Source organism: Pseudorca crassidens, chromosome 12, assembly GCF_039906515.1.
Source record: "Pseudorca crassidens isolate mPseCra1 chromosome 12, mPseCra1.hap1, whole genome shotgun sequence".
NCBI lineage: Eukaryota > Metazoa > Chordata > Mammalia > Artiodactyla > Delphinidae > Pseudorca > Pseudorca crassidens.
In genome coordinates, this window is record NC_090307.1 from 74,157,477 (window position 1) to 75,210,204 (window position 1,052,728).

Below are 1,052,728 nucleotides of genomic sequence, written 5' to 3' on the forward strand. Positions count from 1 at the left end.
CTCTGGACGCGCAGGCTCAGCGGCCATGGCTCACAGGCCCAGCTGCTCCGCGGCACGTGGGATCTTCCCGAACCGGGGCATGAACCCGTGTCCCCTGCATCGGCAGGCGGACTCTCAACCACTGCGCCACCAGGGCAGCCCTAGCACTTATTTTAAAATGTCGAGTGTAAGACAAAATTATGGGCAATGTTCAGTTGACTAGTGACTATCTTACTTCTCAACTCTGAACACATTCATTAAAAACAGACACACTTCAACACAATATTGTAAAGTGACGCTACTTCAATAAGAAAAAAAAAGAAAAAACCAGACACACTACTGAGACTTCCCTGTGTCCTCCAGGGGAGTTGTGCCCAAGATTTTACATAATGAAGTGGATGTTGTTTCATCATGATGAATTTTCCTTTTATGTTAGGGCATTATAGATTTTGTTTTTTCACATTACATGTGGAGGTGGGCTTTATCATCTATGAATTTGTTGCCAATGAGAAAAGGAATCATCACACACTAGTTGTAAACGGGGTGTGGGATTTTAGGGTCGAGAACCTTAGGCTGGTGGTTCTCAAAGGGGAAGGTTTGAGAATTCCCTGGAGTCAATACAGATTTGGAGGCCCCACCCTCCGGAGTTGGCGATTCACTCAGTTTTTAATAATGCCCTAGTGATGCTGAAGGTCCTGGTATGGGGACCTCGGTTTGAGAACCACTCCCTGTACAAATGCCAAGGCCTCCTTACTGGTCTTCCCTCCATACCCTTCCTCTCCTACCCATGGAGAAATCCATACCAAGATCTGATCATCAAAACCGCAATGAGGTACCGCCTCGCACCGGTCAGAATGGCCATTATTAAAAAGTCTACAAGGACTTCCCTGGTGGTCCAGTGAGTAAGACTCCACGTTCCAAATGCAGGGAGCTGGGGTTCGATCCCTGGTCAGGGAACTAGATCCCGCATTGCATGCCGCAACTAAAAAGATCCCACATGCCGCAAAGAAGATCCCATGTGCCGCAACTAAGACCTGGCACTGCCAAAATAAATGAATGAATAAAATAAATATTAAAAAATCTACAAATAACAAATGCTGGAGAGGGTGTGGAGAAAAGGGAACCCTCCTACACTGTTGGTAGGAATGTAAGTTGGTGCAGCCACTGTGCAAAACAGTATGGAGGTTCCTCAGAAAACTAAAAATAGAATTACCATATGATCTAGCAATTCCACTTCTGGGCATATATCCAGACAAAACTCTAATTCAAAAAGATACATGCACCCTTATGTTCATAGCAGCACAATTCATAATAGCCAAGACATGGAAACAACCTAAATGTCCATCGACAGATGAGTGGATAAAGAAGATGTGGTACACCTAGAGTCTGTCGTACAGAGTGAAGTAAGTCAGAAAGAGAAAGACAAATACCGTATGCTAACACATATATATGGAATTTAAGAAAAAAATGTCATGAAGAACCTAGGGGTAAGACAGGAATAAAGACACAGACCTACTAGAGAACGGACTTGAGGATGTGGGGAGGGGGAAGGGTGAGCTGTGACAAAGCGAGAGAGAGGCATGGACATATATACACTACCAAATGTAAGGTAGATAGTTAGTGGGAAGCAGCCGCATAACACAGGGAGATCAGCTCTGTGCTTTGTGACCACCTAGAAGGGTGGGATAGGGAGGGTGGGAGGGAGGGAGAGGCAAGAGGGAAGAGATATGGGAACATATGTATATGTATAACTGATTCACTTTGTTATAAAGCAGAAACTAACACACCATTGTAAAGCAATTATACCCCATAAAGATGTTTTTAAAAAATGTAATTATGTAATACATGTAAATAAAAATAATATAGAATAAATTTTAAAAAAGATGTGGTACATACATACACTGGAATACTACTCAGCCATGAAAAAGAATGAAATAATGCCGTTTGCAGCAACATGGATGCAACTAGAGATTATCATACTAAGCGAAGTAAGTCAGAAAGAGGAAGACAAATACCATATGATATCACTTATGTGTGGAATCTAAAATATGACACAACTGAACCTATCTGCAAACCAGAAACAGAATCACGGACATAGAGAACAGACTGGTGGTTGCCAAGGGGGAGGGAGTTGGGGGAGGGCTGGAGTGGGAGGTGGGGGTTAGCAGATGTAAGCTTTTATATATGGAATGGATAAACAACAAGGTCTTACTGTATAGCACAGGGAACTTCATTCAATATCCTATGATAGGGACTTCCCTGGTGGTCCAGTGGTTAAAACTCTGCTTCCACTGCAGGGGGCATGGGTTCAATCTCTGGCTGGGGAGCTAAGATCCCGCGTGCCGCATGGCGTGGCCAAAAATCCCAATATCCTATGATAAACCATAATGGAAAAGAATATTTGTTTAAAAAAAGAATATATATATATATATGTGTGTGTGTGTGTGTGTGTATAACTGAATCGCTTTGCTGTACAGCAGAAATTAATACAACATTGTAAATCAACTATACTTCAATTTCAAAAAAAAACGATCTGATCCTGCCACCAAGAAGGCACTAAACCCTAATCCTTCTACCCTGGCCCAGCTTAGCTTTCTACCCACCCCCACTGGTCCAGAGACCATCCCACCCCTTCTCACTTCCTCTTACAGCTAAGGGCCCCTCTTCCTTCCCACACTATCTCTTGCCAGACACCACCTCCAAAAATCTCTCCCTGCCCCCCAGACTGGACTCAGCGTCCTTCCGAGGATTTCATAGCTCTCCCCCCACCTACCCCCAGACACACAGCATGTGTCACTCAACATTGTCACAACTATCTCTCTGACTTGTCACATGGTTTCTAAGAAAAACCTCAGGAGCTGGGCTGGGACCAAGATGAGGGCACAAAATATAAGGGGGCAACGAAAACAACAAGAAGAAGAAACCTCAGTAACCAAGAGAAAGACTATTTTTTAAAGAATCAAAATTTATGCAAAAAAAAATCTTCGATGAAGGAAATGTCAACATTTTAAATGGGGTTGGGTGAATTTCCTGGTGGTCCAGTGGCTGGGACTCCGTGCTTCCACTGCAGGGGGCACAGGTTCAATCCCTGATTGGGAAACTAAGATCCTGCGAGCCATGCAGCAGCGTGGCCAAAAAAAGAAAAGGGATCAGTACTATATTACTGATCTTCCTAGCGCCACAGGCTCCAGCAGGGCACAGCAAGACATTTTTACTGATCCTGTCTTTATTTGACCCTGTCTTCATTTAAAATTTTGGTCATTCTAAACCCTTTTGTGAAAACCCTTCTGTGAAAAGGCCTGTGGGCCTGACTTGTGGCCTGTAAGGGGGTGGGGCAGGGAAAAGAGAAGTGAGAGACCCCTGGTCTAGGCTTCAGGAGTGGAGGAGGGGAACCCACTGAAAGAGGCAGCTCCAAAGTTTTCTTGCATCCAGTAGAGCTCTTTCCATTCGGTATCATAATTATTTTTTCATCATGATTTATTTAATTATCTTTGACCTTGTAGTCTCAGCTCAGTTTTGCAAGGACTAAAAACAGCAAGTTATGGAGTTATTTGCTGTCTGCTAGGCTGTAGGCAAAGTGATTTGCCAGTGTGTTGGGGACAGGGGTTTATTAACATGTGAATGTCCCCCAGTCTACCTCCAGGGCTACCTCCTCCAGGAAGCCTTCCCTGACCTGAGGCTGGAAGGTAGATACCCCTTATCTATGCTCCTGCTGCCCCTCTGCTTGTTCCTGGCTTGAGCTTTTTTATTTATTTCTTGTCACATTGTTGTGGTTCTCATTTCATGGCTGAGGAAGTGGATGCACAGAGTGGTTTAGTCACACACCCAAGGTCACATAGCTAGGGAGTGGTGAAGCTGGTATTGGGACAGATGTTCTTCTACTTTAGAACTCAAAGGCAGAGGTTCTTCCAGGATAGCCTAGGAGGGGAGAAGGGAAGAGAACTCTCCTGATAGTTCCCTTTTTAGAGCAACCAATTTGCAGTTCAGAGGTAGCAAAGTTCTGGTAGACTGAATAATGGTTCCCCAAAGATGTCCATATTCCAATGCCTGGCATGTGTGACTTTGCAGATGTGATTAAATTAAGGGTGTTGAGGTGGGGAGATTATCCTGGGTTATCCACATGGGTCTGATGTAAACCCAAGGGTCTTTATAAGAAGGAGGCAGAAGGAGCAGAGTGAGAAGTAGGGGACGTGATGACACAAGAAAGAGGTTGGAGTGATGGGAGGAAGGCTGTGAGCCAAGGGATGCAGGAGGTCTCTAGAAGCAGAAAAAGGCAAAGGAGTGAATTCCTACCTCATCATCTCCAGAAAGAATGCAGACCTGCCATCACCTTGATTTTAGACTTCTGACCTCTAGAACTATAAGAAAATTAATTCCTGTGGTTTTATGCCACTGAGTTTCTGGTAATTGGTTGCAGCAGCCATAGAAAATGAATATAAAACCAACCTACACGTATACTGTGTTAAAAAAGAAACAACAGGCTCAAAATGGAGTCACTTGTGCTAAACCCCACATCAGCAAACCAAGACTTAATACCTAACCTAATTACAGTTACAACCACCCCGAGGAATGTAGTCTTAACTGGTCAGTCTGGAATTTTCTGGTCAGCACTAATGAGGTAATCTGCCATGTAGCCCCCTTCTGTCCTCCATAAGTAGGTTACCTAAGCCTGAAACAATCCATTCTTTTCCCCCTTCTGCTATAAAAGCCTTCCATTTTGTACAGCTCCTTGGAGCTCCTTTCTACTTGCTAGATGGGATGCTACCAATTCTTGAATCATTCAACAAAGCCAATTAGATCTTTAAAATTTACTCAGTTAAATTTTTATTATTTAACAGCTATAAAAAAATTATTATGATGTCATAATCCAATATGTTCCAGGCAATTCTTGGACATTGCACCATTTTCACATTCACTCAGTACATTCAACGAGAATTTGTGGAGTGCCTGCGCTCTGTTGAGCACCAGTCTAGGATTTGGGGTCCATCAGGGAACACCACAGAGTCACTGTCCTTGGGCGGTGTCCAATCAAGTGGGAGATATAGCCAAACAACTAATAAGTAAATAGATTTACTACAACGTATGCTAATATATGCATATAAACATGAATATTTAAGTATAACATTCATATACTATATGAATATTTAAATAAATATATGAATATAATTGGGTGGTGTCCAATCAGGTGGGAGATGTAGCCAAACAAAAAAGTAAATATATTTACTATAACGTATGCTAATATATTCATATAATATATGAATATTTAAATATGTCATTTTAAAATGAATCCCTGTCAGTAAAGTTCTTAGAACATGACACGCACAGATCAGTGTCAAATAAATGAAATATGATGTCAAGTAGTAAAAATCAGTCTGGGGGAGAGGGTGGTGGACGGGGGTCTTTAGGCAAGTGGTCAGGGAAGCCTCTGGACAAGGTGACATTTGAGCAGAGGAATCACCATGACAACCCCACCAGGGAGGTGTGGTGGTCCTGGGATCTGCCTGGTTCAAACTGGCCTCCTGACTTTGGAGCTGTCAGGTGCTTCCTTTTTCTGAGGCTCACTTTCTTGCTCTGTAAAATGGGGATAAGAATGGGACCACTTACCTCATGGGTTGGTTTTGAGGCTTGAATACAATAATGTACATGAAAAGCACATTGTGCTGTCCTGCTCATCGACGTTACCTAATGTCATGGGTTGAATTGTGTCCGCCCCAAAGACGCTGACGTCCTAACCCCCAGGACCTGTGAATATGACCTTATTTCAAAATAGAGTCTGTGCAGATGATCAAGTTAGGGTGAAATCATTAGGGTGGGCCCTAATCCAAGATGACTGTGTCCTTATGTAAAGGAGAAATTTAACACAGAGATAGAGACACAGGGAAATCTGTGGCCACAAGCCAAGGAAAACCCAAGATGGTCAGTAGATCACAAGAAGCCAGGAGAGAAGCACTGAACAGATTCCCACAGCCCAGAGCGAACCAGCCCTGCCAATAGCTTGGTTTCTGACGTCTGACCTCCAGAACTGTGAGGCAACAAGTTTCTGTTGTTTAAGCCACTGGGTTTGTGGTGCTCTGTTACAGCAGCCCTACGAAATGAATACACCTAATATTATCATTTCCTTGGTTCTAGAAACTGAGGCCCAGAGCACAGCTAGGATTTGAACCCCAGCTGACCAGCCCCCCCGGGGCCCATGTGTAGGTAGTTGGCCTTTCTAGCCTGAGAGGTGAAACTTTGGATATGCCCCCATGTGCAGGGAATGGTGTTTGGGACTCAAAGCTTTGGCCACTTGGCCCACAGTGTCCAGGGCGGGTCTGGGCAGTTGCTGGGGTCCAGGGCTCCTGATAAGGCATCTCTCTGGGTGGGTTGATAGGTACCAACAGCCAGGCAGCTGCGAGTTCCTTGCTCCTGTGTGGAGTTGGTGAAAGCCTCCTTTCCTCTACTCACCCCTTGATTTAACTTGGGTTCTCCCTGGGAGCTGGGGAGTCTCTGCCTCCCTCCAGGCCTCCCCTCCCCTCTCCAGTGGGTGTACTCACAGGACTTGGGCTAGCCTGACTCTGCCTCTAACTTGCTGTGTGACCACAGGCAACACACTGACCCTTGCTGGGCCTTGGAATCTCAGCCTGTAATTTGGAGTGATTAAATGTCCCATGAGAGGTCACTGGTTAAATAAATTTGGGTATGTGCATATGATGGCCCTCCTAGTTGGCCCTCAGTGATCCCCATCTCCTGGTATTCATGCCATTTTGGAGACCTTTTCACAGTGAATAGACCTGTGTAAGCACTAGGATGTTGCAGATGTGGCAGCTTCTGGCTTCCGAGGCTAGGTCATACAAGACACCGTGGCTTCTCTCTTGCTCTCTCTTGGATCACTCACTCTGGATGATCAAGCCAGCCACTATGTCCTGAGGATGCTCAAGCAGCCCTATGGAGAGAGGTCCTCATGGTGAGGAACTGAGGCCTCCTGTCAACAGCCAGCACCAATCTACCAGCTACGTGAGTGAACCACCTTGCAAGTAAATCTTATAGCCCCGATCAAGCTTTCAGATGACATCGCAGACACAGCCGACATCCTGATTGCAACCTTACAAGAGACCCTGAGCCAGAAGCACCCAGCTAAGCTACCCCCAGATTCCAGACCCACAGAAGACACGTGAGATAATAAATGACTACTGTTTTAAGCTGGTGGATTTTGAGATAATGTGTTATGCAGCCATAGATAACTAATACAGCCACAGATAACTAATATAGCAGCCATATAAAAATATGTTACAATGTAATGCACTACTGGAGAAACAGTTTCATGAAATATTAAGTTTGGGGAAATAAAGTAGGTTACCAATCACTATATGACAGTAGCATCCCAGTTTTGGAAGAAAACTATGAAGAGTTATAAAACTCTACCAAAGAATGAAAAGAAGACATATATGGAGAGGTGGAGAGGATTTTTCTTTCTTTCTTTCTTTCTTTTTTTTTTTTTTTTGCAGGGGAAGACTTTATAGTAGAATTATCAATCACTCTAAGTTAAATGCAATGCAATTCCCATGAAAATCCCAAACTGATGTTTTTGGGTGTAAGGGATCTTGATAAGAGATAACTGAACGAAATGACAATTGTTAAAGACGAGACAACAAGTCCCAAATGGAGTCGTTTACGCTAAGCCCCACATCACCCAACTGCGTCTTAATTTCAGTTTTGTTTTTCCCAGAAATGGAATCTTAAATCAGCCAGCCAGGAATCACCTGATCAGCACTAGTTAGGTTATCTGCCTGGTAGATCCCTGCCATCCCCTAAAGGAAAGTAACCTTGCAATATCCAATCTGCTTTTCTGCGCAGTATAACTTCCTTGTTCCTGCTCCCTTCTATTTATACAAGTCTTTCATTTTGTATAGCTCCTGGGAACCCCTTTCTATCTGTTAGATTGGATACTGCCCAATTCATAAATCGTTGACTAAAGCCAACTAGAGCTTTAACATTTTACTCAGTTGAATTTTGTTTTATAACACATTTATTGAACATATACTGTGCATCGTGTCATCTTCAATCACTATTTCATCTTAATTCCACAATAGGGCAAAGTCCCTCGTTATTTAATTTTTCCAATAGCAAGAAACTGTTATTAGCTTCCCTCCCCCCCCACCCCCTACCACAAATTCTACATATAAAGCTTCAAGAAGAGACTTGTCTGAGATTCTGGGGACCATGAGGAATGGAGCTCAGGTTGACCTCATGTGTGTTTGACACTAACATGTGCTCTTGGACCTCCTGCCATGTGCCTTCCTGATTGTTCTCTGGTTTCCTTTAGTACCAGCCCAAGACCACACAGGTAGAGAGGGCAAGGTTGGGGTACCAGCTGAGTCTGCCTGCCTGACTCCAGAGTCCCTGGTCTTAATCACTAGTCACCAAAAAGGAAGAATAGAAAGAAGGGATCTGTCCTACCAGATATTAAAACATGTGACAAAGCTGCAGAAATTAAAACAGCATGAGCACTGGTTTAGAAAGCCACAGACAGATCAATGGAGAGTCCAGGAATAGACCCAAACACACAGGAAAGTTTAGTGAATAATAAAAGCAGGGAAGTATCAGTAGAGAAAATATGAGTGAGTCAACTAACAGTTTTGGTGCCATTATCTAGTAAGTCAAGCTGGATCCTTAACCCCCTTCTTTCTCCAAAATTAATTCCATATGAATCAAATATTTCAGTGTTAAAAAAAACCCTCAAAAGTTCTACAACGTCTGCATGAGTAATTTATAAAATGGGACAGAGAGGGGAGGGGATGCAAGGTTTCTAACTATAACATTAATGGCAGAAACCATAAAAGGGAAAAACAAAAAGATGAATAGATTTGACTCCAAAAAGGTTTTTATTTAATTGAAGTATAGTTGATTTACAAGGTTGTGTAAATTTCTGCTGTACAGCAAAGTGATTCAGTTATACATATATATACATTCTTTTTTTTAATATTCTTTTCCATTATGGTTTATCACAGAATATTGAATATTGTTTCCTGTGCTAAACAGTAGGACCTTGTTATTTATCCATTCTCTATATAATACTTTGCATCTGCTAACCCCAAATTCCCAATCCTTCCCTCCCCCACCCCTCTCCCCCTTGGCAACCACAAATCTGTTCTCTATGTCTGTGAGTCTGTTTCTGTTTCGTAGATATGTTCATTTGTGTCGTATTTTAGATTCCACATATAAGTGATAGCATATGGTATTTGTCTCTCTCTTTCTGACTTACTTCGATTAGTAAGATAATCTCTAAGCCCATCCATGTTGCTGCCCCAAAAGTTCTAAAACCTTTGAATGTCAGACAAATTGGGGGAAATCTTTGCAACAAAAGGATAATACCCATAAATATAAAGGGAGTTCTTACAAATTAATAAGAGAAATAGCCAACATACTTCAAGAGGAAAATGGGCCCAAAAGTGGCCTTTATAAAGAAATAAATCTAAAGTTCCATCAATGTATGAAAAGACTTGCAGTCTTATTAGCAGGGCTGGAACTAGGCTGAGGCAAGTGGGGATGCATGTAAAATTTAAGGAGGCTCTCACTCTCAGGATGGTGCAAGTACAGGGTGGGCACCTGAGGGTGCGTGCCTCCTTAAACTTGTCAGTTAATAGAGTCCTCTTGGAGGGCTGTCTGGCAAAATGGATCAATATTTTAAACGTGCAAACTCTTTGGCAAAATGATTCCATTTTTAGGACTCGACCCCAGGGAAATAGACAGGTGTGCCAAGAAACGCATCTAGGATATTTGTAATATCAAAAAATGACAAGGACAGTCCCCATAGGGACCGACTTTAAAAATTGTTACATCCAAGAATTTTTTAAAAAATTGTTACATCCGCATACAATGGTAACCTGTGTGAAATGGATACCGTTGTTCTACAGTTGTATGGAAAGGTGTTCAGGACACGCCATATCAGTAACAGAACAGAAGGGAAGTCAAAACAGCATGTATAACATGAGCCCATTTTTGTCACCCAGGTGTGTTTATGTTAACGTTTGGAGACATTCACCCAAAATGTTAATGGCCCCTGTTTCTTGGTGCGGGGGTTGGTAGCAGGTGATTAGTACTTTCTTCTCTCTACCTTCTGTATTTTATACATTTACAAAGGTTATGATGGTTGGTTGGCGGATGTCTTTACTTCTCTTGGGTATGTACAGCAAAGTAGGGTTGCTGGGTTATAGGATGGACATATTTTTAGCTATAGTGGATACTGGGAGCAAGTTTTAATATTTCAACTATGAAGAGAGAGTTAATAATAACGGCACCTACTATTAGGGCTGCTGCCTGATTGAATGAGATAATCCAGGTAAGGTCCTTAGAACTGGCACGCTGAAATTCACAGAACACAAATCATTGCTAGAATGGGAACGGGAATAAAGTTATCTGGCTAACTTTTGTTAACTTTTAAATGTTCCCATAATGAATTAGAGGCACAAGGAGTTTCCCTAAGGTTGTGGGATATAAAAGTGACACATGACTATTGTAAAAAAAAAATTCAAATGAAATGGAAGCATATAAGTAAAAGGTGGAGTTCACCCCATCTTTGTTATTATTAGAGAAAAGAGTATGCGCTAGTATTTTGCATGAATTTTCTTATGTCATCTGCACGTTTTTATTTGATAATGCCGAAGGTAAGGGGTTACAGGCTGGACCTTCAAAGCTGCCCCGAAGGATGCTTCACACGGGGCTGGTTGGTCCCTCTCTCTGGCCTCAGTCTCCCCACCCATACGGTGAGAAGCCTGATGCTCTCTGAGCTCTAATAATCACTGCTCCAGGTCTAGCTCTGGCAGAGGAGGGACCTGGAGTCCAGCCATCCGTGTCTCTGGGATACAGGAGCAAAGAGCGACACATCTTTACAGCCCAAACAGGCATCGCCTTGACTCTCTCCTTGGCCTCATCCACCCAGGATCCCAGAATGGCATTAGGCTGGCTGGCTGGCCCTAGGAGCCCCTGTCCTATACCTCTGGCCTTACCTCAGGGGCTGCCAGGCTGACCACCCCCACTGTGCAGACTCCCCTCCCCCAGGGTGGCAGCAGGAAGAGGGAAGAAAGGATCGTCTCCAGCTGGCCCGGGAGACAAACCTCCTTGTGCCCATCAGCCCTCCAAGAACGCCCATCCATCCTCCCTCCCCCCCCCGCCCCAAAGTCCTGTCCACGGGGACTTAGGATCAGCCAGAAAAGTCAGGCAACTTTTCAGGGACCGGAGCGAGGGGAGGTGAGGTCTCCCAGCCTGGCCCAGGTCCAGCCCCTGAGAGCAGCGTGGTGCCCAGCCCCACCCCTTGCTGTGCCCTGTCCGTAACTTCAGACTTTGACCCTGAGCTCCAGTCCCAGCTGAGGACAGGACGCCCCAGCCTCAGGAGCCTCCCTTTAGGAGATAGGACCCTGCACCCGTAGCAGCTGCCTCTTTTCTCCAGAAATTTGGCACGCCAGGTGAGTGGGGGCAGGGGTGGTGGCGCAGCAGATCTGAGTGTCCTCCCAGTGTCGACAGAGAAGGTCCACGTTAGAGCCTGACGCAAGTGACAACCTTGCAGGGACCACAGGTAAGTGCCTTCACTTCTCCAAGCCTCAGTTTCCTCGTCTGGAAGATAAGGGTCATAACTCACCTCCTCCAGGGTTAATCTGAGTATGAAAAGAGGTGAGGACTATAGGGGCTTAGCACAGGACTGGCACATAGCAAGTACTCAATAAATGGTCATTGTTACTGTTTGGGGGGCTGGGAGCTGGTAGCCTTGTTTTCCAGCGTTTACAGAATCTGTCCCATTTTAAAGATAGACTCTGAAGCTTCACAGGGGTTAGCCACACGGAGCTGATTACATTCATTCAAATACCTCACCCGTGACTTGTTCATTTTTTTAAAAAAAGCAAGTCTTTCCTATTTTTTGCACATGTAGCCATCAAAGGCATGAGCTGCTTCAAGGTTCGCTCTAGGGACAAGGGAAGTTATAAGCAAACAAATACAAGACTGAAAAGTAAGCGGAAGGTGTGAGCTGCCAATTTCTTGCCGGCCGCCAATTTCTTGCCGGCCGCCTAAAGAGCTCTATGGCGCAGCACGGAAAAGCTCAGATAGAACTGGGTCCAGATCCGAACGCTGTCCCACACTGGCTGTGTGACTTCAGGGGAGCGACTTCCTCTCCCTGAACCTCAGTCCTGCGTCTCTAGAACTTCTTAGAGCAGTTGAGAGGATAAAGTAAGAGGATGTCTGTACTGCATCTATATGTGTCGGGCAAGTGGCAGGCGGCCAAAATTCCCTTCCTACCCCACAAACACATAGACGTTACAATTACACACACACAGGCACACGTAATAACCCCAGCTGTTTGCATCTTCCTGAATGCACACTCCAAGCACGCTTGTTTGAAGTAATGGCATAAAGCAGAAGACTGCAACACTAATAAAAACGTCAGCAACAGCAAGAAAATGGTTGAACGATAACAGAGCTGTGTGCAGACGAGTCCAGGAGTTCATTACCCACATGCATGAATGATTTTACCCGAGGCTGGGTCTGTCAGATGCTACAGTCTGACTGCCAATTCTGATAAGAACCTTATGCATTTATATTCCACTTAAATGCATGCACACACACATGGTTGCTACAATCAGTATCAAATCTGATTCATTTATTTAACTAAGATAATTGACTTAGGACACACATTTTCCCTTTTCAGTTCTATGCCTACCACCAACACAATAAAATTCCTGCACTCGTTGTATTTTGTGTTTTTTTTCAACGCAGGACTCGGAAGCCTTGACTGTTTTTCTTCACCTGCTTGACTTGATGGTTTTTCAAATTGTGGGATTAGCACGGGGTGTAAGCACACAGCCTTGAGAGTCAGCCGGCCTGGGCTCTGCTTCTCACCAGCTGGTGCCTAAGCCTCAGTTGCCTCATCTGTAAAATGGGCATAAGGACAACCCTGAGGGTTGTTAGAAGATTAAAGTAGATAATGCATGTCAATTTCTTTTTATTTATTTATTCTTGGCTGCGTTGGGTCTTCATTGCTGCGTGCGGGCTTTCTCTAGTTGCGGCGAGCGGGGGTTACTCTTTGTTGTGGTGCACGGGCTTCCCATTGTGGTGGCTTCTCTTGTTGCGGAGCACGGGCTGGCTCTAGGCGCGAGGGCTTCAGTATTTGTGGCACACGGGCTCAGTACTTGTGGCTCACGGGCTTAGTTGCTCCGCGGCATGTGGGACCTTCCCGAACCAGGGCTCAAACCCATGTCCCCTGCATTGGCAGACAGATTCCTAACCACTGTGCCGCCAGGGAAGTCCCACATGTCAAGTTCTTAGCACAATGAGTAACACATCATTGTGTTACTCACATCATACTAGAAGTCGAAAAGCTAGCAGCTGCTATTGTAATCTCCCCATTGCCAGGTCTTTTCTTTCACAGAGACTTTTAAACCCCAAGACTCTATAGATTTTTTGATCACAAACATGTGACTTTGACTGAGTGGCTCCCCTTCTGTGAACCTCAGTTTCCCCTTCTGCACGATGCCATCTTGCTTATCTTTAGAATTTTAGACATTGGAGAAACTGAGCCCTATGCTGTTACCTGTCCCTCTTTGTCTTGGCCAGTTGGTTCTAGAAGTTGCTCTGGGTCCCCCCGTCATGATCTTCTCTTGGGCATGTGCCACCATTTCTAACCAGAGGCTTTGCCACAGCCTTGTTATTGGAGACGTGCCATGTGATGGCTTCGGTCTGAAGTCTCTTTCTCCCTGCTCAGAAACCTCTTGCTCAGTCAAGTGAAGTGACTTACCCAGGGTCACACAGCTGGTGTGTGCCAGAGCCAGGCTGTCTAACCCCCAGCCTGGGCTGTTACTGTCACCTCTCCAAGCCACACCGCCTCCTGGGTTCATTATGGGGAATTTTGAAAATACAGGAAAACCCTCTATTCCTGCCTTCTTACTGTCAATGTCAAAAGTGGTCAAGGGTTTCCCTGGTGGCACAGTGGTTGAGAGTCCGCCTGCCGATGCAGGAGACACGGGTTCGTGCCCCGGTCCGGGAAGATCCCACATGCCGCGGAGTGGCTGGGCCCGTGAGCCATGGCCGCTGAGCCTGCGCTTCCGGAGCCTGTGCTCCGCAACAGGAGAGGCCACAACAGTGAGAGGCCCGCGTACCACAAAAAAAAGAAAAAAAGTGGTCAAATTTCCAGAGGATATGCAGAGACAGAAAGCCCAGAGAAGGGAAGTAACTTGGCCAAGGTCACACAGCAAGCCGGCAGTGAAGCCAGGTCTGACTCTCCCTCCTTCCTCTCCCCTCCTCCACAGCCAGTGTTTTTCCCATTGTTATTTTCAAGGTGCTAGGGGACAGAAGGAGGCCACCACAGACTGAGGCCAGGCCCTGTACCAGGAACTTTGACCAGGCTAGTCATTTAACCTTCAGGCTGACCCCATGAGATGGGGTTAACCCTATTTCACAGCTGAGGAGATTGCATCTCCTGAGGCAAAGGATGGGGGAGGAGGCGAGGGGTCTCTGAGAGGGTCCCCCTGTAACTAAGCCCAGGCTCAAGTCTGGAAGCAGAATCACCCAGAGGAACGAGGCTTTTCCGCTTTTTGGTTTTATCTCCAACTTGGCTGCTGAAACCCCAACAGAGTCCAGTTCTTGTGGGCTGGAGCCATTTTCCCCTTTACAAAACTAGGACATATTGAGAATGTCCTGCCGTTCAGGGCCATGGGCCGCAGTTGCCAGGAGGCGAGGTCTGTGGGAGGAGAGCTGTGAGCAGAGAGGAGGGAAAGTTGAATTTGGCCCTTCCGGGCACAAAAAGTCCCCTTGTTCTGCCTTAGCAGGAGCCTGCACAATATTTCCCTGCTGTGCAGTCCCAAGCAGCTTCAAGGTCAAAAGCTGGTAGGTCTTCTAAACTTCTGAGGACCCAGCCAGCCAAGCACCCCAAGGCAGGCCTGGAGGGGATGTGCCGAAGATCTGAGCTCTGAGGCCAGACATTGCATCTGACTGGCTCACAGCTGCATCCACTAGCGGCCAGCTTAGCACACACTAGGTGTGCAGTGTGTATCAAGTTTACCTGAATTAAAGTAAATCCTGGCAGCACCATTTACTGGCTGTGTGACTTCAGGTTAGTTACTCCACCTCTCTGAGCCTTCGTTTCCTCATCTGTAGAATGGGGCCAATAACACCAGCCCCTACTTTCTAAGAATGTGAGAGACTTAGACGAAATGATGCTTGGGAATCGCTTAGTGCAGGGGCTGACACACAGTAGGGTGCTCCGCAATGTCAGGAAGTCACTTCTTCTGCACTAGACACTGTGTTAAGCTTTTTACGTTTGCCATCTTGTGGAAAACTCCCATCTACTCTCCGGGGCATGAGTTATTTTTCTCATTTTCCAGAAGAAGAATCTGAGGCTTGAGAAGCATCTTGGCCAAAGTCATGGCCAGCAGGGAGCAGAGCTGAGATCTGAGATTTGAAGCCCATTGTCCTAACCATTAGACTAACCAGACTACAGCTGGCCAGGCACGCTGCTGGGCCCTTTTTTTTTTTCCCCAGCCTGGGGACAGGGTATTCGAGGAGAGTCCCCAGAGAAAGCTGCATCACTTACTGGCTGTGTGACCTTAGGCAAGTTGCTTTGCCTCTCTGTGCCTCAATTTTCCCATGTGTAAGGGCCACTGAGGGAATCAAGTATAAAAAGGGCTGGGCGGTGTCTGGCATCTTCTAAGCCGTCAGTGGATGGTAGCGATGGTGGTGGTGGCATGCCTCAACCCTGACTTCCCCCCGCAGGCTGGCACGATGCGCGTGGTAGTGATCGGAGCGGGCGTCATCGGGCTGTCCACCGCCCTCTGCATCCATGAGCGCTACCACTCGGTCCTGCAGTCGCTGGACGTGAAGGTCTATGCAGAACGCTTCACCCCGCTCACCAACACTGATGTGGCTGCTGGCCTCTGGCAGCCCTACCTCTCCGAGCCCAGCAACCCACAGGAGGCGTGAGTGAGGGTCCCAGAGGGTGGCCTGGGGCCAGAGGGGCTGAGTCTGCAGAGAGGATGTTCCCTCTCAGGGTCTCCGTCACCAATTACAACCTTTTGTGGAGGCTCTGGCCTGACATGCTATAAAGACAATACGCATAAATATTGTCCCTGCTGTGGGCCAGCAGATGCTATACTTGATCGTGACCGAAAGGCTGAGAAGCCATGTGTGCCAGACAGATGGAGACTTTGTCTCCATCCCTCACCTAAACTGGGTGGCTGGGATGCTCAATGCATCTGTCCATCAGGAATGCCTCTAAGTGGGTGGATGGATGTTCAAGTTTAGCAAAGTGGCAGAGGTCATTGTCAGTTTAGAAACCACCAGCTGCTTCAACAAAGGAACCCTCAAATGAGTAACGGCTCAAACAGAAGTTTCATTCTCATGCCCATAAATTCCAAAACCAGTATTCCTGATCAGTAGGTGGCAATTCAGGGGCCCGGGCTCCTTCCATCTCATGGCTCTGCCATCCTCCTTGTGGCTTCCGATGTTGCCACGGGCCAGTGCCTGTAGAAGGAGCACAGCATGAGGACCACCTGGGAGGAGACGTTAGGGTCAGTTGGCAAGAACGCAGCCACATGGTCACACCTATCTGCAAGGGAGTCTAGGAAATGTTGCTGAGCTGTATGCCCAGGGAGGCGAGAGAAAGTATTCAGAAGAGTAAGTGATGCCTGCCACTGGCATTTACAGTGGGGGGTGCCCAGGGTGAGCCTGAACCACGGGGTTCACAGTCCCCAAAGCAGTCAAAGCTTTCATTTAAACTCGCAGCTACGTGATCCCAAGCCAGAGGTAGGCTCCAGATAGTTACGATGGAGCATCCTTTTTTTTTTATTTGAAGTATAGTTGATTTACAATGTTAATTTCTGCTGTACAGCGAAGTGATTCAGTTATACATATATATACATTCTTTTTTTATATTCTTTTCCATTATGGTTTACCATAGGATATTGAATATACTTCTCTGTGCTATACAGTAGGACCTTGCTGTTTATCCATTCTGTATACAATAGCTTACATCTGCTATCCCCCAACCTTCCACTCCATCCCTCCCCCAACCAACCCCCTCCCCCTTGGCAACAACAAGACTGTTCTCTATGTTGATGGAGCATTCTTTGTTACTCCTCTCCTCTATCCTATTAATGGGAAAATATTAGAAAGTTTGGGGAGGGGGAAGACCCGTAGCATTTGGGGCACTGCAGAGTGAACGTGGTGGATTTCTAGATCTGGACACATCCCACTAACCTGATCACAGCCCCATGCAAGCCAACCCTTGGAGCTTTCATTAGGTGACTGAGATCTGGGGGATCCTTCTAGGCGCTGGAACCAGCAGACCTTCAACTATCTCCTGAGCCACATCGGTTCTCCCAACGCTGCAGACATGGGCCTGGCCCCAGTCTCAGGCTATAACCTCTTCCGTGAAGCCGTTCCGGTGAGTGAGGAGTCCCTGACCATAAACCATAGGGCAGAGCCTTGATCAGAGACCAGGGGGTGGGGGGTGGGGGTACTTTGAGCCTCTTAGGCAAAGTCTCCTGTGTTCAAAACAGGTTTACTTTAATTTCTATTTTTGCTTTCAAAATCATTTTCATTTTCAACTTTGTTATTAAATTGGCAGAGACCAAAGAATCTTCTGATGAACCAGGGAAACTAGCCCTTCTTGAGTGGTATGGGTGAAATACACACACATCCTGGAGTGGGAGGCACTTGACGCTGAAGCCAAAAGGTTTCCTGCTCCCCTGGAGGTTCCAGGACTTTCCATCAAGATGGACTAAAAGACTCACCCTGGCACAGACTTCTAAAGTACTTACTATGTGCCAGGCCCTGTCCTAACCACTTTATAACTAATGACTCATTAAATTTTCATCATAACCAGGAAGTTAAGTGCTATCATGGTCCTCATTTTGCAGATGAGAAACTAGAGGCTCCAAGAATTGGGGTAACTGACTTGAGCTCACAAAGCTTTAAGTGGCAAAGCTCGAACTTGAACCCAGCTCGAATGAAAGGCAAAGCCATGGGGGATGTTCTCAGGTTGTTTGGAGAGGGTGGTCCGGCTGGGTGCCCAGAATCCCACGCCAGTTCTCCCAGGCTTATTCAATGTCTAGCACTGTGCTAAGGGCGTTACTTTCATTATCTGTTACCTTCCAAGAGTGATTATTAACTCCATCATACAGATAAGAAAACTGAGTCTCAGAGAATTCAAAGTGGTCAGTGGTGAGGCCAAAATCTCCCCGCAGGTTGTCTGACCCTCCACTCTGCTACCTCCCACTCTCATCCTTTGGTGACCTTCACTGTCGCCCCTTTTTTTCTCCCCTATTTATGACCCTTACTCTATCACTCATCCTTAGCCTTATTCTTACCCTTCATATAGCAACATGGTTAAGAACATGGACTCTGAAGCCAAACTGTGTGGGTTTGAATCTCAGCTCCACCATTTATTAGCTGTGTGACCTTAGACAAGTTACTTAACCTCTCTGAGCCTCAATGGGCCCATCTGCAAAATGGAACTAAAAATAGTATCTACCTCAATGGGTTGTTGTAAAGATTGGATTGGTATGAGTAAAATGCTTGGAACAGCGTCTTACACACAGAAAACATTATATAAGTTTTTGTTATTATCATTCTTATTGATGTTCATCCACCCCTGTGCCGCCTTCTCTTCTTCTAAAGGACCCTTACTGGAAGGATGTAGTTCTGGGATTTCGGAAGCTGACTCCGAGAGAGCTGGACATGTTTCCCGATTACAGGTAAGGTTACTGCCATGGGTGAAGGAGCGGAGGCCCCACAGTTCAGATAGACTTGTCCAAAAGAAGGAGGCTTCAAATTTCCTGTTCCATCCCTGGTCTAGAGCCCCATACTCTGGTCTCCCAGTGCTCCGTCCAGCTCTTTCAGAGAGCCCACCCACCCAAACTGCACCTTAGACTAGGGAGGTAGGGGATACGGAATCATAAATCTCAAGCCCCGAAGTTCCATAACACTATCCTATTTTGTAGATGAGCAAACTGAGCTTCAGAGAGGCCAAGTCACTTCCCCAGGTCACACAGCTAAGTGACCAGAATGGGATTGCAACCCAGTCCAAACCCCTCTATTCTTTTCACTATAGCCTGATGCCTCTCTGGTCCTCTCTTCACCTCACCCCATGTCTAAACCCTCTCTACAGATGCACAGTAATCTCCACTTGCACACCCCAATGTCAGGAATGGCTTCGTCTGATAGAAAATATTCCCTTGCTTCGAGCTGAAAACCACTTCCTCCTTGAATGTCACCCAGTGGTCCTTGCTCCACCCTTTGGGGGCCCAAAGAATGTGACAGCTCCCACTTCCATATGATAGCCTTCAAATAGAGCTGTGATTCTGATCCTTTATTCCCACCTTTTGCCTCCTGTGACTCTAGCTATGGCTGGTTCAACACAAGCCTGATTCTGGAGGGAAGGAAGTATCTGCAGTGGCTGACCGAAAGGTGAGATTTTCAGCTTCACTTTGAGGAAAGCACCTCCCAGGGACCAGGGCTGTAGTGGATGATTGTTCGTGGGATTTGTCTTTATATTGACCAACCCCAAATGTTGATGAAAACCTTTAGGTTTGGTGGGAGCTATCCTTGTTCCTGACCGCCTCTGTGCACTAAGACAGTGGCTTCCACACCTTGTTGGAACCACCTGGGAAGCTTTTTACATGTGATACAGTATTTATTATCAGCCTTACTAAAATCTGTGATGGCTGTGTAATAGCTTTAAATAGATTCTCTTAAGTTTTCCAGATATATTTACATCATCTACAAACATAAGTTGGGTTTTTTTTTTTAATTTTTAAAATTTTAATTAATTAATTAATTTATTGGCTGCATTGGGTCTTCATTGCTGCGCGCAGGCTTTCTCTAGCTGCGGTGAGCAGGGACTACTCTTCATTGCGTTGCACAGGCTTCTCATTGTGGCAGCTTCTCTTGTTGCAGAGCACGGGCTCTAGGCACGTGGGCTTCAGTACCTGCGGCACGCAGGCTCAGTAGTTGTGGCTCACGGGCTCTAGAGTGCAGGCTCAGTAGTTGTGGCACACGGGCTTAGTTGTTCTGCAGCATGTGGGATCTTCCCGGACCAGGGCTCGAACCCGTGTCCCCTGCATTGGCAGGAGGATACTTAACCACTGCGCCACCAGGGGAGTCCAGTTTTTATTTTTATACCTCATTTTTTTTCTTGTCCAATTGCTGTACCTCTAGAATAACACTAACTAATACAGATGATAGAGGATGTCCCTGTCTTGTTCCTTATGTTGATAGGAATCTTGTAGTGTTCTAAATTAGCAAACATTAGCTTGAAAGATACAATTTGTACTCATATTCACATATATGCATATTAAGGAAGATTCCATATATTTCCTATATATTATTATTTTATTAAGATTTAAAAAAAAACTGGAATGGATGGTGGCTTTTATCAAATGACTTGGGGAGGTTTTTAAAAATATAGATTTCAGGACCTCCCTTTATATCTACTGAATCAGATTCTCTGGAGTGGGGCTCAGAAATTTGTATTGTAAGAAGTTCCCTGAGTGATTGTAACTCTCAGCCAGGTTTGGAAACCACTGTATTAAAACATGGTTATGTCTCTTAACCTTGGGACACTTATGACTCTTATCCAGCCCCTTCCAGGAAAGAATGCTCCCAGTTTTTCCATCTTGAGGAAACCATGTGGATAAAATAATCCTGATGTTATGCTTTAGCTCGCATGTGGTTTACTTCCGATTCTTTTAATGTTTCTACTATATTTCTAATAGTGACATACGTTTTTTCTCTGTGAAATTTAGGGAGGGGGTGGGTGTCCCCAGCCCACCTCCTTCCTCATGCTCTGCTTCAGATAAAGAAGCAATTGGGCTTTGTCCCAACCCTGCCCCTCCTCCACCCTGCATCTCACTCCCTTTGATAATACAAAGCAGGGTGGTGGTAGTAAGAGGCCTGGGTTTGAGTCCTAATCCCATCATAGACTCACTGTATGACTTTCAGCAAGGCCCTTCTCCCATCTCCATCTGCCCAACGTGGGGCTTGGACCATCTCAGGTTTCCCAAGGGACATTTCGTGGACCACTAGTCCATCAAGGTGCTCATGAACTGGACTACACAGCCATCTTCTCAAGGAGCATCCTGTGGGACTAACACCCACAAAAGCTTCTTTGGGAAATGTCCCCCACGCCATCCTCTTGCAGGGATGGGACAGAGAACTGAATACTGGATTTTTTTTTATGTGTTTGATCATCCCAGGTTAACTGAGAGAGGAGTGAAATTCCTCCTAAGGAAGGTGGAGTCTTTTGAGGAGGTGAGCTGCCGGGCTGGAAGGGGCTGGATGTGGGAGAGAGGAGAAGAGGGGAGGCCTTTGCTTCCTGCTGCAGGGTTGGGGGGCCCCTTCTCAGGCTCCTAGCATCCCTTTGAGGCCTGTCCCAGATTCTAGGTCTATTTTTAACCCCAGAAGGACTCAGGCATTCTGCCTTGATGTTGGTGTCAGAAGCAAAGGGGCAGTGGGATCGTGGTGGCCATTGGGGGCTATATCTATATCTGAGCCTCAGTGAGTTTTAGGGCCAGAGAGCTGGCTGCCTCTTCTCAATATCAGCTGTACCACACCCCCAAGTTCCAGATGCTTGGTGGCTTCTTACCAACATCTGAGATGATGTTCCTACAAAGTCAAGGCCCTCCACTGACTTACCTCCAGACTGACACCACTATCAATAATAATGACAGTAGTGGCTACCATCAGCAGGTACTGGCTAGGTACCAGGAGCTTTGCTCTATGACCTCACTCAATCTCAGTACCCAGAATAGCGTTTGGCACATGGAAGACTCTTGTACTTGCAGCCACTAACGTGTACGAGCATCTGCTCTAGGTCAAGCCCTGAGGGGCACTTGGAATACATACTTGACTTAGACACAGTTCTCAATCCCAAGGGGCTCACAGCCCAGTGTGGCAAACACTGGTTCATGAAAAATAGCAGTGCGACCCAGGACTGACCTGTGAGGCGAGTCACTGGGGCTGGGCTGGGAGTTTGGGTGCCCATGTGCTACATCCTTGAGCTGTGGAGCTCCCCATACAATGCACGGAGCTGGGGCTTCCAATGTGCCTTCCTCAGATGTCTTGGCAGAGCAGAAGACAAGAGAATGAAATAAAAAGGAGTCAGAAGGAGGGAGAAGACTATCTCTGTGTCCTTTCTGACTTCTTCTAGAAGGTTCCAAGAAGGTTTCCCCCTTCCGTAGTATTCTTTTCCAAACACTTTTCTAGGCAGAGTCATACTGGAGCCTCACAGCACACTATGAACAGATGTTACCGGCCCCATTTTATAGCTAAGGAATCTGATCTGAAACTTGAGGTGATGGGACATTTCTGAGGTCACACAGTAGGTAAATGGCAGAGGGGAATTTGGAGGCAGGTCCATGGGTTCCTCACTGAGTCCCCTCCTGGCTGTTCCACAGGGAGCAGAGAGTTGCAGGCTGGGAGGATGCAAGGGATACTAAGGTCCTCATCCCCTTCCATCCCACCTGCCCTGTTGGTTGCTACCAGGTGGCAAGAGGAGACGCTGATGTGATTATCAACTGCACTGGGGTGTGGGCTGGGGCTTTGCAACCAGATCCCCTGCTGCAGCCAGGCCGGGGGCAGACCATTAAGGTGAGTCTGAAGGTGAGGGATGAGCTTCCAAAGATAGAGGCTGAATCGGGGGACATCTGTCAGAGGAACCCCCCAGTGTTCAGGGAATTTGCATGTTAAAGAAACAAGAAGAACCAACACGACCCTCCCAAACATACTCTTTCTTGGGCGGGGTTCTTCTTAATAGTAAAGCGTGCGTGTGTGTGTGTGTGTGTGTGTGTGTGTGTCTATATGTGGAAGCTGCCTATGCCCGCCATAATAAAAAGAGCAAACATTTATGGAATGCCTACTAAGTGCCAGACACAGACCCAAGTACTTCATTGTGTTAATTAATTTGATCCTCGCTGCAACCGTTTGAGATGGGTTCTATCACATCACCATCACCATCTTACAGATGGGGAAACCGAGGCACGGAGTTAAGTAACATGCATAAGTTCACATCACAGTAAGTGATGGAACTGGGATTAGAACAGGTAACCTGGTTTAAGAGCCCAGGTGTGTAAGCATTGTTCCACACCACCTCTCACTGTGTGTGTGTGCATGTGTCTGAGGCATGCCTATTTGTGGGTATGTGTGCGTGTGTGTGCCCCTGTGAGTACTGGAGTGCATTCACAGGTATGTGTGTTCCCGAGGTGGGCTAATGTATACGTGCATTTACACGTGTTGGGCTTTTCTGTGGATGAGAATGTGTGATGCTCCGGGGACTGGGGTGGCTCTCAATCAGGGCAGCTCTTCCCACAAAAGCAAGCAGTCTGGTGCAGACTTGGGACAGAGGGGTCACTGAGGGCTAAGGAATGACTTTGCCACTGTTGTCAGACATCTGGTCATAGAGGGGAGCAGGCGATGGGAGCCCACTGATTTAACTCTTCTGATGAGACTTCTCTGTCTTCAATCAACAGGTGGATGCCCCATGGATGAAGCACTTCATTATCACCCATGACCCAGAGAGAGGCATCTATAAGTCCCCGTACATCATCCCAGGGTAAAAATCTGATATTGTAGGGCAGAAGAGGGAGCACCTTCCTGCTCTTTTTATGCCCCCGCTGCCTGCTCCAGGGCTCTTTCTTAAGTCTTTTCAGATTTTTTCCTCCAATGCTTTTAAGTGAGGTTGAGCCATTAAACCTCTGGGAAGGCAGGACTCAGCCTCAACTGCCACATCGCGCGGCTTATGGGATCCCCGACCAGGGATCGAACCCAGCCCCTCGGTAGTAAAAGTGCAGAGTCCTAACCACTGGACCACCAGGGAATTCCCCTGGGCTCCTGGCTTCTATCTTGAACATAATCTGGGATGACAGTAGTGGTGATGCTGGAGACAAAGGTAGTGGATGTGATGGCAGTGACACCAGCAGTGTTGTGAATGGCAATAATGGTGGTGGTGATGGGGTTGATGATGATAATAATGTGGATAGAGGAATAGTGGTAGTGGAGATAGTATTGTTACAGCAGTGGAGATCAGTGTTGATGGTGGTGGTGAGTGGGAGTTCGGGGTGGCAGTTGGTGCTGATGAAGATGACACTTATCAATGATGACTTTTAATAATATGGCAGAGATGACAGTCTCAAAGGCCATGTTAATGTTGTGACTGTGCGGACTGCCTCAATGGCGATGTTAGTGGTGTGGCGGAGATGATGGTATCAATGGCAATGCTAATGGTGGTGGTGGAAATGGTGAATGGGATTGATCATGATATATTAATGGTAGCAAAGAAGGCAGTAGTGAAGATGATGTTGTTGATGGAGATGACAATGTTTTTCCCAGATTTATTGAGATATAATTGACATATAACATTGTGTACATTTAAAATGTACAACATGATGATTTGATATATGTATATATTGTGAAATGATTATCACAATAAGGTTAGTTAATGCATCCATCAACTCACATAACTATAGTTTTTTTGTGGGTGTGGTGAGAACATTAAAGATCTACTCTCTTAGCAACTTTCAAGTATATAATACAGTATTGTTAACTATCATTACTATGCTGTACATTAGAAGGGATAACAATGATGACAGTGATGTTAATGGTGATGGTGGAGATGGTGGTGTTTGATGGTAATGACAATGGCAATTGCAGTGATTTTTCTTTGAATTTTATTTTTTTTATACAGCAGGTTCTTCTTAGTTATCTATTTTATACATATTAGTGTATATATGTCAATCCCAATCTCCCAGTTCATCCCCCCACCACCACCTCCGATTTCCCCCCTTGGTGTCCGTACGTTTGTTCTCTATATCTGTGTCTCTATTTCTGCCTTGCAAACCGGTTCATCTGTAGCATTTTTCTACATTTCACATGTATGCGTTAATATATGATATTTGTTTTTCTCTTTCTGACTTACTTCGCTCTGTATGACAGTCTCTAGGTCCATCCACGTCTCTACAAATGACCCAACTTTATTCCTTTTTATGGCTGAGTAATATTCCATTGTATATATGTGACACATCTTCTTTATCCATTCGTCTGTCGATGGGCATTTTGGTTGCTTCCATGACCTGGCTATTGTAAATAGTGCCGCAGTGAACGTTGGGGTGCATGTGTCTTTCTGAATTATGGTTTTCTCTGGGTATATGCCCAGTAGTGGGATTGCTGGGTCACATGGTAATTCTATGTTTAGTTTTTTAAGGAACCTCCATACTGTTCTCCATAGTGGCTGTATCAATTTACATTCCCACCAACAGTCAAGAGGGTTCCCTTTTCTCCACACTCTCTCCAGCGTTTGTTGTTTGTAACTTTTCTGATGATGCCCATTCTAACCAGCTGATACCTCATTGTAGTTTGGATTTGCATTTCTCTAATAATTCGTGATGTTGAGCAGCTTTTCATGTGCCTCTTGGCTATCTGTATGTCTTCTTTGGAGAAATGTCTATTTAGGTCTTCTGCCCATTTTCTGATTGGGTTGTTTGTTTTTTTAATATTGAGCTGCATGAGCTGTTTATATATTTTGGAGATTAATCCTTTGTCCGTTGATTTGTTTGCAAATATTTTCTCCTGTTCTGAGGGTTGTCTTTTCGTCTTGTTTATAGTTTCCTTTGCGGTTTATAGTTTGCTTTTGCTTAAAAGCAAAAGCTTTTAAGTTTCATGAGGTCCCATTTGTTTATTTTTGTTTTTATTTCCATTATTCTAGGAGGTGGGTCAAAAAAGATCTTGCTGTGATTTATGTCAAAGAGTGCTCTTCCTATGTTTTCCTCTAAGAGTTTTACAGTGTCCAGTCTTACATTTAGGTGTTTAATCCATTTTGAGTTTATTTTTGTGTATGGTGTTAGGGAATGTTCTAATTTCATTCTTTTACATGTAGCTGTCCAGTTTTCCCAGCACCACTTACTGAAGAGACTGTCTTTTCTCCATTGTATATCCTTGCCTCCTTTGTCAGAGATTAGTTGACCATAGGTGCATGGCTTTATGTCTGCTTTCTATCCTGCTCCATTGAGCTATACTTCTGTTTTTGTGCCGGTACCATACTGTCTTGATGACTGTAGCTTTGTAGTATAGTCTGAAGTCAGGGAGTCTGATTCCTCCAGCTCCGTTATTTTCCGTCAAGATTGCTTTGGCAATTTGGGGTCTTTTGTGTCTCCATACAAATTTTAAGATTTTTTGTCCTAGTTCTGTAAAAAATGCCATTGTTAATTTGATAGGGATTGCATTGAATCTGTAGATTGCTTTGGGTAGTATAGTCATTTTCACAATATTGATTCTTGCAATCCAAGAACATGGTATATCTCTCCATCTGTTTGTGTCATCTTTGATTTCTTTCATCAGTGTCTTATAGTTTTCTGAATACAGGTCTTTTACCTCCTTACCTAGGTTTATTCCTAGGTATTTTATTCTTTTTGACGGTATTATAAGCAGAGATTATAATGTTTTTTAAGTTTATTTAATATTTTAATTTTTTGGAGTATAGTTGATTTACAATATTGTGTTAGTTTCAGGTATACAGCAAAGTGATTCATTTATACATATACATGTTCATTCTTTTTTAGATCCTTTTCTTATATAGGTTATTGCAGACTATTGAGTAGTCTGCAATAACCTATTGCTACACAATAGGTTACACATCCCTGTGCTACACAGTAGTCCTTGTTAGTTATCTATCTTATATATAGTAGCGTGTGTGTGTTCATCCCAAGCTCCTGACTTATCACTCCCCGCTATGTTTCCCCTTTGGTAACCATAAGTTTGTTTTTGACACCTGTGGGATGATAATGTTGAAGTTGATTTAGGCAAACATGGTGGTAAGGGTGAGCATGGCAATGACCCTCCCCCCGTTATCTCAAAGGCTTTGTTTTCCTTCATCCTTGACCCTGCCCACTTTTACCAAGGATCCAGGCAGTGACTCTTGGAGGCATCTTCCAGCTGGGGAACTGGAGTGAGACAAACAATATCCAGGACCACAACACCATTTGGGAAGGCTGCTGCAGACTGGAGCCCACACTGAAGGTAAGGTGGGGAGAGATATCAGTGCCCTAGACCAGGATCCTAGCAGCTTGATGACCAAAAGGACACTTGAAGATGGGAAGATATCATGACTGGGATAACTGGGCAAAATAATTCCAACACGGGACTCTGGATTATACCAGAATTGGACAATGTACAGGGAAGTCCTGCTGTGGGTTGATGAAACCTATCTGGTCATGGCTAAGAGTTGCTCTCTCTTGAGGTGACATCCCTTAAACACCTTAGTCTGTCTTCACAAGGAGCAGATGTATTTGTTGCAGAAATCTCAGTCTTCACAACTGCCTGCTAGTGGTGATAACAATAGTGATGGTCATGAAGACAGGATGGAAGTAGTGGTTGGTGTTGATGGTGATGAAAACGCTGAGAGTGGTGATAATGATGGTGATGAGGCGATATTATGGTGGTGGCTGGTGGGGACGGTGACCGATAAAGATGGGATAGTTGATAGAACTGGTGGTGAGATGGTGGTAGTATAGTAATGATGTTGGTGGCCGATAAAGGTGGTGATGATCTTAGTGGTAATTAACAGAAGTGACTATGATAGTGCTGGTGGTGGTGACGGTAATGAAGTTCCAAAAGTTAACTCTCTATCACCTAAAAATGGCATCAGAAAAAAGTAAAATCCAGAGATGAATTACCAACAATTTTCTTTCCAGGATGCAAAAATTGTTAGTGAATGCACTGGCTTCCGGCCAGTACGCCCCCAGGTTCGACTAGAAAGAGAACAGCTTCATGTTGGATCTTCAAACACAGAGGTATGCTCTCCCGGCGAGGAAAGCAATGCCATCCCCCACCTCCTAAGAAGTCTCTGGCATTTTCGGGGGAACAGTCATGCTGACCTGAGGTGGGGGCAGTGGTGGCTAATATCCCCTCCTCTATAAATGGGGAAACTGAGGCTCAGTGATGGTAAAGGGCCTGCTCAAGTTTACATAGAGGGCAGTGCCTCGATTTGCTAGAGCCTGTGGTCGAGTAGAAGGAAAAGGGGACTTTATTGAGCATCTGCTTTGTGTCCATGACACGAATGACCTAACTGAATCTCCCCTACAACTCTTTGGGATAGGGACTGTTCACCCCATGCTTCAGATGAGCAAACTGGGGTTCCCAGAAGTGGAAGTCAACTTGCCTACATCAGACCAGTGGTGAGGGGCAAGGCTGGGATGTGGTTTGAATCTGAGTCCAGAGCCATTTCCCAGATGTCCACGTTGTGGCTGCTCCATCATCTCTCTGGGTTCCCCTCTCGTGTCCTGTCTCATGGGGTAGGAATTGGCCTTATTGAAAAGGCAGGGGTTGTCCTGGGCTGAAGGAATGTAGGTCACCCTTCCTCCTTTATTCCGATCCTTTGGAGGTGGGGTGTATAGAAGAGTTTTGTGTATGTGTCACGAGAGGGTTGTGTGTCTGTAGAGAGGTCATGTGTGTGTGTGTGTTTGTGCATGTATGTGTGTGCATGTGCGTGTATGTGTGTGTGTGTGTGTATGGCAGTGGGGTTGGGGGGAGAGTCACAGATAGAGTTGAACTCCCTGCTGATGGTTTTAGCTTTGAAAAACCCCCCTGGCGTCTTGCCTCTCTCCAGGGTCCATCCATACAGCGCCCCTTCTTTTCTTTGGTGGGTAGAAGAGTCTACCTATTAACATCCCGTCTGGAGCAGGATGGGAACAAGGAAAGTGATGTAGGGAACTTCAAATGATTTGACGTGGTGGGGGAATCCCAGACCTCAAGTTCCAGGTGATTCTACGTTTTCTGTGTTGAGTGCTTAAAGCAGGTCTGCCTCCTAAACAGAAGAGGAGTCTAGGGTGTTGACCTCCAACTCCCCAAACACTCCCCTTGACTACCCTTCCAGGGGTTCCCACATCCCACCAGGGATGGTACCAAGAGGAGCTCTGGTACCACCAGGCTTACCTAGGATACTTCAGGAAGTTCCTGAATCTTCTAGGGACCTTCTCTCTTGCCTCTCCCAGGTCATCCACAACTATGGCCACGGAGGCTATGGGCTCACCATCCACTGGGGCTGTGCCCTGGAGGTGGCCAAGATCTTTGGGAAAATCCTGGAAGAAAGGAATTTGCTCAGGATGCCACCATCCCACCTCTGAAGATGCCAGTGACCTCCGCCTCCCCCACAAAAACTCCCTGCTCCCCTCAGCCAACTAATCATCGCACCCATCGTTAACCCCCCACTCCACCTGACTCCTTTTTGCAAGAAGCACAAGGTGAGAGGAAACCACGGGGTCAATTCCTGAAGGAGAGTCCTGTTATCCCATGAGTCCTCAGAGGAAGGAAAACTCAGAATATCCAAGTGGCGAAGGAGCTCTGAGCGAGGGAGAGTGTGAGGGAGCCCCGAGAGAGGGAGATCTGGGTGATGGAGGCTGTTGCAACCTTGGTTCCCTAAGGCCACAGAATGCACTTGACGTAACTGGTATCAGATTTCACTGCAGGAATTTATACATAGAACTGGGGTATAGAGAAGACAGAAGAGGAGAGCCATTGAACTAGCAACATGGGATGCCTGTTCCACATCCAGCACTCCTAATGACTTCAGCTGCCCACTAGCGGCCCCACGGGCACTATGTAACCCTTGAGGAGGACCCCTTGGGGGTCGTCCCCAAAGGAACCCCTTTATAGATAACTAAATTCACCAAGCAGTTGGAACGTGTCCCTTACCTTCCGGCTAGCACACTCTGGGGTAGCAAACAGGCTTCCAGATGTTTCTGAGAGCTTTGAAGGAGCCCAGACGGCACCTTAGCATCTTCATCCCTAATTACCTGCCTCAGCCTCTGAGGTGAATTTTTATCTCTCCGGGGCTTTGGTAAAAACCAGAGCCTAGTATTCCTCATGCATCTGGGACCAGTGACACCCTACGTGCTGTGAGGGGGTCTTGATGGGCCCGTGCCATCTATATCCATGTCATCTCACCTGATGGGCTCTTCATGGAGCATATGCCATGAAGATTTTGGCTGGCCCTAAGCTAAGCAGGGTATGAGAGCCAAGATCTTAGAATTCCTGCCCTAATAATAATAACAATTATTATTTTTATTACAGTTATAATTTTTTGCATTCTAACGGGCTACTGGTGCTCAACTCTTACAAACATTATGCATTTATTCCTTACAACCTACCCCCCCCCGGAAGTATCTATTATTCCCATTTCGTAGGTGAGAAGACCAAGGCACAGAGAGGCAATACAAGGCCAGCAGCTGGGAAGGGGTAGAATGGAGATTCAGGGCCAGAAATTATGTGGTTCCAGTGCCTCACTTTCAACCACCATGAAACACTGAATCCCAGGTTGGGAGGAAATACATAGTTATGAAGGAATCGGTTGGCCTCCTCCCCAACTACTGCAAACACACTGTAAAGGAACCAGGTCTCTCCTCCTCACAGCCACATTTGGGCCAAGATCAGGGGACTCTCACCAGACTGGAGTCAGGGACACTTCCTGGTGCTTGGAGTGGAACACCATTTTTGACTAAAGTGATTGCCTATCCTAAAATTCCCCAGGGAAAGTGACCCTTACCGCTCGAGGTTCATTGTCAGCAGGAACACTACAGGGCCCAGAACACAGTGAACTCACAAAAATACATGGCCAGGGCTTCCCTGGTGGCGCAGTGGTTGAGAGTCCGCCTGCCGATGCAGGGGACGTGGTTTCGTGGCCCGGTCCAGCAAGATCCCACATGCTGCGGAGCAGCTAGGCCCGTGAGCCATGGCCGCTGAGCCTGCGCATCCGGAGCCTGTGCTCCGCAACAGGAGAGGCCACAACAGTGAGAGGCCCGTCTATCGCAAAAAAAAAAAAAAACATGGCCAGGAAAGTCTCTATTCAGACCCAAAGTGACCCTCCTTTTTGTAAATAGTAAAGACCTCTTTGCAATGTGGTTTCCTCTTGATTCCATCCCAAAATTCAGAATAGAAGGAACATGGGGAAAGTCTGCAATCCACATGGCGCTGTAAGACATTTGCCTTGATGTCTTCATTCTTCTTCACTTAACATTCCTGCTCCTTCCCCAGTGGTGATCTACAACCATATTTACAATGAATGCTCGGCCGCTTGCTGAGTTTATAAAAGTTTATCTTTTCTCATTGAATTGTTTTGGAACTTTGGTGAAAAATCAATTGACCATAAATGTATGGGTTTATTTTTAGACTTTCCTTTCTAGTCTATTCATCTGTATATCTACCCTTATGCCAGGACCACACTGTCTTTTTTAATTTTTAATACATCTTTATTAGAGTATAATTACTTTACAATGTTGTGTTAGTTTCTGCTGTACAAGGACCACACTGTCTTGGTTACTTGTAGCTTTGTAGTTAAGTTTTAAAATCAGGAAGTGTGAGTCCTCCAACTTTACTCTTCTTTTTCAAGATATTTTTGGGCTACTCTGGGTCCTTTTAGTTCCATATGCATTTTACGATCAGCTTGCTGATTTCTGCCCCAAAAAGCCAGCTGGGAATTCGACAGGGATTGTGTTGAATTTATAAGGTTAATTTTGGGAGTACTGATTGACACCTTAACAATTTTAAGTCTTCTGATCCATGGTCATGGAATGTCTCTCCATGTCTCTCTCTGATTTCTTTCAGTAATGTTTTGTAGTTTGCAAAAGTCTTGCACTCCTTTTGTTAAATTCATTCCTAAGCGTTTTATCCTTTTTGATGCTATTGCGGGTGGAACTGTGTTCTTACTGATGAATCTGGGAAGCGCTCTGTTCTCTGGCATGGTGGGGGTAGGGGTACTTGAAGTGGTTCATCATCAAAATACTCTTGATTAATTTAGAATGATTACACGTGATGTATCCAGATGTTCCAATGTCAAGGAATCAGAATATAGTAAAGTACCAACAGTGACTAAATCTGGCTGTAACCACCGAATCTTTGAAGAGCTGGAAGGTGCTTCAGAATGTTCTAGAGCTTTGGAATTGGCATCCTGTGTGCCTCCCACAATACTCTGCATCCCTCCATTAGCGCCCGTATCAATCTCTGTCCCACCCATCTACGTTCCCCCCACTACGCTGTGAGTGCATGAAGATAAGGACCATGTCTCAATTCTTTTTCGCAACCTCTGTGTTAAGTATCATGCCGATACGTGGTGGATACTCCATGTATACTGACCACATGCCATGCCATGACCCAAAATACAGTTATAATGAACAGACTCCAAAGTCTACCTATGTGCTGCTGTGGGTTCTAGGCATACCATTAATTGTCTGTGCCACCAGTAGTCGTCATGGCCAAAGCTGCCATGTTCGTGCCTCCTGATCCCACCTCTCCCTGACCCAACTGATTGGACCAGGATTGGAACCAACACTGAACTGGGCCAATCAGCTTTCTCTCCTGAGACTTTAGAAGCGGGACACTGAACAGCTGAGTCAGATGTGTTTGCAGAGCCGAGCCCTGGTGAGCCCGAGCTATATGCAGTCAGTCAGGCATATGCAGCAGCCATGAGGGGTCAGGAGCAAGCCAGCCTGCAGAGAGGGACAGAAACCAGGGCCACGGACCCAGAGAGAGGGCTGCCTCAGGCCCTGGTGGCTCTCCAGGTCCCCGTTCCCTTTATTTCAGCGATCTTTCTAACCTTTCAGAGGCTGCAAACTGGTCGCCCGTCGACCCAATCTGGCCTACAGATGAACTTTATTGGGGCCACACATTCAAACATTCAAACAATCCAACATAATAAAATTAAAAAAAAATTGATCTAACATACTAAAATTTGGAGATTTCACATAAGAATCCAGATTCTTGTCTTGAAAATCAGGCGATTCTATGGTACAACAAAATCAACTGGAGCTGAGTAGTAGCCACCCCCCCGTCCCATACTCTGCCACAACCTTCCCCTCTTCCTGGTGTTCCTTACACTTCCGCTTCCCGCATTTATAGTCCCCAGGAAACTAACTACTGTTCCCGGCCTTATATTAAAGCTGTACCGCTTGATTTGAATTAATCTGAGTACAATTTCTATTCCTTGCAACTAAAACAGCCTTGATGAGAACTCTGTCAAGGTTTCTCTCCACTATCTCCCATCCCACCACTATTGTCTTCCTTCTACCAGAAACTCAATTTTGTGTTCAAGAGGCTGTGGGTATCTCTTGATCCTGTGGGAGATCGTAGGCCGTTCCTTCCCCAGCCCTAGGGGAGGGCTCATGCTGGGATGGGCATGCGACCCAGGTTTGACCAGTGCAAAGCAATGGTAAATCTGCTGCGGGATTTCCCTTTCCAACCCAAAACAACAGACCCTTTAAAAAGAAAACCTTCTGTGACTGCTCCTTCCCCATTCTAACATCTTTGAAAAAAACCTGATGCCTGGCACTTTGACAGCTATTTTGTGACCATGAGGTTTCACACATAGGGTCAACAGGCAACATGCAGAGGACGGTAGAGAGGAAAGGCAAAAAGAAGCTGGGTCCTTGATGACATTGTTGAGCTGCTGAACCTTCCCTGGAACTCTCTGACTCTGGGCTTGTCGTCAAGTGAACACTTAATATTCTAATGGGTTAAACTACTATTGGTAGGTTTTACTGTTGCTTGCAGCTCAAGGTTATCCCAGTCCTTTGATGCTTACTATAGTAACCAAGGGATGATCTTATCCTTCAAGCCTCTCTGTTGCTTAACATTATTTAAAAATAATGCACATCCATATTCATTTCAAAGCCCATCTCTAAGATCCTCTTTTGTCTCACTGCCAGCACATCCCATTTATGTATTCCTGAGCATACTTGAAGGGAAAGAAAGAAACCATATAACCCTAGCTACACTGAACATCTTTTGCCATTTTCTAAAATCCTTCCTAACACTGAGAGAAACAGATGACATTTCCAGTACTGAAAAGGGGAGCTTCTGGACAGTTCAAAATCAGATACAAAGGTCTTCAGCTAAAGGTCTCACGCATCTCAGAGGTTTGGGCAACTTTCGTGGCAGCTCTTGTATCATTCAATAATATCGATTTTATACAAGGGCAGGCAATTTAGAAGGCCAAGAGTTTTCACCTTTCATTTTCTCAACAAGAGAAAACCCACAACTACAAGCCTCTTTACTCCAGCCCCTGGAAAACATCTCTGCGCACCAAGCCCTCCTTCCCCACGGCAGCCCCCAGATCCTCCAGGTTATTTGAGGGTGAAGCAAGTGGACTTGCTCATCCGGCAGTGTCTGGCCAGCTGGAAGGCAAAAAAGACAAGCATAGGCTCTTAGTTGCCCAGAAGAGCTCAGCAGACCAGAAATAATTAAAGCTTTAGCCACTCATGGTCCAGGGAGATGTGGGTGTCAGAGAAAGGAAGCTCTGCGAAGCTGCCCCCTCTGACTGCCTGGGCTTAGAGGGCTGCAGTACATATATTCAGGGACGTGGGATGATTTGCAGTCGATCTAGGACCTGGGCCTGAAGAAGTCACCCACTGCGACCTCCACACCATTAGAAGCAAGTGTTGCTTCCAACAGACTCAAAGTTGGCCGCCAACTGTGCACCTTTTCCCCCTTGCTGGAAAGACTGTCATATTAAAGCAAATGAAAGCACTGAGCTTACCCTACATGGATAAAGTGGGCAACACCGTTAAGCTGAACCATCACTAGGACGTTGTGACAAACGAACAAACTTCAACCCTTGCAACGTCCATCACCAACATGTTTTAATAAAGGTGAACGTACACATCTGGCTTCCTCGGAATGTTCACTTCAAGCAGATATCTCCAAGCAGACGGTCAGTCTTCTCTGGCCTTTGATGGGATCTGGCATCTTCGTCTCTCCTTCCCTAAGTTCCCGCCTTCCTGGCGGGGAAAAGGCTCGTGGAAACCAAATCCTGGAGGTGGATGTTGTCTGCTGAGACACAGCATCAGCCCTTCCTCTGGAGGCCAACCCCCAAATCCAGTTGACCTCCCTTCTCTTTCTTTGAAAATGTACATGTTTCACACATCTGGGGCCGCCCGTTCCTCCCTACCCATGGTATCCATGCCGTGGGGTCCATTGCTGGAACCCCAGGAGCTGCCTCTATGGAAAGACCAAGCCACCCCTTGACAGCAGGGATGGCAGAGAATCCAGGGAGGAAGGATTCCTGGTCCCCTGGCCCGCACGGGAGCAGGTGGCTGGGGGGAGCATCTTTCTGCTTCTCGGTCCGTTTGGCCACCCACCGCGCTCAAACTCCAAAGCACTGAAACCTGACTTAACTGTTTTCTTGCCCCAAGAGTCACCAATCAGCCTGACCAACGAGGGGGCCAGAAAAGAAGCCCCCTGGCGCGACTTTTGCTGCTTCTGAAGGGGAGGGCCCTGCTTTGGTCGTGGGCTTGGTTCTCACCTCCCTTTTGCCTCCATCCCCAATTCCTGGGGGTAAAAGCTTTCTGAGGCTGTCATCTAGTGCAAGCCCAGCTGTCCTCGTGGCCACATTTGGATCCCCCGGAGCCAGAGACAGCAACTCCAAGAGGGGGCCGGGTGGAGGCACACGGCTCAAGTTCAAATGCATGTCCATCGGCCAGAGTCTCCACTACTCAGCCCTGGGAAGGCAAAGCGAGGGGCCCCTTCCCTGGGAGCATTTCTCAGACCCGAGAAAAAGCTGCTCAGGCCACACCCAGGTCACCTGCAATTTCAAAGAAGAAAGCCTGGGGCCGGGGATGCAGGAGAAACCTAAGAACAGGTCCAGCGGGTGAGTGGCAGGTCTCACAGGGGTCCCGGCCTGGAGTGTATCTACAAAGATCTTTCGGTTGTTGTTCACCGAGGCTGTGACCGGCTGACTCTGGATGGTGTCCAGCTGGCTACCGGCGTCACCAGGCACTGCTGAGGTGGCAGTTTTCCCATGCAGATCCACAGGTTATTAACAACCCCCCACACACATATACGGAGAACCCCCCAGAGCAGATGCCTCCCCAGCCCCGGGTGGATCTTGATAAATATGAGAAAACAGTCAAGACACAAAACCTCGTTGGTCCAGGTGGCACCCTTGGGTGAGTTCTTGACGTGGGCAGTGACGATAGGTGCCCCAGCCGGGCTCCAGCAGCTCCCCGCTCTCTACAGCCTCAAAAACCAGCTCAGCCCCCCATCAGTCACTACTCCTGAGAGCCCGAGTTCGACCTAGCGACACCTGTGCCGTGCGTCCCTCGGCCGACCATCTCCTGGCCCCACTCCCGATGGCTGGACTCCTGCAGTCCACGGCCTTTGGTCTCAATGGGCAAAAAGCAGGAGGCCAGGGCAGCCAGGAGGCAGCAGCCGCTGTAAACCGCCAGCGTCAGGTACACGGACGATTCCAGCATCACCTGGGGGGAGGGAGATGCACGCCGGTGAGAGCATCCCTTCTGACGCACAGGCACCACCAACCACACAGATAATATCGAGAACGCCAGGCCCTCTGGTAAGCCCTCTTTATCACTGGACTCCCATGGAGTCCTCACGACAGTTTTATCAGGTATGTCCTCCACCCCCATTTTACAGAGGGAAAAACTGAGGCTCAAAGAGGATTAAGCGGCATACCCAAGTTCATACAAAGACTAAGGATGGGGCTGAGATTTGAACCCAGACCCCATCAGGCTCAAGAGTCTATTTAAATCTCTCCCAAAGCAGCATGTCTGCTGACTTCCTAGCTTTACGTCCCAGGGCACGTCACGCAGCAGAGCTAAACCTCATTTCCTCATCTGCCGAACGGGCAGAAGAGCAGTAGCCATCTCCCAATGAGAAGATGCCTCACTTGACACCGTGCAGGCACATGGCAAGCTGTCAACCAGTGCTAGTTAATAGTGATGTACAATGGCCAAACACAACGGTACCGGGACGGAATGACTTGGCTAAAACACGTGTTGGAATTCTATTTACACAAAATACCCAGAAGAGGTAAAATTCATCCAGACAGAACGCAGACCAGTGGTTCCCAGGGGCTGGAGGAGGGGGAGCTGGGGAGTGACTGCTGAATGGATACAGAGGTTTATTTTGGGGAGAGGAAAATGTTTTGGAACTAGATAAGAGATGGTAGTTGCCCATCATTGTGAATGTGCTACATGCCACTGAATTGTTCACTTTATTTTTAAAATTGTATTTATTTATTTGGCCGCGCTGCGCAGCTTGCGGGATCTTAGTTCCCCGAGCAGCGTTTGAACCTGGGCCCCAGCATTGGAAGCGCGGAGTCCTAACCCCTGGACAGCCAAGGAATTCCCCAAATCATTCACCACCAGGGAATTCCCTGAATTAAAATGGCTAATTTTATGGGAGGTGACTTTTACCTCAATTTTTAAAAAGTGATAAAAACAGGAAAAAATGAACTGGATATTAAAAAAGCAAAACGATTCCCAAACAAGCTCCCCCCAAAAGGAAAGAAATGCTTCAAGACACAAAGAGCTGCAAAATTCTGCAACGACACCAAATCAACCAACTCAGAAACCAGGGCCTGGGACATTTGTTTCCCACTAAGGCATGGTGGCCTGTTTATTCTCATCCAAATTGTTTTCGGCCAAATCATCGGAAAGACCTGAGTTTGATTCCCAGCTCCTCTACTTCACAGCTGTGCGACCTTGGACAACTCTCTTGACCCTTCTGAGCCTCAGTTTTCTCATCTGCAAGCAATACTTCTTCGTAGGATGGGCTGCTAGGATGAGATCAGGTAATGCACACCAAGGGCAGGGCAGAGGCTCAGGGTACAGTAACAGCCTGCCACGCAATGGCTTTTGTCATGCCCACCCCCTCTGTATTTGGGGTGACACCTACCTGAGCAATGAACGGGGTGATGAGCGCACCCACCCTTGCCATGCCGCTGCAGGTGCCCAGGCCCAGAGCTCGGGTCGCCGTGGGGTAGACCTGAAACACAGCCGCCAAAGTGGCCGCACTGAGAAAATGCAGGCCCCTCCCTCCTCTCTGGCTCGGGAATGATGGGAATCCCAACCGCCGCCCCACTCCCTGCCCCCGGGGGCAGGTGGGCCTGAATTAGGGTCAATCCCTCAGGGGTTGGTGATACCAAGAAGGGGTGGGAGGGCAGGGTGGGGAGTCTCACCCCGAAGGGGACAGGAAACTCAACCAGATGAGGAGGGCAAGACGCCAAGCTGGGGGTGGGAACCTAGGAAGGGGGTCCTCCCTGCCCTGGGTGGTTATATCCACATGAATAAATGAATAAATACTAAATTCCTATTTTTTCTTTCTTTCTATCATGGAAATTTCAAGCACAGGCTAAAGTAGAATGGTGTAATCAGTCGTCTAGGACCAAGACTAGAGGACCTGTGTTAGTTTCAATCATACTCTCTCACCTCCTTCCCCTCCTAAATTACACTAAACCAAATCCTAGCGGTGGTATAATGTCATCCACTAGATATTTCTGTATATGCTGCTTTGAAGAATTTTTCCTCTTAGAAAAAGACTGCAGACATTTCCCATGTCCATATTTGGTCTTCGCCAGTAGCATAATTTTTATTGGCTGCACAGGATTCTCTCATTAGGATCAATCCTCATTTATTGAACCAATTCTTCATTGTTAGGAATAGCCAGCTGGATTACTTTAAGCCAGGAGTCAGCAAACTTTGTCTTAAAGGGCCACAGAGTAAATAATTTGGGCTCTGTGGACCATCTGGTCTCCGGCAACTACTCAGCTCTGCCCCTGTAACACAAAAGCAGTTGTAGACAACGACAGCAGCACGTGAAGGGCTGGGGCGTGTTCCAGTAAAGCTTTATTAATGAACACTGACATTTAAATTTCATATAATTTTCATATGTCAAGAAATATCCGTTTGATTTTGCTTTCAACCGTTTAAAAACATAAAAACCATTCTTAGCTTTTGGGCTATCCAAACACAGGCAGCAGGTTGGATATGGCCCGCGGGTCGTAGTTTGCTGAGCCCTGGTATTTGCCCTTGTAGACCTTGGGCCTCCCAGTCGCTGCAGGGCAGGCAGCCTTCTCCTGGTACTCTTCTGGGAGGCTCCGGCAACCAATCCACAAGCCTTTGTTGAGGGTACACTAGGCCAGATGAGAGTCACAGAGTAGGAGACCCAGGCCCTGCCCATAGGGAGCCTTAGTCGGAGTCTCCCTGGGGGACAAGCAAGGTGACATGACTAAAAATACCAAAGAGGCACAGACACTGAGGGCAAAATGAAGTTGGGGGGGTGGATCCTGGAGGGCTTCCCGGGGGAGGCAGCATTGGAGCTGGGCCTGGAAGGTGGGGTGAAGGGAGCAGGGCTCAGGATGATGACTCAAAGTGAGGGCTCTGGAGTGCTGTGCAGACCTGAGGGACAATCTAGATGGCTTCTTCCCCTGGCACAGCACCTGGTACATACTATCCTCTCCCTCCCTTTGACCCCATCTAAAATAAGATGAGATAAAATAAATACAAAACAAGTAACCCATAATCCCCGAGTGTGGGAAAATGGACACTCTGAGACGCTGTTGCATGGAGCGTAAGTTCAGGCAACATTTTAGAGGTTGATTTTTTTTTTTCAATCTTTCTCAATGTTTGTAATGTTTATTATAGGCTTTAATTCAGAAATTCCACATCTTATTTATTCTAAAGAAACCACACATGTGCACAAGGATAGGTAAAGCTATTACCTCCACACTATAATAGTGAAAAGTTGGAAAATGATTCAAATATCCATTGGTAGGAGAATTGTTACAAAATTATGATTTGCCCAAACTGTACTATATAATATAGTATAGTATGTAATATATATGATATAGTATAATAAAGTATATTATATAATATAAAGTATATATATTCTATAACAAAGTACAGTATATAATATTGATATATAGTATATATATTATATAGTATAGTAAAGGAATGTACCTAATAATATAGAATATAGATTACCATATAGTACAGTACAGAACAGTATAGTACAGCAGCTATTAAAACGAACAAAGAAGGTCCATATGTCCTGTGTTCCTTGTCTTCCACCTTCCCCTCCAGAACCTCTCTGTACCCCTCCCCACCTCATTCTCTGCCCTGGGGGCTGGCCACTGTGGACCACCAAGGGCTCCTAGGCTCTCTGCCTTACGGTTGGGTTCTGCCAATGGGAAGCCACAGTGGGAGATGGGCGGGAGGTGGGAGAGAGAGCCCAGGGTATTTATTCTCCTGCTCCTTCCGGTCTAGGTTGCCTAAGGGCACATGTGTCCCTCAACTAAAGGTCACAGCTTTTCTCTGCACAGCTCCCTCCTGGGACCCTGTAACACCCCATCTCCTCACCCCACAGGCCTTGGGTGGTAGCTGTGTCCCCAGCCACCTCCACCTCATTGTGAGCTCTGGGCGCTGCTCCATCACTTTTTGGTTTCCCTAAGCCCTATCCTACATCACTGTAATCCGTCCTTTATTAAACTCATCTCAGTTGCTCAGTTACCCAATTTGATACATGCACTAACATAAATTAGGAAAAAATCTGGAAGAATATACACTGAACCATTCAAGAAGGTGGTCTCTAGGAAGGCAGAATGTGAGGCCCTTTAGTTTGGGGGTTTTATACAGTTCTGTAACATTTGGAACTCGTACACTGACCATAAGTTTTTATAAGCAGAAAACAATGACTGAACGAAAGCCTGAAATAATGAAGGCCTTCACAGCCGCCACTCAGACTCAAGGACAAATTTCACTCAGAGGAGCCCAGGCTGGGTGTTTCCGGAGAAAACACCCGCCCCCTTCCCACCCTGGCTGCTCCCAGGCATCCCTCCTACCTCAGGTGTGTAAACATAGGCTGCTTGGAAGCCTCCAGAAATAAACGCTCTTGCAATGAAGAGTAACAGAGTGAGCATATTTCTAGGAAGAGAAAAAAAAAGCAGATGAGCAAGTATTTTTTCTGACAGTTTCTTTCAGCAAAGTTTTATCTGCCCAGGTAGAATTGACACCCTAGAAACTGGCAAGGCCCACCTCACCCAACACACCATCAGGCAGGCACGCAGACACACGCATCCCAGTGGTCTCTCGGAAGACCTGCTTTTATAAGTTCATCATTCTCCAAAGTTCCAGGCTGAGATGGTGGTGCCCAGGGTGGGGCACGGCTGGGGTGAAGTGATGTAAATAATGAAAAGTCTAGATAGGACCTAGTGGGGGCAGGAATTGAGCCAGGAACCAGCTGAACCAGGGAAAGGAAACTTCTCTTCAGTATTATGAGGATAATCGTGATCTCCAGCCCTCTGTTCCATCGTTCCCATAATGTCTTTGAATGTCAACATTTCCAGATCTAAGCAACATCTCCAGACCTTTCACAGATCTCTCATCTGTGGTTCGGTCTGGGGCCTCTTGGAGATCAACACAGGCCAGTTCCATATTTTGAGGCTCTTGATAGATGGAAAAAATGGAGAAACGCCAGAAGGGGATTATAAAACAAGACCTTGAAATATTGCCGTGGAACAAATGAACGCTTTTAACCCATATATGAATTAAACAGCTATATGCATGATCTTACTGGGAGATGATGTCAAAAGTCTACAGGTAACGGTGTCGGAGCAAAATTTGGACCAAAGTGCCCTCCTACCCTCGCTCCCATCAGAGGCCCCAACTTTGAGCCCAATCTGTTGTCCAGTTATGAAGCAGCCAAGAGCCTCAGGCTTCGTGAGGGGCTGGGGGGATCCTTCAGGTACCCCAGGGGGTGTAATCCACAGTCTGCAGGCACAAAGACCTGACCGCGAGCTGAGAAGTAAGCCTGCTGGCCAGAGAGCTGAGTTCGCGACCCACCTTCCAACACAAATAAACAGCAGGAGGCTGCAGAGGGAGAAGACGACGAAGCACAGGGCCATGGTCTTCTTGCGGCCCAGGCGGTCGATGATCCAGAGGGTCACAAGGACACCTGCAAGGGAGCAGGGGAGCCATGGGAGGCAGCATCTGACATGAGCCCCAATAACCCCACCTCCTGATGCCACACGCTGTGTAATCCCCCCGTCTTGCGAGTGGGCTGGACCTCATGACTCACTTCTAATGACTAGAATATGGCAGAAGTGATGGGATGCCACTTCTTTTTTTGAATCAAAAAATTTTATGTCGGGAATTCCCTGGCAGTCCAGTGGTTAGAATTCTGTGCTTTCACTGCTGAGGGCCCGGGTTCGATCCCTGGTTGGCGAACAAAGATCCCATAAGCCATGTGGCATGGCCAAAAAAAAAAAAAGTTTTTATATCAATATTTATGACAAAAAGACTTACAATAGCGTAAAAGCAATCACTTAAAATTATACTTTCCATAAATGTCATTAATGTAACTAGATGCTGACAAACTGCTTAAAATGCCTTGAGGGACTTCCCTGGTGGTGCAGTGGTTAAGAATCCGCCCACCAGTGCAGGCGACACGGGTTCGAGCCCTGCTCCGGGAAGATCCCACATGCCGCGGAGCAACTAAGCCAGCACGCTGCAACTACTGAGCCTGTGCTCTAGAGCCTGCTGGCCACAACTACTGAGCCTGTGTGCTGCAACTACTGAAGCCCGCGCACCTAGAGCCCATGCTCCACAACAAGAGAAGCCACCACAACGAGAAGCACGCACACCGCAACAAAGAGTAGCCCCTGCTCGCCACAACTAGAGAAAGCCCGTGTGCAGCAACAAAGACCCAACACAGCCAAAAATTAAATAAATAAATTTATTAAAAAAAGAAAAAATGTATTGAGTTATATGTCTACTGCAAAGTATATCTGTGAATCTTAGTCAGTGATTAGGATTACAGCTTTTTAAAATCAATTTATGCCAGTCTTAAAGACATATATCCATATGTCACTAGGGAGGTCACTTCTGAGATAAGCTTATACAAGACTGACGTCTGTCTTGCTGGCATTTGCCCTCTCCCTGTCTCTTCTCATGAACTTGCCTTGATGGAGAAGGCCACCTGGCAAGAAACTGAAGGTGGTCTCTGGCCAACAGGCAGTGGGAAACAACCGGGGAAGTGAGCATGAAGCAGACCCTGCCTCAGCTGAGCTTTCAGATGAGACCACAGACCCTGGGCCAACACCTCCATTGCAGCCTTGTGAAATACACTGAAGCAGAGGACCCAGGGAAGCCCAGGTTCCTGACTCACAGAAACTGTAATAAATATGTGTTGTGTTAAGCCACTAAATTTTGGAATAATTTGTTACACGGCAATGGATAACTAATACAGGCACCAAGGGGAGCCTGAATAGTGGCATCCACTGAAACCGGGCAGCAGACACCTGGGCTGGGCGTCAGAAACACGTAGGTTCTAAGGCCTTATCTTGCCTCTAGCTTGTCATGTGGTCTTAGGTTAGTCCCTTGCCTTCTCTGAACCTCAATCTTCCTTTTTTTTTTTTTGGCCATGCCCAGCAGCATGTGGGATCTTAGTTCCCCAACCAGGAATCAAACCCATGACCCCTGCAGTGGAAGCATGCAGTCCTAACCACTGGACTACCAGGGAATTCCCTGAACATCAATTTCTTCATTGGAGAAGTAGGACTAAATAAAAATAACATTCTCTACCTCAGTAGAGGTGGTATAGCATATTGCTTGATAATAATAATAATATAATAATAAAATCCGGGCCAAGCATTTTTACATCTATTATCTTGTTCAATCATCAAAACAAACCTCTAAACTATAATGGAAGAGAATAAAGAAAAGAATATAGACATACACACATATATATATGAATAACCAAATCACTTTGCTGTATACTTGAAACTAACACAATATTGTAAATCAATTAGACTTCAGTTAAAAAAAAAAACCTCTACAAAGCATGCTAATAGCCCATTTCCCACTTTTATTCAATCAATACATTAAGTACCTACTGTGTGTCAGGAGCTGTTCTAGGAGCTTGGGATGTGTCAGTGAACAAAACAACAAAACAATACATGTAATAATAGGGAGGAAGAATCTGAGTTTCAGAAAGGTAAAATCATAGAAATGGTGAACGCCTGAAGTCCCGAAAATGGCAGCTGGCAATGCTGGGTTTAACTCCAGAGGCTTTAATGTTACCTGCTAAGCTATGTGGGAAAGATAGACAATGTAGTATAGGAGTGGACTCTGGGCTCTGGGGGTGGGAACACAGGTCTTAGCTCTGCCAGCTGTAGGACACAGTGTCTTAGTTGGGTTTTCCCAGAAGCAGACCCCAGGACAAGGGTCCGAGTGCGAGGTGTTTACTTGGGAGGTCATCCAAGGAAGCACCAGTAGGAGAGTGGAGAAGTGAAACGGGGAAGGGACGCAACTAATAAGGGTGCATATCAAGCAAGTTACCACCATGGGAAATTGCTACTGGATTCCACTGGAGGGCTCTGGGAGTCAGTGTGGAACGTGCACCTTAGAATTCTACCTGATAGGTGAGGAAATTGGGGTATTTATACACTGGTTGAAGGCTGTTCCCAGGTGTTAACTCCCTGGCACCTGCAGCCACCTTTCTTGCTTCTAGACACTGAGGCTTTCAATTCCTCCTGAGATAGCCCTCAGGCACAGAGATGCAGAAATTGGCAGCTACAATCGGCAGGAACCATTTTTGCTACACCTCTCCAATCCTCAGTTTCTTCAGATGTGAAATGGGAATGATACTACTTCACAAGATGAAATGAGATCATATCTGTAAACTATTTAGCACAGTGCCTGATATATATACAGTAAGCAATCAGTAAATACCAGATATTATTATTGTTGTAATAATACTATTTCTTAAAGGAAAAAGATAGATCACCTTTGCTTCATGTACAGGTTTGGCTTTTTAATACCCCACCAATCCTTTCCAGTGTGACTGGTGTTGGGGAACAATTCTCCACGGGTCTCTTGTATTTCTGCACAGCTTGTGAGCGGAGGCCCTAGCTGCCCTTTGGTTCCAGGCTAGCATTTCAAGGTTGTTTGTAGAGCCAACAGCCTTGGAAGACAGAGATACTGCCTCCTTCTAGAGCAAGGGGAAGGTCTGTTTACTGCCCAATGTAGTAAAGATGATGTCTCTCTCCAAGGCAAAGGCTGAGCAGGTTTCCGGCAGCCCATTATAAAAGATTTGGGTTCCTGAAGTGTGAGATACCCGAGCTGTGTTGCAAATCCATTGCACGTGTAAGATTCACCTGGACCCGTCCTCACCATCCCCATGGGACTTGAGGGCAAGAGGAGCCAGCGCTAACATACTACTCAGGCTGCCTGCTGTGCCGTGAGTAATGGTCTTTTGTCTCTGACCCAGGGGTCTTGTGTCTTCTGCCGGTGTGTGTGTGTGTGTGTGTGTGTGTGTGTGTGAGAGAGAAGCTGGGCAGCTTAACTTGTTAGCCTTCAAATAGAGTAAAATGTCAGCCTCTTCACAGTTCTTGCCAACTTGTAGCTAAGGGTTGAAAACAAATCCCCAGCTTCCCTTAGAGGTGGGATTCGCGGGCTTCCCTGGTGGCGCAGTGGTTGGGAGTCCGCCTGCCGATGCAGGGGACGCGGGTTCGTGCCCCGGTCCGGGAGGATCCCACGTGCCGCGGAGCGGCTGGGCCCGTGAGCCATGGCCGCTGAGCCTGCGCTCCGCAACGGGAGAGGCCGCGACAGTGAGAGGCCCGCGTGCCGCAAAAGGAAAGGGATTTGCTTCCAGGCGGCAGCAGGCAAAGCCGCACCCCCAGGAGGCCCTGCCCCAGCCGCGTGGCACAGGCCCCTCACCTGGGAACTCAGACAGGGTGGTCCACAGCAGGCCCATGTAGTCCTCCTCGCTCAGGTACTCACAGCCCAGGCTGCACTTTGCCTCTACCGCCTTCTTCCGGCTGGAGACTGGAAGGTGGAGAGAGAGAGAGAGCAAGAGGCATGCGCAGTCTTGGGGTGCAGCCTCCTGCCCTCCACACCTTCCCTGGGTATGATTTGGTCGGGACGCCAGGGAAGGAGCATGGGCTCAGGACTCAGACAGACTCGGGTGTGAATCCCAACCAGCAGTGTTAGAGCTTCATCTCTTTAAGCCCCAGGTTCCTCATAATCCTGGGGCTAATAAACCCTGGGGCAAGGCGGTTGAGACACTGAAAGCAGGTTGTGCATATGAATGTGCTTAGCCCAGAACTGGCACATACGAGGTGCTTTTGTGGCAGACAGACTCTAGGGTGGCCCCAACGACCCCCACCTATATTATCTGGCCCCCATTACTTCCTCAATCGCACCTTCTCTCTCCCTCGCTCTGCTCATACTACTCCAGCCACACTGGTCTCCTTGCTGTCCCTTCAATACACAAGGCATGTTCCTGCCTCAGGACCTTTGCACTGGCTGCTCTCGTCCTCCATTGCACTTTATATATCCCCATGACTAACTTCCTCACCCCTTTCGAGTCTTTCTTTAAATCTCACCTTCTCACTGAAGCCATCCTGACCACCCCACTTAAAACTCTGACTCGCCCACGGCCACTTACTCTGCTCCACACTTCTGACATCCCTTACCTTGCTTTATCTTTTTTCCCCCAAATCATTTGTTAGGAAACAGAGTCAAAGACTTTGAAATGGGCAAAATGTCCTGTCTTGTGAACCCTTATAGGTTATCTCAGCTTTCATGATCTTTAAGCTCTTTCACAACTTCGCATTATAGAATACCAGTGCAAATGATTCTTGTGCATAAAAATGCAAGTGGTGTCTGGTGGTGATGCGATTATTGCCTTCCGCACACTGCCAATTTTTGCCTCTAAGTGTAAGTCCATTTCAGCTTTTCTGATTGCCTATATACATGTGTGTTTTGAATTCTCCTTTGAACCAACTGTAACCTCTTACTGGTGTTAGCAGACAATTCCCCATGGGTCTCTCATGTTCTCTGCCTGTTTTATAAGCAGAGGCACTGACTGCCTTTGTTCTGGACTATCTTTTCAAGGATTTTAGTTTAGCAAACAGCCTTGAAAGATAGAGAGGATCTCCCTTTGGAGCAAAGGGCAGGTTTCCTTATGGCCTTTGAAGATAGAGCATCTTTCTGCAGAACAAAGAGCTGGCAGGCTTATTATCTGGTATAAAAGATCTGGGGGCCCTAAGTTCAGAGTTCCTCTCATAACACAATCCACTGCTCCTTCCCTATCACTTTCCCACCCAGGTGTAACAGTGAGGCTTTTTTTTTTTTTTTTTTTTTTTTGTGGTACGCGGGCCTCTCACTGTTGCGGCCTCTCCCGTTGCGGGGCACAGGCTCCGGACGCGCAGGCTCAGCGGCCATCACTCACGGGTCTAGCCGCTCCGCGGCACGTGGGATCTTCCCGGACCGGGGCACGAAACCGTATCCCCTGCATCGGCAGGCGGACTCTCAACCACTGCGCCACCAGGGAAGCCCAAGAGTGAGCTTTTAACACGGGGTGGCAAACGACCGCCTGCAGGCCAAATCTGGTCCCCTGCCTGTTTCTGCCTGGCCAGCAGGCTAAGAATGGTTTTTACATTTTTTAATGATTTTTAAAATCAAAAGAAGAATAACATTTCATGACATAAAAATGACATGAAATTCAAATTTGTGGTCGTAAAAAAGATTTCCTCGGTGGGAAGTCCCTGGAGGTCCAGTGGTTAGGACTTCGCGCTCTCACTGCCGAGGGCCCGGGTTCGATCCCTGGCTGGGGAACTAAGATCCCACAAGCTGTGCTGCGTGGCCAAAATAAAAAAAAAGGTTTCCTTGCAACACAAGCAAGCCTTGCTTGTTTACATATTATCCATAGCTGCTTTTCTGCTACAATGGCAGAGCCGTTTGGCCCACAGAGCCTAAAATATTTACTATCTGGCTGTTTATAGAAAAACTCTGCCAACCCTTCCTCTATAACATCCCAATGGATCCTCTGCTTTGGTTAAGCAGGTCCACTGTTACGGTGAAACCAAGCAGGAGGCTGTGGGGCAAATCCTGGGTACGAATCCTTTCCATGCTCCCCGTTTCTTGCTTGTAGGAAATAGGCTTCATTCAAGCCTCCTAGACCTTCCCTGAGTTCCAAAGGGCAGGTTCAAACAGTTGCTAATCAGGGAAGGGAGGGGATGCAGAGAAAGGGGAAGAGCTGTCAAGAAACAACAGTGCAGACTTGGGGCAGAGTCCTGGTTCCTCCTCAAGGAATATACATAACAATATCTTTGAATTCTTCTGCAGGAACTAAGGCCCTCACCCAGGTTGAGGATGGTAACTTCAGGCTGAGCACAAGATTCCTGGAACATCACCCTGTTCCCTCACCACCAACGAATCAGAAGAAAGTCACATACCCTGCGGCCGTCCCCCCCCCACCAAATTCTGCCTCTAAAAACTTCTCCCCCCACCAAGCCATCGGAGAGTTCAGGGTTTTTGAGCACAGGTCACCCGTCCTCCTTGCTCAGCCCTGCCATAAACCTTTCTCTGCTCCAAACTACGATGGTTTCAGTTTGTTTGGCCTCACTGTGTGTCAGGCACACGAACTTGTATTCGGCCACAGAGGCAAAGGATTTAGGCTCCATCAATGCCAAACCCAGAATTTATAACTGAACTGCTTCTCAGGGCGGTTAAGGCTCTCCCACACCTCCCAGCGAGATATGATTCCGCTGTATTATTAAATCCTTATACCAATAAACAAAACTATTAACTCAGATTATAGAGGCTTCATATGAAAAAGATAATTGGACAAATCCCACAAACAGGCAAGAACTTGATCCCTTTATCCCCCATCCCGGGTTCAATGCTAGGAATCTAATATTCCCTTAAAGACAGATTGGTTTGAAGTCCAGATATCTGTGTAGAGACTTTGCTCTTTATTCATTCCTTTTGTCCAGTGCTTTCCACCTCCAGCTCTACAACAGAATCACCTAGGGAGCTTTTCAAACCCACTCATGCCTGGGCCCTCCCCCCAAAGCCGCTGATTAAATTGGCCTGGGCATTGTTTAAATGGCACTGCCTTTGTGGAAAAGCTCCCCCAGGTGATTCTGTCGTGTGGCCAGGATCGAGCTCCAACCTGATTCTCAGACTTGATGCACACGCAGAGGATGGCTACACAGGGTCACAGCCATAAAACTCAGGGCTGTACTTCATGGACCTCTTTAGGGGACATAAGATGTGATTCTGCTCTAATGTCAGGTCTACCGTGACAAGAAGGTCCAGGTTTCTACAGAGCGCCTTGGAAACCACAACCCAGCTCTTTCATGCTCAGATTTTGCAGAAACTTTCTCCCTGGAGTTTGTGCAAGGCCAGGCCCTGTGAGGGCAGAACCTGGGCTGGGGTGTGTGTGTGTATGACCTCGTGTGTTGGAAGTGGGGAGGGGCGGGAGAGGACGGTGTTAACTGCGAAAGAGCTGTTGATACTCACTGCTGCAGACATCTCCTGCCTGGAAGAGCTCAGTGGTGAGCAGAACTAATCCATAGTAAGAGAATGCATTGGAAAACCTGCCAGGAAGGAAGCAAGAAAGGTAAGGAAATGATGGGAGAAATGCAGGTCCCCATTCCCTAACCCCTCTGGAAGGACTTGCAGCTCTAGCAGCAGAGTCTAGGCTTTGGGCTCAGGCCACACTGGGCCTTTGCGGGGCTTTCCTGCTGCTTGAGCAGGAAGATGGTGGGTACAAAGCATAATGATGCGATAAAGGGAAGTGATCCTGTGTCCTTTGAAAGATCAAGAACTGAATTCTGTCACAGATAAAGCTACCTCCAAGGCTGTTCAGTCAACTGGCAAAAGGAGGGGGAAAAAATGGGGGAACCAAAATTTGGTAGAAAACAGTCATTTTGACAGATGCCAACAGATGTCAGGGCTTCTGGGTTGAGTTGAATAGGGAGGAGGAGGGAGATATATTTAATAATACAGGTAGCCCCTACTTTTTCAAAAGTTTGCTTTACTGCACTTCGCTTTTACGAAAGACCTACAATAGTACCTGGTTTTGCTCGCCAGAAGAAATCCGAAGAGGATTTTCACTTTTACGAAAAAAGGGAAAAGCGAAAACAGCATCCAGTGCTTATATTATAGAGGCAGCCCCTGCCCCAAGCAGCGAGAGTAGCGCCACCAAGCCCCTTTCCCGGGAACTACACTCAGCACCTCAGCATCAAGCTGCCATTAGCTTTTTTTTTTTTCAATTTATTTTATTGAAGTATAACTGATTTACAATGTTGTGTTCATTTCCGCTGTACAGAAAAGTGATTCAGTTATACCTATATATACATTCTTTTTCAGATTCAAGCTGCCATTAGCTTTGAACTGTGTCTATGAGCATCTGTGCTTTACCTCCATTTATTTTATTTCTTTTATTAGCAAGACACGTCCTCAGGTAATTACTTCTCTTTATGCCACTTCAGCTCAGGAAAGCTTTCATTGGAACGCTCTACTTTTGAATAGCAGGGGGAAAACTGTATGCAGAACTGGGCTCCAGCTTTGCCCCCCGCCCCGCATTCCTGAGAGCTACATCAACTCACCAAGCAGTTATTAAACACCTACTGTGTGCCCAGTCAAATGCGGAGTCTGCAGACTTCTTGAGCATTTCAGATGAGAATGACGCAGTTAACTAATTCCCGACTGTCCTTGGAACCAGAATACTCAAGTCTGTAGGGCCGGAATATTCTAATCCTGTGGTACAGTTATGTGGGAGCTCAGTCACAATCAGAAGCCGATGATTACTTTCCTTGAGTTACCACATGTGCTCTCAAATGTGATTTCTATAGTCTTCTAAAATTAGTCTCTCATTAATTGCTTAGTATTTAAGTAGTGTCAGCCCCACAGAATCACATGCACTCAAAGATAGATACTCTCAGTTCTGTTTCCCCACCTTTTAAAATATCCCGCCAGCTCCATGCTTGTACCGGGCACACAGCAGGTGTTTAATAGAGGCGTGGTGAGTTGATTCAGCGCTCAGGAATGCGGGGGGCAGAGCTGGAGCCCCGGTGCTTTGTATTATCAAAGCTTTCCCCTCCTCTTCCCTGCAGTTGACCTCTTTGAGGTCACTCCCCTGCTAATTAGCACCTCTGCTCAAAGGTGAATAGGAAAAGTGAGAACTGTTGAAAACAGGACACAGAGCCTCAACCGGGGTAATTTTGTGCACTGTTAATGCTGTTGAAATTACAGCATTAATGGTAGAAAGAATTGAAAGAAGGGCTGAAATTTGACTAGCTGCGGACTATAAGTTAATTACTCACTACAAATGCCCTCCAGCCAATGCCAAGGTTATTATTTAAGAAAAAGTGGATCAAGAACTGAAAGTTCTCAGAATGTCCATGTTGACCAAATCAGTGGTTCCCCAAATATTGGCCCTGTGCTGCTGGTGGTACCCAAGGCAATATGAATGGAGAGGGATGGATACAGCAAAAGTATTCAATATTTTTGTGAAAAGAAGAGATTCCTTTAAGTTTCCTTTCAATTCTTTAATTGTATCTCAGTCTTATTTACGGGCTAACGAGTCCCTAACACCTCCCCTCTCTGTCTTTTTTTGTTTTGTTTTGTAATTTAAGGCAAATCTTAACAGATTTATGAAAGTCGTATATACAAAATACATTTAAACTAACCCCCGTAGCTATACAATACACTTTTTACACTGCATCATGTATCTCTTAACCTGGAACACAGCATCCGTAAACCGAGGCCTGTTCCCCACTGTCGGTGCCATTATGGGGGCGGGTGTGGAGCTGCAGCGACACCCCAGGGACGGTGCCAGTGACCCAGCACTCAGCTGTTGCCCTTGAATTTCCTTTGAGTGTAGAGACCCCGGAAGAGCTCAGAGCTCCGTTTCTGCAGCCGCCGCCTCCTCCGATCGCCCCTGCAGCCCTGCCCCCTCTGCGGGGTCCCCCACGTGCTACAGGGGACACAGCACAGCACAGCGGAGGACGTGGCAGAGAGGAGGGGGCCGAGCACACCGCACTGAACTTCCTGGCTGCAGTGGTGTCAACAGAGAATAACGTGCCTGCCAATTTTAGCAGGTTTGATTGGTGTGAAGGAAAAGACACTTGGAATGTTTTGCCATTTGCATAACAGGTCAAAAGGTAATGCTTTAAGATCCTAGAGATGGGCAGACTCAATAGAGATCTATTTTAAATTTCTCGATAAACAGGCTTGTTGGAGAATCTAACAGTTAAGATGATGGGGAGAAAGTTTCACAGGCTGCCCGTGAGCCCTCCTGGGACGGGCCTCGTCCCCGGCTTCCACAGACTCCGCAGCGAGAGCTCTGGCCACCTGTTTGCAGGTGAACCTGGAAAAGGTGCCCGGGCTCATCCAGAAAGCTTGGGTGAGGAGGGAAGCCACGGAGAACTGGCTTTGTTAGCCCGACTGTCAGATCAAGGCTGGTTCCACGTTTGTGACCTGAGTTCCAGAGTCTCCTAGGTGACAGTGCTCTCTGCCCACCGTGGGCACCGATCTTTTTTGAGGGCAGCTTGACAGGCGGTGGTGGGGAGACCTCCAGCGTTACCCCGAGGCTTCGGGAGGCTTCCCCGGGGGCCCGGCCACTGAACGGAGGGGGTGGGGCCCAGGGACACGTGGCGGCTCCGTGAGATGCCTTAAAGCACCCAGGCTGCCACGGCGGCTCACCGGGCCTGTCACCACTCCGGGTGGGCGCTGCGCATCACCAAATGGGGCCTCCCGGAACCCCATTCTCAGTTCCTTCCCGACTGGAGAAATTCTGAAGTCGGCTGAAAAGCTGAGCCCCTGGACCAGCTCCAGGAAGCACCAGAACCCAGAGCTGAGGGCCTGTTTCCCACGACTCACAAGGGTCATGCTCTCAGCTGCCTCTACGTTGGACTTCCCTCGGCCGGACTCTGGGTCAGCCTCACCAGGTGGGATGCGCGATCCACGCCTCCCCGGTCACCAGAGCGGTCTGGCTCTGCGACCTGCCGGGAAATTCGGTCCCGTGGGAAACCTCCACCTTGGCTGTGAATAGCTGGGGTTACGTTCATTTGGGGGAATCAATCAGCTTCGGAAAGCACAAAATAAAGTGAATTCAGTGTTAATAAAAAGGCGCCTGAGTGACAAGCCTGGAACAGACTGACCAGGACGACTGTGACCCCGTGCGGCTCAGCCCTGTCTACACTCTGCGGGCTGTGCAATCAGAGTGCCGGCCACTCGCCCGCCCAGGAGGAAACTCGGGCTGGTCCAGGAACACCCAGTAGCCGCTCTAGTGTTTCACTGTGGTTTGTGTTACACACACACACACACACAAGAAAACCACCAGAATAAAAACACTACCTTCATAACCAGATCAGAAGCGGAGAACCCAATTTCCAGGGGGAGCCAGGTGTGCGCTTCTCTGTGAAGCGAGCCACAGGGCCGCGTTTACGGCAACAGATGCAAAGTCTTCGGGTCCCTGTAATAAGAACCTCACAGTGACGTGCCAAGGTCATTGCTGGATTTGAGGAGGACGAGGGAGTCACCACAGGTCAGGATGGGATACAACAGCAGTTCCCTCCTGTTCTCATCTACTCCACACCCTAATTGCTCGCTTCCGGGGAGGGCTCTGCTGCCTACGAGTACTGTGTTTTGGGGCAGGAATCTCATGGTCTATTTCTGAGTTCCACCCCATTTCCTACCCCTTGCTATACTCAGACGCCGATTCCCAGGAACATCCATCCTGCCAGGATGTCTGAGAACTCACTCGGGCCCGGCAACATCGCGCTCCTTCCTGCTGTGACCTGGGGTGGGAGCCTCGCGTAGGAAGTTCCCACGTTGAGCAGCGCTCCACCCTCCTAGGGGCTCACGACCACCGTCAGGGTCAGCAGAACCCCTGCAGGTGTGCGGTCCCCACCGAGGAGCTGCTCTGGGTATGAAGCATCCCATGTTATCCAGCAAGAGGCAGGCACTGGGGGTGCTTCGGGCAGGTAGCAACCTGTTGTGCTTTAAAGTAGTTTTCACCTGAAGAGATGCCAACATGGTGTGGAAACCAAAACCACCTATTTCGATACGCCATCTTGAGCACGAGTGGACACCCAGCCTCTAAGTTCTAGCGGGTTCTGGAGGGCAAGACCTGGCAGGAGAGCAAGGGCCCACACGAGCAGGCGGGCCTTGCGTGACCTGAAGTCCTCCTCCAGCAGAAGGTAGGAACCAGACACCGAGAGCAGGACCGAGGAGGCGGAATGGCCCTTCCACGCCCCGCGGGCTCCACTCCACCCACAGCAAGTCTCGCACTTCCCTGAACTCAGCGCGTACCACGTGCCACCTGCCGTTAAGGGCCGTTAACACAGCAAGTGCCGGCCTCTGAGCCGCCTTAACCAAGCAGCTCCTTCCTCTTCAAGGCCCAGAAGGTGCTTCACAAATGCAGTCAGTAAAAGCAGCCCATGCTCGGGGGGGGCTGAGCTCTCAGCCCTCCCAGCTGCAGGCCCAGCACCAACCTTGGCACCAGGGCCTGCGCCCGGAACGCCGAGTCCATGAAATGCAGAATCCCACACACAAGGTCCACCTCTGCCTAGGGCTGCCAGACAGACTTTAAAAGGGCTTGTCTTCTCCTTCAAACACAGCTCCCTAAATCTCCAGGCATCACTGAAGAATGAGGTTGCTGAGCGCATCTGATGTACCTTATGGAGAAGGTGGCGTCAAAAGGCCCAGAAGGACAACCCGACACACAGTCGAAAGCTTAGTGGGAACTTGCTGCTCTTCACTTAAACCACAACAGAAAACCCAGCATCACTTTCTTCCTGAGGCAGGTTGCAGGTCACAGTGAGGGGAGGATTCGGGGGCCATTACCTTGTGGACCACAACTCCAGCAGCCTGGTGGGAGTCCTCCATGGTCCTCTGCTTCACGGCTCCTAAGCCCGGCGGCACAGCAACCACCCAGGAAACCAAGAGTGCATCCGTGTGATGCCTGTACTGCACGGCCTCGGAGTGGCTCAGCCCAGGGCTTTGCAAAGCCCCTCAGGTGATCAGACCGCAGCGCGCATCATGATCTAGTCCAACTTTTACAAATGGGGAAACTGGAACCCAAAGAGCTTGGCCCTCAGCCACGTGGATAATGACGAGTGCACGTTTCTCTGGGGTGAAGGTGCGCTTCTGCCTTCCCCACTGTGGGCAGTTTAGGGGCCCACACGTGGACGCACACAACGCCTACCCGGGCAGTGGCCACTGGACAATACATATGTGCCTTTTCTACATGAGAATCCTGAGCTCCATGAGCTCTGTCGACTGGGAATCGTTCACACTTTGCGTCAGTGGTTTCTTCGTTTTGTGATGGGGAAAGTCACCCCACGGGGTTGCAGAGAAAGAGTTCCCACCCCTCCCTTCCCTTGGGCTTCCTCCAGCCTCCGGTCTCTGGACATGTCCACGTCCATCACCAGGTCCTCTCCTCGGGCTCCCAGGTCTCAGGGCAGCAGGATCCCTCCCTCACACACACACACGTGTCTTTACATGTATTTGCCGCTGTTCCTTGTCCTGAAGTCGTGTTCCAGAGGCATCCACACAGCAGTGTTGGTGACAGCGCTCCTGTGTCCCATGTGGAAATAAAAACTGTGACCGACAAGTAATGAACCTTCAAGGAACATTAGGGTTTGAGTTATCCAACTGCTCTGAATTTTGGGGACTGAAAAATTAATGTTGGCTTCAAATGCTGAGTTGATATTTTCTATTAAGCAAAGGAAAACTAAGGATTTATCTTAATAAACATCCAGAAACTGAAGGTGGTCAGATCATCAAAGCAGCCCCTCCTGCCAATGCTAAAATGCTGTGCAATGTGTAAGCGGTGAGCAATTCACCCCGACTGCTCTCATCCTAATGGTGCCTTTACTCACAATACCAAGTTAGTGTCTGTTCCCAGGATGCCCGAGTTAGTCAGTCATAACTAGTAATCTTGTTTCAAGATTATTTCCTGATCTTGGAGTTAAAATAAACTGACTCATTTTTATCAAAGAAGTAAAAATATTGCAAGAATAAGGAGTCTAGAGATCTCTATAAATTACAAAGCTGCAATGCAATATCTCTGAAACAATTTCTCTACAAACTGAAGGGTTAAAAAAATATTTCAGTAAAAAACGTACACGTGTCCTTACGTGTCCTTATGTGAGGAAAATATCTTAGTTTGAGGAAGTTTATTGTTACACTTTTGTAATAATTTAGATAAGGCACAACTATCTCCTGCTTCTCTAACATCTCAATTTAAAAAAAGACAAGAATCGAGGGTAACAGTGAAATTAAAATAAAATAGAAAAGCCTAAGGTTTTGGAGAGAAAAGTGACTATAATCTATGTGTAGAAAGGCTGTAAATGGTTTCAGGTGACCTTGCAAAGAGGCATCTTCTTCTCAGATGCCAACGAATCACGGAATTGAGGGCTGGGAGCCGTGGAGAGAGGGGAGCCCGGCCACAGGGGGGAGAGCGGGTCCGTTCTTGGCGGGGCAGGGCCCACCCCCCTCGGGCTGTCCCCCCTGCTTCCCAGTCCGCTCGGCTTCCCTGTCTATACCAACTCGCTTCCGCCTCTGAAAGCAAACCAGCAACCGCGTCAGAAGGTTTAAAGGACAAACGGCGCTTGCCGACCGTGCCGACCCCAACTCTCCAGCAAGCCTCAGGCACCTCCACCGGCTACGCCGACCGCGAGGGCCGCCGCCGCCTCCTCCGCCAGGGCCACGGGGAGTGTTTCCAGGCTGGTGAGGAAGCGCGTGGGTCCCAACACACGTGTGAGACCTGGAGCCCGGCGGGCGAGGAGCGCTCGCGCCCCAGGACAGGGTCCTCTGAGCAGTGACAGCGGGGTCTCGGGCCGCCCTGACGCAGCCCATTGAGAATGTTCTTTTTCCTTTAAACCGCGGTCATCGGCCCCGATCCCGGGGCACATCCTTTCAGTTCATGAAGAGCCAGAGGAAGCAGTACAAAACCAGCAGCTTTTCTCCAGCCAAAAAAAAGAGCCGAACCCCCAGCAAACACCCCCCGGAAGCTCTGAGCGCCCAGAGAGACGGGATTTCATGTTGTCTCCTCATTAAAACCCTGTGATGACAAGGCTGACTCAGAAGCAGTTTTTTTCCTCCCTTTCCTTCTGGGTCAGCATCCGCCACAAGATCCCTGTTTATCTGCTGGGTGAAGGCGAGCAAGTCACTCACCAGGGACACAGGACTGGGAACAGTGTGGCCTGGGGATGGGGCCCAGGGACGGTTACTAAACCACAGGAACATTCTGGTGCCACTGACAGGAAGCTTTTTTCTCTTTTAAATGCTAGGCAGAGTCCTCAACAGGCACTCTTGAGTAGAGTAATACACAGCAGGGACCAGTTTGGAATGCAATGTATTTTTAAACACAGTGAAAGACACCTGGACAGAGTAACCGGTCAAGTTAACTGAGTGCAAGATTGACCAGCTCGCGTCAACATTCACAGCCTCTGCAGTTTCACTCAGAGGAGATCACGTCCGACAGTTTTCCTGCGACGTGTGTATGTTAGTAGAAGCGAGAGACCTTGATGAGAACCTCGATTCTCGGCCGGCCACCGGAAGGCAGCGCGGAGCCGGGCGGTGTTAACGAAGGCTCTGCTGGCAATGCCGCCAGCTCTTGAAAGCCCCTGAGCGGAAAGGAGCTCTCTGCTTCCTCCAAAAAAGGAAAGGCTCCCTGCAGCGGACTGCAGGTGTCTCTCGGAGACACCTCATCTGCAAGGCCAGTTGGTTTAAGTCTTTGCCGAGGGGCGGGCGAGGGGCGGGGAGGGTGGTCACAGAGGCAGCAGGCACTGCCCTGTGCAGAGGGGAGGGGGCCATTCACGGCAGCGTTCGTGTGCACACCTTCCACCCCGTGTCCTGTCGTGTCGTGGGGTGATCTGACAGGGCGGGAAGAAAGCGCAGGTTGTGGGCACATTAAGTCAAGTCCACACCGCCAGCTCTCACTCCCACCCTCTCATCTAACAGCCGGGACCAACTGGCACAAGAGACTTAAAAGGCAACGCGCTCCCCTGGGGAGGTGGCGGGGACAGCCCGCGATTCACCTCCTTTCACCTCCTACAAACCTCCACCAGGTAATGCTCCTCACGAAGCACTCACGAGTTAGAGACAAAAGCCATCTGCAAAGACGTCGGGTTTTGTGTTTCTGTCATTAAAGACAGAGCATGCGTGCACACACACACGCAGTCCTCAATTACATTGTGTCAGAGAAGGAATAGTTTCTGTAAAAAGAAAGAAAGCTGTGTTATTAGGCATTACACATTAATACTAAAGTGACCGCTGGGGTTTTCAGTAGTTTCACTAGTCCCCAGGATTCAGTAGCTAACATCAAAGTGTCACATCCTTTGGCCTAGAGCGCAGCGGCGTGGCGGGCCTCACAGCATCCCTGAGCCAGGTGTTGAGGGCACAGATGCGGGAAACCCGCTCCGGGACACCGGGGAGATCTGGCCTGTGGCCAGCCAGGCTGCTCAAGGACCACAAGAGTGAGGGACATCCTCTTTCATTGAAACATAATATTCTTTCAGGTTCTCTTGCAGGATGGTGTCCTTCACAGCATGAAACACAAAGCAGATGTTCTCCGTGTCTATGGCAGTGGTGAGGTGGATGGCTGCAATTCCGTCTCTTCTGGTTGAAATACTGGACCAGGTAGCACTGGACATCCTCCAGCCTGTGGGGGTCGCCCTTGAAGTCTGAGAAGTGCTTCTTCTTCTTTCTTTTTTTTAATATAAATTTATTTATTTTATTTATTTATTTTTGGCTGCATTGCGTCTTCGGTTGCTGTGCGCGGGCTTTCGCTAGTTGCGGTGAGCGGGGGCTACTCTTTGTTGCGGTGCGCGGGCTTCATCATCCAGGTGGCGTCTCTTGTTGCAGAGCACAGGCTTTAGGCGCGGGGGCTTCAGTAGTTGTGGCATGCGGGCTCAGCAGTTGTGGATCCCGGGCTCTAGAGTGCAGGCTCACGTTGCGGCACTCAGGCTTAGGTGCTCTGCCGCATGTGGGATCTTCCTGGACCAGGGCTCAAACCCGTGTCCCCTGCATTGGCAGACGGATTCTTAACCACTGCACCACCAGGGGAGCCCTGGGAAGTGCTTCTTGATGCCGATGGTCTTCACTTTCTCCACCAGTAGGTCCATCTTGTTGAGAGGCAGGACGATGGAGACGTTGAAGAAGAGCTTGTTGTTAACGATGGTCTCAAAGATGTTCATGGGCTCCACCAGGCGGTTGGTGCGCCTGTCCTCCGTGAGGACCTGGTCGTACTCACTGGATGAGACCATGAACAGGATCAAGGTGATCCCATCAAAGCACTGGAACCACTTCTGGCGCTGAGACCTCTGGCCACCCACATCCACCATCTTGAAAGGGACTTTTTCTATGACAAAGTCATGCTCCACTTTGCCCTTGGTGGCCTTCCTCACCAGCAGGATGTCCTGCTTGCTAGGGAAAGTAATTCAGCTGGCCAATCCGATCCAAGTTATCCAGGAAGTACTTCACTGATTCACCCAGCTGAAACTCCCTCCTCCGGCTGAAAGCTTCCCTGATGCCAGAATCCCTGCAGAGCGCGGTCAGAGCAGGTACATAACAGCTGAAAGGTGGCAGACTCCACGGGCAGCCCTGCTTTGTTCTCAAAGGCCATAAGGTACATCCCCTGCTTCTCATTTTCAGAATACTGCCAAGGAACACCAAGCCTGTCTCGTGCGTCAACCAGAAGCCTTGAGCCCTTGAGGATGTTGTTGAAGATGGCGTCGCGGAACTCCAGAAGCGCACTCTGGTCGAACTCGCGGCCGTGGACGATGCGCATCTGCTTGAGGAAGGTGGACTTGCCGCTCTCGCGGGCCCCAGCAGCAGGATCCTGACGAGGTGCCGCACGGCGCGCGGCTCGCGGTCCAGCCCCGCGTAGATGTCCCGGCTGCGCCTGCGCTGCCGCGCCTCGCGCTCCGCATCGCCGGCGGCGTCGGCCTCGGGCGGCAGCAGGCAACGACTGAGGGTCCGCACCGCACCGGACATGGCTGCTGAGGCCATAGACCCCGCGGCGGGCTAGGCGGCAGCCGGCCGCTCCCTCAGGCCGCGTCCGCTGCCGCTGTCCCGAGGTCCCTCTGTCTGGCTCTTAAATACAGTGGTTCTGTCCCCTGGCGAACCATCAGTCTAGCTACTTTTTTTTTTTTTGGCTGCGTTGGGTCTTCGTTGCTGTGCGCGGGCTTTCTCTAGTTGCGGCGAGCAGGAGCTACTCTTCCTTGCGTTGCTCGGGCTTCTCATTGCAGTGGCTTCTCTTGTTGCGGAGCACGGGCTCTAGGCGCGTGGGCTTCAGTAGTTGTGGCTCGCGGGCTCAGTAGTTGTGGCTCACGGGCTTAGTTGCTCTGCAGCATGTGGGATCTTCCTGGACCAGGGATTGAACCCGTGTCCCCTGCACTGGCAGGCGATTCTTAACCACTGCGCCCCCAGGGAAGTCGCAATCTAGCTTTTTACTGTATGGTCACTTCTCGGTATCCGTGGGGGATGGGTTCCAGCACCCCCTGTGGATACCAAAATCCATGGACGCTCAAGTCCCTCATATAAAATGGCATAGTATTTGCATATAACCTACACAATCCTCCCATATAGTTTAAATCATCCCTAGATTACTTATAATACCTATACAGTGGAAGTGCTATGTGAATAGTTGCTGGTGCACAGCAAATTCAAGTTTTGCTTTTTAGAACTTCCTGGAATTTTTTTTTTTTTTTTCCATCTGTGGTTTGGTTGAATCCATGAACACAGAACCCGAGGCTAGGGAGGGCCACTTTTTTATCTTTAAAAGTGAGTTCTGGGGGAGGGATGGACTGCGAGTTTGGGGTTAGTAGATGCAAATTATGACATATAGAATCAATGGACAACCAGGTCCTACTGTGTAATACAGGGAACTATATTCAATGTCCTGGGATAAACCATAATGGAAAAGAATATGAAAAAGAATGTATATATATGTATAACTGAGTCACTTTGCTGTACAGCAGAAATTAACACAACATTGTAAATCAACTATACTTCAATAAGAATTAATTAATTAATTAAAGCGACTTCTGTCTATGGCCTGCAATTAAAATTTTTCCTTAAAGCAGGTATACAGAGTTTCCCTTTAAAAGACATTTATCTGAGAAAAAGTGAGTCAAATTTTTAAAAAGGCTAAGAAAATAATAGTATAGAAAATAATTTAAAAAAGGCTAAGAAAATAATAATAACAGGATAACACAGAAGTGAGGAAAGTGATGCTCAGTTTTGCAAATGCTGCTCAAGATGGAAGAGTTCTCTGTCCTCCAAGTGAAAACCCAAAACAGGGCGCAGAGGAGGGGGACCCAAGAATCAACAAACAGCTCTTACCATATAAACCACAGCAGCAAGGTTGTCCATCTAAAATGGGGTGTGAAGAGGTCCCTCATTTTGCCTCGGTCTTCCTGTTTCAAGACAAAGAATACCATTTGCTCTCCTCCCCTGTGGATGTGCGGGCACAGGTTGGTAGCCTGAGACCAGCGGACACCCGAGGCTGGGAGGGAGGTTTCTGGTGGGCAGGACACTCAGGTTCTGAGAACCCGGGACTCAGATCCACGGCACTCAGCGCCCCCCAGCCCAGGGAGGCCTTCAGCCAGGACTCATTGATGTCCAGAGGTGGAGACAGTCCACACCCCACCCCAACCTGGAATCCTGGAGCTGGGAAGCAGGCCCCTCAGGCTCGGCCCCTCTGAGGCCTCTTGGGCAATCCCATGGACCAGGGAGCAAACACCCAGTCCAAGATGCCTCCCGCCATTTCACACCCTCCCCACCCAAAGCCCGCTCTAGGTCAAGGTAACAGAAATTAATGTGCTGAAAATCAATTCACCAAGAGCCAACTTGCCAAAAGACCAATTAGCTAAATGACTCGCTTGCCAATTTTATATAATTTACTAATTTATCAAATCTTTGCTTTACGATGTTCTATTTTAAAACATATATTCTGGGAGGGGGGAGGGATAAATCGGGAGATTGGGATTGACATATACACACTACTATATATAAAACAGATAACTAATAAGGACCTACTATATAGCACAGGGAACTCTACTCAATACTCTGTAATGGCCTATATGGGAAAAGAATCTAAAAACTAGTGGATATATGTATATGTATAACTGAGTCAGTTTGCTGTACACCTGAAACTAACACAACGTTGTAAATCCATTATACTCCAATAAAAAAATTTTTAAAAGCATCAACAAGAAAAATAATTTAAAAAATATATTCATAGAATCTATATTCTATAGATTATCTTCTTAGATTTATTTAATGAACATATTATTCTTAGCAGTTTGAGAAGTGCTCGCTTATTTAAACATGCTAAAAGCTTTTTTAAAAAAGATTATGGGTTATAGGTGGTTTAATCTACCCATGAATATTGTCTTTGTGAATAAAAATATTTTGTAATATATTCTTGAATAAAAAGACGATACTCATTAATATGCTTATTGAATATATTTGAGCATGTTTGTATTTATTGACTATATTTTAGAATAGATTCATTCATTAATATACGTAAGAATGAATTCATTAATATAGTTATTGAGGAATATATTATATGTATTAATATAAACACAGGAAAAATACATTCCTATGTGTTAATATATGTATTAGTATATTCATAGGAAAAATCTCTCCCTATTTACTAAATATATTCAAAAAGAATAACCCTTAAAACACGTTTTTGGTAAACTGATACATTGGCAAGAAAAATTGGCTTTTGGAGAATTGGTCTGCTTTCTGGAAAATCCTTCTCTTCTCTTTTTGGTGATGGGGGATTCACCACCTTCTTGGAGCCTTCCTGGACCTGAGAGAACTCTCTCTCTGGGCCTGGCTGCTCCTGGCTGCATCAGCTACGCACCTGCCCCAGTGACCTCCATAAAAAAAAAAAAAAAAAAACAAAAACAGGCCCCACTGCCGGGCACCCTGGAACACAGAGAGGCCCCTGTGGCAGCAGCTCCTTTCCAAAGAGAAGCCCACAACTGGAGCATCCAGCCTTGCCGCTGTCACTTTGCAAAACACATTTGAAATCATTGTATGCTTTCTCCACCCAGAGCATCTTCCCACAGGAGGGACGGGGGAGAATGCAGTCCCTCCCCAAACGCAACTAAATGAGCCTCCTGCACCCCAGACTCTCTGGGATGCCCCCTACCCCAACCCTGTGCTTCCCAAAGCAAATTTGGGGTATGTCTCCTGGTTTCTATGTTGTCAGACCCTGCCTAGCACTTCCTCTCAATCTGGTGAAATTCCATTCAGTTCTTTTTGCCTAATATAGAAACAGTCAGAAAAATGATATTATTTAAAAAAATAGGGCTTCCCCAGTGGCGCAGTGGTTAAGAATCCTCCTGCCAATGCAGGAGACATGGGTTCAAGCCCTGGTCTGGGAAGATCCCACATGCCGCGGAGCAACTAAGCCTGTGCGCCACAGCTACTGAGCCCGTGTGCCACAACTACGGAAGCCTGCAGGCCTAGAGCCTGTGCTCCGCAGCAAGAGAAGCCACCGCAATGAGAAGCCCGCGCATCACAACGAAGAGTAGCCTCCGCTCACCACAACTAGAGAAAGCCCGCTGCAGCAACAAAGACCCAATGCAGCCAAAAATAAATAAATAAATGTATAAATAATAATAATAATTTCCTTGTAGGGTCTGTTGTTTGCTTAAGGGTATTTGATGTTTCTCTAAGCCACATGCTTGATTCTTGAGGGCAGGGACTGCAGCCCTTAATCTGGCTCCCTTCTCCCCACTTGCACCTGCAGTAAGTGCTCATCAATTTGTAGTGTGGTGGATTCCCTGATGGTGTTGCCTGTGGAGTGATGCACCATCCATTAAGGATGTCTACACAGGGGCGGTTTGGTGTCTTGGATCTAAGTCTATCGTGGCACTTTCTAATGTGATTTTACTGTCAAGCCTTTGCCAATCAATCACATTTGCTAATCAGACTTCATGGGTGCTGAAAGATGAAACTGAAGCAGTAGTTACGGGACCCATTATGGGACATTCTATTACATTTATCTAATCACTTCCCAGGTGGTACTTTTAGGACTTGGCAGTGAAAGTACACAGACTGAAGTTGCCAAATTTCCTTTGCAGATCCTGCCCACTGCACCCCTCACCCACTCACACATACATGCTCCCAGCACGTGCAGCAACATGCACAGTCAGTCCGCCAGGCACTGACCTGTCTGGAGATGATGAGTTTCCCCAGAGGCATGGGGGCTCCGTTTTCTGTGGCTATCCTCTTTAAGGTGGCGATGGCCTTTTCCTGGTTTCCGGACAGCACATCATACCTTGCGCTCTCTGGCAGCCACTATGAGGACAGGAGACCGAGACGTGGCCAGTTAGGGCAGAACAGAATGCTCGGTCACAGCCATACACTCTCATGTGTGTGTGGAGTCCTTAAGGCCGGAGGCTCTGGGGCCAGAAGCCTGGCTTCAAATCCTGGCACTGCCATTGATTATAATGGCTCTGTGACCTTGAGCAATAACTTGACCTCTCTGTGCCTCCATTTCCTCATCCATAAAATGGGGATAATAATAGATCCTCCCTCTTAGGGTTGTTGAGAGGCTTAAATGGGATAATCCAAACAAAGTGCTTAGCACAGTGCCTGGAATGGGTTAATATATCTGTTCCTGTTGCCGTTGCTATTACTGTAATTTGGTGCTGCTGAGTTGCAGGTGACAGCTGAACTAAATTAAGACTGCCACCAAAAAAGAAAAACAGTCCACCACTCTCACCATCATCATCATTATCCCTATCTCTCAAGAAACTACACCTCACCTGTGTTTAGCATCGTCTTGCAAACTCAGTCTAAGAGACAGAAAGAAATCACAAAGACCTTTAGGCCTACTAGAGTCCCAACCCCAAGTGACTAGACAGAGATCTCTCCATAAAACAAAGCAACAGCAATCTGTGAAATGAGAGAGTGTGAGACTTGGAGTCAGAAGATTTGGTTCATATGAGTTCTGTTGTTTATTTGCTGTGTGTCTTTTGACAAGTCAATCAACCTTTCTGGGCCTCAGTTTCCTCATCAGTAAAATGAGAATATAGCAGAGATTGCTAGCATCCAGTAAAATTCATGCTTCCCTTTCCATAGCATAGAGTTGTCCTTGGATATGGTTGCCCAGCCAGTAACTACATTTCCCAGCACCTCTTGCATCTAGGCATGGCCATGTGACATGCTTTCACCAATGGCACGAGAGCAGAATATTCCCGGCCAAGTTATTTAAGTATACATCTCTACCTGCCCTTCTTCAGTCTACATGTAAAAGATTCCAAAGCCCTAGACAGTGGCAGAGCTACAAGCTGGAAGGAACCCTGGGCCCAGAATCACACCTGTCAAATGGAAGCACCCATTCTGGACTGTTCTATGAATGAGAAATAAACTCCTATTGTGTTAAGTTACTGAATGTGTCGGCTTTATTTGTTACAGCAGCTGGTATCATCCTAACTAATATAGGGGTTCATCATAGTCCTACCTCCTGTGGTTATTGGGAGGACTAAATACGATAACGCATATAAAGAGCCTGGCACAGGGCCTGCTACACTGTTACGCTAATAATTATTAATACCTATTGTCATTACCTGTAATTATTATGTTATTTATCATAGATGAGACCTACCTCCCTACAGGCTTATTTTGGGGCCCACTGGCTGTAAAGCATTTCATGGATGTGGTCTTCACATGAAATGATAAACGTGTGGTCTGATCTCGCTGTGTGTGGGGGGTAGTTTATGCAGAGATGAGACGGCGGGATCATGTGAGCCCTTGGACCCAGCCATGCCTGAAGCCAGATATTCTCTCATATGTCTCTTTCACTCAAGCCAGTTTGAACTGGGTTTTGTCACTTGCAACTTAAGAATCGCAACTATTCCAAATACACTCACCTTAAGTGTAGCTCTTGTAGTGCAGGGAGAGGGAGCAAGGTATCCCCCATCCCCTTGATATCTCCCTCAAGAATATCCCAGCAGTGTCTGCCTGGAGGAAACCCAACACCCCATACTGGGCCCACCCCAGGCCCTGTACCTTTGTCTCATTTCCTGATTCAAAGAAATAATCTTAAAAGTGGCTTTGGTACCCTCCTCCACACCCTCCCCACCAAAATATAATGAACGGCAGGAGACCAAGTAACAAAGGCTGAGATGTCTTAAAGGATACCTACAAAACACAGAACAGCAAAGAGGAGGAGTGGGACAGCCGAGAGGATGAGCAGCCAACGCCAGCCCAGGCTGGGCATCACAAACACAGCCAGGACAACCTCGAACACTGTCCCGATGGCCCAGAACACCTGGCATGGGAGAATGGGGGTCAGTAATGGGGCAGCATTGGTCAACACAGTGAGCAATTTCAGGATCATTGTAGACAACGTTATCCATGTTGGTAAGGGGGTCCTTGGGGGTCAGGAAAGTCAGAATGGCCATCACTTCTCCTGTGGTTCATGTGGTTGGGCCAGGGCCTCCACGTTGTCTATCTCCTGAGGGTACCATCCACAATGTATGATATTTGCATGGTGCCCACTGGAGTGTGCGATGTGGCAGCTCTGGTTAAGGAGATCAATATGATCAATATTGTGTGAGGCCAGTAGAGTAGTGGACACATTGGTTTTTGTCTACTCACATCCATCTCCCTTGCCCAACAGTGCCCCGGTATCCTTTATCAGAATTGTCTCTCCCCTGTGGGGCTGAATATCTTCTGTCTGTTTCTCTGAATCACATTCCATCCTTTTCCACCTTGCTCTTTGTATGGACTGCATCCACAGTCCCCCTGTCCTCTGGCTTCACATTGGGTGCAGCCACACAGAAGATGGGGAGGAAAGAGGGATTCGGGTGCTTATTCCTCTGGCTCCTTCTCTGCAGGGTGGTCATGCGCTGGCTGCATCCCTTAGTTGAAGGTCACAGCTCCTTTCCAAGAGCCTTTGCCATACAACTCTCTCTCTCTCTCTCTCTCTCTGTCTCTCTCTGGGCTGCTAATTACTCTCTCCCTTTGCCCCTTCAGGGACCTTATAAATAGTCCCTTTATGAAACCCTCTTCAGCCAAAGCAATCTTGAGGGAAAAAAATGGAGCTGGAGGAATCAGACTCCCTGACTTCAGACTATACTACAAAGCTACAGTCATCAAGACAATATGGTACTGGCACAAAAACAGAAATACAGATCAACGGAACAGTATAGAAAAACCTGAGATAAAGCCACGCACCTATGGTTAACTGATCTCTGACAAAGGAGGCAAGGATATACAATGGAGAAAAGACAGTCTCTTCAGTAAGTGGTGCTGGGAAAACTGGACAGCTACATGTAAAAGAATGAAATTAGAACACCCCCTAACACCATACACACAAATAAACTCAAAATGGATTAAACACCTAAATGTAAGATTGGACACTATAAAACTCTTAGAGGAAAACATAGGAAGAACACTCTTTGACATAAATCACAGAAATATCTTTTTTGACCCACCTCCTAGAATAACGGAAATAAAAACAAAAATAAACAAATGGGACCTCATGAAACTTAAAAGCTTTTGCTTTTAAGCAAAAGCAAACTATAAACCGCAAAGGAAACTATAAACAAGACGAAAAGACAACCCTCAGAACGGGAGAAAATATTTGCAAACAAATCAACAGACAAAGGATTAATCTCCAAAATATATAAACAGCTCATGCAGCTCAATATTAAAAAAACAGACAACCCAATCAGAAAATGGGCAGAAGACCTAAATAGACATTTCTCCAAAGAAGATATACAGATGGCCAAGAGGCACATGAAAAGCTGCTCAACATCACTAATTATTAGAGAAATGCAAATCCAAACTACAATGAGGTATCACCTCACACTGGTTAGAATGGGCATCATCAGAAAATGTACAAACAACAGATGCTGGAGAGGGTGTGGAGAAAAGGCAACCCTCTTGACTGTTGGTGGGAATGTAAATTGATACAGCCACTATGGAGAACAGTATGGAGGTTCCTTAAAAAACTAAACATAGAATTACCATGTGACCCAGCAATCCCACTACTGGGCATATACCCAGAGAAAACCATAATTCAAAAAGACACATGCACCCCAATGTTCATTGCAGCACTATTTACAATAGCCAGGTCATGGAAGCAACCAAAATGCCCATCGACAGACGAATGGATAAAGAAGATGTGTCACATATATACAATGGAATATTACTCAGCCATAAAAAGGAATAAAGTTGGGTCATTTGTAGAGACGTGGATGGACCTAGAGACTGTCATACAGAGCGAAGTAAGTCAGAAAGAGAAAAACAAATATCATATATTAACGCATACATGTGAAATGTAGAAAAATGCTACAGATGAACCGGTTTGCAGGGCAGAAATAGAGACACAGATATAGAGAACAAACGTACGGACACCAAGGGGGGAAATCGGAGGTGGTGGTGGGGGGATGAATTGGGAGATTGGGATTGACATATATACACTAATATGTATAAAATAGATAACTAATGAGAACCTGCTGTATAAAAAATTAAATTAAATTAAAAAAAAAAAGAAAAGAAACCCTCTTCAAATTATCCTAATGTGAGTATGTTGTTTCCTGCTGCAACTTTGAGTCTACAACCATTGTCCATTCCAAAACATCGTCCTTCATCTTCTCCATCTGGGAGCCCCCAAGAGCCTTCCTAAATCCCCTTTCGCTTAAAGTAACCACAGTCCATTTCAACTGCTGACAACCAGAGGGACAGTCAAAATGGCTAACAATTTATAAACTGACCAATCAGAGTGTACACCATACAGTATTGGCCAATCAGAATGAACCCTGGTCACACACCTCCCCCAACCCTCACCAGACTTTAGTTGCTGCATCATGGGGAGCTCTAGGGAGTCCTTAGAAAGGACAGCGTGTCAGGCAATGAGGGCCAGTCAGGGTTCAGGATCATCTGGCAGATGCACTTCAATATTAAACTGGTTCATCCATACCAGTGTGGACCAGCTGACTACCACCCTGATTGGTCAGGGGTAGACACAGTCAGGATGGTTAAGTTGGGCTGTGGGTCAGTGTGATCAATACTGTCATGTAATCATGGTGATTAGGGATAGTCGTGCCTGTGGACCTAAGTGTCCACCAGGGACAAATAATACTGCCGCTGCATGGAGGAGGGCTGTTGGGCAGCTATGTATTTGCCCTGAGATCTTCCAGATCATGGTTGGAAAATGGGTCACAGGACCCTGGCAGAGGGAGGGCTTGAGAGGGACTGGATGGTCCAAGAGAGTTTTAAGGCAGCCTACTGGCCACAGACGTGGCCATGAATAGCGATCTCACACAAGACACGAGTCAATCTGGTGAGGCGGGCAGGAGTTTGGTCCACTCAAGCTACAATGTTCAGCACCAACTTTCAGATAAAAGTCATTTCCAGTTCAGGAAGGACATACTACCTGCCTGCTACCATTTTTTTTCAGGGGTGGTAGATTGAATTTCTTGTCAATGGAAGAATTTATCCATATTGCAAAACAACCATGTTGAAATCAACATACATGATCCATTTAAATTCTTGCATAATGGATCTGTTATATTTTTCTTAAACTCCCTTTCCTTGTCCTATGGCTCAAGAAACCTGGGAATCTCCTGCTCAGAGACTGAGGAATATCCAGAATCCCAGACCATCCTCCTTACCTCAATCAGCAAAATACACTTAGCTCTGGCTTTCATGGGAAGGAACTCAGCATACAGCGTCACCCTGGGAATGCAAAAGACACAAAGGGCGTTAAGGTCGGGACTGAGTGGGAAGATTGCTATGGTCTTCTGAATTTCTCGGCCAACTTTCCTCCAAGGGTGGTCTGTGGACCACTTACATCAGGATTTCTGGGGATGATGGCTAAATATTCAGGGTCCATACCAGACCTTCATAAACAGACTCTCAGGGGTGGGGTCCTGGCATCAGCATTTTTAACCAACTTCCCCCCGCCACCCCATATGATTCTCAAATTTAATACCTACTATCACTGAGCATTCCCCAAAACCCAGTAAATGTAGGTGAAAAAAGAGTGGTGGGATGATGGGCAACTTCAATCTAGAACCGTTCCTTAGATTTTCCCTATCACTCAAGTCCTGAATAGTCTTGGAGTAGGGGCCTTTCATACGGCAGGATGCCCCTCATCCCGGGTCCATCTGATGTCTCCCTGTGACTAGACTCAGCCCATGTCTTCTTGGCAAGAACCTCACAGAAATGATGCTCAACTCTTCCCAGTGCCTCACACTGGGGACATGACATCAAGCAGTCCCATCATTGGTGATATTAACTTTCATCACCAGGTCAAGTTTTCTGATAGATATTTCCATCCTAAAGTTATCAATTTTCCATTTGTGATTAAGAAGTACTTTATGGGGGAACATTCAGAGATTATGTCAATATCCTGCTCCCCACAGAACCTCTACTCACCAGCTTTAGCATTCCATCTTTTGACTATTTCTGCCTGAATCAACCACCACTATGATGACAAACTGTATTTATTATTTCCATAACTCCTTCAACATTTACTGGTTGACATTCTACTGTAAGGAATGTAAGCTTTCTTTTCTCCTGTCTCATTTATCTATCCATCCATGTATCTATCTACCTACCCACCTATCCATTCATTTCATCAGTATGGACTTGCAGATTCCTGTTTTATTCAATGGGTTGTAATCCATTACTGTCTTTATTATTTTGATGCTCAGACTGTCCCAGATCTGGTCAGCGGAAGCCCTTTCAAGATGATTCCTATGTCTTTTTGACATGTCTCCATCATTCCTTGAGCTCTTTCTTACTTTCTTGTACAAAAAGATGTCCAGGCTCATCTAGTACTTTCTTTGCCCCAACCATGGGGTCAGACATTTTTCTAAGAAGTCCTGGTTCCTTTTGGCAGAAGATGGTATTTAGAAACCAAGATCTGAGTGTTCAGTGTGCTCATTGCTATGGGGGTTCCCATTGCTTCTAGGCCCTCCCAGTGGACACAGCTAAGAGATCTATCATCCATCCATCTATCTATCTATCATCTATTCATCCATCCTTTCTCTGGGCGTCTCTATTTCTCGCTCTCTCTCTCTTCCCACATGCACACCATACATCTATATCTATTTCAATACCTGTGTATATGTATTTTTAAAAACAATGAGTTCATACTGATATTTTCAGTACCAGTCCAACACTTTAGGATTCTTTCTAACCTTTAAATTTCCAATTTCTTCTTCTTCTTCCATGCAATTTTCTTTTCCAACATTGAGAATTCCGTGTCTCATTATCCTCAAAATATTTCCCATCTACTCCATCAATTCACTTGTTTACTCAATGTAACCAATGTCGCAACCATATTGGCTGCCTCCTCCATCTACCTCCACATCCTCCTCCCCTCCCTTTCACTTGCTCAGCTAATGGGCATGCTGGGAAGAAAAGGAAACTTCTAAACTACTCCCCATGCTCCCTTCCATTGTGCTAGGAAGATAAGCCCTTCTCTTTCCCCTCATCTCCCACCTAAGCCAGACAACCGAGCTACTAGATGACCTCGTCTTACTTACTCTCCTGGCTCCTCATAAGGGAGGAGGGGTAGAGGGAGGCTTATTTCCATTAACCCTTTTGAGGCAGGTGGTGTATCTCGATCTCCTGGGATCCCTTTACTAGATCATGGGGCCCATCTATCTGATGCTGCTTCTAACAGCTCATACCTGCAACCCTCTCTTAGGATTGCTTTTGAGTAATTGGAGTGGCCTCACCACAGAGATATCTGGGAGTTATGCCCTTTCTCTCCAGGGCAGGCTGAAGACTAGTGTTGGGTACAAAAGGCTCATTCCCTGCCTCAAGATGGGACAGACCCTATGAGACAATGAATACTCCAGCTCCCTATGGGATCAAGCTGAGTCTAGATGTCACCTGAAACCACATCCTTGCTTAATTTCTTCCCTTCACCTTTCTTGCCTCTTTCACTCTTTTACAGGATCCTCCTGAGAGCATTCCCTGAATAAATTACCTGTACAAAAATCTCTGCCTCAGTCTGTCTACTTCTATGAAACCCAACCCATGACACCTTTCCCTGCAAAGCATCTATCTTTTTAAATGTTGGCCTCAGCAATACCATTAAGATCTAGAAATAGTTCTATCACTGGTAAAAGTCTTTCTTAGGGTTATGATAAAAGATGCCTCTGTCCAGAGAAGGAAGAATTCTCAGGAGCCTCAGAGGGATAGCTAGGGCTTTAGTAGTTCAGCTATACTCTATGTAGAGAAAAGCAGGGAGAAAAAGTCAATGTCATTTAGTCTTACTTCCCAGTGCGTTTTAGTAAATCCTCTCTCTCTGTTTTGGTGTTCTGTCTCTCTCTTTCTCTCTCTCTTTTCTTCATCTCTCTCTTTCTCTCTGTTTGAACCCCTATCTGAGATCATATTCAAGAATTTTGAACCCTATTTTTATTGACTTTATAAATAGTATTTCCATGACATTTTAAATCCTCTTACACACATATATTCTATCATATTCATGAACCATATTTTCCTTAATAATAGCTACCTTTTATTGAGGATCTACTATGTGCCCAAACATTCTTCTAGATATTTTACATGAATTATCTCACTCAATAAATGCTGCAAGTCAATGGGGTAGGTAATTATAATTCCCATTGTGTGTGTCTATCTTTAATCCCTATTTTCATCTTTATATCTGTGTCAGATAAGTTATTTGACCAGGATCACGTAGCTAGTAAGTTGGTCAGTAGAAGAGCCAAAATTTTAACCTAGGTCTGTCTATATTACGCAGCCCATCACTCGCTTCCCTATTTAGGTGGTTTCACAATTATAAACAATACTTCAATAAGCATCCTTCGTCTTAAATCTTTGTTTGCATGTGGTTTCCTTAGGGTATATTCCTGTAAAAGAATGTGAGTCAAAGGGTACACATTTTAAGGCTTTTGATATATATCATCAAAGTGCTTCCTAAAAAGTTGTTCCAATGTATAGTCCTGCAAGTGCCTCTCCAACAAAAACCATGAGGAATTTCATTCACTCAGCTCTGAGAATGGAGACCAATTGCAGTGGTTGTAAAAGATTACAGTGATTACCATGAATGACTCGGAAATTTTATTCTGTTCTCCAAATGGTGTGCTTATATTATTTTAAAAACATCAATACTGATAATAAAATAGGAAGCATGTTTACATTTTCCCCACCAAATTAAAATCAAATTACTAACCATGAAAAAAATGTGCAGTAGCATATTCTAAGGGCAAAGCTAATCCTGTCCTTGGATGTCAAGGATTTGTTTTTATAATGAACTTACAACATGCAGCCTTTTTTTCTTTTTTAGGCACAGAATTAGTACATGAAAGCATTCTCATCGTAAATAACTTAGCAATATGCAAGAAGACAGAGTGTATGATGAATTTTCCTCTTCCTCCTTACCCCTGCTTCCATTCCCCTTCCCCAAAGCCATGACTAATAGCAGTTTGCTTTGCAACCTTCCAGCCCCTTTTCTATGTAAATGAATATATAAATTTAAAACTGAATAGACAGTTTTCCAAAGAAGACATAACAGATGGCAACAGGTACATGAAAAGATGTTCAGCATCACAAATCATCAGGGAAATGCAAATCAAAACCACAGTGAGCTATCACCTCACACCTGTCGGAATGGCCATCATCAAAAAGACAAGGAATAAGCGTTGGCAAGGGTGAAGGAAAAGAGAACCCTCGTGCACCGTTGGTAGGAATGTAAATTGGTACAGCCACTACGGAAAACAGTATGGAGGTGCCTCAAAAAATTAAAAATAGAACTACCATATGCCAGCAATTCCACTCCTGGGTATTCATCTGAAGAAAATGAAAACACTAATTCGAAAAGACATGTACACCCCTATGTTCATTGCAGCATTATTTACAGTAGCCAAGATGTGGAAGCAACCTAAGCGTCCATCAACAGATAAATGGATAAAGAAGATGTGGCATTTATATCAATATATATATATACACAATAGAATATCAACCACAAAAAAGAATGAAATCTTGCCATTTGTGACAACATGGATGAACCTAGAGGGTGTTATGCTAAGAGAAATAAGTCAGACAGAGAAAGACAAATGCTGTATGATTCCACTCACATGTGGAATCTAAACACCAAAACAAATGAACAAACATAACAAGACAGAAACAGAGTCACAGATACAGTACAGAGAACAGACAGGTGGTTCCTGGGGCCGTGGGGAAGGGAGGCGAGCAGAGAATTAGGTGAAGGACGTGAAGAGGCACAAACTCGAGCTGCAAAATAAATGGGTCACAGGTATGAAATGTACAGTATGGGGAATATATGCTGGAATTAATTATATAATAATAACAGTAATAATAAATTTAAACAACAGAGTATCTTTTTTTCCCTTCCCTTCCCCTCTCTCCCTCCCTCCCCCTCCTTCCCTCCCCCTCCCTCCCCCCTCCCCCTCCCTCCCCCTCTCCCTCCTTCCCCTCCCTCCCTCCCTCCTTCCCCTCCCTCCCCTCCCCCTCCCCCCTCCCTCCTTCTCTCCCTCCCCTCCCTCCCTCCCTCCTCCCCCTCCCCCTCCCTCCCTCCCTCCCTCCTTCCCCTCCCCCTCCCTCCTTCCCTCCCTCCCCTGCCTCCCTCCCTTTCTCCCTCCCCTCCCCCTCCCTCCCTCCCCTCCCCTCCCCCTCTCTCCCTCCTCCCTCCCTCCTCCCTCCCTCCCCTCACCCTCCTCCCTCCCTCCCTCCCTCCCTTCCTTCTCTTCTGCTCACACATGCAGCATACTGCCAGTGCTCCACCCATACAAATGCCCCGATTCTCACCACCTCTGGCTATGCCAGTCCACCTTCCAACTGCCAGCACTCGCACCTCTTCCCTGAGTGCTTTCTCTGGTCATTAAAGCTTGCTTTGCCAACCCATGTGGCAGACCAGAAGTGCCAAGGAAGTCAAACTTCCCAGGAGCAGCTCTTAACAAATGACAGTTGCCTCGTCCCTCGAACGGGACAATTTGGAGGATGTGTTGCAGTGTCTCCCAGAGGAAACTCCTTGCTTTTGAATTTCTGTGTCAGGATCTGCTCCTGATAAGACAGTCTGGAAATCTTTCCATAGTAATCTATGTAGCGCTACCAGATTATTTTTTAATAGCCGTGACCTATTAATTAATACTTAGATCGTTTTCAACTTCTTGTTTTTGCAACCTATGCCACAAGGAACATCTTCTCCTGTAACTGTTGTGCCCCACGTTTGGCCATTATTTATAGCAGTTCATGATGAGAAAGAGTCGCTTCACCCAAAGTGAGCTTCACCCAAAGTATGGGGATTATTACAATCACATTGAAGAGCTGAAGAATAAGCGATGAAATTAGCAATGCCAAGCAGCAGCTGATACGGGCACAAACAACTCCCCACTGCGAATAACCGCATTTACAGCACCTGGCAGTTAGAGGTTTGCCATTTGGATCACATGCCTGGGAAGGAAATGACCTGTGATCTCCGTCTGGCATTTCTGCTTGGTCTTTGGGGGAAACAGCAGCGCCAAGGACAGATTTGTGAACCAGCTTATTCTAGACACCAATCTGAAGCAACTTCTGAGACAGGTCTCAAGGCAGAACAGGTGGGCAGCTACCTGGGGTATTCATCTTTAAGAGCGGCTAAAACACTCACTCGTAGGATGCCAGGTAGGGCAGGCTTCCATCTCAAAGGTAAGTGGCGTTTCTGCTGAAATACACAGCACCCTCTACTGGAAATAATAAACCATCTGCCCTGGTGCCAACCTGTGTCTTGTATATTTTTTGTGAGGCAGTATGTGCAATTAGAGGTGATTATTATTTTTCGGTGCCTATTTGCATTTTCTAAAACAAAAATGTACTGTTTGTAATGATAAAGTTACATTTAACTCTTTTGCTTGGATTAAAGTCTCTTCCTTCTTGTGGGAATGTAAATTGGTACAGCCACTATGGAGAACAGCATGGAGATTCCTTAACAAACTAAAAATAGAGGTACCCTATGATCCTTCAATCACATTCCTGGGCATATACCCAGAGAAAACCATAATCCAAAAAGATACATGCACCCCAGTGTTCATTGCAGCACTATTTACAATAGCCAAGACATGGAAGCAACCTAAATGTCCACCGACAGAGGAATGGATAAAGAAGATGTGATATATTTATACAATAGAATATTATTCAGTCATAAAAAAGAATGAAACAATGCCATCTACAGCAGCATGGATGGACCTAGAGATTACCATACTAAGTGAAATGAGTCAGACAGAGAAAGACAAATATCATATGATGTCACTTATATGTGGCATTTAAAAAAAGGTGCAGGGCTTCCCTGGTGGCGCAGTGGTTGAGAGTCCGCCTGCCGACGCAGGGGACACGGGTTCGTGCCCCGATCCTGGAGGATCCCACATGCCGCGGAGCGGCTGGGCCCGTAAGCCATGGCCACTGAGCCTGCGCGTCCGGAGCCTGTGCTCCGCAACGGGAGAGGCCACAACAGTGAGAGGCCCACATACCGCAAAAAAAAAAACCAACAAAGAAAAAGGTGCAAATGAACTTATATACGAAACAAAAACAGACTCAGAGACATAGAAAAAAAACTTATGGTTACCAAAGGGGAAGGCAGGTGAGAGGCTTGTGGAGCAGAGGTGAGTCAGCTGGGGCGATAGTAGCCTAGCCAGTCCCCATCCAACTCACCAGCAGACAAAAGACACAAGAGTAAAAGCCCTGCAGAGACCAGAACAAGCAAATGGCCAAACTGCAGTATCATGAATTAAATAAATTGTTACCATTTTAAGCCATAAGTGTTGCGGTGGTTTGTTACAAAGCAAAAGGTAACTCTACATTCCACTTAAAAACCATCTGACCTTAAGCAAATCCCTCAGGATCTCTGAGCCTTAGTTTTCTCAGCTGTAAAATGCGGATAGTAGGGTTGTCCAATGGACAAGAAGAGGTAGTGTGAAGAGAGAGCTTAGCATGGGCCCTGCACCTGGCAAGCACTCCACTGACATTATTATCACCATCACTACTAATGTTACTGTTATCACCAAGGACCAATGTGAACACCTACTCTGAGGGAAGAGAGAAAAGAAAGAAGAAATAAAGGGAGAGGAGGAGTTAGAAAGGCAAAAATTAGGGCAGAGGGATGGGTTCCTTATTAACAATATAATTTCTATATGAATTGGTGGATGTTAGCTAAACTCACTGTGTTAATCTTTTGCAAGATATATGTCATTACACTGTACACCTTAAACTTATACAGTGCTGAATGTCAATTCCATCTCCATAAAACTGAAAGAAAAACAATTTTTCAATTAAAAAATTTTAATAATATAATTTGTATTTATACTAAAAATTTGAGTACATTATAAGGACTTGTGATTGTTGAGCTTTTAACAATTATATAGCAAAATCTTATTCACTTGGTTTTGTGAGATAGCACAACTGGGTAAAGTCCTTCTGAATGAATGGAAACTCTGAGTTACATTTAATTACACAAAAAATATCTTCGACTAAATGTTTCCAAATAATGAACTTAGGGGAGCCATTTTTATAACTAGATAAGAGCTTTGCATAATTAAGACATGATTATTTTTATGTAAATAGCTGGCGTGAAAGTGCTGGGGAACCAGTGAGTCTCTTGGGTGGCTAAATATTTCTTCTGTAATTTTTTTTGGGGGGGCCTCGCCACCCGGCATGCGGGATCTTAGTTCCCCAACCAGGGATCAAACCCGTGCCCCCTGCAGTGGAAGTGCTGGGTCTTAACCACTGGACCACCAGGGAAGTCCCTCTTCTGTAATTTTGTTCGTGGTTTTTATTTGCCCTCCTTTTACTAACCGTGTGATCTTACACATGTTACTGCTTTAAAGCCTCAGTTTTCTTACCTGTAAAATGAAGGTAATCATATCTACGTCTTAAGGTTTTGTGGGTTTAAAATGGTCATGTGCCTGGAATGCAGTAATAGCTCAATAAACAGACAGAAGGGCTACAGCAGCATTAAGTAAATGAACAGCTAAATGGGGAGGCAAGACATTTGGGGTGTGGGGGAAGGGAGCAGGTAGGCAAGCTCAGAACCCTCACGACATCAGGTAAGGGGGTAAAGGCCCTTCCAGCTGCTCTGTGTCCTTAATTTTCTTTCCCTGGTGTCCTGTACTCTCTGCCTGAAGATCTCTTCCCTTCACAGTTTTAGGGGATTTTTTTTTTCTCTCCTCTAGTTATTCTGCCGTTGGAATCCCATCTGCTTACAGTCTTCCAGAGGTTCCTCAAAATTTCTGTTCTGCTGATAGCACCTTTTTCTTGCTTTCCAGCACTCTTCAAGATTTATTTCTTATACCTTTTATGTCACTTCCAGAAAATGCGGAAGAAGAGGACGTAGAAAAGAGCGTTTCTCATGGCACCATCTTGAAAAAGAATCACTGTGGACATTCTGAATCCCTGGTTCCTTTCCCTTTCGTCATATGGAAAGAAAATCCAGGGGGCTGTTTGGAGGCTGTTCTGTTGCCATCTCCCCGAGCATCCCTGGGAGAGGAATTTAATGTGTACCTCTGTGATCTCATTCCTTCCAGCATGAGGGGAAAATGGTCCCCTTGTCAATGAATGGCTCATGAATGAATGGGACAGTGGCTATAACTAGAGGAATTCGTGGAGTCAGGCCAGAAGTGGAGCACATTGGCCACAAGCCCCTGCTAGCCCAGATTAATGGACTTGGCTTCATGGCCTCTGCTTTAAGCTCCAGTGGTTTTTAAGCTCATCCCAGATCCAGGAGTCCATGTCAAATGCCTACTGAGCACAGCCCTGGAAGATCAATAATGAAAAAGGGAGGGAAGGACGGAGTTGAACTGAGAGCCTCTAAGTGGCAGACAGTCTGGATTTGTCCCTGTGTTAAGTCCATGTTCTCACATCTCCTTTCCTCTACATTTGTTGTTTCCATAATTATACACCGAGTCCGTCGTCCATCTCACTGATGCCTCAGCCTCTTACCAAAGCCTTCAGCAGACGAGCTGCGTGCTGACATTTTTTGAGTGTCTGCTAGCCACTCTCCTGGGCACTTCACATGTGTTGCCATTTAACATTCTAAGTGACCCATGGGGTAGGTATGCTATTATCCCCATTTTAGAGATGAGAAAACTGAGGTGTAGAAAGGCTTAATGACTTGCCTAAGGATGCACAGCTATTATGTGACAGGGCCAGGGGAGCCTGGTTTTGGAGCCCATGATCCAAGCACCCTGCTTCAGTATTAGCGTTCTCCTTTGAGATCACCTCTCCCAGCCTCCCCAAACCGTGACCCTCCAGAGGCTCAAGAAGTCAATCACTGAGCTGTTGACCCTCGGAGGGCAGGGGCTGCAGTGGTGCATCACCCCAGTCTTCACCCACCAGAGCCAATCTTGCCATTTCTGCTGCCAAAAAGCCAGTCTGCCAGCAACAGAGACCAACACGGAGCCCTCAGGATGGAACCATCCCATGTCACTTGGTGGCGAGTTTTTTACATTGGACATCTTCCATTTGGGAAGAAGCAGTGATTCATCTTGACCGGAAATGGCACATATTCTGGGTATTGGTTTGCCTTTCCTGCCCACAGCGTCTCAGGCAGCATTACTATCTGAGGGCTTTCCAAGTATTTGACCCATTGACACAGGATCCCCTAGTGCATGGGACCAAGGGAGCCGATGTATAACAAAGGAGATGCAGCAGTGGGTGTATGACCATGGAATCCACTGGTCCTTTCACATAACATGCCACCCTGGAGCTGCTGGCCTGAGTGACGGAGCAGCCTTTTGTAGGTGCCGTGGAGGTGTCAGCTTGGAGATGATACCCTGTGAGGATGAGGCACTATCTTCTAGGACACAATATACCCTTAAATCAATGATTATTACATGGTGCTGTGTAGAAAGAAGACATGGTTCTGGAAATCTAAGAGTCGAAGTAGAAGTGGCCTTCATTGCCATCATTCCCAGTGACCCACTTGGGGGGGGGGGGTCTGTGCTTCCTCCATTCTGCATCTTCTAGGCATCTTCTAGGCTCTGTGGGTCTGGAGGTCCTGGTTCCCAGAGAGAATATGCTTCCACCAGTGTACGCAGCAAGAATCCAATAACTTTAAGCAACAGCTATCACCTAGTGACTTTGGGTTCCTTGTGTCAAGAAATGAGTAGCCATGAAAGAGAGTCATCATTCTGTCCCAGGAATTGATTCTAAGCATCAGGAGGTGGTAGGATTACTGTTACCTACTTGGGTACCTAGGTGATACACAGGACATCGCTTGGTAATCCCCCTGCCCAGTCTTGGTGTTAAATGGACGGGCAGCAGCAATGACCTGAGAAGGGCGTGGTAACAAGGGGCCTCATCTAGATCAGCAGAGGTACTAGCCAAAGGTGAGGAGAATCTAGAATAGGTGGCAGAGGGCAGAGAATAATACACATCGGTTGTAGTCATGAGGCCAGCAGCCACAGCAGGGACTGCAGGTTGTCTCACTAGCCATCCTTTTATAAGTCTTTTCAGGGAAAACACCAACCAGAATCCTGGAGGAGCTGTTCCCAGACGGGGTGAACTTATCATACGATGCGAGCACATCCAAAGGGTCCAGGGAATGGACTGTAGTGGATGCTGTGATGCAGCGCCTGGATTCCCCCTTCAGGGCTGAGGCATACGGTCCCTCTGGAATGACCAGGAGTACTGCCTGCTAAGAGCTCAGAATTGAGGCCCTTGCAGGAATTGCCTTGGCCAAAAATAGCTGACTTCCCCAAGGTCATGTTCCCTCCTTGCGGACAGCCCACATCCAAGGTGGCTGATGTGTGGGTACAAAGGCCCAGCCCCCAGGCCTCAATTTGGAACAACCCTAAAAAGCCATCCCAGCTTCCGAACCCCTACAGGATTGGCTGAGGCCCCCATCAGCTGTTACAATCGCATTGCCACTCAGCTTCTCCCTCTGCCTGTGCCCGTTTTTCTCACTCCCTTACAGGTGTTGATCCTGGCCCCCTCTTGCACACAAATCTCTATCTCAGTCTGTTTCCCAGGACGCCAGCCTGTAACAGTAACCGTGCCTGTTTGGCTCACTGCTGTACCCCCAGGACGTAGCACTGGCCCACGTCATAGCAGAAGCTCAAGAAATATTGGTTGAATGAATGAATAAACTAGAAAGAAACCACCTGGTCCTTGTGCAAAATTTTCCTCAATTATTGCAGTAGGGTTCCTTATCTCCAACCTGTCCAACCCACCACTGCCAGATTAATACTTTTAAAGTACCTCTCCTGCTCAAGAACTTTCAGTGGCTCCCCACTGTCTATAGACGATCCCTTTGGCCTGGGATTCAAGACCTTTAAGAAGCTTGCCCCGGTCTATCTGTCCCATCTCAGTTTTCAATTCTCATGTATCTCAGCCTAAGCTACCTGAACTGGACCATTAGCCTTCCTCAGACTCAGCTATGGCTTCCTCTTTTCATGAAATTCCCTTCCTATGAGATATCCTACATCTTCCCCAGTCTCCTCTGGGTCTTTCCAAATCCTTTTAATCCTTCATAGCAAGGCAGTAAAATGCAATGGTTAGAGCCCAGGCTCTGCAGTTAGAGGGAGTGGGTTCAGATTCCAACTCTGCCTCTTGTAGCTGTGTCACCTGGGGCAAGTTACTTTACCTCTCTGTGCCTCAGTTTCTTTATCTGTAAAATGGGGTTAATAATGGAATCTACCTCATAGGGAAATTTGGGGGATTAAATGAGACAATCTGGGCAAACTGTTTAGAACAGCACCTGCTCCTTAATAAACACTAAATATTGGCTATTAATCATCATCCTTGAGAGTGGGGTCAACACACTTTTTTTTTTTTTTTTTTTTGGCCACACTGCCGCTTTCAGGATCTTAGTTCCCCAACTAGGGATGGAACCCAGGCCCTCGGCAGTGAAAGCGCAGAGTCCTAACCACTGGACCGCCAGAGAATTCCTAAACACACTTTTTCTATGAAGGGCTGAATAGTAAATATGTCAGGTTTGCAGGCCATACAGTCTCTACTGAGACAACTCAACTCTGTTGCTGTAGCATGAAAACAGGCATAGATAATACATAAATGTATGGTGCGGCTGTTCCAATAAAACTTTATTTAGAGACCCAGTAATCAGGTCAGATTCGGTCCACCTGCCACCACCTGCCAACCTCTGCTTCAGGATTCCCCAGTCTCCCAGGAGACAGTGACCTCTTCCTACAAGTCTGACTACTCTCAGCATCTTAACAACAGCAACAACAAAATAACACATAACTTACAGATAATTAGCCCCATCCCCTGCCTCCTGGTTAGGTTAGAAGAGGGTAAGAGGCAGCACGCAGTATAGTTAAGGGCACAGATGTTACAGGCGGACAGACTCAGGTTCTTAGTTCCACCTGCAGCCTGTGTGACTTGGGCAAATGATTTCACCCGCTGAGACTCAGTTTTCTCAGCTGTAAAGTGGAGACTGCACTAATTCAATACGCCCCCGCAACATCTTCTGGGGCTGCTGTGCTGTGTCAAAGAGAAACGTCCAATCAATGCTAGCTCTATTATCTTTATTATCATTTCACATCTACGACCTTCCAGCTACCGTGTTGCTTTTGCTGTTGGTAATCATTATAATACTGACAATGACACCATTCTCTGGCTCCATCCAGAGCCCCTGGATACCAGAAGCCCTAGTGTATGTACCATCTTTGCATCCCTCTGAGGCCATGAACATAGTTGGCTGGCTGCCTGGCTGGGTGGCCAGAGCTGGGTCTTTACTTACGACTGGGGGACCCCTCCGATCCCGAAGCCCACCAGGCCCCGGAGCACCAGGATCCAGCTGTACACGGGCGCGAAAGCACTGAGGATGCCATAGTACAGGGTCCAGAGCACACTGATCTTCAGCCCCTGCGGAGAAGGAAGACACAGGGCTTCTCAGCATCTCCAGGTCACATGTCCCCTGCACATGTTCAAAGTCACCAACAGGGTCATGGTAAAGGGTGAGCCACACAGCCAAGGGGATGCCCGGGGTTCTCTGCATGGGTGGCACCCACCCTGAGGGGTGTGGGGGAAAACTGTGGGTCATTCTTGGTTGTCCCAATGATTGGCATTTAACAGATACATCCCAGAGATGTTAGACGTCTCACAGCGCGTGAGACCTAATAAAGACTTATCCTGTGTCCTGCACCAGCTCGAATCAAACTTCCCACCCGACCATCGTGCAGTCGAGAACTGTTTATGGTTATCAGCGCCTAGATCTTCACTCTAGTTTACATATAAACAGGATTTTGGAAGGTGGGTCATGTAATTTTTCAGGAATGCAACTTCTAGGTAAATCAAAGGAGGATACACTTTGTTTTATCCAGAATTTTACAAAATGGTTCATCATTTCAGAAAACCGTGTTGCCAATGGCAACGCTGCGTGTGATAGTTGAGTGACTGAGGGAACACTTCGGCATCTGTCTGCATTTACAGGGCTTCTATATGTATCTATGAATAGATTGATCTGAATCTTATTTCAAAACGTCAGATATAAAGAAAAAGCACTGACAAGATTCCATTAAATCCAAACTTATTTATAATTGGGGCAAATAGTAACTACTTCCTTTTAGGATTTAGGCAGAGTTGTGTGTGAATATTTGCATATTGAAAGTAAATTTATTAATTACCTCCTTTAAAAATTTTCTCCCTTGTATCATAGTTAGAGCATTATAACTGACTTCTTTTTTATTATTTTTATTTTTTTATTTAATTTTTTTGGCCACGCCGCGAGGCTTGCGGGATCTTAGTTCTCTGGCCAAGGATTGAACCCCGGCCTCTGGCAGTGAAAGCATGAAGTCCCAACCACTGGACCACCAGGGAAGTCCCTGACTTCTTTTTTAAAACTGTGTAAGCAGCTAGGTTATTTTATCTTTGAAATTATTTCTGGATTATTAGGGGCACTATTAAAAATTTTATAATTTTTTTAAATAAAGGGGACACTGTAGGGAATTCCCTGGCAGTCCAGTGGTTAGGACCCAGTGCTTTCACTGCCATGCCCCACGTTCGATCCCTGGTCAGGGAACTAAGATCCCGCAAGTCGCGTGGTGCAGCCCAAAACAAAAAGACATTGTATTTGATGGGGTTGAAAACCACCTAGGAACACAGTACTGCAGGACAAACCTGGTACATATTCCTGGAGCGTCAATTACCCTTAGAGACTGAGAAAAAATGAAGGGTGAATGTAATTGAAAATAGAGTTTTTATAACACAACCAACACCAAATGTACTATGGAGTAGAATGCAAATTTAACATGAATTTTAGACCCGCCACATGAGGTCTGGGCAGACCTCCCTCGGCAGCACTCTTCCTAAATCTGTGGGGTTGAGCTCACCCTTCTGCCAGCTGCCCATACCCCCATGCTTCAGGGAGAAAGCGTGAGACATACTAATTTTAGCTTTAAAATGAAAATGAATTAAAAGGGACTAGAGCGGGAATGTGGAGGTCTACCAGACGATTTCAGGTCTTTTAGAAAACAATTTTAGGTGGAAGAGAGGATGTTTTAAATAACTTTGCATCACCTTGCAAGCAGGCGATCTCCTTTTCATTTGAACCTTCACTTGTCTGATTACGCCCAAGAGGAAGTATCCATGTGGTGCTGGTCTGCCTTTCTTTTCTAAATTTATTTATTTATTTTTGGCTACATTGGGTCTCCGTTGCTGCCCGCCGGCTTTCTCCAGTTGCGGCGAGCGGGGGCTACTCTTCGCTGTGGTGCGCGGGCTTCTCACTGCGGTGGCTTCTCTTGTGCGGAGCAAGGGCTCTATTCGCGCAGGCTTCAGTAGTTGTGGCTCATGGGCTTAGCTGTTCTACGGCATGTGGGATCTTCCCGGACCAGAGCTTGAACCCATGTTCCCTGCGTTGGCAGGTGGATTCTTAACCCAGCTGGTCTGTCTTTAACACCTTTTTAAACATCTGCTAATCTCTCACTTTAACAGAGAGGGCAGTGGGGCAACCATACCAGCTAGAATTTTTTTTCAATTAATTAATTTATTTATTTATTTGGGGCTGTGTTGGGTCTTCGTTGCTGCGCATGGGCTTTCTCTAGTTGACGCGAGCAGGGGCTACTCTTCGTTGTGGCGTGTGGGCTTCTTATTGCGGTGGCTTCTCTTATTGCGGAGCACGGGCTCTAGGCGCGTGGGTTTCAATAGTTGTGGTACAAGGGCTCAGTAGTTGTGGCTCGCGGGCTCTAGAGCGCAGGCTCAGTAGTTGTGGCTCAGGGGCTTAGTTGCTCCACACCATGTGGGATCTTCCCGGACCAGAGCTTGAACCCGTGTCCCCTGCATTGGCAGGCAGATTCTTAACCACTGCGCCACCAGGGAAGTCCCCCAGCTAGAATTTTATAACATTGTTTTCTTTGTATTTATTTTTGCAGATACTTCCTATTTAGTGCAGTTGCTATTGATTTCCCATTTAAGACTCTCTATCAAGTTTCCTTTTCAAAAAACATGCATTTGAGGATTTTAAAAAAGGTTGATATAAAGAGAGACATTAAGTATATAAGAGAACAGGTGGAGCAGGAATTATTCAAGCCCAGGAAAACCTGGATCTATTGTAATCATGAATAACAATAATAATTAATAAATAATAAAGCAACCTTTCTGTTCCCCTAAACCCAGGGCTATGATATTGGTACCTGCCACACATATACTTGGTTCCTTTCTTTTGGCTTAAGCTAACTTAATAGGGATTTTCTTTCTTGGAACCCAACGAGTCTTGAATCAGTAACAAGACATCATTAGCAGCAGAGAAAATAAAAGAACAGAAGGAAAACAGCAGGAGAAGAGGAGAGGGGAGAGAGGAGGGCACCCAGACTGGCACATGGCAGCCAAGCCTCTCTCACGGGGCTGCCCGGCAACTGTGCTATCCCAGTGAGGTCACCGGGTGCCCCGATACCAGGCAGCAAAGACAAGCAGGCTGATCTGTCCTGTCAGGTCATAGCAGGGTATAGCTGGCTCTGCATTTGCCCGCCTATGCCAGGGCTTTCCAGCTGCCCAGAAAATGAGGACTCAGCAACCGTTTGGAAGTACTGTTATAGCTATTGCAAAGGCACCGGCAGTGCCAACAAGCCCCATCTAAGCACTGCTTGGGGACTCTGCAGAAATGTCCTTTGGGCTTCTCATGACCTACAGTTGTCATTCTACCTAACATCTGTTCTGCCTTTTAGATTGTTACCCCTCCCTCCCTTCCTCCCTCCCTCCCTTCCTTTCTTCCTTCCATATTTATTAAGCATCCTCTGTATACCAGGCTCTAGAGATAGATGGATAGATATTATACATTCATTAATTTGCTGATTCAGTTATTCATTCAACAATCAGCATGTATTGAGTGACTGCAGTATACCAGACACTTAGAGATACTGATATATATTATTCAATACACAGGCATCGAACACCTGCTGTGTGCCCAGCACTAGAGGTACTGAAATGTATCATTCATTCATTCACTCATTTGTTCACTATACATGTATTGAGCACCTGTTGTGTGCCTGGCAGTTGAGGTCCTAATATACATTATTCATTCATTCATCCATTCACTCTGCACACATTGACAGCCTACTGCTTGCTAAGCACTTGGCTTTGTCCTGGGCTAGGGCAGGCCACATGACAGCCAGAGTCTCTGACTTCATGGAACTTCCATTTGCATTTCTTAAATCGCAGCCCCATCATTACACTGGATCCTCACAGTGGCCTGTGGAAAGACGTTATTTTCATGACCACTTTATGATCAGCACGTTGAGGGCCGACGGAGCTGAGTGATTCGTTCAGGATCAGCAGAGTCAAAACTGGAGCCGGGATGTCCAATGCCCGAAGCTGTACTTGAATGAGCCACTCCCCTCCTCCAGGACCTTTGACGGCTCCCCATTACCCCTGGCAGAGAACATACACACATGATGCAGGTGTAAATGCAGCGAGGACAGGTGGGCCTGGGTGAATGAAAGGGAACTTGCCCTGCCTTGCCAGCCTCAGCTCCAGACGAAAGCTAACATCACAGAGTGTGGATCCCAAGCTGCCGGATAACGCAGCTTTCCAAACACCCACGCCTCTTTTTACTTTTATGCAAAAATATGTGATTTTTGAAACGGAGGCAACTGATTCAAAATCCCATAAAGCATTGCATGGGATAAATCATACACATCTGGGGGCCACATTTGGCTCATGGCCCACCTGTTTGCCACCTGGAGACTGGAAAGGCTTTCATCTTGCTGCCACTTGGATGCCAGGCCTGCAACCCCAAAGGAGCATGCTGATATCATCGCCATGAGCATTGCTCAGTCTCCTGCAGGACTGTCTGGCTCAAGTCCCCTGGTACTCTCCAATCTTTCTCAAGCACAAGGAAAATAGTCACAGGCAAGGAAACCCGAGGATCTTCAAAATATTGAAAAGAGAGGCCCAGTGCCTGCCAGCCACCTCCTTTTCCTCCTTAGAGATAACGTGGTCCTGTAGCCTTTGAACTAGAGGATGACCTGATCACATTCTAAATCTTTTTTTTTCGAGTCCCAACCAAAAGTAGTTACCATTAATCACGGGCTAACCATGCATCTGTAAATACTGTTGTAAGTGTATTATATACATTTTCTTTTTTTTTTTTCGGTACGCGGGCCTCTCACCATTGTGGCCTCTCCCGCTGCGGAGCACAGGCTCTGGAAGCACAGGCTCAGCGGCCGTGGCCCACGGGCCCAGCCGCTCCGTGGCATGTGGGATCTTCCCGGACCGGGGCATGAACCCGCGTCCCCTGCATCGGCAGGCGGACTCTCAACCACTGCGCCACCAGGGAAGCCCTACATTTTCTTATTTAATCCTCCCAGCAATCCTTTGAGCTCCTACTGTTGTCAACCCTATTTTGCCGATGGGAAAACAGGCTCAGAGAGGTAAAGCAGCTGTCTCAAGGTTACCTCGCTCGACAGGGGGCGCTACGTTATGAACCTGGATGCGTTTATCTCCATCTGCGCAAGGTCACACACCCACAGTCGCCCTTCCTTTCTGCGGCTGCCACAAGCCCCCAGGCTGTATAAACTTCTGTAGGAATCAAAGCATTCTCGGGGCTTCCCTGGTGGCGCAGTGGTTGAGAGTCCGCCTGCCGATGCAGGGAACACGGGTTCGTGCCCCGGTCCGGGAAGATCCTACATGCCGCGGAGCAGCTGGGCCCGTGAGCCATGGCCGCTGAGCCTGTGCGTCTGGAGCCTGTGCTCTGCAACGGAAGAGGCCACAACGGTGAGAGGCCCGCGTACCGCAAAAAAAAAAAAAAAAAAAAAGCGTTCCACCGAGTCCTAACCCCACATGTGATCCTCCTGCAAAGTCACGCAGCAGACGCCCTTACAGAAACCTCCCAGCTGAGCCAAGGAAGATCAGGGAGCTAAGAGGAGGTTCTCCGAGCTTGCCAAGACTCGCCAGCTGTCTGGCTCGCCTGCTGGTCCTGGAGGAGTTCTGGGGAAGCTTTATAATTAGAGCCGGATCCATCCTCCACGAGGTTGGGCCAGAATTCCATGCTGGGGAGAAGGAGGCTCTTCAATCTGGCGGCGCTTTCTCGCTCTCTCTCCGGTCACGCCAGCTTTATGTTGGGTGTGGTATTTAGCAAGCTGCTCAGGAGATCTGGAGGAACCCTCTGCAGGCAGCCCCCTCCAGGCTTCATCTATTTGGGGTGGATGAATGTTCAACTAATCAACTGAATTCCAGGGAATCGTTCAGTGATGTCTCCCAGCAGCCAAGGTCAAGGTGATGGATGTGAACTCTGGAGCCAGATGCACCTGCATTTTAACACTGGCCTTGCCATGTATTGGCACCGTGAGCTTGGCAAATAGGAAGGATAATGGAAATTGAAGAAACATTTCCTCTGTGTCAAAAGCTTTCTGTCACAAGGGTCATTTACTCCCCGTAACGGCCCTATGGGGAAGACTATTATTATACCATTGACAGACGAGGAAACTGTGGCACAGACAGATTGAGCGCCAAGGGGATGGGGGTGGGCACCACCAGCATCTTCTACGTTCTGAAATGCACATCCTTGGGTCCCACTAGGGATATGTGATTTCAAGAGTCCACAGCCTCAGAGCAACATCTTCTCTTTGCCCTTCAGTGTATCCCTGAATTAATTAGACCCCCACCAAATGCTCAGTCAGCATAAGTTTTGCTACTTTGTCAATGCCATCACAAAGAAAACCCAGAGGACACGAGCTTAGGAGAAGGTGCCTTACTGTTTTCCTGCCATACTGGTCTGAGATGTTTCCCCAGAGGGTAGAACTGGACATCATGCCGACAAAGACCACCTGTGTGGGCAAAGACAGTTTCTGTTAGATAATGACACAGAGCACCGTGGAGAAAGGAAACACCAAATTGAAAGTGTGACGTCACACTCCTGTAATAAGAATGAAGCAAGCTTTACTGAGAACGTGTTGAGATGCAAATACTAGTCTACATGCTTCATGTTACTGTTTAAGCCTCACAACAATCCTATGGGGCGGGTGCTATTATTATCCGCATTTCACAGATGAGGAAACAGAGACTCAGAGAGGGGAGGTCACATGGCCTGGGTCACACAAGTGGTGATGCAGCCTGGGCTGGAATCAGGCTGCATGGCTGCAGAGCTAGTATTTTACCAATTTCTCACCAAACCCAAGAAATGTCTTATGGCTAAAAAAATGTTAAAGGTTGCAAGGTAGAGTTTGGAGGATATGAAAACAGGAGACAGGAGGTGAGGATGGGAGTTGTAAGCCATTAGCAAGAGACAGCAACCATGGAGTGCTCACTGTGTGCTGGGCAAAGTCCTTGTTCTGTTGTTAACCCTTGGTCAGAGCAGATGGGTTATAAATGCTCATACCCATTTTATAGATGGGTAGCTTGAGGTTTAGAAGTTTTAAGAAACCTGCTCTTATCCCAGATAGGAGAGGGTAGAGACAGGTCTTAAACCCAAACAGGACGACTAGAGCTCTCTTCACTGTTCTATCCTTTCCAGAGCACTCACCAAGTGTCAGACACCACACTGAATGCTTTTTACATATGTCTTACCTAATTCTCACAGCAGCCCTAAGGAGTGGGTACTATTATTATCCCCAGTTTACATATAAGGCCACCGAGGCCCAGAGACGGGAATGGCACTGCTTAGTGTGGTCTGAACCCAAAAGCATTCCTCCAGGCATGGCCTAGAGCAGAGGGCTCCAAACAGGCTACACAGAGGTGTTCCAAGGGAGAAGCAGATTTGGATAGTTTTAAAAGAATTCATTTCCAGGTCCTCAACTTCCATACAGATTCTTTCCTGAGAACAGGTTAGGGGTCTCACCAGTTCCCTCCTCCCTTTCTCAACCACCCCTCCCCCACTTCTCCCTACCGCATCCTCCCAATGCACCTCACCGTACATTGCTTTGAGGTTAAACCCTCCAGGATGCCTCCAAAAGGACACCAATGACAGTTACAAATCCTTTCGCAAGTCATCTTGATTCCAATTCAATTTTATTATTATTATTTTTTATTTTATTTATTTTTTTTTTTTTTGCGGTACGCGGGCCTCTCACTGCTGTGGCCTCTCCCGCTGCGGAGCACAGGCTCCGGACGCGCAGGCTCAGCGGCCATGGCTCACGGGCCCAGCCGCTCCGCAGCATGTGGGATCCTCCCGGACCGGGGCACGAACCTGCGTCCCCTGCATCGGCAGGCGGACTCTCAACCACTGCGCCACCAGGGAAGCCCCATTTTATTATTTTTAACCAAATTGCAGGAGAGCCTAATCAAGCTGTCAGCAAATTAGATCACTAAAAATAATTTTTCATAAACGACTCCTGTGTGCTCTTCAGCACGAAACTTGGAAGTTGTTGAAAAACATCAAGTGGCATTAGTTTATTGAGTTATTACAAAACTCCTTCAGTTTCCTCCCCCCAAAGTTTTTATATGTGAACAAAGCCTTTCATATTCGTATCCATTCAATAAATATGAAAAGTAGGAGTAGCCTAGTGGCTGAACCCTGTCTCATTTTAGCAATAAGTAATGATTCAAGAATGCATGACATAATTGGGAAACACTCCGTAGCCCTCATGAAGAGGTGTGTTCCTGATAAGGTGACTTATGTTTAGCAATTATTTATCAAAATTAATTCTATCTTGTTTTGATCTGTTGTTTATTACTAAAAATTATCATGGTAACTTACTGCAGGAGAAAAATGTTAATACTCAGAACCTTATGATCTCAGAAAATTAAAAACAATAACTTAAAATGTCACAAAAACTATGATAGGGTGACAAATGAAGTACTTTCAAGCATAATAAAACATTACATTAAGATAAAATTATATGGAGAAATGGAATGAAAATACCAGTTCAAGAAGAAAACAAAACAATGCAAAATTTCCAAATTCTTCTGAAGAGCTTATTCATGTTATTTTTACACAGGTGATGGTGGGTAGCAGATAAATATTTCAATTCCATTGGACACATTAAAAAGAGTGATATGGGACTCCCCTGGTGGCACAGTGGTTAAGAATCTGCCTGCCAGTGCAGGGGACATGGGTTTGAGCCCTGGTCTGGGAAGATCCCACATGACGCCAAACAGCTAAGCTCGTGCGCTACCGAGCCTGCGCTCTAGAGCCCGTGAGCCACAACTACTGAAACCTGCGCGCCTAGAGCCATGCTCCGCAACACGAGAAGCCACCGCAATGAGAAGCCCACACACCACAACAATGAGCAGCCTGCGCTCGCCGCAACTAGAAGAAGCCCACGCGCAGCAACGGAGACCTGACGCAGCCAAAAATAAATAAATAGATAAATAAGTAAATAAATTTTTAAAAAATAAAAAATGAAAAGAGTGATATGAAAATTTAATTTGAACTTTTAATATTTAAATACTCCAGAAATTATATAAGCTGCAACTATAATTTTAAAGTTTTAACGTCAATTTAAAAACTTGTGAGACTCCTGGGGGCTGCATAGTTTTTACACAATTCTTTTCTAGATTAGCAAGAGCAAAAGTGTTTGATGATTACTGTCTTGGGGTAAAGTGTGGCCTTAGTCATGTGCTAAATGATATCCTTACATCCCGAAAGAGTCAAGCATCCCTGTAAACACCCGTTTTCCCCCATTCTCACTCTCCCAGGGGAGACCTAGGCACCGCAGAGTACTGGTTATATATCACAGTAATTACGGTAATCTCACACAGTATTGCCTGTGACAGCAACGATGGTCAGTCTCATCCTTCTTATGTACTTTATGCAGCTGAAGCAGCTCTTGCAGTGCCCTAACTTTTCTGAAGAAAACTTGGCCATGGAACTTCACTGCTTTACTAGCCCATGAGTCCAAACCTGATACCATAGGAAAGTGATCCAGGGCAGTAAGCTGGGGGCAGGGGCTCTGAGTCTGCCTGGCCTTGATTTCAATCCTGCCTCTGCCTCTGATAGGCTGTGTGAGTTTGGGCAAGTCATCGCACCTGTCTGAGACTTAGTGTCCTTATCTGTAGAAATGGGAGGAGTAATAACAGCACCTCTTTCATAGGTTGAGAGGGTTAAAGAGGTAAAGCATGGAAAACCCCTAGCACAGATGCTGGCATATAAGTGCTCGTTGATAAATGGTGGCTGTTAGGAACCAATGACAAGGGATCAAAAAGGCCTCGCATCACAAAAACACAGACCTGTGATTATTCCTTAGGAGGTATTAGTGAGAATGAGGAATATAAGAAAGAAGTATCGTCTACCCGACCTCTACCATGGGCTAGGCACTCTAGGGGTTTTGTTGACCATCCGAAGTCAAACAGGCGTTATCACCCCTATTTTGCAGATGATGAAATAGAGCCGAAAGTGTCTCATTCAAGGTCACACATCTCAAGGTAACTAAACCACAAAAATCCAGATGCATGCGCTTATGAAGTTCCTTATTGCCTTGTTGCCAAAGGCCAAAGGCACTCAGGCCATTCTAGAACAGTTGTCCGTAGAAAAATAGCATTCTGGGAGGCATTCCTAGTCAGCAATGACTCTGCCACTAGCTAGGCTGTGTGACCTTTTGTGAGTGACTTAACCTCTCTGCACTCATCTTCCTCAGCTCATAATAGTACCTACCTCATAGCATTGTGAGGATTAAAAAGCACAATGTATATTGCACATATATTGTATACAGTGTATATAAAGCCATTTGCACTGTAAATGCTCGATAAACATTAGCTTTTGTGGGTATCATTATTTTTATCCTCTTATCCAGCCTGGCCATTCCCCTCCCTTTTAGAAGATTGCCGTTGAACTATCTCTGACAAAAATTAAGCGTCTGACTCATGCTCCTCCAAGCCTTAGTTCCAGGGAGCAGCAGCTCCTACAATTTATTGAACATGTACTATGTTGTTTCCAATCCTCAAGTCACCCTCATGTGGGAGGAACTGGCATCTCCTTTTTGGAAGAGTGAGGCTTATAAGGTTTAAGTGATACGATCAGGCGCGTTCCAGCTTCCTGGCAATTGAGCAGGATATCTGGGGCCCTCAGGTAGCTGGAACCCCCAGGAGAGGTTAGAGTTGGCTGCAAAGCTGCCAGGATACGTGAGATGGACAAGGCAGGAGGAATCTGAGGTAATGGTGTTTCCATTCAGGGTTTAAGTCTTTTCTGTTGAGTCCTTGGCAGCCGAAGGAGGAGGGGGACATCCTACAGAAACCACCCCCCCCCCCCGGGGGGACCAGAAATGTGCACAACAGGAAAGAGCTGCTGGGCTGCCTACCGAGGTCAGCAACGCCACCTGCCAGCTGGGCAGCCGCCACTCGCAGTGCAGCTGCGGCGCAAGGATGCTCAGGATCATCATCTCCATGGCGTCGGCCATCTGCAGGGAACAAGCAAACATCATGAGGCCAGGATGCTGCCCGGGCCGGGGACGGCTGGCCCCTCACCAAGTCCACGACCCCAAGCGAGTGTGTACAAAAATCCCTCTTCTACCTTCTGCTGGGTGCCCTATCACACATCAAAACACACTGAAAGTTGGGACTTCCCTGGAGGTCCAGTGGTTAAGACTCCACCCTCCCAATGCAGGGGGCACGGGTTTGACCAGGGCGGGGAAGTAAGATCCTGCAGGCCGATCCCGCATGCCACTGCAGAGCGGTCAAAAATACAATAGATAAATTAACTTTTAAAAACACACTGAAACAAAGCACCGCCTGGAAGGGTGGGATAGGGAGGGTGGGAGGGAGGGAGATGCAAGAGGGAAGAGATATGGGAACATATGTATATGTATAACTGATTCACTTTGTTATACAGAAGAAACTAACACACCATTGTAAAGCAATTATACCCCAATAAAGATGTTAAAAAAAACAAAACAAAACACTGAAAGCTCCAGTAGTTAAAACAGTGTGGTGCCATGCAGGAATTGACAACTAGACATTCAACATTCTTTGTGTGTGTGTGTTCTCCCGTGTTTGGAAAAACTTAGGGGCACTCCCCGAATGAAGGGGTAAGATATCATATTTTGAAAATCACAAAAACATTTTTATAGAGGTAGAGAGACAATGACCTTTTTCTCTTATAGCTCAATTAAAAACTAGTTTCTCTTTGGTCATCGTTCACGTAGAATTGTCAGTATAGTTACTGAGTGACCTTTTAACATTATTAAAACATGCTGGGAAGCCCTGGTAATTAAATATAGTGGTACCTTTACTGGATTAAACAGACAGAGCAATGGCACAGAAATGAGAGTCAAGAAGCAAACCCATGTAGCTGTGGGAATGTGGTGGATGGTAAAGGCGGCTCTGCAAATCAGTGGGAAAAATGATGTGGGGAAATTGATGACTGTTTGGAAAACTATGTAGTTAAATCTCAGTCTTGCACGAGCCACAAAAATCAATTTCAATTGTATTAACGGTCCAGATGCATTATTTGCTTTAGGTAGATTAAGGGAGTTTGACGAGGGCTCATGAGCCCCTTAAAACAAAGGCACATTTTGATCTGTGCATGTTTTTCTAGGGTGAGCCTCACAGATGACATCAGAATCTTATAGAAGCCCTGAGCCTCAAAGGGTTGAGAACCACTTAATTAACCAGAAGCTTCAACTTCTCCTTGAGGGCAACTGTCAACCACACCTAACCTCCGCAGCCCCCAACCCCCAGACCTTCATTATCACCCAGGGTCACTCAACCCAAACTCTGCTGATTCAAGCAAAGGCTCTATGTGGAAGGAGCTGTGTCCTTCCATGTAGACCATGGAAAGCCAGTTGAGCAGCACAGGTGTTCCTTGGAAACTGAAGGTGAGGTCACTGTCCCCAGAGATACTTGCCCAAGCCAAGCCGGTGAGAACAGAGAGCTTCCATTGAAATTTTCCAAAACCAATGGCTTCCACCGCATCTTCCACCATGAAAGTATCTGGGAAGGAGAAGGGGGAGGTGGAGGAAGGAGTCAGTGCATCTCGCAGTTGTCCTAGTGTGTGGGGCCTGGGTGGGGGGCGGGGGGGTTCCCTGGCCAAGCTCTTTAAAGGCAGTGTATGCTGCTTCTAGAACTTATCCTAGAAAAATCTTCCAGCAAGCATGAAGGTATATCTTGCTGCAAAGTCCAATGCAACACTGTTTCTACAAAAGGAAAAACTGGACAACCCAGAATGTCTATCAACAGGGAATTGGTTAAATTATTTTATATATTATATTTAAATGTTTATATATCTACATTATGAAATACAACCCATCTGTTTAAAAATGGGCAGATATAGAAAGATGCATACAGTATATATTGCTAATTTTAAGAAAACAAAGCAAGATGGACCACGGGAAGCAAGATTAAGTGTCCACAGACTGTCGACAGGGTTATCTGTCAGCATTCACTCTTTTGTACATTTCGATCATGTCTGAATGCTTCCTAAATAAACACATATTATTTGTATACTCAGAAAAAAATAAGGATATAATTTAGAAGCTCATAAGTGTTTTGAGAAAGACGAAAAGACTAAATGCAATGTGGTGTGCTGGACTGGTTCCTGTAACAGCACTGCTGGGAAAACTGGTGAAATCTGAGTGAAGTCTGGAGTTTCCTGGATAGTATTGCACCGGTGTTAATTTCTTAGTTTTGACAAGTGTGCCATGGTTAAGTAAGATGTTAACTTTAGGGGAAGCTGCATGAAGAGTATATGAAAAAATAACAAACAGACAAAAAAGATTTTGAGACAGACAAAAAGAGTATACGAGAACTCTCTGTGCTATCTTTGCAAATTTTCTGTAAATTTAAAATAATCCAGGGACTTCCCTGACAGTCCAGTGGTTAAGACTCTGCGCTCCCAATGCAGGGGGCACAGGTTCAATCCCTGGTCGGGGAACTAAGGTCCCGCATGCTGCACAGCAAGGCCAAAAAAAAAAAAAAAGTCCAAAATAAAAAGTTAACTAAAAAATAAAAATACTAAAGGAGCATACTGGGTGGCCTTCCTGTGGGGCCTCTGAGGATCTCATCAGCCTCTGCTGGGAGTTGTCATCTTATTAGAATTTCAATCATGGGCCCCTTATAGCAATCATAATTTTCTCTAGAAGTAGGAGCTGGTGTTTATCACCCCAGCAGGGTCTGGTTTCCTTCAGTAAAAATACTGAGGAGAAAGCAGAGTGAGTTCTATAACATCATCAATAATAAGAGCAGTAATAGTAATAATATAATGGTGTCTTTATGGAGTGCTCCCTGTGGGCCAGGCACTGCCCTAAGACCTTGATGTACATTATCTCATTTACTCCCTGTCACAACTACTAGTTAAGGCTCAGTCTTAGCCCCATTTTACAGAGGAGGACACGATCTTGCCCACTGTTAACGTAGCTGGCACACTGAGCTCTGGGAACTGAGCCCAGATCAGCCCGAGCCTGAAGCCACTGCTTCTAACCTCTGCCTCCCCTTCCTCCCCAGTCATTGCCTCCTTAGATCTGCCAACAACAGGCCTTGGGCTCAAGCCATTAATCCTCTCTCTTGTTGGGAATCGCTCTCAGGAATGCATAGAATGTTTTCATCCATCAGCATCGTCAGGTGGTGAGGGGAGACCAGGTCCCCTAGCACGGCTTCAAGTCTCTTGTTTGACCATCTGTATTCAGAGGGAGCACAGGGTCATGGGTAGGAATGTGGGCTCTGAGGCCAGATTTCCTGGGTGTAAATCCAGCTTGGCTAAGTTCTAGCTGTGTGACCCTGGGCAAGACACTTAACCTTCTGTACTTCCGTGTCCTCTCCTGGAAAATGGGAAAGATAATCGTAATACTTCCAATGGGAACTGTTGTGAAGATTAAATGGGTAATATGTGTAAAGTGCTTAGAACAGTGCCTGGCACAGAGTAAATGCTCAGCCTGTGTCTGCTGCTCTAATCACTACTGTCATCTTCACAATCACCATTGCCACCATCATCATTACATTATCATCAGCACAATCATCATCTCTAGCATCATCATCATCATCATCATCATCATCACATCATCATCATCATCATCATTATCATCTCTATCACCATCATCATCACCATCACCATCTCCATCTCATCCTCATCATCATTATCATCTCTATCACCATCATCATCATCATCATTGTGGCTGCCATCCTCAGCGAAGTGTTAGTCAATGTTGTTGACTGTCAGGGATTATGATATAACCTTGCCTGCTGAAGAAAGCCATGTAGGTCCAGCCCCACACTTCCAGTGTCACCCCTGGCCTCCAGGCTCTCCTACCTGCCCCTTCACAAGATCCCTCTGAGCATACCACCTGGAGAGGCAACCCTGGTACCTCAGAGCCCCTGACTGTGGCCTGGGCCGACGCCCCAAATTCAGGGTCCCCTCACCGTCAGTGGGATTGGCAAACTCCTTAGGCACAGCTGCCCCATCATCCAGCTCGATGGCCTCTAGGCCTGCACGGACCCCTTCAATCTGGACCTCATGCTCTCCCGAAGCCGTGTCGTCCTCTGACCTTGCACTCTCGCCTGTGCGACGGAATTTCACCACCCTAGAGGACAGAGCAAATCTGGTCATGATGGCTAGAACTCCTCCTCAACGGCCTTGCAGTATAGCTGTTGTGTCCAAGACAGGTGACAAGCTTTCTCTCATGGTCCAGAGAGTTGAATGGGTGGAGGAGAGGTGGGGGTGGGCATTTCTGTTGAGCTGGACTGTGGGGAGGGTGACAACTTTAAGGGCTGCCTAGTACAGTTGGATGGGTTGGGCACTGCACAACTCCAGGGGGAGCCCTGTTCACATGGTAAGTTATGTGAATGAGGATATCCTTGCGCTAGACCTAAAAACTGGTTGGAAGTACATGTGTTTCAGAATTTACGTTCCTCTATCTATATCTAATGGAAGTAACAATTTGGTCACCTAAGGGTAACATTACGCCCACCAAAAGTTGCCCACACAGTACTTTTTTTTTAATTTAAAGTGGATGCCAATGTTTTAAAATTAGGAGAATTCACATAAAAATCCAGATTCCCGACATCTCTTTCAAAGTAGAATATCTGGCCATCTGGGGCACACATTCTAATAAGGGACCAACGTGGCTAGACCAGGGCTAGATGGGACACACGATGCACAGGTGACCACAGTCTTGTCCTCTCCAAATAACCTCCAGCCCTGACAGTCTCCTGCCACTTATCTTTATACTTGCTCTGTGTTCCACTCACTTGGCACTTTGTCCCCTTTGTCTGGCTCTGTAGGCATTTGAGTTTGAGACCCCGTGGACTCCACTCTCAACACAATACATTCCTTCACACTGTGCTGCTTCTTGTTACTCTGGAAAACGCCTTGACTTTTCTGAGCAGCAACTTCTTAATCTGGGACTCAGAGGCAAAAATACAAGTCTCCTCCAACTTCCTCACCCCCAAACACAAAACTCCTGCTCTCTGCCAGCCCTGTGGTGAGTTTCAGGGTGACGGCAGCAACAGGAGAGATGAGTCCCTACCCTCCCAGGAGAGAGTCATATGGAATGAGTAATGCCCATTTCTCCCAGAGCTTTGAAAAACGGAGTCTGCGATGACATGGGCATGAAGGGCAGAGGGCTGATGAGGGACTGGAGGGCAAATACGGGCAACGTTTTTAAAAGGTAAAAATGGAGACATTTCTAAGTAAAAAGTATTGCTATCAACATCATCATCAATTAATTATTGCATTATTCCATACATTTCACCAAGAATAACCGGTACTCTGGCATAGAAAGGGTAAATCTTCAGATTCCAGAAGGCTGGGGAACATTCCCTGCTTGTGAATTTGGAGAAAAGACAGATGAAATCACGGCAGTTTTGTAAATCCCTGAAACTCCGTTTGATGGCAAGGCTGGGCTTGGACAGCTCCAGCTGTTAATCTCATCTTGTGTTGGAAATACGCGGCAGAGCGCAGAGCGCAGGGTTTGCAGGCGGATCGGCTGGGATTGAAGCTTGGAGCAAACACTCCATCCCATCCACTACCACCACTGCACTCTCCACCACGCCCACCACCGTCTAGCAGCACCTGTGCCTCGTTCTAGGTGTTGCTTTCCATGCACTCGCTCTGCACGACAGCTCTATTAGGTTGGTATTATTATCACCATTTTACAGATAAGAAAACTGAGGCCCCAGAAGTCACAGGACTTACCCCTGGTCACAGAGCTAAAAAGGCATGGAGCCAGGGTTCACCCCCAGGTCTGTCTGATCAAAACCTTGCGTTTCTGGCCAAAGACAGGATACCATTCAAACCCTTCCATTACTCCCCATTTACTCCATTCCCCCCATCCAAAATCTTTTATTTTGAAATATTTAAAGAATATAAGATTGAATAGATAACGATGACAGAAATGTCTTTGATTCTGCTGTCCAGCTTAAAGACTAGACACTACTAGTAGGTTGAACCATATGAAATTGCCAACATTTGACCATAATTCAGTTGAAGCCACCATGTCTCTTTTCCAGTCTCTCTCTCTCACATTTTCATCGTTAATACTCTTCCTTGATCAGTGCTCTTTACAGGCATCGTTATTGGACTTCACCCTCACAATAACCCTGAGACGTGGTGACCATTACCATCCCCACAGCATAAGATATACCTGTAGTCACTCTGAGCCTCAGTTTACCCTGCTATAAATTAGGTGTAACAGTTTTGTCATAGGTCGAATTCCTTAGAAGCAGATCCTAAAATGGGATTCTCTTTTTTTCACCTGTGGTAAAATACACGTAACATTAAATTCAACATTGTAACCCTGTTTAAGTGTAGAGTTCTGTGGCATTAAATACATTTACAATATTGGGCAACCATCACCACTGTCCATTTCCAGAACTTTTTCATCTTCCCAAACTGAAACTCCGTACCCACTAAACACTAACTTCCAATCCCCTTTTCCCACCAGCCCCTGGCAAGAACGATTCTACTTTTTGCCTCTATGAATTTGACTACTCTAGGGACCCCACATAAGTGGAATCACACAGTAGTTGTCTTTTCGTGATTGGCTTATTTCACTTAACATCTTCAAGGTTCATTCACGTTGTTACATGTGTCAGAATTTCCGTCCTTTTAAAGGCTGGATAATGTTCCATTGTATGAAATGTGATCCACAGGGAGCTCTGGAGTGTGAATTGTACCATGGAGATTGTCCCACCCAGAGGTCTGGGGGCTTGGCTCGAATCAGTCAATCACTGGTCATGCCACCCCAGGGATGGAAGGCATAACTTCCCAGGTATCCCCAGGTGAAGTGGCTCCCCTCAGTCAAGGGACACCCTCCAGAGGTGACTGCAGCTGTGAGCTGTGAGCACCCATGATTGGCAGCAGCTGGGGGATGATCAATCTGGTAAAGGGAATCTGGACAGGCACCAAGGGTATCTGCTACAAATAATAGCCCTCCAACCATACAGCTATTTATTGAGCACTTACTAAATGCTAAGAGCTATGCCTTTTACATTATCTCCTGTTAGTTACCCTGATGATCAACCTACGAATGAGTTAATGTTATTATCCCCATTGTACAGATGAGAAAACAAATGCTCAGAGAGGTTAAGACACTTGCCTGAGGTCACACAGCTTGAAAGAACTGAGGCTTCAGCCTGGATGTCTTTGGTATTAGAGCCCTGGGTCCTAATCACTAAGCATCAGCGCCTCTCGCGAGCATTCACCTGTGTCTGGGGAATGACTGTGAAGCCCGAACCCAGCTGCCCTGTGTGGGTGGGCTTGCCAGAGAGTGGATAACGACATGACCTGGCGCAGGAACAGAAAGGCACAGCTCGATTCCAGCCTGGCTGACAGCTCTTCAGGTTGTCACATTTGTGCAGGGGCTCTTGAGCTGGATAGAACTTCGAAACCCCTGCGGGGCTGGTCACAACACAGAGGTCGGGGCCCCACCCCAAGAGGGTGTGACTCAGAAAGTCGCGGTTGGAGACTGAGATTTTGCATTTCCAGCACGTTCCCAGGTGGTGCTGCTCTGGCTGATCCAGCGACCGAATTAGCGCCTTAGAGGCAGGCAAACAATTCTGCCCACCCCACCTTCACCACCCCGAGTGCTGAGGGGCGGAGGCTCCTACTCTGTTGGCTGAGCTGGGTGCCTGCAGCTTACGCTCCTCACCCGAGAGGCCCAGAACCCCCGTGGCACGGGACTCAGACAAACGTCCTTGCAGTCCAGAGCTGGGGCTTCCTTTGCAGCTGGAAGGCAGGTGTCACCTGGGAGCAAAGGCCAGGAGACAGACTGCCTTAGGCTTAGCTATCCGGCATGAAGTTGGAATCTGGGGCTTCATTTAAGCAACACTTTTACAGCAAGAGCACCATTTTATTCACAGTATGTATTGTGTTGGCCAAAAAGTTCGTTCGGGTTCTTTGCAGAACATGGGGAAATCCGAACGAAGTTTTTGGCCACCCCAAAATTTATTTGGGGGTAGCTCTGGAGGGATGGGGATTATGGGGATGCTCTGAAGCCAGTGCCTACAAACTGAGTCTCAAAGCCCCCAAACCATACTGATGTGTAGCATTTGCCAATATCTGTGGGGTAAATACTCCCACTGTGACCAATTTTAAGCTCTCAGTGGTTAAATAACAGGCTCTGAGATGTTCTGAATATTTCACAATCTGCTCACTAGAGCTTCTGTGAGCAGCCTCCAGCATAACTACTGTAAAAAGTCCTCAAATCGCTGTCACAAGCTACAACACAGAGGAACCTTGAAACACGATGCTGAGTGAAAGAAGCCAGACACAGAGAGTCACACATGTATGATTCCATTTATGTGAAGCAACTTCATAGAGACAGAAAACAGATCCGTGGTTGCCAGGGGCTGGGGAAAGAGGGATGGGGAGTGACTGCCTAATGGGTACAGAATTTCCTTTTGCGGTGATGAAAATGTTCCGGAATTAGATAGAGGTGAAGGTTGTACAACACTGTGAATGTACGTCCATGTTCCCAGCAGCACTATTCACGACAGCCCAAAGGTGAAAACAACCCAGGTGTCCATCAGTGGATGAGTGGACAAGCGAAATACAGTCTATACATAAAATGGAATATTATTCAGTTTCAAAAAGGAAGGGAAAGGGGAATTCCCTGGTGGTCCAGTGGTTAGGTCTCCGTGCTTTCACGGTCAAGGGCCCAGGTTCAATCCCTGGTGAGGGAACTGAGATCCCACAAGCTGCACAGCCAAAAAACAAACAAAAAACAGGAACAAAAAAGGAGGGAAATTCTGACACATGCTATAATATGGATGAAGGCATGCTAATAAGTGAAATATGCCAGTCCCCAAAAGACAAATACTGCATGATTCCACTTATATAAGATACTTAGAGGAGTCAAATTCAGAGACAGAAAGTAGAATGGTGGTTTCAGGGGTTGGGAGAGGAAGGAATGGGGACTTAGTGTTTAATAGGTACAGTTTCAGTTTGGGAAGACGAAAACTTTCCGGAGATGGATGGTAGTGATGTTTGCACAACAATGTGAAGCACTTAATGCCACAGAACTGTCCTCTTAAAAATGGTTAAAATGGTAAATTTTATCTTATGTGTATTTTGCCATTCCCCCTCCCCCCAAAAGCCCCAAACCCTCAACCCTTAGCACTGCCATGGATATTATTACTTCTTAGTGAAATAAATCTGACAGAGAAAGACAAATACTGTATGTTATCACTTATATGTGGCATCTAAAAGATGAAACAAACTAGTGAATGTAACAAAAAAGAAACAGACCTGTGGATATAGAGGACAAACAAGTGGTTACCAGTGGGGAGAGGGAAGGGGGTAGGGACAAGACAGGGGTATGGGATTGAGATATAAACTACTATGTGTAAAATAGATAAGCAACACAGATATATTATACAGCACAGGGAATACAGCCAATATTTTATAATAATATAAATGGAGTCTAACCTTTAAAAGTTGTCAATCACTATGTTGTACACCTGAAACCAACATAATATTGTAAATCAACGATACCTCAATAAAAAATTTTATGTATATATCCACATGTATTTTGTAATTTTTATATGTAAATAATTACATACGTATATAAATATTTATTTGTATATAGTTATAAATTTATATATAATATTTATACATTATACATTTATAGATCAATATATAAATTAATGTTTCTAAATATATTTGTAAATATAAATAAACATGTATTTAAATATAATACACATGGATGTATATATTACTACATAGATATTCCTGCACATTGTGAGAAAAGCTGCAAATAAAACGAACCTGATGCAGTGAGAGGCTAGCGGGGGCGGGGGTGACATTTCAACTCTGCAAGCCACCAAGGGGTGGAGCGAAGTGGGTTCCAGGGAGGGAACGACAAAGGAGTAGGACACCCTGTCCCCAGGAAGCAACCTCCCAACCCAAAAACATAAACAGTCCCCCAAGGTATTTGTAGAAGATAGAAATGTAGAGAATTATTAAGCGCAGTAAGGAAATGAACATTTATGTGCATTATCAATGGCTTTTCACGGGTGAGGGGAAGGCGCATGGCTCGCCCTTGACTCTGCAGGTAACGTCACAGAAGGAGATAGCTATGTGGCCTGACACTCTCCCTCTCATCACATCCTCTCCTCCAGGACCGTCCAAGGCTCTGTGCTTCCTTCTGTGACTAATAGAGACCACTGCAACCTTTTGGGAAGGTAATCCGCGTTATCTTTCAAATTTTTCAGTGCTTTGAGCTCCCACCCAGAATGCGTTCTGCAGGCAGTTCATTGTGGGGACAGGCACAGTAGGCAACGATTTACCCTACAAATAATGGCAGATATGATTGCTGGCTTGCGCGTGTCAAGTCTAGTGTTTGCACTGTGCCTCGATTATCTTATTTATTCCCACTTTCATTGTCCCCTTTTTACAGATGAGGACACTCAAGCACAGAGGGGCTGGGAGCTCGCCCAAGGTCACACAGTAAGTGTCTAGGCTTTGGCAAAGCCATTGGATTTCAGTGTCCCTGCTCCCAGCCACTCTGCTGTAGTCTCTTCTGGTGCTAGCACACTCCTTGCAGCTTTGCTGCGGTGATACCAAACCAGAAACAATCTTCAGGAAAGGAGTAATTAGATAGACGATGGCACATCCACTAAAGAAAATGTTAAAAAAAATTTTTTTTATATTGATCTGTACCACATTAGCCGAAGGTGGAAACAACTTAAGTGGTCATCAGTGGATGAATGGAGAAACAAAGTGTGGTCTATCCATACAATGGAATATTATTCAGTCTTAAAAAGGATGGAAATTCTGACCCGTGCTACAACATGGATGTACTTTGAAGACATAGTGCTAAGTGAAATAAGCCCAGCACGAAAGGACAATTATTGTACGAGTCCACCTATCTGAGAGAGCCTAGAATAGTCAAATTCACAGAGAGAGAAAGTACAACAGTGGTCACCAGGTGATGGGGGGTGGTGAGGTGGGGAATGGGGAGTTAGCGGTTAATGGGTACAGAGTTTCAGTTGCAAAAGATAAGAAAATTCTGGAGATGGATGGTGGGAAAGGTAACACAACATTGTGAACGTAATTCATACCGCTAACTGTACAAGTTAAATTGTTGAAATGGTAAATTTTATTATGTATATTTTAACACAATAAACACACACACACTAAACACACACACACGTTGGTTGCAAGAACCAACAGGAAAAGATTGCTGGGGCTCATTTTTTTTTTTTTTTTTTTTTTTGTTTGCATCTTGCGGGACCTTAGTTCCTCAGCCGGGTATCAAACCTGGGCTTCCGGCAGTGAGAGTGCTGAGTCCTCATCACTGGACCACCAGGGAATTCCCGCTGGGGCTCCTTATTAAATGTGCTAGACTATGGTCCCGTGATCTAGGTCCTCGGTACTAAGACTTAAGTGTGGTCTCGAACCAGAGGCCCCAGCCTCCCCTAGGGACGTGGTAGAAATGCTGAGTCTCGGGCCCTGACCCAGATCTACTGAATCAGCATCTGCATTTTAACCAGGTCCCTAGTGAATCTGTGTGCATGTTCAAGTGGGCTCAAGAATATTTTTGCTTCTACGGTCGAACATTCTGGAAGGATACTTAAGAAGCCTAAGACTGGTTGCTTCTGGGAAGGAGGATTGGATGGGAATGGGGAGTTTTAAGGAAAAGAAATTTTTTTTTTTTAACTTTTCATTTTGGATCCCGCTGCAACATGTAAATTTTTTAACCTGCACATCTATTAGTTAAATAATCAATATAAATCACAATAGCGACTATTCACAGAGCTCTTGTTGGTCTTGTAACATCAGCTAAGCATGTTACAGACTCGTTCGGCTGTGAAATGGGATGAGGACAGGCTTGCAGGACGGCCGTGAAGATTAACTGAGATTGATGAACGGGAAACTGAGGGGCACGGTGTCAATATTGGCTTTCCTCCAACCCAGCTTGGTTCAAGTCACCTTTCTGCCTTGAGCGTGGAGTACACTGACCTTTGTGAAATTCGACTTTGAGAAAATGGCTTAGCTCCCTGGAGTTTTAAACCAGGATGTGTTCACCTTCCTTCTCTGGCAATTCACTAGAAGCCAGGGCCCTTTATTTATTACAACTTGTTTTAAGACGAATGTAAAGAGAGACCTCTGACATGAAATTATAGTCCGAAAGCCAGACTACATTTTGAATCGGCTGGGTTCCTGAAAGCAGTTCTCAGCTACAGGAGCCAAGATTTCCCAAGGGAAAAAAAAAAGTAATAAGACAGAAAAAGAAAATAGCAGTGGCATATGTTAAATATAGGAGGGCTTCCAAACAAGCTGGCTAATTTCTTGGCATTTGTTGTGTATATATAGCATATCATTTACCAAAATAGCAGGGAACATTGTTTTACATAGTTTTGCTATTGAAAGAAGATAAGAGCTTGAGGAAATGGCTGTCAACCCAAAGACCTCGCTTGTACCATGATGTAATTCACCTCCGTACCTTCAGTTAGGGTCTGAGACTTGATTAGGGTAAAGGCTTGATTTCTTTTCATCTCAGCTTCTGGATACTTATTCCCTGAGTTCATGAATCTATCAGACTGAAAAGGAAGCTTGTACCTAAGTGTGACTATTACAGGGTAGCATTTACTGTCTGAAGAGAGGGGGATTGTCATAGAAAGAAGAGCCCCACTCTGCAGACAGACTGATTTGGGTGTGAATCTCCTGCCCACCCCATTCAGTAGCTATGAGGTTAGGTTACTTTACTTCTCTGGGTCTCAGTTTCCTGCTGGGAGAAGGGAAATGGTAATTCCTATCTCACGGGGTTGCCATGGAGACTAAAGGAGTTAACAGAACATCTCAAAGAGCCTGGCCCCATCATTCTTCAGTATTTTAATAAGTTTATTGAGTGCTGACTATGGGCTGAAGGCTGGGATACAATAGGAGATAAAATACACCTGCCCTCCGGAAGTGCCAGCTGGGAATGCCCTAGCTGGGATGCCCTAGCTGGGAAGATGGTTAATGTACTAGTAACAAGAAATCATTATACATCTGCAAATCAATGAATCTTGAGAGGGAAACAGACAGGGAATGGAGAATGATTGGAGGGAAGAGTAGTCAGGATAGAGAATGATTGGAGGGAAGAGTAGTCAGGTTAGACTTCCCTGAGGTCTGAGAACCAGGAGAGTCCCACACAGACAGGGGAGGAGGAGAGAGAACAGCCAGTGCAAAGGCCCAGAGGTAGGACCGAGGAGTAGAGGTCAGAGAAACAGGCTGAATTATAGAGAGCTCTGGAGACCACAGGGAGGATTTTTCATGCTATCCTAAGACCAATGGGATGCCACTGAAAGCTTTCAAGTAGGGGTGACACAGTGGAAGATGATCAGAGTTGATTTAGGGAAGATCGTTCAGGCACATTTTTCTACAAGAAGAGGAATAGATTGGGGAGACTGTTTTAAAATATAGGTTTTAAAAAATGTTTTTGTGTGTCACACTTCTATTTATTTATTGGCCCCGCAGTATGTGGGATCTTAGTTCCCTGACCAGTGATCGAACCCGTGCCCCCTGAATTGGAAGGGCACAGTCTTAACCACTGCACTGCCAGGGAAGTCCCTAAAATACAGGTTTTATTATTATTTAGGTGTGGCAAGGCAAACAGATCGGGAGACAACTGCCTTTGAAAAGATTAGACTCTGTTATACTCACAGATTCCAAGAAGAGGGGGTACACCACACCTGGGAAGCCAAATGGGAAAGCACCAGGGTCAATAACGGGGCAAGAGTGAGGGGAAAATGTGGGCAAGAGTCTTTATTGTGGTTTCCATAGGAAGGAAAAGGTGACGCAGGGTCACCAGGCTGAGGACTGGCTCGTCTGAGTAATTTCTCCAGGCTCTGAGCGTAGGGATTGTCTCCAGTTGTCTGGGATTTGGCTGTGGAGTGATTAGGGCAGGTGGATTAATGGGTCTGGATTGCTTGGTTTGCATATGAAAAGTACACTGGCGGGTGAGTTATTTATTAATTAACCCTGGGAGGGGAGTGCCCTCCAGGACCTTTGAGGCCCTAAGATGTCAAAACATCAGAACAGAGAAAATAAAAAGCCTGATTAACACACAAAGATGGGGAGAGAAAGCAGGGAGACTGTGTGGTCAGCTGAGTGAGAAGTGATGCTGGCTCGGACCAGGGAGGCCCATCTGCAAAGCTAAACAGCAAAGGGCCGAGTTATAACAAGTGTCCTCAGATTTGGGGAACTCAGTCAACAAAACTGATGACCAGGGCTTCCCTGGTGGCGCAGTGGTTGAGAGTCCGCCTGCCGATGCAGGGGACGCGGGTTCGTGCCCAGGTCCAGGAAGATCCCACATGCCGCGGAGCTGCTGGGCCCGTGAGCCATGGCCGCTGAGCCTGTGCGTCCAGAGCCTGTGCTCCGCAGCGGGAGAGGCCACAGCAGTGAGAGGCCCGCGTATCGCAACAAAACAAAACAAAACAAAACAAAACTGATGACCAGCGCCCCTTAGCTCCGTCCCAGGTACTCAGCTACATCACACGGGGACTTCTTTAGAATCTGAAACCTACTGACAAATGGGGTTAGATGCTGTGGGCCTGGAGCAGAGAAACTGCCAGGGTCACTGACAAATGGACTTGCTCTGTCTCCTTCAGGATAAGACCTGGGGACTCGCTGATCAGTCTGATTTGGTTAGAGTCTTCTCAGGGGCTGAACCTCTGTCTTCCAATATGTGAACTTCTGGCATGTGAAAGAAGGTGCTTGTGCAAGTTGGACCCTGAGGATAGAGCTTGAACTGCTGGATATAAAGAGGGAAACAGATTTCAACAAAATATAAGGAGGCTTCTCAGGTAGAGAAGTCCAGAGATGAAAAAGGCTGCTTTAGATGGTAGTGGGCTCCCCTTCATGAAAGGTCTAGGAAAGGCAGGTGTCCACGTGTATGGACTCAGGAGTAATGATGTTTAATACGTAGCACTCAGCATGCCAAGGGCAAGCCTAAATGCTATATATAATTATATACAGTAAATATATAGATAGCATATATATCTTTTTTTGAGTTTTTGTGGCATTATATTTAGTCATCTTGGCTGGTTTAGTCACATTGTTGTTGTTTATTTTTTGGCTGCCGCTGCATGGCATATGGGACCTCAGTTCCCCGACCAGGGATCGAACCCACACCACCTCCATTGGAAGCATGGAGTCATAACCACTGGACCGCCAGGGAAGTCCCTAGCATATGTATATCTTATATAATCTCTTCAGCAACCCTAGGAGGGAGGGTTATTAATATCCCCAGTTTATAGACAAGTAAACTGAGGCTCTGGTCCAAGTCCCCTAGAGTGTATATAGTATCCTAGGTTCCTGGCCTGAGTAGCTCCAGAACCCATGATCTTAACCAGTAGCAGATGCTCCTCTGAGGCCAAGAGTACCCGCTAGGGAACCAATTACAATGCCGATTCCTGGCCATTCTCCAGACCTAAAGCTTTTGCATCTCTGCAGAGCAGGGCCCATGAATCTGAATTTTAATAAGATGTTGATGGTGGCCACAGATGTTTAGAAGCCACCACTTGGATCCCCTCTTGCGTGGAATTGAGAATATGAGGTATAAGGGGTTGGAGTGATGACTTTTAAGGTCCTTTCCGTTCCTGAATGTCTATAAGTCTATAATTAATGGAAAATATAGTTCTCTGTGGATTTTATTTTTTTGTATTTTCCTGCCACCCCCCATTGACCTGAATAGCTTTGAGCTTGTTCCCTGGATAATGGACCAACAGCTTATATTCTAGACAAAAGGCAATGAACACAAATAAATAATAGTTAAAATTTGTTAAGCCCTCACCACGTGCTGGGAGCTCCACTAAGTATTTTATAAGCCTTATGCCCTGTGAGGTGGACGCTATCACTATCCCCACTTTACAGATGATGAAACTGAGGCCCGGAGAAGAAAAGTAACTTGCCCAAGGTTACCTTCCAAGTCTGCAGGAAAGTCAGAATTCAAATCTGACTTTCTACTTGAGCAGAGAGGCCACACACTTAATCATTCTGTGATGTGGCCTCAGTGGGGGGATGGGTAACTTCTAACAGGGGGAACTGAAAGCCTGGGGGACAACTTTCCAGGCAGTTTGTCTTTGCAACTTATTTATCCACTCCTTCATTCAACAAGCAGTGGTTCTCAATGGGGCAGCCATTCAGTCTCCCAGGAGACACCGGCAATGTCTGGAGACAGTTTTGATTGTCACAACTTGGAGGGGCAGTTGGTGGTTGTGACATCCTGTGGGTAGAGGCCAGGGATGCTGCTAAACATCCTATAATGTCTAGGACAGCCCCTCATGACAAAGTGTCATCTGGTCTAAAATGTGAACAGCGTTGAGGTTACAAACCCCATGTTTAAGAAAGAGATGCTCTTAATAATGACACCAGAATAATCACCATAAGCCAGATGGTACCAGGCACATCCATCTAGAGAGCTTAGGATCACAGTCTTTTAAAGCCAAAAATGGGGACTTCCCTGGTGGTCCAGTGGGTAAGACTCCACACTCCCAATGCAGGGGGCCTGGGTTTGATCCCTGGTCGGGGAACTAGATCCTGCATGCATGCCACAACTAAGAAGTCCGCATGCCTCAACGAAGATCCCGTGTGCTGCAACTAAGACCAGGCGCAGCCAAAATAAAATCAAATAAATAAATATTTTCTTAAAAAGCCAAAAATGCCCTTGAAGGTGGCCCAGGCACCCTCTTATGTCTCAGGGAAGTTAAATGAATTGCCCAAGATCACATAATGATTCACATTCAGATCTGTTATTCTTTTAGACAGCCCAGAGAAGAGCTTGGCTGGGCTGTAAAGCCACTGTCAGGGTCAGTAGGCCCTTGAACAACTCTCTCTAAGGCCTAAGACCACCTAAGCAATGGCCTCTTTGCAAGGAGACTTTCTTTCTTTGGCCTCCAGACTGTTCCACTTAAGTCACTGAAACACATATTCCCTAGAGGTGAAGCTGGCTGGCATGTGTTTGAAATGATGGGGTGTGAGCAGCTTTGAGCCTGAGAGTTGTTTTTTTTTTTTTTAATTGAAGTATAGTTGATTTACAATGTTGTGTTAGTTTCTGGTGTACAGCAAAGTGATTCACTTATACATATATATACATATTCTTTTTCATATTTTTTCCATTGCGGTTCATTACAGGACATTGAATATAGTTCCCTGTGCTATACAGTAGGACCTTGTTTATCTATTTCATATACAGTAGTGTGTATCTGCTAATGCCAAACTCCTAATTTATTTCTCCCCCACTCCCTTTCCCCTTTGGTAACCATAAGTTTGTTTTCTATGTCTCTGAGTCTGTTTTTGTTTTGCAAATAAGTTCATTTCTATCATATTTTAGATTCCACATCTAAGTGATATCATATGGTATTTGTCTTTCTCCTTCTGACTTACTTTGCTTAGTATGATAATCTCTAGGTCCATCCACGTTGCTGCAAATGGCATTATTTCATTCCTTTTTAATGCCCGAGTAATATTCAAATTTGTATATATACACCACATCTTCTTTATCCATTCATCTATCGATGGACACTTAAGTTATTTCCATGTCTTGGCTATTGTAAATAGTGCTGCTATGAACATTGGGGTGCATGTATCTTTTCGAATTATGGTTTTCTCTGTGTATACGCCCAGGAGTGGGATTGCAGGATCATATGGTAACTCTATTTTTAGTTTTTTAAGGAACCTCCATACTGTTCTCCAGAGTGGCTGCACCAATGTATAGTCCTACCAACAATGTAGGAGGGTTCCCTTTTCTCCACACCCTCTCCAGCATTTGTTATTTGTAGACTTTTTGATGATGGCCATTCTGACCGTGTGAATACCTCACTGTAGTTTTTTTGTTTTGTTTTGTTTTGCTTTAAGAAACTTAGTATTATCTTTATTTTCATTTATTTATTTATTTTGCTGTTTAGCATGTGGGATCTTAGTTCCCCGACCAGGGATCGAACCCACGCCCCCTGTATTGGAAGCTCGGAGTCTTAACCACTGGACTGCCAGGGAAGTCCCCTCATCGTAGTTTTGATTTGCATTTCTCTACTAATTAGCAATGCTGAGCATCTTTTCATGTGCCTATTGGCCATCTGTATGTCTTCTTTGGAGGAATGTCTGTTTAGGTCTTCTGCCCATTTTTGGATTCGGTTGTTTGGTTTTTTGTTACTGAGCTGTAGGGAGCTTGAGTTTTTAAAAGCCTGTGGTGGGTTAACCTTGAGGATTCCTAGGCTATTACAATAACTCCCTACTTTTTGCCTGAGGTGGGTGACAATGAAACTCCCATCTCTCCTCCTTGGCCAGGAATCCCTTCCTTTTGCCCCGATGAGCCTCAGGGGGATGGGAGCCAACATGAAGCCCCACGTGTGCCTTAGCCGCCTACTCTGGTCCTGTCTCTGTGCAGCAGTCTCCTCATTTAGAGGAAACAAAACCTGCTTCCAGTTCCTTCCCTAGAACCAAGAATGAATCCTTATGGGCATAAAGAACTTGCCTGGGACAGTTTCAAGAACGTAGTCATGTAATCAGTAAGTCAAACTGCATTCTCTCAACCTCCCTGATTTAATGGAAGGGGATGGGGAAGCAGAACGGCAAATAGGATGAAACAAGGTTATGTGTGATCTTTCCATGGGGACTCAGTGCTTTAGCTGCTAAAACTTAATAATGGTGGCCCCCACTGTTAAGGAGAATGATTAAGCTGATGGACAGATTTTTCTGATTTTTTCATTCATACAGTTTTTGTTGTTGTTGTTGTTGTTGTTTTTGCGGTACGCGGGCCTCTCACTGTTGTGGCCTCTCCCATTGCGGAGCACAGGCTCCGGACGCACAGGCTCAGCGGCCATGGCTCACGGGCCCAGCCGCTCCGCGGCATGTGGGATCCTCCCGGACCGGGGCACGAACCCGCGTCGCCTGCATCGGCAGGCGGACTCTCAACCACTGCGCCACCAGGGAAGCCCTCATACAGTTTTTATTTAATCCTTTGGCCTGGTCTATACTGAACTCCAGTATCAGATGGAATCTAGGCAATGCCCCACCTTCTTGGGATACATTAGACCCCCGCCGTGTGTGAAGCTTTCACACTAGTAAGTAAAGACAGACACTAAACAATAAGTAAGCAAATTACATGGTACGTTAGTAGGTGATAAGTGCTATAAAAAAAGAAAAAGCTGAACACGGTCTGGAAGATGGGGGAAACGGGCTGCAATTTTTTTCGATTATGGTAAAATACACATAAGATAAAATTTATCATTTTAACCATGTTTTTAAAGAGTACAGTTCAGTGGTATTAACTATATTCACAATGTTGCACAACAATTACTACTGTCCATCCACAGAACTCTTTTCCTCTTGTAAAACTGAAACTCTGTACCCACTACGCAGATCCCCCTACTCCACTTCGCCAGCCTCTGGCCATTCGACTTTATGTCTCCATGAATTTGATTACTTTAGGAACCGCATATAGTGGAATCATACACCAGCTGTCCTTTGGTGTCTGGCTTATTTCACTTAGCATAATGTCCTCAAGGTTTATCCATGTTGTAGCACGTGTCAGCATTTCCCTCCTTTTTCAGACTAAACAATATTCCACTGTATGGATAGACCACATTTGTTTATCCACTCATCCATGAAGGGACACTTGGGCTGCTTCCACCTTTTGGCTATTGCAAATAATGCTGCTATGACATTGGCTGTACAGATATCTCCTCAGTACTCTGCTTTCAATTCTTTTGTGGGTATATACCCAGAAGTGGAATTGCTGGGTCATATGGTAATTCTATTTTTAATTTTTTGAGGAACCACCCTACCGTTTTCCATGGAGGCTGCACCATTTGTGACTCTCGCCAACAGTCAGTGTGTAAGAATTCCAATTTCCCCACATCCTCACCAACACCTGTTATTTTTATTTATTTTTGGTAGTTGCCATCCTAATGGCTGTGAGAGAGGGCTGCAAATTTTAAGGAGGTGGTCAGGGTAGGCTTTGGTGAGATGGTGGCATTTGAGACTTGACAAAGGTGAAGCAGATACTCTGCAGAAGAGCTTTCTAGGTAGAGAGAACAGTGGGTCCTGGGGCAGAAGCCTACATGGTGTGTTTGAGGCAAAACAAGGAGACAGAATGGCTGCATGAGGGGGTGGGAGAGGAGAAGAGCCCTGGAGGGTTTTGAACAGAGGAGGGATGTGACCTGACTTTTAAAGAATCCCTCTGGTGCTGTGTTGAGAATGGGCTGTAGGGAGACAAGGGCAGGAACAGGAGGACCAGAAAGATGACCACTGGAATTAACCCAGGTGAGAGGTGATGGAGGCTTGAACCAAGGACTAGCAGTAGAGGTGGAGAGAAGTGGTAGGAGTTTAGATGTAGCTCAAAGGCAGGACCAGTAGAATCTCCCGATGGATTGAAGTGAAATATGAGAGGGAAAGAGGGGTCAAAATTGACTCCAAATGGGATGGACAGAGTTACATCAACTGGTATGGGTGAGGCTGAAAGAGGAGCAGAGTGCAGGAGAGATCAGGAGTTCAAGTTTGGACATGTGCTTCCATGAGCTAGCATTAGGACATTCCTTAGTATTCTGAAAAGGAGACCATGGCTTCTAGGTACTCTGCTACCTGAATAAGCTGGAGGATAAGGGAAACAAGTCCAGAGTCAGGAAGACAAAAAACACCAGCACCACTGGTTGAGCCCTTACGTAGAGCCAGCCACTGTACTGGGAGCTTCCCAGTGGTGACGTCCCTCATTCTCACAACAGCCCTGCCATGCAGATACCGCCATTATCCCAACTTTACCGATGAGCACCCAACCTTGGGGAGATGAAGTCGTTAGTCCAAGGCCACCCAGATGCTAAGTGGCAGAGCCAGGGTTTGAACCCAGATCTGCCTGACTCAAGAGTCCACACTTTTACCCCTGCTGCTGCTGAAGCCCAGGAGATTCATGGAGGTGATGGACTTAAGCTCAGTCTTGAAAGACGGGGTTGGTAAGAAAGGAGGGAGAGTGGATTGAGCAAACACAGGATGAAGTTCCAATTTCTTGTCCTCACTCCAGGGCCCTGTGTGGCCGGGTCCCTGCCATCCTCTGCATCCTTCCCTCACGCCACTTGCTCGTGAAGCTCCACTGGCCTGATTGCGAGCTTTTCCCACACACAATTCCCTCTATTTGAAATGCTCCATCCTATCTCTTTCTCTGGCTGACTCCTACACATGTCTGGGGGTTCAGCTCCAAGGTCACTTCCTCCAGGAAGCCTTCTCTGATTCTCCCCTCCGCTATCTAGAACTACTCTTGTTGCATCATGCACTTGTCCTTTGTAGCCCTTAAAACAATTCTCATAATTATTGTGCAATTGTGTGCTCTACATCCGCTTCTCCCATCGAACCAGTGCTGTCCAACAGAACCTTCTGCAGTTCCGGAAATGTTTTGGACCCATGCTGTCACAACGCAACTACAGCAGCCACATGTAGCTACTGAGCACTTGAAATGTGGCTAAGGCAACCGAGGAACGGATTTTTCAAACACCACCTACTTTACTTATAAGTCAAATTTTATATTGTGTATTATATATGAAAGTTATTTCACATACTAATTACATAATTTAAATTTAAATAGCCACATGTGGCTAGTGGCTACTGTATTGGACATTGAAGCTCTAGACTGTGAGCTCCTTGAGGGCAAAGACCATGTATCTTATTTGGTTGTAGAATCCCTTGACCTAGGATGGTACCCAGGAAAATCACTGAATGAATGAATGAGTCAATCAATCAATCAATCAATGTAGTCTGCATAACTTGCTTTCAAGAAATCATCCTAGAAAGGAGAGACCCAGGAAAATCTGACTTGCATAAGATCTCACAGTAAGGCAGAACTAGATATAAAATCTCAGCTTTCTGAATCTCCTGTGCCTGAGTGGACAGCAGGTGAAAGGCAGAGGTTGTTTGTGGTCTCAAATGACCCATCCTAGAGCTGTGTGAAGGTGCCTCTAACAGCAGGAAAGGACTATTTCTTAGACACCCTCATCCCTCTTCCCCCTCCCCTGACCCTGTTAACTACTTAGCAGCTTGTAATCTATTAACACTTGGCCTCCTGCGGGACTGAGCCTGTTCCAAGGTCCACTCTTGCCCACCCTCTACAAGGCACTCTGATTTTTTAAAAATCCATATTGCTCTCAGGCAGTCTGTTGCCAGCAATCTGTGAATAATATATATAGGGTGTGGTTTAAAAAACACCTATGTCGTGATGTGTAACCCACTCAGATTCACACGGCTGCTCCTTTTCTTCTATTCTTTTTTATAAATGGAGGTTAACATATTTCAGGGCTAATTTTAACATCATTCAAATGTACTTTGGGGTTTGCAGATTACATTTTGGGGGAGTCCAGCATAAAGAGTCTACAGATTTTGTTTTTATAAATTCTTTTTCAGATGTCATAATAATAATAGTTAATACGTGTGACTTCTTTGTATCTGCCAGGCATTAGCACTCATTATCTCATTTGATCTTCCCCATAACCCTCTGAATCAAGTACTATTATGATTCCCATTTTATGGCTAAGGAAACTGAGTCTCAGAAAGGTTAAGTCACTTGCTCGAAGTCACACAGCCAGGAAGTGGCACAGTCAGGATTTGAAGCCAAGTCTGTCTTCTCAAGAGTCAGTGCTCTTAACCAGCATACAATGTGGCCTCTCTAATAGATATTATATGTATTTATGTGTATAAAAATCAGAAAAATAATCAAGAAACTTAACACTGGGGTTTGGGAAGAGAGAGACTTACTTTTATTTTTGTGCTTCTTTTTGAACTTTATTTTCCCTATCTATATATTATATTAGTACATTATATTATATATTAGTATAAAAACTAAATTAATTTAAAGCTGAAGTAAAAAATTCTTATTAATTTTACTTTTTTAAATTAAGGAAGGAATTGTCATTCTAGTGTCATGTCTATATATTAGATTAAATATACATGAATCTTTGAGTAATTTGCAAAGTTCACATGCTCTGACAGCATTTGAAAATTTATCCCAGTAAAACTGCAGTTCCAATATGTATTCTTATTCTGAGTACCAAATTTCATATTTTAGTTTCTGAATTATTTTTTATTTAGAGATAATATGATAATATTATCATAGATAATATGATAATATTAAACATGATATTTATTTTCAATGAACGTGGTATGTTTTCCTTGAGATATCTGCACTCAGATATGTACATTTTTATGTATTCACACATCAGCTTTGGATATTATAACTGAGTGTCCTTTAGCATTTGTGAAATAATGCTGTGTTACATAAGATATGCTATTTGAGGATCAATTAATAAAAGCTTAAAAGTAAAAATTTAATTAATTAAAAATATTAATGAAAATTAATTTTATACTGATTGAGAAGCAGACACTACAATACCCTTCAGTACTTATAGCTTCAGAGAGCTGTATCAGTCACGCTAAAAGTCACTTGGGAGAATTCCTCAGTGGCTTAGACAGAAAAAAACATTTAAGTCAAGAAAATACACACATACTAACAACAATGTACCCTTTCCAACAATTCCAAATGGTGTCTAGTTTTACCATCCAAATGGCTAGTACTTCTAAAAATTAAAACAAAACCCCCATTAATGTTCTTTTTAATGCCCCATCTCATACTCTTGGAATTTGCTTAACAAATCACCATCAGCTCGTGGTAGGAGACATTTGGAAGCCCCTTTACAAGCTCCCTATACTTGCCACGCTTGATTGTATTCCCCCAACATTTTCAGAGCAAATTTGGCATCCCTGAAAAATTCCAATCCTCTAAGCAGGGTATTCCTGAGTTCCCAAGGAGAGCCGACAGTGAGTCTCACTCTAGCTAGCTGTTACAAAAGCCGTTCATTCAGAAGGCAAGAGGTTTCAGCAACGATGCACAGCCCTCTCATTCACACACTTCATAAACAACAAGACTTTGCAGAAGCCTCCTCTCTAGGAAGGAATCCCTGCTTTTTAGAAACCAGTTTGCAACATCAGTATCATTCCCTTCTAAAAGACCTTGCAGGAAAATTAGGAATTTCACAGCATAGGAGAAGGACTGGAAAGGACCGATGTCATTGCATGGACTCATCAATTCAGTCCGCATCTCAAAACAGCAGCTAACGCTTTCTTAAAACACAGACCTCAAAATGCCTTTAGGATTGAGAGCCATTATAAGGGAAAACATAACATGGGTAGGTCCCCATAAGATTCCGACGGATCTGAAAAATCGAACTGAGTCAGAGATACAGATGCTGAGCTGATGGGGTAGGAAAATGGCTTGTCTCCTCCAGGCCTAATTCTCTCCTCTGAAACAGTTCCCTTTAAATTCAGGAAGCCACGCTGAGACGCCCCTCTGCAGGTTTTCCTTTAAAAAAGGAAAACCTGTCTGCGTCTCACTCGCCCCCAGGATACTCACGGCAGCTGCCTTAGCTGGAATAAGTCCTCCTCCATGTCCGCGCTGCGCCAGGACGAGCCCTTTTCATGGCCCTTACATGGTGGTGGTGGATGACGAGGGCTCGGGGGCTTCAGCACTAGGGCTCTGGACCGCGCGGCTTCCTCCCTCGGTGGCAGCTGTTCCGGGGAGGGAGCCGCCAGGGGCCAGCCCAAGAGACAAAGCCGCCGCCGCCAGGAGACCGCGGCGAGAGTGGGCGGAGAAGAGGAGGTGAAGGGCAGGGCTAGCTGCGCGGGGAGAGGGGGCGGGGAGAGCCCTTCTGGTTAGCGGAATTTACAGGCTGTCTGTGGCTGGTGGTGTTTTACTGAGATGCCTGTGGGGCACACCAGCCTGTGAAATGGCTGTCTAGGTACCAATGAGCACTCTTTGCTTGACGAAGCCTCTCTAAATGTTTATTTGTAGGGATTCATTAAGGTTGTTACTGGTGTAATATTCTTGAAACCCAGGCTGCTATAACAAAATGCAGAGAATGAAAAAATTGTATATGTACTCTTGCATTGAAGCATTGTTTATTGAGCACCTACTGTGTGCCAGGCACTGTAAGACTCACCGGGCATATGACAGAGAACAAGTTAGAAGTGACATTGACATCACAGAGCTGAGGTCTTTTATTTTATTTTACATATTTATTTATTTTGGCTGTGCCGGGTCTTAGTTGCAGCATACAGGCTTCTTAGTTGTGGCATGCAGACTCAGTTGCGGCATGCATGCGGGATCTACTTCCCTGACCAGGGATGGAATCCAGGCCCCCAGCATCGGAAGCACAGAGTTTTACCCACTGGACCACCAGGGAAGTCCCACAGAGCTGAGGTCTTGTGAAATGAATCACACACAAAAAAATGTACGTTGAGTAGGAGAAAGCTACTCATTCATTCATTCAACAAGCATTAGTGAGTGATTTCTACAGTTCTGGGGAATCAAAGATTAATAAAACCAAATCCCTGCCTTCAAAATCCTCTTCATCTTGTTTAATGGCTCTCCCATCCCCCTTCCACTAGAATGTCTCCCCCCCCTTTAGCATTTAAGCTCCATAAAGGTTTGTTGATGTACCCCAAGGGCCTGGAACAATAAAATTTATTTATGGACACTGAAATTGGAATTTTATATTCCTAGCTACACTCAACCCCAGGGCTTTGCATTTTGAGCACTCAATAAATGATTGGTAAACTGAAAACAAACATCTTTCATTCAAGTGAGGAGATTCAGTATCTATTTTAAGCCCTAGAGAGTAGGGATAATAATTTATATCAGGGTTGGCAAGTTGGAGGTCTATTGGTAATGGATCCAACTCACCCTGGTTTGTTCAGGACTTGAGTTATAGCACTGAAAGTTCCATGTCCTGGAAAGTGCTGGGCTCCAAGCAAACCTTGACAGTTGGTTACTCAACTCCATACAAACAGAAAGCCAGATCCAACATAGAGATGCTTAAAAGGTTTTGAATACTTTTAAGTGCAAGATTTCAAACTACACAACTCTTAGATAAAACTCTAAGACTCATAGGAATAAGTCTTTATGACTTGGAATTAGGCAGTGGTCTCATAGACATGACATCAAAAAGCATAAGGGACACAAGAAAAAACAAAAAACAGATATATTGGACCATATCCAAGTTAAATGTCTTTATGCTGCAAATGATACCATGGAGAAAGTGAAAAGACAACCCACCGAATGAGAGAAATATTTGAAAATCGTATAACTAATAAGAGATTTACATTCAAAATACGTAAAGAACCCTTACAACTCAGTAAAAGACAAATAACCCAATTTAAACGTGGGCAAAGGATATGAATAGACATTTCTTCAAAGAAGATGTATAAATAGCCCATATGCCCTTGCAAAGAAAAAGTGTAACAACAACGCAATCAAGATACAGAATGTTTCCATCACCCCAAAAGTTCATCTCTGGCTCCAGACAGCCACTAAGCTGCTTTTATTACTATAGATTAATTTGCATTTTCTAGAATTTATATAAACAGAAGCATAAAGTACATATTCTTTTGTGTCTCAACTTCTTTCACTCAGCATGGCTTTGAGATTCCTAAGTGTTACTGTGTTGTTTTAGTAGTGCATTCTTATCACTGAGTAATATTCTATTGTATGGATATGCCACATTTTATTTACCTATTCATCAATGAATGACCATTTTGGATTTTCTAAATTTGGAGTTATGATGAATGAAGTAGCTGTGAACATTCATGTACAAGTCTTTGTGTAGATTTTCATTTTCATTTCTCTTGGATAAATAAATATGGAAGAGTGAAATGGCTGGGTCATTGAGGTAAGATTATGTTTATCTTTATAGGAAACTGCCGGCTTTCCAAAGTGTATGTATCATTTTACATTCCCATCAGTGATGTATGAGAATTCCAGTTGCTCCAAATCCTCACTAACACACAGCATTGATAGTTTCTTTAACTGTCACCATTCTAATAGGTGTATAGTGGTATGGCATTGTGGTGTTCATTTTTCTTTCTCTCATGACAAATTATGTTGACCATATTTTCATGTGCCTATTGGCCATTTATATCTCTTTTTTGTGCAGTGTCTTGTCTGTCCAAATATCTTGACAGTTTGAGGGGAATTGTGTGTCTTCTTACTAAATTGTAAGAGTTCTTTACACGTTATGGATACAGGTCTTTTTTAGATATATGTATTATAAATTTTTCTGAAATTTGTGGCATACTTTTTCATTTTCTTAACAGTATCTTTCAAAGAGGAAAAATTTAAATTTTGATAAGATTGAGGTTATCAGATTGTTTTTCTTTTATGATTTGTGCTTTTTGTGACATAAGAAATCTTTGTTTACCCCAAGGTTGCAAAGATTTTTCTCCTATGAAAAAACTCCTCAGAGAGTTTTATCGTTTTCGCTTTTACACTTAGGTCTATGATCCAGTTCCAGTAAATTTGTGTGTTTTGTAACATTCGTTCACAATAGTATTCCCTCTATATTTTTAGGTGTCCTTCCCTTTCTCTAGATCTCTATGGGTTATTTGGCCACGGAGGAATAGTGTATCTTGCAAAAAAGTTTGAGCAGGAAGACAGGAGACAGGGGTTGCATTCAAGCATTGTGACCTTAGACCGGCCTCTCCACCTGTATGTGGCTGTGTTCTCATCTGTAAAAGTGGCACTAATCATACATTACCCTGCCTGCTGTCCAAGAGTGTGGTGAGAATGGAAGGAGATGCTACAGATGCCAGCGCTTAGAACTGGTCCAGTTCCAGAGAACATGTGGGGTGCTGTAACTCTCATCATTTCCAAATGATCTCTGTTCCGCTGTCTCAGTGTTCTACCAAGTATAGAGTGTTTACTTTTGAGTGTAATGGAGATGACTTTAGGTGATACATGGGATAAACATTTACCTACTTAAATGATCAAATACAGATACTTATTTTTATGTATATTAGAAAAATATGGTTTTTTCCAAATGTGAAAACAATCTAAAAACAAAAGAAATTTTAAAATATTTATGTGATATAGATAAAAAAACTAAACTAAACTAATTAAACAAATTGGGAGATTAGGATGGACATATATACACTACCATGTGTAAAATAGGTAGCTAGTGGGAACCTGCTATAAAGCACAGGAAGCTCAGCTCGGTGCTCCGTGATGACCTGGATGGGTGGGATGGGGGCAATGTGAGGGAGGTTCAAGAGGGAGGGGATATATGTATACATACAGCTGATTTACTTCATTGTACAGCAGAAACTATCACAACATTGTAAAGCAATTATACGCCAATAAAAAAATAAAATGAAAAGAAAATAAAGTGACTTCTACAGACAAAAAGAAAATTAAATTAAAAGTAAAGGTGACATCTGGATATGGCCAAAAAACTTTAGGATGCTATCCAAATAGCTGAAGCTTGTCAAAATGCAGATGTATGGGCATCACACTGATACATTCTGATCCATTTGGCTGGGATGGAGCCAGGAGCCTACACTTTTAACCAGGAAGTCAGGGGATTTTTGAGCTAAGCCGTGTAAGGCCCACATTTTGAGGAACATTGCTCCTAGTGTCTTAGTTATCTATAGCTGCATAACAAATTACCCCAAAACTTAGCATCTTTGAAAAATATTAACAATTATTATCTTGCACAGTTTCTGTAGGTCGGGAATCCAAAAGCAGGTTATCTGGGTGGTTGTAGCTCAGGGTCTCTCATGAGGTTGCAGACAGATATCAGCCAGGGCTGCAGTCTCATATGAAGACTCAAATGAGACAGGAAGGTCCACTTTCAAGATGGCGGACTCACATGGTTGGTAAGTTGGTGATGACTGTTGGCAGGAGGCCTCAGTTCTTTCTTCTCCATAAGAAGATCCTCTCCTGAGCATCTTCACAGCTAACATGGTCAGTGGCTTCTCCCAAAGTAAGTGGTCCAAGAGAAAGCAAAGTTGATGTGAGAATGTCTTTTATGACCTGGCCTTGAAATTTACATACTGTCCTTATCACAATAATCTTTTGGTTACACATGTCAGCCTTATTTGATGTGGGATATGAATCCAGGATATAAGGGGGTCTTTGGGGCATACCTTGGAGGCTGGCTACTACACTCAGCTTCCCTTCTGTATTGTTCCCCATGTTTGAAACTCTCAGAAAAGACAGTAGAGAAAAAACACAAGAGTCTCTGCCAGGAAATGGGGTGACTAGTTTAATTGATGGCAGAAGTTAATTCTGTTATCAATTAACTCTTCTGGGCCTCAGTTTCCTCACGAGTCAGATGAGCTGGCCTCTCATGGCCTCTTCGGTTAAGGTCCTTCCTGATTAGAAAAATAAATAATTGTGACTTTTAAGATGTTATGATCAGATGTTCTGGGAAGCAATGGGCTAAAGTCTTACAGGGCTTCTGTCTGAACAGGAGGAAGTGACTTTTAAGCTAATCTCATTCTTACTGGAAAGTAAAAAGGAATCCAGGCACTGTTTGACAACATAAAAAGTAACATCAAATAGGAGGAGACAAGCAAAACACCATATCCAAGTTCTTGGAAACTTGCATGGGCTTGCTGATTTAAGAACACGAATGTATGTGAAATATGAACTGATCAACCATATAAATTAGGTAATAATTCCCACAATTACTTATTGCAAATCAATTATTTTTATAAAGGATTTATATTGAAGAGCTCCCAAGAAGGCTTAAAGGCGGGTTTATTGTGAGGATCTGAGAGGTAAAGCAAGTTTAAAAGCTGATTTTAAGATCTCTCTGGAGATTGGAGATCAATCCGAAAAGGAGGGTTTGAGTTACAAAGGCTGCAACAATTCAGAACTACCTCATAAAGAAAGATAGACTTATATAGTCATGTCTTAAAAATGTTTCTAATTATGAAAGAAATAAATGATCATGGTAGAAACTCAGATAACATAGAAAAGCATTCAGAAGAAACTAAAACTTACTACTAATCTACCACAAAGAGATAACCAGAGTTACCATTTGGGGGGTATAGCTTTCCAGCCATTTTTTTGATGCAGAGACACATACATAGACGTCTTCTTACAAATTTGGAATCATATTTATCCTATTAGGTGGCCTGTTTTTTCACTTTTCATGAGCTTCTAATGAGCATTTTTTACCAGAAGGAGTAACAATTTTGATGCTATATTTCCCCTGTGTTTTGATGATGCTTTTCAAGTTTAAAATTTTAAATTATTTTTTGAATAATAATGCATGCACATAGCACAAAATTCTCAAAGGACAAAAGGTGGCCTCAGTCACACAGTTCCCTTACCAGAGGCCAGCAGTGTCCCCAGTTTCTTAATTATCTCTATATTTATAAACACTGAATCTTATTCTCACACAAATAATAGCATTCTCTTCCATTGCCCTGCCCCTTACTGTTTTCCCTTAACAACACATCTTAGAATCTCCCTTATTAGTACACAAGAGCTGGTGCCTTATTTTCATAGCACATAGTGCTCCACTACATGGGATTACTATAATTTTTCTAGGTATTTAGATGCTTCTAGTCTTTTATTACTAGCAACAATGCTGCAATACATATCTTCATTCTTATGTGTGTGTGATAAATATGTAGGTCACAGAGTATGCAGACTTGTCATTTTTGTAAATAGTCCAAATTGCCCAGGGTGAAGATGGCACCCATTTACTCTCCCCCAGGGATGCCCAAGAGTGTCTGTTTCCCCATATACTTACCATCACTGTGTATTGTATTTTTCATGCTTTGTCAATCTGATGGGTGGAAAAAAATGTTTTCTGATTGGAGTTTTAATTTGCATTTCTTTCATTACCAAGTAAGGTGGAGCATCTTTTCAAAGGTGTAAGAACCAGTTATGCTTCCTTCCTAACTACCCCAGCTGGAATCAAGACTATGTGCCCAAGTGGGTACTTGAAACCTACACAATGTGGAGTACTGATCACAAGTGGGGTAGTAATGGTCCCATCTTGATGGACTCAAGTCTGAGGCAGAAGTGTCCAGCTTAAGACACAGACCTTAGATCCACACAGATCTGCCTGACATCCTGTCTGGTCACAAACCAGTTGTGTGACCTTGGCCAAGTCATTTTACTTCTCTGGGCTTTCCTCTTCTGTGAAGTGGAGATTTTTTTTAATACATTATACTTTATGCACATGTAACACAACTTTCTAGCAAGTCATCTTTTTAAAAAATTATTTGTTTTTATTTTTGGCCGTGTTGGGTCTTCGTTGCTGTGCGTGGGCTTTCTCTAGTTGTTGCGAGCGGGGGCTACTCTTTGTTGCAGTGCACAGGCCTCTCATTGCAGTGGTTTCTCTTGTTGTGGCGCATAGGGTCTAGGCACGCGGGCTTCAGTAGTTGTGGCACACGGGCTTAGTTGTTCCACAGCATGTGGGATCTTCCCGGACCAGGGCTTGAACCCGTGTTCCCTGCATTGGCAGGCAGATTCTCAACCACTGCACCACCAGGGAAGCCCCTGAAGTGGAGATTTTAATAGAACCTACTTGGTGGGGTTGTTGAGAGGATGAAATAGGACAGTGCACATAGGTACTTAGCACAGGGATCTAGCCGCTAGCAAGTGTTTAGCAAGCGGTTTCAATTATTATGTTTACAGCAAGGAAAGTGTGAAACCCAGTGTATGAGTCAGGATTCTCCATATTCCTCAATTTTAATTTTTAATTGTATAAGTATAGTTAGGTATAATCCACTTAAACAAAACTCTCTATAATTTATAAGCGTATAAAGGGGTCCTGAGACCAAAAACTCTGAGAACCACTGAGCTAGAACTTTGATTTCCTTACTAAAGCAGTGGCAACTACTTGCTCTGGAGTTGGGGGAAGTGATTAAACGGGCAAATCCTCTCTGGCTCCAGTGCTGTCCAGCGCAGTAGCTGCTGGCCACTTGTGACTATAGAGTACATGAAAAACGGCTGGTTCAAATTGAGAGGTACTTAGTACAAAAGAAGAATGTAAATGATCTCATTAATAATTTTTCCATATAAATGACAATATTTTGGACACATTGGGTCAAGTAAAAGATATTGATAAAATTAATTTTATCTGTTGTTTTTCACTTTAATGTGGCTACTAGAAAATTTAAACTGTTTACTTCCATATATTTCTATTGGACACTGCTATTCTGGAGACACACAGACTTGCCTGCCAATCTTGTTTCCACCACTTACAAGCTGTGTCAAAAGACTTTTTCTCTAAATTTCTTGTATTTCCTGGGATGTAAAAACTGTGAAGACTGAACATGAATAATGCATGTGACGTACTTAGCAATGCATTTAAGTAAACAATAAGTTTGGTGGCTGTTATTATTAAAGGTCTCGGTTTCTCTATAGGTGTCGTCAGAGATGTGCCCCATGCTCATTAAAGGCCCTTCCTCTGCGATCCATTTCCACTCCGACGACAATTATAACTAAAGGTGGACAAGTTGTGATCCCGTTTTCAGGCGGGGGTCGCCCTCTTTACACCGAAAAATAAAAATGACCCAGAGTCCCTTCTGCAAATGGGATATGTATAACTATGAACAGGGCCCGAGCAAAACTTGAAAACCAAGCGACCCCGGGCCGCACGGTCTCCCTTAGTAACCGACGAAGACGCCCGTGACTAAGGGGGAAAAGGAAAAACAAGGCGGTGGTCCGTCGACTCCAGTCCTCCGGTGAGACCCACTTCCGTTTCTTCCGGGAGCCCGTCCTTGTGTGTACCCTCCCCGGAGGAGCTGGGACTTTGGCCGCGGGTTCCGCCGTCTCGGGAGCCCCCGGAGCCCTGGGTCCGGCCGCGGAGATCGCGGCGGGGGTGGCGGCAGGCCTCCCGCGCAGCCGCGATGCTGAGCTGCCGGGCTGAGGCGGCGATGACCGCGGCCGACAGGGCCATCCAGCGCTTCCTACGGACTGGTGCGGCCGTCAGGTGAGCTTTGGGGGGCGGGACGGCCGGGGAGTCCGGGACCAGAGGGACCAGGGTACCGAGGCTGGCCTGTGGCGGCCCTTTCACGCTCTAGTAAGGGTCCCCAGGGGCCGGAGTGCGCATTCCAGAGGTTTCTGCGTCCCGAAGTGTTGGAGGCCCAGGCCTTGGGGCGGGAAGGGCGACGGGCCTCCAGGGCCTCCAGGCAACGGCGATTCTGTCGGCACTCCCCAATTGTGCTGGCGCTCCCAGTTTTATCAGTGCCGCCTCCACCCCCACCCCCCTCCTCCGCCTGCCAGTGCCTCCTGTAATCCTGTCATTGTCCCCAGAATTTGCAGGGATCCTCAGCCTTGTCAATGGCCCCCTCGGAGCTCTCAGCGCCTCGCAGGCCTTACCGGACCCCTTCATCCTTTCAAGACACCCCCAATCCTTCTGGGCTCCCTAGTCATGTCAGTACTTGGCCTGCTAGGGTTCCCCAACCTGTCAAGCTCCCCAGTCCTGCCATGGTTCTCACAACCCTGTAAAGTGCCCCGGGCTTGCTAGCGCCCCCCACCCGCACTTTGTCAGTACCCGTCTTCCTGTCACACACCCCCCCACACACTTTTGCCAGGGATCCCTTAGTCTGTATGGGTCCCTAATCTAATTAGTGGCTCCTTATCTTGCAAGGGCACCTAAACCAATCAGGACCCCTTAACCTGTTAAGGCTCCCAGTCCTGTTAAGATCCCACATTCCTGCTAGGACCCCCAATAGTACGGGTTCTCAACCCTGTCAGTGTCCCTATGTCCCTTCTCTTATCCACCGTCCCGCGGGCTCCAGGCTTCAGAGCTGAGCAGTGTGGCTCCGTCCCTCCCCGCAAGCCCCCTTCCTGACCCTAAATGACTGAGACCCATTGCTCAGGTCAGCTTCCTCCCTCTGGAACTGGAGCAGTCTAAAGAGCTTATCATCCCAGGGTTGGAAGTCCTCAGTGGCGATCCTGTCCAGTGCCCCCATTCTGTAGTTGGGACACGGGCCTTGCAGTGGCCATGCCTGTGGTCCTACAGCTGAGCTGACAGCAGAACTGTGGGGAGAAGCCAGATCTTTTCACTCCCAGGCTCCACTACTCTCCTCGTGTTGTGGAGTTTCCAGAGTTGGCCCTGGGATTTTTATCCATGCCCTACTTAAGACCTAGGCAGGCCCTCTCTCCCATCCTTTTGACATTCTGTCCTTCAATTTCCCCATGAGCTTCCTGGTTTGAAGCACAGACTTGGCAGCCCAACAGACATGAGTTCAGAGCCACGTGGCCTCACGTGAATATACCTATTGTGTAAAAATCAGCACAATGTTGCATTAAGAAACTTCAAGAATAACTTTCATGAATGAAGCTGAGATTATAATACTTGATAATTGCAGCAGCTAATATTTGTTAGGCTCTTACTATGCACCCCATGCATTAGCACTTATTCCGTCTTTACAATAATTCTGTAAGGTAGGTCTCACAATTGTCCCCATTGTACAGATGAGGAAGCTGAGGCTTAGAAGGTGCAGTGACACCATAGGGAATAGCAGAACCAGAACTGAACCAGATTATGGAATTCCACTTTCTTAACCAAGTTCTGTGCACATTCTACCGACACTGTCTTGGAAGAACAAAGATTTATTTGAAATTCAGTCATCAGTTGTGTATCACATCAGCCATGACATTGGAAAAATGTTGGTTGTTGTAGACAGAGTTACTAGTATTACCAGTGGCTCTTCCCTGAGTTAACGTTGACTGAGTTGAGGTCAAAACAATATTCACATGATCCATACATGGGGATAAGAATATTTTAAACATACACACACACATATATGTAGCTAACACATATATATAGGTATATATTGCACAGATATATGTAGGTGCATATATTGGTTGCCTTATTTAGTGGAAATACATAACTGTGTATGAAGACAGTGTTGTAAGTTACTGGTGAAATTTCTTTATTTGTAGTAAAAGAATAACTTCAGTATTCGAGTCAAGCCTCAAATGAAGAAAACTGTAATATAATAAATATTTAGAAGATCTTTTATACTATTGTATGCCTCTCCCTTACCCCGTTTAATAACCTACAAGATAAATCCATTTCTATATGTCTCCAGGTCCCAATCATTCAATAAGTATTATCAAGAACCTACTATGTGATCTAAATACTTGGAAACACTTGGGATATGTTAGTGTGTAAAACAAAGATCCCTGCCTGTGGGGGCTTTGCATTTCAGTTGCGGGAGACTGAAAATAAACGTGGTGAATAAGTGAAAGTTAGGTTGGAAGGTGGTGAGCTCTGTGGTAAAAAGAAAACGTAGAACTGGGTAAAAGGGCCACGAGTGCAGGTTCTAGTAGTTTGTTAGAAGTGAAGGGATGGGGAGGGAGTGAGCCAAGCAGTGGGACCTGGGGAAACAGCATCTGAGGCAGAGGGAGCGCAGTGCAGAGGCCCTGGGGTGGGAGCTTGGCTGTGGCCCGGGTGGCGGGGCCGGTATGGCAGCAGAATGAGAGGCAGAGCAGGAGGAAAGCCCTGGCCGGTGGGGCTCTGGGGAGGTTGTGCTCTGACTTAGGTTTCAAATCCTAATGTCTAAATGTGCTGATTTTTAAGACATAATCCTATACTGTATATTACTTTAATCTGAAAGCAAGGTATTTGGCAGGCCAGTGGTTATTTTGATGAAATGTTATTTCTGTGTACCTGTACCTGTATATACACATATTGCATTTGTGATGAGGAAAGACAGTAAACTTATTTTCTTTTTTAGATATAAACTCATGAAGAACTGGGGTGTTATAGGTGGAATTGCCGCTGCACTAGCAGCAGGAATATATGTTATTTGGGGTCCCATTACAGAAAGAAAGAAGCGTAGAAAAGGTAAGAATGAAGCCTTTGGATCATGGTCTATAGACTGGACCCAAACTCTTATTGTTTAAAAACAGTACAGAAAGGGGAAGACATTTTTGGTTCTCTTGTATCTTCAATTTTGTCAGTAGTACTTTCTTTTAAACAGAAGTTAATTTTAATGACTCATTATGTTATACCCCCTAGTAAAAAGATTTATATTTCACCCGCACTAAGGTCATGAGTTTGAGACATGCTTCGTAATGAAAAATTTCAAGTGGCTTAATTGTCTAAGTGTTCTCATTGCTATGGCCATTGTGTTTTTCAGTTGTACAGTTGCCTAATTGTGTGACGCCTTTGTGCTTTCACTGAATAGCTGCTAGTCACTAGTAAATGTTTCAAGTTTGTTTCTTCACTAACACAAAAATCTATTTCCTTATTTTTAAAAATTCCCCCCTTTGTCCATGTTGCTCTACTTATATTGATTAAAATTCAGCCAAAATAAATAAATATATAAAAGGGACAGGTGTAGCAAAATGTTGATCACTGTTAATTCTGGGGAGGGTTGTAACTGGGGTTCCTTAGATATCTACTCTTCTTTTGTGCATGTTTGAGAACTCTCATAATAAAAAGTTGTTTTTGTTTGTTTTTGTTTTTGAATTTCAGCGGAAGAGGGAAGTGTGTCAGATTTTGTTGATCTCTTTGCAGAAGGACTGATCAGAATGGCAGTAGTGGTGTCTTTCCCACTGATTATAAGAACAAAATCATTGTCCTGGGGAACAGGAACAGAACAATTGTTTTCTTCTGTTGTGAGAAACATTGCTTTCTTAACAAAGAAGAGAGAGAGTGAGGGAGAGAAAGAGAGAGAGAGGTTACTAAGTGTCTCTGAACATTCAATGGAAGCCAGGCTGTGCCAGACACCCTGGTGCATTTCAGTAGTCACACGCGGCCCGGACTTGTCCTTCTGCGGCTTATGGTCTCCTGAAGGAGCAGTGGTAGGACTGGGCCTCGGCTAGGACAGGATGCCTGGCCCCCTGCTCTCTGTGGATGAGGACTTTCTGAGGTAGGGGTTTTCAATCCACGGCCCCGGTGCAGGAATTCTGGGTCCCAAATGGGAGAAGATAAAGGAGATGGTCCAATGCGATGCGCTGTTCTCTTGTTCCCCCCACTTTTTTAGGGCTTGTGCCTGGCCTTGTCAACCTGGGGAACACCTGCTTCATGAACTCCCTGCTGCAAGGCCTGTCTGCCTGCCCCACCTTCATCAAGTGGCTGGAAGAGTTCACCACCCAGTACACCAGGGGTCAGGAGGAGTCCCCCCAACAGCAGCGCTTGTCCTTGACACTGTTGCGTCTCTTGAAAGGTACCTACCTGGAAATGTAAAGGGCGCGCTGTGCACTTTCAAAGCAGCAGCCCAGATGGCAGGCAAACGGTTAATAGCCTTTACGTAGAAAAAGATCATACCTATCATGATAAAAGCACTAAGGGCCCAATAGGTAGAGACAGGTGTTTTTTTTTTTAATCAAAGCTGTAATGGTTTATTTTAAAACTTGTCAGTTTAGTAACAGGTTTTTAGGGAAGGAGAAAAATCCACTTCCATTTAAGCATTTTGACTGTAAGAAGTACCCTGGTTTCACAAACATCAAAGTTTAAAAACAAAAAGTGTCTTAGCCTAGGAAATAAGGTAATTCACAAAAGAAGTAATACAGATTGTATTGAGATAGATACAGAATGCATCTAACAAACAAAATAAGCAATTTGGCCATCATCAAAGAAATATAAATAACATAATAGTGAGGTACCATTTTTTTGGCCTGTCAGCAAAGATTGGAAAATCCACAATCCTGACCGGCTAGCTGCTGGGTGACACGTTCATAAATGCTGGTGGTGGTGTAACTTGGGGCAGCCTTTCTGGAAAACAGTGGAACCACACAGTAATAGCTTGCAAAATGTTCAATACCGTTTGACCAAGTAATTGGTGGACTATGATTTACACTAGCCTGCAGTGGAGTTCTCAGGGCAAACAGGTGTGGGACTGGCCCAATACTGGCCCCGAGCTTGGAGAGTCACAGTGTACACGGTCTTGGTAAAGGTTTTAGGAAGCCACCAATCTAACTTCATTTTGAAACCACTTTTTTTGACTGTAGAGCTGGGTTTCCTCCTGTAGCATCTGGACAGCCCCACACGCAGATACCAAAATCTGCAGATGCTCAAGTCCCTTATATGAAATGGTGTAGTGTTTGTGTATAACCTATGTACATCCTCCCATAAGCTTTAAACCATCTCTATGCTACTTATAATACCCGATCCAATGTAAATGCTATGTCAATAGTTGCCGGTGCCTGGCAAATTCAAATTTTGCTTTGGGGAACTTTCTGGAATTTGTTTTCCTGAGTATTTTCTTTTTTGGGGGCTGCACTGTGCAGCGGGATCTTAGTTCCCCGACTAGGGATTGAACCTGGGCCCCTGGCAGTGGAAGCGCGGAGTCTTAACCACTGGACCGCCAGGGAATTCCCTTCCTTAGTATTTTCAATCCTTGGTTGAATCTGAGGATGCTGAACCAGTGGGTATGGATGGCCGACTATATGTGCAAAGATCTCCAACGCCTAGTGGTAATGGGGGGAAAAAGGAAAGAATATGGTTATCCAGCAGTAGAATGATTAAGCAATCAATGGAATGTTGCATAGCCATTAAGCATCATCTTTATGAAATGTTTCTGTTTTCTTTTTAATTTGGAAGAGGGCATAGGCTATCCTATTAAGTTTGAAAGAGTGGGGTACGAAATATGGTATAATTTTACTTCAGCCAAAGCAAAAATTTCCACAGATAAAGGCTGGACAGAAAAAGCCAAAATGTTAGCCATGGCTCTTTTGGCATGGTGCAGGTGACAGTTTAAAAACATGAAAAAAAAAAAACCTTTCAATAATAAGCGTGTATTACATAGTCAGAAAAAAATTGGATTTTAAAAACACTCAGCTAAATATTGCTTCACCGAGGTATGATCTCAGCTTGACACAGAAACCAGTATGAAAAGTAAGTTCTGCTCTTCTGTATAAGAGGCAACTTGAAAAAAAAAAAGAGGCAACTTGAAAATAATTTTTTTTACTGCCCTGTTTAAAAAAAAACATACCATCCCAAAGACTGTTAAGAACTGACACGTCCGCATAGGTGTCATAATGTAGGGTTAGGTGTTGTCCTCCCATTATATCCTTCCTTCTCTGCTTCTGCTTCTCAGTGTCTTTTATTTTGGTTTTTAGAAATAGTTTTTCATTATATAAGTAATTCATGAGTAAATTCTTCTTGTTGAAAAATTAAAGCATTACAAATAAGGCTAAAATTCTCTTTATCACTACCCGCTCCTTTCCTTCCTTCCCAAAAGTAAAAGATAAGTGTAACCTTCCAAACCACTTTCTGTGCATTTAACTATGTTTCTAAATACCCACAGAAATGATACATTGTTTTGTTTGTTTTTTCATGACCAAATAACATGATATGTATTAGAAAAATGGCCATTTCATTACTTGTAGCTCTGCCTCATTCACCATTTTTTTTTTCTTTTTGTGAGTTTACTGGTCTCATGTATTTTGTCTTCTGTGAACTGCCAACTCATATCCTTTGCCCATTTTTAAAAATTGAGGCGAAGGGGCTTCCCTGGTGGCGCAATGGTTAAGAATCTGCCTGCCAATGCAGGGGACACGGGTTTGAGCCCTGGTCCGGGAAGATCCCACATGCCACAGAGCAACTAAGCCTGTGCACCACAACTACTGAAGCCTGCATGCCTAGAGCCCGTGCTCCACAACAAGAGAAGCCACTGCGATGAGAAACCCGCGCACCGCAACGAAGAGTAGCCCCCGCTCTCCACAACTAGGGAAAGCCCATGCGCAGAAACGAAGGCCACATGCAGCCAAAGATAAAATAAATAAATAAATAAATAAATAAAAAATAAATAAATATTTGAGGTAAAATATTCATAATGTAAAATTTACCGGGCTTCCCTGGTGGCGCAGTGGTTGGGAGTCTGCCTGCCAATGCAGGGGACAGGGGCTCGTGCCCCAGTCCGGGAGGATCCCACATGCCGCGGAGTGGCTAGGCCCGTGAGCCATGGCCGCTGAGCCTGCGCATCCGGAGCCTGTGCTCTGCAACCGGAGAGGCCACAACAGTGAGAGGCCCGCGTACCGCAAAAAAAAAAAAAAATTTACCACCATAACCATTTTCAAGTAAACAGTTCTGTAGTATTAAGTATATTCACATTGTTGTGCAACCATGACCACTATTCATCTCCAGAAAGTTTGCATCTTCCCATATTGCAACTCTGTATCCATTAAACAATAACTTTCCATTTTCTACTACCCCCAGACCCTGGTAACTACTATTCTATTTTCTGTCGCTATGAGTTTGACTATGTACCATATTTAAGTGGAATCATACAATATTTGTTCTTTTATGTCTGGTTTGTTTCACTTAGCATAATGTCCTTGAGGTTCATCCACATTGTAGCATGTGTCAGAATTTCACTCCTTTTTAAGGCTGGATATGAGTCATATTCCGCTGTGTGTGTATATGTATGTATATACACACTACATTTTGTTTATCCATTTATAGGTCAGTGGATGCTTGGGTTGTTTCCACCTTTTGGCCATTGTGAATAATGCTGCTGTGGAGACTGGTGTACAGATATCTGTTCAAGCCCGTGCCTTTAACTTTGGGGGGTATAGACCCAGAAGTGGAATTGCTGGATCAAATGGTAATTCTGTTTACCATTTTGAGGAATCACCATACTGCATTCCACAGCAGCCTTGGCATGTTACGTTCCCACCAGCAGTGCACAGATGTTCCAGCTCTCCACATCCTCACCAGCACTTGTTATTGTCTTTTTTTTTTTTTTTTTTTTTTGCGGTACTTGGGCCTCTCACTGTTGTGGCCTCTCCCGTTGCGGAGCACAGGCTCCGGATGCGCAGGCTCAGCGGCCATGGCTCACGGGCCCAGCCGCTCCACGGCATGTGGGATCTTCCTGGACCAGGGCACGAACCCGTGTCCCCTGCATCGGCAGGCGGACTCTGAACCACTGCGCCACCAGGGAAGCCCCTTGTCTTTTTGATGAGTGTGAAAGTGATATCTCATTGTGGTCTTGATTTGCATTTCCCTAATCATAGGTTATGTTGAGCATCTTTTCATGTGTTTATTGGCCATTTCTAGGGGTTTTTGTGTTTTTTTTATGAAACGTCTATTCAGATCTTTTGTCCATTTTTTAATTTGGTTTTCTGTATTTTTGTTGTTGTTGAGTTTTAGGAGTTCCTTATATATTTTGGGACTCAAGCCCTTATCAAACATGTGATTTACAGACGTCACACACCTTTACAGCAGCATAGCATCCATAATCGCAAGATATCCCGGTTTAATTAGCCATTTGCTCCCGGTGCCTTGTCTACGTAAACAGGCTGCAGTGAGCATCCTTGTACGTGCCCATCGTGCACATAGGCACCTCTTTCCCTGAGGTAGATCCTGAGAAAGTCATATGCTGGATTGTAGGACATGAAAATTAGTAGACATTGCCACATTGCCACACAGCATTTTAGGCAAAATTGGGCTGAAGGGGACATTCAGATCTTCCTTGGGAGGGTAAAAGCTAACAGAAGGGCTGCCTCGGAATGCAGGAGGAGGAAGGAAGGAACAGGACCTCTCCTGACGGGTCTCCTTCATACTGGAGGGTAAAGGTCTGACCTCAGGGTTTATTTGCACTGATAACTGGCTACTGACTGCCAATGCTGCTGCTTCTCCACCGCAGGTCACCACCCACGGCACCAGCCATGTTCTGAGAGGGGTGGCGTTGGCAATGTTCAGACCCTCCAGAGTCTGAAGTATTCAGAGCTCTCTCTCAAGTTCACTGACTGCAAATCAAGGAGGAGAAACAGGCTGGCTTAGTTTATCTGGAGAATCACTGAGCTCCCAGAAACTGCATTGAGAGGGCAGGCTCCTGTATTTTTATCTCCTCTGCACTAGCAGTACTGGCCCAGTGTGATATACTGGTCCATAATAATATGCTGTGGGACGGGGGGTGGTCAAGATCAGGAATTAACAAACTATGGCCCTTGGGCCAAATTTGGCCTACCGCCTGTTTTTTTTAAATAACTTTATTTATTTATTTTTGGCTGCATTGGGTCTTTGTTGCTGCGCATGGGCTTTCTATAGTTGCGGCGAGCGGGGGCTACTCTTAGTTGCGGTGCGCGGGCTTCTCATTGCAGTGGCTTCTCTTGTTGTGGAGCGCAGGCTCTAGGTGTGCGGACTTCAGTAGTTGTGGCTCACGGGCTTAGTTGTTCCGTGGCATGTGCGATCTTCCCGGACCAGGGCTCAAACCCGTGTCCCCTGCATTGGCAGGCAGATTCTTAACCACTGCACCACCAGGGAAGTCCCACCGCCTGTTTTTGTGAATAAAGTTTTATTGAAACAGCCATGGTCATTTGTTTACATATTATCTATGTAATATGTAATATTACATTTTATTTATGTAATATGTAATATTACTTATCTGTCGTCTATGGCTGCTTTTTGTGCTACATGGGCAGAGATGAGTAGTTGCTACAGACACCTGCAAAGCCTAAAATGTTTACTAGCTGACCCCTTACAGGAAAAGTTTGCCAACCCCCATCTAGATGTAATTGTAATATAAATTCATAAGCCCATCAGACTTTTATTTTTGTCTGTTAGGCTTGATTCTACCTTGATTGAAAAGTAAACAACTCAGAAGACCGTTTCAGGCTGCCTCACAGAGCTTGATGCTTTGCGGTGATAATCAGAAACTCAAATGCAAACAAGTCCCAGAGAAGGCCTTATGGCCACAGGAGGGAGTCCTGTAGAGAGGGGTTAGGGCAGTGAGTGTAGGGTTGGACCAGATGGTTGTTTAAAGGCTGGTTGTTTAAAGGCCCTCCTGTCCCTCAGAGTTGTGAGTTAAAATCATTTTATTCACTACAAATCTTGCAACAGTAAATTTATATTGATGATAGTAATTCAGATATCTGAAAGTCAATTACTTCATTTAAATGGTGCAGCCTCATGAAAAATTACATTCATTCAACAAACACGAAGTGTCTACTAGTGTACTAAGCATTGGGTAAGGCTACAAGGAAGAATAATGAAAGAGATATAATTCCAAGGTGAATTTTACAGTCCTTACATTATTAATTAGCTTTGACACGTGTGCTATGCAGCTTTTCTGGTTGGTTGTCATGCTGGTTCACTTAATAACTGTGCTCCTTTTTTGTTCCCAGCTTTGTCCTGCCAAGAAGTCACTGATGAAGAGGTCTTGGATGCAAGCTGCTTGTTGGACGTCTTAAGAATGTACAGATGGCAGATCTCTTCGTTTGAAGAGCAGGTGAACACAACATTCAAAGCAGGTTTCCTTGGAGAACGTTTCCCACTAATGAGGTGGGGCCTGAGCTCCAGAAACAGCTGCATTGCTGCAGCGGGAAGAATAAACGCCAGCATTGACCTTGCAGTTGTCTGACCTGCGTGGACATTTCTGTGACATTTTAGACAGCCTTAGTGTCCCGAGACCAGATTGTGAACTTTATTCCTGCTCTCGCAATCAGGGGAGAGGGAAGGTTCACAGGATAGGGCGTGAGCACACAGCTGCCAAAGAGGGCAAATCTTTTTAGTTCCTGAGTGACTTTGCATTTCAGTGGATGGTGGGGACATCTGGGGCCTATTAGAGAGAAGCAGGTGGCTTTACCTTAGAGGCTCAGAGGTTTGGGTGAGACTCTTTTTTAGACTATACCTTCATTAAAAAAAAAATCAGTCTTCGGAGGCTGGGTTAAAGTGGCCGCAAACCTTGAGCAGCTGTCATATGCAGTCCCAGGGCCTTCCTCCAGCCACTCCCGCCCCCCTTTTCCACGACTACAGCTTCCTTGTCTTCTTTGGTACTGGCCACCCTCCTCCTCTTCCCCAGAGGACGAGACTGAGGCTGAGAGAGTGAAGCTCTAGGGACCAAAACTTTCGCTTCTGTTTGTGTACACTTCGGCGGTCCATCCCCGCCGCCACATTTCCAGGCTGGCCCTGGCCAGCGTTGGGTTGGCTGCTTCTGCCTCCCCCAGGGAGCCCCTGGACCAGAGCCCCTGGGCTCCCAAAACTGTGGGGCTGAAGCAGGAGGCATGTAAAAACGGAGAAATGAGGCGGGAAGGCTTCCTCTCTCCCCTCTTCTTTAGAGATGACCTCTGTTTCCACTTTCATCTGAAGCCGTGTATGCGTTACTTCTTAAACACGGCGTTGAGAGTATCCTGTACTTTCTTAACAGTGCTTCTCGATTGATCCATTATATGTTGAAATATTTTTCCATTTAGAGAATACTTTTTAAATCCTCCTCTGGTAACTGGAATTATTTAGCTACATTTTACATTTCTCTAAACTGAGACAGTGACTGAGATTTAGTCCTTAACATCAGATACCTGTCGGCTGAAAAAAAAATGCACAACCTCAAAGTTGAGAATTAGGTTTTATTTGACAGACGTCCTGAGGACTTAAGCCCGGGAGGCAGCCTCTCAGATAGCTCTGAGGGACTGCTCCCAAGAGGTAAGGGAGGAGCAGGATATATCAAGTGTTTGCAAAATCAACAAAAACAAAAACAGATAGTCAGAACATCAGAAGATTACTGTTAATTAAAGAAAAAACAGACATGTCAAGTTAATGAATTTAGCATTTTTCTGTGTAAGGGAAGATGCAAGTGTCTGAGTTCATTGAAATCATTCCTTGGAGATGCCCCTTAGCTGTCTAGGGCCGGTATCCTGCTTTTCTCCATCTTGAATCCTCTCAGAGGACACAGTAGGGGGCGGCTGCAAGAGCTGATGGCTTGGTGGCCAGCAACGTCCTTTGTTTACTGATATGACAGGTGACATTCTTTGCCCACATTCCTTTTCTAAGTCCTGCTCTTCTGTCAAGGACCCACTTAAGTCCCAGTTGCTCCTGGGGAGTATTTCCAGTGTCTGACACTGAGCCACAGAGTGCTGTAGTATGTGTGGGAAGGAGAAAGCATGTCTGTCTCTGGTTCTGTTCCTTTTTGAAGGTACCCAGAGCATCTAGCATGGGGCCTTGTCCACACCTTCACTATTAATGATCTGGTCATCCAACCACTTTTCAGTGTCTAAAGCTAGAGCTGTGGGGTGCTTTGGGCCAGGTATGTGAATTATCTGATTGAATCCTCACCACAGCCCTGTAAGGAGTTACTGTTACTATCCCCATTTTGCAGATGAGAACACTGAGGTTCAGAGCAGTCAAGTGACTTGCCCAAAGTCACACAGCTATTTGAGTGACAGAGCCAGGATTCAAGCCAGTCTGGCGCTAAAGTGGCTGCTCTTCAGCTCTTCTGCGATACTGTTCCTTTTCTCAAGGCCAAGTAATCACATGGCTGATGGTGACAGAATAGGTTTTGGATCCGACTCCATCCTGTCTTGGGATTTTTCTCTGTGGTGAACCCTTGCTCATGCTTCATGGGCTAGCCCAGATGCCTGGTTTGTCAAGGCTCCCCGAGCCTTGCAGGAAGAGATGATCCTCCCTCAGCTCCATGTCCAGGGCTCACTGGTCATAACAGGGCCATAGCATTGCACTGCTAGATAGTAGCAAGGCTGCCATGTCTGCCCCTGGGTTGTGAGTCCCTGAGGGCAAGAACCTTGCCTTACTTACCTTGGACTCTCCATCACTCTCTCGCCAACTGCTGGTCACAGCCTCAGAGGGGATTCATTTATATGTGCAACAAATGCTTATTGAATGCCGGCCTCGGGAAGGGCCTGCTGAGGGCGCTGGGTGGTGGTATCAGGCGTGACTTGCAGGGACCCTGTGCTCAAGGAGCTCGCGGTGTAGTGAGGGTGGGGCTGCAGACCGTCCACAGGTAACTTGAACATGTGCTAAGAAGGTGACGTGAGAAAGTGTGGGGAGGACGGGCGGTGAGAGGAAAGCGGCAGGGGGACTCCTTAGAGGGGGCGGCTTCTCTAGAGGCCTGAGGTTTCAGCTGAGACCTGGAGTCTAACGAGGAGCGAGGCCCGGGGTGCTGTGGGCGCAGCGTGCCAGCCGGAGGAGCAGAGCCGGGGCAAAAGCCTCGAGCAGCTGCAAGGACACAGAGTTGAGAAGGGCAGGAAGGGCAGGGCAAGCAGCGGAGGAGAGGGGGCTGTGGGGACTGCAGGGCCTGGGAGGCCAAGGGCTGGAGCTGGGCTTCTGCTATGCGTGCAGGGGGAGCCCCTCGGAGCTTTGGCAGGGGACCGCTTTGGCCCGACCTGACATGTGAACAGGACCATGCCGGCCTCTGTGTACAGGAGGGGTGCAGGGGGGCAGGACGGGAGCAGAGAGGAAAGCTGGCGGTGTGCAGACACCCAGGCCGGGGAGGGTCCAGCTCAGGCCGGGGCTGAGGCAGGGCAGTGGAGAGACCTCAGGGATTCAGCGGGTGGTTTGGAGGGAGAGCCTGCGGGGCCGCTGCTGAATGGCCGGGGGTGAGGTTAGGTCAGGGAGGGCTGGTGACGGAGGGTTCCCTGAGAAGCCCTGAAGGATGAGAGAGGCGGCCGCGTGAAGGCGTGAAGACCCGGGCGCGGGAAAGACCCAGGTCTGAGGTGGGAGCCGGCTTGGCACATTCAGGGAGCAAGAGAAGGCCAGGGGCTGGGGCGCGGCGGGGCGGGGAGAAGGTTCTAGGGCCGGGGCGTGTCAGGGCTGGCCAGCCAGCTAAGAAGGGAGCCGTTCACTGCAGCAGTGGAGGCCATCGGGAGGTTGAAAGCAGAAGAGAAAAGTCATTTGCCTTTAGAAACAGATCGCTCTGGTGACTGTGGACGGAGCCAAGAGTGGCAGCCCAACGAGTATCAGCCGCATCAGAGTTCAGGGGGGACGGGCTGCCCATCCCAGGAGAGTCTGGGTGGCTTTGGCTTTTGGGGAGAGGGGCATTTGAGTTGATCCTTAAAAAATAGTCCCCTGCCACATGAGGCAGCAATTCTGCTCTGGGTGTACGCCCGAAAGAGTTGAAAGCAGGGACTCAGATATTCTGTGTAGCCCGGTTCACAGCAGCATCATTCACGACAGCTGAAAGGCGGAAGCAGCTCACCTGCCCATCGATGGCTGAAGGATAAACAAGATGTGATGGGTGTGCATAGTGGAGTATTACTCAGCCTTTAAAAGGAAGGAAATTCTGTGCTACGTCATAGATGAACCGGCATATTGTGCTAAGTGAAACAAGTCAGTCACAAAAGGACAGATACTGTATGATTCCACTTATCTGAGGATAAGCGGAATTCATAGACAACAGAGCAGAACAGTGGGTGCCCAGGGGTGCGGGGGATTGGGGAGTTAGTGTTTAGTGGGCGTGGAGTTTCCATTTGGGAAGATGAAAAAAGTTCTGAAGATGGGCAGTGGTGATGGTAGCACAACAGCGTGAATGTGCTTAATGCCAATGAGCTGTACACTTAAAAAGCTTAAACTGGATGAGTGTTTTACCACAATGAAAACAAAACAGTAGTCAGGTAGAGCAGAGGTCAGAGCCGTCTCAGTAAAGCTAAACCAGGCTCAGAGATGGCTCAGATCAGCGAGAAGCCTGCCCACCCAGCATTCGTTCCTTCTCTCTCTCCTTGGGCCTCTCCCTTGAGGGCCTTTTCTCGTGAAGATGTCTAGGATGTAACCATTTCCATTTAACGCACTGGGCCTTGAGAAGGTGGAAAGCAAATTCTGCCCACCTTAGCCATAGGGGGTCTCCCTGGTGGTCCACACAGGGGTGGTTCTGATGTTGCCGCGGCCTCTTCGGGCCACTCTGAAGAATGCTTTGCCCTTTGACAGGACGCTCATGAGTTATTCCATGTCATTACCTCGTCTTTGGAGGATGAGCGGGACCACCAGCCCCGGGTCACACATCTGTTTGACGTGCATTCCCTAGAGGTAAACCATTAACACTCTCGATACAATGAATGCGGTCTGTGCATATCGAACAGGTACAGGGAATACAAATGTAATTTTCGTGTAACTTTAAACTCAAAAGTACGATTCGATAAAAACCCAGTAGTGGGAGTGAGGTTGGGGGAGGGTCTTAAACGTCACGCTTGGCAGCCGGTGACTTTGGTTAGAGATGTCGAGCTCTTAAAAACGATTCCCTGCTTCAGTCTGTGTTGGGCTTGAGACGAAAGAATGTATTTCCCCCCCCCTATTTAATACAGGAGAACAAGGAGCCACAGGAATGCTAAATGAATCTTATTTCTCTGGCACATTATAAATGTTAGGGAGTCGATAAAAGTTAATTAGTAAAAGGGGGGGAGTATTCCGGAGAGGCAGTATGTTCAATTGCATTTGGTGAAGGAACAGGTACAGTAACCAACCAGAGAGCATAATTAAGGCCCCTTTCAGGAAGCTTGGTTTAAAGTTGACTTTGAGGGACTTCCCTGGTGGTCCAGTGGTTAAGCCTCCATGCTCCTAAGGCAGAGGGCTCGGGTTTGATCCCTGGTCAGGGAGCTAAGATCCCACGTGCCGAGCGGCATGGCCCAAAAGTAAAGAAATATATAAATAAATAAAGTTGATTTTGAACTGTGCAGTCAGCACAGAAACTTGTGAGATTTAGGAGTGGGGTGAGGGTGGGTGATCAGAGAGATTGCAGTAGGGTTTTCAGCCTCTCTCTTTTTCGTCCCCTACAGCAGCAGTCAGAAATGACTCCCAGACAGATCACCTGCCACACCAGAGGTAGTCATTTTCCATTGAACTGTAACACGTGAGATATGTCCTTTTTAGAAATGACAATAATTTGCTTTATGTTTTCTAAAAATAATGTTTTTTCTGGTGACACCCATTCTGACTTGGAGTGTGTGTACTTGAAAGGAACCTGTGTTTTGGGAACAGTTTTAAACTGTCCCCCTGGTGAACATTTTGAATTGTTCCATCACACCCGAGCCCTGCTCAGTTTCCTCTGAACGGACTTACTTCTCCCTCAAACTAGGGTTTTTCTTGACCTTCTTGAATTGGTCCTCTGGTGAACTCAATAAGCTGAAACTGCCGTGTCCTCAGCATTTACACTTTGGCCAACTATTCCTGCAAATGACCCCTTCCTCCTTGGAAGGAAATTACTGTTTTCTTAACACTTAAAAAAAAATGACGTATCCATTCCTTTGCACACTGGTAGTAATGAGAACAATTCTCTTTTGGGTCCATACCGTGTGCCAGGCACCGTAATATCTCACTTAAGCCTCCCAACAGCTCTATGAAGTTGGCGGTATGGAGGATAGTGGGGTCATAATTATCCCCATTTCCAGCAAACTGAGGCTTACAGGGATGAAGTCTCTGGCTCTGGTCACATGGCTAATAAGCAAAGCCAGGACCCAGCCCAGGCTGGCCTGACCTGGCGCCCGTGGTTCCAACTAGCACACCACGCTGCTGTGTTTATTCCGCTAGCCCCCATCCTATCCCCCCCAAAGCTCGTGTTTTTCAGAACTTGCTTATTCTGATGATTTCAGAGGTTTATCTCACTTTATGGAATGTTCACCAGTGGTATCATTCTTGTGACATCTCAAACATTTGAAGCAAATGTTTGTAAAAAGACATTATAAAACACAAATTTCTTTTTTAAATGTGGCTGTGCCTATTATATAGAAACCACATTTAAGGACCTGTGTAAATTCTCCTGTGAAGGGAACTGGTTGTGTTTTTGATGGATTTCAGTAAGGGAAGCTCTTTCAGTGTCCTTTTCAGGAACTTTTTTTTTTTTTTCTAAAGAAGGTGTGTCTACCACATACTAAGAAGGGGGGTGAATTTTGAGGTTGGTGCCAGAGGGCTAGAGGTGGCCTATCCAAAGGTGTTCTGTATTCCAGGGTCACCTCATCCCACATCCAGCCACTGGAAGTCCCAGCATCCTTTTCATGGAAGACTTACTAGTAACATGGTCTGCAAACACTGTGAGCACCAGGTAAATACTATACCAATACTTGATATTTTCTGGCAAGGTTTTATTTAAGTTAAGATTCATGGGGCTTCCCTGGTGGCGCAGTGGTTGAGAGTCCGCCTGCCGATGCAGGGGACAGGGGTTCATGCCCCGGTCCGGGAAGATCCCACATGCCGTGGAGCGGCTGGGCCCGTGAGCCATGGCTGCTGGGCCTGCGCCTCCAGAGCCTGTGCTCCGCAACGGGAGGGGCCACAACAGTGAGAGGCCCGCGTACCGCAAAAAAAAAAAAAAAAGATTCATGAAGTGTCCAGAACATGAGGACTGACATTGGTGTCTGGCTTCTGTGATTTTTCTGGGGTCTGTAGGCTTGGTGGACCCACTGCCCCCCCTTGGTCAGTGCTGACATATCAGTTGATTCTCAGATGGCATCTTCTGTACCAAGAGCAGCAGACCCATTGTGATTGGCAGCGTTTTGAGTCCTAAGGTTGGGTCTATACCCATGGTGAACACAACAGATTCTAGGGCTGTTTTTTGGGGTGTGTGTGTGTGTGTGTGTGTGTGTATGTGTGTGTGTTTTGCTTTTGAGATTTTAAATTTTTATTATGCAAAATTTTGAGCATGATGCAAAAATAGAGAATTGTACAACTGTCACCTCAGTCAGTTTTAGAATATTTTTCATCACCCACCCCTTGCTCCCGCACACACAAAAAAACCACCCCTGTACCCGTTAGCAGTCATTTCTCATTTCTCCCCACACTCTGTCAGCCCTAGGAAACCACTAATCTACTTTCTGTCTCTATATAGTTTGTCTATTCTGGACGTTTCATATAAATGGAATCATATGGTGCTTTGAGACTAGCTTCTTTCACTCAGCATAATGTTTTCAGGGTTCTTCCACATGTTGTATCATGTATCAGTACTTCATTCCTGTTTATTACCAAATAATATTCCATCGTATGGATAGATCACATTTTGTTTATCCATTCATCAGCGGATGGACATTGGGTTGTTTCCACTTTTGCCTTGTTTCAAATCTTAAGAAACAAATATTTGGTGTTTCGTAATTAAGTATGATGTTATCTTTGAGTTTTTCTATTCTCCTTTTATCACACTGAGAAAGTTCTTTTCTATTCCTAGTTTGCTGAGAGTTTTTATCATGACTAATAATTGGGTTTTGTCTTGCTTTTTCTACATATATTGAGATGATCTTTTTTTTTTTCTTTTATTCTGTTAATATGGTGAATTACAGTGATTGATTTTTCTAATGTTAAACTACCTTTGTGTTTCTGGGATAAATTTCATTTTATTGTGATGTCATTCTTTTTATATATTACTAGATTTGGTTTGCTAACATTTTCTGAAGGCTATTCGTGTTTTATGTTTATGATTTTCTTGTAATGTCTTTCTCAGCTTTTATTATAAGGGTTATGCTAGCCTCATAAAATAAGCTGGGAAGTATTCCTGCCTCTATTTCCTCAAGGTCTTTGGGTAATATTGGTATTGCTTTTTCCTTAAGTGTTTGCTAGAATTTGTTTCTTTTTATTTCTTTAGTTCTATTTTTGCTGAATTTCTTTTGAGACTATGCTGTTAGGCACATACACATGAATTAATTATGATGAGTTGACTCTTACTGTCGTGATAAAATGTCCCTCCTTATCTCTAGTAAGACTCCTTGTCTGGAAGTCTATTTTGTCTGTTTAGTTTCCATCTAACTAGTGTTTCTATGGTATGTCTCTTTCTGTGCTCTTATTTTTGACCTATCTTTTGTCTTTGTATTTAAAGTGTGGCTTTTGTAGAGAGCATATAATCGGGTCTCGCCTTTTTATCCAGCTTCCTATCTGCCTTTTATTCGGTGTGTTTAGTCCATTTACATTTAACGTAGGTATTTATAGGGTGGATTTAGGTCTGCTGTTTCACCGTTGGTTTTCTACTTGTCTCATATAGTTTTTGTTTCTCTGTTCCTCCATTCCTCCCTTCTTTTGGGTTAATTGAATACTTTTTAGTATTCCATTGTAATTCCTCTGTTAGCTTTTTAGCTACATTTTTTTTACATTTGTGTGTCTGTGATTACATCATGCAGTGTTAACTTATCACAGTTTATTTAGAGTTAATATCATATTCCTTTGTGTAAAATGTAGGAACATTATGAAAGTATAGTTCTGTTACCCCATCTTTTGTGCTTTGTCGTATATATTATTTACATGTACATACATTATAAACCCCACAACACTGTCATAAAAATTTTTACTCTAAACAGTTATATGTGTTTAAAAGAAATTAAAAGAAAAAAATTTCACGTTTACCATTTTCAGTATTCCTCAGTGCCTTCTGTAGATCCAGGTCCATTTGATGTTTTTTTCCCTTCAGTCTAAAAATATTCCTTTAACATTTCTTGCAGGTCTGTTGACAAATTCACGTAGATTTCATTTATATAAAAATGGTTTTGTTTTGCCCTTCTTCTTTTTGAAGACTGGTTCGGCTGTGTATAGAATTTTGGGTTGACAGTGTTGCTGTTGTTTTGGTTTAGTTACATTTATGGACATTATTTTCACCAACTTTGAACATTTTTTTGGCCACTGTTTTTTTCAAAAAAATCTATGCCCCATTCTCGACTTGTTAGTCCATTTCATATTGTCCCACAGGTCACTGAGGCCTGGTTCTTTTTTCTTCAGTCTTTCTCCTGCGTGTCCTTCAATTTAGATAACTTCTATTGACCTATCTTCAAATTTCCTGACTGTCTTTCCCATCTTCAATCTCTGTTTGCTTGCCCAGTGACTTTTTCATTTTAGTTATTGTTCCTTTTACTTATCTCTCTCTTTCGGCTCTCTATAATTTCCATTCCTCTGCTGGGATCCTCTCTCTGTCCTCCGCCAGATCTGAATAACTCTCTCTTCCTATATGTCCCTGGGCATGTTTATAATACACTCCTTTAGGGTCCTTGTGCTAATTGCACCACCCAGGTCCTCACCTCCTCTCCCCTACACACCACGGGTCACACTTTCTTCTTTCTTTGTACTGTATGTCTAGTAATTTTTTAATATTGACACTGTAGTAGAGACTCCGGATTCTGGTGTGTCTCTCTGAGAAATAATGAACTCTGTCCTAGCAGGCAGTTGCCTTGGCTGAGCTTAAACTCCAAGCCCCGCCTCTCCAACACTGGGCGGCAGACTCTCCGCTCAGTTTTCTCAGCCTCCAGCCGCAGCTTCTTGCTGAGTCCCTGGAGGCTCTTCCGTGTCTGTGCGCTTTAGGGATCCGCCATGGAATCAGGCAGGGCTTATACACAGATTGTAGGGCCTATCCTCTCCTGGCTCCTCTCTTTCTGGGATTTCCTCCAGCCTCTGTACCAGCCCTGAACTCTGTCTCCTGATACCTTAATTCTGTAAGACTGCTGCTTTTTCCCACCCAACACTGAACTGCATGGATTAGGGGGGACCCTCAGGCAAAGAAGCCACACATAGCAAATCTCACCCACCGAGGTCCCGTTTCTCCACGAATTGACTTCTCCATTTCCGCCTGCTTTTGGTAGCCCTCCAGTTGTTCAATTTGTTTTGTTTTGGTCCAGATTTTACAATTGTTATGTCAAGGAGAGTTAGTCTAGCCAAACTACTGTGCCATAATTGAAAGCAGGAACTCTTTTTTTTTTAAAATAAATTTATTTATTTATGTATTTATTTTTGGCTATGTTGGGTCTTCGTTGCTGCGCGTGGGCTTCCTCTAGTTGTGGTGAGCGGGGGCTACTCTTCGTTGCGGTGCGCGCGCTTCTCATTGCAGTGGCTTCTCTTGTTGTGGAGCACGGGCTGTAGAGCGCAGGCTTAGTAGATGTGGCACATGGGCTTAGTTACTCCACGGCCTGTGTGATCTTCCCGGACCAGGGCTCGAACCTGTGTCCCCTGCATTGGCAGGCAGATTCTTAACCACTGCACCACCTGGGAAGTCCGAAAGCAGGACCTCTTAACCCTGTTTTATCATTTGTTGTTTTGGGGCTTTTTTTGCAGTTAATAATATAACATGCACATCTTTCCATATAATCATGTGTAGTTCTACTACACTATTTTTTTTTTTTTTTTTTTGCGGTACCCGGGCCTCTCACTGCTGTGGCCTCTCCCATTGCAGAGCACAGGCTCCGGACGCGCAGGCTCAGCGGCCATGGCTCACGGGCCCAGCCGCTCCGCGGCATGTGGGATCTTCCCGGACCGGGGCATGAACCCGTGTCCCCTGCATCGGCAGGTGGACTCTCAACCACTGCGCCCCCGGGAAGCCCCTCTAATGCACTATTTTTAATATAGTATTCCATTCTATAATATATGGATATGATATAATTTATTTAATCACCCCCTGGAATTTTCACCCATTCACATTTTGCCGTCATAAATGATGCTGTGATAACCACATCCTTGTAGTTATATTATCCATGGTTATTTCCTTAGGATAAAAATCCCAAAATTGCTGGGACAGGTATGCTATCGTATAGTTTTTCCAAGATATCCTTTAGCATTATTGTAGTTCTTATGTTTACAAGGTTGTTCTTAATAGAATTTGCTTCTAGGTAAGTACATTATGTTTGACTGTGTTACTGTTGGGCATGTAAATATTAAACTGTTTTATAGGCATATATCTTCCCATCTATAAAGCTTTGAATTGAACCTAAGTCCTTTCTGGTTTTTGCTGCAATATGTGTTTCAGAGTCCCGTTCGATTTGATACCTTCGATAGCCTTTCACTAAGTATTCCAGCTGCCACATGGGTATGTACTGATCTGTGGTTTACTTGGGGTCTGTTTTGGAGACATTTGAATCTGAAAGGGCTTTGAGACATTTCGTGTAGCTCAGCTACTACACATGACTCAGACACATGGTTGGTTGAACCCATCTTAGTTTTAATCTGTGGTACCATGGCCTGTCTTGGGGGGAGAAGGTGGGCATTTTCTCTCTTGCTGCAGAAATTTTGGCTTTTTTGAACACACACACACACACACACACACATTAATCTCAATTTCAAAGCTATCTACAAGAACATGGAAGCCCATAATTTTCTGCAGTGTTATGTCCTCATACCCTTGAATCCATCCATAAGAGCAAATCCAAGATGCTCTGGGCTCCCCATCTGTTCAGGAAACACCCAGTTGTGTCTGTGAAGCCTCACTGCCTGCCTAAGCAGAATAAAGCTCTGGGCTTCACACTGTTAACAGTTTCAGTCTAGCTCTCCTTGAATTGTAATCATGAATGTCCTTCTTGTGCTGTAGGGTCATCCACTGACCCTGGACCACTGCCTTCACCACTTCATCTCGTCGGAATCCGTGCGGGATGTCGTATGTGACAACTGTACGAAGGTATGGCTTTAACCCCAAGTGCCATTTCCTGAGCCGGCCCACGTGTCCTGATACAGCGCTTCCCACACCGTCGGCCCTGAGCTCTGCCGACTACCCCCAGAGGCTCTCTGCAGCCACAGCCACGTCCATCTAAGTTGCTGAGGAAATTGGCAGCCCACGGACCAAATCTTTTTCCTAGATGAGTTTGGTTTCATCCACAAAATGTTTAAAGAAAAAAATTTGAATGCCATGCTTTGAGGTGGGACAGGCCCGCTCCAATTCACTGCAGTTCTCTCCACACCCACCTGTTTCACATCTGCCTCAGCTGAGCAACCTGCCCGACTCCCCCGAGCAATTAAACATCACCCTCTGAATTAAGAGGAACTGTGGGGGCCAGAAATTTTGAAGACACAGAACAAAACAGATGACATGCTAGTGTCAGTTTCAGTGCGGCCTCTTTACTTCTTTTGCCTCCACGGTCACCATTAGTTAATGACTAAAAGAGTGAAGACAACTCACAGATAACTGGGCAGCTGAGTTCCTTCAGCAGGTGGACGTCAAGTGCCCAGTGAATGCACTTGTAACGCCAGCCTGACCCGCAGCTCTCCCTAGGGGTCCTGTTTCAAGAATTTCTGCAGAGGGACTTCCCTAGCGGTCCAGTGGTTAGGACTCCGTGGTTTCATTGCCGAGGGCGTGGGTTCGATCCCTGGTCGGGGAACTAAGATCCTGCAAGCTGCGCAACGCTGCCCAAAAAAAAAAAAAAAAAAAAGAATTGCTGCAGAGAGATGTTTCCTTTATTTCAGATTGAAGCGAAAGGGACGCTGAATGGGGAGAAGGTGGAACACCAGAGGACCACGTTTGTCAAACAGTTAAAACTAGGGAAGGTGAGCCCATGCCGCATGCCTGGCCGGCTCTGCTCCCGAGGGCCCCCCGGGTCCCGCTCCCGACCCGCGGCTCTTTCCGTCTCTCCCACCCGCAGCTCCCCCAGTGTCTGTGCATCCACCTCCAGCGGCTGAGCTGGTCCAGCCACGGCACACCCCTGAAGCGGCACGAGCACGTGCAGTTCAACGAGTTCCTGATGATGGACATCTACAAGTATCACCTCCTCGGACACAAACCCGTTCACCGCAGCCCCGAGCTGCACGAGAAGGCAGGACCTGCACTGGAGCTGCAGGATGGGCCGGCAGCCCCCAAGCCAGGTGCCTGCCCGAGGGGCCAACGCAGCTGGAATTGGCGGGTTCCTTGTGCCACAAGGGCCAGGCTCACCCGACGGCTGCTTAAATTCTTGAGAACAGCAGGATTGGGGGTGGGAGAGGAAAGGTTTTGTAAAAGAGGTTTAACTGGCACAGTCACGAGATGTCTAGTTTTTAAAAACTCTCTGACAAATGAAAAACTGTAGGCAGGAAAGCAAAATGTTGCTTTCTGGTCTTCTGACTAAACAATAATTGGCTCAACTCATTCCAGTGAATTTCTTCTCTTTTCTTCTCCCCAGTACAGTCACCTCGTTTAGACAGGAACTGTGGGGAGGAATGTCCTGGCTGAAGATCCCTGAACATCTTATTTGGGTTGATACTTCTTTGCTGAATTGCTTTTTGTCTGATCCCATTACCATCCTCCCTTGAAGCTAATTATTGATCGGGTCCCAGTGAAGCCAGGTAGCTATTATCACTCTGTCTCACTGAAGAGAAAACCGAGGCTCCCAGAGGCTGATTGGTCCAGGGGCAAACAGCAGATGGGGGATCTGGTACTGGAATGAAGTGTCGGGACAGTGTTTTTTGTTTTTTTTTAAAATTTGTTTTTGGCTGTGTTGGGTCTTCGTTTCTGTGCGAGGGCTTTCTCTAGTTGTGGCGAGCGGGGGCCACTCTTCATTGCGGTGCGCGGGCCTCTCACTGTTGCGGCCTCTGTTGTTGTGGAGCACAGGCTCCAGACGCGCAGGCTCGGTAGTTGTGGCTCATGGGCCTAGTTGCTCTGCGGCATGTGGGATCTTCCCAGACCAGGGCTCGAACCCGTGCCTGCTGCATTGGCAGGCAGATTCTTAACCACTGCGCCACCAGGGAAGCCCCGTTGGGACAGTTTTGTAAAGGTGTTGTATGTAATTTGTTCAGTTCTTTGTAAATGAGGAAAACTCACCGACTTTCGAGGCTCCAAGCCTGAACTCGCCACCCGTGTGCCAGGACTGTCTTCCCTGCACCCCAGACTTTCCCCACCTAACACCCCTTACTACCATTATTCTTTCCTACATCCATTTGTGTGGCCTGACAGGACATCATTCACAGGGAGACCGAGCTTTGTCCTTTCTCAGAAGGTCAATAGTTTAACATTGGGAGCAGCTGGGGTGGGAAGAGGGCCCAGTTTTAAATCCAGGACCTCCTTGCCCTGGCTTCCTCTTCTCCCTGGCAGGGGTGCAGGTCTTTAGCAAACAGGGCTGAGAATCTCAAAGACTCACAGAGTCGTCAAAGTGAGCAGGAGGCTAGGAGCTGGGTACATTTTTCCTATTTGGGGATTAAAACAGGCAGAGGCAAAAAGGAAGTTTTATGAATCAGCATAGGACAAAATCAAGTATCTGTTTTTCCTCTGTAGCCTTACTGGGGAGTTAAATTTCAAGCTAATCCAAACCATGTCTTGTTTACCCAAAGCTGCTGCTCACTTTCATTGCCTTCGGCCTTTTTCTCTTGCAGTTCGGAGTCACCCGGGGGGCCCCAAAACACAGATTTGCATGAACGGCGCCTGCTCCCCATCTTTCTTGCCCACGCTGCCAACCCCGATGCCCTTCCCCCTCCCAGCTGTTCCTGACTACAGGTGAGCCACTTTTTAGACGCATATGCCTCATTCACTGATGGCTTTAAAAATAAGAGTTACAAAGTCCATAAAATGTAAATGTTATGTGTATGTGTGTATACATGTACATATGTATGAAAGTATGTACATAGAATATAAAGAAAGAAATTTTAAAAATTTTGGGGACACCACCTAAAGATAGATCACCAATTAAATCTTTGTCTTCCACTCTGTAAAGCTGTGTGTGTGTGTGTGTGTGTGTGTGTGCGCACGCATATACTACACAACATACATACACTCACAGAATGGACAGTTTACCAGGCCAGTAAATACAGGTCTCTATTTCAGTGGTTGCATAGTATTCAGTTGTATAGCTGTACCATTGTGTCAGTCCCCTATTGTTGAACATCTAGTATTTTTTACTCTTTGCTTTTTTTTTTTTGCGGTACGCGGGCCTCTCACTGTTGTGGCCTCTCCCGTTGCGGGGCACAGGCTCCGGACGCACAGGCTCAGCGGCCATGGCTCACGGGCCCAGCCGCTCCGCGGCATGTGGGATCTTCCCGGACCGGGGCACGAACCCGTGTCCCCTGCATCGGCAGGCGGACGCTCATCCACTGCGCCACCAGGGAAGCCCTCCTCTTTGCTTTGCCTCTAAACCTTCCTTGTTGTATTTGTAAACCACTGACATTTGTTCCTACCGTTCAGCTCCTCCACGTACCTCTTCCAGCTGGTGGCAGTTGTTGTCCATCACGGAGACATGCACTCGGGACACTTCGTGACCTACCGACGGTCCCCGCCTTCGGCCAAGAACCCTCTCTCCACGAGCAACCAGTGGCTGTGGATTTCTGACGACACTGTCCGTAAGGCCAGCCTGCAGGAGGTGCTGTCCTCCAGCGCCTACCTGCTGTTTTACGAGCGTGTTCTTTCCAAGATGCAGCACCAGAGTCAGGAGTGCAAGTCTGAAGAATGACTCTGCCCTGGCCCCGAAGCTAGAGCTGATGGCTCCGTCCAAGCTGTGTGTGTGTGCGTGTGCGTGTGTGCTGTGGTGTGTACGTGCAAGCAGCCCCACTAGAGTCCTGCAGCCTTCTGGCGTGTTCTAAGAGCAGGCTCCACACAGGAGCTGGTGGCCCCGATTCAAACGAGGTCAGGCTCCCCGCACAGCTCTGCCCGTGCGTACCAGGGCAGCGGTGCCGGGCTAGGAAAACAGTCATTGTGTCTAGAGCATGTCTTGTCACTCACCTGATCCAGGTAATTAAAAGAAACCAGACTCCAGAAGCCACCTTTTTTAGATTGATACATTAGGTGTTCTCAGAGGGGAGTTAACTTTGTCTGATCCTCCAGCGTTTCAGCATAGATCTTTTATTTTTAATAAGCAGTCCCATAAAAATGGTTGAACTAGTGAAATTACTAAAGGCAACAACTTCGAAGAAAAAGTGCCTTTCGCTCTCAATTGCTTTCGTAGCACGTCCCTTCTGGAAAACACACCTCATCTGGGAATCATATAAACAATTTTTGAAAAGCTCTGTACCTTCCAAAGTTACCGAATAGAGAGCAACAGAACAGTTAACAGACGCCTGATGCGCACCCGCCTTCCCTTTTTATATGTCTTTTTCTAACCTTTCGATTCTTTATATGTAGTAAAAGCTCATGTGCCAAATCCGCCCTCGGGGAAATTCTTTCTCTACTTTGTCAGTTACCAGTGACCAGCTTTCTCTTTGCTGTTATCTTTTGTATCCTGGACTCCCAAGTGTGATGATCGCATATTATATAACTGTGTCAACGGCCAGAACTCGGTGGCCTGTGTGCCACACCTAGGACTCCTCCGCTCTGTAGAAAACCCTTTCTCACACAAGGACCCCACGGTGGACAGCTATTCTCATCTATTTATTTATTGCCCATGAAGAGCTCCTGAGGTTTACAGGTGGAGCCGGGGGCTGTGTCAGAAAGACAATCCTGGCCTCCATTTGAGAGCTGGATTCTGAAAGAAGGGCACTGACCTTGGGGCTGCTGCCTCTCTGGACCTCAGTTTCCTCATCTGTAAAGTGATGAGTTAGATTCCATGACCATCCAAGTCCAGCCCTTCCCACAAAAAAGAAGTTTAAAAAAACTTTTTGAACATAAAATTATGGCTGATATCTAGTACTGTCATTCTGTTCTAGGTCCATATTCTAAATGTATTCGTTTCCAGTAGCCTCATACAAAAGGCCTCTCTTGGGCATCCTCCCCTCTCTTCAGGTAAGTCTAATGAAGGCAGCCCAGGGCCGAAGGAATTTTGATGACACAGGGATATCTATGTTTTAGCTAGGCTCTTTTATTTAAAACAAAAAACAAATGCAGACTGACTCTTCAGAGATAAGATTTGGAATCAGACGCATCCAAAAGGTCACCTGAGGTCAGGCTGAGGGCTGTGCTTCCCCTGGTGGGGACCGGCTGGCAGACACTTCCAGACAAGGCCTTGGTGTCAGCTGAAAGCGCTAGAGGCCCAGATGATCCCCATTCCCCCAGGCCCAGCGTGCATCCTGAGGACTCGGAACTCTCGCTATTGACAGAACGGACTGTGAAGTTCTCCAGGCCACACACCTCAGGGAGAAAGGAGCCGCACAAAGCTTCTGGTCTGTTCACGGCAGACGTCCCTTCCCGACTTCTTACAGACCCTGGCTTTGACGGCGAAAGGCACGTCCCCGTGGTACCCGCGGTCTGGGGGAAACAAATGCTCAATCACGTGACCTTAACCTGCCTGGCAAAGTTGTAGCTTGGAGCAACTGCTGCTCTGCCGCTGCTTACGCTTTGCAATCTGCCATTAAAGAGAGATGAACGGGGCTCATCCTTTTAGCGTTCAGTTGTAAGCAGATCTTTGGTCGGAGGGACTGAGCCACAGCTGTAAATGTGAATGATCTCTGTGCAAAGTCTCTTCCCCCGACTTAAAGGTGACTTTCTCATTTTTTGTAAACCATTAGGCGTTAAGTAGCAGCCAAACACTCTTACTTCTAGCTTTAAGTTATTTACAAAGTCGCTTCTTTTTGCAAAAACTGAAGTTAAACTCGTAGTTTATGCCATAATAACTGCTGATTTATGTTTTTGCTAAAGGTACCTTTTGTATCTGCTGTGTATTATAGCAATAAAAGAATCATTTTGTTAGGAAAAAAGTCAACTGGTCTTCTTTCATAATTCACCGACTCGATACAAACATCCTCTTTCTGAGTTCAGCATTGTATGTAAGAAGCCCTGCGCTTGGGTTCAACCTTTTCCATGTTCCCTGTTGGTAAAGGAAATGCCAGCTCCCTCTTGGAGTAGAGAAGGAAGGAACTAACAGAAGTACTAGCTGTTAAAAACGTTTTTACTTTGTAATAGGCAGGATTTTCCGAAATGTCAGGTTGACCCGGGGAGCCAGAACATTCTTTCGGACGGGGAGACTGTGGTACCAGTGAGTGTTGGTTGGGTGGTTCATCATAAGTAAGCTTCCGTGGGCCAGCTGGAGCCTGACCACCCCCAGCCTCCGGGAGGGGTGCTTCCCCCGGGAATCCTTATGCCGGAAGAAGAAGTCTCTGCAAGCCCCAAAGGAGACAGAGGCGATGGGGCTCCCAGGAGCCAGCTCTCTCTCATCATCTCTGTGCTCACCAATGTGGTCACGGCCGTCTTTGTACCTGCAGTGAGAAAACAAGCAGAGTTCACAGAACAGCCCTCTGTGGAAACAGGCCCACACCTCGTTTGCCTGCAGGGAAACAGTGCCACGAGCACAGGTTTCTGCAGGGGCTGGAGGGCTGCATCTGGTCCACAGATGAGGCAAGCCTTTCACCTTGTTATCAGCCCTCTTTGATCACACGCTTTAAAACCAATAAGGAATTCCCTGGCGGTCCAATGGTTAGGACTCTGCGCTTCCACTGCAGGGGGCCCAGGTTTGATCCCTGGTCAGGAAACTAAGATCCCACAAGCCATCAAACAAACAAAGCACACCAACAGAGGCCAAACACGAGTCTTAGAGTTCTCCTGCAGGGTTCGTATGTGTAAACCTTCATCGCGTAAGACGGTTTCTCCCTACACTTAAAACCCGTATTCCTCGCAAAGTCTGGCCCCCGCCGGCCTCTGAGCTCATCACTGCTTTCCAGCACCACCAGCGGGATTTCCACTCGAGACACTCCAAGCTCCCTCTGCTCTCCCTCCAGGTGCCTGTGTGGCTCCCACTCTCTCTTGGTTAAGCTATCAGCTCGGACGTCACCCCTCCGTGAACCCTCCTCTAACCATCTTCCCTTAAGCCCAGAGTTCTCAACCAGGGTGACTCTGCCCCCCCAGGGGGCACTAGGCGATGTCTGGAGACATTCTGGTTGCTTTGACCAAAGGGACCCCCGAAAAAAATGCACAGTCTAAAAGGAGGCAGCCTGTCAGCCAGCTCTGGGGGACTGCTCCGAAGAGGTAAGGGGGGAGCAGACAAAACACGGTCGTTAGAACATCAAAAGGTTACTGATCATTAAAAGAAAACCAGACATCTCGAGCTAATGAGTTTAGCGCCTTTCTGTGTAGGGAACAGTCTGGGCTCACTGAAGTCATTCCTTTGAGATGCACCTCAGCTCTCTGGGGCCAGTATCCTGTCCTCTCCCATCCTGAGTCCCCTCGGGGCACCCTGGCGGTGGCTGCGGGGCTGAGGGCTTGGCAAGGGTATGTCTCCATCCTGAGTTCCCTCAGGGCTACAGTGGCTTGATGGCCCCACATCCTCTGTTGGATGATAAGGCAGGCAACGTTCTTCATTCACAGGGTGGTCCTGGCATCTGGTGGGTGGAGGCTAGGGATGCTGCCCAACATCCTGCAGTGCACAGGTCAGCCCCAGAAAGAGGATTATCTGGCCCAAAGCATCAGGAGTGTTGCTGTTGAGAAACCCGGACTCCTTCCTCCCAGCCGTTCTTAGATCAGCCTGTTTAATTTTCTACGAGACACTTATCAACGTCTGAAGTTATCTTGTTCGCCTGTTCATCACTTTGCGGCCTCTCACTCCCGCCATGGTGAGAGCTCCATGAAGACTAATTGCTTATGTTCCACTACTACTCCCCTAACTACACTGAAGGGTTATTTGTTGTACAAATGAGTAAAGTACGGTGGAATCCTAAACTCTTCTTTTTGGAAGAGACAGGTTTATAAAATTCAGTCCACTGTCCTAAAAAGTAAAAGGTACAAACAGTTAGGGGGTCACCTGTTGACAAGCACGAAGTTGAAGTTCTGTCCAGTCACTACAGAAACGCGATCCCGGATGCGCTCTAGGACAGGGAGCCAGGGCCTTGGAGACAGAGTGAGGCCCGAAAAGGTGTAGGTCAGCCCAGTGTCACCGTATGTCGCCTGCTTCCTTGGGACATTGTGCCACTTCCCAAACACCTGGATCCTGGCCAGCGCACCTGTGCAGGGGAAACATGGCAGCGCCTCAGACAATCCACTCACTCCCTGAGTATTCAGAAAAGGAAGTAAAACAGGAATAACATCTAATACCCCGACCAGGGACCCCCTCCTCAAAAATCATTGTGGCTCGTCCAAAACGTTCATGTAAGGACAGTGATTCTTGTCCGACACTTGGAGAAACACAGCCCTAGTCCAAGTTTTTCATAAAAACACCCTAACTTAATTGCTCACTAGAACCGTAATACAGAGGCTGAAATTGGAGCAAAATGAAGTCAGGTTACACGCTAGCACGGTGATTTTGCCAACTGTGGGGACAAAGGGCATCGATGGAAGATGGTGCTAATTCAGCTCAGGATGGAGGCTGGGTCTCCCGTGGGCATTTCTACGTCTCCCCGTCCCTGTGCCCTGCCACATTGCAGCGGTTCTCAGTGTGTGGTCCCCGGATCAGTAGCACCCGGAAACTCCGGACACTAGACTGCAGGGGCAGGGCAAGCCATGGTGTTCTCACAAGCAACAAAGTCCTCCAGGTGATGCTGAGAACCTCGTGCATAGGAATTACCTGGTAATTTACCATCTCTCCGCTCTCAGCGGACAGGAGATCCCTGTTATTAAGTCTGTATCCCAAGCACCCAGCAAGTTGCTTGGCCCAGAGGTGCCCGGAATGTGTGTTCAGTCAATTAACAAACTCATCTGTAATTAATGGCTCCTGGGTTCAGATTTCCCTAAACACGGACCACTAGTTTTATCCAACAAGGCTTCCACACACACCCCACCGTCCCCTGCTTACCTGTAAAATATTCCACTTCTTTCTCCAACTCTTGGAAAATCTCATCTGCTTCGGCTTTGCCAAACAGGACTGTGTAATCGCAGTCCAGGCCCTCGGCTGCAATGTGCCTCCAGCTGAGGCCTGCCGAGTGGACTCCATTCCCCGGGGCTGCTCTCCTGGGCTTTTTCCTGCTGGTCCCCTCCTCTTCTGCCAACCCTGCTGGGCCTCCTCCGGTCTGCTCTTGCCCCCTCTTTCCCATAAGGCCCCTGACAGCCCCCTTCACCAGGAATCTGTCCATCTAGTCTCCACAAAGCAAACACCTGGTAGCCAGTGGCCAGGCCAAGAGAGAGAGAGAGATTGCCCAGGCTCTGTCCCAAATGCCAAAATCCACTCTGCAAAGTGGTCTCACAGTGGCATTCCTCCAGTTTTTAAGTTTCCATTTTAAAGTTTAACACCATGTCCTATAAAGGAAGGAAGAGGAGGTTAAAGCTGGAAGGATCCCTCCCACACCTAGGTAGGTATTAGAATCAGCCGCCTAGCTTGCAACACCCACGTGTGCCTGCCCTCCACCCGCAAATATCCGAATTTTTAAAGAAACACCCACCCCCCGGAATTCGCACGCCAATGGCAAACTTGGAAACTGCAACCCAAACGCTCACTTTACATATGGGGAAACTGACACACTGAGAGGGGGAGAGGTTTGCTCAAAGTCACCCAGAAATGCACGTCTCTCTCTCCCTTCCACCCTGCAAAGGACAGGCTGGGGGGTGGGGGGTAGATAACTGGCCGGCCTCCCACGCAAGTATTAAAACAGGTAAGTACTGCGATCCTTACACGGACAAGATTCTGAATCTAAATGTAACAACGGTTAAACGTGGTCATACACCAGGCACGCCGAATTCTGATAGAAAATAAGAATTGTAACACGTGCGGGGGGTGGGTGGTGCCTAGGGGTCTCTTTAAAATCTCAGCTCCCGCGAAGCTCCGCTTCTCCCAGACACTGTACAAACGTCCTGCGGGAAAGAGGAAACACTTACCCCCTCTACAGAACTGCTTCCGGGCAGATTTCAGCCGCGAACTGGAGAAAATCCAGGCAAATCTGCAAAACAAAGCGGTGGGCGGCCTCCGGGCGCCACCTGTTGGCCCTCCGGGCGCGTTGCAAGCACCGCCGTATTTCTGGGTAACGTTATTTGTTCCGCAGCAGCGCAGGGTCCCCGGTGGTTTGGCAGCTGTTGTTCGGTGTCATCTCTCCCTGGGGATTAATTTCGTTTCCTGACAGGGAGTTGGGCCAACCAGCATATTGTCGCAGATAGGAGCACGAATTCTGCAATCAGACCCCGTAACTTCCATTTCTGTCTCCTCAACTGTAGCTGTGCGGCTCCTACAGGTCACTTAACCCTTCTGGGCTTGAACTGCCTTCTCTAAACAGTGGGGACTACAAAACCGATGCCATGAGAACACCATGAGGAGTAAATGAGAGGATGTGTGAGAAGGGCTTCTGTGCTTCAAACAAATGTCAGCTTTTATTATCACCAATTTTTATTTACTCTCTCTCTTGGCCAATGGAATGAAAAGAGGTTGGGGGCTTTGTTTTGAATCTTCTTAGCGTCCAGCTCTGCAGATTTTGACAAAGGTAAACAGTTGTGTGACCACACCACAATCAAGATCTAGAATTCTATCATCCCATAAAATTCCCCCAAGTCTCCTAGTTATCAACTCGCCCCCTTACCCAGCCCCCGGCAACCACTGATGTGTTTTCTGTCCCTAGAGTTTTACCTTTTCCAGAATTTCTTGTAAAGGAAATGATACAATATATAGGCTTTGTGTCTGGCTTCTTTCACTTAGCCTAACGCTTTTAAGACGTATCCATGTTGTTCGTATCAGTTTATTCCTTTTCATTGCTGAGTAAGCTGCCCTTGTACTCATGCCCTACAATTTGTCCATCCACTTGCCACTTGAGGGGCATTTGGGTTGTTTCCAGTTTGGGGAAAATACAAATAAGGTCACTATATCTATTCATGTACAAGCTCTCGTGTCCAGGCTATTGTAAATAGTGCTGCTATGAACATTGGGGTGCATATACCTTTTTGAAGTAGAGTTTTTTCCCTATATATGCCCAGGCGTGGGATTGTTGGATCATATGATAACTTTATTTTTAGTTTCTTTAGGGAACCTCCATACTGGTCTCCATAGTGGCTGCACCAATTTACATTCCCGCCAACAGTGTAGGAGGGGTCCTTTTTCTCCACACCATCTCCGGCATTTACTACTTGTAGACACTTTAATGATGGCCATTCTGACTGGTGTGAGGTGATACCTCATTGTAGTTTTAATTTGCATTTCTCTAATAATTAGAGATGTTGAGCATCTTTTCCTGTGCCTGTTGACCATCTGTATGTATGTAGAAGCAAGGATTTTATTCCAAACATATTTGGAAACTATAGGATTTTAACCTGGGGATTATTATGGTGTAATTTACATTTCAAAAAGATGATTAGGTAGGAAAAGAGAAGCCCCGCTGGGATTGTAGTTAGTAGACCAGAGATTGAGAACAGCATTTGAATTTGTTTGGGCTTTATTATGGAGATGGACCCAAGAGGACCGGTCCACAGTTTGGATGTGGGGAGGAAGGGAGAGGGGAAGAATCCCAGGTGTATGGGCATGTCTTTCAGAGGATGACTAGTTTGGAGTTTAACCTTAATGACCTCTGTTAAAGTCTCCCCCAAACCTTACAGGTTAGGCTTCTAGGCCTTAGTTTGTCGTCAGTAAAACAGGTTGTGAAAATTGGACAACTAAAAGCAAAACAATTACTTTTTTTCTTTTTTAACAATTACTATTTTAAAGCTAATTTCACTCCCACAAAAAACCCTACGGGGCGGGTACTTTTAAGTTCTTTCACCGGCTGAGAGGTGGAGGGACTTGCCCAAGGCAGAGGTATGATGGGTGAGAAGAATGAATGAAAGAGTAAACATCTGAGTGAACCGACCTAAGGAACCCCGCCCGCTCTAAAGACCTTTCTGAGCCCCACTTCGCCTCAGGGACCTTGCCCAGCGGCCCCTCCCACACATGCGCACTAGGACCTCCGCTGCCCCCTCGCCCACCCCCCCACCCCCGGTCGGAGCATGCGCGGGTTGCTTGGCGCCAATTGCTGACTGCCGCGGCTAGGCGCCAAGCTCGCGGGTCCCCGGGCAGCGCGCGTTCGCTCCCTCCTCGGCTCCAGGATGATTGGCCAGAAGACCCTCTACTCCTTCTTCTCCCCGAGCCCCGCCAGGAAGCGACGTGCCTGCAGCTCCGAGCCGGCCGAGCAGTGGAACGGAGTGGCGGCGGTAGCTGAGAGCGGGGATGCGGCGGTAAGGCGCGGCGGGGACCGCTCGTGGGGCCGGGGGTCAGGGGGAAGGGAGGGTGAGGAGGGCGAAGAGGGCGAGGAGGGCGGCGGACCCCGCGCGACCGAGGGGTTGCAGGAACATGGGGCTGACTGGGTAAACTGGGGCCTCCACGTGTTCAAAACAGCCGCCGTGGCGCCTCATCGGCGGCCATGCTGAGGGGTCAGCCAATGGAGGCGAACCTTGGGGCCGACGGCGCCAATCAGAGGCGAGGGGCCCGGCCCACCCTCCAATCAGAGGAGGGAGGGGGTGGGTCCTGGAGGGGAGGGTTTTTGCCGCGAAAAGACCACGTGGGGACGCTAGTGGCGGGACCCGCGGGGCGGGGCCCTGGCTGCTGGGCCCCTTCTCCGCGAACCCCTAGCGAGGCGCTGCGGGCCTTGCTCACAGACCTTTTTCCTGCCCTGTTTTGGTACCAAACTCGAAATTTGGGGCAGCGGCCTGTTAGTGCCGGACTGGGATCAGCCCTGGGTTTCCAGAGTCCGGTTTTGTACGTACCTGCCGAGCGGGGCTGAAACCCCAAGAATGGGTGTCCTCTACCCTGGGCTGTTGGGTTGGGGACGGAAGCTGCGGGCTCCCGGGAGAGGTCCGCTGCAGCTCGTGACCCGTTTCTGCGGGGACCACTTTCAGGCCAGCTCCGCCAAGAAGATCCGGGCCGGGCAGGAGGAGCCCGGCACGCCGCCCTCGTCGCCACTGAGCCCCGAGCAGTTGGTCCGCATTCAGAAGAACAAAGCCGCCGCACTGCTCAGACTCGCAGCGCGCAATGTGCCTGTAGGTTTTGGTGAGAGTTGGAAGAAGCACCTCAGCGGGGAGTTCGGGAAACCATATTTTATTAAGGTAAAGTTGGAGACTGCGGGCACTTGTAAATATAGCAGGCCAAGCCCACGTTTATAGGATATTGCTTTCGTGAGCTCCTACTTTCTGTCCTTCAACATACAGCCATGATGTTTTGAATATGCCCAGTTTAAGATTTTTAAAAGACTATGAGGTGATATCATAGCTTCTTTTTTTTTTTTTTGCGGTACGCGGGCCTCTCACTGCTGTGGCCTCTCCCGTTGCGGAGCACAGGCTCCGGACGCGCAGGCTCAGCGGCCATGGCTCACGGGCCCTGCCGCTCCGCGGCATGTGGAATCTTCCAGGATCGGGGCACGAACCCGTGTCCCCTGCATCGGCAGGCGGCCTCTCAACCACTGCGCCCCCAGGGAAGCCCTCATAGCTTCTTTCAACCCATTTGTTTAGTCTGCTCCCAAGGAAAGAGTGGCCTGGTAAAACCACAAACCCGACTGAATGAAACCTGCCCTTTAAACAAAAGAGGGAGGGGTTGGCACCCGCAGGAAATCAAGGCTGTCAGGCCAATCAACTTTGACGCAGCCCAAAGAAAGGAATTAAAATGTCGGGAGGGGAACTGTTTTGATTTTTACGCAGAATTTGGATATAAAACTTGGCAAAGAGCTAGCTAAAAGCTCTTCCAGTAGCTTTCATTGGAAGCTTTCTTATTGAATTCTTATGCTTTCCAGTGAGAATCTGATTGTAAATCTAGTTTATCTTTCCATCAGCTTATGGGATTTGTTGCAGAAGAAAGGAAACATTACACTGTTTACCCACCCCCGCAGCAAGTCTTCACATGGACCCAAATGTGTGACATAAGAGATGTAAGTACAAGTTGTGGATGAATTTTACTAAAAGGGGAGTAGGACTCAAATGGTAGTTTTTAATTAGGGACACTGGAGTTAAGCCACTGTCCATAATTCAGTAATAAATAAAATACTGAAATTGTGAGGTTTGGCGGGCCGTATTTTAGCCTGTACGTACCCTGTTTAACTTTTACTGTGTGCCGTTCATATGGCAAAAAAAGAAAAGTATGTATGTAAACCATGGGTCTGTATGCTCTCACTTGTATTTTATTTTATCCTTAAACCGACCCCATGCCCATGAGAGGTAAAGTGTGGTGGTGAGGAAACTGAGGCACGAAGCAGTTAAGTCTTTTTCAAGTGGTTGTCGGGGGTCCCACCTTGACTTGCGGCTCAGTGTTCTTTCTGTCTGACCACACCATCCTTTACCGTTGATGCTTTCAAACTCTTGACTTGTGGCCTGAACACATCTCCTGTTAACAGATTCCTTTGCTTTGGTTCAGCGTATATACAATGGCTGCTCGCTGTCAGAAGCTTGTTTGTGGCTTCCCACGGTGCAAACTATGAAAGCTGAGGGTGAATACGGCCACTTCCTGCTTCCCAGCCTCACCTCCACCTTCCATTCTCCTTTGGAGCTGGACAGGGCGGTGACCCTCTCCTCACTTCTGTCTTTTGAAAACCAACTAGAGGCATCTCTGGCACCTCCCGGAAGGAGGCCTGTCCCCCACTATATTTGTGATGTGGGTTTCCTTTGTGATGTGGGGGTTTTAGTATCTGCTTGCATTGGAGGTGTTCCATTTTTTTGTTCTCCTTTTGCCTTACTGATTTTGTAAGCTGAGGGTAGGAATCCCGTGATTTAATAAGCACCTGTTAAATCAAAGAGAAGTGAAATTGTTGAAGAAGCCATCGTGATAAGGCTGACACTCGTAATACTTAGCAGACTTCACAATTTTCATTTCAGAGCAAGCACTTCGAACGTACCTGCTTGTTTATAAAGTTAAAAAAAAAACAAGTCCTATTAAATTCAGTACTAGTTTGCCCCTTGTTTGAAGTATGTCCTGTTTTGAGTACCAATGAGCAATATTGTAAAGAAAGACTAAGAAAAGTGCATGAGACTTCTGAGGATCAGATGGCCCGGTGGGGCTTCTTTGCCAATGAGCATGTGGAGGGTCGGGGATGTTACCTGGCTCCTCTGAGGTCCTTATCCAGGACCAGACTGGAAAGCTTCCCCGCTCGGACAGGTTGCTTCATGTTGGGGAATATGCCAGGGGCAGTGTGAGTACCAACCAGAGGAATGGAGAGGCCCATGAAAGCTGCCTGATTGTGGGAACATCTGAAGCTGGATTTTGAAGAATAAAGTGTATGTTGGCTACGGAAGGAGAGTTTTAAGAAGGAACACGGCAAAAGTGTGGGAATGAAGAGAGATGGGTGGGCGGGCACCCGATCAAGAGGCCTAGTAGTATTTTCACACTGACGGTGACAGTGTCCTCATTCTCCTCTGGTTCCATCCCTTAAGAGGACACAGGCAGACCTTGTTTTATTGCGCTTCGCAGATCCAGCGATTTTTACAAATCGAAGGTTTGTGGCAACCTTTCATTGTCAGATGATGGTTAGCATTTTTTAAGCAATAAAGTACTTTCTAATTAAGATACGTACTTTTTTTTGACATGCAATTGCACACTTAATAGACTACCATATCGTGTATGCGCTAGGAGACCAAAAAATTTACGTCACTTGTTTTATCGCGATGTTTGCTTAATGAGACAGTCTGGAGCTGAACCCACGGTGTCTCCGCGGCGTACCCGTCCAGGGGAGCAGGCTCCTTCATATGCTGCTGCTGGGCAACTGGAGTTTCTTCAGCTCGTGGAAAAGCAATTTGGCATATGTCGATGAAAATTTTAAATACACTTAATACTGTGACCAGCAACTCTACTCTTCTGAATCTATTCCATAGAAATGAAAGCAGCAGTATGTAAAGATACATGTAGTCGGATGTTTACTGCGTTACTTTTTTAAGGGAAAAAACTGGGAAACCAGCTGACTGCCCATCAACAACTGAGCTCTGTTGACTTAAAGGAGGCCTACAGTGTATGATGTGAGAAACACAAAAATGTAGGGTGATGAGTACAATGACCCTCATTATATATCAATAGGTGATTATAAATGGTTGGATCAGGACGGGGTAGGGATGACCGGGAGATCTTGATATATTTCTGGATGGACGTACTTGTGACAAGGGCGTATTTCCTTTTGTAATTCGAAAAACGAAGGGGATGAAAGCAAAGTTGACCCCAGCTTGTTTCAAACACGTGGGTCAGAGAAGGGAGGGGGCACTGCAGCAGGTGACTGAGGGAAGGATAACTGGGCAATGCAGTGATGGTGCCAAGTCACCTGCTCCCTTCTGGGGGCTCTTAGTTGGGCCGGGAGGGGGGCCTGCCCTTGTCCTCATAGTATAAGGAGTCCTTTGTATAAGTTATCAGCCAGCCAAGGTGTTCGTTCAGACTGCCTGTACTGTAGTGTTTGATCCTCGCCATCTGGTGTTCACAGGTGAAGGTTGTCGTCCTGGGACAGGATCCATATCACGGACCCAATCAAGCTCATGGGCTCTGCTTTAGTGTTCAAAGGCCCGTGCCACCCCCGCCCAGGTACGCAGGCTCTACAGGTGGCTCAGCTCCAACTGTGATCACGTTCAAATTACAGGTGCACCTGTTTGTGGGACCGTCACTAGCCTTTGGAGCAGGATTTCTCAGTTTCTGCACTACTGACATGTGGGGCTGGGTCTTTGTGGTCGGGGGGCTGCCGTGTGCGTGGTAAGATGTTTAGCAGCACCCTTGGCCTCGAGATGCCAGCAGCACGCCCCACCCCCACCCCATTTGTGACAATGAAAAATGTCTTCAGACGTTTTCAGCCGTCCCTTGTGGGGCCACATCACGCCTGGTTAAGAACCCCTGCCTTGGAGGATTTTACATATCATTTACAAATATAATGAACATTAAAGGTATAAACTAAATCCATCACTTGGGAGTGGGGTGGTAACTCCTGGGCTAACTTGCTTAGGTTTTCCAAAGTTCTCTTCCTTAAACCCAAGCACTGACCGAAGTAAAGGCGTTTGGCAGGTGTGCCTGTCTAAAGGAAGGGCAGCGTTTCCCATGAATCAGTGCAGTTCGCCTGTTGTCCGCCCCGAGGGCTGGCTTTGCAGACTAACTCGCCTGTGTGCTGGAGGGTCCTGGACTTTCCGAATTGTGCTTAAGATTCTGTTTTTCTGTTTGTTTTTCTTCTGGCTTGCTTTCAGTTTGGAAAACATTTATAAAGAACTGTCTACAGACATAGATGGTTTTGTTCATCCTGGTCATGGAGATTTATCCGGATGGGCCAGGCAAGGTAAACCAGCCACTGCTAGATGTGTTTTGGATGGATTTCAACTGTCTTTTCTGTCTAGCTTGCTTATATTTTTAAAAGATACCCGTGAGGAACCAGAGAGCTCTAATAAAATGGCTAAGTTTATGTAAGTCAAAGAATGTATCTCACCACCCCCTGATATCCAGGGAGAGGAGATGGGCTGGAGGTTGAATCCAATGCCAGTGGCCAGTGATTTAATCAATCATGCTTATGTAATGAAGCCTCCATAAAACCCCCAAAGGATGACATTTGGAGAGCTTCTGGGTTGATGCACGCATGGAGATCGGAGAGAGAGGCAAGCTGAGAGAGGGCATGGAAGCCACGTGCTCTTTCCCTCTGTCTTGCCCTTTGCACCTCTTCATCCGACTTGACTGCATCCTTTAATATCCTTTGTAATAAACCAGTAATCTAATCTAGTGGAAAAAAATGTATTTCGCTTTTATCCTGCAGCCATTGGTTTTTCATGTTTTAATCATAGCATGAAAGGGGAAAGTTGGTTCCTCGTCATTCATATTTTACGTTGAACCACTCAACTTCGACCATTCAGAAGGTGGCCTCAAGTTTTCTCATTTTGACACACGGGTTATGTTGTGTGTGTTTAATACCTATCTGTGGGACGTCTTTCTCCTTTTTTAACAAACTATAATCAGGATAAGGAAAGAATATCTGCTCTTTCCTTGCAGTGAGATTTTTGTTTCAGTGAAACGTCTTGGCCTCCTTGTGTTACTTTCCAGGGTTATTTCATATCAGTTAGGGTATTTTTTGTTGTTGGTGGTGGTGGTACACGGGCTTCTCACTGTTGTGGCCCCTCCCGTTGCGGAGCACAGGCTCCGGACGCGCAGGCTCAGCGGCCATGGCTCACGGGCCCAGCCGCTCCACGGCATGTGGGATCCTCCCGGACCGGGGCACGAACCCGTATCCCCTGCATCGGCAGGCGGACTCTCAACCACTGCGCCACCAGGGAAGCCCAGGGTATATTTTTTTAAACAATTCTTTCTGATGATGGATATAATGCACGGTCACTGTTGCAAACTCAGAAGTTCGGTCTTGAAAGTGCAGAGGTGAAAATGAATCTCGCACAGAGGCACCAGCTGGTCACGTCCTAATGCTTTCTCCACCACCGGATTTCAGGTGGCTGCACCAGCTTACATCTCGGGGTGGTTTCGTCATGCGTTGAGCCCATTATTGGGTGTTTAGGCCAACTCGTTTCAGCCTCCCCCTTTTTTTTCTTTTAATTTTATTGAAGTATAGTTGATTTACAATGTTAATTTCTGCTGTACAGCAAAGTGATTCCATTATACATATACATATTCTTTTCCGTATTCTTTATAATTATGGTTTATCAAAGGATATTGAAGAGTTTTCTGTGCTATACATCCTATATATAATAGTTTGCATCTGTTAACCCCAAACTTCCAGTCCATCCCTCCCTCATCCCCCCCCATGACAAGCACAAGTCCGTTCTCTCTTATCTGTGAGTCAGTTTGTTTCGTAGATATGTTCATTTGTGTCGAATTTTAGATTGCACGTTTCAGCCCCCCTTGAACCTCCTTCTTCGCTGTGTGCTCGCAGGTGTTCTCCTGCTCAACGCCGTCCTCACCGTCCGGGCGCATCAGGCCAATTCTCATAAAGAGAGAGGTTGGGAGCAGTTCACCGATGCTGTTGTGTCCTGGCTCAATCAGAACTCGAACGGCCTTGTCTTCCTGCTCTGGGGCTCTTATGCTCAGAAGAAAGGCAGTGCCATTGATAGGGTATGTTTTGGGTTTTTTTTTTTTTAAACAGGTTAGAGAATTCTAGCAGTCCCTTTATGTGGTCCTAGAAAGATCATGTCCTAAAATGAAGCTTATTTTCCCTTAAAACTGTGATAATTAGGATTAGGTTTCCCATCGAAAACTGAACAGAATTCAGGGACTTCCCTGGCGGTCCAGGGGTTAAGAGTCCGTGCTCCCAACGCAGGGGCACAGGTTCTATCCCTGGTCAGGGAACTAAGATCCTGCATGCCACACAGCGCAGCCAAAAAAAAAAAAAGGAAAGAAAGAAAATTGAACAGAACTCAGACGAAATGATTAGTTGTGTATGAGGAGAGCAGCTGGCCAGCTTCTGCTTATATGCAGTTGGTAACACTGGCATAAACTTGCTGCATACACAGAAAGATAACACAGGTCCCCAGGTTCCATTCATGTAACAAACGATGCAGTAGATGATGAGCGAGGTAAGTCTCTTGCTTTCAACAAGTTTGAGGGTATATGGGAAACATGAAGAGTTCCACCTAATCGCAAATGTAACCTCCCCCCATGAAAACACCATCAGCGATAATTATTAAAGCTGGGCCCTGGTTGCTGGTCCCCGACACCAACCCAGCTCTTCAGTCTCTGGCCACCCCACCGCATCCTCCCCTGACCCACCTGCGTATACTTGGTTGCTGAGATTAAAAACCGGAAGTCATCCTTGAATGCCCTCCCTCATCCCCTTAAACCCCGTCCTAAAACCATCCTAATCCTGCCTCCCCTCTGTGCTGAGCACTGGCATTTCTCTCTGGGATGCCTGTGACCGGACTGGAGGTGATGCTGGTATGAAGGAGACTGGCAAGGGGAGGAGGGGGCATGGGGCTGGGAGGGAGGGAGACGGGAAGGAGGAGTGTTTAGCTTGGGCTACTGGGAGGCACTGAATTGGGCAGTGAGGGTGGGGGGAGAAATCATAGTATAAACACGTCATAAGTGAGGTAAAGGGATGAACCGAGGCGACATGGCAGTAGCTTATGGTGTATCAGATACGTGCAAACAGGTGTCAGGAGCAAGTCCAGCACTTTTCACACAGCATCTCTCCTGACCTCGACGCAGGCTGTTGGGGGTGGGAGGGATACGCTGACCCCGCTTTGTACTGGGGCTCAGGGAGGCGAGGTCACTTGCCCACTTGGGGTGAATGGAGCTTCGGACTCTGATCAGAGCAGCCAGCTCACCTGGGCGGGCCCGTGGGGAGCCCTGCCCAGCCCACGGGCGAGGGTGGCAGGGTTCCAAGCCAGCCATCAGCTTTAGAGACTTGACTCACGTGTCAGTTATCTCCTCCATTTTCTCTTAAGTGGAGTTCTACCTTTATTTCATAATTTAGGCCTTTTTTCCTTTTTTAAGGTAGTAGATTCAATTCACATGGTTAGAAACTAAAGGATTTCAAGGCCTTCCCTCCCAGTCCCCATCCGTTCCAACTCTTCTTGGCCTCGGGTAGGCACTGGGCTTTACTGTCTGACATCTCCGGCCAGTGTCTTTTTTTTTTTTTTTTTTGCGGTACGCGGGCCTCTCACTGCCGTGGCCTCTCCCGTTGCGGAGCACAGGCTCCGGATGCGCAGGCTCGGTGGCCATGGCTCACGGGCCCAGCCACTCCATGGCATGTGGGATCTTCCCGGACGGGGGCATGAACCTGTGTCCCCTGCATTGGCAGGCGGACTCTCAACCACTGCGCCACCAGGGAAGCCCCGTCCAGTGTCTATACACATGGATGCAAGCAGCAAGGGGGCGTGTAGGTCAGATGGAAGAGCTGCTTTCTCTATAAAGTTTCTCTGTGAATGAACAGGATGTTTTCAGGTGTTTTTCTTTTCGGGAAGAGAATAGTAGGAATAAAACCTGGCATGAATGAACTAACTGCTAAGATCTGATTACCTCGGTAATGAAGTGTGTGTGGGAGTGATTTCCAGTCTGTGTCTTAGGGAGGTTTGTGGTCAGAAGCGCCCTTACTCAGTGTATCTGTAATCTTAATAATGGTTCAGTTTGAAAGTAAACAGTTGTTAAAGTAGCTTGACCATTAAAAACCAGACTTCCCTGGCGGTCCAGCGGTTGGGACTCCGCGCTTCCATTGCAGAGGGCCTGGGTTCGATCCCTGGTTGGGGAACTAGGATCCTGCATGCTGCATGGCAAAACCAAAAAAAAAAAAAAAAACTGGTAGATTGACCATTAAAACCCAAGTTGCACATCTGTAGCCCGGGGTGTCTCCTGAGCACTGACCTGTATATTCAGCTGCTGCCTTACTAGGGACCTGGAAGCACATCAAATGCAACATTTTCCCATTCTCCTTTCCTCGTCCATCCCTCACTAAACTTGGGCCCCTGGATGCCCAAGGATAAAAAGGGCCGCTGTCTACCCAGTTGCCCAACCAGAAATCGCATCTCATTCTTGACCCCTCCCTTTCTTTCCCCCTCTCCTTCCCCCTCTCCACCCTTTGTATCTATCCCCACCTCCTGCAACCAGTCATACACAGACTTTCTTCTCTCAGCCCCCCCACCACCTGCCCAACTTAGCCTCAGGTCAGCCCCATCTCATCTTGCCCAGAGCAGAGCGTTCAGATGCCTTCTCCTTGGAAGGCCTCGACCTGGGCTCATGAGCTGGGGTCTGGGCACGGCCCCGGCCTGCCTGTCACCCTCTGTGAACTCCAGGCCCCCTGAACCACCTGGACTTCTCCCCACCCCCTACTCCCCTGACTGCCTTTGAACGTCCTGCTTCCTCTGTCCAGCATGTAGAGGTCTTTTCCTTCCCTGGAGGCTGGCTGACTGGTCCTTTATAATGCACACAGCTCTCGTGTTCAGGGGCCTGCCCCATATGCTGTACCCTGTGCTGAGCACCCGGCCTGCGTCCCTTCCCGGGATGCTCTGCGCGCACGACCCATCTTTTGTTCTTCACGGGATCTTCCTGAGCTGGCACTGCTGTTAACTTCCAGTCCACAGGTGAAAAGTGACCTGTGGCCTAGGGAGGGTCAGTGACTTCCCTGGGGCTGCGCCACTGCTGAGTGGCAGGGCCAGGACCTGAAGGAACCCAGGTTCCATGCCCTGACCCACACTGGGCTGCCCGGCTTCACTGATGGCCCCTCCTCAACCCAGCCTTGAAGGCAGGGGTATCTTGAAAGACGATTATTTGTTGGGTGATTTTTTTTTTTAATTTTTATTTATTTTTGGCTGCGTTGGGTCTTCATTGCTGCGTGCGGGTTTTCTCTAGTTGTGGCTTGTGGGCTCTAGAGCACAGGCTCAGTAGTTGTGGTGCTCAGGCTTAGCTGCTCCACGGCATGTGGGATCTTCCTGGACCAGGGCTCGAACCTGTGTCCCCTGCATTGGCAGGCAGGTTCTTAACCACCGTGCCACCAGGGAAGCCCTGTTGGGTGATTTTTATTTAAATACAGGAAAGAATAAAGAAGAAAGCAAAAATGGTCCAGAATCTTCCTACTAAGTTAACTACAGTTGACATTTTAAAAAATTTTAAGTATTCTATTTTGGTGGTGAGATAATGCAAACAGCATAGAAAGGTACAATCTTTCACCTAAAGGAACTACTATAAATAGTGTCTTGGGTCTTATCCCCCCTACCAAAGAATTTTTTTTAATTTAATGCATTTATCACTTTTTCTTGCTTTTTTTTCTCACTTGACATATTTTAGAGGTCTCCCTGTGTCAGCATATGCAGCTTGATCTTGTTCTTCTAGTAGCTGTGTGGTGTTGCGTTAACAGAACTTTAGAAAAATATTTGTAATCTGTTGCATAACACTGGATTTATAGTAGGTTTTACCTGATAGGAGCCGTGCACCTCCTCAAGCCTGCATCTTTATGGAGATGTGTGCATCATGGCGTCCTTTACCAAATAACAGTCTCAGCAGTGGGACTGCTGGGTCATAGGACAAGGGCACCTACGAGTCCTATCGAGAGTGCCCAGTGGAGAGCAGAGACGGGTGCTCTGCATCCTTAGGGCCTAGCCCAGGTAGTGGCTCTACCAACCAGTGGAGGATGAACGCACGGACCTGTGTGGATGCTGCAAGTAAACCAACACCGTGAGGAAAGTGGGCGAATTTAGAGCGGTCACAGGGGAGCGGCAGAGCTGACAGAAAGCGCCACAGCCAGAGTGGTTTTTTTTTTAAAGTCCTGAGAGTGTCCCCACAATCTCACTCCCCGTCTCCTCCTCTTTCAGAAGCGGCACCACGTGCTGCAGACCGCGCATCCCTCGCCGTTTTCGGTGTACAGGGGGTTCTTCGGATGCAGGCATTTCTCTAAAACCAATGAGCTGCTGCAGAAGTCCGGCAAAGAGCCCATCAACTGGAAGGATCTGTGACCTTGACCCTTGGGGGTCAGGGGTCTTTGAGTGGTTTTCTAGAAGCTGTGATTGAAGTATCTGTCATTTATGAAGTCAAAGTCAAAAAACAATTTCCCTCCTAATTCTTCAGCACACTGCACAAGGGCACACATTTTCCGAGGAGCAGCAGTGAACCAGGCAGCCTGGGAGCAGCTTTACCTGGCCAGAAGCACAAAAATCTCCCTGGGACCTCTGGCCTGGAATATGCTGCCTGTGGGTCAAGGTTCTTGGAAGGGAGATGAGGTCAAATACTCTGGACTCTGTTCCCCTTTGTTATTACTTTCAAGCAGGGAGGAGATAAGCACCTTTTTGGTACAGCCAGCTTCTACTTGTTTTTACCTGGCAGGTTAGACTTTAGGTTTTGTGGTGTTGGGTGTTTTTATTTGGAAAGGCCCCCTTTCTTTACCCAGCCTGGCGTTCCAGTCTTGGTCAGGTACACTGGCCCGTGATCTTTCACGGAGCTCTCAGGAAGCCTGAGGTTTTTGCAAGTTCCCAGAAATTAGGGATCGAGTTCCTGACCGTCGTACTGGCGAAAATTGCTAAGGAACCATCCTTGGTGTGAACTTTCACTTCTGGAGGCTGGGGAAAGTGAACTGGGTCTAGTCTATGCAATTAGTTATGTAATTCTTTGGGTGTTTCTAGGAATAAGGTATGGAGGTTGAACAGAAAGGAGGAGAAACGTTTTTGTTTTTTTTTAAGAGGAAAGATGCTTTTTTTCCTAGCTGCATCTCGTCTGGGGTTTGTGCCAGCATACACTGCCAGTGTTTTTTCGTGTGTGGGGGGTAGGGGTGCGGTTAGACTGAAATCACTTTGGGATTTTTTTTCGGCAACACTGGTGAATTTTGCTTTTTTAAAAAAGATACTTAACGCAGATGTGTACATATATATATATATTTTTTAATCCTTTTTTTAAGAGGCAGTCTTTATTAGGTGTGCACCTCCATCCCAGATGCCGTTAGAGCGCTGTTTTGCTGTTAGCTGGGTTAAAGGGTTAACCCCGCGAGAGTTTGGTAATAAAAGATTGTTGAAGTTTCGCTTGGTGCCTGGTCCTTCTGGGCCCTGGGCGGACGCCCTTCAGGCTGCTCTTGGCTTGGGGCGGCCCGCGGTCGCCATGACAACCAATGTGGGCCGGAAGGGCCGCCTCCGTGCCGCCCTTCCTCCTTCCCCCCTCCCCCCGCCCCTCCGCGCCAGGCCTCGGTAAGCCCTGGGCCGGGTTCCCGGGAGGGGCGCGCGCAGGAGTCGGCGAGGGCGCTGAACGGGGTCGGGGTCTGCTGGGACCCTAAAGGAGCCACTTCGGACTGGAAAAAGCATTTCTCCACGGATCTTGGCATACTCACCATGGCTGCGTGTCCTGCCAAGCCCTGCGACAGTGCGAGGGCAGCTTCCCCCCACCCTCCCTCAGCTAGTTTTCCAGACTCTTCTCTGGGCTTGAGGTGTGAGGCCAAGGCACTGGGAAGACCCCCTGATGGTGGCCCACTGACCTGGCAGCACTTGGCTCCAGTAGCTGGGGTGGAACATCCAGAGAAAAGGTCGGTGTCCCCTGCTGTCTGATGAAGGGAGCAAAAAGAATAAAGAAGTCTTGGGAGCGCGGGTGCTCGTGTTTAAGTGGGCGAGAAGGGCCGCACCCAGTGAGAGCGTCCAGTCTAACACTTCTTAGCGGGGCAGGGATTTGGAAACTTGCTTGAGGAGATTACTTCCCCTCTGGGCCTCAGTTTTCTCATGTCTGAAAAGAAGGGTTTATGATCCCACATTGTGCAAAATCAGCACGAAGATGCACTTGCAGTTTTCCCTCTGGTAACTTTGGGGTCCTCCACTAAGCGTTCCAACGGATTCCCTTTATCCAAAGAAGAAGTGAGAGAGGAATGTTTATCAGTGAGGTTTTAACACCGATCTCCTAATGCAGTGCTGTGAGTTGGGAGGAAGCAGAAAGCTCTGAGGTACCACAGATAATTGAAAAGCAAACTAATTTTTTTTTTTTTTGAGTTACGCGGGCCCCTCACTGCTGTGGCCCCTCCCATTGCGGGGCACAGGCTCCGGACGCGCAGGCTCAGCGGCCATGGCTCACGGGCCCAGCCGCTCCGCGGCATGTGGGATCTTCCTGGACCGGGGCACAAACCCGTGTCCCCTGCATCGGCAGGCAGACTCTCAACCACTGCGCCACCAGGGAAGCCCCTGCAAACTAATTTTTAAAGAAATTATATTGAACCTTGGAAGTGTAGTGACACTTTAAACAGAACACAGAGCAGCATCTTAAATGGTCTGTGACCACCCCCGCCCCCGAAAAAGAAATACAAATTCGATCACTGATTTTTTTAGAAACAAGGTTGATTTTGATGAACTTTTAGCTGTGTAGTTGTAACTTTTTTTCACGTGTTTTCAGATTTGCTGTGATTATAGCACTGGGTCACTGGGTATGCAGAGATGTGTAAAAGGTGTTAAAAAGTTCAGCTGAGTAAATGAAGATCTAATCGGCGTCATTAAAAGATTCATGAGTCAAGCACCATCTCATCTAGCAGAGACATACTCTGAGGGGTGGAAGGCATTTGCAGAAAGGAGGGTGGAACAAGGAAATCATCGAAAAAAGTGAAAGTTCATTGGAGGAAAGTCAGTTCAAGTGACAGTGGCTTCTCATTGGGGTTTGTGATTGACACTTTGGGGTAACTGACCAGAGTCAGTTACCAGAGGGCATAAGAGCTTCCTCTCCAGGCCTTCCCAACTCCAGTTTTAGTTGAGGTTTCCTTTTATTAATTTTCAGTTACCGCCTTTTGATCAAGATCTTCCTCGAAAAGCATCGCTGATCCAGAGACAGGCTTTCCAAATTCAGCCTTCACTCCTCGGTGCCAGGAAAGACCTTTTCTGGGTGTCACGTCCCACACTGGAGGGAAAGTGCACCGACCAGAAACTGCCTGCGGCCACATTTGAGTAACAAGAGACAGTAGTAGGGAGAACTCGCAGGCATTTCTTATCCCAAGTCTGTATTTTGTCAAGGTTGTAAGCGTTGGAAATCATCTCAAAGCGCTGAGCTAGCATCACCTCATTAAGCACATCATTTTCACTAAGGTCCAACAAACAGGAGGTAGAAAACTTAACAAGTATGCAGAGCAGAATTTAAAACAACATAACAAAACCATCTTTACACAGAACCATAAAGATGGTTCTAAACCAAAACCTTCACATACAAAGATGTAGCCAGGAGGTGTGCATAAGGCTCCTGCATAAGTGACAGTATCTGTGGACCTGTTCATTGTTACCGAGGCATTAGCATCATTCAACCAAGGCTCATATACTGTATTATTACATATCGAAAGGCTGTCTAAATACATGGGTATGTCAGTAAGCTTACAAATGGCCTGATTACATTGGCTGCCCCAGAGTTTCTTATATAGATACTCGAGAGACCTCATTTTCCCATCCCAGGGTCGGGTTAGATTGAAGCAAAGAACAAGGTTAGGTGGGCTTAGTACCCTCACTTTATAAAACGGGCCCTTGGAACAATTTAAACACAGTGGCATTTGGGATTCCGTTGAAATTACTTCTAGGGTGGAGCCAGGCCAAGTGGCAGTTGAATGAAGTCCAGCTGCAGGTGTTCAAGGGTCTCAGGGCTCCAGGAGCAAGAATATTTTTTCCGGGATTATGCACCTGGCAGATCAGAATCGTTGGTAGTCTGTTTTTTGCAGTTTTGTAGACGTCTCCCCACCAATGGTGATTCATAATTTGAGTCATCTTAAATGTACAGTGGTGGATGAAGGAATGTAAACACAAACGAAAAACAAAAAAAGGGATTTGCCAGGGTTCCAGGAAGAACCAGGCAGCCGTCTTGGGTTTTTCCAAGAGCCCTGACCATTCATTTAGTTTACAGCCATTGTTTACCCACCTTAATTTCTCTGATTCAGGAGCAGACCGTTGCCATTTTACAAGGACATCAGGATGGCAGAAGTCTGGCAGTGAGGGATGATTTTTTGCAGAAGCAGAACGGATTGCATCCACATGTGTTAACAATCTTTATAGATTCTGTTGCTGTTGCCTTTGAATGAGAGTCATCCAGGACATTTCCCTGATACTCAGGTTCAGTCCTTTTAGTGTGAGTCTTAATTTTGATGACAGCAATTTCAGAAAGTAAGAGAATAGCAGTAAGAAGATCGTTAACTTGTTGCCCATTTTCTGTTGGGGTCCCAGAGGATGTCATACAACATTTTAAGATAATAACTAGAATTACAAGTGATAATCATTGTACCAGGTCCTATCAGATTTCTAGGAATTTCACACAATTTCTGGAACACTTACATACCTGTACAAACACAACATAGAAAAAGCTTAGTGGGGACTTCCCTGGTGGTCCAGCAGTTAAGACTCTGCACTCCCAATGCATGGGGCCCAGGTTTGATCTCTGGTCAGGGAACTAGATCCCGCGTGCCGCACCTAAGAGCCTGCATGCCGCAACTAAAGATCCCACACGCCACGATGAAGATCCCACACACGGCAATGAAGATCCCTAATGCCGCCATTAAGACCTGGTGCAGCCAAATAAATATTTTTTTTAAAAAAGGTTTAGTACTATTTCTTGTTTGACAGTGCTTCTCGTGTAATTTAACATATCAAATAAGCCTAATTAGTTTAACAAATATTTTGGTAAGTTCCAGGGGCCCTGTGGGAAAATCCCAAAGTTTCTTCCAGGTCAAAAAGACTTCATTTAGAATTTGATTTGGGGAAGCTTCTTAAAAATATGAAAAAAAAAAAGGTTTAAAAACACTGCATAGATAGGATCACAGGTTACTGTAAAACATTACTTAGTTATCTATTTAACCAAAGTGACAAAAATAAAATTAACAAGAAAATATAGAAGGTTATACAGGTGTTAGCAAAACTTTAGCTCTTTTAATATTAAGAAGACTCAGTTTTCCTGAGTAACCAAGGACCTGATGACAAAGAGCACAGGAGATCACTGTGATAAAACACAAAATCTTTGCTTTCTAGGCAAATTACTTTTAAAGAAAAAGATTTTACAATCTTTTATCAGGAGCAGATCAACAATCCCAGAAAACTTGTTCTTTCAGCAGATGAAAGAAAATTAAGCTTTAATTTTGCATAATATTGAAGCCTATTTCCAGAACCCTTCTGGTAGCAATCCAAATTTTAAACCACTTGGCTACAGAAGGTAAATTTGTCCTTCATAAGCAGAAGTTCTAGTTTAGACAAAATTACTCTCACTTCCCTTAACAGAAATGCATCTTTATTCTTCATGCCTTTTCTTACCCAAAACACATCCTTTCCTTGCATACAGGGTTGTTTCCCTTATTATTTCTAGTAGTTTCAATAACATATGTTAGAATTTTTAGCCCTGAGAAATCTTTAATTTCTAGTGAAAACTAAGAAGCAAGTAATTATGAACTGTCTTTGATATTAGCATTCTGTGGCTTGGCAAATTTATAAATACTTTTAATAGTTTATAGAAACATGCTTTTTGGTGTGGCTTAAAACATGTTTACTAATAGATCCACTTCGTTTCTCTGCAGTGGGAATTCAAAAGCAGATAAACCTATGATCAGTAATTAATATTCAATATTTTATCTTACATGGGAATGATCCATATATTCAATAAGTTTCTATCATTTAATTTAACTTAGCAAAATTCTAAAGTTTCAGGTTGCCGGAAAGATTTGTGAAACTTATCTGAAAAGTTCACCTAAAAAACCTTTTATCTTACATTTATTTAATTTACTTGCCCTTAGCAGTTATGTTTAGATTACTTATGAAAATTTCATCATACCGAGTTATTTTTCTTGACAAATTTGTAAGCCTAGGTAGAATAAAAGTATTATATTTAATGCTAAAAACTCTAAAGACATGCCTGTTTTATTTAAGCCAACAAACTTAAACTAGCTTTTATTTACTGAAGATTATCCCAGATCACATGAGGCATTTGGGTTAGTTTCTATTTTTCTGAGAATTTAGAATGCCCAATCTTTAAAAGTGCTTGACCTTCAAACCAACTAAATAGAGCTCTTTTACAAAATAATTTTAGCAGTACCATCCGGAAGTAGAAAAATATCTCACATTTAATATCTATATCTATCTACCTATTTATCTCTATATATCTATCTAGATAACCTTTATATACATGTACACAAATATATAAACAGATGCAAACAGATTATAAGTTTTCCTTCTTTTGTGCAGGACAGCTCTATAATGTCCTGATCTATTACAATAGGGGAGGTTCGGGGATTGGCAAAAAGGATGGACAGACCCCTCCACTTATTGTTGGACTGTTTCTTTCTCTCTGGGTACACAGTTCATTTTAACTTAGGGGAGGAGCCTAAAAAAATTACATCAGGCTCTGAATATCAGCTTCCACTTTTCTGATCGTAAAGTTATTGAATCCTTTCAAACATCTTGTCAAGATTTAGCCAGGGCAAACAATAAATACTACTGGCAGTGCGAACATGAGTTGTATTTGTAGTTTCCCCTTGGCTGTTAAAGGGAATAACACAGCAGTTTACCAGAAAATCCCTCAGCGTCCCGTCAACTTTGGTAGGGGCCCATATGGGGGCATTTAAGTTGATGTTGAAGAATTTGCATAAAGTTTTAAGGACAACCACTTTCCCACTGTCCCAGGTGATTACAATTGAGACATCAAGTTCTCTGCCAGTGTTTTTTCTTTTTAATATTTATATATTTATTTATTTGGGGTACTCGGGATCTTTGTTGCGGCATGCGGGATCTAGTTCCCTGACCAGGGAAGTGAACCTGGGCCCCCTGCATTGGGAGCTCGGAGTCTTAACCACGGGACCGCCAGGGAAGTCCCTGGGCCAATGTTTTGATAATGAACTGCCACGAGGGTGAAAAGGGGGAGGCCTAGGTGTTGTTTTAGATACTTTCGCATTTTTAATTGTTTTAATTATCCTTTTGCAATGAATCTTCCAGTGAAACTATTTTGGAATCCTGAAGCATTTTGGTAGCTTCCACATACCATTTGAAACAGGTGTCCCATCTGTTTGTTCAACTTGGGATCCCTTTCTCTCTATTTCTTTTTTTTTTTTTTATCTAGCGTATTTCTTAAATGAACAATCTTGTCTGACTGGAACATTCCCCAGGATGGCCATTGTAATTCTATGTAGTCTTTATTAAGACTTTGCCATTTTTGTAGATATCTACAGCTTCTGGGACCACAGTTCTTAGACAGAATAAGCAGGTGTGTTGGAAGGTGGTGAGCTCACCTCTTTGGATATAAAGCATCTGTTTCTTTTAGCTAAGTCTTTGGGTTTCTTGGAGCCTCACTAATAATCTGGGGAGTGGGGAAAGGGTTTAACCTCCAGGCCCCAAAGAATGAGGACTGTGGGTTGATTCCAAACAAATGAGCTGCAGCTGCTACCAGGAGTTCCCAAAGTGGAATCTGGGGGAGGATTCCAAATAAATGGGGAATTGTAGAGTAAACTGTTAGCAGTTCCCAAAGTGGAATCCAGAAGGGAGTTTAAGGGCTGGGATTTTTCCATCTGGGAAATTGTGGTCTTAAAGGCTAGGGACTTAACTTCAGGTAGAACCATCTGCCAGCTCAAGATGACCTGCCCTGTAAAGGAAAGCCAATGGGGTTGCGAGCTTGAACGCAAAGAGGGTGGAGCCCAAACAGAGGGGAACTTACCAATGGCCCTCGCAAACGGCAAGAAAGACAGTGAACGCAAACCATTGCTCATTGTCCCCGATTGTCATCAGGAGTTTGCTTTGGATCCCCTCACTGCCACCAATCTGTTAAAAAACAAATTTAAACTGAGTAAATTTGAAGATCTAATTGGCTTTATTAAATGATTCACAAATCGGGCAGCATCTCATCTAGCAAGCAGAGAGATACTTAAGTTGTACAAAACGGCAGGTTTTTATAGAAAGGAGGGTGGGACAAGGAAATCAACACGAGAAAAATGAAAGTTCATTGGAGGAAAGTGAAAGTTCAGGTGATAACAGCTTCTCATTGGCTGAGCTGTGGCCATTTCCATTGGCTGGGCTTGTTACCGGGCAGGAAGAAAATCTTCCTCCTTCTGGAGTAGTAAAGTAGTTGTATTTGGGAGTGCTAGGTATGTCTCTTCTGGTTGGGATCTGTAATTGATGTCTTCCTGTTTGGGGTAATTGATGAGGAATGGGAGGGTTGAGAGCGCCCTCTACAGGCCTTCCAATTTCAGTTGCGGTTTCCTCTTACTAATTTTCACAAAGGCAGTCTTGGCTTTGTAGAGCAGGGATCAGCATACTTTTTCTATAAAGGGTCAGATAGTAAATATTTTAGGCTTTGCAGTCATCCCGTCTCTGGGAAATACTCAACTCTTCATTTACATGTACAAAATGTAAATGAATGGTGTGGCTGTGTTCCAATAAAATTTTGTGGACACTGCAGTTGGCATTTAATATGATTTGTGAGTGTCACAATCTTTCGATTTTTTAAATAAAGCATTTAACAAATGTAAAAACCACTCTTAGCCCGGGAGCCATAGGAAAACAGGCAACACGGGCCATAGATTTTGGCTCCCTGCTCTAGTACTTCCACTCAGATGGCAGCAGTGATGGGGCCCATCTGTTGCGTCCTCCCACTGCCTGGCCAGTTCCGCGTGGCTTGCTGTGGGAGCCTGTGAGAGCCCAGCCAACAAATGATTCCCTTCTCAGGCAAGGAGAGTAGTATCTATCTGCTGAGGGCTTTTGGAAACACGAGACATTCAGTTATGCAAAACGTTGTTCTGGGAACCCCAAGTTATAAATTAATCGTGTGAAAGCTACTATCTTGTTTGTGACTTAAGTCCAGTGGGGCAAGGACAGGGAGTGGGAATTTTTTTTTTTAAACTGTAGCATGTTGTGGGTATGCTTTCATTATTAGACAATACATTCTCTCCCTCTTAAAATTCCTCTGCGGCTTCAGTTTGCTCGTGGTATAAAAAGCCTTAAGAGTTTTGGATTGGAGAAACAAACTCTTTGGTGTCTGTGTGTGTGACAGTGGCTTTTCATCCTTGTCAAAGCTTCAAGGCGTACAAGAAAGAACTGGTGGGGGCTCTGGGCTACTTGAAGGAGGGTCCTGGTCAATGACCTTGTCTGATCTCAGTGGGAACCAGTTTTAAAATTTCTGAAGTATGTTTGGAAATGCAGATATTCGTGAGAGGGGCATCCCCAGAGATCAATACATTGCTCCTCAATTGTGTACTTCCTGCGTCCTTGTGTCCCTCTCAGTTAGTGGTATTTGGGGTGATGAAGGGGGGATCTGGCTTCTAGAAAATGCTATGCCGTAAACAGAGTGTCCAGGGAAAACTGAGTGACAGAAAGAGTTCTTTGTGTGTGTGGAACAGGAGGGGGAAGTGTTTCTAGTCTTTTGAGAATAAGGAATTTCATAAAAAAAAATTTTAAGTGCCTGTTCTGAGCAAGCCACCATGCTAGAAGTTCAGTGCACACCATTTCATTTAATTTTCTCAACCACATGGTGAAGTAATTAGATGAAGAAACAGGCTTGGCTATTTGCCCAAAGCCACAGGTGACAGAGCAAGGATTCAAACTCAAGTCAACCTGATTTCAAAGCCCAATAGCCTTACCACTCCTGACACTCTGCCCAGATCACAATTATTTGGAGTCATCGAGGAGGGATTTTCAATGGAGTGTTAACGCAATTTCCCTGAGTCACAGATGGCTCTCCCCGGAGACATAGGAGACCATGTCTATATTTTGAGAGATGCTTCTTCCGAAGGATTGTATGAGCTACTCTAGAGTGAAGCAGGCTTGATAACTAATCTAAGCACCGTCATCGGCTGAGTCCTCGAGCTGCATTATTTCATCCCCAGCTCCTATGAAACACATGTGCTGCTCTCCCAGGCTCCCGCTGTGATACCCAGGTTCCAAGAGGACACGGCAGCAGGTGAGAAATATGCTTCCCGCTTACAAGTCCAATGAAGAAGATTCCAAGAAGTCCACTATTTGATAACTCTTCCTTCTTGGAAAACAAGCCCAGAAATGAAGTTGCTCTGGCATGGTGAAGGCTGCACCTGCAGTCACTGTTGAAATCATTTTTGCATCAGTTCAGGGCCCTTCCAGATGTTTCCACTTGCCAAGCCACTGAACTGCGGTCCCCTTAGCTCTTCTTGGAGCACAATGCAATGCCACCCCCACTTACTGGAGTATGGTTGCTTTACAATGTTGTGTTAGCCTCCACTGCACAACAAAATTCATCAGCTATACACGTACAGATATCCCCTCCCTTTTGGACTTCCCTCCCATTTAGGTTACCACGGTGCATTAGGTAGAGTTCCCTGTGATATACAGTATGTTCCCATCGGTTGCTGCAATGCCCTTTTGTGTGGCCTCTGCTTTCCCTGCTCTGGCTTGGACCTGGACGTGACCTTTATCCTACATGCCTCGGGCTCTCCTCGAGCTGTAGAACACTCTGTCACTGTGGCATAGGCTGGATTTCTGTCTTCCCCGCCAGCCCGAGCGAGAGCCAGCTGACCCCGGCTGGGAACGGAGCTGTTTTGTTTCTTTTTCCCCCACAAGTCCCGAAAAATAGGAAACATTTCATCAAGTGGCATCTTCCTGGAGAGGGTTTTACAAAATCTCTTCCGGGGAGAGGAGCCAGAAGAGTTTTTGATAACGATCATTTATTAACCCATTCGAGCCTTCACTGTGGGCTTGTTCCAGAAGCCATTTCTCAAACACCCAACAACCTGCATGGGGTTAATTTTCAGCATGTCACAGGAGGGCCAGAATGACTTTGGACTTTAGCTGCGCCGTGGCTTAGATATCTAGGGATTTTGAAATAAAGCGAGTGATGGGATTAAAAGGAGGGAGGCAGAACTGCTCCCACTTCACCTGGGTTATGCCTCCTCTTCAGAGTCTTGAAAGTTAAGCGCTCTGGGGATATTTTTAAATGGCAGGGGCCAGTTAATCTAAAAGTGACATTTACAGTCACGGCAGTGAGCAACTAGCTGGCTGAGATGCAGGTCCTCGGCTAACAGGGAACCCGGAAAACCTCAGCCTGAACGCACAATTGAGAGGACACGGGGAAAGAAAAGGTGGAGAGATAGTGGTAAGTGAGTTCCCCCCCTCCCTGGGGTCACTGACCATTCAGCCAGCATCCATGTGAATAGGAATTTAACACATAGTGAGGGCAGCCCCTGGACAGAGACTTGCATGCAGGCACAGAGGCACGGCTGTTTGCGGGAAGCTGATGTAAAGGGCTCGAAATGTAATGTAGATGAAGGACCTTTTCTTTGCTTCTGTAAATGGTTATGTTGCTGGGGATCCCTGTGCAAACTTTCATCAGCTCCACACACCAAAATAGTTTAGGCTTTAGTGTTACCTACAATGCAATTCTGGGAGATTTTGGCCCCCAAAGCTTCTGTCTTCAAGAAGAGAATTCTGGGGCTTCCCTGGGGGCGCAGTGGTTGAGAGTCCGCCTGCCGATGCAGGGGACGCGGGTTCGTGCCCCGGTCCGGGAGGATCCCACATGCCGCAGAGCGGCTGGGCCCGTGAGCCATGGCCGCTGAGCCTGCGCGTCCGGAGCTTGTGCTCCGCAACGGGAGGGGCCACAGCAGTGAGAGGCCCGCGTACCGCAAAAAAAAAAAAAAAAAAAAAGAAGAGAATTCTGTTTCTTATAGATGTCCAATCTCTCAGACTGTTGTTCATTTTTTTTTAAAAAAGCAGACTCTGAGAGTAAAGCATTTCTGGTGGTCCTCTGTTGCTAGAAAGATACAATTTTCTTTCATTTTTAAAAAGCGTAGTACAGAGTAAAAGCCTTGAAGCAGCACAAAGTAAGATGAGGCGTCTTCGTGAACCGTCCTCTGTCTGTCCCTCCTCCTCCCGGGAGGCACTATCCCCTCACCTTTTACAAGGCACAGTTTGGTATAAAGCTTCCCAGGACTTGTTTCCTTCAGACGTTTTGTTCTGGGCATTCACTGTGTGCGTAATCATATCTCTCACGTCAATCATTACTGTTATTTTAACATAAACAGGCAGGCCTGAGGGGGAGTTCCCGGGAAGCAGGTCTTTCCATTTAAAAGCTGAAAGGTATAGACATTGTTTTCTAAATAATTTTTCCTTCTAACAGTGTCTTGGGGGATCTTTACAAGATGTGATTTCTTTACTGACTTCTCCAGATTTTAAATGGAAAGACCCAGCCAATCCTAAGTCAGGTGGTCAGAGGTGCAAACATCCCCAGATCGTGACGTTATTTGAAGAGCTCTCGGAAGGCGTTTTATATTCATGCAAAAGAGTTTTATTTGCTCCTGCTCTGGTGTCACGTGAACTCCCTCAGACTCTAATCACCTTCAGATGTGAGACAGAATTTAGACTATGAGGTTGTATGAGATACTTGCTCTTTTTTAAAAAAATAAATTTATTTATTTATTTTTGGCTGCGTTGGGTCTTCGTTGCTGCGCACGGGCTTTCTCTAGTTGCAGCGAGCGGGGGCTACTCTTCGTTGCGGTGCGCGGGTTTCTCATTGTGGTGGCTTATCTTATTGTGGAACACGGGCTCTAGGCACACAGGCTTCAGTAGTTGTGGTACACGGTCTCAGTAGTTGTGGCTCGTGGGCTCTAGAGCACAGGCTCAGTAGTTGTGGCACACGAGCGTAGTTGCTCTGCGGCATGTGGGATCTTCCCGAACCAGGGCTGGAACCTGTGGCTCCTGCATTGGCAGGTGGATTCTTAACCACTGCGCCACCAAGGAATTCCGAGATACTTGATCTTTACTGGGAAATAAACATTTTAATCTTTTGAAATGGAGTTTCCTCAAAGTCTCATCCCCATAGAAACGTTGGGATACCTTATTCTAAAGCTTCCTCCACATTTTGACTCAGGGATCTTACTTCGGAGGAGAGTGTTATCTGTTCCTTGGGGAAGCCTGGAAGCATGGTCAGAAATCTTGCATTTTATCTGAAAACATCATGTACAGTTCACATTCTGTTTTAATAGATCTCTTTGTTATTATAACAGTAAGCTTATTACCATAGAGTAAGATGGTTCTCCAGGAAGATAGTCTATGTTCCATTATTCTAGGGATCCAGGGCTGCTGGGTACAGCAAGGAAACCGAGGTATGGATTACTGAGTGGCTGGCAGGTGCCAGGTGTTTACCCACAAGGACACTCCTGGTAAGGAGATATTATTTACTCCTTTTCACAGCAGGAAACCAAGGTTTGGAGAATTTTGGTGACAGGCTCAGGTCAGTCAGATGACAAACGTCAGAGCCTCCACCCAGGTCACGCCCACATCAGAAGCCCCGCTCTCTGCCCCCCTGGGGCACCCAGCACACATTTAGCCACCCTGACCCGTGCTGGGGCCCCAGGAAAACAAGCACACTCTTCCGGGGTTTTGTGCCAGTCCTGTTGGACTCACTAAAGCGCCACCTCTTCAAATCAAATTAAATCCTGAGTGGCAGTGATATTAGAGGGAAACCTTGAATGCACCCTCCTTTCTATTTAGAAATAAATCGGTCGCAGGCTCCAGTACTAACTGGAATAATCGGTTGCTGGAAACGCCTCTCTTAGCAGGCTTCCTCCACTCTGTTATAAGGAAAGCTGTGCGCTCTCATTTCCACACTCCCAATAAAGTGGGGCTTTCGGAGCCCTCCTGCTGTGGAATAACCGGTGCAACGTGGAAAAACTCCTCTGGTTCCAAGCAGTTCAGGCAACATTGGGCTGCCTGTGGGGAATCCAGACCCTTTCCAGCGGGACTTGTCAGAGCCTTTCCTGGGCTCACCTGCAGTGGGACCCTCCAGGATGTGACTTTGGGATTTGGCAAGGATGGGGACTGTGTTTTGTACCGCACAGCCACCTCTTGAGAAGCATGGAACAATTTAATGCCTTCCTCCCTTCCTTCCAAGAATCCTGGGAGGCAGGATCGTGGAAGGATAAGATTCCAGGCTTGAACTCCTGAGCAGGGTTCAAAGGCTGTGTGTGTTTGTGTGTGTGTGTGTGTGTGTGTGTGTGTGTGTGTTTGAGTATATGGAGCTCAGGCTCCCAGGGCTCTGGATGGATTGGAACAGGGAGATCTGCTAACAGATGATTGCACTAACTCAGCTTTGGGTGGAGCTGGGTATAGGAGAAGGGATGGAGAAAACACATGTGCACGTGCACACACACACAGACACGCACACACAGCAGCTGGACAGCCCAACTCAGGTCCCCGACCTGCCACTTGATGATGTGACCTTGGGCAACAGACTCCCCCTCTGCACCTCGTCTCCATTCGCAAGGCAGAAGTACATCCTTCATAGAGTTTCTGCAGACCTTTAAAGGGATGATAAATGTAAACTACGCAGCATAATGCCTGGTAGGTAGTAAGTGTGCAACAAATTTAGCCTTTATTATTATTCAACAATTTCATTGCTTTCTCGAAGAACTGCTTACGTTCCTCCCGCTGTGTCTACACCGGATCTACCGAAGAGCCCTATTTCCAGAGTCATTTTTTCAGATGCCTGCTTGCTAGGAAAGGGGTGGGTGGGGAAAGATTAAACCTGGGTAGACTTGGGTTTCAAGCCCCGGCTACCCTCCCAGAATTGACTTTCAAGGTGGGGAGACAGGTATGCCCGTAACAGTGACCTCACACACAACTGCACGCTCTGATGAGTGCCAGGAGGGCGAGGGCAGGGAGTCATGAGGGCGCAGAGCAGATGCTGGGCATTCTAGGTGTTCTATCTCCTGCAGTCCCTTATATCACAGGGAGGGGGAGCAGGGTGCCTGTCCAGGTGGTTGCCCCAAGCCTCAACTTGGCACTCACACCCTTGGGGCAGGAGGACTGCGCTGGGAGGCAGGAGGGCTGGGCGATCAGACACACCTGAGCCAGGTGCGGGCATCCATGCATCCAAGAGGTACTCACCGATCCTTCCGTGTGTGAGGCACTGCACTGGGGAGCGGAGAGCAAGACAAAGCTGGTCCTTGTCCTCAGGAAGCTTACAGGCCACTGGGGCAGATGGATGAGAGTATGAGTGAAAATATGGTATCATTTCAGCAGGTGATAATTGACAAGGGAAGGGATGTGTCATAGAGAATAAGACAGACCCATAGCGGGTCAGGGCAAGTCTAGCGGGGGAACACTGGAGCCAAAGACAAAAATAAAGGAGTAAGAGATAACCATGCCAGGAGGCAGAAGGAGGCAGGGAAGGGAAGAGCATTCCAGAACATGGGCCAACGCCTCTGGGACTGAAGGGGACCACTGTGACCAGATCACCAGGGCCACGTGGACCATGGGAAGCAGTGCAAGTTCAGTTCAGCTGCTCACTGCCAGCATGACCTTGGGTGAGTTTTTTTTGTTTTTTGGCTTGGGTCTTCGTTGCTGTGCACAGGCCTTCTCTAGTTGCGGCGAGCAGGGGCTACTCTTCGTTGCGGTGCGCAGGCTTCTCGTTGTGGTGACTTCTCTTGTTGCGGAGCATGGGCTTCAGTAGTTGTGGCATGTGTGCTCAGTAGTTGTGGCATGCAGGCTTAGTAGTTGTGGCACACAGGCTTAGTTGCTCTGCGGCATGTGGGATCTTCCCGGACCAGGACTCAAACCCGTGGCTCCTGCATTGGCAGGTGGATTCTTAACCACTGTGCCACTGGGGAAGTCCCCTTGGGCGAGTTTAACTTCTCTAACGCTGAGTTTCTTCCTCAATAAAATATGGCTTCTGGTGACACTGATCTCACAGGGCAGAGTGAGGTCATGGTTAGAAAATGCCCAGTACAAGGCATATATCCAGAAAAGATGAAAACTCTAATTCGAAAAGATCCATGCACCCCAATGTTTGAAGCAGCACTATTTACAATAGCTAAGACATGGAAGCAACCTAAATGTTCACTGACAAAGGATGAATAAAGAAGATGTGGTACATTTAGGTTGGTTCCATGTCCTGGCTATTGTAAATAGTTAGCTAGTGGGAAGCAGCCGCGTAGCACAGGGATATCAGCTCGGTGCTTTGTGACCGCCTGGAGGGGTGGGATAGGGAGGGTGGGAGGGAGGGAGACACAAGAGGGAGGGGATATGGGGACATGTGTATGCTTATGGCTGATTCACTTTGGTATACGACAGAAACTAACACAGTATTGTGAAGCAGTTATACTCCAATAAAGATCTATTAAAAAATAAAAGATGTGGTACCTATAAAAAGAGTGAAATAATGCCATCTGCAGCAACACGGATGGACCTAGAGATTTTAAAACTAAGTGAAGTAAGTCAAACGAAGACAAATATCATATGATATCACTTATATGTGGAATCTAAAAGAATGATACAAATGAACTTATTTACAAAACAAATAGGCTCACAGACATAGAAAACATGGTTACCAAAGGGGAAAGGTGGGGGAGGGATAAATTAAGAGTTTGGGATATGTACTATATAGAGAATAAATAAAGAACAAGGGCCTACTGTATAGCACAGGGAAGTATATTCAATATCTTGTAATAACCTTAATAAAAGAGAATCTGAAAAAGAATATATATATAACTGATTATATAATTGACATCCTTATATAATTATATAATGTATAATTGACATCCCTTCCCTTATGTCTGTATATATATAAACTGATTATATATAATCAGTTTATATATATATATAACCAATTCACTTTGCTGTACACCGGAAACTAACACAACATTGTAAATCAACTACACTTCAATTAAAAAAAATGAAAAGAAAAAAAAATGAAAGAAAATGCTCAGTACAGAACCTGACACATAGTATTAGTAAGTATTAACTACTGGTATTGACGTTCTAACCAGCAGGCTGGGTGCCCCGATCAGGGAATTACACATTTCTTATAAATTGCAAACATCAGTACCTTTCCCCCTGAATACTTCAGTGTACATATCAGTAGCTCGAGTTCTGTTTTTCTGGAGTATTTTCAAGCAAATCTCAGAGCCAGATAAATACTTTAGTACATATCTCTAAAAGAGATGAGGACTTTTTAAATTTATTTATTTATTTATTTGTGGCTGCGTTGGGTCTTCGTTGCTGTGTGCAGGCTTTCTCTAGTTTCGGCGAGCGGGGGCTACTCCTCGTTGCGGTACACGGTCTTCTCATTGCGGTGGCTTCTCTTGTCATGGAGCAACGGGCTCTAGGCGTGCGGGCTTCAGTAGTTGTGGCACGTGGGCTCCGTAGTCGTGGCTCGTGGGCTCTAGAGCGCAGGCTCAGTAGTTGTGATGCACAGGCTTAGTTGCTCCATGGCATGTGGGATCTTCCTGGACCAGGGCTCGAACCAGTGTCCCCTGCATTGGCAGGCGGATTCTTAACCACCGTGCCACCAGGGTAGCCCTATAAGGACTTTTTAAAAAAGCCATTGCCATGATTATCTACCTCCAGCACCATTATGTATTTATTTATTTATTTAGGCTGCGCTGGGTCTTAGCCGCGGCACACAGGATCTTTTTAGTTGTGGCATGCGGCATCTTTTAGTTGCAGCATGCGGGCTTCTTAGTTGGGGCATACGGACTCTTAGTTGCAGCATGCAAGTGGGATCTAGTTCCCCGACCAGGGATCAAACCCAGGCCCCCTGCATTGGGAGCGCGGAGTCTTACCCACTGGACCACCAGGGAAGTCCCGTACCTCCAGCACAATGAATGCTATTTCCTTAATCTAGTATCCAGCTCATGCTCAGTGTCTTCCAGTTGTCTCAAAGGTGTCTTCGAGGTTGTTTTGTTCAAATCGGGACCCACAAAACGTCCTATTGTCTCTTTTAATCTATAATAATCACCACCATTATTTTTTTTTTCACCACCATTGTTAAATGCCAGTTACTTATTGAAGAAGTGGAGTAATTTGTCCTGTAGAATTCTCCCCACCCTGGATTTGGCTGATTAAGCATCCTCCAAGTGTCTTTTAGCACGTTCCTCTGTCCCTCTTTTTGTTTTTGGCCGCACTATGCAGCTTGTGGGATTTCAGTTCCCCGACCAGGGATTGAGCCCAGGCCATGGTAGTGAAAGCCCAGAATCCAACCACTAGGCCACCAGGGAGCTCATCCTCTGTTCCTCTTAATAAGTATTAAGTCTAGAGGTTTGACTCAACTCAGGTCCAAATCCAGTGCATTGTGTCATGTCACATGACTAGAACAGAATGTCTAGTCATCTCACTTTTTAAAAAATTTTTATTTAATTTATTTTTATTTTATTTTATTTTTTTTTGCAGTACGCAGGCCTCTCACTGTCGTGGCCTCTCCCATTGCGGAGCACAGGCTCCGGACGCGCAGGCTCAGCGGCCATGGCTCACGGGCCCAGCCACTCCGCGGCATGTGGGATCCTCCTAGACCGGGGCACGAACCCGCGTTCCCTGCATCGTTAAGCGGACGCTTAACCACTGAGCCACCAGGGAAGCCCTAATTTATTTTTTTTATAGAGCATGTTCTTATTAGTTATCTATTTTATACATATTAGTGTATATATGTCAGTCTCAATCTCACAATTCATCCCCCCCGCCCCAGCTTTCCCCCCTTGGTGTCCATATATTTGTTCTCTACATCTGCGTCTCTATTTCTGCCTTGTAAACCAGTTCGTCTGTACCATTTTTCTAGATTCCACATATATGTGTTAATATACGTTATTTGTTTTTCTCTTTCTGACTGACTTTACTCTGTATGATAGTCTCTAGGTCCATCCGTGTCTCTACAAATGACCCAATTTCGTTCCTTTTTATGACTGAGTAATATTCCACTGTATATATGTACCACATCTTCTTTATCTGTTCGTCTGTCGATGAGCATTGAGGTTGCTTCCGTGACCTGGCTATTGTAAATAGTGCTGCAGTGAACATTGGGGTGCATGTGTCTTTTTGAATTATGGTTTTCTCTGGGTGTATGCCCAGTAGTGGGATTGCTGGGTCATATGGTAATTCTATTTTTAGTTTTTTAAGGAACCTCCATACTGTTCTCCATAGTAGCTGTATCAGTTTACATTCCCACCAACAGTGCAAGAGGGTTCCCTTTTCTCCACACCCTTTCCATAGTCATCCCACTTTTAGTGATGTTGACTCATCAGAGAGTTTGGGGATGGCAGCCTGATCTCCATTGTGAAAATCCCCATCAACCTTTCACCAGATGGTTTTACAAGCCACTGATGGTCGGAGCCTAAAACATTTTATTTCATTGCTGATTGTGGATGGTGGTTTTCTACCTCTACCAATCCTTCTGCGTTTATTAGCTATAACTTACAACGTTCACCCACCGTTTGGTAACCTTGAAATATACAGGGTCTTTTCCTATAGGAAAGGCAGGATAAATGCTTGATTACACCCCGTATTTTGTAAGTCAATTTCCAAAGTACTAAGTGGTGCCATGGCAACCTTCCAGAGTGTCAATGAGGTCATTTTTGTGTTTGTTTTCAGTAACATTATGACCTCATGATTTCGAAAATATATTTGATGTATTTCAATCCACTGCAGTTGTCATCTTTTTTTGGCCCCAAATATCTTTTCTTTGGCAGGGAAGCCCATTCACGTGGTGCCTTCTGTGTTTCCATTTCTGCCCCAGCCCTGGAGTCAGCCATTTCTCCAAGGGGTCCTGGTTCCTTTTAGTAGGAATCATAATCCGGACACTAGGGAAGCCTGTGAACACTTTACATGCTCCCTGTGGTTTCTCTGTGCACAGTGGACTGGAGGGACATGACAGGGGCAGCCAGATGGGTTAGGAGGCTGGTGCAATGGTCCATGTGAGAGATAACAGTGGCTTGAACTTGATCTTAGGGAAAGCCCTTAGCACAAGGCTTGATACATCATGGAAAGTGCAACCAATGTTAAATGAATAAATGAAACGTTCTTTCATGATTTGCATTGTTTACGTATTAGTGAATTGAAACCTCACCAAAACTATGAGGAAGGTATTCTTACCATCCCCACTGAATCCTCAAGAAAACCAAGGCTCAGAGAGGCGAGGAAAGTTGCTCAAGGTCACACAGGAAATGTAGAATCTAGCACCTCCAGATCCTGTGCTCCAGCCAATACACTGTGCTGCCCATAGGGGTCTTAGTTTCAAACTCAAAAATGAGCTAGATTGGGCTTCCCTGGTGGCACAGTGGTTGAGAGTCCGCCTGCCGATGCAGGGGACATGGGTTCGTGCCCTGGTCCGGGAAGATCCCACATGCCGCGGAGTTGTTGGGCCCGTAAGCCATGGCCGCTGAGCCTGCGCGTCCGGAGCCTGTTGCTCCGCAACGGGAGAGGCCACAACAGTGAGAGGCCCGCGTACCGCAAAAAAAAAAAAAAAAAAAAAAAAAAAGACCTAGATTAATTGTTGGCACAAAACCTGATCCATCAGTGAGGCCGACCTGCTTACACTTACATGAGACTGTAAACTGAGATTCCGGTGTGGGGGTGCGTCCCAAGGGCTGGGCCATCCCTCAGACCCTCTCCCTGCCCCTTGACCTTCTGTGTCGCTGTACCTTAGCAGGAAGTGGCCCTCGAGACTGCTACTGCTACTGCTCTCCACACAACCTACGAGCTCTCCCAAGCGTTCTCATTATTCAGTCTTTGCAGGAGCCCCGTGAGGCTGGCATGTTTCAAAACTGGGGAGTTGAGGTCCCAAGAGTCAAATACAAACCATTAAAGATTTTCCTCGTGATGGCACCAGGGCTTGAACCCCCAGATTCTCTGATTCTGTATCTACAGCCGTTTTTGCTTTTCGGTCTGGACAGAGGAGAGGTTGCTTCTTTTTAGGGAGCAAATCATCCTTGGGGCTCAGTCGATTCTGCTCCGACATTTGCAACCAGATTTCCAAAGCTGGCAGGAAGCTGTGGAGCAGCTTTGGAGGGGAGCCGCTATCCCCAGGGTGGTGTATGGCTCCAGTGGGGAGGAGGACGCCTCCTCCTGAGTTACACCACTGCCTTTCAGTCTGGATGCTGCAATGGCCCTGCCCTGGGCTAGCCTGGGTGGAGGCCCTCAGCCGGCAGAGCCAGGGCAACAGGTGGAAGAGGTGCCCATCACATAACAGCTCGACATCAGGGGAAAGTGTTGCATAGGATCCCTGGTCCCCAAGGCAGGGACCGTCAGCACTGCTGCTCTAGCAATCACGGCAGCTCCTCCCGGTTGCCTGCTTCATGTATGCCAGCCTAAGCAATCTACCTGTGTGAGTGCATTTCATCGCCCCGATGGGCTGCTTGGGCTGGGGAAACTAAGGCTCGGGTTAACCGCTCTGCTTGTAGGTGGCACAGCCAAGATCCCACCCCAGGCAGCCGGACTGTAGCATGTGCTCTCGGCTCCCACGCTGTAGCTGTCCCTCCTTAGCTCCAAGAAGGAGCTTGGACTCCCTTAAGCATCTCATGGTCCTGCCTCAGTCTCCATCCCTGTCTGCTGCCCCACACCCACCTCACTGTTTTCTCAGGGCCAGGCCGACTGTGGGGTTCTTGGAGAGGTTCTGTCTCCTCCCAATTCCGGGCTTCTGTATCTCCTGCTCCGTCTGTCTCCAACACTATTCCTCCTCCTTCCTGCCCTGGCACCTTCACCTGGTGAAATCACACTCCCTCCGTCTCAGCAGAGATACTCCTGAGAAAGCTTTCCCTTGCAGACCCAGACCGGGGCCTCTGTTACTGGCTCTTCAAGCGCTTCTCCTTTGTGGTGATTCTCCTGGTCGTGCCCTTACAGTCCTCCGTGATCTTACTTGCTTCCCCGTGAGACTGTAAACCCTGCGTGGGCAGGACCATTCCTGCCCTGTTTGGCCCGTATCTATGGCAGTCAGCAACTTGCCTGGCAGGTGCCCAGGAATTACCCGCCGGTGAACGAGTGATGGTTGAAGAACGCAGATTCCCGGCACAGAAAGAATAGAGGGGAAGGAGGGTAGAATTCCATCTGCGAAGGTGGCAGGGGACCAGGACCTCAGGCGTGTGGGACACTTGACTTCGGCAGTTTCTACAGGGATGACTCAAGTGAGACAGGCTCGGAACATATGAGCCCTATAGGCCTTTGAGACAGCAGAGTAAGTTTTCCATTGGAGGCGGGGGACCCGCTCCTCTTATATTTCTTCGAGGCAGGGGCCAATCTGGAACCGTTCGGGCTGGGTTTGCCTGGGCCCCCGCACAGGTCAACCCTATCAAAAGCTTGGCTTGGCTCCCCAGGTGTTAATCAAGCACCTGCAATGCGACAGGCACTGAGGAAGTGCCCCTTTCTAGGTCAGCAGTCCTGGAGGACCCTGGGACTTGTGATATCTGAACCTTTTCTGAACTGGGGGAGAACTGAAATTCACAGACTTTTCTCAAATGTGTTTTCCTACTGGAAGCTGTTCTCAGATCGGTGGCCCCTGAGGCTGCATACCTGCTCGATTCTAGGATCAAGTGGTTGTAGATATTTTAGGCTTACTCTAAAGGCTTTTGTTTTAGGCTTACTTTAGGCTTTTCAGTATTCGCTGAAAATTTTCCAGAGACCTAGATGTTCTGACAGGTGATAAGTCTCAGAACTGCTGACCCTCCCTGGGTCTCTTTCAGGCTTCTGATTCCCCCCATCCAAGACGGTAGCCGGTTAATCAATTGAATCAATAGTCTGCTCACCTCCACCTCTTATCAATCTAGGCTTTGGAGCCAGGCAGAGCAGGGCTGGATTCTATCTACCTCCAAAGCTGTGTGACTTTGGGAAATTCACTTCCCCTCTCTGGGCATTGGATTCTCAACGCCTGGTTGGATTCTCATGCCTGGTCTGTGAAACAGGATAAGAATAGTACTTCCCTTGTAGGGATGCTGTGAGGAGTAAATGAGATCCTGAATGCAAGGTGCTCATTATAATGGGAGGTGTAGTTGTTGTTATTTATTAGTTAATGTTTGTAGTTAAAGAATAACGGAGAACAGAATCTGTTCTTAGAGGTGAGGGTTGCAGTTCTCTTCCCGTCTCTGAGCATTGATTGGTTCCTCTGGGGTAAGGAAGCATGACCTTGTACCAATGCCTTCAGCCATAATTGCAGGGGAAGGTGACGTTTTTAGATTACACGGGGTGTGTGACTTCTCAAGTCTCTCAGTTTTTAGGGAGCTACACCTCCCTCTCCTGTCACCCGAAATGTTTTCATGTTTCTTCTTCATATGCCAAAATACTAAAGAAAACAAATGACTATCCTTCACAATAGAACCAATTTGCTAATCGCTGCTCCTGGTTTAGTAACTTTGGCCGAATCCCTATCTTTATTTTATTTATTTATTTATGTCTGTGTTGGGTCTTTGTTGCTGCGCGTGGGATTTCTCTAGTTACGGCGAGCGTGGGCCCCTCTTCGTTGCGGTGTGCGGGCTTCTCACTGCGGTGGCTTCTCTTGTTGTGGAGCACGGACTCTAGGCATGCGGGCTTCAGTAGTTGCAGCACGTGGGCTCAGTAATTGTGGCTCACGGGCTTAGTTGCTCTGTAGCATGTGGGATTTTCCCGGTCCACAGCTCGAACCTGTGTCCCCTGAATTGGCAGGTGGATTCTTAACCACTGCATGGTGGCTAAATCTTAATTTGAAAAATTTTTTTTTTCTTCCTTTGGGTTGAACTCTCCTGTTTCCCCCAAAGCCTTTCCCAGGAGAAAAACCCCAAGGCTAGAGAAGTAGTTTTGTCACTTATTTCTTGTTTGCATTTTCGTTTCTTCGGGGAGTGGACTCAGAGATTTAAAAACAAACCCGTGGCTCTAAGAAACCAAGCAGTACCCCCTGACACTCACTTCTCAGGTCTGCTGATTTAGGACCTTTCTCAGGGTTTATAGAAGGAAATTCTGCACAGAGAGCGGAGGCCGTGAAGATTAGGAGTGTGGGCTACAAAGGGAGGCCACCTGGGTCCTAAAAGAGTGAACCTGGGGAGTGATGGAGCCTATAACAGGGGAGGAAGAAGCAGGACCTCTTGCAGGGGCTGCAGGGAGTTGATGAGATCATGTGTGTGAAGCTCTTAGCACCAGAAAATGCTGGTGGCAGGAAAACACTCCCTCTGACTTATTAGAGGGATAACCTCCTTCCCCTACCACCCTCCTCTCCTTAACTTATCCTTTCTTCCCCTTTTTTTTTTCTAAACTCATTTATTAGTTTTATTTTTTTGTATAGATTTTATCTTTCTTCCTTTTTAAAAATTTTTTAAAATTTATTTATTTACTTATTTGGCTGCATTGAGTCTTCGTTGCTGCATGCGGGTTTTCTCTAGTTGTGGCGCACGGGGGCTACTCTTCGATGCGGTGCATGGGCTTCTCATTGCGGTGGCTTCTCTTGTTGCAGAGCATGGGCTCTAGGCACGCAGGCTTCAGTAGTTGTGGTTTGCAGGTTCTAGAGCGCAGGCTCAGTAGTTGTGGTGCACGGGCTTAGTTGCTCCATGGCATGTGGGATCTTCCCGGACCAGGGCTCGAACCATATCCCTTGCATTGGCAGGCGGATTCTTAACCACTGCACCACCAGGGAAGTCCCCTTTCTTCCATTTTTTAATCCCTGTATTGGCATTTAAGAATATCCTCTCTCTGAATAACATACACACCCACACACACACACACTCAAACACACACACACACACACACACACACAATTCTCAGGACCATCTCCACTGATCAGGGAACAGACAGAATTTAATTTACAGAATTTAATTCAGCCTGACGCAGGCTGCTGAAGCCCCAGAGATGCCTCCCCTTTGGGAAAGCACCTGCCCTGCGGGGCTGAAAAGCTGAAGTGAGTCCAAGGACTGTTTCTGATGTGAGTATCTGCCTGTCCCATCCAGGCACCTGACCAGTGTCGGACGGGTGCCCCCACCCACGTGAATCCATTTCTGTCCCTTGGTGGAAGAGGACCCTTACTCACCATCACCAGCTGCATTCTTTCCATCCTGGCTCACCAGGAAGGGGAAGGTGGTGTTTAGCGACCAAGCAGACCTTGGTTGATCCTGCCAGTAATCCTATGAGGTGGGTGAGGCTGGGGATTCTCCCTCCTCTTCTAACATCTTACGGAAAAACCTGAACGAACTTTTTGGCCAACCCAGTAGATGGGGAAACTGAGGTTCAGAGAGGGGACATGATTTAGCCGAGACAACACTCTGTGGGTAGCAGAGTGTCACCACGCGGTGACTTATCCTGCCTGAGGCTCTCAGCTCAGATCGCTAATGACGATCGCTAAGATGACCTGCGCCTGGCCCTGTGCTCAGCGCCCTGCATGGGTGACCACTTTGGACTGTCGAGAACTCCATCTTGGAGCTGCGTCCTTATGCTGCTTTGCATAGCATAGAACTCCATCCCGGCTCTGCAGCAGACTGACGTGAGAACCCAGATCAGGGCACCCAACAAGGTACCCAAGGACAGTGGCTCTTTTTTTTTTTGTGGTACGCGGGCCTCTCATTGCTGTGGCCTCTCCCGTTGCGGAGCACAGGCTCGGGACGCACAGGCTCAGCGGCCATGGCTCACGGGCCCAGCCGCTCCGCGGCATGTGGGATCTTCCCGGACCAGGGCACAAACCCATGTCCCCTGCATCGGCAGGCGGACTCTCAACCACTGCGCCACCAGGGAAGCCCGACAGTGGCTCTTTACTGTGAATATCACCCCACACAGGCCTGGAGCAGGGGACCTTGGTGCTAGTCACGGCTGTGTCGTTAACTTCACATGTGACCTCTGGCCTCTGCTCACCTACAAAGCAAGGACACTGGACACGCCAAGTGTCCCCCTCTTAGGCTGCAGGTTGGAGGCTAAGTGGCTTTTTGGGAAACGCAGGGTGACCTGTGATGCCCCCTGCCCTGTGGACTGGAGTGCAGGTTGAAGTATCCACCTGGCAGCTTTGACCACACTGGCGGCCCGGCATAGCTTCCTCTGTCACTTTAATGATCTCTGAATTTGCAAAACGTCGTTGCACCGTCGCCTGCCAGCCAGAGGGTCCTCGAACTTCGTCCTGATGCTTTTGCTTCTCTTTCCATCAATATCACCTTGGCCAAACCCAGGTTCTGCTGGGACTCATGCTCCCCTTCTAGCAGGTGTCTTATAGATGAACACATGGGAACAGGAGGCTGGCGTGATTATGGGAGTGTTTAAAACTCATAGAGTGTTTAAAACTCTATGCATAGCACAGGGAGATCAGCACAGTGCCTTGTGACCACCTAGAGGGGTGGGATAGGGAGGGTGGGAGGGAGACGCAAGAGGGAGGGGATATGGGGACATATGTATGCATATGGCTGATTCGCTGTTATACAGCAGAGACTAACACACCATTGTAAAGCAGTTACACTCCAATAAAGATGTTTAAAAACAAACAAACTCTAGAGGCTCAGCGTTGGGCTAAGGGGTGGCTGATCACATGAGCAGCTAAGTAGGCTGTAAGTCCAGGAGTGTGGCAAGCCAGAGGGAGGTGGCCCTGTGGGCCAGAGAGTATACACAGCCTCTTAAGTACTTGAGCTTGAAGCTGGGGGAGGGGGAAGGGCGAGGACCTTGGCAAATGGCTTATATTTGTGGATGACAGATAAGGGCACCTGACTTGGGGGAAAACTCACTCGTGTCCAGCGTGAGCTGGTCCAAACTCCTCCCCATGGACTGATGCATGACACCAGCCTCCTGCTGAAAGGTGACACTCCACGGCCCCAGTTCCGTCAGGCACCCTGTGGGAGCCTGTCAGACCCACATAAGAATGGAGCCGGTGGCCGTGGCCACAGCCGCGGTAAGTGGCAGCGAGCAATCGGGAGTTCATCTTGGCGGGAGGAAACATCCGAGTGGGGAACAGGATGGCTGGTTTAATGCTGACATTCTGCCCTCCTCTGTCCCTCAAAGGCCAGGCCAGGTATGGGTGGCTGTGTTGGAGGCGGGCGGCTGGAGAACAAACTCCCGACCCCCATCCCTCTCCAGCCCTTGCTTGGCGGCTAGCCAGCACCTGCTGGAAGCGAGCAGTTTCCTGCGTTCGTTACGGTCAGGGCCACGATTGCTCTGCACCAGGCAGCTGTTGCTTGAGTTCGGTTTGCAACAAACAAAAATAGCTTCGGCCCTCGCTGGGTTTTCAGGTCAGCTGGGTTGTTTCAGCAAAGGGCAGCAGCTCGGCATGGCATGTCCACAGGGTTCACTGGAAGGACTTCTCTGGCCTTGACTGTCCGTGGATTTGAACCACATGCACGGTGCTCCTTCTAGACCACTGTGCACATCTGGCTCCACCCTCCAGGTACACAGCCAGGTATCTGATTTTAGAGTCGTATCCAGGTGCTTGTGGGAACACCCTCCGCTTTATGGAATTTATTTTTATCCAGTTTCAGTGGTGGAGCAGTGGGAAAGGTATGAGCACTGGGCCTGGATGTGAGCAAAGTCAAGGAGCCGAACTTCTCTGAGCCACAGTTTACCGAACTGTAAAATGGGACTGTAATAAAGACCATAGCAATCGTAAGATCCACCAAGTTGTTCTGAGGATTGGAAGCCTGAAGGCACTGTACATGCTTGGTGGCTTTTTGATGCTTCTGATAGCATTGACACAATGCTATATAGGTGATTCGAAGAGCAACTGTGAGACAGGTAAAGGGGGCAAGACTCAGCATCCCCATTTTACAGACGAGGAAACTGAGGATCAGAGGGTTTCTTTGGGAGCTTTCTCAGAGAGTTCCCCATTTGTCTCTATGTACTTACTTGGGAAAAGTTCTCATGTGGTGGCCTGTGGGTCCACCATCATCACACTGCCAAGAAAAGGGAAAGACCCTGAGGTTTTTTGTGCGGGTAACCTCTGCAAGGTAGGTTTGGGATGTTTGACCCACCGGCTCCTATCAGAATAACAGCAGCTCATAAAGGATTTGTCGAGTGAGGGAGGGGGCTGAACTGGGGAGAATTGCCGGTCCCTCCATTCATTAGAACTTCCAATTTAGAGCTTGGTAACTTCACCCACCAACCCTCAATTGCTTACCATGCATGTGTCTCGCCATCTTGCCAACCTGGCCATCCACTCAACCCCTCTCCAAGCACCACCTATCTATCCTTCCACCCACGGTCCCCATCCGCCATCCATTCATCCAGCCAGCAAGTTCCCAAAGTGCTTGTGTTATGCAAAACCGCATAGTTCAATTGGTTTTCCAATGGAAATCAATGTAAAGTATTCATTCTCAGGGTTCCCAAACTCTGAACCATTGTAGCATATTTTTTCTCTTTTATTTCCTCAGCAATAACTCAAGTATTTTTCTATTTGGGGTAGGGGGAAGCTCAGCATTTCAATGTAATGCACTTAGTATTTCTTATTTCTCAGAATTTCCAATGCGTACATTTAAAGTGTACCTAAAATTGGCCACATGTGTATGAGGTCTTCTGCTTGGCACTCTACTTCAGAACTGCCATGGAGACACCCAGCTCGTTCCCCTGGTGTTCCTGAATGCAGCTTCAGAAATGAGATCCTGAAACCAAAATTCCTGCCTGCCTCAGGCCATCTGCTGGTGCTCAGTGGGTGTGCATGGGTTTATCATTCATTCGGTACATACTTTTTGAGCACCTATGCACCAAGCGCTACTAGCCTGGGCACAAGGATCCAGAAATGGGTGACAATTGGTCTGTGTTTCCAAAGGTCTCTGAGTTGGCCAGGGAAGACCAGTGAACAGGCTGTTTCCATGGTGGAGGTCTGTACCCACTGGCTGACTTGCAGGGGGTGGGCAGTGGAGCTGTGAAAGCACTTGGCCCATGTGGCCAGCAGAGGGTGTGAGGGGGGGAAGTGGCCAGTTGGCACAGTCTTGAATAACTTCATGCACTACCATAACCTCCTGCTTGGGGAGGATGTAGGGCTTTAAGCTGTCGAGCCTCCAGTAAAGCCAGGATAGCCTTTGCACCATTTTTGGCAATGCCATCTGCCAATTACCAGAGAACACGTGTGAGTCAGTAATTTCAGGACTCTGACCTTTCTTGCTGGTGCTTTTTAAACTTGTCTTGAGAACTTACTGTATGCAAGAGATGAGTAAGAAATACACCTTTTCCCCAGAAGCTCCCGTCTCACAGTCTAGAAGCAGGGGGGAAGGAGTGCAGAGGTATAGGAGTTAAGACCAGGGGTTCTCACGTGAGGGCAGTTTTACCCCCCAGGGACATTTGTCAATGTCTGGAGATAGTTTTGGTTGTCACAGCTGAGAGGGAGGCGGTGCTACTGGCATCAAGTGGGTAGAGGCCAGGGATGCTCCTCGATATCCAACGATGCACAGGACAGTCCTCACACAAAGAGCTATCCAGCCCCAAATGGCAGTAGTGCACTGACTGAGAAGCCCAGAAGTAGGAACAAGGCTTGAGCATCGGGAAGGTGGGGTGCCGTCGTGAACACGTGCGTTTATGTATTTGTTTGTCCTTGTTTTCAATTCTTTTGGGATATGCCTAGGAGTAAAATCCCCGGGTTGTATAGTGATTCTATGTTCAACTTTTTGAGGAACCTCCAAACCATTTTCCATAGCAGTTGAATTATTTTATATTCCCCCTAGTAACTTACAACTTCTCCACATTCTCACCAACACTTGATATTGTCTTTCCTCCTTTCTTTCTCCCTTCTTCCTTCCCTCCCCCCTCCCTCCCTCTTTCTTTTCCTTCCTTCCTTCCTTCCTTCCTCCCTTCCTTCCTCCCTCCCTCCCTCCCTCCCTCCCTCTCTCCCTTCCTTCTTTCATCCTAGTGGGTGTGAAGTGGTACATTGTAGTTTTGATTTGCATTTCCATAATCACTAAGGATTCATGTTTTCATGAGCTCTTTGTATATCTCCTTGGGAGAAATTTCGATTCAAGTTCTTTGCTCGTTTTAAAATCAGGTTGTCTGTCTTTTGGTTGCTGAATTGTAAGAGTGTTCTGGATACTAGGCCCTTACCAGATATATGGTTTGTAAAAATCTTCTCCCATTCTGTACATTGTTTTTTCACTTTCTTGATAATGCCCTTTGGTGCACAGAAGTTTTTAATTTTGATGAGTCTGATTTATCTATTTTTAAGTTTGTTGCTCATGCTTTTGGTGTCATATCTAAGAATCCATTGCCAACTCCAAGGTCATGAAGATTTACCCCTATGTTTTCTTCTAAGCGTTTTATGGTTTTAGCTCTTGTATTTAGGTCGTTGATCCTTTTTTTTTTTTTTTGCGGTATGCAGGCCTCTCACTGTTGTGGCCTCTCCCGTTGTGGAGCACAGGCACCGGACGCGCAGGCTCAGCGGCCATGGCTCACGGGCCCAGCCGCTCCGCTGCATGTGGGATCTTCCCCGACCGGGACACGAACCCGTGTCCCCTGCATCGGCAGGCGGACTCTCAACCACTGCACCACCAGGGAAGCCCCTATTTAGGTCTTCTTTAATTTCTTTCAGCAATGTTTCATAGTTTTCAGTCTATAGGTCTTTCACCTTCTTGATTAAATTTATTCCTAGATATTTTATTCTTCTGGATGTGATTATAAATGGAGTTATTTTCTTAATTTCCTTTTCAGATTGTTCATTGTTGGTGTATAGAAACAACTGATTTTTGCATATTGATCTTGTAGCCACCAACTACTTAATTTATTACCTCTATTAGTGGTTTTTGGTGGTCCTTTAGGATTTTCTATATAAAGAATCATGTCACCTGTGAATAGAAATGATTTTATGTCTTTTCAATTTGGATGCGTTTTATTTCTTTTTCTTGTTTAATTGCTCTGGCTAGGACTTTCAGTATGATGTTGAATAGCAGTGGTGAAAGTGGGCGTCCTTGTCTTGTTCCAGATCTTAGGGGAAAGCTTCCCATCTTTCAACATTGAGTATATATTTTCTGTGGTTTTTCTTCATTAATGTGCCTTATTCTTTTGAAGTTCTTTCCTATTCCTACTTTTCTGAATGTTGTTATTAATGGATGTTGGATTTTGGTTTTTTTTGGCTGTGCTGCGCAGCTTGTGGGATCTTAGTTCCCCAGCCAGGGATTGAACCTGGGGCCTTGGCTGTGAAACCGCAGATTCCTAGCCACTGGTCCATCAGGGAATTCCCAAGCGTGTTGGATTTTTGTCAAATGCTTTTTCTGTGTTCTTTGAGAGGATCATGTGTTTTTTCCCTTTGTTCTATTAATATGGTTTGTTCATTGATATTGAACAACCCCTCGACTAACTTTTTTTTAAAAGGAAACTTGATCTCAAAAGAAAAAAGTCTCCTGACCCTTTGTTCTATTAATGTGGTTTGTTCATTGATATTGAACAAACCCTTGACTGACTTTTTTTTAAAAGGAAACTTGATGATCTTAAAAGAAAAAATCTCCTGACCCTGTGTATTACCTAGAAAATACCCCTGACAACATTTCAGTAAATTCTGTTGCCCAAACTGTGCAAGAAGTACTTGGACCATGTAGTTCTGGGAAATCTTGAGAACTTTTCCACTTCCCTTAAGAGTGTTGTATTGAAATTTAAAAAGAAAATGCAGGACTTCCCTGGTGGCACAGTGGTTAAGACTCTATGTTCCCAATACATGGGGCCTGGGTTCGATCCCTGGTCAGGGAACTAGATCCCACATGCATGCCTCAACTAAGAGTTCGCATGCTGGAACTAAGAGTTTGCATGCCACAACTAAGGAGCCCGCCTGCCGTAACTAAGACCGGTGCAACTAAATAAATAGATAAATAAATAAATAAAAAGAAAATGCCTTTTGGATACTAAAGTGATAAGCTTGAGTTTTGTGGTCCTCCTTTTTTTAAAAAATTTATTTATTTTTGGCTGCGTTGGGTCTTTGTTGCTGCGCGCGGGCTTTCTCTAGTTGTGGTGAGTGGGGGCTACTCTTCGTTGCGGTGTGCAGCCTTCTCATTGCGGTGGCTTCTCTTGTTGCGGAGTACAGGCTCTAGAGCGCGTGGGCTTCAGTAGTTGTGGCTCGCAGGCTCTAGAGCGCAGGCTCAGTAGTTGTGGCGCACGAGCTTAGTTGCGGCATGTGGGATCTTCCCAGACCAGAGCTCAAACCCATGTCCCCTGCATTGGCAGGCAGATTCTTAACCACTGCGCCACCAGGGAAGCCCTGGTCCCGCTTTTTTAATGCTTCTACTGGATAATTATGGCAAAATTGGGTCAGAAATCTCAATACGTTCAGGTTGCGTTTTCATTTATTTGCTTTTTAAACTATTTCCTGCAAATAATAATTATCTGTTCATTAATAGGGTAGAGTTAGTGTGGTGGTCAGAGGCATGGGTTAGAAATCGGAATATCTGAATTCATGTATTCAACAAAATGAATTTCTGTCCATTGTTAAGCTCTTACTCTGTACCAGGTGCTGTTCTAGACCCTGGAACAGAACAGGCCCTCCTTGGTCTTGCTGAACTTTCTTTCTAGCTATGAGCATACCTGCATCAGGTGTACTAGCACTACAAAGAAAATGCGACAAGGTGCCCATTCCTCTTTCCAAGACCGTGATGATGACTGTGATAATAATACAGTGACACTGATGGTCCTGGTAGTGATGAAGATGATGATCATAGAAGCCAGCAATCCTTTGCATCTACAAATTGGAATATAATGAAGTCTTTTTTTAAGATAAGCTTTGTTGAGATATAACTCATATACTGTTTGACTCATGTAACGCGCAAAATTCAATGGTTTTTAGTCTATTCAAAGAGTTGTACAACCGCCACCACAATCAGTTTCGGAACATTTTCATCACTCCAAACAGAAACCTCGTACCTTTTAGCTTTCACCCCCATCCCATTAGCCCCAGGCAACCACCGATCTTTCCATCTCTATGAATTTGCCTAATCTGGGCATATTATCTAAATACATGGAATCGTACAATATGTGGTCTTTTGGGACTGGCTTCTTTCACTTAGCATGGTGTTTTCAAATTCAGCCATGTGGTAGCACGTACCAGTGGTTCATTCCTTTTTGTGGCTGAACAATATTCCACTGTATGGATAGACCCCATCTTGTCTATCCATTCATCAGTTATTGGGCACTTAGATTGTTTCCGCTCTGGGGATATTATGATTCATGATGCTCTAACAGAGTCTTTTAATGTACCTGATCTCATTCAGTTCTCTCTCACATGCATGTTTATGATTTATGGTGAGTGTGTGTTAGTTTATTTAGAGGTGGGAAACTGAGATCCAGAGAGGTTAAGAAACGTGTCCCAGGGACTTCCCTGGCAGTCCAGTGGTTAAGACTTTGCCTTCCAATGAAGGGGGTGCAGGTTTGATCCCTGGTTGGGGAGCTGAGGTCCCACATGCCTCGTGGCCATAAAACCAAAACATGAAACAGAAGCAATATAGTAACAAATTCAATAAAGACTTTGAAAATGGTCCACATCAAAAAAAAAAAAAATCTTAAAAAAAAGAAACATGCCGCAGACCACAGAGCATGTAAGCCGGGAGGAGCACCCCTTCTCTGCTCCCTGTCTAGTGCTTTTCCTCTCCAGCTCTCTCAGCCGAATACACAGAACCTTAACTGGCTCTCACCACCACCTCCTTTAAGAGCTGGATAACACGATTACATAAATCCTAAAACGTCTCTCTTATTCCCTTACAGATTTTGTGAATGATCCTGCTTCTTTTTCTATCTTATCTGATTTTCTCCTGCCTGATCTTTTCCTGGTTAAAAAGCTGGGGGAAAATGACGGACTCCAAGGAAGTCACCAAGAGTAAATTGAAGGTGAGCTTCATCACAAGTCAGGAGCCTCTTCCAGCCTCAGACAGCTCCAGGGAGCCACTGCAGGAAAATTGCAGCAGCAGCTCTCTGCCAGAGACCCCTGACCAGGCTGAGCCAGCCTCCCACAAAGGTCCCAAAGACACCTGCCAGCAAAGAAACTCCCAGCCACCCCTGCTGCAGAATCCCCAAGGAAACCCCCTTTCCTCCGATGACCCCTTCCCAACACGCCAAGCTAACAGGACAGAGAACGAAGGCCTGGAGACCCCAAATACCAGTGGCCCGTCCGTGCTAGCCAGACCCCAGGGCCAGCGAGCCAGAACCCTCTCCAAAGAAGACAGGAAGCGGGCGCACATCAAGAAGCAACTGATGACCAACTTCATCCTGGGCTCTTTTGACGACAACTCTTCCGATGAGGACTCTGGCACTGGCTTGTTCAGAGAATCTTCCCGGAAGGGCAGCCGAGCCAGCCTGGGGACCCTGTCCCTGGAGGCTGCTCAGACCGCAGGCGAGACTGAGACCCCTGTCCCCACTATAAGGTAACGTACCCTCTGTCCTCGTAACCAGGAGGCGCAGAGTTAGGGTGGGGTCCACACCCTTCCCTGCTCAGCCCAGCTCCCCGCTCATGCCAATGCTTTGAGGGTAGCTATGTGCCGAGCAGAAGACATGAGCCTCCCTGCTTCCTTCCCTCCCTCCTATCAAAGTCATTTATTGAGCATCTGCTGCGTGTACAGGGCCCCAGGCCAGGAAACTGGCTTTCTAGAAGATCACAGTCTGGTTGGGGAGGATGACCTTGTATGCAACAACTAGTTATAATTTAAGCAGAATGAGCTCAGGTTGGCAAGAGCCAAAGCAATGATGGGAACCCAAAGGGAGGGACAGTTTCCCTGACTCCTGATGAGACGTTCATTTACTGTTCGTTCATTTGTTCATTCATCCAATAGGTAATTAGCAACTGTAAAACATGCCTTCCCCCAGTGATGCCTTAAAAGCAGAAATTCAAGGGAATTCCCTGGCTGTCCAGTGGTTAAGACTCTGCACTCTCACTGCCGAGGGCCTGGGTTCAATCCCTGGTCAAGGAACTAAGATCCCACAAGCCATGTGGCACGGCCAAAAAAAAAAAAACAAAAGGGGCAGAAATTCAAATACTATTACACATCCATCAGACTGATTGTTGGAAACAAATACCTACGGGGCCATCACAGGTGGGACTGTCCCGGGAGTGTAGTCAGTGGCTTCATTTCTGTTCTTGTTATCAGACTTTGCCACCCCCCACTCCCAAATTACAAATGGAATACGGTAATTCCAGGTAGAAAACATGGAAAATACGGGAGAGCAGAGAGTACAAAAGAGCCACCCACCATGACTTTGCCAGCCGGAAAGAACCTCTGCTGTGTTCTAGTGTTTGTTCCTGCTTCCAGTCTGTTCTTCTGCCCTGGGAGTGGAATCTTGTTGGCCCTTTTAAGCAGCTCTTACACGCTCTCTGCTAAAACGAGGAAAACCTGGACTAGGACGTGGGCTCTTACAAAGGCACCATGTTCCCGGTGAGCATGGTTGCTGGAACATTTTTAACCCTGGTTACTGGAAATTGGAGACAGAGAAAAGAGAAAAATGCAAATATTCCCTATGCTGATGATCCTTAGGGGAAGACTGTTTTGAGTTTCTGGAAGGGTTAAAGGAACAGTCAGACGTCAGAGTTGAGTTCCACCCTGGCTCTGCCACCCCGCACTGTGTGACCTTGGGCGTGGCACATCGCCTCTCCTGGCCCAGGTCCCTCATCTGTAAAATTCTGAAGGATTAAATCGGATAATGTTTATAAAGTATGCACAGAGTTTGGTATACAGTAGGTGCTCAGTAAGCAGTAAATTCCTCCCCAGCTCCTTTCCCACCAGCACCCACTTCACCCAGCACTCGAATTCACCCAGAGCTTCCCCTCTTCTACCTACAGTTTATATAAATTACCTAGTTATCCTTTATAACAATGGTACAAGGCTGGTGGTAGATCCCTATTTTGCAGATGAGAAAACTGAGGCTCCGAGAGGTGAAATAAATACTACTCAGCTTTAAAAAATAATGAAATAATGCCATTTGCAGCAACATGGATGGACCTAGAGATTATCATATTCAGTGAAGTAAGTCAGACAGAAAAAGACAAATATCATATGATATCACTTACATGTGGAATCTGAAAAAATGATACAAATGAACTTATTTACAAAAGAGAAACAGACTCACAGACATAGAAAACAAACTTATGGCTACCAAAGGGGATAGCGGGGGGGAAATAAATTAGGAGTTTGAGATTAACATACACACACTACTATATACAAAACAGATAAACAGCAAGGACCTACTGTATAGCACAGGGAATGATACTCAGTATATTGTAATAACCTATAATGGAAAAGGATCTGAAAAAGAATATATATATATATATATATATATGTGTGTGTGTATGTGTGTGTGTGTGTAATCACTTTGCTGCACACCTGAAACTAACATAACACAGTAAATCTACTGTACTTCAATTTTAAAAAATTGTTAAAAAAAAAGAGGCAGAGTACCTTTTCCAAGATCGTGCAGCTAGGAAGTGGCAGAGCGAAGTTTCGAGGCCAGATCTGTTGGACAGCAGGATTCATTCCACTGTGTCACAGTGTGTTCTCCAGTAATCTCCAACATTCTCTTCCTTCCAGACCCTTCTTTCCCTCATTATGACGGTTTCAGCAGGGATTAGGGAAAAACAGTTTATTAAACCAATTCACCCAAATGAAAAAGCATCAGAGATTATGTTAGATGTGGATGTCCAGTGAGGGGTTGCTAAGTGGCATCTAAGGAGGAGGACTGGTGAGATACATTTCCCACACTGGCTCCAGCAGGAAACAAGATGCAGAGTCCTAGCAGGGAGATAGGAAATGTACAAATAAACAGGTAAACTGATAAGATAGTTTCCAAGTATGTTCAACGCTAGGAAGGAAACAGGCTACAGAAGAAATACCTGTGGGGATGTTTTAGAAAGATGTGGTCAGGTCAGGGAAGAGCTCTTGGAAGAGGCAACTTTCAAGCCAGAACAGAGCAGTCCAACAGAACTCTCTGCCACATTGGGATGTTCCAGAATGGAATGTTCTAGAACTCTGCTGTTCAATATGGCAGCCACTCATCATATGTGACTATTGAGCACTTGAAATGTGGCTAGTGTGGCTAAAGAGCTGAATTTTATTTATTTATGTATTTGTTTGTTTGTCTTTGGCTGCACTGCATAGCTTGTGGGATCTTAGTTCCCTGACCAGGGATCGAACCCACGTCCTCAGCAATGAAAGTGCAGAGTCCTAACCACTGGACTGCCAGGGAATTCCCAGAACTGAATTTTAAATTTAAGTTTTAATTAATTTAAATTTAAATAGCCTCGTGGCTGGTGGCTGTTGTCTTGTATGGCACAGACCCAGCCCTAATTGATAAAAAGGAAACAACTGTGTGAATTCTTCCTACTGGTGCTAATTAAGAACTTATCAAGCAAATAGGCTTGCCAAAATAATAAATGTTACATTATTATTTTCTCCTGAGTCTTGGATTCCAAGAAAGTTCTGAAGATTAAAATCAACTCATATTTCTAAGGTGCTTAGCAAGAGAATAAAGCACTTAATAAATGGTAGATTAAAATGGTAGGGCGGGGGGAAGACTCCCAAGTTTCTTCTCCCTGTCTTCCACTACTATTTTGAGGGGTCTTTGCTGGTTTGTTCTTAAAAAAACAGCTTTTCTGGACTGGCAAATTTATAAAGGTAAACGATACTTAACTGAGGGCCTATCTTTGCATATGGCTGTGGGCCAAAACAGGAAGTGAATTTTCTGCCCTGGTATCTTCATTGCATAAAACTTAGCATTGTAGGTGAATCATTTTTCCTGCCTTGTCCCAGCAAAGGACTGGGGGAGGGGTAGAAGGATCTTGGATTTTATAAACCAGAGGCACCGAAACATAGAGATGAAGGTGCATTGTGGGGTGATGGGGCACAGGGAGGGCCAATGTGCTGTGTGACTTGGGTAGGCCTCTTCCCCTCTCTGAGCCTCCAATGCCTCATCTGCAGCATGAGGAGGCTGGACCAGACTCCTGAAAGCTCACAGGGCACTGTGAGCTCACTTTTGCCCCCAGTACATGTGCTTTTCAAAGTTGAGAATTTTGAATTTTAGTACCAGGGGCAACTCAGGTGGTTCTGCTGGTGCTTCCCCAAATCCTGGTATTTCCATTAGAACATTTCCAGCCCTAGCTGAGTCCCCGAGTCCGGGGCCTCTGATGGAGGGGACTCGCACGTGTTCGCTGTTTCTAATGACCTGGCACGAGAATCCCATGTGGAAGTATCTCCAGGGAGTCAAGGCCCACCTTTACAGTATTGCCCACGTGCCCCTAGTTTCTTGATCGATCACCCTGATGTGTCGTGAAAACTTAATCACTCCTTGAGATCATGTCTTTAGTTTCTCTATTTGTTTACTTGGTTGTTACCTGTCTCCTGCATTGGACCACAAGCTCCATGAAAACAGGGCCATATTTTTGGGGTCTCCGCTTTTCTCCACTGCCTAGCCTAGTGTGGGTTCATGGTAGACTTTGAAGAAATACTCACCAAATGCGTGAATGAAACAAGCAACCCAAACCTGCCAAAGACAGAATTCTGAATTTCTGGGGCAAGCGAGACACTTTGTGAATGAGTCTGGGGATGAATGAATGAATGAATGAATAAATGGATGGATGGGTGGATGGACGGATGGGTTGGTGGATGGATGGATGGATGAACAGATGACTAGGCGTTTTGTTGTCCCTCTTTAGAAGCAGTAGAATTTCTGTTTTCATAAAATCCTTTTTGTATAAATCTTGTGATTTGTAGACTAGTTCTGAGGTTAAACTCCAATTTCAAATGTTTCTTCTCCCTTTAATACAGTTAGGCAACCTCACACTTCGCTTCCATTTTCCGACTGGACAAGGGCTGGCTACGATTATAGATTGATTACAGATTCAGTGACTGTGCTATCTGCTCAGGGCTTCCCTCCTGTCTCTTTCCTTTTGGGTTCATCTCAAACCAGGAGTTGGAACTTGGTCTTTCTTTGGACTTGGAAACAGTCCCCCATGCAACCTTTCAAAACAGAGCTGATGAGAACATTACATGATGTTAATAGCAAAATAGTTGCTCACATATTGTGAAATGAAGGTTACAGGGCAATCCCACATGTTTAACAAGCAGCAAAGTGGTTAGTACACGATGGACCTGGGCCAAGACACCAGGTTCAAAGCCGCCTCTTACTATCGTGTAACCCTAATAATCCTACCCTATGGGGTGCATATGTGGATCGAGTGGGATGGGACGCATTCAGGATCACGCAATTGCAGTCCTGAAATTTAAAGTTCTGAAACCTAAGTTTATAAGTTGGCAGTGAACTCACTAGCAAAACCTGCCTCGATGCAACGTTATTTATAGTCTTGTCCCATTTTGTGTGAATATTTATGCCTTCTGCTGGTGAAATATTAACACCATAACGTGCCACATAAGGCTTTACCTTCCTAGAAAAATTTCCAAATTCTAAAATACATTGGGCCCTGGGAATTTCTGGTAAGGGATTGTGGGCACATGTATGTCATGTACTGAGAATATTCCCTGGTGCATAATAAGCACAAAAATACTCATCCTTAATAAATGTGTGTGTGTGTGTGTGTGTGTGTGTGTGTGTGTGTGTGTGTGTGGCTGGAGAGACTGTAAGGAATGTCTCCAAATAGTTAGTAATCATTGTCTAACTATAGTAATAATTGTCTAATTATGTGGTACACTTATGAGTCATCTAAATTTTCTTCTGCATTTTCTAACTTTCTGCTGTAAATATCATTGTTATAAGAAGTTTTAACAATGTTTAATAATAAACCAGTATAAAAATTACGGGGAGGAAAAAGCAAATCAGTCATCTCACTTCCTAGATAAGAAGCTGAAACCCAGAGAGGTGCAGGGGTCTGTCTGAGGCCTCCCAACAAGATATCACAGGCCCTTCAGCCATTCGAACCCAGACCCTCAGCAGAGGCAGATCAGAAAGTGGTCTTCAAACTCCCAGTGTTGATGCTGCCGCCTAACCTGGGCCCCACAAGAAGTACCTCCACCCTCCTCCTAACTTGTTCTTTCTATAAATGGGAAGCGTGAGGAGATGAGGCAGTTTATCAGGCAGCCTTCAGCTGTGCATTCGTGGCATTGTCACCTACCCTCTCCACGGCTGGACTGGATGCTCTAAGTCCTCTGTGGCTCTCATAGTCTTTGCTTTTGTGTGGAGGGTTAGACAGGTCTGGGTTCAGATCTCAGACCAGTCCCATGCCCTCTCCGCTGCAATTTCCTCCTCTCTTGAAGGGGGATAACATCAGTGTCTACCTCAGAAGGGTGCAGAGATCAGGAAAGCGGAAGTGCTGGGAGTGGACAGCCCAGAGGCTGCCTCGGTTGCCATCATTTGCTTTTTTTTAAAATTGAAGTATACTTGATTTACAATGTTGTGTTAATTTCTGCTCTACAGCAGAGTGACTCATACATATATTTATACATTCTTTTTCGTTGTTGTTTATCTCAGGACGTTGAATATAGTTTCCTGCGCTATACAGTAGGACCTAGTTGTTTATCCATTCAATGTATAATAGTTTGCATCTACTAATCCCAAACTCCCAGTCCATCCTTCAGTTGCCATCATTTGAATGGGCATCTCCCAAAGTTCTTATATGTGGCCACGGCTATTTCCAAGCCCCGCCGGGCATACACCTTTAAGGTAGAGCAACCTGTGTCCACAGAGGAAGATGGACTGAAGAGGCAGGTCAAGCTCTCTGATCGAAGGATACAATGCAAAGCAGAGAAGTTGAAATATCCAGTGTCAATGAGTATTGGGGTTTGTCAATAGAGAGTAAATATCTAGAAAAACGTGAGTAAACTGGAGAGCCTAACTGACTTGGGGTAGGGTAGGGTGTTTTGAAATACCTTCATTTCCTGATTTTAATTGTTTTTCCTGTTTTGAGGTGGTTACATGGAAGTGTGGGCCATTTGGGTCATGAGTACTTTGGGGTTTTTATTTGAAACTTAAAAAAAAAAAAAAAATCAGCCTACGGCAGGTTTTTTTTTTTTTTTGGAGGGACTAAAGATAAAGCCATGAAGAGCTTCCCTGGTGGCGCCGTGGTTGAGAGTCCACCTGCCGATGCAGGGGACACGGGTTCGTGCCCCGGTCCGGGAAGATCCCACATGCCGCGGAGCAGCTGGGCCCGTGAGCCATGGCCGCTGAGCCTGCGCATCCGGAGCCTGTGCCCCGCAATGGGAGAGGCCACAACAGTGAGAGGCCTGCATACTGCAAAAAAAAAAAGATAAAGCCATGAAGAAGCTTCTGGAAACTCTGAAGAACTAAGAATTTTGTTCATCTGTTTTATTTATGAAAAAAAATTTTTGTTGTTGTTGAAGTATAGTTGATTTACAATATTATGTTAGTTTCAGGTGTACAGCAAAGTGATTCAGTTATACATATACATATACTCTTTTCCATATTTTTCCGTTATAGATTATTACAAGATATTGAATATATATATTTTAAAATTATTGTTGAAATGTTGTTGAATGTATAGTTAGAGGACTAACCAGCTAACCAGTGCCCTCAGGCAAGGCTGCTTACACGACTCCAGGGAAAGGTTACTGTTCACTTTGTGGCCGCCTGGATGGCACCCCCTGGACGTGTGGCCCTAGCTGTGCCTTTAGAAGAGAATTCCTTTGCATTTATTTTATTTCTAATTTTTCGTGTTTGCTATCCACATAAGCTACATTTACTACTATTGCAATGCTTGCTAGGCAGTGTGTCGGGTCTTTTTTATTTATTATAACTACTTGGAGAAGCATTCATTCATTCACTCATTCTAACTGGAATCAGATTGCCTGGGTTCAAGTCCCAGCTGTGGCGCCTTGGGCGATAGACATCTCTGCGTCTTCTTTCCTTATCTGTATTACGGAAATAAAACAGTAGGATTGCTGCGACGATTAAATGAGACAGAGGCAAATACCTTATCAGAAGAGGTAAATACCTTATCAGAAGGAAACTTACTTAGGGTCACAGGGCATCTGCGTCTTTCCAGTCTTGGAGGCCCTTATTTTAGCTGGGGACCCAGGTGGTTCCAAGTGTGTTGTAGCAGCTCAATGAGGGGAGGGGAGGCATGGAGCAGACACGTCCCTGGAAGTATAGGTGAAAGAATAAGCAAAAACCGGAAACTGGAAGCCAAAAGTTGACTGCGGGGGCTTTTACCAGGCACCGTGGTGACATCTGACTCACATTTTAAATAACCCATATTTTCCACCACTTCCCTCTTGTGTGCGTATTCCAGCACATGAATTGCTTGCAAGTTTTTCCCAGCTGCCAGTCTGTAGGGGGGGATGCCATCCTGGAATTGTTCTACTCCAGTCCGGGGAGCTGGGGAGCCAAGAGCTTTCTTAAAGTCTCGGGCCACACTCTCCCGGCGCCCAAGGTCAGCGGTGGCTGCGCTACTGGCGGGTCCGGGAAGGGGTGGGGGGGAGGCGGGACCCGGTGTGGGAGATGGCGGGGTCCGTGTCCTGTCCCGGGACAGGAGGCGGGGCCCGGTCAGGGGGCGGGACCTCTAGGGAGGCGGGGTCCGCTTGGTCGGGGCGGGGCCTGGGCGGGCGCGTCTGCCCCGGACACAGGAGATCAGGACGCCTTTCGGGATGGAGGAAGATCCGCGCCGAGTTGGGCTTCTGCAGGGTGGTGCGCCGCCCGGCCCGAGGCGCTCTACGACCGCGCTTCCGCCTCCCTGTCGCTACCTGGCTGGGCCCCGGGACAGGGGTCTGCCTCACAGGGGTAGGGGGTGCATGCTGTGTATCCGAGCAGGAGCCTGGTGGGCGGCGGGAGGGTCAACATGAGTCCCGCCAAGGGCAAGGTCTGTTTGCCCGATCGCAAAGTAAAGTAAGTAAGACTTCAACTTTAATGACCGTTGTTATCTTTTTTTAAAAAAAATTTTATTGGGGGATAATTGACTTACAATGTTGTGTTAGTTTCAGGTGTACAGCAAGTTATCTTTTTATAAACTCCTGCAGGATCCCTCCCACCCCCCACTCCCGCCCCCAGCCGAAGAAAGGCCGGCTTCAGTTTGGCAGCTGGGGAGACGGAGCCTGCCTCACAAACTCTAGCTGGTCTTGACGGTGCAGGTGGTTGCCAGATTTGGCAGTGATGTTGATTGGAGAAGGGCTCTCGGGAGCGCACAGGTGCCTCAAGGTTGGCTGGCCGGCTGGGCCCGCGCTTTCCGCCTCCTCCTCCCCTTAGCCTCGATAAAGGTGATGGTTGCCTGATGGCAGGTCGTTTTGAAGCCTGGTGATCGTGAAGCCCGGGGCGAATCCACGTACCCTTGGGCAGGCATCCCACTTACGGTTATTTTCTGAGCAGTTTAAGTGTAGGCATTTCTGTGCCTGAGCCCTTCTTAGCACCACCTGCTTCATTTCATTTCTTTTTTTTTTTTTTTGTCTTCATTTTATTGCATTTTTTAAGGTTACCAAAGTGATGCTAAATGTGTTTGTTGTTGAAAATTCAGAAAATTATAGATAAGCAAAAAGGAAGAACAAACTCACCCATACACCTCCCCTCCATCTGATCTTTATTAACAGCTGCTCTATAGTCTTTCAGCCTTTTTTTATTTTTGGTGCAGGTATGCTTTAATTTATGAACTCGAATCATACAGAACATACTATATTGTAACTTGCTCTTTCACTGGGCATTAAGTAGTCTACCAGTGGACTCAGCTCACTGTGGCCCACAGCCTGTTTTTGTGTGGCCTGCGAGCAAAGAATAGTTTGTAACTTACTTACTTATTTATATGTTTTTTGGCTGTGCTGGGTCTTTGTTGCTTCGCGCAGGTTTTTCTCTCTAGTTGCTGCGAGTGGAGCTACTCTTCATTGTGGTGCACGGGCTTCGCATTGCGGCGGCTTATCTTTGCTGCGGAGCACGGACTCTAGGCGCGCAGGCTCAGTAGTTGTGGCTCGCGGACTCTAGAACGCAGGCTCGGTACTTGGGCGCAGGGGCTTAGCTGCTCCACGGCATGGGGGATCTTCCCGGACTAGGAATTGAACCCGTGTCCGCTGCATTGGCGGGTGGATTCTTAACCACTGCGCCACCAGGGAAGTCCCAGTTTTTAACTTTTAAATGGTTGAAAAAAAATCAGGGAATTCCCTGGCGGTCCAGCAGTTAGGATGCTTTCACTGTGGCGGCCTGGGTTCAATTCCTGGTCAGGGAACTAAGATCCTGCAAGCAGAGAGGCACGGTGAAAAGAAAAAAAAAAAAAGAAAAAAGACAGTTGAAAAAATTCAAAAGAAGGCTACTATTTAGTGAGATGTGAAAATTACATGAAGTTCAGATTTCAATGTCTACAAATAAGGTTTTACTGAAACATAGCCACGTTATGTATCATCTATGGCAGCTTTTGTGCTTCAAGGGCAGTATTTAGTAGTGGAATAGAGACTGAATGGACTCCAAAACCTGAAGTATTTACTGTCTGGTCCTTTACAGAAAGCATTTGCCAACGCTTGTTCCGTATGTTGCATTCTAGGGGTCCATAGTGTTCCTTTAAATGGATACACTTTAAAATTTATAAACAGTCTCCTACAGAGAGTGGATATTTGCGCTCTTTCTCCCTTTTTGTTATTATAACTAACACAGTGAAGAACAGCCTTGTAGCTAAGCCTCTCCCTATCCTTTGTTCTTTTCCCAGGATGTATCCATCTGGTCCATAAACATTACCTGACTATCTCCTGAGTGTAAGGCCTGCATCTGGAACCAGGAAGGGACACAAAACTGTTTGGGAAACATGACTTCTGCCTTTTAGGAACTCTTTTTTCTTTTTCTTTTTTTTAAAATTTATTTATTTTGGCTGCGCTGGGTCTTTGTTGCAGCTTGTGGGCTCTTTTTTGTGGCTTTTGGGCTCGTTTTTGCAGCGCGCGGGCCTCTCTAGTTGTGGCATGTGGGATCTTAGTTCCCCGACCAGGGATCGAACCTGGGCCCCCTGCATTGGGAGCATGGAGTCTTAACCACTGGACCACCAGTGAAGTCCCTAGGAACTCTTGATCTAATGGGGGAAGCAGGTGTTTTCTTAGTAATTCAAATTCAAGGCCCATGGGAGCAACAGTAATTAACTGCTACCCTTCATGGGGTGCTTTCAGGATGCCAGGCTGAACACTTTGCACGTGTGATCTCATGCCAAATTTACAACAGCACCATGGGACACTCAGTGGGTGCTGTCATCTCCATTTTACAGATGAGGAAACTGAGGATGTCAGTGCTGGTGATAGCGTAACGGGGATTCCGCTCAGGCTCTTGCCCAAAGGGCTCTTCATGGGCAGCCAGGTTTTAATGCATAATGTGCTTGAATAGACTCTTTCCAAATATAAGCCCTTCCTAATGTTGGACTAGTCAGAAGACTAAAGGACTCGACTGGTAACTAGTTACTGTGGCTGGTGAGCGTGCCAGGGAAGTGAAGCCTCTTAGAGCCAGAAGGGCCTCAGTGGTTGTTTAGTTTCTCGGATGCAGGGTTCAGAGAGGGCAAGAGATCCAGATGTGTGGCCAGCCCACCAGGAGGGAGGCTGACCCTCCAGTTTTTTTGGTTTTTCCGCAGAGGAGACTAACAGAGCCTTCAGGGGCACCCTCCTTGGAGTGCTCAGAGCATGTCTGAGCAAAGGGCCCACAGAAGGATAGGGGTCCCAGATTTGAATCAGAGTCATTCTTGTGCGCTGAGTTTTTTGTGGAGCATGGTAGTCACATTCCTTCCACATTTGGAGCCTTGATCTAACCCATCTGGCCAAAACCCTCAAGTCTTACAGGAACGAAAGCAGGCCACGTGGTCTACAAAGATACCTTTTTTCTGATCTATAAAACTATTAGCACAAAAAGTTTAACCTATAACTCTTGAATCACATTTAATTGTACACTTTAATCCAAAAGAATAGCTTTCACAAACCACTTTATTTTTTATTTTTATTTTTTAAAATTTATTTTTATTTATTTATTTTTGGCTGCATTGGGTCTTTGTTGTCGCATGCGGGCTTTCTCTAGTTGTGGTGAGGGGAGGCTGCTCTTCGTTGTGGTGCGTGGGCTTCTCATTGCGGTGGCTTCTCTTCTGTTGCAGAGAACAGTCTCTAGATGCATGGGCTTCAGTAGTTGTGGTGCGTGGACTCAGTAGTTGTGGCTTGCGGGCTTAGTTGCTCTGCGGCATGTGGGGTCTTCCTGGGCCGGGCTTGAACCCATGTCCCCTGCATGGGTAGGCGGATTCTTAACTGCTGCGCCACCAGGGAAGCCCCGACACAAACCACTGTAATCCAAAAGAATGAACTTGCACGAAATTGGAATTGTCCCGGCAAGTTCAGACCATGTGACCGCTGTATATATAATAATATGAGGATGCTTTATTGGGTCACTGTATGGCTCCTCTCTTAGCTTAAAGTCGCTAAAAAGATGGAGATAGACAGCTGCACTCTGCCGCTGAGCTCTGTAGCCTTGAAAAGTGCCGTCAACCCTTTGAACCCCGGTTTCCTCCTCTATCAATGGGGCTGATTCTAATTGGCCTTTCCAGGGGTTCTTATGCCTAGCACTCAGGGCCGTGGGTGCGGTCCTAAGTCAGCACAAACATTTGCACAACTGATAACAGTGATGACAGAATTCTGTTGCAAAAGAGGCCTATGCAGTTAAGACGCATTTGGGATCCTGTCCTGGAGGCCTGGACCATCTACTAAGGAACCAGAAATAATAGGCAGGCAAGGTCCCAAGTGCTGGCCAGCATTCCTTGGTGTGCAAACAGGGCCAGAGTTCAGAGAACAGAGAAGTGAATGTGGGTCGGAGTGGTTGGAGGACATCTCAAGAAGAGACTTGAGTCTCTGTTGGGATGAAATAAAGTTGAGGACCGGAAGGCAGAAGAGTCTGGTCTTCAGTGAGCCCCACAATATCCCGTTATGATGTCACTGCTGAGGGAATCCTGCTCAGGACCGAGGCCCGCTGCCCATGTTGAAATGTTGGTTGTTGATCTGTGGGTAGTCTCACTCCTATGTCATGCACATTAGAATTTCCTGAGGGGCTTTTGAAAAACCAAAGTCTGCAAAGTTTTTTTTTTTTTTTTTTTGCGGTACGTGGGCCTCTCACTGTTGTAGCCTCTCCCGCTGCGGAGCACAGGCTCCAGACGCGCAGGCCCAGCGCCCATGGCTCACAGGCCCAGCCGCTCAGCGGCATGTGGGATCTTCCCGGACCAGGGCACGAACCCGCGTCCCCTGCATCGGCAGGTGGACTCTCAACCACTGCGCAACCAGGGGGGCCCTGCAAACTTTTCATAAAGGGCCAAATAATCAATCTTTTCGGCATTGTGACAGTATGGTCTCTGTCACAGCTACCCAGCCCTGCCTTTTACTGCCCCAGCTCCCACAGGCAATGTGTAATTGAATGGGCCTGAGTGTATTCCAGTCATGATTTACAGACACTGAAAGTTGAATTTCATATAATTTGCACGTGTCACAAGGTACGCTTCTTTTTCAACCATTCAAAAATGTGAAAACCTTTATTAGTTTGTGGGAGGTACAGAAGCAGGTGACAGACTGGATTATTTGGCCCTTGGGCCCTAGTTTGCTGACCCCTGGCCCAGCCAAAGTGGCCATCTCTGGAGGCACCGAGGGGGCAGTTGGCCTGAGAAATTTCCAAGCGTCCACTTATCTGGGGGTCCAAAGATGAGTTCAAAGCTATCGACCTTTCCTGGGCTATGCAATGTCCTTTCTTGCTTACTTGCTGGGTGATGATAGTAAGGCCTTTACTTCCATCAGGGCATCAGCTCAGAGCAGTGACCATCCCTGTTTTATGAAAGAAATGGTAGGGTAAGGGATTTAAGAGCTGGTTAATGCCAGAGCCTTAGCCTGGTGACCTCACACTGGGGCTTTTATACTGGCTCCCATGCAGAGAGGCACCTCAGCTAAAGCTCTTTCCTGCAGGCTGGGCCCAGTGGTGAACCCTGGACACACGCTCTAGGCGGCAGATCCTATTCATATTATAAATATTTATATCCTATCAGGGAGGCAAGGCACAGAATATTGAAGCAACTTTCCCAAGATTACACAGGTCATAAGTAGTAGATTTTGGATTCAAAGCCTGGGAGGACGGTTCTAGTCTACTGGGCTTTCTCACTTGTGGCACTGTTCACATTTGGGGCCCTGTAATTCTTTGTTGAGGGCTGTCCTGGGCTCTGCAGGGTGTTGAGTGGCATCCAGGCTTTTTATCCACTAGATGCCAGGAGTACACTCCACTCTGTGATGACCAAAAATGGCTGCAGACAGTGCTGTGCGTCCCCAAGGGAGCAAAGTTGCACCCAGTTGAGAACCCTGGATTACCATATTGTCTCTCAAATGTTAAGTGCTTGTTTTTGAAAGTCCAGACCATAGAGTTACTTCCATTTATCTCAGATAGCTTTGTGCCTTGAAATTATATCCCAGGGGTCAGATAGAATTGGATTGGAAGCCCAGCTCTGCCACTTGCCAGCTGTGTGACTTGAGGTCAGTGGGCCTCTCTGAGCCTCCGTTTCTTCATCGTGAGCAGGAGATGATGGTCTCCCCTGCATAAGGCTGTGGGGATTCAGGGAGGAGCCCCCCTGTGCCCAATATATGGTGACATTTGAGGATGTTTATTCCTTCCTTCCCAGTGCAGTCCTGCCTGGTCTCATGCCTGGGCAGCTCATGGTGTTGGGTGTTTGGCTGACAGCTCTGTTGTGTAGTTGACCGCACCTGAAGCCACTTCCAAAGTCACCGTGGAATATTTCAGCCTCCACACTTGCCTTGGAACGAATACCAGCCAAAGGTCAGTCCCCCAGAGCCAATGTTGATTGGCCTCCAACTTCATCAAAAACAGATAAAAATAGCCACTAGCCTCAGGCTGGCCCCACCGAAGCAAAGCCACACCAGCATTGTGCGTTCACCCGTGTGCTTTGCTGGGATGGGTTTGGGACCCTTCTGGTGGAGGGGCTGTGTCACCAGTTTTGAAGTCAAAATGGCGCCATGAATGGTTTTTCCCAGGCCACAGAATGGTGTTTGTCTAATGGTTGAGTTTTTCTTTGTTGCTCTTTAGGTCAAATTGCTGAGTTTTAATGTTCTGTGTATAAAAGTGGGATGTCTCAGACTTTCTGAAGCCACAGGATCAAGCCAGCCAGTTGGGGAAGACCATGGACAGAGTGGGGAGGGTGGATGGTTGGGGAGGAGGCCATGGGCAGAGGAGTGGCCTGATGCCGTTCTTGGTTAGATTGGGAGATCAGTAGCCCCTGATCCTCCTGGAATCACTGCATTGAAATAATATAGAGTTTACCGTGTGCCAGATGCCATCTTTTACTTTCTATGTATTGATATGAGCTTATTTAATCCTCGCAATCCAATGAGGTACATGTTATTATCCTCATTTTACAGTGGAAGATACTGAGTGCCTTACCGAATGGATACCAAAATGACCATGGCTTTCAGCGTCCCTATTACAAAGTTAATAGCTTTTTCTTCTGACTGAAAATAATATATCGTGGCAGAAGATTTAACAAAGATAGGCAAAGAGGAGAAAACAGAAACCACCCATAATTCAACCACTTTGAGAAAGCTGCTGTTAACATTTTGGTATCTGTTTCCCTAGATCAGGGGTCTGCAAACGATGGCCCTCAGGCCGAATGCCTGTTTTCTAAAGAAATAAAGAAAGTAAAGTTTTTGGGCTTCCCTGGTGGCGCAGTGGTTGAGAGTCCGCCTGCCGTTGCAGGGGACACGGGTTCGTGCCCCGGTCCGGGAAGATCCCACATGCCGCTGAGCCTGTGCGTCTGGAGCCTGTGCTCCGCAGCGGGAGAGACCACAACAGTGAGAGGCCCGCGTACCGCAAAAAAAAAAAAAAAGAAAGAAAGAAAGTTCTTAAAAACAAACTGAACTGCTTGTTGGTTAATGGAATGTAATTATGATGAAAGCACTGTTCATATTTGTAAGATCATATTGACCTTCAGAGTCCTTTGCTAAGTCCTGTTTCGTTTCAGCAGTTCAGTCCTAGGAGGTTTTAGAAGAAAAGCTGCTTGCAGTTTGTGGGAGGCAGGAAGGCCAGTTCAGGGGCCGGAAATCATTTGTTCATTTGTTTGTTCTTTTGGACAACATGCATAAGCCTTGTTGAACGGAGACAGTCTTAATTGAAAATACAAATCCTGTGGTGGCATAGCATCATTATCGGTTTCTGTCATTCATTTCTGGTTTTGTTTCCTGGCCAACAAGTCCGTTTTTTCGTTTCTGATAGGCAGGGCTTGGGTTGGGGCAGGGGTGAGGGGGACAGACTGCAGGTTTGTAGAAGGCTTTTCCCACGGGGAACTGTCCTGCATGGATAGACTTTATACAACAGAAAATGCCCACACCCAACATTTCCTGGTGTGATGGAAAGAGCCCCAGTCCCGCTGACTTGCTGGGTGATTCCCTTTGCCTGACGGGACCTCAGTTTGCCCATCTGTAAACTGGGCTTTCTCTCCCCAAAGTGGCTTATTGGCTTCCAGCTTTGCTTTTCCCAGTGACGTGCTGGCAGTGTTCCTTAGGGTCTATCAGTTCTTTTTTTTTTTTTCAAATATTTATTTATTTATTTGGCTGCACCAGGTCTCAGTTGCGGCACGTGGGATCTTCGTTGCTGCGTGTGGGATCTTTTGTTGCAGGATGCGAACTCCTAGTTGCAGCATGTGGGATCTAGTTCCCTGACTAGGGATCGAACCCAGGCCCCCTGCATTGGGAGCACAGAGTCTTAGCCACTGGACCACCAGGGAAGTCCCGGGTCTATCAGTTCTTCACCAAAACTTTTGGCCCCCAAACCCACTCAGCCCCAGCCTCCCAAAATGCCTGGTGACACAGTTGCTGGATGCACCCCTGGGTGGCGAACCTCTAACTTAATGCCTGGCAGGTGACTTGGCAGGTGGCTATCTCCCTGCTTGAATAGCCCATTTCCGGGTTGAGAGAGTGGGCTGAATGCCTGATTCTGCACCTGTGAAAACCCCACCAAATGACAGCAGAGATTTTCTTTTTTTTTTTTTTCCCATACGCGGGCCTCTCACTGTCGCGGCCTCTTCCGTGGCGGAGCACAGGCTCAGCGACCATGGCTCATGGGCCCAGCCGCTCTGCGGCATGTGGGATCTTCCCGAACTGGGGCATGAACCCGTGTCCCCTGCATCGGCAGGTGGACTCCCAACCACTGCGCCACCAGGGAAGCCCAACAGAGATTTTCTTAAAGAGCTGGAAACCCATCAGGTCCTGGAAGAACAGGAGGGGAAGTTAGCAGCAACATTTTGGAAGCCAGAAAAGCAGAAGAACAAGCAGCCACTGGCTGAGCAGAACCAAGATGGCTGAGCCGTAAGGCAGCAGTGAGGGAAGCTGAGAACCTGTACCCCAGAAGGCGCAGGGATTGGCAACATTGGGTGCCTCCGCGTCTGGGAGCATCTACATGAGAAGGATTGGGTGAAAGAATCCCAGACCCCTCATCTGCTCCAGGTGGCTGGGAGCTTCCCACTTCCACCCCAGTAGCAGGCAGGCGGTTTGATCTCTGGAGAGGGAAAGGCAGAGGGTCTTTGGGCTGGAGACCGATGGGCACTATGGAGCCCAAACCGGAGGATGGGTGCTGTGTGCGTGCTGAATCCTGAAAGCTGCCCTGCCCCCCAGACCTGTCCCAACACTTCTCCCACTTCCCCCTGGTCCCTAGGCTCCTGGCCAACCTTTATCCTCCAGGCAGAAGACCCCAAAACTTTTCCTTACTGGGGGAATTGGACCAACCAGGGAGGATGACTCTAAAAATACTTGGGGTTCCCCAACACACAGTCCTCCCAGATCACCCTGCATTGAGGTCAGGGTCTAGTGACCCCAGCACATGCTCAGTACTTCTCATCAGCCCTCTAGTTCCTGCTCTTGGTCATGAGGAAGCAACCACAGCTTATGAAACATTTGGGTGCAGTTTCTGAGATGGAAGGCAGGCCCCAAACATACCAACAAAGGGGACACAGGAAACGTGGGAGACACAGAAACCACATCAGGAGAAGAGAACTTGGAGAAGCTATCATAAATACCCTCATCGGGGGCAGGGAGGATATTATACACATAGGAACAGGATGTATAGAAAAGGGGATATTGACAGACCAAAACCAAGCTCTTAGATGTTAAAGACTCCACTGAACAGTTAGGAGATAAGGCTGAGGGAATCGCCCAGAAGGTAGAAGAAAAGAGAGAGAAAATAGGAGAGGGGAAAAATACATAAACTAGTGGGCAGTCCAGGAATTTCAACATCCAGGTAATAGGAGAGAATGGAGAAAAAAGAGGCAGGGAAGTCACCAAGGACATTTTTTTTTTTTTTTTCCGGTATGCGGGCTTCTCACTGTTGTGGCCTCTCCCATTGCAGAGCACAGGCTCCGGATGCGCAGCCTCAGCAGCCATGGCTCATGGGCTTAGCCGCTCTGCGGCATGTGGGATCTTCCCGGACCGGGGCACGAACCCGTGTCGTCTGCATTGGCAGGCAGAGTCTCAACCACTGCGCCACCAGGGAAGCCCACCAAGGACATATTTGAAGATAAATTCCCAGACCTCAGTTTCTAGATTGAAGGAGCCTGACAGCTTCCCAGCCTTACTGATGGAAGTAGGCACACACCTCAGCGCATCACTAAAATCATCCCCTAAAATTGTAGAATACTGGGGCAAAGAGAAGATCCTATAAGCTTCTGGTTATGAAAAAACAGGTCACCTACAAAAGGATCAAGGATCATCATGGCTCTGGTTCTAGCATTCTTGGAAGCCACAACAACAGTGACATAAGGCTTCCAAAATTCTAAAGGAGAAGGTTTTCCCTCTTAGAATTCCATGCACAGCCAAATGATCGGGTCCAATGTGATGGCAGAGGAAGACAGTTTTAGAACATACAAGGCCACAAAACGTTTACTCCCCTGAACACCTTTTCTTAGAAAGCTACTGAAGGATGTCTTCCATTGAAACAAGAGAGTAAACCAAAGAGGAGCAAGACACGGAGGACAGAAAAAAGGGATCCGAGAGAGCCAAAAGGAGTCTCCGAGGTGATAGTGGCAAGGGAACCCTATGTAGCCAGGCTAAGACAGGCATGTTGGGGGCATTATTGTCATGTGTCCTGCTATTGTACCATCTTTTTAACTGGATGAAACTACTGGCAGATATACCCCAGGAAAACATGGGAGTCCATCAAGAAAGAGGGAGCCATGTGGTCCCTCATTCAGGATCAAACCCCAAGGAAATGCAAAGGGAATCCTAAGGATGCCAGTGAAGGGAAGTCCCAGTTGATGGTTGCCTAGGGGTTTAGAGAACAGCGTCTGGATGAAAGGAGAGTCGAGGCCTTCAGGAATGATGTGGTCCATGGAAAACAATGGAACTGATCAATTATCTTATGTGTACTAAGAGGCTGAGGAGTGAGATGAATTAGCAACAGATGCAAGGAAAACCAAACCAAGGAAGAAAAATCACTACAGGAAAAAAAAAAAAGGAACATCTGGTATACCACAGCCCCTCACCTGTGAATAATGATCCCAGACTCATAAAACACCAAATACTGAATTTACCAAATTGCAGTATACCTGTATTGAGAGGTTGGGGAAAGGGGAGCAGATGGGATGGCTGCTTAAGAGCACTAATTCCACATCTGTCAAGATAAGAAGTTCATAGATGGATGGTGTCTTAAATGGATGACTCACGAGATAATGTACACACATTGTTCAGAACCGTGGAGATGTGTAAACGCCAGAAAGAGTCAAACGTGATTTCCTCTGGGGTGGGGTTCTAGAGGGGGATGGGGCAAGGACCCTCTATTTGTTATACATTTTTTTGTTTTCAGTGTTTTCAAAAAATTTGATATACACGTACAGAAAAGCACATGAAAGATACAAACTGTTGAACAAGTGTAAAGTATTAGAATGTGGGAACTTCCCCGATCATAAACTTGCACCCCTGTTCTAAGCTTTTTTGTATTATTTGAGCTCCTAAATTATGGGCATATAAAGTAAGAATGACTCTAAGATGAAAAATGTGATCGTGCAGCTTGGAGCAGGTCGGGGGGTCGTTCCTACTTCATTTGTGATCTGACCTCTCGAGTCTCCTAGTAAAGTGTTTCAGGCTCCCCGGAGAGGGACTGCAACGCAGCTGGGGTCTGGTGGGCTTTGGCTTCTCTGTGGATGTGCATTTCATAGCTGCCGGGTGCCCGACCCCCTCCCCGGGCATCCCAGACCTGCTTGCTCACGGGTCAGTCCTGTTCCCTGGCAGGCCCAGCATGTCCGGACTCCACCTGGCGAGAAGAGGCCGAGAACAGAAGAAGTCGGACCTGCACAGAGACTTTACCGTGGCTTCCCCTGCCGAGTTCGTCGTGCGCTTTGGGGGGGATCGGGTCATCGAGAAGGTACAGATGGGATCCCGGCACTCGGTGTGGGGTGAGGTGGGCCAACCAGCCTCAGGCTGCAGAGAAAAAGTCCTGCCCCTTTGTGAGCACTTGCAAAGGGCTGGGCGCTGGGGTTCATCAGCTTTTCACCCTCACGACAGCTTAAGTGACAGGTGCGTGACCCCATGTCACAGAGGAGGAGACTGGGGCCTCTGAGAAGGGTGGGGAGGCAAAGACCCTTCGTGCAGGGGGCTGCTTTCTGGGTTTCTAGGAGGGGAGCCTAAAACCCAGCCCTGCCCTCTCGAGGGGTATAGCTCCTTACAGGAGAGCAGACCCAGATACTAGAATGACAGGGATGGAAGGAAACAGCTAAAATTGGTGGTTTGTGAAGGCTTTTCACACTGTTTCCTGTTCTAGCTGGTAAAGGCCCTGACCTCGTGCTGTTTGATCATTCCCGTCGTATTCACGGAGAAGCTAGAGCTCAGGGATCTGACATTGGTTGTCCACAGTCACGTAGGTAGTAAGTGCTGAAGTCAGGACTTGAACCCAGCTCAGTTTGACTGAAAGGCCTTTTGCTTTTCCATTTTATTTGAGGGTGGTAATAATAATGATAACAACAACAGCAATGGCGCCAGCTACCATTGATTGAGGGTCTCCTCTGGGCCAGGCATCCTGTTAACTGCTTCCATTGTTGTGTCTCATTGAACCATCCCCACAGCGTTGTCAGTGGGGATTACTTTACAGATGAGGAAACTGAGGCCCAGACAGGGGAAGCGGCTTGCCTGGGTCTCACAGCTAATCAGTGGCGAAGCTGGAATTTGAAACCAGAGCCCATGCCCTCACCCCAGCATCCTAAGTACAGCATTGAGCCACAGAGACTCATATAGGTTCCCCAACCTGGCTGCCACCAGTCTCCCTGGCTGAAAATGCACACACCCACACGACCCCCACCCGACCCGCCCCAAAGCCTTGATCTGATAATTAGGTTGAGGAAGCATAGCCCAGCCGTTCTGTCATCACTCATGGGAGGCATTTTTGAAAGGCGATAAGGAACGCAAAAACTACGGTGGCTACTTGCGGGATGTGATGTCTGGGCTCGCATTCCCTTCTGTAAAATAGAGGCGATCACATCCCAAATCTCCAGTGGGACTTGTCCTTCAGGGCCATCATGAAGATTAGTCAGAGATGGAAGGACCTTAAAATTATGGACTTGGTACAGAAGTTGGAGCTTTGAACCTATACACCTAATTTTTTTTTTTTTAACAAGAAAACTAGAGCTTGGTTTTATAGAGACCAAACCAGGAGGTTTACCAGTCTGAGCTCCTCATATGAAGATGAAGCACAGAGTGGGAAGGGATCTGCCTAAGGCCACACAGCAAGTTCACAACACAGTGAGAACTGAAACTAGGACCCCTCTGTTGCTGGGGACAGCCAGCCTCACTTTTTTTCTTCCTTCCCAAATCTGGGACCTTTAACCTTCTGGACACAGAAGCAGTCACCAGGACAGTTCAGAGCATAGGTCATACTGTGGAGGGCCCACGAGTGCCAGCTCTGCCACTTACTAGCTGTTTGATCTTGGGCAAGTGCCTTAACTCCTCTGGGTTTTAATGTCTTTAACCCCAAATAGTGATACAAATACAACCTCTTTCAAAGGGCTGTTGTGAGGTTGAAATGAAATGGTGCCGGTGAAATACACTGTACTGTAGCTTGGTACATACTAAACGCTCAAAAAATGTTACATGAACGTGATGGTGCCAAACAGAGGAATCAACACTCATTAATCCATCCGTCCATCCACCTGGTCATCCATCCTCCCATCATGCATTCAACCACCCATCCATTGGGTCATCCGTTCATGCATCCAGCAGACTTTAAGTACCTGCTCTGTGCTGGGCTGAGGGCCATAGAACTACGAAGAGGGGCCGTGGGAGGCTCACAGAGGTGAGGTGAACCCTGGGGCAGCACTCGGCCTCCAGCACAGGTGGATGTGCAGCTCTGGCCCCTCCCTCGTTTTCCCCTGTCCAGGTGCTCATCGCCAACAATGGTATCGCCGCCGTGAAATGCATGCGCTCCATCCGCAGGTGGGCCTATGAGATGTTCCGAAACGAGCGGGCCATCCGGTTTGTAGTCTTGGTAACCCCCGAGGACCTCAAAGCCAACGCAGGTATTGATACTTGGGCCCTGACTTTCTTCCCCTCTGCCACGTCCCCGCGTCCTTACCTGCGCTCACCTCCTTCACCCCACCGGGGCCAAGTCCATCCTGGACCCCAAACAGCATCGCAGGGGACCTCTCCTGAGCTCGTATTTATTTCCCCTTTCTTTATTTAATTAAAATTTCTGCTGACAACAAGAGTGACCCATATGTCTTATAAAAATGCAAGTGGTTAACATGCAAAGCGGAAATCTCGCCTTTGAGAAACGTTTACAGTAGGTTGGTGTTTCTTCCTCCATATGTTTTCTTCTTGCACTTGTATGTACTGTTTTTCAGTCATTCCTTCATTTTTCTATTTCTTTACCTCTCCATGTCTATTACCATTGATCATTCTGTTAATAACTATTGGACAATTTGCTTTTTTCCCTGAACAATTGTATCCCTTTACAGACCCTGCACACAGCAGCCAAACAGATCTTTTAAAAACATAGCTCAGGTCCCATCAGCCTCCTCCTGTGTGCAGCACCAGCTACCTCAGCCCCCTGAGCCTCCCCAGAGTTCAGGCCCTTGGCTCTGCTCTGCACAGACGTGGCCTCCTTTTTGCTCACTACAGTGAGGACAGGTTTCCTTGTTAGCCCCATTTTACAGATGAGATAATCGAGGCATGAGCGTATAACTCACTTGCCCGGGGTCATGCAACCAGTATGTGATGCAGGGGGGCTTGAAACACTGGGCTGAGTCCACAGCCTTAGGCTGTCGGGTCTCCCATCGTGCTCAGGCTAAAATTCCAGAACCTCACTCAGGCCAATTAAGGCCCACATGACTTGGCCACTGCTGGCCTCCTGGACCCCCATCTCCCACCTCTAGACATCCATCCCTGGGCCCCAGTCACACTGGCCTCGTCAGTTTTGGCCTCGCTCTTTCCTGTTGCAGAGGCTTGGAATGTTCTGGACCTTCTGCTGGCAGTGCTTCCCTGAAGCTCTTTGTACAGCAGGTCTCCACCCCTCCACGCACGACTTGGGTCTCATAGTCCTCCTGGGCAGCGCTGTCAGAGAGCCCTGGTGCTGTTCACACCCTGTAGTTATCATGTCTGTCTCTTGTTTATCTTCTCCAACATGATAGTAAAATTCAGCGAGGAGAGGGTCATGGTCTGACTTCTCGCTTTATAATCTCTGGGACCTCTCCAGTCGCCAGCACAACGTGTTGGGTAAACATCAGAGGCTGGCAGGCCCGGAAGGAAGCATGGCTCTCGAGTTTCTTTCCAAGTCTGCACATAAAGTTCGACATCACCTCTTTTCAGGTCTTCAAGAATTTCATAGTACAGATGTACCAACTCCCGACTTTTGATTGAGTCTAGCTTTTCACAGTTCAAAACACTGCCCCGTGAACACCCTCTTACATCAGTCTTTGGCTCATCGATGAGTGTTTTCTTAGAACATATTTCTAGAAGTGGGATTCTGGTTTTAAAGAACATGAATATTTTTAAATCAAAACATTGTATTGTATTCAGCTTTGAAAAGGAAGGAAATCCTGTCTCATGTTACAGCAGGGATGAACCTTGAGGATATTATGCTCAGTGAAATAAGCCAGTCAAATACTCTATGATTCCACTTATATGGGGCACCTAGAGTAGTCAGATTCATAGAGACAGAAAGTAGAATGGTGGTTGCCAGGGGCTTCGGGGAGGGGGAGGGGGAATTGTCATTTTATGGGTATCGAGTTTGAGATGCGCGAGATGAAAAAGTTCTGGAGATTTGTCTCACGACAATGTGAATACTCGACAGTACTGAGCTGTACACTTCAAAAGTGATTAAGATGGTAAATTTTGTTATGTGTTTTTTTGGGTTTTTTGCGGTACGCGGGTCTCTCACTGTTGTGGCCTCTCCCGTTGCGGAGCACAGGCTCCGGACGCGCAGGCTCAGCAGCCATGACTCACGGGCCCAGCTGCTCTGTAGCATGTGGGATCTTCCCGGAGGACACGAACCTGTGTCCCCTGCATCGGCAGGCGGACTCTCAACCACTGCGCCACCAGGGAAGCCCTGTTTTCTTTTTTTTTTTTACCATGATTAAAAACAAACATTGTATTGTTTAATGGCTAAACAATATTAAGATAAACCTTAAATAAGAATTTTTAGGGAGTTCCCTGGTGGCCTAGTGGTTAGAATTCCAGGCTTTCACTGCCGTGGCCTGGGTTCAGTCCCTGGTCGGGGAACTGAGATCCCACAAGCCACGTGGCAAGGCCAAAAATTTAAAAAAAAAAAAAAAGAATTTTTTAAACCCACCTCTAATCCGACTATCTTGATAGCTTGTTTCCTTCTTTTTTGTTGCCTTCCAGGCCTTGTCCAGACACCCATGTGTTTTCTTTTTTTTTTTTTAAAGTATCTATTGTTTATGTTTTGGGTTTTTTTGGCCATGAGGCATGTGGGATCTTAGCTCCCCGACCAGGGATCGAACCCACACCCCCTGCATTGGAAGCACAGAGTCTTAACCACTGGACCGCCAGGGAAGTCCCCAGATACACATATATTTTCACGTGATTAAAGTCATACTCAGTTTTCTTTGAGCTGTCATATACATTTGTCCATTGTTGCCCTAGAATCTTCATGGTTATCCTTTCAGTAGTGGTGTGTGGTTGCATCCTGCAGATGTTCTGTCCTCGACTTCAGTCTCTCAGCCCTTCTTTTTTTTTTTTTTTTGCGGTTACGCGGGCCTCTCACTGTTGTGGCCTCCCCCGTTGCGGTGCTCCGGACGCGCAGGCTCAGCGGCCATGGCTCACGGGCCCAGCCGCTCCACGGCATGTGGGATCTTCCCGGACCAGGGCACGAACCCATGTCCCCTGCATCAGCAAGTGGACTCTTAACCACTGCGCCACCAGGGAAGCCCAGCCCTTCTTTTCTTTTCTCTCCTGTTTAATCCCAGAGTATATCAAGATGGCAGATCAGTACGTCCCCGTCCCAGGAGGGCCCAACAACAACAATTATGCCAACGTGGAGCTGATTGTGGACATTGCCAAGAGGATCCCCGTGCAGGTAAGTCAGATGGGACACCCCAGTCTACCCACGGCGGGGGTGATGCCCTGAGCTCTGGAGCAACCTGATTCCACAGTTTGGAAGGGATGGAGGAGCTGGGTCCTAGGAGACCCTGAAATCCTGGGCTGATGTGACCCAGCAAAGAGCTTCTGGGGTGTGATGGTAGGGGGGTTCTTGAAGAAAGACCTTTGTTCATGCCTCTTTGTGTTTGCAGGCGGTGTGGGCTGGCTGGGGCCATGCTTCTGAAAACCCCAAACTTCCAGAGCTCCTGCACAAGCACGAGATTGCTTTCTTAGGTAGAGTGCGCCTCCATCAGATGCGTGGGAATTGGGGTGTTGATGGGATGCTCGGTGGGTCAGATTCTCTTTAATACAGCCCTGTAAGGAGGGTACCAGGTTGATATCCCCACATCACACTTCCATGGTCAGGAGCAAATGAATCCAGGGGTGGGAGGTCACGTGGATAGGTCGGCCAGCCCAGGGAAATAGGAGCCATTACCATGGTTACCACAGCAGAATAATGCCGGGCAAGCAGAACCCTCTGCTGGTGTTCCTGTTGGCACTGAGATACCAGTCACGTTCAGATTTCTAACTAGGTTTGGAAACCTTTCTGATAAGGCCACACCTTTTCTTGGGCTGTTCTCAGACCTTTGGAATGCCCTCACCCCTTGGGACCAGAGCCTATCATCTCTACTACTTATTAGGTAAAATGATACTTATTGTCTATGGCATCTGTTTGTTTCAGGATTTGGATTTGAACTTTGTAAACTTTGCTCAGTTACACTATCTGTTACGTGTGATGGGAATCATTTACCATCCCCAATAAATCCCTATTGCTGCTCCTTATCTCTGGGCCCACAGCCCAGACTCGCATATAAAGCAGCTTGGTGCTAAGTCAATACCTGATATTCACCTAAGGGTCTGCCTGGTGACCTGTGCTCGCTGATGTATTCTTTGTCCATGACCTCTGATTGGCTGTCCCATGGGACTCTCATTATCTCTCATGTTTAATTCTGGAGATTGATGGTCCAGCCCCAGAGCCGGCCAACTACAGCCCAGGCCAAATCTGGCCTACTGCCTGCTTTTGTAAATAAAGTTTTATTGAAACACGGCCCTGCCCATTCATTTATGTATTGCTTATGGCTCGTTATAGAAAAAATTTGCGTGGTCTAGTGTTTTGAGGTGCTGGCTTGCCCCCTTGGTCTAGCTTTTTGCTAGTGAACTTTGTATAGGCCACAGAGCTTAGGTTGTAAATCATGTTTACAATCCACACGTATTGAAAGCTGACTGGTAAAGTAGCAGACTAATAGATTTTTTCTTCCCCAACTTGATGTTAAATCCTTGGAAGCTGGGACTTGGGGACTTTTCTTTGTGCACCTGGTTGGCACCTGGCTTCCAGGGCCTTGTGGCTGACTTGAGTCTGCCTTCCCCTTTGCCCCAATCCCTCAGGCCCTCCCAGCGAGGCCATGTGGGCAGTGGGAGACAAGATCGCCTCCACCATCGTGGCCCAGACGCTGCAGATCCCAACGCTGCCCTGGAGCGGAAGCGGTAAGGGACCCTGAACCTCATGTCGGGGGAACTCCTGGGCCCCATCTTGCTAATGTGAGCAGAGGGGGTGACAGGAGTATAGTTTTTTAATTCTTTCATTAAAAAATTTTTAAATGATCATGAAAGTGGTCCTATGTCCTTATAGACAACTTAGAAACTAGGAGAAGTACAGAAAAAGAAATAGAAATCCTTTATAATCGACTGACCCGGTTTTGATCATTTGTTATATTGTTCCAGCCTTTTTTCTAGGCACATCCTTTAAAAAACCAGAGCTCTTACATTTAATAGTTTGTGACTTGTTTTTTCTCACTAATCTTTCTATGTCAGTAAATACACTTTACAACATTTAAAATGCCTGCATAGGACTATATTATACAGATGTACCATAATTGACTTAACAATCCTCTATAGCTATACATTTAGGTTGTTTCCGACGAATTTTTTTCTAATTTTGAAAATATTACAAGCTTTGATAGTCCTGTACCTAACTCTCTATGTTCATTTTAATCACGTCCTTAGGATAAATTCCTAAAAGTGGAATTTCTAGGATAAATTAAAAAAATAAACAGGAAAAACGTCTCAAGAGTTTCTTATTCAGTTTGATTTTTTTCCTCCAAAGATTGAATTTTAAATTTAGGATGAAAAGTTTGTTTCTGTTTTTGTTTTTTAATCTTCACAGGGTTTTGGAAAGTAATGATTCACATACGAATGACTCCATAGGGTAGAGCTGGAGTTGGGATTTTTTTGGATTCAGGTTAATATGGCTGTTCTTGGTAGACTCAGTCTGAATTTTCTTAAGCTTGGTTTCCCATTCAGGGTTGAGTCAGTCCTTAAGGAAATTAAAATCCACTGCAGGAAGCTGAAGGGCTGTGTCTGAATTCTGCTGGTCCAGAGGCCAGGTCTAGAGTGGCTTTGGTGGGAAGAGGCCCTGTGTTTCTGTGTCGTGTCTATGCTCTTTTGGGGAAGATTCAGTTTTCTTTGTGACCCTCCAGGTCTGACGGTGGAGTGGACAGAAGATAGTCTGCAGCAGGGGCAAAGGATCAGCGTCCCAGAGTACATTTACAACGATGGTTGCGTGAAAGATGTCGACGAGGGCTTGGAGGTAAACGCTCCTGGGGGGTCAGGTGCCAGAACCTTCTCGTCATCCTGGTAGCAGCGGAAACCTCTAAAGTGGTCTGTTTGTCCTTTGCCCCCAGGCAGCAGAAAAAATTGGTTTTCCCTTGATGATCAAAGCTTCTGAAGGCGGTGGAGGGAAAGGCATCCGGAAGGTGGAGACTGCTGAGGACTTCCCAATACTTTTCAGACAAGTGAGCTGTTCGCGCTGCGTATTTTTCCATGTGTCTTTGGGAATTGTGTTTATTCAGTTGGTGGCCACCAGATTCTTTCCACTAACATTATTGTGTCACAATCAAGAGGACACTTGGGGGAGCTGCCATATTGCTGTGTTGTGTTGCAAAACAAATGTATACATTTTGACTCGCAGAAGTCCAAGGTTTTTGTTGATCTGTACACTGTTTCCTTAAGATGGTTTGATTCTATGAATCAGTGTGTCTCTAAAGGATTTCAGAGGTATCTGTTTGTGAGAATATCTGTTTGTGTCAATATTTGTCTATCGAGAGATGGGATAGTTTGTACATTTTAGCAGTTTCAGTATTTCTAACATTTCTAGACAATTGATTTTTATTGTCTGAACGAATCGTATATTTACTTATTTGTAGCTGGTTTTCCACTTTTAAAACATTATACGCAGGGGGTGGGGGAAGGGATAAATTAGGAGCCTGCGATTAACATATACACACTACTACGTATAAAATAGATAACCAACAAGGGCCTACTGTATAGCATGGGAACTATACTTAATATTATGTAATAACCTATAAGGGAAAAGAATCTGAAAAAGAAAAAAATGTATATATAAAGCTGAGTTGGGCTTCTCTGGTGGCACAGTGGTTAAGAATCCACCTGCCAATGCAGGGGACACGGGTTCAAGCCCTGGTCCGGGAAGATCCCAAATGCCGCGGAGCAACTAAGCCTGTGCGCCACAACTACTGAAGCCCGTGCACCTAGAGCCCGTTCTCCAGAACAATAGAGGTCACCGCAATGAGAAGCCCGCGCACCACAACGAGTAGCCCCCGCTCGCCACAGCTAGAGAGAGTCTGTGCACATCAACGAAGACCCAATGCAGCCAGAAATAAAATTAAAAACATAAAAAACACTGAATTGCTGTGCTGTACACTTGAAACATACATGATATAGTAAATCAACTATACTTCAATTAAAAATTTTTTTAAAAGGTCACCTAACTATAGATTAAAGAAAAACCCGTTATGCCCATTGTTGGCAATGTTTATAAAAATTTATACGGGTAATCTTCCCGTTCTGAACCCAACTATTTTAATATTTCTAGGCTTTCTTGTAGACCTTGCTCACGTGTATATTTAATTTATTTTATTTTTTAAATTTTTAGTTTTTTATTGAAGTATAGTGATGTACGATGTTTCAGGTGTACAGCGAAGTGATCCAGTTATACATACGTATCTCTTCTTTTTCACATTGTTTCCTATTATAGGTTATTACAAAATATTCACATGTATATTTTAAAGAGTTGTCTTTGGCCTACACAATATTTTGTTCTACGTTTAAAAAATTTCAAATTGTGGATCATAAACAGTTTTACCCTGTCCAGTCCTTAGAGTTATTCTGACGATTGCACAGCATTCCCTGTGTGGCCATTGTCTCATTTATCAAACCTTTCCTTTTTTGTGAAATGTGAAGCTTGCTTTCATCATTATGCACAGTTCCACTCTAGTATAATATGGTATTTAATACTATAAATAATATTTAGCTTTTTTTTCTTCTTCTGAATTATTTTCTTGGGTAAAGACCGTAAGAAAGGGGGAAGAAGGATTTAGTTAAATAGCATGTACTTTACATGCACTGACAAATACATACCAGTAAATTGCGTTCTCTAAAGGTTTACCGTTTATACAGCTGTGGGCCATGTGTGAGTATTATATGAAGTAGTGGTTTCACTACCACATGTCCCTGTTGGGGTGTACTGGTTTGGGAGTATTTTGGGGGGAAGAATTTATGTTTTCGGGAAAGTTGCAACAGCAGTACAGAGTCCCCATCTAGCCTTCACCTCCTTTCCCCTATTGTTAACATCTTTTGTAACAGTACCATGATTGTCACAACTAAGAGATTAATTTCATTAATCCATGTCTATTAAGTGAACTCCAGACTTGATTTGAATCACCCCACTTCTCCCCACTAATACCCCCTTTCTGCTTCAGGATCCAGTCCTGGATCCTACCTTGCATTTAGGGGTTGTACAGATTTTAAAGCTTTTTTCTTTCTTTTTTTAAAAAGCAGGCTTTACTCTTTAGGGTAGTTTTTAATTCACAGCAAAATTAAGTGGAAAGGACAGAGTTCCCATATACCCCCCTGTTCCCCAACTGCATGCAGAGCCTCCCCCAAGCTTCCTTTTTTTAATTACATGAGTGCAATATGAAAATATTCTCGGTGTCAACATTCAGGCAATTCAGTAATACGTTACGGATAAAAAAGGAAAGGTCCCTTTCGCAACATCACCTCTCAACCCCTTGCGCCTTCTCAGATGTAACCCCTGTTAGCCACTGGGTTTCTTTCCAGTACTTTTACTGTAGTATAGACTTTTACATAGACCTTCATATAATTCTGTTTTATTATTTTTCACATAGGTGGGATCATCCCGTGTGTTATTGCAACTTGCTCTTACAAAGAATTTGTCTTAGAAATAATTCCATGTGAACACTTATTTTTACCTCATTTTTAAGGGTCTCTGGACAGCATGCCTATGAGACAATGCCTGTCAGATGTTAAAAGTATGGAGTAAGTCGGTCTGTAGGTTCCACCGAGGAGAGCTAGCTGAGAGAGTGAATTAAGTGGGAGGAAGAGAAGCCTACAGAGTAGTGTGTTTTGGTTCTATTTTTGTTTCAAGAAACATTTTCTCTGTACACATAGAAGAAAACCAATTTGTACCCAACTCTTAACAGCATATTATCCTTAGGAGATGTTGTTGCAGGAGAATTTCAGTTTCTGCGTTATGTATTTTCACATATTTGACTTAAAAACCACGAGAATGTAATGTCTTTGATGGGGGTAAAACTGAAAGATCGGCAAAACCGCGGGCATCCCTGCCATCGTTTTGCGCCCCCTTTGGAGAACTTCCCGCTCCAGTCCTGCTTCCCCAGGGAGGAGCCAGCCACCCTGCCGTCCCCGCAGGTGCAGAGCGAGATCCCCGGCTCCCCAGTCTTTCTCATGAAGCTGGCCCAGCACGCCCATCACCTGGAGGTCCAGCTCCTCGCTGACCAGTATGGGAACGCCGTGTCCTTGTTTGGGCGCGACTGTTCCATCCAGCGGAGGCATCAGAAGATCATAGAGGAGGCGCCGGCCACCATTGCCACGCCAGCCGTGTTCGAGATCATGGAGCAGGTGGGCTCTGGGGAGTTCGGGGGGACGCATCTCAGCTCAGAACCATCAAGAGCTCTCAAGAGTCCAAGTTGCCAAAGTGGGGTGGGTGTCCAAGAGGAGACCAATTGGCGTGGGGGGGCCCATCGTGGAGATGATTTCAGCCTCACACGGGGTTACTGGAGTACGATCTCAGAGGTCCCAAGGCAGTTTACACACAGCAGGTCCTCAGCCTGCCTTTAGTGAGGGAGCTAGTACGTTTTCCCCGAGAAAACCGCTGGAAGCCCCTCGCCCACCTCCGTCTCTCTGCAGTGTGCCGTGCGCCTGGCCAAGACCGTGGGCTACGTGAGTGCGGGGACCGTTGAATACCTCTACAGCCAGGATGGCAGCTTCCACTTCTTGGAGCTGAATCCCCGCCTGCAGGTGGAACATCCCTGCACGGAAATGATCGCCGATGTCAACCTGCCGGCCGCCCAGCTACAGGCAAGGAAATGGGCTCCGAACCCTGGGGCTTCTTCTGCCCAGAGTGGGGATCCCCGGTCCTGCTCAGATTAGACCTCCCTGCTCGTCTCTTGGCTGGTGTCCTGGGGAGGGACTGTTTTAATGTGTGGGTAGCGCGGAGAGCCATGCAGTGGATTGTCACCTTCGTCTGGCCATACAGCCCTTGGAGAAACTGGCAAAAGCCATGGCCCGTCACCCTGGAAAAATCTATTTTATACAATTTGGGAGCATTTGTAGACCTCCCCAGTACCCATTCACAGACCTTTTTTTCATCACAGCCTCCTCAGGGAGCCCTTTTAGACATTTCCGCCCCTAATTTCTCCCCTATGAAGTGTTAATATCACAGGTATACTGTATATCGGTTTGGATACTGTAGATATAGCTGTGCGTTATACAGGCATACCTTGTTTTATTGCACTTTGCTTTATTGCATTTTTTGTTTGTTTTTTACAAATTGAAGATTTGTGGCAACCTGTGTCAAGCAAGTTATAATGGTGCCATTTTTCCAGCAGCATTTGTTTGTTTTGTGTCCGTGTCACATTTTGCTAATTCTTGCAATATTTCAAACCCTCCACTAGCAAAAAGATTAAGACTCTCTGAAGGCTCAGGTGATGATTAGCATTTTTTAGCAATAAAGTATTTTTTATTTAAGGTGCGCACATTGTTCTTTCAGACATACTGCTATCGCACACTTAATAGACTACAGTAGAGTGTAAATGGAACTTTTATATGTGCTGGGAATCCAAAAAATGTGTGTGACTTGCTTTGTTGCAATATTCGCTTTATCGTGGTGGTCGGAATTGAACCCCCAATATCTCCAAGGTCTGCCTGTACATAGAAAGAGTAAGATTATTTTCACCCCCAAGAACAAATGTTTGCCCTCTTGGGCTCACCCCTGCTAAGAACATGTCACCCAGAGTTAGGAACTCTTGCATTAATAGAAACTCCTTAATTTTTTAATTAATATCTCCTTCCTTCCTCCCTTTCTTTCTTTCCTGAAAATTTCTTTTAAATTTTTAAAAATTTAAATTTTGATTAAATTTAATTAACTGATAGTTTTACTTTGATTTAATTAGAATTTAACTTTAATTTCTTAAAAATCCTCCCAGAGTTTTTATTCCATTTTTTATTTTGTTTATTTTTTTCAGTTTGAAAAATTCCAGAAAAGTTGCAAAAATAATACGATTAACACCCATACCCTGCACCTCGGTCCACCACTTGTTAGCATCTGACCACATTTGCTTCCTCTCTCTCTATTTGTGTTTTTGTATAATTTTTGTTTTTTCTTCGCTCAACCTTTTGAGAGATGTTTTGGCTTGAACTTCGTGCCGCTTTGCCTCTAACTCTTTCAGATGAGAACCTCCTGGGAATAATACCGTGATAGGATCGCCCCACTCCAGAAATAGAGCTTTGACGCCCTCCACTTACCTATCTAATGTTACTGTCTACATGAAAGTTTTCCCTGTTGTCCCAATAATTTGTTGCTGTCCTTTGTTTTTCAAGTCCAGGATCCAATCCAGGACCCATACATCCCTTTCCATTTTCATGTCTCCTAATCTCTTTAATCTGGAACCGTTCCCCAGTCTTATTTTTTTGTCCTGGATGTTGACATTTGTGAAGTGTTCAGGCAGAATGTCCTTCCATTTGGATTTGCCTGGTCATTTCTTCCTGCTGGAAGTCACTTAAACACTTTGGCAGGATATTACACAGGTGCCATTGGGTCCCTTTTAGTGTGTCACATCCAAAGACCCAGCAGATTCAGTTTGATCTTTTGGTTCACCTGGTGTCCGTCACTGTCTGTTTTTCACTCGGTCCTCCAGCCCAGCTTTCCCTGTGTCCTTCACAAAACCTTCTTTGACTCTGCAGCTGGACACCACCATTCCCCCACTCCTTCCACAGCGCTCAGGATCTGTAACTTTTATTTGATGCTCGCGATGTTGTTCTGTGACTGTCGCTTCTTTTCCCAGCGACACAGTTCACTCCTCGGGGACAGGGTCAAGCCATCTGTCTTTCTCTCTCCGTGCCTCTCCTGCCACCATGTCGCCCGGTCTGGTGGGCACAGGAGGAGCTCAGTATATCCGAAATCATTCACCCCCTACCACCACCTGCATCGCCTCTAGCCCTGGCCTCCACGTTTGGGGACTGACCCTCTTTTGGGATGGATTTCTTGATTTCAGATCGCCATGGGCGTGCCTCTGCACCGGCTGAAGGATATCCGGCTTCTCTATGGAGAGTCCCCATGGGGGGTGACACCCATTTCTTTTGAGACCCCTTCCAACCCTCCCATCGCCCGAGGCCATGTCATTGCGGCCAGAATCACCAGCGAAAACCCAGATGAGGCAAGTCTGAGGGCCCTGAGTTTCCACCATCTCCGACCTCTCAGCATGTGGCAGACCCCGAACCTTAGCCTGTTGAGACACCCAGGTTCACAGTTTATAGGCGAGGACGCAGGGATGCGGGAAGGGACATGCCACAGTTTATCCACATGTGATGTGTGCCAGGTACCAGGCAGATGCCTTCATATGTCAGTTACATGACAGCCCTGCCGCTGGGCTTTGTGACCCCACATTACAGCTCGGAGGTTGGGGTGACCACCTTCACACCCGGGACTTGGTGAGGCCATGGCCAAGGCCCACTGGTGGACTTTATAGACCACGTCCATCTTTGGGACAAACAGCCAGGTTTAGAGCACAGGCCCTTGGATTTCTGGCCCCATGAACTTTTTGCTGCAACATACAATCTGGTTCATTCTAAGGAGTCCCTATGTGACTTGTTCCTACTTGTGCCTTAAGATACCAACCAGCTGGCATCTATCAAGTTTACATGCTTACTGACAGTTGATGGTCACATAATCTCCATAACCTACCACAATTTAGTTGTTTAATAACTACATTTAAGAAATTTGGAAAAAAAAAAAAAAAGAAATTTGGCATAAGAGAGGTTTGGGGTTTTTTATTTTTACCCCCCCCACACCTTTTTTTTTCTGGTAAATAAATTTATTTATTTATTTTCGGCTGCATTGGATCTTCGTTGCTGTGCCTGGGCTTCCTCTAGTTGTGGAGAGCAGGGGCTACTCTTCGTTGCGGTGCGCGGGCTTCTCATTGTGGTGGCTTCTCTTGTGGCAGAGCACGGGCTCTAGGCTCGCGGGCTTCAGTAGTTGTGGCACGTGGGCTCTAGAGCACAGGCTCAGTAGTTGTGGCGCACGGGCTTAGTTGCTCTGCGGCATGTGGGATCTTCCCGGACCAGGGCTCGAACCCGTGTCCCCTGCATTGGCAGGCGAATTCTTAACCACTGCGCCACCAGGGAAGTCCTCCCACCCCACCCCCACCTTTTTAATGAAAGAATTTTAAACTATGGTGACTGTATTAGTTTGGGATCTTTGGCTACAGGCCAACAGTCAGTTCTGATGGTGGACAAGCAAAAGGGGAAATTTTCAGAGGGTTGATGCCTTGTTCACAGGTGCCTGGGAGGATGGAGGATCACGTGTAGAAATAGCCCAGGCACCTGGAACTTTCCATCTCTTGCATCCAGGCATGTCTACCAAAACGAATGCCTCCATCACAACTTCAAGGGTTCTAATCCCAGCAAGAGGATCCAACCCACCCCTCCCTTTACCACAGTTATACTCAGAAGGGGATGGGTCATCCCCGCAAAGGGAATTATGTGTGTGTTAGCATCAGCAAGGGCTAACCCTGGATTTCCTTACCTGCTGAAATTTTCATAATCTGGAATTGGAAATCCAACTCCTCTTTTTTTTTTTGGCTGTGCTGCACAGCATGTGGGATCTTAGCTCCCTGACCAGGGATTGAACCCGTGGCCCCTGCAGCGGAAGCATGGAGTCTTAACCACTGGACCACCAGGGAAATCCCACCAACTCCTCTTTTATTTACACTTTCTATTATCAACAATGGCAAACATTTAAAATCAGTATGTACCTTCGCTCAGCTCCATCAGTGATCACCGGTCCCACTTGGTGGTGGTTTTTTGACTTTTTTTTTTTTTTTTTAAGTAAAAATGACACACATTGATGTGCTCACCTGGAAACACCTGCACCCCTAGTGAGAAGAATCAGTGTTTTATTCGTCACGCTAAGCTCTTGGGTGGGGGGGCAGGGCGGGGCTCTTGGGTTTTCCTAGGATTTAATTCTGATGAAACTATATCTGGAGTAACTATTTCTTCCATTTTGCTTTTTCTGTTCTGGGCTCCAGGGGTTTAAGCCGAGCTCTGGAACGGTCCAGGAGTTGAATTTCCGCAGCAGCAAGAACGTGTGGGGTTATTTCAGCGTGGCTGCCACTGGAGGCTTACATGAATTTGCCGATTCCCAGTTTGGGCACTGCTTCTCCTGGGGAGAGAACCGGGAAGAGGCCATTTCGTCAGTATCTCCCTGCCTCCCTTCCTTCCCTCCCTCCCTCCCTTTGAGAAACTAAAAATTAACCTGCTGCTTCAGATGTAGCAGCACTTTAGGAGATGGAGAGCAGATCCTATTTTATTTTATTTTATTTTATTATTATTATTTTTTGCGGTACGCGGGCCTCTCACTGTTGTGGCCTCTCCCGTTGCGGAGCACAGGCTCCGGACGCGCAGGCTCAGCGGCCATGGCTCACGGGCCCATGTGGGATCTTCCCGGACCGGGGCACGAACCCGTGTCCCCTGCATCGGCAGGCGGACTCTCAACCACTGCGCCACAAGGGAAGCCCCATGTATCTTTTTAAATTGGAGTTTTGTCCAGATATATGCCCGGGAGTGGGATTGCTAGATCTTATAGTAATTTTATTTTGAGTTTTCTGAGGAACCTCCATACTGTTTTCCACAGTGGCTGCACCAACTTACATTCCCACCAACAATGTAGGAGGGTTTCCCTTTTCTCCACACCCTCTCTAGCATTTCTTATTTGTAGACTGTTTAATGATGGCCATTCTGACCCACGTGAGGTGGTACCTCACTGTAGTTTTGATTAGTGGTACCTCACTGTAGTTTTGATTTGCATTTCCCTAAAAATTAGCGATCAAAACCCCCTCATCTTAACATTTCTCCTGCCTTGACCTGGGAACAAAAAGGTAAACACCAGTTCAGTTTGTAAAATTAAACATTCTTGTGGAGGTGTCTTTTAGAGTGAAAGACATTTCATTTGCAAAGCATTTAAATCTGTCTGGGCTGGGGCACTTAGCCATGAATTAAATGGCGTTTGCTGCTTTGAGGGAGAGAGTTTCTTTGCCAGCTTTGAATAATTCATCTTAATCAGTGAAAAATTGAGACGCTTGGAGCAAATAAGGATTAGTAAAAGGTGGGATGGTGGTCAGCCAGCCCAGCTGTCTCTGAGTGAAGGGACCTGTGTCTTGTCCCACACTGTGAGTGGCCAGTAATCACTTCAGCAGAATAGGAAGAAAAAATTCCAGCTCTTATTGCTGTCAGTGTCCAAGAGGGGGATCAACTGTCCCTGTTTTCCCAGGACTGAGCGTTTCCCGGGATGTGGGATTTCTCAGTGCTAAAACTGGGGAAGTCCTGAGCCAACCAGGACAAGTTGGTCACCTTTGAATCCAGTGACTCAGCCTGTAGATGCAGGTTCGGGTCCCACACCCAACTTGCAGTAGCCTATTTGACACCCTCATTTAAGCTCACTGCATCTTCATTTTCTCACCCTCCCGCTGGGGTCTCGTGGCCCCTTTGTCACACCTGCTGGCAGCATGCAGGAGCGTCGTAACTGGTGTGAAAGCTCTCCTCTCCCAGGAAGGGTTCCTACGCCCCCTCTTCCTCTGGTGCCCTTTCCCCATAACTCTCTCCCTATTATTTCATGGAGAGCGGAGGTTTCTGCCCTTTGGACTGGACACCCTGTTTGGGGGGAGGCAGCCCTTCTGGGAAACTGGAGGTGGTTACAGCCCAGCACGTGTGGGCTGGTGACCGCCATGCCCAGAGGGGGGCACTGGTGTTAGCCGCCTACTCGTGCAACCCAGGCACACCGGACAGCTGTGTGGACAGGTAAAGAGCGGCTCGTTCTTGGGACACTGGGGGATTTTGGTAGGTCCAGCGGGAGAGGGAGTCAGAGCAACTGGCATGGTTAATAACAATTATAATCACTGTAATAAATCATTTCATAGCAGTTAAGGTTTATTGATCAGTGACCATGTGCTTTATACAGACTGTCTCATTTTAATCCCCAAGCATCTGTGTGAAGGCAGGGTTATTCCCCCATCTTCCAGATGAGGAAACTGAGGCCCAGGCATTTAAGCCACTGGCCCAAGATTTGCTGTACCAGTCAATGCTGGAGCTGACATTGCCCCAAGCCGTCTGACTCAGGGCCCTCCCTAAACTTCTGTGTGGTTCTGACTCACTGGAAACCACTCTAGAACTCTGATGACGTGTACGTTAATTGGGAAAACAATCCGTGTGCCTTCCCCTCAAGGAACATGGTGGTGGCTCTGAAGGAACTCTCCATCCGGGGCGACTTCAGGACTACCGTGGAATATCTCACCAACCTCCTGGAGACCGAGAGCTTCCAGAACAACGACATTGACACCAGCTGGTTGGATAATCTCATCGCCGAGAAAGTGCAGGTGGGGAGCTGCACGTGTCTCCCCCGGGGGTCCTGGAGCCCTCCTGGCTCCCCATGGCTTTGGTCACTGTGGATACTGACGTGCAGAGTCTCTCCCAGGCCGAGAAGCCGGATATCATGCTCGGGGTGGTGTGCGGAGCCTTGAACGTGGCCGACTCGATGTTCAGGACCTGCATGACGGATTTCTTACACTCGCTGGAGAGGTGGGGCCCATGGGTACTTCCTTTCCCCTCTTGGGATACGTGCTGGTGGCAAGTAAGGCAGAAACACGCTTTGTTTGGGTGTTAATCCATCAGCAAGCAATTAGTGAACCTCTCCTACGTGCTTGCCTCTGTAGAATTCCTTGGACAAACCCGGGCTGCCCTAGAAGACGCTGGGGTAGGGGGCGGGAGGGGAGGGATACTCGAGGCCAACGCAGCCATCATCCTACAGACAGCGGTGCGCTTATTCGTGCTGACCTGTGCAAGGTGCGTCGTTAACACTCAGGAGTCCGGAGAGGAGGAGGTGGATTTGAGAAGCAAAGCAGGTTATAGGTCACCTCTACAAATGGTCCTTTCCCAGACCCTCACCTGAATCAGATGACCAGTGAAATGGACCCTGTGGAAGTGGCCAGGAGCTCCCTCTTGGGATAGACCAGGGTTTCCCAACCTCGGCACCACTGACCTTTCGGGCTGGGTCATCTTTTGCGGTGAGGGCTGTCCTGTGGGACAGGGTAGGAAGTTAGCAGCATCCCTGGTCCCATCCACAGCATCCCCTCTCCCCCTGGAAGTCAGAACAATCCAGTATGTCTCCAGATATTGCCAGGTGTCCTCGGGGTAGAGGCAGACCCCACCTTGAAAACCACTGTGGTAGGCAAAGGAAGCTACTGAAAGGGAACTAGAAGGGCGAAAGTTCTTAGTGCTTGGAGAATATGCTTTTGGATGGTAATAGAATCCTAATCCGTGCATTCCTTTCTTTCATAAGCGGGTGGCAGAATTCCCACGTAAGGAATTTTTTCAAGAAGAAGCAATATGGTTATTGCTTCTTAGAGGAGCCTTTTGGAAATGTCACATCCTGTAGCAAGAGCAGTTTCCTTAAGTTCTAAGGGATGTCAGGTTCCTTGGGACTCTCCATTCCTTGCCTTTTATCAATCAGGTGTGTTGATAGTTAGAAGAGGCAAAGAGTGGGTGGATTTTCATATCCAGGGGATGGATGGCTGCGGAGTTCTTGGTCACTCCCAAACTGACCACAGGTCTGTCTTCTCTCTCAGGGGCCAGGTCCTCCCCGCAGACTCTCTGCTGAACATTGTGGATGTAGAATTAATCTACGGAGGCGTTAAATACATCCTCAAGGTAAAGGTCCCTGTTAGATGTCTCCCACACTCTGGTGGCTCAAGGGAGTTTTATTTCTGCAGTGGGCCATCCCTGCAGTGGATTTTCTCATGCTTGGTCCCAGGACTCCCCGTGCAGTCCCGTGACTTTGAAATCTAAGGTCTTTGGATTCCAGAACCCGTAGGCTTGAGCCACGCTCACAAGGCACGTTAGAGCATGTGTTGGTTTCCCGTGGCTGCCGTAATGAAGTCCCATAAACTGGTGTCACTTCAAACAACAGAAATTTATAGTCTCTCAGTTCTGGAGGCCGGAAGTCCAAAATCTAGGTGTTGGCTGGGCCATGGTCTCTTTGAAGGCTCCCAGGGAGCATGCATTCCTAGCTTCTGGTAGTTGTGGGCAGTCCTTGGTGTTCCTTAGCTTGTAGGTTGTCACTCCAGTCTCTACCAGTCTCTGCCTTTGTACGGCCACCTTCTCTGAGTGTGTCTGTGTCTGTCTGTCTGTCTTCACACCCTCATCCTTCTGTGCCTGTCTCTCTGGGTCTCTTCTCTTACAAGAACACCAGTCAGACTGGATTTAGGGTTCAGCCTAATCCGGCACAACCCCTCCTTAACTAACTACATCTGCAAAGACCCTGTTTCCATTAAGGTCACAAGCCGAGGTTCCAGGGAGGACTTGAATTTGGGGGGACATAATTCAACCCCGTACACAGTGTGAGCCGGACCACTGCTCAAGAGCAGAGTGTCTGGCTGCACCGCCCAGGGCTGTGAGACTGGCTTTGTCCAGCGTCTCTGCACCGAGAATCAATGTGTGGATTTCTGACTGCTTCCGGGTCTGTCACCGGCATCCCTGGAGCTTGTCAGGGTCGCTCTTCTCTGTTGGAAATATCTAGTTACCCGTCCTGAGCCGTCCCAGGCCGATTCAGCAGAGTATCAAAGAATGTTTGAGACGTGCGAGCACAGGGTGAGCCCCCCGGGTCCAAGTCGGGGTGACCTTTGGAGCGATGTGTCCCTGGGAAGCCAGGGCCTCCCCAGCACTTCCCAGCCTCCCATTCCATGGAAAAGGCAACAGAATTTTTATTTTCTCTTACTTGATTTTAACATTGCTGAGCATACATTGAACTTTCAACTTTGGAGAGTCTCAGGCTTCCTTCAGCCACACGAGTGTGTTATCCACGTAACGTGTGTAAAATAGCTTCCCTTTTGCCTCTGATGCTTCCTGGCTACCTTTGGGGGCCTGGGTCCCCTCAACTTGATTTTAAATATGACACATGCTCGTTGCAGAACATTTCAAAACAGCAAACAAGCATGAAGCGTCAGAAAACCAGTCCACCATGGGGGAGCTCCCTGGTGGTCTAGTGGTTAGGATTCTGCGCTTTCACTGCTGTGGCCCGGGTGCAGACGTTTTAGCAGACTTCTTTTCAGTTATTTTTTTCCTTATGCATTGCTTTTATAAAGTTAAGATCATAGTGCAGATGTTTTTACTGCTTTGATATTGTCATGGCCTATAGTTTCCCCCTGTTATTAGCAAGTTTTCCTAACATCAGTTTAGCGTCTGCAGCACGGTCCAATAGTACTTTCCGCAGGTACGGAAACGTTCTAAATCTGCTCTGTGCAGTATGGGCCCCCTGGGGCTATGGAGTACTTGAAATGCGGCCAGTGTAACTGAGGAGCTGAATGCTATCCTTCATTTAATTTTAATTAACTTACATTTGAACATCTGGCTAGGGGCTACCATATTTGACAGTGCAGTCTAGAACATTCCATGGCAGCACCCACTGTTGGAGAGCTTGTTTGATTCTAGGTTTTCCCATAAATAACGTGGCAATAAATATTCCTCTATTTCTTGCCATCTTTTGTCACTATATATATATTTTAGAGGTTGAGGGCTCTTTAGGGTGTTACTTTTCTGAGAGAGAGCACATACTTTGAACTGAGGGCCAGGTGGGGCTGGTATTTCAGATTGAAATGCAGAGCTGAGGCCAGGGCCTGGCCGTATATGTCTCCTTCCAGTGTCCCAGATCCATTGTGTGCCCCTGGGCAGGGCCAGGTCTAGCGGGCAGAGCCCAAGTCCATGTCCAGGCCACTGATGGAGGCCCCAGGTCTGCCTCACCCAGAGCAAGACCCCCATCTCCCTGGCTCCCAGGGCAACCCTGCTTGGAGACAGGATCAGAAGAAAGCCCCCAGCCCTCAAGGGCACACAATGGACAGTGATGCCCGGCCTGGGGCTACACCTGCGGCCGGCAGCCACTAGCCCATCCACAGCGCAGGTGTGGCTCGCTGACCCCGGGCTCCCTCCCCGTCGCTGCTCTCTTGGGGTGAGCGAGGGCTGGGCCTCGAGAGGTGAGGTGTCCACCCCAGCACTCCTGCTGTGGACACTAGCCTTTGCTTGTGGTCAGGGGGGCCAGGCGGTGCTCTGGGGGCACCGGGTCAAGCAGGCATCCTCATTTCAGGTGGGGACATTGAACTGTCCCCACAGGTGGCCCGGCAGTCTCCAACCATGTTCGTCCTCATCATGAACGGCTGTCACATCGAGATCGACGCCCACCGGCTGAACGACGGGGGGCTGCTGCTGTCCTACAGTGGCAGCAGCTACACCACGTACCTGAAGGAGGAGGTCGACAGGTGTGTGGTCGTGGAGGGCACACAGAGCCAGCTGTCCCCTGCAGGTCTGAGGGTCTTAGCTAAGGCACCTTCTCTGGAACGTTCTGGGGCTCCTGGAGAGGTTAATCTCTCGGCTGGAATTCCATGCAGCTGGCAGGCATTTATGGGAGGCTCCCAGGGGCCCTTTTCTAGTGACTTGGGAGGATTCAGAGCCGAATGGGACCTGACTCCCAGCTCCACGGCCTGCAAGGTGTGTGCTGAGTGCCAGAGGCTCCGGGTCTGAGCTGCAGTGTCCACACCCATCAGATCAAGGCTTGGAGAAGATGAAGTCGTCCGATTAGGGAAGGGACTATTTATTGAGCATCTGCTTACACCAGATGCCGCGCTAGGTGTTAGGATACAGCCGTGGTCATGACTCATGGAGTCTGTGGGGGAAGAGACACATCGAACGAGCAGATGGCGGCAGGAAAGCTTGCTCTGTGTCTGGATGGGTGGAGGGCGGGATGATCCGGAAGCACTTTGCACGGGGGCATCGTGTGTCCTCCTGGTCCAGCGTGTCTGACCACCCTGAGCTCACACGATGAAACAGACCCGCCCACCCCCACGGAAAGGCAGCAAAGACCCCCCCCCACCAAGAGAATAAGATGGGGAGGAGTGGGGTTCCAGAGGCCCCGTGCCTGAAAAAGCTCCAGTTAGATTCCCTTCCGAATCCTCAATGGAAGAAGGTGGACTAGATTCATCCCAGATCGGTGTTTTTTTACCTCTTTTTAACCCGTGTTCTATCTGCCAAGAATGTTCAAGATGATGATAAGCTCCATCCATGCGGCATGCTCTTCCCAATTCTAAGGTGAAGGCTTTCAGTGGGTCAGTATTTACTGAATAATAGTGATTGATTGCTTTCTCTATGCCAGGGCCTGTTGGAATTATGTCAGGAAAAGGAACTAGTTTTCAGCCAGTAAAGGGTCCCACCCAGCTCACTCCCAAAGTCTCTGCGGTAACTGTCAAATGCTACCATTTGGGAAAAATGGAGTAAGTCCCTCAACCCACACACAGAGTGATGCTCCCGGCTGCCTTTAGGAAGGGAAGAGGCTGTCGAAACCCTGACTCGGGCACCTGGGTCGACGGTCCTCCCCAGTCTCCCCACCACCTCCCCACTCCTTCTCTCTCCAGTTACCGAATCACCATCGGCAACAAGACGTGTGTGTTTGAGAAGGAGAATGATCCCACGGTCCTGAGAGCCCCTTCGACGGGGAAGCTGATACAGTACATGGTGGAGGACGGGGACCACATCGAGGCTGGGGGCAGCTATGCTGAGATAGAGGTGACTGCAGAGCTAGCCCCCTGGGAGGGAGGGAGGGCTGCAGCCAGGTCTCCCTTACACCCCCTCCCCCAGGGAGGGCCATCTGCCAATGCTGCTTCACCTAAGCCAACAGACCTCCCCTCTCACCTGGGCTGTCATCTGCAGATTCCTAAGAGAGCCATGTGTGTGGGGTTCAGCCCCAATTCCCTGCAATATCCAAAGGGAAAAAAAAATCTCAGAAATGTATACCTCCCCAGGAGTGAGTAAGAACCGATGAACGATCATGATGCGGACAATTAAACAGTGGTAAGCCGGGCTTCCCTGGTGGTGCAGTGGTTGAGAGTCCGCCTGCCGATGCAGGGGACATGGGTTCGTGCCCTGGTCCGGGAAGATCCCACATGCCGCGAAGCGGCTGGGCCCGTGAGCCATGGCTGCTGAGCCTGCGCGTCCGGAGCCTGTTGCTTCGCAACGGGAGAGGCCACAATAGTGAGAGGCCCGCGTACCGCAAAAAAAAAAAACAAAAAACCAAAAAGTGGTAAGCCAACAGAAGCAAAGCACTTCCCACATGGCAAGCACTATTCTAAGCATTTTATCTGTCTTTAATTACCTTCTTTAATCTTCCCAGCAATCATATAAGTTGGACACAAATGGGACCCCCATTTTGTACATGAAGACACGGGGCCCAGGCAGGCTAAGGAACTCACTCAAGGTCACATCAAGCCAGGATTCAAACCCGGCCTCCATTCTCTGCTGCCCAGGAAAATAGTGATTTTTGTAATGAAAATACAGCAACGGTAGTAGCTGACGCTTGTCGGCCTCCTACTATGTGCCATCCTGCTTCATCCTTATCAGCGCCCTGTGAGGCAAGACTGTCATTTCCTCCCATTTTACTGTTGGGAAAACTGAGGCTCAGAGAGGGGAAGGCACGTGTGGAGATCACAGAGTGATGGGTGGGAGCAGGGTTCCATCCCAGGCCTGGCTGACTTGGGTGCCCAAGCTGTGAACTTCTGAGCAAAGGGTGGGACAGTCCTGTCGGTCTGCAGCCCACACGTGATAACAAAACTCATCACATCCACACGGCCCGACTCTCAGACCAGTTCAAGGGGCTGATGACTGTACTGCAGTCATGTTCTTCATTCCCCAGAGGGTTTTCTCACTGCCTTTAAAAACCGGAGCTGGTCACAAAATGCACCGCATTTTAGGAATGTGTGTGTCAGTCACCTTACATCATATGATTCATCTGTATTTCTAAGAGAGAGGCCTTCCTTTGGAAATAAAGATCAGTTTCCATGTCTGTAAAATGGGCACAATGAACACCTGCCTCTCTGGCTGGCTTTGCAGATGGAAAAAATTTATGCCCAGCACTGTGCCTGGTACACAACAGATTGTGTAAATGCTGGTTCCCTCTCTCCCCTCCGCTTGAACTCTGCCCACAGAGTCATTCAATGTAAATGACACGGTCCCTGCTCCAGAGTTACTAGTTTGGGGTGACACCGGCCAGTCCTAGTGGGCTCCGTCTAATTTCTTCTTTCTGCAAAACAGGTGATGAAGATGATCACGACCCTGAATGTGCAGGAAAGTGGCCGGGTGAAGTACGTCAAGCGCCCAGGGGCTGTGTTGGAAGCAGGCTGTGTGGTGGCCAGGCTGGACCTCGATGACCCTTCTAAAGTGCACCCGGTATGTGGCACCCGGCACAGCTACCCCGTGAGCCAGATAGGCTTGTGGCCCCGGATCTCCCGCCATCACCTGCTCCCAGCAGCCAGCACGATGGGCGTAGGAGTGTGTCTGCCTGTGCTCACATCCTTCTCAGCAGCTTCCCATCCCACTTAGAATAAAAGCCATGTGTTTCCGATGATCTCCAAGACCCCCCTTGAGCTGTGCCCTGCTTTCTTCCCTGGCTTCATCTCCTCCCCCACTACCCCTCCCTTAATCTAATGCTCCAGACCCGTCCCCCTGGGGCCAGCTCCCTCTGCCTGGAAGAACCTTCTCCCAGACGCTTACAGGGGAAGGGTTCTTCCTGTGAACTTTGACGCAAACATCATCCCCCCAGTACGTTATATAGAGCTGTCAGGTCTCTGTGACATGACATGACTTACCCTCCTAGAGTGAGCCAGGCCTGCGGGGAGGTGGCTTGCCATCTATGCATGTAATTTTGTTTTCTCTACAATAATTAGTGTATATGCCCAGGAAAAAAGAAAAGCTAGAAAAGCATTTTTTTAAAAAATCAAATCGATTCTTTTCTTCAGACTATTCTATGAGTTTCATTTGTTTTCTTCTCCTTCTTTTCATTATTCTTTTTAGAGGGTTCCCAAAGCTAGAAATAGACTGAGCTTTGTTAGATCACCAGGAAGGTCTGTGCTTGCTTTGTGATTCCTTTTAGCAAACGTTTCCCGGGCTAGGTTCTTGAGACAGCGCCCAGCCACAGGTCAGGAGGCTCAGAGATGCCCGTGAGAAAGACAGGCAGATAAGCCTTTGTAATTCAGCTCAGTAAGTGCAGTCAGAGGGACTGCGCTTGGCCGCTGGCTGTGAGGGCCCAGGTGGAGAAGCCAGCAGCAGATTGTGGAGAGGGGAAACCCTCCGGTTAATCTTCAAGGGTGAGAGGAGCCTGCAGGGTTGGGAGTGGAGTCGAGGGACAGGAAGCTGAGGGTTCTGGGCCAGCAGAATAGCATGCCCCAGCTCCTGGGTCCCAGTGCCTCCCACAGTTGGTGTTGAGTGGATATTTGTAGAGTAAATTAACAGACGAATGGATACATTAAGTCAGTGTTGCCCCTTTGGGGAGCTTTTTATTTGGGGATCCTTTAAGGCTAAATGTTTATGATTTACAAAAAGCACGTACACGGGCTTCCCTGGTGGCGCAGTGGTTGGGAGTCCGCCTGCCGATGCAGGGGACACGGGTTTGTGCCCCAGTCCGGGAAGATCCCACATGCTGCGGAGCGGCTGGGCCCGTGAGCCATGGCTGCTGAGCCTGCGCGTCCGGAGCCTGTGCTCCGCAACGGGAGAGGCCACAACAGTGAGAGGCCCGCGTACCGCAAAAAAAAAAAAAAAGCACGTACACTTGCATGACAGTTTCCTAAATTTTCACCTTGCTAGGCATTCATCTTTGGGGTTCGAGTGAGACTGAAATAAATGGAAAAAAACAGGAAGATGATCTTGGTTTGAAAGCAAAGCAAAACAAAAACATCTGTCGACAAAAATAATAAACAGTCTTTAATAGGAATAGAAAGAGTTTTATTTGAACCAAACTGAGGACCATAGCCCGAAAGACAACCTTTCAGATAACTCTGAGGAACTGCTCCCAAGGAGCCTTTTTTTCAGCACAGTTTTATGTCTTGTCAGAACAAAGAACATGAAACAAGTCAGGGATACATTCCTTCAAGGTTTCAGGACACACACACACACACACACACACACACACACACAAACAGAACAGATCAGCACGTACACAGCGAGTCCATATGGCCTTGGCACCTGGGAAGGGAATCTTATCATCAAAGGAGAACCAGCATGGGCGTCCGAGGAAGGGAGGCATTTCATCTTTATTTTTAACCTGGACATTCTTTACTTCTGGTCAGTGCGCCCTTTTCTTTAATAATTAAAGCTCATGTACAGTGTATGTTTGATTGGCTACAAACTGGCTGCTCTAGTTAGCATGAAATTCAAGTTAACTCATGTAGAAGCCAGAATCACTTCCCCAGATCTCAACATGTGAACATTTTGTTTTCAGTCACATCTAATGCCCTCCAGAATTATTTGGGGTACATAATTGACTCTGACATTTGTAAAGGGGAAGACGTGGAAACCTCACACAGGGGTGTGAATGTAGCAATTTTAACTTTCCAATACAATGTTTTCTTCCGTTCCCCCCTCCCCCGCAGGCTTCATGATAACCGCATTATGTGTATTGTGTATATCGTGTGTTGGTAGCTCTGCCTCGGCCCTTGGCTTGCATGTCTCATTCAGAGGCCACACTGGCCTTGACCTCTGACTCCTGTGGTGTCCCATCAGGCTGAGCCATTCACGGGAGAGCTCCCCTCCCAACCAACGCTGCCCATCCTCGGAGAGAAACTGCACCAGGTTTTTCGCAGCGTCCTGGAAAATCTGAGGAACATCATGAAGGGCTACTGTCTGCCGGAGCCTATTTTTAGCATCAAGGTGGGTCACGTGGGCAGGGTAGGTATGTATCACACACACGTGCATAGGTCCGTATGAGAGCCAGAAGATCCCAGAGATCTTTATTGAGGTAAGAAATGAGAAAATGATTCATCCTCTGTTGTTTCTATCAAGGACCCGTTCTCAGGAAGTTCCTCAGTTTCATTGTAAACATCAGTGTATGTTTCTCTCTGATTATAAACTGTTGTAAAGGTGAGGTTGCTTTTTGGGGTTGGGTTCAGCTCAACACTGAGAATGTTCACATAGTAAGTTAAGAAAGGAGTCAATGTGGGTCACCCTCTTAAAGAGACAGCGAGGAAGGGCTTTGTCCAGAAACACAACTCTGTTCATCATCCCAGGGTCCCGTTGTCTGTAGAGAAACAAGTCCTCAAATTTTCAGACCTCCGTGAAAGACCCATGCTGCTAAACTCAACGTCAGTAACTATAAAACTGCTACATCCCATTCCATCCCAGAAAAGCCAATCACGGTGCTGGTGGTCGTAGTAATAACTCAGCCCTTGTCCTGTACATGCTATGTGCCATCTACTACTCTAAGTACTTGAACCTTATTAAGTCATTTCACCGTCCCAACAACCTAGGAGGTAAGAACTCTTCTTATTTCCATTTTACAGGTGAGGAAACTGAGGCACAGAGAAGCTACAAAATTTGCCTGGTTTCACCCATGAAGAGGCAAAGAGGGGACTTGAACCCTGGCCCCCTAGCTTCAGAGTCCATGCACTTAGCCCCTAGGTTATGCTGCTTAACTGCTAGAATTACAACATTTTTTTAAGTCTTTGCACTTGCCTGTGTGTGCATGGTTTCATTTTTAAACCTTACAATCACGTTATGGGGTTGGCGCCATTATCCTCCCCATTCAAAGACCATCAACAGTTCTGCTTCCGGGTGAGCCGGAAGCAGTGCAATGCAGCTGTTAAGAGTCTCTGAGTCTGCCTGAGTTTGCATCCTGGCTTTGCTTCCTACTAGCTGGGTGACTTTGGGTAACTTAATTAACCTCTCTGTGTTTCAGTTTCCTCAGCTGGAAAATGCAAATAATGATTATTCCTACTTTGTGGGGTTGTCTCTGAGGATCAAATGAGAATATGCAAATCCAGGACCTAGGACAGTGTCTGGCACAAAGCCAGTGTCCCACAAATGTTCGTTTTTCCCAGGGCCTGGTGTTCTATCCCCACACCAGGCTGGCTGTTTGGATGCATGGAGAGGGGAGTGAGGCCTTCCTGGGTCGGGAAACTGGGTGTTCATTCCTCCTGTGGTCAGGGGGCCATTCTACTCTGGACTGTTCCACAGGCCACTGGGTCTAGATCTTTGGCCACTCAAGTGCACGGGGCCTGGATGGGCTGAGTGTGTCAGCCGCCCCATGGTGGGTGGCCGTGCCCATGCCCCCAGCACAGCCTTGGGCCGACTCTGTGCTCCCTGCTGCAGCTGAAGGACTGGGTGCAGAAGCTCCTGATGACCCTGCGGCACCCAACGCTGCCACTGCTGGATCTGCAGGAGATCATGACCAGCGTGTCGGGCCGCATCCCCGCCCCCGTGGAGAAGGCTGTCCGCAGGGTGATGGCCCAGTACGCCAGCAACATCACCTCGGTGCTGTGCCAGTTCCCCAGCCAGCAGGTGGGTGCCCCCCACCCCCACTCCAGCCCCGCTGGGAACTTGTCTCCCCATCAGTGTGGACGTCCAGTCTCTGATCAAATCGGGTTTCACGAGACCCACTTACAGCCAAGATGCTGGGGACTGAGAGTTTTCTTTCACGCCTTCTCTGCAGGATCGCAGCATTTCCCCCAAAACAACAGTTGTTTAGAGGAACATAAACAGTTATTAGGCCTCATTCTGTATAACTCGGCTGCGGAACAGGAGTAAGCAGTTGGTGCAAACAGAGTGAGCGTTTTCCAAAAATACGCTGGCTGACACAGTAGAGGACATTGTGAGTTCTTCTTGCCAGTGTGTAGTACTGATTCTCTCCCTCTGCTTTGTGTAAGGTGACAATCTTGGGGCTATACATATATATAATATTATTTAAGAATGGAAACCATTCCCAGGTAGTATCAGAAATCTCTAATAATTCTACAATGGCCTCGTTTTGTTCTTTTTTGGGGTCGCTTTTATCAGGCGTTTTAAAGGAAATCTGCATTTTGAAGAGCCATCTCTTTTTTATCTTCATGCCCTCTGCCTGGTTATAAGGGCTGCCTCCCACCATCACCCCACCCACATGTCAGCAATTTGGGGCGCCCGAGGTCAGTGTAAGTCAGTTTATTCCCAGAGGTCAACCTCTAGGTTGGAGTATCGTTCGGCCATAAAAAGGAATGAAATACTGATTCATGCTACCCCAGGGATGAACCTTGAAAACATGATGCGCAGTGAAAGAAGCCAATCATTAAAGACCACGTGTTGCCTGATTCCATTTATATGAAACATTCAGAACTGGCAAATCCACGGAGAAGAGGAAGTAGATCAGTGGTTGCCAGGGGCTGGGGGCAGGGGGGGTTGGCGAGTAGCTGCTAATGGTTATAGGATTTCTTTTGGGGGAGAAGAAAACGCTCTGAAATTGGATGGCGGTGATGGTTGCACAGCTCTGTGAATATACTAAAAGCACGGAATTAATTGTACACTTTAAAAGAAGGGGGGCGGAAGATGATGGTATATGAATTCTATCTCAACTAAAAAATAATGAAAACAAAGCTCTCAGGGACCCCAGTTGAGAAAAATACATGTTGGAACCTTCTGGGAATTTGTTATTGATGCAGGTTTTTCATTACATGTTTTTTTTGTCGCCACAGACAACATGCCGATCGCATTAAATCTAACTGTAAAAATAGGACCCCCATAGCCAACACCCTCATGCTCCCTGGGGTTGGAAATTCCCTTCTCCTCTTTCCCCAGAGCCTTTGAATTTGTGGAGAGGGATGATACAGTGGTGCGTGTCTTTATGTGATTGTTGTCATTCTGAGCTCTTGAGTCCTCAAGCCACGTGTTGAGTGGGGTGTGCAGAGCTGTTTCTGGGTGGCCAGAGAGCTTTGGGGCTGGAATTTTAAATTTTTGAATGGGATCCCCATGGGAGCCTGTGGTGGGTCCTTCTGGTGACTTCTGCGTGGCAACCAGATTGTGTGGTTTGAGTGGCCTGTGACCTGTCCTGTTTTCCCATGCAGATAGCCACCATCCTGGACTGCCATGCGGCCACCCTGCAGCGGAAGGCCGATCGGGAGGTCTTCTTCATGAACACCCAGAGCATTGTGCAGCTGGTCCAGAAGTGAGTCCTGGGCCCTCCTTGGAGTGTGGTTATCACACTCAGTTATCCATGTAGCAGGCTCAAACTGAGAGACAGTGCCTGGGGTCCAATACCCCACTTACAGCCCCAGCACAGCCCTTCCTAACAGCAGAACAAAGCAACACCCTTTACCTCCGTGAATCTCAGTTTGCCAGTCTGTAAAATGGGGATAAAAACACTTCACACACCATAAGTCATTTTGAGCTATGAGCAGATTGATTTTTGTAAAGTGCTGACACATAGTGAGTCCTTGTGGTAGCTTTGATTATGAGACAGTGGGATGAGATGGCTTTATAGGCTGTAAAGGATGATCCTTGCGGTTTTGGGGGATCCTTGCAAAGGAGGAGTTGGCGAAGAATTTGTATTTTATCTTAAGTAGTTCTTGAGCAGGGAGAACTATTCTGATGATAAAAAGAACTTCCCTTTTGCATGAAAACTCTACCCAGCAAGAAAGCTTTGCCTATAAGGACAGCATCCAAACATTCTCAGACTTCAGCGAATTCATTCAGCGCATGTTAGCCATGTGGCAGAAACTATCAGAGGTACAGAGGATATAGGACTATAGGAAAATGCCGTCCTTTTCAGGGCGCTCCCTGGCTCATGGGGACTCATACTAACAAGATAGGATCGCAGCTGAGGAAGGAGATTGGAGTTTGGATTCCCCACCAAGTGAGAGTCACAGCTGGATGTGCAGGATCCCTTTGCCTCCCTTAGACTGCTAACGCTAACCCATCCTTCAGCAATGGAAATGCCTGGGAGAAATGAACAAATGACAAACGAATCAAATTCCATAGCAGGATTTTGTGTGTTAAATACAAATCGCAAAGCTCTGTCTTATGTTGTGTTCGTGTGTGTTTTTAAAATCACATCTGAATAAAAGAGTATTTTAGGTTCTTCCTCTCTTTTGTTGCCCTTTGGTGATGCTGGGGTGAAGCTGCTTTCAGCTTCCCTAAAACTCAGCATCCCATTCTCTTACACACTCAATTCCCTGTGTTCTGAAATAGTTTAGAAGAGGAAATGGTTTAAGGAACATCCAGGTTACCATTTGGTTTTAAAAGGGAAGTGAAATTTACACAGGGATCTTTTGGTAAATGTCCTTCAAGTTTTGTTTTGTTTTGTTTTCCAATCTGTCTTTATACATTGAGTGGTTAATTGAAAATTTTTGCTTTTCAACCATGCATGCAAGGCTGACCCCTTTCAGCATCCCAACTCTGTAAGTGTTTTTCCTTCTCTCTGGGGACGGGCAGGCATCATCCAAAGGCTCAGGCTTGGCCTCTCGTTGGATGTGTGACCTTGGGCAAGTCACTGCTCTCTCTGGCCTGCGGAGTTATTAGCACAAATGAACTAACTCACACATCCCTCCCAGGCCTAAAGATTAGAGGGAGCAGCCTCCAGTTTCTTTATTAGTGTTTTCTCCTTATTCAAATCATAAAAGTCCTGGCTGTGGATAACTCCGGCACCCCAGGAAGTAGAGTTGATCACTAAGCCAGCCTTCCCTTCCTCCCCAGATACCGCAGTGGGACCCGGGGCTACATGAAGGCGGTGGTGTTGGATCTCCTGCGAAGATATTTGCTGGTTGAGCACCATTTCCAACAAGGCAAGAGTCGCCACCGCAAGCATTGGTGACAAGCCCACGGGGGCAGGAGGGGCCCCAAGCCTTACCCCACGTGGCCTTTTGTCTCCCTGCAGCCCACTACGACAAGTGTGTGATAAACCTCAGGGAGCAGCTGAAACCAGACATGTCCCAGGTGTTGGACTGCATCTTCTCCCACGCGCAGGTGGCCAAGAAGAACCAGCTGGTGATCATGTTGATCGTAAGCAAGAAAAGTCACCCTTTACCCAGAGTGGGGGTAGCTCAGGGCTCCACTGACTTTTTCTGGAAAGGGCCAGAGAGTAAATATATTAGATTTAGCCCAGGATATGGTCTCTGCCCTGACCTCTCAATGCTGCTGTGGCACAGTGTAAGCAAATGGGCATGGCTGTGTTCCAATAAAACTTTGCTTATAAAACTAGGCAGTAGGTAGGATTTGTTGACCCCTGGGGGAGATCATGACTAACCCACAAAGCACCTACTGTGTGCCAGGCACTCCTGACATGCTTTACAAATACTAACTTGTTTAATTCCCTAAGCAGCCCTAGGAGGTCGGTACCGTTCTCATCCTCCTTTGACAGCACAGAGAGGTGAAATCACTTTCCCAAGGGTACCCAGCTTATAAGTGCAGAGCTGGGATTTGAACCCACAGCATGGCTCCAGAGTCATGAGCTATGATTAGTCAAGGGGTATTGGATTCCGAGTCTTCTGGTAGGGCTTTCATTTTGCCTTCTTGGTGAAGCGTGGAATGTCTCTGTTCTTATTTCTCCTCCTACCGGGTAATAATTAGCAATCCTTTATAGCTAAAGATTTTTTTCCTTGACGTGACTTAGAAAATGCAGGATCAGCAGATAGTAGCAGAGACTTGGGCTTGGCTTATAGCAGGAAGGGGTCGGCAGATTTCTTTTTTCTGTAAGGGGCCAGAGAGTAAATATTTCAGGCTTTGGCCATGCAGCCTATGTTGAAACTACTCAGTCCTGCCATTGTAGCGTGAAAGTGGCCATAGACAATATGTGAATGAATGAGTGTGGCTCTGTGCCAATAAAACTTTATTTACAAAACTGGGCAGTGGGCCAGATTTGGGCCTGGGCTTATAGGGCAGTTAACACCCTAACAAAATGGATTCATAAATATTGATATTTTTGTAAAGAATCATTTAAAAATCTCCTAATGCAGCATGAGATTCTCTTAATCCAGGCTGTACTTGAGAACCACCTGGGGTGGGGGTGGGGGAGCTTTTAAAAAATACAGATGCCCAGGCCCCACCCTTGGTCCATTAACTCAGGGTTTCTGTGGATGGGGCCCAGGCATTAGTACTTTCTGAAAGCTTCTCCAATGGGAAGTTTAAACGGGGACTGTATATTAGATAATAATATTGGTCTAGTGTCCAATTTTTGGAGTGTTTTAACAGTTCTACAGTTAGCTGGGGAGAGATCTTTTTTCTCAAGGGGGTACATTCTGAAGTAGTGGGAAGGATCATGGTGTCTGCAACTGAAAGAAAGAGAAAAGAGTGAGAGAGTGTGTGTGTGTGTACAGGCATGCACGTATGCTTACTAGAAAAGCAAATGTGAAAGTTTAGCAATTGCTGAATCTGGATAATTTTCGATGTACTGATCTCCTGTAGTTTTGAAGTTCTTCAAAATTAAATTTGGGGGACTTCCCTGGTGGCGCAGGGGTTAAGAATCTGCCTGCCAGTGCAGGGGACACGGGTTCATTCCCTGGTCCAGGAAGATCCCACATGCCACGGAGCAACTAAGCATATGCGCCACAACTACTGAAGCCTGGGAGCCACAACTACTGAGCCCGCATGCCACAACTACTGAAGCCCGCGTGGCTAGAGCCCGTGCTCCACGATAAGAGAAGCCACTGCAGTGAGAAGCCCGCGCACCGCAACGAAGAGTAGCCCCCGCTTGCTGCAACTAGAGAAAGCCCGCGCACAGCAACAAAGACCCAATGCAGCCAAAAATAAATAAAATTTAAAAAAAAATTAAATTTGGGAGGAAGGATCCCCAAGTGATTGCAATATGCAGCCAGGATTGGGAACTTAAGACCAAGGACATATCTAGTCTTGGGGGGAATTTCATTGCTAAAATAATATAACCCTTTTCTCAAAGTACCTCCTTTGGATGGAGTCTTCTTAAGTGTGAGTATCTGTAAAACAAAGGATGCCTATAATTTATTACAGTCCACTCACCATTTGTTCATAGGCCAGGGCTTGGGTCTGTGGGTTATTCTGCTGTTTGCTACTCTTTGTGTACATAATAACTCTTTTGGGTGTGAAGTTCTTAAAAATAATGTTCATCAGAGGATGGCCTGGGGAAGAGGACGGCCTGGTGGAATGGCCCCAAGATCAGAGACCTAGGGCACTGCCAGGGGCTTCTTGGTGAAGGAGGCTAAAAATGTTGTAGCAGGTGTGGTTTGGGGGTTATATGTGAGATTCATTATTCTTCTGGCTCTCTTGTTTCCATTTGCTAGAAAATGGTGAGTTCTTTGCATTTGACGGTATTTGATGCTTTGGAGATTTTGAGCAAAGACTTGTTAATTGAGTGATTACTTACTTGGAAATGAAATTTTTTTGAGTCTTTACAGGCAACCTCATTTCTGAACATCAATTCAGTGGTTATAGGACTTTGCTAATGACAAAACAGAGAAAACAAAACATGATGCTGTGAACTAAAATACACGCCATGGGACCACTTCACAAAAGTTAACAAGAAAGAGAGAGAGTATTCTAGACTTTTGTGTGTAGAGTGTGGTGGCCAGATTTTTAAATTTTTCATACAAAACTTGTCTTGAGTCTTTCCTCTCTTATTGATTTTTTATTCCTATCTTTGGCCGTGCCACACGGCTTGCAAGATCTTTCCCGACCAGGGATTGAACCCAGGCCACAGCAGTGAAAGCCCAGAATCCTAACCACTAGGCCACAGGGAGCTCCTGAGTCTTTCCTCTCTTAGAAAACCACTAGCCTGGTTGTTGGACAGCGCCTACGTTCTGTGCTATCCTTGGAGTCACAGGCTGGTGGAATGATGGAGACTAATGCCACCGCCACTTGATAAAGCAAATCAGAATGTGGGAGGGAGAGAAAGTTTAGAATAATTTCCCACGAGATTTCTTCAGCACTGACATGCTATGTGTTTGTGTACAAGTGTGAAATATTAATATGTTAAAAAAAATTTTTTCTGACTGTAAAAACAGTGTGGTCTCATTCTAATTAGGAAAATGCAGAAGCAGATGCGGAAAAGAATGACCCCTGGCACCACCACCTGGTGACCACTTGGAGAACGGCCTGGTGCAAGGAAGGGGGGGTGTGATGCCCAGGCATTCAGATTCCCAGCATTCATTGTTCTGTCTTTGTGGGTATTGAGGGAGTGTAAGCTCTGAGCCATTACCAGGCCCTTCTTGCATTTAGGGCATAAGAGGAGTTGCAAAGACCAGTCGCATGCGGCCCTGGTCTCCAGCAGAAAGGTCCCTTGTTCAGAAGCAGAGAGGAGGGATGCACGTAGGAACCCTCATCCCTGCCTCTTCTGCAAGTTCCACCTCTAGATCTTCTTTCTTGCAGGAAGCCTCCCTTGACCTATCCAGGCCCTAGATGCTCCCCTCACACTGGGGCTCCTGGAGGGTAGCTTACACACCCTCACCAAAGCCTCCCATGTGGCCCTTACTCTGTTCATACCTGCCTCTATTTCCCCTCATCCCTCTTCTCTGAAACTGAGCTCCATAAGTCAGGCAACAACGTTTAGAGGAAAGAGGGAGAGGCCATAGCGACAGGAGAGCCCTGGGTTCAAATCTGGCTCTGCCTCGCATGTGCTTGGTAGCCTTGGGGCAAGGCGCGTTGCCTCTCCGAGCCTCAGTTTCCTCATCTGTAAAATGGGAATCATATAGTAACTTGTCAGTGGGTTGGGGGCATTTGAGGAAATGAGTGGAAAGTGTCTAGCTGCTTGCCTGGCCATAGTAAGTACCTGATAAGTGCTGGCCATTAACAGTGATGCAGGCAGAGACTTTGTTGTCTTTTTCTTCATGCCAGGAATTTAGGGCATGTTTTGGGGTGGATGAATGGGAGAGTGAATGAATAGGGGGGTACTTGGTGGAGAGTGGCCAAGGGTATGTGTATCACACTGTGCAGGTTTGCGGGGGCAGCCACACCCCCAGCCCCCTGGCCAAGGGTGAATGCTGGCCTGTTTCCTTCTGGTAGAACAGAGAGCCATTTGGATTTTGTTTCTCTCCCCCAAAGGATGAGCTCTGTGGCCCAGACCCTTCCCTGTCAGATGAGCTGACCTCCATCCTCAGCGAGCTCACTCAGCTGAGCAAAAGCAAGCACTGCAAAGTGGCCCTCAGAGCCAGGCAGGTAGGGTCGCCAGCCGTGGTCCCCACCGTGCATGACGTCACAGGGTGCCGCCCTTCCCCACACGCGGCCCCCACCGTGCATGTCCCCTCTGCTGCAGGACCCGCCCCTTGGCTCCTCCCCATGAGGATGGCTCACCCCAGCCCCTCTGTCCCCTCCCCCTGCAGGTCCTGATTGCCTCCCACCTCCCCTCCTATGAGCTGAGGCACAACCAGGTGGAGTCCATTTTCCTGTCTGCCATCGACATGTATGGCCACCAGTTCTGCCCGGAAAACCTCAAGGTGAGGCCACCTCCATCCATGCACTTGGCAGAGAGCATGCGCCGTGGCCCACGTGGGGCCTGGGGGTGGGGAAGCGGGCTCCCCTTCCCTCGATGGGCTGGCACTCGGGTGCAGGGCACAGCTGCCAACTCCAGTGGTTTAGTCCAGTGTGGCCAGGGCTGCCCAGGGGAGGCTCTGGGAGAGGTTGAGTCCTGCAGGATGGACAGAGCCTCAGGCAGCCAGGCTCTCCCAGGAGGTGTGATGTTAAAAGTTCATGTGTCATGGAGCTTATTGGAAGCTGGGAGCACTCACATGGTTGGGTCATGGCTTCATCTTCCCAGGGCTCCCCCACCTCCTAAATCTGCCTCATTCACAGGCTTCCAGGCACCTCCTCCACAACTGGAGCTGGGAGCCCTGGGAGCAGTCACCCCAGAACTGCCTCCATGTTCAGATCTCGTGGGCCTGGGAAATGGGCAACGTTTCGTGATAACAATACGACCAGCCTCCTTCCCTGCCCCCATCCCTCCTGCTTATCTGACTGCTGGTTAGAACTCGTTAACATTCCCTTTTCCTTCTTTTTCCCACTTCCATTTCCTGTAGAAATTAATACTCTCAGAAACGACCATATTTGACGTCCTGCCCACTTTCTTCTATCATGCTAACAAAGTCGTCTGCATGGCATCCTTGGAGGTAAGTAGGAGAGAGGCCCCCGTAACAGCACCAGTACTGACCATGCCGGTCCTAACATCCACTGCCCGCCTGCCACATGCCTGACCCTGGACCACGTGCCTGGCAAACGTGATCTTATCATTCTCTGTACAAGGTAGGTCCTGTTACTTACACCTGTCTCACGGAGAAGAGAACGGAGGCTCAGAGAGGTGAAGCAACTTGCTCAAGGTCACACAGCTAGGAAGTAGCAAAACCAGGATTCACATTAGGTCTGTCTTAGTCCAGGGTCCTTGCTGGTAAGCCCTGCTATCTTGTGTGCCATTCTAGCCTCCTCCGGACCAGGCACAGTTAAATATGAACCCCCAAGGGCCAAGTCTGAGGCACTTCATCCAAACTTTCCAACTCACCTGCCTTAGATACCTTTGAAAGACTTTTCCACTTGGAACTATGAGAGCCGGAAGGAGCCTAGGTGACAGTTTAAGGTGACCTCCCTGTGTGTCAGGCAGAGATGAACACGAGCAGTGGCAAAACCTGGATTAGAGCCAGGTTGTCTGCTTCCGCTCTGGTCTTCCTGAATTCAGGGGCTGAGAGGTGTTTGGTTAATTTCAGGACATCACGATGTTCCATCTGCTCTTTCAGAATCCTTTCAAGGAGTTATGAGATGATGGGTGTTTTCAACTTGACTGTCTTCCCCGGTGATTTCTCCTCATTTCTTCAACTTGACTGTCTTCCCCTGGTGATTTCTCCTCATTTCTTTACCCTCTGAACTTGGAGTCTCAGTCCCCTGTGGTACCCACTCTTCTGCCATCTTTTAGACCCCATGGGTCAGCCATCCTGATGCCAGAAGGTTGACTGGGTCTCCATGGAGACCATTTTGGGCTTGTAAGCATGTTACAGCCAGTGTCTCTGGGCCTGCAATTTTTACCCCTCCCCTGGTTTCGACTCCAAGAACCCCTCCAGGCCCCACTCTTTGTTCGCAGCAGTGAGACCTAATACAGCTCTTAAGTAGCTACCAAGTGTTTTCCCCCGTCTTCAGTTTTCACCAGTAATTATTGAGACCTACTGTATTCCAGCTGCTGGGGATACATTAGAGAATAACCATAGTCTCTGCCTTAGTGGAGCCTCTCTGGCTGGGGAGAGACACACACTCAGTATTTCTTTAATTATACGCGTGATAGGGCCACAGAGGGAAAATGCAGGCCATGATGAGAATTGCACAGCAGTACTTAACCTTACCAGGAGGTTCGACTCAGACTTTGATGAGAAAGTGACATGAAAGTGTCTGAAGAGCAAGTAGGAATTTGTGGGAGGGAGAAGCAGAGAGATTCCAGTCAGTGGCGTGTGCAAAGGTCCAAGCTGTGTGACCTCTGGCAAGTTGCTTTCCTTCTCTGGACTCTTAGATTCGTGTACTTTAGATAGGGATAGTAATGCTGACCTCACAGCATGAGTAAGCATCAGATGTGAGTATTGATCACCATTGTCACCCATCATCCAAACACCTGTCCTGTGTAGGGGGTCCTAAGTCTAGGGGTCCTAAGTCAGATAGAAAGCAGCAGCCCACCTTCCCCACTTAATAAAGTGCTGAATCCCATTTATTTCTGTTAGTGATTTTTCTAGGATGCTTTCTTAACACGTTCCATCACTTGGTTGGGCAGTTTTATTGAATAGGATCCAACCTTTTCTTCACGACTCAAGATGAGCATTGTAAACATAAGGTTTTCACTTGGCCTCTTGAGTTGTGTAGAGTTTTGTCCCCGCTTAAAATGTGTCTGGTCCTCCCAGACCATGCCCAGGGTCAGTGATTCTCTAGGAAGACTCCAGGACTCAGCATATAGATGTGCTCACAGTTGTGATTTATTACAGCAAAAGGATACAAAGCACAGTCAGCAGAGAGAAAGGGCTCATGGGGTGAAGGCCAGAGGACACCATGCACAAGCTTCCAGTGGTCCTCCAGGCACTTTTAATTCCTTGACAAACAAATTATGGCAACACATGTAAAAGTTGTCTACCACAGAAGCTCATTAGAGACTTTACACCCACAGTTTTATTGGGGGCTGGTCACATAGGCACTCTCTGACTGACACATACCAAAATTCTAAACCCCAGGAAGAAAACACATGTTCAACATAAATCATACTGTTTGCATAGATTAGGCAGCGTCAACCATTCTTATCTGGGAATGGTGGGAATCCTCCCTAAATCTGGGTTCTTAGTTGCTAGCAAAAGGCCAGCCTTGCAAGCAGGCCTTTCAAAGGATAGCAATTAGGCCTGCTGTGTTAACTTTTGCTGCACAGTCCCTGGCTTCCCTATTCAATTAAAAAAATTCCCCAATGCTTAGACTCTAGAACCGTGTGGTCCAATGTGGCAGCCACTGGCCACGCATGGCTTTTGAGCACTTGCAGTGTGGCCAGTCTGATTGAGCTGTGCTTGAAGTGTAAGATACACACTGGATTCCAGAGACTCAGTATGGAGAAAGAATTTAAAATATCTTAATTTTTTTAAATTGATTACATGTTGAAATGATAATGTTTTAGGTATTGGGGATGACATGAAATATATTATTAAAATTATATTTAACCTCTTGCCTTTTTTTAAGTATCAACTGGAAAAATCTGAAATTGATTTAAAATTGCCTACGTGGCCTGTGTTGTATTTCTGTTGGACAGTGTTACTGTAGAGCAGGGGTCAGCAAACTATAGTCCGTGGGCCACATCTGGCCCACTGCCTGGTTTTGTAAATAAAGTTTTATTGGAACACAGCCACGCCCGCTCATTTACGTATTGTCAGTGGCACGAATGTATGCCCCCTGTAGTGGAAGCGTGGAGTCTTAACCACTGGACCGCCGGGGAAGTCCCTACAACAGCAGAATTGAGTAGTTGTTATAAAGATATATTCCACAAAAGCCTGAAATATTTACTATCTGGTCCTTTGCAGAGAAAGTAGCATCCTGAAGAGTGAGCAAATTTGCTGTTAGCTACCACTTTAGGGATCATAGTTCAAGATCGTTTCTGGGACCCTTCAGCCTGAGTTTTCTCAGGTGTTGAGGGCACTCCGTCAGCTGTGCTTCTGTTTCATTAGGTTTATGTGCGGAGGGGCTACATCGCCTACGAGTTAACCAGCCTGCAGCACCGGCAGCTCCGGGACGGCACCTGCGTGGTGGAATTCCAGTTCATGCTGCCCTCCTCCCACCCAAACCGGTACAGAGTGGTACCCACCTGGGGGGCCAGCTTGTGCTGCTCTTCTCCCTGGTCACTGTAGCCCTGTTTCTGGAGGGACCCAGCAGGGATGTCTGGGAACTGCTGGGAAGACGTCAGGTGCACCACTTCCCCACCCTGGCATCTCCCCCCATCTTTGTTTTCTCGTCTGTAAAATGGAGATAGCCCAGTGCTTATCTCCGGTAGCCACTGCCCACCTGTGGGATATTGAAATTAAAATGCATTACAATTAAATTAAAAATTCAGTTCCTCGGTTGTACCAGCTGCATTCAAAGTGTGCACTAGCCACAAGCTCACATGTGGCTTGTACAAACAACGTGGGCACAGTGAGCCTCCCTCATCATTTAGGGAATGGGGGCAACCCCAACTTCCTGGATGCCAGCCAAGGGCCAGCCTTGCAAGTAGGTCCCTTTTTCAGGAGAGCAACTCAGGCCTGCTCTGTGGACTCTTTTCTGCCCCCGTCTGATGAGCAGCCCCTCCTTTGCTTGATTCCAGGACCCTATCCTAACTCCCCGGGGGACCCATTTGGATTTGCCCCTGGTGTGCAGCCAGTTCTGGGGGCAATGGCCACCTGAACTCCAGTGGGCTGCTGGCCTGGGGGTCAGTTTTGGTTTCTGGCCCTGTCCGTAGGGCGGGTTTGATGGAGGGGAGGGGTTAGGGGAGCAGAGGCCTGGAATGTCTTTCAGAACCAAGGCTGGCCCTTCACCAGCCTCCGGGGGCTGGGGCTCTCCGGGAGGAATTGGCGCTGAGTGCATTCTTACTCTGGGCTGAGTTCACTACTATGGATTTATCAGGCGACTATGTTGGAATTGGACTTGCCTGCATGCACGTACCGTTCATTCATTTATTCATTCACGTGTGGAGCTCTTGCTCTATACCAGGTCCTGAGGAATCAGATGAGACTCCCCAGCCCCTGTCGCTCTACCCCATCCCTTCCACCCCGATTCTAAGCCCCCCTCTTTCAGAAGGCTCTAATGTGGCGCTGGCTCACCGAAGCTTCCAGGGCAGGAACAGCTCTTGGGGCTAGATCCACCGGTGGCTGCCTCACCCCCTCCTTCCCACTCCTCTGCAGGATGGCCGTACCCATCAGCATCACCAACCCTGAACTGCTGAGGCACAGCACGGAGCTCTTCATGGACAGTGGCTTCTCCCCCAAGTCCCAGCGGATGGGGGCCATGGTTGCCTTCCAGAGATTCGAGGATTTCACCAGGTACCCAGTGTGGCTCAGTCTCTCCAGAACACCCCATGCACAGGGGTTGAGTGAGCTTCCCCTGACCCCCACCCATTCATTGCACACACAGGTGGGGGTGGCCCAGACACATGGCACAGCGAGTTAATAATAACAGAATAATAATATCATCAAAAGCGTGGACTTTTGTGTCAGCACCTCCTGCTCTTGAATTCTGGCTCTGCACTGCTTCCTGACTATAAGACTCTGAACAAATGATTTCTCTCTGTACCTTCGTTTTCTCATCTGTATAATGGGCATAAGAGAAGGACTTACTTCGTAGGGTCACAAGGAAAATTAAATGAGATAATACATATAAAATATTGTATTTAAACTATAGTTAATATGTAAATAACGTGCTCAGAAATGTCAGCATCGTTGCCCTTTTTTCAACTTGGTCCTGTATGTTATGCATCGTGCTTGGACTATCTGTGTTTGCAGCAGCCTTGGGAGGTGTAGTGGTTACTTTTGTTATCCTCAGTTGACTCAGAGGAGTGAGATGAGGTTGCAAGGGTCTACCGGCCAGTAAAAGGGGGACCCCAGCCATGCCCCCAAAGTGTTGGGAATCATTTCTTTTATTCAGCATCTCAAATCACATAGGTTCATCCTTCCCTTTTGGGAAAGACCCCATCGATGGTGCCTTGGACCTAGTCAGGAACCACAGGAATTCTGCACAGACTTGGATGTGCTTGCAGAGTGGTGGTTGGGAAAGAGTGAGGGTCAGGCCTGACCTATTGCCTTGTGGGGCAGCGGCCCCTCAGCCCTCCCTCTCTGCACCGTGCCCCCAGGAACTTTGATGAGGTCATTTCCTGCTTTGCCAACGTGCCTAAGGACGTTCCTCTCTTCAGCAAGGCCCGTACTTCCCTGTACTCCGAGGATGACAGCAAGGTGAGTGTCTGAGCAGGGAGCAAGCGGAGGAGGGGGCAGGCTGGGGCCCTGGGCCCTTCTACTGCCTACCCTTGGTTTTCTCTCCCAGAGCCTCCGAGAAGAGCCGATCCACATCCTGAACGTGGCCATCCAGTACGCAGACTACCTGGAGGATGAGCAGCTGGTGCCTGTTTTCCGGACATTCGTTCAGTCCAAGGTATGCTGGGCAGCCTCTGGTTCTGGGTCCCTGGAGAAGGAGGAAGGGCTCTCTTGGTGAGGTGTCCATGTGCCCAAGTCACTTACATAAACAACCATGTACGCATATAATTGTGGGTTGGTTTTATAAACATGTGGTGTCCATTGCCGGCATGGATTCTTACCCAGCAGTAGGGACAGCTGTTACATATGCTTAATGACCCCAGCTGCAGACAGATGTGGAGCAGCTTGGCAAGTGTAGGTAGTAGAACTATGGGGCAGGTGCTGTGTGACCTCCAGCAGGTTACTTTATCTCTCTGATCCTTAAGTTTTCCCATCTGTAAAATGGGATACTTAAGCTCATAAATTAATCACATCTGCCAGGCACACTGTATAGCTGTTAGTTCTTTACTCTCCTGACTTGGTCTCAACTTTAAGAACACTTGGAAATTTTCGGCTGTCGCTTTTTAGTGTGTTTATCTGTACATGTGTTGTATCCCCCATGTTATTCTGGTGGGAGGGACACCTCTTACCTCCTCTGACTTGGTGTCCCTCAGAGGACCTGGCCTGGTGCTTCCTAGGCAGGAGGTGTTGGGTGAATAATGCACGGATGATGCCACGAAAGCTTAGGGACATTATTGTTAGTGATGTACTTAGCCTTGTGTGATTGATTAATCAACAGTGTAATGACGTACATTGTAGAAAATGTTGAAGGGGCAGACGGATCTGAAGAGCTTGCCCCACCATCCAGGGCAGTGACTGTGGTATATTTCCCTCTAGCCTGTTTCTTAACATAGCTGATGTCCTTACTGGACTTTGAGCTTGGCATCCCATGGCTTAGATAAGGCAACGTTTGAGCTGTTGGCAGTTTGCCTACCCCCTAACCAAATCAGAGGATGCTCAAGATACTTGGTGGTTCTTCCCCCGAGGGGGCAGTGGAGGGGTGTCAGAATCACCTGTGAACAGCCGTGCTATGCGGGGCAACGTGGCTGTGTGGGGCAAGGAGACAGTTCTCTACATATCGACCCAGGAGGATATGCATGAACTAGAAAAGATTAAACGTATGTGTCTCTGTACAAATAAGTGTTTATATACAGCATACCAAAGAGAGGAAAGTTAGCAGAATATACACCTACCAGGAGAGTGGGAGACATTTTAATGTTACATATTTCTATATTATTTAAAAACTTTTGCACTAAGAAGATACATACGTTCACATTCGCAGACACATACACACACCTGTACATTCACGCACACCTTTGAGAACAGTAATCAGCCTCCCAGTAGAATCCTCTTCATTTTCCAATTTCTCCTGTTTTCTTTGCAACCTGCATTCTGTTAAGTGCCTTACCTCTTTCTGAAATGGGCTAAGACTCTTCATTTCTCCTAGTAATTTTCCTTATCACATGGAGAAATTTAAAAATATCCTTGTTTTCTGGTCTTCTGGGTGTTTTTCCTTTCCCCAGAGAACTATACAGAATAATATTTATTTCGTTTAGGGAGCAACTAAAAACAGTTTAGTACTTTCCTTGGGTAATTTTTGACTGAAGTCGAATATACACAGCAGTGCACAAATCATTAATGTACAGCCTGGTGAATCTGCACAGGGAATTCCCAAGTGTGACCAACATTCAGATCAAGAAATGACTGCTCTGACCCCTTCTTGAGCCTCTTCCCATCACTACGTCTCCCCCGCCAAAGATAACCAGCCAGTAGCCTGACTTCTAATAGTAGAGATTAGTTTTGTCTATTTTAGAGTTTTGTATAAACTAAAGCATATGGTTTGTACTTTTTTGTGTCAGGCTTTTTTATTCAGCTTGTCATCTTTTTTTTTTAAATACAGCAATGCCCCATCCCACCAATTTCATTAAAGAGTTCATGAAATGTTAAGAGATATATATATATATATATATATGTAATATGTATGTATATATTAATAGCTTTCCTGAATATAATTCACTTAGCACACCATTCCCCCATTTAAAGTGTACAATTCAGTGCTTATCAGTACAGTAGTCCCCTTTTCTGCAGTTTTGTTTTCTGCAGTCTCAGTTTCCCACAGTCCACCGCAGTCTTAAATGGAAAATTCCAGAAATTTTTAAGTTTAAGCAATTTGTAAGTTTTAAGTTGTGTGCCATCCTGCTCCGTCCTGCCCGGATGTGAATCATCCCTCTGTCCAAGCGTAGCCGCCCGTTAGTCACTTAGCAGTCAGCTCGGTTATCCCATCAACTGTCATGGTGTTGCAGTACTCATGTTAAGTCACCCTTATCTTACTTAATTATGCCCCCAAAGCACAAGTGATGCTGGCAACTCGGACATGCCGAAGAGAAGCTGTCAAGTGCTTCCTTTAAATGAAAAGGTGAAAATTCTTGACTTAATAAGGAAGGGGAAAAAATGTATGCTGAGTTGCTAAGATCTATGGTAAAACCAAGTCTTCTATCCATGAAATTGTGAAGGAGGAGAAAAGAAATGCGTGCTAGTTTTGCTGTCACACCCTAAATTGCAAACATTACGGCCACAGTGAGTGGTAAGTGCCTAGTTAAGACGGAAAAAGCATTAAATTTGTACAGGAAAATATCTTGAGAGCCCACATTCGCGTAACTTTTCTTACAGTATATGGCTATAGTTGTTCTATTTTGTTATAATTATTGTTAATCTCTTACTGTGCCTAATCTATAAATTAAACTTTATCATAAGTATGTATATATAGGAAAAAACGTAGTATGTATAGGGTTTGGTACTGTCCGTGGTTCCAGGCATCCACTGGGGATTTTGGAACGTACAGCTCATGGATAAGAAGGGACTACTATGTATTCATAGAGTTGTGTAGCCATCATTATGATCATTATGTTTTAGAACATTTGCACCACTCCCACCAAGATACCCATTAGCAGTCACCCCACGTTCCCTCCACCCAAAACCCTTTCCCCTGCCCTAGGCAACCACTAATCTACTTTCTGTCTCTATGGATTGGCATGTTCTGGGTGTTTCCTATCAATGGGATAAATGGAATTTCATACACTATGAGGTCTTTGGGGACGGGCCTCTTTCACTCGGCATGCTTTCAAGGTTGATCCGGGTGGTGACAGATATCATTCCTTTTTGTGGCCAAATATGATCCCACTGTGTTTTTGGTTTTTAATGCAGAAAAACATCCTTGTGGAGTATGGACTCCGAAGAATTACGTTCCTGATTGCCCAAGAGGTCAGTCCGATTCTCAGCGCATCTGAGTTTTTCGCATTCTTCAAGACTGGGTGCCATCTGTTTGGTGTTTACTCTGTAGATTGGGGTGGAAAAAATCAGTCCCTAGAGAAGAGATGGCTTTCCAAACGATTCATTCTAGAAGTGGACTGGGTTAGGGTTAAAAATCACAGAACAGGTCTATAAATATTTAAATGAGCCTTGCTTGATTTGTCTTTCATATGGATTTCTTTTTGCAGAAAGAATTTCCCAAGTTTTTCACATTCAGAGCAAGAGACGAGGTATGGTGAAGAGCAATGAACTGGTTCTGGCTTCCCTGGGAGATTTGATATTCAGCAAGAATATGGTTCTTAGTCCTTGTGGTGTCCCCATATTCTAGAACATGCAACTTTTGTGTAGATTCCAGCCTTCCTCTGGGCTGGTATTTCCAGTGAGAGCCCCGTGTTGCTCTGTGGAGCTCAGACCCCACGTTTCCCTCCCTTTCAGCCTTCACTACAGGTTTCTGTCTCACCTGGATACTTTTTGTACTTGCCGGTGTAACTCTGTAAGACGGTTCTCCCAACCTCTTTTTCTTTTCTTTTTTTTTTTTTAATATCTTGATTGGAGTATAATTGTTTACAATGTTATGTTAGTTTCTACTGTACAACAAAATGAATCAGCCATACGTATACATATATCCCCATATGCCCTCCCTCTTGCGTCTCCCTCCCACCCTCCCTATCCCACCCCTCTAGGTGGTCACAGAGCACCAAGCTGATCTCCCTGTGCTATGCGGCTGCTTCCCACTAACTATGTATTTTACATTTGGTAGTGTATATATGTCAATGCCACTCTCTCACTTCATCCCAGCTTACCCTTCCCCCTCCCCGTGTCCTCACGTCCATTCTCTACGTCTGCGTCTTTATTCCTGCCCTGCCACTATGTTCATCAGTACCGTTTTTTTAGATTCCATATATATGCGTTAGCATATGGTATTTGTTTTTCTCTTTCTGACTTACTTCAGTCTGTATGACAGACTCTAGGTCCATCCACCTCACTATAGATAACTCAATTTCGTTCCTTTTTATGGCTGAGTAATATTCTATTGTATATATGTGCCACACCTTCTTTATCCATTCATCTGTCAATGGACATTTGGCCAACCTCTTTTTCTTATGTTCTTCCAGAACAGTGGTTGGCAAACTATGGCTTGCAGGCCAGCCCCCTGTTTTTATAACCACAGTTTGATTGGGATGGAGGCCACACCCATTAATCACTTACTGTCTCCTGTAGCTTTCTCGCTCCAGCAGCTGAATCGAGTACAGTTGGCCCTCCGTGTTCACGGATTCGACATTCGTGGATTCACCCAACCATGGACGGAATCTCCGCAGTTGGTTGTGTCCGCGGATGCAGAACCCGCGGATTCGGAAGGTGGACTGCGGTTGTGACCGACCGTATACTCCATCAGTCCTCTGGCCTTTTAAGAAAAAGTTTGCTCATCCTTATTCTAGAACAGGTGGGCTTGTTCCCAGTACAAATCCAGTCTCCACTAAACAGTATTTTAATTTATCCAAAGCCTTGCTTTCCTAGTTAAATGCATCCTTTCTTCAGCTTCTTCATTTTCTCTCCAGTCTCCAGCACTGTCAGTCGCCTCCTTCTGAGGACCGATTTCCACAAGGAAGCTAAGGCTTAGTGACTTCTTGAGAAATACTCTGTGTGGTGGCAGATAGAGAACAGCCTGGTGGTGCCAGCAGGGGCTGGGGACTAGCTGGGCTCCCCTGGGGCCAAGAGGCTTATGCCAGCACAAGGTTCCATGCTCGTGGCTCTCCTCTGGACCATCGCAAAATCCCAAATCTCTTGAGCTCCCAATTAGAGGACATCATGAATGCTTCATTCCTGAGTTCTAAACCTGCAAACACCAGGGATCTGCAGGACAGGGCGTGGATCAAGCAGGCACGCAGCCCCAGTGTCCAACGCCACCTGTGTCTGTGTGTCCATCTGTTTTCTCTCTCTGGTCGGCCCACAGTTTGCAGAAGATCGCATTTACCGTCACTTGGAGCCGGCCCTGGCCTTCCAGCTGGAGCTCAGCCGGTTGCGTAACTTTGACATAACTGCCATGCCCTGTGCCAACCACAAGATGCATTTGTACCTGGGCGCTGCCAGAGTGAAAGAGGGCGCAGAGGTCACGGACCACAGGTTCTTCATCCGCGTCATCATCAGGCATTCAGACCTGATCACCAAGGTAGGATGTCACAGGGTGTTTCTTTCTCCCCCTGAACTTGTCACTCACGTGCTGCCCTTGCCTTCATTGAGTTCCTGCTCTGGGTCAGGCCCTGGGCTGCACTCTGGGGATCTCAGGGTGCACAGGGCACACACAGCCCTGCCCTTGTGACTGACACTCCAGTCTGGGGACGGAGTGGGAGGTGAAAAATGAAGTGGTCTGTTCTCATGGGGCGTCATGTGAATTCTTCCTTCTGTCACAGAGATCTCTCTGCATGAGGAGAGAATTGGGAGGATAGAAAAGAAATATCCTGATTTGTTAAGGGGATTTTTTTGTACTTGCTCATTGCGTGAGAGATCACGTCCCATTGTTTCTTGCATTTAGAAAAGTAATTCATGATTATATTGTGAAGATTGCAAAAAATACTGAAAATATTTTTTAAAATTAAGGAAAAGGACCAGAATCCTGCCATTCAGGGGTCAGCCCTGTTGGTGACCCTTTCTAGGCCTAATTCCATATATGTATTGGGATTGGGTTGTAGGTGTAATGTTACAGATTGGAGCTCAGGCTGGACAAATCATTTAAAGGCTTTTTTTTTTTTCCCACTGTAGACCTCTTTCCATGTTAATGAAGATGATTTCCTTCATGCAATTCCCTTGCATGGATGTATATCTTGTGTGTGTAATGTTTTTTAACACATCCCCCAGTGATGGATGTTAAGCTAATCAGTATTTTGCTGCCTCTGTCACCTAGATATTTTAATAGCTTTTATGATTATCCAGGTACGGTAAGGCCGACAGATCAGGAGACAGTTATTATCGAAAAGATGGTTTACTTGTTATCACAGATTCCAAGAGGAGGGGGCATGCTGAGCCGTGGGGGCCACATGGGGAAGCACCAGGGCTGCTCAGGAGGCAGAGGGAGGGGGGATACATGGACAGGAGCCTTTATTGTGGATTCTGCAGGAAGGAATGGGTGAGGCAGGGTGAGCAGGCTTGGGACTGGCTAGCTTGAGTAATTTCAGCAGGCTGTGAGCGTAGAGACTGTCTCTAGTTGTCTGATACCTGGCCCTGGGGTGATTAGGGCCCGTGGATAGTGGCCTGGAGGGTGAGAGCCTGACAAGGAGGTCGTTGGGGTGTGGGGTCTGGATTGGTTGGTTTGCCTGAAACGCATGCTCATGGGTGAGTTGTTTATAAACTCTAGGAATTGGCTAACCCTGGGAGGGGCAGTCCCTCCATGGTCAGCCAGGCCCAGCTGTCAAAGCCTCAGAATACAGAAAATAACAGAGGTGCTGAATACACGAGACAGCCTTGGACATCCCGTTACCTCTGGAGGCAGGGCTCTGCTGTCTGACCTGCACGCCTTTTGGAGGAGGGGGATGCTCTCCTTTCCCTTTGACTCTCTGGGCCCTGCGCCCCTGGCCTAGCGGCTGCCCCTCTCCCCCTTTGACAGGAAGCCTCCTTCGAGTACCTGCAGAACGAAGGCGAGCGGCTGCTTCTGGAGGCCATGGATGAGCTGGAGGTGGCGTTCAACAACACCAGCGTGCGCACCGACTGCAACCACATCTTCCTCAACTTCGTGCCCACCGTCATCATGGACCCCTCTAAGGTCTCACCTCTGGGGGTGGGGCTCTCACCAGGCTCCAGGTTCACCTTCACTGGGACCTTCCTGCTTCAGGGTATCGTCTCCTGGTGCTCGAGACCTGAGCTCCAGGATGCGTATGTGCATGTCTGAGCCTCACTTGCTGCAGGTGGAGAACAAACCTTCCATCGATTAATTGTAGAGCCGTTTTTCAGCCACCACCCTTAGGACTGTCCCTAAGGATGTTCCCCCTCCGTGGGCACGCTTCACGTTTCGGAAGACACAGATGCCCAAAATGTCCTTTACAAAACAAAATTTCGTCCTCTCCCTAGTTCCAGGCTCTGTTGGGGGCTGCATGTGGGTGGGGGAAGCGGGGTGAGAACCTGAGGTCCGTGGCTCAGCCATTCTCCATTGGCTGGTTCTTCACGAGCAGGCAGTGTCTGTGGTGGTGATTCTGGATGAAAGAAGTTCTAGTCCATCTGCTTGGCATGTGTGGGGTGCAGAGGCCCATGCTGATTCCCCAACTCCACCAGTTCACATAGTTCCTTGAAGAAGAAAATGCATAGGCTTGGGATGCATGAAGGAGAGAAAGACAGGGTAACATAGGGGCACTAGCTCTTACCAGCCTCAGTTTCCACATCTGTCAGTGGGGGACAAACATACCAGCCTCTCTGAGTAACGATGGGGACAGAGTGAGATAACGAGCTTACATGCTTAGCGTGATACCTTTGATTATTATCAGCTTAGAGTTAATGGATACATGCTACGTATTGCTCTGCTATATACACGCAGTGCGTTTTGCATTCAGTGTGTCTCATCTTTCTGTTATAATCAGAGCTAGAACTATTACGAGTGTGCGCGGATGGGTCCTGAAATTGAATTGCTGTGGTATGCCGCAGATTGAGGAGTCAGTGCGGTCCATGGTGATGCGCTACGGCAGCCGGTTGTGGAAACTCCGCGTGCTCCAGGCTGAGGTCAAGATCAACATCCGCCAGACCACCACCGACTGCGCCGTTCCCATCCGCCTGTTCATCACCAACGAGTCAGGCTACTACCTGGACATCAGCCTCTACAAAGAAGTGACCGACCCCAGATCTGGAAACGTAAGGCCGGGCTGGCTCACAGAGGTCAAGTCAAAGTGGAGGCAGGCTGCCCGGAGAGCAAGACGCAGATTAAAATGGCACTTGGAAGCTTTGCTGTGTCAGACTGAGGCTGCTCCTCTGAGTTTTATGATAAACGCGTTAGCTTCTGAATCCCAGTTGTTCATTCCTCTGGGAAGGAGATTGAATCCAAAGTTTAATCCAGTCTAGAACCATGTTTGGGATAAGATGTGGAGTATTACGGCTGATTATAATACAGTTCCCAAGTTAGTTCAGTTAGGGAAATGGTATTTTCCCCAACCGTGTTTTGGAATAGACTTTTGTAAAATGAATCAAATTTCCTATTGTCTACTATATATACATGTAGTGGATTACATGTATATGTATATAATCGTTTTATTTTGAAACACTTAAAGACTCTCAAAAAGTTGCAAAAATAGCACAGAGGAGAAAATTTAGGACAGAGAATACTCATGTACCCTTCACCCAGCTTTCCCCAATGATAGCATCCTTTTTAACCAGAGACATTGTCAAGACAGGAAGTTGACACTGGTCCACTTCCTGTCTTGACAAGTCTATTAACTCAAATGCAGACCTTATTTGGGTTTCACCAATTTTTACATGCACTCTGGTTTGTTTGGGGTGTGTGTGTGTGTGTGTGTGTGTGTGTGTGTGTGTGTGTGTGTGTTAGTAGTATGATAATTACAGTTTTGGAGCTGTGTCTCCACATCTGTTTCCCACAGTGGCAGAGAAGAGATTATTCTCCCGGGCACTCACTTTGTTATGTGATATGTGCTATGCTTCCCCTCATTATTGTAGTTGATTTACAATGTTGTGTTAATTTCTGCTATACAGCAGAGTGATTCAGTTATACATATATATACACATTATTTTTTTAATATTCTATTTCATTATGGTTTATCACAGAATACTGAATATAGTTCCCTGTGCTGTACACTAGGACCTTGTGGTTTATCCATTCTATATATAATAGCTTGCACCTACTAACCCCAAACTCCCAGTCCGTCCCTCTCCCACACACCCTCCCCCTTCACAACCACCAGTCTATTCTCTATGCCTGTGAGTCTGTTTCTGTTTCATAAGAGTTCCTTTGTGTCATATGTTAGATTCCACATATAAGTGATATTATATGGTATCTGTCTTTCTCTTTCTGACTTACTTCGCTTAGCACGATAATCCCTAGGTCCATCCATGTTGCTGCAAATGGCATTAGTTCATTCTTTGTTCCGGCTGAGTAGTATTCCCTCATTGCATTTTCACTGAGGACTGGGAAGAAATAGATTGGGCAGGAGTGTGGTTCTCTGAGACTTGCCCTCCTCACTCTCTGTTTTTCTTTCTTTCTGGTCCAGATCATGTTTCACTCCTTCGGCAACAAACAAGGGCCCCAGCACGGGATGCTGATCAATACTCCCTACGTCACCAAGGATCTGCTCCAGGCTAAGCGATTCCAGGCCCAGTCCCTGGGTACCACCTATGTGTATGACTTCCCGGAAATGTTCAGGCAGGCAAGTCCTGAGGCTGAGACTCAGCACTGCCCAGGGTCCCCTTAGGGACTCCACTGGCATCCACACCCCCCATCCTTAGTTACTCTTTTTTTTTTTTTTGGCCACACTGTGCGGCTTGTGGGATCTTAGTTCCCTGACCAGGGATTGAACCTGGGCCCACGGCAGTGAAAGCACCAAGTCTCAACCACCAGGGCACCAGGGAATTCCCCTTAGTTACTCTTCTGAAGACCCCACTCTAAAGAACACAGTATTCGTGAAGGAAAAGAAGCTAATATTGAGAATGACTTCATAGTATATTTTTCTAAAACAAACCTAATTTCATCCCAGTGATAAAAAGGAATATAATATAGAAACTTTGGAAGGTAAAGGAGAATGGAAAGAAGGAAAAAGTGACTCCTTGTTCCACGTACTAAAGACAAATTGTTTACCACTTCCTTCTGGTCTTTTTAGTGCTTATATTAAGTGCTGGCTACATGCCAGGAACCATTCTAAGGGTAGATAGACCATGAAGAAGAGGATGGGGTCACTGCCTTTGAGGACTTTTTGATTTACTTAAAAAAATAATGTTTTATGTTTTTATGATTATTAAATATACACTGGATACGGAAAAATAGGAATAAGCAAATAAAATTTCACTCATAGGTAATCACTTGTCTACCATTGAGGGCTGCAATACCATTTTAGTGTATTTCCTTCAAGTATGCTTTCTATGCCTTTATTTTTTTTACGTAGAAGGGCCTTTCAAGGAGACTGAGCACACTGGCATTGGTGATATGGGTGCCTGTGTACATCTTCTCCATTGCCTTGTGAATGACGTTCATGAAACTGAGGTCGTGGACTTCTACTGTCTGCAGGAAAGCATCAGTGTACTTTAGGCATAGGAGATGCAGGATAGTAGGAAAACCTGCCGTTTAGGGTCAGTAAGGCCTGGGCCTGAGTTCCAAATCTGTCCTTTGCTTCCTGTGTGTCCCTGGGCAAGTTCCTTCACCTCTCTGGGCCTCACTTTCCTCCTCTGTAAAATGAGGCTAATAATATTACCTACTTCCCCAGGTTGTGGTAAGAAATATATATAAAGTATTCAGTAGAATGGAAACTTTTATAATTAAGAATGTCATTGTTTGTATCCTTTTGCCTCAGAAGTCACAGGCCATAAGAATAAGAAACAGACAAATCAGGAATAAATCCATCCACTTTCTTTTAGGTAAAGAAACAGAGTATGGTGGACAACCCATAAATTTGAAAACAGATGAAAATTTCTGAGAAAAATATATCTTATCAAAACTGACTCAAGAAGAAATAGAAAATGTAAATAGATTATAAGCATTAATGAAATTGAATTAATAGTTCAAAAACATCCATCTACTAAAATTGGGCCCAGCCAGGGACTTCCCTGGTGGCACAGTGGTTAAGAATCCGCCTGCCAATGCAGGGGACACGGGTTTGAGTCCTGGTCCGGGAAGATCTCACATGCCGCGGAGCAGCTAAGCCTGTGCACCACAACTACTGAGCCTGCGCTCTAGAGCCCTCAAGCCACGACTACTGAAGCCTGCATGCCTAGAGCCCGTGCTCCGCAACGAGAGAAGCCACAGCAATGAGAAGCCTGTGCACAGCAACAAAGAGTAGCCCCCGCTCGCTGCAACTATAGAAAGCCCACGTGCAATGAAGACCCAAAGCAGCCATAAATAAATAAATAAATAAATTTGAAAAAAAGGCATTAATGAAATTGAATTCGTAGGTCAGAAACACCCATCTACTAAAATTGGTCCTAGACAGTTTTACAACAATTGTTGTCAAACCTTCAAGGGACAGATAATTCCCTTTGTATACAAACTGTTTAGAGAATAGAAAAAACAAAGGGAATGCTTCTTAACTCATTTTATCAGGTTATTATTACTTTAATATTAATCCAAGATAAGAACATTAGGAGAAAGGAAGTTTATTGTCTCATTTATGAACACGGACACGAATCATAATTAAAATATTAGCAAATGAAACCCAGTAATGATTTTTTAAAAAAAATTTAGACTAAGTAGTATTTATCTTGTGACAGCTTGTATGGTATTAGGAAGTCTATAGTTTACCATGTTAATAGATTAAGAACGAACTTAAATTTCTCAATAGGTGCAAAAAATGTATTTGAAAAGATAATATCTATGTATAATAAAAGCTTTTAATAAACTAGGACTAGAAGGGGATTTTTTTTTAAATTTATTTCTGGCTGCATCAGGTCTTCGTTGCTGCACGTGGGCTTTCTCTAGTTGCAGCAAGCAGGGGCTACTCTTCGTTGTGGTGTGCAGGCTTCTCCTTGCGGTGGCTTCTCTTGTTGCGGAGCATGGGTTGTAGGCACATGGGCTTCAGTAGTTGTGGCACGCAGGCTCAGTAGTTGTGGCTCACGGGCTGTAGAGTACACCCTCAGTAGTTATGACGCATAGGCTTAGTTGCTCTGCAGCATGTGGGGTCTTCCCGGACCAGGGCTCAAACCCGTGTCCCCAGCATTGGCAGGGGGATTCTTAACCACTGTGCCACCAGGGAAGCCTCGAATTTGTTTATTTTGATAAAAGACATCCACCTAAAATTAATAGCAGCTAATGGTGAAATGTTAGAAGTATTCGCTTCAAAGATAGGTACAGATAGAAATATCCATTAACACCCCTTCTATTCAACTTTTTTTACTAGAGTTCTTGGCCAATGCAAAAATATGAGAAAAAGAAATAAAAGGTATAAAGACTAGAAAGAAGGAAGCAAAGTTACGTTTTTCATAGATGATATAAACGCCTATACAAGAAATCCAAGAGAATTTATGGAACCAATTAGATAATACAGCAAGATCGCTAGATACAAGAGCAATATACAAAACTTGATTGTACTCTCATAGACCAGCAATAATTGTAAAATCTAATTGGAAAAAATGCCATTTACAATATTAAGATCAGCTCCAAGTTTAGGGATAAATCAAACAAAAAACATACAAGACCTTTATGGAGGAAATTTTGAAACTTTACGGAAATACTTTAAGCCTAAATAGAGAGATATATCATGCTTATGTATGATGGGAAGGTTCAATATTGTAAAGATAATAGTTCCCCCAAAATTAAGACATTCAGTATAATTCTGGAGTTTTGGTGCAACTTAAAAACTCATAGGGAAAGCAAAAGTTCACGAATAGCAAAAACACTTCTGAAAAAGAACAAAATCAGGAGGACTTGTCTTAGCCATCCTTTAAAATAAGTCATTATTTGGGCTTCCCTGGTGGCGCAGTGGTTGAGAGTCTGCCTGCCGATGCAGGGGACGCGGGTTCGTGCCCCGGTCCAGGAAGATCCCACATGCCGCGGAGCAGTTAGGCCCGTGAGCCGTGGCCGCTGAGCCTGCACGTCCGGAGCCTGTGCTCCACAACAGGAGAGGCCACAACAGTGAGAGGCCCACATACCGCAAAAAAAAAAAAAAAAAAAAAATTAAAAAAAAATAAATAAATAAAAAAGTCATTATTTACTTTCAAGCAGTAGTACGTACTACAGCGTGTAATATTATTGTAACAGAGCTAAACAAATAGACCAATGGAACAGAATAGAGTCTAGAGTCAGACCCACTCACAGACAGAACCTTGATTGAATGCAGAGGTGGGATTCTGAATCAAGGGAATAAATTTCACTAAAAGGTACAAAGAAATTTCTTATCTAATTGGGAAAAAACTTTTTCGATTTCTACCTCATCTGGTGTACAGAAATAAATTTCGAGAGGATTAAAACTGCTCGGAGTGAGTTGAAAGCATAAGCATAGGAAAACCCCATAAATGTGACTATGTTAAAATTTAAAAGTTATTTATGTAAAAGAGAAAAGACAAACCCCAGATTGGGAGAATATGTTTAAATATCTGTTTCCAGCAAGGGGTTAGAGCAATATTATCTGCAGAGCATTTATAAATCAGTTGGAAAAAAAAAAACAAGCAAAACTATAAAAAATATGGGCAAGAGTTATAAATAGGAAATTGACCAAAAGAAAGAGAAACTTACAAGATCAATCAATATATTCTAAGGTGCTCACCTCACTGATAATCAGTGAAGTACCAACCAATATCACAGTACAAAAAAAAAAAAAATCACAGTACAGTTTCACACCCAGCAGATGGGTAAACGTTAAAATATTTGCCAAAGCCAAGTGTGGACAAGTATATGGAGCAAAGGAGCTCTCACACATTCTTACTAGAACTGTAAAACAATTTGACAATATCCAGTAAATCTGAATTTTCACATACCCTATGACCCAGCAATTTCATTCCTAGGTATACACCCATTGAAACACTCATCCGTGTTTATTAAAAAAAAAAAAAAAAAAGACCATAAAAATGTTGATTACAGCATTGTTGGTGTAGAATTGGAAACCTAAATGTTCCTAAAAAGGGTTATGAATAAATAAATTGTGATATGTTCATATCATGGAAAACTGAACAGCAGGGAAAATGAATAAACCAGAGCTAAATTTATCAATATGGATAAATCTCTCAAATATATTGGAGAACTGGAAAAATAAGTTGTGGAAGAACGTGTCCAGTGCAATACCATTATTTAAAGTATAAGTCATGCAAAATAATGCTATGTTTTTTGGGGGGTTTTATTTTTATTTTATTTATTGTTTTTGGCCGCGTTGGGTCTTTGTTGCTGTGTGCGGGCTTTCTCTAGTGTGGCAAGCGGGGGCTACTTTTTGTTGTGGTGCGTGGGCTTCTCACTGCGGTGGCTTCTCTTGTTGCGGAGCCTGGGTTCTAGGCAGGCGGGCTTCAGTAGTTGTGGTGCACGGGCTCTAGAGCACAGGCTCAGTAGCTACGGCACACGGGCTTAGGTGCTCCGTGGCATGTGGGATCTTCCCGGACCAGGGCTTGAACCCGTGTCCCCTGCTTTGGCAGGCGGATTCCCAACCACTGTGCCACCAGGGAAGCCCAATGCTATGTTTTAAATGTCTGCACATATGATGAAATAAAAATGTAAAAGCATACAGAGGACTGATGGACAGTAATTCAAGATAATAGTTACCTGAGGGGAGCAGCGGGGAGGAGGGATGGGAATGGGATGGGGAGGGGTACACCAGGGACTTCAACTGCATTTTTCTTATTTCTTTAAAAAAATCTTAAGCTACTATGGAAAAATTCTGATTTGACAGAGCCATGAGATAGATGCTTGGGTATTTATTTTTCTGCATGTATGCTTTAAATAGTTCGTGATTGAAAGAGAGAGAAAGGAGTAGAAAATGTACTTCCTTACTGATGACTTCAGGTTTTTCTCTTTCCTGTCCTCTCTGTAGGCTCTTTTTAAAATGTGGGGTTCCCCGGACAAGTACCCCAAAGACATCCTGACATATACCGAACTAGTGCTGGACCCGCAGGGCCAGCTGGTGGAGATGAACCGACTTCCTGGAGGAAATGAGGTAAAGAACTGAGTCGCTTTGCTGTACAGGAGAAATGAACACAACATTGTAAATCAACTATACTTCAATAAAATTTTTTAAAAAAAACCTCACAGAGCCCAGCCCCTGGCCGGAATCACCCTTTAAAACAATTTCCTCCTGGGGGACTTCCCTGGCCGTCCAGTGGTTAAGACCCTGTACTTCCACTGCAGGGGACATGGGTTCAATCCCTGGTCGGGGTACTTAGGGCCTGCATGCTGTGCAGTGCGGCCAAAAATAAATAAGTTCCTCCTGAAGAAACAAGCCCGTTTTCTTGTGCATTCGTGTCCTCGCCAGGTGGGCATGGTGGCCTTCAAAATGAGGTTTAAGACCCTTGAGTACCCAGAAGGGCGCGACGTTATCCTCATCAGCAATGACATCACCTTCCGGATAGGATCCTTTGGCCTTGGAGAAGACCTTCTGTACCTGCGGGCATCCGAGATGGCCCGGGCAGAGGGCATCCCCAAAATCTACCTCGCTGCCAACAGTGGGGCCCGTATCGGCCTTGCGGAGGAGATCAAACACATGTTCCAGGTGGCTTGGGTGGACCGGGAAGACCCCCACAAGGTACGTCATAAAGCTGGGGTGGCAGTGTGACTGCGCTAAGCTCATGTTGTATTTTCTGTGCGGGTGACAGCACCTCCAAGGGGGCGGACAAAATCTTCTTGCTCTTTGTGTAGACAGCATAGATATCCATAAAGTACATAAACAGGCAGTAAAATTTCATGGGAGGGGGTGACGATTAGGAAAAAAGGTCTAAATGGGATCCTTAGGGGGACAATAATGAAAAAAAGTTATTTTTTATGTAAACACAGAGTTTATACATACTGAGCATCTCTTGGAACGCAGTGCACACCGAGGATGCAAATGTGAATGACAGCGTAATCCCTGGCCTCAGGAAGTTCTTAAAAATCATCCAGGAGACCTAGAGACACCAGCTACCATGAAAGGCAAAATGAATAGAGAAAAGCACACATCTTGTGATGTGAAAATGCAGGGGACAGAGTCATTCTGTGCAACCGGAGCATGAGTTCTCAAGGGGATGGTATTGCCCCCGCCATGGGGGCAAAAATGATTCTTTTCATGTAAAAAGCATACACACACACATATATGTATACATATATACACACATAAACAATATATCTACAATAAAATTTTATTGGTGGGGGGTGGGGGGGGTTGGCATTAAGAAAAAAAAGCTCCGTAGGGGAAAGAGAATGAAAAGATGATTAAAAAACATTAAATCAGAGAGCCCAGGAAGAAAGTGAGGTTGTATTGTAAGGACCAGTGGAAAGCACAGAGCAGACCTTCAGTTTATTACTGTTACTAACATGGTATTAACATCAGACAGGTGACTGTGTTATTAACATGGTGTTATTAACACCCCCGCCGCCACCCACCCAAACCAGTGTTGACGTTAAAACAAAACAGTGGCTGTTGAGTGCAGGAAGCTGGACTCATAGCCTTACTGAAGTATATATTTTTAAGGGAATTAAATACCTGTACCTGACTCCCCAAGACTACACCACAGTCAGCTCCCTGAACTCCGTCCATTGTAAACACGTCGAGGAAGAAGGAGAATCCAGGTAAATAACTGACCAGGCAGCGCCTTCATTTTGCCTGTGGTTAATTTCAGCTACTCCCAGGGGAATCTGCCTCTTCGCCTCTGGGCTTGTGACAGTATATCAAGCAGGTGGTAGCGTTTGTACAATGGGACCCCCGAGCTCCACTGGGGGCACTGATAGCTCAGACACCTGGGGCATCCTTTAGGGTGAGCCCATCCTTGTCATCCCCAAATGAGGCACGCCCTTCGCAAAAATACCACATCATGCAAGGAGAATTAGGTTGGATTCCCATAGTGTCCCCAGAGCTGCAGGTTCACATTTTGTGACCAAATTAGCCAGACTGACTCAGCGGTGACTTGGTGAGCTGGGAAGATGCCGGGGGGCCTGCTTCGTGAGAACGTCAAGGGCAATACCGGCTTGTGGGTTGTGGGTTTTTAAAATCAGGTTCTGATTTAAATCAGAATTTCCAGGCTGAGTTTCCTGGAATGTTAGTTGGTGATTTGGGAGGATGGGAGGGAGTGAAAATTTTCCGTAGTCAAGTAAGTTTGGGAAACACTGGGTTAAATGAGATCCAACAAGCATCTTTATCGCAGGCCTTCTCAGAACATTTAATGCACTGAAATGCCGTGTGAATCCCTAATGGGTTAGGCTGTACAGTGTACTTATATGGCCATGGAATCTTGACTGATTGACTGATTATGAACCACGTAGCTTCTCCTTGTATACCCCCATGTCTCTGTAGACCAAAGGCTATTCTAGATTGCTTCTGGAGGAATGCAGGGTGGGGTGCCATTTCATTAGGACAGCCTCTGAATAGGCAAACTTTATCTTTGGTTGGAGGGGTGATGATTATCGATGCTGTACTTGCCCTTCTAGAAACTTTAGGGCCAGTCATCAGGGGCCTAGACCCCTGCCTTCATCTCACCTCCAGCTGCTTTATCACCTTCCAATCCCTCACCTTGCTTAGCCTTCCTTCCTCGGGTCCTTGGGAAACGCATCAGCCTTGGATTTTTCTGGGCTAGAGCTCAGTGTTTAACTCGCATTTGGTTCTTGAAGGTATGTCATCACGGATATCATTGGGAAGGAGGATGGCCTGGGCATAGAGAACCTGAGGGGCTCAGGCATGATTGCTGGGGAGACCTCCCTGGATTATGATGAGATTGTCACCATCAGCTTGGTGAGTCCCCTCCTATTTTCTTTTCCGTCTCAACTTTTTATTATAGAAACTTTCAAATAGTCAAGAAAGCAAAGAGAATTGCTAATGAGCCCTATGTAGTCATCACCAGCTCCAACAATTATCAACGTGTAACCATTCCTATGTCCCCAGTCCCTCGGCCCCCCTGTTCTGGAATATTTTAAAGCAAACTCCGCTTATATCTTTCCATCTGTAAGTACCCCAATGTGGATCTTGACTAGATTAATTTTTTAAAAACATAACCACGGTACTGTTACACCCAACAGTATCAGTGGCAATTCTTTAATACCATCAGAACACAGTTTGGGTTCAGTTTGAAGTGTTATCTCAAAAATATCTTGTTAAGAGTTGGTTGGTTTGAATCAGGGGCCAATCACCTCTTATTTAAATACCCTCCTTGGTTTTTTTTTTTGTTTTTTTTTTTTTTTTGCGATACGCGGGCCTCTCACTGTTGTGGCCTCTCCCGTTGCGGAGCACAGGCTCCGGACGCGCAGGCTCAGCGGCCATGGCTCACGGGCCCAGCCGCTCCGCGGCATGTGGGATCTTCCCGGACCGGGGCACGAACCCGTGTCCCCTGCATCGGCAGGCGGACTCTCAACCACTGCGCCACCAGGGAAGCCCCAATCACCTCTTATTTAAAAGGTACCGAGTATTTAGAAGAACTTTTGTCCGATTTTAACTGTTGCTAAATGACTCTCTTCCCGCTCCCCAGTTTGGCCTTTTCAAAAATATTTTCTGTTTCTGGTAGAGTCGTAGTAATAGTACTTTTCAATGGTAAACTGTCCCTCAAGATACGATTTTTACCGTCAGTGTTGTATCTTCAGTTTCCAAGGTGGAAGATGTTGGCCATGAGTGTCTTCCTTAGGCTTGTTTTCTAGATGTCATTTAAATATGTTTCATATATATTTCAAAATAAAAAGATTTATGCATATATTTACGTATTCCAAAATATTTTTATTTTGAAGGATATAAAAAGATATGTATATCTTTATATATTCCAAAAATATATAAACATATATGTATCTTTTATTTATATATATACAGACAGGCACACCTCAGAGATGTTGCAGGTTTGGTTCCAGACCTCTACCATAAAGCAAATGTTGCAATAAAGTGGATATAGCAATAAACGTCACACAGATTTTTTGGTTTCTCAGTCCATGTAAAAGTTATGTTTACACTATATTGTAGTCTATTAAGTGTGCAATAGCATTAATGTCTTTTTTAAATGTACACACCTTAATTAAAAAATCCTTTATTGCTAGAAAATGCTAACCGTCATCTGACACACGGGGTTGCCAGAAACCTTTAAGTTTGTTATTAAAAAAAAAAAAAAGCAATATCTGTGAAGTGCAATAAAACGAGATCTGCCTGTATGTCTTTTTATTTTTTTTATTTATTTATTTTTTTGTGTGTGTATGTCTTTTTATTTTGAAATAGTTTAGGACACACCAGATATGAGATAGCATAGGCAGGTCCTATGTACCCATCACCCAGCTTCCCCCATGACAGTATAACCATCGGACATGATCGACATTGACGTTGACACAATACTGTTAACTCAGTACAGACCTCGCTCGGATTTTTCCAGTTTCACATGCCCTCCTAGGCCTCCTTTGGTTGTGTGAACGGCTGCAATGTCTCAGGAGTGACCAAGCTCAGAAGAGCCGCAGACATGCCTCTTGAAGCAAGAACCAGAACATTCCACTTCCGCTGTCTTTACAACACTCTTCTTTGCTAACCCCATTCTTTCTGGTTAGGAGGCCGAGGTCAGGCACCCTGAAGGAAGGCTTGTGTCACGCTGTTTGGCCTCCAATCAGGTTGCCAGTGGCCAAGCTTAGCTTCCGTTGGTGCCCAGCGGGTCCCTGGGCTGTCCCCACTGTGGGAGGTGGGGCACGTGGCCCTGGGGAATGCAGGAGGGATCCTGTCTCCACAGGTGACCTGCCGAGCCCTTGGGATCGGCGCCTACCTGGTGAGGCTGGGCCAGCGAGTGATCCAGGTGGAGAATTCCCACATCATCCTGACAGGGGCAATGGCTCTCAACAAGGTGACCTTGAAGGGGCCACTGGGGAGTGGACATGTAGGGGCGGGGTGGGGGAGGGGTCATTTTAACTTTCCCAGTGTCCCTGATGGGGGATTTTTCTCAACATGAAACCAGTTTCATGCCTACTGATGTAAGAGCTGTTTTTCCATTTTGAAGTTATATGGGCCTCTTATGAGCCAAAAAAAATACGTGCATATATTAGGCTCTTCTGGTGGAACTAACTCTGTATTACTGTAATTTAAATTTTTAAATATTTTTGAAATGTTAAAAATTATTAAAATGGCATTACCCATTGCAGAAAATTGGAAAAAGACCCCCCAAAAAGTAATTTTGCTCCTACTATAATTTTGGTGTATTTTCCTCTCGTCTTATATCTTAACATGGTTAGACTCCTAGTGAGTACAGTTTCATTCGACATTTTTCACTGTATTAAAATGCTTTCCACATTGCCGTAAGGCCTCCATAACATAATATCTGCTAAAACCCCACTGAGGGTCTCAAAGTCCGGCCCCTGAACCGGCAGCATCACCTGGGATCACATAAAAATGCAAATTCTCAGGCCACACTGCAGACCTGCTGCATCAGAAATGTTAGGTAGGGTTTTGCTTTGGAGTTGACTAGAGTAATCAGCTGGATCACTGGTTCTCAAATTGTGCTACATGTTGGAATTTTCTGGAAGTTAAAAAAGAAAATACCAAAGATTCTGATGTAATAGGTCTGGGTACAGCCGGGGCATCGGGACTTTTGAAAGCTCCCAGATGATTCTAACATGCAACCAGGGTTGAGGACCACTGAGGGAGATGACTTCCGAACAGGTGGAAGGGCCCCGGGCCGGGCAGAACCTTGCTAACCCTGCCATGTCAAAGCAGGTCCTGGGCAGAGAGGTTTACACATCCAACAACCAGCTGGGCGGCGTGCAGATCATGCATTACAATGGTGTCTCCCATGTCACCGTGCCGGATGACTTCGAGGGTGTTTGTACCATCCTGGAGTGGCTGTCCTATATGCCAAAGGTGCAGTATCCCCCCCTGCAGCTAAGAGCCTGGAAGACTCTGTTGTCAAGTTCATTTGCCAGGTGGTGTGGGAAACAGGGAGCACTAAAGATGTGTCTGGGTTTAATTTTTCTTTACTCCTCCCTCCTTCCCTCTCTGATACCAAGCCCTGTACTTGCTGTTCTTTGCTTTTTTTAAAATGCCACTGTAAGGATGCTCTCTGTCAATCCTTTAGAAAGAGGTGGCAATTTCAGTGTGGGTGGACATGTGTTAAATGTGGAATGATGTATTTAATGAATTTAAAAACAAAATAGAGTTCTTACAACTCCTACACCAAGACCAAGATTTAAGAGTCATCACTAATATTTGCTGAGCACTTACTAAAGCCATTATGTGAAGCCCTCTATCTTCATGATGTTGTTAAATCCTCACAACAGCCCTGTCGGAGAGCTGCTATTATTATTACCACTTTACAGATAAGGAAATTGAGATTTAAAGAAATGCAGTACCTTGTCCAAGGTACTATAGCCAGCAAGTGGGTGGAAACAAGCCTCTAAAATGCACATGCCATCCTGTATGACAGTTACTAGCAAACTAATTACCCTGAGATAATACAGCTAGAATTTTACACACAAGGTGCTTTGAATTTTAATGTCAAACATCAACAACTTTAATATTTATTTTTAAATCTTTGTTAATCCCACAACTCAGAAAGTTAATTGCTAAATATCCTCTCTATACCCAGGGAAATAGTTTATACTATTTACAAAAAAATAATTTACAAAAAAATAAGTTTTTGTAATAATAATTACAAAATAATTTACAAAAAAAATCACCTCTGTACTATTTCCGTGTCATTGTAAATTCTCTAAGGGAATAGTCGATGGTTGGTGCCTGAACAAACAGAATAAAAGGCTGTTCTCGAACAACAACAAAAACTAGGTGGCATTTCCTCTCATCAAAAGAGGTAACATTGGACAACAGAGAATCCTCAAGCTTTGCAGTCAGGCTCGATTTGATTCTTGGCTTCCTCCTCCATAGTAATGAGGCCTCAGGACCATCTCTTAATCTTCCTGAGCCTCGGTTTCCTCATCTGTGAAATGGGAGTAACAATAGCACCCACCCCAGGGTGTTATCATGATGGTTAAGTGACATGATGTGTAGAGCCCGGCGCTTACTAGCCCCCCCTCACCAAATGCTACTCATAAATGTGATGATGAGCTATTTGGGGTTGAGCTTCTGTCACGTAACCAGGCATCACCACCAGAGGAGGAGAGGAGGGCAAAGAGCAGGCTGCAGACGTTACTGACAAGCACAGAGGACTGAGTTGGAGACCTGGCTTTCTTTTCTAGGATAATCGCAGCCCTGTCCCAATCATCACACCCACTGACCCCATTGACAGAGAGATTGAATTCCAACCATCTCGCTCACCCTATGACCCCCGGTGGTTGCTTGCAGGAAGGCCTCACCCAAGTAAGTCCTAAAGGGCTTTGCCTGAGACCTGGGTCTTGGGGCTTCTTTTCTGCACCTGGGATAAAGGAACGTGTGGATAGAAGCACCGTTACTTGGTCACATATCCCAGAGGGATACACCTGAGATCAAATACAAAGGGGGTGGAGGAATGGAGATTTTTCTCTAAGCTTTTCCTGAGCTATTGACCAAGAAGGGGTGGAAACAGCCTCCGGTTTCTGGAGCTGATGGATGGAGGTGAAGGGTAGCAGAGGTCATGGCCTCCCTCCCCAAATTTCCCCAAATGTGGTTACATAGGTGGAAACTCTGGTGCTGTGACATCAGGGTTTCAAAGAGAAGAATGCTTCTCTCTCTCCCTCTCTCTCTCTTTCTTTCTTTTTCTATTTGGCTAAACCTAATAAGGTAATTCTCCATGAGTTTACTCAGGACGAGCAACTTAGCCTCTTCTGTCCCCACGTTTGCAGATTCACGTGGATAGATGTGCACACACATGTTCAAACACCGCCGTGTGCACCCACATGCTTTCACACACACAATTCTTTCTCTCTCGCTTTCTCTTTCTCTCTCTCTCTCTCTCTCTCTCTGAAAGGGACAGGTAGGCCTCCTGGAAGGATTTGATTACATTCGGAGCAACCAGAACAGGAAAGCTGAGCCGCCCCTGTTACCACAATCCCGAGTCTAGAATTTCACACGCTGTCCCCTTTAGAACTTGGCCTCCCCACCCAGCTTTGTGGGGCAGGGGACGTGCTGCCAGGAGCGTGCCAGGTCTTGCCAGCAGAAGAAGCCCCAGGCCCTGCTTCTCCCTCTGCCATTTCTCTTGGGCTCTCTCGCCTGCGAGCACTGGCTTTATCTTGATTTAAAAAACGCCTGATACATTACTGACAGTTTTCTCCAGCTAGTCGGGCCAGCCCCCAGGCAGACACTGAGGCTGGGCTGCTTTGTTCCCAGAAGCCCAACCTCCCGCTCCTGCAACTTGAGATCTCTCGTGCTACCTGGCACCTCGTGTCCAAACTGCAGTCATTTACACCGTGGTGTGGATTCCTGGCCCCACGTCCTCTCCAGGGATGGCTGCAATTGACATCATCATATTCATTCTCTCTCTCTCTCTCTCTCTCTCTCTCTCTCTCTCTCAAATTGAACACTTTCTTCCCAGTTAAATGGTTTTGAAGCTGCAGCCACCATGTCAGGGATGAGTTTTTGGGGGCAGGTGGTCCCTTCTTGAAATCCTACCTTCCGAAAGCATCCATCAGCTCTCTTTGCCTCTTGAGAAGAAAAGGCAGAGATGGTGATTAGGGTCTCCTTGTCTTTGGCCTTGACAGGAGTTGATGTATATAGTTGGATGTTCTATATGGACTGAATTCCTGACTTGCTGTATTTTTTGCAGCCCTGGTTTTGTGTGTTGGGGGGCGGGGGAAGGGTCGGTATCTGTGTAGTTTTCCAGGAAAAAAGGTATTTGGGCTGTCAAGGTCAGGCTGTCCTTAGAGAGACGGGAGAGCAGTCAGCTCCTCCAGGCGGTTGCTGGGGGGCCCTTATCAACCCAGCCCCTGGCCTGGACTTCTGCCCTTCTGCCCACAGCCCTGAAGGGATCCTGGCAGAGTGGATTCTTCGACCAGGGCAGTTTCAAGGAAATCATGGTGCCCTGGGCCCAGACCGTGGTCACGGGACGAGCAAGGTAACCCTGAGGATGGGGCAGGCAGCACACACCTGGCCTCCCCAGGTATTGGGACTCCCAGGTACAAAGCCAGGGGTTCTCTCCTCCTAGGTGGCCCCTAGGGACCCTTTTTTCCTGGGCCCAGGATTTTCTGAAAGAAAAGCCAGTGGGGGGCAGGGGGCGTGGTTTTCTGGGTGATGAACTTCTTCATAAAGTCTGGGTTTGTCTCTGGCTTTAGGCATCTCAGCCAACCTCTTGCTGGGGGCCAGCACCCTTGCCCCTCGTGTCTGCCTCTGGGGCAGGGCTCCCTAGCCAGGGGGGCCACGGACCCCTTTGGGAATCAGAAGGTGGTACTCCCCCCGGAAACTGCGCAGACAGTCAGAACCGTGAATTCCCATTTCAGGAGGGCCACAGGCAGGAACCCCTGTTGTAGACCATAGCTGGCAGAAGGCTTAAATGCTCGAATGCTTTGAAAGCGGAGCCTCTCATTCCTCAGTGGCGTAGCCCTTATCTTTTTGGATCGCTCCAGCTGCCCAAAAGTTCCTCTTTATATGGAGCCCAAAGCAGCATCCTCATAATTTACCACTCAGATTCCTGACACGATGTAGTCGCTTCCAGTCCAGGTTTGGAGTTGGACCTGAGCTCTGTCATTCACCCTCTCTGGGCCTTTACATCTTCATCTGTAAAATGGGGGTAATAATTCGACACCTCCCCCACCCCAAAGGATTGTTGTGATGATTAGAAGAGATAACATACGTTAGGCACTTAAAATATAAAAAAGGAGTTCCCTGGCGGTCGAGTAGTTAAGACTCCACGCTTCCACCGCAGGGGGCGCAGGTTTGCTCCCTGGTCAGGGAACTAAGATCCCGCATGCCACATAACGCGGCCAAAAAATTAAAAAATAAAAAATAAATTAAAAGCTTTAAAAAAATCATAACCACTCCACAGGTGGTAGCAGCTCCCATCACTGTCATTATTGTTGTTATTATTTACCTCCCTGCAATTACTATGAAGATACTAAGCCTAGTATTGGAACTTAGCTGCTTCTCCATAAGTGTTTTATTTTTTTTAATATGTTTTTTAAACATGAGATGAAATCTACTCCTCCCTCCATAAGGAAGCTCTTTATCTGAAGACTGCTCTCCCCAAACCTGCCTCATACAACTGTCGGGAGTGTAAATGAGAGTAATTAAGTGCTGCATGTGGCTGGGGGCAGCCAGTGGTAAGCGGTGATAGATACCGATGCCACGGACCCCTTCAGGCTCAGCATCCCTCAGCCCTTTTCCAGATGTGACGTGGTGTCTGGACCCACGCTGGCCACCGTGGTAGCTGCTGGCCACACATGACAGTTCAAATTCAGATGAGTTACAGTGAGAGAGCATGACACATATTCAGTTCCTCCGCTGTCCCTGCCGCATTCCAAATGCTCAGTGGTCACATGCAGCTCGCGGCTGCCACACTGGTCAGGCAGATGGAGAACGTGGCCATCATCGAGGAAAGTTCTAGCGGACAGTGCTGCCCCCGTCCCTGCACTGGCCTGACCTTCCCCCCAAACATGGCCGCTGTTGCCCCAACAAGGTCACCCAGAGGACCTTGCCAGCCTGCTAGTTTGTGAGGCTTTTCACTGCTTTGGGGCTGCTGCTTTGCCTTCCGGTAGAATAACCTGCCAGACTGAAAACAGCACTCTCTTCTGTATGCCCTCATCCCGGCCACCCAGGACCCAGCCCCTATGCCCGTAGAATATCACGTGTAGGATACCAGCTCGGGCTGGCTGGACCCACCGGTCCCCGAATCTGCCTGGGTTGCTGCCCAGCGCCCCAGTTCCCTTGTGCTCCACCTTGCAGGCTGGGGGGGATCCCCGTCGGAGTGATCGCTGCAGAGACACGGACAGTGGAGTTGGCTGTGCCCGCGGACCCTGCCAACCTGGATTCCGAGGCCAAGGTTAGGGGCCAGGGAGCTGGGGCTGCTATTTTCGTGTTGTTTTGGTTTTTTTTAATTGAAGTGTAGTGTACTTACATTATCATATTCATTTCAGGTGTACAGCACAGTGATTCAGCATTTTTATAGATTATGCTCCATTAAAAGTTATTACAAGATAATGGCTATAGTTCCCTGTGCTATACAATAGATCCTTGTTGCTTATCTATTTTATACATTGAAGTTTGTATCTCTTAATCCCATACCCCTAATATGCCCCTCCCACCTTCCCTTTCACCTTCGGTGACCACTAGTTTGTTTTCTACCTGTGAGCCTGTTTCTGTTTTGCATATATGTTCATCTGTATTATTTTTTAGATTCTACATATAAGTGATATCATCCTGTGTTTGTCTTTCTCTCTCTGACTTATTTCACTAAGTATAATATTCTCTAGGTCCATCCACATTGCTGCAAATGTCAGAATTTCATTCTTTTTAATGGTTGAATAGTATTCCATTGTATAAATATACCACATCTTCTTTATCCATTCATCTGTTGGTGGGCACTTGGGTTCCTTCCACGTCTTGGCTATTGTAAATAGTGCTGCTATGAACACTGGGGTGCGTCTATCTTTTCAAATTAGTGTTTTTGTTTTCTTTGGATATATACCCAGGAGTAGAAGTGCCGGATTGTATGCTAGTTCTATTTTTAGCTTTTTGAGAAACGTCCTTACTGTTTTCCAGAGTAGCTGCACCAATTAACATTCCCACCAGCATCGTACGACGGTTCCCTTTCGTCCACATCCTCACCAACATTTGTTATTGTAGACTTTTTGATGATAGCCATTCTGACAGGTGTGAGGTGACATCTCGTGGTAGTTTTGCCGGGGCTGCTGTGTTGGCTGGCTCAGCTGACAAGAGTGGGTCCTAGGTGGTCACACGTCTGTCTTGCCCGCTCAGAGACTCAGGGGAGTCCTTGGCCCTGGGGGGGCTTCAGCACACTCTATGGGGTGCATAATGCTCTGCACTGTCTTCCTCAGAGGATGACGGGTCGCTAGGAATCCCTCCCACCTCCAGCCCCCATCGCTGTTGCTATTTCTAGGGTGGGCCACACCGCATACTGGGAGGAGTTCAGAAGTCAGAGGGCAGGTCCTCGGACCCCACTCAGTGGCCTCTTCTAGCTTGGTGCCTGTCAGTGGGCAACGGGAACCTCCCTGGGCTGCAGCGTGAGGGTCATGTGTCTGAGGGTTACAGACGAGCTGTGGGCTTGGTGCCAACGCAGATCAGACTGCCTGTCCTCCGGGGTGAAGTGTGCGGCCGTCCTGTGTTCCGGGGCTGCCCTTGCACAGAGGAATCGGACCCAGGCCACTCTGTGTTGCAGATAATCCAGCAGGCCGGCCAGGTGTGGTTCCCAGACTCGGCCTACAAGACAGCGCAGGCCATCCAGGATTTCAACCGGGAGAAGTTGCCCCTCATGATCTTTGCCAACTGGAGGGGCTTCTCCGGTGGCATGAAAGGTAAAGTGGCCTTCCTTGTGGGTGCCCTGAAGCCTCGGGGTCAGCACTCAGGACAGCCCCCTCGGGGTCCCACCATCACTTTAGCTCAGCTCCCCCAACCCTGAGCCATTCAGGTAACGCTGCCCGTTTTACAGTTGAGGAACTGAGGGTGCCTGGTGTGACTTGCTAGAGGTCACGGTCACACCAGGAGCGGCAGGGGAGGCAGGGGCGGCCCCGGGAAGCTGCCCAGTGACCTGGGCTGTCACCTCCCCGCTTGGTAAGATGGGGAGAAGGCGCCTGCCCTCCTCAGGGGGCTGCCGTGAGCATCAGTGACCTGACAGTCAGGCAAGTGCTTCTGAAGCCACCAAGCGCATTTCAAGATACAGTGACCATCAGTGGGATGTTGAGGAAAGAGCCGGACGGGGGCGGCAGACCTGGTCTGAATCCTTGCTGGGTGGGTGACTGCTCCGAGCCGCAGTTTCCTTCCTCTATGAGGGGAGTAAGAATAGGACCAACTCAAGGGCCAAGGTGAGGACTCGCTGAGCCCATCACTGGCACGTGGTGTTTACTCTCAGTGTGGTTATGGTGGATTTTGTTATGGTGCTGTTGTTACCATGTAGGGTGCCTGGTACTGGATGGACGCCTCTTGGTAGAGAGTAAGGACCATCTGCCTGTGGACAGGAGGGAAGGGCCTGTGTTATTGTTGGGGAGGGTTCTGTTCTGGGAATAGTGGGACAGGCCAGGTGCATCTCGGAGTCAGAGCTGGAAGGAATCTTAGAAATCGTTCTGTCCCTCCTTTTCCAGGTGCGGACACTGAGGCCCAGGAAGGGAGGGGGACCCGTCCAAGGTCCCGTGAGCACTTAGGGAGCAATCTGTGCCTGGGCCGGTTCCTGCCTCTCGGCCCAGTGAGAGTCTTTCCGTAGCGCTGTACAGCCTCCCAGCTGACCACGCTCCCCCAGAACCCCCAGGACAGCGAAGACCGGGGCCTGCAGTCACCTCACCGGGCGGCTGCCTTGCCTTTCAGACATGTACGACCAGGTGCTGAAGTTTGGAGCCTACATCGTGGATGGCCTCCGGAAGTACAAACAGCCTGTCCTGATCTACATCCCGCCCTGCGCGGAGCTCCGGGGAGGCTCCTGGGCGGTCATGGACACCTCCATCAACCCACTGTGCATAGAAATATACGCGGACAGAGAGAGCAGGTGGATGCGCCACCCCCAACCCACCTTAGCCTTTTCTTGTTCTCACTCCCAGTCCTTAGGCCCCATCACCTTTGAGCCACTGGTTTGAGGATCACAGGGGTGTTCTGAGTTTCTGAAGGGACAGAGAGCCTCCAGTTTTACCAATCTGAAACTAGCATCCAGTGTGCGACTGGATGGTCTCAGTAGAATTAGTGGCTGGAGCCCAGAAGTGGTGGAGGAATTGTCTCTTCTTTCATCACTTATACTCACCTGCTTCCCAAGGAAGTTTGCAATCAAATTAAGAAAGACCCAAAGCATCTGAGCTTCCTGGCAGCCAGGATGAAAAGGGAAATATGACCAGTCATCTAGTTCTTACTAGACTCTGAGTCTCTCCCAAAGCTCTTCTGTAGAGCTCTTTTTTCAGTTTTATATAACCCAGGGCCCAGTACAGTGCCTGACTCCTAGTGGGTGCTTGGGAAATACTGGCCAAACAAATGACTGAATGAATACTTGCATGAGAGGATACCAGTTCTTCAGGGGAGAGAAACCTTCTTGGCACTTTTTTTTTTTTTGAATCAGGAATTCATCCCAGGAACTCTTACAGAAAGGATAATTACAATAATACTTGCAACTCAGTGTTTGAGTGCCTTCAAAATGAAGACTATGCCAAATGCTGTGTAGACTCTAAAAGCTTCAAGAGTAGTTCTGCCCAAAATATAGATCGGCACCTTCTTCCTGTGTCTATTCCCTTATTCATTCCTTAATCCAATGAATATTTATTAGGTACCTCCTATGTCTCAGGCGGTGGGTTAGGCATTGTGATATGGTGCAAATGAGCCAAACCTGCCCTGCCTTCAGTGGCCCTAGACCTTCATGGAAGGCTGCTGAGATCACCCTCCCGGAAGACTCAGGACGAGAACAGCCTTGAATGGGGCCATCATTAACTTTTCACTCTGGCCACCAGGAAGCTCAGAGCTACATATAGTATTGCTCAGGGTTTCCAAGCTATCAAAAGAAAAGGGGGCAGGGGGAGCCTGAGGGGTGAGTGAGAGAGTTGGGAATGAGAGGGTCACTCATACCTTGGATCCCTCCGTGTGCCTTTGTGTGCTTTAAAGAGATCAGAAACAGTACCCTGGCCCTAGGAGAGCAGAGATTAGGAAGGCCACAAAGGACTGTGGCTGAAGAGCTCGAGGCTTATGTTGTTCTGGAGAAAGTCATAGGCTCTTGGAGCTGAAAGGGCCTTCCAGAGTTCAGAATAGTCCATTCCATTTTTTACTTTTTGGCCTCACCATGAGGCATGTGAGATCTTAGTTCCCCGACCAGGAATCAAACCCGCACCCCCTGCAGTGGAAGCATGGAGTGTGAACCGCTGGACGGCCAGGGAAGTCCCAGAACACTTTATTTTAAAAGCTGGTTTAGTTCTTCATTCTATGGATGTAGAAGCAGATGACCAGAGAGGGGAAGTGACTTGCCCAGGGTCACACAGTGAGTCAATGAAAGAGCAGAGGACTGACACCAGATTTCCTGGCTGTCTTGCCTCCCCCTGCCGTGTCCTCTGGCTGTCGCTTGCTGGGGGACACCTCACACACCACCCCCCCTGCTGCTGTTTTTTTCAGAGCGGGTGTTCTGGAGCCAGAGGGAACAGTGGAGATTAAGTACCGGAAGAAAGATCTGGTAAAGACCATGAGAAGAATCGACCCAATTTACCAGAAGCTTGTGGAACAGCTAGGTGAGTGGGTCTGAAATGAATCACTTCTCAGAGGTCAACAGAGGCTCAGCCCTCTCATTGCTGGAGGTTTCTGGTATGTTAAAAATAGTGAAGACATACCAAAACCCAGCAGCAAAAATTATGAGATATTTTAAATGTTCACATACAGTGTATCAACTCCTTTAACATTAAAAAATATACACTATGCCTTAGTGAATGTATTTCTCGGCACACACAAGATATAATAATTGAAGTATTTCGAGCCAATAAGAAACATTAGAATTTTGGTAGCAAAATTACCCTTTAGAATTTTTCCATCAGACCTATTTTTGTTTGAGTGACAGCTTTGTTTCACTTGTAACTTTAGGTGTAATTCTCTTTAGAAGTCCATGTTAGGTGTCAGTGTCTTTATGACTGATAACTGATCTGTGTCATCATAAATTCACAGGATTTATGATGATGGTGATGACGGGTGTATAATTTCTTTGATTTGGTATCAGGGTAATGCTGATATCACAGGGCGAGTTGAGAAGTGTTTCCTCCTATTTTCTGAGTTTGAATTGGCACTATGTCTTTAAATCTTTGATAGCAGGTTTCTAACTACAAATTCAACTCCTTTATTATATATAGGAATGTTCAGTTTAATCTGTTTCCTCTTAGGTGAGCTTTCATAGTTTGTATATTTCAAGGAATTGGTCTGTTTCATCTAAATTATCGAATTGGCATAGACTTGTTTATAATATTCCCCCTTAGATTTTACCATATATATTACAAATGGTAACTGATAGTGTCCTGTAAGCACAGCGGGCCTGATAAAAGGGGATAAATTTGAAGTTACGTGTTGAATGCTGTCTTGCAACTCTGGGTGCATTTTTGAGGCTGCACGAGCGACTTGACTTCTGGGCATTATCAGAGTTAAAGCTGAGGCCTGTCTTGCCCACCCTGGTTCTTGCCCTTGCCTGCAGGAATGTCTGAGCTCTCCGACAAGCACCGCAAGGAGCTGGAGGGCCAGCTGAAGGCCCGGGAGGACCTGCTGCTGCCCATCTACCACCAGGTGGCGGTGCAGTTCGCCGACCTCCACGACAAGCCCAGCAGGATGTTGGAGAAGGGTACCATCTCTGTAAGAGCCTGCAGCTCTAGGGTCGGCGCGAATGGCCCATCCTAAGGTCACCTGGTTTCCAACACACAGAGGATATTTGGGCTCAGGGCTTTGGGATGAGTCAAATGCCACACGTTAGAATCACCTGGGGAGCTTTAAAACAAAAAAATCCTAGTGCCTAGGTGGCTTTCCAGACCAATTAAATCAGAATATGGGTGGTGGGAGTGGGGAGAAGCCAGACATCAGTATTTTTTTCTTTTCAGATCCCCAAGAGATTCCAATAAGTAGCCAAGTTTGGGAACCACCAGTCTAACCTCTGTGTGTGTTTAGAACTGCAGGTCCAGATTTGGGAACCATTGTTCCCACCCTGCACTCACCCACCACTGACCATCACAACCCCGCCCTATTGCCCTGTCCCCACGAGGACATCCCCAGTCCTGCTCCCCCTGCGTCCCGTGCTCCTTCCTACCTCGCCTAAGCCCTCCGTCCCTCTGGTGAGCCCGTGTTCTGTGTCTGGAGGTGGACGTGGGCGCCAGGTTTGTTCTCCAGGAGAGGCAGCCTAGAGACCTGGCAGTGTCCTGCCTCTGCCGCCTCTCCAAGCCTCAGTTTCCCGGCCTGTAAAATGGGAATGGTCCCAGAGCCTTCCCCAGCACAGGGCCGGGCCCCGGCAACCTCCCGAGTCCCCCGCCCCACCGTTTCTGGGGGCTCAGGCCCGGGGCTTGTCCACAGGACATCCTGGATTGGAAGACCGCCCGCACCTTCCTGTACTGGCGTCTGCGTCGCCTGCTGCTGGAGGACCAGGTCAAGCAGGAGGTCCTGCAGGCCTGCAGCGACCTCAGCCACGTGCACGTCCAGTCCATGCTGCGCCGCTGGTTCATGGAGATGGAGGGGGCCGTCAAGGTCCTGGGGCAGAGATGGGTGGGCTGGCAGGCGGGGGCCAAGGGGGGCCCGAGGGGGAGCCCCGCCCGGCAGGGTGTCCCTCCCTGACGCAGCCTCTGTTCGCTCCCCAGGCCTACCTGTGGGACAACAACCAGACGGCAGTGCAGTGGCTGGAGCAGCACTGGCAGGCGGGAGAGGGGCTGCGCTCCACCATCCGCGAGAACATAGAGTACTTGAAGCGAGACTCTGTCCTCAAGACCATCCGAGGGTGAGTGCCCGTCCCGCCTGCCCACCCACCTCTTGGACTTGTCAGCGAGCGCAAAAGCCAGGACTCGTGTGACAGCAGGAAGAGTGTTGGGAGCTCTGGGTGGTTGGCTGCCCCCCGCCCCAGGAATGGGAAGGGGTCCTGCACAGGGATCTGGGGCTGCCGTAGGGCCCATTGAACTCAGGAGCAGGAATGACCTCACCCTTCTTTCCCCTCCCATGCAGCCTGGTTCAAGAAAACCCCGAGGTGGCCGTGGACTCCGTGGTGTACATATGTCAGCACGTCAGCCCGGCCGAGCGGGCCCAGATCATTCACCTCCTGTCCACCATGGACAGCCCGGCCTCCACCTGACCCCGGTCCTGCCGGCCACTTGCAGATCCACGGGCAAGAGAAACCGCACTGATCTGCTGACTGCAGGCCCTCGCCTGCACCTTGGGAATTTGCTTTTTAAAACTGCTGCAAGGCTGCTGACCCCCAAGTCGCTCCTGTTTCAATAAAAGTCTCAGAAGTGGCCCCTTCCAAGCAGAAATCACCTCCTCTCCATTGTTGGCAAGTCTGTGTTTTGTCTCTTAAGACATTTTGCTGCGTCACTGAATTGAATTGAACCCAAGCACCCCAGTTTCCAGCCACTTTCCGGTGCCTGCTTTGTGGGATCCAGGTGTTCTTTTTAGGCTCATTTTATATCAGAGCATAGAATCTTATTATTATTATTTTTACTCTGAGACCAGCTCATGATGTAATCATCTTATAGCAGCATAACAAAGCAAGAAAAATAGAGACAAGACAAGAGAAAACCTATTTTTGTAATGGTGCTTATTCGGATCCTGTTGCGTCACCCAGGAAAGGGTATGAATGATTTTTTATTAAGAGCGTAAAATGGTATTTTGCTCCCCATGTGGCCCCTAGTAGTGAATCACTAGCAACGTCCCATTACCAGGCTTAGTTCTCTCATTAGCAGAGAATTGCATAGCCGTAGGTTCAAGGGCATTGGGAGACTTCTTTTATGTGATTCACAGCCCTCTGCCTGCCCCTTCCCTCCGAGGAGGAGAGGACGAACCCTCCCATGTCCTGGAGGGTGCATGAAGAGGCAGGCATCCTCCAGCCCAGGTTGGGAGGACAAAGAAGAGAAGGAAAGCCTTCTCCAAACTCGCAGCCCATCTTGCTCACAGGTGTCACCACTGTGCTTGCTATCACCTGCCTTGGAGGGCCCTTCGGGTCACCTTCACTGTTTCGCCTCTTGCCTCAATGTCCGTCGGTGGGATCTGGCCCTGATGGACAGAGCTGTTGGTTCCCGAGGACTGGAGCACGAGGACCACACTGATTCACTCAGGGAGGGCTTCGCGCTGCATCCGCCAGTACCTGAAGGCCGCACAGCATCAGGACCTGCGACCCTTCTGGCCCCGTCCATCTGTCCCTGGGTGCCAGTGATGGGAGGGAGTTGGCCACCCTCCACTGCTGTGATGGGCAATTTGAGGACACCAAACATTACACCTGTCCAACTTGGAGGCCAGCGAGGTTGCCCGGGGAAGCCCCTACAAGCTGGGATGCTGGAGGATGTTTGAGGCCGTCGGCCAATGACAGCTCTGGCCGATGAAGGTGGTGTGGGTGCAGTGAGGGGTGGGAGAAAGATAAATTAGCTGTTGTCGCATCCTGAGACTGGAGGGGGCAGGGAAGAGTCCATGCTGCTTTGGGAACTGAATGCTTTCTGTTGGGGGGAGGCCCTGCTGGTTTGGGAGGGATGATAAGTCGATGACTAGCTGCTACCCAGGAACAGTGGGCGGAGGAACCTGCCGGGAAATGTGTGGAATGAATAATTTTTTGAAGGAAGTACTTTGACCTTGGCTTATTTGGACCAGAGAAAGCAGGCCGCCTCACTGGGGAATCACTGCCCATTCTCCGACAACCACTGAGATCTTGTGCAAGCCCCCATCTCAGGAGGACAAAGCTCTGATTTGACTTCCCCTCCCGAAGGCCACCGGGGGAGCGGGGGACCACTTCATGCTTGCAGCTCAATTTCAAACATGGACGCAAGCTGCTGTCTGCCGGCAGCTGAACAGACTTTCCCTGATGGGGTCGACTTTTCTTCCCTCGAGAGACTTAGCACAGGCGCCTCCAGGGAAGGGAGAAAGGATCAGACCCCTGAGTGTGCACAGAGGCCTGGGTGGGCAGCCCGGGTCTAAACTGAATGCTCAGGGTGACGGCAACTGGCTACCTCCAGTGCCCTGGCCTCGTCCCGTGCAATCCCATGAGCTTTTGAGGTGGATGCTACAATTCTGTCTACTTTCTGTCTCTCTGAACTTAGCTATTCTAGGTGCCTCATAGAAGTAGAATCATACAGTATTTGTCTTTTTGTGACTGGCTTATTTCATTTCGTATAATGTACTCAAGGTTCATTTATGCTGTAGCAGGTGTCAGGATTGCCTTCCTTTTTGAGGTTGAACAATTCCATCATTATATAGATCACATTTTGTTTATCCATCATCCGTCGATGGACACTTGGGCTGCTGTGAATAGTGCTGCTATGAACATGAATGGCAAATACCTGTTCGAGTCTCTACTCTCACTTCTTTTCTTTTGGGTATATTCCCAGAGGGGAATTGCTGGGTCACGTGGCAAATCTGTATTTAAGTGTTTGAGGAACAGTCGCCGGTTTCCGTGGGGCTACACCATTTTACATTCCCACCGTCACTGCACGAGGGTTCTGATGTGTTCGCATCCTCATTAACCCATGTTGTTTTCTGTTTGTTGTTTTTTTATGGTAGCCATCCTGTTGGGTGGAGCCTAGAAGCCATTTTAACTCAAAAGACATGGAACCTTTTTCCTTGCATCCCTCAGACATCTTGGGCGGGATGTACAGACCCCACCAGCGAGCCTGTAAATTCGCAATTCCTCTGCCTCCGCTTCCGCTGCCCACTCAGTTGCTCCTCCCCCGGTTGCCCTGCCTCCCTTCCTTCCGCCAATGAAGTTTCCCGTGTTTCAGCTGCCTATTTAGTCTTTGCCCTGCTACCCCTGCACTCGGGGGACTGTGACTCTGGAGATGGAAGGTTCAGCATCTGTACCCAGAGGAACGGCATCGGTACAACCAGCATCCTCCAGAGGCACCACCTCATCTCCTACTTCTGACCTTTTATCCTTCCTCTAACCTCCACCAGCTGCCTTTCAGGAGCAAACACTACACCAGGCAGTACGGTGCCGTGGAAGGGGCCAGGAGATCTACAGACCCAGGGTTAAATCCCAGCAGCGTAACCTCAGAGTTTTGGCTCCTTTTTATTTTATTTATTTATTTATTTATGTATTTTGCGGTACGTGGGCCTCTCACTGCTGTGGCCTCTCCCGCCGCGGAGCACAGGCTCCGGACACGCAGGCTTAGCGGCCATGGCTCACGGGCCCAGCAGCTCCGCGGCATGTGGGATCTTCCCGGACCGGGGCACGAACCCGTGTCCCCTGCATCGGCAGGCGGACTCTGAACCACTGCGTTGGCTCCTTTTTAAACCAGCAAGTAGACAGTGTCCACTGAGCCCTCTGAGACAGACGACTGACCGTGGGGAAGCAGAGTGTCATCGGAATCCCATCTCTACCCCTTGCTAATCACAGGTAAGCTACTCGGCCTCTCTGAGCCTCCGTTTCCTCTTCTGTAAAATGGGGGTGTGTTTGTTTTCTACGGCTGCTGTAACAATTAGCACAAACTCGGTGGCTTAAAAACAACACAAGTTTATTCTCTTACAGTTCTGGAGGTCAGGAGTCCGAAATAGGTCTCGCTGGGCTAAAATCAGGGTGCTGGCAAGGCTGCAGTCCTTCTAGAAGCTCTAAGGGAGAATCTGTTTTCTTGGCTTTTGAAGCTTCTAGAGGCCTCGTTCCATCTTCAGAGCTTGACATTGACTTCCCTCTTCTACTTTGAGCCTGTGATTACATTGGGCCCACCTGGATAATCCAGGCTGCTCTCCCAGCTTAAGGGCAGCTGATGAGCAACACTGATTCCATCTGCTACCCTAATTCCCCTTGCCACGTAGCATACAGTCACAGGTGCTGGCGATTAGTATGTGGCTGCCTTTGGGGGCCATTATTCTGCCCACCACAGGGGGTGGCGGCTTTACACCATGGGGAGTAGGAGGGAAAAATAAGATACACTGTGTCATAGTGCACATTGTAGCATGGAGTAAGCCCCCTCTGCTCGTAAGCCAGTGTTATTTGTCTTTTTGTTGTTAGACTGTGGGTGATTTCTCGTGGAGGGGGAAGAAAAGCTGCACAATCATGATCTGAGACTCAGTTTTCTCATCTGGGAAATGGGACCATCCCACTGGCTGGGTGTCTGGTTGTGCTGTTTCAGGGAGATGCTGCGGGAGCAGCGTTTAACTCCACGATGCACACGGCGGGCCCTCAAAGGGTGGCAATGAGTATGTTTCTCCCATTAGTTGGCCAACTGCAGAGAAACCCTCAATTAAGCCTCATTCCTCCGTCTCTCCTCTATGCTTTCTTCTGGCGTCAGTGTGGTCCCTGCACAGGTGGGGTTCTGGCTGTGACTGGGGCTCTTGCCCAGAGCCCGTGACCCTGTGGCCTTGGCATTTTTGCCCTGACTCTGTACATACCTGGCCCCATTTGCCTGTGGTAAGGAATGGATGCGACTCAAGAAAGGGCTCCCCAGCCCTCTCCACGTGGTGATCCAGCCACTCAGCCGCCATCGTCCCAGCTTAGCACCCCAGGAGGAGGGCACCCCTGTGTCTCAGAGCTTCTACAGAGCCCCCAGGTGATGCTTATTGGCTGTGACCAGTATGGCCTGAGTCACTTGCCCCCCAGTCAGTCACCGGAGATGCCCGGGGGTTGTGATGCTCTTATTGGTCAGGCTTCAGTCAACAGGGCCACCCTGGAGCCAAGCTGAGGAAGAGGGGTGCTGGGGAGAGAAAGGCATCCCAGGACTGCTTCAGGCACCCCCTCCCTGCGGCCTGCCTGTTCTCCACTGAGGTGGGGCCCCCTTCAGCACTTCCCGATACCACCCACAGCCCCATCATCCCCTACCTCCCCTACTTGCTAATTGTTGCATGTGTGTGAATCTGGTCTCCCCAGTGAGGCTGCAAGCCCCTTCCTGGGTGGGCTTAAGAGTTCAACCAACTCCTAATTAATATGCCCTTTTGCTGTTACCTTGGGTGGCAAGTCACCTCCATTAGTCCTCTGAGCCTCAGTTTCTCCGTCTGCAAAATGGGTGTAATAACTAGTAAGACACGCCTCTTAGGGTTGTAGCGAGGATGGAATGAGCTAGTTTACAGCAGTGACTGGCGCAGGGCCTGGTGCTGAAAAGGGTGCCCCCTCCTCCCACCTTGCTGCCTTCTCTGACCCCAGGCGGGCACCGAGAGCCAGCTCTGGGGAATGCTGCTGAGCTCGGGCTCTGGACCTGGCACACACGGACTCAGTCCTGCCTCCTCACTGGACCCCGAGTCCTACCCAACCTCTCTGAGCCTCGCCTTCTGAACAGTAAGCGAATGCCCATCCAGAGCCTGGCACCATGGGATGGTGACCGGCGGCCGGGCTAATTTTACCGATAACGACAAAGTCCTCCCAGTGTCTGGCACAATGGGAACCTGGCATCAGAAGACCTGGGCTCAGTGTTCCCTCTCTGGGCCTCGGTTTTCCCATCTGTAAGGGGGGTATCTCTGCTGTGAGGGGCGAGGGGCGCTGTTGTCCTTTACGCCTCCCTCCCCCGTCAACCCCACCCACCCACCCAAGCCACAGAGCTGCGTTCAGCCTTTATTGACAGAAGACGGTTCTCCACCACAATGGTACACAGTCCTGGCATCACCCGAACACGCGTCTTCCTTAATGACTCAGACATCTTCTCGGCGGGGGGCAGGTCACGTCACACAAAGCAGCTGAGCAGTGCCAGTCAGACGGGCAGCACTGAGCTGTGTGTAACGATGGTGATGCTTGGTGGAAAGTTCCAGAATTAGGAAGAAGTTAGAGATGGTCCTTTGAGACAGGCCTGAACACCAAGCCTCCCAGGTGGCTGTGGATGAATCAGAAAATTCTGGCTCTAGGGTTCAGGAACTCCCAGATGTTGGTCAGGACAGTGGTATAAGCTGCTGCCGTAGGCTGATCCCTGGTTACCTCCTCTGGTCCCAGCCCACTCACCTGGGTCCCCTCTAACCCGACTGTCTGCAGAACCTGCCACTTGGAAAGTCAGTAACTGGCAACAAGAGGGGGGAAAGAAACATAAAAAAGGTCACGGGGCAGTGAGACAGGCCAAAAAGTACCCATAAATACTCTGCATTGCGGCCTCGACAGCCCCACTCGCTACGTGGGTCAAGTTTTACCTGGTTCACAGTTTACTTTCTTTCCATCAGGGGTGTCTTCAATTCCAGTACAGAAAGCCCCTTGCCATTCCTCCCATTCCCATCCTGACTTGAAGCCCCCAGCGCTCAAAACTAGGGTGTCTCTCTTTTTAGGTACACGTAGCAAGAGATTCGAATCATGACTGAACGGTTAGAAAAATATCTGGTCTCTAATTTTAAAAAATAGGATGTTTCACAGTATCAAAAGTGCTTGCTTGTTCTAAAAAGCAGCCCAAGGCCGCAAAGAGCTGAAGAGCCAGTTGGAGACGTGGTGCGCGGGTAATTTAGGAGTTAGGACCGCTGGGCTGCCGGGAGGGACCATAGAGTCTTGTGCCAGGGGCCACGGGCTGAGTTTGAAGAAGTGGCCTGGACGTGCTCCAATAAATATAAATAAATGTTCGCAGGGTCACAGTGCCCGGCATGGCCCAGGGATTCGCTCTGTGAAACCCTGACGGACTAAGGGAGAAGGGGGCCCGGAGGCCAGCGGGGCAGGTGCCTGGTTCAGAGTTCAAGTTGCTCCAGTCCAAGGGAAGTTGTACGGTCTGCCAGCCCCGCTCCCAGCCTCAGGGCCTGTCCGCCGGAGGCTAAGGCAGGTGTTTCGTCCTAGGAGAATAATAAATTAAAGGCCTTCCCCCTGGGGTGTTTGCATGGCACACCAATGCGTCCCAAGGCGGGCTGCAGGTTGTTTGGGAGCCAGACTGGGGAAGCAGTCTAGAGAGACCTTGTTCTCAGCTCGGCTAGGCCTCGCATCTCAAGCCTCGGAGAAGCGTCAAGAGTGGGGGAGGCGGGGATGCTTGTCCGCTCTCCTCTGTCCTCCTGACTTGGGGAGGCCCCAGAAACTTCCCGTGGAGGTCAGGGAGGAGAGCAGCTACTGCCCTGTCGGCCAGCAGTCCCAGCGACCGTTCAGAGGCCTGTGGGAGGGTGAGGGGCCTTTCTTGCAGGAACACCGGCTCGGTGAGCATCCTTCCTGGGCCCAGGTTCTGGGGCAGGCGAGGCTGTGGGCTCAAAGCAGGGCTATAGGCTTGTTCCCCGGGGCTCCCAGGTACTGAGAGGAGGAGGTGACGGCTGGCGTGGCCGCACTGTCCGGGGTCGAGTAGGTGCTGTAGAGACCGGTCACCTGCAGGTCTGGGAAGGACTGGTCACTGCCGCCGGAGACGGGGGTCAGGCCCGAGGCCCCCAGCTCACAGCCCAGTGGGGAGTCTCCGAAGGCGCCCAGTGTGTCCAGGCTGAAGCCCTCATCCTTGATCTCCTCCCAGAGGTTCCCTTTCAAAGACAAGAGCGTTCATGTCAAACGGACCCGAGTTCGAAGGCCGTCTTAGGGCTGGGGCAGAGACCACGTGTGGTGTTTAAAGTCACGCGTCACAGGACAGCATGGAGGAGCCAGCGTTCCCGGCCCTTCCCTCTCCACTGGGCGTCCTTGGGAACGTCACTACCATCTCAGAGCCTTGGGCTCCTCGGGAGGGAATGAGATGATCAGAGAACCCACCGCCTAGGATTGAGAGGCTGAAACTAGGCGATGAGTGGGAAACGCTCGGCCCTCGTTAGGTGGTACCATCATGGTCAAAGCCAGGGGACAAAACCATGATTTTCCCAGCACGTTTTAACTGCACGGTAATCCAGGCGGAGAAGCAGGGCAGTTCAAACATACCCATTTCACAGCTATAACTGACTAACTTGCTAACTAACTAACCTGATACCTCGTCCAGTTCCCTCACTAGACACGCAACTCCTTGAGGGCAGAGGATTTCTCGGCCGTTGGCTGGCACACAGTAGGCGCACCAGTGTTAGCGAACAGATGACTTATGAGCCTTCACTGAAGCCTGAACTCCCCTTGCTCATTCATTCATTCGTTCCCCGTGGATTGAGGATGACCATGTGGGTCAGAGTGTGACCTGGCACGAGGTTGGCACATGCAGGTTGAAGCAGTTCCTGGTTGAAAGTTTGGGGTCAGAGAGGCCCGGGTTGAAATCCCAGCTCTGCCACTTACTAGCCGGGCGACCTCAGGCCAGTGACTTCACTCCTCTTGGCCTCAGTTTCCTCATCGGCAGAATGGGAATATGAAATGGCAGTGGCCTCCCAGGACTGTTGCAGGATGGTGCCTCTGAAGTGCTTGGCACAAGGCCTGGTATACCGCAAGTGCTAACTAAATGCTTGCTGGAATTTGCTAGGATCAGGTGGTTGGGAAGTGTTTTCTGAAGGGACGTGCTGTGGGGTAAATGCAGACCGCCCTCCTTTCCCTTGCCCTCCCTGACCTTTCGGGCTGCCCCTCCCCCGGGCTGCCCCTCCCCCCTCTGTGCCCCTCCCCCACTTCCTCCAGCCTCACCCTGCAGAGCGAAGTCCATGATGCTGGGGTCCAGGGCGTCCACCTCGGTGTTCATGTCGGTGCTGATGTTGATGAAGTCCACAGGTGCCCTTCCCACGGTGGGTTGGGGGAGGGGGCTGGGGCTCAGGTGCTGCAGGGCATGCAGGGGTGGGGTCTGGGCCGGGGCAGGAGAGTCTGGGGTGAGATGTGCCTGGGGCTGGACCTGGTGGTGCAGGGGAACCGACTGCAGGGACAGGGTCATCAGTGGCTGGGGTGGGAGCTGGCAGACGGCCAGGCAGCTGTGGGCCATGGCCACCGTGGTGGCATGGGTCAGCACGGGGGCCTCAGGCTCCCCTGGCTTGCCAGGGCGTCGGCAGCTTTCTGGCCTGTCCGAGATCAGCTTGTCCAGCTCCTCTGCAGGCAAGTGGGAGAGGTCACTCATCAGAAGCCACCCTACAGTTTCTGGGCCCCAGCCCAGGCCTGGATTCAAATCCCAGTGATTTTAGCAAGCCTCCTGGACTCTCTAGGCCTCAGCCGCTTCATCTATGAGATGGCATCACGCACTGCGCACAGGGCTGTGAAAGTGCAATGAAATCACAGATTGCATAGGGACTTAGAGGAGCGGGAGGGGTCTCAGGTAACATGGGCTCCTCCCATGGGGACAGTGTTTTACAGGACAATTCCGTAACTCTAGGACTTCACTTAAACCTCATCACAGCCCTACGAGAGGGAGGTAAGGCAGAGATTACAAATCCCACGAGATTGGGACAAAATTTATTAACATACAAGGGGTCCTAGCCACTCCCTGCTGCTAAAGAGACATGAAGCGTTGCTGTGGATCGAAACTCGGATCCTCCTTAATGCTCTTGGATAGAACAAGACGCAAATTACTCTTGAATTCTTTTTGGTTGTTGGCTTGTATCTCATTGACTACAACACAGTTTTGAGACTGGATCACTAGGGTCCCAGGATCTATTTGGGTTGCACGCATTTTAGAAACGAGGACACTTGGAATTTAGAAGGTGAAATGGCCTGCCCTAGCCGTCACCCCAGATATGTGTCAGGATGGGCCCTAGATCTCGAACCAGACCCCGGAGCTCTCAGCTGAGGGCCTAGTGGATCCTGCTATGGTCTTTCTCCCCATCTTACTGAATTGTTCATTTCTGAGCTAGACTCCCATCCCCCTTGATACTCAAACCTCAAACACGATGACATTCACAGGGCCAGGCCAAATATTCCTAAGGCTGGGTGGCATTAGCCTCCCATGTCACTCTTTCCATTCATATGTCACTTGTATGTCCCCAGCTTCCATCTCTTAAGTAAAAAAAAAAAAGCGGGTACAATATTTTTTTTCTAATCTAAAAGTAATTCACGAACAGGGTAGAAGATTTGGAAAATAGAGAAACGTGAAGAATATAAAAATTTTCAGTGGTCTCTCCATTCACAGTAAAGATTTGGTATATTTCTTCGTGTGTGTGGGGGGGGGGGGGGGGGGCACCCGGGCCTCACCGGGGTTGGCCATGCTCCGGTGGATGGCAGCCAGGTCCTTCCTCTTCCACTTGTGCATCTCCTCCTCCATCTTGTCGATGCGGGCCAGGTTCAAGGCCCACAGGCAGCCCTTCCGCGAGGAGCCGCTCATCTTATTCTCCACCTTCTCAAAGCACTTGTTCAGGGACAGGTTGTGTCGCACTGAGTTCTTCCAGCCGTCGGGAGCCGTCTGTGGGGAGAAGTGGGCCCGTGGGAGACCCCTTCAGGGACGCCCCTCTGAATCCTCTCTCTCCTTGGGGATCTCAGACTCAGGGCTAGAGGGGCAGGGGGACGATGTCAGTGTCCAATGCTCAACCTCGAGTCAGGAAGACAAGAGAGAGCAGGGGGGCAAAGTGGCAAACGGGAGGGTCCATGCCCTGATGGTACATGGGTCAGCTGCACTTTAGCTCTGGGCAGTGGTTAAGACATGAGGACAAGGCCCAGGGCTGCCAGATCTCCCGCTCTTTCTCTCCCACTCAGGAAGCAAGCAAGATGATGCTAATATGTGGATAACTGGTCGAGTGCATTAAATGCTGATCATTTTTATAAATGCTCATACTTTATTGTTAGGTAACCAGATATTGCAATGCACCTCATACCCTATTCATTTTATTCTCTCTCTCTCTCTCTCTTACTAATGGTCAACCAGGTGCCAGGAGCTGCCAGTGCCTTTACATGCAGATCCTTACTAACCTTGCCGGCTGGGTATCATTCTCCCTGTCTTACAGAGGGGGAAACTGAGGCACGGAGGGTGAAACTGAGGCTCAGAGAGGCAAAGGTTCTCACCAAGTCTGTGTTTAGCATCATTATGTTTTACTGAATCTGTGCTGAATAACTAGGTTGGCCCTCTACCCTTTGCCCCTTGGGATGCCTGGTGAACTCCTCTTCATCCGTCAGAACCCAACTCAAATGCCCCCTTCTCTTTCTGGATTTCTTGGCCCATGTCTGTGTGAGTGCACATTGCAGGTGTCTATGGACATAACTAGGGGACTAAAAGTGTGGTCCCGTTTGGCCCGGGGCCAATCCTGGGTTCTAGCAGTGCCAGGGAGAGGCCAGAGCTACTCCAACATCCCTACCCTGGCTGGGCCCCTCACCTTGAAGTAGGGGAAGTGCTCCTTCATGAAGCTGTAGATCTCGCTCACAGGCAGGCTGCCTGTCTTGCTGTTCTTCAGGGCCATGGCGATCAGACAGCTGGAGGCAAAATGTGGGGCAGGCCAGGCATGAAGTCGTCTCAGGCTGACAGCCTAAGCCTCCTCTGCCAGGAAGCTGGCCCTGCTTAATCCTACTGGTACCAGTCCCTACACATAGTGTTAGCTCTTGATACCTTTTCCTGGCCCTATGTCTTTCCCACCCGCTGACCTTGACCCTGAGCTCAGCCATTGGTACCGATTTGAGAAACCTTGTCTTTTCTTCCTCCTTTCTATCCATTTCCCATAACTAATGGGCCTTTAGACTTTCACTAGGCTGCTTACCCCCCTCCCCAAAATCTTGTGAGGTACATAATACTATTATTTGATGACTTTTTACATCAGAGGGAACTGAAGCTCAGAGAGGCCAAGCCACTTCCCCAAGACCACACAGCTTGTGAGTGACAGAGTGGAGTGCTGGGCTCTGTGTCTGGGGTGGGTTCTCAACCCTGGGGGTTGACTGACCACATGACGGTCCTTCCTACGAACGGGTCCCACCTGGGGGTCCCCCACTCCCCGAAACCTCCCCCTTGGAAGCCTGGGCCACCACACCCAGCTGTCTGAGGTGCCCTCAAGGCAGCCCTCACCCCTCTCCTCCCTGAGGTCCCCACAGCCCCAGCCCCCCTGGACCTCACCTGTATGAATAGATGGGCTTGGGGTAGTGTTTGGGGTGCAGTTCCTGAGATGAATGCACAGCCATGCGGGGCTGGGGGTAGGGAGGCCGTGCCCCAAACGGGGAACCATACAGGCCCACAGGAGCGCACTTCCCACGGGTGGGGACGGGGAAGAGTGGCAGAGAGAGAGACGGTGAGAGAGAGCATCAGTCACTCACGATGACCCCGCCCCACCCCACCTCAGAGAGCCAGATGCAGGGTTCACAACCCCAGCAGACCATCTTGTCTCCGCCCACCGCAGGGTTTTCGGGGGAGCCGAATGGACAACCCCATGACATGGTGAAGCATGTTATTCTCATGTTCCATGTAGGTAAACTGAGGCTCAGAACAGTCCCTCGCCAGTCCAAGTGAGGAGTGTCTACCTCTGAGTCCAGGGCCCCTCCAAGCCCCCGGTACCTGCTGGACGCCCGGGGGTAGCGGGAACTGTGGTTGGGAGGTGGGAGAGTACAGCTGTGGCGGGTCCTGCAGGCTGGATGCGGGCTGGCCCCCCACAGGGAACTGGTTCATTTGCTGGGGCCGGGAGAGAAGGAGACAGAGGGTCAAGGCGGACTCCAGCCCTGTCGGACACCCCCCTCCCTCCTTGACCCCTGTGGTGGCACTTACGCTGGCTCCTTGGTTGGTCAGGTGACCCAGACCCAGCATGCCTTGGGGGGCCATGCCAGCTGGGCCATGGAGCAGGGCACCTGTGGCGGCTCCCACGTGCAGGTCAGCTGCCCTGGCCAAGGCACCTGGATGAAGGAAGCACAGAGATGCCCAGGCTGGGGGAATGGTGGCTGCGGGCAGGGACAGCCCAGTCCCTGGGCACCTGCAGAGAGTGGAGCCATCCCCCACCCTTGGGGCCCGGCATATAGTAGGTACTTGACAAATTACTCCTGGGTATAGTGGGGGAGAGTGGGTTCCTACCAGCTGCCAGCCCCTATCTGCTCTTCTGCCAAGCGTTAGCTCAGGGATAGCAGATGTGCCCCCTTCTCCTGTGCTGGGCCTGTGACAGACATCGCATCTATCAGATTCTCACTGCACCAGCCTGACTTTAGGTAGCCACCTCCAATCCAGCAAAGCTGATGTACAAGGTGGTCCTGCCTTGGGGCCTTCAGCTCTCCTCTGAGTTCTGGAGGCCACCTGGGCTCATCCTTTGTGCTTTGGTCTGTCTGCCTTGTCCTTCTGTCTGACCAGATCCTTAGCTCCCTGAGAGCCAGGACCTTATTTTATGTGACTCAGTGCTCCAAACACCTGGCATAGTGACAGGCACGCAGGAGGTGTGCAGTGATGGAAGGGGCTTTCTTATTTCACAGTTTACATCTACGGAACATCTACTGTGTGCAAGGTACTTTCTGCATCGAGTCCTCACAACACCCTATGAGGGCAGTTTTATTATCTTTTCATTGCAGATGAGGAAGGAGGTTCAGAGGGGAAGGCACCCACCCAAGGTCACACAGCTGTCCCTTGGGTTCTAGATCAGGGATTGACAAACTATTGGCCACTAGGCCAAATTGGCCCACAGCATTTTTTTTTTAATTAATTTACTTATTTCTGGCTGTGTTGGGTCTTCGTTGCTGCGCATGGGCTTTCTCTAGCTGTGGCGAGCGGGGACTACTCTTCGTTGTGGTGCACGGGCTTCTCATTGTGGTGGCTTCTCTTGTTGCGGAGCATGGGCTCTAGGCACACGGACTTCAGTAGTTGTGGCACGCAGGCTCAGTAGTTGTGGCTCATGGGCTCTAGAGCACAGGCTCAATAGTTGTGGCGCATGGGCTTAGTTGCTCCGCGGCATGGGGGATCTTCCTGGACCAGGGCTCGAACCAGTGTCCCTTGCATTGGCAGGCGGCTTCTTAACCACTGCGCCACCAGGGAAGCCCCACAGCATGTTTTTTTATATAAAGTTTTATTGGCACACTACACCCATTCACTTACATATTGTGTATGGCTGGTTTTGCACATCAGTGACAAAATTGGAAAGTTTCAACAGAGACCATCTGGGTTACAGGGTCTAAAATATTTACTGGCCCTTTATAGAAAGTTTGCTGACCCCTGCTACTTGGCCAAGAACAATTTGTCCAATGAAAGACATACTCCTGGGGACTTCCCTGGCAGTCCAGTGGTTAGGACTGTGCCTCCACTGCAGGGGGAGTGGGTTCGATCCCTGGTCGGGGAACTAAGATTCCCACATGCCACACGCAGCACAGAGAAAGGAAGGAAGGAAGGAAAGGAAGAAAGAAAGAAAGACTGACTCCTAGGCATTAATTTTTCAACTACGGGTACTTTTAATGTACTGTGGTGATTTTTTTTTTTCTGGCTTAAAATTACCACGGCATATTTATTTTTAAATACCAAAAGCCTCTCTCTGGTCCATTTTTTGAGTTTCTTTTGATCACTGACAGGCATTCAATTCAGATGTAACCACTTGGTCTGCTGGAGAGAAAATTACACTTATCTAAAAATCTGATTCCATTAATTTTAGCACAGAAATACAGAAGTCTGTGAGAACAATATATTCCTGCTTGTAGCATCTGTGTTTTATTTTAAGAATATAGCTTTATAAAATATAGGAACTTGAGAACCACTCATAAGAGGACAGAAGCAAACCCAGTGTTTGTGTACAGTTAATCCTCCGTCTTGGGGAAGGAAGGCTGCCTAGTGCATGCACTGCAGTGATTGTTTTTGTTGACTGTTTTTCTTTGACACTTTCTGTGTCTCTAAACATTTAATCCACTTGCTTTGACTGCAACTAGCTGCCATTTACTGAGCACCTACTGTGTGCCAGGTCCTGAGCTCAGCACTTTCTTGGAAGAAGTCGAAGTACTTAAAAAAAAATCTTTTTTATAATCATTTTTTTAAATTGCAGCGTAGGGACGTCCCTGGTGGCACAGTGGATAAGACTCTGCGCTCCCAATGCAGGGGGCCCATGTTCGATCCCTGGTCAGGGAACTAGATCCCACATGCATGCCGCAACTAAGAGCTCACGGGCCACAACTAAGGAGCCCGCCTGCCACCACTAAGACCCAGTGCAACCAAAAAAAAAAATTGCAGCGTAGTTAATTTACAACGTTGTGTTACTTTCAGGTGTACAGCAAAGCGATTCATATCTATATGTCCTTTTTCATATTCTTTTCCCTTATAGGTTATACAAAATATTGAGTATAGATCCCTGTGCTATACAGTAGGTCCTTGTTGTTTATTTTATATATAATCAATGATAGTGTGTATATGTTAATCCCAAACTCCTAATTTATCTCTCCTCCCCCTCAAAGTACTTCTTTACTTTTTAGAGGTAAATGAAATAAACTTTTGTAAAGCGTCAGACAGCAAATACTTTAGGTTCTGCCAGCCATGTCATCTGCCTTCTTTGTTTTTTAATAACCCTTGAAAAATGTAAAAGCAATCTTAACACAAAGGCCACAGGCCACAGGCTGCACTTGGTTCCGGAGACCGTTGTTTGCTGACTGCTCTAGGTGTTCAAGATGGACAGGGGTAAGGGAAGGTCTGTCTTTATTTGTTGCTGAAAACTTAGCTCACACAGCGCCTGGCACACAGTGATGACTATGAACAAACCACATCCCCCTGGGGAAGGTAGAGTTAGTCCCATTTTACAGAGGAAGAAACAGAGGCCCAGAGAGAGAGAGGGTGACCTGGCCACGGCCACACAGTGGTGGATGGCAGTGCTGGGCATCGCCCCTCCCCCGCCACCCCACCCCGCCCCCGCGCCTACCTGGGTGCGCGTGTGGCGCACTGGGGCCACCCAGGTCCACACGGCCACTCGTCACCTGCTGCAGCCTCGGCACGTCCACGGCCGTGAGCCACGACAGTGATTGCAGGTCCCCAGGAAGGTCATCATTGCTGGTGGCGGCCAGGAGCCTGCGGGGAGGGGCAGGAGCTCGGGCAGGGGCGGGGAGCTCAGGCCAGCTCTCGGGGCGCTCGCCTACCTCTGGAATCACCCCCTTTAGCCTCTCACCTCCCCCAAGCCACCCTAATCCTCCAATCTACCCACTCCCAGAGATCCCCCTTTGGCAGCCAGATCGCACACCCTCAAATCTTCCCTTCCTTTATTCACTTAACACGTCTTACTCAGTCCCTACCCCCAAGTAATAAGCACTAATGTCTGTTGAGCACTTACTATGTGCCAGGTACTGAATCACGTCCTTCACAGGTATTAACCCACGGAACACCCCAGTCACCTGATGAGGCAGGTGCTACTATTATTCTCATTTCACAGATGGGGAAACTGAGGCTCAGGGCACTGAGTCACTTGCCCAAGGCCACACAGAACAGGAAGGGGTGGGCCTGGGAGCCCAGCCTGAACTGTTCACCGTAACCCCAGGCAGCCCCTGGAGGTTCCAGTTAGGACCCACACCCACCAACCCTCAACTGATTCACAAGCAAAAGCATAGCTTTCTATGGAAAGAAAAAGTCTGCCCATCGAGGACAGCAGGCAGGTACCCCAATTTGGGGTAACCATGGCTCCCCGGTGCCCTTGAAGTCATGCTCGCCCCACAGCTCCAGGGCCCTGGGCCTCACAGCAGCATCCTGCCCGTGTTATAATGTGGCTGCAAACCGGCCAGGAGCCCACGCCACACCCAGCACACCTGCGGCCCCGCAGGCCAGGCGCCTTCTGGTCTGTTGCCCAGAGGCCCATCGTCCAAATTCTAAACTCCAGGTTTCAAAACTAGGTGTCCTGGGGCCTCAGAGAGAGAGAGAGAGGGACGCAGCCTGTGGTTTTCTCTTGCACGTGACCGTGGACCCAGCTGGGGCATCAGCCTCCACCCGCTCCTGCCATCTGCGTGGCTGCCTCAGGCCTGTGTTCTCTCTCCTTCCCTCACTCTGTCTCTCTTCCCCCCTCCTTCCCATCTCTCCTGCTCTCTCTTTCCTTGTGTTTTAGGGCCACAATTAGCGTTGCCATGGCACCCGCTGCTCGGTTGTAGCCGGGCCTGGGCCCTCAGCCCACCAAGCTGGCATCAGGTGACCACCCGGCTGCCCCGGTGATTGGCTGCCTCGTAGGAAAACAGGGCCTGGAAACGATTTGAAAACTCGGCTGGTCCGTGTCCGTAGCAGCAGTTGGCCCGGCTGCTGTCCCCTGGCGGCCCATTGTGTGACAAACGACTGTTGCCCCCATGGCACGTGGCTCCCATTGTACTGGGGTCTCCCTGCAATTGTTTTTACAGCCCCCCCGGCTGCCGCCCATTTGACCCACTCATAACTCATCTGGACAAGTGACAGCCACAGGCCAGGCCTGGGCGATGCCATCTGTCCCATCAGGCCCGTGGAGACCATGGGGTGAGGCTGAGGGGCAGGGCTTGACGTGCCGCCCGCTGTAGCTGTCGGGGGAGCCTGGCCAGCCCCCACCCAGGCTCCTCCTCACCCCACGGCCAGCCGACCTCCCAGCATCTGGTGGTACGAGCTCCACTCCCGCTCAGTAACCTGCTGTGGCTCCCCAGTGCCCTTGCTGCTCTACCTGGCTCTGGGGCCTCAGGGAGGAGTGGAAATGAGGCCCTGGTGGCAGGTTTCTCAAGAGGGGGCCCATCAGAGCCCCCCGAATGGTGGGGGACTTGTAAACACACCAGGTTCCTGGGTATCACCATGGAGCAGGATCTCTGGCGGCAGGGTGAATCTGTTAGATTATGTGTTGGTTAAGAGCTTGGACTCTAGGCTCTAATCCTGATCTTCACTTACCTGTGTGCCCTTGGGCCACTGACTTAACCTCTCTGAGCCTCAGTTTTTGTTTTTGTTTTTTTTAAATAATGTATATTTATTAGTACAGAAGTAATATGCCACAATAACTAATGATTGTGAAAGCTGTGAACTACATAAAAACAATTATTAAGAATTTATAAATAACTATAAGTTTAATGCACAAGGAAATAGGTGGAGTATTAATACAAAGACTGAGAGACAGTGTTAATTGGGTAACCTTAGAAAGACCTTATATCCTTTTTTTTTCTTTTCTCTCATATCACTTTTTTTTTTCACACACACGCACTGTATTTTATTTTTACAAGAGATAAACTGACACCAAGCATTGTAAATGGATGACCACAGAGCCTCAGTTTTTGATCTGTAAAGTGGGGCTAAAATAATAGTTCCTATCACATAGGGTATGCTGAGGATTAAACATATAGTTGCATGAAAAGACTTGGAACCATGTCTGACTTTGCTGTCATTAATATCAATATTAATGTTAATGATAATATTAGCCAAGTCCTCAGGGGACTGGAAATATATCAAAGCTTTGGGCTCTGGGGTCACACAGACCTGCCCCTGCTGCAGCTACCACTAGCGGCTTCCACTTACTGAGCACTTCTTGTATGCCAGATGCTGGGCTGCATGATGTGCCCATTTTACAGATGGAGAAACTGAGGCCCCGAGCTCACAAATGCTCTGAGCTTATTTCCCCCAGAGTGAGAATCACATAATGTAACTGCTTAGCACACAGCTGCACGTGTGGTAGGGGCTGAGTTAATGGTGCTCTTCTGATCGTTCTTTTCTTTTCTTCCTGCTGTTTGTAAGCCCTGTTGGGCCTCCCCTTCCCTCATAGCAGCAGCCCCAACACCCCATGGCCCCACCTCCATGCTAGGAAAGCCCTTTTGGCTCTTCCTCCCCCACCCAAACTGTGCCTATCCCTGGAGGCTCACTTCAAACTCTGTCTTCTGGCCTCTTAATGCCAGTCTCCTCAGACATCACCTGACCCCACCCCTCATTTTACCCATGGGGAAACTGAGGCCAAGAGAAAGGAGGCAGTTTGCTTCCAATGTCATACTCCAGGAAACGACCAGGGCAGGGGCTCCCCATGTGGCCCTTCCTAGCCCAGGAGTACCTTCTCCTCTGGGAAGTCTTTGCCACCCAGACCCCAAGCTCAGGGACCCCCTCTGCATCCTGACTGCTCCCTGGGCCAGTGAGTCCTGCCTTGCCATCCCTCTGCCCACATCCTGCCCCTTGGCTCGCTGAGGGCTGGCCCTGAGCCCCCCCATCACCCTGTAGCCCAGGACACAGTGGCACTACTTAAATGCCTGCTTGGCCAGTTGAAACAGGCTGACCCCAGGCCACCAACCCAGAGAACTGCTTGACAGTGACTGTCACATCCAGCTGTCCTTGACTGTCACTTTTAGCTGCCCTCTGCCCCCTTGAGTCCTTGAGACAGCCTCAGGACAGGGATAGGGAACAGACAGCCCCACTTTACAGATGGGGAAACTGAGGCCAGACTGGTGAAAGCAAAATTGTGACCAGGACTCGAATTCGGGTCTATCTGCTGACATCTTGGGCTGTACCTGCAGCACCACAGGCAGAGAACCTGATATTCTCTCAGGCAGATGCCCCACCCTGAGTCCTGGGCTCTCAGCTGGGGCTGTGTGAATGACCATCACCCAGGGGCTGGTTCAAATGCAGAGCCCAAGGTCCATCCCAGACCCTGGAATCCCACCCTGGGGCTGTGGGGTCTGGGAAGCTGTGTTTTAGTGCCTCCCTAAGCTCGGGGGGGAGGGCAGCCCTGAGGGGGTGTGGCAGGGGCTTCGGCACAGCTCAGGCTCTGGTTGGATGGATCTGGGTTCAAGTCCTTATGACCCCCCCCCCCATCTGTGAGACCTCAAACAAGTTACTTCCGGCCCCTGAGCCTCCATTTTCTCATCTGGAAAATGGGAGAGGAACAGACCACATCTCCCTGGGTTGTTGCAGGGATCAGATGAGCCAGTGTGTGTTCAACTTTTGGCACAGGCCTGGCCCCCGTTCTCCCTTCTTGGGGGTTTGCTGCTCATTCTGGGGGTGGGCAGCCAGGTCCTGTTCCCCCGCTGCCTCAGGCATCCCAGGGTGGTCTGGTCCCCCCTCCAGTTCAGGCTAGAATGCCTGCTTCCATGTGTCTGGCCCAGCTGGCCCTGCTGGTCTCCTGAGATGGCTGTGGATGCCCCAGAGCTCTGTGATGGAGTCTGCGGGCCCCCAAGCCTGGCTTATGTCCTGCTGCCCCCTAGGCTCACCTCGCATCCAGGCACCTCTTCACTGTGTGTCACAGGAACCAGGAGGTGATGCTCTAGGGCCTAAATGGGAGTGTCCCGTACCCACTGCCGGGCCTGGGGCCTTGACCATCTCTGTCTCCTCTCCCACCCTCCTCTGCCCTTGCAAAGAGGCACAAAGCTCCCTGTCCACGGTGGCATGTAAAGGTCCCCCAAACCTCTCCCTTACCAATGCCTAGAATCCCCTCATCAAGGTGTCCCCGTGTGCCCCATTCCTGCCCTCTCCTAGCGCTTCATTTTAAGTGGCATAAACCATGGGATCCTTGGCAGTTGTGACAAGAGAAAGACTCCTTGGTTCAGGAGCCACCATGGCTTCTGAGCCATAGCCCTTGGAAAGGCACTTAATCCCTAGCCTCAGTTTTCCCACCTATAAAATGGGCACAAATGATAATATGAGCTGTAATATCTTATACCCTGCCTGAGACCGGCTTGCTGGTGTGGAGGCCAAGTGGCTTGTGAACCATCCTGTCATCTGCGAGGGTTTGGGATTATTCCCTGGAGTGTGTGTGTGTGTGTGTGTGTGTGTGTGTGTGTGTGAGAGAGAGAGAGAGAGACAGAGACAGAGACACCCTGTGTCAGTCTCCTGAGTGGGTTTCTCATCTGCTGGAAAATGATGGGATATTCGCAATGCAAAGGAAGAGGCAAACCTAGCCCCATCGCCCTGGGATCTCCCAAGACCTGTCCTACTCACTCTCTGCATCTCTGGGTGAGGAGGAGAGCCAGCCCCAGGTCACCATGTCGCTGATGCCTCCCCACCCAGGGTCACCTCCAGAGGAAGCTACAAGGAGAACGAAACCATGAAACTTCAGAGACACAGCTCCTTGCATCTGCTCCCTCTGCTCTCCCCACCGCGCCCCCGCTCCTATCTCACCCCTGTCCCTCTGTTCTGACTCTCTCCCACTCTTTCCTTGCTGGTATCTCTGTGTTTGTCTCTGTGTATGTCTCTCTGTCTCTCTCTCTCTGTCATTGTGTCAATGGTGCCCTGTGATGAAGTCCTGGCCCCACTTGTCCTGCCTGGTGACATCAGACCTGCTTCCAAACCTTCCTGAGCCTCGGTTTCCTCCTCTGCAGAGTGGGGTAACAATGACAGAGGCAAAGCGCTCACAAGAGGCTTCCATCCTCTTCTCCTGTCCCATCTCTCTCTGATGCGGCATCCAGGGCCCCCAGATCTCTTGCAGACCCGTCTCCGTCCCACACACTCATTCACCCATCATTCCTGTGTCCCCAGTGTCAGCACTATTTGAAGACACTGAGCCAGGCTTTCAGGGGATGGAAGCAGTTAACCCATGCTCCCGCGCCCAGGTAATTCCCACACGCCCAGTGCTGGGGAGCCATGGCCCCCGCCACACCCTTCTGCCAGCTCAGGTGACCCCATGCTCTGACACGGGTGTAGTGTGTGACGGGCCCTGGGCCCCAGGGTACCAAATGTTCCCACCTCCTCCAGCACCCTCCATTGTGCCTGCGTATCTTCTCTTCTTTCACAAAGGATGCCTTCCCTTCTCCTTCTCTGGACCTGTCATCATCCCCTCACTTGAGCCCCCATTTCTCTGAGCTCCAGGGGGCCACAAGCCTCCACCTTCTGAAACTGGCTGATGTCCCCAGGGAGGACAGGGGCTGCACTCCCAGATCTTGGGGGGCCCCAGGTCTGGCAAAGAGGAGGCCGGGACAGGGGCCAAGTTCGCTGCTGGGTGCTGATGCTAAAGCAGGACCCTTGCACCCTGGCAGGGGCCACACACTCAGAGCCCATCACAGGGCCGGGCATACAGTGGGTGCTTAATAATTGCTCAAAGATTGGACAAGTGAGCAAACAGATCCGGCTGTCTAGATGTCCCACCCCCACTGCCCCCGGGGCCCAGGCGGGGGTGAAAGACTCAGTGTAATTTTATTTAATTTTATAGTTAAATAAAATTGAATCTTATTACAGCTTGTGGACACAGGTTGGGCTGAGTGAGCCCCTGGGGTGCACCTTGTCCCTAATGGAAGTGACTGATCTCACGTCATCCTCACGAGAGCCTGATCAGGGAGGTATGTTACCATTACTACCTTCCCATTTGCCAGGTAGGGACCCTGAGGCCCAGGAGAAACAGGCCTGTCTAGGGTCCCCCAGCCAGAGCCTGAGTTGATTACAGCCCCACCGTCCTCTCTCCCTGCCCTACAAGGAACAGTTGAAGAAATGTGCTCTGTGAGTTCTAGAAAATCCAGGCACTGTGCTGCCTGACGGGAGCCACAGGTGGTTATTTAAATTTAAACTCACTAAAATTAAATAAAATGATAGATGCAGTTTCTTCGTCATGCCAGTCACATTTCGAGTGCTTGGTGCCCACACGTGGCCAGTGGCTTCCACAGTGGACCGGGCAAATGTGGAACATTCCCATCATCGCAAAGCATCCTACTAGGCGGCAGCCTTCTGGAACATTCTTCAAACTGGATGGAACAATCTGTGGTGTTTCTACCTTGCCTTAAGACAACTGGACGTTTGATTTGGATTTGGACATTTAAGGAGCTGATTTCATGGAAGTTTGAGTTTTATTAGATGTGGGTATAAAAGGGTCCTCCACCCCACCCACCCATCAGTGAGGAAGTTATGGGGAAGGGCTCTGTAAAAACTGGAGCTGCATAGAAGGCAACTCATGAAGTAGTGAGCTCTCCATCCTGGGAGCTTGCAAGTAGGAGCCAAGGGATGGCCTGTCAGGCCCCTGCTGGATGAAAGATGAGCCTTAAGCAACCTCCAAGGTTCCTTTTGATACAAAGACCCTGTAACTCAGGGGAGCAGCCTGCAGCTAAACCCCTGGTTGCATTTCCAAAGTTCTAACGTCTTGGGCGAAAGCCCCTTTCGCTCTCCAGGCCTCCGTTTCCCCCTCTATAAAGCATTACTGGCAGAGTAGAAGTTCCCGCAGGGTCCCACTGGTCCTAGGGCTCTAGGAAGGCAGAGTAGCACCCCAAGGTTAGGAGCGGGTGTGAACCCCAAGAGAGGTGGGCCCGGGCCTGACCTCTTCCTGGCTGTATGACCATCACCTGCCCTGGGCCTCAGTTTCCCTGCATATAAAATGGGAAGAATAATAATAATAGCACCTACCCTAAGGGGGCTGTTGAGAACACATTAAGAGTTCATTTAAGCATCATATCAGATGAAGCATCTGATTTCAGTTTAACCTGAAAAAGCAGGTTCAACGATTACCTCAAGGGTTCCAAAGGGGACCCCTGGTCATGCATCCTTCGCAAACCAAGTGGAGGATTTGTCACCAGCAGGGGCTCCTCATTAGTGAATAGAAAGCTTTGGGGGCAAAAAGAAAAGAAAAAGACCTAGGTAGCACTCCAGAGTCCCCTTCTGAATAAAAGGGTTCACTCGCAGCTCCCCGCCCATACAGGAGGCACTTCATTTCAAAGCTCGGACACACACACACACAGACACACACACACAGACACAGACACACACACACACACACACACAGACACACACACAGACAAACACAGACACACACACACACACACACACCCTAGAGGGCATCATCATCCCCTTTCACAGATAGGAAAGGTGAGGCCAAGCCAGGTGAACTCGCCTCAGCAGCCTCTTGGCAGTGGCCCCAGGTACTAGCCTCAGCACCTCCAGCCTGACCCTCCCCAGGCCTCAGTTTCCCCATCTGGAACACAAGGGGGTTGAACCCCTTCCATCTCCATGGGGCGGCCACTGGGACACACCACCTGCGTGGGGTGGAAGACTGTAGAGGTGGGCAGCCCACCTCTGCCGGGAAGTGAAATGCTGAAGGGTACAGTCCCATTCTGAGGGGGTTGCGGCATGGAGGGTCTGAGAGGTGGCAGACCCTGGTTAGGAGCCAGGTGGTACCCCGGGAAAGTCGACATCAGAGTAATAACCCTTTCTTGTCAGTGCAATAATGGGGCTGCCATTTCTCAAGTGCTTCCTCCATGCTTATCACTTTACCTGTGTTTCCTGTAATGAGTTTTGCTCTAAAGGTTCTGGGCTTATCAGAAGGCCCAGGCCTGCCCTCCGTAATGCTACATTCTGAGCCCATCTCAGCTAGAAAGCCTGGGCCCTGGCTCCCGTGTTTCTCATTTTTGCAGCATTTCAGTGTAGTTGGTTACGAGTGTAGGCTCTGGGGTCCACCAGGCCTGGCTTTGAATCCCACTCAGTCACTTAGTAGTTGTGAGATTTGTCTGCAGTCATCTGCTTCTCTGAGCCTCAGTTTGCTCATCTGTAAAATGGGAGGGCTAACGCCTGCACACATCTCATTGGTGGCTGTAAGGACTGAATGAGATAGTTCAGGTAGGGCGCCCAGCCCATCAATGTGTATTGCGTGCTAGTGGTTCAGATTAGTGTCAACATCCTCCGAAGAGTATGGATTCAGCGTAAAGTGGGCTCCATGGGGAGGTCAACGTGCAGAGTACCCGACACTCAGGAAGCACCAGCTTCATTCCACAAATTTTTTCTGAACTCCTACCTGCCAGGCCCTGTTCTGGCAGACAGACACAGTTCCCTCTCTCCAAGGAGAGAACTTTCTAATTGACCTAGGGATTCAAAGAAGGGGGAGTCTGCCCCGTGGCATGCCCACCTTCCTGCCAGCCCTCTTAGGTCTGCATCTCCCTCGTCTCCTGACGGCCTGTGGGATGGCTATTTGTCATGCCCATTTCGTAGATGGGATGGCTGAGGCCCAGAGAGAGGAAGGGATACCCCTCAGCCACACAGCATGTCAGCAAAGGAGCTGGGACTTAAACCACCCACCCTGGAGCCTCTTCACTCGATGTTCTGCCAGTATGGCTGAAACAAATCAAGACGTAAGCAGGAAGGGCAAACCATTATCACGTTATTTTTAGAAGGATCAGGCTGCAGGGTGCCTCCATGGTGATGGGGCTACTGGTCAGGGGACTCTGTGGTAGCCTTGGGCAAAGTGAGATACAACTGGAGTCCATGGCTGCCATTCTGCACTGGCCAGGGGACCAAGCTGATAACATTAATTAACAATATCCTTAATTGATCAGCCGTGTTAGCTAATCCCATGGAGGGATGGAAGATGAGCCGGGAGAGTAGGGCACTGGATGGGGTGAGCCCAGGGGGGGCCTGGATTCCAGTCCTGGCTCCACTCCTAATGGGGGTCCTTGTGCAAGTGACTCAATGCCTTCGAACCTCAGTTTTCTCAGGTGTAGAATAGAGGTGATCAAAGGGCCTGGCCTGCTTCCTGGTTCAGGGTGGGTAAATCACTGCAGGACGTGGTACAGTATGTGGCTCGAGTGCTAGGCAAGTGTTTGTGGAATGGATGGATTTCATACCCAGAATTCAGAGCAACCTTTCAAAAGGGACATTAGAACTAGAACTTGTCACTGTCCTTAAAATCCATCGGGGTAGTAAGAGTCGAGCTCCTTGCCATGATCTGGTCCTTGGCCATTTCCTTCCTTCTCCCCTTTCCTCTAGCAAACCTGTCCATCTTTCAGTTCCCCAAACATTCTATGTTCTCTTTGCACATGCTGTTCCCTCTGTCCGGAATGCTGTTCCATGCACTCATTCACAGCTGGCTCTTTCTCATGTTTCTGGCCATAGCCTAAAATTTCCCTCCTCTGAGAGGTCCTCCCTGGTCACCCCCACCCCTGGTGGTCTTTCCTGTGTTGTGTCTGCAGAACATTTAGCATTTTGCCATGAGGTATATTCATTTATACATGTTTCTAGTCTTTCCACTCTAGGAGGGCAAGGATGGAGAGGCTCTCTATTTTGTTCAGCACCCACCAAAGGGCCAGGCACCCTGTGGGCATTTATTCCATACGTGCTGGAGTAGGAAAGGGAAGAGGGATCCCCCCCCCCAGTCCAGCCCAGTTCAGCTCCAACACATCTTGTGTTCCCCAATCTCTATCCATTTCCTGCCCAGCTTAGACACCACCTCCCCCAGGAAGCCCTCCGAGACCAGTCCAACATCTCCCAGTGTTTCCATCCACGGGAATGACTAGTGCCATTAGTATCTACCCATGGCATAGATTCCTGAGATCACTCATTAATTTTAACTCTCTTGTCTACTCCTGCCTTCTCAGGGCAGAGCCCACATTTAACCCTTTATTTCCTATCTTGGAAATTCTCAGAGTTGAGACAGCAATTGTGCAGTGGAAGGAACACCTGTTTGGGGTTCGAGTCCTATCTCAACCCCTTTGTAGCTGTGTGACCTTGGGCAAGTCACTTCACATCTCTGTGCCTCAGTTTTCCCATCTGTAAAATGGAATAAGAATTCCCACCACAAAGGGAGATTGTGAGGATAAGATCAGATAACCTGTAAGAAGGGGCACCAGGCAGGTACTCAAACCACATTTCTTTCTTTTTTCCTCTGACCTTTCATGGCTCCTAGGAGGGGTTTGCCAAGAAAATACTGTCTCTGTGGGAGTGGGGTGTCAGATCAGCATCCCTGCAGTACAGAGAGGCACGTCCGCTATGATTATAACCAGAAGGTTTTACCTGCCTTCTGGAGATATGGTCAGTAAGAAATTGTTACATCGTTAGCAACTGTTCTTGTTTACAATCCAACCTTTACACAAAAGGGATTAAACATTTCACGGAGCTGTTTATTTAGCGAACGTATCATTTGTAATATCTTTCCTAACCGTTTACAGGAAAAAGAAAATCTAATGCCATTTTAGCAAGCTTAGAAATTCCCAACTGGGCCAAGAGTGAGCGCAATGTGACATGATTGGATTAGGAATTTGGAAAAGAGACTCTTTCCTTTTTAGAACTTGGCTCAGGACTTGGTGTGCGTGGGCATGCTGTGTGCGTGTTTCTAGGGGTGGAAACACAAGACCCCAAAGGAGGACTGCACCCCACGAAGGCTACCCCTCTTTCCTTGTCCGAGGGTGGGCTAAGGAGCTATTCTGGCCACCCTGAACACCCTGAAGGGTGCAGGGTTGTAAAGATGCTCAGATGGTCACTGCTCCTGCCATATGGAGCCCCTCACCCACGGAGATTACAACCTATGGGTGGAGCCACTCTGGAATGGGGGTAAACCGTCCCCCACAGTCAATGCAGTGGGAGGCTTAAGAGGAAAGGCAGGTGGTGTCCGCCCGCCCTGGTCCACGGGACAGGACTTTGTCATCACTTGAGAGTGAAACTTCCCTGAGTTTCCGTGGATGTGCTATTTCTCATGTGATATTTATCCATCCATCTCTCCATCCGGTGCATATTTATGAAGTATCTACTGTGTGCCTGGCACTGTGGTTCACTGATGAGAAAACCACTGTCCAGAGAGGGAAAGGGTTTTGCCCAAAGTCACCTCCTTTATTAGAGGAGGGACTGAGGGTTTGGGGAATAAACACCCGGCACAAGGCTCTGTAATGATAACCACTGAGCCGCACGGCCCTGGGAGAAGCTGAAGTTCCGAGGAGCTAGCAGCCTGCCTCCTTTTGCAGCTCTGGGCCTCAGTTTTCCAATCTGTAAAAGGAGGTTGTTAGATCTGACCTCTAAAATAAGGAGTTAGCACACAGTAAGTGCTTAATAACTCTCATTATTTCCTAGTGCCCCTAAGAGTGGATTCCCTCCTAGTTTAGAGCCAAGGGGAAAGCAGCGAACCCACGTTGAGCACGAGCTGTTGTTAGCGGGATGCTGCTGCCCATTTGCTGTCTAGGCCGGGCCACTGACTCTCGACAGCTCCCTGGGGACAGGGCAGCTGCCTCCAGCTGCTACGCCCCCCACCCTCCCTGCACACAGCCATTGAGGCTTAACGGCCAAACTCAGCCCCTGGGGATGGAGGGGCAGGCAGCTGCATGGAGGGCTGCAAGGGGGCTGGAACCAGGCTGCACTAGCAGCCTGAGTGGTCCTCAGAGTCATTCTCTGGAGATGTGGGAGGGGGAATGAGAAGCCCATAAACTTCTCCTGGGCTATTATTCAGGGAGAAAAATGGGAGTGGTTGGAAGGGGTGGGGGAGTCTCTGTATAATCATAAAATCTCCCCTCCATGAGAAAGCACTCTACCCCAGGCCTGGCTGAACACCATTTCTAGATGGAAGCACAGGATCCTCCCAGTGACCCACAAATTGGGCTCTTTCATTGCTCCATTTCCCAGATGAAGAAACTGAGGCACAGAGAGGGGCAGTGACTTGTCCAGGGTCACACAGCTGTGAGGTGGTGGAGAAACTTGCTCTGTTCCAACCCCATGCGCTCTTCACCAGTGGGGCATGGGGGGGGGGCGGTGGTCATGGTACCCTCTGGGTGGGACAGCCTAGGGTTCGAGTCCCCACTGTCCCCGTAACTACCTGCATCATCTTGTAATGTCACTTAATCTGACTGAGCCTTGATTTCCTCATCTGCCAAATGGGCACAAGAGTGCTACTCTCATAGGGTGGTTGTGGCACAGGGCAGGCAGGTACTAAAGGGTTAAGAAACCACCAGCTATTATTATTGTTGTTGTTGTTATTTTGTTATTCTGCCTTCTGTTTATGCTGTTTAACATAAGAAAACAGCCCTGAATCCAAGTGGAAAGGAACAGCTGGACCCCCAGGATTTTTCCAAGATCATATAGTTGGCAAGTGATAGAGTTAAATTGTTATTTAATCTTTCTAACAAGTCTATGCAGTAGGTACTATTTCTGTCCCCATTTCATGGATGAGGAAACTGAGGCTCAGAGGTCCACACAACCAGAGAAGCTGGGATTCTAACTGACTCCAGAGCCAAGCTCCTAACCCTTAGGCTGTCCCCAGCCCACTTGCCGTAATTTAAACCCTTTCAGCGCAGAAAGGAAGCCCATAGGTCTTTGGTTGTGCGACCTTGGGAAAACCATTTCACTTTTCTGAGCCTCAGTTTCCTCACCTGTACAATGGGGGCTCATCTGAGCAGCCTCCCAAGCTGGGCATACAGTAGGTGCCCACACACTGCTGTGTGCCTGGCCCACATCTGGGGTCCCAGCCCCGCCCACAGCAGTCTCTCCGCAAATATTTGTTTGAATGTGTGGCCTCATTCGGGCCTCAGAAGGCAGCCTTCAGGCTCACAGCCTTCGGGAAGCAGCCACCCGCTAATTGGGGGCTTCGGTCTTCGCCAAAGGCACCGCTGGTGAGTTGCAATGGCTCCGGGAGGTCAGACAGCCGCTGGGGAAACAGGGCTGAGCTGACGTGACAGCCTGCTCTTCCCAGGCCAGCCCCTGTCCTGTCCCCACTCCACAATCTGGGCTGTGCCCCCTCTACCCATGGACACGGTACTTGCCTTGTGGGTGGGGCACTGGGAACCAGGGCAGCCCTTCAGTGGCTCAAGGGAGAGAGGCTGCGATACTTCCTTTTTCTCCTCCTCCCTCCCTTTGCTGGTGACCTTGGACAAGCCCTTTCTCCTTTCTTGGGGGGCATTTCCTGGAGCCCTGTTAAGACCACTGGAGGAGAAGCAATAACTGCTGTTGTCCTCTTAACATCTACCCAGTTGCCCAGCCTCTCACCCAGGAGGGAACAAAAAACTGCAGGCTTTCAGTGGTCCCATTGCCCCACGCCACAAGTCACACACCCTCAGAGAGACCACCTTCGAAACCAAAATCTTCTAGCTCTCCTGCAAAATCACAGAATTTAATGTAACCATAGTTCTTGGTCAATTTCAGAAACCGTAACCAGCACATAAACACTTTAAACAATTCAAAAAGATATCATTTGTTATTGTTGAAGCCCTCACCTGTATTCCTGTGGAGAGGGGTGGTGATTTTGCCCTGAGTTTCGAATAATTCCTGACATCATGGATGAGATGTCACTTTCTATCATCTCCTTGGGGAAAAGACAAGCAGAAAACAAAGCTCCCATCAGCAACGATGTGGACAGGGCAGAAAACTCAGTTTTCCCACAGTTCAGAAGGATGGAGCTCAAACAACTAACAGAACACTTTAAAAAAAAAATTGTAAAGCAATTGTATTCCAATAAAGATAAATGAAAAAAAAGTACTAGAGGATTCCTGGGTGTCACAGGTCACTTTCCCAGGGCAATTCTACAGGGCTTTAGAAGCAAATGAAGAGAATGGAATGAAATTCTAGGTTCTTTCAAATTAATGGGGGAAGGGCAGAGGAAGCCTCTAGAATCCAAATGTCAAGTCTTGGATAATGTGGACTTGCAAAATAGGAATCAGAAAAACCTGATTCCCTTCCAAGCCTAGTGTTTTCAACCACGGCTCGGCTTGACCACTTTGGAAAAAATAAACAAAAAAGGACAGTTTGATGTGTCATGTATGTTTCTCTGGGGGAGCCAAATTCCCACTTGCAAAGGGAATAATCTCCGCAGGGCTCCCGCCCTGGAAATGCCTTCAAAAATGCCACATGCCCTTGCTGGAAACCCAACCCGACTCCCCACTCCACCTCCTCAGCCCCCGCTGCACACAAACTTAACCTTGAAAAGAAATCTTCCCTAAGTTTCTCAAACTCTGAGGCTGAAACGAACACAGAAACCCGCTAGACTCTCAGATCCGCCCCCAACGTCATCAAGGACCCCTGGAAAGGAGAAAAAGGGGGCAAAGAGAGGCAGCCCCCCGCTACCCCTGCCCCGGGTCTCCCCCCAGGAAACGCAATGCAGGGCACTGCCCGGGAGGAGGGAGCAAAGCCAACCCTGCAAGGCGGTACCTGGAGCCGATCCTCGCTGGGCCGCCGCCGCAGGCGCTCCTGGGGCGGGATGGGGTTTCTGAGGGGGACTCCCTCGCGCTCGCCCCTCGCGTTCTGCAATTTGGCCGCCGTCGCAGCTCGAACCGTTTTTAAATTTCCCTCTCTGGAGCTGTCCAGCTCAGAGCATGCGCAGTAGCTGTGCGGGGGGCTTTTCCCCAAGGGTCAGTTACAGGGCAGGGTCAAGGGGATTGCAACGGGCGTTTCCCACCAGCAGCGAGCCTTGCACGCCCCGTGGCTCCGGGTGGGGTATGGTGCAGGGGTAGGGACACCCCTCTTCAAACTTTGCCAGCAGTGGCCCCAGCTGCACTCCTGCGAGCATGCGTTGAGGAGCAGTGGGAGGGTGATTTAGGCCAAAAGAATTAAGTTGCAAAAGGATGCTGGGTGCATTAAAATTTGCAATCCGTCACTGCCCAGGGGAAAAGGAGGTGGGTGGTGTGGAGATCTGTTGCAGCCCCCTCTCTTCCCCAAAGGGGGGACGGGCCAGGAGGCCGAGTCGGGGCGCCAGGTAGACGCGGATTCGGGCCACCTGTCTCTTTAAGAAAGTTGCGCCCGCGCGGATAGGCGCGGCGCGTAGCCGGAGGGAGCCCTCGGAGCCGGGAGCGCTCGCGCCGGGTGCCTCCACCTGCTGGGACCGCTGGGGGTTGGGAGGGGGGAGTGGGCCGGGCGCGGCGGCCGGGCGCGGGGCGTTTCGGGTCTGCGCGCCGCGCCCCCCTGTCCCGCGTGGAGGGTGAGTCGGCCCGGAGCGAGCGCGGCTGGGCCAGCGGCTGTGGTAGAGGCTGCGATGCTCGGGGTCCCGCGCGGCCAGCGGAGCGCAGCCGAGCCGTTGGGAGCCGCGGCCCGCCGGTGCGCCCGCGCTCCCGCCTTCCCCGCCGCCCGGCCCGCGCCGCCGGCTGCCCCGCCCCGCGCCCGCCGCGGGAAAGGTGGCGCGGACCGCGGGCGGCGGCGGGGTCGAGCGCGGACAAAGGTCTCCCCAGACGCCTTAGAAGTGGGGCTTGAGTTAGTTTGATCCCCCGAAAAAGCTTGCATTTTCGACTCCCTCCCTCTTGAGCCTCTATTGGAATAGTTTGAAATAACAACAGCAATAATAGTCACAGTCATCCTTTATTTGCTTATTTCTGCCGCCTCGTTTATCCTTCACACCATCCCCTTAGGGGAGAGGATGGTCCCCTTTTGGCACAGAGGGAAACTGAAGCTCTGGGCGGTAATGAGTGGACAAGGGCGCACGGGCAGAGTGGGGATTCGTACTAGGCCACGGCGACTCCACAGCCTCTGCCTCTGCGTGTGGATATTCGACTCAAATCTGCGCCTCGAGTTAGCCCGGGCATCCAGTGCTTCTTGGGTTTCTCCAGGCTGTCCTCACGTTGTTTATTTATCCCGTAGCGGGCAGGGGAACCGCGTCTCCGCACCTGTGGTTGGAAGCCTTTCCGACCTACTGTTTACTTTCAAGAAGGAGCCGGGACTGCCTAGGCTGAGTGTACAGTACCTGGATTTCATTTTTCACTCAGGTGGGCTGTGACCTTGGCGTTGCTCCATGTCCCGAATGGTTTTCTTGTAGCACCTGGGCGCCCTTGCTCCTTTCTTCTCTGCCAGAAGTAAATAGATCAGCTTGCAGTCTCTAGGGGGGAAAATGTAATTTACAGATGTTAGTTAAGGTCATGGTCATGGTCATGAAACGTCTCAGTTTTCATCTCTCTGCGACCTGCATATATTGAAAATGTGTATTTTGACCGGTTCTAGTTTACATTGTAGTAATGTAGTTTACTACGTCACTAATGTAGCAGTGTAGTTTACATTGCTTTGAATGTCCCCGAATGACCTCCAATTAATTCAGAGGTTAAGTTGTAAGCGTTCAAAGCATTTGGGTTTATTTCTGTTAATCCTTAATGGAGTTGTCAGTAAATAGTGTAGGGGGGGTGGGGGTTGACGTGACAACCTCCTTTTGAAGTAACAGTCCTTTTCATCCAGGTATAATTTTATATCTTTAGAGTGGTTTGGAAAGAAAGTCTCCCTTCTGAAGCCTGGTGGAGTCAGTAAAGCTTTTAAAATAAAAGGCAGACTCATGCACTATGGAGAAAAAAGAGCAAAGACCTTTCACTAAAATAAAACATTTTTTTAAAATAGAGGTTCAGTTTGTCCTGGGCAGTCCTCAAAACCCCCTTTTTTTCCTTAGGAACTTGGCCTCTCTGCAGGGATTTTTGGTTAGCAAGTGTATCATTTCCCTAAAGAGTTGAGCTTTTGAGTTCTTTGCTTCAGGGTTGGTTGGTGACAATATTGCCACTCAAACGCCTACTGTTAGAGTTATTCAGAAAACCCAGGTAACTTAGCAGAAATCCTTCTTTTGTTAGGTTAATGTATTTTCCCTTTTATAAATGTATGGTATTTCTCAAGCCTGCTGAATTATAAGAGTCACCTGGGGTGAAATTAGAACCATAAAAGGGAAGAGCTGAGGAATTCTTGTTTTGTAACAAGTCTCCGGCGATTCTCTGATTGAATAAATATGGGCGCCTGTACCAGGTGATCTCACTGAATTACATAAAGATGGCCAATACTACCCTTTTTTCTTTTTTAAATGAAAGAATGTGAAATTCACCTGTTTCCATGGCTATATAGCACCTTATCATTTGCTTCTGCCTACGGAGAGCCTCAGATCGATTCTGATTTTGCAAATGGATCTGCTTCCCTGCTAGCAAGATTTCCAAAAGCCTCAACAGTTCCTCAGTCCTCTGGTTATAAAGGAAATGCAGAAAGGAGCAAAAACAATAGGTATATGGCTTTTCTGCTTGCTCTCTGGTTTGATGTAGCAGAGAATGTTCTAACTTGGGCTGAGTATTTCTGAAGTTTTGGGAGTTAAGCAGTAGATTATTTGCCTGGTCTGTTCAGAGCTAGGGTGCCCAAGGCTATGTAAGAAATGTTTGTTTGGGATGTTGATGAGCTTAAAACCAACTCAGTCATAACTGGGAAGACCAGTTCATAGGCAGTGTGTAGGAACTGTGCTGCTATTGAAGGATTAAAAACTACTCACTCACTTAGCAAGTTTAAAGCAGGCTTTGTTTGACCAGAAAGCAGCTTGGTATTATTACAGGCTATGACTCTTTCTTCTTTTTCCTAAGTTCTTGACTTTTGCTTTGCTTTTTCTAATTTTCCGGTAGTGAGGGGGCAAAGGGCGCATGGTCGGGAATATATGATTTGTAGCAATAAATAATCACTTCTCTTTTCTCCCACCCTGATTCACTGGCTGGTGTAGTGAACCACAGGGCGTATCTTTGAAGCAGAAACGTCAAGGTGCTTTTTCACGAATGATTATACTAGAACAACCCGTCTAGGCCACAGCGCCCTGGACTGTGTCTGGCACGCAGGAGACTTACAGGCTTAAAAAAAAATTTTTTTTCTTGCTTGGTCAATTGCAAAATCTAGTCAGGTGGCATTTTCTCATAAGAAAGTTCTCAACAGAAAGCTTACCCAGTATTCACTCCCCAAGGTTGATGCTGCCTCTAAAAGTAACTTCTGATTCTGATTTCCTAAGATGTCGGTTCCATGGCGCCGTGAAGCCCCTGTTTGATGTCTAAACACAGCTTCTGCAGATGGGAGGACAGAATGGGTTTTTTCTGTGGGAGATCATGAAAGTACGCGGGCCGTTGATCTCTTTTGCTCTTGTTAGCATGACTGATACGTGTATTATGGTTCTTTGGGAGTGCGCCTGTAGAGGATAATGCCACTTATAATTGTTGGCATACGTCTTATTTAATAAAAGGATGCTAAACCCTTGGAGGTTTCCAGGAAGGGAGTACTCTAAGGTTTTTATATCTTGATGGTACCCTATTGCTTCCGCTAGTTCAATCACTGCCCTGTCCTACTCTTCAGAAAGGTGGTTGGTAGCTAATAAATTCAGCCTTTTATGGAGTGGGACCCTTGAATGTGCTCCAAGCAGGTTGTTGGAGCTTTGTCCTCCCCTTTATAATAACTTAATTTAGTTGTTGTTTTGGCAATGTCTAGGCATTCCTTTTATTAATTTTTTTTTCTTTTGAGAATTTGAGTGCTGAAAGAATAAAACCCAGAGGCTTTTTTTGTCTGCGACTTCCCCAAAGCCAAATTGAGATCACTGGGTTGTAGGTTCCAGGGCTTATTTTAACCCGGATAAGGAAAAACTTGGTAACAGTAAGAGCAGTCCCAGGCTGGCCTGTCTCCTCTGATGGTAGAAAGTGCCCTTGACCCAGCTGCTGATGCAAAGGTTAAGAAGAGGTGAAGGGGGATTCACAAACCAGAGACAAGTCGGATTAGAGCTCTGAGGCTCACCCAGTGCCGAAATTCCATGGAGTTCTACACCTCACCGTAGAATGTCAGTGCCAAGTCCATGTACACAAGTAGCAATTTTTCTGTTGAACATGGACAAGCAAGTTTCTGTTGTTTTAACAAATTTAATTACAGCTAATCGTGATAATTCAGAGTAAAAAAATAAAATGCTTTAAAAAAACCCTTAAAATCCGGTATCAATTTCAATGTATGTATCTTGGCCGTGACCACATTGAAACTATTGGCCTGTTTTTCTATTTGGCTTCAGTTTAAAAACACAAAGACTTAAAAAAAAAAAACAAAAAACAAAACCCCAAAGACTTTAGAGACTAAAACAGGCTCCTAGAATAAAAATATTTTAAAAAGTTGGGTGATCTTGGCTACTTACATTGTTATAATGCTCCTTGATGTAACGCTCATTTATCCGGCCCTGAAAAACTATGAGATACTTCTTGAATAAAAAAAGACATATCTAATGGTTTGGCATAATCTTGACCTGAAGCATATTTTATTTTTGGAAAGTAAATAATCCCAGACATCTTAACATAACAATTCCATATGAATTAGAAGATTTAGAATCACCCATTCCCTGCAGACTCTAAATGTGATGACAGCACCCTAGGAGGGGGACTTTGTAATGGCTCAGCTGTGAGGCCAACCCGGGTTCAAGTCTCAGTGCTGCCCCTCCCTTCTGAGGGGAGTTTTGGGGTGAGTTATTCCCGTAATTTTGTTTCCCCATTTTGAAAAAACAACACCCCTCTGTCAGGGCTGTGTGAGGTGTGGAAATAGCGCCTGATGTATAGGAGATGCTCAGCCAGTGACGGGCTTGTGTTTCCAGGTGAGTTTGTATTCCTAAATGTTCTTAATTGTTCTGTAGCTAGATTCTGCTGGAGCAAATAAGGAATCAACTGAGTCACTCTGGGAAGCTCTCAACCTTTCAAATCAATAGTCTGGATTTACTACAGTTCTCTCGTGATCTGAAAGGTTGGACAGCCTTTTTCTGGCATCCAGGGAGACATTAGATTAGGCTCCCTCAAGATAATGCCGTTTTAGGTACGAAAAAAATATCCAAGATCGTTATCTCCTGCCCCAATCTGTACTTGTATCCAATCTAAGCCCTTTCTTTCATTTATCCACCAGGAATTCCCATTCAGCAATCAGCATGTGGGGAAGGCTCTTGCCTCTGAATTCTGTAATTGATTTAATCTGGCCACTTTGTGTACTTTGTCGTGTGTGTATATGTATATTCTCATTGTATATTGCTGCAGCCTCTAGATCTATATTATGGGTGCGATAAATATACCATTCCACAGCTCATCGGAGTCTACATTATTAGACAGAACTGTGACGATCGCTATTCTGTATTCTGTTTTCTTTGTATGTCTTTTTCTATTGGTTTCTAGCAGGCATCCTTAACCAGGGGTCTGCAGGCCACACACAGCCACAGACAGGCTTTGTTTGGGTCATGGGCTTTCTTTTTAAAAACTTGAATTAGAAGCCAGCATTTTAAAATCCTTCAAGCTGTGATTTCCAGCTTTTCTTGAAAAATCTGAAAAGTTGGCCGTGCTAGGCCCGCAATCCCAGGAGGGAGCCCTCGGCTCGGATGGCTCAGACTGAATGCCGCTGACGAACCCCCCACCCCCCACCCCCGTTAGAGGGAGGGTCACGTGCTTTCCAGTTTGCCACAGGCTCCACTACTCCTTATCGCCCAACCCCAAGGCCAGGGTCTTTGCCATTGGTCTCTGACCATGTTTTTCTTGGATCTTTGTTTTCTTATGATAATGAAGACAAAAGTAAAATGGTTTTCGTGCCCGTGATGCTGTCAGAACCTCAGAAAGATGGTCAGTAGCTAATAAAAAAAAAATAAGGTATCCTTTCTGGAAAACTTATTCTGCATGATGATGTGCTAAGTGCTTTGTACATCTTTCTTGGTCCTCACAATGGTGTGTGTGTGTGGGGGTGCGATTGCGCCCATATGAGACAGGAGGAAATAACTCTGATTTGGCTCACTTTAGCTCTTCTACCTGACCGTGTCAGGGGTTGGGGAAGAAGTGGTAGCGGGACCCCACCCTCCTACACTCCTGCCCTGAGTGGTTTCTAATGGGCAGGCCCTTTTAGGCATCTTTTTGAATGATGCATGGCTTGGGACAAGGCACATCCCACTGAGAGGGATGTAGGTACACCCCAGGGAATTGCTGGTCACCACACAGGTCCCATAGGTGTCATACGTTTAGTTTATGGGGTAGATTATAATAAAAATGAAGTTGAGCGAACTTTGTAACTGCTGAAGTGGTTCCAGCATCTCGGCCATCTGATCCATAAAAGGGAAAATTTGAACCCACCCTAAAAAGTTCAGGAAAATAAAATTGCTGTATGCGTTTCAATCTAGTGGGAAGGCTTCATTCTTAGTAAAGTATGCAAAACTGTCTCAATGTTTGGTATCCTGGCTGTGGTTAGATTTTATTCCAAATAATATACTATTTTGGACAGTATATTTTGAAATTCGTAGCGTTAAAACTTTTGACTGGAGTAACACCTTTTGTGTAGCAAACCAAGACGTGAAAAAGAATATTCTCTGCACACTTCAAGCCAGCTCTTTTTAATATCACAGACTGGTTTTGGAGGCTCCTCATTTGTCTACAGAAAGCTTTTAACAGTTCTTTGCTGAATAGAGAATCCAAACTTGGATTTTTTACTGTAAGTTTCTTTTTTCTGCAGACACCAGACAACCCTGAGTGGTTTTTAAAGACTGCTCAGAATATTCTCTTACTTTTATCACTACTGCACGTTCAGATCCTGTTCACCAGGAATAAAAAAGCAGTGTGTTCCCTTACTTAAAACCCCTTCCCAAGGTTCTGGGCTGGGTTGTTTTGTTTTTTTTTCCATACCTCTATTTGTGTCTATAGAGAAGTGAATGTAAAACAGTAGCACACAAACTTTTTGCTTTTTATTGCAAGGTAACAATCCTGGCTGTTTGTTTTAGAAATGGTAATGTTGTATCATTGTAACAAATTATACTTAAAAATCATTTAGTGTGAAATTTCAGATTAATCCCATAGGGACAGGATATTAACAATCACCCAGCCCTTTGGAACATACAGATGGTGAATCTGGGATTTACAATAGGAACAATCGCTGATTACATGCATGGGTGTAACGGACAAAAAGACCTCCACAACTTCAGCCTGGAGAAATGCAGTGGAGGTCCTAGCGCCTGACTTGTTTGAGATGCTCAGTCCCTAAGGATGCCTGCGTTTCATCACCTAGCCTGTGCCATATTCTGCAGCGCCTTCTGTGTGTTCTGAAACCTACCAAGTGCCTATGCAGAAGCATCCTCTCAGTGTGCTTAGCTTTAACTCTTGTAAATTCCACGAGAATTCCTGTAAAGAGCAACTTCATAGTGGGACATGCAGTGGGAATTTGGCAGATGTGCCCAGCCCAGAGAGCTGGTTATCAAAACCAATACCTGCTATTCACTAATTGCGGGGAAGAAAGTCATCCTGTGCTGCCTGGACTGGGGGCTAGGGAGGGTTCTCTGCTTCAGAAATTAATCTGCACCAGAAATGAAAAGGACTCCTAAAGATTGATACAATGCCCCTGATTTTGAAACTGTCAGTCCGCAGAGCCACAGACTGAAAACCCCTTGACATACTTAATGTTGAGAGTGAAAACGGCACCCTCGTACACACAGTCTTGAATCCAGACCACGTTACAGTAAGTGAGCAGCCAGTGTGTTCTTGGGACTCTGAACTAGGTAAGTAAGCCTGTTTTCTTTTTAAACTATTTGTACTCTTAAAATAACTGTTCACAACATTTTAAAATCAGAGCGTAGCCATTTCAGTGGTGATTAAGATTCATAGGCAATGTCTATATACAACCACATAAGTTCTCCCTCCAAATCTCTGGTTTGATTTCAGATGTAAAGGTGAGAAATAACTTTCCAATCAGGAGAATAAGTTGTCTCAGAAGAAAACCCAAAAGCCTGGATGCCTAAAAGAGTTTAAGGCAGTTCTCTTGGCTGTTTAGGATTTGTTTCTGAAAAACAAAGCAAAACCTTATATCCAGATGAACTGTTTATCCTAAGTATTGTTTCCAAACACCGTTTTGTTACAGAGCTCAAAACAAAAGTACGAGTGAACACTGTGTACGTCTGACTCCAGGAATTATCTTGCTTTTAGGCATGTGCACCCCACACGGGTTTTATTGCTTTTCCTGAACCCAGGGATTTGTGACAGAGATGGGCCAGCTGAGTGATAATGACCATGTCCTCTATTGGACCAATTAATTACCCTCCCAGAAGGGTTTGGCAGCCCCATCTTGAGGGGACGCTTGTAAGCTTCTCAGGATTATTCTAGAGCCAGCGTGGCAACTGGCTCTTAGCTCAGCTCTGTTTCTCAGGCGCTGGGGTGGATAGGACCTTGTTCAGAATGATCAATGTGGCCTTTATTGTCATAAATGTCAATGATATCAGTAACATTGAGGCAAGACTCATTCCTTGGAAAAAGCCTGTCAGGTTTGAAACATGTTAAAGTATCAAGTGCAGGATACATGGTTGTTGATATACTGTTTAGAAAAGCGAGGGATGGCCAAAACAAACAGAAAAATTGGAGTATAACCTAAAGTGTAAAATAAATATCCATGAGCATGTACCGACATGAATGATTGAAAAAAATCGATAAATGGGGGAGAAACGAGAAATATTCTTAACGGAAGGTCCCAAATAATGTATTTACATACTCTCTCCTCCAGGAGGCGGATATTAATTCTCTCCCCTTTCCTCCCCCTTCCCCACTGGGCTGGTCTTAACGACTCACCTCCGAATAACAGTGTATAGAGAGGGAAAAATAGTGACGTTACAGGGGAGCAGCCTGGCCCATACAACCTTAACCAAGTGATAAAAGTTAATGTCAGTGATGTCACGTGGATCCCACGAGTCCCTGAGGGGATGGGATAGGATGCGGCGAGATGCGCTTCACCTCTGTGGTATTCTTTCTAAATCTCTAACGTTTGCTCTACTGATGAAAACAGATAAACCCAAATTGAGGCACATTCTACGAAATACCTGACCCGTGCCCTTTAAACCTGTCATGGTCATGAAAACAAAGAACAAGAAACTGTCCCAGCCCAGAAGGGACCGGGTAGGGGTGACGACTAAAGGCAGTGTGGTGTCCTGGGTTGGATCCTGGAGGAAGAAGAGGACCTTAGTGGAAAAAAACTGGTAAAATCTGAATTAAGTCTGGAGTGCAGTTAATAGAAATGTCCCACATTTGGTTTCTTAGTTGTGACAACGTACCATGGTGATATGAAATAGTAATGGAGGAAACTAAGTGAGGAGCAGATGAGAGCTCTCTGTATAATCTTTGCAACTTTTCTGTAAGTTTAAAATTATTCCCAGTTTCTTTTAAATCAGTTAAATGACACATCCATGTTCACAGCGTTATGGAAAAGAGTCAAGAGGTGGAAGCAACCCACGTGTCCACCAGAGGGTGAATGGATAAACAGAACTTAATAGTATTCAGCCTTAAAAAGGAAGGAAATTCCGACGCATGCTACAACATGGATGAACCTTGAGGACATTATACTAAGTGAAATAAACCATCACAAAAAGACAAACAGTGCATCTTTCCACTTACATGAGGTGCCTAGAAACAGTCGAATTCACAGAGACAGAAAGTAGAATGGTAGTTGCCATTTTATGTGTTTACTCCACAAATTTTATGTTTTACCATAATTTAATAGTTTTTGAAAAATCAAGAAAATAACAGTCGTACAAATTATGAAAAGCCTTACTTACCATAAACAAGGCTAGAGAAGGATTCTCAGCCTTGGTGTTAACATTTGGGCTTGTTGATTCTCCGTTTGGCGGTGTGGAGCTGTCCTGCGCTTTGTAGGATGTTTGGCAGCGACCCTGGTATCTACCCACTGGATGCCAGTGACACCCCACCCCCCACGATGAAACCAAAAATATCTCCAGTGATAAATGACTCCTGGGTTTCAGGGGCAAAGTTGCCCCTGGCTGAGAACCATTGGACTATTGTAAGACTGGGGAGGAAAGGGACAGATTGAAAAAAACAAAACCTTCACTGTCTCATATGGTAGTCAATAGCCACATGGGGCTATTTAAAATGAATTAAAATTTAAATTTGTTGCTTGTTCATTAGCCACATCTCAAGTGCTGGGTGGCTACCATATTGGGCAATGCAGACCCAGATCATCACGATCGTTATAGGAGGTTCTACTGACGGCACTGTTCTAGATGTTGAGTTTATTCACTGTATTGGTTTTCATCTGTTTGGTGTGTGTAACTTTTAAGTCCTTTACAGGCTCTCCGTGCGTACGATGCTGATGGTGAACGATAGAGCAGACTCACCCTTAGCCACGCTGATAACTGTTAACCAAGCTGCCCCTGGTTACCTGCTCAGAACTGTCCCAGTCAGGAGAAAACTAAGGGGGACAGAAGGCAAAATAACTTGAGCTGAGCTTACCCATCTGTCAATGATCATAGGACACAGCATGATCTAAGAGCTCCTCATTGCCTCTCTTAAGTTAGGACAGAGCCCTCCATCAGCTGAAAACAATCCTTGTTAGCAGTCCCTCCCAATTCTGGCCATCTTGGTATCTTTCCCACCCAGCTGGGTCTAAGGAGCAAAGAAGCAGATGGAAGCCAAGGTCTGTTGGTCCCAAGGGCAGAGGGTAGAAGGAATGTGCATGTAGTTGGATGTTGTGGATTACGTCTTGCAAGCACATAGAAAGCACTCCTGGATTATCTACTGTAGGTCTACTCTCCTCTCTTAGACAAATAAAAACTAGCTGTTACTATTCAAACACACCTTTAGGTCTCAGAATCAGGAAATGCAGGCTTCCTCCTTCTTTTTTCCAAGACCTTCAGACAGGGTCTTCTGGTGAAAGGATAGCTCCCTAGGATCTGACACTTGGCAAGATCCTGGGTACAAGAGCAGTCCAGTTAGTTGCCTGTTTTTCTTTCCAAATAATCTGCCTTCCGGTTGTCCAGGACAGTGTGAAGCCATTCTTTTATGCTCTTATCTCATTCCTTGTTGGTGTTTTAAAATTCAGTTGTTAAATCACCAATACCTTGTTTATCCACCTGATTTCCTCTGGTCTGGAAAATAACAAGAAAGAATTGGGCTCCTTGTGGGAGAGGGGCCTGGAAAGGTGTGGGATGGGGTAAGGTGTCTGTAGAACACTACGCCAGTAAAATACACTTAACAACACTGTGTTACACAGTTAAAAATTTAAGAGGGTAAAACGCATGTTAAATGTTCTTACCTCAATCAGTCAATCAATAGACACATGTTATATGCCACTAAAAAGAATGAGATGTATCCAAAACTTTTTTTAGCTTTTTTGAGGTATAATTGCCAATTGTAAGATTTAAAGGGTACAATGTGATGGTTTGATAAACATAGATGTTGTGAAAGGATTCCCCCCCATCAAGGTAATTAACAAATCGCCTCACATACTTACCTTTTTTTGTATGTGAAAACATTTAAGATCTGCTTTCAGCAAATTTTAATTATATAAGACAGTGTTATCAACCATAGTCACCATGTTTTTCATTAGATCTTCAGACTGTTCATTTTGTAGCTGAAAATGTGTACCCTTTACCAACCTCACCCTATTAACCCCAGTCCCCAACCCCCGGCAACCACTTTTCACTCTGTTTCTTTGAGTTTGTCTTTTTTTTTTTTTTTAAGATTTCACATGTAAGTGATACTATGCAGTATTTGTCTTTCTCTGTCTGGCATACTTCACTTCACATAGTGTCCTCTAGCTTTATCCATGATGTCGAAAATGGCAGGATTTCCTTCTGAGGCTGAATAATATTCCATTGTGTATATATACCACGCTGAGTTTATCCATTCATCTGTCAACAGACATTTGGGTTGTTTCCGTACCTTGGCTGTTGTGAATAATGCTTCAATAAACAAGGGGGTGCAGATATCTCAACAAGAGAGTGATTTCGTTTCCTTCAGAAGTGGGATTGCTGGGTCATACAGTTCTATTTTTAATTTCTTGAGGAATCTCCATACTGTTTTCCCTAGTGTCTGTATCAGTTTACATTCCCACAAGCAGTGCACAAGGGTTCCCTTTTCCACACATTCTTGCCAGCATTTGTTATCTTTTGTCTTTTTGATGAGAGCTATTCTAACAAGTGTGAGATGATACCTCATCATGGTTTTGATTTGCATTTCCCTGATGATTAATGATGTTGAGCATCTTTTCATGTACCTGTTGGCCATCTGTATGTCTTCCTTGGAAAAATGTCTATTCAGGTCTTTTGCCCACTTGTTAATTGGGGTTTTTGTTTTTTGCTGTGAGTTGTATGAGTTCCTTGTATATGTTGGATATTAAACCCTTATCAGATAGGAGGTTTGCAAATATTTTCTCCCATTCTGTAAGTTGCCTTTTCATTTTCTTGCTAGGTTTCTTTGCTGTGCAGAAGCTTTTTAGTTTGTTTCACTCCCACTTATTTTTGCTTTTGCTGCTTTGCTTTTGGTATCAAATCTAAAACATCATTGCCAAGACCAGTGTCAAGGAGTTTATCCCCTATGTTTTCTTTGAGGAGTTTTACAGTTTTAGGTCTTATGTTTAAGTTAATCCATACTGAGTTGATTTTTTTTTTTTTTTTGTATGGTGTAATATAGGAGTCTAGTTTCATTCTTTTGCACATGGCTGTCTAATTTTCCCAGCACCATTTATTGAAGAGATTGTCATTTCCCCACTGTATATTCCTGGTGCCTTTGTTATAAATTAATTGACCACATACGTATGGGTTTATTTGCGGGCTCTCTATTTGTTCCATTGATCTGTGTGTCTGTTTTAATGCCGATACCACACGTTTTGACCACTATGACTTTGTAATATAGTTTGAAATCAGGAAGCATGATGCCTCCAGCTTTGCTTGTCTTTCTCAATATTATTTTGACTATGAGGGTCTTTTGTGGTTCTGTACAAATTTCAGGATTTTTTTTTCTATCTCTGTAAAAAAAAATTTTTTTAAAAGTTGGAATTTTGATAGGAATTTTGCATTGCATCCGTAGTTTGCTTTGAGTAGTACAGACATTTTAACAATATTAATTCTTCCAATCCATGAACATGAAATATCTTTCCATTTATTTGTGTGTGTAATTTATTTCAATGTGTTGTAGTTTTCATTGTACAGATCTTTCACCTACTTGGTTACATTTATTCCTAAGCATTTTATTATTTTTGATGCTATTGTCAGTAGGATCATTTCCCTAATTTCTCTATCTGATAGTTGTTGCAAAACACTTTAATGGAGAATAGTTTTAAAACTTTGAAAGATCCAGAAACAAGATGAGAATAAATGGAGAGAGAGGCAGCTTTTCATGCATGAGATAATTTATTTATGGTGGTAAAATAAGTAAAATTTACCATCTTTTTTTTTTTTTTTTTTTTTTTTGCGGTACGTGGGCCTCTCCCATTGCAGAGCACAGGCTCCGGACGCGCTAGCTCAGCGGCCATGGCTCACGGGCCCAGCCGCTCCGCGGCACGTGGGATCTTCCCGGACCGGGGCACGAACCTGTGTCCCCTGCATCGGCAGGCGGACTCTCAACCACTGCGCCACCAGGGAAGCCCAAAATTTACCATCTTAACCATTTTTAAGTGTACAGTTCTGTAGCATTAAGTACATTTACATTGTTGTATAACTGTCACCACCATTCATCTCCAGAATTCTTTTCATCTTCCCCAACTGAAACTCTGTACCCATCAGACACTAACTGCCTTCAGTCTCTGGCCACAAGCATTCTTCTCTCTCTCTCTCTCTATGAATCTGACTCTACTCTATGCCTCACTTGTGCTTTTGTATCTGGCTTATTTCACTTAGTGTAATGTCTTTCAGTTTTAGCCATGTTGCAGCGTGTGTCAGCGTTTTCTTCCTTCTTAAGGCTGAGTAATCATCTTCTGTCTGTGTGTGTGTGTAGACACACCACATTCTTGTTTATCCATTCATTCATCAATAAACATTTAGATAGCTTCCACCTTTTGGCTGTTTTGAAAAATGCTGCTAGGATCGTGGGTGTGCAAATATCTGATTGAGTCCTTGCTTTGAATTCTTTGGGATATATACTCAGAATTGGAACTGCTGGATTGTATGATAATTCTATTTTTAATATTTTGTGGAACTTCCATACTGTTTGCCATAGCAGTTGTACCATTTTACAGTCCTACCAGCAGTGCACGAAGGTTCCAGTTTCTCCACATCTTCACCAACACTGGTTATTTTGTGTGTTTTTTTAAAAAATTATAACCATCCTAATGGGTGTGAAGTGATATCTCATTGTATTTTGATTTGCATTTCCCTAATGATTTGGAGGTGATAATTTAGCATTGTAAATATGTCAGTTCTCCTTAATTAAACCATTTGATAAAATTCCAATCAATTATTAATCCATACTCTTAAGGCATAATGAAAGCACACATGAACAGTGAAGAAGAATAGAGACCCAGAAATGCACTCATGCATGTGAGAAAAGTTTCTCTGACTGGCTCATAAAGGTGAAACTGACTAGCTAATAAACATTTGTGGTTAATCATTCTCTCTAACTTCACAAATAATCAGTAATACAAAGTAAACTGCAATGGAATACCACTGTATACCCGTGAGACTGGCAAAGATTGTAAAGCCTGAAAGTGCCAAGGAAAGGCTATGATACAGAGAACCAGGAGCCGTAATGCACTATTGAAGGAAGGATAGACTGACTTCTACGATCATTCTAGAAAAGGGTTTTGCAGAATGCAATGAAATTATGTTCTTATGTGCCTTATGACCCAGTAGTCTCGCTCCTGGGCATACACTTCCGAGAGGACTTGAGTGTATGTTCAAAAGAGAACACATCTGAGATGTTCATCACGCTGGATTTTGAGGGAGTGGTGAGCTGGAAATGACCTAAGTATCTATCATTAGGGAAATGGATGGGTTGAACAGGGCGGATCTATACCTGGAATACCGTACAGCAATGAAAAGCAGAGAACCGGATGTGTTTTTAAAATGTTTCGTGATGCGTTGAAAGACGTATACATAAATTGGATCTTCCTTCTTTAAAAGATTTCTTGAAAGCCTCTCCCAGGCACTCCCACTTGTAGTTCTTTGGCTAAATATGGGCCATGTTGCCTCCTCTAGCTGCAAGGGAGCCTGGAAAACCCAGCATTTTACATTTCCATCCTGTCAGATAGGAGGCAAGGGAGGAAGGAGCTCTGATTGGTCTTTGGTGCACAGTGTCTGCCATGCATTCTGAAATACTCAAACAGAATCCTGAGTATTTTATTTTAACCGGGAGATCTTATCAAAAGGCAGATTCTGATTCAGTAAGTCTGGGATGGGGCCTGAGATGGTACAGTTCTAAGCCCTCCCAGATGATGCTGAGGCTGCTAGTTCCTGGACCTTATGTAACAAGGTTCTAGAAGGTCTTCTGCTTTTGAGCGTTCCGCAGGCCTGGGTGTCATCAAGGTGTCAACAGGGGATGGAAATAAATGGCTAGTCTTGGGATTTGGTCCATGGAGGTCAGTCAAGAGAGTATATGCCTCATTGTTTTGGTTACTACTGGGGAATAAAAAACCACCCCAAATTTTGTGGCATAAACAACCATGCTTTTATTATGCTCACTAATCCTGTGGGTGATGAATTCCAGTAGGGAACAGTGGGATGGGCTTGTCTTTGCTCCGTGATATCCGGGTCCTCATCTGGGAAGACTGGAAGGCTGGGATGGGAGTGATTTGATAGCTGGGCTCAAGCTATCTGAAAGCTTGTTCACTCTCGCATCTGGCACCTGGCTGGGGAGACTGGAGGATGAGAGCTGCCAACCAGAAGGGCTGCAGGTGGCCTCTCCACGTAGCTGGGCTTCCACACAACGTGGGAGCCTCAGGGCAGCTGGGCTGCTCTGATGACGGTTGTGTCTTTGAAGCCACACAGTGTCCTTTCTGCCACATTCTGTTGGTTACAAGTGAGTCACAAGCCCACCTAGATTCAAGGGAGGAATTAAACTCTACCTTTTGATGGAGGAATGGAAAGATCTAGAAGAGCAGGTGGAATGGGAGATACGCTTGTGACCATCTTTGGAAAAATCCCATCTGCCAAACTTATTTTTAAAACTTTTTTCCTCTTTATGATTAAGATATTTTGCAAAATACACCTTTTCAATATGTCTCTTATATAGGTGTTAACGTTGTCATTTTGTTAGAGTTTAAAATCTTGCTCAGGGAACCAGGGGTGAAGACGATGGATTCACGCTGAATCTTTCCAAATGCACCATCCTGAGAGTGGCTTAGTTCTCTCTTCTTTAAGGCTTACGCAAGACCTTTGCATCCTGGATGACTATTTTTCATTACAGGGTAAACCCTCTGTCTAGAAAACATTTCTGTGCTGAGGTCCTGTCAGCTCGCAGCCACCTTTGCCAGAAGAGGGTAATCAGATACCTTGGGCACAACCTGCTTGCCTGTCTGTACCTGTGCAGGTGATCTCTTTCACCTGGTGAGTGGTCCCATTATTGTCCCGGTTGCCCAGGGCCCCAGCAGTTTGTATGTTTCTGAATTACTTCTTGCTGCACCCCTGTCCCTCTACTTCAATCCCATCACACCATCTTGGTCTCTCTTCTCCCAGTCCCAGACTAATAAGTGTAGTTGACAGAAATGGTAATTTCATTTCTTAGTTGTGATAAACGTGCCAGGTTATATAAGATGTTAACATTAAGGGAGATTAGGCGAACGTTATATAAGAATTCCCTGTACTGTCTCTGCAACTTTACTACAAGTCTACAATTATTCCAAATAAGAAGGGCAAGTGTGTGTGCACATATACACGCATGCATAAACACACATACGTGAAGTCAGCCACACTTCCGTTCCAGTATTTTTTTAAACAATCATTTAAAGGTTACGGTCATTATTTTGAAGTTTTTAATATCAATAGTCACCCTGTTTGGCTAACAATGTAGATCTGAATGTGGTGGGGTGTAAGTGGCCGATGAATGAACGATTTGTGGTGTTATTCCTACTTCCTTATTTAATAACTGGATTCGTAAGGGCTTCTTAAGCCTGAGTGACCCATGTTTTGTTGCCAGACCTATCCCAATGACCCCGACCAAGACCCCTGTCCCAATTCGTCTATCAGAGAAAAATGAATCTATTTCAGGAACTATCACTCCTTATTATCTCTAATTGGGTCTGGCGGCTGGAGACAAGCCTCATTATTTTTAATTGGGGCCCATCGTTCTAGAACAAAACGCCACCCAGTTGCATGCAGATCATGCCTGGATATTTGCTTGCAAGTTCAAAGTGAAATTGCATCGTGGGATTTCCAGGAAATCACACTATTTTTATCCCTTTGTTTCACCTGGCTTTATAGTTGTAGTCTTGGGTTGTTAAACCAAAAATAATCATCGGATTGGGACTGTCTCTGTTTATGTCAGAGGGTTGGTTTTTTGTTTTTGTTGTTGTTATTTTTGAATGTGGGTAGCAGTAGAAGTTTTTCTTTCAAAATTAATGAATATTATAATACTGGACATAATTTGACAGACTGCTCACTTAAGTATCATTTAAATGCTGCTTTTGGGCATGGCATTATGCCATGGATAAATTTTCCTGGTTGCAAGGGACTCTTTTTTGTTAATTATTCTAATTTACTCTAAAATAATCCTTCACGTATCATACACTTTAGTGTTTCATCATTACTATCCTGTTACTAAACCGTCTGTCAGCGTCTGAAGTAGGAAATACATTTTAGAAAGTTTGCAGGAGTATGTCTCCTGTTAATTTTCAGAGCTTTCGGTTGTCCCACCTTTCATATTTTAACAATCCAAGATGGCAAATAATTCCTTCTTGAGCTCACCTGACTTCAGAAGGACTTTTGAGGAATGGTTTCCACAGGAGGCAGAAGTTCTGAGATCCAGCCTGGGTCATCTCTCTTGAGAAAGCTCATGTCCACACAGGGTGGGGGTCTCTGAAGTCCCCAGACGCCTGGCCAAACATTCAGACACAACGTCTGGGCCCTCCTCAGAGCCAAGAGCTTCTTGGGAAGAAGGGAGACCACCCTGGAAGGAAAATTGTTAGGAGCAGCTTTTATGTGCTTCGCCTCCTCAGGAGAACTTTTTAGACCTTTCAGCAAAGAGAAAAGGGTCGGGACAGGTCTTCCATGTGATGGGAAATGATGGATACGGCAGGGGTCAATTCCTTCAGTCCCCCCGCAATGATTTGTCCCTCCTGCTCTCAGGTGTAGAGTGTAACTCCTTTTTCAAAGCTGCTTTTGTTTAATAGTGTAGTTCTGTAGCAGACACACAACCTAACCTGATAAGGATTTTCTGCCACCCTCTCGTGTTTGAGATTCCTTCTGAAATCTCTTTTTGTCTCCAGTAGACACGTCAGAATTGGCGCTATGTCTTTTGATGGCAGATTCACCATATAAAGTAGAGGGATTTGTCACAGATCTTCCTGTTTTTGTTCTGTGGACACTCAATGAATATTTACTGATAAAGAAGAAAATGAAGAAACAACAGATTGGCAGTCAATAACTTCTCCAAGCATAGGCACTGTTTTCCCCCAATGCACGTAGAACACGTTTATGGCTCCAAAAATTAGCACCATGTGCCTCTTGACTGGGGAAATTTGCCCCCTTGCAGAAAGGAAAAAATAGAACCCTGTGGTCTCTAATTTATGGGAAAACACTTGCTCAAATTGTGATAAAACTGTTCATTGAGAACATTGTCTAGACCTTACATCTGCTGATGTCGGTCCCAACACCTCTCAATTCACTTTTTAGAAGATTGGGTGTGAGGTGTTTGGCCATATTTCTCCCTGAGAAGGGGACCCGTTCACCATTTCCCCAAAAAGCTCGGTGGGAGGGATGCCAGGCTCGCCGCCCCCATATGAGAGCCCAGGGTCTAATTCCCTGACAAGGCTCACTCCCCAGGCTAGTGTGTGTTTTACATCTTTTCAACTTCATTTTCATAGCACATTTGAAAGCTCAGTTACAATAATCGCGTGGCTCTTAAAAGATCATTTCAAGCTATTACTAACCCAAGTTGCTATGACATTTTGGTTTTATCACACTTCATAAAGCAAACATTTTGAAGGTACAATAGAGAAAATGTGGAATAGAGAAGAACCAGGTACTATAGCTGACTTTCTGGCTTTGTGACTCTGGGTAAGTTATGTATCTCCTCTGTGCCTCGTTTCCTCAACTTGAGAACAGGAACAATAACAGGATCTATCTTGTAGGTTATTGTAGGGAGTAAATGATTAAAAATGTATAAAACACTTAGAACAATACTGGCCACAGAATAAGTACTGTGTCAGGATTTGCTACTATTACCAAAGAGCTGCAAGATTTTCATGGACCTTAGTCCTTTTTAAGCCAGCTCCCAAGTTTAGGTGGTACCTAAATGCCTTTGCTACTCTACATTTATCCTGCCGTCTCTAATGACCCACTTGCCCATTTGCTTATCCATCACCTTCTCCTTCTTATTTATTCATTTCCTAGTTTTCTCTCCCTCTCTGTAGGCAGCAGTCTCCTCTGATGTTCTTTCACTTATAACCTTTGCCTATTCAGTCTAGTCACTGCCGACTTATTCTTTTTCTTGAGATGAACTGAGACAGCAACCAGAAGCACACAGATATACACGATTGTGGCTGATATGAGCCGCAATCCTACTGTGTGTGAAGGCCACCCTCATACCAACCCTGGGAAGTAGATATCACTATCTACATTTTCACAGATGAGAAAATAAGGCTCAGGAAAATGAAGCAATTAGGAAAGCTAAGATTAGATCTGCTGAAAATGCCGGCTGAAGCTACTACATTTTTTTACCGCCTAAAGCTGCCTCCTACTTTTTTAGCAGGATATTTTCTTGGCCATGTATCTAGAAGCCTCTGTTTCATTTTATAGACATTTCCCCCCTCTTCTTATATTTAGCATTCTTAGGCTGTGGTTAATTTTTCTTCCCTTTTTGTTGTTGTTGTTTTTAATACCATCTTTATTATCATTTGAAAACCATAACATTTACCTGTTTAAAACATACGGTTCAGTGAGTTTTAGTATATTCACAAAGTTGTGCAATCATCACCATGATTCCAGAACATTTTTGTCACCTCACAAAGAAACTCCATACCCATTAGCAGTTGCTGCTCTTTTCCTTCTCCCCTTAGTCCCTAGCAAACACGAATCTACTTTCTTTCTATGGATTTGCCTACTCTGGACACTTCATATAGATAGAATCATACAATATATGGCCTTTTGTGTCTGACGTATTTCATTTAGCAATGTGTCAAAAATTTATCCATCTTACAGTATGTGTCAGAACTTCATTCTTTTTATTTTTTTGGCCATGCAGCACGGATTGTGGAATTTTAGTTCCTGGACCAGGGATTGAAAAGTGCCAAGGCAGTGAAAGTGCCAAGTCATAGAGTCCTAACCACTGGACTGCCAGGGAACTCCCTCATTCTTCTTTAAAGCTGTATAATATGACATTGTATGGATATACCACATTTGTCTATTCATTTATCAGTCAACGGACATTTTGTTATTTTTTTTTCATGCTATATAACTTAGTCCACAATTTCTTTTGAAGAAAGAAAAGAAATGGTCTTTTTGAGGTTGACTGGGTTAGGAGACTTTGTGGCAAATGAAATTATTTCTTATAGAATTATGTATACATTTCATCCCCTTTTCAACAGTATTGTACAGAATTGCTCTTTTCAGTAGCATAAAGGGAATCAAAGAGAAATAAACCTAACAGATACATAATCTCACCAGTATTCTGCAATATTTTTTTCTGTTCACGTCTGATTTTTTTTTTTTTTTTTTAAATCAATGAACTTTGAATCTCAGCAGGTCTGGAACTAGGATGAGGCAAGGGTGTAAAATTTAAATGGTTGCCAAAAAAACCTCAATAGTCAAGATAAACAATGTTTTTAAAAAATCAAAATTAATGTAAAAAAATCCATGATGAGTAAAATATCAAAAATGTAAATAAAGACAGGATCAGTATCTCTGACATATCATACTTCTCACACAGTATGACTAGGTTCTTTTTGGTAATATCCTACTTAATCATACCTTAATCATACCTTAGGTTTAGAGAATTTTGAGTCTATAAAGTGCTATCTTGAGACTACTTCTGTGCCTGGTACCGCACTGGTTACTGTGAAGGGCAGGATGCAAGCAAAAACATTTGGATAAGAAGTAAGTTTCAGATATAATTTTGCATGTTGGGATTGGGTGGGAAGGAGGAGGAGCTTTTTGGGGTTTTTGTTTTGTTTTGCCAACAAAGAAAAGTACAAAGAAAGTTAAATAGTTAAAATAATTTGGATGTAATGTTGTGATTTATAAGAAATATATATTTGGTCTTTGTCTATAGTTGCTGGCTCACAGCTTCCCAAACTCTTGGAAGTTTCTAAGTGTTACAAGTGATAAAAGGCATCTTTTGTTATGTTAATGAGGTGGCTTTTGGGATGCACTGGAGGATGGGGGCTGGTTGCCAGGAGACCAGGGCTCGCCCCCCACCCCAAAACCTCTTCCCTCTCTGGGGAGGGAAGAGGGGCTGGAAATTGAATCAGTCTCCAATGGCCAATGATTTAATCAATTGTTGACTTGGGGAAAAAAGGCACAACGGAAAAGCTGTGGGTTGAGTTTATTCAGTATCTTACTGAGGACTATAGCCTGGGAGAGAGCCTCTCAGCTCTGAGGAACTGTTCCAAAAAGGTAAGGGGGGAGGACAGTATATGTGTGATTTTGGTGAAAGGTACTAAAACCAAGCCCACATCTCAGTAGAAGTTTTTTGCTGGTCACAAGGAATTGATATCTTGGTTAATGGTCTTAGTGCTTTTCTAAGTATGGGAAGATATAAGAATCCAGGATCATAAAATTTTCTCCTGAAAATATCTAACTATCTGAAGGTCTATTTTGCCAGTTTTCCCAGTGCGCAGAGTGCCTCATTCCTGATCTCTGCCCTGAATTCCTTTCAGGGTGTGTTGAAGGCCATTGACTACAGGGGCTCATGACTTAATTCTTGTAGAACTGGGAGGCGAGCAACCTTCCTTAGCTGGCACAACCATGCCAGTGTAATGAAGCCTCCATAGAAACCCCAAAAGGACGGGAGTCAGAGATCTTCCAGGTTGGTGAGCACGTGGAGATTCTGGGACAGTGGTGAGCACAGGACATGGGAATTCCATGCCCCTTCCCACATACCTTGCCCCGTGCATCACTTCCGTCTGGCTGTCCCTGAGTTACATTCTTTTATAATAAACAAGTGATCTAGTAAGTAATAGGTTTCTCAGAGTTCTGTGAGCCACTCTAGCAAGTTAACTGAACCTCAGGAGGGGGTTATGGGAACCTCTGGTTTATAGCCAGTTGGCCACAAGTGCAGGTAACAACCTGGACTTGGGGTTGGCATCACAAGTGGGGTGGGGGTGGGGGGATGAACCCTTAACCTGTGGAATTTGGGTATATTGTCAGCATCAACGAATTGTAGGACACACAGGGGGTGTCCTGAGAATTGCTTGTCGTACAATATGTGTGGGGAACCTCACCCCCCAAAATTGGAATTCAGTAACCAGAACACTAAAAGGGTCTTGAGGAATTTCTTTAGGAATATGACCAATATAATCAGCTTTGTAATTATCAGAAACATACTGAAACCGGGACTTCCCTGGTGGTCCAGTTGTTAAGACTCCAAGCTTCCACTGCAGGGGGCATGAGTTCACTCCCTGGTCGGGAAGATCCCACATGCTGCCTGTGAGCCGTGCAGCCAAAAAAAAAAAAAAAAGAAAAGAAATATATTGAAACCAAACCTGGAGTCAAAAGGAAGATTGGTTTTATATATTTTTTCTTAATGTTTAAGTTTACATACAAGAATGAGAATAGTGCCAAGAAGACCCATATACCCTTTACCCAGATTCCCCTATTGTGAGCAGTTTATCCCATTTGCTTTATCTCATGCTCCTTTTGCCCTGAAATCATCTTCTTTCTAGCATCTTTTCTCCTCCAGTGCAGGATTTCATCAAGGGTCAGGTTTTATGTTTAGTTGTCACAACTCTTTAACCTGGAACTTTTTCACAGCCTTCCCTGGTCTTTTTTGTTGTTGTTGTTTTTTTGTTTATACTGCAGGTTCTTAATAGTCATCAATTTTATATACATCAGTGTATACATGTCAATCCCAATCGCCCAGTTCAGCACACCACCATCCCCACCCCACCACGGTTTTCCCCACTTGGTGTCCATACATTTGTTCTCTACATCTGTGTCTCAACTTCTGCCCTGCAAACCAGGTAATCTGTACCATTTTTCTAGGTTTCACATACATGCGTTAATATACGATATTTGTTTTTCTCTTTCTGACTTACTTCACTCTGTATGATAGTCTCTAGATCCATCCATGTCTCAACAAATGACGCAATTTCGCTCTTTTTCATGGATGAGTAATATTCTGTTGTACACATGTACCACAACTTCTTTATCCATTCGTCTGTCGATGAGCATTTAGGTTGTTTCCATGACCTGGCTATTGTAAATAGTGCTGCAGTGAACATTGGGGTGCATGTGTCTTTTTGAATTATGGTTTTCTCTGGGTATATGCCCAGTAGTGGGATTGCTGGATCATATGGTAGTTCTATTTTTAGTTTTTTAAGGAACCTCCATACTGTTCTCCATAGTGGCTGTATCAATTTACATTCCCACCAACAGTGCAAGAGGGTTCCCTTTTCTCCACACCCTCTCCAGCATTTGTTGTTTGTAGATTTTCTGATGATGCCCATTCTAACTGGTGTGAGGAGATACCTCATTGTAGTTTTGATTTGCATTCCTCTAATAATTAGTGATGTTGAGCAGCTTTTCATGTGCTTCTTGGCCATCTGTATGTCCTCTTTGGAGAAATGTCTATTTAGGTCTTCTGCCCATTTTTGGATTGGGTTGTTTGTTTTTTTAATATTGAGCTGCATAAGTTGTTTATATATTTTGGAGATTAATCCTTTGTCCGTTGATTCGTTTGCAAATATTTTCTCCCATTCTGAGGGTTATCTTTTCGTCTTGTTTATGGTTTCCTTTGCTGTGCAAAAACTTTGAAGTTTCATGAGGTCCCATTTGTTTATTTTTGTTTTTATTTCCATTACTCTAGGAGGTGGATCAATAAAGATCTTGCTATGATTTATGTCAAAGAGAGTTCTTCCTATGATTTCCTCTAAGTTTTATAGTGTCCGGTCTTACATTTAGGTCTCGAATCCATTTTGAGTTTATTTTTGTGTGTGGAGGTAGGGAGTGTTCTAATTTCATTCTTTTACATGTAGCTGTCCAGTTTTCCTGGCACCACTTATTGAAGAGACTGTCTTTTCTCCATTGTATATCTTTGCTTCGTTTGTCATAGATTAGTTGACCATAGGTGCTTGGGTTTATCTCTGGGCTTTCTATCTTGTTCCATTGATCTATGTTTCTGTTTTTGTGCCAGTACCATATTGTCTTGATTACTGTAGCTTTGTAGTATAGTCTGAGGTCAGGGAGTCTGATTCCTCCAGCTCCATTTTTTTCCCTCAAGACTGCTTTGGCTTTTCGGGGTCTTTAGTGTCTCAATACAAATTTTAAGATGATTTGTTCTAGTTCCGTAAAAAATGCCATTGGTAATTTGATAGGGATTGTGTTGAATCTGTAGATTGCTTTGGGTAGTATAGTCATTTTTACAATATTGATTCTTCCAATCCAAGAACATGGTATATCTCTCCATCTGTTGGTATCATCTTTAATTTCTTTCATCAGTGTCTTATAGTTTTCTGCATACAGGTCTTTTGTCTCCCTAGATAGGTTTATTCCTAGGTATTTTATTCTTTTTGTTGCAATGGTAAATGGGAGTGTTTCCTTAATTTCTCTTTCAGATTTTTCATCATTAGTGTATAGGAATGCAAGAGATTTCTGTGCAATAATTTTGTATTCCACAACTTTATCAAATTCATTGATTAGCTCTAGTAGTTTTCTGGTGGCATTTTTAGGATTCTCTATGTATAGTGTCATGTCATTTGCAAACAGTGACAGTTTTACTTCTTCTTTTCCAATTTGTATTCCTTTTGTTTCTTTTTCTTCTCTGATTGCCGTGGCTAGGACTTCCAAAACTATGTTGAATAATAGCGGTGCGAGTGGACATCCTTGTCTTGTTCCTGATCTTAGAGGAAATGCTTTCAGTTTTTCACCATTGAGAATGATGTTTGCTGTGGGTTTTTCGTATATGGCCTTTATTATGTTGAGGTAGGTTCCCTCTATGCCCACTTTATGGAGAAATTTTATCATAAATGGGTGTTGAATTTTGTCAAAAGCTTTTTCTGCATCTATTGAGATGATCATATGGTTTTTCTTCTTCAATTTGTTAATATGGTGTATCACATTGATTGATTTGCGTATATTGAAGAATCCTTGCATCCCTGAGATAAATCCCACTTGATCATGGTGTATGATCCTTTTAATGTACTGTTGGATTCTGTTTGCTAGTATTTTGTTGAGGATTTTTGCATCTATATTCATCAGTGATATTGGTCTGTAATTTTCTCTTTTTGTAGTATCTTTGTCTGGTTTTGGCAGCAGGGTGATGGTGACCTCATAGAATGAGTTTGGGAGTGTTCCTTCCTCTGCAATTTTTTGGAAGAGTTTGAGAAGGATGGGTGTTAGCTCTTCTCTAAATGTTTGATAGAATTCACCTGTGAAGCCATCTGGTCCTGGACTTTTGTTTGTTGGAAGATTTTTAATCACAGTTTCAATTTCATTCCTTGTGATTGGTCTGTTCATATTTTCTGTTTCTTCCTGGTTCAGTCTTGGAAGGTTATACCTTTCTAAGAATTTGTCCATTTCTTCCAGGTTGTCCATTTTATTGGCACAGAGTTGCTTGTAGTAGTCTCTTAGGATGCTTTGTATTTCTGCAGTGTCTGTTGTAACTTCTCCTTTTTCATTTCTAATTTTATTGATTTGAGTCCTCTCCCTCTTGATGAGTCTGGCTAATGGTTTATCAATTTTGTTTATCTTCTCAAAGAACCAGCTTTTAGTTTTATTGATCTTTGCTATTGTTTTCTTTGTTTCTATTTCATTTATTTCTGCTCTGATCTTTATGATTTCTTTCCTTCTGCCAACTTTGGGTTTTGTTTGTTCTTCTTTCTCTAGTTCCTTTAGGTGTAAGGTTAGATTGTTTCCTTGAGATTTTTCTTGTTTCTTGAGGTAGGCTTGTACAGCTCTAAACTTCCCTCTTAGAACTGCTTTTGCTGCATCCCATAGGTTTTGGATTGTCGTGTTTTCATTGTCATTTGTCTCTAGGTATTTTTTGATGTCCTCTCTGATTTCTTCAGTGATCTCTTGGTTATTTAGTAACGTATTGTTTAGCCTCCATGTGTTTGTGTTTTTTACGTTTTTTTCCCTGTAATTCATTTCTAATCTCACAGCATTGTGGTCAGAAAATATGCTTGATATGATTTCAATTTTCTTAAATTTACTGAGGCTTGATTTGTGACCCAAGATGTGATCTTTCCTGGAGAATGTTCGTGTGCACTTGAGAAGAAAGCGTAATCTGCTGTTTTTGGATGGAATGTCCTATAAATATCAATTAAATCTATCTGGTCAATTGTGTCATTTAAAGCTTATGTTTCCTTTTTTATTTTCATTTTGGATGATCTGTCCATTGGTGTAGTAAGTGAGGTGTTAAGGTCCCCCAGTATTATTGTGTTACTGTCGATTTCCTCTTTTATAGCTGTTAGCAGTTGCCTTATGTATTGAGGTGCTCCTATGTTGGGTGCATATATATTTATAATTGTTATATCTTCTTGGATTGATCTCTTGATCATTATGTAGTGTCCTTCTTTGTCTCTTGTAACATTGTTTATTTTAAAGTCTATTTTATCTGATACGAGTATTGCTACTCCAGCTTTCTTTTTTTTTTTTTTTTTTTGCGGTACGCGGGCCTCTCACTGCTGTGGCCCCTCCCGTTGCGGAGCACAGGCTCCGGACGCGCAGGCTCAGCGGCCCAGCCGCTCCGCGGCATGTGGGATCTTCCCAGACCCGGGCACGATCCCGTGTCCCCTGCATCGGCAGGCGGACTCTCAACCACTGCGCCACCAGGGAAGCCCCAGCTTTGTTTTGATTTGCATGGAATATCTGTTTCCATCCCCTCACTTTCAGTCTGTATGTGTCCCTAGGTCTGAAGTGGGTCTCTTGTAGACAGCATATATATGGGTCTTGTTTTTGTATCCATTCAGCAAGCCTGTGTCTTTTGGTTGGAGCATTTAATCCATTCACGTTTAAGGTAATTATCAATATGTATGTTCCTATGACCATTTTCTTAATTGTTTTGGGTTTGTTTTTGTAGATCCTTTTCTTCTCTTGTGTTTCCCACTTAGTGAAGTTCCTTTAGCGTTTGTTGTAGAGCTGGTTTGGTGGTGCTGAATTCTCTTAGCTTTTGCTTGTCTGTAAAGCTTTTGATTTCTCCATCGAATCTGAGTGAGATCCTTGCCGGGTAGAATAATCTTGCTTGTAGGTTCTTTCCTTTCATCACTTTAAGTATATCATACCACTCCCTTCTGGCTTGTAGAGTTTCTGCTGAGAAATCACCTGTTAACCTTATGGGAGTTCCCTTGTCTGTTATTTCTTGTTTTTCCCTTGGTGCTTTCAATAATTTTTCTTTGTCTTTAATTTTTGCCAATTTGCTTACTATGTGTCTCAGCGTGTTTCTCCTTGGGTTTATCCTGTGTGGGACTCACTGCGCTTCCTGGACTTGGGTGGCTATTTCCTTTCCCATGTTAGGGAAGTTTTCGACTATAATCTCTTCAAATATTTTCTCTGGTCCTTTCTCTCTCTCTTCTCCTTCTGGGACCCCTATAATGTGAATGTTGTTGCATTTAATGTTGTCCCAGAGGTCTCTTAAGCTGTCTTAATTTCTTTTCATTCTTTTTGCTTTATTCTGTTACGCAGAAGTGAATTCCACCATTCTGTCTTCCAGGTCACTTGTCTGTTCTTCTGCCTCAGTTATTCTGCTATTGATTCCTTCTAGTGTAGTTTTCATTTCAGTTATTGGATTGTTCATCTCTGTTTGTTTGTTCTTTAGTGTTTGTTCTTTAATTCTTCCAGGTCTTTGTTAAACATTTCTTGCATCTTCTTGATCTTTGCCTGCATTCTTTGTCCGAGGTCCTGGATCACGTTCACTATCATTATTCTGAATTCTTTTTCTGGAAGGTTGCCTATCTCCACTTCATTCAGTTATTTTTCTGGGGTTTTATCTTGTTCCTTCATCTGGTACATAGCCCTCTGCCTTTTCATCTTGTCTTTCTGTGAATGTGGTTTTTGTTCCACAGGCTGCAGGATTGTAGTTCTTCTTGCTTCTGCTCTCTGCCCTCTGGTGGATGAGCCTATCTAAGAGGCTTGATGGGAGGGACTGGTGGTGGGTAGAGCTGACTGTTGTTCTGGTGGGCAGAGCTCACCAGATTAAAACTTTAATCCACTTCACTGTTGATGGGTGGGGCTGGGTTCCCTCCCTGTTGGTTGTTTGGCCTGAGGCAACCCAACACTGGAGCCTACCTGGGCTCTTTGGTGGGGCTAATGACAGACTCTGGGAGGGCTCATGCCAAGGAGTACTTCCCAGAACTTCTGCTGTCAGTGTCCTTGTCTCCACGGTGAGCCACAGCCAGCCCCGCCACTGCCTCTGCAAGAGACCCTCCAACACTAGCAGGTAGGTCTGGTTCAGTCTCCCCTGGGTTCACTGCTCCTTCCCCTGGGTCCCGATGCGCACACTACTTTGTGTGTGCCCTCCAAGAGTGGAGTCTCTGTTTCCCCCAGTCCTGTCCAAGTCCTGCAATCAAATCCCACTAGCCCTCAAAGTCTGATTCTCTAGGAATTCCTCCTCCCGTTGCCGGACCCCCAGGTTGGGAAGCCTGACGTGGGGCTCAGAACCATCACTCCAGTGGGTGGACTTCTGTGGTATAAGTGTTCTCCAGTCTGTGAGTCACCCACCCAGCAGTTATGGGATTTGATTTTGCTGTGATTGCGCCCCTCCTACCATCTCATTGTGGCTTCTCCTTTGTCTTTGGATGTGGGGTACCTTTTTTGGTGAGTTCCTGTGTCTTCCTGTCGATGATTGTCCAGCAGCTAGTTGTGATTCTGGTGTTCTCACAAGAGGGAGTGAGAGCACGTCCTTCTACTCTGCCATCTTGTTTCCTCTCCCTGGTGTTTATAACATTGACATTTGGGAAAAATACAGTCCCTCTCACCCCATTTGCTTAATGGAACTTGTTCATCTTGTGTTTGTCTGATGTTTCCTGGCAATTCGATTCCCGTTATGCATTCTTGTCCGTAATGCTGCAGAGGTGATGTTGCTTCCTTCTCAAGGAATCAGATCTGGAGTCTCACCATGTCCGTTTGCCCCTCGTTGGTGATGCTGACTTTCGCCACCCAGTGGAGGCCTTGGTCTGATTTTTCCACTGTAGAATTACTATTTTCCTCCTTTCTGTTAATGTGCAGTCTGCTGGAAGATATTCTGTACCTTAACAAAATGTCCCCCTGGATTCAGTATCCATTCAGGATTCTAGCCTGATTCAGTGTTTACTAAGATGGTTGTAAAATGCTGGTTTAAACTCTTAAATGTAGCCCAAAGGCAACAGAATAGAAAAGAAAAAAATATGAGAGGTTTTTGTTATGATTGTACCAGAACCTGATAAATGAGAACTGGGTACATTTTCCCAGCATCTGGCACAGTGGTTAAGAATACTGGCTTGCGTGTCTACCTGGTATCACTAGTTACTAGCTGTGTGATCTTGACCTTGGGCAAGTTACTTGGTTTCTCAAATCTATATCTTGCTCCTCTGCAAAATGAGGTTATTCGTATTTGACTCAGAAGATTTTTTTTTTAACATCTTTACTGGAGTACAATTGCTTTACAATGGTGTGTTAGTTTCTGCTTTATATCAAAGTGAATCAGTTATACATATACATATATCCCCATATCTCCGCCTTCTTGCATCTCCCTCCCACCCTCCCTATCCCACCCCTCTAGGAGGTCACAAAGCACCGAGCTGATCTCCCTGTGCTATGCGGCTGCTTCCCACTAGCTATCTATTTTATATTTGGTAGTGCATATATGTCCATGCCACTCTCTCACTTTGACTCAGAAGATTTTTATAAGGCGTGATGGTTAATTTTATGTGTCAACTTGACAGGGCTAAGGTATGCCCAGGTAGCTGGTAAATGTCATTTCTGGGTATGTCTGTAAGGATGGTTCCAGAAGAGATTAGTATTTGAATTGGTAGACTGAGTAAAGATCACCCTCGTTAATGTGGGTGGGCGTCATTCAGTCGTTTGAGGATCTGAATAGAATAAAAAGGTGGAGGATGGGGATACATGTATACATATAGCTGATTCACTTTGTTATACAGCAGAAACTAACACACCATTGTAAAGCAATTATACTCCAATAAAGATGTTAAAAAAAAAAAAAGCAAAGGTGGAGGGAAGGGTGAGTTTGAATTTCTGTTGTTGAAGCCACAAGGTCTCTGGTATTTTGTTATGACAGCCCAGGCTAAGATAATTACTGAGTTTTTTGACACCCTCTTAAATTTTGCACCCGTGAGACACTTACCTCACCTTAGTCCTGGCCCTGCTGCACTGTGAGCATCCTGAGGTCATATCTCACCTGTCTCGTTCACTGCTGAATTCCTAGTATGTGGTACCCAGTAGGCCCTCCACAAATATTTGTTGAAGGGTACATGGATGATTGCATTTGGGCGTCGCACCTGGGCTCTCTGGCCTTGCTGACCTCATGGTGACTATTTACACCATTCCCACAAGAAAGGACATGCAGCGCCTGCCTTGCCCTGGAGTAGGATTCATTGTCAGGCATCAGTCTCTTGTTAGTTGCAGTCACATCCAATTCACATACCACACAACTCACCACTTTAAATCGCACAATTCAACGGTGTTTTAAAATATATTCAGAATTACACAACCATATACATTCAGAGTCATACAGCCACGTACATACACATGGAACTATTATAGCTCTACAGTGTTTTACTATCTCAGCAGGACAAACTCCCCCTAAATTGCAATCCTTTTTCTTAGCTATTATCATCTGTTTATTCTTTTTCAAAACACGATATTTTGTCAGTTTTCAAATACAGATTCATCTGTAGATTGGAATTGCATTCAATCCATATAAATATTAATGGAGGGTAACTGACATCTTTAAGTGCTGTCTTTGTAGCAGGAATATTCAAGCCATCTTTATCTCTTAGTAAACTTAAAACTTTTTCTTTAGGAGGCTTCTGTACATGTCTTTTTAATGTTGGTGCTAGAGATCTTATGCCCCTGTAGATGAGGTTTTCTTCCCAATGTATTTTCTGTTAGAAAATCAATAGGCAGGGAATTCCCTGGCCGGTTCAGTGGTTGGGACTCTGTGCTTTCACTGCTGAGGGCTCAGGTTCTATCCCTGGTCGAGGAACTAAGATCCCACAAGCCATGTGGCATGGCCAAAAGAAAGGAAGAAAAGAAAATCAATAGGCAAGTGTTGTGTCTTGTATTTATCCTGTATTCAGCCACTTTGCCGAGTGCCCTTTTTAACTCTAGGGGTTTTTACATTATTTCTCTTAAGTTTTCTAGGTATGTCATCATTTCATCTGCATTCCTCTTAATTTTTGAAATCTCTACATGAAACAGCACTCTAGCTAATGTTTCCCTGACTCCTCTTATGCAAATCCATTTGGTTCTTCCTCGATGCTGTCTGTTAGGTCTCTTACTTCTCCTTCTCTTTTTCCTTCCTAAGCCCCAAAGGACCCTCATCCAGTGACCTAGACCATTCCCAGTCTAGCCCTTTCCTTTCCCCTCACTTCCCAATCCATCTCGCCAAATTCCCTCCCTTCCAACTCCTCTTACTACATCCTTCAGAACTACATCTGTATTCATTAACACTGTCAGTTTCAAGTGGCAAAAATCCAGCCCAGACTGGGTTGAGTATTGGATCACACGTCTGAAAAACTTGACTGGACCCAAGGGTTTTATGCTGATATCAAGACTTGCTCTCCAGCTCTATTTTTTTCCAAGATGAGTTAATCCTCAGACAGATTTTCTCCTTGAGATCACTTCTAAGTACTACAGGCTAACATCCTACAGTTTATCAACGTCAGTGGAATAAGACGGCTTTTCTCTCCCAAGGATTCTTTTAAATTCCAGAACGAACCGTTGTCAGACTGGCTTGGGTGAAACATACAGCATCTGTGCTAATAATAACCCGCTCCCTTTGCTTAGAGTTCCTGCCATAGTACTTACGTTTATAGGAGGCTTTCAAAATCTTGTATATTTTTCTGTAAAAGAATGGTTTGTTCATATATAAAATTTTAGGGGGGAAGAAGTGCTTCCATTAATAAGTTAACATTTCCACCTGGAGCCATTGCTGTCCCTTTAAAGACTAGAGGCCTTAGGGCGGCAAAGGGCTTGAGGAGCAATATCCCAACCTAGAAACCATTAAGGAAATGACTTCCAATCAAATTTAACTCTATGCAAATTGAAAACAAAGTTTGAAAACTCCTAAAACATGTCAAAAGGCAAGAAAGAAACTGAGATAATTATTTGCAACATGTGACAAAAGGGCCAATTTCCTTCAGTTATAAAGAGCTCTTACAAATCAGTGAGATAAAGAACCAGGGTCCAGAAAAGGGGAGGGAGGAGAGAGACAAGGATTAAAGGTGAAGAAATTCAAGTGGCCTCTAAGCATAAGAAAAAAAAAGTCTCAGCCTTCTTTACAACTAAAAGAAAGTTGCAGCGATCAAGACTTTTGATAATATGCAGTGGTAGCTGGCAGGCCATATTGTGATGGAACTAATAAGCATCTTTGGGCCTGGCTGGGCATGTAAATTTGCGCATCTTTGATGGAGGACAGCGTGGCACTGTTGAGCAAATTATAAAATGCACATAAACCTTGACTTAGCAATTCCACTTAGGAATTTAGTATCCCACGGTTCTTCGTATATGTGTGCCTCAAAGTCAAGTGTACGGCATTATTTATAGTAGCAAAAAACTTGAAACAACCTAAACACTAATCTCTGGGGTCTGGTTCAATATTTTATGGTGAATTCACACAACAGGAACCTACACGGCCATGAAAAAGACCATTGGCCAATACAGTTGTGTACCTAGCGCGTCTGCCACCTGCCGAGGTCATTTTGAACACCTCTCTCTTCTGTACAATAAAACTATTTTCAGTAAGAATCATGAAATTAGACAATGATAGTCAGAAAAAATGTGGAGAGAGTGAAATTCGTCTTATTTCACTTTTTATTGGTTTGGCCAAAAAGTTCGTTCGGTTTTAAGTAAAAGTAAAAGACGTTTTTCGTTTTCACCAAGAATTGTATTGAACAACATATTCACTAAACGAATGAACTTTTTGGCCAACCCAATATATGTAAAATCATGCCAGTAAAAAAAAAAAAACTTCAAAATCAAAATATTTCAGTACAAAATAGGAAAAGAAGTAATGGATCAGTACTTTTAAATTACATTAATGTGTTTTGTGACAAAAGGGGGAAAAAGTTATGCCTACATATTTTCTGTCACAGTGATGAACAGTAACATTACATTTTGAGTTTTTAAACCTTAACTTCTGCAAATTTTGCCAACGTCTTCATGGCTACCGATCTTTTTTGCATATGCATGTTCAATAGATGTGAAGAAACAGGCCATGCAAACAGTTAGAAAAAGTCTTAAACTTAAGGATAAACTTGGTAGATACTCATAAAAATTCGTTTTCACAGTACATTCCAGAAAAATGCAATATCGTCCATGTCTATTTCTTCAGCTCAATTCTTGCAACTTTCCAATGTCTCCAGAGATGAAAGTTTCCAGCACAACAATTTTATCAGAGAATTCACTATATTCAGTGAAAATTTCTGAAGTTTTTCTTCTGCAAAAATCAGTGAAAACGGCTGAATGACAGCAACTGTGGAAATAAATGAAGACCAACCGAATGACAACAAAGGCTGTTTATTCAGAGCTTGGGACAACAAGGGAGTCAGCCACCATCATTTGTGTTTGGGCAGGGAATCAAAAGCCGGGAGAGGAGTGAGAAAGCCTGCATAGTGGGGAAAAAGGGAAGGCATCAGGGATGCCTCAGCTGGATGTTGTTGGCACAGGGAACTGGACGTGGGCTAACTAGAAGCAGGACATCGTCTGTGATTATCTAAGGGTACGTATTTGGCTTTCTCTAATTGGTCCTAAGTTGGAAGTGGGGACAAAAGCTAGGGAAGCTGGCGGTTTTTCGTCAAGTCCTGGCCATTTTGAGCCAACAGTTACGGAGTTATTGTTTGGTTTTCCTGAATTATTACTGGAGATGGGTGGCAGGTTGGCTTCCTGGGCTGTGTGTTATAGGTACGGTGTTGGTTTCCTGAGCAGGTTGCTACAGGTTATGGGTCAGAGTTCTGATTTTATACGTGGTCTGGCCGTTGTCCATTTATATATTCTGTCTCTTGTGTACGCTGCTTTAGAACAAGCTTCCAATCATGGGTGGAAATAAAATGTCAGGGTTTAATTGCCTTGATTAATTTTTTTTTCTAGTAAAACCATTCTCTTTTGTCTTTTCTCCTGTCACTCTTCTTTGAAATGTGGAATTTGTCTGATGTTTTCTCATGATTCTTTCAGGGTTATGGGTTATTGGGAAGAAAACCACAGAGGTAGAGTGTCATTTTCATCACATCACATTGAGGGTATGTCCTATAAACATAATTTATGACTGGGACTTCCCTGGTGGTCTAGTGGTTAAGAATCCACCTTCCAATGCAGGGGATGCAGGTTCGATACCTGGTCAGGGAACTAAGATCACACTCGCAGTGGGGCAAGTAAGCCCACACACCGCAACTACTGAGCCAGCACACCACAACTAGAGAGAAACCCACATGCCACAACAAAGAGCCCGTGCACCACAGCGTGCCGCAACTAAGACCCAACGAAGCCCAAAATAGAATAAATATTAAAAAATAAACCGAAAAAACCCCATAATTTATGACTGTTGATGTTGACCTTGACTTGACCTCTTTTTAAATTAAAAAAATATATATTATGACACCAAAAGAACTGTTACACCTGATGAGTTCAGCAAGTTTTCAAGATACAAGATCAATATACAAAAAAATCAGTTGTATTTCTGTATATTAGCAATGAAGAATCCAAAAATGAAACCAAGAAAATAATTCCATTTACAAAAAGTATCAAAAAGAATAAAATAATTAGGAATTTTGTTAAATTAAATAGTAATTATTATTAAATAATAATTATTAAATAATTAGGAATTTTGTTAAAATTTTGTTAAATTTAACCAAAGAAGTGTAAGACTTGTACACTGAAAACTATAAAATACCATTGAAAGAAACTGAAGAAGACCCGAATAAGTGGAAAGACATGTTCATGGAAAGAACGATTTAATATTGTTAAGATGGCAATACCCCTAAACTGATCTACAGATTCAATGCAATCCCTATCAAAATCCCATCTGGCTTTTTGCAGAAATTGACAGGCTGATCCTAACTCAGAATAGCCAAAATAATCTTGAAAAAGAAGAATGAAGTTGTTAAATTTCCCGATTTCGAAACTTACTACAAAGCAACTGTAATTAAGACAGTGTAGGGACTTCCCTGCTGGCGCAGTGGTTAAGATTCGCCTGTCAGTGCAGGGGACACGGGTTCGAGCCCTGGTCCAGGAAGATCCCACTGCCTCAAAGTAACTAAGGCTGTGTGCCACAACTACTGAGCCTGTGCTGTGGAGCCCGTGAGCCACAACTACTGAAGCCTGCGCGCCTAGAGCCCGTGCTCCACAAGAGAAGCCACCACAATGAGAAGCCCGCACACCACAACAAAGAGTAGGCCCCGCTCGCCACAACTAGAGAAAGCCAGCGCTCAGCAACAAAGACCCAACACAGCCAATAAATAAATAAATAAATATTAAAAAACAAACACAAAAAGACTGTGTAGAACTGGTATAAGGATAGACGTGTAGATTAGAGGAATAGAATTGAAAGTCCAGAAATAAACCCATACATTTATGCTCAACTGATTTTCTACAAGGTTGCCAAGACAATTCAATGGGGGAAAGAAGAACTTTTCAACAAATGGTGCTGGGACAACTGGATATCACATGCCAAATAATGAAGTTAGACCCTCATATTGTATTTAAAAATTAACTCAAAATAGGCCAACTATAAAATTCTTAGAAGAAACATAGGTGTAAATCTTTGTGACCTTGGGTTAGGCACTGGTTTCTTAGATAGGGCACCTAACAAACAGATGAATTTGGCTTCACTGAAATTAAAAACTTCTGTGCTTCAAAGGACACTATCGAGAAAATAAGACAGGGACTTCCCTGGTGGTCCAGTGGCTAAGACTCTGCACTCCCAGTGCAGGGAGCCCAGGTTCGATCCCTGGTCAGGGAACTAGAGCCCGTGCACTGCAACTGAAGATCCTGCATGCCACAACTGAAGATCCTGCGTACTGCAACGAATATCCCGCATGCTGCAACTAAGACTCAGCACAGCCAAATAAATATTAAAAATAAAATGAGAAGACAACCTACAGAAAAGGAAGAAAATATTTGCAAATTATTTATCTATTAAGAGTCTAGTATCCAGAATATGCAAAGAGCTTTTACAACACAACAATAAAAGGATGGATAGTCCAATTTAAAAATGAGCAAAGGATTTGAATAGACATTTCTCCACACAACATATACAAATGGCCAAAAAACACATGAAAAGATGCTCAACGTCATTAGGCATTAGGGAAATGCAAACCCAAACCACAGTGGAATACTGCTTCACACACACTAGGATGGCTATAATCAAAAAGAAGAACAATAACAAGTGTTAGCCAGGGTACGGAGAAATTGGAAGTCTCGTACATTTCTGATGGGAATATAAAATGGTGCAGACACTCTGGAAGATTTGGCAGTTCCTCAAAAAGTTAAACATAGAGTTATACATAACTTACCAGCAATTGCACTCCTAAATATATGCTCAGGAGAAATGAAAACATATGTACACAAAAACTTTTACATGAATGTTCATAAAGCCATTGTTCAGAATAGCCAGAAAGTGGAAACAACCCAAATGTCCATCAGTAGTGACTTAAGATTTTTTTTTAATTTATTTATTTTATTTTATTTATTTTTGGCTGTGTTGGGCCTTTGTTGCTGTGCGAGGGCTTTCTCTAGTTGTGGCGAGCAGGGGCTACTCTTCGTTGCGGTGCGCGGGCTTCTCATTGCAGTGTCTTCTCTTGTTGCAGAACATGGGCTCGAGGCATGCAGGCTCAGTAGTTGTGGCGTGCGGGCTCTAGAGCGCAGGCTCAGTAGTTGTCGTGCACGGGCTTAGTTGCTCCACGGCCTGTGGGATCTTCCTGGGCCAGGGTTACGAACCCGTGTTCCCTGTATTGGCGGGCGGATTCTTAACCACTGCACCACCCGGGAAGCCGCGAGTTAAGATTTTAAGCATGATCTAGTGATAGCCTGCTGGGCACTGAAATGCCAAGAACTCCAAGCTGAATCATTGAGTAAAAATATCAAATTGCAGAACTTTATATACCATGTGATACACTCGCATAAATGTGCACATGTGATCATACCCCTACACACAAATCAACACCGTACTTGTTATGGGTACATGTACAGGCACGTACATGCATAGAAAAAAGTCTGCAAGGAAACACAGCAAGAAAATAATGGTGGACCCTTGTGGGGAGGGGCCTGCAGAGGAGGTGGGCTTAAGGATGCCAATCTTAGCTATAATATTAGTACTAGCACTTAATGATGCCACTGGTGCCAGGCACCTTTCCAAGTGCTTTACAGTTATTACAATCCTCCTAACAGCGTGGGGAGGTGGTATCATAATCCTCCCAAGTTGTTTCTTTTTTTTTTTTGCGGTATGCGGGCCTCTCACTGTTGTGGCCTCTCCCGTTGTGGAGCACAGGCTCCGGACGCGCAGGCTCAGCGGCCATGGATCACGGGCCTAGCCGCTCAGCGGCATGTGGGATCTTCCCGGACCGGGGCACGAACCCGTGTCCCCTGCATCGGCAGGCGGACTCTCAGCCACTGCACCACCAGGGAAGCCCTCTCCCAAGTTTTATACAGCAGGAAACTGAGGCCCAAGAGGGGAGCCACTTGCCCATGGTCCTTCTACATCCTATAGGGATCATGGTGGGGGTAACAACCCAGATACCTGCTCCACAGAAGTCTTTTAAATAGAATACAACTTGACAAACATAAAATTAGTTCCAGGACTTCCCTGGTGGCTCAGTGGTTAGGAATCCTCCTGCCCATGTAGGAGACATGGATTCGAGCCCTGGTCTGGGAATATCCCACATGCCGCGGAGCAACTAAGCCCGTGCTCCCCAACTACTGAAGTCTGCGCGCCTAGAGCCCGTGCTCCACAACAAGAGAAGCCACTGCAATGAGAAGCCCGCGCACCGCAAGGAAGAGTAGCCCCCGCTCGCTGCAACTAGAGAAAGCCCATGCGCAACGAAGACCCAACGCAGCCAAAAATAAAAATAAGTAAAGTTATTAAAAAAGAAATTAGTTCCAAGCGTGGAAGGGACCAGCTCTGAGTTTCACAACAAAGCCACCTGCAGTTCCACTGCCTCCAAAAACCTGAACGTTGTAATTCTTTTTAATTTCACAAAATTTTCTTTTTAAAAAAATTTTATTGAAGCATAGTTGATTTATAATGTATTAATTTCTGCTGTACAGCAAAGTGATTCCGTTATACACCTATATATCCTTTTTCATATTCTTTTCCATGGTGGTTTATCACAGGATGTTGAATCTAGTTCCCTGTGCTGTACAGGAGGTCCTTGTTGTTTCTCCATCCCTATATGTAATAGTTCTGCATCTGCTAACCCCACCCTCCCAATCCTTCCCTCCCCCACACACCCTCCCCCTTGGCAAACACCAGTCTGTCCTCTCTGTCTCTGAGTCTGTTTCTGTTTTATAGATATCTGAACACTGTAATTTTTTTTTTTTTGCGGTACACGGGCCTCTCACTGTTGTGGCCTCTCCTGCTGCGGAGCACAGGCTCCGGATGCGCAGGCTCAGCGGCCATGGATCACGGGCCCAGCCTCTCTGCGGCATGTGGGATCTTCCCGGACCGGGGCACGAACCCGTGTGCCCTGCATCGGCAGGCGGACTCTCAACCACTGCGCCACCAGGGAAGCCCTGAACATTGTAATTTTTAAATGAGGCACACATGCATGATATTTGCTTCTGAAAATGAATAAATGAAAACAAGAGAAATCTCTGGGGAGAGCTAGAGTCTCCACATTCTGGATCTTGAAGTTGCCCTGTCAACTTGCTTCCTTGAAGTCGGAGGATGTAAAGTTTTCCAAACAGAATCAAGAGAGGATTCCAAGAGGATTTCTGCTAAGCTGGATCTAGGCTGGGAGGTCGGGAGAATGTTTACTTTTTCAGCATAGCTCACTGAAGGACCTCATGGCGACCTGTCAGGAACGTAAGTGACTAATCAAAGATCAGCAGTAGCTGTAACATAATCTCGAGGGAGGTCCAGTTTCCAGTTCTTATCACTCTCCAGCAGCCCCGTGTGCACACAGCGGGGTGGCCATAGGACGCAGTCACTGCCTCCCGTGATAAATTATGAATGCTGCTCCGCCCAGCAAGGTACAGTCACCTCATACTTTGCTACTGAGCGCCGAGCGTCGCGGGAGCATAAGCGCGTGGGAAGCAAGCTTTGAGTGGCTTAAGCGGAATCATTGCTAACAACCCAGTCTCTTCTGTGCAGGATGGCATCCAAGGTAATGGGACTCAAAGGTGGCCTCGCTGTGACGTTCTCTCTTCTACCTGGAGCCACCTAGACACAGTAATACCTGGGCTTCCATTAGGCATGGGGAGAGAACAGGACTCATGGATAAGATTCTGAAATTGCTGAAAATTTTATTTAAGGCAGTCTTTGGATGCCTCCCTTTTGTTGGTTGGAGGAGGTGGGATCACTGAGAACTGAAATGTGGTGTGTTACAGATTCATTGCAAATCGGTCTAGAGCAGAGCCTTCAATCAAACGTTCTGTGGTGATGGAAGTGGTCTGTTTTCTTGATGTCCCCTGTAGTAGCCCCGGGCCATGTGTGACCTCTGAGTGCTTGTGACGTGGCTGCTGTGACTGGAGAACTAAATTTAAAATTTTCTTTATCCTAATAGCCACATGTGGCCAGTGGCTACTGTGTTGAGCAGCCCAGCTAGAACTTTAAATAATAGATGGTGACCTAATAGTGAAGAAAATCGTAGGTAATTTTTGCCCTTAGATGTGAGACTACCTGTAAATTTTCTTTTTTATCCCAGATATGTTGTGTTTATTCTTAGACGTGGTGACTCCAAATTATCCCAGGTAAAAATGACCTTAAAAGGCGAAAACAGATATTTTCATTAGCCTGTAGACAATGAGAAAATTCTCCTGAGGTGACGGAAGATAGAATTTGAGTATCAGACCTATTGTCTTTTTCCAGGAATTAATTAAAAGGCATAAGATCTAGAAGGACAGTTTTTTCGGTTCCCCCCCCTTTTTTGGGGCATAACCGTCTCATACATTATCTATTCAGAAAAAATTGTTGAAGGATTATTTCTCCTTCTCTAGACAGTCAAAAAGGTTACAGAAGCATTTATATATATAGTTAGAATAATTTAGTAGCTGGCCACAGAACCCTCCTGCACAATGAAGAAACTCTAGATACAGCTTGTCATCGAGCTGTGCAGTCAATGATTCATTTCTATATAGCACCTAATACTGTCTCCTTGGCAACCGGTAACTCCAAAAGGCACTGTCCTTGACCGACAATGTATTTGAATGCCCAGAGGTCCTGGTTTTACTTGCCATTCCTGCATTATATCTTTTTTTTTTTTTTGTCTGTGTTGGGTCTTTTTTGCTGCGCGCAGGCTTTCTCTAGTTGTGGCGAGCGGGGGCTACTCTTCGTTGTGGTGCACGGGCTTCTCATTGTGGTGGCTTGTTGTGGAGCACGGGCTCTAGGCGCATGGGCTTCGGTAGTTGTGGCTCGCAGGCTCAGTAGTTGTGGTGCAGGGGCTTAGTTGCTCCACGGCATGTGGGATCTTCCCGGACCAGGGCTCAAACCCGTGTCCCCTGCATTGGCAGGTGGATTCTTAACCACTGAGCCAGCAGGGAAGCCCCCTGCATCATATCTTAAAATAGGAACTCTGGAAGCCTGATTCACTGGGAGAAATAATTTGGTTGATTGGTGGAGAGGAGTATTCACTGTCGATGGAGTCTTCAGAGGAAATGGCACAGGTAGACCTGTCCTCAAGCAGGTCATGTGTGGTATTTTCTATTGTCATGGCCATATGAAATTCATGTAGAAATTCATGCAGATGTATCTATGTGTAGTTATACTTTTTTTTTTTTTTTTTTTTGGTGGTACACGGGCCTCTCACTGCTGCGGCCTCTCCCGTTGCGGAGCACAGTCTCCAGACGCGCAGGCTCAGCGGCCATGGCTCACGGGCCTAGCAGCTCCGCGGCACGTGGGATCTTCCCAGACCGGGACACGAACCCGTGTCCCCTGCATCGGCAGGCGGACTCTCAACCACTGCGCCACCAGGGAAGCCCTATACTTTTTTTTTAAATGAAGGAAGTTATCCTTTCTTAATTGGTGAATTAATTCCCAGACTCACTTGGTAAACCATTATTGGAATGGAATACTACTCCATAATAAAAAAGAACAAACTATTGATCCATCCAAGTTGTTGGGTGGATCTCAAAGTCATTATGCTGAGCGAAAAAACATGTCAAAGCTTTGTATACTGTACGTCTTCATGTAATTTTTGAAATGATATTGATTATAAAGATGGAAAAGAGATTCCTGGTTGCCAGGGGTTAGAGAGAGGATGGTTGGTATGACTGTACAGGGTAACATATCTTTAGGGATAATGGAGCAATTCTGTATCTTGATTGTCATGGTGGTTACGTGCATCCTTACGTGTGATGAAATTACATAGAAGCACACACACACACACACACGAGTACATGTAAAAACTAGTGAAATCCAAATAAAACCTGAAAATTGTCCCAATGTCAATTTCCTAGTAGTAAAGTTATATTACCTTTGGGGGACTTGGGTAAAGGTTACATGGGATATCTCTGTATTATTTTTGCAACTTCTTATGGGTCTATAATTATTTCAAAATAAAAAATTGAAACTTATTTGGAAATATTAGAGATGAAGCCATTTAGAAATGACCTCAGAGGGAGCTGGGTTTGATGAGAGAAGCAAAATGAAGAACTTAAAGCCACATGAATAATGATGCTGATAACTTAGTACTTCGTTCCTGCCACTTGATTGGTCATCATCCATGTTTGGGTGTTTCCATATGCTCCTCACTTTATGCAAATCATGTGGTCAGTTGCCTCTTTCCTTCAAGTTAACTGGATTGTAGGGACTTGATCAGAAATCAGAAAACTCTCCTATCAGGTAATAAGGAAGAGACTCATGGTTTACATCCATGTTCAATATCTATAGAGGATGGCTTTCATCATGTTTCAAATAAGTACTTTGCTATGGTTCAAATATATTTTGTGACTTTATATATTTTGTGCCTTTATGACACATCAAAGAGTCAAAATGCAGGCTTCCCTGGTGGTGCAGTGGTTGGGAGTCCGCCTGCCGACGCAGGGGACGCAGGTTCGTGTCCCGGTCCGGGAGGATCCCACATGCCGTGGAGCGGCTGGGCCCGTGAGCCATGGCCGCTGAGCCTGCACGTCCGGAGCCTGTGCTCCACAATGGGAGACGCCACAGCAGTGAGAGGCCTGCGTACCGCAAAACAAAACAAAACAAAACAAAACAAAGAGTCAAAATGCAATAAGCAATTTTTAAACTTTTTGTTTTTAAAATATAGACTCATAAAAAGTTTCAGAAATTGTACAGAGAAGATCCCATGTACCCTTAACCCAGTGTGCCTCTATGGCTACCTCTTACAGAGGTATAGTCAATGTTTAAACCAGGACAGATGACATTGGTGCGAAGTGCATGTGGAGTTCCATGCCATTTTTTATCACATCTGTAGATCCATGGAACAATCACCACAATGTATTTATTTTTATGCTGGTGTCTTAAGTGCTCATTAATTAAGCTCATTAAGGCTCTAAGAAACTTTTTCTCCTGTTCTGTTAAGAGGTGGTTTCACTAGAATGTAGGTGAAGTGGTGTCCAAGTAATATGATGGGTTCAGAGAATAATTGGGCTGGATGAGTTGCGTCTTGGGTTTCATTTCCAATAACTTCATTTTTAATTTTGCTGCTAATTTTGGTATGGCTTCTTTTTATAGCAAAGCTGCATCTAAACCAGGCTGCATGTTTTTGTTATTACTACTATGAAAACTCTTATGAACACTTTCCTCCAGTCCACTTCCACTATCTTACCTTATTTTTTGACTAACAAAATAAATATTTTATACTAAAATCTTGAAGAAAAGCAAAATCACACCGAATTTTACAGCAGGAACTTATGACACTTTTAAGTAACTTTGTAGTTAACCACTTTTTACTAGAATCAGAGAAAAGCCATTTAAAAGGTTAGTCATTGAGTCCAGGGTTGTTGTCTTGTTCACTGTTCCTATCATTGTATTTTATTTCTAAAGAGATTATAAATTCCCTATAAGGACCAGGTACCTACCACAATGCCTTGCACACAGTAGATGCTCAGAAAATATTTGCTGACTGGTTGATCAGGTGCTGTGTTCATTTGAAAAGTAAGACGAAAGCCCCCATAATTATGATGATTTGCAGGCCTCTCACTGTTGTGGCCTCTCCCGTTGCGGAGCACAGGCTCCGGACGCGGAGGCTCAGCGGCCATGGCTCACGGGCCCAGCCGCCCCGCGGCATGTGGGATCTTCCCGGACCGGGGCACAAACACGCGTTCCCTGCATCGGCAGGCGGAATCTCAACCACTGCGCCACCAGGGAAGCCACAATTATGATGATTTTGATTGTGCTCATTGTCGTGGTCCGAACGCGGGTTGGAAAAGAATTTCCAGACACAAGGCAGAATGTAAAGAAGATAGAATTTATTAGAGGGAAGGGTCACTGCCGGAACAGTGGGCCGACTTCCTAGTAGTCTGGGAGGGTTGAGCCCGAACGTGTGCTATTGATCAACTTTTATAGCCAGAAAACAAGGAATGGTCCGAGGTGAAAATTTCATTTACTGATTGGTCAAGGCACATATACCTTCCTTCTATAGGGTGGAAGTGGGACAGGGCATATGCCTTTCCTTATTTGGGACAGGTCCCGTTGCCCAGGTGGGCGTTGCCCAGGTGGACTCAGGAATTTCTTAACCATTGGTAGGGAGGGCGATTAAGAGTCCGGTAGGGGGTGTGTCGCTGAAACTTTTTCAGGCAGGGTCGTCTTTTGTCCTTGAAGCACCATTGTCCTTGGGGCACCACATTATGTCCCTATTTAATTGGATCACTCAAATTTCCAATGTGATCGTTGGCTTCTTAAGTGGACAGTACAGATTCTAGGGTCAGCATTTCCAGTAGTAGTTATAGCAGGCTCTGTAAAAGTTTCTCTGCTTGAATCTAACGTAAATGATTCCATGGTAGTCGGAGAAGCTGGTTCCAATTATGCTTTTTTACCCCCATCACTTTCATTTAAAGAAAATGAAACTCTATTTTCTCTCCCCTTTGATTTTCTAGATGTTCAGGATTCTGTCAGATGAGCTTTACTCTCTTTCTTTGCTTCAGAATTTGTTTTACTAATGGAACAAGAGGATGCCCTCAGTATGGTTCACAAGATGAAGGGTTTTTTCCTCTTTTCAAGGCTAGATCCTTTGTTGTCACAGAAGCCTGGCTCTGCTCATGATTCCACTTTTAATGAAGTCTTTAAAAGATGACATGTAATGATGAAAATAATTCTAGTTCTTAATACTTTAATATCAGGGGTACTTGGCCATAAGACTTAAACAATACCATTGTGGCCCAGAGAACTTATTGGGAAATGAACTGTTGCCGGAATTTTGATTTCTAACCTTGTAATTCTGCAGGTTTCAATTCCAGATGATCTTATACCATGTGATATTTTATAGTGTCCTTCTTAATTTATGAGAATTAATCATGTTATTTTAGAAAAATGACATAAAATCACATATAAAACAGTATCCCAGTAGTTTTACACACACACATACACATGGGTGGGAAAGACTAAAAGGAATATTCCAAAAGGAAAACAGTGGTAATTACTTTTTTTAAAATTAATTAATTTATTAATTTATTTTTGGCTGTGTTGGGTCTTGGTTTCTGTGCAAGGGCTTTCTCCAGTTGTGACAAGCGGGGGCCACTCTTCTTCGCGGTGCACGGGCCTCTCACTGTTGTGGCCTCTCTTGTTGGGGAGCACAGGCTCCAGACGCGCAGGCTCAGTAGTTGTGGCTCACGGGCCTAGTTGCTCCGCGGCATGTGGGATCTTCCCAGACCAGGACTCGAACCTGTGTCCCCTGCATTGGCAGACAGATTCCCAACCACTGCGCCACCAGGGAAGCCCCAGTGGTAATTTCTGAGTGGTGGGATTATGGATACTTTTTATTCTCCTCATCACATTTTCCCCAAATGTCTAAAATGAACGTGTAATTCTTTTATAATCAGACAGGAAAAGAAAAGATAGCATTTTAAAAGAGCTATATTTATGGGGGAGATTATATATTTAACAGTTGCCTATTTAATATGTATACTTTTCATCCTCATCTCCCTACTTTATCTCATCAGAAACCATTCAGTGTTTTTTGTTTTTGTTTTTTTTCTTTTGTCTCAGCCGCGTGGCTTGCGGCATCTTAGTTCTCAGATCAGGGATTGAACCGGGACCCTGCAGTGAAAGCGCAGAGTCCTAACCACTGGACCAGGGAAGTCCCAGAAACCATTCAGTGTTAATAGCAAAATCCAGAAAAGTCAATTTTAAAAAATGGTACACATTGATCTTTATTTGTTGCATATTTGTCCCCAAGGGATACGTGTGTGGTCTCCCTCTCTCCCCCTCCCCTTCAGTGAGCCCTTTTCTCAACACTAATTCTTTCTCCATTTTCTCATTCATTCTGCCTCAGGGGAATTACAGTTTCCTTTTACTTTCAATCTTCCTTAACTTTAAAATTTTCCCTAGATCACTGGGTCTTAACATGGGTTTTATTCAAACCGTAAGGTGCGTACCAATCACAGAGGGCTGTTGTTAAAATGCAGATTCTGATGCACGAGTTCCGGGGCAGAGCCTGAGACTCTGTCATTCTAACAAGCACCAGGTGATGCTGATACCTTGCACCACAGTTTGAGGAGCAGAGTTATAATTATGATCCTGGGCTACCCTCATTGGAATGGCCTGGGGTACCCATTAAACACGCAGATTCCTGGGCCCACCCTCTGCACTGTCCCAGGCTTCACCCGGAGATTCTCCTGCGTGTTGAAGTTTGAGAACCACTTCCTTAGGTTTAAGTGATTGCTAGCTGTGTGGGGCGCCACAGCCATTTTTCCGTGAGTGTTGGGAAAGCACCCCTCTGGGGATGGGGAATAGTTTAAAAAGCTGTGTTGAAAGTTGTCTATTCTGTGATGTCTATTAATTTCCTCCTTGTCCCACAGGGATGTGGACTGGGGTGGGGGGTTCCCTGGGAAAATTCCGGGCCACACATTAGCACTTGTTGTTCCAGATAGGTTTTGGTATAATCCACGGCCAATGTCCAGTTTCTGTGGAGTGTTCGCAAGACTCCCAGACCACGAACCATCTTTCTTTCCAGTGAAAGATAGCTGAGGATACCAGGAAGATTCTCCTTCAGGCAAGAAAACGCTTCTTTTATAAATTCATCTATAAACTCAGAGAAATGGGACTTCAAGAACTTCCATGGACTTGAGCAAAGGCTAAAAGTAATTAGGATAGATATCCTCCATTCAGAACTACTAGGTTGTACCACCACATTCATTGCAGCATCATTTATAATAGCTAAGACATGGAAGCAACCTAAGTATCCATCGATAGATGAGTGGATAAAATGTTGTGTAAATATACAATGGACTATTAGCCATAAAAAAGGAAGGAAATCTTGCCACTTGTGACAACATGGATGGAACTTGAGGGCATTATGCTAAGTGAAATAAGTCAGACAGAGAAAGACAAATACTGTATGGTATTACTTATATGTTGAATCTTTTTTTTATTAAACTATTGTTGATTTACAATATTGTGTTACTTTCAGGTGTACAGCAAAGTGATTCAGTTATATATATATATATAATTCCATATTATATATATATTCTTTTTCAGATTCTTTTCCATTATTGGTTATTACAAAATATTGAAATATAGTTCGCTATGCTATAGAGTAAATCCTTATTGTTTATCTATTTTACATATAGTGGTCTATACCTGTTAATCCCATGCTGCTAATTTATCCCTCCCCTCCCCCTTCCATTTAAATCTCAAAAACAAAATAAAACAAAAACCCAAGCTGATAGATACAGAGAACAGATTGGTGGTTGGCAGAGTTGGGGGTTGGGCAAAATGGATGAAGGTGGTCAAAAGATAACAAACTTCCAGTTATAAAATAAATAAGTCATGGGGCTGTAACGTACAGTATGGTGACTACAGTTAATAATATTGTAGTTATATTTGAAAGTTGCTAAAAGAGATCTTGAAAGTCTCATCAAAGGAAACAAATTGTGTAACTATGTAAGCTAATGGCTGTTAACTAGACTTTGTGGTGATCCTTTCCTAATGTATACAAAAATCAAATCATGTACACCTGAAACTAATATAATGTTATATGTCAGTTACACCTCAATTTTAAAAAAAGAATGTGTATGGAGGAAAAGCTGTAAACATCCAAAGAGCTTTTTTCTAATATTTACGGATCTAATTTATTTACTTATTGTTGGGAAGTAGTGAGAGAAGTCTAGCCCTTGCTTTTGATATTGTTTAGTGCTTTATGCTGAAAAGTATGTGCAGTTAATGGCCATTTCTTTCTCCACCTGCAACTACCATGGGGCAATTAAGACTCCATGAACTGTTCTAATTCTTACCAGGAGACCATCTAATCCCTAAAGTAATTTAGAAGCATTATTCTCTTTACTGATATTCATAATTATATGCTTTCAGTAGTGATTAAGAGGCCGCAGTTGGATCATCCAAAGCTGACGGTTTTCTTGTCGTTACATGAAAAGATAGCCCCTCGTTTCAGCCGTTGAGCCATCGGTGTTGAGCAAATTGGATACGTAAAAACTTGCAATATTATAATGCTCTTATCACTCAAGTATGAGCCTTGTCATTTCCACAGCTGTGACCCTTTCAATCAAAATACCAGGCCATGCTTTCTTTCTGGAGGTCTGTTTGGTTTAAGTTTGAGCTGCCACTGAGTACTATCATTCAGACTTGGGGACGGTGCCTTCAGAAGGGTTTTCTTGAGAGCTAGAAGTGTTGTCTGTTTAGGGAGCAAACACTAAGTTCTACTCGAGAAACTGCTACCTGCTGTTTGCACAGTTAATTTTTGGTTTGTGTTTGGTGAGCAAAGAAGCAGCTGTGGGTCTGGAAAAGTAACATCTCACCTCGAGTTCTCAACGACCTTATTTTTCAACGTCTAACAATGCTAACTGTAAAAATCTTAACTAAGAAGAATCCTAGCCACAGTTTGAGGGATGTAGCATAAACATTTGTTTGGAAAGGGTTATATTTGAAATTCCACTTTGCTTCTGTTGGTGCGGGCAGCTTTTAAATACCATGGATTCAGAAGTCTGGTTCCTAAGGAATAGAGAAATTTTTTATAAAGGACCAAATAGGAAATCTGTTAGGTTTTGTGGACCATCAGCCTCTGTTGCAACTACTCAAATCTCTCATAGCAGGAAAGCAGCCACAGACAGACATACACAATATCGTGGCTGTGAATTTCATATGATTTTCTCATGTCTTTTAAAAAAATTATTATTATTTGTTTTTGGCAAAAACAGGCGGTTGTCTGGATTTGGCCCGCGGGCCATGGTTTGCTGTTCTCTGACACGGAGCATCAAAACTGTTTTGTTTTTAGAATTTCATTGACCACTGACCGAGCTTCTGTAACTAGCTTCATTATGAATTTTGCTTTCTCCTTAAGTACCCACTGATTTTCTCCAGCATCTTTTCGCTGTTTGACTCTGTGACCCGAGGCAGTTTCCTATGACACATCAAGATGATAATAAGAAGCGAGTGTAACATGCCAACCTCAGGATTGCTATAAAAATAACCATAAAGTGACATGAGTCATTTTTGAGAATCTATGACAGCCAAGCCCATTGGTACTCACTGGTTTCTTATCAGCATCACTAGGTGGTATATAATCTTCATACAGTTGCAAAGTAGAAACAGCACCAGAGGTGTTTTAGATTTGTACATATTCCCGTATGATTAGCTACATCTTAATCTGGCCAGACTTTCAAGATGGGATTTTTCCCACCACCTTAGGGAAGGATCCTCTGGTGTTAAAACTATTTTATTCCTTTGAGTACCTTTAAAAAATTGGCTCTAAGATAAATGTTTCCCAACTTTTCCTACGAATCGGCTTCTAGGTCTTTGGGTCTGAGTTTTCAGTTAAATTTTTTAACGGAGGCATGAAAGGAATACAGATACAGCCCATCGGGAGTTGGCATGTAGGCTTTCGCTGATGGAGCAAATGTTTCAAACTGTTGTTATTCAAGATGGTTTTCGGTGTCTGCGCCCGGGAGATGGTCCTTCACTACGGGAGGGTGGGAGGTGACTGGGAGCTGCCTCACTAACTAACAGAACTGCGGGCCGGATTTCTGGCCTGAACCCAGACGTGTCAGCGCCTCGTAGCTCCTAGGGAACCTGACAGGCAATTGTATTATGAAAGCTGACATGCTGAATGGGCCGCTTTTAACGATATTCTTTACCTGTCTCTTTGTGTTAAAGTGGGAACGAGCAAAGTAGCAGAGGAGAGAGTCAAGGAGGGCGGGAGGGAGCTGGCAGGTGGACTAAAATACCGGGCGGGTTTCATGTGCGGAGCCCAATGTAGACTGTGTAACAAGAAAGGGTTGCACAGAACAAATCTCTTTTGTTTCCTGTCATCTTTAAATGAGTGTCAAAGTAGGCAGGGGGGCTTTGACCGTTAACCGCACAATTTAGCCGGCCTGTTGTGTCCTGTGGGCCCCACCTCCTTGGAGTTTCTCAGATTAGAAAAGAAGACCCCAGCCCCTTATAAATGGGCCATCTCTTGTTCTTTGTGTCCAGACTGCCCAGTGTGAAATCCACAGTGACGTTAAATGTTTTCTAATGAATAATTACTGAAAGGAAATGGAGGACTATATGTGTAATGGATTGTAGCGCATTAAAATGTTTTATTTTGCGCACAAAAATGTTGTCCTTCACAAGCACCGTGATTGTTGCAAAAAGGCCTTTGTGCCGGACCTGTTTCAACGGATTATCTGCAAGCGTTTCCATCCCAAATGGGAATCAAAGGCCGCTTTTGGCAAACTAATGTTTTTCAAGATGGCAGCCATGAAACACATTTAGTATTTAAAGTTGCGGGGTTTAAAGGAATGTTTGAACTCGGGAGATTTTCTCACTTACTTTCCCCCCTTTTGATTTGGGAAAGGGTAGCAGCTCCCCCCGCCCCCCACCCCCGACCTCTGTCCTGTTCCGGCAGCCGGACGGACGGTCCTCCTTTAGCGACTCTTGGAGCCTATTTCCTAGAGACAAGCAAAGATGTCCCAGGCGTGGGTGGTTGGCTCTTTCTCTTGGCTAAATTTCATTGTATTTTTTTCCTGGATGCATGTGGGTGAATATGTGACTGCAGAGTATTGCAAATGTCACCTTGTGGTGAACTTATTAAGAATTTCCCAGTGGGTTTTACGGGGCAAACTATTGGGATTTGAGTGGCTATTCAGCGTCTAAGCATTGAGATCCTTGGGTTTGTGTGCCCGCTCTAATCGGTTTATGACAAAACTAATGGGAGTTTCTGTGCTGCTTGAATTGGTGCGGGGATATCTACTTCAGAGTTTCAATACTGTTTTGTTGCCAATGAGACAACTGCCATAGCAAGGGTCTTCTCTGTCTTTCCCTGGAATTTTACTAATACTAATGTGAGGGTGCCGAGGACAAGAATAGCTATGTCTGATGCTTGGCGAAATTTTTCTGGAAGGTAATGTTCCAAACTCTTTGGTCATCTGCCTTCATGGGGTCGAGGGTAAATGTGTTCATTCCCTGGAAAAAGTCTCTTTGGTCCTCATGGATGTAGCCAAAGACATCCACAGTCTTGCTTTTTTCCATGGGATTAATCATATTGAAGTATTGTACTAAGAAAAAAAGACCAGATATGCATTTCTCATCTGCGAATTAAAGATGTCGACAGAAGTGGGTCTTGCTTGCAAGATGCTGCCTGAAATCCTCGTTGGTTTTTAAGTTTTAGATAAGAGACACAGCCACAGGATTCTGTGTTAGATACAAAAATCAACAGTTTTAACAGGTACAACAGAGTATTGATCTCCTTTCCGATAACGTGAACATAACTTCCATCCCCCAAGTCTTTCTCTGTTGGTTTATCCTGGTTACCTGCTGTCTTCACAAGTCTAACGAATTTTCCAGGTGAAACAAGGCTTCTCAGTGACTTAGCTTTCCCAGCTAAGATTTTATAGAGAATAAATGAAAAATAAAAGTGTGCACTTCCTCACAGGCACTGTTCTCCTACATTCTTTATCTTGAGAGGAAACATGACGATTAAGATGTGATATTTTTGGGGTTTTTTTAAAATTTATTTATTTTTGGCCACATTGGGTCTTCATTGCTGCACACAGGCATTGTCTAGTTGTGGTGAGCGGGGGCTACTCTTCGTTGTGGTGTGTGGGCTTCTCATTGTGGTGGCTTCTCTTGTTGCGGAGCACAGGCTCTAGATGTGTGAGCTTCAGTAGTTGTGGCACACATGCTCAGTAGTTGTGGCACACATGCTCAGTAGTTGTGGCACACAGGCTTGGTTGCTCCGCGACATGTTGGATCTTCCTGGACCAGAGCTCGAACCCGTGTCCCCTGCATTGGCAGGCAGATTCTTAACCACTGTGCCACCAGGGAAGCCCCAAGATGTGATGTTTTTTAAAAGGCTTTTTATTGTGGGGTATAACCCACACACTGAAAAGAGTATAAATAAATGTGCAGTTTGATTAATTATTATAAAGCTCACACCCGTATAACCACCATCCTGGTTACCCCAGAAACCCCTCATGTGCCTCTTTCATTCAACTCCTTTCATAGCCACTAAAGATAATCACTATTTGGATTTTCATGACTTTTTAAACAATCAATTGCTGAGCATTTGCAAACAAAAATTACAGTTTTAAAAAAAATCAGACTAGTTTCACAGAGTGGAAGCATCTAGATGATTTTAACTGGTACAGAGATGGCATAGTTGTGTGTTCATGTGTATTGGGGAAAAGAACTAGCAAACCGAATGCATCACTGTTCAGATACTATTACTTAGAACAAAATGAAAGTAGGCCTTGTTGCTGACCTTGCATCAATACAAAGAAAAGCAACGGAGTCAATAATAGAAAAAGGTCAGACTTGGACCCAGCAAAAGTCACAACTGAAACGTGCATGACTGGACTCATTAATGATTGTCTTTTGGGTAGAGCAGATTGCTTCCAGTTTAAGTTTGGAAAGAGAAAGCAGACATCCAATAGCCTTTATTGTTCAGCCACCAAAGGCTTTGTAATTCTGTCAGCAAAAATGAGAGCTTTTGCTCACAAGCTACAAGTCACCAAATAACTGTTGAGGAACATCAGGGTGTGTCCTTGTTATTTCGTTGATGGAGGGCAGGGCGCCACTGATGGAGAGATTTATTGAAAAGGCATATCCCTGTATTGAACCTCATGGTTTAAAATTTGAGCTCTAGCTTGAGCCCAAAGATCATCCTTGTTCTACTGAATTTATAAAAAAAATTCTATCCATTATGTTATTGTTACCAAACGCAAGTCATGCGCCTGACGCACAGTGAGGCCAAACAAACTAAAACCTTGGAGTTTGGAGCAGAGAAAGGTTTATTGCAGGGCCGAGCAAGGAGACGGGGGCTTGTGCCTCAAACCCCCAAGTCCTTGAAGGGTTTCAGCAAAGCACTTTTAAAGGCAAGGTGAGGGAGGGCCATGGTTACTTGTTGCAAACTTCTTGGTGCGTTTTTGCAGCTGTCCACATAGGTCCGGTCACCATGTTCCTGTAAACCTCCAACAAGACAAATTTTATTCTCTGTTCTGCAACTTTTTATCTCTGTGTGAATGGACTCTTAAAGGTCAGAGCCCTGAGAATAGGCTACCCTGTATATTTCAGGCTATAGGCAAAATTCTTCTACAAACCATGCAGAGCCAGCGTGACTAAGCACAGGAAAAGGAACAGATCTAATATGGAGTCGGATTTGTTCTTCCCTATTACATTATGTCTTATTTCACTGGTTACAAGCAATAGAACTAACTCTAATTAGGCCAAAAAGGAATTCCTTTTTTCTTTTCTTTTGACCTTAGATGCAGGTGACAAAGATGGAGTGTCCCCAAGTTCCTATCACACATTGTGGTCTTTGTGAAGCCTCTCTCCCGATTTGTTTTCCTCCTCCTTCTCCCCTCCATTCACCTTCCCAATTAGAGACTCCCTCCCCCTCAGGGCATTTGGAACACATCCTTAAATATGGCTATATCCACGTGCAACATGTAGCTTTGATTTGCCTGTTGCTTAAAGGGTAAATTTGTTTCTTTGTCCGTCATAATGCATGTAATATCTTTCCACAATACTGTGACTTCCCTGGCGGTCCAGTGGTTAAGACTGCTCGCTTCCACTGCAGGGGGAATGGGTTCTATCCCTGGTTGGGGAAGCTCCACATGCCTGCAGTGCGGCCGGGGGAGGAAAAAAAAAAGATTCCCTGGGGTGCATCTCCCATGCTATTCAGTCCCTAGTGGTAGACACTGAGGTGACCTCCAAACTGAGCTGTCAGTAATGACCATTCCCCTTCTTTATATTGCTGCAATCAAGGTCTAAGTCCCTGGAGAGAGAAATCTGGAAGTCTGAGCTGTGTCTTCCACCCTCTTCTTGGCTAAAGGAGGTGGGAGCATCTTACTGGACTGGACCACGTGACACCTTCCAGTGGGAGAGAGGACACACCTGTGGTAGGGTTGTAGTCAGAGGAGGAGGTACAGGGGCTGTGAGAGCAAAAACAGACATTTAGTACCACAATAGGAAAAAGAAATAACAATACTCTTGGACTCAGTGTCTGACCAGGCAGTGGGAAAAGCAGACAGACACAAGAAGTGGGAACAGTGTGGACAACCGAGTACCTATACCTGTCACCTCATGTAACTCTGTCTGGCCCACATCCCAGTCCAGTCTGGGACTATTAGCATATATTTGCATATATATTTTGCAGTCACAGTACACATATACATTTGTACTCTGCTGCTCTCCTTTAAAAGGGAGAAAAAATTGGCTGCATAATCTCATAAACATTACTTTAATCTCTATACATACTCGCTCCAGTTGGTGTAATATACTTGACTCTTTACTGTTGTAAATTTGTTGTAGATTTTAGAGAACACCACAGAAACATAGAAACATCAGTTATTCGAAATATTTCCTTAGCAGAAATTCTCAGGCACAGCATTACTGGACCAAAGGTATAATAATTATTCTAATGGTTTTTTTTTTTACATATGACATTACCTTTCTAGCACAGCATTACTGGACCAAAGGTATAATAATTATTCTAATGGTTTTTTTTTTACATGTGACATTACCTTTCTAGAGAGAATCAGAACTTACTATGCTACTTGCAGTGTATTTGGTTTTAATCTCACCTCAACCTTGCAAGTATTGTGTATTATTCTATCGCTTACTTGATATTTTCTGATAAAAGCATGATGCTGTTGTTATTCTCATTTGTATGAATTTAAATATTACTGATGTTGAGCTCCAATAGGTAATCTTTGGCCCAGATGTCAGGTGCTGCACAGGCAACGGTAGTAATGGCAGTAACGAAGCTCAATCCAGGGCATGTTCCTTATTCCAATTTTGTTGCAAAACTGAAAATGCTTCCCAGGCAAGTGGCAGTCTGTAGGCAAAACCAAAGGAGATCAAGCTTCTATTTAAAGAATGGCTTTGGGATTTTTCTTCCCATCCTTTTCTTCCATCTCATACTTTTCCCCTCTGGCACTTGGAGCCTCATGGGGGCGTGGGGTAAGCTTGGAGTTGGGTGCAAGAGCTCTGGAGTCAAGCCTCCCTCACTTACCATCCGTGGGCCTTAGATAGTTCTTTCCTCTTTTGAAAAATCAAGATAGGTGCTATTATCTTTGTAATGGGGCTTTGTAAGGAATAAATGAGATGATGAGGTGGTTGACGTAAGGCTAAGGACCCAGCACCGGCACGCAGGGTGCATTTGTGGCCCATCCTCCATCACAGAAGGAGGGTGAGATGCCTCTCTGAGACCCACTACCACCCAGACCATGGAGATGTGCCTTCCCCGGAACTCCGTGTGCTTTTTCTTTTCAGTTCACTTCTTTTTGCCAAAACTTCTCAAACCTGTGTCCCATCAACTTTAGGCACTACAATCGAACCCAAAGCAAGGGGGTCCAGTGGTGAGCTTTTAGCCAAAGCTACAATCTATCCAAGATAGGGGGCTTTGGAGAAGTTTGGGGGTCCCCATATGTACCCCTCAAGTCTAACCACATAGAGATCCTTGAAACAGCCCTAGAACTGGCTTTGAGGCCATTGTATCTGGTGGGTTTATTTTGTGGTTTAAGTAGGATGAGCAAATCTATTCAAGGTTCCAGAACAATCTCCTTGCCACAGAACCAGAAGCTCTAAATGCAGGACACATCTGTGGTTCTCACTCAGATGCAGATAAACCTGTTATATGAAAGGGATGAAGTACTATGTTGGAACATTGAAACAGACATAGAAAAACCCTTGCATTTGCTACATAAGAGGCCAAATTGAGTAGAGAAAGAAGAATGAGTTGGGAGTGACAGGTGTGTGTTGAATTCCAGCTCAGCCCCTTACCGGCTGTAGGAACTTAGTCAATTCTCACTATCATTACTACATCCATTGTTATTTTATTATTTACTACTTCTGGGGGAGGGACTACTTTTTATTTGGCGCTACCTCATATCCTTACAACAAATCTATTAAAAAAATATTGTGGGCTTCCCTGGTGGCACAGTGGTTGAGAGTCTGCCTGCCAATGCAGGGGACAGGGGTTCGAGCCCTGGTCTGGGAGGATCCCACATGCTGCAGGGCAACTAGGCCCATGAGCCACAACTGCTAAGCCTGCGCTCTAGAGCCCGCGAACCACAACTACTGGGGCCCGCACGCCTGGAGCCCGTGCTCCGCAGGGACAAGCCACCGCAATGAGAAGCCCGCACACCGTGAACTCGCTGCAACTGGGGAAAGCCCGTGTGCAGCAAGAAGACCCAATGAAGCGAAAAATAAAAAAATAAATAAATTTATTTAAAAATATATATATATTGTGACCTCACGTTATATGGTAGCAACCTATTTGGGAGATGCTGTACCTTTATAGAGTGCCATTGTATTGCATGTACCATAATTTAATTTACCTGTTTCCTTATTGATGAATATTTGGATTTTATCTTTGTGAGATCATATATAATAGGATAAATATAAATTACTGCATCAAAGAATGTGTACTTAATTTTTAAAATATAATAGCAAATTACATTTCATTGCCATACTCACAAAGAGTATGTTCTCAAACTTTACCTATCAAACTGATAAAAATGAGAAATGGTATTTCAATAGTATTTCGATATATTTTAAATAGCATTTCTCTTTGGAGAGAAGTTAAGTATTTTTTCCTTGTGTTTAAAAGACAAATTTTCATGTTCTTTTCTGTGAATTATTGTTTATCTCCTTTGTCCACTTTTGGGGTGTATGCATGTGGAAGGGTGTTCGACTTTTTCTTATTGATTTATGGAAGCTCTTATATTAAGGAAATGAGTCATTTGTCTGAGCTGTGAGTTGCAAATATTCTTTTCCAAAATTGTTTTTATCTTTTGACTCTGCTTTTGGTGTTTTTTCCTAGGCTGAAATTTTTCTATGTAGTTGATCAGTCTTTTCTTCTGTGGCTTCTGAATTTTGTATCATAGTTAGAAAGGCATTCCTCCCTTCACCTGTATTTTCTTCTAATATTTTATTTTATAGTTTTCTTTTTTAATGTTTCAATCTGTGATCCTCTGGAATTTGTTTTGGTTTCTATTGTTTTTGATAAATGTAATTATCAAGAATGGAATGAAACTTTATCAAATGCCTTTTCAGAATCTATGAGATGCATAGTTTTTCCACTCTTGATCAATTGATATGGTAGATCTATTATTAATAGATTTTCTAATATTGAATTCCTGAAATAAATCCCACTTGGTCACGTTTTGCTATTCCTTTATTGTTACATTGTTACACTGAATTCTGTTTACTAATCACTTATTGAGGAAGTTAGTATTGATATACCTAAATGAAGTTAGCTTAGTTTTTTTTTTTTGCACGGTATGCGGGCCTCTCACTGTTGTGGCCTCTACCGTTGCAGAGCACAGGCTCCGGCCGTGCAGGCTCAGCGGCCATGGCTCATGGGCCTAGCCGCTTCGCGGCATGTGGGATCTTCCTGGACCGGGGCACGAACCCGTGTCCCCTGCATCGGCAGGCGGACTCTCAACCACTGCGCCACCAAGGAAGCCCTAGCTTAGTTTTTAAAAATATTTTTATTGCAAAATACCATACATGGAAAAGAATATGTATGTGTGTGACTTAAGAATAATAACTATATGCTTCCACCCAGTGTAAGATACTAAGTACAGTCCTCAGTTTTCCTGGTAGTTGGATTACCCGTGAATGTATCCTTAAGCAACATATTGCTTAATTTTGCTTGTTTGGGACCTTGACTAAAGCAGAATGAAACTACAGATATATGTGTATATTCTTATGTGACTTGCTTTCTTTGAACGATGCTGCTTTTTTTTTAATAAATCGAACCATGTTGATGGGCCTAATTGTGATTCATTCACTTTCACAGCTGTGCACAACATAATAGTTGAATTAAACCTCTCTGTTGAATCTCCTTATCCAGGATCTGGCATGTATTTCCATTTCTTGAAGTCTTGTTTTGTGTGCTTCTGGAGTGTGTTAAAAAGAGCATGGACTCTGGAATCAGACTGTTGAGGTCTGAATCTCTGTCAACTATACTATCTGTGTGGCAAGTTATTTAACCTCTCTGAGCCTCAGTTTTCACACCTGAAAAATGGCAGTAAAGTACCTATTACCTCATAGGGTTGTTGAAAGGTTTCAAAGGTTTCAAATGAATTCATATATGAAAAGTACTTGAGGTAGTGCATGTGCTCTGTATAACTGTTTGGTATTGCTATAGCATTATGTGATAGTGATAGCCATGTATTTTATTATTGTTAGAACTTGAGGTTGTTCCCTGCTTGTTACAAATAATGCTGCTGAGTGCTTCTTGTGTTTGTCCCTCACTGCACATAAACAAGAGGAATGAAGTCGCTTGGTCATAGGGTGTGTGTCCTCAACTTTTACCAGGCTATGCTAAATTGTTTTCCAAAGTAGTTGTACCAATTTACACTCCTATCCACAGAGTTTGAGAATTTCTGTTGCTGGACATTTTTGCTATCCTATCCTATCAGGTTTTTAAGTTTTACCAATTTGTTAACTATGCAATTGTATTCCATTGGGGTAAAAATTTGCCTATTTTGTATTTTTATTGGCCATTTCATTCTTCAACAAAATGCCTGTTTGTCATTGAGCCGGTTGGTTTTTCTTATTCATCTGTAAATTCTCTTTATGTGCTAGAAATAGTTTTTCTTTCACCCTGTACCTTTTCTTTTCACTTTTTAACTATCTTTTGATAAACAAAAGCTCTTGATTTTGATACAGTCAAGATTGCATGTCATTCCCTTTATGGTTGATGTATTTTTGTATGAATTATGAAGAAATCCTACCCCATGGTCATGAAGATAACTTTTACATTCTAAAGATTTATAGTTTTGCCTTTCACATATAGATCTTGATTTTTGTCACATCTTTGAGATATAATTCACATACCATTCAGGCAATTCACCCTCTAAAATGTACAACTCAAGTTTGTTATTATCAGTATATTCAGTTGTACAACCGTCACCAAAATCAATTTTAGAACGTTTCACCACCTTAAAAAGAAAATTTTTATACTATAGCAGTCACTTCTCATTTCCTCCCAAACCCGCTAACACTGGCAACCACTAATTAACTTTCCATCTCTCTCTATTTGCCTGTTCTGGACATTTCATATAAATGGAATCATGTGATCTCTTGTGACTAGATTCTTTCACTTAGCATAGTGTTTTCAAAGTTTATCCATGTTATGTATCAGTACTTCATTCCTTTTTATTGCCAACTAACATTCCATTGTATGGACACACTACCTTTTGTTTTTGCATTCATCAGTTGATGGACATTTGGGTTGTTTGCACTTTGGGGCCATTATGAATAACGCTGCTGTGAGCATGTCTATATGAGTTTTTGTGTGGACACATGTTTCCATTTCTCTTGGGTGTATACCTGAGAGGAGAACTGCTGGGTCATATGGGAAGTCTATATTTAACATTTTGAGGAACTGCTAGGCTGTTTTCCAAAGTGGCTGCACCATTTTATATTCCATCAACAGTGTGTGAGGGTTCCAGTTTTTCCACTTCCTTGACAACACTTGCAGTTGTCTGACATTTTGACTGTAGCCATACTAGTGGCTATGAAGTGATGGCTTATTGTGATTTTGATTTGCATTTTCCTATTTCAACTCTTAATATACAGACTATCTTGCAGTGTCCTTCCACAAATGATGAAGAAACTAGATAGTTTGTTCTATAGAATTTCCCAGGCTGAATTTAGGTGATTGTGGCGGTAGCGTTTTTTTTAAAGTGTTTCTCACTCTTTGTTTTCCTTTGAATTGGAAATTAGATTCCAGACCTGTGCAGCCTAAACACTAGTCACTAGCCAACTTTGGCTATTTAAATCTAAATTAATTAAAATTAAATTAATATTTCAGTTCCTCGGTCTCATCATATTTCAAATGCTCAGAGGCCACGTGTGGCTCGTGGCTGCTGCATTGGACAGTGAAGCTGCAGAATATTTTCATCCTCTCAGAAAGTTCTATTCTTTTGAAGTGTTGGCCTGATCAGGTTCAGTGAGGCTTAATCAAGATTAAGCTGTGCATGATTTGAATCCATTGAAATCTGAGATTTGCTTTATGACCCAGGTGGTGGTCAATTTTTGTCAGTGCTCTATGTGCTAAATGTATACTGTGCGATTGTTGGGTGTAGTGTTATACTTGTGTTAGCTAATTGTGCTGTTTAGATTTTCTCTGTCCTACCGATTTTTTTGGCCATTGTTTTCTGTCAGTTGCTGACAGAGGTTAGTTAAGGTCTTCCACTGTTAGACTGTGTGAATAAACTATAGTGCAGTTGACCCCTGAACAACATGGGGGTTAGGGGTGCCGACCCTCTGTGTAGTCGAAAATCCACTTATAACTTATAGTTGATCCTCCGCAGATTCAACCAACCACAGGTCCTGTAGTACTGCTGAAAAGCAGTTTACTCTTGAAAAAAATCTGCATTTAAGTGGACCCACAAAGTTCAAACCCGTGTTTGTTCAAGCGTCAACTGTATAGTATGAACATACAGTGGAGTACTTTGCATCTAAAAAGGAATGAGGAATGTCATTGTAAACAACTCTGAAGGGATCTCCGGGATAGATTTCCCAATGAAAAGACAGGTGGAAACATAGCATGTAGAGTTTCCAAGCATATGCCTAAGAAAGGGGGGAAACAAATCTACGTGTGTATTTGCTTCCATTTAAGAAAAGAAACAATTTTAGCATTTTAAAGCTTTTGAAATGGTTGTTTACAGTGGGAAGAAGGGAGTAGGGTGAAAGGGACAGGCATGGGAGCTAGCTCTTTGAATATGCCTTATTTTGTTTTTGGCACCATTAAATACATTTTACATAATGATAAAACAAAATTTTAAAATTAGTCTCCCCAAATAAGGAATAAAACAACAGGAATGGGCTTCCCTGGTGGCGCAGTGGTTGAGAGTCCGCCTGCCGATGCAGGGGACACGGGTTCGTGCCCTGGTCTGGGAGGATCCCACATGCCGCAGAGCGGCTGGGCCCGTGAGCCATGGCCGCTGAGCCTGCGTGTCCGGAGCCTGTGCTCTGCAACGGGAGAGGCCACAACAGTGAGAGGCCCACATACCGCAAAAAAAAAAAAAACAGGAATGAACCTAAATATGTATCTGGTTGCTGGTATAGATGGCCACATGGAAATCAACTATTTCAAGGGAGCTTAAAAACACAGTAATGTGCCTATACAAACCCAGTGAAGTACATTCTGAATAATTTAAAAAATTTCAAACTGTCTTCATGTTGATGATGGTGTTCATATGCTATTTTGAGACGGTTGTGTGTATTGTGGAATAAAGCCAATGAGTAATTGACCGTGTCACTGAACTGGAATTTTAGATAGGAGAAAGAGGAAGAGATATAAGTAAGACAAGTTTAAGCACAAGCCCCTTAGTTGTGTATATGAATTGGTAGAATCAGAATAAACTCATGATGTATATTATTTTAAGAATACTTCCTTGCTCTCTAGTGAAAAGCCTTAGAAACAATGATCAACCCAGTGGCAATGAGCGCCCCTAGTGTCTGATTATGGTATCTACCACCTCCCCACTGAAAGAAACCAGAGCTCCTTGGGTAGATTCAAGGTCTGGGCTGAGAATATATAAAATAAACCTAAAAACAGCTTGGCAATTTGATATGCATGGGAAGCTATCAAAGACTATTAAGGCCATGTCAAAAGGACTCAAGAGCCCACTTAAAAGGTTCCCACTGGCCAAAAATCGGATAATTTTAGCATCAGTAAGGATAAATAATTGTCACGGAATGAAATATATCAAATACATTTAAACCTACTAGCTCATAATATTAAAAACTCATTGTCCCCTTTGAAGGATGCTACAGAACTAACTTAGTCTGAAAATGGGAAATCGAGCATTTATCCTGCCTTTTTTATTTTCTTTTTTCAAACTGTACCTCAGGGTAACCAAGTAATTGATAAGGTTTCTCTTTTTTTTTTTTTTTTTTAAGGTATGGATATATTTTTTTAAAGTTTTTATTAATTAACTTATTCATTTTTGGCTGTGTTGGGTCTTCGTTTCTGTGCGAGGGCTTTCTCTAGTTGTGGCAAGCCGGGGCCACTCTTCATCGCGGTGCGCGGGCCTTTCACTGTCGCGGCCTCTCTTGTTGCGGAGCACAGGCTCCAGACGCGCAGGCTCAGTAGTTGTGGCTCACGGGCCTAGTTGCTCTGCGGCATGTGGGATCCTCCCAGAGCAGGGCTCGAACCTGTGTCCCCTGCACTGGCAGGCAGATTCTCAACCGCTGCGCCACCAGGGAAGCCCCGATAAGGTTTCTCTTTATAGAAAGATCCCAGCTAATAAATGAAGAAGTGGTAGAAGTGGAACATTACCATTTTTTTTTTTGCAGTCTTCTAAGAAAATGTGGGTTTAGGCAATGTGTATAAGAGCACTGACATCTCAAAATGACAGCGAGACCTCACGTGCCTTCCACTGGAAGTACACTTCACTGCCTATAAAGTCTTTTTGCCAGGGTAAAACTCAAGCCTATATTTGATAAGTCCTCTAGGTCAAACTACCAGTTTTTAGGAAATGCAGGGCAAAGAAAAACATGTTAAACGACCCCATCAGTATGCAATCAACAAAAGTCCAGAAGGTGGGAAATTCTACAGGACAAATTGTCCAATTTCTTCAACAAATACACTGCAAGAACAAAGGAGAGGGAGCCCTGGAACAAGAGAGAATTGAAAGACCCATTGACTAAAATTCAATGTGTAGACCTTGTTTGGATCCTAATTTGAGCAAACCAACTATACCAGTATCCTATAAGATAGAGAAATTTGAACACTGATTGTGTATGATAATTAACATTAAGGAATTATTGTGAAGGTCTTTATATATGATAATAGTGTTGTGTACATATAATTTAAGAGCTTTTTACCTTTTAGAGATACCTACTGAAATATTTATAGATAGTGATATGGTATCTGTGACTTACCTTGAGGGAATCCCTCCAGTGTCGGGAGGAGTGGTGAGGCATAGCTGAAGTAAGAGGGGCCGTCGGTTGGTATTTGTTGAGGCTGAGTAATGGGTACCTTGGGTTTGGTATGCGTTTGATAATTTTGTGTGTGAACATTTTTTCATAATAAAACTTTAACTGTATATATTTACAGGAAAAAAGCTCTTTAAGGAAACATTTGAGGTAAAAAATAGTACTGGTGGTATACTGATATGACTATAAATGTAAAGGAAGTCATCAAATAATGAAGATTGGGGAACATGATACAGGGGACATGCAGGGGTTTGCAAACTCTCCTTTGCCCTCAGGGCTCCTCAGACTCTCTTCCAAGGAGACATTCCCTTCCACCTTAATCAGAAAGGCTCTGCTTTTTAATTTTGTATATTGAGGTTTCTTATGACTTACCTTGAACAAAGTTGTTCTGAAGTATAAAATAAAATTCAAAAGCTACAACTCTAGGGCTTATTTTCTCCCTTAAAAAAATGCCTCCTTCTCATTTTCCAAGCTTAAGGATAGTAGCCAAACCTGTTGGCTGAGTTTAACATGCAAGAGCTGTGGTTCATATTCAAACTGCTATTCTACCAATGGAAAAGCCTTTTGGCATCTGTATTAGTCAGGTTAAGCAGCCTTAGGCTACAGTAACAAACAGCCCCCCAACTCTCAGAAGTTTACCATAACAGAAGTTTATTTCTTGTGTTCACAAATTCTACTAGGGTCTGGATGATTCTTTAGAACTTCTCCATGTGATGACTCGGGAATCTAGGCTACTTTGGTTTTGTGGCTCATGCATTCAGTGAGAGAAGTTCTCAATCATTGCAGCACTGAAGGAGTCCTAATAACCCACTAAAGGGTCTGGCAGAAATGTCACTTCTGTTCACAACCTGTTGTCTAGAAGTAGTTATGTGACACCACCTAACTGCAAGGGGAAATGTGGGGCAGCCCATGGAACATCTGGCAGGCATTTCTGTTGCTGCCAAAGCTTCTCACCATCTTTATTCACATTGTGCCCACCTCCCCCACTGCCCTCCATCCCCCGGACACACTGGGTCAAGCAGTAGATTGTGCAGAAGGTGATATGATCAGATCGCCATCGACAACACGATGCTTCCAAAACAGTGGTCCCGTTGGGAGCATCTCATTGAATCCCTTGCCTTCGGATGAGTGAAACACCTAAACCATCCAAGACAAAGGGTAGCCTGCTCTATTTTGCAGTGTCTGCTGCAGAGCTTGCAAACTAGTGTCCCATGAGGCTAAATACATGCTATAGGACTTTACATAAAATTCTACGTTTTAAACTTTTCTTAAGGAATTGAAAGGTTTGGATATACAAGGAATATATCCTTCCTTGGATATACAAGGAAGGATATACAAGCCGTATATCCGTCAACCAGCCAAAACCGAGCAGTGGCTGCACACAGATGGCCATTCACTCCCTAGTCTTAAGTGAGTCCCGGCCACCTGCAGCTTGACTGAATCCCAGTACCTGCTCTTTAGGTAGCAGAGTTTGTGATCACTGCTGTGTGTGTTTGCGCGGTGGTGTCTACTACAGTTTTATCACCCCAAAGATGGAGTTCTTTCATAGGTATAGTAAAGACCTCTCACTCTTTAATTTCCCTCTTATCTGGTCATTTATGGTGTTCATGTTCTCTTCTTGATAAAGTCTCTTAATCGTCTTCCTTTTGGTCAAAGCTGAAATCCTTCCATTTCTTTATTACTGTTCCCCTTTCTGCTCCAATATTTATCCTTCTGACTGTTCTTATCAATATCATTAGGCTCCTCTAGCTTGTTCACACCCTTCTAAAGGTATTTTGAAACAAACTAGATAAAAGAAATCCAGATATTAGAATTGAAATACTGCGACAAACAAAACTCCAGGCTGACATGGATAGACTGTGCTTTGGCCCTTGCAGGTTAAAATTATTGTCACATTCCTTAATCTAAGAGGTTTCGTCAAATCTCTTTGGGCTGGAAGGTCGCATAAGGCGCTGGGGCTGACTGCAGGGCTCACTCCTGTAAGCATGCTGTGGCTCCCATCTCTAGGACTGGAATAAGAAAGAAGCTGTGTTACAATCTCTGCACCCTCCACCCACAGAGGTCCAGCTGCAGTAATATTTGTGGGTACAGCTCCAGAGATTACTTCAGACTCCAGCCCACTCCTAATTTAATATGGGGCTTGTTGACTACCTACCAGCGGATTTCTTTTTTGCTTTATTATGGTCTTGTTTCTAATAATAGAATTGTTAATATTAATGAGGACAGAAGCCAGTACTCCCAGAGCTGATATTGTATCTGGCACTGTCCCAAGAGCTTTCCATGGTTCTGTTCAAACCAATAACCCTATGAAGTAGGTACAATTATATTCCATTTTACAGACGTGAAACAGACTGGGGCTTAGAGAGATTAAGAGACTTTTCCCAAGGATTTGAAACTGGGAAGACTCATGTTCCAAAGTCCCTGTGCTTCATCACTATGCTATACTGCCTCCCTTATAAAAACTATTTAAAACGGGAATATTTGTAATCACTAATATAGTTTGATCTAAATGCATCGTCTTCATTCTTAGAGAGCAGGTGATTGCGCCTTCTAGCTCCATTTAGCTAGTGAAGGGAGACACCTGGTGGTGATCTTGTTTCTTAAAACTTTTCATTATGGAAAATTGCAAGCAAGTACAAAGTAAACAGAAGAGTATAATCCCTCCTGTACCCATCACCTGGCTTCAACAATTATGAACATTCTGCCATCCTGTTATCATTTTTACCTCTACCTATTCCCCATCCTCTCCCCACTTGATTATTTTTTATGGTTCTTTTTAAAACAAACTGTACATGTATCATAACGTACAACATTGTAACCATTTATCTTGACAAATAGATACACCCATGTAACTCAGAGTCCTCTCAAGTTAGAGTATATTTCCATCACTCCAAAAATGTCCTTGGTCAGGCAGTCCCCCCATAACCAGGCAGCAATTGTTGTGATTTTCACTGTCGATTAGTTTTGCTTGTCCTAGAATTTCATATAAATGGAATCATACAGCATGCAGTCTTTTGTGTCTGAGTACTTTCACTCAGCATAATGTCTGTGTCATTGTGCATACCTGTCATTTCTATTTTATTGCTGTACCCATTCTATTGTATAGATGTTCCACAACCATTCTCCAGTTGATAGGAATTTGGATTGTTTCCAGTTTCGGACCATCATGAATAAACTCGATGCAAACCTTCATGTTCCAGTCTTTTTGTGGACATACGTCTACATTGCTCTTGTGTAAATACTTAGGAATGGAATTGCTGGATGAAAGGGTAGAGGTTTGGTTAACTTCATTAGAAACTGCCAGACTTTTCCCCAGTGATTCCATCGCTTTACCTTCCTGCCAGCAATGTATGAGAGTTCTGTCTGCTCCACAATCTTGGGAATGTTCGATATCGTCAGTCTTTTTCATTTGAACTCTTCTGGTGGCATCTCATTGCGGTTCTGATGTGCGTTTCTCTGATTACTAATGATGTTGAGCACTTTCCTATGTGCTTATTGACCATCTGTCTATCTTCCTTTGTGAAGCATCCATTCAAGTCTTTTGCCCAATTTCTGTGTTTTTTGCTTTTTTTTAAACTGAGCTGTTGGAGTCTTTTATTCTAGATACAAATCCTTTGCAGGTATCTAGTTCATGAACATCTTTTTGACAGTCTATGGCTTGCTGATTCATTTCTTAACAGTATCTTCTGATGAGAAGGTTTATATTTGATGAAGTTCTAATTTCTTTTTTTTTGTCTCTTACAGTTATTTCTTCCTCTGTCCTAAGAAAAATTTGCCTTTCTCTGGATGCAAAGATATTCCCCTCTATTTTCTCCTAGTAGCTTTACAGATCTTGCATTTATATCTAGATCTAAAATCCATCTCAAATTAATATATATTAACTCTATATACTTATGTATACATATATAAATGTATATACTGTACAATATATTTTATTGTATAATATACATATGTATGTAGTCTGATGTAGGGGTTGAAATGCAGTTTTTCCTTATAGATATCTGGTTGTTTGTACACCATTGGTTGAAAAGATTTCCCTCTTCCGCACCAAGTTGTTTTGGTACCTTTGACAAAAATCAGTTGGCACACAGTCTTGATTATCTAAAGAAGTGTGAGTCCTCTAGCTTTGTTTTTCTTTTTCAAGATGGTTGCGGCTATTCTAGGACCTTCGCACAGCCATATGTACCAGGTGTCCATTTATTGTCTCTCAGATCCAAATTCACCCTTCTGTACCTGCTCTGGGATAATGAAGTGGACTCCTTAAGCATTTCTCCTTGAAGAGGGCATGATGTCAGTCTTTGTCACTAGAAGGTGCTGGAAGGGCATTGCAACAGCAGAAGGTTTCTCCTCACGGCTCCTTTTGTGATGTTTTGCTTTTCCTTGCCTTTCAGCTGCTGTCAGCTGCACAGTGGGATGTGGTGTGCAGACGTACACGGACTGGGTACCCAGAGCACGGAGTCCCTAGTGACTTTGCAGCCCTGGCCTGGTCACCACCTTGCCACAGTCCTCCCAGTACAGACATCACACACTCCAGCCCTCCTACCCACAGCAGCTCCCCACTCCCTCTGCACACCCCCAGCCTCAGCTTACCTGAGCCCTGGAGAGCTGTTTCCCACGGCCCTCCCAACCCAAACAGGGCAGCACCAGGTCTCCCGCCCAGCGGTGATCTGGCTCCCTTTGCTCGTCTGTTCCTGGGAGGGTTGTTCTGCTGCCTGGTCTGGACTTAGTAACCTAGCAAGATTCTCCACCATCCAGTGGGCTGCCACCAACCTTCTCCAGGGAGGTCTGAAGCCCAGCCTTTGGGAGGAGACCCTCCAAGTTTGTCCTTTGTTGATGTTGAAATACTCCTCTGCAACAAGATAGTCTCCTTCTGACCAACGTTCTCATCACTCATCTGGGAATTACATAGGAAGTCTAGGCAACTAACATTGAGTGAGTACATCATGGTCAGGAAAGCAGGCTATAGGGCCAGGCTATCTAGGTGCATATCCTGGCTCTGCCTTTTGGCACGTCTTGGACATGTTTTATAACCTCTCTGTCCTCAGTTTTCTGGCCTGTAGAATGGGCATGATAAGAGCATAGGGTCAGAATGAGGATCAAGAGAGATAATACACGTCAAGCATTTAGTGTAGTGACTAACAGTAAATGCTCAGTTCCTGGCAGCAGCCGCTGTTACTACAGTTATTGCTTTTACTATCATTACTTGTATCCCTAACTGGATCATAAATGCTTAATGAAGAGAGCATAATTTAATCTCTGCTCTCAACTATCCCCAGGATTTGGGATCTTGCTATTTCCATTTTAGACGTGCAATAAAAATGACAGAATAAGTGAGTTGCTGAGGAATGTTCTGTTTCCTGTAGAAAGAAGAAGTGCGGCGGAAGCACATTCGTCTGCACATGGAAAGCGCGCTGACTGCCCGGGACAAGGTCGGGGTGCAGGATTTTGTGCTGTTGGATGCCTACACCAGTGAATCTGCTTTTCTGGACAACCTTCGCAAGCGTTTCAGCGAGAACCTCATCTATGTAATGTAACCCATTTCTCAGCTGTTTTTCCTAGAGTGGTGGCTCCCTTCTGGTCTTGTCTCGATGATCGTGAACAGTTTCACTCTAATTAGGTTAGGCATTAAAGGGGGGCGTCGAGGGACCACTGTCAGGTACACTTTGATTCTTTGAATTAAGACTTTTATGTCTGCTGTTGGCAGAGACCCAACTTAAATCGGCCTAAGCTGCAAGAGGGAATCTATCAACCTATGTAGCTTCAGGGTCCAGAAATAGATCTAGGGTCTAGGGTGATGCCTTGAGGACTCTTTCCCATCCCTCTGCTTTCTTTTGCGTCAGTTTCCTTCTGGAGCAGCCTCTCTGCATGGTGGTGAGGTGACTGCCAGCGGAACCAGGCTGATAACGTTATCCTCTTAAAGCTGCTACTGAGAAGGGAGCAAGTCTTCTGGGAGACGGAGAATGGTCGGCTCTGATTGGCCCATGTTGGGTCATGTGTCTGTCTCTGAACCAATCCGCATAGGTAGAGGAATATACTGACTGGCCAGGCTATTCCCAGGCCCACTTCTAGAGGTGAGGGATGAGGCCAGTGGTCCCCTGACCTCATGATATGGACTGAGAGCTGGAGAAGTTCTCTCAGAGGAATCTGTTGGAAGAAGGGGGACTTGATGGCAGGCAGGCAAAAATAAGAGATGTCCACCATATCCCAGGAATCTTCAAGGGTCAAGACTGCAGTATTTTACCAGAACTCTGTTCAAGTTGGTCTCCTTGCTTCTAATGGTCAATTTTTATTAAGATCTCCATTTATCACTCCACCTTGGTTTGATTGGTTGCTGTTCAGGTAAATTCCTTTAAGGATGCACTCAACAGTGTTTCTGTGTGTGTGTGTGTGTGTGTGTGTGTGTTATTGTTTAATTTTATTAGCTTTTGCTAAGAGTAAATGAGATGATCAGAAGCAGTTTAAAAATATTAAAAAAATTTTTTCGTATAGTTATTTTGTTTGTAATAGTGCCCGTGACAGTCTACATGTGGAAACCAAGGTTACCAAAAGAAACAAGCAAAGTGTTTCTCAGAGTGTACATTTTTAATTGTGGAAATAGATTTCATCTATAAGTTTATGTATAAGCAGAAGAGAAATAGTATGGTTTGGGGAAGTATAAGTGGGATGATAGGATCATCATGGATAAACGAAATGTTTCCAATCTGAACAGGTAAATTTCAGAAACTGTGTTCTATCTTGGAAGGTTTCTACTGATGGAAGCGATGCAGAGTTTTAGTCAAAATACTCATCTGTGATCCAGTTCTCTGACTTTGTCCTAGAGATTGGAAACAATAGTTTGAATGATTTTAGCATAATTTAATGTAGGCTTGAGTACCTCCAGTCTTTGAGACTCTGAAATGAAAAGCAACAACAAACTCAGAATCTGAAAATACCAGATATATTTTTTTATACCATTTTAATTTATTTATTTATTTTTGCGGTAACGGGCCTCTCACTGTTGTGGCCTCTCCCGTTGTGGAGCACAGGCTCCGCACACGCAGGCTCAGCGGCCATGGCTCATGGGCCCAGCCGCTGCGCGGCATGTGGGATCTTCCCGAACCGGGGCACGAACCCGTGTCCCCTGCATCAGCAGGCGGACTCTCAACCACTGCGCCACCAGGGAAGCCCTATACCATTTTTAAAGGTTACTTTCCGTTTACAGTTCTTACAAAATATTGGCTCTATTCCCCGTGTTGTACAATACATCCTTGAACCTATCTTACACCCAATAGTTTGTACATTCCACCCCCAAACCTATATCTTGCTCCTCCCAACCTCTCCCCTTTGGTAACCACTAGTTTATTCTCTATATCTGAGTACCAGATGTATTTTTTTTTAATACTGGGATTTTTAAAAATAAATTTATTTATTTTACTTATTTACTTTTGGCTGCATTGGGTCTTCGTTGCTGCGCGCAGGCTTTCTCTAGTTGCAGTGAGCAGGGGCTACTCTTCATTGCGGTGCGGGGCTTCACCGCAACTACTGAAGCCCACGCACCTAGAGCCCGTGCTCCAGATGTATTTTTTTGTTTGTTTGTTTGTATTTTGCGGTACGCGGGCCTCTCGCTGTTGTGGCCTCTCCCGTTGCGGAGCACAGGCTCCGGACGCACAGGCTCAGCGGCCATGGCTCACGGGCCTAGCCGCTCCGCGGCATGTGGGATCTTCCCAGACCCGGGCACGAACCCGTGTCCCAAACCTGTGTCCCCTGCATCGGCAGGCGGACGCTCAACCACTGTGCCACCAGGGAAGCCCTCCAGATGTATTTTTAAAGGAGCCTAAATATTTATTTTTATATATAAGAGCTTAGAACTTTTATTCATAATCATATTCCAAGAAGCTTTCTTTAGTGGCTATACTACAAATATAAGTACTTCAAACACTTGATTATTAGTTGAATCCAACAATGAGATCTAGAGAAATAAATGCAAGTAGTGGGAGTGTTTGCCCAGTTTTAGATGGCAGCTATATATGCTTGCCCTGCTTTCACTCAGTCACCAGAAGGATCTTTGTGAAACATGAATCCATCGGATCATGGTGCACACCCTCAAAGTCATCTCTTTTACGTGATAGTTCAGGCCAGTGTTTCATTTCAGTAGCGGGGAGTGGGCTCTCTGACATCCATTGCATGTGGAATGAACCCCCCAGTTCCTGACACCCTGCATGGTCTCAACTCACACCCTCCCCAACATCCTCTCTACCATTTTCTAGTCTCCCGTCCCTCACTGGCCTCCAATGCAGAGCCACACATGTCCCCTCAGCCTGAGATGCCCTTCCTGCCTACATTTTTCATGACAGGCTCATCATCCTTCACGTCTCAGCTCAGATGTCATCTCCTTAGAGAAGCCTCCCAAAGCCCACTAGCTGGGTGGCCTTCCTTAGTCATTCACTCACTCGTTACTCTATGTATGCCTTTCTTAGCACACTCATTGAAGCAGTCTTGGGCCCTTGGCTCTTTGTCTGCCCGCCTATGCCATGTAGGCTCCATGACAGCAGAGACCCCCCTCCCCACCTGTCTTATTTATCGTGTTATAGTCCCAGCACTGAAGGAACACAAGGGGGTTATAGCACGTGATGGTCTTTTACTGTAGCCATTTGCACCCCGAAATTCCTCACTAGTGCTTTGGTCTGTTCCTCTAGACATATATTGGGACCCTCCTTGTGTCTGTGAACCCATACCAGGAGCTTGGAATCTACACTGTGAGCCAGATGGAACTTTATCAAGGGGTCAATTTCTTTGAACTGCCACCGCATGTGTAAGTAGCACCCATGAGGTCAGCAATAGGAGTATTTTTCTCGCTTTCTACCTCTTTTTCCCCTCTCTCCCTTCACCCCACACATCCACCTACCACCCGTCCATCCATTCATCTACCCACCCACCCTCCTATTCACCCACCCATCCATCCATCTACCCACCCATCCATCTCCCCATCCATCCATCTACCCATCCGTTATCCATCCACCCAACCATGTACATCCTTGATGCACGCTTATTAGGTTGTGTATCTCACTTAAACTGCTGCCTTTCAACAGAGTAGAAAACAACAGCAGATCAAATCTAAGCTTAAATATGATGAGAAGTAGAATCTTTGTATGACTCCTGAGAAATCTAAATGTGGCCAGAGAGGTGTCTTCTCTTGGAAATGGATTGCTAGAGTGCCTTCTACTGGTACCTGAATGTCATGGCAGCTGAGAAGAATGCCAGTTGGTAGGAACTTAGCAGGGCTGCAGATCCATAAGAAAAGCAATTTCCTGCCTGGTCTCTATGTGACTTGGGCTTCGCTGAATTTCCCAGTTCTCCTCCTTGGTCGACTTCTGGGCTAATTATCTAGGTTCTCCCTTCATTTTTCTTGGTGATTCACCTATTCCACTCCCAAGGCATTTATGAACCTTTCTGCCTCACCACCACCAGTGATTTCTGAAATACCCAGCTTTCAAATTCAGCCACATACTAAGGTTATACCCTTGGGAGACCTTCCTGCTTTGGTTTCTGATATTGCAGATAAAGCCCTTATACTAGTTTTACCTCTTGTCCTAAAGTTATCACAGAGCTTTTCAAATCTTTTTGGCTTCCTGTCTCTATACTCTTAGTACTTTAGGTTTTGAAGGGAAGGAAACACGAGATGTTATATCTATTGAGTTACTCAGTATTTAGACAAAATGTTATTTCCACCTACAGTTAATAGAGCATCTCTTGGGGATGTAACTTAGTATGTAGTTTATTCTTATAAGAAATGTTGATAGATTTTTTAAAAATTGGTAAATTTTGAAAAATCTTTTTATTCCTGCCCCAATTCTTCACTGTAACCCTTCTATTGTTAGAGTTTTGATATCTAGTACACTCTGTGAGTGATGGTGAAGGTTTGCTCTCTGTCTGAACTGAGTGCCTTGTACCACAATCTGGACATGGCTTCTGGGAGGCAGGGTACTTTGTCCTTCTGCTCTGGTGGGCATCAGAGTCAAGGGAAGGAGTGTTATAGTCACTTCTATTCCTTGCGTTTCTGTCTCACTACTTCCCCAGCTACGCCATAGCTGACAATGCTTACCGCATGATGTGCTCTGAGCTAAATAACCACTTCATCCTCATTTCTGGAGAGAGCGGGGCAGGGAAAACGGAGGCCTCCAAGAAGATTCTCCAGTATTTTGCAGTGACCTGCCCAATGACTGAGTCACTACAAATAGCCCGTGACAGACTGCTACTCTCCAATCCAGTGCTGGAGGTGAGCGATCTTTGAGGACCTAGAGAGGGCAGTGCCAGGGAGGTCACTAAGTAAGAATCTTCTGTTCGGGGAGGTCGGTCAAAATGGGCAGGTCTGGAAGTTAAGAAGAGGGCAGTGGATCACATGGGTAGTATTGTGGTTGAAGGGCGTGACCTTGAAGTCCAGCAGGCCTGGAGACTAACGCTGGGGCAGTCATGCACCAGCAAGCTTCTGCAGTCACTCCCCATCTGGAGAATGGGTCTACTCATAGTACCTACCTCTTAAAGAGGTTTTGAGGATTAAACAAGATGAATGCATAAAAACCACACAGCAGAATTAGTAAGCACTAAAATAATACTCTTATTATTCATTAATATTTTTATTGTTTAATTAAAATCTTTTTGATGATTATTATTTCTACTATTGCAATTCACTGACTTGCTGGATGATTTTGAACACGTTATTTTCTCCTGTGTTTTGGTTGCTCTTTGCGTAAAAGGTGTTTATGGTTGAAGGGATTTTCCCAGTAGACCTTTGGGCTGAACAGTTGACATCTTTGATATAGGAAGGTGTCTGGTGACGGGGGCCAATAACTGTGCCCTTCTAGAACAGCAAGGGCCTAGGGTCCTATCTGCCTCTCCTTAGGCCAGTTCTAATCTATTCCTAGATTGGACTCTAGGGAGAAGATATTTTTCCCTTCTTTTCTGTGGGTCCAGCCCCAATATTTGGCATCAAATCCTCTGTAAATAGTGATTCCTTCTTAGAAGATAAAGTATGGCTTTCATTCCTGGTTCCCCCTCCCCTCCTCCAGTGAGCATGTCAGTTAGGGTCAGGGATTCGACGAGCATGGCGAATGACTTAAACGGCACTGAATGACACTTAATGTCATTGAGTGACACGTTAAATGACACTGAATGACTTAAATGGCAGTGAATGACAATTTGGTTCAGTCTCCCCTCCCTTTGTGTTCCAAGGCTTTTGGAAATGCCAAAACGCTCCGGAATGACAACTCCAGCAGATTTGGAAAATACATGGACATACAGTTCGACTTTAAGGTACACTGAAGCTCCTACTACTGCTTCATGGGGACCCCTGAACTTGCCAGCAGTGGAAACCCATCTCAAGGCACCTTAAGGGAGGAAGGGCATTTATTGGCTCAAAAAGTTGAAAAATCCAGGATTAGTGCTAGTTCTAGGAAATGCAAATAAAGACCATGATGACATATTTTACTATGTGGGCAAAAATTAAGAAGTCTGATAATACCAAGTGTTGGTAAAGATGTGGATCATTAGGAACTCTCACACATTGCTGGCGGGGAGTACATTGGTACAGCCCATTTGGAAAACAGCGTATCATCTTGTGATGTTGAAATCACATAATCTAAGGTGGAGCCATTCCCCGCCTGGAGATATTCCTACAGATGTGCAAACATGCCCACAACAGCACTGCTCACGGTGGTAAAGGGACTGGAAAAGAACGAACACATCTCGAGAGAGCTGAATGCCCATCAACAGGAGAACGGCCAAATTGCGGGATGCTCACACAATGAGATGTTTTATGGCAGTGAGAGCGTGTGAACGCCAGCTACGCACAATGTAGACGGGTCGTGAGAACGTACTGGGTGTCAGTGTGATGCCATTTCTTATAAAACTTGAAAACATTCCAAAGTAAACAATATATTGCTTATGTGTACATAATTATATGACATGGGTTGGCAAACTTATTTGGAGAGGGCCAGATAGTAAATATTTTAGGCTTTATGGACCATACAGCCTCTGTCTCAACTACTCAACTCTGCTCTTGTAGCATGAAAGTAGCCAGAGACAACACATAATGAATGAATGTGGTTGTGTTGTACACAGAGTTTAAATGAGGCTAATGCAAGTAGGAGGGGTAGACAAAGTTCTCAAGGACATATAATTCCAAGTGACAAAATGACACTTAGGCTAGAGAACAGTAACTGGCTGAGTGTTCAGTGTAGTGATGAGGACAGACTGACTCAGGGTTTCCCAGAGGCTGGAACATGGGTTTCTGGTGGTGTGTGCATAGACTTCGAAAAAAATTTAATAACGATATATATTTTTTCACTTTTTATTGAAATTCAACACATAGTAAAAAGGACACAAGTCATGTACACAGCTTGATAAATTTTTACATATGAATCTACCTGTGTAACCACCACTCAGATCAAGATATAAAAATTTCTAGCACCTAGAAGGTTCTCCTACCTGTCTCTGACAATACCCCCCTTCCCAAAGGTGATCGCTGTTCTGACCTCTATAATCACAGATTAATTTTGCTGCTTCTTGAACTTCAGAAAAATGGAATTATGCAATTGTTCTCTTTTGTGTTTGGCCTCTTTCAATCAACATGTCTGTGAGATTCAACCATGTTGCTGCATGGAATTGTTCATTTTTTGATTGCTCGACTTTTATCACCATTTATCTGTTCTCCTGTGTTGGACATTTGGGTTGTATCCAATTTGGGGCTATTGCAAATAGTGCTGTGAACATTCTTGTACCTCTTTTAGTAGATATAAGCACACTCCTTTATGTTGGGTATATATCCAGAGGTGGCATTGCTGAGTTCTTACCAGCAATGTTATAATTGAGAGTTTCGGTTTTTCCACACTTTTGCCAACATTTGGTATTGTCAGTCCTTTTAGTTTTAGGCATTCTGGTGGGGTATAGTGGTTTCTCACTGTAGTTTAAATTTGTATCTCCCTGATTTTTAATGAAATTTTGCCCGTTGGTCATTTAAAAACCCTCTTGTATGTTAAAGTCTTTTGCTCATTTTTAATTGGGCTGTCTTTTTTTTTTCCCTTATTGATTTGCAAGTGTTCTATATATGTCCTGGAACACAAACCCTTTATTGGATAGCTTATTTAAAGCAATAATTAAGACAGTGTGATGTTGGCACAAGAATATATAAAGAGGCTGATGGACCAGAAGAGAGTTGAGAAAGACCCCTCCCCCCGCCCCACTCACGTATATGGTCACCAGACTTATGACCAAAGCATCACTGTGATTCAGTATACATAGAATTGTCTTTCCAATAAATGGTGCTGGTCAACTGGAAATCCATATGGAGGATAAAGAGATCTTTGGCCTCAACTTCACCCCATATACAAAAATTGATAATGATAGATCATAGTCCTAAACGTGAATGGTAAAACAGTTGCTTCTAGACGAAAACACAGAAAATATCTTCATGACCGTGGGCGTAGGCAAAACTCTTTTTGAAACGGAACCCAGAAAACACTAATCCTAGAAGATTGTTAGATCAGACTTGATTCAAATTCAGAATTTCAGTTCATCAGAAGACACCAGTAAGAGAGTGGTTTGATTATTGGGGGGGTTTTTCCCCGAATTTTTTGTTCTCTTTTGAAGGGCATTCCTGTAGGCGGGCATATCATCAGTTACTTGATAGAAAAGTCTCGAGTCGTCTATCAAAATCAGGGTGAGCGGAATTTCCACATCTTCTACCAGCTGCTAGAGGGTGGAGAAGAGGAGCTCCTTGCTTACCTGGGACTTGAGCGAGATCCCCAGCTGTATAAATACCTCTCACAGGTTGGAAAAACCAGCACCGGTTCTGGTGGCCCTTTGGAGGGCGGGATCAGGGGTGTTTGGGGGACTTCTGTGGGGTGTTCAATAACTTTCTTATTACCATTGTGGAAGTATTCTACTGATTGGTTTCTTGACCCCTCCTTTTACACCTGGCAGGTGTATCATCTTGGTAAAGTAACCAATATCTCGGTGAGTGGTTCTCAGCCCTGACTGAAGCTAGAATCACCCAAGGAGCTTTTGAAACACACAAATGCCTGGGCTCTACTTTCCAGAGATTCATATTTAATTGGTCTAGAGCAAGACCTGGACATCAGGGTGGTGTTATTTTTTTTTTCTTATAATTTTTTTATTATAAACATTTTCAGTTTTCAGAAAAGTTGGGTCAAGATCATTACATGCCTCACTCACATTAAAAAATTATTACCACTTTGCTATATCTGTTCTGTCATCTAACTGCTGCTGAACCGTTTTAAAGCCATTTGCGATTTTATAGCACTTCCATCACAAATAATTCAGCATGTAGCTTCTAAAAAGAAGAGTATTTTTTTATGCCGTGCTGCCATATTGAACCTTAAACATTAACAATAATTTCCTTATATCATCTAACTAGTCCGTAGTCAAATTTTCCATTGTCCTCAAAATACTATCTATAGCAGTTTCTTCCAACTAAGATAAAATCATGCATCGGTTATTATGTTTCTTTCAATCTAGACTCTTACTTCTTTTCATAAAATTAACAGTGTGAAGATGCTAGAGCAGTAGATTGAGATTAAATATTTTTGGTAAGGACACTGCATAGATGCTCTGCGTAGGCATCCTGCATCATCTCAGCAGACACATGTTGTCCATTGCTTCACTGTTAGTGATGCGAATTTGATCACTAGGTGAAGGTGGTGACAGATCTTTCCACTGTAGAAATATTTTCCATCAGCGTTGTTTTAAACATTCCTTGGTGATTAAATGTCATTCAGGGAATCCCCTGGGTATTCTAATGCACAGCTGCGGTGAGAACTTCTGGTCTAGTGTGATAGAAACACACTGTCTATCTGAGTCCACAACCTATGGTACTTCATTCTGCTTTCAGAACTAGTTTGGAAAAGACTTTTTTTGCACCTTCCTGCCTTCCATCCCGAGAACTGTTTTCTGCGAAATGAATGAACATCCTCCCTTACAGAAATAGTTCAGACCATTTCTATGAGCAATCCTAGGATGTAGTGTTGTACAAAGTGGCTTCCAGAATTTAACTTCCCAGCACTAATTTTTTTGCAACCAGCACTAGGGTGTGGGATGCTCAGGATGTCTAGCACCTCTCAGTGTTTGATGTCACTAGCACCTTTTTGCCCCAAGGTTTTTGGATTTTTCTCTTCTCTCTGGGCCTGGCTTGAAAGGAGGTCACTTGGTAGAGTACAAAGCAGGGACATCATTTAAGAAAGAGAGCCATGTCTTGTAAAGTGAATATTGTAAAATGAAGACCAGCGTATCATAGTAAGTCATGGAGGAAAAGACGACTTGATGGAAATTTATTTTGAAAAATGCAGCTAAATCAGGAAGATAAAAGAATCTCATAATCTCATTTTATACTTAACAAACTTTGTACTAATTCTTTTTTTTTTTTTTTTTTTTGCGGTACGCGGGCCTCTCACTGTTGTGGCCTCTCCCGTTGCAGAGCACAGGCTCCAGACGCGCAGGCCAAGCAGCCATGGCTCACGGGCCAAGCCGCTCCGCGGCATGTGGGATCTTCCCGGACCGGGGCACGAACCCGCGTCCCCTGCATTGGCAGGCGGACTCTCAACCACTGCGCCACCAGGGAAGCCCTGTACTAATTCTTAGAGCAAAGAATAAATCAAATTTGATTATTTTTCTTTTTGAGGACCTCATTTTTCCAACAGAGCTGTACGGGACCACCACCTTTGGCTTTTCATAGCATGATCAGAGGATCAATTTGTTACACTCTTTGAGGACTTCATCCATTAAGGATGGATTTCATCCATTTAAGAGGGCTTCATTTATGTAGGGCTTCTCCTAACCATTCGATTATCAGATCACTCTCTTTGGGAATGTATCATGCCTCTATCCTTGCAGATTTTTTCTGGCCCGATTAATTTGGCAAGATCCTCATGCCACAGTGGCTTTCGAAATGGCTCAAGCAATTCACCAGTATTATTTTGATCGATTTCATATTCTCCTGTAACTTTGGCAAACTTTGTGACTGCTTTGTAGTGTATTTGCACTGCTTCCAAACCCCTAGGTGTCCTCTGAGGGCTGACTTAGACTAGCCCTGCCCTTGGAGAGGCAAGAGCAGATGTTGCTAGTTGTGTGGGCAGGGATATTTGGGAGGTTGCAGATTTAACACTGGCCAGTTCACTGGTGAATGTTTTCGTGGTATGACACCTTTGTTTGCCCCACGCAACAAGGAACTCTTTTAAGGTAACCAATCTTCAGATAATCAGGAAACTACGAATACTCGGCACTACAAAAGCAAAACAACGACAACAAACCCTCATCTAGAAGGTTTTCTCTTTAAATTGTGATACTGGTAGTCTGTTACTGGTTTAAAACACAGCCTCTAGAGTTAATGGGAAAAGTCTTATTACACTTCCTGTAGAATCTGTGTTTCTCTAGATGCCGAACTTTTATTTCCTTGAGTGAAGGAAATCCTGTAGTGAAGTTTCTGATGTTGGTTGCTAAGTGTGTCAAGATTATTTTCAGAATTTAAACACTGTCATTTTCCTGTATGTTTCAGCAGATATCTATTGAGACAAGTGTTTCCAATGTATTCAGCAAAAATGGCAAGAAAACCTATTTTTAAAAACACACTAAAGATATACCACTAATATGTAACTTTGAAAGTTTTCCCAGACAGATTTTGTTTGTTTGTTTGTTTGTTTGCGGTACGGGGGCCTCTCATTGCTGTGGCCTCTTCTGTTGTGGAGCACAGGCTCCGGACGCGCAGGCCCAGCGGCCATGGCTCACGGGCCCAGCCGCTCCGCGGCATGTGGGATCTTCCCGGACCGGGGCACGAACCCGCGTCCCCTGCATCGGCAGGCGGACTCTCAACCACTGCGCCACCAGGGAAGCCCTCCCAGACAGATTTTTAAACAAAATTACAAATAAATTTGAAAAAAGCAGCAGTTGGCAAATCGTCAGGTGCTAAACAGTTAGAATAAAATCCATTTTTTTCACAGCTCAGAACATTATAGAACTAGCTTTTTTGTGCTTGTAGAGAAAATCATTTTGATTAGGAGTGTTTATAAACCTAACTGTCCTTATAAAAATGCTGTTAAGCGACCCAATTCTGTGTCAACAGGGCCACTGTGCCAAAGAGTCGTCTATTAATGACAAGAACGACTGGAAAACTGTTTCCAATGCCTTTTCTGTCATCGATTTTACTGAAGATGATCTTGAGGTATGAGCCCCCCGAGGGCAGAGATGCCAGTAGTCAGGTCTGGGATTGAGGAAACAATCCTGGTTTCTTGGTGATTACACGGTAGGGTTGCCAGATTCAGCAGATAAAAACATAGGACACTTAGGTACATTTGCATTTCAGATAAACACTGACTAATTTTTTAGTAGAAGTATGTCCCAACATTGCATGGGACAAACTTCATACTAAAAATTAGTCATTGCTCATAAATACACGACCATGTGTAAAATAGATAGCTCGTGGGAACCTGCTGTATAGCACAGGGGGCTCAGCTCGGTGCTCTGTAATGACCTAGATGGGTGGGGGATGGTGGGGGGAGGGAGGTTCAAGAGGGAGGGGATATATGTATACATATAGCTGATTCATTTCATTGTACAGCAGAAACTAACACAACATTGTAAAGCAATTTTACTCCAATTAAAAAAAAGAAAAAAAAATCAGTCATTGCTTACTTGAAATTCAAATGTTAACTGGGCATTCTGCATTTCATCCAGCAGCCCTGAATTTTCCCAGTGCTGAGTGCCAGCAGGTGGTCATGTTTCCTCTTCCCCTTAAACCCAATCTCAAATATTTAATCCCCTAGAGTGCTAGGAATATCATTTATTTATGCTTCTATATTGGAACAAACTGGACCAAATTGTAGGATTTATAAACAGTTTGTTTTTACATCTTTTTGTCCTTGTTTTCTGGGTGGGGGTGGGTGGGTTGTTAAACTATTGATCTTTCAAGGACCAGGATATAATTTTTAAAAATATATATATGTATGTATATATACACATATGTGTGTATATATATATACACACATATATCTGGGATCATGACATTTGAACATTAGATTGGTGGGGAGGCACAGGGTGATATCAAAATAGCAGTGTCTTGTGCTGGAGATGAGTGAGGCATCATCCTGCCCTCCGCAGAGGCTCTTTCCCGGCTTCCCTTAATATCTGGGGAAGGAGGAGACTCCATTCGTTCTGTGAGCTCCAGGCTGGAATTCAGGGGCGGGGAGTTCTCCCTCGGGTATCTCCCCTGATGACATTTATCAGTTAGGCAGCCACCGTCTTCTCTCCCTGTCCTCCTCACCACTTCCCACATTCCTAGAATCTCTATGGAATTATTGCCAGTGTCCTACACCTGGGGAACATCTGTTTTGAAGCGAACCAGCAGGGCTGTGCCTGCATACCAGACACCCACGAGATCAAATGGATTGCCAAGGTGACGGTCCAGTTTGGGAGAGCCCCGGTGCGGGGGGAGCAGACACTCTCAGAGATGGAGAGGCCGGGGAGGGGAGAGTGAGGCAGCCGGATGCCCACGTCCCAAACGGCTCACATCGTGTTCTCCCAGCTGACACTGGTTAGGAGGTTTAAAGAGCGTGGGGGTAGATGAGGGAGCGGGTAAAAGCCAGTTGGTTGAAAGACCAAATATGATCTGTTTTGCATTAAAGCACAGTTAGTAGGGCAGGTACACCTGGACCTGGAAACTCTTTATTAGTGAGTAAAGTTGGGTTACTGAATGGCATTTTGATTTCCATTTATTCAGCTCCTAGGGGTCAACCCATGGGACCTTCTGGAAGCTCTCACCCATAGAAAGATTGAAGCCAAAACGGAGGAGGTAAAAATGGCTCTAGGTGGAAATGTACCTGCCCTTCCCACCACTGCTGCCAGCAGGATGGTGGCCCTAGGGGAGGCCAGACTCCTGAATCCTGCCCACCAGGTCCTGTGTGGTCCAGCTTCTGGCAGCATCTCCTGCCTTAACTTCCCCATCCCCCAACATCCCACCATCACAAGCTCTCTGTGCCTCACACTCGCCCTGCCTTCCCTCCACAGAGTCTTTGCATATGCTGTTCCCTCTGCTGGAACACTTTTCCCTATGCTTCTTGTAGTTAACCCAGCCTTATCCTTCAGTTCCCAGGGATCATTTCTTCAGAGTCCTTTCCCTGCTCATCCCACCCCTACCCTGAAGCACCATATGTATCTCCTTATAGCACTTGTCACTCTCAGCTTGAGAGCAACATGACGCTTCTTTGTGTGACTTGTTGAATGTCCCCCTGCCAAACGTGAGCCCACAAAGGCTGGAACTGTTTGTCTTAGTCATGTCTATGTATCAGCACAGGGCCTGGCGCTCAAGAAATAGCATAAACAGCACAGGCGGGAGGCGCATCTTTCCCCAGCAAGTATCCTTCCCTAGTCATCTTTAAAGCCTAGGTTGAACACTCAGGAGGCCTTTTAATTATTTTAACCTCTGTAAAGATGTACCTGTCGTTCTTCTCAGGTGATATGCCCACTGACGCTAGAACTCTCTGCCTACGCTAGAGATGCAATGGCAAAGGCCGTTTACGGACGAACATTTACTTGGCTGGTCAACAAAATCAATTCCTCCTTAGTGAACAAGGTTGGTCCACACACATTGGGTCATGTGCTCACTAACATGGTAATGTTTTATAACCAACCTCTTTAAAGAATTTGTGAGAATTGACTGTACGCTCCTGGTGGGCAGGGATGGTGTCTTTTCACGTCTACATTTCCAGTGTCTAGCACACAGTAGGCTCACAAAAATGCATGCTGAATGATCTTGGCTGGGTGTCCCCAAGTGTGGGACACACAGCATTGCAAGTATGCCAGGTGGCTTTAAGTATACACAGAAGCTTTTCCTTTTAACAGTATATTTTAATGTGTATAAGAAAAAACAGGCTGACTCCTTTGAATTTACCCCATGGGCATGTTTCCTCTTTAAGTGGAGTTATTTAAATAAAAAAGGGAGTTTACTCAAAGCTGGAAATTAAGGAAATGATGATATGAGGGCAACGGGGTACACAGATGTGGTGAGACTCACGGAGGAGGCATGCGAAGGACAGATTTGGATACCTTGACTCAGTCCATCATATACAACGTTAAATTGTGTCCCTTAATAAAAAAAAAAAAGGCATGCTCTCTTTAAATAGCCATCCTTGCGGGACGACACTCGGTCCTCTGTTGAAAATGATATCCAAAGTATCTGCCTTCTCTCCTGGATAAACGTCTCCTTCTTCGTGCTGTTTATAGCTTCCTTCTTTCCTTCCCTCCCTCTCTCCCTTCCTTCCTTGTTTCCTTTCTTTTTTTTTTTTTCTCTTCCTCTTCTTTTCTCTCCCTCTTTCTCTATCTCTTTCTTCTTCTTCTTCTTTTTTTTTGGATTGAATGTGGGATTGGGAGGCTGAAGAGGGCTGAAGCAAGGAAGTGAATCAGAAGATGAAGGTTTCACTGCTCCGGTGATGGATAAGGAAGCTGGGATGGGATCTGGGGAGGCTGCAGGCAGGAAGAGGCAGGCTGGGAAAATTATTTCTACCCTAAGATTCTTCTGTGAGCCATTGCTGGAGAGAGAAGGCATGAGATTTATAGCCAAGTCCCAGATTCGGGGACAGCTACCAGGTTTTGAGGGTCACAGAGTAAACAACCTTAACGATTAATGGTGTGTGTTACATTGACTAGGATTACACTGGGAAAACGGTGATTGGATTGCTGGATATCTATGGGTTTGAAGTCTTTGACAAGAATGGGTGAGTTCGTTGTTACCCACTGGTTCTTTGTTTTTCTTTAAGGTCTGAGTCTGGTTTATGGCATCTCTGATGTTATTGGAATTCATTTTCCTATTTCTAGAAATTCTCCAGATTTGCATAGCCCCTACCTAATAGACTTTTCTAGAACCGGAATAACTATAAAAAATGCAAATGTCTTTTAGCTTGACTCTTCTGATCTATTTAGTAAATTATTTGTTTAATAAGGGCTTTGGTTTTTCTGTATGGAAAAGCATCCTTAAAAATAAGTAAAAGCAATTTTTTAAAACTTGGTCTACTCACGTAGCTTTAGTTACTTAAATCTTTTGCACCTCTAGTTTTGAACAGTTCTGTATAAATTACTGCAATGAGAAACTCCAGCAACTATTAATTGAGAGAACCCTAAAAGCGGAACAGGCAGAATATGAAATGGAAGGTATAGAGGTAAATGTTTCGATGTTTTCTCCTCATTTGATTTCTTAACCTAGCAAAAGACATTTACTTGAGAAATATTATTTCATTGGAGATTTTTCCGGATTAGTACTAAGGATTATTTTTCACTCCTTCTCTGCTTATTTTGTGGGAAGTTATTTTGATATTCAGCAAGTATTCTTTTTGAAATGTTAGAGATAAAAATCAGATTTGGGAAAAACAGTTGGAAAATCAGTTTAAAAGAATTATATTTGATGTTCATCTTAATCCTTCTTGGAGAATTTTTTTCCTCTTTGTCATTTTAGTGGGAGCCAATTCAGTATTTCAACAACAAGATCATCTGTGACTTGGTAGAAGAGAGACACAAGGGAATCATTTCCATTCTGGTGAGAAAATTAACATTGACTTGGGGCCCATTCAATGGTATTTACAATACCCGGAAGATCTTTTCCCCAGGCTTACAAAGGGTTAAGAGTGAAATCCACTGGATTATTGAAGAATGCGAGTTGAACTTTTTTGCTGAATGTTTGCTCCAGGCTTTAGGCCGAGCTTCCCTCTCTTGTTCAGATTCACAGACCTAAATTATAGCCCATCAGGAGATCACAAGGAAAGACCTTTTATCATGAAAGCATGCGTGTCTCTCTTCGATAGACATGGCAGGGTGAGCCAGGGAACTGGGGACCTGGTTTAGGCACTTGGGGGAGGGGCTGCTTTCATGCTTAGCACTGAGCAGGGAGCCAGAAGACTTAAAGGAAGGCTTTATAGAGAATATCCATGGATTCTGAGTTGAGGCTCTGTGAGGTGGGCCTGTGACCTTGTTTTGAACTATTGTGACTTCTGAGAACGTCAGGGTCCTCGAATCCACGATTGTTCCACTTCAAACATCAACGTCTCTAACAAATTCTGAAGGCCAGTGAGAAATGACTTCCCTGCCTTGCCTTCCATTCAGGATCATCTGTACTACGGTTTGCCTCCCTGTTAATGAGAATTACCGGTCCCCTTCCTCCTCCTGCCTCCCCGACAACTAACTGGTGTGTGAACCCACGATTCTGAAGCACAGCAGGGACATTGATGGGTGGTGACTGTAGTCGCCAGGAACATGGGCACCATCTCGATTCAAATCCCAGCCCTACTGCTTATTAGCTGTGTAAGCTTAGGTAGGTGTCTTAACCTCTCTGAGCTCCAATTTCATCGTCTTTCAGTGGGTCCAGTGATAACAGCACTTACCTCAGAGAGGAGCTGTAAGGACAAATTAAGTGAAATAATATATGCAGAGGGCTTAGAACTATACCTGGTGCGTGGCAAGCATTCAGAATCTATCCGTTCAACAAATACCTATTGAATGCTTACTTTGTGCCAGGATTCTGCCTTGTGCTTTGGGACATGGCAGTGGACAAAACAGGTCAAAACAGCTGCACTCAGAGGCTTTAAATTCTAGCATGGAGAGACTAACAACAAACAGGTGAATGGGCAAAATGCACGGATTGTGCAATGGAGAGAAAAGCAGGAAAGGTTAGATGTGCTGGGGAGGGAGGTTCAATTTTAGCTAAGATGGTCTAGGAAGGATTCTCTGAGAAGGTGACATTTGAGCAAAGACCTGAAGGTGGGGACAAGCTGCGTGGACGTCCAGGAAGCACAGACTGACGTAAGCTAGTACACGTACGTTCAACGTGCCTGCAGATTGCTAGACTAGTATTTTAAAATACCTTAGTAATAAGTACTTGTTTCTATTTGGTTTGCCATAGATGGAATCAGAAAGCATAGAAATGTTGCTTTGTAAGAATTGTTTCTCCAACATGAACCCAGCTTTTTTGTTGTTTTAATAAAAGCTACAGGGTTGATTCATTTTTTTTAAGATGGTCAATTAAATGTTATCACTGTTGAGGACCCAAAACGGGAAATAGACATATCTTGTGAAATAGGAAAGGTTAGACTCAACTAGTTTTACGGCTCACTTTCGCTGAGGGCTTTGCTCCTAGTCAAAGAGGGTATGTTCTTGGCCAGCTGGTTACGAGTGGTTAAGAGACAATGAAGTTGAGTGTTTCAGCTGGTTGTGAAAGCTGCGAAGTGTCCCTGGGAAGACTTTGGACACAGGTGTCAGACAGGTGGGAGAGTTGACTTTTCATGGAAATTTCCAGTCTCTCTGGTTCCAAGCTTCCCTGATCAGATTTGAGAAGCGGAGCACGTGTGATGGATTACCCTTCCTCCCCCAGAAATGTTCACCCAAACTTGTGTGAGATGATATATTTCAATCCACTACATTTTGCCCCAGCTGGTGGAAGCATTTAAACTTGGAATTGATGGAGGGTGGCGCCATGAACAGAGACTTCTGTTTCTGTTTTGTAGGATGAAGAATGTATTCGTCCTGGTCCTGCTACAGACTTGAGTTTCCTGGAGAGATTGGAAGAGAAAGTGGGCAAGCACGCACACTTCCAAACGTAGGTGTCTCCTTGCGAGGCTGCTGCGTGGGGGAAGGTCACGTAGAGTTGACCTTCGAACAACATGAGTTTTAACGGCGTGGGGCCACTTATACATGGGTTTTTTTTCAATAGTAAATACTTACAGTATTACGTGATCCCATCCCCTGTTGGTTGAATCCATGGATACGGAAGGCCAGCTATGAGTTATACACAAATTTTTGACTGCGTGGAGGTCGGTGCCCCTAAACCCCATGTTGTTCAAGGGTCAACTGTATCTCCGTTATCTTGGATATATGGACAGTGCTCTCCAAGAGTACAGATACTTCTTCATTCCTAGAAATATGATGATACGCCAACTGCACAACTTTTGTTGGTAGGGGTCAAGCTCATGTGAATTCTAAGTAGAATTTTTTTTTAAGATTTTGTGTCTTTATTCATCATCATTTCATTTTGGACATGTCCACATGCATGAAATGTCTCTTCTTGATTCAGGTATAAAATTCATGCAGTGGTGTATGTAGATCTGAATTGTACAACCAGATGAATTATGATATTTGTGTGTACCCACATCACCATCCCACAGATGAAGACATAGAGCATTTACAGCACCCCAGAAAATCAACTAGAAATTTAACATAGTCTTTGAGACAAGGAGGAGAGAATTTAAGGGCATGTGCTCTGGAGTCGTAGGGAGCTGGTTATGAATCCCAGTTCAGCCACTTATGAGACACGTGACTTTGGGCAAGCAATACTCCTGAGTTTGAGTTTCCCCTTCTACAAGATGGGATAATTAATATACCTACCATATAGCATTGTAAATGACTACATAAATCATCTAGTGTAATTTCTGGCCATAGCAAAGATTCAGCAAATTGCAGTGGCTTCATCAAACCCCTTATAGACTATTGAAAGGATAAATAAGTGGAACTGGATAAGTATATGAATCAAGAATGGGAAAATAAGTTGTAAGATCTTCACAGGTGGGATCATATATGGCCATGAGAATGAACAATCTATAATACATGCAATAATGTAGGTAAATCACAAAAGCATGTGATCAAAAGAAATCAGACACAAAAGAGTACATACTATATGGTTCCATTTCTATGAAATATCAGACCAGGTAAAAACAACCTCTTCTGTTAACTGTCAGGTTGTACCTGGAGAGGGCTCAAGGTTGGGAGTTCTCAGCGACTAGTAATGTTCTGTCTCTTGATCTGATGCGAGTCACACAGAAGAATTCAGTTTGCAAAAATTCATTGAGCTGTGCACTTGGGATACGTGTGTACATAATATATATGTATATACATTTCAAAAAATTTATAAAAAATTATGAATCACCAGGATCTGAAAAACAATGTTTCATCAGTATTTTAGTCTCTGAGCATCATCAAAATGTAAAGTAGTAAAACTGACTTTTAGGCATCACCTAGAAAAATGGAAGTTATTTCATTGTACAAATAAATGTGTTTCTGTGACTTATGTATTTTTTTCCCATTCCTCGGTGCTTATGAGAAGGAAGGATCTAATTTTAGAGAGACCTTGGTCTGTAGCCAGAAGAAATCGGAGGCAAGGTTTCCTGGGAGCTGCCCTTTGCGGTTAGCTTTCAGTGCTGGATTCCAGCTGATTGTCACAATCCTAAATAACTCTTTTGCTTTATATGTCGGTGCATTTTGTGGCAGTGAAGTAGAAAGTTTCAGTTCGTGTCTGTTTCTGTCTTGCTGCAGCCGGAAGCTGGCAGGTCCAAAGTGCAGAAAGAGGATTGGCTGGATGGAGTTCCGGCTCTTCCACTATGCAGGAGAGGTCACATACTGCACCAAGGGTGAGTGTCTGTGGGGCACAGGTTACAGGTCACAGCCATGCAGGTGCCCCCGAGTCCACTGAAAAACTGCTGCACATCTGTCTCAAATGTTCCCTAGCCCCGCGTGCAAATACGCCATTTTAAAAGTATTTTAAAAGTTTTTGCTTTTATATATAACCACTTTATTGTGATAATTCACATAGCATCTATTTCACCCGTTTGAAGTGTACAGTTCAACAGTTTTTAGTATATTCACTCTGCAATTGTGCAATTACCGCCACATTCTGTTTTAGAACATTTCCCCATCACCCCAAGAAGAGCCCCTTTACTCATTAGCAGTCACTCCCCATTTTCCCCCAGCCCCTCTCCCCCAGCCCTAGGCAACAAACCAGTCTACTTTCTGTCTCTGTAGATTTGCCTATTCTGGACATTTCATAGAAATGGAATCACACAACATGTGGACTTCTGTGTCTGGCTTCTTTCACTTATATAATGTATCCTGTTTTCAGGGTTCGTCCACGTTGTCATTCCTGTTTAATTGCCAAATAATATTCCATTGCATGGTTACACCACATTTTGTTTATCGCTTCATCAGTTGATGGGCATTTGGGTTGTTTCCTCTTTTTCGCTATTATAAATAATGCTGCTGTGAACATTTTTTTCAAAGGATTTTTCCAACACTTTCTTTTGTCACTTCTGCTTTAGGTTCTAGATAATTTTACTTCTAAATAAGTTTATTTTGCTAAAAAATCTTTAAAAAGTAAAATACTGTGTATTAGGTTTTTTTCCTTAAGTACAGAGTGGTATAAAAAAGAAAAAACTTTTTAAATAGGACAAATCTCTCTATGTATATAACTTATTGATTTTTGTTTAAGAATAAAGTAATACACATGCAAGGCTAGAAATTTCTGACAGTACAGAAAAGTACAAAAGGAAAACTAAAAACCCCTTTTATTCTTAGTCTCTCCCTGAGGTAAATACAAGAACCAACTGGAAAATACAAATGTCTTATGCATATACTTACACACGTGGGGACGTGCACGTGTGCACACACACACACATCTAAATAACACAGATTGTTGTTTTGTGTTATCTCTTTTGCATTTTTCATTTAATGGATATCGGCAATCATTTGGACTCCCAACTAATATTCATTGAGCTCCCACTATGGGCCAGGCACTGTCCCAAATGCTTTACCTCTGTTGCTCGTTTAGACCTTACAGAACCACCCTGTGAGGTGGGTAGCCTTATTAGCCCCCTTTTAATCTATGAGGCACTGAACTCAGAGAAGTTAAATAACTTGACCAAGGTCACACACTCAGGCCTCTTGCCTCCAGACCTGCATTTGCTCTCCATAGCAACAAACAGATTCCTCTGCATTTCTTCTGAAAAGCTACAGGTACTCCCTGTGGGGCTGTGTCCTGTCATCTGTTTGATGGCCTCTGGTTGTTTCCAGCTTTGTCTCTTGTAAACGCTGGTGTGTTTGACATTTTTGTCTCTTCCCACTTAGCCAATTTGTGCATATTATATACCTAGGATAAATTCCCAGAAGTGGCATTGCTAAGTTAAAGATTCTATCAAAAGTTCCTTTTGACCACTTCTGGGCATATATCCTATTTGTACACCCATGTACATAGGAGCATTATTCACAATAGCCTAAAGGTGGAAGAAACTCAAGTGTCCATCGATGGATGAACGGATAAACAAAATGTATTCTGTCCTTTCAATGGAACATTATTCAGGCTTAAAAAGGTAAGAGGGCTTCCCTGGTGGCGCAGTGGTTGGGAGTCCGCCTGCCGATGCGGGGGACGCGGGTTCGTGCCCCGGTCCGGGAGGATCCCACATGCCGCGGAGCGGCTGGGCCCGTGAGCCATGGCCGCTGGGCCTGCGCGTCCGGAGCCTGTGCTCCGCAACGGGAGAGGCCACAGCAGTGAGAGGCCCGCATATCGCAAAAAAAAAAAAACCAAAAAACGAAAGGTAAGAAATTCTGACACCTGCTACAACATGGATGAACCTTGAAAACATTATGCTAAGTGAAAGAAGCCAAACACGAAAGGACAAATCCATTCCACTTACATGGGGTATGTAGTCAAATTCATAAAGACAGAAAGTAGAGTAGGGGTTATCAGGGGCTTCAGGGAGGAGGAATGGGGAATTAGTGTTGAACCAGTACAAATTTTCAGTTGGGGAAAAAGAAAAGTGTTCTGGAGATGGATGGATGGTTGAACAACAATATGAATTCACTTAATGCCACTGAACTATACACTTAAAGATAGTTTAAATGGTAAATTTTATGTATGTTTTACCGCAATAAAAATGTAGTTTTGATAAGTCCAAATTGTCATCTAAAAAGGTTGTATCTTAGACATTGCTGAGGCATCTTTTTTTTTTCCTGATGCATGTCATCTTTAGCTGGTTTTGACTTTATAATGCCATCTAGTTACTAATTTAATTACTAACTGGCTAGGTTTTAAGTGAGCATTGATAAGCCAAGTTTTAAAATTGGAAATAATGTGTCTTCCTTTGATGCCATTGGGTACCACTAGTCCAAGTGCTTGTGCTTGATTTTTGTCAGTGGTGGGGGTGATTTTCTCATCCATCTACATAGTCTCACCTGGCTGCCCTTGGAAATCAGCTCCCTTCCATGGTTTCAATGTCATTCATTGTATGTGTAGTTCTTTACTAGGGCACGTGTACAATACTCAGTGTAAGGACTCTCCATTCATGTGATAGCTCAGCGGGGTTTAGCGTGTAGCATGTGAGCTATAGGTCAGTTCTGAGGACTTGGTTCTTGACCAAGGATGGAGTTATCCCCCAGGGACATCTAGCAGTGTCTAGAGATCTGGCATCTAGTGGGTAGAGGCCAGGGCTGCTGCTAAACGTCCACAATACACAGGACAGCCCCCAAAACAAAGAATGATCCAGCCCCAAATGTCAGTATTGCCAAGGCTGAGAAACTCTCATCCTAAAAGATTATTTTTAGAATTTCCCTTTACAATCAGTTGGGACGGAATTGTATTTTTAGTCAAAAACATTGATTCAGGGATTTCTTATTCAATGTTTTACAGGATTCTTGGAAAAAAACAATGATCTCCTCTACAGACATCTGAAAGAAGTAAGTCTGAAACTTAAGTACATGTGTTTCTGATGGTTATGAGATACCACCTGTGATACTGACTTTGGGGTAGATTTGGCTTTCTGGATTTTTCTCTTCCATGCATTATATTAGAATTCCAGCATGTCATGGCCGGAACAGACATTTAAGATCATCTGTATGAACACTTGACTCAACAAACCCATTCATATGTGTGTGGTGTCCTTCCTGTGTGCCAGGCATGGTGCTAGCTCTGGGGTCTCAGTGGTGAACAGGACAGTCCTCGTTCTCAAGGAGGCTTATTATCATCGGGGGTTGGGGGCAGGGTGGGGAGGGAGGGAGGAGTGGCTGAGAATAAATACATACACAATTAAGTTATCCATCAGTGAGAAGTGCTATGAAGAAAATACGGAACTATGATTGAGAGGGACATTTTAAATTTAGTTTAAGTGGTCAGAGAAAACACCCTCGTTGAGGTGACTTTGAGCTGAAACCTGAACGAGAAGGATCTTGGCCTTGGAAAGATCAGGGGCTACTCCAGGTAGAGGGACCAGCATGTGCAAAGGCCCTGAGGCCCAGGTGAGCTCAGCATGTGTTCAGTGAGGGGGGCATTGAGAGCTCAGCAGGATGAGGTCTCCAGGGAGGAGTAGAGATCTTGTCTTGGAGCAGTGGGAATACACTGGGGTGAGACAATCCAAGGATGAAGAAACTGAGACCCAGAGAGATCATGACTTGTTCAAGATCATATCTCAAGGTGGGGCTGGAACCAGGTTATGCCCCTGGGGCTACCAATGAAATTCCATCTCTTTTCATATGCCTCACTGATCAGAGAAAACTGCGGGGTTTTTTTAAGCCTTTATTTTGTATTAAAATAGTTAACTGTTTTTTTAAAAATTGGATCGTATTTAATGAGCTTGGTTTATGAAAAGCTTAAATAAACCTAGAGAGATATTTTCAGAGAGAACATGCAAACGGTTCATCTCAGGCATGTTTTCTGCCCTTCCCTATTATTCTCTACCACTTTAGGACCACTTGTCCCAACCTCTGGGATTCAGGATGGATAAACGATTCCTAACTTTGGATGTTTGCTCCAGGCGGTGCTCTCTGGGTCTGAGTCTCAGCCGGACCCTGTCCCAGCTGGTCGGGGGTGTCTCATGGCAGATTTCCCCATCGGTGAAGTGGGTCTGTTGATGCCTTCCTCTTGGAGTGGAAGGTCCTGTTGGACAAATGGGAGACAGTGTTCCCCTTGTGGCTTTCCCCTCTGTGGGCATTGCCCATCCCCTTCACAAACCCATCCATGGAGGGTGTTTCCCACAGGAAGAACCTCTAAATCTCCCACTTTTTCCACCATGGCTGAAGTTCCTTGTACTTTCTGAGATGGGTGCTTTCTAATTTTTAAAATTTCCTATCTGCAAATTACTCTCTCATGCCACTGTGAGTTTAAAATCGGGGTGAGTTAAAAAAAATTCTTTTCTAAGTTTTAACTGTGGCAAGATACACATGCATAATCTGAAACTTACTATGTCAGTCATTTTTTTTTTTTTTTATGTCAGTCATTTTTAAGCACACAGTTCAGTTGTGTTAAGTACATTCCCATTGTTGTGCAATCCACCTCCAGAACTCTTTTCATCTTGCAAATCTGGAACTCTGTACCCATTAACCACTAACTCCCTTATTCCCCCTCCCCTCTAGCCCTTGGCAACCACTATTCTACCTTGTATATGAATTTGGCTACTCTAGGTACTTATATAAGTGAAATTACACAGTATATGTCTTTTGTATCTGGCTTGTTTCACTTAGCATCATGTTGTCAAGCTTCATCCGTGTTGTTGCATGTGTCAGAATTTCCTTCCTTTTTAAGGCTGAATCATCCTCCATCGTATGGCTATAAGGAAAAAAAATTTGTGTGTGTGTCCAATTAAAATTTTTGAAAAGATATGCACAGAAGGAAAAATCAGACATACCAAAGCTGATGTCCTTGGACCCATGTCAACAAGTCCCTCTCCTGAGAGCCAGCTGTTCTAACCAGTTTATTGTGTATCCTCCTAGGGATGGTACAGACCACGACGTGTGTGTGTGTGTGTGTGTGTCTCTCCCCCTGTTTCTTTTCTCTTCATACACACTATGCATGTGGTTCTGCATCTTGCTATTTTTTCACTTAACACCGTATCTTGGAGATCATTCTTAAAGAGCTGGTGTGTTCTGTAGCAGACTAGCTGGACTGGAAATAATTATTGCTTTATCATGTCCAAGGAAAAATAATCAGATGGCCTCACCAAGTAGACAGAGCACGGGATATAGTACAGATCTTCCTCAACTTACATGGGTTACATCCTGATAAACCCATCATATATTGAAAATACCATAAGTTGAAAATGCATTGACTACACCTAACTACTGAACATCGTAGCTTAGCCTAGCCCATCTTAAAGGTGCTCAGAATGGTTACATTAGCCTACAGTTGGGCCACATCACCTAATACAAAGCCTATTCTATAATAAATTATTGAATATCTCATGTTATTGATTGAATACTGTACTGAAAGTGAAAAACAGAATGGTTTTGAGTATATTGGTGGTTCACCCACGTGATCGCATGGCTGACTGGGAGCCGTGGCTTGCTGGGCTGCCCAGCATCATGAGAGTGTTGTAAGCCCAGGAAAAGTTAAAAAAACAAAATTCAAAGTATGGTTTCTATTGAATGTTCATCACTTTCACCCCACTGTAAAGTCAAACCATCGTAAGTCGGGGACGGTCTGTATTTGAACATTTTCTTCTACATATGATTGTGTTTTTTTTTTAATTAATTAATTTTTTTTGGTTGCGTTGCGTCTTCGTTGTGGTGCACGGGCTTCTCATTGCGGTGGCTTCCCTTGTTGCGGAGCACGGGCTCTAAGCGCGCAGGCTTCAGTAGTCGTGGCACGCGGGCTTAGTAGTTGTGGCACACGGGCTCTAGAGTGCAGGTTCAGTAGTTGTGGCGCATGGGCTTAGTTGCTCCGCGGCAAGTGGGATCTTCCTGGACCAGGGCTGGAACCAGTGTCCCCTGCATTGGCAGGTGGCTTCTTAATCACTGTACCACCAGGGAAGTCCCTATGATTGTGTTTTTTTTTTGTGTGTGTGTGTGGTATGCGGGCCTCTCACTGTTGTGGCCTCTCCCGTTGCGAAGCACAGGCTCCGGACGCGCAGGCCCAGCGGCCATGGCTCACGGGCCCAGCCGCTCCGCGGCATGTGGGATCCTCCTGGACTGGGGCACAAACCCGTGTCCCCTGCATCGGCAGGCGGGCTCTCAACCACTGAGCCACCAGGGAAGCCCCTATGATTGTGTTTATTCCCCTCTTCTTCTTCAAGTGCTCCCAAGGCAGATGGCTCTGGTCCACTGTGCACACTTCTGTGAACTTTCCTGAAGACCCTTAATGATTTCTGAAGCAGCAAATGTGGTACTCATTTCTCTTTACCTACAGGTGCTGTGCAGGTCCAAAAACAGAATCCTGAAGGAATGCTTCCGGGTGGCCGAGTTAGAAAACCGGAGAAGGCCACCAACAGTGAGTGGCAGGGGGAAATGCCTGTGCAAAATTGGAAAGGTAGCAAAAATCACCCAGAGGGTGCAAGTGCTTTAGTTACCTGCGCTTTTTAAGCTGTCCTCTCCTTTGTTTGGAAGTATCACTCTCTCAATGTTCTACTAAATATATATTTTCCAGGGTTAGAACCAGTGTGTTCATTTGCAGACATTCGTTGAGCACCTACTGTGTGTCAGACGCTGTGCTGGGCACAGGGGTGTCTACCAATAACGGAACAGACAGTGTTCCTGCCCTCGTGGGGTTTACAGTCTAGTGGGAGATGCTATAGGAAGATACAGTAAGTCCCCTACACACAAACCTTCAAGTTGCGAACTTGCAAAGATGCAGACGTACGTGCCAGCAACGTCAGGCGTGAGTGAAATGGCAGCTCGCCCTCCATCTCCCATTGCTGACGGTCCTTCAGCTCTACCGTCTCCCACCTCCTCTCCCTCCTCCAGTCAGTAACTCTTCTTGCCTGTTCACTCCATGCCAGCCCCTGTATGCCAGCTGTGGTACTATACTACTGTACTTTTCAAGGTGCTATACTGTAAGATTAAAAAGGTTTTCTTATTTTTTGTTTGTTTTTAATTCACTATTTGTGTGAAAAGTATTATAAACCTATTACAGTATGGTACTACGTAGCCGATTGTGTTAGTTCAGTACCTAGGCTAACTTTGTTGGACTTATGAACAAATTGGACTTAATGTGCTCTCAGAACGGAATTTGTTCATATGTAGGGGACTTACTGTATCATCAAATAAAGAAAGAAATTACAGTAGTGCGAGTGTCATAGAGGAAGCTTGGTAACAAGGAAACAGGAAGGTGGTGGAGGGTGACTGGCTCAGCGGCAATGCTGGCTCCTACGAGGTGCTCACTTTGTATTCGCCAAGTGAGGGAAGCATCCTGGAAAGATGCTTGTCCAGCCTCCACTTGACCAGACTGAGCTTGGGCTTCTCAGGCCAGGACATTCAAAGCCTTCTCTTAATGGACAAAACCGTTTGTGACAGGTAACAAGCAAAACAGTCTGTCGAGTGTTTGGGTCTAAAGGGCCAGTCTTGTGATTTAACCAGTCTTCTCTGTATACATGGGGAGCAACAGTGTCTGTTTAGCTCATTCTCTCTCTCCCTGCAGGTGGGGACTCAGTTTAAAAACAGTCTGAGCAGCCTTCTGGAAATTCTCATCTCTAAGGAACCTTCGTACATCCGTTGCATCAAGCCCAACGAGAGTAAAGAACCCAGTGAGTTGTGAATTGTTCAGAACGCTGAGCTCAGGGAAATGAGGCTGGGCGGAAAACCGAGACGACAGTGGGGCAAGTCCTAAAAACCACCACGGGCCTGCTGCTTGTTCTCTGTATTAAATAATAGAAGGCAAATGAATAAGGAGGAGGGTTCCTTTCACGGTCCTGTGTGAGCTTTGCTCAGAGCGTGGCCAGTTGCAGGACTAACACAGCTGAGCCAAGCAGACCTCAGACGTGAGGGGAAGCAACACTGCTTCTCTCCAGCCAGTGAAGAATCTTCCAAAATGGTCTATGACTTGGGTATTTTCTAAGCTTGTGCCGTGGTCTCATAACAAAGCTGTACAGTCAAAGGCTTATAGAATCCAGGCAGGAAGAGCGAATGAGGGAAGCAGACCAGCTGTAATGCAATAGGGGACGGAGGGGACGGTGGCCAGCTGGAGAGGGCACACCCTGTCTAAAGGGGCAGTCCTCCTTCCTTAGGGCCATTTGTTGCCATGTGGGGCTCCAGGCCCAGAATGGCCAGATCTCATGGATTTTCAAGAGAAACCAGAAATTCAGACTTTCCTGTAAAATTCCCCCATTAAGAGAAACACAATTAGGACCTAACAAAACATGCCTCGTGGCCAGACCCAGCCCACATATCGTCAGCTTGCAGCCTCTGGTCTGCCTTGATTGGAACAGAGCCACAGGGTCCTTCACCGTCACTCTTCCTTCTGTGTTTCCAAAGGCAAGTTCGATGTCTTCCTCATAAGGCATCAGATCAAGTACCTGGGGCTGATGGAGCACCTGCGGGTGAGACGGGCTGGCTTTGCGTACCGACGGAAATACGAGCATTTCTTGCAAAGGTAAAGTTTGTCTTGTTGATCTGAAGCCAGTGAAGTGTGTGGCGATGAATAAAAGGCCATCCCCGAGGGAACTCCATTTGCTTCTTAACTGCTGTAGCGGTGACAGTGATGAACACTGACATTTCAGAGAATAGGAAGCTGACTTAGTTTGCCACCTTCTCTTCATTTCGCTAAGCCCCTAAGTTCTTGGAATCTAGGAAGTACGAGACGCGATGCACAGACTTGCCCCCAGGGGGCAGACGTGGGACATGCACCCTTGGGGTCTGTACTTGGCTGGGGAAGACCCTTCCCATGGCGACCATGGGTGCTGGTTGTAGCGCGGTCAGTCTGGGAGCAATCCCCTTGGCCGTGTGGGCTGTCCAGAGACACAGGTGTAGTGGTGATAACATGGGCGTTGGAGCCACAGATTCTTGGGTGGGAATCCCCATTCTTTCTCTTCCAACTGAGACCTGATTCCTCATGTGTAACACGGGGATTAAATTGCTCTCGAGGAGTTTGTAAGGATTTAATCATACATCCGCCACCACTATTACTATGGCCCAAATCGCTTGTGCGTGCAGTTGGGCTGCATGTCGTTCGTGCTACCAAGAAAACAACACACATTCACACTCGCAAGAGAAGCATAACAAAATGGTTCTTTTTGTGGGTCAGCATGGTTGACTATCAGTAATTTCATATTTTAACTTAATATTAGACTTCTTATTTTTAAAATTTTTTTAAGTTGAAGTATAGTTGATTGACAATGTGCCAGTCTCTGCTGTATAGAAAAGTGACTCAGCTATACACGTATATACATTCTTTTTTTAATATTCTTTTTCACTATGGTTTATCCCAGGAGATTGGATCTAGTTCCCTGTGCTCTACGGTAGAACCTTGTTGTTTATCCATTCTAAATGTCATAGTTTGCATCTGTTAACCCTAAACTCCCAGTCCATCCCTTTCCCTCCTCTTCTCGCCCTTGGCAACCACAAGTCTGATCTCTATGTCTGTGAGTCTATTTCTGTTTGGTTTTTTTTCGCGGTACGCGGGCCCCTCACTGTTGTGGCCTCTCCCGCCGCGGAGCACAGGCTCTGGATGCGCAGGCTCAGTGGCCATGGCTCACGGGCCCAGCCGCTCCGCGGCATGTGGGATCCTCCTGGACCGGGGCACGAACCCGCGTCCCCCGCATCGGCAGGCGGACTCTCAACCACTGCGCCACTAGGGAAGCCCTATTTCTGTTTTGTAGATAGGTTCATTTGTGAATATTAGGCTTCTTTTGAAGTACAACTTCATAATTATAAAAAGCACATGCGTGAGGTTACATTTTCAATCCAATTCCTCGCATTTTGCAATTTACATCGAGATCCTGTGCTCTTAAACTTCTTTTGGTGCTCTTATTTTCAGCCCCTCATTTAATCTCAGATTTTTCTCTACCCACGGATCTTGCTTACTTTTCTCCCATGAGCCTCGTGTCTTGATAATTAATATCTGTTTATATGCATTTATTAAGTAACCATCTCTTTCCTCACTGTTGTTTTTTAATGATTTACCTGCCGATCTAAACCTCTGATGAGTGTCATCAGCACGAACCTTTTGAGTTGATACAATTTCAGCTAAATACACTGAGGATTGTATTGACCTGTGTGGTTCTATCTTGAGAAACAGTGTAAGTGTCTCTGGGCTTTAGAAACAGTGAAAAGAGCTACAGACAACTCCACCCCAAATACTACCTTGGAAGGCTCAGTGGGGCCCGGGACCCCAGCCTTGGAAATCTCTGCCCGGCTTTGCTCTACGCTGTAGGTATATTTGGGTAAGCATCTCCGTCCCAACCCTCACAGATAAAACACCATCACAGGTGTCCCCCTGGAGCCCCGTCTGGAAGGCAGGTAGGAAGGAAACGTGGGACCCTCGAGCAGCCTAGTGTCAGAGGCTGGCTGTCACCCCACTCTCCTTTTTGTCCTCTCTCCTTTGTTCTTTCATCTGTCACCATTTGGGGACCACATTGCCAGTGGATAGCTGTGGTTTTCTTTTCCTAAACGGCTTCATTGAGATATAATTCATCGACTGTACGATTCACCCACTTAAAGCATCAGTGGTTTCTGGTATTCACAGATCTATGCAAGCACAGTCCATTTGAGAACACTTTCATGCCCTCCAAAAGAAACCTCATACCCTTTAGCTATAAATGCCCTAACTCCTTACCACCCTGCCCCAGCCCTAAGCCACCACCACTCTCTACTTTCTGTCTTTATAGATTTCCCTATTCTGAACACTTCATACAAGTGTGGTCGTATCATATATGGACTTTAGTGTCTGGCTTCTTTCCCTTAGCATGATGCTTTTTGTGTGTGTGTGCGGTACGCGGGCCTCACTGTCATGGCCTCTCCCGTTGCGGAGCACAGGCTCTGGACGCGCAGGCTCAGCGGCCATGGCTCACGGGCTCAGCCGCTCCGCGGCACGTGGGATCTTCCCGGACCGGGGCACAAACCCGCGTCCCCTGCATCGGCAGGCGGACTCTCAACCACTGCACCACCAGGGAAGCCCAGCATGATGCTTTTAATGTTCATCTATGTTATAGCACATGTCAGCACTTCATTCCTTTTTGTGGATGAATGATACTCAATTGTGTGGACAGACAACATTTTATTTATCCATTCCTCTGTTGATGGGCATTTGGGTTGTTTCCATTATTTGGCTATTCTGAATAATGCTGCTGGGAACACTCAAGTACAAGTTTTAGTGTGATCATATGCTTTCATTTCTTTGGGCACATACCTAGGAGTAGATTACTGGGTCAGATGATAACTCAGTGTTTGTTTGAGGATCTGCCAGTCTTTTTTTTTGTGTGTGTGTGTGTGTGGTGGGTTAGGGTTAGGTGGGGGGAACCGCCTTGACATACCAGTTTTGTTCATCAGCGACTTGTCATTCACCCTTATCTCATCTGTTTTTCTGAATCTGAAGTCTAGTGAAGACGGAGGCAGCAGCCACTGCTCACCCCGGCCCCAAAACACACAGGCATCTGCCGTTCCAGTCTTCCTGCGTTTTTTCCTACTTTGCTGCTGTCGGGCTTGTTTATTCTTTCTAGAAATACTAGTGAGCCCCTGCTTTGTACCAGCACTTTCCAAGGTGCTGGGTAACAGCAGTGAACAAGACAGACCCCACCCCTGCCCATATGGAGTGCCCTTTCTACTGGCGATAACAAGGAGATATAGGAGGTCAGGTGGGGCGTACATTCATGGAAGGAAAATGAATCTGGGTTGGGGAAAACGTGGTCCAGGAGGGCCTCTCCAGGTAAGGAAGCGAGCCATGAGGATATTTGGAGGCAGCTGTCTGGGCAGGAGAGCCTGGAGGTGGGAACTGGGCAGCTTGAGGACCAGCTAGGAGGCTGGCATTGTTGCAGGACAGTGGCCCAGGGGAAGGCAGGAGAGGCCCGTGGGAGTGGGCTGGAGGTGTCCGAATGTGCACACCCTCCCTGGCACTGCTTCCCTTGATCAGGGAGCGACTGCATCTCAGAGTTAAAAAGGACAGAAGTTATGAGTCCCTCTACCCTGCAGGCATTTCAAGCATCTCCCCATCTCCTCTGTGTCTGTCTAGCCCATGTTTAGACAGCTTGGATGGTGTGTGCTCGTGATGGGCCTGACCAGACAGGAGGGAGCAGGGCCTGGCGTTGCTCTGCGTTCCCTGGGGTTGACACGTGTCTGTACCTTTGTGTGTGTCAGTAACAGAGGGAAGTAATCAGGGAAGAACATGTGACACTCAGTGCCTGTCTTAGTTCAGGCTGCTATGACAAAGTACCATAAACTGGGTGCCTTATAAACAACAAGTTTATTTCTCACAGTTCTGGAGGCTGGAAATCCAAGATCAGGGAGCCAAGCACGGTCAGGTTCTGGTGAGAGCCCTCTTCTGGATCGCACCCTGCTCTCTTCTCATCACATCCTTACGTGGTGGAAAGAAGGCAAGGGAGCTCTCCTGGGTATCTTTTATAAGGGAACAAATCCCAAGGATGAGGGATCCACCCTCCTGACCTAATCACCTCCCAAAGGCCCCATCTCCTAATACCATCATATCGGGGGTTAGGATTCTTCAACATATGAACTTGGGGGTGGGAGGGCACAAACATTCAGTTCATTGCAATGTCCTTAATGGATTTTCTCACAAAGTATAATTCCAGGAAAATAAACATGTTCTTAACGGTTTGACATTTGATTTTAAAGTAACACAAACCATATAATGATATTAAGGGAAGGAAGCGTAACAGGAATACCGTAGCTAACATGTTTTGAAGTCTCAGACTGTGCCAAATACTTTCCACGGGGTATCTCATTTCAACCTTGTGACGACCCCACAAGGAAGGTCCTGTCATTCATTGTTTGTGCTGCAAAGTGAGGAGGTGAAGCGACTTGTCCAGCTCCTGAGCTGGGCTCCAGCCCAAGCAGTGCGGTTCTAGTCCAGTGGCTCCAGTTGTATCACTTCTAGCCTCAGTCCACAGGCACTTCTGAATCCTGCATTCACTTTTTTCATCATATTACAGACATCATGGTTATCTTTATCGCGACCACATATTAGAAGGGAGTTGCATTTTATACTGAAATCAGGTTCTTAAGTCAACCTTGGGTCCAAAATTACCCTTGAAAAATCCCTCGTCCCTTATCAAGCATGATACCTTTTCTTCCCGTGCTGGACCATACTTGTGTATACATTCCTTTGTCTGTTGATGGACATTTGGGTTGTTTCCACCTTTCGTCAATTATAAATAATGATGCTCCGAATATTCACCTATAAGCTTTTGTGCGGACATGTTTTCATGTCTCCTGCGTATACACCTAGGAGCAGAATTGAGTTTCTTGGGTAGAGTGTCTGATGAGGTCATTGTTCTATGAAGACAGGCCAAACCTCCCACCCTGTTGAAACAGTTCTTCTTCTTTGTTGCTGAGTATATATCGTTGAATTCTAGGAAGTGGGTGTGATGAGTCTACTCTATTACTCTGAGTGGCTGGCGTGCCCAGCGGAGTGAAGCTGACCTCTAGGGGAGCTAGTTAGTGTAAGGTCTGCGGCTTCCTAAACATGCCTCTCCCCTCCCTAGGTACAAGTCCTTGTGCCCAGACACCTGGCCGCACTGGCACGGGCCTCCAGCAGAGGGCGTAGAGCGGCTGATCAAGTACATTGGCTACAAACCCGAGGAGTACAAGTTAGGGAGGTGAGTGTCCCGGAAATCGCGGTCAAAATGTTTTCCTAATCGATCTGTATCTATCTTGAGCCTGGAGATCCATTCTTCAGGAGTTTACGTAGATTTCTAAGCAGATACTTGGATTCACTCAATTTAAATGCATCTCTGTAAAGAAAAAACTCTCCTGTTTGTCTCTACTCTCAACGCTTCCCTCACACTCAAAACACTCCATCACACTTCTAACACCAGCTGGGTGTCCTACAATTAAACTCACTTCTGACAGTCTACCTGGAGATGGTGTCAGATCCCGCGGGTTAAGGGCTCAGTCTCCCAAGACTGTCCATCCTCCCTTCAGAGACCAATCACAAGTGCCGTTTGTCACCTGTGTTTCTGACCAATCAGCTATAAATTGGAGGTCCCCATGACCCCCTCCTTGGGTTTGATTAATTTTTCTAGAGTAGCTCAAAGAATCAGGAAAATACTTTCCTTCCTGGATTACCAGTTTATTACAAAAGGATATAACTTGGGAACAGCCAAAGAGAAGAGATAGACAGGGCAAGGTGTGTGGGAGGGGGTGCGGACGTCCCATGCTCTCTCCAGGTGCACCCAGAAGATCTCCAAATCATGCCTTTTGGGGGTTTTATAGAGGCATAGGCATGATTGATAAATTCATTGGCCAGTGGTCATTCATTCAACCTCACGCCCAGGAGTGGGGCTGAAAGTTCCAACCTTCTAATCTCAAGGTTGGTTTCCCTAGCAACCAGTTCCCATCCTTAGGTTATCTAGGGGCTTTCCAAACATCAGCTGTTAGCATAAACTCAGGTGTGGTGCGGTTGAAAGGGGTTTGTTATAAATAATAAAAGACACCCGGAGAAAGGGGGTGGGGAGGGATAAATTGGGAATTTGGGATTAGCAGATACAAACTACTATAAACAACATGGTCCTACCGTATAGCACAGGGAACTATATTCCATATCCTATAATAAACCATAATGGAAAAGAATTTTTAAAAAGACACCCATTTCCCCTTTATCACTTTGAAGCTATTTCAGGAACAAAAACCAAAAGATAGATCATAGCGAAAGATGCCCCATTGCTCTAATCACTTAGGAAATTACAAGGGTTTTGGGAGCTGTGACACTGGAACGGGACAGAGACCAAATACGTATTTCTTATTATAAAGCACCGTATCACAAGCGCTAAGTGGTTAGAAAGGCTACATAGTTGCCTGTTGGAGGGGATTAAGTATAAAGGAGCCCCGGGTTCTAAACCTGCACTGGAGACTGGGATGAGCTTCTTTGTGCACAAAATGAGGAGGGTGTCAGCGCGAATCCCCTAATCTCTCTGTGCCTACATTCTTTCATTGTTCAAAATGTATGCATGACTTCTCGGAGGGGATATTTGGACTTCTGCGATGAGAAAGCTCCTCTAGCATCTCCCAGAAAGTGGTGTTCTAGAACTCTAGGTATCATTACTGTAGAGCTGTCGTCCGTGAGCAGGACTTTGCGTACATGTTGAAAGCATCAAGGCAGGACTCAGTGGGGTGAACCAGGATAATTTTCATCTGTTCTCTTAGACGTTTTGGTCAGCGTTCATTTGATTGCAAAGCACAGGGCCCACGCATGAAGAGGATCTACTCCCAGGCCGCAGAGATTCCAGCGTCAGGGATCGCTGCCTTTGAATCTGTCAGTGGGCTTTCCCTGCCAACTTGTACATGGCCCTCTATGACCACCCTGGCCCCGTTCCATCCTTTATTCTTCTATTCTGGGCCCTGCTCCAAGGAGCAGTTACTTTTCCAAGCCAGATTTCTCAGGAATAGGGCTTAGCACATCCAGTGGGAGGTGGGTCATGGAGGTCAGAGGTGTTATCTGCCCCCGTTATAAAACCTCTGATGGGTTCACGTGGCACGATGCTCTGCTGTCCCCAGTGGCTGGCCTGGGAAGTTTCCCTCAAAGCGTGGGTGGCCGGGGGGGCTTGAGGGCAGGCAATAGGAGCTCGATATTTATAATTTACCTTTGCTGGCTGATGGGATCTTCTCCTAAACTTAGACCCATATTCTCTGTCATCACTTTTTAAAGCCCAGGGAAGTCACTTTGGGTTAGGAAGGTGAATTAACTTCCTAGCGCTGCATAATGAATTACCTACGGACTGGCTGGCTTTAAACAACAGAAATTTATTTTCTCACATTTCTGGAGGCCAGAAGGCCAAAATCCAGGTGTTGGCGGGGCCGTGCTCCCTCTGACGTCTCTCTGGGAGGATCCTTCTTTGCTGCTTCCGGCTTCCAGTGGCTCCTGACATTCCTTGGCTTGTGGCATCACTCCAATCTCGGCCTCTGTCTTCACACGGCCTTCTCCCCTGCGTCTGTGCGTCTTTCCCTCTCTCTTATAAGAACACTCTCATTGGATTTAGTGTGATTTTATCTCAATCTTTACCTTGATGACATCTGCAAAGACCGTATTTCCAAATAAGAATCACATTCTGAGGATCTAAGTGGATGTGACTTTGGGGGTGGGGGGAGGACACTATTGAATCCACTACAGACGGTGACGACCAGTTAATAATGAAAACATTTTTTTCATTTCTAGATCCAAAATATTCATTCGCTTCCCCAGAACTCTGTTTGCTACTGAAGATGCCTTTGAATTTAGTAAACATCAATTAGGTATGGTTTTTTTTTTTCCTGCCCTGATTTTAACAGAATGTGATATGAACAAGCTTAGCTTGGGAAACATCTTAAACATGAGTGTTTGATATAATGGTAGAAGCACTGGCTTTGGAAACCCAGAACAAGGTAACAGGATTATAAGATACAGGTGAACTTATGCCTTAACCCAGAACAAGGCAACAGGATTATGAGATACAGGTGAACTTATGCCTTAACCCAGAACAAGGCAACAGGATTATAAGATACAGGTGAACTTATGCCTTAACCCAGAACAAGGCAACAGGATTATAAGACACAGGTGAATTTATCCCTTATGTTTGGAGGGCTGTCACGGATGCACCTGGAAACTTAAACACTGCAGTTCTGCCTCATTTTTAGTTTGGATCCAACTTTGTCGTGCCACACCAGGACCTAAACCCATGGAGTCCATCCCCCTTAAATGAAGGGTTTTTTTTAAACTTCATTTGTATGTGTCTGATGTCGGAAGGTGTAGCTGCAAAGCCCACAGCCAGGGTGTTTGTTGTGAATGGTAAATAAGAAAACTTAGACGGGAGGAAAATGCAAAAAATCACAAATGAAAACGACCAGGGGGTAGGGGCTTCCCCTCTGAGATCTCACCTGGCCTGCTGAGACCAGCTCTGCTTGAGTAATCTCAGTGCTTGCTGTATTCATGATCTCATTGTATTCTCGGAACAAACCTGTGGACGAGTGGTATTATCATGTCCACTTTACATGTGGGGAAGTTGAGGCCCAATAGCAGCAGAGCGGGGGTTTGAGTGTGTGTCTGTCTGGCTTCAGGGCCTGGGCTCGTAACCACTGTTGTTGGTGGTCTGTTTTTGACCCCTCCGGCAGCGGGCACTGATCACCCAGGATCAGGTTCATGGGCAGGTGCTGAATGCGGGGGCCTGGGTTAACATTTCTACCCAGCTCCCAGGGGATGTGATGCTGCTGGTGTGCGGGACCCTCGAGGAGCCTGGTCTGTGGGGGGACCCCAGTCACTGGGTGCAGGGGGCACACAGTGAATGGAGAAGCTACACGGCATGTGTGTGGTTCCACAGCCCTGGGTTCACACTCCTGCTTCATAGCCGCGTGGTTGCCTCGCACCTGGCAAGGGTCTTCACCGGCTGGGTCTGTGATCTGCTTTGTCAAATGTGCTGATGCCTGCCTGCCTGCCTGCCTGCCTTGCAGGGTTGGGTGGGAGGATGAAATACAATGCCTAGAACCAGGGGCCAGCAAGCCCTCCAGATGGTGGTTCTGTTCCTTAGCTGGGGGAAGGCAAGAGGAAGAAAGGGAGCCCCAGTTACTGGCCAGCTCTGGCACTCAGGCTGAACGTAACCCGCCCACTCTCGTTTCTATCCCGTCATATCCCGTGGCTTCCTGTCACCTCTACCCTGTGTGCCCCTAGGGCCACAGCCGACACCTCCTCCGAAGGTCACACCTACCAAGCTGCACAACTGAAAGCCATTTCACCAAAAGTTTTGTTTTCTTTTAAGTTGCGAGAATCCAAGCCATGTACAAAGGCTGCCTGGAAAGGAGAGCATACGTGAGAAAAAGACAAGCAGGTAAGAACTGAACAGGACCTCTCAGGTTTGCCGTGGACAAGTTTCCCTCTCATCCACATGGCACCTAGACGCACAGGTTCCTTTGAGCATCCTTTTCGCCTGCCTGGCCTTGAAACCTTGGTGTCGGGCATTCTTGGGGTCTGGTTCTGGGGCCTCATTTTTACTCAACAATGTAGCCTGTACTTGTTACACAGACATGTTTTATTTGATCCACAACATGTGCATGTTTTTTTTTTTAATTTATTTTTGGCTGAGTTGGGTCTTCATTGCAGTGCGCGGGCTTCTCATTGCGGTGGCTTCTCTTGTTGCAGAGCACAGGCTCTAGGCATGCGGGCTTCAGTAGTTGTGGCTCGTGGGCTCTAGAGCGCAGGCTCAGTAGTTATGGCGCACGGGCTTAGTTGCTCTGTGGCACGTGGGATCTTCCTGGACCAGGGCTCGAACCCATGTCCCTTCCACTGCCAGGTGGATTCTTAACCACTGTGCCACCAGGGAAGTCCATGCATGTTAAAGAATAATTTTTTATTAATAAAAAATAATTTTATTATTTTTATTAACTAACACCATGAGTGCACTTGGAGCCCCTGCACTTTGTCCCTCCTCAATCACTTCTCCGCATCCCCCCACAACACACACACTATTCTTCTGAACTTTCCCTTATTTCCTTGTTTTTTTTTAATAATTTTATCATCTATGGATGCATCACTAAATAATATACTTGTAGGCTGGAATGTTTTGAACTCCATAAAATTATGCTGTTTGTATTTTTCTTCTGCGACATTTCTGTTGCAATAACTTTACTTACAGACACAGGTGGCCAGCCCGAGGGCCGCAGTTTGCTGACCCCTGTGTGCTATATGAGCGTACCGCAATTGAGCTGTTCCGTTGATGGACATTTGGGTTGTTTCCAGTTGTTTGTTTTTGTAACAATGTGGCCATGAGGAATAAAAGAAAAGCACTTTGAATATCTGAATTAACTGGAAAAACAATCTGAAAAGCATTTAAAAATTGGGACACAAGCCAGAAATCTAATTTTTGTGTATCCCAATTTATGTATCCCCATTTTTTAACGTAGACAACTAAAACTAAGCATGGGGCGAGACAAAGCAAATGCAGTGGCAAGACTAATCTGTGCCGTCAAGTGCCACTCTGGTCCCTCAAAAAGACCTCAGAAAACTGGCCCCTTGTGTAATTTTGGAGCTTCCCTTGATGCTTCCCAGCACCCTCTCCTCCTCTGTCACTCTGGTTCAGTTGTCCGTCTGGGCACATCCGGGTAGAGACTGATGACTCTCATCCCACTTTCCATCTCGAGGGCTAGCGGAGTGCGGTGCTGGGCATCCAGGTGTTTGCGGAGTGGATGAATAATTCTGGAAAAGGCTTTTGTATTTAAGTGATTGTGCTCACCTTCTAATGCCAGCAGTGAACTCTTTCAGCCATTAAACTTGAAGCCCACTGGCGTGGAGCCCTGGCTCGGAAGGAGGCCAAAAGGAGAAAGTGGGCTGTGCAGATTATAAGAAAGTAAGTTCTCAGTTGGGTCCAGTAGGGAGGAAAGGTCTCTAAGTGCTATTGTGCTGCAGAGGGTGGTCATGGACTTGGAGGTTTTGGCTCTGGGCAGAAAAGTCATCTTCCCTGCAGGATGTCAACCCTTAGGAATTCTGTTCCCTCTCCTTCTTCTGAGCTTCCTAATTTGACAGTGATCGCAACTCAGAACGTTTGTTGTTTCTCTTAGCCTAGTTCAAAAGTCACAAAGTCGAATGCCTTCTGAGGCCAGGCAGGGACAGCGAGTCTCATGAGCTGGGCTAAGGCAATAAGGTAGGGTAGGGACTGTGGCAAACTGGAAAGCTCAGTCCACCTAAGAGGGGCAGTCACTACTCCACTTTAGCAGACTGCGGCCAGCCCAGTGTTGGCAGATCTTTTTTTTTCAAGGAAAGCTGGAAATCTGGCTTTCATGTAATACTTCCCAGTTTGTTGTTGTTGTTGTTGGCAATGAATTCAAGTCACTCAAAAGAAAACAAAAAATGGTGTGGGTGAAATAGAACATATCTTTGGGCCAGATTTGGCCTGTGGCCCTACTTGGAGAACAAAGTAATCTCCACCGTTTTGGCCACCATTAAATCAAACCAGTGGGGGAGAGAACGCAAGTTTCAGTGAAGAAATAGAAAACTAACAAAACTCTCTCCCGCTTAGGTTCATAAAGGGATTCATCCATCGCAACAAGCCCCTCTGTCCTGACAATGAGGAGTTCATCGTGTTCGTGCGGAAGAATTACATCTTGAATCTTCGGTATCACGTCCCAGAGAACGTCTTGGACGACAGCTGGCTGAGGCCTCCTGGCCTCTTGGAAAATGTAAGGACTGTTCCAGGACTCACGTTGCAAATGGCGTGGGCACAGATGGAGCTTAACTTGTATATCTTTTGGTGCCACCCCCCTCGCCTTGAAAGGGCTGCCTCAGCAGACAAACCACTTCCCTGCAAGAGTGATGCCCAAGGGATTTAACTCTTCGCAATTCGTATATCCTCTCTAGAATTATAAAGCCCGTGGAGGTCTGTTTACACAGAGCACTCTTGAATGCTTTCTGTCCTTGATGTAACATTTACAGATGGGTTTAGGGACTGTTGCCTAGAACAGTGTTTCTCAGTAGATGCTCTGGGGACCCTCTGTGTCTGGAGCGCAGAGTGGGGGTGACTAAGATTCCTGGGCCCCAACCCGGGCCCATTGAATCAGCGTCTCTAGGAACCTCCTGGCCAGCAACTCAGGTGACTCAAAACTCATTCAAGATCAGGAACCACTAGTTTAGCAGCGGCGAACAGTGAGCCCAAGACTGGAAGATGAGCTGCTTTCTTTGACTAGAAAATATTAAGGCTGTCCTTTACCTCACACTGAATTCAGCTGTGCTTTCAAAGCTTCTGTTTTGGCGGCTGAAGCCTAAAGCGGGGGCGGGTGAAGGAGGCAGGTGGAAAAGAAGTGTTCTCCACGCAGGCATCGAATCTGCTCAGGAAAATGTGCATGAGGAACCTGGTCCGGAAGTACTGCCGAGGGATCGCAGCCGAGAGGAAAGCCCTGGTAGGGACGTGGCGTTGCGGGCAGGTGGCAAGATGCTGGAGGGGTGGGTGCTGGCCCCTTGTCAGCAATCCTCACCCACCATCTCACCTGTAAGCCAGGGGTCACACAAGGCTCATGCCTCATACATGCTTTGAGGATGAAACGCATGGAGACCACTTAGCACAGAGCCCTCGTTAACTGGCAGCTGTTCAAAGTAGCATCGCTCTTTTGTTACCATGGGAACATCATCTAGACGGCCTCTGAACCGCAAAGCATGCAGGGCCCCTTCTCTGCCGGTGGCGTAGTTCTCTTTATGTTCATTTGCTGGTCAGCAGACTTTTTCTGTAAAGAGCTAGAGGGTAATATTCTAGGCTTTGCCGGCCACACCATCTCTGTTGAAATTATTCTGTCCTGGTACACACGAGCTGCCAGAGACAACCTGTAAATGGATGGCATGGCTGCGCTCCAAAAAAACTACTGGATTTGGCCCACGGGCTGCAGTTTGGGATCTCTGACCTAGAAGAAACTCTCAACTCTGAAAATTCCACTTCCAGGAAGTCCGTGCAAGCAGAGACAAGCCTAAGTGTCAACTTCAGACTCTAATCAGTAGAATTTTTGAGGCATTTTGGCCAAAGCCAAATGTGTTTGACTTCTATGTGTTCTGACTCCTATGCAGAAGAAGTATGACAAGGCTCCTTGAGGAGCCTTACTTATTCAGGAAAGCAAGCACTAGTGTGGACCTCTTTAGGTCCCCAAAAGCCTCATGGCTACCATTTTGTACTTCTAATTATGTATTACCAGATGCAGCAAAAGGTGGTTACAAGTGAAATATTCAGGGGAAAGAAAGAAGGCTATGCAGAAAGCTTAAATCAACCCTTTGCCAACAGCCGAATAGGTAAGTCCCTTTTTTCATCTATGTGCTCAATTCCCCTATTTAAAAAAAAAAAAAGTCAAAGGAAGATGCTTGATCCGCATTTCCTGACAGCTAGCTCCCAGGCTGAGCTCTTGGTCACAGAGGGACAGAAAACGAGCAGATGCCAGCGGCCTGTGCACAGGGGTGGTATTTAGTGATTTGCTGTGCTCTGGTTGCTTCCTTAGATGAAGGAGACATTAATCCCAAAGTGCTTCAGCTCATCAGCAGTGAGAAAATCCAGGTAAGGAAATGTGTGTCCTTGCCTGAGACAGGATTCCCCTGTGGGGTCTGAGAACAGGGTCTGTCTTCTACGTGAAGGGGGTCTGGAAGCACTATTAAAAGACAGGGGTGCGTGTGCGTGGGCCGGGCTCTCAGCTGTGATGCTCTGGGTGTCAAGATGGTAGGGATCACAGTTACGTGACTATTAGGTACCTGCGGCTGTTCTTATGGCCCTCGCCCGTCACCCAGGAACTGTGTGGCTTTCTATGAAGTTAAGCGAAATGCAGGCATACACTTAATCGTTAAACATCCCCTATTAGAAGCAGTGTGCCTGGGCGCCGACGTGGGTTTCATAACTTAGCTGTGTGATCCTGGGCAGGTGACTTACGCCTTCGGTGCCTCCATCCTTCTGTGAATGGGGAGGACGGAGGGGTTGATGGTGTGAAGGGCACAGGCTGCGGCCTGGCATGCGGCAGCTGGTGACTTCCTCCGGTTGCTGCTTGGTCACTTTGGTCCCTGGGGACTAGAAACCTGTGACTAGGTTGGATCACCCTCTGGCTGTCAGGGCTCTTAACGCCTGCAGAGTGTCTTCATCGCTGCTGACCTTTCAGAGCAGCCCCGTGAGGCAAGTGGCTGTGGCCTTGAATACCTCAGAAGGTCAACGTCATAGGCAGAGCCAGGAATCACACACAGCCTTTCAGGCAGAGAGCCAGGGTTCAGGGAAAACTCATTTATGCAAGATCTGTTTGAGCCCCTCTCCGTTCGGGTGCTCGAAGCAACATTTCCAGAGGCTGAGTAACAAGGCACCCGGTACGCTGCCGCCCTCCCCCGCGAAGCAAGCGTCGCCTCGTAGTGACGGTCACCTCCTTGCAGTACGGTATCCCGGTCATTAAATACGACAGGAAAGGCTTCAAGACACGGCAGAGGCAACTCATTCTCACTCAGAAAGCAGCTTACGTGGTGGAACTTGCCAAAATCAAGCAGAAAATAGAGTACCCTGCGCTCAAAGGTAAGCAGCAGGCAACCTTCAGAAAATTCACTGGGTTGACTCAGCTCCCGGGCACACCAGCAATGCAGCAGCCTTTCATTGAAAGACCTAAGTGAAGATGCCCACAAAACCCAGGGCGGCCCGGGCTGTGCCTCTTATTCTGGCACAAACGCCAACGGCATCTCACTCCGGCATCCGGCTCGGACACTAGTCACCTTTGACAGGGACCAGCTTTTTATTCCGAGCACAGGTGCTGACTGCAGGGCCACCCCACTTGGCCCAGCTAGGAGGGAAAAAGCCTGGGGTTGGGGACCCCCCAGGCATGCCTTTTTTCTGTATTAATGTCAAGTTGTCCAATTCTTGGCCTCTAACTTTGGATCTGTCCTAAGGTGTCTCTACCAGCAGCTTCAGCGACGGAATGTTAGTCATTCACGTTTCGCCAGAAGGCAACAGGCAAAAGGTAACCTACGGCCACAGGGCTGCTAACAGAGGGAAACACTGCCTAAATCTTTAGCTGCCCCCAGTGAAGCCTCAGTGATGTTCTTCCGTGAAGCCGCTACCACTGAACCGGCCGTGTTCTCTCCTCTCTGCCGCAGGGGGATGCCGTCTTACAGTGCGAACACATATTTGAGGCAGTTACCAAACTCGTCATGCTGGCTAAGAAGGAGAACATTGTAAATGTTGTTCAAGGAAGGTAGGTGGTTTCGTCTGTACTCAGGAAGTCATTCAATGTTAAGTGTCTATTAACAGATCAAGGAAGACGCAAATGTTAATCGTTTCACCCAGGCCTGCCCCTCCCTGCAAAGTAAGAACTGCCTACCCACAAGGGGTTGGGGGTACCCTTGCCCCCTCCGATCACCAGCTTTCTTCCCTCCTCACCCCCTAGGACTTGGGCTCCACAGAAATGAAGTCAGTGATCACTTATTCACCAAAGGGAATGAACAGTGGTCTCACCATCTAGTTTTCAAAGGAGGTGCTTATGGTCCTAAGGGAATTTGTCACCCAGTGAAAGGGGGACCCACCCCGGGCGACAGCAGGTGCCAGCCACACCTCTGCTGTTGATGCCTGTGGAAGAACTGTGCTAAACCGATTTGAAAATAACTACAGGAAGGCGTGGCCATTTTCCCAGTTGCAGAAACGGGTTTCTTTCGATTACTCAAATATACAATAAAACTCTGTAATGAAACAGGAATTTGATCTCGAAACTAGTAAGCGTCACAGGTGAATTTCTTTTGCAGGCCCACAGCTGAAGGAAAAAATAGAGTATGCCAGTAATTTATCACTTTGTGTATTTTAAGTTTACAGTTTTATATTAGTCCTGGAAAAGAAGGCACAATAGTTTTTGACACCGGACCAGAAGAACAAATCTATAAAGATAAAAACGGACAGTTAACAGTGGTGAGTGGCCGTGTCTGGGGAGGGGGAGGTGTAAGCAGTTTTAAGTAAGACTATAGGTTAAGATTCTGCCAATTTCAGTCCTCCTGTAGATTGACCAGAATCATAGTCTAGTTTATTTCTCCCTCTGTCCCTGATTCTGCGTTGAAAAATAGGAAGGAATGGGTACTAGAGGTGCAGATTCAAACACAGACTGAAAAGGAGAACAGTTTACTCACATTTGTCAGTGAACCGGAAGCTGACATTAAACTTTTCACACTATTAAATGTCAAAGCCCCTCTTTACTGGATGCCAAAGGCCTCACGCCCTATCACGTGGTTCTCAAGTGAGTCTCCACGGGGGAAACTCCCGACGAGCTTCGAAAAATACCAGTGTGTGTGTCTCCCCCGACCTGCTCCCCGACACCATGACGTAACTGGCTGGGGGTGAGGCCTGGGCTCTGGAAAACAAGGATCCCAGGACTGAGGAGGAGAGGTTTGGGAACCAGGCGCACCTTAAGAGGTCAAGCCTGAGTGCTCGGGGCTTTGCCCTCGCTAGCAAGTCTGATCCAATTCTGCTGGCAAATGACAAACTGAAAGCTGAGGGGGCTGAATCTTTAAAACATGGTTTGTAGCAAATTATGAATACTTGGTATATATATACAAACTAAAAAATGGTCTAACATGGACTGTCTCATACACATTTAACGATGAAATTGTTTTGTGGACAAAGACACATAATTGCCCCTGAAAACAGGTAACTCCTTTGGGGACAAGTTAAAATACTGAAGCATGATTTTTAATGTAAAGTATAAGGTGACTTTTCAGTTTACATGCTGTCTTAAAACTTACCCCCATTCCTCCCTGGCTGGCTCAGGCGGAAGCTGAGGCCTCAGTGAGCCCATTTCTGGATGTGGCTTGTCTCACGGGAGGTGGGGCAGGAGACGGTGTGGGTGACGGGGCTTGGCTGCTCGCAGCTTGTCCACGTCCCCCTCAACCATGCAGGCGGCTGCACCGCTCACTGCCTCCTCCTGAGTGAGAGGGGAGACCTCTGAACCTCAGCGTGTACCTTCCCCAGGTGTCGGTCCGCAGGAAGTCCTGATGGAGGATGACGTGTGATCTCTCCCATCGCCGTTTCTGCTGCAACTGAGGAAAGCTCGAATTTGGTCCAGTTAGCGACACCTTCAAGCAAAGGTTCCAGCAGCTCTAGGAAAAGGATCGTCCCTGAAGAAGCAGAGTGGCATCTTATGCCAAAGGCCAAACCCTCAGGTGTTCTGTCGCACTACATGTTCTCTTTAGGGAGCCAACCTCAAGTCACCCAAGGGGGTGATTTTAAACATCCCCAATAGGACCTACACTTGACGAGCACTTGAACATGTCAGTATGGGGGGATGACAGATTCTCTTTGTCATGCTGCCCCTGGGGCACAATGAAGTATTATACGTAGTCTGAGAGCATAAAGCTGCAAAATCTGAATTTTGCTTTAAATAAATGGAACTCAGAAACATACCCAGTGCCTGCACGGCTTTAGGCTCCACATGGTGAGGTGTAGCTCTCCCCACCCCAAACCTGCAGTCGGAGGCAACAGCAGCCGACCGCTGTTTCACAAGCCCAGCAGCATTTCCACCCAAGGCTTCCGTCCAGTGTTTGAGTGAGTTCAAACACTACGGAAAAATGACTCATCTTTTCCACCCTGAGCAGCAACCTTTAGGTGGTGAAGTAGAAGGTGGGATCTCTGCTCTCTTTCCTGTGAACTGCACTTCAGTTCAGTGGCTGGACTGTGCTGGGCATTTCTGAAAAGACCCAGAAAAACAGATTTAAGTAGAAGCGTTATATAACTTTTATTTTACATATGTCCACAGATGCTTGTACAACACACAGTGACTACTTCTGAAGCTCATAGCGTTTTTTTCCATGGCACAAAGAGACAGAAAGGTTAGTGACACACACGTGTTACAGTGACCCTGGGTGGAGCCCTAGAAAACACACATTCCAGAGGGAGGGCCAGGGTACCTGCACAGCGACCGCCCTGCTAAGCCACTACAGGAGGACGATGGAGAGGCAAGGTCCCCAGTCACCACAATCAGATGACTTATTTGAAAAAAAGCCTCATTACGAGGGACCCAAAGCTGTTCTGCTTTTTCCATTGTAAGTTATTACAGTGTAATAAAACTTAGCTCTTCACCAAATCTTAGGCCAGTGTTTGTTTTTACTTGGATGGTTCTTAAATACAAATATTGACTTTTGTTGCCCTTAGTGCTCACATAAGAAATCACTTCTTCGTAGAATATGTTTGATAACAGAGCCTGGACTAGCCAACACTTTGTCATTGTCAGCTCACAGCTGTATGCAACTAACAGTATCACTCACCATGGAATGTTTCATGAACTTGTTCATATCCCAGGGAAGCAAAGACTCCAAACTACAAGTGCAAAGTTGAAGGAAATGTGAAAGTAGAGAGACGGCCAGAAACATTTGGTCATAAGGTGTAGAAGCCCCAACTAATCAGACTGTTCCACAAAGTTAGTTACTCTTCACGTAAACATTTGAAAAACAGAACTTACATGATGGCTTTTCCATTCCTATAGAAAACATCAGAACTGACATTCACTTTAACTTTCTAAAAAAGTTCAACCCAAACAGCAGGGTTGGTGTTTAAAACTTAAACAGTATAAAATATTTACAAAACATTATTTAAGCCCCCTCCCCTCCCATCCTTAGCACTTAATAAAATCCAAATGGCCTAATATGAAAGTTTCCCACACAACAGTTTAAAAAGCATCTACCCGATACATGATTTTTAGGTTGGGTCATGATTGTTTTAAAGTTTTATTGTAGGCTTTGCTGCTGGATACAAAATAAAGGCATACAACTGTCACAAGTAGGGCAGGGTGTACAAAGTCTAAGCTGTAAAAACCATTTCAAAATATAAACTCGTTTTGTTCGAATGCACTGTATCAAAGGCTGCCCGTGTTAATACCTTTGGTATAAAATGGTAATGTTTCCCTTGAATAGCAGACAAAACCCATCCATACCTTACACACATCCGAATCTCCTTGGAACTACTCTACCAGCCTAGTCTCAACCACCCACATTTGTCACCACTCCCTCTGCGCGTCACGGGCGGGCGCGGAGACGGGGAGGTAGGTAACCGAGAACGTCCGTCCCACACGAGCGCCGTGCAGACAGCAGGGCTCCAGCGCGGGCCACCCAGGCGCCATGGGCACACATCCTCATCCACAATCGCACACGTCCCTTAAACAAACATGAACATGCACACTGACCGGACCCAAAAGGATCTGCACGTCCTCTCCGTCTGCTCACCGATGGCCACTCCACACCGTGTAAGGATCAGAGACAGGAAGGGATCTCCAGGCGACGGCTGCGTTGACAGCAGGTGAACCGTCCTGAGGCTGCTGGTGTGAGCAGTGGTCCTGTCTGGACGCCAGAAAAGAGTCTGGGGCCATGTTTAATTTCTTCTAAGCAAAGGGCAGGGCATCCGCTGGGGGCAGTAAGCCCCGCTTAACGGGGCATAAGGCCAAAGAGGAAGGAATGGAACCCACCGGGCAGTGGTTTGTACGCTGTGCCCATAAGCAGGCCAGGCAGCCTTCCCGGAATGGAGTGGGTCAACAAGGAGGGCAGAGGAAGGGGCAGCTCTGCTCTCGGCCAGGCCCTGCAGGGTCCCAACAAGCACCAGACCACAGATCAGCAGAAGGGGCAACAGGCCTGCCCCTTCAACGGAGCTGGGCATCCAGAGCCACACTAGGAACAGCGGCTGAGAGGCAGGAACCCCCAGGTGGTATCTCCACTGCTAAGAGCTGTGGTCCTTCACCAACAAGCTCCAGGATCGATGCCCGAGGCGGGACGGGCTGTTCGCAAAGCCATGGAGCCTGTGCCGGGAATGGGAATGGGGCCAGGGTGCTGGGGCGGAGTTAGGAAACACTGAGCTCGCAGACACCGACTACAGGACCCGTTTCGGAGTTGACAAACTGAACCGTGGAGGAAAGGCGGCCCAAGAAGCTCAAAGAGGCAGTCAACACCCACAGAAATAAATACCGCAGACAAGTTCTCACACACACACCACACCCACTCATCCTCTTCCTCCAGAACCAGGAAAGCCTGGCTCCAGTGCTTCTCGGATTCTCAGGAAAGCAGAGACCTTGGACCCAGCTTGTTCACTGGCAGGGGTGTGTTCACCTGGGTAAAGACAATCCATTCACCTGGTCAAGAAATACCAAAATCGTCATCTGGCTTTTTATGCAGTCTCTCCGGACGCGGGGGCAGCGGGAGGCCCGGGAGCTCTCGGGGAATCTGAGTGCACAGCGGGGAGGAGCAGGGCGGGCGGGGTGCAGGCGGGGCCCCTGCCCGCTCACTGGTGGAGGTGGGCCCGGTCGTCCGGGCGCTTGATGTGGATCCGCCGCACGCGCTCGATCCGCTCCCGCTCCCGCTCCTCATCCTCGTCCAGGTGGTGGGAGCGTCCGGCCGCCCCACCCGTGGCCTCCAGGAGTGCGTTGTCGGGTCCCCGGCCATCCTGGGCCTCATACAGCAAAATATTCAGGGTCTCCTCATAGATCCGGGCTTCAGGGAACTCCACCTGTAGCGCCACAAAACACAAGGCAGGTACATTAGCCTCTCAAACCCCCCACCCCACCAGCTCCGCCACCACCCAGGACTTCTGAGCAGGGCCATCTGTCTACACCAGGCCCCTACGACTCCGTAAGACCGTCGTTATTATGTTTAAAGCAGTTTTTATTGTCAATACGCAACACTTACACATGGCGCTACATTCACAAGAGACAAAAGGGATACAGTGAAACAGATCTCCCTGCCCTCTCTGCCCCCTTTGGAAGTTTGCCTTCCTTTGGACATTTACATCATTCCCAATGTGTTACTTCTAACAATCAGGGCTGCACCCTTGTACACGAGGCATTCCACACCTTAAAGCAGCATCCTTTCTGAACAGGCACCAGCTGGGGACCCTCATAAAATGGACACAATCCCTCCCACTCAGTAAAGCGCTGCATGCACTTACTGCCCTTCGGGGTCAGGTGCCGTGAACTAGAGGTGGGTCCCAGGCAATCAGTAAGAACTGGTAAAGCACTTCAAATGTTCTGCCAGGGAAGATACCGATTATGCAAAAACCCAAGTGGAACATCTGTGCAGTTACAGGAGACAACGAACCATGAGTGTCAGCTCGAAAGCACAGGTCCCGGAAGTGTGGGATAGAAGGAGAGGAAACTGTCCCTGAAGGGGCAGTCATCCCAACACCAACTCCCTGGAAAAAGGAAGGAGCCCTGAGGGACAAGAGGCAGAGCGAAGGGAGCCAGGAGAGGGGCTCTGGCCTCCAGCCCGGCTCCACCACTAACCAGCTGCACGAACATGAGCACAGGCTCACTCTGGAACCCGTCCAGGAATCTATACACAGTGGGGATCCGACCACGAGGTCTCTCAGTGCCTTTGCTCGCTGTTAAGCTCTAAAAACGTAAAATCACTATTTTAAAGTTTAATCAATATGACGATTAGCTTTTGAATATCCAAGGGCAGAGGCAATCCATGTATATAAAAAACCAAACTATGACAAAATGGAGAGCCTAGTTACAGGTGGAATTCACAGCCCTAAAGAAAAGAGGCACGTCTTGTTAACGTAGGAGGAAAAGTGAATAATTCTGGTTCCCCCACTATCTTTGAAAGGAAAAAAAAGAAAGTGTTTTTCCCTTCCTGGCTACCTTACAACAATACATACCTTTTAGGATACATTCTAAATACTAATGAACCAGATGTTCTAAGAAGTTAAAAAAAAAAAGGGCTTCCCTGGTGGCACAGTGCTTGAGAATCCACCTGCCAATGCAGGGGACACGGGTTCAATCCCTGGTCCGGGAAGATCCCACATGCCATGGAGCAACTAAGCCCACAAGCCATAACTACTGAGCCCGCATGCCACAACTACTGAAGCCCGCGTGCCTAGAGCCCATGCTCCACAACAAGAGAAGCCACCACAATGAGAAGCCCGCGCACTGCAACGAAGAGTAGCCCCTGCTTGCTGCAACTAAAGAAAGCCTGAACGCAGCAACAAAGACTCAATGCAGCCAAAAATAAACAAACAAAAAAAACATGTACCCTTTTAAAAAAAGAAAAAAGAAGTTAAAAAAAGATTTTTAACTCTGGTTTCTACTTTGTGGTCTGATTTTCTCTCATGTGCATTTTGCCTTTGAGGCTGCTCTAGCATCACAGAGCTGTGGGCTCCTGGGACTGCAGTAAGGATAATAACCTGAGCAGGTGACCTACAGATCTGTATGAAGGTGACTAGAGGCATGACCTGCTGCATGTGTCCCTGGTCATCAGATTTCCCCAGATAGGTTGAAAAGGAAATGACACAGTGTATGGGATGATTTAAAAAAAAAAAAAAAACCTTACCTTCCCCCACAAATACAGCAAAAATATATCTACATGTGGAATGATTCTCACAGAATATCTACTGAACACTGGCAGAAGACCTCAGACTGCTGAAAGGGCAAGAAAATCTCCACGAAACCAGGTAGGAAGAAAGAAAAAAGGAAATGGAAAAGAAAAGAAAGTGAGAAAGGAATTGGGACAGGACCTGTGTCACTGGGAAGGAGCTGTGAAAAAGAGGAAAGGTTCCCGCACCCTGGGAAGCCCCCTCACCGGCGGGGAGATGGGCCGGGACAGGAGAGCTTGAGCCTCAGAGGAGATAACAGCAGCTGGTTTGCGTCAGCCAAAGCAGACGGAAGACTGCACAGTCAGTCAGTCAGTGCTGCCGCCCTGCACTCCCCAGCCTGACACACGAGTCTGCCAGTGCTGGCAGGGGCTGGGTGCTGGAACTCGGGCTTCAGAGATCAAAACTGGGGAGAGGACTGGGGTTGGCATGTTGTGCAGACGGACCAGGAGGCTGGAATCCAGTGTGACCACAGCTGGGGGTGTATGCAGGGGAAGCCTGGGTCACCTTAGAGGCCAGTCGCCATTATTTGGGGGGTGCATGAGGGGAGGGGTGGGATCTGCATTGTAGCCTTTTTCTCTGTGCGTGCGCTTGCAGAGGGCAGGACACTACCTGCATGGGCTCCAGGAGCCGTCGCAGCGCCCCCCCCACCACCGACACCAGGAGTGGTTTCAGGCTACCATCACCTCCCTCCTGGACCCAAGGAGTGGTTGCAGGGCCCCCACCACTGCCTGCCCAAACTCCAGGAGTGGCTGTGAGATGCCATCATGCCCATCGTGTGCTCTGGGGGTGCCTGAGCTGCCCGCCGCCACCAAGAACCCAGGACTGGGCATCAGCCACTGCATCTGCACACCCCCGTCAAGGGGATAACGACCAGCACACGCTGAAGAAAAAGGCCACGGGCATCCATACTAAAAACTGCCCTCACACCAAATATATTAAACTCACAAAAGCTACACAGGGATGACCCCACATATAAACAGCCCTCCAAGACCACAGCAGACAACTGTTTTTCCTAAACTCAAAAGAGAAATATGTAAAATGAAGCAGAAGAACTACTCCCAGATAAAGGACCCCTGAAGGAACAAAGAGTGAAACAGACCCCTTCAGTCTAATAGGCACTGATTTCAAAAAGAAAATAATGAAAATACCAAAGGAATTAAGAAAGGCTATTGAAAGAAACGCAGAGTACTGTAAAAAGGAAGTAGAGCTATAAAGAGGAACCAAAAAAAAATTAGAAAACTCATTTGCAGAGACGAAAGCTGAGCTAAAGGCAATGAACAGCAGAATGAATAATGCAAATGAATAAGTGATCTGGAAGATAAAATAATGGAAATCACCCAATCAGGAGAGCAGATAGAAAGCCAAATGAAAAAAACCGAAAGCAAGCTAAGAGACCTGTGGGATAATATAAAGTGTGCCAACCTATGCAGAATAGGGACTCCAGAAGGGAAAGAAAGAGTAAAGGGGATCAAAAATGTATTTGAAGAAATTATGGCTGAAAACTTCCCAAACCTAAAGAAAGAAACATACCCAGGTACCTGAAGCTCAAGGGTCCCAAACAAGATAAACCCAAAAAGACCTACACCAAGATGTATTATAATAAAAATGGCAAAAGTTAAAGAGAGGATTCTAAAGGCAGCAAGAGGAAAACAGAGTTAATTACAAGGGAACCCCCCCCCAATAAGACTATCAGCTGATTTCTCTACGGAAACATTGCAGGCCAGAAGGGAGTGGCAAGATAAATTCAAAGTCCTAAAAGGGAAAAAATCTGCAACCTAAGATACTCTACGCAGTAAGACTATCACTTAGTATAGAAGGAGAAAGAATTTCTCAGACAAGAAAAAATAGAAGAACATAGCAATACTAAACCTATCCTAAAGGAAATATTGAAAGGTCTTCTCTAAATAGAAAAGAAGTAAAAATCTATAGGAAAGAGAAAATCACAATTGGAAAATAAATCACTTAAAAAAGCCAGTAGAGGGCTTCCCCGGTGGCACAGTGGTTGAGAATCCGCCTGCCAATGCAGGGGACACGGGTTTGAGCCCTGGCCCGGGAAGATCCCACATGCCACGGAGAACTAAGCCCATGCGCCACAAATACTGAGCCTGTGCTCTAGAGCTTGTGAGCCATAACTACTGAGCCCACGTGCCACAACTACTGATGCCCCCACGCCTAGAGCCCATGCTCCACAACGAGAAGCCACCGCAATGAGAAACCCGCACACCACAACAAAGAGTAACCCCCAATCGCCACAACTAGAGAAAGCCTGTGAGCAGCAACAAAGACTCAACACAGCCAAAAAAAAAAAAAAAAAAAAAGCCACTATGTAGATTTAAAAAAAAAAAAAAAATCAAAATCAAAATATTTTCGGGCTTCCCTGGTGGTGCAGTGGTTGAGAGTCCACCTGCCAATGCAGGGGACATGGGTTCGTGGCCCAGTCTGGGAGGATCCCACATGCCGCAGAGTGGCTGGGCCCATGAGCCATGGCCGCTGAGCCTGCACGTCTGGAGCCTGTGCTCCGCAACGGGAGAGGCCACAGCAGTGAGGCCCCCGTACCGAAAAAAAAGAAAAAGTATTTTCTGTGAAAGTGATGATAACCACAATGAACAGCAAAAGGATGAACATGAAGATGTAAAAGAGGACATCAAAATCATAAAACGTTGGGGAGGAGAGTAAGACAATGTAGATTTTTTTCCCCCTAGAATGTGTTTGAGCCTATATGACCACCAGTCTAAGGCAAATATATATAGGAAGGGCTTAACATACTTGAAAAACAGGGTGACCACAAATCAAAAACATACAATAGATTCACAAAAAATGAAAAGAACATAAGTATAATGCAAAAGAATATCATCAAGCCACAAAAGGAAAAACAAAAAGAGAAAGGGACAAAGAATATAAAACAACAGGAAAACAAGGTTTAAAATGGCAATAAATACATATCTATCAATAATTACCCTAAATGTCAATGGACTAAACGCTCCAGTCAAAAGACACAGAGTGGCAGATTGGATTAAAAAAACAAGAGCCAGGGCTTCCCTGGTGGCGCAGCGGTTGAGAGTCTGCCTGCCAATGCAGGGGACATGGGTCTGTGCCCCGGTCCGGGAAGATCCCACATGCTGTGGAGCGGCTAGGCCCGTGAGCCATGGCCACTGAGCCTGCGCGTCCAGAGCCTGTGCTCCGCAACGGGAGAGGCCACAACAGTGAGAGGCCCACGTACAGGGAAAAAAAAAAAAAAAAAGAACCTACAATACGCTGCCTACAAGAGATCCACTTCAGGGCAAAGGACACACACAGACTGAAAGTGAAGAGATGGAAAAAGATATTTCATGCAAACGGAAGTGACAAGAAAGTGTGGGTCGCAATACTAATATCAGACAAAACAGGGCTTCGCTGGTGGCACAGTGGTTGAGAGTCTGCCTGCTGATACAGGGGACACGGGTTCATGCCCCGGTCTGGGAAGATCCCACATGCCGCAGAGAGGCTGGGCCCGTGAGCCATGGCCGCTGAGCCTGCGCGTCCGGAGCCTGTGCTCCGCAACGGGAGAGGCCACAACAGTGAGAGGCCCGTGTGCCACAAAACAAACAAACAAACAAACAACAACAACAAAAAAAACAGACTTTAAACCAAAGCCATAAAGAAAGATAAAGAAGGACACTATATAATGATAAAAGGATCAATACAAGAAAAGGATTTCATACTCATCAACATATATACCCCTAATATAAGAGCACCCAAATACATAAAACAAATACTAACAGACATATAAAGGGAGAAAATTGACAGGAATATTGGGTTGGCCCAAAAGTTCGTTCGGGTTTTTCTGTGACATGTTCCAGGAAAACCTGAATGAACTTTTTGGCCAACCCAACAGTAGGAGACTTTACCATCCCACTCACATCAGTGGACAGATCTTCCAGACAGAGGCTCAATAAGGCAACAGAAATACTAAATGATACAATAGAACAGTTAGACTTAATTGATATTTTCATGACATTACATCCCAAAAAACCAGAATACACATTCTTTTCAAGTGCACACGGAACATTCTCTAGGATTGACCCACATACTAGGGCACAAAACAAGCCTCAACAAATTTAGGAGTACAGAAATTATCTCAAGCATCTTTTCTGACACAACAGCATGAAACTAGAAATTAGCCACAGAAAAAGAAATGAGAAAAAAAAATTACATGGAGACTAAACAACATGCTACTAAAAAACCAATGGGTCAATGATGAAATCAAAGAGGAAATTAAAAAATACCTTGAGACAAGTGACAATGAAAACACAACCATACAAAATCTATGGGATGCAGCAAAAGCAGTTCTTATAGGGGACTTCATAGAGATACAGGCCTTCCTCAAAAAAAATGAGAAAAATCTCAAATAAACAACCTAATCTACCACTTAAAAGAATTAGAAAAAGAAGAAAAAACAAAACCTAGTCACCAGAAGGAAGGAAATAATAAAGATCAGAGGGGAAATAAATAGAGATTTAAAAAACAACATAAAAAAATTAATAAAACCAAGAGCTGGTTCTTTGAAAGGATAAACAAGATTGATAAACCTCTGGCCAAGCTCACGAAGAAGAAAAGAGAGAGAACTCAAATAAACAAATTAGAAATGAAAAAGGAAACATAACAACTGATACCACAGGAATACAAAAAACCATAAGGGAATACTAAGAACAATTATATGCCAACAAATTCAACAACCTAGAAGAAATGGACAAGTTTCTAGAAACATACAGCCCACCAAAATTGAATCAAGAAGAAATAAATAATTTGAACAGACCAATCAATAGAACTGAAATAGAATCTATAATTTTAAAACTCCCTATAAACAACAGTCCAGAACCAGACAGTTTCACAGGCAAATTCTACCAAACATACAAACAAGAACTTATACCTATCCTTCTCAAACTCTTCCAAAAAATTGAAGAGGAGGGAACATTGCCAAGGACATTCTATGAAGCCACCATCACTCTGATACCAAAACCAGACAAAGACACCACCAAAGAAGAAAATTACAGGCCAATATCTTTGATGGTACAGGTGCAAAAATTCTCAACAAAATATTAGCAAACCAAATCCAACAACACATAAAAAAGATCTTACATCACAACCGAGTGGGATTCATCCCAAATTCATAAGGATGGTTCAACATATGCAAATCAACATGATACACCACATAAACAAAAGAAAAGACAAAAACCACATGATCGTCTCAATAGATGCAGAAAAGACATTTAACAAAAATACAACATCCATTCATGATAAAAACTCTTACCAAAGTGGGTATAGAGGGGACATCTCTCTAAATAGTAAAAACTATTTATGACAAACCCACAGCCAATATAATACTCAATGGTGAAAAGCTGAAAGCCTTCCCGCTAAAATCTAGAACAAGATAAGGATGCCCGCTGTAACCACTTCTATTCAACATAGTATTGGAAGTCCTAGACACAGTAATCAGATAAGAAAAAAAAATAAAAGGTATCCAAATTGGAAGGGAAGAGGTAAAACTGTCATTATATTTAGATGATATAATACTATATACAGAAAAACCCTAAGGACTCCACACAAAAACTACTAGAACTGGTAAATGAATTCAGCAAGGTAGCAAGACACAAGATTAACATACAGAAATTGGTTGCATTTCTTCACACCAACAATGAAGTATCAGAAAGGGAATGTAAAAAAAATCAATATCTTTTAAAATCACAACCCCCCAAATAAAATACTTAGGAATAAACCTCACCAAGGAGGTGAAAGACTTATATGCTGAGAACTATAAAACATTAATAAAGGAAACTGAAGATGATTCAAAGAAATGAAAAGATATCCCATGCTCCTGGGTTGGAAGAATTAATATTGGCCATATTAAAATGGCCATATTACCTAAAGCAATCTACAGATTTAACATGATCCCTATCAAATCACCCATGACATTTTTCACACAACTAGAGCAAATAGTCCTAAAATTCACATGGAACCATAAAAGACCCAGAATTGCCAAAGCAATCCTGAAAAAAAAGAACAAAGCAGGGGGCATAACCATCGCAGACTTCAGATAATACTACGAAGCTACAGTGATCAAAACAGTGTGGTATTGGCATAGAAACAGACACATGGATCGATGGAACAGTATAGAGAGCCCAGAAATAAACCCACACACCTACAGTCAATTGATCTTGAACAAAGGAGGCAAGAATATACAATGGGAAAAAGTCCCTTCAGCAAGCGGTGTTGGGAAAATTGGACAGCCACATGTAAATCAATGAAGTTAGAACACACCCTCTTACCACACAAAAAAATAAACTCAAAGTGGCTTAAAAACTTAAACATAAGATATGACACCATAAACCTCCTAGAAAAGATCATAGGCAAAACATTCTCTGACATAAACCATACCAATGTAGGTCAGTCTCCCAAGGCAACAGAAATAAAAACAAAAATAAACAAATGGGACGTAATCAAACTTACAAGCTTTTGCACAGTAAAGGAAACCATAAACAAAACGAAAAGACAACATACAGGATGGGAGAAAATATTTGCAAATAATGCGACCAACAAGAGCTTAATTTCCAAAATATACAAACAGCTCATACAACTCAACAACAAAAAAACAAACATACCAATCGCAAAATGGGCAGAAAACCTAAAGAGACATTTCTCCAAAGAATACCGAAGGCCAATAGGCATATGAAAAGATACTCAACATCACTAAATATTAGAGAAATGCAAATCAAAACTACAATGAACTACATGCTCACACCAGTCAGAATGGCCATCATTAAAAAGTCTACACAACATCGTTAATCAACTATACTCCAATATAAAATAAAAATTAAACACAAAAAAATTAAATAAAATATCTTCAAAAAAAAGAAAAAGGTCTACAAATGCTGGAGAGGGTGTGGAGAAAAGGGAACCCTCCTACACTGTTGGTAGGAATGTAAGTTGGTGCAGCCACTGTGGAAAACAGCGTAGAGGTTTTCCTCAGAAAACTAAAAACAGAATTACCATATGATCCTGCAATCCCCAGGCATATACCCAGACAAAACTATAATTCAAAAAAAGATACATGCACCCCTATGTTCATAGCAGCACTATTCACAATAGCCATGACATGGAAACAACCTAAATGTCCATCAACAGATGAATGGATAAAGAAGATGTGGTACATATATACAATGGACTACTATTCAGCCATAAAAAAGAAAGAAATAATGCCATTTGCAGCAACATGTATGCAACTAGAGATTATCATACTAACTGAAGTAGGTCAGAAAGAGAAGGACAAATACCATATGATATCACTTATATGTGGAATCTAAATTATGACACAAATGAACCTATCTATGAAACAGAATCATAGACACAGAGAATAGAATGGGAGAGGGATGGATTGGGAGTTTGGGATTAGCAGATGCAAACTGGTATATATAGGATGGATAAACAACAAGGTCCTACTGTATAGCACAGGGAACTATATTTAATATCCTGTGATAAACCATAATGGAAAAGAATGTGAAAAAGAATGTGTATATGTATAACTGAGTCACTCTGCTGTACAGCAATTAACACATTATAAATCAACTATACTTCAATAAAAAGAAAAAAATAGAAGGGAGGAAAACAGAAGACAAAAACAACCCAGTCACATAGCCTAAGGAGGAGGGTAGGCAAGCAGAAACCTAAAGGGAGTGAATATCAATTAACAGATCTCTAACCACACTCTGCAGCATGATCTAGCTTTGCAAAACAGCACAGAGACAGAAGCCAAGGGAGAGGTCAGGTCCACTGGTTTGCAGAGGATGACATAAAAATGGGTCCAGAGTCCAGATCAGTCAGGGAGTCACATGCTGGGAAGAAGCCACCCAGATTCACAAGGAGTGCTGAGAGGGCCCCGTGAGGGTGGAGGGCTGCCCAAGTCGGTGGGTAAGAGGAGGACAGATGACAAGGAAGTAGGGGCTCACGACTAGAAGGCCAAGGTCAAGACCTTGAAGGTAGCACTGCTCCTGATGAGTGAGATGGATGGGGCCAGTGTGGTGGGAAACAGCGTCGAGAGGAAGACGGCAAGGAGCTGGCATAGGTGGGGTCAGACCGTTGATGACAGAGGAGAAAATGCAGGCAGCGGGGTACACACGGGTACAAGGACCCGTCTGAATCAACCTTTACAGAAAAGGAACCCATGAGCAGTATGACTGTCTATACTCACTGGGTGTCAGAAAGGAAATGCCATTCTGTTCTTCCAAGCCTACATCTGGATCTTTCCAGGGCCCAAAAGAGAATGAATATTTGAACAACGAGCAGTCAAGAGTCAAGGAAAGCATTTTTAGAGCCTTTCCCTCTTGAAGTGTATTTTGCTCAAGGAGAAAGGGAAGTTTTTCAAATACAGATTTCAGACTAGCCACTCAGAACCGTCCTCTGGAGGCCCTTACCTTGGTCTGTTTCTTCTCGGTGGCGTAGACGATAGAGGTACAGCAGACTTCAGCGATCTTGCGGCCCTGGCCGTAGAAGGACCAGCAGCAGATTTCGTCCCCAATGACATCCTTTATGAACAGGACCCTTCCATTAAAGCGCAGCGACAGCTTATCAAACAGTTCAATGTTCTTCAACATATTGTCGTCAGAATTGCTGCAAAAGAGCATTTGATAAAGTGATTGATTACAAGCTGGTGTTAACAGCCACCACTAGTGGGGGAGTGTTTCCACACACCGGGCCCATTATCTCCAACATCCCTTTTCAACCTCACAGTAAGCCCGTGAAGAAGGCACTACAGTCCCCAAAGCTCAAAGGAAAGCAAGGGTCAGAGAAATTAGGGAACTGGCTGAGGCCAAAAACTAATAAATGGCAGAGCTGAGCCTCAAAAAGACAGCTCTGGCCTCTAAGTCTGCGCTCCTCACCAGCGAGCTAGGGCGGACGCCCTGCTGTGCAACAGCCAGGAATGAAATGCTGAAACCACGGGGTCTGCAGGCAGAGGCACCAGGTCGGGGACATGGAGGAGAGCCCCACAGAGCCACATGAGAGGCTGAGTGACCTGCCCGAGGGAGACTTTTTATCCTGGGCCCATTTATGGGTCTTAAATAACTTCATCTAATACCCCTACAACCCATAAGTTCCTGATTTAGAGCCACATGTTCCCAAGAGCCAAAAGGCATTCTAGAAACCTGTATATATTGCTAGTGGGAACATAAAATAGCATAGTCACTTTGGAAAACAGTTCGGCAGGTCCTCAAGTGATTAAACGTAGAGTTACCATATGACCCAGCAATTGCACTCCTAGGTATCCACCCAAGAGAAATGAAAACATGTATGTGTACATGCATGTCCACAGCAGCATTATTCCTAACGGCCAGAAGGTGGCAACAACCCTAACTGTCCATCAACTGATGAATGGACAAGCAAAATGTAGTCTGTCTGAACAATGGAGTATTTTTCAGCCATAAAATGAATGAAGTACTGATGCGTGCTACAACGTGGATGAACTTTGAAAACGTTATGCTAAGTGAAAGAAGCCAGACACAAAAAGCAACATATTATAAGATTGTACATATATGAAATGTCCGGTGTAGGCAAATCCATAGAAACAGAAAGCAAAGTAGTGGTTGCCTAGGGCTGGGGGAGATAAGAGGGTGGGGGCCATGGGGAGTGACTGCTAACAGGTATAGGTTTCCTTCTGAGGTGATGAAAATGGTCTACAATTAGGTAAGTGGTGATGGTAGCACAACTCTGAATATACTAAAAAACACTGAATTGTGTATTTTTAAACGGTGAATTTTATGGTATGTGTGAATTTGATTTCGTATCTATCGATCCATCTGGGCATTCTAGAGGTGCAAAAAGGCCACCCTCATCTGAAGGGAACGAGGGGAGTGGGCCTGGCTGGTTTGAGTGCAGATGTCTTTTCTGGCCAACACCTTACCTGGTATACGAGTATTTGTTGTTACTTCTGTTGTAGAGCAACTTCACGGCTGGCTGTGGGTTGTTTTAAAAAAAGGAAGAAGAGAGTCACTTGGAGTGCAGGTGCAAAGGACCACCGGCTTCCCACAGCACTGGAGCCCTGCCATCCGCCTGAAGAGGCAGATAAGCATAGCCTGCTGGCTGGGGTGGGGCTGGAGAGGGAGACTGCGTGAGCCAGCACCAGGAGAAACAAAAGATGAGCTATACTCTCCCATTCCTGACCCCTTCTCAGGCCTTGCCCAGGCAATTTCGCACATTTTTATTCCAAAACTTACTCAGAATAACCTCCACCACTTTTGGTAGCGAAAGAAATGCCACAAGGTTGCCTCCACCATACCTTATTTGAAGTCGCTATAAGTTTCTGTTCTTCCTTGGATGAGGTGATGACAGGAACTTTGCAGAAAGGCTCATAAGTATCTTTGTTCTGCTGGAACAAAACATGCTTTCAGCCTGGGAGGCCTGCCCAGCATTGAACTGTTTAAGCTGGCCTGCCGGGCAAAGACGGACTCTGGCGAGGGGAGATGGGGCAGCCGTGGCTGAGAAGAGAGGAGGATTCTCAGCACCAGTGAAGTAGGATGGGGGACGACCAGGAGTGGAGTTCTCCAATGAACCCGCTCTTCGGCCAGGACTGTTGTATGCCAGGGTGCTTGGCATATAAATACTAACAACAATGACACATTTCACAGCCCAGGAAGCCACTCAAAAATAAACCCTAAATATGGCAGATGAAATATGATTGCATCAAAGCTCCTAAAACCCCACTGCAATGACTGCAGAGGAATTATAAGCCCATAAGGAGAGAAAGAATGGGAAAAGTGAGGTCAGCAGACAAAAGATGTCAAAAATTCAAGTCTGGAAAGCAGGTCTCAAGTGAGTGATAACCAAGGAGCAGAACGCTGAAACCTAAGTTGGCAGATGGGAAAGAATCCACAGCTTTGAAGGCTGGTGGACTCAGGGCAAGAGCAGAGGGTTGCCTGCTAGTCGACAGAAGCACTGGTGAGACCTCCAGATGGATCCCCTACCCCAGCCGGGCAGGAGAAAAGTCCACTTTCCTGGAGCAGTTTGTACAGGAGAAGACAGGGCTGAGCTGCTATTCCGAAAACGGGAGATTAAGTGAACCATCTACACACTAAATGGTGAGCCCTACCCCCACCCCAGCCCCTTCTCCTACTCAGATCTCAGAAGGCAGCCAGTTGGGCTTATACCCACCAGGCAAGAGAGTGGAGGATTCCTCTACAGGGAACCACCTGTCCAAAAAAAAAAAAAAGGCTTACAGATTCTGACATTGAGAGTTCCCACTGAAAAAGCCAGCCTTATCATCTGCCACTGAAGCCCACTGGACAACAATACATACAGTGTTTCAGAGCCTTTACTCTTGAATTTCAACAGACCAAGGACCATCAGATTATACCCGGAAAGCCTCTCAAATATGAGACTGAAACCAAAACAAAGAGAAAAAGTAAGAGAAGGAGTCACACAATGAAGGCAGCAGAAAGAAAACTTCAAATAGTATCATCAGACAGATGAGAGCAGATACCGCATCCCATGAAACAAGATCAGCGTGCTATATAAAAAAGAGCACTCGGAGAACTAGAAAAGGCTCTCGGGAGTCAGAAATACGATAGCAGAAATGAAAAATTCAATAGAAGCGTTGAAAAGATAAAACTGAAAAAACGCTCTGAGAAAATAGAAGGATAAGGGCGAGAGAAATTAGGAGGTCAGTCCTGGAGGTTTAATCTCAAACAGAAACCACAAAAAGGAACCCAGAGGGCATGTCTCTAAGACAAAGATGAAACAGAGATTCCCTGATGTGTCTGAACATACCAGAAGGAGACTGAAGTTTCTGAGAATTTAGGGCTGAATTAGGGATGTGTGCTTAGAAAACCAAGCAAACAAAAGACAATGAAGCAATCACTAATTCTGGCAAACTGAAAAGTTACACGAGAAAGGAAATAATCACTGTGTACTCTGTGGCTCAACTGTTAACAATATTTACACAACTCAGCGTAAACTCTGAGTACGGATTTAATCAAAACTGTGATAAACTATACTGGGAGAAGGAATACGTGCAGGCAAGTTTGGTAGTGGCTGGGGTGGTACATGAGCTAAATTTTAATTTTCTACAGAAACGCCAGTAGATAATGTGGTAAACTGGAAAATCAATAAATAATATAAGAAATAGGTGAGTAAAGAACTGCTGCAAGAATTAAAAGAGGCTGCTGCAGGGGTGGGAGTGGGTGGAAGGCGTATGCTAGTGTTTTTGACATCAACCTAGCTTACAATACTAACTTGCCTTGGTAAACGCTTTACATGCATTACTTTAATAAACATACAAATGAAATAAAAAATAACAAAGTAAAAGCTACAACATTCAGTTAGATTTACAGGGAGTTCACAGACTCGCAGTAGTGGCAGGGGTGGTGCAAATAACAGCTCCTCAGGTAAATACCAGTTCCTCAGGCAGACTGGCATCGTGGGTACTGTCCCAGTGGAGAGCCACCCAAGAGCCTCACGTTTACAGATCCAATTCCTAGGACAACGCAAAGGGGTTCTTCTGATTCTCTGCCATGTCTTAACTTGCCTTGAAATAAATGGCTGCTGGCTACATCTAGAAGCGTTCTGGTTTTGTAGGGATGTTACTGTCCCTAGACTTGACCCCAGCAGTCCTTCCCCAGTCCAGCTGAGGAGTGAGGGGTGTCTGTCTGTAGAGATTACGCTGGGCTCTCAACAATGACTTGTGGGATGAGAATAAGTCTCCCAATGGTCCAGAAAAGGATCAGGTTTTACACCCCATGGCTCGGTACTGAAGGGTTACAATGCACACAGGGAGAGGACCCAACACCATGGGGGCTGAAATAAGCCAGAGAGCAGTCAGGTGGCCTCAGCATCACAGGGAAGCCTCTCGGGGGTCGCGCAGGCCAGAGGGGAGCAGCTCCGGGGTCAACTCATTAACTCTCACAACAGCTCAATGAGGGAGGGGGACAATGAGAAAGGCAGATGAGTCTGGGGCTCTCCCCGCCCACACGGGGAGAAAGGGTGATACCTACTTGCAGGGCTGCCTGGCACTCTTCCACCAGGCCTTGGACCAGGTAGTACTTGGCTTCTGCCAGCAGCTCCTCGATCTCCCGGCGGCTCTCAGGCAAGGGGACCGCCCCGTCACGAAGGTAGTTGAGTATGGTACCAAAGTGCTTCCCACACCGGTCAATGAGGATCCAGCCTGTGGTGGGAGGAGGCGGGAGGAGAGCTGGGGTGTCTCTTGGCTCCCATCACCTCCGGGGAGAGCAGGACCACAGAGAGGGTTGCGGCCCCACCTGCCCAGCTACCAGCAAAGGGCTGACCAGGCCCCGCTGGCTGCAGACAAGCACACCCCAGACTCACTGGTTTGGGCTCCTTTATTTTATTTATTTATTTTTAACTTTTTGGCCACACCAAAGGAAGGATTGAACCGGTGCCCCCTGCGAAGGAAGCACGGAGTCTTAACCACTGGACTGCCAGGGAAGTCCATGGCCCCTGGGGCCTAAAAGCATGTTCCTCAAGTACCTCAAAAACCCCTATGTTAAGAATATCGCAAGAGGGCCTACCCCACACCTGGATAAAATGGGTCCAAATGAGCACATCCCATTGACAGGGGAAAGGCTTCTGGTGTGAAAATATCTATTCCCTTTTACAACAAAGCTTTTTTTTTCAGACTCCCAAACAACAGAGCCATTTCTAAGGAAGCAGACGGCTCACGCTGCAGGGAGTCAGTGACATCTGACTCCCAAGGGTGACCCTCAGGCACTCACCAGCACCACCACAGAAAATTCCATCCGTAACCCCCCAAACAAGTGTTTATTGGCTAATGACAGCGATCAGAGATAAAATGGTGACCAGCCAGACCCTGCCCTCAAGCAGTTCAGTCTAACTTGGGGAGATGGCGCTGGCATTCACTGACCGGAACCAGGCACAGTGCGAAATCGTGCCTTGTGGGTGGGGACAAGGCGAGTCCTGCCGCTTCTCAGTGTCTTCTCCAGTCTCCAGTCCTGGCCCTGGTCTGCAGGGCCGCCATGCGGCTTCGCTTCTCGAAATTCCTCGCTGAAATGCAAATGCTACTGGGAAGAGGAAAGAGGACTGGAGCCTGGGAAGGGGAGGAGGAGGTACCAGAAAGGGAAGCAGGGTTGATGTGAAGACCAAGTACATCTCAAGAGAAAACGTGAAGCCAGACAGACAGAGAAGTCCCGGCCTTCCTGATAAGCAGGGTCACCCCGGGAAGGGGGCCCCAAGTCTCCTGCTGCGCGCTGCAGGTGAGGAAACGCCAGCACCCAGGGAAGTTAGGAGGTTCACACAGGAATCACTCATTCTCTGCCCCTGCTTTCCCTCAGCTTGGGAAAAGAGCCAGGTTTCCACTCCGAAGACCACTATGTCTTCCCAAATCCTCCTCAGACCCCAGGCCCTGGATCGGCAGCAGAGGCCAATGGAGGCCAAGGGCAGCCAAGGCACCTTTTCACGTCCGGTCACAAGTCGGCCCGCCTCCCCCGAGTCCAGTCCCGCCAAGTGTGCTCAGGTGTTCTAGTGCACTAGTTAGTGTTCTTTGCCGCCATCACCAGGAGAGTTGACAAGGAGGCCATTTCCACGTTCCGCTTTGCAACTACTCCTCAGTCCACGGTTCCTGGGCCTTTGGTTAAAGGTCCTGTCTCGTCCCTCCAGAGCCTTCTGCGCGGCACTTCCACACTGCTATGGCCTCCTGAGTACAGCAAAAAGTTAATCCCCAATCTCGGCAAACACAAAGCAAATGTGTGGCCTGGAGTCAGACCCTGGATCCGAGGAAGGACAATGAGGCCTTCACAGGTGTGGTAAATCCTGTCACCTTGACAGTGCCCGCTGGACATTATGTTCCCGCTGGACATTATGTTCCCGCTCCCCTCTCCAGCTGAGACAACGAAGTGCGGAGTCAGTATCTGTTCTGCAGCTCAGATGCCTACAGGGGCCTTGAGCACACAGGATAACCAGGTGCAGGTGGGCAGGGCGGACCACAGCCCAGGCCCTGCCTCTCCCCGCCCCCGCCCCCCAAGGGGGTTCTTCCCACTCCAGCCAAAACTGGCCAGGCAGGAATGAGGCCCAGGGCTGAGAGAGCCCCTGATGTTCCAGGAGAAGCCAAAAATGCAGATTTCCCTGTGAAATCGCCAGACTTCTAAAGAACAGTAAACTGATTTTTTTTTTAAAACCTGTCATTAACCCACGACAGGGCAGCCACAACAGGGCCTGCTGGCCAGCAGCTTGTGACCCCTGTTGCTACCGTGGATCAAGTGCTCTCCCTCCAGCAAGCCGACAAGGTATGGAAAGACCGTATTATCTTCCCAACAGTTCCTGGTAATGGAGGCTCATTCCCCTGCATTTTCCTCAGATGAAAACAGAGGCTCAGGGAGGTCCAGGGACACTCCCAAAAGCTGGGGAGGCAGACCTAAACCACAAAGAACAAGCAAGGAACTCGTAGGAAAACTCTTTTCATCATACGAAATTGAGAAGACACGTAGAACCTCAGTCTTTGGGAGAAAGGGCAACAAATTCCACCCAGCTGCTCTGGGAAGAAAATGTCCTCGTCTGCCTTTGATGCGTGGACAACGCAGCCACTCAGAAAGAACGAGGGCCCCTGAAATCAATTACCCAAGTGACAGTCCAGAGTTTCCATAAACGAACAGGCGGACCGTGACACTGGGCTCTGGCTCAAGAATGCTGTCAGGAAATGCTTGTGGTGAAGGAATCATACTTTGGACAAATAAGGGCAAAAAAAAAGAGCAGAGCCAGACGCACTCTCCATGAGGTTTCAATTAACATTTTGACTTCAAAATATTTTAGTTGCTTTCAAAGCAGGAATCGATCCCTTTGAAACAGTCAGCTCCAGTCCCCAGCATATAGACAAGCTAAGGGAAGCCAAGCCAGGTCAGGGTGACCTGGGCTCCCTGGCCCCTTTGGCAGGGCTGGAAAGAAGAGTGAGGGGTGTAGACCCGGAGGCTCTGGGATGGGTTGAGTGAGACAGCACAGGCCTGTACTGGAAACCAGCTCTGCACCTACTTGCTGGATGACGTTGGTGTCTCACTTAACCTCTCTGTCCTACGGTTTCCTGTTCTAAAAATGATTCCTCCCTGGGCTGGCATAAAGGTAAGATGAGAGAATGTACAGGAAGCACAGAGCACAATGCCGGGTCTGCCAGCAGCCATCAAATAGGTCTCTGATGGTGAGCCCTTTACATATGTCATCATCACTGGAGAACAGACGGGAGTGGCAGCGGCATCCAGAGGCAGAATGTTCCAGCCCCCAGGAAGGGGGTCTGCGTGGTTTTTGGGGTGCCTGGGAGGAGGCTTGGCTCAGAGACGGGGGGCTGGACCGCCGGGCTTGCCCCCTCCCTGCCCCGCCAGCAGACCAGGTACATCCTCTCTCCTTCCCTCCCCCACCTCCTCCAGGGAGCTTTCACTGACCTCTCCTTCTCCATACTTAGGTATTTAGATTTTTATGGTCCCCAAACTTGCCTGTTCATAAGTTGCCTAAGGTACTTGGGTCCTTGTTACAAATTCAGACTCTTGGAAGTAGCCTCATTCCTAAATCAGAATCTCTAGGGCAGGGTTTCTCTGCCTCAGCACTAGTGACACTTCAGACCGGGTGATTCTTTGTTGTGGAGAGACTCTCCATAGGGTATGTAGCAGCATCCCTGGCCTCCACCCGATAGCATTCCCACACCCAAAACGTGACACCCAGAAATGCTCTGGATATTGCCAAGTGTCCCTGAGGGTCAAAAATCATCTCTGGTTGAGCACCACTCACTGAAATAGATCAAAGATCTAAATGTAAAAAAATAATGTAAAAACTTTGAGGTATCAAAGTCAACAAATCAGACTGGGTGAAGATATTTACAACATAAGACCACAAAGAAATATGATCCAGAATATATACTTCTACAAAGAAAGAAAAAAGGAAAATGGGAAAATGTGTAAAGATACTGTCCGGCAGCTAAATGATGAAACACAGTGGCCAATAAACATAAGTCACTCAATGCACTGGAAATGCTAAATAAAACAACAAAGTACTGTATCATAACCATCAGATTGGCAGTAAGCAAACAATGACAGGTGCCCAGTGTTGGCAAAAATTCAGACCCCTGTGGGGAGGATAACTGACACAACCGCTAATACCTAATCAAGTCGAGGATATGATCCCCAATTCCCCTCTTGGGAATCAACTCCAGGACAGAGCTCCCAATGGTGGGTAGGACCTTAATGCTGTGGGCCCTGGGCCAGGGGTGGGGGTGGGGTGGGGGGGCTGGCTGGGGCCTGGGGACTCCAGAGCTTTTTCATTCACCAAAGTAAAAATATTATTTTCTGGGTGTGCCATGATGTGGCAAGGGTTGGGAAGCAGAGCCCACACATGCACTGGGAGAGTGTTGGAGAATGATAATATTCCTAACAGTGAACGCTGGAAACAGCCTAAATAACCATCACAGAACACGGATCCATAAACTGCATGGAACACTCTACTTCAGGGAAATGTGTGAACTAGAGCTGTTTTCTCATGGATCAATCTCACAGGCATAACGCTCACTAAAGCAAAAGCTAAAAGGCTACGTACAAGCTATGACATGTAACACCGTTTATATGATGTTTAGAAATGCACCAACTATACGGTGGTTACGGACATAAACAGCTGTAGTAACAGTAATTCACGCAAAGCCCCACACCAGTGGTTCTCAGCCCTGGCCGCGCATTAGAATCCCACGGCGAGCTCTTAAAGTCCTAATGCCCACCACACCCTGTCCAGTTACATCTGGCTGAGGAGCGGGGGCGGGGGTGGGGTGGGTAGACGACAGGCATCAAGGTTTAGCTCTGAGGGTGACTCTGTGCAGCAAAGACTGAAATCCACCCCAGTGACCCCACAGTCAAGCTACTTAGAGGTCATGGCTAGAAGGGAGAGAGGCAGAGAGGGTAAAGAGAAGCCCCATGGGTCCAGATAATGTTTTAGTCCTTGTCTGAGTCGGGGCACAGGGGAGTTTGTTACATTATGCGGTTTAAACGCTTTCAACTTATTTCAGAATTTTGCATAAGGCAGGAGGCCTGCGGGTACTGCAGTTTTCCTGCTTATTCCACTGCCCCACTGGTTTTCTAGGGAACGCCTACTGATAATTAGATTAATGACTCTCTTCTCTGATCTAGTTTATAGACTTCCTTACTCCAAAAACATTAGCCAGAGACCAGACACCATTTAAGGCGGGAAAGTACTACAAGCAACAGGGATGAGGCAGGCAACTACAGGTGAGGGCCGGACAAAAGTCGTGTTACGAAAGGGCCACATAAATCCACCCGCCAATGACGACAATGACAAGGGCTCCGGGAGAAATTCTAGCACTGCAGGAACTGAACTTTTCTGGGGAGGAGTCTGGGAAAGGCCTAATCACTGCCACTGTGTCCTCTCAGAAGAGCGACCCCTGTAGGGGGAACGTGAGACCGCAACACCCTCATCCCACAAGGCCAAGGCAGGCCACTTCTCCACAGCGTGCTGAGACCCTTCCCCACAGCCCCGGCCCCTCTACACCCCAGCCCAGGCAGGAATAAAGCAATAACAGACAGCCCCCATTTACTGAGTCTCCCAAAGTGCCGGGCCTCCTGTCAAGGGCTTTCTAACGTCCTCATGTAATCCCCATGACAACCCCGAAAAGCATTATCATTTGCAACTTTTAAATGAGGAAAGAGGCTCAGAGAAAAAGTCACTCGACTAGTGTCACATCACCAGTGAACAGCAAATGAGCCTGTGTGAGCACAATGCCCAATGCGTGGAAACTGCTCCACAGCGGTTAGCTGGGACAGCTACCATGGGACAGAGCAGGACTCAAATCCAGGTCCACCTCCAACACCCACGCTCCTCTCTGTTGAGGAATTACGTGCACACGGTATACAACTCAGGCAGGCAGAAAGGCGTGTAGTGCAAGAGAGTCTGCCACCCACCCAGGACCCCAGGTCCCCTCCCCAGAAGCAACCAGCTTCTCAGGTATCCTGTACAGATTTCTAGCAACACAATGCATATACTGTTCGGTATCTTCAGAGCCCTTGTTCTTTAACCAGCATGCCGTCCTGCTGGCTTCACTCGCCTGGGTGAGCCACACTTGGCATTTGGGCCTGTTTGTGGCAAATTTCACTGCCACCGACAAGCTTCCTGCCTGAAGGCCAGGGTGAAGCTGTGAGATGCAGAAAGTCTACCGCGTTTTGTAGATCCAAGGGTGTGCTTAGGCCATGGGTCAGGCTGGGCAGTGTACTCCCCAGGGGCCAACAGGATTGTTCTGCCAGCACAGCGCTGGCTGGAAGACCAGACACTCAGCCTGACACCCCAGGCCCAAAAGGGCTTCATCTCTAAGCTGGTGGTTGCACCATAAGGCTGCCACACTCAGACGACCAGGCCTAGGGCTGGGCCCACATCAAACCACGCACAACAGACAGTTAGAGCCAGCAAGTCCTGGGTTCAGTAGCTTCATCATTTCCAGCCCTGTAGCTTTTGAAAAAGCATTTCACCTCTCTGAGATGTGGATTTCTCACTTAGCAACTGGTAACAGCAGCCACCCCTTAAAGGGTTAAGGTGAGGCTTAAATGAAACAAAACCCATAAAAGGCCATACTGTGAGCTTTTCATGATGACTTGAAGGGGGCTGGAGTTCTGTGAAGTGGAAACAGCTGAGGTTTGGAGTGTCAAAGGCAGCACTGCTTCCCTGGAGATGCTGGGTTTTCCACGAAGCACCGAGGAAGGACATCCTCTGGCAGCTGTTTAGAAGCCTGCACAGGCCCACTGGTTCCACTCTCGTGCGTCTCCCAGTTGGGGGATGGGAAAGCTTGCGGACTCTGTCTCCTTTGTGACACAGCATCAAGCCACCAAGGTGAGGGCTCTCAAGGAGACACGGCTTCCACGTTGCCTTGGAAGCGAGCCAGCCGCTTTTCCTGAGCCCCGCCAGAGACTGGGCAGGGCGGAAGAAAGGCCACAACAATCCTGGGGTCTCAGATAAGGTCCACTTCCTTCAGCAGCTGGGGTGCTATTGTCTTGATTTCCACAAATACTCCCGGGCCATGCTGGGTGCGGCCCAGCAGAGGGGATCCTCCTACTCATAAAAACCCTGGCGTTTTCTGGGTGGGGCACTGAGGCAGCTCTGGGGCTCTGACCTCATTCACCTGCTGCTGGGCCAGAAACCCAAGTTTGTGGGGAGCCCAGGGAAGTGGGACTGAAGGTCCCCCAGCAGCCTGGCTTCTCCAGGACACAGAGGGAGACGCCCCCACTAGCCGACAGTCCAGGGTGTGGCCCTCTTAGGATAGGAGAACACGCTGTGCACACCAGGCCCAGAGCCCCCAATCCCACCCCTGTGTCAAAACTCGCCACTCTTCCAGGAACTACCATCTCGAGAAAGGCAGGGGCGTCAGCACAGAGGCCAGCCTCGGAAACAGGTAAGGTAGGGTCAAGCCAAGCCGTGGTCTGGCCTGGTCTCAAGCAAGCTCAGGCCAAGGAATGAAGGATGGGGCCATCTTTAAACCTCATGTGACCTGCCCCATAAACCCAGCCAAAGAAGGATGCTCCCTCTTGCAGGGGTCTGAGTGTTCCAGGTGGGTGGAAGTAGTTATGGGAAGTAGGACCATTTTAAACAATTCTTTGCCCTTCATTAACATGACTTTCCACAAAAAGAAAAAAAAAAACCACACACTGGGGACTTCCCTGGTGGTCCAGTGGGTAAGACTCCACGCTCCCAATGCAGGGGGCCCGGGTTCGATCCCTGGTCAGGGAACTAGATCCCGCATGCATGCTGCAACTAAGAAGCTCGCATGCCGCAACTAAGAAGTCCGCATGCCACAACTAAGTTCCCATGCCACAACTAAGTTCCCATGCCACAACTAAGTTCCCATGCCGCAACTAAGTTCCCATGCCGCAACTAAGTTCCCATGCCGCAACTAAGTTCCCATGCCGCAACTAAAAACAAGCAAAAACAAAAAACCCACGCATTGAATATACATATATTGAATGCTTACTATGGGCCAGCAGTCCCCCTGGGGTGGGTGTCATTGTGCCCATTTGCCAGATGGAGAAATGAGACGACGACAGGCTAAACAACTTGATTAGGGTCACCAGACAAGAAAATGGGGAGCTGAGACTCCAAAATCCAGGTTTGTGAGTCTTTTATCAGGACCCCATCCTAGGAGGACAACGGTCCAGAGAAAACGCTCCCACCTCTGTCACACTCGAGTTTCACTCTGACATCACAGAATCATGACCGAGAGAATGGGAAGAGAGCCAACCAGGGCAGCCAGTCCAGCGTCCACTGTACAGAGCTGATGCCTGGGGCGGGGAAGTGACTTTCTCACAGTCACACTGCAAATCAACAGCTAAGTCGAGATTATGACCCCCCGCCATCCCGCTGACTCCTACTCATCTTCAGCTCTCAGCTTAGGTGTCACCTCCTCAGGGAAGCCCTCCTTGACCACCTCCCCCTCCCCCCCGATTAGATCCAGTCTCCCTGTTACTCACTCTCAAGGCTCCCTGCACGCCCAGTAACACTGAGCACAACAGGAAACCTGGGCCTGTGGACACTGCCTGTTTCACGTTGGTTTTCTGAACTGGAAGGAAGCCCTCGACCACAAGCACGTCCCAGAGGCTGGGCTTACCTTCACTATCCGTGAGCACCTCCATGCGCCCGCTGAACATGGCCTTCAGCATGGTGTCCTGCTTGGTCAGCGTCTGCATGGTGGTGTAGTACAGGGCTCCACCCACGTTCAGCTTCACGTACTTGGAACTGGGGCTCGTGCCCTTGAACGAAGTGGTGCGGGTCGCAGCTGCTGGCACCGCTGAGCTCACCACACTTTCTCCTGACATCTCTTCCTGCCAGGGGACAAACACAGGGGCACTAGGGTCACAGCACCAGGCCTGATTTACTTTTCTCAGCCAGTGTGCTGCAGCTGGCCTCCAGATGTGTTCTGCTTAGTCCAAGTGTACACTGCATTGAAAACAAAGTTTACTTCCAGCGTTGACAACTCGGGAGAATTCACAGGAAAATCTGAGTTTCTGGCTTCTCTTAAAATCAGAGGCCAACTAGGCCAGCAGGGGAACCAGTGGTGGGAGCTGGGGCATCGGCTAACCCATTGGGAGGAGCATGCACTCCCCAACCTGCCCCAAACTCCAAGCAGACAGCCTCATACACTGGCTTCACTGCTGACCCTGCAAGTACCAGTTTGCCACTAAGTCTTGCATTACAAGGACTTCCTTTGTGCCCACTACCCGTATAAATGAACACCCTGGCTGTATCCTAAAGTGGCCGAAAGCACTGCCAAGGTCCCGTTTCCTTACTGCTATGCACAACGGAACAGCTAAAGGTGCCACTTTTCCGTTGAATTACCCATGAAACAAGCTTTCAGGAAATTGAGTGGGGTCTCAACTACCTTTCCCTTACAGGGAATAAGTGTTTCTAAGTACTCAACAAAAGACATAAAAACTCTTGGAAGCAAGTTATTGCAAATTGGAGACTTCCTGTACTAGTACTTCCCCAAACAGCAAGATCCGCTGAGTCTCCCTAAAGAGCACTGCCAGCGACCATGTACATCCCCGTAAGACAAATGGATGCAGTGTCTGATCTAAGCAGACGCAGGAAAGGAGACTGGTAACTGGCATGTGTGTATTCAAAGAAAACTTTTCTTTTTTCCCAAATTTTATTTTTTTAATTGAAGTCTGGCTGATTTACAACGTTGTGCCCATCTCTGCTGTACAGCAAAGTGGCTCAGTTATACGCATTTTTAATATTCTTTTCCACTGTGTTTACCATAGGATACTGAATGTAGCTGCCCGTGCTATACAGTAGGACCTTGTTTATCCATCCTATATATAATAGTTTACATCTGCTAATCCCAGACTCCCAGCAGAAAACTTTTCTTGAATAGGGAACATTCTATAGCTGACGATTCCAAGAGTGGCTGAGTCTTTACTGGATCTGGAGCACAGCACTGCTGGCCACGAGCTGGCCCAGCACTCACGCCGAGGCCTCGGGGTTCCCACAGAATGTGAATGACTTCACAGCACATCACCAGCAGACAAGGCAACTCGGCCGCTGATGCATCAAGACACAAGCGAGGCCCCCCTGTAATTATGTCTGAACACAGACAAAAACAAGGACATTGTCCCCCAAAAAATGACCAATAAGGGTCATCATGGCTGCTTCTTTACCAATTAGAGCCCCATTCCATCCTTCCCGCCTTCAAGTGAGGAATTACTAAGACCCAATCCCAGAATTAGCCCTGTTTCCCGGCAGCATTCAACACAGAGCAAAGCCCCACTTCCTGAGTCCTTTCCACAATCACCCACCAGAAGCCCGAGTCGTCTTTCTGAGACCCTCCACAGTTCTCCCTCAATGCACCAAGAAAACAAACCCAACTATGACTACAGACATACTCTTGGTGGTTTCAGCTGGAGGGCACTGACAACACAGAACCTTTAAAACTATACCCTGGACTGAAAAAGGACTGTTTTTGTTTTTTTTTATTCTTTATGCTTTTCTTTTACAGACCTCCCACAATAAACACATATTACATTTATAGCTGGTAAAACACAACTGTTATTTTTTTAGAATTTATTTATTCATTTTTAATTTATTCATTTATTTATTTTTTGGCTGCTTTGGGTCTTCGTTGCTGCACACAGGCTTTCTCTAGTTGAGGTGAGTGGGGGCTACTCTTCCTTGCGGTGTGCAGGCTTCTCAATGCGGTGGCTTCTCTTGTTGAGAACACAGGCTCTAGGCACACAGGCCTCAGTAGTTGTGGCTTGCGAGCTCTAGAGCGCAGGCTCAGTAGTTGTGGCACACGGGCTTAGTTGCTCCGTGACATGTGAGATATTCCCGGACCAGGGCTCGAACCCAAGTCCCCTGCATTGGCAGGCGGATTCTTAAGCACTGCGCCAACAGGAAAGTCCCCACAAGTGTTATTTTTTAAATGGGCTAAGGGACTAATGAGTGGCAACCTGCAAGCCACCAGTGATAGTAGAGGCAATGGCCAACTTGCTTGACCTCCATCCCCTCAAAAGAATGGCCGGGAAATCACCCACTGGGGAACCCACTGCTGTCAGGGCGCTGCAGAATGACACGGACGAAGAATGGCCTCCTGGAGAGAAAGGTGTTTTCTCAAGAAACTGTTCCTGCTTCGTTCACCAAGTGAAAACATCACAAGAAGGTTAAGTTTTCAAAAGCTCAGGCTTAGCTCACCTGGGGTCTCTGTGGCCTGATGCCAAACACAAAAGACAGAGGCCAAGAGGAAGCAGTGATGCCTCCCTCCTAGCTTTCGTGTGAAATCAGTCCTCAGAGACCTGCCACTAACAGTTATGACCAACCATTTCCCCCAGAAAGACACGTTGTCCATTTGATGGCAGAAATGGCTTACGGGAGTAAAGAGTTTCAGAAAACTCTGAAGACCTGGAGCAGGGGGGAAAGAAAAGCTTATAATTATGGATTGGGAGTTTTTTTGGGGGGAGGGGGTTAGTTAAGGAAATTTGCCCCCAAACGGAAATACTTTTTTAAGCACCCATTTCAGATCTAAATTTATACAAAAATAAATATGTTTTTGGGAAATGGTACGGCATTTTGTAAGGCACTTACCGTGAAACAGACAAAAAAAGTCATAAAGAATAATTTTATGTGCTGTACTTTTTTGGCTTTCCAATACCTTTTTTTTTTTTTTTTTTTTTTGCAGTACACGGGCCTCTCACTGCTGTGGCCTCTCCCGTTGCGGAGCACAGGCTCCGGACACACAGGCTCAGCAGCCATGGCTCACGGGCCCAGCCGCTCCGCGGCATGTGGGATCTTCCCGGACCGGGGCACGAACCCATGTCCCCTGCATCGGCAGGCGGACTTTCAACCACTGCGCCACCAGGGAAGCCCCTCCTTACCTTTTTAAAGATAATCTGCATACACTAAAGTGTATTTTAAGTGTAGAGTTTGATGAGTTTGGGTCAACTTATGCATCTATGTAGCCCCTACTCAAATCAAGATAGAGAACATTTCCATCACTCCAGAAAGCCCCTCCCTGACCCTTTCCCACTCCTCCCTTCCAGGAGATACCACCGTTTTAATTTCTATCACCACATACTACCATTTAAATCCAAACAATGCTGGAAGACAGTTATCACTATCTTCATTTTGTGGACTTGGATACCTCAGCCCACAGACAATCAGTCACTTCTCCAAGTGCACTTCTCCAAGTGCACTGGTGTCCTGATGAGGAAGCGAGTGAAGGATGTGGGCAAGTCCTGCCTGGCCCCAAGCCCATGGTTTTATCAATGATCATGCTTGGTATATACAGAGCTATGACACAGAAATTGAGAAAGGGGGCCCCCACCCCCCCATTCTTCAGAAAGTACAAAAAAGCTCTGAAAGAAAGACAGGAGGTCATGTGTGGCTGAGAGCTTGGGTTTGGAAGTCAGACCTGAGTTTAGGCCCCAAGCCCTGCCACTTACCAGCTGTCTGAGTCTAGTCCCGTCTAGCGAGTGGGGACAGTGGCCACACCTTCTAGGGCTGCGAGGCCCCAGAGAGCACTCAGCCCAGCCCCTGCCTCAGAGCAACACAAAGCACTCAAACTACGATGATCTGGGAATGCGCTCCAAGTCTCAAATTATCTTCTAAGTCCATTTCCAGGTCTACTGACATTCGACCAAAACACTAAGAGAGAAAGGCAGAAACCATCCTGATCTAGCTTGAGACTTCCAAGTAGACAGAGAAAGCCCTGAACCTTTCCAGAGCCCACCCTTCTAAAAGTCAGTCACTTCAATACTAGGAGAGGCCCTTGGAAAAAAGATTCTGGCTGTGTTCATCCCTAAGCCTGAGTCGCAGGGAGCGGAGGACACAAAGCAGTAGACGATGAGCCTCTCACAGCAAACCTCTCTTCGGAGGCCTCCTCAGCCATCCCTGCTGGGATCCTGCCTTTGTTTCATCGTTAATGAGGTTGGGGAGGTGAGGCAGGAGAGAGCACAACTGGTTACAAGAAAGAGGTAATTAACACTTGCAGTATTGGTTACTGATTCTACTCAATCAGAAGTTTATTCCAGTTAGATCAGTAAGTCCAGGCTTCTCTTTCCCACCTCCCCTGAGCACACTGCTGCTGATTCTAAACAGTGGCTCTCCACTTTAAAAAAATCCTGATGCCTGGGCCTTACTCAGGGAAATTCTGATGCAATTGGTCTGGGGGTGTGGCTAGGCAATAGCACTTTAGAATTCCAACTCCCTAGGTGATTCCAATGTGCAGCCAAGATTTCAACCCGCTGTTCTAAAAGTTCTGTGTCGCCCCACTCCAATCAGCCTACATTTAACTTCCTGGTCTTGGAGAAGCTCCCCAACCTCTGGCTCTATAAGTCCTATGAATTTCTGACCACACAGAAAAACAAACCAAATCGGAAACAAAAGCAGGCCCCTGCTTCACAGCTTCAGGCCGCACACAGACAAGAAGCAACTGTACGCATGCTTAAAAAATAAAAATCAGCCTAAGGGGTAAAACCTCTGACTCGAAAGGAGACCCAGGCAAGTACAACAGGAAAAAAGGCACCAAATCCCTCACCCTTCGAAGTTTCCTCTACCTCTGTAGAATTGTCTCGTGTGTGTGTGTGTGTGTGTGTGTGTGTGTGTGTGTGTGTGTTGGAGATGTGTGTAGAAAGTCTGAATAAGAGTTCAGCAAACCTAAACCTGCAGTTCTGTGTGATGTTCAGACAAATGGCTTCACCGAGTCTCAGCTTCCTAACTTGTAAAATGAAGTTAAAGCCATAATCTTCAGAATAACCCTCAAGGAATAAATATTTAAGTATTTAGTATAGTTGTCCTTGAGGCCAGAGCTTCCCAGCCTTGGCTGTACTGGAATCACTTGGGTGCACTTAAAAAGTGGTGATTCCTTGGCTTCACCCAGAACAATTAATCAAACTGGGGAAGGGCGCGGCATCTCAGAAACTAGTGTTTAAAAAGCTTTTCAGGTGATTTTAATGTGCAGCCACAAAGCTCAGGTGTTTCTTTAACTAGCTAAGAGTCATTGTCTTGAGGCTAATTATAAAACTCCCCCTACCCTCCAAATCAGGGCACTTCTACAACTCAGAGGTCTGCTGTTCCATTTCAACAAAACTAAATTCAACCAGTGGACTTCCCTGGTGGCGCAGTAGTTAAGAATCCACCTGCCAATACGGGGGAAACGGGTTTGAGCCCTGGTCCGAGAAGATCCCACATGCTGCGGAGCAACTAAGCCCGTGCGCCACAACTACTGAGGCTGTGTGCCACAACTACTGAAGCCCGGGCGCCTAGAGACCACGCACCACAACGAAGAGTAGCCCCTGCTCGCCGCAACTAGATAAAGCCCGCGCGCAGCAATGGAGACCCAATGCAGCCAAAAATAAATAATAAATTTATGAAAAAAATAAAAAAAATTCAACCAACCACATAACTGTAGCATTATTTTGCATCCAAAACTTACAGGACAGCCACTGATATTTCCAAGAGTTTTGTCGAATTACTTTCTCTTCCTGTGTTGTGCACACAAACCATTGGCCTATTTCTTTCAGTAGGCTAGTGAGGAAAACGTTATCATCACTCCCATTTTTAAGGGGAGAAAAGTAAGTACCAGAACTGTTAGGATCCTCTGACTCCCACTCTCATGCACCTCTCATTACAGAGCCCAAATCAAGAAATCATCACTCTCATCCCCTGCAGGGCTTGCTAAAACAGATTGCTGGTCCCCACCCCGAGACTGACTCAGTAGTCTGGTAGGTCTAGAAAACTTGGCCATTTCTAACAAGTTCCCAGGTGATGCTGCTGGTCTGGGGACCACCGTTTGAGAACCACTGCTTTAATGACTTCTCTCCCTCAAGTGGAACTTACTTTGCACAAAATGGAGCTGTTCAAAGTCAGATACGGGTTGAATCATTTTTTTCTTCAACATTGGCCTTGGGACCGGTGTTCCCTAAAGACTGCACTTGCCAGGTTAAAGACTTGGGGCAAGCAAGTAAAAAGAGGGTCTGGGCTGAACTTTGGTCATTCCCACCCAGGGAAAAAGGGCTATTCAAGAACAGACCCTTGAAGGATTCCAAGCACAGAGAAACTTCCCACAGCTAGAAGATAAGAGTGTGAGGCATCCCCAGCTCCTTAGCTGTGGCCACCCCGGGTCTCGACGCAAGTGACTAGATAGGTACCCAGGCGCCAATTAAGGCGCTGGATTCCGTGGCGAAGGTACCCTGACCTCAGGACCCTGGCATCATACCTCCACGGAGTTCCCAGCACCGAGCGCACGCCCACCGGCGGGCTCCCTCGGTTTCTTTCCTCCGCTCCACTGGCCCGTGTGTTCAGACGCACTTGTAAGCCTCGTCCCCACTTCACCGAAACCCAGCGACTCTAGCATAACTTCCAAAAACCCCGAACACTCCGCTCCAAGGAATCCCACTTCGCCCTCTCATAAATTACCCATTCTCCTTCACAGCCCTGCCCAAATCCTCATTTTCCACTCCAGATGTCTATCTTCAGTGACATCTCTTTGTTCTCTTTACAATCACCAATTCTCATTTCCGACCAGCGCTGAAGTCTCAGACCCCCCACTCATCCATGCACATATCTACTCCACGAGCCCAAATGCCCTTTCCCGGATCCCCCAACAGCTAGGGACAGCACTCCCCTACACACACACACACACACACACACACACACACACACACACGCACGCACACTTCTCCGTCCAGAGCCCTTCCCCCACCCCCGGCCTCGCCCCCCATCCATTCCCCCAACCGCCTCTCTCCTATCGCGACAGCCCCTCATCAAACCCCCTCCTCTCGGTCCTTGCCCCCTTTATTCTACCTCTGTCCCGCTCTCTCGCCCGCCCAGAGCCCGCAGTCCGCGGGCAACGCCCTCCTTACCATGAAAAGCCGGAGGACGCCGGAGTCTCCAAACCCGGACTAAGAAAGACAGGAAACACCCAGCTCGCGTGAGCCTAGGGCGGAGGCGGGGCCGGGGCGAGGACTTCCGCACTCGGCCACGCCACTTCCGCCCCGCAGAGGACACCTTCCTAAAGGGTCCGTTGTACTCCTAGATATCGACCGCTTTCCTTCAAAGTTCCCTGGTTGGAATGGGTTGCATCTCTTCTCGGCTGGGTTAGGAATTTATCCCGCTCCTAATGCTCCGCTTTTTCGGCTTCCATAGAGGGGGACAAGGTGCAGGGAGGTTTTCCTTTCCGGACGAAGAAGCTCTTCGGAACTGTCGTTTCCGGAACTGGATAGTGGTTTCCCGGCGGAGCTCTCAGAGTGAACATCCCGGGGCAAGATGGCGGTCGGGCCTCGGCTGCTGCCCCGGGTCAGGCAGAGCTCGGGGGTGTTGGGCTGAGGCGGTGGTAAACTGCGGCCCCGACTCCGAGCGCGGGGGCCTCGAGCGGATAAAGGTCTACGGCCTGCGGGTAGCGAGTGGCAACAGGGTTGTGGGTTCTCTGGGTACTGGGGCCGGGGACTTGGAGGGAGGTGCCCCTGGGGCTGGGTCCCTGCTTCTCCTGGTCGGAGGGGCAGGTGCTGGGGGCTGGCTTTCGGGTTCCGGTACGGGGTGGGGAGGGGTTCTCCGTGACCTTTTTATCTCTGGGGTCAATGAGATAAAAAGGGGCAATAGGCCTTTATAAGCGGACTAGCGCTGGACGAAAAAGATTTGTTATTGTGGTTGTTGATGCCGGGGAAAGACGCCGGGCCGCAGAAGTCACCCAAACCGGAGTTCGAACCCTACTCACTGTAACCTTGGGTGAATTCTTTCTCCTCTCTGAGCCCAGTTTCCAACTCTGTGAAATGGAGTAATTAGCTCATGTCACAAAGGGTATTGTGTAATTAAAGTTTTAGAACCATGTCTGACATTCAGCGCTCAATGGAAGCAGCTGGTGTTAATGATACCAATAAAGGAAAGCTTGGTAGTAATTTGACTTTTAGCCCCATGGGCAGCCTTGCATTCTCGAGTTTTCTTTGCCTTCCGTGAATAGTGGCGTCCCTGGGTCTTCTCTGTTGCACTTAAAATAAATAATTGCTTTGGGGTTAGAAGTGGGTTCAAATTCAGGAGCCTAGTGACCTCTGACAAGTCATGTCCCTTTCTACATTTCATTTTCTCTGTGTGAAGGTGGGATTTGAAAGCATGCACCTACATAGGCTGTAGCCTTCAAAACCTGTTGCTTATTCTTAAGAAAGTTAGACTGTTGAGACCTGATAGAGCTGAAAAGACAGGTGGTTAAATATCTGTACAGTGTTTGATCCATGGTCCACCCCTAACAAATGGTCATTCAACCAGGTCATTCAACCTAGCTGCCCAGCTATTCCCACCATAAGCGGAAAATTGCCTTGGGCTCAGACAGCAGTTATATATGGTGCTTCACCTTTGGACTACACTCTCTAGACTGTCAGGCTCTTTCATAGTGCTCCATGAAGTTGGCCTGATCCGGAAAAGATTGATTTTGAACAGTCTCATGGAACTACAGAAGTAGAGAAGAGTCCTGACTCAGTATTAAAATCTTGACTCTGCCGCTTTTGGGATTATGGGAGATATTAAATGGGATTATGGGAGATATTAAATGATCTTATAGGGTTGCTCTTCTTGTTAGATGAGATCACATAGAAAGGACTTGACAAGCAGTGGGTACTCAAATCAACATGTTTCCCTTTGCTTTTCAGACCATCTTGGTTATCAACAATCTCTTGTTTCCTAATCTTTCCACCTATAACATTTTTGTTTCCCTAACTGGATTGTAAACTTCTTAGGGACAGAACAGTAAAGCTCACTTACCTGCTATCTGCTTTCAGATACTCCTTATTAACATTTTCCCGTTTAATCTAATCACAGTATCCTGATGACTAAATCGAGATACAAGAAGGATAAATTTTCATTTAATCCTTTTAGCAACTCTAGGAGGCAGGTACTATTATTATCCTCAATTTACAGATAAGGAAACTGAGGCCTAGAGAGGATAAGTAACTTGGCCAAATAAGGTAGAACCAGAACTTGAAAGAACCAAGGGCTATTTTGACCCAAGGCTTTCTCTGCTACTCACAGCCTTTTCTATGCACAGCCTTTTCTTTGATTCTCCAGGGCATTTAGCAGAGTAAGTACTTAATAAATACTTCTGATGTGTTTTTATTTGATTGATGAACTGTAATAGATGTTATGCAGGTAGAGGAGGTGAATAAGAAAGAATTTGAAGAACTGCAAAGTATAGACCATTATGTGATGTAAACAGAAACCAACATAGAGCGTTGCCAAGGGGATGATGATCTCAAGGAAGGGATCTTATCCTGCAGGGCCCGCTGGGAGAAGTGAAGTTTTGACATAGTCTTAGAGGTACTTAGTCACAGTTGGCATGCAACCTCCTGTTCTTCTATTGGGAAAAAGTGCTCTCTTCTCCTTCTGCTCCCTCCCCTTCTTCCCCCTGCCCCCCAAGAGGGACTGTCTCCACGTTAAGGAAAGAGTCTACCATTGTGCTCATGGCTTGGGCCGGCTTGTTTGTAGCTCTCAGGACCTTGAAGCTGTTACCCAATATAAACAGGGCCCAGGGCTCATAGCCCAAGTGACAGGACTGGTGAGTCTTAGTACACCCAGGGATAGAAAAAACTCTTAACGGGTGACTGTTATTTCCTACCCAGAGAACCACAGTGCCTGTACAGATGAGGGCCTCTGCTGAAGAGTTTTAAAAAAGAAAATCTTTGTGTCTATAAAAATAATACGCCAATTAGACTTACTGACTGTGCGCCCCGTCAGCCACCTCTATAGGTGCTTGAGGTCATCATCTCATTCAGTGCTCATGATCGGCCTCTAAGCTGATTAACAGACAAGACAGAACGACTCCGAGATATCTCCCCCGCGGTACACAGCAGAGCTAGGGGCTGGCTCCAGCTCTGACTCACAGTGCCATGTCACGCTACCACATGCCTTCTGTGGAGAGTTCGAAAAACAGACTAGTTAGGGAAGCAAAATTTCCCACAGTTCCCCTACCTCAAAACAACCACTCTTTTTTTTTTTAATATTGAAGTATAGTTGATGTACAATATTATATATAAGTTACAGGTGTACAATATATATGTTACAGGTGTATAACATGGTGATTCACAATTTTTAAAGGTTTTGCTCCATTTGTAGTTATAAAATACTGGCTATATTCCCCATGTTGTACAAAAGATCCTTGTACTTTATTTTATACCTTGCAGTTTGTACCTCTTAATCCCTTACCCCGATACTGCCCCTTCCTCCTTCCCTCGCCCTACTGGTAACCAGTTGTCCTCTGTATCTGTGAGTCTGCTTCTCTTTTGTTATATTCATTAGTTAAAACAACCATTCCTAACGTGTTTTTCCCCCCAGTTTTGTATCTACCTGCGCATGTGATTTTTTCTCTTTCGTTGTGTAATTGGGATCATGTTGTAATAGGGAAGAACCCTTTGTATTCTATTACAAGTTAATCACTAAAGGGATGTTGCCTGTAAGCTTAAATTGTACATAATGGCCCACCTCTGGGAACCCTGCCTCCCAGGTAATGAGCATTAAGCTAAAATACCTTTGTTTAGCTCACAGAAACATCCTGACCAGGCCCACCTCTGAATGACTGCAGGGAGGAAGAAATTAACACGTCCCCTCTGGAGGCTGACCAGAACCAGGAAATGTTTGACTTTCCTCCCTCCCCTTTTAGTATAAAAGAAGCCTGAATTCTAATTCAGGCAAGATGGTTCTTTGGGGCATGAGTCCACCATCTTCTCGGTTTGCTGGCTTTCCAAATAAAATCGCTGTTCCTTGCCCCATCAACTCGTCTCTCGATTTATTGGCCTGTCTTGTGGCAAGCAGTATGATATTGGACTCTGTAACAGTGTTGGTTCGCAGCCAGCCTCCTTTTCATTTCTTAGACATAAATATTTTTCCAACTTGCTGAAAATGTCAAACATAATTTGCAATGGCTTTTAAACATGTCATCCCCTCTGTTATTCTTAGTTGCCATCACAAAACATTTACAGCTTTAATTCAGCAACTTCTTTGGGCTTATTCTCAACCTATTCCCTTTCAACTGTGAGGACTGGGGAGATACGTCTACCATTTAGATCCAACATTAACTAGAGAGGACACAGATGTTTTTGCACTGTCTTTATTACTTTTTCTCAGTGAGGGAGGTATATGATGCCTACCTAGAAAACTAATCCTAAATCTGGATTTTTTTTCTTCTGCTTCTGCCAGAAAACACAAGCTCCTCTGAAGTGAGATGTCCTCAGCTGTGAGCCCTGTGCAGAATCACTAATGACTGATTACCTGACATTTCTGCGTCACCGGCAGGTCCTCAGGTGAGTGCTCCAGACTTCCACTTCTGGGGCAGAGTGAATGGTTTGGAAGACTGGTACCTTTTTATTGCCTGTCTTCTCACGCTCCCTCCCATCATCAGGTAAAAGTTTCAAGATGGTCTTACAGGTACTTAGTCACAGTTTGTGTGCAACCTCCTGTTTTACTATTGGGAAGAGGCTCTCTCTTCTCCTTCCTCCCCCACCCCCGACACCCCATGAAGGACCGTCTCCATGTTCGTTTGTCTTGAGAATTACTGATGAGAGACCCACGTGTAGGAAAAGCCTTACTGTTTAACAGATGTGAATCAATGTCGAACAGGGGCCACAGAGGTCCCCCGATGTGTTGACATGGGAGGAGCCTCTCGTGACCTTCTTATCCTTGATGTTTTCACGTGGACACTGCTTTGAGTGAGGTAACCTGGTGAAGAGATGGTTTACAAGAAGTCTAGATTTCTGAGTATTTCATTTCAGTGCCCATGTCAGCTGGTCTGATTATATATTTTGGATAGAATGACAAAGTTTTCAAGCATCTAAAGACATCATCTCAGTGTGGGAGGCTCTGTGGACCAGTGCTATGTGCTCTAGGCTGATAGCCAAAGCCATCCCTTTGGGAAAAGACAGTTACTGATGATTTAGATTAAAATGTAATGGCTAATTTAGAGTCCAAAAATACCAGTCTGTGGATGGGGGCCTTTCTACTCTAACGTCTTCCTCAGCCCTTGGCAAGATGGGAACGGTGAGGACAACAGAATAAGTTATGCTTAAAACCAAACATGTTCGATTTAATGGCTTGTCTGGCATTCTGGAATCTTGTACCTTTGGCTGTTTTAGTGTTTAAATGGCCCTTTAAAAAAAAATGAAAGGCTTCTTTTGTGTTGGGCACAAAGTAGGTATCAGTAAATATTTGTTGAGTGAATGGATAAATAAAATAATGGTGACAGTAAATAATTATGTTTAATGTTTTTCCCTTAAGTCTTCACTTGGCAAAATAAAAGTTGACTGCTCAGTGAAATATCCAGGGACCTTTGACTTAGAGGATGCCTGGTTTGAGTTAGAGCTTTGTGGTTGGAATTGATTCATGCTTTGTTTATTCATTAAACCATCGCAGAGCCCAGACCCTATGCCAGGCACTCTGTTGTTTCTCTTAAAAAAATGTGATAACTTAATACAGGAAAAAGCATCACTGGTCTGAGGAGTTGCATGAAAGGAGCCGACAGGAAGCTGGGACTTGTGCGGGGACAGCTATCAGCCATTTGGGAGGGAGCTGGGGGGTCCCGAGGAGCTTTCTGCTGCTGCCCAAGTCCCTTCCTGCCCTTTGCTCCTGAGCCCCTTTCCGTGAGTGTTTTTAGTATAATGACCTACATCAGCCACTTGCCATTTTCTTTGCAGGGTTTGTGCAAGTTTGCAAACATGTTCACTGTTTCTCAGACCTCGAGAGCTTGGTTCATTGATAGAGCCCGTCAGGCTCGAGAGGAAAGGCTGGTGCAGAAGGAGCGGGAGAGGGCAGCTGTGGAGATTCAGGCCCACGTACGGAGTTTTCTCTGTCGGCGTCGACTGCAAAGAGAAATCAGGTGGGTGTCAGGAGCTCCTCAGCACGTTTTCTTTTGTTTCCAATTCATAGCAAAAAAAAAAAAAAAAAAAAGATTGCTTTTCTCTTAACAGTTCTTGAACAGCCTTCCAGCTGCTTTGAACTCCTAATTTAAAACGTCTTTTTTTACCCTTCCCTCCCTAGGAGAGAGATTGATGAGTTTTTTAAAGCAGATGACTCTGGGTCCAGTAAAAGAAGTGCACTTTGTATTTTTAAGACTGCCAGGAAACTGCTGTTCTTGTTCAGAATTAAAGAGGATGATGAGGTAAAATAATAATAGCAAACCCACATCGTGCTTATGTGTCAGATCTTTTTGTAAGTATTTGATAGATATTAACTCATTTAGTCCTGACAGCAGCTCTGTGAGACAGGTTCTGTTACCCCCACATCCTGCCCCTTTTGTTTTCTTGGAACCTGTTTCGTAGGGATCATGCCCAGTGCTGGGAATCATCACGATTGTTTTCACATCGACTCTTACAGGCACTTGTCCTCAGGTGCGTAGGTTAGCAGATTTATGAGACACAGCATGGTACAAGTCATAATACATGGTAACTGACAGGCGGTGGTGAGGACATTGGAGGAAGAGGTGGGCTGTGGTGTGCCATCAGAGGGGTGGCCGCTCCTCTGCTCCAGCCACTGGGGGACTGATACTCTGATTTTTTTAAAGACACTCCAGAGCTGTTTGACACTCAGTTTACTAGTTTGTAAAAATTGGCCGCTAATTTGAAATTTCTCTTAAAATCCTGCAAACCAAACAAAACAGGCTAGTTTTACCTTTGGAATTAGAAAAATCAGCCTAGAAAGTAAAATTCCAGGGGAGCAGCTAGTCATCTGTAACAGTACTAATGGAGACCCTTGAGGAGGGCCTCTGTGTTCCTGGGGGTTAGGCATCCATTACTGCTAAGCTTCACATTGTGCCAGACCCTCTTCTGGGTACGGGGCCCCAGAAGGAAACAACGTGGGCAAGGTCTCTACCCTTGAGGAGCCTGTAGCCCAGCAGGAGAGAGAGAGGAGGACGCTGGCAGTAAACGCAGTCACGCAGATGAGGACAGGCAGGCGCAGGGAGGTGACGCCTGTTTACAGAGGAGGAAACCGCAGCTCAGTCTGGTAGAGCAGCAGCCAGGGCCACACCTCTTTTAAGGATGGATCCAGGGTTGGTACAGCCAGGGTGTACCACTTTTCTTGCTTTTGCATTTCAAGATGAAAGTGATGATATGACAGTTTGTGAGGCAAAAGTCAGCATCCGTGGTGCTTACAAAATGGCAAATGGCTGAGCACAATTTAGGAGACAGCTGCTAGTCTGCAGGAATCCAGGCCCAGTTTGCCAGGTTGATCTTGTTTTTCAAAAGGAGCCCCAGTCTAAAACACTTGTAGGGCTCATCCTGCCTGCGGGTCACCAGTTTGAGAGCCTTTCCTTAGGCTTTCTGATCCTCGGTCTCCACATCTACAAGTCGGAATTAAATAGGATCCCGATGTGAGTCATCTGGCGTCAGGCCGGCACATCCATGCCAGGGGTCCGCGGAACATTTGCTGCTTTCTCATTTCTCCATTCATTGTGAGAATTTATAACCCCCATTCTGCCTCTCTGCAGAGATTTGAGAAGTTGTGTCGCTGCATCCTGAGCAGCATGGATGTTGAGAATGAACCCAAGGTAAGTGGGGCGGAAGCCAGAAAGTCTCCCGCGACCACTCAAGCTGGGCTGTTTGCCTCTGAAAATTCCTGTTGAATGTTCTGACTGTTGTGTATGACTCTGCATGTTCGCACCCATGTGTAAGTAAGTAATGGATCGAAAACATTAACAAAGTGCAGGTGAATTCCTTAGTCTTTGCATTATGCAAGAAGCTGTGCGCTGCTCTTGCCTCATACTCAGGATGGTAAATCCACTTACCAGGCTAGTTTTACCTTTGGGTTTAGTGTTAAAATAAGTCCTCCTTGCTGCTTATTTTTGTGTTCATCCCCCTGCCTTATCTGGCTCTGGACCTAGCTAATTGGTCCCATTCCAGTAGCTGGAATGTGTGGCATTTGATCCTTGCAACTGCCCATTACATTTCCCTTTTTCCTGTTTGTAGGTATGGTACGTGTCCCTGGCTCTTGCCAAGGATCTCACCCTCCTATGGATTAAACAGATCAAAGACGTCATGTGGTATTGCTGTGAGTTTCTTGAGCAGCTCAAGGTAAAAAATAAAAACAAGACTGTAAATCTATCCCTCCCACTTGAGGCCTGTAGAATGTATTTTCAGAGTCCTCGTGGTTCCCTCATAGGTTATACCTTTGTGATGTATCAGTTGGAGTCTAGTAAAGAATTACTGGAGCCCCTGTTCCCAGAGAGTGAGTTAGATGCTATTATCAACTTGAGAGCTTCTTTCATGCACGGTGTTTTGGACATTGACCTGCACTTACCACAGTCTTGATGGCAGGGAATCTTGTCTTCCTTTCAGTGCTTTTGATATAGTGGATACTTTGTAGCTGGCATTATTATACTAGTCAGGCCCCTTGTTACAGTGCAGAAACCCAACATGAGTGCAGCTGGTAATACATACTAGAGCCAGGGGGCTTCTGGATTTTCCCTCTCTTTCCTTCTTTCATGTGTGCTCCCTTTTGGAATCACCTTGTCCTCTCCCACTCTAATCATGGCAGCTGGCAGTTCTAGCCTCACATCCTGACTCTGTCTTGACCAAAGACAAAAGGGAGGTTTCCCCCATCGATTCAGAAATCTGGGAGGACTCATAAAGGTCCAGTGGGATCCTGGTCTCAACCCTGAACTGGTCACAGTGGCAAGATGGGTGGGGTACTGCCACCAGCCCTGCCTGGTCCAGTGCCCACCCTTGTGTTATGGGAAGGTGGGCAGGGGTGTGAGTGTGTACAAACAGCAGCCATTTCCACTTTGCACGTAGAGAGGGAGAAGTTTCAGGGGCAGAGGCTTGGCAAGGACTCTGGTAGTAACTGAGCAATGGAGCAGATGTCCCTAGAGCACCCAGTGATCCATTCCCAGACATCTCTCTCAAGGCACTTGTGAATGGCTCTCTTGGCCTTGACCCAGCATCAAGCATGAATTATAGTCATCGTTATAGTAACAGCCAATAGTATCAATACATAGTGTTCTCTGTGTGCGAGGCACTGTTCTCAGTGCTTTATATTCATGAATCCATTTATTTCTCACAACAACGAAGGAAGCAGTGTTACTGTCCCTAGTCAACAGAGGAGGAAGCTGAAGTACAGAGAGGTTAAGAAACTTGCCCAAGATCACACAGCTAGTAAGTGGTAAAGCCAAAAGTCTGAGCCCAGAGTCCTTGTTATGTTCAATTGCATTTATACTCTGTTGCTCCAGTGTACATGCATACATATGTTAAATACTGAATGCGTACATGTAGCAGGCCGGCCCTGGTCATTTTGTTTTCTAAGAATTCTCAGTTCTCCATTCCCAAGAGTATTTCAGTTCTACGGTCAAGCACTAGTGTGCTGAAATCCCTGTTGTTTAACTCTTATAGTTGTTGTTTAACTCTTATAGTGGCCATTCCTCAAGAGAAAAAGAATAAAGACTTAGAATCCTGACTCATTGGTTTACATTCAGAAAAGCTGTAAAGCGGTTGCTCTACTCTCTTGGACTGGAGGGCGTGTGTCTTAATCTTACTCTCTTTATTGTTTTTAGCCTGAAATTTTACAAGACTCCAAACTCATCACACTGTACCTCACGATGCTTGTCACCTTTACAGACACTTCAACATGGAAAATTCTCCGGGGAAAAGGTCTGTGAGACTTGCTTCAAAATCTTTCCTAAGTAGCATTTCCATGCAGAGTTCGGGGACCTTTTCAAGAAGTAGTTTTGCTGCCACAAGCCTCAGGGAAGGCCCTAGAACCACACACATGGAGACGTTGCACTATGGTATCTAGGATAAGTTCAGTATCGTGTGCTCAGCTCTCTCCCTTCTTGGAATTCACGTTTGAAGGCACAATCCCTCTGAGCTCATTTGTTACAACTCCCACAGCACCTCAGCCTTCAGACTGATAATATTCACTTAAGCCTCATCATTTCATTTGGAGAATATTCGGCAGCAAATAATTCTATTTTGCCCATAAAATTGCATGGTAAAGCTGCCTTCTTCCTTGAACACTGAACTCGGCCTTACATGTTTCATACATTCACTTTATTTATCCGTTTACCCAGTAGCCTGCTGTGTGCCAGACACTCTGCAGGCACTGGAGATAGGGGAGAGGTCACTGCCCTCCAGGGGCTTTAGGTGCTGAACTCTGTGTGCCTGCCCTTCCTCCCAGCACCTGAGTCTGGTGGGGTGGGGAGGAGACAGACACTGAAGAGAGGTTGTATATATATGAATATCTGAGTAGTATACGTGGGTGTGTAGGTCACGACAACAGTGTGACAAGGGGCGCTTGGAAGGAAGAGCCCAGGAGAAACGAGAGTGCAGTGGGGAGGGAGGCCTTGCCTTGTGTGGGGCTCGGCCTTTCCCGAAGCAGTGACATTTGAGCTGAGAGCTGCAGGGGGAGGTGGAGTTTGCAGAGCACAGTGGTGGGGCAGGACTCTGAAGCAGAGGAAACTGTGTGCCGAGGCTCCAGGCCAGGAAGGAGGGTTCATTTAAGTCATGATCCTGGACTCTGGGGGGGGGATTTAGAACTCGGTGCGTTCTGGCCCTGCCAGGGGGCTTGTATCCCAGTGGGCAGAGGAGGTAGCCACCGGGGGTAGAAAGTGCCAGGCCCTCGGAGGGAAGTAGAAAATGTGCTGCAGGAGCTTGGAGGCCGGGGATGATACTTCTGGGAAACCAGAGGTCCCGTCACCTAAGAGGTTACGCTTCCACCGGGCCTTGCAGGAGAGAGAATTCTGGAGATGTGGCGTCTCCCTGTCCTCTGGTGCCAGACCCCAGGGGAGCAGGAAGGCAAGCCAGAGGAGCTCTCGTTTCCTTACGGCCTGGGGCCTGGGGTATGTAAACAGTTCACGTTATGGCCAGAGATTTTTTTTCTCAGACGTTTTTCTTCGTTTAGGTGAGAGTCTTCGACCAGCCATGAACCACATTTGTGCAAATATAATGGGCCATCTCAACCAGCATGGATTTTACTCTGTGCTGCAGGTCTGTGACCCCATCCCTAATGCGGGACTCACTCTCCATACCTGAACTTGGGTTTTTACCTCTGGTTTCGGCCTATCTGCTGCCCTCCTCACAGAAGCGCTTTCTGCAGGAAGCGCTCTCTCCTCCCTCCCCGACCCCGGCTTTGACACCCTCTCGATTTGTGTGAAGGGAGGACAGTGACTGGGACCCCTTCACTGTGCTACATTTTTGACTATGAGGATAATCCAGTCATTTGAGACTTAAACTCAGGAAGGAGGTCTCAGGATGTATTCCCTCAGGTTCCTTCTTGGTTGGTGTCTGGAATCGTCTTTCTAGCTCTGTGTCCTCAAACAGCCTTCCGTCCACACTGCATGTTATCGTGCCAGTTCGTACATCCAGGGAATTGTCAGAAATGTAACTAATCACTGTTGAAAAGTATTGATACTTTGGAATTCTTGAGTTTGAGAAGTGACATTGATCTAGGCCGTCCTCCGGCCTTGCACTGAGATGGGCTGTTTCCTGGTTGGGTTTCACTTTCTCCTCACGACAACCCTGCGAGGTGCTGCGGCAACCAAAGGTGGATTCTCGACAGTTCATCTCAGTGGAAGAGTCTACTTGATGCCATAACTCTGAATTGCTTCTAAAATAATTGAGATTTTAAATCTGGTGTTCTTCTTATCGGCTGCTAATTTTTTTAACTATTATTTTTTAAAACTCAAGTGTAATATTTAAACTAGAGAGAGAGTGGTACAGTGAACCTCCATACATACCCATTGCTTTTCTTTCATTTTTTTAGAAACATTCCAATACAGTTTTTTATCTGAAGCACTTACTGTACATTTTTTACGTGCACATGAATATAAAGTTGGCGTCGCCCCCTGACCAATTACAGTGTTCTTTGCAGGTATTGTTAACCCGTGGCCTGGCGAGACCCCGGCCTTGTCTGTCCAAAGGCACTTTAACAGCAGCCTTTTCCCTAGCAATGCGGTGAGTAAGAAACTGCGCCTGAGGAGCCAGCTTGCTTCTGAAGGCCTGCTCCTCCTGCTTTTCTTCTCTTGTTACTGGTATTAGATACGGGCTTGCCCACTTTGTTAGAATTTACAGGAAGTGTTGTTCTTGATGAAAATGACACATCTGTGACTGCCCTGTTCTTAATCTTCCGGCTGTACCCTTGAATGTTTTTGCATCATGATTTGAGGGAAGCTATTCAAAATGAATTGCTTTTATTCTGCCAGGGGCCAAGATATGACCATTTTTCCTTTTGAGCTTTTAGTTGATAAAGGAAACCTAAGAGCTGAAAGAGGCCCAGCAAAGGGCAGGGTGAAAGGATTCAGGGAATAGTGTTGCGAACACGGGTTTAAGACACTGGAGTTCGGAGGACCAGAGAGGATGTGATATTTATCTTCACTTAGTCAGTTTGGAGATGTAAAGTCGTAAGAAGCTAAATATTTCCTGATAGAAATCATACCAGCAAGTCTGAGAGCTGCCAAGTGTAAAGAGCTGTGCTTGTTAATGGGTCCAGAACATACTTAAACTGCTGAAAGGAGCAGTAACTTGGAGAGTTGTTAATAAGATAGCTTGATAATCTGAGATCATCTTAATCCCCAAGATAATAATAATTTGGGAAAGAAGGAGTGTTGTGGTCAAACCAGCTTGGTAAAGCTGCCCGTCTGCCCCTTCCTGGTAATTCACCAGGCACCTTCCTGCTGAAAGCTCTGACAGATCCTGTGGTAGCAAACTCTTTGGGCTTGTTTAACCTGATTTGACCCAAACATATCTGAACATGGAGTACTCTCGCCCAAGTTTTAGATGATGGAACATGTCTGTTACTATCCTGTGGAATCATTTTCCATGGAACACCAATTTGAAAAATGATGGTCTAGATTATAGGTTGGCAAACTTTTTCTGCAAAAGGCCAGCTAGTAAATATTTTCAGTTCTGTGGGCTACGCAGCTTCTGTCACAACTACCGTGCCACTATAGCCGCCAAGCAGCCATAGACAGTACATACACAAATGAGAACAGCTGTGTGTTCCAATAAAACTTTATTTACAAAAACAGGCAGTGGGCAGTTTTTGACCTGTGGGCCACAGTTTGCCGACCTGATCTAGACTGTGTTTTCTACTAACCATTAGCCACGTGGGGCTGTTTAAATGGAAGTTTATTAAAATTAAATAAAATTAAGAATTCAATTCCTTGGTTTCATTAGCCATATTTCAGGTGCTCGGGGGCCACGTGACTAGTTGAAAACCATATTGACAGCACAAATGTGAAACATTTTCATCATCACCAAAAGTTCTATTGGACAAGGCTGGTGTACACCATCCAATAGAAATATGATGAGAATCACATTAAATAAGTCAAAAGAAAGGGGAAATTGAGTTTAACGATATATTTTATATAAACTGCTATATCCAAATTTATCATTTTTGCATGGAATCAATACTTTTAAATTATTTTAATTAAAATTAGATAATTTATTAATTTTTCTTTCCGTGCTGAGTCCTCAAAAAGTGGTGGCTATTTTACACTTAAAACATAGGAATTTGGCCTAGCCACATCTTATGTGCCCAGTAGCCCCTGACATGTGGCCAGTGGCTACTGCATTGGACAGCACACCTCTAGAGGCTAGACCTTCATAGCAGGAACAGAATCCAACTGGTTATGCTATGATTAAAGAAGTAGAACAAATTATCTAGGTAACAGTCATACGTTCGTTACATACTTTGAGAGGAGTTTCATAGAGATGTATTTAATGAGTCGTAGCACATGTTTTCCTAGATCAGGTTTACTGCAGCTCCCTCTCCTGAGTCACCTGAGCAGCTCATTCCAGCAGCATCACCCACCCTCTCCTCTGTCACAGACAGCGGAGGATTGACACACAGACGCCTGAGCCCAGGAGTGCAGCAGCATCCTCTAGCTCCCCTGTCTTCCATCTCCTAAGAACACAAGTCGTCTTTCCGTCCCAGCATCCTTCCCTTGTCCCACTGTGGCTGCAGTTCACACTGTGATCCACCAAGAGGGTCATCTAGTCATTCCACCACGTTTCTTCTCCTTTGAGAATATAATAGCGTCCATCATTTTAAGTTTTTTCTTTCCATATGTCAGAATCCATTGACTCACTTGTTAAGGCCAGGCTGTTCTAAAGCCTTTTTCTTGCATAGTGCACTTTTTTTCCTCCTCTGAATATTTGTAAGTAATTGAACAGGACCAGGACCTTGTAAAACAAGATATTCAGTGGTTTTGTCATACAATATGTAGATACTACTACTAAAAGTCTATGAAGTCATAACTGATATGTTTAGATGTGATCACCAAGTCCTATAATACAAATAGCTAACATTCACGGGCCGCACGTTGTTTTAAGACTTCTACACACATTAACTGACTCCTCACCACATTCTCGTATCTCCATTTTATAAATGAGGCAGCTAAGGCCCAGAGAGGTTAGGTCAGTTGCCCTTGGTCACACAGGCGGGAGGGGCAGGGCCTGGAATTAAACCTGGGCCATCTGACTCCAGAGCCCACACTTTTTATTCCTTACTCTTTATACTTGCTTCATATATTCAACACATTTTTATATTCTAAGATCAATATATATTTCTTAAATTAATGGCCCATGGGAACCTTCCCAAACTCACCTTGTTCCATTTATTATCTGGATATATATTCAGAATAAATTGCTTAATTGAAGTATGAGTTATTGGTGACTTATCACCCAGTAAACATACCCATGTAAGCACCACCCCACCTGTGAAATAGAACAACAGTAGTAGCACCCCAGAAGTCCCTCTTTTCCTCCTTTCCAGTCACTTTCCCCATCCTCCTCTCCCGTGTACATAGTTTCTCATTCTGCTTTTTTTTTTTAAGTTGATTATAGCATGAGGATTCTCTCATGTCAGTAAAACTTCAGTAAATTGATTTTTCATAGCTGCGTCATAGACTAAAGTATCACTTATTCAACCTTCCCCCAGTGAATGGGCCCATTTTCAGCCTTCAGTCTTCCTAGAAGTCCTGTGAAGCATAATTCCAAGGGATTTGGGGGTGTTGGTAGGGTTGTTCTTTTGTTCCAGGTTCACATTAAACGTGTCTGAGTAAGGTGATATGTCTGTGTCTAGCCCTGTGATTGCTGCACAATTTTCAGACAATCTGATCCGGCCGTTCCTCATCCACATTGTGTCTGTGCCCGCTCTCATGACTCATCTCAGCACAGTGACCCCTGAGGTGAGTGGGCTCTGAATTCCCCCAATTCCATCTTTACCTTTGTCCTTAAAATAGAAAGTAAAATGTTTTCTCTGTTAATTTCTACCTCGTCTCCTGATGATTCTCCTAAATCAGTAGCTACCGTAGACACTTGTGTTAGAAGCCCAGAGAAAAAGGGTCTCATCTTTGTTCATTTTCTTCTTGGTGATGGATAACATGTTTGGCAGCTAGGGGGTGATCTGCAGGGATAGAGTTCACACTCTGGTGGGAAGCTCCTTTTATCAGCTTCCGCTTTAACAGTCTACGATTGTTTGCAGCGCCTCACTATTTTAGAATCTCATGACATGCTCCGTAAATTCATCACATTTTTAAGAGACGAAGATCGATGCCGTGATGTATGTGAAAGTTTAGAAGGATGCCATACACTTTGTCTCATGGGTAAGTATCTATGGCTGGAATTTTATTGTGTTCTGGGCGTTGGGAAAAGCCCAGGTGTTTAGCTTTCCACCATTCTGGAGGCCACAAGCTGTTTTTAGTAAAAGTTGAAAGTGCTTACAATAAAAGACAGGTAATGAGGTAAACAGTTTAAGTAGACACATGAAAGTGAAAATCACATGGAAAAATACATCAGCCTGGCAAACTAGCTGAGTGACTGTAAATGAATGTTAACTTTCAGCCCTTAGCTTCCTGGCAGCCAAGGGAAAAATGAAAACGAGTTACCTGGATAATTCTCATCTCAAGAGAGAAGAGAGCACAGTTTGGTGGGGCTTAGATCAGAGTAGGGTCTACAATGTCTGTTTTACAGTGTTTTCATTTAGATGAGAAAAGGGTTTGGGGATAGAGAAGCATTTGAAACAGCAGAGGTACACAACTCTCGTTGCCTAATTAGAGGAAATTTATTTTACATAGAAAAAGGTTATTGGGGCTACATTTTAAGGGAGTCGATGGTAAGAGTCCTCACAGAAAACATTAAATAAATTCAGTGAACACTGAATAACAGTGATTTTCCAGGACTTTTCAGCTATTCTTCAGGAGGTCATTTCTTGTGTTGACCCTTGGTTTTAGAATCTTGGTGTAAGAAAATGTTATACTAACTTAAAAATCTGTGTACCTGACATTTTACACGTTACCTCATATAGTCCTCACATCAAGAGTGGGGGTCATCACTCCAGTCTTACAGATGAGCAAACAGACTCAAGAAGTAGGTTGAGGGTCACCTAGCTCGCCTCTGGCAGAGCCAGCATTTGAGGCCAGGTCTGCCTGTTTCTAAGCCCTGCACAGCACTGCAGCCCCAGCACTGATGGGTTCCTCTCTATGTGGAATTTCTTCCTGCACGTAGCCATGGATGCATGAGCCCCAGGCAGAGAGCAGGGCTGGGAGGTGAGGAAACGTGTCTGTCCGGGCCTACCGCACTCAGCCTTCTCTCTTTGTAGGCAACCTCCTGCACTTGGGCTCCCTCAGCCCCAGGGTGTTAGAGGAGGAGACGGATGGATTTGTGAGTTTGCTCACCCAAATGCTCTGCTACTGTCAGAAGTACGTGTCCCAGAAGAAATCCAACCTGACCCACTGGCACCCTGTCCTTGGCTGGTTCTCCCAATCCGTGGACTATGGGTGAGTTCTGGAGGCAGATCACCGTCTTCCTTGTCTCTGCCTGCCTCTCTTCCACCACTTCCCCCTTTTCATCGAGATTTGTGGGCCAGGCCTGCAAGCTAGCTACGTAGGCATCAGGAAGCTTTTGTCAACTGGGTGGTAAACAGGATGGAATTAGGATGAAGAACAGATAGAGGGTGTCTGGGATGTGACTGTGACACGTGGGGCCTGGGGGGAGCAACAATGCTGCTGGCAGCACAGGAAGTCTGTGTGGAGCGAGAGAGCCAAGAAAGAGCTTGGTGCCTTCTGCGTCCAGGCCTCAGCGGCAATTTGTGGATCCCACTTCTCTTATAGCATCTTACTTGCCGTGCTGAGTGGCAGTCCCCAGCTACCCTTCCGTGTGGCCATCCAGCAGGTGGAACTGACGTGCCCGCTCTCCTGCTCTCTCCTAGCCTTAACGAGTCCATGCCCTTGGTCACCAGACAGCTGCAGTTCCTGTGGGGGGTGCCTCTGATCCGGATCTTCTTCAGTGACATCCTGAGCAAGAAGCTGCTGGAGAACCAGGAGCCGGTCCACGTGCCGCCAGCGTCCCCACAGAATGTGCTTCCTGTGAAGAGTGAGTGGCTCTCCTTCCCCGAAGTGCAGCGCCTGCCTGGCCCTGTGTACCTGCTCCCCTCTGTCATGTGACCTCTGACTTCTCCCCTGAAGATTTTGAGACGGCTTAAATCAAGTTCACATTTAGCAAAACACTGACTGGAAGTCCTTAGGGATAGTAAACAAGGACTAGGGAAATGTAACTATGTGAACAAAATCAAGGTTGTGTGTAGAGAACATCCACAGATGATCCATGAGGGCTGCCATGCTTATCTCTGAACTGCCATTTGGCTCTGAATTTCCAGTGGCCAAAAATGAAAAGGGATTTGTGGACCCTTTATTACTTCTCATTAGTAGGAAGAAGGAGGAAGATCTATTTCTTAGGGGAAGTAGAGCTTTTCTGAGCTCCTAATCATAAAATAAATCTCCCCTGTGGAGCTGCTTATACAGGTGGTAGTGGTCACTGACCAGGCTGCCACCTCAGCGGCATCCCCGTTGCAGGGTCGCTAATGGGTTCCTTGGAAAGGTTTCTTATTGCGCACTCTGATAAAAGTAAAGCAATGCTGTTAACACATAATTCAGTGGAGTTACTTGCCTATGGCAGATTGCCAGGTTCGGTGTGGTTTTTCTTCTGCCACCCAGTGTGTCACAAAGCTCCGTCTTGTAGCTGTCAGTGAGCATGGGCTCAGTGTAACTTCAGCAGGATATAGATGTGAAGGTGTAAAACGAGAGTACAACCCCAAACTGATAATGAGTACTGGAGGCTGATGCTCCTACTTCCCTCTGAAAGCACAGAACATTGGGAATTAGCCAGGCCCCCCACCTTTGCCCCTCTTCCCATAATTCAGTCCTTGGAAGTTTCACCTTTGTGGGTTCTGAAGTTAAGTGGTTACAGTAAAAGAATCCACAGTAAGAATCAAATATGTTTGGCTTGTTCTGACAGATCTTGTGCTGTTCTAAAGAGGTCTTTGTGTTCTGTCTACAGACCTTTTGTTACTGCTTTTCTGATTTACCCAAAAGAGATGATTTGAATCAAAGCTGCAGCCTCACTGTCTGGCTCTGGCTGGAAATTAGGAGCTTTACTGAAGCGCTCTTCCCTTTGTGGGGTGGAGTTTGGCAGATGGCTGAACTTCTGCTCACACGTTCCTCCTTCTCTCCACGCCAGCTCTCCTGAAGCGTGCATTTCAGAAGTCGGCGTCAGTTCGGAATATTCTCAGGCCAGTTGGGGGTAAACGTGTTGATTCTGCAGAGGTACAGAAGGTTTGCAACATCTGCGTCCTCTACCAGACCTCGCTGACGACTCTAACCCAGATCCGGCTGCAGATACTCACAGGTCTGGAGTCCTGAGGCGGTCTCCGCTATCTCTCACATTTGCCAGACAAGTTTTCTTAGAAGTTGATTCTCTCCTGGCTTCCTTGACTCAGAAAATAGATTCTGAAGAAGGGTATTTTTGAGCTATTCTTAGAACTTGATTCTGTTCAGTTAAATAGCTTAAGGTCATTGCAGTCCTAGCACTTCTAGCTTGTTCCTGTGACCTGGCTTTTATTTTCATTATGAAGTGCAACTTGCTTTTTTAAAAGTTAACATTTTTTTATGAATAGAAAACTAGAAAAGACAAGGAAGCAGAAAAAAGAAAACTTAAACCACTCTTAATCCTACAGTCCATAGATAACCACCTGATCCTGAGTGTGTTACATAAATATATATTTAGATTGAAATGCATAGTTTTATTTTTTCCTTTCCATTAATCACATTATAAGCATTTTATCATGTCAGAATTCTTTAAAAACCTCATTTTTATTGGTTGTGTAAGATCTCATTGCATGGATATGCCCGACATTTTCCTTTTTAGCTGAGCAAGGAAGAAAGTCCCCACTGTGAGCAGCACAGGAGTTGTTAGTATGATGGGTGTTATGAGGACAAAACGTCTATAAACCTTGAAGCTGTTGACTGCATAAAGGGTTAAGAACTTCTCTGTTACATTTTACGTTTTTTAAATCAAAGTGCTGCTACTTCTGTCTTTCACACTTACTTACTCATCTTCAGATATTTATAGAGCACCTATGTGTGCCAGGCACTGAGGATGCAGAGGGGAATAAGACAGCCAAGGTCTGTGTTCCCAAGAGGATTACATTGCAGTAGTGAGGAGACCAATGATAAGTCAGAGGAAAGTATATTTAATATAATGAAGGACACTGTGACAATGAAAATAATGAGACATTGTTGACTTGGACTAGGGCAGGGTTTCTCAGCCTTAGCACTGTTGACATTTGGGGCCAGATAATTTGTTGTTGTGGAGGGCATCCTATCCATTGTAGGATGTTTAGCAGCCCCTGACCCCTACCCATAAATTCCAGTAGCACCTCTCTCCCACTTTTGACAACCATACATGTCTCCAAACATTGTCAAATGCCCCCTGGGGTGGGGCGGTGTGCAAAATCATCCTTGGTTCAGAACCACTGGGCTGATGGAGATGGAAGCCGGAGGATTTACAGTCCACTCCAGGAGTGGAGTTTACAGGTCTTACTAGTAGATTGGATTTGGGGGAGTGAGGACTATAAGTTTCAAAGATGTTGCCAGATTTCTGGCCCAAGCAACTGTGTGGATGGTGGGGCCATTTGCTGAGCTAAGGGATGTGGGGGGGCAGGAGGTGGAGGGGGGATTGTGGGCCATCGAGAGTTCTGTCTGGCTGTGATGAGTGTAAGGTACCTGCTGGACCTGCAGCAGAGATGCCAAGCCAGCATACTGTATACTGTGTGGAGGCTTGAGCAAAGGGGTGGGGTGAAAGGCCTGGGCCTGAGGGCCATTTCCCTAAGGAGAGTGCAGAAGGAGAAGGGGCCCAGATGAGCTGGCACCGCAGCACAGTGGGAAGGTCTGGGAAGCATACTGAGTGAGATGATTTTGAGGTAATAGCCTGTGTCCACCTTTATAAGATAACCACATTAAGCATCCCCCATTGTCCCAATGAGAGAATTGAAAAAGAAGTTTTTTGGCCAATTTGAAAGTACATGATTTTAGGGAATTCCCTGGCGGTACAGTGGTTAGGACTCAGCTCTTTCATTGCCAGGGCCCGGGTTCAATCCCTGGTCGGGGAACTATGATCCCACAAGCTGCGCTGCGTGGCCAAAAAAAAAAAGACGGAAAAAAAATACATGATTTTAAAAAGGAAGATGGGGCTTCCCTGGTGGTGCAGTGGTTGAGAGTCCGCCTGCCGATGCAGGGGACACGGGTTCGTGCCCCGGTCCGGGAGGATCCCACATGCCGCGGATTAGCTGGGCCCGTGAGCCATGGCCGCTGGGCCTGCGTGTCCGGAGCCTGTGCTCCGCAACGGGAGAGGCCACAGCAGTGAGAGGCCCGCGTACCGCAAAAAAAAAAAAAAAAAAAAGGAAGATGAGCTAGTCTAAAGTATATGTATAATATTCATTTTATTAGCTTGGCTATACACAAAACTATACACAAACTAGATTATAGAAAATAACATACTTGTTTTAAAAATACTGCTGTTTTTCTGCTCTCACAATTTACAAAATGTCTTTGTTCGTGCTCCTCACATACGTGTGTTGGTCCTGGAGCCACGTGCTGCTCCTCTGACCCAGCTTCTCCAGAGCATGGCATCTTCATTTCTGTCTAAATTGCTCAGGATGCAGCCCTCATTGAATTGGTATGTCATGCTGTAAATGAGTATATTTGTCCTGTAGAAGCATACCTGGGATCTCTGCATTGTAACTTCTTACTCCATTTTTTTTAATTGAGGTATAGTTGACATATAACATTATCTTAGTTTCAGGTGTACAACATGATTTGATATTTGTACACATTGCACAGTAAGGCTAGTTAACATCCATCACCATACATTGTTAAATTTTTTCTTTTTTTTCTTGTGTTAAACACTTTTAAGATCTACCCTCTTAGCAACTTTCAGAAATGCAGTATATGTTATTAACTATAGTCACCATGCTGTACTTTACATCCCCATGATTTATCTATTTTATAACTTGAAGTTTGTCCTCTTTGATCCCCTTCACCCATTTTGCTTACCTTTCCCCTACCGCCAACCCCCTGCCCCAGCAACCATAGGTACACCAATCTGTTCTCTGTATCTATGAGCTTGGGTTTTTTTCTTTGTTTTTTAGTTTCTGCATATAAGTGAAATTATATGGTATTTGTCTTTCTCTGACTTATTTCAGTTAGTATAATGACCTCAAGGTCCATCCCTGTTGTCACAAATGACAAGATACCATTCTCTTTTACGGCTGAATAGTATTCCTGTGTGTGTGTGCGTGCACGCGTGCGCACACATGCACACCACATCTTTTTATCCATTTGTCCATTGGTGGACACTTGGGTTGTTTCCTTTATCTTGGATATTGTAAATAATGCTGCTGTGAACAAGGGGGTACATACATCTTTTCAAATTAGTGTTTCTGTTTTCCTCAGATGAATACCCAGAAATGCAATTGTGGAATCATATGGTAGTTCTATTTTCAGTTTTTTTGAGGAATCTCCATACTGTTTTCCATAGTGGCTGCACCAGTTTACATTTCCAGCAACAGTGCACAAGGGTTCCCTTTTCTCCACATCCTCACCAACACTAGTTATTTCTTGTCTTTTTGGTAATAGCCATTCTAACAGGTGTGAGGTGGTATATCATTGTGGGGTTTTTTTGTGTTTTTTTTTTTAATTTTTATTTTTTTTGCGGTACGCAGGCCTCTCACTGTCGTGGCCTCTCCCGTTGCGGAGCACAGGCTCCAGACGCGCAGGCTCAGCGGCCATGGCTCACGGGCCCAGCCGCTCCACGGCATGTGGGACCTTCCCGGACCAGGGCCTGAACCCGTGTCCCCTGCATCAGCAGGCGGACTCTCAACCACTGTGCCACCAGGGAAGCCCTATCATTGTGGTTTTGATTTGCATTTCCCAGATGGTTAATGATGTTGAGCACCTTTACATGTGCCTGTTGGTCATTTGTATGTCATCTCTGGAAAAATGTATTCAGATCCTCTAACCATTTTTTAAACAGATTACTTGTTTTTTTGTTGAGTTGCATGAGTTCTTTATATATTTTGGATATTAACCCCTTATCAGGTATATGATTTGCAAATATTTTCTTCCATTCCATAGGTTGCCTTTTCATTTTGTTGATGGTTTCTTTTGCTCTGCAGAAGCTTTTTAGTTTGTTGTAGTCCCACTTGCTGATTTTTATTTTTGTTGACTTTGCTTTTGGAGTCAGGTCCAAAAAAATCATTTCCAAGACCCTTGTCAAAGAGCTTACTGCCTGTGATTTCTTTTAGGAGTTTCATGGTTTCAGATCTTACATTCAATTCTTTACTCCATTTTGAGATTATTTTTACATATAGTGTAAGGTAGTAGTCTAGTTTCATTCTTTTGCCTGTGGCTTTTCCAGTTTCCCAATACCATTTATCGAAGAGACTGTTCTTTCCCCATTGTAAATTCTTGCCTCCTTTGTTGTAAATTAATTGACCATATATGTGTGGGTTCATTTCTGGGCTCTCTATTCTGTTCCATTCATCTGTGTGTGTGTTTTTATGCCAGTACCATACTGTTTTGATTACTGTATCTTTGTAATATAGTTTGAAATCAGGGTGCGCGATGCCTCCAGCTTTGTTCTTCTGTCTCCAGATTGCTTTCCATTCAGGGTCTTTTTTGGTTCCATACAAATTTTGATTCTATTTCTCTGAAAAATGCCATTGGAATTTTGATAGGGATTGCATTGAATCTGTAGCTTGCTTAGAGTAGTATGGACATTTTAATAATATTAATTCTTCCAGTCCATGAGCATGAAATAACTTTCCATTTATTTGTGTCTTCTTTGATTTATTTTATCACTGTCTTTAATTTTATTTTATTTATTTATTTATTTATTTATTTTTCATTGCATTGGGTCTTCGTTGCTGCGCGCGGGCTTTCTCTAGTTGAGGCAAGTGGGGGCTACTCTTTATTGTGGTGCGCGGGTTTCTCATTGTGGTGGCTTCTCTAAGCACACGGGCTTCAGTAGTTGTAGCACGTGGGCTCAGTAGTTGTGGCTTGCGGGCCCTAGAGTGCAGGCCCAGGAGTCGTGGCACATGGGCTTAGTTGCTCCGCGGCATGTGGGATCTTCCTGGAGCAGGGCTCAAGCCCATGTCCCCTGCGTTGGCAGGCGGATTCTTAACCACTCCGCCACCAGGGAAGTCCCTTATCAGTGTCGTATAGTTTTCAGTGTACAGGTCTTTCAGAACTCCTTGGTTAAATTTATTCTAGATATATTATTCTTTTTGTTGCAGTTGTAAATGGGATTGCTTTTGTAATTTCTATTTCTGATAGTTCATTTCTGATAGCAGCGAATTTTTGTATATTGATTTTGTATCCTGCAATTCTAATGAATTAATTTATTCTAACAGTTTTTTTAATGAAATCTTTAGGGTTTTCTATATATAATATCACCTCGTCTCAAATAGTGAATCTTACTTCTTCCTTTCCAACTGGGATACCTTTTATTTACTTATTTTTTCTTGCCTAGTTCTGGCTAGGACATCCAGTACCATGTTGAATAAAAGTGGTGAGAGTGGGCCTCCTTGTTTTGTTCCTGACCTTAAAGGAAAAGCTTTTAGCTTTTCACAATGATGTTAGCTGTGGGCTTTTCATATATGGCCTTTATTATGTTGAAGTACATCCCCTCTGTACCCACTTTGTTGAGAGTTTTTTTTATCGTAAATGGATGTTGAATTTTTTCAGATGTTTTTTCTGCATATATTGAGATGATCATGTGATTTTTATCTTTCATTTTGTTAATATTATGTATCACATTGATTGATTTGCAGATACTGAACCATCCTTGCATTCCTGGAATAAATCCCATTTGATCATGGTGTATTATCTTTTTAATATCTTGTCAAATTCGGTTTGCTAATATTTTGTTGAGGATTTTTGCATGTATGTTCATCAGAGCCTGTAATTTTCTTTTTTTGTTGTGTCTGTCTGGTTTTGATATCAGGGTAATTCTGGCTTTGTAAAATGGGTTTGGAGGCATTCCCTCCTCTTCAGTTTTTTGGAAGAGTTTGAGAAGGATGGGTATTAATTCTTCTTTGAATGTTTGGTAGAATTTATCATTGAGGTCATCCGGTCCTGGACTTCTATTTGTTGAGAGGTTTTTGATTCAGTTTTCTTACTAGTAATAGGTCTATTCAGAATTTGTTTCTTCATGATTCAGTCTTAGAAGATTGTATGTTTCTAGGAATTTATCCATTTCTTCTAGGTTCTCCAGTTTGTTGGCATATAATTGTTCATAATAGTCTCTTAGGATATTTTGTATTTTTTTTTTTTTGCGGTACACGGGCCTCTCACTGTTGTGGCCTCTCCCGCTGTGGAGCACAGGCTCCAGATGCGCAGGCCCAGCAGGCCATGGCTCACGGGCCCAGCCGCTCCGCGGCATGTGGGATCTTCCCGGACCCAGGCACGAACCCGCATCCCCTGCATCAGCAGGCGGACTCTCAACCACTGTGCCACCAGGGAAGCCCGATATTTTGTATTTTTTCAATCAGTTGTCTCTTCTTTCATTTCTGATTTTATTTGAGCCTTTTTTTTTTTTTTTTTTTTTTTTTTTGGTGAGTCTAGCTAAAGATTTGTCAACTTTATTTCAAAGAACCAGCTCTTAATTTTTTTTTTTTTAAAGAAGATGTTGGGGGTAGGAGTTTAGTAATTTATTTATTTATTTTTGCTGTGTTAGGTCTTCGTTTCTGTGAGAGGGCTTTCTCTAGTTGTGGCAAGCGGGGGCCACTCTTCATCGCAGTGCGTGGGCCTCTCACTATCGCGGCCTCTCTTGTTGCGGAGCACAGGCTCCAGACGCACCAGCTCTTAATTTCATTGATCTTTTTGGTTGCCTTTTCAGTCTCTATTTCATTTATTTCTCCTCTGATCTTTGTTATTTACTTCTTTCTACTAACTTTGGGCTTCATTTATTCTTTTTCTAGTTCCTTAAGGTAAAAAATTAGATTGTTTGAGATTTTTGTCGTTTCTTGAGGTAGGCATGAATCACTATGAACTTCCCTCTTAGAACCACTTTGCTGCATGCCATAAATGTTGAAATGTTTTATTTCCATTTTCACTTGTCTCAAGGTATTTTTTTAATTTCTCTTTTGATTTCTTACTTGATCTATTGGCTATTTAGTCACCCTGTTTTTTTTTTTAACATCTTTATTGGGGTATAATTGCTTTACATTGTTGTGTTAGTTGCTGCTGTATAACAAAGTGAATCAGCTATATGTATACATATATCCCCATATCCCCGCCCTCCTGCGTCTCCCTCCCACCCTCTCTATCCCATCCCTCTATGTGGACACAAAGCACTGAGCTGATCTCCCTGTGCTATGCAGCTGCTTCCCACTACCTATCTGCTTTACATTTGGTAGTGTATATATGTCCATGCCTCTCTCTCACTTTGTCTCAACTTACCCTTCCCCCTCCCCGTGTCCTCAGGTCCATTCTCTACATCTGCATCTTTATTCCTGTTCTGCCCCTGGGTTCTTCAGAACCATTTTTTTTCTTTAGATTCCATGTATATATATTAGCATACGGTATTTGTTTTTTTCTTTCTGACTTACTTCACTCCATATGACAGACTCTAGGTCCATCCCCCTCACTACAGATAACTCAATTTCGTTTCTTTTTATGGCTGAGTAATATTGCATTGTATATATGTGCCACATACATAAAGAAGAATGGATATCTTCTTTATCCATTCATCTGTCGATGGACATTTAGGTTGCTTCCATGTCCTGGCTATCGTAAATAGTGCTGCAGTGAACGTTGTGGTACATGACACTTTTGAATTATGGTTTTCTCAGGGTACATGCCCAGTAGTGGGATTGCTGGGTCATATGGTAGTCCTATTTTTAGTTTTTTAAGGAATTTCCATACTGTTCTCCATAATGGGTGTATCAATTTACATTCCCACCAACAGTGCAAGAGGGTTCCCTTTTCTCCACGACCTCTCCGGCATTTATTGTTTGTAGATTTTTTGACAATGGGCATTCTGACTGGTGTGAGGTGATACCTCATTGTAGTTTTGATTTGCGTTTCTCTAATGATTAGTGATGTTAAGCATCCTTTCATGTGTTTGTTGGCAATCTGTATATCTTCTTTGGAGAAATGTCTATTTAGGTCTTCTGCCCATTTTTGGATTGGGTTGTTTTTTTCTGTTATTGAGCTGCGTGAGCTGCTTGTATATTTTGGAGATTTATCCTTTGTCAGTTGCTTCATTTGCAAATATTTTCTCGCATTCTGAGAGTTGTCTTTTCGTCTTGTTTATGGTTTCCTTTGATGTTCAAAAGCTTTTAAGTTTCATTAGGTTCCACTTGTTTATTTTTGTTTTTATTTCCATTTCTTTGGGAGGTGGGTCAAAAAGGATCTTGCTATGATTTATGTCATGGAGTGTTCTGCCTATGTTTTCCTCGAAGAGTTTTATAGTGTCTGGCCTTACATTTAGGTCTTTAATCCATTTTCAGTTTGTTTTTGTGTATGGTGTTAGGGAGTGTTCTAATTTCATTCTTTTACATGTAGCTGTCTAGTTTTCCCAGCACAACTTATTGAAGAGGCTGTCTTTTCTCCATTGTATATTCTTGCCTCCTTTATCACAGATAAGGTGACCATAGGTGCATGGGTTTATCTCTGGGCTTTCTATCCTGTTCCATTGATATATAGTTCTGTTTTTGTACCAGTACCATACTGTCTTGATTACTGTAGCTTTGTAGTATAGTCTGAAGTCTGGGAGCCTGATTCCTTCGGCTCTGTTTTTCTTTCTCAAGATTGCTTTGGCTATTCAGGGTCATTTGTGTTTCCATACAAATTGTGAAATTTTTCTTCTAGTTCTGTGAAAAATGCCATTGGTAGTTTGATAGGGATTGCATTGAATCTGTAGATTGCTTTGGGTAGTATAGTCATTTCACAACGTTGATTCTTCCAATCCAGGAACATGGCATATCTCTCCATCTGTTTGTATCATTTTTAATTTCTTTCATCAGTGTCTTATAGTCTTCTGCATACAGGTCTTTTGTCTCCTTAGGTAGTTTTATTCTTAGGTATTTTATTCTTTTTGTTGCAATGGTAAATGGGACTGTTTCCTTAATTTCTCTTTCAGATTTTTCATCATTAGTGAATAGGAATGCAAGTGATTTCTGTGCATTGATTTTGTATCCAGCTACTTTACCAAATTCATTGATTAGCTCTAATAGTTTTCTGGTAGCATCTTTACGATTCTCTATGTATAGTATCATGTCATCTGCAAACAGTGACAGTTTTACTTCTTTTCTGATTTGGATTCCTCTTATTTCTTTTTCTTCTCTGATTGCTGTGGCTAAAACTTCCAAAATTTTGTTAAATAATAGTGGTAAGAGTGGGCAACCTTATTTTGTTCCTGATCTTAGTGGAAATGGTTTCAGTTTTTCACCATTGAGGACAATGTTGGCTGTGGGTTTGTCATATATGGCCTTTATTATGTTGAGGTAAGTTCCCTCTATGCCTGCTTTCTGGAGAGTTTTTATCATAAATGGGTGTTGAATTTTGTCAAAAGCTTTTTCTGCATCTGTTGAGATGATCATATCTTTTTTTTTTTTTTTTTTTTGTGGTACGCGGGCCTCTCACTGTTGTGGCCTCTCCCGTTGTGGAGCACAGGCTCTGGACGCGCAGGCTCAGCGGCCATGGCTCACGGGCCTAGCCGTTCCATGGCATGTGGGATCTTCCCGGACCGGGGCACGAACCTGTGTCCCCTGCATCAGCATGCGGACTCTCAACCACTGCACCACCAGGGAAGCCCAAGATGATCGTATCTTTTTTTGTCCTTCAGTTTGTTAATATCACATTGATTGATCTGAGTATACTGAAGAATCCTTGCGTTCCTGGGATAAACCCCACTCGATCATGGTGTATGATCCTTTTAATGTGCTGCTGGATTCTGTTTGCTAGTATTTTGTTGAGGATTTTTGCATCTTTCATCAGTGATTGGCCTGTAGTTTTCTTTTTTTGTGACATCTTTGTCTGATTTTGGTATCAGGGTGATAGTGGCCTCATAGAATGAGTTTGGGAGTGTTCCTCCCTCTGCTATATTTTGGAAGAGTTTGAGAAGGATAGGTGTTAGCTGTTCTCTAAATATTTGATAGATTCGCCTGTGAATCCATCTGGTCCTGGGCTTTTGTTTGTTGGAATTTTTTTTTTTTTTTTTTTTTGTGGTACCTGGGCCTCCCACTGTTGTGGCCTCTCCCATTGCGGAGCACAGGCTCCGGACGTGCAGGCTCAGCGGCCATGGCTCACGGGCCCAGCCGCTTCGCAGCATGTGGGATCTTCCCGGACCGGGGCACAAACCCATGTCCCCTGCATCAGCAGGCGGACTGTCAACCACTGTGCCACCAGGGAAGCCTCTTGTTGGAATATTTTTAATCACAGTTTCAATTTAGGTGCTTGTGATTTGTCTGTTTATGTTTTCTATTTCTTCCTGGTTCAGTCTCGGAAGGTTGTGCTTTTCTAAGAATTTGTCCATTTCTTCCAGGTTGTCCATTTTATGGGCATACAGTTGCTTGTAGTAATCTCTCATGATCCTTTGTATTTCTGCAATGTCAGTTGTTATTTCTCCTTTTTCATTTCTAATTCTGTTGATTTGAGTCCTCTCCCTTTTTTTCTTGATGAGTCTGGCTAATGGTTATTCAATTTTGTTTATCTTCTCAAAGAACCAGCTTTTAGTTTTATGATCTTTGCTATCATTTCTTTCATTTCTTTTTCACTTATATCTGATCTGATCTTTATGATTTCTTTCCTTGTGCTAACTTTGGGGGGTTTTTGTTCTTCTTTCTCTATTGCTTTAGGTGTAAGGTTAGGTTGTTAATTTGAGATTTTTCTTGTTTCTTGAGGTATGATTGTATTGCTGTTAATTTCCCTCTTAGAACTGCTTTTACTCCATCCCATAGGTTTTGAGCCATCGTATTTTCATTGTCATTTGTTTCTGGTATTTTTTTAATTTCCTTTTTGATTTCTTCAGTGATCTCTTGGTTACATAGTAGCGTATTGTTTAGCCTCTATGTGTTTGTATTTTTTACAGTTTTATTCCTGTAATTAGTATCTAGTCTCATAGCGTTGTGGTTGGAAAAGATACTTGATACGATTTCAGTTTTCTTAAATTTACCAAGGCTTGATTTGTGACCCGGGATACAATGTATCCCGGAGAATATTCCATGAGCACTTGAGAAGAAAGTGTATTCTGTTCTTTTTGGATGGAATGTCCTATAAATATCAATTAAGTCCATCTTGTTTAATGTATCATTTAAAGCTTGTGTTTCCTTATTTATTTTCATTTTGATTGATCTGTCCATTGGTGAAAGTGGGGTGTTAAAGTCCCCTACTATTATTGTGTTATTGTCAGTTTCCCCTTTTATGGCTGTTAGCAGTTGCCTTATGTATTGAGGTGCTCCTATGTTGGGTGCATATATATTTATAATTGTTACATCTTCTTGGATTGATCCCTTGATCATTACGTAGTGTCCTTCTTTGTCTCTTGTAATAGTCTTTATTTTAAAGTCTGTTTTGTCTGATATGAGAATTGCTACTCCAGCTTTCTTTTGATTTCCATTTGCATGGAATATCTTTTTCCATCCCCTCACTTTCAGTCTGTATGTGTCCCTAGGTCTGAAGTGGGTCTCTTGTAGACAGCATATATACGGGTCTTGTTTTTGTATCCATTCAGCTAGTCTGTGTCTTTTGGTTGGAGCATTTAATCCATTCACATTTAAGGTAATTATCAATATGTATGTTCCTGTTACCATTTTCTTAATTGTTTGGGGTTTGTTATTGTAGGTGTTTTCCTTTTCTGTGTTTCCTGCCTAGAGAAGTTCCTTTAGCATTTGTTGTAAAGCTGGTTTGGTGGTGCTGAATTCTCTTAGCTTTTTTGCTTGTGTGTGAAGGTTTTAATTTCTCCGTCGAATCTGAATGAGATCCTTGCTGGGTAGAGTAATCTTGGTTATAGGTTTTCCCTTTCATCACTTTAAATATGTCCTGCCACTCCCTTCTGGCTTGCAGAGTTTCTGCTGAAAGATCAGCTGTTAACCTTATGGAGATCCCCTGTATGTTATTTGTTGCTTTTCCCTTGCTGCTTTTTTCTTTTTCTTTGTATTTAATTTTTGATAGTTTGATTAATATGTGTCTTGGCATGTTTCTCCTTGGATTTATCCTGTATGGGGCTCTCTGTGCTTCTTGGACTTGGGTGGCTATTTCCTTTCCCATGTTAGGGAAGTTTTCAACTCTAATCTCTACAAATATTTTCTCAGTCCCTTTCTTTTTCTCTTCTTCTTCTTGGACCCCTATAATTTGGATGTTGGTGCATTTAATGTTGTCCCTGAGGTCTCTGAGACTGTCCTCAATTCTCTTCATTCTTTTTTCTTTATTCTGCTCTGTGATAGTTATTTCCACTATTTTATCTTCCAGGTCACTTACCTGTTGTGCCTCAGTTATTCTGCTATTGATTCCTTCTAGAGACTTTTTAATTTCATTTATTGTGTTGTTCATCATTGTTTGTTTGCTGTTTAGTTCTTCTGGGTCCTTGTTAAACGTTTCTCATATTTCCTCCATTCTATTTCCAAGATTTTGGGTCATGTTTACTATCAGTACTCTGAATTCTTTTCCAGGTAGACTGCCTATTTCCTCTTCATATGTTTGGTCTGGTGGGTTTTTACCTTGCTCCTTCATCTGCTGCATATTTCTCTGTCTTCTCATTTTGCTTAACTTACTGTGTTTGGGGTCTCCTTTTCACAGGCTGCAGGTTTGTAGTTCCTGTTGTTTTTGGTGTCTGCCCCCAGTGGGTGAGGTTGGTTCAATGGGTTGTGTAGGTTTCCTGGTAGAAGGGCCTGGTGCCTGTGTTCTGGTGGATGAGGCTGGATCTTGTCTTTCTGGTGGGCAGAACCGTGTCCGGTGGTGTGTTTTGGGGTGTTTGTGAACTTAGTATGATTTTAGGCAGCCTCTCTGCTAATGGGTGGGGTTTTGTTCCCATCTTGCTAGTTGTTTGGTCTGGGGTGTCCAGCCCTGGAGTTTGCTGGCCATTGAGTGGAGCTGGGTCTTACCATTGCGACGGAGTTCTCTGGGAGAGCTCTCGCCAATTGATATCACGTGGGGCCAGGAGGTCTCTGGTGGTCCAATGTCCTGAACTTGGCTCTCCCACCTCAGAGGCTCAGGCCTGACCTCCGGCCAGAGCACCAAGACCCTGTCAGCCACATGGCCATGTACGTGGGGAGTTTCTTGCCTTTTGGGAAGTCTGAGGTCTTCTGCCAGCATTCAGTAGGTGTTCTGTAGGAGTTGTTCCACATGTAGATGTATTTTTGATGTATTTGTGGGGAGGAAGGTGATCTCCACATCTTATGCCTCTGCCATCTTGAAGGTCCTCTCAGTCACCCTGTTTTTTGTTTTTGTTTTTTTTAACTTATTTTTAAATTGTGAGGTTTCTGCATTTTGTAACCACATCCCCTTACCCTTGAAAACGTGAGGTCAAACCTTTAGGAATAATAATGAGATGGTTGTTAAATTTCTTTGCCTCCATTACAGTCCCTTCAGTTCACCCTCTAAACATCCATAAGTAGCATTGATTGAGTCTGCCCCCAGGCTAACATATCTTCCCCAAACAGTTTGTTCAAAATCTTTGTTCAAAATTAAGCCATTCAAAGTGCTCTGTAAAGTGAGAGGCATTATAAGGACTCAAATATAAGGTGACTCCTCCTTTTCTGAGGAATAATTTGAGGAACACATCTTACTGTACATTCAGTGACAAGTGGAACTTTAGAGCCACACTTTCTAGGTCAATAGCCGTATTAAAAGCCTTCATAGAGAACAGTGATGCAGCTTGTGTGCCTGAGGCCTAGCCATGGAGAAGCCCTCTGCTTCTCCCGGGGTCAATTTTTTGTGTAACTCTTCAGAGTATCTCATATTGTCATTCGCTGCTTTCCCATTTTTAACAGAGATAGAATAATAGCAGTAGATGAGAGGAAAGCTTTGCTAAATGTGGATAAGCCTGCAAGATAGTTTAAAGCAGGGGTTGGCAAACTATGGCCCATGGGCCAAGTCCAGCTCACCGCTTGCTTTTGTGATTAAAGTTTTGTTGGGAACACAGCCACGTGCATTTATTTACCTATTGTCTATGGCTGCTTTCATGCTGTGATAGTAGCACATTGAGTAGTTGTGACAGAGACTGGTCCAGACTGAAAACCTAAAAATACTGACTCTCTGGCCCTTTCCAGAAGAAAATTGCTGATCCCTGATTTAAAACATAAACACTGAGTCAGCAGATCTGGGTTCTGTTCTTGGCTCTGACACTTACTGGTTGTGTGATTTGGGGCCAGTTACTCAATCTCTCTGAGCATCAGTGTCCTCCCTTAAAATGGTGATAACATCGGGTTTCCCAAGGTGAAAAGGAAGTATTTAGAATGGTATCTGACACATAGCAAGCACCCGTTAAATATTAGCTTGCTATTATCATTGTTGTTCTCATGGCGATGTTATTCTTCGTGATTGCACCTTCTTTCTCTCAACATGCATTAAATGGTCACTAATAGGTTTAAGTGTTTTGTTTTCCCGAAGGAGAGGAGACATAAGGGACCAGGTGGAGCCCCACCTGAAGCTTGGGTTTCTCTATCCTTTTCCAGGTCTCACTTACCTTGATGACCTGCTGCCCAAACTTTGGGCGTTTATCTGTGAACTGGGGCCCCACGGAGGGTTAAAGCTCTTCTTGGAATGCCTCAACAATGACACTGAAGAGTCTAAGCAGCTCTTGGCCATGCTGATGCTGTTCTGTGACTGTTCCCGGCACCTCATCACGTAGGTTGACTGCTGTGGGGCTGAATTCCTTTCCTAGAATGTGGAGAGACCAAATTACAGTGTCAGCAAGGAAGCATTTGTTAATGTGATTACTGCAAGCATTTGGACCTGTCATTAGAAGAATTAGACAAGACATTTACAAAGTGGGTGGCACTTAGTAGGGATTCAGCAGTTGTTAGTTCCCATCCTTTCAGGAGAGCTGGGTCATTACCACTTATGTGGGCTTTGGGGTCTTCTAGAGCTCGGTTCAAATCACACCTCGGCTGTTTACTCACTGTGCTAGGTAGTTAATTGGAAAATTCCAGAGCCAGTGTGCAGAACCTGGCTCAGCCACTCACTGAGACACCCTGGTCCAGAGGGGAAGGGGCTCCACCTCTCTGGGCCTCAGTTTCCTCATCTATAGATAGGAGTTCATAGCACCTACCTCTTAGCCGTGTGGGAAGGTACAGAAGAGATCAGTGATAGGCATAGTCCCAGGCACCGGCAGCAGTCAGTATGTGTTGGCTGTTATTCTTACAACTGTTGTCAAGCTGACCCTGGGCAAGTTGCTTAACCTCTCTGAGCCTCAGTTTCCTCAACACTGGAATGGAGACAATATTACCAATCTGATAGGGAGTAAATGAGAAAAGGAATGTCAAGTACCTAGTACAGTGCCTGGCACAGTGAGAAATTAACAAATGTTAGTCCCGTTCAGTTCCTTTTCTTTAAGCTTATGTGTCTACTTGAGTATTTGGTATTCTTTTAATTCCACTTTTTCCCAAAAGGTTGGTGAAGAATTGTAAGATAGAATGGACCTCAGGAAGTTATATTCGGTCTGGGAGAGATTGGCAGGAGGGGATTAGGGGTATGTAGGTGGCGGATTGGGTATGAGTCATGGAGGGAGGGCCCAGTGAGTAGTTAGAGGGGAGAGCAGGGGTCTTTGGCTGCTGGTGACACCCCCTTAATTGCCTGGTCAAGGGTGACCCAAGAGTGAGTCAGGCTCTAAAGTGAATAGAGCAGTTATAGGAGATTTTCAGATAGAGCTGCATCTTATGGTTCATTTATTCATATATTCTTTCAGACATTTATTCATTCACCCTCAAATACTTATCAAGCACTTACTCAGTGCCCCTAGTGTCTGTTACAGATGCAGAATAAGAGTCCACAACTTCCCTCAGTAGACACAGACTCTCAGTCAAGATTCCTTAATAATTCAGACATGAATTCATAAGCAGTGTCACAGTCAGATTCTAAGAAAAGGGTAGAGCAGAACGTGTCGTTTCTTTCCTTTCTCAATTGTATTTTTTAACTTCTTACTATAGACGATTTCAAATAAATAGAAAGTGGAAAGAATAGTATAATGAACCTTCACGTACCTGTCACCAATTTCATTAGTTAGTTATTGACTCATGGCCACTCTTGCTTCATCTATACCTCCACCCACCCTTCCATCATATCCTTTTACCTGTAAATTTTATCTAACAGATAGAGCTTATTTCTTAAAATTATTTTGTCTAGTATGAGGAATAGATCTTTTTTTCCCCTTCTTTTTAGTGGGAAATTATGAATAATTTTCTGTCTGACTTAGGATCCTTGATGACATTGAAGTTTATGAAGAACAGATTTCATTCAAACTAGAAGAACTGGTCACGATCTCCTCTTTTCTGAATTCCTTTGTGTTTAAGATGATCTGGGATGGAATCGTAGGTAAGGTAAAGATGTCAGCCGTTGTTTAATTGCTGCTACACATGGGAAGTCTAGAGTCTATAACATCAGCTGCTTCTTAGCCTTGTTGTCCATCAAAGTTAATTCAAAATGCACATTTATTCACATAGTTAGAAGTTTTATTTCTCCACTCTTTTGACCCCTTAAGATAGTAGTGTGGTTATGGAAGTCTTACTCTCCCAGGCATCCTTGAGGATTTACATGTGTGTGTGAAGGATTATTCATGATTAATTTTGCCCTGAAACTCCTTTTGATTCTTTGAGTTGATTTTCATGAAGATAAAACACGTGCCTGGTCCCACTTCAAGTTAGAGTCTACCTCCTGAAGTGTTTCCAGTCGATCAGCACCAAACCCCTTAGATTAAAAGGTCCTTTGTATGACATACAAGTGGGAGGCAGCGCGAGTGATTGTGTCTGAGACATTCCCGGGTCCCACAGGCCCTTAGAATGTACCCAGGGAGCCTTTTAATCCTGTTGATTCCATGTAACGTTCAGCATGAGGGAGACGAAGAACTGCTGGGCCTCGGGGCTGACGAGAGGAGACTCGGGCTATCCTCCTGTCCCCTCCAGTTCTGAGCAGCTCCGAGACTGTGGCTCTCCTGGTTGTTTTCCCCACAGAGAATGCCAAGGGTGAGACCTTGGAGCTGTTCCAGTCCGTCCACGGGTGGCTGATGGTGCTCTACGAGCGGGACTGCCGGCGGCGCTTCGCCCCCGAGGACCACTGGCTGCGCAAGTGAGCTCGGGGTGGGAAGGGGGTTGACGGAGGCTGGAGTCCCTCTGTCTTGCCGCTGGGACCATTGTGGCCTGATGCTCAGCACTTACGTTTTAGGGCAGAGAGGACTTGGTCCGTCTTCTTCATCTTGTCCTTTCATCTGCATATGTCCCTATAAAGCACCTGTCAGGACAGGTCACCTTGCAGTTGCTTCTGTTAGGACACAGTACGCTGAAGATGATTAGAGCTCAGTGTTGGCAGCCAGAGCTCGCATTGAGCAGATGTTTCACACGCAAACTGGAAAGAAAAGTTCTTTCAGCTGAACTAAGCAACAGGTTATGATCATTAAATGGCAGTTTTTATGAGCAGAATTAGCGGGATAAAAACCACAGCTAGGTTTGTTGGGGGGTTGGGTACGGAAATCCTCTTGCAACAACTAAACATAAGATCATGTCTGCCTTTTTTTAATCAATGACAGATCAACTCTTATGTAACTATTGAAGTTGTGGCACTAAAATAGAGATTAGCAGACTTTTTCTGTAAAGGGCCAGACAGTAGATATTTCAGGCTTTGCACACCAGACAGTGTCTGTTGCACCTCCTCAACTCTGCCATTGTAGTGCGAAAGCAGGTAGAGACAGTACCTAATGAATGGGTATGACTGTTCCATTAAAATTTTATTTACAAAAATGGGCAGCAGGCTGGATTTGACCCATAGGCTGTAGCTGGCCAGCCCTGCACTAGAGGATGGTTTTCTTGTTCTTTATCCCAAATCCATGTCTTTGTTTTTAAGGGATCTCAAACCTAGCGTGCTCTTCCAGGAACTTGACAAGGACAGAAAACGGGCTCAGCTGATCCTGCAGTACATCCCGCACGTCATTCCTCACAAAAACGTGAGTTACACTCAGAGCTGGGGTCCTCCCACCAAGTTCCTGACTGTCCATTTTTGTTATCGCGATTATTAGAAATGAATAAAAACGATCATTCAGTAAACGCAGATGCTGACTGGCTCTTATGCTGTTGCAGCTGTTATGCCAGGTGCTGGGGGTGCAGAGATTGAAGACAGTGTGAACTGTCCATTTGGCTAGTGTGGGGTGGATGCTATGGGGATGGATGCCGTGGGCACCCAGGGCAGGGGCTCAGGAGAAGACTCCACAGGTAGTCGGACTGTGCTTGCAGGCCCAAGGTGAGAGAGAATGTGGTGCCAAGCGAGAGCCGGGTGGAGTCAAGAAATGAAGCTGAGGAGGTTCGTAGAAGCTGGAGCAGGAAGGGCCTCGTAACCCAAGGGTGGGAGCGTGGATTTTGTCCAGAGCCATCGGAGTTTTTAGCTGTGGAGGCACCTGGTCAGAACTCTGCTTTAGAAAATTCCTTCTGGCCGTCGCCTGAAGGACTGGCGAGAGGCAGGTGTCATGGCCAACTGGCCTGAACTCGGGTGGGCCCACGGGAGTAGAAAGACAATGACATCAAGAGATTCTGAAGGAGGTAGCACCTCCGGGCCTTGAAGAACGATGGCACTCCGGGGGAAGGAGAGGAGGAATTCAGAGCATGCTCAGGTTTCTGACTTGGGGGCCTGGCTGCTCGAGAGGGCCATTCCCAGAGGTAGGGGCACAGGCAGGAGTGGGACTGGGAAGAGCCGGGAGCAGGCGACGTGTCTGCGGCTCCTCGAGGGTCTGGAGTGCAGGAGAGAGGACGGGGCTGGAGGTGGACTCGACATGCGGACGGCTTGCGACCTCCTCGGTGCATTCATGCATGAGGCTGAGGTGGTCAGGGAGCCAGAGGGAGTGAGCAGACCGGGGATGGAGGCCAGAGCCCTGCACGGGGAGAGGAGTGATCAGAGGAAGGAAGAGAACTGGGGTGTGTGGCATACAGAGCCACGGGGTGTGAGAACCTTGGGAAGGGCCAGGTGCTGCGGCAGGGGTGCCCGGGAGATGAGGGGCGTCCCTGGTGTGTGGTGAGCGCTCCAGAAATGTCTGCTCCTTCGGGGGGAGGCTCCTTAGAACCCACAGGTGCCCTTTCCTTTCTCTCCTGACTTACTTAGTCCTCCTCACTGTTCTCTGGTATTGTCTTGACCTTGATGTCATACTTGTGGCTGCCCTTCTTTACTTCCCCTCAAGCAGCGGTTCACAAACATGTGGCCGTTTAAATTCTTACTGCGCCTGACAGCAGAGCCTCTCAGAAGGCTTAGACAGAACTAAGCCTCTCATGGAGATGACTTAGTCGCACGCCCTCTGTGCGTGAGCCCCTTAGCGGCATCCCTGCCCCTGCCTCAGATAGAGGATGCGCAGCTTTGCAGAGCAGGCCATTGCGTGGCTTCTGTCTTCCCAGTGGTGGAACATCCTTCCTTGTCTTACACAATCTACTTCCCTGTAACTTCTACCCTTTGGTCCTTGAACAGCCACTAAAAGTGGATGGTGTCATCTTCTGCGGTTTGCTTTCTGGGTGGTCTGTTTTCCAAGGGTGGTGCCCTTCCCTTCTCCAGCCAGTCCTCATTTGAAGTGGGTTCCAGCCCTTCACCTCGTGGGTCTAGTCCAGGTTGGTGGAATCTGACTTAAAGTGCGGCTCCTCGCCCCGTTCCTGGGTGTCTGACTTCAGCCCTGGCCCACAGCGTCTGCTCTGGAATCTCCACTCTGTGTGTCTGCAGTTAACAAACGGTGCGCTGCGGCACCCCGGTTGCTACAGGATATTTTAATTTTTTGAGGGAAACACAGTGAAATCTGTTGGGCACCGTGTGAAGTACTTGCTTGAGTTCACAGCGTCAGCGTTAAATTCTGCTCCATTCTTCTTGATGATGTCCTATTTGCTAAGCTGGGTTTTAAAAAAATGAAATTAAAATATTTTAAATTTCAATTTATGTGTGTTTTTTAAATACAGCTACTAAGTTCTTAGGACATAAACACTTATTAAGTTGTTAGGACTTAACTGTCTACTAAATGGAACTGTTAGGTATTTCTTTTGACCTAAGATTGCAGTAAGAAATATTACTGAGCTGTTAGGGGTGCTGAGAACAGGAAAGTCTGGGAAGCTCTGGGTTTAGCTGACCTGACTTAAGAGTCCAGGCTGTATGGTAATCCTCACCAAGGGCGGGGTGGGGGGCGCTTAAGATCTACGTCATGAAGATTATGAGCCATTCGTCCTTGGCTCATAAATCTATTGCCTCCCTTGGGAAAATAGGGCCCTTCTTCATCTTCTGGCCCCTGTCCTGCTCCTGTGATGGCACCAGCAGGCCTGGGATAGTGTCTGAGGCTTGGCGTGTTTTCTGTGTCTCGGGCTTCCCCTCTCTTCACAGCGTGTGTGCTGTTCTCTTCCGGTGACGTTCTTACTGGGGCATACAGGGGGTGAAAGCCTCTCTCCAGGCCTGCGTTGTCTCTCTCATCTGTTACTGTTATGCCATCTGCCCTAGACACCGAACCTCTCCCTCATTCTTGATCCCACCTGAGTGGGTGGCTTATAGTGCCTTTATTGCTTTCCTTAATATTTTTAAAAGTCTCAGCTCTGCCTGGTTCACACACGCAGCACTTCATCCTCTGCATTCTCTTTTGTTGCTTTTACATGGTTACGTGCAGTTCATCTCCTGACTGGTACTTAAGGCCTCCCTCCCTCTCCCTCCCCCTCCCCCTCCCCCTCCCCCTCCCCCTCCCCTCCCCTCCCCCTCCCCTCCCCCTCCCCTCCCCTCCCCTCCCCTCCCCTCCCCCTCCCCCTCCCCCTCCCCCTCTCCCTCTCCCTCTCCCTCTCCCTCTCTTTGGCCTAGAAGGCCTAGGGCCACGTGTAGTGGGTAGGGGTGGGTAGTGTGGTGGTCTGTGCATGGGCCCTGGTCCCCCGTGCACCAGCTGTGTGACCTTGCATGACAGTTTCCTCATCTGCAAAGTGGGATGATGATCCTTACCTAGATGTCCACTGTGCTCACTGAGGTCTCCTAGCCCCTTGAGAGCTGGTGAAAGTTACCCCAAACCTTCTTCCCTGCCCCACAGAAATCCAGAGCCCCATCCAGTCTTTCTGCAATTCATGGGAGGCCGGCAATCTTGTGGTCACCTCTGTAGTTCTGCCTCTGTGTCCGCTGTCTCTGCTCCATATAGTATTAACCTTGACAGGAGGCTTATCTTCTGCCTCAAGTTCCACAAGACAGCACCCCTTGTTCAGGTGATCGTGCTAAAGACTTGGGGGTCACGGGAAGCAGTCATGCCACATGGCCCCCCGTGAGTTAAATACCTGTGCTCGTCTCCAGCTCCCCAGCACAGAAGGCAGAGGCGAGAGTCCCCGGCATGTGCATCTCCAGCCACCCTCGCTGTCCTCAGCCCGCGCTCTCCCTTCCGCGTTGCCAAGGAGCCCTGAGAGCTTTTGCTGTTTTTCAGGGCACTTCAGTCCTAGTTTCTAGACTTGTAAACCAGCCACATGGCACCCCTTCACTGACTAGTGCCTCCACTGAGCACATCCCCCATCTCAGGAGGTTGTCGGCAGTGGCTTTTTCTGTCACCTTATTTACTTCAGGGAGCTAATAGAATGATCAAATGAAAATGCAGTAGCCTCCCCTCGTGTATAGTTAGCTCTTATTACTACTGTTATTACTAGTGGCTGTTATTTTTTGTATTTAACAATGCTTTTGACTTTGGGGAGATTTCCGTTTTTCAGAAAAACAGCTGAGGTTGGAGTTATTCGTTCATTCCGCTGACATGATTTGAGTGCTATTACAGGATGGGGCCAAAGGTCAATGCTCTCCTTAAGGAGCCTGTCAGAATCTTGAGAATGCAAGAGGGTTCTATTTAAATGATCCTTGAGAAATATTACTGGGACTGCGATGTGCTTGAGGAGACAGAGGAGGCAGGTGGAAAGGTCAGGGACCTTTATACTGTAGGGTCATTTACACGTTTCTGACAGCAAAATATATATATCTTTGAAATGTTTCTGTGTTTTAAATTCATGCTATTGATTTCCTCTAAAGCAGGCACGGCTACATAAAGCACCCTCTGTAATGCGTGCTGCCGCAAGGTTTTTACGGTGGATTATTGACTGAACAAGGAGAATGATTTTTCTCCCAGACTGTTCTTAGCTGGGCTCTGGCTGCAGCCAGACCACTCTTTCTGGAACCTTTCCCCTTGGCATGTATTCAGCTATATTTCTCATTCCCAAGAGCATTTGGGGGGAAGTTTACTGTCCTCACAAAACACTTCTAACCTGTAGCACGCATCAAAGCATCCCATTCTGGGAGCCTCTCACGTGCTTACATTTCATTAATTTTGTACAGTGTGTTTTAGGGGATCCTCAGTTGTTGACCCCTTTATCGGTCTCACCTTTGCTCATTTCAGAGAGTTCTTCTGTTCCGAAACATGGTGACCAAGGAGAAGGAGAGACTGGGGCTTGTGGAAACCAGCTCTGCCTCCCCTCATGTCACTCACATTACCATCCGCCGGTCCCGGATGTTGGAGGTAAGAAGCCTGTTGCAAAGTGCGCTCTGTAAACCGTAGGGTTTCTAGTGGGTGACCTGTGGCCTCTGAACTGTTCTTATCACTCCTTGATCTAATGACACTGAAGCCAAGGCTGTGGGTGCAGGAAGGGCCTGTTTGTCCTGCCAGCTGCTCTGAGCACTGCTTGATTAAACACGCCCTCAGTTCTGGAGACCCCAGCGCAGCATTTCCCTCCCTTTACCCCACGAGGTGAGAGTGGCCAACACTCTGTGCCTCTGAAATGAGGACAGACACGCTTAGACCTGTGCAGACTCTGTCTGTCCTGGCAGGCGCTTTGCCCAGCCGCCCAGCTGTGAGTGTGGAGGCTGGAGTGCGGGTGTTAAGTTACTGAGCCATCCTGGGAAATACATCGATCACAGAGCTACACGCTCTTTTTGGACATAAACTTAGGAGCTGCACGTGAAGTGGCCCACCTATGCCAAACCCAGCGTCCAGGGTTCCTCCCATGCAGCGACTTTGTGTGACTTTGAAATAGGTGCCTGTCCTCAGGACACTGTCCTCCGTATGTCAGGAAGTTGTCGTGATATGTTGATTTTGCTGGAACAAGACCCTGAACATTGTCATAATAAATGCATGCACCTGCAGTGTCTGCATCGTGCCTGCCACACGCTCCTCCGGCACTGTGCAGCGTATGTGCGCGTATGGTGATTGAGTCCCGTGTCCCCATTCCCAGGAGCGGCTTGGCTTCGTTGATATGCCCATGCTTGCTCTCTTGCCTTTCATCACACTCCAGCCACAGTTCCTCATCGGCATGTTCTGCAGCGTAGAACAGTCAGGGGATCCCGGACAGCCCGGGGCCGCATCGCCAGCCACCAGCAAACGGCATTGGCAGCAGCCCTTCCTCCGCACACGTTTTCATTTCTGCCTCGGGGCATTTGTGCTGTGTTTGTCGCTCCTGGAGAACTTGTTTAAGTTCTCTGACCACTGGTGATTGACACTGAAAGCTGCCGGGGAAAGGCAGCAGGTGGTGAACAGATGATTTTGACATTCTGAAAACTAAGGATAAGAACTATAAGTGCCCCCAGGGGCCCTGCCAGTCATGGAGATGAGTAGCGCTCGCTGAGAGTGTCTCGGCACGGGGCGTTTTGTTTGCATGCTAAATGAATAGAAATATTCTCCACTTCCACTGCTTGCTCCCGTTTTTCTTGAAGCACAGCCCTTGGACTGACCTCACAAGTGAGTTGATAAATGACAACTGACAACCAGCCTCAGTGTTGGGGCTGGTGGAGAGCACATGCCTCTAAAAGAGGCCACCTGAGTATTGCCTTGTGGAGATTTGGGCTCTATAATGCTCCGGCTTGTTAAGAAAGGACCAAAATTTAGGGTTTTATGTGAAATCCACAGATCCTTTGTGTTGTGAACTAGTCAGGTTTTGTAAAGTACCTGGAAGGTCAGATAACACCTGTCTGCCTATCAAATTCAACCTGCTGGCCACCAGTTTGCAACCTCTGCTTTGACTCAAAGGAAAAAAGGCCCAGCTGTGTTGTAGGAACTCACTTCTCCAGCACTTTCTTTGTTGGACCCAGATGCACCTTTCCTGTCTCTTAAACTCCTCCATCCCACCGTCCGTCATACCCACTCCCATGTGGCCAGCACAACGGGGAGTCTGGGTGGTGGAAACTGTGGTGTCTCCTGAGAGTGACAGAATCCCCGACACCCTCCTCAAGTGTCACTGGGAGATTTACCAGACACCCGCTTACCCTGGGCCAGCTTGTTTAAACACATCCCTCAGGGACGTCAAAGGAGGGATTTCTGTCTTAGATTTTAGGCAAAGTCCATTTTCCTCTTTACGTTCCATTGGGATAGATCCTGTCATGAAATTGATCACTGGTGTTCGTACTGAATTAGGAAGGAGAGAGGGTCATTGATTCAGTTACCCCAGTTCTCACGATTCAGTGGTTTGGGTATCAGAACTTGAGAGCCCAGTCGCCTTTGCTTGATTAGGACACAAGGGGGCATCAAAAAGCCGATGTTTGACCCATGATATCCTGGGCCTTTATTCTGTCCCCTTGTTTATGGTTTGTACTGAAGGTGAGGCTTGTGTATTAGGCTTCCAGGTGATGGTCCAAAGTCCTGCAGGAAGGCCTCTCCTCACAGGGGTGAACGGGGGCCAGAACACCAGCACTGCAGAACTAGAAGGAGCTGTGGACACACCCTTGCTCATCCCTTTCCCCTCACCCTGTCAAAGGCAGGACTGAGGCCAGAGGAATTCAAGGTCACTCAGGTGTCAGTGACAGAGCTGGGCCTGGAAGCCAGTTCTCCCATTCCCCTTCAGTGTTCTGTGCATCCGCTCTTTGAGATGCAGAAAAGAAGAGGAACGCCCAGTCCCCCTTTCACCTTCCCCTGGGGCACAGATATAGAATTCTCCAGAGAGGGCAGTGGGGTGCAATAGGAAGTATGTCAGAGGAGGTGGGCAGCAAATTCCTCTCTACAGTGTTTCAAGGGGAGGCTAAAGTGGGGCTGACCCAGCAAAACTGAGATTTGAGTCCAGCAAACATTCCTGGAGCACCTGCCATGAGTTTGACCACTTGCTAAGAGCTTTCACATGGACCATCTCGTTTAATCTGCATGACTCTGACACACCTCCTAACACATGCTAAGGTTAGGGAGCCATCATTTTAAAGCAGAATGGAGGAAGTCCTGCAGGCAGGGACATGTTAGAATTCTCTCCCCGTCCCCACTCAGTGCCAAGATAATTACCTTACATTTAGGCAGAATGATTGAAATGCTGCAGCAGCTGCCTGGTGACTCCCTGTTTTTCTCTCCTTTTTGTCTAACTTAATGATTTTCATATTTCATGTGCATAAAAAAGTACTTTTCAGGATTGTGCATTCAAAACCGTGTTCTTATTCCTTCAGGTGACTTAGGGGACTTCAGAGGTAGTTTTTTTCCCTGCTCACTAACTTTGGAACCTAACTCCTAAATAAGATGGGTAGCCACCATGGCACAGGCCTTTGCATCAGTAGGTGAGCACAAGGAAAACACGATCGGCAGGAAGGCAGCAAGCGTTCCCCAAAACGGGTCTTGCCATACTGGCCTCATTTGCTTTGTGACAAGGAGCCAGACTGGCAGGTGAGTGGGTGCTGTGGAGATGGCCTGTCTGATGTCAGCAGAGCATCTGAGAGCACTGCACTTGTGCCTGAGGGGAGGAACGTGGGGTGGCCACAATAGGACATGGCAGCTGATTTGTAACCTGTTCTGTGACAGTATCTAAAGACATCGGTTTGACCCTGGTTATGGGGCCTCTCAGGCTGGGCCAAAGTACTCCCCCCTGGGCCCTATCGTGTTCTAAGCATGGTTTTTTATAATCACTGCTCTGAAATGAAAGCCTAAGCAGCTTGCCCGTCAGCACCCACCTGCCAGGAATACATTTGAGGACAGGCTCTGGAGCCAGGAAGGCCTCGACAGATCAGAATCAAGAGATAGACCGTGCACGATGATTTAGCAGGAGAGCTCCAGAGTCATGTCCTAGCTTTCTGGATAGCGAGACATACCCAGTGGCTGCGTGTCTCAAGGGAGCTGACCACAAGCCGGAGGTGCTGAGGCCTCTCTTCCCACCGCTTCTGCCCTCCTCCAGGCCCAGCGGCACTCCTGGCACCCATCTCCCTGCTCCCTGCCATCCCTCTGCTTTGCTTCCAACAGAAAAATCTTCCTAAGACAGAAAGCCAGCCATGTGACTCTCTGCCTAAACTCTTCTGTGGCTCCCCAGCGCCCTCAGGATATAACCTGAATTTTCCAGCATGACTCACAGCCTTTCATGATCTGGGGAAAGGTACCAGGAGTTGAGTGGTGGGGGGCTCCTCTGATTTTTCATCTTACAGCTTTCATCTTGTCTCAGCGTCTTCCGTCCTGTCTGATGACCGAGAGCTTGTCGTGACTCATCTTGTCTGATCTCTCCATCTCCTTGCTCTGCATCCTCCTGAGGGCAGCCTCCCCTTGCCAAAGAGTGGTAAAGTCACATCCCCAGAATGAGTTTTTCTTTTAACAGGCTGTCGTCTAGAAGCAGGTGAAAACTGCTGGCTCTCGTCATGCACCCGTGCGTCCTGACACATTTAGTAATTACACTGGGAATGCTTCCCACAGAGGAGAGGGAGCTTTGAGGAGGGAGCCCTGAATTATGCAGAGGGCCTTGGCTTCCTAATGGGCGGTAATTCTGCCCTTGGCAGGACGGCTACGAGCAACTTCGGCAGCTCTCCCAGCACGCCATGAAGGGCGTCATCCGCGTGAAGTTTGTCAATGACCTCGGGGTGGACGAGGCAGGGATTGATCAAGACGGTGTTTTCAAGGAGTTCTTAGAAGAGATCATCAAGAGGGTGTTTGACCCAGCGCTCAACCTGTTCAAGGTATTTAAAGGGCACGAGAGCGTGGTTGACGGCAGCCAGATTCGAGGTGACAGATGAGAAGTGAAGGCCTTGCTTGTTGCAAGGCATTTAACTTCCCTGTCCCTACCCGTCCTTTTGCCTTGCAGACGACCAGTGGGGACGAGAGACTCTACCCTTCGCCCACGTCCTACATTCATGAGAATTACCTGCAGCTGTTTGAGTTTGTGGGCAAGATGCTGGGGAAAGCTGTGTATGAGGTAGGCACGTTAAGAACCAGTGAACAGGAATGGAAAATAAAATGTTCTAAGTACTGTGGGCTTCGTATACATGTAAGTGATCAGGTACATAGTGGCAACTGCCTGTCACAAGGATAAAGGTGAGGAGAGAGGGACGGGAACCAGCACCAACCGTGTTCTTGTCAGTGAAGCGGGGATAGTAGAGCTACGTTATTGGGTTGCTGCAGGTGGTAAATGAGGTAATACAGGTAAACATCTCCCACGGTGGCTGGCAGCTGGTCACGGGGGAAGTCGGAGCTGCCATCCTCACTGTTATTAGGAGGAAGGGTGTCTGAGCTTCTGCTCCCGGTGTCATGGGGCCGGGGTGGTGTGGCCTTCTGCAGGCTCTGGGCGAGCCCTCCCAGCTCCTGGTCCCTCTCCCCTGAGAGCCCACCAACTGGCAGGACTGCTTCCAGGTGGCGCTTTACCCCCTGCCCTGAGGATCCTGCTCCCCAGGAAGGAAGTAACGCTCCAGCTTCAGCTCATCAGCAGCCTGTCCCTGTGGCCTCACAGTGGACTCCAGAGCCACAGGAGACCAGTCCCTCCCCAGCCTGCCTCACCCCCAGCGGCCGCCACCTGAGCAGTGCTCGTGTCACACCCATCACAAAGCCCAGGGAGGCCAGGATGCCTTCCAGAGGCAAAGAAGCTATAGCGGGCCAGGCTGAGAGAGGAGCTCATGTGGGGTGAACATACTCTCTAGTCCATCATTCTCTCTGTGTAAACAGCCCCGGTCCACGGCCTCAGCCCTTGCTGTGATGATGTCAGGTGCCCCATGTGAGTCCAAGCACCCTCCAGGCCTCCTCCTGCCCTGGACTGGTTGGGTGGCCTGGGCTCATTCTCTGTGCTTCTGTTTCCACATCTGCAAAATGGAGACAATTTCTCAGTTGATTCCTCTTTTTTACAAACAAAACAAAACGAAAAAAACAAAAAAAAAACCATGAGCCCCTGCCTGGGCATATGCCGTGTTTTTCCTTTGAGCGTGTAGCTGTGATGAGACCCAGGAGAGGCTGGGCCAGCTGAAAAACACCACTTCCTCGCTTTGTAAATGTCCTCCCCCACTTCCTGGGCCTAGTCTCCGTCTCCTCCCTCTCTGGCAATAAGGACCTCCTGGGTCCTGATGAGGAGTGGCCTGTGTTAACTCACTTCACACTCGTCCTCAGGACAGGCCCGTTGTGGGGTTTGATTGGCTCTCCCTTCTCAGTCTCTCCAGCCCGCACACCTCTCTCCACCCAGTACAGTCTGTCTGAAGTTCCTGGCGTTGTGCAAGGGCTTCCGGGCTGTGTCCCTGCCTCCAGGCCACTCCCCACAGGAAGTACCCGTGCGGAGAGCCCTCCCAGGGCTCCCTGCTGCCCTCTGGATAGAAACCAGACTCCAGGAGGCTTATGAGCTCTTCCTGATCTGCCCTGTTTGCCTCCCTGGCCTTCTCGCTCACCCCCTCCTTCACACCCCGTGCTGGGGCCAGACCTGTGTTCCAGCCCTGGAGGGCACCTGTGCGCCTTGTACTAAAGGCCTCCTGCCCAGCTATCCCTTCCTCCTGGAAACTTCCCCCACCCTGTTCGTTTAACCCTTAAAACTGAGGCTCTTCTGGTCCCCGTTTACAGATGATAAAGCCAATGCCCCGCGGTCTAGCAGCAGCGGAGCTGAGGTGCGATCCCTGAGCTGTGCCGCTGCAAAGCCTGGGCCCTTAACCACTATGTGGTAATGTCCCCAGGAGGCGCTCGACTGTGTTTAGGTGGTAGGGATGTATCGCTCTCCAGATTGAAAATTTAGGAAGTCTAGAGATGTCATTGGCACCCTCGGAGCCCCATCTGCAGCCCGAGCCGCCCTGGATGAGATCACCGAGACGGGCTGCTGGGCAGCAGGTGGCAGCTCCTGTCTCCTCTCTGGCAGGGAATTGTGGTGGACGTGCCCTTTGCATCCTTCTTCCTGAGCCAGCTGCTCGGGCACCACCACAGTGTCTTCTACAGCTCTGTGGATGAACTGCCTTCTCTGGATTCCGAGTTCTATAAAAACCTCACTTCCATTAAGGTCAGTGTGGAAGGCGGCATGGCTTAGCTGAGTGCCGGTGTGAACTCAGCCAAGTGACGCCCCGTGGGGTTCAGCTCTACCCCGTCGTCGTGGGGTGGAGTGGGATTTCCTGCTGTGGTGAAGTGGCACACTCCTTAGCCACTGCAGGGCCTCGTGTCCCTGCCTGAGCACTTCCTCCCGGGACTGATGCTCACAGCCTCCTTCCTCCAGGTGACGAGTGGCCTTTTCCTTTGTTTCAAGTTGTACGGCAGCCACAGTGGTAGCTGCCCAAGCCGATGTCATAGGCGGGGAGTGTTAAAACCTTCAAGGATGTAGCACTCCTTGGCCCCTACATTGTCCCTTTCTCTGTTGCTTTAGCGGTACGATGGGGACATTGCTGACTTGGGCCTGACACTGTCATATGATGAGGATGTCATGGGTCAGGTAGGTGGGCCTCTGGCTGAACCTTGTTCCCCCTCCCCACTTTGGCTTCCTAAGACCTGCCCTAGTCTGGGTGTTTTCCCCAGGAGACCCACAGACTGGGGCTGTGTCTGTCTGTCTGTCCACCCTTCTCCTCTGCCTCCCCAGCCCCTTTGCCACCCTGCCAGGAGGGAGGGCGCTCCCCTCCCCTTCCCAGCTGACCTGGCCTTGGCCTGCTCGCCACCCAGAGAGCTCCCACCGAGACCCTGCTCTGCTTCCAGGGCACTTTGGGGTCATTTCTGATGGAAGCTGTGACTCCTACTTTGTACACTGCCTTTCGTTACCATGGTGAGGATTAGCTGTTCCAGAGGATCATGACTGAGACATGGGGAAGGAACCACCTGACAGGGTGTGCCTCTAACAGAGCCCTGTCCTTGCTCCTCCTCGGCATGGAGAGCAGAGCCGGGAAAAAAGACCCTTGAAGTTGTGGCAGCAGAGGGGCTTCCCCCGGACTTTCTCTGTCCTGATTTCCCTTGCAGGGCTCCCAGTCCCTCCATTTGCATCCCCGGACCCCTGCATGAGCCCCAGTGTGCATGTGGTGTTAGGGCCGCTCTGGAGCTCGTAGTACAGGGCCGACTTCCCAGGGCCTCAGCGAGGTCACTCAGTCTCCCTGAGCCACACTTTCCTTATCTCAACAAATACCATTTGCCGAATTAGTCCTTGCTGGGACCAGTGTCACCAGACGCCCTCTAGACCGCACGCCCTGTCCTCATCCTGAAGAACCACTGAGCACGCTGGCACGTCAGGGCCCTAAGAAGCCCATGAGAAAGAAACCTGCTGTGGTTGTGTTAACCTCAACCTTCCCCAGCTCATTTGGTCACAGAACTCCTCTTTCAGGGAGGGCACACCACCTCACAGAGAGATTCTCCAGATGGTGGTGCACAGATCAGGAGTTCCCTGCAACCTATTGTGGGAAACACCTGGCTGGGCATTCCTAAGGGCCATCCAGCTTTAACATCCTGCGGCGTCAGCCCCGAGATGTTGATAGCAGTGGGACTAGAGGGCACCGTTACTCCTTTCCAGATCTCTAGAGTTACAGTATATTATGTTAGTAGAATTTCTATTAAAATTAGCTTTGAAATGATGCATTCTTTGATTTTTAGGCGACCACAGGACTTCTTGAAGTTGAGGAAAGCAGTTGATTTTATAGTGTTTTTGAATCTTTAATCAGAGACTTTAATCTTTAATTTTGAGACTTCTTCCCGACATTCTTAATTTTCTGTCCTGACTATAAAAATAATGCAAACTTCTAACCAAAAATTCAGCTACAATAAAAGCATAAAGGTGAAAGTGGAAACCACCTATAGTGCTGGTGCCTGGAGAGGGCCACTGTTAACATGTGGCCTGAGCCTTTTTAGGTTTTTTCTCCCTGGGCACATATATAATTTTTTGCATACCTTGACTGCTGTTATATAATCTGCTCTTTCCCCCCCACCTTTTCAAGAAATATACTTTTTCATCATATTTTTTAATAGCGCCACTGTATTCCAAGGTATGGTTGTACCAGCATTTATTTATCTGTCCTCCTGTGCTCTTCGTTGCTAACACGTTCCCCTCCACAACACCCCGGGGCCTTAATACACACGTTTGTACGAGGATCAGATGGGAAGGAACCTGTCATATTGATCATGCAGGGCCGGCTTGTTGATATTTAAGCCCTGGCTTTTTGTGAAAATGATTGTTCCCAAACATGTCTCATCTTCCTCTGTTGTTATTATGGATGTCGGCATCAGGCCCTTCCATCTTCAGGAAGCTTTATTTTCTCATTAGAATTCTCTTGAGTAATTGTTCCCCTTCCTCTCCCCCAGCTTGTTTGCCATGAACTGATTCCTGGAGGGAAGACCATTCCTGTTACAAATGAAAACAAGTGAGTATGGCAATTAGATTTTTAAGGTCACCACTTGAAAAGACTTCATTCTGGCTCTCTGGGCTTACTTTGAGAATTTATTAAGATAAATTGAAGTAGAAAGAGGCCATAAACATCATAATGGAATTTACTGGTTACAGTTCATAGGCCGAAATCGTATTAAATTCGATTTGCAAAATAAGAATTGACAATTTATATTTGCAGTAGCACTTCTAAGGTCAGAGGCACCCAGGCTGTGGTGTTCCTAGAAATTTAATGACGGTTCTAGATGCAGACAGATGGGTTCTGAGCCGGTCGGGCACGAAGTCCTGAACCCAGAGGGTACGGAGGTGGAAAGACTCCTTGGAGGGGCTGATCATTTTAGAATGAGGGTGTGTGGCAGTTGTATAAAACACTGTTCTTGAGAAGACACAGTGATGAAGTCAGATGCAGCAGGCAGGTCCTTGGACGTGGGGAGACCCTGAGGCCCAGCAGCTCTTGTCACAGATAACAGGCTTTTAGGAATCTGTCATCAATGGTCCCTCAAAGCAAAGCCCCTGCATGCATGTCTCCACCCAGCCCTGTACTCACCTAATTAAACGGTAGGACCCGGCTCAAGGGGTAGATATTGGCCCTTTTGTCAGTCTGTCAATCTCCTGCCACTAGGCTCAGCTGAGCATCTGAACTATTAATCTGAGCATCACTCTCTTCAGTGACAAGGGAGAGCTTAGTCCTACCCGGTGAGTCATTTGGATCAGATGCACCTCACAGCCCAGTGTCCCCAAGCATCGTGTCCCTCTCGGGTCGGATCAGTCAGTCCACGCACTCGGGGAGCTTTTATTTAGACTGTCAGAATAGTCGGGAGAGCAGACCCAGTTCTCATCATGATTGAAATACACCCATTTTGACTCTTGGCCACGGGGCCTTAGAGTGACAGAAAGTACAGGGGCCACAGGGTGGGTGGAAGCTGCCTGGGGGTGTCAGAGAGCAGGGTGGGCCCTGAGCCTGCCCACCGTGTGCCTGTAATCATCCCTTCAGAGGATTTCACATGAGAATGCATGTAAAGTACCTTCCAGGATGTCTGGCTCAAAGGAGGCCCTTAATAAATGAGAGCAGTGATCTCACCATCATCAGATATGTTACCCTCGGATGGGCCCTGTTTTGCCAGGCATGGCACGGGGACGATGGTAGGAGCCGTATGTACAGCAGCCAGTGGAGGTGGGTTGATACAGCCTGGGTTGGAGTGAGGTTTCTGTCCTGCCTGGAAACCTACGTGGAAAGTCATTTCACTAACTCTTACGTGTTCTTAGCATAAAACCCCAGTGTAAGGGCAAGGACGTTCAGTCCTGCAGACTCTTAAAAGACATCACCAGGACCTGCTCCTGCAGAGACACTTGAGCTTGCACTTCCTGGGTGTTCGATGGGAAAGTCTCCGAGGCTCCCTCCCTCTTTTGGTAAAATGGAACAGTATTAGTCACCTGCTTCAACGAGTACATGAAAGAAATAGCAGTGATAGAAAAAAATCATATTTAAGTATATCAGTGTGCAAGCTTGCCACTGGAAGGTTTTTTTAAATAGGCATATTTTCCAGGTCAGTAACTCAGATCTGAGCATCCTGGGGTAAAACAGATTTATTTGGACTGTACTAATTTGGAATTTTGAGAGTTGCACCTGGGCTGGGCTCACATTCTTTCATCTGAATAAATGGTTTGCTAAGAAATCAGCAATGCTGGCAAGCCTGTGAAAAGGGATTTCACCTGGGCAGAAGCATTGCACTGTGCTGTGCAGCTGCAGATGAACTGCTTGTGTCGGTGAAAGCAGACCTGGAAGACCGGCTGCTGGGAACCGTTGTTAGTGCTCCAACTTCCTCATTAAGCCTAATCGTCAGCCAGCTGCGTGTGGTTAAAACTTTCCGCAGCCTTACCTTCTCATGGCCTAGACTCCTTGTCCAGTCTAGCAAGGTTTTGGTTGAAGTTTCAACATGAAACAGTTTTTCTCTGGAGGACTGAACAGTATCTTAATTGGTTTATGTCCAAAAGGATGAAGTTAAATAAAAGTCCCTTTGTCCAAAGAAGGGCCCTCTCCTTAGCTGGAGATGCCTCACTTTGATTCTTGACAGTGAGGTTACCCCAACGTCTGACCCACTGGCTTTCCCGAGGAGTGCATGAGGTGACGCCCTTGACACTAACGCTTTCACAGTGGCACACCGTGGGCCGTTCAGGAGGGCTGTCATCCTCATCGCCGTTGTTCTGGTGAAGTGCTCTGGTGCTATTTGTGTTTTTGTAAAATGGTTCAGAACTGACTGGACTCATCTTTCAGCGCGTCAGCAACTGCCCACCCTGTCCTGTTAATTTCCGTTGTTTTCCCTTGTTGGCAACAGAATTAGCTACATCCATCTGATGGCCCACTTTCGAATGCACACTCAAATCAAGAACCAGACAGCTGCCCTCATTAGTGGATTCCGTTCCATCATCAAACCTGAGTGGACCCGGATGTTCTCGACCCCTGAGCTACAGCGACTCATCTCCGGGGACAATGCTGAGATCGATCTGGAAGATTTAAAGTAAGGAGTGAGTGCAGGGGCAAGGTTGAAATTCTTAGGCCTCCAAGAAAGCAAGCTGCTCCTTTTTTGGGTTCCTTTTGGAGAGTTTTCAGGGTCCTGTCTCCAGATGGACTCCTCTTCCCTGATCTCTGGGTGAGTTGCTTTGGAAGAAAAGCTCAAGCCCTTGTCTGCCTGGAGACTGAGAAGCAGAAGCAGAGCTTGAGGCCCGTGGGGCTCTCCAAAGTCCTAGGAAACAGTGGTGCAGGGTCTCCTGTCAGCTTCTGCTGGGAAACAACAGGGCCTACAATGCAACGCTCCACCCACTGAGCTTCCAGAACCTGGGGTTACTAAGGCACGAACTTCTGGCTTAACAGAAGTTTGTCGTCACCCAGGCTGGCCAGAGTTTGCTGTGCCGCTTGTCTAAATTCCATGCCTGCCTTTGTCTGTAAGCGCCCATCAGAATGTGTGGCTGAGCCCTTGTCTGCATTGTTTTCAGGAAGCACACAGTGTACTACGGTGGTTTCCATGGAAGTCACAGGGTCATTATCTGGCTCTGGGATATCCTGGCCTCTGACTTCACGCCCGACGAGAGAGCCATGTTTCTGAAGGTATTTCATATGTTATCTATACGTGCAGGGGGCCAATTCCAGAAGTTGATTCTCAAGAGAACCAGTTTTTCCAACAGGGCCTCTTGTAGGCATAACAATCTCTGCCAACCTGTTGAGCTGCTTACCCCCCTCTCCTAGAAAGAGGAAAGCCGGTCTCTCCTAACCACGTGGTCGGTGCCCCTCACAGCAGGCATATTTATGTCTCTGGGTGGCCTGTCACCACACCTGCAGTTCCTTGCCCTGTGCCTGCCCTTTTCTGTGGCTGCAGACAGCCCCAGAGCCAGGGGGAAGCCACAGAACTGTTGTACAGGAGAGAATGTGACTGTACTTTCTTTAAATATAGTGATAGCAGAGCCCCAAGGTTCTTCCTGCCCTCCAATCCTCCTCCTGTCCCAGGAGACTGACCACCCCTCCCTCCCTGGACCAGCTCTGGCTGGCAGCGGGCAGCAGGCCTGATCAGCCTGAACTGGGAGGGGCATAGACTCACCTGCGTCTGTTTCCTCACCCTTCAAACGGGTCGAGTCACACAGCACCTGTGGTGTGATTAGCTGAGCTCGGGTTCACAGAGGACACAGCACGGTGTGGAAATGCTTCTAAGTAGGATCCGCTGCTGCGTTCTTTACGGTGGAAAATACAGGATATTAGGATAGTGATATATCTTGTCAATACTTCTTGTAAAAACCGTTTCTGAAGCATGACACATAAACGTTTTGGATCGTCTCAGGAATCTCACTACCATTCATGACATTGTTTAAATGGTAATATTTATTTTAAGACCTAAACACTCAGCCTGACACAGAGTTTTGAAGCACAGCTTGGTGTTGTAAGTAGCAGGTCCCTAGATCCCCTGGAGAAGGGAGAGCGTTGGGCTAATGTTGAACTAAAGAAAGCAAACGGTTTCTTAGGATTTCCCTGTGCAGGTTAAGCACTTGGATTTCCAGGTGGGTAGATGCCTCTGTCCAGGCAGGACTAGTCATTTTGGGAAATGACACAGGAGCTACCATCTGGAAAATGCAAGGAATTCCAAGAGTGTAGCAAGGAAGCGAGGCTGGCTGCCCACAGGCCCCATTTGGGGCATCCAGTACCTTGGTCTGCCTTCAGCCCCGCTGGCTCCTGAGGCCTGGTTTTTGTTAGCGTGCTGAGAGGAGATTAGGAACCAAGCTCACAGGGGCTGCCCGGCAACCCAGCAGGCCCGTGTGCACATCCTCTGCGTGGCGAAGAAGCCGAGCGGCAAGGCAGGTGCAGAGCGAGCACTCACGCTTGGTGGTGTGCTGCGTGCCCCTGGCCTCGGCCCTCAGCTCAGGCCTCCCCCTGACACGCTTAGCGGGCCCCCCGGCTCCTCCCTCTCCGGTGCTCTTGTCGAGTGGTCTCTCCCTGAGGGCGGCGTCAGCCAGGCCCACTCTGACTCCCGGCCCTGCTTTGTGTTGCAGTTTGTGACCAGCTGCTCCAGGCCCCCGCTCCTGGGATTTGCCTACCTCAAGCCTCCCTTCTCCATCCGCTGTGTGGAAGTGTCGGATGATCAGGTACCGCTGCTGGGGAAGAGCCGGCCCCTCTTGGTGAGGTCTGCTGCACCTACCGGGTGGGGCGCTTGTCCAGTCGTATCCACAGGGCGGGCAGCCAGCCTCCTTGGCCGGGTGAGGAGGTGTCGCGGTTCTCGGGCCAGGAGCACAGGTGGGCCACTTTGGGGCCTCAGCTCTCCTGGAGGTCCCTTCCTCGTTACTCCCTCAGGGAAGAATACCTGCGGGGCATTTTTCGTAGCTGCTGGTACAGGTCTGAGCAGCAGTGTGGGAGAGGGGTTGGAACGTGGGCTCAGGAATTGGACAAGCGCAGGCTTCAACTCCTCCACCTGCCGGCTGTGCACACCTGGGTACGCGGCCTCATTCCCTCCTCTGCAGAGGGAGAGTGGACGCCCTAGGGGTTATCATGTTCTGTGTGCCACAAGCCTGACCCACAGTGGGTGCTCAGATGGTAGCCGTTGTTATAAGTTTCTCATCCCCACAAAAACCCAGTGGCCTCTGAGTGTAGCTGCCTTCCACGATGCCACCGCCCTCACGCTGATCCCTCCTCTTAGGTGACACTAGACGACCCTCAGCCACCTTACTTAAGGAAGGCTGCCCCAAGTTACGGTCTGTCGCAGGCCGCAGCGCTGGCAAGGTCAGGAAGGAGTTTGTTACCATAACGTTTTTACAGTGTTCCGGCTCTTTGCACATTGGTTTACCGATGGTTAGCAGTTAAACCAGAGGTCCTGTTTCCAACTGCTGCTTCATGCAGGCTTCCGCCGTGCAGGACCCCAGGAGCCAGGCTTGCTTCTGTGCACCCACCTCTCCAGGCTGGTTGTCCTCTGCAGGGGACCGGTCCAGCCCTCTCCCCAGGCGCCCCCCAACCTGAGGCTGTGGGATGTGCTTGCAGGACACTGGCGACACCCTGGGCAGCGTCCTGCGTGGCTTCTTTACCATCCGCAAGCGGGAGCCAGGTGGCCGCCTGCCCACCTCCTCCACCTGCTTCAACCTGCTCAAGCTGCCCAACTACAGCAAGAAGAGCGTCCTGCGGGAGAAGCTGCGCTACGCCATCAGCATGAACACGGGCTTCGAGCTCTCCTAGCTCCCAGCCACCCTCAGCCCCAGGAGGCGGCGTTCCCCTGGGAGCACGACTGACGCGCCAGGGCACGCTGGCCCCCAGACCCTCTCTATAGCCATAAGACGTCCCCTGTGGCCTCAAGAACTTTGGATGCACGTGACAAAGCTACCCAGCACTCTCCAGGTGACACTAACAGGAAGGGGGTGTTGAAAATAAACCTCCAGATTCCGCCAGCATTGGTCCTTCTTTCCTACTTTACAGCAGCCTGAAGCCGAGGCCTGTGATGGCAGTGGGGCTTCTCTTTTTGTTAATTTGGTCTTTTCGTGAGTTTCTGTTCCTTAACTTTCTGAGCGAGCCATGCATGAACAAGTCCCAGGAACACCAAGGCTCCGGAGTGGTTTTCAGGGCGTGGGCCTGAATGCATGAAGCCGACCTAACGTGAGATGCGTCCCTTCCGTTTCTGAAAACTCTTTACTCAGGTAAGGCCTCGCCAAGCCTCTATGCACCCTGCAGAGTCTCAGCCTCCGTCCCGTCCGCAGCAGCCTCTCTCCAGATAGCCAGGCCCACCTGCCCCCGGGCAGCAGAGGTGCCTGCCGGTGAGACCACAGAGCACTGGAAGCTCAGGGTGCTGCTCCCACCTCAGAGCCACGAGTTCCACTCGGCGGCGGTCCTCTGCCCATTCTCACCTCAGATGCTCCGGGTCCTCAGCAGCCGGGCTGCCAGGGAGCCCCTTCTAGCTTGCTCCCGTCTTGGGCGCTCACGTTGGCATCCCGGGTTTGGGAGAAAAAACCCGTCGTTCCTTAAGAGCAGCTCCGTTTCCAGAAGGCGCTAGCTGTTACTCGAAGCCTGCTGATTCCTGGGGAGGGCGGCTGCCTTTCCCCTGCTTGTTGGCCACACTTGTCGTCTAGTGAGGAACAAACACCAGCTGAAGGTACCTGTCCCATCTGGGCAGTGGCTTTACTCTGTAGATTGTAAAAGTCCCAAGAAACTTGGGTCTTGTTTCCCGTCCTTCCTCAGCACTGGGAACCCGGGAGCCCTTTGCACTGACGGAGGCTCATGAGGCTGAGGAGACTTACGGGCCCTCCGGGTTTTTTGGTTTGGGGTTTTTCACTTTGTTTTCTCTTCCAACCCATTGCACTCTTCTGCCGTCATTCTTCACCTTTATCACGAGAACTGTACTCTAGATCCAGGGAATTGAGGCAGAAGCCATGTTATTGTTCTGTGTGGACAGCCACCCACCTCGCCCACGTCACCACACTCCCGGTGCATCCCCACCAGCCAGATTGAAGCCAGACTAGAGGCCAGGAGCCGGCAGAGGACTCACAGCTCTCTTCCACATAGCAAAACACCTTCCAGAAAGAACCTTCATGTTGGTGGCAAAGCGGGCAGGACCTGTCTCCATGGCCTCCAGCAGAGGGTTTCAGCCAGGTGCCGGCATCCTGCCCAGGCTCACGTTTGGCCATGTTAGAGCCCCAGGCTTCTACAAAACAGAGCACGTGTTTTACCTTGATGGGGAGACGGCAAGGAATTTAAAGACAGATAGGAATTTATTACTTATTATTATTAAGATTTGTCAGTAATCTCCAATTCTGTGGACTTGCCACTATCTTTAAACACTTGATTCCTTGGGAAATTCCTTTTAAATGTGCGTGTTGTGCTCTGGGCAGGTGGGTACATTTATGCTGGTGCCTAAAAGATTGTCACCCTGCACTAAGAGGTTTGATTCTTATTTCCTAGGGGTCTGCCAGTGTGGGATGCAGAGAGAGTGGGTTCCTAAGCACCAGCATCGACTTTGTTCTTCTGACGAGGGGGGGTAGTTTGTCATTTCATTTAACTTCAACAGCTGGAAGTATTGCACTATCTGAAACCCTGAGTCTGTGCTTTTCTAGGTGGTGTTCACAGACACCTCGATGGCTCTTGATGGCTCTGAAAAGTTGTGGGGTGGAGCTTGTTTTCGTAGATAACTTCGGATTAAAACAACAAAAGCTTTATTAAATTTGTACTCAGCACACAGTGGCTTTGTTCTGCTTTTTATGTCGGGAAGGAGCACTTTGCAACCGAGTGCCTGGAGAGCTCAGGATGGGGCATCTGGGGCTTAAAGGGCGTGCAGGCTTCCACAGCGGGAAGAAGACACAGAGGATGATGCAGCAGACAGCCGAGGCTCACTGCCTCACCAGGGTCAACAGTGCTGGACAGTGTGTCACCTTTCAGGTAAAGCTAAAGCCCCCTTAGGCACCCTGCATGCTCCCCATCCTTCTCACGCATTTCCCAGAGGCAGCCACCACCCTGGATTACATGCCTTCCACGGTAACGTAAAATGGTGACAGGTGTTTATTGAAAAAAATCCAGATAATTCAGAAGTGCTCAAAGTAAGATTTTCCAGCTAATCTGGGTGTATTCGGCTTTCCTCCATTACTGAGGGTCGCATTTGCAGGACACGCCAGCCCTGTCTCTTCCTGTTACACAAGACCAGGTTTACACCCAGCAGAAAGCCCATCTCAACCCTGCCAGTCTTTCCAGCTCCTCCCGTGAGTTCTTGCTGCCTCCCCTGGCCTGGGGGCACCTGAGGATCTGAGCATCAGGAGAGAGGTCTTGAAAGCCTGCCAGTTGGGCCACCTGGGCTCCCAAGAGGAATTCGCATATGCCAGGCTCCCTCCCACAGAGCATTTATATCCTGCAAAGGAAAAACATTCTGCAGAGTCCCCCAAATCCATCAGTGGCCTCCAGTGTGGGACACACCCACCTAAAAAACTAAAGCCTTATCCTGTGATATTTTGGCTTTTAATTACAAGTTAGTACTGCAAACAGAAAGTTTGTCTTTATAACTAGGGAAAACAAGTGGGGTGTTTTCCATTACTATTAAAATGAGGACAATTCAATACACTGATAGAACTTGCAGGTGCCTAAGAATATTTAGGTGGAACGCAGTTGGAGGAACACAGGTCAGCACTGTTTCTGACTCCAGCAAAGCCATCAGCCTATGTTTGTGCTGCTGATGTAGCCGATACACGCTGCTAACTGTGAGAGGTACAGACAGGCGGGTTGTCTCTAAAGCCTGGCTAACGTGTAGACCCAGGGCCCCCCTTAGGCTGAAGTCTTATTTCCTGGAAATGTCTTAAATTGATAAGAGCTGGTGGAGAACTGTGGAAAGTGTTCATTCTGTGTCTTTTCCAAGAAACAGAGGCACGTGTGCAAACCCGGTCCCTCACTTCCTGCTCTAATTCTTATGGGGCAGCCTGGTTGTGTGCATTTCCGGGAGTCCTGGTGCCACCACGGGGGTGGCCAGAGCTCAGTGGCGTGATGTGCACCCAGCACGAGTCAGCACTCAGATGTCAGCCCTCTTCCTGCCCTTCCTCACCTTTCACGTTGCGAAACCCGGGCTGCCCCCGCACCTGGTCGTCGGGCTCTGGCCAGGCTTCCAGAGTAGCTTCTGGTGCTACCGACAGTCACAGCAGGATGAAGAGAGATGACACGGAGGAGGGTCCTCTGTGATCTCTGTGGAGCTTCTGCAGAGTGGGGAGAAGCACACGCCCTCCTCTGCACTGCCTGCGGCGCAGGGCTGAGCAGGAAAGGACACAAGCAAGAGCACGTCAGCCAGAGGATCCTGGCCCAGGTGTTCCCAGGCTTGTGCCCCCCATCCCCCAACCAACACATGTGCACACAGCCACACTCCCACACAGTGTGACACTTGAGTAACGCTGAGAAGGGGCTGCTCTGAGGCCCAGACGGGATCCACGGTATTCTCCAGCCTTTGGAGCATGGAGTCAGAATGAAGCAGCCTCTCATTATAATCATCGTGATGGTTAACATTTGTTACAAGCGTGTGCTTAACAGGTGGCAGCTGACTCCCGAGTCTGGTGGAGTGCAGCTCTAACTGAGGACGCTAGAGAGAGCAAGGGCTTCGGAGCATCTGGAACTGGGTTCGCGTTCCAGCTCTGCCTCCCGCCAGCTGGGAGGCTGTGGGTGAGGCCCCTCGCTTCCCTGGGCTTCCATTAAGTAGGCGGGCGGCACTCACCGTGCCACGGAGGAGTCGGAGTCAGCGGCCGCAGGACCCCAAGGAGCTGGGCTCCACCATGCTCAGCCCAGCCCCAGGGGTGCAGGTCCTCCTCTGCCCGAGCCCTGGCGGAGCTCTGCGCTTCCCCGCACACTCAGGCCAGGCATCTCCCCAACCCAGGACTCACAGCTGCATTCCCTTTGTGGTTTTCTCAGCTCTTGGAAATTTGGGGGGACTGGGGTGGGTCTGTCAGTTTACAGACCCTACACCTAGAAGCCAGACTGCAGGGATCCCCCCAGCGACAGCAGAAGACACCCCACTGAAGCTGGGCCACAGAGGAAGCCAAAGCAGAGCGTCGAAAACACTCACGTGCACACGAGTCCCCAGGGAGATGCTGCTTCAGCTGGTCTGGCTGGGGCACTGCGCCGCAGACCACGCAGAGGAGCAAGGGCTGGAGTGTCGTCCGCTAAGCCCCAGCGATCAGGCTAAGACCCTGGACTTGGCATCAAAAGCTGAGTGACCCTGGGTAACTTTCCAGCTCCCTGAACCTTCTTCCCTCATCAGTAAAATCACCCCAGCGATGGTGGTATCTGTCCTGAGAACCTCACGAACAGCTGGGGTGGAAACATGGACTGTGGGGTCACAGACACAGGTGCCAGGCCCATCCCGGTCACTCATCGGCTGCAGGAGCTTGGACCACCTCCGCCAACCTCTCTCTTCTTATCCAAGAACTGGGCATAGTGAGTCGTGCCTTAAAGAGCATCGTCATGGTAACAAGTAGTGTGCAGGGGTCAAAGAAGAAGGGTCACATCTGTTTAGGCAGGAGGGGGCCGTAAAGGAGGTGTTCTTTCATTTTCACTTAGAGGGTTTCCACTTCAGAGATGGGAAGGGAGGTATTTGGGGGCAGAGGCAGCAGCCAGACGGAAGGTGTGAAGGTGGTGGACGGTGGGAATTAGAACACATCTATCACCAAGGACGGGAGTGGGAGCGTCCTACCATAAGTATAGTGATGGTAGCTGCCATCCCTCGGCCTTCGCCCAAGCCCAGCACTGCGCTCAGCCCTCTGCACAAGTGGTCACGTTCAGTCCACCCGGGGACCCTGGGCCCTGGGAGCGTAACTGGTCTGTTCTGCAGATGAGGACACAGGTTCAGAGAGGTGGGTTCGCTTGCATGAGACCACACAGCTCAGAAGTGCCAGAAGCGAGATTTGGCCCTGCGTCTGTGAGACCACGGAGGTCCCCCTTCCACCACTACTAGCACTGCCGCCAAGGGGAACGGTCTGTGCAGGACACCCCATGCCGTGAGGGGCGCTGGAGGTGGCAAAGCCTAGGGGGTGCAAACAGACCCAGGGGGGCTGCAGGGGAGGGGCTTCCAGGGGAGGCCGGGGAGCCTGAAGTTAGAGGCAGAAAGAGACAGGTCGGGGAGACACAGTGACACTTTGTCCTCTTGACAGTTTGGGCTGCTCTGGACACCTATCCCAGACGTCAGGCTCCATGGTCCTTTCGCTTTCCCTCTGGGCCTGGCCCCACTGACTCCCCACCCTGCTTGTGGCCCACCCAGGGACGCTGTCCAAGGAAGGGACCATCACCCAAGTGGGGCAGTGCAGGGCCGCATGGAGTCTGCTGTGCAGCGTGGATGGTTTGGTCACCGTTAACAATGGTGCCAGATGGGCCTGGCAGCTGGCAGGTGTCCCAGCCAGGAGCTGGCCCAGGAAGCCATACTGCCAGGGAGTTCAGGCTCATGCCCATTCATCTAACAGATAGATAGCCAGGACCTACTATGCTCTGGGCTGGGCTCGGTGCTGGAGGTACAGAGAGAAGAATGTGGGCACCACCCTGCCCTGCAGAGCTCGATATGGGGTGGGGGAAGAGGCGTAACTAATCCAAGGAGGACGTGTGTGAGCACATACGGCATCACTTGTCTCCAGCGTGGTGCTGCTAGGATGCTCACTTCACAGCTGGGAAAACTGAGGTTCAGAGATGATAAGCCCCTTGTCCGATGTCTCAGCATCAGTAAACGGCAGAGCCAAGGTTTGAACCCAGGTCTGCACACTGCAGAGCCCTTACCTGGTTTGAGTAGGCAGAAGAGGGCGTGGGAGAGCCTTCTAGCCAAGGGGCCAAGCTTGAGGGAAGCCCCAGGGGCTGTTCTGTCCCTTGTCCAGAGCCCGCTGTGTCTGCTGCTGTCCCCTGTCCCACCTACCCTCTTGGGGGCTGAAGGAAACAGACAAAATTGCACCCACCTTGCAAATAAGGCCCTGCAGCATTTTTAAGGACTTGCTGAGGACCCCAGAGCTCAGTCTCCCTGAGTCCTGGTAAAACCAGAAGTGACAGTTTGCACAGCTGCACAGGTCCCCAGCTAAAGAGCTAAAAGGCAGGGTTCGGTTTGGGAGTGCACCTGATAAGGGGTGCCCTGCCCTCGTATTGTCACTCCCCTGGCCCCTCGCACAGGTTGGGGGCTGTGCCTGTCTGACCCTCCAGTGTTCCATTGCAGCTTTAGCCTCACACATTCCTCCCTCCTAATAGAGGTTTATTAGGACACCCCGTCATAGAACTACCCCTGCTTCCTTGAACCTTCCCCAGAGGACCTGACACAAGCCCAAATCCTCTAGGTCCTTTCTAACACCCTGTTCCTGAAACACCCCGCGGCTCTCTGTATTGTGTGCTCTCTCGTTGCAACAGGACAGTCGATCCGACTTTGCTCAACTACGGGCGTGGGTGTGTTCTTAGAGGTCTTTAGCTGGAGATCACTGTAAATTGGAGACCCAAAAATGTCCCCCTGAACAAAGCGTTTGCCTTAACTAAATGTAGCACTGCAGGGAGGGGAGCAGGACCTGGTCCCTAGCACAGCAGGAAACAGCCTTAGAGGGAACTGAGAGGGAAACAGCCCAAGGAAGCGGCTTCCAGAACTATAGCCCTTGCCCCTAGGAGACCCGCTTGCTGGTGAGAGGAGGGATGGATGATGGAGGCAGAGGCTGGAGGTGGGCTGGGGGCAGGAGGTGTCACGCCACTTTTCACTGGCTTTAATCTTAACTTTGCATGTTTTAATGTGAAATGTAATTACAGATTCTAAATTCTGCTGGTGAGCTCATCAGGGCTGACTGATCAATTAGACTTAAAAGTGTTTGGGTCTCAAAGATCTCTGACCCTGGTGTGCCGTCTCAAAGCCCTGAGAAATCCCTGTCCTGCTGATTTGCTCTCTTGGGGAGCTGTAGGGTTAGGAGAACCCTTAGGCAGCCTGAAGACCCATACCTACCTCTGAGGCCCCCACCCTTTTGAAATCTGCGAGGGATTTGGCCCAGGAATTCAGAAACGTCAAATACACATTATTTATTGCATTACCTCCGTAGGAAGCCATGGCAGATATCACTAATGGATTACCAAACTCCTTCCTGCTGCATCGGATCCAGCTTCAGGCTCCTTACCACAGCCCTTTAGGCAGCCACTACCAATCAGTTGGAATTGGCATTTCTTGCCCATCCCTGGGATAAGCCCTGTCTCAGCAGAACAGAGTTGGACAAGGAAGCTGGATTCTGATCTAGGAAACCCGGGTTGAGTGCTGGTTTTTCCACTTGCTGACTACGGCACATAGGATTCATTACTCTACCCGATGGGGCGCCAGTTTGTCCAGGTAAAGTTAGGGTGATAATCCAGAACAAAAATCCACATAAAATAATTAAATGTGAAAGTCCACTGTCTACTCTCAAATTCTGTACAAGTTAAAGATGCAGCAGCCAACGAGGGACAAAGAAGAATGCCAGCATCCTCAACATCCTGTGAAAAGCTGGTGTGATTACCCGCCGGGGGCACTTTAGTGGGGCTGCGATCATTTTTCTTCCCTCAGCTGTTGTCCTAGAATGGAAGCCAAGCGTCCACATTCAGGCTGCACAGGGGCTGCACTCCAAACAGCCAGCTGTCTCCAATAGAACGAACGCAGGGCACACTCACCAGCCTTCTAGTTTTTGGAGGGGCCCCGTGGCTTTGGCTGCTGGTGGGCGCCCTCCCCTTGGGCTGTTCTCTTGGCTCCAAACATCCCAAGGGAGGTAGATGATTTTTTATAGGCAGGGAAAGCAGTTGTCAAGTTTCTTTACACTTTTTCAATCATGTTTATTATACAAGTACGCCTCTGTCAAATCTAACCCAAATATGTTGTAAAAAAAAAATTAGGAAATCCAAACAAAAATATAAGTAGAAACCACCCAGTAATCCCACGATTTAGAGATAAGCGTTATTAACATATAGAATGAATCCTTGCATCTTTTTTCTATGGTATATTTACACTCATGTTTCTTTTACAGGATTTGGATCATTCTATACCTACCATTTTATAATTTGGGTTTTTTTTCCCCACTTAATAGATTGTGAACACTTTTGCCTAGTAATAAATATATAGGCACCATCATTTTCAGTAGCTTTATGATATTTCCTACAGTCCCTTATTGTTAAATATTTCTTCTTTAATAATAAGCTCCCTATTGTTGGACATTTGTTTCCAGTTTTTCTCTGTAATGAGCAGCATGCACTGAAAAGAAAAAAAACAACCCTATGACTCCACTGATGAATCTATTTCCTAACGAGAAATTCTCAGACACGGAATTGCTGGGTCAGAAGGACGCACATTTCCAGGACTTGGATAGGCATTGCCAGATTGCCCTCCTGAGAGGTCGTACCTAACTCCACCCACCACAGTGGAGTCAACGTTTCTCTCTCCCCGCTGACACCTGCAGGTGGAGATCCACAGGCTTAGAACTGGCTCCAGCTGCCAGTCCTGCAGCCGGACCCCTGAGGGCTGCAGGAATCAAGTTCCTCCCCTTCCATGCCCCATCCCAAAGCGCCTGAGAGAGCCCGTCTGCCAGGTAAGGCCAGGGTCCCGATGCCACCCGGTGCGGTCCCCCACAGACCCCAACCTCCTCCCCTTCCACGTAGGCGCCTGATGTCTCTCCTTGAGGCCTGCAGCCCACACCTTGTGACGGGACAGCGAGCTTCTGAGCTATCAGCAGCCTGATTTCCCTCTACAGCTCCTACGGAGTTAACAGATGTACACACGTCTGAGGCAGTCATGCGGCAAGAGACTTTGGGGCCAATCCTTCCCGTTTTGACAGTGTGTAATCGAGGTGAAGCCATAAATTTTATAAACAAGAATAAACGACCCTCAGCAACATATGTCTGCTCGACCCTTTCCAAGGTGATCGTAAATAAAGGCACCTGCTCACTGGGGAGGGACGTGGGCACTGCAGATGGCCAAAGACAAGGGCCAAGGGTTTGTGCCTTGGGAGCAGCTGGTGCGGGGAGGACCCCCAGGTCCTGGGTCAGCTGGACGCCTTTCTGCCATTTATTCAATCCCTTCCCCAGGCTGCCTTTGCCCTGGTGCACGCTGAGCGGGCCTGCTGCTCACCCTTCCTCAGAGAGGTAGCTTGTAGGGGGCTTCTCCCGGGTTTAGGTCCCCTCGTCTCCTCCTCTGCCCCAGTTATTTGTCAATCATGTCCTCTGTCCCAAGAGGGCACCTTGTGGGAATCCGAAGACCAGGGTCTGCTGCTGCCCGCAGGGAGTCCTCGGGCACTGATCCCTTTTGGCTCTCGCTGTTCTGTGACCGGGTCACCCTCCCTTTCACTTCGGCCTGTTGCTCCTGGAGCCACATCCCCCTGGGCTGGCCTGGCCCAGGACCCTCTGGAGGCCCCCATCTCCCACCGGCTCGGGAAGTCTTAACAAACCAGAGGTGCTACTCCCGGTCCTGTGCGCTCCACCTGGGCCTGAGCTATTTGAAAGTGCTTTGAAAAAGGATAAAACCTGATTCAAAAGTAGCTACATTTTATTTTTGTTGAGCTGCTGCCGTGTGCCAGGCCCATGGACATATTTCCTGAACCCTTGGAAGTTGGTATCATTGTCCCCAAAAATAAAAGCTGAAGATTGAGGTTCAGAGTGGTTACAGATGCCCTCACGGTGACTCAGCTAGGAAGTGACAGAGCTGGAACTTGATTTCAAATAATAATAATCAAAACAATAATAGCTAACATGAGACGGGGGAGCATGCTAAGCCTTTTAAACATTGCCTCGTTAAACTCTCCCAGTGGTCCTGTGGGGGGGATATGATTTTCATTCCCATTTTACAGTTGAAGAAGCAAGTCCAAGGAAGACGGAACAACTTGCCCAGAGTCGTGATGCTAGGAAGTAACAGAGCTGGTCTTGGACCCAAGTCTGCCTGAAGCTGACACCCATGCCGAGCGTTTGACTGTTCTCGCACCACAAGCCTGGGGCTCCGCAGAGCCAGCAATGAGGCCGCTGGAGCAGGCAGCCCTGTGCACGGACTCACTCCTGAAGTGGGTGCTGCACTTGAGAACTGAGAGCAGAGGTTCTTCCCCGGGGCTTCCACGGGTTGTACGCAGACTGCTGTATCTACTCAAAGAACTTCTCTTGTCCTTTGCAGATGTTTCACTACGGTGGGAGAGGATGCACAGAGCCTTCATCAGGAGTTTGTGAATCTGTGGAGTGGGAGAGCACCGGGACACCCCCAAAGTTCCTGGGTGTCCCCCAACCTTCCAAATCCCGGTGTCCCCAACCAGCTCATCTCCTGCCTCTGCTTGCACCCAAGCATTGTCTTCCACGATGGACTCCAGAGAAGAAAAGTGACAGGTCAAGGCAAATGAACACTGCACCCTGGCTGGGCTGCAAAGGGGGCCTCAGTCCTCTCCCTAAGCAAGGTGGGACCAGCGTGGGTCCAGTATCGCCAGTGGGCCTGTTCTGAAGGGAGGGGTGAGCCACAAATCCTCCCAAGGCACTGATTTATGTAGCATTCATGTGGAATTTATTACACAAAGGATTTTATTCAATTAAACTTGAAATGTGTCTGGATTCTTAAAGGTTCAGTAATGATAACTGGGACAGAGGGATCATAAAACTGTAGGGGTTGTCGGAGGAAGGTGTGAGGGTGCGGTGGGGGGAGATGAGGGTGACATTGCGGCTGATGGGGGATTTGGTACCGGGGACGTTTGTCATTGGGATGCGTTACAAGTTCGGGTTACGAAAATTACTCGGTGAAAAATGCACATTAACAATAGCCATGAAGTATCAGTTAAGGGAAAGTAGGTTGAGAAATGAGACAGCAGAATCTATTAGTGCCTGACATTGTTCTCAGCGGCCCAGGGCGTGATTAAAATGACTGTCAAGTGGCAGTGGGGGGAGGAGCACTGGGCCGGGAGTCACAGGGCTGCGTCCCTGGCCCACATCTTGGCACTGACTCCCTGACACAAGCTGGTTTGCAAGTCTGTTTCCCCCCTCCTGCCATAGACAGTGCCTCCCTCGGGGTTGCTGTGAGGTTTCAATGCAATGATGTTTGTGGAGCCCCTGGCCTGGGGCCTGGCATGTCAAGCCCTTCGACAATGCTGGCTGGTGGGCTTCTCGCCGCTGGAATATCCAACCACCTCTGACTGTGGCCCTAAATACGATCCTGAGAGCCAGACCTGGACCAGGGAGAGGCAGGTGGAGCACTTTCTTGGGTGCAAAATGTATGGGAACACCCCCAAATCCAGGAAGCAAGAGAAATAACTTTCATGCAATTTTTTACAGAATTTTTTCCACTGCAGTATTTTTTTTTAAGATTTTTTTTTGATGTGGACCATTTTTAAAATCTTTATTGAATTTGTTACAATATTGCTTCTGTTTTATGTTTTTGGTTTTTTTTGGCCGCAAGGTATTTGGGACCTTAGCTCCCTGACCAGGGATCGAACCCACACCCCCTGCACTGGAAGGTGAAGTCTTAACCACTGGACCACCAGGAAAGTCCCTCACCGCGATATTTTAAAAAATCAAATTTATGCAAAAACAAAATCTATGATCGACAAGGTATCACCATTATAAGTAAAAACAGCCTGCCATTTCTCTCCCGACCTGCGTTGCTGTGTGATGCGGACGACCATTTACAAGGGTTGACAGCGGTTGCAGACGGGCTTTATATACAGTCATGTGTTTCCATCACAGAGTTTTCATTAACTTTTCCCACTGGGTTCGAGACCGGGGAGGATGTTTTGCTAAGTGTACGGGAGTGAACACATTTTTCCTTTTGCTTCCAGCTCCCACATGGCTATGTAAGGTACAGCAGAGGAGCGAAAGTTTCAAACTGACCTGTCCCCTGGGCGAGCCCTTCCCCAGCAGGCCGCCTCAGTTCTTCCCAGGTCAGTAGCACAGGACATGCCTGCACCTGCATGTTTCTCAGGGGTGTTTGTTTCTCGGGGATGTTTGCTGGTGGAAGGGATGATGCAGGGGGTGTGGGACCTGGGAACCCAGAGTTACCATCTGGCCTGCGACAGCCCCTCCCAGCAAGGGCTGCTGGGGAGGGGATATGGCTACAGGAAAAGGCCTTGTTTCAGAGATCATCCCATGAGGACGCTGTATCTACTCAAAGAACTTCTCTTGTCCTTTGCAGATGTTTCACTACAGTGGGGCATGTGGGACTTTTTATTATGTACGTCCTGCTCCTTCCAGGAAGATGCTAAGGTGTGGGCAGGACCTAGTCACTTGATGGATTTGCTGTGGGCTCTTGGAACATAACCCTCCCCGGTCCAGCCTGAGTGCCTGCCCGACAGTGAACCACCTTTAGCCTGTTCTGTAATGTTCTCAGTTCTGTTCACACAGGCCGAGTGCCCACCATGCACCAGACCTGGCGCCAACTGCTGGCCGGGGCCACTTCCTGGAGGGTTTTCACTTTCACTCACGGTCACCTGCACCTCAGCCACTTTGCCCAAGTCCAGGAACGAAAAGGACCCAGAAGGGACGAGATAATGATGTTCCTCCAACAAAATGAGCAGGTAAGGTGGTTAAGAACGAAAGCAAAGCTAGCACAAAACTCATCATTTTAATGTTTCCTAACTGCTGGCAAGGATGGCTGGAGGGACCAGACTTCCGAGCTTCAGGCTAATAAATGATGGCTGGATGGAGTTCACTGGGCGTTTCCGCCCTGACAGTTAGTGAGAGCCTGCCCTTCCCAAGTTGTTTCCTGCAATTAGTGGCGTGGAGTCTTCAGGTTCTCAGGGCTGCCTCCTCGCCCTTCATAAATATCCCCCTTCCCAAGGACACAGCTGGCACTGGCAGGGTCACTTCCTAGCGGGAGGGAGCAGCAGTGACAACTGAAATAAAATACAGCTGTGGCCCGGATCTCAGAGGCATAAACCAGCCAAGTGCAACATCAGAGAAGTAGGTCTGGTCTGCGTCAGTGTCGCTGGAAACATAAGAGCTTATAGTCTGAAGCTGAACGCAGTTCACCTCTGACCCTGGACGCCACCTGCCCGGGCAGGACATGCCCTCATTAAAGTGGTGGTGTTCCTCTCCCCAGGATGTCCGTCCCTTGATGGAGGAAGGCTCCCCTTTAGAGAAGATTCTCCGGGCTGCACCCTCGCCACACATGTACTTCAGTCCAAGTGTTTCCGAGGCCTCGCCTGTCAGTCTGCAGCCGTCCTTCCCCCTTGATGAGTGGCTCAGAGGTGACTAAACTCCAAATCCTGTCTGCCTTACTCTTTATAAATGTGACATTTTAAAGCCCCTTTGGCACAGGTAAATCACAATTACATTTCCAAGGGCCTCTGGTACCATTCCAAATGAGCTGCCAGTGGAGGGCATCTGTCTCTTTCTCTCTCTCTCTCTCTCTCTCTCTCTCACACACACACCCACACAGACACACCCCACACACACCCTCAAGCCTTTCCCACTTTTATTCTTTTTTGGAAGGCTGAGGAGAGCCCAGGGGAGGGGGCTAGAATTCTCCACCGGCCTCAGCTCCTGAAGGAAGTGGGGGACCCTGAGAGGAAGCGGAGTCTGGACAAAAGACCAGCTTCTGGCCCCTCTGGGTGAGATCTTCAGGAATCAGGACACGAGGGCAAAGTCTTCCTTTCCCGTTGTCACTGTGGAGGAGTCTGCAAAGCTCCCTTTTTCCATTATTTCCAAGCGCCTCAGGCATGGACCGACAAGTCATTTTTCTTGTATATTTTTTCTGGATTCCCCTCCTTCATGGCTGTGTATCTGGCTAACGTGAAGAGATAGTCACTGAGTCTGGAGGGGCAGAAGAAGGCAAATGGAATGATCTGAAATGAGAGATCAATGCTAACAGGGTCCTCCCTATATTAGCCTTCTAGGAGGAAATATCAGTCACGTGCCCCAGGAGCATCGGGTGCGACAGCGGGTGCTCAGCCCACCTGGGCTTGATGGATGGCGCTCCAGGTCAGCTTCCTGAGAGCCCAGCGCCCGACTCTGGCGCCAGGGCTGGGGTGGTTCCTGCAGGATGAGGCCACTACCCTGTCTGACCTCACAGGGCTGGTGATTTTGGGCCACTCCCTGGTTTCTGCACCTTCCAGTGAACAGGACTGGTGCCTCCCAAACTGGGGTGTGCACACAAGTCAACTGGGGATCCTGGTGACATGCAGATCAGATTCTGATTCGGGAGGACTGGCTGGGCCAGGCCCAGGATTTGGCAGGTCTAAACTGTGCCCAGGTGATTCTGGTGCTGCTGGTCTACTCTTTGAGTAGAGGGAGCCTAGAGCAGGCTTCTCAAGCTCGGCACTAGTGACATTCGGGATCATTCCTTGTGGCTGGGTGATCCTTCGTGGCAGGAAGAGGGAGCTGTTGTGTGCATCGTAGGACACTGGGCAGCACCCCAGCCCCCACCCACTTGTCTCCAGACATTGCCAGACATCCCGGTTGAGAAGCACTGGCCTGGAATGTTCCAGTGGGCTAGACCCTAGTGCCCCCCTCCCTTCTTTCTTTGACCCGCGGCGATGGGGCCTCTGGGCAGGGCTGGGTGGGGAGGGAAACAGGAGAGGCAGCAGCGAGCCTGCCCCTCAGCGGCTGGCAGTTAGCTTGCGAAGCTGCCCTGTGCTCTCCCTTGTTTCCGGGCCGCACGGACCCCACCCTCCTCTTCTCTCCCTGCCCCAACCCTACCCCGCGGCCAGCTCCATGCCAGGTCCTGCTGGAACCTTCCCTGACCCGTGCCCCCTCCTGGAACCATGCCCCCCTCCTCCTGATGCCTGGCTGTCTCTCTGGGAGTGTGGTGGGGGACTGGGCAGTGGAAGAGACTCCGCTCTGGGTGATCGCCCCCGCCGCAGAGCTGTCATATGCTGGTTCCTCATCTGCACGGTGATGCCTTCCTTGCTAAGAGAACGAACTGGCTCAGCCCACACAACCTACATGGCTGGAAGGCTCCCCAGGATCACTACTGTGACATGAACAGAACGGTCCTCACTCCCCTCAGGCCCACTCCCCTCCCAGGAGGAAAGGAGCTGGTCAGGACCATCAAAGCCCAGGCCATGTCCTGGGGGAGGAGTGACCACATCAAGGGGCCAGACCCTGGCTGTGAGGTCACTTTCTGGACCCCAGGCAGCTCCTGGGGTCCCTCAGCTCTCAGCCCTGGCCTGGCCCACGCTGGAGCCACACGAGCCAGGGCTGGAGCCACGAAGTGCCTACCTTTTCAGAAAGACCCTCCAGATCCCATCTGAGTACCTGTTTAAGAACTTGGCCACGTTTGCATCCGTCTCACCGGACTGGACAAGAGGCACCACGCTAGAAGGGGAGGAAACAGCATCACACTACGTTACGGGCTCAACACGCTTGGGGGCAGGAGCTGCGTCCTGAGTCAGCATTTCACTCCCGCTGCAGCCTCGCCAGTCTCTGTGCAGACACGCTAGATGGTGCTGTCTGCTGAGCGCCAGTGAGCTGGCAGCCCCTCCATGCACGTCGCCTCTGCTACGTAACTCCTGCTGGGAGGTGCTCGCCCCAAAGCGAGGCCCCAGGTTTGTGTCTCCTGCCCCAGGGGCTTTGTCACCTGGGCACGGGTTTGGTGTCCTCAGGACCCCCCCCCCTCGGCCATTCCCTGATGTTGGGCCTTTGGGTTGTTTCCAATTTTTTGCTACTCTGAGCACTGCTGATGTGGACAGCTTTGTACAAATGACTTTTTTCCTTTTGAAGCTGAAGCTCTTTTGTGACTCAGCATCACTTTAGGAACCACTTGGCCCCAAGGGCCTTTCATGAAAAGTGAAATCTTTATGACATGGGGCTATGGACGGAGCTCAGGTATGGAGCAGACACACCTGGGCTCCAATCCAGACTCTGCCATGGACCACCCAGGTGACCCTGGCCACGGTGTCACCTCTGAGCCCCAGCATCCTGACTCCAGTAGAGTGGGGGCTGCCACCACCTCTCTCCCAAGGTTACCACAAGGAATCAATGAAATAATGGATACAAAGTGCCCAGCACGGTCCTGCCGGTTATACAAAGCAGGGCTTTATTCCCATTTCTCTGTAAAGCCGGCTGGCAGCCTGGCCTATGAGTGGTGTAAATGGAGATGTTGCAATTACTCTTTTTTTTTTTAATTTACTTTTTATTTTTTTGCGGTACGCGGGCCTCTCACTGTTGTGGCCTCTCCCGTTGCAGAGCACAGGCTCCGGACGCGCAGGCTCAGCGGCCATGGCTCACGGGCCCAGACACTCTGCGGCATGTGGGATCTTCCCGGACCGGGGCACGAACCCATGTCCCCTGCATCGGCAGGCGGACTCTCAACCACTGCGCCACCAGGGAAGCCCCGCAATTACTCTTTTAAAGTTTCCTTGAAAAGGCAGTCAGGAGCTTCTGGCGGGGGGCAGGGGGGTGTCCCTCCTCTCCTGACTGAGTTGGGGAATTGGGGTAGCAGGTGGCTGATCTGGGCCCTTCTCCACCCAGCAGCCAGCATGTCATCTCATGGCCTAAAACCCATCAATGGCTCACAGGATAAAGGCTCTCAGGATAAATGCAGAGCTCTCGGGGCACATGAGGCCCTGCCCGGCCTGGCCTCAGCTCAGCCTGTGGCCTCGTCATGCCTCACGCCCCTCACTCTGGACCAGACACTCGGCGTCCTTTGTGTGTGTTCCATGCAGACTGCCGCCTCTGCCCTTGCTGTCCCCTCACCCTGGGCACTCTGTCCACTGTGCCCCCAGTACCCCCCATGCCCAGTCCCAGGCTGGGTCACTCTGGTGCCAAGTACTCTCCCTCATAGCTCTTATCATGGTGTGGAGCTTTTCAATCCTTTCTGCTCAGCTGAGACCACCCCCACCATTTAAATTAACCCCAGGAACAGGGAGTCCTCACTGAATACGCACCTGAATTTCATACCACGTGAGTGTTATTATAATTACAAATAATCGCCTAGACCCGCTGGGCCTCCCCCTCCCCTTTCCTGGAGCTGCCTGCTTCTGCACAAGCTCTGATCCCGACGTGCTGTTCCGCCCCCACCCCACCACCCCCGTCAGGATCACTGTCTCTCTGCCCAGGCCCCGCTCCCCCGGCCCCACACCCCTGTACCGTCTCTCAGCTCGGCGGCACACGGCCCGACAGAAATGCAGTGCGGAGCTGCTCTTGCCTCCGGACTGAAAGGAGAAAGCGGGTGTTGGCTGGAAGGGTGGGGGGAGGGTGCCCACTGCAGGCAGGGAGCCTGGATGGACGGAGGGACACACAGGCCCCGCCCATAACAGGCAGTGTTCTGTCTCCAGGGGCCCTGCCGGGGCACACCCACTGGGTACCCCTCTCCAAAGCAGGCAGGACTGGGGAGGGAGCCGTGACGGTCTGGAGGGGACTTGGGGGCTGGGGGAAAGCTTCTGTCGCTGTTAAAAATTAAAAGGGGGGAGGCTGAATCCCTGCCTGTGTGTTTTGGTCAACACACTGGCCCGCAGCCACCCCCAGGTTGAGGCAGCCCAGTACCTACAGGCAGGATGAAGGCCGTGAGCGGGGGCAGCTGGCTGGAGTATCTGTCGATCCACTGCTCCAGCTCCAGGATGGGCCCTGCCTCGAACGTGGCATGTTCTGTGGAGCCAAGGAGAAGTGGCCGTGAGGCCACTGCCCCAGGATCACAAGGAGCCCACCCCATCCCTTCCACCTGGGTGCCCACCAACCATTCCCCTGGCTCAGAGGGACCCTCTGTCTCAGGCTGCACAGGCCAGGTTGACAGGGGTCCCAGGAGACACCCAGGACAGAGTCATTCCCCCCGCCCATGGGCCCAGGCCCCCCAGGACCCTCTGAGCACACACAGTGGGTTCAGGGAGAGAATTACTTAAGTGAGCCTCCCTGGCTGAGGAGCGCGGTGTTGCCAGTGCAGAGCCGACGTCCTGCAGGGAGCATTGGATCTGGGGAGGAATGGAAGGCGTGGGTGAAGACCCTGTTACACGGGCCAAGCGGGGCTCTCGTGCGTCCACGTGCAGGGCTGGGCCTGCCGGGAGCTGTCAGACCTCTAAGGAGCCGGCATTTACAAAGGCTAATCAGCAAACTGTCTGAACCTGCAGCACAGCACGTCTGCCCTGTTGGGAGGGGCCCTGGGTGACGCAGACGGGGAGTGTCAAGCACCCAGGGATAGTCAGGAGGAGTCTTCTCACCCCGACCCTCCTCTCCCATGTGCCGGGCCCTTCGAGGTTCTTCTTTTCTCTAAACTGACGGCCTTGGTTTTCTAACCTATAACACTTGGGCGGAGAGACCCAAATTGACAGTGCTTTTTAAACTATACAGGACAGGGCTGTGCCCTCTGATGAGACAGCCACCGTGGCAGTGTGCCGGGAGCAGGACACAGTCGGTGAGAGTAGACGGTGCCCACCCGGGAGTGGACTGGAACCTGTTGAGCCACCGAGCAGCAGACTCTGGGTAAGTTCCTTAACCTCGTGGCGTCTCTGTGGCTTCCGATGGAAAGGGGCGTCACAGTACTACTCCGCGCCGGCCACCTGCGGCGTTTACCCCGGGGGCTGGAGAGAGGTGGCCCCAGTCTGGGAATCCGATCCCAGCCCCGCTGATTCCTGGCTGTGCGGCCTTGGGCTGAGCCTCAGTTTTGTCCTCTGTAAAACGTGAGGGCTGGCCTCCACCTCATGGGCTTCTGCAGGGAGAGCCGGGAACAGGCTGCCTGGCCTGCCATAGGCCCGGAGCAGCTCCCGGGGGCCAGGCGGGGAAGCCAGCTGAACAAGTCACAGTCTGCACCCTTGGGGCGCCCAGGCCACACTCCTGGTGATGCTTGCCTTTAGAGGCAGAAGCACAGGAGCTGCGGAAGCCTGGGAGAGGCACCAGCTGGAGGCAGGGGTGGCCAGGGAAGGCCCCGGAGGAGGTGATGTTGAAACTGTTACCCAAAGGACGTGGTCTAAAGCAAGGGAGGGGCTCATCACGCCACTGACCCCCTCTTCCCTCTGCAAACCCCGCTCAGAGGTGAGCAAGGCAGACAGAAACGACCACTGTAGACGCCAGCAATTCCTCATTCTGAGGCTGAAGACCAGTCTCCCTCGTACAGGAGGTGCCTCATTCATAGAATGTTCCAGCAGTTTAGGCCTCCCATCTTTCTGCAGCCCCTCACTACCCTGTGTCTGCTCCCAGGGGCCCCAGTGGGCTCCAGCCTGGCCTGGAGGACTGAAGCAGGCCGAGGGCTGACCCTCCAGGGAGCAGCTGACTCAGGTCAGCACGCAGACTAAAACCCCAGGTACATTCTCCATGTTCTGGGGGTGGTGGCCCTGCCTCTATTTCTGAAGTCCTCTCTGTGGGCCAGAGCCCCCGCTGCCTCTTAAGGAACAGAACAGTAATTCTAAGAACCCTACCATCCCCCCCACTGAGGGCTAACCACAGCTGGGCCTTTCAAGTCTCTCAACCTCAGGGCCACTAACACTTTGGCCCAGGTCATCCTCTGTCACGGGGACCGTCCTGTGCGTTGTAGGACGTTTAGCCTCATCCCTGCCTCTACGCACTAGATCCCAGTAGCACCTCCACCTCCAGTGTGACAACTTAAAATATCTCCAGACATTGCCCTGTGTCCCCTGAGGGGCAGAACTGCCTGGGCTGAGACCACTGCCCTTCACATTTCCCTCTCTGAGGCCAAACCTCACCACTCCCCTGTGAGGGAGGGTCATCTCTGTGTGTCCCCATCTTACAGATGAAGAAACTGAGGCTCACAGAGGGTAAGTGGACTAGTCCCAGGTGACACAGAAAGGAACTGATGGTCAGTTGGCAAATCCAGTTATGGCCACCAGGCCTTGGGGTTGGAAAATCCCAGCTCGGGGTGAGACAATGTTACTCACTTTCTGAAGCTCTTCCACAAACGGGTGGCCCTTTTCTGCAATTAATTCCATAGCAAACCTGTGAGGAAGAAGGAAGAAGAATTTGCCTCGAATATAACATCCCCAGGCCCTGTCTTGCTGGAAGGCAATACATTCTCAGGGGATTGGCCATTTTGCTAATTGAGCTGTCACAGGAAGGCCGTTATTTTCTTGCTGACATTGAGGAACATCGTAACCTTCCATGTGGTTGGGGGTATTTGTTTTTCGCCGCTCATCCAGCCAACAACTCCTCTTTCAGCGCCTACTCTGGCCAGGTCCAGGTGGTTCAGTATAAACAGAGGTGACACAGGCCCCGTTAGGCAGGACAGGGAGATGTGAATCAGATGTCACACGACTAACAGTGAAGTTGCAAACTGAGGTCAGTGCTCTGAAGGAAAGGGTGAGAGTCCTGGGATATTTGGCCTTGATTAGGGTTCAGGGAGGGCTTCCTGGAGGAAGCAATGCTGGAAGTGGGACTCTGAAGGCTGAGTAGGAGTTCGCTGGTAAGGCTGGGTGGGGCAGGAAAATCAAAGTGCCCCCGATGCAGGTCAGGACTGTGGCCCTGGCCTCCCTCAGAACACTGCACCCTCTTCTGTACCAGTCAGGGTCCTGGCCAGACAGTGGTGTGTTTGAAGGGTTCCTGGAGAAAAGCTTCACGAAGGGACTACTGACAGAGTGGGAAGGCTTATGGGAACTGCAGATGGATGGCAGAGATGAGCAAAAGCAAGAGCCTGAAGGGGCAAGGGAGGGTCAAAGGCACTACCAACCCTGAAGAGAGCTGCATTCTGGGCAGAGGCCACCGCCAGGAGCTGGGCAGCTGGGAGAAAGCAGTGGAGAGCGCCACAACTGCCAGAGCCACACAGGGCTGGGGGCAGGGTCACACATACCCCTACCCCTCTCACCCTCGTCCGATCTCCTGCTGGTGCTGCCCATTGGTTGGACCAACTCTAAAGCCAGAGGACAAGGGAATCGGGGTGAGACCATCTCCAGGCCAGCCTCACAGGCACAGGAGAATGGCTTTGAAAGGGCAAAAGAAGAACTACTGTGCATCTTCTAGCCCATCTTACAATCAGAACTAAATAAGCACACATGTAAGCTGTCCCGCGTTGGTCTTCCCCTCTGGATGGTGAGGCGGGGGCTTATGCCTCAAGCCTGGCACATTGGAGATGCTTGGGAATATCTGCTCACCGAGGATGTTCCCACGACAGAGGCCAGTGGGAGGCCCCTCCCCATGCTCGCTCCATCCCCGCTCCCACCACTTGTGGCTGCCCCTCCAGCGTCTGTCTGCTCCGCCCCGCCCGCTGCACCGCACCTGCAGACCGCAGGCTCCATGAAGGCAGGGCTGAGGCTCCCCACTCAGCAGAGCCTGGCACACGCAGATGCTCCGCCAACATCTGAGGACGGAAGAATCCACAGCTGAGCTGTGGCCAGGCCCCTGCACCACATCACCTGAGGGATGATGGCCTGCTGATTTGCTAATTCTAAACAGCCGATGCTAGAACCCGCCTTCCTGCCCCTCTGCCCACTTCATCTTGTGTGCACTTCCCCCTCGCCACACCCTTCCCCCACACACCAAGGGGTCTGCCCTCTCTCCTCTGCTGGCAGACTAGCTACATTATCTTTCCTGAGAACCTCACTTAGGCCCATCACTGAGAAATGGCCACCATGAACAGGTAAGTTTTAATAATTATGATGATAATAATAGCTAGCATTATGATTGGTGCTAGGTACTGTCCTAAGGGGGAAACATGGAGTTCTCTCATTACATCCTCACAAGAACCCAATGAGATTGGATACTATTACTAGGATCACTTGACAGAATAGGAAACTGAGGCTCAGAGAGGCCAGGTGATTTGCCTGAAGTCACACAGCCAGTCAGCAGTGGGAGAGAATTTGAACCCAGGTCTGTCTGATTACCATGATCTTCACCCACAAGGCCGAGTCAGAACTTGTGAACTAGTACTTATAATAACTGCAGCTCATGCTGCCAACGGCTTGCTGAGCATGGTGGCCCGAACTTTGTTCTCAAATATTGGCGGCCCCTCCCACCCCTGCTGCTGTCACATGTGTCCACGTCCCTGGCTCTGGCCAATGAAATGTGAGCAGAGGTGGCGTGTCACTTCGTGGAAGCTTTAAGAGCCAGCGTGGGCATCACTGTGGGCTTTCTTCCCTCTGCCACAATTACTGGTGTTGTTCTAGACAGAGGCTGTCCCACCAGCCCGGGTCCCAGAGTGAAGGCCAGGCAGAGAAGAAACATACGCAACCCACGATGGGCTTGCAGTGAGAGGATGAAATACGCCTTTGGTGGTTTAAGCCACGAAATGTGGGGGTTGTTTGTTACACCAGCATGGCCCGGCCAATCCTGACTACTTCCCTGAGTCCACCTTCTAAACTCTGGCTGTGTATATGCTTAAAAAATAAGCCTCCCGAAAGGGATCATGTCTGATGCCCTGTGTACTGTGCTCGACTCACCTGTCACTTTGCACGTGCACCTCAATGGCACACACATACGAGCAGAGTGAGGGAGCAGGGATGGAGGGGCGAGGCAGCATCACGCGGTGAGGGACGGAAGCCACAGGCCAAGGAAGGTTTATCGAGGGCTGGCAGCCTCTGGGACTGGCGGGCACTCTGGAGAGCTGCACATCAGTCATGCCCTCTAACAACCAACTCGAGCCCGACCTCAAGGCCAATCCCGTCCCCCTTACCCAATGGCTGAACTTAATTCATCTGTAGTTCCCACGGCTTCAAACACCTGGTCGTCTTTCGGTCTCCTTTCTCCGGTGAAGGTGCTGGAAAACCCTGTGAAAATGTTTTGCTGCCCAAATTAAAGAGTTTTTTTTCCTGATATGCTCTTTTAAAGCATTTTTCTACTTGAAGGATAACATACACAGAAAAGTGCTCGAATCATAAGTGTACAAGTTGATGAATTGTTACTAACTGAAACAGACCTCTGTGATCAGCATCTAGATCAAGGAATAAAACAGGAGCCTCACCCTAGAGGCCCCTGTGTCCCCGCTTTCAGTCACTGCCCCCCTCCCCAGGGGTAACCACTGTCCTCACTTCTTCCCTGATATACTTTATTTATTTATTTATTTATTTTTGGCTGCACTGCTTGGCTTGTGGGATATTAGTTTCCCGACCCGGGACTGAACCCAGGTCCTTGGCAGTGAGAGCATGGAGTCCTAACTGGACTGCCAGGGAATTCCGTCCCTGGAGTCTTTGGCTGGAGGGCATCAACACTGTCATCCCTTTGCATCTTTTCTTTTCTTATTGTGATAACATAAACATAATGTAAAATTGGCCATTTTAACCATTTTTAAGTGTACAATGGCATTAAGTACATCTATGAATGTTTTTATCTTCTTACTACATAAATATACCCCCAAAGCAATAAATACTGGTAATCTGCGTGGTTTTTTTTTTGGTGGGGGGGGCCATGCCACGCAGCATGCGGGATCTTAGTTCCCCAACCAGGGATCAGACCCGCGCCCCCTGCAGTGGAAGCGCCAAGTTCTAACCACTGGACCGCCAGGGAAGTCCATGCGTGGTTTAAAACTTTAGAAAATGGTATCCTACTGATATGTTCTTCTGCATCTTTTTTTTTCTGTACATCATGTTCTGGCATTTTTTTAAATTATCAAAGCAATATATGCTCATTACAAAATAAATAATAGAATAAAAGTATGTACAGGAAACAATGAAAGCCCGTCTATTTATTCCCCTCTCCCACAATTCAATCTCTCTCCCAGGTAACAGTCCAAGGTATAACCTTTCACAATGTTCTATGCACACCTGAACACACATATAAATATACACACACACTTTTATCCAATGGATTCCAACTATTTGGATTGTTCTGCAACTTGCTTTTATCACTTAATATATCTTGGGCATCTTTCATTTCACATCATATTTGGGTGACGCCTATTGAGATCTGTCACATACTTTTAACGTCTGCAAACAATTTGGAAGAACTTTAAAAAATATATTTTAAAGCTATTATTTATTTAATTCTCATTCCAGAATTTTCCATCAATTTCTAGTGCCGCGTGGCATACAGGATCTTAGTTCCCTGACCAAGGATCGAACCCATGCCCCCTGCAGTAGAAGCGTGGAGTCTTAACCACTGGACTGCCAGGGAAGTCCTAGAATTTGGAAGAACTTTAAGATGGAATCTGCCATGTCTTTCTTTGCATTTTTCACCTGTCCCACCCTACCTTTGTCTCCTGTTTTGGTGTAGATCTTGGGGAGCTTGGGTGTCTTCGAGGAAGGCTGTGGCCTAAGGAGAAATAAACATCAAGAGACGATGAGTGAGGATGGTGTATATACTGGGGCATGTCCTTCAGTGGGTCACAGTTTGCTACCCATACCCTCAGAGGCAGCACTTACCCCCTTCTGCTTGGATCTCTTGAAATCTTTCCCCTCCGTTCCTCTTAGTTTTAAGCCCTTTGTGGGCAAGTTCTATGTCTTGCCACACCCGCATCTGCAGAATAGCTGATGTAGTGCATTGCTCAATGCAGACGCTCTATAAATATTGGCTGAAAGAATTTATCGATCACTTTCCATAGTCTCTGCACTGTGCTAAGTGAATTACAGGCATTATCTCCTTGAATTATCCCTGGAATCTTCCCAAGCACTACCTATGATGTTCTTTTTTTTTTTTTTTTTTGCGGTATGCGGGCCTCTCACTGTTGTGGCCTCTCCCATTGCGGAGCACAGGCTCCAGACGTGCAGGCCCAGCGGCCATGGCTCACGGGCCCAGCCTCTCCACGGCATGGGATCTTCCCGGACGGGGGCACGAACCCGCGTTCCCTGCATCGGCAGGCATACTTTCAACCACTGCGCCACCAGGGAAGCCCGTTCATTTTGTTTTTGAGTAATCTGTAGCTGACGGGATGAGACTCTTCCTCCTAGGTCACCACGGGAAGAAACGGTAGGGCTGGGATTCTTGCCCAAGACTATCGACACCCCAAAACTGTTACCTCTGCTCTACCAAGCCAGGGACTCTTGGAGGGAAAAATCCCTGGGCCATTACCATACTGTAAAGCTTCATGTATACTCCGAAATGGAGAATTGCCAAAACAGGGTTCGAAAACTGGCATTTTCAAATAGCAACACCTTTAATAAAGACTTCAACATTAAAATGTGACATTAAAAGGTTATTCAAAGGTTAAATTACTGGATCTGTGAAATAGATTAATCCATTATTAAGTCAGGTTCTGAGGTCCGGAAACGGGGTGCAAGTTTCAAGGTATATGATGACAGCCATCTTTAGACCGTATTGGTGTATCTCTGTGCCTTAAAGTATAAACTGCTTTGGAGAGAGGTTAATATCCGAATCGAGGCCCCTCCTGATTGTGAGGCCAGGCAAGATGACCCTCTTGGCTCACATGGGATATGCCCTGTCCTGATGGATGCTGGGCTTCGTTTGGACTTGTCTTGCGCCAAGAAACCTTGGTCTCTGGCTTCCACGGAGCCCACGTTGCCACGGTGACGTCACGACTAAAGAGGACGTCACCTGGCGATTGCTGCGGTGACCTCCCAGCGGTTTGACGTAACCATGGCGACAACATAACTCAGGGCAGGTGCCTGAGTTACCCTCCCAGCCAGGTACTCACCTGTCCCCGTCTTCCACGCCCTGGGGGCCGCGGCTCTGGAAACGGGGACACAATAGCTTGCGGGCGCCGAGGCACCCGCGCAAGCCAAGGCGACCTCCCAGGCCCCACACAGCCATGGTCCAAGGATCTGGTAGGGGACTGACCCTGCCAGGCTCCCGTCCAGACCCCGGGGTGACTCCACCTACCTCCGGCCGCACCACCCATCAGCCGCCATCTTCCATTGGTCCGTGGCTCTCTCCCCAGGGCGGGACACTCCCAGAGACTTGTTTCTCATTGGTTTACGGAAGGAGTTGGGCGGGGAAACCCGTGAAGACTTAGTTAGCAACAGCTATTGGCCAACTCTCAAGCCAATTGGTAAAGGGGCTCTCGGTTCGCGCGCTCTGATTGGCTGAGCGAAGGAAGAGGCCTCTTCCCCCCGCCGCCCGCGAGCTTGGGGATGGAGTCCCGGAGCGGCTCTAGCTCGGAAGCGGAACCCCTGTGGCGACAGGTGAGAGGTCGGGGTCCCGGGACAGGGTGGCGCGAAGTCCGAGGCCGAGACCCAGGACGACCCTGGACCGGGCTCCCGGCTTCTCTGGCTTAGTTTCCCCAACTCTGAGAATCCGTCCTGACGAGCCGGCAACCTGGAATCTGACAGACCGGATTTGGAGTTTCGGACAAGCGATAGGCCCCCCCCACTCCGAGCCTGAGTTTCCCCCGCTAAGAAACAGGAATCACTGTAGTATATACTTAGCGCATAGTGCGGTTCTGGTCTCACGCTATTGAGGTAAACCCTTAAATGGATGGTAGTTTTGCATTATTTATAAAAATCTAAAACGCGCACACGTACGCCCAACAAGTCACTTTCTAGGACTCTGTCTTGTAGAGAGCCTGACTTAAGTGTGCAAAAAAAAAAAAAGTATAACAGCTGTTTTCTGCACCCTGTTTGTAATTGTGAAACGTTAGAAACAGCCTAAATGTCCAGGAAAAGGTTCCTTCCGGTTCATGATTTCATTTAAATTTCTATCTTTAATAGTAGTAATAATAAAAGCTGGAACCAAGAACAGAGCCATTAATAAGTAACTATGAGTATTTGAGTGATTATGGTGTGCCAGACCATAAGTGTTTCCCTTGCATTATTTAATTTAATCTTCTCAAAACCCATTGAGATAAGTACAGTTATTGTCCCCGTGTAACTTTTTTTTTTTTTTTTTTTGCGGTACGCGGGCCTCTCACCGCTGTGGCCTCTCCCGTTGCGGAGCACAGGCTCCGGACGCGCAGGCTCAGCGGCCATTGCCCACGGGCCCAGCCGCTCCGCGGCATGTGGGATCCTCCCGGACTGGGGCACGAACCCGCGTCCCCTGCATCGGCAGGCAGACTCTCAACCACTGTGCCACCAGGAAAGCCCCCCAGTGTAACTTTTGAGGTTCATAGCTATTTGAGTGAGTTAGCTAAGATGATATCACTGGGGAGTGGAAGAGCTGGATTTGAACCCAGATCTATTTGATGTGTCTAGCTGACTGCTACCCTGCACTGCTTTTTTGGGCACATAACAAATGCTGATGGTAGCTGCCTTTTTTATTATAATGGTGAGCTTGAACTAGGCATTTTCTAAGTTCTGGGGACCTTCCATCCTCTTTCTGGCTTTCCTTTTCAGGACTCCCAGGAGCCATGTTGTCAGAAGTCCTGCTAGTGTCTGCTCCAGGGAAAGTCATCCTTCATGGAGAGCATGCCGTGGTCCATGGCAAGGTACAAGGCCCCCTGAGCCTCTGAGAATTAGGAACTGCTTCTCCCTGATGCTAACCTTAAAAGAAGCTGAAAGGAAGCCTTGAGGCATAGCTTGGGAGTACATCAGAGAGGAGGTCAGTTTCTCCCCAGCTGGGCAAAGAAAAGACAGGTCTTAGGCCCTCTGAAGGGCTTCTCTGGCCCACCCAGTAAGAGAGCAAAAAGGTGACATGGAAAGCCCCGTGGGTGGAATGAGGCCACTTAGGAAGTGAGCTTCGGTGGAGAAGAGAAGAGTTTTAAGGACTAAACTCTGGGGAAAACGAGTAGGATTCTGCAAAGGAGCCTGAGACATGCATTGTCTCATTTACCTCTTACAACTACCCTCTGATGTTAAACTTTTATTATCCTATTTTGCAGACGTGGAAGCTGGGACTTAGGAGGGGATTGGTAACTTGATCAAGGTCCCGTACACCTCGGTAGAGCTAGGAGTGAACCTAAGTCTGCTTGAACCCAAAGCCATGCTTTTTCCACTCTTTCAAGCTGTCGTTTTTCATATTTTTAACTTATATTTATCTTTGAAAGCATGGTGATTATGGGGAAGCCATTCCTTGGTGTTGAGAACGTGTGAAGTTTTACGTGGGGAGGGCAAATATAAGTAGGTATTAACTCCTGATTGACTGGTAGTGGCTGTGCCTAGGCGCGTGGGAGAGGGTGCCAAGGTTGATTAGCAGTGTCTGCCAAGGGCATAGGTGAGAGTAGCCTGTGTGCTTGTATTTGCCCTCTCTTCTCGGCTCATTGACAAGGGCCCCTTTTTCCTAAGACAGGAGCCATGCTTGTTGCCAACCACGCTCAGGCTAACTGCTTGTGCCCTTCATTCTATAGGTAGCACTGGCTGTGGCCTTGAACTTGAGAACATTCCTCCGGCTTCAGCCCCACAGCAATGGGAAAGTGGGCCTCAACTTACCCAACATTGGCATCCAGCGGGTCTGGGATGTGGCCAAGCTTCAGATGCTGGACACCAGCTTTCTGAGTAAGTGCAGGGAGCAGGAACCAGGTGCGGGAAGAGCCTGGGCCCCGAAGAGAAGGGGAAGGAGGACAGCTGGGCTGTCAGCCCAGGCTGTCCCCAAGGGACCAAAAGCCAGCCACTCTGGGGGTGTTTTCTCTCCTGTCCCCACAAAAATAGCTTCACTTATTTATCAATATTTTTTAAATTTAAAAGCATAAAGTGATGCACTGGGTCTATGTGAACCGTTGGGACAGGTCATCAGGGCCTACTGTTGAGTGAAAAAACACAAGATGCAAAACAGCACATATAGATTAAGTATCAGTGGGTATGTAAATGCAGAGAAGAGGCCTGGGAAGATATATATCCACTGACAATGGTGATTAGTTATGTCTTGGAGGGTCCTTCGGTCGGGGAGTGGACAAAGGGAACCTCCCTTCTACAATGTTGTTTTAACAAAGAGAATGTTTTGGTGTTTTGTGTGATTGAAGATCGTTAAAAATAAAAGTAACTTATGTTACTGGAAAATACGGTCAATGCTGAGAGATGTTGCCAGGAAAAAATATCCCCAATTATCACTGCCTCCCAGTCCACCCCCCGCAAGACAACGCTAAGCATTTTGGTGTTCATCCTTCTGGGTAATTTCCTGTAGACTAGTAGTTTGATTGATTGAGATCGGGAGAGAGCTTGTTTTTTACACAAAATTGGATCAAGCCACATAAACTTTTTTTTTCTTTTCTCTTTCTTTTTCCTTCTTTTTGTTTCTTTCTTTTTCTGTTTTCTTTTTTTTCTATTTTTTTTTCCGTATAAACTTCTTAGAAGCGTGTGGGATTTTTGCCTTCTTCAAGATATTGGGGCTCTCTTCCCATGCCAATAAATAACGGCCTCCGTGCTCATTTTTGCTAGTGTTGGGACTGTTTTGTCCACTCCTGAGCAGACACAGTTCGTTCATCAGCGGAGTGGCTGTCTGCAGCAAAGCTGCGGTGTGTTCTTCGCTCTCAGTGCCTCCTGTCTGGGCTGACACCTCATCCTTTGGAACAGTGTCTCCCAGCCAGGATGGGGCAAGTGAGACTCCTCCAGGGGCCTTTCTTTTTTAAAAAATAATTAATTAATTAATTAATTATATTTGGCTACGTTGGGTCTTCGTTGCTGTGCGCGGGCTTTCTCTAGTTGCGGCGAGCGGGGGCTGCTCCTGATTGCGGCGCGCGGGCTTCTCATTGCGGTGGCTTCTCTTGTTGCGGAGCACGGGCTCTAGGCACTCTGGCTTCAGTAGTTGTGGCGTGCGGGCTCTAGAGCGCAGGCTCAGTAGTTGTGGTACACGGGCTTAGTTGCTCCGCGGCATGTGGGATCCTCCCAGACCAGGGCTCGAACCCGTGTCCCCTGCGTTGGCAGGTGGATTCTTAACCACTGTGCCACCAGGGAAGCTCTAGGAGCCTTTTCCAGACGGTTCCCTGTACCCCATGAGAATCAGTCCACAGCTAGTCACTCAGCCACTCCCAAACCCTGCAGGGAGATGAAGGAAGAGTTGAAAACCCACAATTTCAAGCAAGCCTCAGTTCTGCCTTGAGATCCCCGGGGGAGGTTTTTGTTGTTGTTGTTTTAACAGTACAGATGGCTTCCTGGCCCTGCCCCTCTCCTATTGAGAATCGGTGGTGGTGGTAGGTGACCCGGCGTGTGTATTTGGGTGATTGCAGGGACAGCCTCAATTCAGAGTCACTACTTTGGAGCAACCTGGCCCTTGCTCTCCGTGCTACCCCAGGCCACTCAGCCTGGCCGGAAACGTTCCGTGAGAACTGGGTGCTACTTTTGTATGTCAGTAGCACGGATTGAGCAGCCAGGTATAGTGGCACACGTCTCAGACCACCTGTCTGAGACTCCCTGTGTGAGCCTGGGAGGGTCACTTACCTCTCTGAGGCCCTGTGAGCAGAGTCATGATGCCTGGGAGGGTTGCTATGATGATCCCACAGGGTGGGAGGTGGGTGGAGGCTGTGATATGGAGTGTAGTCGTTCGCGAGGGCTCGTTAGGCTACTTCTCCAAGGAGACAAAGGGGATCTGAACTTTTTGGTGTCAAGTTTTCTACTAGGTTGCCAGGGTCTGCCACATTTTTCTTCCAGTGTTTTTTGTTCCCTCCTAATAGTCCTAAACATAGTGAACATTTGGGCATTTATGTGTCCTGGTTTTATGTGTGTGTCCTGTTCTCACTGATTATGTTTTGGGAGAGGAAATAATACTGCCTTTGGTTTTGGTTTTGTACCGTGGAGTGCAGTCCTAGGCCTTTGATTGCGTGTGCGTGTGCGTGTGTGCTTGTGTGTATTTGAAAACTACTAGCAATTAAGCCCTTACTGTATGCCAGGAGCAGTGCTAAGGATACCCTGTACCTTATTTAAACAACCCTGGGAGGATGTACTGCTGTTATCTCTGTTTACCAAGGAGGGAAACTGAGGTGCAAATAGATTAAGTCACCTACTCAAGGTCACAGTAACTGGCACAATCAGGGCCCAAACCCAAGTCTGCCTGCCTCCCAAGCCTGCAGTCCCCTGACACCCTCAGCTGTGGTGCTGGACCCTGAGTCCATGTCCATCCAGATGCTGACTCCCGTGATTGCTCGGCCTTTCGTATTCTGGTGTCTATAAAAGCCCCGAGGCCCTCTCACCCATCCGCTTGCACTTGTTTGCCCATGTGACAGAGCAAGGTGACGTCACAGCACTCACCCCGGAGCAAATGGAGAAGCTGAAGGAGGTGGCGGGCTTCCCCGAGGACTGTGCCGACCACGAGCACCTGGCTGTGCTGTCCTTCCTTTACTTGTACCTGTCCATCTGCCAGAGTCAGAGGTGTGTGTGCGGTCGGGGCAGGGAGTCCGGGTGCAGCCTGCCCCGGAAACTGAGCCAGGGTGGTGGTAGTTTTGGCTGCTGGACGATGCACAGGCTCCTTCCCAGGCTCTGAATAACAGCAGCTGTCCTCGCCGCGTGCCAGGAGCCGTGCTAGACCCTACATGTATGGTCTGCTTTCAGGTCTGCTTTCAGTATTCATGGCAACCCCACGAGAAGGACACTCTCCTCATTTTGCACAGGGAGAAACTGGGACCAAGAGAGATAGAGACATTCAGGGCCACACAGCTACTTAGTAAGTGGTGAGAGCTGGGAAATCAACTTAGTTCCCTTCAGTGTCGGCGCCTGCCTTTTTAACCCCACACTGCCTCCTCTGGCCTCTTCGATTCAACCAAAGCCAGATTCCATTCTCAGATCCACAGTGTATCTTCTTCAAGCCATGCCCAGAGAGGCACCCTTGTTCCACATCCCACAGGCTCCAGGGGAACTCCGTGATTAGCAGAGTGAAGCCTGTGTTATGATAAGATCTGGGTTGTCTCCTCTCTCGGGAAAGCCGGCTCCTAGAGGGGGACATTCCTGCTGAGGTGGTATCACATGGTGACAGAGGGCACGGGCTGAGGGTCAGACGGTGTTGGTTCACACCCCAGCGCGACAATTTACTAGCTTTTGTGAGGTTCTTACCCTTCCTGAGCCTCAGTTTCCTCATCTGTAAGATGGGGGTGGTAATAGCACCTACCTCGTAGGGTTCCTGTGAAGTTAAATGAGTTCATTTACTTAAAGTGTTTGATTCAGAGCCTGGCACGTAGCTTGATAAATGTTAGCTATTATCATTATCACCTTCCTCAGAAAAACTGTCAGAGGATTAGAAACATTATACATGAAATGGGCCTAGCACTGTAACTGGCACACAGTGCGGTGGTCCAGAACCTGAAGGGAAAGCCTCAGGGCGCAGCCCTTCACTCGTGCAGCAGACGCTGGCTAAGCGGCCACTAGGCCCGGGCGCTGCGCTGCAGACACATTCAATCGCGTCTTGACACTTGCAGTCCAATGCCGGGGTTTTCACCTTGAGAGGGGCGTGTCCCTTTCTGGGGTGAGGGCGGGGGACACATTCCAGAATCTGATGTGGGTGGGGTGGGCATGTGCAGTTTGAAAAGGCAGATTCAGTCTTATAATGTTATATTTGGAAAACGGGAAGAGTGCTTAATGGAAATGATAGAACCTGACGTCTGACGGTTCTTGCTGAGGGGAAGTAGAGGTAAGGCGCAGCGATTGGGAACTCTCTGCTGATCCAGAGCAGGCCTGTGTTACACGCGGCTGGGAAACGCTGTCCGGCAGGAGAGGCATCCCATGAACACAGTATCAGCGCCCAGGGGGATCATTTGAGGACGGTCTTGCAGGATGGGTAGGAATTCCCCTGGGGGAAAAAGGGGTGCAGAGCTGTCCTGGGCAGAGGGACCAGCCTATGCTGAGGGCAGGGCATTGAAAGAGCCTTGCTTGTGTGGGGAGCAGGAAGGAGTTTACAGGAATGGTCGGTCGGTGGATCGCGAGGCACTTTTAGGAAGAGCTCTGGTTGGACAACAACATAGTGACTTAAACGACCCTCTCCCTATTTTCAAGTTGTCTGATTCGCCATGAGTTCCTGCCATCCAACAGGGGTGCCTTTGGGGTTGGGAGATCTCCCCGAGGTCAGAAAACTTGTCCAGACAATTAAGAGTCAGGCCCTGCCCGTGTCCAGTTCAGGGTCTGGGCCGCCAGTTCAGCGCTGGCCCCTCACAGCCCTTCAGGAGAGTCACGCTCTGCTGCCTGCTGTGTTTCAGAGCCCTGCCCAGCCTGGACATTGCCGTGTGGTCGGAGCTGCCCACCGGGGCCGGCCTCGGCTCCAGTGCCGCCTACTCCGTGTGTTTGGCGGCTGCCCTCCTGACTGCGTGCAAGGAGATCCCAAACCCACTGAAGGATGGCGAGGCCGCCAGCAGGTAATCAGGCCCTTGCCTCGCTCCTTGTCCTTCCTGGGCTCTGCACCCTGCACCAAGAGGAGAGAGGTGTCCCTTGGCCACGTTACAGCTGAGGACACTGGGGGACAGGGCGGCCACACAGCTAGTGATGGCAGAGCTAGATCTGGACCCAGCGGTCTGAATCCAGAGCCTGAGCTCTTTGCCCCCAACCCGCCACCCCTCCTTGCCTCCTTTGGGTTCAGGTGCCCGTGATTTGGTAGAAAGAGACTGAGCCCAGATGTAGAGGGCAATGGATCAGAGGAGCCATCGGGCCGCCCCTGCCATCGACTCGCTGAGGGACCTTGGCCAGCCTGCTGCCCCCCCACCCCACCCTGGGAGCCTCACTCAGTGAGGCTGTAAATGTCGATACGGATACCCGGCGGGTGTTGCCAGCTGGTACCAAATGGTTATGAAAAGCAGTGTAACGTGCTGAGAAATAAACATAGGAGTGTCCGTCAGGTCAGGGCGTCTCCCCTCCTGCGGGTCCTCGACCCGCAAGGTCGCAGCGTCTCCTCCGCGGCTTATTGTAAGTCACTGAGGCTTGTCCAGACAGGGCTGCCGGTGGACTGTTTCTGTTACTTGGGGAAACTTGAGAAACCGGCCCTAGCGCAGACAATGCAGTTTGCCCTGGGAGTTGGGGATGAGGCCCCAGCATCCAGCCTGGCAGCTTCTTGGTGACACCTGCCCTGGGCCCTCATGGCTCCGGGGAGCCCTCCCGCTGGGGGGCCTTATGTACCAGCCATGTGGGCCCAGCTGTGCTGTCAGGGGCTCTGCTGGCTAAGCCCGGAGGTCGCTTTGGTCCCGGTGGCCACAGCAGGTGTGTGGGACTGTTGATGTGATTCCCGGTCCAAATTCCCCAGGGCTGCTCCGAAGGGCGTGTGCTGGAGAGAGGCTGGGGCGGGGCTGGGGGGGAGGGGCCCGCGGAGGTGGCCGTGGGAAGCATTCGGCAGGTAATGAGCCCGTAATGATTGCACCTGCGGGGGATGTGAGGCAGCTATTCTCCGGAATGGTCTTCAGGAATCTCAGGTTTGCCGGTTAACTGGCTTCTCTCTGGGGCTCCATTTCCTCATCTGAAAGTGAGGGGCAGCACCTATGATCCCTTGGGTGGGGGGAGCTTCCAGTCTTGACATGTGCTGATCCCGAGATAAGATGGTGACTCAGGAAGGAGGCTTCAAGACAGCCGCTCATTACTGTGTGCTGATCACTGCTTCTAGCCCAGAGCAGTGAAGGCCGTGTTGCCCTGGGTGTCCCAAATAGACACCTGCCCACAGGCCTGCCAACTGGCTCTGCCTTTCAGAGGATATGGGTGGTTTTGTGTGCGTGCGTGCATGTACACGCCTGTGGGTGAGCCAGTGTCCAATGTGCACGGGGGTGTGGTCTTTCTCGTGCTGCTTCCTTCCACCCAGTTCTCCCACCTCCCCTGAAGACCCATCATTCCTTCTCAGAAGCTGTGAAGAGAGCAGACCCACCCGCCCTGCCCCCCAGCATTTCCCAGTCGGAAGGAAGGCTCGAGTTTGCAGAGTGGGCCAGGCCCTGGGCTATGTTCAGCTACCCCTTCCCCACCTTGCTGGCTTGCTCGCTCACTTTTCGGTCCTGGAAAGGGCCAGTTCTTGTCCAGTTCCAGGAGTAACACGGGCTACACAGCCTCGGGCTGGACTGCTCTCCCGCTATGTCTTGCCTCACTGACCCACCTTGTCCCTCAGCCCCTCCATTCAGAACAGGGTGTGCCCCGTCCAGCCGGCATCGCACTTCCCAGAGGCTGTAGTTAAGTTCTGGTGGCTTCCTGACATCTGCTGTGTATTAGACTCCAAGCTGCAAGCAGTTAAGGACCACGTCTGTGTGGGCTTAGTCACAGGTACATAGTAGATGCTCAATAAATATTGGACAAGTGAGTGAGTCTCGTCAGCACCAAAAACGTCAGTAGTTAACGAGCTCAGGCAGTGAGTGGTACTGTGATCTGAATCTCGGTGTCCTCTGCTGTGAGAAAGGGGATGGTAATTGTACTTTCCCTTTTGAGTTATTGTGATTGTGAGCATTACAGATGGTCCATTAGAGAAAGCCTTTAGCGCAGTGCTTGGCCCTGGGTAATCAGTAGCTTTGAGCAGTGTTAACTCACTATGAGTCATAGCCTCACAACCACCGTGTGAGTCTCAGGTCCCTAAAATCCTCATCTGACAGATGAGGAAAGAGACTCAGAGGGGGTGATTGACTTGCCCAAGGCTCCACAGCAAAGGAGTGGGTGGACCAGGCTTGGAGTGACTCCAGGTGCTGTGATTCCAGGTGGCCTCTTTTTCCAGAGCACATACTCTCCCCTGGGCATTTTACAAAGCACCTGTGTGTTTTTCCACCCCACAAAATCCTCTGTGAGGTAGACATTTTTATCCCTATTTCCCAGATGAGAACACTGAGGGTCGGAGGTGACGCAGTTGCTCAGGGACGCCCAGTGAGTCAGCGGCGGGATGGGGTTCACCCCAGCTCCCTGCTTGATTCCCAGCTCAGCTACACAAGCCCCAGTGGCTTCTGCCGTTTCACGGGGCAGGGACTCGACAGAAAGGAAACGAGCTGAGAGAGAAGGTGGGGCAGTGGGGCTGAGCACTCGCCCTCGTTCGATACTCACATGTTTTGGGTCTGTTCACTTAAACCGTCATTGAGTCCGCATCCCTTCTGGGGAGGCACTGTGGCCACGGGCTGGGGAGGGATCCAGAGATGACCCACATTCCACACCCCTGCGCTGAGCCTGTGAGGAGGGAGGAGTTACCATCCTACAGAGAAGAGTGAGGCTCAGAGAGGGCAGGCAAGGGGCCCAGGGTCACTCAGCTCGTAAGAGGCAAAAAGCAGGATCCCGTGAACTCAAAGCCTTGGCTCTTTTCGCTGTAGCAGGCGAAAAGGCATGCTTTAGGGCGTGCTCTTTAGCCGGAGAGGTTCAGAATTGTTTATTTTTCTCTTCTTTCTGAGTTCGGGGGCCCAAGCCCCTTTGCCTTTTGGTCTCCAGCAAGCCCAGCCTGTGACCCCTGCCCTCTGCTTCCCTCGGTGACCCCCAGCCCCCTCTTCACCACCATGGACAGTAAAGACAAATCTCTGTGTCTCCTTCAGGTGGACTGAGGAGAGCTTGGAACTAATTAACAAGTGGGCCTTCCAGGGGGAGAGGGTGATTCATGGGAACCCCTCCGGAGTGGACAACGCCGTCAGCACCTGGGGTAGGTGCTGCCTCGGGTCTGTGTTCTTTATTTTTAGTCCTTTAGAAATTCTTATGACAAGCGTAGCTGCCCAGGCTCTGTGGGTTTGGGGTGAGCAGCATCAGTGGATTCTGAGGAAGATGGTATTTTCCTGGTGGGAGGGGAACGGGGGACGTCTCAGGGCCTCACATGTCCTGGATCCAAATCTTGGGAGGTGGGCCGGGGCCTGGGAAGCTACGGTTTCAGTGGGACCCCCAGCCCCAGGGGTCCAGATGGTGAAGCTGTGGAACCATTGCTGTGGGGTCTGCAGACCACACCAGCTGGGCTCCCCTCCGGTGAGAACGCCTGCTGTAGTCCCACCTCCACCCCATCGCCGTGCAGCCCATCGGAGGGAAGCTGGATGCCTGCATGTAAGGGAGGGACCCCAAGTCCTGGGTGCAGAGCGCCTTCGCGCCCTCCTGGGCCTTTGCTGCCTGAAGCTGAGGTGCCTAGTTATGGGGTTGAGTCTAGTTACGGTGACACTCTACCCCTACCCCAAACCCAGCCCCTTTCCCAAGAGGCACAGGTACGGAGCTTTTCCTACGACTCTGACCCACTCTTTCTTCTCTTTAGGAGGAGCGCTCCGATACCAGCAAGGGAAGATTTCATCCTTAAATAGGTAATTCTGGGGGAGCCGCAGCTTCCGCGTCTGGCAGGGAAGGGGGGAGCCCCATTTCTTTGGGAAGGAGTGAGGGGCATGTGCCCCTGGGCATCCCCTCCCCTGTGTGGTCCCACAGGGCGTGGGCCGCGAGGAAGCCTGCTCTTTCCTCTCCACTTTAGCTGTTTTTTTTTTGGCTGCGCTGCATGGCTTGTGGGATCTTAGTTCCCTGACCAGGGAGGATTGAACCGTGGCCCACAGCAGCGAGAGTGCAGAGTCCTAACCACCGGACCGCCAGAGAATTCCCCACTTTACCTCTTAAATTGCCGAGAGATCAGAGGGGGAGGTCATGCGAGGCTGCGCCATTCCACTTCCAGGAAGTGGCTGTTTCCCCAGACCTTCATTCAGTTACCTGTTCATCCGTTCAGTTACCTGTTCATCCGTCCATTTGTTCAGTAGACAAGAAGTGATACCTTCCTGTGTTCCAGATGACACTGCATTAGGGCCTAGGGATATAAAGATGAATCTCGGACATAGTTCTGGGCGGTTGGGACAGACATACACACACAAGCCACCAGAAGACAACGTGGGAGTTGCTAGAGTGACGGCATGGGAGTCCGAGTGGACGGGGCATTTAGCAACTTTCAGCTTGTTTTATATTTCCTTCCGCCTTCCCGCCGGAAGCCTTGGAATTACAGACATGCGTATTAAATTCCAACACCCTTTGTTCTGTTTGCACTCAGTGTGGAAACGTCAGCGGCAGGAGTGAAGCTCATGGCCAGCAGGAGCAGATGCCTCCTGGCTCTTCCCTGAGCCCTCCATCAAGTTGTGGGGGGGCAGTGGTTGTCCCGGGGTGCTCTGCCGCCTCAGGGCACCTTTCCACACTCTGAGGGTCCCAGGGCTCCCTGTCACCTTCTGCAGCCAGGGTGGTCTTCTTGGCAGCTGGACAGCAGGTCCTGGCCCTCTGCCTCTGCCAGCTGGGCCGCTCCATTTGAGGCTCAGTGACCTGGCAGGCCATGGTGCGGACTCCTGCCTGCACCTCTGGCATCTCCCCACCCCTGCTCTGTCAGCTTCTGGGAGCCAAGCCTGCCTTTCTGAGGCCCCACATCAGCGTTTCTTTAGCCTCAGCACTGCGGACATTTGGGGCTGGAGAATTCCTTGCAGTGGGGGTGGTCCTGTGCAGCGTGGGATGTTTAGTAGCATCCCTGGGCTCTGCCCACCGGATACCCATAGCACCTCCCCTGTCTCCCAGTGTGACAATCAAAGATAGCTCCAGACATTGCCACCTGTCCCCTGGAGGGCAAGAGCCTCTGGGTGACAGCCACTGCTCCACACAAAGGAGGGAGCGGAACCATTTAGGAGCTCGGAACAGCTTCCTCCGGCTGCTTGTGGAAGCGATGGCAGGGCGGCCTTGTGCCCAGGTGGCAGCTGGCCCTGCCAGGTGGACCGAATCCACGTGCAGTGAGAGCAGGAGCGAAGGCGGGATGCAGAGGTCTGTGGGCCCGTGCCTGCCCTCAGCCCACGGGTTTTTGGAGGAGGCAGTCATGGCTGTGATCCTCGGCACACAGGTGTCCTCGGGGTTCTGAAGCCACTGGGGATGACAGTCATAGGCAGGCTGCAGACCTGGGGAGTCCTTCTCAGGGCAGGGGCAGGTCATTCACTCTGTTCCCTGTGAGCCTGTTGTATCCTAAGCCCTGAACTGGGCCCTGGGGACAGAAGATCAATGCAGATGTGGCCAGGCACATGCATGGCCTCTGGGGGGAATTAAGAGCTGAGCGCTGGAGGGTTTCCCAGGCATGCGGAGGCGTGGGGAGAGGCCCCAAGGTGTGCACAGTGACCGGTGGTGGTGGCGGGGTGGTGGCAGATTCTCTGGGGTCCACAGGCTCAAGTTTGAGCCCAGCTCTGCCATTTGCCTGCTGGGGGCCCTTAGGTGAGTCACTTCTCCTGAGGCCTCTGTCTTCTCATTTACGTAATAGGGATCCTGGGCATGAAATCAGAAACGGTATTTATCAAGTGCTTATTCACTCCTTCCTGACCAAATTCATTCATCCAGTCTACAAATATCTCTGAAAAACTACTGGGTGCTGGGGCCTCAGCAGGGAACCCAAAGTCCCGCCTTCATGGAACTCCCACTTTGTGGGAGGACAGCCCACAGACAGATGTCTCTGTAAGGGCACGGCAGGCCATCCCCACGGCCTTAGGACACATAAAGCAGAGTGAGGGCCGGAAAATGAAGGGGGAAGTTGGGCAGGCTGATCAAGGGAAGCCTCTAACCAGACGGCATTTGAGCAGAGCTGCCGAGGCCGGGGCAGGTCCCTGGAGGAGGAGACGCACGTGCAAAGGCCCTGAGGCAGGAGTGTTCCTGCCGTGCTTAGCAGCAGCCAGGAGGCCAGCATGGCTGAGTGGAGTGAGCTCCAAGGGAGGGCAGAGATGAGATGAGGCTGAGGACATAGCCAGGCCCAGATCACTTACAGGGCATAGCCCCAGGTGGTGGTCATTGGATGTCATAGTACCCTGAGTTTTGTGGGGCCCGCAGGGCTAGCATCAGGCCCGTTTGCAGAGGACTTTTTCTGAGAAAGATGAAGATGTGATACCCAAAGTTCTCCCATCCCGATGGATGGTGACAGAGCGGCTGACCTTTGCTGCTGGTTACAGGGCGCTGCGGCGAGCAGATGGCAGATTCTCTGAGAAGCCAGGAGGCCAGACTCCACATTAATCCCGCCAAAGGCTTAAAGAGGAGCCCTTGCACCCCAGACCACGCCTGGTGCTTCTCAATAAAAAAATAAAATAAAAGCATTGTTTGCGGAGAGGATCAAGATGCGACCTCTCAGAATGCTGCCCTTTTGAGGAATGGCTTGTCTTTAAAGGGAAGAGAAAAGCCAAATAGAATGTTCATCGTTTGTAAAGTTAAAAAAAAGCCAGTCTCCAAGGCTGAGAATCGATATTAATTTCATGGGCTTATGGGCGGTGAGATCAAGCAGGTTTCTGACAGCCTTTTCTAGCCCTGTTGGATTTTACAATCTTGATCTGTGAAAAGAAAAGCGAATAAACGTATCAGGGGCCTGTCGGTCTCCAGCTATCTCTGGCTAGAGCTCATCCAAATTCTCCACGCTCTGTCCCTGGCCTTGGAGCAGTGCTCTGAAAGGCAGGTTGGATTGACAAGAAAGAGTGGCTTAAGTCCCCAAAGACAGCCAACCACAAGGACAATTGGGATTGTGGCTTTAGGAGAGATTAGAAAGCCCAGAGGGCAGATGAGGACGACGGGGTCGTGCTGGAGAGCCGGCTGACCGTGGCCACCCCAGGCCCTCCGTTCTCCCATCTGGGGGTGACTGACTTCCTCTAACCACACCTAGTATCATACCAGGGCCACCGGTCTGGGCACCGTCGAGGCAGGGCAAGAACTGGCTCAGAGCGCTGGGACCCTGACTCTCCCATAAGGCTGCCCTCCCCTCGCGTTCCTGTGCCCACTGGAGCATCCTTCTTCCCCATGCCCCCTCCATGACCCATCCCTGGTCCTGTGGCTTTTTCTTTTTGAATCTCCAGCACCCTCCTCTCCAGTTCCCTGGGGTGGCCCACAGGACAGAACCTCAGCCCCTTCTTGTACCCTTTGAACTTCTAACTCCATGCATGCCAGGCCCTCCATGTGCATGTTCGCTCGAGGTTGAATGAATGAATGAGTGAGTCACAAGCCAAAGGAAAATGTCCATCCGCTGAAAGGCCAAAGCAGGGAGGCAGCTGTAGGCGGCGGTGGGCACCCCAGGGTGGGCGTCAGGAACGCATGCTCCCTGGACCTGTCTCCAGCCTGCCATTGACGTCGCCTCCCCGGGCCTCTGCTTCCTGCACTGGGTCAGGGTGGGGCGGAGTACAGGCAGGCCCCCAGCCCTGACCCAGCTGCCCTGTCCTGGGCTCACTGTGGACCCTCTTCACCCCACAGGCCGCCAGCTCTGAAGATCCTGCTGACCAACACCAAAGTCCCTCGCAGCACCAAGGCCCTGGTGGCCGGCGTCAGGAGCAGGCTGCTGAAGGTGCCGCTGGCTCCACTCCTGGGCGGGTTCCCGGCAGGGCCACGGCACTCACGTTTGGGTGTCCAAGCCCTCCCTCTGCCTCGTGGGTTAGTGGAGGGGGGTGGGGTGAAGGGGACCTGGGAAGGTGCCGTCTGTGCAAACCCCTGCCGGGAGGCAGAACAGGGATTGTTAGACGTGCTGGCTTTGCAGTGAGAACCCCCGCTTGGGTCAAGCGTGCCTGGACAAGGCGGGGACCAGGCCAGAAGGAGAGTGGGTCTCCTTAGATGGTGGGTGTGGGCCCTGGGGACACCTCCTCCCCCTGCCCTGGTGCTGGAGCAGCTGTCCAGTGTCTGCCAGCCCCCAGGCCTCATGGGCCCTCTATCCCTTTCCCTGCAGTTCCCAGAGATCGTGGCCCCCCTTCTGACCTCCATAGACGCCATTTCCCTGGAGTGTGAGCGGTTGCTGGGGGAGATGGCGGCGGCCCCGGCCCCAGAGCACTACCTCGTGCTGGAGGTAAGAGCCCGCCTGCAGGATCGGGGTCCCTCACCCATGGCGCTGTCCCAGGCAGGGGCTCCCCATCTGCGCTCAGAATCCCTGGGAGCTAAAACACAGAGTCCGGGCCTGGGCACCCGTGTGTGCACCCGTGAGCACGCGTGCCTTCTTTTGAAGCCTCTTCCCAGGTGACTCGGAATAATCAAGTGAACACACAGACAGCACTGAGGGCGGTGCCTGGCATGTGCTAAGTACGACGGGCCAGGTTTGGGATCATGCATGTAAGGACACAGTCCTCCATAGGTCCAGGAGCAGTTGCTCCCCTGGCCGCTTCTTTCCCATCATGTTTGCTAAGTGCATCTGTTCATGCAGTAACTGTTTGGATCAGACATGGTCTAAAATTCTCTCACTGTCAATACTCCAGCCGCCACCCTGTGCCTAATTCTAGTGTAGAGGTTGAGACTTCACGCTTTGGATTTCCTCAGGCCAAAGTCCGAATCGTGGCCTCACTGGAGTGTCTTAAGAGTGCAGTGAGGCCCTGTGGGTAACACGCGAGCACAATGCCCGACGAGCCACCAGCTCAGCCAGAGGGCCCAGGCTCATTCCCAGACCCGGTCCATCTGGCCCAGTGAATGGACTGCATTAAAAAGCCATCTGGCTTCCCTGCAAGAATCAGAAGATCCGGCAGCCCCAGCTGACATAGCTGTGTGGCAGCGGTCAGCTGGAGGTGCCCAGGGGACCCCCTTGAGAGTGGCCCTGGGGTCTCCATTTCTCCGTAGTCCCCACCACTCCCTAAGTATTACCCACAGCCACTATACTCTTTGCCTGGTGCCTTCCTGTCCCACTGTAGGCATTTGAGTCTGCAGCCCCTGTAATGAGTGGGAACTGCTACTCTCCCAGGTCTCTTCACAAATAATTCCTCACTTAGTCCTACAACAACCTACCTGTGAAGTGGATAAGTTGCCACCCTTTTACAGATATAAAAACCAAGACCTAAAGAGAATGACTTTCTCTGAGGTTTTCCAACTAGTGAGTGGCCCTGAGCTAGGGAGTCACTGACTTACTTGTTTATTCCTTTAGTCAACAATTTTTTTTTGGCCTCATTGCACAGCTTGCAGGATCTTAGTTCCCTGACCAAGGATTGAACCTGGGCCACGACAGTGAAAGCCTCGAGTCCTAACTGCTGGACCGCCAGGGAATTCCTAACAAATTTATAATGAGTATCTACTACAGGCCCGGTGTAGGGACTCCATCTAATTCATCTCTGGGCTTTTGCCCTCGTTCCCCCAGCCTTTGCCTGCTCATTCTCAATTCCTTTCACGTAGAAAGGAAGGGAACACAGTCCTCCCGAGTAGGAAATTAATAATGATGGAGTGCTGCCTAAAATACACCCTGTTGAGCCCCTGGAGAATGCCTCAGAACAGCACGTCGATTATACATCGTGTATATTTTTGGCTTCGGCAGCCGCTGAGATGTGCAGTTCGCCTCCCGGACACCTCTGTGCTCAAGCCAGCGAGCTGTTCTCCTGTGTCACAGCCTGTCATCTGATCCTTGACAGATTTTGGATCAGAATGTGACAGGTGTCTGGAACCTGCCTTGGCAACGTGACACCTGGTGCTCAGGCGCAGAGAGAGGCCCCCAGAAGTTTTCCCTCCCATCCAGCCCTCGGGGCCGGTGAAAGGCACCCGAGGCTGCCACCGGGCCATCACGCCTGTCTGCTCGTTTGTCAAAAGTACTGGGGTGTGTGAGGCGGGCTGCGGGGGGGAGGCAGACCCGACCCTGCCCGACGGCTCCAGGCAGGAGAACCAGGTGGGCCTCGGCAGACAGCCCTGTGATTGGCAACCCTTATGGCACACGGGCGCTCCCAGGACCCCGGGGCAGAGCTGCATGCTGTCAAGCCGCACACGGCAAGAAGTGGGTGGCAGGAGGGATGCCAAGGGTGCTCTCAGAGGCGGGGTAGATGCACGCTTCGCATCAGGCAGACCCGGCTTCCCGTGCCAGCTCAGTACCTTACTAGCTCAGTGACCTTAGGCAAATCACTTTCTCCTCTGAGCCTCAGTTTTCCCCTTTGAAAAATGGGGATGATAGTAATGCAACCATAAAAGTACTAACAGCAGCTGACGTTTGCCAAGCACTTACCCCATTCCACACATCATGTGAAAGATACCTCATTCCATCCTCACAGCAATGAGGCAGATACTCTTACAATCCCTGCTTTACAAGGGGGGAAACTGAGGCTCAAAGTGAAAGACCTCTTCCCAAGACACACGACCAAGAAGTGGCAGAGCTGGGACCCAAACCCAGGCCCCTCTGCCTCCAGATCCCACATTTGTAACTTCCCTGCAGACCGGAGCTCATCCTCAGAGCCTCAGCATCTAGCAGGGTGCCAGCAGCATGTTGAAGGGATTTGCCAGACGCGATGGAGTAAATGAAATGTAAATAGGGAACGCCTGGGCAGTGAGGGTTGTTAGCTGTGTTATTTCATCAGCCTGCATCTTGTTTGATCTGCAGGAGGGCAGGAATTTTATTATGCATAATCAAAGAAACCTGAACAAACATTTAGCAATTTCCCCCACTTGTGACCTTGTTAGAACTACAAACCTGTTCTTATTCTGAAAATTGGTAGCTGAGGGAGCTGTAGGATGGCATATTACTTGAGACTTCTTTTCCTGCAAATGACAGAAATCCATCGCAACTAGACTTTAGCAGAAAAGGAATTTGTTGGCTTATAACTGACATGACCAGAGGGGACAGCTTCAGGCATAGCTGGATCCAGGGGCCAAAGATCTAGTGTGAAATCTCCATCTTCTCTGTAATCTCTGACCATGTGCAGGGAAGATAACTCTGGCGGCCTACCTCTGAAGTCAACCAGTTTTGGCAGCTTCCAAGGAAAGAGGCAGAGTAAACCCTGGGAGGGATCTCATTGGCCTAGCTGGGGTCACAAGCCTGATCAGTCCCCATGGCCAGAGCCTTCTGTGGCCAGGCCTGGGACATGTGCTCACCACCAGCTCCATCCCAGCCCCGTGGGACGTCCTGCAGGAAGGAGAGGTTCTTTTATCAGTGGAGAGGGACAGTGTGCTGGGTAGTCAGAGCCATTTGCGTTCCCAAACCAGCAGCTGTCACGTGGACAGGGCGGGCACAGGACCTCGACCTCAGGCAGGCCAAGCAGGAACAGAGACCTCTCTCCCTCAGGAGCTCATCGACATGAACCAGCACCATCTGAACGCCCTTGGTGTGGGCCATGCCTCGCTGGACCGGCTGTGCCAGGTGACCATGGCCCACGGACTGCACAGCAAGCTCACTGGCGCGGGCGGCGGGGGCTGTGGCATCACGCTTCTCAGGCCAGGTACCCAGGGGATGGGCAGGGTTGCACCTGGGCAGTTCCCTTGGGAGAAAGAAGAGGCCTCTGAACAGTCTCAGCTCTGCTATATGGTCTTGGTCAAGTGAATTAACCTCTCTGGGCCTTCGTTGCCACATTGGTAAAATAAGGATGCTAACAGTCTAGTTTATATAAGATTGTTGCCTAGATTCAAGGAGGAAAAATGCATTTAGAGAGGCTGGTGCCGGGCTTGTTCCCACCACTTCCTTACCTGCCAAGCCTCCCACGAGCTTGAGAAGTAACCAGGACATTGTCACCACCAACCCTACCAGCCTTGCATCCCCTGCTGCCACCTCCTGATGGGGCCACGATGCGGACTGACCTTGCTACAAAAGAAAGGGGTCTCTTTCCTCTTAGTCTCTGGGGAAAGAGCAGGGCCGAGGATGAGGAACGGGCCTATAGCAGCCCCTGTGCTGGGGTGGGAGTCACTGCTCCTTTTGGTTTCCTTTCTCTCCGTCTCCCCTTCTTGGCCTCCTCCTCCTTCCTTTTCTTGTCCTGCTTTTCCCCTTTGCTCTGCTATGAGCCCTCAGTGGCCCACAGAGGCCCCCTCCACCTCAGTGGGACTCCCAGGCCTCAGGGAGTCACCGTGTCCTAACTTCAGGAGACCTTGACTGTGGGGACCTAGTTCAGGCGGCAATGACGATGGCGAGAGAACATTCTTGAGCGTATGTGGTGTACCAGGCGCTGTGCCAGGCTCTCCACCTGCAGTAGCCCATGCCAGCCTCACCGTGACCCTTGAGGGGTAGGTCTCATTATTATCCCCTTTCCCAGATGAGGAGACTGAGGCTCAGAGCGGGGAAATCATTTGTCTGAGGCCCCACGGCTGAGCCAAGGCCAGGTCCGTGTGACTCGGGATCCACAACCTTCCCGGGGAGGGTGCCAGGCTCGGCATACCAGCAGGAAGACCGGCCCCTGGGCCTGTGCCGTGAGCGGAGACAAACATTCTCCAAGGGAGTGGACGGTTGTCAGGGGTGATCTGCTGCCCTTCCTCCCCACAGATCTGGAGCGGCCGGAGGTGGAGGCCATGAAGCAGGCGCTGACCAGCTGTGGGTTTGACTGCTGGGAAACCAGTATCGGTGCCCCTGGTGTCTCCGTCCACACGGCCGCCTCCCTGGACGCCCCTGTCCGGCAAGCCCTGGATGGCCTCTGAGATGAAACCACCCCGCCACGAAGCCCCTTCCCGATCTTCCTGGGCACTAGAGTTGTCCTCTGTGCCGGCCAGTGGGCACCCAGCTCCTGACGCTGACCGGGAGGACCCCAGCCCCTCTGTGACGCCCTTCCCACTGGCCATGCCCCCCAGTCCCCAGAGTGAGTCAGGCGGCCCAGAAGCCATGTCTGTGTTCTACAACGTTCTCTGGAGCCGGCGGGCAGTGGGGCCATGTGGAGTCCTCTGAGACTCAAGGGCCTCTTTCCTGTCCTCCCTGCAGCGCCCACAGACCCACAAATTCCCTGGCAGAGCTGCTTGGATCCGAGATGCAGGGGTCTGGTTCCCAGAGCAGCGGGCCTTCTCCCTCCTTCCACCTCTGCTCACCTCCCCCAGGAAGCCTTCCCAGGCTGTTCTCTCCAGCTAGACTGGGTTCCCTCAGGCGGTGTCCGGGTGGTGGTCTTTGCCTTCTACCCTGCAGCCTGAGGGTTGGCCAAAGGCAGGGTTGATGTGCAGTTTGTTCCAGTCTGAACCCAAGGGGTTTGCAGAAAAGATGGCAAAGGGGGAATAAAAAGATCTTGAGTAAACAGTGCTTCACTCGTGTCGGGAAAGAAGAGGGAGGGCCTGGTAGTCTCCAGCTGCCCACACCTTCCTCTCCTGTCCTGTCCCTTCTCCAGCCACTTTCTCAGTGGAAAGAAAGGCTTTGGGTCACTTGGTTGTGTGTCTCGGGGGATGGGGCGGGGTTTGCCCAGATGGCCCTGGCCAGACAGGGACGGATGCCCAGACATCAAGCTCTCAGCCCCTCAGCAGAGCTCCAGCCCACTTTTCCAAAAAGGGGAATTTTAAGCTTCCTTCCTTCTCAAATCGTGAGTACCCACTAATCCGCAGACTTTTTTAAGAAATGGAAACAAACCTGCTGTAGGTCATGGAATATTCCTTTCTTTCTAAAATTGACTGGATTGACTGGGGGTGGGAAAGAGACGAGCACTGGTAGCCAGTGCCTGGCACCTGCTGGCCCTGTTGGAATTTTATATTGCAAGTCAAGGCTCTGTGAAATGGCAGAATCCATACAAAAGCTCTGGTAGCTAGCACGTTGCCACCGGAAGCTCTGGAAGCCCTAGGTCTGCAAGAGGCCGGACGAGAAGTTTGGGGGGGCTGGGGCAGGGAGTGCAGGATTTGGTTAAAATGGCTCTGTGCTTCTGCCCTTGACCACTAGGGGGCAGCTGGCTTCTTTCCCAGCATCTTCGCGGGGAGGGCGAGTAGGAGCCAGCCTTAGAGCACAGTCTCTCTGCCCCCCACACCAGGGTTCTCTCTCCAGGTTCCGCCTGGGGTCACTGCCAGGAATCTGAGGGCGATAGGAAGAACATCTGCCCCAGCTTAACATGTGAAAATGACCCTAGCATCACTGATGGGGGGTTGCCTGCCTCTGCCCTTCAAAACAAATAATGCATAAAATGATAATACTGAGGGCTTACCATGTGTGGGGCACCGTTCTAAGCACTGTCCCTCAGTCATCGCTTTTCATCTACCCCAATCTTGGAGAATAATTGCCAGTCTCAGTCCCATTTTACAGATCGGGAAACTGAAGCTCAGAGAAGTTGAGTAACTCATCCAAGGCCACACAGCGAATCAGCATCCAAGGCAGGATTCCAACTCAAATGGTCTGACTCCAGCCCCTGCCCTCAGCCCCTACGTGCTTTCTGCCTGGACACAGGTTTGTTGTGATTCTTGCTGTTTTCCACGCTCGGGCTCCTGATTTCCTCCGGACTCTGATGTACGTGGTCAGAGTGGGGCTTGGGCCTGGGTGTTTTTTGAAAGTTCCCCATATGGTTAGAATGAGCACTCAGGGTTGCAAGATGCTTTCTCGGGGATGAGGCTGGTTGGCAGCATTTCTACACTGCAGGAGGTGGGCCTGAGAGGAGGGTGTCCAGAGGCTGAGGCCCCAGAACCTACCTGCTCCTTGAGACGCTCCCTCTTCCTCGCTCCCTGGGGACCAGGTGTCATTCCTGGAGCAGAAGCCAACCTGTTACTCTTGCCCCACTGAAGCAGCCACCTGGTGTGCCTTGGCCTCCAGGCTCTCACCTCAGCCACTGTCACCGGCCACCATATGGGCCTAGTGGGCCCCACTCCTGGCCACCTGTCTTTGATATAACATTTGTACACGATTTGCATTTGTAGCCTCGCCCTTCTCGTTGCCTAGCGTGGTGGTTCTCACTCCCAGCTGCGCCTGGAAACCACCCCTGAATGCCTCACCCCACCCCCAGCTGTTCTGATTTAACAGATCATGGCGGGACTCAATCATGGGTAGTTTGTCCAAGCTCCTAGGTGACTCGAATGTGCGGCCAGGCTGAGGACACTGAACTAGATGACACCTAAGGTCATTTCTGCAGACTTCATGGCACTGAGAGCTCGCCTGGGCCCCCAGTCGGCTCTGCCAGCCACTAGCCACGTGACCTCGGGCAAGCCAGTCCACTCTCGGGGCCGTGGGCTCCTCATCGGGAAGATAGAAGTAATAGTAATACCCACCTTATAGAGTTTCATGAAGATTGAATGAGAAAATGCACGTAACACCCTTGGCACGGTGCCTGGCACAGTGTAAGCGCTCAGTAAACGCTCATTTTAACGGTCCTGAGCTGAGAGATGGTGTCTCTCAGAGCCCAGAAATGGTGCACAGAGCTGGTTAGACGCACACAGCCCCGTCTGTTCAAAGCCCCTAGGTGGAGAGCCCCGGGGTCGCAGTTCGAGAAACACAGCGAATGCCAACTGGCTTTCCAGCCTCCTGGCTTCCTCCCCAAAGAGGCGGTGACGTAGCCCCAAGCCCTCTCCGGCTGCCGGAGGACAGCAGTTTCTCAAGTCAGCATTTGGAGCGGCTCCCAGCCTCTCCAGCCAGTTTAACACTCACCCCCCGCCCCCCACCAGCCAGAAGTCGCAGGACATTGCCCGCTCTGGCAGAGGTCTCGCTTTGGGAGACAGGCAGCAGACGTTGTGATCCACAGCAGAGGAGCCGCTACAGTCACACCCATGTTCTTTCTGTCGGTGGGGATCTTTTTCTCCCTGAGACCGGCTCCCATGGACGGCTGGCAGCCTGTTGAGTCAGGCGCTGGCTGCAGGTCAGCAGGTTGGTAGGGCCCGCCCTGCCATACCAGTGTGCTTGGGCCCATCCCTTTGCCTCTCGAGGTCCCCATTTTCATTCTTATTCTCCTGCGAAAGCTTTTTGTTAAAAAAAATAAAACTAGCAGGCGCCCCCTTCGCCCGCCCTTCCTGCCTTCCAGCTCATTTGGACCAGCTCCTTGGCTGTGTCTTAGCACTTACTGTGTGCCAGTCTCAATCATCAGCTTACGTGAGGAAGGCGAGGCCCAGAGAGGTTAAGCAGCGTGCCTACAGTATGCTTTCATCTCCAGTGCCCAGGCCATAGTCACATTTCCTCCCAGTTGTTCCCCAAATGTCCAAAATCCTGTCCAGGACCACACATCTGGCTGTTATATCCAGATGTGCCTCAGTTTCGTCACATGAAAAATGCCAGGCAGTGTGCTAAACCCCGCAGGCATTGTCACATTTAATTCCCACAGCGACTCTGCGGTGTCTGTAGGACAGGACCACGGTGCCTTATCTGAAACCCTGGGACCAGATGTGATTTGGAATTCAGAATTTTGCAGCTTTAGGGATAGACACCCTATGTTCCAGCCTTTGTGGCATCTGGGGCAGCGCCACTCCAGACTGCAGCGACGGGTGTGAAGGGTAAAGGTCACACCTAGTGTGTCAGCCCGTGTTGCATCTGCCGACAAGTGAGTTTTGGTGCCAAGCTTCTGGGTTTCAAAGTGTCTTGGACCGTGGGCCTGAATGGCCTTCTCATTTTGCAGAGGAGCAGACAGATGCTCCCTGAGAGAGTTCAGTGACTCACCCAAGGCCACAGATCTAAGCGGGTGAAGCCCAGGCTTGAACCCCATCTGTCAGACTGGACACGACATCCCTCACTGCAGGGTCTGACCAGGGCCCATCTTTGGCCACCAGGGTGAGAGGGCTGGGGTGTCAGTACAGACGGAGGGTGAGGGGCGCTGGGCTCCAGCTGGTAAGTCAAACTGGAGTCCTCTACCGTATTTGTTTCTTTCCCACGGTAAAGCTTGTAATGTGACAAATGCGACCGCAGGAAATGGCCCAGTCCACCTGCTGGGCCCTCTTGAGGGGTCTGCTTCTTCCTGAAGACTGGGGGCAGAAGTGAGGGGCCATAGCGTGAGGGGGAGGGAAGGGGCCTCCCTCTCCTCCTGGGCCGCCCCTCCTCCCTCCAAGGCAGCGGGAAGGGGTGGGGAGGCCGAACGCATCCATTCTCACCACCCTCATGGGCTAACGGGGAGGCCACCTAACTGCACACGTAGGGGAAGAGACGGGGGAGTTGGGCCTCTTTCGCAGGCTGCTGTGCCAAAACCCCCCACCCCCGCACAGAAGATGAGCTGGGTCTGTTCTCACTGTTTTAGATCTGATAAGGAAAACATCCATTTCAATGCATTTACTTAATGCATTGGCTGAGGCTGAGGTGTCCCCCATGAATGCTGATGGGGGCACACCGAGGCTTTCCTGGGATGCACCTGGCCTCCCCCCGGGCATCCTCCCTGCCCGGAGAGAAAGGGGTTGCCCTCCTCCCCACGACTGCCAAGGGCTGTAGGCAGATCCTGGCCCCTGAGCTCATGGACAATATTCATTCAGCAGATATTAAATCGGCACCTATGCATGCCAGGGACTGGGCTGGGCCCTGGGGAAGCTAGGTGACTGATGGAGCTGCTCCTACCCTTGTAGGCCTGACGGCCTGTGGCTCTGGATGCTCTCATGATCATTCTCTCCACCTGTACCCACAGCAAGCCTGTGAGGAAAGTGTGGCGAGCCCCATTTTACAGATGAAGAAACTGAGGCCCAGAGGGAGTCCCTGCTCCAAGCCACAAAGTCAACAGGTGCAGGAGCTAAGCCCTGAGATGGGTCTCTAGACGCCAGTACAGTGCTCTTCCTAAGATGCTCTGGCTGTGAAGAGGAAACCAAAAGGCAGCTTGCTGTGTGACCTTAGGCAAGTCTCTTGCCCTCTCTGGACCTTGGTTGCCCCATCCATAGAAACCACGGGGCCCATTCACCGTGCCAGGAGCTTGCCCTTGTGCCCTCGTTTCATCTTCCCAGTGATTCCTATTTTGTGGTCTCTGAGGTCAGACAGGTCTGGCCTTGTTCTGTGGCCTGATCACCTCCAGCTGTGGGGCTTGGGGTGGCCACATCACCTCCCTGAGCATCAGGTTCCTCGTCTGTAAAGTGGGAATACTAGGTAACAATGCACATCAAACACTTAGCCTGGAGCCTGGTATGTGGAGTGAGTGTCCAATAAGCAGGAGCTCTTGTTATTATCAGAGATGGGGAAACTGAGGCTCAGAGAGGTGACAGGACAGCTTGGAGGTGGCCGAGCGGGGATTGGAATGTAGCAGTGTCTGACGGCAAAGCCCGGGGCTTCCTCCGTTTTCCTTGCCGGTCGAGGCTGGGTTTTCCCGATGCGACGTCCTGCCTTAGGAGAGAGAAGATTGGATGCTAGTACCTCCCCTGACACCCTTAGGGAGCTTCGACCAGAGCCTGCTTCCAGCAGGGGTGATGTGATAGCGCACAGATGCAGGAGTCTTCGTGGCTTTGATGGGGAGCGGGGAGGGGAGGTATGGTGGGACCAGAGTCACGACCCCCCATCTCCCCACCAGCCTCATGTGGTTGAGGAGAGCACTACCCACGAATTGGGAGATTTCTAAAATGCTGTGTGACTTACACTTGAGGCCTTCCCTCTCTGGGCCTTGGTTGATTGTTCCTGAGGATATTATTTTCAGCTCCATGAAAAGTACCCTGGGGTGTTCCACCTGCCCCTTAGCCCTGCTCTGAGGAACCCTACCCACCCAGAAGTCTCACATTCACAAACCTCCAGGGGCCAGCCAGGCGACACAGAAAAGCCAGGCCTGGGGGAGGGTGCAGCACCTCCACCCCCAGCTCCGGACAGGTGTTTCCTTGCGGGGTGGTAGGTCCTCTATCGCCCAACATTTCTATTTAGTTTTTAAGGAGAATTCAGACATCTGGGTTTGGGGGGTAAAATAACCTGGTTTTTAAATGCTGTCAACCAGTTTTTAAAAGCCCCGAATGGTCAAATTAAGCTCTTCTGCAGATGGAAAACCGACAGGGGTTGAGACCTCTTTCAGAACCCATCTCCCTGGGGCTCTGGAGAGTGAGCCGGGGAGCAGGGGCACCACCTGTGGGAGGGCACCCCGCCCCCAGCGGAATCTGATTACCCCCGGCGCCCCAGCCAATGGCAGGCGGCGGGAGGCAGGGGCGGGCCGGGGCGCCAGAGGTTGGGTTGAGAGCGCTTCCCCGTCAGGCACAGATGGTATTTTTTTTTTATCAGTGTCAGCATTGGCTTCTTTCTGCTCTGATGAATAGATTCTAAAGAGGCAGTGACATTATTCGAGATAACAGAGGGAACAGAGAAAGGGTCAGCGACGGAGAGAAAATGGCAGAGCCAGCAGATAAAGGGGAGGCCGGAGGGGGCGGAGTGCCGCGGCTGGGGCGCCCCCCGCCCCCCATTACTGCGATGCCCCCCCCCCCCACCAAGCCTGGCTTCCTGCAGCGGGGGCTGCGGTGCCTGCCCGGCCCAGGGCAGGGGAGGCCCAGGCAGCTGCGCGCGCGCGCCTGCTCCCTCCCGGCGTCCCGGCCGCCCATTCCGCCTTTTCAATTCGATTCAATTAGGCCTCCCCGCTCGGAAGCTTGTCTCCTCTGATATCCAGTTTAACTGACAGGGGATTAGAGCTGTTTGTATTACACACACACTCTCTCGGGCTGCTAAACCACAGGCAGGGCCCGGGGACCGGGTTATTTATGGAACGTGCATCACTGTTTCTCTCGACCTGCTTCCTTCTGGGGGGAGCTAGGGGGCCTGTTGTCTGCTACAGCCCCACGCCTCCCTCACCCCCACTCCAGGCCTGGGCAGTAGAGCAAAAGAGCTCAGGGAGAACTGAATCTCAATCCCAGCTCTGCCACTTGCTGGCTGTATGGCTGCGGGCAAGCCTCAGTTTCTTCATCTGGAAAATGGAGACAGCCAACTCCATCGCCTCCATTAAGGCAGGTGTAGGGACGACCTGCAGGAACAGGTGTAGGGCATTTAACACGGTGCCTGTGCATTCACTTGGCATGTCACTCAACAAATATGATTGAGGGACAGCCCTGTGCCAGGCACTGGTCTGCGTCACTGAGGAAGTAAGGACCCCTGTGCCTGCCTTCAGGAAGCTTATATTCCAGTGCAAGAGTTGGAAAATAAACATGGACTCCCTCCCGGTGCTACATGGGGAGGACCAGGCAGGTGAGAGTGAGGATGGCGGTGATGGTGATGGAAACGAGTACCACAGCACACCCCCACCCCACCCCACCTGTCTCTTTGTTTTATTTCCAAAGTGCCGTCATTTGCTCTTACATCACCTGTCTCCCTGGTCAATTGCCAGGTCTCTGAGGGCAGGCGCCAAGGCTGTCTTCTCACTGCTGCCCCCTCCCCAGGTTAGCACAGCGCCTGGCGCATGATAAGAGTGAAGAGTGAGTGAGTGAATGAATGGATGGATGGATGGATGGATGAGAAGGTAGGGAGACAGAAAGTGGCCACTCTTGCCTGCGACGTGGCTACCCTGCTCAGCTCAGGAAACCTGGCCATCCCCAAGCCCATCTCTCCAGACCACCTCTCTAAAGGGGTTTTGCTGGGTTTAGGAATGGGTGGGAGTCAGGGTCTTGGTCAGAGGGCAGGGGGCTCTTCCCTTCTTATCCTATTTTCACTCAGAGGGAAAGAAGGGCCTCCACAGACCCTCCCTCTCCCAGCAACCAGGGGCTGGGGAACAAATAGTATTTCTAAAGTCTGGGGGTGGGGAGGAGGAGGAAGTGTCCTCATTGTTGGGGGAGGGGTGATGCTGCCAGCACCCATCTGCACCCTTTCCTCACTCCACTTACCAGACCTGGAGGGGGCCCTGGCCCTAGGGGAGTGCAGGTCTGGACGCTCATAACATTCGGTGCAAGAGAATAACAGCCACCAGTAAATGCACACATTCCCCGTGTCAGTCTTGACACGCAGGACCGAATTATTTCCCACAACGGTTCTCAGTGGTGGGAGTTGTCTCCATTCTCCAGAAGAGGAAACTGAGGCTCAGAGTGGTGGGAGGGCAAACCCAACATCACCCAGCCAGGAAGGAGTGGCACTGGGATGGAACCCAGGACTCTGAGGTTCAATACCTCCTCGTTCATCTAATGTCTGCTGTGTGCCAGGCACCTTCATGTCTCCAGACATCCTGAGAAGTGGGTATTCTGTCCCTCATTTTGCAGAAAGGAAAACCGAAGCTCAGCAGAGAGGTGAAAGGGCTGGCCCTCAGTCTCACAGCCTGTTAGAGGCAGGCAGAGCCAAGTGGAAACACAGGTCTGCCTGACTCCAAATCCACTCTGCAGTCTCTACCCTGCAGTTTGCTCCTCAGCTGAAGTGTCCAGGTTGTTTCAGATTTGTATTAGGCCCTGGGTAGTGAAGGGTCAGATCAATCAACCAGCAGTTGTTGGGTCCCTCAAAAGCTCCTGAAGTATGACACTGTCCCTACAGGTAAGGAAGATGTCATCCAGTTGGGAGGGTGGCATATTAATATGTAAAGAGTTATAAGAACTAAATGACAAACAGAAACTTTGGGCACTCTCACAAGGGCATGTGTATGATCCACAATTCTGAGGAATTGGTCAGGGAATGTGGCCTTGAAAGATTTTTTAGAGACAGAAGTCCACATGATATGCATTACAATTACAATGAATTGATCATCATTATAATGACAAAAACCGTTAATAATCACTATAATTAGGCCCCATTGCTGTTCCCATTTCACAGATGAGGATGCTGAAGCTCAGAAAGAGAAAGCAACATCCCCAAGGCCGGCCAGCTGGTAAGTGAGACTCAAGCCCAGGTCCTCTGACCCCAAAGCCAGTTTCTCTCCCCCTACCCTGGGCAATCTGAGTGTCACAAGCAGGAAAGTAACTGGCCCAGGTGTAGGTGGCTGAGCTAACATTTGTTCCCAGAGCCAGCTTCTTGGCCAAGGCCTGAGTTTGGCTGGGGCCAAGGGATCAAGTAGACATACTACCTGACCTCGAACAATGTGCTGGGTGCTAGGGTCTCAGGGGTGAATGAGACCCGTCCCTGCCCTCCAGGGCTCACAGGCAGAGCCAGCTAAGCAAAATGACAATGAGAGTAAAGAGCGGCAGGTTCCGAGTTACCATGGAGCCCAGGGAGGCGTGGTACGTGTCCCAGCTAGAGTGTGGGAAGGGAATCAGGGAAGGCTACCTGGAGGAGGAGGTGCCTTTGCAGAATTTTGGCTGAGCTGGGAAGTGAGCGAGGGCATTCTAGGCAGCAAAGGCACTGAGGGGAGCAGTGCTGGAGTAGGTGCAGAGAAGGCACACATGGTTTGGTGTTCAGATGGCACCTGTTGTATGAAGCAGGGTCTGGGCCAACACGAAGCAGGGGCCCTGGGGAGCCATGGTGGGTGTTAGACACGGGAGGGCAGGTCACAGTTGTGCTTTGGTGAGTCCTCTGGCTGTGGTGTTACAGAGGCAGGGGGATAAGGGGAGGTGAGAGATGGCAGTGGCTGGAAGGGAGTGGCAGCAACGGGAACAGACAGACTGGAGGTGACAGATGGAAGGATTACCCAGGTGCCCAGAGGGACCTTTCAGTTTTGGAGTCCCACTACACTCCCCCATTCAGGGAGCAAGTCTCCCCTTTTCAGATAGTCTCCTGCCTGGGGTGGGGCCTCTTCGCTACTTCTTTAGTTGGCATGCAAGCCCCTCGTATTAGCGTCCAAGGGCTGCTGGAACACAGTACCACACACTGAGAGGCTGAAAACAACAGAACTTTCTTGTCTCACAGTTCTGGGGGCCAGATGTCTGAAATCAAGATGTCAGCAGGGCCCTGCTCCCTCTGAGACCCTAGGTGGAATCCTTCCCCGCCTCTTCCCTAACTTCTGGTGGTGGCCGGCAATCCTTGGCATTCCTGGGCTCGCAGCTGCCTCCCTCCCATCTCTGCTTCTGTCGTCACGTGGCCATCTCCTCTCTGTCTCTGTCTTCACACGACATTTCCTCTTCTTATAAGGGCACTAGTCACATTGGATTCGGGCCCACCCTCGTGACCCCATCTTAACTTGATGACACCTGCAAAGATCCCATTTGCAAATAAGGTCATGTTCACAGGTAGCACGGGTTAGGCCCTCACCATCTCTTTTGCGGGGGATGCAACTGAAATCATAACACTCTTCAGAGCAGGGGTTTTCCTGGTTCGTTTCTGCATCTGCGGTCCCTGGCACAGAGCCTGGTGTATGTCAGAGCTCAGAGGGAGTCGTGGGATGAACAAATGAGCGGACTGAGTCCGGGCGTCCAGCCTCTCCTCCGTGGCTGACCCAAGCTCCTCTTGCGACTGCAGCCACCCCAGCCCGAATGGCATCCAGGCCAGGCAGGTCTCGGGGGCGGCCTCTCCCGCGGGTTGTTCTCCAAAAGAAGTGCTGTCGATGTCAGCAGATGCCTATCACTTTCCTTCCCCAGCAGAGTCTCAGCTGTCAGAGGAAGTGAAATAGTCATTGCCTATCCTTGCGTTTGAGATTTTATTGACAGTTTCATTGTCACCCAAAAAAACCTCCTTTTCTCCAGTGGCATTTTCATCAGGAGAGCCTGGGGGCAAGAGGGGAGGCAGGGCTGGTTCCTGAAAACTGGTTTTGGCAGGCAGTGAGCACGGTTCCTCCCGCCTGGGGTCAGTCGGGGTAGAAGCCGCCTGCCACCAGCCTTGTCTCCAGCCCTGCTCAGCACCCCCCTCCAGGGGACAAGAGGGAATGAGAGGTAGGAGAGGAAGGCACCCCGAGGGGCCCTGGAAATAGCCACGGTGACCAGATGGGGCAGCCCAGACCCCACAGGGGGTCCTCACACCTTTCTCCAGCCCTCCACGGTGGGCATTCGGTGGCATCAGGGGGCTGGGTGAGAGCACGGGCTGTGCGATCAGGCCCACCGGGGTGCAGTTCTCAGCTCGGTGATGCACCTCAGGGCAAGTCCTTAACCCTGCGGAGCCTCAACGGCCCCATCTGTCCAATGGGGTAGTAACTCGTAGCTCCAGTGGCCGAGGTTCCATCTGAGCCAAGCACCCATTATCCTATTCAGTTCTCCCCAGAACCCAGAGAGCTGGTGCCGTCAGGATCCTCACTTTAACGATGTGGGACCGAGGCTCAGAAGGTGGGGCAGCCTGGCCAAGACCTCCATGGCTAGAAGGTGACAGAGGCTGTGTCTGAACCCAGGTCGTGATACGCCAAGTCTGGCTGTGAACCACCTCATGGTGTCAGTGGGAGGGTGCAGGCATGAAAGTATCACGGCGCCTGCGTGTGGGAGAAGCCATCTGCTATTATTATCGTTATTGTTTTTGTGGGGTGGAACCGGGCCCCTCGACAGCCACTCTGCCCCGAGGACTCTCTGGATGTCACTGGGAGGTGTTGGCCACACAGCCAGGTGAGCTCAGGGGCTGAAGGCCCTATCAGCGGGTCCTATCCTGCTCCATGCCGCAGCCCCTTCTGCACTCCCCTTCCCTGGCCCCCAGCAGGGCTCCAGGCAGAGCTGTCAGTTACCAAGTGGGCAAGGGCAAGGTCAGCTGACCACAGCATCAGCCTGAGACCTTGCAAAGCTGCTTCACCATGTCCAAGCCACCCAATGGGAAATGAGGGCTGGACAGCTGCCCCTGCTCGGGGCCGCCGAGCGAGGGAGGTGGATACTGTAGTTAAAACAGATCGTGGAGTCCCCGAGTTTGAGTTCTGGTGTGGCCACCTGCTGGCCGGCGAAAGTTGCCAAATATCACTGAGTCTAAGTTTCATCTTCTGGATGATGAGATAATAAAAGGTCCCCCTCGTAAGGTCCAGGGGCTAAATAACACCGCACAGAAAACACTTAGCACAGGGTCTGGCACAAAAAGAAGACAGAATTTTAGCACCTAAAAGCTTCTTAAAGGATCTCGGGCTGCCAACCCCTCCACGGTGCACAGGAGGAAACAGAGGCCCAGAGAGGGGAAGAGTTTCCTCTTAGCCAGTCCCCAGAGCGGGGCTCGCACCTTGGCCTCTGGACCCCCAGTCCAGTGCTCCGCCACCTCTCCGCCCAGCTTGTCAGCCGAGTCCCTCCGGCCCTTGCCCATCCTTCTCCCCGTGTCTCCGGCCCCCGTGGCTTCGAGAGCCTGAGCCACAGGCCCCGCAGCGAGGCCTGCCATTCTCCCTCTCTCCGGCACACCGAAGGTTTTGAAAGTTAAAGTATTACCGTCGGCTTTGTTGTTGCCTAACTACGACAGACAAATTGAAAACCAGTTGTCAAAATGTCAGTGCACAACAAATCAACATGCAGAACGAGTGGCGGCCCTCTGCGGTGTATAATTAAACAAAAAATCCCTTTTAGAAATTTCAGCGAGCGTTGGTTCCACTTTATATTTGTCTGTGTGATTAATAAAGGCAGCTAATTTTCAGACTTTAAAAACAGCTAGAAAATAGCTCCTAATTACATATTAGGTTCCTAGCGGCCCCCGCTGAGCTGCACCGGCATTGGTGGGCCAAAGAATTTGGCAGAAGCTTAATTGCATTCTGAGCATCATCTAATTTTAGTTAAATGTAATGTAATCAGCAGCAGATGTCTGAAATAAAATATGAATTATGAATATGATGAAATTTCATTCTTGAATAAAAAAGTAATTTGCTATTTAGTTCATTAAAGTCTTAGAGTTTTATTAGGAGCAGGTATATACAGCCTGGCGAGGTGATATATTAAATGATATCTGGGGGAACGAGAGAAACCCCGAAGGGATGGGAAACTTTATCCAGAGTGTCCAGTTATGATTAATTACTGTGGGGCCTGGGGAAGCCCCTGGGGACCCCGATGAATCTCTCAGGCTCCTTGAGGTGGAGCCTGAATTTTAGGGCAAGGGGCTTGGAGTGGGAAGCCATGGGTGCCTCTGAGGCCTGTGCCACCCCTGGCATCCCACCCCATCTCCCTCCCACCCACAGCTGGCGTCCCCTGGCTTCTGAGATGAGTATGTGGAGGGCTTGCTCCTGGTGACACTGCTGCATGGCGGGCCCCGCGCTGGGCTTGGAGACACCATGTGGGACGGCCGTGGGCATCCCAGGCAGGGATTCAGTCTCTGCCTCTCACTGTCTGTGTGACCTCAGTTCAGGGCCTCAGTTTCCTCTTCCATAAAATGGGCATTAAAAAAGCGCCTATCAGACACTCAGAACAGTAGCCGGCATGTGGCAAAGCCCCTGCTTCATGTTTACTATTGTTGGAGTTGTTATTACTATTCATAGAGGTCACAGTAAATCAGTATTAAAATGCCTTCTTTGGTTTCGTCTCTCGGAGCAGCCCGTGATGCAGATTGTAAACTCTATCTTGTTTTTCAGCTGAAGCTCAGAGAAGTCAGACAACTTGCCTGTTGCACAGCTAGTAGTTGCCAAAGTCAGGATTTGAACCTGGGAACATCCCTGCTTCCAGTGTTTCCCACGGCATCCCAGGAGAGCTGTCCTGGTGGGAGGCCTAGGCTGAGGATTCTGGAACGGGACTGGGCAGGGTGCAGGAGGGAGCAGGGTTCATCTGCCCCAGATTCAAGGCGTAGAGAAGAGGGTAAAGGCGGGAGGCTGGGCAGAGGGTCTAGGCTGGTATCCTGGGCTCTGCCAGGAGCTGCTCTGGGCAGGTGGGGGGACAGAGGCCACCTCTCCACCCTCACTTCACACCAACCAATAATTTCCTGCAATTATCTGGAAAAGATTCATTAGCAAAGTGCACCGTATTGAGTGGAGGCTGCCCTGGCAATCGATAAACTTGGGACAGGCTCCCGGGTGCTTGGAGAAAAGGACCAGAACTTGAAAGCGGGGGAGGAAGCCCAGCTCTGGCAGGTCTGAGCCTTGTTTCCCAGCCCTGGGGAGGGCTGGTCGGCTTCCTGGGTGGGGCTCAGCTCTGCGTGACCTCCTGGTGGCTTTGAGCAAGTCCCTTTGCCTCTCCGAGCCTCAGTTTCCCCACCTGTAAGGTGGGGGTCCGGGCTGCCCCCAGTCAGGGATCTTCATTCTTCTCTTATAAGTTCTGGGAGGTGTAGGGGAAAAGGGGGTACAGGGGGCCAGTAGGGAAGCAGCTGTGGAGGGAGGCCCTCTTCTCGTGGCCCCTTTGCTGACTTGGGAGACTGCTGGGGACTGAGGAAGCAGAAAGGGTTCACCGAGACTGCCTTTTAAGGACAAAATTGAGCATCTGGTCCTTCTGAGGAATCATCGGTGTACAGCCCCAGGAGCCCACCACTGTCCCAGGTTCTGGTCAGCCTAAGAGCTGAGCACACGCAGCCTGGCGGGGAAGGTGACAGAGCTAGAGGTCAGGCGAAGGATGGCTCAGGTCCTGACTCCCCCACCTCCCCACTGGGTGCCCCAGCCAGTCTCCAGGCCTCCTGGGGCCCCAGTGCTCCCCTCTGGAAATCACACACCCCATTGAGCAGTTGGGAGTTTCCAATGGGTCAGGGGATGCCGGTGGCCCAGCCTGGTGCTGGCACAGAGCAGCTGTGGGGAGGATGGAAGCTGCTGTCCATGCAGATCCCCACCCCGACCCCACCTGCATCCGGCAGCGTCCAGCCGTACCCAGCGTCCCACTCGGACGGTACAAGTGAAGAGAGTTCCGTGGAGGGATTCTGTACACAGAGGTGCAAGCCAGCCGGGGACACTGAGGCCCCCGCACTCAGAGGGACATGGCCGCTGCCAGGAATGCCACACCGAGGCAGGCATACCCCAAACTCACCCTCTCCCTCGACCCCCAGCCTCTGATCAGGTGATCCTTCCTGGAAGCCAGAGGGTGGGAAGCCCGTGGAGGTCAGCTTCCCAGGGCACACAGCCGGGCCAGGAAAGTTGGGAACAGACACGTGGTAAAAGGGAAGACCCCACCCCACCCCCTTCCCAGGACTTTGGATAAGTATTGGGGGAGGGCAGGCTTTGGGTGGGAGTGGGGACGAGGGTGTCCTAAGCAGGCGTGGTGTTCACCCCATGTTGCTGATGCTGAGTCCCATGTGACCTCTGCCCATGACTCCTCCCCTCCCCCCCAGGGCCTCATCTCACCCATCAGTCTCATTTGGCATCAGTGCTCCCAAAACAGTGCTCCCTGGGGAGTCAGAGAGGATTCCAGACAGGCTGGGTTCTCCAGTTCCCAACTCGCTTGTGCCCTAGGCTTAGGGGCTCCACCTCTCTGAGATTAATTGAGGCCACATCAGCCAAGCACCTCGCACAGTGCCTGACACACAGTAGGTGGTCCACAAAGCATGCCCTTCCCCCCCTCGCCACCCTCTTCCCAGTCAGCCCCTGGGGCATCAGCCATTCATCTGATAGTGATTGGGCTCCTGCCACGTGGCAGGCCTGCGTGGGCCCCCGACCCAAGCTGCAGGGAAGCTGGAGTCGTTTGTCCTGCGGTGAAAACTGACAGGGCTTCTCCTACGAGCTGGACTCTGGGGACACGGCAGTGAGAGGACAGTGCTGGGCTCTGCTCCTGTGAGGTCCACGGGGTCTTATGGAGGCAGACTTGGAGTGGGAGTTTCCAAAGTTTGAGGTGCTGTAGCAGGGGGTGACCCAGAGGGCTGTGGGGTGAGGCCCCTGATGTCAGTCGGCAACACGCTTCCAGGAAAGAGCCCCTTCCTCTGTCCTGTCCTTAGATGCAGGGGGTGCTCGTGTGCAGAGCCCTCCTAGGTGGGTCCAAACAGCCCTAAGTCCTGTGCCTGGAGGGGACCAGGAAGGCTGGACGGCTCCCGTGTCCCACCTCCACTCACCTCCCGGGTCCCCCCTCACCACCTCACCTCCCGCCAGGCCCTGAGGCCACCTGCCTGCCTGCCACCCCCTGGCCACTCCCCAGCCCAGGTCAGCCGCCTGTCCCTGCTCTATTCATCAAGGGCATGACAGCCAAAATTCATTTGAAGATGAAGAAAGTGCCCGCTAATCCGTTCTGGAAGACATTGATAGACTAGCAGCTCAGGGAGAATTGCACAGCAGTAATGAAATTAGGCTAAAACTGCTGGCGGATTGCAGATAATTGCCCTTGTCTGTCACTAGGAATAACATCTCCCAAATCCAACACAAGGATTGTTCAACTTGCAGGAATTTCTTTTCTTTTTTTCTTTTCTTTTCTTTTTTTTTTTTGAGAGCGAAAGCCAGTCAGGGCTTGGAATCTTTGTCTGGGCAACAGCCTCAGGAGGGTTGGGGAGCAGACATCGCTGTGGTGACTGCCTTCCCTGCCCCTAGAGGCCCCCAGGAGCCCCAGCTGCAGCCAGAGAGACGAGGGGGCTGAGCCACGGTCCCGGGACCGTTCCTCCACGGCCCTTTGTGGGTCGCACCCTCAGCCTTGGTTTCTCCTTGATGCCCACCAGCATGGCCCAGCTGGCAAGGCTCTGGGTAGAAATCAGGGAGGAGGGAAATCTTAGGGAACTGCACCTACAGCAATGATGGCTCTGGGTTCTGGGGGGACAGAATCTGGTTGGAAGAGGGCCATAGGACCTTGTATGGAAGTTACCTTTGCATTATGTTGAGATAAAATCAATCCTTCATATAAGAGGATGGACTGTGGGAGATGGGGACAGATAAGGTCTCCTGAAGCCACTCTCTGGTGCTACCATGGGGGTCTAGATTCCTGGAAAGGAAAGTTCTGAGAAGGGACAGTTTATGGACTCACAGTTTTCCCCTGGCTGTTGGCGTGACCAGCACACAGCTGGCACTCAATTCACACTGATGTCATAGAGCGTTCAGTGTCAGCCACAATCCCTGTGAATGTCAGCATAATGTCTTTTCACGTGTTAGCATTATAGACTGTTTGATGTCGATATCACTGGATGATGTCACAGAACATTTGAATGTCAACGCCATGCTACGTTCAAATGTCGGTGGTCCGGAAAGCTTGAATCTCCCTCTCACAGGAGGTCAGAGTGTCAGTCAACGTCAAGGACCGTTAGTACATGAGTATCATTGACTCAGAGAATTTGGGAGCTGTAAGGAGTCTTAGAGATTGATTTAAACTCTTCATTTGACAGATGCAGAAACCGTGGCCCAGAGAGGTTAAGTGATTCGCCAAAGGTCACACAGCGAGAAGGACCGCCCCCCCCCCAGATGTAAGTTTCATCAAGGTCACAGTTTTCTCTGGGTCAGCCGTCAGAAAACGTGTAACTCCTCCCTCTCCTCCAAGCCCCACCTGTCCCAGTCCCCACAGGGTGCTGGTCCCTGGTGCTCAATTCTTGGGGATATGCCCATGTTCTGGGATTCATAGCAGGATCTCCCAGGATCCTCTGGTCTGCTACCCACGGTTAGCCAGTGTCACTAATCAGCCCCAGCCATTGGCCGAGTCACACTTTCCATCTCCTCATTCCTTTGGATCAATGTGGTTCTGTTGAGGACTTATTAAGTCTGATGAGGGTGCCGAGAGTGAGGTGAGGCTGGAAGAGAGATGCTGAGTGGACAGGAGGTTCAGAGGAGGGAGACATGATCCTCGCTGAGGGCTTGTGTTCAGGAAGAACTTGACTTTGAACAGGATCTCGAAAGAGCCAACAGGTTTCCATTAGTAGCTTCACTTAGGGTTGGGATCGAGGGAGGAGCTGCACGTGGGGATGGAGGACACTTGCCCCCAGAATGCAGAGGCGGCCTGATGATAGGGGCAGGGACGGTGGTATCCGAGGATGGACAGCAACTCGTTAAGGACCGTTTGCCCATCAGACTTCATCCTCGTCTTCCAACACCTCTAGCGGCACCAGGGATCATCACCCTGGATCAGTGGTTCTCAAAGTGTGCTCCGCAGACCTCCTGGGACACCTTTCAGGGAGCCTGTGAGATCAAGACCATTTTCATAATAATCCTAAGTCCCTACTTGCCCTTTTTCACTGTGTTGATGGTGTAAAAGTAATGGGTGGATAAAACCTGCTGGCCTCATAGCATGAATCACGGCATTGGCACCAACATGGAATAGAGATGTTTGCAGTTTTTACCCTGAACACTCCCTTGGTTAAAAATTTGACAGCTAGTTTCACTGAAGAATGTTCTTGATGAAAAATAAAAATTTTAATTTTTAAAAATCTCAACTTTTGAGTACACATCTTTTAAATACTCCATGTGACAAAATAGGAAGCACACCCAGAAAGGCCCAGAAAAGTGCCACGTGACTGTTTGAGTTGCGAGCTGCACTAGCCACTTTTTTCATGGAGCATCATTTTCACTCTAAATAATGACACACAGACACACTATAGCCTTGCCGGCTCGGCGATTTGGTAGGTATTTTCTCGAAAATGCACAAAGTTGCCTGTCAGCTGACAGTATTTGTTGCCAATGATAAAATTTGACTTTCAAGCAAAAATTTGAATTTTGGAGAACTTGTACCTGCCGCTCTGGGTTTGACAGCTTCCTACGGAAAGGCTTACCAGAGAGCTGGGTGGTAATAGTGAATGTGACTTTTTTTTTTTGGATATTGTATCATGAAATATGTCAACATTTGGAAGAGCTACATAACTCAGTAAACCAGTATGTTCCCAATGACTAATGCAGAGTGTTACAAAATGAGTAAAAGAGCCATTCAAAGGGCAAAATAGACCAATGGGTTTTAATTTAACAGAATCTGAGAGTTAATGGATGTGGTTTCAGGTGCCATAGGGCAGCTAACCTTTAGCGAACTGCCACAGAAGAACTTTTGGTTTAATATCAAAGTAGAATATCCATTATCATCTGAGAAGGCTATTAGAATATTCTTCCCTTTTCTAGCACACATCTGTGCCAGGTCAGATATTCTTCCTATGCTTCAACCGAAACAAAACATAGCAACAGATTGAAATGCAGAGGCAAATGTGGGAATCCAGCTGTCTCGGTAGGCCATATGTTAAAGAGATTTGTAAAACTGTGAAACAATGAATGAACCGCTCCATTTTACAGACGCAGAAACTGAGGCTCAGAAGGCGACAGAGGTAAGCCTTGGACCAAATCCCTTTCCCCGTCTGGGCCTCCATCTCATCCGGTTGCCAACCTCCAAGAATCCCCTGGCCAAGCGTCTTCTCAAGGCTCCTGCCCAGGCATCCGGGAGGCGGAGCGGCGCAAAGCCAGGCCTCGCCTCCCTGGCCCCTGCCAGCCCGCTTCTTACCCTGCTGCCCAGGGTGGGCGGGGTCCAGGCCAGGGCAGCTGGCAGCTGGCCCCACGTCCCTCCGGCTGGTGAGGAGGTGACCAGGGCCATTTGCGGTAATGGATTGCGGGCGGGTGGTGGCTGGGTGAAGGAGTACATTGGCCGCGGCCCTTAATGCCTCACAAACCAGCTCTGGCATGGGTAATTTACTGCTGCCGACAATAACATATTTCACTTCCCGTTGCCCCGATGAAGATTAGTTGTGTTTGAAAGTGGCTGAGTACACAGTCAATTCCGCTTAAACGTTTACAGTCAACTGAGCACAGATAATGCCCCCTCCAACATGTGTCTGTGCCTCCTGTGGCTAGAGGAGGGGCCCGGAGTGGGGGCAGGGGGTCGCAGCCCAGGGAAGGGGCTGCAGCTGCACGGAGGGAGGGATTCGGGAGCTGGGGGCTGGGCAGAGGTCTACGGCTTCCTTCGGCCCCACTTTTCAGATTGTCTTTTAAAATCATCCGTGCAGCATATACTTCCCCGGGACTGGCCAAGGACATCTGTGTAGATGGGTATGGGGAGGATTCAAAGCCATGATTACATTTCATCCAGTCAACATCCCTGGGAGGCAGGTCTTATCTCCAGTTTCCAAAAGAACAGAAACTAAGGCTCATAGAGGCTCATTAGCTTTCTGGATGTCACACAGCTGGTACCAGACGGGGCCATGATTTGAACCCAAGCCTGATGGAGTTTCTGAGTCTTGAGCTGTTCCTAGTGATGTGGATTCTACCAGCTTAAGCCCTGGGCTGGGCAGGGTTGTCTGCCCAGGGCTCCCGGGTAAACTGTAGACTTGCATCCTCTATGCACCCATGTTTGGGTCGACTACCAGGCTCCAAGGCTCAGACTTAGAATCCCTGGGTCATATGGAGGGTCCCGTGGGTGCCATGAGTCTGATGGGATTGGAGGCTGGACAGAGTCCCAGGCACAGAACTTCACTTGTTGGGGAGGGAAGTTTCCCCTGATAAGCAGGCTTCTTGCCGTCTTTGGGAGCAGAATGGTTTGAGGATTGGGTGCAGCTCCCGCCAGGCCTGCTGGTGACACTCTCAAGGCTCTGGATCGGGTACAAATGGAGGCCCCAGCACCAGCCCCTGAGCCTTCTCTTCCCATCATGGGCCATGTCCAGAACTGGCGGGGCCTCACTCCCACACAGGGGGACACCAGCTTGCTAGGGTCACACCACCCCCTTCAAACATCCACCCCTTGACCTTGGGCTTGGGGGTGTTCACATCTGTGACAGGTTTGTCGTGGGAGGATGGACCTCGGAAGAGGACTTCCAGGCCTTGGAAGTGGGCTCAGGGCTCTTAGAGAAGGGGATTCCAGGATGCCGTCTTCCTGAGTATGGTCAGCAGAGGCACAGGCTCCTGGTGGGCACGTCTCCTGGGCCCGTAGATACTTCACCCTGTGGGAAGGGGTGTGGTCAGCCCTGTAAGACACAGGTGGCGCCCATCCAAGGTGGTGCAGTCGCCCAGCCAGACTTGCTCACAAGGCGGGGGGAGAGGGGGTGAGTGGGTGGCCTGGGCTTCTCCCCTCCTCACAGCTCCCCGTCTTGAGCCAGCCCCGAAATTCCTCCGAGGGGCATCCACACCCGGGGATGCTGCAGGCACTGCACCCAAGGCCTGCAGGGAAGAACCAGAGGCTTGCCTGTCTGGCCTGAGGCTGGGCCTTCCACAGCCAGAACCACGCTGTAAGCAGCAGCCTTTATTAAGCACCTGCAGTATGCCAGCTGTCCTCCAGGCCCCTCCAGCATTATTCCACTCAAGCTGCATGGTATCCTGGCTGGTGGCTGTTCCCTCTCCCTTTCTCAGAGGAGAATGAGACTCAGAGCGGGGAGGAGGACACACAGAAGGAGGGATGGAGCCAGGATTCAACCCTGGGCCTCTGCTCCTATGGGGGGGCCTGGCCTCTGTGCTCGGGACATGTGGTGTGAGAGAGAATGTGCTTGTGCGCGTGGGTGGCCACTCATGTCCCTGTGTGACAGATGGGGAGTAGCCCATGCTGAGTGTGCTACCGTGTCTGGTAAGTCATGCCCGTGGATGCCATGGGCACTGCGTCTCCCAGGGTGACACTGTCCCAGTTACACTATGTTTTTCCATGTCTTTAGGACATGGCCATGTGACCCTAAGTTGTTTGTGTGATATCGGTGTCGGTGTCTATCCGTGCCTGATGACACCATCTGGGTGACCTGTGTCTGTGTGACCCCCATCTATCCGTGTCTCATGACATTGTTGGGTGACCTTGTTGTGTACGGGTGGTGCTGTCCCCACTGAGGAGCTGTAACTGGGTAATTTGCAGGGTCGAGAGGCCGTGCTGGACACTGGGTGCTGGCAGAGCTTGGTGGCTGCTGGACCCATCTCTGCAGTCCCGGTCACCCTGTCCACCTACCTGGCCATGCAGGCACCCTGAGGCCTGGGCCCCCGAGTGGAGGAAGTGGCCACAGAGGCTGCGGTCCTCGGCCACACCGACCAGAGTGCCTGCCACTGGGCAGGGCTGACCCCATGTCATCCTGTCATCCCTCCACCCCAGGGGGCACCTCTCACCATCAACTCTCTGTCCTCAGCAGCAGCAGTGGCAGAGCCCTCCGTCCGGGGTTGCACCCCATCCCAGCCATGTCCAAGTCTGGCCCCTCTGCGGGGCCCCCAGGACCCTCCCCCACATCCACTTATCAAGCTCCAACGAGCCAAGCCTATTCCAGGCGCTGGGAATTCAATCCATTCCCTGCCCTCACCAAGCACAATGAACAGATGTGCTCAGGCCAGGGGCGCCCCCATTAGACCACCCTTGGATGCTGAGCCCCTGCCTAGCTCCTGCCCCCATGATGCCCCCAGCACAGCTGAAGCCTCCTGAATTGGAGGATAAGGAACTCGGGATGGGAATTGTGAGCCTGCCCGACGTCCCCTTGCTGTGTGACCTTAGATATATTGCTTAACTTCTCTGGTCTGAGACACGAGATGACCTAAGAAAGGGCTTGACAGTTTGGAAGGGCAGCAGAAACAGCAGACTGCCCTGCATGGCACAGAGCTCTGCGGTGTTCAGAGGGCTGCTGCCCCCACCACCGATGATGACAGAAATGGCAACTTCTGTCTCTTAGCACAGGCCTGGGGCCAAGCTCTTTGTGTGTTGTAGCTCCTCGGAGACAGGCCCTCTTTTATTTTCACTCTGCAGATGTGGAAACAGGTTCAGAGAGGGCAAATGACTTGCTCAAGGCAACCACTGCAAGAAGCGAACAGGCTTAAACCAAACCTGTATTCAGGACAACTCCCGCGTCCCCTACCATCGTCTCCAGTATGCACGGGGCATGGCAGAAAGGACTATCCCTTTTACAGCTGGGGAAACTGAGGCTTAGAGAGGGGATGTGATGTTTTGGGGTGTCTGGACCCCCAAGCCACTGCTCTCTCCCACCCCTCCCTAATCTCTCTACCCTCCTGAGGGCAAATCGCCGTGGTGGGGTTGGGGAGGGCTGGGAGGCAGAGAGAGAAAGGCTGTCAGAGACAAAGAGCTGCTGTGGCCGCACAATGGTGACAATCCCAGCCAGATGACAGGCACTGGGCTTCAGGAGCAGCTTGGAGCCCACCTGCAGCTTCCTCCAGACAATGAGAAGCCTATGCTCCTGGGGGGTGGGGCACAATAGGCACCCTGTGTTCAGGGGCCTGCCTCTCCCTGCACCACTCTGGGGACGAGAGATGGCCCAGACAGCCACTGCCTGGCCTAGGAACAAGGGGCGAGGGGCTGGTGAGCTCACACATGGTGGTGGTGGGAGGGGGAAGGGGCAGCCCACCCACGTGGCGGGATTTGGAAGGTCTCTCTTTCCTGACCCAAACACCCCACCATAAGTGGCCTCTTACCTTGCCTGAAAATGTCGAAGTAGCTCTCCAGTTCCCTCTGGGCAAGCCGCTTAAGTTTATCTCCAAACTTCTGGTTCTCCATCTGTAAGATGAAGATGGTAGATTTTGCTTGGCAGAGGTGCTGTTGGGATTAGATGAGGGAGACACATTGAATGACATGTAGTAATGGCTCGAGATGTGTTAGTTCCTTTTCATGATGGGTGAAAGGATGGCTGGGTGGGTGGGTGGGGTGATGCGTGGATGGATGTATGGATGGAGGGGAGATTAGATGAGTGGAAGGACTGGTGGATGGAAGGATGGGTGGGTGGATGGACGGATGGATGAACGGCTGAAGGAGACAACAGATGAGTGGAAGTATGGATGGGTGGATGGATGAATATCACATTAGGGTCTAGGTAGCAGGTGGATGGAGGAATGGCAGATGGAAGGAGGGATGATGGCTGGGGAAGTCTGAGAAGGCTTCCAGGAGGAAGTAAGCTGCAGATGAACAGAGAGAAGGGTGTTGTGTGTTCCTCAAGGGCAGGCAGTGTGCATCTCCAAGCTTTGAATCCCCATCTTCCGGCCTGAACCTCCAGGCAGAACAGGTGCTCAGAGATCCCCTCTCCCTGGATCTCAGGTCTGTGCCGATCAAGGTCCTAGTGTGTCCCATCTCTCACCAGGCCCTTCCAGTGGGTGGGATGAGGACTGCAGTCCCTCTCCATCCTTGGCGGAGGTGGAAATGCAGGAGACTTGGAGTCAGGTGGCCCTGGACCCGAGTTCCAGCTCTACCTCCTACTTGCTGTGTGACTTTAGGCCCGTCCCTTCCCCTCTCTGAGACTCAGCTTCCTCTGCTCGTACACTAGGCACCCTCATCCCGACCTCACTGGTATTGTGGGTAGCAAGAGAGATGATGGAGATAGAAGCTCTCGGCACACAGTAGGGGCTGAGACTTAGGGCAGAGGAGAAGCGGACGGCAATGAGGACTCAGAACCCCTGCCAGGCCTGAGCTGTCCCCTCCTGAATCCTAATAGTTCCCTGTCTCCTGTCCTCTGACCCCTGAAACTAGAAGCAGCCAACGGGACATTTCATAATTTAAAGAGAACAAGCAAGAGACTCTCGAACCACAGCCACCTCTTAATGGAATTACCAAAAAGGGTTTCTTAATTAAAAACAAGAAGCTGGGGACAGGTTCATATCCATGATTCAGGGCCCGGTGCTGCGGCCGCCCATGGTTTCATTTCCCTTTATTTGTGTCTCACTCTCGGCATGATCTATATTGTTAAAATCCTGCGTGAAAAATGGGCCTGCCTTTTCAGGTGGAGCTGTAAATATTTACCCTGCCTAATACGGGTCCCCCTGTCGTGGGAAGCTTGGGGGCTTTTCAATGCAGCTTAAGACATCCTGGCGATGTCTCATTAAAATTAAGTCTTGCCTTTTCCGTCTGCTCTGATTAACGCTCAGAGCATGGGAGAGGCAGCTGCGGCAGGGGTGGGGACATAGAAGTTGAGTGGGGAGCGGGTTAGGGGATCCTAGCTGTACGGAGCTGATGCCCTCCCTTTTGGGGTCACAGGCACCCCAGCCCGGAAAAGCGGACAAGGCAGGGGACATGGCCGGGAGCTGATTCTGCCTCTGGGAAGGAGCTGCTCAGGGCTGACCTGTGGGCTGCTCCAACTCTACCCTCCCAGCCCCTTCCTCACAGAGCCAGGGGTCCTTTCTCGTCCCTCCCAGCCCCTTGTCCCTCCCTTTCTTTTTCTGAATACACCATGCTGTCTTGAGCCTCTAGGCCTTCACATCTCCCTTTCACCCTGCCTGGCTACTTTTCCACCCCTGAGCTCCTTCCCATCTCTGCCTACATGCCCGTTCCTTGGGAGATGGTCCGGGTCCCAGGCTGGGTTAGAAGCCCTCCTCTCTGTGCTTGCCGGGATTGTAGCAATGTCACACTGGGCTGGGGTCAGTCCCACTCCATCTGTCTGTCGACTTCTTGGAGGTAGGGAGTGTTTCTTGCTCCCCACCAAGTCCCCAGCTCCAGGACTGAGCCTGGAATGGGGAATAAAGGCTGAACGGCCGCGTGGGTCAGGGACGGGCCCAGAGCGTCTCGTATGGCGATTCCCTGTGTCACCCCCTGGGCTGTGCCACGAGGCCCTGCCCAGGTTTGGTGGGGAGTCTGAAGGCCTGAGGGTACCCCAGCTGGGCTCTCCCCTCAGCTCAGGTGCAGGGCCTGAATCGCAGAGACACTGGGCAGGGGTCTACTCGCCGGGGTTTTGGGAACAGCTTCAGTGAGTTATAATTCACACATTCGAAGTGTATCATTCAATGGTTTGCAGTATCTGCACAGAGTACAGATATTGCAACCAGCACCACAGTTCTACAACGTTTCACCATTTCCCCCAGAAGGGAACTCCCTGCTCATTAGCGCGTGCGCACGCGCGCACACACACACGCAGCCCTGGCAACCACTAGTCGTTCTGTCGCGTGGACTTGCCTATTCTGGGCATTTCATATAAATGGAATCATACAACACGTGGTCTTTTGCGACTGGCTGCTTTCACTTGGCATCCTGTTTTCAGGGTTCATCCACACTGTAGCATGTATCAGCGTTTCATTCCTTTTTAGGGCTGAATACTATTCCATTGTCTCAATGGGCCACATTTTGTTTATCCCTTCCTCAGCTGCTGGACATCTGAGTCGTTTCTGCCTTTTGTCTTTTATGAATAATGCAGCTTTGCACATTTGTGCACAAGTTCTTGGTGTGGACACATGTTTTCATTTCTCGGGGGTGGAAACTCAGGAGAGGGAGTTCCCTGGCGGTCCAGCGGTTAGGAGTCGGCACTTTCCCTGCCGTGGCCCCGGGTTCAATCCCTGGTCGGGGAACTGAGATTCTGCAAGCTGCGTGGTGTGGCCAAAAGAAAAAAGAACCTGAGGAGGAGAATATGCTTGGGTTTCGTGATGGCGTTTTGGCAGCTCTGAAGCTTTTTGGCAGCCTTCTAGGTGGCAAGAGAGGGACTGTGCTGAGACGTGGTGGGAGGGGTGGGAGCTCCAGCAAGAGGGGAGCACAGCAGTCCCCGTCTACCTGCCGGGAACTCAAGAGTCGCTCTGTCTCTGAGCCTTGGGCTCACCATCTGCCCAACGGGGACAACCAAGGTGCCTCCCAGAGTTGGTGGGGGCCACGGGAAACGACAAGGCTGCAGGAAGAAGGCTCACAGGAAACATTCTCCTTTGCTGGGTGTGGGAAGGGCCCTGGAGATGCTGTGCCGACTGTCCAATACTGCCACCCCTGCCAGCAGGGGATGGGGTGGAAGAGCCAGGCTTGATGGCGTTGACTATATTGCCCTGAGAGGGAGGTGTCATTACGGCCCCCATTTTGCAGATGAGAACACGGAGGCCTCAGGAAGCGAAGTCACTTGCCGGGTCACAGTTGCAGTGCCCACATCTGCCGGATGAAGTCTTTCCCTCAACCCGCTCCCAGCCTGGTCCTGCCTCCTCCTGGCTGCAGTGAGAAGCAACAAGAAGCCAGGTTCCTTTTGTGGGTGCGAGTCCCCAAAGGGCTGGGACGATCTGTCTTGTCCCCTGATGTGGTCCCAGTGCCCAGGACAGTCCTTGGCACAAAGCAGGCACTAGGCAATTTTGCCAGGATGCGTGATTTGGAGACTCTGTTTCCCCATCTGTGAAATGGGCATAACATCCAGCCCCTGCGTTTGTGAAAGCACAGGGCACAGAGCCTGAGCTTTTCAGATGGCGTTCCCGCCTCTCCCTCCTCCCTCACCTGGGGGCGGGTCCCCTGGGAGGAGAATGGGACGACAGTCGGAGTCCATGGCTGGTCCTGCCCTAGAGCTTGTGGGGGCACCTGGCGGCTCTCCTGCTGCCCTCTCCCTCTTCCCAGGCTGGTCCCCATCAATCAGCTCCCGCACACTTCTCTGGGGTCCCGACCTCAAGTTCTGCCCATCCTGGGGTGCCGAATGGGTATGTCTTCTGCGCAGAGATGCCCTCGCTCCTTTTCCAGCTAGTGGAGCCAATTAGTGATGTTGGAGGCCTCTCCCCTGTGATTCCACTACAGCAGCCAGATTTTTAAAGTCCAGATTATCAGATGCCCAGCCCTGCCCCTTGCCCACCCAGAAGTGGTAGCAGAGGGAGGGGTGTCCCCAAGGTGGAGGTGGTCAGAGGCCTGGCTTCGAGGGGGCCCTAGCTTCCCTCCCCCCATTTGCAGGCACCGTTCTGCCAGGGAATCGGCCCCTGGCCCCTGTGGGCTGTGGGCTGGTGGGAAGGGGAGTGGGACCAAGGCCTCCCCGCTTCCCAACGGCCGGCCTTTCCCTGAACCAGCTCACAAAGGTGGCACCATTGATTGCAGAGCTGAAATTCCCCTGGGGTTGCAAGACCCAGAGCCCGTGCTTTGTCGACCTCAGCGACAGGACGGTGCTGCTATTGCGTTATTACTATTGTCAACATTCTCCACAGATACACTTGGCAATTTGCTGCCCTGGTGGAAAAAATTGTGGGGTGGGATTGAGGGGCCTGGGTCCTGGCCTCTATCTGCTATGGCCCAAGTGATCTTGGGAAATCCCACCCCTCTGAGCCAAGAGCCACCCTCCGTACAGTGGCAGTGTCTTGCGGTGGCTGAAGCCCAGGCTCGACGCCAGGTTGCCTGCTCTGCTCTGCATAAGCAGGTGAGCTGGGAGAGGTGACTTAAACACTCAAGACCTCCGTTTCCTCACCTGTAAAATGGGAGCATAATAGTCCTCACTCAGCTGGGTTGTGGTGAGGATATCTGTTGGGGTTACGTGTGCAACGCCCGACTCAGCAGATTGCTATGCAGTGGACCGAATCAGGGGGTTATAGGATCAAGACCACAGGGAGACACCTGACCCCTTGCCTGTGGCAACCACGCAGGTAGATGTTTGAGGGGGCCTGTCCGCCCGCATCACCCAGGGGCTGCGGTTGGAGGAGAGCCATCGTTTGTGTCATTTTCCAATCTGCCACGGGGAATCAAAGGCTCTGAGGGGCCTGTTAGCACCCATTCTCTGCGGATCACTCAGACAATTTCCACAGTGCTCCACGACAATGGGCCATAATTAAGGTGTCAGCATATCATTTAGCCCTTTCAGCGCAAAGCCCAGAGACAGGCCGGGCAGTCTTCAGCCCCTTTAATGAGAGATGCTTAGAAGGAGTGGGAGGGTGGGAGGTGCGCATGCGCGAGTGGGGGATGGTGCACGTCCCCCAGAAGCCTTCGCTGACCCGGGGGACCGACCAGATGGGTGTCTGAGCAGTGGAGTTGGGAGGAAGATGAGATAGGCCTGGAGGTGAGGAGGGGCACAGAGAACCAAGGACAGGCTGGCTGGGTGCATCAGCTGTGCCCTCAGCCCCCTGAGTCCCTGTCAAAGCCCTCTTGAGGCTGTGTGGCCAGTGGCCTGTGCAACCTCACTCTCCTTTCTAGACAGTGAGCTCCTTGAAGACAGGCACCACGGGTGCCACCTCTGTCTCTGTGCCTCCAGTTCCTTGACCAAGAGCGGCTTAAAGGTTGTAAGAAAGAATGGAGAAAGGGAAGGAAAGACAGGAAAACAGACAAGGTAAGAGGAACCAAAGGCAAAGGTTTGATAGTACGAGGGATGGGGTATGAAAATGATAGAAGCCTGAGAGAAAGGTGCAGAGAAGTGTGTGTGTGTGTGTGTGTGTGTGTGTGTATGTGTGTACGTGTGTGCACACGCATGTGTGTGTTGTGGGTTGAATTATGTCCCCCACCAAAAAAAGATATGTGAAGTCCTAACCCCCAACACCTGTGAATGTGACCTTTTTGGAAATGGAGTCTTTGCAGATATAATCAAGTTAAGGTGAGACCAGGGAATTCCCTGGTGTCCAGTGGTTAGGACTCGGCGCTTTCACTGCTGGGGCCCCGGATTCAGTCCTTGGTCGGGGAGTTAAGATCCTGCAGGCTGCGCAGCATGGCCAAAAAAAAAAAAAAAAAGTTAAGGTGAGGTCATTAGGGTGGGCCGTAAACCAATATGACTGGTGTCCTTTTAAGAAGAGGAGAAAAGACACAGACACACAAGGGAAATGCCTTGTGACGACAGAGGCAGAGATTGGAGTGATGCAGCTGCAAGTCAGGGATTTAGGGCCACCACCAGAAGGTAGGAAGTGACGAGGGAGGATTCCGCCCAGCGTCTTAGAGGGAGAACGGCTCTGCTGACATCTTGCTTTTGGACATTCGGCTTCTAGAGCTGTGAGAATACATTTCTGTCATTTTAAGACTTCCAGCTTGTGATGTTTTGCTTTAGCAGCCCTAGAAAATTAAAGTAGTGTGTATACACATGTGTGTGTGTGTAAGAAAGGGAGGAAAGACGCGCGCGCGAGAGATGAAGATGCAAAAACACCGTGCGTTAGTGCCTGTGAAAACGAAGTCTTCAACACAGCCTGGCCTAGTGCACTTTCTGTGTTGAAAGACTCTCTTAACAACAGCACCACTATCCCCATAACTACGTCCACCCTCATCATCACCACCATCACCATTACGACCACCACCGTCATCACCATAAACACCATCATGACCACTATCACCATCACCACTACCACCATTATCACAACCACCGTCATCACCATCATGACCATCATGACCACCACTATCATCACCATCATTACCACCAACATCTCCCGTCATCCCCACTATCACTATCATGACGACCGCTATCACCATCACCATGACCACTACCATCACCATCACCATCGTGACCACCACCACCAAGTGTGGGAGGAGAAGCAAAGAGGGAGAAGGCAGAGCCCTGGGGAGCATCTGCATTCAGAGGCAGGCAGGAAAGGAGGCAGCTGCACAGGCAGACAGCCAAGCAGTCACATCTGGGGAGGCAGGAGGAGAACGAGAAAGAAGGAATCTCAGACTCGCAGGGAGGAGGGAGTTAGAACAGTGTCTGGTTTCCCAGAGAGGCCTGTGAGGTGGGGCTGGTGCACATCCCAGGGTAGAGGAGAGCATTCTCAGGGGATGGGGGCCCAGAGCAGATGGCAGTGGGTTGAGGAGTGAATGGAAGGTGGGAGTGGATGAAGACACCAGGCTGGGAGGGGGAAAGATTCTCCTGGTGGCTGGGTGGAGAATGGATGGAGGGGACAAGCCTGAGATTCCCAAGGAGACTGGGGAGGGGCTGGGCTGGTCCTCCAGGTTGGGGACAGGGGCAGCCCCACCTGGGACAGAGGCCTGTCGGAGGGGCCTCAGGAGCCTGGAAGGAAGCAGCCTTGGCTGGGCTGCCTCACTGGGCAACTCATCCTCATCCCCTCTGTCTTAGTGTCCTAGGGCGGCTGTAACCAAGTACCATGAAGTGAGTGGCTTAAAACAGCAGAAGTGTATTCTCTCGGAGTTTTGGAGACCAGAAGTCTGAAATCAAGGTGTCAACGGTGTTGGCTGCTTCTTGGAGCTCTGCGGTCAAAACCATTCCACGCCTTTGTCCTAATTTCTGGTGGTTGCCGGTAACCCTTGGTGTCCCTTGGAGTCTAGCTGCATCACTCCAGTCTCTACCTCTATCATGACGTGGCGTTCTCCTCTCTGTGTCTGTGTGCCAACTTAGAACACCAATTATTGGATTTAGGGCCCACCCCAATTCAGTATGAGCGCATCTTAACTTGATGACACTTGCAAAGGCCCTATTTCCAAATATAGTCACATTCACAGGTACTAGGGGTTTTGTATTTTGAGGGTGGGGACACCATTCTACCCACTACAGCCACTGGCACACCGGCAGCTCTTTTTCTTTTCTTTCGGCCGTGCCACGCGGCGTGTAGGATCCTAGTTCCTCAACCAGGGATCGAACCTGCATCCCCTGCAGTGGAAGCGTGGAGTCTTAACCACTGGACCGCCAGGGAAGTCCCCCTTTTTTTTAGCAGCTCATTACTAGAGACATTTAATAAGCACCTCATGGGCACTGGGGCCAGCCCAGGCATGGGGCTCCTAGTCTCACAAAGCTTACAGTCTATGACCAAAACATGTGGCAGAAGCTTTGGGGGACAGGGCTGGGGCTCAGCAGGGGGTGTGAGTGCCCAGGGGCCACGTGTTGGAATGCTGCCCTCAGAGTTGGACTAGGAAAGCAGGCAGGCTGGGGGGAAGGGGCTGCAGCCTCGGCCCCCAGCCCTTCCCTACCTTCCCTGGCATTTGGATAAACCCACAGAGGAGCTTGTGACATCTGGAGCCCATGTAAACGGAGCATAAATTAGCTCTAACAATCACATCTGCAGCCGCCATCCTGCAGTCTGTTTCCTGCCGATCGCTGGGTGGGCTTGGCGTGGGCAGGAGGGCAGAAGCTGGTCCCATATGTGCCTGAAACCCTCACTGATAGCATCGCCGTGTTTAGAAGCTTCTGCTGAAATGTGTTCGTGTTCGGGACACATGGGACCCAGGATTCTCTTCATAGATGGTGGAATTGGGGTGTTAAGAGATGTGGACATAGACAGGAGAAAATTTGAAGGGTGGAGAAGGAGGGATGGGGCACCTCCGGGGGTGAAGGAAGGTAAGGGCAAGACCAAGTGGCGAAGAGTCCATGGGCGGGTGCACAAGCAAGAGCCGGTGTGGCCTCACACCCTTCTCCATGCTCCCTCCCACCCCACGCTGGGGGTTCCAGAGCCAGCCAGGGGTAGGGGTGGGGAGCAAGGGGCCACTGTGGACCAGACCTTTACATAAATTAAGTCATTGTCCTTCATCTAACCTTGACCATGTCCTTGTGAGGGTGGTTTGTATCATGCGCATTTTACAGATGAACAAACTGAGGGGCTGAGATCGTACCATTAAGAGGCATCTATACCAGGACCCGAACCAGGTGCTTCGACTCTTCCTCGTCTTCACTGTGTCACCCTGCACCTGATCAAGAAAGGGTGTTGCACATGTGTGTGCATGAGTGTGAATACGTGAATACGTGTGTGCAGAGTGTCAGCGTGTGAGTGTGTGTGTGAAAGTGAGGGGAGGCAGCCACAACCCAAGATCAAAGTGTAGGAACCAGAACCTCCTTCCCCCTCCTGCCCCAATCAGCAGGGCCACCATGGGTAGTCATCCTCCAGTCTTAAGCACCTACTGTATACAGGGACCAGCGCTTTGACGCGCACAGCCGCTTACCCACCTACTCATTCATTCAATTTCACAAGCCATTTCATGAGCACCTACCACAATCCAGTCTCTGCACCAGGCACTGGGGACACGAGATGAGTGGGGCAGTCCCTGACCCTAAGGTGCTCGCTCTCCAGTGCAGGGGGGCGCAGCCGTGGAACAGCTGAACTTGGTAGCAAACTAAGAGATTACTTGGACGCCAACTTGGTTGGCGTCCTAAGAGATTAAAGAGATAGGTTTCCAGAGGGTGGCGTTTGGAAATTTGCTTCCCGAGCACAGGGACCATGTCTGTCTGGTTCATGCTGAATCCCAGCTCCCAGCGCAGTGCCAGGCACACCACAATTGCTTGCGCCTGTACGTGTTTGTTGAATGACTATTGATTGAAAGATGGGCAGGTTCTCAGCACGCAGAGTTGGGGTAGCTGGGCATCCTGGCTGAGGACCCTGCGGTGCAGAGGTGGGGAAGCACTGAGATGTCTGGAGGAACAGCTTTTTGGGGAGGCTCGACTAGGAAAAGCATGTCCCCGAGAATGAAATAGACCTGAGGGAATCCTGGCCCCAGCGCTTATGCACTGGCTGGGTGAGTCTAGGCAGGTTTCTTAACCTCTCAGATCCTCTGCATTATCATCTCCAAAGCAGAGCCTCCGATATTTGCACGGTTATTATTTGGGGGGAAGTGTTGTCCTTTTTATTGTGGAAGCCTTTAAACACATAATGAAGGGGAAAGAATAGAATAATGAACTCCCACGACCCCATCCTCCAACCTCAACACTTACCAACATTTTGCCATCCTGGTTTGAAGATACTTAGATGGTGATTAAACCCAGTAGATGAGTGACAACAATAGCAGTGGCTCTGGCGGGGTTAGGACACGTGGGCAATGACAATTCCACCGTCACTGCTGCCTGGCAGCAGGGGGTAGGGGGTTGAAGGGAGTGGGACTGGAGGTCACAGCTACTGCAAGGTGCACCTGGATTTCAGAGACGTTCAAAGGTGAAGAAACGCGTGTCCTAGCATTGATGAAAAGCAGCAGTGAGGCCAGGCTGCGTTTTACTTGTGAGACATAGAGTTCGTACCTAAGGTGGGGAAGAGGTCAAGATTTTCCTCACTTGATGTTTTGTGAGTTTCCCTGTTAGTTAGTTTGTTTGTTTCAGAGAAGAGCCCCTTGCAAGGTTATTAGGATTAGAAGTGATCATGGGGTGTAGGGAGGTGGCTGCTTGCGGTGTGGTTGGGTGTGGAGGATAGGACCGGGAGAGGTGACCCTTGGGCTGAAACCTAATTAACACGGAAGAACATTCCAGGCAGAGGGACAGGCTAGAGCTGACCTTTAGGTTTAGAAATCTGCATGAAGTTAAGTGAGCTGTTGCCTGCACAGTGATGGGGGGCGGGGAGCAGGAAACGAGGCTGGGGCAGCAGTAAGATCACTCTCGGCCTTGGGGGCCAACCTGTGACATTTTCTATCTTTATTTGCTCCATGTCTGCCTGTCCCCTCTGGAGTGTCAGCAACTTGGGGGCAGGGACTTTCTCACTGTATTAAGGTTCTCCAGAGAAACAGAATCAATAGGAGATGTGTGTGTGTGTGTGTGTGTGTAGATGTGTGTGTGTGTGTGTGTGTGTGTAGATGTGTGTGTGTGTAGGTGTGTGTGTGTGTGTGTAGATGTGTGTGTGTGTGTGTAGATGTGTGTGTGTGTGTGGGTGTGGGTGTGTGTGTGGGTGTGTGTGGTATTGGCTCATGCAGTTATGGAGGCTGACAAGTCCTAAGACCTACAGTCAGCAAACTGGAGACCCGGGAGAGCTGATGGGGTAAGTTCCAGTCCGAGTCTGAGTTGGAAGGTAGGAGAAGATGGATGTCCCAGCTCAAAGACAGTCGGGCAGAGAGAGAGACAAATCTTTTTCACTCAGTTTTTTGTTCTATTCGGGCCCGCAGTGGATTGGTTGGGGTCCACCCACATTGGGGAGGGCAGTTTGCTGTCCTCAGATCACAATTCACATGTTAAGCTCATCCGCGAACACCTTCACAGATACACCCAGAATAACATTTGACCAAATGTCTGGGTACTCTTGGTCCCAGGCAAGTGGACACATAAAAATAACCCTCATACTCCCAGTACCCAAGACAGCCTGACACAGAGCAGGAGCTCAGTCCACATTTATTGAATGAATGAATGAATGAATGATGGGGGTGGAGAGACTTGACTTTGACATGGGATCCCCCCTGTATGGCTGAAGCCACTCTTGCTTCAAATCCACACAAACCCCACCTCCTTCTCTGGGGCATCTTCTCTGCATCTCCCCCTCCTGGGTGCACCTGACCTCTCTGACCTTGGGCCTCACAGAGCCCTGGGTCACGTTGTCTCTGTTGGGACCCTCCAGGTTGTCCCCAGGGATGGCATCCCCGGGGAGGACCCCTCCCCCCGTGGTAGATGTCCTCGGGGGCAGCATCTGGATTCCATTCACCTCCACATCCTGAACATGCAAATGGCAGATGCCCCCTCCTTGCCCCACTCAACATAAAGGATTCATGGAGTAGATGCGCTTTTTTTGCGGTACGCGGGCCTCTCACCGCCATAGCCTCTCCCCTTGCAGAGCACAGGCTCCGGACGCGCAGGCTCAGCGGCCATGGCTCACGGGCCCAGCCGCTCCGCGGCATGTGGGATCTTCCCGGACCAGGGCACGAACCCGCGTCCCCTGCATTGGCAGGCGGACTCTCAACCACTGCGCCACCAGGGAAGCCCCTGAGTAGATGCTTTGAAGGATCTTCTAACCCTCAAAAGGGCTCCCCATTCCTCATAGGGTGCCTGGAATCCCCTGGAGCATCAGTCTGAACATACGTGTGGTGTCCTCAGAAGACCCCCAGGGAAGATGTAGAGGGTCCACGTTGCCAGCCCCTGGGAATCGTGAGTATGTGGACGGAGCACAGGCAAGGTGTGTCCCCTTGAGCCCTGGGAGGTAGCCACGGTGGGTATCGCCTCTGTGCCCACGTTACAGATTGGGAAACTGAAGCTTATTTGTCAAGGGGAGTCGTGGCACTGAGAGCCTGAGTGACCTGCCTAAGATTTCCCTGCTGCTTCTCAGAGGAGCCCAGACTCAAATCCAGGGGTTTCTGACTTTAAACTCCATTCGCTTCATCCCAGACCATTTTGTAGACCACGTCTGGGCCCTGGCCCATCTGTATTAGATGCACTGAGGGAACTGGTTTGCAAAGGCAGGATCCCAGGCCTCACTCTGGAGATTCTGTTTCAATGGATCTGAGTTGAGACCCAGGACTCTGCCTTTTTAGTCAGCTCCCAAGCCAATTCCGATGCTTTCTGAAGTGTGAGACCCACGGGCTACACTCTGCTGCTTGTAAGGGGGTAAGACGTGCATCTCAGGACCTACCATTTTTTTTTTTTTTTTTTTGCAGTACGGGCCTCTCACTGTTGTGGCCTCTCCCATTGCGGAGCACAGGCTCCGGACGCATAGGCTCAGCGGCCATGGCTCACGGGCCCAGCCGCTCCGCGGCATGTGGGATCTTCCCGGACCGGGGCACGAACCCGTGTCCCCTGCATTGGCAGGCGGACTCTCAACAACTGCGCCACCAGGGAAGCCCCAGGACCCAGAATTTTGAAAGCAAGAGTGACCTGGTCTCTGCCTCCCTGAAGGGGGCTGGTCCCCCGGAGCCCTGCTTGATGGGGACTCGGGCTTCTGCCTCTGCCCCCCTACCTCCACAGGGGCTGCTGCCAGCAAGTGCAGCTCTGCTGGTAAAGTCTTTATCGGGAATGTCGCCTAATGCATTCATATCAAACAATAGCGCCTCATACATCATCCCTGCCAGAGGCCACCTCCGCTAGGACAAGCACAGTCCATTACCCTGACGGGCGCAGGCCGTGCGCAAAACAGATAACGGGTCCCAGCTGTGGGGGGAAGCCATGGGAGGGGAGTTGTCACTGCCCCAGCCATCATCAAGGGGACCCTGGGCACCTGCCATTCTGTGCAGTTGGGACAGAGGTCCCAGTCTTACAGCGCAGTTGATAGAGTATTGGTTGAGAACCTGGCTCTGCATCTTCAGGGAAGTAACTCAACTTCTCTGAGTGTTGTTTTCCCATCTGTAAGAGGGGCTAAGCGTAGTATTTGCTTCACATAGAACTGTAGGTGGGGCTTAAGAAGAGGAGGCCAGTAAAGTGCTGGGCACAATGCCTGGGGAAGAGGAAGCAACCTACAAACAGTAGGTGTAACTATTGCTTTATCAGCAGGACCCCATTCACGCTGGCCTGCCCCTTTCCAGGGATGGTTGTCAACAGTCCTCACGACCCCCAAGCTCCCGTGGATGCAAAGGGACCAGTCACCCTTCCCAACTGCTGGCTCCCCAGACCCTGAGACAGGGATTTGCAAGCCTGCAAGTCGTTTATTTTGGAAATGAAGCTCACACCACGAGGAGAGTGGGGAAGTGAGGCAGGGCAGGAGGCCGCCAATAAAAGGCGTGTTATAAAGCCCAGCTGTCACTGTGGCGAGTGGGGCGTAAACTTGCGAGGGAGCTCTGGGATGCAGCTGGGAACACGCCAGCTCAAGAAGCTGGGAGCTGGGGTATGTACAGATCAACTCCCATCACCACTGGGGTTGCTCCAGAGGACATGAATCCCCCGGTTTGGCCTACAGGTGACAAAGCAGGCTTCACACGCTGGTAGCTAGAGGCTGGATTAAGGTGCACCCAGGTGGTAAGGGTGAGGGGATATGGTGGGGCACTGCTATGGGCTGAATTGTGTCCCCCTAAAAATTCGTACGTTCAAGTGCTAACCCCCAGTACCTCAGAATGTGAGTACATTTGGAGATAGACCCTTTACATAGGGAGCTAAGGTAAAATGAGGTCATATGGGTCACAGCCACTCCAATATGACTGGTGTCCTTATAAGAAGCTATCAGGACACAGATACACACAAGGGGGAAGCCCATGAGAAGACACAGGGAGGAGAAGGTGGCTGTCTCCAAACCAAGGAGAGAGGCTCTGAAAAATCAAACCTGCCCACACCTTGATCTTGGACTTCCAGTCTCCAGAGTCTTGAGAGTAAATTTCTGTTGTTTGGCGCTAGTCCTCTGGTTAACATCACACGTGACTTTGAACTGTATGCAATTGAATGCTTTGGCCCCTACTTTTAAATATTATGGCAGGGGGTTAACAGCCTAGAAAGCATTTAAACGGTACTGTGTAAGTGTTAGCTATTATTATTAATCCCATTTTATAGATGACAAACCTGGTGCCAAAGCTGGCAGCTGGCAGAAGGCCAAGGGCAGGAGAGGGCATTTTGGTGCCCCCTGACATGTGAGGACAGAGTGGCTTCACATACCTCCATCCTCCCCAAGGGGCAAGGGGCAAGTGTCCCAAGGGGCAGCAACTTCATTACATGCCCCAGTCTCTCCACATCATATGAGTCAAGTGAAGGGATGATAAACCAGGGTTTTATTAGCTGCCCTATTGGTGGGTGAGCTGGGCTGGGCTGGGTCTCCTCCCTGAGCCCCTGAATAATCCAGGAGGGCATACCTAGGGCAGACAGGAATGGAGGTTGGGTTTGGGGTTGCATAGCAGCCCAGAGAGTAGGGGAGTGGGCCAGGGTCTTAACAGCATGTGATTAAAGACCCTAGTAATTGTGTCTGACAGGGGACTCATCCCCAGGGCTGGAGAGGAGGGGGATACCAAAGCCCAGATGTAGCCTGGGGTTGGAGGCTGATGGGGATAGGGGAGAACCCCACTCGGAGCTCCTGAGCAGTGAGTCCTGTGCCATACATCACCCGACACGCCTTTCCGTGGGACCGGCCTGGCTGACAGCAGCCATTTATCTGAATGTCATTGGCAGTAAACTGGCGAGGGGGAGGGCAGCGAGGAAGGAGGCAGCCAGGGGGCGGGGTCTCTTTGGGAATTTCCCAGAGGCCAGTTCGCAGCCCCAGCCTCGGAGGGGAGCTGTTATAAGCAGGGAGGTGCTATCCGTGGTGCTGAATCCCACCTGCCTCTTTCTCTTTCTCCCTGGGGACAAAGAGGGCAGAGGTGGGGAAGTCCTGTGAACTCAGTGCTACCCTGTAATCAGATGGGAGCTGGGGGCAGCCCCAGTGGTGAGACACTTACAGGGGAGGAAGGTGACAGTCATATACTTCCATGGTTATGGACATGAAATTTGGAGCCATAGTCCTAGTGTGTTCGTTCATTTAAAGGATATTTATTTATCAAGAACAGGTTCCCCAGGACATAGTCCCTGAAGATGTCAATCAGTCATACAACCTAAAAAATGTCGACACTAACTGTGTGACCTTGGGCAAGTTACTTAACCTCTCTGTGCCTCAATGACCTCATCTGTAAAATGAGGGTAATAATCATAGCCACTTCAGAGGGTGGTGAGAGGATTGTGATTATGTAATTAAAGTGCTTAGAACAGAGACTGGCTCATGGAAAGTGCTCAATAAGCCTTAGCTCGAGCTACTGTCATTATTTATACTATGAAGTGTACAGGGAGCTCTCAGAGGCAATAACAGGGGGAGCCAGACTTTGTTCAGAGAATCAGGGAAGACCTGAAGGATGATGAAAGCTTGCATGGGGGAGGTTGGAAGGCATTCCAGGCAAAGGGGACAGCATGGGCAAAGGCCCTTAGGCAGGAAAGGTGCAGGACACCATCCAAGAGCTAAAAAGAAGCCAGAGGGGCTGGACCACTGAGAGTGATGGAAGAGCCTCAGTTTCTTAATCTGTTAAATGGGTATAATAGTAGAACCTACCTCCTGCAAAGCTGTGAGGGTTAAATGAGATGGTGTGTTTAAAGTTCCTAGCACAGAGCCTGAGCACTCATGCTGATTGGTTAGCTTCCTGGTTCCAAGCCCAGGGAAGCCACATTCAGTTTGCCACACCCCACATCAAAGCTGGAAAGGACTTCAGAGGCCATTCATTGTACAGATAGGAGCACAGAGGGCTTTAGAGAGATCCACTGGAAAGGGAGGCTGCTGGGGCTGCTTGTTCCAGCCTCCTTAGATGGGAGAGAGTGTGGGGCAGTGAAAACAGTAGAGGCTTGGGGGGTCGAGGGGTGGGGTGAAGTCCTGACCCCAGTGCTAACCTGTTGTGGGACTTGGTGGGATGGATGCCTTGAGGCACTCAATTTCTTCATCTGTAAGATGGGGATAATAACACCCAGAAGGCATTTATGGTTATAAGAGTGGGTCAGACACTTGGAAACCCACAGGGACCAGGCAGACAATGTAAAGGAGACTTCCCAAACTAGTCTTACTTCTCAAGAGAACCCTAAATCCCGATTTTATGTAGGATATCCCTATTTGTAAGTGTTAGAAACTAATTTAAGCTTTTTTAAAACACAAGGTGGGTCAAAGCTACCACGTTTGTGGCTTGAATTTGATCTGTGGACTGCCAGGGTGTAGGCTCTGGCAGAAGGTGATGTACTTAGCAGGTGCTCGATAAGTGTGGTCCCTTTCTCTTGGGGAGCCTCTCCTTCATCCACCTCTATGCCGACACCTGCCTTCTAGGAGTTCAGACCTTCCTCTAGAACCCTCGAGTTCAGGAAGGGGCTGAGTCCTACCCAGATCTAAGCCTCTGGCCATTCTCACCCCTCCTCTGTCCCCATCCCGGGAGATCCTGTCTTACCAGGAAGGCGCTGCCTGCCTGGGGACCCAGGATCACAGAGCACACAGGTGGCTGGTGTGGGAGGTACGTGTCACAGCCTCGTCATCAGCATGGCGGCCCCCTCCTCCTGTCTGTGGCATCAAGAAACCCTGAGAACCAGTTGACACAACTCCCCAGGGAGTGTACCTGCCTCGGGGAGTGGTGGCTGTGACTCAGAGGTGCAACTGGGCTCGGATGTTGGTGGAGGCACCAGTAAAACTGGCAGAAAAGGAGTGATAGCAAGTCAGAGCTACATGGGGCCTTTTAGGACAGCCCAACAGTGTTCCGTGGAGAAACAGAGGCCTGGAGAGAGGAAGGTCACGTGTCTACTGATTCGTAATCGAGTGCTTTTTCCGTGACATCTTCCTGCCAGACCAAGATCTAGAGCAGGGATGTCAGAGTCTGGGGAGGAACCACATTTCTTGGTCTTCATATCCCCTAAGTCATGGGAAGAAGAGGCCTACGGACTTTGTTTCCATCCTGGTTCTGCCGCTTACTGTGTGTCCTTGGGCAACTCACATAGCCTCTCTGGTCCTCGGTTTCATCATCTGTAAAGTGAGAATAAACGCTTTGCCAAGGTTAAAATGAGAGCTTGTGTAAAATGCCTGGTTCATAACGGATGCTTCAAAGTCTTTTTCTAAAGGCACTTAGATCTGGCCTCCTTTCAAAAAAGGCTTAGAAGTGGCTTACAAACACACGCTGCAATGCCAATGCAGGAAAGACCTAGATGAGAGGACGGGATGACAAGATGGTGGGGTAAAGTCTTGTATGGTGGTGAGCAGGGGGCCACACATCTGGATCAGAGTTTCCTGGCAGCCACAGCAAAGGGAGAAATACAACCATTATGTGACTCTTGGTATCCATAAGCTGAGAAACTACTGCTTGCTTAGGGAAAAAAATTAACTTTTCTTGGTAATGGGATATGAGTCATTTCTCATGTGAGTCTTCAAAAACAGGGCCTGTGGCAAGAGTAATTCTCTTTCCTTTCCACTCCCTCGCTTCCTTCTCTAGCTATTCCTTGGGGTCACCCAAACCCTACAACCATAGCTGATAGCATAATGGTTAAGAGGCCCAGCCCTGAAGACAAAACCAGTCTCCACCTCTGCGCAGCCTTGGGCTCGAGACCGCCCCTCTCTGAGCCTCAGTTTCCTCATCTGTAAAATGGATGGTTATAGAAATAACTACCTCTAGGTTCTCGAAAATTAGAGGTGGTGAAACAGCGTGTAAAACACTGACCAGCTTAAACTGGTTTTGCTTCCTTAAAATGGGTTGTTGATTAATCTTACCTGGAGTTATTTTTACAGACAGCATTGCGCATGTGCAAAATGGGAACGCATGTCTCCAGGATGACCCCGGAACCAGGAATCTTCAGCTGACGGAACTTAAAGAATAGAAATGTTGCCAGCGGAGCCCTTTACGAAAGGAGAAGTCCTTCAATCAGGAGACTCTGGCTTCCAGCAGTAGCTTATTTGGACTGATTCGAGACTAGCCAATCAGCTTCCAAGTCTGAAGTTCCCTTAAGCCGTTAAATTTCACCCAGAAGCCTGGATTGAGGAGAGAGATTTGAGCTCTGCTTCCTGTTTCCTTGCAGGTCGACCTCGCAGTGAAGCTTTCTTTCCTCAAAAGCTGGTGTCATAGTATCAGCTCCTACGTGCATCAGGCAGCCAGCACTTGCTGGGTAACAGAGGTATCTTCTATAAAGACCTTCAAGTGACATCTTGCATACAGTAAGTGTTCCATAAATGGTGGCTGCTCTTATAGCAGGAACTCAATAAATGGTCACTGAATGAGTATCATAGGGCAGCAAAAGCATTTTCTCTTCCAAACCGTCTCTTCAGTGCTTCTCAGCAGCAGGCGTTCTCCCCAAACCAAATTGAAACTGCATGTGTGTTTTAATCAATTCCATGGTTTGTGGGAGCCAAAGAGCCCAGGTTAATGGAACACAGCCAAATCCCCCGTGAATTTCTAACCCTCCTTGAAAGGCCTCTGCTTTTTCCTGCTCAGCCACTGGGAAGCTGTTGCCTCCACTCGGGGAGGAGAAATTGAATAATTGATGCAATTTGAATAACACTAGGATTTATAATGATATTGAAATGTAAAGATAAAAGGGGGCGTGAACGGGAGGGGGGCTCATAGCGGAAGAGGCAAGTTGTTAATAGGCACTTAGGGGCTCTGTGGGGTGGGGGGAGCTCCCCTTGGAAACATGTGCTGAAAAGTCATTTGAGAGAGGAGGCGCTGGGAGGGGGGTGGGCTGGGAAATCTCCACCCGGAGAGGGAGAAAAGCCATATTCATAAATAAGATTCGGAAATTTCTCCCGACTCAGCACCACTAACAGGGAGTGGATAATTATTTAAATGCCAAATCATTCCGCTCATTAGAATCCCAAATCATATCTGAAGAAACTGATTGCCCAGGGCAGGAATGAAAGGGGGCGGAGGAGGAAATGGGGTGGCTAGGAAAGCGGGAAATGGGAGGGTCTCCCCGACTTCTGGTCCAGGCCAAGGGGAAGATGGAGTGGGAAGGACGGCAGGATGGTAGGGAGGGTAGGAACGTGGGGTGGAAGGAAGTCAGATAGTCGTGGGTTCAAGGCCAGGATCTGATACTTCCTTATTGTGGGTCTCCTTTGTTACCTTACCTCTCTGAGCCTCAGTTTGCCCAGCTGGAAAATGGGGTTGATGCTAAGATCTACTTTGCAAGCAGCGAATGTTAGCTGCTGTGATTAGGGAGGCAGGACGGAGAGGGGCTCAGGACGGGGCACGGGCTAGGGCTGGGGGAGGAGCCTCGCATAAGCCCCAAGCCAGGCTCCTTTCCCTCCCAAACCTACCCTGTCTCTGACCCCAGTCACAGACAGGAGCTGACTTGAGAGGTGGAGACTGAGTCTCAGAGAGGGTAAGGGATAAGGGACTTGGCCAAGATGACACAGAGCCAGGGACCCCAAGTACACACACATCCTATCACCCCCACGAGTCCACAACTCCCAGCCTCATCTGGCCGCCCTCCCAGGTGCCGGGAGGTCTCCAAGATGGGAGTCGGCTCAGCCCCCGGGAGCGTTATCCTGTCTGTGGACCGGAGTCACAAGGGCAAGTCGGTAACAATCCAATTATGCCGAGAGATTCCGGGCTGGCTGGTGCCCCCTCCCATGGTGGATGACCATGCCACCCCTCAGAGACGAGCAAGCAAGCGGGGGCCCTGGAGCAGGGGGGCCACAAGGAGCGCTGGCTGGGCTCAGCAGGGACAGGAAAACCCCAAAATAGGGAAGCAGCGTGCACTCACGTGCTCTCAATATAACACTATGAGTAGTAGTAATAAGGCAGCCGCACACCTGTTGTGCAATAGCACGTCGGCTTTTATTCTGTGTCAGACCTTGTGCTCAGCATTTTATATCATTTAACTCTCATTAGAACCCTGTGAGCAGAGGCGATGGGGAAGCCGAAGCCTGGAGAGGTGAGGCGACTTGTTCATGCAGCTCAAAAGCTGTGAGGCTAAGGTTTGAACCTGTTGGCCTGAAACCCAAGCCTCTTGGTAGCTCTGGGCTGCCCCCCAGACTCAGTCCACAGCCAGCGCCTGGCTTTCTCCTCACCATGGCTCTGGGAGATCCCTTAGGTGCTGTTTGCAGGCGAGACCCTCCATAGCCCCACAGAGAGATCGAGAAGGAGCTGGGATTCAGACGTGGGTTGTTCCAATCTCAATCTCAGACAGCCCTCTGTCTGCCCCCTCTGGAGCCTCCGGCCCACCTTGCTGACCTCTCTCCACTCTCCCCCACCCCCGTGGCCTCCTGGTCAACGCAGAGAGCAGCCCAGCTGCCACTCCCCCCATCCCTTCAAATAAGACTTGTAGTAGCCACTTGCCTGTCCCCAGAAGCCTGGGGAACCAGGTGGGGCCCCCTACCCGCTTGCTTAAGGTCACCCTGGCGTTCGCATTCAGTAGAGGTTGGGGGCCAGGCCTTCCAAGGTTTCCCAAGTAGTAACTGAAACATTAGCTCAATTAATATTTCAGTGGCCCAGTCCTGGCTGGTGATTGCTGCAGCTGGGAAGCTGGGTCCTTTCTCTTCCCAAGAGGCCAAGCGGAGACAGCTGGGAAGCCTTGGGGCCAGGGGCAGTCAGAGGATCTGGGATGGAGCCTGTCTGCTTGGCTGTGTGGCCTTGATCAAAACCCTTCCCCTCTCTGGGCTGTGTCTGTCAAATGGTGACATCACTCTTTCCTGCTTATAGTGTTATTGGGATTAGCCTGGGGCCTGGCATATGGTCGGTACTCAGTAAATGATAGTATTCGCAATACCTGTGTTTTCCAAGGTGAGCTGCCCATTCTACCTGCTCCAGAATTCCATAGGGTGCTTGTTACAAATACTGTCTCCTGGGCCCCGCCTGGACCGGCAGAGCCTGGATGCAGGGGCCCTGGAGTCTGCACTTGTGCCAAGGGCTCCCAGTGACTCCCCAGCACCCCTGCTTCCTAGTGAGGGAGTAGGAGCCTAGGCTCTGAGACAAGCACTTGCACGTCGGTTTCCTTGTATGTAAATGGGAACAGAGACATTGACCTCTCAGGGCTTCTGAGAGGAAAGAATGAGATTAGGGGCTGGCACATAATAGGTACTCAATAAATGATTTCCCCCCTCCCACCACCCACTCCCCTTCAGTGGAAGACCAAGCATCAGCCCCCTAAAGAGGGGACGAGGGGGGTGTCCTGCCCCTCAGGAGCCTTGTCAGCAGGGCCCGCTCCAAATCGATCTTTTCCCCCCCGTTTTCGCTCACAGCGTCAGCATCTCTTGGGGCGGGAGAAAATGCCAGCATCAGCACGCTGCGTGCCCCAGCCAGACACGGCTGCTCTTTATTAATTAACCACCAGATGTTAGTTTTGCATCTTTTATCAGAGGGAGGTTTATCACCAGGACCCTGTATGTCAGGCCATTAGGGAGAGGCAGGAAAACATCCCTTGGGGGGCCCTGGAGTTGGCAGGGAGCGGGGAGGGGGACAAGAAGCATGGTCACCAGCCCAGAGCACCCCTCCGCCCTGGCCACCCCCCGCCCAGTGCCTCCATGGTCACATCCGCAGTGGCCATTTGGCCCATTTGAAGTGGCTACTTGTACATCAGCTCACAGGGCCACCATGATGAGCAAACCAGGCCCAGTGTCTGTTCTCCAAAGCTCACAGTCAGTTGGTGAGATAGCCACATTCCAGTAAACCCAAATAGATAAAACTATGACAAATTGTAAGCGGTGTCATGAAGGAAACTGACAAGGTTTTCAGAGCAGGCGAATAGCTGGCAGGGGACCTAATTTAACGGAGCGGTTTCCCTGGGGAGGTGACATTTAAGTGGCCTCACGAAAAGGAGCCGGGGCAGAAGATTCCAGGCAAAGGGCACAACAAGGGCAAAGGCCCTGGGGCAGGAACCGGCTCAGCGTGTTTAAGGATCTGAAAAAAGATCCGAGAGGCTGGAGCGTGATGAAGGAGGAGGCCACCAGGATGCTGAGGTCAGCTGGGCCGGGACCAGGGGTCCTCGTGGGGCATACGGAGGAGCATGGATTTCTCGTGTTGAGGGCACCAAGGGGCCACAGCAGGCTGTTGAGCAGGGGAGCGATGTGATGATGGGATTTTGACATGAGAAAGAACCCTCTCTCTGCCCTGGAGGGTGAGGGACGGGTTAGAGGGGAGGGAGGGAAGCCCGCCAGGTGGTCAGTCTGGGAGAGATGGTGAGCCCTTAGCATTGACTGGGCACTAACAGGGTGTCGGGCAGTGTTCACATGCAAGAAATATTATGAAGCAGAAACGGGGGGCGAGGGTGAAAGCAGGGTGTAAGGTGACTCCGGGTGCCTTGCTCCAGACACACCCGAGTCCTCTCACGCCCCCAGCACCCAAGAGACTGGAATTAGGATCATCTTCATTTCACAGATGAAGAAATGGGGGACCAGTGAAGTGTAGCAGCTTGTTCAAGGTCACACAGCGAGGAGCAGCAGATCCCACACTTGAACTTGGTCTGCCTGCCGCGCTGTCTTTCCTGCAAACAGCTGCCCAAGCTCACGCAGGCTGCAGGTAACTGCTGTCTTCCTCCTGCTGTTTCATGAATGCTGTGCTACCCTCCACCAGTTACTCAGTGAAGTCCACTGGGCGGAGCAGAGGGGGCCCGGCTGACCCGAGCAGGTAAGGGGCAGTGGGTCCCAGATCCAGCCCTTAACTTGACCAAGGCACAGCAAATCCAGACACGAGTCTATGTTACCTCCTTTCAAATTGATGTGACACCGTTACCCAGGGTGATTATTTTCTGCCTGATCCACTCACCATCCGATAAACAGGTGATTACTTCTCCCAGTTCAGTTTCTGATTTGCATACAATAAATATCACCCCCTGGAAGTGTGTGTGTGTGTGTGTGTGTGTGTGTGTGTGTGTGTGTGTTGGGGGTGGAATACAGGTCTCATGTCTTATTTATGAGAAATAAACAGGAGCACGAGCTCGCATAATCAACACATATTTAATCTAGCTCTTTTCGCCCTTTTGACTCTAATCAGGCCAGGTCTGTGCATGGCTCTGTGTGTGTGTGTGTGTGTGTGTGCGCGTGCGTGTGCGCAGCCGCACACTCACAGGCTGCAGGGGACACCCCTGCCAAGATCTTCATCCCAGCCTGTTTGGGGCTGATGGTTGGGGCACAGGCTGCCTAAGAGGTCTCCTGAACCCCAGCACACTTAGTTTGAGGATGCAGGCTCAAGGTATGGGAGGGGGGCAATTGCATCCCCCCAACAACTTCGCAGAGGTTAATTATTTTAAAATTGTCGAAACATCTTTGAACCGTCAAAAGTACCAGCAATATAATTGGGCGACATTAGCCACAGTTCTGTTGGCAGTGACACCCAACATCACATATATATATATATATATATATATATATTTTTTTAATTTATTTATTTTTGGCTGCATTTGGTCTTCGTTGCCGTGCACGGGCCTTCTCTAGTTGTGGCGAGCGGGGGTTTCTCTTCGTTGCGGTGCGCGGACTTCTCATTGTAGTGCCTTCTCTTGTGGCGGAGCACGGGCTCTGGGTGTGCAGGCTTCAGTAGTTGTGGCACATGGGCTCAGTAGTTGTGGCTCGCGGGCTCTAGAGTGCAGGCTCAGTAGTTGTGGCGCACGGGCTTACTTGTTCTGCGGCATGTGGGATCTTCCTGGACCAGGGCTCGAACCTGTGTCCCCTGCATCGGCAGGCAGATTCTTAACCACTGGGCCACGAGGGAAGTCCCTCAACATCACATATTTTTCATCAAGATAGAAAAGCCAAACAGAAAATTTTTTTTAAAAGCTAAGCATTGCATGGAGAATCAAGGTCACGTGCTCATAAATGCCAGAGCCAAGGCTTGAACCTGGGACTCTGACTGCAAAGCCCAAGTTAGTAGCACCCCGTGATGCTGCCTTCCTGACATGATGAGTAAGAGATCTGGGAGAAACCAGCAGTGTGATCACCTACTGCCATCCAGCTCCTGTTCCACTGATAGAGAAACTAAGACCATAAAAGTAAGGGAACTTGCCCATGGTCATATCCAAACCGTGTCAGAGCTGGAATTCAAATCCAGGTCTTAATTGTGTGCGTGTATGTTTAAAAAATAACTGTTTTGGTATGTTGACCTAGGCAGAGCACAGAAGGGATAGCTGTGTTTGCTCACCAATGACTGGGTCCTAATTTGGAGTGGTTTGAAAGACTAGAAATATGTCTGGGGTGGCAGTTCTGGCTGCCAAATGGGCTCCTTGGTTCTTTTCCAAGTTGCATGTGCTGGGACTGAAATGTCCAACATGGCTCGCTCACTTGCATATCTGATGCCTGGGCTCAATGGCTGGGACAGCTGGAGCTTCTTCAATATCTCCCTCCTTTCTACACAGCCTCTCCACTCAGCTAGCTTGGGCTTCCTCACAGCATGGCGGTCTCAGAGTAGTCAGGCTTCTTTCATGGTGGCTGACTTCCACCAGAGAAAGAAATGTGAAATCTTGGGTGTGTTTTCTATTTTGGTATGCTTGTTTATGTTTATGAATGTATCATTTTTATGCAAACACATATGATGGATGTGTGGTGTAAAAATTCAAACACTATGGAAAAGTGCAAAGATTAGAGGGGAAAAAAAACATTCAAGATTCCACTACCCAGAAATTAGCATTTGGTGAACTTTAATCAAAGAAACTTTTTCTTTTAATTTTTATTTATTTATGTGGCTGTGCTGGGTCTTAGTTGCAGCAGGCAGGGTCTTTAGTTGCTGCATGTGGGATCTTTTAGTTGAGGTATGCGGGATCTAGTTCCCTGACCAGGGATCGAACCAGGGCCCCTTGCATTAGGAATGCAGAATCTTAACCACTGGACCACTAGGGAAGTCCCAAATCAAGGAAACTTTTTACAACAAAAAATAAAAAGAGCAGAATGGGGAATTCCCTGGCTGTCCAGTGGTTAGGACTCGGCACTTTCGCTGTCGTGGCCCAGGGTTTGATCCCTGGTTGGGGAATTAAGATCCTGCAAGCCGTGTGGCGAGGCCAAAAAAAAAAAATCGGTGAACGGATGGATGGATAGATGAGGGAGAGATGGGTGGATGGATGGATGGGTGGGTGGTTGATGAGTAAATGGAGAAAACAAAAGATAGAGGAAAATTCTGACTGTTGAGGATTCTCAGAGCTGGGAAGAGAGACAATTAAGTTTCTCAGTGTTAGAAAAGTGGTGATGAGAGGCCTGTCACCCCAGACCAATCACTACTATTACTATTATTACTTCCACTATCACTACTCTTATTATAACTACCACCACTATTGCTATTACTACCAGTATTGCTACTATCACCACTATTACCAATATTACTATTACTGTTGCTGCCATGATCACTACTATTGCTACTTCTTCTCCTTCTCCCTTTTTTCCCTTCTGCTGTAATTTTTATTGTTATTTTTAAGTTATTATAAAGGTAACACATGTTCATGATAGAAAAATCAAGAAAGAGGTAATTTCAAAGATAAAACTCACCCTCAAATACCACCATCCAGAGGTGTCAGCCCCTGGCAGGTCCCATTCCTCAGTGGGGTCTGCAAGGCCCTCCATGGCCAGCAGCTGCCCACCTTCCCATCTCATCTCCTCTCTGACCATGCGCTCCGGTCAGACCAAACCTCTGATGCCCCCAGACCCACCTGCCTTCCCTCCCCTTGTCTCTGGGCCTTTGCAGGGGCTGTTCCTTCTGCTTGGCATGGCCTTCCTCCATCAGGCTCACCCCCATGCTCCCTGAACTCTGAGCAGAGACACACATCCTCTAGGGAGCCTCTCTGAGCACCCCACCCCCTAGACTGGGTCAGGGGTCCCCTCTGGGCCCCAACCATCCCTGAGTGTCCCCTGCAGAAGTACACCTCACCCTTCTTTGTTTATCTGTCTTTCTTCTCCACTGTAGAAAGCAGGGACCATGTTGCATCACCTCTGTGTGCCCAGCATGGACCTGCCACATAGTAGGGGCCTCCATACGTGTTTGTTGAATGAATGAGTGAACGCGTCAGTCTGGAAAGGTTTCCTAGAAAAAGTGGCCTATGACCCATGCTCTCCTGGCGGTACTGGGGAAGAAAGCAGTCAGGGTGTAGGGCCAGGCAGCTTCTTCTACACCAAATGACAGCTGTCTGCATTGACTTTTGATCTGGGCTGTCACGTGGGCCCAGGGGCCCCATGTTTGCAAACGCACCAGGCTCCCAGTGGAGTGTTTGAGGAGGGCAGTGTGCTCCCGCCCTCCCGCACCACTGAAGAGGCAGCGTCAGACACGAGAAGCAGGGTTCCTCTGTGCACTATTGATTTGTCATAACTGCCTGCCGACAGACAAGGTGAACAGTTCACTTTTATGAATCCTTATTAACAGTGTGGCAAGAGGTATTTCACTTTAAGTGCCCCCTTTTTGCTGAAAAAGAAAAAGAACAGAAAATGTAAATTATCTCATCACAGAGAGATGCTGAGAGCTCCGAGCTGGGGCCTTCAGAGGAGACAGAACAGAGACTGGCTGGGACACGAGGAGGGGAGGCCCCTTCACGTCCCGTAAGTGGTCAAGGCTGGCTCTGTGGAGGTTCCCAAAGCCGAGGTCGGTGGGGAAGGCAAACTTGGCAGGGGGAGCGTGGCCATGCAGCCGAGGGCTGTGGAGCAGGTGGTTACAGCATGGAAGCCAAGTCTGTGCTTAATGGGCAAAGAGAAAAGCACAGGAATGCTCATGGCAACCTTAAAAAAAGCGTAAAACTGGAAAGTCTAAATGTCCTTCAACAAGGGACTAGATACATGTATATTATAATACAGCCATTTGAGTGGAATACTAGACAGCTAAGAAAAAGAATGAGATCATCCTGTGTGGACCAGTAGAGAAGAAAGTATATGAGATATTACTGAGTGGAAAAAGCAAGTTACAGGACAGTTTATAGTGTGCTCTCATTTACATAAAAGTAGGCATATATGTGCTTCATGTGCATGGAAAGTATGTAGAAAGAGTCACACAAATATCTACTCACAGCAATTTTCTCTGGGAAGTGAGACCAAAGAACCGGGGATGGGGTCAGTTTTTGATTTTCATTTCATCCACTTTTGTGCCAGTTTAATTTACTTTTTACTATGTGCAGTAGGACTTGTATTTTTTTAAAGTTTTAACTCTTTTAAAATGTTCAGCTCCAGGGGGGTAATTTAATTGTCTCCTTTATAACCTTCTCTATGGTTTGAGTTTTTTTTACAATAACCAACTAAGATGTCTGTAAGTATAAAAATGTAATACAAAATTTTTGAACAAGAAAACACTGGTTTTGGAGTCAAACCGATCTGGTTCTTGTTCTCAATCTTCCTTCTGCCAGCTGAGTGACATTAGGGAAATGACTTAATCTCTTTGAGCATTAATTTCCTCCAGCAATAGTGGATATTAATAGTATATACAGATAATCTGCAAAAAAACCCATAACTGAATCCCTATGCTGTGTACCTGAAACTAACACAATATTGTAAATCAACTATACTTCAATTAAAAAATAGTATATACAGAGCAAGCATACAGTAAATAGTAGCTTTAGCCTTATAATTATCATTATCACATCGAGAGAAATGGCAAACCCTTGCATGCCCTCCCAGTTGGTGATTCATACCCATCCCTGTGACAGACCCTAGGAAGCTATTTTAAATGATCCTCAAACAGTTTTTAGGTATGTAATTCATTTACAAATGGAATCTTAGGTGGAAACCCAATACGTGTAAAACAGGAACAAGAACGTTTTAGTAGCATTCAAACCATGACATTTGTACTCAGGGATGTTTGCAGCCTCCTGGCCATCCTGCATCCTTTTTCCTTTTTTTTTTTTTTTTTTGCGGTATGCGGGCCTCTCACTGTTGTGGCCTCTCCCGTTGTGGAGCACAGGCTCCGGTCGCGCAAGCTCAGCTGCCATGGCTCACGGGCCCAGCTGCTCTGCAGCATGTGGGATCTTCCCGGACCAGGGCACGAACCTGTGTCCCCTGCATCTGCAGGCGGACGCTCAACCACTGCGCCACCAGGGAAGCCCCTTTTTCCTTTTGGTGATAACATCCTGACCTTCCTTCGGGGGGATTGTACTTCCCCCTCTCTCAGCTCCCCACCTCCACCGGAGTTGGTGTTTACTCAATGCCAAAGACATCCCCTGGCCACAGGGAAAGGTTCAAGGACCAGACTGTGACCAATGTGAGCCAGTCAGGCTTATGATTTCCATGCAAACTGTAGAGGGAAAGAAGGTCCTTTTTCTCCTAGATTTGAGCCTGAGATGGGGGTTGGGTAAGCCTAGAGCTGTCAGAGTTCACCCCTGGAGTCTAAGAATGAAGCCAATACCCTGAAAGGCAGAGCTGAGAGATGACGAATACTTGAACCCTGGTGGCATCACGAGAGCCCCCGAATCACGCTGTGCCTGAAAGTAGCACCACCTCTGGAGATTTTTGTTGCAAGAGCCATTTATGCTCTAGCCAGTTGGGTTTTCTATCACTTGTGACCAAAGACAGGCTAAATAAGGTAATATATGTATTCATAAAGCCAGTTAGAAAAAACAAGGAAGTTGCTTTGACAGATGTAAACATTTGAAATCAGGCGTTAGGGATGACAGGTGCTGTCTTGTATCAGCCCCACATCTAATTTATTTCCATATTTGTTTCTGTTTTTTTCTTTTGGCCACACTATACGGCATGCAGGATCTTAGTTCCCCAGTGAGGGATCGAACCTATGCCCCATGCAGTGGAAGCGTGGAGTCTTAACCACTGGGCTGCCAGGGAAGAACCCTGTATTTGGTTTTGATTGCCCAGCGTCAAGAAAATTTGGAATCATAGGTAAGTAGAGCAGCAGTTTAGTGTAGGGCTTTGGTCCCCAGGCTCTGGAGTAAGACAGTCTGGGTTCAAATCCCTACCCTGATCCTCAGCAGCTGTGGGACCTGGGGCAAGTCACTTGACCTCTCTGAGTCTCCATTTCCTAACACCTACGTCACTGGAGGGTTGGAAGCAGTAGATGAGTTGCTCCGCGTGAAAGCATTTAAATAGTGCCTGACACCTGGCCTGGGTGAGCTCTTGTTACTATTATTTTTTTAACAGCTTTATTGGAGTATAATTGCTTTACAATGGTGTGTTTCTGCTTTATAACCAAGTGAATCGGTTATACATATGTCCCCATATCCCCTCCCTCTTGCGTCTCCCTCCCACCCTCCCTATCCCACCCCTCTAGGTGGTCACAAAGCACCGAGCTGATCTCCCTGTGCTATGCGGCTGCTTCCCACTAGCTATCTATTTTACGTTGGGTAGTGTATATATGTCCATGCCACTCTCTCACTTTGTCACAGCTTACCCTTCCCCCTCCCCATGTCCTCAAGTCCATTCTCTAGTAGGTCTGTGTCTTTATTTCCGTCTTACCCCTAGGTTCTTCATGACCTTTTTTTTTTTCTTAGATTCCATATGTATGTGTTAGCATACGGTATTTGTTTTTCTGACTTACTTCACTCTGTATGACAGACTCTAGGTCCATCCACCTCACTACAAATAACTCAATTTCATTTCTTTTTATGGCTGTGTAATATTCCATGGTATATATGTGCCACATCTTCTTTATCCGTTCATCCGATGATGGACACTTAGGTTGTTTCCATCTCCTGGCTGTTTCATGTACCAAAATGTTCATTGCATCTCTATTTACAATAGCCAGGAGCTCTTATTATTCTGCCATGTTCCTGCTTGTCGGAGCACCTGTGTGCTGCCTTGAGCTGAGAGCTCTGAACGAAACCTCGCCTGCTGCGTCGGATTCACTGACAAACCTCCCGAGGTGGCAGGGTAAGCTTTTACAAAGCGTATCGGCACCTGCTTATCTGCGGCTTACGGTTTTCTGGAGAGTGACCTCGGTGCTGTGCTCCGGGGGAAAGATTCCTAGAGGAGTTGGAGGGACGTGAGCTTGAGCTCAGAGGGGACTATTCCAGTGCCTGACGTTGTCTAGGGATGGACCAGGCTGTCCTCCAGGCAATGAGCTCCCTGCATTGGGAAAGAGTTCACAGTGAGGCTGGGCTGCCATGCGGTAAACGTGTCGTAGCAAGGATGCCAGCGCCAGACGGAAGGAAGGCTTCATTCATTCATTCATCAAATATTCACTATGACCCAAGCACTCGGCTGAACATCCCCCCCTCACTCTCAGATGAGGTCATTTCGTAAAGAATTTCTTGCTAAGATAGGAGGACTCCCTCCGCCAGCCTTCTGGGGGCCGTTTTCATTTTTAAAGAGGACCCTGTGTCAATGGTAAGAAAAGGGTTTCTAATGGTGGACTCCCGGGCGCTTGGGCAGCTCACCCGGGCATAGAGATGGGAGGAGGCCCACTCTTCTCGCCTTGCATCTTGCATGACCAAAGTGGACGGAATAAGGGAGATGGACACGCCCCACACCCCCCAGGTGGGGTTTCAGATCACAGTAGCGGTATTAACGTGACCGGATGAACATGTGACACGTGTGCTACTTCATTTCATCTCAGCTGCCCTGGGCAGCTGTGAGGGTCCCCCAGGCAGGGAGTTTGGCCTCAGGCAGCCCTCCCCTTTCTGCCCACCCCCACCCACCAGAAGTCCTCAACCTCCTCCAGTGCTGGGTGAACAAACAGGCAGGCTGGGGATGACAGGTCTATCAGACTCCCATTTTCAGATGAGGCTCTAGAGGAAAAGGTCTGGCCTGAGGCCTGCCTCCACAACTCCCATAATCCTCCCAAAACCGCCAAGGGTGGTTTTATGCCCATTTCACAGGTGTAGAAATAGAGGCCCAGAGAAGCAAGTCACTTGCCCAAAGTCTCATGTGAGCTGAGCTGAAGCTCAGCCCAGTTCCATCTCATTTCCCATCCTGGGGTTCGCCCTTCCTTGTGGCCTCCCTGAGTAAGACCGTGCAGGAGAAAGAGTGGGTTGCACAGGCCCATTTCTCGCTCAGGGGACAGTGTGTGTAGTTGGGGGGAGTGGGCTGCAGGCCTGTGGTGGGAAACCATTGACCCGCCTCTTTCTCTGCAGCCTGGGGAATATCTCACCCCCAACAGGGGCTGCAGGTGTAGCAAATACATCTTTCTGTTTCTTCCTCTAAATGTAAACGGCAGATGAGTGGGATGTTATGGGATTTGGTAAAATAAAAAAACAACAGAAGAGTAATTTGCATTAGGCGTGTGACAAAATCTCAAGAGACAAGTGTTCCTCCGCTCTCGGTTCAGTCCTGGGTCTCCACCCTGGAGGGTGGTGAGGGTCATGGAGGAATGAGCGGGCCCTTCATGTCCCTCTCTCCCTCTCTTCCTCCCTTCCTCCTCTTCCCTCTCTCTCACCTCTCCTTTTGTCTTTCTGCCTCCCTAACCTCTCCTCCCTTTCCCAGCTCTCTGATTTTCTCTCTCCCCAACCCCCAAGAACCCCTCTGGTGCAGCACTGCACCCAGAAGCAATTTATAAAGCAGATGTTTATTGCAAGGTTTCACACAAGCTTGGTGCCTCGCCAAACGTTATAGTAATTGGAGGCTGTGTTTAACTACTGATCGATGTAAAGTTGGGACGAGACAGGCCTGGAAACTGCCTTTGGTCTAGACTCTCTTCTCCGTTTCAGAGAAGGCAGGAGGTCTCGGCCCTCCATCTCTCAGCCTGTCCAGAGCCAAGGCCTGGACGGCAGCAAGGAAGGAGGATGTGGGCTTATAAGTAGCTACTGACCCACTGGCTTCTAGGAAATGGCTTTGGGGAGAGGAGACCCAATTCTGCTATTGTCCTTTACTTGCCATCCCATTACTGTGGAGGCCTAGTCTGGGCCAGGCATTTGGGTTACAGTGATTAATCAATTTCTCCCAGTGCCTGGACTAAGAGCTTTACATACAGTATCATTCAATCTAACATAACACAGGTGTGGTAGCCAGGCTCCAAGTCAGCCCTCAGTGATCCCTGCCTCCTGGTATTCATCTGCTGTATAGTCCTCTCCTACATGAAGAGACTGACCTTTGTAACCAACATTGCAGAAATGACAGTTGTGCCTTGCTCTATTGGATCACTTGCTCTAGGGGAAGCCAGTAGCTATATCATAAGGACACTCAAGCAGCTATGGGAAGCTCCACATGGGGAGGAACTGAGGAGCCACTTTGGGGAGTGGAACCTCCAGTCCAAACAAGCCTTCAGATGAGACTGCAGCCCTGGCTGACACGATAGCTGCTCATGCGAGACCCTGAGCCATAAACACCCAGCTAAGTTGCTCCCAAATTCCTGACCTGCAGAAACTATGAGATACTAAGTGGTTATTGTGGTAAGCCACCAAGTTTTGGAGTAATAGATAACTAATATAATAGCCACGGGAAAGAAGGAAACAAAAGGAAGACTGGTAAATAGGAAACAAAACAAATATGGCAAGAAAGAGTGCAACCATATAATCACATAATTATATAATCACTATATATGGATATAGATTTTTAAAATCTACTTATATGTTGATGGCATATATTTTATATATGATAGTATAATCACAATAAATGTGAATGAGTTAAATTCACCAATTAAAAGAAAAAATATTATTTCATTCTTTCCTTCAAATAATCCCATAAGAAGCATTTTACACCCACGTTACAGATGAAGGAGTTAGGCTCAGAGTGGGGGGAGAAACCTGCCCAAGGTCTCCCAACTCAAGACTAATAAGGTTGGGATTCAAACCCAGGTCTTTCTGACTGTAAAACCCAAAGCTCTTACACCGCACTGTATTGTTAGCTCCTTTGGATAGAAGAGGAAACTGAGACTCAGAAGGGGTGGGTGACTTGCCTGGGGTCACACAGCAAGTCGTTTCAAAACTGGAGCCAGAACTGGGGAAGATTTGTTGTCTGGTGTCTGCCTCCGTGAACTTCAGGGCTCTGCCATCAAAGCACAAGGATCTCATGGGTCTTCTATCTTCATAGATGCTTAAGACAGCTGGGGACCTTTGGCTGTGGCCAGAGAGACCCTGTGGGGTCAGGTTGGGAGTGTTTTCAGGGAAGAACACCAGCACAAAGCAACGTGCAGGGGTACAGAGTGGGGGTGGCTCAGGCATCGAGCTGAACTCCAGTAATTACATCAGGACCAGCAGCATAATTTGTATCTGGGTGATGAATGTCTGTGTTTTCGGGCCTGATTGCCCTATTTACATTTGGAATTTGCTGATCTATTATTAATGTCTGCTGGAGGCCAGGGTGACAGGCATGAGCAGCTGGGGAGTCCCCTCCCCCCCGATCCAGGGAGCACTAGCTCCCCAAAGTCCCACCTTAGTCCCCTTTGTGTGACCCTGACTTTCACAGGGCTCTTGGACCAACTGGCAGAAGGGTTGACCTGGGATGAGGTTTCCCAACCTCTTATCTGAGTGTACACACTCAGATATACATATGCATAAACACAGAATGTGCTTACATGCACATACTTGCACATGTACATACATCCACATCCTTATATACCAATAGGCACCTTTATAGAAACACGCACATACATGAAATGCATGCATGGACATGCAAACACACCACACTCGTGTACATGCACACTCATGCATGTACATGTGCACAAGTATATAGCACACATACTGTTATGGATTGAACGTCTGTTTCCCCCTGCCCCCTAAATTTATCTGTTAAAACTCTAACCCTCAAAATGATGATGGTATTTGGAGATGATGTCTTTGGGAAGTAATTAGGGTTAAATGAGGTCATGAGGGCAGAGCCCTCATGATGGGATTAGTGTGCTTATTAGAAGAGATACCAGAAAGAGAAATCTGTCTTTCTCCGTGCACATGAACCAAGGAAAGACCATGTGAGCACACAGCAATAACGCAACTGTCTACAAGCCAGGAAGAGAGCTCTCACTAGGAACTGAATAGGCTAGCACCTTGATCTTAGACTTCTTACGCCTCTAAACTATGAGAAAATACATTTCTGTTGTTTAAATCACCCAGTCTGTAGTATTTTTATGGCAGCCTGAGCTAAGACACACACATGCACACACACACACACACACACACATCCTCATGTGTCTCATCATTCTGGGAGCAGCACAGCAACTTGGCAAGGTCTCCCAACTTGAGAGGGAAGCGTCCATGAACCATGGGCCCAGATAGCCTGGGTTTGAATCCCAGCTCTGCCGCTTATCAGCTGTGAGACCTTGAGCCGCTTACTTCGTCTCTCTGTGCTTCTGTTTCCCCATATGTAAAATGGGAATGATAATGTTACCATCTCATAGGGTTGGTGTGAGGATTAAATGAGTTAGTGGAAGTCACTTGCCTGGTGCACCATAAGCAGTAGATACATATTTGCTGTGTTATTATTATTGTTGTTTATGTGCTTGTCACATAATAGGCTCTGAATCATTTTGTTGAAGATGATTAAACACACTCTTCCACAGCTACGTATTCACACATAACACACACACACACACACACACACAAACACAAACACAGTTTGTACCCTCCCCCGTCTCTGCTTCCTCAACTCCTCCTGAACCTTCAAGGACTTCATGGCCTCTTCTCCCTGAAGCCCCTCCTGACTGTTCACTCTTCCATGCCCACCTCGAGGCTGTAGGCAGGATGGGACGGGGAAAGACCACTGGATTTGGAGTCCCCAAACCAAGAATCAGAACTTGGCCCTGCCACTTGCTGGCAGCATGGTCCTGGTCCAGCCATTCTTAGCCTCACTTTCATGATCTACCCAATGGGCATAATGATAGAAATGACCTCACAGAAATTGAACCTCCAGGGGGTAGCTAGGGTGGAGTTACAGGCACAGTCCCTGGCCAGGCTGGGTCCTGCTAAGGGAGTGGCTACACTGGCATGCAAATGAGCATACAAATTAAAGCTAAGTCCCTAAGACTCAGAATCCAGGCACTCCCCAAGCTGAAAGGCTCCTGTCTCCAATCAGCTCTTTGCAAAAAGGCACTGGGTAGGAATGGAAGAACACTGGACAGGGAGTCGGGAGATGTGCTCCAGGTACAGCACATACATGCTCACTTGTGGGTGGACGCCCACATCCTTATATCGGCACCTCTAGGCAAACATGCACACACACGGGAGGCATGCATATGCACGAACATGCAAACGCTTGTAGCCAAGCAGGAAGGGTCTGGACTTGGAGGCAGGTGGTGCTGTGTAGCCGTGCCCGAGACTCTGTACTTCTCTGGGCCTCTGTTTTCCTCCTTTGTAAAAAGGGGTTAGTCATCTCTGGCCCATACTTGGTGTGGTGAGGACTGAATAAGACGATAGAGGGTAAGCTATGACTGTGGTGTGTGGAATACAGTAAGCACTTAAGATATGGCAGCCATGTTTGAGCATCCTCATCTGTGAAGTGTGAGGCTGGAGAGGGTGCTCTCTGAGGCCCCTGCCAGCTCCAAGTTTCTGTGGTTCTTTGCATTTCACTCGCCCTCCAACTCAGAGCCTGTCCGCCATCAAGGCTGGAGGGCCTTGCGCACGTTCAAGTAATTGGCCCCCCAAAAAGTGATTCTGCCACTCCTCAATTATGCTGGAACCTATGGCCCATGGCAGCTCTGAGTACTGTGCTGGAGGTCCTGTGACAAATGAGGAAACTGAGGGAAAGGCAGGAGACACCAAGGCCAGCCCAGAGTTGGAGGTGAGACCGACACTGTGACCAGGCTCCTGGTCACTGAGGCAAGGCTTACATAGCCAGCATTTTCTGCAGCCGTCTCTAGTCAGAGCAGAAGCAGGGCCTGGTGGCTGAGCCTGGTGGCTTTCTACTTTAAGATATGTCCCACCCCTGGGTCCCCAGGCCCCAAGCAGTGGCTGGAAATAAAGAACATATAACTGGATGTGAAAACCCCAAAGCTGCAATAACCACAACCTTATCCTGAGTCTTTACTACACACTAAACATTTCCCATCTGTTTCATCTCATTTCACCCTCATAACCAGGAAGCCGAGGCAGAGACCCACACATACTTAAGGTCACACAGGGAGCAGAGTTGGGACCTGAACCTGAGTCTTCACTGACTCGCTGCCCTTAGCTTAAGCTCCGGCACCTCCCAGAAGCAAAACAGAAAAATGGGTTTGCAAAGTGCAACAGACCAGCCGACCTGAGCACGGCTCCTGGGAGCCATTGCCGGGAGGGGCGGATGCATGGCCCAGCGGCTAAGGCTGCAAGAATCGCCCGCTGCGCCCTCCAGAAAGGGCCCCCAGGTTCCCTGCAATCCCGGGGAAGATTGGGCAGCGAGCACATTAAGGCCATAAATTTGTCATGAAGGCCTGGAAATGAATGGGGCTTATCATTTATGGATGGAATAATTAAGCCACTGAGCTCGGCGGTTCACCAAGGCCTGTGCCCGGACACCAGGCGTCACTAGCTGCTGAACTGGTTTGGGGTGTTCATTATCGCTCTCCCCTTCCCCTCTCCCCCCCACCCCCGCAGCATCTCAAACTTGACCCTTGGGTGTGCAGACTCCACCAGCACCAAGGCAGGTGCCAGCACGCATTTCAGTAGCGATGGGCCCGCCCTCGTGATGTCATACCAGCCCTGGCCAATCCCAGGGAGACCTCTCTCAAAGCTCCGTCCATGGCGGGGCGGTGCCCAGCCCGCTTAGGTGGAGGTGACTGGCCTGGTTTCTCTTTGGGAGATAAACAGGCTTCTTCATATGGTAGCGAGAAATTTGGACTGACTTGGGTTCAGATCTTGACTCACTCTCCAGCTGTGTGCCCCCGGGCTAGTACTTCAACACTCTAAGCCTTAGTTTTCTCCACTCGAAAATGGGCAAAATAATATTTTTATGGGTTATGTGGTGGATCAAATTAGACAATGGCTGTAAAGTACATAGTGAGGGTGGGTCTGGCTTATAGTAAGTGCTTCACAAATCCAGCATTTCATGACTTTCTCCCAACAGAGTGCTCAGGCAGGCAGGAATCAGAGGCTCAGAGAGGCAACGGGACTTGACCAAAGATGCACAGCAAGTGAGAAGAAAGTGGGCACCTACTCCCTTTCCCTGGAGTTCCTGTGACCTGTCACTTGTGGGAGGGTTCAGCCCATTCCTCAACGAAAGGTTGAGGCTCCTGTTCCCTCCCTGCCCCAACTGCCCCAAGTCAGTGGAGAGGAGAGGTGATTGCAAAGGTGATCGCCACCACTAACATTTATAGAGCTCTTGCAGTGGCCAGGCACTGTTCTAGATGCTCTGCAGTTATTTCACTTTGTTCTCCAGATAATCCTCAGAGGTAGGAACCATTATTAGTATTCTCATTTTAGAGGTGAGGAAACTGAGGATTGCAGTCAGACCCCTGACTTGAGTCACTCAGCCAAGAAGTGGAATTTGTGTATAATTTCCTATTTCCTGGGTCCCAGCAAAGCCAGGCTTCGGGGGAGGGTGGCAAATTAAACACTATTTGAATTATGAAAGTGACATCACTCAACACATTCCAGAATTCCAGCTTTGATATTCTATATTCTCAAATGGGTTCAAGCCCTCACTTTACAGATGGGAAGACTGAGGCCCAGCCACCAGAGGCAGAACCTTGGCGCTTGCCTACCAGTTCCCCAGGGCCTGTCGCATCGGTGGTGGACACCAAGACTGGTGCAGAAGAGAAGCCTTTGGTACCTGCCTTGAGGAGGAGCCTGGACCCTCCTTGCCACCCTACCCCACCCACCCTCCATCACCGTGGCAACTATGCAGGTGAGCCTCATCACTGCTAATCCTCTAATTACCAGCCACCTCTTCAATCGGCTGTAATTACTTTGGGGACACAGTTAACCTCTCATTAGGAACGCACGGCCGCTTTCTCCAAAAGCGCAGCGGTGACATGCCTAGTAATTTACCGCCCCGGCTCGCAGGGCCGCTTTGTGTTTAACTCGGGCGCCATCGCATCCCTGTCATTACTCCAGCCTGGTTGTCATGACGATTAATCATTCAATCCTTCATCAGCAACTTTTGCCAAATGTCACCCCGCTCTTGATCAAAATCCATCCTGCAGCCCGACACTGGGGGACTAATGACTTGGAAATAGGCTTCTCCATTCCCGAGAGCTCTTCCCCAGGACTCCTTCTCAGCTCCCTCCAGGAAAGGGAGAGGAGGGCCTGAGTTCACTGTGGTGGTAGAGTGTGATGGGGGCAGAAAAACTGGCATGTATTGGTGGCTTACTCTGTGCTAGGCACCTGAGGGGCATTGATGCATTTAACCTTCATGACAACCGGATTCCTGGAAGAGGAAACAGAGGCTCAGGGATGCCGGTAGCTTGCCAACAAGGAAGTATGGAGAGATTCGAACTCAGATCTGTTTGACTCCAAACAGAGCTCTTTTTATCAGACCTCTAGGAGGATGAGCATTACCTACAAGCAAGGATCCTAGAATGTCAGAGTTTGGGCAGCATTGTAGAAATCAGCTGGCCCATTAAATTCAAGGCAAAATAAAAAAGCCTTAAGAGACAACGCTGGGCACTTTATGATAAGAAGTCCAAGCCAAAGTCAGCAGTTAACTGTCATGAATACCTATGTCCCAATCAACATGGCAGCAACACCCAGCAGAGAGCAACTTCGGAACCCAGGTGGTGGTATCAGCTCAACCATACTGGTAGTAGGTCCATGAAATGATCTAGATTGAGATTCTTGAGCTGGGGTCCTTGGAGCTCTAGGATGGACTTCAGTGGCCCATGAGCCCCCTGAAATGCAGGCTACACTGTGATTAGCTGTGAGTTGGGGCATTTTTCTAGGGAGATGCTCCAGAACATGTTAAGAACTACTGATCCAGTACATTTATCTTTCCCCATATCCTTATTTTATAGAAGGGGATACTGAGGCCCAGAGAGGAGCCATGACTTGTCCAAAGTTCCACAGCAATTCAGGGTGGGAACCACTGGTCCAAGCAGGGCTGACCTCTTTCTTAGGTGCCCAGGGCTGTGCAAGGAATTCTTCCTCCTTCACAATGGCTTTGAAAACCTTAGTCCCCAGCCTCCTGAGAAAGCCCAGTCTCCCACCCCACTAAAGGAATCTTTCCAAAGCCCCTCCTAGGGAACGTTCCTGCTGGCTGGGCCGCCAGCATGTGTGAGACATAATTACAGCACGTTGTAAATGGCATTAACAGACTGTCACAGCAGCCACATGGTATTAGCAAATGGCTCTGTCTTCATCATGCAGTCCCCACAGCCCCTGGGCTGGAGCACTTCCCAAGGGGTCTTCTTCCAGGTCCAGGTTGCAGAAATCTCCTGGTGGGGCACAGGGGGTGGGGGCAGTGATTCAGATGGCAGAAGCCTGGAGGTTTCCCCTAAGGCTTTCTTTTTTTTTTTTTTTTTAATTTATTTATTTATTTTTATATTTATTTTTGGCTGTGTTGGGTCTTCGTTTCTGTGCGAGGGCTTTCTCTAGTTGCGGCAAGCGGGGGCCACTCTTCATCGCGGTGCGCGGGCCTTTCACTATCGTGGCCTCTCTTGTTGTGGAGCACAGGCTCCAGACGCGCAGGCTCAGTAGTTGTGGCTCACGGGCCTAGTTGCTCTGTGGCATGTGGGATCTTCCCAGACCAGGGCTCGAACCCGTGTCCCCTGCATTGGCAGGCAGATTCTCAAGCACTGCACCACCAGGATTCTCAAGCATTGCGCCACTAAGCCTTTCTGAGATCTCAGCAAAGAGCTGAGTAGAAAGTTAGGAAATCTGATTTGTAAACCTGGTTCAGCCTCGAAGAACGAACCTTTATCGGGCAGCGACTTATGAGCCAGATACTCTGGAAGGTAATCTTGTTTCAACCTCATAACCACAACCCAAAAGATTATAGTCTTCACTCTGCTTTATAGATGAGTTCACTGAGGCTCAGAGGGGGAATGTCACTTGCCCAAGTACCTTCATCTAATGAGTGGCAGCTGTAGGATTTGAACCAAGTTCTGATGTTTCCAGAACCTGTGCTTTTTAATATATCATGTTGCCTCCTTGGAAAAGTCTTTGATCAGTTTTCTGCCAAAAGATATTGATACTATAGCCTTGAAGGTAATTCTCTGAAGCTACCAGCCCACCAGAAATTTACCAGCCTCTGAGCTCTGCTCACTAGGGCTACCGCAGGAGCAACATAGTAACAACATAGTAATAATCAAGATGGTAACAAATATTGTGAGTTTCCATACAGTTTCTCCTATGATCTTTGTAGCAAATCAATAGGAGGAAGAGGAACAATTCTTAGTTGACAGAGTTGAGAACAAAGGCCCAGAGAGGGAAAGTGACTTGCTTAAGGCCCCACAGCAAGTCCTGTGGTAAAGCTAGAATGAACTCCCCTTATCTCTTCATACCCAGTGCTGGTTCTTCTCCACAAACCACTGAGAACATGTCCATAGGCCTGTGGCTGGGGACTAAGCAGGGCGTCATTCACTCTTCCGGGCGCCTCCTGCCCTCGCCGTATGCACCAGCGGTTTATGCTTTATCCAGGAGGCCTCCGGGCTGCAGGCAGCAGGATGGGCTGCCTCTCCACTGGTAAGCAAATCCCCTGCTGAGCAGGTCATTTTATCCAGGCCGCCACCTGCCAGCTCATTTGCTTACAGATACAGGTGCTTCTAGGGAGGAATTAGTGATTACTTAGCCCGGAGACCCTGGCAGACAGAGAGCAAGCTGGGGCCATAGCTGGGGTGGGAAGCCAGGGACATAACTGTGAAGTCTCTACCTCCTCCCAGGCTGCTTAGCCCTGCTCTGGAACCAAAGGGTAGGAGTTAAGGATAGAAGGAGAGACCTCTCCGCTTTGGGGAAAGCTGACACCCCACCTCCCACTGCCCATCCCATCCGTATCCTACCAGATCTCCAAGGCTTGGTGCCAATAGCCCTATTCCCTGCAGCGTTCCAAGATCCTCCACTTACCCTGCCAAAAATAATAATATAGTAAATCTGATAGTCCCAGAGAATTTATTGGTGCCTAGCACTTTACGTACATTGCCTCATTTAATCCAAATCAACTAATAATTGGCATTTTTAAATCCCCATTTTATGGATGAAGAAACTGAAGCTCAGAAATTTCGAGCAACTTGCTGGAGGTCACACAGTAAGGTACAGAACCCAGGCTGCTCTGATTTCAGATGTCCCCTCCTAACCAGGACATATTATTTCCCCCGGGCTGTTCCCTAAACCCTGTACGTTGCTTGTTTGAAGTTTATTTATTTGTTTATTTATTTTCAAAATAATTTTTAGGGGACTTCCCTGGTGGTCCCGTGGTTAAGACTCCACGCTTCCACTGCAGAGGGCATGGGTTCGATTCCTGGTTGAGGAACTAAGATCCCACATGCCATGCAGTGTGGCCAAAAAATAATAATATTAAATCTCAGAACCATTTTAGATTTACAGAAAAATGACATAGATAGTGCAGAGAGTTCCCATATGCTTCTCACCCAGTTTCCCCTATTATTAACATCCTATGTTTGTATGGTCCATTTGTCACAATTAATGAGCCAATATTGATACATTATTATTAACCAAAGTCTATTCTTTATTCGGATTTCTTTCACTTTTACCTAATGTCCTCTTTCTGTATCAGGATCCCACCCAGGAGACCACATTCTATTTTATCATCACTTCTCCTTGGGCTCCTCTCGGCTGTGATAGTTTCTCAGACTTTCCTTGTTTTTGATGACATTGACAATTTTGAGGAGCACTGGTGAGGTATTTTGCAGATTGTACCTCACTTGGGATTTGTCTGGTATTTTTCTCATAGTTAGACTGAGCTCATGTGTCTGGGGGGGAGGAAGACCACAGATGTCATTCTCATCACGTCCTGTCAAGGGTACATACTATGAGTTTGACACATCGTTGTTGACCTTAACCTTGATCACATGGCTGGGGTAGCATTTGCCAGGCTTCTCCACCGTAAAGTGACTTTCCCTCTGCTTTCCATACTGTCCTCTTTAGAAGGAGGTCATTGTGTGTAGCCCCCACTTAAGGAGTAGGGAGTTAGGCTCCCCCTCCTTGATGACAGAGTACCTACAAAAATTATTTGGAGTTCTTCTGCACAGGAGATATGTATATTCTCTCTTTTGTTTATTTATTCAGTCATATATCACTATGGACTCATGGATATTTATTTTATACTTTGGGTTATAATCCAATACTACTCAGTGCTTTTTAAATGACACTTGGTTCTTTCTTCCTTGGTTTATCTGCGTTTCCCCAAATCTATTCTGAGGCAATCTCATTCCATGGGATTTTAACAGGCAATCCTCTTAAAATAAGTTCTAGAGGCAAGTCATGTGGGGTAATAGTGATTGAAAAGAGATCTTGACTAGAGGTCTTGTCAGATATTTTAATGTGCTAATAGTGTGAGCAGTGAATCACCCAGAGGGGGATCTAATAGGCAACATTTCCCAAACATTTCTTTTCCTGATACCCTGGGGTGGGGTGGGTAAGATAGATAAGAGAAAATAATCTAGCTACATATCTTATCTTCCTCTAGAGACCAGAAGTTCTTTTCTTTTTTTTTTTAAAAAACAGAAAGCTACTTTAAAAATTTTTTTATTTATTTATTTGGTTGTGCTGAGTCTTAGTTAACGGCAGGTGGGCTCCTTAGTTGAGGCAGGCGGGCTCTTAGTTGAGGCATGCATGTGGAATCTAGTTCCCTGACCAGGGATGGAACCCAGGCCCCCTGCATTGGGAGCATGGAGTCTTAACCACTGCACCACCAGGGAAGTCCAAAGACCAGAAGTTCTTAAGAGCAAAGTTTATGCTTTATTCTCTTATCTCTGGAAATTAGCCCTTAGAAGGTGCTAAGAAATAATGAGATAGGTGAAAGGATGAATGATGAAAGGATGGACAGATGGATGGATAGGTAGGTGAGATGGATACATGGATAGATGAACAGACAGAAGGATTTGTGGTTGGTGGATGGATTGATGGATGGATGGGCAGGCTGGTGGATGGATGGGTGAATAGGTGTGTTGGTAGTTGGGTGGATGGATGGATGAGCAGATTGGTAGGTGGATGGGTGAATGGGTGGGTTGGTAGTTGGGTGGATGGATAAACGGATAGCTGTTTGAGTTGGTAGGTGGATGGATAGATGGATGAATGAACAAATGGATGGATGGACAGACTGGGAAGTGAATGGATTGGTAGATGTTGACTTCTGGTTTCAGTAGTTCCCTTTGTTAGGACCGAAAATACTCTCATCTCTCAGTCACCCACAAACTTCCAGACTTAGGGCTTGAGATAATTGTTCATAGCTGACAGAAGGCAGTGAAAGTAGTGCCCATTTATTACGCCCTGACTGTGTGCCAGGCATCTTACATGCTCTTTCATCCTCATAACAGTCTGTATGATTATTTCTCCTCATTATTCAAAGAAAGAAACTGAGGATCAGAGAAGTCCAGAACTTGGACCAAGTCCCCTAACAGGAAAAAGTGATGGAGCTGGAATTGGAGCTGAGATCTAAGTATCTTTGCTTCTTGTGTTTCCCATGATGTCCCTGAATTTCCAGGCCCATAATCATCTCTGATTCCCTTTCCTGGGCCCCACCAGGCCAATGGGAAAATGATAGAGATCTTCAGCAACCTGGGGAAGAGAGAAGAGTCACTGCAGGACTTAATCTTTTTATCCAGCACCAGGCTCCAGAATGTTCCAGGTGAGGGAGGGCAGAGCATAGGCAAACCAGAGTCCCAGGAAACAAAGAGTAGGGAGACAGGGAGGCATTCAGACCGGATGTGTATGTGTGTGTCTATGTGCGTTTGTGGTCATGTGTGTACCTGTGCATTTGAAGACAGGTAGTGTTTTGTACAGCTAATTGTGTCACTTCCAAAAAATTATGTAAGGTAGTTGACATTTTTTTAAAACCCTGCCTAATTAAAATTATACCATTAAAACTGGAAATAAAATACAAGAGCCAAGTATAAAGAGGGTTGGGAACAGAGAGGTAGCCAGACCCTAACATCAGAGGGAATGAGCTGCAGGGAGGCCTATGCTATTAGATGGGGGTGCAAGGGAGATGCACAGAAAAAGGCTCCATTCTCTGACTACTCTCTCTCTGTTTTCCATAGTCTTGCAAGACAATTATTAGGTCAACATATTCCCTTAGAAATTGTTTAAAAGGCACTTTTTTGGGGAGAATGTGCTTTTTCTCGGACAGTATGTGAGGAAACAAATTATTTCAGAAAACCTAGGGTAAGGTAAACGATGGCAATCAAAATGTAAGCCCTGTCCTGAGCTTCCTAGCAGCCATGGCAAAAAGGCAAACAAGTTTCTTTCCCTAGTTCTCATTGTGTACCAAAAGCCAAGTTTAAGAGAAGTAAAACTATGAGTTTTCCAGAAAAGAGAGACTTCTCTTAGGTCTGAGTCCTGAGAGGGATGTGGCCCCTGGGCCATTCTGGAATCCATGTGACGTAGAACAACCATGGACAACATTATGGATCAGCTTCTTGACAGTGGTTTTGCACAGAGACATTCCACATATGATTCTTTCTCACATAAACCCTTAGTGACCGCCAAGGGCTCCATCACTTTGTGGCCCTGGGTGGGTGGTTGTCCCAGGAAAAGATTAATTTGATCTGACTTGATCCAGGGACAAAGCCTGGGTAATCTGGAGGATGGAAGCTGAATGTCTTGTGGCAGCAGCAAATAGGACTCTGGCATCCATGGGAGCAACAGCAGGGTGTGAAGAGAGGGGCACAGAGCAGTTGACATTCCCTAGCACTCAGGGTCAGGCTAGAAAAATCAGGCCTTTGACGTCGTTCTTTCTCCCAGCAAAGGCACAACCAGGGCATCTTCCCTCTAGGAAGAGACCCACCTCTGTCACTAGCTGGGTGATCTTGGACAAGTCTCTTAGCCTCTTTGAGTCTCAGTTTCCTCATCTGTAAAATGGGAATAGTTACTACCCCACAGCATTGCTGAGAGCCTTAGACAAGCTAATACATATAAAGTCAGCTCAGTAGATGCCAGCTTCCTTCCTTCCTTCTTCTCTTCTTGCCCTGTGGAAGAATCTAGTGTCCCGATGGCCCCCCCTGGAGGGGACGGGGAACTGAGCCTGCTGCTTCTAGAGTGGGAGTTCTTTGGGGTCCATGGTTAGGTTTTACTATGTTCATGAACCCTTGAAGCAATATGCAAAACTGTGTGTGCAGATACATTTTTCTGGGTAGAGAGGCCATAGTGTCTATCAAATACCCAGAGGGGCTCATGACCCCCAAAAGCCAAGGACCACTGCTCTGAGGGCTGGATCTTGTCTCCTGGCATGTGCCTCCCCAGCCCTAGATCCCAGCTCCAGTCCTCAGGTTATCTGCCGGCCTCGCTAACCATTGGGCCACAGCTAGATTCTTCCTCTGCTTTGGGGAGGGAGATGGGCAGGCCTGGTCCTTAGGAGGGTACAGCCAGGGATCTGGGCTGGGGCCAGGGAATAAAGGCCCAAGCGTGTATTGAGCACATAGGAAGGACCACACATGGCTGTACATATCATCTCCTCTGTCATCCCTGAGCCCTGGGTTGGAAGAGCTGTTATCATCCCCATTCTAGAGATGAGGAAACTGAGGCCCAGAGATGAGACGGGAGGGCACACATAGGGCTAGAGGCAGTGCTGGGATTTGGATCCAGTGCTAGCTGGTTCTGGAGCCCATGCTCTTTCCATGGTGTCACAGGAGACCAAAGCAGTCCCTAGGGGTCTGAAGATGGGAACAGGCTACAGGATACAGTTTTTCGGGTTGTGCCCCACCCAGGGGCACCTGGTTGACGGAGTGGGGTTAGGGGTGAAATGCATCTGAAATTCAGTCTGAGGTCCACTAGTTGAGGCTTGTACCAAGGGCCTTCAATAGCCTGGAGAAAGTGTAGCCTTTTGGTAATGATCACACCCAGAGGGGTGCTTTTTCCTCATGGGTCTGCCCAGAGGGGGATACTTCTTTCTAATTCCAACAAAGCCCCCAGATGGGCTGCCTGCAATCCCAGCAGAAACACATTTTAAAAGGCAAGCACATCCGCAGGAGCTGAGAAACCCTGCCCAGCTTCTAAGATGACACTTTTGAGGTGGGGTCCCATGGGGCCCCCCTGTCTGGAAGAGCCAGCCCAGACTCAGCAGGTGGGAGACAGTTCCTGACAGTTTCCCAGGCAAGCGGGCTGGCAAGGAAGGGGGTTGGGACCCAACCACTCTACTCAGCTGCCCTAGAGCACCCCCTCCCATCCCACCTAGCCCCGTCTCCCATGCCCCTCCTACCTCCGAAATCCAGGCATGGGAGGCAGGGCCCCATCTGTGGTCATTTCCTGAGCCGCCTTGATCTAAAATTCTGTACTGTCTTTCTAGGGAAGGGTGAGCAAGCCCTCCTGGTCCCCCAGAATATCCACTCCCCTCCCCTCTCTGACCAGTGGCACCTCCCAGAAGCAATGGCTGCTTCTCCCTAGGCCAGCCTGATGGCCACTTGTAAGGACGGATCACCCGGATACTTAGGACTCAGCACCCATGCTTCACTCTCCCCCGCTTCTCCTCCGCCCCCTCCCTGCCACCACCTCCGGCCTCATTAATTCCCCCAAATCTGCCATGCCACAATGACTAATCAGGCCCTTGCCCCACTAATTGGCACTCAGAGACTTGACAAATGCCTCTGCTTATGGGATACAGAGGCTGGGCTGGGTTAACTTCCCAGACCCAAACAACCCCAGGTTTGTCCCTAAGATTTGTGAGCTGGAGCCTTGGAGAGGAGAGGGGAGCAGAGGACCCAAGACAGAAGGGCAGGCCCCACCACGACCCTCTGATTAACTCAGCTCTGACACTTCCTGGCTGTGTGACTTAGAGCAGGTTATCTCCCTCTCTGAGCCTGACATTCAGGCTCCTGGACTATCTGAACTGGGCCTCATCTCCACCTTTAGCCCCTCAGACACCTTGTCCCTTCCACTCCATCCAACCTGCCCTATCATAGTGGCTTAGTCCCAGCTCTTTGGGGGAAAAAAAAAGTGTATATGTTACACGTGCCTTTGTGCATAGTTGGAACCTTTATTGATATATATTGTATTGATACTGATGTGTGGCACACAACTTAAAAATAATAGTGAGGGCTTCCCTGGTGGCGCAGTGGTTGAGAGTCCGCCTGCCGATGCAGGGGACACGGGTTCGTGCCCCGGTCCGGGAAGATCCCACATGCTGCAGAGCAGCTGGGCCCGTGAGCCATGGCAGCTGAGCTTGCGCGTCCGGAACCTGTGCTCCACAACGGGAGAGGCCACAACAGTGAGAGGCCCGCGTACGGCAAAAAAAAAAAAAAAAAAAAGTGAAACATACAATAGTCTTTCTTGTAAATTCCATAGAGCCAATTGATTCTCCTAAAATGCTTTCACTGAAATTTGCCAAGCTCTGGTATTAATAGCCAGCCTATGGTTGGACTCGCTGAACAAGTGTAGTTCAGGCATGAATACTGGTTGATATTTTCATTTAAGTGTTAATGGGTAAGCTGAGAGTGAAACAATGGAGATGTATGTTAGAATTTCACCCATTTGTCAGTGATGGGAGCTGCATGATGGTTTTTGAATACTGGAAGAATATTTCTTCAATTTTGTGTGTTAGTCACATTTAAGGGCTATAAACACAGCACACTTTCAAGTTTGATCTGTGTTATTAACATTTTCTCCATCACTTTCTAAGTTTAGATAATCAACAGCACAATAAATTAAGCCCTGATCTGTAGCACTTGCCAATTTCTGTGGTGACAATACTCTGATTTCAAACTCACCAACATTTTAGTGAATGTGGAGTTGGAGAGACATACGGAGATACCAGTTATGTAGCATTTCCACCATATAGACACAATAGATGGAAATAACCTCAATGGCATAGATAATAGCAAAATGTAGTAAAACACTAAGGAATGATGAGTTTTGAGTATTTCTTGCTGTTACGATATGATTTGTTTAGCTGTACGTTTATACAATTTAAATTTCTTGTATAAGAAAGACTGACTGGCCTTTGTCCCTGGTTCCTATGAGGGAGGCTCTAAATCCTTGGAATTTCTGGAGTAATAAGAGTGTCTTTGTGGGACTTCCCTGGTGGTCCAGTGGTTAGGACTTGGCACTTCCACTGCAGGGGGCATGGGTTCCATCCCTGGTCGGGGAATTAAGATTCCACATCTTAGTGGAAGCGTGACCCAGGAAAAAGAAAAAAAGATTGTCTTTGTTATTCCTGAACCCCTGGATCACACCTAAGTTTATGCTAACAAATGAGATGACTCAGGATGGGGGCTTGTTACCAGAAAGACCAACCACGTGATTAGAAGGTGGGCCTTTGTGCCACCCCCCGCTGACCCCAACCCCCTCCAAGCAGGGGAGACGCCTGGAAATGGAATTCAATCCCATGGCCAGTGATTCAGTCAAGCTCACCTAGGTAATGGAAACGTAGTAGAAACTCTGGACACCAAAGCTCAGTGCAGCTACCTGGTTGGTAAACATATTGATGTGCTAGGAGGTGACGTGCCCGATTCCATGGGGAGCAGGCATGGAAGCTCTGAATTCTGAACCTTTTCAGACCTGAATATGTAGCCAGTTGGTCCTAAGTGTCAGGACCCCTGAACTTGCAGCTGTCGTCTGCAGCGAGGGCAGTCTTGTTGGCGTCTGTGCCCCTTAACCTGCCGAGTCCAATGTTGACTGATGGTTAAGTCTGATGGTTAAGCATCAGAACTGGATTGAATGAAAGCACACCAGCGGGGATCAGAATACTATGTTACATAACTGGCTTACGGAATTCCTGAACCTTTGACAACTGGCTCTCGTCAGACGGGTATAAATGCTGAAAAAAATGTACAACGTGAGAGTGGTGAGTTAAGTTTTACTTGGTGCAAAATGAGGACTGTAGCCTGGGAGAGAGCATCTCAGATAGCTCTGAGGAACTGCTCCGAAGAGGTGGTGGGGAAAGTCGGTATTATGTGTGATTTTAGTGAAAGGGGCACGTGCGTCAAGCACACGTTGGCAGAGGCTGGCTGCTTAGTCACGAGGAGCAGACATCACCATTAATAATTTTAGTGCTTTTTTAGATATGAGAAGATGCAAGAGTTTGGGCTCATAAAACCTTCTCCTGAAAATATCTAACTATCTGAAGTGTTGTTCTGCCAGTTTTTCCCGGAGCACAGAGCGCCTCATTCCTGATCTCCGCCCTGGACTCCTCTCAGGGAATGTTGACAGCCAGCAACAGCAGTGGCTCATGACTTTATCCTTGTAGAGGCAGATGGCGAGTGACAATTTTTAGTTGGCTATGTCTAGTTCTGCTTTTGAGGCTTTGCATATGCCATCGCTTCTGCCGGAATATTGTCTTTACACTCACATTCATTCTTTCATTCATTCATTGATTCACCAAGTCTTTCTTGAGTGCATGCTTTGTGCCAAGCGCTACGCTGGGTTCTTGGGATAGTGAAGAAAAAAGATCTCATTTGCAGTGGGTACAATCACATGCCACTTATCTCCTGGGGTCCCTTTGACCATTTCTATATGTCCCTCCACCAGCTTTTGTGTGCTTTTTTCCGTGTGTCCACATTTGTGACTCCTTCAAAGAACTATCTTCAGGCCACTGGAGCTACTTTGCAGGCATGTGCCAGAGCCAGGGAGTTTATATACACCTTCATCCCCATGCTGGGGCAGTTCTTAGCCAATGGCTGACAGTGAGGGTGGAAGCCCAGCTTCCTTGCCTCAGGTCAGGATAACTGCGGTGTCACTTACACTCCCGAGCTCCCGGTCAGGATGAAGCCACCCTCCGTGGGGATTTGCCTGGAATTGCACCCTTCTTGGCTTCCTCCCCTTCCCCATCCTGCTTTCCCCATGCTCTTACTCATCTCTCCTGAGATCAATTCCTTAATCCCTTGCGAACCAATCCTGGTCCCAGGGTCCAACCCAAGTTTCCATCTCTGCCCTGTGGAGCTCACAATCTAGTGGGAGACAGGCATTGTTCACAGGATCCTAGAAAAACAAATTTCTTTATAAATGGACATCAGTACTCTGAAGGAAAGCAATGGGGTCTCTGAAAGCTGTTAACAGTCAGAGCAATCAGGGAAGACTCCCTGGAGGAGGTAGTGCTTCCTGTAGGATGAACTCTGAAAGGTAAGAGGGCGTTTAACCAGGCGACGGGAACAAGGAGGAGGGAGGAAGCTTTGCAGGCGGATAACATAGCAGGTGCAAAGGCCCTAGGGTAGGGCTGGAGCACAGGATGAGATGAAGCCAAGTGGAACTGGTAGGGGCAGGATGGTGCAGCTTGTCGGTGTGTGTGAAGATTTGGGTTCCCTTTATGAAAAGGGTGGAAACACACCCAAATGTCAAGAAGAGGGCGGACTTGAGAGATATAAATTTTTTTGAAATTTTGAAAAATATTCTTCAACCCGCAGGAATATACCCTGTAAATAAGCCCAGTTGCAGTCACAGGAATGTTCACTGCACCTCTGTGTGTGATATTTTAAAAATGTAGAGCCAAGTGGGATGTCTGTCAGGAGAGGGCAGGTTAATAAATTTGGTCCATCCATTCAGTGAACTCCTGGACAGCCTTTAAAAAGCATGGAGGAGGTGTGAACTCACCCCATCTCTCCTTAGGCTGGGCTGTTGGGTGGGTGAAAAATGTGCAAAATAGACTACTGCATGTTCACAAGTACCTAAAAACAAAGTGTATCTAGAAACTGTTTCTAGAGAATTACACGCAAACACACGATTGTTAAAAGTAGCTACAGCAGTGTGTAGCACATAGTAGGTAGTCAGTATTAGTTGAGTAAGTGAGTGAATGAAAGTCTGAATGCACACTTGGGTTGTTGCTTCTGGGGAGTTGAAATGAAGGTAGAGAGTTTTACTTCTTTCCTTTTTTTAAAAAATTAATTAATTTGTTTGTTTGTATTTTTGGCTGGGTTGGGTCTTTGTTGCTGCACGCGGGCTTTCTCTAGTTGTGGTGAGCAGGGGCTACTCTTCGTTGCGATGCACGGGCTCTGGGTGCACGGGCTCAGTAGTTGTGGCTGACGGGCTTAGCTGCTCTGCGGCATGTGGGATCTTCCTGGGCCAGGGATCGAACCCGTGTCCTCTGCATTGGCAGGTGGATTCATAACCACTGCACCGCCAGGGAAGCCCCTACTTCTTTACTTTTTTTTTTCTTGCAGTACGCGGGCCTCTCACTGCACTGTTGTGGCCTCTCCCGTTGCAGAGCACAGGCTCCAGACGCGCAGGCTCAGCGGCCATGGCTCACGGGCCCAGCCGTGTGGGATCTTCCCGGACTGGGGCACGAACCCATGTCTCCTGCATTGGCAGGCAGACTCTCAACCACTGCGCCACCAGGGAAGCCCACTTCCTTACTTTTTAATCTTACATTCTTCCGAATGACGAATTGTCTTCTGCTTGCCTGTGGGTTTTTTACTGTAATTTTTTTAGCCTTTGTCCAAGTGTAATTTACATACAACAGAATTCCCTGATGTTAAGTGTGCAGTTTGATGAGTATACAAGTATATACAAATGCATGCAATTAGTATACAAATATATACAATCGTGTCAACCACACCAGATTCAGCTATAGGACGTCTCCATCACCCTCCGCATTTCCCTTCTGACCCCTTTGTGGTCAATCCCCACTCCCCACACTTTGGCCCCCCGATCACCACCAGTCTGCTCTCTGCCACTATAGTTCTACCTTTTCTAAAATTTCATACACATGAAATCGTACGGTGTGTAGTCTTCTGAATTTGGCTCTGAAGGATGAGGAGGAGTTTAGCCAGATAAAGAGGTAGGGGAGGTGGCAAGGAAGGAGGAAGCTTTGCGGGCAGATGGCAAAGCAGGTGCAACTATATGGTTTTGTTTTTTTTTTTTTGAGATTCACATATGTTGTTGCTTGTATCAAGAGTTCGTTCCTTTCTATCGCTGAGTAGTACTCCATGGTGTGAGCAGACCTGGTTTGTTTATTTGCTCACCATTTCACTCCCTGGCATACCTGTCCGAGTCCCAGGTCACATGGCCCCGCCTCCACCCACCCATTTTCCCACTGTCCTGGTCCCACCCCCTCACCCTCACACACACAGCCCCCTGCCCTGCACACACCTCCTGCCACTTTATTGCCTTCACGCATAAAGCCCTGTGAAGGGAAGAGCCGCATCCCTCCTCGGTGACCTTTAAAGGTGCAGGTAAAGGAGGTGGCCGTGACGCCAGCGCCGTGGATGATCACGGTGGCCGCCTCCTCCACCAGCTGAGGGCAGGCCTTTCGTCCAGGAGAAAGCTGGGCAAAGGGCCAGGCAGGGGGCCTTGGCCGAGGCCTCTTCCTCCTGGGGCCCTAGCTTTGCCTCCTCTGAGCCTTAAGAAAGGAAGCCGAGTCTGGAGAAGGAGGCAGAAGAGACCATTGCTCCTTGGAGGGTGGCCGAGCATCCCATGTGCTCCCGGGAACGACCTCCTTTGATCCCCACACAGCCTTGCATGGTGTGAAGCTCCCTGTTTTCGAAATAGGGGAAGGGCAGCTCAGAGAAGGCAAGGGCTTACTTGAGATCACACAGCTCAGAGACCAGGCAAGCTGGGACTTCACCTCCTCACCTGCTATTGGCCACTGAGTTGCTTGGAGGTCCCGCAAGATCCAGAGAGTGAGAGAGAAAACCTCCTAGAAGCAGTCAGGCCCCTGTGAATGTTTGACAGGAGCCAAGCAAGGTCATCCTCTTCTTCCCTCTGGCCTCACTTCACTGCAGAACCAGGCGGGAGCAGGGAACACACTGTTTCTCTGGACTGTCTACTTGGGTCCCTCTCTCCACCACCCCCATGAACTGGCCTAAACCATTCCAGCTGTCACCTGACTGATAAAAAGGAAGAAACACATGAGGGGGTCCCTCCCTACCAGGCAGGGTGGAAGGTTAGACCCCAGGGCTAGGAGGAAAGGGATAGCCACCTGCCTCGCTAAGAGCTCTTTCTCCCCTACCTGCCTATTTACATTCCCTGTCCCCCTCCCTCCCAATAAGCCAGTAATAATAATCCATTTTTTAAAACCTTGCAGTCCCTACTGCTGGGCTCAGGGATGTGAGATAGCTGCCTCTGGCTGTCCATAAACAGGAGAGACAGATGTTGCCAACATCTGGAGACCAGGGAGGCCCAGTCCTGCCTGGAACTGGGAAGAGTGCCCGGCTGGGCAGAGTGCTCCAAGGGGAGGGGACCCCTACCTGTCACTCATCTGGGCAGGGGCCACTTCCACCCCAAAGGAGGGCCCCTAGGGCCTGGCCAGGGCTCCCAGGCGTGGAGGCCCTTTGGAAGGGAAGCTGTGCGGATGCTGCCTGGAGGGAGGGGACTTCAAAGGCTCCCCTAATCCCCAGTGACATTTTCAGACACAGGAGTTTGCTTTTTTATGCTGTGGATCAAAGCCCGAAGCTTTATGAATAGCCCTCATAAAAACCAAGGGGCTTGTAAAGTTAACAATAAGTCACAAGGAGTGTGAGCATCTGGGGGCAGGACAGAGGCTGGGGGAGTCCTGATCTGCCCCACCGGCTGGCCACCCACCCCCAACCCTGATGAGACCAAAGATTGAAGTCCCTGCCAGAGGTCAGGAGGCAGGCCTGGAGGGCGGGGTTGGACTTGGCATCTCTTCTCCAGCCCCCTGCCCGCCCCCTGTAGGCATCCTAGAGCTGACCATTCATTCATTAAATCATTTCTTCTCTCATTCATTTTTTCAATTGGTCAATCAACAAACATTTCCTGAGGTTATCCCTGGGCAAGAGCCCCAGCCAAGGAGCTTTGGCATTACTGGGGTTCAAATCACAGCATTGCTGCTTCCAAGCTGGGCAACTCCTAGAAAATCACCTCACCGCTCTGAGCCTCAGTTTCCTCATCTGTAGAATGGGGATACATTTCAATCATGTCCTAAAAGAGTCATTGGGAGTCCTAGGTGGCATGGCATTTGGTAAAGGCTCAACATGTGGGTTACTATTATTATTAATCAGGCAATTAATAATAATTATTATTATTAATACAAAAAAGAAGGGGGCTTCTTTTCTTTGTCTGGTTCCCACTCCTCTCAAAATAACTTCCCCGTCTACCCTCATATCTGCGGGGCCTCGGTTGGGGGGTGGGTATTTTCTGTGCAGTTACAGGGGCCATGAGCCATCACCCAAGGAGAGGCTGTTTCTAGAGCCGGGGGCGGGGGAGATGTGAGTTCAAATCCTGTCTCCAGCACTTCCCAGCTGCATGCCCCTGGGCCCCTGTCCTCCCTCTCTGAGCCTCAATTTCCTTATCTGTAAAATGGGGGCAGAGGGGAGGATCCAGTGAGGGCAAAAGTATCCAGGCCCTGGAACATAGTAGGTGCTCAGTAAATGACAGTGGATCCTTTGGGCCCTTCTCACAGTGGAAATTTCCAGAGGGAGAGCTCAGCATCAGTAGAGAAGGGGAAGGAGAGACAGAATTGGCAGGTGATGAGGGTTCCTAAAACCCAGCACACTGGGAGCTGGAGCCCGGGCCCTCCCTTGGATGAGGAGGCCAGGATGTAGGACAGACTATGCTTGTGTGAAACCCCCTGCCCCATCGAAGGGCCTCCCCTAAGTGCACGTGGCAGCTTCAGGATGGCGGCAAGTCCATTTCATACATGAGAAGACTATGGCCCAGGGTGGAGGCATTTGCCTGTGGTCACCCAGCTAGATTGTGCCAGGACTGGAATTAGAACTCAGGCCTGGCTGATTCCAGATCAGCCTTTTCTGCTGCTCCTGTAGGCACCAAAGGTGGGCAGCCCAGAGCTGGTTTCTCCCGAGCAGCACCCACCTGACCCGGCTACTCCCGACAAAGAAAATGCGCTCCCAGAACTGGGAACCTGGTTTCACATCTGTGCAGCTCCTGTTATGGGAGATTCAAATTTAGCTGCTGCCACCCAAGCTGCCAGCTTCCATGTTCTCTGAGAAGAGGGATTAGTGTTGGGGAAACAGGAGTGGTGGGCACATGTCTTAGTCTGTTTGGGCTGCTAGATACTAGAGACTGGATGGCTTATGACAACAGAAATCTATTTCTCACAGTTCTGAAAGCTGGAAGTCTGAGATCAGGGTGCCAGCATGGTCAGGTGAGGGTTCTCTTCCAGGTTGCAGATTTCTCAATGTGTCCTCACATGGCTGAAGGGACGAGGGATCTCCTGAGGTCTCTTTTATAAGGGCACTGATTCCATACCTGAGGGCTCCACCCTCATGACCTAATCACCTCCCAAAGCCCCCACCTCCAAATACCATCACTTTGGGCATTAGGGTTTCAACATATGAATTCGGGGAGGACACAGACATTCAAGCCATAGCAGTGTGCTGGTGAATTTCACTCACTGGTTCCATCACTCAGGGAGTGAGTCAGTCATTAAACAAACGTTTATTAGCCCCTGCCACATGCCAGGCCCCATGCTGGACACCAAGTCTGCCATGCACACCAGATAATCAGGGGCCCTGCCCTGCTAAGCTGACAGGGAGGAAGCAGGTACAGTCCAGAGTGATCAGGGAGCACAGAAGTGGAACTCAACTTATATGTGGTGGAGGGTCAGTGAGAGATTTCCAGTAGAGGTGACAATTGAACTGGGACACAAACAATGAGTAGAAGTCAGTCTGGGAAAGGGGGCCAGGAAGGACATCTCGGGCAGAGGGAACAGCCTGGGAAATGTGAGAAGGTGCAGGATGTAGACAGAAGGGGCCCTCCCACAAGCCTCCTTTGTTTCAGGATCAGAATCCTCTGAGCGGCAGGTGTGTCCAGCACCATGTGACCCTCACAGCCACCGTGCCCCTCACCCCATCCCCAGCTAGATATTATTCCCATCATGGCACCTGAGGCAAGGGAGGCTCAGAGAGGTTGAGTAACTCGATTGAGGTCACACAACAAAGACACTTTGGATCTGGACCAGCTCAGTGGTCCAAGGAACTGTTTATCGGGGGCCCTCCCAGAGTCTCCAGGGTTTACAGCCTGCACCCTCAGCAAGTCACCTCTCCCTGATGAGTCTCAGTTTCCTTACCTGCAAAATGAGACCTAGGTGAAGTGTCCCCTCACACACCTGTTAAAGCCACATCTCTCACTGACTTCATTAGGGCAGTTGGCCTAGAAGCAGTGGTCCCTGGGGGAGGCTCAGCTACAAACCCTGTCCCAACTAGGCCAGGGACAAGGGCATCCCCCTGTAGGCATCTGGCCTAATTGGCAGGAGAACCCCCGGGAGCTGTGCCCGCTTCGCTGTGATCATTTCATGACCCATGAAACATTGGTCTCAAGCGCCTCTGAGCCAACCCCAGGACCCAGCTCCTCTATGGCCGGAGAATGGGCTTCAAACACCAGACGGAGCCCTTCTCCCTGCCAGGCCCACAACGGATACCTCCAATAGATGTCATCACTTGATTCCCAAAGCACCCAGGGAGGTCAGTACCTGTGTCTCCACTTTCCAGAGGAAGATTCAGGGCTGGGGCACCACCCACAGAGCCCTAGCCATGCTGGGGGCAGCCCTTGAGGGCTCCCCGGCTTCCCAAGCCTCGGTTCTCTCATCTAGAAAATGATGAGGAGGCCCCTCTTTGGGCAAGGGATGGCCTAAGTTTCCTCATCTGTAAAATGGTGGGAATCTGACTTGCCAGGTTCCCGAAGGATTAATCACCAAATAATAACAATAGTGCACAACTATTGAGCACCTACTGTGTGTCGGGTACTTTTTAGGATCTCTGCAGGTATTAACTCTTTTAATTCTCATAGCCATCTCTGGAGGTAGCTCCTGGTATCATTCCCATCCTACAGTTGAGCAAACAGAGGCACCGAGAGTTTAAAAAACTCACCCAGGACTTCCCTAATGGCGCAGTGGTTAAGAATCCACCTGCCAATGCAGGAGACACAGGTTCGATCCCAGGTCTGGGAAGATCCCACATGCAGCAGAGCAACTAAGCCCATGTGCCACAACTACTGAGCCAGCACGCCTAGAGCCCGTGCTCAGCAACAAAAGAAGCCACTGCAATGAGAAGCCCGCGCACCGCAACTAAAGAAAGCCCATGTGCAGAAACGAAGACCCGATGCAGCCAAAAAAAAAAACCTCACCCAAACTCAGATAAAGGTCTTAACACAGGAGGCCTCAATAAAGGTTAGCTTTCTTTTTTCTGTTCCACTCCCTTCAGTATCCAAAGAACAGCTCCCCACACTCTCCATCCTTCCCATATCTTCCACCTCCTTCTAAACAGTGACGAAGTGTGTCATTTGTGGGATCACCTAGGGGACAGAGTTGCAAATGCTTTTACCTTGACTAAAGTGAGACAGCAGAAGGAACTTCCCAGCCACGGGAGCTGTGAGCAAAAGAGTGTGTTCCCCAGAGTCAAGGCTGAGAGATGCTGAGATAAAAACTTTCACGAGACAGCAATAGGGGCAGGGGGCAGACAGCCCTTCCAAGTTCCTTCTGGCCTTAGGATTCTAGAAGCAGGACGGCAGCGGGCCCACATGATGCCATCTTGCTTGTATGTTTCTTCCTGGGGCTGGAGAATGCCAGGCTATTGTCTGGCACTGGGGGAGGGGGAGCTCCTCGGCAACAGGATCCTGGGATTGGTGACAACACCCCCTTCGCCACCCCAATGCATGCCAGCCCCCCAGAGCAGCTGGGCAGCATTTCTGCTGTCTGTGGGCTCATTTATCATTCCAAGGGGGGCATCGCTGCCGTGAGGTCCCTGGGGACAGCTCTGCTGGGCCCCATCTGATTGAAATCCAGGCCCAGTGCACACACGGCCCAGGGAAGTGGCTGCCCAGAACCTGAAATAAATAATACCACAGGCAGGAGGCACAAATATGCCTCTAATTATGGCATATCCTGATTAAATGGGGTGCGTAAATAAATATTTCAGCTTGAAAGATGAATCGGCCTGGAGAACCGCAGTGGCCAGCCCCGCTCTGAGCCTCTGTTGTCCTGCTTCTTCCCCGTAGGGGCAGACAAAGGACAGAGCCTTGGCCTCTCTTGCTGTGTGACTCAGGATCAGCCTCTCTCCCCACTCTTGGTCTCAGTTTCCTCATCCATCAAATGGGTATCAGTGATTACCCTTCAGCCAAGTTCAAAAGTCTGGAGTTAGAATCTGAAAGGGCATTTGGGGTGACCGGGTTTCACAGAGCCAAGGAGGAGTGATATTAATAGTAAAGAATAAATAATTGGGGGTCAGTGGTCATGAGTTTGAATCTCAGCTCTGGGACCATCCCAGTGCCTCAGTTTCCCCTTTTGTATGTTGGGTAGATGCAAAGAGCCAGTGGGTGCTCTGAGCTGCGCCTGGCACTTAGCACAAACGGTAGCCGCTTTGAGGATAAGCGACACCACACACGTTATTGTCACTGAAGTGGAGGTCCCCAGAAGACCCAGCCCCAGGCAAGGTCCACATTCTCCACACCTGCTCGGAGGCCCCCACCTAGAGACTTCTGTGCCTGGCCTAGCAGATGCCACCTACTGACTTCTGAGAGGCAGAGTAGTAATAGAATCGGGGGCCCAGGGGAGTGGAGGAGGAGGGAGAATCATCCCGGAAAAGTTTAAATCAATTAACTCCCTTCCAGAAAACAGGCTGGGAAATGTAATGGAGAAATAATGACTTTTCTCCACAGGATGAAATGACATAGACCAGGGCTCAGGAAGGAATCGGGGAGGCAGGAGCAAGAGCCCTGTCTGTCACTGCCTGTGTGGCCTTGAGTAAGTCTTGTTTCCCTCTCTGAGCCTTCATTTCCCATCTGTGCAAGGGGAGGGCTTGGGCCAGGAATGGCTAATAGATGGCATGCCTCCTGTCACTCTCCCCTCCCATGCCCATGGCAGGCATTGCTAATCAACTGCAGTACTGTTTTCATTGAACCAGGATGAGGTAGCAAAACTAATCCAAGCCAATGCTCGAGGCATTTCCCCTGGATGAGCCAGAGTTGGCATACAGGCACAGACTGGGTTTAGAGGGTCTGCAAGTCCTCCACTAGCACTAGGTCAATATTCACCAGTACCATTATCACTGGTTTGATAGACTCAGAATCCATCACAGCACTAATAGCAAAGGTTAGCATTCCCTGAGTGTTAGCTCTGGACCAGGCACTGGTCTAAATGCTTTCATATATTAATTTAATCTAATAACCATTAGATCTAATAACCATTAGATAAACCATTCCTATTATTATTATGCTCATTTTAAGACCAAGGCTCAGAAAGGGGAAGTGATTAGCCCACGATCACACAGCGAATAAGTGGGATCAAGATTCAAACCCATGCACCTGTCTTGCCGGAAACAGGCCAGATGGGGTAAGGGAGACCTTCTCTTCTCTTTTAATTGAAAGCCTAGGGAAGAGAACCACCATTTCTCCCAGCCAAGCTCTGTGCCAAATGTGTCACACACATTCTCAGTTTGGAACTACAATTATCCTTATATTCTGGATGGGGAAACTGAAGCTCAGAGGGGTGATGGGACCTGCCCAAAGTCATATGGCTGGTCGTTTGCTAGGGGTGGGGTGAGATGGCACTGTTCTCTATTTTCTACTGGCCCCCACCTGCAGGAATGATGCCCGTTTATCCTGGCACCTCCAGTGCCCTGCCCAGGACCTGGCACCCTGGGGTCATGGAATGAATGAATGATACTAGTACTAGAGGAGTTCCAGGCTTAGGGTACACAGCACCCCTTCCATTACCAGCCCTTGGACCTCTAAGCTGACTCCTTGTCCCTGTCCCTTGCTGATCCACCTGCCCCAGCTGGGTGATCTCTCACCTCTGCTCATGACCCCAGATGACCCTGGAGGCTTCTGGTTGGGGACCAAATCCATCACTCCTGCGTGGTCTGTCCCAGCCCTGGCTCCCCCCATCCATCTTCCCACCACAGATAGAGGGAAGGGGAAGGTACTGCTCCAGGAAACACTGTCCAGTGTCCTCCCATCACCTCCCAGACACCCTCTCCCCACCTGCAGAACCATTTGGTCAAATACCTTGGAACCTAATATATGACACTAAAGGCAGAGGGCTGTAGCTGGAGGGTACAGGGTGTGAAGGCACCTGCCTAGTACTCAACCCTCCCTTTTTGCCTCCCAGCAGCCCCCAGGGTGGAGACCCCAGAGACCCTCCAGAAAGCCATGGAGAAAAACTCTGTCCTGGGGACCAGGAGACCCGGGTTTGAATTCCTGCTCAGCCACTGGCTCACTGTGTAATCTGGAGCAAGTCCCTCCCCTTCTCTAGACCTCACTTTCCCCATCTGCAACATGAGAGGATTGAACTCAGTGGTTTTCAAACCTTTTATTGTTGGAACAGTGGAGAACTTTTTTCAAATTAAATCACGTGCTGAGCTCTGAGAGGAAAAAGAGATGAAATTGAATGTTCTCTGGTTGAAGTTGGCGGGGTGAGGGGTAGAGTGTGGACCTCCGAGCTCTAACTTTTCCAGCTCCATTTGCCCACTCCCACCACTTACTAGTGGTCCCTGAGGCATCTTTCTAAAACTCTAAGGTTCCTAGAAAGACTTTGAAAATATAGGAATAGATATTTTTTCAATCATTTTATTATGAAACATTTCAAACCTACAGCAAAGTCGAAAGACATTTACCATGAACACTCAAATATCCACCATCTAGATTCTACCATCAATATTTTACTGTACTTCCCTTATCAAATAAGGGCACCCTCGAAGCTCTGCAAAATGCCATGACTCAGAGAGGACTGTGCTGGGGGCAAGGGTGGTTCTGAGTCCTTCCTGGGAAGCCCTGCGAACTCATGATGGCAACACCAGCTGCTGTAACAAATAGACCCCGCATCTTAGGGGCATATCTCAACGGAGGTTCATTTCTCACCTAACAGTTCAGAGCCTGTGTTGTTGGTCAACAGGTGGGCAACTTTCCTCAAGTGATTTAGGGACCCGGGCTTCATCCATCTTTGGTCCTGCCTTGACCTAGAAGGGTCGATCACCTGCCTTAGGGCAGAAGAGAAAGCTTATAGAGAAAAGGCACATTCACTTCTCACATCATGCTCGCATTTCGTTGGCCGAAGCTACTCATTCAGCCACGCCTGGAAGTGTCATCCCCAGCTACATATTCTCCCTGGGCTCTGCTTCTCGGCGTCATTTCGCCCATGGAATGGGCTATGAATTTCAGCAGGGGGTTGGCTATCTTTGCCATACCCAGCATGGCTGGAAGCCCCACCGGCCACCCTAAGTCATCCTAACTATCCCCTGTCTCCATGCTATCCCATGCCCAGCCAGCTCTCCAGAGGAGTTTAACTTTGCTCAATAAACACGTATTGAGCTCTTACTGTATACCTGGGCTCTGCGCCAACCCTTGACCATACAAAGATGAACAAGACCAGCCCACTGTCCTTCAGCACCTTCCAGTAAATGAAACAGACAACTCTTTCCCCTCGAACCCTCCCTTTCCTGAGAGAAAGCCCGTGAGATTTTCCACTTAGGAGGGAGGGTATATGTGACGTTGGAACACTAGAGGAAGAATCAGATGCGATAGATCTTTACTAGGCACATTTTGTGTGCCCAGAACATTCACGTGGGTGAGCTCATTTTTCTTTCACTCTGGCAAAGGCACTTTCTCCATTTCATATAAGGGAATGGTTGCCCAGGCTCAGAGTGGTGAAGGACTTGCCTAAGGTCACACAGCTAGCAGTGGAGAGGGGATTTGAACCCAGATATCACTTTCTAGTTCTCTGCCCTTTTCTGCTCCACCAGCGTGTCTTCTGGAATCTGTGATAGAAGAGAGACACAGAGCATTAGCTTCCTGACACGGGCCCTAAGCTAGGGGCTTCACACATGTCCCCTGATTTCTAAATCCCTACACCCATGAAGTTGGGGCTGATATTCTTGTCATTTTAGAAGGTAGAGAGCCGAGGCTCAGAGAGGTGAACTGACTTACCCAAGGCTGCACAGCCAGTTTAATTTCATATCCTGGTCTGTTTGACCCCATTAGGTCACATCTTGATGTATGGGTGGTTTTTGTGGCTAAACATAGAGGTAGTGGGACTGTTCCTTGTTACCAGAATGGCTTAAAAGGCAAAGGGATACTTTCTCCATTAACGATGGCGTGAACATATTTTAAGGAATGGAATGGTGTCTCTGAGCAACAATGGTTTACAAAACAGCTGCAGACAGCTTAGCAGATCCCCTCCCTGCTGGATCCCAGCCAGAAGGGGGCTCTGGGGCAAGGGAGGAGGCACCTTCCTGGAGCTCTCTGGGTCTGAGCCAGGGGCTGGGGCTGCGGGATGGAGCCCAAGGCGACCGGGCAGGAAGCAGGGACCCAGCCCATCGACAACAAGGGCCCAATCAATGCTATCTCCCCAGGCCATGCCTGGCCAGACATTGATTTCTGCCGCTGTTGTTAACTCCCTGTTTATGTAACGCCTGAACTTTGCACAACTGAACCGTTTCATGTTCAGAAGAGGGCCTGTTGCCATGAAAACCAGGCTGCACATGACAGCCGGGATGCGGCGGTATCCCTGTTATTGGCCTGCGCTGAGTGTATTTTAACCTTGATAAGTCAATAACTTTTTGTACAAAAGGAGATCTGCCAGGCGGGCTGGGGAGGGCCTGCTGGCCTTTCCAGGCCAGAGGGGAGGTGGGGCGGGCTGGGTTTAATCTCCTGGAAATCTCACCGTCACTCAGAGCCCAGGAGAACCAGGCCCAGCTGGCCAGAGAGCAGAGATGACCTTGTTGGGGGGGAGGGGTCGCCTTTGGGGGGGGTTGCCAGGACTACCCCCATCTCCAACCGTTTCTGGTTTGTTACGGCCTCCAGCGAAGTCAGCAGGCCTTCGTGCAAAGACACCCACCAGAGCTCAGATCCTAGTTCCACCCACTCAAGAGCTCTGTGCCACCCTGATCAAGGCCACTGACCCCACCTCAGGGTCCACACCTGTAACACAGGCCAGTGGGTCCTCTTCATGGCTTGTTGCAAGGTTTACAGATCACGTATGAGAAGCACCTGGGGTAGTGCCTGGTCCATAGCAAGGCCTCAGAAGATGGATGTTATTACTATTATTGTTGCTATATTTTACAATAATAATCATTGATTATGCTCATAAAGAGCCCATTAGGCTTTTGGAAATGTTATACATATTTTCTCATCATAGTCCTTGAGTTAGGCAGGGCTATTCCCAATTTTCAAATGAGGAAACTGAGGCCCAGGGAAATTGGCTGGCTTGTCTAGGGGGTCATGTGATAAGATGGTGGTGCTGATTGAAGGAACAAAGCCTTCTGACTCCCAGCCCAGTGCTCTTTTAAACTCTTGCATTCCTCCATGCACAGGAATAGCCAACCCTGACTCTGGCAGACGTCACTAATCAATGGTAGCACAGTGTTCTTTCCATTCTAATCCTGAGTGAGGCCTCAGAATCCTCCTCAACACAGAGCTGTTATTTGAGATGAGACTCATATGGAACTCTGTGCTCCCAAAACGGCTCCGGGTTCAAGTCCCACCTCTGGCCCAAATGTACTGTACAACTTTGGGTGAATGCCTTCCCCGGGGTTTCCTGATCCCCAGTAGCGAAACAAAGGATGGGGGGCATTTCATGGTTCCTGGATTTTTCCGGGGGGTTTCCCAAGTGGAAGGGACCCCCACCACCTCCTGTTTCCCATCCCAACAACCCAGGCCCCTCGAACCCTCCCCAAACTCCATCTACAAATATTGACAGAGAAGCTGGTATGTGTCTGTGATTACACAAGGTGCTGGGGACACAGCAGTGAAGATGGTGACATTGAGTCCCACCCCTACAGAACTGACAGTCTAGACAGGGAGACAGGAAACAAACAAGTCAACCCACAGTGCTCAGAGAGTTGCCAACAGTGATAAGTTTGGGGAAGGGAAAAGCAAAAGGGAGGTGCTCTGGGGAGAAGAACTTCAGACGGGGGTAGTCAGGGAAGGCTTCTCCGAGGAGGTGACATTTAAGCTAACGAGCCAGCCGGGTGAAGAGCAGAGGAAGAGTGGTCTGGGCAGAGGGAACAGCTCATGCAAAGGCTTCGAGGTGGGAAGCAGTTTGGCACCTTCAAGCAACCAAGAGGAGGCCAAAGTGGCTAGTGGGATGTGAGGGTGGGGTGTGGTCGGGGAGCTTGTGGGTGCCAGTCCCTGCGACTACCTGGGCCTCCTCAGCGCCCCTCTGTTGGCCTCCTTGCCCCATCCCCGCCCAAAGCTTGGCCCAGAGAGAGGCTCCAGGTTCTGGGGATGGGGGGCAGGGCCGGGTGAGTAACAAGGTTACACGTGCTTCTTCTTTCTCCTTTTCTCCAGAAGAAGCATAAAGAGCTCTTTCTTTTCTGCTTATTAATAGCTCTGATTAAATTATCTCTGAAAAACCTACATGGCGTGCACCAATGGGGGCTCGGCTCCCTCCAGGCTCTGGCCTAGATTACAGCAATGAGGGCAGGTGAGGCACCTGGGGGATGGGGAGGGAGGCTGGGCCAGGCCTGCTCCCCCTGCCAGGATAAAGGCTCAGTCTCCACCTCCTCGCCTCCCTGCCCAGCCCCAGCTCAGCCTCTGAGCCACCACCACTCTGGGGACATTCACCTGGGACACTGGGCCTTTGCATTGACAATTCCCTTTGCCAGGAGCACTCTTCCCTCACCTCTCCCCTTGGCTACCTCCTACTCATTTTTCCCAGGACAGCTGATCATTCTTTCCACCACCACTAGCCCACCAGCTGGGTCAGGTGCCTGCTCTGTGCTTTTCCCTTCCCTGTTACCCTAGGTGATAACTGCTGGTCGCCTTGTCTGTCCCCCATGAAACTTGATTTCCACAAGGCCAGGGACTGTGTCTGGGTTACTGCTGAATTCTCAGTGGCTTGCACAGGGCAGGTCCTTAGGAAATGATGAATGAATGAGTAGGGTTAAAGGGGGAATGATCAGGCCTCAGTGAGAGAGGCATGACTAACCTTACATACGTGGGAGAGTGGAAGCAAAAATTCTAGGCTCCAGGCCTCTTGAGCAGTGCCGCTGTGTCAATTAACCCCATTTCACCGATGGGAAAGTGAGGCACAGAGCAGATGAGTCACATGGCTAGTCACCTGAAGAGTTAGGATTCAAATCCAGCCTGTCTGATTGCCCTCCCTCTTCCTCTCCCTGCTCCCCCTCTACAAGAAAACAAAACAGAAACCTGGGCCACATTCATCTATTGATTCAGAGATTAATTCAACAAACCTTTATTGAGCATTGACCGTATGTCAGGCCCATGCTGGGGATAAAGCAGTTTGAATGCAGCCCCTGACCTCACAGAGCCCTCAGGTTGGTGGGGAAGACTGACAAAAGAGTGGGCCATTATAACACAGACTGGGTGCATCTATGAAAGGGGAAGCACTCCAGCCTGGAGAGCAGTAGTCAGGGAAGGCTTCCTGGAGGAGGTGGCAGCCTAACTGAAATCTGAAGGCGGAGCAAGCATCAACTACCTACCTGGAAAAGAGGACATTTTAGATGGAGTGGACAACCTGGGCAAAGGCCTGGAGGCCAGAAAGACATCTGGGAGGATGTACAGGTATTTTAACAAGGCTGAAGTGTAAGGGGCATACAGGGCACATGAGGAATGAGGTGCTCTCAGTCCCCTTTCCCCCTTGGAGCCTCTTGGACCCCTGGCTGGAGCCAACACAATGTTCAGGGGCCGACCTGCCTGTTGGTTCTACGGACCGTGGCAAATCCATCTTGACATTGTCTCCATTCACATAATGCAGAGTTATTGGACATGACCAAAAGCAAGGAAAGGCTGGGTCAAGGCTGAGAGTTGGGGGGCCAGGGGGCAATGGTACAAGGGTCTGACCTCAGGGATGTGGGCTGTGGGAAATGGTATGGGGCAGTAGCACTGAGCTTGTGTATGGGGCATAAGTGAAGGTCCAAGGCTGAGCATCTGTGAGGACATCCACCTGCCTAGAAGGGTAGAGGGGCACCTGGAAGATGAGTTCCCTATGTAGCTACCTTCGAGCCTGGTGCTGCCTGAAATGCCACCATTTAGCACATCATGGACTCACATACCTTCAGAGATGGAGGGGCCTTTTGAGATCATCTAACCCCTGGGCTGCACTTTGGAATAATGTGGGGATCTTTGGAAACTACGGAGGCAGAGACAGGTTGCCAGCTCCAGGGTCTGATTGGCAGGGCTGGGTTATAAGCCCCAACCTCCATTTTATAGCAGAGGAAACCGAGGTCCAGAGAGGAGAAGAAACTTGCCCTCAAGGTCACACCCAGTCAATGAGAGGCTGGCACACAGCACAATAAATCAAGGTCAGGGGCTCGGGTTGGGACCCCAATCTGTCATCGTGTGACCTTGTGCAAGTCGCATGGCCTTCCTTGGCTGTGAGATGTGGATAATAATGGAATAGACCTCACAGAGTTGCTGTGAGGGTAAAAGGAGGTAGAAATATGTGATATAAATAGCACTGAGCATGCGCTTTGGCACATAGTAGGTGTCAAGTCATGGTAACCTACGACAGAAGAAATCCCAAACTTTGCAAAGGCTCTGGTGTGGCCCCCTGCCGCCATCTTCCCTTCCTGCTCTCTCTTTCTTCCCAGGGTTTTGATTGTCGCTGTCCCTCGCCTTGCACCTGGCCTGGGTCCACCAAGCATTCTCCCCACCTGTTCACGCCCAGGTCCACACGGCAGGTCGCCTGGGCAACCCACCCAGACGTCACTGGCAGCTCTGGCGGCTGGCCCAGGAGCTGAAGCAGCTGGTGGCTGGATCACGTTTCCAGGTGAATCCCCTCCCCCACCACAGCCCCCCTCTCCGGGGGGTTTGGGTGGGGCAGTGGGGAGAAATAGAGTGGGGCACGGAGACAGGGAGATGCTGGGAACGGGGAGCGTGGCGGGCAGCCTGAAACAGGGCCAGCTTCTGTCCTAGATAAGGCAGTGCGTGGCCTACTTGGGCCGGCGCTGGAGCTTCCCTGCCGGTGCCTCTCCCAGGCTCTGGGTAGCTGTGGGTTGGCTCCTGGAAGTAGGCTAGGGCCCAGCTATAATCAGCTCCTCCCACTGGGTACATTCACCAGGGTCTCCAGAGCTCCCCACATCTGAATGACCACAGCTGGCATTTATTGAGCACTTACTGTGTTCTGAGTCCTTTCCAGGCAATAACTCACTCTGCCCTCACACCAACCTGTAAGGTAGGAATTATGATACACAGACAAGAAACTGAGGCACAGAGCCATGAAGATAAATGTCAAGGCCACAAGGCCAGGGCTAGAATCCTGCCCAGGTTTTGTGGGACTGGGGGGTGTGGGGTGGGATGGGGGTGAGGGTCACACAGACATAGCCTGAGTGTGGTGGGAGGAGTTCTGACTGCTGCTTTGCATTTCTTTAGGGATCCTGAGATCTTTCCTGGAAAGCTGCCTCCCCAACTTGCTGTGTGATGCACACATGGCAACTGAGGGAAATGTCCCTCCCAGGGCTCAATTTCTCCAGCTGTAAAATGGGACTGCTAAATGGGCCAACCCGCGGGCTATCAGACAGAACAAATGAGAACCTATTAAGCTGCTTAGAAAGTAAAAGGCAAGGTGCGTATAGTTTGATGGAGTCAAAATTTGGACCCCAAAGAAAAAAGCAGGGCAAATAAACTTCCAATGAAGTATCAAACAAAACAAAATAAAACAACAAAAACAAAAACCCCAGGTGATACTGTGCCTCATTTTCTCCATCCATTAAGTTGGGGCAGTGGGTACCAGCTCCTACCTCCCACATGTGTGGTGAGGATCTGGTGCGGTGAAACTTACAATGAGCATGGGGCCTGGTTTTATAGTTAGTGCTCCACAGATCTCAGCTGTGATGCCAAAATCAATCACTGCCAACAATATGAATTGAGGCAAAACATTCTGGAGTGTCACTTCACATCTCTTAGCCTCAATTTTCTCTATAAGTTGGGAGTATAATGATAGTACCTGCTATATCAGTTTTCTCATGTGTAAACTGAGGGTGATAATACCTATCTCACAGGGTTGTCTGTGAGGTTTAGGTAAAGTATCAATACTTGGTTACATGTGTTAGCTTCTTTTTTTTCTTTTTTTATGTTGGGGGTAGGAGTTTATTAATTAATTTATTTATTTTTGCTGTGTTGGGTCTTCGCTTCTGTGCGAGGGCTTTCTCTAGTTGTGGCAAGCGGGGGCCACTCTTCATTGCGGTGCGCGGGCCTCTCACCATCGCGGCCTCTCTTGTTGCGGAGCACAGGCTCCAGACGCGCAGGCTCAGTAGTTGTGGCTCACGGGCCTAGTTGCTCCGCGGCATGTGGGATCCTCCCAGACCAGGGCTCGAACCTGTGTCCCCTGCACTAGCAGGCAGACCCTCAACCACTGCGCCATCAGGGAAGCCCTGTTAGCTTCTTTTATTAATTTTATTATTTTTAACAAACTCCTCATTGGGGTGTTTCCAAAATTAAGTGAAACAATGCAGACAATGCACCTAGCTTGTGCTACCAAATACTTGCTCAATAAAATGATACCGATTTTTCCACTCCTCGTTCCCGACAAAGGGACTACAAGTGCCAGCATGCCCTGCGCCCCCAGTTGGGGCCCCTACGGCCGGCGCTGGCGCGCTGCATGCCGGGAGTTGCAGTCCTCGCGAGGCAGGCTCCGCCTCGCCCCAGCTTGGGGGAGGAGGTTGGAGAGCCGCCCTGCCGGCCTTTGAATTTTGCCGCGAAAAGCGCGCGTGGCGGCCCCCGGCTCCTCCCCCCGCAGGACGCGGCGCCGCGTCACCCTGGTAACCGCCTCTCGGCCGCCGCTGATTGGGCCAGACCGCAGGGGGCGGGCGGGGGGCGAGACGCGGCTGCGGCTGCGGGCGCTAGCGCCTGTCAGTCGGACCGGAGCGAAGCAGCGGGCAGGACTGCAGGGCTGACGGTTCCGCCGAGAGGCTGCGCGCGGCACCCGGGGGAGGCGAAGAGCCGGGCACGCCGCCTGTGGGGCGCGGCGCGCGGCACCCGGGCCCGAGGCGAGGCGAGGCGCCGGCGCGCGCCAGGCGGCTTGAGGCTGAGGCCCCGGGAGCCCCCACGCGCCGCCCGGGGCCATGGGCGCGTGAGAGCCCGGCGCGCGCCGACCCTGCTGCAGCTCGAGAGCTCGAACGCCCAGTGCACCATCCTCCGGGCCGTCCTCACATCCGCCCAGCGCCACCCGGACCGGTTATTTCTCGGCGCCGAGGCCCCCGGGGCTGCACCCGAGCCTCCACCGCCCGCTGCCGCCGCCGCGGCTGCCGCTGCTCTCCGGCTTCCCCTCCCCCCACACCCGGGGCTCCGAGCAGGAGGAGGAGGGGCCGGTGCATTCTCGCCGCCTCTCTTTGCAACCTGCGGGGGCCGGTGCATGCCCAGCGAGGAGCCGGGCCGCTGCAGGTGCGTGCAGCCTCGGAGGAGGCGACCCCCCCCACCCTCGGGCGAACCGGGGGGCTGCAAGCCACGGGCGGGCGGTCGAGCGAGAGGAAGCAACAAAGACAGGCTGCAGCTGGGGCCGGCGAGAGGAGCCGTGGTCCCCGGGCTCCTGGCGCGGGCAGAGAGGGCGCCCAGGGGAGCTGCAGCCCCGAGCGGGACCCCGAGGGGAGGCGCAGCGCCGCCCGCCGGACGCTGTGAGCACAGGCCTCCGGCGAGGATGCGCCGCCTGAGCGCCCGCGCGGCCCGGATCCCGGGCGGGCACGACCCCCGCTGAGCCGAGAGAACCCCAACCCCCGACTTCGGACGGCGTGGGCCGGCGCCTGGATAGACCACACCGACAGCGTCTCTTCCCACCCGGAGAGAGGCATCGGCCCCCAAAGGGGGCTTCCTCAGGCAGCCGCTGCCGCCTCTGCCACCTCTGCATGGCTGCGACCCGGCGAGCGGAGAGTCGTAGCCGCTGAGACCTGGTGCCCTTCGACGGCCTGGCTGATTAGGTGAGTTCCGCGGGGCGGGGTTCCGGGATGAAGCTGGGGGCACTCTCTGGCGTCGGGGCAGCCAGATTGGAAATAAAGAGGCCCTGGGCTGTTGGCGATCCTGAAGCAGCAGTGGCCCTTGTCTGCCCCTTTCCCCCCGCGCACAACTTGTCTAGACCGGCCTGTCGGCCAGAGTGGACACGGGGGGCTCGTTGTGAGGACTCCGGCAGAGCCCTGGGTGGGGCGTCTGCCGGAGAGGAAAGGTCACCCCACCCCTAAAGCCAACAGACAAAGGTAGCAGCTCAGTCATCCGAAAATTCCCCGGGAGTTCTCGCGTCTTAGAGTGGTTGGGGGAGCACCCAGGATGGGACACCTTGGGCTTCTCCCGAGTAGCCTCTGAAATCTTCAAGGGACATTAGCTCAGAGGGGGACGTGGTGTCCCGACCATGCAGGTGGCTGCGTTGAGGATTGTGCCCTCTGAGGCTGCACTGTAGCAGGGTTCACCTTACCGCCGCGTTCCTACAAAGAGCTCGCAGGGACGATGGTTTCCCCAGTGGGGTCACGGCGTGACGTCACTGCCAGACCTCTGACGTCGCTGCGGTTGCCGTGGCGACGCGACTTGTCCTGACCCAAGGCCGGAGGGGGCGGGGTCGCGGTAACCTGGAGCGAGGCTGGATGCCTTTGAGTAGTGGAGGGGTGAAAGCAGACTTCCCCCACCTCCAACTGCAGTCCTCTGACCTAAATCCCCAGCGCCCCAATGGGGTGGGGGAGGGAGGCAGTGCCAGCTGTCCCTGCTGATGCTCCTCCCCCCAAAGACAGGTGTTTAGCTTTGCCCATATAGCCTGGCAGTGCCTGGGGGCGCAGGACTCCCAAGCAGAGCAACTTTCTGCTTTCAAAAGGGGATGCTACAGAGGAGAGCTCCCTGAACCCCAACCAGCAGGCTGAAGTTCCCAGGGTCCCCAGAGTGATGTGGGCCCCCAGCCTTAAAGCAGGCTACTTCTGCTCAGGGAAACAGGGGTGACCCACCCCCAGTCAGGGAAGGTGCAGAGGAGCTGCTGCTTGCTGCCCCTCCAGTCCACGGGTTCCCCCTGCTGCTCGACCCCAAGATGGCAGGGCCTTGCCCAAGCCTGAACTCCCGACTGCCCCACTCTCCTCTTGGTGTTTAAGATGATTTGACAAGCACAGTGTGGTGCTCATTAAGTGAATGGAGGATAAGTCAGGCCCATCAGTGCCAAGGTCTGAATAAGCGTGCCCCTGCCAGGGGCCAGCTTTGATGGGGGTCAGGCAGCAGTCCTCTCTTCCCCGCCACACCCCAGCCCTGGCCCTGTTCCTTGTGAAGGCCCAGAGCAGCATTCTGCTGCTGGCTCTTTGATTCCTCTTCTAAGTTCCTTCCAGCAGTTGCTGCCGGTGTCGGATGTGGGTGAAACTGCTGTGATCACATTTCTAGGAAAAGGTTAGAGAACTGTGTCATTGCTTAAGCGGTGCGGGGTGGAGTGACAGCAGAGGGGAGTGTGTGTGGGTCATTATGAGAAGCCAGGCCCCAGTCTCTACGTAGTGAGCTTTTTCTCCCCCGCCCCGTTCTCCTACCAGGCTATCTAGCTAGATTTAACAGGTCGATAAGTATCAGTGGAGCTGCTTTGGGGGGCTTGGCAGGGAGATGATATTTCCAGCTGAAATGGTGTCGTTAAACACACAGGCTTCCAAGGACAGAGCAACGGCAGATGGGGGTAGAAGCGGGAGAGGTGGGCAGAAGGGCTGTTTGCGCTGCCTCTAGAAGCTTCCCAGTTTAGAAACAAACTCGGAGTGCGCGCCAGAGATCCACAAACACAGGCAGTCGGAGGTCCTCCGTGGAGTATTTACACTTCCACAGCCAAGGCGGAGGGAGAGGCTGTCAGAATTGGGCAATTCCTTCTGTTCCCTTCCCTGGGCTTGGCAATAGCACCAGGCAACAAGCAGGAGGGAGTGCCAGCTTACCCGGCGTCTCCTACGTGCCTGGCATTTTACAGGATCTCAGTTACTCTTTGGAGTAGCTTATGTGCTGTGGCCCATTTTACAGATGAGGAAATTGAGGCTCAAACAGAGGAAGCAACAGGCTACAGGTGCTCAGCCAGGCAGCTGCAGAGGCTCAGCTCTGAACTGCCTTGGCTCCTGAGTCCCCAGGTCTTCCCACCCCCTTCCATGGGTGGAGGGAGGCACCCCCACTTGTTGGACAAGGGTCCCTGTAAGACTCAGGGGCCATCTGCTATGGAGGCACTGTGATGCCTTCCCACACTGAAACCCGGGTTTGAATCCTGCTTCCCCATTACCTACAGGACAGTGTTGAGCAGAGTAGCAACTTGTGTCCTGGCCTTGTGAGCAGCCTGTTCCCCTCACCCCCAGCACCCCTTTCTCCAATACTGGGGTAAGAAAGGTATGGCATGAAACCTGCCTTCCAGGAAGGGTCAAGAGAGCCAGCCCTAGGCTCCTTGTCACCTGCCCCTCTGGGCTTACCTCGGGGAGGGGTGTGAGTCTGCCCTCAGCCATTCTGGGCACCCTCTTGGTTGGCCCTCAGCTGGTGGGGAAGTCAAGGATGTTGATGGGGCAATGACAACTTTGGCTCCCAACCCAGCCTGAGGGTCAGGAAGGGCCCTATAACATGGTACCATGTGAGTCTCAGAAAGGACACATAGAGACCTGCCAGGCAGGGGAGTGGAAAGGTGTTCTGGGCATTAGGAGTGGCCGTGTAGCAAGCCTGAGTGCTGGAGTGTGCTGCTGAGGGGAAGAGGTGGCCCTGGGGTGGGTGTGTCCTGGAGGCTGAGGTGATGGGAGAGATTTAAGCAGGGAGAGGATCCAGTGAGGGCTCCCTTGACAGTGACGGAGACCCTGGACATCCCTTCCAGTCCGGGGCAGGTGGAGGGGGGTGTGTGGAAACCTTCTCAACTCTCTGAGCAGTCTCCTCTCTCAAGGTTAGCTCCCTACCTTCCACCCGCAGTAATCCTTATCACAGGTCTAATTCCATATAAGCTCACCCACCCCCTATCCCTTCTGAGCTTCACAGTTGCTCTGGACCGGGGCTGCACTGGGCTGGGTTTCTTAATGCCCAGTGGCTCGTGATTAAGAGCCAGGCTGTGGAGTGGGTCCACCTTGTTGGCTGTGTGACCTTGGGTGAGTAGCTTTGCCTCTCTGAGCCTCAGTTTCCTCATCTGTGAGAAGAAGCAGATAATAGCATCCACTGCCCAGCCTCGTGTTAGGGATTCAGTGAGGGCTGAGCACAGACGATGGCATACCATAAGCACTCCATAAATGCACATTCTCATGGCCACTGGTAGCCTTATCCTCAGAACAGGGCCTTGAATGGCTCTCCCAGTCCCTCTTGGAGCCAAAGATCAAAGACCCTAGGGCAGGTCAGGGACCCCCACCCTTCCAGCTGCCTGTGCTGTGTCTCCCACCCACCTTCCCAGAGCACCCCACGTGGTGAGCACACGTGGCTCCCATGTGAGCCCTTGGGGGCCTGGGACCTGGCCAGGGGCCCCCCCTGCCCAATCTCCCTTCTGCCCTCTCCGCCTTCCAGTCCCTCACAAACCGGAGGAAGCTAGCGGAGCAGCTCATATTCAAGGACCGTAATTCAATCGGGCGGCGGAGATTCCTCTGGGCTCCGGGGCGGGGGTGAGAACGGGGAGGCGCACACAAAAGGGCCGCCTTATTACCTCCCGCGGGCCGGGGATTGCTGCTCTCCCCCAGCAGCGGCCGGAGCCGCCTTTATTGTGTTAACCCATTTGCGTGTCAAGAGCTATTGTGCGCTTTCTCTGCCTGTGGGGGGCGGGCTGCGGGAGGAGGGCTGCGCGCCGGCCGGTCACCTCTGCGGGCGCCGCCCACCGCCCTGATTGGTTGCTAAGTGATTTGCATCCAAGGTAATCACTTTTATCTCAGAAGGATGTCGACTATAATTATAAGCTACTGACATCTTTTGAAATCTGCCTAATGACTATTTTAGTCTGCACGGGCTGGGGGTGGGGAGGGGGATTCTGGAGGCTGGAGGGGTGGGGTGAGGGAGGAGGCTGGAAGGGGGAGGGATTCCTTCCACCTGGGCCGTTGGTTGGTTTGTTAGTTGAAAAATATCTGAATACCTACTGCGTGCCTGGAACAAAAGGCGGGGTGGGGGTGGGCGGGTTGCATTCCTAGGGGCGGAGTTAGTACCATTTTAGAGATGGGAAAAACAGAGGTCCAGGGGATGAGCCACCTGCCCAGAATTATACACCCAATAAGTGGTCAGTCGGGACCTAAGTCTCTCTGACCCTAAATTCACGCGCTGGCCACTGGAGTGGAGTGTAGACAGACATAATAATAGTAATCATTCCTGTCTGATACCTCCCAGCGTTTATGTCATAGCCCTAAGAAATGCAAATGCTATTACTACCCCCATTTGACCAGGGAGGAAACAGGGGCACAGAGAGATTACATTACTACCCAAGGTCACACAGCCAGGGAGGGGCAGAAGTGTGAGATCTGTTGATGGCCAGAAATAGGGGTGCAGCGTGGGCAGTGAGAAGGGTGAAAGGGCAGGCATGGGTTCCAGCTCCCCTCTCCCTCACCCCTTTGTGTTTCCATTTGGTAAACAATGGGCATCAGCCTGGGTTGAGGGCACCCTGCTGGCCACTGTCTGGGTGGCAAAGCTCTAAGGAATCAGATGGCCTGCAGCCTCCATGGGGAGTAAGATGAGTCTGCAACTGACTCGAATTATAGACAGAGCCAGAGCAGGGCTGGAGGAGAGACACTGAGGAGGGGAAGGAGGCTGGTCGTGGAGGGCTTCCTGCAGAGGAGGCTTTTGCTCTGGGCCCTGAGGACTGGGTGGATCTGCCCAGTATGGAGTGAATGGGGATGTCACTAGGAGGGAGTTTGAGAACCCAGGGGCATGACCAAAGGGGCAGGGGGAGCTTATAAGAGGGCAGAGGTAAAAGGGAGTTAAGCTAGGAGGATGTGCAGTTAAGCTAGGAGTGTTGCGCTAAGTACCTGACCTGTCCAGGGGAAGAGCAGCCAGAAGCCAGTGAAGGTGTCTGGCAGGGAGGGGTGCAATACGATCTGGGTGCCCGTAGGCCAGTCTGGCAGCCTCTGTAGGGGCTTGGGCGTTGCAGACTGGGATGAACCTTGGCTCCATTCTCGCTGGCTGTGTGTCCTCAGACAAGTCACTTTGCCTCTCTGGGCCTCACTTGCCTCATCTGTTCAAGGGCGTAATAGCAGTTTTCTCACAGGCTTGTGGGTGGGATGAGCTTGAGTGTGCGGAGTGCTTGGGGGAGCTTGACTGAGCCTTTCCGAGCTAGGTGGGCTCAGGCCCAGGACCCAGCCAGTCATCCTGGCCTCACAACAAACCAGCATCCCGGCCACAGCAGCTGTTTGGGGCCCTGGGAGCCCCTGCCATTGTGCAGAGGGCACAGGGGACAAAGGCCTGGGAGGTCAGGGGGTAAGGCCGAGGCTGGCTGTGAACAGGTTCCTGAGGATGGGGACTTAATGACTCAGAACTTACTGACCTAAAGTCTGTGGGGCAGGGGGCCGAGGAGGGGGAGGAGGAGGGAGGTCCAGCCACCAGCTGTCTGCTCCAGGGTTCGCTGCCAAGGCAGGGGCAGCTGCCCCGCAGGGTCCAGGCCTGAGCTTGGCACTGGGAGAGGCAGAGGTGGCAGAGCCTCCTGGCCTGCAGTCCCCAGGCCTGAACTGGGGGCTCGGCTTTGCCCCTCAGCATCTGCGTGACCTCAGTCTCCTCATCTGTCAGATGGGCCAGAGGTCCACTTTGGAGGGCAGCTGTGAGGTTTGGCAGGAACCGACAGCAAGCGGGCAATATACAGGAACTGCTATTTTTGCTCTTTATTCATCCGTTCATTCCGGGAGATTCACCGCTCTGTGCTAGGCTCCCTGCCAGAAGCTGGGGATGCAAAGATGAACAAGCCCAGTTGCCTTGAGAGGTGGTGAGGCTTTAGACACACCATCACAGTATAGTGGGTAGGTCGCCACAATATAGGAATTCACAGTGTGCAGGCACTGTGCCAGAGGCAGGGTGACAGCAATGAACAAGCCAGATATGGCCCCTTCCCTCTGGGGCCCCCAGTCTTTCAAAAGCATGCTAGGAAATCAGAGGTGGAAATGACTACTTCGAGCTGTAGTATTCAGGGAGGGCTCCCTGGAGGAGGAGGCACTTTCTATTGCTAGCTTTGGGGGCTTCTGTCTAAACACCATCACCTATTATGGGAATCACAGGACACGGCTGGTGTCTGCTGTGTACCAGACAGAGCTTTCCGCTTCGGCAACCACATCCTCATGTGGTTCTGGGAAGGGTGTTTTTGTCCCTGTTTGTAAATGGAGAAACTGAGACTCAGCAAGGTTTTGTCCCTGTTGTGTAAATGGTGAAACTGAGGCTCAGCCCAGGGCCACATGGCAGGTCAGCAGAATCCCCTTCGTTATCCACACAAGCTTTTGCCTGTCCTCTGCCTGTGAGGGTGCTGGGCTGGGTGGGGCTGTCACAGGAGGATCCTTGGGCAGGAGCTAAGGGGACCAGTTCTGGGCCAGCTGTTGCTTTCATGAGCTCACGACCTTGAGCAGTTCACCCTCCACTCTAGCCTGGCCTCAGCCGTGTCCTTTGTAAGATGTCAAGGAGAGCAGATCCGTGGCAGGTCTGGCTTGCTTTACACTGCTGTGCCCTTGGCAGACATTGCCAGTCAGTTGCTGCCCTCTTCCCCCGCTGAGTTCTTCCCCTGACCTTGGGTTCTTGCCAGGGAGGGCTCTGGGCAGGTGGCACCAGTCAGTCAGTGGGGCCTATGTGCTGAAGCCTGCTTGCCTGCCTGGCCTCAATAAGCTCAGGGGTCCCTTTAGCCCATCTTTGCACGGTTCAGAGGACCAGGGTACCAGAGCGAGGGATTTCTGGGGAATCTCCTCTGAGGATATGGGTTGTTCTTCAGCCATGAAGACTGTTGAGGTGTGAGAGTCTGTTACCTTCCTCCAACTCCCAGAGTTGCACAGCCCATCACATGCTCAGCATGGAGTGCTGTAAGCAGATTGCAGATGCTTTCAGTCTGGATAATAATAATAGCATTTATTGAGCTCTTCCTGAGAGCCAGGTCCTTCCTGGGCACCCTCTCATTCATATTCCCCAGAGCACCTGCAGTGTGCCTCTCAGCACTCCTAGGAAGAAGTCTTAACCCATTTTAGAGATGTGGAAACTGAGGCTAAGAGCCATTAAGCAGAGCAGGGTTACATACTTAGTGGCTGAGCTGGCATTCAAATCCATGTCTTGAAGTCCACAGCCTAGGACAGACCGGGCAGCCTTCCTGGAGGAGGTGTCATTAAAGGCCAAGGCTTTAAAGGCTGGTGGACTTCTGACAGGCAGAGCTGGGCCTTCTGGGAAAGGGAAGGGTGTCCTTTTAGGTGAAGGGAACAGCATGAGAAGCAGCTCAGAGGCCACAGGCAAGAGTGTTTAGGTTGAGGGACTAGTGTATGGCTGGATGTGGCTGGAATGTTGGGGGGGACGGGGCTGTGGAGGAGACTGTGGTGGTCTTGGCATTTAGACTCTGCCCTCCCGTAGTAGGGAACTATGGCAGATCTTGGAGCACAGGAATGATCCAGTCTTGTCTAAGTGTATTTATTCAGCGCCTCCATGAACCCAGGGTGAGGTCAGCTGGTGCTTGGGGCTACCTCTGGTCTACTGGAGGCTTCAGCCTAGAACCTTGCCTGGCACATAGTAGGTAGGCATCCAAGAAATGTTTGTTGAATGAATCAATGAATGAAAATGCTTACCGGGTTGAAACGCTCCTGGTGTCCCTGTGGGCCCAGCTGCAAGGAGGAGAGAGGCCAGTCTCTCTCTCCAGGAAAAGTTGAACACCAGGCCTGGGGGTGAGGGCTGGGGGAGGGAACCAGGCAGGTACCTGGGGCAGGGACTTCCCGCCTTCCCCAACCCTGCTGCGTGTCCCCAAAGCCCTCCTAGACCTTTCCACAGGGCTGTCCGCCCTCCTCACCACCAGGCGTGGCAGGCAGCCTGGACCCAGCGCTTGGTGGGGATAAAAGATGAAGGTTCGTGACCATTTTTTAACTCAATAAAGGGAGAGACAAGCTGCAGGCTGCAGGCCGGAGATATAATTAGTTCACAGCAGTGGCGCTTTCTTGATTTAGCTTCTAAGAGAACAAGACAAGGATGTTATACCCAATTAGCAGTAACATCCAGTCGGGGCCTCAATAGGTGAGATAACAAGCTATTTTTATGACTTTTCTTTCCCAGCTTGGAGGGGGTGAGGGGAAAGGGGTATCGGGGCCTTATTTCTTTTCATCGGGGAACAATTATTAGTGAACGCGGGATTTCCCAAAGCCAAATGATGCATTTATTAAACCAAATTAAGCAGGCATGCCAGCGTGGCAGCTGGGGTGGCATTTTGAGGCCAGGACTAGTGGAAGGGGTGCAGGCCCCTCACCTCCACTTTGGAAACCCTTGGAAATGGCTCCAAATGCAGAGGGTCCCTTGGTGTGGCAAGGGGAAGCCCAGGCCCTTGAGATATTCTTAGTGACTGCCTCGATTTCCCTACCTGCTTCGAAGAGGTACAAAGAGGCTTTGCCAGTTCCCCCGGGGATGAGGAAGGAGCCAGTTCTGGCCCGCGGCAGCTCTTCCTGGCACCACCTGATACCCTTTCTGCCAACTGGGCCAGAGGTTCTGGCTCCTCAGCCTTGAACCTGGCATTGCACTCTGCCCGCTGGACCCCCATTACGGCTCGTGCTGCCCGACCACACTCCTGCCTGTCCTGGGTCCCAGCCCCAGTCTCTGGCAGGGGCTGAGTGGTGATTACCTCCCCCCCTCCCCCCTCATTACCCACACAGCCGGGGCACCCAGCACTGGCCAAGTCTCCGCTGGGTAGGGGAGCCCTGCCAAGCCCCACCCCAGCTGCCTGGCCATACTCCGACTCCTGGCGAGGGCTGGGGGATGCCCAGAGAGGGAGCTGGCATGGCTGTCTCAACACACCATCATCTTGGGCCACAAGCCCAGAGCAGGTTCGTGGGCCTGCAACCGTCCTGCAGAATGTGGCCCCGCCCTGCCCCAAGTCCCGTCTCCCCGTCAGCGTGGAGCCCCGTGCTTGTGGCTCACACAACTGACAAATCCAGCCATGCAAAGTGGGAGTTTAATTGCAAACAGTTTTTATGGATCATGGGCCCATCTGTGCCACCATATGCAAAAGGGAAAAAAAAAATTCCCATAAAAAAGAAAAAACGTCTCTCCCTGCCCCATCCCCCCAGACTGACTCCAAAAGAAACATTTGCCAGGGTTTTTCTGGCTGGAGCCAAGCATGGAGCTGGGATCCACCCTGGGGGCTTCCTTTAGTGTGGGCCTGGCAAAGTCAGGGGGCTAGGCGGGGCGGGGTTGAGCAGGCCCCGTGGGGCCTGACTGCTGAGACGAGGCTTTTTTGGCCTCAGCAAACTGCCAGAAGTTCCTGAACCCACTGGGTTTTCTCTGGGCTCCGGGCCTTTGCACATGCCGTGGAGCTGTCCAAGTATCTGCTGTTCTTTCTTGGCATGGAATGGGCATTGCGCAGTATCGATGCAAATGTGGGCACGAGTGGGGCTCCTGGAACGAGGCGCCTCTTCTTCCGTTTCTAGCCCAGGAAATGCAGCCCCAGGAATTCATTTCCCGCAGGCTGCCCAGGCCTCACAGACTCCACTCTTCCCATTGGTCCTGACCACCTGGCATGGTTCCCAGCCCGGCTGGGCCGATGAGCCCTGTCCATGGGGTCAGCGCTCCTTGGGACCTCAGGAGGGGCTGAGTGGGCTGGTCATCTGAGAGCACTCACCTCTGGGGCAGCCTGCTAGGGTTCTGTTGCCGCACCACCTCATCCCAGCTGGGGGATGTCAGACTGTTGTTTTTTTCCCCTCCATGCCTCAGTTTTTTCCTCTGTAAAATGGGGATAAGAACTAGACGCGATACTGCATGTGAAAAGCTTCTGTTATCTGTCTGTCATATCTCTTCCCCAAGTGAAGGTCTTTGTTCACTGATGTCTTCCCAGGTTCCTAATCAGGACACTCGATGTTTATTGAATGAATGTCAGCGAGTGAATGAATGCATGCATGAGTGAGTGAAGTATTTGGAGGACTCTCTGGGGAGGGAATGAGACACAGGCTCCAGGCCAGCCAGAAACTCAGGGTTTTTACACCCTTTCTATTGGAGTCTAGAAACCACTCTGCAAACTGTGGGGATTATGAGTTCCATTCTACTGATGGGGAAAACTGAGGCCCAGAGAGAGCCAGGGCCTCTCCCAAGGTCATGCAGCTGGAAAGAGGCCCGAGTTGGGACCGGAACTCTGATCTGACCATGTTCCTCGCCCTCACATTGTAGGTGAGGAAGGTTAGACCCAGAGTGGGGAAGGGATTCAGCCAAGGTCACACGGCAAGGAAACAGCAGGCAGCGTTTGTGGGGTCCTTCCTAGTCCCTTGTAAACTGAGGAAACTCAGCCCCTCCAGCCTCGGAGCCAGGCCAGCCAAGTGTGCTGCTCCTCCCTCCTCCCCTGCCCTCCAGCTCCCCCAGGTCTGCACCAGGATCCCTGTGCCAGTGGGTTTCCCCATCAACTTCACCAACTGGCAGCTCCAGGCCGCATGCTGGGGTCCTGGTGCCTGAGGCCCGGTACTTGGGGCAGCCCTCCTGCAACAGGTAGCGGGGAAAAGGGGACCCCTGGGACCCGAGCAAGCACAGGCCAGCCAGGCCCCTGGCAGGAGCCCAGGGCAGACACCAGGCAGCCCATTCCCCACCTGGCAGTGATCACCAGCTCCCGTTGTAATCATTAGAACTATTAGAAGGAAACGTTCGCTTGAAGCAAATGTCAGGCGCCGAGTTGTGCTTTGTAAACGCTCACAATTAATGCCAATCAGGGCCGGAAAAAAGCCGGCCCGGAATCCTGTCTGTTTCATCTCATTTGTCAGCTGGTGCCGCTCCGTGTTGCACATTTTCATACAATTGCTATAAACATAAAAGGGAAACTCCACAGTGTTCCCGGGCGCCCGGATGGTGCACGCCGGCTTAATTACTTGGAATTCTGCTGTTCACTTGGCCGCCCCGCGCCCATGGAAGGGAGACAGGGGCACTTTGTGTTGGCAGGATGCGGGCTCCTGGGGGTCAGCCAGGGAGATGGGTCAGGCGCCCGGCCCGGGTCTCCGGCCATACCCTTCACAGGCTGAGGATGACTGTGAAGCAAGAAAAAAAAAAAAAAAAACGCCTAAAATACGTCTGCAAAATCCTCAAGGAGAAAAGAGGGGCTCAGTGTTCACCAGACTTTGGCTTTGAATCCCATCTCCTAGAATGATCCATCAGGTTTATTGCCCTCCCCCTGCATGCCAGGCCCTGTGCCACTTGCCAGCCGGGCCTCAGTTTCCCCACCTGTGAGTTGGGGGTCATAGCCCAGTAGGTCGGGATTTCAGGCTGGCTGGGGCCAAGCTCCGGGCTGCAGGCATGAAGTAGGCTTTTTCTCATTTAGTTGTTACATGGACCCTTTGAGGGTGGGCTGCTCTTCTTAGCAACAGGGAGTGTGAGGCCCGGAGTCTCACAGCCAGAAGTGGTGGAGCCAGGATTGCTGGACTCCAGAGCCCACCCTGCTGTGCCCTCCCAGGGTAACTGTAGGGTCAGAAGGAGATGATGGAGCTAAAAGTCCCAGCACACAGTAGGTGTTTTCATAAACAGTAGCTGCTGTCATCCCACTGCCTGCAGATGGGCCAGGGGTAGTAAGGGGCTCAGGCCCAGGCCTGAGGGACAGCACCAAAAGACATAGACCTTGCTGGATGGAGATAGTGAGGGGAGTGGTCTATAGGGGGCTGCTGCCTGCCGCCCCCTCCCGCAGTTGCCTCTGACCTGCCTCGGAGGTGCTGGGTGCTAACTGCATGCCAGGCCCGTATACCTAACCAAACCCTCCACTGCCCAGAAAGCTGGGCAGGTTGTCATCATTGCCTCCATTGTACAGATGAGAAAACTGAGGTCCAAACTGATCTAGGGCTGCAGAGCTAGGAGGTGGGGAAGCTGGAGCCAGATTCAGGTTTAGCCACTCCAAAGCCCTTCTCATGCCTTTCCAGCCCCCTCCCCATCAGTGGCCTGGATGTGAGGCCTGGCCAACTCTACGAACCCTCCCCAGGACCCTTTTGAGCTCTCTAGCTCTCTGTGGATGGGGTCTTCTGAGGCCAGGCTGGCTCGGCAGGGACACACCGGCCTTTGTGTAGGCTTGGGCAGGCTTGGGCCAGGCGGGGCAGCCAGTGGAGTGGGGAGAGGCGGTGCAGCCCAGCCGGCCAGGAACAAATGCTCAGAGCAGGAATAGAGGCTCCTTTGTGTGGTGCTCAGTGGGGGAGGGGGTGCTGCCAGCTGCCACCCTGTGTGACCGGGGAGGCCTGAATCCTCCACAGAAGCCTGCCGCCATCCCCAAGGGACTGGCCAGGGAGCCTGTCATCTTCTCCCTGCCACCTCCTTCCACCATTATTTGCCTGCCTCTTGTTTTCTGGGGGCCCCGGCTGCTAGAGGAGCCAAGGGCAGCCATTAACCTGGTTTGCCGTGGGCCTACTGTGCGCCAGCACTGGGCCAGACACTCCACCATCCCTGCAGGTCAAGGGCAATAGTCCCACTTACAGGTGAAGACACTGAGGCTCAGGACAGGCCACTTGTCATAGTCACACAGCTGGTCCTGGGGCCAGGATTTGGCCGACTTCAAAGGCTTTTCTTCCCATGGAGTTGCCTTTTGGGCCTAGACCCAGAGCTGCAATTTGAGGTGCCGCCTCAGTTGCCGGGGTGGCCTGAGGAAGGCTGCTGGCTGTCTCTGTTGCCTGGGCAACAGGGTACCAGGCGTCCATTCCATCCCCATCCTGGCCAGGCTCTGGGCTAGCAGCTGCAGCTTTAGTGGAGACCAAGCCCAGGACCTGTTGAGGGCTGCCTTACCCATTAAACCTTCTCTGAGCTTTGATCCCCTTGGCTTAAAAATGAGAATGAAATAGAATCCACCCCTGGGAGCATCAGGGTTGCTGGGCCAGGGGGCAGGTAATGTGCCAAGCTCAGTGCCTGCACGTACTCAGGCTGCACAAACGTGGCCTGGGGTGTCCCGGCACCCCTACCACCTCCTGGGAGAGGTGAGAGGACAAGGCAGTGGGTGGGTGGCAGGGATGTGAGGGTAACTCTTAGGAGCACAAGCACATGGCAGGGATTGGCTCACTGTGTCCCTGCCGTAGCCCCATTTTGCAGGTAAGCAGACTGAGGCTCAGATAGCTGAAGTGGCTTGTCCAGGGTCCCAGGGCCCTAAGGAGCCCAGGAACACAGGGGAGGTAGCTTCCCAGAAAGCCCAGCTCTTAGTGTTTTTCTGACCCCCACCTGGCCTGCAGCCACTGACCAAGTCCCGTCTGTGATACCAGCCCTGTGGGAGGCCCAGAACCACCCACAGGAAGCCCCCAAAGGCCACTTGGCTTCCCATGGCGTAGTCCAGCAACCTGGGACCAGCTTGCATCCACCAGGTCGTTCCCTGCTCCGTGCCTTTGCTTAGGCCGGGGCTCCCAGGAAGCCCCGGGAGCGCCTTCCCCACCCCACGCTCGTGCGGGCACACTCCTGCCTTCTCTTCAGGGGTGGCTCCAACTCTCCTCTTCCCTAAAGGGCTCCAAGTCCCTCCTCTGGGCCTGTACCCTGCTCACCAATGCCACAGCCCCAAGCCTCTTTCTCCAAACTCTCCGTCCACAGTGTGGCATGTAGTAGGCCTTCAGTGAAGTCTAAACAAAGATGCAGCCCTGGCCATCAGGACCAGGTCCCTGCCTAGCCTAGTGGAAGAAACAGATACAAACAGATCAGTGACAAGGCTGCATGTCTGGGGATGGGGTCAAGTGCAGGACATCCGAGGAGCAGGCAGGTTCCACCCCAGCTCTCCCTCCTCTACCCAAGGGAGCCAACACTTCCAAGCCCTTACTATGCTCCTGAAAGCTCGGCCATCTCGGTTTAATCCTCCCAGGGCGAGGCAGGGGTTTACGGATGAGACAGGAGGCTCAGGAAGACAGATGCCGGCTGAGGTCACACAGCTTCTGTGGGCAGAGCCTCTGTTGGAGGCTTGGACCATCCGATCCCAAAGCCTGTGCCCTGCTCCCGGGTGGAAAACTCAGGTACCCACGTTGGCCAACCAGGTGACACAGTGAACAAAGCAGCTGCCACTGGGCCTCGTGGGAACGTGGGCTCCAGAGCTGCCAGCTTTAGTTTGTTTTCAAGAGAAACCAGACAATGAGAATTTTAGATGGAATTTTAGTTCTTTCCTTTTCAATACTGGCAACCATGTCACAATTTCTTTTTACTTCAACAAACAGAGCACAGAAAAGATGTTTGTGGGCAGGATTTGTACCCTTCACTGATGTGGTGTTGTCTGGGTGGCGGGAATGATGGGGCTCCCAGGATGTCTTGCCTTCCCCATCCCCGGCCAACAAGAGTCCCCAGAACCCAGTGGCAGCTCCACGCACCCCTGAAGGCACCCCCAGCCGCCGCCTTCACTGCCGGAGGCAGGAGGCAGGGCCCGAGCCCCACGAGGGCACCATCCAAACAGCTATAATCAGCGCCTCGCCAAGACTTCCAACTCACCCAATTATCCTGCGAGAGAAAAAAAACCACAAAATGAAAACAAATTAACATGTTTGCATAGAAACCGCTGCAGCAACACACACAGGCACGCACACGCACGTGCTGGCGCATGCCCCGGCGAGGCTGGGAGACACCGCTGCCACCCCTCCCCAGGCCTGGCACCCACCTGGCAGGGCTGGGCCGGGCCAGGCTGAGCCCACGGCCCAGGGCCAAAATGTGCCCTAGGCCCAGCGACCTGACTGTCCCCACACCTGGCAGGGCACTGTCTTAAGTCCACTGGCTTTCACGTTCTTCACTTTTTTGTTTTCTTTTCCAATTTAATAAATGCATGAAATTCATCGTATGCCAAAATTCAGCCTCACTGATCTGAACCCCTTTCTTCAGATGGGGAAGCTGAAGCACGTGGGTTAGTTGACCTGCCCAAGGCTGCACAGCTGGAGAGGAAGAGCTGGGGTTTGAACCTAGAGGGATCAGCCCTGGAGTCCTTGCCCACCCCTGCCCAGCGCGCTGTCTCGTTCCGAGGGCTATGTGGGTGTGGTGGTCAGGATCGCAGAGCCACGTGGAGACGAGTTCAGATCCCTGATCCGTCGGTCCCTCACTGGATGGCTTTGGGCAAGTGACTTGGCCCGCTCTGTGCCTCAGTTTCCCCTCCTGGAAGACTGGGATAATAATGGTCCCTTCCGCGGGGAGGTTAGGAGGTTCGGGAGGTGAATGACTGCAAAGTACACCTCTGGCGCCTGCCCACGGGGTGGGGTCCTTCCCAGCCCCACACCGTTCAGTTGGCCCTCCAAGGCCTGGCTTGTCAGAGGAGCCCCTGTTGGGGGCCTTTGGGCCCCGAGCCAGGCGCTGCCCTTGCCCCCGGAGCACACAGTCAAGGGGCTCAGGGGCCCTCCCTGCTGGGAAGCTGCTCGTCCTGGGAATGAGCCCTCTCCTGCGGGCTCCCTCGAAGCTCCGTCTGACCCAGGGTTGGGGTTGCGGGGCGTGCGCCTGATCCTCCCTGCTGTGTCTGATTCTTCTTCAGGTCCTCGCAGCCTGGCGCACAGCTGGCGCTCAGGCAAGGCTCTGTGACTGGAGCCACCCCCTCGCTCCCACCCCCACCTGGGCATCTCTGGGGCTTGGCCCTGGGAGTTGAAGGAGAAACTGTGCTGGAAGGACTTGGGGCTCAAGGGTCCCCAGGCCAGGGCTGCGGACGCCTCCCCAGCCCCCTCCCCCTGCCCTGCAGGACCACAGACAAATCCCTTCACCTCCGCAAGCCCCTTGCGTTCATCTCTGGTCCATGATGGTGAAAGCTGAGGGTGGACATCGCCAGCACGATGGGCACCTAGTGGGCAGTGGATTTGAAGTTGCTAAGAGGGCAACAGAGTAGCCTCTGCCCCCGATCGAGTGACAGTACTTGATCACCCGGCTTAGTCCTCACCACGACTGGGTGAGGGAGGGGAGGTTTCTAGCCCCATTTTTCAGATGGAGAAACTGAGGCCCCAAGGAACTCAGACTCAAGAGAGTCCCACTGGTAAGTGGCAGGGCTGGGGTACAAACACAGCAGTTCTGGGTTTGCGCTTTAGCCGCGGTGCTGTTTGGCCCTTCCTGGATGCCTCCGGTCCGGGGTGAAGGGGGCAGTGTCTGGCAGGTCTGGACAGTGAGGACCAGCAGGCCGCCGTCCTGGTGGTGGTGGTAGAGGGTTAACTTCATTGGCCTCAGGTTATTTGGCATCAGCTTCGGCCTACAGTCACGCCCACCACTCAGGGCCATGGTGGCCCCCTGAGGGCGGTGGCCCCCTGAGGGCGGTGACCCAGTGCCCCCCCCCCAGGGGTGGCTGGTGGGACATTGGGTGCCCACTTAGAATCCCAGCCCTACCTGGCATGGCCCTGCCACAGGCCTGAGGGTCCAGCAGACGCAGCTTCATGCCCCCACCCCACCAGCTGGCCTCAGACAAACCCTTGTCCTGTGTCCCCCGGGAGCGTGGGAGGCATGGCTGTGCCCGCACCTCTCAGGATGGGCTCAAGCTTGGGACGTGGCTTCAGCATGTGGTCGCTGCCGGCTGAAGCAGCCCCTTGCTCAGACCTGTGAGGAAGCAGCCCTACCCCTCTTCCAGAGGATTCCCAGCCCTCGCGCCTCCGGGACGCAGCTTGGGATGGGACTTGCGTGGCCCCCCACCCGACGTGCCGCTCACCCACCTGCGTTGACAAACACCCGCTCGGTTCTCTGGGGTCCCGGGTGTTCCAGACGTGCAGAGGGGTGTGTTGGATTGAAGTGGTAAACTGCGCAGTGCAACAAGGAGGGGAGAGACCCCAGGGGCCAGGGCAGATGACCAGAGAGGAGAGCTGTGAGCCCCGGGCATGCAGGGAGTGTTTGGGAAAGAAAGGCCTCAGTGTATCCTCTGTTCAGTGCGGATTTATTGAGCATCTGCTTTGTGCCTGGCCTCAGAGTGGGAAGACTAGAGCTGGGTCTGTGAGGCCCCAGGCTCGGCCGCCTCCCGGCTGTGCACCCCTGGGCAAGCCAGGCAGTCTCTCTGGACCCAGCCTCCTGCCAGGGGGCTGTGGAGAGGGTCAAGGTGGGACGACATTCAGTACGAGGTGGTTGAGAGCCAGGGAGTTCCACCCTCAGAGGTTCAAACCCCTGCCCTGCCCCACCCCTTGGGGGTAGGTGGGAGCCTCTTCGGTGGCTGTGTGTGGAGGGGGCATGGCCCCTGGCTCTGAGAGCAGAAGCTGGGGGCCGGTGGGGTACAAGAAGTAGGGAGAAAGTTCTTTTTCCTCCCCTATGACAAAAGTAATATTTCTCTTTTAGTGTTTGGAAATGACAAGTCTGATCAAGAAAAATTTGGCCATCATCCAGCTGCCCAGAGCTGGGGACTTGGTCTCACACTGGGGCCATCCTTCCCAGGTGTAGGGCACTTGGGGAGGGTCTGGTCTTGCGTGGCATGAACGGCCGTCCTGGTCAATCAGACCTCACGTGAGTCGGTGCAGGGACACGGCCAAGTCTCGCCTGGGCCCCGCACCGATCGGCACGTTCCGGCCTGGGCTTCTGGAGCCACCTGCCCGCTCGCCTGCCCACCCGGCAGCCCATTGTCTGGCGTGTAGGGGCCGGAGCAGACGTTGTTCTGCACACATCTGATCCCGTCTTTTCCACATCAGATCATTTGTAACCGTCACCAGGCGATCGGCCCTGTCGCTGATTCAATCTCGGCTTTGTGCTGTCACAGCCGTTTTTCTGCGCCGGGCTGATTTTGAAAGGAGGCCCATCTTCTGGGCCCGCTTTTCAGAAGCGGGGGGGGGGGGGGGGTCTTTATGTGTGCGTGTGTGTGTGCACGTCCCCCCCACATGTGCGCACACACACACACAGGCCTCTGCCTCTCATCAGTGAGAGTAGAATTTGGAATGAGGCAGGCAGATGAGGGCCCCAGGCTGCCACCTCCACCCCCTACCACCTGCTCACCCTGAGTACCTACTGTGTGCCCCAGTGTGCAAACACAGCAGAGTCTGTGCTCCAGTACAGGAGGTAGATGCTAAACCATTCCTCAAGAAGATCATTTCAGAGTGGTAATGACAGTGAAGGAGCTACAGTGGTGACAGGATAGTGGCCGGGGCAGAGCGTTGCCAGCTTAGACAGAGTGATCAAGGAGGGCCTCTTGGCGGAGGTGATGTTTGAGTTGAGGTGTGAACGAGGGGACGGAGCTGGCACAGAGAGTGCCACCCCATCTGAACTGAGATGTCTTCTATGTGTGAAATCCACCCCAGATTTCAAAAACTTACTATGGAAAGAAGGTCATAAAATACCGCATTAGTAATTTTTGAATACTGCTTCCATGTTGAAGTAATACTATTCTGGATATATTGGATTAAATAAACTATATTATTAAACATAATTCCCCCTGTGGGTACTAGAAAATTTATAATGACATTGTATTTCTATAGGAGAGCACTGGATCTAGAGTATTTAGGTAGAGACAAAACTGTAATTGCAGAAGCCCTGGGGTGAGACCAGGGTCGGCCTGTGAGAGGACCAGGTGCACCAGGGGAGAGTGACAGAGTGGGCAGGGAGTGAGGAAGGGGTACGCGCAGGGCCGCCGAGGATATTGCTCGAAATGCCTTGGAGGCCAGCGGGGGAGTTTTGAGTGGGGAAGGCAGTGAGTTCCATATAGGAAAGCTCAGCCTGGCCCCTGCAGGGTGGAGTGTGGAGTGAAGGGGCCCGAGTGGAGGCCTGTAGGTGATGGGGCGCATGGTGGCACCAGGGGCCTGTTGTAGAAGAGTGGTCCACAGGACCTGCTGGAAGCTGGGCTAGACCCGATATGCTACCATCTGTCTGTCTCTCCACTCCTGGATTTCGATGCCTTCCCCTCCTCCTGTCTCTCTCCCCGCCCACCTCTACCCTCCTTGGCCGCTGTCTCCCTGTCAAGTCAGTGAATTTACAGCACCCCAGCTTTGTGTCCAGGGGGTCAGTGGTTGAAATCCCTTCCGAAAAGTTATTTTTAAGAAAACAGAAATGATGACATACTTACCATAGAAGAATTATACATGCAGAGAAGCACAAAGAGGAAAAATCAGACTCCCCAGAGGCAGGGGAGGCTCCGGCCCAGCTGGGGTTTGAACCCAGGTGGTCTGGCCCCTGCACCCCAGCACTAAAACCATGGCGCCCTGTGGCCAGATGACACGGAGGGAGCTCCCCTATCAGAGAAGGGCTTAGGGACACTGCATCCCCAGCCTCGCTCATAGCAAGGGCAGAATGGGGAGACCTGGCCCACACAGAAGTGGGGTTTGCCTCTCAGGGGTTAATACTTTTATGCCCAAGTGCCCTGCCCTGTTCCCCCACCCCTGCCTGGAAGGCTCTACTGATTTCTGCCCCAGCCTGACCCCCAGAAGCATCTGTTGATCCTTGATTTAAAAACTAGCCCTCATCGGCCGCCCCCACCTAGGCTTTTCTCTCCTAAGCACTCCTGGCTGTTCCTGCCAGGGCCCAATCTTCCATCGTTCTTCCCCTCCCCCCAGGGTCTAAACCTCATGCCCGTCTGGCCCAGGCCCACCTCTACCAGCCCCTCCCCCTCCTGAGGCCTCTGTTTCCTCACGGGTACACACACCATGGTAATCATCTCTCTCCTTCTCCCAGGCCTGGGGTGGGTTAAATGAGGTGATGTCTGTAAAGTGCTGAGCCCATGGGGAACACTAAAAATAAAAACGAGCTCCCATTATTGCTCTGAGTATTAGATTTTCTCCTTCTCCGTTGCTGGGTTAACCCTGAACTGTGGATGTAGGGACCTGGATAGGCGGGAGGATGGCTGGGCGCATCCAGCCCTTCCTGGCTCTACAGTGGACCTTACCTGTGCCCTTTGCACACAGTGTTTCTTCTTCCAGACCCCTTATCCCTAGAGTTATCTGGTAACGTGTTGCTCCTCTTGGAAGGGTCCATGCCCTCCTCCAAAAATACTGGGTTGGGCCTTTCTGCTGGCCTTCTGCTGTAGTAGCATCACAGCGCTGATGACGTCTGGTATTGATTACGGCTTCACCGCACGCCCCACTCCCCACCCCCGCCCCACCCCTTTGCTGGAAGGTGACTGCCACTTTGTCATTGAAGAGCCAAGGCCAGAACCAGGAGAGGAACACACGACTTGTAGGATGGGACCCCGCCCCAGACTTCCCCCCTTGGGAGCTGGCTCTCAGAGAAGAAGGCTCTCAGGGAAACTGGCCGGGGGTTCTGAGACGTGGGGGCTTTGCTCTCCAGCCAGGGCTTCCCGAAGGTTCATTTTCCTGCGAATGAGCCCCGCATTCACTCCCTAGGTACTGTGGTGGGGGCCTCTGGGATAGAGCCAGCCAGGCCTGCTGCTGGTGGCAGTGACTGCCCATCTCACCCCATCACTGATGGGGCGGCTTTTGAGCCTTTGTGAGCCCCCCACCTACCCATGCACCCAGCACCTGCTCTTAGCCTCTCCTTGCCCTGACCCAGCACGTGTCCACGGAAAGCGGCTCTCCCCACCTTGAGGTTTGGGGGACCCTGCCGCTGTCCCCTCTGTCCTGGTGACCCTGCCAGGCCAGGCCAGGATGCTCTCGGTCTTCTCCAGCAACCCAGAGCTGCTTCACGTTCTCCATACTCACTGATTTCTTTCAGGTCTCCAAAAGCTTGTCTGTGTAGCTCTCTGCTTGGGACCCCCTCCCCCTTGCCTTGTTCACTTGGCTGTTTCCTACTTACCTGTTGATAATCATCATAAATGATACTAGTAATGGCTACCACTTAGGGAGTTACTACTGTGACCCTAGCACTTTCTTCGTACTAAGCTGTGGTAAGGAATTAACTCCTTTTTCAGACGAGGAAACTGAGGCTCAGAGAGATGGAGGCATTTGCCCAAGGCCAGACTTAATGGATAAAGCTGGGATTTAGTTAAGAGACAAAGCTCAGGCATCTGGCTCTGAAGCCTGGGACACAATACTGTCACCCTCCTTATGAGGCAGTGGGGCTGCCCCTTTGTCTTGACAGCCCCCAAGCTAGGTAGGACGGCTCCATCAAGGGTACACTTGTCACCCTGCCTTGTAATCGCCCCTCTGACGCGCACACCCCTCTCCTGGCATCTGCCTCAGCATCTAGCACAGGACCTGGCACATAGTAGGTGCTTAATTTGTCACGTGGTCATCTCTGTGGGTTGGAGTGCTGCCCAGGGCAGATCACGTCAAGGTAGTTCCCATGGCGACCGACAGCTAGGCTCCCAGGCTCCGCCCCGCCCCTTTTTCCAGGGTGCCTGAGCTGGGAGCTGGCCATGGTGCTGAACGGCCTGGGGACCGCCGCCCACCCCAGCCCGCAGCCCTGTGTCCCAGTCGGATACGTCCTGAGCCCCGCCTTGCCCTAGCTCCCTGGGCCAGCCTCTCGCTCATCCTCCCTTCGTGAGACGGTTTCCTGAGGGCCTACTGTTCACAAGCACTGGTCATGGCACCGTGAACCCATGGAGAAGGGATCGGGGAGAGCCGCTCGGGGCACTCCAGTTATTCATCAAACATTTATCGGGCATCTCGTGTGTCTCCAAGAAGCCTTTGAGGAACCTGGGCTTCAGGTGAATGCTGAGTAGAATTTCAAGGGCTTCACGCAGAAGGGGCTGCATGGGCAAAGGCCTGCAAGTGTGCAGGTGAGAGACATGTCTTGAGGGATGCCTGCCTCTGGACTCTGCTGCCCGCCATCCAGAACTCGTGGCTGGTGGTTCACTCTTTGGCCTCCCCTGCAGCCCAGAGCCACCAGCGTCTGTGGCTCCAGTGGTCTGCCCAGGGTAGGGCCCAGACAAGGTGCTAGAAACTATGAGTGAGGATTAAATGGAGGGGTGCTGTCCCCCAGGCAGGAGGCTGGCATCTCTGTCCTAGGAACAGAGGGAACCAGGTTTTGCTCAGTGGCCAGATTCGCATTTTAGAGAGATCTCGAGCCTCTGGGGGTGGGGACCGATGCAGTGGTAATACTTGGCAGTAGATGAGGCCTCCTCTGGAAGGGGCCAGTGCCCTCCCCCTCCCCCAACCTTAAAAAAAAAGAAAGTAAAACTCCCCTTTCTGGTGCTGCAGCCCAAATGGCAGTGGGAAATAATCACTTTTCACAGGCCCCTTTATCCACAGCCAAGCCCTGCGCCAGTTTAATCAGCAGTGCCAGTGTGACCTGGAGATTCCCGGGCTTGAGAGATCAGGAGAGGGGTTAAAGAAAATTACCCTGCCTCCTCCATGCTAATGCAATCTCTAACCAGATCTGCCTAGCCGCAGCTCAAATTGCTTTTTAGATTAACATTTAATTATTAACAGGGTCCCCTGGAAGGCCTCGGGCTCGGGCTTGGAACAGGAATGGGGGAGGGAGCAGCAGGAGGGGGTGGGGGAGGGCTTCTACTCTGGCTGCCTTGCGGAGAGAGTTGGGGCGGGTTGGAGGGGGAAGGGGTAGGGGAGAGTGGGGTCAGGAAGGGAGTGAGAAAGGAGACAGCAGGGAGGAAGAAGGGAAGCGTCAGGATAGGAAGGCAGATGGAGTGAGCGACAGCCATAGAGACAGGAGTGAAGGACAGACAGTGGATCCACCCATCGTGGGGGAAGTGTTGTGCACCCAGGTTCCCTATGGCACTCTCGGGCAAGGGCCCCTCCACCCTTCTCTCCTGGCCAAGGGCAGGCAAACCCTGCCCCTTGTGGTTTAGGGGGCCCTGAGCTTCCTGAGTATTTGTGCTGGCCTGGCTCATGGTGGTGGGGACCCATCCAGAGAAGGGAGCCGGTACTCAGGGCCACACAGCCAGGATCCGGCCCAGATCTTCCAGGCTCTCAATCCAATGCTCATTCCCCTCCCCAGGCCCTCGGCCTTCTGCCTCTACTTCAAATTCTTCCCTGCATTTGGGGGCAGGCTCTGGGGCCAGGACAGGGTGAAGGAGAGCAAGGCTTCAAGTGCAGCCCTGGGGATGGAGGTGAGAACTGAGGGGCGGCGGGGGGAACTCCTGCCCCCTCCCCGTGAAGGTTGTGAGGCCCTGGGAATAGCACGCTTCTCCTTCGCCTGTTTTTAGGGAACTCAGAGTCCCGACTGTCCACTCAGCACTTAACATGCTGGGTTTTACCAGCTTCCTGACTCAACATTCCAAATCCCTCAAGAACAGACTACGTCTAGAACCCACCCTATGTGGACTCAGCCCTGTGTCTTGCACACAGATAGTGCACTGGATTGTGTTTGAAAACCACATGGTAACATCCCCTCAAAGGCCCTCCTACGATCGGCTGGGCCACTGCCCGTCAGGTTTCAGCAAGGGAAACTGAGACTCAGAGAAGGGCTGTCGCTTCCTAAAGGTCACTCAGCCAATCAGAACCCTGGTGCTTGCCCCCTGCCAGGCAGGTGCGACCCTAAGGCCTCCGGGGCTGGCCCTCTACTGTGAACTTCTAGTCCCGTTGGACGCAGGGAAGGCCTCACATGACCTTCTCCTCCAAGCCACAGCGGGTCTTTGGCCTTGAGTGGAGCCACAGAGGCCAGAGTAGGGAGCTCCAGGGAGGAGGGAAGGACGGGGGCTGGCAGCGGCACCGCTTATGGCCTTCACAGGGTCACAGCCTCCTCCTGCTATGCAGCCCAAGTACGTCCCTGCATTCCACGTGCTCCAGGGCCAGCCCAGTCTGGTGAGGGGCAGACTGCTGACCTACAGGATACATGGGGGAAAGTCCTGCCCACCTGTCACTTCAGAGCAATATTGGAGGCCGGAGGGAGAGGCCAGGGAAGTCCACTTTGAACAGGCTGGCCTTGGGAGTAGGCAGTCACTTCCGGTTGGATATTCTGTTTTGGCAGGATGTTCTCACCGATTTCCATACTCCCAGCGTATGGCATGGGGCTGGCCCCCAAAAGATGCTCAAGGAGTGTTTGCTGCCTGAATGAATGAATGAGTGAATGAAGGGCTGGGTAAATGACAGCTGCCTTGAAACAGTTCGCTCCTGGAGGCAGGGCCTTGCTTTCGCCACCTCTGTACTGTTCTGCTCACGCAAGCCTCTCGCGTTGTCCTCCATGAGTGTTTATGGGATGAGTAGGTGGATTCCTGAGAGTCCCTCTTCCTCCTCTCCCTCCTCTCATCTCCCTCTCTGTGACCCCAGCCCCTCCTGGAGTAGAACCAAAGACTTGGGCAGCGGGGAGAAGCAGGACTTTGCTTCTGGAGCCAGGGCTGGAGGCCGTACAGTGTGGAGCCGTGTTGACACCCTCGGGCTCTGCCACCCAAAAGCTGTGTGACCTTGGGCAGATTACTTCTGCTCTCTGTGACCATTTCCTAATCTGTGAAATGGGGCTAAAAACAGAACCCACCACAGCAGCTGCTAGGAGGATGCTGTGAGATACAACAGACAGGATGCACACGGGGCGTGGCACAGAGGAAGCATTCAGTCAATGTGCACTGCTACTATTAGCAGAAACACGCGTATTGTAATTTTCAAGCTCCCTGTTCCCACTGGCAGCGTGGGGGGTGGCTCCCCAACACCCTCTGCAGCCGGACAGGCTGGGAGAGATGACAAAAGGCGGGCAGGGCCAAAGGCCCCAATTCCCTGTTCTTTTAATAAAAATAAAGACAGCCTTCAGACATCCTTCTGCTATGCATTGTTCTGCCAAGGCGAGCAGCACAGACTCAGTTCCTCCTCGGACTTGGAAAGTTCCTTCCTTTCTTTCCCCTCCCCTGTCACATTTTCTTTATCTAAAGCCTCAGCTATGAAAGGGCATATCGACAGCTGGGGGCGTTATCTGGTGGAGGGGACCTTTTCCTAGGGGTGCTTCCGAGATAAGGCGTCTTATCAGCCCCCACGTCAGGGACAGTGCCGAAGCATTCTAATCATTGAGGCTTGCGACATTTCCCCCCTCCCCCCTTTTTTATTATTAAAGTCACAAAAGACCTTGGGCTTATAAACAGCCCGATTTACTGATAGGGTTTCAGAATGAGCAGCGCTCCCAGGACGGTCCCTGGCTGGGGGAGTAATGAGCTGGGGCGGGGGCTCTGAGGGGCCGGCTTTCTGCAGATGGGATGATGCCAAACGGGGGGTGGGGGGTGGGTCATGGGAAGATCATGAGTGTTTCAGGTACCTGCTCCAGTCCTGTCTCCAAGCTTGCTGTGTGACCTTGTGCAGGACGCTTGGCTTCTCTGGGCCTCCATCACTTCATCTGACAATAACTGATTCATTAATTTAGCCATTCATTCAACACCTATTTATAAAGTGATTACTCTTTGCCAGGCATTGGGGAGAAAGAGACAAATAAGACATGGTCCTTGCCCCTGAGAAACTCACAGTCCAGTGGAGAAAGACAGACATGAAAATTGGCAATTACAACTCTGTGTGATTAGGGCTGTGAGGGGGGATGCCCAGAGGAGGGGAGCCAGAGTCTGAGTTAAAATGGATCACGTGGCGGTGCTGTAGGCAGAGGGACCAGCACAGGCAAAGGTTTGGAGGTGGGAGGCTGCCAGGCTGGAGGGAGCGCTAGGAGGGAGCTAGGAGAGATGGGGGTGGGAGGCGGGGAGGACAGGTCATAGCGGCCTTGAGGGCCAGGTAAAGGAGGTTAGGCTCTACTCTGGGACCAGAGAGAATTTTTATGGCCAAAAACAGGGCTCTGTTTTGTTTGTCTTGTTTGCAGATGATGTGGATGATACCGAACTGGCCCCTGCCCACGTCCCACGCTGGAGCCGCCCACCTGCCCCAGCAGCAGGCACAGGGCTCCTGGGAGGATGGGCAGTGGGTTGGGGGGATTGGGGGTATAGAGAGAGAAATTGCTCCTCTCCAAGTGAAGACAGCCTCTTAGGCTGCTGATCCTCCAGTGTGGCGAGGGACGAAATGATCCAGGTGGCTGCACCAGAAAAGCTGAGCTGAGGCCTTCACGTGGATACCGTCTCCTCTGGGGGATCCTCTGTGGTCCCCTGGGCTGGGCCACGTGGCCGCTCAGCTCCCAGAGCTGCCCGGTCGTCCACCATCCGAGCACTCGGAAACCAGAGCCCTGCTGGGAGGGCAGCTGATGGGGTCTAGAGAGGCCCCAGAACAGGCAGCCTACCCCTCACCCGATTAGCACTGCAGTCCCAGCCTGCCCTTTTCAGCTGAAAAGCATGCTGGAGTGCGTGGCCCCTGGGGAGGGGGGGCGCTGGAGAGGGGCTGGGCTTCTGGGCCCCCAGCACCTGGTGAAAGGCCAGAGGTGAGGAGGACCTCCCAAAGTGGGGCTGGGCTTGGCCAGGACCCTAGAGAAAAATGACCTGGGAAGGATCATGGAAGTGCTATTACAAGGCCAGAGAGGGGCAGTAGCTCCCCTGGGGTCACACAGCAGGCACTGGGGCAGGGGAGGTTCCAGGCTTCCAGCCCAGGTTTCTTCGGTGTGCCAGGTGGCTGGCCTCCCTCCTTCCTGGCCCAGCGCTGCCCCAGCCTGTGGGGAGCAGTGTAGCCCAGTGGAGAGGGGGCAGGTTCACCCAGTCACTGTCTGCTGGGTGGCCCCGGGGAGGGTGCTGCCTCCCTCTGTGGAGGGAGAGTGGCTGCTGCTCTGGGCTGGAGCAGGGGGAGGGGCCGGGCTGCCAGGGTCAGCACAGGCCTCTTACCTTCCAGATGGGCACAAGATTGCGTGTCCGTGCACTTCCCGCGTATGCTGAGAGGTGCCAGAGGAGCGTGTCATTCGGGGTGGGCGAGGGTATGACGGGGTGTGCCCACCTGCAGGAAAACATATGCAGCGAGCATGTCCGGGATGCATGTCCACGTGTCCCCAGGTGTCCAGGGGGGCCGGCTGCCCCCATGTGTACGGGTGTGTCCCAAAGGGCCCCAGCATGGCCCGCTCCCGCTGTCCGCGTCCCCAGGGAGCGGCGCCTCGTTCCCGCAGTCAAGGGCTTTCATCCCTGCAATAGCCCTACTTCATTCCCTTTTTAAACTGTATAATTTCTGCCTGATTGTAATGGCATATTTTAAAATTACCAGAAATCAAAGCCAGGAAGTGGATACCAGATCTTTCATTGCATCGCTGCATTAAGGCTGGCGACTGGGCGCGTGGCGCATGAGAACCACCGACCCTCCCCCATCCACCCCCACTTTCTCTCTCTTTTTTTTTTTTTTCTGAGACAGTAATAGGAGAAAATTGGTTTTGAAACTGAATAAAAGTCCCTTTCAGAGTAAATCATTTCTTTCAGGCTACCTTTGCTGAAAGTAAAATAGAGCATAATGAAAGGTGGGTACGTGATTGTCTTTCATTTACCGGGAGTCCAGGACAGACAGGAGGCTGCACCCGTCTCGGGGAAATACAAGATTGGAATAATTGCGCCGTAACAAGGAGCTTGTTGTGAAATTAGTATCTTAAGAAAGTAGTGAAAAAAGGCTTTTCCTCATGAATACTTCATTATTAGAAGAAAGCGGCAGAATTTAGGGCTCCAGACACCTGTTTAGTGTTAAATAACTTCTCTTTCTTCCCCTTCAACACACCCTCCCCTCCGCTTTCTTCTTTTTTCAACCCAGCCCAGCTTGGTGGCTCAGGCCTTGGCAGTGGTGGTGGTGTGGGAGCAGGACAGGGTGGGCATGGGGCGCCCAGGCTGGGTGGACATCAGTAGTGTCCAGGGTTGAGCCCGCCTTCTCCTTACCCTGACCCTGGCAGGAGACCTCCCACCCTCTCCCCATCCATCCAGGGCAGGCTGTGTCACCCTGCCCCTCGGGGGCTCTGGGTTCTCGGAAAAGTGGGTTCTGTGAAGATAAAGATGCTCGTTTCTGTGTGAATCTGGGTGAATGAGCACAGGTGGACCTGTGTGGAGCCACATCTGAGCTGCTGCCCATGGGGGACCTCGCCCCAGCCTGGCAGAGCTGCCCTGGGTGGCCCTGCCCTTTCCGTTCGGAGTAGGGCACTCGGTCAGGGGGCCTTGATGGCCCTCGGGGCCTGGGCTCAGGGCTCAGCACAGGTCACCTCTGGTTCTCCCGGGGACACCATCCCGGGCATCTCCCCTCCAGGGGCGCTGTGAGAAGTCTCCAGGCCGGGGATGAGGGCAGACCATCACCTGAATAAGTGGGGACACCCATTCGCCCACTGGCCATTCCCGGGCACCCTTCCATGTTGGTTCCCAAAATGACCAGATGGGGTCTTTGCCCTTGATGAGCTCAAGGCTGAAGGTTGGGGGCGGGGAGGTTGGTACGGATTTGCTGGCAGGCGGTTACAAGAGAGCTGGAGGCCACCACTCTTGGAAGGATGGCCTGCTGGGGGAACACGAAGGGGGAGAGGGTCTGAGCAGGCCTGGGGGCGTCGGGAAGCCCCCTGGAGGAGGTGGCCCACACAGTGAGCAGGGCTGGGCGGGGAGGGGGGAGGTGGGCACAGAGCAGCCCCGGTGACCAGCACCTCCTCTCCCTCCTCACAGGGCCCCTGCCGCAGAGCGCGTCCCCCCCGCCGCGGGCCCCCAGCTCAGCCATGCTGGCCTGCCTGCAGAGGACCCAGAACGCCCCCGGCCAACACCTGGCCTGCCCGACAAAGAGCCTGGAGCTGCGCAAGTGTGAGTGACACGCCCTCCTTATGGCCCTAGCCCCACCCCTTCCTCTGCCCACCCCGCAGTCCACAGGGCTGCCTCTCTCCTGGACACACCAAGCTTTCCCCACCTCGGGCCCTCGCAGGGCAGCTCCCAGGCGGGGAAAGCCGTCCACGCTCCGGCATATCTGCCCACCACCACCCTGCTTTGGACCGTCCGTGTTCTCCCAGGCCTTTGCCCAGGCTGTGCTGCCTCCCTGGGGCCCCTCCCCACTCCCTTGGTCTGGCTGACTCCCACTGGGTGTGACCTCCTCCCCAGGAGCCTTCTCTGACCACTACCAGCACCATGGCCCCGACCCCAGCACTTCTTCTGTGACCTGACTGTGTGTCCTGTCTCCCTCTGCATCAGCAGAGAGGATGACGGGGAAGCAAACACAGCCAGCCCTCGAACAATGTAGGTTTGAACTGTGCAGGTCCACTTACAGGTGGATCTCTTTCAGTAGTAAATAGTACAGCACTACAGGGTCCGTGGTTGGTTGAAGATATGGAGGTATCTCCATCGCAGGTATGGAGGAATCGAGGATATGCGGGGCCAACTGTAAGTTATGCCTGAATTAACCACCACGTTGTTCAAAAGTTCACTGTAGTCCTGAATGGGATCCCAGCTTGCGGCCTGAATTGCTGGGTGATCTTGGGCATGTCTTTTCCCTCTCTGGGCCATTAGGGAGCTGGACTTGGTAACCTCCAAGGGTCTGTCCTCCTTTACCATCCAGGACAGGGCTCCCAAACCCTCTGATCTGATTATTTTTAACCACCATAGGTTGTTTGTTTGTTTTTTTTCCCCAAGTATTTAGACACATTTAAAAACGGAGAGGTTTGTATAAAAATCTGGATGTAGTGTGTCTCGAACACAAATCAGAGGATCTGGTAACATAAGCCTGTGTTCCTGTCCTGTAGCTATTGGTTAGAATGTAACTATTGCCTCTTTAAAGGGGACACCCATCTCCAGTTCACCACAGTCCCCACCCTTTCCTATTGCCTCTGTCCTATAGTGCAGGAGTGGTTGCCATTTACAGTGTTTACGTTGTTGCTTTTTGCTTTTTTAATATGTATTTTATCTTCAGACATGGTAATATACTCACGTGGTCCAGTATTCAAAAGGAATAAAGGGGTGTAGAGATAAAACTCCTCCTCTCCCCGCTGTTGTGTGTCCTCTCAGAAGACGTTTTATGCACATCCAAGCAAATGTGTGTATATACATATTTTATCCACTGTCCTACCCCTCACTTTTTCACTTAGCAGTATATCCTATATGTCAGCCTCTAAAGAGCTTCCTCATTCTTTTGCCATATAGTTTTTCATAGCACGGATGATCCATAATTTATTTGACCAGTCCCCTAAGAAGAACATACCCAACCTGTTGCCATTACAAGCAATGCAGCAACAAACTCTGTCACTGGGTATGTCACAAAGGTGTGAATAAACTACAGCATAAATTTCTACAAGAAGAAATACTGGGTCGAAGGTATGTGCTTTTGTAATTTTGATGGATGTGGTTTGACTGACTGATCTCTTCATCTTCTTGATCTATTTTTCTCATTGGGTTTTGTCCTTATTAATTTATAGGAGCTCTTTGTATATGATGGCATTAGACTTCTGTCTGTCATGAATTGCAGATGTTTCCCCCAAATTGTCATTTGTCTTTGATTCTGCCATGGACGAGTTTTTTGAAGTATGGCCTTTGGATTTTGTGTCATACTTAGAATGTCCTTTCTCATGCTGAGATTATTTTTAAATAAAAAAAAAGGTGTCCCCAGGGATTCTTCTAGTTCTTCTCTGGTTTAATTTTTAAAATATACGATCTTTGATTATTTGATAATTTATCTGGTGCAAAGTGTGGGGTATGGATGCAAGTGTATTCAAATATCAGTGCAATACTGTTTTCATTGTTGTAGCATTATAACACATTTAAACATTTTTAATGGCTTTATTGAGATATTATTCACGTACCATACAATCCACCCATTTGAAGTGTACCGTTCAGTGGTTTTAGTGTATTTACAGAACTTTGCATCCATCACCACAGTTCATTTTAGAGCATTTTAATCACCTCAGAAGAAATCCCTTACCCACTCCCTCATCCCCCTGGCTCCTCCCTTCTCTATAGATTCCCCTGTTTCAGACTTTGCTAGGAAGGGACTCATACAGTATGTGGCCTTTTGTGACTGGCTTCTTTCTCTCTGCATAGTGTTTCAAGGTTCATCCATGCTGTAAGCATGTGTATAAAACATTTTAATATTTGCTGGTGCTTCTTATTCACCATCCTCTTATGCAGAAATTCCTTGGCTGTTCCATTAGTTTTCTGTCTGGACTGTAGAATCAACTTATCTAGGTAAGAACAAAATCCTGTTTGGGTTTTTACTGGGATTGCATGCAATTTATAAATTAGGAAGAAATGACATTTTTATGATGTCTTTCCCTCCAATAACATGATCTATACCTTTCTGTTTGTTCAGACTTTCTTTTGTGTCCCTCAGGAATGTTTTAGTATTTTCTTCATTTAGATCTTACACATTTTTAAAGTTTCCTTCCTCTGGAAAGTTAATTTTTTTGTTGTTGATAAATTTATTTATTTTTATTTTTGGCTGCCTTGGGTCTTCGTTGCTGAGCGTGGGCTCTCTCTAGTTGCGGCGAGCGGGGGCTACTCTTCGTTACGGTACGCGGGCTTCCCATTGCGATGGCTTCTCCCATTGTGGAGCACGGGCTCTAGGCGCACGAGCTTCAGTAGTTGTGGCACACGGGCTCAGCAGTTGTGGCTCACGGGCTGTAGAGTGCAGGCTCAGTAGTTGTGGTGCACGGGCTTAGTTGCTCCGCGGCATGTGGGATCTTCCTGGACCAGGGCTCGAACCTGTGTCCCCTACATTGGCAGGCGGATTCTTAACCACTGCACCACCAGGGAAGCCCCTTGCAAGTTTTATACCTTGATTTCTTTGTCTTATTTATTAGTGTTGTCTACTATCCCTGGCACAGTGAAAAATAATAGTGGTGACAGTAGACATTTTTGCTTTGTCTTTGCCCTTGAGAAGCTTCTAGGATTTCCTTATTACACAGAATGCTGGTTTAGGGGCAGATATTTTATCAGGTTAAATAAGTGTCCATCTATTCCTATTTTATTGAGAACTTTAAAAATCAAGAATGGAATCTGAACTTTACCAAATGACTTTTCAATGTCTGTGAAACTGATCATATGGGTTTTTTCTTTGTTCTGTTAATATGAATAATGATATAGATTTCTTTATATTGAACCATCCTTGCATTCCTGGTTGGTTCCCACGTGGTCACGATAAATATTACATTATAACACACCATAGAATTGGATTTTATATTTTGTTTAGGAGTTTTGCCTCAATTTCATCAGTGAGAATAGTCTTTAGTTTTCTTTTTTTGGAAGAGTTTTTGTTGGGTTTTGCTATCAGTGTTACATTTGCTTCATAAAGACAATGGAGGCTTTCCTTCTTCCTCTGTGCTTTATAACAGCTTAAGTAGAAATGGATTATCTGTTCTTTAAAGATTGTTTGATCCTTCATGAAGCAGTCTGGGCTAGTGTATTTATTTGGGAGATGGAGGGCTGGGTAACTCTGAGATAATGTTCTCTATTTCTTCTGTAATGATCGATCTAATTGTTCTTGAATGAGTTTGGTAAATTATGTTTCTCTAGAAAAGTACCCATTTTGAATTTATTTGCATGAGGTTGCACAAAATAAATTCTTTTAAGTGATTACTTCACCCTTCTTTCTTATATTGTATATTTTGTGTGTGCTCCCCTCCGCATTTTCTTGATTAGGTTAGTTAGCTAATGAGGTTATCTACCCCCCTTTCCCAAAGAACCATCTTTAGGATCCATTTATTAGTAATTACCCTTTTCTGGTTCCTAATTCATTAATTTATGCATTTATCTTTATTAAAATCTTCTTCCTGCTTTCCTTTTTAAAAAATGTCTTGAGAGGCTTAAATCTTTATACTGCTAAACAAGAAAAAAAGGAAAATTAAGGCTGTGAATTCTCTCAGCACTGCTTTAGCTGTATCCTGTAGGTTCTAGCATGTGTTTTTATTATCAGTATTTTCTAGATAACTTTACAACTTTGGCTTTGATTTCTTCTTCTTTGGCTTCAGGCTCATTTGAGTTCCATCTGTCCACCCAGGTAGTAGGTGCCTTTGTATTTTGTTATTTCCCGTTCTATTGCATTGTAATCAGAGAATGCTATCTATGATTTCTACTTTTTTGGACTTTAGTGAAGTTTTCTTTGTGATACAATCTCCGGTGATTTTTGTGACTTTTTATGGGAATTTGAAAAGATGTGGCTTTGTTTCCGGGATTCAGAGTTTGGTGTTAACCAGTTATATCTACCCTGTTAATTACATTAGTTAGGTCTTGTGTATCCAAGATGCAATGGAATTTAATGCACAGGTATTAGTACCTTAAATCTCCATAGTGAACTGCATCCTTCTTGGCTGTATTTAATACTTTTTGGCCTGGATTCAATCTTACCTATTAAGATGGTAACTGCCTATTAAGATGCTTTTTTAATTCACATTTTTCTTGAAACCTTTGCCAGTCCTTTTATTTCAACCTTTCTGAATTACTTTGTTTAGATGTGACTCATATAGTATAGAGTTGAATTAAGCTTTGTGATCCAATCTGAATGCCTTTTAAAAAATTTTTAATAGAGTTTAGGCCATTTACATTTATTGATATAACAGATGTCTGGTATTAGTTCAGTCATGCTGTGCTTTGTTTTAATTGCTTTGAAAAGTCTTTCCCTGTGTGATCTAAGTTCTCTGCTTTGTGTACCTACTACTCATAGGGAAGGCTGCTGTTCTTGTTCTAGTGGTGTAGCATTAAATAATCCCCTAATTTTTTTATCTCTTTGTAACAGCATCTATTCCATCTACCCTAAAATGAACAAAATGATGAAATTAGTGTATTTCCTTTTTCTCCCTACAGCACTTTCTCAGCATTCACTTCATCCTTTTAAACCTCTATTAACTGACATCAGCTTTAAATATCTTTTGATCCCAGCTATTAAGAATGAGGACACCTGTGTACTTATACTACTGTTGCCCTCTTTCCCCATCCCCTCTCTTCTTAGTGATACCATTACTTTACTCCTAGGGCTTGTGATGTTAACATCTGGTTACATCACCACACTCCCACAGTTCTATCCATCTCAGTCTCCTAGATAAACAGGGTCCATGCTCATCACCAGTTCTTTTGCCTTATTTTTCCACCATCTGAAGTTGCCCTTTAGTCTACGGCTTAAGGCCTCCTGTGAACAACACTCCTGGAATTCCCGCACATTCAGAATGGTCTGTCGACTTTCTACTTGAATGAGCAAAAAAATAATTCCTGGGGGCTTCCCTGGTGGCGCAGTGGTTGAGAGTCCGCCTGCAGATGCAGGGGACACGGGTTCGTGCCCCGGTCCGGGAAGATCCCACATGCCGCGGAGCAGCTGGGCCTGTGAGCCATGGCCTGTGCTCCGCAATGGGAGAGGCCACAGCAGTGAGAGGCCCACGTACCACAAAAACAAACAAACAAACAAAAAAAATAAAATAAAATAATTCCTGGGTCACTTTGTTTCCTTGAGGATTTTTGTAGACCTTGTTCTGTTCTTTTCTTATGTTGAATGTTGCCACGGAGAAGTTGAAGCCTGAGCCCTCCTCCTTTATATTTCATTTTGATCTTTCCACATCTTTCATGCCATTGCTTTACTAGCCTGTGTCTTGAGCTTGACCCTTCAGAGTCTGTTTCTCCTGGAACATCTGTGCCTTTCGACAGGCAGTTCCAAGGCTTGTATTATTTCACTTTCCTTCTTTTGGGGACTCTAGTTAAGCACAGATTGGCTGTCTTTTGCCCATCTTCCCTATGTACCCTCTTCTAATTACGCCTTTCTGACTCCCTATTTCCCTTTCATTTTGATCACTTTTCATCCACTTTTTTTCTCCCTGTGCTCATTCCATTTCTCCTTTTATAATAGTTTTTTCCTCCTACTCTTTGCATTTCTGCGTTATGGAAACAGTTGCTTACTACATTGTTTCCTTCACAATGAAATATTTGGCCATAATCTTCATCTCTTCTGTGGCCACATTTTTCTGATGGGAAGTGTTTATTTGCCAACCATTACTTATAACTTGCCTTTCCTTCCCTTTTCTTATATATTTTGATTAGGTCCTGTGCTGGTTCAATTTTGATTACTTGCCTCTGGAGGGTATTTCCAGAAAGACAAGGGGGACCTAAGATGTTATATCAACATCCTCAGAACTGAAGGTCCTCTGAGGGTGTTCTTTCAGAGATAGGGGTTTACAGAATACATGTCTGCCTCATCAAAAATAGAACAATGACAGATAATCTGGAAGGGCCTTCGGTTCCAAGGAAAAATGTTTTTCATGCACAGCCCCCTTCCCTCCTTTACATGGCCTCCAGGGAGAACACGTTCTCTTTTATAAAATTAGATACTTCACTGAATAGATTGTCCGTGGCACATAATTCAGAAGGCATGAGAATTTACAGTGAAAAATAACTCTCCTTCCCAGAGGAAACCAGCATTAGCAGCTTCTTAAATACCCTCCTGAAAAATGCATGCACATAGGAGGGGCAGTAAATACCTTTTATGTAAACATTTGCACCCCGACATACTTCTCAGCTCCTTGCCTTTTTTCTTACCGATGTGTCTTGGAGATTATTCCTCACCTGACAGAGTACCCTCGTATTCCATTGTACAGATGAATATAACATTTTAACCATCTCCCTGTTGATGGACATTTAGGTTGTTTCTAGTCTCTTGCTATTCTGAACGGTGCTGTAATGAACATCAACTTCGTACACGTACGCATATCTGTGCAAAAACTTCTTCCAGGATGGGCTTGCTGGCTTAAAGGATCTGTGCATTTTAACCTCTGATTGCCACTGTCCAGGTGCCAGTGTTTCCTGCCTTGCCCTCTGCTGCCAACTGGCTGGAGATAAGGGCTGGGCACAATGACCTGGGCCGGTCCTTCCTTCCTGCCTCAAGGCCGGAACTAGAGAATGTGGAGGGCCACCAAGGATGTCCTGCTTCCCCTGCCCACTCAGACCCTTTGACATCTTTGCACTTATTGGAAAAGACACTGACTCTGCCTGTAACTGAAGAGCACAGGAGAGAGGGCGGCAAGAAGGGAGATAAGCAAATTGAATTGGGTGCCCTGCTGCCTGGTCAAGGCCTGGAAAGACTCCCGAGCATTCAGGCCTAGGCTGACCCTCTTGTCCCTGTGGCCCCCAGGCAGAACCGAGACAGGAAGGGCTGGCCCTGAGCTTTGTGACCAGACCTTGGGCTATGCTGTTTCTCACTAAGGGAGAAAGGTCTCGACTGGGCCACATGTAGCGTGACCTTGGATGAGTCAGTTGGCCTCCTGGGGCCTGCATTCTCCCTTCTGTAAAGCAAGGGGTCAGATCAGATGGACTTAAGAAGCCATCCAGCTCTGACCATCTGTGATAATAATGTCAAAAAACCGGTGGGGAGAAGACGTGGCCTGGTCTGAGCCCCCCCTCCCTCTTCTTCCTGTGAAATGGGATCAGCGCTGCCTGACTACACTGGGCTGCACGAGGACTGACCTCCACAAGCGCCCAGAACATAGTCAGTGAACCAGAAATGGCTGTTTACCTCTCTAGGACCTGAGGTCAGGCAGGTGGCCGAGCCGGGGGTACGGGCAGCCACGTGTCCAGGAGCCCAGGTGGCTGGCTGTTGTAGCCTGTTCCAGCTAACCGGAGAAAGTGACCTGGAGAAAAAGAAAGGGAAAAAGATGTGGCGGGAGGCAAAGTCCATCCCCCTTCCCTACCTCAGGCCTAAGATCTTGGGCTACTCCCAGCTGGGTAGAGTCCCTGGGTCCCAAACAGGACCCACCCACCCATCCCTGGGACAGAAGCCTGTTCTCAGCTGCTCAGGACTGTGCCCCTAATAAATATTTGACTTTCTCATCATGGTTTTGATACACAAACTTTGAGTTACACGCCGCTAAAAGTATGGGCCAGGCAGAGAGGCACCACGGGGGCTTGGCTGGTGCAGGGGTAGACTCAGGGACCTGTCATCCAGGGCGGGAGGGGCCGTGGCAGCTACCCTAGGAGACTGGTGTGAGCGTCCAGCCTCGCTCTGCCGGACCCTGGGTGAGGGACGCAGCCTCTCTGTGCCTCAGGCTGGTCCTCTGAAGATGAGGATTGAGTGACTGTCCTGCTCTCTTCCCCAGGAGCCCCCAGGACACAGGCTTTGAGACCAGATGGCCTGGGGGGTCAAATCCTGGCTGTGCCCTGAATGGGACGTATGTGTGGTCTTGGGCAAATGACGGACTGGCCCTCTCTAGGCCTTAGTTTCCTCCGCTGTGATGTGGGAATAAGAAGAAAAGGAGATAATCCCCAGGGCCTGGCAGCAGACTCAAACCCTTTACCTGCCCCCATCTCCCCCAGAGGGTAGGACCCCTTTCCCCACACCCATACCCACAAAGGGATAAGAGGTTCCCCAGCCCATCCCTCGCATCTTCACAGATGAAGCTTCTCCCCAACGCCCACCCCTCCTCACCTGACTCCTGCTCAATGCCCCCAGCCCCAAAGGCTGGCGCCATTGCCCCTGTGGGCCATAGCCCCACAAGCATTCCTGCAGGTGCAGCTGCTTCCACTAACACTAATAAAATAAGGAAGAAACAAAGCAATTTAAAATTCCAATAAAATTAAAAACCCACCGCTGGCCGCACCGCAGATTCAATTACAGAGCTGTTGCTGAGCACAGCCCCGGGGATGGAGGGATGGTCCAGGGCCACCCCCGCCTCGGAACCGAGCCCAGGAGAGGAGAGACGCTCAGAGGTGACAGCCAGGACAGGCCCGGATGGAGTTAGCCTCCTTTTACGATTGAATGAATAAAAATAAGCTCTTAGCAAACTAGGACGGCAGGCAACTTCCTTCTTCTATTACGGAGGATACAACCACAGTCCACCACAAACCAACCCAAGTGTTGATAAAATCAGAGGAGGACAGAGACCCAAATCACTGCCTTCCCACACTGTACAGAGGTCCTGGCCATCTCAGTAAGACGGGATAATAAATAACAAGTTTTAAAGATTAGAAAGAAGTCAGACTGTCTGCATAGAAACCTCAAGAGAACAAGAATTCAGCAAGATTTGCAGACAGAACATCAACATACAATACATAAAGTAGATAACCAACAAGGAGCTACTGTACAGCACAGGGAACTATACTCAATATCTTGTAATAACCTATAATAGAAAAGAATCTAAAAGAGAATATATATGTATATATATACACACACGCATAACTGAATCACTTTGCTGTACACCTGAAACTAACACAACATTGTAAATCAACTACATTTCAACAAAGTTTTTAAAAAATAAAAGTGGAATAATAGAAAAAAATTAAAAAAAAAAGAATATCAACATACAAATGCAATTTCATTCCTCTACAGCAGAAGTGGGCAAACTTCTTCTGTAAAGAGCCGATATTCGGCCTCGCAGGCCACACAGTGTCTATTGTAGCTACTCAGCTCTGCGGCATCGTGGTGCGAAAACTGCCACAGACGCACAGAAATGAGTGTGCATGGCTGGGTTCCAATAAAATTTTATTTACAAAAGCAGGTTGCGCACTACATTTGGCCTGCAGATGGTAGTTTGCCAGCTCTGTATCTATAACAAAGAGTTGGAAAATGTGTATTACAAAAAGATACTATTTCACTTGGGGGTGGGGACAGTTTTACATATATGGTAACAGGGACTATACAACTCACCCATTAAAAGTATACTAGTGAATTCTTTTTAGCATAAATTCACAGTTGTCTAACCATCACCAATTATGAACTTCCAGACCATGTTCTCCTCACCCCCAAAAGAAACCCCATAGCCAATAGCGGTCACTGCCCAGCTACCCCTCAGCCCCCTCACAGCCCTAAGCAACCACTAAACTACTTTGTCTCTCTAGATTTACCGACTTTGGATATTTCATATAAATGAAATCATGTCATACGTGGGCTTTTATGTATGGCTTTTTTAACTTAATGTTTTCAAGGTTCGTGTTGTAGCATGCATCAGTACTTCATCCTTATTAGTGCCGAATAATATCCCATTGTATGGACATGCCACGTTTTGTTTACCTACGTATCAACTGATGGACATTTGGGTCATCTCCACATTTTTGGCAATTATGAATAATGCTATGAACATTTGTATATAATTTTCAGTGTGGGCGTATGTTTGCATTTCTCTTGCATATGCACCTAGGAGTGGAATTGCTGGGTCACATGGTAATTGTTTGCTTACGTTTTTGAGGACCTGCCAAATTGGTTTCCAAAGCAGCTGCGCCATTTGACATTCCCACCAGCAGTGTATGAGGGTTCCAGTGTCTCCACATCTTACCAAAACTTGTCATCTTTTTGATTCCAGCCATCCTAGTGCAGATGAAGTGGTACCACTGTAGTTTTGATTTGCATTTCCCTAATGGCTAAGGATGTTGAGCATTTTTTTATGTGCACATAGGCCTTTGTATATCTTCTTTGAAGAAATGTCTATTCTGCTCTTTTGCCCATTTTTAAATTGGGCTGTCTTTTTATTAAGTTGTAAATGTTCTTTATATATTCTAGATACAAGTTCCTTATCAGATTCATGATTCACAAATATTTTCTCCCATTCTAGGGTTGCCTTTATCACTTTCTTCATGGTGTCCTTTGAAGTACAAAAGGTTTTAACTTTGATGAAGTAAAAATTTCTTTTTCCAAAAAAAAAAAAAATGTTTTTTCACTTGTGCTTTCGGTGTTGTATCTAAAAAGGCTTTGCTAACCCTACATTAAGGAAGAAAATTTACTCCTGTTTTTGCCTAAGAGTTTTCTAATTTTAGCTCTTACTTTTAGGTCTGTGATCCATTTTGAGTTAACTTTTGTGTATGGTGTGAAGAAAGGTCCAGCTTCATTCTTTCGCGTGTGGCTTATTCCAGCACCATTTGTTGAAGAAACCAATCTTTCCCTATTGAATTGTTTGGCTCCCTCGGCAAAAATCAGTTTACCATAAACGTGAGGGCTTATTTCTGGATTCTCAATTCTTTGGATCTACATGTTTTTCCTTATCCCAGTGCCACACTGTCATGATTACTGTAGCTTTGTAGTAAGTCAGGAAATCAGAAATTGTGAATCCTCCAACTTTGTTGTTTTTCGAGATTGTATTGGGTCTTCTGGGTCCCGTGAATTTTAGGATCAGCTTGTGAATTTCTGCAAAGAAGCCATCTGGGATTTTGATAGGGACTGTGTTGGATCTGTACAGCAGTGTAGGGAATATTATCATCTTGATATTAAGTCTTCTAATCCATGAATGTCTGATGTCTTTCCATTTATTTAAATCTTCTTTAATTTCTTTGAAAAAATTTTTTTTCAGATTGTAACTTTTGCTCTTTTGTTAAATTTACTTCTAAGTTTTATTTTTTGATGCTCTTGTATATGCAATCATTTTCTTAATTTTGTTTTGGACCGTTCATTGTGCATGTATAGAAATACAGTTGATTTCTGTACACTGATCCTGCAAACTTGCTGAACTTGTTTATTCTAATAGTTTTTTTAGTGAATTTCATAGGATTTTCTCTTTTTTTTGTAAGCTAATTTATTTATTTATTTTTGGCTGCATTGGGTCTTCATTGCGGTGCACGGGCTTCTTGTTGCAGTGACTTCTCTTGCTGAGGAGCACAGACTGTAGGCGCGCGGGCTTCAGTAGTTGTGCCACATGGGCTCAGTAGTTGGCACGTGGGCTCAGTAGTTGTGGCTTGCAGGCTCTAGTGCGCAGGCTCAGTAGTTGTGGCACACAGGCTTAGTTGCTCCGCAGCATGTGGGATCTTCCTGGACCAGGGCTTGAACCCGTTTCCCCTGCATTGGCAGGCGGATTCTTAACCACTGAGCCATCAGGGAAGCCCTCATATGATTTTCTATGTGCAAGATTATGTCATCTATGAAGAGAGACAGTTTTATTTCTTGCTTTTTAATGTGAATGACTTTTTCTTGTCTAATCACCCTGGCTAGAATCTCTAGTACAATGTTGAATAGAAGTGGCAATCTTATTCCTAATTTTTGAGGGAAAGCATTTGGTCTTTTACCATTAAATGTGACATAATCTGTGGATTTTTCCTAAATACTCCTTCTCAAGTTGAGGAAGGTCCCTTCTATCCTAGTTTGTTGAATGTTTTATCATGAAGGTACCTTAGGTTACATCAGATGCTTTTTTGCATCCACTGAGATGACCATGTGGTAGTTGTCCTTTATTCTATCCATATGGTGTATTTCATTGAGTTTTGGATGTTAAGTCAACTTTATATTCCTGGGATAAGTCCCACTTGGTCATGGTGTATAATGCTTTTTATATATTACTGGATTAAGTTTGCTAGTATTTTGTTGATTTTTGCATGTACAGTCATGGTATCCATGGGAGATTGGCTCCAAGACTCCCCCCTGCCCCCCGGCGATGGATACAAAAATCCACAGATATTCAAATCTCTTATATTGATACATAAAATGGCATAGTATTTGTGTATAATCTATGCATATCCTTTTTTCTTATTTTGGCCACACCACGTAGCCTGTGGGATCTTAGCTCCCCGACCAGGGACTGAACCCCGGCCCTCAGCAGTGAAAGCGTGGGGTTCTAACCACTGGACCACCAGGGAATTCCCCTGAATATACTTTAGATCATCTCTAGATTACTTATACCTAGTACAATGTAAATACTATGTAAATACTTGTAAATATAATGTAAATGATATGTAGATAGTTGTAAATATGATGTAAATGCTGTGAAAATAGTTGCTGGTGCACAGCAAATTCAAGTTTTGCTTTTTGGAATTTTTGGTCCTCGGTTGAATCCACGGATGCAGAACCTGTGGATACGGAGGACCAAGTACATATTCATAAGTGATATTAGTCTATAGTTATTTTGTGGTGTCTTTGTCTGGTTTTGACATTACGGTAATACTGGTCTCACAGAATTAGTTTGCAAGTGTTCCCTCCTAGTCTCTTTTTTAGAAGAGTTTGTGGAATAATTGGCATTAATTCTTCTTTAAATGTTCTATAGAATTCAACAGTGAAGCCTTCTAGGCCTGGGCTTTTCTTTGTGGGTAAATGTTTTGATCACTAATTTAATATCTTTATTTGTTATAGGTCTATTCAGATTTTCTATTTCTTCTTAAGTCAGTTTTGGTAGTTTGTGTCTATGTAGGAATTGTCCATTTTATCTAAGTTATGATACTATTACAATTTATTAAGGGACCTAAAATAAATTGATAAAAGAGGTAAATAACCTCTATGGAGAAAAATTTAAGTTTATATAATGACAGTTTTTAAAGACCAGAACAAACTTAGACATATGTCCTGTGCATGGACAGAGATTCAATATGGAAAAAATTCAATCCAATCCCTACATCCTGACCATCCTGTGTATAACTTGAAAACCTGGTGTGGAAGTTGATAAGGAAAGAACAAAGGGCCAAGAATGGCCAAGGTGCTTTTGACGAAAAAGTATAAGGACCAGGGACTTCTCTGGTGGTCCAGTGGCTAAGAATCTGCCTTCCAATGCAGGGGACGATCCCTGGTCAGGCAACTAAGATCCCACGTGCCGCCGGACAGCTAAGCCCACACACCACAACCACTGAGCCCACGTGCTGCAACGAAAGATCCCATGTGCCGCAACTAAGACCCAACTCGGCCAAATAAATAATAATTAAAAAAAAAAAAAAGAAGTATAAGGGCCAGTACTGCCATGGCTTAAGGCTGAAACCATGGGACTAACAAAGGGAAAGAGGGGACCAGGGGATGGAGCACAGCATCTAGAAATAGATCCACACACTACCAGCTCCATCTAGGATGAATTGGGTCTTGCAGATCACTGGGGATGAATATGCAGTGCTGGGACAACTGGTTATACATATGGAGTAAATGACATTGGAGCCTTACCCAACACCATACATCAACAGGAATTCTAGGAAAAAGTCAAGATGAGCCCCCAAACTGAGAGAGGATGTCTTCAGCACTTAAAACAGACCAGTATCCTAAATAGAGAGCCACGATGTGGTGGCACAAAGACAGCAACGGGGAGGGGCAGGGAGCCAGTGGTGGGTGGGAGGGGGTGAGACTAAGGACTGGAGACAGAGACTGGAGTGGGGAGGGAAGGGATGGGGGGGTCAGACCAGCATGGATGTGGACGGAGACAGACAGGAGTAGGAAAATGGCCAAAAGGAGGGAGAGATGAGGCAGCAGTTCCAAAGGGCAAAGACAGCTGCCACGAAGACAGAGGGACAGGGACTTCCCTGGTGGTCCGGTGGTTAAGACTCCGAGCTTCCACAGCAGGGGGCGCAGGTTCAATCCCTGGTCGGGGAACTAAGATCCCACATGCATCATGGCCAATGCAGCAGGGTGAGATGGGAACACAGGCAAAGCCCAGGGCGAGGGATGGACATTGCTGCGTCCTGGGAGAGAGTGAGGGGTGGGCTCCCAGAGACTGAGCCCAGTCAGGGAGAAGGCCAGGGAAACCGAGGTGCAGGAAAGTCAGACTGGGGAGGGACTGAAGTACTCCCAGACCTGCCTACGGGGAGGGACACCTTGGCCGCCGCAGGGCTCTAGCTGGGGCTCCAGTGGGGAAGGAGGATGTAGACACGGGTACGTGTGCCTGCGAACACCTGCCAGTCTCTGCATGTACACGTGTGACCCTAGGCATCTGAGCATGTGTGTGAGCTTGGACATGTGTACACACACATGCCTAGAGAATGAGAGGACCCTTTGTGCGGCGCCCAATGACCACCACTACCTTGTACTGCCTGCTCTGGCACAGAAAGAGCTAGAAGGCAGGCAGCCAGCCTTCTCTGAGCACCACTATGTACCAGGCCTTCTGACACGCGTCCTCGTTTAATCCTCACTCCGTCCCCTTAGGAGAAGTGGCGGCCAGGGAGCTGGGGCCACTCCCCTACCCCCAGCTGGTAGCTGGGGCACCTGGAATGACACCCGGGCCTGACCTCCAAGGCCCTGGGGCTGCCACCGGGGCAGCGGGCTGGAGGCAGGTCAGGGTGGCTGGCCACCGCCCTTCCCCTCCCTGCCTCCCTCCCAGCAGAGGCCAGAGAACAGCTGCGTCTGCCCGGCCCAGCGCCTTCCCCTGCCCCCCTCCGGGACAGCCTCATTAGGGATTCTGCTGGTGCCACCAGCTGATTAGTGTCACGTTAATTGAGCATTCAGAAGGCTGCCACCTCCAAGGGCAGTGTCGGCAGCAAAGGGGAATGCGGATACGGGCTGCTTCTCCCGGGGGGCTGGGGCCAGGGGCCAGGCCCCAGGCCCAGGGACCCCTCCTGTCCTGGACACCCCACCCCAGCCCCGTTTCAACACAGATCATGTCCAGTTCCTGAGCCTTAGGGAGGAGGTGATAGGCAAAATCTGTGGCAACATAACAAGGAAAAAAAACTCACCAAACACCTGCTGTGCTCCGGTGCCCGGCACACCTTTCGTTCTCCCACCCCTCCTCTAGGAAAGCTACAGTTATCAATGGCCCCATTTTACAGTCAGAAGGTCTGAGGTCCACCAAGGGAACAACTTCGCCGGGGGCAGGGTGGTGGGGACGTGCAGTGGCTCAGCAGGAAGCCGCACTCAGCCGCACAGGGACTGGCGTCTGGCTGGTAGGTGCCTGGGGGCACCTGGGGCTGCCACCGGGGCAGCACAGAGAAGCCCGGAGCGTGGGAGCAGGAATCCTGGGCTGGGGTCCTGCCCTGGCCACCCCTCCCACCTCCACCTGCCCCCTGATGGGCAGGTACCATGTGCCTGCCCATACAGAGTATCACGCTGACTTCGGCAACCCCTGATGCGCCCGCCCCTTCAGCCCCTTACAGACGAGAAACTGAGGCTCACGTCCAGCGGCTGCCCCAGGTCACCCCCAGCAAGTGGCTGAGCTGGGCGTCAAAAGGCCATGGCCTGCCTCCAGTCGGAATCCGAGCTGCTCACCTCTCCCCAGTCTCACCCCTCCAGCTTCCGGAAGGCAGGGTGCCACTGAGGCCCACTCTCCTGTCTCCCTGTAGCAACATTAAATCCCACTCAAAGGGCTGCTTTTAATTGGCTTAATGTACTTGTTAATAACTGCGTCTATTTAACACACCTGTAAAAGGCCCATAACATTAACTTAACGACAGCGACGGCTCGCCTGCACCGCCAGCCAGCCAGGCAGTCTTTCGCATTTCCCGACAAGGCTTTCACAGGGGCCATGGCCCGGGGCGGGGGGGCAGGGGCAGCCCAGTTCATGGGGGGAGATTCGCTAGACCCCGCACCGTCATTCACGCAATGCTCCCGGGCACCTGCCACGGTTCCACACATTCTCTTAGGCATCAGGGTGCTGAGAAGAAGCAAGGCCTGCCCTCAGACAACTCCAAATCCAGCCCAGGAGACAAGCCAACAGCTACAGCAGGGGAGTGCTGGGGGGCAGGCAGGGAAGGCTGCCTGGATGGGGGCTGGGGCCGTGTCTCAGCTGAGACCAGGGGGTGTAAGCAACACCTCTTCTTCATCCTCTTGGCACGTAATTCAGGCACCTACTGCGTGCTGGGCACTGCATGGACAATTCCACCCCACCCCAGGTTCACCCTTCCAGATCAGGCACTGGAGGGGACCCAGAGATGGGGCAGTTCTCCTCGGGGTGTGGGGCAGGGGAGACAGACGGACACAGACTAGACGAGCAGGGTGTCCAGGCCATCGGCGTCAACCTGAGAGAACCGGTCCAGCCATGGTGTCCACGGTGCCCAGTGATTGAGAGCAGGGTCCCGGGGCACAGATGCCCGGGGCTCAAATCCTGGCTCACAGATTGTTGCTCTGCCACCAGAGGTCTCAAACTGGCAGCCCACAAGCCACAACCTGCCCACCAGGTGTGTGGTGTGTCCTGCTGGTGTCTGAACACTGTTTCAAAAGAGAACACCTCTGGGGACTTCCCTGGGGGTCCAGTGGTTAAGACTCTGTGCTTCTAATGCAGAGGGGGCGCCGGTTCAGTCCCTGGTCAGGGAAGTAAGATCCCACATGCCGCGCGGCCAAAAAATATAAAACAAAAAACCAAAAGAGAACACCTCAGGGCAGGGCACGCCTTCCCCGCCCACCTCTGTCCTTGCCCCACCTGGGCTCTGGCTCCTTGGCAACCCATCTGTCTGCCAGCAGTCAGCAGACCACTCAGGGATTTGCGTCTGCAACCCTCACCGATGTCCTGTCCCTTGAATGCCTATCCTTCTCTTCTGGAACCCAGGGCCCACCTCCCAGGGCCTCCACGGGGCTGGCAGAGGGGCGAGGCCCGGGTGTTTGGGGCGATGCCGGACCCAGAGGTGGCACTCAACAGAGGGGGGCGGTCAGCATGTACAGGAGGCCCGGGGACACCGTGCAGGCATCCAGGGGCCTGTGGGGGGGCGCTGCAGAGGGAGGTCAAGGCCAGGTGGCCTGAATGCCACCCTGAGCAGCTAAGACTTCACGCAAATGGGGGGCTCACGGGAGGGTTTTACAGAGAAAGGCAAGGCAGCTGGGGGCCTGGAGGCAGTGAAGGGGCTTCAGTGAATTCATCACCAACAACCTTGGCACCCACTGAAGGCAGGCACCCTCTCCAGTGCTCACAAAAACTCTCGAACGTCAGCAACAGCAGTATCATCCCCATTTTACACAAGAGAAAGCCGAGGCTCAGAGAGGGCAGCAGCCTGCCTAGGGCCACACAGCCAGTGTGTGGCAGAGCTGGGATTTGACCGTGATTCCTTCTCAAAAGGCTGCCGACCACCCTCTGTGCTCTGCCCAGGAGCAGACGCTGCCCTATGACATGGGGAGCCGGGGAGCCTCAGGCTGCTCAAGGCCAAGGGCAGTGGAGGATGCTTTGAAGCAGACATCAAAGGCAGCACCCTGGGAGGAATGGGAGCCTGTGCCTGTCCCCCACCCTAAAGCAATACTCAGGTGTAGCTGGCCACCGGCAATTACAGAAAAGCACAGAGAAGAAATAAAATATGCCTCCTTCCCAGGCCAGCCCCTGTTGGCATCCAGGGCTTTTTTCCTTCAAGTGTTGGTTCGAGAGGGAAGGAGGAAGACACAGCCCCCTTTGTGACCTCTTTCCGCATCCCTGTACTGTACCCGCTTCCCGGCATCATCAGAGCCTTCCAACACCCTAAGCGTTAGTGCCCAGCGAGGTGTGTTTCTGCCAGGGGCCTCCTGGGTGCTCTGTCTCATAGGGACAGTCAGGCTGCTCCCGGGATGATTTCTTCCTGTTTCCCACCCAGTAGCCTTAGGGGTCCCATTAAAACCCACATCAGGTCATGTCCCTCCTCTGCTCCCAACCCTCCCCTGTGGAGCAAAGCCCAGGTCCTCTCAATGGCCCCAAGGCCCAGCCTGTTTGCTCTGTGCGCCCCCTGCCTCTCCGGTCCATCTCCTATGACCTTCCCCCACCGGCCCCGCTGCGCCCGGCGCACCCATCCACTCCCCTCAGCCTCTGCTGCCGGGACCACTCTCCCATCAGACGTCCACGCGGCTCACTCCCACACCGTACCTCCTTCCGCGGTCCTGAAGAGCTGCTTTATCAGAGAAGCCTCTGCGCTGACTGCCATGTCCGAATGAGGCGCCCTTCCATCCCATCCCTTTCCGTCCCCCACGCCCTGCTATCCCGATGACTACGGCTGCGTAACAAATCACCCCAAAGCTCAGCGGCCTCACACAGCTCTGTCGTATGCTCAGGACTATGGACAGGGCACCATGGGGTTGGTGTCTCTGCTCCGTGATGTCGCTGGGAACAGGGCTGGGGTAGGGGGCCTTGCAGGAAGACCCGGGCTGGGGCTGGAATCTTCCGAAGGCCTGCTCCCTCACACATCGGGTGGTGGGTGCTGGCCGTTGGCTGAAACACCCACACATGGCCTCTCCACGTGGCCTGGGCTTCCCAGAACATGATGGCGGGGATGGACATGACTCCAGGGATGGACCTCCTGAGAGACAGATCCACCTGGAGCTCCAGGAGGCAGCCATACGCCCTCAGGACTGAGCCACGATAGTCACCATTGCCACTTAGTGATAGCCATATAGTCACTCAGCGCCACGGAGCCACGATAGTCACCAGTCACCACGCGTTCTATTCAGTAGAATCGAGTCGCTTAGTTAGTTCATGTTTAAAGGAAAATTAGCCTCCACTGTTTGTGGGAGGAACGCCAAAGAATTGTGGACATAAACTACGACACCTGCTCTCTCCTTGTTCACGGGGCCTATCGCTGCCGGACGCATTACACGTTATTGTCTGTCTCCCCCGACTAGATATCAACTCGGAGAGGGCGGGGACTTTGGTTTGCTTTGACCGCTGCTCGTCTCCAAGCCCAGGACAGTGCCTGCACATGGGAGGGCTCAGGAGACACCCAGGGGATGCGGGCTTGTGGGGAGGCATCTCTCCACGGGGCTGTCTCTGGTTTAGTTCCTCCCAGGACCAACTCTCCCAAGTGTCATGACTGGCGGTGAACAGGGGCTCCCAGGCTGGACGGGTCCTTCTAGCCACAGCCTCGTCGTTCCTTCAACGCAACATTCCTGAGTTCCTACTCCATGTCCTGTGGGCAGTGGGGACAGCACTGAACAAGCCAGCTCAGGGAGCCCAGTCTGCTGGGGCAGCAGGACAAGCCCAGGGCAGTCAGAATCTGCCGTGGTGCCTGCGGCGATGCACCAGGCGCCGATGGAACCTTCGCTGGGGCGCCCTGGCCAACTCGGGGAACCAGGCAAGGTGGGCCCTGGGGCTCCCCAGGGGGACCCACAGGGCCATGGGTCCCCTTCTCTGCCCATTAACCCCGTGAGCGCTGCCCCCCACCCTTGCCACTGCATAGAAGCCTGCCACAGACAGCTGGCTGGCTGCTTCCTTCATGTGAGGCCTTTTTTGTGTCATGACGTTTGCCAAAATGGGGCTGTGCAATTGCACTGAACACCGGTGGTGGCGCCCACCTCCGGGGGTGGCGCCCACCTCCTGGGGAGGGTCAGGAGCCTTCGCCCAGCGGGACTCGGGGGCCCAGCCTGGCCCGGGTGGCCAGAGGACCCACCCCGCCCAAGCCAGGGCTACTGTACACCAGGTTTGGAACAGGGTGACCCTGGTACACGCCCACCCAGAGACAAGCACGTCCAGGGGAGGCCTGCCGAGGGCCGCCGGCCGGCAGTCTCCGGGAGCCAAGCGCAGCCGTGAGAGCTGCCCGGCCGTGTGCCCTCTGATGGGTCACTTCCTGCCTCTCTGAGCCTCCGGGCTGACTCTGTAGTCCCTCCTCAGGACTGTCCACCTCCTAATTCTAAGGAGGAAGAGGGGGAGCCTCCTGAGTCTCCTGGCTTCAGCTGGGGCCTGCCTTGGGGTGCAGGTGAGGGGATGATGACATGGAAGGCAAATTGCAGCTCAGCCCCTCCCCGGCTGTGTTCTCGGGAAGCTTCCATCTCCTCCTCTGTAAGATGGGGGCCTGGATTAGTTAGCTACTGCTGTGTAGCAAGTTGCTCCAGAACTCAGTGGCTTAGAGCATCAGTGATCACGCACCGTCTCTCACGGTTTCCGTGGGTCAGGAGCTCAGGGGCCACCTAGCCAGTGGCTCCGCTCCGTGTCTCTCGTGAGGCTGCAGGCGGATGTTGGCAGGGGCTCTGGAGGCTTGGCCAGGGCTGGAAGACCTGCCCCCGAGAAGGCGCACGTGCCTCTATGGGGGCCTCCCCCTCGGCTGCTCCGGCATCCTCACAGGCGGCCGCTTCCCCAGAGCAGGTGATCCAAGAGGGGAGGAGGCCACAGAGCCTTCCGCGACCCTGCCCTGGAAGTCACACTCCTTCACTTCCAGGGTATCTTACAGGTCACACAGGTCAGCCCCATGTGGAGTGGAAGGGCGTGAATACCAGGAGGTGAGAAACACTGGGGTCGGGGACAGATCTTGGAGGCTGCCTGCCAAGTGCCACAACTTGTCTGCTTCCTTATCTGTAAAATGGGACCACCTCCCACCTCTCGGAGCTGTCAGGTGCTCCAAACAAGAGGCATGGAGAAAAGCTGTAGGCAGGGGGCCTCACATATGCTAAGCGCTCACCAAAGGACGGCCTCTGTGTCACGGCACCACCGTTGGCTCCAACAAAGTGGAGGGACCAACCCACCCTGGCTGAGCCCTGTTGACCAGCAGAGGGGCCAGAGGGGCCCCTTCTTTCAATGGATGGAAACTAGTAACAGGCATTGCTCTTTTTTTCTTCTTCTTCTTAAGGTTTTAAGCACCTAATTTATTCCATCCATTAGATGGATTTTGTAGATTTAATCATTTTCACAGTTGGTGGCTCATTGGATACTCAAGATAAACTCCAAATGAAAGTATACGGGCGAGGACAAATGAGTTTTCACACCACAATGGCAGAAACTTGCTTGGGAAGAGAGTTTAAGAGGAACAAAAATACATACAGATATAATTTTTTTCCCCCGGCAGCCGCTTTTGCTGACTATAGTAGGTTACCACAGTTAATTTCACCAGTTTTGTTCATCTGTAAAATTGCATAAAAGTGACATTTTTGTGCTCATTATAGCAACTGCTGATTTATGGCTGGTAAATGAAGAGCTGGTCCCTTTTTTGCGGGACTCTCCGAGCGGCGCTAAGTGCCCATGAAATTGCTTGTATAATGTAGTTTAAATCCAATCTCGGAGAAAGATTCCCCCGTTGGCCAAAGTGACATTTCCATTCTCCACACCGAGTTTATTTTAGGCCACTTAGGAGTGGGGGCTGCCCCAGGCAGGGTCGGGATGGGGGGCCTGGGGTCAGCTCCACCCACCTGGCCCAGGTTAGGCCACATGGATGGAGGGGCACTGCCCCAGCCTCCTTGGGGTACTCGGTGCCACCACCGTCTTCCCTCCCCACTGTCCTGCCCAGGTCAGACCACATCCCTGCGCCTCAGGGCAGAGAAGAACGGTCTTCCTAACGCAGGCCTGCCCTGCCCCTCACCTGCTTAGAACCTTCCACAGCTGCCGATGCCTTGGGCGAGGGCTCCCAGCACAGCAGTGCAGACACCAGGGGCCTGACAGGTCTTTGTCCTGCGCATCGCAGGGCGTTTAGCAGCATCCCTGACCCGTACCCGCTAGCTGCCGTAGAACCCTCTCTGCAAGCTATGACAACCGAACTCGTCTGCGGATGTCAACAGTGTGCCCTGGGGACAGAACCATTGAGAACACTGCCCCACAGCGAAGAGGCCCTGCTCTGGCCCGACACCCTCCTGAGCTGCCTGTCGTGGTCTTTCCTCCCCTGCATGCCTGCTCTGGGCTTCTGCTTTTATTCTGGTTTATAGTTCCCACTGAGACAGGCTTCCTCACCTCTGGACCTTTGCCTGTGCAGTTTCTTCTGCTGGAATATGTTTCTCTCCTCCCTCCTCGCTCTTTTCGCCATTGCCTTTAGCAGGGATGCCCTTTCTTCCAGAAAGCTACCTCTGAAGCCCTGGGGGTGAGGCTCCCCCATCACGGCATGCATTTTGCTCAGACTGGCTCTAAGTCCACAAGGGAGTCGGGTGAGGCTTGGGAAGGAGGGGATGTGGTGGGAAGGCCTAAGGAAGGCGGTGGGGTCTGCACTGTGTCCTAGCCACAGTGCCAGGCCCAGCCATGCACAAGCCCTACCCCTTCCTCTCCCAGGAAGACCCCTGTGCCAGGCAGGTGGGAGGGGTCTTAACACACTTAGAGAGACCCACTTCTGCTAACGCTCCACCGCACGACTCATGAAAGCCTCACAGCCCTCCTGGGAGGGAGTGTTAGCAGCGGTGTAACCCCATTTTAGATGAGGAAACTGAGGCTCACCCCCGCAGGAGTCACTGTTGGGTCCCAGGGGTGCCCACAGGGCCGAGAGGAGGCCAGTGCACCGTGAGACCTTGTAGGGTCCTCCTCACCCAGGGGCCCAGCCAGGTCACGATCTCCCATCACCTACTGTTTGTCTCACCCCCTGCTCGGCCCCTTGGCACAGACATTCCTTGAGGCCGCCCTGCAGATCTGCCACAGTCCTTATCCCCATTCCATAGGTGGGAAAACTGAGGCTCGGCCCCGCCAACAACTTGCCCAGGGCCACACAGCCCTGCAACCAGACAGGACTCCACCTAGGCAGCCAGCTCCAAAGCCCAGGGTCTCTCCATCTGCCTCACGCAGGCCTCCTGCTCCACTCCCCACCCCAGGGGGGGTCCTGGGCGGCACTGAGGAATGTCTTAGGACCAGGGAGGGGCTTTGGATGGGAGAAGGGGGTCTACCCACCGGCAACCCGCCTCCCCCACAGCAGGGCCCAGTTGTGCCCACAGATGGTGGGGACAGTCAGCCTGTCACACAGAGTACACCCTTCAGGGAGTTTCTCGGCGGTCCAGTGGTTAGGACTCCACGCTTTCACTGCCGAGGGCCCGGGTTCAATCCCTGGTCAGGGAACTAAGATGTCACAAGCTGTGCGGCGTGGCCCAAAAAATAAATAAATAAAGTACACCCTTCAGCTGACGTGCTGACAGCTCACAAAAAAGGCAGTGGCCACCACACAGGTCTTGCAGGTGACAGGCAGACCTGGGGAGGGGAGAGGAGGGGCAGCCAGCGGGGGCAAAACCCCTCCTTCCCGGCTGCCTGTTGGTTGAACGAGGGTCGGTGAGCACCAGGATGAAAGCCACCTGCAGCAACTTGCCCCACGCCAGGCCATGTAGCAACTCACTGAGCCATCCATGGGCCATCATCACCCCATTCTACAGATGAGGCGCCGAGAGGACAAGTAAAGGGGCGGAATGAACACCCACCAGAGTGGTGGTGTTGGCGTTGGCCAAAAAGTTAGTTCCGGTTTTCCATAAGATGGCACGGGAAACCTGAACGAACTTTTTGGCCAACCTAATACAATGGACGACGGTACCAGACAGGTGGAGTGGAGGGTTTAGAGCCCCCGTAACTCCCGTGCTGGGGCGGCGGTGTGCGGGGAGCGCAGCCGGCACAGTCTCTTCGGCAAGCTGTTGGGCGTTCTTTCCTGAAGCTGAACATTCTCGTCTCTCCTTTGTCCCAGCAGTTCTGCTCCTGGGCCTATTCCCAGCAGGACTCACTGAATACGTGCCCCAGGGGCTGTCACACTATTTGTATCAGCTCCAAACCAGAAATGACCCAAATGCCATCAGCAGTGGGAAGGATGAGTAAACTGTGAGGTAGTCACACTCAAACATCACACGACCATGAGAATGAACAGACCGCCACGCCCACAGCCACCCGGATGAACCTCGAAACATAACCTTAAGTGGCGGAGACCCGACAGTGCAAACGAGCATGCACTGCAGGATCCCAGCTCACCTGTGCCAGGCCCAGGCACCGTGAGTCCGCGCCGTTAGGAGCCAGGAGAGCCGTTCCCTTGGTGTGGGTACTGACTAGGAGGGGGCGCAGGGGGCCCTCTGGGGACTGGCACAGGCCTCTCCCTTGACCTAGATGTCACACGAGTGTGTTCTGTTTGTGAAAGTGCGGCCAGCTTGTGATGTATGCAGTTTCCTTTAACGTACTTTACACTTTGATCCGAAGCTTAACGATTTAGAAAGAATGAATGAAGGAGCAAGTGACTGGACGGAAAAAGCGAGGGAGGGGTGGCTGGCGAGTCCTTACGCGGACAGTGGCGGGGTGCGGCCTCCGGGCCTCGCCGGGTCGCAGGGTCGGCTCTCACCTGTGCTTCCTCCCCTCCTGTGTCCCCACAGGCGAGACGGTGGCCAGCTCCATGCATTCCTCCCGCTACCCGAGCCCGGCCGAGCTGGACGCCTACGCCGAGAAGGTGGCCAACAGCCCGCTCTCCATCAAGATCTTCCCCAGCAACATCCGCGTGCCCCAGCACAAGCACCTCAGCCGCACCGTCAACGGCTACGACACCAGTGGCCAGCGCTACAGCCCCTACCCGCCGCATACGGCTGGCTACCAGGGCCTGCTCGCCGTCGTCAAGGCCGCCGTCACCTCCTCCGGCGTGGCTGCGCCCCCCGGGCTCACCAAAAGCGTGCTCAAGAGCGCCGAGGGCAAGCGGACCAAGCTGTCGCCGGCCGCCGTGCAGGTGGGCATCGCGCCCTACCCGGCGCCCAGCACTCTGGGGTCCCTGGCCTACCCCAAGCCGCCCGAGGCGCCCGCCCCGCCACCCGGCCTGCCCGCAGCCGCGGCCACCGCCGCCTCCGTCATCCCCCTACCCGGCCGCGGCCTGCCCCTGCCGCCTTCCAACCTGCCCTCCATCCACAGCATCCTCTACCAGCTCAACCAGCAGTGCCAGGCCCCAGGCGCTGCGCCCGCCGCCTGCCAGGCCGTGGCCGTTCCCCACCCCAGCCCAGCCAAGCACGGCCCGGTGCCCAGCTTCCCCAGCCTGGCCTACCCGGCCACTGCCGGCCCACCCGACTGCCGGAAGGGCGCCGAGCTGGGCCAGGGAAGCACGCCGGCCTTGACGTTGGCTGGGGCCACCAAGCCCACAGGGTACGCAGACGGAGGCCTGGATTACCTGCTGTGGCCGCAGAAGCCGCCGCCGCCGCCCCCGCCCCAGCCGCTGCGGGCCTACAGCGGCGGCACGGTGGCCAGCAAGTCCCCCGAGGCCTGTGGGGGGCGGGTATACGAGCGGGCCGGCGAGTCGCCCGTCAACTGCGGCGTGGGGCTGCCCACCAGCTTCACCGTGGGCCAGTACTTCGCCGCCCCCTGGAACAGCGTGCTGGTGACCCCCACCAGCGACTGCTACAATCCGGCAGCCGCGGCAGTGGCCGTGACCGAGCTGGGGCCGGGGGCGGCCCGGGAGCTGGCGGGGCCCCCGGCGGAGACCCTCTCAGGCCTGCCCAGCAAGAGCGTGTGCAACACGGCCGTGCTGAGCAGCAGCCTGCAGTCACTGGAGTATCTCATCAACGACATCCGGCCCCCGTGCATCAAGGAGCAGATGCTGGGCAAGGGCTACGAGACGGTGGCTGTGCCCCGGCTGCTCGACCACCAGCACGCCCACATCCGCTTGCCCGTCTACAGATAAGGCCTGCCTGGCAGATGCACAGACGGACAGGGCGCCCAGGGGGGAGGCAGGCCGCAGAACAGGGTGGGCAGCACGCGGAGCGGGGGCGCCAGCCCCACCCTGTGTCCGAGTGCCCATTTATACCCACAGGGAAGCCAGGCCGGCTGCTGCCGGCTGCTGCTGACATGGAGTGGCAAGGTGACCTCACTCGCCAAGGCCCCTCCCCACCATCAGCTGCCCCAGGACACGCAGAGGGCCGGGGGTGGGGGGGGGCAGCTGCCGACATCCATACCTTCCTCCATCCAAGCTGGCAGAGGCAGGGAGAGAGAAACCACTTAAAACAGAAGCGGTTCTTTCCGGCTCTCCGGGGGGAGGGGGTCAGACCACAGTGGGATGCAGAAGGAAATGTTAGGGTCTAGAGTCGGGGTGGGATCAGAGCGGCCCCCGGGGCTTAGACAGCTCCTCCCTCCACAAGCTCCCCAGTCTCCTTGAAAAAGAGCAGAGGGGGCCTAGAGGAAGTCATCGAGCCCACAGCGCCCTCACTGCCCTCTCCAGGCGAAGACCACTCGAATACAGGCTCCGGGGACTACAGGTCCCCCTGCTCCTCCTCTTCTAGACTCTCTTCCCCTCCTCACCATTCCTTCCCAACACAGAATCCCATCTCCATTCTCCAAACCCTGGACTACCACCTTCTCCCTTCCCTTCAGTACATCTTACAGGGCTTCTGGGCACAGTTGTGCAGGCTGTGTACTGCACAAGGCAACTCATCTGAGGAGACACCATTTGCATCCTAGACTTGTATATTTATTACGGCAATTTCCTGAATCTTGAGGAAGGGGCACCATTCACCCATGTGCACAAAGGCGCCATAGGGGCTAACAATGTCAGAGGGACCAGACCCCGCCTCCTTCAGGGGTTCTCCTAGGAGCCAGTTCTGGGGGCAACCTGCTGGTTTTAATTGGGAGATCCAATCCAACTCTTTTCCTGCAAGCCACCCTCCAAGGCCTGCCCCACACCATTCCGGGGGATAAGGCAGGCAGGGGGTCCCCCCATTAAGTCTCCAAGGCCCGATTTCCCCAAGCCCTGGCCCCTCTGGCACCCCAGAAGCGGTACTGTATCTTTCTCCAAGGCCTGTTCAAGCACTAAGTGCATTTACGAATCTCTGAGAATGTTTTTTTTTTATACTAAAATTGACCATTATATTCTACTGTGAGAAGTGCGGTCTGCACTATATTGTTTTAAAAACGAAGAGAAAGAAAAAAAAAAAGGAAAACACAGATGGTGTCTCAGCTGTGGGATGTTTTGCAGCTCTTGTTTTTGTTCGTTCTTCCTTCCTCCCCTTAGGAGTAAAAGGGGCTGTCTCCTCCCCTGCTGACTGGGCTTGGAGCCCTCGGAAGCAGGCCAGGAGCCTCCTGGCCCCTCCTCTGCTGGGCCACTTCGTATGCAATGTTTCATTTACTTCTCCAGCTCTTTCGAAGTGGACACTGTCATTTGCCCTGTTTACGTGTCAGCCACTCAGTTGGGTCAGTGATCGGTCCTAGAGCAGCCGAGACAGAACTGAGCCCAGGCCGCTCTGGCTCATTCCCTGAGGGGTACAGAGGTGGTCTGGGGCTGGTGTTCCCCTGCATCACTAAATTCCTTCCCAGCTCTTCCTCTGTGCCTGGCACCATCCCTGCTTCCCTGGAGGCAGAGTGGCTGGGGACAGGCCAAAGTGGCTGAGCAGTGGCCATCTCCCTGGCCAGCCCCAGCACACACCCACCCCGTGCCCTGGTGCCTGGGGATGTCCAGGAGACCATCCCTGCTCCAGGATGCTCAGCATTTATCAGGCACTTACTGTGTGCTGCCCATTTTCCTATACACGGCAGCTCTTTGGAGCCTCACCACTGCTTGCAAGGTACGGGGTGTTCTAGAGGAAGAAGCGGCTCAGAGATGTGAAGCGACCTGCCTGAGGTCACACAGCAAGTCTGTGGAAAGTTGTAGTTCAAGCAGCAAAGCATAGACTCTTCCTCACGTCCTGTCCCCACCTTCTCCCCTGGCTTGTTGGCCCAATGTCTGAACAGGGGGAGTCCCCAGTCTGATTCAGGCCTCCCCTCTCATGCATGGAGCCCTGTCTGGATGCCTGGCATGGTAGGTTCAGGGCAGAAGAGGGACAGAGGGGACACCGTGGATGTGACCTTGCAGTGCAGACACCCACCTCCCTAAGGCCAGACCCCTGAGCCTGGCAGCACACGGAGGCTCCGAGAGGAAGAGCCTGTGTCCAGGGCGGGACCCGGGCCCTTCTGAGCTGGGTCAATGAACCAAACACACCACCCAGGCCCTGGAGAGCAGGAGCAGGGGTCCTGCTGGGTGACAAGCTAGGGAAGTCAGCGCTGCGTGAAAGGCCCCTGGGAGTTATCACAAATAGGATGTAAACGGCAGCTGACACAGTGCTTTTCTGACCACACATAATTGAGTCTCATGACAGCCTTCTCAGGTATGTAATAAAAGCATCCCCACTTTACAGATGAGGACGCAGAGAATCTGAGAAACGGCCACAAGGATGGTAAGAGGGAGCCAGGTTCCGGCATCCAGCCCCACACCCTGGGCCAGGCTGCCTCGACGCTCCACCTTCATCCATCACTGAAGTACGCCTGGGGGCATCGCAGCTCCCAGGGCAACCCAGCCCCTGGAGTGAGCTAGCCCTGGGTGCAAATCCTACCAATGGTACTTTGAGTGACCCGGAACAGGTCCATCCCCAAAGGGGGCAGCGCCAGAACCAGAGATGGGATTCAAGGAGACCACAGCACAGGGCGGGTACTTGGGAGAGGGACAGAGCAGCAGGGTCTACAGCCAGGTTTACGGCTGCTTGGCAGCCTGTGGCTCAGCTGTTCTAAGGGGCTACCAGCACCAATTCCAGGTAGCCCAGGCCCCCACGTCCTGGGCCCACCACCAGGCCCGCCCACACTGGGGCATCAGGAGAGAGGACAGAGATGGGAGCCACCCTCCAGGTCAGGTCCCTCACACCGGGGGTGAGGACCCGCCCCCTATCCTGGGAAGAATCTTACCCTCTGCAGGGCGGGTCTGCAAGCAGGGCAGGTGCAGGCACGGAGCACAGCCAGTCGGGGCATGGCCCCAGGACCCAGCTGGGGTTCTAGCTCTGGCCTAGCACTGGCTTCCTGGGTGCCTTGGCCAGTTTTCTTCTCCCTGGGAGCTGAGCTAGCTGATCTCAAAGGGCCCTCCAGCCTCGTCATTCTGGCACGAGGCGCTCCTGCCCTTTATACCACATTGGAGGAGCAGCGCAGGTGATAACGATGTTATCATTACTACAATTACAGACAGCCCAGTTACTGGAGGCAGACTGGCTACCAGGCTCAGCACTAAATGGTATTTAGTCCTCACAACTGTTCAGGTGCGCGTGATACGGGCCCAGAGAAGAGCAATCACTTTGCCTAAAGTCACACAGCTGAGGATGGAGATCAGCGAAGCAGCTCAGGTAGAACACCAGCCCTCTGATTCAGAGTCTAAGCTCTTAACTGTTGTGCTATGCAGTGACTAAAAACTACCACCGACCCCCAAATATGGCCTGCTTGGCTCCAGAACGCAGGTCCGGCCTCAGTTGCCACACCCCGCGCCGCTGGGACTTCATGTTGGGTGAACGAGGGAGAGGGGAGCCGCTGCCAGCCGATCCAGCCCCCTCCCCCTACCCGAGGTGCAAGCCTGTCTCTTCATAAGGACGCTAGGAGCCTCTTCTTCTCCGTGTAGCTGTCTTGGGTTCACCCCCAGTTAGAGCTGAGCTGTCCAATACGGTAACCACGTGTGGCTGGCCCAGAACCGCGTCTATTACTACCACTTCAGGTCATAACAGCAATTAGAACATCACCCCTTCTTCCAGAGGCATCAGACTGGAGGGAGGGCTTCGACAAACATTTGAGTGGAGGGAATCCACGTGGGGAACACTCACCTTTTCAGGGTGGCTCCGTGTTTTCCTGACTCATCCCATCCTTTAGATCCCGCTCCCATTTCGAGCCCTGCCTTGCCTCCAAGCAGCGAATTCGAACCCGCACCGCTCAGCTCTGAGCTGCATCTGAGACTCCACGTGCGCCTGGGTTTCCCCCTGCGCTGGATTGCGCCTGCGCGTCCCGGGTGCTCTTAAAGGGCCCACACGGCCGCCACAGGGCCCCCTTCGCTGGCCATTGGAAGGGGGCCCAGCCAGGGGGGCGGGCAAACCCGGTGGACAAAAGGTTTTTTGTTTAAATCATCACCATCACCAACTCACTAAAGAGTGGCAGGAGGAGGGGAGGAGTCAGGAAAAACTGGCCTCAGTGTCCTCATAGACTCCATGTGTGACCCTGGGTGACTTATATGGCCTCTCTGAGCCTTGGTTCCAGTTCTCTGAGCCTCTGTCAAAGGGAGTGGAGTCATTTGAAGGACTGGGATGGCATCAGGTGATGTGTGATCAGGATGACAGGGCAAATTAGTCCTGTGAGTGGGACCCACCCCCAGAGCAGTGGGGCCCAAAGGTTCCAGTCCTGAGGCTACTGCCCACCAGCATGTGGCCTTTGGCAAGTGACTGCCCCTCTTTGAGCCACCTATGTCTCAAATGTAAAGTGAAACTAATATTACAATGCACGTACCATGTGGTGTTGAACAGAGGAGACAGGTAGTCAGATCCACGAGGCAGCACAGATCCTGTTCTGTAGATGTATTATTTCTGTCTTCGCCTAGTCTGGCTGATTTTCACCTTGGAAAGTGGGTTTCTAGGTTAAAAGAGTTTGAGAAATAGATGCCTATGTCCCCCTCCCCCCACCACCTTGGAGATGCACAAATCACATTAGCATATTAAAGGCTCTGAAAAGTCCTGCAGGCAAGATACCCTTCCAGCTTTAACCTAGCATTTCCCTAACTTTTTCCGATCACCTAAGTTTTCGTTCCTATCTGTTAGCATCCCAAGGAACAAATGAGACTTAAGGAAATACTGAGTCCTTACTCTTGTGTTGCAATTGGGGAAACTAAGTCCTTTCTCCTCACTGGGCCTCAGTTTCCCCAATTGCAACACAAAGACTCCTAATGAGTTTGCTGCTGAGCCAGAACTGGAATCCAACCTTGACCTGAGTTGTTGGGCCTCACATCCTAATTGGCCTTTGTCCACTGTGTAGAGCTAGGCCCCAAAGAAGGGAAAGACCACCAGGGAGAGAAAGGAAGCCCTCACTTGAGAACTGGGGATGATCCTCCATTTTGAAAATGAAAAAAGGTTCAGAGAAGGGAGGCAACTTGCCTGAGAGCACACAGCAACTAGGTCCTAGACTTTCCAGAGGCAGATACAGACTCCTTTTTCTCCTTGTGGGAGTGGCAGTGGCAGGGTTTCCTCAGTCTTGTAACGTCAGCCTCACTTAATGGGGAGCTCACTCTAGGGGCTCCCGACCACGTCCCCAGGTTCCAAGTTTCCCTAAGGCCTCCTCCGAGGAGACTCCCGGGTGTGACTACAGCAGCCGCTGGTGGCCAGTCTCCACGACCAGCCACCCCACCCTGTAGTGGCCAAAGGCAGATCTGTGGGATCCAGTGGGTATATCCCAAACTGAGGGGGGAGTCTCTGATGACGCTGAGAAGACTCTGAGCTGGGATATGGGGATCTGGGTTTGAGTCCCATCTCCACCCAACCTGTCCCATCTTCACCTGTTAGAAGCCATCACAGCCTGTTGTTATAGAAAAACAGAATGTCCCCATGCTGTGGAAAGGCCAAATCGCTAAAAAAAAAAAGAAAGAAAGAAAGAAAAAAAATCCTGCCACCCCCCAGCAGGGGTCTCCTTCTAAGCCAGAGGATTCAAATCCTGAGTCCACCACATCCAGGCTGTGTGTGCTTAAGCAAATGCCTTTACTTAAGCACACACAGCCTGTGGGTCTCACTTTCTTCATCTGCAAAATAGGCAGAAAAATTTGTTCTTATATCTTCATGATTTTGGCAGGGTAATAGGAAATCCTGACTCATTGGTATAAATGAGGAAAAAAAATTGATTATCTCAAACAATCATAAGAAACCCTATGGTAGGGTAGCTCCAGGGTTCGTTAATTCAATAGCACAATGGTGTCATCAAGGACCCATGTCCTTTTCATCTGTCTGTTCCACCAAGCCCTTTCATGGTCACAAAATGGCTGCTGCAGTTCTGGGCATCACATCCAGACCTGACAGTGCCCAGCAAAAGAGAAGATAGTGTTTTTTACATTTCTCTTTTTTCCCCCAGAATTCTTCCTCCTTTGGCAGACTTTCCCTTCTGTCTCATGGTCCAGAACCGGTTCACATGGCTATTCCTATACCAATACCTAGTAAGGGAGATAGAGTCACAGTGGTTGGCTCGGCGAAAGCCCATGACTGTAGAGCAGAGTGGAGAACTCTGAACAAAATGAGGTGCTGTGAATAAGGAAGAGAGTCATGACTTTTGGAGAGGCATCCACACCAGTCCATGAGGTCCCACACATGGTTCCTGAAATATGAATGCCAAGCACTGAGCACAGCGCCTAACACACGGCAGGTGCCTTATGTGTGTTCATTTGTTCTCTCCTTTTTGTGCTTCCCTCCAAAAACACAAGACTCCCAGCCTGGCCTCTCCTGACCCAGCCTCCCGCCCTCCATCCCTCGGGCTGGGGTCTCCACTGCCCAATGCCCCTTCTACCCTGTCCTCTGGTTCCATCACCACCACCTCCTTTTGTTTCTGTCTCAAAAGCTTGGGATGAACAAGGATCTCCCCATTGTCCCCCATGACTTCAGATTCCTAAAAAATAAAAGTCGGGACGTGCTCGATTCTCATGCAAATGCTTTTGCCAGGGAGTCAAAAATTAATAACAGTATAAACAGAGGCCTGGAGTATTTCACCACCCCGTCCAAGCAACCAGAGTGATCAGAATACACCGTTATCCGGACAAGGTGTGGAGACTGACTGCCAACTACATTATTACATTCGGAAATGTCAGAAGCGTGCGAACGCCGGGAGATGAACAGTATGGTTGAAAATGACTTATGATTAAAAAAAAAAAATCCCCAGCATTCATCTAAAACAATAATAACAGCCAATAATAACAGTGCATGTAATAATGAACTATTCACAGGCATAAGAGGTAATTGTTCAATTAAGATCCAAGAGTTTCTGAGACTGTCTTTTCTGATGGGGTCCCATTGTTTTTGACTCTGGTAGCACTAATTATTTCCCAGTAGCGCTTTAAAGTTGGGATGAAAAAAACCCTGCTGTCACACATGACACACAAGTGCTTTAACATTATTAAATACACATACACGCACATAATAAGAAATCCTTGTTGGAATAAAGTTAAGCGTATGTTCAAACTGACAGTCTCCAGGGTTCAGCGGAAGTGGCAGGCAACAGCCAGGGTCTTACCCCACTGCAGAAGCGATCTGGCCTCACCACCTGTCACCCCTCAGGGGTCAGAGTGTTTTCTCTCCAGGATGGGGTCTGAGGGCAGAATGCCTGGGTTCAAATCCCACCTCCACCACTTACCAGCCAGCTGCCCTGGGCAAGTAAGTGTCTTCCCCTCTCTGATCCTCCGTTTCCCCATTTATAACATGGAGTGCAGTGGACATTCAGTTTTTTGGGTTTTGTTTTTTGTTTCTTTTTGGCCTCACCAGATTCTAGTTACTCTTTCTTCTATTGTCCGTATTCATTAGCTATTGCCACAAAATTGATGCCTGCACTTGAAAAAAATCACAAAACTCAATGACATACAAAAAAAAATGTTTTTGGTCCTGCATCTGTGGGGTCCCTCTGATCTCTGCGAGGCTTGCCTGGGATGACATAGCTCTATTCCACGTTCTCTCACCCTCCTCCCGGGTGCTGGCGCCGGCATGTCTGCTAACATCCCACTGGTTAAAACAAGTCACATGGTTAAACCCAGGGATGCAAACTTATGCTTTGCCCACAGTCGAAAGACAAAGTTGTACTGCAAAGGAATGGCTAAAGGGAAGAGTCAGGGCCACTGAAGCAGTCTAGCACAGGTATCAACACTCCAACTTTCCTCGGGAACTTCCCCTCCCCACGCTCAGTCCCTGTAGTCCGGGAGAAGTTAACATCACCCCTGGTTCTAGCTCTACCTTTCAGAGATCCTGATCCTCAGGTTTTTCTCCATTAAAGAGAGATTAGTGAGTGTCAGGGAGGTCATCAAAAGCCCAGAAACATCAAACTGAGACCATGTCCTAATCAGGAGGGACGTTTTCCTCTAAGTGATTCTATGTCTAATGTGTCCCCTGAAAATATTTTGACATACCACCAGTACCTGCCCTATATTTTGAAGGACATTGGGAAAGGTCATCTTTCAGATCTTACAGGAACAAACAAAATCTCAATGGCCTGAAAATATTTTAAGTTCCCCCTAAACAGCTTTTGAGTTATAGAATATCAACACCCAAACCACCAAATATTTAGAAAATCGCAGTTGAAAAAGTTACTATGTATTTAGCTGAAAATGTTCTCAGAGGAAAATTCATAGCCTACAATTCTTTCGTTATTTTTTTTAAAATGAATGAATTAAACATTCACCTCACTAATTTATGGAGTCTCTTTGAGTTGAGAGGGTGTTTTGATTTTGTGGGCCAGCCCATCATAAAATCCCCTAGAGAAATGACCTCTTTATAGCCCCAGAATAAGTCATAGCCGTTTTCCATGACAATGCTGCCCAGATCGGATAGAGGGGTGGGCATCTGGGAGAAGGCTTGTCGCAGATGTTACTGGCTGCCTAGGCAACATTGGTTTCCCCATCCTCCTTTCCCACAGAACCGAGACCTGGCTGGGGAAACTACCTTTCTCCATATTGCCTTCTGCTGCTTTGAGACAACTGCTGCTTCCAGCCTGCTGATTGGCTGAAGCATGGGACACATGACACAATTCTGGCCAATAATACAAGAGGAGAGGTTGGCTGTGTCTCATAAAAAGAGACACAGGAAGAACTATTTCTCCTTCTTCTTTTGGATGCTGCCGAACCTGGATGTGATTCCTGAAACAGTGGCGCCGTCTTGTTTCTTTGATGGAGGCCTGTGTGAGGAAAAAGCCAGCACATCTGCTGGGTAGTGCCTAGCACAGTGCCTGATAAATGTTTGAAGGGATAAATGAGCTGGCAGAACACTTAATGAATCACAGAGACTGAATGAACCAGCCTTACTGCCCTTCCTAACTTGGGACTTCCTGCCGAGACAATAAATATTCTTTTCTTCAAGCCAGTGTAAGTTTTCTGACTTGCTGCCCCAAACACATAACTGTTGGAACACCACAACCACAATCCTCTCTTCTTTGACAGGCCCAGGGAATCATCTGACCTTCACAAAAGCTGTGCCCCATCTTACAGTTGAGGACACTGAGAATCAGAGTTTAGGCCCTACCCACGGTTACCCAGAAGGCTTGGCTCAGCCAGGGAGGGCATCCCAGCCCCCAGCACAGGATTGGCTCAGGCATGACATGTGACCCGAGACCGTCCAATCAGAATGGCTCTTGGTACCTCCATTGAGAATGGTGGAATGAGGAAGCAAGTAGCCCTGGGAGAAACGGGGTCATCCCTGGATCACGAGGACAGCCCATCCGCCCCTGCCCATCAGCAACATAGAGGGAGATGGAAAGAATGCGTCTGTGGGAAGGTTGGCGCCCCTCAGCCACCCTCAGCGGTAATACAATGAGTCTCCCCTTCATTCTCATATAGCTGAACAGACGATACGCCATCCTTCTGACCGACGGGGACATGGAGGCCCAGAGTAAAGGGACCCATTGCCACAGTTTGGGCAGAGGGTGTGAACTCGGGTCTCAGACCCCACGCCCTGTGCGTCTCCCACTGCAGCTGCCCTTGGCCAGGTCCTCAGAGACCCAAGCTCTTCTCAACTGAAGCTTCAGAGAGGAAGTAAGGCCTAGTCCAAGCCGGGACCAGGAACCTGGGAGGTCGGAGGGAAACCAGCTGGCTGCACATTCCTCCACTTCAAGGTGGAGCAGCAGGATGGGGTATTTTGGGGGCCTCTCCTCATGCCCAGAGGCTTGATCAGCAGCGGGGTGGGACCCTGGGGAGAATGGCTGCCCTCAGAAGGGAAGCAGGTCGGCCTTCAACTCCAGCTCACATTCACAGCCCCGACGGCAGGCGGTCCCGTCCACAAGCACTCTCACGGCTCCAGTCACCACCGCTGTCCTTACTAAGGCCATCATCCTCAACATCACCCCACTGCTGACACCGGATGGCTCACCCGTCTCTGTGCCTGTCAACTCCGCCTCTGCTCTGCCCTCTCCCAGCAGCCTTCCTACCCACCAGCACATCACTGTCCCCCCACCAGCATCACTATCCCACGATGGGCTTTACGATCTCCCCACTAGCATTACTCTCCCCCACCAGTGTCATTACGCGCTCCCAGCATTTCGACAGATTTACTGTCTCCCCCCAGCATCACTATCCCGCCGCCAGCACTCCTCCTCTCCTCACTCCCTTTGTCTCTACCTTCCCATCACACTCCACTCACCTCCATCTCTCAGGCCACCACCCCCCATCCAGCCCCCACCAACCATCACCCTAAACGTCACCTTGGTCGTTACTACTAACCCTCGTTCTGTTCTCATCCCCACCGCCCCATCCCCCCGACACAGGCATCTCGTAGCTCGTCCATCTCTGTGCTGTCATCCCCGTGCCTATTACTGTCTTCCCCACCGTCTCCACCATCAGTGAACATTTATTGAGCACCAACAATCCCCTACAGAACACACAGAAGGCGCAGCCCCACCCCGAGTGCCCGGCCCCTCAGCAAAGCCACCCTACTTCAGCCCAGGGTGGCCTGTGCGGCCACAGCGTGGGGCGGGGCCGGGGGCTTAGCCGGCGGCAGTGCACCTGGGTCGGGGGCCTGAGGCCTCTGCCAGGCTCCGGTTGGGGGTGGAGGTTGTGCCACTTTCCTGAGAACAGAGCAAATAAATAAATGGAGAGGCCAGGGTCTGAGCCCTGGTGGGCGGAGAAACTGGTGTTGCTTATGTGACTCCATGGGAGTGAGACAGGCGGCCAGGAGCCTCGTGCCCGGGTGGGGAGGTGGGGCTGGAGGCAGGAGCCTGGGGACCAGAGGGTCCTGGGGCCTCCCCGGCATCTCCACCTGGCCCTCACCTCTGGGGGTCGAACAAGGGTGCGGGGGACACCCCAGGAGGCGCCGCTGAAATGCGGGTGGACTAGAAATGGGCGGTGGAAGGGACCCTACTCCTGCCTGCAGCCCCTAGAGGGGGGCGTCGTCAGTCCTCCACCTGGGGGGATAACTCTGCTGGTGGCCGTCACAGCTGGGGTTCCCCACGTTGTCCAGAGGCACCACCACCTCGTCCGGGTTCGAGTTCTTGTTCAGCTCCACCACACGGGGCACCACCGAGGACCAGCGATCTGTAGTGAGCGTGGCGGAGGGAAGGGTGAGGGTTGGTGGAGAGTGCACATGCATATATTGAGCACCTTCTGTGTACCTGGCACTCCACAGTGCTCTAAAGGGGGAGGTATATTATCCCTGTTTTATAGAGGTGGAAAGTGGGGCTCAGAGAGGTCACAGAGTCCGCCCAGGAACACACAGGAGTAAATGAAAGAATAAGAATTCAAGCCTGGGTCAGGACGCCTGAGTGCCCATGACCTCTCCACTGCATGTCATGCACTCAGCTGAGTGGAACGGAGGGGCCCCAGACCTTCACATGCAGCGGAGGAAGCTCAGTGGCCAGCCCATCAGACCCTTCCATTCTACAGATGAGAACACTGGGTCCCAGAAAAGGGACAGGACTGCTCAAAACAAATCAGTGAGGAGCAGAACCAGGGCTCCCCCTCTGCACCCCTGAATGTCCCCCACCCCTCCACTCCGCCCTCTACTCACCCCTCCGGAGGCGGCCCACGGTGTGCGAGAAGCCGTAATACTGGTAGTTCTCGTTCTTGCCGGGGTCCTCGTTAATGATGCCCAAGTTCTGGTTCCAGTGAGACCAGTTTACCTCATCCACCCTGGTGGGGCCACAGCAGAGGGAGGGTCAAGGGGAGCTCCCCAGAGATAGCACCCCTTCCCCACCCCCAGGCAGCATCCCTGTTCCAGCCTCCCAGCATACCCTCCTACTTTTTTTTTATTCTGATAAAATATATATAACGTAAAATTTGCCATTTTAACCACTTTTTTTTTTTTTTTTTTTGGCTGCACCACGCAGCTTGCAGAATTTTAGTTTCCCTGCCAGGTGTCTGTCCTGGCGGTAAAAGCACGGAGTCTTATCCACTGGGCCGCCGGGGAACTCCCCCTCAACCACTTTTGAGTGTACGATTCAATGGCATTAGATACATTCCTAAGATTGTGCAACCATCACCCCTATCTATTTCCAAAACATTTTCATCACCCCAAACAGAAATTCTGTCCCCATTAAGCAATAACTCCCCATTCCCCTTCCCACCAGCCCCTGGTAACCTCTGTTCTACTTTCTTTCTCTATGAATTTAACTATTCCGGACATTTCAGGGAAGTAGAATCATTCAGCACGTGGCCTTTGTGTCTGGCTGCTTTCACTTAGCATCATGTTTTCAAGTTTTATCCACAATGTAGCCTGGATCAGTACTGCATTCCTTTTCATGGCTGAATAATATTCCACTGTGTGGAAAGACCTTATTTGTACGGCTATATATCCATTCACCTGTAGATGGACACCCTCCTTCTTGATATTCTCACTCTTATTATTGAGACGCCCTCCTAAAGTCAGGTTATACCCTTTTGGGCCCAAATGGGCTCAAGATCATTTTTCTTTTCTAAAATTATTTTTAAGTTATTTTCATTCAGTTTCCATTTTTTGAGCATTTTTTCCTATGGGTCAGGACCCAGCAAGGAAGATACGTTCTCTGTTGCCATTTTACAGATGAGGAAACTGAGGCTTGAACTATTCATCCAAGGTTACAGAGCTGATAAATCACAGTCAGGGCTTGAACTTCAAATTCACATTGAACAGGACTGACTAGCTGGCCTGTGAGGTGGGGGCTACCGTAGCAGAAACTGACTTTGCCTGACTCCAAACACGATGCTTTCGCTCTGTGCCGGCAACCACATTACAAAGACTGAGTCCCCGCAAAAGAAAAGACTCACCCAGGGGTTCCCCTAAGAAGCTGGCAGTCCCTGTGCATCTGGGTAACGTCCCAAGCCCTGGAAGCTGCAGATAGCTCAGATTCCCCCTTTCAGCCGGAGACCTGAAACCCACCCCATTGGTTCGCCCACAGAGGGTGGTGCCCTGTGATGAGAACCCGCCTCTGAGTCTGCTTCCTCCACCAAAGGACAGAGCAGTAACACCTGTTGCCATGGGGGGGGTGTCTGTCCCAACGTGCATCAGGTGCTGGCCGTGCACATCTCACGTGCCAACCCGTCTAATCCACACAGATGGCCGAGGGAGTGATGCTATCATTGTCCCCACTTCACAGATGAAGAAACCAAGGCTGAGAACTAAACCAACTGGCCCAAGATCAGCCGGTGGAACTGAGTTCTGGTTGGGCCCATGGGGGCCTCAGTGGCTCGGGAAGTAGCAATAGGTAGAAAATGTAAGGAGGCCCGATGGTCCTGTCCTGCCCACTCACCCGGCCTCACCTGAAGCACCACCTGCGGTCTGGAGTGCCGTCTGAGCTCTTGCCCACGGTCACCATCTCGCCGGAGCGGAAGGCCTTCCTCAGGAACACAGGGAAGGAGCGCTCGATGTCCAGAATGGTGGTGGCCCACTGCGGGGAGGGAGGGAGGGCGGGCAGGCGTGGGTGAGCCGCCCCCAGCCTCGCCTAACTGCTCTCAAGGCAGGAATGATTCAGTGGGCCAGTCTGGGCAAAGAACTAGGCTTCCCAGCTCCCACTGCCTCTGGATTAAAAACTCAAACACCCACAGGGGCCTGGCAGAAGAAAATGAATGAAGAAGGATCAGCAGCCTGTGCCCCAGGACACCCTGTGTCCCCTCGGTGCTGGGCATCCCCAGGGAGGGGTGGGGACTGGGGCAGACCCCCACCCCGCGTAAAGGGGGCAGCCACCTCTCATCTATCTGAGCGCCGCCAGGCAGGAATGTGAGCTCACCTTGCCAGCCTTCCAACCTTTCAAGAAAGGCCAGAAATCTGGATTTTTCTATGAAATCTCTTAATTTAAAAGTTTTGCATTAATTTAAAAAAAATATGGTGATGCAGGAAAAAAATAAATCTGGGCTGGTCAAATCCAGTCCATAGGCTGCCAGTGGCATCTTATGAGTTATACCCAGTGGGGAAACTGAGGCCCAGGGAAGTAAGCGGTATGGATAAAGGTTAAGAGCAAGTCCAGATGGTTCCCTGAGACCCAGACCTGCAAGGAGGACCTTGGAGTTTTTTCTCCCTGCGTCTTTTCCTGGAAATGCACCAAGTGATGGTAAATGTGGATGCTGCGTTCCCGGGCCTTACAGCGACAGTGAATTTATTGGGAACCCCAGTTATTGAACTGCATGCACCCAGGCGGGCTGTGACCCCTACCCCCAGGGCCTCTGCTGTCTAGGACTGCACAGCAACCTGTGGGAAGCAAAGGCAGCAGCTCCCCAGCACCCACGAGGCCTGCATCTACATCCAACCACATCTGCTTGGCGGGGGGCAGGTGGGGAACCTGGAAGCTACCCCTGGGCTGGTAGAAGCCCCTCTGATGAGAATGCCGACGCCTCCTGGTTCTGGGGTGGCCTGTACGCATGCCAGCCTTGTCTCTTGGGCCAGGGTGGGGCACGGAAGCTGCCCCCCTCCGCCGTGCTCACTGCAGAACCCTCACTGGAATGTGAAATGTGATGCTCTTTGAGCACTGCCTGTGCCGACAGAGCTCGCTCGCCGACAGAGCTCGCTCAGTGGAGCCGGGTGAAGCTGACTGTATACCACAGACTGGACCACCAGGGAATCTGAGCCCACTGTTGGTGGTCAGGCAAGAAGCCACCTGGAAGTGTGTTAGGCGGCTCTGGGAAACAGACGGCAGTCTTCGGTGCCCATTTTACAGACAGGGCAGTGGAGGCAGAATGAGATGGTGCGGCTCGCCTAGAGCACAAGGCCGAGGGCTTGAGGCGGGTCAGGTGGGCCCATCTTAGAAGGAGAAGAGTGGCCGGCAGGGTGGGGCTGGGAGTCTGGGGGCCTCACCTGCAGCTTCCAGATGTGCTTGCTCTCCTTGGACACCTGGCCCACCGTCTCCCCCATGAGGGCAATGAGCATGTTGAGGAGCAGCACGAACGTGAGGATGATGTAGGTGACGAGCAGGGTGATGAAGACCGCGGGGTACTTGGTGCTGCTCAGCATCTCCAGGTCGCCCATGCCGATGGTCAGCTTGAAGAGGTCCAGGAGGAAGGTGCTGAAGGTCTCGCTGTCACGGCACGAGGGGTACGTGGGCACTGTGCAGTTGGTGTGGTCCTCGCTGCACATCTTCACATTGGCACACGGGTTCAGGAGGGAGACCAGGGCTGTGGGAGGGACGGCGGTGATGTTCACCGAGGGTGAGGACGCCGGCTGAGGAGTGGGGAGGACCCTTCCCATTTGATGGAGGGGAACGCTGAGGCCCGGTTAGGGGATAGCGCTGGCCCAAGGTTACTAAGCGAGGAAGCCACGCCAGCAGTCACATCTGGGCCCTCCTGCATGCAAAGCCTTTGCTCTGTCCACAAACTTTTGTTAACAAGGAAGAGGTTCCCAGGACCTAGTCCAGTGGTTCTCAACCAGGAGTAATTTTTCCCCCAGGGCACCTCTGGTAGGTCTAGAGACATTTTTGGTTGTCACAACTGGAGGAGGGAGCACTACTGGCACCTAGTGGGTAAAGATTAGGGATGCTGGGACTTCCCTGGTGGTCCAGTGGTTAAGACTCCTCACGTCCACTGCAGGGGGCGTGGGTTCAATCCCTGGTCAGGGAACTAAGATCCCGCATGCCATGCGGCATGGCCAAAAAAATTAAAAAAAAAAAAAGACCAGCAATGCTGCTCAACGTCCCACCATGCACTGGACAGTTCCCACCACAGAGAATTATCTGATCCCAAATGTCGGCAGTGCCAAGGCTAAGAAAAACCTCATCGTGCCTATTGTTCTTAGACATCTTGGGAGCCTGGAATGCCAGCATTCTCGCAGACTCTCTCGCGTGCTCCTGTTTCCCAGCTCACAGCAGCCCAGAGAGGAAGGGTGGAAGAAGCTGTTCTCACTAAGACCCTCACCCCCTCCAGACATCTCAAACTGGTCGTGGTGCTCATCCCTTCCCACTAAACCCAGAATAAGCTTCAGAGTCCTCTCAACACAGTTTAGCACCAACATGTGCATCTGCTCCTACACCATTCACAGCAGGGAGCGTGAGGGGGCTGAGCCCCTTCAGTCAGTGGGGCATAGACTGTCACCATGCCTTCAACCTGGGATTACAGTAAGCAGGTTCCAACTCATATACTAATGCTATTCAATTCTGTAGCGACTGCTGAAATACGTGTTGAGAAGGATTCTGTGATCCATTAGCAATGTCTGTCATGGGCACAATAGTGGAAAACAGCAGCACATGTACCATGTTTGGGATATGTTAGCCTCAGAATGAAGATCTAGTGTTCCCTAGCAGGAGAATCCCTGGGACCAAGCTGACCACTAAGTTGCTACTTTAACCCCTAGGTTTCTGCCTCAGTTTCTATATTTAGGACTGTGGTACAGCTGGACTCTTGATATGACTTTCAAACCATTAGAGAACCCTTGACAATCTGTCTAGTTCTTTCCAGTCTTACTCCTGGTAGGGGCAGTTGGCCCCTGTCCCTCTCTCCCCAGCTAAGCTAAGGCCACAGTTCTCCTTCTCCAAAATAATCCACACAGAGCCTTGGCACCATCTGGGTTAAAATATCACCATCATCAGATTTCCTGCTGCCAGTGCTGGTTCCTAGACCAACCTCCTCAGATGTGAATGTGGCCTGGTGAAGCCTGAGTTGGCCACTCCCGTTTGGATACTGGGCATTGGATGGCAGATCACCCACCCCTTGGGAACCAGCCCAACAGCTTGATTAGTTTCCCCATCCCTCGTCCTTCCCCCATGGTCTGTGCCACTGAGGTCCCACAGCATCAGGTCATCAAGGAGAAAGCCTATTAGAGGGAGCCAGTGCTGAGCCTTAAGAAAGACCTGGGCTGGGGCTTCCCTGGTGGCGCAGTGGTTAAGAATCTGCCTGCCAATGCAGGGGACACGGGTTCGAGCCCTGGTCCGGGAGGATCCCACATGCCGCGGAGCAACTAAGCCCACATGCCACAACTACTGAAGCCCGCGCGCCTAGAGCCCGTGCTCCGCAACAAGAGAGGCCACCAAAATGAGAAGCCCGCGCACCGCAGCGAAGAGCGGCCCCTGCTCGCTGCAACTAGAGAAAGCCCACATGCAGCAACGAAGACCCAACGCAGCCAAAAATAAAATAAATAAATTTATATAAAAAAAAAGAAAGACCTGGGCTGGTAGATGAATGATTAAAATGCACCCTCCCCTGTAACCACACCCCTTCAATGTGGCTTTGTAGCTCCTGCCACCAAGAGGGTAGAGTCTATTTCCCACTCCTTGAATCAAGGCTGGCTTTAAGACTTGCTTTGGTCAATAGGGTGAAGCAGAAGTGATGCTGTGCCAGGCAGTGACCTTGAACACTTCCGCTCACATTCTGGGAACCCTCAGACCACCATGTGACCAAGTCCAAGCTAGCCGGCTGGAGATGAGTGACCCCAGGGAAGACAGCGAAGTCACCCCCAACTGAGGCCACCCCCTAGCTACACCAGTCAGCCGGCAGCCAACCCGCCAGCTGAGCACAGACACAGGAGCCCATCAAGATTAGCCAAACCTGGCCCAGGTCGGCACAACCACCCAGCTGGGCCACAGACTTGAATGTAATCGTCAGTGGTGGTTGTTTTAAGCCACTAAATTTTGGGTGGCTTCTTTTGCAATAATAGCTAAGACACCAGTCTTACCATTCCCTAGCTTTTGAACTTGGGCACATTATTTAACCTTTCTAAGCCTCGGTTTCCTTATCTGTAAAAGGTGATAAGAAAGGCACTTCCCTTACAGACTTGCTGGGAGGATTAAATGAGGCAGGAACGGGAAAGGACTTAGCCCAGTGCCAGGCACACAATGAGAACTCTACAAACGCTGGTTATTTTCCTCCACACATTGTGGTGGCTGCTCCAGTCCCAGTACCACCCCCGCCAGGCCCACCTGGGCACCCGGAGCTCACCTGAAGCGTAGCCAATCATGAAGAGCAAGTAGACCAGCAGGAAGCGGAAAAGATCTTTGAAGAGTATCTAAAGACCCCGGCGGGAATATGGAGGCAAAGATGAGACACGTGGTTTCTCGCTTTCCCAACACCTCATCCCGAATCTTCTCTCCAGCTCCACCCTGTCCCTCTCCGATGTCCAGACCCTGCCCACTGCCCCCACAGCACCCCACAGCCTCAAGGCCGCCAGCACTGTCTGTACATATGTGGTGTGTGTGGCTTCCTCCAAGGACACACCAGTCCAGAGGGAACCCCCCGACCCCATACCTTCTGGATCATGATGCTATAGGTCCCCGTCAGCTTCAGCCCACGGGTGAAGTAAAGGGCGTTCATCCAGCCCAGGACCAAGGCAAAGACCATGACGGCCAGGTAGGCCTCAATCCCCGCCAGGTAGAGGGCCGCCGAGACAATCACCAGCACAGAGTAGATGAAGCTACAGGGCAGCAGAGATCACAAGAGGGGCCAGAGGGGAGAGGGGAGAATGAGGCCCTGGAGGGGGAGGCATGCCCTCAAGCCCTCTAGGTAGTAGGTCAGTCCAATGACACCCAGAAGAGAAACCATGTGGATTCACTGGGTTCCCCAGCATCCTGTTAACCAGAACGCTCAATTAATTGGCAACTGATACGTGTGTGTAATGGCCCTGAGGCCCTACCAGAACCCAAAGTGATGTCCTTTGGAACTGGTAGAGAAAGATTCAGTGGTGTTCAGTGGCGATTTTGTGGCTAAGTGAATATTCATTGTTCTCTAACTCTAAGGAAAAGGGAAAAGCAGTCACACACACGTAACAACACATCCTGTGCCCTAGGCAGACATCATTAATCAATCCCAGCACTCTTTCCCACTAAACACAGACACAGCCTCAAGATTCTTAACATGGGCACTCCTGGCAGACTTTAGCAATTAATCACAAGCATAAGAGGTTAAATTATTTCTATCCATGGTGTATATGGTGATAACTCTTTAGCAACCAGAATCTTGCTTTAACCAGAAGACCCTTTTGCTTGACACTGGCCTTGTCCTGATCAGGCTGGGTGAATTCACTCCTAACAGAGTCAGCCCCTATCCCACCACCAAACCTGGATGATGTCCCTCCCAACCCCACCTTCCTCACCCAGAAGCTGCCACCCCAGGGACCTCTACTCACTAGAGTAGTTGGAAGGAGCCATCGATGAAGAGAGAATTCACTCCAGGGCATTTCTTCATGAACAAGTCTTTGATCTGGAGGACGGGAGGGGACGTGTGAGAGAGGTGGAGCCAACAGAAGTGTGGAGGGGAGGAGAACGGAGCTAAAAGAGGTGGAGGGAGAGGAGGGGGACGGGCAGGGTGGGCGGGGGGTTGAGGGGGGAGGCCAAGCACTCACGTTGGTGAAAAAGAACAGGACCCCGGTGAAGAGCGTGATGATCTCGCCGGCCAGCCTCAGGTAGTCCACCGTGGTGAGGTAAGGGTATGGCGGCTGGGGGGCAAGGGGCATGCAAGTCCTCCTCCAGCCCCACCAACATCTGGTCCCAGATCCATATGTTCCCCAATGCCCCGAACATCTACGTCCTGTGGAGCCTCCTCCCTCACCCTCTTCCCTCTGGGTGTGGGGTAGGCACCTCCCCATCCATTTCTTCTTTTTTTTTTTTTTGGCTGCACCACACAGCTTGTGGGACTTTAGTTCCCCCGACCAGGGATTTACTGAACCCAGGCCCTCAGCAGTGAGAGCACGGAGTCTTAACCACGGGACCACCAGGGAATTCCCCCTATCCATCCCTAAGCCTTCTCCAGTCCCTCCCACGGGGGAACCCGCTGTGCCCCAGCTTCTGCCTGGTTCGCGGTCACTCACAGTGCCCTCCAGCGGCTGGTAGTAGGCGGTGAGGGTAAAGATGACCATGGCGCACAGATAGGAGGCCACGTTGATGTAGAAGGAAACGGCCCCAAACTTTCGCCACTTGTCCCGAAGTAGTTCATTGATGGGTTCCACGGCCAGCATCTCGTGGCGATTCTGTGGAAGGCGGGGTGGTCGGGGGCTAGACAGGCTGACTCCAGTACACCTTCCCCCACCCTCTGCCCTGGGAGCACTTTTTCCTCCTAATTTATTCTTCAACGACACCCAAACTTCTGGGCTCAGCATTCGAGGCTCTGCCCAATTCTGCCCCAACTTACCTTTCCAGCCTGTTCTAGACTCATAGAACCCAGAGCTAGAAAGATCCCTAAAGAATATCTATTCCTGTGGTCCCCAAACTCCAATCTGTGGATGGTGCCAAGCCACTGGCAGCAAAATCACCTATGGAGCTTGTTAAAAATATAAATCCCTGGGTTTCAACCTCAGAAATTCTGATTCAGGAAGTGGGACTTGGAAATTTAGCCCAAGGGTAATAAATACTTGACTCACCACAATTTTCCAACTCTGAACCCAGGACAGACATCAATAATTGAGTCCCACAAAATAGTTCTCTATACAGTTCCCTGGGCAGACACTACCAATCAATCAGAGTTTGCAGCAGAGATGCTAAACCTCCCACCATCCCCAATCTAAATCAAGTTGGTCACTAATTTCAAAGATGAGGGAAGTGAGCTCTGGTAGGGGAAAGGCATCTGTCCAAGCTCACAGAGCCAGGGCTAGAAGGGAGACCTTCTGCACCTGGGACCCAGCACTTTCTGCCCCATTTGTACAGCATCCTGTCCCTTTAACGACTTGAGTTTCTTTATCATCAAGGATTTGTGCAATTATGTAGTCACAAAGATGCCACTGCAGTGTTATTCCTGATAGTTAAGTGCAGAAACAAACCCAAATGACCAAGAATAGAGGAATGGTTCATTAGAATGTGGTACATTTCCACACGGCAATGATATTGCAGAAGAATATTTAATGGTGCAGAACGATGTTCATAAAATATTCCTAAGTTAAAAAAAAAGAGCTTTTAAAAACTTCATATAACAAATGCTAATGATAATAGCTGACACATAATGTTCACCCTGCGCCAGGCTGTTCATTTGGTCCTCCCAGCAACCCAATGAGAAATGCTCTATCTTTATCCACATGGTACAAAAGAGGAAGCTGCAACTCAGAGAGGTTGGGTAGTTTGTCCTGAGTCATACAGCACGTAAGTTACAGAGCCAGGATTCTGAACCAGTCCTGCTTGCGAAGGCCGACCCTTACAACCTCTCATTTCCCCCCAGTGCCAGATGCTGTTCTGGGCACTTAGTTGGCCTCTTCTTCTGCATCCAGTTCACAGACCCACCACTTTGGGCCCCTCCCTCACTGGGCCCCATCTCCTGCCCTGATGCCTACCTCGATCTTGCTGTTGTACACCAGGATCTCCAGCACAGAGGCCTCTTCCCCACACGTGTCCAGGGAGGAGAGGTCATAGAGCGAGGAATACACTGGCCCATAGGCCCAGTCCTTGAACTTGCGGGACAGATGCCTGGTGTCCTCGTCTGTCACCTCCCGACGGATGATGTGCTGAAAGATCTGCATGGGAGGAGGGAGGGTCAGGGGGTCCCCTGGGGGGTGGGGAGCACTGCTGCTGGGCCACACACATTGGAGGGATCCTGGGAGCTTGGTCAGCCCATCAGATAGCACCTTCCCAGAGAGCAGGATGGAGGGAAGGGTAAAATATTTACTGAGCACCTGCTGTATGCCGGACCCTTTCCTCACATCATCTTCTTTATTTCCTACCCTTACCATCCTGGTTGACAGATGAGCAAACAGAGGCTCAGAGAAAAGAAGGATGTTCCCTGAGGCCACACAGCCCACTGAATCCAGACTGAACCCAGGTCAGCCTTAAAAATCTGAGTTGTCATGAGTATCTTCTTTACATAATTAAAACAGCAATTAATCAATCTTACTGATCAGTTAAATCTAGTAACAATTATCCTATTCGGTCCTTCTTATTGCTACTCCCACTATCTCTGGCTTACACACAGGGGAACTGGGCAACAGATCCAGGTGGGAGTCCCCCCAGGCCACAGAGTTCAATAGGCAAAGCCAGATTTTAAACCCAGGCCTTTTCTACCGCCTCAGGACTCTGGCATAATTGTGATTTTAGTAATTTTTTGCTATGTTTTTAATAGAGGAATAATAACTCTTACCGATTATTGAGCACTTATTACCCATCCCAGGATCTTTATTAAGAGCTTTAAGTGGATCACCTCATTGAGTTGTCAGAACACCATACCACAGGGCACTATTGTTATCCCCATTTTACAGATGAGGAAACTGAGGCACAGAGCGGTGAGATGCCTGAGGTGACATGCTGGGAAGTGGCAGAGCCTGGCCTTGGACCCAGGTGCTCCTGACTCTAGAGAACCCCAGATTTGGTTCTCAATCAGGTCGATGGGTGCCCCACCCAGGGGACAATTTGGCAATGTCTGGAGACATTTGGGGTTGTCACAATCGGTGGGGGGTACTACTGGCATCTAGTGGGTCGAGGCCAGGGATGCAACTAAACATCCCACAATGACACAGAGCAGCCCCACGCCCCAGAACATCCAGACCCAAATGGCACTAGTGCCCAAGCTGAGAAATCCTGCTCTAGGCCCTGTGCTGTGAGGCCAGAGAGGGAAGCAACTGGCACACAGCCACTCAGCAGGTTAGAGGCTGAGCCAGGACCCCTGCCATGGAGTAGAGGGGAGTACTGCAGGGCTGCAGCTCTGGGACTCAGTTCTCTGTCAGTGGCTTGCCCTGGCTGGTGGGAATGGGGCAGTGGGCATCCAACGGGGTGGGAAGAGCAGAGAGGCTCTGGGATGAGGTTGAATAGCTTGGCTGGACAATAGGGAGCCACAGCAGGTTCTTGAGCTGGGACATCTGCACACTGGGGTTGGCAGGATGGGAGGTGGGTGTGCACATTAATAATAATGCATGCCAGCAGCAGTCCCTCCCCTGTGTGTGTGTGTGTGTGTGTGTGTGTGTGTGTGTGTGTATGGAGGGGCAAGAATGGGTGTGTGCCCCCGGCCCTGCACTCACCCCAATCTTGCCCGTCTTGGCGGCCATCATGAGGGGCGAGAGGCCGTCGTTGTTGAGCACGGCCTCCAGGTTGCTGTCGGGGAAGAGGCGGGCACACTTGAGCAGCAGCAGGTCGTACATCTTGGTGACGAACTTGGTGTTCTCGCGAGTGTTGTCAGCGATGGCCACCAGTGCGTGCAGCACTGTGTTGCCACGGGAGTCCTGGCGCCGCATGTCCGCCTTCTTGTGCGGGTTCTCTGTCAGGTAGTTGACGATGTGGGGCTGGTTGGTGCAGGCTGCCAGCGACAGGGGCAGCTCACCTGTAGGTGAGGGGGTGGTCAGTGACGGGGCCCCGGGGGCGGACACTCAGGGGCAGACACCGTGACAATGGACGCAGTGCCCACGGTCAACGTGGACGAGCCCCGGCTGACTGCACGTGTCTGGAGGCGATGCCCCCGGGTAGACAGGGGCCGGGGGGGGGGGGGCGTCATGTGACTTGGAGGCTGTGAGGGATTCTTTAAGGGACTTTGTGCCTGAACCCCAAATAACATGTGCCTTTGAGCAGGGGTGAAATTTAAAATCTTTCATGGGTCCAACTGGGACATGGCGGTGATGCAATCCGACCATCAGTCCCAGCTTAAGTCAGACTGGAGGATGCGAGTGTTAAGGGGCAGGGACACCCCATCACAACCCTCTGATCCCATCACGATCCCCACCGTAGAGATGGGGAAACTGAGGCTCAGGGCAGTGTGGTGATGCTCTACTCCTCAAAGACAAGACCTCAGTGACCAAGACCAGTAAGGCGGCCTGTGTACCGGGTGCTGTCTGGGCCCGTGGCCAGCGCAGCCCTGGCTGTTTGGGGAGGGCTCAGGGCTGCCAGCACCACCATAGGCCCCCAGCCCCCAGCCTCTCCCCCGTGGGCCCCAGGCCCCACCGGGCCCCTCCTCACCGAAGTAGAAGTAGCCTCCCTCATCCTTGGGCTGGAAGAAGCGTCCCCGGGCCTGGGCGTGAACATCGGCACCTTGGGCCACCAGAAGCTCCACGTAGTGTTTGCAGCGGCGCTCGATGGCGATGTGCAGGGCGGTCTGGCCTGGGATGGGGTGGGGGACAGTCACCGGGGGCAGAGACCCGACCAGTCGTGGGAGGCGCTGGGGTGCAAAAGGGAGAAATCCACCCGAGGGCAGCAAATAGACCTTCAGACATTCCCAGACGTGGCGTCTCTGACGCCCGAGGTCCCAGATCTGCTGCGTCACGCAAGCAGAATCTTGGGCTCAAGGGATATCCAACTCGGAGGGTCCCAAATGTGGGAACTTTTCAGACTCATAAGAGGCTTTCATCCTAGAGGAAAAAACGGCATCATGGTCTCACAGAATTTGGGATATAAAATTCACAGCCTTTGAATCTGCATATCCAGGAATCTGGAAGGTCAAGTTGGATTCACAGATCTCAGAATTTAGACCCAGGGAGCTGGCCCCGGTGACACCTGTGCCTCTCTGAGCTGGTGGCTCATAGAACTATTGCAACAAAGCCTCAGAGTATCCAGAACCAGAGCATCTTGGGTCCAGATTTCCAGGTTCACGGCCCCTTTGGCTCACTGCATCTGGGAACCTTGGAACCTTTGATTGTGAAACTCAGAATATCCAAGTTGGAAGGGGTAGTTATTGTCCTTTCGTCCGTTCATTCATTCAACAACTGGTTCCTGGGGACGTGCTGGCACTTGGGGCCCAGACTGAAGCTCTCAGTTGGGGGGATGGTTGGACAAGTGAAGACGGTGCCCCCCTCCCGCCCAGCCCAGGGCCTCACCTCGGTAGTAGATGTCCCGGAAGGGCGAGTTGATGAATTCGCGCATGTTGCCCGTGCGCTCAGCGATGTCCAGAAGCACAGGGATTGTGTCGTTGCGGCCGTTGCTCAGATTCAGCAGGGCTTTGGGCAGGCAGGTCTTCCCCGTGGATGGCTCTGTGAGTAGAGACATGCGGGAGAAGGGGCGCTCGGCCCGTGGCCCAAACTGCTGGGCAGCTGTGGACAGGGCACTGGGCAGGGAGCCAGAGGTCCTGGCCGTGTCGGTCCTCCTCTCGAGCCTGTTCCCTATCTGCTCCCCATGGTACTGAGAAGGTCAAATAAACTCAGAGGAGCAGAAGTTTTTTTTGTTTGTTTGTTTGGCGTACGCAGGCCTCTCACTGTTGTGGCCTCTCCCGTTGCGGAGCACAGGCTCCGGACGCGCAGGCTCAGCGGCCATGGCTCACGGGCCCAGCCGCTCCGCGGCATGTGGGATCTTCCCGGACCAGGGCACGAACCCATGTCCCCTGCATCGGCAGGCGGACTCTCAACCACTGCGCCACCAGGGAAGCCCAGGAGCAGAAGTTTCTTAAAATGTGGGAAGCTGCAGCCTGTAGAGAGGTTGGTGTTTACCAAAGCATATCTGGAGAGAATTTTAAAAAATCAAATAAAAAGGGGGAATGCTGGGTTAAACAATGCCAACCGTATTTCTTCACTACAGGACTTCTCAGAACCTTTAATCTGTTAATGAGGACTGTGAACCTCTAAAAGCAGACCCAGGAGGCAGTCTTTGCCTGCCTATTTGCACATAGATCCTTTTCCCATGAAGCGATTACACTAGTGCCCCTAGAGGGGAGCAGAGGGAGTGCAGCATTCCCCAAAGTGGAGGCTGTGAGCCATAGCGAACATGAAATTACCTTCGAGGATTTGGGGGCTTCTGCAGATGCAGCAATAATAACATTAAAAACCCGAGTGTGCAAGGTTTCATCCGCTTGACAAATCCCTCCTGTGAAGTCAGTCTTTGTTTTGTCCTAATGGGTCCTTAACATCTCCCACTAACGCTTACTGTCCCTTTGCAATTTTCTTTCCCTTGTATTAATTTTTATGGTGACAGGAGTTGATTTATATCTTTAAAAGAGCGAGTCAATGAAAAGAGAACTTACCTGTGAATCAGGCAGGGGGCAAAATGGCCAGATGCAGGAAGGGGATCAGGAAAGGGATGAGGAATGCGAAAGGCAGGTGTGGGCTGAGGGGCCCGCTCTGGAGCCAGGTCTTTGGGGGCTCAAATTGGGCTTTGCTCCTGATTTCTGTGTGACCTTTTCTGCTTCAGTTTCTTGTCTAGCTAAATTGAGGCTACAAAGGGAAATTGTGGGACTTCCCTGGTGGCACAGTGGTTAAGAATCTGCTTGCCAATGCTGGGGACATGGGTTCGATTCCTGGTCCAGGAAGATCCCACATGTCACGGAGCAACTAAGCCCGTGCGCCACAACTACTGATCCTGCGCTCTAGAGCAGGTGAGCCACAACTGTTGAGCCCACGAGCCACAACTACTTAAGTCCACGCGCCTAGAGCCCGTGCTCTGCAACAAGAGAAGCCACCGCAATGAGAAGCCTGCGCACCACAACAAAGAATAGCCCCTGCTCGCCGCAACTAGAGAAAGCCCGCGCACGGCAACAAAGACCCAACGCAGCCATAAATAAATAAACATATATATATAAAAGGGAAATCATGAGCTAATAGGTATTTGTTGATGAGCCCAGAGCCAGGCAGATAGGAGTCTTCAATAAGTAATACTGCTGCCTTTATTACGCCACGAGAAATGCTTTAGAGCCTCTCCTTAGGTGCTGGGAAGTGGTGAAAACGCAGAGACCTGAATTTCTGTCCCACGCTCCTAGGAGTGAGGTTGCTCGGACAAGCCTTGTTCTGTTTACTTTTTGCTACACCCCTGGCGCCCAGCCCAGAGTCAACACCAGGTAACTATGTACCGAATGATAATGGACTCCAGTTCCCCATCTTCATAAGGTGGAGGGGACCCCAAATGCTGGCCGAGGCCCCTGGGGATTCTGTCCAGACACACCCGCACTCAGGGGAACCTCAATCAGTCCGTTTTCTAATTGTCAGGCAACTCATGATTCTCCACGCTGACCTCATCATCTTTCCCTCCCCAAAGCCCAACCCGGTCTGCATGTGTCCCCTCCGTAGATGATGGTGTCCCCAGCCAGCCAAAACTTGTGTGTCACTCTTATCTTTGTCCTCCCTTCTCCCCACATCCAGCAAGTCCCACAGATTTTACCTATTTCTCCAACCCCTCCACCACGCTCCATCTCCACTGCCACCAACCTGGCCCAGCCACCATCTCTCTCACATGCCTGGTTTCCACCAGCCTCTCTGGACGTCCTTTAATCCACTTTCCACATAGCAACTGAGTCCAACTCTGGTCATGTTTAGCCACAGGGCCTTTGCACATGCTGTTCTTTCACCTCCTCTCTAATCCTTCCTCCACCTCTTTTTACCTGGCTAACTGCAATTCATTCAGACTTAGCTCAAGTGTCACCTCCTCCCAGAAATTCTCCCAGATCTTCCTGATTAGGTCAAATTGTCCAATACAGCCTCTTGTGGACACAAATTACAGTTTGTAATTGTGTATTTATTTCTGTGATTGCTTGATCAAGTTGGTCTCACCCTCGAGACTGAGAGCAACTTGAGGACAGGGTCATGTCTGCTTCACTCACCACTTCCGCCCCACACCAGCACAGAGCCTGACACTTGGTAGGTGCCCAATAACCACTTGTTGAATTAATACACATTCAGCGAAGGGGCAAGCTGGGCACTGCAGGGAATTCCAAACCACAGGAGCTCAAGTGGTTTGTGTGGGATGTGGAACTAGACCCTGGATTTGCACTTCCACACTCCGAGGCCCAGGCTGTAGCAGGGTCCGGGGCTGCCAGCCTGGGTCCTGGTATAAGACACGAAGAACGGCGGCTACCCAGAAATGGGGAGGGGTTGCAGTTACGGACTCCACCAGCAGGTGGCGAAGTAGCTCTGCCCATGAGGGGATGAGGGGAGGCTTGGAGCTAAGGGCCCTAAGTTAACTGCCAAGTTGGAGGTTGTGTGTGGGCGGAGGGGCGGGCCGGTCACTGACTCCCCGAAGAATCAATGAGCCTCTGGCTCACGAGCCTCTGGCTAGAAAAACACGCGGGGGCAAATCCAGGTTTTGGGGAGCCTGAGACTTACACAATTTGGGGATCCTGTTAATGAAAGCGAACACACAATTACAAGTTCCAGATTAGGTCCAGGGCTACAAGGGGCCAGAGCAAGCAAGGGGCCTGAAGCCTAATTAATGGGCCTGTAGAGGGTAAATCCCCCTCTACAGGTGCATTACTCTGTACAATTTCAGGGCCCTCTCCCAGCCTATCTTAGGGTCCCCCACCCACCCTCAGGCAGACACACTGGCCCGGGGGTTCCCAGCCTAGGCTTAGAGCCCCCTTTCAGCTCAGTCCTGAACTCAGAAGCCAGAAGGCTTGGCAAGCCCAGCCTGACGCTGCTCTGACCGCCGAAGCACAGGCGCCATGATCCCCATCTCACAGGGGTTCACTGCACACCAAAGCTCCCCACTTTTGCCTGGTGAACTTGGGGGGCCAGGTGGGGCCATTTGGTCGGGGCTTAAATGTGGGTTATCGCCAAATGAGATTCACACCATCACGGAGACCCTCTCCACAACTCTAAGCTCGTGCCCCAAACGAGGCCACAGCACCTGGCTGGGTACCATGAATGAATATTTTTTATAAGTCCGGTAATTCTCTTCGGATGGACACAATAATACAGCATCGTATCGTTTTGGTGTTCGAAGAATCTGGTTGATAAAGGTATATGTGAAAAATATACTACAGACCCCGTCAGTCTACTTTCACACTTAATTTACTGGAAGTACCTAAAGTCTCCAAAAATGGCCCCTGATCTCCCTGAAGCTTCGTCAGCCCCGAGCTGCCACAATTCTCGACATTTTATATGGATTTGTGGGGTCACTCGGCCAGTTAATTACAGCTCACCTGGCACCCAGCACTTAGCAGGTGGCTGACTTGGGTGGAGAGGCTCACAGGCCACCTTCCCCAATTTGCAGGGAAGCCCTGGGGTAGCGGAGGAAGCTAGTGCCCCGAGGTGGGTGTTCTGAGCCTGGACGAGGCTGGAGAGTGAGCTGTCTGGGCTGAGTAAGTCCCAGGGCAATGGTGACTGGGCTCCAGCCTATAGCGGGGAGCCAGAAAGCTGGGCGGGGAGGGGGGCAGAGCCTCAGAAGCAGAAGCAGGAATGCCCTGCTCCCCACTCCAGAGCTCCCCTCAGAGGGGGCAGGAGCTCCTGGGACCCCAGCTGCCTTGTGCTTGGCACTGTGGAATTCTCTGTCCTCAGAGGCCAGGACTACGCTATTATTATTCCCCAGGGTACAGATGAGGAAACTGAGACCCAGAGAGGCCACACGTCCCTTAAGTGGTAATGGTGGGATTTGAATCCAGGTGGGTAAACTCTGCTCACCTATGACACTAATCTTTTCATAAATGAAGGCTGAATGAATGAACAAAGAAAGGCAGCAAAGGCCCAGAGAGGTTAAGTAATATGGTAAAGGACACACAGGACCAGACTCCCTGTCCAGTGCTCTTCCTGGCTAGCGCAGCCCACTAACCCAAGGGAAAATGCTGAGGGGAAAGGGGGCCCCCAATGCCAGGCCTCCCCCAACCCCCAGCTGGCCCACCTGCTATTCCTGGGTGGCTTACCCCGGAACTCCTCATCAGTCAGCCGCTTCTTGTGGGTCAGCAAGAAGGGGAGCAGCCCGTCCAGGTCAGCGGTGGAGCCCCGAGACACGATGTCAAAGAGGATAGGCCGGTTGAAGACTTTGAGTATGGGAGGCGGCTGGGGCGTGGGAGCTTTGGAGCTCTGTGGCTGCTTCCTGAAGGGGGAGGAAGCCGGGTGATAGGAGGGCTCATCCTCTGCCCATCCCACAGTCTCTAGACTTAGGGGCCCAGGGATTGGGGGGTGGGGGCAGCTGGAGCCCTAGGGAGGGACCAGACTGAGAGGAGAAAGACATCTGGAGACACAAAGGAATGTTTTATCCCAATAGACTCTACCTGGTACCTGTGTGTTGGTTGGAGACAGACAAAGAACACACAGCCCACCCATCCACCCACCCACCCATCCATCCATCCATCCATCCATCCATCCACCCACCCACCCACCCATCCATCCATCCATCCATCCATCCATCCATCCACCCACCCACCCACCCATCCATCCATCCATCCATCCATCCATCCATCCATCCATCCACCCACCCATCCATTCACCCATCAATCCACTCATCCATCCGTCTACCTATCCATCCATCCATCCATCCATCCATCTATCTATCCATCCATCCACGCACACACACACCCATCCACCCATCCACTCTTCCATCCATCCATCCACCCATCCACACACCCACCCATCCACCCACCCACCATCCATCCATTTGTCATTTACTAAGTACTTAAGAATCCAGAGACTGGAAGAGACAAAGATAGTAAGAAAATAAAGGAGGAACACCAGACTAAAAGATAAAGCAACTCTATCTTTTATTCAATCATTCACTCCTTGATTTATTCATTCAACAAACATTTGAGACAAATGAGGCCACGCACATAGGTGCTTAGTCCAGGCCCCACCAAAGTAAACACCCAATAAGTGTTAGCTGATATTCCTGTTATTATTTAGCGCCTACTGTGTGTCCAGAGTCTGTATGTGTGGGAGAAATGCCGAGCTACAGAGGCAGGTGGAGACAGAACAAGATGGAGAGGGCTGGGGGAGAGGAAGCAATGGAGAAAGAAAAAAGGGAAAAAAACACATTCATTCAGTCATTCAATAAACACTCATTGGGCACCTACTGTGTGCTAGGTTTTGAGAGCCAAAGAGCTGGAGCAGCAGCACCATGAGGGCAGGGACGCCCTGTGTCATGTCCTCACGCACCCAGTGCCCGGAACATACAAGGGCGAAGAACAATCTGTGAAATGAAGACAGGGTGGAGAAGAGAAAGAGGTGGAGATGGGGAGGGAGAAGAGGGGGTGTAGGGGAGCAGAGAGTGAACCACGACAGAGGTGGCAGGGCCAGAGGGGGAAGGGACACTGAGGCAGGGGCTTCAGGGCAGAGAAGGCCAGCGGCTCACCAGGGGGAGTGGACAGCCGCTCTCCCTCCTTCCTCTGCCCGGGCCCCAGATTTTACACCCCAGGGCAGGGCCTCCAGTGATGGGGGGCCAGGGAAGGGGGACGAGGTGCTTCCTGACGACGGGGGCACACAGGCTAGGGCAGCCCCCATTTTATCTGCTCCTGAACTGTGACCTTTGAGCCAAAAAATGAGATGAAGTAACACCCTCGCCCTCAGTCTTCACCGAGGCAGCCTTCGGGGTCTCTGAAGACCTCAGCCGCTTAGCCACGTCCCAACTCCTCTGCGGCCCCCGTAAAGCCGTTAGCCCTGGCTGTCTGGGGTAATGGTGGGGATGAGGGCTTGAAGGAGGGGATCTGAGGGAGGGGAAAGGGAGACAGGGAGTCCACCAGCTTCCAATGGGACCTTGGAGGGATGGGACACCAGGGCACTTTGCTGCCCTGGGCCTGTTTCCACCTCTGAGTGGAGGTTATGCAATTTGTCCAGTACAGCATGTGGACTGCGAGGCCCCATTTCTTGGACACATTGAGCCCCTCTAGCCTTGGGCCCCTGTACATGCACTTCCCTCCACCTGGAACACCTTCCTCCCACCACCCCCGCTGTGTGGCTGCCCTTTTTCACCCCTTAGCGTTGGGCTTAAATGTCAGCTGCTCCAGGAAGCCCTCCTGGACTACCTTTTCTGTATCAGCTCCCCTCTCCCACCTCAGCACCTCCCCAAAAGTGAATTGTCTAATCACTTGCTTATTACCTGTCTTGTCCTCCAAACTGAAGGTACCAGTGACAGCTACTCAGTGTCTGAGCTGATAGGAGTAACGTCTGTTCTGACTCACCCCTGGAGCACCAGGGCCAACCGCCCTACCTGGCATGTGGCGGGTGCTCCAGAAACGGTCACCGAACAAATCGGCGGCTCAGTGAATAAATAAAGGAAACAAAGCAAGGGCTGAGGAGGTGAGTGGGCTTCATCCAAGGGCATAAATGAGTCTGTGATCATCAAGGGGGAACAGAGGAGGACCAGGTGACAACAGGGCATCTGCAGACTTCAAGACTCTCCTCCAGACACACACACAGGCCTGAGAGAGGTTTTCATGGGCGGATGGCTGGGCAGAGAGACAGCAGATGAATAGATGGGTCGATAGATATTTGAATGAGTGATGATGGATGGATGGACGGACTGGACAAGTGGATGGGCAGATGGAAGGGTGGGTAGCTGATGACAGAGAAAGAGAGAACAAAAGAAAGACATGGAAATGAAATGAATGAATGAATGATGAATAGTTTGATAGCTGACTGGCTGGATGAACAGAAACAGTGAGTAGGTGGGAGAATGGATGGATTTTGGCTAAGTATATGGTGGATAAATGGAAGGTTTGTTGTATGAGTGGATGACTGGCCAGATAAGATGGGACAGATGGATAGATGGGTCGATAGATATTCGAATGAGTAGATGATGGATGGATGGACGGACTGGACAAGTGGATGGCTAGGTGGAAAGATAGGTAGCTGGATGAATGAATGAGTAGATAATGGATGGATACACAGATGGATGGATATACAGATGGATGGATAAGTGGACAGACAGATGAATGAATAGACAAGTATACAGAAAGGTGGACAGATAGGTGGATGGATGGATGAGTGAATAGGTAGACGAATGAATGGATAGAAGGATGGATGGATGGGTGAATGGATGGATGGACGGATGGATGGATTCAATACAGAGGCGGAGACCCTCGGCCAGGCAGCCAGCAATACTCACTCTATGACCTTCCTCCTCCACCGCTTGTCACTGGGGTGCTGGCGATAGGTGCCATAGTCAAAGAGCGAGTCCATGGGCGCCTTCTTGGGCCCAGGCACCACTGAGGACTCATACAAGGTGGACTCCAGCAGGTCGATGGGGTTGGGCACCCCCTTGCGGAAGGCGCCCTGGAACTTCATGCGCAGGTTTGGTCGCCCATCGCCTGGGCCGGCGGGGCGACCACTGTCAGCCGGAGAGGGCGACGGGGAGCCGTCCTCCCCCTCGAACAGGTTGGCCAGCGAAGAGAGGGGGAAGGCCTCCCCACCGGGGATGCCACTCTCATCCCCGGGGGGCTCAGCTACCTCCCCAGGCCCCGCACGGGGGCCTTCGCTGGGATCCGCCATGCTGCCCCTGGACCTGTCTGCACTGCTCTGCCTGTAAGGGAACAGGAGGGGAGTCAGGCCGGCTCCAGGAAGCCCCCTCCCACGTGGGCAAACAGCACTGCTGCCAGCTTCTTCAAAGCCACCGTTGTAATGACAGGGGTTCAGGGTGGCCACTCCCAGATGTGGTTGGCCGCCAGCCCCCGGCAGGAGCTGCAACAGAGCCTCTTTCAGGGACCTGGAAACATGAGTCTGCCTCAGGTCCAGCTACCCTGGATGTTAGCTGGAGGAGAAAGGGCATCCGAGTCACACTGGGTCCCCAGATCTGGAGCCTGGGGCCTACTCCTGGCCAACCAAGCCAGCTTCGGGGCCCCCAGAGCAGGGTTCCAGTCCCAAGCTCCACATTTAGCAACCGCGTGATGCGAAAGTGGATGGGTCACAGCCTCGGTTTCCTCACCTGTGAAATGGGGATGCTGAAGCAGAGAGCACGTGTTCCAGCGGCCAGTGCCGCGCCTGACACACCGTAAGCACCTACTAAAACAACCACCACATCTATGCTTCAGGGACACTAGGTGCTCAGAGATACTCACGAACCCACTGTGGGAGTCAGTAGCCTTCAAGTTCCCAGCACCGTCATTATGACCCCATTTCACAGAACAGGAAACCCAGGTTCTGAGAATTTAGTTAACTTCCCACAGTGCACAAACTCTGCTCCCCAGTGCCAAGCGCTGACCCCTTCCCTCCCCTCTTTGCCTGGTTAACTCCTGCCCACCTGCGATCCCAGCTCATGTCCATTCCTCTGGGAAGCCCTCCCTGACCATTTGTTCATGAGATTCGTTAATTCCTGAGCTGTGAGCACCAGAAGATAGGGAATGCATCTGTTTCGTTCACTCCTGTGTCCCTGACACCTAGAAGGGTGCCCCATGGACACACGACCTGATGACCAAGGTATTATTTGTTCCCATTTGTCAGATGAGGAAAATGGAGCTTTAAGAGGGGAAGTCATGGGCTTCCCTGGTGGCGCAGTGGTTGGGAGTCCGCCTGCCGATGCAGGGGATGCGGGTTCGTGCCCTGGTCCGGGAGGATCCCACATGCCGCGGAGCGGCTGGGCCCGTGAGCCGTGGCCGCTGGGCCTGCGCGTCCGGAGCCTGTGCTCCGCAACGGGAGAGGCCACAGCAGTGAGAGGCCCGCGTATAGCAAATAATAAATAAATAAATAAAAAGAGGGGAAGTCACATAGCTTGTAAGAAGAGTTGGACTTCAACCCAGTTCTCTCTGGCTCCCAGGCCCAACTTTTAGCCAGGAGAAGGGCAAGGGAGGGACAAGGCCCTGCTGGCTGTCAGCCCCCTGCCCTCTGCAGCACGCCACTGGGAGGGCTAGACACCAAGGGCAAGTTTCCTGGAACTCCTACCATCCCACCCAGGCTGCAGGAAAATGTCTGGAAAGCCCTCTTTTCTATATCTCTCCATCCCCACACACTAGCAGAAAAACAAATAAAGATTGGTCTCCACCTTGTTTGTTTTGTGGCTGCCGGGAGGGAAGGCTAGGGCACTGCAAGAGGCCTCTCTCGGCAGGTGCAGCAGGGCACACAGAGGGGCAGAGCTCCTGCCGGGGACAGTCCCCCTTTTGGCACCAGAGGGTAGGGAGAGCCTAGATATTAGAGTCTTCCAGGCCTGGGTTCTAACCCCAGCTCTGCTATTTATGTGCAGCATGACCTTGAGAAAGTGACCTTAGCTACCTGAGCCTCAGTTTCCTCATTTGTAAAATGGGTACAATATAGTAGCTTTTTTCATACGTTTGCAGGAAGAAGTAAATGAGATCAGGCATGTCCAGTGTCAACCCTGGGATTAAACTGGGAGCTATCAATGATTATAATCAAAGGAGTAAGTAAGGGTTAGGAGCACAGTTGCTGAAATCAGATATACCCAGTTCCCATCTTGACCCTGGTTAATTAGCAGCTGTGTGATCCTGGGCAAATCACTTCCTCTCTCTGGGCCTCAGCTTCCCCACCTGTAAAACCAGGGTAACCACACCTACTCCTAAAGCTCTTGGGAAACGCCAGTGCCCTCAGGAATTTGAAGCACCCACTTGATGCCAGCACTTAGTAGGACTTCAGGAGACATTAGTTCCTATCCACCTGCCAGGTGGGAAAGGGAGACCCCTAGTGGCTGCCACCTGAGTCTGGGCTTAGTAATGCAGGAATGGGGGTACGTGGAGGCAGAGAGGGTGTCCACTGGGGTGCAGGCATTGAGGGGGAAGATTAGACTTCCCCCGGCCCAGTCCTGTTCACCTCAATGGGGACCCAGGGTCAAGGGAAGAGGAGGCATTGGGCACGTGCTTCTGCTGTTAACACCCTCCTTATTACTGCACCCCTGTCCCATGGGGGCAGGACAGCCCCTGCCTTAGGGGGGGGCAGAGGAGGCAGCCGCTCAAACCCCCGCCATGCCTGCACCCCCTGCCCTAAGAAATCTCAACTCAGATGGCATCCAGGGTTTCTGGGGACTCCACAACAAGGGGTCTGGAGTCAGCCAGCCCCAGGTTCAAATGCCCCCTCAGCCACTCACACACTGCTCGTAGCCTTGACAAGACACATAGAGATCAGTATGAACATATTAATTATGGTGAAGTAGCAATTTTGAACTAAACCCCCATCTTCATCGTGATTATGTGGCTCTGATGGGCCCAAGTGCTTCATACACGCACTCCCATCCGGTCCTCACTGCAACCTTAGACCAGCAGTTCTCAGCTGGGGGCCCTTCTGCTCCCCAGGGACACTCGGCAATGTCTGAAGACATGTTTGGTTGTCACACTGCGCAGAGGAGAGAGGGCTACTGGCATCTAGGGGGTCAAGGCAGACCAGGGATAGTGCCAGACATCCTACAATGTACAGGACAGTCCCCACCACAAGGAACGACCCAGCCCAAAAAGTCAATAGTGCTGAGGTTGAGAAATCCTGCCCTGGAGGTAGGTACTGCTATAATTCCCCTTTCACAGAGAAGGAAACTGAGGCTCAGAGAGGTTAAGTGACTTGCCTGAGGCCACCCAGCAGGTTAGTGACAGAACCAGGATTCAAATCCTGGCAGTTGGCTGTGGAGCCTGGGCTACCCTAACCCCTCAGTTGAAGGCATGGCCTGGGAGCCAGGCGCCACACCAGACCCTTAGAATATCTTGTTCAAGGTGCACAACAGCCCCGGGAGGTAAGGGTTATTATTCTCAGCTCATGCTAATCTCTCTGAGCCTTGATTTCCCTAAAATAAAATGAGAGTTGCAAAACAGCTTCTATCCCATAGGGCTGCTGTAATGGGCAAGTCAGGTGTCTCTTGGGCACCTAATAAGCACTTGACAAATACTTTAATCATCGTCGCCATTATGATACGGTCCCAGTTTACCTGTCCTCCTCACCACCCCGCCTGCCGGGCACACACATGTGGTAGGACTACAGCCTGGCATTCACGGCCCAGGTTAACATTCACCAAGCCCTCCCAGCCTCTCCCTTGGTTAACCGGCCAGAGCCTCCCATTTTACAGCTGAGGAAACTGACTCTGAGATGCCACACGGAAAGTGAACGAACGGCCTTGAAGAAGGCCTCTGGACTCCGAACCTTGGACTCCTTCCACACCACACAACCCAAGTGCGTACAGACACCACTATGCACATCCACACACATATACACGTGTACACACATGTGCGTGCGTGCACACACACACATACACACACAGCCTGCTCTGTGGCCATCCCCTCCCCAAACACTGCCCTGTTCTCTGTGGTTGGGGATAGAGTTCACTCCCTGTTCTAATTTGCCCTGTAGGCTGTTATTACACATTCCAAACCCATGCCAGATTTAGAGGGAAGGAGGGGTACAGGGCAGGAGAGAGGCTGAGAGTCCTCCTTCATCTCCTCTGTGTGTAAATATCGTGTATGTTTCTTCCTGTCTCTCCCCATGTGATCTGGCACATGCCGGCTTGCCTGCTGTGAGCCCCTGGGAATGCCTTTGCAGCAGGTAGCACCCAGATGGCACCAGGAGCATGTCTGGGGCTCAGCGAAGGACATTTAGGCAGAGCGTGGACATCCCCACACACTGTGTGACCGCTGTGTTCACTTAACGCAGCAGATTTCAAATGTTTTTGTTTTAGCATCAAGCAGCAGGACTGGAAACCATTCACCTATGTATTTACTCAACAAATGTTTATTGAGCACCTATTGTGTGCCAGGTCTTGGGGACACAGACGTCAGCAAGACAAAGAACTCCTGCCCTGCTGGGGCTGACCTGGTGGGAAAACAGAAGAAACCGCTATAGACAAAGCAAGAGGCTGAGGCATGTCTGGTGGCAAGAGCTGGTTAGACCAGAAGGGCTAGGGAGTGGCCGAGGTCAGGGGTGCGGGGGTCCCGGGCGGGGTGAGGAGATACAGTGCTGAGCCAGGGTCCCCAAGCCTTCCTCTCTGCCTGGGTCAGACTCCAGGCTCTCCAGAAACATGGCTGAAGGTCATGCATGCCTCTGATGGCCCTGCGGACTCAGTCAGAGCAGCCAAACCCACGATCCCTCCCCCCTAAGGAGGGGGCACCTGGCAGGAGCTAAGGGGGCATGGAAAGAACTTGCATTTTGATGTCAGAGCAGCGGGTTGGCTCCCAGACTCACCACTCATCAGCTGGAGGAGCCTGAGAGACTGACTTAGCCTCTCCGAGGCTCGCCTGCCTCACCTTTCCTTGAGGAACTTAACTGGGTCACCGTGAGGATTATATGAATTGAGTCAAGCACCCGGCACAGAGTAAGCCCTCAGCAAACAGCAAACCGCAAGACTACGTGAACGGCAGGTGCCTTCTGAGAATCCCGGCCTCAGCAGGGGTGGGGTGGAAGTCTCTTGCTCCATCCCCCTGTCCCCACGCAGAGGGTAGAAGAAGGGACCCATCCTCACCGTTACCCCGTGGCTTTGCCTGATCTCGTGGAAACCCTGGCACGTAATGTCAAATCCCATCCTCCTGATTACGTGACCAAGGAAAGCTGCTTAAATCTGGGGGCAAGTTTAGGCGTGCAGGGGCTGCTCTACCCCAGGGGGAGGAATTCCAGGGAGCTGGGATCAGTGCACTCCAGCTGCTGAGTGCCACCTGCTTGCAGGGCAAACAGGAGTGGAAGCTCAGGGAATTCACAGTCTAGGAGGGAAGGCAGATGGCTTTCCCCCTCCAGGCCTTTGCCTGGGCTGTTCCCTCTGCCTGGGATGTACTTCCTCCACTAACCCTTTCTTTGAGTATCATCTCAACCAGCACTTCCTCTGAAAAGCCCTCCTGCCACCCCCCCCCACAGTCTAAACCGGCTCCCTTGTGTTCACTCTTAGAGCAAATTGTGCCTCTCTTTATAGCGCTTCTCATGATTAGACTTTGACCTTTACTTATATCATTCTTTTATTCATCTTCTCTCTTCTCCTCTAGTTTTGAGTTCCATGAAGGAGGGACTCTTTTGTGTCTGCTGTCTCCCCAGCAATCAGCATCGTGCCGAGGCATCAGTAAGTTCTTACACTGCAAGGCAAGGTCCTCTGAAGTTCTGGAAGGAGGAAGGTGGGAGGAGGCAGCACTAAACCTGACGGGCACAGGGAGGGGCTGCAAGGAGGAGGGCTTGACAAGTGGAATGGGATACAAGAGCAGAGGAGAGAGCAAGGTCAAGGGTACAGAGCTGGGAAAGAGCAGGGGGCACTGAGGAATGGTGCAGCCTGAGGCATCAGAGAAGAAAGGTGGGAAGGAAGAAAAGATGGGTGAGTGGGTGGGCGGATGGGGAGATGGGGAGGAAGATGAGGATGGATCCCAAGGTTTGCTGGTGCCGAGAGAGAAAACACCGGCTCTGTCCAACCCCCCTCCCTCCAGGTGAGGAAACTGAGGCTCAGAGAGGTGGAGTCACTCTTACAGGGTTGCCCAGCTCCTTAGAGGCAGAAGCAGGTCTAGGATCCATGTGGCCCCAGGACCTATGCCTTCAGTGGATACTTTACAAGGACCAGGAGACTCGAGAAGAAAAGGGTGGAAGATGGGGGTGGAAGAAGAGTGGTTTCGGGTGAGTGGTGGGAACCAGGGGCCCCAGAGGCAAACTGCCCACTCACCGGTTGTGTGACCCTGGGCAAGTCACTGGCCTTTCTGTGCCTCTGTTTTCTCACCTGTAAGTGGTGATGATCATAGCACCTATCTCCGGGTTGCTGAGAGGGTTAAAGAAGGTAGCACCCAGCAGAGAGCACACACCCAGTAATGATGGCTGTTGTCAGCATCACCGGTATCATTACATCATCATTAGTAGAAGATGAACTGACAGACTGAGGACCAAGGAAGGTATGATAGCCAGGGAGGGCGGAGTGGCTGGGCCCAGAGCCTGGGACTCTGGCAGCCACCTCAGAGCAGCTGCCACTGGGAGCTCAGCCCCTTGGCCAGGCAAAACCCACTGCCTGCCAAGCTGCCCGAGGCTCCCTGGGCCCTGGCGGGCGGCAGCAACAGGGGGCATCACGCCATGCCGGGCACCTTCCCCAGACAGCCTGTATTTACCTAGCAGGTCTCAGCCCAGCCCGCTTCCTGTTTGCTGCACAGTGGCTGCCTGACCAGGCCTGACAGAGCCCCAGTGTCCTGTCGGGTCCCCCCACCCAGGAGGGTGCCCAGGCGGGGAAGGGCTGGGGTGACTCACTGGGCCCCACAGAGGGCAAGGCCAATGTGACCACGGCAGTTACTTGGTCCTTCTGCAAGTCCTTGGCCAGAGGGATTCCAACAGTGCACGCAAATACCCCCCTGAGCTCTCACGGGCACGCGTTTGCTTCCAAGGTCCCTGGCCCCAGGGTGGGAGCCACCAGGAGGCAGTGTGGCCGGATGGGTTAAGAGCACACGCTGAACAACGCTGAAGGCCACATGTGATAGGATCCCATGTACACGAAATGTCCAGAATAGGCACGTCCATAACAACAGAAATCAGGTTAGTGGTTGCCAGGGGCTGGGGGAGGGGGGAGACAGGGACTGCTAGCGGATACGGGGTTCATTTTGGGGGTGATGAACAGGCACGGAAACTAGACAGTGGTGATGTCTGTATAACTCTGAACACTCTACAAAGCCACTAAATTGTACACGTTGAAAGGGTGAGATGCATGTGAATTCCATCTCAATAACACTTCCCAGCTTGGTGACCTCAGACAAGTCACTTCCCCTCCCGGAGCTTCAGTTTCCTCGGTGCAACAAGGGAACGTCGTGAGGTTAGACGCTCATAAAGGGTCCAGCACAGGGGCTGGCACAGAGCAGGGGCTCAAGGACATGAAGTCCCTGTCCCAGGAGGCTCCGGCTCCTTCTTCCCTTGCCTCGCCCCCTCCCATCAGAGCACAGCCCTGGATTCCACCCTCTAACTCAGCCCTGCTCAGAGCGTGATGCTACCCAGATCCAGCTAGGAAGACGGAGGCCCCTTCTCCCTAGCCCAGCCCCTCTCCTGGAGGACAGTCACAGCCACAGAGAGCCCCCCCCAGAGAGGATTCTGTGGCCTCAGAAACTACCTAACCTATGTCCTCTTCCCCACCTGCCACTTCCTGGCAGGGCGACTGGGAGCAAGTCATCTCTCTCTGGGCCTCAGTTTCCTCATCTGTACAATGGGCGAAACAATTACTGCCACCTGGGAGGGGTGAACCCATATTTGCTTTATAGTTATTGGTTGGACTCTACATTCACGCTTTGAATTAAAAAATAAAATGATAGCTCTTACACCAAAAGGCTGTTGTGAGGATTGAATGATAATGGAAGATAATTGATTGAGTTGATAATTCAAGAGTTTAAGACAGCGCCTGGTGCGTAGTAAATGTTAACAAAAGGCAGCTGCCTTTTCATCGTTAATATGCCCTCAGTTTACAGCTGGGGAGACGTGACCCAGGACTTGTGACTCTACATGAAGCCCTGGCCTTCTGAAAAGGTTTTCTCCCCTCCTCGTTTCCATCTCTCTTCCATCACGGCCCCATTTCCTAGCTGGGAGACTGAGGCCCAGAGGAGACAGGATACCCACCCACCATACCTACACACACCCCTCCACCTCATACCCACGTGCAAAACTCTCGAGGTGACCAAGTCAGAGAAGAGAGCAGACACCGTGGAATGAATGGGTCGGGCAGGAGCCGGGAAGGGAGCCCCAGGCAGCAGAAAACCAGTTTGAGATCCTGTCTCTGCCCCAGCCAGCCTCACCAGCCTATGCCAACAGTAGGCTGCGTCTCTGGCTAACTGCTTGGAATTATGGCTGAGAGTAAGGCCTGAAATCCCACATCAGCAGTGCCTATCCTCCCATTGGTACATGTCACACAGCATCTTCTATCTCTTTTAATCCAAAAAATAACTCTAGAAGTTAGATATCATCGTCTCCATGGTCAGATGAATAAACCACGTCTGGGGAGAATGGAGGGGAGGGGCTGACATTTATCCAACACCCATCAAGTGCTGAGCGCTCTCGCGTTTACTTCTCATCCCCATTTCACAGATGAGCAAACTGAGGCTTGGAGAGACCAAGAGACCCAGCCGAGCTCACAACTCAACAGGAAGGGAATGTGGCTGGGATTCCAACCACCTGCTTTTAAGCTCATTTGAGTTCATCCCTTCAGGGTCTATGAAGCCCTCTCCCTGGGGTCATCTTTCTAAATGCCACGCCCCTTGGAAGTCACGGGGCAAGCGGGCACGGCACAAAAAGACTTAGAGTTTCGATCGTGGCTTTGCCACTTAGTAGCTGTGTGACCCCAGGCAGATTATGTCAGCTCTCTGAGCCTCAGTTTCCTCATTTCTAAAAGCGAACTAATCACAGCACCTACTGCTGGGTTGCATGGTCACTGTGGGTGTCAGGGCCTCATAAAGTGCAGCCCCCAATGATGGGAACGCGGACACGAGCTCCAGGAGGGCAGGGACCTCTTCTGTTCCAGTCACCACTGAGTCCCCAGTGCCTAGGACAGGGCCTGGCACATAGTATCTATCCAAGATATACTTGCTGAATGAATGAACAAACGAATGAATGAACTCATGTATATAAGTGAAAGGAATCACAAACAGCTAAGTCATTCTCCACAGGGCAGACAGATCTCCACAGCTGAACCTCTACCCAGCTAGCTAACTTCCTCCCTCCCATCCTTTAACATAATTTATTGAGCACCTACTGCGTGCTGGGCTCTCTGACCTATGAGGTTCAATGTCCCCCCATGAGGTGGCAGCTATCATGAGTCCATTTTGCAGATGAGGAAATTGAGGCTCAGAGATGCCAGGACACTTGCCCAAACCCAAGTCTGAATCTGAGCAGGCGGGTTCTCCTGATGCCCCCGCCTTGCTGATTCATCTGTTCAATCACTCATTCCTTCCTTCCTTCACCATTCACTCTGTCCACAGGTATTCCTCAGCCCCTCCTCTCTGCCAAGGGACACAGGGACAGGAGTGAACGGGCAAACCGGTCCCTGTCTGACGTCAGTTGGCCCCTTGCCCACCGGGGTCCCCCTGAGCCTGTGGAGCCCATCGGGGACACACGTTGGAAGTAGCCCCCCCCCCATATATACCCTTGACGAGCTGTCCCAGAAGGTGGTCAGCCCTCCAGGTCAGCCGGGTGGAAGCCAGGCCACTCCACCCTCAGGGAAAAACAGGCGTCCAGTGAGACTGAGGACCCTTTGTGCGGCGGCAGCAAGGGTGGGGGCAGGAGGGGCGGCCGTTACTCACCACCCGAAGAAAAATAAGCATGTTCCCGTTTGGTCAATGGCCCTCCTGTCTGCCCCGCCACACCACCACCTCCTTCCGTAGCCTCTCCCACCCTCTGACCTCACCTGGAGCAGACCTGTGAGCGCCTCCTATGCCCCTGGCGTGCCGCCTGTGACCATCCCTCACAATTGAGGAAACATGCTCAGAGACGTGGGGTGACTTGCTTGAGGTCACACAGCCTGCAGTGGGCAGGGCTCGGAGCAGAAAGGGGAAGCCGATGACCAGGAAGGGGCTCAGGGGTGGGAAGGAAGTCAGGGTCACAGTGAAAGCGAGGGCCTGGCCTCCCTTCCTCATTCCTGCTCGGCCAGGGTGACAGCTCAGGGGCACCCAAGGCAGGGGGAGTCCAGGCCGGGGCAGGAGTGGCAGTCAGAATAACCCAGATCTCCCCAACTGGCAGAGCTCTGACCTCCAGCAAACCCCAGGTGGCAGCCCCAGGAACACCACAGCAAGTGGCCAAGCTGGGACGCGAACAGAGGTGGGTCAGACTCCAAGAGGGGAGAGTCCAGTGGCCTTCCAGGAAGGAAGCTGAGCCACCCACTGGGTTTTCAGGGACCCAAGGTGTCCAGTCACTGGGATCTGGCTTTCAGGTCCAGCTCTCCCATGAGCCAGCGGGGCATCCCTAGGCAAATTACTTCTCTCTCTGAGCCTCTCTGAGCAAATTACTTCTTTCCTCTGCTGTAAAATGGGACTCAGTATTCCTGCCCTGCCCACCGCCAGTGGGGGTGATGCCGTGACACCATCAAGGGGACTGTCAGGCAACAGACACTGGTTACACACTGAACAGTCCGTGTTGCTCTGGAGACTGTCCACAACCACCCCACGAAGCAGGCACTAACATTATCCCATTTTACAGATGAGGAAACTGAGGCCCAAGAAGAAGTAAGGGGACTTACTGAGAGCCGGGATCTGAACCAGGTAGCATTACATTAGGAAAGCAGGAAACTCTGGCGGTCCTGGCACTCAGCCAATGCCCGTAAATATTTTGTCGCTGAAAAGCCAGCACCCCTTGCCCCAATGCAAGTCTAGCTCTGCCCCTGCTACCTTCCACCTGCTTTCCTGCCACAGAGGGGTTCTCAGGGAGATGAGCTGGAGGAAAAGGCACCTTGGCACAGGCCGGGGGACCAGGATGAGGAAGACGGTAATGCTCAGAGCCCATCTGTGTGCCCTGGACTGTCCTTGCGAAGAGGGGGTTGACAGCCTCAGTTGACAGATGAGGAAACCGAGGCTCAGAAAGATGAGGTGACTTGCCCGAGCTCCCCTGGTGAGAAGGCAGCAGGCCTCAGATTTAAACCCAGGCCTGTCTGAACAATTCAGGTTCTTATCTCTAAAGTGCAGACGAACTTCCCATGACCCCAGATCCAGACAAATGCGGAAAGGCCACTTTGGAAGTTAAGGGCATGGAGTTTAGAATCAGATAAATGGAGTTCAGATCCCAGCTCCGGCCGTTCCCAGCTGGGCAAGCAACTTCACCACCTTGACCTCAGTTCCTCCCTCTCAAAAATGGGTATAATCCCAGCCTTGCATCCAAATGTACTGAGTGTTGGGCTCAGTGCCTGGCACACAGTAAGTGCTCAATAAATGTTCGCAACCATCGTAAGGACCACTGATGCAGCCCACGCTTGGCTAAAACCAGAAAGAACCTTGCACCCAGAGTTCAGAGCGGCAGCTGCGGGGCCCAGGACCACAAGCATCTCAAGAGATCTGAATTAATCTTTAACAGGTGAATTCCACCCCAACTTGGTGACACACAGCATTCCAGAGGGCTTGCTAGCATGAAATGTTCCCTTGGCTCCCCAGATCGTGTGTGTGACAAGAAGAGGAGCTAGTCCCTGGGTCCCCATGAATTGGGGAGGGGCCTGGAGTGTCTTTCCCGGAGTCAAATGGGAGAAACTGAGGCAGACAGCAGGCCGTGGGCCTGGGAGGGGTAGAGCTGCCTGCTCCATGTGGCCCCCTCCCTCCTGGGAACACACGAAGGACCTCAAAGGACTCTGGCCCTCTCAAAACGATGTTTTCAGTCACTCAACCGTGCAACAGTGATTTACTGAGCACCACGTGCCAGGTGCAGTGAGGCCAAGGCTTGCGTGGTTCTCTCCCTCCTACACCTTCCAGCCGCCCCTGCCAGTCCCTACCTGGGGCCTCACACCTCTGGCCTGGATGGCTTCCCCTGCCTGGGGACCGGCCTCCCCGCCTGGCCCCCACTCTGCGGACCTTTCAAGACCACACATCCGGCATGTCCTTCCCAGCCTGGACCCCTGTAGGGTTTCTGGGTCTGACCCAGTCCCTGCCTGTCTGATCCCCTGTCCTTCCTGTTCATGTCACACACTCCAGACAAACAGGAGGATGTCTCAGCTCTCCAAACCCTAGTCTTACCACCTGGTGACAGGTAGAAGTCAGATCTTTACCTAAAACCCCTTTTGCCCAATATCTGCATTTATTCCTCCAGGTGAGGCTCGAGTGCCACCTTGATCAAGCCGTCCCGGGTACTGGGTCGCCACAGTGCCACCCCCAGAGCGCTCTCTTGGCCCCCACTCACGGCATCCAGCACAGTGATCCCTTGCTGGGCGCCCTCAGGTCTGGTGTGGGGGCTCCTGCTGGAAGCCACAGCTGGCACGAGGGGCAACCCCAGGGTCAGGGAGGCAGCCGTGGGAGAGAGGCAGCCCTTTCTCCCATCTCACCGGCTCTCTTGGACCGCTCAGTTCACGCCCCTCGGGCTGGGGCTAGTCTGGGTCTGAGGTGCCTCAGTGCCCAGCCCAGGGCTGGCACAGGATGGCTTTCCCGGAGGGTTCGATGGACAAAGGAAATGGCTGAGGCCCAGCTCACACCTGAGGAGGTGGCGGCGGTGTCCACAGCCGCGGCCCGGATGTAAGGCATCTGGTCTGGATTTAACTTGGGGAATCCCAGGCATCTCCACTGGGGCTCTCTTGCACGCTTCTTCCTCAGGTGCCCATTCCCTAAACCTCGGAAAACTCCACTTCAGAATGACCCCACCCTGCTTTCACAAACGTGAGCCTGACTGGCCCATGACCGCCATTTGCCATGTGTCTTGGGAGCCCCTCCCCGCTCCGATTGACCAATGAAGGTGGGAAAAGGGGCCCCCAGCCTTTCTGGTTCCCACTGTCACTCAAACAGAATGATGCAGAGAAATGCGGAAATGGCCAATAACCTTTCTCACCCCCTTCCATTAAGAAGACGTTACAACAACAGCACAAGCATAGTAACAGCTGGGGCTCCAGGCACGGCGTGGGTCCCCTCACAGGTCCGCTGTCCTCACCTCAGCCCCAGGGTTCACCTTCAGCCGACCCCATTTTCCAGATGAGCTGTCTGTCCCTCAGGCAGCTGAGGGAGCAGCCCAGGGTCACACAGTAGTGGGGTGGCAGAGTGAGGGTTCGGGCCCACACAAGCCCCACTTTTAACCTCACAGGTGACCTGGGCCGACCCTAGTACCTGACCTCTCAGAAGAGGCCACCTCTTCACCCCGCTGTCCCCGCCCCAGAGATAAAGTGGCAAAGCTTAAACCCTCCAGTGGGTCTTAGCGTCCCAGATCAAAGCTCACACACGACATCAGGCCCCTACCCCTGCTCCCAGCAGAAGCCCTTGTTGCAGACACTCGGCAGCCATAAGCCCAGCCCCTCCTGGGTAACTTCCAAGACACCCCCTGGGCACCAGGCAGGGAGGACGTTGGAGCCGGACAGCCCTGGGTGTAAATTCCACTTGGCTACATCCCCGACCTGAGAGCCTCAGTTTCCTCATCTGCAAAATGGGGAAGACAGATGGAGAAACCCGCTGGGGCTGGGCCAGGCAGGGGTGCCTGTGGCTGGAACGGCCAGCCAGGCGGGGAGAATGGGAGGTCTCTCCCCGTCTTCAGAGACCTCCCAGGAGTCTCCAGGGCATAGCTGGAGGGGAGGTTAAAGATTTTCCTGCCTCTTTCGGGGAAAGAGCCATCTCTCTGGGGCTCAGTAACTAAGAAGTGGCCTTTGGAAGTTCCAGGCTCCCAATTCCCTCCCAGAGGTGGGGGGCAAACCTCAGGACCCCAACTCCCTCTTCCAAGCTCTCCAAAAAGGAGGTGACTCCGGGGTGGGCTGCAGGGCCTTCTGTGTTTGCTTCCTGGGCTTGGATATTGGGGGACCTGGGCCCGGAGCCCACGTTGGCGCCCTCTTCGCAGGTAACAAAACCCAAGCCCAGAGAGGTGGTGCCCGGCCCAAGGGCCCCCCGCGGGTCCCGCGCCTCCCGCGCTCCAGGCCACCACTCCGCAGCTTCCAAGACGTGCCCGGAGGAGCGCGAGGTCCTCGGCTGGGCCGTCCCTCCCGGGGTCCCCGCCCCGAAGTTCCAGGCCCCACTCACCTCCGGGAGGGCTCCGCGCCGGCGGCCGGGAGCACAGCGCTTCCTGAATCCCGGCAGCCGGCCCCGCTCCCTCCCGCCCGCCGCCGCCGCCGCCGCCGCCGCCGCCGCCGCCGCCGCGTCCCTCCTCCCCGAGCTCAGGTTCCACCTCGCGCGCCGCCCGCGGACTGCACCCCGCCCACCCCGCCCGCCCTGCAGCTGTGGCACCGAGCCTACCCCGCACCCGGGATCGGCTCCCCTGCGGGGAACAGAGGCGGGCCCTCAGTTTTCTCACCTGGAAAGTGGGCGTCATGATCCCTGGTAGAGGGCAGGCGCTCCGTGGAGGGGGCTCTGGCTGGAATCCTGAGATCATGGACTCCTGACCTCTCCAGCCTGGGACTCCTTCCTTATCTGTTAAAGGGCATCTCGCTGATTGCTCACCGCTTTCGCTCGTTCATTCATTCAGCAGACAATCCAGAGACAGGTCTGCGGTAGGTCCCGGGCCTCAGGTAGCTCCACGTCCAGGAGGGGAGACACCTGTGTTACAGACAGTGCAGGTCCAGGACTAAATCAATGTGAGCTCCTCTTAACTTCACCTCTACCCAGCGCCTAGCACGGAGCCTGGCACTGAGTAGGAGATCAGTGAGTGCTTTTTCTTTTATCAGATGGTGAAGGTAAGCCCCACCACCCAGACACACCTTCTACCCCAGACACTTGAATACCTCCATGGGACGGGCAGCTCACTTCTGCCGGGACTGGTTGGAAGCCTCGAGCCAGACTCCCTGAGCCCAAGCCCTAGCTCTGTGACTCACTAACTGAACAGCTGGTCCCTTCTCTGTGCTCCAGTGTCCCCTCTGTAGAGCGCAGTGTAGATATGTCCCCACCTCACATCACAGTGAAGATGCTGGGAGCACCAGGTCTGTGCAGAGCCCAAGGAGCATTCTTAGCCCTTTTTATCGTTATTGTTTTTACTAAACTGAGCTAAATCTCCCACTGGGAAGACAGTGGGGTACATCCTTCCTCCTGAGCTTGCAAGTAGAAATAGTTCCCATGGGGTGTCGGTCCGGCAGCTAGAAAGTGGAATTTGAGAATCGCTGGAGACAGAGAACCTTAATGGAAGTGATGTGTTCAAATCACCAGTTTGAGGACTCCCCTGGTGGTCCAGCGGTTAAGACCCCGTGCTTCCACTGCAGGGGGCATGGTTTCGGTCCCTGGTCGGGGAACTAAAATCCTGCATGCCTTGCGGCCAAAACGAACAGACAAAAAATTAAAATAAAATTCAAACCACCAGTGTGAAACATTTACCAAAAAGAAACCTTAATAATGAACTCGCTGAGCAAGGGGTGGGGTGTGTGAGGGTGTCATGTAAACCTTCCTCCCACCAGGCTATGAGGTAGGGATTGCTGTGCCCATTTTACAGATGGGAAACTGAGGCTTGGAAGGTAGTGTGGCCTCTCCAAAGCTCCCTCCATGAGGGGATGGGGAAGAGAAACTTTTTACTCTGGGTTTCCAGGATCTTAAACAGAGCAGACAGGCAGCTATCTGGCAGTAAGGAATGTAAACAGGGGGCCCCTCACACTTCCCTGATGGAAAGCCCATCTGTTGGGGGCCTTCTGGGCTGGGGCTGGGGCTGGGCCAGGTTGGGAAGCAGAGGAGTCATGGGCATAACTAGTCTGGAGCCCATTTCTGCAGAAAGACCCTTCTCAAATGAAAAGAAAATGACAGGGATAATTCAGGTTAGTAGGAAGGTGATGGAGGGGATGAGAGAAGATAGGGTCGGGGAGGGTGTCCGCTCTTCTCCAAAATTAGGGGGAAGAGGTATGAGCCCTCAGCATCTGTATGGTTAACCCAACTCCCTCCTGAACCCAATTTCATGGACGGGGCAACTGAGGCCCCATGCAAAAAAGTGACTCATCTTTGGCCAAGAAGCTGGATCTTGGCCCCTATGCCAGCCATGGGTTTAAACTCTGTTTTGCCACTGATGAGGTGGGAGCCGTGAGCAAGAGCCTCTCCCTCTCAGTGCCTCAGTCTTCTCATCTGAAAAATGGGTATCAGTTCCTACAAGACAAGGACCACGTCTGTCTCATTTGCAGCCACAGGACCAGCCCCTTGGCACTTAGTAGGTGCTTTTAAAATACTGTTTGATTGAGACTTCCCTGGTGGTCCAGTGGTTAAGACTCTGTGCTCCCAATGCAGGGGTCCCAGGTTCAATCCCTGGTCAGGTAACTAGATCCCACATGCATGCCGCAACTAAAGATACCGCATGCTGCAACTAAAAGATCCTGCATGCCGCAACTAAAGATCCTGCATGCCGCAACAAAGATCTTGCGTGCCACAACTAAGACCTGGCGCAGCCAAATACGTTATAAAAAAAATTATTAAAAAAAAATACTGGTTGATTGAGCTGGAGGAAGAGGGGAATAGAGTTACAGTTTAATGGGTACAAACTTTCAGTTTTGCAAGATGACAAGAGTTCTGGAGATGGATGGTGGTGATGGTTGCACAACAATGTGAGTGTTCTTTGAGCCACTGAACTGTACACTTGCAAATGGCTTAAGATGGCAAATTTTGTTATGTGTATTTTACCACAATAAAAGAAAAATTAGGGAAAAAATACTGGCTGATTGAAAGCATGCAGGCCTGCCTTGCAGGAAAGTGGGGAGTGGGAAGAGAAAGTGAGGTGCTCGGGGCACCCAGCAAACACTCGGTGGCTTGACTAAATATGAACAAGGGCCACTGCTAGGATGTGACTGCCATTATTTCACTGTTTTTTGTCTCTGGTGGAACTCTCCAGCTCTACCTTGGAAGAACAAGAGACTCTCAACAAAAGGAACTTTTCCTCTTAGGGAAGGAAAAATTTTCAAAGCCCTTAAAACGGGCAGAGAGTCCTGTAGAGGCTATAGGCAGGCCCAGCACCTTGTCCCACATGGGTCCCAGAGTCCCTAGCAGGGGCACGGCCACTTCCACTAAGGGAGGTTCCTGGGCAGCATCGAGGGTCTACACTTAGCAAGCACCTACAGTATGCCAGAATCAGTGCCAGGCACTGGGGAGAGATCGGGAGCCAGATGGGTCCACATCTCAGGGACTTTATACCTGGTACATCTGCCCCAACCCCCAGTTTATAAAAACATATATAAAAACATATAAAGACATACGCACCTCACTTTACAGTTAGCATAGCGCTGATGCTGCCAGTTCACCTCCTGACAACGAGGAAGGGAGAGATTCCTATGCCATCTTCTATAAAAGGACACAGACAGCCCATGTGCCTGAGATCCTACAGCTGGTAGCATTTGAACCCAAGCTGGGCAGACTCTAGTATAGCAAAGTCAATGAGAATATGGTCTCAAAAAGACAGATCATAGGGCTTCCCTGGTGGCGCAGTGGTTGAGAGTCCACCTGCCAATGCAGGGGGCGCGGGTTCGTGCCCCGGTCCGGGAAGATCCCGCATGCCGCGGAGCGGCTGGGCCTGTGAGCCATGGCCACTGAGCCTGAGCATCCGGAGCCTGTGCTCCGCAACGGGAGAGGCCACAACAGTGAGAGGCCCGCGTACCGCAAAAAAAAAAAAAAAAAAGTTGAGTCCTTGGTAGCAACCTCAAGGACTTGATTTTAAAAAAAAAGACATATGTGTCAGCAAAGATGTGGAGAAGCTGGGACCCTCATACACCACTGGCAGGAATGTAAAATGGTGCAGCCACTGTGGAAAAGTTTGGCAGTTCCTCAAAAAGTTAAATACAGAGTTACCATATGACCCAGCAATTCCACTCCTAGGGATACAGCCAAGAGAAATGAAAACATATGAATACCAAAAAAACTCGTATACAAGTGTTCACAGCAGCACTATTCATACCAGCCAAAATAGAAACGACTCAAATGATGAACGGATAAATGAAATGTGGTATATCTATACTGTGGAATATTATTTGACAATAAAAAGAATGAAGTAATTCCCTGGCGGTGCAGTGGTTAGGACTCTGCACTTCCACTGCCGAGGGCCCAGGTTCGATCCCTGGTCGGGGAACTAAGATCCCACAAGCCACATGGTGCCGCCAAAAAAAAAAAAAAAAAAAAGAATGAAGTGTTCATGCCTGATACGAAGTGGATGGACCTTGAAGACATTATACTGAGTGAAAAAAGCCAGACAGCAAAGACCGTATACTGTATGATTCCATTTATATGAAATGTCCAGGAGAGGCAAATCCATAGAGACAGAGAGTAGACTAGGGACTTCCCTGGTGGCACAGGGGTTGAGAATCCGCCTGCCAATGTAGGGGACATGGGTTCGAGCCCTGGTCTGGGAAGATCCCACATGCCGCGGAGCAACTAAGCCAACGTGTCGCAACTACTGAGCCTGGCTCTAGAGCCTAAGTACCGCAACTACTGAAGCCCACACAGCTAGAGCCCGCACACCTCAACGAAGACCCAACGCATCCCAAAAAAACAGAAAGAAGAAAGAACGTAGACTAGTGTTTGCAAGGCGCTGGAGGGGCTTGGAGCGGTGATGGCTAAAGGGTATGGGGTTTCTTTTTAGGATGATGAAAATGTTCTAAAATTGACTGTGGTAAGAATTGCATCTATCTGTGAATATACTAAAAGCCATTGAATAGTTCAAGTGAGTGCATTGCATGGTATGTGAATTGTATTTCAATAGAGCTGTTACAAAAGGTTAAAAAAAAAGAAGAAGAAGAATGTGGTCTCTGGAGTCCAAAGTATCTGGGAGTGGCTGTACCATATTTCTAAGCTGTGTGACCTCAGGCAGGTGACCTTGCTTCTCTGAGCTTTACTTCTTTGTCTATAACATGGGAATAGCAACTGCCCCTACCCCTTCTCCTACCTGGGAAGATTAAACACCATCATGTTCGTGAGGGCCGGCAATGCCGGGACATAGTAACGCTCAGTAACTAGTCCTGTGAGGGCACCGTGCTTCCCCCACCAAGACCAACATCCCCTTCTGAGCGCTCTTATGTTTACCCTACACTCTCCCTTACACATCTTCCTTCCCACATCTTGTGAGGTTGGCATTAGTGTCTCCATTTTACAGATGAGAACTACTGAGTCCAGCAGGCAGCAGGCATCCCTGGCATGGCTCTCCCCTACACTCCCAGGCAGAAACTTCCTTCCTCTCTGTTCCCACACCCCATGCTGTTCTGCCTCTGCCCTCTCCCCTCCTTCTCTCCCCTGGGCACCCCCTTAGCCCTGCTGGTGTCCTCACAGCTCCAGAGCTTGGTTTAGGCCAAGAGTTGGTATCTAGGTTCCTGGGGGCCTGAAGCTCTCCTCAGAGTTAGGGATGCAGCCAAAACCACCACGTGGGGCTAGATTCCTGCAGACCCTGGCCATCTCATCCCAGTGAGATGGGTGGGTTTCTCCAGCCCTTTTCACAGATGGACAAACTGAGCCTCCATACAGTGCAAGCCCTTTGCCTGAGGTACCTGCTGGTGATGCGGTCAGGATCTGAACCCAGGACCGTCTGAATTCAGACGACACTCTCCAGCCCCTCTAGCAGCCACTTGGCACTGGCCCCTGTGCCTTAGTGCCCTCAACTCTGACATGGGAAGCCCTGCTCACATCCACCTGGGTGAGATCGGGGAACATGGGGTTGTAGGCGTGAGAATTCTGGTTGGCCTTTTGGCTTTTTCTCTGAGTGCCAGGGAAGGGCTCAAGTCATGAAGTGGAGAAGAAACAATTGGGGACGAGGGTGGGGGAGAACCAGGGCCGGCCTGTGTGCATTTATGCAGCACCTGCTGTGTGCCAGGCACTGCATAGGGCTTGATCCTCACCAATCCCTCCCAGCTACAGGACAGGAACATACTCAGAGAGGTGAAGGAACCTGCCCAAGGTCACAGAGCCAGGAGGGTGTGGGGTCTGATGGTCTTCCTCTGGGGGGCTGCCCCAATGGACAGCAGGCCCCCCATGAGATCACATCTCCCCACATTTACCTAGAAGCCGCAGAGACAGGATACCAAGAGGCTGGGGACACTCAGCTGGTTTGTCCACCTGGGTCCTACAAAGAGCGGGCTTTGTCCCAGAGACCATGAGGCTCTTCTGGAATTCTCCCTGGGGCAGAAACCTGAGGCCAGGTCGGGAGGAAGCCCTTCCCCTCAGACATCCGTTGCCATGGGAACAGCCACCCTCAGCCCTCAGCCACTGGCTGTGATTCCAGTCCGCTGCTGGGCAGCAGGCCTGGTGGCCTGTGGGTGTGGCCGAGCCACAGCTGGCCACGGGCATTTTGGAATTAGCCTTCATCTGGAGCTATGGCCTAGAGAGGGCGGGGAGCCTTGGCGCCAGTGGGGTTTGAGTAATTCCAGGCTTCCCAGCTGGGGCCCCTGGGTGGGCTACTGGGGATGCATGGAGGCCCTTGGGATGGTGACCAGAATTGTGAGGGGGGGTGAGTGAACATGTTTCTGAGAGGTCCATGACTTTCACAGAGGCCTGGGAGCCCCTCCCCCGCCACTCCTCCACCCCTGCCCCCTGGCACATAGGTGATGAAGAGCTCAATTCTCCCAGCCAGGAAGGGGCAGAGGTTGGGGCAGCAGAGGGAGCAGCCCGGACGGTTAAGATCCTAGCTAACAGCTTTTTTTTTGTTTTCTTTGTTTTTTGGCTAACAGCTTTTTCAACTGAGAATTGTCTTTGTCACCCTGTACTCACAGAGGCTTATGACTTCCCTTGCTCTAAAATAAAAACCAAACTCACACTAGCCTCAGCATCGCTAGGTTTCCTCCCTCACTCTCCTCCCCGCTTGATCACCAGGCGCCAGACACTTTGGCCTCTCTCTGTCCTTAGAACGTGGTGCTTTCTCTCCTGCCTCAAGGCCTTTGCATCAGCTGTAGCGGCTTCTTTTCTTGGTCTGTTCTTTCTCCCTCTTCAGATCTCAGCTCAAATGTCACCTCCTCAGAGGGGCTCTCCCTGCCCTCCTCCATCTAAATGTCTTCCCGTGGACCTTGAGCCCCTTGGAGGGTGCAGCCTTATCTGACTTGGGGCTCCCATATAGTAGGTGTTCAACAAACAGGAGTTGAATGACTTGCCTTCCAGACACTCCTCTCTGGGCTAGGTGCACAGCTGATTGTGATCAGCATCATCATAGCTGCCCTTTATCAAGCAGCCTCTAGGTGCCAGGCCCTGTGCTAAGTGCTTTGCACATGTGGTCCCATTAGATGTCACAAGGAGAAACCGAAGTGCCCACTTGTGGATGGAGTGTTGATTTCCCTGGAATTACGAATACAAACCAGGGACTGGATGCAGTGACAGTCCACTGTAGATTGACAGAGCTAGAAAGGAGCTTTGAACTGTCCAATCTCCTGACTTTATAGATGAGGAAACTGAGGCCCAGAGGGGAGAAGGCACTTGCTCAGAGTCACACAGCAGATTAGGGCAGAGCGAGGAATCCCAGCCATATTGCACGATGTTTTCTGGGGTGTTCCTGTGGAGGTGTTGCCGTGCACCCTGCCGTACCTTTCAAACCAAGAAGTGAACATGCTACAGTTTACCTGCATTAGGGGTCGGGTTGCCCCTCAGGAGCCCCTGGCAGCCCATAGAATCATAATAAAAATATTAATCAACGCCAATTATTGAACATTTTCTGTGGCGGGCGTTTTACACACATTATCTTATGTAATCCTGCAAGGTAGAGGTGTTCCTGTCCCATTTCAGAGATGCAGAAACTGAGGCCCAGAGGGTGAATTGACTTCCCTGGATCACACAGCTACAAAGATATAGAACCTGGACTTGAACCCCAAAACTGTGAGGTGATGATGGTGATGGTGCTAGTGGTAGTGGTAGCAACAGTAGTAGCAGCAGCAGTACTGGTAGTAGTACTAGTAGTAGTAGCAGAAGTAACAGGACATACCTTCGACTCAGCGGCTGACATGAAGTCAGAATCCCAAAGCACCCACTTAAGAGGCTTCAAACTTTTCCAACAGTGTTCAAATAGGGCTCCTCACGTAGCCCTTGGAAACCACTCCGAACACGTTAGCGAGGCAAGGCACACACCCTGGGCTCGGGCTGCAGTTCCGGGAGGTGCGGACAGGCGAGGACTCCCAGCTCTGTCGCAGCGCCGCGGTGCTAACAGCGCCACCTACCGGAACCCGTGGGACCTGCAGGAGGTCAGCGCGCAGGCGCAAGGGCGGTGGGGCGCGCAACCCGAAGATGCAACGGCATGAACCAAAGGAACCCATCAACCAGACAACTAAACCCAGGGAATGGAATCCTCCTCCGTTCTCCCATTAAGCTTCTGTAAATGATGATCATTGGGTCAACACTGAACGATTAGCAGCCAAGCGCCTGCCTGGGAAGTTTCATTGACTCTCAGTGAGCTAGGAACTGTTAGTATCCCCATTGTACGGATGAGGAAACTGAGACTCAGAGAGGTGAAGCGATTTGTCCAAGGTCACTCAGCTGACAAATAACAGAGCCAGGACTCCAACACTCGATACATTGCCATACGCCCCTCATCACACACCGAAAATATCCATGCAGTTTTATTTAACACTTACGAAGACAGCTTACTACGTTGCAGACACTTCTAATTGCTTTACAAATAGTGACTTTTTTCCTTTTTTCTTTCTTTTTTTTTTTTTTTGGCCATGCCACACAGCTTGTAGCATCTTAGTTCCCGGACCAGGATTGAACCTGGGTCCTCGGCAGTGAGAGCTTAGAGTCCTAAACACTGGACCACCAGGAAATTCCCTACAAATAGTAACATTTAATATAAGCCTCACAACCTGTGAGATGGGTGTTAGCAAGACCCCCATGGTACAGAAAAGGAAATGGAGGCTTTTTTATGGAGAAGTGAGCTTCAGTTCCTTGTCTGTAATAGAGATGTATTAAGACAGATTTGAACTATTGCTCATGAGGTTTAACTGAATGCAGCAACAAGTGAGTAAAGAGTCAGCCGTTGTCAAACTTTGGGGCTCGCTCAGGTTTCCGTGCACCATCATGTTAACCTGGGTCACATCCGGGGCTTCCCACGGTGGGAGTGTCCTGGCAGGATGTGTGCTGGAAGGCGGGCTCACTCTGTCTGCTGGCACCGGAGTGGGCATGGCTGGGGGGAGATATGGAGTCAGATGTGAACTCCCAGTGCCCCCAGTCCTGGCAGGATCACCCTAGCCGAGTCCTCTTGAACCCCTGGGGGGTTCAGTTTCTTCATCTGATAAATGGTGTTCCTGATGCCCACATGTCAGGGCGCTTGTGAAATGATGCATGTGAAGCACTTGTGCAGGGCCTGGTATACAGCTGGTGCTCAATGTGTTCCTTCCTCCCTGCCCCGGGCAGAACTCAGTCCCACTTTGACAAGGATGAAATGAGAAGGCATACATGCACTGCTGGCTTTGTCTCTGGGGTCAAAAACCCAAAGGGCTCCTGGGGCCAGGCAGGTACCAGGACTGAAGGAGGCTCTCCTGGGAATATTCTGACCTTCCACAAAGAAACTGCCTTCCCGGTCTCACTGTATTATGTTGAAAACACGAAGAAAAGCTCTTGTTTTAAAAGGAATACACAGAATTTTACAATTTTGTTGGCAGAATTTTATATCCAAAGAGAAAAATCCTAAAAAGCAGTTCGAGTTTAGAAAGATCAGTGGCATTCTTACTATCAGCAAACTTAGAAAATATAATAAAATCAGAGACAGCAAAAAACTTAGTTCAGGCATCCAACCTTTGGCCACATCAGAGGCAGCCTTCCGAACCGGATATCCAACGGACTGTGCACAAGACCCTTGAAGGCGTTCCATAATTTTCAGGGTCAAATTCAAATCCCTCAGTGGCATGATGTCTCATATACACACAGCCTGCTCTGGGTCAAGCCACCAGGACATTGCCGATGATTTGCAGTGTCCCCTCCTTCTCCTCCTCTACCGGGATCTTCCCAACCCCAACCCTTCCATCGAGGTTTAGCGTCATCCCAGGATTTGCCCACACACACACACCTGTAGCCCCAGGCTCCCTCTGGGCACTGACCACTCTATATCATCACTGGTGATTTACTGGTCCATCTTGCCCACTAGACTATCAGTTCTGTAGGAGCAGGAATGAAGTAAAACATTTCCTTCTACATTTGACCCTAGGAACAGAAAAAGCATCAGCCCACGATAAACTCCGATAACCAATGGTCACAGGGTTGGGGAGGCAACAGGGATTGGTGGGGACTGAGGCAAAGTGGAAAATTTATCCACCCACTCCCCGCATCCAGCCAAGGGGGCAGTCATCTCTCAGCTCCTGACAGGCAGTCTGATTTTTCAAAAGAAGCTAGAAATCAAGATTTTTCTGTGACATGTCCCCAGTTTCTCGATGTGGCAACAAGTTCTATTTTTTTAAACCAGAAATAGGACCTGGAGGCCAGAAAACAGGTCCTTGGCTTATCCCCAGTTGTAACCTCTGATTCAGAAAAAGAACAGAAAAAAAAAAATCAAGAACAAAAAGAGCACACCAATGTGATTCCAAAATAGAGATTTATTTATTAAGGATTATTTAGTTTCCACATAAAAATCACCAATTGTTCCTCACTGGGTTTTTAACACACGTCAGTTCTTTGGGGATTGCTCTGTTCGCCCCAACACTTTCAAAGATACAGCTCTTTTTAGCGCCAGGAAGGACAGTTAAGGCAGCAAGGCGTGTTCTTGGGTTCATCCTCTCCCCCTTGAAAGAATACACATGGTAGGTAGTTTCTTAGGTTGGAAAAGCCGTCCCTGAAGAAGATAATTATGGAGAAGAATGCAAATACAGTCATCTATGGTCAATTATTTGTGCCTGATAGCTTTAAAATAACCCTCCCCTTGGTCATCAAAGGCTTGCTGGTTGGTTTCAGCTATAAAAACACTGTCTAGCAAAAGACAGTAAGAAAGAGCAGGCTCTAATGACAGTGCTGTGAGGTTGGGCTGTGCAAACCACTGAGAACACACACCAGTCTGCTTTAAAAAAAATCCCACAACAGGGGCCCTGTATAATTTCAGATCAAACCCCCTCGTGGTCCTTAAAATACCCCAAACGTCATTCAGCCAGATCCTCAGAAGGACACATGCCTATTTTTAAAGTGAGGAGTCTGACACCAGTTCCCCCAGAGTCACGCTCCGCATGGGGTGGTGGTGGGAAACCAAAAAAACCCTAGGACTTGATTTATTAGAAACATTAATCAATTTTTATCACACTGAAATGAAGGCATAAAGTCAGTCTGTGCTGTCATGAAATTCAGAAGTGAGATCGTTATTTATTGCTCCAGGAGGATAGACCCCAAAAGTGACTTTTAAAAGAGCAGGGCCGGTCCCCTGCAGACCCTGGTCCGTCTCTGGGCTGCTCTGGGGGGCGCCTCAGGCTGGGGGGTGGCCGGCCGGCTGGATTCACAGTGATTCGGGTTTGCCTGTTCCTGCGGGGGGCTGTGGTCAGGGGCATGTGGCCCGGGGTGCCCGCTGAGGGTCTGGCCTACACCTTGTAGTTGAGCTCAGCATTCATCTTGGTGTACATCTCGTAGATGACGTCGATGGTGGCTGTGTAGTTGACCAGGAAGAGGCGGACCTTCTCCAGGCATTCCTCTTCCGTCACGTTCTGGCCCTTGGAGAGTGCTTTGAGGAGGTCGGACTTATAGGGGGCCGCGTACAGTGCTGCCTTGAGACGGGTGAGAGGGGGGTACTCAGTGTTAGCGGAGGGGGAGACCCTGAGCCACCGGGCCAGGCCCGTCGGGGTTCTGGGAGGGGACTCCCCAGAGGTCCGTGCTGGGCAGGGGTCTGTGCTATTCGTGGTGCTGGGCGGGAAAGGCCAAGGGGGATGTGTGTCCCCTTCTACTCCGGTGAGAGACAGCAGGAAGTTTTGGGGACAGACAGACCTGGGTTCAAATTCCAGCTTGTGCCGCTGACTAGCGGTGAGCCTTGAGCAAGTTACTTAGCCTCTCTGAGCCTCAGTTTCCTTATCTGTAAAATGGGGATAATAATGACACCCACCCAATCGGGCTGCTTTGTGAGGATTAAGGAGGTCATGCCAAGTGCTCAGCACAGCCCCAGGCACATAGCAGGTGCTCGGCATGGACGAGCCTCTTCCCCCGGGGCTCCCTGCCCTGGAGAAAGTGAACCGCTTCCTTCTGAGACCCCACCTTTCTGAGCCGGGGAGAGGATGGCTGATCTGTGCTGTTCCTCTTTTGTCCTTCAGGGGGTGATACTTCCCTAAATTTCAGGGCTTCCCTGACAACTTGAAAAGTCCAGAGAACCGGACATACACAGAATTTCAGAGCCAGAAGGAAAAGGATGCAACCGGATAAAAAGCTTAGGCTACAAGCCTTTTGAGAAGGTGAGGAAATTACAGATAATAACGTTATCATTAGGAGTCAAAATAGAAATAGCTTCAATTTGCTGAGTGTAAACCACACGCCAAGAACTTTATACAGAGTGACACGCTGACTCTTCACAATGAGGCTGTGAGGCAGGGCCTATTTTATACCCATCTGCAAGATGAGGATACTGAGGCTCAGGAGGTAGAATCCCAGCTGCCCGTTTTTCTTACTGTGTGACCTCTAGCAAGATCCTAAACGTCTCTGGGCGTCAGCTTCCTCATCTGTGAAATGGAGGCAAGGACAGTACCTCTCGGTGCATTCGTGAGGATCACCCTCCGCCGGCAGCCCGCCAGGCCAGGCATCGGCACACATGGTTATTACTGAGGGGGTGGTCGTGAGGCCTTCAAGGGGGAGGGGGTCTGCCGGGGATGGCGGGGGACAGGGCTCTTGCGGTGCCCTCCCAGGATGAGCACTGTCCCCAGCCCTGCCAGGGCAGATGGCCCAGATGTGGCCCTATTTCCTGCCTGGATCCAGCAGATTCCCGACCCAGCCTACCCTCGACCCGTGCCACGTGGGACAGAGACCAGCCCTCACATGCCGGTTCTCACGGGAGTGAGGAAGAGCGGGTGGTGGGGGCTTCAGGAGGGAGGGCAGCACGACAGTGTGCAGGGCAGCCCGAGGGCTCTCCACACGTCCCCAGTGGACCTCTCCCAAAGCCGGGCTGGTGCTGAAGGCCCGTGGTCATCATCACCCCAACGCAAGTCACCAAGAGCCTCGTGGGCCAACGTTCTTTCAGCAGACGCCCCCGTGGGCACAGGGGCCCTTCCTCCCCTCCCCACCCCAGTGCGAGGGTCCCAGCTGAATCCAAGGGGCCAGTGAGGCCAGCCCACCATCAACCTGACAGCCTCAGTCTCTGCCATGCTTCCTCCCATGGCATCCCAATCAGGCCCCTCATCAGAACCACCACGGAGCATCTAGGAAAATGCCCACCACGCGGCAGGGGTCCCTCGGAGCGCCAGCCTCACCCCAGATGGACAGGGGAGCCCTTCCTGAGCCGGGGTGGGAGGGGGGCGGGGCCCGCAGCCACAGGGCGCGGGGCAGAGGGCGGGCCCCGCGAGCCGGTGGTCCTTCCGGGCCTGCGGCGCGGCTCACCTGGAAGATCTTCTGCACGATCCAGCCGTGGTACTTCTTGAGGGCCATCTCGTAGGCCTTGGTGGCGTTGACGCGGACGAGGCTGGGGTGGTTCTCATCGCGCTCGCCGTCGCAGATGCTCTGGAGGAACACCTGGATGAAGCGCAGGCCTCTGCAGCCGGAAGGGAGACTGCGCTTCAGGGCCCTGTACGCCCCCGTCGGCACCACCCGCCAGCGCCGCACGCGGAGACCCGGATGCGCTCTGTATTAACCTCCTACAGTGAGCCGGGGGCACGGACACCCCAAAGGGAGTGACGATTCCTCCGCTGTCATGTGTCTGCAACAGCTTCCGTGTAACGTGACTCGCCGGCTCACATCACATGTCCCAAGTACCTCGTCTATACCAAGCCTGGGGCCAGTCCCTGTTGGGCTGTAAGGTCTATGAGGGCAGGGTCTGGGCCTGTCTTGCCTATTTCCATGGCCACATGGCCATCAGTGCTTGAGGAATGAAGCCGGTCAGTGCAGGGTTGAAGCCACAGCTCTGGTCCTCAAAGGGCTCAGGAACCATAGACCAGGGACATGCTGAGAACACAGGCGAGTTTGACCCTGTGGGTTCCCCGCCTCCATCACTGCCTGAGCCACGGTCCGCATCCTCCAATGGCCACTTGAGCCCTTCCTCTGGGGTAGGATGATGCTTCAAGAGCCAGAAGAAGGGTGTGGGTCACGGCAGGGTGACCAAGTTGAAAATCAGATCAGTACTAGCCCTTTAATCCACCTCATTTCATCTGCTCCCCTCAGCCCTGTGAGACTAAGTTCAGCATGACCTGCCCACTTCACAGAAGGGAACACAGAGGTACCCCAAAAGCTCAATCAAAGGCCGGGATGTGAACCCAGCCTGTCTCACTCCCCAGCTGGGGTCCTCTGCTCCCTCCCTGCAGGGCGGTAGGATTCAGGTTGGGGGGTTCTTAGGGGCAAGTGTTCTGGGCCCGAGGACTAAAGGAATAAAAGTTAAGCTTTATCACCTATGAGGTGAAGGGAACTACTCCATGCTTGGATCACAACCCTCAACCATTGGGGATCAGCCTGGGGTGTGGAAGCGAGCTTGGGGTCCAGTCCCAGCCCTGCCCTGGCTGACCACCTCTCCTGAGCCCCTGCCTCTCCCAGCCCAAATGATCCCCCTCTAACCAGCAGCTGGGACGATTCCTTCTCAAGCCCCATCTTACCCTGTTGCCAATGGACTTCATGCCCCTCAGTGGCTCCCTAGCACCCCTGAGGAGGCTGGAACTCATCCTTGTCCAATCCCATCTCATCTTTCCCTGCTCCTGCCTTGCATCCCGGGCCCTGGCTAGACCAGATCTTCCTGGAGGGGCAGATATGCTGTGCCTCTCCTGCCCTCCCAAGGCCTCTGCAAGGCCTCTTCCTCTTGGAACCCTCCTGTTCCCTGCTTGGCGATTCTCCTCCAGGAAGCCCTCCCTGATTTCTCTCTGCTCCAGGGTCTGATAACCAGCTGTCAGGATCTGCCCACCAGCCTGACCCCTTGCCCAGGCTGTGATACCCTAAGAGGGACCACGCCTCTCCAAGCAACATCCCATGCACCCGGCACCATGCACAGCACACAGCAGGTGCTTATTATGTGCTCGATTTGTTGACATCCACCGGCACGTGCTCTCCCAGTCACCTGGCTCTGCCCACGTCTGATCTGGACACAAACCATCTAACTGATCTGAACGTCACTCTCTGGCTTGCTCTTCCTGAAAAACCTATGGAAGCTGCCAATGGATAGACCCAGGGGCGTTCCTTATTCCAGGTCTGTGAGTCTCTTGTTGACAGATAAGAGTAGGTAGCTCAGTGGGGGCGAGTCATAAAATAGGCCATAAGGTTGTTAATTATAGCCCACTTAGCCCCTGATGCCCACACAGGCCACACCCTCCAGGGAGCAGATTCTTCCTGTTCTGTTTCACCAAAGAAGTGCGTGGGGGTGGGGGTGGGGTAGCTTCAGGGAATGGAGAGAGAGACAGGGGAAGAGCGCCTTTCCTGGCTCCTGACTCCAGGCCCCAGAGAAAGGGCAACATTGGGAACATCCGTGGGGCAGAGAATGGGTCCCTGGCTTCACAGTTGTTGCCAGGGACTGTGGAGTTTGCACAGCTAAAGGAGAATTCTGGAGCTGGTAGAGAGCAGGGTGATCTCAGCAAGCAAGCTGCCTGGCCTCTCTGAGCCTCAATGGCTTCATCTGTAAGATGGAACAATTGTATGCGGCTCCAAATATGTGCTATGAGGACAATATGTATCACGGTTACAAGCACTGTCAACTCTGGGGTAAGACTGTCTGAGTTCATATCCCATATCGGGGTACCCTGCCCCCAGGCCACAGGACGAATTTGTGCAAATTAGAGTTCTTTGTCCTCAAGATGCTGTATTTCTGTCAAGAAGCTGTCATAATATACAAATCTACCATGTGTGTGATGTGACCGGCCCTAGACGGAACATCTTTGTGCAGTGTACAACCTGCACAGCTGTGCTCAGCCACTCACTCCCAGCACTGCCACTGTGCCCTGGGCATGTGATTTGGCCTCCAGAAGCCCCAGCGGCCTCCTCTGGGAGATGGGGATAACCACACCTAACTCACAGCACATGAAATGTGATTGGGTGTCTAAACAGCTTAGCACAACGGCCAGAGTACCCGCCGGCTTGCTATGCCTCTGGTGGGGCTGGAACAAGCAAGGAAGCGTCACCATCAGGCTGGCCTTGGCCCCCAGGGTGCTTTTTCTCTGTCACTAACTAGCTTTGCACAAGAAGAGCGCCTATGTGAAAGACAGGAAGTGCCCGTCCTGCCCCCGTGGGGCAGTGGCGGGGTTGGCTGTCCCTCCTCTGAAGAGCAGGACTCCGGGCCCACCAGCCACACACACCCAGCCACCTGAGCCCATCACCTCTTCAGCCACATCAGCGCCAGCGTGGCCCCCACTTTGGGCCACTCTGCTCCATACATTTCCTTCTCCACCTCCAGGATGTTCTGCAGGGTCCGGAACTTGGCCGGGTCGGTGTCATACACAGCTTTGATTTTCTGAAACAGAGCACACAGGGTTTCCCCCTTAGGAAGGCTGCCCCCATAGACGGCTGCCCGCGTGCTGGGTGGAGGGGCACCCCGCCAGAGCCTCGCTCTCCTGCCCCCCAGTGCCAGGACCTGCAGCGGGGCTTATCATAACAATAACCATGACTGTTCGCATTTGCAGGACTTGCGAAGTACTTTATGGGCACAGCCTCATTTGATCCTCACGGCAACCCTGATGCTGCTGTCATAATTCCAATTTGCAGATGAGGAAACTGAGGCTCAGAGAGGGGAAATGACGTGCACAAGGTCACATAGCTGGTGCAGGTGCGAGCGGGTTCCAGCACTGGCCAGGCCCCAGAGTCCACATTCTCCAACCACTACTGACAGCGCCTCAAACCCCAAGCATCTGAAGTTTCGCTTTTGTGGACAAATGGAAATAGGTTCTTAGGATTCTGAGATGTCCAGGAAGAAGGCTCCTGAGTTGGAGGCAGGCAGTTTGGATGTGAATTCCACCTCTGCCACTTCCGTGCTATGAGCCCCTCAACAGCTCTGAGCCTCAGCTTCCTCATCTATAAAATGGGGATAATGACACACAACCAGCCTCAGAGTGGATCCTCATGGGGGGAGGGTCAGTGGCTACGGGATGCCATCCGGAACTCTCAGAATTGGGGAAGGGAAGGGCAGGGTCAGTGCACCTGTGGACCTTGGAGTTTATTTTTTGTTTGGTAGAGTGAATACAAGAACCAGCAGGTTCCTTCTCAGGTCAACCCTCCAGACTGTGGTCCTAGTTTGGCTATGACTGGATGGCATGACCGCAAAGAGGACCAAGAACCTGGAGCTCCAAGTCAGAGAAGCTGGGGCCCAGGCCCATTTCCACATCTCCTTCCTGTTCCTCAGCCTGGGGAACTTGCGGCAGGGAGCAGGGCACTGGTGACCAGACGGGATTATAGAGTCCTGATCTGGGTACCGGGGCTGTAGGGCCAAGTACGTACTGTGATGTTGCCACTTATGTCCACCTTGATGGGAGTAAACACTGGGGAGCCGAGGCAATCTGGGGACAACACAAGAAGAGAGATTTAGATTCCCAATGAGGGTGATATTCAGGACCTCCATGGGCCATGGGGACAGGAGGGGAGGTCACCTGGTGTGTTTAAGGAAAGGCAGAGCTGTTTGTTAAGTACTAAAATGGTTCATGGGCAATCTGGAGTGCTGGGCTCTGAGTGAGACCAGTTTCTTACTGCAGGACTTGTCAGAGCCTTTAAAATACACCTGGACTAGGACTTCCCTGGTGATCCAGTGGTTAAGACTCCGCACTCCCAATGCAGGGGGCCCGGGTTTGATCCCTGGTCGGGGAACTAGATCCCGCATGCTGCAACTAAGAACCCACATGCCGCAACTAAAAGAGGCCGCATGCCACAACTAAGACCTGGCGCAGCCAAATAAATAAATAAATACTAAAAAAAAAAAATACAACTGGACTATCTAGGGGGCAAACCGTTTTGTCCACAGCACCCTCTCTCCCTAAGACAAAATGTTCTATATTTGCACCATCTAACATGGGCCACATGTAGCCTTTGAGCACTTGAAATGTGGTGAGTGTGATCGAGGGACTGAATTTGTAATTTGATTTAACTTCCATTCATTTAAATTTAAATAGCCACACATGGCCAGTGGCTACCTAATTGGACAGCACACTGCAGAGTATCTTGCAAAACTAACACTCTAAGAAACCATCTTGGCTGACATGGCGGAGGCCACGAATGAACCAGCTGGCCAGGAGGCAGCTCGAGGAATCTTACGAGCTGGAAGAAGAGCTCGTTCACCAGCTTCTTTTTTTTTTTTTTTTTTAATTTTTATTGGAGTATAGCTGCTTTACAATGTTGTGTTAGTTTCTACTGTACAGCAAAGTGAATCAGCTATATGTATACACATATCCCCTCTTTTTCGGATTTCCTTCCCATTTAGGTCAGCACAGAGCATTGAGTAGAGTTCCCTGTGCTATACACTAGGTTCTCATTAGTTATCTATTTTGTATATAGTAGTGTATATATGTCAATTCCAATCTCCCAATTCATCCTACCTGACTCATTCACCAGCTTCTAAGGAGGAAGTGAGCTGGCGACCCAGAGGCCCCACCGCTCTGAGGCTCTGCATAAGAGCCCAGGAGAACCCACCAGGAGTGGGACTCTGGTCACTTAGCAGAGCTCGATGAACTGGGGCTCCATACCCGCTCTGCACACCCTGGCAGTGTGGGCTTGGTCATGTCCCTTCTGCTCTCTGAGCCTCAGCTTTCCCATCTAGCAAATGGGCCAACAGAACCGATCAGAGCTGCTGTGAGGATGATGTGAAACAACCCACTTCCAAGACACAAATTTTGTTCACCTCTGGAATCGGAATGTTCTTAACTGGAGGCGTTTTTCCTGTCTTGGTGGTTCATAAAACAACAGAGCATTTTAAAATAGGTGGCACCTTTAAGTTGATCAAATGTGGACCTAGAAACTGGCAGTGCCTGGAACTCAGGGCTCCATGGGAAATGTGAGCTGCCTGTGGACTGTCCCTCCTCCTTTCCCTCCTCTGTGATCCCCCAGCAGGCTGTCACAGGGACCAGAGACAGCCCACAGGTCAGAGCCCCCTGCTAAGGGCTGGGCACGGAGGAAACACATGGGGAAGGGCCAGTCCTCTCCTGAGCAGACTCAACAAGGACTTCACCTCAGAGCCTAAAGACAGCTGTGCTTCCCCAACGCCTCTCACCATCCTCGATACAGAGCCCAGGGGGCAAAGATGCCCAAGCAGGACGCAAGTGGGTACGAAACCCACGGCGGGGAAACACCAGCGCCAGCTTCCCCTTGTCCGCTGGCCAGGCTGGGGCCTCGGTGTGCGTGCCAACTGACCGCATGGGGCGGAGGACTGGGGGAGGGACACCTGTGGGCTGAATTCCACCCAAGGTGACCCAGCACACCTGGCCGGCCATCTGGAACATTCTAATCGCAGCTGTTACAAAAAAGGTGCATTGGGGAAAGAGCATTGGACGTTATAAATGAAATACCCCAAAACCCAATGGAAAGAAGGTCGGGTAGATATCCAGACACCCTGGGTTTGAATCCAGTTAAGCAAGTCTCCTGTGCCTCAGTTTCCTCACATGTCAAATGGGGCAGCAGTGGTACTTATTTCATAGGGTTGACGTGGGGATTAAAATGCACGCACTGAACGCATTTAGCAGAGTGGCCAGCACAGGAACCCTCAGTACACGAACTGGGACCATCTTTACGACTTTGTAGCATGACCAGGGCCAGGCTCCACGGTCCAGCAAATGTCACCCAGGCTCGGAAGGCACCAGGTCCGTCAGGACCTCTGCTGAGTGGGAACACTGGTGCCCCTGCCACCTCTACTCTCCTACCTCCCGACTGAGGCCCTCATGGGGCCCAGGCCCGGGGCCTTGCCCCACTGCAGGCTCCCGGGCACAGAATCCTCGGGCCAAGAGGTGAGCCCACTGCTCTCAGCTACCGGCCTCTCTCTCACGCCCGTGGGAGCACATCTCCATCCACGGGGTTACGCTGGACCTCCCCCGGGGTGGCCACAGGAGCTGCTCTGAGGTGCTGGGTCGGGGGATGCAGGCTGCCTGTCCCACCTGATCTTGGGCGCTCTGGACTCCCAGGTGGACCTGCCAAGGGCATTAATGAGGTAATGATTCCACCCACCCTTTCATCTTCCCTGATGTATCGCTGACCTCATCCTGCAAGGCCAACCTGGGAGTCTGTGCAATTTGCTAGCCCTGTAACGTGTTCTCTCCCGGGACATTTACCACCGACTCCCCCAAAGGACAACGCATTCCAGACTTAAAATAAGAATGCAGGGGGCTTCCCTGGTGGCGCAGTAGTTAAGAGTCCGCCTGCCGATGCAGGGGACGCGGGTTCGTGCCCCGGTCCGGGAGGATCCCACATGCCACGGAGCAGCTGGGCCCGTGAGCCATGGCCGCTGGGCCTGGCGTTCGGAGCCCGTGCTCCGCAGCGGGAGAGACCACAGCAGTGAGAGGCCCGCGTACCGCAAAAAGAAAAAAAAAAAAAAAAAAGAATGCAGGGAATTCCTGGCGGTCCAGTGGTTAGGACTCAGCGCTTTCACTGCTCAGGGTAAGGGTTCAATCCCTGGTCAGGGAACAAAGATCCCACATGCCGAGCGGTATGGCCAAAAAATAAATAAATAAAAAGAAACCTCCTTTAAAAAAATAATAATAATGCAAGACAGCCAGGACTCTCCACCACTGGAGACTCTTCCCCTCTTGACTAGGCAACCAAGGGTCACCAATTCCGAGCCTCACAGGAGCCGGGCAGGTGCCATGGATGGGCAGCATAGGGACTGGCGAAACCCTTCCAAAGGGGGACTTCTCTGGTGGCACAGTGGTTAAGAATCCACCTGCCAATGCAGGGGACACGGGTTTGATCCCTGGCCTGGGAAGATCCCAGATGCCGCAGAGCAGCTAAGTCCGTGCACCACAACTACTGAGGCTGCACTCTAGAGCCCTCGAGTCACAACTACTGAGCCCACACGCCACAACTACTAAAGCCAGCGTGCCTGGAGCCTGTGCTGCGCAACAAGAGAAGCCACCACAATGAGAAGCCCGCGCACCGCAACGAAGAGTAGCCCCTGCTCGCCGCAGCTAGAGAAAGCCAGCGCACAGCAACGAAGACCTAGCTCAGCCAAAAAAAAAAAAAAAAACCCTTCCAAAGGGATGGCCAATGGCTTCACCTCCACATCTTTCAAAATGTATTCCAAAGACATGAGGTGGATTGATGGATGGATGGAGAGGTGGATAGAGAGGTATGGTCAGGTATTAATGGTAGAATCTACGTGACAGATTCATGAATATTCACTGTAAAATTCTTTCAATTTTGCTGTACATTTTCTTTTTTTTATGGGTATACTATTTTATTAACATTTAAATTTCACCAAGAGTTCACTAGCCATTTGTTCAGATTTTTAAAGACAAAATGGGCAAACAGCTTTAAGGCTGCGATGTATTTAACACTGCACCATATATTCACCAACTAGTCAATCGAAGGGGTATGACTATACCCTTAGGAGCACCAAGTATAGGAACAAGCCCTGGAATTGGAAGACAAACTTGCCCCGCCATTCAGGACTGAACAGAGGTCTTTGGTTGCTGACAGAATCTCCCCTTGACTTCAGACTTGAGACAAACCGAGGGAGTCTGTCAGTATACACAAACCACTGCCTTCAGTAACAGGATGGACTGGCCAGAACCAGTTCAAATTGTGGACGCCAGTCTGAAGTGAGCAGGGTTGGCTGGAGGCTGGAAATGTCGCAGCTGAAAGCCAGCATCGGCAGATGACAGCAGCCATCTTCTAAAAATCGCTGATTCGTACACAAGTTCCTAAGATGCTTTTCCCAAACAGGGTTGCTGTATGTATTAAATTTTTCATATATAAAGTTGGAAAAGAATGTCAGACTTGGGACTTCCCTGGTGGTCCAGCAGTTAAGATTCTGTGCTTCCACTGCAGGGGCACGGGTTCAATCCCTGGTGGGGGAACTAAAATCCCACATGCTGTGCGGCACAGCCAAAAAAAAAAGAACAAGAATGTCAGACACTTTTTTCTGCTCATAAAAGTCATACTTCTTCCTTCCACTTTTTCTCCAAGTCCACTGCACTGCTACCGTGATTGTGGTTCCACGTGTAACTCTGTTTTCCACCCATCCCTGCCATGGACTTGAGCTCAGAGAGGGCAGAGACCAGGGGGCCTCAGTCCGCCTCTGTGCCCCCAGCACCTGGCATGGAGCTGGACCCCAGCATGAATGAGGGGGCAGATCATAGGAAACTGAATCTAGAGGCACATTTCCTGCCAGGTTCTTTTTCTAGCCACTTTCTTATAGTGAAGATTGACCCAATGCACCGGGTCTAAGGACCCACGTGACTAACACGGCAGAGGCTATGAGAAGGGGCTTTGGCCTCAGTTTCCCCGCCTGGAAAGGGACCACCCCTGGAGAGTTGCTGTGATGGGGCAGGTGACATATGTGCCACGTGAGGGCCCTGAGCCTGGCCGTGATTTGATTCCCGCCACCGGCTGATGTTCGAGTAAAGCCATCCCACGTTGGAGATGCGGAAACAGAGCTTGGTGACAGATCATCATCAACCATGCGTGGGTGGCTTCCTAGCTTTTCCCAGCGACAGGTCACTGGGTGTGCATTTTAGACATGCACAGAATGTTATTCAGCTTCCCTGGCTCTAGAAACGGCTCTTGTGTGGTTCTGAGTGCCCGCCCCACCCTGTGATGGTGGGGAGAAAGGCTTTTTGTTTCGCCTTCTCCCGAGAGTGTGTCACTCGGGTCATGAGACTGCCATGGTTGGCAGGAGCCGGGCCCCAAGGCAGCTGTTCTTGTGCGTCGTGGCTACCGTGCAGGCACAGAGCTTCTGCTCTACTGTAGGGTAGGATGTGGGGTCTGCATGGACTTCTGGAGCCAATTGTAGAGCAGAAGCAAGAGAGGGGAGAGTCGAGGGCTGCGAGATGGACCCCAGCAGAGGGAGGTGGTGAGGCCGACCGACCCCAGAATCCACTTCCCCGCTGCATGGGGCCGGGGCGAGGGGGCAATTGCTGGTAGGAAAGGCATCACTGTGTACACGTAGATGGGCACAGAGGAGTCGGGCTGGCAGCATCTGGGGGTGGGCCGCCTGTGATCAGGGGAGGAGCACGGTTGTGCTCCAGAGCCCCGGTCCTGGGTTCGGCTCTCAGCTCTGGTGTCTGGACAAGTGCCTGAACCACGCTGGGCTCAGGCCCCTCCCTTTCCAGAGCCCTGAAGTGCTGGGCAAACAGGAGGCGCTCCAGGTAAGCTGAAGCCAGCTTCAACATGCCTCACGGAAGGCTCTGGGTTTATGTTTGCTTTGGCGCAGCCCGAGGCCACCAGGCCCAGAAGAGCCAAGTGACTGGCCCAGGGTCACATAGCGAGAGTCAGGCACGCAGACACAATTAGCCAAGGCTGGTGCCACGACTTCCTCTAGCCTTTCTTTCTAGGACATTTCTATCTGTGTGTGTGAACTCAACAAAAGCGAAAGGACTCTAACGGGAAAACCCTGAAATGATTTTAACCCCCAAGCACACCGTGGCCTAAGCCTTGAAACGCAAACTGGCCGCTGCTCTGGATACGACACGACACAACATCCTTCTGGAGGGTTATCCAGCTTTACCTTTCCTACAGAATGCAGCCCTGCCTCAAAATTATTACCTTTCTTGTTTTACCTGTTTTGCAGTTAACTGAAACTTGTTTTTCATTGTTGTCAGCCAACAGGGTCTTTAGAATGACACCCAGAACCTGCCAGAAGGGAAGGGCAGGGGGTGGGGGGGCGGGGGGGTGCTCAGATGCTTTTCTCATTCATCAAAGGAAGTTGTCTCAAAAACAAAAGAAAAATCAGGTACAATTTCACCATCTCACTGCATGGAACCAACTCTAATAAGCACGTATTCCAAACACAGTCAAGCCTTGGTTACCTGGAACGTGTTGGCAAATGGCCCCTTCTGTTTAGAAGACTTTTCTAAGCATGCTACTCAACCCAAAAGGCATAAGGAAAAGACCAGTAAGTCTGATTACAAAACCCAGAAACCTTCTATATGGGATGGGGTCGGGGTGGGGGGAAATCCCATCACCAAACTAAGCCAAAGAGCAAACTGATTGGGGGAGGGGATGACCTGTGTAACAAATATCATAGACCAAAGACTATCATCCCTAATATGTAAAGAGCTCGAACAAATCAATAAGAAAAAAACAACAACCACCTTACAGAAAAATGGACAATTAAAAGAAGAAAGGAAAAGACATTTAATCTCAATAATAAAAAGAAAATAAAGCAGTGAAATATTTTCCATCTACCAAATTTTATGAATGTACCAACTTTCACATTCAGCCATTCTGGATGGAACTTCTCAAAATGTAACTCAAACGTCCCTGCCTTTGTACAGCAAGCCATTTGCAGTTCTCTAAACAGGGCCATCATCAAAAACAGGAATTATGATAAAGGTGTGGCCCACTGACGTCACAGGCTCCCTCAACTCTTCTCTAAATGGCCCTACATGGTATGTTTTCAGGGACTTAGGACAGTTTTGTGTAGTTTTTTTAAACTCCTCTTGTTTTCTCTGCAGTGCTTTGATTCTGCTAGATACTTGGAAAATAGCTAACTTTGTCACCATTGCCTGCAAAATAAGAGGAAACAGGCACCAAGCAAGCATTCTGTGCATGACCTCTGTGACAGTTCTGCCCGGGTCTCTGTCATAGCTCAGATGGTTGAGATTGCCCAGACAGCAGAATTCCTCGTAAGCCAGCAGTCACCATATTCCACACAGAATCACATTCACTTCCTCTTTTTCTGGCCTCAACGTAGTTGGAAAGCACCTGCCATCATGCTCTGAGCAAGCCCCCAGCACATATCTGGAAATTTCCATCCAAGCTGCCCCTCAACACCTGCCTCTTCAGACAACCATATCTTCCAACAGGTGATGTTCCCAACATTAGGCAAGAAGGTGAGAGAACCGCCCCCGCCCTGGCCCGCCCTCTCATTTCATCTCAGGAATAATTTTCCTTCAAGAACAAAAAGCATTCCATTTTTAAGACGCACAGCTTCACTTTCAGCCTGTGTGATTCAGTGTGGGAACACCAGACCCAACCCATATATACTTATTTGAAAAAGGATGAAGAGTGTACCTGTGTCATGACTCTAGGAGCCTGGTTTGGGGAGGTTCTATTTCAAATTCAATTTTTTTTTTTTCAATAGCTGGATAATAAGGTTTCGTTGTTAAACACATGGGGCAGATTAACTTTACAGATCCTGGGTTACAAGGATCATAATGGGAGGCACTCAAATTACAGCTGATGGAGATGAATCATTTATTAATCCACGGGTATGTGTGTGTGTGTGTGTGTGTGTGTGTGTGTGTGTGTGTGTGTGTGTGTGTGGAGATGGCTCAGTCTGCAATAAGGCCTATTTTGAAGCATAAGAGCCCTGAGAATGCCCACCTTCCTAAAACTAGTTCCCATTCTAAATTCTACTATCCTAATATCTAAGAGAAAAGAATGTTTACAAAATGATGCTTTTAAAAATTATCCCCATGACATGCCAACTCTCTTTATCCAAAATTGACCCCTTTGTCAAAAACCAGCCTTCAATCGGGAATGCAGATGGGAAAATGATTTCTCTTGCTTGCTGTGTGGCCTGGGAGAATTTAGTTAAACTCTCTGAACCTCAGTTTCCGCATTTGTAAAATGAGGCTAATACCAGGCCTCACCTCATAGTTTCTGGCTAAATTTTTTTTAAAGTATTCTTTGTGATTATGATTATAATAACTATTATTCTACATTATATCATCATTCTTTAGAGAAGAAATCCAGAAAAGAGTGATTCCAATGATTAAGAAATCAAAAGAGAAAGAGAGGAAGGGAGGGAGGAGAGAGAGGTAGGGAAAGAAGGTGTTATCAGTTGATTGATATGGGTAAAATTAACAGGAGCCCTTCAGTTATAAAATAAGGACCATGTATTCCTGACCATTAATGTCTGAGATCAGAAGGGAGTGGAGAAAGGAACTCGGGGGGACAGCAGTGCAGAAAAGGAATCATTTCTGAGCCAGGGGAAGTGTGAGCTGACTGCGGAACTGCAGGGACAGAAAGCAGAGGTTTTACAGGACTCTGGAGAGGGCTGATCCGTTGTAATGACTTTTTTTTTAAAATTTATTTATTTATTCATTTATTTAATTTTTGGTTTCATTGGGTCTTTGCTGCTGCACGTGGGCTTTCTCTAGTTGCAGCGAGTGGGGGCTACTCTTTGTTGCGGGGCGCAGGCTCCTCATTGTGGTGGCTTCTCTTGTTGCAGAGCACAGGCTCTAGGCACACGGGCTTCAGTAGTTGTGGCTCACGGGCTCTAGAGCGCAGGCTCAGTAGTTGTGGTGCATGTGGGAATACTTCCCGGACCAGGGCTCGAACCCATCTCCCCTGCATTAGGCAGGCGGATTCTTAACCACTGCGCCACGAGGGAAGCCCCCATTGTAATGACTTTTAAAAGCTCAGATACAGTTAACACTGTAACAATTTAAAAAAACAAACAAACAAAAAAAAAACCCTGTTACAAGTAACTCTGTAAGAATGTAACACAAGGAGTTAACATCCATCCAGGCCATTTTAAAACTGAAACAATGCAACCTACATTTCCATTCTAATAAGCTCATTGAAATAAGCACACTGCCAGATGGGAACTTACTTCCTATCATTTCCCCTCCCCGACAAACAGCTCAAAAAGGCCCTTTCTGCTCTGGAAGACTTGTGGCAGGGCTGGCCCCCTACAAAGCCCTTACTAGCTGTGTGACCTGGTTAAATCCCTTCACCACTCTGAACCTTGGTCTCCTCTTCTGTAAAATGACACCAATTCCTCCTAACTCATAAGGTCATGATAAGGACTGGAAATGAGATATCGGCTAGTTCGATGCTTGGCACATGGGAGTCACTCAAAACAGGGGTTATGCTGGCTATGATGGGGTCATGCCTTATATTTTCCATGCTGGCTATGATGGGGTCATGCATTATATTTTCCATGCTGGCTATGATGGGGTCATGCCTTATATTTTCCTTTACAAAGCCCTTTGTCACGCATTCTTTCCATTCCCTTTCAAGTCCCATGTTGGCTGGGCACCGCTCCGCCAGGCACATTGCTGGGGCCTGGGAGGCGATTCACAATGGGGCACTGTTCCTCCAAGAAGCCCTATGCGACAGACACCCCACAGATGAGGAATGAAACGGGGGCTGGATGAGCCAGCAGGTGACACAGTGGACGTTCGGGTCTTTTCCCTCTTTCTTCTCCATCCTCTTCCCTCCAGGAGCAGAGGCCAGACCTCAGTCCCTGACCTCAGGGCCGGACTTTTCTGAACCCAGAGGATCAAGAGGATCTCATCCTTATCACTGGGGGAACAGAGCAGGTGGGCACCATTTGTCCATGCTCTGCACTGGCCTTTGGATGTTATAAGTGAGAATTGCTTCAGTAGCCAGGCAGCTCAGCTGGCCCCAAGCCCTGGCAGCTGGTCACCAAGAGCCAGAGGCAGCTTGTTTTTGCAAGAACCTTGTTTCCCAAGGGCTGTGTGGCAAGAAGTGCAGAGTCTAAAGGTCTGAGGATGTCTGTCCCACCTGTGCAAAAAGATGGAGTGATTCTGGGCATTGGGTGCCAACATCATCTGGGGGAGGCCGCCTCCTTTGGCCCTCCTGGGAGGCCCAGCTTCCGCCTTGTACAGTTGGGGCTGCAGGCTCAGAGAGGGGAACCACTAGGGCATGGACACACAGCTGGGGCACCATGGAAGCAGCACTCAAGCTCAGGCTGGCTGTTTGATGCCAATATCCATCTATCTAGAGACTTCGATTCATGGACTTCAGTGGACAATAGACCCAGGTTCAAAGCAACTTCTTCCCTCTAAGCCTCCAAAGCAGCCAGCTCATGGGCTGTTACACAGACAGATGGGATAAGACAACAGGGCCAGCGGCAGCCCTCTATACAGGTGTTACTTGGCTCTAACTTGGGCCAGGTGAGCTCATGAGCATGTCCCACCAGCACGCAGTAGGTGTTCCTCGACGCTAATGAATCCTCACTCACTACTTGCAAACACACTTCCAATGGATGAGAGGAGTCTGCAGGCCGGTTCAAACTTGCAAAACCCATTGCTGAAAGTGACTTATCCACCGCCCTCCGCAAAGTACATTGTTTCTTCCTCCTAGAAGCGGTCTACTTCCGGTTCCTACAGCATCCAGCTCTCAACAGACACTCAACCAAAATGATAACTAACCTGCTATTGGACGAGGGTTAATACAGTTTCTTGTTTCTCTTTCTTGGGATATTCTATACAAAACCAAAAATAAACATATATTTGTATCAACTTAAAAAACAAAAACCAAAAAAATTGTGGTCCCAAGTCCTGAAAGGTGCTTGTTGCAATGGTAGGAACAACTTCCTAGAGGCCAAGCGGGTGTGGGTGGGGCTGGTCCCCAGGCAGTTAATTCAATGTCCCAATTAAAGGAAAAACTGAGCTGTCTGGGGCCTCCCCACTGGATGACTTCCATGCCCCAGCTATCAAATCTGCGTTCAATTAGGCAAGAGATAGGGTCCCAGCATGGCAAGATGATTATGAGGCACGCAGCTCCAAGGAAACCTCCATAGTTGGTCTGGGGTTCCCAGTGTCTTGGATAAGCCACAGTGGAGCCAGCAGAGCTCCTGGACTTCGGTGGCCAAACAGGCTGGCTCCACTGACCAGACAGGAAGCCAGGAAAGCAGGCAGGCACAACAGCAAAAGCACTGCATAAGCAGTCCAGAGGCCTGAGTTCTAGTCTGGCTCTGTGGTCAATTGCTGGCTGTGTGACCTTGGGCAAGTCACCTAACCTTTCTGGCCTTGGTTTCTTTGGCTGTAAAACAAGATAATTCTGTGCCTCTGGGCCTGCCATTCCCCCACCCCACCCCCATCCCCGCCAAATAGAGCTAGCATTGAACCAAAGTGACGCAAAACCACTCTTTCTGGGGCTACTCTAGGACTGTTTCGTGAGTATCAGATATCTGTAAGGCTCGATTCTATGCACATCCATTTAATTAAGCTAAGAAGCCTGAAGGAAGTAAAATCACCCCTGGAATCTGGATCTCAAGAACCAAGAGGTAGAAATCATTACTTTCAGCTCCTGCATCTCTGGTTGCTCCCTAAACAGTGAGAGCAAACAGGTGTCACCTCATGCATCAATTCTAATGGACCTCGGAGTGGCCGAGGCTGTGTTTAGACTTAAAGGGGAGAAAAACAGTATCATGATTGATTATTAACGTCTGCCATGGGTACAGGATATGAGTTATGTATCTTAATTTGATTCTATATTTTAACTTAGAAAGAGAGAAGAAAGCAAAACACTTTTAGAAGAACCCAGAAAAATGGGAATGGAACCAAAAGCATTCACTCGACAGACATCACTAGCTCACCAAGTGCACTGAAATAACTCCAAGTGTCAGAATGGGGTAGATTCCATGGGAGTCAGGAAAGATTTTCCAGATGAGGTGACCCCTAAGCTGATTCCTTAAGGATAAGTGGAACCCAACCAGGTGAAAGGAAGGTGGTGGGCCAGAGAGGAGTGGTACCCGAGGCAGAGAAATTGACGCGGGTAAAGTGCCAGAGGCAGATGATGGCGTGGTACCCTCTGTGGGGCTGCAAGCCATTCAGAAAGGCTACAGCACAGATATCAAGGCGGGGTAACAGGGAGCCACTGAGGCTTCTAGGCAGGGAGTGACAAGACTAAATGACTAAGCCTCTCCCTCACCCTCCCTCCACCCCCCCATCCTCCAATTGCAAATGCTCTAGAACAGCTGCATAACTGACCATAAAAGATTAGAGAGCAGGGCCTCACAGAAGTCAGCTGCAAACTGATCAGTCAGAGGTGAGATCCAATTACTGGGTCAAGGTAAAGAAAGAAGATGGACAAAGGGCTGACCTCTAAGTGGACACAGCAAAACCTATACAGCTCGGGAGACTCAGGCTGGAGATATGGAAGAGTTAGCCCAGGATACAGATGTTCTGAGCTACATCTGACCTGCAGCCCAACCAATTAGCATTCATCAAGCCCAACCAATTCTGTCCCAAACCACCACCGATGATGGTTTAAGAAAGGGGGTTGTGCTAACAGGTTAAAAGCCTTCACACCCTTCGACCCAGCAATTTCCCTTCTAAACGTTAGAAATAACCAAAGACGTATGCAAAGAAATATATACAAGAATGTTCACTGTAGCACAGTTTACAAGAGCAAAAAAACAAAAAGGAAGCAATGTAAATGTCCAACAGCAGGGGATTGGTTAAATAAATTATGGCCACATTCAAACAACAAAGTTCTAGGCAGCTATGAAAAATGCTGATTGATGGGTAAAGGTGGTTATGCTATATTGTTGGGTGTAAAAAAGCAGCTTATACATTTCCCCTTAAATATAGATGAAGATATAAATGGGTCTGAAATGAAAATACTCTGAAATGTCAGCATTGATTCTCTCAAATAACAATAACAACAACAACAAACTCTGCCTCAAAAGGTTGTGAGAGGATTAAGTGAATTCATCTACATAGAATGCTTAGCACACAGTAAATGCTCAATAAATGGCAGCGAGATTTTTAATTTATCATTTCTTCTGGTTCCATTTTCCTTTGAGAAACAGATCTTCCTTGCAGAATTAAAACTTTTAAAAAACACAGCTTTCAAAAAAAAACCCAAAAACCAAAAGAATCACAGCTTTCAGCCCTCTGCCCTATTTATATCAAGAGCGGTAGCTCTCAACCAAGGGTAACTCGGTCTCCCTGCAGATATTTTTGGTTGTTACAACTTGGAGAGATGGGGTGCTACTGGCATCTGGTAGAGAGAGGCCAGAGATGCCACTAAACGTCTTACAAAGCACAGGACAGACCCCCACCCCAAAGAATGGCCCAGCCCCAAATGTCAGCAGTGTCACGGTGGAGAAACCCTGATTTGGAGGAAACTGGCACCGAATGCCTTTCAGACTTCTTGTGTCCATAATCCCAGGCCTGCTCCATTCCAGAAACACACCACCCAGATCATCCAGGGGACCAGACGTTCCCAAGACCTAGACGAAGCCCGTGTGTCAGAGCTGACGGCGGATCTCCACCGACCCCTGAGTGCCAGAGAAAAGCCACTGGTGGGAGCATCCTCCTGAAGCTTAGACCCTCAGGAGGAACTCTCCCCCAAGAAGAGCCTGAGGCTTCAAAATGGATCATCACGTTTTTTTAAATAGTGCTAAGAATTATCCTCTGTGGGCCAACCCACTGAGGCCTCTGTATAAATGGTGGTTCTGTCAACAGATGTGACGGCCCACAGCACCCGGCTCGCAGCAAAGACAAGGGTCTTTTGAGATCAGGGAAAGGAGGAGGGGGTGCTCTCCAGCAGGGGCACCAGATCACCGCCAGCTCCAGCCGCCACCACCCCCCTTTCCTCTAAAACCGGCACGATAATCGCATCAAATGAGGGAGCCCCCAGATGCAGAACTGATGGGCAACCTTGCTGAAGGTGAGGGAGGAAAGGGCCACAGAGCTTAACTCGGGGTTTCTCCACCTTGAGATCCAGCTAGCATTTGGGGTTGGATCAGTTCTTTGTGGTGAGGGCTGTGTGTGCACTGGAGGATGTTTTCAGCATCCCTGGCTTCTACCCACTAGGTGCCAGTAGCATCTCCCCGTGCCCCTCACCACCCCGCCCCCCTCCCAGGTTGTGACAACCAAAAATGTCTCTAAATATTGCCAGATGTCCCCTGAGGAGGCGAAACCGCCCTCAGTTGAGAACGACTAGCTTAAACAGATTCTGAATCCTTGTTCAGGGCAAATGCTCATAGAACCAAGGAGGGGGGAAAAACCTGTCACAAAAATCAACAACTCCTCAGTGCTCAAACCAGATAGCTCCCAAGCTCCTGCCTGGAGAGTCAGTGTTATCTCAACACTGAGATACAGAAAATACGAATGTTTTATACATTTAACAAGTTCTGACTGAGCACCTACTGTGTGCCAGGCACTGTTCTGGGTACCAGGGATGTAACAGTGGACGTAAAAGAGCCAGTCTGAGAATCGTACAAACCAACCAATGGCACTCACTCAAATACTACTCATTACTCAATTATCCACTCTATGAAGGAACCAAAACTGAATCCAGGAACTTGTATAACAACCACACATCTCCCCTTGCCAACAGCTAAGACCTGTTTGGCACTTAAGGCCTCAGAACTTTACACACACCACCTCATTTACTCTTCGCCGCTAGCCTAGGAGATCAGCATGCCCATTTCACAGATGGGGATGCTGAGGCTCAAGAGGTGGAGGAGGAGAGCTGGCACACGACTCCACGTAGTCACAACCACCCCAGAGCCCACGGCACTTCAGGGACTACTGCCCACCATGAGCCCTGGTCATCCACTAGGGGGGAAAGGGAGTGACTGTCCCAGGTGCCACTTCCCTTCAGTTCAAGTCAGTGTCAAGGTTCTGTCAGTTTGCCGGTTTCAGCTAGACTCTGCCCTCCGGACTGGTCTCTTCCTGCAAGGCCACCAAATGAAACAGCAGGGCGGGGCGCTGGGCAAGCCCACATAGAAGAGGAAAAAGCAGAGCTCAGGTTTCAGCCTTTACTCAGGACCAAAGCAAAGGGCAGGGGCCGATGGTACTGTCTTCAGTTTCCCATTTTCCATCCAGGGTGTGGGCTGGGCTGAGGGATGGGAGAAAGGAAGGTCTGCAACCAGCTCAGTGCTCCTATGACCTCCCAGGGCATGACATATGGAGGAGGGGTCTTTCCCTTTTGGACCCCATCCCAAGCACTCCATGTCTGATGTCGCCCCACATAGCAGCCCCCCTGTCCTGAACCCTGTTCTAAATGGAGGGAAAGCTTTAGGTGGTTCTCCCTAGGAACGGGCCCCAGAGTTTTGCGACTCCCTCCAAAAGGCCCCTCCTCACCCTGCCAGGCTTCCTGCCCTTGGAGTGGGGGTGGTGGGTGGTGTCTCTGATCTGAAATTAGGGAATTCTAAGGAAAGAAGTGTTCACAAGGTCCCATGAGGGAGAGGCTGGGAGAATTTACAGAAAAGAGGGGGTTTATGAAATGGGGGGGATTCATTTTAAGGGGAGGGAGTTGAGAGCCACTCTGAAAGGGAAGAGGGGGATGATAGGGTGAGAGATGTTTTCGGGGAGATGGGGGATTGGAGGATTGGGGATTTGGAAGAGTAGGGGTGTCTGTGGGGAGAGGACGACTGGGGTGCACCAGGAGGCGGAGAACTGCCAGCATCTGAAGGACATGTTGGCATGTGAGGTGTCTGGGGAGACAAAAGGGTTGGGAGAGTCTGAGGGAGATGGAGGATATGGGGATGGCTGGGAAGAGATGAAGGATGTGACATGTTCGGGGGAAAGAGGATTTGGGAGCGGGCAGGGATAGGGAAAATTTGGGGTGCTTGGAGAAAAAGGGCATCTTGGGTGCGTGGGGAATTAGGATTTGCGGTGTCTAGTTGAGGGATGGTTGGGGGATGCTCAGGAGAAGAAGGATGCGGGTGCGCTCTGGGTCAGGGCTGCGGGCCAGCTCCCCTCTTCACCCCGGCTCACCGAAGAAGGGCGGCAGGTGGGACACCGCCTCCAAGAAGGGCCCCGTCTCGATCTGCTTGTCCGCGGGCAGCGGCTTCAGCAGGTGCTCCGCCAGCAGCGCCATTTCGGGGTCGAGGCCCTTGGGGATGCCCCAGCCGGCGCCGCGGGCGTCCACACCGCCCCCCGGGCCGCCGCCGTCAGCTCCGGGGCCGTCACTGCCGCCCGCAGCAGGATCAAGGGACGCCAGCGTCGCCACTTCCGCCCGCTCCGCGCCCGCGTAGACGAGCAGTCAGCGCCGCCCGCCGGCCGAGCGCCTAAGCTGCCGGACGCCCCGCCCCGCCCGTCCGCCCGTCCGCCCGCGCCCAATCCTCGCCCACGGCCGCGGACCTCCGCGTCACCATTGGCCGAGGGGCGGGGCTAGCCCGCCCGGCGCGAAAGCGCTCCGACTCGTGGATCCAGGTACGCCCAGGTGAGCCGCTCCCAGGTGACCCGTCCTCAGGTGTGTTACCTGCCGCCCCCGGCGTGGCACCCCCCCAACCAGGCGGGCTGGCTTGGGCCGAGTCCTCGCCTGATGGACCAGGTCACAACTCACAACCCATCCACCAGCCCAGGTTACAGCCCAATCTAGCCAGCGTCCCTCAGGACATCTGTTTCCCCGCAAACAGAGCCTGTCTTCCAACAGCCCCCAGTGACGTTTTGGACACTGCTGTGGTCACAGTTCTCTTTGGCTACAACCACTGGGGACGCATAATTCTTCTCCGTGAGTGATCCTATGCCTGTTGGACACTGCTCAAGTCACAAGTTAACTCAGCCATGCCTAACTAGGACTCCTGTTACCTGAAATCTGGGGTCGAGTCTGACTTCAACAGTCTGATATTACCTGATGGATTCAGCCCAGTTTACAATCCAACTCAATCAACACCTGACTGATGCTTGTTTCCTCAAACCTGACCTCAGCCCACTAGCTCAGAGTACACGCCTGTCACAACCTGGAGCACAGCTCACCTCAGCCAAAACCCACCTAGATGCTTGTGTCCCAAAATCTAGCACACAATTGTTGAGAGCTCATTCATTCCAGAATAAATAATTAACTGTGCCCCCACTATGTGCCATGCACTGTGCTAGGCATTGAGGATAAAGTGATGAAAAGTACAGCAAAATATCTGCTCCTGTGAGGCTGACATTCTAGTTGGGGAGACAATACAACCCAACACAATACAATACATTATAACACAATACACAAATAAGACAACTTCAAATACTAAGTGTAAACAAAGAAACTAAAACAAGGTGGAGTGCCAGGGAATGACTGAGGACATGACTGGGATAGGATGTAGAGAGTTAGGGGCAGTGAGTACCTATGAAGTGGTGACATTTGATCCAAGACCTGAGGGAGAAGTAGGAGACAGCCAGAGTGGCTGGGACATGTGCAAAAGCCTTAAGGTGGCAAAAAACTTGGTGTGTGCAAGCAGCCAGGGGGGACGGGGGAGGGAATGGGAGTGGACCAAGTGCGAGGAAGAGGCAGAGGAGTGGAGGGATAGGAATTGAGCTCAGGGAGGTGAGCAGGGGCTTGTTGGGTTAGGTAGAGTGTGGTATAGTTTGGATTTTATCCTAAGGACAATGAGAAATCACCGGTGTCAGAAAAATAATTGCCAGACCTTATTCAATATTTTCAATTTAATCTTTCAGGGGGCAAATGGGAGAAGAGGCTGTTCCAAACCAAGGACACGACCCACGTACAGTCAGGAAATGAGAGGGTCTGGGGGAGACAAGGCTATCATCACTTTTCACCCATGACCCACACCCTGACATGTCCCATAAAGTCAGCTCACCCACTAATAGCAAGCCCAAGCCATCAACTTTGGCTTGTTCCCACCCCACCCAACTTCACCCCCTCAGGCATCCTAAGATACCATCTCCTTGAAGGCTCCCTCACCAGTCCTCCCAGCACTTTGACCCAGTGCCAGAACCCCACCTACATTTCAGACACTGCCATTAATTCCACAGAAAGATCACAACCCACATGGGGACCTCCAGCCTCAGACAATGCCCTGATTTCTCAACTTGCTCCATTGCAGCCAAACCACCAGAGATTATGGCTGATATAAAAAATTCAAGTCTGGAAGAATTGTCTTGCCATGGAACATGGGTTTAAGATGCTGCGATAGGTTGTTGCTCTGGGTTAGTGCGATGTCTTGAAAGTTCGTCCATCCATCCGTCTACCCACCCATCCATCCAACAAATGTTTTAAGTGCCTGCTCTGTGGATTCCCATAGCTTATGACAGGGGTTGGGCTGGTCCTAGGGGCCAGGCTGGAAGCATAGATGGATGCCGTGGGCTGAGGGTTACACAATAAGGAGTGGAGGGGACTGTGGAGAACTGGGGATCGCACAGACCATCTAAAGGGCATTGTGGCACAACTCATTCCCGGAGTTGCTAGCTTTTCAGATTTCTCAAGGGAAGTCAGAAACCTAGAGTTGAGGGCAAAAATCTCTTGATTTTTAGATGTTGGCAACTAATTTAAAAAAACTTTTTTAATGCTATGTAAGCAACACAAAACATTTTTTTTTCTTTTGACATATCTCAAACTTACACAGAAGTTAGGTGTACAATTCAAATAGCTTTTTGTTCCTGAATCATTTGAGCCTAAGTTGCTGACAAAATGCCCCATCACCCTAAATACTTCAATGTGTATTTCCTCCAAACAAGGATGTTCTCCTACAGAATCGCAATACATCCATCAATGCAGAAAATTAACACTGATGCATTTTTAATGTGTCTAATACTCAGAGCTCATCAACTTTTGCCATTTGTCCAAAGGATGTCCTTTGTAGCAAAAGGGTCCAGTTCAGGATCTCATGTTGCATGTAATGGTCCTGTCTCTTGAGTCTCCTTCAGTCTGGAACATTCCCCAGTCTTTGTTTGGCTCTCGTGGCCTGGACTCTTTTGAAGGGCAGGCGCTTTGGGGAATGTCCCTCAGTTTAGGTTTGTCTGATGTTTCCTCTCAATTAGGTTCAGACCATGCATCATAGATTAGATGCAAGTTGTGGCTTCTGTATATCATGAAATATCACAGAAGTGATGCTGTGTCCTTATTGCATCATAACAGATGATATAGGTGACTTCAATTTGTCCAATTATGGATGATGTTAATTGTGATCACTTGAATAAGATGGTGCCTTCCAGGCTTCTCACTCTGAATTTCTTCTTTTCCTCTTTGAAATTAATAAATATTTCATAGGGAGGTACTCTGAGACTAGGTAAATATTCCATCTCTCATCAAATTTTCCCTTTATTTATTTCCATCAGTACAGGCTCTTGATTCCATGGGTTACAATCCATTACTGTTATTATTTATTTGGGTGCCCAGTGTATCCTAGATTTGGTCCATGATAGCCCCTTTAATCTAGCTTCTGTGTCCTTTTGACATGTCTCCATCATTCTTTAAACACTTCATTACTGTTTGACACAAGATATTCCAGGCTCATCTTGTACTTTCTCTGCCCTAGCTCTGAAATCAGCCGTTTCTCCGTAGAACCCAGGTTTCTTTTAGTAGAGAATGGTATTTAGAAACCAAGATCTAGATGTGCTTATGGTTTGGGGGGTGTCACTGCCCCTAGATCCTATCGGTGGACTGAGTTATACACACACGTGCGCACACACATTTATATCTATATTTATATCTATAGTCTTTTATCGATATTGAAAACCATGAGTTCTCCCTAATAGATCCAGTTCCAGCCTAACTCCACAGGGTTAATTCTAGTCTTTCCATATTGGTAACTCCCTGCTCAGACAGTGAGAAACCTAGTATTCTCACTGTTTTCAGTGTGTTCACTTATTTGACCAACTCCCCGTATGTAACAATTTCTTATTGTTGATGATGCCCTCCCCCCAACAAGGATACCCTCTACACCCCACTCAAGTTCTGACACCACATACCGAGCTGCCTTTCCATGAGGATGACCTTCTCACTCACGCAAGCTCTGGCCCCCTGTGCTGGGCCACCCTCACCCCATGCAGACACTCTTCTTATCCCTTTTGAACTATGACACCCCTCTTTGGACCGGCATGTACCCTCTCCCCCTCCCCCCATCGCTGATGTTTACCTTGCTGGGACCCACCTAGGGGATCAAATTGTTAAAGAACAGAAGGGAGGGGAAGGGAAGGGAAGGGAAGGGGAGGGGAGGGGAGGGGAAGGGAGTGGAAGGGAGGGAAGGGGAGGGGAGGGGAAGGGAGGGGGGGGAGGGGAGGGGAGTGGAGGAAAAGGGGAGGAGCCACATAGACCTTTAGCCAGCTGGCTTTAGCTATAGGTCATCAATCCCTACCTTTAGCTTACTGTAATGGGGCAGACTTCACACACTCAGTACATATGTGTTGAGTGTTTACTCTGAACCAAAGAGGACAGAGGTTGTAATCAACAACAAATAAAGTGTCCTGGGGGAAATGCTGCCAGACACAGAGGAGCCACCTCTGTGGGCCATCGCACTTGCTCCACTGGCTGCACACCTGCTCTGAAATCGATTTGTGGGACCAGCTTGGCCAGTGGAGTTAATCCTAGTGCTTGCCATTGACTCAGTGGGAGTGAGGTGTTCATGCTACAAAGTTGCATCATTTTCCTGAACCCGCTCCACCCAGTGTTAATAGCTTCTTCCCAAACTGAATCATCAAATCCGGGTTACTCAGACTGACCCTTCCCAACAGAGTCTGTTGGGATGGATAAAGTAGACCATGTTGGTGGTCTTTTGGACATTTCATCCTATAAATCAGCCTCCCCACGTGCACCTGGTCATAATAATAATAACAGGTAACATTTATTGAGCACTTACTATGTTTCAAGCCCAACACCTCCACTTTATAGCTATTTGGCCGTGGACAAGTCATTTTCTGTATGAGTTTCCTGTGGCTGCTGTAACAAATGATCACAAACCTGGTGGTTTAAAACAACCTAAATTTATGCTCCCACAGTCTGGAGGCTGAAACCTGTATCACTGGGGCAAAATCAAGGTGTCGGCAGCGCTGCACCCCCTCGGAGGGCTCTAGAGGAGAATCTGTCTCTGGCCTCTTCCAGCTTCTGGTGCCTCCAGGTTCCCTTGGCTTGTGGCTGCATCACTCCAGTCTCTGCCTCTAGCTTCACATGGCCTTCTCCTCTGTGTGAAGTCTCTCTCTGTCTCTCTCTCTTTTTTTCCTTTTCTTTCTTTTTTTTTCCTTTAGGCGCGCCACAAGGCTTGCGGGATCTTAGTTCCCTGACCAGGGATTGAACCCATGCCCCCTGCAGTGGAAGTGCGGAGTCTTAACCTCTGAACCGCCAGGGAAGTCCCCCTTCTCTCTCTTATGACACCTGTGATGGCATTTAGGGCCCACTCAGATAATCCAGGATGATCTCTCCATCTCAAGGTCCTTAATCACATCTGCAAAGACCCCTCTTCCAAATCAGGTCACATTGAGGGCCTCCAGGGATTAGCGCCTGATCTCTTTGAGGGCCATTACTGAGCCTACCACACTTCCCGTCTCTGAGCCTCAGTTATCCCACCTGTAAAATGAGGACAGTAATAATGGTAACTACCTCTCAGGGCTCATGTGGGGTTTAACGGGTTAATGTAAATCAGGCAGTTGGTGACTTGGCAGGCAGGCAGCCCTCAATGAATGGCGTGGTTATTACGAGTCGATTTCTTGAGTTATTTCTACCCAGGACTGGCAATTGTGGGGGTAATTGATTCCAGTGATGTCACATCCCCAACTGCCAGGTTTTCAGCAGGATTAAATGTGCCAAATTGGCTTTGTTGAGCCAACTCCCCTGGGTGTGAAGAGCTGCCATGCCAACCCGCCTTGCTGTTTCGCGGGGCCCGTCTGCCGCTTCTCCCTAATTAACGCAAAGGCGACACACACCAGCAGGCCCACTCCCTGCCATCCCAGGAAAACAGCACCGCATACTACAGCTAAATATTTGAACTTTTTTTTCAGTTGCTGCATGAACATAGTATTTGGGGCATGTAAACAGCACAGAGTAAAGGGAGAAATGCCACCTCGTCTTCTACCTATAGGGGCAGCCTCAGGGGAAAAAATGCTATAAGGAAACCCAACCATGTCACTGACAAAAGACAGTGTCACAACAAAGTACCATTGCTATTAGTAGCTCTACCACTTCCAGCTGTGTGACCTTGGGCAAAGAACATAATCTCTCTGAGCCTTGGTTTCCTCATCTGTGAAATGGGTATCCTAATAGCCCCTCCTTCAAAGTACTGAGAACATTCAAGGAGATGGCACCTAAGAATTTAAGGATCCACCTGGGACACAGGTTGGCGCTCGGTATATGTCACATGGGGATGCTGAAGGTGAGGACGTTGATGGTTCTAGAAATGCCCTCCCCAGCTCTCAGTAATTCTGGGTGGAAGTAGAGTGAAAGCACCCAGGCCCACCTCTCAGGGTACCCAGGATCTGGTCCTGACTCTTGTTGACTGGTTTCCAGACTCTACTTCCCTTTGTGAGCCTCAATTTCCCCATGTGTTGAGTGAATGGGTCCAGCATGATGATTTCAAAAGCCCCCTTTGGTCGGGGGGAGGGATAAATTGGGAGATTGGGATTGACATACACACACTGCTATATATAAAATAGAGAACTAATAGGAACCTGCTGTATAGCACAGGGAACTCTACTCAGTACTCTGTAATGGCCTATATGGGAATAGAATCTAAAAAAGAGTGGATGTATCTATATGTATAACTGATTCACTTTGCTGTACACCTGACTAACACAACGTTGTAAATCAACTATACTCCAATAAAAAAATTTTAAAAATAAAATAAATAAGCTAAGCTGAGGCCATTAAAAAAAAGTCCCTTCTACCTCCTAATTCCACTAGTGGCTCTCGGGGTGTGTCCCTCACTCCTACTGCCCCCTGGCAGCTGGCTTTGCTGCAGGACCCAGGCCAGTAACTTTACTGTCCCAATGAGTGTGCAGTGGAGGCACACCTCGGTGGACAGGACGAGTGGCAAAGCTTTTCTCGGGGACAAAGGCTCCTGAAACTCAATAGAGGAGTCTGGGAACATCCCAGGTGCTGCTCAACAGAGGTCGCACTGAAGTTTTAGGAACCCGTAGTGCACACTGTCCAGGTTCCGCGGGAAACCTCTCCAGCAGAGGTGTGGCCCTCTAGCCCATGTCCCCACTCCCCCCCGACTATGAGGACATAGTGCCCCACTTGCCATAGTTTCATTCACCCACTCTCTAGGTATTTATTAAGCACCCACTGTGTACCAAGCAGTAGAGCAGAGGCTGGGACACACAGCAGGAACCAGATAGCCAGGTCCCTGGCTTTCATGAAGTTCACGGTCTAGTGTGGGCAGGATGTTAGTTTTTAAAATTATTTCTTTAACACTGCAGTGAACACTATGGAGGAAAAATCCAGTGTGTTCTGAGGCCAGGTGACCTGATCCAGTCAGCGGGGCTGGGGGAGGGCTTCTCAGAGGAAGGGGCATTTACACCAAGACCTGAAGGATGAGGAGAAGTTAGAAGGGGAAACAGCCTTCTAGGCAGAGGGAACAGCACAGCAGAAACACTGGCCGTGAGACTTAAAGAAAAGGCTAGTGTGCTTGGTGGAACTGGCCAGGGCCCAGACCGTGCCAGGTCCAGCGGCTTGTTCATGGTGTGGCTTCACGTGGAAGGAGAGGGGGAGCTGAGGAAGCCTCAAGGTTAAGCACAGAAGGGAGCTGCCCGACACCATCCACCAGTCACCTTGAACTTAGGGACTTAGGAAGTGGAGACTCTCTGCCATCCAGGCATGGCCAGTGGGTGCCCATGTTTGGGAAAGGCATGGAAAACACAGGAGTGGCTTGAGGCCCCATCTCAGTGGACTGTGCCCAGATCTGACAGCCCAGCAGGATGGAACCGGCATGGGCTCTGGGGTGGTGAGATCTGACTTACACCATACAGGCCAACCACACTAAGCTTCAGTTTCCCCATCTGAAAAGTGGAGTTGTGATAACCCATAATTCCTAGAGACACTGAGGACAAGGGGAAGTCACACAGGACAGTAGATGTTCAGTAAGTGCTAAGCAGGTGCTGGCCAAGTCTTCTCTTCTTTGCCGCTTCTGTTTCCACCTCCACATGCTGAGGCCACCAGCTGCTCTCACTAGAGACACTGGCTCTGCCACTTACCTCATTTGGGCATGACCTCTCCATCTCTGGGCCTCAGCCCCCCATGTAAACAGAGGAATTTGGATGGGGTGAACTCCACCACACTGGCCCAGGTGGTTTTCCAGCTGTGGTGACGTCAGATCCAGCAGGGGGAACTTGTCACAGAGATGTGTTTTGGGGCCTGAGCCCCCAGAGGGAGCTAGGGAAGAACCTCTGACATCCCTTCCCCAGCTGTTGTCATGGTCCAAGAATTACACTTGGATCCTAAAAGCAAGGGTCTCATACACCACCTGTTTTCTAGAAAGTGTGCCATTTGCACGTCGTGAGGCCTGTCTTCAGAAGTTCAGCCGTGGGAAACCAGCCCGAGCGCTGAAAGATCAGAGTTAAAACAACCACGTTAATCCATGCCCCTGACATACCGCCCAGAACAGCATTCTTTTGGAATTCTCTTGTGAATGTGGGCCACAGCTGACTGCCAACCTGCCTGGGGAAAGGAGTGTTTGAATAGTTATTTTGTTTTCTTGTGGTTTCTCTTGCCAATAACACATGGAAATATCCATACCCACAGTGTGATGTGTGCTGTAGAATGATGATGATGATGATTTATATTCCATGACCTGACTTTTTACATTAAAAAGTTGAAACAGAAAAAAAAAAAATCACACATTGAGATGGTTGTACAATATTATGAATATACTTAATGCCACTGAACTGTACACTTAAAAATGGTTAAAGTGTTGATTTTTATGTGTATTTTACCCCCAAAAAAGTCATGTATTAAAACAAAAAGAATTGTACTTTGAGCAATGCTGCTCTAGACAAGTCCGTGTATGGGAGTACTTCCTGCTGACTGAAAAATTATTTAAGCAACAAGACTCTATTTTACCTTCTAAAAAGGAATCCCATTGTATGTATAGATCACGTTTTCTGTATCCATTAACAACTCTGTACTGTACACGTAAAGATGTTTTAAGAGGGTAGATCTCAGGTTGTATGCTGTTTTACCATAAAAAATAGGAAAAAGAAAAATCTTAAAAGAAAAAAAAAAAGGAATCCCAAGCTATGGGGTGGGGTCCCACTTGGTGGGTTAATTCCATATTTGACATTACCATCAAGGACTAGATTCTTCTGTTCCTGCCCTGCGAAGGTCACGGTCAGCTGTGTCAGGGGCTTCCTCCCGGAGAGGAGGGCCGCAGCAGTACCACAGGTCTCCCACAGACCCAGTAAAACCACCCCTACCCCCAGGAGATGTGCCCTTAAATGTCATTGGGCAGGACTGGGCCCCAAGCCCACCGCCAGCCCAGTCAAGGGCATGGCTTCATCATAGCTGACTTAGACAAATCAGGATTTACTCCTGAACCACACGCAGAGAGGAGTAGACACCCCACCCCAATCAGTGTGCAGCTCAAGCAGGGAAACTGGGAGAATGGCTATGTGTTTATCAACTGGTGGTGAGCAAATTAGTACAGGCAGATCTCACTCTACTGCACTTCACAGACACTGTGTTCTATACAAATGGAAGGTTTGTGGCAACCCTGTGTCAAGCGAGTCTGTCGGTGTCATTTTTCCAACAGACTTTGCTCATTTCATGTCTCTGTGTCACCAAGACACTGGTAATTCTCACAATATTTCAAACTTTTCCATTATTATTATATTTGTTATGGTCATCTGTGACCGGTGATCTGTTTTTTGTTTCTCGGGGTTTCTTTTTTAGGCCGCACTTCGGCGAAACATGTGGGATCTTAGTTCCCAACTAGGGATCAAACCCGCGCCCCCAGCATTGGAAGTGCAGTCTTAACCACTGGACTGCCAGGGAAGTCCCTGATCGGTGATCTTTGACGTGAGTATTGCAAAAAGATCATGACATGCTGAGGCTCAGATGATGGTTGGCATTTTTTATCAATAAAGTATTTATTTTATTTTATTTATTTATTTTTTGGCTGTGTTGGGTTTCTTTGCTGCGCACCGGCTTTAGTTATGGCGAGCGGGGGCTACACTTCATCACAGTGTGTGGGCTTCTCATGGCGGTGGCTTCTCTTGTTGTGGAGCACGGGCTCTAGGCGTGTGGGCTTCAGTAGTTGTGACTCGTTGGCTCAGCAGTTGTGGCTCTCGGGCTCTAGAGCACAGGCTCAGTAGTTGTGGCACAAGGGCTTAGTTGCTCCGTGGCACATGGGATCTTCCCGGACCAGGGCTCGAACCCGTGTCCCCTGCATTGGCAGGCAGATTCTTAACCACTGCGCCACCACGGAAGCCCCAATAAAGTTTTTTTGTTTTTTTGGGTTTTTTTGCGGTATGCGGGCCTCTCACCGTTGTGGCCGCTCCTGTTGCGGAGCACAGGCTCCGGATGCGCAGGCTCAGCGGCCATGGCTCACGGGCCCAGCCGCTCCGCGGCATGTGGGATCTTCCCATACCGGGGCACGAACCCGCGTCCGCTGAATCGGCAGGCGGACTCTCAACCACTGCGCCACCAGGGAAGCCCCAATAAAGTATTTTTTAATTAAGATGTGTGTATTGTTTGTTTAGACATAATGCTGTTGCACAATTAATAGACTACAGTAAAGTGTAAATGTAACTTACATATGCACGGAAACTAAGAAATCTGTGTGACTCATTTTATTGTGGTATTTGCTTTATTGTGGGGGTCTGGAACTGAACCTGCAATATCTCCAAGGTCTGCCTGTAACAGTTTCTCAGCTCCTTCCCTTAGGAGAAAGGGAACTAAACCCAGCACTTGAGCAGGCGCTGTGCAGAAAACTGTCGGCATTAAGGCAATTATAACACGAACAGGTATCACTTGTCAAGTGCTAATCATGTGTCCAGCACTGGGTTGAGGCAGCTGTTAAACAAACCAGCACTACTATCCCCATTTTACAGGTGAGAAAATTGAAGCTCAGAGATACGAAATAATTCAGTGCTAGTCAAACAATTGAGTGCTAATAAAACACAAAACTGGGGCTCTGAGAGGCAGCCCCATAGCCCCAGGATCTTTGAGCTCACCTGTCTGCTTCTGCATCCTTGTCTTAGGGAGGGTAGGGAGCCCAGCTCAGCAGAGAAACCAGGGTGGTTGATGTGGAAACGCTGTGAAAACCCAGCGTAGGTAAATGTGCCTTGGCATCGCCACCTGCTGATTAAGTGGGGGCATTGCATGGCCTCCAGCACTGTCACGTTTCAGCTAATAGGGAGCTGCTCCCGTGTCATCATGCCACCTCCCCATTCCTGTTTTCTCCTCCCATGCCAGGACACCCAAAGACAAGTCCAAGAACAGCCCCAAGGAATGGTGCGCTGGCCCAGGGCCCAGTGTGTGCAGCGTCCACCTCGATGGTTGCCTGCCAAGGCTTTCTCTCCTAGTCCCCTGTGGGCCGTAGTCATCAAACTGTCACTAAATATTGAATATTGCTGAACTCTTTATATGGCCCAGCTGGCCCACATCTGCTGGCCTCTTTTAAGAGCTACATCTACAAGTCACAAGCTGCTGGAAAAGCAGACTGAAAAGAGATTTACAAGCTCTGGAGGCTGGGTGTAAATCCTGACCCTTGTCGTCCTTGCCGTGTGACCTCAAGAGAGCTGCTTGAGATCTCAGTCTCAGTTTCCTCATCCGCAAAATGCAGGCAGGAACCTCACATGTTAGAGGGAAGCTTAAACAAGAAACTACATCTAAAAGCATCTGACACATGGTAGGTATTCAAACAATGTTAGTCCCTTTATGTCTTTCTTTTTGTTGTCTTTCAATACCATCTTTCCCTTTCTCTTTTGGAGAAAAAGAAGGGACTCAAGCTGGGGGGAATCTACTCATTCATTCTCGACGAATATTTATTAAGTGCCTACATTGTGCCAGGCACTGGAGCCACAGCAGGGAAGGTAATGATCCCTACCCTCTCGGTGCTTCAGAGAGTGTTCAGGACCTGGAATCAGACAGAGCTGGGTTCAAGTCCTGGCTCTACCACCTACAAGCTGTGGTTCCTTGGGCAAGTGCCATCCCAGAAGAAGAGGCCCAGAGGCTATGGCCTGGGGCCTCAGGCTTCCAGGACCAGGCCAGTCAAGCCCTAGGCCCTTGATCCCAGTAGTGGAGCTTGTTTGGTCCTTTAAGGCCATTATACAGATGAGGCAACTGAGGCCCAGAGAGTGGAAGGCTCTTGCCCAAGAGGCACAAAATCAGGACCTGAAGGCAAGTCTCCCACAACACAATTCACATGTTTCTAAAGTTCCTACCACACTCAAGGAGGCCCATCAACAAGTATTTATTTATTGGGCTCTTTTGTTGTGTGGGCAGCTCTGGCTGGGTTGATCAGAGTGGGTGGCTGCTTCCCTTCTCCACTGGGGACACAATATGGAAGAGTGGCCATGACCTTGGCCAAAGGGGTTGGGACCAATCGGAGGCTGACCCTAGGGAATCTCACGCATGAGGCAGGGCAGATGCTGAGTAAACATGTGTCAGGTAAAGGGGGATGTAAGAGACAGTGCTCACCTGAGTAAAGGGGGATGTGAGAGACAGTGCTCACCTGAGATGCTCACCTGAGCTCACCTGAGGTGCTCTGCTGTTGGGCCCTCTCCATTTAAACCTTCATTTCCTCTCACAAGGGCAACCCTAGAAAGCAGCCCCGATGGTATTCTTTTTAAAAGCTAAACTGAGGCACAGTAAAATTTTCAAGACTTACTGATTTGAGTCAGGCAGCACCAAAGAAAAGGTGGTCGGGAGCGCTCCACCGGCAGAATCTAGGAGAGAGGTTTTTAGAAAGAAGATGTGAAAGCAAGGAAATCATTTGATTGGCTATTGCTTAAGGGGTTGCCTTGTTTGGGAACGCCTAGCTGGCTGTTGGTGATTGGTAAGTTTCATTTTCTCGGATTCAAGTGCATTGGCTCCGGCCTCGGTTTAGGTTGGCTTGCATAGGCTACGGAGGCATCAAGGGCCTCCCCAGTCTCACGGCCTCCTTTTTCAATTACTTTAACATTCTCATTTCACAGAGGACACTGAGGCACAGAGTGATGAAATGACCTGTCCAAGACCACATGACTAGCGTGGTGGAGGTTGCAGCAGAGGCCACACTGTTCAACCGGACATTATGCTGCATCCAGGAAAACAGAGAATGGAATAAAGGGAGGAAGGAATGAAGGAGAGAGTAAATGAAGACAAGAATGGGAAAATGAAAAGAGCATGAATCAAAGAGCGAATGTTTTCATTTTTTTAACGGAATAGTTGATACATAAGATAATACACGTAACACCTGCGAATTATAAAACACACTAAGAGAATGAACAGACTTGAACCCACCACTATCCTAAGACAATAGAAAGTTACCAATAACTCGTCCCTACTGACGCCAGCGGTTCTGCGAGCTGGCTGCACGTCGAAAGCACCTGGGGGGCTTAGACAACCACTGATACCCTCAGGGAGCTTGATGGGATTTGTCTGGAGTTTGGTTTGGACATCTGGATTTTTAAGAGCTCCCGAGATGATTCTCATGCGCAGCCAGGTTTGAGAACCACTGGCTTATAATCACCTCCCCTATCATATCCCTCTGATTTCCCCCCATCCTCACCTTTATCCTGAATTTGGTGTAGTGAATGGATTCTTTTCCTCTTTCCTTGCCTGTTTCCAGGACTAGCGACGTTTGCGATTGAGCTCCCGCCCATCACGCGGGGGCACCAGAGAAAAACACAGCCTTCTTTTTCCTCTCTGCGCGTCTAGTAATCGCGCTGCAGGAGGCTTGGCCCTCGCGGCGCTCCGTCGCCGACCCGTTGCCCCGGCAACGAGCAGGATAACGGCCGGCGTAGGTGCAGCTCTGCCCGGAAGGGTTGCGGCGGGCCGGGCCGGGCTCGGTTGGGACATGCCGCAGCTCGGGCCGGGACAGCCTTCGAAAATTCCGGGGCGCAGAGAAACGTAAGTCGGGGGTTTGGGCTCGGCCGGGGGCCGGCTTTGAGGCCGGGACCGTCAGAGCCCCGCTGCAGTCGGCCCCGCGCTGGCGGGAAGCGCGCCCGCCGTCGCGGGACGCGATCGCAGGGAGCCCGGGGGTTTGGCTTCCCGTTCTCACTCTGCTTCCCGCGCGCTCTGGGTCCGACACTTTCCTCTGTAACCGCTTTTGTTACAGAGGGATGCGACTTTTTCAGGGAGCAGCCCAGCTTGTTGGTGGCAGATCCGGGACCGGAATCTTAAGTTTTCTGACTCCTGGTGCAAAGATCTATCCGCGGGCGGCTCACAGGGCAAGGAAAACAGTTTGTCAAGCCTGCCACAGTCTGAAGACAGATCATAAACTGGCAGCCTCAGGCTAAACTCGGCCCATAGACGCAGATCATTTTCCTTCGGGATCGGAGGACTCTGAGTTTGCTTATTCAACAGAAGCTCCTTAAGCATTGTCACAGCCAAGCACTGTGTAGACCTTGCACATAGGGCAGCTTTTGGACCAGGGGAAAAGGTGTCCGGAGTGAGACTGGTTCTGCTTTCAAGTTTCCAGCTATGTCCCCAGATTACTCCTTGACCCATGCAAATTGATTCCTCTCTCTGGGTGGTGGTTTCTCCATCCGTAAGATGAGGGATCTCCCTCCATGCTAATCCAGAACACTTCCAGATGTGACACCTGGATTGGGCCACTCTCTGCGGGTTGCCGAAGCCAGGGCATGTTGGTCCCAACAGGCAGCCTCTTGCAGTCTACAGAGCCCGGGCACTCATCTCAGACTAACATGAATTAGGATCCCAGCTCTTTTATAAATTTCCTCCACTTCCTGGTTTTGTGATCTTGAGCAAGTCATTTTACCTCTTTGAACTTAAGTTTTCTCACCTGCCAAAAAATGGGGCGATAGTAACAATGAAAAAGATCGTATATGTCAAGGGCTTGGCACACACAAGTATTCCTTAAATTATTATCTATGTTACCTTAGGCAGAGCATAGAAGTCCCCAGTGTACTTGTCCAGCGTTGCCAGGACTGGTTCTCTGTCTCTGTCTGCAGTGCCCTTCATGATGTCTGGCTCACAGCCCAGTGCAGTCCACGCTTATTTAAGTAGATGATTTGCAGTCCTGATGACAAGTCGTTTTTAAAATACTGGTGCCTGGGGGCCTACACTAAGACTTTTTGATTTAACTAGTCTGGCGTGGGGCCCAGGCTCTACCAGGCGATTCCAGTGTTCAGCCAAGGGGTGAGGATCACGCATTAAAGGGATGAGGGGTTGCAGCAGGCTCATTTTCTTACCACTGCTATTCTCCTCAGATGGCACTCCCCACGCTGCCCTCCTCCTGGTGCAGCCGGAGGCTCCCGGATCAGCAGGCTGCACGACAGCAACGCCGGGAGCAGGAGGCCCAGCTTCGGCAGCAGTGGGATCAGAACAGCCGCTACTTCAAGGTGTCTGACATCTGCAGCTCCAAACAGGCAGAATGGAGCTCCAAGGCCTCCTACCAGAGGAGGTAATTGTGTGGTGACCGCCATCAGTTAGGGTTGAGGGCCACTTGCTGTCAGGAGATGTGACCTTAAGGACCTGGGGGAGTGTGGCTGGACAGCATGGATTACCTGCACAGTGATGTCTTTCCAACTGGAAATTGAAAAAAAGATCATCAGTGAAGTAACGAATTCGCACTGAAAAAGATAAAATGAGAAATGTATGTAGAATGTGGAAGTCTCCTTCGTAACCCCATACCCCCAGGAGAGAACCACAATGAACTGTCTGGTGCATATCCTCCCATACTCTTCTCCATTTGTGTTTGTGTGTAAATATATATACACATATACACCCATTTTCTGTAGAAATGCATGTAAAAACATTGAAGTTAAAAGCATAGGTTTTAGGGGCTTCCCTGGTGGCGCAGTGGTTGAGAGTCCGCCTGCTGATGCAGGGGACATGGGTTCGTGCCCCGGTCCAGGAAGATCCCACATGCCGCGGAGCGGCTGGGCCCGTGAGCCATGGCCGCAGAGCCTGCGCGTCCAGAGCCTGTGTTCCGCAACGGGAGAGGCCACAACAGTGAGAGGCCCGCGTACCGCAAAAAAAAAAGCATAGGTTTTGGAGTCAGACAGACCTAGATAGAAACCCTGACTGTGTCACTTGCTGTATGAATGAGCTCAGTTTCCTCATCAGTGAAGTGGGGCTAAAACAGAACCTACTTTATAGGATTTATGTGATGATTAATATAAAACCGTCCGGGTATGTAGTACCTGGTACACGGTAACTGCTCAAATAATATTAGCTGGTACCGTTAGCACGCGCATATATAAGCCCATTATACATTGTCTTCTTGCAAAAACAAGATTCTATTATGCGTAGTGGTTCTGTCACCTCTGTTCACTTTGGCTGGAAGAAACCTTCCCGGGTCACCACATTCTGTTTGCCTCAGCCTCTGTCACCCACACAACCAGCTACGTGTTCCCTGTGCGGCTGTAGCACATCTGGTTGATGGTGGCTCCTTCTTACCCAGCATGTACGCCTACCAGCGGGAGAAGATGAAGGAGGAGGGGAGGAAGCATCTGGAGGCCCGACGGCAGAGACTCAGGCAGCTTTTGGCGGAGGAGCAGGACCTGCTGGCCAGAGAACTGGAGGAGCTGAGGCTGAGCATGAACTTGAGGGAAAGAAGAATCCGGGAGCAGCACAGGAATCTGAAGTCAGCCCAAGAGGAGCAAAGGAAACTGGTAAGTAGCTTTTTAGGAGGCTGCAGAGCGGGAGTCCCCAGCCTGTCAGTGATGCCACGTGGGGTCCCCTCGGGGGCTCTGACCTGTTGAGACGGCACTTCACTCCAGAGCCAGTCGGGAAAAGTGCTTACTCTGAGTTGTTCTTTATGTGTGTTTTCCATGAGTCATCTCTATTCTCTTTGGCCCCTTAATCATTACATCTGAGTCCTTTTTCTTTATTCTAGTTATCTGGTCCCACAAAGGGCTGGGAGTGGTATATTTTATCTTCCAAAGTAGTCGTGTGCGATGGTGAGCCCCAGAACTCTGTTTTTAAGCCTGTTGCATATTTTGAAACAGATCTTTAGTATCTAGGACCCATCTGTAGCATCAGATTTGGGCCCCCTTTTGTCACCATTATAAGAGTCATTTGTCAGCACTGTGTGCTTCCAATCAGGTGTCTGGCTCCCAGCGCCGTGGGTGTGAGGCATGTGGGAGGTCTGAAGGGCAGGCACAGTGCCAGGTGCCAGTGGAGGAGCTCTTAGCCTGAGCTGACTTCTATTGTGGGTTATCCAAAATGTGGACAGATTGGAAAAGTGACATCAGGCTTCCCTCTTTGTGTTTTCTTGACAGATTGCTGAACAGCTTTTGTATGAACACTGGAAAAAGAACAACCCCAAACTTCGAGAGGTGAAAACCAAGGAGATCCTTCTGTTGATTTGCCTAAGTAGATGAAGTCATGTTTCCCATCTTGTTTTTAAGCTTGCATCTTGTGCTGGGGTGAAACAGAGATCACTCCAGCCACCTTGAAAAGAAGCCCCACACAGAAGATCTGGGTCATTCGGTTAACAGCTACAAGTGGCTGTGAGGTTGGGACATCTGATAGGGAGGGGGGACCCCAAGGGCAGAGGCTGTGTAGGCAGAAGGGGCCACCTTGGACGGCCTCATACGGTCTTCCCCTGGAAGTGCTGGGGAGTGCCTGCGTGATTTTAAGCAGGGGTGCAACAGGGTCCCAGGTGCATTTTGGGGAGCAGCAGCTTTGGCAGTAATGTCGAGGTGGGGGGGGAAGGGGTGATGTCAATTGAGGGGTTGCTGCCGCAGCCCAGGCAAGTAATGGTAAAGGTCAGAAATGGGGTGGCAGGAGAAAGGGGTACAAATCCACAGGCTTCGGGGCAAGGAGAGAGCGGGGCGTCTTGGCTGGGGTGACATCATTTAGCAGAGATTGGGCTAGAGGGAGAGAATCCCATGAAGGATATAATTAATTAGTTTCAGTGTATAGTTTGTGTATCTACTTGGTGTGTTCACTTGTGTGCTCATAACTTCATGTAGAAATTGCCAGTCACAAGTACTAGAGCATCTGGCTGCTCTGCAGTGCTGTGCGGTTAGTGCTAAACCCGGGAGGACTCCTCTCCCCAGCCATTTGTAGATTTCAGTGGCTCCTCCAAAGTCATGTACTCAGATGTTTATTCAGAACATTCAAGTTAGTTGCAAAGGTTTACATGTGTGAGTTGAGGAAGAAATTTAAAACTTTTATAAACAATTTCCCAAACAAAAGCTTTTGGACAGTGGTACAATTCATTTTCTGATCCAAAAGATTGTTTAAACCCAAATCTCTTATTAATTACCCCAAATTTGTTGCATCTATTGATACAGGTAGTGCATGTTTTTACAGCTGCTCTTTTGCAGAGGGAGTACTGGGGAGCCAGGCCAAAGGTTGAGTCTGTTCCTCATCCAGCTTCTGCCCTGGGACCTGGCAGGCTTTAGACCTACCAGGGTGGCCTTTGAGATTAGATTTCCATTTCAGTGTCTGCTGACCTGTTCCGGCTCAGCCCCAAGGGTACTGGAAGAAAAGTTTGTTACTTTTTTCCAATTCTTGACATGGTTTAGAATTGACTGGTCCTTTGGTTTTCTAATTGACTTGTAATCAGACTGTATATGTTGGGGTCACCATGCACTTACTTAAAAGACACCTGGCCACATTCCAGGCCATGACACTGTACTCGGCAGTGAATATGTGTCCAATGAATCAGTTAGGAAGTTTATTCTCTGCCTTCTCGTCCTCAGATTGAATTGGAACTTCACAAGAAACATGTGATAAACTCTTGGGAAACACAGAAAGAGGAAAAAAAACAGGTGTGGTATGTGTTGGGAGACTGTCTCCATGTCTTTTTTTTTTTTTTTTGCGGTATGTGGGCCTCTCACTGTTGTGGCCTCTCCCGTGGCGGAGCGCAGGCTCAGCGGCCATGGCTCACGGGCCCCGCTGCTCTGCGGCATGTGGGATCTTCCTGGACCAGGGCACGAACCCGTGTCCCCTGCATCGGCAGGCGGACTCTCAACCACTGCGCCACCAGGGAAGCCCTGTGTCCATGTTTTTGAATTTGTTTCTTGTTTTCAATGTTAATGACTCCAATACAGGAATAGACTTTTTCTCGGTTTACTTAACACATGTTAAAACTGAATGTTTGCTGCTCTTATGCAGACAAGAATCCTACGTGATCACTCCCAGGGGCAGAGTAAGACAAGGCGTCCAGGGCTGGTTGATGGTAGACGCGACATGCATCCTTAAAGGTTGTTTCTGTTGCAGCACCCTCTTTTGATGTAATTTACGTCATAAGTCTCAACCTTGGTTTATAGCAGCAACTCTGGGGATAAAAGTCCACACCTCCGTGGACCCATTGCTTCACCTCTGGGTTCATTTTGGAAAGTGTTTTGTTGACTTGTGGAAGGGAAGGAACCCTGGTGTTCTTGAGCCCCTACTCTGTACCAGGCACTGTGCTGAGAGCCTCCCCAGCTTCGTCTCTGAGGGCAGCACCACTCCCGTGGTTCCCACAGTGAGAATCGAGCCCAGGAAGATGCACCTTTGCGTGGGCCACACAGCTGATAAGTGCGTGGCCTCCTCGGGTACAGATGTGTTGGAATGAGGAACGGGCCCTGAGGCCTGCTGACCGGTGGTGGGGAACTGGGTCTTTGCCAGCTCCATGCTACAGATACTCACCCCTAGGTCCCTTTGGCTCCATGCAGCAAGAAGCCGCCGAAGAGGAAAAGGAAAAACGGTATGAAAATGAATATGAAACGGCCCGACGGGAAGCGCTGGAACGGATGAAAGCAGAAGAGGAGAGGAGGCAACTGGAGGGTAAACTGCAGGCAGACGCGCTGCGCCAGCAGATGGAGGAGCTGAAGGTGAAGGAGATGGAGGTGAGGGCGAGCCCCGGCGCCAGGGCCTCCTCGCTCGCAGCTCCTTCTTGTTAGGAAACGGGCGTTTAAAAAGCTGCGCTAAACAGAGACCATATCCAGGGGGGCGATTCTAAGAAGGGAAACAACGCTGGGCTCTCCTTCTGACATGTGCTCCCACCTGTGGTTCTTTCTGTGCCCAGATTCTAGAGTGTCAACCGTCAGGAGATAACACGCGTCCCCTCCGACGTGTGTAGAGAGGCCTGCTGTCTGAGAGCCTCCCGAGTACTTGGATTTCAAGTGCTCTTAGTAGACTTGACTTAGTCTGATGATCCAGCACACAGCTCTCGCGGGAGACTAGCAGTTCGGGGGTCTCAAGGCATAAACCATGAGGATCTTTGGTCCTGGAAGCTGTTTTGAGAATACTGTGCACAGTTGCTCTGAGGGGCTAGATCTTCTCATGCAGGCGAGGGGAGCACTCCCCCCTTCCCCAGGCCAGAATGATTCAAGAACTAGATCCTTTGTGCCCACTGTGTATTCTAAGTGCCGAGCACTGGGCTGGCTGCTAGGGATACAGCTGGGAGCTGTATCGGGTCAGGGAGACAGATGTTTAGTTACAATAGGCTTGGAAAGTGCAGGGCCCTGTGGGAGCACGGGGCAGGGGTTCATCCTTGTTGGCAGGGTTGGGAAGGCCCAGCAAGATGAATGAGTGAGCTGGGCCAAGGGGCTCAGAGCCCCGGAGGTGGAAGGGGATCCTGGCCCCAGGTGGCCAGGCCACCCTTGTTGCGTCGTGTCTGCTGAGGGATGAAGGAACTCTGATTCTCATGCACTTACCTGGGCTTACCATCTTGTACCCATAGGCCACCAAACTAAAGAAGGAGCAGGAGAATCTGCTGAAGCAGCGCTGGGAGCTGGAGAGGCTGGAGGAAGAGCGGAAGCAGATGGCAGCCTTGTGGCAGAAGGCGGAGCTGGGGTGCGTGTGAGAAGGACCCCCAACCGCTTGCCTGCCTTCCCGAAGCGGGCGAGCCTCTCACTTTCTCAGACGTGCAGTGGTAACCCTGAAACCGAACGGGATACAATCTGCAGAAAGCAGCTGTCTAACCTCTGCTTAATTCTTTAGGAAACACTGAAGGCAACCCATATTTTCTCATTTCTAGACGCTTTTTGAGACATCAGTATAACGTGCAGCTCAACAGACGTACACAGCAGATCCAAGAGGAACTGGTAAATCTGAAGGGACAGCCTGGCGTTTCTTTCACTTTCTTTTGAAAAGCATGTTTTCCATTGCTTAGTAATGGGTGCATTCTCATAAGAAAACACCAAGTGAGATCCCCCCTTGACCAGCAGCCCCCGCAATCCCTGCCCCTCCCAGAGGTGTCTGTTTGGGTGTACATCTTTCTAGATATGCAGTTGACCCCTGAACCACGTGGGGGTTAGGGGTGCTGACCCCCACGGAGTTGAAAACCCACGTACTGCTCTCTCTGCCTCAAAAACGAATTGATAAATGACCCACTGAAGGGCAGGAAGCTAAAACAGTTTGGTTAGAATCAGGACTCAAACCCTAGTTCACTTCAGTCTACCTACGGTACTCTCTAGTCAAACACTTTTCCCACACTTAGTTAATTTAAAGATCTGTAAAATAAAAATACTAGTATATTTATTGAAAAAAATCTGTAAGTGGACTCACAGTTCAAACCCATGTTGTTCAGGAATCAACTGTATTTACATACACAGACATACAGGGAAGTGGTGAGTTTGGGGGGTTTTCAGTTTCATTTTTAAATGTACTTGAAGTGGCATTGCACAGCATAGTACCTAAGAGTACACCTCAGGCTTCCAGACCAGTGTTCTTAGACTGAGCTTGTTCTTTTTGACTAGCTGCTCGGTATTCCTTGCAAGTATTTTGATGGGCTCCCTCACTGAGACCAGACAGGAGAGTTGCTTTCCCACCCCAGTCGCTTTCCTCTTACGGCACAGCTGCAGTGAGCACTTTGTGCATATATCTCTGTGCATTTGTGTCTCTGTAGCTTATATCCTGTGAAGTGGAATTGCTGGCAAATTGTGTTCTAAAAAGCTGTGCTACCAGATGTGTCCGAGGGCAGAGATGAGCGTGTGGTGGCAGAGGGTCTCTCCCTGTGGGCAGAGAAAAGCTCCTGGGCCTCTGTGGCGTCTAAATCATCCCTACGTGATCACACCCTGCCTGCTCTGGAAACAGCCCATGTCTTCCCAGAACGCCTGCTTTCAGTGCCGAGGGGCTGGCAGAGCTGAGGCTGTTGCTACTGCAGGGCTGGGCACCGTGCCCACTGCACTTCCTCGTCCTTCCTCTAGGAGGCAGACAGGCGCATCCTGCAGGCGCTGCTGAAGGAGGAGGACGAGACCCAGCGTGTGCACCTGGCCCGGAGGGAGCAGGCCCAGGCCGATGTGGCCTGGATGAAGCGGGTCATCGAGGAGCAGCTGCAACTGGAGAGGGCGCGGGAGGCGGAGCTGCAGATGCTGTTGAGGTGAGAGGTGGCATCCCGGCCTCTACTTGCACCTCGATCCCCGCAGGTCAGCAGGTCGCTGTGAGGGTTGTCTGCTGTTGATGAAACTCCCATCCTTGTTCCTCTGTCCATCATTCGTGAGGAGCACATCTTTGCTAGTGGACCTGGCTTGTGGGGTGTTTCCCTCGGGTTATTTAAGGTGGAAGCCGTTAGGGTTTAGAGTAAGGATCTGTTCATCTGAGATCTTAGAAACTTGAAAGGAAATGGTTATAAATTATGGAGACATTGAATGCTTCTTAGGTCTATATGAATGGGTCTGGATCCTAAAACTTAATCTGGTAGATTGAAGTTCTGGAATAACAGGTAACACTTACTGAGCACTTACCGTGTGCCAGACACTGTGCTAAGTGCTTTACGGTCCTCCTCCTGTTTAATCCTGACATCCAGCCCAGTGCTGGGGTCACAGAGTACTTGGGTCACGGGGAGTCGAGGCAGTCACTCACTTGCCCCAGGCCACAGGGCGAGCTAGAGTGACCGCAGGAACATGGTGACAGAGCTCAGGCACTGGCGTGCCCCTCCTTTTCTCCAGCCCCAATGGTTTCATTCACTTCAGTGTTTAAATGTCCTGGATGCATGTCTTCACCAGTGCTTTTTGTAAGGAGATGGAGTGTTAAAAAAGGGAACTTAAAGTGCTTACGATAGTAATACTTTCTGTGAAGTTGTCCTTCCCTGTAATCTGCTGGAAGTTTATTTGGAGGTCGGCTGCACAGAAGGTGTGTGCTACCTGGTGCCTTGGAGCCCTGTTGGTTCTCTTCTACCACCGGTGGTGGTAAGGATCCAGCTGTCATCCTCTCTGTGTCTCCCTAGGGAGGAGGCTAAGGAAATGTGGGAAAAGAGAGAGGCAGAGTGGGCCCGCGAGAGGAGTGCTCGAGACCGGCTGATGAGCGAGGTAATCCGGGAGTGGGCGCAGGTGGCCGGGCGGGTGTCGGGTTGGTGACCACGTGCTGACCCTGCCAAATGTTCTGGGAACAGAGTCCCCTCTGGGCATTTTCAGTGGACTTTCAATATCATTATAAAAGTAATATACGCTTACTAGGAAAAAATTCAGTACAGAAAAGTAAAAAGTAAAAAAACAGTCACCATCTACATCATCTACACAGCCACTATTTATTTCCTTCTACGCTTCTGTTTCTATGGATGATGTTTTTTCTACATACTATACTGAGCTATTTGATTTCAATCATTTTATTATACTATTATATCTTCTTTGTAAATGTCATTTTGATGGCTGTGTAATATATCTTGTGGGGATACAGTAGTTTGTTTTTCCGTTTCCTTTTGTGGATCCATTTTTTTTCTGATTTTGAGCTGTTATATATTACTGCGGTGAACATCTTGGTGCAGAAGCCTTTTCCACATTTAGGATTTTTTTCTTGGAGTGCAAAACCAGAAGTAGACTAAGGAACATGACTGTTTTATTTGTCATATATAACTAGTGCATTATAAGACACACACCAATTCAAAGGAAATCTTTTGGGGGAAAAAAGGTCTTTATTATCCATGTATTGGAAGTTATCTTAAAGTGGTTTAAAATGGAAATTATATTCTGTGCATGCCAGCATGCTACATTTTAGAACCCATGGGAAATCCGGTCTCAACTGGTGCTTTTTCACTTTTGTGAATACCAGATACTCTCCAGCATCTTTTTATTTTTTTTCCCCCATTTAAAATGTTCCTCCTCTTTGTGGCCACTTTACATGTCCCCCCCCAGAGAGCATGACTGTTGGGTATGGCAGGTGGCTTCCTGCTGTTCCTGGTTCCCAAGTCCTGACCATCATGTGGACATAATCCTGCTCTCGCCAAGAATCAAACACAGCAGGTTTCTGCTGCTTTGAGCAGTAAATTTAAATCCACAAGGTTGGTGGGATGACCCAGACTCTGCCTCTGGCCATCTACGTGGCTTGTGATTTCTTACTTTTTCTAGAACTCACTGATAGGGAGTGAGAGTCACCTTGTTGCTATGTGTCTGTGCCCTGGGGACGGAGCTCCATCGCTGCCTGCTTTGATCTCTTTGGTGCTCGGCTGTCTCCATGCGCACAGTCCACGTGCACTCTGTGTGCGATGGGGACGCGTGGGAAACGTGGCCGATTGTTTGGACCGATCCCGTAGTCTGGGCTTGCCTTCCTCTTGGTGTATTTGGGCCTGAGGCTGAGGGTTAGGCTGGGTCTGGTCTCCATGTAGCTGCAGCTGCAGACTGTCCATGGCTGGTAGAACAGGCATCTGTTAAAGTCTAACCAAAATCTTCCCTCTTCCTTTCCGCTGAGGATAGGTTCTGACAGGAAGACAAAAACAAATACAGGAAAAGATTGAACAAAACCGACGGGAGCAAGAGGAATCCCTGAGACACAGAGAGCAACTTATTCGAGATCTTGAGGAGGCCAGAGAGTCAGCTCATCGTGAGAAAAAGGAGAGCGAAGAACTGAAATCGGCCAGGAAGCAGGAGCTGGAAGCCCAGGTGGGGCTGAGCCCTGGGATGAACGCACGGGCAGCAGGCCCTGCTGAGGTTCCTGCACCATCATGGCACGGGGTTCAGGGACCCTTGACTTATTTCCACAGCCTGGCCTGGACCTTGTCCGGGAAGCCCACGTTTGGGAGCTCAGAGCATCCCTTTTCATTTCCCACTGGAACCCTGACCCTCCTGGTTGTAGCTCCAGCCCCGCTCCGGGTCCTCTGTCTCCTGTGGGAACAAGGTTGCTGTTGCCGTTCCTTGCCTCTTTCCTGGCTGCATCTGCAAGCACCTGGCTCACTGGCCACAAGTCTCTTTTTATTCAATTCAGTGCCTAATAGTCAACACAGAAGGATCTTCCCAACACGTGGCTGCGTCCAGAGCTTTTTACAAGGTGCATTTTACCACACACATAACCTCTCCAGTACCATGGTACCATTCAGTACCATGAATGTCCTTCCCACGAGGGCACTGCCACCACTAGTGCTGAGCGCTGATGCTCCAGTGGGGGGACCTGAGCCTCTCCCTCTGGATCAGAGGCAGGGTTCTGCCCTGTGGCCCGTCCCGGGTGACTTTGCTCTCGGTGGCCAGGTTGCAGAGCGCCAGCTGCAGGCGTGGGAAGCGGACCAGCAGGAAGAGGAGGAGGAAGAAGAGGCGAGGCAGGCAGAGCAGCTCACAGACGCCCTGCTGCAGCAGGAGGCGAAGATGATGACCGAGCAGGGCTACCGGCCCAAGGTAGGGAGCGCAGCGGACGGCGCTACTGCTGTGCTGCTCAGCCTGGCCCTGCTCTCCCAGGCTGGCTTACAGCCCAGGGCGCAGGGCTGCTTCCCAGCAGCTCAGATTCTTCCTTGCTCCTCTTCTCGTGTGTTTCTTCCTTTCTCGACTGGTAGGGAACCTTGACACAGCGTCTGTTTCAGTCCTTCATTGGACCTCAAACAGCCCTTGTGGCAACTTTGCTCTGGCTTGGGCCGCTGCCCAAGGACTGAGGTCCTGACTGCTAAGCTGCGTGCCTGGCCACCCTGTTTGGGATAGAGAACAATCCAAGAAGAGCTTTGCCGTGGCTGGTGAGAGGTGAAGGCGCAGTGGTGCTGGGTCCTAACTGTCCAGACAGCAGAGCCCAGCTGACCGGGGTGACCAGGGGCTTGTTTCCCTTCCTCTCCTGCCCTCGGCACCTGCGGTTACCCATCCCTGTCATCTAATCCTCTCCTTCCTTCTTTCCCTGCCTCACGAACTACTTGAGTGACCCCCGATGCGGGGCATTGGGGGATCACAGACAAGCAGAGGCTATCACCCCTGCTTCAAGGGAGCTGATGACTAAAGCACCCAGGAACTGACTGAGGGCTCAGCAGGCGTGTCGCCTTTGTCCCTCCTTTAACAGGGCCACTCTGGCGTTCTAACAGAGAGGCCAGCTCCTCTGTGGTCAGAAACTCTGGGAAGCTGATGAAACAGAGCAGGTACCACACCTGCTGCAAAACGTCAGTGTCCTAACTGGCCAGGGATCTCAAGGCGCAGGGAACAGCATTTTCTAAACTTACTCCATCATGGATCAGTGAGTGTCTCAGATCGAGGTCTCAAAGAGCCACGTGAAATGTTACTTAGGGCTGGTACTTAAAAAAAAAAGAGGGCCTCATTTAGGGCCTAGGGTTAAAGACTTTTCAGCTCTAAATGAAAATAGCCATTTATACTGTGCTTGTAGCTCTTTCTTAAAATGAGATTAATTTCCAGCGCTCCAAAGACTGCTGACCTAATCAGTCTTATGTTTTCTTTCTCTTCTCAGCCTTATGGACATCCCAGAATCGCTTGGAACTGACTCTGTTGATACTGTAAGCACAGAGAGCAAGGTTGGTGAGGCCTCTGACATGCAGCCGCCAGACCGTTTTACGTGTTCTGTTGCAGCGTTCGGGTCACTGTAAAATAGTTCAGTGAGCCTGTTCAGTTCCACAGTTAAACAGAGAGAGGGTCTGGCCAGACTTTAAGCTGTGATGGATTTGCAGCATGCAGGACGCCCTTTCCTGCCTTCCTTATCCTAGAAAGGGGCTTCATAGTTAACACATTGACAGTGCTGTCACAGTCTTGTAATATGTTGATAAATAATGTAGATTCTAAGTCAATGCTCAGAGTTACACGTTGTGTTCCACGACAGGATACATGGTTTCCTGTTGTCTCACCCCTAATTGTCAACCTCCAGTGAGGACTCCAGCTAGAGATAGAGAAATTTTTCAGTTTTTAAAATTGCCATTTAAATTTAACTCTTCTATTGAAAACAAATTTGTGGGTCTTGGTACAGTTTATTAATTTCAGGATTTATTAATTTAGTTGTCCCAAAAGGATCACATCTTGTTTTATGGAAGAAAAGAACTATGAACCCTGAGACAGTCTGATGTCATCCATGGATGCTTTCTAAAAAGGTGGTGATAAATGAGTCTTTCCTCCTTAAAGAAGCATTTTGGTAGAATTTCCATAGAGCATTGCGTGGGGGCAGGGGGCGATGATCCCAATGTGTATGTAACTGAGCCTCAAAAAGGGACCTCAGAGGGGCTTCCCTGGTGGCGCAGTGGTTGAGAGTCTGCCTGCCGATGCAGGGGACAGGGGTTCATGCCCTGGTCCGGGAAGATCCCACATGCAGCGGAGCGGCTAGGCCCGTGAGCCATGGCCGCTGAGCCTGTGCGTCCGGAGCCTGTGCTCCGCAACGGGAGAGGCCACAACAATGAGAGGCCCGCGTACCGCAAAAAAAAGAGAAAAAAAAAAGGGGACCTCAGAAGGTCACCTGGTTGGCTAACCTTTTGGCATGACACCTTGGACCTCTAGTGTCAGCTATATGCAGGCTTCTGGGATTTATGTGCCCAGAGGAAGGGGCACTGAACCTGAAAAAACGAAATCAGACTCAACCACAGATCGGCCAAAAATCTGTCTTCCCACTGTTCTATCAATGTGACATAGTCCTAGATTTATCTCTATAAATAGCTGTAAGTTCCTTGCAGCAATAATCGTATTTTTATGACTTGTATTTTTTTTCATGTTCCTCCTCTGAGGTTTCAGTTTTCATTACATTGTGTTCAAGATTCCATATCTCAGTAAATTACAGCTAATTACAGGGCTGGGTTCCAGGTTATTAAAACAGTTTATTAAAAAATCCCGAGTCTAAGGGCTGCATTGCCTTTCACTTCCATTGTGCTGTAAAAACAAATTGAGCTGCGAACGGTATCCTTAATCTGTTTTTCACTTTCTTGTCTTACATTTCTTTGGATATGATCCCCTGAGCACCACTGTCATTATGTGTGCTCATATTTACTTCCCTTCTTTCAGGTGTTCATTAGTTGTGAAATAAAGTTCTGGTTTGACAGCATTGCTTCCAAGCTTTGTCATTGTTGCTTTTATTAATTGCTGCAAAGTGGGTTGTATAGAATGATAGGTTTTTTTGTTTTTGTTTGTTTTTTTGTGGTACGCGGGCCTCTCACCGTTGTGGCCTCTCCTGCTGCGGAGCACAGGCTCCGGACGCGCAGGCTCAGCGGCCATGGCTCACGGGCCTAGCCGCTCCGCGGCATGTGGGATCTTCCCGGACTGGGGCATGAACCCGCGTCCCCTGCATCGGCAGGCGGACTCTCAACCACTGCGCCACCAGGGAAGCCCAGAATGATAGGTTTTTACTGATTTAATCCACATCTCTTACAGGTTTGAATATTTTCTATCGTCACATTTTCTAGGTTATATTCATTTTTCTTGTGAAAGTGGTATTGTCTCTCATTTCCATTGGAGCCTCTCCTAAGTAGGCTACAGGGAATTATTAGCAGTCATACATTGTCCAAGCTCCAGGACAGAATCGATGTGGACAGAATTTTTTTTTTTCCGCCACGCCACGCGGCTTGTGGGATCTTAGTTCCCCGACCAGGGATTGAACCTGGGCCCTCAGTGAAAGCCCAGAATCCTAATCACTGGACCACCAGGGAATTCCCCCAGATTATCTGTCTTTTTGTTTTTTTGGCCATGCTGCATGGCTTGTAGGTTTACTGAATATTTCTTATTTCTTTGAGTTTTTTGTTTTTGAAGCCTGGCAGGAATCTTATTAGCATTAAAGATTACATTATATTGGTTCTACACACTAATATATTTAACTGTTTCCATTCTAAACTGGGCCTCAATCTTTGTTTCCAGATTTAGAGATTCCACTGTCTTACTGTTTCTGGCATAGCACATACTCTTCTTAGCTCTTATCTATTGATTGTGTTGTAGTTATATACGTACACATATATTGGTTTTATTGTTTTAAGCACCTTTTTCTACTGACTGTAAAATTAATAATTTATAGACATTCTATAGCAGATTCTTCTACAAGGTTCAATTCCTTTAGAACAGATGGTGTTGAAGCCATTCCTAACATGTTCTGTGTGTAAACGATTCTCACTCTTTTTGCTCCCTCAGCACATATCCTGTTTAGGGTGGATGCTCTGTGAGGCCTGGGGAAGTTAAAAAGCTGAACTAGAACAGGCACAGGAATCAAACAAGTGCATGGATAAGCAGGAGTCACTGGCGGGCACAGAGCCAGTTGTAACTCGTGGGACTGAAGGAACCATGTGTGCCATAAATATATTCAGTATATCCACATTTCCTTATGAATATAATGAATATTTTTTCACAATCTGGGTTTTTAGGTAGTTTTCAGTCTTCATAAAATATAAAGCATCATTATAATGCCTTCAAAAGCATTAACGTCAGCAGTGCCTGCTGACCTTGCCGAACTTCAGCCGTGAAGCCACCTGGAATTTTATTTTATGGAGTTTGACATTGTCGTGTCTTCATTTTAGAGGGTTTTTTACTTTCTGACTTAATGTTATCATCACTCAGAAGTTCTAAAAGGTAGAAAAAAAAATCTACCTCAAAGGATATAAGCATGTGATTTTTTTTTTTTTTTTTTTTGCGGTATGCGGGCCTCTCACTGTTGTGGCCTCTCCTGTTGCGGAGCACAGGCTCCGGACGCGCAGGCTCAGCGGCCATGGCTCATGGGCCCAGCCGATCCGCGGCATGTGGGATCTTCCCGGACCAGGGCACGAACCCGCGTCCCCTGCATCGGCAGGCAGACTCTCAACCACTGCGCCACCAGAGAAGCCCAGCATGTGATTTTTTAAGTTAATTTTTTATTAAGACTTTATACATAAGTATTTCATTTTTGGGGTGCTAATATAAATGGTATTAATGATGGTATTATTATTTATTCATTCTCATTTGGCTTCTAATTTTTTTCTTTTAAAAATGGTGTTTCTTGGACTTCACTGGCAGTCCAGTGGCTAAGACTCAGTGCTTCCAGTGCAGGGGGCACAGGTTCACTCCCTGGTCGGGGAACTAAGATCCCACATGCCATGTGGCAAGGCCAGAAAGTAAATAATAAAAATAGTGTTTCTATAAACATATGGACACATAACTTATGTTGCACACATTCAAGATTATCTCTGGCTAGATAGCTAGAAGAACTATTTCAGCCTTACAGTGATGATGATGGGAAAGCCTTGTTTTATGTTGTGACACTGTCCTTGTAGGGCTTTGGCACTCTTTTTCTCATTTTGGTTATTAGCTGACCTAAAAGACTTCTCTTTTGCTCATTTTTTTCCCCCTAAACACCCAATCCTCCATTTCTATGCAGAAACAATTATGGTAGAGAACATTGCCGTGTTGAGAGTTCCCCATGTGTGCGATTAACCAAGCCGTGTGGCACTGTCATTCATGCTGCTGACTTGTCACTCCTGAGACAAACTGAACAGCCTGGCTTACAGTTACCATACACATTCTTGACGATACAAGCGGGGTTCTTTGGGCACCTGTGCAGAGTTGCTTTGGCCTCTGCCAGCCTGTCAGGCCCAGGCACCACACAGGCCCTTCCTACATGATGTGAGCCAGGTCCCTGGCATCCAGTGCCATGTACACATCGATAACTCCTGGATCTGTATCTCTGGTCCTGACTCCTATATCTGCTAGCGCTCTGACATCTCCACTATATGTCCCAAAGATGCCTCAAATTCAGCACAACAAGAATAATCAAAAGATCTCTCCTAAACTCCCATCATTAAACGAAACAACAGCAACAGCCATCTGGCCCTCCTGTGGCGTTCTCAGATAAGTGAATGGCATCACCATCCACCTGCCCGCTGCAGGAGCCATACCCCAGGGCACTGAGTCCTGCTACTTTGACCTGAAATCGCTGAGTCCATCCACTTTGCTCCCTCTCACCACCATCTATCTTTCATCCCTACCACTGACTTCTGCCTGAAGTCACCCATCCACCTCACTTTTCTCTCCATTCTGCAGATCTTTTACAAACACACACCTGAAATGAAAATCTTCCACTGTCTTCAATGGTGTCCCTCTGCATTTAGGACCAAGACCCAAATCCTCCCCTGGCCTACCAGGCCCCACAGTGGCTAGCCCTCCAGGAGCCCTCCCTAAATGCACCAAGCTGCCCCCTAGCCCAGGAACATAAGTAACAATCAGACTGGAACAAAGATGTTCCTCACAGCATTAGTTAGAATAGCAAAAACTGATAACCTATATGTCCAACACGAGGAGGCTGTTTGAGTTTGGGGTATTATACAGTGAATTAAAATGAAATGGAATGCTTAAAATTTTCTGAAAATTCTGGAGAAATGTTCATGCTGTGTTAAAAAGCTGATCAAAAGCAATAGCTACGTAACTTCATTTTTAAGGAAACATACTATTACTTTGTGGGTATTTCTCAAAGTTGGGATAATGGGTATTTCTCATTTTGGGTGCTTTTCTATATTTTCCACAGAGAACATTTATAACCTTTGAAATGAGGGGAAAATGTTATTAAAAAAAACAAAGAAAAAGGCAAATACTAGATAATTAACAAAACTACAAGATAAACCCAAACTAAATAACCCAGCCTCTATTCCTTAAGGAGGTATTTCCTACCCTCTGGCAGGAAAAATTAAGGACCCATTTCCAAATATGGGTCTGGAAGGTTTCTGGTCAGGACACAGTCCTACGGTGGGTTCTGGGGCCCCTCCCCATGACCTCGGTCTCTGAACAACTTGGATGGGTATTACGCTGAGTGAAAAAGCCAATCTCAAAAGGTCACATGCTATATGGTTCCACATATATAACATTATTGAAAGGAGAAAATGAGGGAGAACAGATTCATGGTTGCCAGGAGACAGGTATGACTCAAGGGGCAGCAGGAGGGAGGTGTCTGGTGATGCAGCAGGTTGTATCTTCATGTGGTGACAGGAACCTACTTGCGTGGTAAAATGGCAAGAACTACACACACACAAATGTGTCTAAAATCTATGATATCTGAATGAGGTCTGTGATTGCACCAAAAGCAGTGTCCTGATTTTGATACTGTACTATAGTTATGTAAGATGTCACCATTGGGGGAAGCTGAGTGAAGGGCACAGGGTACAGTTTTTGCAATTATTTTGTGGGTCTACGATTATATCAAAATAAAACATAATAGTAATCTAGTGTAGGGAAGGTTTCTTAAGACCCAAGGCACACTAACCATAAGGAAAGGATTGATAAATCTGACTACATTAAAAAAGCTTATCTTCAAAAGACACCTGAGAGGGAGGCATGCCCACAGAATGGGCAAGGATGTTTGCAACACAGATAGCAACAAAATGTTCAGAACATTAAAAAAAAAGAAAACCCTCCTATGAATAATTTAAAAAGAAAAAAAACAGCACCTAATGAAAAATAGGTAAACACTCAAACAGGCACTTCACCAAACAGGAAATCTAAATGGCTATGATAAACATGGAAAAGCACGCAGCTGAATTATAGATCAGGAAATGCAAATTAAAACCACTAGATACAAGCCCACTGGATTGGCAACATTAAAACTGCTTATTACACCACTGTTGATGAAGATGTAGAACAAGGGGAAATCTCATCTTCTGCTGGTACAACCCTTTGGAAGACAGCATGGAAACATGTTACAGTTTGGAGATGCACATCTCTATGACCCAGGAGTCCCACGCCTAGGTATACATATACCCTACGGAAACATACAATACATGTACCAGAAGATATATTTTTCAAAGCAGTATTTTTCATAAGAGCCAGAAACTAAACTCAAACGTCCATCCATAAAATACTAGATAGATAAATCATGGTGTATACGATCAGTGAAGACTGCACAACATGGGGAATGTACTAAATAGAGCTACACACGCACGTTGACCTAGATGAATCTCAATGTGAAGGAAGAAAAGCATACATCAGTGGCTCCGGTTACAAGTTTGAAAACAGGCAAAAGAAAGCTCTTACTTAAAAAGGGGTACACACAGGTGTTCAACCAAAAGCAAGGAAGCACTAAAGTCTAGGGCAGGAAGGACCCATGGTGCCTTCTAATGCAAAGGCAATGCTCTGTTTCTTGACCTGGTGGCGGAGACACAGGGGGCCACATTATAATTCTGCATGGATGCGTTAGACATATTTCTGTACATAAGAGTCCAGGTTGGGGGAGGTAGGGTGAACAGAATGGAGGGGGAAGGGCAGAGGCTGTGGCCCAGGCTGGCCTGGGTTCCTGTCCTGATGCCCCACCACTTAGAGGCCAGGTGACCCCTCTTTGGGCCAGTTCTTCTTCATCCATGAAAAGTGGAGAATGGGGATGTGAGGATGGGTAAGATAGATACCGAAACCACCAAGCTCAAATGGACCTATTTTTCCTGCCAAGAGGATCCCCGCCTCCTCCCCTGCCCAGTAAACAACCTGCCAGTGGTGGAAGCACCCTCATCTCTGCTGCTGGACTCTGGCAGGATTTCCACCTTGCTTGAATAGGAAGAAGCAGGCCGGATAGGCTGCGCTCCTCCACTGAGCCAGCTTCCTCCCTCCCTCCCTGAGTGCAGGGAGTCCCATCCAGTCCCCTGGAGGGAGCCCCCCTGGCTTCCAGCAGCAGGCACAGGGCTGCTCCTTCCAGAAGGACCGACCTGGGTGCCTCTACCATGCCCTGTGGGATCTGTGAGGCCCTGAACTGTTGAAACAGCTGAATTGGGCAACATCCTCCACTCACAGATCAGAGTCTGACTTTGAGTAGTGGTTACCAAATGTCTCAATTTGAAACAGACAGAAAAGACAAGAAATACTGTGGTAAACGCGGAATTGGAAGACAAAACAAAAACTTGGTGTTCAACATTCCTTTAAATTCCCCCGGCACCCAGGGTGGGCAGAAGACCACACAGAGACCAGCATCCTGGCCTTCCTCTCTGATGCTCCCAGGCAAGAGGATTGCCGCTGAGTCTGCCCCACACCTCCCTCCCACCTTACCTCTATCCAGGTCGTGGCCATTCCTCACCCTCTTCTGCTTCCAGAAGGTCTGCTATCTGCCACATTCCTGCAGCCCTCATCCTGGAGGGTCCACTGTGCCAGGAAGAGCCCCATGGTTGAGCACAGGCCCTGTGCTCTGACTTGCTCCGCCACCACTAACTGGGCCTCAGTTTCCTCATCTGCAAAATGGGGGGTTGTTTCAGTTGCTACCATAGAAAATTGCACTTAGCCCAGTGACCGCACACAACGAGTGCCAGTATGAACTCAGCCCTTCTGGTCTGAAAGGAACGGGGTGGGGTAGGGTGGGGAAGTATTGAAAGAGGGAGAGGTCCTGAGAGGGGAGGGCTGGGAGAGGGAAGCAGATAGCAAGGTGTGGGGCGAGGGGGGCTAAGAGCCACTCTTAGGCCATCGTGTGGGTGGGGATGTGTGTGCAAATTTTAAGACCAGACTTCCTGTCCGTAATGTGTCCTGGGCTCCTGAGGAAAGTAGGACCTGGGAGAAAGATGGAGCTTACAGGACTAAGGCAAGAGAAGAGGCCAAGGCTCAGTGAGAGGTAATTACCTGGGGATCTGAAAGGGAAAGGAGGTGGAGAGAAGGCTGAGGGCAGGGGCAGGACACAGAGGGTGGTGCTACAAGGGCTGGAGAGGAAGGGAGGGGAGTGAGGGGCCTGAGAGGGAAGAGAGGGGAAGGTGTTGGGAATGGGTGAGGGGTGAAAAGGGATTTGGGGGAGAAGATGCACTGGGGTGAGAAATGGGCTGGGAAGTTTGGGGAGCGTGGTCAGGGAAGCTGTGCTTGTGAACAAGGACCTGGGTGTGGGGGAGGGAGGATGGTATGTTTGGGGGGGCAGGATGAAGCAGGGCTTCACTGTGCCTTTCCTTGTCCCAAGAGGCCCCTCCCCGGGGACCTGCTCTGTGGTGAGCTGCCACATGCCCCCGTAAAGCTATGAAGGAATCCGTCCCACCCGGTGTGGCTCTGGTTTCTGGTTTGGTGGCCACCTCTGCCCGGCGTCCGTGGGCCATGGGGGCCGGCTCCTGGACAGCCTCGCAGAGTGTCAACCTCAGATGGCCTCCGAGCTGTCCCTGTGGTGAGGCCGCCTCTGTGAAGCCCCACGGTTGGGAAAGCAATGCCCATGGTGCTTGGGAGCCAGTGGACAGTCCTGCCAGTCGGTCGCTCAACAAATGCTGGAGGGGTCCTGGTGCTTGGGGCTCAAGGGTGAGACACGTCTTATGGGCACAAGAAGACTGTGCCCTGGTTACTTACTAATGCCTTTTATTCACATAATCTCACACCACGTCTTACACAGACGTTCAGGGATGCAGCCTCCCCAGGCTTCACCTCCGCACAGAGGCCATGTTCTCTGAGCTCCTTAGTCACAGACCCCTCTAGGGTCATGAAAACCCACCTTGGCTGATTACGAGGAAGACACACCGGACTGACAATAACTCACATGCTCTCCCTCATCTCTGGATGCAGGATGTAACCTCAAGTGTAACTTCCTCATCTGTAAAATGGGAACAACTCCTCCTGCTTCATAGGGCTGCAGATAGGATTCAACAAGTTAATATACATAAGGAACCCAGCACAGTGCCTGGCACAGAGTAAATAGTTGATAAATGTGAGCTTTAATTATAATTATTACAAAAACATGGCTAAAAGTGATACCGACCAGGGTTCTTGGCCTTCCCCAATCAAGAGAAATTGACTAGAGGCCAGACATGAAATTCAGGCAAGACTTTATTGGGGCCCCTGCTGCAGCCGGGGGAAGCGAGAACAAACAAAAGTTTCCCTGGCTTGCTCGCTAGCTGGCAGGTGGGGCAAGCCTGTTCCTTATATGGGGTGAGGGTAGGGATGTGTCCAGAGGTCTAGCTGGAGGGGTGGCTTAGGTATTTTACCTCCCCCTTAGGTGGTGTTGAGTGCAGGGAGCATGCTCAGTACCCTACTTTTGCTCCCAACACGCTGTTTTTGCTCCTGGCTCTTCAGAAATGGCAGTTTTTTTTTGTTTTTTTTTTTGTCTTTTTGTATCTTTTGGGTCCAGAATTTGCCCCAACTGCCCATGCACACAGTGATTTTTAGTCGAATATAGTTTCTCTGTATTTTGTAGCTTGAGGCGAGGTGGGTCCAGGTGCAAGCTTTGCAACACTGCAGTAAAGGGTCCCAGGTCCCAGGCATGTCTCGAAAGCAGAAGGCAAGGAGCTGTGTGGTGTTGGTGACGGGGCCTAAAAATGGCCTACAGCGGTGCTTCTCAGAGTGTGGTCCCTGGACCACCACCAGCAGCATCCCTGGGACCCTGTTAGAAACGCAGATTCTTGGGTCCCTGCCCCAGAGCTGCTGAATCAGAGATGAACAGGAGACTTTCACAAGCCCTCCAGGGGCTCTGATGCTGGCTCACTGGAGAACCCCTGCCCTAGGAGCTGCCTCTGGGAGTGAGCTGATGGGTCTGAACTGCGAGGTCCTCGGACGAGCTGGATCACACAGAGAGGGTGCTCCATCTTCCCCGGACTTCTCGCTTAGAAAGGCACCCGTGCTGCCCCACCCCTTCTTCCGTTTGGGAGAAGTGCCCCAAGTCACCCGTCGGGAGGACAGTTGTTGGGGACTGTGGGTATCCTTGTTGAACCCAGTGTGAATCTATCCCACAGCTCTCCCATGTGAACCCGCACAACAGCCCGGCTCTGAAAGTAAAAGACTGGGGGCCTCGAGAGACCGAACTGACTTCGCCACCCGATCACCTGCCCAGGAGAAGTGAGGGCACCTGTGCTTGGCTGGCTTTCGCTGAATTTACAAAATTTAACGTGAGGAGTAAATGCATCATGATAAGATACATGGAACTGATTCCCTGATGCAGGACTTCTCGTAAGAAAGCTATCTGCTGAGCACAGAGGAGGAAAAGGTCATCCTTTCTGAAAACGGACAGAGCCCCCCCAGGGTGGAGGCACATTTGATACCATCTCTTATCAAAGATGAGGTTCTGTGGGAAGAACTTTCTAGGAACGTTGACCTAGTATCTGGAAACATCAACTTATTGATGGGAAGCATAGAATTACCACAAGGACACTTACAGAGCCTGTTTATTGCATAACTAGCAGGCACAAATTCCAAAACGATTTTACAACGCTTAAAGGGATGAACAATAATTACAGGAATAGAATGTACAACAAACAGGAAAAATAAGTACAGAATAATGGGTGACATGGATAAAACACATTGGAATAAAAGGCATTTCATTTTTCCTATGCAGCATTTTCTTTTGTAAAATCAAGGTGACCTTCAACCGGGACAAGGAAAGAAGGAAAACTCTCTGCTTTGGGAGCTCAGGGTGGCTGCGGAGGACACTCATGCCGGTCTCACTCTGGTTCCGCAGCTTAAACCGCTGGAGGAATTGGAGGACAGCTCCTGAGTTGTGCGTTTATAGTTCCAATTGATGAGATGCTGTATTTGGTCTTTGGGCCCGATTCATTGTTCTTTGGCAATAAGAACTATTTGCATGCCGAGGCAGAAGATGACTTCAGTTGAAGGAGCTCAGGGGTGGAGCCGTCTCCCACAGCAAGTGGCAAATGCCGGTTTCCTACCTCTGACCTCTCAGCTCCGAGGGGCTTTTGAGGGGGCGGGGATTTGAGAATCAAGGGTAAGAGAATGACATTACAGAACGCAGACACTAGTGCAAGGCTGTGGAACCCATGTGCAAAAGACGGTGAACGACTGTTCAGACAAGGTGCGAGTTGTCCGCAGGCCCCGGGGACCTCTAACCCCGGCCTCTCAGGGCCGAGGAAACGGGCAGGGCACTTTGATGAGAAGGACGAGCTGTGGCCCTCCTGTCACTCCACCTGGGAACTTCCTTCCCGGGTTTTGGCACTGTGGGTTAACAGAGCAACCTCCTGTGGTGTTCTCACAACGGGAAATGCTTTGGTGGTCCCCACGTTCCTTGACTTTCTCCAGGGGCACGAAACAGCGTCCTCCACTGCAGGTCCTGAGTGTTGGAGTGAAGACACCACTTCACCCACCGCAGGCGACTCATTATGCAGAAGCCCGTCCTCCCCGGGAGGCCAAGGGCACTGACTCTGAACTGCTGCTGGGCCTTTCCCGAGGAGCCCATGTAGGCCTGGCAGGAGGGCACGTGTTTGCAAGGAAGAGGAGGGACAGCCCGGTACATGCAGCATGCAGAAAAGGTTCTCAGACAGTGCTTGAACTTAAGGTAGAAGACATTCCTCGAGAAGGCGTCCCCTCAGCATCCAATAAGAGCACGGCACTTAGGTTTGTGCAGACAAGTCTTGGAGATGTGGACCCTTTCCCCACACTACTCAGTGCAGCAAAAGCCGGCGAAAGCACCCATTCACAGTGACTTAGTAAACCAAACACCATTGCGGTTCTCCTCTCCGACAGCATTCGGTCACACTACAAAGGTGTTTGTGAATCAAACAGTTCTGTGAAAATACAGGCTTATTGAGAATGTTTTTAGCCAACTTTGATTATTTTGACTTTTTCACGTGTGTGAACGAGCGCTATGGGACAGAAAAGATGGGTGAAACAAGGACTAACAGCAACTGATCACAGGGTACAGTGGCCACGCTACAGGTAAGGTTCAGAGGCTAAACCGGGGGAGACCAGGGAAGCCAGGCCCTCACACTACACAGCAGAGCTGTGAGCTGGCAGCCTAGAGGCCTAAGCTCACCCACACGTGTGCCGTGAACACTTTTAGATGAGTTGCGAACATTTACAAATGGAGAGACGGCACAAAAAATATCTGGTGTCTCCTGACAAATCAAAGCTCCAGCAACCCCAGGCCCACTTTTCCACGTGGCAGCCTGAGTGGAGCCAGGGAGATGCTGTGACCACTGATGTGCCACGGGCTCCCCCACTGTCCCCTGCCCTGGGCACCTGGCTCGCTTCACTCACCAATGTCAGTACCACCTGGCCCCTCTGGTCTAGGTCAGGGTCTGAGCCACACCCACACAAAACTGCGGGAACAAGCAGGAAGGAATATGCTTTAGCTTTTAGAACAACAAAGCTCTTTTTAGTAACTTGCTCCCCAACCAGAGATCGAACCCACACCCCCTGCATTGGAAGTCCCTTGAAAGGTGATGTCTAATTGTGAAGTACCAGTGAGATAATGGAAGAGAAGCGAACTCAGGTGATTGTACACATCTTACCTCATAAGAAGTCCTTAAAGGTGGCGAGATATGCGAAGCAGATCGTGTGGGAAGGCTTTAGGCGGCTAGAGGAGTAAGGGGAGCAGATCACTGCTCCTGTCACCGTTTATGGCAGTGCTATCTGAATGGGGAGGGACAAAATTAGTTACGGCTCGTGGGACTGAGGCTCCACAGAGTGTGCGTGATAACACGGCCAAGGGACACACGACAGGGAGCATGAGTGCTTATCGGATGCCATGGAGACTTGAGGATGATAGTAAAATAGAAATAGAAGATAGGATCAAAAAATTAGATGAGAGAACACCTCATATGATAGAACAGTTAAAAGAAATTGAACACTTCATTGTTTCCTTCCAAGAGAGATTGTTACACTATTTTTAGAAAGTGGCAAAGTCCTTTCTCTAACATGCCTGCTTGGAGATACCCCAAACTTAAGAGATTCTGCAGTGGAAGCTGGAAAATCTGCTTATTGCACAATACTTGAGAGGGAACAGACAATGCTGACTTTTTTTTTTTTAACCCAACTCTCTCCAGAGAATGTTTCAGTAAAACTCTCTCTTATAGTTTTAGCCATAGGCAAGGAGTCTGAAGGGATGGAAAAGTTCTAAAATACTCTAAACAATGAAGATCTGCTTTTGGATATCTATGATCATTAACTCGACGGTCACGGACAGCACAACAGCACGTCAGAAGGTAAACTGGCAAACAGGCACAAGTAAGGCAAGTGGGTTAAATTAATAGTTGAAAATTTGTTAGAAAACATGCAAAAATAATACTGAATTTTCTTTTAAAAAGTTTTAAATTTTCATTAAACGTTTGTTTCTGTAAAAATTGGAAGAGTTCCATGTCTAAATTGGAAACGGGACTTAGAAAAGCCTCAAAAACAGAAGGGCCGGGCCAGCCCTGCCATTCAGTTGTTGTTCTCTTTGGTGGTGATGGTGACCAGCTGTTTGGCGGCCTTGGCGATGTCGTACGCACACTGGATGACCTGCTGCGTGACCAGCTGGATGTCCGTGGGCGGGCCCGGGTCGCCTGGGAGGGTCTTCTTGCACTCCGACTGGAGTCGGTAGGCACTGGATGTCAGTAAACGGAGGGAAGTCCTCACCGTGTCGGACCTGGGTTTCTAAACAGAAAAACATAGGCATTCGCCATGAACTGCAGGGTGGATGTATCCGAGAGCACGGACAAGCATTCCTCAGAAAACAACTCAAACTATTCCACAGTGAACAGCAGTTCTGTCCAGCACTTTTTCACTGAGGGTGCTCGGAACATTGCAAGCTTGGCAACCCACAGTGTGGCGGATGCTGAAGGGCTCTGTCTCAAAGGTCAAAGTGCGTGCAGTGTATTTAATAGTATGCATTTAGTAGTGCTATACTGAAGTGGTTTTTGAAAAATATTAATCCACTTGGGTGAAATATTCCAGATAAAATTTCATTCTATTAATGCTTTACCTTTCAGCATTTGGCTTGTACATTCTTGTCTTATTAAACCCAAATCAATACTCATGTAGCACAAAAAGTATTTCAAAGCTCTATATGGCTATTTGCATATTCAAAACTTCCTGTGCTACAAAAAGATTAATATAATGTAAAGGTCATAAAGAAATTTCTTACGGTTCATTAAAAGGGATCTGAACCAAGTTAGTAGGGAGTGACTTACTTTGGGGAATAATGCTGCCATTTCTGTAACAGCTACATGTATCCTCTCTGAGCAGGGAATATAACTGCAAGAATATTGAAAAGGTTATTCAAAGACAGTGAAAATAATTCAGAGACAGAGAATACTCGGCTAAGAATAGGTCCCATTTACATTCCTGTAACAAAGGGGTCGAGGCCACGGCCAACCTGCTGTGGATCCCACATCAACAGGAGGTGCTCTGTGATAAAGCAGGGGCCCCATCCTTTCTTGAAAGTTCATTCAATCAGACAAAAACAGTCTCCAGGTATGAATGTAGGCAATGTCCACTACCAGCCAGGTGGAACCACAGAACAGTTAGTCTGTAAAGGTATCTACACCTCCTCAAGGTGTTCATTTAAATTAATACTGCCTACATTTTAATTAAATCATTGCATCTCAAGAAACTGGTTTGAATTATACCAAAATGCCTTCCAACTGGGAATTCCCGACTTTTACCTTTATGAGCAGTTAGAACCATACACCATGTAATAACAAAAACACCAATGCATAGGAGTTACTTAACTTGCAAATGTGAAGGGGCAACAACCCATCTGGTGACAAAGACCCTCAAAAAAAGGCAATGTCCACAGCAACCACTGTATCAGCCACAAATGTTTCTTGAGCATTAACTGAGATCCACACCTAAGAGTTTTTTATGTTTTGCTGGTTATGGTTTTCATTTTGACCCAGAAATATAATTCACCCTTTCCTCCTGTTACATAGAGGAGACATTTTTCCTAAGGACATCTCTCAAAAACTCACATTATGACATATTTTAGGAAGTCCTCAATAAGCCACGAAAGAAAGCACATGCAGATTAATGACAAAGTCCTCCTCCTTCTCTACCACAGGGAGTCCATGTTCACAACTTGTTATCTTTCCTTGAAAAGGCTTTTGTGCATAATATGCAGTAATCCCTGGACTGTGTAAATGTGTGTAAGAGAGAGAGACAGGCAGGGAGTGAGGCTGGAGGCTGAGGGGATGGGACCAGGCTGAGGGAAGGTCAGGGGCTGTGGGGAGCTTGCTCAGCCCAGGGGACCAGGACTAAGCCTGACCGTGTCTGCATGGGCTACTGGTCCACTTAGGACGAGCATAAGCAATGGATATCGAGAGGAGAAAACAAGAGAAAAAGGCATGGGTTTAATTCATATAATGCAAGATTATAAATGAAAGTGTCGGGACTTCCCTCGTGGCGCAGTGGTTAAGAATCCATCTGCCAATGCGGGGGACACGGGTTCGAGCCCTGGTCCGGGAAGATCCCACATGCTGTGGACCAACTAAGCCTGTGTGCCACAACTACTGAGCCTGTGCTCTAGAGCCCGTGCGCCACAACTACTGAAGCCCATGCACTCTAGGGCCTGCGTGCCGCAACTACTGAGCCCACGTGCTACAACTACTGAAGCCCGTGCACTCTAGGGCCCGTGCTCCGCAACAGGAGAAGCCACTGCAATGAGAGGCCCGCGCACCTCAACAAAGAGTAGCCCCCGCTCACCGCAACTAGAGAAAGCCCGCGCGCAGCAACGAAGACCCAATGCAGCCAAAAAAAAGAGAAAGTGTCTCAGATACACAAGGAACCAGAGATTTTAAGAGAACACTGAACAATTTATAAAATATAAATTCTCTAGACCAATTCTAGTTTAAACCAAAAAAGTGAGTTGATGATTAAAAATCTCTGCATCATTCTCTCATGGTTCTTACAGAAAACAGATCATGACATATATTGAATGGATTTGTACATCTTAAAAAAAAAAAAAAAAAAGAAACTTCCCAAACTGTACCAAGCACCACATATTGTGATATTTGAAGCCAGAAACAGCTCCAGGGCAGATATTTATATTTTTGATAACCATCAAAGAGAGAAACTTAATGTAAGCATAGTTTTTGGCTGCTGTTTGAAATATGAGCAAGGCACTTCTGAGCTGGGGGAAATGAGAAGTGAAGCATGCTGTTCAATGGTGGGAGAGCCCCAGGGAAAGAGTTCACCCTGTTTTCACGGTGCCTTGATACGTTTGAGGTGTGAAACGTTTTGCTTTATGTAATGTGGTAATGAAGTTGCCTGTTGCCAAGGCTGGGTGAGGAGCAGAGGAACTCCACACCTGTAGCGTGTGAGGCAGGAAGGGCATGTGATAAAGAGGATGTCCGGGGGAGGGGAGCGATAAACAGCTATATAATTTTCGTGGAAGGAGGCTGAGAAATTATGCAGGTTCCTCTTTTTCTCTGAGGAGCCTCCAGCAGTCCATCCATGAAGACTAGCTCTGCTCCTTCAATAAACACTGACCATTCCTCTCCTACTGAGTGGGAAATAATGACACTGGGAGAAGTCTGAACTGTACAGCAAAACGGAAGAGGGTAGAAAATGGGGAGGTGAGCATGGCAGTGCGAGGGACACGGAGAATGCAAAAGACACTGGTGCATCTTTTCATGGAAGAGAACAGGAAAAAGAAGAAGCAGTACTGTGTTCCTTGAACAACTTTTGTTCGTGCAAAGGCATGGAGAGAAGTTCTTCACCGAAGCCCTAAACTTTGCTGACTTAATGAAAACAATGAGATTGTTCTTGGGTTTTGATCAAATTTTGCCGCTTTCATAAACTCAGTGGGATGATGTTAAACGTGTCATGATTGTGTCTGGAGCAGGCCGGCCGCGTGAGACTAGGATACCACCTGCAACAGCTAACAACTTACCAGAGGACAGAGGGGTGAGTTAGAACGAGAGCTGGACCCTTCTCTGCAGTAAGAAATAACTCTGCAAGATATGGTTCTGCCCAGAGTGAGCAGACTCTTCATTCAGGAGCAGAGAATGATTTGAGTGACAATTAGATCAACTTTTCTAAAAACCACTTGCTTCTTAGACGTGCACATGCATGAGGGAAAAAGGTAAGAAATCAGGTTCATTTCAGGATACCTTCTATGGCAGTAGATTTCTCCCCAGCTAAGGAGACCACAGACAGCAGTGTGGCCGGGAGAATGTGTTGCTAGTTTTGAGGTAGCTTCTTTCACCTCAAGAACTGGGAATGTCACTACCCCAAATATGCTGCAGTTCTATCTCTAGAGGCAGCTATATTCAGAGCACTTCATAAGAAGATGAAAGATTAAAAATACTACATAAAAAAAAAACAAATTTGTTTTTAAGCCTGTTACATAAACCTGAAATTTTCAACAACTTTTTTTTTTTTTTTGCCGTACGCGGGCCTCTCACTGTTTTGGCCTCTCCCGTTGCAGAGCACAGGCTCCGGACGTGCAGGCTCAGCGGCCATGGCTCACGGGTGCAGCCGCTCCACGGCATGCGGGATCTTCCCGGACTGGGGCACGAACCCGCGTCCCCTGCATCAGTAAGCGGACTCTCAACCACTGCGCCACCAGGGAAGCCCTTCAACAACTTTTGAAGTGAGCATATTAAAAAAAAAATCCCCATCTGTAAGGGAGCAGCAGCATCTCTTCCAGAGCATGTGCACACGTCCTGCCAGGCCGGATATTCAAGCCTCCTTACCTGTCGTGTTTATTTTCTTGGGCTGCTCTTAAGAGCTCCTGTATGTTTTTAGTGATCTGTTCAGTCTTCCGGATGACGTCTTCGGTGCTGGGGAAGACGGGGCTCGGGGCCTTGTGGGGCTCTGCCACATCTGGGCCTGAGCCATCACCTTGCCACACTGTACTTCTTTGCCTTCCCTTCCTGCTTGACCTGTGAGCATTGAAGAAGTGGTTAAATGTGACAGGTAGTTATCAGCTGCCTCTCTGCTTCTAGGAGCCACAGCATGTGCATGTGCCAAAGGTGCGAGTGGGCTGCTTTTGTGGTTTCCTTTATCCTGTCTGACAGGAGACTCAGGGTAAGGCTGGTTCATCAGCAGGCAGCCACAGCTCATAGAGAGGCTGTTTCACTCTACCATGGGGGTGGACATGATGACCCTAGTAGGAAGGCTAAAGATGGGGAAAGGGAGGGAAAAACCGGAGCAGGGAGGGTGTGTGGTTATGAAGCCACCCTAATCGAGCCAATTCCTCGGGATGTAAATGCAGGATGTAACCTAACGTTGACTCGAAAATGAAATGGAGTACTGACTTTAAGCGCATTACAGACTCAGAGATGAGTCTAACCTGCTGGTAAAAGAACAAAAGGCCCCTGTGGCAATAATGGGAGATGGGAAGAGGTGTGAACTATGAACTTATGCCTTAATATCTGAGGACGTTATGGGTCTGAAAACAGAGAAGCGGGTGCAGGTGGTGAAGTGTGCCTCCTGACCACGCTGCTCGGTCTCTGGTTGAAGAGCCCAGCCCCAGGGCATTCTTCCTGCACATGTACCCCAAGTCATCCAGGTCCCTGTCATTGGGAGTGTTGTCATAGTCACTTTCAGGTGTGCTGTTCTGCTTCTCCAGCCTGGATGCCTACAAGAGAAAAGGCGACCCCATTAGTTGAGAGCACCAGACACTTCTTGGGTGCCTTCTCAGGAATTGTTACCTGTCAGGCTACGTGGCCATCATGCCCCAGATCTCATCTGGGACGGGGGCCGATGCTTTATTAAAAATTTAGGAACAGGAAATTCCCTGGTGGTCCAGTGGTTAGGAGATGGTGCTTTCACTGTCCGGGGCCCGGGTTTGATCTCTGGTCAGGGAACTATGATCCTGCAAGCTGCGTGGCATGGCCAGAAAATTAAAAAAAAATTTTTTTTTAAATTTAGTAACAGATGAATAGTGGATCCAGAAACGGTTTCTTTCCTTCTCTGCCCCATTTTCTTCTTTGCTTCTTAGCTGCTCCATACACAGACCCCCGGTACAAACTAACAGACGCGCAAGGCAACGCTCATGTTTAGCTCTCTGAGGAGTATGGAGTTTAACTATAATATAATGGGGCCCATTTAAGAAGCAAATGGGTCCGCACATATATCCACAGACGTGAGCACTGGGAGTCGCCTGCAGATCAGCTAGTCTAATACCAGATGAGAAAAGGAAGGGCCAAAAGAGCTGGCGGTCACCCCCAAGGCCAAAGAGTCAGCAGAAAACCTGGACTAAGAACCTGGGCTTCCTGTCTCCTGCTACCTCCAATACCCCACACACCTGGGGCCCTGAGGACCACCACTGCTCACAACACAGCTCTCCAAGAACTATCCTCAGAGACGGCTCGTGTGAGCCACACAAGGAAACCAGAAACCATTCATTCATTGCCACACGTTGTTTGTGAACCAAAATGGAGTAACCTGGTGTGACATTTGGTTTCCAACCCCTTTCATCTGTCTCCCCAAACATCTATCCCTTAAAACATAAAGATATGGTGCAACAAAAATGGGACACAGGAAGCCTACAACTGTTTTGAGCAAATGGCAGCACTGCTAAGTACAGGGCCTTCTGGGGTGACAACATTTGAAGGGGACCACATTCCTTTGAAGGGGAGTATGTTAGTTCTGGAGCATTTAATACAAAGGATTTCCCCTCAGTATTTATTTTACCCACAGTGCTTGGGAATTTCTTCATTTGAACAGGAATCAGTGGAAGCTGATTTAAAACCTAAATTGATTAGCAATAGCAAAAGAGAAATATGAGCTATTTCTAGCTCTGTAACTTGAATTTAATCCAAGTTAATCAAAACATGTGCCTAAGGAATTTTATGGTTGCTGCAATGAAATGTGGCTAAAGTTAAAGCGCCTGTAAATTCAGAGCCCTGTTTAAACACACGGAGACCCTGTAGCTCCACTCAAATGAATGGCTCCCTTAGAGTGAGTCAGTTAAGTAAGTCTCCATAAAGTTTAATTATTTGTTCCTGATAATGCTGCTTGGCCCTCTGAAGGCCCTATGCGGGCGGGTAGGCAGGGAGGCAGCCAGCCCTGAGATGGGGAAAGGCTCCTTATTCATACCACGTGTTGCTTACTATCCCCATGACCCCTCTCTGTCCTCTCCCAGGGAGAACACTCTTTCTCTGTCTGCTGAGGTCTTTCATGTTTCCCCCAAATGCTCTATTTGGTCCCAGCCACTTAACGTAAGACACTTGCACTGGGCTCCTAAAGTTCAATACGAGTTTGTACTGAAACCACTCAAATACAACTGGCAAATGACTGAAAATGTTGGCCTGCAGCTATAAAGAGAGTCTGTAAAGCTAAGTTCTGTAAAAACTACTATAACATTTAAGATCCCTTTGTTTACATCTCCTACCAGCAAGCAGTTCTGCTTCACTAGCTGCTTTTGGTTTGGCTTTATGGATCAATCAGTGAGTTACTGGCTACTGGCTATCTACATGGAAGAGCAAAGGCAGGCAGGGAACAGTGAAACCAGGCTCTTGCAGAGATGATCTCAAAACACAAAACAAAACAAAAAACAAAAGACAAAACAAAACAAAAAAAATCTCTTCTTACCTTTCACAGTGAATGTCTGACTAATACATTTCTTTTCCTTTAGTTTTTATATATACATACACACACAGAGATGAGTGTGTATTTGTGTGTGTACATGCACATACACAGCATAAAATGGAATGTAAAAAATGTGTATTTAAATAATTATTCTGGGACATTTGTCCAGAGCTGCTCCGGTGGAAAAAGCTAGAAAACAGAATTAAACCCAGAAAAACCCCACCTTTTTATAATGGATCTTTTTGCCTTCCTTGATGTAAATTTGACAATTACAAATCAAATGCATTACCTCCACAATGATCAAAAGTACCAAGTTTCATTGAAACATTTTAGAAGAGTAATGACTCATATATCTAATAAAAGTACTCAGGAAATGTTTCTCAAATACAGAAAACAACGTACAACAATAACCACCCAGGAAATCCGTTACTTACATTAAATCCTTCATCGTTACCAACAAAAGCATATTTCAGGATTTCAAATTAGTCAGCATTAATTTTATGAAAATTATTGTAAACATGCAGAACTAAGGTCTACTAGTTAAAAGTGCTGCTCTCTCAAAGCTGTTAATAGAAAAGTTACCTTATAGCTGGTGCTGGTTCAGTTTATTTAATAGATTGGTAGTTTTCTCTGCGTACAGACATGCCATAAAAGCCTAACCTCACGATGAAGCTGTCAGGAGCAATGAGGATTACCCGTTTAAATGGCCAGTATAAAACACTGTCTCAGTAAGCAGTCCTTGCAATAATTCTCAAAACTACCAAAAAATTTTTAAAAACTTTCACAGTGGACAAAAAGAGGTTTACTTGACTCTTAGCAACAACATTTCAAATAAGATATTCATTTCTATTTAACTGCCCCTTACTTTAACTGAAATACTGTAATATAAACAGTGCAGTTCAATTTCAGAACTGCTCAGAAGATAGTAGCATATGTCAAGAGGTTTTTTTTTTAAAGATTACCTCAAAAGTGCAGAAAAGAACCCCCAAAGGGCCTCCACGTGCCATAAGGCACTGGCAGTGGGCAAGATTCTCCATCGTTCCTGCCGATGTGGAGGGAACGGACAAAGGGCAGTGCAAATCCCCCTGGTCTGTAAAGGTGGTCCCTCACCCACACCCACCCTCCCTCCTCTCACTTTAGCCACACTGCCCTTCCAGTAAAAAACAAAAGAGCCAGGACCTGAACGCAGGTCTGCAAAGCCTGTGCTCTGTCATGACTTTCCCAGCTTGCTGCCATATACTCTTCATGCATGAAACTGTTTTTTAAACTGACAGTGCCTTTGGGAGCAGGGAGGTCACCTAAGTCCCCAGGACCCTTTAACTGACTTTCCAAAAGGCTGGGTGTGGACAAGGTGCTTGATAAATACTTGCTGCCTGGCTCTAAAAGGAGCTTACCTGTATCATGTGCTGTTACTGGGAATGTAAATTATACGTCGGCAAGCTGGACTTGACCAAAGAACAAAGTGAACAGCTTCATACTAACAGGTGCCTACACCTCCAGTGCTGCCATGTGTTGCAATCTGGATGCAGAATGCAGGGACTGCAAAACCTTGGTTTGTCAAGTAAGGTGCTGAGGTAAAATATGTCAAGAGGTAAAAAACAATAAAAAATAAAGAGCACGATGTCTTAGTGTTTCCGTTAGTCCAAATACGCTAGTTCTCTGAACAAATTTGGACAGATTTGCCCTATTATAATATTTAGCCAGCAGCCAGCTAATTTTCTGATTGTTTAAAAAGACAGAATGCTCAGAATCAGTGTTACAGGGTGAACTGCAGACTGTGTTAAATGTCACGTGAGACTGAGCAATGTGGAGTTCGAGGAGACGGAGGCCGCCTCCTGCAGACATGCATGCGTGTGTGAGTGCTGAGAGCTGAGACACCAGGAGGGAAGCGCTGCCTCATGCAGGACAGAGAGCAGTTAGCGGAGGGAGGGAGGGCTGGGAGAAGCACAGAGCGCCAGGAGCACTGCCCCTCCTCCAGAGAGCAGAGCATTCAGAGTGTACTTAACCCTTCGGGCGCTCTCGTCCCTCGACCAGGAAAGTGTGGAGGGGAAGGAAGGCAGAGACGAAGAGGAGGTCACAAGCGCACTCCTCCCAATCTGGAAGGGGAAAAAGAAACACACTCGGGAAAACACAAAACAAACAAAAAACCCCACCTCCTACCCTGGCTTCGGCCCAGGTTTCCCAGAAAAGAATCCTAAAAAGCAACTCACTACACACATGAGATCAGTGCTGAAACTTCCACGCTAGCCAATGACAGATCCCTAGAGATGTTTAATCCCTTAGTGAAATGCCTCTCGGAAATTACTTGGAATTTATAAGGCTACTTTTCTATGAGGGAAAGACAATACCTAGCATAATTTGTCAAATTTGCCAATGTTTCTTTTTTTTTTAATAGACAGCCTTAAACAAATATTTGTTTTTTAACCAGGACAGATGATATGAAATGAAAAACTATACAAATGATTTAAAGTTGGTATACGCTATCAATCTGCTCCTTAGTACAGATATAGAACTTTTACAATAATAAGACGTTCTTACATTTTAAATGTTTCTAAAATTAAAAAGTATACTGTGAAAACTAACAAAGTGGCTTTTCCTAAATTTTGTTTTCAGTTATACAAAAATAAGATTCTTAACTTAGTTCAATGGCATTCCCATTACACCCAATGTATCAAATCAATTGCTTTAGAATGTTCAGCCCAAACAACTTAAAAAGTTGAAGTAGTAGACTCCCAATTACAATATAACAACACTGTAATTTTATCACATTAAAGCTTGACAAAATTAAACTAGGGCTTAATTTCCTAGACCATATCCTTTACTATCCTTTACTTTCTATTTACTCTGAGAATTTTTTGGAAATTCCTATAAGAGTGGACTGAAGAATAACTCTGACATTCAAAAAGATAAATATTACTCTTTGAGAAAACATCACACAGGTTCAAAATGCCTGCAACATTTTGTCAAAACATGGGTTTTTTAAAACAAATTAATCCCCAAGAAATATAATATTTGAAACCCTCACAACACAATAGTTATTCCACTAGTAGCCTGTTACAGAATACAATCTTTGGAATGTAACGCTTGTAAGGTCGATATAGAATTCTTACATCTCATTCTTATGAAGTGAAAAAGCAACACTTTCTCCACGCAGGGAGGAGGATGCAGCTAAGCAGGCACACTGACCACAGGTGCAGGGGCTGCGGAGGTCCAGAGGCTTCCAGACCTGGCCTGCATGCCCAGGCCACAGACGCCACCCGCTCCACTGGGAGGAGCAGAGGAGGCGCCTTGAATTCTCAGGGCTCCTGTGCGTAAGGGGGCACATGCCCGTTTACCTCAAAGAAGACGGTACTTACTGCTGCCAGTAACCTTTATAATTTGCTTTTGTTTTTGGAAATAGGGAAGGAAGCTTGTTACCAAAAAAGTTCCAATAGTGGCTGGCGGGGAAAGTTATTATGGATACGGGGGAGAAAAAGGGGAGGGGGGCTGAGCAAGAGCCAGAATCCCCAGGGTCGTTGGAAAACTTTCGGCCAGTGGCCCTGAGTGCTTGTGGGAACACTGCAAGCACCTGTCGACATGTTAATACAGCAAACACAAGGACGACTCTTGTAGCCCAATTTGGCAAAGCAGAGACTGGGGATCTGCAGGTTCAGAAGAGGGAAGGCAGGAGTCAGGCTGGACAGAGAGTGAAAAGCAGAAGCGCCAGTGGTGTTACTTACGTGCGCGGGGAAAGGCTGGAGTCTCGTCCTGCTCTCTTCGGGGTGGTTCACTTCTCCCATTGGGAGATAGGGTTTCTGACCTGATCCCGTCTCGTACATGGACATGGGCCTACTGCCCCGGGCAGATGGACGTCTCTTTAAAGAAGAGTGGTTGGAAGTGTCTGTGTACTCAGAATCAGTTTGCACCTGATATATATTGGTTGTGGCCTGTTTCCTGAGGTTCGAATTTTCACTCTGGAGTGTTTGAAGCTGAAAGACATGTTTGGCAGTGGGACTGTGTTTTTCTATAGCAAGCAGAAAAAGCAAACACCAAGTAAACGCATACAACTACCAGCTTTAACAACAAGAACAGTTAACAGCTCGCTGGGTTGAAAGTCAAAGGCAACTACAAACCAAAACTCTTTCTTCTAGAATAAGTGAAACGCAATCAACTCACTTTGTCACTTAAGCAAATTAAATAGCTAATTTCTGAATGTGAAAAGGTTGCAGTTTGGACTTTTTAAAAGCGAACTGTCTAACCACGTAAAAATTGGTCACGGTGGGCCTGGGAAACGTTTGCAGGCAAGCTGCACTCTGGATTATTCTAAAGCTGTTTCAAGCAAGAGCTTGAGATCATTAAGACATCACTTAGGTAACTTGCTTTTCAAATGAGCCCTGAGCAATTTGCAAATGCCAAAAATGTCAGCAGACACCATGGAAGCAGCACAAAGATAACTAGAGTTGCTTTGCAAAGCAAGAAAGACAGTGAAATTCAGCTTACGAAAAATCAGATGAGCTACTGCTTCCCAAAAAGCCAACAAGAAAAAATAAGATCAACAAGTTTTTATTACATAATACTCTTTAAAATTCCAAACAATTTAGCACTTTTTTAAAAAGAGAGGGAACCAGATCTTGGTTAAGTTTGCTATATTAACATATCACGAAGAAAACCGGAGACCTATTGAACTATCAACATCTTCATCTGAACGCTCCACGTAGCGCGCGCTGCCCTCTGGTGATCGGTCATCTTTCAGCCAGGGCCGGAATACCTGGCCTCTCTCTCCTTTGGCTCTGCCGCCCAAAAATGCGACCGTCGTGGTGTCAGCTTTAGACACTCTAATCTGCCTGGCACCACCCCGTTTTAGTTAGAGGCTGTCACTTGGAGACCCTGAACGCTCCTTCCATTCCTTACATGCAGGCTGCTTCACGGCGCTGGATGAATTAGAGTTAAGGGATCAGCAAGGAACCGAGTTACTCTTTAGCATCTGGCATTTTAAACACAATTAACTGAGTCCAGGCTGCACAACGTCCTTCCCCTCTGGTGCTCCTCCATCTTCCAGGACATTTTATAAGCTGGGTGTGGTGTGAGTTCAGCTGTCTACTCTTTGACAGAGATTGTAAAATGGGACCAAATTCCCCACCAGGGCCAAGGCTTAAGTCCAAAAGCAACTGTGTTTGCACCAGGAGATCATTACTTTTTCAATAGCAAGCCCATTCAGTGTTAGGAGTTACTTTCAATTTCTATTTAAGAAAGCACCGATCTGTGAAAAATATACCAATAGTGGCTGCTCCTCTTCATTAATTAGCATCTTTTCCAAGCAACTGTTAAATGTGAAAGATCAGACACAAATCATGCTACTTCGTCAACTATATATATATTAAAAAACTTTACCTAACTTTGAAATAAAATCAATGCATCTTCGCTAAATAAACAAATTCCACATACTTTATACTAGTAGTGCCAAACTTTTGTGAAAGTCTGATTTACTGTCTTTGCAACAGAAATACTCTCATTCTCAGTTTTCTCAAAGCGTGATCCTTAAGAAAGGATAGATTGCTTCTACACCAGAAAGGCTTTCAGGGCATAACTTATATCTGCAACTCCCTTTCCAAAGAAAGAACAGCTGCAAAGTGACAAGCAGCTACTGAAAATTCCTACATTCTAGGAAACAGACAGGCATAAAGTGCCTGTCAAAACTACTTATTAGGGAACCCGTGTTCTACAATGAAATGGTCAAGGTCCAACCAGTGAGGAGCATAACTGACACATGGTCCTCAGTGTAGGACTGGGGGATCTGGTCACATGCTCGTGTGTCTATGTGAAAACCTCTTAGAGTATTTTAGACAAGGTCTTGAAATCTTAAACTTTATCTTCACACTTTTCACTCTAAAACATCCAGCCTGGATTTTGCTTTAATGTGCTTTGATGACCACTAGTTCCTGGTCTCAATTTTTTTAAATTTTAGTACTCTGTACTTAGCGAGATATCCTCAGATAAATCTGAATGGTGCTTATCTTAATAAGAACCAGACTACACTTATTTTGTCTGGAAGGAGTATAACAGGACATGAAAAGTTATAGATAATAGGTTCATAAATCAAAAGCATTTCTAAGAATTGAGGAGATAATCTATGAACAATGGCAAATAATTCCACTCTGCATTTCTTAAAGAAGCTTGAGACATTTGCTTTCAGAGATTTGAGGTTATCTCTGGCGATTTCTACAAATACTAAAAGGAGAATAATAAGAATAAAAATGGTGATGCTTAACAGACTGATTTGCAGTGGCAAAGTCAGCATGTTTCAGAAAAAGTCACCTCAAAAAAATGCATTAGTTCAATTAATGAGACAAACTGTAATTCATTAAACAAAAGATATTTCAGAAAAGACAGAAAAAGTGCAAGCCCTGTATGCTATGGCAAAAAGGCACTTTGTCTGTCTTGTTCATGGCTGCACACCAGCCGGTGACAGGGCCAGGGTGGCACAGGACAAGTGTTTGATTAAAATCTGATCGATCTTCAGGCATTCTTGTCCCCTTCTATTATAGGTATTGAGGCCATCTATCTCAAAACGTCTCCAAAAATGATCTAGAACTCAAAAGAATCCTGGACCAAGCCGCAGGCAAGGGTGCACTGCAGTGTTCTTCCCTGACAAGCAGAGGGGCACAGACCTCTTCTTAGATCTTCAGCCTTCCTTTAGGAAGCACCACTGAAAAGGGCCCAGCCACAAATGAGGTGCACCACGTCCTCTGTTCCTGATAATGATTCTGAAGCATCACTCTTCAAATGATAGTAGGAAGACACAGATATATACTTTGTTTTGTTTCTGTTTAAGGAAGTGTACAGAATCTCATTTTGTAGAGCACTGAATGATGGGAGCAGTACCTACAAAGTCTCGGGCAGAATTTAGAATCTTTCCACTTCTTTTTCTTAGCATTCTTATAAAGAGTTATATACGTAATCCCCTCTGAAGCATATTCCTTGCTACTATTAGCCATACTTTTTTTACAGATAGAGATTAATATATTTATATATTTCTAACTCTCTCAAAAGGCGGCAAACAAGGAAATGCCGAGCAAATGGGATTGTTTCTTACCAGCGTACGGTTCTCGCTGGTGCAAACACAATGTTTTCTTACATTTACTGAGTACCTATTTTGTGGCTCTGAGGACATCATAAATTAGTGGTAATTACTGGTGAAAAAAAGGCAGGGCTGTGGGACTGGGCTGCCAGGGCAGGGGTGGGTAATATCTTAGACTACAGTGAACAGGGACAGTACCCCTTGTGTGGCATGGGGTTTGGAATGCGGATAAACACATACACCTGTCCTGGGCTTTCGTCTGCCCTGTCTCCATGGCGTGCTTATTCTTTAGAACAAGCAATAAATTGGAAGAATCACATCCATGGAGTGGTGTCTAGCTTCCCAGGAAGCACAGGATAGTGCAAGGGTTTCTACAACTGACACAAACACTTAATAGGCTGTAATGTTTTCCTACCTGGGAAACTTACACTGGATTTATTTCTAATCAAAGCTACTTCATTTAAAATATCCAAAATACATACTGCTTCCAAAAAGACAGCTTGGCCCAAAGATTTTTAGATCTGTGCTTCTTCCCTCTGACCACAAGCATCATGCCTGGGATTCTTCCTTATACTATGGGGTTAAAGAGCAACCGTCCTGGCATTTATTGACATGTTACCTTTTTCTGCATAATTCTCAGCTCGTCACTCAAGTTGTTATTCACCTTCATTAGCTGTTGTATCTTGGCCTCAGAAGCCACTAGAGCGTTTTTGACCTCCATAAATTCCTGCACAGTGACTGGTCCATCTGATAAATCTGAATCTAGGCTCTAAAAATAAATTGGGGAAAATGTTCACAATCTGAGACAATGATAACATTCAAGACTAACTGCTAAAGAATTTCAAATTCTGACCATGCCAGCTGGATCGCAAAGTTAATCAAACCAAATCAAAGCTTCTAAGCGTAATGCAAAACTAAAACATAAAGGTAGGGCTACGAAAGTATTTGAAAAATTTTCAAGTCAATATTTTCTAATAGATCAGACAGTGGGGCTACAAATCCTTTCTGACAATGACTATGCACATCTGTCTTGTCTGCCTTTCTCTTGCTCATTCATTTTTTTTTATTCATTATTTCATTAATTCACTCATTCCAACTTTTCTGATGCTTTTTTACTAAGCATCAGGCAGTGTTCTAGGAGCTTGGGATACATAAGAAAAGAAAATAGACAAAGATTCCTGCTTCCATGGTGTTTACATCCCAACAGAGTGAGAAAGGGAAAAAATAAAAAACTATATAGTACGGTGAAAGGTGATAAGTGAGATGGAAAATAAATAGAACGGATCAGAGTGAGGGGCTGGGGAGCTGAAGCTGGGGTGAAGGCGGGTGCATTTTAACCTGAGACGTGGGTAGGTGGGACATGAGCAACAGCCTGCAGGAGGGGAGGTCATTAGTCAGATGGCTGTCTGGAGGAAGGGTGTTACAGCCAGTGGCAGGGCTCAGCTGGAGGGAATGGGTGTGCAAGGCGGAGAGGAGGCGGAGGCCGGCCAGTCTAGGGACCCCGTCGTGTAGGGTCCTGTCATGACCCAGCTTTCACTCGAGTGAACCCAGCGCTTCTGTGGAGAGCGGGCAGAGATGTTTCAGATGGAACAGGTGACTCCTGCTATCCCCTCCACATTCCCTGCATCTGCCAGTGGCGCCACTGGTTCTCACAGCTGTGTAAGCTGGAAAACTCTGGACAGAACTCCAGTAAGTCTACCTTCCCACTTCAAATATCCAACTTATTGCCAAGCCCTGCCTTTTTTATCTTCCTCCTGTTCATCCATTCTCCAATGTTCGCTGGGCTCCTCTGTGGGCCAGGTCTGGGACACTCAGCAGTGGGTAGACCAGCCAGGCCCCTGCTGCCCTGTCCTCGGGCTCACACTTTGCTACAGTAACTGTTCTTCCATCCAGACCCTCCCAGCCAAGGCCCTGAGGTAAACCTGTGTCACCTCTTGTTTGGACCTCATCAGCACCTCCTACTTGGGTTCCCTTCCTCCACTCCCTGGTCCACCGGAACAGTCCTCCCAAAACAGAGGACCCAACATGGCTGACATCGCCCTCCTGCCCTGCCTAAAAGCTTCCTGGGCTCTGCACTGTTGGCCAAGGTCCAGGCTCTTCGGTCTGGCATCACGCTCCTGCATATGGTGTGACCCCTGCCCTCTGCTGCAGCTCTGACTCCCACTCCTTTCAGGCTGACTCCACACATGACCAGATTCCCTTACCCCCCCACGCCGCTGTCTCACTTCCTCTCTGTCTAGCCCACCCTCCCCAGCCTCTCCACACGCCCACATCCCAGGCATTCTTTTTTTTTTCCCCAGGCATTCTTCAAGGCACACGTTAAAGCCTCCCCTGATACTCCTCCTCAGTGACAAGTTGTGTCTCTGTTGACCGCCCCACCCCCCTCTTGTGTGTGTGTTTATGACCCTTGTACTGCAGTTCTCTCTCCTCCTGGGCAGGCGGTGACGGCCTCGTAGAGAGGGACTAGGCCTCACTCAGGATAATATTATCCAGGGAAGTGTGGATAACTACCCAACGAAAGTAAACATTCGTTGAAAGAATAAAACCCACCAGTCCTTCCTCACAGGTTTTATAAAGTCAAAACTGCAGAAGGGCTGTGAGTCAACAACTGACTCAGGGACAACAGACCCCCTATTTTAAAACTATTTACCTCATTGACCTTTGCTTGGCCCAAGCTAGTAGAAAACCTAACTCTACTTCCAGAGCACTTTTCACAAGCCTAGCCCTCAAGTGATTTACAAAGCAGGCAAATTTTCAGGGGGAAAGATCTGAAAAGAAAACACAGTCTCTTTCTGTGTGCGGTGTGCCACCTCACCTTCTGCCTGTGTGCCTTGCTCGCAGTGGCGTCCAGATCCGTGTCTTCATCTGATGCCACACTGTCATAGTCCGGCTGGTCATTGTCCTGACTCTCACCACTGTGCTGGTTACTAATTGTTTTCAGTATGAGCTCCACATTGTCTATCAATAGAAGCAAAAAACTTTACTTCAGGCTTGCAAAAAACTTTTTTCCTAAAAAACTAGCCATTTAAAAGACTGGAAGAAAATGACAGAAATAGCAAGGTTATATGCACACCAAAAAGGGATAACAGCAAGTTATCAACTGGACAGAGAGTCTACTAAAAACTGCAGAGACAGATTTAAGCATTCCTCTGAGCGACCTGCCAAATGTGGGCAAATTAATTAGATGGTTTAGGAAAAAGCTGCTCAGATAAGGGGATAGGTTCCCAAATTTGTAATCATTCAAGGAAACAGGGTGTAGCTCGAAATCATGAAAATAAAGCTGTAACTAATGTAAGATTAACTGCAATTCAGTTATAATTGTACCTTGTTTACAAGGTAATGTCAAGTCAAAACAGAAAGGAAATTGTTAAAGTGGAGCCTAGAAACTAGGTGATCAAAGAGTAGGCACATCGGCCTTTCGTTAGCTGAATGCCAGTGAGAGAGAGAGAAAGAGGAGAATGATCCATTGGACACACATGGGCACACCAGGAAGGTATGGTCTATAGGGAAGCAGGGATGACTCCATTGGCTCCAAGACATTTTGAATGAAAGATTTCACAAATTATCCAAGTCTCTCCACTTTCTTTCAGGCAACTCAAGCAAACCTCTAATTTCCAATATTGTTTCTGGATATTTCGATGGATAATATCTTGGTGATAAATTATGTTTACTTAAAAAGAATTTTAATTTTTAAAATTAATATTTAAAATATACATGCCGGGGCTTCCCTGGTGGTGCAGTGGTTAAGAATCCGCCTGCCAATGCAGGGGACACGGGTTTGAGCCCTGCTCCAGGAAGATCCCACAAGCCTCGGAGCAACTAAGCCTGTGCACCACAACTACTGAGCCTGTGCTCTAGATCCCGCGAGCCACAACTACTGAAGCCCACATGCCACAACTACTGAGCCCGTGCACCTAGAGCCCATGCTCCACAACAAGAGAAGCCACTGCAATAAGAAGCCCGCGCACCCCAACGAAGAGCAGCCCCTGCTCGCTGCAACCAGAGAAAGACTGTGCACGGCAACGAAGACCCAACACAGCCAAAAATAATTAAACAAAATAAATTAATTAAAAAATATATATATATATACGTGCCATCAGATTATAGAAGTGATAAAGATTCAATATAGAAAAATTGAAACTGATAATCATTCATAGCTATTGATACATGTGGTTCTATTTCCTTCCAGTCTTTTTCCTAAGCATATACACATACATACAGTCAATTTCATTATTTGTAGCAGTTACGTTCTATAAAGTTGCTGTGAAGAACGAATTAGCAAATACTAAACCATTGTTCTGACTGGAAACACAGGGTTAGTTTCCTGCAAACCTCTGATCACATTTTTGTCAACTGATAAATATATAACCTCGTTTTACATGTGATTCTCTTTAAAGACATCTTTAATATATGTTGTTGATCCATTAACATTGAACTCATGGCCAACAGCACTATAACTCACGCCTGAACGAACCTAGTCTAACACATGTATTTTCTCCACAAGGCACAACACGACCTTCTTGCATCTAGGAATCCTACACAGCTCTTCAGCACTCTACTTGGGGACCACTTCAAATAGGGAAATCACCAACAAAAAGGATAAAAATGTGAAAACTGTGGCACTAAATAAATCTCCAAAAGGACACCTGTTTACAGTATAAGAGTTGCAATAAGGCAGAGCATGGCCTTGTTCAATCTCAGCTGGGAACGTGCATTTTGGGTGACTCAAATTTCTCAGCATGTTGCATACAGCCACAAATTACCATCAATGTGCTGTCAGTATGATTTTGAGGCAACAAATTTTAATGAATAGGTGAATTGGCAAATACGAGATCCATGAGTAATGGGGATTAGTGGTATATTTATATTTACATGTGATATATTCACTTGTACATATGTATATATATAAATGTTTTCCTTACAAAATTTGGATTATACTAAAGCTTTTAAAAAAATTAATTTATTACTTTATATTATGTCATTACATAGTCTCTGAAAAAAAGTGTGCACTATTCAAATATGTAACTAATAATTGCTCTATGATTGCTTATTTGTTTCTAATGTTTCCAGTGCTATATACAACATACATGTAACATCTCTATTGCCTCTCAATTAACACCTAGAAATGGAAACACCAAATCAAAGAATTTGTACATTTTGAGACTTTAAAGGACCCTTATCACTGCACCTTCACCAAAATTTAATAAAGTTTCTTAGAACTTGTTTATGTCTGGTTGAATAAGTAAAATCAAGAAGAACAAATCGCTGTCAGTTAACGATTACTATCTCTGGGGAATGTGATGCTGACTGAAAACTGAATCTTTACGGTATGTATTTTTCCTGTTTACATGTTTTTCAATTTAAAAATGTATTATTTCTACAATTAGAAAAAAACAAAAAAGATACAGCATCAGTGCTGGGGAGGAAGTATGTTCCCAAGCATGGAGACAGGACCCTGAGCTACTGAACAAGACTCAAAGGGCACCTCGGAAATAGGTGCTTGGTGCTCTCTTCACAATTTTAAACCCCAATAACTCTTGCTGTAGACATCTAAAGTTTATAGCGACAAATTCTAATTATGGAGAACTCAGTCTTGTAGGTAAACAACAGCAGGTGAGCTGGAATTTCAGTCAAGAGGGTTTAGTTTCTTATGTCCTTTAACAAGATCTAAGTCAGACTTTTGAGTTAATTTCAGAATGCAATTTTTTAGGGAAGACAGGTGACCCAAGAGGCAAAAAATCATATATAAAATAAATTTGAATCACAGTTAATAACGCTGAAATATTTATAATTCACCAGGACTCAAAGAGAGAAACTTGTCGTCACAACATAGCACCAGTAAAACTTACAGGGCTTTAACTAAGCTGTGGTGTCAATGACTGCTTTAATTATTTTTTATAACTTTAACACTCGTGTGAAGTTTTAAGGCCAAAGAAGCAAACATTTAGAGGTCTGAAACAGTTACCTTTTGAACTAGAGAGAGGACTACCTTGCTGTCTCCTCTTGGCATCACTGAGAATGTCGATAACCAGAGTGGCAAACTCATGGGCGTTAAACCGAGCTAGTTTCTGTCTGCCCTGAGGGTGAGAAAATAATTGGAAATATTCCCAGATGTAAAAATACACACATATTCACATAAAACTAGTCAGACTACTGTTAAACTTCGGCAAAGACCTTCCAGCATGCTCAAAGTATCATCAATCACAGCCATAACTGAATCAAATTTAACATTTTCCTTGTGAACAGTTTAAAACCATTTACATAATAGAACAATATAACATTTAAGTTCTCACAATGCATATCTATTTTTGTGAACCAAAACAAAATGGCTCTCTTAATGCTTTCTTTCTAATATCAATTCAGTTCTGAAGTAGGCCTACTAATCAAAAATTAATTTGAAGGGACAAATTTTAAAATTTCAACATAAAGTTATAGTCTAGATGCTGGGACTCTATCATTATATATAACCAGTAATCAATGAAAATGAAAAGAGCTTCATAATTTACTCAGCTTCACTGCTCTTGGTGGATGGTTAGGCTTTTTTCAGTGCTCTGTTATTACACACAGTGCTTCGATGAAAATGTGCATAAAGCTTTGTATTTTTAGTTGATTAGAACATATTCCCAGATGAGGAATTCCTATGTGGAAGGATGCAGTTAATTTTGAGGCCTCTGAAACCAGTTAACAGATTGCTTTTCTGAGGTCTGCAGCAATTTAAACTCTTATCTGTAGCATGAGAAAGCCCATCTTGCCACATCCTTACCAGTCTGGAGTATCCTTTAGTATGTATTGATACTTTATTAAGTTGATTGATAAAACTTTCATTAATGCCTTCAGGTTGCTTTCTTTGATTACTAATGAGATTAAACATTTCTTCACATTTGAAAGCCATTTATTCTTTCTTTTTTTCTTTCTTTTTTTGCCCTTGCACTTGTGGAATCTTAGTTCCCCAACCAGGGATTGAACCCGTGCCATCAGCAGTGAAAGTGCGGAGTCCTAACCACTGGACCGTGAGGGAATTCCAGCCATTTATATTTCTTTTGTGAATTGTTTTATATTCTTTCCCAGTCATCTATTAACTTCTATTGCTTTTCTTATCAACTTGTGAGGGGGGGTGTGTGTGTGTGTGTAAAGGATATTAACATTTTAATCAATCAAAAAATCTTACATACCTGTCCTGGGAAAATAAAATACCATGATATCAGCCATTCCCCAAATATCACTACTAGTGAGTTTTTGGACTTGGCCACTTGCCTGGTTCCGTGTCGATGAATACTCGGGATTGACTGGAAGGAAGGGGACGACGGTTGTCTCGGTCACCAGGGTGCTGTGATTTTGCGTGGCAAGCCAGACTAGCCAGAGGAAAGAGCCAGAGATAGAATCTCATCACCACGGGCGCCACTGCTCCTCTAAGAGCCATGGCTCTCGCATTACTAGGTAGACTAGGGGCAGCACACTCCGAAGCCAGCATACACAAGAGTCAATGTTGACACACGTGTTATCAGGACAGTAAAAATTGGGCAAAACACTGAGGCTGGCAGCTTGTTGCTGCCTACTGATAACAGAAGCTTAGTAGATAAAGCCACATGTTAAGTCACCTGCATCAGTCTCTCGCCTGTCAACTTCATCGTACACATCCATGGCAAGTTCTTCAAACAAATGATTACTTAGCTGAAAGTAAAAAAATATCAGGAACACAAGGGACAAGGATTAACACTAGGAAAATGAGTGGGAACTGCGACTTATTCACCCTTCTACCTCCAACGTCTTATCCAAAGCCAGTGCTTACTTAGTAAATGCCCACCATTATTAAACAGACAGTAACATTTCCAAAATAGTACAGATCCTCTAGAAATACCTGCCACCCACAGCAGCCTCCCTCCTGATATGCAGATAGGGCTGTGCCATAAGGGAAGCAAGAGGCATCTAAAGTGCCCATCTCAAAGGCAGGGTCCAGTTCTCCGCTCTTCGTGTGACATCACCTCTTTAAAGTCTCTTCTGCTCTTTTGAGAATGTTTGCCAGTACCCGCTCTGCCCCCAGTATATGGGATCTGAAACCCTTGGTAGGATAAAGAAGCCAAAACACACCATTTTGAGAGGATAAAACGTGCCACTGAAGGAAAATAGCACCCAGACCTCGGTTAAGTCTCTCTGCTGTCTTCCTCAGTAGGGGTCCCCCAAACCCCTACAAAACTACCTGAGCGTCCCCTACCAAGGACAGCCCGTCTAATCAGTACATTGTGCAGTGTCCCAACAAAACAATCCCCACAGACTGGGGTGCCCTCCTGGCAGCAACTGGGTCTTCCTCAACCCAGAGGAGCCTAAGCCCCTACCAGGCTGGCTCCAGCTCTTTCTGTACTTTTTGCCTCATGAAACCCTGCCGCTCAGTGGCTGTTACTTCTGAGTTGACTGCATCTCCACTCTGTGAGGGAAGATGCTGAATTTGTTCCATCCTCTACTGTTCCCTACATCCCCACACAGTACCCGGCACCAAGATGGGACCCAGTAAATATCCATTCATACACTGACCAGAAGGTACTTCATGCAGAATTTAAAGCTGGCTGCACACACCTCATTAAACTCGTTAAAATGGGTACAATGCATTGTTAGGTGACAAAAGCATGATATAAAATTCTATAATTACGCTTCAGTTAAAAAAAAAAAAGGTAGGCATCGGAAACAAGAATTAGAAAAAATATACCAAAATATTGAGCGTGAACCCATTAAGAATATAGTAAATGAGGATGATTCCCCTTCTCTATTTTCCAAATTTTATCTAGTGTGGTTACATTACATTTATATTTAAAAATAAACTCTGAGAGCCTTTTGCTGGATAAGGTGATGAAGGATTGGGAAACTGAACTTGTACCATAAACACCCAATCTGTTTCCTCTAAGGGGCTACAAGCTAATGTTATTATTACTAACAATAACTACAGCAGCAACACTGTTGCGGGCTTACATCCCAGGAGCCTTGCTAATACCATCATCATTGTAAATACAACACCTCTCTGAAGACAGGAACTACTATTATACCACTTTACAGAGAAGGATACCAAGGCACAGAAGTTAGCTTACCTAAAGTCACAAAGCCAAGAAGTGATGGACCTGGGATGCAAGTTTCTCTTAAAATGTTAATATTTACTAATTCAAGGAATACATTAGTGGTCTTATATTTCTCCCAGCTTTTCACTAGGGAGGGAGGAAGGAAAGAGGGAGAGAGGGAGGGAGGGAGGGAGAGAGGGAGATATTGTGGGATAAACACTGAATTAGCACTGATAGGAGGCGGAGACCACAGCGTGGGGGCAGCTCACACTCACTGGGCAGCTCTGACTTGCTGCCTCTGCTGGATCACCATCTCCCTTTCTAGGAGAGGACACCGAGGTACAGAGAGGTGAAGGAGCTCGTCAGAGCCGAGATCCACACCTGACCAGTCTGACCCAGAGCCCAAGTTCTTGAGAACTATGCTCAACTTTGTCCCAGATGTTTATCTAGTGCCTGCCACACGCTAGAGATATTACAGACATAATCCCAGCTTTCAGTCTAGCAAATGTAGACTAGGATAGTCAAGGGGAGCTTGGATTTTATCCATGTTTGAATTATTTAAAATAAAAATTGGCTTACATACTGTTAAGTAATTAAAAGGAAATCACAGAATATTCACTGCTGACTCCAAAGCTTATCATCCTAATCATCTTACTATATGACCTCCTTAATTTAAGAAAGGCAATAAAAACACATACACACAAAACTGCAGATAGAGAACACAGAGACACCAAATTGCATAAAATACATTTATTTCATATTACAGTTAAATGCTAGTAATGAGAAATTCATTTAATATAATATTTAGTACTTAATATTATATGAAATTCTAGTAAAGAGTCTTCTATGAAAAGGGGAATGAAGAGTAAGACATAAATTAGGGGAGTTGCAAGTTCAGAGTTAGGCTTTGGGAAAACTCCTACCTACACTGTGAAGGGGGTCAGATTTCAGCTACTTGAATGATGAAAGGGAGGGTAGCTGGGAAAGCACAGCAGGCAAAAGAGGATTCCTGAAAGAGGACTTGAAGGTGGCCTCCGAGGGTGCTAACCCTTAAAGAAATATTTAAACGCGCGCACCCACCCACACCCACACCCACACCCACACCGTGGGAACCAGATGGGAAGCAGGGCAAGAACTGAAGGGTGAGAGTGGGATGACGCCCATAAAGGCTACGAAAAGAAGTTAAGAATCTTGGTTCTGATCTTGAGAGCAATGAGAACAGCTGAGGCGGATAATCGGGTGGTTAGAACGGCTGGGGAAGCACCGGGCGAGACTTCATTTGTGGGGACTAAACAGAGAAACTGTTCCCAGAGGAGTAGATTTCTCGGGGTCCTGACTAAGGCTGAAATGGGCAGGCTGAAGAGAAACACAGAGACTAAAGTGAGCTTGTGACCTGCAGAACTGGGCAAACTCTGAGCACATAGCTGAGGCAGAACCAGCAGTTAAAAGCCTACATTTACAAAACTCTGATGAATGGCGTGGGACACGCACGACAGTTAGCGGTGGCTGGATCCCAAATAGCAGCTAGTCAATCTGCAGTACTCACCATTCCAGCTTCAGCTCTTATCATTCTCTAGCATCCTATGAGCCTACAGGAAGTAATCCCAAGAAGTGTGTCCCACTTATTCATGTACATTGAGAGAAACTAGGGAACTCTTACGGGGAGAAACAACTTCCTAATGTCAAAGGCACAGTCTTCGCTTTTAAAATGACAGAGAAAAATGCCATTATTTGAAGCCAAGCCAATAAACTGGATATACTAAACTTACTAGTACTTTCATTCTTCTTTGCTACATACTCGATGGTCTGCTTCTGATTTAACATCTGAGAGCATGAAACAAAGTCATTTGATGTACTAGGTAATGGGCTAAGAACAGGTATTAGCAGGACACATGGTTTTCCATACTGGAGTTCACTAGGAAAGAGAGATACTCACAGACTGAAGTTTCTTCTTAGCAGCTTTTGCCAATTCAGACAAATCCAGGCTGCTAAGAAAGTGTACAAAACTAATAAGCAAATAAATAAAACCATTTTCATGAGCTCTGTAGAAGATTAAGATAGCCAAGGGATTAAGATATTAATTACAGTTCATGGACAAGGTCAGAGGCCAAAATTCTACAGCCCAATCGTCAGTGAGGAAACTGAACAGAACTTAGTGAAAGTATCTCCCAGAAATACCATAATCATGCAAAGTGGTAAACTGAAAAATAATCACCTACTAACCAAAAGGCAAAATTATTGCCAGGTTAGTCCCCAGGCCCTTTATGTGAGAAGTTGTAATTTTTAAAGTATTAAAAAAAGCATGCAGAGGAAAATACAAAAAGGGCAGAATGTTAAAAAACAGAATGGCAAGATTACATATGGAATAGCAATTAACCATTTCATAAACTCTTGACAGTACTTATGCAAAGTTTATTGGCTAAATCAGGGTTTAAAGTTCATTTCTGCAGCCGTGAACTCATCTGACCTTATAGACCAGGGGCAACAGATTATTACCCACTTTTTGTTCGGCCTATGAGCTAAGCATAGTTTTTACATTTTTAAGTGGTTGGAAAAAAAACCCCAACAAATGATACTTCATAATATGTGAAAATTATATGAAATTCAAATTTTAGTATCCAGAAATAAAATTTTATTGGAACAGACATGCCCTTCATTTACATAGTGTCCATGGATGCTTTCATTTACAACTGGTAGACTTGAGTAGTTGTGGCAGAGGCTGTATGGCCCAAAAAGCCTAAAATATTTACTATCTAGCCCTTAACAACAACAAAATTTGCTGATCCCTGTCATAGACAAAGGCTACACTCTTATAACACAGAAATATTCTGTGATATATCCAGAGACACAATATACTGTCACAACTAGCTAAAACTGTGACAGTATCTCTAACTCCAATTGGATTAGCAAATTTCTTACTTGTGCTTTTTCAAACTTAAGTTTTATATGGTGGTTTACTTACAGCCATCTTATTTCCAAATTGCATAGCCATAAAAGAGAAAAATGTATGGGCTTTGTTAAACACAAAATATAATACACTTAAACACTATACAACCAAGGAAATACTAGTGACAGATAATATTGATTGGTATTTCAATGACCTTACCTGTCTGCCATTTGAGGTATTATAAAGTGCTGTCCATTTTTGTGATCTGAAACAGAAACCAAGTCAAAGTTTTGTTCACATAAATATTGATAAGATCTGTAAAGGAATACCATCATTATTTTCTCAATTTATGTTTTGCAATTAGTATCGTCCCATAATTATGATCTATAATGGGAGAAACAGAAGTTGCCAGATTGACTACAACTTCTCAAAATCTGGCCAGTAGCAAGGATCATTTCCTTATTTTCTTCTGGTACAAAGGTCCCAACGTCATTAAGTGGAAAGCCTATGCTCACCCTAATCCTTACGCTGTTTGTCCCCAGTATAACTAATGATCTTCAGCCATGGAAAGGACATTTAGGGAGCTGAAGTAGCTTGGAGCAGGCTTCCATCTGCTCTCCCATGTGGGATGGTGGGGCTTCCTTGAGCTTTAGTGGCTTACCTTCAAATTAATCAATGAGCATAAAACAGTCAGGGCTGGCCCAGGTGGTCTGGGCAGGTCCAGGCACGGGCTCTGTCTCCTATAATGCTGACTGAGTCCTAATCAAGCTTGTGGAGGACACTGATCATGTGTCAATGAGTAAAGCCGCTATGAGCATTCACATACAGGTTTTTGTGTAAGTGTAAGTCTTTGCTTCTCTTGCGTAAATACCTAGGACTTCTGGGTTATAGGTAAATGCATGTTTAACTTGGTAAGAAACTGCTAGACTTTTTTCCAGGGTAGCTCTATCACTTTTCTAACTGCAACGTATGAGAGTTACCATTGTTCCACACCTTCCCCAGCACTTGTGTTGGTTTTTTGAGTTTTATTTTGGTCATTCTAATAGGTACTTAGTGGTATCACACTGGGCTTTTTTTTTTTTTTTTTTTTTTTTTGCGGTATGTGGGCCTCTCACTGTTGTGGCCTCTCCCATTGCGGAACACAGGTTCCGGATGCGCAGGCTCAGCGGCCATGGCTCACGGGCCCAGCCGCTCCGCAGCATGTGGGATCTCCCCGGACCGGGGCACGAACCCGTGTCCCCTGCATCGGCAGGCGGACTCTCAACCACTGCGCCACCAGGAAAGCCCTTAACTATAGTTTTTGCAGAGCAAAAGCTAAAAATTTTGACGAAGGCCAGCTTATCAATATTTTCTTCTAAGGATTGTGCTTTTTGTGTTACATTTAAGTATTTTATATAATCCAAGACCACTAAGATTTTCTCCTATGTTTTCTTCTAGAAGTTTTAAAGTTTTAGGTTTTACATTTACATCTATGATCCATTTTCAGTTAGTTTTTTAAAAAATATTTTACTTATTTATTTGTTTATTTATTTATTGGCTGCATCGAGTCTTAGTTGCGGCACGCAGGATCTTTGTTCAGGCATGCGGGATCTTTTGTTGCAGCACGTGGGCTTCTCTCTAGTTGTGGCATGCGGGTTTTCTCTTCTCTAGTTGTGGCGCACAGGCTCCAGGGCACATGGGCTCTGTAGTTGTGGCGGGGGGTTCCAGAGCGTGTGGGCTCTGTAGTTTGTGGCACACGAGCTCTCTAGTTGAGGCGTGCGAGCTCAGTAGTTGTGCCATGCGGGCTTAGCTGCCCTGGCATGTAGGAACCTAGTTCCCTGACCAGGGATCGAACCCATGTCCCCTGCACTGGAAGGCGGATTCTTTACCACTGGACTATCAGGAAAGTCCCCTCAGTTTTTATACAAGGTGTGAAGTTTAGGTTGAAGCTCATTTTTCTGCACATGGATATTCAGTTGTTCCAACACCATATATTGTACTGTCCTTTCTTCATTGAACTGCCTTTGCGACTTTTGTCAAAAGTCAATTGAATGGGGCTTCCCTGGTGGCGCAGCGGTTGAGAGTCCGCCTGCTGATGTAGGGAACACGGGTTCGTGCCCCGGTTCGGGAAGATCTCACATGCCGCGGAGTGGCTGGGCCCATAAGCCATGGCCACTAAGGCTGTGCATCCAGAGCCTGTGCTCTGCAACGGGAGAGGCCACAGCAGTGAGAGGCCCGTGTACCGCAAAAAAAAAAAAAAAAAAGTCAATTGAATGTATTTGTGTGCGTCTATTTCTGGATTCTCTATACAGTTTCATTGATCTGTATGTCCACCTCTTCACCATAACCACTGTCTTGAGTACAGCAGAGCTTTACAGCAAGTCTTAAAATTGGGTGGTGTGATTCCTCCTATGTTACTACTGTTCTTTTGCAAAACTGTCTTGGCTATTCTAGTTCCTTTGTTTTTCCATGCAAAATTTAGAACCAGGATGTCCATGTCAATAAGCAAATCCTTTAATTGCATTAAATTTACAAATTAATTTGTGGAGAATTGTCATGTTAACTATATTGAGTATTTCAATCCATAAACATAGTAGAAACCCTTTTTCAGGCTTTCCTTGATTTCGTTCATCAGCATTTTGTAATTTTTGGCATATAGATTCCACATATATTTTGTTAGATTTATACCTAAGTATTTACTTTGGAGCTATTATAAATGCTATTATTTTTCTAGTTTCAGGTTCTAATTGTCCACTGTTAGTCTACAGAAATATGATTGATTTGGGGTTGTTCATCTTGCATTCTGCAACCTTGCTAAACTCATTCATTAGTTCTAGAAACTTTATTATAGATTCCTTGGGATTTTCTACATGGAAATCATTTCATTATGAATACAGGCAGTTGTATTTCTTCCTTTTTAATCAGTGTGCCTTTTATTTGGTTTTCTTGCCTTATGGCACTGATTAGGATTTCCAGTGCAATGTTGAATAGAAGTGGTGACAGTGGACATTCTAGCCTTGTTTCTGACTTTCAGGCAAAAGCATTCAATCTCTCATCATTAAGGATGATGTTAACTGTGGCTTTTCAATAGATACTCTTTATCGGATTAAGGAAGTCCCTTCTATTCCTAGTTTGCTAAGGTTTTTCTTTTTTCTTTAATCACAAAGGGATGCTGAATTTTATAAATGCTTTTTCTGCATCAACAGGTAAGATTGTACAGCTTTCTTTTTTAGTCTGTTAATGTGATGAATCACATTAACTGATTTTCAAATATCAGTCATATATCTGGAAACCCCACTTGGTATATTACATTTTCCTTTTTACATATTGTTGGATTCAATCTGCTTATAATTTGTTGAGAATTTTGGTGTCCCTGTTAGTGAGGGATATTTTTTGGTGCCATCTTTGCTGGGTTTGGTATTGGGGTAATGCTGGCCTCATAAAATTACTTGAGAAGCATTTCCCCCCACCTTTTTTTTTTTTTTACTGTTTTTTTTTTAAACATCTTTACTGGAGTATAATTGCTTTACATGGTGCGCTAGTTTCTGCTTTATAACAAAGTGAATCAGTTATACATATACATATATCCCCGTATCTCCTCCCTCTTGCGTTTCCTCCCACCCTCCCTATCTCACCCCTCTAGGTGGTCACAAAGCACCGAGCTGATCTCCCTGTGCTATATGGCTGCTTCCCACTAGCTATCTATTTTACATTTGCCTCTCTCTCACTTCGTCCCAGCTTACCCTTCCCCCTCCCCATGTGCTCAAGTCCCCCCTACCTTTCTATTTTCTAAAAAATATCACATAAAACGGATGTTATTTCTTCTTCGAATGTTTGGTAGGATAGTCTCATTTTATGTGCAAAAATTGAAATGTGAATTCCGAATACTTAAAAATATCTGTAAAGAATTATAACTGCAAAGCTAGCAAGCCATGTGAGTCATAAGCCACACTGATTGTATTGCTGTATGGCAATACCACTTCAGCTGGTTCACAGTATTTACTAGTGCCATCATCTGGGCTAGGGTTTTCTTTAATGGAATGTTTTTCAGTACAAATTCAAGTTCTTTAAAATGTAGGATTATATATTTACATTATCTCTTTCTTCTTGGATAGGTGTTGGTAGTTTGTGGCTTTCAAAGAATTGGTTCATTTTATCTAAGTTGTCCAATTTATATGTACAGTTATTTATATTTTGCATTACCCTTTAATGTCTGTGGGTTTTTTAGTGACATCTTCCTATGTGTATTCTTTCCTTTTTTCTTTGTCAGTATGTCTAGACATTTACCAATTTCATTAATCTCTACAAAGAATCAGCTTTTGGTTTCATTGATTTCTCTCTACTGTTCTCCTTTCTCAATTTCATTGATTTCTACTCTTTATTATTTCTTAATTTCTGCTTGCTTTGGGTTTATTTTGCTCATCTTTTTCTAGTTTCTTGAGGGTTGGGAAGCTTAAATTAGGATTTGAGACCTTTCTTCTTTTCTAACATAATAATTTAATGCTATAAAATTTCCTGTAAGCCTTGCTTTAGCTCCATCCCACAAATTTTGATTTGCTGTCTTTTCATTTTTGTTCATCTGAAAATATTTTCTAATTTCCCTTAAGACTTCCTCTTAGACCCATGGATTATTTAGAAGTATGCTGTTTAATTTCCAAGCATTTGGGTATTTTCCACTTACATTTTGATTATTTATTTCTAGCTTAATTCCATTATGGTCAGAGAATATACTTTCTAGGATTTTAATTATTTTAGAGTTGCTAAGGTTTGTTTTATGACCCAGAATATGGTCTATCTTGGAATGTTTGACTGTGTACTCGAAAGGAACATATGTTCTGATGTTGTTAGGGAGAGGATGCTATAAATGTCAACCGGATGCAGTTGGTTGATGGTTTCAGTTCAATATCCTTGCTGATTTTCTACCTCTAGTTCTATCTATTAACTAAATGAAGACTGTTGAGTCTCCAACAATAATTGTGGATTTGACCTTTTCTCCTTTCAGTTCTATCAAAGTTTGCATCCTATATTTTGCAGCTCTATTGCTGGGTGTGTACCCATTTAGAATTGTTATGTTTTTTTAGTGAGTTGACCCTTTTATCGTGTTGTGTCCCTCTCTATCCCTGCTAATTTCCTCTGCTCTGAAGTCTACTTTGCTTGATATTAATATAGCCACTCTAGCTTGCTTTTTGTGTGTGTGTGTGTGTTACGCGGGCTTCTCACTGTCGTGGCCTCTCCCGTTGCGGAGCACAGGCTCCGGACGCGCAGGCTCAGCGGCCATGGCTCACGGGTGCAGCCGCTCCACGGCATGTGGGATCTTCCCGGACCGGGGCACGAACCCGTGTCCCCTGCATCGGCAGGCGGACTCTCAACCACTGTGCCACCAGGGAAGCCCCTGCATCACATTCTTTATGATCTCTTTCTGGGAGTGCGATGATACAAATGTTTTGATTTTGTCCCATAGGTCCCTAAGGCTCTGCTCGGTTTCTTTTCCTCCTACTCTTTTTTCTCTCTGTTGCTCAAACTGGATTATTTTTAGTGATCTATTTTCAATGCACTCTTTTCTTTGCCATCTCCATCTGCTATTAAGCCCAACCAGTGAGTTTTAAAATTTTAGTTATTGGATTTTTTAATTCTAACATTTCTGTTCTGTTCTTTTCTATATCTTCTATTTCTCTGCGGAGACTGTCTATATTAGATTTGTTTCAAGAACGTTCACACTTACTTCTTAGAGCATGATGTTACTATCTGTTTTAAAATCTTTATCTGATAATTCCAACATCTGAGTCATCTAGGGTTGGCATCTGTTAACTACCCTTTTCCATGCAAGTCTTTGGGATTTTCCTGGTTCTTCACATGTGGAGTAATTAGGGTGGTATCCCTGACATTTTGCATATTATGTTGTGGAGACTCTGAATATTCCTTAAACTCTATGGAGAATGTTAATATTTTGTTCTAGCAGGTACCTGACCAGGTGAGGTTCTGTCTCCAGGGCCAAGTGGTGAGAGAATAAAGAGAAAAACAAAAGCAATCAGGATTCCCTTCAGGCTCTTGGTCAGAGATTTAGGCACCTGTGCTGCCACTGCTGTTGCCACTACTGAAGCCATAGGATTGCCTAGGGACTAGGGTGGGGAAAAAAGGAAGAGAAAAAAAACCCAGGGGAATTCCCCTATTCTTTGTCCTGTAGGAATCCCATTTCCTGCTCCTCAGACCACACAGAGAAGGCTTCTTTGCACCTGCTATGCAGTTCCAGGTTTTAGGCTGTCCTGGATGCCATATCAGAAGCAAAATAAAGGGGACACTCACCACCAGCTTGATGGTACTTTGAGTTCCCTAATCTACCTGCTACAGTCCTCAGATAGCTACTCCACGTATTTGGTCCATAGTTTATAATTGTGTTCAGCAGAAGAGACAGGGTGGGGGTGTGCTTATTCCATCTCACTGGGAACTGGAACCATACCAAGGGCTCTTAACTCTGTTGTACAACCAGGGTGGAGAACCACTGTATACATGTATGTGGATATTCTATATCAAGGGTTGGCAAACTTTTTCTGCAAAGGGCCTGATTGTAAATATTCTGGGCTTTGTGGCCGTATGGTCTCTGTTGCAACTACTCAACCTACTTAACTCTGCTGCTGTAGTGTGAAAGCAGCCGTAGATAATATGTAAATGAATGGGCATGGGTATCTTGCAATAAAACTTTATTTGAAAAAAAACAGGTGATAGGCTTATCTGGCCCATGGACCACAGTTTGCTGACCCCAGTTCTACCTCATGAGCAAAGCTGGTTAATGGTAAAGTTCACTTTTTTACTTTTTCCCATTCCTTAGATAGCAGAATTCTGCAAATAACTACAAAAGTTAATCCTTTGCTCTTCCATTCCTACTCCCATTAATCACAAGAACCGTTGCGCACGTTCAGTTTGAGTTCAATTATGCTCTTTGATTCCTGAAACAGTCACTACTGTAGAGCTAAAATTTTAAAAACTAAAATTCAAGATTTGACCGATGTTACATATTTCACATATAACAAAAAATGCTGTAGCTATCATTGCAAATAGAAATCCTTATTTGCAATTTTCTCAAGGATACGTTAAAGCAGAGATCATACATGATAGTGTCCCAATTTGTTTTTCCAGAGACTGACTGGCTGGAGGTGTGGAGAGGCTGCTGTCCTTTCAACTCACCTGGTTTCCTGCCACACAGATAGAAGGCTAGTCTGTCAGTCAGCTCATACTGTATTTCTACGAGGCGTTCTGCCAGCTCATGGTGCCCTCCTTGCCTACCAAGAGAAAACAAAGTACCATTTATATTGCTCGCTGGCCACTGGAGCTAGAATAGAAAGGTACAGAGACGTCCCCTGAGATACCTGAGTCATTTATCAAACGTGACTTTTTAGAATAATCAACCTTTTTGTGTGAGGTAAACTGTCAAGGTCTACTTCGATTCCCACCTTTATAAAAACTGTTTTCACAATCTCAACTATCGCCTTTCCTTTATTAATTTATAAGACAGAGTACTTAATAAGGAATTCAAGGACTTATGAGAGGGACAAAGAATAACTTCATCTAATGAGGTAGAAAATAAAATTAATAAATGGTCAAGGGTAGAGGTTCTCAAAAATTAACTAGCATGCTTAAAAAAATATACAGATGTCCAGGACCCACCCTTGGAAATTCTGAATCAATAAAAACAGGAGTAGTGTGGACATTAATATTTTGAAAAAGGTCCTTCCCCTAGATGCTTCTCATGCAGCCAGCCTGACTTCTGGATTAGAGTTCAGTAATCACTTCAAGGTCTTTGATTCAGGGAGAGACAGACCAACCTAATGCACAGCTCACACCTCCTTGTCTTTAATTTCCATCACAGAAAATATTAATTTTGCCTTTGAAACAAATATTTAAGCTGCTTGAAATCCTTTAAGTAACAAGGCATATAAATAAATCATTACCCTGAGAGACTATTATGTGCAAGGTACAAGAGGAAATTCCAAGATAAGTGATAAGTATCATTTACTGAGGGCTCTGTTCCCCTTAAAAGATGAAGTCTAGTTTCTGCCAGTTTCTCTTCCCACATACAACGTACTACAAAAATATTCTCCAACCTACCCACACATCTTTGATTTCTGTGATGCACATCTTTTTTTCTCATTTTTTAACATCTGTGAAATCAGGAAGTTGATAGTACAGTTGATAGTACATCATCATTTAATTGGTTGAGTCTTTTCCTTTTTAATGGTATATGAAATAATGATGACCCATATAAACAGTAGAGTGTTAGACCTGATGAAATACTGTATTCCTCAATACCTTAGCTCTTATTCCCAGACACACTCTGCTCTATCCAATTATGTCTCCTGCTGTGCCGAACATCCCTGTCCATCCCTCCTTCCTGAACTTGACCCACACCCTTCTTCTCACCTGGAACACCTTAGCGCATCTTCACACACCCAAATCCAATCTACTCTTCAAAGACCAACTAAAGACATTTCTTAATGATCTGGGCCACAGTGAAGAAATCCTATATATGTATCAATTTTGGTAATGAGTTCTACATTATCTTGCCTCATTTAACTCTTACATGCATTCATGAACCTCCTCCTCCCTGAGAGAGTGAATTCTAGGAGGGCAGAGTTCATTTCACTTGCCATTTTCAAGTTGTCACTTGTCATTTTATCCTCTGCAGACTATAATTCTTTGCAGTTAATTTGGAAAAAGTTAATTTGGAAAAAGAAGGAAAGATGATCCATCTTCTGTCATTTAAATGATATTCAAGCCTAATCTATGGATGTATTTATTTATTTTCCAGCACTTCACAGCCAAAATTTTGAAACAAAAAGTTAAAGAATTTTATAGCAAGCACCCAGATGTCCACTACCTAAATCCTGCAATTAACATTTTACTATACTTGTTTAACCACATATCTATCTATATAGATTTGTTTCTAAGTTCAAGCAATGAATAAAACTATTAAAAAACTGAGAAGTGGGTTCTGCAATTCTTCATACTTGATCTGTACTCCAACTATGGCTCAAATACCACTGCGTTTAAAGGATAAAAAGAAATGAAAGACTGGAAGCTAAGCACAATGGTTAATGGTTCTACCCTCCCTGACTTTAGCTGGCTCTAAGATCATCTGCAAAATAATAGCATGCAAACCTCTGAAGGGGTTAAATGTTAATCATACACAATTTAGCCACTTAACAATGAATCATACACAACAGAAATAATCCCAAACAGAGAGAGGTGACAAGAATCTAGTCTCTTACCTTGCATAATCAACAGGAGTTTTCCCACTCGCATCTTGTGTGCCCGGGTCTGCTCCATATACTGCCAGTAATTCCGCCTGTAAAATCTGCCCTGCTTTAGAGGCAACATGGAGTGGGGTGTTTCCTTTCTCCTAAGAATCATTAATAAAAAGCATACAAAAAGAAGCAAAATTAAATAAACGAAAGGCTACACGAATGCAACCCATTTAGTTTCAATTTAATATCTGAATCAATTCATGCTTTCTTACAGGGTGAAAAAAGTTGGCTTGTGCTCCTAATGATAATAGCCTCAAACAGGTTTCAAGATTCCCTGTTCTCACGCTTGAATGGAGTTGCTGAAAAATACACACACAAGAAAGAATATTTGTTAAAAATGTAAAGAATGACGTAGCAGAGCAGCTGGCAGACTATTTTAATACACATTATAGTAGTACTACATCATCTTTATTTAGCTCAGTAAGGTGGATGAAGCAGTCTCTCCCTTGCTGGTCACCACCATCCCCGGGCTCTAAGGCAGGGTCAGGCCCATTTTCCTGACAGGAAACTAGGGCTGGGAAGGCTGACCTGCCCAAATGCATGATCTAAGTGGCACAACCAGACCTTGAGTGAGAGGGAGTGTGAAGAGGTGGCTGAGCATGGCTCTGAAGTCTGAATTTCAAACCATACACCCCTCAAGCTGTGTGAACTTGAGGAAGTTCTTTAGCAATCTGAACCTCAGTTTCCTTATCTCTAAAATGGTGATAATAATGCCACCTATTCACAGGGTTACTATAAGGACTCAATGATATAACAAAGCATGGAGCCTGGTACACAGGAAATGCTCAAAGAATACAGCTGCTATTATTATTGTTGATGTTGTTATTTGTTGTTATTATTGAACCTAGGGCTTTAGAGCTTCATATCCTATACCGTGCAAGTCACAGGATTCTGCCTTATATCACACCCTCTCCTCAACACTATTCTTGGCCTTGTATACAATGATTTAATGAAGTCTTTCAGGGTGGGAAATAGGCCTGTGCTATACCAAATTCTGTACCACTACAGAAATGCCTTTATACATTCAGAAGAGCTGCCTTCCTTCAAGTCTAACCTAGAATTGTCCAAAATGCAATAACTCTTATCATAGCAATGGAGAAATCTACACTAACATCTGTATCCAAGTCTTATTTTTTAATTATATTTTTAAAAATTGTGGTAAAAAACACATACCAAGTCTTATTAATAAATGGAAGTAACAATCATATACATTTCCATGCAAAGTTTAAAATTCTGAATTACGAGTGCCTATGATCTGTGTGAGCATTTGCCGAAAGCAGTGCTTTGAAAATAAGGATATGTATTTTCGTGGCATCTCTCAAAAACATGTAAAGGCCCACATAAAGAAAACCATCTACTCATTTCGCAAGTTTAATAAACCATCCTGTGTACTACAGCTTCGAGTCACACCCTGCTTCCTGAAGATTCCACTCAGCATGCAACCTAGAAGCCTGCAGAAGTCCCACAAACCTTCTAGTCCCTCCTAGAAACAAACTCTGAGATGGCTCTTATTTCAAAGCTAAACAAAAACTTACAGAAATACAATTTTAGAACCATATCTGAAAAACACAAATAGTTTTCTGGATACTTATTTGTTCCTCTGCTCCTTATACCTCCACTAACATGAATGCTTGCCATTTGAAGTAAGATGAAAGAAGAAACCAACTGCAAAAAAAGCTGTTACTAATTATTTAGTGTACAGAAAGGAGTTTTTGTTTTTCTTTTCTTTCTAAGTTTTTTTCAAATCAGCCGATATGCTGCTTCATCCAGCAATTTCAGGGATTTTAAAAGGTGTGACCCACCTTACTAAGATCTTTGGCAGTCACACTATCGTCATCCCGGCAGGGCAAGCGGTGGACAAATGCTAACATCTGATACTTTGCTCTGATGAATTCTGCTTTATTAGGACTGGTTCAAAAAAAAAAAAAGAAAACAGTTCACTTGCAGTTCAGATATGACATTCCCCATTCTTCAGACTGTAAAAAGAAGAGGAAGTGACCCACATCCCCCACTCAAGAACAGAATGAACAATACTGAAGTAAGTTTCAGCAGTGTGTTGTCAGGCCTGAAGTCTGAAAACATACATTAGTCATTATAATGGCCAGGACTGCAGAATACCTGCTTTTTATAGCATTTTTCTGCTCTGTGTAATTTTCTTAATTGACCTAGCAACCTTGCGAGGAAGCAGCTCTTCATCCCATCTTATAAGTGAGGCATCAGGCAGACTGGAGCCCAGAACCAAGATTTCTGGTCTGACGGCCTACTGTTTGAGTGCCAAAGCTCAAATGTGATTACATCAAAAGCCACCAAGCCTTAGTCTTAAACCGGAGAAACCACTGAATTGTGCTGGGTAACCATGCAAAAGAGATGGTCCCATGCCTGGCTTTGTTCTGCATTCCTAATAGCAAAGAGGTCAATGCAAAACTGGGTGACCACCTCACATACTGCCCCTGTAGGGGCTGGTCAAAAACAGCTGCACTCCTTTCAGCGGGCCCCAGGGGTTACGAAGAAATAAGAGTATTTATAAACATTTCACTCACTGTACTTTATCCTGTGGATTAGCCTTGCGTCTTCCACTGATAAGAGAGGCAGGGTCCAGCAAAGAATGCTCCCATATAGAATTAGCACCATTATTATACAAGGTTTCAACCATCTAAAACCAAGCAGCATAAAATCATATTTAAATTTCTTTCTGCAAACATCCAGTGGGAATCAGTGACTGAACTGGGAAAACAAAGCCCTATTACAAACACTAGCATGACTGGGATATCACACACATCATTATCTTCTGTTTTAGAATGAGAAAGATGAACCTGTACGCAGGATTCAGGTTTGACCAGCAGGTACTTAAATGGGTTTGATTACATTTTCTCATAGATGATGAAGAAAGAGTACTTTGACACTTTAGGACAGTATTTCCCAAGCCTGAGCATCCAAATTCTGTTTTCAAGGTTCTTAATATTTTTCTTTAAATCCACTTACTTTCTAAAACTTTCACTAGCAATTATAATTTGATGTGCTAGTTACAGTTTTAGGCAACCATTTAAATAAATATTTGAGTATTACCTACATCTACCTTGAGTACCACTGGTGGTTCACGTGCCATACTCTGGGAATTGTTTTAGGGTCAAATCTGGCATTTTAAACTACTCATCTCTGAACTTTATTCAGATCCTATAATATAATGAGTACTCTGTATAATCTGACAGCAGTAAACATCCATGTTCACAAGAGAATGAGCTGTTAGAAACTTCTGAGCAAAAGTTATTAATAAACCATGTCTCCCAATTTCATTTCAAAGCATGACTCCTGACATGGCCCCATCTGTTTTTTACGTCAGTGAAGATATTGTCACACCAAAGATCCACACTCACTTGTTCTGATCCTTTGGTACACATAGGCAAGTTTTAAGGACATGTTGTGCAGCTGGCACAGATTTAGTAAAATATGTACTCAAAACAAATGAAGGCGAAACACATGCGTAAGTCTGAGTTCCAGCAGAACTCGAAGAATGTGTACCCTGAAATAGAAGTACCGGTGACATGACAATGGACCCCCAAATAAAACAAAGGGCCCCCTGAACACTTAGCAGGGTGTTAGGCATTCAATCAAAACAGAACTTAATTGTCTCTAACAGGTTACAAGAACTTTAAGAGAACTTAAATCAGATGTTTCAGAAATTTCTGAGGAATCCCAGTCCATGCTTCTATCAAAGCGGACAACTTCATGAAAAGTTTCTAAGGCAGTCACTTTCAGAAACATTCATCACGGTATGTGGGAAAGACAGACGGTTTAAAAACAATTTCTGGTGACATCTAGAAAGTCAGCAGTGAAACATGAGCAGGAAATTCTAACGACTGTCCACCTATAGTTCAGATTTTGGGACAAGATTTACATTAGGAGGGAAAAAAATCTTAAATGATGAATTCAATAATTATATATAGCATCAATAAGCATGGCACCTCTGCTCAATTATGAGTCAAACATTTCTGTAAGATTTAAGAAGTATAATTTTAATGCTAAAACAGTGAGCCCTAAAAACTTAAATTACAAACCATGAGCAGAATTCTTATTCTTTACCTGAAGCAATGTTGGAGGCCATGGTGTGTGTTTAAGATGCCTTACTTGAGAGATATGGCGCCCTAGACTCCGATGGACACTGCAGCACTCGTCACATATAAAAGTTCCCCTATTTACTGATGCCCAGGAAGGATCTGGAAAGGAGAATGAAATCAGTGGCAAGGATACCAGGTGGTTGCTATTCCGCCAGATGGCAAAAGATGACTGCGGTTTGGTTTTTCAGAAAAACAAGACATTTCTGTTGTTTTAGTATGCTAGTCAACATATCAAGCTGGCGAGTTTGTCTGATACCCTAATGAGATCTACCAACTCAGATGTGTGCTCTTTCAATCAACGTAAGAGAAGCAAACTGAGAAGATTCACCTGAATCATTTCGAATCCATCTCCACAAGTAGCAAGATAACATAACTGTGTCAGTGAACAATCCACACAGCATTATGTGAAGTGAGTGGTGAAAAGACAGCTACCCTACAACTGCTACACATCTACATGCCACTGGGCTTAGCAGAAAGCTGCAAGTGACACAACTATACAACTGCTCAGCTGCTATGGTTCTGAACACAGACTGGGAAACCTGACCTCCTGTGCTATCATACCCATTAGGTATTTTAAATAAACTGTTGAGTCCGATCTCGCCACTGATCTGAAAGGACAGAAGCTGTAAAAACAGCGGCTTCACAGAAGCAAAGATGTAAAATACAAGGGAGTAATACTTTTGGTGTGTGCACAATACTTTTTTTCCTGTGAAGTCCCACAGAGCTTCATTAGACATCCTTTGAAACAAGGAATAATTCACACTTGGTAAGCAGTAAGAATAACTCACACTGGGAAAGTAAACTGAATATTTAGAAACTCAAAATAAAGACAGACCTTCTACATTTCATCAGACTCACAATGGGGTGACAATAGGTGCCGCTCAAGCTGCCTGGCTTAAGGGGTATATTTAAAAATTCTTCAATGCCCACAAAAATCTCTAAAATGCATGTACACCATCTTTACCATTTCTAACAGTTTATTCAAACCCCTTCCAACCATATAATGAAAAGTTATGGGATTTCAATCAAAGACAAACTGGGAGTCAAAGAGTGTAGTGGTTAAGAGGGTTGGCTCTGGAGATAAGCAGTCCAGGGTTTGAACCTCAACTCTGCCACTTCTTGCATAATGATCTCAGGCAAGTTATTTCTCTGAGGGTCCTCATCATGGATCAAATGGGAAGAACAACACATCTCAGGGTGGTGAGGATATAAAAAGTAAGTGAAGTTCCTTGCATATAGTAATATTTCCAAATTATTTTAAGTACCATTCAAATATTTTCAAGAGCCCACTGAAATTCATGGCCACTAGAGAAAGTTTTTGTTGGCTAATACATGAAACATTGAATGTTTCACATGAACACTGTCTTACTACAGTGAAAAATCTCAGTGGAGTTTTCAGGTAGTTGAACTCAGAGTAGGATATGAACTAGATTCACTTTAAAAAAAAAAAGGTAAACTATTTATTGAATACTAAGATTTGATCATTGTTAGTCAAATGTTTGCCATGAAATAAAACAGAAACAAAATTATTCAATGAAGTACAACTATGTCAGTACTACTAAGCCATTCTAAAAAATAAAGTTTGGAAACACCAAGATGAAGGATCTCTGCAAAGATACATAACAACTTTGCTTTTTGCAGTATGGTACTACGACTAATGACACACACACAAAAAGACTGTTCGTTTTGAAGATTACCTTTGCTTTTCACTTATCATTCAGAGGATTCACAATCTTCTTGGAGGAAATTAAACAGGAACAAGACAACAAGGATTTAACACACACTAAGCAAGGCTCTATATTAATCACCTTAACATCGTGAATCAGAATCCCATGGAGAGAACATCAGAATGTTAACAACACAGTAAAATCCAAATCGAGTTTGTACGACTGAGAGTGGGTGAACCCCTTCCAGTTTATCTGAACGTTTTATTCCAGGGCTGCTTAACCTGGGTTCTAGGAACACAACCAATGGGCTTCAGAAATGTCTATAACTCCTCTGAGGAATCTTAACATAAATTCTGTATGAAAGAGTTAAGCACGTGTGCATTTTCTGGGAAGAAGGCCTGAGCATTCATCAGAATCTCAAAAGGGTCACTTCCCTGGTGGCACAGTGGTTAAGAATCCACCTGTCAATGCAGGGGACACAGCTTCGATCCCTGGTCTGGGAAGATCCCACATGCCACGGAGCAACTAAGCCTGTGCGCCACTACTACTGAGCCTGCGCTCTAGAGCCCACGAACCACAACTACTGAGCCCACGTGCCGCAACTACTGAAGCCCACGCCCCTAGGGCCCATGCTCCGTACCAGAGAAGCCACCGCAATGAGAAGCCTGAGCACCGCAATGAAGAGTAGCCCCCGCTCACTGCAACTAGAGGAAGCCCGCATGCAGTAACGAAGACCCAATACAGCCAAAAATAAATTAATTAATTAAAAAAAAAAAAAAGAATCTCAAAGGGATACCCAACCCTAAAGGTAACTCTTTTACTAGGGCTTTGCAGAAAAGGCAGCACAAATTCCCAGCTGCTCAAGTTCAGAACATTTCAAGGTAGCCTAATTATATTCAAAACAGGAAGGAAGTGACTCAAGTCTCTGTAGATGAGGCATGAGACAACAACTAAAAAGATAACAATGGAAGAGAAAATGTTCTGAAATGCACAAAACGCCGGAGAAGTGCAAGACTGTATTTATTATTTAGTTGAGTATTTAGTGTGGCAATGGAGATGCAGTTTTCCTTTGCCCCATACCATCCACTGAGAAGCAAAGAAAATGCATTTCAACAGGAAGTTTGAATCTAAATTCATGTGAATCAAACATCACAGAAAGTTCAACTGAAAACAGGCAAGAAAATAAGGAAGTGGAACAAATAACATTTTTAGAGAATACAATGGAGCTCGTATAACACACTAACTTGGTTTCTGAAACACTTCTTTTTAAACTCCTCCACCCATCTCCCTATCTTCAAAGGAAACTGGTAACCCCACTTACAGTATACAGGCCGTGAAATAACCACATAAGGTTTGAGTTATCACGATACTATTTAAAATCAGTCTCCACTTCCATGTGACAAGATGAAGTTCCGAACAGTTGCAAAAACACTGGTGCTCATTTCGTTAAGATCGTTTATTGGATGCTATTGTGCCAAAGAAGCCATCTTACAACTTCAAATTCAAAGCAGATAAATCCAAACACTGAAAACAGCATAGAGACCTGTCAACCCAGTTCCAACCGCTAAGATGGATCTGAACTCTAAATCTGAAAACTATGCATGGGAGGAATGGTTTTGGCCTTTCAATGCTCCCATATGCCTATACTGCCTGAATGCACAAATGGGTATACTTGCCCGTGATTTGGCGTGTGGTTGTTTTGTAAGGTGTAATTAATGTATGATTTAGAAATTCAACTATAGCTTTAAGGGGCTGTAAAGGTTCTGCACACAGTACAAAAAAGAAAAAAAGGAAAAAAACCGCCTTAAATGAGATGAGTCTAAGAATATTCATTGAATCTTCCCTACCCCTGAGCACTGTACTCCCAATTATCCTCATCGGAAAAATGAGGAAATCAAGACTCGGCCAAATGAAGTCACTAGCCCAAGGTCACCGAGAGGCAAAATCTAGTTTGAACTCAGCTCGTTCAGATCTCAGAACTTGAAACCGGCATTGCCTCCTAAGTGCTGGTCGCATTTGCAAGACCCCGACATCCTGGAGATTCTCCGCGGTGGAGTGGGAGTAGGGATGTCAGGAGCGGGGAACTCATCCATAGGGGTCTTCTGGCGAGTCTCAGTGGAGGGAAGCGGCGAGTGTCACCCACTCCGGGCAGGGCCCCAGGGCCCCCTCCTGGGGCGGGAGTCTGGGTAGCTGTGGGGAGGGGGCTGACACCTGCAGCCTCTGGGGGCCGCAGCCGGGAGGACGCTCGGATTTCACTTCTGTAACTGGCCTTCCTGTAGATTGCCCAAGCCCCTTCCTGTTGGGAAAGCGGGCCCGACCCCGCCGTTTCACCGCCCGGCCTGGGACAGAAGGGACGAGAGGGAAGGAAGGGACGGGAGGGCGGCGACCCCCTGCCCGCTCCGGCTCAGACAGGCCCGGGACGGTCCCGCCCCAAGGCCGCCGAGATTCCTCCTCGTCCCGACCCCAGACATAGGGTGCAGAGCTCGACAGCCGGGACCCGCCCGGCCCGAGGGGGCGGCCCCGGGACAGGGGTCCCGGCCAGGAGAGCTGAAGGGAGCGGGCCCGGCTGGTGCGACTCACCCGGCCCGCTGCAGTCAGCGCACACCTCGCTGCTCCGGAGCCGCTTCGACATGGCTCCCGCCTCCCACCTGCCGGGAACCTAGTGGCCGGGGACAGCGAAGGCGGCGGCGGCGGCGGCGCTTCCGCTCTAACGGGTCCCCACGGTGGTGCTGGCTGCGGCGCCTCTCCCCTCAGCGCCTCACAGCCGCGGCGCAGCACGCACGCGCGAGGAGGCGCCCTTCGGCGACGGGCAGGTCATGTGACCGGAAAGGGCACGCTGCCTTGTCGCCATCTTGAGTGAGGGCAGGTGTCTTCTGTCCTTCCAAATTTCCTTGATTTGGTGTCTCCGTCTCTGGAAGAGATTCGCTTCTTCCCAGCGCTGATTAATATCAGGGGAGGCAGCAAAATCTAGTGACTAGAGGTATGCAGCCACAACCTTCCTGAGGCAATCAGTAGTCAAGTCATCTAGCATAACTTTGGCCAAGTTCACTTATTTATGCATTCCTTTATTCAGCAAATATTTATTGAGCATCTACTATGTTCCACACACTGCTCCAGGCACTGGAAAAGGAGCAGTGAGCCAAGAAGACGAAATTTCCTGTCTTTATGGAGCTTACTTTCAGCTGCACTAGATCTACAATAAGTAAAATAGGAATATGTTAGATGTTTCCTTACGCTGCAGTTTTAATCTCATCTGCAAAATGGAGATAATGTGTATCTACCCGTAGCCCATGATTTGCTTTTGTATAGCCTGTTACTTAAAAATGATTTTTACATTTTTAAAGGGTTGTAAAGAAGAAAAAGGAGAGAAGGGATAGCATGAAGAATATTCAACAAAACATATATGACGCGCAAAGCTAAATATTTACTGTCTGGCTAAGGACAAATGCGATAATTTACAGAAGAGTGTGGTGTGCCTGCCCCATAGTAAGCCCTCAATAATAGTAGCTCCTATTATTATTGGAAAAAAAAATTTTTTTGGCTGAGTTGGGTCTTTGTTGCTGCGCACGGGCTTTGTCCAGTTGCGGTGAGCGGGGGCTACTCTTCCTTGCGGTGCACGGGCTTTTCATTACGGTGGCTTCTCTTATTGTGGAACATGGGCTCTAGGCATGCGGGCTTCAGTAGTTGTGGTTTGCAGGCTCAGTAGTTGTGGCTCGTGGGCTCCAGAGCACAGGCTAAGCAGTGTTGGTGCATGGGCTTAGTTGCTCCGCGGCATGTGGGATCTTCCCAGACCAGGGCTCGAACCCGTGTCCCCTGCATTGGCAGGCGGATTCTTAACCAATGCGCCACCAGGGAAGCCCTGGAATTTGATATTACTATTATTTTCTAATCACAACTTTTTTTTTTTTGTCTTGAGGATAAGAATAGATAATCTAACTCACAGGATGGTGTGAGATAAACACAATGAGATGAGTTTAAGCAGTGGAAGAAGAGCAGAGATGTGACCCTAATGCTAATGAATATTGTATGCATTATATGTAAACACAACCATGATCTCCCTTCAGCAAATATTCCATGCCTATTGTGGGCCAGGTACTGTTTTAACTTTAGGTACTCTGGTGAGGAGTTATCGTGGAGTTTTCCGACTAATGGATTAAGAGAAATGTTCAATAAACATAGGATGATGAAGAGAAAGAAAATTAAATTGCACAAGCCTTCTGAAAGGAGAGAAGTCCTGGAAGAGGTCTCAGAAACACTGGTCTTTGGTTCATCTCTCCATTTTTATAAATGTGTGGTATGGGCATAACCACATAATTCCCACACATTCCACAGTTAGAGCCTCTGGGTTCCATCCTGATGCTCCTGCATCCTGTTTTGGTTTGCAGACTAACAAATCTTCTGGACTCAACACATGTGGAGAATGGATTAGGCCAGGATTCTTGAACAGCTGTTGTTGCAGGCATCTGAAAAGCTGGATGTGCACAAGCAGGGAAGGCAGAGGGTATGCTTTCAAGAAGCATTAAATAACTTTGCCCAGTTATGTGGTCTAGTTGTAGACAGCTGTGCAGAAAGCTCAGGCTGGTGAGTAGCTGTAAGTTGACTTGGTTCTTCATTGAATCAAGGAGTTATAGTGTCTTAGATTGAAACCCAAAGAATGAACTTAATAGTGGCTGATTGTGGTCAAGTCTTGGTATTATCTATTAGTCCTTTTGGCCATAACCCCAAATTCAAACGGCTAGCTTCAAAAATAGATGACATTCATATGTGGAATAAACCACCACCTTAGGTAACTTTGAATCATAACCCAGTTTGGGGTTCAGGTAGAACAGTGCTTCTCAGTGGGGGGTGGGGGATGGATTTTTGTCCTCCAGGGGACATTTGGCAATGTCTGGAGACATTTTGGGGGTAGTGTTACTGGCATCCAGTGGATAGAATGGCCAGGGATGCTGCTCAACATCCTACAAAGCACAGGACAAGTCCCACGTAAAGAATTATGTGGTTCACATCTTCCTTTCCAATTTGAGTTCCTTTTATTTCTTTTTCTTCTCTGATTGCTGTGGCTAGGACTTCCAAAACTATGTTGAATAAAAGTGGTGAGAGTGGGCATCCTTGTCTTGTTCCTGATTTCAGAGGAAATGCTTTCAGCTTTTCACCATTGAGTATGATGTTAGCTGTAGGTTTGTCATATATGGCCTTTATTATGTTGAGGTATGTTCCCTTTATGTAGTATTCAACAATGGAATACCACTCAGGCATTAAAAAAAAGAATGAAATTTTGCCATTTGCAGCAACATGGATGGACTTGGAGGTCATTATGCTAAGTGAAATAAGTCAGACAGAGAAAGATAAATACTGTATGATATCACTTATATGTGGAATCTAAAAAATACAACAAAGTTGTAAATATAACAAAAAAGAAGCAGATTCACAGATATAGAGAGCAAACTAGTGGTTACTACTGGGGAGAGCGGGAGAGGGGTAATATAAGGGTAGGGGAGGAGGCACAAACTATTGGGGGTAAGATAGACTCAAGGATGTATTGTACAACACTGGGAATATAGCCAATATTTAGTAAAAACTGTAAATGGAAAGCAACTTTAAAAATATATATATTTATTTATTTTTGGCTGTGTTAGGTCTTCGCTGCTGCATGCAGGCTTTCTCTAGTTGTGGCGAGTGGGGGCTATTCTTCGTTGCAGTGCGCAGGCTTCTCATTGCAGTGGCTTCTCATTGTGGAGCACGGGCTCTAGGCGTGCGGGCTTCAGTAGTTGTGGCACGCAGGCTCAGTAGTTGTGGCTCGCGGGCTCTAGAGCACAGGCTCAGTAGTTGTGGCACACGGGCTTAGTTGCTCCGCGGCATGTGGGATCTTCCCAGACCAGGTATTGAACTCGTGTCCTCTGCATTGGCAGGTGGATTCTTAACCACTGTGCCACCAGGGAAGCCCCGGAAAGCAACTTTTTAAAATTGTATAAAAAATCAAAATAAATAAAAGTAAAAAATAAATAAATTAAAAAGAATCAGAGCTACCAGAATAGCAAAAAAAAAAAAAAAATTACGTGGTTCAAAATGTGCCGAAGTTGAGAAATCCTGAGATAGAACCATCCTCTTATTGTGCAACTATTTAATGCCACTTCTCCAGAGTTTATAATTCCCCCTTGAAAATTGTTTGGTGCTGCCCACTTCCAAAATGGCTCCTGACCAATCGTGGAAGCATATGCCCAGGTCCAAAAAGGCTAGGGAGTCAGTAACTAGAATGGTTTGGTCCAGGCGCCTGTTGTCAACCCCGTGACCACAGAGCCGGTGGAATAGGCCCAGTTGTGGACCGAACCATATGAGAAAGCTGGAGCAGGGGGAAAAGGGGTGATTAAGGGTAGACCGAGTTTTCCATGTAGAGATTCTGGGCTAAAGAAGAGAGTTTTAACTCTGTTTTGGACATTACTGTGTTTCCAGATGTGGACTTCAGGTGGGTGGGGTTAGGCGGACCCCGGACCAGGTGGTTGTCCTCTTCTCCCCCCCGCCACGGCGCGCGGTGGTTCGCTCCCCGCACTTCCCTGTTTGGGGCAGTTCTGCCCGCAGAAGTCGGTTCGGGAGCTGTCAGCGCAGGCGGGAGCGCGGCGGGGCGCGGGGTGGGCGCGGCCGACCCCGTCCCCGACCCGGCCCGCGACCGCCGACCTCTCGCGCGTGCCCCTCACCTGGCTAGCTAGTCCCCCTTGCCTCGTACCGCGCCCCTTGCTCGCTCCCCTGGTTCTCTCGCTCGCCGGCCGCCGGGCGGGCGGGCGGGCGCCGGAGACCCTGCCGGTGCTGAGACTTGGCAAGCGGGCGGTGAGGGCCCGGCTGCGGCCTCCTCGCCATGTCCTCTGCCTGCGACGCTAGCGGCCACTTCCCTTTACACGTCCTGGTCTGGAACAACGACTACCGGCAGCTGGAGAAGGAGCTGCAGGGCCAGGTGAGGGGCGAGGCGGGGGTCCGCCCCCGGCGAGAGGAGGGGGGAGTCGGGGGTCGCATCGCCTCCCTGAGCCCATCTCCAGTCCTCTGCCCTCGGGGCCCCGCAGACCCCTTCCACTCTGCAGTCGTGGGACAATAATAATAATAATAACAACAACATGTATTGAGTGTTTAATGTGTTCCAGGCCCTGTGTCGAGGTTTTATATATGTTATCTTTCTCAGCCTTTCCAGCAACCCTAGGAGGTAGGTACTATCGTTAAATTTGACAGAGAAGGAAACTGAGGCTCTCAGAGGTTATGTGCCTTACACAAGGTCCCTCACCTAATAAATACCAAATCAGGATTTTTAACTCTGGCCAGCTGGCTCCAGAGCGCACCGTCTTAACCAATTAGGCCTGCCTCTCCCCAAAATGTATGAGCAACACACACCTCTCACCCCACCCATACGTTTTGTAAGGAAGGGCTTGGTTGGGTTTGGAGTCCAGGTTCTAACTTGCCCTGTGACCTTGGGCAAGGCATTTTCCTTTTCTGGCCCACGTCCACTTATTTGTAGAATGAGGGTGTTGATACCCCTGTGGGCAAATCTTGTACTTGACTATTATCAATAGGTCAAGTTTGAGAATCACTGGTGCACAGCATCCTTAAAATCACTTTCTGTTTTAAAGTGCTTTGATTCCTTACCTTTTATTTATTCCCATCTGTATAAGCAGTGGTTCTCAGTTGGAAGTGATTTCATCCCTCATCCCACACATCAAGTAATTAATGGGGACATTTTTGGTTGTTACAAGTGGGGAGTGGGTGTTACTGGAATCTAATGGGTAGAGGCCAGGGAAGCTGCTCAATATCCTATAATGCACAAATGCGTAAGACACCCCCCTCCCCAACTAAGATTTATCTGTCCCAAAATGTCAGTAGCATTTTGCTTGAGAAACCCTGCCTTAAAGGCATCCCAGCAATTCTGGGAGGTATTGGTATCCTCAAGTTACAAACTAACAGACTTAGCAGTTAGGATGAGGATTTGTAATTATTTGGTATAATTGTTCTGGTTGACTTCATTTTATCCAGTGTGCTAAAGTTCTGGTGTTTGAATGGCTCCAATTTGATGCTGTAATTGTCAAGAAATTTTAGAGGAAAAGGGGCATTGGTTTTCTTATGGTTGGCAAAAATTGAGCAAGGTCAGCATCCCCCCATGTGATGAATGGTTACTGCTAAGTGTGTTCTTGTACCTTGACGTCTCCCTTTTAAGTCTGTTGAGCACCCACTGGAAGTCAAAAGTTGCTCTTTTTTCATTTAAATTCTCTATCCCGACAGAATAAACTTTCGTTGTAAGCGTCATTGCTGTTAATTAGATGATGCCCCCAGAGTAGATGATTCACCATTAGGCATTGCGGTATACCTGAAGATTTAATTCCCTTTCTCTTACTAAACGTGGCTCAGAGAGAATCCTCCATGATTTTGCTCTCAGATTTCAGTCTCACCTTGGACACTTTAAAAATGACCGGACAGTCTTGTTTTTAGTTCTGCTGCGTTTTGCTTCTGCACTTCCTCGGTATCGGGGCCGCCCAGCTTCTTACGAAATATTGAGATAAAGTACAAGGAAAGTCACAAAACTAAAATCCTATTCGATAGAGAGGGTCATCATTGTCCTTAAACCACACACACGTTCAATACTGATTTCTGAAAGCAGCAGGCTTTCTGTTCATTGGAGTGAGGAAAAGAGTTTAAATGAAGTGCAGTCTTTCTTTATAGAAAAACTTGTTCGATAAGACCAAGTCTTGGTTTATAATCTACAATGTGGCATGGTTGAATTATTTCTTTTTCCTGCAAGGTGTGATAGACATGTTCATCGAAAGTTCGCTGTGCCTCTTACCTTGAAAAACGTTAAGGACATTCGCGATTAGAGAATTATAAGTTTGCAGCAGGTTGTCCCGGAGTAAATTGATCCTTAATGCCTTTGACTGGCAAGGAGGTCAGGAGAGAATATTCATCTTTGCTAATTATTTGGTTTTGGCTTTGTTATTGGTTATCACTGTAGATCATTCCACAGGATCCTGTTTTCTCTGGGGAAGGGATAGTTGAAGTGTATTCAGAAAGAACATCTTGACTGTGGAAGCTTGATTGTCGTGAGCACGCAATCCAGTTTCGATCCTGAAACTTGGCCGTTGAAGGGGTGGACACGGGGCTGGCTTCAAGGGTGTGCGACCTGGCAGTTGCACAGGGCCTTGTGCTCAGAAGTGGCTGGTGCTTGGTGGTTTTTTTTTGGCTGTGCTGTGCGGCATGCGGGATCTTAGTTCTCCGACCAGGGATCGAACCCGTGCCCCCTGCAGTGGAAGCGTGGAGTCTTAACCACTGGACCACTTAACCACTGGACCAGGCAGGGAAGTCCCTCGTGCTTGGTTTAATGCTCTGCAGTTATCGTCTTGAAGTTCTAAATTTTTTTTTTTTGATTAAGGGGCCTTGCATTTTGATTTTTCTCTGGGTCCTGCAAATTATGTAACTGCTTCAGGGTCAAGAAGTTGATAATTGATGTCATTAAAGTACAAGGCAGGGAATATTTTGCTGCTTTCATATTTATCGAGATCCTCTGTTAATTACAAAACAGTTGCCTACACCTGTGCCTTGGAGGCAGTTATGTTAATGGCCAGTGCTATCGCAGGTTAGGTTGTGAGCTTGGGTGCCTAATTTACCCTTGCCGAATCGGTTCATCACCTGTCAAAACACGGTATTTTGCTGTTTTGCCAGGCACCGTGCTGAAATGTTTTATGTGAAGTTTTAGATTTAATTCTCACATCAGTCCCCTGGGGTGAGTGCTATTGTGATTCCTATTTCACAGGTGAGGAAACGGAGGTGGAGAGGTCCAGTCACCTGCTTACCCAGTAGTTGAACTAGGATGTCAACCCAGAAAGTCACAGTCTGCTTAGTCCTGTATTCTTAACCCTTCCGCTTTACTTCTTTCAGTGAAAGTGCCTCCATTTCAGGATTCTGGAGAATGAAGCAGAGAACAGATCAGAAAGCAAAGGCACTTAGTAAATGGGAGCAGTACATTTACCATACTTGCTGCTGCTATCGTTATAATCATCCTGGGAATGTGGCTTCTTTTATGTATGTTCCAATTTTTCTACAAAGAACACGTATTGGTTGCATAATTAAAAACAAAAAAATTCTTATCACCCCAGCAATAAAACCAGCTGTTTCACTTGAGGCTTTGTTTGCCCGTAATTTTCTGCTGTCCGTTCCTTCATTCCTTCCATCCCACGAGTGAGACATGAAGCAGGCACACTGGTAGCTATAAGAATTTTATTTTGTTCTAGGAACAGTGGCACAGAAAGAATCAAGTTTATCCAGATGAAGAGGATAAGCACGTGTTTCTGAGTGTGAGTGAGTCAGCCCCAGTGCCACCGTCTTGCTAATAGCTGGAGTTCACTGCTTGTGTAACTTTGCCAGTGATGAGATTGTTTCACGCTTTCAACGTTTACTCAGCAGAGGCACTTTATTAAGTGCCTCTTAACCCATCAGCTCTACTGCCTTTAATATTCAGCGGGGCCTTGAAGTTGATTGGTGCAGTTGAAATGATTTGTGTTATGGTTATGTCATTTGTCACTTAGCCAGAGAGGTCTGTTAAACATCTTTTGGCCTTCCTGCTGATGCTGGAAGAATGAAGGAAAATTTACAGGGACAAATGCAAAGGTCAGTCAGTGCACCTTAGCAGGGGAGAGAAAGCCCTGGGATCGAGTGGAGTGGAGGGTGGCAGATGATGCCTGACTCCAGGGCCAGCCCCCTGTTAGGGAGCCAGCAGTGAAAGCACAAAACCTGGGCAAGAGGAAGAGGATGTTCTACGCAGCTGCAGTGCCCGGAGCCTGACCAGGGAACCACCCCGGGGTTCTCATCCCAGCCAGGGGCTAGGCTGGGTGAGGCCACTGGGCACACGTTCAAGCCAGTGCCTGTTGGCTAGAGGCCCGCTGTGAGCCAGAGCCTTGCATCCAAGGGGAAGAGCCTGGAGCCTCCTCTCAGCTGCTCCTCCTCAGCCCTCAGAGGCTCAGGCTCACCTTAGGAACCAGGCTTGTATGGCTTCCTGACCCCGACCCCTGACTCGGAGTGGGAGAACCAGCTCAGGCCATAGCTGCAGAGGACCAAGGCGGTCTGAGGGTGCACAGGAATGAGGGTGGTTGACTCTCTCAAGCGAATGGAGGGCTGCTTAGCAGCCTCTTACCTGAGGCCTCCCCAGGAGGCCCCTGTGAGAGTTTCTGAAGCTCTGGCTGTGCGCTAGGGACCAAGGCTCAGAGGGGTTGAGTAATCCACCCAAGGCTAGTGAGGGGTCCGGAAGTGGGCCCAGTTGTCTGGCTCTGCAGCCTGCACTCAGCTGCGCCTTGACTGCGGCTGGAGAACAGCGGGCAGGCAAAGAGGGCTTGGACAAGAAAAGTCAGTGGGCTTACATTATCACATAAGGAGACGTGTAGAAATCTCATTCCTTTTCTTCTTTTGGGGCACGATGATAGTTAAGAGGGTGGGGATTTTTAATTTGGTACGGCTCATGACTGAAGAAACTTAAAGGAAAAACTTGCATGGTCAACTTCGACAGTGAATTCCAGTTAAATTCTGAAAGCTCTTGCTCACTAAACTAACGTCATTAGTTGAAGACCCTAAGCTCCACTATTAACTGTAAGGAAATTTGAACAAATCCCTTTTAGGGAGAAAGTGACGGCTTGTATGAAACTATGTAATGTAGGTGTATGATAATAAGTGCTGGCTCTTCGAAGTGCTTTCTGTGTGGGTTAGGCTTGTGCCTTTGCCCTTGTAAGAACTTTGTAAGGTAGGTGGGGTTTTATTGTTTTTTTTTTAATCCTGTTTTACAAGGGAGCAAACTGAAGCTCAAGAGAAATTAAGCAACTCGTCAAACAGCATATAGATAGAGAGTAGATAGATTAGTTTTATGTCTTACATAAAACACATATGTTGGTTTTCAAACATCTTTATTGAGATATAATTCACTTATGCAATTCACTCATTAAAGTATATTATTCACTGTTTTTTAGTATATTCAGAGTTGTGTGACTGTCACCACTATCACATTCCAGAACATTTTCATCACCCCAAAAGGAAACCCCACACCCATTAGCTGTCATTTCCTATTTCCCCCCAACACCTTCAGCCCCAGACAACCATTAAGCTGCTTGCTATCTGTACAGATTTGCTTATTCTGGACATTTCATGTAAATGCAGTCATACAATATGTGGCCTTTTGTGTTTGGCTTCTTTAACCTAACATGATGTTTTCAAGGTTCATCCATGTTGTGGAGGTATTAGTACTTCATTCCTTTTAATGGCTGAATAATATTCCATTGTATGTATAGAGTACATTTTGTTTATTCATTTGCCAGTTGATGGACATTTGTTTTTTCCCACCTTTCGGCCATTATGAATAATGCTGCTATGCATATCTGTGTGCAAGTTTTTGTGTGGTTGTATGTTTTTATTTTTTTTGGGTAAACACCTGCAAGTGGAATTGCTGGGTCTTATAGTAATTCTATGTTTAACTTTTGGAGGAACTGCCAACTCTTTTTCAAATTGACTGCACCATTTTACATTCCCACCAGCAGTGTATGAGGCTTCTAGTTTCTCCACATCCTTGTCAACACTTGTTATTGTCTGTCTTTTTGATTGTAGCCATCCTAATGGGGGTGAGGTATTATCACTTTGTGGTCTTGTGTTGCATTACCCTAATGATTAGTTATGTTGAGCATCTTTCATGTGCTTATTGGGCATTGGCATATCTTCTTTGAAGAAATGTCTATTTAAATCCTTTGCCCATTTTAAAACTGGATTATTTGTCTTTTTAGTCTTGAGTAGTTAGAGTTCTTCATATTTTCCGGATACTAGCCCCTTATTAAGCATATGACTTGCAAATATTTTCTTCCATTCTTTAGGTTGTCTTTTTACTTTCTTTATGTCATTTGAAGTACAGCAGTTTTCAGTTTAGATGGAGTGTAGTTTATCTGCATTTTCTTTTGTCTCTTATGCATTTGGTGTTGTATCTGAGAAGGTTTTGGTTAACGCAAGTTCACAAAGATATAATCCTATGTTTTCTCCTAAGAGTTTTAGTGTTTTAGCTCTTACATTTAGGTTTTTGATCAACTTTGAGCTAATTTTTGCATATGGTATATACAGTACTTCATTCTTTTGCATGTGGATATCTAGTTGTTCAAGTACCATTTGTTGAAAAGATTATTCTTTCCCCATTGAGTTATTTTGGTGCGCTTGTTGAAAATCAATTGACCATAAATGTATAAGTTTATTTCTGGACTCTAGATTGTATTCCATTGATTTATATGTCTGTCCTTTTGCCAGTACCACACTGTCTTGATTGCTGTAGCTTTGTGTAGTAAGTTTTGAAATTGGGAAGTGTGAATCCTCAAATTCTACTCTTTGTTTCAAGATGGTTTTGGCTATTCTGGGTTCCTTGCATTTCCTATGAATCTTAGTATAAGCTTGTTCGTTTCTGCAGAAAGTCAGCTGGAATTTTGATAGAGATTGCATTGACTCTGTAGCTCAGTTTAGGGAGTTTTGACATGTTAAAATATTAAGTCTTCTGAACCATGAACATGGGATGCTTTTCCATTTATTTAGATCTTAATTTCTTTCAACAATGCTTTATGGTTTTCAGAGTATAAGGTTTATACTTCTTTTTTTGCTTATTCCCAAATGTTTTATTCTTTTCAATGCTGTTGTAAAAGGAATTTAAAAAAAAGTAATTAATTAATTCATTCATTTTTGGCTGCATTTGGTCTTCGTTGCTGCATGCAGTCTTTCTCTAGTTGCAGCGAGCGGGGGCTACTCTTTGTTGCAGTGTGCAGGCTTCTCATTGCAGTGGCTTCTCTTGTTGCAGAGCATGGGCTCTAAGCGCGCAGGCTCAGTAGTTGTGGCCCACTGGGTTAGTTGCTCTGCGGCATGTGGGATCTTCCCGGATGAAGGCTCGAACCCGTGTCTCCTGCATTGGCAGGTGGATTCTTAACCACTGCACCACCAGGAAAGCCCTGTAAAAGGAATTTTTAAAGTTTCATTTTTGAGTTGCTACGAGTGTATAGATATACAATTGATTTTTCTGTATTGCTCTCGTATCCTGCAGCCTTGCAGAAATCATTAGTTCTAATAGTTTTTAAGTAGATTTCTTAGGATTTTCTATATATGAGATCATGTTGTCTGTGAGTAGAGATAGTTTTATGTCTTCCTTTCCAACCTGGATGCCTTTTATTTATTTTTCTTGCCTTATTGCCTTGGTTAGAACCTCTAGTACAATGCTGAATAGAAGTGATGAAAGAGAACATTCTTGTCTTGTTCCTATCTTAGGAGGAAAGCATCCAGTCCTTCACCATTAAATATGATATTAGCTGTGGGGTTTTCACAGGCGGATGCTGTTTGAGGAAGTTCCCTTCCATTCCTAGTTTGTTGAGTGTTTTTTTATCATGAAGGGGTGTGGGATTTTGTGAAATGCTTTTTCTGCATTGTCTTAGTCCATTTGAGCTGCGGTAACAAATATCATAGAGTGGATAGTTTATAAACAATAGAAATTTATTTCTTATAGTTCTGGAGCCTTGAAGTCCAAGATCATGGTGCCAGCAGGTTTGGTGTGGTGGCTGCTGAGGGCTCTCCTCCTGGTTCATAGCAGGTGCATTCTCACTGTGTCCTAACATGGTAGAAGGTGGTTAGCAAGCTCTCTGGAGCCTCTTTTATAAAGGCACTAATTCCGTTCATGAGGGCTTCACTCTCATGATCTAAGCACTTCCCAAAGGCCCCACTTCCTAATACCATCATCTTTAGAGGTTAAGATTTCAACATACAAAGTTTGGGTGGACACTTCGCCTTCAGACCACAGCATGCATTTATCGAGATGGTCATGTGTTTTTTATTTTATTTTATTCTATTGATATGCTGTGTTACATTAATTGATTGTCAGATGTTAAGCCACCCTTGGCATTTGTGGGGTAAACTCACTTGGTCATGGTGTACAATAGCCCTTTTTATATGTTGCTGAATTTACTTTGCTAGAATATTGTTGAGGATTTTTGTACCTGTATTCACAAGAGATACTGGTCTGTGGTTTTCTTTTTGGTGACTTGTTCATCATCAGGATAATACTGGGCTTATAAAATGAATTGGGAAGTTTTCCTTCCTCTTCTGTTTTTTTGGGTTTGTGAAGAATTGGTATTAATTTATTGAACGTTTGGTAGAATTCACCAGTGAAGCCATCTAGGCCTGAGGTTTTTATCCTGGGAAGTTTTAAAATTACTGATTCAATCTCTTTTCTTGTTATAAATTTTTTTCAGGTTTTCTATTTTTTCCTAAGTCAGTTTTGCTAGTTTGTGGCTGTCTAGGAGTACGTGCATTTCATCTAAATTCTAATTTGTTGGCATACGGTTGTTCATAGCATTCATTTACAATACTTCTAATTTCTGTAGAGATGTTAGTAATATCCTCTTTTACATTCCTGATTTTGGTAACTTTAGTCTTCTCTCTCTTTTTTTTCCTTCGTCAGTCTAGCTGAAATTTTGTCAATTTTGTTGATATTTTCCAAGAGCCAACTTTTGGTTTTGTTGATTTTTCTCTATTGATTTTCTATCCTTTTTTTCCACTCTAATTGTTATTCATCCATTGTTTTAAATCACACTGTCACCGTAATATATTATATTATTCTTCCTTCCTTCTCTCCTTTCAAATGAGGAGAGGCACAGGAGGCTCTGAACAGTTAGCCATGCAAAGTGTGCAGCTATGTGGCTCCGACATACAGTTTTCCCTGTGGTCCAAAACAGAAAAATGTCAACAAAATATATTTGGCTTTCATTTTATACATGGTATCTTAATGGTTGCCCAGGAGCTTAGTCCGAGATGTTAGTTTTGTTCTGGGGTATGAATTAAAGTAAGTAGAGTTTCCCCTTTTGTGTGGTAAATATTGTTAAGCATCTCCTATGTCGGGCAGTATGCTAACCCTAGCACCTTTCATGTAGTACATTGAACTTGTTGAGTAAGAAAACAGTATCTGGGGCTTCCCTGGTGGCGCAGTGGTTGAGAGTCCGCCTAACGATGCCAGGGACACAGGTTCATGCCCCGGTCCGGGAAGATCCCACATGCCGCGGAGCGGCTAGGCCCGTGAGCCATGGCCGCTGAGCCTGCGCGTCCGGAGCCTGTGCTCCGCAGCGGGAGAGGCCACAACAGTGAGAGGCCCGCGTACCGCAAAAAAAAAAGAAAAAGAAAACAGTATCTGTAAGAGACATGAAAGAAAATAATGAATTTGCTAATTATTTCTTTCCTAATAAACTTCAGCTTAGTTAATAGTTTAAAGCCATATTACTTTTTTTAAAGAACGATGATTTAATGCAAATTAGAGTCTACGGTGGCAGAAGCTAAGAAATAGGAGACTCGGATCCTGCCCTTTGGACGCTTTGGTGAGATAGACAGGCCGTCCCCTTGGGAAAAGTCAGGGACTCCCAGGAGGTGGTGTGGGCCCCGTTCCAGGATACTTGTTGGCATTTCAGCACCTGAGAGAACGCTGAGGCCTGGGGTTGGTCCAGGAGGACGCATGCTTCACTTAGCAGAATGTCTTCGACCACTTCTATTTTTCCTCAGTAGCAGTTCCTGTCTTCACTCCACAATAGCCACGATACAATTAGCAAAACAGGGAAGCTCAGTAGCTGTTGGATAGTAGCTGCTTACCCACAGTCCGGCTTACCTTCCTTTCCTGTGGCTGATAGTGGCTTGTTCTGGATATCTCTGGAGGCTGCACAACAACTAGCATCTCAAATCAACATAAAGCACATTTTCTCAGCAGTATCATGGCACGTAAAACTTTTTATATTCCAAAAGCCCCATGGCAGTTTCTTGTGTCCTTGGAAGAACATCCAGAGCCGTCTTTGGAAGGCAGCAGCCAGTTGTTCAGACTGAGCTCTGGAGACCCAGCGCAGGTGCCGGGAGGAGGGCCAAAATAGGAATGAAGAGTCAAAGCCAAATGGACATTTATCTGCAAATATGTCCACACACATGCCTGGTGGATCATGCTGGTTGTCTGTGGAACCCGTGGGTGCTGCTACTTCAGGGCACTCAACACGCAATAATGAGAGTGGTGTTTTGATGGGAATCCAGCTAGAGAATGTAATTTTATTCTAACTCAAATTATCTTTTGTACTTTCGGTTTTTTTTGTTGTTGTTGTTGTTTTTTGCGGTACGCGGGCCTCTCACTGTTGTGGCCTCTCCCGTTGCGGAGCACAGGCTCCGGACGCGCAGACTCAGTGGCCATGGCTCACGGGCCCAGCCGCGCCGCGGCATGTGGGATCTTCCCGGACCAGGGCACGAACCCGTGTCCCCTGCATCGGCAGGCGGACTCTCAACCACTGCGCCACCAGGGAAGCCCTGTACTTTCGGTTTTGATTAAAGTCCTGCACTTCCTGTTCTTGACTTGAATGCTGAGATGTGCTGGAGAAATCCCCCATGTTCCGCATCATAGGGTGGTTGCATTTCCATGAAAGCCCTTAGCCTTATTTAGACTTAATTTGAGTGCTGTTGTGTTCAGTGCCATTCGTGCTTAAGGTTGTGTTCAGTGATCTGAGGCCTATAGCCAGTGTTTATGAGGCACTTAACTTTATAGAAAAAGGAACTTAGTAACTGTCATCTTTATGTATAGCTCCCAGAGTCATGTTTCAGTCTTGCACTTGCAAGCATTCATTTTCCCATATAGTGCTGTCATGATGTGCAAATACTATTTTTAAATTTTTTTTGAAGTTTATTTATTTTTTCATATAGCAGGTTATTATTATCTATTTTATACATATTAGTGTATATATGGCAGTCCCAATCTCCCAACTCATCCCACCACCACCACCATCCCCCTGCCATTTTCTCTCCTTGGTGTCCATACGTTTGTTCTCTACATCTGTGTCACTATTTCTGCCCTGCAAACTGGTTCATCTGTACCATTCTTCTAGGTTCCACATATATGCGTTAATATACGATATTTGTTTTTCTCTTTCTGACTTACTTCACTCTGTATGACAGTCTCTAGATCCATCCATGTCTCTACAAATGACCCAGTTTCGTTCCTTTTTATGGCTGAGTAATATTCCATTGTATATATGTACCACATCTTCTTTATTCATTCCTTTGTTGATGGGCATTTAGGTTGCTGCCATGACCTGGTTATTGTAAATAGTGCTGCAGTGAACATTGGCGTGCATGTGTCTTTTTGAATTATGGTTTTCTCTGGGTATATGCCCAGTAGTGGGATTGCTGGGTCATATGGTAATTCTATTTTTAGTTTTTTAAGGAACCTCCGTACTGTTCTCCATAGTGGCTGTATCAATTTACATTTCCACCAACAGTGCAAGAGGGATCCCTTTTCTCCACACCCTCCCCAGCATTTGTTGTTTGTAGATTTTCTGATGATGCCCATTCTAACTGGTGTGAGGTGATACCTCATTGTAGTTTTGATTTGCATTTCTCTAATAATTAGTGATGTTGAGCAGCTTTTCACGTGCTTCTTGATCATCTGTATGTCTTCTTTGGAGAGATGTCTATTTTGGTCTTCTGCCCATTTTTTTCCCTAATTATTATTTACTTTATTTATTTATTTTTGGCTGCGTTGGGTCTTTGTTGCTGTGCGCAGTCTTTCTCTAGTTGCAGTGAGCGGGGGCTACTCTTCGTTGCAGTGTACGGGCTTCTCATTACGATGGCTTCTCTTGTTGCAGAGCATGGGCTCCGGGTGCCCAGGCTTCAGGAGTCGTGGCTCACTGGCTCTGGAGCACAGGCTCAGTAGTTGTGGTGCGTGGGCTTAGTTACGCCATGGCATATGGGATCTTCCTGGACCAGGGCTTGAACCTGTGTCCCCTGCATTGGCAGGCACATTCTTAACCACTGGGCCACCAAGGAAGCTTCCCTTGCCCATTTTTGATTGGGTTGTTTATTTTTTTTAATATTGAGCTGCATGAGCTGTTTATATATTTTGGAAATTAATCCTTTGTTGATTCATTGGCAAATATTTTCTCCCATTTTGAGAGTTGTCTTTTTGTCTTGTTTGTAGTTTCCTTTGCTTTGCAAAAGCTTTTAAATTTCGTTAGGTCCCATTTGTTTATTTTTGTTTTTATTTCCATTACTCTAGGAGGTGGATCAAAAAAAACCTTGCTGTGATTTATGTCAAAGAGTGTTCTTCCTATGTTTTCCTCTAAGAGTTTTATAGTGTCTGCTCTTACATTTAGGTCTCTAATCCATTTTGTGTATGGATTTTGTGTTTATTTTTGTGTATGGTGTTAGGGAGTGTTCTAATTTCATTCTTTTACATGTAGCTGTCTAGTTTTCCCAGCACCACTTACTGAAGAGACTGTCTTTTCTCCATTGTATATCCTTGTCTCCTTTGTCATAGATTAGTTGACCATAGGTGCGTGGGTTTATCTCGGCTTTCTATCCTGTTCCATTGATCTGTATTTCTGTTTTTGTGCCAGTACCATATTGTCTTGATTACTGTAGCTTTGTAGTATAGTCTGAGGTCAGGGAGTCTGATTCCTCCAGCTCCATTTTTTTCCATCAAGACTGCTTTGGCTATTCGGGGTCTTTTGTGTCTCTATACAAATTTTAAGATTTTTTGTTCTAGCTCTGTAAAAAATGCCACTGGTAATTTGATAGGGATTGCATTGAATCTGTAGATTGCTTTGGGTAGTTTAGTCATTTTCACAATATTGATTCTTGCAATCCAAGAACGTGGTATATCTCTCCATCTGTTTGTGTCATCTGTGATTTCTTTCATCAGTGTTTTATAGTTTTCTGAGTAAAGATTTTCTTATTTATTTATTTATGGCTGCGTTGGGTCTTCATTGCTGCGCGTGGGCTTTCTTTAGTTGCATCGAGCAGGGGCTACTCTTCGTTGTGGTGTGCAGGCTTCTCATTGTGGCGGCTTCTCTTGTTGCGGAGCATGGGCTCTAGGCGTGTGGGCTTCAGTAGTTGTGGCACGCGGGCTCAGTAGTTGTGGCACGCAGGCTCTAGAGTGCAGGCTCAGTAGTTGTGGCGTACGGGCTTAGTTGCTCTGCAGCATGTGGGATCTTCCCGGACCAGGGTTTCAACCTGTGTCCCCTGCATTGGGAGGTGGATTCTTAATCACTGTGCCACCAGGGAAGCCCTGAGTACAGGTCTTTTACCTCCTTAGGTAGGTTTATTCCTAGGTTTTTTTTTTTTTTTTGCAGTACGCGGGCCTCTCACTGTTGTGGCATCTCCTGTTATGGAGCACAGGCTCCGGACGCGCAGGCTCAGCGGCCATGGCTCATGGGCCCAGCCGCTCCGCGGCATGTGGGGTCTTCCCGGACCGGGGCACAAACCCGTGTCCCCTGCATCGGCAGGTGGACTCTCAACCACTGCACCACCAGGGAAGCCCTATTCCTAGGTATTTTAGTCTTTTTGTTGCAATGGTGAATGGGATTGTTTCCTTAATTTCTCTTTCTGACCTTTCATTGTTAGTATATAGGAATGAAAGAGATTTCTGTGCATTAATTTTGTATCCTGCAACTTTACCAAATTCATTGATTAGCCTAGTAGTTTTCTGGTTGCATCTTTATGATTCTCTATGTATAGTATCATGTCATCTGCAAACAGTGACAGTTTTACTTCTTCTTTTCCAATTTGTATTCCTTTTGTTTCTTTTTCTTCTCTGATTGCCATGGCTAGGATTTCCCAAACTATGTTGAATAATAGTGGTGAGAGTGGACATCCTTGTCTTGTTCCTGATCTTAGAGGAAATGCTTTCAGTTTTTCACCATTGAGAATGATGTTTACTGTGGGTTTGTCATATATGGCCTTTATTATGTTGAGGTAGGTTCCCTCTATGCCCACTTTCTGGAGAGTTTTTATCATAAATGGGTACTGAATTTTGGGGAAAGCTTTTTCTGCATCTAGAGAGATGATCATATGGTTTTTCTTCTTCACTTTGTTAATATGGTGTGTCACATTGATTGATTTGCATATATTGAAGAATCCTTGTATCCCTGGGATAAATCCCACTTGATCATTGTGTATGATCCTTTTAATGTGTTGTTGGATTTTGTTTGCTAGTATTTTGTTGAGGATTTTTGCATCTATGTTCATCAGTGATATTGGTCTGTAATTTTCTTTTTTTGTAGTATCTTTGGTTTTGGTATCAGGGTGATGGTGGCCTCATAGAATGGGTTTGGGAGTGTTCCTTCCTCTGCAGTTTTTTGGAAGAGTTTGAGAAGGATGGGTGTTAACTCGTCTCTAAATGTTTGACAGAATTCACCTGTGAAGCCATCTGGTCCTGGACTTTTGTTTGTTGGAAGATTTTTGATCACAGTTTCAATTTCATTCCTTGTGATTGGTCTGTTCATATTTTCTGTTTCTTCCTGGTTCAGTCTTGGAAGGTTATACCTTTCTAAGAATTTGTCCATTTCTTCCAGGTTGTCCATTTTATTGGCATAGAGTTGCTTGTAGTAATCTCTCATGATCTTTTGTATTTCTGCAGTGTCTGTTGTAACTTCTCCTTTTTCATTTCTTACTTTATTGATATGAGTTCTCTCCCTCTTTTTCTTGATGAACCTGGCTAAAGGTTTATCAATTTTGTTTATCTTCTCAAAGAACCAGCTTTTAGTTTTATTGATATTTGCTGTTGTTTTCTTTGTTTGTATTTCATTTATTTCTGCTGTGATCTTTATGATTTCTTTCCTTCTGCTAACTTTGGGTTTTGTTTGTTCTTCTTTCTCTAGTTCCTTTAGGTGTAAGTTTAGATTGTTATTTGAGATTTTTCTTGTTTCTTCAGGTAGGCTTGTATTGCTATAAACTTCCCTCTTAGAACTGCTTTTGTTGCATCCCACAGGTTTTGGATCATGGTGTTTTTGTTGTAATTTGTCTCTAGGTATTTTTTTATTTCCTCTTTGATTTCTTCAGTGATCTCTTGGTTATTTAGTAATGTATTGTTTAGCCTCCATGTGTTTGTGTTTTTTACATTTTTTTCCCTGTGATGGATTTTAATCTCATAGCATTGTGGTCGGAAAAGATGCTTGATATGCTTTCAATTTTCTTAAATTTACCGAGGCTTGATTTGTGACCCGAAATGTGATCCTGGAGAATGTTCTGTGCGCACTTGAGAAGAAAGTGTAATTTGTTGTTTTGGGGTGGAATTTCCTATAAATATCAATTAAATCTATCTGGTCTGTTGTGTCATTTAAAGCTTGTGTTTCTTTATTAATTTTCTGTCTGTATGATCTGTCCATTGGTGTAAGTGAGGTGTTAAAGTTCCCCACTATTATTGTGTTACTGTCAGTTTCCTCTTTTATAGCTGTTAGTTGCCTGATGTATTGAGGTGCTCCTGTGTTGGGTGCATATATATTTATAATTGTTATATCTTCTTGGATTGATCCCTGATCATTATGTAGTGTCCTTCCTTGTCTCTTGTAACATTCTTTATTTTAAAGTTTTATTTTATCTGATACGAGTATTGCTACTCCAGCTTTCTTTTGATTTCCATTTGCATGGAATATGTTTTTCCATCCTCTCACTTTCAGTCTGTATGTGTCCCTAGGTCTGAAGTGGGTCTCTTGTAGACAGCATATATGTGGGTCTTGTTTTTGTATCCATTCAGTAAGCCTGTGTCTTTTGGTTGGAGCATTTAATCCATTCACGTTTAAGGTAATTATCAATTTGTATATTCCTGTTACCATTTTCTGAATTGTTTTGGTTTGTTTTTGTAGGTCCTTTTCCTTTCTTGTGTTTCCCACTTAGAGAAGTTCCTTTAGCATTTGCTGTAGAGCTGGTTTGGTGGTGCTGAATTCTCTTAGCTTTTGCTTGTCTGTAAGGCTTTTGATTTCTCTGTTGAATCTGAATGAGATCCTTGCCGGCTAGAGTAATCTTGGTTGTAGGTTCTTCCCTTTCATCACTTTAAATATATCATGCCACTCCCTTCTGGCTTGTAGCGTTTCTGCTGAGAAATCAGCTGTTAACCTTATGGGAGTTCCCTTGTTTGTTATTTGTCATTTTTCCCTTGTTGCTTTCAATAATTTTCTTTGTCTTTAATTTTTGTCAATTTGATTACTATGTGTCTCAGCGTGTCTCTCCTTGGGTTTATCCTTTATGGGACTCTCTGCGCTTCCTGGACTTGGGTGGCTATTTCCTCTCCCATGTTAGGGAAGTTTTCGACTATAATCTCTTCAAATATTTTCTCGGGTCCTTTCTCTCTCACTTCTCCTCCTGGGACCCCTATAATGTGAATGTTGTTGCATTTAATGTTGTCCCAGAGGTCTCTTAGGCTGTCTTCATTTCTTTTCAATCTTTTTTCTTCATTCTGTTCTGCGGCAGTGAATTCCACCATTCTGTCTTCCAGGTCACTTATCCGTTCTTCTGCCTCATTTATTCTGCTATTGATTCCTTCTGGCGTATTTTTCATTTCAGTTATTGGATTGTTCATCTCTGTTTGTTTGTTCTTTAGTGTTTGTTCTTTAATTCTTCTAGGTCTTTGTTAAACATTTCTTGCATCTTCTCGATCTTTGCCTCCATTCTTTTTCCAAGGTCCTGGATCATCTTCACTAGCATTATTCTGAGTTCTTTCTCTGGAAGGTTGCCTATCTCCACTTCATTTAGTTGTTTTTCTGGGGTTTTATCTTGTTCCTTCATATGGTACAAAGTCCTCTGCCTTTTCATTTTGTCTGTCTTTCTGTGAATGTGGTTTTCCTTCCACAGGCTGCAGAATTGTAGTTCTTCTTGCTTCTGCTGTCTGCCCTCTGGTGGATGAGGCTATCTAAGAGGCTTGTACAAGCTTCCTGATCAGAGGGACTGGTGGTGGGTGGAGCTGGTTGTTGCCCTTGTGGGCAGAGCTCAGTAAAACTTTAATCTGCTTGTCTGCTGATGGGTGGGGCTGAGTTCCCTCCTGTTGGTTGTTTGGCCTGAGGCAACCCAGCACTGGAGCCTACTGGGCTCTTTGCTGGGGCTAATGGTGGACTCTGGGAGGGCTCACGCCAAGGAGTACTTCCCAGAACTTTTGCTGCCAGTGTCCTTGTCCCCATGGTGAGCCACAGCCACCTCTGTCCCGCCTCTGCAGGAGACCCTCCAACACTAGCAGGTAGGTCTGATTTAGTCTCCTATGGGGTCAGTGCTCCTTCCTCTAGGTCCCACTGCTCACACTACTTTGTATGTGCCCTCCAAGAGTGGAGTCTCTGTTTCCTCCAGTCCTGTTGAAGTCCTGCAGTCAAATCCCACTAGCCTTCAAAGTCTGATTCTCTAGGAATTCCTCCTCCCGTTGCCAGACCCCCAGATTGGGAAGCCTGACATGGGGCTCAGAACCTTCACTCCAGTGGGTGGACTTCTGTGGTATAAGTGTTCTCCAGTTTGTGAGTCACCCCCCCCAGCAGTTATGGGATTTGATTTTATTGTGATTGTGCCCCTCTTACCATCTCATTGTGGCTTCTCCTTTGTCTTTGGATGTGGGGTATCTATTTTGGTGAGTTCCAGTGTCTTCCTGTCGATGATTGTTCAGCAGTTAGTTGTGATTCCGGTGCTCTCGCAAGAGGGAGTGAGCACACGTCCTTCTACTCCGCTATCTTGAACCAGTCCTCCTCTTTTTTAATATTATTTGCACACTAGTAAAAATCTCTAATACGAGTCCAAAATCAATTATTCAATGGTATATCTTACATTAGAATCACAGGCTAATTTGTCAGATTCTCTAATACATTATCTAAATCTTACAAACATTGAAAATGCCATATTACACAGAATACTACTAAAGTTAACACAAAGATGAATACTGTGGATTTGGTGTATTTCATCTTTCTCATATTTAATTCCGAACTGTCTTAGGATTAAATGACATTTACCATCCACAGCACATTGAGGGTACTGTCTCAAGCCTCCTGGGCTTACCTTTGCAGGAGAATGGGGAGTCCTGTTTCAGTAGCCTGAGGTTGCTTTTTGGCCCAGATGTGTCAGAGAGATTCTTCTGCCACCACTGTGAACACACCAAATCCCTTCTGTGTGATGCTATGTCAACAGGGTTCTCCCAGACCCTCCTATTTTATTTATTTATTTATTTATTTATTTTTATTTATTTATTTTTTTGCGGTATGCGGGCCTCTCCCTGTTGTGGCCTCTCCCGTTGCGGACAGGCTCCGGACGCGCAGGCCCAGCGGCCATGGCTTACGGGCCCAGCTGCTCTGCGGCACGTGGGATCTTCCCGGACCGGCGCACGAACCCATATCCCCTGCATCGGCAGGCGGACTCTCAACAACTGCGCCACCAGGGAAGCCCCGACCCTCCTATTTTAAATTTTTATACTGAATATTATCTCTCAAACTCCTTTCCACGTTTTTATGTAATATATCCAATTATATAAATGCCAGTGTTTACTTTACAGAATGTGGAGGCTCTGGATCCGCGAGGTCGAACCTTATTGCATCTTGCTGTTTCTTTGGGACATTTGGAATCTGCTAGAGTCTTGCTCCGACATAAAGCAGACGTTACAAAAGAAAATCGCGAGGGATGGACAGGCAAGTATACTTGTAAAATAATTTAAAGCCTTTCATTTTGTTTTCTCTTTCTGAATAAAGGCCAGTTTCAGTCCTTATTGTCCCAAGTCATCTTTATCTTAAGACTCTTTCTCTCTTGGAACTTGGGGCTGGGCAAGAAGATGAGAGCCTCGGATGCTGCTGGCTCGTCTGCAGCACAGTGGTCCGAATTATGTCCTGGGCCAAGAGCCCTGGGTAGAGGGTGACTCCTTATCCAGAAAGCAGCTCTATGTGCATCAGACATGAGTGTGGAGGCCGGATTTCCCCTGAGGAATGTGGTGGTAACTCTAGCGAGTCCATGAGGATAGACAAAATCAAAAAAATTATAGCTGAAAGTAGTAGTATTTTCCAGTGAAATCCTGGCACTTCACTTGTTTTGCACACTCTCATACTCTCAAAATTACTCTCAGAGTAATTTTGAGTTGACTGAGCAAGGATATACACAACACAAACCCTACCTGCCCATCTCCACAGTTATGTGATCACACAGTGAAAGCCAGCTCTGAAGACACTGTCAGTATTTCAGAGCCAGTGGTAAGAAAGGGGGGAAAGGGAACGATGGTAGGGTTTGCTCAAGAGGCTAAGAGTGCTATGTTCTCTTCTCTTCTCAGTCAGGTAAGGGCTAGAAGTAAGTAGCCATGGTCATAAAGATCAGGGGGGGCTGCAGCCTGGGTCCCACTTTGAAGAGAATGTTGGCCTTTGATCCAGATAGATATTTTTCATAGTGGCTTTGGAATTTGTCAGAAAGTGTGAGAATTCAGGGGGGTCAAATTTCACTTTTTTGCCTTCCAGTTTTGCACGAGGCTGTGAGCACTGGTGATCCCGAGATGGTGTACACAGTCCTTCAGCATCGGGACTTCCACAACACATCCATGGCCCTCGAGGGAGTTCCCGAGCTGCTCCAGAAAATTCTCGAGGTAGCCATAAAAATTGACAGTGCCATCATTGGAGTTAAATGCTGACATAGCAGCTGCGGACACAGTTTGACATCCTTGTGTGTCTTCCTAAAGAGTTTTATGAGTCGTGAATACGATGTATTGAATACCAAATGCATTATTCCTTGCTTTTCCAACTTGTTAAACGTATGAAGTCTTTCACAAATTACGTTTCCGGGTCATTAAGACTTACTCTTTTAAGTGTTATTTAAAAATTAGAACTAAAGACAAATGGACATCAAGCAATTAATTTGTCTAGCTGCCTGTTTTCTTACAAGTAGCATCCCGAGCTCAGGTCATCTTGGGGAAATTGTAATGAACATTGTGACTATATGGGGATTTTCAGGGCCTGTTGAGGCTCAGAAGTCTGTGTGCAGCTCTTCTTGACACCCCTGTCACTTCTAGCCATTTGTATTTTGTGACTTCTAATCCATTCCCTTAATTTATTTATAGTTACTGGCTTTGGGGCAGTTTCTCTCTCTTGTGAGTGATGTATGGGCTCTGTGACAGAGAATTTTCTTAAAAGACTTTACTTCTAGGCTCTTGGATTGTTTTGGATGGTGGTTACCATTCTTCAGATAACCTTTGTCACTTGCAATAACTGTCTTATTGGTCAACCATATGCAATATTCCCGAGGCAGCAGGAGATGAGAAAGTACCAGCGGTTCAATTTTCATGTTGTTTATTCTCAGTTTAAACACAGAAGTGAGCTCCCCAAGTATTTCCAAAGATATTGCTAGATAAATCGACTTTCCACATTTCTTGAGAAAAATTAACAATTCTGTTGAGAAAAGGAATAACTTTGCTGTGAGACAATCACTGCTTGTTACCTGAGCACTCTTCTTAAAAAAAATTTCTGTGACACAAGCTAAATCCTGCCTAAGACATTCGTTTTACACACACTACAAGAAAACCGTCCATGAAGTATGAAATTGTTGTATCCATTGTTTGTAAAATAGATGTGTGTTTGAGTGCATAAAGATCACATAGATTTGTTTTCTTATCTAACTCACTGTAGGAGGAACTAAAAACATCATTTGTCCATTTGACAAAGCAGAAAATGACTTATTTAACATGGAGTCACCCACACTTAAAAAATTCAGTATAAAAGACTTTCTGTTTTTTACCTATATTGATCCACAGCAGTGAACTGCACTGAGTGGTATTCTCTGCTGGAGGTTATAGACAGCCCACAAATAACATGGTGCTTGGTGGCACCAGAGGCCGTGCATGACGGCTTGTCTTTCAACAGTGTCTCCTTGTTACGTGTCCACATTTCTTATCCATTGCCCCTCGGAGTGTCTTCACCCATCATTGGAATCTGGTTTTTCTTGAGCAGAAAAACACCTGGAATTTCTGGCATTTTTCTTCCTTCATGCTAACTGTTGGATTTCTTAAGTAGCTCTCCAAGAACCTTCTGTAGGAATTCATGGTGGGTCAGAAAATCATCCTAAGCAGGCCCGCTGTGGCGGTGTGAAACCTCAAAAAGCCAAATCCTAAAACTTTAAGAGGAAAGTGGGGTGAAACTCTTCTGTTAACTGGAGGGAAAACTCAACTTTCTGGGGGCAGTGATGTCTTGCAGCCTCTTGGTTTCAGAGTGGTCCGATAAACACCAAGCACTTCCCAGCACACAAAGCCTTTCACAGTCAAGTTCCCCGTAGAACAGATGGGGTCCATGCTCCCTCTTCTCTGCTTAGACCAGCCTGTGACCCATATCGTGTGGTGGTGCTTGAGCCCATCCTCCTGGCTCATGGGCCATTACTGTTAGGAACACGGTTGAGCCCCTGAATCAACTTTGACTTTATCTCCCTCCAACCTTGTCACTTGCAGTTAACTTTATTAACTGTCTAGACATATTTTATATTGAGATAAAATAACAGCCTGAACATAAAATAAGGATTTAGTGTGATGGGTTTGCGATTTATGTTTCTTCTTCTCTGTTCTTTCTCGCTCTCCCTTTTAAACACCCCTAGTAAACCTTACTGTGTTTGTGTTTAGTTAATAGTACCAAGGGTAATTTATTTTATTTTTTATTTTATTTTTTAAAAATTAATTTTAATTGGAGTATAGTTGATTTACAGTGTTGTGTTAGTTTCCGCTGTAAGGGGTAATTTATTTTAAACCTTTGTCCTTCAGGCTCCGGATTTCTATGTGCAGATGAAGTGGGAATTCACCAGCTGGGGTGAGTGGCTGTGGGCTTGAAATTTATTTAGCTTGAATATAGGCTTATATAACTTTTTATAAAAGTTACATGTATTTTTTTTAATCTAGAAAATGAATAGATGAGAGTGAGGGAAGACAGTCACCCACAGTCCCACATAAACACAACTGTTGTTGATGCTTTAGGTGTGTTCCTTCCACACTTTTACCACGTGCATAAGACTTTTTCTCCCAAGCATTCATCAGTACAATATATAGACAATTTTGTCTCTTCCTTTTATCAGTTATCGCTGACATTTATCTATATTATTCGTTTTTTAATATCTCACTTTAAATGGCTAAAATTTTAGTAAGGTTTATCATAAATCAGTTACTCATTTCCTTGTGGAGTTCAACGCGATCCTTTTAAACTTGTTTCTCTTTTCTTTTTTTAAAAAATTAATTATTTATTTATTTTTGGCTGCGTTGGGTCTTCGTTGCTGCGCACGGGCTTTCTCTAGTTGCGGCGAGCGGGGGCTACTCTTCGTTGTGGTGCGCGGGCTTCTCATTGTGGTGGCTTTTCTTGTTGTGGAGCATGGACTCTAGGCACGCGGGCTTCAGTAGTTGTGGCTCGTGGACTCTAGAGCACAGGCTCAGTAGTTGTGGTGCACAGGCTTAGTTGCTCTGCAGCATGTGGGATCTTCCCGGACCAGGGCTCGAACCCGTGTCCCCTGCATTGGCAGGCGGATCCTTAACCAATGCGCCACCAGGGAAGTCCTAAACTTGTTTTTCTAAGGAAGAAGATGAGATGAATATTGGAATAGCTTGTTTTTAACGAAATGGATGTATTTCTCCAAAATCTTATGTAAGGCAAATTGACTGACAGTAATTTTCCTAGATGTTCTACTTCTGTTTCTTGTAGATCAGTTAATGACAGTTTCTAACTCCCAGATTTTCAGCTGTTTTCACTTCCAGACTTCCCTTTCAGGCAAGAAGTCATATTTGTAATAAAACATTTAAATGAAGTAAAAAGTATATGAAAGAACAGAACTTCAGCTTCTTCTATGAAACTGAGTTCTTTTTAATGCAAATAACCACTCTGATCTCAGTTTTTGTTAAAAAAGCAGCATCTTTTAGACATTTGATATCTTGAATGGTGGGCCTGACAGTATAGGGGGGCCTCAGCCAGATGGCGAGAGGAGCATATGTGGATAAGGACAGCCAGATGGATGCACTCTAGCCCTGATGGTAGTCAGTGAGAGGGGTTCATTCGGGATTGAGAATACTCTTGGGAAATTGATTTAGCGTTTTCTCTGGACAAGACATAGATCTGCAGTTTTATAAACAGCTGTAGAACAGAAAGTCCATTTTTATTTTTTAAGAATGACTCCTTGTATTGTAAGTGTGGGAGTCGAGCCCAGTTCTGTATGACCGACGCCATCTTGCCACTCCTGTCCTTTCATTGAAGTCAGAATCTTGATTTCTGGGGCCTGGCTGTTCTGCTTGGCCCTCGGGCTTTTCTCAGTAGTACACTTCTCTTCTCCAGTGCCCTTGGTTTCCAGAATATGCCCGAATGATGTCTGTCGCATTTGGAAAAGTGGTGCCAAACTGCGTGTGGATATCACGTTGCTGGGATTTGAGAACATGAGCTGGATAAGAGGGAGGCGGAGTTTTATCTTTAAGGGAGAAGGTGAGTGGTTCTGTTTTAGTAATCACTGCTCTTCCTAAGTTCTGAGTGATTTTTTAACCATCAAAATGTATTCACATTTATGTGCCTTTTCCGTGCCTGTCTCTGGGGCATGTTTTGTCGTTGTTGCCGTTATTCTTATTAGTTATTCAACTCTCAATTCCTGTATCTTATTTCTTATCTGGATAGTTCTCTTGCACATATCATTTACCACCCAACACTGTTACCCTCTTGACATATGATGTTCCTAAACCTCTGAGTGCAAGACTCTGTCTTGTATCTCTTTATATTGCCTCCATAATCAGGCATGGTCCCCTAATGAGGGTGAGAAATGGTGTGGCTAACCCAGTGTTGTGCATAAATAATTTATATTAATTAGGTAATCATATACTTAAAGAAGTAGTACACAGATGAAATGTGTTGCTAACAAAAAATACAAGTTATTTAAAAAGTCTGCATCTTTGGGGAAGATGGCCCAGAGCCTCCTCTGAGTTATGGAAAGTTGGCCAGATCATTCCTGGGCAAGTAGGTAATCGATAATCAATAGTCTTTAGGTTTTATCAGATAGCACCAGGGGGTGGGGGGGGATGGGGTGTGTGTGAAAGATGATGCAGTTTAACATACAAAGCTTCTTGGGTTTTGCATCTTACTTGCGCTGTGCTTAGTTACGCCCTTCTTTCCATGAGCAGACAACTGGGCAGAGTTAATGGAAGTCAACCACGATGACAAAGTGGTCACCACCGAACACTTTGACCTTTCCCAGGAAATGGAGCGCCTCACTCTGGACTTGATGAAGCCAAAAGGCAGGGAGGTTGAGAGGCGGCTCACAAGCCCAGTCATTAACACCAGCCTTGATACTAAAAACATTGCTTTTGAAAGGTATGGATTTAGGTTCTGCATTTTCACATCTAATCCCTTTACTGCTATCTTTAGTGCCACGTATATATTAATTGGAAAGTATGGGTGGATTGGGATTTTTCTAATATGGTGTAAGAAACACTAGTGGGTTTTAAAGTTGATCTCTGCTCTAACCAAACAAACCACAGCTGACATCCTCCACCATGTATCATTTTTATGGCACATTGGTTAAGTCTTGGAGAAATGTCTTCATGTTCTTTTACGGGCCCTTTTTCTGATGGATTTTACTTGAATTTTATTTCTGTGTTTGGCAATCCACAAGACTCCCTAGTCCCAAATCATGGAGCTTTGAGTTTCCGAGGTAGAATGGGTCCAGTACTGAGTGTGGTTATACTGATATTAGTCAGTCAAATACACACTTATCATACAATTCAATGTGGTTCTCCCCCTCATCAACCTCCTGCTTCCCCATGAGGCCTAATAGTTCAGAGCAAGAGTCTGGAGGGGTTTCAGTTTTATTCCAGACTTTATGTGGAGAAACCTCTGGGGAGGTCTGTGCCTCGGTTAACCCGGGTGGGAACACCATTTCTGGGCCTCTGCCTGTGGGCAGAGCCGAGGCGGGGGGGCCTTTGTAAGGGGGTGGAGGCTGTCATAGCTGTTGGCCTGAGTGCTTCTACCGTAGAACACACCGAACTGAGGGATTCTGTGAGAGCCCTGAGTGTTTGCCTAGGATGTCACATCCAGCTCTCTGTAAACCAAAGCAGCGGACGTAGCCTGAGCTGACATGGACACTATTCTTCTGGATTTAGGCTTTCTTTTCTCTTAATGAATATACTGACCGTTCTCTCTTTTCCTTTTCTTCTTTGTTTCCAGTATAAAATTTATTAATAAAACTGAGAGTCTTCGGTTTAATCAAACATAAGGTTTAAGTGCCCCTTTCCCCTAATTTAGATCAAGCTGTGGAATTAGGGTATTTGTTGGTAGCAGAAGAGAAAATGCCAGGTATGCTGCTGCTTTGGGAGTGACACCCCCTGAGGCAGGGTCAGTCCCCTGTCGCCAGCCTCCTCGCACCGGCCTCACCAGGTGACAGCCGCTGTCTTCCAGGGACAGCAAGGTTTAGGGACTGACCGTGGCTTTACCTGGAAGGGTCTTGGGAAAACATCTCCAGGCTTCAGCATTTGCCTCTGCAGGCCGGGAGGGCACGCCAGCCTAGGGCTCTGCTCATAAAGCTGGAAGACGGGGGAGCCGAGGGCTGGAGGAACCTGGCACCATCGGCAGGGCTGCTAACTGTGCAGCTCTGAGCAAGCGGCTTCATCTTCAGGTTCCTGTTTTCCTCAGCCGAAAAGAAAAAAGGAGTGAATCTCGAGATGAAATCTCAGATGTCATGAGAGGAGCCACTGTTCCCCCTAGTTTAGCAGCAGAGTTGTAGCGTCATTGTTTGCTCTGAAGTGTAATTTACAGAGAATGTGATGGTTACTGGCTGTTACCCAGCGGAGGGTAGACAGCCCCCCTTCCATTTGTACTGAGTTACATTCTGTATTCCTGTGGTCCCGGGGTTTTCAGATGGTTCCGGCTAACCCTCATTTTGCAAGCATCAGAGAGTTGCTGAGGGAGAATTTCTAGAAGGCACCTGCTGGTTTCGGTGGTGCTTGGAATGGAATAGGTGCTTAGTGAGCTTCTCGTGGTTCAAGCAAGGGCTTGGGCCCCTCTTGAGGCTGAGGTTTGCTGCTAGAAAAAGTGTGCTTGCCTGGTTCTTACCCGAGGTGTGAGCTAGTGTTCAGCTGATTAAATTTGGAAGATGTGGGCCTGTTATGACAGTCTTCTTCACCCCTTTCTTTCTCCTAATCTTACTCTGAGCTTGATGTTTGCAAAGTAATACTTTTGCCCGAGTGAATTTTGGGCCTGCGGATATATACCCTCTGGTTGCAGTTTGGATTTGTCTCTCCTCTGAAAGGTTCTGCTCTGCCCACCTTAAACAGAGCATTCCCTGCCACCCTCAGAGCCTTTCTCCACATTGTGTGGCAGCCTCCGAGTCCCAGCATGTGCTGAGTGGCCTTTGGCATGGTGGTCTCAGTGGAGACGGGCAGAGGTGAAAATGGCAAAAGAGGAAGCTGGGTTTTCTCCTATCATTATCAGATGCCTCTGCATGTACAGTTAATCAAGGAGCCAAGGATTTATTAGAATCTTGGTTTTAAAATAGGATGTAGATGTTGAGTTTAATAACTAAGCTGTCAGAGAGTGGATGTGGGGAAGGAAATGGAGCAGCCAGGATTGCAGGTAGAGCAGGTGTGGCTGAGTGAGGAGTGTGGCAGCTCCCAGGGAGAAAGTGCGGCTCTGATTTCTCAGCATCCACGAAGGACGAAGTGGAGCAGACCTAGTCATCCTTCAGTCCGAGTGCCAGACAGCGATGATTTCCTGTGCCAAGATACCAAGTGCTTAGTGAAAGACAGGAACTGAGGATTGAACTGTTCACCCAAAGGAATATCTTGATTTTCATTGATCGCCGACTAAAAGGGGACTAAGGTTCATTAATGAGGCAGGTGCGGTCCCTAAATTTGTTTCTGGAATGTAAATTGGAGATAGCTAGCATGTGGTATCATCCTTTTAGGCGTCCTCTCTTTCCCTCCATCGGTCACGTTGTGCTAACTGTGGGTAACGAATAGTAAAGTAAGCTCTGGTCCCTCCTTTCTCTGATGGACTGTAATGCACACATAAAACTCCGCATACCCTGTTTGGACTAATTGCATTTACCAAATCTCATTAGAAGAAAAGCAAACTGTTTGGAAACACAACATTTAGATAACCGCCTCCCGGCCACCGTTCTGGAGCTTCCTGTGCAGTGTCCTGCTTCACCCCGGGGTCGGAGCAGGAGGCAGGCAGTTGCCCGACACAGGCCCAAGTGCAGCAGTCACAGCGGAGCTGGGATGTGACGTCCTAGACAAAGGGGCAGTCTGGGCAGGGCTCCCCCGGGAGTGGGAGCATTTCCCAGGGTGAGCTGCTTTGAAAAAGAATCAGAGCCTCTTGGCCGCATTTGGCTCCTAAATGCATTTTTTTTCCAGGAGTATATTGAGTTGAGTAACTGGGTGTTTGGGCACTTTACCAATGCTACAGCTGCTGCTGAAGTGCTGGGCTGCTTTAAAAGCAGTTCCACAGAGCTGGACTCAACGGCTGGGCTGAAAAACTGCTTTTGATATTCTTTTCCCCCGCTGCACCAAACCTGATAACGCGCGCGAACTCCCAAGCCTTTCCACAGGCACTAGTGGCTTCTGCAAGCAGCTCTCCACAGTGATGAGTTCCTGCCTCACCCATGTTCTCCAGGAGCAGGATGGTCTGTGCCTCACTGTTCTAAGAATTCCTGGATTGAGATACTGCTGCTTATGGGGATAGAGCCACTGACTCTATCGGTGCCCACGGCTGGGATGACTCAGATGAATGCTCTGGCCCAGAGTGGCGAGCCCTTGGACGCTGGTCATCTGCACTCACTTCTTGGGGACAGCTGTCCAATAAATGTCACCACCTTTGTTGCCTCTGCTGGCAGCTTTCGTAAAGAAGCCAAGAATGGAGGCTTTCTCTTGCCGGGGGTGAGGCAAATTGATTAATAACTGTGGGAGGGGGTGGGGGATGCTTGAGCCATCTGTTGTTAATAACATCCTTCTGTGGACAGTAGGACCCTAATTTCCAAGTGTCCTTCACTAACTTAAGCTGGGGGAAGAAACCTATAAAGGCTGCAGGGATAAATCTGAATGGCATATTGTACATGTGGAAATTTGTGGTGTTCACTTTTTATCAGAACTAAATCCGGATTCTGGGGCTGGAGGACAGATAAAGCAGAAGTTGTTAATGGTTACGAAGCAAAGGTAAAAGGAAACTCTTAAAATAAGATTTAACATAGCTATTTAGCTTCTATGCAAATGAGGAGTCTGTTCAGATTTTGTCATGCATCTGTGCCATGGAGGTGCTCTGGGGAATAAGTTCTGTCTAATGTGTCTCTTCCTTGGATTTATCTTATTTGACTTTCAGAAAATGGAATAGCATGTCCCAAGGAGGTCTCTAGTTATGGCAAAGAGAAACTATGTTGTAGAGAAATGAGTCCAGGTACCAGTTGTCCTGGTGGGAGTGACAATTCCTTTAATTCTTTAAAAAAAAAGAAAAGAAAAAGAAAGGACTAGATTTAGCCTGCTTGTTCATCTTATTTTAATCACCTGAGTGGGTTTAAAAAATATATATTGTAAAGTAGCTTTTATGACTCTGCTAATATTTTTAGTCAGCCTAATTGTAACCAGTAGGCTTCCAGCCCACTTACCTGATGTCAGTGAATTTAGAAGATAGTTGTCATAGTGGAGACGACAGTTGCTCGAGTCATCTGGCACTGTGTCAGCTGGAAAGCTGTTTCCTGGCCTCTCGTTAGCCCTGCAGTGCAGCGGGGATTGATGGCTCACGACGGTGCTGCCAGCAGCTGCAGGGTCCTCCGGTGACCTCTGAGTGAGCAAAGAAAGCTTACATCATGCTCAGTGAGATGCACTTAGAAATAGTCCTTCCAGTGCTGGGTGTGTTTCCTGAATCTTTAGACGTTGGGAATCCACGTTTTGGCATACAGTTAATTCTTTGTGAACTGTGATGTTTGATTTTCCAGACCCCAGTATTCTTCAATCAACCTTGAAAACAGAGCATTGACCCTGGCAGTTAAAATAATTTGAGGTCAATATACGGGATACCTTTTAAATAGTGGCTTGCTGGTTTTCTCTCAATCTTACCAGTGTAGAGAACCTTGTGTTCCTTCCTTTTTCCTTCTGTCCGATGGCTGTCTAAGTCGGTCTGAGTATAAGATTACCGCAAATCAGTCCAAGTACACAATGCAGGTTTGGGCCCCTTAGTAGAAATCCAGCTGGGAGGCCTAAATTGCAGGACCTTCTTTGAGAGTGTTTAGCAACAAGAAGGGCAAGTTGGAAAGTGCAGCCTGTCACCCTTAACTACTCAGGGGTAATTAAAAATGTCAGAGATGCAAAGTAACTGCTGATGCATTTCTAAGTTGGTAGCTGTGTATTTTCTCTGAAGGGTTCTGATGAATGTTAACCATTTCTCATTTTTATTTTGCTGGGTTTTGTTTTGTTTTGGCTTCAGCATTCTTGCTCTTGCTATGCTTATTTGTTGAGTTTTGATTCCCCGTGTCACTGTTTCCTTTCACACACATCTCTCAAGGTCTATACAGTGAACAATGTGAGTGTGATAACCAAAATACGGACAGAACATCTGACTGAGGAAGAAAAAAAGAGATATAAAGGTAATCTCTTCCCTTCTCTCTTTCTTTTAAAAATAAATTTATTTATTTTACTTATTTATTTGGCTGCGTTGGGTCTTTGTCGCTGTGTGCGGGCTTTCTCTAGTTGCAGTGAGCAGGGGCTACTCTTCATTGCTGCGCGCAGGCTTCTCATTGCAGTGGCTTCTCTTGTTGCAGAGCACGGGCTCTAGGCGCACGGGCTTCAGTAGTTGTGGCACATGGGCTCAGTAGCTGTGGCTCGCGGGCTCTAGAGTGCAGGCTCAGTAGTTGTGGCGCACGGGCTTAGTTGCTCCGCGGCATGTGGGATCTTCCCGGACCAGGGCTCAAACCCGTGTCCCCTGCATTGGCAGGTGGATTCTTAACCACTGCGCCACCAAGGAAGTCCCCCTTCTCCCCCCCCTTTTTTTTTTTTAGCCTAGAGGAAGTCTTTGTTGCCTCTGTTAAATTTGGGGGTTAATGTGATTAGGTCATGCGAATCCAAATTTCCTTTTTATAAAATTTTCCTTAGTCTGACTCATTCTTGGAGGTCCTCGCCTGTGGTTGGCTCCAGCTGTAATTAAAGCCATTCACAGGGCTTGTTTATGTGTTATGCAGGACAATTGTTGGATTCGGTTGAAAAAGTAGATAAGTATATTGGAGAATATTTATCACTGGAATGAGTGATTTAGTCCAAACTATCACGATGAAAGATTTGGACAGAACTTGGGCTCTGAGCCAAAACATAGCCAATACATGGCTGCCATATCCCAGCTGGCGCGAGGCCGGTTCAGGGCCGTGTGAAGTACCTACCTGCTGTGCCTTGGTCTCCTCAGCAGTGAAATGAGTGCTACCAGACCTGCCTTAGAGTCATCGGGAGGATCAGATGAGCTATTACACGTAAACCTTGAGACTGGGGCTTGCAGCGTGCGGTGAGCGTGTGGCCATTGTTAACTCACACCTCCCCTACCGTTCCCATTAGTCCAGTTTGACAGGTAAGGAAGCTGAGGCCTCCGACCAGCCAAGGTGCAGTTAGAATCCAGATCTGGCTCGTTCCTAAATCCAAACTTTCTCTACTATTCTGATTGAATTCTTATAACTATTGTTCATCTAGCTTAGAGATCCTAATAAAAAGTGTCCTAGAAAAAGTAAGTTAGGGGCTTCCCTGGTGGCGCAGTGATTAAGAATCTGCCTGCCAATGCAGGGGACACGGGTTTGATCCCTGGTCTGGGAAGATCCCACATGCCGCGGAGGAACTAAGCCTGTGTGCTACAACTACTGAGCCTGTGCTCTAAAGCCTGCGAGCCACAACTACTGAGCCAGGATGCCACAACTACTGAAGCCTATGTGCCTAGAGCCCGAGCTCCACCACAAGAGAAGCCACCCCAATGAGAAGCCCGTGCACTGCAATGAAGAGGAGCCCCCGCTCACCACAACTAGAGAAAGCCTGCATGCAGCAACAAAGACTCAGTGCAGCCATAAATAAATAAATAAGTATTTTTTTAAAAAACGAAAACAAAAAAGAATAAATTAGCTGATAGCTATTGGGGATGATTTTATTGGCCTGTCCATAGATGGATTTCCTAATGCATGATGGAGAAACATGAAGGTAGGATGAGAATCTTCTTCTATAATCATAATTAAGGTATAATATTCGACATTCAACTTTTCCCTCCTCTGTAGCGGACAGGAACCCACTGGAGTCTTTGCTGGGGACTGTGGAACACCAATTTGGTGCTCAAGGGGTAAGTCGAAGTGTGAGCTTCCAGCACGGTTTAACAGGAGATGACTTTTCTCTGCTTGTGGTGGCATTTACTGAATCCTGAGCAGACCACTTGATTTGAACAGGCTAAAAAGTACTCCCCATCTGGAATCTGAGATATTCTTTTGAAAGAGAATAAGATGAGTGAGTCTTTGAAAATAAAGATTTTAGAGGCAGGTAGTGATTATAGAAATCAGGTGCTTTCTCTCCTGTTTTAAACTAGGCCCTCTCTGTAAAATGGAACTGAAAAAAGGATTCAGGACTTTATATTTTAATAGAGCACCTGAACGAACACTTCCTTTCTCAGTCCTCACAATAACCATATGAAATTGCTGCCGTGGAGGTCACTGCGGGTCAGAAAAATGAAATTACCTTTCCAGCGTCCCAGGCTAAAGAAGGACAGAGCTGGAACCTGAACTCCAAATCTTCCAGATCCCATGTGCTTTCAGATATGTCTGTCTGTCTCTCTTTTTCCTTTCTATAATCAGGAGATAAAAGGAGAGTGGAGAAATGATTTGAAATGGAGAAATCCATTAGACTTGGTCATGTAGTTTGGTAATCTGTTTGTCAATTTTCTTGTTCTGTGCAGTTAACTTAATAAAAAAAAGTTAATGACTAGAACTTCCTGCTCTGTAGCTGGTTAACATGTCCACCTCAAAGGCTAGGTGCCCTAGGCCTCCACTTGTCAGCATCATTTGGCATTTCTGACTCCCCTGAGTTCTGGCTCGGCAGGACCTCACCACAGAGTGTGCCACCGCCAACAACCCCACAGCCATCACGCCTGATGAGTACTTCAACGAAGAGTTTGATCTGAAGGACAGAGACATCGGAAGGCCGAAAGAGCTGACGATTAGAACACAAAAGTAAGAGAGACTCAGCAGCCGTTGTCAACGGATTCTTGATTGTTTCAGAAGTCGTGCTGTTTTCTAGTGTCATGTTCGGTCCTTCCTCTGTTCCCTTCCTTTAAAAATAATTTCACATTACTGGAACTTCCCTGGCGGTCCTGTGGTTAAGACCCTTCCACTGCAGGGGGCACAGGTTTGATCCCTGGTCTGGGAAATCAGGTCCTACATCCTGCAAAAAAAAAACAAAAAAAAACCCAAAATAACAAAAATTACTTTATCTGATGAAAGGTAACAGTAGATTGCCCATCTTATTATTCGACCTTCTCCAAATAGAATATAGATTGGATATAAGAATTCCTTATTTATTTTTTTTAACTGTCAACAAGCTTCAGCTGATCAAATGAAATGGTTTCCACCCACCAGCTACCAATTCTTCCTGCTTGCTATCGATTAAGGCTGTAGCGCAGGTCATTTCCCCAGCTTGCCCGATGACAGGGTGATGCGAGTCCTTTGTGGCTCTAATCCCTTCCCAGCTCAGACGTAGGGGAGGTAAGATGACTGGGAAGGCTGGGGCGTGGGGCATAAGGAAGCTGACGTTGTCTAGCCCACTGCGTAGAAGTAACGCAGTCTCCCTGTCTGAGGGAGATGGCCTCAGTCTTTTCTCATCCAATCCGGCAGGTTTAAAGCAATGCTGTGGATGTGTGAGGAGTTTCCTCTGTCTCTCGTGGAGCAGGTCATCCCCATCATTGACCTGATGGCCCGAACTAGCGCACATTTTGCCCGACTGAGAGACTTCATCAAACTGGAATTCCCACCTGGATTTCCTGTCAAAATAGGTACCGTTCAATAAACCACAGGAGCGCCCATAGGTTCTGCCCGTTTTTGCGGGAGACAGAGTGTGCTTCAGGGAATTGGAGCATCTGAGGCAAAAGAAGCAGACAGTAGACTTAACGGAGGAGGGCAAAGTTATCCTCTAGTTTAATTTGGTTTAAAGAAGTGTCATGATTCTTAGTTCATTTTGCATATTAACATTAGGAGATCCCTCCCCAGCCATCAGTTCTATTTACAGATGGTGCTGACATGAAAAAGGCATAAAAACGTGACACATTCATTGTTTTAATATGAAACCTTACTTAAGTGAAACTTCAAATTAAACTTATTATTTGAGGAAGACAATTGACACTAAGATCCTTTGATACGTTAATATGTTTCTGGGCTTGAATTAGTCTGCGTGATACCACATATAATACATATTACTTGTGAGGAATTTACATTTTGGATAGTTGTATCCTGGCTCCTGTATCCTGTATCCACTTGAATCCTGGCTCGATCACTTACTGTGATCTAGGAGAAGTCGCTTAACCTCTCTGAATCTCAGTTTTCCCATCTGTATATTGGGAAGGGTTGTTATGATGATTAAATGAAATCATACTTATAAAAAGTACTTGGCATGGTACCAGCATAGTAAGCGCTCAGTAAATGCTGGCTGTTATTCTTCTCAGTAAAGTTTATTTATAAAAGCTTTTATTTTATTAGAAATTCCCTTGTTTCATGTCTTAAATGCACGGATTACATTTGGAAATGTTAATGGCTGTAGCACTGCTGAAGAAACTGTATCTCAAAATGTGGAAGGGACCCCATCTGATTCAGGTAAAAAAAAAAAGTTGGATTATGTGATTTAAAAAAAACTCATACATTTAGTCATTATAGTAATTATTCAGTTTGAAATTAGAGTATCTTATGAGTAGATCTCTGTCTTGAATGAAAGAAAATTTTAGATTTAGTTTCAATTAAGTGAAAAAAAGTTTGCAGAATATGTATGACCCCACTCGAATTAAAAAGACAGCCTGTTCTTAAAAAACAACTTTATTGAGGTGTAACGTGTATGTAATAAAATACTCCCATTTTAAATGTAACGGTTGATTGCCTTTTGGCAAATGTATACACCCACGTAACCCCTACCACAGGCAAGATACAGAACATTTCCATCACCCCCCCAAAATTTCCTCAGGCTCCTTTGCCATCAGTCCAATTCAGATTTTGGATGCTATTGTAAATGGACTTATTTCTTAATTTTATTTTCCAGTTACTCATTGCTAGTGTATCGAAATGTAATTGAATTTTTTTTTTAATTTTTATTGTGGTAAAATAGTGTTCTGTGTCTTAGGCCAGTTGAGGGATATACAGGCCTTTGTTTTATTATTATCATTTTTATTTTAAGTTACAGATATCTTACATCTTCTTTCATATATTTACTATATTTCATAATGAAAAAGGAAAAAAAACCACATTGGTGTGATTGTGTGATATATACACATCACATTCCTCAAAGGACCCACAAGTAAACACTGGTTACCTCTGGAATTTGGAAATAGGAGACAGGGTGTAGGGAGAGAGATCTTCACTTTTCATTTTACAGTCTTCTGTATATTTTTTGTGTGACTATGCATTTTATTACTAAAAAAAAGTGAAGGCAAAAAGAAAAAAACAGTATTCCAGTACTTTTCTCTGTCAAGATTATTCTTCCTTGAAATCTCTCTTACATAGTAGCCAACCTTGATTTTAATCATTTTAATTTTTCATTTTTTTAATTAAAAAAAAGTTTTATAAAAAGTTGAAGTGGAAATTTATTTTACTAACTCAGGCACTGTACTGTCACCTTTTGTGTTTCAGCTTCCACTCTCACAAACTTTGAGGTTGATCAATCTGTGTTTGAAATTCCTGAATCTTACCACGTTCAAGACAACGGCAGAAATGTGTATTTGCAGGATGAAGATTACGAGATAATGCAGTTTGCCATCCAGCAGAGCTTACTGGAGTCCAGAAGAAGCCAGGTGCATTTATCAGAATAAATGGTGGGCTTGGAAGCTTGGCCTCAGTTTGGCCTCTCAGTCTTTGGCTAACCTGACAGACTTACTCTAAATGACAAGTTTGGCATATTCATGGTATTTACATGGGTTATTTTATATTTTATGTACCTGGTCTTTTATAAAAGCTTATGAGACCATCTGCATAGCCCCAGTCAGCATCATTCACAGGATAGAGCCTGACAGACTTGTCTTTTCCTTACACTCACTGATGTAGCTAATAATCTTCTATCTTTCGGAGCGTGCTATATAACTTCTCAGTGGTGAAACAGTAAATTCTTGCTAGTTTACGCCATCATATTTTCCCTAGAATGTTATCTGTGTGTCAGTAGTCTCATACAAAGGTATGTGGATTTTAATCCCAACTTCCTCCCCAATGAAGACCAGTCATTGCGTTGTGGTTGCTCAATAAGAGTGTTATGAAAAGGATGGTTGATTCATTGTTAAAATTGTTTTTCACTCAGATGTTTCATTCTGTGGTAAGGGGCATAATCCCAGACGCTTGAGCACTAAGGAGAGAACAGACCAGCCTGAGAACAGTTGCCTCTTGTCTTCCTATGTGGTTCTTCCTCAAGGCCTCACCTTCCTGGGACCGTCCAGGGCTTGAGGATAGTAACTCCTCCGTCCCCTCCCTCTGTGGCTTCCTGCTCTACTAGAGTGGGATCTGCTTCTCCCTCCACTGCCCTTTGGTGTGGTCCTGGGCTCCTGTTGTCCATTTGTTTGTTCATTGGTTTCTTCTGTCCTTCCATCGTTCATTCGGCAGATGTTTGCACAGTGCCTGCTTTGTGCCAGACTCTGTGCCAGGTGCTGGAGTTCTTTGATGAAGCAGCCCCAGCGCCTGCCGTCATGGGGCCGCTAAGCTTTGAGAATGGTACCCACACTCCAGTGTCCCCCCAGCTGCGGTTTTTGGCATCCTGGTTTTTTCTGCAGTCTCAGCTTGGGTAACATGAGCCCCGCCTCCCATGGACCCGTTCTTAGAGCCGTTCTGTTTTCTGAGGCTGCTGGGCCAAGGGCCAGACCCCAGGGCTGGCATGTTCCCCTTGAGAGAGGCTTCCCTGTCCTAGCCATCACTGTCAATCCAGTATGCGTTTCCTTTTCCTGTTATAAGTGAGCTTATTTTTTCCCCCAATAGCTACTTAAACCTTGTCAGCCATAAGTTTTGAGAAGAGGAGTAGCCAAAGACGACAAATAATGAGTTATGTATTCCAGTCTTGCTCTAGAAGAATTAGCTGCTTTGTTCATTGAAACTTGGCCTGAGGTTGAGTTGTTTTTAATAGATTGACAGCTACCACCTTCTCATACTTGATATCAAATCAAGCAAGGTAGTGGACCATATACTATCTGACATTTGGGTGTCATTTTAGAGATAACCCCAGTCTCTATTAATTTTTCACACAGCTTTGTGGATAATGGACTTGTAAATATTCTTAATCTTGTTCTTGCTGCTTTCCTTTTGTTATCAGTACAACAGTTTATTCCTTCTAAGGGGTATTCGTGTCTGTCACATGTCTTTCCTAGGAGCTTTCAGGACCAGCTTCTAGTGGAGGGACTGGCCAGGCACATACCTGTGACGCCCAGGATGAGAGGTGACTGATGTGACTCTTGATGATTGACCCGAGGTTGGCACAGGCGCTTAGGACACTCGGCAGTGGGCCTGGCAAGAGAGACTTGATACCATGTCAGCTCTCTTGCTTCCTCTTGGGGCAATTCCTCATAAAAGGAGCTCTGAACTCTCGGGGGCTGAGCTTCCAGGAACTGGTGATAGAATTGCTGACCAGTTCACTAACCATTGCCGTGGGCAGAAAGGCACCCAGTAAATGTTTTCTGATCGGTCTGATCTTCTGCGAAGAACGTATGATCACAGAGGGTCTAGCTGCCGTCAGTGGGAAGTTTATACAGTGTTAAGGATGGTGCCACTTTGGGGAAGGGCTACAGAGATGATTAGATTATTATTATTATTATTTTTTTGGCTGCACCATGTGGCTTGTGGGATCTTACTTCCCAGACCAAGGATCGAACTTGTGCCCTCAGCAATGAAAGCTTGGAGTCCTAACCACTGGACCGCCAGGGAATTCCCAGATTATCCGTTTTAAAAGGGGTTAAGCTGGAAAGATTCATTTTACAAAGCATTTTCCTGTAGTCTGGGCACATATGAAAACCTGTTGAAGTTGGGTTTTGCTTTAAAATTGATCCAGGTTCAATTCCTAGCCCCATCACTTAGTGGCTGGGTGATCTCGGGCAGGTATGTACCTGCATCCAGCACCTGCACCCCCAGAGTTACATGGGATCGATGGCATCATGTACAAGAGGGGACAGGAAGCGCCGGGCTCGGCGCACACTGGGTCCGCAGTTAAGAAATATGGCTGCTGCTGCTGCTGCTGCTGCCACGATGACGATGTTAAAACAGTTTCTCTGCCCCATGTCGTTCTCACGCAGGGCTGTCCAGGAGAGCCTCCCCTCCGACTCTGAAGGCCTGTGCCCCGGCGCCTCCCGTGAGACCAGCCGTTTTGACAGCGACCTGCAGCTGGCCATGGAGCTCTCCGCCAAAGAGCTGGAGGAGCACGAGCTGCGGCTGCGGGAGGAGGAGGCGGAGCTGCAGCAGGTCTTACAGCTGTCGCTCACCGAGAAGTAGTCCTTCCTGCCTCCCACTCAGAGGCTCTGTCCGCACGCGGGCCCAGGGACTGCGCCTCACACGATGCAGCATTGGACCCTGCTTTCCACAGAGGTGCGGGGCCAGGGCCCCCCGGGGCCACCCGCAACGCTCCCCGGTGAACGGACTGGCGGCCAGCGGCCCCATCTCCAGGCTTGAGGGGAGGAGAGCGTCCTCACTTTCCATAGCTGTACTGGCTTGCAGGTCACGTTTTTACTACCAGCTTTAGATAAAAACCCAATCCCCAATCCCACCCCGCAGGTTTGTACATTAATTTTTATCAAGGAGTGATAACAAAACAAGTTCTTGCGGAGTCAGGGTGCTTTTATATACGAGAGCAGCAGCCTTTGCAGAGTGTGGTGTATGAGAACTTGGGAGACACTTCTGTACAGTTCACCAAAGAAATGGATCATTTGTGCCCTTCTGCTTTTCTATTTTACCTTTCTACAGGGTTTCTAGGGCACTGTCACTGTTCTACTCCGTCCCCACCTTATTCCACTCCTTCCACACCCAGCTAGAGAGGAGATAAGTACAGGATCTATTTTACTTTAGGGTTAACTATTTGCATCAAATTAAGATATACAGATGCCAACAGATGTTGCCTTAGCCTTAAAAATTACTAATGGTTTCAAACCACCTCACTCCACTTTGAGGGATCTGATTTGAATTTGTAAAGGCAGTTCCTTGGAGAGCAGGATCCTCCAGGCTAAATCCAAGGCAGCTAATCCTGGCCCTGGAGGAGCCGCTAGTAGAGCCCGAGGCTTGTTACTGAAGTGGGCAGGCTGACCAAAGGATCACCAAACCAGGGGTGTGTTCCAGGCCGCCTCTGGTGAAGGGTCTCCATGCAGAGGCCTAGGAAGACCTCACTACGTGCCCTGGGCGCACCTGAGAGGAAGGGGTGGGCTTGAAACTAGAAAGGGAGCTACAAACGGAACTCAGTGGCTCTGTGTTCAAAAGGGAAAATGATGATTCTACGTTACTTTTTAGAGTTCAAATCAACATCTTTCTGGATGAATATATTTTTTAACAGAATCTTTTTATTATTTTTAAAAGATATAAAAACGACTACTCCCATCAGTAGCAATACAAGGTTATACATTTTAACCAGATTTTCTCAGGCCTTTTTTGGATACCCTTAGTAGTTAACTATTTTGTCTAACCCTTCTGTAAATAACCACCGCACAACATAGAGAACCTGGGGAATACGGCCGAGGGCACCCTCACTCCAGCCCGGCCCATGGATTCATTCCTACAGGCTGCACTGAAATCACCTAGTAACAATATCCTCCTCCTCTGTTTTGCGTCCATTTCCTGTCTGTTGCGCTGCTTTGGGGACGGGAAGGGAAACAGGAACTACCGTTCCATTTAACGGCTGTATATACAGTTAGCGTTGCCAATGAAACGTTCCCAAAGAATTGTGCTTTTGATTCCATATGACCATCTGCCTTTCTTTTCATGGTCTGACCAAAATTCCTTCTCTGCACACGAGGCCAGTATATGCAGCATCATGTTTGTTTCAGATACACAGTTAGCATTTTGTTTACTTGGCGTTTACCTTGAGCCAAGATACGTCTTGGGAATGGCTGCAGTTAGGCCCCATCGTTTACTCACTAAGGTGAACAGAGGTAATCTCTGTTTGCATTCCATTGTTCTGCTTCCCCATGTCTTTGACTTTCTCCCCAGGAGGTCAGTTAACAAGGGACTGAACTTTGTGTCACTGTCACAGCAGTTTTCGATATGTGTTCACTCTTAAAATACAAATAAAGACTGCTTCCTTAGAGGGTGCTCGTACAATATTCTAGACAGCCTTTGAGTCTTTTTTTCTCTTCACATTTTTCTAGTCCCTTCCTGTTATGTATGTTACTGGAACATTAGAATTCCTCCCAGTCCTCGCTCGTGCGTGACAAAGGTGGCACAGTCCTCTCAGCGTCCTGCCCAAGTCACACGGTCCACACGGCCCGCACGCTAGTCCTTTCAAATGGAAACTCCAAAGCCAGCATTGGGCCGCTCTGAGTACCTCTGCAGCCCTGGAGAGGGACTGTCTCTTGTGGAGTGCTGGAAGCCAAGCCAACATTAGATCTCTCTAATCTCAGTAAATCTGCTGTCTCCTTTCTTGGAAGTTCAGGTGATGATTCAGCCTCCTGGACTTGCCGTACACCTGAATATGTTGGTAATAAAACAAAAAAGGCAGTGACCAGTAAAAAATGTTTGGGTTCCGGAAATGAGGCCTTGGTATTTCCAGAAGTTGTGAAGGCTCTGCTTTGCTTTTTGGGGTGGGGTGGGGTGGGCGGGAAATAAGCAATATTTTGAGCATTGTGAAAACTGTTACTCTTCTTAGGTCAAGACAAGCCATACTTATGGCTTATTTCATTAAACTAATAGTTTCTAACTTTATCTTCAGGGTTTATTAAAGCTTGGGTGGACCATTACCAGCAGTAAACTTTCATGGAGCAACTTCCACACATAAGACAGTGCTGGGAATTAAGTACAGTCCTCCCTCACTGTCTGCAGGGGCGTGTTTCTGGGATGCCCCATGGATACCAAAACCCTGTGGATGCTCAAGTCCCTTATAAAGTGTCATGGTATTTGCATATAACTTACTGTATCCTCCTGAACATTTCAAATCATCTCTAGATCACATACGTGATACAATGTAAATTATATAAATAGATATAAATACAATGTAAATGCTAATGTAAATAATTGCTGGTGTGAGGCAAATTCAAGTTTTGCTTTTCAGAACCTTCTGGAATGTTTTTTTCCCCAAATATTTTTAATCTGTGGTTGGGTGAATCCACGGATGTGGTGGGCTGACTGGGTAACAAAGTTCCTAAGATACACAAACAAGCTCATCACACCACGCTGGATGAGAGGTGTCAGGGCAAAGTCTGCTCTAAATAATGACAGGAAAGAGACCATAACCACCAGCTTGGTCCCAGTTTCCTCCTGAACGCAGATGACATCAAAGGATGATGAGTTGGACTACAGCAACTTCAAATGGCTGCAGTGCCGTGAATGATGGATTTCAAAGTCCAAGCTAGGCCCATGTCTAGAAATGAGTGTGGCTATAAGATTGAGATCCTGTGGGAAAAACTGTAATCCACTAATAAGACTCCAAGCCCCTACTCTCAAGCAGCACCTGCAGACTTCTTAATCTCAACTTTAAAGAAAGTTAAGATAGTGTTTGCTAAAATAACTTGTTTTTATGATTGGTGTAAATTAGTCGAATGTGTTAGGGGACTTGTTACAGTTCAGTTTAGGAAAACTAGGGTTCAGCCACTGCCCCTCTGCACTCCTGAAGATGAAGATCAGGAGAATAATTCCACTTGAAAATAGCAATTGGTCAACCTCTGGTGCATAAAAGTTTTCAGTTTATTGCTCTCTCGCTCCTGGAATTGATGTTGTCATCTTTACTCATTTCTCTGAAATAAGCTTTTTTCTACAAAGGTTATTCTTTGTCCTACTTTTGACTGAAATCTCATACTTAACAGACAGTAACACTGGGATGATGATGCAGGCTGGGTTTTGGATCTGTATGTGGAATAACTATTGTTTCAGAAAACTGAACATGATCCAGTTACCTGGCTGGTGATTACTGGGCAAACGGCAGGTCACAAGGTTTATGGGCCTGACAAGTTTTTACCGTTTCTTTTTAAAATTCTAAAAATGGCAGTAAGTTTTTAGGCAGATATCAAAACATGGCATCCCAGATGAGGCGGGGATGTGGGCTCCTGGGACTTAACTCTGTCCATGCCAGAGTCTCAGAATCCCAGTCACTCCTCCCTCCGGTTAATAACCACGGGCTTCCAAGGCACAGGCCAACTGTGGTGACCCCACCTCCATCTGTGTTACTTTTCACATCATTTGATCCTCACTATAATAAAGAAAGATAGAGTGTGTATATCACTGTTTCACAGATGAGAAAACTGAAGCTCTAGAGAAGTTAAGCCTGTTTATAACTGGAGCTGGGACAAGAATCCAGGTCTTCTGGCCCCTGGCCCAGCCTGAGAGATTACTTACAGTCAGTTTTCTGAAATAATCAATAGCTTGCCTTGGGGCAGTAGTGTTATTTCACATATTAATTTAAAATTCCACTTCACAGTGCCTCAAGAGATTAAATCAGATTCAAGTGTGTGCACACGCGCACACACACCCCTACCTGCATTTTAAATGCTTGGAAAATAATTACTAGGAATAAAACAGCACATAAGATTTTACTTTAGTTTTAATGGACATTTTGCTCAAAAGCACGTTTCAGTGACTCAGTGTTAGGGTTACAAACAAAATCCTTAAGTCAGTTACTGTATCCCACATCAGTTATTTCACATTAAGTGCCGGTTGTTAAAAACAAAATCAGTGCTGTGCTTGAATGGAGCACAAACAAGACAAGCATTTTAATTTAACAACAAAGTTAAACCCAGCACCCTTAAAATAAAATAAATACTGTATGTACGAAAGTATTTCCATGGGGGAAAATTCCAGTTCACCAACAGTGCAAGTGAATAGCAGCATTTTCAAAGTTGAAATTAAACTGTGTAAACACACACCCACCCGCCACAGTGAACACACACTTCTGTAGCCCCTCCCCACCCAGGGCGGAAAAGAGGTCCTGCTGAGTCTCTTTTAGATTCCGAATCAGAAAAGCTGCCCTGACTTCTAGGCCAAGGGCTGGGAAGACTTTAAGTGCAGGACAAGGAGATCAACGTGTTTGAATGGGACCAATTCTTTTTCAGATAGGCCAAGTGCTAACACTTCCAGCCCCCCCCCAGTGCCTCCCAGCCCAAGGGTGCCCGTGGTCACAGGCCTAGCTGGTGTGACCCCAACTTCAGTGGGGGCGTCTGAGTGCAGAGCTCCGTGCAGAGTGAGGAGTGGCGGCCTGTGTTCCCCACAGCGGACACTGCTTTGCAAACGGGGCATCTAGGCCAACTCGGGATAATTAAAAACATTTGGGATTCTTAACCCATTGTGACCAAATGGTTCTTAAGCAGGGAATGTCTACATGTTAAGTCTTACTCTTCTTAATATTTTCAAGCATTAATGATTATTCCTTTCCAGTGTGGATTTTACATCACTCACAAAGTCATGTTTTCTTTCTCGTGAGCACTCCAACTTTACACTGAACCTTGGAGCTTCAGGTCTTACTTTCAACAGGTACAGCCAGACATAAAAAGAAACACTGAGAAGCAGGCTCAAGTGGCCAAACACTTGCATTGCAGTGTTAGGATAAGGTAATGGCTAGATGTCTTTTCTAAATCGTTCAGCATTTACCAACTGTCCAGACCGATGATCGTTTCCAAGCAGTTAAGTTCTGATTCCACCTTCTCCACTGACCCATGTGCAACACGACTTATTCTGCTCCCAAAGGCTCGTGGGAGGGCTGGCTTGGCCATCACCGGCGCCGAATCGGCTTGTAGACGCAAAACGCCATAAGGATCACGGTCACCAGCAGGATGCTGAAAACAGTTCCCATCAACACTGCAAAAGGAAAACAGGTTACCGCCTAACGGCAGCTTCAGGTTCTGTAAGCTGTCCACTTACAACGATTTGCCAAATGCCACTTGGTGCCAGGCACTGTGCCAGGTGTGGGGGAAGCAGCCATGACAGACCCTCTCTGGGGGTGTCGCCATGCACGTGAGGAGAGAACGTAAATGACAGCATTTCACACAGCTTTTAAGTGCCGTGAGGAAGACAGTAATGTGAGAGTGCTGGGAGTGGTGATGGAGGAAGCAAGTGAGGAGGGGACAGACAAACTGGGGCCTTAATGGGAGGAAGGAGCCGGCCATGTGGCGATCTGCATGCCCAAGGATCAGCTAATGAAAGCACCTGAGGCCAGAACAAGCCAGAAAGTCAATGAACAGGAAGGAGGCGAGTGTGGCTGTGAGGAAGGAGTGAAGGAAGAAAGGCGGGGAATGAAGCCAGAGAGGAAGGCTGGAGCCAGTTCATGCAGAGCCTTGTAGACCATGAAGGAAACATGGATTTTATTCTAAGTTTAAAGACAGGGTTGTAGGCAAAGAATGACATGATCTGATTTAGTCGGGAAATAAGATCCCTCTGGGACTTCCCTGGTGGTCCAGTGGTTAAGAATCCGCCTTCCAATGCAGGGGACGCGAGTTCGATCCCCGGTCAGGGAACTAAGATCTCATGTGCCACAAGGCAACTAAGCCAGTGCACTCTAGGGCCTGCATGCCACAACTACTGAGCCTATGTGCTGCAACTACTGAAGCACACGTGCCTAGAGCCTGTGCTCCTCAACAAGAGAAGCCACCATGATAAGAAGCCCACACACCGAAATGAAGAGTAGCCCCTGCCCGCCACAACTAGAGAAAACCTGCACGCAGCAACGAAGACCCGATGGAGCAAAAAATAAATTTTAAAAAAAGGTCTCTGTTAAAGAAAATCTATGACTTACATGAGTTAGATGTCATATCTCAAAATAGCCCTTGTTACCTAAATACCTGCCCTAATTTTTTTTTTAAACAAACTTATTTATTTTAATTAGTTGCTCCATGGCATGTGGGATCTTCCCAGACCAGGGATTGAACCCGTGTCCCCTGCACTGGCATGTGGATTCTCACCCACTGTGCCACCAGGGAAGTCCCTGCCCTAATTTTTTTTTTCAGTACGAGGGCCTCTCACTGTTGTGGCCTCTCCTGTTGCGGAGCACAGGCCCCGGACGCACAGGCTCAGTGGCCATGGCCCATGGGCCCAGCCACTCCGCGGCATGTGGCATCTTCCTGGACCAGGGCATGAACCCGTGTCCCCTGCATCGGCAGGCGGACTCTCAACCACTGTGCCACGAGGGAAGCCCCTGCCCTAATTTTTAAAGTTCAGAATTCCATGAGTTTCTAAGGCTCTGACTACAATTGGACCTAAAGCTGTCTTATTCCATTTAAACCAATTTTTTTGCGTTTTGGAAAGGCTCTAAAAAAACAAAACAAAAACAAAAACCTCCAAAGCAGGAATGCAGGGGACTAGAATTGGAGAATGGAAGTCTTCTTAAAAAATACAAAAAATGAGCTTAAAACCAAGAGTTGTTAGGTACACGATATCCACTGGAATAGCTATACTTTTGGGCCTTGATCTCCCACTCTTCATCATTATCTTTTCTCCCTCCCTTTAGTTGCCTGAATGGCAGGCCCTCGCAGAACCGTTAAGACTACTTAGGTCCTTCCTTATGGTCACTTCCCCTTTTCGAGCCTCATTCTCTACCCTATAACATGGGGCAAATGAAACCCATCTCACAAGGCCTAAATATCAATGTCATTAAAATAATGAATTTCAAGTGAAATGTTTTTGTAGTGTTTTGGAACTACTCTAATACTGCATTTTTTTTAAAGATTGAGTTAACACTGTCACATGGAATCTATTGTTTTAAGTATAATAATTAAAGTGGCCAGCATATTCTAAAAGAATCCGAAAATCTTAGCCTTGGAAGGGTCCCAAAAGACACTTGATCCAGCTTTTCACTGGATGTGAACATTTTTTCTACAATATTCCTGGCAGTTCCAACTCTTATTTGGAATACTTCTGTGACATTTGTTTGTCAACCAACCAAAATACTGGAAAATTAGAAAAGCATATCCACATCATTACTGTTTTATCTGTCAACTGTATCTTATTCAAATAAATCTCATTTTAGAGCTCAAAAATTTTTTCATATTTTTTATGAAAAGCGCTCAACCCAGTGCCGGACAGATAATAAGCACATGATAAATAAAAGCCATTATTACCACCAAGACAGGCAGTGCAGCACAGTGGTCAAGAACGCAGGGTTTGGGGTTAGACTGTCTGGGTTCCTGTCTACACTTACAGGCTACGTGACCTTACAGAAGTTACAGTCTCTCTGTGTCTGTTTCCTCTTCTTTAAAAATGGAGATAAAAATACCCACTGCACAGAATGGTCTAGGGCAGTGTTTCTCAAACAAAGCTGTGGTAAAGGACTAGTTTTTGTAACTTTTAGTCTGTCCCAGGCCACTACCTAGCCCTACTGTGTATGACTAATCAGCAGCTCCCTCTACCTAGAAAGCATTCCGGGTTAGGGACCTAGAAGTGGTTTCAAGTTGCTTGGATGTTGCAACAATGTCAAACCGTTAAATTTCTAAACAATCTCAAATGCTGTAAGACATCTCTTTGCAGATAACAAATAGTTTGCAGACTTCACTGCTCTGCCACCACACTTTGAATAGTACTGTTCTCAACCAGCGGGATTTTGCCCCAGTGGCAAAATCCATTTGGCAAATGTCGAGAGACATTTTGATTATCTGGACCGGGAGTGGGGTGTACTACTGGCATCTAGTGGGTAAAGGCTGGGGACGCTGCTAAACATCTTACAGTGCTCAGAACAGTGTGTGCTCACAATAGTATGTTCCCCACCCCCTAACAAAGAATCATCTGGTCCAATATGTCAGTAGTACCTAGGTTGAGAAATCCTGTTCTGAAGGATTAAGCAGGATAATGTATGGAAACCACTTAGCAGAGTGCTACGGACACAGTTAAGTGGTCAATACATGACAATGAGTTCATGGAGAGTCAAGGTAATCCAGAAACAATACTATGTAGCAGCTTTGCAGATATACAGACATACCAATGACGTTCAGCGCAAAGAAAGGATTTGGGCAGAACAAGATTCAGAGTTATTGTGAAGTTTGCCAAGCTTTAAGCTCCAGGGCCCCTTCCAAAGCCATGTACGCCCATATGTACGTATGTATGTGTGTATATATATGTGCATGCTGATAACATCCTCCCAAAAGGTATGTTTCAAGCCCCACAAAACTTAGGTTCTCCTACTGGCCTCCACCACTTCCTAGCTGTGTAACCTTGGACAAAGAACTTCACCTCTGAGTTTCACTTCCCTTACCTGTAAACAGGGCTGAAAACCGTACCTTTCTGATTAACTTACTGTGAGGCTGAAATAAACTCACGTACGCAAAGTGCTTAGTACAACACGGTATATAGGAAATGCTCAACAAATGCCAGTTATCATCATGACTATGACTATTAGTTCCATTAGAAAAGAAGAAGGGATGGGGTACATATCATGCGCCGTATTGCCTAGCTTGGGCCCACACAGCCACAGAGGAGGGGACCCAGATTGTGACCCGGGTCATTCATGCAACCAGCATGTATCAAGCCCACCGAGGACCAGGCCTTCCGCTGAACCGCAGCTCAGGCCTCTGTCCCAGGCCTTCGGAGAGAGAGGGTCGCACCTGCACCGCCTGCCCCCACACGGCCCCCGCCGTCCACCCGCGCGTGCGAAGCTCCGGCTGCCTGGAACTGCAAAAGCGCAGACCCGACCCCGCCGCCCGCCCGCCCACGGCCGCTCACCCAGGTTCTGCCCACGCAGCACCGCATACGGCCGGCTCCGCTCCGGCGGCTCCACGGGGCTCGGGGCCTCCGCCTGTCCCAGCAGGAGGCTGCACAGTCCGAGGCAAAGCCACCGCCAACCTGGATGCAACATCTTGCCTACCCAGCAGTGGAGAGCTACCCACTTCCGCCGGAAGCCCCGCCCCGGTTACCTCTCGCGCACCGCCTTCCGTCGCACCGGGCGCGCGTCGTTGCCAGGGTAACTGTACGTCCCGGGCAGAGTTCGGCCCTCACCAAGCTTCCTCCCGGATCCACGTTCCTCCAGGACCAACGTTTCCGCCCGGGCCAATTTTCAGGGGGATCACCGTTCCGTCGCGGCAACGTCCCCTCGATCCCAGTTCCGCCCCGACCAAAGTTTCCCTCTTTCATAGAGTTCTAGGCGGGCCTCTTTCCAGAGAGGTTTCTTACGTCCATTTTGGACCTATCGAAGGTATTTTACAAATCCGTGTATTTTCTTACTAAATCTCCACCACAGGCCTGAGAAATAGACACTGTATTCCTATCTTACAAATGCCACCTTCTCAGGGAGTGTTTACCTGGACATCTTTTGCTGAAATTGCAGCCCTTCCACTCCCTCGATATATACACTCCCTACTCTTTTGCCTCTTTCATCCCCTCTTAACTTCTCCCCATTTACCCTATACATTTAACCTACATTTTGTTATTTTGTGATGTTGACTGGAGAAAAAAGAAATCACAAGGTGAGAGTTGTGAGTTAAGTTTTATTTGTGGCAAAATGAGGACCTGCTCTGAAGAGGTGGGGGGGCAGTTTGCTATATATATGATTTTAGTGAAGGGGGATAGGTGCAATCAAGCACACGTTTTGGCAGAAGGTTGCTGCCAGTCACGAGGAACAGATGTCTCTGTCAATGATTTTAGTGCTTTCCTAGATTTAAGATGCAAGAAATTGGGCTCATAAAGCCTTCTCCTGAAAAAGATCTAACTACCTGAAGGCCTGTTCTGCCAGTTTTTCCCAGAGCACAGAGTGCCACATTCCTGATCTCTTCCCTGAACTCCTTTCAGGGTGTGTTGAAGGTCAGTGACTGCAGTGGCTAGTGACGTCATCCTCGTAGAGGCAGATGGCGAGAGACAATTTTTAGTTGGCACTGGGTACCTGCTATCATCCTAGAATGTAGGGTCCATGAGGGCAGAGATTTGTTCTTGTGCACTGTTGTTTCATAGCCTGGAAGAGTAGCATATTATGTTCCATGAATGTTGGCTGAATAAATGAGGAAACAGCTTAGTTAAGTGTTTGGCCCAATGCTGCACAGAATAATACCTGGGTCAAGGTATTGTTGACCTAGGTATTGTTCTGCGTATTTTACCATTCGCTGAGACGATGAAACCAACACACAAGAAAGGAGCTCTGAGATGATTGCAGAGATGGAAATGAAGTCTGATGACACTGAGCATCTAGCCCCAGACACCTGGGCTAGACTTTGCAGTCACTTGACCCAGTAAGTTTCTTTCTTCTTTCTTCCTTCTTCCCTCCCTTCCTTCCTTCCCTCCTTCCTTTCTTTTTTTGCTTTAGTTTCTTTGTTGAGTCAGGTGGCTGTGATTTTCACCCCAAAGGATCCTGACCTGGTAGACCTGCAGAAACCTGAGTTGAACAAGAAGTATCCCAACTATTTTAGCAAAGAGAGTGACTGTCTCAATTGTTGACCTGTCCTTTCAGCTAAAGTAGGACCCAGCCATCTTTGTTCTCACCTCCTCCCTCTCATGTCCTTAATTCATTTCATTGCATGTTGACATGAAACAGGAATTCCACATATGACCTTCATGTCCTTTTAGACCATTTTTCTTACTTGGGCACTTGAGATTGCATTTTCAAAATGTTAAAACCCCAGGAGAAGTAGAGTGTCAAATGAGGACAAGAGACTGGCTTCCAAGAAACTTATATATTTAAAATACAGCTGCAAAATGTATATTTTCACCTACATTTAGAGCAGGGAAGCAGCTGTCCTCTCCTGTACCATTTTTCCTTTTTATTGTTAATCAAGGTTGCCTTTTTCATTTTCCTCAAACAGAATCATGTTTATGCTCCTGTGTCCTGAGACAAGGTGAAATTTAGCTTCATCAACATTCTAATTTTAAAGCCACCGACTTGGCAACTTTTGCCCTCCGTCATTTTGAGTACATCTACTTCAAGCACTTTGAAAGTTGCATCTATTTTTGTTTGTTTGATGACACTGAGTCACAATTCTATTCCAGAGAACTATGTCCCTGGCCAGGGGGAGTTCTGTGTAAAGGAACATAAATGACCTTCCAAAGTTAGTGTTAAGACTCAGGAACTAACTCCTAAAACTAGTAAACCATTTGGAATCTGGGACTAAACACTTTTTTAAAAAATAAATTTATTTTAATTTTTTTTTTTTGGCTGCGTTGGGTCTTCGTTGCTGTGCGTGAGCTTTCTCTAGTTGCAGAGAGCAGGGGCTGCTCTTTGTTGTGCTGCCGGGCTTCTCGTTGTGGTGGCTTCTCTTGTTGCAGAGCATGGGCTCTAGGCACGCGGGCTTCAGTAGTTGCGGGGCGCGGGCTTAGTTGCTATGCGGCATGTAGGATCTTCCCAGACCAGGCCTTGAACCCGTGTCCCCTGCATTGGCAGGTGGATTCTTAACCACTGTGCCACCAGGGAAGCCCATGTCACTAAACACTTTCAATCAACAGGAAACATTCTCCTCTCCCCCTAGCTCCAGGCAACCATTATTCTATGTTCTGTGTCTATGGATTTGCCCAATCTGGACATTTCATATAAATGGAATCATATGATATGTTATATATGTTTTTTGACTGGCTTCTCTCCCTCAGACACATGAAGGAGACACGCTTATGTCCACCTGGAGGCCTGTACAGAATCATTCATCCTGCATCATTCTGAGTAACCACCATGAGAAACGACACAGGGTATGTAAGACGTAGAGGAAGTAAACTTATTGTGCTTATACGTACAATGTTATATACTGAGACAGCAATTCAGAATAAATTCTTGCTTCTCATAACAACATCGATGCATTCCAGTACTATTCAGACATAATATTCAGCCAGATACAAAGGTGTTCATACTTGTGTTTCCATTTATTTGATGTTGAAAGCAGAGAAATATAAAGTATAGTGGTCATAGTCAGAACATTGGGTTCCTTTGGGGGGTTGCTGACTGGGAAATAGCAAAAACAATGCTGTCTAGGTGTTTCAGAAATTCTTTATATTGATTTGGATGTTGGCAGTACACATATTTATGTTTCTAAGAAGTCATCAAGTTGTATACTTAATATCTGTGCACCATATAATATGTAAAGCAGCCATCAAATAAAAAAAAATACCGAGAATATTTTTCTCACGAAGCAAACTTCTGGCCCTGGTGTCTTCCTCTGAATTCTTCCGAATATTTAAGATAGGAATAATGCCAGTCTTGAACACAATCTTCCAGAGAAGAGATTTAGAGGAACCACACCCATACTGTTTTTATCAGATCAGGAGAATTTTGATACCATCTTAGCAATAGACATTGCAGGAAAGGGGAATTACAGGTCAAACTCTTCTGAATGGTGATGCCAAAATCCAATACCAATTATTAGCAGCCTAGATTCAGAGATTTTTAGAAAGGAAAGAAAACTGGGATTTCATGGCAGGATTTCCATAAGGATCACTGGGTGTTTGGATGCTTCCTGGGAGAGTGGAGAGAAGAGACAGTCACGCCATCAGGTTAGTGGAATGAACATTTGGTGACCGAGGTTAGGAGGGCCTGGGTCATCCTCAGAGAAAGTCCTGGGGTAGGATCTCTAGGATGGGGCTATGGAGCGGTCCCTTTAGGAGGAGATGGGAGCCTGTCCTCTGCTACTGCAGGATCTAGGGACGATGAGAAGCTTGTAGGGCCTGGATTCTGGTGAGGAAGGATGAGCAGAAAAGGTGTGCACTCAGAGCCAGTGCAGCCGGGGCCCCTCCCCAGCCAGGCTGCTCAGAGAGTTGCTCACATCAATAGTCAGTGAAACACTGAGGGTCACAGACTCAATTCATTAAATTACCAATGCACCAGCCTAGATGCCCACTTTCCCAGTTAAGTCACATGAACTGCTCATCCAGGATTGGTCCGTTGAAAGGAAGTTAATTCTTGGCAGAGCTGTCATGTGACAGTTGGTTTGGAATGTCCTGAGTTCCGAGCCAGCTTGGGGGCCAAACAGACCACTGGTCATTCAGGGTAGTCCACACTGGTCATCAGGAAGGCTCAATGTGAGACAGCTGACAGTGGGAAGATGCTGGGGGAGGATGGACACATGGTTGTAATACTTCCCCTTGTCCTTCAGAGGGGCTCTGTTTGGAGGAATCTGCCATGTTTGGGGTCAGGAGTTGAAACTTAGAGGCAGGAGGCTGGGTCAGGGTTTAAGCCCTTCTTGTAGCTCAGGATCTCTTCCAGGGCATCAACTCTCTCCCACAGAAACCCTGGAGCAGGGTATTTTGGAAAAAAAAGAGGGAGAGGAGCCCTTGATTTGTATATAGGGCGAAATCTAGAAGTCTTAGGGGTTCAGGGATCTCTGTTCTCAAGGAACCAACTACATTCCTGTCCCAATTCCATTGTACATCATGTGACTGGACGAGGCACTTAAAATCTCTAAATTTCAGTACTGTGAACTACAGAATGTGGGTTTTACAGCTCCTGCACTGCCCATTCCACAGGGCTGACCTGGGGATCACAGGAGATGATAACAGATATTCTCCATGAGCTGTAAAGTGCCCTTCCCACGTAAAGGATGAAAAGTAAACATCCACCCTTCCCTGTCCTATAGCCATCCAAGTCCTCTCTCTCTGGAGGCAGCCCTACCTAGATTCTAACTTATTCTTCCAGACATTTAATGATCAAACACTTAAAGAGGATTTCTGAAGTACTCTTTCTTAATCTTTCCTTGTATTTAATCATTTCACGCCTCATACTATGATGCTATAGGTTCTATTTAAGGACAGTGCAGAGAACTCAGACACAGAAGGGTACATAATCTTCCTAGGTTCATGCAGCTTCTAGTGGGATTTGAACACAGATGATCAGGCACCAGCACCCATGCTCTCAGTCTATACTGTGCTGCCTTCCTATATTGCCCCATCTAAATAAAGGTATTTGCCCACGCAGTCTGTCTCTTGGGTGTTTTAAGTGCACGCCAAACTGCAAGATCTTCCTAAAGCCCAACTTTGATTCAGGAGGCTCTGCTAGGCAGCTGGTGAATAATGGGATCAAAATTTGAACTGTGAATAAGTTATCACTAATTTTCCTGTGCTCTTCTGCTAGCAAGGTGTCAGCCACTCTCTTTGTTGTGAATGCATTTCCCAGAATCTGGCCTGATGGATACAAGAAGAAAATTTGATCCTCATTCAAGAAGATATGCACCTCACCCCCAGAAGTGGGTCAGAAAAATGGGCATCCTGCCATACCCCAAAGTGCACCCTACAAATGAGTCAATTGAAGGTACTTTGGAAATTAAGTCATTAAGTAGATTGAAGAATAATGATTGAAGTTTATTCAGTGTACTATATGTAAGAGAAAAGTATAGAAATGCTAAGCCATATTCTTTTCTTTTTTCCCATGTGTGAAAATTTAGATATACTAAGTCAGTAATTTGTGCTATGACCAGAGAAGTAAAGATGCATTTACAACTCAGGTTTGGTTTACATTTAATAGTAAACAAGGTCTTAGCTAATGTTTGGGTATTAGCTGATTGCTGAACATTAGCAGAAGTAGGTCTTTCCAAGGAACAGTGCAGCCAGATTTTTTTTTCAGATTTTTTTAATTAATAGATTTTAGTATTTAGGACAGTTTTAGATTAACATAGAAAATGAGCAGATAATAGAGAAAATTCTCATATACTCCCATCCCCCACCCCAGTTTCTCCTATTATCAACATCTTACATTAGTGTGGTGTATCTGTTACTATTAATGAACCAGTATTGATATATTATTATTAACTAAAGTCCATAGTTTACATTAAGGTTTACTCTTTGTGTTATATGTTTCTATAGTTTTTGACAAATGCATAATGTCTTTATTCACCACTACAGTGTCATACAGAATAGTCTCACTGCCCCTGTGTTTCAGCTATTAATCCCTCTTCCCTTTCCAATACTGTCTCTATATTTTTGCCTTTTCCAGAATAGTCGGAATCACAGAGCATGTAGATTTTTCAGACTGACTTCTTTCACTTTGTAATATACATTTAAGTTTCTTCCATGTTTTTCCACGGCTTGATAGCTCTTCTTCTCTCTTTAAAATTATTGGATAATAACTCATTGCATGGTTGTATCAAAATTATTTAAAATAAAAAACCTATCCGCCCATTGAAGGTATCTTGATTTAGCAGTCATGAATAAAGCTGCCATAAAATGTCCCGTGCAGGTTTTTGTGTGCACATAATTTTTCAGCTTAACTGGATTAATACCTAAGAGCGTGATTTCTGGAATATATAGTAAAAGCATGGTTTGCTTTGTAAGAATTTGGTAGAATTCACCAGTGAAATCATCAGGGCCTGGTGTTTTCTTATTTTGGGGAGATAACTCATTATTGATTTAATTTCTTTGGTAGAAATAGGTCTATTCAGATTATCTATTTCTCCTTGTGTGGGTTTTGGTAGTTTATGTCTTTCAAGGAATTAGTTCAGTTCATTTAAGCTGCCAAATTTGTGGGCATAGAGTTGTTCAAAATATTCCTTTGTTAACCTTTAAATGTCCGTAGGCTCAGTAATGATCACTCCCTCTTTCATTTCTCATATTAGTAATTTGTGTCTTCTTTTTTCTTTTTTTAAAAATTTTATGGACAGCCCAGCTAGAGGTTCATGAATTTTATTGTTCTTTGCAAAGAGCCAGCTTTGGTTTCATTGATATTCTCTTTTGATTTTTTGTTTTCAATTTCAGTGATTTTTGCAATAATTTTTATTATTTCTTTGCTCACTTTATATGTCTTTGTTTAGCTTTCTAAGATGGAAGCTTAATGATTAATTTTATATCTTATTTTCCATTATGTTGCATTTAATTCTATAAATTTCCCTCTTTGGGCAGTGTTTCCATACATTTTGACAAACTGTATTTGCATTTAATTTGGTTCAAAATATTTTACAATTTTCTCTTGAGACTTTTTGTTTTTTTTGGGGGTGTGTGTGTCAGGTCTTCGTTTCTGTGCGAGGGCTTTCTCTAGTTGCGGCGAGCAAGGGCCACTCTTCATCGCGGTGCGCGGGCCTCTCACTGTCGCGGCCTCTCCTGTTGCGGAGCGCAGGCTCCAGACAAGCAGGCTCAGTAGTTTGTGGCTCACGGGCCCAGTTGCTCCGCGGCATGTGGGATCCTCCCAGACCAGGGCTCGAACCTGTGTCCCTTGCATTGGCAGGCAGATTCTCAACCACTGCACCACCAGGGAAGCCCCTTGAGACTTTTTATGACCCATGTTTTATTTAGAAGTGTATTGTTCAATCTACAAGTATTTGGGGATTTTCCTACTATATTTTTTGCTGTGATATCTAGTTTAATTGCATAATCAATTTCCTGACTTTGCCCATGTCTCCGTTCAGCTTTTTTAATATCGCAAGATAGTTTGTAGTAAATCTGCCATATTGTATTCCTTGAGGATGGTTTTTGTCGGGTTTTTTTTAGACAAATACTTTCTTGTTGGGATTCCCTAGTGGCGCAGTGGTTGAGAGTCCGCCTGCCGATGCAGGGGACACAGGTTCGTGCCCCGGTCCGGGAAGATCCCACATGCCACGGAGAGGCTAGGCCCGTGAGCCATGGCCACTGAGCCTGCGCGTCCGGAGCCTGTGCTCCGCAACGGGAGTGGCCGCAACAGTGAGAGGCCCGCGTACCGCAAAAACAAAAAAAAAACTTTCTTGTTTCTTCTTATGCCTTGTACTTTCTTTGTTGAATACTGGACATTTGAATCTTATAATGTGGTATCTATGGAAATCTGATTCTTTCTCTTCCGCAGTGTTGGCTGTTTTGTGTGTGTGTGTGTGTTTTAATTGTTATAGGGTGTTTCTGTGCTGGAATCACTCTGTGGTATAAGCTTAAGGTTTTCTCAGGTCTTTTCTGAGGCTGTGTCTTTCTCTGGGGATGTGCAGTCACTTTCTAAATTCTCCCATACATACGATTACTTTTGAATATCCTAATCTTTAAATATCTGGCTCCCACAAAAAGGGAAAGGAAAAAATGAAAGAGAGGAAAAAAAAAAAGATGCTTTCTCTTAAATACCCTGGAAGCCACTCAACTGGTGGGGTTTGAAACAATAGTGGCCTGCCTTTATGTCTGCACCTCCATTACAGAAAGCAGTAATCCACAATCAGAACACAGATCCTCAGCATTTAGAGCGCAAGGTTCTTATTGCCCATTGTAGCTCCCACAAGCTGATCTAGGAATGCTGGTATTGCTGCCTGCCGTGGGGTCATGTTGGAGGATGAACTCATTAGTAAACTCTCTCACAATTGTCTGACTAGTATGAGTATGGACAGCCACTAACCAGTGAATACACAAATGGTACAGAACAGGAAGACTGGAAGCAAAAATATCATCTATTATTTGTGGCCATTTTTAAATAATAGGATGTCAGTATTTTCAAAACTTCTATAACTGATTGTATTTATGACAAAATGTTAGTGAATGAATATAATAGAATATTTTGTCTGGAATTAAATCCAGTCCCCCAATAAATGTTTGCTTTTCATCACTTGCAAAATTCTATACAACAGATGATAAATGTGGTAATAGCATATGTGATCCATGGAGGCTGAAATGGTTTTTGGAAGATGTTAAAAATGTAGCAGTAATTTAACTGGACTTCAAAACGGGCAGGATGAGTGATGGGACTCTGTCATGAATGATAGCATATAGTTTTGTAAATTGAATATTTCACAGTGATACAGGTTTCCTTCTGCTGAAAAGCCAAGGGCTGTGTCTTTCCCATCTTCTCTGCTCCTCTCCTTTGCCTTCCTTTGTCCACCAGGCAGGTGGCCCTGCGGCAGCTCTGTCCATGCTTGTTTACCAACCACATCCATGCAGCCTGTCTCCTTGCCCAAGTCAGCCAAACCTCCCTGAGGGCCTATTGGAGGAGCTCCCTCATGACAGAGCAGAGGAAGAAACCCTATCTAACACCAAGGCAGGGTTGCTTGATTTTGTCTGAGATCATTACGTTGCTTTGTTCATTTATTTCACGTTCAATTGAATTCATGTATTAAAATCTGACAATGAAGATTATAGATGGTATATACAGTTTCCATGCTGGGGAGAGTGTCACTTAGGAGTCTTTCACCAACTGACACATGATTCAGGAGGGCATTCAAAGATGGTAGCGTCAATTACAGAACTCTGTGGTAGCAAGCATTTCCACCAGCAGCAATTTCTCCCCCTTGGACAAGAATTACGTAATTGCCAACTAAAATGGACTTTAGTGACATGTTCTCCAGGAAAAGCCAGTGCCTTTTGGCGTGAGGAGGTTTGGTCTGTTTTGCTTTGGTTTCCCTTGAGTCAACTGCTGTTTCCCATTTGGTTTTCTAGACTCACCAAGAGAACAAAAGAACTATGCAGGCAGTATACAGCATGATCTGACCCTCATAACGTCATCTTTTCTGTATTTGCAGTTGGCCTCAAGAACCAGTGAAAAGGGTACATGTTTTTTTGTTGTTGTTGTTTTTTAATTAATTAATTAATTAACTTTTGCCTGTGTTGGGTCTTTGTTGCTGCGCGTGGGCTTTCTTTAGTTGGAGTGAACAGGGGCTACTCTTTGTTGCGGTGTGCGGGCTTCTCATTGCGGTGGCTTCTCTTGTTGCGGAGCACAGGCTCTAGGCCAATGGACTTCAGTAGTTGTGGCACGTGGGCTCAGTAATTGTGGCTCACGGGCTCTAGAGCGCAGGCTCAGTAGTTGTGGCACATGGGTTTAGTTGCTCTGCGGCATGTGGGATCTTCCCGGACAAGGGCTCGAACCCGTGTCCCCTGCATTGGCAGGTGGATTCTTAATCACTGCGCCACCAGGGAAGCCCAAGGGTACATATTTTAGAATCACTCAGTTGCTGAGGAAAAATCTAGAAGAAAAGGGAGGTGGGGCTTTCTTGCTGGTTTTAGTCTAGAAAGTCACCCTATCTCCAGCTTCCTGCTGGATGAGGATTACGGGTGTGGGGTAAGGACCGAGTTTCCAGGTAGAGAACTATGGCCATGGTCTGCAGCCCCTGGGAGCAGCTGTGTTCCCTTGAGGTGGTGTGGGTCAGTGCCCATGGGGCTTTAGGGTTGTCTGTGTATGGGTCTGTGTGATGTGATTGTGATTGTGTAGGCAATACGTACCGTTAAAAATACGTGTTTCCCCAGTAGATATGTCCCACTTAACACATCACAATCACAAGCGTCACCTTTCTCAAAGAAAGTCCTAACACCACTGCGCACTTTATGTACATTGTCTCGTTCAACCCTCCCCACAGCTGTGCCTGGGCATTGGTTTACTATCTCCACTCCCCTGGGAGAGAAACTGAGGTGCAGAGACGATTGACCCAAGCTCAGGAGCTCCTACATGGAAGAGCCAACGTGGGAGCCCGGGCATGTGGCTGGTGCTCTAGACCGCTGACCTGCACTTGTCACTCAGCCACGGGGTCGTTCGTCTCAGGGCAGGAGCTTCGCAGCATCTGTGTACATCTACGGGGTCCCAGACACTGCCCACCATCAGGAGGTGGTCTCAGTGGGCACGGAGCCCAGGGCACTCTAGGTGCATTTAACAGCCGGCTTGGGCACAGTCCTGAGTGTGAACGCACATCAGGAGCCTGGCGCTCCTGGTCAGTCCACAGCTTCTGAGAGGTGTGAGGCTCCATGTAGACGATGCAGGTCGGCATCTGTCAGTGCTGGGGTCACTCCCCAGCCTCTGGCCCCAAGCATATAAGAATCAGGGGGGTATTTTAGTGTATTCAATAATATTATCACCGCAAGCTCTGCAGGTGTCAGATGGTGTGAGCTTCATACCCTGGAACAGCGACAAATAAGAACTCAGTATATGGCTTTGTTATTAGCCTGGACCCTGCTTCTCATTTCTTTCCTGCTCCTCTCCTTTGCCTTCCTTCATCCACCCAGGAGGGTGGCCCTTAATGCCCAGTCCTTGCTTGTTAACCAGTCGCTGCCATAGACTCTGGCCCTGGGTCCACATCAAGCAAACCTCCCTGAGTGATTCCTGAGCAGCATCACCAATGACTGACAGTCACTCTGCGTCCTTCCAGCTCTCCCCGAGGGCCTGGTGGAGGAGCTGCCCAGGGACAGGGCAGAGGAAGAGAGTCCATTTAATGCCAAGGTAAGCTCACCCTTCTTCGTCTGAGATAGAAGTGCTGCTTTCTTGGTTTCTTTCTTTCTTTTTTAATTCGGTTGAATTCACATATGAAAATCTGACCATGTGCATTAAAGGTGGGATTTATAGTTGCCTTGTCGGGGAGCATTGAGTCTCTCCCCAGTGACCCCTGATTTAAGAAGCCATTCAGAAATGCCGCATCAGCTTATAGGTCACGCAGGGACCTTTCTTCATCAGAAATGTTTCCTCAGGGGACTTCCCTGGTGGTCCAGTGGTAAAGAATCTGCCTTCCAAAGCAGGGGACACAGGTTCGATCCCTGGTCCCCTGGTCAGGGAGCTAAGATCCCCCATGCCATGGGGCAACTAAGCCTGTGTGCCACAACTACTGAGCTTGCACGCCTCAACTAGAAGAGCCTGCGTGCCACAGTGAAAAATCCCTCATGCCTCAGCAAAGATACAGGGTGCAGCAACGAAGACCGGACACAGCCAAAAAAAAAGAAAAAAAAAGATGTTTCCTCAGTGGATTAAGAATTTTGCAAGGGGCAACCAATATGCACTTGAAAGATTCATGGTGCAGGAAAAGCTTGTGCCATTTTCACCAGTGTCTCCTATAGTATCTTTTGGGACATTTGACTGGACAGTTTCCCATCTGTTTTTCTAAAGTCACCAATTGGATAAAAGATCCATGTCAACAACACACAGCTGTGATCTGATACTCATAGTGTTTTCTTTTCTGTAATTGCAGGTGGCCTCAGGGGTAACTGAAAATGGTACGTACTCTGGAATCAATCATTTGCTTGGGGGGAAAATGCTGATGATAAGGAAGGTGGGCTTTGTTTGCTGGCTTTCATCTGGAGAGCCACCCTGATTCTGAATTCCTGCTGGGAACAAGGGCTGAGGATGTGATGAAAGAAGCTGATTTCCCAGGCAAAGAACCATGGCCGTTTTTCAAGAAGCAGTTTCATTGCCTTTAAGTGGTGACAGGTTGTGTGCATAGCAGTGGGCTGTTGTCTGTGTGATCTGGGTGGTGTGATTCTGAGTGTGCATGTGCACATGTGTGTGTCTGTGTTTCCCTAGATTGCCTCCAGCAAGGCAACTGCCAGTGTCAGCTTCTAAATGAAAAATCCCATCGCTACTGTTTCATGTGATTATATCTGTTTCAAAATGTATCAAATTGTACACTTAAAATGTGTGCAGTTCTTGTATGGCAGGAATACCTCAATAAGCTCAGGGGAAAAATCCCATCACCAGCTAGGCAAATGTTCATAGGGTTCCAAGTGGACAAAAGTGTGTTTCAGAATCACTGTGATTGAGTCAATAACAACTTCTATTAATAATTCTCACCTCCGTCGAGCCCTTTATAGTGTCTTCAGGCAGTTTGATTGGTGGTGAATGAAAAGCAGCCATCATTGTCCTTATTTCACATAAGAGAAAACAGAGGCTGGAGAAGGTGGGTGAATTATGGGGGGTCGCACAGCCCATGGGTGGGGAACTGGGTGAGGCAGTCTGGAGCCTTTGATCCAGAGCCTCTGCACTTTCTCCCACACGTCTGCTGCCTGGGAGAGACTGAAATTCTTTGAGTTTGGCATCAATTATGATTTTAATCCTTGTTCCTAAGCCTCTTTGTGTGGGATGCTCGCTGGACCTGAGATGCAGTAACCCCAGCCCTTGATCCCTCAGATACTTTAGTATTAAATGGATATTTCCCCCAATGATGCTTCATTCCTGCTTCTTCCCTTCTTCCCCCAAACCTTTAGATTACAGGCGGTCTCAGCATTAAACCTCCCCCATCTCGGCTATGGTGCTGGGGCAGGGTTCCTTCCTTTTGCAGGAGCCCCGGGGGGAACCCACATGTCACTCCCGGTTCTGAAGGAATCTGAGAAGGGAGCCTCCAGGAAGAGATTCACCCCAACTTTCACCAACTGAGATCTCATATTTTGCTTCAGAAAATGTTGCCGAGAGTAGCAAGTGCCATTGTCGTGTGGAAAGTCAGAACCGTCACTAATGCCAGGCCTAGTTTCTGTGTTCTGGGCATGAAACACTGGACAGAGATCTCCTTCAGGGACCGAGCGTCAGGAGCTCCCTTCCTGGGAGGATGAAGGGGAGGTTATGCGTTGCGAGGTGGGGAAAGAGGAACTCAGCAGTGGGATAGGAACTTCGCCACTCACGTCCCTGTCAAACCTGCCAGAGGAAATAGGGTCTGGGTTTCTTCCGAAGCCTTAACAAGTCAAGGGAGTTGTTTCAAGTCAATATAAAATGAGACAAAGTAGGGTTTGGGTTTCCTTTTGGATCATGAATCTTGTGTGGAATAGATTGTATTTTAATAGAATTTGATAGTCCTGTAGGCATCAGTATTTTTCCCTACAAAACAAAAAGATGAAACTGCTAGACTGAAAGATGTCACTGGTCAGATCAGCGGTGGAAAGGCTAGTAAACTACTCTGCAAGGAGCAAGCAGGGGACAGGTGGTCACATCTTCCCCCTCTTTGGATTCTAGAGCTGCACTGCCCAGTCTGGTAGCCACCAGCCAGATGTACCTGTTCATATTTAAATTAATTAAATTAAATCAAATTAAGCATTTGTTCCTTCATCACACTAGACACGTTTCAAGTGCCCAAGAGCCCTATGTTGATACAAATGAACTTATTTACAAAACAGAAACAGACTCGAAGACTTAGAGAATGAACTTACCGTTATGGAGGGAAGGGTGGGATGGAGGGATAGTTAGGGAATTTGGGATCAACATGCACACGCTGCTATATTTAAAACGGATAACCAGCAAGGACCTACCATACAGCACAGGGAAATCTGCTCAATGTTACGTGGCAGGCTGGATGGAAGGGGCGTCTGGGGGAGAATGGATACATGTATATGTATGGTTGAGTCACTTTGCTGTGCACCTGAAACTATCACAACATTGTTAATCGGCTATACTCCACTATAAAATAAAAAGTTAAAAAAAAAGTTTTTGAAAAAAGCTATAGAGGGCTTCCCTGGTGGTGCAGTGGTTGACAGTCCGCCTGCCGATGCAGGGGACACGGGTTCGTGCCCCTGTCCGGGAAGATCCCACATGCCGCGGAGCAGCTGGGCCCGTGAGCCATGGCCACTGAGCCTGCGCATCCGGAGCCTGTGCTCCGCAACGGGAGAGGCCACAACAGTGAGAGGCCCGCGTACCGCAAAAAAAAAAAAAAAATCAGCTTTTATTCCCTAATCAGAACTTTTCTTGGGGGGAATTTCCTTTGCTTACCTGAGTTGGTCTAATTATCCTATGTGTCTAGAAACATGGGCCTAATATTGATAGTAGGAGTTTTTATATTGTTCTGTGGTCCACTGATTAAAGATGTGTTCTCTCTTTAATGTGTTAGATTCATGAAAGCAGACACCATAACTGTGTTTGCTCTTTAATATATGTTAGTCTAGATCATAACAAAAGATAGACATCGCATCTATTCTGAATCAAGGAAAAGTAATTTTATTTATTGCAGAATAATATTGAAATTATAAACTTTTTTTTCTTTACAATTCCCTTTCTCATTTCATCTTGCTGACTAAATTCCAGGTTTTCATTTTCCTAGTGTTACAACAAATGAATGGGTAATGTTAGGAGTCCTGAGACAGTGGGTTATCTTGGCCAATGTCAAGACAGAGCAAGAGGCATCTTTCCCAGCCAGTCAGAGATTTCCTTGGGCATGAGTAGGGATGCCTTCGGACCTCGATGGCAAATTAGAACTAGAACTTGCTCAGAGGAGAAGGGAAACTGGAGAAGAATGGCTTTCTGGACTGCCAGCATCTCCAGCTAGCCCTAATTATCAGAGTCTGGAGCAGAACTGCTTATTCTAACAAGACTGTGGGTGGAGGCACAGGAAGCTTCAGAAGTGCCCCTGTTGTCTGGAACAGTGCCACTCACTTTGTTAGGCTCTCTGATGATTGGCTCAGTGGAAGATGCTGGGACATGTCTGATAGTCAGACTGTGGGTTGTCAAGGACAAAATGTCTGGGACCGGTTTTGCTATCCCCAAGTTTGCATGGAGCAAAGAGTAAACTCACTTAGAAAATCAACAATTCATTTTTCTCACAACTGATATTGTGGGCTGGGATATTTACCAAACATACATTGATCCATCACAGTGGTTGCCCACACCCAGCGTGGGTTAGAATCACCTGGGGGCTGAGAAACATTGCAGATTCAGACAGTGGTGGTTTTGCTACTCTTCACGTGTGGTCAGGAACCAGAGGTATCATCCTGGGCTCATGTCAGAATGCAGATTCTCAGGCTAGTCCAGCCCTATAGAAACAGAATCTGCATTTTAAGAAGACCCCAGGTAATTGAATGCACATTCAAGTTTGAGAAGCCATAGTTAAAGCAGTGCTTCTCAATAGAAATAGAACATGAGTCACGTGTAATTTTAAAGATTCTTGTAAACTTATACAAAAACGACTTCAATAAAATATGTGTTAAACTCAGTATATCCAAAATATTATCATTTCTCTATGGCACTACCCCTGTTTTGAGTGCTCAGTGGCCACCAGTGCCTACCCTATTGAACAACACAGATCAAGGCATGACCTAAATACTATATCCTCTTAAAAATCTCCAGGTGGTTCTAATTCATACTCAGTGAGAAACACCATTGTTTAGGGGATAAAAATTTAGGCGCCAGAATTCAAATAATGCCCATATTTAATGGAGACCTTAGCAGAGTTGCTTTTTCCTGGGTCCTCCATGAGGAGGAGTAGTTAGGACAGATGCCTCACCTTGGAGCTTTAGCATCCTTGGGTTAAACTGTGGAACATTACTCAGGTGGGGCTCTTGCCAGGTTCCTCAACTGACCATTTGTCTTGGTCTCATTCTTCTCAGTGAGCACAGAGCAGAACGGGCACAATGAACACTTCCAATGGGGCTTCCTCTGTGTTGAATTGATGCACCAGAGGCAGCAGACATATCTGCATTTTAGGTACGTAGGTTTTTCAAGATAACCTAGGCAGATGAGACATCTACTTGCTTCTTTAAAATGTTTAGCCATAGTCACTTTCTGTGGAAAAATGAGCAAGTTGTTAGAGTTTCCATGAGTTGAATGACCATTAGTGCTTGGGGCTCTATCCTTTTTACTTGTATAGATACATCAGGTTCCTAATATGTGCCATCCATTGTGCTAGGTAATGACATAAAATGTAAATATAAGTATAAATATAAATATAACTGACCTTTGCCCCAGAACTTCTGGTATTTGGAGTGCTAGTTAGAATGAAAGACTCAATCCAGGGACTTCCCTGGTGGCACAGTAGTGAAGAATCCACCTGCCAATGAAGGGGACGCGGGTTGGAGCCCTGGTCAGGGAAGGTCCCACATGCCCCGGAGCAACTAAGCCCATGCGCCACAACTACTGAGCCTGCGCTCTAGATCCTGTGAGCCACCTCTACTGAGCCAGCATGCCACAACTATAGAAGCCTGCATGCCTAGAACCCGTGCTCCGCAATGAGAGAAGCCACGGCAGTGAGAGGCCCGCGCACTACAACCAAGAGTAGCCCCCGCTCTCCGCAACTAGAGAAAGCCCACGTGCAGCAACAAAGACCCAACGCAGCCAAAAATAAATTTATTTTTTAAAAAAAGTTAAGTGCATTGATGGAGAGATGCATTACATTAAAGAAAAAAAAAGGAAAGGAAAGAAAGACTCAATCCATCATTTAGCTTTGACTTGAGTTAGTGAATGGACTAGACATGGGTTGTCCAGTACTGTAGCCGCCAACCACAGGTTGAAATTCGGCTTATTTGAACTGAGATGTGCTCTGAGTGTAAAAATGCACAATGGATTCTGAAGACGGAATAAGAAAAAGCAAATTTCAACTATCTCATTGAGATCTTTTAAACAATGTGTCGTCAGTGTAAATACCTGTTGAAGTGATAACATTTTGCTGACTAAAATTATTTTGACTTGTTTCCTTTTATTTTATTTAATGTGGCTACTAGAAAATTTATAATTAGATATGTGGGTTACATTCTACTGGACATCCTGGTCTAGACTCAGAGATCCTCCAACTCCCGCCAGCTGGTCCGACTCGGCTGTGGCTCAGGTCCCCAGCAGCAGGTGAGAGGTTGAATCAGTCAATGGGGGAAACTCGATTCACCATGTGGTAGAGGACTCCATCCAGGATCTGATTAAGGAAAAAGAGAATCATCTCTCCAGCCTGGGTGTTGAAACCTAGTCCTGCCTACAGCTCCTGGAGCAGAGGGCCCAAGGGTCCCTAAGTGTACACACTAGGTCTGGGATTGAGCTGGCCTCGGCAACACTTACTGTATTAATAAATTACTTCAGGGACTTCCCTGGCTGTCCAGTGGTTAGGACTCCGCACTGTCACTGCCAAGGGCACAGGTTCAATCCCTGTTTGGGGAACTAAGATCCACGAGCCATGCAGTGCGGCCAAAAAAAAAGAAAAATTACTCCATTCCCCAAAATTTGGCTGTCATATTTGCCTTTTGTAGAAAACTGAGAGGTAAAAAAGAAATTACGTAAGATTAGACTCACCTCTCCTCTACTAGATTCTCCTTAAAGTGACTCAGTTCTGGAGTGAGAGTCACCTACAAGGGGCTTTTTATATTGAAGCATCCTCTTCCCACCCTATTCACAACAGGCCTCACCTCTTTGATCATATTTTGATTTAATTCTGGCAGAAATATGATTTACTAATGACTAAGAGGTCACCACAAATGTTTTTATTCAACATTGAACCAAAATTTCAAAATGAATTGCATTTTCAGAAATTTTGTATTTGAGTATTTATAGATCTCAAGAACATTGCCTATGGCCAACAGTTATAATTTTTTCTTGGCTTTTAGATAAAATCAGACCTTTACATTTAATTTCATTAATATTACTCCATGTATATATGTGCATATGTATGTATATTAGTAAAAAATTCATGCTTAATCTCTACTCAATGGTAGGTAAAACTCATTTTAATTTCACTAATATTTTCTTAAGACCTAAAACCCTCAGCTTTACTGATTAATATTCACCCCTCACTAATACCTGATTAAACTCTCACTGGCTTTACCTCAACTATTTAGAATATGTGGGTCCAGGTTGATGGACACACAACCTATTTACTAAGGAATCATGTAGTAAGAAGGGAAGGTGAGATGGGATTTGGCCGTGCTTAATTCCCATCCTGTGAGATAGACTAGCCACTTTCATTTTATTGCCAATGAATAACTAGAAAGAAGAAATCTGTTATTACTGTCATCGTGTTTTACCGCACAGTGAAATTTCAAAATGTAGGTGGATCAAAAATCATGACTCATTTTAGATGTTTTTGAGATTCAAAATATGGAAAGGTCCTAAATTGTACGTTTAAAAAATATCCTTGCTACCGAACCCTCAACGAAATCTGAGAGTTTGTTGTTGTTTTTAAACATTTTCCCACAGGGACTTCCCTGGTGGTCCAATGGGTAAGACACCATGCTCCCAATTCAGGGGGCCCAGGTTTGATCCCTGGTGGGGGAACTAGATCCCGCGTGCATGCCGCAACTAAGACGCCTTTGTGCCTCAACTGAAGATCCCACGTGCCGCAGCTAAGACCCGGTGCAGCAAAAATGAATAAGTATGAAAATTTTTTTCCCACATATTTTGGCTTTTTCCCTTCAAATATAAAAAGCCTGGAGAGGCTTTAGTTCTTGAGTGACAGTTGCAGATATACTTAACATTTGATTAATGAGGTAATCATAAAAGACTCCAGCCATCTCCCAGCTACCCGCTAGGTGCCGCTATGTCGAAGTCTATGAAAGGATTTGGCTCTTCCCTGCTCTGATCCAGGTTTCCTGCCTCCTAGATTCTACTTTCTGAAATGCTCACCAGAAAGCAAGGACCCATCTGAACCTGTGACGGCTCAGTTTTGTAGACATTTCTGTCTCTTGATAAATAGGATATCCTGACAATCTGCTCCTCGCAAGATTATTAAAAATTACAGCAGTTTAGGGCCTCCCTGGTGGCACAGTGGTTGGGAGTCCGCCTGCCGATGCAGGGGACACGGGTTCGTGCCCTGGTCCGGGAAGATCCCGCATGCGGCTAGGCCCGTGAGCCATGGCCGCTGAGCCTGCGCGTCCGGAGCCTGTGCTCCGCGGCGGGAGAGGCCACAGCAGTGGGAGGGCCACGTACCGCAAAAAAAAAAAAAAAAAAAAAAAAATTACAGCAGTTTAAATTCATAGGTAAATGTTCAGCCTTCCTTCTTCCTGGAGACCTTTCCTTTCACCCTGAGTGACATGGCAAAACTCCGCCGCACCCAATGCCTGGATCAGCTGTTCCTTCTTCTAGGAACCGTTCCTTTTGTCCCAAGACAAAATATTGCTTTATATTGCTCTCCCACGATAATTTATAAACATTTCTAATAGAATATGTTACCATTTTTATTTGGATTGGTATGGTCTTAAAAATTCTTTAATGAGACAAACTTAGTAGAAAGCTGAGTCTGTGGCCTTGATGTTGGATATGAAATACGAAGATATCCAGCAAAAAGTAGACAACAAACAATTACCGTTGGATTGACAGACAATTGTATGTAATAATTTGAAATCAATCTGACTTCCTTTATATTTTCTCCTGATTTTCATCCTCCCCACACTCTCCTGGCCCTCTAGGTGTCATCTAAAGCAATAAAAGAACTCAGCTGGCCTCATACCGCCAGACCCTGAGTAAGGAACCCAGGTTAGCCAGAACAGACTTCTGACTTACAGAACTGTGTGATAATAAATGGCTATTGTGAAAGAGAAAAACAAATATCGTATATTAACGCATATATGTGGAATCTAGAAAAATGGCTCTGATGAACCGGTTTGCAGGGCAGAAATAGAGATACAGATGTAGAGAACAAACGTATGGACACCAAGGGGGAAGCGGGAGGGGGGGTGGGGGGATGGTGGTGGTGCTGCTGGGATGAACTGGGAGACTGGGATTGGCATATATACACTAATATGTATAAAATAGATAACTAATAGGAACCTGCTGTATAAAAGATAAATAAATAATCTATAAAAATTGGCTATTGTTTTAAGCTGAAAAAAAATTTGTGAATTAATAATGTAATTTTATTCATTGATTAAATGGGTGGTATTTATCTACTCATATTTATTTTATAACCCAGACAGACGTACTGTGCGTTACTTTGTCCATTGTTTAATTCATCAAAGACGCCTAGAGAAGACAAGGCTTGTTTTCAAAGCTTGACCATGGTGTAAAAAATTAATAAAGGGAAACCTCAATTACATAGAGCTGGGAGACCAGAGGGGGAGCTGTCTTGCCCTGTGACCATCGCAGAGCCCAACAGGAAGAAGAAAGACTCCTCTTCTTTCCTGGCAAGACTCAGCCAGTGAAAAGCTGTGAACTCTTGACTAGAGCCCTCCCAACTTCTTTGTCCCCTCTATAAAAGCATTCTCCTTCCCTTGCCGCTTGGGGGTAGTCTATTTGTTTCAAGTCAGCACTTTCAGAATATATAAATGCCAAGGTTTTCTGATTTAGAAAGTACCCATTTTGGCCAATTAGTTTCTATTTATTGTCTCCTCTGATCCTCATTTTTAAAAATCTGATTATTTTTTGCTAAAGATGAGTTTATCTTTAAAACACATGTGGGGTTTCTTTGTACCTAGAGATTTTACCGTGGGATGGACTTTTAAAAACTGCAATAATAAACAAGTGCAGAGTTTTAAAAAATCATGAAACTGTAGCAAGCAAACTTGACTGTACATCATACAAAGAATAAAATGAAGGAAACTGATATGAGTTGTGGTACAACAATGAGAAGGGGAAATATTAAGATTATATATGAATTATTTGTGATTTCCTGAGAAGTAAAGACCACACTTATCATTATTCTTGTGTATCTTCAAACATTTCCAAACTTCAAATGAAAGCAAGTACAAAACACATAAAATGCCAACATTGAGAAACAGTGGTTACATTTGACTTTTACGTTCATTCTACCATATATATTTCCCAGTCTCTGTTGGAGAGTAGGAGCCTAACTTTGATGGGTACAAAATAGCACACAGAGATGTCCTAATCACAGAGAAAAGCAATTGCAAACTCAGGAATAACTCAATGCTCTGGAAGCACCCCATAGATCAACCCCACCTCAGCACTGAGAAACTCTCCTGCCTTTTGTTTCAGTGAAGCTGAGCCCAGACTGAGTCCTGACCTTTCTCCCTTATTACTGTAGTCTTCAATATCATCTTCCTTCCCTATTTAACTTTTTTGGGTGCAATTTTTTAGATTAATTAATTAACTTATTTATTTTTGGCTGCACTGAGTCTTCATTGCTGTGCCTGGGCTTTTTCTAGTTGTGGAGAGCAGGGGCTACTCTTCCTTGCAGTACGCGGGCTTCTCACCACAGTGGCTTCTATCCTTGCAGAGCACAGGCTTCTAGGGACGTGGGCTTCAGCAGTTGGGAGATGCGGGCTCTATAGTTGTGGCGCACGGGCTTAGTTGCTCTGCGGCATGTGGGATCTTCCCGGACCAGGGCTTGAACCCGTGTCCCCTGCACTAGCAGGCAGATTCTTAACCACTGAGCCACCAGGGAAGTCCTTGGGTGCAGTTTTTGCTTTGACGAATGTAAAATGTATTACAGAAGTCTTACAGCAATATAGATTTCCTTACCCTTTGTTCTTTATGTTATAGTTGTCATATTAATACCTCAGCATGAATTGAACTTCACCTTCTGAGATTGTGGTATAATTTTTTCCTTCAAAATTCATACTTATAGTAAAAGAATTTAAGAGGAGAAAACTAAGCTATCTCATTTATCCAGATGCTACCCCTTCTGTGGCTCTTTCTTTCTTCATGAAGATGTTCCAACTTTAGAAACTCTTGTGTCATTTCACTTCAGCCTGAAGAAGTTCTTTTCCCATCATTTTTTATCTAGCTACCTGATAATTAACTCTTTTGTCTTCTTTCATCTTCATCAGCCTTTGTTTTATTTTCATTTTTGTTTTGCCTTCAATCTTTAAGGATATCTTGGCTACATCAGTATTCTGAGTTGATAGTTCTTTTCTTTCAGTAGTTTATTTATTTATTTAATTTTTTTTTGTGGTATGCGGACCTCTCACTGTTGTGGCCTCTCCCGTTGCGGAGCACAGGCTCCAGACGCGCAGGCTCAGCGGCCATGGCTCGCGGGCCTAGCCGCTCCGCGGCATGTGGGATCTTCCCAGACCGGGGCACGAACTCGTGTCCCCTGCATCGGCAGGCGGACTCTCAACCACTGCGCCACCAGGGAAGCCCTGAATAACTTTTATATTGCCTTGCAGCTCATTATCTGTCATTATAAACATAGGACAAATGTTTGGAATCTCACTTTATTGTTGACTTTGGTTTGCGAAATTGCCACTGCTCTTTAAACTGTTATAATATAGGACTGTTTAAGGACCAGGCACTACCAAACTTTGAAAATATGGAGACTTTTAGAATTTATGTAATTAAAAATGTGATTCTTTCCGTTTGGGGTTAGCCAGTTGGAAAGTTTAAGTTGAAACGTGTCATGATTGAGGGTTTTTTTTTTCCCCCAAATGGTATTTAAGACAACAAACACCCTCCACCCCACCACTTCCTCAGCTAACACCTGGTCTCTCTCCTCCCTTTCACGACAAAGTTCTTGAAAGTGTTATCTACACTCCTGGTCTCCATCCTCCTCACCCAACTTACTCTTCAATCCCGCACCTAAGATCTGGCTTCTGCTCCCAGCTGTCCCTTACATTTCACCCGCAATGATCACCAGTAGCCTCTTGAGTGCCTCTCAGACCTATATTCCTGAACTTATCGGAAGCATTAGGCAATGTGGACAACTTTTTTAAGCTCTCTGGCTTAAGCGGCTACCCTTCTAGACCTCCCCACTTCCCACTCCTCCTTGTGTCTTCCTCCCTTTGTTAATAGTACCCTCCATCCATTACCCAGGTACCCAAGCCGGAGAGCTGATAGTCATCCTGTCTTTTCCCTCACCTCATACCTATAGTCACCAACTCCTGTTCACCCTTCCCCCAAGGTAGACCTAGAATCCCATCCCTTCTCCAGCTCAGTCCGGGTCACCTTCCCTCTCACCTGGATCACTGTACAGTGTCCTGACACCTCTCCCTACATATCTACCCCTGCTCCCTGCAATCCATCCTCCCCACAGAAGCAGCCAGACCGGTCTTTCCAGAATGGTCATTTCACCTCTGGTCGCTCCTCTGATTTGCCACCTGCCCTCAGGACAAAGTCAGCGCAGATTCACCTGATATGTGACCTAGTGGATCACTTTCTCTTTCCTAGAACAATGTTTCCACTTGGCTATCAAAACACACTCCTGATTTTTCTTCCACCTCCCTGGCTACTCCTTCTCAGTCTTGTTTGCCGGATGCTTGCCTCTCCCCAATCACTTAATACTATTAAGTGTTTCAGGACCCAGTCGTTGGTCCTTTTCTTGTCTTGCTCTATACTCACTCCCTTGGTGATCTCATCCAGCCTCATGGCTTTAAATATGTCTATGCTGGTAATTTGTATCTCAACCCCAGACTTCGTCCCTGAAATCCAGACTCAAATATGCAACTCCCTAGCCAACTTGGATCTCACTAGACACTCAAGTTTGCTTCCAAAGCTGAGCTCCCGACCTTCATGCTACACTGTGCCCTGGCCCGGTCTTTCCTTCTCAGTTAAGGACAATTCCATCCTTCCAGTTGCTAAGGCCAAAAGCCTTAGAGTGGTCCTTGACTCTAACTTTTCTCTCACATCACACTCTATCCATTAGCAAGACCTGTTTATACTCAAAATATAGCCAGTGAAATGATATGATGTCTGGGATTCACTTCCAAATAATACAGGAGGGGAGATGTGGATGGAGATATCATTGAAACAAGATTGTCTGTAGGTTGGGACTTCCCTGGTGGTCCAGTGGTTAGGACTCTGTGCTTCTACTGCAGGGGGCATGGGTTCAATCCCTGGTGGGGGAACTAAGATCCCGCGTGCCGGGCGGCCAATAAAAATTAAAATGGGCAGAAGACCTGAATAAACATTTAAAAAACTGTCTACAGGTTGATAATGGTTGAAGATGGGGGATGGTACGTGGAGGTTCATTGTATTATTCTACTTTTGTTCATGTTTGAAATTTTCCATAATAAGAAAATTGAATCATACCACTTCTCCCTACCTTTCACTGCTACCATTCTGATCCAAGGCGCCACATCTCTTGCCTGGACTGTTGTAGTAGCTTCTTAACTGAATTCCTGCTTCTGCTCTCACCTCCACTCCCCACCCTCTGCTTTTAATCCAATCTTCCCACGAACAGCCAGTGTGATACTCTTAAAATGAAAGTCCATCCATGTCCCTCTTCTGCTTGGAACTCCCCAGTGGCTCCCCATTTCAATCAGAGTAAAAGCCAAAGTCTTAGTGGTCTTCAAGATCCTACACAATTTACCCCCTATCCTTGTACTCAAACCTCATCCCCTCCCACTCTCCTGCCTTGATCATTCCATTCCAGTCACACTGCTATTCCTCAATCCCACCAGGCATACTGCTGCCACAGGGCCTTTGCACTTGCTGTTCCTTCTCCCATTCCTTTTTAATTTATTTTTATTTTTTAAATTTTTAAAAATTTTTTTTATTTTTGACTGAGCCAGGTCTTAGTTGCGGCACACGGGATCTTTCATTGGGGCGTGTGAACTTCTTAGTTGCCGCATACAGACTCTTAGTTGTGGCATGCATGTGGGATCTAGTTCCCCGATCAGGGATCGAACCTGGGCCCCCTGCATTGGGAGAGTGGAGTCTCACCCACTGGACCACCAGGGAAGTCCTACCTTCTCTCATTCTTCCCTCTGACATACATACAGCTCACTCTTCGCCTTCTTCATGTCTTTGCTCAAATGTCTCCTTTTCAGACCTTCCCTAACCACCTTTTTTGAGACTGAACCCCTAAACGTTGCCACTTCTCATCCCCCACACGTAGTCAGTACCTTTTAACCTCTTTCCCTGCTTTATTTTCCTGATTAGGACTTATCACCGTCTTAATTATTATAATGTTACTTATTTATCCTGTTTATTATCTGTCTCCACCATTAGAGTGTAAGCCCTCTGCAGTCCGAGAATTTTGCCTATTCACTGCTGTATCCCCAGGACACCTGCGTGGCACATAGCAGGCACTCAACAAATGTTTGTTGAATGAATGAATGAATGGCATTCCGAGTTTCAATCCCTGCCCACCTGTCCAGGCACAGCTCTCACCTCTCCCCTCCCTGCCCTCCAAGCCAACGTGGACCTGACAGCCGAGTCCTGGCACATACCTGGCACATTCACACTTCTCAGCCTTATCCTGTCTTGTGCCCTTTGTCTCCTGGCCACATTCCCAGTCTTTTAAGAGTCATCTCAAGCAGGTGTTTGCTGACACCACAGGTGACCCCAAAGAAACTCTTCTGCCTGAATTTCCACCAGGTTTCTGTGCCCTCTTTTCTCCTAGTACACAGGACACTGGACTCTCTGTGTCTCCTCTGTCTCCCCCACTGCTCTGGGAGCCCCTGGGGCAGGAACCACGTCTTACCTTGTCTTCTTAGCACAATGTCTGGCACCCAGCCAGCACTCACTAGATGTACAATGAAGGAATAACAATACTTGCATTTACTTAATGTTTTCTCTGCTAAATGTTCTCACGCTTAATCCACACAACCTATGGGGTAGGTATTATTCTTAAACCCATTTTAAGGATTATTTATGTGAGGGTCAGAGAGGTTACGAGTCTGGCAAAGGGCAGACGGGAATTCCAGAGTTCGTTCTGCGGAACCCTAGAATTCCCACTGTTCAGCCCAACCTCGAGTGAGTCACTGCTCTTGCTGAGCCTGTTTCGGGTGACAAGGTTGTGGGGATGGGATTGGTGGATACCATCCAACTCCCATCTCCTGGGGGAGTTGCCTTTCCCAGGGCCATCCTCAAGCCAGTTTCAGTTTCCAAATTGTAAAAGGGAAACTAAGAGGTGAGAAACGAAACCTACAGCAGAAAGGGTGATTAAAAGCCCCGCCTGTGAAGGTGGTTTCACACAGTGTCCCTCAGTACCCCAGCTGCAGTGAACGGCCTCCAGGAAGAGGATACCCTGGTCAGCCAGACGCCCCTTGTTTCCTCTCCACTCTGGTCCTTTGTTCCACAGGGTGCTGGAGGTCAGCTGAGGAGGAGTCCCCTTAAAGAAGAGTGTGTGTACCAGGAGCTGGGTAGGTGTGTGGGTATAGATCTAGCCACCAGTGGTACTCTCAAGACAGAGATGGCAGTGCTCCCGGAGCTGTTTGTCACCCCAGCTTCCAGGCTGAACTCCTTCGTAACTGACTGCCTGCATCCCAGCCAGAAGTGGAAAAAAGAGGTGCTGGAGACTGTGCAGACCGTGGAGCAGTTCCTGAGGGAGCAGAGCTTCCAAGGGGAGCATGGGCTGGACCAGGAATTGGGGGTGCTGAAGGTGGTCAAGGTGAGACTGGTTCCCTCCATCCCCAGGCCAGGGCTGGGCAAAATGCAGCTTGTGGGTCTACATCCCTGAGGATGCTGGGACCTGTTGCCTCATTATCTCTAGCCCATGCTACTGACATCTCAAGACACTCCATCCCAATGCACTGCTGCCTTGAGCAGAGCAAGTCCAGTAAGGAAGCTAATAATAATAGTGTACTTTTTTGGATGCACTAGCCTAACCCCTTAACATGTATTATGTCTAATTTGTGTACCCTGTGAGGTATGTACTGTTCTTTTCCCATTTTACAGATGAGCAGAATGGAAACTCAGTGATTTAAGATCCATAATGACCAAATGCAATGCAAGGTCTCTGATTGGATCTTGGTGTGAATGGACCATCTGTAAAATATAATTTGGGAACAATTGGGGAAATTTCAATATGGCCAGAATGTTAAATAATATATATAAGGGAATTGTTTTTTTAATATTTATTTATTTTATTTATTTTCTTGGCTGCGTCAGATCTTCGTTGTGGCAATGCGGGATCTTTTGTTGCAGCGTGCAGGCTCGGGCTTCTCTCTAGTTGTGGCGTGCGGGTTTTCTCTTTCTAGTTGTGGCGCGTGGGCTCCAGGGTGTGTGGGCTTTGTAGTTTGCGGCACACGGGCTCTCTCGTTGAGGCGTGGGAGCTCAGTAGTTGTGGCACGCGGGCTTAGTTGCCCTGCAGCATGAAGGATCTTCGTTCCCTGACCAGGGATCGAACCCGAGTTCCCTGCATTGGAAAGTTGATTCTTTACCACCGGACCACCAGGGAAGTCCCAGGGAACTGTTTTTCTTTGAGGCAAAATAGTTTTGTGGTTATGGGGAAAAATTTTCTCTTTTGTTGGACACAAATGCTAAAGTACTTAGGGACGATGGTCCTTAGCGTCTGTAATTTACTTTAAAGTGGCTTAGTTGAAGGAAATATGGCAGAGTTTAGACTTGTTGAATCTGGGTGGATGTATAAGTGTTCATTGTATGCTCTTTCTATTTTTCTGTTTAAAGTTTTTGATAATGGAAATTTTTTTTAATGGAAGCTCAGAGAGGTGAGGTCACTTGCCCAAGGTCACACAGCTAGTAGTGAAGCTGGGATTTCAACCAGGATCTATCTTACTCCACTCCAGGCTGCCCTCACTGAGCTTTTTTTCCCCAAGCCCTTCCTGCAGCTGCATCATGTCACCTCCTGTCCTAGCTAGGATAATAATGCAAGAAGGTCAAAACTAGAAAGGTGTGATGAGGAAAACAAATTTTGAGGAAAACGATTTTGTTTTTCTGAGTGGCTGCCTAGGCATTTTACAGTATGGTGACCCGACTAACACCAAATGTTCAGAGTCTGGACTTTTAGGTAGGTTTAGGGTATCCCCACAGGTTCCTGCTTTGCCTTCCCCGGTGGAACCTTTTAATATAACCACTGAGTGGGCTTCCCTGGTGGTCCAGTGGTTAAGACTCTGAGCTTCCACTGCAGCGGGCACAGTTTCAATCCCTGGTCAGGGAAGTTCTGCATGCCGCACTGTGTGGCCAAAAAACATAAATAAATAAAACTTTTTTTAAATGTAGAGCTAAGAGGGTTTTAAAAAAAATTTTTTTTAATGTAAATGGATACAGCCACTATGGAGAACAGTATGGAGGTTCCTTAAAAAACTACAGATAGAATTACCATACGACCCAGCAATCCCACTACTGGGCATATACCCTGAGAAAACCATAATTCAAAAAGAGTCATGTACCAAAATGTTCATTGCAGCTCTATTTACAATAGCCAGGACATGGAAGCAACCTAAGTGTCCATCATCGGGTGAATGGATAAAGAAGATGTGGCACATATATACAATGGAATATTACTCAGCCATAAAAAGAAATGAAATTGAGTTATTTGTAGCGAGGTGGATGGACCTAGAGTCTGTCATACGGAGTAAAGTAAGTCAAAAAGAGAAACACAAATACCATATGCTAACACATATATATGGAATCTAAGAAATAAAAAAAAAAGGAGGTCATGAAGAACGTAGGGGTAAGACGGGAATAGAGACACAGACCTACTAGAGAATGGACTTGAGGATATGGGGAGGGGGAAGGGTAAGCTGTGACAAAGTGAGAGAGTGGCGTGGACATATATACACTACCAAACATAAAATAGATAGCTAGTGGGAAGCAGCCGCATAGCACAGGGAGATCAGCTCGGTGCTTTGTGACCACCTAGAGGGGTGGGATAGGGAGGGTGGGAGGGAGGGAGACGCAAGAGGGAAGAGATATGGGAACATATGTATATGTATAACTGATTCACTTTGTTATAAAGCAGAAACACACCATTGTAAAGCAATTATACTCCAATAGAGGTGTTAAAAAAAAAAAACCACTTCGAGTTAAGCCTGTGAAAAGTTAGTAACCTCTGCCCCCAATCACCTTGTAAGTACTAGGTGCTTGCTACCCTGCTCTATCTCCTGCTGGCTTGTGACCTGGGGTGGAAGACTGCCCTTCCCCCGGCTCACTGTGTCCCCTTGCTTCTGGGATCTGTGAGTAATAAATCATTAAAAAATTTTTTTAAATTAATTTTGGTTGGAGTATAGCTGCTTTACAATGTTGTGTTAGTTTCTGCTGTACAGCAAAGTGAATCAGTTATACGTATACATATATCCCCTCCTTTTTAGATTTCTTTCTCATTTAGGTCACCACAGAGCATTGAGTAGAGTTCCCTGTGCTATACAGCAGGTTCTCATTAATTATCTCTCTCTCTTTTTTTTTTTTTTTTTTGCGGTACGCGGGCCTCTCACTGTTGTGGCCTCTCCCGTTGCGGAGCACAGGCTCCGGACGCGCAGGCTCAGCGGCCGTGGCTCACGGGCGCAGACGCTCCGCGGCATGTGGGATCTTCCCGGACCGGGGCACGAACCCGTGTCGCCTGCATCGGCAGGCGGACTCTCAACCACTGCGCCACCAGGGAAGCCCCCTGTGCCCCCCTTTTTAATGTCGTGAAATTATTCAGACATCCGCCCCCGCCAGAATTCTCCAACCACCACCCTGTGGAGGATGACTGTTCCCTTGGAGTGGGGATCACTCTGCAGATAAGGCTGAGTCTTGGAAGCGAGGCAGTGGAGTAAATAAGAAGCGTGGGCTGTGGAGTCTGGCTGCCTGGTTGGAAGCACCCACTGTGTGACCCTGGACGAGAGGCTTGCCTCTCCACATCCCCGCTTTGTCTCCTGTAAAGAAGGGATGTTAATACTCCCCACCCGGACTTCCCTGGTGGCACAGTGGTTAAGAATCTGCCTGCCAATGCAGGGGACACGGGTTCGATCTCTGGTCAGGGAAGATCCCACGTGCTGCGGAGCAACTAAGCCCGTACGCCACAGCTACTGAGCCTGCGCTCTAGAGGCACCGAGCCACAACTACTGAGCCTGCGTGCTACAACTACTGAAACCAGCATGCCTAGAGCCCGTGCTCTGCAACAAGAGAAGCCACCGCAATGAGAAGCCCGTGCACCGCAATGAAGAGTAGCCCCCGCTCACCACAGCTAGAGAAAGCCCGCACACGCAGCAAAGAAGACCCAATGCAGCCAAAAATAAATAAATAAATAATTTTTAAAAAAGGAAATACTCCCCGCCCATCCCTCAGGGCGGTGGCGATCATCCGTGGAAAGAGCATCAGGGATTGCCTGGTCCAGGCAGTGGCCTCGGGGTGACGGGACTCTGTGTTCTGCAGGTGGGCTCCTTCGGGAATGGCACAGTGCTCAGGGACAACTCAGAGGTGGAGCTGGTGATGCTCCTGAGTGGTTTCCACAGCTTCCAGGAGGAGGCCAGGCACCACGACAACGTTCTGAGCCTGCTATGTGAAAAGCTCAGGTATTGCCAGGACCTCCTGAGCCTCCAGCTCCAGGACCTGAGGCTGGTCCAGGGAGTCCACTCTGCTGTCGCCTTCACCATCCAGTCCTGGGAGACTGCGGAGCCCATCACTGTCACCATCGTGCCGGCCTACAGGGTCCTGGGTAAGCGGAAGCCCACCAGACTCACACGACCACCCTCCCGAGGGACCCGCAGCTTCCTCACCTCTCCTTCGTGGCCATGTGCAGACACCTGTATTCACCCATTCAACCCATGTCCTGTGCTGGGTGCTGGGTGACCACAGTGCCTGGGACTGACTCAACTCTGGCTGTCCTGTGGCTCAACTTAGGAAACAGATTTATCAAAGAATCACACAGATAAATATATGATTGGAGAGGAAGTGAGAGCCATGGAGGGGAAGGAGTAAGAGCAACCCTGGGAGCTTCTGAAACATTTACCCCGGGGGCGGGGCCTGTCATTGTCTGTGCTTTCCCGGAAGCAGAGCCTGAGACAGGCATGTGAGGATAAGCAGTCCCAGGAGATGCTGGTGGGGAAGCAGGGGAGTGAGACGGAAGGCGGGGAGCACGACAAGATGCAGGTTGAACTAGTCACCGTGCTGAGCAGCTGGGCTTGTGCCCTGCAGAGCTCTGGGAAAAATGCAGAGCACGTCTCCCCAGTGGGTTGTTGAGTGTTTCATCCACCAGCTTCTGCTTCCCATCAGCCATTGGCTGAGAGCTGCTTCCCAGGAGCACCGATGGCACTAGTAACGGTATCAGCTACAAGCTCAGATGATCCAGCTTTCATCTGGTGCACTGGCTCCTCTTAACTAGAGTGGCTGCTGGGAGTTGCTCCATGGAGAAAGTGTCAGAATTGGGGTCCCATCTGAGCCAGAAAGAGACAGTGGGAGGCATTAGTGTTAGTGATGTACGCCCCACCCTTCAGCAAACGTGCTCTCTGAGCCCAGCTTTCTTATATGGAATTAGTCCTTCCCTATGGTGATGGAAGCTTCATATAAATCGCTGAGAGATCCAAAACAGACATTAAGGGAAACTGAGGGTGTTGGGCACATCAAGAGAGGACAGTAGTCCTTGAGTAGCCTGAGGAATAGAAAACCCACTTTAAAAAAATGTATTTTATTGAAGTCTAGTTGATTTACAATGTTGTGTTAATTTCTGCTGTACAGCAAAGTGAGTAAGTTATCCATAATATACACCATTATGTTTTATCACAGCATATTGAATCTAGTTCCCTGTGCTGTACAGTAGGACCTTGTTGTTTCTCCATCCTATGCATAATAGTTTGCATCTACTGATCCCAAACTCCCAATCCATCCCTCCCCCACCCACCCTCCCCCTTTGGTAACCATAAGTCTGTTCTCTATGACTGTGAGTCTGTTTCTGGAAAACTCACTTTTGATTCTCCGGAAGGACAACCAAGAAGGCAAACTGTTAGTCTCTTAAGCTATGTGGTCCCAGGTCTCCCTGGAGAGATACTCCAATAATTACCAGTCTCTCCCCCATGGAGTAGTCAGCAACCTGGGGCTTCCTGAGCCCTCACTCTCTCCCCTTCGCCTCCTCTCTCTTCAGGGCCATCTGTTCCCAACTCTCATCCCTCCCCAGAGGTCTATGTGAGTCTGATTAAGGCCTGCGGTTCCCCTGGACATTTCTCCCCATCCTTCAGCGAGCTGCAGAGAAACTTCGTGAAACACCGGCCCGCCAAGCTGAAGAGCCTCCTGCGGCTGGTAAAACACTGGTACCTGGAGGTGAGGAGGCTGCCAGGCTGGGGGCAGGAGCGGAAGATGGAGGAGGGAGGGGAAGAAAAAGGCAGGAACCATGTCTGTCATCTCGGGAAACTGCACCAAGAGGCAATGGAGGTGGGGTGCGAGAGAAGGCTCACCTTTTTTTTTTTTTTTTTTTCGGTACGCGGGCCTCTCACTGTTGCGGCCTCTCCCGTTCGGAGCACAGGCTCCGGACGCGCAGGCTCAGCGGCCATGGCTCACGGGCCCAGCCGCTCCGCGGCATGTGGGATCTTCCCAGACCGGGGCACGAACCCGTGTCCCCTGAATCGGCAGGCGGACTCTCAACCACTGCGCCACCAGGGAAGCCCAAGGCTCACCTTTTAAAATGTGAACATGGCAGAAGATGCAGATGAAGAAGGAGGAAGGAGAGGAGGGGGAGGAGAAGGAAACAGAGGAGGAAGGAGAGAAATAAGAAACATACTGTATTTCGAAGAACGAGTGCTTGTAATGGTCCAGCTAAAGTCCAGTGCTGGCTAAGGCCAACTTCTCTGGGCTCTCTGGACATTAATCTCAGCTGATTAAGGACTAACAAGCGGAAAAATTCGTTTAATTCCACACTGCACCAATTACCCCTCCAAATGATGGAGTTCCTGAGTCTCGTGATCATTACTGAGTGAGCACATCCACAGCAGCTACTTTTTAGATTTCACATATGATGTCTGCATGGTACCAGGTATATTTCAAACTACCCAGATGAACATGTCATCTGAACTTATGAAAGGAAGACTCAGAAACAAAAAATGAGAAAGAAAGAAAAAAGATGCTTTCTTATTTTTAAAAAAATGGTAAGGGTCAGCTTTTAGAAAGACCAGTCCAGTCCAAAAAGAAAAAAAAAAGTATTTAAAGATAAAAATCAGAATATTACCAAAGTTAGTTTATAGTTGGTATGTTTATGGTGGAAAAGCAGTCATTTTCTTACATGATTATCACTTCTACCAAGGTTGTGATGTATCTTCAGATGTTAGCATCACCGAAGCCAAGAATGAAATTGGTTTTTTTGGTCAGTCACTTAAGAGGGATTGATCCAAGGTTTTGTGGATTTGGAGAGCTAGAACTCAACAAAATGATCTGTTTGCTTTGTTTGTCTGTCTGTCTAAGTGTACAAAGTGTTTTCTTCCTGTATATGACTTGCACATTTATTGTAATGTCCACAGAACAACGTATCAGCTTTACTTCTATAGCCCTTTCTTTGTTCAAGTCTCTGCCACTAAGGGACTTCCCTGGCGACCCAGTAGTTAAGACTCCATGCTTCCACTGCAGGAGGCACAGGTTTGATTCCTAGTCAGGGAACCAAGATCCCCATGTGGCCAAAAACAAACAAACAAGCAAACAAAAAAACCCCAAAAGTTTCTGCCTCTAAGACAAGAATTTGTCTGCATATGGTTTTTTGAAGCAGTTTTTTGATCCAGTATTATTATTTATTTATTTATTTATTTTTGGCTGTGTTGGTTCTTTGTTGCTGCGCCCAGGCTTTCTCTAGTTGCAGACGAGCGGGGGCTACTCTTTGTCGCGGTGCGCGGGCTTCTCATTGCAGTGGCTTCTCTTGTTGCAGAGCACGGGCTCTAGGCGCGCGGGCTTCAGTAGTTGTGGCTCATGGGCTCTAGAGCGCAGGCTCAATAGTTGTGGCGCATGGGCTTAGTTGCTCCGCGGCATGTGGGATCTTCCCTGACCAGGGCTCGAACCTGTGTCCCCTGCATTGGCAGGTGGATTCTTAACCACTGTGCCACCAGGAAAGTCCCTGATTCAGTATTATTAATTTGATGTTTTATTTTATTTGAGAACTTTTATTTAGCTAAGTGTTACAAGATGTGTTTGTTGATCAATACTTAAGGACACAAAGAGTTCATATTGTATGTTAAACAAAACTAGAATCCCGTGATGCTAAAAAGGTTGATAGTTCATTTTTGTCTGGAAACGTAACATCACAGGAGTTGTCGTTCACTTTCATGGTTCAAAATTATTTTATGATTCTTACCAACTCATCTACTGGGGTCAGGGACCAAGGAACATGTAAGTGAGCTTCTCTGGGTTCTATTCACCAAATCTTAACTGTAAGAATATCACTGATCTCAGAGATGCCCAAGTTTGTGCATGCTCATGACAAACCAAAAAGTGTTACTTTGACTATCTATAATTCTGGGCTTTCATAAGCCTTGCAACAGTATCAGTTTCCAAGAGGGACTTTTGAGCATCATTTCCGCATGTGAAGAGCTGTCCTTGATTTCTTTTGTGTTTTAATTTACCAACAAGCTGATGTTTATGTTCTATCTTTTGAAGTATTTAATTCAGTTCCATTTTGGGAAAAAGGTGGGGCTTTCCCCAGTGTTTTGGCTGAGATTCTGACATAAGTGTTTTGTTTGGTTGTTTTTTTGTTTTGTTTTGGAGGGTTTTTTGTCTTTTGCCATTTTAAGTGTACAAGTCAGTGGCATTAATTACATTCACAATGTTATGTAAATATCACCATTATTTCCAGAACTTTTTTTTATCATCCAAAACAGAAACTATACCCATTAAACAATAACCTCCCATTCTACCCTCCCTCCAGCCCTGTAATCTCTATTCTACTTTCTATCTCTATGAACTTGACCGCTCTAGGGACCTCTTATAAGTGGAGTCATACAATATTTGTCCTTTTCTGTCTGATCCTTTTTTTCCTTTTTGGCCGTGCCACGCGGCATGCGGGATCTTAGTTCCCCTGACAGGGATGGAACCGTGCCCCCTGCAGTGAAAGGATGAGTCCTACCCACTGGCCCACCAGGGAATTCCCTGTGTCTGATTCTTAACCGTGGGATTATCATACCTAATTGGATGAAATTTCTGACATGAATACAAGTTTACTTATACATTTGATTTATTCTTTTTTTAAAAAAACTAAATTTATTTATTTATTTTTGGCTGCGTTGGGTCTTCGTTGCTACCCGTGGGCTTTCTCTAGTTGCGGCGAGCTGGGGCTACTCTTCGTTGCGGTGCGCGGTCTTCTCATTGCGGTGGCCTCTCTTATTGCGGAGCACGGGCTCTAGGCGCGCGGGCTTCAGTAGTTGTGGCTCGCAGGCTCCAGGGCGCAGGCTCAGTAGTTGTGGCGCACAGGCTTAGTTGCTATGTGGCATGTGGGATCTTCCTGGACCAGGGCTCCTACGCATGTCCCCTGCATTGGCAGGCGGATTCTTAACCACTGAGCCACCAGGAAAGTTCCGATTTATTCTTGATTTATCTAATTCTATCCTGGTAGGAAGGAGGACAGATTTTTTGAACGTATGTAAACGCTACATATTCCTGAAAAGGAACTTAATAAAGACACTTTGTGAATATTAAGCCATCATTCTGAATAGTTTTATAAGCAAGGCCAATTTACATATGCTATTATTTTACAGAATAATTATCTTTGTTTTCCTGAGGATTAGTTAGTTCATAATCTATAATAGGTTTTTTTTTTTTTTTTTTTTTTTTGCGGTACGCAGGCCTCTAACCGCCGCGGCCTCTTCCGCCGCGGAGCACAGGCTCTGGACGCGCAGGCTCAGTGGCCGTGGCTCACGGACCCAGCCACTCCACAGCATGTGGGATCCTCCCGGACCGGGGCACGAACCCGTGTCCCCTGCATCGGCAGGCGGACTCCCAACCACTGCGCCACCAGGGAAGCCCTATAATAGGAATTTTTATAGGGATTTTTTTTATTCTGAGGTGTCAGTTGGAATAATATATCATTTACAGAACGTATCTTAGTTTGCACATGTATTTCCGTATATTGAGGGTAGGAGAGTAAGAAAGAAAGGGTTTTTTGTTTTTTTTTCTCTCTCTCACATAGTCATCAATAGAACATTAACCTGAGTAATTAATTCTCATTTTGTTAAGCAATCTGCTCTTATGAAGTTGCCTACTTCTGAAATAAAAGATTCTGGTGAAATTCTGACTCAGTCCCCTTTGGTGGCCATGAGTCTTTATCCACGAATTTATTACACTTCATAAATTTCCCATAGTGGAGTTGGGGGGAAGAGATTTGCTGGCAGATAGATTATATTGTAATCAGACCATTCTTTTATGAAATCCTTTTTTTTTTTTCATTACATACATAAAAACAAAAAGAATTGGCAGCTGTGATTTACTATTTTAATTACGGGTCCAAAATAAACACAGCATAAAATCTAACAGTCCATCAGCTCCTAATTTTACAGGGCTGTTTTCCAGGAATCATATGTGTGTGCGTGCACACACCGCACCCCTACCCCCCAATTTTTGAGTGATTTAAATTCATAATGGCATACAAGACAACAATAACAGGGCTCCCAGGAGATATCTGAATACTCAAGACAAACAGACCAAAAGAGAGCGAGAGAGAGCGAGAGCGAGAGCGAGCGAGCGAGAGAGAGAGAGAGAGAGAAACACAAAATACAATCAAACTCTCATCGACTGCCACTCAGCAGAGAATAAATTCCTATCATCCGTCTCCTGACAGAGACCACCAGATGGTCAAACCATAAAAGCAGAGTCACCAATTGTAGTCATCAGTGGGGACATAAGTGGCCCCATGCAAATAGGTACAAGAACCAGAATCAGACTTGTCCAAGAATCAGACAATCTAGAATCAGAAATAAAAACAGAGTAGAGGTGGGGAGGGAGGAGAGAAACATCAGAAGAATAAAAGCTATTGTCATACAAGATTCACCCTCAGAATTGAAAAAAGGGGCACATATGAATGTAAACAGCCCATGGGGAGCATTTCTCAGGCAACACAGTTTACTCAGCTTTGGAACAGTCTCAGTGGAACCTCCAGCTGCAACCAGAAACAAGAGGTAAAAAGTCATTCATTAAATAAGAACTTGCAAGGGAATCAGACTGCAGAAGGAAAGGCTTAATCGAATAAAAAAATATATAATAGGCGTTTAAAGAAAAAACGATTACCAAGATTACTAGGTTTATAGTTCATCTCTGTTGATGGTGGAAAAATAGCAAATTTCTCACATGCTTATCAGATCTAGAAAGGTCATGAAGTATTGCAACTTCGCAAAAGTCAGAGAAATCCAAAATATGAAGAAATCAGAGCATCGCTAACATAAATCAGCACTGGAAGGGAACATACATCCTTTCTTCTGGTTTGCTCTTTTTTTTTTTTTTAATGTACCGTTAAATAGTCTATCAAAAGTCCTAAAAGAAATGAACGGCTCATTTTTCCTAAGGCTTACATCTTATGATTACAGGCATTCTGCATTTTCTTTGTCATGTAAATTTTAAGAATCTCGCTAGTAAAATTTCACTAGTATTGGAGAAAATAAATTGTCTTGTCATGAGTTTACATTCTTAACAAAATTATAATTTTATTAGTTAAGATTTACAGCTTTGTGAGATGTGAATTCACAAAATGTTACAAAAACAAATTCATTAATGTATAAATAAGTTTGAAATCAATTAAAAACATTTTAAAGTCAAGGATAAAGTTGTTTTTGTTAGTTACAGGAAAGGCACAGGTTTCATTTATTTTGGGGACTGGAACTAGACCAGATGGCCTTGTTTCTGTTTGTTTCAAGGTCAAAGTGGGTTTTTGTCTTTTTGAGGGGTGTGATATAAAACTTATTTATAATGGCCACAGGACAAGATGTCAATTTTGCTTCCACAAACCAAATAGCTGGATGTTTGACAGAAATTTTCATTTCCTAACTCAATGTTAGAGAGGTTCTTTAGACAGGAGGTGACTGCTCTCCGTTAAGATGCTTTCTTTTTCAAGTAACAGAAAAACAGAAAAACCAATTCAAACTGGCTTAACCAATAAAGAGAATTATCAGCTTATGTGTGAAAACCCACAGCAGTGGAGAGGAGGCTTCAGGCACTGTTTGATGAATGCTCCAGCTCAGTTTCTTTATAATACTCTCAGCGTCTCTCAATTCTATATGTCACCTTGGTCCACAGGCTGGCTTCCCTCATGGTGGCAGAATGGCCACATCTGTTCCTGCCCTCACATCCACATACAAGAGAGGACTTCTCTTCTTTCAACCACTGAACAAAAGAACTAGGCTTGACTCAAATTAAGCCAACTTAGATTACAAAGCTTCTCTTGAACCAATCACTTGGCAAGGGGAATAGGTTTATACTGGTGAGCCTATCCAGTCAGGGCCAACCCTAGAGAGGAGGATTGGGTCAATCCCATCCAAACAGCATGGCTACTATACAATGGGGAAGGAAGAAACGCCTGTTAGAGAGGCAACCCCAATGTTCACCATGGATTCTCAGCTGTTACCTAGTCCTATAGTCCCCCAACACACGCATACTATTTTTTTTCTCTTTAGCTAAGACTTTATATAAGACTTTTTCTTCTTTAAAAGAAATCTTTCAGGGGGCTTCCCTGGTGGCACAGTGGTTGGGAGTCCGCCTGCCGATACAGGGGACGCGGGTTCGTGTCCCGGTCTGGGAGGATCCCACGTGCCGTGGAGCGGCTGGGCCCGTGGGCCATGGCCGCCGAGCCTGCGCATCCGGGGCCTGTGTTCCTCAGCGGGAGAGGCCACAACAGTGAGAGGCTCGCGTACTGCAAAAAAAAAAAAAAAGAAATCTTTCAGAAGCCTAAATAGATTAAAATGGAGCTGCTTAGGCTGGGGTGCTGATGACAGAGCCCAACCTGCTCACTCCTTGGGACACCCCTTTATCACTCAATTTCTGGGAGTTATGTCAAGCACAGTTTGAAACCAACTGGAGTAACCTAGCTCCTTAGTTCTAAAATGGAGAAACCCATTTAGGGCCAGAGAGGGAAAGTGACTTGGCCAAGACTACGCAGCCATTAGGTAGCAGAGCCGGGACCACAACTTGGATTTTTCTAGTTTCTGGCTCAATGTCATCCTTATAAGGAATCTTGGGGTCTCGCTCTCTCTTCCCATGTCTTTCAACAGTGCGTGAAATCCTGGTGCCTTAGGGCCGAGCTACCCCCTCTCTATGCCCTTGAGCTACTGACCATCTACGCCTGGGAAGTGGGTACTCAGGAGGAGGCATGTTTCGGGTTGGACAACGGCCTGGCCACCGTGATGAGACTGCTTCAGCAGTATAAGTTACTCTGTATCTACTGGACCAACTACTACACGTTCCAGAACCCGATCATTGAGGACTTTGTCAGAAAACAGCTCAAAAAAGAGAGGTACTAGATCACTGCATGCCAACCACATCTCAAAGAGAAAAGAAAGAGAATTAAGGGAAAGGTGGTATCGAGTTTTCTGGGTGGGCTTTATTAAGTAGGAAAGCTGATATCTCACCCTGACACACTTGACATCTCAAGTTGACTGCCTTTCAAAATTGCAAGGACCTTAGGGGCTATAAGCCTTTTCCTTGTTCCTCGAGCCACCATCCCACCCTACCTTAGCCCTCTTGCCCTCAGAAGACCATTTCAGAAAAACATTTCAGAAAAGCTAAGCTACCTTAGCTTTTTAGTGACAGCACGGGAAACTGGAAAGAACCAGGGAGACCCAAGTGTAAGCCCAGCTCCACCATTTTCTCATCTCTATTCCTCATCTGTAAAACAGGAGTAATTGGCACCAAACATGCAGGACTGTTGGGAGAGTCAGACAAAATATTTGTAAAGGGCCTACAGTATCTAGCCTATGGTAGATGCCAGATAAATGTTGTAGCACATGCTGCCTGTACCCATTCGTATCCCCTGGGCCTTTACTGTTTCCAGGAAGGCTGGTTCAACCTCCAGCTGTCAGCACCTGTGTCCCTTGGCCTGTGGGTTTTCAGCTTCCCCCAGTGACTGGTGGAAGTTGGTGTATAAATACCCTAGCTCCCTCCCATCTCAGATGGAGGGACTCTCTTTGGGACACATGTTCTCTACTACTTCCCAGAGTCCAGCCTGGGGGACTAGCCCCCAGTTGCTCACAGTGGTAATCACCTTGACACATACCCTTTACTGGCATCCTTCCCTTCCCTGTCTCACTTTCCCACTCTCTTATTGGTGCTTCCTGGTATCTCCTTCCAAATAAATGACTTGCACTCAAATCCTGATCTTAGGATCTGCTTCTGGGGGAACCCAGCCTGGGACATCTCTTTACATTAGAAGTTTTAGGTCAATGCAAGCAATATCGCAAGGTTGTTTATTATTCCCTTATGTGAGTGTCGGGTCTTTTTTTACAACGGAGAAAAACCTGGCCTCCTAATGAAAAGAGGATTTATTGTAAGGATGCCCAGAAAATTGACCTTGGAAAACCACTGGGACCTGAGGCAAATCTATAGACTCCCCTTCTCTCTGTTGCTCACTCTTATTGCCCACGTGCTCCCTTTCCTCTCACTGCTTCTCTCTCCACACCTGTTCGGCTCCCCTCTTACTCCTAGTTGATGAGGAACCTCCATCATTCCTGGTCCAAACTCCAGAGGGAACAAGTCTGATCTCTGGGCACAGGGCCTGCATATCAGGTCACCTGGTGGGTCACTTTGGGTCAGGTGACCCCACCCCATAGGTCAGCGTGTTATTACTCTAAATGAGGCAGGACCATTCAGGGAGTCAGGGATGTTGGGAGTTGAGAACATGGAGCCTAAGGTGTCTAGTTCATGTCAGTAGCCTGCTATCATGTTGTGTCACTTAGATAAAAATCTCAGCTCCCACCTAAGTCAAAAGCTCCTGGAGTACAAGGGCCAGGTCTTGATCATGGACTTGCCATCCAGCACATGTGGTCACCCCAAGCAACCCAAATAGGCTATTAGACCCCCTTCAAGCCAATATTCTTTAAAATATTTATTCAACATTTACCTAGAGGAGAGATGCTTGGAGACAGCCCAACCTCTCCTCTGTTGAGGCAGAGGAGATGGGTAAGAATCCCTAGGGATAACCTAGGGAGGTCTGTGCCTCAGTTTCCTCATCTGTAAAATGGGGGAAAATCATCATCACCATCATCATCATCATAGGCCCTACCTTATAGAATTGCTGTAGGGATTAAAATAGGTTAATTCACATAGGGTTTGAGCCCATGCCTCAATAAACATCAGTAAATAGTGGTGGTGGTGTTACTGTCATCCAAAGCAATTCAGCAGCTCTAGCCTTGAACTCACTTATGTAGCCTGTTCAGCAAAATGAAGGCTCTGAACTTGAGGCCCACCTGCCTGAGTGGGCCACTGTTACTGTTCCAGCATGCCTTTGGAGCTCCCACCCTCCGTACACCTCAAAAATTCCTTGCAAACACCTAAAGTACTCTGCCCAAGAGGAATTCTTGGAAACAGAATCCTCTCCATTCTGTTACTCTCCGGCAATGTTTTTGGGCCCTCCTAGACTGACAATCCTGGGCTCTGGACATAGCAGATGCTCAGATGATTGCCAAGAAGGTTTCTTTCTGGCTTGTGGGCCTCCAAACCAGAAAGAACCTGGGCGCCTTCTCTCTGTGTTGCAGGCCTATCATCCTGGATCCGGCTGACCCCACCCACAATGTGGCAAAAGGCTACAGATGGGACATAGTCGCTCAGAGGGCCTGCCAGTGCCTGAAACAGGACTGTTGCTATGACAACTACGATAACCCAGTCTCCAGATGGAACGTGAAGGTAATGGCTCCTCTCTGGGATGCCAGGAGCTTGAAGCTCAGAATGAGATAACTGCATAGTATTTAATTCTGTGTCGATGGAGCCAAGAGGACTTTAGTGTCAGTTTGAGGCCTGGCTGCACCACCTACCAGCTCCGTGAACTTGGGGAAATTATTCAACTGTCTGAGCTTCAGGTTCCTTATCGTCAAATTCTTGTTTTCCTGTTTTTTCTTCTTCCCATAACCTACCAAAGAATCACTGGGATTCTTGGCTCTCAGTCATTCTCTGCATAAGCTGAGCCCAGGCAAGTCAATTCAATCAGGTGTTTTGTGCCAGCACCAGGCTTGGGGTTGATGGGGGGTGACCAAGGGGGCAACAATGGTTCAGAAATAAGACATGGCCACAACCCTTAAGAAACTTGCCAGATGGAAGCAAACTTGCACAAAACTGCTAAATAGAATCACCAGAGAAGATACTCAGAAAACAAAAAACTGCCATATAATATTATAATGTGATGCCAAACCCACAGTACAGGTAAAGAACATAATAATCTATTATGCTTTGTGCTTTATGATTTGCATAGCACTTGTTCCGGGACAAGTCTATAAAATAGAAAGGTCAAGTCGTAGTATTATCTTTATCGTTACTATCCCCATTTTACAGATGAGGAGATTGAGGCTCAGAGAGGTAAAGTGAATTAACCAAGGTCACACTGCTAAGAAGCAGCAGAGCCAGAACTCACACCCAGGTCTTTGTGGGGCTGCGGAATCGGAAAATAAATGTCATCATCATAAGTCACCAAGGAAGATTCCTTGAAGAAATTAAGGCATGAGGTGGCCCTAAAAGCCAAGGACGGATGTAGACACTCAGAACAAAGGGTACTCCATCCAGGGAGAGGGTCAGAGTGGGGGATGAGGGGCAAAGGACTACAGTTGTGTGCAAAAGACTGAGGTGCTTAGAGCAGAAGGCAGAAGCAGAATCAGGGGCTCCCTAATAAGGAGCAGAGATTACAAACTGGGGGCCCACCAGCCATATGAGGCCCACAGATGGGCTGAAAAGTATATGCCTTTGGATTTTTCCTGAATATAAAAACCATCACGAAAAGATTTTTATCTTGACAAATCAGAAGACTTGGCAATGCTGGGCCTATATTCCTTCTTAAAGGATCAGCTAGAGGTCGGCCCACCATTCCCCTCCCCCAGCACCTTCCAGATGTTGCTCTTCAGACATCTGGGGCTCTCAGGCCCTTGAGTGTGGCCTCCGGTGGTGAAGAACAGACTTTGGAGTCTGGCTGACCTCAGTTCAAATACCCGCTCGTGTGGGCAGAAGACCTAAATAGACATTTCTCCAAAGAAGACATACAGATGGCCAACAAATACATGAAAAGATGCTCAACATCACTAATCATTAGAGAAATGCAAATCAAAACCACAAACCTCACGCCAGTCAGAATGGCCATCATCAAAAAATCTAGAAACAATAGATGCTGGAGAGGGTGTGGAGAAAAGGGAACCCTCCTGCACTGTCGGTGGGAATGTGAATTGATACAGCTACTATGGAGAACTGTATGGAAGTTCCTTAAAAAACTAAAAATAGAACTACCCTATGACCCAGCAATCCCACTACTGGGCATATGCCCTGAGAAAACCATAATTCAAAAAGATACATGTACTATAATGTTCACTGCAGCACTATTTACAATAGCCAGGACATGGAAGCAACCTAAATGTCCACCAACAGATGAGTGCATAAAGAAGATGTGTCACATATGTACAGTGGAATATTGCTAAGCCATAAAAAGGAACGAAATCGAGTTATTTGTAGTGAGGCGGATGGACCTAGAGTCCGTCATACAGAGTGAAGTAAGTCAGAAAGAGAAAAACAAATACTGTATGCTAACGCATATATATGGAATATGAAAAAGCAGTATTGATGAACCTAGTGGCAGGGCAGGAATAAAGACGCAGACGTAGAAAACGGACTTGAGGACATGGGGGGTGGGGAAGGGGAAGCTGGGATGAAGCGAGAGAGTAGCATTGACATATATTCACTACCAAATGTAAAATGGATGGCTAGTGGGAAGCTGCTGCATAGCAAAGGGAGATCAACTCGATGCTTTGTGACCACCTAGAGGGGTGGGATAGGGAGGGTGGGAGAGAGGCTCAAGAGGGATGGGATATGGGGATATATGTATACATATAGCTGATTCACTTTGTTGTACAGCGGAAACTAACACAACATTGTAAAGCAATTATACTCCAATAAAGATGTGGAAGAAAAACAAACAAACAAATACCTGCTCTGCTCCTCACTACTTTTGTGATGGTCAATAAATGGCATAACCCTGCTCAGCCACAGTTTCCTCATCTGTAAAATGGGCTAATAGCAGAACCAACCTCATAGGGCTGCTGTGAGAATAAAATACATTAAGAAGAGGATGAACGGCACCCAGCACAGGGCCTGGAAGGTGATTGGAACCCCCTAAATGTTTGCAGCTGCTGCTGTCGTTGTAAAGATGAGGACAGGTAAAGGGCACTTTTGTACTCAGACAGAGGGGTGTGGACTTAACCCCTCTTTGTCCTCTCCCTTCCAGGGGGCACGAGACATCCAACTGACAGTGGAGGAGTGGGGTTCCTCGGATTTCATCATCATGGTGAACCCTTATGACTCCATAAAGAAGGTTAAAAGGAAGATCCAGTGGAACCTGGGCTCCACATCCCTACAGCGTCTGTCCTTCCAGGAGCCCGGTGGGGAGCGACAGCTCCTCAGTAGCCAGTACTCCTTGGCCGATTACGGGGTTTTCTCCGACACTCGCATCTGTCTGCTGCAGACCATCTCCCCTGAGATCCAGGTCTTTGTGAAGAATCCCAGTGGTGGGAGCCACGCCTATGCCATTTACCCTAATAGCCTTGTCCTGAGCCTGAAGCTGCAGATTGAAGTCAAGGAGGGGCTGCTCAGAGAGAAGCAACAGCTAGAGTTCCAAGGCCAAGTCCTGCAGGATGGGTGGAGTTTGATGAGCTATGGTGTCCAAGACAGCACCACCCTCACGCTGAAGAAAAAAGGAAAGAAGAACCCAGCTAGTTCCTCTGAAAGACCTCTCTGTGCATTTCTGCCATTTAATCCAGACCCCATCAGTTCCACCTAACCTTGCCAGTAGACGGATGACGAGGGACATGAGAGACTAGATATACAAACGAACAATGGCCAGACCATATTCGACAATAGAACTCTAACCCACAAGCTCTGCAGCCACCAGCCCGAAGCCAAACCACAATGCCTGCATCAATCAAGCCCAAACCATCAGGATTTGGTCAATAACTGCCAGCTTCCTTATTCCCTCCCTTCCAATTTAGGATCGATGAAAGAAAGGCAAACAAGCTCCCTAACCAATCACATAGGACAGCCTGCTTCTGCTTAGCCCGCCTCCAGCTTCCCCGTGCAAACAGCCTCAGTCAGGGTATGCCTGAAGCCTTCCCTTTTTCCCACTATAAAGCTGTCCCACCGCCCTGCTTGCATTGGAGTCTCTGCCAAAGGCAACAGATGGTGGCTGATTCCCTGGCTATAGCAAGTTGGGAATAAATAATCTTTGTTTGTTCTCTTTCGGATGGTCTTCATTTCTTTCCACAGATGCTAAGGCTGTCCTGGCATTATTGCTTAAACATTTGAGCCTCTCAACTCTGGAAAGTGAGGACTGTAGGGAAACTGAGATGAAGAAAAGCAAAGTCTGGGAGAGCGAGGATGATGTGGTGTTAAAAGTCCCCTTGGACTTCCCTGGTGGCACGGTGGTTAAGAATCTGTCTGCCAATGCAGGGGACACGGGTTTGAGCTCTGGTCTGGGAAGATCCCACATGCCACGGAGCACCTAAACCCCTGTGCCACAACAAGAGAAGCCACCACGATGAGAAGCCTGCACACCGCAACAAAGACCCAACACAACCAAAAGTAAAAATATAATAAATTTTAAAAAATCCCCTCAACTTATTTACAAAACAGAAGTAGAGTCACGGATGTAGAAAACAAACTTATGGTTACCAGAGGAAGGCAGGTAGGGTGGTGAGGGATAAATTGGGAGATTGGGACTGACATATACACACTACTATATATAAAATAGATGACTAATAAGAACCTGCTGTATAGCACAGGGAATTCTTCTCAATACTCTGTAATGGCCTATATGGGAAAATAATCTAAAATGAAAAAAAAAGAGTGGATATATGTATATGTATAACTGATTCACTTTGCTATACACCTGAAACTAACACAACATTATAAATCAACTATACTCCAATATAAAAACAAACAAACAAATTCCCTCAACTCCTGCAATACACACACAAACAGTACCTAATTGTCCAAGGATGTAAGGAAAGTAATAGCATCTTTAGCATCAAAGGACATCATGTGATCAGGTTTACTCCAATCAACCCATTAAAAAGTTTGCTTTTTCCCCCCTCCCCTTTGCCCCACTTTCTAAGGGACTACTCACCGTAGGGGGGAAAAATGTACTTTATAATTGGTTCTCAATAGTCTCTGGGCAATTTATCAATAGCAGCCTGTTTCCCACCTCTTTTTGCCTTCAGGGGCGGAAAGAGTGCCTCCTTTCCATGGAGCAGACAGGTGAGTCCATCCCACACCCTCTGTATCCTTTATAAAGCCCAGTATAGCCCACATTGTAGGTAGTGGACCAATTCTTGTTTAATAGAATGATGAATAAGTTACCTTCCTCTCTTTCATGATAGGAAAGCTGAGGCCAGAGAGTTTATTTTTAAAAAATTTTGACACACTTAGCTTCAAAGATAAAACACAAAGAAAAGCATTCCAAAGACAAAAGTGATTTTGTTCATATTTTATATTGGAGTATCTTAACTGTGGAGATTCTAATGTGTCGGTCCTGGGGGGATCTTAGGAGTCAGTATTTTAAAGTTTCCCAAATGTTTCCGATGTGCAGGTTGAGTGAAGTCCTGAGCTAGAAAAACGCAGAATGTTTCCCAAACCATATTGTGCAACAGAATCACCTAGGATAGTGCCTCTCAAACTTTAATGTGCACACAAATCACTTGGAGATCCTGTTTAAATGCAAGTTCTGATTCAGGAGGTCTGGGCTGAAGCCAAGATTCTGCATTTTCTAACAGGCTCTGGAGTTTGCCGGTGCTGCTGGTTCACGGATTATACACTGAGTAGCAGCAAGGCCCTAGGATGTTGGAGGAAATACAGATTCCTGAGTCCCACTCTCGAGGGGGTCTGATTCGCCTAGTTTTTAGTGAGACTCAACAATCTGCATTTTAAAAAGTTCCCTAAGGTGCTCTTGATGCCCAGACGGATTTACCAAAACCTGGGAACCAATCCTGGCTCATTAACCCCTTGTGTGACCTTAAGCAATTCTTTCCTCTCTATAGGTCTCATTTTCCTCCTCAAGGATAGATAAGTTGATTTCTTAGGCCCTTCCAGCTCTCACGTTTAAGGAAACCTCCATAACAGTTTAGGACCAATGGCGGCCTGAGTCTGAGAACTACAATCCCCACAATGCGCTGTGCTGCTCCGCTCCCTTGTGGGATCTTGAAAGAGCATCGCTCCTGGAGGCACTCCCCACAATCCTTTGCGGTGTTTCAAGGTGGCGGCGTCCAGTGGCGCCATGAGCGATCTGGAGAGCAGCAGCAGCAGCAGCGATGAGGAGGAGCTGGACCGGTGCCGCGAGGCGGCGATGCCGGCCTGGGGCTTGGAGCAGCGCCCGAGGGGCCCGGAGAAGCCAAGAGCCGGTAGGGGACTATGTTCGGGGAGTCTGGCCGAAGGGCGCAGGACCTTCCCCTGCGGCCTGAGGATGGATGGTGAAGAGGGAGTCCCTGGAATTAAGACTTCTTTCCGCGAGGAGGCTCCAGGGCCTGGGTGGGGTTCTGAGTCAAAGCGCGGACAAGTTCAGCAGGGAGGGTTGTTCCATTATCCCCGTCAGAGAAACCAAGTCACCTGAATGTCTCTTGACTTTGCTTCCCTGGGTCCATCCTAACTGTCGCACTCTGGGCAGCCCACCACCTCTCCGAGGTGCCTGCGACCCTTACTGGGTTTTCGCGTCCAGCCTTTCCCCGCCTCCAACACTTTCTCACTCCCTGGGGCTGCCAGCGAGCTGTGTCCTACACGTCTCTCTGACCGTGACTCCCTAGTGCCTTGGAAATAAATCCCAAACCCCTTAACTTAAGGGTACCTAATCCCAGACAAAATCCAGAGGATCCGTGAATCTGAATGGGAAAAATATTTCATCTTTACTTTCATTAATCTCTGTTTGAAATTTAGCATCTCTTTCCATCATGCATGTGAACAACAAGCCACAGTAGTTTTGGCAATACCTGTTACTTTGTCTTAACAAAAGTCGCAGATTTTCAAATCCCATTACAGTCTTTGCAGATACATCAGAAATATTTTATTCATAATAAAATGTTGAAAAAAATTATTTCCACTCATCCGTGCTTTTAAAATTACAGTAATTTTTAGACCCATCAGTAGATCTTATTTAATACATTAACGAAGAAGCACATATATTAATACTATCCCAAATTTGGCTTTTTACTATTAATGATAACTGAATTTCAGTATCATTGGTTTTCTTTGTAATCCTATGTGTGACATTTTTTGCATCTAAAACATTCTGAGAAGGGATCCAGGCTTTACCAGACTGCCAGAGCAGGCCATGGCAAAGAGCCCCTGCTTTTGTTGAAAAGGACTTACAAGCCCTTTGGTAATCCATTCCCTGCCTGCCTGTCCCTTTTTGCCTTCCTGCCATACTGCACACTTCCCGTAGGTAGGCTCCAGACCATACTGTGGGCACCACAACTCTGCAGTTTTCTCTTCATTTGCTATAGGCAGAAATGCCTTTCCATCCCCATCACTTACTAGCAGTAAGAAATTTGGGCAAGGTACTTAAATCTCACTGTACTTAAATTTCCTCATCTGTAAAGTGGGGGTAATGGTAGTACCTACCCCGTAAGGTTGAGAAGGAACTGAGATGATGTATGTGCAGTGCTTGGCGCACATTAAAGTCCCAATAAATAGCAGCAATTATGTGATCGGTCTCTTTTCATGGACTGCTTTCCCCCTCCTGTCTGACTCCCACTCATCCTTTAATAATACAGCTGAGACACCATCTCTTCGGGAAAGCTGGGTTACATGCCTTCTCTCCACCATCATCATAATTTGTGTGATTCCCTTCGTATATAATGCTTTCCTTTCTTCTACAATTGCCTCTTTATTTATCCTGTCTTTTTTCCTCTCATCCCTGCATCCCCAGCACCTAGAGTCAACTCTGGCCTGTACTTGATCCACAAATATTTATTGAGCGAGAGGTTACATGATGTGAACTTCACGAGGGCTGGTATCCCTTCACCATGGTATCTCCAGGGCCTACACAGGGGTCAGGAAAATAGTTCTTAAATAAATGAACTTGCCGGAAAGGCACCTCTAATGAATGTGGAGGCTGAGACCCCAGCAAGACTCCCAGTCCAGTGATCAACATAACTGAGCCCCCTTCTTCTCTCTCTTCCACAGCACTTAGCACACAGCCAAGCACATGGTAGGCACTCAATAAATGCTGGAATCAAATTACACTTGCTTGTCCAGCATGGTGGTTAAGGGGGGGCCTCTGGAGCCAGATGGCCTGGGTCCTCATCCCAACTCTGTCGCTTATTAGCTGTTTGACCCTGGCTAAGCTATTTTACATCTCCTTGCCTCAGTTTCCTCTTCTGCAAAATGGGGATAATGGTAACCCTCACCCCATGGGGGTCATTGGAAAGATTCAATGAGTTATACATGTAAATCACATAAAATAGTGCTCGGCACACAACTGATGCTATAGTCGTTTCTTCTATAAATGCTTTGGTGTTCGTTATTTTTACAGGTGCTGCAAATACTCAGTTGCCAACCACCCAACCGAGCCTCAGGTACTGTGCATTTTGGGTTCACGTTTCACGCATTCATTCATTGATATTGCTCCCCTGCTGTGTGCCAGAGGCTATTAGACCCTGGGATGTCAGTGCGAACCAGACACATGTCTTCCCCGCCCTCATGGGGGCAGCTTCTGAGCTGGCAGGAAGTGAGGTCCTTTTCGTGTGTGTTGTAGGCACAAGGTGGATGAGCACGAACAAGATGGCAACGAGCTGCAGACCACCCCTGAATTCCGAGCGCACGTAGCTAAGATGCTGGGAGCCCTGCTGGACAGGTAACCTGCCCTTATTCATTAATACGAAGAGTAAGGGCTCCCATGGCCTGGAAGCTCAGAGTGTGTAAGTCGGCATCGCGGCAAGCATGTGGCATCTGTCACCTCATCGCTTCATAATCACTCTACCACGCAGGTCCTGTCGTTTTCCTTCTTCTCTAGATGTGGCAACCGGCTTCCCTCTGTGAGTGGAAGCATTTGCTTGAAGTCACAGGGAGGAAGGAGCAGAGTGGCTTTGACTCCAAAGGCCCTGCTCTTAACCACTGTGCAATCCTGCTACCACGAGAGGAAGAGGGGAACCCGAGCTCATTCCCTCTGCAAGAGGGCAAGGGACCGACTGAATTCCTATTTCTTGGGTGCTTTCTGTATGCCAGGCACTGTGAGAATACAATCTGTAAAGATCCAGGGCAGCATTCCCAAAATAGGTGCCTAGAAATGCGAGTCCAGAGTGTGGCTCTTGACAAAAGGGGTCCAACAGCAAAGAGGTGGAGAAACAGTGCACTCTGCATACCCCCGTGCCTGGGAGATTTAGATTCCTAATAGTGTGTTCAAGGCCCTGAGAAGTCCTGCAGTAAAGAGACCTGTGTAACTTTGTTTAGCCCAGCATCTTGTGAATTCATTTGGCCACAATGCCTCTGTTCCATGGATGACTGATGGCGTGTCATGGGACGTGTTCCGGGATACGCTGGTCTACATCCATCCCCACTTGACAGAGCCCTAGCAGGGTTTTTGTTGTTGTTGTTGTTGTTGTTTAATATTTATTTATTTATTTGGTGGCACCGGGTCTTAGTTGCCACTCCAGGGCTCCTTAGTTGTGACATGCAAACTCTTAGTTGCAGCATGCATGCGGGATCTAGTTTCCTGACCAGGGATCGAACCCGGGCCCCCTTCATTGGGAACGCGACGTCTTATCCACTGTGCCACCAGTGAAGTCCCCAGCCTAGCAGGTTTTGAAAAGGAGATTGAGGGTGTTCAGGCCATAGTGCTTCAATTTGAAGTAGTCATTGAAAAAGGAAAATAAGCCTTCCTAAAGTGCACACCAGCTGCTCTTCCCAGACAGAATGTTGGGCCAGGCCTCAGCAGCCTGCACCCTCATGGCGTTAGTGCCAGTCCCCCAACCTGGGAATGTGTTAAACATGTTTAGGAAGGTCAATTAGCATCTCAACCCATGAGAGCAGTTTTTCTCCATGATGGTTCGGCTTCAGGGTGACCAGGGCCTGCCTGGCATTGCAGTGATCCACAATGGATGCTTCCCTAGGTGGAAATCCAACAGGATGCAGGTTACACGCGGTCAGGATATTCCCTGCAGTGTTCCCGTATTTCTCTCCAAAGAAATGATACTCCACTTGGTCCCTTGTGTTAGATCAGGGTTTCTCATCTTGGCACTATGGACATTTTGGACTGGATCGTCCGTGGTTGTGCGGGGCTATACCGTGCATGTAGGATGGTTCGCAGCATCCTTGGCCTCTACCCACGTGATCCTAGTAGCATCTCTCCACCAGCTGTGACAACCAACTGTGTCTCCAGTCATTGCCTGGTGTCCCCTGCGGACCAACGTTGAACCACTGGGTTAGATACTACCCAGGTCAGGGGCGGCGCCCAGTTGGGCCAGACCGCGTCTCCGCTCCCTCTCCCCAGACCACGTCCCACACAGGACATCGGGGAGGCCTCTGGCACCTACAGAAGGCAGTTAGGAGAAGCACCCAGTGCATTGCTGTGTTCGCTGCGAGGATGTTGCTGAGAGCGTCGGTCTCTGCGGTGCGTGTGAGGGGACTGCCCCGACAGCCTTCCCCCAAGACCTGCTTCCTGGTCTCGTCAGTTCTTCCCACTCTCTCTGTGCTTCTAGAGAAAGGGGGTCCTGTGAAGCTCATTGCTTATCTTGACAACAGTAGTCATCTTCAGCATCGTTGTAGCTGCTGTTTACTGAGCACTGGCTTGCAGCCAGGCTCTGTGCTCAGGGCTTGGTATCCACTGTCTCATTTAATTCTTGTGACAGCCCTCGGAGGCGGGGACTCTTATTACTCGCAGTGTAGAGACGGGTAACAAAGGCTCAGAGAGATGAAGTCCCTTGTTAGTAAGTGACAAAATCAGGATTCAAAACCCAGGTCTGAAGTCTGAAAAAGGTCGGTGGGTTGTAGCAAAGTCAGTTTCCCAGTTGTGATAATGGACCCTAGTTACACGCAGTGTCACCAGAGGGAGAAACGGGGTGGGGGGGAGTCCGTGGATCTCCCCGTATTATTTCTTGGCACTGTAAGTCAATCTACAATTAGCTCAAGTTTTTAAAAATTTAAAAAAAACAAACAACAACAAAAAAACCAGGTCTGCCCTGCTCTAGGAGCTGACCTCTGAACTGTTTTTTTCTAGACTGGTCATATTTCCCTTTTCGTGCTTGCTGCCAGGAAGTTCAGAACAAAATGTGTACCCTCTGTGTAGGGCTTCCTGGCCACACGTCTGGCTCTTTCTGTCCTTCCTGCTCTTGTTTTCTCTTTGCCTTATTTGAAATTGCCCTCATTTTGTTGTACTGTGAGTATCTTCAAAACTTCTTCAGCACTTTCTGGAATAAAGTAGGGTTTAAACCAGTGAGGCACCGCAGTTTGAGCTGGCACTATGGACATTTGCGTCCCCATCAGGCCGGGGTGCTCTCCGCCTTTGCACTTAGTATCACATTACCCTACTCCCTCCACTTAAAGGGAGAAAGGCAAGTATTAATTAAAAAGAATTTTCATTGTTACCTAGAATCTCATCTTAAATCCACCATCTCTTCCCTTAGCTCCATTACCATCTCAGAAGTAGTGAAGGAGCCAAGAAAGGCTGAGGTACCGAGAGGCGTCCTGGAGGATGATGGTGAGCAGTTATGCTTTCCTTTATTAAGTGCCTCCCGTGAGTCTGGAGCTGGGAAATACGTTTTTGGCATTTTATCTTCTTTCATCCCTGCAGCCCCTGTCCGAGGCATGTATTATGGTGATCCTGTTCACAGGGGGGAATCGTGAGGGGACTGGATCTCTGAGGAATGCAGACGCTGGCCCGAGGTGACCCTAAGCAGGAGCGCCTAGCCACTGCACCCTGCAGCCTCTCCCACATGGGTCTCTGTCCCCTGCCCAGCTCATTAGCCACTCTGCGAGCTGCCTTAGGCGGGAGGCTCAGCTGCTGATTCCCTGAAGCCTCTGAGGGCTTGCTGACTTGATTCGGCAGCCGGCATCCCCTCAAGCACCCCATCCTCTCACTGCAGCAGGTAGCAAGTGTGCCTCTCATCCCACGAGGCACCGTTTTGTAGACAGGAGCGATGCCCGCTGGACTGGGAGCTCCTTGAGGGCAGAGACGGGGCAGCCTCGGCCCCTGGGGTGCCCCGGGCGGTGCTGACTCCGCCCCTGTCGGTTGCAGGCTTCCGCCTTTTCTTCACGTCCATCCCTGGAGGCCCTGAGAAGGAAGCTCCTCCCCAGCCCCGCCGGAAACGGTTGCCTTCCAGCTCCAGGTGAGATGGCACACCCACTCCTCCAGTTCCCTCGTTGTTGCCTGTGTTCTGTCTTGGCCAGTCCCCCTGCCCCCGAAATAACCAGGCCAACTCCAGTAAGGTCCAGGCCCAGAAGGAGACCTGTCAGTAGCTGGGGAAATAGTACCTCAGTGGGCGGGGGAAGAGTTTCCACTGGCCGTTGGCTTTGGATGTTTACTGCTTTTCGAGCACCCGTCTTGTGCCGGACACTGCACTCCTGGGACATCCCTGTGAGGCCTGGGCTCTGTTAAGATCCCCAATTTATAGATGAAGACACTGAGGGTCAGAGAGGTTAAGTCACAATGTGAGGTCACACAGCCGTGAAGCAGAGAAGCCAGTATTGGAACCCAGCTCTGCCTCACTGCCAAGCCTGAGTTCTCCAACTGCCACCCTCTGTCTGTGGCCGCTCTCTGGTGGCTTGGACAGAGGCAGCGAGAGGTGGCTTTGGGGCCCCGTCCCGACTCCAGCTGACCCGGCCTGCACTCCCGTTGCAGCAGCGAGGACGGCGACGAGTTGCAGCGCTGCCGGGAGGCGGCTGTGTCAGCCTCTGACATCATCCAGGAGTCCGCCATCCACGGCCCTGGCAACATGGAGAAAAAGGCAAAGAAGAAGAAAAGGAAGTGGAAAAAGAAAGCCAAGGAGGACAACACCAACCTCGCCCCAGCGGCCACCACCGCAAGCAAGACCACATCTGGGGAGCAGGGAAGGGAGTCCGCCGGGCTCAACGGAGACCAGGCACTGTTTGGGACCAAAAAGAAGAAAAGGAAGAAAAAGGCAAAGAGGGCCAGTGAGACCTCCCCGTCCCCGCCAGCAAAAAGCGCAGCAGCTGTGCCTGCAAACTGAGCCCCGCCTGTGAGCACGGGGCCCAGCTCAGGCAGCTACGGGGGACAAGGCATGTCCAAGCTCCGCCTCCCTCTCCAAGTGCAAGGACTTGGCTAGCAAGTCTAGACGTCGCCCATGACTGGGGCTGGCCCAAGGGTCGGGGCAAAGAAGCGGTTGTAGGGCGAGCAAGGCCTGCCCTTCTGTGCTCCCACTGGGGCTGGGGCAGACCCGTGGTACCAGAACATTCTGTGGTCTCAGGAAGAAGGAGGAGCCTCCCAGTCATTGAAGGCTGATGGCCAAGTGGTAGAGCTTCCGCCTCCTCAGCCTGGTGTGGGACATGATCTGAAGAAAATGAGGGAGGGTGTCCCCGAGATGCCAAGCCCCAGGAGGAGTTTTGTGTATCTCCCTCCAAGCCACACAGACCTGATATAACATTGTCTGGAAAAGGAGAGAGATCCCTGCCTCCACCTGGTTTTCCAGAATTTTCTTTCTTCACATTGTGAATACACCATGCATGATCATGTCTCTGAGCCAACTGGATAATTGAAAATAAATTGTCGAGGGACCCAGAATGTAACAGAGGGATTTGGGTGCCGCCCTCGTGTCTGTGCTGAATCCTGATGAGCCACTATAAGTAAGCATCACACAGGAGGGGTCCTGCCTACACCCCCAGAAGTGTTCCCCTACCCCAGCGTCAAGACTTCAGGAAGTGTCACAGCACTCGTGGCCTGGGGGATTCGTGGACCCATGTATCCTGCAAGAAGGAGCAGAAGTTCAAGGTGAAGGTGAAGTGCTGGCTTCGTTGCCTGGCCTTGGAGATTCGGCAAAGCAAGGAAGACAGAGGTGGGATGTGAGAGCGTGTGTGCCGGCCCCATCCCTCCTTGGGCTCCTGGTCCCCTTCCGCCCCCCCGAGCCTGCCCAATCCCATCTGGGCGATGTGTGGACAAGCAAGACGTTTCAACGTGTTCCTCATTTACTTTACTAAGAGTTACATAAATGCACAGGCTCGCCCTTAGCCAGCTGCAAGCTGCAGGGGACGCCAGTTCCCACCGGCTCCTTCCTCAATCCAGGATGGAGGCAGGCCACTAGGGCTGGGTTCTCTGCAGCAGCCCCAGGGAGATGAGCCCTGGGTTGGCATGGCTCCCTTGTCCCTCAGGACCCGGGGTGGGGGGCTGTGAACGCCTCCCCTCAGCTGGGCGCCAAGCTTCCAGGCGGCAACCTCTCCTCTGGTCTCGCCTCTCTTCTCCCTCTGGGCCCCTCAGCTCTGCCAGCTGCCCCAGCCTTACCGCCTTCTGAGCTCAGCAGCTTCTCCCCCAAAGCAGGGAAGGGTCTGCTGCCCCCCGACCTTGACTTGGCACCAGGCACAGAGTCATGAGTCTCCCATAGGAGCAGGGACAACACCTAGGCCTGCGGGAGTGGGGGGCTTTCCAGTAGAGGTGAGATGTCAGGCTGACATCAGAAGGTGTGATGCGCAGGGGGACAGATGTCCAAGAAAACGGGAGGTCATGGCAGCCGGGGAGAGGGATGGCTCAGGATGAGGGAAGCTGGGGAGGCCTGCTTGCCCCAGGCCCTGGCACAGAGGAGCCACTCAGGCGATGCTTATGTGAGGGGGGACAGGTGGGTCCAAATGAGTGTGCGGGTTAAAAGCAGGAAGGGGGGCTGGGTGGAGTGGCCTGATTGGGGCACAGGTGACAGAATGGGGCCACTTTGACCTGTGACCTCTCTCCCAGCTACACAGGCTGGTGTCCTGAGAAGTGTGGCCGGCAGTTCCCTGCGGGGTGCCAGGGATCTCCACAGGCCCGGCCTGGGGGTACCAGCGTCCAAGGCTGCCCCCTTCCGTTCCAAGTGACAAGATTTTCCCTGAGCAGCAGGGACAGTCCCTCCCGAGTCCCACCAGGAACAAGCTCTGCTTCCAAGCTCTGCACGGTTCCCTCTTGTGCACTGAAGCAGCCCTCCTCGGGTTGGGGCGCCTTGGAGCACCCCCCTTTTCTGAGGGGAACAGGGTGGGGACTGAGGCACAGTTTTCCAGGGAAGAGCAGCAGCCTGGGGGCAGTGAAAGTTTTGCAGGCTCAAATGTCTTGGTCACCCCTCCAGCAGGCTGTGTAGGCTCCAGGGCCCATCCCCTGGGAGGCCGTGTCCATGGTTACTGGGAGGAAGAGGCCATCTGCGTGGAGATGAAGGTCTCAATGACGCTGTGGTTGGATGGCAGCAGGTGGCTATGGCCGTTGGTGGAGTCGGAGCTCTGGTACAACACCAGGCTGCTGGAGGACACTGCAGAAGCAGAGGAGGCCGCTGGCTGCCTGCCACGCCCGTCCCGACCCCTCCCCGCCCACCATCCCTAAGGGGTGCTCGGGATGGGAAAGTGGCACCTCGCCACCTCCTGAATCTCAGCAGGTGACCGGACCCCAGAGTCACACCTCTGCCCTCGGGCCTTGTTAACCCCCTGCCAGGCTCCAGGGCTGCGAGGGAGTGGCCTTCCCAGCACATTTTAGTGGGAACATCACAGAAGCGCTGGTGAGCTGGTGTTGTGGTTAGTTTTATGCGTTAGCTCGCCTGCCTTTTAGTACCCAGTCATTGAGCCAAACCCCAGCGCAGGCGTTGCTGTGCAGGTATTTTGTAATGTGGTTAACTCCTACGTCAGTTGACTTTAAGTAAAGGAGAGTTCCCTTGATAATGTGGGTGGCCCTCATCCAATCAGTTGAAGGCCTCAAGAGCAAAGGCTGAGGTTTCCTGGAGAAGGAGACTGCAGCATCACTTCCTACCCTGCAGCTCTCAGACTCGCCAGCCCTCACAGTCGTATCAGCCAGTTCCTTAAATATATGTGTGTGTGTGTGTGTATTCCTATTGGTTCTGTGTCTCAGGAGAACCCTCAAGAGAGCATGAATGGGCTTTGAGTTTGGACCTGGGTTCAGGTCCTGGCCCCACTACCTAGTGGCTGTTGGAAGCGCTACCAAGTCCCTCTTCTCCTTGAGTGCTTTCTCATCTGTAAAACGGGGATGCCAACACACATCTCATGGGTAGAGCACAGAGCCTGGACCGTGGAGCCCTCAGTGACTGTCCCTATAGCCACCAGGGCTGGATGGAGGATGCTGAAGCTCACACTTAGCAAGTGGCTGCCCTGGGTCTCAAAGCCCGGCAGCCTGACTCCAAAGTGCCTGCTCTTCACCCTGACGTTGTGGGCTGCAGACTCAGGTCTTCAGGGAATGGAAATGTGTGGGTTGGGTGGGACGTGGTGGGCTGGAGAGCCCGCACTCTGTGGTTGCCACGGGGCAACACGAGTCCTTCTGACTTTGCAAGAGGAGCCAGAAGTCTATGAAAGCTCTTAATTTTTAGCTGTTGGCAACGAATTCAAAAAAATGCTAAACCCTGAGCTAAAGCAACACATCCATGAGTCACTTCTGGTCCCCAGCAAGCCCAGTTCTTACCTCCTGATTACCCCCTACCACCTCTTCCGGTTATCTTTTTCCTCAACTGAGTTAATAGATGTTCTTGTGAGACAGGCCCATTTCCTGTGGTTTCACACCCCCCTCGGCTCACTTCAGGGGAGCACAGGTGCCCCCTCGCATTTACCCCTTCCCTGCCCCCCATCTGCTGCCCACGACTTCCTCCCCAGCTATGGGGACGGCGGTGGGGGGGCAGGGAAAGGCCACTCACCAGTGGGGCTGGCGCTGAGCCGATGGGTGGGCTGCAGGTGCTGGATGCCAGCAGGGTCCTGGCTGGGGATGTGGATGGTGGCAGCCTGGGACGCTGGTGTGTGAAGCCCGGACTCACTGGAGGCCTCAGCGTCTGAGGTGAAGACCTGGCAGAAGGGCAGCTCTTGAGCCCCCAGGGTGTGCGCTGGGGCAGGACCCAGGGAGGGGCCGGGGCAGGCCTGGGCCTTACCTGCTTGGTGGGCGTGAGGCTGGCCAGGGCGCTCAGGTTGGTGGTGTCGGTGATGAGCATGGTCTGCGGAAGCAGGCCCGTGTGGGTGTACTGGGCCACCTCGGGCTTGTGGCTGTAGAGGGCTGGCCGGGAGGGAGGGAGAAGAGAGGAGGACACAGACTTGGCACCTGGGCTGGGCTGGACCCCTCCCAGGAGGGCCTCAAGGTGGGGGGCTCGGGGAAATTGGGGTGTGGGCCTGGTGAGCAGCCCAGTGGGGCAGTGGCTGGGGACTCAGGGCTGATTTCCAAAACTGGGAGCTCCAGGTAGAGGGGTTGGACGTTCTCCCCAACCGCAGGGGCCTGCTCCACCTGTCTCGGTGGAGAGGAGCCTGGGCGAGGCCGGGAACCCAAACCCAGCTCCTGCGGTCACCTCGAGAGGACAGGTGTGAAGGGCAACGGGAGGCACAGGTGCTGTTAGGGCACTAAGTACCGGCCTTGGAGGGAAAGGCCAGGGCTCCTGTTAGGGGTTGAGGAGGGGGCAGCATTTCTGCATCTCCAGGACCCTCTCCACAGTCTAACCCAGAATTTCACCTGCAGTCTCCAGCCCCACAAATACACACACACATGCCAGTAGAAAACAACATAAATCACGTATTCTCACATGGACTCAGATGAAAACACAACCACCCACATACACGCATAAATGGTGCCCTCAACCAAATACACAGATGTTCAAGTCCACAGGCCCTTATCCAAGAGTCCAAGTTCCAGAAAGGTCTGAGAGCCAACAGGTTTTTGTCTGGTTGGCACTAGAGCTCATTTGGTGGCAAAATCTGACCTGAACCTGATGTGAGGCTGAGTCTTTATTAACCCACTTCGTGGAATTCTACCTTTTGCTGCAGGAATCAAGGTGTTTGATGACAGGGTGTTGCCCCAAGCCCTGCTGGGAGTGTTGTGTCATTCATGGTGTATGCACCTTTCTAAAAGCTGAGAAATACATATGGCCCCAAGGGCACACGTGCGTGTGCACATACAAACACCCACTCACACAAACCCATGTGCGTGCACACGCAGCCACATGGGTTCACACACTGAAACGTATTCCAGCCCACAGACGCTCACCTGAGCACCCGCAAAACCCCCGTCACAGAAGCACTCACACTTGAATCAGACACACACACAGACCACAGCATCTGCTAAGACGCCCTCTTCCCCTGGGCTCAACGACAGCCAGTCTCTCCCACCACCTCCCCCAGCAGGGGGGCTGAGGGGTGCTCACCATGGGGGCTCTGCAGCTGGGCCATGGTGGCCATGAAGGGGCTCTGGGCCACGTGGCTCTGCACGGAGGGCATGAGCGGCTGCTGGTAGGAAGGGTGCAGAGGCTGCGAGAACTGGACGGGCTGCAGGGTAGTCAGGCTGCTGCCCATGCTGTTGATGACCGGCACGCTCTGTGCCTGCGTGGAGGCCAGGCCTGGAGCGGGAGGGGCAGGAGTCAGCCAGACCTCCTGCCGCCTCCATGGCCTCCCCAGGCCCAGCCCTGACCCCCAGGGGCACCATCCCTCCCTCCTAGGGCCAGTGGGTAGGAGGGGGGGACAAGGTAACCAGGTAACAGCCTTGTACTAGGAACCTTCACTAAGTTACAGCGCTGGCAAGTTAACTCCCTCTCTGAGCTGCTAGCTCGTCATAAGGGCAGGGAGTGTGTCAAACTAGGGTCCCTGGAGCCCTGGGGTTCCACAACGATGCAAAGGCCCTGGGGCTTAACTCTCTGTACCCGGCTCCCAGCAGCTCCCTGTCTGTCTTATATATTGAGTTTCTGCATAATAGTTCTGAATAAAGTTTTTCTGGGCTTTTTTAAAACAAACTAAAACCTAAAACCTAGAAAACTTCAGTCCCCCTTGCTCTGCTCTGTTTTCCCATAGCTGTTTTCCCTTTTAAGGTACTATATAACTTATGTATTGGATTGGCCAAAAAGTTCGTTCGGGACTTTCTGTAAGCTGTTGGGAAAACCTGAACCAACTTTTTGGCCAACCCATATTCTGCTTATTGTCTGCCTCCCCACTTGGGTGGCTGAGATTTGGGGCTGTTCGGTCCACTTGTGTATCACCGGTGGAGCACGGAGTGGGCACTCAATAAATACATGAAGGAATGAGTCCCAGTGGTTCATCCTGCTCCTGGATTCTGTGGGAGCCCCATGAGCCCCTCACCCAGATGCCCCCGTCCACCCCACCAGCTTACCAATGACCAGGGTGGAGGCGCCCGTGTTGGTAAACGTGGGGCCCAGGGAGGCAGGCTCACCAGGCCCTATGGCCATGACCCCGGGAAGCGAGGCCATGATGAGGTTCTGGGGCTGCTGGTTGAGGCCCGGGGATGTCTGCTCCAAGCTGTGCAGTGCTGTCAGGGTGCTGACAGGGGGCAGGGGGCCCCCAGTGGCCGATACCTTGGAGGGGAAGCCAAACTGAGTCAGGTGGGGTCCCACCCTACCTCCCTGGGGACTGCTCCAGAATCTTCCAGCCAAGGGGAGATTGGCGGGGGGGTGGGGGTGGGGGAGAGATGGGGCGGGACACTCACCAATTTGGCTTCTGTGCTCAGCAGACTGTGACTGGGCTCCAGACCCGTGGGGGACACTTGATGCAGGGGTGCAGACACTGTCACCAAGGGACCACCACTGCTTGAGGGCACTTCCGCCCCCTCACTGGTTGCAGGCTGTCCATAGCGCACTCCTGGAGCGGGAGCAGTGTCCAGCCTCAGCACCCCACTTCCCTGCCCGCCTCCATGGCCCCCATCATTCCAAACTGCATTGGTTTGCGCAGACCCCCCACCCCATCTTTATGCAGCCAGCAGACTTTGCTTGAGTGTCCACTTCCTGCCAGGCCCTGTGCTGGTTGCTTCCAACTCCTTGAACACAAGTAGGTGCTCAATAAAAGACAACTGAGCCAGGGACTTTCCTGGCAGTCCAGTGGTTAAGACTCTGCGCTCCCACTGCAGGGGTCACGGGGTTTGATCCCTGGTCGGGGTAAGATCCCGCATGCCGTGCAGTGCAGTGTGGCCAAAAAAAAAAGACAACTGAGCCAAACTGAATTGACGGTAATGAAATTAAACCACAGCAAACTTGAGTTGAATAGAATGATTTGGAATTAGTTGAATGAAACTGAGTATCATTGAATCAAACCAGAAATGAATTGAGTTTGATTGAGTCGAATTGAATCGAATTGGATTGAAATTGAACTGATAGAAAATTAACTGAATTTCCTTGAAATGCATTTAGTTAAACTGAATCAATTGGGAATTGGATTGGATCAAACTATTCCAAATTTAAATGAACTAAATTAGATTATAATGAGTTGAACTGAATTGAATTGAATTGAACTGAGCTGAAATGAATTGAGTTGGTTTGATCTGGAATGAGTTGAAGTAACTGAAAGCAAGTGAGGGTGGAGTGGATGGAATGGAGTACAGTGGGCGAAGCTGAGTGGTCAATGGAATAGAGAGGAGTGGAGTGGAGAGAACAGTGCAAATAGAGTGGGGTTGGAGCTGTAAGGAAGTGCTAAGAGGTTTGGGTGGCTGCTGCCACTGGGGTGGTGCTCCCCAACTCTCCCACCCACCCCCATATTCCCTCTACCCACCGTCCCAATCCCCCTGCCCACATGGCACTCACCGTGGACCTTACCAGGGGAGAGGGCTGGTGGGGGCAGGCCAGGGGAGCCGTGGGCAGGCAGCGCAGGGCCTGGGCCTGGCCCTGGTGGCGGCCCGCTGTACGTGTCCATAGCCAGCTTGTGCCGAAAGGCTTCTTCCTTGCGCCGATTGGCAAACCAGTTGTAGACGCGCACCTCTGTGACGAGGTTGGAGCCCAGCCCCTGCGCCTGTGAGGGTGACACCCCCCTCTGGATGCACTCCGCCCTGCAGAAATGGCCACTCATGAGCCTCTGGATCAGGCACAGAAGAACCCTCCCCTGGGGCTGGGGGGAGAGTTCTGAGAAGTAGGGCTCTACCTGAGTGTTTGCTGAGGCTGGCAGACCTGGGTTCCGAGCCCAGTCTGCTGTGCAACCTTGAGCAAGTGACTTAGCCTCTCTTAATCTCTTCAGTTATAGAGTGAGCCCAGTAAGTGTAGGGTTGTAGTGAGGATGAGTGAGACGAGCAGCCACTCAAGGGCTGCTTGGGTCGGTGCGGGGGGGGGGTGCCAGGAATGGAGCTAGGTGTCAGACACTGAACAGGAGCTGAGAACTCCTGGGCCAACAGCAGGAGCTCTCAAAACCTGGGGAGCCTCCCTCAGGACCCAGAGGCCCCCTCGCCTTCCCCCAGCCCAGACCAAACCAGCCCTGCTGACCACCAGCCATTCTACCTGTTACACTCCTCCACCAGCGCCTCCCGCTCCTCCTTGCTGGGGTTCTTCTGCCTCTCATAGGCCTGGAACAGGATCTGCTGGGATGCTGGGCCCCATTTGAAACGGTTTCTCCGACCCTTCTTGGTTGGTAGCTCATCGCCCGTGGGCTCTTCAATCAGCCCACCCTGCCCTGCGTGGGTGAACTCTGTGGGCACAGAGAGCCATTAGCAAAACACTGGCCAATCCCACCTTCCAGCATTGGTTCACCATGCTGGAATTGGTTCACCTAACCATGCCCGTGGTTCTTTCTCATTCCTAGGATGCTGAGCCAGAGGAGCTTACAGCTAGAACTTAGAAATCATCTAATCCAGTGATGACAGACACACAGCACACACACCACCCCTTTCCTAACCTGTGTCCAAGGGAGACATCACTAATCAACCCCTGCGTACTTTGCTACCGGGCCAAGATATAATCTCACAGTCCTCAATACAAGGCTCCAGGTAAGCATCAGCATTTGTTCACAGTTGACACATATGCCATCCCATTTTATAGATGAGGCATCTGAGGATCAGGGAGGTTAAATATTTTTCCAGGGCCGCACAGTAGAGCAGAAACTTGAACTGTATCTCCCAAGTAGATTCCACGCTATTTTCAACATTGCAGACTTGAAAATCAAGCTTAAAGTATAAGTATTAGCCAGGAGAGAAGAGACCCAGACACTTTCTCAGCTGGTTCTTTGGCAGGAGGCCAGTTAATGGCACCTCCAAATAACAGAACAGCTAGTAGCCCTTCAAAGAGCAGGGGAAATATGTATATGGCCAGTATATACATACAGTACCCCTGGAAGGTTACGTATGAGACCAGGAATGCCAGTGGCTGCCTTAGGAGAAGGACACCTAATTTTTATTGTAAAATCTTTACTTCTATTTTTTTATAAATTCAGTGTGTATTACCTTGAAAACCTGGATAATTATAAAAGAAACATCAAAAAGATTTTTTTTTTACACTTAGGCTCAAAAGTGTGGAAGTGCACTTAGGATTTTGTGGGGTATGAGGCCCGGGTTCCCTAAGCACACACCTCACCTCGGAGCCTCTACTGCCCTTCCTTCTGCCTGAAACCCCATCCCTGCATCTTCATGGGTCAAAATTCAATTCACACTTTAAGACTTAGTCAAAAGATCATACTTCTAGTTGATCCTTCCTGATGCCTCTGCCTCCCTGAGGAAGAGATTATTCTCTCCTCCTCCACCAGCTCAACCTTGGAAGCACTTTCTGTAGTGCCCTGCCCTGGGCCTGGCGCACGGTGACTGCTCCATAAACACTAGCTTTTGTTGTTGGCGTTATCACATTATAATACTTGTCTCACCGAATCATAATGATTTGTACTCCTGCTTCCCCTCTACACAGGGAGCTCTTGGAAGGCAGGGGCCCAGTTCACCCACCCAAAGAGGATGCCCAAGACCAACCCTTCTCCCCTCCCCCAGAGCGCCTTGCGCAGAACAGCTGATACATGCTGGTTGAATCCTCCCGACTTCCTCTCAGTCTGCCTGTCCGAGGAATGGGGTGGGAGGCTTCCAGCTCCCACCCTCGAGCTGCGGGTAGTCCCAGGCCCTGCCGGGAAGACAGGGCTGCAGTCGGTTATTACTTACGCTGGGCCACCTCTCGCTGCTTGCGGACGTACCAGGTGTACAGGGCGGCTCGCTTCTGTGTCTTCATGGGGGTGCCCTTGTTGAGGTGCTGGGACAGGTGAGATTGGTTGAGGCCGGTGGTGTCGACCACCTCCCGCTGCGGGATGTTGTGCTGCTGCAGGTAGGACTTGACCATCTTAGCCACACGCCATGGGTCCTCCCTGGGGGTGGAGGCGGGGGGACAAGGACAGGCTGCTCAGCCCAGGGTGGGTGCTGGGAGCCCTGTCCGCCCCGGGGGTGAGGATGGTAGATGGAAGCAGGCGCGGAGCCCAGGAGCCTGTACCTAGACTCAGGGACAGGAGGTATGGGCACTCATGCCAGGACACAAGGACATGGGGACAGAGACTTGCAGGCACATACACACGGCAGACATGTGGACACAGGCCCCAACCAGTCCCACACAGACATAGGAACAGATAAAGGTTTCGAAACACAGACACACAGAGACATGGATACAGATGTAGACAAAAACAGACTCCCCCGGGAAGCTGCACAAGCCAGATGGGGAGGGCACTCATCTTCGTGACTCCTTTAAAGATTCCCCCCCGCAATTCTACCTAGAAATGTTATTTGTGGCTGTGTCTTAACCACTGTGATAGACTATAAACACCTGGAGGGCAGGAACTGTCTGGTTCTCAGCACCCAAAATAGGCCTGACATAGAGTGTGCCCTTGGTGAATGCATGAATGAATGAGTGGATGTGTGGATGGATGGGTGGATGGGTGGGTAATGGGATGGTCAGTGCATTGATGGTGGATGGTGGGTGAGAGGATGGATGGATGGATGGATAGATGGGATGTTGATGGGTAGATGTTAGATGGATGGGTGGATGGGTGGGTGGATGGATGGATAGATGAGAGAGATCTACTGGAAAAAAATTTGGGTCTGAAAATGAGAGAAACATGATTCTCCCACTTTACATCCTGGGCCACTGAGGCTCAGAGCACTGTGTCACTTGTATCTCTTGCCGAAGGTCACAGGGTTAGCCCAGTAGAGTCCCACCCCAGCTTAAAGGATTTGGTTCTAAGTCAGTCTGTCAGATAAAAATCACATAGCGTCAAAACGCCTCCTGAAAATCTGCACTAAACCCTAGATGGTGGCGCAGCCAGTCTCCCCACAGCACTGAGGCGGGTGGCTAATTTCTCAACAGAGTCCCAGGTGAAGCGGTTAGGGGCTGGCATCCCAAGGCCTTGTAAGAAAAATGAGCATGTCTGAGCACGGAATCCCACTCTGTGGGCTCAGTTCTCTCACTCGAGGGATTCAAGGGGACCTGAGGCCACCTGTGGCTCAATCTCCTGTTCTCCGCTCACTGTGGGGAATGGAAGGGGTCAGGTTGCCTGTACGATAGAAATTCTTCTCTCTCCCTCTTCTGCTCTGTCTCAACCCTCCTCTCTTCCCTTCATCCTCTCTTGAGCTTCTATTACAACCATGTGTCAGATACAACAGTGCTGAAACAGGCAGAGCTGGGATTTAAACCCAGGTCTGTGTGATCCTAAGCCTGTGTCCCCACAGCCTTGATGCAGCAGTTTGCTTCTAGAATTGAGGCATATGTGACAAATGGCATGTGTAGGAAGTGATTCATGTCCATGTCGTTTGCCACAGCCAAAGATTGGAAACAACCTAAGCGTCCAGCAAAAGGATGCTGATTAACCAAATTGCATGCCTCTGTACAATGCAGCCATAAAAACCCACTGAGAAAGCTCTGTACAAGCCCAGAAGGAACAGTTTGTGTGGTAGGCCTGTTGTGCTATGTGTGTAAAATTTTAAGTGGGATAAAAGATTTCTACGTATTTGCTTTGTTCACATGAAATACCAGAAGTATACAGAATGAACTGGAGTCACGGATTGGTTGCTGGGGACAGGGTGAGAGGGGAGGGTTTTCTCTGTTACTCTTCTGTACTTCATAAATTATGTATCAATAATATAGTATCATATAATATGCTACATATGCATATATAATGTTTAAAAGTGAATTGTGAAAAAAAGAAAAGAAAAGAAACCCCCCAGTGCTCTGAAGCCCACCCCACACTGCCTTCTCCCCTGGCCCTTCTCTCTTTCCTCAAAGAACCAGTCTCGCCTGCGTCCTTGGCAATGCCCTTCCGAGACATGAGGGCACAGCGCCTTTCATCCACTTTGGCCCTCTGACTTCCTCCTTTTTTTATCAGCAGTTCCCATACAGGCAGGGAGGAATGGAAGGTGGGGACAGATATAGTTGATCAGCAGTCGGTCCAGCAAAGTCCCATTTGTGTAGAAATGATAGCCATGAGAATTCATGTTTCTTGAGTACTTATGGTGAGCCAGGTAAGGGCTGGTCATTTAAATCTTACAATAACCCTAGGAAGTATGCCCATTTCACAGGTGAGAAGACTGAGGCTCAGAAAGGTGAACACTTGTCCAAGGTGACTTTGCTGGGACTCAAGAATATTTCACTTTCCTGAACCCCCCAACCTCTCCCCAAGCCCTATCTCCCTGCTTTCGTAGGAGCCTCACCTCCCCCGGTCCCCGGGTGCCAGTCAGAGCTGGGAGGGAAGGGCAGGACAAAGTCCAGCCTTGTGCTCCATGGCAAACATGTTTATCTGACTCCGGGGCTGAGCTGCCCGATGGCCTCCCTCCTCCCCCAACTGCAGTCATCACCCTCCTGAGAGATCCTCCCTCCCTCTGTCTGTTCTCCGGAGAGAAGGAGCCCAGTCTTCCTGCAACAGGGCCTCTCCTGGCTCAAACTAAAGATTTACTGTCTGTCTCTGTCCTTCTGACCCCATGTGTCTCTATCTGTCTCTGTTTCTCTCACTCTCTCTCCTTCTGTCTCTGTGTCTCTCTGTTTTCTGCTCTTTCTCTCCCCCCCTCCCCACACACACGCACAGTCTCCAAGAATATGGCTCTTTGTAGGACATTTTCCCCAACGCAGAACTAAGAGGCCAGGTCTCCAGGCATCTCCTGCTTTCACTCTAATGGGTTTGAGAGTCGAACCAACCTGGGTTCAAATCCCACCACTGCGGCCTTGTGCCCAATGTGCATGTGGCCCGCATCTCCCCTGTAACACAGCGGGAAATTCACGCCTGCCTCCCTGTTCTCTATTGGGAGAACTGAATGAGTGTCTAATAGGAGTGAAATGCTGAGGACAGGGCCAGGCACACAGTAAGTGCTCAGTAAGTGGAACAATATTGTTACCATCATCATCATCATCAGCGACCTAGTCCTGGGACCTCCAGCCCCACAGCAGAGGGAAGAGGGCCCGGGAAAGGTGAAGGTCTGCCCACAACCCCCTCCTCCCGCCTCCTGCCAGTTCTAGGGTCAATCAGAGGTTCGAGGCTTTGGGCCTCTTGCTCCCTGGCCCGTGGGGTTTCAGTGGATCCAAGGCTTCAGAGCTGGGAGACCAGCCTGAAGGCCACTCATCCGGAGGGGGAGCTGAGTTCTCAGTGTGAATCCCAGCTCTGCCACTCACTCTCCGGGTGGCCCTGGGAAGTTTCTTAACTTCTGTGCCTCAGTTTCCTCAACTGTGATAGGGAGCTAATAATATTTCATAGGTTGTCAGGAGGAGAAAACAAACTTAATGCACTTGTAAGCGCTTCGTGAGTCCTCGAGCACTACGCGGAAGTGGTCGATGGTGACATTAACAGCAAGAATGACCCAGCAGGGTAAAGAGGGAGATAAATGTATCAAGGACAGGCATGCCACCTCAGGATGCTGTGCAAAGTGTGGGATTAGGAGGACCTGGGTCCAAGTCCTGGCCTTACTGCTTTGTAAGAGTTACTTTGGGCAGGTCACTTTGCCTCTCTGAGCTTTAGTTTGCTCATCTGTAAAATGGGACCACTGATAATAGCAACTGTTCGTTGCACTCACATGCTTACCCTGTGGGTAAGCATTGTGATCAGCTCTGCCTTGCAGAGAACACTGGGACTCAGAAAAGTGAAATTGCCTGCCTGAGCAGAGCTGGGGTTCAAGCCCAGGCAGGCTGGCCTCAGTTAGGGATGTCAGATTGCCCCACCTTGGCCACTGTCTTCCTGGGTCTCAGTGCCTTGGTGCTGCCCAATGGAGAGGACCAGAGACCCTCAAGATTGAGTTTGAGCTGCTCAGGGACAGGAGGGCCCAGGAGGACACTGAGGAAGGAGCCCTGGGAACGTGTTACTCCCTTGGCCATTACAGCAGACATCCCCAGGGCTCAGAGAAGCCTAGTCCCTCATTCATTCATGCTGTGTGTCAGCACTGGGGTGTATATCAGGGGTCTGAGTAGTGAACAAGCCTCTGGAAGAGCTTCTGTTGTCATAGCAGGAGATAGAAAACAGACAAATAAGGTAATAATAGGTAATGATAAGTTTCAGGGGAAAGTCAATGGAAGTAGTGGAAGAGGGAGTGACTGTGGTGGCATTTGAGCAAAAAGAGAAGGAATTGACCGTAGGAAGATCTGGAAAGGGGTTTCGGGGAGAAGGTACAACACATGCAAAGGCCCTGAGGTGGGAATCAGCAAAGTGTAGTGTAACTGGAGGAAAGTGAGGGAGGGAGGGAGGTCCCTCAGGAAGAGATCAGGGGATCAAGGCAGGGAGTTTGAATTGTACTCATTGTCCGGGTAGGGAAACGGAGGCAGGAGGAGAAGAGACTTGCCCAAGGTCACACTTGGTCACACTTGGCTTCCACGGGAAGCCCTACCTCTTCACCATCCTTTCCAGCCTCAACCTCCCCCACTGGCCAGGGCTTCATGGGGGTCCCCCACCCCTCTGCAGCCTGTGCCCTGAGGCTCAAGGCCCCACTTTTTCCCCTTGGGGCGTTTTCAGATCCCTTTTGTTACCTGAACAATAAGTAACCCAGGTAGTTAGTTATAAACCCCGCAGGAACAAGGAGCTGGTTGATAATTTATAGCAACATCTCAAATTTAAATGGAAAGTAAATAGCATGCTGTTAGCATTAAAGAAAACCCAATCGGGGCGGGAGGCAAGCACTCCAGCCTCCTTGCAGCTTGGGGCGCCTCGCTCTCTCCCCAGCCCGTTCTCCCAGCTGCGTGTCAGCCCCTCTTCCCTCCCGGCTCTGCTGGTCCGCTCCACTCTGCTTCTCCAGGCCTCTCTCTCCATCTCCCCTGACGCCCTGTCTCTTCCTCCATGTCTCCCCTCTCTCCCTCAGCTTCCAGGTCTCTGCTGGTCCCCAGGGAGCACTTTGACCCCTGCTTCCCGCTCGAGTGCTGTGGATCAAGCCTTTCCCTCCACCCATCATCCCACCAAAGGGGCTGCTGATCAAGAGGCCCCACCCAGCCAGGTAAGGCCTTTGGCACTCCCTGCCCCCACTCCCCCCCGAAAGCCCCCAGTCCCATCTGGGGCGCTGAGCAGGTCTGGCCCTGCCCCACCCTTGTCCGGGTTGCCCTCGCCCTGGGTCTGGAGATGCCAGACTCTGCCCCTCCCCTGCAACGCGGCAGGGCCCTTTGCCCTCCTCTTCCTGCCAAGTCAGGGGGCCCTGGCTACTCCCCTGCCTCCTGCCCAGGCCCTCACAAGGCCTGGCAGGCCCTGAGAGCTCCCTGAGGCAGGGATCCAGCCCTCCCCAACCCCAAGCTGGGATCAGGACCTTGGACAGAAAAGAGGTGGTCTTTGGGACTCTTGCTCAGAACCCCCAGCCACCCCCAGCTGGCCCCTGGCCCCGGTCATGGTGACTGAGGGCACCAAAGAGAGTGGGTGTGGAGCCCCAGCTGGGTGGCCTTAGTCCAGCTCTGTCGCCCTCTGAGCCTCAGTTCCCTCATCTGCGGAGCAGTTGTCCCCAGGTGCCTCCAGAGTTCATCTCAACAGTACCCGAAATGATACCTGTGAAACCTCAGCACGTGCCCATCTGGCTGTTAGGATAGACGTTACAGAGCCTTAGGGGAGGGGCAGTCCCTGCAGCCCCCAGGTTCCCCTTCCCTCACCTCCAACCTCCCCCACCCCTGTTCCATGTGAAGTTGGTTGGCTCAGGCTTCCCCAGGCTACCAGCCCTCCAAGTTAATGATCACAGGCCTTATCAGAGCCTTTTGCCATTTATAAATTTATAAAACAAAAGAGAAATAATAAAGCCCGTGGGTAATTAGTAACCAGGTCAGCTCTGCTGAGGAGAGGGGAGGCATCGGGCTCAGACCCACCCAGTTCTCCGGGAGATGGGGAGCCAGCCAGTGGGTGGGGTACAGAGTGAGGAGGCTTCTAACGGTACCCACTGGTGAGGGGCATGGCCTGAGGCTGTGCCGGAAAGGGGAGCAGCTCCCTTCCTAAGGCTCCATTTCCCTCAGGTAAGAAAGACCTGGGTTCTGCTGACTGAATGCTTAAGTTCCGGGGAGGCCAAGCGGGGCCCCCAAAACCCCAGCCTGGGCTCCCCCTCCCCACTGGTGCATCTGGGTGCCTAGCAGATAAGTTGGGATTGGGGGAGTAGAAATGGGCATGGTAGCTAAAAATTCCCTGCCTCCCCACCCCCGTTGTCCAGGGACTAGAATCGTGGACTCTCCTGCTTTGTCCCCATCTTGGGGCTCCCCTGGGGCATGCCCCACTTCCCAAGCACCGGGCTGAAAGCCTTGGCTCATGGAGACTCGGGACCCCGCAGAGGGCCGGGTCAGGGGCTGCAGGCTCCAACCTCCGAGCTAGGACCCCACCCCACCCCCGCTTCCAAGCTCTAATGGGCCCTGTCCCCCTTGCCGACAACCAGCCCATGGGACTCTGGACTGGCAAGGGCTGGTCAGGAGCCGAGGCTGGGCCCCTCCGGGCTCCTTGGGAGCTAGGGACAGGGGAGGGGTCCTTACTGCAGCAGGGTCTCCACCACGGCTTTCTGGTGGGCTGCCTCCTCGGGGCTGAGGTTCTCCAGCTCTCTGAGAATGGGTGGCGTGAAGTCTTCCCCCTCGTCGTCCGTCTCGTCCTCGGAGCCCCTCGTCTCCCCCAGCCCATTGGGCAACTCGGCCATCTCCCCTCGACCGCCGCCACCGCAGGACTCCCCCTTGTCCGGGGGACCGTCTCCGGCCAGCAGGTAGGGCCCCGGCTCACCCAACGCCTGGATCAGCGCCTCTTTGCTCAGGCCCGACTCGAGCAAGGCCGCCAGGAGCTCCGTCTGCAGCTGGCTCAGTTTAGAAACCATGGCTCCACTAGCGCGGGCCACGCGGCCCAGGGCCACTGAGCCGGCCGCCTCCCGCCCCCCCGGCGTGGGCTGGCTCCGTGCTGGCCGGCCAGCAGGCAGGCCCAAACCAGGCTCCTTGCGCCCGCTGCCCCCCCAAACCCCACTAGCCAAGCCCTGTGGGCACCCCCAACCCCCAACCCTGGCCCCAGTGGCCAGTGAATCAGGGCCCCTGCCCGCTCTGTTTACATTGGAGCTGGGGAAATTCTCCAAGGTTCATATTTATCCATGTGCTTAGCGAAGGGACTGAACTTTGGACTTCACCCTGCAAAGTGCAGGCCTCATGGCAGCACAGAGGGACAGGGAGCCGTGGCCTTCCATGGGAGTGGGCAGAGCGGAGGGCGGGGGAGGCAGCGGTGGGGGGCCCAGGACAGCTGGGATGGAAGGTACTGGGAGCCAGGGAGGCCTTCGGGTGACCAGCATTGGGTCCCTCCCCCAGCGACCTCGTAGGGGGCCAGGCTGAGGCAAGAGAACAACAACAGCCTTGGGAACAGAAGCAGCAGAGTTCTAGGCTGTCGGGTCAACTCTCCTCAAGGGCAAGGCTAGGACACATCCATCTGAGGACCCCCCACTGCCAGCCCCAAAGTCTGGCCTCCCAGGAGGGAAAACACGTCGACTAAGTCTACTGTGGGCTGAGGCTGTAACGTGCGTCATTACCTCAGTGTAGCCCCCTAACAGAGTAGGTACAGGGATTGTGCCCATTTTACAGAGGAGGAAACTGAGGCTCTGAGAGGGTAAGCAACTCGCTCAAAGTCACACAGCTAGCAGGGACAAGATTTGTGGAGTGGGAGCAGGGTGTGGCCAGTCAAGCACTTGGTGCAGGTGCAAATTTTAAGGGGATGTCAAAAAACTCAAGATGAAATCAAGATGAAAAAATATTTTTATATACTCTATTAAAAATTCAAAATTAATGCAAAACCCAGAAGAACTTAAAAGAAATGTCCACACAAAAATTTGCCTGCGAATGTTCTCAGCAGCGTGATTCACAAGAGCTAAAAAATAGAAAAAACATAAATATCCATCAGTGGATGAATGGATAGAAGAAATGTGGTCTCTCCGTGCAATGGCGTGTTATTTGGCCATAAAAAGGAATGAAGTCCTGATTCATGCTACAGTAGGCATGAATCTTGAAGACATCATGCTAAGTGAAAGAAGCCAGACACAAAAGACCATCTATTGTATGATTCCATGTGTAGGAAGCGTCCAGAATAGGCAAATCCATACAGACAGAAAGTAGATGCGTGGTTGCTGGGGGCTGGGGAGGTGGGGGTGGGCACAGGGAATGGCTGCTTAATGGGTACAGGGTTTCTTTGGAGATGATGGAAATGTTCTAATATTGATGGGGTGATGTTACACAACTCTGTGAATTTACTAAAAACCACTGAAGTTTGCAGTTTAAAAGGGCAAATTTTATGATCTATGAATCAATAAAATATACTTTTCATTAGTTTGAAAAATTAATGCCAAAAATCTGTGATGAACAAAAAATATCAAAATGTTAAATAAAGGCAGGTTCCAACCCTCACTCACCTCCTACTAATGCCAGTCCTAGGCAAAAACTCATCCCTAACCCCCACCCTTCCCTCTTCCGGTAAGAGCCTGGACAAAAATTCCTGCTGTCTGTCCCCTGGGGTGGCCCTAAGCTCCCAGAACAAGGGGTGTGCACCATTGCCTGGAGTAGGCAGGGTGGTGCTGAGGGGCTGCCCCCAGGCTGGGGCATCTCTCAGGGGTCTGCAGAGGCAGGGTCATGCTTGGCAATGGTGGAAGGGAGAAGGTGCCCTTGGCCAGAAGGCCCTCCCTGCAGGCCAGGCTAGGCCAGCAGGGGGAAAGGGGCTTCTTCATTTTTGCACTCACCTGACACACTCAGCAGCTGTGAGGCCCGTGCGGCCACTGAGCACTTGAAATGTGGCTGATGCCTCTGGCTGAAATGATAATATTTTAGATCTATTGAGTGAAAGTTTTTAATTTTAAAACTAAATACTTTAAAAATTAGAAAACTTAATTTCACCTGTTTCTTTTTACTTTTATAATGGTACCACTGGAAACTTTTGAATTACATTTGCGCCTCACATTCTATCTCTATTGGACAGCACTGCTCTGTAATTTACTTACACGTATGATGTTTATTATTTATGGTCTGTCTGCCTCTGCTAGAGTGTCGGGTCCCCCACCCCCGCTCCAGGGCAGGGCTTTTGTCTGTCTTGTTCACTGCTGTATTCGCAGTGCTTAGTATGTTGCCTCATCCGTACTTAGTAGGTGCTCAGTAATACTTGTGGAATGAATAAATTTCATTGCACACCGCCCAACGTATACTTAGCTCCACACCAGGCTTTAGTAATGTATGAAATGCTCAGAACCACTCTATGAAGTAGGCACTGTTATTCCCAGAGCCCGGCCCTCTGCACAGGATGATGCTGGCAGTTGCCCCATGAGGAAGTGGGCCCCCCACATTGCTCTCAGTGCTTCCCTTCTCCTCTAGCACAAGTAGCTTTGGGGTCAGGCAGCTCACTACTGGGGGCAGAATTCTCAAGTCCAGCTAAAGGACAGGGAAGATGCTGCATGCTGTCCCTTCGCAGTTTCATGGCTCTCCTCCTTGCTACCCTGTCCAGGAGACTGCTTGCTGCCTGCAGCTGCCCTCGGAGACTTTCCTCTAGAAGACGGAGCCAGACAGGGTGGGGCCTGGGTACTTTGCACAACTTTTGGGCTCACTGACTGCTGGGTCCCCCCTCCCCCGCCCCGGCAGCCAGGTGGTTGAACTGGTGACTCCGGGACTGAAGGTGGATTTAGTTGGGAGGAGAACAGTGATGTGGGGCGGGGGGAGCCTCTAGGGTGTCTAAGGAGAGAGACCCTCAGGGTCCAACTTCAGCTCCAGTACACACAGAGGCTATTGTCCTGGCCCCCACCCCCACCCCGACTAGGGCTCCCTCTGAAAATGAGAAGGGTGTTGGTTATTGATACTTGGCAACAGACAATGGAAACGGCAATTCCAGCCCCCAGCCTGCCCTTCCCCACAATCAGGGGACACAACTAAACAGACTCAGAGGTTGGGAGAGGCATTTTGCCTTCTTGAGAATCACTCAGGACCTAGTGTGCGTTTCACGGGCCCCCCCGCAAACACACTCCAACCCCGCACTGGGTGGCCTCAGGCACTGAGTTCGCCTTTCATGACTTATTTATAAAACAGAGGTGTAGATCTCCTAGGGTTGCTTGAGACAACTTTGTACACCTGATGCAGAGATTTGTTGGGCTCTGCACAACTGCTCAAACTTTGGAATTAGATTGGACATGACCACCTTCATTTCCTGTTCCACAATCATTTTTGCATGATACCACTTTTTTTTTTATTAGAACAACTGCCATAAACCCAGCTTCACAAAGTTATGACATCATCTAACATTCAAACTGCAAACTACCTTGAGCTAGCGCAAGGTGGCCGACAGATGTCGCTGTGTTCCTTTCAAAAATCCTCTAAAATATTCTGCGGCTCCTCGAGGCGTAGTTTGGGAACTGCGGACCTAAGGGATGGTCTTGGACACAGAGGGTGTTCAGTAAAACGTAGTTGTGAACTTTATCACCATTCTCGCCTACCGAGTGAGCAAATGTTTGCAAAACCGAAGTTCTGGCAAGGCACAAGTCTTCTCCTTGGCCTTAGGAAGCGGTGCAAGAGGGGTGCCCTGTCAGCCAATCTCAGGGCTCTCTTGGAATTTAATCGCCAACCCTACCACCCCACCACCCCCACCTCGGGGCTCACCTGTATTCATACTTGGACTATTCTTCCTCCCAGCCCCACTACCTTTAACCTTTTAACCGTTTAACATTTATTGAGCAGTCGCTGGTATATGCAATTTTCATGCTTTTTCTCATTTAACATCTCAACAGCCTCATGAGGTAGGTACTTTTATCCCCATTTTACAGATGAGGAAACTGAGGCTCTAGGAGGCTATGTAAACTGCTCAGCTAGTGCTTGGCAGAGCTAGGATTTGAATCCCGATCTCCCTGATGCCAGAATCCAAGCCCTTGACCACTATTCCACACTACCTCTTTTGGGGAGGCAGTTCACTCTCACTAAATACTTGTTACTATTATTTTGTTGTCATCGTTGTTTTGTTGTTCTGGTTAAGCGTAACTCTGCTCATTGGACTTGTCACCTTTGTGTTGGTTTTACAGATGAGGAGACTGAGGTGCTGAGGGAATAAAAGAGTGATTAAAAGCCAGACTGCCTGGGTTTGAGCCTGGCTCTGACATTTACCAGCTTTGTGACCTTGGGCAACTTGCTTAACCTCTCTGTGCCTCAGTTTGCTCTTCTGTACAATGATAATGAAAATGCTATCTGCCTCATGAGTTGTTAGGAGGATTAATGAAGTAATACACAGAAAGCACTGTGCCTGGCACATTGTAAGCACTCCCCACTACTGAATGATAATCATTACCTGATTACTAAAACAGCCGTTCCACTCCCATTACCCAGGCTGAGTTTTCTTCGTTTGCAAAAGTTCTCCACATAAGAGTCCCTGCCACCCACTTTATTTGACTCTTAAGCCCCGCCTACTCTCTATCCAGTCACACTATTTGCCATCTCCAGAGCATACCTGAAACTGTGTCCCATCTATGACTTTTGCACAAGCTGTTTTTCTGGAGACCCTCACCTGTGAACCTCAAGATCCTCCTGGGTCTCCTCCTGATCCCTTCTCCTTCTCACAGCAACATGAACCTTCACTAGCCAGCCTTCCCTAACTCACTGGAGCAGGACCAGCAGCAACAGAAAGCCTTGGGTTGAGGATTAGAAACTCAGATTCCTGACTCCACACTCAAAGGGTTCCTTTACTAGATCTGGGGTGAAGCCCAAAGTGTGCACACTCCTTGCATCAAAGGGCAGAGAACTGAATAGTGTTCTCTGCAAATCAACAATAAGTGTGGTTGTATGTATGTGTTTGAGAAAGATGTGAAAGGACATACTCCAAGCTGTCAACATCAGTTCTCTTTGGCAGAGAGGAATGCATAAAGAAAAACAAAAACAATAGCAGGAGGAGAGGAAGAGAAATAAAGAAAAGAAACCTCAAAAAAATTGTAACTCTATAATATCTACAAGGTAATAGATATTAACTAAACTTATTGTGGTAATCATTTCACAGTATATATGGATGTATATCAAATCATGTTGTACACCTTAAACTAATACGATGTTATAAGTCAACTATATCTCAATAAAATTGGGAAAAAATTAGTTTATGATGATGGTTGCCCAACTATGATAATATACTAAAACCATTGAACTGACACTTTAAATGGGTGCCATATGGTGTATGTATTATATCTCAGTAAAGATCTTAATAAAAAAGAAAAGGGGACTTCCCCGGTGGTCCAGTGGGTAAGACTCCATGCTCCCAATGCAGGGGGCCCGGGTTCGATCCCTGGTCGGGGAAATAGATCCCTCATGCGTGCTGCAACTAAGAAGTCCACATGGCACAACTAAAGATACCGCAACTAAGACCCGGCGCAGCCTAAATAAATAAATAGATATATTAATAAAAAAAACACTAAAAAACAATGGACCTTCCCAAGCTTAAAAAAAAGAAAGAAAGAAAAGAAACCTCGATAAAATATTGCATGTATAATGAAATGACTGGGTGTGTATACGTGTATCAGTATAAACCACAGTGAGCCATGTGGAAAGATGATCTTCAAAGGTATATTTGCAGTTATTGCTAGGTGGTAAGATTTCAGGTGATTTTTACTTTCTTGATTATCCTTGTCTGTATTATTTGAATAGTTTAACATGAATATTTATTTTCATAGATATAAAATAGAAAAACAATAACATTATTTTTATTTGAATGGTACCTCCTCCCCACCCCCCCAATGAGCCAGATTCCCCAGGCTATCGTGATGCCCACAGTTCTGTCCCCCATCTCAGGTGTTTGTCCCTGGACCCCCACCTGGCTGTGAGCCACAGATGGCAAGAACCATGGTATCTCTACCCCTGGGCGCCCAGGGCTCCCAAGTGCTATTACCTATGCTAGTGGAGCTCCAGACACAGCTCATGCTCAGGAAATAGTTGCCGGATGGAGCCCCATCCAGTGTTTCTGAATGCATTTCTCATGATTTCCTGAAGATGTCTTGTCAGTTCAATTAGATTGTAAATTCTGTGAGATCATGGAGAGCCTTGGCCTTCCTTTTACTCCCCTTGGCCCTGCCCAGCTCTGATCTGGGCACATAGTGACCCCGAAGGGTAGAACAAAGACTCGAGGCAGGAAAAACACCTGAAGGAGGAAGGGACCAGACAGCCTGGGAGTGCCTTCGTCCGTTTTATTGTCATCCTCTTCATCGACAGCAGAGGGCACTCTAATTCCACGCAGCAAAAGTTTCCAAATCTGACTTATCTTTAGAACTCCGGGTCACCAGGGCAAAAAAACAAACACCACCACCAAAAAAAACAAACAAAAAACAAATCCAAGGCCCCACCCCCATTTTCTGAATCTGCCTCCTTAGCAGAAATACCGGAGGATCCCTCCTTTGAACAAACACCTCAGGCAGTTTTCTCAGGATCAAGCAAGTTGCAGAAACTCTGTCTCACACAGCCCTCTAGGTGTTTACAGGATTAAAAAATGTGGTTTTGTGGTTTTGATAAGCAGAAAGCCCAGAGAGACTTACAAGGGTGTGAATCAAAGTGAGCAAACAAATTCTTTAGCCAGGATGTCACACTTCCGCCCCAGGGCTAGGTGATGGTGCTGCCCAGAAGGCAAACTATTACAAGCTTTGCTGTTGACTCTGAACAAGTCCCATAACCACTTTAAACCTGGTTCCTCATTTGTAAAGTAGGGACAACGTGGGCCTGAATGGGTTGTTGTGAGAATTCAGTGAGATAAACTGCAGTTGTGTACAGAAAGCAGGCATTTGGATAAATGTGAAAATAGCTAGTGAAAATAGCTAGTTTTTGAGCACCTACTACCTGCCAAGCCCTACATAAGTGTTTTACATTTATTTGCTCCTTTAACCCTTGCAGGAACCCTATGAGGAAAGGTCTGTTATTCTCCCCATTTCACAGATGAGGAAACTGAGGCACAGAGAGGTTAAGCAACTTGCCCATTGTCTCCCAGCTAGGAAGTGACAGAACTGGAATTTGAACCCAAGAAGCCTGGCTCCAAGCCGCAGGATGAACTAGCCCCATGGGAACAAAACTATAACATCTTTGGTTTTTTTGTTTGTTTTTGTTGTTTGTGGCCGTGCCACGTGGCACACAGGATCTTAGTTCCCCGACCAGGGGTCGAACCTGCGACCCCTGCATTTGAAGGGCAGAGTCTTAACCACTGGACCACCAGGGAAGTCCCGACAACATCTTTTAGGAATCATGAAAATTGACCCTTGGCTTCCTTGGGGAAAAGTAGACCACCCAGATGAGTGAGTCCAAAAATTAGCTGAGGGGCCAAATACAGGTGCAGGCTGCCGGCTGGATTCCTAGTCCTACAACTTTTCTCAGATTGGCTTACGCACATCTGAATTCATGGGACCAGGAAGTGCTTGGTCTTGCTAAAGCTGGTCCCTGTTGGAGGACTTCCGACTCACTCCTGGACTAGTGTCAATCAGTTGTAGCCTCAACATAGGACATGGGTAATTCCAGAAAGTTGTGGCTTCTGGACACCACCCACTGGAAACAAGGCTTTTGTGAGGATACAAAGGGACAAGAGGGAAATCAAGCTGAACTAGTGTCCTCGGTACCTGGCATTGGGGTCATGTCCACTCACGTGCGTGGCTTGACTCACAAGTTATTGATAATCCCAAACAAGCTAACAGAAACCAGGCAATCATGTTTCTGGATGGAGAGATGCAAAGGAGCCTGGGAACACTTTCTGGGGATGGGAAACCAGAGCCTGGAGGACAGGGTGGGATGAAGGCTTCGCTTTTGTGCAGCTTCGTTTTTACACCCTGAGCGAGTTGGTCAGGGTCCTGGCAGGATACAGCTGGCACTCTCTCAAATGAAATGATGCAGCCAAGCTTTCCTGCCGGGGCTCTTTACCAAAGTGGGAGCAGATGTAGGGAGACCCAAGGGATGGAGTGTCCGGGGTGGGGCTGGGGCCAGTAACAGTGGGGAACTCTTGGCAGGCCTGGGCCTGGCTGGGTGAGGGCTGGGATGGCCACCAGTGCCGTGAAAAGGGCTGCCCTGGGAGGACAGGTGACTCAAAGCCTGGAGGCGGGGAAGGGCAATACACACCTCCACCTCTGCCTCGCTCCAGTCCAACCCTCCAGTCTCCTACTGGCCTCTCCACTTGCTGAAGCCAACCACCAGGCAGAGACGGGGGGGGGGGGGGGGTGGAGACTCCGCGGGCACGGATCAGGGTGGAGACGGGCAGAGAGCACCTCTGTGGAGCAGACCAGACCACTGAGCAGTAGGCATAGTTATGGAGATATGGGGATGTAATGAGAAATATATATTTGGTCTTCATAGAGCTCCTAAACTCTTGTAAAATTGAGTGATGGGGTGAGCAGAGCCTCTTCTGTTATACCATTTGATCTCAGTCACCATTCCTCACATAGAGCTCCTAAGACCTTCGAACCCCCAGAGTGATTAAGAGCGTCTTTCTGTTTGTTAAGGAGGCCATTGATGACTGGGGGCTGCAGGGAGTCCTCACCAGAACCAGAAAGACTGAGGCATGATTAGAGTGTTAGAACCTCTAACCTCTACGACCTCTGGGGAGGGTAGAGGGGCTAGAGGTTGAGTTAATCACCTATTGCCAGTGATTTAATCAATCATGCCTATGTAATGAAATCTCCATGAAAATCCTAAATGAAAGGGTTGGCATTCCTTGCACTTGGGAATATATTCATGAGCCCGGAGGGTGGTACACCCCTACTCCACGGGGATAGAAACTCCTGCACGTGGAACTCTTCTGGAACTCACCTATGTACCCCTTCCTCTGGCTGGTCATTTGTGCCCTTTATAATATCCTTTATAATAAACTGGTAATTGGGACTTCCCTGGCAGTCCAGTGGTTAAGACTCCTCACTTCTGTTGCAGAGGGAGCGGGTTCGATCCCTGGTCAGGCAACTAAGATCCTGCATGCCGCGAGATGCAGCCAAAAATAACGACAACAACAATAAACCGGTAACAGTACGTAAAGTGTTTCCCTGAGTTCTGTGAGCTGTTATAGCAGATCATCCAATGTGAGGAGAGGGTCAGGGGAGACCCTGATTTGTAGCCAAGTTGCACAGAAGCATCACTGCCCCAGTACCTGTGAACCCAACACTTGTGACTGGCGTCTGAGCTGGGGACCATCTTGTGATATGAAACCCCGAACCTGTTGGGTCTGCGTGAACCCCGGGGGTTAGTGTCAGAACTGAATTAAAGGCTGAGGCTTCTAAAAGTCTCATGCAGGGTATTCCCTGGCTGTCCAATGGTTAGGAATCGGCGCTTTCACTGCTGTGGCCTGGGTTCGATCCCTGGTCGGGGAACTAAGATCCCACAAGCTGCACAGTGCAGCCAAAAAAAAAGTCTCATGCAATACTTGTACCTACGGTTCATTGAACTAAGTGCAGTCACATGGCCTTGCCTAGGTTTGAGAGAGGCTGGGAAGTGTCTTTATTCTAGGCAATGAGAGCTGGGTTCTACTAAAGAAAACATGGGAAGAATGTATATTAGGAATGTAACTGGCTACAAATGATAATAATAGCATCTCATTGAGCACTTACTATGTGGCAGACCCAGTGCTGAGCACTTAATAAGTGTGGTCTGGTCAAACAAGATTGCCCTCTTGTAGCCAGGAAGACACACACACACACACACACACACACACACACACGCCTCTTGGACATGGCCCCTTCACTGTGAGCCATTGATGTGAGAAGTCTTTGTGACCCAGCAGAGAGGGAGGGGTAATATTCCCTTAGCATAATAAGGTCAGGATTACTGGTTCTCATGAAATTAAATCAAAATCTGTACCAGGAAGAATATGAGTGTTCCATGTAAAAGATAGGGGGGAGGGATGTTTTCAAAAGGAAATTAATCTTTGTGGTTTGAGACGTGTTTGATTTTAAATACATCGAGAGAGAACCAGCCACTACCCGGCAATGGAAACCCCCTCTCCTCCAGCCCAGCCCATCCTCCCCACACCTGCCCCCAGAGGAGTCAACAAACGATGAGACCAAAGTCCCTCTGTCCCCCTCTGCGCGTCAGCAGAAACTCGGAGAAGAAAGACTTTTAACAGTCAGCAGACTCCGGGAACTGTGTACTTAGCAATTTACAAAAAGGGGCTTCATGGGGACTTTGACATTTTTACAGAGAAGGGTGATGTTTCACGAGTAGTGAAAAGGTCAGAGACAGAAGTAGGCAGTTCAGAGAGGAAGGGAGCATCACAGGGCTGCCATTTTGCACAACTCCAGGGTAACACCCACCCACAGAGAAGAGAGGACGACAGTGGTTCTAAAGGCTTATTGAAAGGAGATTCCTCCACAGGACCTAGGGGGTGGGGGCAGGGACTTAGAAGAACAGTTGGAGGGTTAGAGGCTGAAGTAGTGGGAGATACCCCAGGACTAGAGACAGGTTTGGGGTTCCTGAGCATCTGGGGAGACTGGATCTGAAATACGAGTAGTCAGTCTGAACGAAGACCCCTGTGCCAACACTTGGCACAGAAATAGCGATGTTACCAGCCTCCAGGGGATCCACAGGCTTGATCAGAGAGCACATCAGGGTAACCAGTGTAGACCAAAGGCCAGAAGGCTTCCCCCAAATCTTTTTGCCTGGATAGGAATCCTACTACCCCTGTACAAGACAAGAAATAGGAAGCCCTGAGTTACAACTAAGCCTAAATACCACCCCCCTAACACGTGGAAGTCTTGGGTCAGGAATAATTTGATTTCAGAAAACTTAAGTGGTGTTCACAGATTCCAATCATCATCATCATCAATCACAAAGTTGGGTGGGCTTGAGATAACATTAGGATCCCAGGTTCTCTCCATCCTCCCTCTCAGCAGTCCACAGCATCAGCTTCCCTGAAGGCCAACTCCCCTGATGGTCGCAGAGTGGCTGCCACCACTCACTGAGGCATCTTGGTTTTGCGGAGGGTGGCGGGGAGGAGAGGGAGGAGCTGCTCACGCCCATTAGCTCAGACCACGCCCCTCCTTGTATCTCATTGGTCCACCAGTTCAGGCCCACTCTGAATCACTCACTAGCAAAGCAAGATGGAATTGCCGTGGTTAAGTTAGGCCAGCTGTTCTCAGTGTGGTCCCGGGACCAGCAGCATCAGCGTCACCTGGGAACTTGTTAGAAATGCAGGTCCTTCAGCTTCATCTCACACGTGCTGGATCACAAACGCTGGGGGGGGGGACCCAGCGGGCTGGATTTTCACAAGCTCTCCGGGGATTCTGATGCACGAACCCCTGCCTTAGGTAAAGGTCTTCTTAAACTGCTCTCAAGGTCTGTGCGTGAGGATGACTTTGGACGAAGGTAGGTGAGGAGGGCTGAGGGTGGGGGATGGGAAGAATACCCTCTTCAGTGGGCAGTGCAGCTCCCGCTGTCGACAGTGTGATGACAGGGACAAAGTGGACCCAGGAGTCCTCATCTGCAGTAAGGAGACAGCAAGACTAAAGTCTGCACTTAAGACCACCACCCCCCACCCCAGAGGAAAAGGAAAAGCCCAACGGACAGGAAAAAAAACCCCAAAATCTACATGCATATTATGTCATTTGACCTCTCTGCTATCCTCTAGAAGGGGTATTATTAAATTCTCATTTTAGTGATGAGGAAATTGAGGTTCAGGGAAGTCGCTGCTACATGGCTACACACAGCCACTCATTCCACGTGAGATGTCTAATCTCTTGTCCGTGTGATATAACAATGGCGGGGCAGTGGGAGCGGTCAGGCAGCAAAGGGGAATATTTTGTGTAGAGAATTTTAAAACAGTAATAAAACAGGCTAAAAGTCCTTTATTGTGAAAGTGTAATGGCAATTTTAAAGATCAAAATGCAATAGCAATTCTAATTATTTCTCAATAAAACTGGGGAAAAATAATAAAAGCAAAAAAAATGCAATAGCAATTCTAAACAATGACAGTGACAAGACTCTCTCCCCTGAGTTGGTTTGGGTTCTAAACAATTTCTGTGGTTGCTGTTGAGTTTTAATAATAGAAATGATGATATAGGGAATTCCCTGGTGGTCCAGTGATTAGGACTCCACAATCTCACTGCCTAGGGCCGGGGTCCAATCCCCGGTCGGGGAACTAAGATCCCACAAGCCACGTGGCAAGAAAAAAGAAAGAAAGAAAGAAGAAAAAAAGATGATATAATGATAGAAGTTAAAATATAATACAAATAATACAAATTAAAAACGAGCACTTTTTAATAACTCCTCTTTTAATAAACATTGTAGTCTCCATGTAAGAAGTTAATTCAGAGAATTCCCAGTTATACAGCTGGTTCCTGACACAGCTGGTCTCAATTATCTTGGTTTCAAAAGTAAGTTTATAATAATATGAAATCACTGGACCTGGTTTATGACTCCAACCCCTATGGTACTTCATATTCCTCATTTAAACAGTAGATTAAAAACAAATAATAATACAGTGATTGTAAAGATGAAGAAACAGAACCTAGCCTACTTCAGTTCTATCAATCTATATGGCCACTTGGAGTTTTTATTTGTGTTTAAAATTTAAAACAGTGAAACAGCATGTAAGTGACAAAGTGTCATACTTTCGGTCAGTCAATGCTAATTGTGGTTCATGCATGAAATATTTTACTGAATTTCAATAATACCTTTTTGTTTGTTTGTTTTGTTTGTTTTTTTGCGGTACGCGGGCCTCTCACTGCTGTGGCCTCTCGTTACGGAGCACAGGTTCCGGACGCGCAGGCTCAGCAGCCATGGCTCACGGGCCCAGCCGCTCTGCGGCATGTGGGATCTTCCCGGACCGGGGCACGAACCCGTGTCCCCTGCATCGGCAGGCGGACTCTCAACAACTGCACCACCAGGGAAGCCCATCAATAATATCTTTAAAATTGAAATATATACCTACTTCCTAATTGTTAGTGGTTTTAAAATGAAAGAATGAATCAAGAAAATGATGATGATGATTGATTGTTACATGATTAATATTGAAAAATATTTTTATCACCTAGAGGAGGAGAGTGTTAAAGACGGTCTATTCTGGGTCGAGTACAATTATTCAAATGTCTGAAGACTATTTCATGCCACTGCTGAGAGTTCTCTCTTCCTGGCTAAATGGCCCTAATTCCTTTGTCCACTCCTCAGCTGACGCATTTCAGACAGTCCACTTGCCCAGTGTTACTCCTGGAGCCTAGAGGAGATCTTCTAAGATTGTGGCATCCAGAATGGAGGATTCTGCAGGAGAGGAGAGCGAACACAAGTTTTAGAATCAGGTGTGCCAGGATGCAAATCCAGGATGTGGCCATGTGACCTCGGGCAGGTCATTTTCTCTCTGAGCCTGTTTCCTCATCTCTACAATTTGATTAAGGATCTTTATAATCTCTTGGGATTAATATGAGGATCAGATGAGCTAACTTATTTTTATCTAGGTGTGATTATTCATACTCTTTCCCTCCCTACCCTCTAAGGGGAGAGGATTCTTGCCAACTCAGCTCCATGATACCTTCCCTTTGTTTTGCAAGATCCCAGCCACGGTTTACAGCCTGGGAGAAAAGTGGTCAGGGAGTTTGAGATCTGAGTATGGGTCCAAGGGAACTGCTTTTCCCAGGGAGACCTCTGTAAGGGAAGAAGGAGTGTTTTGGAGAAGTCTTACTCTGTATCGAAAATGAGCTCCCTCCAAAACCACACCTATAAGAATGGCTACAATGAAAAAGACTGACCTAATCAAGCCCTGGCAAGGATGTGAAGCAAGTGGAACTCTTATGCCCTGCTGTTAGAAATGTAAAGTGAGAGAATTCCCTGGTGTCCTGTAGTTAGGGATTTGTGCTTCCACTGCCAGGGACCCTGCGCGGCCAAACACACACACACACACATACACACACACACACACACACACACACATACACACACAAGAAATGTAAAGTGGTGCAAATACTTGGGAGTTTGTAGTTTCTTTTCTTTCTTTCTTTTTTTGGCTGTGGGGCATGCAGGATCTTAGTTCCCCGACTAGGGATCGAACCCAATGCAGGGGCCACAGGTTCGATCCCTGATTGGGGAACTAAGATCCTGCATGCTGCACAGCACGGCCAAAAAAAAAAAAAAAGAGAACATACTGTGTGATTTCACTTAGATAAAAGTCTAGAAAATGCAAGGTAATCCACAGTGATAGAAGACAATCTAGTGGTTATTGGGTATGGAGGGAGGGTGGCAGAGGCAGGAGGAAAGGATTACAAAGCACAGGAGGAAACTTTTGGATGTTACAGGTATATTCATTATCTTGATTGTGTATATTTCACAGGTGTATACTTATGTCAAAACGTCAAATTATACACTTTAAATATATGCAGTTTATTGTATGTCAATTATACTGCAACAAAGCTTTTGTTAAAATGTACTCACCCCTTTGCATTCTTTGAGAGATTGGGAGAAGATTTTAATTCCATTTTTCTGACAAATAAGTCACCATGCAGAGACAAGGCCACCAGAAGCCCTGGGTATATTTGGTTTACATATATTACGCAGAAAGCCTGGTTCCTGGCTCAATAAATAGCAGTGATTGGAATTATTAATGCAGCATTCCAGGTATCATCTGACCGGCACAGAATTCTCTATTTAGACCAGAAGTTGCACGCTCAGAGAACCTTAGGGGCCAGGCAGGTGAGTTAAAGCAAGAGTGAGACAAGCGTATATGGCAGAGACCATGGCAAAAATAATTTATGTCCAGTCCAAATGCATCCAAGTTCTAAGTGTTAAACAACAGACATTGGTGGGCTGAACTGGGCAAGTTTGGGGTTGGGGGGGCGGTCCCTGCACTATCCCTAAGACAAGATACCTCAGGTCCAGTAGGTCCATGAAATTTAGTGATTCCATAGCAACAGGTGACATCTTACAAAATGCTTTTATCAATATTTGGTCCTCCCGACAACGCTGTATGTTCGAGAGGATTATCTCCACTTCTAGATGAGGAAACTGATGTTCAGAGAAGTCACCAAGACTCCCACCCAGGGCCAGTGAAACTAAGACACCCCCTTGCTGCGTCTCACCCCAGCTTGAGTTTTTTCCCCACCCAGCTACAACTATGATTGTATTAGCTTTGTTTATTCCTGTGGATAAAACTCCACTGTCTCTTCCTTCCCATGGTGGTCACCTCAGGGGCTGAGGATATTTTGGAAGGAGAAAGAGCTCAAGAAGCCCTCTGGTGGACGTTCCAGGAAAAAAAGAGTTGAAAACGCACTGCCTGTTAACGACTCCAATTTTTTTTTTTTAAAATAAACTCTTTTTATAAGGAGTTCATCTGTGAATATCCTAGGATATAATGCAGGTAAGTTCACTTTAAGAAAACTATTATATATGGTCAGTAATTATGTAATATCTTTATATGGAGCCAGGTACCCAGACTTATCATTGTGATCATTTTTAAATGTATAGAAACATTGAATCACTAAGTTGTGTAACAGGAACTAACATAGTGTTGTAGGTCAATTACACTGCAAAAACAAACTTATAGAAAAAGAGATTATATTTGTGGTTATCAGAGCTGGGGGTAGGGAGAGGAGGAGTTGGATGAAGGCAGTTATAAGGTACAAACCTCAGGGAATTCCCTGGCGGTTCAGTGGTTAGGACTCCACGCTTTCACTGCTGAGGACCCAGAACCCTGGTGGCAGAACTAGGATCCCTCAAGTCGCAGGGCGTGGCCAAAAAAAAAAAAAAAGAGGTGCAAACCTCAGTTATAAGATAAATAAGTACTAGGGATATAATGTACAATACAATAAATATGATTAACACTGCTGTATGTTACATATGAAAGTTGTTAAGAGAGTACGTCCTAAGAGTTCTCATCACAATAAAAAAATTTTTTTTTCTATTTCTTTTTTTAAATTTATTTATTTTTATTTAATTTATTTATTTTTGGCTGTGATGGGTCTTCATTGCTGCGTGCGGGCTTTCTCTAGTTGCGGTGAGCAGGGGCTACTCTTTGCTGCGGTGTGCAGGCTTCTCATTGTGGTGGCTTCTCTTGCTGCGGAGCATAGGCTCCAGGCGCGCGGGCTTCAGTAGTTGTGGCTCGTGGGCTCTAGAGCACAGGTTCAGTAGTTTGGCACACAGGCTTAGTTGCTCCGTGGCATGTGGGATCTTCCCTGACCAAGGCTCGAACCCGTGCCCCTTGCCTTGGCAGGCGGATTCTTAACCACTGTGCCACCAGGGAAGTCCCTTTTTCTATTTCTTTACTCTTGTATCTATAGGAGATGATGGATGTTCACTGTACTTATTGTGGTCATCATTTCATGATGTATGTAAGTCAAATCATTGTGCTGTACACTTTAAACTTGTACAGTGCTGTGTGTCAATTATATCTCAAGAAAACTGGAAGGAGAAACTTAAGGGTATTAATCCTACTCATGAGAGCTCTGCCTCCCAAATGCCCCATCTCCTAACATCATCCTATTGGATGTTAGGATTTCCAACATGTGCATTTGAGGGGCCCACGAACATACAGATTATAGCACCATTCATCACACAAAAGGGTAGGATTCCCCCCCCAAAAAACCCAAAACCATTATGTAAGAATGTAAACTGCAAAATAGACTTGTTTATTCATTCTGCAAATACACCTGGTGTGTGACAATCTTAACAGCTGATGGGCTAACTACGTGCCAGGCTCAGTTTTAAGTGCTTTACAGGTGTTAAAAATTAGTCCTGGGGGCTTCCCTGGTGGCGCAGTGGTTGAGAGTCCGCCTGCCGATGCAGGGGACACGGGTTCGTGCCCCAGTCCGGGAAGATCCCACATGCCGTGGAGAGGCTAGGCCCGTGAGCCATGGCCGCTGAGCCTGCGCGTCTGGAGCCTGTGCTCCGCAACGGGAGAGGCCACAACAGTGAGAGGCCCACGTACCGCAAAAAAAAAAAAAAAAAAATTAGTCCTGAAAAAACAATTATTTTGCTGGATTCTGTTATGCCTTAGTCCGTTTGGCCTTCCATAACAAAATAACCATTGACTGAGTGACTTAAACAACAGGAATTTTATTTCTCACAGTTCTGGAGGCTGGGAGTCCAAGATCAAGGTGTCAACAAGGTAGATTTCATTCTCAGATCCCTTTTCTTGGCTTAGAGGTGGCTGCCTTCTTACTGTGTGCGCATAGGACCTCTTCGTGTTCTGGGAGACAGAGAAGGTGAGCTCTCAGTTGTCTCTCCTTTTAAGGTCACTAATCCTATTGGATCAGAGCCCCACCCTCATGACCTGGTTTAACCTTAATTATTTCCATAAAGGCCCTATCTCCAAATACCATCCATTGGGAGTTAAGGCTTCAACAAGTGAATTTGGTGGTAGTGGTGGGGGGGAGCACAAACATTCGGCCCGTAGCAGTTCCCATCTGCATGTTACAGATGAGAAAAATAAAGCAACCCTCCTGAGCTGACAGTCTGGTGAGAGAGACTGATATCAAATTACAAATTTCTATCATCTCCGTGGAGGAAAAGCTTGGGGAGTTATGCAAACCTAGGGAAGTGGAACCCTGTCTACGTTTGGGGAGTCAGAGAAAGGGACTTTCCTGAGGAAGTGCTGGTGAGCAAAGGAAGGGGGTGGGGCGGTGGAGTGGAAGGCAGAGTGGAAAACCCAGAGGCACACAGGAGCAAGGCACATTCTTGAAACCAAAGAACTGTGGACATGATGCAGAAAGCTAATGGAGGACCCAACAGAGGACAGTGGTTGAATTGGGGTTGTATTTTGAAGATAGGTAACTTAGGGGGACAGGGAAGAGCAGGGGATGGCCCTGTATGAGTCCCTGCTTCCCTCAAACTGTTATTGGGGGGCTTCCCTGGTGGTGCAGTGGTTAAGAATCCGCCTGCCAATGCAGGGGACACGGGTTCAGGCCCTGGTCTGGGAAGATCCCACATGCCGTGGAGCAACTAAGCCTGTGCACCACAACTACTGAGCCTGCACTCTAGAGCCCGTGTGCCACAACTACTGAGCCCATGCGCTACAACTACTGAAGCCTGTGCACCTAGAGCCTGTGCTCCACAACAAGAGAAGCCACCGCAGTGAGAAGCCCGTGCACCGCAACGAAGAGTAGCCCCCGCTCTCCGCAACTAGAGAAAGCCCGCACGCAGCAGTGAAGACCCAATGCAGCCATAAATAAATAAATAAATTTATTTATTAAAAAAAAACTGTTATTGGGAGCAAAGCAGAAGCAGCCGCAACTGTAGAGCCTGTAGCAGAGTCGCTCGCTCCCCAGTGTGAGCTGCTTGGGGTATGGAGAGACCTTGCAGCGTTGGGACTCAGATTTTGATGCCTCCCCTCAATGGCTTATTGGCTGTGTATCCTTCTGCATATAGCTTGCCCTCTCTGGGCCTCTGAGCCTCTGGATGGACTGCAGGAGATGAGGCTGTGAGGCTCTGAGCTGCCTTCTCAGCATTACGCAGCACGTTGTACTCTGAGCGCATCATGACAAGCCCCAGGCTGTGCTGACAATGGCAGGAAGTCCCCACGCCACCGCCTGCCTCCTCCGAGTGGCTTCAGAGTCCCCAGGTAAATACCTGAGCTCGCCTGGCCAACCCCAGCTCTTAAACAACAGAGCTCGCATTAGGAGAGCGTTTTCCCCCTCCAGGACCTCACCTCAGTTCCACAGCTTCTTGAGCCCAGGCTTGTCCCCAGTCCACCTCCAGATTACTCCAGGCCCTTGTCTTTGTTGCTGTGTTCAAATCCCACTTCTGCCGCGTCCTGGCTATGAGCTTGGGCAAAGACCAGGCTCTCGAACCCCGGTTTCACCATCTGCATAACGAGGACGTGTGAGGATTCAAGGAGATCTTACTGTACATAAAGTGTTCAACACACAACATGGTACACAGCAACCCCAGTAACTGTTTACTATATAATATTCAACACATACCATATAACATATTTATTCCGAAACCATTTATGAAGGACCTGCTGGGTACCAGACCCTGTTGTAGATGCCGGGGGTACAGCAGGGACTGAGATTTCTTTGCTGCTTTTGCAGAGCTTACTTTGTAGGAAGAGCTATAGATGATATACAAACAACAACTAACATTTTCATCTCTCACATGGTAATAAGCGTTCCAGAAAAATATTAAGTAGGGACGACGTAAAGGAGCACAGAGCGGGCGATAGGGGGTATAATTTTACAGAGCATGACCTTTAAAAGCTTCACTGAGGAGGTAATTTTTGAGCAAAACCCTGAAATATGTTATAAAACTTAATCACAAAATAAACATCTTCCGGGAACCCACCTCCTAATTTATGACCTAGAACATTATCTCTTGTGAAGCTATTATTTTTGTTTTTATTTTTTTTGCATTGCTTTCCCCACACTGAATAGACATTGCTTTTCAAACTTTAACGTGCTCTGGAATCCCCTGGTAATCTGGTCGAAATGGAAGCCAGGCCTCAGCCTTTGCATTTCCAACAACAAAGATATGGCTTTCATCTTATTATTTTCATTTCTTTATTATGGCCTACCCCAGCTTTAGCCATCTTAAGAGGTCTCTCCTGGACTTCCCTGGTGGTCCAGTGGTTAAGACTTTGCGCTTCCACTGCAGGGGGTGCAGGTTCAATCCCTGGTCAGGGAAATAAGATCCTGCATGCTGCAGGGTGCAGCCTGAAAAAAAGAGAGAGAGAGAGAGAGAGAGATCGCTCCATCTTTCTCCATCCTCCTCTGTCAAGAGGGCTTCCTGTCTGCCATACCGCACGTTTGTCTCCTTTCTCATGAGTTCTGAAGTGCTTTACAGCTCGGCTGGAAAACCTGAGTCAGGAGGTCTGTGTTCAACATGTGGATTGACCACAAGCTCTCTCTGTGACCTTGAGCAAGTCATTGGCCTGTGCCTCAGTTTCTCCATTCTGAAACTGAAAGATAAGAGGCTCTTCAAGACCCCTTCCAGCTTAGACCATGGATTGGACCTTGTGTGTGTGTGTGTGTGTGTGTGTCTTTGTCTTTCCAGCACGGGAACCTCATTCCTGTGTTTGGAGGATCCAACTTGTAGATCAAATCAGATTTTGTGTGGAACAAAAATATCAAATACTGTTCTCACCAAGCTGGATCATTTGGAGGGAACCCCTCGAAGCACAGGCTGAAGGCTACACAGGAGGAGAGGTGGTCTGGACTTCAGGTGGCCGCCAGTGTCCAGAAGAGGCAGCAGGCTGTTTGTGGGGAAATCCTTAGCTGTGGTTCCAGCCATCCTGCTCCTGAGGGTTTCTGCCAATTCTCAGATCCTGTCCCACCCATCAATTCTCTAAGCCTCCAGACATCCTTCCAACAAACTCCTTTCTGCCTAAGTTACCTAGAATTGGATGCTGTTGTTGGCAACTGTTGGGCTCAGACCTTCAAGTGATCCTGTGACATAAGCATATGTCTTTAAAAAAAAAAACAATCATTTTAATTAATTAATTAACGTATTTGTTGGCCACACTGGGCAGCTTGCAGGATCTTAGTTCCCTGACCAGGGATCGAACCTGGGCCCCAGTAGTGAAAGCACCGAGTCCTAACCACCGGACCGCCAGGGAATTCCCCCATGTGTATTTTCTTAAGTGTCTCGCCATTTTTAAAATTTTATTTTATTTTTATTTTGCGGTACGCGGGCCTCTCACTGCTGTGGCCTCTCCCGTTGTGCAGCACAGGCTCCGGATGCGCAGGCTAAGTGGTCATGGCTCATGGGCCCAGCCGCTCCGTGGCATGTGGAATCTTCCCGGACCGGGGCACGAACCCGCATCCCCTGCATCGGCAGGCGGACCCTCAACCACTGCGCCACCAGGGAAGCCCCAAGTATCTTTCCTTTTGAATGTGTATGATTTACATCTCACCGCCCCCAGCTTCCCCTCCCCAGATAGAGGGGTATCTTGAGGGTCCCAAAGTAGTGCAAAACTCAAAACCAGGTGGTTCAGAGACATAGAATCCTTCCAAAGATCGTGGAGCATCTTCTAGGGGACCAAATTGTCAACCCGATACAGCCAGCATGTGCGTACCCTTTGTTTGCAAATTTTACACAAAAGTTTCAGATTTCCAGATTTTCTCAGAAAATCAGAAGATCTGTCCACACTGACCCAAAGTCCCACATGGCAGCATTTGATTAGAGCTGAGTAGCACCTACCCCCTTTGGATGGAGTGTGACTTCTCCAGTTATCCACAGTCTCCACTCATCCCTTTTGTGTTACACTTGGATGGCTTCACTCATTTAAATGATCTATTGGAGTCCAGGAGGCACTGGAGTTTGCATCCCTTATTTAGGTGGGTAGAATGCTGTAATTCCTACCTTGTTTTCCTTGAGCATGTCTTTAAGGCCACAGCTGGAGATAAGATGTGGCGGTGTGAGATCAGCACAGACCTTGGAGTCATTTACTAGCTGTATAACCCTGGGAAAGTCCCTTAACCTCTCTGACCCTCAGTCCCTTCAACTCTCAAATGGAAATAATAGTTCACAAGAATGTTGTAAAAAAGATAAATGATAAAGCCTGACACAGAGGACGTGTTCATTTAAAGTTTATGGAAGAGGGACTTCCCTCGTGGTGCAGTGGTTAAGAATCCGCCTGCCAATTCAGGGGACACGGGTTCGAACCCTGGCCTGGGAAGATCCCACATGCCTCAGAGCAACTAAGCCCGTGTGCCACAACTACTGAGCCTGTGCTCTAGAGCCTGCGAGCCACAACTACTGAGCTCACATGCCACAACTACTGAAGCCCGCACGCCTACAGCCTGTGCTCCACAACAAGAGAAGCCACCGCAGTGAGAAGCCCGCGCACCACAAAGAAGAGTAGCCCCCGTTTGCTGCAACCAGAGAAAGCCCGCACGCAGCAACGAAGACCCAACACAGCCAAACATAAATAAATAAATTATTAAAAAAAAAAGTTTATGGAAGAGTTAGGGGATTCTGAGATCTTAAATTTGGAAGGGTCCAGTAGGGCCCAGACTCAGAGTGGGTGCTTTGAAAATGTGCTTTCTCTTCCCCCAGCTTCCTGATTGCTGGGCAGAGACACTGGTAAGGATGTTTTGGCTGAGAGAGACTTGGGCAATCAGGCCACGGTGCCCTCCAGTGGAGTCTTGTGGGCTGGAAATAGACCAGTCCCTGAATAACTTTGGGACATTAGGTATGAGGTACGGCCAGCCACACCCCCTGATTTGCATGGGACCCGAGGGCTTCTTGGGAAAGAACTGATATCCTGTCCAGGTGTGTGAACCTGGGATTCAGACAGGTTCAAACCAGCCCAACCGTCTTGGCAGGGCAGAAGGAAGCTGGATAGAGGGAGGAATGGGGCCCAAGGGAAAATCACAGGAGGAAGATAACTGGCAGAGAGGGCCTGACAGCGGGCTGGGCCTGAGATTGGAGAGAACAGATGTTCAAGGAACAATCTGAGGCTGTGTTTGCCCTCCTTCATGCCCACGTGGTCCTTGCTTGCTCCGGATGGAGAAGCCTGTGGTATGAAGGCTAGAGGGGGCTCACGTGGAGCCCAAACAGCTCTGCCAAGGGACCCCCCTCCCTGTCGAAGCTCCACAGGAAACATTGCAGGGTCAGCAAATAGCCTCCTCCGTCGACAGGCCGGGGAGGCCGGCAAGGGCGGCAGGGCCTGAGAACCCCAGACAGCAAACAGCAGCTTGAGTCACACCTGAGGCAACTCCTCCCTTCCGGGACCTCGGAAAGAACCACAGCGCCTGTCAGAACCCGGAGCAACACTGGGATGCTTGGTGAAGGGGACCCATGTCCAGGACAGGACTTCCTGCTGGCCCAGCTCGGGGGGGTGGGGGGGTGGGGTGCGGGGGGGTTTGGGGGGCCTTGGAGTACCAAGACTATAGGTAGAGATGTGGCTGTACCCGTGGTCCCTATTATATTTGCGGCTCATCTCCACCTATTCACCACCTGCTCTGTGTTAGGCTCCGTCCCAGGTGTACAGTGGGAGCAATGGGCGAGAGCTTCAGGGCAGTGGGGGAGATAACAAGCAAGTGACCAGATGAGTCAAGGAAACATGGAAGTGATGCGTCCCAGTGGCTGAGGTAGGTGGGGCTGAGTGTCCAGGGCAGACTTGATCCTTTGTGTCACCGTGGGATGAACTAGGTAGGGGCAGAGGGGCCACCACTGTTTCCTCCCAGGTCCTGCATTGCAGGGGCCCCTATCTCTCCTGAGAACTCAGGTCCATGGAATGACCTGCCCAGGAGGGCAGGTCAACCCTGCAGCCTTCTCAACAAGCCAACCCCGGCTGTCTCATTTTAGGAATGAGACCAACTGGGTGGGTGTCCTCAGAACCACTGGTGGGGTTGGCAATGTGCTCCTACCTGCCCAGGTAGGCTCAGGCTCCAGGGCTGGGGCGTCACCTGTGACTCATCTCAGGTGGCACTTGCGGAGCCGCCTGCTGCACCCCCACTGCCTGCCCACCAAACACACACACACACACACACACACACACACACACACACACACAGAAACTCTGCCCCGGCTTTGGGCTTCTAGGAGAGGATGTGACCAGAGATGCTTGCGGCAATAGGGGTTTATGATCGCTGGGACAGCAGCCGTACCCTACAGCCCTGCAGACCCCATAGTGGCCATGATGAAATTTGAAGTTCATTTCCACCCCTTCCTGTGGGCAGGGGGTGTGGTCCTTGAGGACATGATGTCAGCATTTCTTAGGGGAGTGGACTGGGCTGTCTTGCAGCATTCAGAGCACTTGCTCTAGGAGGCGGCCAGCCGGCTGTCCCACACAGCGCCCACCCGCCCCCTGCTTGCTCCTTCTCCCTCAGAAGTGCCTCCTCCAAAGTCCACTCTGTTTCTGCCTTTGCACCCCCATCTCATTCCTCAAAGCCAGACCATACGCCCCCCACCTCCAGATCTTTCACTTCCCAGGTCATCACCTTTCCTTGGATTCAAATCCTGGCCCCTGTCCAATTATTACCTGTCTGCCCTTCGACCACATCTTATTTCCCTCTGCATTTTCAGTTTCCTCTTCTGTAAAATAGGAAGAAAGAATCTAGCCTCATAGGGTAGTTATCAGATTTTTCATCCAGCAACTATCGTGTGAGTTAAGAGACCCAAAGCACTTTGAACAGTGCCTGGCATGTAATAAGCGTTCAATAAATGGTAGCTATTTCACTATTATCGTAATTAACTAGCAAGTATCTCTTCTGCTAGGTGTTGGGGATTCAGTGGTGAGGAAAACAGCCAACATTACAGTGGCTGAGGTACGATAAAGGATGTGCAGGATCTGACGCATAGAGGACCCCCAATAAATAGGGGGATCCTCCTGCCTTCTTTCCCAGGAGAATTCCCAGCTCTGAGCATGCCTCTGGTCCTCAGTGTTCACCAAAACCTATAGACCTGACACGGGATGGAGGCTGAGGGATGCTTCTGGCTGGCAGTAGAGTCCCAGGAGGGTCTAGTCACCTCGGGGCGGGCCATGTGCCACCCAGTAAAGGTTTCCCTGGGGAGGAGTCCTGAGGAGAAGTCTGGCAGATGGAGGGCCAGCTCCGAGGGTGGTGGTGAGTCCTTTCATATCCCCCGAGCTGCCTGTCCGGCTTCTAGAAATGAGGTGTTAGGAGCTTGCCTTCCGTGGGTCCTTTTTAAAAAATTTTTGGCCATACTGTGTGGCATGCAGGAATCTTAGTTCCCTGATCAGGGATCGAACCCGTGCCCCCTTCATTGGGAGCACGAGTCTTAACCACTGGACCGCCAGAGAAATCCCTTCTGTGGGTTCTCTTAGTTGGGCCCAGGTTCCCCTGAGTCTGACTCAGGCCTGACTATCAGCAACAGAGGTGGTTAGTTTCGACAATTTAAGTCTGGTTTTGTGATTTTCACACCCCATTCTGGTATTCAGAGTTGCCACTCAGGGCTTCACTGAGGGTGTGGCCTAGAAGGTCCCAAACATAGGCAAGAAGGAGCACAAGCTGAGGCCAAGGGCATCTGAGTCACTTCTAAGAAGCTCTTCCAGGCTCTGGGCTCAATTATAAATGCTTCTTGCTCCAGGGCAGAGGGGGTTGGTGGGGATGGGTCAGTGGCAAAGATAGAGGTTGGGATAACTTTTGGGAGAGAGGGATTTTGAGATACCTTAGAAAACGTAGGTCTGGTTTAATTCTGCAAGTCAGATTTAGGTAGGAGACGGAGCAGAGTTCAAGGCGGCAGAAAAGCTGAGGATGTGTTAATAGTAATAGCTACTGTCTGTGGAGTGCTTACAGGTGTCAGGTGCTGTACAAAATGCATCATGTGCGTTATCTCATGGAATCTTTACAACAGCCCTGTGAGGTTACTGCTATTATTATCTCCATTTAAGAGGAAAGAAGACAAAAGGTTGAGAGAGGTCTGGTCACCTGCCCAAGGCCACCTAGCTAACAAGTGATAGAGCCAGGATGTGGATCTAAGTGGAGTGACTTTAGAACCTTCAGCCTTAACCCCAGCACTGGTATCACTACCTAGGTGAAGCATGATGGAAAAGCGAGAGTCCTGAGCTACAGTAGACAGAGGAATACTGGTGGGAGGTACTTTGCCTTTACCAGAGGGATTTTTAACCCTGACTGGGCATTAGAATCATCAGGAAACAGTATAAAATGTAGATCCCTAGTCCCTACTGTTAGAGATACTAATCCACTAAATGGGGCCTAACATCTCTATTTTGCATAGTTTTGCAAATGATTCTGATGATGTGGGTTGAAAACTACTGCCCTAGCCTGAATAGGGGTTTTGAGGGATCTCACCTCTTCCCATCCTTGGATATTTTCCAGTGGGCTCTAGGCTAGAATCCAAACCACCTTGAAGATGTTTGGGAATGGTTATGAAGTGCAGCAAGGATACGGTTATGTCATTTGGTTGGTTTCAAATTGTGACTCTGCCATGAACTAGGTATGTGACCTTGGGCAAATGGCTTCACTTTTTACAAAGCCTCAGTTTCCTCCACTTAATAATGGGGGCTAATTATACTGCCCTTAAGGGGGTACCCTGATGAATAAAGGGTTAAAGAATATAAGGGGTGGTAATAGCAGAATTAAGCTTCCCTCAAATAATGATAAAATCTGAACAAAATATGTACCAGAAAACCCCAATTGTTTGAAGGCATTGAGACAACATCCAATAGGAGGCACAAATGTGAAGGAAGTCAACACTTGAAAGATAAGAGCTGCATTGGATGAGATTTGAGTTTTTGTGGCCTCTTACCTCTGGCACTCTCTAATCTGTGTGGGAGGTGGGGATGTGTAGAAAGCTTTGATCTTACTGGTTTGAGGTGTCAAGAGTACAGAATTCCAAGCTAATTGCTGGAAAATTAAGCAGGAAATCCCAGGGGAAAAACTTAGCTGTAGAGGAACACCAAAATCTGTATATAAACTCTGTCTAAATCCTTCCCTGTACACGGAACTACACATATGCACAGGAAGCTCCAGGGATCCCAGTGAAATCAGTGGCTGGAAGCTGAAAGAACTGAGTGGAAATTTCAGCTGCTGCCCTTTACAAGCGATACAAAGTTTGGAGTTTGAATCCAGCCAAGTTAATTGACTGCTAGAATAAGATTAACACTCTTGAGAGAAACATAATAGAATCCAGGGTCTCTACAATGTATCATTGACAATGACCAGCACACAAAAATCAAGTGCTAGACATAGGAAGAGACAGAAAACTGACTGAATTTCAAAGAGAAAAAGTGATTACCCAGATGTTGGAATTAGCATCAAGAATTTAAAAGCAACTCATAAATATTTTCAAGGCCCCTCCCTGCAAATATAGTCATAATGAAGGAACAGATGGGGAACCTCAGCAGAAAACTGAAACTATAAAAAAAAGTCAAATGGAGGGCTTCCCTGGTGGCGCAGTGGTTGAGAATCTGCCTGCTAATGCAGGGGACACAGGTTTGAGCCCTGGTCTGGGAGGATCCCACATGCCGCGGAGCAACTAGGCCCGTGAGCCACAACTACTGAGCCTGTGCATCTGGAGCCTGTGCTGCGCAACAAGAGAGGCCGCGATAGTGAGAGGCCCATGCACCGTGATGAAGAGTGGCCCCCGCTTGCCACACTGGAGAAAGCCCTCGCACAGAAATGAAGACCCAACACAGCAAAAATAAATAAATAAATCTGTTCTTTAAAAAAAAAAAAAAGTCAAATGGAAATTCTAGAACTAAAAAGTACAATAACTGAAATGAAGAATTAACTTGATAGGTTCAATAGCAGAATGAAGATGACAAAGGAAATACTGAATTTGAAGATCAGTCAATAGAAATTATCTATCCTTAAGACCAGAGAGAAAAAGAAATAACTGGAAAAAGTTAAGCAGAGCTTCATGGACCGGTGGGACAACATTCAAAGATTTACACACCACATGCAATTCAAATTTCAGAAAAAGAAAAACGGGAGAATGGGACATAAAAATATTCGAAGATAGGGAGTTCCCTGCTGGCCTGGTGGTTAGGATTCCAAGCTTTCATTTCCATGGCCTGGGTTCAATCCCTGGTCGGGGAACTGAGATGGAGCAAGCCATGTGGCACAGCCAAAAAAAAAAAAAAAAAAAAAAATCGAAGATATATTTCCTGATGATTTCTCAAATTTAATCCAAGATAAATTTATAGATTCAAAAAGCTCCGTGAAGTCCAAGCAGGATAAATGCAAAGAAAACCAGGCCTACGCATGGTGTAGTCAAACTACTGAAATCCAAAGATAAAGAGAAGAATCTTGGAAACAGCTAGAGAAAAATGGCACATTATAAACAGGAGAACTATGATACAAATGACAGCTGACTTCTCATTGCAAACAACAGAGGATAGAGCCTAATAGACCAACATCTTTAACGTACTGAAAGAGAAAAAAGACCCTCTCAAACCAGATTTCTGCATCCAGTGAAGATATGTTTTAAACATGAAGGCAAACTAGACACATTTTCAGATAAACAAAAACTAAATTTGTCACCAACAACCTTGTATTATGAGAAATGCCAAAGAAAGTTCATCTGGCTGAAGGGAAATGACACCAGATGGACACTCAGATCTATCGAAAGGAATAAAAAGGACTTGAAATGGTAAATATGTGAGTGAATATAAAACACTTTATTTTTTTCTTCTCTTTTTTTAATTTTAATTTTTTAAATTGAAGTACAGTTGATTTATAATGTGTTAGTTTCAGTTATACGGCAAAGTGATTCATATATGTATGAATATATATATATATATGATTCTTTTCCTTTATAGGTTATTACAAGATATTGAATATAGTTCCTTGTGCTATGCAGTAGGTCCTTGTTGTTTATCTTCTTTTCTTCTCTTGATTCCTTTAAGAGACATAGGACTGTTTATTTTTAATATTTATTTATTTATTTGGCTGTGCCGGGTCTTAGTTGTGGCACGTGGGATCTTCGTTGCCGCGTGCGGGATCTTTAGTTGTGGCATATGGGATCTAGTTCCCTGACCAGGGATCAAACCTGGGCCCCCCTGCATTGGGTGCGTGGAGTCTTAGCCACCGGACCACCAGGGAAGTCCCCATAGGACTGTTTAAAAGCTAAAATTATGACTTTGTATTGTGGGGTTTATAACATAGAGAGATGTAATTTCTATAATAACAGTAGCATACAGGGTGAGAGTGGGGATAAGTGGAGCTATATTGTTGTGAAGTTCCTACATCTTATGTGAAGTAGTAAAATACTAATTTTAAGTAGATTGTGATAAGTTAAAGACTCATGTTGTAATCACTAGATCAACCATCACAAATACAATTCAAAGAAGGTAGAGCTAAAAAAGCCAGGAGAGGAATTAAAATGCAATACTAAAAAGTATTCAATTCGGGGCTTCCCTGGTGGTGCAGTGGTTAAGAATCCGCCTGCCAATGCAGGGGAGACGGGTTCAAGCCCTGGTCTGGGAAGATCCCACATGCCGTGGAGCAGCTAAGACCATGCGCCACAACTACTGAGCCTGTGCTCTAGAGCCCACAAGCCACAACTACTGAGCCCACGTTCCACAACTACCGAAGCCCACGTGCCTAGAGTCCCTGTTCCACAACGAGAGAAGCCACCTCAATGAGAAGCCCGTGCACTGCAACCAAGAGTAGCCCCCATTCGCCGCAACTAGAGAAAGCCCGTGCACAGCAACAAAGACCCAACGCAGCCAAAAATAAATAAATAAATAAAAATTAAAAAAAACAAACAAAAAAACACTATTAAAAAGTATTCAATTCACCCAAAAGAAGGCAGGAAAGGTGGAACAAAGGAACAACAACAAAAAAAAGATGGAAGAAGTAAAAAGCAAATAGTAAAATGGTAGAACTAAACCTAAACATATCAATAATTACATCAAAGGTAAGTGAGCTAAGCTTTCTAATTACAACAACTGAAATTGTCAGACAAGGCAGAGAAGCGAGATCCCCAAATATGCTGTCCACAAGACACACACTTTATTTATTTATTTATTTTTTAATTTTATTGAAGTATAGTTGATTTACAATATAGTGTTAATTTCTGCTATACAGCAAAGTGATTCAGTTACACATATATATATATATATTTTTAAAAAGTATTTATTTATTTTCGCCACGCTGGGTCTTCATTGTGGCATGTGGGATCCTTGTTGCGGCATGCATACTCTTAGTTGCGGCATGCGTAGGGAGCACGGAGTCTTACCCACTGGACCACCAGGGAAGTCCCCATATATATATTCTTTTTCACATTCTTTTCCATTATGGTTTGTCACAGGATATTGAATATAGTTCCCTGTGCTATACAGTAGGACCTTGTTGTTTAACCATTATATATATAATAGTTTGCATCTGCTAATCCCAAACTCCTAATCCTTCTCACTCCTAATCCTTCCCACCCCTACTTCCCCTCCCGCTTGGCAACCACAAGTCTGCTCTCTATGTCTGTGAGTCTGTTTCTGTTTCGTAGATATGTTCATTTGTGTCGTATTTTATATTCCACATGTAAGTGATATCAATATCATATGGTATTTATCTTCCCCTTTGTGACTTACTTTCCTTAGTATGATAATCGCTTAGTATGATAATGTCTAGGTCCAACCAAGACATATACCTTAAATACAAAGCCACGTTTAGGTTGAAAGTAAAGGAATAGAAAAATAAAACCACAAATCATAAGAAAGCCGGAGTGATTCTATTAATATCCAATAAAGTAGACTTCAAAATAAAGACTGTAACAGAGGTATTTTACAACAATAGAAGAGGCAATTCGTCAGGAAGATATAACAGTTTTAGGTGTGTATTAACCTAATCATAGAGCTTCACACATGAAATCCAGATAGAATTAAAGGAAGAAGTAACAAACTCACAATCCTGATTAGAGATTTTAATACCTTTCTCTCAATATTTGATACAACTATTAGATAAAAAACCCATGGCAGGGGTGGTGGTGGTGGGATGAATTGGGAGATTGGGATTGACATATATACACTAATATGTATAAAATGGATAACTAATAAGAACCTGCTGTATATAAAAAAAAGAAAAAGTAAGGACATAGAAGACCTAAACAACATTAGCAACCAACTTGACTTAATTGACATTTATAAAACACTACATCCCAAAATAATGCAATACAAATCCTTGTCAGGTATACATAGAATATTCACCAAAATAAGTCATATGCTGGGCCATAAACAAGTTTAACAAATTTCAGAAGGTTGAAATCTTACACAATATGTTCTCTGACCACAGCAGAATTAAATTAGAAATTAATAACAATAAGATAGCTGGGAAAGCCCCAAATATTTGGAAATTAAACAACACTCTTCTAAAAATCCCATGGTGGGACTTCCCTCGTGGCTCAGTGGTTAAGAATCCGCCTGCCAATGTAGGGGACATGGGTTCGATCCCTATTCCGGGAAGATCCCATATCATGGAGGAACCAAGCCCGTGCGCCACAACTACTGAAGCCCATGCTCCTAGAGCCTGTGCTCCGCAACAAGAGAAGCCACCGCAATGAGAAGCCCACACACCACAACGAAGAGTAGCCTCCACTCGCTGCAACTAGAGAAAGCCAATGCACAGCAACGAAGACCCAAAACAGACCAAAAAAAAAAAAAATCCCATGGTATTCCAAAATAAATTGAAAGTTATGTCCATGCAAAAACTTACACATGAATATTTATAGCTGTTTTATTCACACTTGCCAAAACCTGGAAGCATCCAAGCTGTCCTTCAATAGGTGAATGGATAAGCAAACTCTGGTACATTCATACAATGGAATATAATTCAGTGATTAAAAAACAACAACAACAAGGTATCAAGCCACGAAAAGACAGATTTTTTTTTTCCTTTGGCTGCATTGGGTCTTAGTTGTGGCACGCGGGATCTTCGTTGAGGCATGCAGGATCTTTCATTGCAGCACGCGAGCTCTCCGTTGTGGTGTACAGTCTTCTCTCTAGTTGTGGCCTGTGGGTTTTCTCTTCTCTAGTTGTGGCACACAGGCTCCAGGGTGCATGGGCTCTGTAGTTTGCGGCACGCAGGCTCTAGTTGAGGCGCGTGAGCTCAGTAGTTGTGGCATGTGGGCCTAGTTGCCCCGCGGCATGTGGGATCTTAGTTCCCTAACCAGGGATAGAACCCGTGTCCCCTGCATTGCAAGGTAGATTCTTTACCACTGGACCACCAGGGAAGTCCCACAGAGAAGACTTAAAAGCATATTGCTAAGTGAAAAAAAAGCCAATCTGAAAAGTCTACATATTGTATGATTCCAACTATATGACATTCTAGAAAAGGCAAGCCTATGGAGACAGTGAAAAGACTGGTGGTTGCCAGAGGTTTAGTGGGAGGGAGGGAGGGAGGGAGGGAGGGATGAATAGGGGGAACAAAGGGGAATTTTAGGGCAGTGAAACTATTCTGCATGACACTGTGGAAGTAGATACATATCATACATTTGTCAAAACCCATAGAATGTACAACACGAAGAGTGAACCCTAATGTAAACTATGGACTTTAGTTAATAAGAATATACCATTATTGGCTCATCAATTGTACGGAATGTACCATACTAATGCAAGATGTAAATAATAAGGGAAACCTTGTTGGGGAAGAGGGAGTATGTGGGAACTCTCTGTACTTTCCCATCAATTTTTCTGTAAACCTAAAACTGCTCTTAAGGGACTTCCCTGGTGGTCCAGTGGGTAAGACTCTGCACTCCCAACGCAGGGGGCCTGAGTTCCATCCCTGGTCGGGGAACTATATCCCACATGCCGCAACTAAGAAGCCCACATGCCACAATGAAGACCAGGCGCAGCCAAAATAAATAAATATTTTAAAAAAAACTGCTCTTAAAAAGTAAAGTATTTTTTTTGGAAAAAAAAAACCCTCATGATCAAAGACTGCAAGTGAGCTGATACCTGATAAGCTTACCATGTACCTTACCTCCAATCATCTTTCTTCCTATAATGTCTCTAACAGAGATTTCTCTGCCCCTAAGGATTCTCTTTCTCAGCCGGGAGGAGGCCGTGGGGGATGGGAGAGGGTGCTGAATTTGAGATCATGGACAGAATCATGGGACTATCAGGCAGAACCAGTTGTTCCGAAACCTGGTTTGCCTTCTCGCTCACTCAAGCATTCATTCCACAAACTTTGAGCTTCTCTGAGCTGAGTTCTGCGCTGGACACAGAAGATGGAACTGGCAACAAGCCACAGTCCCTTCCCACAAGGCATTCGCAATCCAGAGGGAGAAGATGACAAGTAAACAGGCAGTGACCATTCTCTGTGCTGAGTGCTAAGACACTGGGAAATTCAGGGGTCTGTGGGAGCGTGGGGGAGGAGTACCTAACCCAGCCTAGGTTTGGTCAAGTGAGACTTCCTGAAGGAGGGGACATAGAAGCCAAGCTTCAAACTTAATGAGCAGCAGTTGAGAAGCAGAGATTTTGAAGCAAAGAAGAGCATAGCCCATTGGAAGCTGCAAGCGGCTCAGTGCGTGTGTTTTTGTGTGTGTGTGTGTGTATTGGGAGTATTGCATAGAGGTGAGAAATGGGCTGCAGAGGCAGGTGGGGACCAGTCAGACCTGAGCCTTTGACCCTCTCAGAAGCAGCACCTAAGCAGCCCACTCAAACCTGGCAATGCCTCCTCCCTGGAGCCTGGACCTGAGGCAGATGACATGTCCTGGGGAGACTCACCAAGTCTCTTTTGAACACACTTGGTAGAAGGAGCAGTCCTATAATTACCGTGGTGATAATTAGAGGAACTTCCATTGCCGCTTTCAACAAATATTTCACAAGCAGTGGCCCTCCCACCTGTGTGGCGGTTGGGGGTCAGTGGGGGGAGCCAGGCACCTCTCCCGGGGGGAGCCTGTGCCTGTGTCTCCTGCCAAGCACACCTGACTCCCCGGCTGAGGCCCAGAGGTGCCACAGATAGCACCTGGGACCGCTCCAGCCTGGAGCTGAGTGCTGCTGGCAGAGGGACTGAAAGTCACTCCCCAAGTACCCCAGGCTGGGTGGCCTCCAGCCAATGGACAGACTTGAGATTTATTTCAGCCTGGCCTTCTCCAGGGGACTTCAAGCCTGCAGAGGTCCTGACCAGGACCTGGAGGTGCCTTCTACATCTGGGCAACCTTAGCCTGAGACACTTAAGCCACCAGTTTCTGGGCTCACACTCCATCTGCCTGGACCACGCACACAGGCTTTCCATGGCCTGGATACCTCCCAGCTCTGCCAAATGCTGTTTGGCTTCTTATACGGTCTGCGTTCACATGTCTTCCCAAGAGATGCTTGGAGTGCCTCTGGTTTACACGGAGAGAAGAAAACCTTACTTCTCATTTCGGACCCCATACCTTCACCCAGACCCCTTCTCCCTCCTTTCTTCCACCATATTTTTCTCAGTGCAAAAAAATGGTCCCTTTGCTTCTGGGAAGGCCTTGACTTTCTTCCCTCAGCACCTCCTGTTCCATCCCTCCAATACCAAGTTTGCACTTGGCTTTGCCTTCTCTGACTCACTGGGAATGAAAGCCCAGGTGAATTGCCCAGGGCCTCAGTGTGTCTTTTTGTTTCATTAGTGACATGTCTGGTCTGTTTTGTTCTTAGCTCTCCAGGGAAGGAGACTCTGCACCTCCCAAAGCCATTTGTGCCAATAGTTTCTGGCCTTTCTCATGGGGCCTGAAGCCTCACCCATTTGAGACTCAGAATGTATATCACATTCACGCGTACAGCTGACATTCTGTAAGAGCACCTGGAAAAGCTGTAAGAACTAAATGAAATAAAAAAATTTAGGCTCTTTGCTTTCCTGTCTCCCATGATATCTCCACATCCAGTGCCATTTAGAGCTGGGCAGATATTTGCAGGCTGGTACCTTTCTGTGAATGGTCAGGGGAGTGGCCCTTGGTGATCTGGTATATTCTTGGGGCCCTGCCTCTAACCCTCTGGGGAAACCTTGATCTTATCATCTTGCCCTTTTCCAGGGCTCTCTGGTGGAGCTTCAGGAAACACATTGAACCTGGCTGGTCCTAGCCCCTGGCAGTGGGGGAAGGAGGAAGAAGGAGAGATGGCTTCTGAAGGAAAAGTGTACTTGGTTTTCTCATGAAGGGGTTCCCCCTGGGGAATGGGCAAGTGGCAGATGTATGGGCAATGGCTAACTGATCCATTTGGAGATAGATTCAGGGCGTGGTGTTCCCTGGTGTTCCGTGGTGTAAGGCTGGGCAGGTCTTGGGAAACTGGAGCAGTGCTAGATCCTGGCCTGAAATTGGTCCAGCTGCAGAGGATCTTGAGTATGCTGGTTTCAGGTGTGCCAGCTCTGCTCCCTGTGGAGAACGGGGGTCTGGGAAGTCTAGTGTGTCTGCTGCCCAGGCATGCTTCTAAAACCTGGAGCTGCACTGCTCATTTTCATTCGTGAACATAGTAAGTGGCAGGGAGGCTTAGCTAGGCCCTTCAAATTCTGGCCTCAGAGCACTTTTTCAGTCTCTCAACACTCTCCAGCAGGAATCATCCATCCCTCTCCTGGACCCAAGTTCACTCCAAGCCTTCACATCTTTGGGCCTTTCCTCATGTCATTCTTTTTCTATAATGTCATTTCTCCTAGTAAGCCGCTCACTCTTTCAGACTGCCTCATCAGCTCCTGGAAAAGTATTCCACAGTGCCCCTGGGCTCAATTCATCTCTGCCTCCTCTCTCCTCCTAAGCCCCAGATTCACTCTGTCGGTCTCTGGGTCTAGCTCTATTAAGTTTACTTCTTTGCCTGCCTCGAGTCCTCCAGATGGGCTGTTCCCTGAGATTTGCTCTTGCGTGGTCAGCTCCTCCTCATCCTCAGATGTCACCTCCTCCACCAGGTCTTCCTTCACCATCCTATAGAAACTAGGCCCCACCCCTACACACTCTTTGTCCCATTACCTTGTGTTATAATCTTCATACAACTTAGCAGCATCTGAAATGATCTTCACTTATTTGTCGGCTTGGGTTATCTATGTCATTTCCTCTAGAACGTAAGCTCTCAGAGGGCAGAGACCCAGCAGAATGAATTGATACATAGTTGGCACCCAGTAAATATCTGCTGACTGATTACATGAAGGCAAGTGTGGTGTATTCGACTTGGCCCCAGAGGACTTGGCACATATTCTGGGCGCAATAAAAGCTGGCTGCGTGGAATATTTGCTAAACGAATGAATGAACCAACGAACATACGAACGAAGGCATGCAGCGTTCCGCCTGCTGACTGACAAGTTGACTGACAGCTGGGAACCCACGGCCAGCAGACTCTTGATTGATGGGTGACAGCTGAGTGGCAGCCAACAGACGCGCATCGGGGCCCCTGAATAGCTGGCTGCAGCAGCCCCTCAGAAAGGGTAAGG

General features: G+C 48.0%; 22 protein-coding genes, 5 long non-coding RNA genes and 1 pseudogene across 83 annotated transcripts; 15 read left to right on the plus strand and 13 right to left on the minus strand.

Annotated features, from left to right (window-relative positions):
* Nucleotides 1–10,907: 10,907 nt before the first annotated feature.
* On the plus strand, nucleotides 10,908–32,435 carry DAO (D-amino acid oxidase). Of its 3 annotated transcripts, none has more exons than XM_067700479.1 (11): nucleotides 11,115–11,530; nucleotides 15,715–15,917; nucleotides 17,269–17,383; nucleotides 18,619–18,695; nucleotides 19,342–19,407; nucleotides 21,195–21,249; nucleotides 22,483–22,587; nucleotides 23,466–23,548; nucleotides 26,889–27,006; nucleotides 27,681–27,779; nucleotides 28,980–32,435. In XM_067700479.1, exons 2-11 carry the CDS (start codon nucleotides 15,724–15,726, stop codon nucleotides 29,109–29,111), a joined length of 1,044 nt encoding a protein of 347 aa, XP_067556580.1. In that variant the 5' UTR covers nucleotides 11,115–11,530; nucleotides 15,715–15,723; the 3' UTR covers nucleotides 29,112–32,435. The 3 variants fall into 3 exon arrangements, with proteins under 3 accessions (XP_067556581.1, XP_067556580.1, XP_067556579.1); XM_067700478.1 differs by having other exon boundaries at nucleotides 11,118–11,420; XM_067700480.1 differs by lacking the exon at nucleotides 22,483–22,587 and having other exon boundaries at nucleotides 10,908–11,420.
* A 177-nt stretch (nucleotides 32,436–32,612) lies between these two features.
* Nucleotides 32,613–117,970, minus strand: SVOP (SV2 related protein). 4 transcript variants are annotated; one of them, XR_010933275.1, is made up of 17 exons: nucleotides 117,710–117,968; nucleotides 97,260–97,420; nucleotides 94,753–94,838; nucleotides 93,209–93,307; nucleotides 88,730–88,801; nucleotides 82,282–82,406; nucleotides 69,227–69,290; nucleotides 65,749–65,874; nucleotides 63,768–63,896; nucleotides 60,921–60,994; nucleotides 49,080–49,156; nucleotides 45,489–45,596; nucleotides 41,613–41,724; nucleotides 40,613–40,694; nucleotides 37,669–37,758; nucleotides 34,636–36,230; nucleotides 32,613–34,151 (listed from the first exon to the last, which is right to left on the minus strand). XR_010933275.1 is itself a non-coding variant. In XM_067700477.1 (16 exons), the coding sequence occupies exons 1-16, from the start codon at nucleotides 117,742–117,744 to the stop codon at nucleotides 36,024–36,026; spliced, it is 1,647 nt and encodes a 548-aa protein (XP_067556578.1). In that variant the 5' UTR covers nucleotides 117,745–117,964; the 3' UTR covers nucleotides 34,592–36,023. The 4 variants fall into 4 exon arrangements, 3 of the variants coding, with proteins under 3 accessions (XP_067556578.1, XP_067556576.1, XP_067556577.1); XM_067700477.1 differs by lacking the exon at nucleotides 32,613–34,151 and having other exon boundaries at nucleotides 34,592–36,230; nucleotides 117,710–117,964; XM_067700475.1 differs by lacking the exons at nucleotides 32,613–34,151; nucleotides 34,636–36,230; nucleotides 37,669–37,758 and adding an exon at nucleotides 38,604–38,905 and having other exon boundaries at nucleotides 117,710–117,970.
* LOC137203745 (guanine nucleotide-binding protein subunit alpha-12 pseudogene) lies at nucleotides 57,799–60,041 on the minus strand (annotated as a pseudogene).
* Nucleotides 117,971–125,854: 7,884 nt separating the features above from the next.
* On the plus strand, nucleotides 125,855–154,025 carry USP30 (ubiquitin specific peptidase 30). Of its 5 annotated transcripts, XR_010933276.1 has the most exons (14): nucleotides 125,864–126,086; nucleotides 128,845–128,954; nucleotides 130,099–130,281; nucleotides 136,184–136,287; nucleotides 140,712–140,810; nucleotides 141,557–141,602; nucleotides 142,724–142,818; nucleotides 147,478–147,537; nucleotides 148,036–148,122; nucleotides 148,905–148,985; nucleotides 149,081–149,300; nucleotides 150,780–150,900; nucleotides 151,585–153,114; nucleotides 153,385–154,025. XR_010933276.1 is itself a non-coding variant. In XM_067700483.1 (13 exons), the coding sequence occupies exons 1-13, from the start codon at nucleotides 126,004–126,006 to the stop codon at nucleotides 151,847–151,849; spliced, it is 1,551 nt and encodes a 516-aa protein (XP_067556584.1). In that variant the 5' UTR covers nucleotides 125,861–126,003; the 3' UTR covers nucleotides 151,850–154,025. The 5 variants fall into 5 exon arrangements, 4 of the variants coding, with proteins under 4 accessions (XP_067556585.1, XP_067556584.1, XP_067556583.1 ...); XM_067700483.1 differs by having other exon boundaries at nucleotides 125,861–126,086; nucleotides 141,560–141,602; nucleotides 151,585–154,025; XM_067700482.1 differs by having other exon boundaries at nucleotides 151,585–154,025.
* Nucleotides 153,171–158,211, minus strand: ALKBH2 (alkB homolog 2, alpha-ketoglutarate dependent dioxygenase). 2 transcript variants are annotated; one of them, XM_067700487.1, is made up of 4 exons: nucleotides 158,065–158,211; nucleotides 157,049–157,488; nucleotides 156,062–156,260; nucleotides 153,171–154,523 (listed from the first exon to the last, which is right to left on the minus strand). In XM_067700487.1, exons 2-4 carry the CDS (start codon nucleotides 157,323–157,325, stop codon nucleotides 154,217–154,219), a joined length of 783 nt encoding a protein of 260 aa, XP_067556588.1. In that variant the 5' UTR covers nucleotides 157,326–157,488; nucleotides 158,065–158,211; the 3' UTR covers nucleotides 153,171–154,216. The 2 variants fall into 2 exon arrangements, with proteins under 2 accessions (XP_067556588.1, XP_067556587.1); XM_067700486.1 differs by lacking the exon at nucleotides 158,065–158,211 and adding an exon at nucleotides 157,862–158,052.
* Nucleotides 158,212–160,178: 1,967 nt separating this feature from the next.
* Nucleotides 160,179–172,571, plus strand: UNG (uracil DNA glycosylase). Its single transcript, XM_067700512.1, has 7 exons — nucleotides 160,179–160,377; nucleotides 161,038–161,244; nucleotides 161,964–162,059; nucleotides 164,586–164,683; nucleotides 165,331–165,419; nucleotides 167,010–167,188; nucleotides 171,376–172,571. The coding sequence occupies exons 1-7, from the start codon at nucleotides 160,249–160,251 to the stop codon at nucleotides 171,514–171,516; spliced, it is 939 nt and encodes a 312-aa protein (XP_067556613.1). The 5' UTR covers nucleotides 160,179–160,248; the 3' UTR covers nucleotides 171,517–172,571.
* ACACB (acetyl-CoA carboxylase beta) lies at nucleotides 161,927–301,634 on the plus strand. 8 transcript variants are annotated; one of them, XM_067700488.1, is made up of 53 exons: nucleotides 161,927–162,059; nucleotides 204,829–205,484; nucleotides 225,255–225,387; nucleotides 227,392–227,530; nucleotides 230,438–230,547; nucleotides 230,762–230,843; nucleotides 231,996–232,094; nucleotides 233,087–233,196; nucleotides 233,291–233,401; nucleotides 236,358–236,567; nucleotides 236,856–237,026; nucleotides 239,222–239,383; nucleotides 241,253–241,416; nucleotides 243,445–243,595; nucleotides 243,694–243,797; nucleotides 244,844–244,925; nucleotides 247,380–247,525; nucleotides 248,675–248,825; nucleotides 250,347–250,481; nucleotides 252,810–252,956; nucleotides 254,394–254,582; nucleotides 256,115–256,215; nucleotides 257,742–257,830; nucleotides 257,923–258,047; nucleotides 262,056–262,169; nucleotides 262,334–262,447; nucleotides 263,027–263,116; nucleotides 266,174–266,292; nucleotides 267,383–267,520; nucleotides 268,327–268,426; nucleotides 268,515–268,622; nucleotides 271,748–271,804; nucleotides 272,041–272,082; nucleotides 273,807–274,022; nucleotides 275,454–275,609; nucleotides 276,482–276,685; nucleotides 278,053–278,208; nucleotides 283,501–283,623; nucleotides 283,939–284,208; nucleotides 285,130–285,227; nucleotides 286,263–286,383; nucleotides 288,338–288,448; nucleotides 289,315–289,458; nucleotides 290,790–290,910; nucleotides 292,483–292,579; nucleotides 294,403–294,499; nucleotides 295,856–295,991; nucleotides 296,995–297,172; nucleotides 298,768–298,880; nucleotides 299,825–299,979; nucleotides 300,688–300,858; nucleotides 300,969–301,105; nucleotides 301,327–301,634. In XM_067700488.1, exons 2-53 carry the CDS (start codon nucleotides 204,838–204,840, stop codon nucleotides 301,451–301,453), a joined length of 7,371 nt encoding a protein of 2,456 aa, XP_067556589.1. In that variant the 5' UTR covers nucleotides 161,927–162,059; nucleotides 204,829–204,837; the 3' UTR covers nucleotides 301,454–301,634. The 8 variants fall into 8 exon arrangements, with proteins under 8 accessions (XP_067556589.1, XP_067556592.1, XP_067556594.1 ...); XM_067700490.1 differs by lacking the exons at nucleotides 161,927–162,059; nucleotides 204,829–205,484 and adding exons at nucleotides 213,665–213,897; nucleotides 219,647–219,801; XM_067700489.1 differs by lacking the exons at nucleotides 161,927–162,059; nucleotides 204,829–205,484 and adding an exon at nucleotides 213,665–213,897.
* Nucleotides 301,635–303,789: 2,155 nt separating this feature from the next.
* Nucleotides 303,790–447,439, plus strand: MYO1H (myosin IH). Of its 7 annotated transcripts, XM_067700504.1 has the most exons (33): nucleotides 303,790–304,696; nucleotides 339,604–339,741; nucleotides 400,573–400,734; nucleotides 403,885–404,000; nucleotides 405,266–405,464; nucleotides 406,418–406,498; nucleotides 408,833–409,012; nucleotides 412,317–412,415; nucleotides 413,532–413,645; nucleotides 413,970–414,041; nucleotides 414,702–414,821; nucleotides 415,895–415,962; nucleotides 416,298–416,403; nucleotides 416,697–416,777; nucleotides 418,738–418,829; nucleotides 420,539–420,633; nucleotides 423,681–423,727; nucleotides 427,167–427,247; nucleotides 428,394–428,499; nucleotides 429,227–429,344; nucleotides 434,407–434,520; nucleotides 437,076–437,152; nucleotides 438,649–438,717; nucleotides 440,148–440,232; nucleotides 440,902–441,061; nucleotides 441,695–441,778; nucleotides 442,559–442,652; nucleotides 442,856–442,911; nucleotides 443,763–443,898; nucleotides 444,267–444,337; nucleotides 444,474–444,571; nucleotides 445,176–445,275; nucleotides 446,329–447,439. In XM_067700504.1, exons 3-33 carry the CDS (start codon nucleotides 400,609–400,611, stop codon nucleotides 446,350–446,352), a joined length of 3,069 nt encoding a protein of 1,022 aa, XP_067556605.1. In that variant the 5' UTR covers nucleotides 303,790–304,696; nucleotides 339,604–339,741; nucleotides 400,573–400,608; the 3' UTR covers nucleotides 446,353–447,439. The 7 variants fall into 7 exon arrangements, 5 of the variants coding, with proteins under 5 accessions (XP_067556605.1, XP_067556603.1, XP_067556606.1 ...); XM_067700502.1 differs by having other exon boundaries at nucleotides 445,176–447,439; XR_010933280.1 differs by lacking the exon at nucleotides 444,267–444,337 and having other exon boundaries at nucleotides 444,474–445,275.
* On the minus strand, nucleotides 307,636–330,813 carry FOXN4 (forkhead box N4). Its single transcript, XM_067701438.1, has 9 exons — nucleotides 330,728–330,813; nucleotides 316,816–316,961; nucleotides 313,716–313,840; nucleotides 313,509–313,622; nucleotides 313,074–313,201; nucleotides 312,346–312,442; nucleotides 311,234–311,441; nucleotides 309,746–310,138; nucleotides 307,636–308,685 (listed from the first exon to the last, which is right to left on the minus strand). The coding sequence occupies exons 1-9, from the start codon at nucleotides 330,811–330,813 to the stop codon at nucleotides 308,426–308,428; spliced, it is 1,557 nt and encodes a 518-aa protein (XP_067557539.1). The 3' UTR covers nucleotides 307,636–308,425.
* KCTD10 (potassium channel tetramerization domain containing 10) lies at nucleotides 447,067–480,718 on the minus strand. 4 transcript variants are annotated; one of them, XM_067700508.1, is made up of 7 exons: nucleotides 480,579–480,718; nucleotides 473,333–473,546; nucleotides 464,724–464,893; nucleotides 462,014–462,100; nucleotides 461,639–461,691; nucleotides 460,155–460,350; nucleotides 447,067–449,844 (listed from the first exon to the last, which is right to left on the minus strand). In XM_067700508.1, the coding sequence occupies exons 1-7, from the start codon at nucleotides 480,579–480,581 to the stop codon at nucleotides 449,620–449,622; spliced, it is 948 nt and encodes a 315-aa protein (XP_067556609.1). In that variant the 5' UTR covers nucleotides 480,582–480,718; the 3' UTR covers nucleotides 447,067–449,619. The 4 variants fall into 4 exon arrangements, with proteins under 4 accessions (XP_067556609.1, XP_067556608.1, XP_067556611.1 ...); XM_067700507.1 differs by having other exon boundaries at nucleotides 462,014–462,103; XM_067700510.1 differs by lacking the exon at nucleotides 480,579–480,718 and adding an exon at nucleotides 479,933–480,394 and having other exon boundaries at nucleotides 462,014–462,103.
* Nucleotides 480,697–538,405, plus strand: UBE3B (ubiquitin protein ligase E3B). Of its 6 annotated transcripts, none has more exons than XM_067700497.1 (28): nucleotides 480,697–480,812; nucleotides 484,894–484,997; nucleotides 486,384–486,565; nucleotides 486,727–486,847; nucleotides 488,174–488,233; nucleotides 488,652–488,756; nucleotides 490,232–490,328; nucleotides 491,578–491,663; nucleotides 492,547–492,629; nucleotides 495,760–495,865; nucleotides 496,162–496,282; nucleotides 497,278–497,455; nucleotides 497,887–498,050; nucleotides 499,194–499,361; nucleotides 513,691–513,862; nucleotides 515,430–515,548; nucleotides 516,184–516,298; nucleotides 517,070–517,169; nucleotides 521,577–521,696; nucleotides 525,902–526,078; nucleotides 526,204–526,314; nucleotides 528,223–528,360; nucleotides 528,718–528,783; nucleotides 530,628–530,686; nucleotides 533,046–533,228; nucleotides 533,704–533,815; nucleotides 535,246–535,338; nucleotides 536,225–538,405. In XM_067700497.1, the coding sequence occupies exons 3-28, from the start codon at nucleotides 486,405–486,407 to the stop codon at nucleotides 536,414–536,416; spliced, it is 3,207 nt and encodes a 1,068-aa protein (XP_067556598.1). In that variant the 5' UTR covers nucleotides 480,697–480,812; nucleotides 484,894–484,997; nucleotides 486,384–486,404; the 3' UTR covers nucleotides 536,417–538,405. The 6 variants fall into 6 exon arrangements, with proteins under 6 accessions (XP_067556598.1, XP_067556600.1, XP_067556597.1 ...); XM_067700499.1 differs by having other exon boundaries at nucleotides 480,702–480,734; XM_067700496.1 differs by lacking the exon at nucleotides 480,697–480,812 and adding an exon at nucleotides 480,950–481,111.
* Nucleotides 538,406–549,211: 10,806 nt separating this feature from the next.
* Nucleotides 549,212–562,248, minus strand: MMAB (metabolism of cobalamin associated B). 3 transcript variants are annotated; one of them, XM_067700514.1, is made up of 9 exons: nucleotides 562,067–562,248; nucleotides 560,667–560,721; nucleotides 559,155–559,248; nucleotides 556,432–556,489; nucleotides 554,442–554,514; nucleotides 554,097–554,194; nucleotides 553,697–553,761; nucleotides 551,864–551,923; nucleotides 549,212–550,420 (listed from the first exon to the last, which is right to left on the minus strand). In XM_067700514.1, exons 1-9 carry the CDS (start codon nucleotides 562,181–562,183, stop codon nucleotides 550,321–550,323), a joined length of 720 nt encoding a protein of 239 aa, XP_067556615.1. In that variant the 5' UTR covers nucleotides 562,184–562,248; the 3' UTR covers nucleotides 549,212–550,320. The 3 variants fall into 3 exon arrangements, with proteins under 3 accessions (XP_067556615.1, XP_067556614.1, XP_067556616.1); XM_067700513.1 differs by having other exon boundaries at nucleotides 560,667–560,728; nucleotides 562,068–562,246; XM_067700515.1 differs by lacking the exons at nucleotides 549,212–550,420; nucleotides 551,864–551,923 and adding an exon at nucleotides 552,153–552,895 and having other exon boundaries at nucleotides 560,667–560,728; nucleotides 562,068–562,247.
* LOC137203756 (uncharacterized) lies at nucleotides 552,023–561,125 on the plus strand. The gene is made up of 3 exons (XR_010933282.1): nucleotides 552,023–552,153; nucleotides 554,891–555,022; nucleotides 560,473–561,125. It is a non-coding gene; the product is annotated as an uncharacterized lncRNA (long non-coding RNA).
* A 157-nt stretch (nucleotides 562,249–562,405) lies between the features above and the next one.
* MVK (mevalonate kinase) lies at nucleotides 562,406–583,010 on the plus strand. Its single transcript, XM_067700516.1, is given in 12 exon segments — nucleotides 562,406–562,554; nucleotides 563,701–563,792; nucleotides 564,651–564,798; nucleotides 567,459–567,603; nucleotides 569,418–569,573; nucleotides 572,685–572,788; nucleotides 573,380–573,425; nucleotides 577,339–577,429; nucleotides 577,805–577,921; nucleotides 581,093–581,246; nucleotides 582,278–582,375; nucleotides 582,377–583,010. Coding segments are annotated over 11 exon segments (1,434 nt in total). The 5' UTR covers nucleotides 562,406–562,554; nucleotides 563,701–563,714; the 3' UTR covers nucleotides 582,674–583,010.
* A 33,206-nt stretch (nucleotides 583,011–616,216) lies between these two features.
* Nucleotides 616,217–672,989, plus strand: LOC137203758 (uncharacterized). The gene is made up of 7 exons (XR_010933283.1): nucleotides 616,217–617,468; nucleotides 623,475–623,897; nucleotides 634,329–634,463; nucleotides 635,322–635,450; nucleotides 643,060–643,268; nucleotides 671,920–672,098; nucleotides 672,701–672,989. It is a non-coding gene; the product is annotated as an uncharacterized lncRNA (long non-coding RNA).
* A 2,112-nt stretch (nucleotides 672,990–675,101) lies between these two features.
* FAM222A (family with sequence similarity 222 member A) lies at nucleotides 675,102–729,844 on the plus strand. Of its 2 annotated transcripts, XM_067700517.1 has the most exons (3): nucleotides 675,102–675,240; nucleotides 703,584–703,715; nucleotides 728,419–729,844. In XM_067700517.1, the coding sequence occupies exons 2-3, from the start codon at nucleotides 703,634–703,636 to the stop codon at nucleotides 729,702–729,704; spliced, it is 1,368 nt and encodes a 455-aa protein (XP_067556618.1). In that variant the 5' UTR covers nucleotides 675,102–675,240; nucleotides 703,584–703,633; the 3' UTR covers nucleotides 729,705–729,844. The 2 variants fall into 2 exon arrangements, with proteins under 2 accessions (XP_067556618.1, XP_067556619.1); XM_067700518.1 differs by lacking the exon at nucleotides 703,584–703,715 and having other exon boundaries at nucleotides 675,103–675,240.
* LOC137203761 (uncharacterized) lies at nucleotides 705,789–733,832 on the minus strand. Its single transcript, XR_010933285.1, has 3 exons — nucleotides 733,624–733,832; nucleotides 711,382–711,496; nucleotides 705,789–706,075 (listed from the first exon to the last, which is right to left on the minus strand). It is a non-coding gene; the product is annotated as an uncharacterized lncRNA (long non-coding RNA).
* Nucleotides 733,833–740,298: 6,466 nt separating this feature from the next.
* Nucleotides 740,299–777,346, minus strand: TRPV4 (transient receptor potential cation channel subfamily V member 4). Its single transcript, XM_067700519.1, has 16 exons — nucleotides 777,208–777,346; nucleotides 762,524–762,937; nucleotides 759,348–759,520; nucleotides 754,609–754,761; nucleotides 753,755–753,895; nucleotides 752,827–753,125; nucleotides 751,153–751,332; nucleotides 749,704–749,862; nucleotides 749,239–749,331; nucleotides 749,023–749,096; nucleotides 748,146–748,311; nucleotides 747,840–747,906; nucleotides 744,772–745,088; nucleotides 743,244–743,371; nucleotides 741,517–741,638; nucleotides 740,299–741,044 (listed from the first exon to the last, which is right to left on the minus strand). Exons 2-16 carry the CDS (start codon nucleotides 762,904–762,906, stop codon nucleotides 740,887–740,889), a joined length of 2,613 nt encoding a protein of 870 aa, XP_067556620.1. The 5' UTR covers nucleotides 762,907–762,937; nucleotides 777,208–777,346; the 3' UTR covers nucleotides 740,299–740,886.
* Nucleotides 777,245–810,717, minus strand: GLTP (glycolipid transfer protein). 3 transcript variants are annotated; one of them, XM_067700520.1, is made up of 6 exons: nucleotides 810,464–810,717; nucleotides 794,334–794,392; nucleotides 793,220–793,353; nucleotides 790,314–790,464; nucleotides 788,327–788,503; nucleotides 787,337–787,590 (listed from the first exon to the last, which is right to left on the minus strand). In XM_067700520.1, exons 1-6 carry the CDS (start codon nucleotides 810,564–810,566, stop codon nucleotides 787,528–787,530), a joined length of 687 nt encoding a protein of 228 aa, XP_067556621.1. In that variant the 5' UTR covers nucleotides 810,567–810,717; the 3' UTR covers nucleotides 787,337–787,527. The 3 variants fall into 3 exon arrangements, with proteins under 3 accessions (XP_067556624.1, XP_067556621.1, XP_067556623.1); XM_067700523.1 differs by lacking the exons at nucleotides 787,337–787,590; nucleotides 788,327–788,503 and adding an exon at nucleotides 777,245–777,449; XM_067700522.1 differs by having other exon boundaries at nucleotides 787,337–788,503.
* A 4,013-nt stretch (nucleotides 810,718–814,730) lies between these two features.
* LOC137203766 (uncharacterized) lies at nucleotides 814,731–824,376 on the minus strand. Of its 4 annotated transcripts, none has more exons than XR_010933289.1 (4): nucleotides 824,113–824,376; nucleotides 823,231–823,288; nucleotides 821,573–821,653; nucleotides 814,731–818,944 (listed from the first exon to the last, which is right to left on the minus strand). It is a non-coding gene; the product is annotated as an uncharacterized lncRNA (long non-coding RNA). The 4 variants fall into 4 exon arrangements; XR_010933287.1 differs by having other exon boundaries at nucleotides 821,573–821,699; XR_010933288.1 differs by lacking the exon at nucleotides 814,731–818,944 and adding an exon at nucleotides 820,456–820,782.
* On the plus strand, nucleotides 824,296–841,985 carry TCHP (trichoplein keratin filament binding). 2 transcript variants are annotated; one of them, XM_067700541.1, is made up of 14 exons: nucleotides 824,296–824,453; nucleotides 825,776–825,969; nucleotides 826,972–827,182; nucleotides 827,792–827,848; nucleotides 829,223–829,291; nucleotides 830,180–830,353; nucleotides 831,190–831,302; nucleotides 831,487–831,553; nucleotides 832,658–832,830; nucleotides 833,677–833,758; nucleotides 835,139–835,324; nucleotides 835,907–836,050; nucleotides 837,093–837,156; nucleotides 839,735–841,985. In XM_067700541.1, the coding sequence occupies exons 2-13, from the start codon at nucleotides 825,776–825,778 to the stop codon at nucleotides 837,123–837,125; spliced, it is 1,503 nt and encodes a 500-aa protein (XP_067556642.1). In that variant the 5' UTR covers nucleotides 824,296–824,453; the 3' UTR covers nucleotides 837,126–837,156; nucleotides 839,735–841,985. The 2 variants fall into 2 exon arrangements, with proteins under 2 accessions (XP_067556642.1, XP_067556641.1); XM_067700540.1 differs by lacking the exon at nucleotides 839,735–841,985 and having other exon boundaries at nucleotides 837,093–838,671.
* Nucleotides 841,986–847,638: 5,653 nt separating this feature from the next.
* On the minus strand, nucleotides 847,639–894,560 carry GIT2 (GIT ArfGAP 2). Of its 15 annotated transcripts, none has more exons than XM_067700525.1 (20): nucleotides 894,369–894,560; nucleotides 890,087–890,220; nucleotides 888,547–888,659; nucleotides 887,809–887,914; nucleotides 886,219–886,305; nucleotides 885,971–886,101; nucleotides 883,890–883,984; nucleotides 876,948–876,993; nucleotides 875,778–875,826; nucleotides 872,396–872,468; nucleotides 872,052–872,149; nucleotides 870,763–870,874; nucleotides 867,613–867,755; nucleotides 865,417–865,566; nucleotides 861,460–861,708; nucleotides 859,747–859,836; nucleotides 855,703–855,785; nucleotides 854,899–855,087; nucleotides 851,395–851,458; nucleotides 847,639–850,858 (listed from the first exon to the last, which is right to left on the minus strand). In XM_067700525.1, exons 1-20 carry the CDS (start codon nucleotides 894,418–894,420, stop codon nucleotides 850,646–850,648), a joined length of 2,277 nt encoding a protein of 758 aa, XP_067556626.1. In that variant the 5' UTR covers nucleotides 894,421–894,560; the 3' UTR covers nucleotides 847,639–850,645. The 15 variants fall into 15 exon arrangements, with proteins under 15 accessions (XP_067556626.1, XP_067556627.1, XP_067556625.1 ...); XM_067700526.1 differs by having other exon boundaries at nucleotides 865,462–865,566; nucleotides 875,778–875,829; XM_067700524.1 differs by having other exon boundaries at nucleotides 875,778–875,829.
* Nucleotides 894,561–898,343: 3,783 nt separating this feature from the next.
* On the plus strand, nucleotides 898,344–938,056 carry ANKRD13A (ankyrin repeat domain 13A). Of its 2 annotated transcripts, XM_067700543.1 has the most exons (15): nucleotides 898,344–898,734; nucleotides 917,113–917,245; nucleotides 918,056–918,180; nucleotides 920,335–920,380; nucleotides 921,884–922,027; nucleotides 922,714–922,903; nucleotides 926,673–926,739; nucleotides 928,082–928,163; nucleotides 929,820–929,881; nucleotides 930,631–930,761; nucleotides 931,422–931,579; nucleotides 932,280–932,393; nucleotides 933,417–933,577; nucleotides 935,129–935,196; nucleotides 936,047–938,056. In XM_067700543.1, exons 1-15 carry the CDS (start codon nucleotides 898,639–898,641, stop codon nucleotides 936,240–936,242), a joined length of 1,773 nt encoding a protein of 590 aa, XP_067556644.1. In that variant the 5' UTR covers nucleotides 898,344–898,638; the 3' UTR covers nucleotides 936,243–938,056. The 2 variants fall into 2 exon arrangements, with proteins under 2 accessions (XP_067556644.1, XP_067556645.1); XM_067700544.1 differs by lacking the exon at nucleotides 935,129–935,196 and having other exon boundaries at nucleotides 936,047–936,232.
* LOC137203769 (uncharacterized) lies at nucleotides 898,779–901,934 on the plus strand. The gene is made up of 2 exons (XR_010933290.1): nucleotides 898,779–898,977; nucleotides 901,692–901,934. It is a non-coding gene; the product is annotated as an uncharacterized lncRNA (long non-coding RNA).
* A 2,411-nt stretch (nucleotides 938,057–940,467) lies between the features above and the next one.
* Nucleotides 940,468–945,771, minus strand: C12H12orf76 (chromosome 12 C12orf76 homolog). The gene is made up of 2 exons (XM_067700545.1): nucleotides 945,585–945,771; nucleotides 940,468–941,735 (listed from the first exon to the last, which is right to left on the minus strand). Exons 1-2 carry the CDS (start codon nucleotides 945,715–945,717, stop codon nucleotides 941,650–941,652), a joined length of 219 nt encoding a protein of 72 aa, XP_067556646.1. The 5' UTR covers nucleotides 945,718–945,771; the 3' UTR covers nucleotides 940,468–941,649.
* Nucleotides 945,772–971,801: 26,030 nt separating this feature from the next.
* Nucleotides 971,802–991,037, plus strand: OASL (2'-5'-oligoadenylate synthetase like). Its single transcript, XM_067700547.1, has 6 exons — nucleotides 971,802–972,343; nucleotides 976,051–976,333; nucleotides 977,756–977,931; nucleotides 984,837–985,078; nucleotides 987,315–987,462; nucleotides 990,035–991,037. Exons 1-6 carry the CDS (start codon nucleotides 972,146–972,148, stop codon nucleotides 990,584–990,586), a joined length of 1,599 nt encoding a protein of 532 aa, XP_067556648.1. The 5' UTR covers nucleotides 971,802–972,145; the 3' UTR covers nucleotides 990,587–991,037.
* Nucleotides 991,038–993,017: 1,980 nt separating this feature from the next.
* C12H12orf43 (chromosome 12 C12orf43 homolog) lies at nucleotides 993,018–1,000,968 on the plus strand. 2 transcript variants are annotated; one of them, XM_067700553.1, is made up of 6 exons: nucleotides 993,018–993,197; nucleotides 995,324–995,366; nucleotides 995,546–995,644; nucleotides 998,412–998,485; nucleotides 999,023–999,113; nucleotides 999,626–1,000,968. In XM_067700553.1, the coding sequence occupies exons 1-6, from the start codon at nucleotides 993,074–993,076 to the stop codon at nucleotides 999,972–999,974; spliced, it is 780 nt and encodes a 259-aa protein (XP_067556654.1). In that variant the 5' UTR covers nucleotides 993,018–993,073; the 3' UTR covers nucleotides 999,975–1,000,968. The 2 variants fall into 2 exon arrangements, with proteins under 2 accessions (XP_067556654.1, XP_067556655.1); XM_067700554.1 differs by having other exon boundaries at nucleotides 993,039–993,197; nucleotides 999,629–1,000,968.
* A 138-nt stretch (nucleotides 1,000,969–1,001,106) lies between these two features.
* Nucleotides 1,001,107–1,016,893, minus strand: HNF1A (HNF1 homeobox A). The gene is made up of 10 exons (XM_067700555.1): nucleotides 1,016,565–1,016,893; nucleotides 1,009,787–1,009,986; nucleotides 1,008,153–1,008,339; nucleotides 1,007,469–1,007,710; nucleotides 1,006,382–1,006,533; nucleotides 1,006,049–1,006,250; nucleotides 1,005,093–1,005,284; nucleotides 1,003,836–1,003,957; nucleotides 1,003,608–1,003,752; nucleotides 1,001,107–1,002,224 (listed from the first exon to the last, which is right to left on the minus strand). The coding sequence occupies exons 1-10, from the start codon at nucleotides 1,016,891–1,016,893 to the stop codon at nucleotides 1,002,097–1,002,099; spliced, it is 1,899 nt and encodes a 632-aa protein (XP_067556656.1). The 3' UTR covers nucleotides 1,001,107–1,002,096.
* Between the last annotated feature and the right edge of the window lie 35,835 nt (nucleotides 1,016,894–1,052,728).

Bases quoted from the DNA above. Each gene is read 5' to 3' on its own strand.
- HNF1A (XM_067700555.1), bottom strand. From the start codon at position 1,016,893: ATGGTTTCTAAACTGAGCCAGCTGCAGACGGAGCTCCTGGCGGCCTTG. The intron at 1,009,987-1,016,564 runs GTAAGGACCCCT...CTCCACCCCCAG, and splicing joins GTGGTGGAGACCCTGCTGCA to GGAGGACCCATGGCGTGTGG. The intron at 1,006,251-1,006,381 runs GTGAGTGTCCCG...TTCCCCTCCAAG, and splicing joins TGAGCACAGAAGCCAAATTG to GTATCGGCCACTGGGGGCCC.
- C12H12orf76 (XM_067700545.1), bottom strand. From the start codon at position 945,717: ATGTTGCATCCAGGTTGGCGGTGGCTTTGCCTCGGACTGTGCAGCCTC. The intron at 941,736-945,584 runs GTGAGCGGCCGT...TTCCTTTTGCAG, and splicing joins GCTGCGTGGGCAGAACCTGG to TGTTGATGGGAACTGTTTTC.
- TRPV4 (XM_067700519.1), bottom strand. From the start codon at position 762,906: ATGGCGGATCCCAGCGAAGGCCCCCGTGCGGGGCCTGGGGAGGTAGCT. The intron at 753,126-753,754 runs GTGAGGAGGGGC...CCTCACCTACAG, and splicing joins GGGAGGCTACTTCTACTTCG to GTGAGCTGCCCCTGTCGCTG. The intron at 741,045-741,516 runs GTGAGTAGAGGG...CGCTCACTACAG, and splicing joins CGTGGGCCGCCTCCGGAGGG to ATCGCTGGTCCTCGGTGGTG.
- OASL (XM_067700547.1), top strand. From the start codon at position 972,146: ATGGCAGTGCTCCCGGAGCTGTTTGTCACCCCAGCTTCCAGGCTGAAC. The intron at 976,334-977,755 runs GTAAGCGGAAGC...CTCTCTCTTCAG, and splicing joins GCCGGCCTACAGGGTCCTGG to GGCCATCTGTTCCCAACTCT. The intron at 977,932-984,836 runs GTGAGGAGGCTG...GTCTTTCAACAG, and splicing joins TAAAACACTGGTACCTGGAG to TGCGTGAAATCCTGGTGCCT.
- KCTD10 (XM_067700510.1), bottom strand. From the start codon at position 480,070: ATGCTAGAGTCGCTGGGTTTCGGTGAAGTGGGGACGAGGCTTACAAGT. The intron at 461,692-462,013 runs GTATGGTGGAGG...AACAACCCACAG, and splicing joins TTATAGCGACTTCAAATAAG to CCAGCCGTGAAGTTGCTCTA. The intron at 449,845-460,154 runs GTAAGGGCCTCC...GTGGCGCTACAG, and splicing joins CCGAGAAGAAACAGACCAAG to GTGGAGTTCCCTGAAGCCCG.
- DAO (XM_067700479.1), top strand. From the start codon at position 15,724: ATGCGCGTGGTAGTGATCGGAGCGGGCGTCATCGGGCTGTCCACCGCC. The intron at 17,384-18,618 runs GTGAGTGAGGAG...CTTCTTCTAAAG, and splicing joins TCTTCCGTGAAGCCGTTCCG to GACCCTTACTGGAAGGATGT. The intron at 18,696-19,341 runs GTAAGGTTACTG...CTGTGACTCTAG, and splicing joins GACATGTTTCCCGATTACAG to CTATGGCTGGTTCAACACAA.
- FOXN4 (XM_067701438.1), bottom strand. From the start codon at position 330,813: ATGATAGAAAGTGACATCTCATCCATGATGTCAGGAATTATTCGAAAC. The intron at 311,442-312,345 runs GTGAGGGGCCCA...TTCTCCCCACAG, and splicing joins AGCACTTCCCCTACTTCAAG to ACGGCTCCCGACGGCTGGAA. The intron at 310,139-311,233 runs GTGAGGCCCGGG...ACTTGCCTGCAG, and splicing joins CCGGAGCATGGCCAACCCCG to AGGAGCTGGACAAGCTGATC.
- UBE3B (XM_067700497.1), top strand. From the start codon at position 486,405: ATGTTCACTGTTTCTCAGACCTCGAGAGCTTGGTTCATTGATAGAGCC. The intron at 492,630-495,759 runs GTGAGTAAGAAA...GTCTGTGTCTAG, and splicing joins GCCTTTTCCCTAGCAATGCG to CCCTGTGATTGCTGCACAAT. The intron at 521,697-525,901 runs GTAAGAAGCCTG...TGCCCTTGGCAG, and splicing joins GCCGGTCCCGGATGTTGGAG to GACGGCTACGAGCAACTTCG.
- TCHP (XM_067700541.1), top strand. From the start codon at position 825,776: ATGGCACTCCCCACGCTGCCCTCCTCCTGGTGCAGCCGGAGGCTCCCG. The intron at 827,849-829,222 runs GTGAAAACCAAG...TCTCGTCCTCAG, and splicing joins ACAACCCCAAACTTCGAGAG to ATTGAATTGGAACTTCACAA. The intron at 831,554-832,657 runs GTAAATCTGAAG...TCCTTCCTCTAG, and splicing joins AGCAGATCCAAGAGGAACTG to GAGGCAGACAGGCGCATCCT.
- FAM222A (XM_067700517.1), top strand. From the start codon at position 703,634: ATGCTGGCCTGCCTGCAGAGGACCCAGAACGCCCCCGGCCAACACCTG. The intron at 703,716-728,418 runs GTGAGTGACACG...GTGTCCCCACAG, and splicing joins GAGCCTGGAGCTGCGCAAGT to GCGAGACGGTGGCCAGCTCC.
- GLTP (XM_067700520.1), bottom strand. From the start codon at position 810,566: ATGGCGCTGCTGGCGGAGCACCTGCTGAAGCCGCTGCCCGCGGACAAG. The intron at 793,354-794,333 runs GTACGTACTTGG...GCTCTGTTTCAG, and splicing joins ACATAAGTGGCAACATCACA to AAAATCAAAGCTGTGTATGA. The intron at 787,591-788,326 runs GTGTAGGCCAGA...TATCTTCTTCAG, and splicing joins ATGCTGAGCTCAACTACAAG to GGACGGCTTTTCCAACCTAA.
- ALKBH2 (XM_067700487.1), bottom strand. From the start codon at position 157,325: ATGGACAGATTCCTGGTGAAGGGGGCTGTCAGGGGCCTTATGGGAAAG. The intron at 156,261-157,048 runs GTAAGCAGGGGA...TCCCCTGCACAG, and splicing joins AGAAGTGGAATATTTTACAG to GTGCGCTGGCCAGGATCCAG. The intron at 154,524-156,061 runs GTGACCCCCTAA...TTCTCACTGCAG, and splicing joins AACTTCGTGCTTGTCAACAG to GTACAAAGACGGCCGTGACC.
- C12H12orf43 (XM_067700553.1), top strand. From the start codon at position 993,074: ATGAGCGATCTGGAGAGCAGCAGCAGCAGCAGCGATGAGGAGGAGCTG. The intron at 995,367-995,545 runs GTACTGTGCATT...TGTGTGTTGTAG, and splicing joins ACCACCCAACCGAGCCTCAG to GCACAAGGTGGATGAGCACG. The intron at 998,486-999,022 runs GTGAGCAGTTAT...TGTCGGTTGCAG, and splicing joins AGGCGTCCTGGAGGATGATG to GCTTCCGCCTTTTCTTCACG.
- MMAB (XM_067700513.1), bottom strand. From the start codon at position 562,183: ATGGCTGTGTGGGGCCTGGGAGGTCGCCTTGGCTTGCGCGGGTGCCTC. The intron at 559,249-560,666 runs GTAGGGTGGGAC...ACATTTTCACAG, and splicing joins CACCAAAACAGGAGACAAAG to GGTTTTCCAGCACCTTCACC. The intron at 553,762-554,096 runs GTAGGTACTGGG...TTCTCCTTTCAG, and splicing joins TCACGGCCTTCATCCTGCCT to TCCGGAGGCAAGAGCAGCTC.
- SVOP (XM_067700477.1), bottom strand. From the start codon at position 117,744: ATGGAGGAGGACTTATTCCAGCTAAGGCAGCTGCC. The intron at 82,407-88,729 runs GTAAGGCACCTT...CCTTCTCCGCAG, and splicing joins ACCAGTATGGCAGGAAAACA to GGGCTGAAGATCAGTGTGCT. The intron at 37,759-40,612 runs GTAGGAGGGATG...GCTGTGTTTCAG, and splicing joins CCTATGTTTACACACCTGAG to GTCTACCCCACGGCGACCCG.
- GIT2 (XM_067700524.1), bottom strand. From the start codon at position 894,420: ATGTCGAAGCGGCTCCGGAGCAGCGAGGTGTGCGCTGACTGCAGCGGG. The intron at 886,306-887,808 runs GTGGGTCACACC...TGTATTTTTCAG, and splicing joins CTGCCAAAGATCTTAGTAAG to CAACTCCATTCAAGCGTGAG. The intron at 870,875-872,051 runs GCAAGTGGCCAA...TCTCACCCTCAG, and splicing joins ATTCATCGACACGGAACCAG to GGCAGACAGAAACTAGCTCG.
- ANKRD13A (XM_067700543.1), top strand. From the start codon at position 898,639: ATGTCCTCTGCCTGCGACGCTAGCGGCCACTTCCCTTTACACGTCCTG. The intron at 930,762-931,421 runs GTAAGAGAGACT...CCAATCCGGCAG, and splicing joins CTGACGATTAGAACACAAAA to GTTTAAAGCAATGCTGTGGA. The intron at 935,197-936,046 runs GTGACTGATGTG...GTTCTCACGCAG, and splicing joins TGTGACGCCCAGGATGAGAG to GGCTGTCCAGGAGAGCCTCC.
- UNG (XM_067700512.1), top strand. From the start codon at position 160,249: ATGATTGGCCAGAAGACCCTCTACTCCTTCTTCTCCCCGAGCCCCGCC. The intron at 162,060-164,585 runs GTAAGTACAAGT...TGGTGTTCACAG, and splicing joins AAATGTGTGACATAAGAGAT to GTGAAGGTTGTCGTCCTGGG. The intron at 165,420-167,009 runs GTAAACCAGCCA...GTGTGCTCGCAG, and splicing joins ATCCGGATGGGCCAGGCAAG to GTGTTCTCCTGCTCAACGCC.
- MYO1H (XM_067700502.1), top strand. From the start codon at position 400,609: ATGGAAAGCGCGCTGACTGCCCGGGACAAGGTCGGGGTGCAGGATTTT. The intron at 413,646-413,969 runs GTGACGGTCCAG...CCATTTATTCAG, and splicing joins AGATCAAATGGATTGCCAAG to CTCCTAGGGGTCAACCCATG. The intron at 415,963-416,297 runs GTGAGTTCGTTG...TTGCACCTCTAG, and splicing joins GAAGTCTTTGACAAGAATGG to TTTTGAACAGTTCTGTATAA.
- ACACB (XM_067700488.1), top strand. From the start codon at position 204,838: ATGATCCTGCTTCTTTTTCTATCTTATCTGATTTTCTCCTGCCTGATC. The intron at 237,027-239,221 runs GCAAGGAAATGG...TCTTGATTTCAG, and splicing joins TGCCGGCCGCCCAGCTACAG to ATCGCCATGGGCGTGCCTCT. The intron at 248,826-250,346 runs GTGACTGCAGAG...TCTGCAAAACAG, and splicing joins GCAGCTATGCTGAGATAGAG to GTGATGAAGATGATCACGAC.
- USP30 (XM_067700482.1), top strand. From the start codon at position 126,004: ATGCTGAGCTGCCGGGCTGAGGCGGCGATGACCGCGGCCGACAGGGCC. The intron at 126,087-128,844 runs GTGAGCTTTGGG...TTTCTTTTTTAG, and splicing joins CGGACTGGTGCGGCCGTCAG to ATATAAACTCATGAAGAACT. The intron at 141,603-142,723 runs GTAGTCATTTTC...TCTGTATTCCAG, and splicing joins GATCACCTGCCACACCAGAG to GGTCACCTCATCCCACATCC.